Raw genomic sequence first — 1,118,009 nt, 5'->3', positions numbered from 1 at the left:
GTTCCCCAAATTTGCAAGTCACACCCGATAGCTCCATTCAGTCTTGACCACACAGCCTGTTAGTTTGGAGCCGATTTCCACCCCACCCCCGACCCCCAAATCCCCAGGGTGAGAAACCCTTTGAAACAAGCTAGGAGGAGCTGCCCACAGCTGGTTAAGTTTAGGGAGCAACCTCTCTGCCCTCCTCGCCCTCCAGAGTGAGGGATCCCTGGGGGAAACGCTGAAAGGCGCTGCCTACAGCAAGTGAAGCTTGGGAAGAACCATCTCTGCTCTCCCTTTCCCATCAGGGAAAGAACGAGGGTTAAAAATCCCGTGAAACAAGCCCAGCACTTGCACCGTTAGTTTGAGAAAAGCCTCTTTTATTCGCCCCAGCCGCTTGGACGGAAGCCCTGGTTGATGTCCCGTCCTCCCCCCTCCCCCCAGGGATCTCCTTTAAAAGCTTTTGAAAGGGACTGAAGGGAAGGCAACAACAGCCTGCTCCGGGCTGGTGCAGCGAGGGCGGCCAGCATTTCACTCCCATGGACCATGGCAACCCCAGAAACTTGGCAGCTCCTGGGAGGAATTTGCAGCTGTCAGGGATGCCCAGGATTTTGCAGCGACTCAGGGGTGGATAAGGGGCCCGGGGCTTCCTCCTCCTCTCCGGTAGAAGGGAATAATCAGGAGGGTGACCCCTTTGCTGACCTTTATTCAAAAGCACCGTGCTGCCTGGACCAACAGGCGTGCACAGAGCAGGGGGAGCAAACGACATTGAAAATGCATGGAATTCTGAACGAATAAGTAACTTTATCTGCTGGCCCCTCCCCTCGATTCACCTTTTAAGTCACAAAAATTCTGTTTCCTAATTCAACATCGCTTTAGCTTGCAAGTTGCGAGGTCAAAGTGTAGTGGCACCCGGATATCCAGTATCGATATTCCTAATCTGAAAGCCACACCCCACCCTCTCATCTGAAACACTTTTCAGCTCTAGTACACAACCTGTGTAATCACAGATGCCGTAGAAAGAGGCAAAGACCACTGTCAAACGTGGGGGTGCAAATATAAACACTTCCGATTTTCTCTTTTCTACTCGTTCTGCCGAGCCTATCTTTATTTCTAAGTTATATTTTGTTCCTTATGGACTTTTTTGCATTAATTTTGATTTTTAGAGTATTACATTAAAATAGTATTCTTCTTGACTACTGAGTTTTTAGCGCCCACTTAAATTTTGTGACCAAGGCCTAGTCCCTGTCCTACAACCAGGGCATTGACTGTGTTCAGTCCCACGGTGTGGCTGGTGTTAGGACTAAAGAAGTTGCTCAGTCCTATTTCAAAATAAGCATTCACATTCCGTTTTTAGAGCTGAGCCACGGAGCTTTTTAAAATGTATATCTGCTCTAAGAGTATTGGAACAGCTCAATGGAGAAAACTTTGGAAGACGGAGGGAAGTGGCCGAAGTTGAAAGCCAGTAGAGCTCCCAAATCTTCATTTTACAAAGTGGGGAAGTCATTAAATACTTCTTTTTTTTCTTCTTGCTAGAAAAAAAAAAAGGTTTACTCACATCATTAGTGTAACTAATAAGAACAACTACAAATAGTGGTAGACCTGTGTGGAGGGGAAAAGGTAGTGGTGCTTAATCATAACACAAAGTCAATAGATAATGTCTACAGATGATAAATAAATAACAGTATAAGTATACTTTTGGAGATATGGAAGTTACCACCTGAAGAACTGAAAGCAAAAAATTAATGGTCTCTGGGGAACAGGGTTGGGAAGATTGGCAGAACAACGTTGCTTTTCATTATAAACCCTGATGTTCTCCGTGCTTTGTGACCACCTAGAGGGGTGGGATGGGGAGGGTGGGAGGGAGGGAGATGCAAGAGGGAAGAGAAATGGGAACATATTGTATATGTATAACTGATTCACTTTGTTATAAAGCAGAAGCTAACACACCATTGTAAGGCAATTATACTTCAATAAAGATGTTAAAAAAAAAAAAAAAACCCTGATGTACTTTTTTTTTTTAATTTGTTTTATTTTTGGCTGCGTTGGGTCTTCGTTGCTGCACGCAGGCTTTTCTCTAGTTGCGGCGAGCGGGTGCTACTCTTCGTTGCGGTGAGCGGGCTTCTCATGGCAGTGGCTTCTCTTGTTGCGGAGCGCTGGCTCTAGGCGTGCAGGCTTCAATAGTTGTGGCACGTGGGCTCAGTAGTTGTGGCTTGCAGGCTCTAGAGCGCAGGCTCAGTAGTTGTGGCACACGGGCTTAGTTGCTCTGCTGCATGTGGGATCTTCCCGGACGAGGGATCAAACCCATGTCCCCTGCATTGGCAGGCGGATTCTTAACCACTGCGCCACCAGGGAAGCCCGCACTTTATTTTTAAAAACGTGCATGCGTTACTTTGATTGCTATTTTTTTTTTTTTTAAAAAAGGTATTTAAGGTCCTCAAACAAATGAATAGAGAATATTCTCTGCAAAGTGGTGGGTGTTCATAGTTTGTTTCTACACAGCTCTTTAGCTTCATTCTTTCTCTGATAATTTTCTGCTGTATAGCAGGTTTATTATTTTGTTTATTACCTGTCTAATTCCATCCCTACTGGCATGTAAGTTTCAAGAGAGAAGGATTGTTGGCTCATTGCTCTAGCTGCATCCCTAGAATACACTTGGTTCATAGTAGATTAATTTTAAAAAGGATGTAGTATAAGACTTCAGGTTCTAAGTAACTGGGGACTTTTCCCAGTATTTTGTCTTCATTTTTTTTTTAAAGAATAATAGGTGTTCAGTACATAAAATTAAAACAAGCGAACTGAAGAAAACAAAACAGTTATAATCCCATACATCCAGAGAAAATTACTATAAATAATGGTTTTAAATTAATTCATTACTGTTAAAAACATTTTAAATCTTTCACTAAAGGCACAAATAGTTCTTATTGCCATTCAAAAACAACGCTCAGTATAAAATAGTGGTTGGAGAGTACTCTGTAAATTTCTAAAAGGATGTGAGGATTTATAGAGCTTTTAAAATAGAAAATGAAACAAGCTGTCAAGACAAGAACACTCTTTAAATTAAAAGTAAATTCTTTTATTTTTTGTTTTCTTTTTCTTTTTTTAAGTTCCTGAACCATAACAGATAACAATTAAAAATGTAAATCCTTCAGTTATAAAATAACTGTCATGAGGATATAACATACAATACTGTGACTACAGTTTGTAATACTCTACTGCATATTTGAAAGTTACTGAGAGAGTAAATCTTAAAAGTCTTCATCACAAGAAAGAAAATTTTTTTGCAACTGTGTCTGGTGACAGATGTTAACTAGCCTTATTGTGGTGATTATTTCACAATATATACAAATATTGAATCATGTTTCACACTTGAAACTAATATAATATGTCAATTATACCTCAATAAAAATGTTTAATGTAACTCCTAAGAGACAGTCCATAATTAAAATAATCTTTATAAAGAAGACAAAGGAATTCATTTTCACTATGCTATTTTTTAAATTACATCTACTTTTATTAGCACTGTTTCAGAAACTAGAGTCAAATTAATTTCATTCACTCATCTATCAAATAGTTACTGGCCCCCTGCTGTGTCCCAGGCACTGTTCCAGGTATTGGGAGAGCAGGGCAGTGGAGATCAAGTACTTATCCTCCAACCTTGACTTTTACTGCTATGTGCTTTACTAAATCAAGGTGGGATAATCACTGTTCCGTGAACTCCACTGGTTTTATGCCCACGGTGGATATAATGCACCAGACCATACTCCTTGTCAATTTCATTCAACTCTGCTAAAAACTGAGAGAGAGATTTATAAAGTCAGATACAAGAAAAATGTTTTAAGTTAACTCTGGTGTTTAGGAGATACTAACATTTCCTTGCAAAGGTAAGGAGCTAGTGCTGGTTTATTTAATCAAAAAGTGACTAATCTAGAGCAAGACAGTGTCTTAAAATGCACGGAAAGGAAACCAGAAAATAAATCCCACAACACATGATGAAGCATTCAGACTATTTTGGACCAAAAATTAATTTTATCACTGAAACCAATTAAGACTGTCTGCCATATCTACTTTATAAAAACAGTGCTGATGGTGGTGGTTTTGTGGAATCTTTCAAGAAGCAAAACAATGAAAGAATGACAAGCTACTATATTTAAATGCATAGATCACTTCTCAAGGAGAACCATCTTACGACAACAAAAGCTGTATTGTACACATTCAGTTAACAAAGAACAATATCAGTAGGGTACCACACATCATGATGTAAACTGTATTTAGGGCCTTCTAAATAGACTACTGCTTTGAGTGCGTGTACTTTCATGATGAGGGGGTTGAACAAGATGACTTATGAAGTTCTTACCACAAACATTTTTAAGATTCTGTGACTTTTATCCGGTGAAGCAAGACATTTGTGAAATCAGTGGTTGTTGCAGCAGTTTTAATCTAATGCAACAAATATTTATTGAGTGCATGAAAAGTTGATTCTACCTTCAGCAAAAAATCAAGCAGACTCAAACAAATACACGTATATACATGTTCACAGCAGCACTATTCACAGCCAAAAGGTGGAAGCACGCCAAATGCCCAACGATAGATGAATAGATAAACAAATAATGGTATATAAGTACAATGCAATATTACTCAGTCAAAAAAAAAAAAAAAATGAAGTACTGATACCTGCTACAACCTGGATGAACATCGAAAACGTTACGCTGAGTGAAAGAAGCCAGACACAAGAGGTCACATATTGTCTGATTCCACTTATACGAAATATCAAGAAAGGATATTTATATGAGATAGCCAGAAATAACTAAAGCCATAGCAACAGAACATAGATAGTGGTTGCCAGTGACGCAGGGGAGAGGGAAGTTGGAATCAACAGTTGGAATCAACAGTTTAATGAGAGGGAAGTTGGAATCAACAGGTCTCCTTTTGGGATGAAAAAATGTTTGGAACTAGTTAGAGGCAGTTGTGGCATACTAAATGCTACTGAATTGTGTACTTTAAAATGACTAATTTTATATTATGTGAATATTATCTCAATAAAAATAAATACATAAATAAATGAAAGTAATAAATACTCAAAAAAAAAAAAAAAAGGTAAGTAGAGAATGGACGATAACCAGGTAGGTGGGAGATTTTGGAAAAGAGATTTTTTAATTGGGAGGCTGTTTGGACTAAAGTCCTTCCCAACTCTAAGAGTCTATTATTTTACAGACTCAGCTCTTCCTTAGTGTTCAATCACAACCATATTAGATCTAAAAAGTCTAACTGTACAAAAGAGATAAAAATTAAAGTTGAATTATAAATTAAGGAAATGTGTACAGGGAATTGTCAGCTTCTGCCAGGGCTTGTATTCAAATAAAATGACTAAATCTCATTTAGACACCTTCTAGAAGGAAAGGCTCAAACTAAATAGGCAGACTTAATACTATCCTTAATCTTACATCATGGAAATAATAGATAGTTTTTAATTTATTTCAAATAAAAAAATTAATGGACTTCCCTCGTGGAGCAGTGGTGAAGAATCCGCCTGCCAATGAAGGGGACACGGGTTCGAGCCCTGGTCTGGGAAGATCCCACATGTCGCGGAGCAACTAAGCCCGTGCACCACAACTACTGAAGCCCGTGCGCCTAGAGCCCGTGCTCCGCAACAAGAGAAGCCACCGCAATGAGAAGCCCGCGCACCGCAATGAAGAGTAGCCCCCGCTCGCCGCAACTAGAGAAGCAGCAATGAAGACCCAGCGCAGCCAAAAATAAACTAATTAATTTTAAAAAAACAAATAAAAAATTAATACTAGATTAACTAGTTTAACTCATTAGTACTAAATTAACTTAATTGATTTCATGCCTCACAGTCTGTGTGGGTATGGGTGTATGTCTTTCTGAGTATACATTTATTACATGTGAAGAGGTCGATTGGATACACTTGGGTTTAATGGTTGTCAATGAGACTCAGGATTTCCTGGGGAAAATATATTAATATTAATATAAATTAATATTTTATCATTATAAAAGAAAGGAAGGTACAAAACAGTGTGCATAATTGCTATGTTTTTGCCTTAAATAAGCAAGGGAGAGATATATACATACCTGTTTAATAGAAGTTGTCTTTTTTTTTTTTTTTTTTTTTGGCCGCTGCTGGCTTGCGGGATCTTAGTTCCCCAACCAGGGATCCAATCCACGCCCCCTGCATTGGAAGCGCAGAGTCTCAACCACTGGCCCACCAGGGAAGTCTCTGGAAGTATTCATTTTAAGTAAAATATTAATGCACGTTTCTTGTCATGTTCCTCACACCTGACCTTGACCCTAAACAGCGCAAGGCATCCACTTGCCATGACTGGGAGGCGGGAGAGAAAGTGAGGTTGGATTGTTGCCCAAGAAGAGAAAAGAAAAAGAAGTTTATATGCAGGTTTTGACATTCAAAACAGGATCTTTGCCCACGTGCCGCAACTAAGACCCGATGCAACCAAATAAATAAATATATAAATAAATATTTTTTTAAAAATAGGATCTTTGTAATAGCTTTGTTGAGATGTCTTGATAATTCACATACTCATTAAAGTGTACAAATCAATGGTTTTTGGTATGTTACATTACTAACTTTTTAAAATTGTAGTAAAAAATATATAACATAAAATTTGCCACTCTAACCATTTTTAAGTGTACAATTCAGTGGCATTAGTTGCATTCACAATGTCATGCAACCTAAAATAGAATTTTGCAGAGAAAAAAAAATGGCTTGGTATTCCAGCATTGTCAAGCAAGAAAGGATTATTAAAAATTTGTTTAGCTCCCATTTGTCGGACCAAGGGCCTGGAAGACCAGAGTTTCTGCTATGAGGTACAGAAGAAACTCCTGTCCAACATTAAGACTTAGGAGACTGGACATGGGAAGAAAGAATATGGCATCAAAGAAATAAGAGAAAATGCTTTACTTCCAGGCCTGGGAGTTGATGGAGGGAAAAGATCAAGAGAGCAGGTAAGGAAGGCAGATCTACAGGTTGAGATCTGGGGCAGGGAAGAGGGGTGGCCCCCAGAACTAGACTCTTTCTCCCTACTCCACATTTGAGAGTCTGGAAGGAAACCCTTAGCCAGGGTGGTAGTTCTACGCCAACGTTGTTAGGAAGATGGGTGGCAAGGTCAGGCATAGATAAGATCTAGTTTGCGCTTCTGGGCCTCCCTTAGACATGAATGGCTGGTTGAGAGTTTTGTGCACCTGCTCTGGGACCCACTGTGGCAGCATCATGGCAGAGACTCAGAGGTGCCAGCTGTGCCAGAAAGAGGAGGGAAGGCTGAGTCAGCAGGAGGAGGCTCTGAGCCAAGAAAGAACATACGTTAGGAACAGACTCCAAACAAACACTGAGACACAAAATCAGGACCGCTGCCCTCAAAGAACTCAGCTGTGGCTGACATTGCTGATTACCAACCTGAGATCCCCTCCCTTCCTTTGACTTAAACCCCAGGTATACCTGACATGACAATGTGCCCAACAATTTATGCTCACTTACTCAGGCTTTTCCTAGGAAATTCGGCTAGACGTGCTTCTGGGAAAGCTTTTGCTTCTCTGATAAATGGAGACAGACACAGATGTACTGTCTGGAGCCAAAGCAGCTATGTTGTCATGCCGAGGTAGTGAACATGGAGACAGAAGCCAACAGGCCAAGGTGACAGAGAAGAAAGACTGAAAGAACAGAATTCCTCTCCTAGAAAAAGAACTGTTTATCTGGCGCAAATATTTGATAAGAACAAAAATAGAGCTGCTTAGAATGATAAATACTTGAGGGCTAACAGACTTGTTGAAAAGGAACTTTGTGAAGAAAACAGAAATGGCTACTGAGGATTTTTATTGCCTTACTGTATGTTGCGTGTAGCTGTGTTTTACTCCAATTTTTTAAGAAAATGTATGTCTTTATGAGTTTGAATTTGCTTTTAGGGGAAAGCCATGTAGTCCTGAGTCCTGCTCCAATGTAGACGTGGGTTCAGGGGAAACCAAAATTTACTTATAGGAGTTTTTCCTCAGTGAAGAGTCCTCAGATGACACTTGCATGGTCTGTAATGTATATAATCCATATATGAATACAAGCACAAATAGTATTTTCACATATAAATCCTCTCATTAGTCTGGACTTTGCCAGATAAGGTAGTTTATCATATTTTTATTTAACTTTCTGCATACCTAGGTAGATCTCAGGTTGAACACTGATGCCAAGTATATGAATTATCCATTTTTTTTAATTTATTTATTTATTTATTTATTTATTTATTCATTTATTTATTTTTGGCTGTGTTGGGTCTTTGCTGCTGTGCACGAGCTTTCTCTAGTTGCGGCGAGCGGGGGCTACTCTCCATTGCGGTGCGTGGGCTTCTCATTGTGGTGGCTTCTCTTGTTGCGGAGCATGGGCTCTAGGCACTCGGGCTTCAGTAGTTGTGGCATGTGGGCTCAGTGGTTGTGGCTCACGGGCTCTACAGTGCAGGCTCAGTAGTTGTGGCGCACAGGCTTAGTTGCTCCGCGTCATGTGGGATCTTCCTGGACCAGGGATTGAACCCATGTCCCCTGCATTGGGAGGCAGATTCCTAACCACTGCACCACCAGGGAAGTCCATGAATTATCCATTTTTAAATAATTTTTTAATTTTTATATGATTTTTTTTTGGCCATGCCACGCAGCTTGTGGGATCTTAGTTACCTGATCAGGGATCAGATCCAGGCCCCTGGCAGTGGACATGCAGAGTCCTAACCACTGGACGGCCAGGGAATTCCCCAATTTTTATACAATTTTTAAAGGTTACTTTCCATTTACAGTTATTACAAAATATTGGCTATATTCCCCATGTTGTACAATGCATCCTTGAGCCTATCTTACACCCAGTAGTTTGTACCTCTCACTCCCCCCTCATATTGTCCTCCCCCACCAATAATCCATTTTTTTCTTCAGCATCTTCAACCTGTCTCTCTCTACCAGTTCCTCATTATCATGTAAATATGTTCAAGCTTCTCTTAAAAAAAAAATGAGACAGGGACTTCCCTGGTGGTCCAGTGGTTAGGAATCCACCTTCCAATGCAGAGGACGCAGGTTCTATCCCTGGTATAGGAACTAAGATCCCACATGAGGTGGGGCAACTAAACCCACGGGCCGCAACTACCGAGCCCGCGTGCTCTGGAGCCTGCACGCTGCAACGGAGACCCAGAGCAGCAGGACTCCCTTTACACATCTTCACTTTCCCAGCCAAGCTTTTGAACAAGTTCTCTATGCCCGAGGTCTCTGTTTTCCCACTTCAGTCTGGTTTTGCTCCCATTGCTTAGCTGAAACTGTTACTGCCAACATCATCCATGACAGCCATGTCATTTAGTGAACTTAGTGAAATGGCTCTCATGGATGACTTTGGCAACAGTCATTTCAGCTGAGCAGTGGAGGCAAGAATTTGACCTACTCAACATCTTAGCATTTTCACTGTTGTCTATTCCCTCTGTGGTATATTGTAAAAAGTGGCTACAATTACTCATGCCAAACTCGATTAGAAGAGCTGCCTAAATAACCTGCAACTGATTTCAGACTCATCAGGGAGCCAGATGAGACCAGAAGAGCTACGTAACTAAGCACAGTCTAAGTCTACAGAATTATGAGCTAAATAAATGGCTGAAGTTTTAATCCACTAAGTTTCGGGGTGGTTTGTTACTCAGCAACAGCTAACTGGTACATCCTCTTTCCATATCCCCTTCTCATCCTTTCTTTTCTATAACATCACATTTTTCTTATGCTCCTCCTTCCTCTCTGGCTGTTGCTTCTCAATCTCGTTGGCAGGCCTTTCTCTATCTACCCCTTAATATTAATGTTCCTTAGGGATCTGTTTGAGTTCCCTCTTTTCTTTTCACCCATCATTTTCCTTGGGATAATCTCACCAGTTCACTCATCTTCAGTTACTACCTATATACAAATAATTCCCAAATCTACATCTCCAGCCCAGAATTCTTGACTTTCAAATTAGTATATACAAATGAATATTGGACATCTCCACTTCAATTTACTCAATAATTATTTATTGCTTGTGTCATGGGTACGAACTGCATATATTCAATACTGAACTGCTAATTCCTCCTCTAGGTTCCTTATTTCCTTATCTCCTTTCTCCATGCAGTTAGTCACCAAGTTCTGCCAATTCTATCAAATTTGTTGTAAATCCATCTACCCTTCTCTATCCTTACTGCCACTCTAGTCTAAACCACCATCAATTTCGGATTGTTGCAACACAAAAAATGATGTCCTTTCCTCTGGATAAAATAATACATATGATTATTGGTCTTCCTGACTCTGTGTTACTGCTCTGCAATCCCGTCCCTGCCTTGTTATCACAGAGGTTTTTTGTTTTTTGGGTTTTTTTGCCACGCTGCATGACATGTGGGATCTTAGTTCCCCGACCAGGGATTGAACCCGCACCCCCTGCATTGGAAGTTCAGAGTCCTAATTACTGGACCACCAGGGAAGACCCCAGAGAGGTCTTTTTCTAAGGCAAAGTCAATATAACTCCTGCTTAAAACTTTTCCATGGGACAACAAGCCTTTATGTGTCTCTGAATGTGATGCAACACAAAGCACACAGCACCATCTATGAAGTAGTCTCGCCCAAATAATTGAACCTGGATCTACTCCAGCCTTTAGGGCTATCTTCTAGTTTCCAAGAAATCTAGGAGATAGAGGAAAAGTTAAATAACAAATTCAGAAGGTGGAACGTTCTATTGGACAACTGGCCCAGTTTTTTCAACTAGTCAATGGCATTTTAAAAAAAGAAAAAAGAGGGAGGACTTCCCTGGTGGTCCAGTGGTTAAGACTCCGCGCTTCCAATGCAGGGGGTGATCCCTGGTTGGGGAACTAAGATCCCACATGCCACATGGCTTGGCAAAAAAAAAAAAGGATGTGGGCTTTTATACACTAAATAACTACAAAACATTGTTAAAAGAAATTAAAGAAGACCTAATAAGTAAAAAGATGTTCCGTATTCATGCATCAGAAGACAATATTGTTAAGATGGCAAAACTCTCCAAATTTCCATTTCTATGAAATGACCCAAAGAGGTAAATCCATGGAGACAGAAAGCAGAGCAGTGGTGACCAGGGACTGGGGTGACAGGAATGAAGAATGACTGCTTATGGGGGGGTGGGATTATCTCTTGTGTTGATGAAAATGTTCTAAAATTGGTTCTGGTGTTGGTTGTACAAGTCTGTGAATATACTAAAAACCATTGAATTGTGTACTTTAAATGGGAGAATTGTGTGATATATTATCTCAATAAAGTGGTTTATAAAAAAAATAAAATAAAGTAAAAATAATTATTCAATTTGAGACACAGATGTAGAGAACAAACGTATGGGCACCAAGGGGGGAAAACCGCAGTGGGGTGGGGATGGTGGTGCGCTGAATTGGGCGATTGGGATTGACACGTATACACTGATGTGTATAAAATTGATGACTAATAAGAACCTGCTGCATAAAAAAACAAACAAACCAAAAAAACAACTAATACTAAACTTTCTTTGGGTTATTTGTATGGAAATATGTTAATATAAATGCTTCAGACACTAAAAAAATAATAATAATTTTTCAAGGATGCAAGTTCTTAGACAATTGGATTACTACCCACAGACTCATTAATCTTCACTGTACTTTAAAAATCAGTACAACAAAAAGAGAAAGCTACATCCCAATATTTTTATAAATATAGATGTAAAATTCTCAACAAAATACTAGCAAATTGAATCTACCAATACATAAAAAGGACATTACGTTCAGGTGGGATTTATCCCAAGAATGCAAAGTTGGTTTAACATCTGAAAATCAGTTAATGGAATACACTGTATCAATAGAATAAAGGACAAAACCCACACAATCTCAACGCAGAAAAGATATCTGACAAAATTCAATACTGCTTCATGAGAAAACATTCAATGAACAAGGAAATCAACATAACCCATCCCACCATAACTGATGAATTTTCAGTAGATCATTTGTTTTGTGCCTGCGGTTTTTCATGTATTCCTTTGTAAAATACACTTGGTTGCAACTTCTTGATAGCACAGTAAGGTCTATCTTTGCCTACACACCCTACATACAACTGAGAGTGAATCATTCACACAAAGCATATTAAACATGAGGGTAATTTTGCTCTAAATAAAGAATGTGCTTAGGAGATTGCTTTGGTTCCTCAAAAATGAAATGCAGTTCATGGTGAAGGAAGCCTAAGTGAGGACAAAACACAGACATTCACGAGTCGGAAGGGACCTTAGAGATCAGAGTTTAAACTCTTACCTTGTGCATGAATCCACTTCTCTGCCAAGATGCCAGCCAATTTCTAAAAGGTAATAAACAAGTAGGATATTTCAACTTCCAAATCTAGTCACTTAACCAACAAGAATTTATTGAGCATTTACTAATGTGCCAGGCAATGTTCTAGGCGCCTGTGGAAGTCAATAAACAATAACCAAGGGCTTCTCTGGTGGCACAGTGGTTAAGAATCCACCTGCCAATGCAGGGAACACGGGTTCGAGCCCTAAGCCTATGCACCACAACTACTGAGCCTGCGCTCTAGAGCTCATGAGCCACAACTACCGAAGCCTGCGTGCCTGGAGCCTGTGCTCCACAACAAGAGAAGCCACTGGAATGAGAAGCCTGCGCACTGCAATGAAGAGTAGCCCCCGCTCACCACAGCTAGAGAAAGCCCGTGCGCAGCAACGAAGACCCAATGCAGCCAAAAATAAGTAAAATAAATAAATGTATAAAAAAGTAAACAATAACCAAAGTAATTTTATAATATGTTAGAGAGTGAAAAATGCTTACAGAGAAGAGAGTAAATCAAGGGAAATGGGGAACAATTGGGTGGTGTGTGTGTGAGGGTGTGTAGACTTTTAAATCCGTGGTCAGGGTGGTCTCACTGAGAAGGTGAAATTTAAGCACAGACTTGAAGGAGCTGAGGAACGTAGCCAATTGGATTTCAGGGGAAAAGCAGTCCAGGCAGAGGAAACAGCCAGAACAAATTCCCTAAGGCAGGCCTGAGACACCTCTCCTCTGATTGCTCTAATGTGAGGTTCTTAACTGTGAGTCCGCACACCTGTTGGATAGAATTCAGGGAAACATTTCTTTGGATTATGAACGCTGGCAACAGTTTCTACTCCTAGCAATGCCTGCTGTGCCTGTCCTGATCTTTGATTCTCTAAGTCATGAAACCACATTACGTTTCAACCACCCTAACATAGTAGGGCCTCAGGATTGCGCCGTATATTCTCATATAAAAACATTAAAGGAGGATAAACAACAAGGTCTTACTGTATAGGACAGGGAACTATATTCAATATCCTGTGATAAACCATAATGGAAAAGAATATGAAAAATATATATACATATGTATAACTGAGTCACTTTGCTGTACCACAGAAATTAACACAACATTGTAAATCAACTATACTTCAATAAAATAAAAAAAAAAATCAACAGAGGGACTTCCCTGGCTGTCCAGTGGTTAAGACTCTATGCTTTCACTGCAGGGGGCATGGGTTGGATCCCTCCTCAGGGAACTAAGATCCCGCAAGCCACATGGTGCACTCCCCACCAAAACAAAAAACATTAAAGTAAACTGGACCAGTACAAGAAACAGAATTGTACTTGGTGCAGAGAGTCAAAGATCAGGACAGGCATGGAAGGCACGAGGTAGGAACAGAAGGACACTTGTTAGAAGCCTGTGAGAAATCTGCCCCGGGTCTAATCCCACAACGTGTCGGAATCCAGTTTCATTTGTCATTCTCGCTTATGACTCATGAACTAGCCTCCACCGAAAACTTTAAGGACTCACTCTAGCATGATGTCACCCCTCTGGAGGAGCAATCTCAGCCGTCCACAGTGATAGAAACCTGAGTCAGGGTTAGACCCTTGCTTTTTCAGTAATTCCTCATATTATAAAAATCACAGGACTTCCCTGGTGGCACAGTGGTTAAGAATCCGCCTGCCAATGCAGGGGACATGGGTTCGATCCCTGGTCAGGGAAGATCCCACATGCCCCAGAGCAACTAAGCCCGTGCGCCACAACTACTGAGCCCGCGTTCTAGAGCCTGCGAGCCACAACTACTGAGCCTGCGCACCACAACTACTGAACCCGTGCGGCTACAGCCCGTGCTCCGCAACCAGAGAAGCCACTGTAATGAGAAACCCGCGCACCGCAACAAAGAGTAGCCCCCGCTCGCCGCAACTAGAGAAAGCCTGTGTGCAGCGATGAAGACCCAACACAGACAAAAAAAAAAAAAAAGAACGATGAGTAAAAGATATAGACATTTCATAGAAGAAATAAAAATTGCGAATAAATCAGATTTATAATCTAGAAATAATGCATCCTATGCACATATTTCCATAAATATTCAAAGATTTACCTCTAAAAGTGTTCACTTGCAGCATTGTTAATATTGTAAACAGTATTTAATAAAATATGGTATACTACTACACATCCATTAATAATAAAAATTTAGATTTTAAATACTGACAAGGAAAGTAAAGTATAATCTCACTTTTGTTAAAACACACATTTATATATACAACACATTAATAAAAAATTCTTAGTTACATGTATTTGTTCAGGAAGAAGATATACCAAACTCTGAACACAATTTTCTCTGAAAGCTGTGATTATAAAGGACTTTCACTTCATAATATCCTGTTTTGTTTGAATTTATAAAACAAATATGTATTATATTTATAATCCACAACAAAACCAAGAATTTCCATTTTGGGAAAGAAAAAAAATTGGGGGGTTTAGAAAATTATCTGGTGAGAAAATACATTACTATGCAGTATGAAGAAAAAATGTTGTGTGCTTTCTCTGTGGGTTATTTTCCTTCAAATTTATGGCTTTATTATTCCTTCTGCTTACAATTCTAAAAGTAAACTTTTTTTTTGGCCATGCTGCATGGCATGTGGGATCTTATTCCCCGACCAGGGATCGAACCCATGCCCCCTGCAGTGGAAGCGTGGAGTCTTAACCACTGGACCGCCAGGGAAGTTCCAAAAGTAAACATTTTAAACAGAGAAATCAAGTATCTTTTTTTATTCTTTAAATGGTTATGAAAGGATCTAATTTAATTGCAAATAAAAATGTCTTAGAAGTTGGATCTAATGCACAGACACTGAACGTCAGCTAATAGAAGGGTATGGGAGGTGAATTTTACAGAGAGGCTGTTTTCTAAATTATAAAATCCACAAATTCTAATTCCAAGGGTGAATGACAAAGACACGCTCAGGCAGAGTATGAATAGGGAGTGATGAAATAAAATTCATATTTTAAGGCAAGACAAGAAAAATTTAAACATAAAACTTTTCTCTGCTGGTTTGGGTCTCCTCCCTCCCCTCTCGTGTGTATTGTGTATCCATATTGTGTATTAACCAGGCCTTCACAATGACAAAAAATATCTGCTCGACTATAAAGATCAGTTTTTCTTCTTCTGGCTCCAAACATGTAACTCCTTAGATCACTTTACTTATTGATGACCTTATTAATGTTATTATCTGTATTATTTATATTCTGCCTATTTTACAAGATTACTGTTTCTTGCCTTACCAAATATGTGACTGAGCCTCTGATAAAAATAATGACTAGGTGACTTGAAACGATTAATCGAATATATAGTTCGATAAGATCAGTGACAGTAATAGTGTAGCTCTAGATATGGGAAGAAGCAACAAGAAGGAACCATTTCTTGGACCATAACAGACCAGTAAGACAGGTGGTCCAGAGGCCTTTGGTTACTGTTAACAGGGGCCTAGTTCAGCAATAGCACATTGAGTGGCCTATCAATGAAATCCTCGCCTGACCTGGAAATGAGCATTCCTAGCGCCATGGGACAAAGTGGTCACAAAATGGCCCCCAAAACCTTAGTCAAAATTAAAACCGAAAGGGAGGGGATTGTAAAAATAAAGAATGTTGCCCACCATCCAGTTCTACAAGAATCAAGTCATTAGCCAGTGCAGTCACTGACCTACAATACACCCTGAAAGGGATTCAGGGCGAAGATCAGGATGAGGCACTTGGTGCTCTGGGAAAACGGGCAGAACTGGCTCTTGGATAGGTATTTTCGGGAGAAAATTTTATGAACCCAGTTTCTTGCATCTTCCCATACTTGGAAAAACACTAAAACCATTAACTAAGGTATCTGTTCCTTTCGAATAGCAGTAAACTTCTACTAAGATGTGTGCACATACCCCTTCACCCAAATCACATACATCCTGACCTCCCCCGTTACCTCTCTGGAACATCCTCAGAGCTTCTTCAGAAAGACCGTCTCCCAAGTTACAGTCCTCAGGTTGGCTTGGATAAAACATTCCATTTCTTTCTTAGATTGACTATTGATTACTTTTTTCATCGATAAGAGGGAGAACTTTTAGCTTAATCTCATTTTACGGCCTCACTCCATTTCCCCCAGCTCCCTCCCACAAAATGCAGTTATTTCTTTTTTTTTTTTTTTGAATGGTTAAGATGTAAATTTTATGTGACGTATTTTCCCACAATAAATGTAATTTTTTTCACACACACTGTATTTTATTTTTACAAGAGATAAATAAACTGACACCAAGCATTGTAAATGGATGACCACAACAAAAGCAACAATGATTGCAATTACCAAACACGAAACACACTCATACTATGTCATAATATTGACATTCAGTCCAGTAATCCTCCATTGTAACAGCTCCTTTACTTTGCAGTGAAAATTGATTTGTATATTTTTTGCCTCTGAGTCCTTGTGGGATTTTTTTTTTTATTCAAACAGAAAGTCACAAAAATTATAATCATCCTCATCAGTTCACTCAGTCCCATGTAATTAATTTTTTTTTCATCTTGATCTTTTGTTAGCACTTTTATGAGTTCATCAGTTTTTCATTAGAGTTCTGAAAATGCTTATTCATTCAGTTCAGCAGTATAGTCAGTTACCAGAAACCTGTACTTGTCAGTCTTTTCCATGAATTCCTTGAAGATGAAACCCTTTTTTTTTTTGAAACCCTTTTATAGGAACATTTTTGCGAAAGCATCAGAGTACACCCAGAACTGTCTGTAAATGACAAAAGACTTAAAAATGACCACGGTTAAAGATTTGATGAAAGTTCATAATAATGCAATTGACAAGGAAATTTAGTTATTTCTGAGATATACATTTTAAAGTAATAACTACAATTATGACTTATAACATTATACCAGAACATATAAGATTTTTAGACATTTCATGTAATGTCTGAAACGTTTGTATTAACATATTTCCATACAAATAACCCAAAGAAATTTCGTATTAGTTTTTTGTTTGTTTCTTTGTTTTTTTATGCAGCAGGTTCTTATTAGTCATCAATTTTATACACATCAGTGTATACATGTCAATCCGAATCTCCCAATTCATCACACCACCATCCCCACCCCACCGCGGTTTTCACCCCTTGGTGTCCATACGTTTGTTCTCTACATCTGTGTCTCAACTTCTGCCCTGCAAACCGGTTCATCTGTACCATTTTTCTAGGTTCCACATACATGCGTTAATATACGATATTTGTTTTTCTCTTTCTGACTTACTTCACTCTGTATGACAGTCTCTAGATCCATCCACGTCTCAACAAATGACTCAATTTTGTTCCTTTTTATGGCTGAGTAATATTCCATTGTATATATGTACCACAACTTCTTTATCCATTCGTCTGTCGATGGGCATTTAGGTTGCTTCCATGACCTGGCTATTGTAAATAGTGCTGCAATGAACATTGGGGTGCATGTGTCTTTTTGAATTATGATTTTCTCTGGGTATATGCCCAGTAGTGGGATTGCTGGGTCATATGGTAATTCTATTTTTAGTTTTTTAAGGAACCTCCATATTGTTCTCCACAGTGGCTGTATCAATTTACATTCCCACCAACAGTGCAAGAGGGTTCCCTTTTCTCCACACCCTCTCCAGCATTTGTTGTTTGTAGATTTTCTGATGATGCCCATTCTAACTGGTGTGAGGTGATACCTCATCGTACTTTTGATTTGCATTTCTCTAATAATGAGTGATGTTGAGCAGCTTTTCATGTGCTTCTTGACCATCTGTGTGTCTTCTTTGGAGAAATGTCTATTTAGGTCTTCTGCCCATTTTTGGATTGGGTTGTTTGTTTCTTTAATATTGAGCTGCATGAGCTGTTTATATATTTTGGAGATTAATCCTTTGTCTGTTGATTTGTTTGCAAATATTTTCTCCCATTCTGAGGGTTGCCTTTTTGTCTTGTTTATGGTTTCCTTTGCTGTGCAAAAGCTTTGAAGTTTCATTAGGTCCCATTTCTTTATTTTTGTTTTTATTTCCATTACTCTAGGAGGTGGATCAAAAAAGATTTTGCAAAAAAAAAAAAAAGATTTTGCTGTGATTTATGTCAAAGAGTGTTCTTCCTATGTTTTCCTCTAAGAGTTTTATAGTGTCCGGTCTTACATTTAGGTCTCGAATCCATTTTGAGTTTATTTTTGTGTATGGTGTTAGGGAGTGTTCTAATTTCATTCTCTTACAGGTAGCTGTCCAGTTTTCCCAGCACCACTTATTGAAGAGACTGCCTTTTCTCCATTGTATATCTTTGCCTCCTTTGTCATAGATTAGTTGACCATAGGTGCGTGGGTTTATCTCTGGGCTTTCTATCTTGTTCCACTGATCTATGTTTCTGTTTTCGTGCCAGTATCATATTGTCTTGATTATTGTAGCTTTGTAGTATAGTCTGAAGCCAGGGAGTCTGATTCCTCCAGCTCCGTTTTTTTTCCCTCAAGACTGCTTTGGTTATTTGGGGTCTTTTGTGTCTCCATACAAATTTTAAGATGATTTGTTCTAGTTCCGTAAAAAATGCCATTGGTAATTTGATAGGGATTGCATTGAATCTGTAGATTGCTTTGGGTAGTATAGTCGTTTTCACAATGTTGATTCTTCCAATCCAAGAACATGGTATATCTCTCCATCTGTTGGTATCATCTTTAATTTCTTTCATCAGTGTCTTATAGTTTTCTGCATACAGGTCTTTTGTTTCCCTAGGTAGGTTTATTCCTAGGTATTTTATTCTTTTTTTTGCAATGGTAAATGGGAGTGTTTCCATAATTTCTCTTTCAGATTTTTCATCATTAGTGTATAGGAATGCAAGAGATTTCTGTGCATTAATTTTGTATCCTGAAACTTTACCAAATTCACTGATTAGCTCTAGTAGCTTTCTGGTGGCATTTTTAGGATTCTCTATGTATAGTATCATGTCATCCGCAAACAGTGACACTTCTACTTCTTCTTTTCCAATTTGTATTCCTTTTATTTCTTTTTCTTCTCTGATTGCCGTGGCTAGGACTTCCAAAACTATGTTGAATAATAGTGGTGAGAGTGGACATCCTTGTCTCATTCCTGATCTTAGAGGAAATGCTTTCAGTTTTTCACCATTGAGAATGATGTTTGCTGTGGGTTTGTCGTATATGGCCTTTATTATGTTGAGGTAGGTTCCCTCTATGCCCACTTTCTGGAGAGTGTTTATCATAAATGGGTGTTGAATTTTGTCAAAAGCTTTTTCTGCATCTATTGAGATGATCATATGGTTTTTATTCTTCAATTTGTTAATATGGTGTAGCACATGGATTGATTTGCGTATATTGAAGAATCCTTGCATCCCTGGGATAAATCCCACTTGATCGTGGTGTATGATCCTTTTAACGTGTTGTTGGATTCTGTTTGCTAGTATTTTGTTGAGGATTTTTGCATCTATATTCATCAGTGACATTGGTCTGTAATTTTCTTTTTTTGTGGTATCTTTGTCTGGTTTTGGTATCAGGGTGATGGTGGCCTCCTAGAATGAGTTTGGGAGTGTTCCTTCCTCTGCAATTTTTTGGAAGAGTTTGAGAAGGATGGGTGTTAGCTCTTCTCTAAATGTTTGATAGAATTCACCTGTGAAGCCATCTGGTCCTGGACTTTTGTTTGTTGGAAGATTTTTAATCACAGTTTCAATTTCATTACTTGTGATTGGTCTGTTCATATTTTCTGTTTCTTCCTGGTTCAGTCTTGGAAGGGTATACCTTTCTAAGAATTTGTCCATTTCTTTCAGGTTGTCCATTTTATTGGCATAGAGTTGCTTGTAGTAGTCTCTTAGGATGTTTTGTATTTCTACGGTGTCTGTTGTACCTCCTCCTTTTTCATTTCTAATTTTATTGATTTGAGTCCTCTCCCTCTTTTTCTTGATGAGTCTGGCTAATGGTTTATCAATTTTGTTTATCTTCTCAAAGAACCAGCTTTTAGTTTTATTGATCTTTGCTATTGTTTTGTTTCTATTTCATTTATTTCTGCTCTGATCTTTATGATTTCTTTCCTTCTGCTAACTTTGGGTTTTGTTTCTTCTTTCTCTAGTTCCTTTAGGTGTAAGGTTAAATTGTTTACTTGAGATTTTTCTTGTTTCTTGAGGTAGGCTTGTATAGCTATAAACTTCCCTCTTAGAACTGCTTTTGCTGCATCCCATAGGTTTTGGATTGTCGTGTTTTCATTGTCATTTGTCTCTAGGTATTTTTTGATTTCCTCTTTGATTTCTTCAGTGATCTCTCGGTTATTTAGTAAAGTATTGTTTACCCTCCATGTGTTTGTGTTTTTTACGTTTTTTTCCCTGTAATTCATTTCTAATCTCATAGCATTGTGGTCAGAAAAGATGCTTGATACAATTTCAATTTTCTTAAATTTACTGAGGCTTGATTTGTGACCCAAGATGTGATCTATCCTGGAGAATGTTCCATGTGCACTTGAGAAGAAAGTGTAATCTGCTGTTTTTGGATGGAATGTCCTATTAATATCAATTAAATCTATCTGGTCTATTGTGTCATTTAAAGCTTCTGTTTCCTTATTTATTTTCATTTTGGATGATCTGTCCATTGGTGTAAGTGAGGTGTTAAAAGTCCCCCACTATTATTGTGTTACTGTCGATTTCCTTTTATAGCTGTTAGCAGTTGCCTTATGTATTGTGGTGCTCCTATGTTGGGTGCATATATAATTGTTATATCTTCTTCTTGGATTGATCCCTTGATCATTATGTAGTGTCCTTCCTTGTCTCTTGTAACATTCTTTATTTTAAAGTCTATTTTATCTGATATGAGTATTGCTACTCCAGCTTTCTTTTGATTTCCATTTGCATTCAATATCTTTTTCCACCCCCTCACTTTCAGTCGGTATGTGTCCCTAGGTCTGAAGTGGGTCTCTTGTAGACAGCATATATATGGGTCTTGTTTTTGTATCCATTCAGCAAGCCTGTGTCTTTTGGTTGGAGCATTTAATACATTCATGTTTAAGGTAATTACCAATATGTATGTTCCTATGATCATTTCCTTAATTGTTTTGGGTTTGTTTTTGTAGATCCTTTTCTTCTCTTGTGTTTCCCACTTAGAGAAGTTCCTTTAGCATTTGTTGTAGAGCTAGTTTGGTGGTGCTGAATTCTCTTTGCTTTTGCTTGTCTGTAAAGCTTTTGATTTCTCCATTGAATCTGAATGAGATCCCTGCCAGGTAGAGTAATCTTGGTTGTAGGTTCTCCCCTTTCATCACTTTAAGTATATCATGCCACTCCCTTCTGGCTTGTAGAGTTTCTGCTGAGAAATCAGCTGTTAACCTTATGGGAGTTCCCTTGTATGTTATCTGTTGTTTTTCCCTTGCTGCTTTCAATAATTTTTCTTTGTCTTTAATTTTTGCCAATTTGATTACTATGTGTCTCGGCCTGTTTCTCCTTGGGTTTATCCTGTATGGGACTCGCTGTGCTTCCTGGACTTGGGTGGCTATTTCCTTTCCCATGTTAGGGAAGTTTTCGACTATAATCTCTTCAAATATTTTCTCTGGTCCTTTCTCTCTCTCTTCTCCTTCTGGGACCCCTATAATGCGAATGTTGTTGCGTTTAATGTTGTCCCAGAGGTCTCTTAGGCTGTCTTCATTTCTTTTCATTCTTTTTTCTTTAGTCTGTTCCGCAGCAGTGAATTCCACCATTCTGTCTTCCAGGTCACTTATCCGTTCTTCTGCCTCAGTTATTCTGCTATTGATTCCTTCTAGTGTAGTTTTCATTTCAGTTATTGTATTGTTCATCTCTGTTTGTTTGTTCTTTAATTCTTCTAGGTCTTTGTTAATCATTTCTTGCATCTTCTCGATCTTTGCCTCCATTCTTTTTCCGAGGTCCTGGATCATCTTCACTATCATTATTCTGAATTCTTTTTCTGGAAGGTTGCCTATGTCCACTTCATTTAGTTGTTTTTCTGGGGTTTTATCTTGTTCCTTCATCTGGTACATAGTCCTCTGCCTTTTCACTTTGTCTATCTTTCTGTGAATGTGGTTTTCGTTCCACAGGCTGCAGGATTGTAGTTCTTCGTGCTTCTGCTGTCTGCCCTCTGGTGGCTGAGGCTATCTAAGAGGCTTGTGGAAGTTTCCTAATGGGAGGGACTGGTGGTGGGTAGAGCTGACTGTTGCTCTGGTGGGCAGAGCTCAGTAAAACTTTAATCCACTTGACTGTTGATGGGTGGGGCTGGGTTCCCTCCCTGTTGGTTGTTTGGCCTGAGGCAACCCAACACTGGAGCCTACCTGGGCTCTTTGGTGGGGCTAATGACAGACTCTGGGAGGGCTCACGCCAAGGAGTACTTCCCAGAACTTCTGCTGCCAGTGTCCTTGTCCCCACAGTGAGCCACAGCACCCCCCCCCCCGCCTCTGCAGGAGACCCTCCAACACTAGCAGGTAGGTCTGATTCAGTCTCCCCTGGGGTCACTGCTCCTTCCCCTGGGCACTACTTTGTGTGTGCCCTCCAAGAGTGCAGTCTCTGTTTCCCCCAGTCCTGTTGAAGTCCTGCAATCAATTCCCACTAGGCTTCAAAGTCTAATTCTCTAGGAATTCCTCCTCCCGTTGCCGGACCCCCAGGTTGGGAAGCCTGACGTAGGGCTCAGAACCTTCACTCCAGAGGGTGGACTTCTGTGGTATAAGTGTTCTCCAGTCTGTGAGTCACCCACCCAGCAGTTATGGGATCTGATTTTACTGTGATTGAGCCCCTCCTACCGTCTCATTGTGGCTTCTCCTTTGTCTTTGGATGTGGGGTATCTTTTTTGGTGAGTTCCAGTGTCTTCCTGTCAATGATTGTCCAGCAGCTAGTTGTGATTCTGGTGTTCTCGCAAGAGGGAATGAGAGCACGTTCTTCTACTCTGCCATCTGGGTTCCTCTCCAATGCAGTTATTTCTTTGAGACAAAAAAAAGATACTTCCTTTAAGACAGCTTTCACTTTTTTCCCCTCCACTCCAATATTTCAATATAAACATTCTAGCTAGATTGCTGATTTTCAAAACATGGTTGGTTCAGAGACTTCCACATTATTAAGACTATAGAAACGGCTCTGTTATTAAGAACTATTTAGAAACTCTTTAACAAAATAATTTAATCCTAAACATTTAAAAGTGAGTTTATACCAGTAAATCAAACGAATATATTAAGTTGAAGAAAAAATAATTTTCTTAAATGCTAAAGAAAAACACAGCCTGTGTGGACACGAGTTCTTGGGAACTGAGCCCTACCTTACAAATTCACGATTGTTACAATACCCTTGCTGGTTTTATGTGCTAATGATAACCTACACAGTATGAGACAGAAGGGCAAAATGATTCCATCAGAGACGCTGAAGAATAGAACCAACTAGGAGGAAGCCTCTTATTGGCACAAAGTAGACTGTACTTTGACCATGTAAGGACATGCAACATTTGAAAAAAGAAATCAGTCCTTCAGTATTTTAGTAAGGACGGTGACTTCTTTCCACTTACGTGCTCAAGGAGATGACAAAGAGCTGGCCTCGTTTTAGCAGCCTGTATGACAATTCACATTCCTTTTCACTGAAGGCAAAGCTTAGAAACGGGTCCCCACCCCGGCTCCCAGTCCAGCCTGAAGTGCAAGTGTTTGGTTATGACCTCACCTCTCCACACCTGGAGACCTGTCACAGCATGGCCAAGTCCAAACAACAACTCACTCCTCCACCCAACACTCTCTTCCTAATATTCAAATACACCAAACAGAATGCATTTAAAAAACGGGGCACCTTCTTAAGGCAACCACTTTCCATTTTTCTGGGTTCACTTCTATAAAATATCTCCTCTCAAATTATTCTGAATTCTGCTTTAGGATGTCACTTCCTTAAATACCACTTGGATGAGGTCACTTCACATTGCAAGATCTTTAGCAGATCCTTTGTCTTAATAAAATTCAAACCCCATAGCAAAGCAATCAAGAGTTCTTAGCATCAATGAATAAACGATACTTTTAAGTCTTTTTTTTTTCTACCATCCTACATTTCTTGAGTGTTCCTGCTTGGTTTTACTCATGCCATTTCTTGTGTATTTCAACGCTCATTTTGTCTATGGAAATCTGTAGTTCTACCTACCTTTTTAAAGGATTAGCTCAAAGGTTCTCTTTCCAGAAGTCTTCAAATACCCTCCAAACGAATACTGAAACCCCTGGCCTTGTGAATTTAAAGCCAGTCCTTCCTAGGTGCCTCTCCCACCACCCCAAAATAGCCCAGGTACCTTGCCCATTTCACATGGCCATATGATCAATCTCCTAAGAGGAAACCATCCATTTTCTCCTGCTAGTAGCCAACCTCCTCTTAAAACAGATTCTATCATTTTCTTCTTTTAATGCCCCAAAGCACATAGAACAACTCAAGTGTGCCCTCAATAAGTAACTGGATAAATAGAGAAATAGGAGTCCATTTTTTGAGAAACCAGTGATTTATAGAGCTTTTGACAGAGAGGCAGTTTAATGGTTAAGAGCATGGATATGGGGGTCAGAGTGATCTGGGTTTAGGTTCACCAGGTTACTCAGCCACTGTGTGTCTTAGGCATTTCCTCTAAAAATGAAGTTAACGATCCCTACCTAATATGGCGATTTTGACAATGGGGTAATAAAGCACAAAGAACCTCAACATGATTGTCTGTGGCACATGCTAGAGAGATAACTGTTAGATTATCTCTGGTGTCACAGGAGACTCTGCACAATGCGGTGCTTAAGGGGCATTTAAACAACTACTTCTGTGATTTAGGGAACAGTCAAGTCTTTAGTTGGACTGGCCTCTCAACAACCACTTTTTTTTTTTTTTCTTTTTTTTGGCCGTGTCACGTGGCATGTGGGATCTTAGTTCCCCGACCAGGGATCTAACCCACTGGACCGCCAGGGAAATCCCAACAACCACTTCTTAATTGCTGACAAGTCCTTTTGACCTCTCTATGCTGCTGAAGTTTCCTTAGGTTATGTACATAATGTGGTGATAAGATATTTACCTGACAGAAATGTTGAGTAAGATAATGTACGTAAAAGCACTATGTAAACTATTGTAAAAGATCAGTTTTATTATGGACTTCGACTCAGAGAAAAAAGTCAAAAGTATTAAACATTTTATTCAATTTCTAGCACGTTCTGTGAGGGCCTTGAAAATAAATTTCTCTCCTTCATATAATTTTTCTTCCCAGTTAATTTGGTTTCTCAAGTTCCCAAAATGAAAACCAAATCTGAAATGGTTATATTTTGCTCCCTCTGCTGGCCTGTGAGGAGAATAACACTACCTAACAGGAATCATTCAAGATCATCTAAATGTTTATTTTCATGGACTTGACTATAAAGATGTAATGGCATTCCACATAAAGACAAAAAACATAGTTTCAGCTCTATCTAATATATCTGACAATTAAACACAATTTGTTTATGTCTACTTTTTGTTTTTAACAATTATCATAGGATTCAAATCTAGAAAACTATTTTTGTACAAAGGCTAGCTGCCCTCCATTTATTTCTTTCAAAATGATTACTTTAAAACGTCTTGCTATTTCTATATTTAAGGCTGAAATCCACTGAAAATACCCAAACTTGTAATTTCTTTATTTCCTTTGCTGCCACTAATTTTTGCAAGCACATAATTTACTTCCAAACTTACAAGGTTGTATATACTAATTTAACTGTGAATCATCTTTTTGTATTCAAAGTCTCAGATTATGTATATGAAAACTAATTTATTAAACCTTTGTACACAAAGATGAACATACCTGTATAGCAAGCTTATATGAAGAATGAAGTTACAAAAAAGTAAAAGTGTTATTAAAACTGATGCATGTAAATCACTTACAAAAATACCCGAAACGGGATAAAGCTGCTCATCCCTGATTTTTCTCATTTGGTTGACAGAGTTGAAATATGAATTTTAAATGGTTAGAATTTTTTCTTTTAAAAAGTGATATATTAAACTTACATACAGGATAATTAGCAAAATGTAGAAAGGGAAAACAATGTACAAAAGACAGATAAAAACCATCACTCTTGACAGACACGATCCAAAAATAGTATAAACCTTAACAAACTACCTCTAAACCAGCTCCTACCTACGTCCCCCCCGCCAGGTGTTATCAGCGAGAATAAAATATAGTAAACCAGCAAGCTCAGTCCTTCTGTTCTTTAAAAGAGGCCTGACTTCAGACCACAATTAAGCCTTAGATAGACTTCTTTTAACATGGGAGGGACAAACAGGAAAATAATTTTACCTGTCCACTTAGTACTAATTACCAGAATGCACAGTTATAATTAAATAGCTCTTGGTGCTATGTCAAAAGCAGTTATTCAGAAGCCTTCTTGTGTTTTTGCTGGTTTCGGGGCGAGTTCTTTAACAAGTTTCTTATCCTGAGGTACATTCCAGTAGATTCCGCCATGTTCTCGAATTCAAATGGCGTTATTCCGGTTGCAAACTTGCTCATGTCGGGGACGGGGCTATGGATTTTAGTGGCTGTTCCAGGACTGGTGTCCGTTTGAAGGAGCTTCTGGCTGCTGCCTCCATTCTTGACCTCACAGTCTGACCCGACCCTGCCACTGTCAAGAGTACCTTCAGAGTCGGCCTCGGCCGGCCCTTCCTCTTGCTTCTGGCCAGGCAAGGCAGCCTCAGAATCTGGACTCGAGGTTTGTTCAACTTCTGATTTCTCTGCGCAGGTGTCTGGTACCTCAGCCTCATCTGACATCTGCTTTTCAGATGTTTTTCCCTCTGGGACAGGGAGGTCAGGCTCATTCGGACAAGGTGAAGAGGCAACCGAATTCCCGGTTAAAGGTGTGTCAACAGGAATATCAGAATCACTGTTTACGCTCTCGGCCTGCTCGAGGGCCGCCCAGATCCGCCTCTGCTGTTCTTCAAGTTCCTCCAGAGTCAGTGCGTCCTCGTCCATAGTCACAGATGCCGTTCTGGTCTGGGGTGAGCCACTGGGAGTGAGCGGCGGGGTGCCCTTGGGGAGCGGAGGCGTGAAGATGGGTGGAGGGGTGCTCCGGGGCAGTGGAGGAGTGCCAGGGGGCAGCGGGGGCTGAAACTGAAAAGTTTCGCTGCTCGGGGGCCCGTGCGGGACCTCTGCATCTGAAATGAGGACGTTGAGATACTTTGAGTTGTCATATAGCATTTATTTGGTTTTACTGATACTTATTATTTGAACTCAGGTGAATCCAGAGGTTCACTGGCCAAAATAACTGGCTCAAGAGGGGAAAACTGGGTCCTCAGATACCATGACCATCACTTAATGTCCTCAATCCACCTGAAAAGAACATCTGCAGGGGGAAAGGTCAGGATCTCTGGCGCCAGGAACTTTAACCGAGGGAAAACTTTAACACAGTAGGAAACTGGGCTGGAAATTCAGCTGCCTAGACTCCAGAGTGGTGGAGGCAGAAGGATATGAAGTGGAGCAGGCAGGGCGGGAAAGTCCCTGGCTTACTTCCCGATTCTGTACCCTGAGTGTAGACTGCTCGCCTGAACTGTGGGTTCACGCAGCCAGCTGGCCACTGGTCATCACTGCCTGTATGTCCCACAGACACAACAGATCCGACCTGTCCAAAACAGAGGAGCTTTTCCTAAAATTCACACTCTTCCCCCATTTGCTAAGTTCGCTAGTAGCACCACCGGTGGCATCTGGCTGAAGTCTCCCAAACTGAAACCTGCACGTCATCAGAGAGTCCTCCCCCTTTCCTTCTGCCCACAGCAGGTCCTTGGCTCTCTGGGGTCCACCCTTTCCTGCAGCCTGTCATAGGTGCTGCGTTATTTTGGGCCCACTACTGTTTGTCAGGAATATGAGTCCTTCCTGCCTCTGGACTCTTCTTCCTTATATTCATCCTCCAAACTATCAGTCTTTCTAAAACATAAATCTGGTCCTAATAACCTTTCCATCTCATGAGAAACTCTTTAGTGCCTTCCCATCACCTACAGGAAGAAGTCCGATCTCCTCTGTGCCTTATGAGGCTATCACAACCAAGAATTTGCCTATTTCCACCATGTCATTTCTTACTGCCTGGTTTAAAAGACTCCAGCTGTCACACTGTTGTTGGACCAAGGTGCCGTGATGCTTCGTGCTTCTGTATTTGCATTTCTCACTGTCTCAAACGCCCTAACCCTTCTCATGGCCCTGGTAAGTCTCTGAATTCATCCCTCAAGATGCAGCTTGAAGTCATTCTTGGGAAGAGGCTATGACTTTATCCAGCACGGCTGCTCAGTTTTTCCTTGGTGCCACTATTACAGTTGGTAACCAGCTCTGTGATACTAACCTCTGTATGTATCACTACAGGCCACCACATTTATATTAAAATGATGTTTACACATCTGCAATCCTAGGCGACAGAGAGCCGTAACTAAGGGTAGCAGTTGTGTCTTATTAATCTTCTTGCCCTCAGGGTCTAGCAGAGGAGTCTGAAACACACTATGTGTGTAAAAACTTTGGAAAATTCAACTGCATAACACAGAATCATAAAGCCTATGCAAAGCCAGTCTGAACTTTATTGTATAGGCAATAAGATCTGTGAGGAGGGTAATACACTGTCACTTAGATTTTAAGACGTTAACTCAATCAGAAGAGCAAAGAATGGATGAAAAAGCTGAAAGGAAGGATTAAAAAAAAAAAATCAGTTATAAGGGTGCCAAGAGCAATCAGGTGAGAGAGAAAAGCCTGAACGAAGAGGCAATTTCTGAGACAGTGTTAAGATTTCGGTAACTGGCTAGAAATGGAAAGCCACGATCACGGGGGGATGCGGCTGCAGACGAATGGCATCTCTCAGTCTCGGGAGCTACGAGAACACAGGTGCTGCCGACTACAGCAGAGAGCACAGAGGAGGGAGGGGCAGCTGGCAGGGAGAAGGGATGGCGAAGCTAGTGAGCTATTTGACAATATATGTCCTTCATGCTTTTAAGAATAAAACATAACTAAACAGTTTAACCCAAGTTTCATTTTGCACAAAATATCACAATGAACACTATTAACATAAGAATGCTAAATGGGAAAAGGATGTTCAGGTACTTATAGTTCACAGTTCCAAGCTGAATCACTGTACCCACAGCTTTGCAATATGGAACCCATTTCACTTATAACACATTATTTGCTAATAAAATTTTCCACAGGAAAATGGCAATTAGACTGACTCACTGTTTCTTCTTCTTGGGAATAAGCTGCCCACAAAAGTCACTCGAATTCCTACGCCTTACAGAGTTTCATCCCTGCAGAGCAGGAAGAAGCTGGGGACGGGGGTGGGGGGGCTTGCGGTGGTTCTGGGGTGGGAAGGGCCTGCCTTTAGGACCATTTACCAGGGTGTTCATAAGCCAACCCAGTTCAGTTAGCAGACCCTCTCGGCCCTTTCATGAAGCAGCCCTATAACTGGCCTTGATAATTTGATCTGTTACTACTCACTGAATGATCACTTAAGTTGTTCAGAACCAGGGTAGGGAAAGGGGTTGCTATTCACCCCCTCAAAGACCCTGACATTCAGTGTGCTCAGAGGGAACATGGAAGACAACATGTTTTAACAACAGAAGGATGGCCTGGGGGTGGGAAGACACATGGAGGTCAAGATATGTGGCTTGAGGCCTTGAGCTTTACATGTGGTCAGAGTGTTCTGATCCTGGCACTGGCCCATCTTTTAAGTCTGTGGCTTGGGCAAGAAAGCTCTTGTCACGGGGTTCTTTGTCCTCAGCAGGTCACTGCATGTTATGGTGGCTTCTTTTAGAGGTGCGGCTGTTTCTAGAAAGGCAGAGGCTTACTTAAGCTTCTGCACAGAGGCAGGCGCTTGTAAACAAAACCAGTTGCCTCTGCTGATGGCTGCGACCAGAGGGGCCTTTAGCAGGTGGTCTGGGACCTTCAACTACATTTAACAAATGTGTGCGGGCAGGCAGAAGCGTCAGCGGATGGCAGCAGAGGCTCGGAAGCAGGCACAACTAACGAAATATTTCACTTACAGACTGCAGGGCGAGGGGGATCTAGCGAACTAAGGCACAGGCTTCGGGGTAGGGGCCCAGCTGAGTCCTCAGGAAGTGTGGCAGAGGCAGAGATCAGATATATAGTGTGGAAAGAAGGCATTTCAGGCCTTTTAGGCACCCGGGGTAAATAATCTTTGTTCTGCAAAGGTTCTGTCTGTCTTACAGAGAACTAAAGAGGTTCTAATTAAACTGTTTATCCCAGGGTAAGTTAGGCAAGCACTAGCACTAGATCTTCTGCCCCAAATTCCACTGTGGACCGAGAACCACGGAAGGAATGTGGAGGCACTAAACTTGGATTCTTGAGTCTCACTTCACCACATGGGCTCAGGCTGGCTCTTGATTGGTTAATTATATATGAAGGAGAAAGAAAGAGACAGACAGACAAACAGAGAGAAACTTCCCTTAAGAGGAAGGTTTCCTAGGCCTCAGAAATCCCGTCACAAGAAACAGAAGCAGCAGCTCCCAGCACAGGGCTGAAAGCGCCTGCAGGTAGTGTGTGGACCTAGTTACGGAGTGCTACCGCTGCAAATTCCCAAACCTCGTGAGAAAGCAACTACAACCCAAATGGTTCAAAATACCAAGCTCGGGTGTCTTTTCCTCAGAGGTACTACTCTAAGTGCCTAAGACCAAAATTCTCTTCTTATGGGGAAACTTCTTCCAACCTAATTTAAGTTCCCAGGTGGTGGAGTCAGATGACTGGCACTAACTAACATCCTTGAGAGACAGAAACCAAGACTTTTGCCCTTACTCAGAAATCTCGGCTGTGGCCTTTGATAACACTGGGAAGTGCTGGGCTCTGGGAATGTACTTCTGTCTGGGACAACTGCTTTTGGGTTCTGGGGAACTGCTTGCTTTCAAAATTTCATAGGTATGTGGCAAAGGCTGTAATTCTGTTTCCTATGAACTCTTTGGCCGTGTTAAAAGTGAGACTAGATATTGAAGTAAGGCTGTCGGTGCTAAACGTCCAGGTTGTGAACTTTACTAAGGCATCAAGACTCCTGTGGTAAGAACAAGCAGAATAAAAAATTTGGGAAAATGGTTTGGAGGCTTTAATTTTGGACTTTGAAGTTGCTAGTGCAAAATAATTCAATTTGGGGCTTTAAGGTGATTTAATCTGCAACCTTTAAATTCTCCCTGGGTGGGGCTTCCCGGCAGTCCAGTGGTTAGGACTCCGTGCTTCCACTGCAGGGGGCACATGTTCAACCTCTGGTCGGGGAACTAAGATCCCGCGTGCCGTGCGGCACGGCCAAAACAATAAAGTAAAATAAATTCTCCCTGGGAATCTGAAAATGGGTATTCGGGGTAGGGGGGTCTCCATTCAAATTTGAGGCAATTTACATTGCTGGCATCTTATTACTAGAGCATCTGTATGCATTTTACCCTAATGTTGCCATTTCATTTCGCTTTCAGAACATCTGACATGCTACATGGGACCAGAGTAGAGGGGCATGGTTTGTGACGGGAAACAGAACAAGGGGTGAGTTTTCATTAGGTTCAGAGCGAACTTGGAGTTTATCCAATTAACACAAAATTCTGATCCATTCCAGAGCCTTCTGGGGGCAAAATCTAAACTACTCATCAGTAGTCCCAGGGGGAAACCCAAAGGAGTGGTGGTTGGTAGTGGGGCAAGTGGGGACTCAAAAAGGTGGGAGCGTGACTGTCCTCATAACTACTGAGCTGCTGAAAAGGACCGTCACAACCCTGCTTGACCACAGGTTCCACGGTAAACCCGGAGGGTTCAGAGAACAAAAGGCTGGGGGAGTATCAGAGGGCAAGGCCTTTGTTCCCTTCTGGTTTCTGAGAGGACGGACTTTCCTCCTGGTCTCTCTTTCCTGGGGGGAGGAGGGACTTAGTGGATTTATACACTCGGGAAGAGTAACTGGGAAAGCCTGACTTAGCTCTGCCCTTCTTCCTCTCGGAAGCAAGCTGCCAAAGGGGAGCATGTCCCACTGCTTGTCTCAAAGCGCTGCCCACCAGAGGGGCCGGGCCAGGTTCAGAACCACTGGGACCGGGTGGGTAGGTCTGTCTGACTCAGGTATCCAGTCGGCTGCCCAGCGGGCTCTCACACCAAGCTATGAGTCTTCCAACTGACCTTCGAGCAGTAATAGTGGAGATGCTCTGATATCCAAGGAGAAAAGAAAAGATTTCCTCTTTAGTTACTGCTCGTAAAGAGCTTCCTCTTTCTTATGGAACTCAGGAGTGTACAAATTCGCCCTACTTTCTAAAGAAATCAAAACCACGGGATGAAACCTACCCGAGTCGAGCTCCATGTCGGCGGGCGAGGCTGCTGAGCTGCCTTCCTTCTTCTGCTTCTTTGGACTACTAGGGCTGGGCAGAGACGAAGACCTCTTGCTGCTGGACCTCACACTCGGCTAACGGAGAACCAAACCGAACACAAGTCAGGTGGGTCCACAAAGAACTGAACTCCATCCCTTCACTTAAATATGATGTAGAAAACCAATCTGGAGCTAAGTCCAGGTAACTGGTGAATGCAGTTATCTTTTTCCTTTGGATTCATCAGAACACACAGAGTGCTTTATATCCAAAGCGAGAAAAGGCGATAAGATGCCTAATGAGTTACAAAATTGCTCAGATAGACGCGATACATGTTTATAAACCACACTCTGAAAATCTATTTACCGCTTGGAAGTTAGAAGTTAGGTAATTGGCAAACACGTCTTTCTGCTGACATGCCTGCATTGGTATGGAACCAAACATCCTCCATTCCTAATGATGAAAGGAGAAGAGAAAAATAAGTATGTATTTGGAAAACGTCATGCTTTGAATAGTCTGCTGACAGGAGGTAAGGTGGAGGTCTCAAATTACATTTCTGCTTCATATGTGACTTTTCCTTTTTGGGGAAATTAATGAAAATAATGGAGCATTGAAGGGGAAAAAAACCCCAACTCTGCCTGCAGAACGCTCAGGACTGAACACTAAAAGACTACTTGACAAAACCGCTTGGCCCAGAAAGGTTCTACCTACTACAAGAAGAACTTACAGGCAGTAATGACACAGACTCTCATCCGGCCTGGCTGGCTCCCGCCCCCTCCTGACGCACCAGCGCTGTTCACATGACTGTTAACTGTTCCCTTCTCCTAACTCGCTCACTCATGCTGATTTTTTTATCTTCTGTTCTTTCCCTTTCCAAACTGAGCAATAATCTTTAAGGTTCAACATCACTCATTTCTCTCTTATCGCCAGTAACACATTCAACAGTGGTTCTCAATAGAAATCACTCTGGGCTCTTGTGAAACCTATAGATTCCAAGGACTAAGTCAGTTAAGTCTAAGGGTGGGAAGGGGCGGTGCTCAAAAATGTGCATTTCTAATGCACACCCCAAGGAGATTCTGATGTAGGCTGGTACTTGGACCCACTTCCAGAGGCACTGATGATCTGTACATGCAACTCAGCCCTTGATTAATTACACACATCTTCGTATCTGTTCACTAGACTGTAAGTTCAGACCTTTGGCTGTTTCTCTAAAGCCCAGTCCCTAAGAACACCTAGAATGCATTTTTATTAAAATACCACCACCACCATCACCACTACTATAGTTAGTTGTTAAAGCCTGAAACGTAAGATGAAAGTTGGAAAAGATTAAGTGTAGCAAACCTTTCTTGTATAGGAGAAATTTTACTTTGGGGACGGGGGGAAGAGGGAAGAGTAGGGAAAAGTTATAGTACACTTAGATTTATTAAAGGCAGAAATTTACTTCCCAATTAATTCTGTAAAACTTATAATACTGCTTCAAACCATCCCATATTTTAAAAAAATAATCTTTTAATTTTAGAATAGTTCTAGATTTATAGAATCTCACCATTCTATTTTAGCTCCTTTTCTTAGGGCATAAAATTGGGAAAAACTGTGGGGGTTTTTTCTTTTTGATGAATTCAAGATTTCACTTAATATTCTAATCAACATAAAGGAAATTAAAAAGTTAAACACAAAAGTAACACATTTACTTCTTTATGGAACAGTAATTGCTACATAAGCTAACATTTTGAACAAGCTACATAAATAAAGTCACATCCCAGAAGAATAAAAAACCAACACACTTACATCTGGAATTCCTCTGGGAGTAGATATATTAAAACCTGGATAGTTTACCAATTTCGAGAGATCGTAAGTGACACTTTTATTTTGTTGTACTTCTCCAGCTTCTGTTTCTCCATCAGCACCATCTATTACAGACCATCAAAAAGCTTAATATTGCTAGGTGCCCATATAAATCCCTCTCCAGACCAAAAGTAGACCTGGAAAGTGCTTAGATTCATGACCACAGAATTATTCCGAGAATAGCTTTAATTATAATTTGTCTGAACCATTAGATTATAATTTTTAAACAACATGGACGTATTATTTTGATAAAAATAAACATTTAAAATCTTGGAAACTTTAGTTCTTCCATGAGTTATTTGAAAAGTCTGTTTTGCACTGGTCTTATGATTTGCCTAATCCTCTATTCCAATTCTTTATTTAATAAACATTTATATAATGGTTACTGTGTATGAGCTAGTGTTTTCTTTTCAGATAGTGCCTTTAAACAGTTCACAAGTATTCATTCGCTTAATCTTCATAACAACCCTAAGAGGTACATACTATTAAAACCACTTTACAGATGAGAATAGTCTTTGAAGGATACTTGGGAACCACTTCATTATTTTGAAAAGTACTAAATAAATCGAACATTTATTTTGCTAGTCCCATGTCTATATACCTAAGGAAAACAAATAGTTGATGAGAAGTTTCTCTTTATATAAGTTTTCAGGATAAGAAGCCAAGTAATGAAAGAATAAGAATATAACCAGTGTGTCATCTGTATCATTAACAGATAGATACAGGCAGTGATCACCAGTGACTGATTCCACCACAATTCACAGGAAACAGAGGGACAGAGAAACATGCTAAAATAACACCACGGGGATGCATCAGCAAAATCTCGAAAACTCAAAAGGACAAAATACAGAGTTTTGTTAAAAACAAGAAAGGGAACTTACAGATTAAAAGAGATTTAAGAGGCTCTCAATGATCTACAATCTTTTGTCCAAAGAATCCCTATTCAAGCAAATAACTTAGAGAGAGAGAGAGAGAAAACACAGAAATGCAAGCACCTACAGAGTGGCACGAGCAATGATAATTTGAATGTCAGCATGACTTGGGGATATATTAAAAGGCTGTGCTGGGGCTTTCCTGGTGGCACAGTGGTTAAGAATCCACCTGCCAATGCAGGGGACAAGGGTTCGAGCCCTGGTCCGGGAAGATCCCACATGCCGCAGAGCAACTAAGCCCGTGCGCCACAACTACTGAGCCTGTGCTCTAGAGCCCGCGAGCCACAACTGTAGAGCCCGCGCGCCTAGAGCCCGTGCTCCGCAATAAGAGAAGCCACCGCAATGAGAAGCCCGCGCACCGCAATGAAGAGTAGCCCCCGCTTGCCACAACTAGAGAAAGCCTGCACACAGCAACGAAGACCCAATGCAGCCAAAAATAAATAAATAAAATTTAAATAGAATTTAAAAAAAAAGGCTGTGCTAAATATTCTTTGGTACTACCTGAGGTGGGGGGGTGGTAAATTTTTTATTTAGTTTTTATTTAATTAATTAATTAATTAATTAATTTTGGCTGTGCTGCGCGGCATGTGGGATCTTAGTTCCCTGACCAGGGATCGAACCTGCACCCGCTGCAGTGGAAGTGCAGAGTCTTAACCACTGGACTGCCAGGGAAGTCCCTAAATTTTTTATTTTTATTTTTAATTACCTAAGTAATATCTAGAAACACTTTCATTTTTTAAAAATGTAGAGCATTAGAGATAATACTAAAATCTTAAGCCCAATCCTGTTTTCCTTCTCAGGGATAACCACTGTTGAGTTTGCTGTATATTGGTTAGGACTTTAAAAATTTTTATATAAAAAGTTATTTACTATCTACCAGATGCCAGGCACTGTGCTACATGATAAATAAATAGATACAAATTGTGACAGGGCATGAAGAAAGCAAACAGGGTGAAGTGATAAAGACTGGTAGAACAGGTGGGTAAACATGGGAGAGACACCTTTAAATAAAGTGGTCAGGGAAGGCCTCTATGAGTCCAAACCCTGAAATCTAGCTGGTTCTTGGTTAAGATCTTTCAAAAATATCTTTTACAAACATAACTCCTCATAGAAAATATAGAGCATTGTTTCATCCATGTGGGTTTTTTTTTAAATTTAAGATCAATGGTATCATAATATGTAAGTCATCCAGAAACTTGCCTTTTAAACTCAGTACTGCATAGGGATTTTGCCAAGTTAGCTCCATGGACTTACTCCATTTTAAAAAATACTGCAGGGATTCCACCCCCCAGATCTACCACGGTTTACTTAGCCATTCTCCTTTAGGGCCTTAATGTTGTTTTTAATTTTTCACTATCATAGTCAATGTTAAAAAGTATCTTTATATACATACATTTCCTTGTGCGCACATGTGAATATTTTTCTAGAGGAGGTACCTAAGAGAAGTTCTAGATTATAGGAGGGTTTATTTATTCTAACTTTTATAGGTCTCCTGGCAGAGATGGATATATTTCTGTTACCATTACTGAGAAAGGCAAGAGCTTACGCGGTCTAGCTGGAGAGCTAATACCTTGCTAGGCAGTCACTGAGCAAGTCCAGATAACCATCTGATAACTCTCAATGAAGTTTTAGTTCCTTCCTTGTAAAACAAGGGAAACACCATCAAGATATTTTTTAGTTAACTCAGCACACACTAAATAAGCCAGCCATTCCCACCCCATTTTACTGTGATTTTTAATTAAAAAAAAAAGAACACTTAAGCTGACTTATCTAACTGAACATACTATACCTTTTCCATCATAGAGTGCAAGCCCTGAGGTCTCTAGTTCGGCCTCTTTGAGCCAGCCTGGTGGGTATCCTAGCTGGCGCATTCGATATATAAAAGGTGGAAGACTCTTGTCCGTCACACCCAGTGCATCCTGAAGTTCCTCACTGAGTAAAAATAAAAGAGGAAGAAAAATACTGTATTCTTGTTTGGATGAAAATACATACTGGTCTGATATTTTAAAACTCTTCTATGTTTTATATTACGCACCTGTGGCACGGTGCCTATCAAACACACAGTTAAAATTCCAATAACTGTTTTTGGATTAATTGATGTACATTATGTAGAGCCTTGCTAGAGAACACTTATATCTTGATTATTACCCTGAAGATCCACAGAATGTTCCAAATAGTGGGGAAGTAGAAATGACATTCTATGGTAAAATGACAGAGGTACCTAATAACTCCTGGCTTGAATCTTCCAAATCTTTCTTCTACTTCTTCTGCATGGTATCGCTGCTGAAAATTCTGATTGCTTGTCTCACCACAGGCATCCATATACTCTTTTCTCTTCTCACTTATTCGAGCAGCATTCCGAGGCTAAATCATAATGTGTTTGGAAAGAATGGTATCGAGCAGTTTAGAAATATTTCAGAAATTAAATAAATACAAGCACTTTTTCTAGGTCAAGCACACAGATTATTTCAGTTTTAATGCATAAGGGACAGGTATAAAAGAGTGGATACTTTAGAAAAATAAGCAAAGAAGAGAAGCAGTCCTTTAATTTCTTATTACCTTGGTACTATCATAACATAAAATAAAGTTTTGAAAATAAGTTGTCTAAAAATGAACTCTCATAATGTTTTATTCATCTCAAATACAGAGTACTGTAATAAATTATTTTTTAAGAAATCTAATGTCTTTAAAACTTATGTATAAATTTGGAAAGATTTCAAAATCAAGGACTACGGGAAAGTAAGACAGGAAGTTTCTTCACATCACACAATGCCATAGATGTACTGAAAACATTAGAAAGCTCTGGTTCAAAGATTTTTTTTTTATATGAGAAAAATTTACCATTGGGCAATCTTTCATTTGATGCTCTTCAGAACCACAATTGAAACAGTGAGGCTTTGGCCTATTTGGTCAAAAAACAAAGATTTTCATAATGTAAATAGAAATATAAAAGCAAATCAACAAAATTCTGTATGACAGCAACGTGTATCAGAGACAAGAAAGCATGTAGATCGCCAATTATCATCTGCAAAAATGAGTACACTTTCACCTCTTGTGCTTAGTGATTTAAACAAACAGTACTTTTGACCAAGTCTTTTAACCAAGAACCCTTGTGTTCCCGACTGATCTGTTACCTCTGAGTTTTCTCAGTGGCTAATAACAGAAGAACCAAGGCAAACAGATTATCATATTTTCCTCTAGGTAGCTTGGAAAGGGGTAGATGGTTATAAGACAGCAATCAAACTGACAGCAGTAATTATACCTTTCCACCCACCCAGGCACATCAGGCGTGAACCAATGAATTCCAATATGACTGACTTAAACGTTTAACATGTCTATATATTGAAATTCTAGTTTAATCTGTTTATTTATCGTAAGCTAGCAATAAAGAATATTAACTTTTCAAGCTAAAAGAGTTCATGGTTTTGGTTAAAAAAGAAGAAGAAGAAGAAAACAAAAGCAACTCCCCACACAAACCTTTTTGCCTTTACTTGTATTTCTTGCCCTTCTAGAGAAACAATGTGGCTGAAGACTTGCTGGTACCTTTAGTGAGTTTTATTAAGGAATAGTTATCATAGTCTGCAAAATTTGGTTTTTTTTTTTTTTTTTTAAAGGTGAACTTAATGGCAAGATGCATAAAGATCTTCATCATTCACTATGTAGGATACTTGGGTATTTCCCATCCTTCCGTAAGCTGAGGGTTTTCATTTAGTAGCGGTTGCCCCAATTTATCAAGGCAAAAATTAGTAAAATACAGGACACTTCCTACAACCTGCAGAAAACAAGTCAAAAAATATTGCTATTTAAGCAGAAAAAAAAAAGACATTAAATAATGTAAGACTATGATTAATTGTTTTAACAATTTATTTCTGGATGAAATTATTAGAAATAATAATCAACTCCCTAGTTAAAGGAGCCACATTCTGATGTGTAAGTAAGATCTCCATCACTGAATTCCCCTCTGTTGCCTAGATCACTGAATTTTTCCTGTTGGACCACTACTATCAGCTGCACTTTCTCCAGACTTAAAAAACTAAAACTTGTCAACAACTCTTACATTCCCTCCAATTCCCCATTTCTTTGCTTCCTTTTGCAGCAAGATCCTCAGACAGTTGTCTATATCTATATAGTCACTGTTTCCACTTCCTTTCCTCCCAATCACTCTTTTCCTTTCTTTCTAATTTTTGGGAACAATTTCCTACAGAAAAGTTGAAAAAAATGGTACAAGGAACACCCACGTACCCTCCATCTAGATTCGACAATTGTTAACTGACATTTTTGTGTGCACATCTCTACACACACACACACACACACACACACACACAATTTTTACTGAGCCATTTTTAAAAAGTAAGTTGACACCACTATCATCTTAGTCTAACTCACTATTTTCTCCAGCTTGAGATTAATACAATAACTTCCTACCCGGGTTCTAGCTTCCACACATAACCAGCTACAGACTCTATTCATGACACTGCACCCCTAAATACTTCAGTATGAGCCTTCTAAGAATAAGAACATTCTACAAATCACAATACCACTGTCATGCTTAAGAAAATTACTAACACCTTAAAATCATCTATATCCAATCTATTTTCAGTTTTCCACAATTTTAAAGACATGGGGGTGCTGGGATGATGAAGAGCCCACGGATCTTACTGAAAAGATCCACAAGGTATGTACACATCTCTGCAACTGTGATAAAGGCTGATATTTGCAAAGGTATCGTTTTAGATCACCCTATAAATGCCAAGTGGAAGAACTAGGACCAGTGATTGGATTGAGTACAAGAAGCACATTTCAGCTCAACTTTTAGAGAGTGGAAATTTCTATCACAGGTGTGAAGAATGAAGTGGTTTGTCTCATTTTTTAAAACAGTGAATTCCAAGTTACTGGAAAGGCTCAAAAAAAAGACCAAGATGCTCTAAGGGCACTTTAAAGAAAGATTCCTGAATTTGAATTGGATAACTTCATTTCCCTTTTAAACTCTAAGGTTCTGGGATTTAAAGTGGCACCTGCCTGGAAATGGGGGATTTTGCACTTACTAATTTAGTCTAAATTGTGGTACACCAATGGGACACCATACCCCATGAACATGAAACCTAGTCTTCCTTTAATGGAATCCAGGATTACATCATCGTCTTTAAAAATTTTTAAGTTGCAAAATCACACCACTACACTGCACTGACACTGCTGAAGTTTGCATAGGTACTGAAAGGGCTCATGTAGGTTCATCTCTGTCAATCGTCTTGTTTTTCACCCACCATTGGAGCCTGTGAACATTTAAAATTTCCTATCTGCCACCTGTTATATTAGCTATATATCCCTCTCAGCTTCACCCATCTCTAAGTTCCACAAGCATGCTTTCTACATCTTCATCCAAGTTCTTAAAAATGAACAGAGGTGGGAGAAAGGGATGAATAGGTGGAGTAAAGAGAATTTTTAGGGCAGTGAAACGACTCTGTATGATAGTCTCATGGTAGATGCATATCATTATAAATTTGTGCAAACCCACAGAATGTACACCACCAAGAATGAACCTTAACGTAAACCATGGACTCTGGGTGATAATGATGTGTCAATGTAGGTTCATCAATTGTAACAAATGTACCACCTGGTAGGGGCTGTGGATAGTGGGGGAGGCTATGAATGTCTGGGGGCGGAGGATACATGGCAAATCTCTGTACCTTCCACTCCATTTTTTAGTGAACATAAAACTGCTCTAAAAAAAAAAAATCTATTAAAAAAAGAAAAAGAAAGGAAGGAAGATGAACAGAGAGGATAGTCAAGAGAAAAATAAAGTCCTCCAAAGTATATCTATTGTGCCCCCAGGCCACAGTGAAATGGTTATTAAAAAGCAAACTATGGTATTTAGAGGCTGAAGCCTACACTGTTGTTTACAACAAATTTAATGAAAGAATGTGTGACCATCTGATGACATATGACTATACCACTTTATCATTTAAATGCCACCCAATGGACATAGGATAGGAAACATATCTGCAGAATTCAAAACTTAAATGTCCAAACTTACACTAAAAGCTTCCTTATTGTTAACAGCACTGGATTCTTCTACTTTATGGTCCTCTTCTAGCATAACACTGGAAGGCTAACACAAAGAGAAACACACGTTACAAAAGGTAACCAAATTCTAACAACTTTAAATTTCAAATATTAGCAATCTGAACACACTCACTTTATTTTCTAATACATACCATTAAGGTATATAAAATTTTGAATTCATTGTTGTCATAATTAGGGTGAGTTGAGAAGTTAAGCTAGGTAGGAATGTTTATGAAAGAAATCTCCCGAGTGGGAAAGTTAAAAAGATATATAAAAGATAGTATCTTCTGGAACATTAGCATACACTATGACTTTTTTTTTTTTTTTTTTTTATGACTTTTTTTTAAAAAATTATTTTTACACTATGACTTTTGTGTTAACAAATATTAATTATGGAACTTTCAACACTTAAACTGACAAGACAGACTTGAAATCAGATATAATCAAAGATTAAAATAATATATAACTTGGTATCACTGGTCAATACTGATATTATAACCCTTACAGACCTCAAGCCACTACAAAATTCTGGAGTGTTTCTTGAATCAAATATTAAATAATATTCAGTATGGTTTTTTTCTTTTTTTCAGTATGGTTTTTATTGTTAAATGTATTTTGTTCCGTGAATCTTTAAAAATTATATCTGATAGGTGAAAGCTAAAGGTGATAAACAAAAAATTTAATTAATTAGAATACTCCATTCTCCAACCTCTGAGGATAAACAGCTAAAGATCCTTATTTGAGAGACTCTACTTACCTTAATTTTTAATTAAAAAAAAAAGCCCAGAAATCATAATTCTGATTTTCTTAAGGTAAACTCATGCCCTAATATTCAGAGTGGAATCTCTCAGATTTCTTTGGGCATGCTGTTGATTTTTAAAACAAGTAGAAGGGAAAGAAAGGATGGCATATGAACCTGTTCATTTTACATAAAAAGAATCCATCTTTTATAAACCCCAGAAACAGAGATTTTTTTTTCTGACCTAAAATTAATTTTCTGCCCCAAACCACGTGTCCAAGTCAGGGAATAGAAAATAAAGAGGTTTCAGTTTTGAGTGTAGCCAGGTGTGAATATGACTCCCTGAGAAAAGCACCAGTGATCCAAAAGAAAGCCCTGTGGCTGCGCTGGTCAGACTGTGGAGAAGGAAGCCCGGCTGCAGGATGGGAGGTAACAGTCAATCTCAACAGTCACTCTGGTTTTGATTCAAGAGGATCCCCGGAGCCTAACAATTGGCAGTGAAAAGCATAACCTACTAATCTTAAAATCTCTTAAGTTTGAAATACCTGGGGCAAAAGATTAAAGGAAGTCTTTTCCACATCATTTTTCTGCTGTTCCTCAAATCTTTTTACTAAATTTGATACAAATTCCTCTATTTCTTGATGATATTGCCTGTGTAAGAGGACAAAATGGTCAGAACCCAGACAGAGTAAAACATTGACTTGATTGAGTTTTATGCATTTTTAGAAGATGTCATGTGTAAATTTTGTTATTTTGTTTTTCAGAGTTTATCAAATCGCTGACTCTTTGTAACACTCAGGAATCTATTCCTTAGGAAAAATATATACATTGTTGTCAAGTTAATAAAATGATTATGATAAACTAATACAGTGCCTAGGATGTAACAGCTGGCAAATACTTATGCAAAGACTAAATGGATTTTATTTATAAATTTTACATACTTAATTTTTGAATCTATAATACATGTAAATGGTTCAAAATTCAAAAGAACTAAAAGGGTGAGTTATGTAACGAAAAGCTCCCTTCCTACCCTGTCTCTCAGCCCCTTATTTCTGCAACACAAAGATAATCAGTGCATTCAGCTCTTCCACATCCTCCTCCCAGACACCCTCTCTGCACATATAAGGAAACACCTATGTAAATATTACACTGGAGAAAAAAAGACCAAAATGCAATGCAAGAAAAACGACTGAGGTCTATTTTCCCCAGCTTTCCAGGTCAAGAACCACGTTCATCAAATATTCTTCAGTGCTCAGTTCAGAAGGGGCCAAAAGAGCCAACTTCCTCTTTACAGACTTGATGTGTCAGGTCTCGTTAGCTCTGACATTCTAAGATTTCTGCAGGCACAACACCAGGTGAGCGGTGCAGACATTAAGACTGCCAGGAGCTTGAGTTAGAGGCCGATTCTGACGGTGACAGCGGCGCCGGAGCCCCGCGTGCCCAGCACCGCGCTGCTCCTGCGCTCACCACAGGCTGCTCCACCCTCCCAGAGCCTCAGGTTCTGCTGCTGCTGAGATGAAGCAGCCAATGGACCTGCCACCCAGGTAACACCCTATGTGTGGTCCCTTTACCTTGCCCGGCGCCTAAGATAACAATATGATTAAGTGACGCCGAAGGGGGCAAGCAAGTGTCTGAAATGTCTATGACCATGCTCTGAGGAAGGGACAGGTCAAGGCCTCAAACCATGTCAGAACATTCTAGCAAGCACTGCAGGAATGCACTGAGTCATCCTAGACCCAAGCATGCTGGAAGGCTTGCAAAGGTCTAGTTTTGCTATTAAAAAGAAAAAAAAAAATCACGTGGGTAAGCTTTGAAGATAGCCAACAGGGAAAACTTACTTCCCTGATTGTGGTAGAGAAACGGTTAAGATTATTTATGGCGGTAGCGGTGACTTTTATTTGAGGCTATTTATTGGGCTCTTACAGGTGCTCATTTAGCTACTTAAGAGGTAGTTACTATTAGTGTCCTGTTTTCCAGTGATGAAACTGATATGCAGAGAGGGTCAGTGACCTGTCCAGGTTCACAGATATAGAACGTAGAGGAGTCCAGCTTCAAATTCAGGTTTATATGACTCTAATGTCCTCACTCTTATCATGATTCCATAAATTTTAAGTAAAAGAATAAAGATGGTATATAAAGTAAAAATGAAAACAGCATATTTATAGAAGACATTGTATCATAAATACATCAGCTCATAATATTTAGGAAAGGGAAAATTACTTACTTTGAAATAACATTGTTCATAAATAGAATCTGAAATAAAGGTCCATCTAATTTAGTATTGTTCACCAATATTCCACTAAAACAGAAGTTAAAACATATTCTTAGAAGACATTAAAGTAAAACTTGCATATGTATATATAAATGCTGAATCTTTATAATTCTTAAGTACCAAAGATCATATAATATTTTACAAATAAGATCAAGAACCACAAAGAACTCCAGTTTTACCCACTTTAACAGTTTTTAGGGGTATATTTTACATTACATATTTTAAAAAATATTTCATAAAAAAATTAAAAACTACAGTTAATCTTTCAACCAAAAAGCTTCTTTACCCAATGGCTGTTTGTTTACAAATTGAGGGGAGGGACGAATTGAATAAACCAGCAGGTTACAAGAATATATTTCTGAAAGAATCAGTGAAATTGGCTTGGAAATATATGGGAAATTGAAACACTATAAATAAATGGATAGACTCTTTCTGGAGGGGCAGAGCACACTGCACTAAGTAGCTCAAATCCAAAATTTTAAAGTAGAGATGTAAAAAGTATCTCATTCCTGAATTTGACTTTCAAATACTGCAAAAAACAGAACTAGACTGCAGCCTGGAAATCTGCTATATATCCCTTCGGTAACCTGGGAGCAACTGAATCTCTGATTCCTTCACACCTGCCTCAAATCCTTCTACCTGTACAGCACGTGAAATAAATCAATCCGTATGTGGAACTGCCCACATCAAGTAGAGAAATAAAATTAAAATATGAAGACACCCAGAAACTTGCTTCAATTTGCACAAACTTCAGTTTTAAAAAATACATCATGTTTTTAAAAACTACATGCAATTGCATGACCCTTGACTGGAGTTCAGTTTGAGAAATCAGCAATAAAGACATTCAATTGGGGAAATCTGAATCTGGTTGGGAATGTTATTAAGGAAATCGTGCCAGTTATTAGGTGTGATCATGGTGTTGTGGTAACATGAAAGTCTTTAGAAAAAAAAATACATGCTGAAATATTTGGGGTAAAGTATGTATATGGAATTAGAAGAAGGAAATATGGCAAAATATTGTTAAATCTAAGTGATGAAAATATGGGTATTAACTGTACTATTCTTTCCACTTTCTGTACGTTTGAAAATTTTCATCATATAAAGAAAAAACAGAAAAAAAAAAAACAAACACCCCACAATGTTTACTGGATAAAAAGAAGAGACACTTCTGATCATGAAACTTCCAAAAATAAGGGTTAAATCAAGAGATGTAGGGTACAATTTTATCTAAATAATTTTATTTTTTTCTTCCTCGGTGTTCTGTAGAAAGCTTTGTCAGTCTGACAATGTGGAGGACTATTAATTAAAAAAAAAAAAAAAAAATATATATATATATATATATATATACACACACACACATATATATATATATTCCTTTTTCAGGATACTAATGCTTGCTTCTTATAAATTGGCAAAGCCTATGATGCTGTAATCATTTGAATTCAGGTGATTATAACCCCCTTATAAATAAATATTTAATGTTTAAATGAACAACTCTATTACAAAGCATATGCTTGTCTAAATAAAATATCTTTACATATATAAAAATTGTGATTTTTTAAGAATCCTAGTTACATTCAATATGTTTACTACCTAACCAAAAATAAATGTAGATCTACAAAGCGTGCTCACATAGAGGAAGGAAAGTAGGGCATAGAGAAGTTATTCTTTAGACATATTCTGAAATATGTCTAAATTCTAAAATTTTAAAAGTTTTAGTCACCAGTGTAGCCAGTTAATTCAGCTGGTACCAGGGACAAAAAATTCCATGTGAAACTGCATCAGGGTACCCCATATTCTGAAAGCCTTAACATACTGTTCTGTGTAATAAATTTGTACTTTAAGAAATATTTTAATTTAGTGACTACTAAATAAATTTATATTACAAAATATCAACATTTATTCTTCTATTAAAATCAGATGCCTGAATGCAAATTTACTCACTGTACTTTTTTCAAAAGCAACTACTTTCTCTTCTTCTAAAATGCTGCATCTTGCATTATTTCTATTTATGAGCACATTTTAATTGTATAAATAAATCTTCAGCCAGATTAATACTGTAATCTGAATTCTAACTTCCCAGAAATGTTCGCTGAATAGCAACAGCTAGGTTGATAACTTGCCTGTTCTGAACATTAAGTCAAAAACTTCTGAATTGTGTTTCACACATATTTTCACCCAATAAGTCAGTTTCAAAGTTTAATACGGTTGTGAGAATTCAAATTTTACCCTCACAAGTTAAAAATAAAGGATCATTACTATGATTTCTTGAGTACAAAATGGTACAAAAATCCTAAACACCCTTTTTGCAAAAAAAACCCCTGTGATTAAATATTCAAATTCAAGATCTCATACCTTGGTCGAGTCAGAATGTTCAATTTTCTTTTAAGTTCTTGATGTTATTACTTGTTAAGGAGTATAAGCCCTCATTAAATAGAAATATGAAGATCATAAAATTCAACTACTAACCTCACTTTTGGTGTCAATGTTATAAACATATGTTATAAACGTTAAAAGACAAATATTTTGAGGATGACACACTTACTGACCTCCTGTTTTGTTGTAGGGCTAGGTATCTGGATCTACAAACTAAAATACAGTTTTCATCCCTTCCAACATGGTATTTCTAAGGCAGGGTCACGTAGTTCAAAGAGACTAACAGACTAAACCAAAAATGTTATGCAGCATAACAGACTGTTAAGAACTGAAGAATCTAGGATGGAATCTATGAATGTTCACTGCAAAATCCTTTCAACTTTTCTGTATTTTGAAATTTTTCATAATAAAATGTCGAGGCAAAAGGCATTATGAAAAAATGACTTCGAAAACCTTAAAAGATGATTTACCAACCACTTTCAGGGGTCTTTACACTAGAAAAACTACCTGAGCCAAAATTACCTGCATGTGTATTACAAACAAAAAAACACCAAAAATTCTCTAAGAATGGGAATAAACATATTAACACATCTTGCTAGAAAGGCTGTAAACATGTGACTAAAGGCAAACGGAAACTTATTTGGCGCGTTTTCCCTAGGGGTTTGCAATGGACCTTAACCACGGAAGCTATTTCAAAGTGGAAGAACTTTAAAAGGAATCCCCGAAGTTCATCAAGCAATTAACCATTTCTCTCTGCATGCCTCGACTCCTTAACGCCCCCAACTGCACATCCTAGCACCACTAACTTTTGCCCCGCCCTAAAGACACATCTGCGCCTAGGTCTAAGCATCCGGTATCTCCTAACATACAACTACAGCGTGACTGCAACAACTTTAGCTTGGCTCCAAAAAAGGAGATCGGATAACGACTCCAAAGAGGGGAAGGGAAGTGGTGAAGAGTCTACAACTGAACAGTTGGAAGAGTCCGGAATAACACTAAAAACCGGCCCCAGATTGGGGGGCGGGAGGAGCGAATAAGGTCCAGGATACGGATCCCAGAAGGGGAGATGTCTGCACCGAGGCCTCGGGGACAGCTTACGCAACCCGAACCCGCGATTCTCAGCCTCGTGTAATTTCCGCCCGCACCCTCCCGGGCACGGCACACACCACACTCCCCAGTGACAGGGCCCAGCGAGCGGGAAGGATATTCTCGGCGCGGAGCTGCTCGATGGTTTCCTCGTACTGCCGAAGCCGCTCCCGCAGCTCCGCGTCGCCGACCCCATTCTCGTCCTCCTCGTCGCCGTCGTCGTCCTTGAAGAGGGTGTGAACTGGCTTCGGAGTCGACTCCTCTAGGTGGTCAAACGCCTCGAACAGCTCTAGGTCGCCGAAATCCACCTCCGCCGCCATTTTGGGCTATGGGAAAGATACGAGAAGAGGCGGAGCTGGCCCCCCAGCCGAAGGCAAAGGTTGTTGGGCGGCACCGCTGTCTAGGGCTCCGGCCGCCCTAAGCCACCCAGTACGGTTTCCTCCAAACGCAGGCCGCCGAAGCTGCATAATGGGCGGGCCAGTCCTGTGAGACTACAACTCCCAGAATGCAATGGCGTCTCTCCTACCCACTTCTGAGGTCGCTCGGGAACAAGGCATGCTGGGATATGGGTTTCTAAGCGACTGTTAACTCATCGTTTGCATTGCATACTGGGATTGGTCCTTTTTAACGTGAAGAAAGCCCAACTAGATCAGAATGTGTTACAACAGTATGAGTTGTCTCTTATGCATTTAAGGCTGCAAAAAATCAGAGCACGATGTACGGCTTATCACAGATTCTGGTGAATAAGGAACTCCAGTTTTGCCACAGACTACCTTTGTGATCTTGGAGAAGCTACTTCAGTTTACTGGGCTTGTTTCACTTTTTCATGAAGAACTAGCTTGATCTTAGATTATTTTAGATTTGTCTGTTGCAGCTTTTGGTGATTTCTCTCCTTCAATCACTCATCATTCAATAACATTTATTTACCGAGTTCAATGTGCCAGGCACTGTTCTAGGAGCTGAGGGTGTAAGAGTGAGCAAACTAGAGAAGTTCCTGCTTTCATAGAGGGTACAGTCTAGCAAAGGAAAGAAACAAAAAATAAACATACATGTTCCCGCTCTTGGGTCAAAGTGGATGTTGATGGGTATTCATCATATTAAGAAATAAATATGTGAAATAAAAACAGGAATGGCTATGTAACAAATTTGACATTTCTGTGTGAGTCAGTGAATCGAAGAACTGAGGTTTGAACTGAATTATAAAGTGTTAGGAGGGCAAAGTTGGTGGTATGGGGGATGGAATTAAGAGAGTCCTAGTCTGAAGAAATGGCATGTAGAACGAAAAGGCAGAGTGGAGCAAGATGAGGCTGGAACATTAAGCAAGTACTCACCACATTAGGGACATTGTTTCCACCCCAAAATTGGGAAGTCATTTCAACATTTTAAACAAGTTGTGGGTCTATGACCCACAAATTTTCATTTTGGTAAGATGGTCCTGATGGCATGATAGGAAAAGGACTGGCGATGGAGCAAACGTAAAATTCCAAATCTAGTAGACTGATAGATTTTTGTAATAAGATTACAGATGTTAGCTTGGATTAGGGTAGTGGCAATAGTGCTGAAGAGTTGGTATTTAATAGAGGATATTTAAAAGATGAAATTAAAGCAACAGAGATAACTGAAGGGTTGTATATAGGAATGAGAGAAAAGGGTGGTGAATTATTTGCCAGGATTCTGACTTAAGAAACTGGTTAAATAAGTGATCGTTTGAGATAGAGAAAAAAATCATTTGATGTTGACCAGGTTTGGGAGTAAAGGGTGAGTTCCATTTTGGCTGTGTGGTACCTTGAGGCAATTTTATCCTTATAAACAATTTTATCCTTATATAACTCTAGTTAGGTAACTAACTAGACTAGTGGAAGAAATTTTTGAAGCACTAGTACATTGAAGGTAAAATTTTCGGGCTCAGTGGAGGTGTATATTACACAGATATTTGGCTAAGCTCCACAGAGGACTGAACTAAAGATTAGCATTTGGCTGGTTCAAATTTTTATGGAAAGTAAATACAAAGATGATAGAGAATGAGACTTCATAGTGAAGAACAGAGTGGGAAAGAAGTCTAGAACCGAGCCCTAGAGGGCTGGGATTAAGGATGAGACAACTACAGAAACTGATGCACAGCCAGTGGGAGAACTAGGAGAGGGCCCCAGAGAAATTATATTTAAGTATATTCTTAAATCATCTTTTGGCCATGAAATTAACTCGGAATGATAACACAACTTAATTTCTGCTTCTATCTCCTTCCACCAACCTACTATAGTATTTAAGTTTTCTAATTTAATCACAATGAATGATCACCCAAATTGGAAACATCATCTTTGAATTTTCTTATCCTCCAAGCCAGCTGCTCTCACACAGCTTATCAAAACCTTGCCTCAAATAGTGTGGTCTTCTTGTCTTACTACCATGTCTTTAAAGAATCTCCTGGACAGCAACTCATGTTCCCCTCGCATTCAAGAGTAAAGCCCAAAACATCCATCATGGAGTACCAGGCTCTGACATGGAAAGCACAGTTAACAGCCAGGAAAAAGGGGAAACAAAGTTGAAGCATATAAAAGCTTCCCTACAAACTCATTTCAAATTGAGCCAAGCAGTTAACTGTCCCCCACCCCCAGGACTCCAATAATTGCTTCGTAAAATTTAATTATGCAAATTGCAATTACCTATATGCCTCCCTCTAAATCTGCACTGTCCAGGATGGTTTCCCCTGGCTGTATGTAGCTATTAATAACTTTACATATGACTAGTCCCAATTGGGATGTTAAAATATAAAATACCCCCTGGATTTCAAAAACAAGCATGCAAGTAAGAATGTAAAATCTCTACTAAGAATACTGATTACCTAACAATTATTTTAGACATACTAAATGAATACATACTAAATGAATCAAAACTAGTTTCCTGTTTAAAATTGGCTACAAAAATTCTTTAAATTACTGAATGAGTACAGGATGGACCGTATCATTCATCGTGTATGGCCAGTTCCTAAAATACCATAGAAAAACACAGGAAGCAGTTTAATGTGTGCTTTTCATATCCACACTGCATTACAGGCCCACAAACATTCTTCCCCCACCACCCCTGCCACAAACATTCTTAATGAAACAGATTTCGGAAGGTACAGCTCACCAGGAAAATGTGAATTTGGGAAGACTCCAAAATGAAAAACCATGGTGTTATTTCCCCAGAAACTTGACTTTGTCACTGAAGCATGAAGAGCCATCTCTCCCCAAAATAATCGTGCTCTGGGAAAACCAAACATTTACCAAAACACATTAAACAGTCTTCCCTTGTGCTACTACATTGTGGAGATGTTTTTCAAAGGGTTTTTCCAGGGAAAGCTAAAAATTATGAATTTGTTGTAATCAAAGCAAATGAAGTACAAGTTCTATAGTCCCCTCCTTCCACCAAAACTATGCCCTAAATTTACTCAATTTAGTGACAAAGTTGTTTTCTGTTTTAGTACTTCAGGTTAGACAATTCAAAAGGGATAATGAGGAAAGGGCATACAAAGAACTTGTTATAAGGCACTTTATTAAAATAAAAGTGCTTACATCCCTTTAATGTATTAATCTATTTCCTGAATAACATATGGAATATTTAACAAATACTGTACACCAGTTCTGTCCCTTATAATACTAGGAAAACAGATTTATTTTACTAAGTTTTTTCACGCCTCCCAACTTCCTTTTACATTTTTGCTCACCATGGTATTGCCTATAGCACAATTCTTTAAAAAAAAAAAAAGGAATTTCTAGCCAGTGTCTTCTACTAGAAATTGCAAAATGCTACAGAAACCATAAGACAAATTCAAATAAGAATTCCAGGTAACTTAAATCAACACGAGTTTTGAGAAAACCATTTTTATTATCATCACCACCCAGCCTATTTGTGCTGGATTATGTACCAAATGGCCAGATCTTCTAAAGAACATCTACATAACATTTCTTTCATGTTTCAAGAGATGAAAATAACTGTACAAGGTTAAGTACAAAAGTACACAAGACAGTGGACACCAAAAATCCATGTATGCAGATTTTATCCCATCTGCAGCTTTTATATATTTGAAAAGTAGAATTCATTAACTAAAAAATATTGTCCTTCTATAGTCCTGTCAAGTTTAATGGAAGCGGGTTTAACCTGATTACAACACTAACACCATTATCACTGATCTGATATTTACAAAAAATCGTATTTTTTCAATAAATTAAAGTCAATGCAACACCCATGCAAGCTAGAATGCCAGCTGTTTGGTGAACAAGGACCTGACATCAGAACCAGAAGTCTATAAAAGTCCCAAGTATAAAGTGTGATTTTCTTCAAACTGTGTCCATTCCCCGCATTGATGATGTGAAACCCAATCCCATTCCTCTTTGTGTGTGGGTTTGTGATCTTGCCATTTCATACTGAGCGTCTAGATTTCTGAATACTTCTTCCTGCTGTTTCAATGTCTTGTAACTTTCTTCATCAACGGAGCTACATCCAGCTTCATCTTCACTCTAAATAACAGATACAAAATATACTATTAAAATGAATTCACCTAGGAATAAAAAGTGCTTCTCACTTAAAAAGTACTAGCAGATCACATTTTTGCAGTATGTATTTGACCTCACTTAGTTTCCATTCATTCATTTAGCACCTATGGAATTCAAGGCAATGTTCATTCTAGGTACTGGGATAGAGCAGGACATAACAAAAATCATTCAGTGGGCCCAAGGAAGAACATGTAGGACATGCCAGGGACTTCCCTGGTGGCGCAGTGGTTAAGAATCCGCATGCCAATGCAGGGGACACGGGTTCAAGCCCTGGTCCGGGAAGATCCCACATGCCATGGAGCAACTGAGCCCGTGCGCCACAACTACTGAAGTCTGCATGCCTGGAGCCCGTGCTCCACAACGAGAAGCCACCGCAATGAGAAGCCTGCACACCGCAACGAAGAGTAGCCCCCGCTCGTTGCAACTAGAGAAAGCCCATGCGTGGCAATGAAGACCCAACGCAGCCAAAAATAAATAAAGTGTCTAGGGAAAAGTAAATAGAAAATGGGGATGGAGTTTAAACCAAATATCCCTTCAATGGAAAACCAACTCCCTTAGTAGTAACCAATATCTGAACATTTGTCGACCTTACCAGGTTGTTGTGTAAAACCTAAAACCTTCCTTGGGACTTCCCTGGTAGCCCAGTGGCTAAGACACTGTGCTCCCAATGCAGGGGACCTGGGTTCAGCCCCTGGTCAGGAACTAATCCCACGTGCCGCAACTAAGAGTTCGCATGCTGCAACTAAAAGATCCCGCTTGCTGCAACTAAGACCCGGCACAGCCAAATTAATTAATTAATTAATTTTAAAAAACCACAAAAACTCAAACAAAAACCTTCCTTGAAAAAAATTAAGAAAGTCCGACCCCACACCAAGTACAGTTAGCCTTAAATGGGCATTTTTTCTTTTTATACATCTTTAGTGGAGTATAACTGCTTTACGATGTTGTGTTAGTTTCTGCTGTATAACAAAGTGAATCAGCTATATGCATACATATATCCCCATAACTCCTCCTTCTTGCATCTCCCTCCCACCCTCCCTCTATCCCACTCCTCTAGGTGGTCACAAAGCACCGAGCTGATCTCCCTGTGCTTTGCAGCAGCTTCCCACTAGCCATCCATTTTACATTTGGTAGTGTATATATGTCCATGCTACTCTCTCACTACGTCCCAGCCTCCCCTTCCCCCACCCACCCCGTGTCCTCAAGTCCGTTTGCAATGCCTGCATCTTTATTCCTGCCCTACCGCTAGGTTCATCAGTACCAATTTTCTAGATTTCATATATATGCGTTAGCATATGGTATTTGTTTTTCTTTTTCTGACTTACTTCATTCTGTATGACAGACTCTAGTTCCATCCACCTCACTACAAATAACTGTTTCATTCCTTTTTATGGCTGAGTAATATTCCATTCAAATGGGAATTTTTAAAAGCAAATTAATTCCTTTTTACAAATTTTTAAAAAAAATTTACTAAGAGAAGCTTATGATTTTGAACAAGGTTTGCTTAAGGCATAAACATGCAGTAACAATCAATAACTGTTTTATTTCTTATGTTTTGGCTGTGCCGCACAGCATGTGGGATCTTAGTTCCCCAACCAGGGATTGAACCCACGTCCCCTGCAATGGAATTGTGCAGTCTTAACCACTGGACCTTCAGGAAAGTCCCTCAACAAATGTTTTAATCAAATTTAACAATTTGTACTGTTGACTAGTGATGATAATTTATTGGTTAATTCTGTGAAGTTAATCTAGAGAACACAAATGAAAGAGCACTAGAAAGTACCCAGAGATGACACATCACTGAAATAATGTTTAAGTTGAGAACCAATGTTACCCTAAAAATATAAAATGACATGAACTTTATTACAAAGTGTATAACTCACCTTGATACCCATTAATTTCCTAAATTTGACATTTTGGTCCTTGTTTCCGAAATTTAATTTCTCCCATATTTCAGCAGACTGGGATTTGTCCTGTTAAAAAAAACAATGAATTTTTAGCATATGTAAAGCTTAAATACCTTTTATTATGATACTAGATCTTTCCATAATATAGTCTTAATAGAAAAACAACAGCATTTATGGCATTCCACCAATGGAATTTATAATTATCTTAATAATACGAAAAAAATCTAAGCTAAGGAACCAACTCTTTCCCCTTAATAAATGTAGGGCAATATTGGTTTTCTTTGAAAGCCTGACTTAGATCGTGCATTTATTATTTTTGCTAATAATTGTAGCAAATTAAATTATTCGTTAGGCTCTCAGAAGAAAGATAAACCCAAACTAATCTTTTCCAATCCAAATTTGTTTTTCTAAGCTGAGGAATCAATGACAAAAAAGGAGAATAAGAGAACTTACTCCTTCTTTCTTGCCTTGCCACAGCATTTTCCTTTTTTTCTCTTGTTCAGCAAATTTCATTGGATTCACAGCTGCTGGGTTGTAATAGCTAGGTACAGCTATTCCAGTCTCTGCCAAAGCTTTAGCCTGCAAGGCTGCCATTTGAGCTGCCATAGCTATCTGAGGAGTTACTTGTGTTCCTGATGCCAATAGGGCAGCAACATTGAGAACAGAACCTCCGGTAGCTGCAGCTGCTGAAAAGGAAATAAGTATGGATTTTAACCAAAACAAACCTCCTAATTTACAGTAATACATTATTTATATATAAGAGCTACTAATCTGCAAAAAGGCAGACTATTTTCACCAAATAAAAAATGACTGAGGGTTAAGCTTATAAAGCAATAACATTTTAGCAAACATTTATTTAATGTATTCATCACTAGACATTTCTGTATATGATCCCTTATATATACTTAAACTTCACTTCTGAGGATAAAGAGAATCCTGCGAATAACATAAAGGTGTATGATTTCAATGGAAATGAACTATAGTGATTGTAGCTAAACTTTTAATAAATTGACTTTTATTTGTATGGTTCTTTATAGCTCACAAAATGATCTCACAACACCTAATTTGAAACTCACAAGAAACGTTTAAAACTATTAAACAGGTATTATACACACTTAACATACTAGGCCCAAGTCCTACAAAAGTTAAGTGCCAGGTCTGTTACTTCCACCCTCCAGATTACATTTCATACAGGCTCTCTCTGATCACCTTTTAATCATCCACAGGCAGTGTGTCTGTGTTGTCTAAAAACTTGATTTCCTTAATAGTAAGACATAATACATACTCCAGTTCAGTTCATCATCTTTAATAAACTGTATTTCTAAAATCATAACTAAAAGACATATGCAGTGATGGCTGAACTGCTACATGAACAAGAATAGTCACTATTCACTTTTCAAAAGTATCTACATTGACCAAATCAGAAATACAGTGCAAAAAAAGTTTTATGAGGCACAAAAGTTAACACGAAAAATAACATGTTCACAATTCAATTAATAATTTACAGCATACTGATCTACAGCATACTGATGGGTAGAAGGGATCATACGTGATTCTCTTCCTATTACTTTTCCTGAACTTTTCAAATGTTTTACAAAAAAATGTCATACTTCCATAATAAAGAAAACAAAAATTACCTGCAGCTATTTCCTGTTGTTTTTGTTTTTCAACCATTTCCTTTTCTCGCTGTTCTTGTAATTTCTTTGCCCTTTCCAACCTGTCAAAGACAATTTAATAAAAATATCAATATAAAGCCAACATTTATCTCTATGTATACATATGTAGGCATAAAACACTATATAGAATTTTAAATAAATTTAATACCTTCCCCAAATTGGTATCTGCATGTGGGGAAAAAAGCAATCATTCTTAAGATGGTATCAGTCACAATTAAATAATATTTCACTACTGGTTTTAAACATTTTTAATTTCACTGAATAGCCAACAACTCTAGTAGCTTTTATATATAGTTCCCACAGAGAATCATTAAAATGGTTAAGAGATAAAAAATTATTCAATCTTCATCAGTGCTGGTTATAGGAGTAAGGATAAAATTAAATCTTGCAAATTGAGGCATTGAGAAAACATACTGAAAACTGAGTAAATCTTAGGGTACATGCAATAATTTATAGAATTACCTAAATGCTTCTTAAGGGAGGCTGATACAGGATTAAGGCCAATCAAAACATGCAGATGATTTTTATATCTAAACAGACTTTATTAGTCTCTAAATCAGTGAAAATTAAAAAGCCAAAAATAAAATTTAAAAAAGGGCAAGCAAACCCTGCCACCCTCTATAATCTAATAAAATGGGGGTGAAAAAACTAAATATTAGAAAATTACTTTTAGGAGGTAAAGAAATTATTAGCAAAGGAACTGGAAACGTGAAACACAAATTCATCCCCAAACAAAAACGAATTCTGATTCACACTAAATTCACCACTGAATACACATACTAAACAAAATGTGCTGTCAAGTAGGTATCTATTTGGTATATAGCAAATCGTAAGTAATGTTATCTTCACAATGAGTTCCTGAAAGAGAAAGCCCTTTTCTTCCGAAGATTCCTTGATTTACCAATCATAAGTTAAACACCACCCTCTCCCTCCTTTAAAGTGGTATAAAGGGGCAAGGATTGTGGAAATTTTTGGGGGGAGGGGAGCAGTGGGCACTACAAGTAAAATACAGTAGTAGAAAACTGACATTTAACAATTGCTGTAATTTACATAAAAGGAGGATAACAATCTATAATTTCGTTCCCTTCTATTGAGCACACATGAAAGAAAGACAAGTAGTACAGCCTTGAATTTGTCCTTGGAAACAAGTTTCTGATTAGGATTAATGTTAAAACATAGATTCATAAATAAAAATATTTCCAAAGCAGTTTTAAAAATTGTCACCTGAAAATCACTAAGTAGACTAAGTTAAAGTTTTAGATGCTAGTTATAGATTCAACTTTAGTATAATCCAAAAATTAAAATACAATAAACTTAAGAGTAAACAAGAATAAACTTTAGGGCTTAAAAAAATTCATGATCAAAGTTAATGGACCATTCTTTATAAATTAGTTCAGATATTGTAGAAAATTATTTCCTAATTCTGTTGATTTTAGTTTCAGTCAGAAAGTGATTGACAGCTACTGGCTGTATATTTTAAATGGCCACTGCAGGTTTGGAATCAATACCATTCACTAAGGTGAATGGAATGAAGAAGGGGTGAGCTCACACCTTTGCTGCTGCTGCTGTTCAGCTGGAGTTTCTGCCAGGCTGGGTTCACAGGGCAGCAGCCCATCAGGTTACATTGTGATAACTGCATTTTTGTAATAAAAAAAAAAATACAAACTCAATTTCATAAAGAAAAAAAAATCAAAAGATTTTAGTTTTCAGAATATGGGAAAACCTGCAAACAAGGGCTTGGATTCTACTTTACTTCTTGCCTCTATGAGGCAGTTCTTTCAATGGTTTTGCAGATATCGGTTAGACAGCCCTGCTGTGTGTGGTCCCACAATCACCCATCTTTGAAACATTAGAAAATTTTAAAATACAATGATCTTCCTATGCTATCACAGCAGTAAAAACTTTAAGATCAAATGAACTGGCTTATTATTTGCCACCTTCAAAATAAGAAAACTATTGACAGAATTCTACTTATTGTTTCAGAGACTTTTCTTAAGGAAGAACAAAGAAAGTAAAGACAAAGCAGTTTTAGATGCAAAATTAACAGAGTTCTTAGATCACATTTAAGATTTTTTAAAAAGTTCCAATGGCCAACTGAAAATATTTATGAGTCTAGACTTGAGAAAAATGAATTAGTTAATCATGAAGAAAAAAGAAACTGTTGAAGAAATACTCTTTCCAGTTGTGCAAATAAGCAAATTAAAGATGAGAATTAACAAACCACTTGATGCAGTTCTGTATCACAAAACTGCCACAGTAGTTATGGCTAGATTTAATTATCTGAATTATCCTCTGAAAGCATTCATTTGGTCCACACAATTGAATATCTACCTCAAGATGAAAAGGAGAAAAAAATGTATCGAATAAAAAATACACGCACCTCCTAGCTAAAGCTTCTTGTGCATCCATTGCTGTGTTTCTGCCTCGGAAGGGAGGTGGGCTAGGAGTTCGGCTTAAACTTCTGCTAAATCTTCTCGGTTTTTCAATTCTCTTCTTTCTATCTCTTTAATAAATCATATTTTACATGTCTCAGTATGGCCAAGTAATAATTATTTTATTGAATCAAAATAAATTATAGTTACATAGTTCAATAAAAATTAAACTGGTCTAGGAAATATATTTTGAACCCTTTCCTTTCCACCTCTGTTGTACACCTTCCATAGGCACCCCAAGTTCCTTGTGTAAAAGACTAGTTTCTATAAATTCACTTAACCATCCCTGTTTCAGATGGACATTTAGGTTGTTTCCAATCTTTTGCTATTATACCCAATGTTGCAAAGGCTAGACTTGTATGTTAGTCATTTTACACTTGTGCAGGTCAATAGGTAGGATAAATTCCTACTAGTGGGATTGATAAGTTAAATGGTCCTAGTATTCTAATGTACAATAAATTAACCTGTAAATGTTTTCAAAAATATAAATCACTAAAACAAAATGAGAAAAATTAAAAAGTCATTGATTAGAATCAAAGGTATCAGTGGTTAAAACTAGAAATGCCATAAATAATGACCCGAATGCCCAAATGGTGATTTAAAAAAAAACAAAACAAAACAATGGTAATTAATGGTGAAATTACCACTTTAGATTGACTAAATCTCCTAACTGGTAAAGTTCAATTTAGGCAACTATTACATACTAAAACCACTGATTAAAAACTGAAAAAATGATCGAACAAGTGACAGACCAAGTTATTATAAACCAAAGTACACTTTTACCCATACTTCATTCTTTTATAGACTGTTTGACTTAATGAACAATGAACAAAGAAGCTGTCACATTAACTTTATTACCAGTATCTGTGAATATAGATATAATACACTATTAATATTAGTAGAGAATAAACATATTCTCTGAATATTTATAATTAAATGCTCTTTACTGTATTTCTTGCATAAACAAATTAAAATTTCCTTCCCGTCAAGACAAGTGTGGATTTATAAGCTCATCTTTTTGAGTATCTGAGAGAGTATAACCAGTACGGTGGATTAAGCACACATACGGACTTTGCTTTCAGATGCATCTGGGACCAGGTCCTAGCTTTACCATTTAAGAACTGTACGATATTGGGCTTCTTGAGCAAGTTACTTAACCTTTCTAAGCCTGACTTAACAGACCCTGTGAGGGGCCTATTTGATTTTATTCAAGATGATGAATACCTACCGACTTCTACTCCTTGTCCTACTCCTGCTTCTACTCCTATGTCTGTGTCTTGATCTTGAGCGGGAACGAGATCGGATCCGACGTTTTCTCTCCCTGCTTCTGGATCGTGATTTCTTCCTCTCTCTGCTTCTGGATCTTGACTTTTTCCGCTCCCTACTCCTGGATCTTGACTTCTTCCGCTCTCTGCTCCTACTACGATGACGCCTGAAATTCAAGTACATAAATTTGTAGTTACTTAGAGGGAACACAATAAACTGATAACGTCAAAAAAGCAATGTTTCCTACCTCAATTTAAGATTCTGTTTAATAGCTTGAAGTCTATTGCCGTACCAAACTATTTCTAAGAGTAACAATCAAGTTATTCTACTACTGAAAATTTTTGACCGAATCTGATACCACACACATATTCCCCACAGAAATCTGCAAAATATGTTGCAGACACTGGTTCCTTAAAACACAAAAAAAAAGCCACAAAAATTTGAACCATGACCCAGTTTCTCAAAAATCTTTTAACCCATACCTAAATAAAACCTAGATTAGAGTTCAGCAGCAAACGAATCCTGCACCAGCAATGTAAAAGGATTATGATATTAGCAAACTATATAAACATAGTTCAGCAAAAATTTTTTCACCGTGACAGACAACTCAGAAAGTTAAAAATACCAATTTTCTAACTAAGATTTTTTTGGGTGTTGCTCCGTTAATGCAAACCTTTATGTAATTCAGGAGTTCTTCAGAAGGCATTAACTTAGGAAAAACTACTTACCTTTCACGAGACCTAGACCTTGAATGACTTCTGCCTCTTGATGACTTTCTTTCTTTGCGTTTGTGTCTGTCCTCACCATTTTCAGATGAATTTAGCCGCTCTCTTCCTTTATCAGAAGAATGCTCTTTGTCATTATGTTCCTCAGACTTGTGTTTCTTAGAGGATTTATCTTTGGATTCATGTCTTCTTGCCTGTTTTAAGAAGAAGTTGGTTCTTTCAGGAAAATAGTGCAACAAAGAGAGTTAGTATGGGTATCAGTAGCAAAAATGTTGTGATGCAACATTAGTAACCTTAGGAGTGTGTGGCAAATTTAAAAAAAGATCTAGTTTCACATCACCCAAATGTTGCAGATGTATATTACTAATTTTACTTTTTCTTTATAACCCCCCCAAATGCAGTTTCCACCCCCAAATACTTTCAATACCACAATCAAAACAATAACTTTCAATGTTAATAATATCGAAAAACCACTATTTCAGAAAAAGAGGAATCCCTGATGTTTCTTTTATCTAAGAGGGAAGTACACATGTATCAAAATTTTTTCAATTTTCCAACAAACCTTTTAGAGAAACAGACACATATATACAACAACTTCTAAATCCAGAGTACATAATATTAAGTTTTAAAAGTTAACAATAACGAAGATAAGGACACAAAGAAATGCACCAGAAAAATGCATTTCCAATTAGGTAACTAAGTAAAATTAACCTAAGTATTAATGTCTTCTGCAACTTCAAATTACTTTACGCAAAGTTAAGTGTCCTTTTTATAGCTATACTGCCACATCCTTTCTTAAAGACGGCTCTTGATTTTTCTCCCAATCCTAAACTGTGAAGCAATCACTTTTCATCTTGCAATATCCCAACAGGCTTGGAGTTCTATTACATTTCATGTACCTAGGGTAGAAAATGGCAACCATATCTGTTTTAATTTTTTTGAAATCAAACTAGGTGTAACACAATTAATCCCTATACCATTATATAATACATACTTCCCCCATATTCTGAATGATTATAAAAACCAAGGCTTTTGCTTTCACAACATATGCATTCAGAGACTGAGCTAAATTAATTGTATGATCAAGTCTCCATCCTACACTCACATACTGAATTAGGAAGTGCTAAACATTCGATTTCCCCACATTAAGATTTGTCAAATCCATCTTGTAGCTAAAGCTTAAAATCCTGGACATTTCAGAATCACAATTTTAAAGCTGGAAGGAAACTGAGATCTTCTAATTCCCCTTACTTTATATATGACTAAATTAACGTCTAAAGTCACAAAGCTACATATTAGGAGAGTTGAACCCAGACCCCATATTCTTCTGACACCCAGGCCACCGTTTTCCACCACAACAGGACACTTATCTCATAGTTCCCAGAATAGACCTTAGCATATTTCCTTCCACTCAAGATTAACTTTTCTTAAAAACAAAAAACTTAGTCAAACATTTTAGAACATGCATGGTGATACATCAGAAAAGGATCATAGTCTGTAATTTATATTTTGCAGAAAAATAAGAGACCTGGAAACACAGCTAAATTTTAGTTTCAATGCCAGTTCTCCATATGAGCTTATAAAAAAGACTATTTCCTTGATTTTGCCATATGGTGGCAAACTGGAAAAGCTTTAAGTGGTTAAGCTTGCAAAAGTTTTAGTTTACTTCAAACCAGTTTTCCAAACATAACATTACTATTATTATTTTTTTAAAAAACCATTAAAACCCTTAACTGATTTAAGATATACTTAAGGGAAATAGGAGTTTGAATGACTAATAGTTACCTTATCATGAAGTAGGCTTATTATTTTGCTATCTGAGTCTGCAGCGTCTTCAGTTCAGTCTCTTCGCGCATTAGCACGCTGAGTATGATTTATTATAGAAATGTTATCATGTGAGCTAAACAAAATAGTCATTTTCACAAAAACTCTCCTAAATTAAAATTCAACAGAGCTTCCATTAGGGAAAGAGGTGAAGTCCCTGCCCACAGTTGTTTGAGTCCCTTGCCCAGCCCCCATGAGACTCTTCTCCTCCCTTTTTGGCTTCTACTTCTGCTCTTCCTTTGTTGGCTCACTCCTTGTCTTCTCAGGTGGGCAAGTTAACTCCTCTGCAATACAGCTGCTGTCTTTCTTTATCCTCAAGTTTTGTGTCACCGCCATCTTTCCAGCAGTCCCTCACTGACACTTTTATTTCAAAATTCAATACTATTCTTAGGGAATCAAACTAGTTTACTAATGAAAAGGACTCTCATTATCTTCCATAAAGAAAAAGTAGCCCATAGATATCTAGAGTATTGCTACTTAAAGATGATTGCTATTTAAAAGTCCTGAGCAGTCGTCAGGCATAAAGAGACTCGGGACCTCAGATTAATGGAAGCTCTGTGTGACAGGCCTAAAAAACCAGTTATATTCTTCATATGAAATTTTTATTGTGAATATTTTCACAACATAACATTAATAGTTTTTGAATGAACTTTTCATATAAACAACTATCTTCTTGAAAAATGATGAATCCAAATCATGCTTATTTTATAACCGAATTAAACCTTTTAAATTTCAAGTTTTGGTACTTACCTTGACAATATCATATATTCACACAAACATTTCTACCAGATACTTTACAAGTATTCTAAAGTGCCTATTCACTACAAAGTGTTAATTACCTCTTTGCTTCTGCTCCGGCTCCTGTGTTTTCTTCCTTCATTATCTGTGAACACACAAAAATTCACCATAAATAATGGTACAGAAACATCTCAAACACAAACTCCAAAACTCATACAAAGGACACTTCTGGCCACTTGCCTAACTAATCTATTTACTAGTCATCCTCTAAAGCCTATTTTTTTATGGCAGGGGTGGGATTATTCTACTACAGTAATACTTCACGTATCTGAAATAAATCAAGCAATCTGAGCAAACCAGAATATAATCAAATAAGTAAGCAAAAAAAGTTCCACAACAAGTCCATGTTCCATGACACATGACAAACAGACTTTGTCTTTTAGGTGGTCACAGATTCTTTATATTTTACAAAACATTCTGTCCAGTTCATCTTGCTTCCTATTACATAGCAAACTTATAAAGGGTCTTATTAGAGGAAAACAATTAAGAACAAAAGGAACAAAGAATGCAAGAGAAAACAAACAGGTTGAATTATACTTGGTGTCTTATAAGTAGCCAAAAGGATGTTACAGTTTAGAAAAATTCCCATTAAAAAGTAGTTATGATGATACTGTACAGTTTCAAACAGATACATAAAAATTACATTTGAAACCATTTTGTAGATGGACTATCTGTGGGTGCAAAGGATAAATAACCAGATCCCAGGTCTTGAAACTTTTAAACTCATTTCTATTCTATTTCTCTTTTAACTACTTAAGTATTGATTCATTAGCAATACATCATGCTTTCTATGCCACATCAGTCTAGTTAAAAAAATGCTCCAAATAAGGAGCACTTCAAAACACTAAAAACTCTTGCTTTCAGAAATATTTTAACATTAAGTTAAAAAGAAAACCAAGGTTAAAAATGTTCTTGTAACTCATGTCAAAGATGTTAAATAAGTTCAGAATATATCACTGCCCAGACTACATCTTTCAAAATACTGTTTTGCGTATGTTGAAAGGATAAAATTTGAACATCTGAGGGATAATAGTTATTGTGACACAAATTTAAGCATACATTTTGTCTTTGACAAGTTATAAAATTACTGTATTAGGACATTCGTACTCCTCATAATTGAAAAATTCTCCAGAAAATTCCCAATGCACTTTTCACTATCCATTTCTCAATGGGAAGAACACATATTAATTATATCAGTAAACTTATGTCTTATACATACCTGACTTTCGTTTTCTTTCTCTTGACCTTGATCGTGATCTTGAATAATGATGTTTTGAGGCTCTGGGAGAAACAGATACATCGGACTGCTCTTTTTTCTTATCTCTATCTGGGGATGTCTTTTCTGGGGCTAGTCCATCTCGTTCTGTATCACTAGCCTAAAAGTTTAGAGAAAAATGGTTATAAATTCTTAACTGCATTTAAAATGTTTCCAATTGCTTAAAAGAGTGAGAAGGGAGGAAAGATAGTTATCCTTGAGTTTTACAAAATTAAAAAATAAAGAAAATCAAGAAATCAGAAGAACTTATTTCCAAGTAGCTAAATATGCTTTGTACTTGCTAAGTAGGCCTGAACAAATTGAAATGACTAACCCAATACCAAAGAGACACATGTAACTGAATGGATATATCTTTATTTTTTTTAATCATTATTTTTATAACTTTCAAAACATTGGGGGAAGGGGAAAATAGGGCTCCAAGTATTTCCAATAAGTATTCAAGCAGAGAAAACAGAGTCCATCTTAGATCTGTGAATTCATTTAGTTGACTTTTCCAATACTTGTATTTTAAATTAGCATAAAGAGGCATTTAAAAATGAGCTGTTAAAGGTTAAAAAGACCGAGGACTGTAAAATCTTAAAAAGCAAAGAGAATGGTTCTAGAATATTACTAAAAAAAAACAAAACAGAAAATTAACTTACCTATCTGAGAACCCAATCTTAATTTCATTAACCCTCTTTAATGAAAGGCCCTTGGCACAGTGCTGCTGCAAAATATGGTCTGCCTCTCCTCACATATGCTCTGGGCTATGGAAACATTAAGTTGTTTCTGCTTTAAAGCATTTTATAAGTTATCACAATATAAATTTAAAAAAAAATTTAAATAGTCAAGAGTACACACTCTTTCCCAAAGACCTGATTTACCTAGGAGAGTAGGTTCCTTCATGAAACTGATTTAAATGAGTCATAGAGGGACTTACCTGGTGACGCAGTGGTTAAGATCTGCCTGCCAATGCAGGGGACACGGATTCAAGCCCTGGTCCAGGAAGATCAAACATGCAACGGAGCAACTAAGCCCGTGCACCACAACTACTGAGCCTGCGCTCTATAGCCCGTGAGTCACAACTACTGAGCCCGCGTGCCTAGAGCTGGTGCTCCGGAACAAGAGAAGCCACCGCAATGAGAAGCCTGCGCACTGCAACGAAGACTAGCCCTCGCTCTCCGCAACTAGAGAAAGCCCGTGCGCAGCACCGAAGACCCAAAGCGTCAATCAATCAATCAATAATAAGTTTATTAAAAAAAAAAGTCATAGAAAAAAAGCTTCAAGGAGAAACTAGAACCTAAATGTTCTCCTGAGTGAGATTCTGATAAAAGGCAGGGAAAACAGTTTCCGTAATATGTGGAAGGTGGACGTTGGTGGTGACCCATCTAACCAGAGAGGAAATACGAAAATAGTCAATATGCCTGGGGAGTTGATTACTTAGCACATGAGTTAGCAAAGTATCGCCCTTGAGCTAAGAATGACTTTTACATTTTTAAAAGGGTTGTTAAAACAAGCAAGCAAGGAATGTGACAGAGACTGTGCTGCACGTGGTCCACAATGCCTAAAGTATCTACTAACTTGCTCTTTACAGAAAAAAGATCTGGAATGGGTAAATAGTGAATATACTATACATTTTCAGCAGGAGGAATAATCACGTGATAATGCACTTCTTCCTTTAGGAAGATTAGTCCAGAAAACAAACACCAAGTAAACTAAATGGGGAGTACTTTAACAAATGAAGTGTGAGAGGTCACATTATTTTAACTATTTTCTGACAGTCAAAAATGCACCTAACTCGATGTTAGACTTCAGGAATAAAATAATAAATTAAAAGGGAAGGACTTACAGGTTAGTTAGGATGAAAGACATATTATGTGTTACGCCTCTAACAATGTTACCAAAAAACCCACTAACAAATAGGACGAAACACCTAATTACTGGGGAGGCCCATTCCAGCACACATGTTTCTCTATGTATGGGTGATTTCTGGAATCATAAAATTTTTGTGCAGAAAGGCTCTCATCTCTTAGAATCAAGCTCAACTTTCCCATTTCACAGATGAGATCCAGCAACATTAGCTGACTCACGTAAGATGGTACTCTCTTTGCTGTCTAATAGTAATACATGACACTACTCTATCACACAACTAAAGATGATTCTGATTTTCACAACTAACATTGGTCATTTTCTTTTATTCTTGTTCTCATCACTATTCTTTTTTCTTTTTGGGCCTCACCGTGCGGCACGTGGATCTTAATTCCCCGACCATGGATGTAGCCCATGGCCCCTGCAATGGAAGCATGGAGTCTTAACCACTGGACCACCAGGGAAGTCCTCTCATCACTATTCTTTTTTTTTTAATTTTTGAATTTTATTTAATTTATTTTTTTATACAGCAGGTTATTATTAGTTATCCATTTTATACATCTTAGTGTATATATGTCAATCCCCTCATCACTATTCTTAAGGATTATTTCTGACAGGTCTATGATGTGCTGTGTTGGTAAAGTTACACTCAGTAAAATGCCCTTAAGGGAAGGCACTCTGTAAAACGGCCTAATAACCTACACCAAACAGCCATTTTCATCTGTAAAACACACTACAGGACAAAAACAAAAACCATCGTATCACTAAACAGATATGAATAATAGGGGGCCGCTTAGCTCACCCGAAGCTTTTATTTCCTTGAGAATATATTATAGTAGCATAACAAAAGTATCCAAGTAAAATTGAGTATTAAAACTTCTCTGAAAATATCCAAGATTTCAATTTAGTACAGACCTATGTGTAAATCTTAAATGCTAACTGCAAAAATGCCCTTCACTCTACCATTTGCTCTATCAGAAAAACAACACGGTTTCTTAAAATTCACATCATCTTTAAAACCCCAATGGCACTCAAGACATAGTATAGGAATCTTTTTCCAGTGCAAAGACGGCACACTGGACTTAATACTAGGCCACATCTCGAGGGGATCGTGTCTTTTTATTGAACAAGGCGCTGCAGAAACGAATGTCTGAATTGTTGTTGTTTTTTAAATATTTGAGCCCAAGTAAAATAATACTGTTCTTTCAAGTAGATTAAGAGGCCCAAAACACTAGTTAAAAAAATATTTAAATCGATTATGTGCCCAACTGTTCCAACAGGGGTTCTAAATCGGTTATCAGAAACTGGGTTCTAAATGAAATCAATTAAGCATGGGGGCGCGGGGGGGGGAGGGGCAGACAACGATTTCTACTTCCAGATACCCCAATGATCAGGATGAGTAATCTACGAGTTTTTCGTTATGCTTAACAGTCCTATTTATCTTCGAAAACGAGAAAACACAACTTTTTAGTCAATGGAAAAGAATGCAAAATGTCTGCATTTTTCTTGTAACCGGGTAAGTAAAATAAAGTAATTACACAATAATGCGATCTATCAGGATTGGGCATCTTATATCCAAAGCAGGCTTAATTTCTCAGAAAAGGCAATTTAAGAACTGTAGCTTTCATTTAAAATTAAACGGGCCTATGAAGAACTCCCTAATTTAAAGTAACAATGCCCATGTTAGGGCTTTGATTATGTTTCTCGAAAACCTCAAAATGATTATTACATCAGGAGTCGCTTCGGAAACGGAGCGTCAGAATTCGTAGCTCCAAAGACTTCTCATTAAGTCGAATTTTTACTCCCTTCGAGAAACACGTTCCCTAGATGCTTACTAAGGAATAAACTAAGGTTTACACGGACGTTCACCCTAACCGAAATTATGCAGCTAAAATCATCTCATTGAGCGTAGGCAAAATAATCGCTACAAGACCGCTTGCTCTCTTCTCACGTTCTACCTCTTACAGGCACCGCCTTTTTGACCCCATACTTTTCAGAGACGACCCCTGATCCCTTTTCTCTCTTCCCCAGCCCTTTCCCACCGCGAACATAAATGCCCAAGCCCTAACGAAACTCAGTATTAATCACCAACCAGAGTGAGTAAGCAAAACTGGAGTCAGTTCTGTGGAACAAAAGGAACATAAAACTGGGAAAGACACGAGGAAAGTTCTGGAAGAAAAGACACTCCCTGCGGCTCCCCACCCCCATCGACACCGCCTTCTTTCCCCCTCCCTACAGCAGCCAGCCATGATGGCGGGCGCAGAAGAAGGCCGCGGCGCCATCTTGTCCACACACTAGCCCCGACAACAGCTCTGGGAGCCGTTCATCCCTTCTTTGCAGAGCAGCAGAAAAATATGCCTGACTTTAAACTCAGATTCGGCACCTACCGCCATAGTGCAGAGTCCTGGCCGCTACGGCGGCACCTCCACTTCCCGCTCTCCACAGTACCGGCCGCCTAAACGCTTCGCCAGACTGAAATCGCTCGCGCGAGAGACCCGGATGGCACAAAGAGGCTAATAACCGGCGCGTCGCACAGCTTGCTGGGAGGAAAAGGGGTGGTGATAAGAGTTTCTGTAGCAACGCGGTTCGACGGTGATTGGTTGTTCTTTTGAAGGGGGGTTGTGAGGCCGGGGAGTGGGGCGGGGCCTAGAACACACCCTAGAATGCGCAGCCCGGATATCGGAATGGGTGGAATTTAGGGTGGGGCGACTTCCTATTTCGATTCTAAAGCAATCTTGGCCTCCGCTGGCCGCCGTAAAAGGGGTTGGGCTTGGTGTTCTCCCGCCAATTTAAATTTGTGGCATGGACCCTAAAGAGACTGGGAACGTCTGTTGGAGCTCGGAAGGGCGGGGACGATAAACTTGAGTGCTCCTTTTTAGTTTCTTCAATTGCAGGTGAGGAGGGTGAGCCGCGCTGCTGTAGGGAGCTGCGGGTGGATTCAGGTCGAAGTAGCAGAGGCCTCAGCTCAGTTCGATGTGTTTTCCCCTCAAGACGCTAGCGGGAGAGAGGTTGAAGTCGGTTCTTGCTGGCCCCGGTGTCCAGCTGAGAGCTTTTACGCGTGGAGGCCTAAATGAAACTGTTTCATTTCGCTTAATTCGTTAATCTGTTCACCCGGCACCCAGAGGAATCTCAAATCGTTAATCACATCATGTCACTGGTCCGCTTAGTATCTTTCCCTCCCTAGCATTGAGGATGAAACCCAATCTTGTAATCAAGGGTTCATTGGCTCCACCTGTTCGTTTAGCGCCCGCACTTTTCCATTCTTGCTGTGGCCCGGCAGCCGCCCCAAACTCATTCCACCCTCTGAGCCTTTGATACTCGGCCTGCATCTTTGTCCCCCCGAGCTTTACATAGTCGGCTTCTTGATATTCGGGTCTCAGCTCAGATGTCATCTCTTTCCCTTCCCAAACAGGTCTCTCTTATGCGCCCCTTCCCCCCATTCATTTGAGCACTATTTGTAATTGTGCGTTTACTTATTGTTTCGTAGGGAGGCAGTTAATAACTGGCATGAATTTGAGTCTTGTCTAGCTACATCATTAACTCGCTTTAGGTGACCTTGGCCGTTTACTTAGTCCCTGACTCATGTTTCTCAGCTGTAAAATGGATTGTTGGGCAGATTTAATGAGTGATGCATTCAAACTATCTTGCCTACTTAATACCATCTTTATTTTATTTTTGTCTATCCTTCGTACGAGAATATAAATTTCATAATGACAAAGACCTTTTCTGTCTTCTTCACAGCTGTATTCCCAGCTTCTAGAACAGTGCCTGTCACGCAGTAGGCATTCAATAAACATTTGTCAAATGAGTGAGTGTGACAGACCTGGGAGGCTGATGATATTTCTCTATGTTTACAGATGTGGGACTCTGAGACCCATAAAAGTATTCACTCCAACCTGTCTTAATCTCCTCCCAACTCCCACCCAAACACAGCCACTAAAATCGTGTATTCTAACATACTTTGTTTTTGTGCCCTTGCTTACACTCCTAGTAAGAACTCTTTTCCTATATTTAAAAAGCTCCCGTGACCTTAAATTTCTAACCCAAATGTTACCTGCTTCCATGAATAACAATAGTGAATTAGATAACACTTAAATTGAGTGCTTGCCATGAACGAAGCATTGTTTTGTGAATGTTTGAAACTCATAGTGACCTTTCCGGCTACATACAACTGTATTCCTATTTTATAGATGAGAATTGAGGAACAGAAAGGTTAAGTTACTTGCTTAAGGACAGCAGCTTAGTAAATGTGAAAGAACACCAAGTCAAAAATCATTTCTTCCCTGTACTGTACCTTCCAAAGATTTAAAAACATATTTCTGCAAGCACTTCCCAAAACAACTGTAATTATTTGGTTATTGTTCCCCACTAGTTTTGATCCAAGGATTGTTTTTCATTTTACTATTCTATGCCCACCCATATCCAATGAAATGAGTTATAAAGTCCTTGCTGATGAGATAGTTAAGTGACTCGAAAGGTTACAAATATACTCTTTGGTCCAGTCAGAAACCTAATGCAGTTTTTTCTTCCTCTCCTTAACATTTTCATTTATTGTATAACAATACTGGAAACATGAATGGACATTTTTTTTTTTTAAGTTCATCTGGAACCTTACCATTCTAAGATATCCCATACAGTCTGACTTCAGAGCCTTCACTATTTATTGCTATATTGGTTAAAGGTTTTTTTCCAAATGAAAACTTGTTATCATTTCAGCTAGGCACACAAAATACTAGAAGCTCTAGGACAGATTGGTAAGATTGGAATTGTTTCCTTGTGTCCCTAAACCAATATGTTCTCTAGTGATAATCATAGCTCTGGTTCCATGTATCTTATTGATCCAAAGTGTCTAGTGACCACAGAAATAACACAAAGACAGAGAAGTCTTTACTTATTGATGTGTGTGTGTATATATATGTATATTTTGGGGGGGGGGCGGATAAAGCATTTTCATTTCCCAAGGAACTGGAGTCTATGCAACAATATAATTTGGCCTAATTTTACATGTTGTCACAGGGAAGGCAGTGGTTCCTGTCTCAGGAAAACAATCTCAGAAACATGTGGAATGATATTGAGCTGCTAACAAATGATGATACAGGAAGTGGGTACCTAAGTGTTGGTTCAAGAAAAGAACATGGAACTGCTTTATATCAAGTAGATTTACTAGCGAAGATCTCCTCCGAAAAGGTAATGGTTATGACGCTGACTGTTTTCTTTAACAAAATTTTTACTGAGTGTTTAGTAAGACTAGTGGCCACGTGGTAACTGTTTTATAAATGAGTATAGTCCTTTCTCAGGGAATCAAAGTTCAGTATCAGATTACTGGAAATTTCCATCTGAATTCCCCCTGCATCATCTTACGGTCAGTATTCCAAACCTGAATTTTTCATAGCTCCTCTTGACATTTTAGACATACAGATGTATATAAAATGATACAAAGAATATCCACCACCAGCTTAGGAAGTAAAACATTACCAATAGAATTGAAGCAAGCCCCTGGAGCCCGCTCCTGACCCCAGGCGCTTCTCATACTCCAGCCCTGAGTTAAGCACTCTACTGAGGTTGAGATTATCCTTTCCATGAATTTCTTTCTATATTTTAACTTTCTTCTTTTAATAACTATTCCACCATTCTCACACCAGGCTTGAAACCTTATTCTCTGCCTTTTATGGAAAATATTGCTCTTAGTTTTTTATCTTTGATTTGCTTTCTCAGTAATTTGCTTTTGATAAAATTTTGATGATCGTGGTAAACAAAAGTTTCTTTTAGAGAAAGTGCAAATGATCTTCTGTCACAGTATTATAGCCCAGGATTCCTCTACTTCCCCCCCCATAGTAAGTTAATGTAATGTTTAATTCTCTAATTAAGAAAAAAAAGTGTAAAAGAAAGGAGAAGAGACCAGACAAGATTTTCATTTTTTAGGGCTAGAAAGGCAGGGCCTCCTCTGGGGAACCTTATTCACAAATGGCCTCAAGTGTAGGCTTTTGACTTTTCTTCAAATGAGCATTCAGAGACACTGGCCAATAGGGATTTTTAAAAAAATCATTCTTTATTCAGCTTGTATCCTGTTGTCAGCCTATACTGCTTTGTGGCATTTAAAAGTCACAGAATTTATAAATTTTATGAGTAATACAGATAAATTGGGTTCTTTGGCATTAAATTGTTTATTTGTTAAGGCAAAAGTGTAAAGAATACCATAAGTTCTGTAATGAGAAAGTGGTATTTCTTTATTTTTTTAATATTACCAGCAGCCTTAAAAGATGGAAGTGGCCCAGGCCACTTGATCTCTGAGGGCTCCTGTTGAAAAATAATAGTGTGTATTGAGCTTTGAATTCAGTTAGCAACTAAAGTTCCATTTGTTATTAGCTTGGGGCATTACTTGTAGCAAATGCTATGTTCACAACCCATGCTAGGCCCTTGGTAAGGTAACATTATCTCTTCTTTTTAGGATCTTTCCTTAAAGTTAGACAGACAGGACACAAGCAATAAAAGATATCTATCTAGATGTGCAAGTCAGTATATGAGAAATACCAAATGAATGGTACAGACAGTAAATGCAGTAGGAATTCAGAGGATGGAGAGCTCACTGTGGGTTGGGACAATTTAGGAGCATTTCATAAACTAGCACCTGACTTGGGCATTAAGAAAAAAAAGGGAAAATGAAAGCACAGCTTACCAAAATATGTGGAATGCAGCAAAAGTAGTGCTTAGAGGGAAATTGAATGCATATATTAGAAAAAAAGAAAGATCTAAAATCAATAATCTAAGTTTCAAGTTAGGAAACTAGAAAAAGAAGATGGACTTCCCTGGTGGTCCAGTGGTTAAGACTCCATGCTTCCAATTCAGGGGGCACGGGTTTGATCCCTGGTGAGGGAACTAGATCCAACATGCCACAACTAAGACCCAGTGCAGCCAAATAAATAAATTAATTAAATATTTTTAAAAAGAAAGAAAGAAATAACAAGAGAGCAAAAATTAATGAAATTGAAAATAGGAAATCAATAGAGAAAACCAATGAAACCAAAAGCTGGTTCTTTGAAAACATGAATAAAATCTATAAGCCACCAGCCAGGATAACTAAGAAAAAAGAGGGAAGACACAAATTACTAATATCAGGAATGAAAGAGGGGGCATCACCACAGATTCTGTGGACATTAAAAGGATAATCAAGAATATTATGAACATCTCTATGCCCACAGATTTGATAACCTAATGAACTGGACCAAGTCCTTGAAAAACACAATCTGCTAAAACTCACACAAGGAGTAAACAACCTGAAAAGGTGACATACTATTTGATTCCAACTCTATGACATTCTGGAAAATGAAAAGACAGTGAAAAAAAGATCAGCGGTTGCTAGGGTTTGGGGGTTGGAGGGAAGGTTGACTAGGCGGAGCACGGAGGATTTTCGGGTAGAGAAAATATTCTGTATGAGACCATAATGCTAGATGTGTGTACCACAGAGTGTAAAACACCAAGAGTGAACTGTAATGTAAATCGTGGACTTTGGGTGATTATAATGTGTCAGTGTAAGTTCATCAATTGCAACAAATGTATCATCTGGTGAGGAACGTTGACAATGTGGGAGGCTATGCATGTGTGGAACACCGGCTATGTGGGACATCTCTATAGTTCCCTTTCAGTTTTGCTATGAACGTAAAACTGCTCTTAAAAATTAAAGTCTTGGGAACTCCCTGGCGGTCCAGTGGTGAGGACTCCACACTCTCACTGCCAAGGGCCCAGGTTCAATCCTCGGTTGGGAAATTAAAATCCCACAAGCCTCCCAGCACGGCCAAAAAAAGTCTTAAAAAGAAGCGGGGGAAGAGCAGTCCAGGCAGAGAAAACAGCCTGGGTAGACCCCTACTAGGACGTGTAGCACAGTTTCTTCTTTGCGACACTTTGGTGTAACTTTTCACTAATTGAAGAAGCAAGTTAAGAGTATAAGCGGGATCAGGGGCTTCCCTGGTGGCGCAGTGGTGAAGAATCCTCCTGCCAATGCAGGAGACATGGGTTCGAGCCCAGGTCTGGGAAGATCCCACATGCTGCGGAGCAACTAAGCCCGTGCACCACAACTACTGAGCCTGCGCTCTAGAGCCCGCAAGCCACAACTGCTGAGCCTGCGTGCCACAACTATGGAAGCCCACACGCCTAGAGCCCGTGCTCTGCAACAAGAGAAGTCACCTCAATGAGAAGCCCACGCACCACAACAAAGAGTAGCCCTTGCTTGCCTCAACTAGAGAAAGGCTGCACGCAGCAACGAAGACCCAATAGCCAAAAATAAATAAATAAATAAAATAAATTTATTTTTTTAAAAAAAAGAGTATAAGAGGGATCAGAATGTAGTTTTCAAAAGTTATACCTGCAGAAGGTGACCATTGAAACAGGTATAAAATGAGCTGATTGGCTTAGTTTGTCAGAGAAGATTAAGAGTAATTAACATTTATCCGAGCATATGCTACAGGCAAGGTTCCCTTCTAATCCCTTTACATGAATTAATTCATTGAATCTCCATACCAGCCACCGTTGTAGGCATTATTATTATTATTATTATTCCAGCTTTACCAGAGAGTCAGTTGAGGCATTTGCTTGAGATTACTCAGGTAGTAAGTGACAGCATTCTCAACTACTGAACTATCCGACTGCTTCAAGATTATGTGTGGAGGGCTTCCCTGGTGGTGCAGTGGTTAAGCACCCACCTGCCAATGCAGGGGACACGGGTTCAAGCCCTGGTCTAGGAGCAAGTAAGCCTGTGCACCACAACTGCTGAACCTGTGCTCTGGAGCCCCCGAGCCACAACTACTGAGCCCGTGTGCCACAACTACTGAAGCCCACGCACCTAGAGCCTGTGCTTCACAACAAGAGAAGCCACCTCAATGAGAAGCCCATGCACCGCAACAAAGAGTAGCCCCCGCTCATCACAAGTAGAGAAAGCCCGCGCACAGCAACAAAGACCCAATGCAACTAAAAATAAATAAATTAATTAATTTAAAAAAAAAAAAGATTATGTGTGGGAAGCTCTAATCAACAGAAGCTACAAACAGGAGACTCATATTTGGCTTGCATTGTGTTTTTTAAAATGTTGACTTTGCCAATATTTAAAAATTAGAATATTTCACATAAAGATCCACATTTTCTTGGTAAATTGGAAGCTGTGGCCATGCCAGGATCGCATTTCCACGGGGCGTTCATCTGGCTGACTCTGCTCTCTTTAGTTTACGTGGGGCCTCGTGTCCTCCAGTTCACAGTCCCCCTCCCTGCTGTTTCCCAGACCCTGAGACTTTATGCCACTATTGGTTCATTCATTTATGTTAATGCCTGCTGGCTTCTCCAGGCGTAAGCTCGGCCCTTAGGAAACAAAGACTTGTACTTTCGAATCCTTTGCCCTGTTCTAGCAACCCTGGACTATTTCCCTGTTCTAGGCTCTGAATGGATTCAAGATATATCATACAAAGAAAAGCTTGACTAATTAGATATATGGGCTAAAGAAAGAAGGCCTATCAAGTGAAGTTTTAAACTTGGGTGCTTGCGACTATGGTGATACTATTGATAGGTATTGTTAAACATGTATAAAAATGTTTTATTTTAGTCCTGCTTTTCCCTCCCACAGGCCTCATTAAATCCAAAACTACAAGCATGCAGCTTAAGTGATGGGTTTATTATTGTAGCGGACCAATCAGTGATACTGTTGGACAGTATTTGTAGATTGCTTCAATTGCATCTTATATTTGGTAAGTCTAATGTAATGCAGTAAAGTAAATTGGAAGTCAACTATATCTTGCTACCAATTTCTACAGCATTGCCTTTTCTTTACTCCATTTTTTATAAGACTCGAAATTACACTAATTTCAAGAAATTAATCTTGAGTGCCTTGTGCTGAGTACCAGACAGAACAGGTACTGAGATGATCCCTTCTCTCAATAAGCCTAAGGAAAAACATACATGGAAAGCAACAATTTATTTGCGTGGTTTTTGTGTTAGAATACTGTAGAAAACAGTTGAGCCCAATTATGTTTAAGTTCCTGAATCTTGTACATAATTTCAATACCATCAACAGATATTTGAATACTTTTAGCACTATAAAAAGTTTTTAAAAAGTACTTGTGAATTAATTCTTTATTGAGTTAAAGGGCTTTAAGTGTGTATATGCAAGTATGGACTTCAGAGTAAATTAAGGGACAGACAAGTCAGTGATTATGCTGGAAAATAGGTGATAGTATTATGAAATTTTTTCTGAAATTTTGAGAGAAAGATGGTTATTGAAGTGTTTGCATAAGAACAGCTGAAAATTAATTAATTAATTATTTTTAAAAAGAACTTAGATGAAAAGGAATTAGAAGGTATGCACATAAGAACAAAATCTTGATCACAGTTTGCAGGAGAGAAACCCATATTTTGTGGAATCTTAATGCATCTACCCTGATGGGTCCCCAAGATTCACAGTTTCACCAATGAAAAGTGAGGCTGTGTTTACATATAATACTTTTTTTTAAAAATAAATTTGTTTGTTTGTTTATTTATTTTTGGCTGCGTTGGGTCTTTGTTGCTGTGCGTGGGCTTTCTCTAGTTGTGGCGAGCGGGGGCTACTCTTCGTTGCGGTGCACAGGCTTCTCATTGCAGTGGCTTCTCTTGTTGCGGAGCATGGGCTCTAGGCACGTGGGCTTCAGTAGTTGTGGCACGCGGGCTCAGTAGTTGTGGCTCATGGGCTGTAGAGCGCAGGCTCAGTAGTTGTGGTGCATGGGCTTAGTTACTCCGCGGCATGTGGGATCTTCCCAGAGCAGGGATCAAACCCGTTGTCCCCTGCATTGGCAGGCGGATTCTTAACTACTGTGCCACCAGGGAAGTCCCTACATATAATACTTTTGTATAAAGATATTGCTGCTGAATAATTTTAGTTATAAGCAATTTATATGTTACTCCTCTTGTCTCTTAGTCTTCCCCTCTCGGTCTCCATGTCATTCCCCTTGGCCTTCTTGCTGTGTGCAAGCAATAACTTCCTCACCTCCTTCAAGTCTTTGTTCAAATCTCACCTTATCAAAGGCGGCTCTCCTGAGCACTCCAGTTAATACTGCATGGCTCTTCTGAGTTCTCTTTCCCTGCTCTACTTTTTCTGTTTGCCAGAGAATTTATCACCTTTGTGTATGTCATACAATTTGATTACTATGCTGACTGTTTATCATCTATTTCTGCCTTAGAATTTGAGCTCTATGAAGGTGGGACTCTTGTTATTATTCTCAGATATATGCAAAAGACCTAGAACAATGCTTAGCATATACTAAGTGCTCAGCAAATATTTGTTGACAAAGAGTCAGTAGCATTCGTTTTTACATCAGTCACTACTTTCATGAAATATTTAAAAGAAGCTTAAAGAGTTGACTTTTAATAACAAAATTTGCAATATTTTGTGTTGAAAATAAACATTTTCAGAGGAAGCTTGTAACTTTGACTTGAAATTTTCAGATACTGAAGTGGATGTGGTTGGCCTATGTCAAGAAGGAAAGTTTCTTCTGGTTGGGGAGAGAAGTGGCAACTTACATCTTATTCATGTAACATCAAAGCAAACATTACTCACCAATGTAAGACCCTGTTATGTTTTTCATCTTCATTATCTAAATTCTAAATTATCTTTTAGACAGCTAAAGCTCTAGCAAAGCATTACTTGATTTGTGGCCTAAATTAAAAGAATAATGTTCCTTTACATTGAATTTAAGAATCATACCTTAGAAACTGTCTGAAAAAAAAGTGCACAACCTAAAAGTTGAGAATTATGTTTTATTGGGCGGGCTTTCTGAGAACTTCAAGCCCGGGAGGCAGCCTCTCAGATGCTCTGAGGGATGGCTCTGAAGAGGTGAGGAAGGAGCCATGATACATAGGAGTTTTGCAAGGTAGACCAGGTAGTCGGAACATCAAAAGATTACTGTTAAAGAAAACCAGGTATATCGGGTTAATAAATTTAGCGTTTTCTATGTATGGAAGATGCAAGAGTCTGGGCTCATTGAAGTTATTCCTTTGATATACACCTTTGCCGTCTAGGGCCGGTATCCTGTGCTTTTCCATCCTGAGTCCCCTCAGGATGCACAGTTGGGGGTTGCTGCAATGGCTGATGGCTTGACAGTGGGCAGCCTGTTTATCTCCATCCTGAGCTCCCTTTTGGCTTGATGGTCGCAGCATCCTTTGTTTGCTAATATGGCAGGCAACATTTTTCATCCACAAAACATATGAAATAAATGCAAAATTGAAAAAGTATGGTTTGAAGATAGTATACTTGTCCAAAGCAGTTTTGTATTGAAAATAAACATTTTTGGAGAAAGCTTGTAAATAGTTTTCCATTTGAAAACTAAAATGTTTGGAATATAGGCAGAATTATTGCTAATGATAATTGATATCCCTAGAGTTTAAAGAATATAATCCTTGACTGTAATTTTCTGGGTTTAATCTTATCATTTGAAATTAATTTGCAATTAGGCTTTTGTTCAGAAAGCTAATGATGAAAATCAGTGTACTTACCGGAATCTTGTTATTGAGAAAGATAGTTCAAATGAAGGTAAGTGTTTTTAATTTCTTTTTTAATGTCTTCTTATTAATACCCAGTCAAAAAATCAGATTTATAGTTAATATATTATGTAAATTAATTGGTGCTACCTACACAATGTTAAACTTTCTAGGGATGCAATTAATATTATTTTAAAAAACAAGTTTTTGATTTTAGCTCTTTTCAGAGGCTTAAATGTACTCTTCTTAAGTATAATATCCTAAACTTTTTACAGTTTTGAGAGTTCTGTAGATTATCAGGGAGACATAATATTCTTTTAATATGTTCTTATGGGTTTCAGTGTATTTATCATATTTCTTTTTAACAAATGTTAACTGGACCTTAATTTATTTTGATGTATCTGAGTTTCTTTTTTTCTGGCAAATGAAATTTGGTTTATAGAAGTTTCAAAGAAATTAACATTGTTTTTGCAAATAACTTACCAATTCTTTGTAAATAAGCTTTGTATTGTTACTGTGTTATTTTATTATTAGACTTTAAATGAGCAAATGGACATACTTTTAAGCTAGATCCAGACCCTGGTTTAAATTTTATATCATATGCCTTTTAAAGAAGCTGGCTTGATTTTATTTTAATAGGTACCTATTATATGCTGCTTCTTACAAACAATGGATTTTTTTGTATTACAAACCTTCAGCTGGTAAAAATTCAACAAGGTAAGTAATGTATTATTTTCTTATTACTGATTTGCAGCAATATTTCTTATTAGTTTTCCAGGTAAATTTTAAAATAGACTCTTTAAGAATATTTTAGTTTAACTACATTCTATGATATTGGGTATACTTTAAAGTATTTGTAATATACTTATTCTCCACAGTTAGGGCTACAACAGAATCTGAAGAAATATTTATTTATAGCCTTCAAGGACTTTACAACTTAGTTGGGGAGACAGGAGTTACGCTAGCATAGTAATAAATGCTTTTTGATGGAATGAATGAACCTGGAAACTGAAATGATTTTGTAAGTGTTAACAATACAAGGCAATAATCTAGAGTGTGTGCTAAGTGAGTGGTGTGGACCATACATCCCTGTGAGCTGGCAGAGATTGAGGAATTGATTCCGGGCATGTATTCAACAAATATTTTTCAAAGATCTACTCTGTGCTAAGAATGTGCCAAGTTCTGGGGATACAACGAGATTTAAGATACAAGGTTCTCTATAGTTTAATGAAGGAGCCAGACAAGTGAAACAGCTCTTCCAAAAGGGAGTGCAAAGTGATGAAGACTTCACAGGTAGGACTTCAGAGCTTGAATAGGAGAGTTGGAGCAGGGAGAAGACCATCTTAGTAGGAAGAACCTTTTAAGGGAAGGTGTGGAGAGACACTGTAGGGACCTTAAGGCAGCCTGGCTGGTGCCCCGAGTACAACATGTCATCACAGTTTATTTCATTGGTCAAGGGCAAAACTGAAAAGTCACCAGCACCTTATGAATTTCTGACCAGTGTTCCTCTCCCTAGATTGTATGTAATTTAACCTTGACACAAAAGGGGAGATTCATATGTATTTTATAGGTTATAGTGTAAATTCAGCCTACTTTCTCTTTTTCATGCAGCGATTGAAAAGGTAGACTTCCATACGGCAAAAAAGGTAAGAACACAAAACCACACTGTCTTCTAGAAACTTAGATTTAATGTCAGTTTAGGAAAGTGTTTCTGCATAATTGTCTAATGGTTGATATTTTGGGAATTAACATGATAAAACATTTTAATAATATTCCTATTTTTAAAAATACATTTATAGCTATTGATTTAAACTGATTTTTTATCAGTCTTTCCAAGGAATTTGGACTATGGAGCATATATATAACATTCTTATTTTTTAAATCTTGCAGTTACAAGGACAAATCAAGTCCAGTTTTATTTCTACTGAAAATTGTCATACCCTTGGTTGTCTCAATCTTGTGGCTGGTGATTTAGCAAGCGAAATCCCTGTGATAATTGGGGTAATTCTTTTCTTTTTATAAAATTTTGGGCTTTTTTTCTGAAATGTTTCTTCATTAAAACATAGTTTTGGTAAAATTACAAATTAATTTGTAGTGTATAACAGAAACAAGGAAATTATAAAATGAAGGTCATAAAATTAACTCAACAAGTAAAACTAAGTCTCTGTGTTGGAAAAAATATTGCATCTTTATTTTCACTAATCTCTACCTGACATTTAGCATGTCTTTCAATTATGAGTGTAGGCAAAAACAATAGCAGCAAACAAAACATCTAATATTATATTCAAGGAGTAGGCAAAAATTCTATATTGAATTATATTATTACAGCATTTACAACATTTTTACTTGCCAAATTTATATAACATGTTAAGAAGCAGTCACTTTTCCCCGTTTTGTGTATCTAGTTCAGTATTTCATCAGGGTTTCAAATAATTTGAAGCAAATATTTATGAATGATTTTCAAATATTAGTAGTTATTTTAATGAAAATACTTCATCAAAGGTTATCTTTATCTTGTAATGCTGGAGGAGGTCTTGAAGCTTGCCTGATGTCTCTAGAGTGAGTTGCCTGAATATGCCTCCTCCTTATTAAATGTTCATGTGATAACAGTGCACAGCAGGAGTTTGCTGTTTTTTCCATTCTGTTCTGTTGAAAACAAACTAAGAGAGGAACTAGATGATAAGAGCTAGCTGGGCTTGAATATATAAATATATTTTGAAATTAGTCACATGTACAACTTAGATATTTCTACTTGGTGGAGAATTCAGATCTAGACCCAAGTTTGTAATTGACATACTATTTTCACTTCTGTAGGGAACTGGTAATTGTGCATTCTCAAAATGGGAACCAGATTCTTCTAGGAAAGGGATGACCGTTAAGAGTGTTATTGATGCAGAGATTATTGAAGGTAACATCAGTTAATGAAGCTACTTTTGGTACTTGTGAGTTGTCGTTTTCATGTCAGTACACTAAGTCTGGCATATGAGCCGTTTTACCAAACCTTGGAAACAAGCCAGCTTAGTCTGATGATCGTCCATGTATTTGGCTTCTTAGCATGTTGCAATTGTTACTCTTCATTTTGGGAGGTTTTACGTTTTAGTGATCCTCCAAAAAAGTAGAGAAACGGGAATAAATGGGAATGGGAACTTCTTTTTTAAGTGTAGTTCTGCCTTTCCATAAATATGTTAGTTTACTATTTTAAATATGGCTATATGTAACCCAGAAACATAGTCCTTACACACCTTGTTTTCTCTTTTGTAGGTGCAAAGAAGTTCCAGCTGATAGACAATCTACTTTTTGTTCTTGATACCAGTGTATGTTTCTGATACTTCCCCTTAAGTATTTTCACTTGGTGTTATGTTTAACAACAGAAATTTTGTCGAACTTAACAAAGACAAGGACTTTAGCCAGGGTAGATTACTATCTTGTGTAATGTGCTTTATTTCAGTTACATATCAAAAGATAGATTCCAAAATGTAAATTTTTAGTCGTTAACAGGACGTATCAATGAAATGTCTCTTTTGCAGAACGTGCTGAGCTTATGGGATATTTACACCCTAACTCCCATATGGAACTGGCCCTCCCTTCACATAGAAGACTTTCTTCTCACCACAGAAGCAGATTCGCCTTCATCAGTCACGTGGTACATTATGACGCTCATATTGATTTCCCTTCTGTTAGAACCAGGTTTCTTGCCTGGTTCTGTTCAGATCATTTCTTATGTGTTACATTCCAGATAACACTGTGAACAGACTGACAGGGTAAAGACCATTTCATTGTTAGCCAAATTCATTGAGACCAAATAGGCAACACAAAAACCTCCAAGTGAATGTGTTAGAAAGAGTGTGAGTCTGGGCCATAAACATTCAGAAGTCAAGTTCAGTATCTTCTGTGTGAATTAATTTTAACTATTATACAAGGATATCACTTTGACTTAGCTTATGTCTAGCAGTTGGCTTCTTTGATTCACTTAAACCTTCTTTTCTCTTTCAGGCAAGGGATTACAAATCTCAAGTTAGTAGCTCTGACAACTACTACTAATAAGAAGGTATTGGAAAATTTATATCACATTCATCCATATTATGTGTTAGAAATAGCATTTATATAAAAGTACTAGTTGTTAAGTAGTACTCACAGCATATTAGCTCTTAGTTCACACAGGTACTTGACAGATCAGAAATAACCCTGCAGAGCTCTTTTTTCTCATAAAAAAAAAAAAAGGTATAAATCTCAGCTCCACATTTTAATTGGAGCATTTCAGGAATAAAAATGTCTATAAGAAAATGTTTATTATAGTGATACTTATGTAGTTCTGGCACTGAGGAATTACATTTGCCTTAAAAACAAATTGTAGAATGGACTCCAGGTACATGGATTTTCATTTAACAGATTTAAAAGGTAAGATAGAACATAATTTTCTATGTAACATTTAAATAATACAGTAACAGATTTACTTGTTTTTTGCACTTAACTTTGTATCAAGTATTTTAATCTATGCCCTGGATTGTGAAGTGCTGTCTTGTGCTCATAGGTTTATATTGACCTAAGACATTAATTGCTGTCCTATTTTTCTTAGATGAGAAACCTCATGGTCTATTCATTACCTATGATGGAAATACTATATTCTTTGGAAGTATCTAGTGTTTCTTCTCTGGTCCAAACAGGAATTAGCACAGTAAGTTGATGTGTATTTTGAACTAATATATTTTTTTATAATTGAAAAAAAATAAGAATAACTAAGCTAAGCATGAGTGGAACCTAGTGGAATACCTGGATAGATCTCAGGTAAACCATATTTATTGTTATCAGAGGTCCTCAAATATGTTTACAGGAGGTCAGTCTTCATTTAAAAAGAAGGAAATTAATCAAATAAAACATCAGTCAATTGCACATTCAATTTTCTTGTCTCTCCACAGGAAATACAGATGATTGTTAATTTGGGGGAGGTTATCGCTTGCTTTTTTTTTTTTTGGCCGCTTTGGGTCTTCGTTGCTGCGCGCGGGCTTTCTCTAGTTGTGGCGAGCGGGGGCTACTCTTCGTTGCGGTGCGCGGGCTTCTCGTTGCGGTGGCTTCTCTTGTTGCAGAGCACGGGCTCTAGGCACATGGGCTTCGGTAGTTGCAGCACTCAGGCTCAGTAGTTGCAGCACACAGGCCCTAGAGCGCGCAGGCTTCAGTAGTTGCAGCGTGGGCTCTAGGGCACACGGGCTTCAGTAGTTGTGGCTCGTGGGCTCTAGAGCAGAGGCTCAGTAGTTGTGGCGCACGGGCTAAGTTGCTTTGCGGCATGTAGGATCTTTCCAGACCAGGGATCGAACCCCTGTCCCCTGCATTGCCAGGCGGATTTTTTTTTTTTTTTTGAATTTATTTATTTATTTTTGGCTGCGTTGGGTCTTCGTTGCTGCGCGCAGGCTTTCTCCATTTGCGGCGAGTGGGGGCTACTCCTTGCTGCGGTGTGCGGGCTTCTCCTTGCAGTGGCTTCTCTTGTTGCAGAGCTCGGGCTCTAGGCGCGTGGGCTTCAGTAGTTGTGGTGCACGGGCTCTAGAGCGCAGGCTCAGTAGTTGTGGCGCACAGACTTAGTTGCTCCACGGCATGTGGGATCTTCCCGGACCAGGGCTTGAACCTGTGTCCCCTGCATTTGTAGGCGGATTCTCAACCACTGCGCCACCAGGGAAGCCCCTGTTTTATCTCTTTTTATATACACACGTTGTATTTTTCCAAACCATTTGGAAATTACTTGCAGACATCATGACCTCTCACTCCTAATTCCAGCGGGTATCTCCTAAGAATAAGGCCCACAAAATTTAACATTAATTCAATACTATTATGAAATATGCCATCCAAGTTCAAATTTTACCAACTGTGCCAATTACTTGAGAACATTTTTTTGTTCCTGACCCAGGATTCAATCAAACATCACGAATTGAATTTTGCTGTCATGGTCACATGGTAGTCTACTTTAATCTCTAAAACGTCCCTAGTCTGTTTTTGTCTTTTCGGACATTGACATTTTTCGAGTCCTAGCCGATTGTGTGGTAGAATGTCCCTCTATTTGGATCTGTGTCTCTTCATGATTAGATTTGTGCTAAGATTTTTGGCAAGCATCCTGCATAAGTGATACTGTGTCCTAACTGCATCACATTAAAGGACTCATGTCCACTTGTCCTGTTATTGGTGCTGTTAAATTTGATCACTTGGTTAAAGCAGTTCTGCCAGATTTCTCCATTGTAAAGGTACATTTTCCCCTGTATAATTAGTAAGTAATTTCCGTGGTGTTATTTTGAGACTATGGGAATATCCTTTTCCTCACCAGTTTTTCCCAGTAATTTTAGAATCCATTGATGAATAATTTCTGCCTAAACCAGTTGTTACTCTAGTAACTATAAAGTGAATTAATTCTATGTTTCAATTTTAAACATGTTTTTGCTATTGTAGGATACCATATACCTTCTGGAAGGAATTTGCAAAAATGATCCAAAGTAAGTCCTGTTTTGTTTATCAGATAAGTCGTTAAATAATAGCAAAGTTAAAATATACTTACTGATGTTAAATGACAAATGTCAATATTAAAACTTTTTTCAGACTATCTGAAGACTCAGTCTCTGTTTTAGTACTCAGATGTCTTACAGAAGCTTTGCCAGAAAACAGGTAACTACTTGTGTTTTGTTTTGTTTTTTTTATAATTTATTTTATTTATCTATTTTTGGCTGCACTGGGTTTTCGTTGCTGTGCGCGGGCTTTCTCTAGTTGAGGAGAGCAGGGGCTACTCTTCATTGAGGTGCGCGGGCTTCTCACTGCGGTGGCTTCGCTTGTTGTGGAGCATGGGCTCTAGAGTGCAGGCTCAGTAGTTGTGGCGCATGGGCTTCGTTGCTCCGCGGCATGTGGGATCTTCCCAGGCCAGGGATCAAATCCATGTGCCCTGCGTTGGCAGGCGGATTCTTAACCACTGCGCCACCAGGGAAGCCCTCTTGTGTTCTTCTAAGCCTTACTCCTTGATGAAAAGCTTGAATTCCCTGATTAATAAAAATTTTACTGAAATTTCTTTCAATTTATCAGATTGAGTCGGTTACTTCACAAACACAGATTTGCTGAAGCCGAGAGCTTTGCCATTCAGTTTGGACTAGATGTTGAGGTAATTATTCATGTATTCATTCATTCATTGAAAGCATTTCTTCATGTGCTAGAGGCTGTGGAGACAAATGTGTAAGACATAATGGGAATTTAGTGTGATCAGGCCTATAATTAAGATACGACCAAAGTAGAGTAGGGATTCAAAGGAGATATTGACCCTTAAAGTAGGGTGGGAAGACTCCATGGAGGAGGTGATTTTATGTCAGATCTTGAAGATGTTCCAGATAGTCCTGGGAGAGGAAGGGAATTCTAGGTGTTAAGACACATGAAGAAAGTGAGGGAGGCTTATGGTGCTTCCAGGAACTCCTAGTAATTAGATAGGACTAGGGTGTAGGTTATATGTGCATAGAAGGGAAAGGAGATGATGGAGAAGGAGAGGATCAGAGCCTGGAGGGCTTTGTATGTACTGCAAAGGATTTAGATCTTATTCTGCAGGTGATGGGGAGCTACTGAGATTTTTAAGCTGGAGAATGTCTTGATTAGGTTGTCATTTTGTAAACATGGGAAATTGTTTGGAAAAGGGTATATCTAGAGGCGCAAAGACCAGTTGAAAAACTGACCCAATGCAGTGAGGTGGAGACACACAGGAGGGAAGGTCTGATGAGAGAGGTGTATAGGAGGTAGAAGCAGTGGGGCTCAGCGATCAAACATAGTGGGGGGTACAAATGTCAGGAGCAGACTAGCAGGACTCTGGCTCAGCGTACTACAAGTAAGTCCCTTACATATAAACGAGTTCCATTCCAAGAGCACATTCATAAATCCAGTTTGTTCAGAAGTCCAACAGAGTTAGCCTAAGTACCCAACTAACACAATCGGCTACATAGTACTCTACTGTGATAGGTTTATAATACTTTTCACACAAAAAATACATAAAAAACAAACACACACAAGAAATAAAACATTTTTAATCTTACAGTACCGTACCTTGAAAAATACAGTAGTGCAGTACAATAGCTTGTGCTTCTTAGCAGTACCAGGTACATCACCGCTGCTTTTACGCTTGCTTCTGGACATCCTGGGCTTGAAATAAAGATACTGTACTACTGTGCTCTATACAGTAGTGTACGGTAAAGTACACAAAAGCACAACCACTTGTAGAGGATGCACGCATGTGACAGTGTACACCAGACACGTGAACTGACTTACGTGATTGGACATGTGAACACACGTTCGCATCTTGGAAAGTTCACAACTTGAAGATTTGTATGTAGGGGACTTACTGTAGTTGGAATGTGATGGCATTACTTAAAATGAGGAATATGTGTGGAAGAACAGGTTAGGGGTAAAATATGAAGGGTTCTGCTTTATAAAAATTGCATGTAAGGGATCTTATAAAATGAGGCTGTCTGATAGGAAGTTGGAGAGTGATCTGAGCTGAATCTAGACATAGGTAACACCGGAGGAATGGCTCAGACCACTCAAGGAGAACGTGTGGAGTAAGAAGAGATCTGAGGATGAGATACAGGGGCACCAGCACCCGGGGGATAGAGGAAGAAGGGCTATAAACATATTTGGGAAGAAGACCACACAAATGTACGATTAAAGAAGCCAAGGGGGACTTCCCTGGCTGTCCAGTGGTTAGGACTCCTTGCTTTCACTGCTGAGGGCACGGGTTCGATCCCTGGTTGGGGAACTAAGATCCCACAAGGCGTGAGGTGTGGCCAAAAAACAAACAAACAGTTGAGTGGGAAGTGATCAGCAGTTGCAAATACTACCAATAAAATCAGGTATAAAAACTGAAAGTTGTCTGTTGGATTTGGTGATTAGGAATTCATTGATATCCCTTGAAAAGTCCTGGGAAGTAATGAAGGATGAAGCCTGATGGTAGTGAAGAACTAACATTTGCTAAGTGGGTGGTGGGTACCCATGTGTTTGTTGTTTTAAAAATGTAGCATTTTATATTATGTAACAACCTAAATGGGAAAAGAATTTGAAAAAGAATAGGTACCTGTATATGTATAACTGAATCACTTTGCTATACACCTGAAGGTAACACAACATTGTTAATCAACTATACTCCAATGTAAAATAAAAAAGTTTAAAGAAAGTAGCATTTTAAAACATGCAAAACAATTTTGTATATTGTTTACAAATGTATATGAGTAAAGCAGTATATAAATTAATGGGATAACAAGCACCAAAATCAGAATAATGGAGACTTCTGGTTCAGGGAAGGAGGAAGATTTATTTGGAAGAAGTGAAAGTAATATTAAACTATATTAGTAATGTGCTTTATTTTTTTTTAAATTTAGGTGATAAGTACGTGAGTGTTTGTTGTATTATTACCTTTTTGAACATCTGAAAGTTTCATAATAACTAATTTTTAAACAGAGCAAACGAAGCAAAAAAAATCAAAACCAGTGAAAGATGTTTTCAGGGAGTGGAGACACAGAGCTAGAGAAACTGCTCTTTCGTATCATTTTTAGCTTTCGGAACCAGAGAGCCCATGTTAAAGTTGGTATTTTGTTTATAAAAAAGGAACCTGAAATTTTGACTTTGTCTAACACAAGCTGTTTCTAGCTGCTAAAGAACCTTTCATAGACTGGGAATTCCCTGGTGGCACAGTGGTTAAGAATCTGCCTGCCTCAGGGAGATCAGCTCGGTGCTTTGTGACCACCTAGAGGGGTGGGATAGGGAGGGTGGGAGGGAGACGCAAGAGGGGGGAGATATGGGGATATATGTATACGTATAGCTGATTCACTTTGTTATAAAGCAGAAACTAACACACCATCGTGGAGCAATTATACTCCAATAAACATGTTTAAAAAATAAATTAAAATAAAATAAAATAAAATGGTATGCCTCACTAACCTGAGTTAAACTATATCAATTTAGCAAATCAATTAGCAAATAAGTAGTGAGAACCTTGCTAAGTATAAGGATTGTGGGAACACCCCCCTCTTCCTCTCAGCTTAAAGTCTAGTGGAAGACATCTTCAGTGGCTAATAAAGGTACAAAAAAAAAAAAAAGAATCTTCCTGCCAATGCAGGGGACACAGGTTCGATCCCTGGTCCGGGAAGATCCCACATGCCGCGGAGCAACAAAGCCCGTGCGCCACACCTACTGAAGCCCGCGCGCCTAGAGCCCGTGCTCTGCAACAGGAGAAGCCACCGCAATGAGAAGCCCTCACACCGCAATGAAGAGTAGCCCCCGTTCGCCGCAACTAGAGAAAGCCTGTGCGCAGCAACGAAGACCCAATGCAGCCATAAATAAATTAATTAATTAATAAAATTTAGAAAAAAGAACCTTTGATAAACTTAGAAAAGTAGATGTGAAACATAATTGTGTGGTATTCTTCTAAAAACCAGCTCCATTCACTTTTTTTTTTAATATATCAGTATTAATTTCCTGTTTTTTAAAAAATTGTTTCTATTTTTGGCTGCATTGGGTCTTCGTTGCTGCGTGCAGGCTTTCTCTAGTTGCGGTGAGTGGGGGCTACTCTTCATTGCAGTGCGTGGGCTTCTTATTGCAGTGGCTTCTCTTGTTCCGGATCACAGGCTCTAGGCGCGCAGGCTTCAATAGTTGTGGCACGCGGGCTCAGTAGTTGTGGCTCATGGGCTGTAGAGCGCAGGCTCAGTAGTTGTGGCGCACGGGCTTCGTTGCTCCGTGGCATGTGGGATCTTCCCCGGCCAGGGATCAAATCCATGTCCCCTGCATTGGCAGGCGGATTCTCAACCACTGCGCCACCAGGGAAGCCCTCGATTCACCTCTGAACAGCAAAATTTCAGACACATTACTTACCCTCTCTTGAGCTTCAGTTTTCTTGATTGTAAAATAAGGATCTCAGTATTTACCCCATAGGGTTATGATGAGGTACAAATGCTTACTTAGGTTTTTATGAGCATTAACTGAGATAATTCACATAAAGCTCTTAGTACACTGCTGAGGACTCAGTAGAAATGGTTTCCATAACACTTTGTAATCTGGGTTACCTTTCAGTTATCTAAGTGTTACCTTCTTTAATGCTTATTCTTGAACCACATGAATATTCACATTTTTTTTTTTAACATACAGCGTGAGATTTCATCCACAGGCATTATTTTGCTTCAAGTTTCTTGATGTGGCATGTTTATATTACAGCTTGTTTACAAAGTAAAATCAAATGATATATTGGAGAAACTAGCTTTGAGTTCTCTGGACACCAGTGAGCAGACCAAATGGCAAAAACTTGTAGATGAAGCTAAGGAAAATCTGCATAAAATCCAGGTATGTTTTCCCTGTCGTATACTAGAGTATTCAGATCGATGGATTGATCAACATTACGTTGCCTTACCATGTCTGGCATTTATGAAACAGGACGATGAATTTGTGGTGAATTACTGCTTGGAGGCTCAATGGATAACCTATGAAACGACCCAGGAAATGCTGAATTATGCCAAAACCAGGGTAAGTGTTTCTGACCTCTGTGCATGTTAGTTTGTCTTATGCAAAAGAAGTAATTTGCAAAAAACTGAAGGATTTTTCCCATAGACCTTTTTTAAAGTGCATTTATTTTGCTGTTCCAAATGATGCCATTTTTGCTATAGATTGTTCCCCTCACTCACCTGTAAATGAGTACCATTGCTAGTTATATACCTTAAAATCACGGTGTAACCGATGGGCAAAATGTGAGCTGTTTTCATAAAATGCATTATTTTTACGATATGTAACTTCTTAATTGTTTATTGTTCATCTCAGAGTTCAGTGCAATTTAATTTTTAAAGATGATTTTTTCCTTTAATTCACAGGAAATCCATCTTCTTTCATGAAAAACCTAGTATAGCCAATATTCTAACTGTGTTTCTTATTCATCTTAGCTTTTGAAGAAAGAAGATAAAGCTGTTCCTATCTATTCTGATGGCTTAAAAGAGGTAATTACATTGGGTTTATAGGTTAATTTGGGAGTGAATATACTATTACAATATACTTTTGAATTCAAGATAGGTCTGTATTTTTTCAAGAGCAAGTTATATTAATACATTTTTTCCCTTATTGCAAAATGGGAATAATAATAGTACTTATGGGTTATTTTGAGGTCAGATGAAATATTTCCTATAAATCATTTTGCATAGTGCCTGCTATTTCAAATAATTGTAAACTGTGATGATAGCTATGATGGTGCCAAAAATATATGTGTGTGCACGTGTACATACAGATCTTCCTCAGCTTATGATGGGGTTACATCCTGACCAACCCATCGTTAAGTTGAAAATACCGCAAGTCAAAAATTCACTTAAGGGGGGGTGGTTCCGTTGGGATGAATTGGGAGACTGGGATTGACATGTATACGCTAATATGTATAAATAGATAACTGAAAAGAACCTGCTGTATAAAAAATAAATTAAATTAAATTTTAAAAATAAAATTAAAAAAATAAGCTGCAAGGATATATTGTACAACACAGGGAATATAGCCAATATCTTATAGTAACCATAATTGGGGTATAACCTCTAAAAATTGTGAATCACCATATTGTACATCAACTATACTTCAATAAAAGTTTTTCAAAAAAAATTGCACTTAATACACCTAACCTACTGAACATGATAGCTTGGCCTCACCTACCTTAAATGTTCTCAGAGCAATTATATTAGCCTAGAGTTGGGCAAAGTCATCTGACTCAAAGCCTGTTTTATAATAAACTGTCAAATAGCTCATGTAATGTATTGAATACTGTACTGAAAGTGAAGAAACAGAATGGTTGTAAGGATATCGGTTGTTTGTGATTATGTGGCTGACTGGGAGCTGCAGCTCCTTGCTGCTGCCAGCATCACGGGGGAGAATCGTCCTATATATCATTGCTAACCCAGGAAAAGATCAAAATTCTAAGTATGGTTTCTACTTGAATGCGTTTTGCCTTTCCACCATCATAAAGTCGAAAAATCTTAAGTTGAACCGTTGCATGTCAGGGACCATCTATATATTTTTTAACTCTTATCTCAAAGTAAATGTTTAGTATAATCCAGCTAGGTTTTACCATAAGGGCATATTTATAAATCAGTGGGAAAACTGATTGATTTTGAAAGGCACCTACAATTAATGTACAAATACCTTCCTCTTCTTTGCAGGTTTATTGCCTTGAGCGTGATTGGAAATATTTCCGTTATTTCAAGTTTTTTTGTTTTGTGCTAAGTAAAGGCAGTCATATTTATGGGAATTGACTTGTAATATGGGATAAAACGAGAATATGTACAAGACTTCTGAAACAGAATGCCTAATTTTTGGTGTTTTTTATTTTGATATTATTGCACACAACATTCAGACTGTCAAGTTATTTCTTTTTAGGTACTAAGGGCTCATGCAAAGTTGACTACTTTTTATGGAGCATTTGGACCAGAAAAATTCAGGTATGTGCATTCCCCATTTTGAATTCTGGATTATGAATTAGATTTAAGTTTGGAATGTTATAAAAGATACAGCATTGCTTTGAGTGAATTTGTGTTTCTGGGGGGTTCAGTGATGGAAAATGTTATCTTTCCTGCTAAGCTTTAGGCACTTCCTACATCATCCATTGGAATTGATACATTTGGAAGGCAGATTTAAATAAACGTACCTTTTGCCTTAACAATCCACTTCTGGAAATTAATCCTGTTAGATATACTAACATGTGCACCAAGAATATCGTTATTGACAAATATGAGATCTAGTTACCTTAAAGCTAAGACAAATTTATTTATCATGATAAACTAACAATTAAGGAAGCTTTATTTTTTCTCCTTATAGCTATTCAGTTATCCCGATACTATCATTAAACATTCTCCCTTTTCACTGCTCATTGAAATGTTACCTTAATCACATGCTAAAATTCTCACGTGTATTTAAGTTTCTGCAATATAATTGTATTCACTTGATCTCATCTCTCTATTCATTCACCAGTATCACATAGTTTTAATTAATGTAGCTTTAAAGTGTCCTATTAACTGGTAGACTAGTCCTACTATACTTTTCTTATTTTTCAGAATTTGGGCAGCTACTCTTTTCTGTATGACACTTAGAGTCAGAATCAGCTTATCCAGTTTTTAAAAAATCTTATTTTTATTGGATTTTTTATTATTTATTTTTATTGGGAATGTGCTGAACCTAAAATCAATTTGGGGAGAATCAGTATCTTTACAATATCAAGTCTTCATATCAATATTTAAGGGCAGTATGTGTCTTTCTACTCATTCTATCCTTTTTTTCATGTTCCTGAGTGGTATCTACTCAGTTGTCTTCATATAGATTTTTTACATTTTTTTGTTAATTTTATCTTTCTTCCTACTTTTATAAATGGGACTTCTCTCCATTGTATTTTCAAAAGGATATAGAAGCTATTGATTTTTTAAAATTACTTTTAAACCAGCTACCTTATTGAATTCCTTTTTCACTTGTAGTAATATTTCAATTGGTCTTGTTTTTTCCAAGTATATAATTATATATGCGAATAATGATAATTTTGCTTCACTTTTTTCCTCATTCTTTTTCCTTGCCTAATTTCGACTGGTACTTAGAACGTTTTTGTTTTTGTTTTTTTTTGATGTGGGCCTTTTTTTTTTTAAGTCTTTGTTGAATTTGTTACAATATTGCTTCTGTTTTATGTTTTGGTTTTTTGGCCATGAGGCATGTGGGATCTTAGCTCCCAGACCAGGGATCGAACCCACACCCCCTGCATTGGAAGGTGAAGTCTTAACCACTGGACTGCCAGGGAAGTCCCATGTAGAACATTATTAAATAATGGTGGTAAATAGGCATCTTTCACTTGTTCCTGATATTAGTGAAAATGCTTATTTTGTTTTATCATTTAAGCATGATACAGGCTTATAGGGTTTTGTCTTTTTATCATTTTAAAGAAGTATTCATCATCTATTTCTGAGCTTTAATTAGGACTGGGTAGTCACTACAGCTTTATTGGTTATAGCAAAAGACTGGAAGTAACCCTAATGCTCAACTGTGGGTGTCTAGTTAAATTATAGTAAATCCATGCCATGGAATAATATGTAGTCCTTAAAAAGAATAATATCTATTTGTGCTCATTTGGTACAAGCTGCCAAGATAATATAAAATGAATTTTTTTAAGTACAAGTAGTATACATAAAAAACTCTCATTCAGGGCTTCCCTGGTGGCGCAGTGGTTGAGAATCTGCCTGCCAATGCAGGGGACACGGGTTCGAGCCCTGGTCTGGGAGGATCCCACATGCCGCGGAGCAACTGGGCCCGTGAGCCACAACTGCTGAGCCTGCGCGTCTGGAGCCTGTGCTCCGCAACAGGAGAGGCCGCGATAGTGAGAGGCCCGCGCACCGTGAGGAGGGGTGGCCCCCGCTTGCCACTACTGGAGAAAGCCCTTGCACAGAAACGAAGACCCAACACAGCCAAAAATAAATAAATAAATTAAAAAAAAAAAAAACAACTCTCATTCATTTTAAAGTTAAAAATGGTTGCTTGTATATGTAATGATTATCTCAGGAAGGACCTACAAGGAGAGCTATAACTTCTGGGGAGATAACAGTTCTATAGGTCTGGGATAAGAGGGAAACTTACTTTTCACTGTATAATCTTTGATTCTTTTTTTAACTCTGAGGAAAAAAAACCTAGTTAAAATGCATAATGATATCTACTTGTAACATATAACCTTAATATATATTTTTTGACTACTAACTTCTTTCCTCTCTTTGACTTTGCAGGGGTAGTTCTTGGATTGAATTTCTGAATAATGAAGATGACCTTAAGGATATTTTTTTACAGCTAAGAGAAGGAAACCTTGTTTGTGCACAGTACCTTTGGCTGAGACATCGGGTAATTTGTTTTGCATTTTTTTCTTAATGGCTTTATAGCTCCTGTGAGAGGTGATTGAATCAGTGTTGGAAACTAATAGGGTGGCAGGAGTGACTGGGCAATGGGGTGTTTTCAGACGGTTTGCTAAAATATGACCTGTCCCAGAGAAAACTATCCTCTGATGATATTAACTCAGAGGAAATATTATACATAAAATATAAACTTATGTTATCTCATCATTCAGAGTCTAGTTAGCTCCTAAACTTAGTTCAAGAGGTAACATTTTATTAAGCAGTTTATTGATGGGCTTTCTTATGTAGGAATGGTGGAGAGGGTAGTCCTGTTGCAGCTCAGATTGTGGAAAAGGATTGCCCATTATAGTTGCTGCTCCGAATCTCCTTAATGTTGATATAGAATATTAGGTCCAAAGCTCAGTATCTGGGTGTGATGCTATTAAAGACACATACTTGTTAGGGTTTGTACTGTCACCTCCAGTTAAGTTTTCCCTAGAATGCCATCTCTGCCTGTTCCTCTGCCTCTAATTTATTAACTAATACTCGCTGCCATGAGGTTTCACGGAATTTGTGGCTACCAACTTGAATCATTTGCACAGAGTAAATCACCTTTAAGGGTCGTTACATCAGTAAAATTTTTTTTTTAATAAATTTATTTTATTTTTATTTATTTATTATTTTTGGCTATGTTGGGTCTTCGTCGCTGCACGCAGGCTTTCTCTAGTTGCGGCGAGCCGGGGCTACTCTTCGTCGCGGTGCGCGGGCTTCTCTTGTTGCGGAGCACGGGCTCTGGAGCACACGGGCTTCAGTAGATGCAGTGCATGAGCTCAGTAGTTGTGGCTCGTGGGCTCTAGAGCGCAGGCTCAGTAGTTGTGGTGCACGGGCTTAGTTGCTCCGCGGCATGTGGGATCTTCCCGGACCAGGGCTCGAACCCCTGTCCCCTGCATTGGCAGGTGGATTCTTAACCACTGCACCACCAGGGAAACACAGTAAAATATTTCTTGAAATGACTTTCTAATAGGTCTTTCCCTCTTGGGAGGCTATGGGTTTAAATTTGTTGGATAAATCTTAGTTTCTCACTCTGTATGATTTAGGCAAACTTTGAAAGCAGATTTGATGTGAAAATGCTTGAGAACTTGCTCAACTCAATTTCTACACCAGTCTCTTTGCAAAAGCTTTGTCCATGGCTTAAAAATGATGTGATCCCATTTGTGAGAAGGACTGTACCTGAAGGACAGGTAAGTTGCCTTCAGTGTTTTCACTCTTGATGATTCTATTTTTTACATTATATTGTTGAAGATTAAGTCGTGCTAACACCAGTTAGTTCATTTTAGTGTCTCTTGAAAGACTACGATGGAGGTTTTAAATTATTTCAGTGATTATTTATTCGTATCAATACTTTTTATGATATATCTATTTCAGAAAGTTCTTGCAAAATGGTTGGAACAAGCAGCCAGGAACCTTGAACTAACTGATAAGGTAATACCAGTATAATTAGCACTGAAAAGGCATTTCCAGTACTCTCCATGGCATAAAACGTTATTTTTAATGGTCTCTAATATTTTTTTAAAGGCAAACTGGCCAGAAAATGGGCTTCAACTGGCAGAGGTATTTTTTACAGCAGAAAAACCAGATGAGTTAGGATTGGCGTCCTCTTGGCATTGGAGTTCCTTGGTATGATATGAAAAACAAATTTTTAGTAATAAAACATTTAATTTATATTGAAGGGTTTGTCTGTGTGTATTTAGACACATATTCACTTCTTAAATATTCTTTTTGTATGTTCTTTTGTTGTGTACTTTTAAAATCCACAAAAAGGAAAATTAGGGTTTTTTCTTCCTTATGTTTCTGTTAAAACTTGAACCTGTCTTAATGCACTGTTTTTCTCTATTGAGCCAACCAAAAGGGAAACAATATATAAACATACTCCTAAGTAGTCTAATTGGGATTTTATGCATTAGTAGCATTTCACAGTCCTTTAAAAGGGCAAAACTTAATAACATATTAGGATTAGTTTTCAAAGGCTATATCAATCAGGTTTACTTCTTTTATTTAAAGTAGTAAACTACTTCTAGTTTTGATTGCATTTCTTAGGCATTCCAATAGTCATAATGGCTTAAGTACCAAAGAATTTTTTAAAAGATCAAATTGAAAAAAATCTGGGACTTTCTGACTGACTGAATAAAATAGCAATGCTAGAAAGAGAACTAAAATCAGGAATATTGATGTTACATATGATGTTAATTTGAGGTTAATGAACTGAATTTATTATTTGGCTTCTAAATTTCTTAAGTTCATTTATTTTTCCCTTCAGATTTCTAAAAACTAGAAAGCATTCATTATATTGAAAAAAAAAGTGCATTCTTATATTTTAAAAAAGTTTGATGGGGTACCATAATTTAGTTTACAAACTAACATGTTGAGACATCTCAGTATAACCTCAACTCTGAAGTTTAAAGTACTTAAGGACCGGAAGGTATGACCTTTTGTAACATCATACATACATTATGAAATTACATTTATTCCTGAAGTTTCTGGAGCCCAAAAATAAGTAATAAATTTCCTCCTACTTTCTGATATAGCAGATTCTTGTTATTAATTATACTTACTGATTTTGTGCTGTTAAGAATAAGATGGGAATTTTTTCTGTAAGTTTCAAGCAGTATATTGATGTTATATAATCAATACATGTTATAAAGTACAATGTATATTGATCATTTTATATGTTTTTCCACAGAAGAGCTTTTCCTCTTGCTATAAAACAGTACTTTGTCTTTTCCCTAATTGCCTTTTATCAATTGATAAAGGAACACCTTGTATATAACTTTAGGAAATGTCATCGCTTTGTATCTGTTCATGGTCTATATGGATGGAACATTGAGGATTATCTAAATGATGTTTGTGTACCTAAGTATATTGGGGTTCTGAAAAAATATTACACTAATATTAATAGTTTTTTCTATTTTTTTAAGAAAGAAAATTTCTTTTAGATTTCTATTGGATTCTGATCTGTTAATTAGTACTAGTTAATTTTGCTTAAATGTCTACAAAATTTAAAGGCATAAGTTGCAGTTTCCTCTTATTTGTATTTCCCCCTCACACTTTTATTTCATATCCTTAACAACTTCAACACTTTTGTTTTATAAGGATCATCAAAACATGGAGGAAGTTTGTCAGTTAAGGACTTTGGTAAATAACCTGCGAGAGTTAATCACACTGCATAGGAAATACAACTGCAAATTGGCCCTCTCTGATTTTGAGAAGGTAGAAGTCTAGATTTATCAGAATTATTGCTATTTTGTCATAGCCAACACAGCTAGAGTTTGCATTTACGCCGTCTTTATTTCGACATCCAGGAGGACACAACCACCATTGTATTCCGAATGTTTGATAAAGTGCTGGCCCCCGAGCTTATTCCTTCCATCTTCGAGAAGTTTATCAGAGTTTACATGAGGGAACATGACTTACAGGAGGAGGAACTTCTCCTTCTGTACATAGAGGTAACTTCTTCTTTAGCTCTAGTCTTTTTTTCTGGATCTGTGCAGTGCGTCATTGTATTAAATGTTTAACTCTTTACGGAATGTCATGCTTTACCTAGGATTGATGCAGCATATTGTATTGGTTAAGAATGTGGGTTAACTCTGCTATTAACTGACTGGTCACCTTGCGCACAATGAGATAATAATAGGACTTTCTCCAAATGGTTGTTGTGAAATAATAGAGCGTAAACAAAGTTTTCTGTCCCATGTAAAACTGAAGGCCAAGGTTTTGGCAATTTTGCACTTGTTGACCGTTGTTCAGCATTCATGGCTAAGCAGAAGTTTGTGGTTTTTTACGCATCCATAAAAGCTATTTATCTATGTTTATATATGTGTGTGTGGGTGTTTTAGTGAGAGTTTTAAATTTAAAAAAATGTTTATCCCATTTTAGGATTTATTGAAGAGATGTAGCTCAAAGTTCACCTCACTCTTTGATACAGCATGGGAAGCAAAAGCTATGGCAGTAATAGGATGTTTATCTGACACAGATGTAAGTAAATAGTGATCATATAGATTTTCCTTTTGAGCATTGCATCCTTTCTTAAAACTTTTTTTCTGGTCACAAAAGCAACATATATTTGTTAGGGAGAATTTGTGTAATAGGAAAAAAGAATAAAAAGAAAATAAAAACCACTCAATCCTTTTTTCTTATGAAAATAAAAAGTGAAAGTCTTCTCATTCCCACCCCCAGAAAAACCCACATGGACGGTTGGATGCATATATTTTCAGGCATTTCTATGGTCTTACAAACATAGAGACATTTTAAAATATGTTTATCATATGCCTTTATTTTGACTTCACACTGTTATTAGTCACCATTATAAAATGTGAATAAAATCATGGAGAATATTTTTAAGCACAGAGTCTATAGAAAGTTAATAGAGCTATATGATTTAACTTTCAGCAGAGAAAATACTCTTCTGAATTTTTCTAAATAATAAAATTGCCCTTTATGTGTGAATATTGGAAGACATATATGCTTTTGCAGTCAGAAGATGAAATATTCTCAAGCTTCCATCCAGTAGATGCAAGATCCCTGCTGTTGATTAGGCTTCATCATTAATTTGCATGAAAGGTAAATCCGAGGGCTATTCACTGTCAGTGTGTGTGTCTTTATAGCTCATATTTGATGCTGTGCTCAAGATAATGTATGCAGCAGTGGTCCCCTGGAGTGCAGCTGTGGAGCAGCTAGTGAAACAGCACTTAGAGATGGACCATCCCAAGTAAGATTACACTGTACCAAACAGCTTTTTTGGTGTTGGATAAACTTCATGTTTTGAGTTGAAATTCATATATGTTTTTCTATCCTTTACTGTGTCCCTTAGTATTTCATAAAAAAAGACAGTCTATGTTAATATCAATAAATTTACTTTTAGAGTCAAGTTATTACAGGAGAGTTACAAACTAATGGAGATGAAAAAACTTTTACGAGGCTATGGAATAAGGGAGGTGAATCTCTTAAGCAAGGAAATAATGGTAAGTACAATAATTGAATGTTTTAACGCCTTTGCTCCACTTCCAGAGCAACATGGGAAATTTAACCGGATTTTATATTCCTTAAGATTAATAGAGCTAGGTTCTTCGCCGCTTCCCTTTTGTTAGATAGAATGTTAAGAGAGTGTTTGATTGGTTGTTAGAGTAGTAAAGACAACAGACAGTAAATTAAGAAGCTGAAGGAATATATTATACCATCATGTTGTACGCCTTAAATATATGTAATTTTTATTTGTCAATTAAACCTCAGTAAAGCTAAGGGGAAAAAAAGAAGGGTGAAAGGACTGTCATTAAATTCAGAAGGCAAATCATGTTTTAATTTTTCATACAGTTTAGAGTTTGCTGCATTGTTTTAATTATATGAACAAATGATTTCTGGGCTCTCTGTGAGATTTCATAACAAAGAAACGTGTATTGTCTCTATTTCAGAGGGTGGTAAGATACATTCTCAAACAAGATGTCCCATCTTCTTTAGAAGATGCTTTAAAGGTGGCCGAAGCATATATGTTGCCTAAAGACGAAATCTACAGTCTAAGGATTATTGACCTGATTGATAGAGAAAAGGTGTGAAAGTTTTATATTGTACTTTTATATGGTTGGTTTGTTTGTTTTGAGTTTTTAAAGATTTAACTATCAAATTATCCAAATAGACAAGCACAAAATAAAGTTATACCAACATTGGACGTTAGATTGGCCTATATATATATAGTTTTGTTTTGTTTTGTTTTAAGTATTTTGTGAATACCTAATGAGCTTTCATAGTCTTTGGTAGTTAACAAAACTCAGACTCATGTTTTACATATGCGTAGGACCCTTTGTTTCCAGAATAGGAGGTGGGTTTTCTTTTTGTGTTTTTAAATGTCTTTATTTTTATATAATTCTAAAACTACAGGCATACCTAAGAATTACAAAATACAAAGGGTAGTATTTTAATTTACTTTTTCTGTTTGCTGTCATCCAAAACAGAATTTTCAGATTTTTAAACCATGGAACCATAATGTCTTTTTCAAAATGATGTCTTTTCATCTTTAAATAGAAAAGTAAGAGGTAAATCCAAATCATCCTTTGCAGGTAGCAGCTGTTTTTTCTTCCTTTCAAACTCTGTTTACAGGGCGAAGACTGTATCCTTCTGTTGAGGTCTTTGCCTCCTGCTGAAGCTCAGAAAACTGCAGGAAGAGTAATCATATGGGCACGACTGGCATTACAGGAAGAACCAGATAATTCTAATGAGGTGAGATTTTCACTAAATAAAATGTAGATAAATCCAAGTTTTATGGATATTTATCAACAGGATAGAAAAGACAGACTTACAAATATGAGTATTTGCTCTTCTCACTGCTAGAATGGCCTAATATTAAAATACCTATTTACTATATAGAAAATTTACCATATAGAAAAACAAACAAACAAATACAGCTGCTTTGTAGCAGTGGCTTTGAGCCCACAGTGAATAATCTAGGATCTGCAGATCAAAGGATTAACTGAAGTATCTGTTATACATAAAGAATTTTCCGTAATGCCTTGAAGTGTAGACAGTGTTTTGCATTGTATGGGACATGGTCATTACTCTCAAGTAATGTCAGCCACAGAACCAACGTAAATCTAATCTGAGAACAGAACATTGAAACTTAGAAACGATTTCCAGAGAGTCAATTCACGGTAGAGAGATAAGGGACTGAAAACCTAATTTATCCAGGGTAGTTGAGTTTTTTAAACCTTTGAAGATACTTACCTCCCAGCCTCTCTCAGTGGTGCACTTCAATCATTTTTTACCTTTAGGGAAATGATTTTTTTTTTTAACACCTAAAATTTATTATCCTCCTATTGCCCGTTAGGCATTAGGTTAAATACTTCAAATGGATTGTCCATTTCTTCCTCACAATAAAACTGTGAACAAAGTTGTGAAGGAGGCCCTATTGTTAGCTCCTTTTGATTGAGTTTAGAAACTAAAATTTTAAAATTAGTGGCTTTCCCAAGGGTATTTGGAAAGTGGCAGAGTCTCATTTCAAACTGTCTGTGTTCTCAACCACCAGCTTCAACTGCAGCCCGTAGTCAAAATGTTTGAGTACTTTGTATGGACCCGGCCCTTGCTAAGCATTTTACACATACCATGTCTTTCAATTAAAGCTTTTCCCTCTTTGGTTTTTCTTATCTTTAAAAAAAAAAGATTTTTTTTTTTTTTTTTTAGTCTTGAGGATGATTCTTTCTTAGACTTCTGATTTCTATACTAAACAAGTTCAGTTCTCTTTAACTTTTCCAGAGATCCTTTCCAGATTTTTTCTCAAATAATAAGTAAAAGCTGTTAAAAAAACAAAACCCAAATGCCTGTTAATTATAGTGTATCTGAAAGGTGATTTGGGAGATTTGCATATTCTATAGTATTTCTAAATCATATATCCAAGAGTCCATATGGGTATTTTTCATGTTTAGCTTATATATTATTTAATTATGATCCATTCTTTGGCTGCCCAACTCCCTATAACACAGACCTCTCAACTCTTAAGCCATATCTATTGTTTATTCTGATTCTGTGCTTTTTATTTATTTGTCTATGTATGCACTACATATACAATGGCAAATACAAGAAAGAGACTTCATTTTGCATTTTTCTTTTTAGGACAAGGCCTGGAGACTGTCTGTAGCGAAGACATCAGTAGACGTTCTTAAATTACTGTGTGACATTCAGAAAGGTAGTTTCCACCTCTGTTCGCTCCTCTTGGTTTAGTTCTAAAGCTGATCCTTTTCAGAAGAGGGCATCAGTGACATCTCCCATCCTGACCCACAGTTTTCCTGCCTCTGATTGTGTTTTTTGATCCCACACACTTTTCTTCATGAAAAGGCTTTCTTGCCTTATTCTTTTGATTAGAAGTGTAAGAGCAGAAGCATGTAAGATCAACTCATCATTTGTGTATATGCTTCAGTGACTGTTTAATGCTAGACTAGATTTCTTTGGTGCCTTGCACTTTTTACTCACATTGCTCACTTATCACTTGGTTATGATTGGGAAAAAAACCATTTAACCTTGAATTTAAAACAATTAACAAAGTAATTCTCTTGGGGAAAAAAAAATCTGGAATTTATTTCAGAAAAATTGCCATTTGTCTTGTAACCAACAAACTTCTCTTTTCTACCTTCAGAAAGAATAATTAGATTTCTTTTTGTACTTAAATTGTCTTCTATCAGAATCTGAAAAGAACTACTGAAGACTTGAGATGAGAAAACCAAAGCGAATTAAGATTTTAGCTTTTAAAAATTCTGATAATATCAGAATTTGGATGTATGCTATAACTTTTAAAAATTTAATTCCAGACAATCTGCAGAAGAAAGATGAATGGGAAGAAACCTTGAAACAATTTAAAACTGTTGCTAGCTTACAGGTAAAGATGTTAAGCCATGTTGAACATTATTACTTGACTCATCAGTGCATTTGACATAGATCAGTTCCTCCTTCTTAAAACCTTCTGCACTAGCCTTCAGAGACTTCAGATATACTGGGTTTTTCTCTTTCTGTCTCTCTTTTTTAAAGCAGCTTTAATGTAATATAATTCACATACCATACATTTCATCTATTTGAAGTGTATAATTCAATGGTTTTGGATGTATTGCATTATTGATTGTTTAAATCGTGGTAAAGTACATACAATGTAAAATTTGCCATTTTAACCATTTTTCTATTTACAATTCAGTGGTATTGACTCCATTCACAGTGCAGTACAACCATCACCATCACCAGTATCTACTTTTCATCCCCTCAAGCAGAAACTTTACACCTGTTAAGCAATAACTCCCCATTTCTCTCTCCCTGCAGCCGCTTGTAACCTCTAATCTACTTTTTATCTCTATGAATTGTCCTATTTCATAAATTTCATATAAAGTGGAATCATAAAACATTTGTCCTTTTGTGTCTAGCTTTTTTTACTTAGTATAACGTTCATCCATGTTGTAGGATGTATAGAACTTCCTTCCTGTCTCTGGCTGAATAATATTCCACTGTCTGGCTCTACCGCATTTTTGTTTATTTATCTCTTGATGGACACTTGGGTTGTTTCCACTTTGGGGCTACTGTGAATAATGCTGCATTGAACATGGATGTACAAATATCTGTTAACTTCCTGCTTTCAGTTCCTTTGGGTATATACCCAGGAGAGGAATTGCTGAGTCATATGGTAATTCTATGTTTAACTTTTTAAGGAACTGTTCTCTCTTTTTTAATTGTATTCTAGTTTATGCCTTTTTAAAAAACCATTTTGGTTTACGGTATCTTTATAGATTATTTATTTAACTCTGGTGGCCCGGAATGATGGCTAACAGTAGCTGTCATTTACTCAGTACTTACCATGTACTAGACATGGGGCTTTGCATGTGTTATCTGTCACAGTAGATCCCCAGGGAGGGTACTGTTATAATTCTCCTTTACAGATGAGGAAACTGAGGCACCACAGTGTCTCAAAATGTTGCAAAAGACAGCAAATTGTCTATAGAAACTGGCCTAAAAGATTACTGTCTACTTCATAATGTCTTAATTTTTTTTTCTATATAGTTTCATTCTAGGTAGTTCACTTTTTCTTGAAAATTAATTTCTGTTAACTTTGAACTGATTAACTGTCTTCAGATTTGAAATTTGAAATTAATTATTTTATTTTGGCTCTAGGGCCTTCCTAACATGAAAAAATTTTGTAAATAGAAGGGCTGTCAGGGTTAACTGATAAGTTTCATCAAATAGGAAATTGGGTAGATGTGAGGATCTCTTTGTGAAAACTTGAAATTAACACACCGGCAGATTTAACTCTCAACTGTATTATCTCAAAGTGTGTAAAGAAGAAATAATTTATCACGGTTTATAGGACTGCTATTTCTCAAAGTATGGCCCATGGACTCCCAAGGGTCTCTTGAGACCCTTTCAGGGAGTCCATGAGATTAAAACTCTATTTATAGCAAAAATAAGAAATTGTTCCTTCCATCCGTATTCTCTCATGAGAGTATACTGGGTTTTCAGAGGCTTCATGATGTGGTAATATCATCGCTCTAAAGGCTGATGGTATGTGCACTTTTATATGCTCTTTTATTTTAAACTTTTCTGTTTAATTTCTGATATGGTAAATATTGATAGATATCTCCTTAGAAAGTTTTTTGGGGTCCTCAATAATTTTTAAGAGTGTAAAGAGGTGCTACAACCCAAAAGTTTGCGATCTTCTGTATTAAACAATAGATGTCTTCGTGTGAAGCACCCAGGAGTCAGCATAAGTTAACCTCTCCACGGTCTTCTTAAATTTGAAAATTACAGGTACTTTAAAGCCATGGTTTAGATCTAAGCAAAGTCATGTTTAGTTATCGTGCTACCATTTATGGAAGAATCCTTGTGCCAGGTCTAGTGGGAGTGGCTAAACATCCTCCTGTGCAAAGGCAGCCCCTGCGGCAAAGAATCATCTGGCAGATTGAGAAACCCTGTTCTAAAGTGTGGTGTTAAAGAAGAAGGTCTCACTCACTCCCACTACCTCTTGGTGTCCTTCCCTGGGCTTCAGCAGGATCCTTTTACTGGGTTGGAAAAATTAATTGTAGGTCTGGAGTTAGCAGCTAACCAGAAGTTATTACAGAAAAGAGCAAAACTGGCTTCTTCAAGCCACCAGGGTAGAATCTCACAAACCTAATACTTAATCCCTCCCTCCTTCTGTTCAGGGTTAGGGTTAGGATTGGGATTAGGGCAGAATTACCACAACAGAATTACCAGACCCAAAAACGACAGCAGTGCCAAAGTTGAGAAAGCCCTGGCTTAAGTGATACTTTCCCCTTTTCCAACCTTTATATAATAAGTTACTTTCGAAATATAGAGTCTTAAATTCTTAATTTGCAAGGGAGAGAGAGAGGTAAAATAGAGGTTCGAGACACACCGATGATTTTCAACCGCAGATGAACTGAACAGACGTGGGGCTTTGTCTTGCTTGCCTTGCTACAGGAGAACTTTGAGGTCTTTCTTTCGTTTGAAGATTACAGCAATAGTTCCCTGGTAGCAGAGCTCCGGGAACAGCACATTAAAGCTCAGCAAGTCACACAGGCTAAACACAAACCCTGGAGACCAGCAGAGCCTGCGGCTGCTGAGGAGGAGAGGCTGAGCGCTGAGTCCAAGCTGCACCGACAGGTGCTGGCCCTGCAGGTGTCCCGGCAAGAGCTGGAGGCCAAGATGATCTTGAGGGCCTTGAACGACGGGAACGTGGAAGTGGCACTGAGAAAATGCAGGTGAGTTCCGGGTCCCCAAATCACACAGCTCATCAGAAAGGAACACTGGTTTCATTTATTTCTTCGGTGACGAGGATAGGGATGGTGACCCTTTCACTTCCACAGACGTGATTCTTGGTTTCTCGCCCTGAGAGCCTGTTTTGGATGCCTGGGTCAGAAAGTGGTGGCGTAGGGACTTGTGAATCTGCCTGCCAACGCAGGGGACACAGGTTCGGGCCCTGGTCCGGGAGGATCCCACATGCCGGGGAGCGACTAAGCCCATGCACCACGACTACTGAGCCTGTGCTCTAGAGCCCATGTGCCACAACTACTGAAGCCTGCTCACCTAGAGCCTGTGCACCGCAACAAAGAGTACCCCCCGCTCGCCGCAACTAGAGAAAGCCCACGTGCAGCAACGAAGACCCAACACAGCCAAAAATAAATAAATAAAATAAATAAATTTATTTAAAAAAAAGAAAGAAAGTGGTGGCGTAGAAGAGGAGTGACTAACCCTGTGTAGTTAGGTAACCAAACCATTGAGTTTAGGTCACCTTGCAGTGCAACAGTTAGTGGTATCCCAAGCAAGTAGAAAAACGAAGCACACTGTATACCATGAAAACATTTAAAGACATTGTAAATGTTGTTAGTGGTTATATATTAATCCAAGAAAGGCAAATACATCTGCTTTCCATACGAGTGCTCTAACTTCCGACACTTCCTTTCTTCCAAAGAGACTTGTTTAAGTATCACTGCAACACCAACACTGGGAAATTGCTGTTCCTGACGTGTCAGAAGCTTTGTCAGATGTTGGCTAATGGCGTTCCCATGACAGTCCCTGCGGGACTAAATCTTCCTTCTGAGATACATGATCTAGCATGCCAGGCTGCCACCATCTGCAGTCCAGGTGACAAGATTTATAATCTACGTGGTTTTATATTCTCTGCTTCATCTCGTACTTGTCTAATGCTGTCTCCTTACACTTGGACACTGAGGTAGAGAAGCGATCATTATCCCTCTTTCACAAAGGGGACACTTATAATTGAATCTCTATGGGGGTTATGATTTTAAAGTATTTCCAAAATTAACAATGTCATTTCTGACTGTTGACAATATTCGCTTTCAGAAGATTGTGAAATTCCTTGCCTCCCCATATCTGATCTTACTTTCCAGTCAAGCTTAAGAAAAATGTTGACCTGTATTATTTAGGGTAGTCAAAGCTATGTGGAAACCTTTCTCTCTGCTTTGTGGCCTACCTTAGAATTTTGAATGGTAATTATTCAAAGGTTGTTTTTGTTGTTCTAAACACATGAAATACTAGTTTAATGATTTTTTCTCCATTTTCTTTCAGATTTTTTGCTAGATACCTTAGAACTCTGTAAATATACTTTAATGGCAGTAGAGCTTTCCAGACAGTGCCAAATGGATGACTGCGGAATTCTCATGAAAGTAAATTGCTTTGAATTTCTTTTCCTTAAACAAAACCCCTACCCAATCCATTACACACCACTTTTAAATCACTTGCATAGTTTATAAAAATACTGAATCTACCTCTCATATTTTCTTACTCTAGACTAGAGAACTACTTAAGGGCATGAGACCACTCCTCTTTTCTAGTCACATTTATTGGCTTTAATTTGCACTATCTTTTGAAACGTTGGGCCTCAAACAAGGCATCTCTGGACATTGTCCAGAGTAACAGTTTGTTGTTTTTGGTTTTTTTTTTTGGCCATGTGGCTTGCGGGATCTTCCCCTACCAGGGATCGAACCTGGCCCCCTCAGTGAAAGTGCCAAATCCTAACCAGTGGACCACCAGGGAATTCCCTGAGTAACAATTTAATTTAAAGAGGCATTATTTTAAGCCATAGACCAGAAGAAACAGAGTACATGGTTGTATTTGACCATCAACATTGTGTTTGGCTCTGATAGATCTGATTCTGGATTCTGCTTGGTGAAGAAGGAATCTGTGTTCCGGAGTGTCCTTATCTGTGTCTTTTCTGTATGATTTGATATTTAGACTTCTTTTGGAACTCATAAAGATCCATATGAGGAGTGGTCTTACTGTGACTTCTTCAGTGAAGATGGGATAGTTCTCGAGTCACAGATGGTGCTCCCTGTCATCTATGAATTGATTTCATCACTTGTGCCTCTGGCTGGTAAATCTCATTTGTGTCATCTTTTTTCTGTGTATTTCTGCTTCATGCAAGTTTAAATGGTAGCGGTTTGGAACTGGAACTACACATAGTAACATGGATGAATCTTGTAGACATAATGCTGAACAAATGAAGTGAGGAACAAAAGACTATGTATTGTATGATTTCATTTATGTAAAGTACAAGGACGGGCTATAAGGAGGCCATGCTATTGGAAATCAGGGTAGTGTTTACCCTTGGAGGGTAGACTGGAAGCGGGCAAGGGGATGGCTTCTGCATGCTAGTAGTGTTCTGCATCGTGGTCTGGATGTACACTTATCTGTACATCCAGACCTGTACATGTTTTGGTTTTTTTTAAGTAACAGGTCGCTTTAGAACATTATTTGATAAGAGCACAATATTAAAGTATCTCTGGGACTATGTGCTCTAAAAGAGAGTTATTTTACTTATTGTTATTGAATTTATTCTCTTTTGTAGAAAGCAAGAGATATCCCTTCGATTCTACAAGTTTACCATATTGCTCCATCAGTGAAGGTATTTGACATCAGAAACGTATAACCATTGAATTACGATTTTGTAAATAGGCCAACATAGAAATTTCTTGAAATCCTGAATATGAATCTGATGTAATGTCCTTAATATAGTTTCTTAATTATTACTGTCACATTGTTACTCTTCCAAACTGTCAGGAAAATGGGTCATTTGGCTTATAGTGTTAACTTTTATGAATCTGTTCGTAAATTTTGGTCTTCCAAGTAGAGAAATGGTTTTCTTCAGCTAATGATTTAAGCATCTCAAAATAGGCAAGTTACAATCAAAGTACCTCAGTATCCACGTACCTAGCTATTTTCTGGTTTAGATCAAGCCTCGTGTTAACTCTTTTATTTACTAACTTTGAGAATCAATTCTATGACCATTACCTGCATTGAAGGAGTAGACCGTCCCTGAAAGCAATTTCCAAATATGGTCTTTCTTTGTTTAAAAAAAAAATCTAAATATTAAAATACTTGTACTCGAGTAAAATACTTTTATCATTTCACAGGAGACAGCCTTATGTTACCTATTATCAATTCCATCTCTGCCTTGCTTCAGAACCTTCAGGAATCTAGCCAATGGGAGCTCGCCCTAAAATTTGTAGTTGGTTCATTTGGTACCTGTCTTCAGCACTCCGTGTCAAACTTCATGAATGCCAGTTTGAGTGACAAGGTACAGTTTCGAGAACAACTACTTTCACTTTGCGCAAATACAGATACAAAAGCACTGCCAAACAAAGGAATTTGGAACCCACATTTTCCTATTTGGCTTTGTAGTAAGGAAATTGATAATTTGTCAGATTTAGGAAACGTCTGTTGAACATATACAAAGTCAGGTATAGTTCAAGGTGCTTGCACACATTTTCTTTTTTTAAGAAAATTTTTATTTTTTTTAAATTTTATTTTATTTCTTTTTATTTTTTAAATTTTTATTTATTTATTTATTTATTTTTGGCTGTGTTGGGTCTTCGTTGCTGTGTGTGGGCTTTCTCTGGTTGCGGCGAGCGGGGGCTACTCTTCGTTGCAGTGCGCGGGCTTCTCATCACGGTGGCTTCTCTTGTTGTGGAGCATAGGCTCTAGGCACGCGGTCTTCAGTAGTTGTGGCATGCGAGCTCTAGAGCGCAGGCTCAGTAGTTGTGGCACATGGGCTTAGTTGCTCCGCGGCATGTGGGATCTTCCTGGACCAGGGCTCGAACCCATGTCCCCTGCATTGGCAGGCGGATTCTTAACCACTGCGCCACCAGGGAAGCCCTTGCACACATTTTCATACCTAATGTTTATGACAAACCTCAGAAACTCCACTTTGCAAACGAAGAAACTCAGATTCAGGGAGGTAAAGTAAATAATCTGAGGCTTTTGGTTGCAGTGGTAAGTCCTCTTACTCCAAGCCCAGTGACCACATTGGGTCAAAACTGTCGATCTGCTATTTGTTTTACTGTGGCCCAAATTATAATTATTACCTGACGGCATCATTAAAAAGATTCTAGAAGACAAACTATCTGTTGATAACTTGCTGATGAAGCTGGTCTTGTATTCATTTCTACTACTCTATTCATATTTACTAAATGCCAATTTTTTAAAAAATCAGCTTTATTGAAGTATAGCTTTCAAAATTAAAATGCACGTATTTTGGGCTTCCCTGGTGGCGCAGTGGTTAAGAATCTGCCTGCCAATGCAGGGGACCCGGGTTCGAGCCCTGGTGCAGGAAGATCCCACATGCCACGGAGCAACTAAGCCCGTGCGCCACAACTACTGAGCCTGTGCTCTAGAGCCCGTGAGCCACAACTACTGAGCCCGTGTGCTGCAACTACTGAAGCCTGCGTGCCTAGGGCCTGTGCTCTGCAACAAGAGAAGCCACTGCAATGAGAAGCCTGCGCACCGCAACGAATAGTAGCCCCTGCTGTCCACAACTAGAGAAAACCTGTGCCCAGCAACGAAGACCCAACCCAGCCAAAAATAAATTTATAAAAAAAAAAAACCAACACATATTTTAAGTATATCAACCAATGTATTCACCTTGTCACCAACACCATAATCAAGGTACAGAGTATTTTATAAGGTTCCTTTTTGCCCTTTCCCAGTCAATTTTCCTGCAAGCCCCAGCTTTCTGTCATTATAGATTAAATGACAATACTTTTTGCATATAATGCTGAATTTTCAAAGTTCCTTAATATTTAAGAAAAGTTTTCAAAACTGTGCATAGACGTGGACCTGAGGATTCTTTTGTTCTTTTCTAAAAGTTGTGTGGAGAGGCCACATTAGTTAAATCCAAGCATGTTGTTATGGAATTGAAAGAGAAAGCCGTTATGTTTATCAGGGGAAATGCCGCAACACTTTTGTACAAAGTGAGTATTCGTTTGTGGTAAGCTCTTTTCTCTCTCTCTCTCTCTCTTTCTCCTGCTTGCTTCTGATTTTTCAGTGAGGATAAGAGTGAGGAGGGGGAGGGGATGTTGGGGACTTGAAAAGAAGTAATACAGAGAAGGTAAGTGTTCTATGTCGTATAGAACTTGTTAGAGTTTCTTTCCTTAAATTTATAATAGTGATAAAAGACATTAAAACTAAGCAAACAAGTTGGAACTATTTTACTATAAATAACTTTTCATGAAATGCTCATTCTTTCGTAGGGCCTAAAACTAAATTTAGTGACAAATCAGCCTTTAGAGGCTGAATTCTGTTTTGATTGTGAGGAATTTGCTTCTCTGAATGCTTTCTTCCCACAGGTATTTAATTGTCGTCTGGTGGATCTCAACTTGGCATTGGGGTACTGCACTCTCTTACCACAAAAAGAAGTCTTTGAAAATATATGGAAGCTCATAGATAAAGCATGGCAGAATTACGACAAAATATTGGTATGACCTAAGGAAGCACACCTTCAGTTCTTGAAATATTGAAGATTTAGGGGAAGAAGGAAAATTGGCTTTGCCACCAGATCTTAAAGATTTAGCAGAAGAAACGTCAAGCTAACACACATGGTTTCTACCAGCTTTTCCTTAACTGGTGACACACCAGTGAATGTATATGCAGGTCCTAAGCATTGCTTAACCCAGAGGATTACATTTTTTATTTCTTAAATCTGTATTCAGCCAGAGAACCTCATTGCTTATGCTTACTCTAGTGTACTGGAAACCTTAGACCCATGAGCCAGTTCTTCTTTGTAAGACAAGTTTAACGGATGCAAAACTTGTCTTTGATATTGTTTGTTTCAAAATTTGCCCTTTGTGGGCATTTTACGTGCAGGATAGCTCAAATTTGACCTTTTCTTATGAAAGAAATCCAGACTAAATTTATGGCATCACACTAAAAGCCGAATTACCTAAGTATTACATAAGTAATGACGGTGTATGAAGCAACATGTAACATTCCAGCTGTTATCATAAAGAAAGATTATGGTTTTTATTGTTGGGTTTCTTTTAAAAGGTATTAGAACATTTTCTATTTGCAATTCAATTTTAATTCTATTTTAATTTTTTAGGCAATATCTCTGGTGGGCTCTCAGCTGGCCAGTCTCTATCAGGAAATAGAAATGGAGCTTAAGTTCTGTGAACTCAGTACTGATTCCCGGTGGGGTATTCGTCTTAGGAAACTTGGTGTGAGTATTCTTCAAGTACCATGAAGTTTCATCCATTCTGATAATTACCCAGTTGGAAAATTTAAAACAAAGAACTCATTATCCTTTACTTTTGGAGAGGTTATATATAAACCGACTTGTAAGTTTTAGTTATTACACGCATTGGTGCTTTCAAAGAAATAAGGACCTTTTGCCTCATTTTCTTTTTGCTATATTTTTCAAGAAATTAGAAGAGGCTTGACATTTCATCTGCTTAGCCGTCTCATTATAGGAATGTATCTAGTATTAATTAACATTTAAGGTATTCCAGGCCTACCGTTTAGCCTCATACGTTTTTGTGTGCTATTTGTTTAAAGATAATATTAAAATGTATCTACACTTCAGCAACTCCTACCAGGGAGAAGTAAGTGGCCCTTATTTTTCACTTTGCAAAAACAAACCAACAAAATCCTGTTTTCTTTACTATGAATGTAAAACATTTTATTTTATTTGCAAATAGTTGACTTATCGGGAATGTAACTATTGTAGAAATGGTATATGTTTTGAAGCCTCGTTCCTATGCAGTAATGGGACTGTTTGTTGCTAACTACCAAACTTTACTGAAGAGCCAGGGGTTAGTGTGACTAAGAGAGATTTTGGACCTCTAGCCAAATATACCTGAAATTTCAGAGTGATGGTTGAGTTGGGTAGTATGATAAAAATAAAAGTTGAAGGAGCTATAGAAAAATGTTTCTCTAAAAAAATGGATAGTAAAAGGGCAGGTCACAACAGTGCCCTTAGTCTGATACATTTCAGTTTAGCAGGGTTTTTGTTTTGCTCTTTTTATTTCTAGATTTCTTTCCAGCCAGTTTTTAGGCAACATTTTCTCACCAAGAAAGACCTCATTAAAGCTCTTGTGGAGAATATAGATATGGATACAAGCCTCATTCTGGAATATTGCAGGTAATTCTTTAAATTTCATTGGTATTTTTGCTGTTAGCTTAACAAACTAGTAATGCTAATGTGAGAACACAGTGATAACAGTGATTATTACATGTGGCCCATGACCTCTGATGTTTTCTTTTGCTCAAACACAAACTGAGTAAGTCCGAACCAGATTAAATTCTCTTATGATATCACCTTTTTAATTCACTCTTTGGTGTTTCCTCAACTTGCCTCATGATAAGCATCATGTGGGGCACTTGATTTAAAATACAGATTCCTGGGTCCCTCTGTATTGGTTCTGACTCGGCAGGTCTGAGCTGAGGCCCAGGAAACTGGTCTTAATAGGAGCTCCAGACGATTCACATGATAAGGGAAGTTTGGGAATATTCTGAGCAAGTAAACTTCTAAATCAGGTCAAGTTAGGGGCAAGTTGATCTTAAATTAAAAATTGGTGTAAAGTATGATTTAGGGAGAATTTTTTTAAAATAACTTAAAAAAACTAAGACTAAGTGTTATTTATAGATACAGCTTACTGTGATGAGGAGGATCAAATGATTTGTAATTTATATCTCAGTTGTTTTTATCTGATAAATTTAGATATTAAATTTGCTGGCCCACTATTAGTTTCAAAGTGGTTTCCCACACATCATCACGTTTACTTTTTATTGTATATTATAACCAATTTATGTATGAGAAAACAAACCCATATTAGGTGCCCTGCTCAAGGTAGATAATAAGTACTGCTTCTAAAATACCAAGGGTGCTGTAATCCTTATCCAATTTGTGACAGATGGGTGGAATTTCAGTTCTTGATAATGAGGCTGCTTAGTGCATTTCCTCACCAGACAGGGATCTAGTTCTTTGTCCTTGTGGATGGTGGGGAGTAATGCCCCTGGCTGTCACCATCCTGAACCTGCAAGTCAAGGACCATAGACTGCTCATAGCTCTAACTAGCTGTGACTTACCTGCACTCTGATATAACAAAACTATGCCATTCCTCAGTTTGGAGTGCTACAAATCCAGAACGAGGTACGCACACTCCCTCTTCTTTATTAATTTGAACTCCTGGTAGATTTTTGTCTGTTGTTTTATGGCATGACCCCTTTTCTGAAATTTAAATAGCTATAATTATGTCAGGCTCATTTCACAATCGTTGTGCTTACATGGCATTGCTGATTTTTACTTGTGTGATAGTGACTGTCTTGCCTCAGGCAGTCCCACTGAATAAATTTAGATGACCTTTACAATTTCAGGGAGTGACTTTAAAATTATCGTATGTAAAGCTCTTCTTGACATTTCAGTTATTCTGTATAACAGATTAAACTATCCCTATCTTATTAATAGGGCTTAGAAGGCATTTCAGTTGTCGATTTGTCTATACTAACCTGATTCTTAATTTTTAAATGTACTACTTTTTCTAATTCAGATGGAACATACTAAAATCAAAGTCCCACATAATTCCACCCGTCAGGGATAATCACTGTTAAAAGAGTTTGGCCTATATTGTTCTTTTTTTTTTTTCCTTATGCATTTACTAACATGCATTTTTAAAAGTTTATGAAAAAAACAGAATTGTACATTATCTTGTAGCATGTATCCTTCACTTAACAAAATAATGTCTTCTCAGATTAGGACATATAGCTCTTCCTCATATCTGTTGAATCCTATGGTATTCCTTTGAATAAGTTATTTAACCAGCCCCCTATTGATGAGTATTTGTTTCCAATTTTTGAATATTACAAGCAGTTGTTACAGGACATCCTATATGTGTATCTTTGCTACTTTCGTGAAGTGTACGAAAGTGGAATATCTCTATTAAAGGACATAAATATATATTTTCAACTTTATTACAAATTTCCCTCCAAGATTGTGCCAGTTTATATGCCCACCAAGAATATCTGATGTTTTTAAAAGCAAGAATTAACTTTGAAAACAAGTAGATGGTCTGGTTATGACACTTGACAATGGAAGGGTTAGATTTCAGTGGTGGGAGCTCATGCCTAAGTTTTCTGTGAGAAACTCTGTGTAGAAATGCGTGCATTTTGGGACATTCATGTGTAATTGAATACTTATTTCAGCACATTTCAGTTGGACTCTGATGCAGCTCTTCAGCTGTTCATTGAAACACTCCTGCACAACACTAATGCCAGCCAGAGCCAGGGAGACGCAAGCACGGAATCCACAAAACAGCAGCGTTCCAAACTCCTGGCCAAAGCCATCGGAATGGTTCCTTTACTGACAAGCACAAAAGATTTGGTCATCAGTCTTAGTGGAATACTGCATAAGGTAGATGAATGGTGAAATGAATGCACTGGGTCGTTTCAAGCATCCCTCCTACCCTTAATTAATCAGATATCTATAGTAACAAATTGAAAATGTAAGTCCTATATTTTTTGTAAACTATTAATTTTCAAAACATTTTAGATTTCTGTATTTTTATTATACTTTAATACAGTACGTTTCCTGTCTTTTTTTCCTCCAAAATAAAAATACCCCTTTTTCCCCAGATTTTTTTAAATAGCACACATTCTTTGAAAAAGATCAAACTAGAGAGAAAGGTGTAAATCAAAAAGAGAAATTTCCCTACAACCCCACTCCCACAGATAAAAATGTTAATAATTTGGTAAATATCTTAGACTAAATATACTATCCTGTCACTCTCTTTTTTCATTTAACATATTGTCGTTACCTGTCAATGCATAGACATCTCTCTCATTTTTGACAGATACATATATATTATTCCACTATGTGGATGAAACATCCTGTATTTAACCAGGCCTTTATGAAAGGACATTTAAATTGTTTGTAAATTTCATTATTATAAGTTGTTAAAATGAATATCTTCATACACACATTTGCCCTCTTGTCTGATTATTTTTTTAGGAGATCTTCTGAGAATTGGAACTTTTAGGTCAAGGGGTAGTTTGATGGGGGAGTGAAGGTGGATAGAAGGGGAAATAAAATTATAAGACTAAAATTATAATACTTCAGTTTTATGTTTTGCTTGTAATTCAGCCAAAAATTATATAGACTTGCTCAAAATTTCTAGTTACTAAAGAGATCACCTTCCCACTTTGTTCAATGTTATTATTCACATGAATTTAGTTGGCATTTAAAATTTTTTTTAAAAAGTAATGGTGTGTGGGCAGAAACAGAACAAAGAGAATATTTCCTTTCTTATTATAAGCATATATAGATGCCACCCAGCTAGTTCTTGTATCTTAGTGTATGGTTATAGCTGGAATGAAATCCTTTGAAAAGGTTTTGCTTGGAGGCCCACACTTTTAGTTATGTCATTTTCCAAGAAAAGGTCAAATTTCTCCTATTCTAATTTTCCCATCATAAATGGAAGAAAGAATTTTAATTTAAAAACCTTGTAAAATTATTCGGACTTCCCTGGTGGCGCAGTGGTTAAGAATCCGCCTGCCAATGCTGGAGACACGGGTTCGAGCCCTGGTCTGGGAAGATTCCACATGCCGCAGGGCAACTAAGCCCGTGCGCCACAGCTACTGAGCCTGTGCTGTAGAGCCCACGAGCCACAACTTCTGAGCCCGCGTGCCACAACTACTGAAGCCTGCGCGCCTAGAGCCCGTGCTCTGCAACAAGCGAAACCACCACGATGAGAAAAGAAGCCCCCGCACCGCAACGAAGAGTAGCCCCTGCTCGCCACAACTAGAGAAAGCCCACGCACAGCAACGAAGACCCAACACAGCCAAAAATAAATAAATAAATAAAAATTTTTAAAAATCTTATAAAATTTTAATATGTTTATCTTTCTAGGTTTTTAGTACCTTAAGAACATTTCTCTTTATTGAAATGACATTGCCTCGTACAGGTTTCTTAAAAAACAGCTTTTGAGACATTCTAAAGACGTATGTTTATTCTAATAGTTAATTTTAGAGATGAGAAAATGTTAGTTCATTTTTTAAAGAATAATCTAACTTAATATTGTAGTGCACTGAGCTGTTATATTTGTAATCTCTGCTGATGAACATAACTGCATAAAACCATCAACCAGCCTGGCAACGTCTTCTCCAGTTTTGACGTATTTTTGTTTTTATACAGTTGGATCCCTATGACTATGAGATGATTGAAGTCGTCCTGAAAGTCATAGAAAGAGCTGATGAAAAGATAACCAACATTAATATTAATCAGGTATAACAAATATATTATAGATTTTAAAATTATGTTTTTATTTGGACCATTTTAAAAAATTACTGTTATCTAGTGTCTTTCTGGACTGTCCTCTGAGTTCCCTTTAAACTGTAGTTTTTACTCTATTTCCTTTTCTTTAAAAGGGATACAGAAGTAAAAAGAGTTTTTGTGCTCTCCATGTTTTATCTTAATCCAGTTTTTGCTCTACTGAGGCAATTTAAATCTGGCCAAGAGTACAAAGTCACTAAAAGACTGATTTAGAAGAATTAAGGCAAAAATATTTGTCATCTGGCAAAAAAAAAAAAAAAAAAAATCAAAGCATGTAAGACCCAGAGTCAGATTTAGCTTTCTATATTAGTAGGTAGGTCCTGGACTAAATTCTGTTTCAGTACTCAGTAACTTCCTAGTGTTTTACAAATATGGTCATAGGAGCTTACATATATTTTTTAATTGGATTTTAAAAATTAAAAGAAAATGGGTTGATTCAAAAATTTATATAAGCCCCAGGGACCTCCCTGGCAGTCCAGTGGTTAGGCTGTGTCTCTTTCATTGCCGAGGGCCTGGGTTCAGTCCCTGATCAGGGAAATAAGATTGCCCACATGCAAGTCGTGTGGCACGGCCAAAAAAAAAAAAGTTGTACAAGCCCCCAAAATATAAGATGTAAACTTAAGAGAGAATAGAGAGGATTAATTTTAGATCTACTGCCTATGTATTTAAAGTGAAATCAAGTATTTTTGAGATATATCTAAAACTATTTGAAGAGAGTAGAGAACTTCCAAACTCTGGTTTATAAAACATCCCACCAACAACAGGGTTCCGCTGGTTTCTCCTAGTATAATTTCTTTAATGATCACAAAAGTTATGGTTTAGAAGAATAGCATAATAGTTTTGAAGGTAAAACTACGAAAGGTTTTGATCATCTTTATGAATATGAGACTGTCCCAGGAGTGGAACCCTATGATAGTATAGAATTAGATGATTTTAAAACACTCAATGATTGTTTTAATCTCACAGGAAAATACTTTTTTATTTTAATGTAGGCATTGAGTCTTCTGAAACATTTGAAGTCATACAGAAGAATTTCTCCTCCAGTGGACCTAGAATATCAGTATATGTTGGAGCACGTAATAACTTTGCCATCAGCTGCCCAAACTAGACTGCCTTTTCACCTAATATTCTTCGGCACAGCACAGAGCTTCTGGAAAATTCTCTGTATGTTCATTAACTTCTTATGAATTGTACCGAATAGCCAAAACCCTTTTCTTAGGTAAATCATACTATCTTTGTTTCCTTTCTAGCTACAGAACTCAGTGAAGAATCCTTCCCAACATTGCTCTTAATTTCTAAGTTAATGAAGGTAATGGGTTAAAACTCGTAAAAGTCGTATCTTTATTCTGTAATTCATTCAGACCCTGTGTAGAAAGATTTTATGCTGTTTTCATGTAAAACCTTTAAAGGTGAGCACGTAAGTCAGCCTTAACTTTTCCTTTGTTTGAAGTTCTCTTTGGACACTCTGTATGTGTCTACAGCCAAACACGTTTTTGAAAAAAAACTGAAGCCTAAGCTCCTGCAGTTAACACAAGCTAAATCCTCAACACTGATTAACAAGGAGATAACTAAGATCACTCAAACCATCGAATCCTACTTGTTATCTATCGTTAACCCGGAGTGGGCTGTAGCCATTGCCATCAGTCTAGCCCAGGATGTCCCAGAAGGTATGGATCCTTCCTTTAATTGGGCTTAAGATGGTCGGCTGTGTTGTTTTTGGAACTTGTAGTAAAAAAATGTACTCCTTTCTTATCTTTAAGGAGAAACAGTATGATAGCTTAGAAATGTATGTGCCCCCTCTCCTCACTTGGGGCACTGCTGTACATTAAAGAGGAACCAAGCAAGACGCCATGCTGCTTGCCCAGGGCTCAGAGACATAGGCATTGCTCAGCTTGAATATAGATTAATACTTCCTCATATCCAATCATACATACTTTCAATAATGAATGCTTAGACATTGTTGCATGATCAAAAAAATACACAAACACAGGCACCTATTGCCATGTTTTTGGTTGTAACAAAAGTTGAAAATAACTAATTTTTTTAAATGCTCATTTGTCAGGAACTGGTTAAAAAAATAGTGTATTCATAGAATGGAATTCTATGTAGTTGATTTGGAAAAATATCCAAGATATATATTAATTGAGAACAGCAAACTGTACTACATGTATGATCTTATCCCATTTGGGTTAACGTGCTTGAGCACATGTGCGTGCACACACACACAAACACACACATATACACAGAAAACTTCTGGAGGAATGTAAGGATCTAGGGAATAGGAATAGAAGCTGAAGGAGATGGGCCTCTGTGGACTTGTACTTCCTACTTTGTATCCTCTGGCCTGTTTAAATTGTTTTTTTACTATGAGTATGCTTCCTGTCCTTGTTTTAAAAAACTGGCTAATTTGACTGAAATACATTGTCTTGAAAGGACTACGATTTGCTTATAAATCTTTTATCTCTCTAGGTTCCTTCAAGATGTCCAGTTTGAAATTCTGCCTGTATTTAGCTGAGAGGTGGCTTCAGAATATCCCATCTCAGGTGTGTCTGAACTGTAAGATTGAAGGCTCCTCTTTTTTTTTTTTTTAAATGAAAGGGTAGCTGATTTACAATATTATATTAGTTTCAGGTGTACAACATAGTGATTCAAAATTTTTATAGATTATACTTCATTTATAGTTATTATAAAATATTGGCTATACTCCGTGTGCTGTACAATATATCCTTGCAGCTTGTTTATTTTATACATAGTAGTTTGTACTTCTTATTCCCCTACCCCTATGTTGCCCCTCTTTCCTTCCCTCTCCCCACTGGTAACCACTAGTTTCTTCTCTATCTGTGAGTCTGTTTCTGTTTTGTTATATACATCCGTTTGTTTTATTTTTTAGATTCCACGTGTAAGTGGTAACACACAGTATTTGTCTTTCTCTGTCTGACTTATTTCACTAAGCAGAATACCCTACAGGTCTATCCATGTTGTTGCAAATGGCAAAATTTCATTCTTTCTCATGACTGAGTAATATTCCTTTATATATATATGTGTATACTGTATCTTCTTTTTCCATTCATCTGTTTGATGGACACTTAGGTTGCTTCCATATCTTGGCTACTGTAAGTAGTGCAGCTATGAACACTGGGGTACAGGCTCCGCTTTCTTTTTAATTTAAATTGTGCTCTCCTAGCATCCCTTCTCATCCTGCCCTGGTGATAGGTGTTTTCAAGGGTTGGATGCCTAAAATGGAAAAAGAAGATGAGGCTTGGTGTAGATACTTAAGGGTGTAACTAAGGCAGAGAGGGACCTTGACTGATAAAGCTGGATTCTTAGGCTCACTTGCGATTTAGAAAAGAAGAGTTTCTTTTTGCTTGGAATTTTTTAAAAGGATGAAACACGTGAAAAAGCTGAAGCTCTGCTGAAGAAACTTCATATTCAGTACCGGCGATCAGGCACGGAAGCTGTGCTCATAGCCCACAAGCTGAACACTGCAGAGTATTTAAGAGTGATCGGAAAACCAGCACATCTCATTGTCAGTCTGTACGAACATCCCAGCATAAATCAAAGAATTCAGAATTCATCTGGCAAAGATTATCCTGGTGAGGGCAAAACCCTTTTTATCTTTTTGTCCAGGGAGACCTATCCTTTTGATTCCCAGGTATCTTGCATTGAAAACCTGAGGTTTTCTTTCTTTAATTCTTTACCTTTAATATCTTAGATATTCACGCGGCTGCCAAAGAAATAGCTGAAGTCAATGAAATTAATTTGGAGAAAGTCTGGGACATGTTGTTGGAAAAATGGCTGTGCCCCTCTGCCAAACCTGGTGAAGTAAGTGCTCGTTCTGAGAGTGTCTGTTGTTGAGTATGAGCTGATGGCTTCTTCTCAAAGGCTAATTATTTGTCTTGCAATGATGCAACTTCTAATTAGGAGCACGGAATGTTAGAAGAAGGAACATTCGAGCATTTTAATACCTTCTGTTATCTGATGAGTTTTAGTGGGGTTGTTTACATTTTCTTTTCCTTTAAATATTGTTTTGCTGCTATTCTACCTCTTTTTTTTAACTTGCCAATATTTTTTTTATTGAAGTATAGTTGATACATTCTACCTTTTAATTGATGAATTAAATCAATTTCAGATGAATTTCAGATGAATTCTTATATAAAAGAAGTGGCATATTCTTAGACTCAGATTCATGTGATTATTTTATTTTTTTATTTTGAAATAATTTTAAAGGTACAGAAAGTTGCAAGAATAGTATAAAAGAATTCCCTGTATATCCTTCGCCCAGATCTATCAGTTTTTAACATTTTGCCACATCTGCTTCATCACTCTCCCTATATTTACCCATAACATTTTTCTGAACCATTTGAGAGTAAATTACATGTGTCATGCCCCTTTACCCCTTAAGAATTAAGTTTGTAGTTCAAAGAACAAGGATTTTCTCTTACTTAACCACAGTATAATTATCAAAATCAGATAATTTAATATTGGTACAATTTTGATACAATATTGATAAAATACATATATATATATATGTATGTATACCTGAATTTATGGTCCATGTTACAATTTAACCAGTTGTGCCAATAATGTTCCTTATAGCAGTTTTCTCCTCTGGGACCAGAATCTAATCCAGGATTATGTGTTGCATTTATTTGTCATGTCTCTAATCTCTTTTACTCTAGAACAGCTCCATAACTTTTCTTTCATGACACTGACATTTTTGAACAGTTTAAGCCCGTTATTTTGCCCCTCAACTTGGGCTTGTCTGTGTCCTCATGATAGGATTGGAGTTAAAAAAAAAAAAAAAAGATTGGAGTTATGCATTTTGGATAGAATATTACCTGAGTGATGGTGTGTCTTTCCCAGGGTCTGACATCTGGGTGCACACGATGTCTCTTTGCCCTAATAGGGATGTTAATTTAGCTAACTTGGTTATGCTGTTGTCCATTTCTGTACCACATAGTTACTACGTTTCCTTTTATAATTATTAGGGGAGATGTTTTGAGACAGTGAAATATTCTGTTCTTCAGATTCCCCCCTGCACCACACATGTGCCCTGATTTAGACTCTACTGATGATTCTTACCTGAATCTGTTTTATCTGTGATGGGACCTGGACATTTTTGAAGGGTGCAGGCCATTTGCTTTATAAAATGTCTCGTTCTGGGTTTACTGATGTTAATCATGATTAGAGTCAGGTTATGGATTCCTAGCAGCAATACTCTGTAGGTGATGTGTTCTCTTCAGATATGAGAACACATAGCATCAGTTTTCTAGAAATAATATTAACATCTAAATTTATGATGGGATTCGGCAATCCAAATGCAGAATTTTCTGAATTGTTTCTTCTGAGTTTTCAGGCAGAATTTAATGAGGGAGATTCTATAATTCCTCTCTCCACCTAGGCAGATAGCCTTGAAAAAAAAAATCCATTTTTAGACAAATAGTATAACTAACATGACATTAGATTTTCAACTACTGGTTTTTATATTACTTGGCATTCACTTTAACAAGTATTTTTTGAGTATTTACCAAGAGCTAGAACTGTGTATCAGTGGAAACAGAGGACTTAGAAGCATATCCAGGCCACGTAGAATCTGTGTTTGACTCAAACCCACATGTTTTAACTTACGCATAAATCTGGAGCACTAAACTGAAAGCCCCTTGAGACCAGGAACTGTGTTTATACATATAGCACCTAATGCATTTCTTTGTAAGTCCCCATAAATACATACTGAATTAATGGATAACTCATAAAATTCACGGAGTCCTTTCCTTTTAAAAATTACCCAATGAATATAAGCTCCAGGAGGACAGGAATATTTGTTTTATTCACTCAGGCAAATGCCTGGTGCATGGTAAGTGCTCAGTACATATTTGTTCACTGAATGAATGTGAGTAAACCCATTTTTTAAAGCAAGAATCTTCTCATAAAGTAATGAATTACACTGTAATTCCCTGTCTGTAAATTAAAATTTTTTTATAAATCTTTTTTTTTTTTTTTTTTTTTTTTTTTTGCTGTCATCAAACATGGAGGTGCTGGGAGTTGAACCCAGGGCCTCACGTATGCTCAGCGTGCACTCTACCACTGAGCTACACCTCCTCCTGTAAATATAATTTTGTATATTGGGCTTTTTCATCTAGTAGACTTTCATAAGCTTATACAGTCAACCAACTTTCTTCAATTTTTAACTTTCTTTTTTTTTCACTTTTTCAAAGACACCATCAGAATTATTTGAACTTCAGGAAGATGAAGCACTACGAAGGTATTCTTCCTGTACTTAACGTTTGTCTACATCCTGTTGCCTAGTAGGAATCTTACCAATGAATGTGTTAGACATTGGACTTTCTTGGTATAACTTGGATCAGAACCTCTGAGAAGAATCAGTTCATTGATATATGGCTGTGAGTGTGTTAAGTATCTCCAGTGGAATAAATAAAAATGACCAAGATCCAGAGTTTCTGAACCCTCAGTGAGTTCCTACTAGAACACCTTTAGCAGAGAATGTACATCGAGTAAAGGAAAACTCTTCTGTAGCTAGGACTCTGGCCCCAGACCTCTGTGTGTTCTCTCTCCCTGGGGAGCTAGGCTGGTTCAGATATAGGCCACCAGGATTTCTTTTTCCCTTCTAACCTAAGACTGAGACCTAGAAAGGCACATTGGTGTTATGTACTGTGCTAAGTCTGATTGGTCGTGGCTTGCTCTCTTGAGAAGACTATATCTGTGCTCAAATCAGAAAATGTGGTAATCTATTAATGATGTTTGGCATAGGCATGGGAAAGGGAGTGGTAGCATGCATCCCAGCTTTTTGCCATTCTGGCCTGGACCAAAGTAGGTCAGCTCACTCAGGAAGCCCTACACCCTACATTGGCCCTGGAGATCTGATAGTGAGAGAGGATGTGGAAAGATAAACACTGGAAAAGAATTTTTCCTGGTTTGGGGAGAACTGGCCTAGTATCCCCTCCATGCCCTTCTTTCCTCTGGGCACCCGTTCGTCCTTGCTTAGTCCTTTAAGGGCAGGGACACCTTTGTCTAAGCAAGAGGTAGCTCCTGGAGCATCTGACTGAACCAGCCACCTGGACAGGCTTAGAGGGAAACAGTTCAGAGAGAGAGAGAGAGAGAGAACCCCAAGAAGGAGATCCCAAAGGGTACTTCATGCCAATTTCATAACTTCCTGCCTTTTCCCACTGGAATCTCCACCCCCCACCCCCACCCCCGCTTCCAGTACATCTGATTGTCTTGCCCTTCTCTGGAGGGGGCCAGTCAGCCCTGAGTCCAGAGGTTAAAACGTGCCACTAACAAGGTCCTGTGAACTAAACCTGAAGTTTCCATGTGTAGTGTTCAATGTACTTTGCAGCTATGGTTTGTATTAATTCCTTAACTAGAAAGAATATAAATTTTGGGAGGTTGACTAGCCATTTCATAGATGAGAGGACTGAGGCTTGACATTTATTGTCTTTATTATCTTCTTTAGCTGTGAAGGAACTCAAGAAAAGATTAAGCACCCTTTAGAGGAGATAGCCCTTCAGGCCTGTGTTTGGGATGTCTAATGACTTTTTCTATGGACAGTAAAACAGGTCTCTTGTTTTGCTAATCTCTCACTAAATTAAAGTCTAAATGTAATTAACAATTTTTTTTCAGAGTCCTGTATCTCCTTCTGTCTCGTCCGGTTGATTATAGTTCAAGAATGCTGTTCATTTTTGCAACATCAGCTACAACTGTAAGCTCTACAGACTTAGTCAAAGCTCATCTTTGCATCTAAGCTCAACATTTTTTCCCTGCATATTCACCATTTACAAATGATTAAGATAATGCTCACTTCTGTACTTACTCAAAGTACGTCTTACTCTACAGATGAGGATTGTAGTGTCTGCCGAGCTCCATTTAGTGCTGGCTTCTGAGACATCCTGCTTGGCAAACTGAGCGGTGCAGCTGTTGAAATTCCCACGGGTTATCCACATTCACTGTTTTAACGCCCTGGTCCAGCTGCATCCCTAATACCAGAGGCCCCAACGAGCCAGCCTGAGAGAAGTCTCCACCCTGGTCTCCAGGCCCTGCCTGAGCTGTCACACCCCCTCCCCACTAAACTCTAGGGATAACTTTCCCTTATCCCTAAAGGCAACTCGATCTCCGGCCTTCAGGCTTCTGCAAATAGAAATGCTCTCTGAGGCAGCTGGAGCAGAGGGAGAGTAAAGATGTAGATAGAAGGAAGAAAGGGGAAAAGGCTGAGATGCTGATTGTATGTCCTTGACAGCAAGTGGGGGGGGAATATCCCTTCTTGCATATTAGTTTATCTGATAGTCATTCTTTCAGGTAAAAATGGTGTTCCATGAAAAGTGCTTGGCTCAGCTCACAGCTCAGTCATACAAGGGCTTTTCCCTGAAAAAACCCATCGCATCGTGGTGTGCTTTACCAGTACTTCCTGTTTAGTCATGTAGAACATTAATGAATATGTTTTGATTAATTAATAGTAACACGTATTCAAGTGTGAACTCATAGTACTATATTCAGGAGTTGAGGTTCAATAAAATTAATTCTTATTGCTTCAAGAACCTTCTTAAGTGGCCGTCTCTTGTTTTCAGTACTGCAAATGTGAAGAATGTGGCGGCTGCCACAGCAGTTGGGTGTTGCTACCGTTCACCCACCAGTGCTTTTGCACCATCAGTGCAAATATTAACACAGTGTAATAGGCAGGTATACCATTATAGTATTATTACAAAAGTGGTTCTAACTATTTTCCTTCTCAAAGAGTGTAAGAAACCCTCCAACCCCCATGCAGGGGTCCATGGAACACACTTTAAGAACCACTGACTCCCCTAAGGACAGACATAGACTTTAATCTTTTAAAAACTGATGTGGCTCATGTTACCTAGATGGAAACTCAGTTATCCAACTACAGCACGTGGCACAGCTCTACAAACCTCTTTTGGTCTTACAGACGTTAGGTGTGCACCAGCTCACTTTCGCCCACAGGACGCGAGCCCTGCAGTGTCTCCTCTATTTGGCTGACAAGGAAACTGTAGAATCTCTCTTCAAAAAACCCATTGAAGAAGTGAAGTAAGTGGAAGTTTAAAAATCGTATTAATAGAAAACAGATTCTTTGGAAGCATAACTTTTAAGCCCTATAGTTCAGAAGAGCGCGTTAGAGGGGCCGTGTCAACGTGGTTCTGTTGCCTCGAGTGTCTTTGACGTTCTGGCAAAGGGGAAACAGGCCTTTAAGAACACCTTGTTTCCCTCGAGGCTTTGAGCCATTTAGAAACTGAGTGTTTTCTTCATCTTGCTCAGATTGATTTCTTTTTATATATATATAAATTTATTTTATTTATTTATTTTTGGCTGCATTGGGTCTTTGTTGCTGCGCGTGGGCTTTCTATAGTTGCGGCGAGCGGGGGCTACTCTTCGTTGCGGTGCGCAGGCTTCTCATTGCAGTGGCTTCTCTTTTTGTGGAGCACGGGCTCTAGGTGCGTGGGCTTCAGTAGTTGTGGCTCACAGACTCAGTAGTTGTGGCACATAGGCTTAGTCGCGGCACATAGGCTTAGTTGCTCCGCGGCATATGGAATCTTCCCGGATCAGGGCTCAAACCTGTGTGCCCTGGATTGGCAGGCGGATTCTTAACCACTGCGCCACCAGGGAAGCCCCTCAAATTGATTTCTTTCTAATATTCCATGACTATATTTAGAAGCCTAAAATAGACATTTAACAACAAACTGTCCGATATTTCCAAGGGTTGGCTTTTATTTTAAATGTAAATATGGTCGGTGAGGATGATTCCCATACATGCCTCTGTGTTCCAGATCTTATTTGAAATGTATAACTTTTCTGGCATCATTTGAGGCTCTGAATATCCCCATCACATATGAATTATTTTGCAACAGTCCTAAAGAAGGAATGATTAAGGGTCTATGGAAAAACCACAGCCACGAATCCATGGTATGTACACTGAGTCTTCCGGCGGTGGGGCCTCCGTCTTCTCAGATGCTCTTGTGTTCACTCAGCTGCCCGCCACCACTCAGAGTTCTGAAAGACAGAACCAGAGAAACTCTTGGTTCCTGAACAGGTCTGCTGCTCTGAGGGCTTCCTGACTTTCCTATCCTGGCAGGTGACAAGGCAACTTGGAAGTCCCCTTACCTCTCTCCCTGAAAGCCTGAAGCCATCCCTACCTACCCGAGGGAACACTTTCAATAATCCCTCCCGAAGTCCTGCCTGTGCTCATCTAGACAGACTGTCCCTGTGTAGGGAACATTGTTTCTCTTCCTTCTAGTTACTGGTGGGAATGTAGTCTCTGAGGCAGTTGGAGCCCAGGGTGGGAAGGGTATGAGGCCAACAGGCAAACTGTTCTAGGACAGAAGAAACAAAGTGGGGAGGAAGGGAAGTCTGAGATGCCATTTGTGAATCCATAACAGCAAGAAAGAAAAAGAATAATTTTTTTTTCTTTCCCTAGAGAGATGAAGGCCTTCACTGAAATTAGGCAATAGACACACTTTGACTATAAGCATGTTTTGTCTTTAGCTGCCCTACCTTTTCCAAAGGTGGTTTGATTTACTGGTGTCTTGAAACAGTATGATTTTTTTTTTTTTTTTTTGTCTGCTTCAGGCCGTAAGGTTGGTGACTGAGCTTTGTTTAGAATACAAAATCTATGACCTGCAGCTTTGGAATGGACTCTTGCAAAAGCTTCTTGGCTTCAAAATGGTAAGTAAGACTCAGTGCCCTAGACTGCAGTATATTTTAAAGATTTTGCACAGCATCTCCTAAACATTTTGCACTGATACTTGTTATTGAACAGCTGGATGCTGAAAACATTCACTCTCACTGGCTTCATGCCCAACTTAAAGAACTTGGCGTTAGGCCAGAGAAAGTGCAAACTCAAAACTGACATAAATTTCACTGGAAACAAATGGAAGTTTCCCTGGCCTCTTTCGATGTTTGTGAGTTTGTAAGTGACCTCTGGTGGTCCTCATGGAAGATAAATTTTACTGATATTCTTGTGAAAGTTTAATTTTCACACTGGAATTTTCTGTTTGGGTGGTCTTCAGAACTTTTGTGTTTTATTTTTTCAGATTCCTTATCTAAGGAAGGTTTTAACAGCCATTTCTAGCATCTATTCTTTATGGCAGGTATGTAGTTTTCTAAAGTAAATTTTACAGAATTTAATCTTTCTACTCACCGGCTAGTGCTGGGTACACTCGATTAAGTAGTCAGCTCCTCAGTGAAGCTGCAGGGTGCTGTTCCATTAAAGTGGCGCCTGGACCCAGAATACTCAGCTTGGACATTGTCTCATCCAAGATATCACTTCTCCCAGTTCTGCAGGCCTCAGGAATCACGTCTTCATTTATGCCTTCAAAACACTTTGGCTCAACTGTAACACTGGTCACGGTATAATTTATTTAAATCACACATTCGACTGCCCCTCTTGGACTTTGAGGATCCTTAAAGTCAAAGACCATGTCTTATTCATCTTTTCTAAATTTTATGTGTTGTTCACACACATAATATATATATATAATATATATATAATAGAAATATATAATTTATTCTTAGTTTAATAAATTAGAACATATGCTGAGTAAAACATGAAAATTTTTCTTTACCATTTCCCTTCATAATTATCTCCCCAGAAGTGACTACTGTTGACAATTTCTTACAGAGCTTTCCTATTATCATATAAGCAGGGGTGTGGGCGCGTATATGTGTGGGTGTGGGTGTTGTGTGTGTATATTCATTTTGGTACATATAAATGCAATCACATTCTAGACAAAGTGTTTTTTTCCACATAACAATGGTATCTTGGAGATTGTTTCACATCAGCACATATAGATCTTTTTTTTTTTTGAGATATAATTCACACGTAAAATATACCCTTTTAAAGTGTACAGTTAGTTGGCTTTTAGTATATTCACAAAGTGTGTTACCAACACCACTATCTAATTCTAGAACATTTTCTTCACCTGAAAATATACCCCATATCCATCACAGATCATTCATTCCTTCTTCCCCCCTCCCTCCAGCCCCTGGTAACCACTAGTCTACTTTCTGTCTGTATGGATTTATCTATTCTGGACATTTCATATCAATGGAGTCATACAATATGTGGCCTTCGTGCTTCTTTCACTTACCATAAAGTTTTCAAGGTTCAGCTACATTATCGCATGTATCAGTGTATCATACCTTTTTTTTTTTTTTTAATAAATTTATTTATTTATTTATTTTTGGCTGCATTGGGTCTTCGTTGCTTCACACGGGCTATCTCTAGTTGCGGCGAGTGGGGCTACTCTTTGTTGTGGTGCGTGGGCTTCTCATTGCAGTGGCTTCTCTTGCTGCGGAGCACAGGCTCTAGGCATGCGAGCTTCAGTAGTTGTGGCACACTGGCTCAGTAGTTGTGGCTCGCGGGCTCTAGAGCACGGGCTCAGTAGTTGTGGTGCACAGGCTTAGGTGCTCTGCGGCATGTGGGATCTTCCCGGACCAGGGCTCGAACCCATGTCCCCTGAATTGGCAGGCAGATTCTCAACCACTGAGCCACCAAGGAAGTCCCATATCTTTCCTTTTTATTGCTGCATAATGTTTCATCGTATGGATAGACCACATTTTATTTATCTATTCATCAGTTGATGGATAGTTGGGTTGGTTCCACTTTTTGGTTATTATGAATAATGCTGCTCTGTGAACATTTGTGTATAAGTGAACATATGTTTTTGTTTCTCTTGAGTGTGTACCTAGGAGTGGAATTATTGGGTCTTACAATAACTATGTTTAATCTTTTGAGGTATTTCATTATTTTTAACTCTTAATTGTTCTCCAAAATGTGGAATAAAATGTATCATAAGTTATTTAACCACTCCTCCTATTGATGGAAATTTATGTGTTGCCTTATTCATTTTTTGAAATTCTTTCTCTCCTTCCGCCTTTCCTATGGTCCTAGCACAATGTCTGGCACATACATAGACTTGGTATAAGTTTTGTTTTCTGAACTGAGTTCTGACACTTTTTTCCCAAATGCAACAATAATGAATCGTGGAAAGATACATGGACCCCATTGTTCACAGCAACATTATTTACAGTAGCAAAGATACAGAAGCAATCTAAATGCCCATCAACAGATGAGTGGATAAAGAAGATGTGGTGTAGATAGATAGATACAATGGAATACTACCCAGCCATAAAAAAAAAGAATACAATTTTGCCATTTGCAGTAACATGCTTAATGAATTAAGTCAGATAGAGAAAGACAAATACTGTAAGATATCACTTATATGCGGAATCTAAAAAAATAATACAAATGAGTGTGTATGTAAAACAGAAACAGACTCACAGAGAAAACAAACAAGTGGTTACCAGAGGGAAGAGGGAAGCGGGGAGTGGCAAATTAGGGATATGGGATGAAGAGATACAAACTACTACATATGAAACAGATAAGCAACAAGGATATAGTATATAGCACAAGGAAATATAGCCATTATCTTATAATAACTTTTAGTGGAGTATAATCTGTAAAAATACTGAATCACTATGCATATAATATTGTAAATCAACTATACTTCAATTTTTTCAAATATAAGTAAATAAGAGGGTATTTTGCAGAGCAAAATTAATAATAATGAATCAGCCAGGATTATATGTTAATATCCTGAAATATACAGTTATGAAGAAAATTCTCCTAGAATCTTAATGATCTAGAACTGGGAGATATCAACTTACAATTTTGGTCTTAACATCAAGAATATAAGCTCTAAGTGTATATAGTTCTGTGACTGCAAAATAAAGAGAGGTTCATAAGATCCCAGATATGAATTCTTTAATATACTTGTTTCTGCAGGTTCCCTACTTCAGCAGAGCCTGGCAGCGCGTGGTTCAGATACCGCTACTTTCAGGTATCTTTGTCTCCCCTCTCCCCGACACACTGACAGTAGCATTTTATAGTTATGTGTATAGACACATTATTGTTGCTTTTTATTTTCAGCCTCTTGTCCTTTAAGCCCCAGTCAGCTGTCAGATTGTTGTGAGAGTCTCATTGCTGTCCTAGAGTAAGTAAAATATTTGTTTTCCTACCCCCCAAAATCAGATTTGTTGATTATAAAATTCCTTTCTAATAAACGTTCCTATGAGTAATTCCTTTTTGGGGGGAAGTTAAGCATACCACTTGATTTGAAAATAAAATATCTCTATTATTTTTACAATGTCTACTTTCCACATGCAGTGCAACTAGTAAACTTATATTCAACCTGCATTCCCTAAACTTTGTACCCAGTTTTAATGTGAGTATAGAGCACCTTTTGTGACTACCGTAAATCATACAGTGTTGTCTCATAGATTTTGAGTCTTCTAAGTATTTGTCTTTAGCCACGTATAGACTTTCAGACACAATTATAGCTGCAGTCAGGAGTCTGTGTTCCTGTAGATCAAGTCTTTTATTCCACGAAGGATGTCATAAAAGGCTCAAGCTACTCATTACTAGGCATATGTTATGCACCAGCATTTTAATGTTTAAAATTATTGAAACCATAGACAGGTAACCACTGTGGAAAACTAGGAAGGCCAGTATAATCTAGTGAATATGGCAGGTTATTAACTAATTAACGTGCTCTCTTGAAGATGTCCAGTTTCGGATGATCTTGACCTGATCAGAGTGGCCAGGCAGTATGTCCAGTTAGACCTTCCGGCTTTTGCATTAGCCTGTCTAATGCTCATGCCCCACTTGGAAAGAAGGCACCAGGAAATAAAGGTATCTTGCAAATTGTTGCTCCGGGGCTGCCAAGGGTGTGGAAGGTCTCATGCTGTATGTCCCCTGCAAAAGGTTCCACTTTCTTTTCACCAAATCTGTAAAGCGTGAGTGGGGTGGAAGGTGTGTGTGGGGGTCTGGTGGGAGGCAAGACTGAGAGACAGATGAAGGTTTGTCTGAGGGATGCCCGAAGAGGAGTTTGCACCTTATTCTGTATCAGTGGGGAACAGTGAATTTTCCTGCCAGAATAAAGTGAAATGATCAGGCAGTATTTTTGAAGGAATAATCCACGTGGGCCTGATCAGAGGAGAGAGGGGGCGAGAAGTGAAACTCTTGGGAATCATTGCATTTGAATAGGAAATATCCAACAATCTTGTGGCTAGGCAGGGGAAGCCTGAGGGGATAAGTACCTAAAGTAGGGTGGTGGTAACGAAAATGAGCTAGGTGGGAAAGATGCAGCTTTACTTGGTGATTAGATGTGGGAGATAAAAGAGAGAAGAGTCAGGTTGTGTGTGGGTGTCTAACAAAGGCACCACGAGCATTCTGAGGATAGAACTTTTAAAAATAACTCCCATCCCCTTTATACTATAGAATAAATAGAACAAAGCATTTGGAAATGTTTTTCAATTATTTCCCCACGGATAGAGAAGCCAGTACATAGAGATCTATATAAATGAGCACACGTAATTTTTATTTCTCACTTGTTCTATTCGTTGCATTTTTTCAGAGCCATCTGTGCCTGTCTTTGACTTTGTTCCTTTTTGACTCTTCTTAAACTCATCCATTGATGCTTTTCAGAATTTTAGTATTTAAATAGATTCCTTTTGGCACTTAGAATGACGAAATGCTTATTAAGCAACTCTTTGCTGTTGGAATAGTTATTTGTAAAATGCTTTTTTTCCTTATTTCAATAATTTTGTTGTTGTTGTTGATAGAGGTGGTTTTTTTCCTATAGTAGATATGCTTTATGATATTTCAAATTTAAAAATGAAAACCTTCCAGGTTTGACAGAAATTAGTAGTAATTATACTTTTCCATTAATTATGTTTTGATTTTTTTCTCTAGAATTTTCTGGGCTCGTGTGACCCTCAGATCATTTTACAGCAGTTAGAGGAACATATGAATACTGGCCAGCTGGCAGGGTTTTCACATCAAGTAAGAGGCAATTTCCTCTCCCTTTTGTTATGAAAAACTTGATATTAGAAGGTAATATATTTTCCCCAAACCAAGATTAAGCTGAAAACTTACCATCTCGATCTGTTTGTTAATATATACAATTATTTTGCTTTCATTAAAGCCTCATTAAATTTTTAAAAGGCAGGGACCCTGGCTGTCTTGTTTGTTTAGTGCTCTACTCAGTGGAAAATCTGTAGCCTTCAATACTTGTCATTGTGAACAGTTTTCCTTGCAAAAAGTCCCAAAGTGCTTAGCAACAACTTTTTATTTATTCACTGTACACTGAAATGGACCAAAGCAGTCCCCCCTGCCCACCCCCTCAAAGAGGAGGCTTAGTCACGATGCGATGATAATTTAACTTCTAATTGTCAGAAATGTTTTGGTATTGAATAGGATGACATGGCATCTAACACATTTTGCATATGATGATACCTGTCATTCTACAGGTTAGAAGTCTGGTGCTGAATAATATCATAGATAAGAAGGAGTTTGGGATTTTGGCAAAGACAAAATACTTCCCAGTGTTGAAATCACACACGATGAATACCAACAACGTCACTGAACTAGTAAACTATTTGGCAAATGAGTTAAGGTAAGTTAATAAAATTGTTTAAAAAACAACTTAATGTAGAATTTCCTTAAAACTTATCTTTATTTTGGAGGAAAATATCAAATAATCGTAAAGCTATTTGATTGTAATTAAAGGCTCCAAATAATTAAGCTGTAGCATCACTACGTTACACATACCTTGCTACTAACACATACTAAGAGGTTAGTTGTCTTGTAATCCAATCTCTTGGCACATGAACCTGGAGTCAGACAATTAATCAAGCTGACTTACCTCCCAAAATAGTCCTGCTCTAAAACCCTACATTACAACTTTACTCCTTAGACACTTGACCAAAGAATCAATAGCTATATGTAACATAATTTTTGCTAAGCTTGGTTATCTAATTTTCCAGCACTCACAAGTTTAGAAACAGTAAGCTTCTTGGGATAGGGCTCGGAGGGGATTTGGAAAGTAAAAAGAAGGGAGAAATGGGCTGGCACAGAAGAAGGGGAAAGCTCAGTCAGGACTGAAATATTTCTGGGTCCGTCCCTACATTTGATCTAACTGTGCTGATCCCTGGGAGGTGTCACTTTCTCAGGGCCACGCCATGGATTTCTTTCTGCTTGTTTACCACTTGTGATCCAACCATAATTACAGGTTGTCATTTATGAACAAGTAGTATTTTTTGAGATAAAATTGATATATATAATCAACTGCACATACCTCAAGTATGCCACTTGATAAATTTTGATATGTGTATACACCTATGAAGCCATCACCACAGTGGAAAGGGCAAACGTATTTATCACTCCCACGTTTTCCTCATGCCCCTCTTCTTCTTTCTGATTCCATAGCTTAGAAGAAGCTTCAGTCTTTATAACTGAATATTACAAGCATTGTGGGAAACCTGTGCCACCAGAAGCCACTCCCTGTGAAACTCTGAAGGTAAATCTGGCCCAGAGTTACTGGGTTCTAACCTGACACGATTTTTATTTCTAGGGTCTTAAAATTGAGCCAACCTGTTCTGGAGATAAATGTATTTTTATGCGTGACTGCATGTATTTTTATATTTCACTTTTTGTGTGAGAGAGTCCCAGACCAGGAATCAAGAGGCCTAGGTTCCACTCTCAGCTTTATTTATTTAATTTTTTGGCCACACCGTGCGGCTTGAGGGATCTTAGTTCCCCAACCAGGGATTGAACCTTGGCCCACGGCAGTGAAAGGGCAGAGTCCTAACCACTGGACCGCCAGGGAACTCCCCGACAAACTAAATTTTAAAGGGCATTGATTAATGTTGTGCTGGAGTATCCATTGCTTTTATTACTTCTTCTTTAATTAGCTGAGACATATACGTTCACTATAGAAAAACAAAAGGAAATCTGGAAGAGCAGAACTTCCCTGGTGGTCCAGCGGTTGAGAATCCACCTTCCAATGCAGGGACGCCAGTTGGATCCCTGGTCGGGGAACTAAGATCCCACATGCCGCGGGGCAACTGAGGCCACACCACAGCTACGGAGCCCTTGTGCTCTGCAGCTCGCGTGCCACAACTAGAGAGAAGCCTGTGCGCCATGACGAAAGATCCTGCACGCCACAACTAAGGCCCAATGCAGCCAAATAAATAAATAGATAGATAGATAATTTTTTTAAAAAAAGAAATCTGGAAGAGCAAAAATAATAATAACAAGAAAACTGATAACTTGAAATCTCAGAAACCAGAGATAAGATCATTGTTAACAATTTGGTGTACATTCTTCCAAATGTTTTTGTGTATAAAATATGCATGTAAATCACTTTTATTCCTGTTCTGAACTTAAATATAAGGTAAAAATTTTAATTTTGATCATATTTTGGTAGTTTTAGTGGACGTAATTAAGTTATTAGCGGTTTTTTTCTTCCCTTGGTCCAGATCAGTCACATTAAAATAAGCCTGCATTTTGTTAACATGCATTAATAACTTCCCTTCTCCACTTCCAGTCTGTTGTGCTCAATGGCTTAAGATTACTTTTTCAAAAAGGGAGAATATTGATTCAGTAGACAGATTTGTGGCCCTTAAAATGTATCTGTTTTTCTCCAGTCATATCTGTCTAAAATGCAAAATAATCTCATACGTATATTTTTAGCAATATAGTTAAGGGCTTAAGTTCTATAGTTTATCAAACCATTTTCTATTTAAAAAACTAAGTGACACCCGTAAAAATGCTTCTGTGTTTCTTCCCATTTAGGTGTTTCTTAATGGATCATAGTAGATCATCAAAACTTTCTTCAAGAAGAATAAGAGGATGTTTGGAATCTGTTATCAACTGACCCTATTTATTACAGTTTTTAAATTGTGCAATCTGTGTACAGTAGCTATTGTCAGATGTTCCTCGAGAAGTAATAAATAAGATGCTTAATAATAGCATAACTGTCTCATAAAGAACTCATGTCACAAATTAATAAATGTTTTCTTTGCCAGTTACATGTATAACGTGTAAAGACTATTAGTTTTTTTGCACTCTGTATGAAGGAAAGTTTTTTGCTCCCCCCATAAGAAAAGCAACTACTTATATCCTGTTTCTTCCATCTATATAAATAAGAATATCAGTCTTTTTAACGGCATTCTAGTAAATATGGATATAATCTTTGCTGCAGAGCGTATCCGTTAGTGGCCAGCCAGAAATACAGAAACCACTCTAGCTAGTTGAAGCAGAGAAGGACTGAGTGTCAGGAATTGGTTACAAAGCTGTCAAGAGGACTGAAAGGCAAAAGGGAGATGAAGAGGGGGCGCTGGAGAAACTAAAGGGAAGGGGCTGTTCGCTTAACACCAGAAGCTGCTTTGAGACTTCCCTGGTGGTTCAGTGGTAAAGAATCCGCCTTCCAATGCAGGGGACGCAGGTTCGATCCCTGGTCAGGGGACTAAGATCCCACATGCCGCAGGGCAACTAAGGCTGCGTGCCGCAACTACGGAGCTTGCGTGCCTCAACTAGAGAGCCTGAGTGCCACAACTACAGAGCCCACGTGCCCTGGAGCCTGTGTGCCACAACTAGAGAAAACCCTCACGCCACAACTAGAGAGAAGTCTGCGTGCCACAACTACAGAGCCCATGTGCCCTGGAGCCTGCACGACACAACTAGAGAAGAGAAAACCCGCACGCCACAATTAGAAGCCCGCGAGCCGCAGCAAAGAGCCAGTGCACCGCAACAAAAAGATCCTGCACGCCTCAACGAAGATCCTGTGTGCCGCAACTAAGACCCGACACGGCCAAAAATAAAAATTAAATTAAATAAACAATTAATTAATTAAAAAAGAGAGAAGGAAGCTGCCTTGCCTCGGAGCTCGGGCGCTGCTGTTCCGGAGGCTGAGCCTCCTCCCCCCGGCACTGCTGCCCACGCGGCGCTTGGTCACCCTCGGCTAGTGCTGCCGCCTCCAGAAGGGAAAAGAGGCAGCGTTTTGCTTTCTCCAGCCTCCTGATTCTCGTGCCAGTGCCAAGAGATAGCAGGAATGAACAGAAGCCATCTGGCAAGGGGTCTGGGAGACGCAGTCTGCAGGCTGTAAGCCCCCGGTAGGACAGGGCAGGATGGAAGCTGGCCTGCAAGGGCGGTGTGGAGTTGAGAGCCTGCAGCCAGGACCCAGCACACAGAAACGTCACTCACCTCTATCCTGCCTGTGTAGTCTTTTGCTCTACTTGTGAATAAACTGAATTTGATAATACTAGAATTTGTTTGCCTTTGCTTTGCCTGTTGAGAAAAATATTATTTCTGTACAGGAAACAACATAATATGACTAAAAACATGGGTTTTGGATAAAAAACAAGTCTGGGTTTGACCTCTGGCTCTATCACCTGCTAGCTGTGTGATCCTGGACAAGTTATATAACGTCTCAAAGCCTTAATCCCCTCGTTTGTAAACCTCCTACTTGCAGGAGGTTTAGATGGTCATCTGCTTGCTCTCTTCTGGAAATTTACACCAATATTTTCCACAAAGCTTTTTCCTTATTTGGAGTTATTTCCTTAAGATACATTCCCAGGAACAGATTCACCAGATCAAAGGGAATAAAGGTTTTTTTTTTTTTTTTGACCATGCCGAGTGGCTTGCGAGCTCTTAGTTCCCTAACCTGTGATTGAACCCGTGCCCCTTGCAGTGGAAGCTCAGAGCCCTAACCACTGGACCGCCAGGGAACTCTCAGAAGGACATTTTAAAGACTGGATGCAAATTGCCAAACTGCATGCATTTCAAAAGGTCTTCTTCACAAGAGCCTATTCCTACCAGAAACATGAACGTCTGCTTTACTGTATCCTCCCCAACGTTGGGTGATCATACTTTTTTTTAAAAATTAATTTAATTTATTTACTTTTGGCTGCATTGGGTCTTCGTTGCTGTGCTCAGGCTTTCTCTAGTTGCGGCGAGCAGGGGCTACTCTTCGTTGCGGTGCACGGGCTTCTCATTGCGGTGGTTTCTCTTGTTTCAGAGCACAGGCTCTAGGCGCACGGGCTTCAGCAGTTGTGGCACATGAGCTTAGTTGCTCCGCGGCATGTGGGATCTTCCCGGACCAGGGATCGAACCCGTGTCCCCTGCATTGGCAGGTGGATTCTTCTTAACCACTGCATCACCAGGGAAGTCCTGCAATCATACTTTTTAAAACTTTTTGCTAATTTGATAGATGAAAATAGTGTCTCAGTATTTACATTTGTATTTCTTTAATATCTATGTTATTGAACCTTAAGAAAACTAATTATAAGCCTGAGATCACAAGTAGAGCCTGTGATTGTATTCTTGGGCATAAATGTGCAAGGAATGGAAGGGTCAAGTGGTGGCACTAGAACGTAACAAATGGAAGTGAACGTTCCGGCTTCATGGACTCAAGCTGCGCTAAAAAAGGAGTTCTTTCCCAGTCTTAACACTGGTTTCATTGTTCAGAATAAAGCTCTGGATGTTAACTAGATCTATTGTGGTGATCATTTCATTGTATATACAAATATTGACTCATTATGTGGTACACCTGAAACTAATGTTATATGTCAATTATCCCTCAAAATAAAATAATTTTAGATTAGGAAAATTTATCAAATAAATTGGTGGAAGATTAATAGACATGCACAGTTCTCATAGGTAATGGGTTAGCTTTTGATACGCCAAAGAAGTAGCTTTATGGAGTATAAATATATTTGAATTTAAGTTCAAATACATAATTAGCCAGGATACTTTTTGTTGTTATATTTATTATATTTTTATTAGCCATGATCGTTTTTTTTTTTTTAATTTATTTATTTAATTTATTTATTTTTGGCTGTGTTGGGTCTTCGTTGCTGCGCGTGGGCTTTCTCTAGTTGCGATGAGCAGGGGCTACTCTTCGTTGCAGTGTGCGGGCTTCTCATTGCAGTGGCTTCTCTTGTTGCAGAGCACGGGCTCTAGGCGCGTGGGCTTCAGTAGTTGCGGCACATGGGCTCAGTAGTTGTGACTCACGGGCTCTAGAGCACAGGCTCAGTAGTTGTGGTTCACGGGCTTAGTTGCTCCGCGGCATGTGGGATCTTCCCGGATGAGGGCTCGAACCCGTGTCCCCTGCATTGGCAGGCAGATTCTTAACCACTGCGCCACCAGGGAAGCCCAGCCATGATCGTTTTTATCTTTCCACTCTTGTCTCCATACAGCCATTCTCCGTCCCCTTCCCTAAGTATATTCTTAAAACATAAGCCCGATCTCATCTTGTCCTGCTTCACACTTTTTACTGGCTCACCATTGTCACTTAACATAAAATCCAAGTCGCCAACTGAGGCACACTGGCACCTTTGCTCAAATTAGAAACAAAGATCTTGATGAAATAAAAATTCACATTATGGGACTTCCCTGGCAGTCCAGTGCTTAAGACTCTGCGCTTCCACTGCATGGGGCGCAGGTTTGATTCCTGGTTGGGGAACTAAGATCCTGCATGCAGCGTGGCATGGCCAAAAAAAAGAAAATTTTGCATTTTTTTTTTTTAAAAAGAGATTTTCAAAATTTATTTATTTATTTCTGGCTGTGTTGGGTCTTCGTTTCTGTGCGAGGGCTTTCTCTAGTTACGGCAAGCGGGGGCCACTCTTCATCGCGGTGCGCGGGCCTCTCACTATCGCGGCCTCTCTTGTTGCAGAGCACAGGCTCCAGACGCGCAGGCTCAGTAATTGTGGCTCACGGGCCTAGTTGCTCCGCGGCACGTGGGATCTTCCCAGACCAGGGCTCGAACCCATGTCCCCTGCATTGGCAGGCAGATTCTCAACCACTGCGCCACCAGGGAAGACCAAAAATTTCGCATTTTAAGACAAGAAAAACTTAAAACTTTTTCTCTACTTGTTTTGGCCTCCTCTCTAGTGTGCATTGTGCATCTGCATTATGCATAACCAGACCTCCCCTATGGCAGAAATACCTGCTCAACCATAAAGCTCAATTTTTCTTCTTCTAGCACCAGCCATGTAACTCCTTAGAACCGGGGTCCCCAACCCCTGGGCCGTGGACCAATAGCGGTCCACAGCCTGTTAGGAACAGGGCCACACAGCAGGAGGTGAGTGGCAGGCTTCGTCTGCGGCTCCCCCATCGCTCGCATTACCGCCTGAACCATCCCCTCCCCCGTCCGTAGAAAAATTGTCTTCCACAAAACCGGTCCTTGGTGTCACAAAGGTTGGGGACCTCTGCCTTAGAAGATGCCATTCCTTTCGCAATCCTATAACAGGTCACAATGACCTACCACTCGCCTTGCATGTGCAGACATCTTTGGTGAGCACTATGTAAAATACCAATATATTGGTTCCCTTATAAAGATTGGTGCAGGGACTTCCCTGGTGGTCCAGTGGTTAAGAATCTGCCTTCCGATGCAGGGGACACGGGTTTGATCCCTGGTAGGGGAACTAAAATTCCACATGCCTCAGGGCTTGTGTGCTGCAACTAGAGATCCCTCGTGCCACAACTAAGACCTGATGCAGCCAAATAAATAAATTAAATATTTTTTAAAAAGAAAAAAAAAGGTTGGTGCAGAACAGACTGGTCAGACAACCTGGGGAGATACTGGGCTGCACGTAATGAAAGTTCTTAGCTTAAATACTTATGACTACTAATGTTACGAGCTATATTTCTTTCTTTTTTTCCCTTAATCTTTTATTGATTGATTGATTGATTGATTGGCTGTGCTGGGTCTTCATTGCTGTGCGCGGGCTCTCTCTAGTTGTGGCGAGCGGGGTCTGCTCTTCATTGCGGTGCATGGGCTTCTCATTGTGGTGGCTTTTCTTGTTGCAGAGCATGGGCTCTAGGCGCATGGGCTTCGGTAGTTGCAGCACGTGGGCGCAGTAGTTGCGGCACGTGGGCTCAGTAGTTGTGGCTCACGGACTCTAGAGCACAGGCTCAGTAGTTGTGGCACATGGGCTTAGTTGCTCTGCAGCATGTGGGATCTTCCCAGACCAGGGCTCGAACCCGTGTCCCCTGCATTGGCAGGCGGGTTCTTAACCACTGCGCCACCAGGGAAGCCCTAGCTATATTTCCTGTATTCTGCCTATTTTACAAGATTATTGTTTCTTGCATTACCAAATGTGTGACTGGACCTCAGATAAAATTAATGATGACCAGGGCTTCCCTGGTGGCACAGTGGTTAAGAATCTGCCTGCCAATGCAGGGGACACAGGTTTGAGCCCTGGTCCGGGAAGACCCCACATGCCAGGGAGCAACTAAGCCCGTGCGCCACAACTACTGAGCTTGTGCTCTAGAGCCTAAGAGCCACAAATACTGAAACCCACGTGCCACAACTACTGAAGCCCACGTGCCGCAACTACTGAAGCCCGCGCGCCTAGAGCCCGTGCTCCGCAACAAGAGAAGCCACCGCAATGAGAAGCCCGTGCACCGCAACGAAGAGCAGCCCCTGTTCGCTGCAACTAGAGAAAGCCTGCGCACAGCAACGAAGACCCAACGTGCCAAAAATAAATTAAAAATAAAATAAATAAATTAAAAAAAATTCATGATGACTTGATGACTTGAAATGATCAAAAATATAGTTCTATAAGATCAACGATTTTAATAGTGTAGCTCTAGATATGGGAAGAAGCAACAAGAAGGAACCATTTCCTGGACCATAGCAGACCAGTAGGACAGGTGGTCCAGAGGCCTTTGGTTACAGTTAACAGAGCCTAGTCCAGTAATAGCACACTGAGTGGCCCATCAACAAAATCCCCACCTGACCTGGGAATGCACATTCCTAGTGCCATGAGGCAAATTGGTCACGAAATGCCTCCCAAACCTTGGTTGCAATTAAGACTGAAAGGAAGGGGTTGTAAAATAAAGAATGGTGCCCACCATCCGGTTCTACAGTAATCTAGTCATTAGCTGCTGTAGTCACTGACCTACAATACCCCCTGAAAGGATGGGGATGAGTCACTTTGTGCTCTGGGAAAACTGGCAGAACTGGTCCCCAAATAGATACTTTCAGGAGAGGATTTTGTGAACCCAGTTTCTTGCATCTTCCCATATTTAGAAAAGCACTAAGATGTCTCTCCCTGGTGACTAGCAGCAACCTTCTATCAAGATGTGTGCTTGATTGCACGTACCCCTTCACCAAAATCACATCTATGCTCACCTCCCCCCTTACCTCTTGGGAGCAGTCCTCAGAGCTCTCTGAGACACTCTCCCAACTTACAATCCTCAGGTTGGCTCAAGTAAAGTTTTTCATTTCTGTTTTAGATTGACTATTGATTAATTTTTTCTGTCAACACTCTCTAGGAAGATTTTCTATAAAAACGTTCTCCTCTCGGTACATCTACCCGAAAAAGGCTGCTCGGTACATCTACCCTCCACCCTGCAGAGGGTCACATTTTTTAAAGCACAGGATTTAAAAGGTGGATCTGTTACAGCTCAGTACTACCTGCCTATCCATACCAGGGCTTAGAAGTGGATCCAGCCCACTTGCCTTTCTGGCCTCAGTTCCTACCACTCTCCCCTTTTCTCTGGCCAGTGTCTCCCCACCCCAGTCACTTGCTAGGGCATGAACGTATGTACTTCCTTCACAAAACTGTTCAAAATTATCTTTGTCGCCTTCTTTATTGATTGTCTCACCATTCATTATTTTGTCCCCAAACCTTAGAGCCATGCCTCATGTAGTAGGCTCTTAATATACATGTATGAGATAAATGAATTCTGGCTACCCATTTTTCAGGGTAAATTTCCTTCCTCGAATGTTGCATGGTCACATGAACAAATGAAGGAACCTCATTACACATAACCAAAAAAAAAAAAAAGGGAGGCATTTAGCAACAATTAAATAAGTAAAAACATTATATTTAATTTTCATGACTCATGCACAGTCTTTCATCATCTCTGACTTTGCATGAGGTGGCTCAATAGCCATTCCTTTGACTAGTTGGAGTAGAGAATTTAATTAGGGAGGCGCTGCTTGCCCTTCCCAAGGATGGAAAAGGTGGTCTGACAACATGTAGGATATTCAGTCTTCTTTCTGCTGTTTCTTCTGGGGCCCAGAAATTTGGAATCTACTTGCTGTGCTTATGTGAACACATTGGATCCCTCCCTTGGGTAGTTTTTGACAAGTTTTCTTTAAGTAAGAGAATAAGACTAAATAGTTTTGGTGATCACATCCATCCAGGTGGGAGTAGCTAAGCAAGCATACATAGGTGCTTAAGATAACCAACGTGTTCCTTTTTTGTTGAATGTTGGTGCCCTAGGTATAAGAGACTAGTGCTCCCCCACCAAAGTTTTTTATTGCATGTCCTTCAGTAAAAAATTCTCAATACATACTCCCAATGTGTATTCTTTTAGTAGAGATTTTGAAAAGAAGAAATAAGGACTATATTCAATATCTTGTAATAACCTACAATGGAAAAGAACCTGAAGCTGTACACCTGAAATCAACACAGTATTATAAATCAAATATAGTTAAATTTTAAAAAAGAAGAGGAAATAAAAAATAGAGATGCTAATACTTTCTTCCTATATCCAATGGATTGTCCTGTGCACACCATTTTGGAAACTACTGGGAGAGACGACTTTACTTTGCAATACTCTTTTTGATTGATTGATTGATTTTGGTTGTGCGGGGTCCCATTTGCAACACGCAGGATCTTAGCTGTGGCATTTGGGATCAAGTTCCCTGACCAGGGATCGAACCTGGGCCCCCTGCATTGGGAGCGTGGAGTCTTACCCACTGGACCACCCGGGAAGTCCCTACTTTGCAATACTCTTAATACTGAGGTATAATTTACATCCAATAAAGCACATAAATCTTAAGTCCAAAGCTGGGTTACTTTTCACCTATTTCTACAGCTGAATAATAATCCTAATCAAAATATAGAACATTCTAGCACCCCAGAAGACTACCTCCTCCCAGAGCATACTCCCCCCATTAATAACCACTCTTCTGACCTCTATCATCAGAGATTATTAGTTTTACCTGGTTTTGAACTTCATATAAATGGGCTGTTACGGCATCTACTCTGGAGTCTGAATTCATTACTCAGCATTATAAGCTTCATCTCCGTTATTGTGTGCAGCAATAGAAGTAGTTCATCCTTTTCCATTCTTGTGAGTATCCTATTGTATTAATATTAATATACCTGAATTTATCCATTATACTCTTTTTTTTTTTTTTTTTGTCCTCGTTGCATGTGGGATCTTAGTGCCTGGACAAGGGATTGAACCCATGACCCCTGCAGTGGAAGCATGGAGTCTTAACCACTGGACCACCGGGGAAGTCCCTATCCATTCTACTCTTGACAGATAGCTGGGTTATTACCAGTTTTTGACAATTATGAATAAAGCATCTCTGAACACTCCTGTACACGTCTTTGGTGGACAGAAGCCCTCACTGACCATGGGTGTGTTTCCGTGAGTGGAAGTGCTTGAGTAAATATTGCCAAACAGGGCTTCCCTGGTGGTGCAGTGGTTAAGAATCCCCCTGCCAATGCAGGGGACACGGGTCTGAGCCCTGGTCCAGGAAGATCCCACATGCCGCGGAGCAACTAAGCCCGTGCGCCACAACTACTGAGCCTGAGCTCTAGAGCCCGTGAGCCTCAACTACTGAAGCCTGGGCGCCTAGAGCCCATGCTCTGCAACAAGAGAAGCCTGTGCACCACAATGAAGAGTAGCCCCCACTCGCCGCAACTAGAGAGAAAGCCTGCGCGCAGCAACGAAGACCCAACGCAACCAAAAATAAATAAATAAATAAATAAATTTATTTAAAAAAAAAAAATATATATATATTGCCAAACAGTCTTGCCACAGTGGTTGTACCATCTACACTCCCACCAGCGAGAGAGAGATTGCTCCACATCCTTGACAACATTTGGAATCACCAGTCATTTTAATTTAATTTTATTATTTTTTAAATTTATTTTTATTTTTTAAAATGTTTATTGGAGTATAGTTGATTTACAATGTTGTGTTAGTTTCAGGTGTACAGCAAAGTGATTCAGTTATACATATACATATATTGATTCTTTTTCAGATTCTTTTCTCATATAGGTTATCACAGAATATTGAGTATAATTCCCTGAGCTATACAGGAGGTCCTTATTGGTTATCTATCTTATAGATAGTGTACGTATGTTAATCTCAAGCTCCTGATTTATCCCTCCCATCCACGTTTCCCCTTTGGTAATCATTAGTTTTCTTTTGATATCTGTAAGTCTGTTTCTGTTTTGTAAATAAGCTCATTTGTATCATTTTTTTTTTTTAATTTACTATTTATTTATTTATTTTTGGCTGCGTTGGGTCTTCGTTTCCGTGCGAGGGCTTTCTCTAGTTGCGGCAAGCGGGGGCCACTCTTCATCGCGGTGCGCGGGCCTCTCACTGTCGCGGCCTCTCTTGTTGCGGAGCACAGGCTCCAGACGCGCAGGCTCAGCAGTTGTGGCTCACGGGCCCAGTTGCTCCGCGGCAGGTGGGACCTTCCCAGACCAGGGCTCGAACCCGTGTCCCCTGCATTGGCAGGCAGATTCTCAACCACTGCGCCACCAGGGAAGCCCTGTATCATTTTTTTAAAAATTAGATTCCACATATGAGTGATACCATATATTTGTCTTTGTCTGACTTACTTCATTTAGTATGATAATCACTAGGTCCTTCCATGTTGCTGCAAATGGCATTATTTCATTCTTTTTTATGGCTAATATTCCATGGTATATATGTACCACATCTTCTTTATCCATTCCTCTGTAGATGGACATTTAGGTTGCTTCCGTGTGTTGGCTGTTGTGAATAGTACTGCAATGACCACTGGGGTGCATGTATATCAATCCTTTTAATTTTAGCCATCCTAGTGGGAGACCTTACAATACTCTTGATGAAGGGGGAAAAAATGCCAGGACAAACATCTTGCCTTCCATTCTGGCTTATCTCCCCTCCCTTTTCCACTTGAGATTTGTGGATGAGTTAAATCCACAGTGTATCTGCATATCTCAGAGTCCAGTGGCCATCACACTATATGATCTTAACCAGTATGCACAGCAAGATTCTAAATCTTAACTCACAACAGCTAAGTCTTACCATAAACTTTACAAACAATTAGAGAGCTACAAAGTGGGTTTTTTTTTTTCTTTCTGGTACTCTTTACATATTCAAAAGCAACCAGAAAACAAGAACTTGTGCTTCTAGAACAACCAAGACTGAATGTTTTCTAAAGGAAATAAAGAAATTTCTAGAGTAATTTCTTTTTTTGAACTCTCCTTCCAACATCCATAAGACCAAAGAATACAACCTCTAAACTGACTTTCCCTTGGTAAGTAATCCTACAGCTTAAACAAAAAAAGGTCTTATTGAGATATAGTTCACACACCATACAATTCGCATATTTAAAGTATACTATTCAATAGTTTTGAGTATATTCACAAATATAAATTTATTTATTTATTTATTTTTGGCTGCCTTGGGTCTTTGTTGCTGCGCTCGGGCTTTCTCTAGTTGTGGCGAGTGGGGTTTACTCTTTGTTGCGGTGTGCGGGCTTCTCATTGCAGTAGCTTCTCATTGCAGAGTACGGGCTCTAGTGTGCAGGCTTCACTAGTTGTGGCTGGCGGGCTCTAGAGCACAGGCTCAGTAGTTGTGGCTCATGGGCTTATTTGCTCCGCAGCATGTGGGATCTTCCTGGATCAGGGCTCAGACCCGTGTCCCCTGCATTGGCAGGCGGATTCTTAACCACTGCGCCACCAGGGAAGTCCCCACAGTCAATTTTAGAACATTTCCATCACCTCTAAAAGAAACCCCATACTTTTTAGCTATCATCCCCCTATTCCCCCTCCCAAACCCCACCTGCCCACAAGCAACCACTAATATACTCTCTGTCTCTGTGGAATTGCCTATTCTGGACATTTCCTATAAATGGAATCATACAGTATGTGGTCTTTAGTGGCCACGAGGTTCATCCATGTTGTAGCATGTATCAGTACTTCATTCCTTTTTATGGTGGAATAATATTCCATGGCATAGATAGACCACATTTTGCTTATCCACTGATGGAAATTTGTGCTGTTTCCACCTTTTGGCTATTATAAATAATATTGTTATGTCCTATAGCTTTTTAACCACCTTGATACTTTGAGGGGTTTTTATTATTTTCAGTATGTATACATATTGGCTTATTCATTCTTAAGATATCAGTTAAGACTCTGTGATCAGATTTTTTCCACTCCCTGTCTTGTCTCTGGGAGCGATTCTCTGCACATACCATGCTGTTTCAAGTCTTTGCTCCCATTCTCTCTTTGCCTAGTTAACTCCCACTCATTCTTTATTACATGACATTTACTCAGTATCCAAGTTCCTTGAATTACTTAAGAGAATATCTTATTTATATGACTATGCATCTACATATGAAGTGTTAGGATAGTCCTTGCATTCAAAGAAATATGATGAATCAGGAGAAATGGCATGATCTCAAAACCAGGATTATTGTCAACTTATTTTTTCCAGTGTTCTCTATATAGACTTGATTATTTAAGTCTGAAAAGGATGTTACTCATAGCCCATACTATATTTCATGCCTCAGAAGAAGAAGTGGTAATTTACAAAATTTCTTCCTCTTCTTCCCACCCCATAATATCACACGTCTGTAGTTGCTGATGTTTTTGGTCATATGGAGCCAGAATATCTAGGAAAACTTTTGTCATCAAATGGTATGAATGCATATGCTGGTGTTTCAATCTCTCTCTTTCTAAGATGACTCTTAACCAACCACAGTATACAACATTGATTGTAATAGTTGAATCATTCATAAGTTTGCCATGTAAAAATAAGAATTCTGGGGAATTCCCTGGCGGTCCAGTGGTTAAGACTCCACCCTCTCACTGCCAAGGGCCTGGGTTTCAATCCCTGGTCAGGGAACTAAAATCCCACAAGCCGTACGGCGTGGCCAAAAAAAAAAAAAAGAAAAAAAGAATTCTGCATTCTGCATGCTGATATATTAGTGGGTGACATTTTCTCAGAATGTTCCATGCTTTTGGTTCAATCTAGTTTACTGGTGGGATTTTTCTATATTTTCATTTTTACTTCTGGGCTTAGCGAGACTGAAAAGAAAATGTAAGTGGTGAAGGTTGTATGGAAGAGTGAAAGAGGAGATCTTAAGAGGGAAAGGAAGAAAGAACCAGAAGGATGAAAGCCAGTGACCAAGTTATGCCATCACATCATATTCATCCAACCTCCTTGGTTAGGTCTCTTGAAAGGCAGTGGGAGAAAACTCAAGTTTCTCTTCTATTTGCCCCAAATATCTCTGTATTCATTTTCTAGGGCTGCCATAACAAATGACCACTAACCGGGTGCTTTAAAACATCGGAAACTTATTCTCTCATGGTTCTGGAGGCCAGAAGTCCAAAATTAAGGTGTCAGCAGGACCACATTCCCTCCAAAGTCTCTAATGGAAAATCCTTCCTTACCTCTTCTAGTTTTTGGTGGTGCCAGGTGTTCCTTGGCTTGTGACAGCATCACTCCAGTCTCTATCTCCATCATCACATGGCCCGCTCCGTGTGTCTCTCTGTCCTTTTCTGTCTTTTATTTATTTATTTATTTATTTATGGCAACTCTGCGGCTTGTGGGATCTTACTTCTCCAACTGGGCCTGGCAGTGAAAGTACCGACTCCTAACCACTGGACCGCCAGGGAATTCCCCTTTTCTGTCTCTTATAAGGACACTTGTCATTGGATTTAGGGCCCACCCTAATCCTGTAGGATCTCATTTTAATCCTTACCTTAATTACATCTGCAAAGACACTATTCCCCAGTAAGGTCACATTCTGAGGTTCCAGGTGGATGTGAATATTGTGGTTGGGGAGTAGGGGGGACACTTCAAACCACTCCAGCCTCCTGAAATTCTACTGCTTCTGCCTTTGGATAAAGTGTGTACTCCTTTAAGTGACAGTGAGCTCTCTACTTTGCCACTGATAAGAAACAATCATTTTATACTTTTTTTTTTTTTTTGGCTGCGCCTCACAGCTTGTGGGATCCTAGTTCCCTGACCAGGGATCGAACCCGGGCCCTCAACAGTGACAGAGTAGAGTCCTGACCAACTGGACCACCAGGGAAGTCCCACAATCATCCTATAATTTTTTTTTTTTTTTTAATTTTTTTGGCTGCGCTGGGTCTTCATTGCTGCTTCTCTAGTTGTGGCAAGCAGGACTACTCTTCATTGCGGTGCACAGGCTTCTTATTGCGGTGGCTTCTCTTGTTCCGGAGCACGGGCTCTAGGCATGCGGGCTTCAGTAGTTGTGGCACGCGGGCTTCAGTAGTTGTGGCACGCGGGCTCAGTAGTTGTGGCTTGCGGGCTCTAGAGTGCAGGCTCAGTAGTTGTGGCGCACGGGCTTGGTTGCTCCGCGGCATGTGGGATCTTCGTGGACCAGGACTCGAACCCGTGACCCCTGCATTGGCAGGCGGATTCTTAACCACTGCACCATGAGGGAAGCCCTCATCTTATAAATTTAACTGAAGTAAACTAAGGTACAGAAAAGTACGGAAATCGCAATGGATTTTCACAAAGACAACGTGACTATGTAATAAACACCCAAATCAAAAAAAAAAAAAACAAAACACCCAAATCAAGACACAGAACATTCCCAGTATAGATGAGGAACTATGTTCTTTCTTTTTTTTCCATTAAAGACAAAATTTTATTTGTGGTAAAATACACATAACAAAATTTACCATCTTACCCATTTTAAAGTGTACAGTTCAGTGGCATTAAATACTTTCACACTGTTCGGCAACCATCCCCGCCATCCTGCTCCAGAATTTTCTATCTTGCAAAACTAAAACTCTGTCCCCATTAAACAATAACTCCCCATTTCCCCAGCCCCTGGTAACCACAATTCTACTTCTGTCTCTATGAATTTAACTACTCTAGGGAACTCATGTTAAGTGGACCCATACAGTATTTGTCCTTTTGTGACTGGCTTATTTCACTCAGCGTAATGTCTCTGGGTGCATCCATGTTGTAACACATGTCAGAATTTCCTTCCTTTTTAGGGCTGAATAATATAGGAACCATATTCTTTTGAAAGGTGATGACAACCTCCTTCTGATTTTTTTTTTTAAATTAATTAATTAATTTTTTTTAATTTTATTTATTTTTGGCTGCGTTGGGTCTTTGTTGCTGCGTGCAGGCTTTCTCTAGTTGCAGCGAGCGGGGGCTACTCTTCGTTGCAGTGCACCGGCTTCTCTTTGTGGTGGCTTTTCTTTGTTGTGGAGCACGGGCTCTAGGCACGCAGGCTTCAGTAGTTGTGGCACACAGGCTCAGTAGTTGTGGCTTGCGGGCTCTAGAGCACAGACTCAGTAGTTGTGGCACACGGGCTTAGTTGCTCTGTGGCATGTGGGATCTTCCCGGACCAGGGCTCGAATCCATGTCCTCTGCATTGGCAGGTGGATTCTTAACCACTGCACCACCAGGTAAGTCCCCCTCCTTCTGATTTTTATGGCTAAGTGTTTACTTATTTTCATCCCTGACTCTAGTTAGTAAACAATGTATGTTTCACTAGTGTTTTCCTCCTTGGTGATTATAGAGTTCAGTTTTTCGGGTTTTTAAACCAGAACCTAGCCCTCTGCTCTGGATCCTGTGGTTTTGGCCGTGTTACCCAATCTCACGTGCATTTTAACTATCCCATTTTGTGTGTGTGTGTGTGTGTGTGTGGTAAAAGTCACATGATATAAAACATAACTATTTTAACCATATTTAACTGTACAATTCAGTGGCACTAAGTACATTCACATTGGTGTGCCACTCTCACCATCATCCATCTCCTGTAACTATCCCATTAAATCTACAGAAAAGCTAAAGAAGCAACAGCTTTCAAAAGTGGATACAAGTAACCAGCAGGGCAAGTCTCAAAAAACCATTTTTTATTCCTCTTTCCTTTCCCTTTCTTTGCAGCTGGCTCATAAGCAGAGCCCGAAGGACCTTGGCAGTAGTTTAGATTTAACTCAATGTCCTCATCCTGGCAGCCCTCTGAGAGTCGGCAGGATTCTGTGTTTTGTTTCCTTTTATTTAAGCACACTTACTCATTGTTTTGGAAATACCTCACATTCCAGGCGATTCAAGACTTCTTGAATAAACAACTCACCTCTTTAGAGAGAAGACCCATTGAATATGTGAAATCCCAGCTGAGTCAAAAAAAAACAACCAAGATGTGAAGACAGAGAGGAAGGTAACTCCATGTCCCTATTAGAGATTCTCAGAGGAATACATCTTAATTAATTTCCATCATGGCTAAGGCCCTGCAATATTTATAGACAAATATAGCACCTTAATCAGCATGGGTGAAGGACCTAGTTCCCTTAATCCATCAGCTGGGAAACAGGTTTTTACCGTAGGCGACCTAAGTCATTTATTTTAATAGTTTACACATTACACAATGACTTAGGACTAAGTGCCAAGAAATATAGTAAGAGCAAGATCAAATCCAAACACACTTCAAGTACTAATCTCTAATATTAGCCCTTAAATGCCCTTATAAAAGCCCATCCAGCTGCAGTATCCGTTTTCTGAAAGCTTTCTGTCTGTGGAGTAGAGCAGGAAACGTGTAAGGCTGTGTATGATCAAGCCACTGACCATGGCTGTCCTCTTGCTCTCTGTCCACCCCCTGCCCGACCAGTGCCTGCTTCACCTACACACTACGCACAGGACTGACCTTCCTAAGTACTTGTCCCAGGCCCCAGCTAGGGACTGTTCTTATCAAAGGGGCGGTGAGGGGCGTGCCCCTCTGCTAGTTTCCGTGGCAACTAATGAGCCCATGTGAGGTCAATTCTCCTATAACTGGTAACCTCCCCTGTCCCCCAGGAGCGAAGACCGCCACCATGTCCTGCCCACTGACCGCTGCGCAGTGGGGCGTCGCTCCAGGACCTTGCTTCAGATGTGTAAGCTCCCCCATCCATTGAACCATTGATGTATCTGTAGCTGACTCCAGGCTCTTGAAGCTGGGGAAGCACAGGGCTTGTTGGCCTGTGGGGTACAGCCCAACAGGCGCCAGAACTTTCCAGAACCACAGAAAATTGAGGGAAAGGGGGTGGAGAGGGATCCACTTCTATCTTCCTCTGCTTTCTCCCAGTCACAGCCTAGTGATTCAGAAAAGTCAACCTGACTTTGAAAAGGGAAGTGCTCACCTTCACCGCATAGAATTGACATTTCACACAGAGAAAGCATGAGTTTTCCACAACGTTTGGTCACATTTCAGTGTTCGATGCTAAGCTCTCAAATCCCGAGAGAAGCCACACAAACTCAGTGGTGTGGCTAGTGATTCCATCTTGCCTGCAGTACTCAGAGCTGACTATTCTATAATTCTTTACATATTGCACCTAAAGCTAGAACTTCCCTGTTTTTGAAATACTAAGATTGGCTTGAGACAGTATGAGACCTGGGTTCATCTTGGGGATCACACACACACACACACACACACACACACACACATATACATACTCCTTACCTAACCCTGAGATTTAACTGCACTTGAGAATTCTTTATCATCAGCTGTCTACCTACAAGCTGAAAAGGTTTGTTTCTTTCACTTTAGCTGTAGCAACTCATTACACTATCTTTTCTCTCCAGGGAGAGACACACGAACACGGCTACTGTTAGTCTTGTGATTCTTGCTCTCATTTGGATAAAATCAATACCTTTGCCTTGCTTTTTCAGAACCTTCTTTGGAGTCTTTTGGCTGCCAGTAATAAAAAACCTAACTAGAACTGGCTTTAAGAGGGCATTTACTATCTTGCATAATCAGAAGTTCAGATATTGAGTTCCCAGAACTTGCCAATGATGTAATTGAGCCCAGGTTCTTTCCATCTTTCCACTTGGCCATCCTTTAATGTACTGGTTTGGCCTTAGCTTGTCTCCTCACAAAAGGACTCAGCTGGGATTTCCATGCTTCCACTGTAGGGGGAGACCCCGCATGCCCTGGTGCGACCAAAAATTTTAAAAAAGGAGGTGGGGGCGGGCCTCAGCTGCTCCAAACATTACATCCTTAGGCAAGAATTTCCAAAGGTCTTCTTTTTTTTTTTTCATTTGAGGTGAAATTCACATGACATAAAATTAACCATTTTATAAGTAAACAATTCAGTGGCATTTAGTACCTTCACAATGTTTGCAAACACCATCTCTACTGAGTTCCAAAACATTTGCATTACCCTGCAGAGGAGAGCTCATACCCACTAAACAGCCATTCCTCTTTCCCTCCTCTTCGATTCCTGCGAAACCACTAATCTTTCTGTCTCTAAGGATTTGCCTATTCTGGACATTGGAATCATACAATATGGGGCCATTTTTCGTTTTTTTTTTTTTGGCCGGGCTGTGCATCATGTGGATCTTAGTTCCCCAACCAGAGGTTGAACCTGTGCCCCCTGCAGTGGAAGAAGCACAGAGTCCTAACCACTGGACCGCCAGGGAAGTCCCAATATGCGGCCTTTTTTGTGGCTTTTTTCACTTCATCTAATGTATTCGAGGTCCATCCACGCTGTAGCATGCATCAGTACTTTGCTCCTTTTTCTGATATTCCATTGCGTGTATATGCCACATTTAGTTTATCCATTCAGCTGCTGATGGATGTTTCTGCTGTTCCTACCTTTTGGCTATTGCGAATAGTGCTGCTGTGAACATGCCTGTACATGTATTTATTTAAGTAACTGATCTTCAGTTCTTTGGGACATATACCTAGGAATGGAATTACTAGGAAATGTTCTGAAACACATCCCTAGACTTCCCCTCACATCCTATAGGTCAGAATTGTGTCACATCTCTGAGCCTACAGCCATGTCTTGGCAAGGAGAGTGAGACCACCACGATTGGCTAAAACTAATCAAGATTCACACCGTGAAGCTGGGTGAGAACCCAATCACCTCTGAAGGGCACGGTCACTTGGAAGAGGGCCATTTTCAGGAGGTGGTGACCTTGAGTGTGAATGTCATGACACAGGTAGGCAAGTTCTCTGTCAACCATCCCTCCCCATATTGTTAGAGCAATTTGTATTCTGTTCAAGGGTGTGAACCTTACTGTTCTACCTGCCAAGCAACCTTTCCTTTGGGGATTGTTTATTCTGCAAACATCTGTCTTAAGGAGGAAGTGTGGGAACTAAGGTCATGACAAACAGCATGTCAGACGATGAAGCCTGTGTGAAATGGAAGCTCTTAAAATATACTAAAGGAAGGACCCTGGTGGATCCAGGGTGTGTTTTCCTTATGGCACCTTTGAAACACTGGGAATGTGTTTCAAGGAACTCCCATTTATTTAACGTTGTCTAGATTCTGGTTTGTGTACCCAGATTTGCCTTTGCCTCCCCCACCAAGCCGTATGGAATTCATTTCTTTGTCTATTCCACAAATACTTCTTGTGTGTCTACTATGTGTCAGGCACTGGGCAAGGCAGTCGGGAGATGATGGTAAGACAGAGAGCCTTAGCTCCTGTCCTCATGGAGGACATTGTTAGCTAACAGTGCGGTGGAAGAGATTGAGGTTAAACAAATAATTCTGCAGCTCATTTTATTTATTTATTTTTATTTTTTTTACCTATCAATAATTACTTTTTTCTTTTTTTTAATTGAAGTATAGTTGCTGTAAGTTACAAGTGTACAATGTAGTGATTCACAATTTTTAAAGGTTATACTCCATTTATAGTTACTATAAAATACTGGCAATATTCCCTGTGATGTACAATATATCCTTGTAGCTTATTTTATACCTAATAGTTTGTATCTTTTACTCCCCTACCCCTGTATTTCCCCTCCCCCACTTCCCTCTCCCCTCTGGTAACCACTAGTTTGTGCTCTGTGAGTTTGCATCTTTTTTTGTTATGGCAAAATTTTTCCCTTTTTATGGCTGAATAGTATTCTACTGTGTGTATGTATATATATGTATATATATATATATATATATATATGTAATATCTTCTTCATCTATTCATCTGTTGATGGTCACTTATGAACATTGGGTTATGCAGATCATTTTTAAATTAATATTGTGATAAATGTGATGAAGAAAAAAAAAGCACAGGGTACAATGAAAGTGTGGAAGAGAGGAAGTGTTCTGATTGGATCCTCCATGACAATAGACACAAGGAAAGACTGCAGCAGTTCCCTGCAATGAGTGGTTAAGGGAAAGCAGTGACATCAGCCAATGTCACTGAAGTTCCTCAATTAGCCAGCAAGGCCAAGTGCAGGCTCCAGGGACACTACTTAGAGCATTATGGGGATTAATTTGTTTTCAACTGAATGTTTATGAGAAAAATAATACTAGGTTTGAAAACAAAGGATTGTTTTAGACCCATAAAGACCAGAGCGGGGAAGTTTTTAAAATTCGAATTGCAATCCTTGTGTCACTCTGTGCTGTGCTGAGAGAGAAGCCCATGGCTCGAGTACCATGTCATGTCACCATTTGAGCTTCAACTGACTAGACCAGCCCGGGGGAGTCATCCACTGGTTGACTGACAGCTGTGAGCTGGCCTGGTACATAAGCTTTGCTCAAAAAGGCACTCCAGGGGGCTTCCCTGGTGGCGCAGTGGTTGAGAATCTGCCTGCCAATGCAGGGGACACGGGTTCGAGCCCTGGTCTGGGAGGATCCCACATGCCGCAGAGCAACTAGGCCCGTGAGCCACAACTGCTGAGCCTGCGCGTCTGGAGCCTATGCTCCGCAACAAGAGAGGCCACGACAGTGAGAGGCCCGTGCACCGCGATGAAGAGTGGCCCCCGCTCGCCACAACTAGAGAAAGCCCTCGCACAGAAACGAAGACCCAACACAGCCAAAAATTAAAATTAATTAATTAATTAACAACAACAACAAAAAAGGCAGGTGCTTGCTTTAAAAAAAAAAAAAAAGGCACTCCATACTGCATATTAGTTTCCTGGGGCTGCTATAACAAATTATCACACACTTGGTGCTTCACTTTTTATTTTTTAAAAATATTTATTTATTTATTTGGCTGCTCCACGTCTTTGTTGCGGCACATGGGATCTTTTAGTTGCGGCATGCAAACTCTTAGCTGCGGCAGCATGTGGGATCTAGTTCCCTGACCAGGGATCAAAGCCGGGCCCCCTGCATTGGGAGCACGGAGTCTTAGCCACTGGACCACCAGGGAAGACCCTACACTTGGTGCTTGAAAACAACAGAAATTTATCCTCTGACAGTTCTGGAGGCCAGAAGTCTAAAACTGAGATGTTGGCAGGCCCACACTCCCTCTGAAGTCTCTAGGGGAGGACGCTTCCTTGCCTCTTGTAACTCTGGTGGCCCTAGGTGTTTCTTGACTTGTGGCTGCAGCACTCCAGTCTCTTCTTCTGTCTTCACATGGCCTTCTCCTCTCTGTGTGTCTCTTATAAGGATGCTTGTCATTGGATTTAGGGCTTATCCAGATAATCCAGGATGATCTTATCTTGGGATCCTAAATTTAATTGTATTTGCAAAGACCCTTTTTCCAAATAAGGTAACATTCACAAGTTAGGGTTCTGGGATTAACCCATGAACATATCTTTTTGAGGATCACCATGCAACCCAGTCCCACTGGATAATGATTATTAGACCCAGTCATATCCGGGAAGATGCTGGAGAGTGACAATGATGCAGTCGGGTCCTCTCTTTATGGAAGTCTGGACCCAAGCAAGATATGCAAGAAATAAACACCTCCGTTGGAGTTGGGCAGAAGCCAAGAGACCCCCAAAGAAGACAGTCAGAAGTCAGAGCAACGACCAACTGAGGCCACATCATGAGAATGGGGACAATTCTAGAGCTTCTCTCTCCTGGCATACCATTTTCATTGATGTAAGCAAAAATGTATCTTTTGAACGAACCCTGCTCAATATTGTGTAACAACCTAAATGGGAAAAGAATTTGAAAAAGAATAGATACATGTATATGTATAACTGAACCACTTTGCTGTACACCTGAAACTAACACAACATTGTTTTTTTGTTTTTTGTTTTTTAAATTTTATTTATTTATTTATTTTTGGCTGCGTTGGGTCTCCGCCGCCGCGCGCGGGCTTTCTCCAGTTGCGGTGAGCGGGGGCTCCTCTTCGTTGCGGTGCGCGGGCTTCTCATTGCGGTGGCTTCTCTTGCTGCGGAGCACGGGCTCTAGGTGCGTGGGCTTCAGTAGTTGTGGCTCGTGGGCTCAGTAGTTGTGGCTCGCGGGCTCAGTAGTTGTGGCTCGCGGGCTTAGTTGCTCCGCGGCATGTGAGATCTTCCCAGACTAGGGCTCAAACCCGTGTCCCCTGAATTGGCAGGCGGATTCTTAACCCCTGTGCCACCAGGGAAGTCCCTAACACAACATTGTTAATCAACTATACTCCAATATAAAATAAAGTTGAAAAAAATTAAATTAAATTAAATGTATCCTTTGTTTTTCATGATGTTTAATGTCTTGGACTGTGTCTAACAATAGCTGGTGTCTTAATTCTTGGTGCTGTGGGGGCAGCAATCCTGGAGTGACGACCTTGCCTGCAGGAAGGTGAGCGCCAAAAGCACAGGGGTCCAAAGCGCCAGGATGGGTGTCGATGGCTCCGGGAAACAGTGGAGCACTTTTTTCACTCCTAAGAACACAGGAGTTGGAGGAGGGATGAGACAAGAAGAGGATCAGACATGTATAGCAACATTCCCATTGGAGGAGTCAAAAGGAGGCTCCCCTGCATGATTCCTGAGCCGGCACAAGAACCCAATGCCAACGGCTTTTCAGTCTTTTAAGAAATGCAACATCGGGCTTCCCGGGTGGCGCAGTGGTTAAGACTCCGCCTGACAATGCAGGAGACGCGGGTTCGAGCCCTGGTCCGGGAAGATCCCACATGCCGCGGAGCAACTAAGGCCGTGAGCCACAACTACTGAGCCTGCGCTCTAGAGCCCACGAGCCACAACTACTGAGCCCACGTGCCACAACCACTGAAGCCCGGGCGCCTAGAGCCCGTGCAGAGAAGCCACCGCAATGAGAAGTCGGTGCACCGCAAGGAAGAGTAGCCCCTGCTCGCCGCAACTAGAAAAAGCCTGCACGCAGCAGCAAAGACCCAACGCAGCCAAAAATAAAAATAAATACATTAAAAAAAAGAGAGAGAGAAATGCAGCATCACCAGCATTCTCAAGGCACAGAGGACGATGGTGAGTGAAAAACACAGACCTCAGTGTGACTGCTTCGAAAAGTGATCAGAAGAGTCAGATTCTAAGCAGGAAGACATTGTAGGAATACCTTAATCAACTTATTTCCATTTTCCTCTTTATATATGCACAAGAGTGACATAGGAAATTTAAAACTCCGAGACTAAAAAAAAAAATAAAAAATCTGAGACTACAAGTGTCCGTTGAAACTTTAAAGTGATAAGAAGTTTGCCATAGTGGGTGCACATTCTTTTCCTGTCTTCGTGGCATATAAAGTAACGATGCATCTTCTATCAGATGGTATTTGGACTTGGCTTAAGACAGTATAGTCCAGGCCTGCACGAGGCTTGACAGTTTCCTGAGCAAACTTACTTCGGTTGCTTATATAACGTGCGTTACCCCAGGTAACCCAGAAGGTCCCAGGTAACACAGAGTCAGACAAAAGTTGGACAAGAAACAGTGACTAAGCTCAAATCCTTGTGGACTGTGAAAGAACGCACCCCAAATCCTGGGTTAGAAACAGAAAAGGGGGGTGATTTGCCTCAAGGGACTACAAAATCCCTCACTGTTTTGTTTATTTTTTGGCCACACTGCGCGGCTTGTGGGATCTTAGTTCCCCCACCAGGGATTGAACCCGGGCCATGGCAGTGAAAGCCCCAAGTCCTAACCACTGGACCGCCAGGGAATTCCCCCTCACTGTTTTAAAAAAAAAAGGTGAATTATTTAGGTATTATTTAGGTATTTAAGGCTGACGAATTATTTAGGTATTATTTAGGTATTTAAGGCTGACGATCTTTAATGTACTGAAGCACAAACTAGTCTTTATCCCGGTGTTTCTCAACCCCTTTTCCCTTATTGCCCCTCCCCCAGTTACCTTTCCAGACTCTTTTTTTCTAATTGTCCCACTCCGTGAATTTTTTCTTATTGTGATAAAATATACATAACATAAAATTCACCATTTTAACTATTTTAAAGTGGCATTAACTATTGATACATTCACAGTGTTGTGCAACAAATACCACTGTCTGGTTCCAGAACTTTTTCATCACCCCAAACCCATTATTATGCAGTCACATCCCATTCTCCCATCCCCCCAGGTCCTGGAGACCATTAATCTACTTTCTGTCTCTGTGGATTTGCCTCTTTTGGACATTTCCTATCAACGGAATCATAAAATACGTGGCCTTTTAGTTCTGGCTTCTTTCACTCAGCATAATGTTTTCGGGGTTCATCCATGTTGTATATGTATCAGTACTTTATTCCTTTCTATGGCTGAATAATATTCCATTGTATGTATGGATGGATGGGCCACATTTGTTTATCCATTCATCTAGTAGATAAACATGTGGGTTGTTTCCACCTTTGGGCTATCGTGAATAGTGTTGCTATGACCATTTGTGTTCAAGTGTTTGTTTGAACATCTTTTTCAGTTCTTTTGGATATATTCATAGGAGTGGAATTGCTGGGATCCTACGGTAACTCTATGTTTACCTTATCAAAGACCCACCAAACTGTTCTCCACAGTGGCAGCCCCATTTTGCACTCCCACCAGCAATATATGAGGGTTCCAATTTCTCCACATCCTCACCCACACCTCCCCTCGCCCCCCCATGAAAGGTTAATAGCACACATATGCCACGTATGTTTGTGTGCTGTAGCCCTTTGGACGGCAGACTTTGTGTCTAATGGAAATATTTGCAGGGGATCATAGACTCAGAAGCCTGCAGGAATTTATAAAAACACTGCTGGCTCACCAGAAACACATCTGCCAGCCCTTAGGGCCAGCAGGCTGCCAGGCTGCAGACACGGATTGGTTTTATTTTATTAAAATGTGTATAGGGTGGACAGAGCATCATTTATTCCATCGTTCCCCTTTTCCTTTTGATGGGCGTTCATTCTGTGGCCAGCTTCCTACCACACATACAAAAAAACAATGTTCCAATCAACATCCTTGTCCTTAAGTATTGGTATTTTTATTTTTCTGGGACAGATTCCCAGGAGTCGGATTAATGGGTCAAAGGGTTGCGTTTCCATTTTAACAGACGTTGCCAGATTGCTTTCCCAAATGGTTGCAAAACTTCACATGTACCAGAGTGGCCTTTTCTCCATATTCCTGCCAGCACTTGAGAGCATTGCTCGTTTTAGTTATGTCAGTCGGTCCGATGGATGCAATGTCTTACTGCTTCTTTAATTTGCATTTTTCTGACCACTGTTGAATTTGAAGATCTTTACATTCGTTTGTTGGCCATTTGGTTTCGCTCCTCTGTAAATAATCTGTCTGTAATCTAAGTCCATTTCTGTCTTGGTTGTTTGTCTTGTTCAGGTCAATTTGTAAAAGCTCTTTAGATAGCATCCATTTGACCTTTGGCTTAATTGCAGAGAAGTGATTAAGAGCATCGTCCTCTGGGGCAGGCTGCCAAGGGTCGCATCAGAACTTAGCCCCTGACTGGCTATGTGACCTCGGCAAGTCATTCAACTTTGCCTCAGTTTACTCATCTGTGAAGTAGCAATCATCATCAACATCATAATTCCTACCTCATACTGTTGTTCTAGACACCAGTGAGTTAATACAAGTCAATAGGATGGTGCATGGCACACACTAAGTTAGTCAACCGCAGTTGGTGACTTGTTATTTGTATTACAAATATTTTTCCAGCTCCATCATTTGCACTGGCTTTATTTTTGGTATCCCTTGTCACATAAAACATTTTAATGTTGACATAGTCAAATACCCATCTTTTCTTTCATAGCTTCTGAGTTCCCAGGCTTGGTTAAGAAGGTCTCTCCATTTCCTTCATGATGAATTTCCTTGTTTTTTGTGTTTTTTTGAAGTTTAAAATTGTTTATTTTATATACAAAGAGTTAGTATTGTTTCCGAGGAAGGTAGATATGCTGGATGACCCATTCAAGAAGTTCACACTTAGTCCAACTTAATGAAGCCGATGTCCTTCCCATACTGGCGGAAACACTGGCGGCACATATTGAGGCTGTATTTCTGAATCAGGTTGTGCCGGTTTGGGCCAGTTTGGACCGGTTTGAGCAGACGCGGCAAGAGCTAGAACCCTGGCCAGATTTTTTTGGATGGCTCCAGTAGAGCTGCTGGTGACCCATGTTGCTTTCTTGGCTGCAACTAGGCAAAAGGAATTTCCTTGTCCTGATAATGGGAGGCCTGTAACTCACCATGTCCCACGCTGAGGTGCACTGTCCTCGCAGCTCCTAGGTCCATTTCCTCCTCTTCTCCCTCATCCCTCCGAGACGAGACCCTTAGAACACTTTCACTTCCTCCCTCTCCTCCTTTCCTTTCCCATCTTCCCCACTGAGACCCATGAGACCCTTTTCCTCCCCACCCCCACTCACCAATCTCTGAGGTTTGGCTGAAATAATTTAGTATTTGTTAGAACTCCCTTAGGGGAGGTCCATTTGGTTTCAAGAGTCCTTCTCTGTTACACAAATCCCTCTCTGGATCCACTAAGATGTAAGACGTCATATGCCTGTGTTCTTAACACTGTTTTCTCTTTTGTTTTCTTCTTCTTTCAGTTTTCTTTTCAGGTTTAGTTGTGGTTTGGTAAGTCTTTTCTCAAGTCATTTCCTCAGATGAAGACCTGGGGGTTATATTCTCTGAATCCTTGGGTATCCTTGACTCTTCTCCTTTTGCCTCAATAGATGGAAAGTATTTTGAAAACTGGATAGAGGATTCTTGGGTTGGAGTCCTTTCTCTCTTCTGTAGATACTGGTCCACTGTCATCTTTCCATAGCATAGATGAAAATCTAATGCAGGTCTGATTTTTTTTCCTTTGTGAATATCTTCTGCTTTCTGCTTGACACTTGTAAGATGGTTATCTTTCAGGTTTGGGAATTTTACCAGAATATGCCCACATATGACTCTTATCAGACCAGACTGGAACTCAGTGAGCCCTGTCAATCTGCAGTCTCTGATCTTTAGTAATTTCAGGAAAATCTTCTCCTATTATTTGTTGATCTGTTGCTTATTCTTGTTCTGGCACTCCTATTGTGTGTTCATTCATTCTTCAGGAGCTATCCTCCAACTCTCTTACCTTTCCCCACAGATTTCTATTTCTTTATCATTTTGCCCTATGTTTTGTGACATTTCTTGCACTTGGTCTCCCAGACTGTTCATTTGGATCTCAGTAGAGATTCTACTCACCTTTTGTTACCAAACTTGGGTTTGGCTGCTCGCCACTCAAAAGCCAATACTCAAGAGACAAGTGTTGGTTGGAAAGGAAAACTTGCTTTATTCAGGAGGCTGGCAACCTGGGGAGAAGGTGGACTTGTGTCCAAAAACCAACTCCAAATGTTCTGCTTGACCAGGAAAGTTTTTAAAGGGAAATCATTTGGGGATGGGGTCAGAGTCTTCATCACCTCCCACTGTGTGCAGACTTTCTTCTGATTGGTTGGTGGTGAGGTAACAGGATGGTGTCCCAGGAATCTTGTGCTTGTCCTGAAGTTACCATCCTCCACCTGGGTGGGGGCCTTAGTTCCTACAGAAGAACTCAAAGATATTGTTCTGTGTATCCCTTGAGGAGGAACCAGGACCCTGCCCCAAGGCTGCACTATTGTTTCTTCACTGCTCCTCCTTTGTTTCTACATCCCCTCCCTTCCCTGATAAGCAACTGTTCAAATCTGCCCTTTCTAACTCGGGGAAGGTCAAGGAGGCTGAATAAAGCCTATTTCCTACAAACAAGAAACAGGGGACACAGAAAGGATTTGTACCCGGCAGGTCCCCACAGGGTCCTACTCTGTTTCATTAGCATCAGATCCCACAGGTGAAGGGCTCAGTCCCACAAGACTGTTGGACTCAACCTCAGAAGAACAAACAGTCACAAACCAGATGGGGAAGAAAGCCTGTTTAAGGCCCCCTGCCCAAATCGCCCTACCTCAATTTTTCCAACATTGTAATGGCATTTCTTCATTTAAAAAATACATCATGGGAACTCCCTGGCAGTCCAGTGGTTAGGACTCCGTGATTTCACTGCCGAGGGCCCAGGTTCAATCCCCAGTCAGGGAACTAAGATCCCTCAAGCTGAGTGGTGCATGGCCACACACACAAAATAATAATAATAATAATGATATAGAGATAGAAAGTAGATTGATATTTGCCAGGAGCTGGGGCAGCTCTATGGGGCATGACTGACAATGGGCATGGGGGATTTTTTTGGGGGGCGATGATGAAAAAGTTCTGGAATTAGACAGTGGTGATGTTTGCACAAGTTTGTGAATATACAATAATAAAAATGGCTGAACTGTACTTTAAAAGGATGAATTTATCATTTCTCAGCCTTTTGTCTAAGATCAAGCGTCAGTATCTGTTTTCAGTCCGTGTTTTCAGTCAGTGAACTGTGGTTGAGGGCTGGAGGACAGCATCCTCAGGGAGTTGCATGCTGTCTTGGTTGCACGGATTGGGTGGCTGGGAATCCAGTCTGTGTCTGGAGCCAAGCTATGACCCAGGACACCCTGGTCACCTCTGCCAGCATGCAGCCATACCCGGGGACCTGCTGTGGCTTCCAGAATCAGCTGGACCATCTCTCTTGGGAGTTTCTCCGGCTTCCCTCTGCCAACTGGTTGGTTCTCCCAGATTCCATTTTATTTCACTCTGTCAGTTATAAAGGATGGATCACTGGGCTGTTGAGATAGAGGGGAAGTGCTGGCTTAGTCCTCAATGGGAAAGACATAGGAAGGGCCTGGGCAGGAGTTTGAATTGTGTGCCCCGGCTGTCCTGCTGTTCTCAGGCTTTTTAGGCATGTGTATCTGAAAGAAAGTCTCTTGAGTTAAGAATATAAGAAAGTACACAAGATATTCAATAAAATGAATGACCTAAAAAAAAAAAAAAGATGAATTTTATAGCATGTGAATTATATTTCAGTATAAAGTATCCGTAGCTGTAAGGATCCTAAGCCCAGGACCCCTGTCATCCTCTCTGCATCCCCAGCACCTGGCCAATGAGTGGGAAAGCTGGAATTTCAACCCAGAAACATCTAATTCCAAAGGCCATTCTCTTTCACCTCCACCCCACGTTGATACCAGGTAGCCTGGCAGTGCTGAGTTGGAACTCTATTCTTTTGATAATTGAAGGTTGTTGAGGTTAGGAAAAGAGGCATGGTTCAATTTTTGTTTTAGAAAGATAATTTTTAGGAGCTTTATGTGAATATTCTTTGTTAGAAATGATAACAGTAGATAAGACTGTTCAGCAATTTTTTTCTGGATTATAATAATTTTAGTTGTTCCGTTCAAAAAAAATTTTTTTTGAAATCATGACTGAAATGTCAGCTTCTATGGGAACCTCAGAGAGCAGTGTGATTTTTTTTCTCTCATTCAGTTTTTTAAAAATATGCATTTTAATGAATTTTGAGATTGGTTTCCATCATTAAACAAAAAGTAGCTGGAGAGCGAGAAGAGGCAGTTGGGCAATGTTTGCCTGTGAAAAGTCAACCTGTCTTTAATGTTATTCGTCTACTTTTTTTAAGTTGAATTTCTCTGCTGTGTAGCGCAAGAGGCCTTATGTGAAATTCTATTCTAATTTATAGGTGATAAGTGGTTTTAAATAAACACATATGGCGTTCCAGCCGAGCTCTGTAACCACTGGCTGACAGCGGCATAGGACAAAGAGGATCAGACGCTGTGCGAGTTTGCTCGGGCCACCTTATCAAAGTTTCACAGTCTGGGTGGCTTAAACAACAGAAATTTTACTTTCTCACAGTTCTGAAGGCCAGAAGTCCAAGATCAAGGAGTGGGTAGAGTTATTTGTTCTGAGACCTCTCCCCTCGGTTTGTAGACAGCCGACTTCCCCCTGTCCTCACATGGTCTTCCCTCTGTGCACGTCTGTGTCCTAATCGCCTCTTTTTATAAAGACACCAGTCCTATTGAATTAGGGCCCCACCCCTAATGACCTCATTTTAATTTAATTACCTCTTTAAGACCCCTTGTTCAAATACAGTCACATTAAGAGGTACTGGAGGGGCTTCCCTGGTGGTGCAGTGGTTAAGACTCTGTGCTCCCAATGCAGGCGGCCCGGGTTTGATCCCTGGTCTGAGAAATAGATCCCACATGCATGCTGCAACTAAGAGTTCACATGCCACAACTAAGGAGCCGGCAAGCCTCAACTAAGGAGCTCACCTGCTGCAACTAAGACCTGACCCAACCAAATAAATAAATATTTAAAAAAAAAAAAAGAGGTACTGGAGGTTAGGACTTCAACATAGGAATTTGGGTGGAGGGGGACACAAATCAGCTCATAACTGACACCCTGGTTTATGTCTTGCTCTAAGGAGTTGTATTCGGTGAAAGTGAGGAAAATGTTTATACGAGAACTACCCAAGCTAGAGACGACCAGAAATCACGACAGACACTGGCTCATACCTAGTATTCCACCCTAACGCCATCCTCAGACCACAGCCTCTGGGGCAGGGATCTTGCCCGACCCAGGAGAGGACTGGGGACAGAGAGTGGGGGATGGGAGAGAGGATGAGCTAGAGAAGAGGGGCAGTTACTCCATAGATTTGTAACAGTTTTTTTTTTTTAATCATGTGAAATTCACATAACATAAAATGAACCATTTTATTTTATTTATTTATTTTTGGCTGCGTTGGGTCTTCATTGCTGTGCATGGGCTTTCTCTAGTTGTGTCGAGCAGGGGCTACTCTTCGTTGCAGTGCATGGGCTTCTCGTTGCGTTGGCTTCTCTTGTTGCGGATCACGGGCTCTAGGCGCGCGGGCTTCAGTAGTTGTGGCGCACGGGTTCAGTAGTTGTGGTTTGTGCGCTCTAGAGCACAGGCTCAGTAGTTGTGGCGCACGGGCTTCGTTGCTCCATGGCATGCGGGATCTTCCCAGACCAGGGCTCGAACCCGTGTCCCCTACGTTGGCAGGCGGATTCTTAACCACGGTGCCACCAGGGAAGCCCAAAACGAACTATTTTAAAGTGAACAGTTTAGTGGCATTTAGTACATTCTCAGTGTTGTACAACCATCACCTCTATCTAGTTCCAAAACATTTTCATCACCTGAAAAAGAAACCCCCTGCCCTTTAGCAGTCACACCCCATCTCCCCTCCCCCAGCCCCTGGCAACCACAGTCTGCCTTCTGTCTCTATGGATTTGCTTCTTCTGGACATTTCATACAAATAGGATTATACAGTATGTGGCCCTTTGTATCTGACTTTCACATCATGTTTTCCAGGTTCATTTTTAAAAAATATTTATTTATCTATTTATTTATTATTTATTTAGCCTGCGCCGAGTCTTTTTCTTTTTTTAAAAAAAATTATTTATTTTTGGCTGCATTGGGTCTTTGTTGCTGCACGCGGGCTTTCTCTAGTTGCAGCGAGTGGGGGCCACTCTTCATCGCGGTGCGTGGGCCTCTCACTGTCGCGGCCTCTCTTGTCGCGGAGCACAAGCTCCAGACGCGCAGGCTCAGTAGTTGCGGCTCACGGGCCTAGTTGCTCCGCGGCATGTGGGATCTTCCCAGACCAGGGATCGAACCCGTGTCCCCTGCATTAGCAGGCAGATTCTCAACCACTGCGCCACCAGGCAAGCCCAGTATGAAACCTTTTAAGATTGGTCTTTTTTTTTTCCACTTAGCATAATGCCATTAAAATCCACCGAAATTGATACATGTGTCAAATAGTCTATTTCTTTTCATTGCGAAGTAGTATTCTATGGCATGCACGTGTCACAGGCTGTTTAACCATTCCCCCTTTGAAGGACATTTGCAGATCCTTCTTCTAAAATAAAGTAAAAGCGTTACAGAGACAGTTGAGGCCTCCCCTCAATCAAGTGTTCCTCCTCCCTCCGCAGAGGTCGTCTGTATCTTGCAGCTGCTATGCATCCTTCTCATCCATGATTTTTGTTTTGTTACAGATTGATGCTTCCGAAATCCATGTTATTTTGTTTAGCATATTTTAAACATTTTTTAAAATGTTATCATATTACATGTATCTTTTGGCAACTTGCTTTTTGCTCTAGATGTTATGCTCAAGGTTCAGTTCTATTGATACAGGTAACTCTGGTTCATTTTTTTCTTCCCTGCTGTGTATTGATAGTATTCCACTGGGTGCCTGTATTGCTGTTTATCTCTTCCCCTCCTAATGGACACTTAGGTTGTTTCACTATTACAAACACTGTTGCACTGAACATCCTTTACCTGCCTCCTTGTGAGATGGTAGCTTCATAAGAAAGACAAGAAGAATATTCAACAAGGAAGAAAGAGCTCAATCACCAGTTAGCTTTGGAAGAAGGGAAACTAACATTTATTGATACACTCAGTGCCAAGCATCGTGCCTGGCAGCTTAAGTACATGAGCTCAGCCTGGACCTGGGAGATCCCTAATGGTTGGGCAGCCTGAAAAGTTCTGGATTTATTAACCCCTAATGGGTCAAGGCATTCACCCTACTTTTTTCAGTTCACGTTGCTCATCTCTCACTTTGCGTTGTTTCAGAACTTGAAAGGCAAAGACTCTGGAGTCAGACTGCATATATTTGTTCCCTCGCTTCATCACTTACAGGTCATATGACCTTTGGCAAATTATTCAAACTCTCTGGACCTCAGTTCCCTTATCTGTGAAATGGAATAGCACTTACCCTATGAAGTTATTGAAAGGATGAAACGAGATCACCTATGGAAAACACTAGGCATAGTGTCTGGCAGACGGCATGGAGGAAATCTTACATACAATAATTGATAGCGATCAAATGATGATAAATGAAGCATCTCTCTAATTATGAGTCTATCTTTGCCTCATGTTGTTTTGCTGAAATAAAAAATGAATCAATACCATTTTCCTACTGAAGCATTGTATTCCAAAGGAGTGATATTTTGTAAGCACAATGAAAAGAAACCCACTCTCTTTCAACCTGATGACATCAGTAGGCAGTTTTCTCTTCTTTTCAGTTGCATTGGGAATGTCATGTACTGTTCCCAATACCTTTTGATGCCCGTAAATCCCTCTCTATACTGGCCAGTGTCCAGTATATCAGTATTTGTTAAGAGCCTTGAAGTGATTGCCTTTCATAAGACAAGGCCATGGGATTGTGTTCAGGCCTGATGTTTGTAATGCCGCACGCAAACCCCTTCTCCCTGAAGAGACAGGGGGTGACCAAATCTTAAACTTGAGCCCCAAGAGAATCCAGCACTGGGCTGTAAAATAGCCATGTTTCCTTTGTCATAGCAGACACAGAACTCAGTGAACAGAATGTCATGGCCAGCTACTCACCACAGCTAAGCCTGCCAAAGAGTATGTCTTGGACTCGAGTTTATTAAGTAATATATAAAATTGCAAAGATTTTAATTCTCTGGGAAGGCCTTCAGAAGGGCCCTAGCAGTCAACATCTGGAGGTCCACATCTGTTTGGGTTTGGGGCAGTGTGACTGTATTTCTTCCTCAAGGTTGGCTGATTACCTGTCTGTTCTCCAGAGTTTTGTAACGTGGCAGAAATTTTGGAAGCAAGAGAATTGGTATCAAGTCTGCTGAAAGCGCAAACGTGCTTTTTAAGCGAGTGATGTGGGTGGTGGTCTGAAATGTTACCTGAGGAACGCCTGGCAGTCAGCATGAGTTCACATAAACAGTAGTTTAAAAATACCCTTTAGGGACTTCCCTGGTGGCACAGTGGTTAAGAATCCGCCTGCCAATGCAGGGGACATGGGTTCGAGCCCTGGTCCGGGAAGATCCCACATGCCACGGAGCAACGAAGCCCTTGCGCCACAACTACTGAGCCCGCGTGCCACAACTACTGAAGCCCACGCGCCTAGAGCCCGTGCTCCGCAACAAGAGAAGCCACCGCAATGAGAAGCCCGCTCACCGCAACGAAGAGTAGCCCCCGCTCGCCGCAACCAGAGAAGAGCCCGCACGCGGCAATGAAGACTCAATGCAGCCAAAAATTAATTAATTAATTAATTAATATTTAAAAATTAAAATACCCTTTAGTGGTTACTAGAGGAAGGCGGTGGGGGAGGGGGGATTGGATGAAGATAGTCAAAGGTACAAACTTCCAGTTATAAGATAAATAAGTTCTAGGGATGTGATGTATAACACGACAGATATAATTAACTCTGCTGTATGTTATAGATGAAAGTTGTTAAGAAAGTAAATCCTAAGAGCTCTCATCACAGGCAAAATGTTTTTCTGTTTCTTTAATTTTGTATCTATATGAGATGATATTTACTAAACTTATCGTGATCATTATTTCATGTTGTATGTAAGTCAAATCATTATGCTTACACCTTAGACTTCTGCAGTGCTGTATGTCAATTATATCTCCATAAAACTGGGAAAAAAACCCAAAAAAACCCCCTTTACACAGCAGCCATGTGATTGTTGCCCTCATGACCCTTTTATAAAATGTGGTTTGGGACCAATCAGATTATTTCTTATGAGAATCTGACCTGAGGGACACAGGTATTGAGGGTTGAATCATGTTCATGGTTAAGAGCCAGGGTGAAGAGCTGTGAGCTGGTGTCCTGGGTCTGCTCACGCCTGGTTTCATTCTCTCTTAGTTTCTGTGAGATACGCCACTGTATTTCTTCTCTCTTTAATTTTTTTGCTTAAGTTAATTTAAGTGTGTTTCAGTTACTTCATCCATAAGCACTTGGCGTTAAACAGTTATAGTGAGGCATCTTCTCCCTACCGTGAGAAAGGAAAAAAATAAAAAGAGAGGAATTTCCAGTAACACAAACAACCCAGCCTCAACTATTGAAGAGTTTCATCAAAATTTCCTTTCCAATTTGAAGAAGTCGCCAATTTGATCCAAAAGATGGGGGAGCAGGCAATGATCCATGTTTCCTTTGGTTGGTAATTGGTCAATTTCCAGTACCTAGTGGCTTCACCAAGGCACTGTGGTTAACGGAATCCCTCAGCTAAATTCTGATTGTAGAAGCAAAATGGGGGAAGAGAGAAGCGGGCTGGGCTTGATGGACCGTCTGTAAATCCAACTGCTTGTTGTAAGCAGGAAGGTCAGCAGATTGACAGACCATAATCAGGAAGTATTTTGACTATTAAACCAAAAGGCATGTTAAGGACCAGAATACTAGGTGCAGTTTAAATCCCCTCCCGGCAGGCAAGGTGCCCTGGGGCAGATAGGCTAATAAACTTGGAAAGGTAAGAGAGTTCATAAAATCAGAAACAAAGACAATTTTGTACCCCTGATTTTATGGTTCTGGACTTAGGGGTAATCCCCCCCTTTTTTTTTTTTTAACCTACGCCATGCGGGATCTTAGTTCCCCGACAGTGGACTGAACCCGCACCCCCTGCAGTAGAAGCGAGGAGTCTTAACCACTGGACCGCCAGGGAAGTCCCAGGGCATTTGTTTGGGGGCAGCTAAAAGGAAGTCCTACTTTTTTACATCGCAGAGTAAACTCATGGAACTCATGACCCTAAGAACTGGTACCCTCCAAAATAAAGAGGAAGTAATGAAAAAGAGATGTGTAAATGTTGATAACTGCCCCTTCCAATATGTATATAGACACACAGACATGCATACATATAGTTACACACACACACTCACACACACAAACTCACACGTACCACACACAGTTTGAGACTGAGTGGAATACACCATTGGTTTAGCCCAGAATGTCATTGCTTGCTCCCTTTTAAAATTAATGTTGGCATTCTCCTGGACAGGGAAACAGAAGTATTTAGGAGACTGCTCTCTCTTTTTTTTTTAATTGATGTATAGTTGATTACAATGTTGTGTTCATTTCAGATATACAGCAAAGTGATTCAGTTATACATATATATACATATTCTTTTCCATTATGATTTATTATAGGATACTGAATACAGTTCCCTGTGCTATACAGAAGGACCTTGTTGTTTATCTATTTTATACATAGTTTGTATCTGCTAAACCCAAACTCCTAATTTATCCCTCCCCCACCCCCTTTCCCCTTTGGTAACTATACGTTTGTTTTCGATGTCTGTGAGTCTGTTTCTCTTTCATAAATAAGTTCATGTGTATCATATTTTAGATTCCACATATAAATGATATCATACAGTATTTGTCTTTGTCTGGCTTACTTCATTTAATATGATAATCTCTAGGTCCATCCATGTTGCTGCAAATGGCATTATTTCATTCTTTTCTTTTTAAATTTTTGATTTATTTATTTATTTATTTTTGGCTGCGTTGGGTCTTCGTTGCTGTGCGTGGGCTTTCTCTAGTGGCGACGAGCGGGGGCTACTCTTCGTTGCAGTGCGCGGGCTTCTCATTGCGGTGGCCTCTCTTGTTGCAGAGCACAGGCTTTAGGAGCGGGCTTCAGTAGTTGTGGCATGTGGGCTCAGTAGTTGTGGCTCGTGGGCTCTAGAGTGCAGGCTCAGTAGTTGTGGCGCACAGGCTTAGTTGCTCTGCGGCATGTGGGATCTTCCCAGACCAGGGCTCGAACCCGTGTCCCCTGCATTGGCAGGCAGATTCTTAACCACTGGGCTGCCAGGGAAGCCCTACATTTTTGTTTTTTTAAGCCACCAAATTTGTGGTACTTTGTTATGGAGCCCTAGGAGACTAATACACTCACACACCTCAGGGCCTTTGCACTTACCATCCCCTCTGCCTAGAATGCCCTTCCTCCAGATTTTCGCACTGTTTGCTCTGTCTTGTTATTCATTGCTCAGCTCCAGGTCACTTCCCAGTCATCCCAGCCCCACCCCCTTTTTAGCCTGTCACCCTGCTTTGTTGGCTTCAGAGTCCTCATAGACATCCCAAGCTCCCTTTGCATTTATTTGTCTACTTCTTTTCTGTCCGCCTCCCCACCTTGAATGTGAGTTCTATGAGAAGAGGGTCCTGGGGACCTTGTTCCTTGCTCTATTTCCATCAACCACTCAGAACACAACAGCACACAGCTGGTGCTTAATACATAAAAGCTGATGGGATGAATGAAAAAAAGGACGGATGTGGGTTGTTAGTTCTGAACAGGTTGGAGTTTCACAACTGGGTGCCCTGCTGACTCATGCATCTGGGGCTGGGGGAATCCCTACTTTCCTCTGAGCTCAGCTCTGCTCATCTCTTCCTCTTTAAGAAGGTAATCTCTGCTTTTAACTTTCTGTCTCTAGGAGTTAATTGAAAAAACAGACAAGCACACTGATCAAAAAACACTTCAGAACCTCAAGAACGTTCATCTTTCTTCCTTTACTGCCATTCAGCCATGGCTGGGAGGCTGAGTATCTGCATTTCTCATTGGCATCAGAGTCACAATGCCAAAGCAAGCCTCATCTTGCTAAAGAACTAATGAGTGGAAGTGAAAGCGTAACAGAAACTTGGACCGATTACAGACTCAAACCAGTCCGTCTCCTTTCCATCCCAGAATTGGGAACTGAAACCATTCCACAGGAAGTTCTCTCTTCCCCCAGTCTGGCTGGATTCCTTTTTTAATGCACAAATACTCATAGCAGCATTCACCAAGCCCTAAATAAAACAAAGTGCTCTTGCAATCCTGTCTGTACTACCCTTCTGAATTAAATTGTTTTTACTTTTCCCAGCTCTCTCCCATCTTTGTTCGAATGCATGTGTAATTTTTACTTAACTATCTCATGTTGTACCTCAGAGCCCACATCCTTTTCTTACTTTCCAGTATGTGGTATTTTTCTACCAGGGCAACCTGGTTGAAAATTTTATGGGTTAACAGCCCATAAAATTCTCCACTTAAGTAAGGAGTCCATGTCTGTGAACCATCACCCTGACACATGCAACACCAGACTGTGTGTCTCATATCAAAGTTTATTGAAGTGGTAGATTTCTTATAAGTATAGAAACACAAGCAAATGAACCAGGAGGAAGCTTTCCCCCCTCTAACCATTGGGCAGCATTTCCCTTTCAGTGATAAAAGCAAACAGAGGTGGCAAGCAGCTCTCTCCCTGAAGTCTTTTTAACAGTTCAACCTTCAAATTAGTGTAAACAAGAGAGGAGTGGATTCCTTGCAGGTTGTAACATAAATGCCATTTCCTTTCCCTTACTAACACTGTTTTGCTCATTCCCTCCTGGGGCAAATCCCCTCCTTACCAGCACTGGAAACTCAGATATTAACCAGAGCTCATGAGTTTCTGTCTGGTCCATTTCTGCTAAAGCGTAGCTGAAAGATGGATTGGTCCCACGGAACCCAGGTGACCTCCTGGCTTGCCTGTGCTCCCTCCAGGAGCAATAATTCCCCTCCAATCACTTAGCTTTCCTTATCCCAGTGGGAGCCCACAAACAGGCTAGGCGTCACCCCAGGAGCTGAGAACCATCCAAGTCTCAGGCAGGTGAAGGAAAGAGGCCAGTGAGTCACAGGTGCCAGTGGGCATCTCTGCGGCTCCAACTCTCCAGCAGCAGAAATGTGGACAGTTTTGCCATCTTCAGTTCCGCGAGTGTCCAAGATTGAACAGAAATTTCAGACGCCTAGAAGCTTCTTCCTCCGTTCCCCCAAGATCCCGGGGGAGACACGCTGCAACCAAGCAGCCCATGCTGCCAGACCAATTCTCTAAATCGGATTCTCTGGATCTGGAAGTTCTGGAAAACCACAGGCCAAGGCTCATGATGTTACTCTGTGTACCAGCCCAACTGTTTCTCCAGAGATCTTGGTCCTTGATGATCATCTCCCTTCTTGGCTTGGTTATTTTAAGGAGAGGCTGGAGTCAGATAAGAGGGTCTCTGAGGCTCACTGGGATTGGCCATGAAAGTGTCAGGAACGTTCTTGGTAGTACTTGGATCCCCCGTGAGCTCGACACTTGTGCTGCGGTTATTCTTGGACTCATCCGGCACCTTCCTCCGCAGGCAGCGGTTGATCAAGGCGGAGAAGAAGTTGGGGAAAGATGGGCTGGAGAAGTAATACACCAGAGGGTCCAGCATGCTGTTCATGTAGGTGAAGCTGAGAGTGATATAAAAAGCCAGGTCAACCGAGCGATAGGTGTCACAGTTCTTTGTACCAGCGGTGTGCAGGAGCCAGAAAATGCGTATGCGTGCGGCCACACTGGGCAGGAAGCAGATGATGAAGACGGTGGCCACCACCACGATGAAGTTGATGGCCCTCTTGATCTTGGCGTGCTTGTTCATTTGCCGCTGCCGCAGGCTCCAGATGATTCTGGCCGAGCAGAACAGGATGATGCCCAGGGGCAGGAAGAACTCCAGGAGGAACATGGCGTCGTGCCAGCGGAAAGTGTGGCAGATGTTGAAGCTACTGCACAGGTTCGAGTTGCGATTCCTGATCAGCATCGTTTTGTACAGGAGGTGGATCGTCAGGCCGATGGTGACGCCCCACAGGAGGCAGGAGATGAGGGCCGCCGTCCGATTGGAGATCTTGTTCAGCGCGTGATGGGGATGGACCACTCGGAAGTACCTGTCCACGGCCACCACCGTGAGGAACATGATGCTGCCCTGGCGGTTCATGGCCAGCATGAAGAGCATCATCCGGCACGGGACCTCCCCGAACCTCCAGTCCCACTTCCTCACGTAGTTGTCGGTCAGGAAAGGCAGGCAGATGATCAGGAGAAAGTCAGCCACGGCCAAGTTGAACAGAAACACCCGGCTGGCTTTCCAGGACTTGAGGTGGAAGCAGAAAACCCACAGGGCAAGGCCATTGCCCAGGAGCCCGAACACAAACTCCAGCCCCACCACCGGCGGCAGCACCTTGGCAATGAAATCATCCCGGAACACACAGCAGTTCTTCTTGCCTATTTCCAGAAAATGATTCTGCGGGTGGGACGGGTTCATGAGTGAATCGCGTTGGTCTTAGGGAGCGCCTCACCTAGCGAACGCTCAGGGAACAAGATGTGGGTCTGAGTGGCCAACCTGTGGTTCATCACTCGCCTTTATGTCATGTCAGGGTGTTGAAATAGATGACTGAATGGTTACCAGGAAACTACGAAATCGCTTTAAAAAAAAAAAAAAAGCCAGCAAGGCTCTTATGCAACCTGCTATTTGCATAAACAAATAACAAAAAAAAAAATCCCCCGGGCATATAAGAACCCACAAAATTTTCTAAATGTAAAGAATACGTTTGGCCAAGCAGACTGTCATTGTGAATTATGACATGACATAATTCAGGCAGACTGAAATGTGGAAGGCTCTGTGCCTGCATATTGAATACTTAACATGGGAGAATTAATTCACTGTCATGTGGTTGCCTTGCATAATGAACAAAACAACAACAGCAATAATAATTTACTGTGCTCAACAGAAACGTGAAGAATTAGCATGGAATATTAACAGGCTTATGTTTTAAGAAACAGTAGCATGTGTATGATTTTTTTTTTTTTTTTTTTGGCAAGGCCGAGAGGACAGTAATTGTCTAGTATTTTATGAGGACAGATGTGTTGCATTTGATGTTTCCGTGCCATCTTCTTTGTAAAACATGGGTTGCTTTTCTACACCAGAACACTGCAATTAATCCCCAGCTAAGGGGAAAAAAAAGCTATTTGAGAGCAGCATGCCATTTCATAAGATGCTTGAAAACTTGAACCCAGTTTGGATTGCCAGTGGTATGTTACAATAAGTTAGTTTTTTTTCTTTGTTTGTGTTAGATTTTGAGATGCCTTCTTGCTCAAGTAAGTAATTTATTGTTGAGCACGTGACTTACTAAAATTAATAAGCTTTATTTTTTAGAGCAGTTTTAGGTTCCCAGCAAAGCTGAGTGGACAGTACAGAGCGTATATATACCAGCGGTATACCAGCTGTCCCCACACGCACACAACCTCCCCCATGATGCACGTGATATTTTAAAAGCCCCCATTTTTGGGAAATTAAACTTAGAGAATGTAAAAAGACTTTGACCTCTGCCTTGCAGCAGGTCATCGTTTCATACATCATTTCTTTGCTTTTCAGTATAATTGGGTGTAACACTACAGAACATTTCCACCCTGTAATATTTTGGTCGGATCAATTCTTGCCGTGCAAGAGGTTCTGAGTTGTGTTGCTTCTACTTTGAGTGAGAAGTAGGACATCTGCTTCTTTAGTTTCACACCCAGGTTCCACGATAGGGGTTTGTAGACTGCTCCCAGGAAACGGCAGTCAGGATGATCTAATGTTAGACTCACACAGGAAGCAGTGGCACTTGATGATGAAGACGATGATGAAGATGGTGTTGGCACCCCCATTAGGGAGAGCTTCCTTTGTGCCAGACGCCATGCTCAGTGCTTTATTTTTATTTATTTATTTATTTGGCCACGCTGCTCGGCATGCAGGATCTTAGTTCCCCGACCAGGGATTGAACCTGTGCCCCCCGCAGTGGAAGCTCGGAGTCTTAACCACTGGACTGCCAGGGAAATCCCATCATTATCTGAAATACATTATCTTGTTTTCCCCTGACTGCAGTCCATGAGGTAGGGACTGTTACTGATTCCAATTTCAAAATGAGGAAGCTCAGAGAGGTTGGTCATCTATTCAAGGCTACGCAGCTAATAAGATTTGAATCTAGCCCTGGCTTCAAGGCCTGTGTCCCTAACCATTACACTACACTCCCTCTTATTATATTATTGCCCCTTCTAGAAGGCTGTACTGGATTGGGGTCACATTATGTGGCTGTAGTTAGACTCTAGTGAAATGACTAGTATTTGCTTCCCATCCTTGCTGCCTGTGAATATCCTGCTCCCTTATTGGATGCATGTGGACTTGTCAATGACATTCATAAAGTAACCCTAAGTAACGCTAAAGTAAACCCTAAGTGCCTTTATTAGCTAAGAGTCAGAAAACCTGATGATTCACGATAGTTATTTTGGGGAGCTGGAATGTGCAAGGGATCCTCCCTTTCTAAGTTTTACGATTTCATAATATGTCCTTTTTTTTGGCTGCATTGGGTCTTCATTGCTGAGCGTGGGCTTTCTCTAGTTGTGGCGAGCAGGGCTACTCTTCGTTGCAGTGTGTGGACTTATTGCGGTGGCTCCTCTTGTTGCGGAACACAGGCTCTCGGCACATGGGTTTCGATGGTTGTGGCTCGCAGGCTCAGTAGTTGTGACCCACGGGCTTCATTGCTCCGCGGCATGTGCGATCTTTCCGGACCAGGGCTTGAACCCGTGTCCCCTGCATTGGCAGGCGGATTCTTAACCACTGCGCCACCAGAGAAGCCCAATATTTGCTTTTTAAAAAGAAAAAAAAAGTCATGGGGGACTTCCCTGGCAGTCCAGCGGTTAAGACTTCGCCTTCCAATGCAGGGGGTGTGGGTTCCATCCCTGGTCGGGGAGCTAAGATTCCATGTGCCTCGCGGCCAAAAAACCACAACATAAAACTTAACATGGGAGAATTAATTGCCAGTTCTCACACCCTAGGATTCTAAACCCAGGTCCACAACTACTCAGACAGAATGTCAATCCCAGCTGCCCTGGATTCTGGCCCTGCTATGGAATTTCCTGTCTTCCGATTGTGCTGTGGGCATGTTTTGTCTTGCTCCTGTCCTTCTTTTATGTATTTATTTTTTTTCTTACTAGTGCATGAGTTGTACAGAAACTTGTTCCAGTGAATCATTTCAACAGCTCAGGCAGTGATTCTACCGAGTTGGGGGGAAACTCCATTTAACATTTGTGACTTTCACAATTAACTCGAATCTCCCTGCCTAGTTCTCTTATTACAACTGGAATGTGCTCCTGAAAGGGATGGAACTACTTTTTAAAATTAAAAATAACAATAGCTGTCCTTTATCAAATGCTTGCTTTGTGCCAGGCATGCTAAGAGATGTGCCTACGTGATCTCATTTAATCCTCTCAAAAACCCTGTGAGATGTCCTATTATGATCACCATCTCCATTTTACAGATCAGAAACCCCAGAGACGTTAATTCACTGTTTGCCTTTTTTTTTTTTCTAATTGATGTATAGTTGATTTACAATGTTGTGTTTAATTTCTGCTTTATAACAAAGTGACTCAGTTATACACATCTATATATTCTTTTTCATGTTCTTTTCCATTATGGTTTATCACAGGATATTGAATATAGTTCCCTGTGCTCTACAGTGGGACCTTGTTTATCCATCCGTCCCTGGTGGTCTAGTGGTTAGAATTCGGCACTCTCACTGTTTGACTTTGAACGTAGCTGGGGTCTCTGTTTTAGTTATCTATTGCTGTGTCACAAACCACCACAAAATTCAGTGGCTTAAAACAATCACCATTGTATTATCTCTCATGGTTCTATGGGTTGACCGGGCTCAGCTGGTTGGTCCTTGTTTGGGGTCTCTTAGATGGCAGGGAGGCTCACGCAGGCCATTTGGGATGCCTGGGCTTCTCTCCCTCTTCATATGGTCTGTGTCTCTCTATATGCCATCTGCACACAGCCTCTTCACATATTCTTTCCACTGAGTGCACTGGACTTCTTACGAGGCTACTCAACACTTCCGAAAGCACACAGGCAGACCTTCTGAACGCCTAGGCTTGGAAGTCCCAGAGCATCACCTCCACCACATTCTACTGGCTAAGGCGAGTCACCACGCCAGTCCATATTCCACGGGGAGGGCCACATAAGGCTGGGGCTTCAGGAGGCACAGTTCATTGGTGGTGTTTGGGGAGACTTGCCTCTGCAGGTAGTAAATGACATTGAGTTGGGTCATTTGGGAAATGAGAGACCTTTGGACCACTAGTGAAGAAGATGAAGTAGGAGAAATTGGGAAGTAAGGGGGCAGAGGAAGCTGGTGATACTGACTAACAGAGACATTAAAAGAAAGGAGAAGTGTATTTCAGGGTTTTGAAATGTGGTGTTAAATTTATTGCAAAAAACCTAAGGGCAAACCAGAATAACCAAATAACCTTGAAAAAGAAGAACAAAGTTGGAGAATTCACATTTCCCAATTTAAAAACTTACTGCAAAACTACAGTAATCAAGGGGCTTCCCTGGTGGCGCAGTGGTGAAGAACCAGCCTGCCAATGCAGGGGATATGGGTTCAAGCCCTGGTCCGGGAAGATCCCACATGCCGTGGAGCAGCTAAGCCCGTGCGCCACAACTACTTAGCCTGCGCTCCAGAGACCGCGTGACACAACTACTGAGCCCACGTGCTACAACTACTGAAGCCCGCGCACCTAGAGCCCGTGCTCCACAACAAGAGAAGCCACGGCAATGAGAAGCCCACGCACCTCAACGAAGAGTAGCCCCCGCTAGTCGCAACTAGAGAAAGCCCGCGCACGGCAACAAAGACCCAATGCAACCAAAAATAAATAAATAATAAATTAATTTAAAAAAAAAAACTACAGTAAACAAGACAGTGTGGTTCTGGCATAAGGATAGATATATAGATCAATAGAGCAGGATTGAGAGTCCAGAAATAAACTCTTGCATTTATGGTCAGCTGATTTTATAACAAGGGTGCTAAAACAAATCCATGGGAGAAAGAATCATCTTTTTAATAAATGCTGCTGGATGACTGAATAGGCAAAAGAATGAAGTTGGATCCCTTCCTTGAACCGTACACAAGAATGAACTCAGAATGGATTACAGACCTAAATGTAAGACATAAAACTCTTAGAAGAAAACCTAAGAGTAAGTCGTCATGACCTTAGCTTAGGCAAAGCCTTCCTAGGTACAACACCAAACACACAAACAAGCAAAAAAAATGATAAATTGGACTTCACCACTTTAAAGGAGTAAAGGTTTTTGTTTTTGTTTCGTTTTTGAAAAAGACGGAGAAAAATGCTTATTAAACAAAGCAACCAAACAAGGGCCTGCTGGCAAGGACGTGGAAGAAGTCTTTCTCATACACTGTCGGTGGGAGTCTAAGTTGGTTCAGCCTTTTTGTTGGGTGATTTGGTGGTATCTATCAAGGTTATAATAAAAGCTAATATAATAAGAACTAATACAAGATAATAATAAGGGTTAATAGAAATAGAGCTACTCCATTTGGGCACTAGTGTATGTGCTTTATAAGCTAAACTTGTTTAGTGCTTAGAACATCCTTAAGGGATAGGTATTATTCTTTTATAGACAAGAAAAACAAAGCAGTGAGAGGTTAAGTAACTTGCACAAGGTCACACAGCTAGTAAGGAAAGGAGATAGGATTTGAACCCACACAGTGTGGCTCCAGGGGCTATTCTCTCAGCCACTGTGCACACTACTTCACTCAATATGCCTGTCCTTTGACTCAACAATGCCATGTCTAAGAATCTATCTTCTAAAACCTCTGGCACATTTACCCAAAGATATATCATTCAGAATGTTCACCATAGGATGGCGGCAATAGAGGAAAATTGGAAATAACTTAAATGTCTATTAAAAGGTCATTGGTTAAATAAACTACATGTGGTCCATTTATACAATGAAATATAGTTAAAAACAAGGAGCTTGATCTCTGTTCTGATATAGGAAGATATTCCTGGTAAGAGTACCTTGCAAAATTTATCTATCTATCTATCTATCTATCTAACTATCTTGCTTTAGCAAAACTAAAGATTCATTAGTTTTGTGCATGAGTGTATATAGCCCAAATGTTAAAAGTTATCATCTCGGGACTTCCCTGGTGGTCCAGTGGTTAAGACTCCGCACTTCCACTGCAGTGGGCAGGGGTTCAATCCCTGGTCTGGGAGCAAAAATCCCTGCGTGCCGCATGGGCATGGCCAAAAAAAAAAAGTCATCACCTCTAGAAAATGAGATTAAGAGGAATGAAAGGAAGACTTACTTCTTACTTTACATACTTGTGTGTTCCTTGAGTTTTGAACAAAAACATGTGTGCCTCTGTGATTAAATAAACGTAATTCCTGTTTAGAAAGAAAGGGGTCTGCAAGGCTATTCACAAATCTTCTATCAAGAAAGATTGTGAGCAGACCGTTCTCACCTGGGTGGATCTCAGGGCTTCACCCCTTACCAGGTTGTTGTAGCCCAGCCTGGACTTTTCGTTCCTGTCCCATTGATCTTCCTGCAGTTCCCAAACAATCTGCGTTCTCATCTCTCTCCTCTCTAACTGGAACACCTTTCCCCACTGAGTCATCTTGATGCCAAAATCTTGACTCTCTGTGCACCGATGCCGAACAGAAATACAGAGACAGAGTTATGGAGGAGAAAGAAAGAGTGGCTTTATTTCTTTGCCAGGCAAAGAGGGAACACAGTAGGCTAGCGCCTCAAGAACTGTGCCCCCCTCCCTGGGGAATAGGGAGAGGTCTTATAGTCGGGGCTTATGGTAAGGGGTATGTGATAAAGATCAAGACAGTAACAGTCTTGCCTTCTTCTTTCTTCTGCAAAATTTGAAAAGGGTGGGGTTGCTGACAAGATTAGGGTGTGTGCAGGATCTCAGGTGGTTGGTCTCCTAATCCTTTTTTTAAAAAAATTTATTTATTTATTTTTATTTTTGGCTGCCTTGGGTCTTTGTTGCTGCGCTCGGGCTTTTCTCTAGTTGCGGCGAGCGGGGGGGCTACTCTTAGTTGCGGTTCGCTGGCTTCTCATTGGGTGGCTTCTCTTGTTGCAGAGCATGGGCTCTAGGCGTGCGGGCTTCAGTAGTTGTGGCACTCAGGCTCGATAGTTGTGGCTCGCAGGCTCTAGAGCACAGCCTCAGTAGTTGTGGTGCACGGGCTTAGCTGCTCCGTGGCATGTGGGATCTTCCCAGACCAGGGCTCAAACCCGTGTCCCCTGCATTGGCAGGTGGATTCTTAACCACTGCGCCACCAGGGAAGTCCCTGGTCTCCTAATCTTGATGAGCTTTTCTAGTCCCTTTAATCTTGCCTCAAGTGGTTTCCTGGCTGCTTCCCCCCTTGATTAGCAACTGTTCTAATCTGCCCTTTGGAACTCAGGGAAGGTCATGGAGGCTGGAGTCTTGCCTGCAAGAAATGGGGGACAAAAAGGCCTCCACGCCTGGGAGCCCTATAGGGTCCTGTTAGGTTTCAATCTGGTTGCCTCTTCTCCATCCTTCAGGGCTAAGTTCACAAGTCACTTCCTCTGAGAAGCCTTCCCTCACCCCCTAAGCCAGGATTAAGGGCCCCTGGGTTCTCCTGTAGAACCCTAAGTTTACCACTTTCACTGCAGTTGCCCTGAATGGTAAATTTACTTTTTCCTTGGTTTCTACAATGGAACCCATGGGGTGAGGGGCTATGTTTTTTTTGTGTTTTTACTGTGCCTGGTACAGAGCTGGTGCCTAATAAATGTTCCTTGAAAGAGGGAATGAATGACTGAATGAATCTTTACAAGGAAGAAAATATTGACCCCCTTCTCACTGCAAGTGTATCATCACTGGAAGCTGAGTAGAGATTAAGCCCATATGTGAGCCCATCTGTTTATTTAGCTCCATCTCAGCCTCTCTGTACATAAAACGTATGGCTCCAGCTTCATGGATGAGTTCAGAAGGGTCCTGTGTTTAGTTTAACGCCCTGCTGTCACCATCTTGAAATTCTTAATTCTTTTTGAATGAGAGACCTTGCATTTTCACCTTGAACTGGGCCCTGCAGATGATCAATATGTAGCTGATCCTGAAGCCATTTAGGTACTCACTGGGATGATGGAGTCTTGAGTAATATTGGAAACCTCTGTGGAGTCGAAGGCCCAGGAAGCAGCAAGCTGAGACTGTGCATTGCAGTGTGGTCACTTCCCCCACCTTGCTAGGGAACCTTTAATAAGTGGCTCAACCCCTTGTGCCCAGAGTTCTAATCCCATCCAAGCAGCCCCTGCACACTGGTGACCTCAGACACCATCTTAACCACGTCAGTTGTCGGAAAGGGTAAGGAAACCCATTCTGAGAATAGACCAGAACCTAAATTTTTATGTTGTCAGCACCAATAAAAGGTACCTCTTATTTTTTCCATACAATTCCTGAACAATAATGGTCTACTATCCCTTCTCGCTTTTATGTGACTTTCCTGAAAGACCCTGAGTCAGAGGACACAATATTTCTTTTAAATCGATGACATTTTCCTGTTCCAGGTAGTTTAAACAAAGCTTTGTCAACAAAGCTATATGACTCTTCCTTACAATTCTGAACACTTCTTGATAACATTTGTTTCATCACATTCTATGAATTTTAAAAAAGAGAAGCAAAACCAGAGTCAAGACTGTGGTTGTGAAACGGTGCACCTCAGATTGGGACATGAACCCTTGTGCCGGGATTCGAACCCAGCCAAAACCCACAGTCTTCCAACTGAGATCACACACCTGGTTTCAGGACTTAATGAAGATCAGGTTCTTGATGTCTCATCGCAGAAAGAATTCAGTGAGAGACAAAGTGATAGGTAAGAAGTGGATTCATTTAGAGAGAAACACGCTCCACAGACAGAGCGTAGGCCACCTCAGAAGGTGAGAAAGGCAACAGGGTATGGGGTTGTCAGTTTTTATAGGGGTGGGTAATTTCATAGGCTAATGAGTGGGAGGAGTATTCCAGCTATTTTGGGAAGGGACAGGGATTTCCAGGAATCGGGCCACCACCCACTTTTTGATCCTTATGGTCATCTTGGAACTGTCATGGTGCCTGTGGGTGTGTCATTTAGCTTGCTGATGTGTTACAGTGAGCGTATACTGAGGCTCAAGGTCTAGCGGAAGTTGACTTGTCTGCCATCTTGGACCCATGTGGTTCTAATCAGTTTATGTTATGTCCTTGGGCTACTGTCATCCTTTCAAAGGTTGTGCCCTGCCCCCTTCCCTCTTGTTTCAGTTGGGGATTTGATTTTTGTTTTCGTTTGTTTTTGCTGTTTTTTAGTGAGAACCTCAGCCTACCGTGTGCTTCTGGATTTTTTTGGATTTCTTTCCTTGGAGGGTAAAGTCTCATGAATCTTATTTTTTTTTTAACATCTTTATTGGAGTATAATTGCTTTACAATTGTGTGTTAGTTCCTGCTTTATAACATAGTGAATCAGCTATACATTTACATATATCTCCATATCTCCTCCCTCTTGCGTCTCCCTCCCACCCTCCCTATCCCACCCCTCTGGGTGGTCACAAAGCACCGAGCTGATCTCCCTGTGCTATGTGGCTGCTTCCCACTAGCTATCTATTTTACATTTGGTAGTATATGTAAGTCCATGCCACTCTCTCACTTTGTCACAGCTTACCCTTCCTCCTCCCCATGTCCTCAAGTCCATTCTCTACATCTGCGTCTTTAGCCCCTCATGAATCTTTTAATATAGGATCACACACAGGACGCAGACTTTCTTTTGGAATCCGTTTTTATTAAGATGAAGCAACAAGGGGGCAGCCCAGGAAAGAATGAACTAAGAATAGAATTTAAAGCAGAAGTGTGGGGTTTTCACAGATTTCTATCAAGAGGATATATGGTTCTTTGATGCTGATAAGAATCCTTGCTTTCACTTCTCCCCTGGAAGCTAGGGAGGCAGGGAACTCAAGTAGTCACAACAGAGCAGCTACTTACGGGCTCTGAACCCCAGGGGAAATTGCTTCTGTGCCTCAGTTTCTTTATATGTAGAGTGTGTTAACATAATACGTCATAATATTATGCACTATATTATGCCAGACACTGCGCTTAACGTTTTACATGCAGTTATTCATTCATTCAAATATTTACTGAGCACCTACTATGTGCAGGCATGCCTCTAGGCTCTGGGTATATAATAGTAAACAAAGTCCCTGTGCTTCAGGATCCTACATTCAATGAATCCACCCAATGGCCTTCTGATGTCAACGTTATTGTTACCCCTATTTGACAGATGAGGAAATTGAAACTAAATGTGGTTAGGTAAAATCTTCCCCCAGGGAATTCCCTAGTGGTCCAGTGGTTAGGTCTTCGAGCTTCCACTGCAGGGGGCATGGGTTTGATCTCTGGTCAGAGAACTAAGATTCCGCATGCAGCGGTGCAGCCAAAGGAAAAAAAATCTGTCCCTAGATCACACATCATAAGCAGTTGAGCTGTGATTTGAGCTTTGTACAGCCCATGCCTGGGCTGTGCAGTGCCCCTGAAAAAGGAATTAATAGGAACAGCCTAGCGGGATTTTTCAAGGCTAAAGAATGAAAAGCTGGTAAGGGCCTTAACTGCAGAGAGTCCCCTGGGAATTTGAGAAAGTGTAAATAAAGGAGCCGGGAACACTTTCACCACTTTGTGGCTTGAGAACGGAGCTAAGGTTGGCTTGGAATCTTTCCCCCTAATCCAGGGCAGGAGCAGCATGTCATTCATACAGTCATCTATCTAGTTTTGAGGGTCCCATGGACATATTTGGGAAATTCATGTGTATAAGGGATACTACCCTTTCCTCCCTTTCGTGTTTGTATGGAATCCTACAATAAGAGGAAAACACTGGTGTTTGCAGAGAACAGGTCTAGAAACTATAGTCATTGAAAGGGTGAACTTCATTAACTTCTGTTTGCTTGCTACACACACGCCTCCCACCCTGCCACACACAAGTTGACTAAGGACCGTCCAGGTAAAAGGGACATTAACACAGTACCTGGCACCGAATATTAATTCCGGAAATACGTGGAAAATGAGTGATTGAATAATTCAAACTCATAGTCACATAACAAGCAGCCAAAGCAGTTACGCCAGACTCAGCACTTCCCAAAGGCTAACGGGATTTTTTCAAGCACTCAGCTCCCACTGGAAAATTCAGGGCAGGTAAACATATCCTTCAGTACTTTCTTTGAAATGCAAAGACTTGCAGATAAACGTGGAGCTCCAAGAAGGTGGGAGCAGATTGTTTGGCTGTCATTTTTCTTGGGTTCCTGAGAAGTCAGAAAAGTACAGAGGGGCCCCAGGAAGATGAAAATCAATGGGGTCGAGACTTCCCAGTCTAAAGCCTCACTCCCCCTGAAATAAAAATATTGACTTACACTAGTTTCTATTTTCCAAGACAGGTAAGAACTTAAGGTCAGAGGATAGGTTATTAAATTCACTAACTCCCCCAGAGAGAGAACATGATGGGTTTAAACATTAGTACCTATGAACTCAGCCATTTAAAAATACACAGGAGCCAAGCTCTTCCCAACCCACCACCCAACATACACACACACACACACACACACACACACACACACACACACACACGCCCCTGTCATTGGAATCAAATCATATAAATGCAACCGACTCACTTCTCAACTGGAACCTTCCAAAAAGACATAGTGATCTGAATTTCGTATCTAACAGAGTGAGGAGGATACAGCTAAGAAAGAATGGCATTTTCAAAGCTCTCCACCCCTCAGCATGAATTATTTCTAAGTCGCCCATGGGTCTTCCTTGACTTTGTCCGTCTGTCTGTTCTGGTGCCATCCATCACATTTGGAGATCTCACTGCACATCGGATTGGCTTTGGAAGCTATTTGCCACACTGATGCATCTCTTGCGACAAAGGTTTGAAACGGACATCTCTTCTGGCCTCTTGGAGTGTCCTGGACGCTTAGGTCTCAAACTGTGGATTTTGAGCTTGGAGTAGAATTTGGGGAACGAGGGACTTGAAAAATAATACACCAGGGGGTCCAGCATGCTGTTCACGTAGGTGAAGCTGAGGGTGACGTGGAGGGCTACGTGGACAGAGGGATCACAGGCGCTGGTAGGCACCGTCCAGAGGAAATATAGTCTGGCCGACACGCTGGGCAGGTAGCAGGTGATGAACACAACCGCCACCACCATGATGAACCGGGTAGCCTTCTTCATCCGAGTCTGCCTGGCCAGGTGCTGCCTCCGCTTCAGACTCCAAATGATCTTGAAGGAGCAGAACAAGATGATGCTGAGGGGCAGGAAGAACTCCAGCTGGAACATGACGTCGTGCCAGCCGTTGGCCGACTCCATGATGAAGCTCTCACAAGTTACGGTCTTCTCTTGCACACACAGATGGTTCTCCATCAAAAGATACAGAGTCCCCAGGATGACCATGGTCCAAAGGGCACAGACGATGCCAACCGCAGTCCGGTTGGAGATGGCATTCACCATATGGTGGGGGTGGACCACTTTGAAATACCTGTCCACGGCCACCACCGTGAGGAAGACGATACTCCCAGCCCTGTTCATGGCCAGCATGAAGAGTGCCACCCGACAAGGGATGTCCTCGAAGGCCCATTGCCTGTGTCTGCGGTAGTAGTCTGTCCGAAAGGGCAGGCAGATCATGAGAAGGAAGTCGGCCACGGCCAAGTTGAAAAGGTAAATAGTACTCGGCTTCCAGGTCTTCATGTGAAAGCAGAAACCACACAGGGCGATGCCGTTGCCCAGGGCGCCCAGCACGAAGGCCAGGATGAGCAGCGGCGGCATCACCTGGGAGATGGGGTCCCCCTGGATGAGGCAGCACGACCCGTTTTCCATGGTGGACAGAGGACCGGTGTTCTGTGTGTTGGGCTGTGGAGTTCCCCCCAAAACACAGATGCTTACCTGAATGCTCCAGCTGCTACGTTTCCAACTTCTTCACCCTGGGACGCAGGTACCACACGTGCACATGGATGCAGCCACTCCACGGAGAACAGAAACTTCGGCCAGGAAATGGGAGACTCGAGGTGGCGGTGGGGGGGGGTCCTTTCTCTGGAGCCTGGGTCACAAGCCGCCTGTCTCCCTGAGAGCCGAAGCATGTAGCACCCCAGGGCTTTGAAACGCAGGTAATTTCACGCAGTTGTCATTTCTGGGAAGCAGCTGGCAGGTCCGAGGAGATTCATGCTGGTGAGGAGTAGTTGAGTCCTGTCCCAGAATGATTTTTATTTTCAGCCTCTCTCTTAGCTGGAGAATAAGCAAAGCTGCCCAGAAGGAATGAAAAAAAGCTTATTTGTCCTCCCTCCCGGTGGAGAAATACAAACATTTCCTGGAGCCGTTCTGGGTCTCTGCCTGCGCTTTCCTCCCTAACCTTTGCCTGACTGCTGTCCTCTCCCTCATCCTGTGGGGCGCTCCCAGGCCGTGCCAGGGAGGGGAGGTTTAGCTCTGCAGCTCCTCAGGGCCACTTCCTACGCCAGACCCAAAAACACAGCACTTAAAAATCCAAAGGATCTGCGGAGGAGAAAAATCCTTAATATAGCACTTGTTGGCTGTTAGAAAAATTCTCTGAAGCGAGTCGCCATTCCTCTCCCCCATTGGCACCTCCTACCCTTTGCATTCTTCCTTGGAGCCGAGTGACCAGTTGCACCACCACCAAGACCATGAAATGGATCTGAAGCCGCCTCTCACGTCCGTATTCATGAAACAGCCTCTTTGGGAGCCAGGTCCTTCCTCTGCTGTTAGCAAGAGAGGATTTGGCTCTGAGTTTCCCAAATTCCGCTGCTCAAAAGAGCAGAACGCCATGATCTGTATGGTTTTTTTGTTTGTTTTCTTTTTTGGCTGCACGGCACGAGGGATCTCAGCTCCCCAGCCAGGGATCAAACCCGTGCCCCCTGCGTTGGAAGCGCTGAGTCTTAACCACTGGATGGCCAGGGAAGTCCCTATAAGTTTTAAATTTTAATTACGTGCTGAGCCCATTGGTGGGGGAGAATGAGAGTTGGGGCAGTTGGTCAAGGAGTTTATCTCAAAAACGATCATTAGTAAAATTAGTCTGCTCCCAAGACCAGAGTCTTTGCTAAACTTCCCTGTCCTTTGGCTTTAGAGATGATCTGTCCGTCCTTTCAGCTTTCAGTTTAGGAAAGGGTGAGGGGAGGGCGTGCACGGAGAGGAGGAATATGCCTTCTTCCAGATGCTGGTGAAAGCTAAATTCTTCCCCCTGAATCCTGGACTCCAGATCATCCCAACAACCTTCTCCCCTGTCCCCACCCTAGCACGGATCATTGAAACCTCCCTCCTGTGGAAACAGTTGAGTCTCCTTGCCTCTAGTCTATTTTCTGTAACTCCTCTCCCACTCTACAGTGTGATATTTTTCTAAAGCACAGATATGATCATATCTTTTTTTTTTCCCCCCTTAAAACCCTTCAGTCTGCCAAGGTGATAGCTGTGTGGCCTGTGAGCCGTATCTGGTTTGAGAACCAGTTTGACTTGGCCCATATGTTTTGAAAACCTAGGACTGTCATATGAAAACCTGGATTTCCAGGGACTCCCCTGGCGGTCCAGGGGTTAAGACTCCATGGTTCCACTGCAAGGGGCCTGGGTTCGATCCCTGGTCGGGAAACTAAGATCTCATGTGCCACACAGCATGGCTGAAAAATAAAAAAAATATTTTTTTTCATTAAACAAAACAAAACAAAACAAAAACACACCTGGATTTCCAGCCTCTCTTGGAAACTGGAAGATCTGGTCACACTGGGCCAACCATTCCTGCCTGGTAACAGTCTGCTGAAGCTGAGAGTAGCTGCACCCTTGAGACAAGGCGAGAATCCCCATTTTGCCACAGTCCTCACCCCTCCCTGTTACCTGGTCAGCTTCACTCATCGACACGCCTGGTCTCTGTGGGATTTTAAGTTTGTCACCTCTGCTCCAGGTTAAAGGTCAAGTTCCTTGGGTTGGTCTACAAGGCCCTTCACAGATGGTTCCCAAACTAATTTTCCAGTGTCATTCTCCTGTCACTTTCCTCCTCCCACCCTACCTGTGAGTCTCTGAACTTCTAACAAATAAACGTGTCCACCAGACAACTACATTTAGCTCCCTCACCAATCCAAGAGGTCCTTGGAGATAAAGTCCATGTTCTTGACAGTAAGGGCCTAGAAGAAGGATCTGATGATTAACTCCTACTTTTCCTCAGAGCACGTATCCGCCACTTTCACTCTGTGGACCTTTGTGATTCTATAAGAATATGCTAACTGATGGAGGGGAAACTACCGTAGGCTGGAATGCCCCAAAATGAGGCTGGGTGGGTGACCCTGAGTACTACCTCAGTATGATCAGGCTGGATTTTGCAACTAATGGAAAAGATTCTTCCTTCTGGGTTAGCAGATACCGTCGAGATTCTTGTAAACACTAACACAAGTGTTTCCCTTTTCCCGAATGACTAACACGTGCCTTTTTTTTCCACAACCTTTCTGTTTTGTCAGATCACCTCCCACTCCCTCTCTCTTCCTCCCTCTAGAGTTAGCAGAGGATTAAGGAAGAAAAGATAGGTTTCTCTTTCTCTGAAAGTCTACTGCTGATAATAGGGGAGGCTGCGAATGTGTGGGGATGGAGGGTTTGTGGGAAATCTCTGTGTCTTCCCCTCAATTTTGCTGTGAACTTAAAACTGCTCTAAAAAAAAGTCTTAAATTTCCTTTAAGCCAAATTTCATTACTGTTCTGATTTTTACTTCTAGCTACCAATTACAATGCCTGATATAAAAGAGGCTTGGGACTTCCCTGGCGGTCCAGCGGTAAAGACTCCACGTTTCCACTGCAGGGGGAGCGGGTTCGATCCCTGGTCGGGGAACTAAGATCCCACATGCCATGCAGCACGGCCATAAATAAATAAATAAATAAATAAATAATAAAATAGAGGCTTTATTGATTAAAAAAATGGTTACTCAATGAACCTCTGAGGTACTTTATCTAGATGCTTCAGGATCCCCAAAATGAGGATGTTACCTGCTGTCTGGAGCTGAGTGTTTACTAGGAGAAATAAGACAAGAGCATAAATAACAATAAAGGAAAAGCAAATTGAATAAGCGGTTTAAGGCAATATTGTCCACAATGTGGTGGACACGCCACAGATGATAACGTGAGATGATTTTAGATGATGGAGAGTAATATCCATATGGACTTTGACTTTATAGCTATGACTGTATTTTAATATGTGTTCGAAAAAAATACAGCTGTTTTATTGCAGTTTTGTGAGTGGGGGGGATGAGGGAGAGTTGTTAAAATTTCTAGGGGCAGAAATAGAAGGAACAGACATTCCGGAAAATGAGGAGCATGGAAAAAGTAAGGTGGAGGGGGCACCTGAGGAACGTTTGAGGAGTCTGGAATTTGGAGTCTATGTTGCAGAAACATAAGGAATAAAACAGGTCACGCTGAGTGGGCTGTTTTGCAGAGGACCTTGAATTCAGTGGCAGGGGGGACCTTTTTTTTCTTTTTCTTTTTTTATAGCAGGTTCTTATGGAGGAAGCTTTTTTGTTTTTTAAACTTATTTTATTTATTTATTTATTTTTGGCTGCGTTGGGTCTTTGTTGTTGTGTGCGGGCTTTCTCTAGTTGCAGCGAGCGGGGGCTACTCTTCCTTGTGGTGGGCGGGCTTCTCATTGCGGTGGCTTCTCTTGTTGTGGAGCACGGGCTCTAGGCACGTGAGCTTCAGTAGTTGTGTCACGCAGGCTCAGTAGTTGTGGCGCACGGGCTTAGTTGCTCCATGGCATGTGGGATCTTCCCGGACCAGGGCTCAAACCCGTGTCCCCTGCATTAGCAGGTGGATTCTTAACCACTGCACCACCAGGGAAGCCCTGGAGGAACCATTTCTGAGTGAGTGACGTTGTAAAGGATCGGAGGCAGGAGATGAAAAAGCAACAGGCTTTTAATATGTGTGCCCCTCCGCTTCTCCTGCCTACCCTGGAGCCACAGTACTGCCCACTGCTGTCACCTGGGAATTCTGCAGGGTCAGAGCCCATGACTTCTCTTTCTAGTGTGTTCCATGGTGAGCCATAGGGACAATGTTATCAAGGAGTGTGGTGTCCCAGATAACTGAAGCCCTTGAGTACGAACACTTTTAAAATAAAGTTCACATCAGACAAAGGGAACTGTTAGAACCATCCATCAGGTAGCTCAAGCCATAGCTTGGTTCCCTCTTCCTTGCTAGCCACCTCCCCATCTACAGATCACACGCCCGAAATCTCTCTCCACCCACACTACTACCACTTTTTAAAATATTTATTTAGGCTGTTGCAGCATGTGGACTCTTGGTTGTGGCATGCATGTGGTCTAATTCCCCGACCAGGGATCGAACCCGGGCCCCCTGCATTGGGAGCCCAGAGGCTTACCCACTGGACCGCCAGGGAAGTCTCCACACTGCTACCACTTTGGCTGGTCCGAGTTTCTAGAGGAAACAACCACCTCCTGATGGGTCCTCCTGCCTCCTGTCATGCTCTTCCTCCAGCACATCTCCCCAAACTCAAACCTGATGATGTCACCTGTCACCCACCAACCCAGCTGAATGTTCCCATGCTTCCCTGTTGTCCTTAGCAGGGAATTCAAGACACCGTAGGAACTGGCCTCAACATCCAACATGAGGCATAACAGTGTTTAGTGTCCGAAGGCTGTCTTATAGGGACCTCTGGGAACACATTTCCCTTCCCTCCTAGTACTGGATAACTCCTCTTTTGTTGGCTTCAGCAGCTTCCACTAGAATTTTCTAAATACAATGATGGAAATGTTCTGTAATATACACGCAGCTCTTGAGCGCTTGAAATTGGGGCTAGTGGGCACTGAATTTTCAATATTATTTAATTTTAATTAGTTTAAATTCTAAAAGCCGCATGTGGTTTGTGGCTACCATACAGGGAGCCCAGGGGATACCTCTTCCTCCAGTCCCCAAGCCTCCTGTGTTTCTCCCTCTCTAGTCTGGGTTAAACCCTCATCTCTGCCCATATCTGCCACTCACACACTGACCACGCAGGACTGTGACAGTTTACCTGTGTCTCCCCCCAGCCCCTTGTCTCCACGAAGCCTAGTGCTGGGTCTGATTCAGCTCTGCAAGCCCAGACTGTAGCCTGGCACCAAGGGGACACACAAGAAGTATGTCCTGAGTAAACGAATGAACTAGTGCACGAATGACTCCCGACAGACCTCTGTAGTTTACTTCTTCTCCTGGCTCTGAGGAGACACAGGAAGGGCAGGTTGAAAGGACTTGCAGCCACACCTGCCAGGCTGATCTGGTGTGAGCTTGGAGCTCTCGGACCCCACCGGGCCACCTCCCCCGATGCTTTGTGAGATAACATGGCACTTTGTACGGGACAGGGGCAGACAGTGGACATTCCTTGCAGGACCGCCCAGCAGGTGGCAGGAGGGGGGAGTGTCTGTGTGGCGGTGTGTTAGGAACTCACACTCCTCCTGGTGTGTCTCTTTCACTCCTGCACATCGGCCACACTCATAACACTTCCGATGTCAGGTGTGTGGGATTTTTTTTTTTTCCCCGCGCCACACGATTCTCTGTGACACCAACTGGGTTGTCCTACAGTTTGATTCAACTCTGACACTAACCAGAGTTAGCCCAGACCCCACAGGTTAAAGGTTCGGTCCCATGAGACTGCCCCCCTCTTTGAATGCTAATTGCAAGTTGTGGGTCCCCTAGATACCTACAACTTATGTCCGACATGGCTGCAATTCGAGGTTCCCATGACACCCCTCCTCAGATTCGAGCATATGCTAGAACAGCGCACATAACTCAGGGAAACAGTCATGTTTACCAGTTTATTATATAATGAAGGATGTGATAAAGAGAAGAACAGCCAGATGAAAGGTATGTAGGGTGAGATCTGGAAGGGTTTTGAGCGCAGGAGCTTCTGTCCCCATGGGGTTGGGGACCTCCTGGTTCATGAATGTGTTCACCAACCCAGAAGCTCCCCAAACCTCATAGAATTGGGATTTTTGTGGAGGCTTCATGTAAGCACGGTCACTCATTAACTCCATTTCCAGCCCCTCTCCTTTCTCTGGAGAATGGGGGGTAGGGCTAAAATTCCAAGCCTCTAATCATGGCTCGGTCTTTCTGGTAACCAGCCCCCATCCAACAGTCCATTAAGAGTCACCTCATTAGATGGGACTTCCCTGACGGTCCAGTGGTTAAGACTCTGAGCTTCCACTGCAGGGGGCTTGGGTTCGATCCCTGGTCGGGGAACTAGGATCCCACATGCTTCGAGGCATGGCAAAAAAAAAAAAAAAAAGTCACCTCATTAGAACATGAGACAATCCTATCACCCCGGAAATCCCAAGGGATTTAGGAGTTCTGTGTCGGGAACCAGGGGCAGAGACCAACATATATATTTCTTATTATGTCATAGGTAGAAATCCAGGGCCTCTGCTTCTCCAAAACGCCTTTCCCAATCAGAGACCTGGTGTGTGGCTGTGTTATCTTCCTGAGGCTGCTAGAACAAATCACCACAAGCTTGGTGGCTTAAAACAACAGAAATGTATTCTCTCACAGTTCTGGAAACTAGAACTCTGAAATGAAGGTGCCGGCAGCGCTGTGCTCCTTCCAGAAGCTCGAGGGAAGGGTTTGTTCCTTGCCTCTTCCAGCTTCTGGGGACTGTTGGCCATCCTCGGCTTGTGGCCGCATCACTCCAATCTCTGTCTCCATGGTCACGTAGCCTTCTCCTCTGTGTACCTCTTCTATGGACACTTGTCATTGGATTTAGGGCCCAGATAATCCAGAATGATCTCAGGATCACTAACTTAAATACTGCAAAGACTCTTTTTCCAAATAAGGTCATATTCACAGTTTTGGGGGTTTAGGATGTGGACATATCTTTTTTTTGAGGGGTAACCACTCCATGCATTACAGTGACCTTCTCTTTTTTTTTAAAAAAGAGTCCTTTATTTATTTATTTATGCTGAGCAGCTTGTGGGATCTTAGTTTCCCAACCAGGGATTGAACCCAGGCCCTTGGCAGTGGAAGCACAGAGTCCTAACCACTGGACCACCAGGAAGCCCCTACAGTGACTTTTTTTTTTTTTTTTTTAGAGATTTATTTATTTATTTATTTGTTTGTTTGTTTTTTGGCTGTGTTGGGTCCAGGCGCATGGGCTCAGTAGTTGTGGCACGCGGGCTCAGTAGTTGTGGCTCGCAGGCTCTAGGGCGCAGGTTCAGTATTTGTGGCGCACGGGCTTAGTTGCTCTGCAGCATGTGGGATCTTCCCAGATCAGGGCTCGAACCCGTGTCCCCTGCATTGGCAGGCGGATTCTTAACCACTGCACCACCAGGGAAGCCCTACAGTGACCTTTTCAACGTCAGTGTTTGAGTCTCAGAGTTCCTTTCTCTACCAAACTATTTCAAAATGCCCTCTCTGGAAGGGAGGAGGAACTACTGACGGAATTTATGGTGTAAATGATTTATCACATTTTTCTTTTTGTTTCCTGCTACAGCCCAGGAGAAAGCTAGGGGCCTGAAGTTTAAGGAGAGAGCTGGGGATTGCTTCACAGGGTGATCAGAAGAGAAGTTACCCTGACCTGACACAAGCTGACAAAGAAGTTCCTCACCATTTCAAAATGAGTCTTTTTGTTGTTTTTTTTTTTAATCAGTCATCAATTTTATACACTTCACTGTATACGTGTCAATCCCAATCACCCAATTCAGCACACCACCATCCCCACCCCACCACGGTTTTCCCCCCTTGGTGTCCATACGTTTGTTCTCTACATCTGTGTCTCAGCTTCTGCCCTGCAAACCGGTTCATCTGTACCATTTTTCTAGGTTCCACATACATGCATTAATATACGATATTTGTTTTTCTCTTTCTAACTTACTTCACTCTGTATGACAGTCTCTAGATCCATCCACGTCTCAACAAATGACCCGACTTCGTTCCTTTTTATGGCTGAGTAATATTCCATTGTATATATGTACCACAACTTCTTTATCCATTCATCTGTCGATGGGCATTTAGGTTGCTTCCATGACCTGGCTATTGTAAATAGTGCTGCAATGAACATTGGGGTGCATGTGTCTTTCTGAATTACGGTTTTCTCTGGGTATATGCCCAGTAGTGGGATTGCTGGGTCATATGGTAATTCTATTTTTAGTTTCTTAAGGAACCTCCATATTGTTCTCCACAGTGGCTGTATCAATTTACATTCCCACCAACAGTGCAAGAGTGTTCCCTTTTCTCCACACCCTCTCCAGCATTTGTTGTTTGTAGATTTTCTGATGATGCCCGTTCTAACTGGTGTGAGGTGATACCTCGTTGTAGTTTTGATTTGCATTTCTCTAATAATGAGTGATGTTGAGCAGCTTTTCATGTGCTTCTTGGCCATCTGTATGTCTTCTTTGGAGAAATGTCTATTTAGGTCTTCTGCCCATTTTTGGATTGGGTTGTTTGTTTCTTTAATATTGAGCTGAATGAGCTGTTTATATATTTTGGAGATTAATCCTTTGTCCGTTGTCCGTTGTCTGTTGATTCCTAGTCAGGGAACTAAGACCCAGCATGCCGTGCAGCATGGCCAAAAAAAAAAAACTAGATATATTAACCAATTGTTTGTACTCTCAACTCCAGCTGTTAAAAAGTATGAGACATTAGGGGAAATCTGAACAAGGACTGGCTAATTAAGGATAATAAGGAATTCTTGCTAATTATCGTAGGTGTGATAATGGGGTATTTTGGTTATGTTTAAAGAAAGAGTCCTTATCTTTTGGAAATAAATACTGAAATATGTGTAGATGAAATTACATGGTATTTGGGATGTGATTCAAAGGAGTCCAACAGGAGAGGGGAAGAGAAATAGAAAAACAGAGGTTACGAATTTTTTATTGTTGTGGCTGGATTATGGGAACAGGGATATTCATTGTCCTGTTCTCCCTGTTTGTATATATTTTTCATTATAAAAAGTTAAATAAAGTTGAAAGCAACTTAAATCTGTATCAGTGGGGAATGAGATAAATTATGGTGTCTCCATTCAATAAAATTCTGTGTACTTATTAAAAAAGAATAGTAGCATTCACTTGTACAACACTACCTTTGGATCAGGCCCCCACCAAAACACAAAAAATGCCCTGGAGTTTGTGTTGAATAATCCCATTTTTGGAAGCTAAAAAAATAATGTATACGCTGTTGTACGTCACTGGGTGGAGATGTAAAATGGCTCAGCCGCTGCGGAAAACAGTTTGGCAGTTCCTCAAAACGTTAAACATAGAACTGCCATATGACCCAGCAATTCCACTCCAGGTATATACCCAAAAGAATTGAAAACAGGACTCAAACAAATACTTGTACACAAATGCTCAGAGCAGCACTAGTCACAGTAGCTAAAAGGTGGTATGATTGTTTATTTTATGTGTTATCATGGCTGGGCCACGGTGCCCAGATATATGTGGTCAAACATTATGCTGGATGTTTTTCTGAAGGTGTCTGTTGGAAGAGATTAACAGTTTTTTTTTTTTTTAAAGATGTTACTTTTTTTTGTTATTTTTTTAAAATTTTTATTTATTTATTTATGGCTGTGTTGGGTCTTCGTTATTTATGGCTGTGTTGGGTCTTCGTTTCTGTGCGAGGGCTTTCTCTAGTTGCGGCGAGCGGGGGCCACTCTTCATCGCGGTGCGCGGGCCTCTCACTGTCGTGGCCTCTCTTGTTGCGGAGCACAGGCTCCAGACGCGCAGGCTCAGTAGCTGTGGCTCACGGGCCCAGCTGCTCCGCGGCATGTGGGATCTTCCCAGACCAGGGCTCGAACCCGTGTCCCCTGCATTGGCAGGCAGATTCTCAACCACTGCGCCACCAGGGAAGCCCTAACATTTTTTTTTTTAAACCTCTTTATTGGAGTATAATTGCTTTACAATGGTGTGTTAGTTTTCTGCTTTATAACAAAGTGAATCAGCTATACATATACATATATCCCCATATCTCCTCCCCACCCTCTTTATCCCACCCCTCTAGGTGGTCACAAAGCACTGACCTGATCTCCCTGTGCTATGCGGCTGCTTCCCACTAGCTAGCTATTTTACATTGAGATTAACATTTAAATTGGTGGAGTAAAGCAGAGTGCCCTCTATAACGTGGGTGGGCCTCTTCCAGTAAGCTGAAGGCTTTACTAGAACGAAGACTGACCTCCCCCAAGCAAGAAGGAATTCTGCCTGCAAATGACCTTTGGACTTGACCTCAACATTGGCTCTTCCCTGGGTCTCCAGCCTGCCAGCCTACCCTGCCGACTTACCAGTCTTCACGGTTGCATAAGCCAATTCCTTAAAATAAATCTCTCTCTGTATATATATACACCCTATTGGCTCTGTTTCTCTGAAGACCCCTGAATAATACAGGTAGAAACAATTCAAATGTTCATCAACACATGAACAGATGAACAAATTGTGGTATCAACACACAATGAAGTATTATTCCATCATAAAAAGGAATGAAGTTCTGATTCTTGTTACAGAGTCCATGAACCTCAAAAACATTCTAAGTGAAAGAAGCCAGACATAAGAGGTAATGTATTATTCCATTTATATGAAACATTCAGAATATATAAATCATAGAGACAGAAAGTGGATTAGTATTTTCCAAAGACTGGAGATAGGGGAGAATAGGCAATGACTGCTTAATGGGTACAGGGTTTGTTTTGGGGGTGAAAAAATGTTGGAACTAGATAGAAGTGGTGTTTGCACAACAACGTATTATGCCCCTGAATTGTACCTTTTTTTTTTTTTTTTGGCCATGCTGTGTGGCATGGGAGATCTTAGTTCCCTGACCAGGGATCAAACCCGTGCCCCTTGCAGTGGAAGTGCGGAGTCTTCACCACTGGACCGCCATGGAATCCCTGAATTGTACACTTTAAACGGTTACTTTATGTGAACTGCAACTCAGTAAAAAACATGTATATGCATTTTAGAAATCTGGAAGATAAGAATATGTGCTCTGGAGTTAGGCTGCCCGGGTTTAAAGTTAATTCTCTCACTTATTGGCTGCAAGATCTTTAGGCAAGCTACTTCCCTCTTTAAGGTTCAATTTCCTCACGTGTCAAATGGAAATGATATTACCCATGTTATTCTAATATGAAGGCAAAATTGTAATAGGGGAGAACTTCTGCATTCTATTACAAGTTAATCACTAAAGGGATTTTGCCTATAAGTTTAAATTATGCATAATGGCCCATCTCTGGGAACCCTGCCTCCTATGTAATGAGTGTTAAGCTAAAATACATTGGTTTAAGACGTAGAGAACAAAGGTATGGACGCCAAGGGGGGAAATTGGCGGCGGGGGTGGGGCGGGGTGGTGGTGGTGGTGGTGGGATGAACTGGGAGATTGGGATTGACATATATCCATTAATATGTATAAAATGGGGCTTCCCTGGTGGTGCAGTGGTTGAGAATCTGCCTGCCAATGCAGGGGACACGGGTTCGAGCCCTGGTCTGGGAAGATCCCACATGCCGCGGAGCAGCTGGGCCCGTGAGCCACAACTACTGAGCCTGCGCGTCTGGAGCCTGTGCTCCGCAACAAGAGAGGCCGCGACAGTGAGAGGCCCGCGCACCGCGATGAGGAGTGGCCCCCGCTCGCCACAACTAGGGAAAGCCCTCGCACAGAAACGAAGACCCAACACAGCCAAAAATAATTAATAAGTAAATAAATTAATTAAAAAAAATATGTATAAAATGGTTAACTAATAAGAAAAAAATAAAATAAAATAAAATACATTGGTTTAGCTCACAGGAAACCTCCTGACCGGGCTCACCTATGAATGGCTGCAGGAAGAAAGAAATTAACACATCCCCTCCCAAGTCTGACCGGAACCAGGACTTTACTCCCTCCGTTTTTAGTATAAAAGAAGCATGAATTCTAACTCAGGGAAGATGGTTCTTTGGGACTTTAGTCCACCATCTTCTCGGTCTGCTGGCTTTCCAAATAAAGTCACTATTCCCTGCCCCAACAATTCGTCTCTCAGTTTATTGGCCTGTTGTGCGGTGAGCAGTACGAGATTGAACTGAGTAACAGAAATGAGTTAATCTATGTAAAGTGCTTCGAGCAGTATACAACATAGAGTAAATGCTATATATGTCTTAGTTACTATTCCTATTAATATCATTATATGTACCAAACTGCTAATAGCACTCTGGAGAGGGGGAAATTTTGTTTTTTCACTGTACACACTATGAATGTTTTGTAATATTTTTGTAATAAAAGAGAGGTATACTTAAATGTATTGTAATATAACTCTCAGAATGTCAGGGGGCTGGGACTTCCCTGGTGGCACAATGGTTAGGACCCCAAGTTCCCAGTGCAGGGGGCCTGGGTTCGATCCCTGGTCAGGGAACTAGATCCGACATGCATGCCGCAACTAAGGAGCTTGCCTGCTGCAAATAAGACCCGGTGCAACCAAATAAATAAATATTTTTTAAAAAAAGAATGTCGGGGGCTTCGCGCCCCTTATACGAGGGCTGAACAAAGACGGGTTTCACTGTAAACCTGATCAAGTTCCTGCCCCATCATGATAAAATTGTATCATCTTTGTAAATTTATCCTCCTCTATATTGAATATTTATGGGCCTCTTGTGGCAGAACTTGTGTCCCTTGTTAGTCCCGTGTTGCAGGAATGGCAGGAAGGGCAAATGACCTTATGAAACATCAAGCTTTTTGGAGAAGCAGAACAGGTTGCTTTTCATTAACCTCTGTCATATCTGCTCCTTCCCTATCATCTCAGTCCCCCCATCCTTCTTCCTTTGAGCAGGGCTTCTGGGATCAAGAGCTTGGCTGATGGGGTAGTTCTATGCTGTTTGGGTCTTCCCAGCATCTACGTGCCCTCCTTTTGGCATTGGCACCCAGATTTCCTTTGCTGACTGCTCCATCCCCGAGGTTTGACCGTCTCTGAGGTTTAGGAGGGTCTGGCTCTAGGAATGGACATCTGGCAGATCAGATCGTTTCATCCCTGTGGCCACTGTGACCGGGTCAGGTGGGCACAGGACTCAAGGGACTGATGACTCCACTTGGGTTGATCTAACAAAATACCACGGACTGGTGGCTTATAAACAACAGGTTATTTCTGTGATTATTTCTCACAGTTCTGGAGGCTGGGACGTCCAAGATCAAGGTGCCAGCAGAATCACTAGTGAGTGGCCACTTCCTGTTGTCTGCTCTCTGCGTCCTCACGTGGCGGAAGGCAAGGGAGCTCTCTGGAGTCTCTTTTGTTTTATTTTATCTGAGACATCAGTGGTTTAATGGATGGGGGAGCTTACACATCTGAAGCAAGTTCCTGGAGCAATGCCCCACCATGTGCAGCGCGTGGCAAGCAGGACTTGGTGGCAGTCTTCACTCTCAAGGGGAAGGGGAGATGACAAATTATAGGGGAATTGACATCAGGTGGGCTCATTTGCTACCAGGGAAACCAGTAGAGGGGTACTCCCCTCACTGCCCCTTTGATAAGCTATCACTATCTGGGACCTGGGGCAAGTACATAGGAAGGTCAGTCATGTGAGTAGGGTGCAGGTGAAGCAGGCCCTTGTTGGGGTCTCTTTTATAAGGACACTAGTCCCATCACGAGGGCACCACCTTCATGACCTAATCAGCTCCCAAGGGCCCCACCTCTTAATATGATCATATTGGGAGTTAGGATTTCAATGTACAGTTTTGGGGGGGACACAAACATTTGATCTATTGCAGATACCAACCTGAGTTGTTTGCTAGAACCACTGGAAAAGATAGTCTTTCTTCTGGGATTGCTAAACTAGTAGTAAATTTGGGGAAGTATTTGGAGAGTATGACAAAAGCATAGGGGAGGAGACAAAGCATGAAAAGAGATAGTTTCTTTTTTAAAAACGTTTTCTTTTTTTTTTAAATTTTTGGCCTCGCCGTACAGCATGTGGGGTCATAGTTTCCCGACCAGTTCGAACTTGTGACCCCTGAATTGGAAGTGCAGGACTCCTAATCACTGGACTGCCAGGGAAGTCCCCTAAAAAACTTTTAAATTTGAAATAATTTCAAACTTACAGAAAAGCTACGAGAATAGTACAAAGTAACTCCCAACTCCCCTACCTGTACCCAGAAGTATCAAGCATAAGCACTTTTCACTTTTGCTTTATAATTTTCAGAGAGAAGTAGTTGTAAAAAAAAAAATTGTATTGAAGTATAGTGGATTTACAATGTTGTGTTAATTTCTGCTGTACAGCAAAGTGACTCAGTTATACATACATATATTCTTTTTCATATTCTTTTCCATTCTGGTTTATCACAGGGTATTGAGTATTGTTCCCTGTGCTGTAGAGTAGGACCTTGTTGTTTATCCATCCTATATATACTAGTTTGCATCTGCTAATCCCAGGCTCCCAATCCTTTGAGAGAGGTAGATTCTTTTTTTTTTTTTAATAAATTTATTTATTTATTTATTTATTTATTTTTGCCTGCGTTGGGTCTTCGTTGCTGTGCGTGGGCTTTCTCTAGTTGTGTCGAGCAGGGGCTACTCTTCGTTGCGGTGCGCGGGCTTCTCATTGTCGTGGCTTCTCTTGTTGCCGAGCACGGGCTCTAGGCGCACAGGCTTCAGTAGTTGTGGCATGTGGGCTCAGTAGTTGTGGCTCGCGGGCTCTAGAGTGCAGGCTCAGTAGTTGTGGCGCACGGGCTTAGTTGCTCCACGGCATGTGGGATCTTCCCGGGCCAGGGCTCAAACCTGTGTCCTTTGCATTGGCAGGCAGATTCTTAACCACTGCGCCACCAGGGAAGCCCCTGAGAGAGGTAGATTCTTGAGTATGTTATTTTATCTCTAGAATCCAGCTATTCCTGAAACTGGAATCCAATCCTGGATTCTTAAAATTTTTTCAATAAAAAAAATTTTTTTTTTCTCTAGCTCTCTGTCTCTCTGCACTGGGAGCAGCTCTCCTGCCACAGCTCTTCATTCCCTGAAAATGTACATTTGCACGTTTGTCTCCACCTCCTTCTAGGTCAGGAGAACCTCTAAGCTACTGAGCCCATCGCTGTCTGCAGTGGTGCTGAAATGAACAGAGACGCTGACAGATGAGACCCTCAGCAGCTTGGCAGCCCCACGTCCCCTGACTTCGCTTACTCTTAGCAGCAGCTTCCAAACCAGTGCCCCCCAGCTTTTTTTTTAAACTTTTTATTTTATGTTGGAGCATAGTTGATTAACATAGTTAATAGCATAGTTGTGTTAGTTTCAGGTGTACGGCAAAGTGATTCCGTTATTCTTTTTTTTTTTTGCAAAGATGGTACAAGAATCCCCGTTTACTCTTTTATTTATTTTGTTTTTTGGCCGCGCAGCACGGCATGTGGGATCTCAGTTCCCCGACCAGGGATTGAACCTGCGCCCCCTGCAGTGGAAGCGCAGAGTCTTAGCCACTGGACCGCCAGGGAAGTCCCTGATTCAGTTATACATATACATTTCAGTGCCATTTCAAGGGACATCAACTCAGCAGCCAAGTTCACTGGACCTGAGGCTGCCACAGTAGGTGGCTGGTTCTGGGGCTGGAATCAGGACTGTTTGGGAGCCGTATCATTGGTTATGCCAGGAACTCTTCTCTGAAGCAACGGCTCTTCTCCTACACCATTCTGGCCTTTGCCCTCTCGGAGGCGATGGGGACCTTTTGCCTGATGGTGGCCTTTCTCATCCTCTTTACCATGTGAAGGAGCCGTCTCCACCTCCTATAGTTCTTTCTCCTGTGTTTCTCTGCCCTGTATGTTCCTTTTCCTATACCTCCCCAGGCAGCCTAGGGAAATTGGTTGGCTCAGGGTTTCACAGAGAAAAGACAAATAAATACTGTATTAATTTAAAAATATGTTTTTTTCTAAACCAGTTTAAACATCAAAGATCCAAGCGAAAGGTACCATCTTGCCCTTGAGAAAATAATTCTCAAAGGCTATCTGTCCTTCAAGAGAGAAAGGTGACAAATACAAACTCTCTTTTCAGAAAAGAATAAATGTTTTCAATTTAGACCAGAGCTAACAGATGAAAATTGTATTAGTTTTGAAGATAGTTCATGTAGCTTGGGAATAAACTGAGCCCAATTCACTTGTCAGTTCTCGTCCATGTGTGTCTCGATCCACTGGTATGTTGAAATCAGTTTTTATTTCTTACTTATTTACTTTTTTTGGCCACACCACACGACTTGTGGGATCTTAGTTCCCCAACCAGAGATTGAACCCGTGCCCCCTGCAGTGAAAGTGAGGAGTCCTAACCACTGGACTACCAGGGAATTCCCTGAATTCAGTTTCATGTATGGCATGTGTCTGGTAATTTATTGCTAATATGGAAGTATTAGAGTTTAAAATTTTATTTACTTAAGCAGATGAGACAGATTGAAGGTTAGCCCTATGTTTCTCTTTGGACTGGGCCTTGTTCTAAGAACTCCAAAATGCCTTCTTGAGGGGGAAAGAAAGGAATCAAACAACAACCCATTTAATCTGCCATAGTCCATGGCCACCTACCTTATGTGTGTATTGTAATTAGTTGCGAAAATCACAAATTATTATAATGATTTACATCCTTGCAGTCATTTGGAGGTGTCATCAAAATGTAGATTTGTTTATGAGATTGTGCTCTGCAAGGGCATAAAATCCATTGGGTATATCACAGTGGGGGGAAAATGTTAGGAAACATTGGGTAGAACAGGTCTTAACAAACCCCTGTAAGGGCTGCACTAGCCCTAACCCTATGTGTCCATCAGAACTAATCTGAAAATGACATTCCAGTTCAAACTGGCCTGAGCAAAAATGGGAATGTGTTGACTTTTATCCAGAAAAGTTAAGGGTTAAGGCTGACCTCAGATGTGGCTGGATTCTCTGTCTCTCAAATCTGCTCTCCATATTGACTTTATTCTCAAACCACAGCGGGGTGGGACTTCTCTGGTGGTCCAGTGGTTAAGATGCTGTGCTCCCAACGCAGGGGGCCTGGGTTCGATCCATGATCAGGGAACTAAGACCCGACGCAGCCAAATAAATAAATAAGTAAACAAACAAAAAACAAACAAACAAAAAACCCCACATGGTGACAAGATCGCTGCCAGCAGCTCTAGTGTGAATCCTCTGAGACTCAAGTCCAGTGGGAAAGAGAGAGCCTCTTTTCTAGAAGCTCCTTCAAAAGTGTGCTGGGATTCACTCTGACTGATCTACCCTTGAATCAATTAATCGCTGTTACCAGCAGGACACCATGTGCTGATTGCCTTAGACCTGGGTCACAGGCTCCACCTCTGAATGGGGGTGTTGTGACGGTTCGATCGGACCACATGGGTCGAGTGTGGGGAGGAGATGAACACTTCCAAGCCAAGATGGACCTTTTACAGAGAGGAGATGCTAGAAAGACAGTCAACAAATATCCACTCTGCCCCAAGTGACCATCTTGAAAATGCCCAGAAAGAACCAGATGAAAGAAAATGTCTGGCTAAGGGCCAAGCCAGCCCCAAGAGTGGAAAAATAAAACCCATGATTTCCTGAGAAAATAGATGATGTTATGACAAAGCATCACGTGTGGTAAGAAGTCACTTCTCATTCAGGGAGCCCAGGGATAACGCTTTCATTCTCTTTGACAGAAGTCTTCTTGAGGCAGGAGATAGATGGGCCCCAGGTTAGACATTTACAACTGGCCTCCCGCTTAACTTTTCATGAGGCAGAAAAAAGTGGGCTTCAGGCCGGGTACTTACAACTAGACTCCTGTTTGCATTTCCTGAGACAATTTAGCCAGTGGGGACAAAACAAGATGACTGGCGAGAAGGAAGACAAAAGACCCGTAAAACTGCCCCTTTATAAAGGATTTAAACTTCCCCAAAGCGCGTCTCTCTCTGAGTTCGCCCGTGCGTCTGTCTTTCCGTGTGTACGTCTTTCCGTGTGTACTTTGCTTTTCCAATAAACTTCTTACTTTTCTCTTTACCTTCTGCCTCCTTGCCTGAATTCATTCTTGACAAGACAGGCAAGAACTAGGGATCCAGGTCCTAGCCGCTGGCCCCTGTGGTCTAGTGGTTAGGACCCCGGTTCCAGTAACTAAGATCTTGCTTCTAGCTACTGTTCGCTGTTGCTTGATGCAAGCTGCCGCTTACTGCTGCGTGCGTCCGAAATCATTCTCAGAAAATGAGTGACAAAATGCTCCTTCCTCCATGCTTCATCTGAATGACAGGTCTCACATCACTTCCCCATTGTCTCTTAGCCAGGTCTCAACCTTTGTCCCCTTCCTTCACACATGCTTTGCTGGACCATGGGTTCCCCTCTTGCGTTAAAGGAAATGATACCCACCAGGGTTCTTGGCCTTCCCCAGTCAATAGAAATTGATCAGAGGCCACACAAGAAATTCAGGCAAGGCTTTACTGGGGCTCCTGCAGCAGGGGAAGCAAGAACAATTAACAGTTTCCCTTGCTTGCTCACTCCCGGAGTGGGAGGTGAGCGGGTTCCTTATATGGGGTGAGGGTAGGGGTGTGTCCAGGGGTCTGGCTGGAGGGGTGGCTGAGGTTTTTTGCCCACCCCTTAGGTGGTGCTGAGGGCAGGGGGCATGTGCAGTACCCTGCTTTTGCTCCCGGACACCCTGTTTCTGCTCCCAGCTCTTCAGAAGTGGCAGTTGGGATTTTTTTTTGGTCTTTTTGTATCTTTTGTCCAGAATTTGCCCCAACTGTGCGTACCTGCAGTTATTTTTCAGTTCCTTATAGTTTCTTCTTTTTTTTTAATGAGCACATTTTTTTAGAGAGCTCATTTTATTTATTTAAAAATTTTTATTATTTATTTATTTGGCTGCATTGGGTCTAAGTTGCTGTGTGCATACTTTCTCTAGTTGCGGCAAGCACGGGCCACTCTTCATTGTGGTGCACAGGGTTCTCATTGCGGTGGCTTCTCTTGTTGCAGAGCACAGGCTCTAGGAGCGTGGGCTTCAGTAGTTGTGTCACGTGGGCTCAGTAGTTGTGGCTGGTGGGCTCTAGAACGCAGGCTCAGTAGTTGTGGTGCAGAGGCTTAGTTGCTCCTCAGCATGTGGGATCTTCCCGGACCAGGGCTCAAACCCGTGTCCACTGCATTGGCAGGCCGATCCTTAACCACTGCGCCACCAGGGAAGTCCCTCCCGTATAGTTTCTTTGTATTTTGTTGCTGGAGGAGAGGTTTGTCCAGGTGCAAGCGTTGCAGCACTGCAGCAAAGGGTCCCAGGTCCCAGGCCGGTCTCAGAAATACCTGGCTTCCTGATAGTATCATTTAGGAATGCATTCTGTAGTATTGGTATAATAGAAAACCCTAGTGTATTAGTTTAAACAGTCTGGGGGTGGGGGGCGGGGGTAGGGATGGGGAGTGTTTGTCTTTCACAATAGGAAGCTCTGGAAGGAGGATAGTCAGGAGCTGATATGGTGAGTCAGCAATGCTATCCAGAACACAGGCTATTTATGTTTCCAGTCCAAGATCCTTAGCATATGCACCTGCATTCTCAGGCTTGCAAGATGGTTGTAATCCGTCCTCACGGTTGCAAGATGGCTTATGTTCATGTTTCAGTTGGAAAGAAGACAGAAAAGTCAAGGGTTTTTTTGTTTTCTTTTCTTTTGTTTTTAAATGAGGCCTCGCCTTTTTATTTGAGAAGTGTTAAGTGATTTTTTTTTTTTTTTTTTTTTAAATAGGGAATTCCGTGGCAGTCCAGGGGTCAGGACTTGCACTTTCATTGGGGGCCTGGGTACAATCCCTGGTTGCGGAGCTAAGATCCTGAAAGCTGCGTGGCGTGGAAATAAAAAAGCATGACTAATCCAATTATACATAAACATGTGTTAAAGGTTTTATTTCACTTCTTAATTAATAAGGGAATTAGTAGACGTGAAAACCAATTCAAAGGAGAATTTTAAAAAACATACACACATAGGCAATCATATCCACATACATAAGCAATCAGAAATGTTGAAATGGGGACTTGCCTGGTGGTGCAGTGGTTAAGAATCCACCTGCCAATGCAGAGGACGCGAGTTCAAGCCCTGGTCTGGGAAGATTCCACATGTCGTGGAGCAACCAAGCCCGTGTGCCCCAACTACTGAGCCTGCACTCTAGAGCCCACGAGCCACAACTACTGAAGCCTGCGTGCCTAGAGCCCGTGCTCTGCAACAAGAGAAGCCACCGCAGCAAGAAGCCACGCACCGCAACAAAGAGTAGCCCCGCCTCTCCACAACTGGAGAAAGCCCCCGCGCAGCAATGCAGACCCAACACAGCCAAAAATAACAAAACAAAACATATTAACAGGACTTCCCTTGTGGCGCAGTGGTTAAGAATCCACCTGCCAATGCAGGGGACACGGGTTCAAGTCCTGGTCTTGTGAGATCCCACATGCCGTGGAGTAACTAAGACCGTGCACCGCAACTACTGAGCCTGCGCTCTAGAGACGGCGAGCCTAGAGCCTGTGCTCCACAACAAGGGAAGCCACCACAATGAGAAGCCTGCACATCGCAACAAAGACCCAACGCAGCCATAAATAAATAAATTTTTAAGAAAAAAAGAAATGCTGAAATGAATTTACAAGTAGATGGAAAACTAGTCAACAGAGAAATAATCAATTAGAGCTCCACCAGACAAAAGTCATTTGCATCTCTATGGACAAGAGCAAACTGCATTACTATCAGTTTTCTACAACTTACAAAATTGTAAAATAGCTCAAAGACAATGAAAGATAACACTAAACAGAATGATAAATAGGACACCCAGTATTCTTTTTTGTCCATTTAAAAATCTTTCACAATGTTTCCCAAGAGAAGGCATGCCCTATCTCAGCATCCACCTACATCTCATTGACCAGAACCGCATCACATAGCCTCCTTCACTGCATGCGAGGCTGGGAAATCAAGTATCTTTAGCTGGACACACTGCTATCTCCAGCAACACAGGATTCTGTTAGTAAGGAAGTCTGCCTCACCTGTACACCCACTTGATGTGTTAAGGGCACTAGTTTTTTTTTGGCGTCGTTGGGTCTTTGTTGCTGTGCGCAAGCTTTCTCTAGTTACGGCGAGTGGGGGCTACTCTCTGTTGCAGTGCGCGGGCTTCTCATTGCGGTGGCTTCTCTTGTCGCAGAGCACAGGCTCTAAGTGCGCGGGCTTCAGTAGTTGTGGCGTGCGGGCTCTAGAGCATCGGCTCAGTAGTTGTGGCACACTGGCTTAGTTGCTCCGCGGCATGTGGGATCTTCCCGGACCAGGGCTCGAACCCATGTCCCCTGCATTGGCAGGCGGATTCTTAACCACTGCGCCACCAGGTAAGTCCCTAGGGCACTAGATTTTAAAATAATTTTTAGCACATGTATGAGGATGGCTGGAGTAAACATCTGTTGGTTTTGATACTTCAGCATCATTCCCTCTTCTATTTATAGTTCCTCAAATTTCCTTTGGGATGTACCCTGTCTCCACTCTCCAAACCCAGCTCCAAAAATGGACACTTTTAACTCAGGGCTTGTCTAGTTATGGTGATTGATTTAGGAATGGACACGATTGGAAACAACCCAATCAGATTCAACTTTTGGACTTTCATTGGAACAAAACTGTAATTTACGCTAGAAAAATAGTAATACTTAAGCCTGAAAGCTATTTAGTCAATTTCCTGACAGTCCTTGGTCCTCAACTGGATTCCTGGATTCTTTGCAATAATTCCACTGCCTCTCGGGGTCTGTGGCTTCCTGATGAGAAACCACTGTTGTTTCTTTATTTAATGGGTTGTTCCTCCTTTTAGTACCTGATTGCTGACAGGTTGTGACGTGTGCGCTAGGAAGTGTAGCTCTGGGTTTGAATGCCAGCAATGTCAGGCAGAGTCCACCGAGAAAACAGAACCCCATCTAAGTATTTAAAGCAGAGGAGAATTTCATTCAGGGGATTGGTAACACGGGGAATGGAACTGTTGAAAAGCTAAACAGAGGTGGTGAGGCAACTCGGAGGTTAGCAGTAGCAAGAAGCCATCGATCACCACTGGTAGGCTAGAGACTAGATCCAGGGAGGGCACTATGTTACAGGAGCCCAGGGGCTGGGCTCCCTAAACAATGCAGGGGGAGAACCAGCTACCTACTGCCAGAGAGGCTGCTTAAGGGGGTGGGGCTCACTGCTCTTTCCCATTAGCTTAACCTAGATGGAAGCTCAGGAACAGGAAAGCCTGGGCATTCAGTCATAGGGATCAGCACCCCCTTCCCTACAAAGCAGAGCAGGAAAAGGGTGAGGGAAAGAACTGAGGACATTGGGTCTACTACACAGGACTGGCCACTTATCCATATTTCATCACATCTAAGATGCCGTTGGTTGTAAGATGCAGCATTATTTTATGCATCACTGAGAGAAAAATGCTGCCAAATTAAACTATGCCACAGTGCTAAGACTCCATCCATTGCAAAGCATCTTGATATTGTAACAGGGAGGAGCCAAATCTGACTACAAGTTGGACCTGTTTCTTTTACTTTAACCTTTGCTTTCTGCTGCTTTTGTTCACTAAAAGGATACTATCTATACACAATGGCCTGCCTCAGGGAACCCTGCCCCTTTGCATGACTGTTAAACCAAAGTGCCTTTGTTCAGGGAAACATCCGGCCCCTGTCCACCTGTGGATGGCTGCAAGAAAGAAGAAATTAACACATCCCCTCCCTCAGGCTGGCCATTCCAGGGGACATTTGCAAATCTTATGGCCTTTTCACTTTACTTCCTCATCTCCTCCGCACTCTCTGTTCTGTAAAATAAACTGGCCTCCAAACCCCAATAAGATGGTTATTTTGAGACTGTAGTCTGCTGTCTTCTCAGTCTGCCGGCTTTCGGAATAAAGTCGTATTCCCTGCCTCAACACCTCATCTCCGATTTATTGGCCTGTCGTGTGGCGAGCGGGGCGAGCTTGTACTCAGTGACAATATGAAAGATGTGAAAATGTGAAAAATGTGTGTCTTAAGATCAATAACATGCTATTAGCTGTGTGATCTTAAGAATAGGTGAACTTAATTCATCCCATCTTTGAGCTTCCATTTTACCATCCACCTGGGAATTAGAGACAATCCTTACTTTGTAGGGATTTTGTAACTAAGACTGTTAAGTTCATTGAGATTGGGGGTTTTGTCTCTTGTTCACCGTGTTCCCCAGTGCCTAGCACAGTGCGTGGCACATGGTAAGAACCCAAGAAAGTTTTGTGAAATGAATCCACCTGGACTCTATCTCCAAATGAGCAGGTTCTTGGCACATAGTGGGAGGTGAGTATCAGCAAATGGAAGATATTATTACTGGAATCAAATAGGCTCTGGAACAAGATCTTCTTTCACGAATGTCATTTAGAATTGACTCTCTTTTGTGAGGGGGGAAACCCCCTCTTTTATTTAAGAAAGATACTGACTTAAAAAAATGCACAACGTGAGAGTTGCGAGCTAAGTTTTATTTGGGGCAAAATGAGGACTGCAGCCCGGGAGACAGCGTTTCAGATAGCTCTGAGAAACTGCTCCGAGAAGGTAAAGGGGGGAGGCAGGTTATACAGAAGTTTTGTAACAAAGGGCAGGTAGTCTGAACATCAAAAGATTATTGTTAATTAAAGAAAACCAGATATGTCTAGTTAAGGAATTTAGCGCTTTTCTCTGTATGGGAAGATGCAAGAGTCTGGGCTCACTGAAATCATTCCTTTGATATGCACCTCAGCTATCTGGGGCCAGTATCCTGTGTTTTCACATCCTGAGTTTCCTCAGGGCTCACCGTAGGGAGTGGCTGCAGTCTGATGGCTGCTAGACAGCAGGTAGGCAGGTGTTCTTTTGCTTCCTGAGTTCCCTCAGGGTTCACCAGCTCACCGTCTGGTGGTGGCTGCAATCGCTGATGACTGTGACAGCCTTTCTCTACCGATGTGACAGGAAATATTCCATTTATCATCAGGTTTTCACACATGGTGTGTCTTAGCTTTGCTTCCATTTAGTTGCTTCATTTTGGGAAAAACCCTTCATATCCATCCTCAGCCTGAGTCCCATTTGTGAAATGGGAATAACACTACAACACTTGCAGAGCTATGAGAGTTAGGGAAACGGTGACCAAAAAGAGCTTTGTAGATGGTGGAGGTTGTTCTTTTCTATTTTGCTTTATCCTCCACTAATATCTGCCTCATTCCCCTCCTTCCTTTGCAAACTTCTCTGCCACCACCACTACCACCCTTAAATTTTCTGCTCAAAACTGCACACGAAGCCATCCGGCATAATCTGCACCGGAGACTGTGGCCTCTTCTCTGAAGTCTCTGATAAATGGAATATTTAAACAAAGGATTTCACGGTCATCAGCGATTGCAGCCACCACCAGACGGTGAGCTGGTGAACCCTGAGGGAACTCAGGAAGCAAAAGAACACCTGCCTACCTGCTGTCTAGCAGCCATCAGACTGCAGCCACTCCCTACGGTGAGCCCTGAGGAAACTCAGGATGTGAAAACACAGGATACTGGCCCCAGATAGCTGAGGTGCATATCAAAGGAATGATTTCAGTGAGCCCAGACTCTTGCATCTTCCCATACAGAGAAAAGCGCCAAATTCCTTAACTAGACATATCTGGTTTTCTTTAATTAACAATAATCTTTTGATGTTCAGACTACCTGCCCTTGGTTGTAGAACTCCTATATATGCTGGCTTGCCCCCTTTCCTCCTTGCAGCAGTTCTCTCAGGGTTACTTGAGATGATGCCTCCCGGGCTTGAAGTCCTAAAAATTCCTGCCGAATAAAACATAAATCTCAACTTTTAGGTTGTGCAGTTTTTTAGTCAACACTCACATGGGAGAGATTAATTCCAATTCACAGCACATATAAAGATCGATAAACACTAGGAAGCTGTGAAAACAGTTGTTAGGGTGGTGAGACCGTGGGGCGATGAGAAAAATGTAAATTGCGTTGATACTGTCTTTTTAAAAAGAATTCCGCCAATGTAGGGTACTGTGTTGAAATGAAACCAAACGCCTTTTCCAGCTGCAATCTCCCCGGATAGGAAAGACTTATCCAACAGGCTGGAGGTCAGTCAGGTCTCCAGGATGCACCCCAAACCCCAAGGGCCACGTTCTCCGACTCAAAATAATGAGTCATTGCTGATTTAGATGCATGTCTCCACTCTCTAAACAGCGTCCCCTTCCGGGCGCCGACCACAGACCACCCCTCCTCTCCCATAGGTAACGAGCACCGCCTACTGGCTGTCAGCCTCTAGGCTGCTTGGCTCCGCCCCTGAGCGAAACGCGCATGCTCCCCAATTCCTCTCCGCCCCCGCCTTCGAGCTTCTCGCGACAGCCGCCCAGCGGAGACTGAATCTCGCGATAAGGTTTGTTGTCTCGCGGGACCGCGGCTGGCAGACGGGCTTTCGGGCGGCTCTGGCCGGGGAAGAGGAGTCGCATGTGTCGTTTCAGCTGGCGGTAGTGGCGGGCGCGGAGGCGGCGGAGGCTGTGCGACCGCCTGGGTAATGACCCCTCGTGCCTCTCCCGCTTCTAAGAAGCTCGTAGAGAGCGTGGGGGAAGCTGAGGTGCTCCCCGGCGGAAGGGGGCCGGGCCGGGCGTCTCCACACCCCCGCCCACATGGGCCGTTCTGGTGTCCCCGGGGTTGCCCCTTCGCCTCAGGTCGCGCCCTCACACCTGGCCGCTCTTGTCGTCGCCTCAGTGCTCTTACATTCTGCCCCTTCTTGGTTCTTTTGCCCGCATTTTCTATCCTCAGACTCTGGCCTCCCCGCCCCCTCCCACTCCCTTTCCCTTCCGTGACTCTTAACGCGTCCCTCCCTTGGCCTCTAGCCCACCCCACACCCTGCCCTCTGGGCACCTTCGGCGACCCACCCCTTCTTCGTAGGCGTTTCCAGCCTCTTCAGCTGCTTTGTGGCCTTTCCCTGTTGTTGCAGTTTGTTGCATCCTTTCCAGATCATCCCCCAGACCTTTTGCCCTGTCCCTACCGAGTTCACCCTCCCCATCTTTTTCCCCATTGCGTCCTCTTCCACTAGTGCCCTCCTCCCCCTAGTTGGCGTGGGCCGTTTGCTGTGAGTCTCACTGTTGTCACTTGCTTCCCTGCAGACCTGGAAAATGGTGTGCCCAGAATTACTCATATTTTATGAATCCTAATGCAGCTTGTATCTCTCATTCAGCAAAGAATTGAAACAGATTCGGGGTGGGGGGATTTCTAGTAGGAGGAGGCCGGACTACACCTGAACACAGCTTCTCTGGGCGTCTTGGTCCAAAATAGTGAAGATGTGTTATTTTCCTTGCTTACAGGTTTTGAAATGGCTGCTGACATTTCTGAATCCGGTGGGCATGACTGCAAAGGAGACCCGAGGAGCAATACCAAGTTAGATGCAGATTACCCACTTCGAGTCCTTTACTGCGGAGGCAAGTGTTGGAAAGCAGAAAATGGCTTTTACTCACTGTATTTTTATGCATTGTGATAAATGGTTTCACATTGGTTTGGTCCTAGTAGTTTTTTCATCTTTGTCATTTGGTGAATCTTTAATTGGGAGTTGGGGAAGAGGAGGCATGGATTAACAGACCTGTCCCAACCTGTGTGACTTGCGTCTTGTTACTTGGCCTGGAGAAGTTTACAGTCCGGTTGGAATAGAGATATGTAAATAGATTATTCCAGCTTAATGCTACTTGCTAGTCTGGCTATTAAAGGTGGGCTTCTTGGAAGATATTGAATCTTAAGGGATGAGAAGGATTGGTTGAGGGAGTGGGGAAAGGCATCCCGGATGAGGTGAATAGCTGTGCAAGAAAAAGCTTGTCTGTGGAGAAATAAGCAGCTTTTTATTAGTATAGTGTGTAGTATAGGAATGGTGTCAATAATGAGTGGAAGATCATGAGGTTGGAGTGATGGGTAGTAGGACAGTCTTGGGAAAGTGTTCTTGGTTTGATTAATAAAATGTAAATCCAGATTTTTTTCCCTTTGAGTGTTTTTCCTCATTTTCAATCCAGAAATATTTGTGAATTGGAAATACTCTAATTTTACTAGCATCTTGGAAAGGTTTAGAAAAATCTGAAGACGTAAGACAGTAAAGTAAAAGGGCAAGTAAATATTGTTTTTTTTAGTAAATATTTTTGGCCACTTACTATGTGCCTAGCAGAGTTTTAGATGCTGGGGACTGAATAATGAATAAGTCAGGAAAGGTCTGTGCTCGGGGACCTTACATTCTGTGAGTGTGATAGGGATTTCTTCTGGAATTTAAGTACTTCAGTACTTACAGGAGAGGTGATGTCACTGAGTTAAAAAACTGTATCAACTCATCATTTATTGACTATCTTTGATGATAAAATAAAATGAGTGTAAAATATCCCAGAGAGTAGGCAGGGGACCTTTTTGTAGGGTTGATGGAGACTTGTTATGATGTTCGTCTTATTTGGTTATATTGTTTGCCTTTGGAGTCATGGGCCAGGGTTTGCATCCTTACCTTGGGCATTACCAGCTGCTCCTGCTTAATTTTAGCTGCGTGACCTTGGGCAAGTTACCTGATTTCACTAAGGGTTAGAGGTCTGTTTCTTAAGGTCTGTAAAATGAAAATGATGATTACATCTGAAGTCAGATGATTCCTATAAAGCTGGTTCAGCAACTAACATAAGAACATAATACAATAAGTGCTATTATTACTGTTATTAGGAAAGTATACTAGTTTAGTTTATTCCTCCTTGTTTGTCAGATATAGTTAGGAGCTATTGTTCTTTGTATCCTAATTCACCGAATCTAAGATTCCATATGTTATAAGGTGCACCATTATTTTAGGTTCCACTAAGAAAGAAAAAATTGTTAGATTGACGTGCCATAATTATGGAACGCATCCCTATAAAAATGAAAAAAAATTAGAATTAATGAAATACAGGATATGAAAGCCATCCTGTTCAAGTGCTTAGGTCACTCCTAAGATGGCTTTGAACAACTGCACTAAGTATGCAGTCCACCCCAGTGATACTTTGTGTTGACCAGAGGTACCTAACCTTTTTGAGAAAAGTTTATTTTTATTTCCCTCCCTAGTTTGTATTGATATTCCAGGCACTAGGTTGGAGACAGGATTACCTTTTCCTCAAAGAGTTTGAGGTCTAGTTGTAGGAGAAGCACTTAGGGAATATTAAATGTTAAATTCAATGGTACTGACCATAGCTATGAATTAGGGTTTCAGGAAAGGGAGGGATCTTTGTTCAGAGGGAAGCTGGGAAAGCAAAGTGAGGAAGTGAGAAGCCTTAGGTAATGGGCAGAGTTTGCAAGAAAAGGTGGATGAATTCATAAGAAAAATATGGGGGCATGGTTTAATATGGTATCTTCATATTAAAGATCGAGGGAAAAGATAGGGGGTAGAGGGAAAAGAAGGGGCTGATTGGAGCAGAATGCTGGTTGAAGTATAGTGAGAAACAAGGGTAAGCAGGATGAGGTCATTTCTGGGGAGATATATGTCTGCAGGATTGAGACTTCAGAATCTGAATTCAGTCTGAGTTTGAATCCTGGCTTAGCCATTTACTCACTGGTGACCTTGGTCAGTTCCCTCATCCATAAAACGGATAACAGCCTACTTCAGAGGGCTGTTGAGAAGAATAAATGAAATATTACTCCCAAAGCCTGCATCTCCTAATACCATCACATTGGGCATTAGGATTTCAACATGTGAATTTTGAGGGGACACAAACATTCAGACCATAGCAGAAGGTCTCATGGATGATGTGGCTTTGTTCATCATATCTCATCATGTCAGCAGATGCATAATGTCAGGTTGTTCCACTGTTAGTGATGTGAAGCTGGTGACTGCTCGGTCTTTTCCTTGAAAAGCTACAGTTTACAAATAGTAAATCATTTGTGGAGGGAAATAGACTGTAAAAGCAAATAATGTGGAATTTGGAATATTTGTCCAGCTTTTTTCATTGTATTAGAATTTTGCTGAACCAAATATTATTTGAAATGGTGTACTAAGTGTTATGGTTTTAGTGTTTGCTGTAATGGTATTTAACCTATAATTATATCCTGAAAGTGTGGCTGAACATCTGTACCTACTAGTATTTGAACTTGAACTGTGAGGATTAGAGAGCTTCTGGTTAACCAGGAGAGCTTTAGTAGAAAGAACTCTAAACTGAAATAGAGATGGTAGATTCTAGTTTTCTGCCCTGTGCCACCTTTGGCCTTGGATAAGCTATTTAACCTTTTTCGGCTTCATCTGTAAAAGAGTGATGATGGGCTGGCACACAGGTGCACTGCTTTTATATGTTGTGTGGTCTAATTTAGTGGTTAAGAGCATGACCTTCAGAAACAGACCAGGGTTCAAATCCTGTTCTAACCGGATACAAATGAGTTACTCGTTCTAAGTCTCATTTTTCTCATTCATAATACACGTGTGGTAGTTCTTACCTTATAAGGTTGTGACGATTGAACATAATAATATAAAGCATCGCAAAGTGCCTGGCATGTGCCCAATATATGGTAAGTGCTGTTATTATTAATGGTGTACCACCCCTCCTCTCCCTCACAAATCTCAAGGTGTTGTCACACTGAACTATTCCATTCCTCACCTTGAAAATAAAAATAAAATAAGCAGTTGACCCAATAATAGAGTTATAGTTAAAATTGGGAAACCCTTTGAGTTTTTCTAGTCCTTTAGCCTTTGCAGGCTATACAGTGACAGGATTGAACCAACCTTCCTTCTAAGGAAGGAAATTCACAGGGTCTTGGTCTTATGTAGCATAATATGAAAAAAGAAAAGGAAAAGTATATTGCAAAGAAATGGTAGCAAAATTGCTACTGAAGTCTGTAAATGTGTTAGTATGAATAAAAAGTAGCGGCTGTTTTGGTGAAGTTATCAAAAGAAATAACCAGCTCCATTCAACCTTTGTTGTATGGGGAATTGTTCCCATCCTAGCTTAGTTTCAGACCCATTGAGGTTGTTGTGGTAAAACCTTAAGACATGCCAGATAGTATAGTTTGATGTTCTACCAACTGAAGGAGACATTGTTCTTTAGATCCAAAAAAAAAAATTAAGATAATATCTCTATTAATCATGGGCCATTTACCTCAAAAAAAAAAAAAAGTGCATCACGGGGTAGTATTTGAAAAGTGGTACAGAAAAGTTATAGGAAAAAACAAATGAAGCATTTTGTCAGATTAAAATTTGTTATGAGCCGTGTGTGTGTGTGTGTGTGTGTGTGTGTGCGTGTGTGTGTGTGTACTTATTTATTTATTTATTTACATTTTCAAATCTTTTTTTTTCTCTCCATCCCCAGTCTGCTCATTACCAACAGAGGTAAGTCCTTCTAAAATTCTTTTTTAACTTCTGCATTTGAGGTCATTGATTTTAGAGCTAGCTTGGGAACTTCTTACTTTTCATTTTCTATTATTTGATGGCAGAGTTTCAACCTTTTATAGAGAACTTTGGTTTAGAATAATTTTATTGTCCTACAAATTTTTCTTTAGACTTTGAGTTATATGTGTGCATCTTTTGCACTTGGCTATATACATAATTTGGATTTTTGCATGGAACTCATGAATAGTCAGCTAATAAAACAAGAGTAACCTTAAAGCCAAAATTTAACATCCAAACAGAGAAGAGAAAGCATAAATTATGTGTAAGACTTTCTGTTGATAAGCTTCTAAGTCAGGCTCTAAGGGTAGGTCATGAAAATGAGACACCTAGGTGCCCAAAGCAAGAAAAACACCTGCTCGTTTTTGTCTGTTTCCTCCTTTTTCTAATGGCCTTTCTGTTTGTTGGAGAGGAAATAAATTGCTACAGTGAGGAGGTGTCTTAATTTTTAATTTCTTATGGGACATTTCTTGGTTGAATACAGATTTCCTGTGGATAAAATGTCAGGTGGGAGTAGTTGGTTTTATGATTCTATATATAGCAAGCACAGGGAATGATTTTTAATTAAAATGATTAAAAATGTACTGTTGTGACTCAGTTTCTTTTTCCCCCTCCAGTACTGTGAATATATGCCTGATGTTGCTAAATGTAGACAATGGTTAGAGAAGAATTTTCCAAATGAGTTTGCAAAACTTACTGTAGGTATGAACATTTTTTTTCCTCTTTCATCAAAGCCTATATACCTGAAACAAATGCAGCGTGCATTTGTTTAGTAGGATATTACAGAATTATATCTATCTATGTCGATTAACTTTAAAACTGTTTTAAGTTCTTGGGTTAAAATTCCTTACATAAAATCATGGACTGTGGGACTTCTCTGGTGGTGCAGTGGTTAAGAATTCGCTTCCCAATGCAGGAGACTCGGGTTTGATCTCTGGTCAGGGAACTAGATCTCACATGCATGCCACAACCAAGGAGCCCACCAGCCACAACTAAGGAGCCCACCGGCCCCAACTAAGACCCAGCACAACCAAAAATAAATTAAAAAAAAAAAATCACAGACTGCTTCATGTGTCTTATCTCTGAGACAGGATAGGTCAAAGTATTAACTTTTTTATATAAAGAAGAGTAAATGATTTAGGGGCATATATTTTCTTTCATTCATTTAACAAATTTTTTTTAAAATTTATTTTTATTTTTGGCTGCGTTGGGTCTTTGTTGCTGCGCACAGACTTTCTCTGGTTGTAGTGAGCAGGGCTACTCTTCGTTGCGGCTCATGGGCTTCTCATTGCAGTGGCTTCTCTTGTTGCGGAGCACGGGCTCTAGGCGCGCGGGCTTCAGTAGTTGTGGCATATGGGCTCAGTAGTTGTGGCTCGCGGGCTCTAGAGCGCAGGTTCAGTAGTTGTGGTACACGGGCTTAGCTGCTCTGCGGCACGTGGGATCTTCCTGGACCAGGGCTCGAACCTGTGTCCCCTGCATTAGCAGGCGGATTCTTAACCACTGTCACCAGCGAAGTCCAACAAATTGCTTCTTGTAAGCATACTATATGCTATACACTCTTATTGGATGCTGAGAATAAAGCAGTAAACAAAAGACCTACTCTTTGGAAATTATATTCTAGAGGGAGAGAGAAAATAAGTAAAACAAGACAAATGAAATAAGTACATTAAATTAGGATAAGCAGGGAATGGAGAGATAAGAATTGTTGGGGAGGGAATTTGAAATTTTAGGTAGTAGCCCTGAAAGATTCTGCTGAAAAGATGGCATTTGAACAAAGACCTAAAATAAGTTAGGGAGAGAGTCCTTTGGCTATCTGGGAGAACAACGTTCCAAGCAGATGGTGCAGCCAGTGCAAAGGCCCTGAGGCAAACACTCAGTGCTTACAGCATGTTTAAAAAACAGGAAGGAGGCCTTTGTTTCTGGAGGGGGAGAAGGAAGGGAGATGAAGTCAGAGAAGTAGTGAAGGACCATGGCTTAAATGCCAGGTCTCAGCTTTCACTCTGAGTGAGATGAGCTATTGGAGCGGTTTGAGCAGAAGAGTGATACGGTCTGACTTCTGTTTCAGCAGTTCTCTGGCTGCTGTGTTAAGAATAGACTGAAGAGAGGCTTAGGCAGCAGAGCAGGGAGACCAAATAGGTGGCTCCTGCACTAATCTGGTCAGGATGACAACGACTAGAATGGTAGCAGTGGAGATGTGAAAAGTGGTCAGATTCTGGATACGTTTTCAAGGTAGAGCTGACAGGGTCTCCTGATGTGTTGAATGTGGGATGTGAGGAAAAGGGGCAGCTAAATTTTTGACCGAAGCAACTAGAAGAATGGAGTTGCTGTTGCCAGAGGTAAGGAAACTGCAGAGGAACAGATTTCCTCAATTAGCTAAAATTGACGGCCTCTCTTACAAGATTGTTAAAAATGAAGGCAGTAGCAGGGAGAAGGGAGATCCTGGGCTGGAAACAGTCCTGTCACGTATACCCAGTGTTATCCCACTATTTGCTGCTTTGATTTTCTGATAGTTTCCATGAGACACAGCCCCTGAGACAGCACAGTCGCTGTCCATGATTGGATAAGAACCCTCACATCTGATGTCACGGTCTACATGGTGGGCCCTGAACGTGACTTGCCTAGGACATAGCTTCATATTCAGGACCAGACTTCCTGTTAACAGAACTAGTACGCTTAGATGCTAAATATTCCTGTGGAGTCTTGAGTGTTCTATGCTCCTTTAATGTGGCTTAAAAAATGGCGATTCTCACATATCAAAGACTTTGTTTTGTCTTCTATCACCATATACTTATCATAATGACTTCAGAGTTAGGCTTGATAGGAATCTAGCAATATAATCGCTTACATTATAAATGTTATACTCATTTGTTGGTAAAATACCTTATATGTGTTTGAGGTTCCTCAAGGGTAATTTTTTTAACGTAATGAAGTGATGTTAATGCTTTTGGATTTTGTTTTTACATCTAGAAAATTCACCCAAACAAGAAGCTGGAATTAGTGAGGGTCAAGGAACAGCAGGGGAAGAGGAAGAGAAGAAAAAACAAAAGAGAGGTGAGACCTGAATCCATGATTTGATTTACACAAACATACCCTCCCTCTGCTTGAAGAAATAAGAAATGAAAGCATTCCCAAAGTGAATAACATCTACCTGTTACAGTAATTCTGTGTGTATACCATACAGAGGGATACAGGATCATGTTCTCAGGATGACTGGATTTCGTGTGAATTGGGCTTTATCAGTAATTTGGATCTAAGAAAATATGCTTCATTTGCCGTATATATACATAAAAAGCATCCAGCCAGCTTGTTTATGACTTAAAAACTTTGTTACCTTATTAAAATACCTGTGTATTCTATTTAATTAGAGTGAGGACACTTAAAAAAGATTTTGTTCTCTCATTACTTCTGTCAGCTCAGTTGAATTTTTCTTTTTACAGCTGTTAGGCATACCTGTTTACCTCTCCTCCTTCTAAAGTGAATTCCTTGTGCCCTGGATCGTGTACCCGCCTGCTTCTTCTTCCTGGATTAATTCTCCCCGTGACTAAAATTGGCTTATGAATATTTTTTAGGACTTTGCATTAAAAAAAAATTCCCCCAAGAGCTCATATCTTTCTTTGCTCTATTCTCCTCCCCCCTTTCCTTCTTAGCCAGACTTCCTTAATAAGACTAGACTTAACTATCCCCCTTTCAGTTCGGTCATTGAGTCTTTGCTCCTCAGTCCATCCTAACCTGACTTTCATGCCACTGAAACTCCTCTAACAAGGGTCACGACGGCTAGGTGATTGCTAAGTGGTAAGAGCATCTGAGCCCTCCCTTCTTGAAGTGTTGTGCTTCCTCCCTCATTCTCCTTTCACTCCTCCTCAGTCTTCTGTGCAGACTTCTCTTCTCCCTTGTGTCCCTTAAAAATTGGTGTTTCCCAGGATTCTGTCCTCGGCCCACTTACCTCCTCATTCTGCATATCCTCCCTGGATGATTCCTCCACATCCTTAACTTCTGCCACCACGCTACACTTACAGTACCCAAATTTATATCTCTAGTCCTCGCCCACGAGGACTAGACTAGAAATGCGCATGTGGTCTCACAGGTACTTCAAACACAGCACTTCCAAAGTAAACTTACTAAGTCCCAAATCTGCATCTTTTGTTTTCTCCATTTTTGGTTATTAACAGCACAGTTTATCCAGTCATCTGAGCCAGAAACCTGAGACCCGTCTTAGATTCTTTCTTTTTGATCCTCTTAATCAGTTCTAAATTCTGTCATTTCTTCCCCTTCCTCTGTTTATCCTGTGCCAGTGGCCATTACTGTTGCCACTGCTTTGTTCAGATTTTGATTAAGTTCTGCCTGAACTAATGTAGGAGCCTCAGCAGTGGCCTCTCTACCATTGCTCTGCACAGACCCACCCTCCACACTGCATGGTGATCTTGACAAAACGTAAATCAGTAATTTCACTCCTGCATAGTCAGTTGTTCACTGGCTTCTCTTCTTTGCAATATAAGATGACAGAGCTTGTGCTGTTCCTTAAATTACCGGTATATAATCTTTGCTTTTCTGGCTTCCTTCCATATCCATACGCTTCCTTCATCAACACAAGTGTATTTGCAGCCAGTTAAGCCGACTGTGCTCTTTTCCCCGTTGGGGCCGAGTGTGCAGTGGTTGCAAGCAGTAGCCTCCTTGGTAGTGTATGCAGCCTGTTGGCTGTATGGGTTGCCCTAAGGGATCTTGGAGACAGCCCTTTCCAGTGGACATTCACGTCTGGCATGCTGTCCCCAGTCTAGGCTCCGGGTGGATATGCGCAGTGCCTTTGGAAAGCCCCAGGGCACAGTGGCCAGGGTCCACTTTGGTCACATTGGCCAAGTGATGTCAATCCACACCAAGTTGCAGAACAAGGAGTATGTGATTGAGGCCCTGTGCAGGGCCAAGTTCAAGTTCACTGGCTGCCAGAAGATCCACATCTCCAAGAATTGGGGATTTACTAAGTTTAATATGGATGAATTTGAAAACATAGTGGCAGAAAACCGGCCCATCCCAGATGGCTGTGGGGTCAAATAGATCCCTAATCGTGGCCCCTGGACAGATGGCGGGCCCTGCGCTCCTGAGTGCCATTGTCCCCTCCTTACGCCCACCAGTAGATCCTACTTTCCTGTCACACACAAAAAGACAAGTGTAGTTCTCAAAAATATAATGCCCTTTCTTGTCTCTGTACTTGTTTCCCTTTCCTGGAATATCCTTTTTATATCTCCCCAGCCCTCCTCCCTTCGAATGGACCCTTTCTTATTCTGCAAGCACTTAGATGCCACTTCCTGTAGGAAACTTGTCCTGTCCTCTGGAAGCCGAGTTAGCCATTCTGTGCAAAGCTTGTGGTAGTGCCGTATTCGTGGATCCTATTACAGTATATATCAGGTTGCTGTACTTATTTAACTTTTTGCTTCCCTGCACTAGACTGAGAGTCCCTGGAGGGCAGCGACTCTGTTCTTGTTCTGTTCATCTTTGTGTCCTCAGCCCTTAGTGCGGTGCATGGCACATACTACTTAATAACTGTGGATTGAATGAATACTCATGCATGTGTTTATTAATTTTGTATTAGAAAAAGAAACTTTAGAAATTAGTATTTCATAACTTTTGAAAGTTAATAAATTTAGAGACAGTATTCTCTATTTATGATAAGAACAGAACAACTAATCCTGAGCTCTTTCTTAATAAATAAAGGTGGAAGGGGTCAAATAAAACAAAAAAAGAAGACTGTACCACAAAAGGTTACGATAGCCAAAATTCCCAGAGCAAAGAAGAAATATGTAACAAGAGTGTGTGGCCTTGCAACTTTTGGTGAGTCCAAGCTTAAGTACGTTTAAAATGTGTGAACTACATTCATTCATTTCATTCTCTCTTTTTAATCTAGTATCATGAAAATTTTACAGTTCTGTGTTTTGCTAAGAAGATACAAAATGAGATTTTGCATTTCTAACTATAGGTTCAAAATCAAATTTTGAAGCAACTTAAAAATCTTTTGCACAGGGGACTGGTTTAACTTTTTCCTTTCCAGAATTTCTGTTTGGGCACGTTTTATGTAGAATGAGGAGGGCTGGATAGGTTTCCCTGTGAAGTCTACCAGCACTGCTCCTTGTTCCCTGCAGTCTCAGTAGCCCAGTGGTTGCAAAATGACCTATCCCTTCTGGGATGACAGTAGAGGGTGAGGGAAGGTGGTTAGTGGCAGAATGTCCTGCTTCAGAGCCCCTTCATTTCCTGGAAGACTTGAATGAATAGTGAAACCAGGGTGGTTAGGTTCCTTCATTTGACAACATGGAGTGAAAAACAGTCACTAGACCACATCATAAATATTAGGCTTGTTTCTCTGCTGTATATTTTTCTTTTGTAAAAAGGGATAACCAAAAGAACTTCATATACTTGGAAGTGTATGTGTAATGTTGGAATTAATGTGTCCCTGGATTTATTTTGGTCTTACTATATGAGTTAGGAATAGTGTGGGTGATCTTATTTTTATGTACTGAGGCTTTATTTGACCTTAAAAATATAAGTTGAATTGTTAAGATGACTGCCTTTGGGTAGTTTGTAATTATTGTTCTGAAAGGAACATGAAATCCATTAACACAATCTGTTTTATGAATTTAAAATGCAGATTAAATTTCAAGATGGAAAAATATCTTTGACATATGATTCCAGTGATAGTCTTGCTATTTCTTTTTTAAAATAACAGAAATCGATCTTAAAGAAGCACAAAGATTTTTTGCTCAGAAATTCTCCTGTGGTGCCTCAGTAACAGGGGAGGATGAAATCATCATTCAGGGAGACTTTACAGATGACATAATTGATGTCATTCAGGAAAAATGGCCAGAAGTGAGTATTTGGAACATGTGCATCTATAGAAATAAGTTATTAAAGCAAGTTGCTTCTGTGTTAGTTGATAACCACAACTCATGAAATGTGATTATTTTTATTTTACAGGTGGATGATGATAGCATTGAAGATCTTGGAGAAGTGAAGAAGTGATTTTGAAAATTTGTCTGTATTTAAAGATCTGAACTGATTGTTGATATGGCCAAAGGGAGCGAGGCCTTTTAAAAAATATATATGTATTTATCCTACAGTAAAACTGTAGCCTACCCTCACCCTTGGCATTTTCACTGTTCTGTACAAGGCTGCTTGTTTTTTTTTTTTTTTGTTGCCAAAGTCTGATAAACAGGAGAGACTGTCATGCTTATGCATGAAATAGAATTTAGTCAAATAAAAAATTTTGGTCATTTGGTACTGACTTTTCTCTTTCTTTTTAACTTCTTATTTTTGGAAAAATTAGACTTTCTGTGGAAAGCTTTTCTGTTGATTATTTTTAAATAATCATGATTTTATCAAATCATGATTTTTTTTTTTTTTTTTTTGGTTGTTAAGCTGAGTGATACTTTGAAGAATTTGAATTTGGCTTCATCACCAGTAATAACTGTCTCCTTGCTTCTTTGGTGTGATAGTTTTGAGATGCTTGAGCATCTCATGGATCTGTGGTTGAATTTGCTTCATTGTCACCAACCAAGTTCACTTTGTGGGCCTATTAACATATTGTTGGTAATAGTTTATCAAGCTGTTCTGGAGATTATTTGGTAAAGTATATTAAAAGCCTTAAAACCATCTGCACTGTTTGACCCACTTCTTGACATTATCCTAAAGATACAATGTTTTGCTTAAAACTATGGATGAAGGTGTTCATCAAAGTGCTACTTATAATATAAAAAAATTGCAAATGATAAAGATGAACAATTGGGAAATGGTTAAAGAAATGATGGTTTGTCATATGGTAGAATATTTGCATACATTTTAAGATATTTTCTAAGAATACTTGGAAAGGTGTTTGATAATGTTAAGTAGGAGGTCAGACACCCAAATCCATTTCATACGTTATTTTCATCGTTGTTTTGAGTGGATAGGCATCCAGAGAGGCTGAGTTCTTTTTCTGGCTATAAATTTATGTAAAATTCTAACCATTTGAAAATAATATACACCATTGCTCAATATAGTCTGGGAAATAGCAGTTAAAATGTGTTTTTCTTACAAGAGAAACAGTGACAGTGAATCTTAATGAGTACATTAAATGAATTTAAAATCTGTGTTTATAAAGGTCTTACATCAGGTGCTACAATCTAAAAAGAAGACTCATGGTATTTTAAATTGCTGTAGACACCTATAAGAAAGTTAGAACCCATTGTTTATTGCCATGCAAATTGCAATCTTAAATAGTGGGTTTTTAAATAATTGAAATCTTAGAATGTATAATAAAGATGTAAATTAAGAAAATGAAATTCTGCATTAACTGTGAATTTAGCTAAATAAAATTATCTGACGAAGCAAATTTATCCATCAAAACCAATTGGTACGTGGTTATGTGTGTATTCTGTTGGTGCTGGAAGATGTCTTTGTGCTTGTATCAACACGTGTGACTTCATGTGAAGATTCTTAATGTTCACAGTTCTTGGCAAATGCAGTTTCAGTCCCTGTATAGCCAGCAGTGGATGGTACTGCAGGAAAATGCAGGATTAAAATCGTCCTTGTGTATAATATGTGTGAATCTTTTTCTTTGACCTTAAATTTAAAATGCAAGAGTTTAATCTCTGATTAAAATGTGTAGTTCAGGGGGTGTTCCCTGGTGGTCCAGTGGTTAGGGTTTGGCGCTTTCATTGCCGTGGCCCGGGTTCAATCCCTTGTCAGGAAACTAAGATCCCACAAGCTGCGAGATGTGGCCAAAAAATATATAATATGTATACATATATATATTCAAGGATTGAGTTTGAATTAAATACATTCTATGTTTGTATTATGTAAATGCTTTTACAATCTAGTATTTTTAGCAAAAAGAATACTAACCTTTAAACAGCCTTATGTAAGAGATTTGCAAAGATTAAGCTGGCAACTTCAAATACGAATAAAGTTTTTAAAATTTTAACAATAGATTTTATTTAACACAGTATACCCCAAATATTATTATTTCAACATGACAAAGTTTTGATATGTAGTATTTTATTCATTTAAAAAAATAGATGCTGGCAACATGTGATTTTAAATTCCTTTTTAGTTATTAAATAGAAGCCCCAGTAAATCAGCTGTCACTTAAGGTGTAATCCATGGTAGCTTTCTCGCTCTTAAAGATTGGTAAGTTACAATTTTTTAAAAACGAATTCTACCTTTTAGTTTTTTTAAAAATTTTTAATTTTTGGCTGTGTTGGGTCTTTGTCTTCGTTGCTGCGCCCCTGCTTTCTTTAGTTGTGGCGAGCGGGGGCTACTCTCCGCCGCGGCTTCTCGTTGCGGTGGCTTCTCGTTACAGAGCACGGGCTCTAGGCGCACGGGCTTCAGTAGTTGTGGCTTGTGGGCTCTAGAGCGCAGGCTCAGTAGTTGTGGCACATGGGCTTAGTTGCTCCACAGCACGTGGGATCATCCCAGACCAGGGCTCAAACCCGTGTCCCCGGCACTGGCAGGTGGATTATTAATCACTGCGCCACCAGGGAAGTTCCTGCTTTTTCGATTTTTAAATTCTAAAGTATTGTCTTGTTGGTTCTCCTGAACATGAGCCTATCCTAAGGAGGTAACTCACCCAAATCAGTAAAGCTTCAAGGTAAGAAATTTTAAATTTGTTTTTCCATGTTCAGATTGTCTTTTATGAACACAAGGGCACGTTTTGCTAATTCACAGTCAACCAAAAAGGAAAGTTGAAATACTATTAAGACTGTTTCGTAATTTGTCTTGCCAGAAATGCCATCTTATGGGTTAAGCAGTAGGGGGTGAGTGACCAGGGGTTAAATACGATAAGCATTTTTTTCATAGTCCCTCTATAACGAAGAGTAAAAGGGGGAAGAAGGAGTGACTGTGAAACACAACGAGAAGATAGCTTCAACTCAATGTGGTAAATAGTCACGGTTAAGTGTCAAGGTTCTTGCCCCACGGGGCGCATGTCCACCCCCCCCAAGGGGACAGCACCCTCCTTGGCTGTACACCAGGGGGTGCAGTGCATCCCAAGGGGTACGTCATCATTTGATATACAGCGATGGGGGGGTGCACGGTCCCCCAAGGGGCGCCTGAGCACCCGCCCACGTGGGACAGCACTCCCATTGAGTCAATCTGCCTTGGTAAATATGGTGACCCTAATTAAATCAATCATCCTTAATGGATGCCCTGAGACGTAAGAAGGCAGATTGATTTAATAGGGGCCAGGAAACCTAAGGCGTTTGATTGGTTTAATGAACGCCAAGAGATTTAAGAAGGACGATTGATTTAGTGGGGGTCACGATATTTAAGGGAGCCGATTTAATCAATGAGAACCACATGACTCATGGGGACTGATTTAATCAGTGTGAGTCACGTGATTCGCGGGCTGGTTTAACATGTGGGAGTCACGTGATAAATGGTGCTGATTGACTCAATGGGAGTCACCTGATGTACGGGGCTGATTTAACAATAGGAATCACGCGAGCCAAGGGGCTGATTAAATCAGCTTGGGCACACCCCCAAGGGGGACGGCACCCTCCCCGGCTGTACGCCAGGTGGTGCACGTCCATCTTAAGTGGGGCACGTCCACCCAAGGGGTGCAGTCCACCCCAAAAGGTACATCATCGTCATTTGATGTACCCCAAGGGGTGCACGTCCACCCTAAAAGATACATCATCATTTGATGTACACCAGGGAGTGCACGAGCACCCCAATGGGTGCACGTCCACCCCAAGGGGTACATCATCATCATTTAACAAAAGAGCTACATCAAGAGTCCAAAAAAAACCGTTTTTAATTTTTTTCTCTCTCTCTTCATCTGTGATTCTAAGTTTAGAGCTGTCTGCTGGGATGGCCAGCAACTGACTATTAACTACCAAGGGTGGCGTCTGCCTCCATCTGTTTGTTGTTTGAATGCCAGGAACTGTTCTCCTTGCCCAGTGTACACAGCAGCTAGAGCAACCGCGCTCACAGTTTAGGAGGGAAAGAGGGAAGTAAGTAAGCGAGCACATGGTCACACGCCAGGGCGACGGGGCAGAAACAGCCCTTCATTTGCTCCATCAATCCCTGGGTCATGGTGAGGAACGGTTCTTTGCGGGCCGGGATAATGGCTTTTACATCTCCAGGTAAACCATTCGAGAGCCCCCAGGCCCGGATTTGGAAGAACAAAACGCCAGGAGGGGGGCGGGGGCCGCGCCCGACGAGGCCGAGTGGGAACCGGCCTCCTGCGGGGTCTTGCGGCCGCCGAGGTGTCGCGAGAGCCGGAGCTGCCGCTCGGCTACGCCCGTAGGCCGAGTGGGCCGGGCGCGTTCCGCGGGGCCGGCGGTTTGGGCGAGCTTGCTTGGGCCAGCGAGGGCGCGGGGCTCGGGGCTCGCCCCCGCCGCTCCGGGTAGGCGCGCCGATGGCGTTTCTAGGGTGACGCTGCGCACACCGACTCTCTCCGGGGGCGGAGGAAACACCTATGAACCCTTCGGCCTCCTTCCTGGCCGGGCGCCAGGTGAGCGGCCGCTGCTCCGCGCTTTCCGTTTCCGCCGGCGCGTCCCGGGGAGAGAGGAGAGCAGACCGCGGGGACGACGTGCATTGGGGTTATTCAGGAATCGTTTCTGCTTAAAATTTAAAACAATACCCAGGACGCAGAAGGAAAACGGAGCGTCACATCAGTTTCCTTACCTTAATGAAAATGGGTTGTTCAGCCCAGGCGGAGAGTCGAGTCGCGAGTACTGGGTACTCGCTTTTTAACGATAACATTGGGCATTTGTAGAGCTGCTTCTCTATGTACCTCCTCGCTTCCTGCGCTTCACTTGCTTCACAGTACCCTGCGAGTGGAGCAGCACTCTGATAGACCGTTTTACCAAAAAGTCTTGAAAGTAAACTTGCCCAAGATTTGCAGTTGTCGGCATAGGATAAGATGAACGTGTTTTGCACGCTTGGCCTGTTGCTTGTTTCCTGTATTAGAATACGTGCTCCTTGCCGGCTGCTGTGTCCCCAGCCACTTGGCGCTCGGTAAATATTTGTTGAATGAGTGAGTGAGTGAAGTGGCTTACCAAAGACTGGAATTCAAGTCTTGTGGCTTGGAATCCCTTGACTCCAAATTCCATTTTCTCTGTTTAGTGAGAAACTGTAATTCATTCGTCATTATTATTTATTTACAAATCTTATTTTTCAGAAAGCAATAATGATGTACATGGGCCTCTGGTGAACTTTAAACTACTGTCTTTAAGGTAGAATTCTTAAAGTAACACTTTTAGTTATTTTTTTTTTTTAATTGAAGTATAGTTGGTTTACAATATTGCGTTAGTTTCAGGTACACAGCATAGTGATTCGGTTTTTGGGTTTTTTTGTTTTGTTTTTAGTTCTTTATTTCATAGATGGGGACAGTACCATACTTTGGAATGTGACTTACAACCTTAATAATAAAATAATATTGATAATACTAGCTAATGTTTGTTGGTCATTTATGATAGAACAAAATTATTTTAAGGCAGGACAAGAAAAAGTTAACATAAAGTTTTCTCTGTCGTCTTGCCACTGCTTCCTCCGCTTTGGTGTGTATTGTGCATCTGCATTATACATTAACTAGATCCTTTTAGAAGACGTAGGAATGCCTGCTTGCCAAAAAAAAAAAAAAAAAAGCTATTTTCTCCTGGTGTCAGCAAGGAACTCCCTAGGAGATAACATTCCTTTCTCAATCCTGTAAGGGGTCACAGTGACCCACTACTTGCCTTGTATGCGCAGATCTGCATTGTGTAAAGGTCAATATATTATTTTGATGTGTAGCCCTTTGTCTTGAAAGTGTTTGTAACTGTGTTTTGACCTCTTACAGGCAGAACAGTTCTCAGAGCTTTCTGAAAGACTGTCTCCCAGGTTATAATCTTCAGCTTGGCTCAAATAAAATTTTCCACTTCTTTCTTAGATTGACTATTGATTAATTTTTAATGACACTTACAATGGTGCCAAGTACTGTGAAGTGCTTTACCGAGATTATCTTGCTTAATCCACACAACTCTTAAGAAGTTAAAATGCTGCTATTACCATTTTACAGACAAGGAAATTAAGGCTTAAGGACATTAAGTAACTTACCGAAGGTCTTAGAGCCACTAAGTGGCTAATTCTGGATTCCAACTCAGGTCAGACCAACTTCACTGCACTAGACTTTAAAATGATGTATGCTTAAAAGGAGTTATCGTAGATAATTTTGTTAGGCATGAAAATGGCATCATGGTAATATAAAAACGTTCATTTTTAGAGATGCATACTAAAATATCTAAGAGTAAAAAGTATTTTTTATCAACAACAAAAAGATAAAGGAAAATTGAAACAGATGTGGCAAAATCTTGATAGTGGTAAGAAAGACCTAGGTACTGAGCAAATGGGAGTCTATTGTACTATTCTCTTGTCTTCTGCGTATATTCGAAATTTTTCCTTTACAAAATTTGTTTTTAAGTAGGTATGTTGAGTTTGGATCAGTTACATTTAAACAGTAATTACTTCCTGTTTCCCTTTACTTGACTGCGGTAGAATTTCTGGGGCAAGCTGAGGGATAATATTGTTGATTGATACAAGGAGGGGGTTGACAGCAAAGAAAAAAAAATGCAGAAATGGGTTCATTTGTGATTAACCAATGGAGGTTTTACAAATGGTCCCACTCTTTAAGAGTGGTGTAAATGGTACGACAGAAAGTGATAGAGGCAGAGTGTACAGTAGGTGTGAACTTGCTTTAAATATACATAATTTTGATGCCATGTTATAATCAGTGAATAAAACGTAGTTAATTTAACTACCTTGAATTGGCAGCAAAAGAAGATATAATTGTTTGGAAAATATGCCTTGGCCGATTTATGTTGATTAGTTTTATCCTGACGTGAAGCCACTTTCTATGTTTAGAGCATTGGGTCAGAAGTTGAGATTTCCACTATCGAGAAACAACGGAGAGAGCTACAGCTGCTCATTGGAGAATTAAAAGATCGAGATAGAGAGCTCAATGATATGGTTGCAGTACATCAAAGACAACTTCTTTCATGGGAAGAGGATCGGCAGAAAGTGTTGACTTTGGAAGAACGTTGCAGCAAATTAGAAGGTCAGACATATATGCAGCAGCATGTGTCATGCACTTGTACATGCCAACACGTTAAAAGGGCTCAAGGGAAAGATAGGAATATCTCAACACAATCCCTGCTGCACTGGAGTTTATTTTATGTTTTATTTATTTATTTATTTTTGGCTGAGTTGGGTCTTTGTTGCTGTGTGCAGGCTTTCTCTAGTTGCGGCGAGTGGGGGCTACTCTTCGTTGCGGTGCGCGGACTGCTCATTGCGGTGGCTTCTCTCGTTGCGGAGCACGGGCTCTAGGTGCGCGGGCTTCAGGAGTCGTGGCTCACGGGCTCTAGAGCGCAGGCTCAGTAGTTGTGGCGCGCGGGCTTAGTTGCTCCACGGCATGTGGGATCTTCCCGGACCAGGGCTCGAACCCGTGTCCCCTGCATTGGCAGGCGGATTCTTAACCACTGCGCCACCAGGGAAGTCCCTGGAGTTTATTTTAATTGAAGATAGGATGACATCATGAACACTCACAACAGAACAAACACAATGTGAATTAAAGTAGGGCAAGCAAAGTACTTAACTGTAGAAAGAGGGCTGGGCAGCTTCAGTCAACATGGAGTGTCAAGAGTGCACCTGAAGGAAATTAGTTTTGAGCTAAAGTATGAATGAAGATGCCACAGAACTGGCCATTTCTCTTGAACTGACTCAAAGATTTTAAACCTGGTATTGAACTTGATCTCAAATACCTGAAATAGTCATCTTTTAAAATAAGAGCAATCTCAAAAATGGCTTACAAAAATTTCCTTTTGTACCATATTTTAACTGTCATCCCTTTTCGTGCTGCCCTAAAGTCTGAATGTTCTACTGACACTGCATTAATACTAGAATGTGCTAGAGGGGAAAATACTAGATCTGTTTAATAGAAAGACAACAATATATCGCCTTCTTTTTTACTTATATTACAAAAAGGATTCTGTAAATGCGACAATCTAAATATGAGTAATTTTTCCATTTTGTTGATGACCATCTGATTTTATTCTGACCACACCCACCCAATGTAGATACACATAAACGCAGTATTTAATATGATTGTACGTTAGATGCAATATATCTTATATAATTAATATCTTTTATATAAACATATTAAAGAACAAAGATAACATTATATACAAGCATACCTCGTTTTATTGCACTTTGCAGATATTATGATTTTTAGAAATTGAAGGTTTGTGGCAACCCTGTACTGAGCAAGTCTATCAGCACCATTTTTCCAACACCGTTTGCTCACTTTGTGTCTCTGTGTCATATTTTGGTAATTCTCGTAATATTTCAAACTTTTTCATTATTATTATATTTGTTATGGTCAACTGTGATCAGTAATCTTTGACGTTACTACTACGACTCGCTGAAGGCTCAGATGATGGTTAGCATTTCTTAGCAATAAGTTATTTTTAAATTGAGGTATACACATTGTTTTTTGGACATAATCCTATTGCACACTTAGTAGACTACAATATACTGTAAGCATAACTTTCATATGCACTGGGAAACCAAAATATTTGTGTGACTTGCTTTATTGTGATATTCATTTTATGGTGGTGGTTTGGAACTGAACCTGCAATATCTCCGAGGTCTGCCTGTATAACCATCAGTATCTGGTTTTAAAATAAGCAAGACACCTGAATAGGCATTTCATGGAACACTGAATGGCCAATAAATGTACAAAAAAGTTCTCATTCTCATTAGTAATTAGGGAAATGCAAATTAAGACCATAATGAGACCTGTTTATACTTACCAGCCTGGCAAAAAATATCAGGTATTGGTAAAAGTGTGGAGCAAGGGAAGGCTCATTCACTGCTGGTGGGCATGTCAGCTGGTACAGCTACTTTGGAAAATCATTTGACAGTTCTGGTAAAGTTGAAGATATACATAGCTATGGCCCAGCATTTCCACTTCTAGGAAATCTACTCACCCTTCAATAAGCACATGAATTACCTAAGGATCTTGTTAATATGTAGATTGTGATATAATAGGTCTGTGTATCTAACAAGGTCCCCGGTGATGTCCCTGCTGCTGGTCCAAGGGCCACATTTTGAGTATCGAGGCTCTAGAGGAACTCCTGCAAAAGCACCAAGATGCTTGTAGGAGAATATTTAGAGCAGCATTGTACATCATAGCTGCAAAGTGGAAACAGTCCAAATGGCCACCAGTAGTAGAATGTATAAATACATTTTGGCATGATCATATAATGATATTATACAGCAATGACAGTGCACGAACAGGAGTTACCTACAGCCACATGGATACATCTCAGGATCATAATCTTTTTTTTTTTTTGTCTGTGCCAGGCAGCTTGTGGGATCTTAGTTCCCCAACCAGGGATCGAACCCAGGCCCTTGGCAGTGAAAGCGTGGAGTCCTAACCGCTGGGCCGCCAGGGAATTCCCAGGATCATAATCTTGACCAAAAAAAGCAAACAGAAGAATTCATAGAGTATAATTCCATTTACATATGGTTCAAATTAAACTATTCTTAGGGATGTGGTCATAGATAGTAAAACTATAATAAAAAACAAGGAAAAAAAAACCAACAAGGAAATGAGTAAGATCAGGATGGTGGTTAGGAAGGTGGGAAATTGGAGAGATTGTGTTCAGGAAGTGACATACAGGGCCTTCTGGGTTGCTGCTGGTGTTCTGTTTCTTGACTAAGGTACAATACCGTGCATTTCGTAATAAAAACTTTTAAAAGAAGTATTAACCTTTAACCATGTGTTTTGAATATAATGCATTTTCAGCTTCAAATCTGACCCCAAGTAAGTTATTGATGAAATCTCCCTCAGGTGAACTACATAAAAGAACTGAAATAATCAGGTCACTCACAAAGAAGGTAAAAACCCTTGAATCGAATCACATTGAATGCCAAAGTACTCTTCAAAAGACTCAACTACAGCTTCAAGAAATGGCCCAAAAGGCAACCCATTCCACTCTCCTCTCTGAAGACCTTGAGGTTGGTTTTAAGATAAGCTTCCCTAGCCCAAATTCTGTTTGTGTTTCAGTTATTGAAAAATTAGATTTAAATATTTCCATTAAAAATGCATGTGCGTGTGTATGAAAGTATATCCATCCATCCATCATCATAGTTTTGTGTTCACTGTGGGGCTTTGATTAGCTGCCAGTGCTATCTTGTCTTGGAGAAGAAGCTTCATTACAGCCCTTTTCTAACTGTTAGGCCATCTGTTTGGAAGCATCTATCATTTTATCAACAATGGGTTATTTTAGAAAGCCTTTCTCAGATTCTGAGATCCATATCATCAAGTAGCTTCAAATTATGCTTTCTGAATAACTGTGTCTAATCTGATGAAACAAATATCTATAGCACGTTAGTGGCGCATATTGGGAATAAAATCTGTAAGAGTGATTTTTCAGTTTTCATTTCTAGCTGGTGAGTCATCAGCTATCTTTTGAGCTCATGCTTTTTGAGAGACGCAGTGAGAAAGCCTTTTCTGTTGTTGTTATAGCCTTCATATTCTTGTTTCATAATGATATCAGTATAGATCTTGGTAATATAGTGAGTCTTAATAACTCATACTAATTGTATAGATTTTATGTCTAAAGTTTTTTTCAGATTACTCTTCTAGACAGTTTCTAGCTATAAAATAAGTGAAAACTATTCTGGCATCTCTTGATATGTTGAATTAAAAAATGAAAGCATGTTAGTCAGCTTGGGCTGCCATAACAAAGTACCATAGACTGGGCAGAAATTTCTTTCCTCACAGTTCTGTAGGTTAGAAGTCCAAGATCAAGGTGCCGGCCTGGTCAGTTTCTGGTGAGGGCTCTCTTCTTGGCTTGCAAATGGTCACCTTCTTACTGTGTCCTCATGTGGCAGGGTGAGAGACAGTACATGAGCAAGCTCTCTGGTGTCTTTTCTTATGAGGACACTGATCCCATCATGAGGGCCCCACCCTCATGACCTCATCTAAACCTAATTACTTCTTGAAGGCTCCACCGCCAAACACCATCACATTAGAGGTTAGGGCTTCATAGGGCTTCAACATGTGCATTTGGGCGGGGGGTGCAATTCAGTCCATAGCAGGAAGATTTTTTTTTTAATTAATAAACTTTATTTTTTAGAATAGTTTTAGGTTCATAGTAAAATTGGGTGGAATATACAGAGATTTCTCATAGACCCTGCCCCCTCCCCCAGCCAGCCTCCTCCACTGTGGACATTCTGCATCACAGTAGTACATTTGTTGCAATCAGTGAATCTACACTGACACATCATTGCCACCCAAAGTCCATAGTTTACATTAGGGTTCACTCTTGGTGTTGTACGTTCTGTGGGTTTTGACAAATAATAACCTGCATCCACCATTGTAATGTCATACAGAAGTAGTTTCACTGCCCTAAAAACCCTCTCTGCTCTGCTCCCTCCTTCTCTGCCACAACCCCTGGCAGCCATTGATCTCCTTACTGTCTCCAGAGTTTTGCCTTTTCCAGAATGTCATAGAGTTGGAATCATACAATATATAGCCTTTTCAGATTGGCTTCTTTCACTTAGTAACATGCATTTAAGTTTCCTCCATGAAGATCTCTTTTAAAAAGCCTGATTATTCTTTTTTTCCCAACCAATAAACACATTATGTACACAATAATTATATCAAATCTAGATCTATGGATAAAAAAAAACCCTGATAAGTGGGAATACCCCAATAAGAAATTATTTCAACATAGAGTAAAGATGCACAAAAGTTCATTAATGCTACTTTATTTCAGCAAAGGAAGTCTCTTACTAATCCAGTTTTCATTCTTGCCAACCTGGAAGTATACATTAAAGACCATTAGGAAGTAGACATGTTTATAAACGTAACTGATAGAATTCAGTAGGGCAAAACTGAAGTATACTGAGAAGATGCTGGGGATAATGGGGAAATAGATATTTGTGTTCCTTTTTGATGACTGCCTACTTAGCCCGCTTTGTTACTAAAAAAGCTAAACAGAAAAAACAAAACAGAAGAATGAGCACAGGTTGTGGCTGGTGAGAGTAATGAAAGCTTTTAAATGACTCAATTAGTATTTTATGTTTTCCCTCGTAGGCTAGAAACGAAAATCTCAGCAACACATTAGTGGAACTTTCTGCTCAAGTGGGACAATTGCAAGCTCGAGAACAGGCTCTCACCACCATGATAAAGCTGAAGGTAATTCAGAATCATGATACTTCCACTTGCCAGGCACTTTGTAGTTGATAGCAATGTACATTAAGTTACTGAAGTCCCACAGCGACTCAGATAGGTTGAGCTATCAATGTTGCTCTCTTTTTTTAAATTCTGGTTTTAGAAATGCGGGAAACAAGTTTAAAATGATGCCCCAAGGCACTGAAAGGAGGCAGGACTGCACTGTTGGTCTCTGTCTCCAAGGCCCATTCCACGGTCCAGCATGCCTGCATTCAGCTGGTTTCTTCTGAGGTATCCATTACCGGGTCTCATAAAGTCATTAGCTATCAAATTGCTTGTTAATATGTTTTTTTTTTTTTCATTAATTTATTTTTGGCTGCGTTGGGTCTTCGTTGCTGCGCACGGGCTTTCTCTAGTTGGGGCAAGCGGGGGCTACTCTTCGTTGTGGTGCACAGGCTTCTCACTGCAGTGGCTTCTCTTGTTGCAGAGCATGGGCTCTAGGCGCGCGGGCTTCAGTAGTTGCAGCACATGGGCTCAGTAGTTGTGGCTCGCAGCCTCTAGAGTGCGGGCTCAGTAGTTGTGGTGCACAGGGTTAGTTGCTCTGCAGCATGTGGAATCTTCCCAGACCAGGACTCGAACCTGTGTCCCCTGCATTGGCAGGTGGATTCTTAACCACTGCGTCACCAGGGAAGCCTGTTAATATGTTTTTAATTGAGAAGAAAACTTAGCAGTCAAGTAGTTGATGTAGTCACTAACATGCCATAAACAGTGATTGATAAAGTCTCTTCTATGTGGTAACACGTGTTGAACAGCAGGTGGCTAGAGGAGTGATTTTGGTGTAATGGGACACTCATGTTGATTCATATGTGATTTTTCCCAGCACATTAATGTTTTTGAGCGATCAGGGACAAGCTTTCATAAAATTAAAAAGAAAATATTAAAATCTATAGAATTGTCTTTAATCAAGTAGTGACCAGTTTCCTGGCTTCAGCAACCTCTACAGTGTCCATCATAGCAAACTCCTGGTGAAGCTGAAGAGGATTGCCTGACTGATGTGTCTGCAGTGGCATTTGCTGAACTGTGTTCTTGTACGTAACAGGACTACTGTTTCTTTGCTACTGGTCTGATCACAGAGTTCCATCGGTTTTTGAATGGTCTGCCCAAACCCTGTTTTTCCCATAAGTCCTAACGTGAGATGTGCAGACTGTGAAGTATTTTAGGAACGCATATAGGATGCTATCGCAGAAACCTTTGTCCTTAAGCAAAGGTAAAACCTGCAAGTAATAGTTATTCCACATGAGTGGTGGGGGAGTACTTTTGCTTATTTTTATTTTTATTTTTAAAATTAATTAATTAATTTATTTATGGCTGTGTTGGGTCTTCGTTTCTGTGCGAGGGCTTTCTCTAGTTGCGGCGAGCGGGGGCCACTCTTCATCACAGTGCGCGGGCCTCTCACTATCGCGGCCTCTCTTGTTGCGGAGCACAGGCTCCAGACGCGCAGGCTCAGTAATCGTGACTCACGGGCACAGTTGCTCCGCGGCGTGTGGGATCTTCCCAGACCAGGGCTCAAACCCGTGTCCCCTGCATTGGCAGGCAGATTCTCAACCACTGTGCCACCAGGGAAGCCCCTTATTATTTTTATACTTTCAGGTGTTATTTGAATTGCTTTTCAACAAGCACATAGATACCTTTTATGTAATTAAAACAACCACCTCAACAATAAGAGGTTCTGAATTGGGTAGGTTTGGGATAAGGTCTTGGAGTCTGTCATTTTAACAAGCTGAAAAGAAGGGGAGGAAGAGAGGGCCTATGAGATTTATCTGTAATGCAGAGAATAAGCCCCCTCAAGGGTCACCAGCCTTCCTATTGCTATTACAGTTTCATAGGTAATCAAATGTTTGCTTCTAAACTTTGTGAGACAGTAAACTATGGTGGTTCGTGCATGGTTTCAGGGGCAGCCGGCTAAGTTCAAATCGGAACTCCGTCACTAACCAGTTGTATAACTGTGTCCACTTTACTGTCGAGTCCTCTGTCATGTGGGGAGTAACAATAGTCCCTACCTCAGAGAGTTACCGTGAGGATTAAACGAGGTAACACATGGAAAGTGCTTGGAATGAAACCGGGTACACAATGAGATCTTTTTTTTTTTTTTAATTCTTTTTGGGGTATAGTTGATTTACAATGTTGTGTTAGTTTCAGGTGCGCAGCAAAGTGAATCAGTTATACATATACACATATCCACTCTTTGTTTTTAGATTCCTTTCCCATATAGGTCATTACAGAGTATTGAGTAGAGTTCCCTGTGCTATAGCAGGCTCTTACTCATTCTCTATTTTACATATAGTAGTTTGTATATGTCAATCCCAATCTCCCAATTTATCCCTCTCCCGCAATGAGATCTTAATAAGTGTAGTGTTTTCTTATTGTTTAGTTGGAATTTTAAAATCTTATGTAACAGTTTTCGAATTTGGTTTGTAGGACAAAGATATTATCGAGGCAGTCAATCACATTGCTGACTGTTCGGGTAAATTTAAATTGTTAGAGCATGCCTTACGCGACGCTAAGGCGGTGGAGACCTGTATTGTGAAAGAAAAGCAAGATTATAAGCAGAAATTGAAGACACTTAAGATTGAAGTCAATAAGCTAAAAGGTAAGGAAGAGGCATAAATTTAAGCATTTTATCTTGGGAATATATTTCTTCATTTGGGTTCACTTAATCTCATAACTGAGAGTAGGTCTGTTGTTAGCTTTAGGTCCTACCATGAGATGTTCATTTCATTTGTATAGAATTATGCTGCAATTTTTTGTGTTACAAGATAAATAACAGAGTTGGGGGTAACTGCCTAATGCGTTCTATTTTAAAAATAATCCTGCCTTTGCTGTACCGGCTAGCTCTTGCTACTATACGCTTTGTAGCAACCAACGACAGTATCTCAGTGGCATGCAACCACGAGCATTTGAGAAACTCATGTATCTGGAAGCCACATGGGAATTGGCTGATCTCTGTTGGGCCCAGCTGAGCTCCTCCACTGGGGCATCTCCTCCTGCCCGGTAGGCTAGCCTGGGCATTTCTTCCCACGGTGAAGGCAGAAGCTTAAGAGAAGCAGAAAGATGGGAGGACCTATATATACCATCACTTCCCCCTCATTCTGTGGCCAGAGTGAGTCACATGGCTGAACCCAGAGTCAGACAATCCTCTGTGGGGGGATTTACAAAAAATCGAGGGAGGAATGCAGAGAGGGGTGAGGAGTTACCACTAACAACACAAACTCCCAGAGTGGCTTTTTGGTGCATGTTTTATTTTGGGGGGAATTCCTTTTGTGTCCTCCTGTTCTATTTTCATTCTCACAGTAACCCCACAGTTTATTTTTCTACTACTTGAAGTTTTCTAATGAAACGAAGGCTGGGTATGCCAGATAGGTTAGTGCTGTGGACTGGAATATGGATCTAGGTGATGGAGTAAAAATTTATATTCGTCTGCAGAGGATGTGGAGGGAGGCCCACTTTTCTCTGGCCTTTCCCCACTGTGGGGCAGGGGAAGCTGTTGGATGGAGGCGCCATCCAGGTCTGAAATCTGCACCCAGACTGTCCCGTTTATAAGTGGTCATCACATTAGACACGAAGACTGACTCCTGCTGTGGAACAAGCAAACTTAGAATGACAGAGCCGTGCGATGGTGCATTTGCTCCGCCTCTGTCCCTGGTGGAATCCCTCATGAGGCAGGGAGTTGCTGTTCAAATTGTGAAAGGCTATCGGGGCAGATTTAATTTAAAAAACTCCACCTCCTAAAATCTTGTTCCTATGATGCCCTGACTAGTGGTAAATCATAATTTTGTCTCCATTTGTAGCTTCAGCTAAAATCATAATCGTACTATAAGCCCCTTGACAGCAGGGACGGACTCTGTCTTCTCCTTTTTTGGACCCACAGTTAATAGCACAGCCCCTGGGTTACACTGTAGGCATTCGCTAAGTATTTATTGAATGCTGTGTTTACCTAGGTAAGATTTAAAGTAAAAAGAAGTCTGTTTTATCAACTTTTATGTCTTGTTTTATAAATTCAATATTTATGAAAAAAATAAAAGCAGCATCATGGATAGTGTACTAGAGAGTGAGGGAAAGAGACTCATTTAGTTTGGGTGCGCTGGGAAGGCGTCTTTGAAGAGAACATTAGAGCTGAAACTTGGATGATGGGAAGAACCAGTCGTGCAAAGATCTGGGCCAGGACCTTCCAGGCAGAAGAAACAGCAAATGCAAAAGCCCTGGGGTGGGTTTTGAGGTTGGGGCCAGTGTAAGGAACAGATTGAAAGGGCAGGGCCAGGCTGTGCAGGCCTTAAGGTAATGAGTTTGGATTTCCTCCTAAGTGTAGCACAAGGGCTTGTAACAGAGAAGCGACGCCAGCAGATGGCCCTGATGGCTCCGTGGATAGTAGGCTGCAAAGGGAGAGGCAGGGTTCGAGCAGGGAGACAATGGGAGCCTTGGCCAGGGTCACTGCTGGGGGTGCAGTGAGATGTTAGATGAGGGACATATTTTGGCTGTAGATCGAACAGGACTTCATATTAATTGGAAGCGGGTGCGGAGGACATGAGAGGTATTCACAGTGTATATTCTTCTAGGAACTAGTATTTATTTGAGGACTTTTTTCCCCCTTTTTTCCCCCTATTTGTGAAGAGGATCTAAATGAAAAGACAACAGAAAATAATGAACAACGAGAAGAGATCATTCGCCTCAAGCAAGAGAAAAGTTGCCTGCATGATGAATTGGTTTTTACTGGTAAAAATAGATAATTAGTTTAAGTAACCTGAACGTTCTACGATACTACCATGACGGGCTAAATGAATTGTACCTCTCTCAAAATACTTTATGTATTTAATTAATTTATTTTAACACCCTTTGAGAAATGAGGAGGGACCAGGCAGGGAATTTTAAAGCTGTTATCCTGCCTCCCAGTTCACTCTGTTTCCTCTTCTGTGAAATGAGCTGCTCTCCCTTCCAGCTTGAGTGCGTGACTATACTAGCTCACTAAAAACATAGCACTTGTGCTTAAAAGTTCAATAAGAAAGAATCTTATGAGCCAAGTATTTGCAAATACTAGATAAAAATTAGGAATTCAACATTTTTTCAATTTTGCAAATAGACCACCTGTAATTACGACAGTTGGAAAGTACTCATGTGTTTTGTTACATCAGTATGACCGCAAAATAATAATGTTGGAGATGAATTTTTCATGACTTAAAAGCAAGTTTGTCAGTAAGGTGTGTAACTTAGGCCCCCTTCTGATAAACATAAAAGTGGCACTCCCCACTCTCCCTCACCGCCATGTTCTCCTACACTCTAACCCCAACCCACCCCAGTATGTCAGAGTTTCTAGCCTCCCCTTTCTCTGCTCCCAACTGAGAATCACTGATATTTAGAGCTTATCTATATATGGCCCTGACAGCCAAGAAGATTTTGTTAGACTTTAATTTGGTAGTTTGTATGAAGAAAATCATAGGTTTGGAGGTAAAGTTCCAAACAGAAATTAAATGAACTGGGACTTCCCTGGAGATCCAGTGGTTAAGACTCCACGCTTCCACTGCAGGGGGCACGGGTTCGATCCCTGGTCAGGGAACTAAGATCCCGCATGCCATGTGGTGTGGCCAAAAGAAACAAGAATTTAATTAATTAGGTGAACATGTTTGGGTCTACTCATACCTACCCTCAATTGTCTTTCCTGCTAGGAAGAGACTACATTTCTATAAGTTAAAGGGCAGAATACAGTATTATATTACATTTTTTTCAAATAAAATGAAATTCTTAATTTTAATCTCATGGGATTAGAAGAGTGGGGAAATGCAGTTTTCTACCACTAGAGGTCACTATTTCCATTATTTCTAGGATTACTGTGTCTCAAAGTAATTATCTCTTACATTGTTACAGATGCTTACATAAAGATATACATCTATACATATGTTTGTAGCTTTACAGTTGAATTCCTGCAATCTTTGGATCGGCATCTGTGTGCCAGGCACTCTGCTAGTTGACTAAGAAGCTCATAGGCCCAAAGAGAGTTTAGTGCTCTACAGATGCTGTGAATAAAATGTTGTGCGAGGTCAGAGGAAGGAAAAACATTTACAGAACATTTTAATAATCTCCTTTCTTTTTGGTTCATCTATTTTTACTCATTCTATTATGTGTTACTAGGTAAAGTATATGTAATTTCTTAGATAATACTCTCATAAATCCATTTTGTGAAATATTTTTTTTATCATTTCCTAAGCTGATTTCTTAAATATCTTTTCTATTCGTACCACTGTCTCAGAACAATTTTTGTGTGTTTAAATTATAAAAGTGAATTAAAGCCTGAAAAGAATTTTTAAAGGCTTAACATGATAACATGCTATCAGGTGTCATGGCTAAAAATTAACACATTTTATTCAAGGTTGGAAGATGTCTTAAAAATGTACTTCTAAGTTCAAAACTTCTTTTTCCTCTTGTTGAAGATGAAGTTCTTCACAGAGGCTTAGAGACATGTTTCATTTGTACATGTTGCATATAAGAAGTTCGCAAATAAAACAGTGATACTAGTTTACATTTCTGTGGCCCTGCGAGTCCCGTAAACAAGGCCCTGTGAGATTGAGTGAAGGTCTCCCAGGCAGTAAAAGGCACAGAAGCTTGATCAGAATTTGGCAGGTCCAGACTTCAGCACCCTTTCCTTTGTGCTGTCTTCCTTAGGCTGCCCGCTCAGGCAGGTGTCAGCAGAGTTCCATACCTCTTTGTCTTCAGTGACCAACTTGTGAAATAGGCGGACTCACTCCACTTTGACCAAACCCAGATAACCCAGCCACGTACGAAAGTATCAGATCTAAGGAAACAATTCTATTTCATGCAACAGTAGATTATTCTAAAGTCAGATTAAGGCAGTATTGAAATATATTTAAAATTATCCTTGAATGCCAAATAAAGTAGCTGGCTTTTGTTTAGGGGCTGTGCTGTGTCCAAAACAAGTATCTCTGAGTGCTGGGAATGCACCCAGTGTGTGATCATGCTGTTAACGGAAGAGGTGGGTAGAGCTGAGAGCAGCCCGGAGTCCCAGACGCCCTGAGGGTGTCACTTCCACCGAGAAAGAGCTACTGTTTTACTGTTTTCTTTGTGCATAGAGTTGAATTCACATAAACTAAATGCGACTCTACATAAACATTGCAAGTGCACTGTAGGCTTTTGTTATGGTGTTGACTCACCTAATGCAAAGAAATAAGTTCAGAATTGAAGAGACGTAAGTTTTAAATCCGACGCCGTGGCTTTCACTGTGCCACGTTCTCAATTCTGTGCACGAGGATTACCTTTAAAAGTAAGATGATGCGGGACTTCCCCGGCGGTCCAGTGGTTAGGACTTTGCCTTCCAATGCAGGGGGTGCAGGTTCGATCCTTGGTCGGGGAGCTAGGATCCCACATGCCTCGTGGCCAGAAGGCCAAGTCATGGAACTGAAGCAGTATTGTGGCAAATTCAATAAAGACGTTAAAAATGGTCCACATCGGACTTCCCTGGTGGCGCAGTGGTTAAGAATCCGCCTGCCAATGCAAGGCACACGGGTTCGATCCCTGGTCTGGAAAGATGCCACATGCCGCGGAACAACTAAGCCCGGGCGCCACAACTACTGAGCCTGCGTGCCACAACTGCTGAAGCCTGCGTGCCTAGAGCCCGTGCTCCACAGCAAGAGAAGCCACCGCAATGAGAAGCCCGCACACCGCAACGAAGAGTAGCCCCCGCTTGCCACAACCAGAGAAAAACCCACGTGCAGCAGTGAAGACCCAATGCAGCCCCAAATAAATAAATAAATAAAAATTTTTTAATGGCCCATATCAAAAAAAATCTTAAAAAAGAAAAAGGTGATGCTGCAGACCCGTATCAGAAGGGCTGAGTATTAAGCGTGTTTGGCCAGGAGGTGGTGGCTTTCACAGATCCCTCCTCACGCTTTATTCCGCCTGGTCCCCAGTGACCGCCAGCAGACACTTTGCAGAAAAGCTGTCTCAGTAGAGTTGCTGTCTCCAGCAAAGCTCATGCCTTTGTCCTTAAATGGTTTCTGTGACGCTCCAAATGTAAAGCGATAATAATCAATATTTGTATTCTTTTTCATCCATGAGAAAAATGACATGTGGAAAAGGTGCTTTGTTAATAAACCATAGAAGTTGTAAATTTTGATTTAGGCTGCACCTGATTTTCTCAAAACCGATTCATGTATTAATAATTAAAGGGTCATTTTATGCATTTAGCTTGAACTTCTTATAAAGATAATGGTTTTTTTTAGGTGAGACATTTATTGTTGATCTATCACTTCTATGTGAATGAAATTATTTCCCCTTAAGCATAATATTAATATTTTTTTCCCGTACAAGTCTTCGTATAGCACTTTCGATCTTTCCTTTCTGGGGGTTCTCATCTGCCAAGTTCTGAAACTTTTTAAAATACTGATTTCTCATACCCCAACTCTAGTAACAGCGAAGTGTCTGCGTTTCAGCAGAATGTTTATGGTCTTTGTAAAAGAATGAAGATTTAAAAAAAAAAAAACCTCTGTTCTGTCTTTTTGGGCTAGAAAATTGAGTGTAATACTATGTATATTAAAGAAAATTCTGAATCTTAATTACCCATCAGGTAAAGAGTTTTCAAGAAAAAGAAAGTCTGTAAAGGAGTGCTGGACTTTCATTAAAATGGAAAGACAAGTTTGTCTACCTATGGGGTCACCTCATAGGTCCAAATATCTTCAGTTTTTGCTCAGTGAGAATACATACAAGTGGCCTGATTGTGAGATTATATCAGATTGACTTACATACTGGTGAAAATAGTGATTTTTTTTTTTTTTTTTTTTGCCCCTGTAATGTTAGTTTTTTTTCTGTTGGTAAAGGTAATATGCTGTTTGGATTTTTACAAGGAAAATGCATTTGTAAGTTACCTGTGTAATGTGAATAAGTAAGTAAAGAATAAAGTAATATGTATTAAATTTAGAGATTTAGAAACCACCCCCTCAAAAAAAAAAAGAGGAAAATAATTGTCATTAATCCTTCCATCTAAAAAATAACTTAATTTGATACTTCAGTATACTTGCTCTCAGCCTTTTTCTATGCATATCTACATACAGACACACACGTAATTTGAGCAGAGAGTTGGTACAGTTTTGAATACTTTTTTGACTTAACATTAATTATATTGTGAAAGTTTTCAAATTTGGTGAAGGATCTAGTCAGAATCACTGATTAAAGCTCTTTCCAGCCATCCATTTTGCAATTTTAAAATTCAGGAAGGAGGGGAAAAAAGTTAGCCGCGCATAAACTTGTTGGAAATGAAGAGGTTTGTGATGATATGGGCTGGTGAAAAACGTTTTAATAATATTTGTTCTTAAATAGTAGAGAGAGAAAAAAGGAAAGACGAGTTACTGGATATCGCAAAGTCAAAGCAAGAACGCATGAGCGCAGAGCTGCATAATCTGAGACAGGTAGGTTCCCACTTAACCTTCTCTATTAGGTGGGAAACGCTTATAAACAAACATCAAATTAGGAAAAGTGTATGCCCAGTGATTTCGTTTATGATGCTTTTGGAATCCTGACTACATTAAAGGTATATCATATTAACCTAGCAGATAGGGTCTTGCTTATGGTAATGAAAGGTTAGGAGACTAGTTACATTAACAAATCTCAGTGCTAACATAGGAAAAATAAAAGCAAACATATTCAGCATACTTCTTTAGTCACTATCTGATCTGTTTTGGCATTTGAAAGTGCCAGTTGTTGGCTCAGTTTAGCTTTGTTGTTACACTTTATTTTGATGTATCAATATCTACGGCAGATTTACATAAAACAACAGCGTGACCTGCAGTTTCTTAATTTCAATGTGGAAAATTCTCAGGAATTAATACAGATATATGACTCAAAGATGGAGGAATCAAAGGCCCTGGAATCCAGGTAATCTTAGTATGATGCTATTAATATGATCTTGTGTTTTATTCCGTCATTCAGTCAATATTTGTTAAGTACTTGCTGTGGACCAGTACTTAAGTACTGTTTGGTAGGTAGTAGGGAATAAATATATGTGAGCTAATCCTGGGTTGTAGTGAGAATTTTAGGCATGATCTTAATTTAACCATTTGATTAAATTCATTAAACACATTATTTGTGTGCTTGTGTAGAAGGCTTTGAGCTAAAATAGAAATTACAGAGATGAATCATTTATTCATTCATTCAGCACTCAGTATTTTAGGCACGGGCTAGGAATAGGGAAAATGAAGATATATTGGGCATGGTACTTGCTTAAAATAATGCCAAAGAATGGTATAAATAACTGCAGTAGGAGTTCAGCTGAGGGTGATCTCTGCTCTCAGCTTGATTTTCCCATTTTCCTTGTTAATAGGAGGAGATGTCTACTCTTACCTATAAAAGGCAGTGTGTGAATTAAATTGGTTTCTGTAAAATTAAAATATAAATATATGAGGTCTGGTTTAATTTAACAAGCATACAACTGCCCCACAGTTAAACTGAGTCCACTTTGACAAGCAGAAATGGTACAGGGAGTCACGGAAAGGAACAGGAATTCAGGGAGTTCCCCATCACCGCACATAGGCGCAGAAGCTGGGTTGGATGACGCAGCTCCTTTCCCCGGAGGGTGGAGTTCAGGATGGGGGTGGTCAGAGTTGCAGGGAGGAATGTAAGGAGCAGCTGCTGCTACAGACAGTAGGACTGGGGACTCACCCGCACTTTGCTGCATTTGCTGTACTCTTCTTCGAGGTCTTTTGCTGGGGGTTGTTGCACCATTGCTCTGTATCCCAGCTGTGGCTGCTACGAATAAACACCAGACCAACCCAGCGACCTCTTGCAGGCAAAAGCCCCTAACCTATTGGCTCTTTTTCCTTTTTGCACTGCATTTCCCCTGGGAGGTACCTGGGCTAGATGATTGAGGTTATTCTTTAAGAACGTAAAGTGGCTTATCCCATTCTAGAAGGAGGGATCAGAATCATACAGATTAGAACACCTGAATAGGTGTGACATGAAAAACTTTGACAATTTATTAAAAGGTTTATCACAATGATTTTTATTTTATGCACATGTGGTGTCATTTTTACCTTAGACCAGTTTTCAATATATAGATACATAAGTATCCAGCAGATAAATGGGATGGTCATGAATGCAGTATGGTGAACACATTTGGCACTTTCCAATTTATCGTTGTACCTTGACTCTCCATTGCCTTTCAATCCTGACTTTACGTCTATTTAACTGTGAATTAGGAAGAGAAATAACAGATCAATCAACAAGTATTTACAGAACGCTTAGTGTATGTTAAAGGCTGTCTTAGGTTCCAGGAGGATTAAAAATGCTTCTACATGTGAAAAAAAAAACCTTAAGAATCTTTTGACAAAACTTTTATATGTATGAAACAGTGAATGATATAGTTAAAATAGGAAAGTCGCTATCTGATTAATTAGATATATATTAATATGTACAGTAAGATAATGATTTGCAGTGTGGATAGTGAGTACAGTGGACGTTAAGGATGGGAAGAGGGGAGTGGGTATGGTGGTCAGCAAGACTTCCTGGAGGAGGTTGGGCTAAAATTGGGCTCAGAAGAGTATACAAATTCTACCTCATATTTTCAACTCAGACAAATGGGTCTTACTAGGGTTTAGCTCAGCTGATGAGGTTTGAGTGAAATATTTAGAACGACAGTATCAAATGTATCTTATAACTTCCGTTTTTTGTAATGCCACCATAGCAGAGAAATGTGTTTATCAGACCTTGAAAATAACCACCTAATAGTCGATTTTAAGAGGGAGGAAGATCAGAAGTCACTGGTTAAGGACCAAAAACTTGAGACCGCGTTGGTTCAGCAAAATAAGTCAGACAAGAGCTCTTGTGATGTATGCAAAGAGAAGAAACTACAGGTTAATACTTCATTTGGGGGAAAAAGTGTAATTGCTGTCTCATCTCTATTTGCAAAAGACTTAGTGGAGAAACAAAAGTCTTGGTCTCTGGGAGGAAAAATCCAGACTGAACCCGAAAACAAAAGTACATTTTGCAAGATCCACGCAAAATCACCAAAAGGTAATGGAGTTGGGGTTCAGAATGAAGAGAAACAACTCTTGGAAACATCAACATCTGTATCCGGTGAAAAGTGGCATGACGTCAGCCTTTACCTGGGCCTGGCCAACTGTTCTGGTTCAAAACAACCAGAAAAGCTGGATGTCGAATGTCAAGATCACCTGGAAAGGTCTGGAGTCTCATGTTGCCATAAAAGCAAAGCCTGTCTGGATGAAAGCGACACGTGGGAATCCAAGTGCTGCCACCCGAGTAACTTCACAATCGAAGCTCCAGGCCACATGTCTGACGTGGAAGGGATGAGCATCTTCCAGCCTTCCAAAGTGCAGAGAATCGTGCGCCACAAATCGGTGTGCACTTGTTCGGAAAGTGCCAGTGGAACCAAATACAACTCCTCTACAAGGTCAGTCTCGTTTCATGTTTGTAAACACCCAGGGAGCCTACTTACTGTTTTGAGAAATATAAAAGGGCTGCAGTAGCCACTTCACGCCAACCGTGAAACGGAAAGCAGTGTTTACAAACAGAAATTGCGTTTGACAAACCGTTTCCTCTTTTCATCACAGGGTAGGCTGTTGAGTTTTTTGATTGTACAGAGACTGTATTGGATTCCAGTGAGAAGTTTGTGCCTAGGACAGCTTCTGAGGCAAAAGTTTTGCTTAAAAACAAAGCCAGCTGTCATGAGCTGAGCAAACATGTTTTATTTTAAAACAAACGGGAAGGTCACTTTACAGAGTAGAGTGCTGCTCTGGGGCATTCCTCAGCCAGGATCCTTTTGAATCGATAAGCCGTTTCTTTCATGTCCAGATTACATTCCCTAGACCCCAGATAAGACATTCCTTTTGCCCCCATTGGCTTATTTACACATCCAACTGCTTTGGCCTTTGTGTTCACTTTACATTTCCCAAACTTTCTTACTTTTAAAAATCATGCAGGAGAAAGAATATTTGTATTTAATAAGCTGGTAACAGTTATTGGGTTTTTTTCCCAGTTTTATTGAGATATAACTGACATACAGCACTGTATAAGTTTAAGGTGTTCGGCATAATGATTCCAGTGCGTCAGGAAATGATGACCACAGTAAGTTTAGTGAACATCCGTCATCTCTTAGAGATACAAAATAAAAGAAAAAGAAAAAAATATATTTTTTCCTTGTGATGAGAACTCTTAGGATTTACTTTCTCAACAACTTTTATAGATAACCTACAGCAGTGTTAATTACATTAATCCTACTGTACATGAAATCCCTAGTTCTTATGTATCTCATAACTGGAAGTTTGTGCCTTTTTTTTTTTTTTTTTTTTTTTAAAGTTTGTGCCTTTTGACCACCTTATCCAACTGGTTTTTTTAAGAGAAAAAAAATGGATTAGTTATTGGCATAGGCTGCATTTTTCAGGCTCATCTTACTGTTTGAATTGCTGAATCTTGTAGTTAGTTGAGGGGTGCTATACTAATGTCTGCTATTGTTAAAGGAAACCTAGCTCTTTGATCTTAAATTACAGAAAGGATGAAGTTTCTGTATTGAGAGCCTTATTTTAATCATCACATTGACTTTTTTTTTTTTTAATATATTATTTATTTATTTATTTATTTATGGCTGTGTTGGGTCTTCGTTTCTGTGCGAGGGCTTTCTCTAGTTGCGGCAAGCGGGGGCCACTCTTCATCGCGGTGCGCGGGCCTCTCACTATCGCGGCCTCTCTTGTTGTGGAGCACAGGCTCCAGACGCGCAGGCTCAGTAGTTGTGGCGCACGGGCCTAGTTGCTCCGCAGCATGTGGGATCTTCCCAGACCAGGGCTCGAACCCGTGTCCCCTGCATTGGCAGGCAGACTCTCAACCCCTGCGCCACCAGGGAAGCCCCCACATTGACTTTCATAGGACTCTATGATTAAACTTTCCTTCTGGTATTTTCATTGTTTGGATTATCGTTTGGCCCTTTTAGAAGCCTGAGTCGCTTAAAAATCATACAGTTATTCTGTCAACAAAAACTGGTTGTTACGCTAAATATTATCTATTCATATTTGGTTTTTAAAGATCATCTTAGATAATTGCAAGTACCTGGAGGGCACAACTTCCTATTTTTCACTATTGAACAAAAACACGCATATATTAAGGGAAAAGCTTGTGTTAAGTAGTTTTAAGAGCAGAGTGGACACATATTAAATTTAATGTATGAAAGAAATTCAAAGACAATTTCAGAGTTTTCTTTCGAGGCCCTTTTGACCTCCATGGCTTGAAATGATTCAAGTGACTTCTTGTTCTGCCGGCAGAGGCATTTGCCAAGGCATCGCATGACAAACGCGTGATTAAGTGGAAAAGATAATGATGTTTTCCTGTTTTTCCTTAGATTATAAGAGCTTGTGTACCTACTTCATCATCTGACTAAAATGTTCACATTTATACCACCATTCCATTTGACGTACAGGGGTTTATGTGTGGAGGGAGAAGCCACCGCAGCTCTGCCTGCCTTACGGGGCCTGTGGGAGGAAGAGGTTTCCAGGGCCTCTTGCTCTCAGCTCTGCTTTGAGCCCAGTGTTAACAGCACACCAGAAACTTAGCTACACGTGTCTGTTCTCTAACTACTGAGACCCTGTGGAAGAATCAAGGACCCACAACAGTGCCATTCCGCTTTCATAGAAGGACTGGTAAAAGACCATTAACAAAAATCAGTCTCACAAACCAAAAACCTAAAATCTTCAAATGTTTAACCTTATGCTGTATTCATTTTTTTCCTCTCTTTTGGATGATCCCGTCCCTCACACCTTCTTTTCTTTGCTTTTTTTTGTGGGTGTGGGGAGGAGGGCAATTCTCTCTTCTGTAGTTACCCTTTAACGAAGAATTTGTTAATTCTTACTGCTAAAGGTATGCATTCATTTATAATATTCTACACAAATATTCTGCTCAGGTCTCTAATGTTCTATTCAAACTTGGGCTTCGTCATCAGAAAAGAAAACATTTTCTTTTTTTTTTGTCCTGTTGAGATACTTTCAAGTATAACGGTATTGGTGACATGTGTTTGCTGTTGTTTCAAGATGCCTGTTTTTGTTTTGGTTTTATTATTCACAGTGAGCTGATTGCCATCCAGCAGTCCCACTGTTTGGGTTCTTCAAAATCTGCCTTAAGAGAGGGTGAGAAGTTGATAGAGACGGAGTCCTCTTCTGATAAAAAGAATTCATCTGAGATTTGGTTAGTCAACAAAGATGCAGCACTGCCCAGTGAAAAGGTTTGTATTTCGCTTAGAAATACCCAGCTTAATTCAAGCAAGACTTCGCCCCAGCATACTTCTAATTCTCCTAGAGCACTACTGTTAGTGTGCTTAATTTTGGCTATTCTTCAGGTTTTTTTTAATTATAGGACTTTAATTTATATTATTTAACTGAAGTCATAATTATTTACCTTCTCTTTTCTTTAAATATCCTATAGATAACTTCAGGTAGGATGTCCCTCAGGCCCTCCAGGTGATTGATATATCTATTTTTTTTTTTTAATTAATTAATTAATTTTATTTATATTTATTTATTTAATTTATTTTTGGCTGTGTTGGGTCTTCGTTTCTGTCCGAGGGCTTTCTCCAGTTGCGGCAAGCGGGGGCCACTCTTCATCGTGGTGCGCGGGCCTCTCACTGTCGCAGCCTCTCCCGTTGCAGAGCACAAGCTCCAGATGCGCAAGCTCAGTAGTTGTGGCTCACGGGCCTAGCCGCTCTGCGGCATGTGGGATCTTCCCAGACCAGGGCTCAAACCCATGTCCCCTGCATTGGCAGGCGGATTCTTAACCACTGCGCCACCAGGGAAGCTCGATATATCTATTTTTAATAAATATTTTAAACACACAGAAAAGGAAAAATACAAGTAACTATGTACTTACATTCGGATTTAACATGTTGACATTTTGCCATGTTTGCTATATTTTTCAACTTGTTAAAGAAATAAAATGTTACAGATAAAGGGTACGTTCATGTGCCATTCTGCCTGTGCCTACCCTCCACCCCCACCAGTTAACCACTACCCTGAAGTTGCGTCCATGCTTGCTTTATGCTTTTATGTTTTACATAAAAGTGTATACTTAAGGGCAGGAATAGAGACGCAGACGTAGAGAACAGACGTGTGTACACGGCGCGGGGGAAGAGGGGGATGAATTGGGAGATTGGGATTGACATATATACACTACCACGTGTAAAAGAGATAGCTAGTGGGCACCTGCCGTATAGCACAGGGAGCTCAGCTCAGTGCTCTGTGGTCTGTCTGTATCCCTTTCTGATGTGATTTTCCAGCTTTGTCAGTGTTTTGTGACCTTCATCTGTGCTGACACTGTGGACCTAGCCTCTTCATTTTGATTGTTGCTTGATGTGCGGGCCAGTGATTGAATAAACCGCAGTCTGTCCACGCCCCTACAGACAGACAGTGAGGTTGTGTCTACAGTGTCATTATTGTGGATGAGCCAGTGTCTTCATCATGAATGGGGTCCCCTTTGCAGGTGGTTCGTAAAGAAAATAAGTTCAAGTAAACTTAGTTATTTTTGGTGTTATTTTGGGAAGATATCCGGCTTTGAAATCAAACTCATCTGGGTTCAAATCCCGGTTTTGCTTTGTCATAGCTCAGTGACGTTAGTACAGTTATTTAATTTCTTTGAGCCTCAGTTTCTTCGCCTGCAAATATGCAATTATAACATCACAGTTGCTTGGTTGAAAGGGGATATTGTAGGGCCTGGCCCCTAATGGGTATTTGATGAGTGTTAGTTCTCTTTGTTCAAAATTGACTGCACCAAGTGTTGACTAGAATCGGGAGCACCTGGGACTTTTGTTCACTGATGGTGGGAATGTAAATGGTAGAGCCACTTTGGGAAACACTTGGGTACTTTCTATTAAAAAACTACTTAAAAAAAAAAATTAAATATACACCTACCCTATGACCCAGCTGTTCTACTCCTAGAGAAATGGAAACATATGTCCACATAAATATTAAAACAGCTTTATGTGCACTAGCTAAAAAAACTGGAAACAACCCAAATATACTGCAGTAGGTGAATAGATAAACTGTGGTATATCCATACAATGGAGTACTTCTCAGCAATAAAAAGGAATGAACTATTTATACACATACAACATAGGTAAATCTCAAGATAATTATGCTGAGTGAAAGAAGCCAGACAGACAAAAGTATGTAACGCATCTATATAAAACTCTAGAAGATGCAAACTAATCTCTGGTGACTGAAAGCAGATCAGTAGTTGTCTGGGAATGGCGAGGAGGCACTCGCAGAGGCAGGAATTCCAAAGGGCCAAAGGCGTGATAAATGCGACCCATCTTCATCGTGAGGATGGCTTCATGGGTGTGTACTCATGTACACATGTATGTAGGAACTCATCAGATTGTACACTTAATTAATTTAGTTATTTTTGGCTGTGTTGGGTCTTCGTTGCTGCGTGCGGGCTTTCTCTAGTTGTGTCGAGCAGGGGCTACTCTTTGTTGTGGTGCGCGGGCTTCTCATTGCAGTGGCTTCTCTTGTTGCGGAGCACAGGGTCTTGGCACGTGGGCTCAGTAGCTGTGGCTCGCGGGCTCTAGAGCGCAGGCTCAGTAGTTGTGGTGCACGGGCTTAGCTGCTCCGTGGCATGTGGGATCATCCCAGACCAGGGATCAAACCCGTGTCCCCTGCATTGGCAGGCAGATTCTTAACCACTGTGCCACCAGGGAAGCCCCTGTACACTTAATCGTACAGTTAATTGTATGTCCACTGTGGAAAACTCACAGATTGTACACTGTGGAAAACTTTTTACACAAAGTTGAAAATTAAATAAGAATAAACAAACTAAGGCGTATTTCTACTTATTTTTAAAAGCTAACAAGCCTTTAGTGTTAAAGTTGCATTTTGTAAGTATTTTGACCTGGTAATTACAGCCTTGGCAAGTTGATTTAAGAGAGGTAAACAATGCCTAGGATTCTTTCATCACATGGATGTTACTTAATTAGTTGTAGTAAGTTCTGTTTAAGTCAAATTATTTAGCAAAGTAGGTTCTAAGAAATAAATGGAATTTGGTTCTTCTAGTGTTTAATGCCCTGCTTTGATATGTAATACCTAAAGTCAAACATTAATGAACAGTTAACATTTGTGTTCGTTACATTGTACTTGTAAACGTAAACAATGAAAAGTGCTTCTTGATTTCTTGAATGCTTGAATTGTGTTGTTTGCCCAGGATGACTTTTCTCCCACAAGCAAGCTTCAGCGTTTGCTGGCAGAATCCCGTCAGATGGTTACAGATCTGGAGCTGAGCACGCTGCTCCCCATGAGCTCTGAGAATCTCAGCAGCAGCGCCAGAAATGTACGTGGTTCCTTTTCTTTCGACCCCATTTGTAGTATCCAGACACTCCAGTTGTTGTGCGCAAACGTCCCTTTCTGTTAGAGGGAAAGGGGAGGAGGTAGCGGGGTGGGTTTAAGGAGGAAGAGAAAGTCATACTCAGATGTCGCCACACCCAGACTTCCTCTTTCCAGTTACCTGGGCACATGCACGTACATTCTGGGGGATTTTTAAAAAATATTTTATTGTAGAAAATTTCAAATACAGAAGTAGAAAGAATACTTCCAATCACCGAGCTTCAGTAACCATCAGCTTTCTGCTGTTTTTGTTTCATCTTCCCCCATCCATACCTGTTTTCTCCTGAAACATTTTAAAGCAAATCCTAGACATCATATCATGAAAATTCATATGTACTTCACTCTGTAGCTCTAACAGATAAGGACTTTTTTCACACCCAGCCAAATTAACAGGAACTCTTTAATATCGTCTAATGACTAGACCACGTTAAGGTTTCCCCATTTATCTCAAAAATGTCTTTTTACTGCTTATTCAAATCAATACTCAACCGAGGTCCATACTTTGCGCTTGGATAAGTCCCTTAAGGTCTCTCTTAATCACTAACAGTTCCTTCTCCTGCCCTCCCTCCCTCCCTCTTTCCTTCCTTCCTCTTCCTTCCTTCTTCTTCTTCTTTCATTGTTTTTTAATGCCATTTATTTGTGGAAGAAACACTGGGTCATTGTCCAGTAGAATTTCCCACGTTCTGGATCTTGCTGACTCCATCCTGTCTGTTGTTTTATCCCCCAAATTCCTGTAAACTAGTGTTTCCATCTGGCAACTTGATTAGACTTGGGATCAGTTTGGGGTTTTTGTCTGTTTTGGGATGACGCCTTCCTGGGCAATGCTGTCTACTGCCTAGTGCGTTGTATCGGGAGGATCCTCATGTCTGGTTGTCCCACTTTTGGATGTCAGGCTTGATGGGAGTTCAGGAGATTGTCAGCCTGAGCTTTTTTATTATAGAGTTTCCCTAAGGTTCACTTAAGGATTTTAGCATTCCTTGATTTTTATGACTTAGATCTGTTACTTCATGAGGAATTGCAAAATAGTAATTTCCTAAATTTATCATTCTTCGGGGAGTGTTTCACACGTTAATTCTAACTGCCTTTTTTTTTTTTTTTTTTACTACTCTTTATTTGTTTGTTTATTTATTTATTTATTTATGGCTGCGTTTGGGTCTTCTTTGCTGCGTGTGGGCTTTCTCTAGTTGTGGTGAGCAGGAGCTACTCTTCGTTGTGGTGCGTGGGCTTCTCATTGCGGTGGCTTCTCTTGTTGCGGAGCACGGGCTCTAGGTGCACAGGGTTCGGTAGTTGCAGCACACAGCCTTGGTAGTTGTGGCTCGCGGGCCCTAGAGCGCAGGCTCAGTAGTTGTGGTGCACGGGCTTAGTTGCTCCGCGGCATGTGGGATCTTCCTGGACCAGGGATCGAACCTGTGTCCCCTGCATTGGCAGGCGGATTCTTAACCACTGCACCACCAGGGAATTCCCTCTAACTGCTTTTTCTGAGCACAGGAACATTTCAGTAGCAATGATATAAGTTGCTTTGTAGATCTTATAGCCTAACATAAATAGTGAAAAGAACATTGAACTTTAAATCAGAATACTTGGGTCCCAATTTCCTAATCTGTAGAATAAGAGCTTGAAACAGATGCTTTAAGATTTCAGGTACATTACTTGGATGTGCTATGGGCATAGTTGAAGGTATTTGAAGGCCATTGAGTTAAACTTTTTTGTATCCCTGACCAAAAAATCTAAAATTAAAAAGGTCTGCAAAACACTGAAATACCCTTCTTTTAAAATAAACTTTATTTAGGTGTAATTTATACTATCTCAATCAATAAAGACATTTTATTAAGAATATCTTTAGGGCTTCCTTGGTGGCGCAGTGGTTAAGAATCTGCCTGCCAATGCAGGGCACACGGGTTCGAGCCCTGGTCTGGGAGGATCCCACATGCCGCGGAGCAACTAAGCCCCTGTGCCACAACTACTGAGCCTATGTGCCACAACTACTGAAGTCCGTGTACCTTGCGCCCGTGCTCCACAACAAGAGAAGCCACAACAATGAGGAACCTGTGCACCGCAATGAAGAGTAGCCCCCGCTCGCCACAACTAGAGAAAGCCCACGTGCAGCAATGAAGACCCAACGCAGCCAAAATAAATAAATAAAAGAATGTCTTTAATGCCTATATACTTGTTCTTTAATGAAGAACTGGTATAGATCACTAGTTCAATCAGTTTATTTAGCTCTAATGTATGTTAATGTATGTGTACATTACACATATGTACCCGTGTAACCAACATCCCAATCAAGATATAGAACATTTCCATCACCCCAGGAAGTTCCCTCATCCTCTTTGGAGTGAATCTTCCCTTACTGCCACTCTAGGCAGCTACTGATTTGACTTTTATCGTCAGAGAATAATTTTTCCTGTTCTAGAACTTCATATAAGTGCAATCATACACTATGTACTCCTTATCTAGCTCCTTTCAATAGAATTATTTTGAGATTCATCCATGTTGCTGTGTGTATCAGTATTTCACTCCTTTTTATTGGTGATTAGTATTCCATTGTATATGAATAGACCACAGTTTGTTTATTCGCCTGTTGATGGGATATTTGGGTGGTTTCCAATTTTGGACTATTATAGATAAAGCTGCTATGAACTTTTTTTTTTTTTGGCTGCGCTGGGTCTTCACTGCTGCGTGCAGCCTTTCTCTAGTTGTGGTGAGCGGGGACTACTCTTTCGTTGCGGTGCGCAGGCTTCTCATTTGCGGTGGCGTCTCTTGTTGTGGAGCACGAGCTCTAGGCGCGCAGGCTTCAGTAGTTGTGGCACGTGGGCTCAGTAGTTGCGGCTCGTGGGCTCTAGAGCACAGGCTCAGTAGTTGAGGTGTGCAGGCTTAGGTGCTCCGCGGCACATGGGATCTTCTCGGACCAGGGATCGAACCCGTGTCCCCTGCATTAACAGGCAGATGCACGCCACCAGGGAAGTCCCTGCTATGAACATTTTTACACAAGCCTTTTTTTTTAACAGACATATGTTTTCATTTCTCTAAGGTAAATACCTAGAAGTAGAATTGCTAGGTATAGGATTTAACTTTTTAATAAACTGCCAAACCGTTTTTCACGGTGGTTGTATGATTTTACATCCCTACCAGCCGTGTGTGAGAGGTCCAGGTGTTCCATATCCTCACCCAGCCTTGGTTTTGTCAGTCCGTTTGATTTTAGCCATTCTAGTAGATCTGAAGTGGCATCTCGTTGCCATTGAATAATTTGCATTTTCCTGATAACCTAATGATGTGCATCTTCATGTGCTCTTTGGCCTGTCGTATGTCTTCTTCTGTGCAGTGTCTTTAAGTCCTTTGCCCATTTTTAATTTGATTGTTTCCTTTTTTATTAATTGAGTTGTAAGAGTTTTTCATATAGTCTAGACACAAGTTCTTTATCTTTTGTCAAATATATTATTAATGTTTTCTCCTAGTTTGTGGCTTGCCTTTTCATTCTCTTAAGAATAAAAGAGCAGAAATTTGAAATTTTGATGAAGTCCAATTTATCCTTTTTTTTTTTTTTTTTTTTAACGGTGCGTTTTGTGTTCCAAGAAGTCTACCTCAAGGTTGTGAATATTTTCTCCTCCTAGAAGTTTTGTGGTTCTGTTTAGGTCTATGGTTCATCTCTTATTTAAATTTTGCGGATGGTGTGAAGTAAAGATCAAGGTTCATTTTTCTCCATACAGATTTTAGCTCCATTATCGTCATCATTTGTTGAAAAGACTGTCCTTTCTCCATTGAATTACTTTCAGCATCTTTACTGAAAATCTGTTGACTATATATTCAAGGGTGTATTTCTGGACTCTCCAATCCGTTCCATTGATATGGTTGTTCTCCTTACACCAATACCACACCAAATTGATTATATAACTCTATAGGAAATCTTGAAATCAGTATACATCCTTGATTCTGTTCTTTTGCAAAATTGTTTTGCCTATTCTAGGCCCTTTGCCAGGTCCATAGCAATTTTAGAGTCAACGTGTCAGTTTTTTAAAAATGCCCTCTGGTATTGTGATTTCATTGAATCTATAGATCACTTTGGGAAGGATTGACATCTGTGAACAGAGTATACCTCCAGTTGCTTAGGTCTTCCTTCTTTTCTCTTAAACCGTATTTTGTAGTTTTCATTGTAGGTGTCTTACACATTTTTAAAAAAAATTTATTTAATTAATGTATTTATTTTTGGCTGCGTTGGGTCTTCGTTGCTGCGCGTGGGCTTTCTCTAGTTGTGTTGACGGGCTTCTCATTGCAGTGGCTTCTCCTGTTGCAGAGCACGGGCTCAGTAGTTGTGGCACGCGGGCTCCGTAGTTGTGGCTTGTGGGCTCTAGAGCACAGGCTCAATAGTTGTGGCACACGGGCTTAGTTGCTTCGCGGCATGTGAGATCTTCCCGGACCAGGGCTCGAACCCGTGTCCCCTGCATTGGCAGGCGGATTCTTAACCACTGCGCCACCAGGGAAGCCCCATTACACATCTTTTTAAAAATTTATTCCTAACATTTTGTTTATTGATGCCATCATACGTGGTATTTTAAATTTCATTCTCAAATTGTTTGTTGATGATATAAAGAACTATAATTGCCTTTTATAAATTGCATCTTTGCTACCTGGGCTTTTTGGTGGGGCTAATGGCAGACTCTGGGAGGGCTCACGCCAAGGAGTACTTCCCAGAACTTCTGCTGCCAGTGTCCTGGTCCCCACGGTGAGCCATAGCCACCGCCCGCCTCTGCAGGAGACCCTCCAACACTAGCAGGAAACTTGCACAAGCCTGTTAGATAGCCTCATCCGCCAGAGAGCAGACAGCAGAAGCAAGAAGAACTACAATCCTGCAGCCTGTGGAACAAAAACCACACTCACAGAAAGATAGACAAGATGAAAAGGCAGAGGGCTACGTACCAGATGAAGGAACAAGATAAAACCCCAGAAAAACAACTAAATGAAGTGGAGATAGGCAACCTTCCAGAAAAAGAATTCATAATAATGATAGTGAAGATGATCCAGGACCTCGGAAAAAGAGTGGAGGCAAAGATCAAGAAGATGCAAGAAATGTTTAACAAAGACCTAGAAGAATTAAAGAACAAACAAACAGAGATGAACAATACAACGACTGAAATGAAAACTACACAAGAAGGAATCAATAGCAGAATAACTGAGGAAGAAGAACGGATAAGTGACCTGGAAGACAGGATGGTGGAATTCACTGCTGCGGAACAGAATAAAGAAAAAGGAATGAAAAGAAATGAAGACAGCCTAAGAGACCTCTGGGACAACATTAAACGCAACAACATTCACATTATAGGGGTCCCAGAAGGAGAAGAGAGAGAGAAAGGACCAGAGAAAATATTTGAAGAGATTATAGTCGAAAACTGCCCTAACATGGGAAAGGAAATAGCCACCCAAGTGCAGGAAGCGCAGCGAGTCCCATACAGGATAAACCCAAGGAGAAACAGGCAGAGACACATAGTAATCAAATTGGCAAAAATTAAACACAAAGAAAAATTATTGAAAGCAGCAAGGGAAAAACGACAGATAACATACAAGGGAACTCCCATAAGGTTAACAGCTGATTTCTCAGCAGAAACTCTACAAGCCAGAAGAGAGTGGCATGATATACTTAAAGTGATGAAAGGGAAGAACCTACAACCAAGATTACTCTACCCGGCAAGGATCTCATTCAGATTTGATGGAGAAATCAAAAGCTTTACAGATAAGCAAAAGCTAAGAGAATTCAGCACCACCAAACCAGCTCCACAACAAATGCTAAAGGAACTTCTCTAAGTGGGAAGCACAAGAGAAGAAAAGGACCTACAAAAACAAACCCAAAACAATTAAGACAACGGTCATAGGAACATACATATCGATAATTACCTTAAACGTGAATGGATTAAATGCTCCAACCAAAAGACACAGGCTTGCTGAATGGATACAAAAACAAGACCCATATATATGCTGTCTACAAGAGACCCACTTCAGACCTAGGGACACATACAGACTGAAAGTGAGGGGATGGAAAAAGATATTCCATGCAAATGGAAATCAAAAGAAAGCTGGAGTAGCAATACTCATATCAGATAAAATAAACTTTAAAATAAAGAATGTTACAAGAGACAAGGAAGGACACTACATAATGATCGAGGGATCAATCCAAGAAGAAGATATAACAATTATAAATATATATGCACCCAACATAGGAGCACCTCAATACATAAGGCAACTGCTAACAACTATAAAAGAGGAAATCGACAGTAACACAATAATAGTGGGGGACTTTAACACCTCACTTACACCAACGGACAGATCATCCAAAATGAAAATAAATAAGGAAACAGAAGCTTTAAATGACACAATAGACCAGATAGATTTAATTGATATTTATAGGACTTTCCATCCAAAAACAGCAGATTACACTTTCTTCTCAAGTGCACATGGAACATTTTCCAGGATAGATCAGATCTTGGGTCACAAATCAAGCCTCAGTAAATTTAAGAAAATTGAAATTGTATCAAGCATCTTTTCTGGCCACAATGCTATGAGATTAGAAATGAATTGCAGGGAAAAAAACGTAAAAAACACAAACACGTGGAGGCTAAACAATACGTTACTAAATAACCAAGAGATCACTGAGGAAATCAAAAAATACCTAGAGACAAATGACAATGAAAACACGACCATCCAAAACCTATGGGATGCAGCAAGAGCAGTTCTAAGAGGGAAGTTTATAGCTATACAAGCCTACCTCAAGAAACAAGAAAAATCTCAAGTAAACAATTTAACCTTACACCTAAAGGAACTAGAGAAAGAAGAACGAACAAAACCTAAAGTTAGCAGAAGGAAAGAAATCATAAAGATCAGAGCAGAAATAAATGAAATAGAAACAAAGAAAACAATAGCAAAGATCAATAAAACTAAAAGCTGGTTCTTTGAGAAGATAAACAAAATTGATAAACCATTAGCCAGACTCATCAAGAAAAAGAGGGAGAGGACTCAAATCAATAAAATTAGAAATGAAAAAGGAGGAGTTACAACAGACACCACAGAAATACAAAGCATCCTAAGAGACTACTACAAGCAACTCTATGCCAATAAAATGGACAACCTGAAAGAAATGGACAAATTCTTAGAAAGGTATACCCTTCCAACACTGAACCAGGAAGAAATAGAAAATATGAACAGACCAATCACAAGTAATGAAATTGGAACTGTGATTAAAAATCTTCCAACAGGAACTTCCCTGGTGGCGCAGTGGTTAAGAATCCGCCTGCCAATGCAGGGGACACGGGTTCGAGCCCTGGTCTGGGAAGATCCCACATGCCACGGAGCAGCTAAGCCCGTGCGCCACAACTACTGAGCCTGTGCTCTACAGCCCGCGAACCACAACTACTGAGCCCGCGTGCCACAACTACTGAAGCCCGTGTGCCTAGAGCCCGTGCTCCGCAACAAGAGAAGCCACGACAATGAGAAGCCCGCGCACTGCAATGAAGAGTAGCCCCCGCTCGCCACAACTAGAGAAAGCCCGTGCACAGCAATGAAGAAGACCCAATGAAGCCAAAAATAAATATAAGTAAATAAATAAATAAATAGATTAATTAAAAAAAAAAATCTTCCAACAAACAAAAGTCCAGGACCAGATGGCTTCACAGGTGAATACTATCAGACATTTAGAGAAGAGCTAACACCCATCCTTCTCAAACTCTTCCAAAAAATTGCAGAGGAAGGAACACTCCCAAACTCATTCTAGGAGGCCACCATCACCCTGGTACCAAAACCAGACAAAATACTACAAAAAAGAAAATTACAGACCAATATCACTGATGAATATAGAGGCAAAAATCCTCAACAAAATACTAGCAAACAGAATCCAGCAACACATTAAAAGGATCAAACACCACGATCAAGTGGGATTTGCCCCAGGGATGCAAGGATTCTTCAATATACGCAAATCAATCCGTGTGCTACACCATATTAACAAATTGAAGAATAAAAACCATATGATCATCTCAATAGATGCAGAAAAACCTTTTGACAAAATTCAACACCCATTTATGATAAAAACTCTCCAGTAAGTGGGCATAGAGGGAACCTACCTCAACATAATAAAGGCCATATACGACAAACCCACAGCAAACATCATTCTCAATGGTGAAAAACTGAAAGCATTTCCTCTAAGATCAGGAAGAAGACAAGGATGTCCACTCTCACCACTATTATTCAACATAGTTTTGGAAGTCCTAGCCACGGCAGTCAGAGAAGAAAAAGAAATAAAAGGAATACAAATTGGAAAAGAAGAAGTAAAAGTGTCACTGTTTGCAGATGACATGATACTATACACAGAGAATCCTAAAGATGCCACCAGAAAACTACTAGAGCTAATCAATGAATTTGGTAAAGCTGCAGGATACAAAATTAATGCACAGAAATCTCTTGCATTCCTATACACTAATGATGAAAAATCTGAAAGAGAAATTAAGGAAACACTCCCATTTACCATTTCAACAAAAAGAATAAAATACCTAGGAATAAACCTACCTAGGGAGACAAAAGACCTGTATGCAGAAAACTATAAGACACTGATGAAAGAAATTAAAGATGATACCAACAGATGGAGAGATATATACCATGTTCTTGGATTGGAAGAATCAACCTTGTGAAAATGACTGTACTACCCAAAGCAATCTACAGATTCAATGCAACCCCTAACAAATTACCAGTGGCACTTTTTAGGGAACTAGAACAAAAAGTCTTAAAATTTGTATGTAAAAGACCCCAAATAGCCAGAGCAGTCTTGAGGGAAAAAAACGGAGCTGGAGGAATCAGACTCCCTGGCTTCAGACTATACTACAAAGCTACAATAATCAAGACAATATGATACTGGCACAAAAACAGAAACATAGATCAATGTAACAAGATAGAAAACCCAGAGATAAACCCACGCACTTATGGTCAACTAATCTATGACAAAGGAGGCAAAGATATACAATGGAGAAAAGACAGTCTCTTCAATAAGTGGTGCTGGGAAAACTGGACAGCTACGTGTAAAAGAATGAAATCAGAACACTCCCTAACACCATACACAAAAATAAACTCAAAATGGATTAGAGACCTAAATGTAAGACCGGACACTATAAAACTCTTAGAGGAAAACATAGGAAGAACACTCTTTGACATAAATCACAGCAAGATCTTTTTTGATCCACCTCCTAGAGTAATGGAAATAAAAACAAAAATAAACAAATGGGGCCTAGTGAAACTTAAAAGCTTTTGCACAGCAAAGGAAACCATAAACAAGATGAAAAGACAACCCTCAGAATGGGAGAAAATATTTGCAAACGAATCAGCGGACAAAGGATTAGGACAAAGGATTAATCTCCAAAATATATAAACAGCTCATGCAGCTCAATATTAAAAAAAGAAACAACCCAATCCAAAATGGGCAGAAGACCTAAATAGACATTTCTCCAAAGAAGACATACAGATGGCCAATAAGCACATGAAAAGCTGCTCAACATCACTCATTATTAGAGAAATGCAAATCAAAACTACAATGAGGTATCACCTCACACCAGTTAGAATGGGCATCATCAGAAAATCTACAAACAACAAATGCTGGAGAGGGTGTGGAGAAAAGGGAACCCTCTTGCACTGTTGGTGGGAATGTAAATTGATACAGCCACTGTGGAGAACAGTATGGAGGTTCCTTAAAAAACTAAAAATAGAATTACCATATGATCCAGCAATCCCACCACTGGGCATGTACCCAGAGAAAACCATAATTCAAAAAGACACATGCACCCCAATGTTCATTGCAGCACTATTTACAATAGCCAGGTCATGGAAGCAACCTAAATGCCCATCAGCAGACGAATGGATAAAGAAGATGTGGTACATGTATACAATGGAATATTACTCAGCCATAAAAAGGAACGAAATTGAGTCATTTGTTGAGACGTGGATGGATCTAGAGACTGTCATACAGAGTGAAGTAAGTCAGAAAGAGAAAAACAAATATCGTATATTAATGCATGTATGTGGAACCTAGAAAAATGGTACAGATGAGCCAGTTTGCAGGGCAGAAGTGGAGACACAGATGTAGAGAATGGACATATGGACACCAATGGGGAAAACTGCGGTGAGGTGGGGATGGTGGTGTGCTGAATTGGGCGATTGGGATTGACATGTATACACTGATGTGTATAAAATTGATGCCTAATAAGAACCTGCAGTATAAAAAAAAACAAACAAAACAACTAATACTAAACTTTCATTGGGTTATTTGTATGGAAATATGTTAATATAAATGTTTCAGACATTACATGAAATTTCTAAAAATCTTATATTTGTATTTGTATGGAAATATGTATGGAAATATGTTAATATAAATGTTTCAGACATTACATGAAAAAAAAAAAAAAACACACATGCACCCCAATGTTCATTGCAGCACTATTTACAATAGCCAGGTCATGGAAGCAACCTAAATGCCCATCGACAGACGAATGGATAAAGAAGTTGTGGTACATATATACAATGGAATATTACTCAGCCATAAAAAGGAACGAAATTGGGTCGTTTGTTGAGACGTGGGTGGATCTAGAGACTGTCATACAGAGTGAAGTAAGTCAGAAAGAGAGAAAGAAATATCGTATATTAACACATGTATGTGGAACCTAGAAAAATGTTACAGATGATCCAGTGTGCAGGGCAGAAGTTGAGACACAGATGTAGAGAACAAACGTATGGACACCAAGGGGGGAAAGCCACGGGGTGGTGGGGATGGTGGTGTGCTGAACTGGGAGATTGGGATTGACATGTATACACTGATGTGTATAAAATTGATGGCTAATAAGAAAAAAATAAATAAATGTCAAAAAAAAATTGCATCTTTGCTAAATCCACCTATTCTAGTAGATTTTCTGTAGCTTCTTAGGATTTTCTACATACACAGTCATGTCGTTTGTGAATAAAGAATTTCTTTTTCTAATATTTATGCCTTATTTCTTTTTCTTACCTTATTGCTCTGGCTAAGACTTCCAGATCAATATTGAATAGAAATAGTGAGAGCGAACATCCTTGCCTTATTCCATGAAATACTCTCTCTGGTGGCATTTCTTGCTTAGCTCTTCTTCACATTGGAATTTTGTTAGACTCAGAGTTCTATGGGGCAGTTTCTGTGTGACAGATGATCTGAAACTAGGACATTAACCATTTTAGAATCAACATGCTCACTGCCACTAGCTTCAACAGGTCACTGCAAAGATTACCTTAAAGAATAATGGGCTCCCTGAATCGTGATTTTTAAAAGTATTTGTGCCATGTGTGCCATATAAGCTTTTCAGAGTAGAAACCGTGATGGACTTTGTGGTGTTTTCTAGGAAGATTTTTTTCTTGACAAAATCTTTGAAGCATTAGTGAAGTAGTTTATTTACATTGGGGCAGAACATATTTTTAAGTATTGGTAAGGGTTTTTAAATTTTTTAACAGCTTTATTAAAGGATAACGTACATACCATAAAGTTCCCCCATGTAAAAGCATACAATTCAGTGGTTTTAGTATATTTACAAAGTTGTGCAACCATCATCATAGTCCGACTTTAGAACATTTTCATCATTCCAGACGAACCTTGTACCCACTGGCACTTACTCCCCCCTGCGCCTCCCCCAGCCTCGGGCTGACACTCATCCACTTCCTGTCTTTATGGATTTGTTGGGCAGAGATTTTTAATCAGAGTTTGTTGAATAGAATTCAGGGGATCCATAAACTTTGACGGGGATAAAGATTACACGTAAGGTTATTTTTATTAACCTCTAATTAAAATGTAGCACTTCCTTCAATTATGAATATAGGAAACAAGCCATCATAGTACATACTACCTGTGACTCTGTCATTAGTAGGGATCACAGAGAGTTTCCTACCATATTACTGTTATTACATATATCTTGAAATATCACTTACACTTAGTACTACCTCAGAGTTACAGACCATTAGGCCTGCTGCTAGATCTTATTATTTAATGCACTAATAAAAAGGATATGTATTATTATATCACAGTCCTGTTTAGTATTTTGATAACCACAGTATGTCTGCCGTACGGTATGTCTGCCATAATGCGACATACGGGTTCCTAAAAATCAACACACAATGCAAACCTGCACAATAAAAACCACACAGTTTATGGGGAAAATGGGGTTTTGAGCATAGTACTCAAAAACTTTATCAGTGACACATTTTTTAAAAGGACAGGAATGTAATTTAAATGGTAGTACAGTTTTATACATGTTAAGTAGTTAAGAAATACACAAATATTGCCATAAATGTGGCACTTTACCTTGAAAAAGACCTGAGGTCTGCAGGTAGAACTGGGCATCGGAGAGGTTGCAGCTTGTGACTTACTGGAAAGTGGTAGGAGGAGGGTTAGTGGATGGAAAGTCATAGCAGCAGATGTGGATGGATGTGGCTCGTGACACGCCGCGGGTGGTGTTTGGAGGGGTGTGGGGGGTGTATTCCTACATGGCCCGGCCCAGTTCACCTAGTGTTTCCCGTGGACAGAGTCGCACATTAACAAACACAAACTTCACATCACGCTCAAGTTGTTCCCTCATATATCCGATGCGTTGGAACAAATGCATGTTTTCAAAACAAGTGTCATAGCAGAACCAACTGTATTTCAGAATAACCTCTCCTTTGGGGTTTTATGTTAAATTCCTACCTAAGATGTAATCAGGAGCTCCCTCACTTTTGTCCTCATAGCACAGCTGGGAGTGTGTTTGTGTAAGCATCTCCATCAGAGTGCGTGTCACAGTACATGACAGCTGATTACATCCATGGGTCTCTGCTCCTCCGTGAGCGCGTTAAGGAGCCCCTCTCACTCATCCTGGCTTCCCCAGTGTAGCACATGCCATACCTGCTACAGAGCATGCTCCTTGAATGGAACTGATAGGAAGAGTTCAGGAAAAAGGCAGAACAGTGACCCTCAGGTATAGACTGAAAAAATGCTAAAGCTATTTGAGGTTGGTGAAAAGTTGGTTTAAGAGAATTTTTGAGCTAGAAGGATCCAAAAGAGAGATCCAGTCTCAACCATTCATTTTACAGGGGAGGGCAAGTGATTAAATCTCTTGCTTAACATCCCACATGATTATAATCAGATAATCATTTAGTTGGAAAAAAATATCGTCTTCAGATGTAATATATTTTCCCATGGATTATTAACTGATTCTAAAGATGCTGGGAAAACAGAATTTTAACTAACAGAAGTCTACTTGGCAATGCACTTTGCAAACTCCTCCCCTCTGGTCTTTTGAACAGAGTATAACTGGTTACAGAAAAAGTAAATACTGTTGTAAAAAATTCTTAATTTTTGCAGTAAGGAAGCAGGGTAAGTTCTGAGCAGCCTGTCTGCTTCACCAGGATTTTGCCATCTGTCGCTAAAGACAAGGGTCTTCATTCAAAGCCTTTCTCTGAAATAGGCACTCTCACACGTTGCTGGGGGAGCACAAAGCGATTCAGTCCTTCTGGCAAGGAATCTGTCAGTGTTTTCTAAAAACTGCAGAAGAGCTGACCCTTTGCCGTGGCAGTGTCACTTTGGGAATCTCTCGTTCAGGTACAGCCGCATGTGTGTAAAATGGTAAACGTACAAGTTTTTCATGGCAGCATTGCTTTATAACAGCAAGAGTTAGGAAACGATCCAAGTGTCCAGCAAGAAGGAACTGAGTGAATAGCTGTGGCACATGGAATATTACCATGAGACAGAACAGGAAGGTCTTGGATGTGGAAATGTTTCCAGGATATACTATTAAGTGAAAAGAAGCAGGACGCTGAAAGATTCATGTGGAATTCTACATATGGGATGGGAATAAGAATATATATATATATTTTATATATATATATATTTTTAAGAATATATATATTTTTGAAACCATGCTCAGGTATTAACTATTTTAAAAACCCCAATAATTTAAAAATAGAGAAAAAAGGAAAGAGAGTAAAACAGCACAGTTGCCACATCTCATTCACCCACGGCAGGCTTCCTGTGGTGTTGGGGTCAGGGGGACACAGCCTGAAACCGAATTTGGACTTTTGACCAGAACATGGGACTGGACATCCTCATCACTAGTTTGCAACTGTCGGGATGACCTGTCGGGGTTCTTAACCTTTTCTTTTTTCTTTTTTTTTTTTTTTATAAATTTATTTATTTAATTTATTTATTTTTGGCCGCGTTGGGTCTTCGTTGTGGTGCGCGGGCTTCTCGTTGCAGTGGTTTCTCTTGTTGCGAGCTCGGGCTCTAGGCGTGCGGGCTTCCGTAGTTGTGGCACGCGGGCTCAGTAGTTGTGGCTCATGGGCCCTAGAGCGCAGGCTCAGTAGTTGTGGCACACGGGCTTAGTTGCTCCGCAGCATGTGGGTTCTTCCCGGACCAGGGCTCGAACCCGTGTCCCCTGCATTGGCAGGCGGATTCTCAACCACTGAGCCACCAGGGAAGTCCCTAGAATCATGTTTTTAAATGAATAAAATAAAATACATCAGATTGTAAAATACCTAGGAAGGCTCTTCCAGTAGAGAGGAAGCAGCATGATTAAGAGCACAGAGGTCTGGAAGCACCGAAAATAATCCCAACATGGTTCAAACGTAGGCCCCGTGGGAGGAGGCAGAGGCTGAGCAAGGCCAGGTTCACCACTGGAGTCTACCGGTGTCTTTCCAAGCATCCTCCTCCTCTTCTTTCCTTCTTTTTCTTCTTCTTCTTTTTTAATATTTCCCCCAAACCTAACAATGCTACACCCTCAGTAGGCACTGTAATGAATTAAAGTGTCGCTACGACTTGTTGATTCTTCTTGATGACCACTGTCTTCACTAAAGGCTCACCGCAGAGTCTATATAAAGGCTGACAAAGAGCCAGTTATATTTGGGCATCAGCCAATTGCCAGGGTTTAGCCATAACACGTATGGTAAAGCAAACAGAACATTCCAGCTACAGTTTAGAGACAGGGACCCTACACATGAGCGGGAAATCAATACATCTTTTGGGTAGATGGATGGTGGTTGTATGAGATTACTTCATCGTATTTCATTAATTCCCTAAGGTCTTTTAAAGGCATTTCCGCTATATTTGTGTATTGTCCTCTTAAGTATTTTCTAGTTGTTCTATCCTGGGTATTAATTTGGGAGTTGTTTTGTAGAATGTGGAAGTCTCAGAAGAGTCAGCTGAAAAAAATACCCTTCTCAGTAATTGAAGAAAACAAATTCATGTATTCATGGTGATCATGGGTAAGTCACCTTTCCTTATCTCACCTTATATCTATATTTAATAAGTAACTTGGGAACATTGATAATGTGGAGTCACAGCAGTGCGTTTGTTTGACCTGTAATCCTTTCTCTTTTGTTTGACCTATTTATACATACCTTCTAAATTTAATCAGAGTAAAATGTCAGTTACTTATAAGAGAAATGCAGATCAGAAAGTTCTTGTTCTCAGTACCCAGAATTTTAAACCTAAGGAAGTGAATTCATATAGCTTTCAAAATCGGAATGTAAACTCACATGTCAGCATTTCATCTGAATGTCTGTCTGGAAAGAAATCGTTCCTTGGGGTTTCAAGTCTTATAAAAAGGTTTATTGACCCAGTAAGCACTTTCTTGATTTGTGTTTCCTTCTATCAGACCTTCATTTCATAGGCAAAGTTTCTTTAGAATCCATTTTGATCAGTTAAAAGGTAAAATCATTTCCGTTGTTTTCCACTTAAGCATAAGAGTATTTTTAAGACCCTGAAAGCAGTAAGTAGCCCTCTCCCTGTCTCCCTGTCTTCTGTTCTTTCTCTTTGCTGAGAAGTTTTCATATTTATAATATTTTGCATGACCTTATGTTGATGAGAATCAAGACATATAGTTAATTTTTTAGAGACTGGGAGTTTACAGCACACCATCCAGTGCTCATTGATTTTTTTTTTTTTTTTCATTGATTTTTATTTAACTCCGTTTCCTTCCCGCAGAAGCCGATTTCTCATCCATGTGGAAGGCAGGAAGCAGACATCAATACCTAATACTTAACCTTGAAAACAAAAAGAGGATTGTAATCCTTCGTAAGCAACATTTAATACCAAAGGGGAGCAGAAACTGAAAGTTAATTTTTAAACATCTATATTTTGTTTGTCTTCAGGTTAACCATTTTCATGTGTAAAAAATATTTTTCATGTGTAAGAAATATTTTTCATGTGTAAGAAATTAGAACTAATTGTATATTATATATAATATACAAACTTGGAATTATGCTGAGAGAAAAAGCCTTCTCTGTAAAGATGCACACTACAGTTCAATACTCGAGAAGTTCTTTAAAAGTGTGAACATCAAATAGAGAATCCATGCATATAAAATGCTGTTTTAATTGATTTTTTTAAAACCTGTGCATACATTTAAATTATAACCAGTAGCTTATCAGAGTCAGCTCCAAATCTATGAGAAATATGTTCTCTTGTGGTTTTTAGCCCTGAACTTTGCTGTGTAAAGACATAAAATGATATGATATAAAATATTTTAAACCAGAAACTATCTCCTGGGTTACTGACAGTCAAGGTCCTTCTGTTCCAAAAGCTGAGCAGAGCCCCCTCTTGCCTCGGTCAGTAGTAGTCCTATCAACTTATACAAACAAAAGCTTGCTGGAAGATCAAGTTTTATATGCATTTTTTTTAATCATTAAAGACTAAAACATTTCTGTTTTAACTTGTAATTTTTTAAAGAATATACTGATCAGCTTCAGTCAATAAAAAATATTTTTAATAATAAAAATAATTTTCTGGGATTTCTTTTTATGACACGGGGTGAAATAAGGAAAGTCAGTCTCCTGAAACCAAACCTGGCAAGTTAATTTCCTCAGGAACAGGGAATGTATTTTTTTAAGCATTGCAGATATCAAAGTTCTATTGTGCTGTATAAATGCCCCTTTGTTAAAAGGTTTCAGTGCTACTTCAGAGGTGATTTTCATGAGAGTGGAGGAGCCACCCCATTTAGCCTTTTTAATTAGGGTGCTGAAAAGAGAAATTGGGCAAGGTTTGGCTATGTTCTTTATAAATGCTTGCTTTCTGCCCAGGATAGGCTGGTGTGTACAGAGCAAGACTGAGAAAGGTAGTGTATAGTCGATTCTGAACTATTGCCTCCAAGGTAGAAACCTGAAATGTCCCTGGAGAGGCTGACTTTCCCTCTGAGAAACAAAATATTAAATTTTCTCCTTCTCTTTATGATAGTTTTATGGCTGCATGTCAACTTGCCTAGTGAAAAGAGAACACTGGTTAGGTGCTAAAAAGAACAATTTCAGGGAACTAAAGGATTTGAAAGAAGTCAAAAGTTATTTTGTTACTAAATGTATTTTAGCTCATAGGGTTATAGTATCTACAACACCTATTCTTACCCTTCCACATTCTTGTGAATTACAGCACATGCAGTTCAAAAATGGAAACCTTAAATTATCAATTTATCTCTCTCAACCTAAGTTATTTAAATATGTGAGCAATTTCTGTTAAAGAGAGGCAGCCTCAGTATGTTGAAATAGTTGCAAACTGAAACTAGATTTTAGCCTTTATATTTTGTCATCAACATTCTTTCATCTTAAGAGGAGGTGGGAATTCCCTGATGGTTCAGTGGTTAGGACTCTGTACTTTCACTGCTGAGGGCACGGGTTCGATCCCTAGTCAGGGAACTAGGATCCCGCAGGCCCCGGGGCCAAAAATAGAAAAAAAAAAAAAAAAAAAAAAGAGGAGGCAACTAAATTGTACTGTAATTTGCCTGCCAGAAATTATCTCAGCCATCAAAAGAGACTGATGTGAGTATATTTTTAGAGTTTGTGAACAGCTCTATTAAACAGAAATAGAAATACCCCAAAGAAAGAAACTCTGAATCAAGATAATACATAAACACTTAACAACAGTTTTAACTAAAAAGTGCTAATAGGATGCAGGAGATTGAGAGCCTCTAAGGGGTAAGGTTGGTTCATTTCAGGAATGTGGCTGAGTTTCGGAACATTGTATACCATGGCTAATTGATCCTGCAGTTTTTCTTGGTGGCCTTGACCTGAGATTTTCCTTCTCTGTTTAGATACCTGTAGCTAGGTGACTGTTTCAAAGTCATGCACCTTTGTTTCTCTTGAGCCATGTGATGACAATTTTGTTGGGGTCCATTTCAGAAAGGTTCATGATTCTGCACCTTAAACAATCATCTTGGCAACCACTTCATACGTGATAGAGAATAGTGAATAAGATCAGATTAAGAAACCAGACACATTAATCAGAACCACAGCTGACACGGTAGGTTAAAAACCAGAATGGCCTTTGCGAGAACTTCATCAAACGAGGGCACATTAATCAGTCCTGTAAATGATGATTTCTGGGTTCTCAGCCAAATGCATGCTTAAGAGATCTAACAAAAGAAGACAAAATAATTTGAGCGCACATCAAGTATTGCTTTGCTGGCCACTGGAGACACAACAATGAGCGAAGCAGACTCAATCTTTGTTTACAGTCTAGTGGAAGAGACAGATCTTAATCAAATAATGACAAATAGGTCATGAAAAACTGGTAAGTGCTATGAAATAAAGCTTTGAGCTACTGTGTCAGCATATAACAGGGGCATAGGTCAAGGGTGGAGGGCTCAGGGAAGGCTTCCCTGAGGAAGCGACATCTGAACTAAGCTGAAATATGAGTAGATGCTAACTGGCAAACAGGAAGAGAAAGAGCATTCCAGACAATGGTAACAGCATGTGCAAAGGCCCTGAGGTGGAAAGGAGCATGACACATTTTCGGATCTGATGGACTAGAATGGAGCAAGCTGGAAAGACGCTGGGACCAGATCAGACACGCGTGTCAATGAGGCAGGCAGTGTGGGGACTGCAGCACCATCATTTAGTAAGCCCAGTGATGTAAACTCTATTGTTTGTCTTCTTGGGTTTTCCTTGAAATCAGGTCTAATTTGTAACCTAAATGCTTTGCCTTTGTAATGGCCCAGGGGAAGCATTAAACAGCTTGACAGAGCCAGTTCTAGAACCAGGTCTACTGCCTGAAGGTGTTCCGAGAGGTGAACCTGACAAATTGAGAGTGGGGAAGCTTGTGTCCTTTTGTCTCCAGGAATGCTCTTTCGTGACACTAAGCGGTATGTTGAAGTGCCAAATTATGGGGGGCTGTTCACTCACTTTTTCAACTCCTTCATTTCACACACATTTTTTACTGGACGTTGCTAATGCACCAGACACCCTGCTAGGCACTGAAGGTATAAAACTGAGTAAGACAGGGAATTCCCTGGTGGTCCAGTAGTTAGGACTACGCAAGGGCCTGAGTTCAATCCCTGGTTGGGGAACTAAACTAAACTAAAATCCCACAAGCTGTGCGGTGCGGCCAAAACAAACAAACAAAACTGAGTAAGACAGGGTGGTCCTTGCCCTCCAGCTGCTCAGAAATCTTTCTTACAAACAGATAAATTACATTCAATAGCGATGTTTTAGCGAAGTACTCTGGGATCCCGACAATATTGAGCCCAGCGCCTGGCACAGTAATCAACTCTTTATTATTGAAAGAGTGGTAGTTGGTTACTGATGAAGTCCCTGTGGCAGACATTCTAAACCCAGAGGGGTGTTGCCTGCTTTAAAAGAAGACGCTGTGTTAAGTGTGAAGATCACAGGATAAGCGCTTTCGTTGGATGTGGAAAAAGGAGTCTGAGAAACAGCTGGTCTGGAGCCTGCAAATCCCTTTACTGCAGGCCTTATTCCACCACAGCTATTGACTAGGGTGCTGAGAGTTAAAAATGAAATAATACAAGTAAAGGGTTTTGTCCAGTGCCTAGCAAATGATAAATATTCAGTAAATATTAGCTATTGTTATTCTATTGTTATTCTGGTAAAGAAGCTTTTCGGTGATCGGAATTAGATAAAGCGTGGTTATTTCCTATCTTTAGGGGAGTGAGAGGAAAGCCTTGTTAAATACATCTTTCAAGTTCCCAGTGTCAGCTCTGGGACTAGGCAGTGAGGAACCAGTGAGGTTACAGAAAGGGTCAGGGAGACAATGTTCAGGGTTATGTAGGCATCACCTTCCCTCTTCAAAGGGGGTGTACCTTCCCTAGTACCTGTATTGGGTGATTTCACACCTATATTCTGAGAGGAAAGCTGAGGATAGCAGAAACAAAATAACCATTTGAGAGCATACACTATGATTTAGAAAGAAAAGAAAAACTTCAGTCTTGTGGCCGGTAATTTTAAAAGCAAACGAGTAATAACAATGTTTTTAAAAATCTCACACCACCTCCTGTGGCACCTGTTCCATGCACTTTGATGGCCCAGCTCTGCGTTTGGTCCAGAGCTGTCTGCAGGCTGTCCCAGCCCTGCCTCTCCTGGTCCCCTTACCGTTTCTCAGCTCTTGCAAGGTGTCCTCGTGCAGAGCCCGCAGTCTGTGAAAAATCATCGCACAGTCCCGCGTTGATAACAGCTGCAGTTACATTAGAGATGCACACAGAGTGGACAGCTCAATGGTATGCCTTTGACACATAAAGTAATATAGGACTTTTAAAAAGGAAAGAAAAAAATGTCCAGTTGTGATTCCATTGGTCAGATTTCATCGAGGCCAAGTTTTCTCCAATTAACCAGATCCTGGCCTGGTGTGGACAGCATTTGGTGAGTCCGGGCGGAGGTGTGTGCGAGGACGGAGGAGGGACGGGTGTTTCCGCTCGCACACGAGAGGCGTTGAGGGCCTGGGGGCCCCGGCCCGGGCCCCTACCCTGGCCAGGGGCGCGGCCGGGCGGGGCGGGGCGGGGCGCATGGGCGGGGCGGCGGCGGCTCCTCCCCCGGCGGGCGGGCGGGCGGCGCCGTGCGGCGGGCGGCCTCGCGGTGCCTAGGCGCGGGGGGGGGGCCGGCCTGGATCGCTCAGTCGCGCGGAGCCGGGCCCGGGAACGGAGGCGGCGGCAGGATGAACAGCATCAAGAACGTGCCGGCGCGGGTGCTGAGCCGCAGGCCTGGCCACAGCCTGGAGGCCGAGCGCGAGCAGTTCGACAAGACCCAGGCGAGTGGCGGGGCCGCGGGCGGGCGGCGCCGGCTCCCCTTCCCCTCACACGCGTCCCTCGGGGCCCGGCCTGCGCCCGCCTCCAGAGCGCCGGGGGCTCGGGCCGCCCCCCGGACCCCTTGCTCCCCGGCCACCTGGGGCTCCCCGGCCTCATCTCGGCCGCGGCCACCCGGCTCCCCGGCCTTCGCCGCCCGAGCCGCCCCGCGCGCAGGTGAACCGGAAGCGCGAGCCGGCGCCCGGGCCCGAGGTGGCGGGGGACCGGGGTGGCCGGGGACTGGGATGCAGCCGGGCACTGAGATGCGACCGGGGGACCAGGTGGCCAGGCGACCGAGGTGTCCAGGGACTGAGAGGCGGCCGGGGACCGAGGTGGCTAGGAGCCGAGGGGGCGGGAGGGGGCCAGGTGGAGGGAGCCGAGACGCGGCGGGGGGCCAGGTGGGGTCAAGGTGCGTCTCGGGCCCGGGTGCGCCCGGCCGGGGCGGCCCGACTGGATTTCTCCGCCCTGGCCGCGCCGCCTCTCCCGGGCTCCGTCCACTTTTCCCACGCCTTAAAAGAATGCCCCGTCCTCGGAGAAGCAATGCATTTCCTTAAAGGAAACTCCCTGCTTCCTTTTCTCCTGAGCTGTTTTTCAGGGCCGCACAATATCTTATTATCTGCTGGGCGAAAAGTTTCACGTCTGTAGCCAGACTTGTTTGCCCGAGCGCTGGCCCACGTATAAACAGGTTCACACCCCCTTATTAAATGACGGCGCCTGACAGACAGAAACTTCCTAGGGCTCCCTTCCTGCACTTCCCACGCGCCCGCATCTCTTCCAGAGGGTGGCCTATCCTGGGAAGGTTATTTTAAAAATGAAACAATGACGGGGGTGTGTATTTGTCCATGTGTTCCTGCTGAGACCACACTGATGAGGGCGGTGCTGTTTCTGGTTTTCTGTTCCTTTTTATTTTACAAACACTGAGGTATTCTTATGCCTGGGGGAGGGGGGGAGCATACTGGGTTTTTTTGCCAAAGTAAGTCAACCAGGACTGAAACAGCAGAAAATTTTTACTTTAGAAATAAACCATGGACTTCCCTGGCGGAAAGTGGTTAAGACCCCGCGCCCCCAGTGCAGGGGGGCACGGGTTCGATCCCTGGTCCGGGAACTAAGATCCCGCACGACGCGGCCAAAAAAAAAAAAAAAAAACCAAAAGCCAGAAGGAACCCACTCACCCCTGTCTGAAGTAGGATGATGACATTTGTGTCTGCCGTTAGCAAGGTCCTTCCCACCTCTCCCTGCCAGGAGCAGTGACTTGTGCGGTGTCTTTCAAATCAAGTTAGCACATGCAGCCTACAATAACTTTCGTTTTGAAGTAAGAAAAAATGCAGGGGAAACATCTAACCTTTGTGCTTGAGATTAACAAGGAAAATGATAAAACCTTGGCTCTATAAAGGATTAGTGCTGAACCAACCTAGCCGCAAATTATTAATTTATCCTTGAAATCATCATCATCTGGCCCCTGGTGTATTTTCAGCCCGGATAGCCCGTCATAAAAACAAATGTGGCATTTAATTTAAAATCATTAATACATAATTAATTGTGCCAGGAACTTGTGGAAGGAAGGGGAGAAAATTTTAATTGGCAGAGAGAATCTGGATGTTGTCAGAAGATTTATTCATTCACTGATTTTTTGTTTTTTCTGTGGTTTTGAGGAGCTATAAAGAGGTCAGATTGCTACATAGAGGAGATGGAATTTAAAGGGCCAAGTTCATTGATCTTACTCTTAAATTGTTATAAATCAAGGGCAAGCTTTCTGAATGTCAAAGAGAAAGCATCTCTGATACAGGACAACTTATTCTGGTGGTTGGTTTGGTAAACAAGAGGTGTTTTGTTTTTGCTGGTTGGGTTTTTCTCAGGGGCCGAGAGGGTTACTTTTCATGAATAATTCTTTCTAATAGGTGAATCTCATAGGATTTACCAATTCCAGGGCTCTTTTCTGGAAAGATGGAATTCAGGTTCAGTGTCTAGATTTGCTTGTCTTCAGAGTGACTTATTGAGGGATGTAGGAATAAGGTTTTGTGCATGGTTAATATTTAATTAGATTGCTCCCAGAAATATCTAGTGAGCTGCCAGCCAGACCTCACTGGTGAAAAGGACGAGGAGAGCTGAGGTTGCTGCTTACATGTCTCAGTCTGGACAGAAAATAGTACATCCAACCCACCGACGCACCTTCCCTTTGGACTGCACTGCCTGTGGCTTCACGTTGACCACAGTGTCCTGTGTAGCAGAGGGGCGCTTTGGTTTCCTTAGAACTTAAGTCCCCCACCATCCCGCCAGCCTCGCTTTTCCTCCTGGGTTTCTGGGTCAAGAGGAGGAAAAATACTTCCATATTTGCTTTCTTGACTGGCCACACCCTGTTTTGCAAAAAGGTTCCTTCCCCGCCCCAGTTGGGAGTGTGAAGGAAGGGGGCAGTCATGCGTCCTTCGTGTGGCAGGTACTTGTGTTTGCTGTATGATGTGGGTATGTGAGTGCGTGTGTGTAATCCCAGGGGCACCGTCCAGAAAGCTGGTCTATTCTTCCCCAAGACTTTAGTCCCTTTGGTGATAAAACCCCTTTTCAAAATGGAAGTGACAAAATTGTATTGGCTTTTTGTTGTTGTAGTATTCTGAATGCAGAATAGCATGGAATACAGTATACCTGTGTGTTCTGAACCTGAAAATTGACCGTCTCGTTAAAAAGATGGTGTGGTATCATGGAAAGCGGTAACTAACACCCGAGTGCTAGCCTGTGTTCCTGGGCATGGTGCTTAACTCCTGTTTCCTGGTCTATAAAAATAGAGACAATTCCATCTACTTCCTAGGGCTGTTTTAAGGTATAGAAATGGTGGGGTGGGCTAAAGAGGGACCCCTCAAAGATGTCCACGTCCTAACTCCTGGAACCTGTAAATATGTTACAGCCCTGGGTAAGAAAATGCTAATCAGCTGACCTTAAAAATAGGGGGCGTAGCCTGGGTTATCCAGGTGGGCCCAGTGTAATCACGGGGCCTTTAAATGTGGAAGAGGGAGGCTGGGGAGGAGGTCAGGGTGGTGTGAGGTGAGGACGCCGCCACCGGACATCGCTGGCTTTGAAGCTGGAGGAACGTGGGCATCCTCTAGAAGCTGGAAAAGGCAAAGAAATGGACTCTTCCACAGAGCCTCTAGAAAGAAACGCAGCCCTGCTGGCACCTTGATTTTAGCCCTGGAAGATCCGTTTTGGACTTCTGACCTCCAGAACTGTAAGATGATAAATTTGTGTCGTTTTAAACCACTGAGCCAATAGTGGCCGTTTGTTGTAGCAACAATAGGCCACGAATACCTACAGGATGCAAAACACGTAGTACGGTGCTCTGCAAATGGTCAGCTAGCCATCTTTCTCCCTTCCCCACCCCCAAAAAGCTTTAAAATTTGAGAACTGTTTCAGACCTTCCACGAGGGAGGAGATCCGTCTTTGAGGTATAGCATGGGTGAGGACGCAGCAGGTGGGAGTCCTGGAAATGCTAAACTCCGACCTTGCTTCTTCCTTGTCTAAGTGCGCCTTTGCCATCTGGGCCTCGGTTTCCCCTGCAGGAAATGGAAACAGAGCCCAAAAGCTTCCTCTAAGGTCAGGATGAAAGAGGGGCCACGCTGCTCAGTAAACCAGGCCCGGTGGGGAAGAAGGGCATTAGATACAGGCATACGGGGTGAGGCTCCCCGGGTGTTAGGGGTTTTCTGGTGGGTTGGGAGCTGTGGAGGGGAAGCAGCAGGAGGAAAACTGTTCGTAGGTCCAGTTTTCCAGGTCTGTGACACGTCCCCTCTGCAGCCTCTGTGGAACTGAAATCTTGTAAGAATTAACATTTATTGACACTCAGGGCTTCTCAGGCCAGCTCACGTTAGAAAAACACTGTCCAGTAGAAACAGAATAGGAGCCACGTGTATCGTTTTTAGATTACTTAGCCACACTAAGACGCAAACAGAAACAGGTGAAATTCACTTTAATCATATATTTTATTTAGCCCAGTGTATCCAGAATATAGCCATTCCAACACGTAATCACTATAAAAATTATGAATGGGATATTTTACATTCTTTTCCTCCTACCACGTCTTCAAACTCCGTTTTGTGTTTGTTATAGCACATCTCAATTTGGGCTCACATTTCAGGCACTCATTAGCCACACGTGGCCAGCAGCTACCGGATTGGACGTCAGGGTGTTAGAATCACCTGGGGTGCTTTTAAACTCTTCCGTGTCTAAATGCTGGAGATTTGGAGTGATTTGGCTTGGATTGGAGTCCTGGGCGCATAGGTCTATTTTCTTCAAGTTCCCCAGCCAGGAATTCTTTAGAATCTCATTATTGAAGGCAAGCCACAGGACACAGACAGGTGTTTGGGAACTTAACTTGAGTTTCTGGTTTGAAGGCTGTTCCCAAATTGGCAATAGTCTTTTGGACTCCCATCCTTTGCACACTGTTGCCTCTGCCCTGACTTCCCTTCCCACATATGCCATCACCCCCTCTGCCAGGCAGGCAGACTTATGCACACTCCCTTTTTAAAAAAAAAATTTATTGAAGTATATTTGATTTACAATGTTGTGTTTAATTTCTGTTGTACAGCACAGTGACTCAGTTATACATATATATTCTTTTCTATTGTGGTTCATCACAGGATATTGAATATAGTTCCCTGTGCTCTACAGTAGGACCTTGTTGTTTATCCATCCCATATGTAATGGTTTACATCTGCTGACCCCAAACTCCGTCCTTCCCTCCCCCACCCCCTCCCTCTTGGCAACAACAAGTCTGTTCTCTAGTCTGTAAGTCTGTGTTTCGTATTTAGGTTCATTTGTGTCGTACTTTAGATTCCACATATAAGTGATATCATATGGTATTTATCTTTCTCTTTCTGATTCGCTTCACTTAGTATGATAATCTCTAGGTTCATCCATGTTGCTGCAAATGGCATTATTTCATTCTTTTTAATGGCTGAATAATATTCCACTGTGTGTGTGTTTGTGTGTGTGTGGATATATATATATGTATATATACATACCACATTTTTATCCATCTATCTGTTGATGGACATTTAGGTTGTTTCCGTGTCTTGGCTATTGTGAATAGTTACACACACTCCCTTTCTGTCTTCATTATTTCTTATAGATTCTGTGGCATTACCACACTGTTAGCTACCAACCCCTTTCTGGGCCTCATTTAAATGTTTATTTTAAAAAAGTTCCCCCACCCCCGAGCTTGGGAGGAAATCTAAACCACATGGTGAAAGCCAGAAAACCTCCCCAGCTCCGCCCACGTCGGTCAGCTCCCTTAGGGCAGGGGCAAGGGGCCTGGCACCCACTGCAGGCTGGTCGAATGGCTAAAGAACAGAGGTGAGCGAGGCTTTCTGAAAAGGAGGAGAGAAAGAACCAGGCTCACAACCCCCAGGATGCTGCCTGCAAAGCCTCGTGTGAGCTGCCCCAGCAGCGCTTGCCTTCCTCCCCGGCCCCCGGAGGTGGGCTAGCTGTGGTGGGTGGTGAGCTGTGCCCTTCCTTCCAGCTGCGCTGCTGTTGCCTGCCCCTCAGACACCCTCCACCTGCTTCTGCCGCATCAGCCAGCTTGGTGATGCTCAGGGCAGCTGCTGACTTCCTGGTTCCTGGGGTTTCCTGCCACAGTCCCCCTGGGCTCCCCGGGTATCCGGTGACCTCTTGGTTCAGGCTGGGGTGGGGTTGTGGCTGCTCGTCCTTCCCCTCCCCCTTCCCATCTTTGTACGTTTGTCCCACGACACGTTCATGAGGGACCACTTACTGTGTATGTGTTGGCTTGTTTCTGGTGCTCTGGGATGTGCTACGGGAAGATGAAGATCATTCTCATCCCCTCCAAGGGTTTTCACCTTGACCACGGAGGTGGGAGATGAACAGGTGTGCTGTGGCAGAGCTGTTAAGAGCGAGACTCTGTGCCTCAGTCTCCTCATCTGCAAAATGGATATAATCGTAGTGCCCGAGTCATGGAGGATTCGCAGGATGACACAGCTCCTGGTGCGGAGTGAATGCTGCACTGAGCGGCTGTTGGCTGTTACGTTGTGTATGGGAAGGCGGGCTGGACTGAAGAAATGGAAATGATGCCCTCTTGGTTCCGTCCCTGAGCCCCTAGTTGAGCCTCTGTAAATGGGGAGCTGGGGCTGTTGGGGAGGGCAGTAGATCCGCCACAGGGGTTGGGCGGACTTGGGAAGGTGGGGAGCAGCCCATTCCTGGAAGAGCCATCCTGCGGTGCCCCCCTTCTCCAGGACAGCAGGCCCTGCTCCCAGGTGAGGGGAGCCCCAGGGAGGTGCCCCAGGGAGGTCGGGGGAAGCCAGCCGTGACTTAAATGCGGGCCCTCCTGACCTTGCCCCCAGGCCAGCCTCCCGTTTGTGAATAAAACCTGCCTGGGCTCTGAGTCCAGCAGTGCGAAGTGGAAACTCTGGAGTCGAGTCTAGGCCTGCTTGGCGGGGGGACAGGGAAATGCAGCGGGCTAACCTGAGCTGGGGCCTGAAGAGCCTTTGCCAGCCGGCCGCGCTGTCAGCGATACCCTTCCCCCCAACCCCCTCGCCCCGGCTCCACCTGACTCCAGGGAGGACTCAAATATCACCTTGTTTGCGAAGCCGTCAACCGCTTTCCTCCTGCCCGAGCCTTACTAGGCTGCCCTAGTTCTCGCGATACTATTCCCACTATTCCCCTGTCTCCCCAAACCCTGCAGCCGAACCGGCAGGAGTGGACGGCCGTGAGGTCGGGCGTGTGTTTAGATCCAGGGTCACGGAGAAGGGATTGCATTGCCTCCCCCTCCGAGCCCCTAAGCACTACCCTCTGAACCCCAAGATCCTCAGGCACGGACAATGTTGGCTCCTTGTGTGCTAGCACCCCGGAGTGCCCGGCTCAGGGGACCCTCTCGGTGTGCGTGCGCTGAATAAATGGGTGCCACGGGGGCCCGTGGGTCTCCCTTTTTTGATGCTGCCACTCAGTGAGGCCTAAAAAGCCATGACTCCCACTGCAGGGAAAGACTGAGTTCTTGGAGAAAAGTTTAGTAGAGGCGGGGTTGTTTTTCCTCTTGCTGAAATAAACACAACCTTCAAACTGCATTAGGTTCTCCCGCCAGGGAGTGACTCAGCCCCCTGGCTTGTGGGACAGACAGGTCTATGGAGTGATGTCACCAGAGCCCAGGCAAGGAGCTGCCCAGGCTGGCTCCCTGTCCTTCCTGGAGGCGGGACTCGGGCCACGTCCTCCCCTACCATCTCCTCCTCCTCATGTGTCACCTGCAGAGCCCGGGGGAGGGGTGGCAGTGTCCCCCAGTGAGCCTCATCCTGGTGGATGGGAGGATCCCGCCCGGGGCTCCTGCAGAGGAGTAGCGGCTGCAGCGCGGCCCTCCCTCCAGTTTCATAAACGGTCGAGTGATTGAGAGGCCCGGACAGAGCGGGCACTGGGGGACGTGAATAAAGGGAAAAGACGGTTGAATCGCAGGATGGTGTTGCTGCACTGACTTCCCTCTGCTGAAATGACCGAGCTGCAGACCTCCGGCCCAGAGCTCCCCACCGCTTTGCCTGAGACCACATTCAGCCGCCTCCTTGGCTACAGAAATCCTGTGTTTGCTTTCATCAGTGGCCTTTGAGGTGACAGAAGCATTTGAATGAGATCTTTCTGTCCTTCAAACAACTCTTTGGAAACACTAAAGCAGGATAACCCACCTCTCTGCCAGTCCCTGTGACCCGGCTCTTTGAAGGATGTTTTTTTGTCCCTGCCAAGTGCCACCATGAAGCGTGTCATGATAACAGTACAAGGAGGATTGAGTCTGATTCATTTCAGGGTTGATTTTAAAAATAGAAATTGTTTTATAGTTGCCTTTACTATTTAACTCTAGTGGATAAATTATTAGCTAGAGAAAGAGACACACACACTGCCTTGAATTTAACCAGTACTTGTATTTGAAAGCGCTTTCGTTCATTCAAGTATTCACTCTTCCATTCATCCAGTAAAGATTTATTGACCCCCAGGCACGGGTTTCGGGAGGCACAGCAGGGTTTGTTGTACCGAGCACGTCTGTTCAGGGGCCAGAGGTAGAAACAGAACACATGGTAAACAAGACGGTTTCAGGGAATAAATGTCCTGGGTGAAAGTAACTGGGAGGAAGCTGTCTGTGTGTGTGTGGGGCCCCCCAGGAGGGGCGTTTTAACTCAGAGCAGGGTGACCCCAGAAGCACAGCCGGGCTTGGGGGTGGGACCGGGCTTGTCCTGTTTGAGGGACAGAAGGAAGACGGTGTGGCTAGAACAAAGCAAGATGTTCCAGACACACTTTGTGTATGTTTGCATTCTCGAAGATTTCAAGGGTTTTTTGCTCCTGCTTCCCAGACAGGAAAAGGGGAAGTTTCTAAAGTGAAGGCGCCCCTGTGGGTCGGAGTGGATGGGACCAGGGTCTGTGCGCTGGGGTGCCACGGCTGGCAATGGTGGAACTGGGTGAGCAGACCTGTATTTGGCCCCGTTCACGTGGGCTCCTGGGGAAGGGGTCTCCCCGAGTCCACGTTCCTCTGCTGTGCAGAGCTCCCCACGGCCTGGAGGATGTCAGATCTTGCAGAGAACGTCCGGGGCTGCAGCCTCTGCGGTCACGTGGTTCTGACCCCCTGCAGGGGTCTGTGGGTTTCTAGAACGGTGTTGCCAATGTTGGTACGCACCGGGCTGTGGCCTCGTGAGCTGCTCTGGCTCCTGCTCCGTCCTCAGTGACTGTCCTCTCCCCATGGCTCTTCCTGGGGCCCCTTTGCCTGGCGTGCAGCCCCACAGGTGATGGGGCAGGGACGGGCTTGCTGTGTGCAACTGCTGACCAGAGCGTCCCAGCTTGGTTGCCCGGCTTCGCTGACGGTGTCCACACCCCAAGGCTTCTGTCTCGAGTCCGCAGCAGGCGCCGAGGCTCTTGGGAGTATCACCTGCTGGGGCTCCTGCCCCCGCCCCGCTGCCCCAGCCGGGTCGCCTTGCTCCTGAACCAGCACCGAGGTGCTTTCTCGTGTGTCCCTGGGAGTCACCTGCCCAGGGACAAGTGCCATTGGTGACTCTGTCTGGCCTGGTCCTGGGATTGCCTCCTCAGGCTTGACTCCCAGGGCCTCTGCTGGCACCAGATGGGGTTTTTATTTGACAAACAAGAACGAGATTGTTCCTGGAAGCAGGGGCAAGTGTGTCCTGAGGCTCTGGCTCCCATGGACCCAGTGGGGCCCTTGTAAGAGGCCTTCCCAGACGTCCCCGCCCTGGCTTCAGACAGAAGCCGCCCCGGGAGGGAGCCGGAGGGGGCCGAGCTGAAGGCCCAGAGGGGGCCCAGGGCCCGAAGGCCTCGCCTGCAGGAACGGGGGAGCTGTGGGGGAGCCCCCTGAGCTGCTCGGTGCCACCCAGTTGCTGTTCTTACCCGGGCTTTGAACGAATCCTGGATCCAGAACCTGCGTTTTTGACTTGGAGTTGGGCCAGGTCCTCCCTGAGTGACACCAGGCCCTCGGGAGCTGGGTCCCTGCAGTGGGACAAAGAGGGACCAGAAGGACATGCGTGCTGGCGCACGGCTCCCTCAGCCCAGCCCCCTCCCCCGCGAGAGAGGCGGCCGGGGACCCGGTGGTGGCTGAGGGGACAGTCTACAGAGCCAGCAGCCTGGGTTCCCTTCCTGCGCGGCCACCTTGGGGACTGCTCGACCCGGGTTAACGGGGGAGGGTTGTCTCTGTGGGGACAGTGCCTAGAATAGTGCCTGTGTTCATCATTGTGACCTTGAGCTTTGATTTCCTCATCCACATGCTTCAAGGGTTAGGAGATTAAATGAGATGATAATGGTGAGGTGCTCCGCATGGTGCCTGGCACATGGCTGAACTCGATAAAAATCATTTTATTATTCGTTTACTGAGGCCAGTTTGCTGGCCTTTGGCATGAGATATGCCTCCTGCAAGCTTCCCGGTGCCAGCAATTCCGACTGTGTCTCCAGAGCCCGCTAGAGCCTTTCCACCCCCTCGGCCTTGTCCCCCGCCGCCCTCCGGAGGGTCAGGCCCCTCGCTGTGAGGTGGCTCCCCGGGCCTGGGCTTGGATTTTTCCGGCACAGAAGGAGCAGCAGTGGTCTGAATGCCCGTGAAACTGTTTAGTCACCCACCCTCACGGGTCTGAGAAGCGTGTCTCTGCCTGCCCTCCGCTGTCTTTGCAAACCCTCCAGCTCCCTCCCCCAGAGTCCCCCTGGGCATATCTGGGGGTGTCATAGACCCACCGTTACTGCTGTTGTCCTGCTTTGCTGCTCCCTGCCCCCCATCCGTGGCCACTCAGAGGTCGAGTGGGAAGTCAGATAAACAGATCCCCAAGGCGGTCGCCACCTGCCCCCCTCCGCGCCCCCCCCCCCCCAGGACCCTCTCTCTCCGGCTCTGGCTCTTCCATCTCGGCACCCAGGCCCCTAATCAATCCATTCCACTCGAAGTTTCTGTCTCCCAGAAGGCTCTCTCCATGGCAATTGATCCCGCCCGTCGTGAGGGATTATGCTTGCTGTTGTCAGAACTGCCCCTGTACCAGGGCGGAAGGAAGCCTTTCTCAGGCTGGCAAGCTAGAGAGAACCCACACGATGGTCCCCGGTGCCCCTCTGACCCCCCCTCCTCCTTCAGTCTTCCTGCAGTCGCTCGTTGGGCTGGTGTGAGGATGCCATGCTTGTGCAGACGGAAGCAGATGTTGCAGTCAGAGCTGCAGCTGGACTGTAAACCCAGGAGCTAAGCCACGTCAGAATCGCCCAGCACAGGTTCCAGGGCTGAGGAGAGGCGACCCCGTGCTCGGCCCACTCAGGACGCGCAGGGGAGGGACGGGCATCCCTGGGGCCTGCCGTCCCCTCCTGGGACGGGGCTTGGCTGCTGCGCCTGGCAGGAAAAGCAGGCTTGTGCAGTGTCCACAGACCCGCCTCTGTGTGAGAACTGTGCCTCCTTGTGAGGCCTCCCGGTCCACACATCTGCCGCCTGCACACAGCAGGGCCGGCCGTGTTCCCGCCGGGAGGGACCCTGTTCCTACAGCCGGCGCGGGGAGCGGGCGGCACTGGTTGGGCGGAGGGGGCCAGACAGACTCCCGTGTGCCTGAGTCACCACTTCTCTCTGGGGCCCAGGAGCCTCTGAAGACCTTGCGTGTGCCAGGCACCGTTTAGGGGCTGGGGCCACAGCAGCCCCAGAGAGGCAGAACCACTAACCCCCCGTGGCGTAGACATGGGCTGGGAGTGGGGGGAGGATAATAGACAAATAAGGAAGACACTGTCAGGGGTGCTGACCACATGGAGAAGCATGAACCGGGAGATTTAAATAGGGTGGCAGCAGGAAGGGGACAGGTGAGCAGGTTCCCCGGAGGGGAGGGGCAGGCACTCTTTCTGGGGGTCCAGGGCCCAGCCACGAGGGCGCTCCGTATACATTTGGACCGATAGTGAAGTAAAAGCCTGTGCCCAGCGGCCTCTGGGGAAGGCTCCGCGGTGGGAATGCTTAGCCTGGGCCGCTGGCCCCACCAGCCCATCCCTTCAGGGCGTGTCTGCTGCAGGCCCTGGGGGGAGGGGGGTCGGCACGCCCCTCGTGGGCGTCTGCGGAGGACAGAGCACTTGCTGGGACTGCAGGTGGCATCTTTGCATCCCCGGCCTCCTGGGCAGCTTGCTCTGCCTGTGTGACTTTGGCTCTGCTCTGTTCTTGCCTGGGATCTTCTGAACAAGTGGCAGTCGTCAGAGCCAGCTCAGGTGTCAGGGCAGCTGGGGGACAGGGTTACACACCCCCTGTCAGGGAGACAGGCACTCCCGGCTTATGGGCTGGTGTCTCTTCCCAGCTCTGTACCTGTACTGGAGGGGGGTGCCTGGGAGCTGGATAGCAGAATCATTCAGGACACAGCCAGACCTGCCTTTGCCCTTATTAGCTGTACGGACGAGATACCCTAACTCCCTGAGCCTCAGTTTCCTCATCAGGAAAGTGGGGGCATGCCCACTTGCTGGGGCTGTTGCTGGCAGCGTGTTGCCTGTGCCTGGTGCAGGGGAGAAGCGCCCGGGAATGGCTGGTTGTCGATCGTTGTCCTCGTCGCTGCTGCTGTGGGCAGAGTTCTGCCTGGTGGGGCGTGATGTTCGCGGGGCCGGGAACGGTACACTCGGGGTCCGGCCTCTCTCACGGTGATGCCTGTGGAGGGAAGGTAGGCGCTGGGGCCTCGGGGAGGCCGAGTTGGCAGAGGATCGGCAAACACAGAACAGATGGTGAGGGAGCTCTCGTGTCTGGCTCGCTGAGGCTTTGAGTGTAAGAGGAGCCAGAGCCTGTCTGCGTTCCTCTCAGGACCCCGGTACCGCAAGGCCAGAGCCACTCCCCCAGCCCAGCCTTGATGCTGCGAGAGTCGTCTGTGTCCCAGGGGCCCGCTGTGCTGTGTGCTGCAGACCCGCTCTCCCCGAGCTCCGGGGAATGGCCACAATGGGCGCTGTGTGTGAAAGGAGGTCAGCCAGCCTTGCTGGGGTGGGTGCGAGGGGCTAGCCCAGCCCCCAGCAGCTCCTAGGTCCGTGAATCTGAGCAGAAAGCACGGCCATGGCTCTCAGGGGGTTGCTTTTCTTACAGAGGAAATCTCACTGCTTTGCAGAGCAGGACCACAGTAGGGTCACAATAGACCGTAGATGAGAGAAGTCTCCTCCTTGCCCGGCAGGGACAGTTAATATTGTTCCCAGGCCAGAGGTGGAGAGCACAGTGGCCTCTGGGTTAAAAAGAAAGAAAGCTCCTGCTGCCCCTCGGGGCTCTCTCTCCGCCCTGTCCCGCTCCCGCCACTGCTGGGCCTGCCGTGGACAAGTCCACGCAGGGCCGGGCTGCAGGGTGAGCGCACAGCTTGCCCTGCTCAGCGAGCTCCCTGGACGGCCTGGGGCTGTGTGGGCCCTGGTGGAGGACCTGTGGGAGACTTGGGAGAATCGGCTGACCTGGAGAGGAGTCTGCACTGGTCAGGGACCTCACCCCATCCCTCCCACCAACGGCACTGGCAGCTCTTCTCATTTGGTCCGCAAGCACGGATGCCCCCAGCTCGGGGCTAGGTGGGTGGACAGAGGCTTACAAGACCTGCCGCCAGGTAGAGAATTAAAACATATCCATAAGTAAACCCAGGGCCGGCGGTGGTTCCTGGGTGAGTGGGATGGGGGTGACAGTAAGTGCCCTGAGCCTGTGTGAGGGCGCAGTCACATCCAGGAAGACTTCTCGGAAGAGGCGGCGTTGAACTAAGGGGGAAGAGACGAGACTCCAGCAGGTGGAGGTGGGAGGGGACCTGCATCAAGGATGAGTTTGCCGCTTGCTCAGGGCCTGAGTGGTAGCAGCATGTGTGCTAAGCGGGTCCCCCTTCCTGCCACCACTGGCGGGGCCGCGGTCGCTGTTTGTGTCGGTGGGAGTGGGAGCTGAGTCAGGATTCGCCCTCACCCAGGAGGCATGTAGACAGGCGATGGGACCTGGTTTATCCTGGTTTTCCACGAAGTGGCTGTGAGGCCTCATGTCTCCAGGCCGTGCCCCGTGGTAAAGTAGGGGTGACGTGCATGTTTTGGTGGAGTGCGAGAGGGCTCAGGCCACAGCAGCCTCTCCCAGAGGAGAGACCCGATAGAGGATGTCCTGCGGGGACTGGCGGCTCCCCTGGGGCCCAGGGGCTACGCCTTCTGGGGAAAACGAATCACACGCAGCTTTCAGATCAGAGTTGCTGTCCTGCAGCACAAGCCGGCTTTTGTCCTTACCTCCCAGGCCTCTGGAAGCTCTGTGTGGTTGTGGCATCGGGTATTAGCTGTAGTTTGAGCTGCACATGTCACGTGAAGAAGAGTCTTGAGTGGTCTGGTTTGCTTAGGTTAGAGAATTTCTATTTTTCCCTTATCTGTGTACTCTCGCCTTTAACCGGCTGGAAGGATCGGTCCCGTCTGTGTGTCGCCCCTTCCCCCTTTCAGTGGTCTGTCCTGGGAAGCCTGCCGGGTGGGTTTCTGACCTCTGCCTCCTCTGTTCCCTCCCAGGCCATCAGCATCAGCAAAGCCATCAACACCCAGGAGGTCCCCGTGAAGGAGAAGCATGCCCGGCGTATCCTCCCTGCTGCCGGCCGGCCTCCGTCCCTCGGGGCCCCAGGGGAGGCGGGGAGTGTGAGGAGGACGTGGGGGAAATGAATTAGGGGAGCAGTGGGCGTGGCAGATGGCCTGATGAGGGGTGTCCCCCTGTGGCCTTGGGCCAGCCTCGCTCAGCTCCTTCCAGACTCAGTCCCATCTCAGGAAGGCCACCTATTGTCTTAGGCCATTGGGCCCAGCTAAATTCGTGGGGCATGACCTTGCCCTTTCTCTTGCTTGGCTGAGAGCCGTAGCTCTTGGTGAGCTGTGGCCGATGCCGAGGGAGGGGTGTGGGGAGGGGGGAGGGGGGAGGGCGGCCTTCCACCCGCGTCTCTGCGCTCAGTCACCTGTTCAGCTGCACCTGCTGAGCACCCGACGTCCCCCACGCTTGAGTCCCTGCTGCGTGCACTTGGCCTTGACCCTGGTAGGCATCATCCTGGGTACTCACCACGAGAAGGGGGCCTTCACCTTCTGGTCCTATGCCATCGGGCTGCCTCTTCCCAGCAGCTCCATCCTCAGCTGGAAGTTCTGCCACGTCCTCCACAAGGTCCTTCGAGATGGGCACCCCAACGTGAGTAGCCGCTGGTCCGGGGGCCCGGGCCCTCCGTCTGCCGCCTCTTGAACACCTCAGGGAGGCACAGAGCCGCATCCTTTGAAATGAGGGTTGTCCCGGCGTCTGTGTCCCTCAGCTCCAGGCTGGCCCGCCCTGCCTGCTGCCCGCACCCCATACATGGGAGCAAGTGTCGGGACGCCCCCCCCCCCCCCCCCCGCCCACCACCGACTAAGGCTCTGGCCCCTTCATCCTCCCTCCTCGTCTCCCCCTCTGGGCAGGTGCTGCACGACTGCCAGCGGTACCGGAGCAACATTCGGGAGATCGGAGACTTGTGGGTAGGTGCGGGGAGCAGGCACGGTGGCCTTAGCGCCTCGCCAGCAACACCACCCGGAAAGTCCACCGCCGTCCTGCTTGGCACACAGGGCCGAGGGGGAACAGAGCACCTGCAGTGGTGCCCCCATCCTCCTCGTCCCAGCAGAGTTAGAGCCACGTTCAGTGGGGCCGTGGCAGCGGGCGATGAGCGTCCGTAAATGAAATTGAGCCTTGCTTTTAAGGCCTGGCGCAGCAAGTCCCAAACACACCCCTCACGGGCCCTCCGGCTCCAGAAATCAGCAGCCCTTCAGTCCCTGTGAGTTCACTACCCAACCCTGAGTCTGGGTAAGTGGTGCAGACGCTGGGCCCCCAAGACCGGCAGCTCTTGAATCTTGGAAGTCTGCGTTTTCAGCAGGCTCTCCAGAAGCGTCTCCTCCACAGTGAAGTCTCAGAGCCCCAGGAGCTTGTATTCTAGATCCACTCCACGACCCTCAGGAATTAGGGGCGTCCCCTGGGTGGAGAGAGGGCTTCTGGCCTTATCTGTCCTCTGGGAGCACTGCTGGGGCCCCAGCAGCCGGGGCGGGGGCCGGGTGGCCTCTGGGAACTGACCGGCTTGCAGAGGGGACACCCCTTGAAGTAAGGAAGGTGGCATCCCTGGTGCCATCTGCAGATGTGGGCCCAGCGGGCGTGGCCGCAGGGGACGTGGTGTCTGGAGGCGGCTGCGGGGAGGATGTGTTCACGTGCCCGTCGGAACGTACCTCCCCAGCCGCCACCAGCATTTCGGTAGAGTGTCGCACCTCAGAACTGTCCTCTTGCTGTGGACGAGGAGCTCTCTTGTCACGAGAGTCTCTCTGGCAAGAGTGAGAAGAAGAGAGCGATAGGCAGAGAGGGGGCTGGCAGAGGCCCTTGGGAAAGAAGGTTGGCCACCTCTGGTGGGTTGAGCAGTGGTTGTTGAATGAATAAGTGACAGCGTGGGAGGGTGAAGGATTGACACCCTGCTCATCATCTTGCATCTTCCGGCCTCACCTTCCTTGTTTGCCCCGCGGGGTTCCTGGGCGAGCTCATGGGCAATGTGTCCTTACCCAGGGCCCTTTCTCCACAGGGCCATCTGCATGACCGATATGGGCAGCTGGTGAATATTTACACCAAACTCTTGCTGACCAAGATCTCCTTCCACCTCAAGGTAGTTTCCTCGGGGGAATCGTGGGGCTTGTGGGACCCTGGGCTCTTCCCTCCAAGATGTCTCAGAGGGTGGGATCTGTCCTGTCCCCACCTGAACCAAGGGGAAGCTTGGGACAGACGGCAGGGAAGTCAGAAGGCCCGGAGGCATTTCCCAGTGTGGGAGGTGGTCTCAGCCCTGCCCTCAGCTCCGGATGGACGTCCCATCCTCTATGTCTTGGTCTCTGTAGTCACTGCCTGGGGCAGATGGTGGCTCCACAGGCTAGGGGGCTTCTCTGGCCCCTTCCCCTCCCTCAAAAGCTAGAAGCGGTGCTGGGCCAGAGCTGAGAGGGGCTGCGGTTGAGTGGGGGTGTCCTCTCCGCAGCACCCCGAGTTCCCTGCGGGCCTGGAGGTGACAGACGAGGTGTTGGAGAAGGCAGCTGGGACCGACGTCAACAACATGTGAGTCCCCCGGTTTCCCGTCTGTTCCTGCGGCGTTCCTCACCCAGGTTCCCACCGGGGGCCGTGCTCTGTCTGGGGCTGGAGGTCGTCACGTGCCCAGCAGATGTGGCTAAAGCTAAAGGGATGGGGCTTACTTGGAGCTGGGCATTTCGGCTGAAGGACTGCCGTCTGTGCATCCCTGCAAAGGCGTGGGCATGCGCTGCGCTCCCTCTCCCGCCTGGGGGTCCTCGCAGGGCCATGCCCTGCGCCCCTCCCGCTCATCTCTCTCTCCTCCTTCCCCCGTAGCTTCCAGCTTACCGTGGAGATGTTCGATTACATGGACGGTGAGCTGAAGCTCTCTGAATCAGGTGAGCCGGCCGGGGGGGTGACCTGGGGCCTGCTGCCTCTGGGGGCCAGCCATTCTTGGACACACCTGCCCCCTGGGGACCACACTCCCACCAGGAGCAGGTCACGGGGCCTCCAGGTGCCCCCAGAGCATGGGAAGGAGAGGCCTTTACCGCCCCTGCAGGACGCCAGGCACGTCCAGGGAACAGTCTCGGCCGAAGGAAACCCACTCTGGCACCAAGGCGCGGGGTGGGGGGTTGCCGGGGGGAGCCGGGGGGAGCCAGGAGCCGCCTCTTCAGGTTCCCGATCCACCTCCCAGCTGAGCCTGCCCTGAGGCAGTTGGTTTCAGCCTTCTTGCCCATTCTCTGCTGTAAAAGGCCTCTGAGTCAGGTCAGATTTCCCAGCCCAGGAACACCGCAGCCGTTGAACAGGAAATCTCAGGGGGCTCACCCTCCTGGGGCTGCAGAGGTGACTGTTTTCAGTGGCAGCTTCAGAACAACTTGTGGGTGACTCGACGCTCTCACTCTCCACGGGAGAGTGAGAGGCAAATGCCTTTTTAATGGAAAACCAGGAATGAGGAAGAGGTGTCTGGGCAGCCTCCTGGCGCCGGGGGCTGGACCCTGAGGCTGGGCGAGTCTGGGGCAGCTGTGCTGCAGAGATGGGCCTCTCCCCAGTCGCCACGACAGGAGGCGGAGAAAGGCCACAGCCAGCGCCCACACCCCCTGTGCCAGCATCTCCCTGAGAGTGAGGGGGAATGGACATTCCCCGCCCCGAGGTTTGTAACAGCCCCAAATGGGAAATGTCCTGAACGCCCTTCAGATGAGAAATGGCTGCATTGTGTTTTAAAACGCAAAACAGTATTCTGTGTGTATTTTAATTGTTTACAAGGAAAATGGACTTGACGTGACATGTAATTAAGTTTTAAGCGGGTGAGGGACAGCGCTTAGCGCCTTCCTCCTGGTCCCTTCCCTCCCAGGCGTCCTTGTGTCACTGCGGAGGTTTGCAGATCGCCCCACCCCAGGCAAGGTGAGAGTAGGCCCGGGTTGGGGGCCACCCATCTGGAACAGGGTCCCATGTGGGCCGCCCTGGGTGTCACGTGCTCATTTCTCTCCTTGCCCCAGAGAGCAAGCCGGTCAGGGGTGGCAGTATGTCTGCCTCTTTCCCTCCTAGTTGGTCCATCGGATGAAAGGCTGATTCTCAGGGTCAGGGGAGATTGACCCCGAGTGCAAGTGAGGTTTTGGGGTCCCTTGGGGTTTGCAGAACCACGTCCTGAGCCCGCTGCTGTTTCCGGGCCTGTTTCCACATCTGCAGAACGAGGCCTTGGGGCTGCACAGCCTTAGGCCTCCGTCCGTCCCTAAGATTCAGAGTGAGCTGGAAGCCCATGGGTACAGGACTGTTGAAGTCACCCTGTCTCTCCAGCTCCGCGTCCTGGGCCCACTGCCTGGAAGCTCTCCAGAGACCCTGGCCGAGCTGAGCTGCGTTTCATTTGCCCCCCACCTTGCCGCCACCTTAGTTCGTGGGAGCACTGGGCCTTGGTCCTCGGCAGCTCCAGCGCACGGGGTCCTTCCTCGCCACGAGGAGCATGCTGGTGTCCGAGGGCCTGGGGCAGAGTCCCACTGCCTGACTGGGACTGGTAAAGCCAGTTACCCAGGCCATTGTCCCGTCTTCAAACCCAGCTCTCTAGGTTGCCGTGAGATGCCGGTCGGGGCCAGCGCTCGGCCGCTGCCCTCGCTGTGGCCGTCACTATGCCTGTAAGCAGAGTGGGGTCTGCGCCTGCGTCTCCCGGCTCCGCGTGCTCAGGCTCCTCCCGCCACCCCCCCTTTTTTTTTTTTTTTTTTTTTTTTAACAGTTTTCCGGCAGCTCAACACGGCCATTGCCGTGTCCCAGATGTCCTCGGGCCAGTGCCGCCTGGCCCCCCTCATCCAGGTCATCCAGGACTGCAGCCACCTCTACCACTACACGGTCAAGCTCATGTTCAAGCTGCACTCCTGTGAGTCCCCCTGCCCCCACCCCTGCCTGCCTCGGCCCTGAGGGTCAGCCGAAGCCCCAGAGGGCTGTGTTGATAGACTGCATCAGGGATGGGAATCAAGCAGTCTTTAAGATATTTATTAATTAAACTTAACAGTAATGAACTCATTACCCACTAACATAAATAACATACTTGTTATAAAAAAAAAAATCACTATTTTCCAAAACAAAGATTTAGTGGGAAGAGCCACGTAGTTTTACGTGTTTGCAGTTCTCTTAACCGCCTGGCCTTGGAGGCGGCAGCGGGACCTCACCCGTGCTCGCTGGGCTGGCGGGGAGGACTGGGGGAGGCACGTGGTGGCTCCTTAGTGCTCAGAGAGGGTCTGGGCTGCTGGCCTGGGTTCTGTGAGCTGTTCCAGTGTCAACCTTGGGCAAACTCGAGTGAGAGCGACCTGACAGACCAGCAGGGCCCACATGCAGTGCGCTGCGGTCAAGGTTCTGGCCATCCCACTCACTGGTTCCTTCCCTCCCTCAGTCAAGAGCTGAACTCCTCACAGGGGGTTCTTTGGGCCCTCCTGATGGTGGGTGGGACGCAGCCAGGTGGCAGGTAATCTGTCTAATCTATGACGGTTTCTAGAACGTGGAGGAGTAGGGAGGGGGAAGGGAGGGAGCAGATCTGAAGTCTCGGGCACAGAGCGATGAGCAAGGAGGAAGTCCCGCTAAACCTCCCTGCCCCCAGGTCTCCCAGCGGACACCCTGCAAGGCCACCGGGACCGGTTCCATGAGCAGTTTCACAGGTACCAGCCTGGGCGGGGTTGAGGATGGCTGGGAAAGAAGCTCCTCAGCTCCCGGCGATGTGTGCTGGGGCTACCGGGCTGGGGCCTGGCTCCTCTGACCTCCCGCCTCTGTCCCCGCAGCCTCAGAAACTTCTTCCGCAGAGCCTCTGACATGCTCTACTTCAAGCGGCTCATCCAGATCCCCCGGCTGCCCGAGGTACCTGCGTCCTCCAGAGGCCGCCGCCCGCCTGCAGCCCTGTTCTGCCCTGGGCTCTGGGCTTGAGGACCACGGCCGCCTGGCTGGGCCCTGCGTGGGGCCTCGTGTGGGCTGTGGGAGCGGCAGAGAGAGGGCCTTCTGGTGGGGGGAGCGCTGGGTCGCTTTCACCCGCTGCCCCCTCAGGGACCCCCCAACTTCCTGCGGGCCTCGGCGCTGGCCGAGCACATCAAGCCGGTGGTGGTGATCCCCGAGGAGGCCCCCGAGGACGAGGAGCCCGAGAGCCTCATCGAGATCGGCACGGGGCCGCCTGCCGCGGAACCAGCGGTGAGCTGCCCCCTTCTTGCTGGGGGCACTGGGGGTGGCTGGGCCTCCCTCCTGGCCTGGGGGAGTGGGGGTGGAGGTCACCGTGCTTTGCCGTGGCAGGTGGTGGCTGACCTCTTCGAGCAGACATTTGGACCCCCCAATGGCTCCGTGAAGGACGACAGGTGAGGGCCTGGGGAGCCCACCATAGTGGGAAACAGCCTTCCGGGAACTGTGATCCCGAAAGATCTCGGCTGGGGACACAGACCTGAGATGCTCAAACCCCGAGGGGGTGCTGATGAGAGGACCAGTGGCCGTGCCCGGGTCCCCTGATCGTGCCGGTTGAGTGAACTTGAACGCCAGGACCATGCGGGCTGGGGAAAACCCCGCCTGACCTCTGTCCCCAGGGACCTCCAGATGGAGACCTTGAAGAGGGAGGTGGAGACGCTCCGCACGGAGCTCGACAAGATCCAGCTGGAGGTGAGGGGCGCGGGCGGAGGCGCAGGGGCGGGCGGCTGCCCCGCGCGGGGGGCCTACACCCCACCTCCTCCCCTCCCCTCCCGCCGCCTAGGCGCAGCGGTACATGGCGCAGCTGAAGGGCCAGGTGAACGCGCTGGAGGCCGAGCTGGAGGAGCAGCGGAAGCAGAAGCAGAAGGCCCTGGTGGACAACGAGCAGCTGCGCCACGAGGTGGCCCGACTGTGCGCCGCCCAGCTGGAGGGCGAGCGCGACCGGGGGCTGCGAGAGGAGGCGGAGAGTGCGTGCGCGGCCGCGGTGCGGGGCGGGGTGGAGAGGGCGTGGGCGGGGCGGGGCGGGGCGACGGGGTCCGCTGCTGGGGGGGCTGGGGGTCACGGCCGCGGCCTCCCCCTCCCCCGCAGAGAAGGCCAGCGCCACCGAGGCGCGCTACAACAAGCTGAAGGAAAAGCACAGCGAGCTCATCAACACGCACGCCGAGCTGCTCCGGAAGGTAGGCCCAGGGGGCGCGGACGGGGGCCGGTGGGATGTGGGGGGCCCCGAGCGCAGCCCAGCCGAGCCTGTCCCCGGTCCCCGCCGGTGCAGAACGCAGACACGGCCAAGCAGCTGACGGTGACACAGCAGAGCCAGGAGGAGGTGGCGCGGGTGAAGGAGCAGCTGGCCTTCCGGGTGGAGCAGGTGAAACGGGAGTCAGAGATGAAGGTGCGTCCCGTGAGCACAGGCCCTGCCTCGTAGACCCCGCAGGCACCCCCTGCAACCCCCGTGTCCCCCAGCTCCACTGCCTCCGTGACGTCCTGTCCCCTCCCGTCGTAGCTGGAGGAGCAGAGTGACCAGCTGGAGAAGCTCAAGAGGGAGCTGGAGGCCAAGGCGGGAGAGCTGGTGCGGGCGCAGGAGGCCCTGAGCCGCGCGGAGCAGGTGTGGGCCCTCCCAGGCCGGGCTGCCACTGGAACGCGGGGTGGTTCAGAGCGGCTCGCCCTGGCCTTGAGGTGTGGCTCTCACCCAGCCCCGGGGGGTACACAGGGAACAGGACCCGCTCCTTGGCCCTCAGTCAGCCTTCAGTCTCCTGGGGCCCTAGGGATGGTCTGTAGATTTGGGTGGGGATGGGGGCGGGGCCTCTGGAAGCCCTGCTCACCGGCCAGGTGTTCACAGAGCGGGTTGGAGCTGAGCTCGAGGCTGGATGCGCTGAGTGCGGAGAAGGACACACTGAGCAGCGTCGTGCGGCACCGGCAGGCTGAGCTGGTGGCCGCCCAGAGCCTGGTGCGGGAGAAGGAGGCGGCGCTGAGCTGGGAGCAGCAGCGCAGCTCCAGGGAGAGGGACGAGCTGCAGGGGCGGCTGGCGGACAAGGTGCGGGGCCCCCCTCCCCCCCTCCCTTCCCCCCGTAACAGCTGAATTGGGGCAGAATTCTCTTTTATCACGAGCTGCGTGCCCCCCTCTTGAGGGAGCAGCCCCGGCATGGGGGGGGGCGGTGCAGCAGGGCCTCTCGCTAAAGCCCCCTCCCCAGCGAGGGTCTCCACTGGGGCCTGGCCGGCTCACCGCCGCCTCGCCCTCTCCCGCCAGGAGTCTCAGGAGGAGGAGCTGCAGCACAGGCTGCTGGATGAGCAGTTTGCGATGCTGCGGGGCACCGCCGCCGAGGCCGAGCGCATCCTGCAGGACGCCGTGGGCAAGCTGGACGACCCCCTGCACCTGCGCTGCACCAGCTCTCCGGGTAGGGCCACGGCGGCAGGCGCTCGGGCGTCGCCCTTTCCTACTTCCCACCCCCCCCCCCCCCCCCCGAGGGAGGCGGGCAGGAGGGTGCTGGGGCCTCAGGGCAGGCTCTGCCCCTCACCGGTTCTCCCTGTGCTGGCAGACTACCTGGTGAGCAGGGCCCAGGCTGCCCTGGATGCCGTGAGCGCCCTGGAGAAGGGCCATGCCCAGTACCTGATCTCCACGGCAGGTGAGTGCAGCCACGGGCCTGGGCAGGGCAGAGGCCGCCAGTGGTGGTGACCCGGGCCCACGGGCCATGGCCGCCTCCTGCTTTCGGGGCGGTTTCCCACCACAGGCGCCTCTCCAGGAAGCCCCAGCCCCGTTCCAGAGATCAGCCCTTCGGGCCAGGGGTCACCTAGACCCGGGGGCGGTTCCTGCGATGCTGCTCTCCGGCTGTGCGGGCTTGCCGGGCAGGAGAGGCACCACCGGGACTTGCTCCAGAGCAGCAGCGTTGAGGGTGGTTGTCCTTCCCGAGCAGACGCCTCTGCCCTTGTGGCAGCCCTGACCCGGTTCTCCCACCTGGCCGCGGACACCATCGTCCACGGCAGTGCCACCTCCCACCTGGCCCCCACTGACCCTGCTGACCGTAAGTGCGCCTTGGGCTTGTCCCACGTGCTCCTCACGGTGGACCCGGGAAAGGGGGGCGGCTGCCGCTAGGTCCTGGTGTCAGACCTGGCTGGGGTCTTCCGGGGTTCTCGGCGCCGGGTCCCCTCAGCCCTCTCCTCCCAGGCCTGATGGACACCTGCAGGGAGTGTGGAGCCCGGGCTCTGGAGCTCGTGGGGCAGCTGCAGGATCAGCGAGCTCTGCTGCAGGCCCAGCCCGGCCTGGTGCGGATCCCCCTGCAGGGCATCCTTCAGCTGGGCCAGGTGCGGTGTGCAGCCGGGATGCCGAGCGTGGCCCAGGGTCTGGAGGGGGCGGTGGGGCTGGGCTGGGGTCCCCAGCTTCTCTGCACCTCCTTCCAGTTTGGGCTGAACAGGTGCTCACGTGCAGAACCTGTAGCTGCAGACACGGGGCGGGGACAGAGCACCACCCTCTAGGGCCCGGCTGCCCCAGTCTCGCTCCCAGGCTCTGTGGGGGTGGCGGGGGGTCGAATCCACCCCATCTGACTCCTGGATTCCCTCATCCCCCAGGAGCTGAAGCCCAAGAGCCTGGATGTGCGTCAGGAGGAGCTTGGGGCCATAGTGGACAAGGAGATGGCGGCCACGTCTGCGGCCATCGAAGATGCGGTGCGGAGGATCGAGGTGAGGACCAGGGTGCAGGAGCCCGGGGGGGGGCGCTGGGCTGAGTGCGGGCTGCACCCACCTCCGCACTCAGCCTCCATGCGAGGGCCAGGCGGCCTCTGCAGGTCAGAGGTGGGAGGGTGGGCAGGGGCCCTAGCTTTCCCTCCCTGGCTCCGCGGCTGGTCCAGTGCGGGTGTCCCCTGTCCTTGCACGCTGCCCTCCTCCCAACCCCCTCAATGCTCTGTCATCGGGTGTAGGACATGATGAACCAGGCCCGCCATGCCAGCTCTGGGGTGAAGCTGGAGGTGAATGAGAGGTGAGACCTACTTCTGCCTTCCAGTCGCCCCAGGGCGGGTTCCCCAGTTTTTCCAGATTGGGGGAGGGGAGAGGTGGCTTCTGCCCTCCTGACTGCTTAGCTCTCCAGAAAGAAGGGCTGGGAACCGCAGAGCACGCCTGACCCTGTGGGCCTGCCTGCTGAGCACCCTGACGCCCCCGTGGCTTCTGGGGCCGCCTTGCAGATCCTTTTGTTTTCCTCACCCTTTTGCTCCTCTCAGGATCCTCAACTCCTGCACAGACCTGATGAAGGTGAGTGGCCGGCTGGGACCCAGGGCGGGCCCTGTGCCTGGCCGGGCCCCCGAGGATGACACACGTCTGGGTCTTGGCAGGCCATCCGGCTCCTGGTGACAGCATCCACGAGCCTGCAGAAGGAGATCGTGGAGAGCGGCAGGGTGAGCTGGACCGCTGGTCTCACGGGGCCTCCCTGGTGGCCCTCCCTGGTGTGGGGCCAGGTGGGGCCCCTGCCTAGTGGGCAGGCCACACAGCTAGGCCATTGAGGGACAGGTTCCTGAGCGGGGCCTGACCCCAGAGCCCTCTCCGTCCGTATCACCCGCCCTGTGGCTTACGCCGGCCACGGGACTCCTCTCGGGCACAAGACGCCTGAGTGTGCAGAGTGCCGACAGGCCCTCCCAGTGCGTGCAGCGTACTGGGAGTCCCAGTCCAATCCCCCACAGCCCAGGGATGCGCTCTCAGGGCCGGGGTGAGGGGAGGAGGGCCCACCCGCGGGGATCTGTTGCCACCCGGGACTTCCTTGACTGGTCCGCCCCGCCCTCCTGTCGCCACTAGGGGGCAGCCACGCAGCAGGAATTTTACGCCAAGAATTCGAGGTGGACGGAAGGCCTCATCTCTGCCTCCAAGGCCGTGGGCTGGGGAGCCACGCAGCTGGTGTACGTTGCCCCAGGTCGGGGGGCAGCAGGGTGTGTGGTGCTCAGGGTCTGGGGAGGGGTGTGGAGGCGGCCCGCCGACCAGGGGGTCGGAGACCCAGGCCCTGCCCGGCTCTGCCCCCAGGGAGTCGGCTGACAAGGTGGTGCTTCACACGGGCAAGTACGAGGAGCTCATCGTCTGCTCCCACGAGATCGCGGCCAGCACGGCGCAGCTGGTGGCGGCCTCCAAGGTGAGGCTCCCCTCGGGCTCCTGGGCTCCCAGCCGTGGCGGCGGCACCACGTGTGGCGGGGAGACCGTGGGCGTGGGGGTGGTGCAGCCAGCAGGCCGTCCCGCCCCCTAACCCGCCCCGCCCCCCAGGTGAAGGCCGACAAGCACAGCCCACACCTGAGTCGCCTGCAGGAATGCTCACGCGCTGTCAACGAGATGGCCGCCAGCGTGGTGGCCTCCACCAGGTCGGGCCAGGAGCAGATCGAGGACAGAGGCAAGTGCTGGGGCCCCGGTGCAGCGGCCGGGCTGGGGGCGGGTGCCCAGACGCTTACCCACTCTCCTCTGGCTGCAGACACCATGGACTTCTCCGGCCTCTCCCTCATCAAGCTGAAGAAGCAGGAGATGGAGACCCAGGTGGGCACCCTCGGCCGTCCCTCTCCTACCCGCGTCCCTCTCCCATGCGTCCCTCTCCCGTGGCTGAGCTCCGGGAAGGCGGGAGGGCCCCTGGGGCGAGGCTGTGGGGCCTGCTGAGCGGCCGCACGCGGGGCTGCAGGTGCGGGTCCTGGAGCTGGAGAAGACTCTGGAGGTGGAGCGCGTGCGGCTGGGCGAGCTGCGGAAGCAGCACTACATGCTGGCCGGGGCCGTGGGGACGCCCGGCGAGGAGGAGCCCGGCCGGCCCAGCGCTGCCCCCCGCGGCGGGACCTCCAAGAAGCCGCCCCTGGCACAGAAGCCCAGCGTGGCCCCCAGGCAGGACCACCAGGTGCGGGGAGTCAGTGCAGGTGTGTGGGGGGGGGGGTGACAGGGGAGGAGCCCCGGGAGTGCTGTCCTGGCCTCTGCTCACTGGCCTGGGGGGCAGCGGACCTTGGGGACGGTCAGAAGCCACTGACCGGTGGGCACAGACACGCGGCCCCAGCAACGCGGGGAGCACGGCAGGTGCCAAGGGCCCGTGCCAGGGAAGGCAGGGGCCGAGGAGTGGCGGGATGCCTGGGGCCCGACGCAGGGTACGTCAGGCACCCATGGCCACTGAGCCCCTCACCTTTGATTCCTGCAGCTTGACAAAAAGGATGGCAGCTACGCGGCTCAACTCGTCAACTACTAGGTCACCCCCGGAGGGGTCCAGCGGGGAGGCTGACGGCCTGGGCCTCGTGGCTGAGGAGCCTCTGCGAAGGCCCAGCCCTCACAGAGCGCAAGGGCTCAGGGCTGACCGGGGCTGACCAGAGCAGTTCTTCCCAGACGAGCGCCTAGTTACCTGCAACAGGAACTTCTCAGAGCAGCCAGGACCCAGCAGGCCTGAGCCACAGCACTTCAGGAAATACAGAGCATTTCTAATATTCTGAGTTAGATCCTTCTTTTGTGAGTTGTGCGCAACACACCAGAAAGCAGGGCCCCTGGAGCGGGTGTTTGGGCCGTGCATCCCCTGCCCCTGGGACTCCCGGTCTGAGGTTAGAGGTGACTAGAACACAGTCTGTGCTGGCTGTTGGGGATACGGGGAAGACATCACCTGTTCGTGGCCTTCTTGGGACCTGGTGCGGCCTCAGGCAAAGCAGGATGCTCTTAGGTGGGCTGGGGGTATCGCCCCTTTCTCCTTGGGCCTCGCTCTAGGGCGTCAGTGACGGTGAGCGCTGAGGACAACGAGACCCTTGCCTGGGAAGGGGGGCAGGCCAGGTGCTGCCATCCTCCTGGAGTCTCTGTTCCTGCTGGCACCTGCGGGGACCCTCCTGCTTCCTGCTTTTCTTTCCCCTGGTCTGGCTGCCCCTGCCCTGGAAGCCCCACGCTGGCCACTCCCCATGCCCAGCCACCTCATTCCTCCCTTTGCCTCCCCATCCCTGGGAGGTTTCCAGCCCTCCCGCAGGCCTCTCCAGCTCAGCCAGAAAAAGCCCAGAAACCAGGAGCCGCCTGCCCCCTCTGCGGATCAGGACCAAAGGCCCCTGGCGATCCTCGGGCGGGGGCTGCCCTCGGGGAGGGATGAACGCGCGCTCCTCGAGCTCCCCACCTCCTCCTGGGCAGAGGGAGGCCTGGCTGGAAGGAGGAAACCTCGGTCTGGAGAGGAGCACAAGGGGCCAGCTCGATTTGCTTTGCGTGTAGTGTTTCCTTGTGTTGAAGTGTCAGATTGGCAATAAACCACACTTTGACTGTTGTCACCGTTGCCCCACAGTGAGGGGCTGCGCCTGGTTGTTGATTTCTCCGGGGCCAGTACGCTGGGGAGGGGAGGGGAGGGACCCCCTTAGTTTCTGCAGCAACAGTGGAACACGGGAGCCACAGAAAACCTTGCCGCTTCCGGTTCTGCGAAGAAGTGTCCGGCTCGCTTCCCCGGGAGGTTTGTGACTCTGGCACGCTTGTTTGGGGAGTCGCAGGGCTTTTCTCTGAGAGGCCTCTGTTCCCAACCAGAGGCCCCCTCGGGTCTTGAGCCCCCTCCCCCCAGTGCTGTTGGAAGCTCTGCCTCTTTCAGGAACCGGGGTGGGGGTGGGGGTGGGGGGGGGCGATGAGGCCGATTCCTCAGTTACAAATTTTACCTGAATTTCACCTGAATTTCACATCTGAGCTTGGTGGTGACCCTGACCCCCTGGCTGGACTTGACTGGAGTGGCCAAACGAGCCTTGACACTGGAGAACTTACCAGGCGTCTAGGTTCCTGAGCACGCAGCTGGCTGTGTCCGCACCCACTTTCCCTGAAAGCACCCCGTGGCCGGCTGCCCTCAGCAACCACATCCCTCCCCCAAGGTCACCAGCATTTGTGGATCCAAAGGACAGTGCAGGTCAGGGGAGGAAAAGGGCACCTCGTGTGGCTCCTGCCGCGTGGCAAGCACGCCACTCCCCCTGCCTCGGTTTCCCGGAGGATGAAGTGGGGCCGTGAGGGGGCGGGTGTGGTCAGGTGAGAAAGGGCTTTGAAAAGCAGCCTCCGTGAACCGGAAGGGCAGTGAGAGGGAGCGGTGTCTGGTCCCTGTTTGCAAGGAAAACCGCTCCGGCAAACAGACTAAAGCAGACGGTTCTCTCACCGAATCCAAACCAGTGAAGGATGGCGTGAGCCGACCGCACCTAGGTCCTCAGTGAGCACGCGCGGCACCTACCAGTCGGCTGAGGTCAGGCACTGGTCCTCCCTGGCTGTCCCGTGAGCAAAGCGGCCCCGAGGAGGGAGGAGAGAGTCACACGTGGCTCTGTCCAGCCCAGCGCCCCCAGGGGGGGTGGACTGCAGATTTGGCTGTAAGCTTCCCAGCAGCCACTGGGAAAAGACAAAAACTGTCAGACACATTCTCATAAACAAAAGCAAGATGATTTCTCAGGAAACGCTTCCCTCTTACAGGAGAAGCACAGCAGTGTCTCCTAGACGCCCTCCTGGCACCGTGCTGCGAAGGCAATGGCATCCGTTCAGAGGACACAGTGACAGGGAAGCTTTCACGGGGCTGATTCGTGCTCCTGCTCCACAAACACCCTGAGGAGAGTCCCTCCCAGGGGCACAGAGGCGCCAGCGGGCAGTGAGGTCCCCCCTCCCAGCCGCCAGCAGCGCGTGACTCAGCCATGGGTCCCCTTTCAACACCTGTGGGCGAGTCTCGAGAGCAAAATGCCAGCCACAGGATTGTATCATTTACTTGAAATCAGCAGAGAATGTTCTAAGTAGAGTTTCCATCAGCTGTGCAGCTGGCCCTGTGGACAGAAGCCGGGGCGGACTGAGCCCAGGGGGCACCCTGAGTCCCCTGCTGAGGCCCTGGCAGGGCGGCTAAGATCCCAAAGACACCCCGACACAGGAGGAGCACGCTTCCTTCTGACTCTTTGGACGCACGTGAGAAACTCGGATCAAGAACAACTCTGCTGTTAGGGCCAGGCGGCCACTTCAGCCACCTCAGTGGCCTTTAGTTTTTGTAACTTCAAGAGCCACACCGGCCAGCCTCACTGTTGGAACGCTGATTGCTGATACTCTAGAACCAAACACGTCATGAGGGTCCCCAGGCAAATAAAGGACAGGGCCGTTATTAACAATTCTCTATTTATTAAAAAGGGTCTTAACAGCTTTACAACCACAGCGCAGATGTGGCCCTGGAGACGGCAAGGCCAGCCTGGCGGCCCTCCCCCACATCAACGCCGAGCTCACACGTTTGGCTGTGCCCCTTGCAGGCGGCAGAGGTACGGGGTGGGTGGCACCACTCTCGAGATTCACAGACGTGAACAGGCCCACCTGACTGGCAGGGCAGTAAATCGTCCTATGCAGCGGTTCTCTTTAAAAACAATTACGATACAGCAGAGTTCAAGTCCAGGAGTAGAAATGTACAGTAACTGAGGACAAAGGTTGGTGGCCTCGCCCAGGGCCTGCCAGGACAGACCCCGTGTGAGCTCTGCCTGGATTCCGTCACCTGGGCAGCAGCCAGCTGGGGAGTCACAGGCCGGAGTCAGGAGTTCCACAACTGAGCACACGGGCCTTTTTTGGTCAACAAAGGTTGGTGGGCGGCAACTCTACCCCCAGCCCCGCCTGGGGCCCTGGGAATCCAGCACACATGGCACGTGCGGATGAGAACCCAGGGGGCAGGCAGAGCCCGGGGTGTTGCCAGAGCATCAGAGCTTGTTGGTACCTCCCTAAAGCTGCGGGGCAGGCTTTCTCCAGGCCGAGCTGAGATGCTGCTGGCATCCCTCTGTCACACCCCTGCCCCAAGGCCCAGTCAGAGGCAGAGAATATTGGCTAAGGGTATTCTGGTTCAAGGTGGGTGGGCTTTTCTTCCACCTGTCACACGACAAGGAACGCAGAGCCGCAGGGGCAGCAGCGGCTGGTGACGCCGCCCCAGCGCCTGGCCGGCCACTCCTGGCACCAGGTAAGCTAAGGCACAGCACGGGCCCCCGCAGGGGCGACCGTGCACTGCTTGCAAGAAAGGAAACTGCGTTCACGTCATCTGTATTCTCAACCTGCTCAGAACAGTACGTGCATTTTTCATAAAGTTTCCCTGAATGGTCTTATGAGTGTCAAAAAAGTTTTCTTTCCCAATATAAAACAGGAAAATTACACACATAGTAAAAATATTGGAGGAGTATTTCTTCATAGAGAGCCTCGGGCTGGCTCGAGGCGGAGGCAGAGGAGGAGGAGCTGGGGCCGTCATTTGCTGTGCAAAGTCCAGCTCCCGGCCACCTCCTCACCCGGCTGCAACTCGCCCGGCCTCTGGACGTGGCAGTGGGCCAAGTGCAAACTCCGAGGGTGGCTTTGAAGCATCCAGGTTCGGGGGAGGGAGGGGCTGTGAGGACCGCCCGCCCCACACGGGTTCAGTAAGCACCTTCCGGGCTGGCCCACCGACTGACCCCCACCAGGGGCTACGGTGGGCGGTGGGCTGGGACACACAGAACCGTCTTGAAAATAAAGCAGAAACGATGAACCATGCTTATTAAATAAAGCTGCAACGGGAGGACCACAATCCTACGTGGGAACAGAGGCGGTGGGGGGAGCCTTTTCCCAAACTCACGACTTCAACACCAGACTGAGGAATCACACCGAGAAGACAAACCAGCACGACCACGGGGAGGCCCGGCTGAGGCCCAGCGCACAACCGCCTAGGTGTCCACAACCAGGGTTCTACGTCTGCTTACCCCTGACCTACGGCTCTACAACCAGATGGACGCCCTGGCCCGAGCACCAGAGCCCCCGGCCGAGCAGCCGGTGCTCACGGCCCCCATCTGCGCGCGCGGACCCGGCCAGCAGGCGCCGGCGAGGGAGTCTCGCGGGGAGGGCGGGGGCCGCTCACTGGAGGATGAAGCCCGGCTGGTGCGGAGGCAGCCGGGGCGGGGGTCTCTGGGGCAGCGCCGGCGGGTACGGTGGCAACACAAACTGCTGCAGGGAGAAGCCCTGTTGTGCGGGGAGGCCCCCGCGCGGGGGCAGCGGTGGGCACTGCGCCACTGGGTGCAGGGGGCCCTGTCCTGAGCCCAGGGCGGCGGCGAACGGCGCGGCTAAGCGTCCCGCAGGCACCGGGGGCGGTGGGGGAGGGATGCGCCGAGGCACCGCGGAGGGGGGCCCGCTGGCCTCTGGGGAGGGGTAGGGCAGGGGGGCAGCGGGCACCGGCTCGGGCACCCTGGGGGGCAGCGGGGCCGGCGGCGGGGCCTGGGGAAGTCTCTGCCCCTTCAGCACCATCTCCTGGAGCTTCTCGATTTTAACCCTTCGCATGTGGGCCAGTTTCCGCTTGCTCTGATAGACATCGATGAAGGAGTCCAGGGGGAGCTCTCCATCGAGAAACTTCTCTGCCATGTTCTGAAGGAGCAGGAGAAACCCGGTTTACGGGGCAGGTCAGCCGTGAGGGAAGGAAGCGCCCTTCACCCCCCAGGGCACCGGGGGAGGCAGGGCCAGCTTCCTCCCAACACGCATCCCTTCCCTGTCCCCGGCCGCTGCTCGCCGCAGACCCCGCTGGCGCCCCACCCGGGCCGAGTGAGCGGGAAGACAGGTGGCGGGCCCTGGGGAGAGCCCGCCTGAAGGTGAGGGGCCCGAGCTGCTAAGCCCCCGGCCGGAGACCAGCGTTTCCTTCCCTCCACTGGCTGCGCCCTGACAGCCCCACACGGTCGGCCGGACAGAAACCTGCTCGCGCCCACGAGGGCCGCCCCGCCCGACGGTTCCTCAGAGCACTCGGCCTAGTCCGGCGAGGCTACAACTGCACAACTTTGGACCCTGACTCATTTCCTTATCGCTCCGCGAGGCTCAAGCCTCGGGTGCTCCGCTGGCCGTGCCCACAGGCTGTGCCCGGCCAGCTGACGCAGACAGATGGTAACTCAGCCAGCGGCACCCACGGGACGGGCGCCGATTCAGTGTAGCGTGCACCCCTCACCTGAGGACCAGACCGCCCCCGCTGCTCCCCTGGCCCCCAGGCTGGCGCTCTCCCCAGCCCACCGGCTGGGCCGCCCTCTCCGCGCAGCCGGCATGCCTGGCCCTGGGGGAGCTGGGCCCAGGCCCGGGTAACTGCCCTGGGGCGTCCCGCTGGGCTGGCTGGATTTACCTCCGTGTCCTCCTCGATCTTGGCCCCTTCCGCCTGCAGAAGCGCTAACAGGGTCTCCAAGGAAGCGCTGCTGGACTGTTTATCTGGAAGAAGCAGGAGGCATGATCGGGTGAGGGGCACCGGCACACCCTCAGAAACCACCATGACCCCCGGCCCCTCAGGACGACACGCTCCCCCAAGTCTCCTCCCCACTTCCCTTTCGAAGAAAGAGTGTACTTTCGCTGGATAGGCGACAGGAGAGTCACACCTACTGAGCTGACTTTCCAGGAAGCTGACAGGAAAGGCCGTAACGCAGCCAGTGTCACCCGCCTGCCTCACAACACAGCGGCGATTACTGAGCATGTGACCTAACCTTGCAACCTAACCCTGCAATCACCCCATAATTTATTTCCTTTGGAGTTCTGAGTGATAATTTACATAAATACATAAAGTATACACATCTTAAGCGTACCACCTGAATTTTTACACACACAAACCCAACCACCATGACCCAGACTGGGATACAGAATGTTTGCACAGGCTCCCAGGCCCACTCCCAGAGGTGCTGACCTTCACTACCCAAGGGTTCTGCCTGGTTCTGAACTTCACACAAGTGGACTCACACCGTATGTGCTCTGTGCTGGCCTCTTTCACTCAATACCACGTCTCTGAGACCATCCGTGTTGCTGCACGAATCGGCAGTTCATTTCTTTCAGCGCTTTGCGGCACTGAAAGTTGTGTAAGTGTCACGACTTACCCATCATTCTGTAGACGGACACTTAGACTGTTTCCAAGTTTGGCTCTCACAAAGCAAGCTATAACGAACATTCTCGTGTGCATCTTTTGATAGACATGAGTGAACATTCGCTTCTGCTGGGGAGACACCCAGCAGTGGAACTGCTGAATCACAGAGCATGCCTACTTTTCACTGTAGCAGGTGCTAACAAACAGCTTCTCCAATTCTCACTCCTCCCAGCAATGGAAGAACCGCACATCCCCACCAGCACGGGTGTGGCCCGTCTTTTCACCTTTACTCACTCTGGTCGGGCATGTTAACAGTGCATTTTTACTGCAGTTATACGGATATAGGGATCGTGGTATCGGACGTCACTGTACACTTCACTGAAGGGGGTGATTTCTTAACCTTCTCTCTCCTTTTTTTTTTTTGGGGCTGTGCCCCTCGGCTTGTGAGATCTTAGTTCTCTGATCAGGGATTGAACCCAAGGCCACGGCAGTGAAAGCACTGAGTCCTAACCACTGGACCACCAGGGAACTCCCCTTTTAACCTTCTCTTAACCTCAGAGTTTCCTTGAAAGCTACCCCCAATGCACTCAGGCTTCAACAATAGTCAATGCTTGCGTCACTTCATAATGGCTCCAAAGTAAAGTGTGACATTAAAATAAAGTATTCCAGGGATGAATATTTTTCAACATTAACTGTGAGGGCCTAACTTCAAGGATAAAACATTAGTTGTATATCATAATTCAGAAAATTGCCTTTTTTTCTTTCTATACTGTTTGGAAAAGGTAGGGTCTTGTTTAAAAAGTAGTCAAGTCTCTTTTTCTAAATCACTGACACAATCCTATATATAAACTATTTTTTCACAGCAGTAATGACTGTCTTAATCTGAAATTGTTCCATAATAACATTTCTTTCCTGGTTAGTGCAACAGCTTGAAAATGCACCCTTGCCTCAGCTCTTTATTCTTGAAAGATCACCCTAAAAGAGTTACCTAATTTGGTCTTTTTTATCTGATAGGCTTCAAAGAGCACCTGGAGTTCCTGGTATTTTTGGGTCAAACGTGCTTTCAGAGAGTCCAGCTGGGGCTGGTAGAGAAGGTTTCCTTCTGCCAGGCTCCGGTTGCTGGCCAGCGTCATTTCTTTGTTAAGCTGAACATTCTGCGTCTGCAAAGACCATACAGGGTGATGAGAACCAGCGTGTGAGCCCCGAGCCCCACCCCCAGGGCCACCGCAGCAGCTTCCGTTTGGCTGGGCAGCTGCCCCCATCCCGACGCCAGCCCCGATTTCTAGTTTGGACGCTGTTCCCGTTCTTAAAGAGCGAGACCACTTCCTCTCCTTCAGGCCTGCAGGACGGGCTTTGTCCCAGGACCTGCTGAAGCTTTCACCCCAGGAGCTGCGCTGTGACCGGAATTCCTTACCACTGCCATTGTGCTCTTAGGAGCGGACGGCTCTAAAGATTTGGAGCTAGAGTTTTCCAAAACGAGTTGCTGCTGTTCCAGAGAAGTGAAAGAATCACTTTTTATCAGAGGAGGGCCAGTTGGCATGGTGTCAATTCAGGCTTAGTCATCAGGCTTTGAGATCAAACACGAAAGCCCGAGACCCTGGGAAGGAATCCACTCAGGGGCCCTGTTCTACTCTGCCCCTACGCCCGACACCGGCTCTTCACGTCTGAGCAGAGGCTTGAGTCTCCCCAGCTCCTGACCGCTGACCCAAAGCTGGGGGCGGGGATTTATCTGCCCGACAGGGGTCCTGCGCTTCCGGGGGTGGCAGGTCACGAGTGGGTGGAGAAGCCCGCCTGGACCTCAGGGGTGAGAGGGGTTAATGCGAGGTCTGAGAAAAGGTGAGGAAGTCCTAATGAAACGTAACCAGAAGTACATTTGAATAAAAAAGCAAAAATACCAACGTGTCTTACTTCTAGCTCAGTCCCCTTTCCACTTGCTGGTGAGGGGCTCCTCCACGGCCTGCAGCCGCCTCGCTTTCTGGACTTGAAGTCTTATTTGCCCCCGTTTCTCTCCGAAGCTCTCTGTCAGCCCCACACCAGCAATCCTGTCCTCCCCTTGATATTTTCTACACCCCACTCCACCCAGGCTATTTTCGCTGCTACTTCCTTCCTCTTGCTCGTCTGACTGTAGATTCCTGGTCTTGCTGCCTCCACGTCAACCCCTCCCCCTCCAGCCATACCCTTTGGTGCTAGTGCACAATTCCCAGCACGCGCGCGCGCACACACACACACACACACACACTCTCACACGTGTGAGAACAAAGAAAGCGCCATGGATGCAGGTCTCTAGCAGGAGGCCCTGCACCGAGTGGGGGGCTCCTCTCCTCAGCAGACACGTAATCTGCTTCTCTCGCATGGACCACAGGGCAGGGCCCTCAAGATTAGGCTCAGGGTAAAGCAGAATTTAAGTTAAAATAGAATATTAAGCCTCTAGCTCAACACTATAAAACTAGGACAGTAGAAATACTCTCCTCTCTTGCTGCTGCTTTCAGCCAGCAAGGACTATGGGGGCTGGAAAGACCTGGTTTAATCGGGTTCCTGGTCCTGCAGACTTTGGAGGGGTCCTGGGGGGCTCCCAGCACCACCCCAACCCCTACCCACAGCAGCTCAGCCTCCAGGTACACTGCATGCAGAGGTCCTGCAGAAGAGTCTTCCCTTCGATTAAGCCATTTAAAAGAACAAACCAACCAGCCATTGTACAGCCACCCTGGAAACAGCTCGGCAATTTCTTTTAAAACAAAACAGGTGACTACCGTACCATCCAGAAATCGTACACTTGGGCATTTATTCCAGAGAAATGAAAATTTATGTTCACACAGAAACCTGCACATGAATGTTCAGAACGCCCTTCTCTGTAAGCAAAAACTTGAAGCCACCCAGGTGTCCAGCAGGTGAACGGCTTAATGCAGTACTACACCCACACCACGAGCAGAGCGCAGACCTAAGAAAGAATGAGCTGCTGAGACACGTGCAGCTTGGACGAAGATCCAGGGGACAAGGCTAAGCGAAAGAAACAAACCCGCCCAGAGGGTCACAGACTCCAAGATTCTGTGTATACAACATTCTTGAAAGGACAAAACTACAGAAATGGAGATGGATTCGTGGTTGGGGGGAGGGAAGTGGCTGTAAGAGGCAAGAAGACGGCTCCTCGTGGCCACGGTGCCCTGCTCTGACCATATCGGTGTCAAAATCCTGGCTTGGGAGTGGACTAGAATTTTGCAAGATGTTGTCAGTGGGGGAACCCGGGTGAAGGCTACACAGGATCTCTGTGTTATTTCTTACAGCTGCATGTGAATCTACAATTATCTCAAAATTTAAACTTTAATTATAAATAAATAAAACAGACTGTTGATGAGATCTTTTGCTCCCACTGGTCTCATCTGATGGACGGGAAGGGGCAGGTATTCAAGGCCACTGTCAGGACCCACTGCCCCGTGCACGCCATCATTCTGACTCAATCAGTTCTGTGTTCAATAAACACTTACCGAGCAACTGTTATTTGCCAGGCCCTGAGTGAGGCCCAGAGAATTGAGAGGAACAGGCACCCTCCTATTCTCAAACTGAGAATCAGCGAAAATGGAACCGAACTCGTCAGGCCCTGATCTCTGAGCCCTGGGGTGACCTGGCCCTCGCTCGCCCTGTCCCAGCAGTTCTGAGGACCAGCCAAGCTCTCCCCAGCAGGCCCCCGGCCCCGCCTCACTGCCCGGCCCCAGCTGAGCGCCGTGTCCGCAGAGGCCTCCCTGGCCGTCGTCGCTAAGCCAGCAGCCGCCCTCTGTCACGGCACCTGTTTCCTTCCTGCCACCAACGGCAACCAGTGAGCACTACGTCTGTGCGCCCGCTCACTCTTACCCCCTCTGGGCGTCCTGTCATCTGTGGTGTGCCAAACAGCCAGCACACAGCAGCCACTCAGCAAGGATCTGCTGAATCAATCAGAGACCCTCTCATCCCCTAAAAAGCCAGTCACTTGAGGCCAGATCTGGCAAACAAGGTGGGTAACAAAATGCAGAGGCAAAAAGAAAAAAACCATGAGCTGTGCTTGTCAAGCAACAAATGCCCCAAATCCTTTATGCAACAGACGGGCTCCCGTAATAGAGGAACCCTTGGGGACTGCGGTGGAGGGTCTCGCTCGTCCTGGATCTAAGGGCCATCCGATCAGGAGTTTCCCCAAGTCTTCAGCGCAGGCAGACCACAAGCACAGGGCTCCCGAGGGGCCACTGGAAAGGCATCGCGTGAGGGAAGTGCACCGTCCTAGCACCGCCAAGTGCCAGCCTACTGCAGGGGTTCTCAGCGTCAGCTGAACTACCTGAAGGCAAGGGGGCGCTGACAAGTTCCCCAGGCCCAGACCAGCCCCAGATGAGCCCAGTTCTCTAGGAGGGGACCCAGGCCTAGAGAGTGTCTTTTCAAAGCCCCCAGGTGATCCCTGCCTCACAGTTCCACCCTAAAATATATCTACGAATAAAGCTTATTCTCCTGGGGTCCAAGTCAGGTCAGAATCACTTCTCCTACAACATGTCATGCACAGAATGCAGAGGCAAAATAAAATTCCAACCGATGGAGACGACCGTTATGCTGGCTGTACTCTTTCTATCCCCGGGTACTCAGATGTTTTTACAAGACTATCAGGAAATTCTCAGTGGCCACCCAGGGCACACCCGCACCCTCTCCAGGCGGACAGTGGAGACAGTGGTGGCGGGAGCGGTGGCCAGGGCGTAGGCTGAAGTGGGGAAAAGCCTCTTTCTCAAGCCTCTGATAAAGCTCTTCCAGCACAAGCATCAGCGCCCAAACACGCCTTTGATATTGCATTAGAGAAAGACCTTCCTCCCCAACGTTCCTTTTCATCATCCCAGTTGAGGAAAACTGGGAGGAAGCAGCCAGCCTTGTTCTATCGTTTGCAAAGGACTCGGGGCACCATGCCCACCACACTCAGCAAGGCTTAAGTGGCAGCCACGCTGGGTGATGCGCGGTCTGACTCTCCACCCCCCGTCCTACTGATCCGAGGACTCGCGCGAGAGGCGGCCTCGTGCGGAGCCATACACCCTGAAATTGAAAACTGGGTCCCAGCCTCTTGATGGTTTCTCATGATTCTTTTTCTTAACCATAGAGAAATCTTTTCAGGAAATAATCTCTCTGTGGTAATGAAACATTTTTATAAATGTACTCAGTTTCACTGCAGTTTCCTTTTCTGTTCAAAATCAAAGAAAACTGAGATGTGTGATAGCAGCATTTACAATAAGATCCACTTATACAGTGATTTCTGCCCATCTGTCCATCCGTGAGCAGGGCAGTCTGAAAGGACGGTCACCCAAAGCTAACAGCGACCTCTCAATGGCGTGACTTTTTTTTTTTTTTACTTTCCTCTTTCTACTTGTGTATAGTGTTTGAATCATTTATAATAAGCATATATAAATTTATAGAAAGTAATTATGTTTTAATTAAAAAAGAAAAAACCTGTTAGGTATTAGTAGAACCAGAAGGGCAGTGGCTCTAGGGAGATAAGCTGCCTTTGTTTAAAACAAACAAAAAACCAAGGTCTTTTACATATACTTGTCCAGGCAGAGTGGAGATATTGTTCTCTCCTGGGAGGCTTACATCACTATATGACGTTCTCACAGAATGTACATTCTACCTCAAATGCACAGGTCATTATTTATTTGGGTTGGGGGAGTGTGGCAGAAAATAAAGTTGGTGAGGAGGAAAACAGACAAACCCCCCTCTGCATGACACATGCAGTAGTTACAACTGAGAGGCACTCGGGGCCAGGACGGGGGCCTGCCTGCGCCCCACTGTCCAGAGCTGGGTCAAGGTTTGAGTCTGTAGTGGATGTTTTCCAAACCAGATGCTTCCACAATGTGAAGTTCCGATTTAAGCTGGCCTGTCTGCCCCTTCAACTATAATTGTAACTGTGCCTTCCTATAAACACTACAATGGGCAAATCTGCCTACGTTTCCAAGCTAAATCTTTTATGGAAAAATACTCGGAGTAGTCCCTTATTCCCCCTTTACACTATAATATAATCCTTATCATAACAAAGTAAATGACATTATTGAATTATGTTAGCAAATTTCAACAAAATAGATGCAAATTCTTGATCGTACTGAAGTCCTTTAAATGCTCAAAACCCAGTAAGGACACAGAATCTGGGCTGGGGAACTGAGATAAAAACACAGGTTTGGGGGACGTCCCTGGCGGTCCAGTGGTTAAGACTCTGCACTTCCACTGCAGGGGGCACAGGTTCGATCCCAGCTTGGGGAACTAGATCCCCGCATGCCACGAGGTGCAGCCCAAAAACAAAAGACAAAACAAACAAAAAAACACAGGTTTGCCCTCTCACCTACTGCCATGCTCAGAGGCCTAGTATTTGTACAAAGTCAAGGATCCCATTTTATTTAACAAGTAACCATTCCATCTGGCAGATAAAACACTCCTCACCAACAACTCTGCTCACGCTGCTCCCCGGCCTATATATAACGCCCCTCCTCAAACCCCTGCCCTGGCTGTGGCTCTGGGCCTTTTTCGACTCCGAGAGCCGCACGCAAAGCTACACACGCTCTCGCTGCCTGATCGCCGGGTGCTCTCCGAGGCACAACTCACACACCGCTCGATCCATCCCTGCAAGTGTTCGGCTCGAAGCTGAACCGCACCAGCCCTGAGGGGTCTACACCCACCGTCTCCTTGTAAAGAACAGCTTTACTAAACGTCCCTCGACTCCCCCAAGCTGAGCGCCCCCTGTCGTGCCAGAGACCCAACTGATATAAATGAACTGGCTTTCCTTCAGCACACAGTGACATCTGAGCTTTTTGTGGCCTCACAGAGCACACCCCTGGTTTTACTCTGTATTGTAGTTCATGGTGCTTGTCTGTTCATCTGTTTATTCATTCATCCAAACAAGGATTTTCTGAGGCACTGTTACGCGCTGACCCTGGGCAGGGCCGGCGAGGGACACAGGGGCGAACGAGGCAGGCCGGACCCTGCCCTCGCGGAGTGCCCCTCGACTGAAGGCAAATTAAACAAAGTCACACCAACAGCTATCACGGTATCACAATGGCGTTTTAACTCTCCTGCGAGTGACGGGTGCTTGTAGTGGACTGAATGGTGGCTCCCCAAAAGAAATGTCCACATTCTAATCCCTGGAACCTGGGAATGTGACCTTATTTGGGGAAAGACTCTTTGCAGATGTAACTAAGTTAAAGAAGACAAAGATCATCCTAGATTACCTGGGTCGTCCTAAATCCAATGGCCAGTGGATTTATACAAGACACACAGAGGAGAACACAGAGAGAGGAGAAGGTCATGTGAAGACAGAGGCAGGGAATGGAGTGATACGGCCACAAGCCAAGGAGGCCAGCAACACCAGAAGCTGGAAGAGGCAAGGGACGGATTCTCTCCTAGAGTCTCTGGAGGGAGCATGGACACCCCTGATTTAGGACTTCTGGTCTCCCGGATTGTGAGAGAATAAATTTGCCTTGTTTTAAGCCACCAAGTTGTGTAATGTGTTCTGGCATCCAGAGGACTAATCCAGGGCTGGAATCTTCCATCTCTCCTTGAGATCCCCTCTCCATCCTGCTCTGTGCCCCAGGGGCCAACTGGCTGATCCACATCCACCACCGAGGCCCCTTGCCTTCTGGTTCTAGCTGGATTCAGCGATGGGGACTGAGGGTGGGACGAGAGTGAAATGAGGAGGGGGTTCTCTGGGTCCCCTCCCTCTGGGGTCGCTGTAGGTGACCAAACCCCCCACCCCAATCAAAAGCAGCCCCCTCTCTCGTTCTCCACACCCAGCTCCATCCCTCAGGCCTGGGGCTGAGAAGTGCACACCTGTGGCCAGTCCTGCACCAGTCCTGGGGGCGTCTACACCCACCTTGCCCAAGCTGAGTGCCGTGTCTCGCCAAAGGCCTGACTGACAGAACTGGAATGGCTTTCCCCATGAAATACAATGGCGTCTGAGCTCACGCTCACCCTTCTGATGAGAACCTCAGGCCCCTTAAGAGGAAAACTGAGCCCTGTTCACTCCCCGATACCCAGAACCCAGCACAGTACCCAGGCCAACACATGCCTACTGCTAAATATGTGTTCAACTCAATCTGGAGGACTCTTGATTGCTGGGCCTCAGGCCACTACCTGTCAGTTGTTAAAACCTTGCTAAGCTGTTCTGAAGATTAGCTTCTTTGAATGTCTATAATAAATTTTTAAACAGTAACATCATAGATTAATGCTCGTTATTACAACCAACCAGGTGAAACTATCTGCACCCCTACTTCACCACAGGAGTGATCACAGTTTGGAAGCAAAGCATAAAGGGAAAAAATTAAGATTATGACAGTGATTGCTCTAAAGCAAAACTACCCATTACTGCGTAGACATCAGACATGCAACACATACGTGGAGAATCATTAGAGGTGGGTCAGCGTCACACAATCCCTTCTCTTGAGCTGAAATTCAGCCCTCTTGGAAAGCCTACGAGAATGTGGGAGTAATGTTTATGATTGTGATGGCCTGGAACCCACAATACTTTACACATCTTTTTTTTTTTTTTTTAAGACACTCAATGAACTCCAGTACCTAGACTATGTATGGCTCATAACAGCCACCGCAACATGCTCCAACACAGCGGCTTGCGCGTTTCATTCATTCATTCAAAAAATACTTAAGAAGCACCATTACACGCCAGGCTCTGGGAGGGCAGCAACCAGAACACAGTCTGTCCTCCTGAGCGTAAGTCTCCGCGCCAAGACCGCCACGGAGATGGGCGGGGTTCAGCTCCCAGGGCCTAACGCCAGAGGGCGCCGTTCACCCTGTACTGCAGCCTGTAGCCCTGACTGCATTTGCTCTTCAAAGAAAAGGCTCGGGGGAGGAGAACAGACACATGTATATGTACGGCTGAGTCGCTCTGCTGTACACCTGAAACTATCAACATTGTTGATCGGCTACACTCCAATATAAAATAAAAAGTTTAAAAAAGAATGGTTCAGGGGAGAAAAAGGGGAAAAAAAAATCAAACAGATGCGAACTTAAAGATTTAAGTAAGACAAGTTACTGGTGGTGACGTGACAGCTTCACTCTCGCCAGCACCTGACACAGTTCAACAGTACCTGTGAACATTTCTTGAGCTCTCACCGCGTGCTTGGCGCTTTGCCACCGTCCCTTCATGCGTTATATCTCCTTAATCCTCTCAGCGAGGGTGAGACAGATTTGTCCCCATTTTACTCAGGAAAAAGGAAATGCAGTCTTAGGGAGGTTTTAGAGATCACCAAAGTCACAAGTGCCAGGAAGTAACTCCAGAGGTATGACATTAAGAGTTAGGGTATTTTGTCTCCAGGTGTGTTTTCTACAGGATTACACCATGAATTATGCCACAGAATCTACCCTACTACACAAAATCCAGTCTACCACCACTTCTCTATTTTCAAGTTCCAGTAATCACCTAAATTTCATTTCTATTTATGCCTCTCATTTACCCTTTTATTAGGATGTTTCAAACAGAAAGCAAAAGCAGAGGTAAGTAGTATAATGAATCCCTGTGCGCCCTTCTCCCAGGTTCAGCAATTAGCGACATTTGCCAGTCTTGTTTCTTCTGTACTCCCCACTTTTGGGGGGGAAGTATTTTAAAGCAAATCTCAACATAATATCATTTCACCCTTAAAAACTTTAATATGTATGTTTAATGGGCAAGAACTTCATAACTCTAACTACAATGCTGTAACTACACTTACTAAAAATTCTTTAATTTCATCTTTTGTATGTATTGGCTTGAATTCCTCTATGAGCATTCTGCCTCATCTGTTTGAGTATCGGAAATAATTTATATAGGAAAAAAGCAGGATTAATGTTTGATTTTGCCGCCCCTCCACTTTTAAAGCCAACTTTTAGAAGATTGAGTTAGTGCTCAAGCAACCTCCAAAAACGACCAATAAGCTTTTTTTGGAGGTATCATTATTAAGTAACAGATTTTTAATCAGCTGTAGTCATTAATCTTTCTAATGCTCAAATTGTCCATGGCCAGTGGGAGACACTTCGAGCTGGCTCTTAGGCTGACATACTCCAGAGGTTTGACAGCTGCCCTGCTCTCTGGTAAAACAAGATGTCCCAGACCAATCTGTACATTTGCTGCCCCTAACTCAGATGGGTCCTTCTCAAAGAAACACTGGTTCCTTTTGGTGGGAAATTCATTTTGATTTTTTCCTCTCCAAATAAAATTAAATAGAAAGTTATATATAATACAAAGATACAGAATGAAAGAAATCTTAGCCTTTTACTTTCCACTAGAAAAGTGCAGGTTGCATTCAGACGTTAAACACAGCAGGCTTATGGATTAGGTGATAAAAAGGCTGGCACGCATTCAGCCAGGTTAACCTCGTCTCCTTTTATCGTGCTACACTTGATCTAGTTCACCAATTAATTTTACGGTAGATTTCACCAAAGTCACATGCAATTTGAGTTTGGGCTTTAATACTAAAGGTTAGGTTATCAGAAAACCCAAATTCATCTTCCATTCAGTGAAAAGACCTTCCCAGTGATGCACTCATTTCACCAGTCTTCCATTTGAAGGCAGGCTTTCAGGTGGAGCCTGTAATCCAAGCCTATAATAACCCAGAGGTGACCTGTAAACACAACCCAATGTGGCTTGATTCAATCCAAATGTTCCCTGAGTTTCTATGAAAAAACTTAACAGTTGCTGAGTTGGACTGTTTAACATGTTAAAAAAAATTAAGGCTATGAAAATACAAAAAATGCAGTGAAAGAACTGTAGAACATTATGAAACTGTTCTAAAATACAGCAATCTCGTGGGCTGTGTGAAACCATCTCCAAGGCTACAGCCTACTCGGGAAAGTAAATTTGCCAGCTGCTTATCAAATGTTCCACCGAAACAACCACTCAACAAGCAGAACATATTAGATTAATAAAGACTGCTACTTCTGATCGCAGATACCAAAATCCTTCTTGTTGAGAGAAACTTGCTGTCCTCAGAAAGTAGCAGACAATGGACATAGACTCGACCAATCCCTTCCACATGGAGCTGACTCGCATCTTAAAAATTAGTATGTTATTCACTGTAAGTGCAATTGACCACAGGAAATGCAAAAAGCTGGGCTTGAAAATAAACGGACTAGCCCCAGGGAAGAAGTGGTCTCAGCTACACGGGATTTGATTGTTTTCTACTTCTGGCAGGCACAACATACCAGGGTGTTCCGTTGTTTCTTTGTTTTTTTGTTTCCTTGAAGACGTATTTCCTAATATTTGGCGGGGGGGAGGCGGGGGGGACCAAGATCTCCCCACTTCCTGGACTTGTGTGGATAGTGGTGTCGATAATACATGTTACTTTCCTAGTATCACTGGCCTTGTAATTCCTGGGGACTCCGGGTGGAAGAAGAAAGGGATGAGAAGCAGAAGGCAGGACGGGACCCAAGCTGAACACAATGTTACCTGCCTCTGTCCCTCATCTCCCAAAAGCAAGGGGCTTGGCACACCTGGCCCTAGCCTAGTCCTACAGAATCAGAATCTCACAGCAGGTGAGCCAGGAAAACACAGAGAAGCCCTCACTTCATATAATCAGAACCAGTCAGCTGCTGGTTAACTAAGCAGTTTGGTTAAAGCAGTAACTCACTAAACACATAGAATTTTAAAGATTTACCCATTTTTTTCACTTAAGGCAAAGGTCCTTTCTTAGAGAAAGGGTCCACTAGCTCGATTTCCAGAAGTTCTTTGCCTAGACCACACCTTCTAATGTGGGGAAACTGAAGACACTGGACAAGCAAGATGAGAGCAGAATCCTCCTGGAATACTAGCAAGCTTTTTTTTCCCTAGTGAATCACCTTATAGTAACTCTTTCCAAAGCACTCAGCTTACAGTTTTCACTCTTTTCACGCACGGTTCCTCGGTTGCCACAGTACTTAATGAAATCATGTAATTACTGCAACAAAATCAGAATGAGGGACTTCCCTGGTGGCGTAGTGGTTAAAAATCCGCCTGCCAATGCAGGGGACATGGGTTCGAGCCCTGGTCCGGGAAGATCCCACATGCCGCGGAGCAGCTAAGCCCGTGCGCCACAACTACTGAGCCTGCGCTCTAGAGCCTGCAAGCCATAACTACTGAGCCCGTGTGCCACAACTACTGAAGCCCGCGCGCCTACAGCCCGTGCTCCGCAACAAGAAGCCACTGCAATGAGAAGCCTGCGCACCACGACGAAGAGTAGCCCCCGCTCGCGGCAACTAGAGAAAGCCTGCACGCAGCAACGAAGACCCAACGCAGCCATAAATAAATTAATTAATTAAATAAATTTCAAAAATTAAAAAAAAAAAGAAAAAAATCAGAATGAACAGGTCTGAGAGAAAACACACTTGACTCTCGGTAATTACGCAAGTGTGGTGTGGGAGCAGAAATGCCCGGGCATCTAATCATGATGGGGGGGGGGGGGCATCAATCATTATATTTGATGAAGGGCATGGAGAATGCCAATTATTGGAACACTTTAGTTAAGTAGAGGGAGGTCAATTAATAGCTTCTACCGTATTTTAAAAATCCAGATCCCTCCCCGCCTCCCCAAAAGAAAGCAGCCTACAGAAGACAGAATTTCTAAACTTTGCTTTTCTTATTAGTAGTTTCTTGCCAAGACAACCAACCAAAGCGTTCACTTGTTTAGTAAGAGCTTTGGGGTTTTCCCCTCTTCACCACAAACTACAAGAAAAGCATGTATGTGAATTTTCTGGGATAGTCTTTACACAGATGCAGATAAGAAAATGCCTATCCAGGTAGATCCCAGATGTATACTAAGACTACATCTTTTGACAATTTTGCTTTTACATTTAAAATACATCATGAAAAAAAAAAAAAAAATACATCATGACATGAACTTTCCAACACCTGACTCAAGAATTCAGTTTAATAGATAAAAGTTTACTCTCACATGACTGAAATTATTCATCTTCTATTCAGTATGAGAAAATGCTATTCTAATAACGAGATTTTTTTTTTTTTAGTCTGTGGGTAGAGAAAGGGATTAGTCAAAGGAGAATGAGTTATTCTAAATTATTCTACTTAAATTTCACAACAAAAAAACTGCAATTATAAGTGATGTAGGGAATAAGATGTTCTAACTAAAAGAACTGCCTAGATACTTAAGACTGACTCATTTTCAAAAAAATTAGGTGTTGATATTTTAACAGATTTATGTTCAAAGATGTTAACCGCAATATAATTTATGAAAGCGAAAAAACCCAGTACCTTAATATCCAGTAATAAAGGACTAGTCACATAAATTGTGGCATACCTCCATGATAAAATATCATAAGCCACTAAAAATCATGTCATGTAAGGATCTTCTGACAAAAAATAAGAAAATGCCCAGAGCATAAATTTAGATAAAAAAGAAGTCAAAAACTCTACATGCAGAATGATCCTAGTGGCAGAAAACACATAAAGAAAATGTATAAAATGTTTAACAGTGTTTATCTGAGCGGTGGTATTACATGTGATTATATTTTTCTTCTTTATAGTTCTGTATTTTTAAATTTTTCTATAATAAACATGTTAAAAATGTCATTTTTTAAAGGTTTGATCAATTGGGATCAGAAATCTTAAATACTATATACACTTCCTTGCTTTATTTTTTTTTAAATTAATTAATTAATTTATTTTTGGCTGCACTGAGTCTTCGTTGCTGTGCACAGGCTTTCTCTAGTTGCGGTGCCTGGGCTTCTTATTGCTGTGGCTTCTCTTGTTGCGGAGCATAGGCTCTAGGTGAACAGGCTTCAGTAGTTGTGGTGCACGGGCTTAGCTGCTCCGTGGCATGTAAGATCTTCCCAGACCAGGGCTCAAACCCGCGTCCCCTGCATTGGCAGGCAGATTCTTAACCACTGCACCACCAGGGAAGTCTCCTTCCTTGCCTTCTTAAACAGAGCACATGAGAGCACAAAGGACAGCCTTTGATGAGACAGAATCATCAATATCAAGTAACTACAGTGGGTCTATGAAAAACCAATACCCCCGGGCCATGGAAGCAGATGGGTACATTTATGTCCTTAAATAAGCATTTGCCCAAGTGTGCCCCGGGGAACCTAGCCCCACCAGACTGAGTTCGGCGATGGAGTAAGTGTGGGAAATACTACAACACACACTAGCTGTAAGAACCAAACCAAACAAAGCAAAGCAAAGCAAAACCCCTCTTATTTAACCAGATTCCCCCGATTTCTTTACCAGAGCCCTCTTACTGTACTCGCCATTAACAATCAGAGAATTAGGGAAGCACTACCCTAAACCAAACAGCCTCAACCACTTCATTAACAACCGTCGCAGCTTCATTTACGGGCATTTATCATGGTCATGCACTGTGTTCCACAGTTTACAAACATTATCTTATTTAATCCTCCAAAGTCTCATGAGGACAGTATTTTAATTCTCCCCTTTTAAAGATGAGGAAACCAATACTTAGAAAGGTTAATCCGTGTCCGAAGTCTTCCAGCAACCCAAATCCTGTGCTTAACAGCTGATCTTGCATTTTTTGTGCAGCTTCATGTATTTCTGGATGGTGTAATTGGCTCTACCAGTTTTTCCCTACACCCTTTAAAAAATCTGCCGCTGACAGATTAGCCATAGGACCAAGCGTGTTGTTATCTGAATTGCGTGCAAAGCCAGACTCAGCAGGCTGTGCAATGAGTCTGGTGTAAGCCTCCAAGTCAAAGAGTCTGGCTGCCTGAAAATCTTTCTTCTCAATCCTCTTTCAGCCTTCTAACTGATCTCCCCGCTTTCTGGTCTTACCCCCTCAAATCCATCCTCTCCTGGCTGCCTGAATCATCTACATAAATCGCCAAGTATGACCACACCACTCCCTGGTTTAAAATCCTCTGACTGCAGAGTGAAGCCCAAGCTTTCTCAGGAAACATGGGGCTGTCTGGTTTCTGCCCGCCTCTCTGGCCTCGTTCCCCCCACGCCCTGCCCTGGCCCCTCCAGCAAGGCCTGCAGTATTCCTGTGCACACAAGCTCTGCTTCTCTCCTCTGTGCCTCTGTTCACGCAGCCCAGCCCCAAGCCTGGAAGTCTTTCTCCCTCATTACCTGGTTAACTCACCCTTCCAATCATAGCTCATGAGTCATCTCCTCCAGGAAGCACTCCCAGGGATCTCCCTGAGCCCTGCAAAGGTTCACCAGCTCTCCCTCCCACTAGGGCACGTCCTCACCCCTACTGTTGCACCCATACATTGAAACTGGCTTTTGCATACCTGCGAGATCCTACAAGATGAAAACTCTGGCTGAGCGGTTTCACACCCCGCGCCCCACACGCAAGGTGCTCCATAAAGGTTGAGTAAATGAATAAACTTACCCCACCTCAGCTGTGCTCACATTAATGAAAGCCGCTGTCTGACGGCAAACACCAATTAGCACTTACTGTCCCTCTGCCAACCTCAGCCCTGGGCTATGGGTATGAATATAACCTCAAGGTGCCATTAGCTAACCTCGGAGATAATGTTTCTTTCAAATCAAGCCTTTTATTAACTATGACGTTGCTTGTAATATAACAGCTATTCAAACATCTGCTCTTCACGTGCACTCTTTGGTACGATGACCAACGCTGCTCACAGTTCCATGAGAAATGCGTTGACAAGCTTTCCCCTGACGCACTGCGAGGTAACCGACTGACCACAAAACTCCATCTACTGCTCTACTTTCACTCTTCCCTATGAAGTAACTCTACAAAGAACTTTCCTCTGTCTTTGTACCACTGGGTAAGATGGTTTTCCTGAATAGTGATGGGATGTGGAAACCCCACAAAGCTGAGGAAGGAAATAAACCAGCTAGAACCCTTGCCCCGGCATGTGCTGAGCCTCAGCGATCACATCTGTGAGCAGCGGCTGACGCACAGGTCGTTAGAGGCAACCCTGCACTGCTACCTGGCATGATCCCCATAGCAACGTTCCGCTACAAACACTGTGATAAAAGCCAAATCTACAACGAGGCTGGCTTAGCTCAAGAGCACCTCAATTCTGCACACGACAATGAGGTTCAACCAGTGCAGCCTGTTTCTGGGTTCCTCCTGACTAGTCTGTACGGTACAGGCACTGCAACAGGATGTCAACTTGTCTGTAAAGTCGAGTCATCGGACCCGTGTCCTTCCGTGGCACCTCTTTCCTTCTCCCAACCCAATTACTCCTAATGGCTTTTCAAACTTTTATATTCTCCTTGACTTCCACAAGTGCTTGGACGAAGTCAGCCCCCAAATTTGTATCTCTAAGCAAACCATCCCCCTGAGCTCCAGAACTGCACTCTCAGCTGCCTGCCGGACGATGTCATGTAGCTGCCCTGCTTGTCCCCCACACCCAGGCCACCACGGTCTCAAGGACCCCCTCTTCCCTCCTCCAGCCTCGCTCTGGCCCACCCTCTCACTTCCACTCAAAGCCCAGCTACCTCCACTCACTCAGCAGCACTAACTGGGCACATCCTGTGTGCCAGGCATGTGCTGGGTGCCAAGGACACAAAAATAAATGTGATAAAATGGAACCCCCAGGCCAGTCGGGGACACAGGGAAGCAAGGGACTTACAAAATGTGTCTCAAATTCCACCGAGGAGGCATACAAAGAGGCTAAGGGACCGTGTGTCTGGGACTGACGGGGGGAGAGCATTTGGAAGGCAAAGCTGATGGGGTCCCTCGGTGGGCAGGGGAGGGGGAGGGACAGCTCCACAAGGGCACCATGGTGTGAAGGGGTCCAACCAGCTGGTCTGCAACTCCCCTCCCAGAACTCTAGCTCAAATCCTAACCTCTTCTTACCTGCCCTTCCGTTTCCACCTCTGACCTGGTCTTCCTGAACCTCCCCATGCCACTCCCGCCCACACCCTGCCGCCAAAATACTCTTCCTAAAGTGCTCTTCTGGTCACACTGCTGCCCTGCTCCAAAGAGTCACGGAAACTCAGTGCTACCAAAGGAACCGCCATTGAGTTCTCGCCTGACTCTCCGCCTCGCCAGCCTTATTTCCTATCACTTCCCTTCGCACAAGCATATCTGATCTGGTAACTCAACGAGTCATAAAACCTGTCCCCTGCTTTCCTGCTCAGTGCCGTGCTCAGGCTGTCACTCCTTCGTGGGCCCCCACTTTTGTCAAAATACTACTTAGAGAAATAAATACCTAATTCAAGACAGTGGCTCCCTGGGGGGTGGGGAATCACGTTCAGGATGGAGCACAGAGGGCTCTTCTCTGGCTTGGTCGTGTTTTCTTCCACAGCCGCTTGCAGGTACACAGATGTTTCTTGTATCATTCCACACCCTCGTATAGGGATTACTGTATTTGGTATAGGAATTACTGTATTTGATCATTTATTTTCTTAAATCTTACTTGCCTATCAAAGTCCATCTCTTGCACTAGGAACCTAATCTAGCCAGAAAGCCTCTCATCTGAACTTCAATGTCATTTACAATTCACATGTGGCCTTTTTCTTACTCTCTCCCTCTCTCCAAAAAAACACAGAAACAAAAAAACTGTGGTAAAATATACAAAACATGAAATTGACCCCTTTAGCCATTTTTAAGTGCACGCTTCCTGCGGTGTTCTGTACACTCACGTTGCTGTGCCACCATCGCCACCATAACCTTTTTCATCTCCCCAAACTGAAGCTCCCTACCTCTTATTCTCTCTTGTGCTGATGTCTGTGTACTTGGTTTCTTTCCTAGATTATGATATAGGGAGTATATGCTATTCATGTTTCTATCCTTTATAATGCCTCGCACACGGTAAGTGCTCCGCAGCATTTAAACGAAATGGAATCTCTTGAAATGGCAGAAAGGACACTATGCCTTCCAGTTTTGGCAAGACTACTGAATAATAACAGTTTACTGAGTGTTCACTCTGTGCCAGGTACCATGATAAACATCTTTTTTTTTTTTTAAAGATTCATTTATTTGTTTCACTGGTTGGTTGCACTGGGTCTTAGTTGTGGCACATGGGCTCCTTAGTTGTGGCATGCATGTGGGATCTAGTTTCCTGACCAGGGATGGACCCCAGGCCCCCTGCATTGGGAGCATGGAGTCTTATCCACTGGGCCACCAGGGAAGTTCCTATGATAAGCATGTTAAAGGCTTATCTCACTTAGTCCACCCAGCAACCCTCAACCCTATGGAGTAGCTTACTGCTATTATCCCCTTTATTTTCAATGAGGAAACTGCAATTGGAAAGACGGAATACTTGCCAAAGGTCACACTGCTGGTATCAAAAGCCAGTTCTGTAATATACCACCCCCACTGCGCTTCTGATCAATACAAAAGAAGGAGACCACAACTAAACGAAATAAGGGATCGGATTTCACCTAAGACCATCTAACAATTCTGAAAATCTCTTTAAAGAAAGGGGGCTGGCCTCTACTGACTTCGCCTGCTATTCCACTTCGCCTCACAAGAACCTTAGAAGGCAGGCATGGTTACCATCCTCACTTTACAGTGGAAGCAGAGTTTAAAATAAGTCACAAAACTCTCAGGTTCTTTAGAAAGAAAAAGTCAGATAATACTGGACTTCAGAAAATATTCTGGGGCACAGTAATTTTTTACACAAGAGTTAAAGTCATAGGTCCATGGAAGAGAAGTTTTAAACATAAAAGTTGAAGCCTTTATATATACAATAATGATTGTACAACACGAACAGAAACAAACTCCAGTAGCAGACACTCAAAAGGGTTTTAAATCTTAGCTTCTAAAAACCAGTCCCGGGGCTTCCCTGGTGGCGCAGTGGTTGAGAATCTGCCTGCCAATACAGTGGACACGGGTTCGAGCCCTGGTCTGGGAAGATCCCACATGGCACGGAGCAACTACTCCCGTGAGTCACAACTACTGAGCGTGCGCTTCTGGAGCCTGTGCTCCGCAACAAGAGAGGCCGCGATAGTGAGAGGCCCGCGCACCTCGATGAAGAGTGGCCCCCGCTTGGCGCAACTAGAGAAAGCCCTCGCACAGAAATGAAGACCGAATACAGCCAAAAGTAAATTTAAAAAAAAAAAATTATAAAAAAAAAAAAACCAGTCCCACCAGCGTTCAGAGCTTGTTTGAGGAGAAATGAAGACCGAATACAGCCAAAAGTAAATTAAAAAAAAAAAATTATAAAAAAAAAAAAACCAGTCCCACCAGCGTTCAGAGCTTGTTTGAGGAAGCAGTCCCTGGTCGGTACATTTCAATGAACCATTGTGATTTCATGCAGTAGCTTCGAAGCCCCACACAAATCACACCAGAACACGCCTCAGGGAAACAGCTTCTTCCAGACCAGACTCTTTACTTTCCACAAAACAATCTATTTTTCAGACCCGCAGAGTTTTTGCCTGTGGGCAGTTTCACTTGCCCCAGGAACAAAGATCCTGAATTTGAATCCTTAGTGAATCCTTAGTTAACATCAACCAATCAGCATTTCCTCAGATGGCACGCTGGGAGAAATGACCCAGGAGGTCCGGCTTAGCTGCCTAATCCCCTAAGCGACGGTTCCTTTTAAGGGAGTGCCCTGCAAGCCCAATGGGGTTAATGTGGACACATAGAGAAAGGCACATTCCACTGCCATGTAAAAATAACTTTAAATAAAAATAAAAACGTGTACATAACAACCATCAGCCCAGAGCAAAAGGAAAGAACCTACAATCACAAGGGATGTACTACATTTAGAGAACTGCATACAGACAGGAGGAACAGGAAAAGAGAAACCCACGGGCAGGGAAAATGAGAATGTCTGCAGCTCCAGCATGATTTGAATTTAGTCTCGAGCTGGACTAAAGCTCAGATGCCACAATTAAAACGATGTAAGTGAAGCATAATGCACAGCTGTATTTAAACCTAACAGTGAATGCCTTCAAAACCTAGCCACACTTCCCAGCCGCCACAAAATAGCCCCTCAGGCTTGAAGAAGCCTTACTCTACAATTTAAAACACTTCCTTCTGCCAAAAAAAAAAAAAAAAAAAGCCTTTGGTTCAGGGTTAAGAGAGTCTATGCTGTGCAAGTCCTGTTCCATTTACTGTCTCATCCTAGTCCTACTGAGATACATAACCATTTTGACCACAGAAAGGTAAAATGTTTCTTAGGCTAATACCGAATAAATATTTACTTTATAGATTCTTGAGATGAGACCCTAGTAACTGGTCAGGATGATCTGTATGCATGATTGTCAGTAATCGTTCTAAAAAGAGAACTACAAATTACTAACTGCCATTACTCTTTATTGAACACTAACTATATGCCGTGTTAAGGACTTAACATGCACTCTTTCACACAGTCCCCACATCAACTCTAAGAAATAAATATTTTCATATATCCTTCCCCAGCAGAGGCTCACAGAGGTGAGGTGACCTGCCTGCAGTCACACAGCTGGGCAGGGGCCCGGTCTGGCCTGGAGTGTATCATTCCAGAGCCCAAATGTTCTTTAACACCAGATCATAAATGTGCCATCTGGTCAAGAGTGGACAGTTCACAAAGTATTTTCTTCTACTGTGTCTCACAGCCATCCCCAAATAAACCAACACACAAGATTAGTAGCTGAGAGAAACTACCATGGTCAGAATTTTGGTTGTTCACATCACACCAGTTCCTTCAGAAACGCACCACACACGGTCAGGGTAACAGGACTTGCAAAGGGTGACCGTGGCTAGGTGAGCTGCCTGGCTAAGGTATTTCCGTCTTCACGTTCAGTTTCCTTGTTTTAAAAGCAGTACACCCTGAAGAACAAACTTCTGCTGAGTAACTGAACTTAACCACGTGGTCTAATCAGGAGGAGTTGGTCCTCAGTATTTCTATAGGGTACTCTGGTATGAAGGTCACCTTTACCCCCAGCCCAAAAAAAAATCCTGCTAGATTAATTTACCTTTCCCTTTAAATAGTAACCTCCAGTTTCTCAGGTAGCGGAAACAGGTGAAGCCGGAGTCAGCAGAATGACCTGACTCCACAATCTTCCCTGCACTAAAAAGCAGTTTACTTCTATTAATGTTCTACTAATATAACTACAGTACTCTGTTCCGAAACTGGATAGTCACATATAATAAAATAACTTGTAGGCAGTGTTACCAAGTAGAGAAACATACCTATCGTTTTATTATTAAACTAGAAAGATGCCTGCTGACAATCAACAAAAAGGTCTCCTGGCAACTGAAAAGCAGAGAAACTAAGCAAAGATTTTCTTTCTTTGGAGACATGAAACTCTCATTCAGTCAAGAAAGATGGATTTTGTCACTTATTCTTCTCTAAAAAGGAAAGCGCCACATGGAGACCATAAATAGGGTAAATTGCATCTCAGAGCAAGTTGTATGTGCCAAGTTGTTACAAAGCCCGGGAATACAAGGGGTGGATTAATGGAAAGACTGATACCATCTTACTACAGTGGCCTCTCTGTAGCTCGGGACAATGATCTGTTGAGGGTTTTCCAGTGATTTTGAATGTGCAACCTCCATACAAGCCCCCTTTTAAGGGGGCTGGCTCAGTGCTGAACAATCACTCCCTCTTCGGAAAGAAAGCCAAAAGCCCCCCCACAGGCTTCTGGGTGAGAAGCTCAGCCCTGTAGGCGTGGGAAGGCTCAGACTTCAGAGACAAAGGAGTAGGAGTGGTAGATGGGCTGGGGAGAGCTGGATCGGCCTGGGTCCACCTGCCTGGAGAAGACCCAGACTCACAGGACTGGACTTTCAGGGAAAGAGTTCAAAAGGGCTGGGAGAAAAGGAGAAAAGAAAGCACACATTGCAAACGCAAGAGTGAAGTCAGTTACCCCTGAGAACAAACCACGCCACAAGGGATGCAGTGAGATCTCCAGAAACAGCGGTGGCACGCCTTCCAGAGACTGGGCAGCCCTTCCACTATCAAAGAGGTGGGGCTTGGCTGTCAGCCCCCGACCTCCAGTTTATCTCCTCCCCAAAAACAGCACTGATTGAATCCTCCCTGGCCCCAGCAAGGAAGGACACTGTGGGGCAAAGCTACCTTACTAGAATTACCACATTCCCTTCTTCCACGGACGGGGCAACTCTTACCAGAAAGGGCATCCTGCTGCCACCCTCAGACCCCTCCCACAAAACCCTGGAGAAGAGCCCCCTGGGATAACGCTGCTAAGGCCACTTCCAAATGAAGTCAGACCCTGGAGGGTCCCTCTGACATCAGGATCCCTCAGATACATGGACACCTCAAATCTTAACTGGGTAAGTCCGTGGCCTCGTGTCTCCCAACCTTGGAGACCCCCGCCCAACCCTAAAACCCCATCTCAGAACTACCTCTCAGACTTAGGTACAGACCCTCGGCCCCCAAACCCATCCTGGAACCCCCAATCCTTTCCTAAGATTCTATCTAGCTAGTCCACTCAGCACCTCAAAACCTATTCTCAGACCCCAATAACTGCCTCAGTCCCCCTGCACCTCTCAAGCCCCCCCCCCCGCCCAGACCCAGCCCTCGGCCCCCGCAGTCCGGTCTCAGGCACCCGTAATCCTCAACTACCGTCCCCTCTACCCTCTCCAACCCAGTCTCGACCCCCCCATTCCCTCCGCGCCCCACCGGACTCAGCCACAGCCGACCACGTCCCCAAATGCCCATTCCAGGCTCTCTAATCCCTGCTCCACTCCCCGCCTCAGGACCCCAACAGCCCCCGCAAGCCCCGTCCCAGGACGCTTTTCCCAGCTCCGCCCCAGCCTCCGTCCCCTCACCCCCGACCCCGTCTCAAGACCACCCCCCATTTCTCCTCCCAGTCCCCTCAACCCAACCTGAGGCACCGCGACCGCCTCCGCCTTGGGCCACCTCCAGCCCGCCGCCAGCCCCCGGCTCCGCGCGTCCCCCTCGAGGCCCCGCCGCCGCCGCCTCGAGCCCCCGCTCGGCTCACCTCCTCCATCTTCTGCACCATCTCCGTCAGCTGCCCCTCGTCCTCCAGCAGCTCGTTGAGCTGCACCAGCGACAACCCGGCGAACCGAGCTTCGCTCCCGGCACCCGCCATCCCCGCGTTTCGGCTGCCGACGCCGACGCCGCCGCCGCCGCCGCCGCTCTGGCCGCCAGGCTCCGCAGACCGGAAGCACCGCCCTGAAGGCCCGCCCCCAGCGGGGGGCACGTGACGCCAGCCCTTGGGCCGTGACGTCATCACCGCGCGGGCAGGCGGACGTGACGTAGCAGTCTGGGCACCTGGCGGGAGGCGTGTTAGGGGCGGGGGTTGTCTGAGGAAAGGTAGGGGGCTTCTAAGGGAAGGGAAAGGAACCTGGGGACGGGCTTGTGACGCAGTGAGCAGCGGTAATGATGTCACTGCAGCACGGGAGTGCGCGCCATGATGTCATAAGAGCCTTTTCCTCAAGGAAAAGAAATGCCTAGATCCAAAGAAAGCAGGCAGTGGGAAGGAAGCTCCTGCAGCCTAAGCACAGCCTGACCCAGGGAACCCCAAAGAAGGGGACTTTATCGGAAAACAACTTTAGATGCCTTTGGTTCCTCGGAATTGTGGAGCAGCCAAGTCATTCATTTGACAAATATTTGTTGAGACCTACTATGTGGACGAGGAATTGGGTACACAGTTCTGAATAAAATAAAAAGGACCCCTGCTTACATGGAGCTAACAGACGGGGAAGCAAACAAAAAAGTCAAATGGTTACAAACTGGGAGTGTGCAAAGAAGGAAATGAATGCTGAAATAAGAGAATAATAGGAATACCTTTAGAGAGAGTAGTAGAAGATGGCCCTCTCAGAGAAGATATCTGAGGAGACCTGAAGGATGGGAAGGGCAGAACAAGCCACCATTCCTGTAGGAAGCCCAAGGCAGCAAGACCAGCATGTGCAGAGGCCCTGAGTCAGGACTAGCTTGGCACATTCAAGGAAGGGCAGAAAACCAGTATGGCTGAAGCATGGTGAGCAAGGACCCACGTGAGCGGCCCCTTTGCATCAACTCAGAGGAAGGTGCCTAGACATCCAGGTGGGCCAAGCTGTGCTCTTTCAGAAACACATGATTTCGGGTGCCATTGCTCCATCTCCCCATCTATCTAGAAGCCTCTCGAGATCCAGGAGTTCTGGGAACTGTTATCCTGCTTTGGAATCTGCCACAGTTCTAGCTGGAAGAAAGCAGAATCTGAGGTTAACCATGACAGCCTCCTAATTTCACACATGAGGCAACTGAGGCCCTGGGAGGAGGAAGTTTTTGTTTTTTTCCAGAATCGAGCAATTGGCAGCTCTCCTGGCTCCCAGACTGGCATCCGCCACGCTGGCACCCTACGACACTGACCTTGACGCATAACTCAGCACCGAGCACAGTTCAGGCATTCAGTAAACGCTTGCTGGCTGACTAATGAGCTTTGTGTATGAAGATGTTTCTGCTCCGCCATCCATAGAACATAAGGTCTGAGTTTTCTGCCCATACATTACACTGGGCTGCACTGACCTGTTCTTTCTCTCCTAGCCCCTGTGACTAAGGGCACACATTTGTAGAAAATGAGCAAAATTAGAGGAAGCATTTCATACTGTCCGTAAACAAAAGTTTTTTATCGAGTTCAAAAAAGGGCACACGGGACTTCCCTGGCGATCCAGTGGTTAAGACTCTGCGCTTCCAATGCAGGGGGCACGGGTTCTACCCCTGGTCGGGGAACTAAGATCCCGCATGCTGTGTCGCACGGCCAAAAAAAAAGAAAAAAGGGCACTCAGTTGTTTTCTTCCTTTGAGCTCGTGACACGTGGTCCAAAAAGGTGGCTTTGAGGAAGAAAGACCACAATAAAGAGGAAGGGAATGTAGAAACTCAAGTTTATGGCCAGGGTAGTCACTCAGTTTTGTTTCGTTTTTTTTCTCTTCAGGAAAAGTATAAACCTGCCAAACTGTGAATAGTAGCTATATTTCCAGGAAATTCTCATCCATGAGGCTTAAGACGTTGTCCAGAAATTTCTCAAATTCCCCACAGAAGGTAAGAATAAGGTTGGAGGGCAGAGCGCTCCAGCACACAGAGGGATGAAGTAACTCATCCAAGGACACATGCCAAGAATAAGCCCGGTTCTGGATGGCACACCTGTATACAATGGCCCCTAGAAGGCTCAGTCCAAACCAGGTTCACAGCTCAGCCTTGCCCGGTCCTTTTATAAACCTTCTCAAACCTGCTTTCTGCCACCGACCTTTTCGAGTCACACACCACTTCCTTTGTCAAATAGAGCAAACCACAGAAAAATCTTGTTTTCTCCTGCTCTAAAAATTTCTCATGGCACTTAAAAGTGGTTGAGAGAAGAAACATAAGAGAATCATTGCATGGGTGTCAAACCCGTTGATTTAAATGCGTGGGTGGGCTTGTACGTCACCCCCCCCCCTTTTTTTCTTTTGTTAACTGATGTTGGGATTTCTCTGCAAACCTATGTCTGCCTGTAGTATTTGTGGGTTAACTAAGATTTTGCACTGGCAAATCAAGGGCAATGTATGTACGTGGCAAGGCTTCTGTCTCAACGGGAGCATTGTTACCACCTAGAAATGAGCCTCCTGTTGTACAACGTGGGGAAATTGTTTGGAAAGCACACTCCAGAAAATACATAGACGTCACACAGTTGAACCTTAAGATCTTCTAGCCTTGAGATTAGAATTTTCTCTCTCTGATGGAAGTTAGTAGAATTATTCATAGATGTTTTCCAGTTTGAGGAGCTGGGAGAAAATATGCTGACTTGATGACGACGTATCCATAGCATATGCTATGCAGCTCTGTGTGGGCAGGAGAGGAATGATTCCCCAAGGACGCAGGTGGCACAGCCATGCCCCTCTTAGGACACACAGCCTGATGGCACCACCATTGTCACTGTCATCTACTGACACCTAAATGCCCAACGTGACCTAAGCACTACTCATCAAGAAGAAAAAAAATCATTTTAGACAGAGTCCCTACTTCGGAGAGTGAGGGAAGATATAAAAATAGAGAGCAGTACCTTTTTTTTTTTTATTTAATTTAATTTAATTTTTATTTTTGGCTGCATTTGGTCTTCACTGCTGCGCACGGGCTTTCTCTAGTTGCAGCAAGCAGGGGCTTCTCCTTGCGGTGGCTTTTCTTGTTGCGGAGCACGGGCTCTAGGCATGCGGGCTTCAGTAGTTGTGGCACGAGGGCTCAGTAGTTGTGGTGCATGGGCTTAGTTGCTCTGTGGCATGTGGGATCCTCCCAGATCAGGGCTCGAACCCCTGTCCCCTGCCTTGGCAGGCAGATTCTTAACCACTGTGCCACTAGGGAAACCCTAAAGCAGTACCTTTTAAATGATATTTAAAGCTGATGTTATTTTGGTGTGTTGGAAAGGTGGAGGATGCAGGAAGTTTGGTTATTTTAATTTGAAGTTTGCCTTTTTTTGGTTTTTGGATTTTTCTCTTATTTTTTGCTCCCATGTGGGGTTTATTTAATCAACTATTTCAGTCACAAAAAAAAAAAAAAAAAAAAGGAGAAAAATATAACAAACACTCATGTGACTCACCTGGTTAAAGACTAAACATCACAGGCATAATTGAAGCCCCCAGTATCCTTTCTCCCTCTCCAGAGGGTAGCTACTATCTTATTATTTTACCTCACATCTATATAGCCATAACCTTAATTTTACAATATACACATAATATATGTGTATATATATATTTACACACACACATATATATACACACACATTTGTAGAAAATGAGCAAAGTTAGAGGAAGCATTTCATACTATCTGTAAACAAAAGTTTTTATCGAGTTCAAAAAAGGGCACACGGGACTTCCCTGGTAATCCAGTGGTTAAGACTCTGTGCTTTTTTGGATCAACAGTGAGTTTGTTTTGGGGTTGTTGTTTTTTTCAGCCACACCTCGCGGCTTGCAGGATCTTAGTTCCCCAACGAGGGATTGAACCCGAGCCCACGGCAGTGAAAGCACTGAGTCCTAACCACTGGGCCAGGGAATTCCCAACAGTGAGTTTCTGAAATGTATCCTTGCTGATTCATATAGTTTGAAACATTCTTTTTTCACAACTGTATAGTGTGCCATTGTATACACATGTATGACAATTTTTGAACTCCTTTCTTCTGTTGTTGAGGGTCATAGGGTATTCACATCTTCAGCTTTACCGGATGTTGCCAAATTGCTTTCCAAAATGATTGTACCAGTAGTGTTTGTTTTATTGTGATCAAATATACATAAAATTTGCCATTTTAAATATTCAAAGTGTGCAGTTCAGTGGCATTAAGTATATTCACATTGCATGTGCCATCCATGTCCAGAACTGAAAGTCTGTACCCATTCAGCAGTAATTCCTGTTTCCCCCTTCCTCTAGCCTCTCGTAACCATCATTCTCTTTTCCGTCTCTGAGTTTGACTACTCTAGGGACGTCACATAAGTGGAGTCACACAATACTTGTCCTTTGGTGACTAACTTATTTCACATAATGTCTTCAAGGTTCATCCATGTTGTAGCATGTGTCAGCATTTCATTCCTTTTAAAGGATGAATAATATTCCAAGGTATGTATAGACCACATTTTGTTCATCTGTTCATCTGTCAATGAACATTTGGGCTGTTTCCACCCTTTCTGTGTGTGAATAATGCCGCTATGAACATTGGTATACAATTATCTGTTCAAGTCCCTGATTTCAGTCCTTTTGGGTATATACCCAGAAGTAGAATTACTGGATTATATGGTATTTAACTTTTTGAGGAACCGCCATACTGTTTTACATAATGATTGCACCATCTTACATTCCCACCAGCCACGCACAAGGGTTCCAGTTTCTCCGCATCCACATCAAAATTGTTTTCTGGAGTTTTTAAAAAATATATAACAGCCACCCCACGTTTTTTTGTTTTGCTTTTTAAAAAATATTTTGTGCCAAAAAAGTGAGCTTATATGCATCACATCATCTTTCACTCAGTGCAGGTCAGATGTAGGATGTCTGAAAAGTTCCAGAAACCAATTATTATCTATAAAGATCACTTTTCTTTATCCCCACAAGCCAGGAGGTAAGATGTAAAGAGGTTCTGGATGAGTAGAGAAATGAATGTTTTCAAATTCTCGGTCTTAAAATTAGCCACATCCTTTACATACAGAGACAATGAAAGAAGTGGGAAACAGATGGCTGTTAGAGACCAGAAAGGCACCTGGGGTAGCCAGCCTCCTGATATTCACGCCCTCGAGTAGCCCTCTGTGGTCTTGTACCGGCGCTGGGCTGTGTGATCAGTAGAATATGGCGGTGATGCACATCACTTCCAAGACTAGGGTTCTATTTCATACTCTTCCTCTCTCACCTGACAAACTCTAGGGAAAGCCAGCTGTCATATCAGGAGGACATTCAAGAAGTACACATGATAAACTGAGCGCTACCAGCAACCATCCCCAGTCGAGCCTCAGAGGACAGCAGCCTCATGAGAGACCCTGAGCCAGAATCACCCAGCTAAGCTGCTCCCAGGTTCCTGACCCTCAGAAACTATTTGTGAGATAACAAATGTTTGTTGGTGGGGACTTCCCTGGTGGTGCAGTGGTTAAGAATCCGCCTGCCAATGCAGGGGACATGGGTTCGAGCCCTGGTCTGGGAAGATCCCACATGCTGCGGAACAACTAAGTCCGTGTGCCACAACTATTGAGCCTGCGCTCTAGAGCCTGCGAGCCACAACTACTGAGCTCACGTGCCACAACTACTGAGCCCACGCACCTAGAGTCTGTGCTCCACAACAAGAGAAGCCACCGCAGTGAGAAGCCTGCGCAGCGCAACAAAGAGTAGCCCCCGCTTGCCGCAACTAGAGAAAAGCCTGCGTGCAGCAAAGACCCGACTCAGCCCAAAATAAATAAATTAATTAATTAATTTAAAAAAACAAATGTTTGTTGTTAAGCTGCTAAGTTTGGGTGTAATTTGTTCTGCAGCAAGAGATAACTAATGCAGCACATATAGAGTGGTCATAAGAGAGAAGGATGAATAAGGGACCATTTACTATGATAACTTAAATGACCAACACTAAGAGAATAGATAAGTCTGGGTGGTAAATCTGACCAATGGTATATTTAACAGCCATTCAAATAAGAAGCAGAAAGACTATGAAGCAACATGGAAAAACCAATAGGAGTTAATATTAAGGTACAAGGACAACATATAATCACATACTGTGATTATAACCATGAACAAGTCATGTTTGTATATAAACAAAGACTAGAAAGTCTTTTTTTTAAATTGTTGGTGGACAGGACAGCAGATTAAAATTTTTTCTTGTATGAGAGTTGGGTTTTTTTTTTAATTTGATAAAGTTTAATACCTTTTTTTACAAGGATAATACTAATAAAACAGATGACGTTCAACACACATAACAATAATCATCAGTATAATAAATTTCATAGGAAACCAGGAATGGAAGAGACTTCCCTGACTCTGGAAAGGCTGCTTATCCCAAACCTACAGCAACACCCTACTGAATGGAGAAGTGTGAGCCTCCTCGTTTTATTCTTTAAGAAGCTGACATGCACACCCAGGTCTGCCTGGCCCCACTGTTTCCTGCATGTCTAACAAAGGCTGAAGCATGGGCAGGCTCTAGGAATTTTCTTTGGAGCAAGGTCCTTTTAGTTGATGAGAGTGTTAAACAAAAAACTACTAGCAAGTTGTCACCTTAACTAAAATAAAAGGGAGATGGGCTTCCCTGGTGGCGCAGTGGTTAAGAATCCGCCTGCCAATGCAGGGGACACAGGTTCAAGCCCTGGTCCGGGAAGATCCCACATGCCGCAGAGCAACTAAGCCTGTGTGCCAGAACTACTGAGCCTGCGCTCTAGGGCCTGTGAGCCACAACTACTGAGCCCATGTGCCACAACTACTGAAGCCCTCGCGCCTAGAGCCTGTGCTCCACAACAAGAGAAGCCACCACAATGAGAAGCCTGTGCACCACAATGAAGAGTAGCCCCCGCTTGCCACAACTAGAGAAAAGCCCGCACACAGCAACGAAGACCCAACACAGCCAAAAATAAAATAAATTTATTTAAAACATAAATAAAATAAAAGGGAGAAAACTGATGTAGGTTCATTTTAGCAGCTACCGACGACCTCAAAGTTTTATTGAACTTTGGTACAAAGACCAAAATAATCACCAAAAACCTAATAAATTCCTCAAACCCCAGACTTATTATGCTGAGCAAACCCACAAGAAGTAAAAATGTGTTGGCTCATAAACCAGTTTTTACAGTCTGATTTCCTTTAAACCTCTCTACTTTAGCGTTGCTGAAATATTACTCTTCTCACTATTTAAGAGTTTTTTTTAAAAGTTGTCTTTGCTTTTTGTACCTCTCACCAAAAACTGTTCTGCACCATCATTTCAAATTAAAACAAGTAATAAAGCTATTTACTTTTTTTTTAATAAATTCATCCATTTTATTTATTTTATTTTTGGCTGCGTTGGGTCTCCGTTGCTACAGGCGGGCTCTCTCTAGTTGCGCCGAGCGGGGGCCACTCCTTGTTGCGGTGCGTGGGCCTCTCATTGCGGTGGCTTCTCTTGTTGCAGAGCACGGGCTCTAGAGCGCAGGCTCAGCAGTTGTGGTGCACGGGCCCAGCTGCTCCGCAGCATGTGGGATCCTCCCTGACCAGGGATCAAACCCGCATCCCCTGCATTGGCAGGCGGACTCCTAACCACTGCGCCACCGGGGAAGCCCCAAAGCTATTTACTCTTCTGTTCAACCTTCCCCTTCTGATCAACCTATTTCACAGGGAGGATCGCCTGTAAGATTACTTAACTTTTGCTTCCCTCAAGAACAATTTCACAGATTGTCCCTGGAGAGGACTCTAGATGTTTTCAAATTCCAGAACTTTGTTTTCCTCACCAAAATGGCCTTCAGAGGGACTCCCCTGGTGGCACAGTGGTTAAGAATCCACCAGGGGACACGGGTTCGAGCCCTGGTCCAGGAAGATCCCACATGCCACACAGCAACTTAGCCCGTGCACCACAACTACTGAGCCCGCGAGCCACAACTACTGAAGCCCACGCGCCTAGAGACTGTACTCCACAACAAGAGAAGCCTCCACAATAAGAAGCCTGCGCACCGCAACGAAGAGTAGCCCCCGCTCACCACAACTAGAGAAAGCCCGCGTGCAGCAACAAAGACCCAGTGCAGCCAAAAATAAGTAAATGAATAAATAAATAAAAACGCAACCTTTAAAAAAAAATGGCCTTCAGAAAGTGGTCAATATTTTGCCCTGTATTTCCTTGACACTGCAGCTAAACCACAGAGGCAATGAACAGTCTGTTCTGTGCATGTATACACTGCAATAAGCTTGACAACTTCAAAAACATTAAGTTCATGAAATTAATTCAGCTCTAAATTTCACTTCCAGCCCTGACAAGGTTTGAAAAACCTAACATATGAGCAGTGGTTATGACATTTAAGTTGATTTACATGTAGGTAAACTTAGAGAGACATGATTTCCAGGCAATGTGCTTGCAAATTCTCTAGGAAGAAACTGAAACTTTCTCAAGGCGGTATTTTCAAAAGAACCTTTTCAGGTTTGGGTTTGGGTTTTTTTTTTTTAAGTTATAAAAGTAATTTGCGTCTTTCATTTCTTAACTGGGTGGTGGGTTTATTATATTATTCTCTCTTTTGGCAAATCCGAAATACTTCATAACAATATATACAAATTAACATTCAGATACTTAAAAATACTATTTGTCTACTGTGAAAACTTTCTAAATAGTAAAGATGTAAACTATAATGTTAAAAAGAAATCCCATGGGGCTTCCCCGGTGGTGCAGTGGTTAAGAATCCGCCTGCCAATGCAGGGGACATGGGTTCGAGCCCTGGTTCAGGAAGATCCCACATGCCGCGGAGCAACTAACCCCATGTGCCACAACTACTGAGCCTGTGCTCTAGAGCCCGTGAGCCACAACTACTGAGCCCCCACGCTGCATCTACTGAAGCCCGTGCGCCTAGAGCCTGGCTCCACAGGTCTGCCCTCTCCTCCCAAGTCTCTCTCCTTTTACGTATATAATTTTCAGAATGTTGAACTGCACGAGTCACGTGTGAGTCCTTCTGTATTCGTTTCCTTTGGCCACTTTAAGGAACCACCACCAACTTTAACACAAATTCATTCACTTACCGTTCTGGACGTCAGGAGTCTGAAGTCAGGAAGTCCTAAGGTGAAGGTGTTGGCAGAACTGCCCCCTTCTGCAGGCTGGGAGGGGAGAATCCGCCTCCTTGCCTTTCTTGCAGCTTCTAGAAGCCGCCCGCTTTCCTTGGCTGGGGGTCACCTTCCTTTTCAAAGCGGATCACTCGGAGTTCTGATCCTGCTGTCACACTTGCTCCCTGACTCTGACCCTCCTGCCTCCCTCTCATAAGGACCCTGTGATGACATTGGCCTCACCTGGATGACCCAGGAGGCTCCCCATCTCAAGGGCCTGAACCGAACACACCTGCCAAGAGAAGCCACCACATTGAGAAGCCGGCGCACTGCAATGAAGAGGAGAACCCGCTCGCCACAACTAGAGAAAGCCTGCACGCGGCAATGAAGACCCAATACAGACAAAAATAATAAATTAAAAAAAAAAAAAAAAAAAGAAATCCCGTCAATCTCATATCCCAGAGGTAACCACAATGAGCAGTTTTGTGTTTTGCTTTCTAGGATTTCTCTAAATCTAGATAAACACACACACATGTAACATTTCATTGAGCACAAACGGGAGCTTACTACGTACTCTGCAACTGGAAGTTTAGTACTTTTAGCTACACCACATTCTTTTTAATGGCTATATAGTATTCCAGAGGGTCTGTTGTGGGCCTCTAGGTTTCTAGTTGTCCACACAGTATGATGCAATGAACTCTCTCATATACACATCTTTGCATACTTCTGTGAGTATATATGGAGGAGAATTTCCTCTAAATTGAAATGGAACCACTTTTTAATTTTTTAGTAGATTTTTAAAGAACAGTTTTAGATTTACAGAAAAAATGAGACGATAGTTCAAAAAGTTCCCATATTTTCCCTCATCCAGTTTTCCCTGTTATTAACAACTTACATTAGTATGGTACATTTGCCACAATTAATGAACCAATATTGATACCTTGTTTATAACTAAAGTCATTATTTAGATGTCCTTTGTTTTTATCTAATGTCCTTTTTCTGTCCCAGGATCCCATCCAGGACACCATGCTAGATTTAATCATCATATCTCCTTAGGCCCCTCTTGACTGTGGCAATTTCTAAGACTTTCTTTGGTTTTGATGACCTTGATGGATTTGAGGAGTACAGATATTTTAGGTTGCCTTCTGTTAGAATTTGTCTAGTGTTTTTCTTATGATTAGACTGGGGTTCTAGGTTTTGGGGAGGAAGGCCACTGTCATCACATCACGAGTATAGATGACCAGACATGATTTATCACTGTTGATGCTAACCTTGATCACCTGTGTAGCCAGTGGTTGTCAAGTGTCTCCCCTGTGGAGTTACTCTATTTGCCTCCTTTCCACACTGTCCTCTTTGGAAGAAAGTCACTAGGCACAGCCCACACCTAAGGTGTTATGCTCCCCTTTTTAATTTTTGAAGTCATAAAATGGTATAAAAATCAAATTTAAACAGTTGACAAGGAGGCAGAACAAAAAACCATTGTTAACAGCCTTGTGTTTCCTTCCTGGAATTTTTTCAAGGCATATTCAAGCAACTATGTTCATGGCCCCCCTCTCACCCACTGCCCCCTCCCTTTTTTTAAAAAGGGGGCTCATATTCGACTTACATGGAATCTGTCATTTTGAAATCACATTGCTAAAGAAGATAAATCAACGTGACTGTTTAATAACATTATCTGATCCGCGGATCCTTCCAGAAGCACTTGAAGCTCCCTCAGCAGACACTGCCTCCATTTCCATTTCCTCTATCAGCACTGAAAATGGTTTGAGTGGCTCTTTTTTTCTTTTAATTCCATGCATTTTTTTTTTTAAAGATTCTGCTCCGGCAGAAGGTGTTAACTCAGGCACTAAATCCGGAACATTCTAATCCTGTGAAGTTTTGCATGTCTCCTCTTTGGCAGAAAATGTGTGAAGATGAGAGCTTATTCCTTACCCCACACAGCTCCCGAGGCGGCTCTGTGCAAGTTAATCGCCTTACATCCTCCCACACTTCAGATGCCTCCCACCTCCCGACCTCAGGTTCCTAGCTTTGGTATTTCCAGAAGCCCACCTAGGTTCCCTCTCTTCTTTCAATAGGGGCTGCCTTAGCTGATGCACCCCAAGTCTGCCCTCTCCTCCCAAGTCTCTCTCCTTTTATGTATATAATTTTCGGAATGTTGAACTGCACGAGTCATGTGTGAGTCCTTCTGTATTTGTTTCCTTTGGCCACTTTAACGAACCACCACCAACTTTAACACAAATTCATTCTCTTACCGTTCTGGACGTCAGGAGTCTGAAGTCAGGAAGTCCTAAGGTGAAGGTGTTGGCAGAACCGCCCCCTTCTGCAGGCTGGGAGGGGAGAACCTGCCTCCTTGCCTTTCTTGCAGCTTCTAGAAGCCGCCCGCTTTCCTTGGCTGGGGGTCACCTTCCTTTTCAAAGCGGATCACTCGGAGTTCTGATCCTGCTGTCACACTTGCTCCCTGACTCTGACCCTCCTGCCTCCCTCTCATAAGGACCCTGTGATGACATTGACCTCACCTGGATGACCCAGGAGGCTCCCCATCTCAAGGGCCTGAACCGAACACACCTGCCAAGCCTCTTTGGCCTCATAAGGCAACATGACAAGTGCTGAGCATTAGGATGTGGGTTTACTTGGGGGATTATTATTCAGCACGCCACACCATCCTCCTTTAAACATAAATAAATCAGAACCTAAAGGCTCCTTTGACCACCTAACTCTCTGGTCCATCCTGTCTCCCAGGAAAGACCACTATTAATTCTACTTGGGGTGTCTTTTTCGAGACCATTTTTATTCTTTAACGTATGTACGTATATTCACATAGCGAATTTATTTAGTATTGTTGTTGGTGGATTTTTTTAATTAAAAAAACCCAAGTGGCATCATATTATTCAACATACTTGTTTCTCTGTTTTAAGACCCAGCTCTATTAATATATATAGAACTAGTTCAGCTGCCACCATTTCAAACTATTTGCGTATCGTAGTAAAATATACATAAAATTTACCATTTTAACCACTTTTAAATCTGCAGTTCAGTGGCATTAAGTACATTCACTTTGTTGTGCAACCATCACCTCCATGCAACTCCAGACAATTTTCATCATCACAAACTGAAACTCTGTCCCCCTTTAAACAACTCCCCGTTTCCCCATCCCTCCGCCCCAGCGACCTCTCTTCTACTTTCTATCTCTGTGAATTTGCCTCTTCTGGATACTTCATAGAAGAGGCATGCACACGGTATTGGTGCTCTTGTGTCTGACTTTGTTTCACTTTGCATGATTTCTTTCAAGCTTCCTTCACGTCGTAGCACATTATCAACACTTCATCTGGCGTTCCACGCCTTCAGTTTGCTCTCAATCAACCTGCACCTGTTTGCATTCTCTTTTGCAAGCCGTCTACAACCTTTTCCACCTGGGTTTGATCTGTCCCTGCCAATGAACTGTAAACTAGGATCAGAAAAACCAGATGACCGTCCCCTCCAGAGTCTGCCGGCGCAATGTCCACAACAGGGACTTGGGTGATGATGTACACCGCCCGGTCTGGGTAACCGGGGCACCTGGGTTCTGGCAATTGCAAGGAGGAACAAATGACTTCGCTTCTTAGACCTCACTTTTCCCATCTGGAAAATGGGGCTAATTCCTGTCTCAGCTGCTTCACTGCAAAATAGGGCATCATCTCTATAGAAAAGCCTGCATGGGGCAGATGTTGCCTCCTTGACAAGTCAGCGCCCCCGGCAGTCTGGTCTGGGTGGCCCGCGGTTCCCCTGATGCCTGGCAGGGGCTTGACTGAGGGAATAAAAACTACACAATCCCTTTCTAACCCTCTTTCCTCTTTCCCCCTCAGCGGGAGGGGCACTTGGATGGTTTTCCTGGGCTTGAGATATTTGTCTTTGTTCCAGGAGAGAAAGACGGCTAAGCAGCTTGAGCTATTCCTCTCCCCTGAGGGGACAGTTTTGAAGAATCTCTGGGGTTGCAAGCTGGGCCTGTCACGGCTCGGTAGCTGGGCAGCATTCCTCCCCCTGCCTGTCTATTTTAAACCACACAGATAACCAGGGAGGAGAGGCAAGACGACAAAGGCTGAACAGTGGGTGAAGGACATCCGGCACCAGGAGCTGGCAGCAGGCTGACGGGCTTTCAGTGACGTGGCCCGACTCCCGCTGCATGCGTGCGAGCCTGCGAGAGGAGCGTGGGGGGGCCTGGGAGGTGCAGGGGGAGCTCCTCATCCCTCCCTCCCTTCCCCTCCCAGCCATGCAGCTCATAGGTGAGGGGAGGGAGAGGGCAGGGCACACTTATCAAGGAATCTTTCATTCACTTTTTCACTCTTCCAACAAATATTTGGCCTCTTCAAGTCTGTTGACATCTTTTTATCAGTTCTGGATAATTTCCAGCCATTCTCTCCTAAAATGGTTTCCTACCCCATTCTCCCTTGCCTCTCTGTCTGAAACTCCAAACAAATGTATAACAAAACTCCCAGAATCCTCACATTCTCATTTTTCTCTCTTCGGTATTTTCTATATTTTTGTCTCTCTCTGTTGCAGTTCTGGATCATTTCTTCTGATATCTCACTAATCTTTCTGCTGTGTCCAATCTTCTGTCCAATACAATTGAGTTTATTATTATTATATTTTTTTTAATCAGTTCTGTTTAGTTCTTCATCAAATCTGCTATGTTGCTTTTTAGAGCTTTCTATTCCTTGTAAACGTTGTCAAGCTTGCTGATGATTTCTTTAACCAGAATAAATAAGCGTGTTTTAGAATCTGGATAATTTCACTCTCTGAGGTCTTTGTGGGTCTGTTTCTGCTGGTTCTTGCTCACGGTGCTCTGTTCCCTTGTGAGCTAGGTTTTCTTCAATTGCGTGTTGGTCATTGCCCTCGGAAAATTATTTGTGGGGATTCTCTGCGGCCTAGAATGAATGAGCTGTCCTCTGAAGAAGATTTGCGCTGCTTCTGCTGGGCTCCTAAGGCACCAGCAGCTGGAGCCACCGCAGATCAAGCTCCCTGGGCACTGATGTGTATCCATGGGCAGGTGGGCCTGTAGCAGCGACTTCTTAGGAATTATTTTCTCTCTCTGTTCCTTTTTCTTTTTCCGGCTTGCTCATCATCAAGACAGACCATTCCCTGGGGTTGGGGTCGGTCATGTCCCCCAGTGCTGTCCAGGTCAATGGTGAGCAGTCAGCTATCAGGGAGGAAAAAAGCACCTGATTTGTAGCACCTGCTGCTCTCTGTGGTATAAATACTCTCACTGTGGTTGGTTTCAAGTTGCCAGCATGAAGTCATGAGCGTGGCACTTGGAAGACACAGTGAGCCCCCGACCCTCACAAGTCTAAACGGCCAGCTCCAGCTCATCACGCTTCGCTCTTAGCTGCTGTCTGCAAGGCCACTGCACTGCAAGCTGTGTGCGCGGGATGCCAAACGCCCTTGGGATGAAAAAGGCTTTGGTGAACTTTTGTGGATTCAGGGTTTCCCCCAGGGGAGGTGAATTTGAGCTGAGACAGTCCTGAATGAGAAGGGGGTGGCCAGGAGAGGACGGGTGAGGGGAAGGGGTGCAGGCAGAGGTAAGAGCCTTACATGGGCCCAGAGGTGGAGACAAAATTGGCATGCTCGAGGGAAAGCCAGAGGCCAGTGTGGCTGGCGTGGTGAGCTGGGGGAGGGGGGAAGGGCCAGGCCACCCAGACCAGGGTGGCCAGCTTTATTCCAAGGGCAGGAGAGGTCATTGCAGGGTTTGAACCAGAGGAGTGAGGATCTGATTTAGAGGGTCTTTTTTTTTCTTTGGCCGCACCGCGCGGCTTGTGGGATCTTAGTTCCCCGACCAGGGATCGAACCCGTGCCCCCTGCAGTGGAAGCACCGAGTCTTAACCACTGACCTCCATGACTCCTTAGGAGTGGGCTGTGCATAGAGGCTTCCTTCCAGAGAGAACAGTGTGGAAGGGGGGGTAAAGAGTAACTTCACAGTGGAGACGCCTGATGAACATGACCCCCTCAGCAGGTGACCAAGGTCAACATCGCGGTGATGTCACGTTGATAGTACGTACCTTTGACATGAGGTGACGACAGTGGCACTTGGTCTCTGTGGTTCCCCCCAACCACAGTCTGATAGTGAGAAAAACATCAGACAAATCCCAAGGAACATTCTACAAAATACCTGCCCAGTTCTCCTCAAAACTGTCAAGATCATGAAAAACAAGGAAAGTCAGAAACTGTCACAGCCAAGAGGAGCCTAAAGAGATATGACGGCTCCGTGTAACGTGGTCTCCTGGAGGGAGTCCTGGAGCAGAAAGAGGATATTAGGGGAAAATGGAGGAAATCTAAATAAAGCATAAACTTGAGTTAATGCTGTATCAATATTAGTTCATTCACTGTAACATGCCATACTAATGTCAGATGTTAGTAATAGGGGAAACTGGCTATCTGTACTACATTCCCAATTTCTGTACTATGGTCCCAATTTTTCTGTAAATCTAAAACTGTTCTGGGAATTCCCTGGCGGTCCAGTGGTTAGGACTCTGCGCTTTCACTGCTGTGGGCCTGGGTTCAATCCCTGGTCAGGGAACTAGATCCTGCAAGCCGTGTGATGCGCCAAAAAAAAAACAAACAAAAAACTGTTGTGAAAAATAAAGTCTAGTTAAAAAAAAAAAGGAAGATCTTACTGGCTGTTGTATGGAGAATGGATCATAAGGGTGGGGCAAGATGGGAGCTGAGACTTTATTTTTTATGTTTCTTTAAAAAAATTAATTTTATTTTATTTTTGGCTGCGTTGGGTCTTCGTTGCTGTGCACAGGCTTTCTCTAGTTGTGACAAGCGGGGGCTACTCTTTGTTGCGGTGCACGGGCTTCTCATTGCGATGGCTTCTCTTGTTGCGGAGCACAGGCTCTAGGCACGCGGGCTTCAGTAGTTGTGGTTTGGCTCTAGAGCGCAGGCTCAGTAGTTGTGGTGCACGGGCTTCTTTGCTCCGCGGCATGTGGGATCTTCCCGGAGCAGGACTCAAACCCGTGTCCCCTGCATTGGCAGGCGGATTCTTAACCACTGCGCCACCAGGGAAGCCTGGGAGCTGAGAGATTATTATCACAGCCCTGCAGGTAAGATGTGGCTTGTGTCTCCGTGGGGCAAAGCAGATGGAGAAATAGAATCTGACTGGGCAGGTCTAACTGAGAGCCTGACAGGTAGGGATAAAGAAAGGGAGGAGTCAGTTATGACATGAAGATATTTGGACTCGAGTGACTGGCAGACGGTGTTGTTAACTAAGGTGGAGTATATGTGAAAAAAAAAAAAAACAGGTTTGGGAGGAAAATCTCCAGAGGCTGCATTTCCACCATGATGAGTCTGAGGTGGCTCTGGGACATCAGAAAGGAAGTATCGAGTAGGCAGGGAGATGTACGAATTCCTCTGGTGGTTAGGGTTAGAGCACCTACTGTGAGCAAGGAGCACACCTACTATGTGGGGACCCAGGTATGAGAAGGCACAGGTCCTGCCTTTAAGAAGTTTCTAGTATGTTCGAAGAGCAAGCAACCTGCCAGGGAAGCTTGACAAGTCAAATAAATGAGGATGAGTAGTAGTGAGAAATCCTGGAAGACTGCGTGGAGGCAGTAGGAGGGGGGTGCACAAAGGATTCCCCCGAAGCAGCCGTATTCTGGTTCTGGAGAAGCCTGATCTTGACTAGAGCCAGTCCACATCAGTCCAGACTTCCAGCCAGGGTCCCATTTGGAAATAGCCTACTCTTTCCCTAGGCTAATATCCAGAAAAGCCAGATAATTGAGGGTCAGAGGTGAGGGATCTCACACCTGGCAGCTGACCAGGCCTCAGGGCTCATGTAACTGCCCTGAGTCTGTCCTTGAAGTCGTGGAGTCTCTAATTGCCTCTGGGCGTGTGCTGGATTGATGGATCCGGGGCCAGGAAAGGTGAAGGGCCTCTACTGCTGTCTCTCTGGGGCTTGTGTTGCTGCCCCGGGGCCCTTGCTGACCCGGCAGAGCAGAAAACTCCTTGAAGTGTTTCTTGAAGGCCCACAACCCCTTCAGTTATGAATACCAGCAGGACATGCTGAACAAGGCTTACAGGAAGGCCCAGTGATGAAACAATTGCTGCACCCCCTGTCCAAGGCTACAGAGTTGGGTGAGCCCAGGCCTGGCTGCCTCGGGAAGGTAGGGGTCACCTGCCGCCTCCCTTGGCCCTGTCCACACGGAGCCAGAGGGTCAATCATGTCACGCCCCCATCAAAACCCTCCCGTGCTCTCCGCCCTTTGCAGAGTCAGTCACACGCCTCCTGAGAAGCCACACAATCCGTCCCTGTCCTCCTCCTCCTTCACCTTCTCCACGTTCTGTCCCACTGCCCATTTCCTGCTTGGCCAACGTCCAAGCTTCTGCCTGCTTCCTGGTCTTGATACCTGCTACTCCGTTGCCTGGGTCAGTCTTTTCCACCCACTATTTTTTTTGTCTTTTAAAGAGGTGAAATTCACATAACATGCAATTAACCTTTTTTGGGGGGGCGGGGGGCGGGTCCACACCAAGGCATGCAGGATCTTAGGTCCCCAACCAGGGATTGAACTCGTGCCCTCTGCAGTGGAAGCGAGGAGTCCTAACCACTGGACTGCCACAGAATTCCCCACAATTAACCATTATAAAGCGTGCAAATTCATTGGTGTTACTGTATTCACAATGTAATTATCCTCCGGTCTCGGGAGTTTCAAAACTTTCTCATCATCCCATCAAATCACCTCTCACCCAATGAAGCAGTCACTGCCCATTCTTCCCGCTCCTGTGCCCTGGTAACCTCTAACCTGCTTTCTGTCTAGCGATTTGCTTATTCTGAGTATATCATATAAAAGTAATCATACTTTCATACTTCTGTGACTGTCTTCTTTCATTAGTGTAATGTTTTCAACGTTCATCCACATTGTGGCCTGTGTCAGTGCTTCATTCCTTTTCACGGCTGAATAATAGTCCACTGTCTGCATACACCACAGTTGGTTCATTCTTCTGTTAGTAGATGGACACTTCGGTTGTTTCCACATTTTGGTGATTGTAAGTAGAGCTGTTATAAACATTCATGGACAAGTTTCTGTGTGGACACCCATCCATTTTCATTTCTTTGGGGTCTGTACCTAGGAGTGGGATTGCTGGGTCACATGGTAACTGCATGGTCAACTTTTTGAGGAACCACCAGACTCATTCTTTGCCCCAGACATCCGGGGCTGGCCCTTCCTCCTCACTCAGCCCTCAGCTCAGACGTGACCTCCTCAGATCACCCCAGCTCAAATAACGCCCCTCTCCCAAATCACTCGTCTTTTCACCATTTGGGGTTCATGATCCATTAGAATGTAGGCGATCCCATACCTCTTATTTTCTGTGGTGACCCGCAGCCCCACACAGTGCCCGGCACTCGATAAATAATAATCAGTTGTTGCTCAACAAGGCATTTGACCAACAGTCTTGTAAGGTGGACGAGACAGAGAATGTAGGTCAGGTGAATGTAAAGTTAGGGAAATCCTCTGCTACATAATGAATACTGGTCCATGGAGGTTTGGCACTCTGTTGAGGTGATAGACCTCATGGCTCTGTTCCTTTGATCTGTGTATAATCAGCCACTGTGTAAAGATTTAAAAGGCATGTTTTCTAAAAACAAAAAATAATAATAATAATAATCAGTCATTGCTGAATGACTGATCTCAGGTTGTCAAAGGTGAGGAGCTGCAGCAAGGTGAGGCATGCCACTGTCATTTTAAGTCTGTTGGGACCTCCCAGGGTGACTTAGCTCTTTTAGTGGACTACTTCCTCCTGCCCCAAGGGAAAAACTAAAAGCAGTGGAAGGAAGTCACTGCTGATGTTCTGTTTCTCCATCCCTCCTTGTTGGTGACTCAACACAGACATGTCTTCAGCAAGCCGCAACTCCTTGGGCTGGAACAAGTTACCCTCAGTGACTAATTGCAAAGGGAAAAAAAAGACAAAGGTGGAAAAGAATATGGGTGGGAAATTGGTCATATCTATAATCTTATAGTCAGCCTGGTGAAATGGGTAAGGGCTCCAGCTGGGGGTTCAGGCCGCCAGGGTTCAAATCCCAGCTTTGTAAATTTCTGCAGGTTATTTAATCTCACTTTTCTTTTTTTGAAAAATAGGGTTAATAGTAGTAGCTGCCTCATAGGCTTGTTGTGAGGATTAAAAGAGTTAATATTATACAAAGTGCTTAGAAAGCGCTTGTTGTGTTGAAAATGCTTTATACCAGAACAGTCACCATCACTATCATCCGTCTCAGTGCTGATATCTGCAGCTGGGCATTCAGATGAAAGGAGATAATAAATGGGCTTTTAAAAAGTTAAAGGCGGGGGGGGGGCTTCCCTGGTGGCGCAGTGGCTGAGAATCTGCCTGCCAATGCAGGGGACACGGGTTCGAGCCCTGGTCTGGGAAGATCCCACATGCCGCGGAGCAACTGGGCCCGTGAGCCACAACTACTGAGCCTGCGTGTCTGCAACTGGGCCTGTGAGCCACAACTACTGAGCCTGCGCGTCTGGAGCTTGTGCTCCGCAACAAGAGAGGCCGCGATAGTGAGAGGCCCGTGCACCGCGATGAAGAGTGGTCCCCGCTCGCCGCAACTAGAGAAAGCCCTCACACAGAAACGAAGACCCAACACAGCCCCAAAATAATAAATAAATAAATAAAATTATGTATAAAAAAAAAAAGTTAAAGTGGGGGACTTCCCTGGCGGCACAGTGGCTAAGACTCCCAATGCAGGGGTCCCGGGTTCGATCCCTGGTCAGGGAACTAGATCCCACATGTTGCAACTAAGAGTTTGCATCCCGCAACTAAGGAGCCTGCCTGCCACAACTAAGACCCGGTGCAACCAAATAAATAAATAAATATTAAAAAAAATAAAATAAACCTATTCTTATCCTCTTAAAAAAATAAAAAGTTAAAGGGGGACTTCCCTGGCAGTCCAGTGGTTAGGACTCAGCGCTTCCATGGCAGGGGGCGTGGGTTCAATCCCTGGTTGGGGAACTAAGATCCTGCATGCAGCACAGCATGGCAAAAAAAAAAAAAAAAAAGTTACAGGAAAATTATGAGTATACTTAATGCCTTTGGGCAGTAAAATTTTAAATAGTTAAAATGACCAATTTTATGTTATGTGTATTGTACCACAATTAAAAAAAGTAAATGTAAACAACCTCTTTCTGAGCCACCTGCCAAAAAAAAAAAAAAAAAAGGTAAGGAATTTCTCCGTATTATTATTTGAAATTATAATAGTTCTCCTACCTGGCGCCAGAAATAACAACCTCAGCAGAAATGGCTGTTTGGGTGCTGCATTCCAGAGTCCCTGCTCTGTGGAATTTTCTAGAATTTCAGGCCCTGGAGGAGGATTACAGAGTGGATGGAGCTGCCCTCAGTAGACGCTCAGGTCTGGGAGAGCTTCTCGGCTGGACGCACCGGCTGGCTGCACCGGCTGGCTGCACCGGCTGGCTGTCCTGTCGGGCTTTTCAACTTCTGTTTTCAGTAAATAGAAGTCAGAACAGCTGCTTTCCATCTTGTCCCAGGAAGTCTTCCGGGGCCCCTTTGGCGCTTGTCACCGGAGGGTCGGGTTAGTTTGTTCTGAGTGTTCCATCCCCCCACCCCCGGGAAAAACGTACACGCAATCATAAAACAAACACACGTGTGCCCACCGCTCAGAACCGACCATCGTTAACCTTTTCTTCCATGTGCTTTGAATCTGCTTTTATGCTTAACAAAAGAGTAAAGCATCGCATGTTTGTGTCCCTCTGTCTCCAATCACCAGAGACAAACTCCAGCATGAATGGAGCCTGTAGCCTCCCAGTCTACTAATAAACTTTGCACACATATTTATAGATCCAAGAAATAGATTTCATATTGTTTTGTGTGTATTAATTAGCACAAACAATCATAATATCTATTGATATCTTTCTGCAGCGTGCTTTTTTTTTTTTTGCTTGTTTTTATGTTTTTGAGATCTTTCCAAGTTAACATGTATGGATTCAATTTATGCCTTTTCCTCCCACATAATATTCCACCATATGTCCTGTACCATAATTTTTACAACCAAATTAAAGACGTATCAGTTGTTTCTAGTGTTTGCAAATGCGAACCAGGTGGCTACAAACGTCCTTGGGCTAATTGCTCCAGAACAGTGTTTTTCAAATTGCCTGAGGCATGACTAGGTCATGAAATCAAATTTTTCTTAAATAATATAGGATAGAATAATTTGTAATGAATACTATTCCTCGGTGAAGCTTGTGTTTTGTGTGCACGTGTACTTGGTAGGGAGGTAAAAGGGCTTTTCTTACTAAGGATTGCAGTGAAAGCAAAGTTCAAAAAACATTCCTCTCCCAGCGATTCTACCCAAGAGAAATGCAATGTATAGCCACACAAAAACATGTACACAGATGTTCACAGAAGCTCTATTCACAACAGCCGAAAGATGGAAACAACCCAAATGTCCATCAACAGATGAATGGAAAAACAAAATGGGATCTAGCCATAAAATAGAATATTATTCCACCATAATAAAGAATAAAGTACTGACACATGTTCCAACATAGATGAAGCTTGAAAACATGCTGCTAAATGAAAGAGGCCAGACACAAAAGGCCACATACTGTCTGATTCCATTAATATGAAATGTCCAGAATAGACAAATCCACAGAGATGGAAGGCAGTTGCCAAGGGCTGGGGGTTGGAATGCAGAGTAACTGCTTAATAGGTACGGATTTCCTTTCGGGGTGATGAAAATGTTCTGGAACCAGATAGTGATGATAGTTTCACAACATTGCAAATTTACTAAAAGCCACTGAGTTCTATGCTTTAAAATGGTTTAAATGATGAATTTTTTGTTATGTGAATTTGACTTCAATTTTTTTAAAACAGGAAAGCCACTCCTGCAAGGCATACTAAGAGCAGAACTGTGGGACGTAGAGTTTGCTCTTTTCAACTTTTTTACTAGACGTGGCAAATTGCTCTCCAAAGCAGTTGCCGCAATTTGCACTCTTACCACAGTGAATGAGCGCTTCTGTCTCTTCACATCCACACCAACGCCTCATACCCAAGAGAAGAATAAGGGAGAGAATAACTCAGAGTTGAATTGTGGGTATAAACCAGAGGTCACAATCTAGAGGCCCAAGGACTTGTTTGGCTTGTTTGTATTTTTTAAAGTTTGAATTAGATACCTACAGTTAAAGTTGACAGATCACAAAATGTGGTTTGCCCACTTCCTTTGAAACATTGGAAGACCTGGCCCCATTTCATACACATTTCCTTGTGGTGACAGCGGCAGAGGTGAGCATTAGGTGCCCTCTTTAAAGGAGGAACGAGGTCTTCATTTCACCACAGTCCCCACTGCTCCCTAAAGTCTTACAGCTGGTCCCATTTACTGCTTACGTTTCCCCTCCGGCCCGTGTACTCCTTTGAATGCATGCAGCCTGGTGTAAAGTTTTGAGCTCCATCTGGGGGCTCACCCTCACAGCTTGTGCAGGCCACAACCTGCAAAACTGTACCAGGACAGCCCTGATGAAGAGGAGGAGGAGAGATGATTTCCAAGCCCATCAGCTGTGGATGTTTCCTGAGGTAGGCGAGGTCTCAGCCAGACATGGGGAGAAAAGCAAACTTGGGAGCTTGAGGGGAAGGTGGGGTCAGAGCCCTGGGATAGCCACCATGCAGGGGATAGGGGAAAAGGCCGTGGAGGGGCCGTCATTCCAGCATCCACGTGAGGATTCTCGGCCTCAAAGAGGCCGCCTTCAGCATCCTCTCCAGCTCTGCGTCCAATGAGCAATCTCTCGAGTTCCTGCGTTTCTGTCCTTGGAGCTGTTGGCTCTGACCGTGACCCCAAATCAGATTAACAGCCTTCTCCCAACACACACAGGCTCTGGGTCAGAGTCTGCGGAGACCAGCCGCTTGGAAGAACCCATCTGCTGCCTAATGCACTCAATTCTGCTTCAGGGGCCAGCTTGGAAGAGGGAGGGGGCAGCGGGAGGGGAGGGGGTGACCTGCAGCAGGTGGCTCTGGTGGTGAGAAATGCCCAGGGTGAAGAGCTGGGGTGGCGGGTGCTGGTTATAGAATTCTCCGTGTTTTTTAAATATTTAAAAAAAAAACAAACAAACAGCCCCTTCCCCCAGATGCCGAAGATGCAGCTGTGGAGAGAGGCTTCCCTAGACCCCGCCTCCAGTGCGACAACTACCTAGGACCAGCTCCATAATTTGCAGGGCCCGGAGCAAAGTGAAAATGCAGGACCCCTTGTTCAACAATTAAGAATTTCCAGACGGTGGCCACAGAGCTTTAAACCAAGCGCGGGACCCTACTGTGCCCTACTGTGCCCGGACCCCCCGTGGGACTGTCTGGGTCGCACCGCCGTGAAGCCAGCACTGCCTCTAAGCCTCTCACCGCCCCCAGATCCTCATGCCAGGATTAAGCCTGCTCCGGATCCCCACGGCCCCCATGCCGTCTCTGTTCTGTCTCATTCTTGCTTGTTTCCTTGCCTGTTTTCCCCCCCAGAATGTGCTTTTCCCAAGGGCCCAACTGCCATGCTTTCCCCCTGATTGCCTAGCACAGCGCCTGGGACAGAGGAAGGCAGCTATATTTGCTAAATTAATTGTAACAGAGAAAAAGTCCGCTTCAACAATGATGGCTCTCTGCTTTATACCCACTAGGATGGCTATAATCAAAAATAAATAAATAAAAGCAGAAAACAACAAGTGTTGGTGAGGATGTGGAGAAATAAGAACCCTCATACTTTGCTGGTGGGAACGTAAAACGGTGCAGTCGCTGTGGAAGATGGTGTGATAGTTCCTCAAAGTGTTAAATATAGAGTGATCATATGACCCAGCAATTCTGCTCCTAGGTATAAACCCCAGAGAAGCGAAAACATGTCCACACGAAAGCATGAATATTCATAGCAGCATTATCCACAATAGCCAAAATGTGGCAACAACCCAAGTGTCCATCAATGGATGAATGAATTAACAGAATGGGGTCCATCCATACAATGGAATAGTACCCAGACATAAAAAGGAATGAAGCACTAACACAGGCTACAATGTGGGTGAACCTTGAAAACATGATGCTAAGTGAAAGAAGCCAGACTCAAAAGGCCACATAGTCTATGATTCCATTTATATGAAATGTCCAGAACAGGCAAATTTATAGAGACAGAAAGCAGACTGGTGGTTGCCGGGGGCTGGGGGAGGGGGGAGTGGAGGGTGACTGTTAATGGGGACAGGGTTTTGGGAGGGGGTGATAAAATGTCCTGGAACGAGAGAATGGTGACAGTTGTACCACACTGTGAATGTACTAAATGTCGTTAGTGGTAAATGTTATGTATATTTTATCACAGTAAAAACAATTTTAAAAACCTGTCTTTAAATGCAATGTGGTACCCTGAATTGGATCTTGGAACAGAAAAAGGACATAGTGGGAAAACTGGTGAAATCCTAAAAAAAGCTTGGCATTTCATTGCCAGTGATGTGCCAGTGTAGGTTTCTTAGTCGTGACAAATGTATCACGAACACGTGAGATGTTAACATAAGACAAGCTGGGTGAGGGTATACAGCAACGCCCTCTACCATCATTGCAACTTTTCTGTAAATCTAAAATGATTCCAAAATGAAACATGTATTTTCAAAAATCATATATGCCTTCTAAAAAGGGTCTTGCTTGGTCTCCAGAAGGTTCTTTTGTCTGCCTAGGGCCCACTTTGTCTGCCTAGGGCCCACTTTGAAATTTAGGGAGCTGGAGCTGACTCTTTGGCATGGGAGAGGGAGAAGACTCTGGAGCTCCCAGCTGGGAGGGGAGGGATGAGGCGAAGAGAGGGGCAGGTGGGAGGGGTGAGGGAGGCACCTGGGCTGGAACGGGGTTGGGCTGGGGGTCCCCCATGGCAAGTGGAACCGCTTTGCTGGGGAAGCTCCAAGGACTTTGGAGAACAGGAATGTCCGACACAGAGGCTGCAAATGGATGATTCACAGGCTGAAGACTAGAGGTGTGTTATATTTACCCTTACTTTTGTAAAAATAATTGAGCCAATCTATAAAAAGCAGTCAATCTCACATTAAAATTGGAAATTTCCAACTTCTCTGGAAACATCTGAAGATCTGCTAACTCAAAGCCACCTTCCTGCATGGCCCCAAAGGGCCGGAGCCGAGTCCCAGGCATCCCCTTGAAGCGGGTGTGAGCTCTCCCATTTGCCACGGTCCCCGCCAGCCCCTGTTGTCACCAGCTACTGACACCGAGCCTTGGTTGCCATTTATCCTCAAGCTTGCACCATATTCTACTTCTAACGGAACACATTTTCTCTGCACCATGTCAAAAGTAGAAAAGAGGGCTTCCTTGGTGGCGCAGTGGTTAAGAATCCGCCTGCCAATGCAGGGGACACGGGTTCGAGCCCTGGTCCGGGAAGATCCCACATGCCGTGGAGCAACTAAGCCCGTGCGCCACAACTACTGAGCCTGCGCTCTAGAGCCCACGAGCCACCACTACTGAGCCCGCGTGCCACAACTGCTGAAGCCCACATGCCTAGAGCCCGTGCTCCACAACAAGAGAAGCCACTGCAATGAGAAGCCCACGCACTGCAACGGAGAGTAGTCCCCGCTCGTCGCAACTAGAGAAAGCCCGCGCCCAGCAACGAAGACCCAACACAGCCAAAAATAAATAAATAAAATAAATAAATCTATAAAAAAAAAAACAAAGTGGAAAAGAGAAACCAAGATATTGTCTGACTTTTCTTACACCTGGCTGGCTTCACTTGCCTATGATATCTACCTGGTTCCTAGAGGCACTTTTTTTTTTTTTAACATCTTTATTGCAGTATAATTGCTTTACAATGGTGTGTTAGTTTCTGCTTTATAACAAAGTGAATCAGTTATACATATACATATGTTCCCATATCTCTTCCCTCTTGCGTCTCCCTCCCTCCCACCCTCCCTATCCCACCCCTCTAGGTGGTCACCCTAGAGGCACTTATGTTCGAGAACTCAAGTCTAATGTTTGACCTGCAGCCTTTGCTGCAATGTCAACATACCCTCCCCAACCCATGCCCTTAAATCTTCACTCTCACAGGTGTTCTGTTGGGTTGGGGTCAAACACACACACTAATTCTTGGGTGTGAATCCTGGTTCTACCCCTTACTAGCTGGGTGGTCTTGGCCAAGTCATTTAACTGCTCTGTGCCTCAGTTTCTCCATCTGTAAAGTGGGCATGACATTGTACCTACCTTTCAGGGGTTTTATGAGGATTAGGTGACGTAGCTCATGCAAAGCATGTAGACCTGTGCCTGGAACAGAACAAAAGAGGCAGAGAAAATTTCAGGGGGTGACAAGTGCTGTGATGAACAGATCAGGGTGACTAGGGGAAACCCCACATTCAGTACTTGTTGAGGAGGAGGGGACATGTGAGCTGAGAGAGGAATGAGAAGGAACCAGCTGGGAACCGAGGGGAAGGAACAGTGTGTCAGGCAGAAGGAACAGTCAGTGTAAAGTTTCAGAGGCAAGAATGAGCTTGGCTTGCTCAAGGACCAGAAGGAAGAAGGGCAGTGTGGCTGGAGCAGAGCAACTGAGGGTCAAATTTAAGGCTGAAAGGCAGGCAGAGGCCTTGCAGCCACGGGACGCCGGGGGAGGGTTCTCAGCAGCCAGAGGCCAGAATCTGACTGACGAAGGGGCGAGTGAACCTGGCAGCAGCAGGCCGGTCCAGCCCGGAGCCTCTACTTCCAGTTCCACGATCCCCATCACAACCAGCCTGACCCAAGCCTGGCTGTCCTTGCCCTCCGAGCATCGAATCCCCCCACCCTCCAAAACAAACAGGAAGCCCTGAGGTGGCCAGGGCAGTGGCCCCCGGGTAGGGGCAGTGCAAGGGATGCAAAGCCACTCGGATGAATGGCTGCAGGGTCCCCCGCAAGAGAGATCCACGTCAAATCCCTGGAACCCGTGAGTGTGACCTTACTTGGAAAAAGGGTCTTTGCAGATATGATTCAGAATCTCAAGATGAGATCATTCTGGATTTTCCACATGGACTCAAAATGCAATGACAAATGTCCTTATAAGAGAAAGGCAGGGGGAGATTTAAGACGCACAGGGAAGAAGCCCATGTGAAGACGAAGGCAGAGATGGGAGGGATGCGGCCACAAGCAAGGAACACCTGGAGCCACCAGAAGGTGGAAGAGGCCAGGAAGGAATCTCCCCTAGAGCCTTCGGAGGGAGCGCGGCCCTGCAGACACCTCGATGTCAGACTTCCGGCCGCCAGAACTGGGAGAGAATACGTTTCTGTTGTTTTAAGGCACCCAGTTTGTGGTCATTTGTTATAGCGGCCGCAGGAAACCAATACTCCTCCTCCAAGCGCCCCCCCTCCCCCCGCCCCAGGCAGGAGGTTCAATCTCTCCTTCCATCCTTGCGACACATCATCCCCCTTTCCAGGTGAGAACACTGAGGCCCAGAGAGGGGACGATAAATGGGGAAGCCCCTTACAGCTGTCTCAACTTTCCTCCTGCCTGAATTGAACTCACCTATGTATCTTGTTGGGTTTTTCACAGCATTTTAAAATTTATATGTATTTTTATTATGGAATGGTAAGCACAGAAAGAGTCCAGATAACAATGCCCCACAACATTTTCATTCCCTACTCTTGGGGGTTTAGCTGTGGGGTCTTGGCAGTGTGGCATAGGGTAAATTAACCTCTCTGAGCTTTGGATTCCTCAACTTTAAAATGGGGAGAAGGACTTCCCTGGTGATCCAGTGGTTAGGACTCCGCGCTTCCACTGCAGGGGGTACGGGTTCGATCCCTGGTCGGGGAACAAAGATCCTGCATGCTACACGACACGGCCTAAGTAAATAAACAAATAAAATTTTTTAAATGGGGAGAGAACTGGTTGTTGTGAGGATTAAATGAGAATGGGTGATAAGCGCCTGGTGTCTCTCCGATTCCACCTGAAACCCCAGCCTGGGCCCGAGCAGGTTCTTGCTGTGGGACCCAGTTCTCAGGCTCATGATGGCTTCTTCAGGCGGGGAGCCAGAGGGTCCTGGATAAATAAGATGCTCCAGGCAGGCCCAAGCCCCTGAGGGCAAGCAGGGGACCCAGCTGGCAACAGTCTGGGTCTCAGGCCTTGGTTTAATTGGCAGGAAAACGGGTACACGGCAGACATGGAGCTGGTATATGCAGTGTGACTGTACCAGTAGTTAAAATATTGAAATACTTCTCTACCAGTTGGTAAAAGCCACTGCCCAACCCCCCCCTCCCGGGACCCCAGACTTCCACACAATCCAGCAAGTAAGAACCACCACCAGGAGGTCTTCCTGTGTCCCGTCCTAAGCCTCTCTTCTGATTGAGCTGTTCTGCTGGGTAATATTTCTCGGCGCCATGGGCTGGTGGGCGTGGGGCGCCCCGTCCCTGATGGAAAAAAACAGGTGGCATTTGTTGGGTCTCGGCTTTCCCGGGAGGTACAGAAGCCCCAGGGATTTAGAGGAGACAGGTCTCTGTTATCCCGCACAAGCCCCATGGAGAAAGACAGACAGACATGGATGTCTGCGCTGGGGTCCTGGGGACGTGAAGGGGCTCCTGGACACTGGCCGGAGGCCCCAGACCACCCAAAGTCTCCCCACAACTACACCAGGCAGGGCCGGGGGAGAGTTAGTGGATGGAGAAACCTAACCAGGCGATGAGGCAGACGGCCCAGGAAGAGGTCAGAAGTCAGGGGTCAGAGGTAGTATACTTTATTGACCGGGTTCTCCCAACATCTTGCAACCCCGCTACAAAGCCAGACCTGGGCTTTGCCAGTGTCCCGTCCACTGGACAGGGAAGAGAACGCGACTCCCGAACGTCCAAAGGGCCTCAAAAGAGCAGAGCGGCAGGGTGGATGTGGGAAGGGGCCGCCAGCCAGGGGAGGGGCAGAGGGAGGGGCTAGCGCTGGGCGCCAGGCCAGGGACACCCCGAGGCTCCACCAGGCCTGGCCAGCCCCTCACTCCCCCACTTAAGGTCCGTAGTGGTTCACAGTGAGACTGGCTTAGATTTGGGAGGGCGGAAGGGGTGAGGGCAGGCAGGCGCCTTCCACTCCCCACCCACCCTTGGCCTGACTCACAAAGCTGGGAAGAGGGAGAGACAGGAAGTCCCCTCCCCGTGTCCCCCCCCACCGCACCCCGGGACAGGGAAGCCCCTTCTCTCCAGGGGCAAAGGGTAGAGGCCTAGTTCTCCCTGACATCCCCCAGGCTCTTAGGAAGGGTCATTCACTCCCGGCTCAGAAGTCTCTAGAACATCTCAGTGAACTTGCCCATCATTGCTCCCAATTAGAAAAACGTTTTTGAAATCTAGGAGATTGGGGCCCATCAGAACCAAGCAGTAAAAAACCTGGTTAAGATCTTGGTTTAAAAAGGTAGCTCTACCTTCGCTTAGAAACCTTGGGAGACCAGCTGGAGAGACCAGTGGTATCTCCACTGCCCAGACTGGAGGGGGTGGCTCATGGCAGCAGGGGGCTGGTGGTGGCCCGGGGAACAGGGTGGGAACCGGGGGCAAGACGCAGGAAGCGGGGACACGTGGGACAGGGCAGCTGGCCCTCCAGTGCCGTGGACCTGGGCTCGGAGGGCAGCGGGGGCGGCCGGGGGGCCCCCGTGGGCACATCTGCCAGGTGGGCACTGGAGCCTCTGCCCCACTGGGAGAGGCAGGGCCCACGGTCAGGCCTTGTGACTGCCGTTGCCCGGCGGCTCCCTGTGGCCGGCCGTGCAGTCCGAGACGGGCTCGAGCCCCAGCATCTGCCGCTGCACCAGCCTGGCGTAGAGGCCGCCCTGGGCCAGCAGCTGCTGGTGTGTGCCCTGCTGCACCACGCGGCCCTTGTCCAGCACCACGATGAGGTGGGCCCGCTCCACCGTGCTCAGCCGGTGCGCGATGATGAGCACCGTGTGCTTCTGCAGGTTGCCGTGGATGGCCTGCTGGATCTGTGGAGACAGGAGGGCGCCGGCTCACGCGGGCATCTCCGCCGCCACCCGCTGCCCCGCCCGGTCCTGGCGGGGATCCCAGACCCGCCGCGTCCTACGGACGCTCAGCCTCCCTGAGGCTTCCTCGCTTGTAAAGCGAGGGCTGGCACAGGACCTGCTCCCTGGTTTTCGTCCGCGGGGGATGCAGCTCAGAGCCCCGACACAGGGCAGTGCTCGGCGAATGACAGAGGGGCCCCTGACACGGCCGTCTCTGGTCTTCCTGTTCCTTCCTCTAACCTTGGCCTTGGTTAACGGTCTCACCATCAGCCCCGAAGCTCACGCCGACAAAACCCGGCATCACCTGGTTCCTCATCCTTCCCTTATCACCCGAATCCGACCCATCAGCAAGTCCTGTAGCTCCATCTCCCTCGTGTGTCTCTGTGCCATCTTTCCACCTCTGCCACCATTCCTTCTTGCCTGGATGCCTGCAACTTTCCTGCCCTGCTCCCATCCATTGCCCACGTGGATTTAACATTTTTAATCAGTTCTTGTTGAACTCATGCTCCAAGCCCTCCAAGAGCTTCTTGTCCCATTTAGGATAAAATCCAAACTCCTGGGGGAATTTCAGGGCCGTGAAACTATTCTGCATAACGTGACATTCTGCATTTGTTAAAACCCATAGAACGCGCGACACAAACAGTGACCCCTAATATGAACTGTGGCCTTGAGTTAATAGAAATAATGCAGTAATGCCAGCTTGTCAACTGGAACCAATGTACCGCTAATGCAAGATGTTAATAACAGGCGACACTTTTCGTGCTGCGGGGAGGGGGATATACGGGAACTCTCTGTACTTTCTGCTTAATTTTCTTTAAACCTAAACCTGCTCTAAAAAAATAAAATAAAAATCTATTAATGGAAAACAATCCAAACTCCTTTCCAGGGCCTGAGGAGCTTGTGTCCCCCTATGACTCTGTCCTTGCCTCACCCCACCGCCAGCCACGCTGACCTTGGGGCTTGGCTGTGGACCTGCTCTGGGACTTTGCCCCCACTGCCCCCTCTCCCTGGGACTCTCGTACCCAGCCCCCCTCTGGCTGTCTCCTTTCCTTTCTGGTCTCAGCTCGAGTGGGACCTGATGACCCTGGTTCTGTTGGCATGAACTGCAGGATTCTTGGCACGTGTGACCCCATCCAAACTCTGCACTAAGACGGCCGCACTCCAGGGGGCTTCTGCAGCTCAAGGCCTTGTTGCTAGGATGACCCCAGCCCCTAAATGCCCAGTGCTGCCAGGAGAATTGACTGTTCTAGACATCACCTGACGGTGGGCCCCAGAGCTCCCTTTCTTAGAGCATTTACCAAAAAGGGCTTATAATTGTAAAACCTTCCCCTGTCCCCTGGAGATATATATGCAGATCTCCTAAAACTCAGGAATGTTTTTCTCTAGGACCTGAATGCCCTCTCATTGTAATCATGGGAAGGTTAGGGCCCCCGTCTCCCAGTCTCCATAGCGGACAACCGCTGCTGGCCAGCAGCCATGGGGACTGATCACACTTGCACTGCCCAGCCCTTTGTGAGTTTCTCCTGGTCCCCCACTCTTGCGCCCTCCCTACACCCTCAATCTCCCTGTGAAAGGCGCCGTCACCACTGTCACCCCTGCACAGGAATGGGGCTCAGCTCTTTTCCCTACTGACAGTAGCTACTAATAAAATCTGTTTTCCCAGCTTTAATCTAACGTCCAGCAGTGTTTCTCTTTGACAATAGTGACCCTTCCCTCAATCTCTCTATCACATGACTATTTCTTCTTCTTCTTTTGTTTTTTTTTTTGGCCACACCGTGCGGCATCTGGGATCTTAGTTCCCCAACCAGGGATCGAACCCGCATCCCCTGCCCTGGAAGCGCGGAGTCTTAACTGTTGGGCCGCCAGGGAAGTCCCCACATGACTGTTTCATTTTCTACATAGCACAGGCCCCAGGGTGAACTCACGCTTATCTCCTTGTTATCTGTCTCCCCCCTCTGGACTGGAAACACCTTGGGGGCAGGGGCCAATGTAACCCCGGTGCCTAGAACAGCGCCTGGTGCCCGGGAGGCGCACATTAAATACCTGTGTAATAAATGAATTGACCCATGGAGGGACTGAGGTAGCTGGTCCTCTTCAAATACACTATGGGGCCCTTCTTTCTTTACCAATGAAATGAGACTCAGCGGGTAAGAGACACGCTCAAGCCATGAGCTGCAGGGTGGGGCTCCTATCCACGTCCCACACCTCCTGACCCCTAACCCAATTCCATATAATTTCAACACCTAGAGCCAGAGGCTGGGCCAGGGTGACCACGCCCTGGGCCTCCTCTGTCCCCGCTCCCTGCCCTCAGCTCTGGAACACCCTAGTCCGGGAAGCTGATGGCCCGGGAGAGTCCCTGCAGCCGTCTGCGGGGTGGAGGGAAGACTCTGGCCACCTGGAGCTGCTCTAGCTCCAGCATCACCCGTTACCCCGCAACTCACCAGGTACTCGCTCTCTGCGTCCAGGGCGCTGGTGGCTTCGTCCAGGATGAGAACGGGTGGGTTCCGCACCAGAGCCCGGGCCATGGCCACCCGCTGCTTCTGGCCGCCCGACAGCTGGGCACCCTTCTCCCCCGTCTCTGCGTGGCAGAGACACAGGGGCAAGTGAGCGGGAGGTGAGGCCGGGGGCCCTGGGGAGCAGCGAGCAACCCCCGCCTCCGCCCTTCCCTGCTGCCACAGGAGCTCTGCTCCCCGGGAAAAGGTGGGGCTAAAAGGGCCACAGGCTGGAAACCTCATGAAAGGATGCTCTTCCTCCCTGTTCATAAGAGGCGTGCAAATTACAACTACGTGCAACTGGTACCAAGATACCAACTTTTACCTATTAATCTGGCAAAAATCCAAACGTTTGACAGCACACTGTGCTGCTGCGGCTGAGGGGAAAGGGCACTCCCTCCTCTCCCTGAGGTACTGCTGGTGCGGGCCCTGTGCTGCCGTGCACACGCCGCGGTGTCTATCCGGCTGTGCTGTACAAGTCTACAGCGCACAATTACAGAGGCACAGCCCTTGGACCAGCAAACCCACCTCTGTGAGTATTTCCTACAGATTCACCTTCTCATGCAGTGACTCACAGCACTGTTATTGCAAAAAAACAAAAAACAAAAAAAAAAACACAACCAAATGTCCATCAATAGGAAACAGGAAATCAGTTCTTCTTGAGTAAATTATTATAAAGCCACACAACAGAATACTATGCAGTAGTTAAAAAAAGAGCAGCTTTCTAGGTATGAATATGGAAAGGTCACTTAAAAAAGCCGGGGGGCAGAATAGAAGGTGCTGGGTTTTTTTCTGTAAAAGGGCGGGAGGGAATAAAAATACATATTCATATTTGCATAAAGAAACTCCAAAGGACATGTAAGAAAATAATGAAAGATGTTTTGGTGGGGGCAGGGGGGACCTGGCGGTGAAGACCGGGGTGAAATAAAACTTTGCATTGGATATCGTTACGTCTACTTTTTTAGTTTTGAATTGTATGAATAGTCCCATTGCGAGAGTTAAAATTTTTAAATATGTTAAATAAAATCTATAAGTTAATATATTGTTCAACTTATTAAATTAAAATATTTACTAATATAAAATTAAGTCACTATAATTAATGAATATAATACATATATTATTTTTAAATAATAACATTTCGGGGACTTCCCTGGTGGCACAGTGGTTAAGAATCCGCCTGCCAATGCAGGGGACATGGGTTCGAGCCCTGGTCCGGGAAGATCCCACATGCCGTGGAGCAACTAAGCCCGGGCACCACAACTACTGAGCCTGCGCTCTAGAGCCCATGCTCTGCAACAAGAGAAGCCACTGCAATGAGAAGCCCCCGCTCACCACGACTAGAGAAAGCCTGTGCGCAGCAACGAAGACCCAACGCGGCCAAAAAATTAAAAATTAAATAAATAAATAAATTTTAAAAAAATAAAAGAAGAAAGTGTCTTTTTTTAAAAAAATAATGTTTTGGAACTAAACAGAGGTGGTAGTTGTAAAGCATTGTGAATGTACTAAATGCCGCTGAATCGTTCACTTAAAATACAGTGGTTAAGTTTATGTTACGTGAGTTTCAGCTGGCAGAGGGCAGTGCGTAACTCAGGGGTGCATCCCTGAGGGCGGACCTCCAGGCACGGCGGAGGCGACGCTCTGGGCTCTGTACCTGTATTGTAGCCGTCCTGGAGTTCCATGATGAAGCCGTGGGCATTTGCTTTCTGTGCAGCCTCCACCACCACCTCGAAGGGCACGGTGGGCAGGCCGTAGGAGATGTTGTCTGTGATGGAGCGCGCGAACAGCACTGGCTCCTGGCTCACCAGGGAGATCTGCGGAGGAGGAAGGATGGGCTGTGAGAGGCCTGGAACACGTCTGTCCAGCTGTCACCAGGAACCTCGCGAGCCCTGGGCCTGAGTGACGCCGGGAGCCTTAGGTCTGAAATCTGATCAGGGCCCGCGGCCGACAGCTGCATTCAGCTGCCTCTCTTCTTTCCGAACAGTGGAGTCCACTTTCTGCACAAGCCCTCAGCGTCCCTGACCAGCAAACTGGGGCCCCGCTAAGCTTGCCGCTCTGGGCCCAGTCAAGCTCCCTGACCTCCAAGACGGAGCTTACCGGCTGCCCCTGACCTGGAAGAAAAGAGAGAGAAAGAGTGTAGAGTGTAACTCTGTAAGTCAGCCTGTCCCTGGCGGGAGGCAAGAGGGCGCAGCAGACCCAGGCCACAGGGACCTCCCTGGCTGGTGCCCCCTCCCCGTAACAGAACGACAGAAAGGAGCTATTGTCTCATGGTCTCAGTTTTAGGAATTTGTATGTAGTTGGAGGATATCATTGCAACACTGTAAATAGCAAAAAAGGAAAAAGGAAAACAAAACAATCTAATTCTCCATAAATAGAGGATTGGTTAAATGATTACAGTGCACCCATAAAATCAAACTGTAATATATATATCACATTTCTATTTTTGTTTAAAAAAAGCATATGTGCCTTTATATAGAGATATGTTTATATAAAGGTAGGAACCGCGTTGGAAAGGATATTGGCTAAACTGCCAATGCTGGTTCCCGACACGGAGTGGAATTCAAAAGGTGAGGTAGAGTCACCTCACATCTTTGTTATAAAATTCTCTGAATATATGGGAATATGGTTAGGTTGTTGAGTTTTACTGCTTTGGGTTTATGAAAATTAAAAATTTAAATTTATAGAGAAGGTATTCACAAAAGAGGAAATCCAAATAACCAATAAACATATGAAAAGGGACTTAACATCTTTAGTCACCAGGAAAATGCAAAAGACCTCTACACTGAACTACCTCTAAATACCAACTGGTACAGATTCAGGACTGGCAATATTAAGAGTCTGAGAAGATTAAGTGTCTGAGTATGTTAACTATTGCAAAGCCTGAACAGCTCTTTCTAGGAGCCACTTCCAGAACTCTGGTGGGCAGCAGCCTGGTGGGGGCAAACCTGGGATCACTTCTCCACCATCTGTCTCTGGTTATATACAGATAGGTGGGAAGATTTCACAATCTGTGGCCTCCACCAGCATCTACAACTGGCCAGAAGTTCTGGGATCTCTGTGCCAACTCTCAGGCTCTCATATATCTTAATGTATGTAGACGATGTAAATAGTGTCTGCTTAATAGTTGGTGTTTCTTGTATAGTGTGCAGCCTGAACGACCGTCCAGGGCATCCCTGCTCTTATGCCAGCACAGGATCAGGTGTCGAGTCTACTTTTCTGAGAGTATTACCCAAAACTGTAAGGTCATGAATAGCCTCCTTTAGATACTGGAGATAACTTAAATTCAGAACAACCTGAACTCTCATCCACTGCTAGTGGGAATGTAATGTGTAAAAAAAAAAAAAAAAAGTAAACCACCTTAATGGCAGTAACTACTAAAGCTGAGGCTCTGGGCGAACCTACCCACCCATGGGTACCATGATATGGACTAAACTGTCCATATCGGTATTGCTGGTAATAGTAAAAAAACAGGAAACAACCGAAATATCCATCAAGAACAGAATGTATAAACGGACTGTGCCATGTTTACACAGTGGATTATCTTCCAGAAATGAAAATGAATGAACTACAAACACAGCCTCAACCTGGAAAACTCACAAATAACACTGAGTGGAAGGAACAAGACACAAAGAATACACACGTTATGGTTCCAGCCAGACGGAGTTCAAAACTAGCAAAACACAGCTGCGCTGTTCGGGGAGGCACAGAGATGGGAACAAAAGAAAAGCACGGAAATGACGATCGTGAGCATCAGGCAAGACGCTGCTTCTTGGGGGGAGAGTGCTGGAATGTTCCACTTCTTGAACTGGTGATAATTCTTTGAAATGTACGTGTGTCTTGAGCCCTCTTCCCTGCACCTGTGTACGTGCTCGTGGGAGAGAAGGTCAGACAAGGAAAGGGCGGAGGAGGGCAGCAAAGGCCCATGCACGTACCACTCGGTGCAAGTACTTGTGGTCATAGGCGCTGATGGGTTTCCCATCCAGCAGCACGCGACCCCCTTCCAGGGGGTAGAAGTTCTCCAGGATGTTGACGCAGGAGCTCTTCCCACTGCCCGACGGCCCCACGAGCGCTGTCACCTTTCCTGGGGACAGGCTGAAGGAGACATTCTGCAAGGAAGACGCAGACACGGTGTGGGGCCCCTGGCTCATATGCTCTGGTCTCAGACGCAGGCGGGCACCCTTCCCAGCCTGCCCCACCGCCAGCCCCCAGAATGCTCTCCTTTCTAGGATTTGGCAGCACTTTTATACTTGTCTCCTTTGCCTGGAATGTTCTTTCTGCAGAGAGCCATTGGCTGGCTCCTGCTCCTTGTTTAGGTCTCATAGCAAATGTCACCTCCTCCGAGAAGCCCTCCTTGACTGCTAATACCATCTCTACAGACTACCCCTGACTTATTGCCTTCCTAGCACTTCTCCAGGAATCCTCTTGTTAATGATCTGTCTTCAGTGTTCCTGGCCTTTCATGTTCCTGGCTGCACTGCCATGGCCTGGCCTGTAGGAGGTGTGTGAGAGATGGGATGAGGGAAAGGATGACTTGGCGGGGGTGGGGGTGGGGGCTTGGGCCCTCTCTCACCTGCAAGACTTGGGTGTGGGGCCGAGTGCGGTAGGTGAAGGTCACGTTCTCAAAGTCCACCCGGCCCTCCAGGTGGTCGGGGGCCAAGTTCCCATCATGCACCATGGTTGGCTGCCGGTCAATGAACTCGAACACCTTCTCCGCGGCCCCCACTCCTTGCATCAGGCCGCTGTAGACTGAGCCCACGGACTGCGGGGGGAGTAGACACACGTTCCTGACCCAGCGACACCCCAATCCTGGGACACACCCCCCCACCCCCGCCACAGTGCCAGAGAGCTGAAGGGGGTGAGGAGAGAGCAAGAACACAGCAGCAGTTCTGGGGGCGGGGTGCCCACAGGAGGCTGCTGGAGCCCCACCTGCTAGTACAGCAGATCATGACGACAATGAAAAAATGAGGACAGCAATAAAAACACTGGTGCCTTGTGTGTTACAGCTAAAGCTCACCACCGTCCAGCAGAGTAGGTGTTATCACCCGCCAGAGGAGGAAACGGAAGCACAGAGAAGTTAAATGAACTAGGCAGAATGTGGCAGAACAGGAATCGGACCCTCCTCTTTCAGCTGTCACAGAATTTTTAAATTTCAATTTTAAAAATGGCCCTTAATTTATACTATACATCTCCTTGGGTAAAAATATACACAAGTATAAGTGTGAATAATGACTCATTTCACTGAGTACTTATATATGTTACGAGGTAGGTTCTATCATTATCTCCTTTCTGGTGATACAGAAACTGAGGCACAGAGAGCTCAAGTAACTTCCCCCAGGTCACACAGCCAGGAAGTGGCAGAGCCAGGATTCGAACCCAGGCATGTCTGGCTCCCGAGTTCAGGCCCTTATGAGCTGTGACTGCGGGTTCTGGTTGATGAAATGGGGGTGATATTAGTACCATTGTCATGGTTCCGCGAAGACAGTGCTCAGCACATAGTAAACCCCCAACACACCACAGCTATGGCTATTATCATAATATCTGGATATAATTATTCCTATTGAGATACAAGTGCTGTGTATAAGTTGTCCTTCTTGCTTCATCCCAGAGGTGACCCCGGTTATCCGAGTACTGTGTCTTTCGAGTCCTTTCTCTGTGCTTTTACAAACACATGGACATATGTAATTAAATCATTCTGAGATGAAAAAAAAAAACCCACAAATGGGATCAGACCATCCTTACGACTCGGGGATCAGCTCTTTCACTAACAGCATGTCTTAGGGTTCTTTCCATGCCAGTGCACACAGCTCTACCTCATTTCTGTGGCTGCTGCCTAGCTTTCATAGCACAGATGGACTGTTTCTAGAATACAGATGTACTGTATTCACCCAGTCGCTGGTTGACAGGGATTTAACTTTTCACCATTATAAACAATGCCGCACTGAACATCCCGGGACACGTGTCTTTGCCCACTAGTGTGGGTATTTCTGAAGCATGGATTCCGAGACGCTGATTCAAATGACACTGCATGGATGACTGTAGCTAATGCAAAGTGCCATCTGCAGCAGCCGCTAACCCGCCCCTCCCCTGCCGCATCTTTGAGCTTTATCATTGCAGGACACAGAGGCTCAACCTTAACGCCGGAGGGCTTTGTGGGGGGAGGGAGGCAGACCAGAGAAGCACCCCAAGCATCCTCCAGCAGTGACTGATGGCAGCTTCGGCACAAGCACCCCAGCTCCCTAGTCTCAGGACCTGCCGGTGGGGGGAGCCAAATTAAGACATAATCTATTAAAAAAAAAAAACCCACTCTGTTCTTTTTCCATGGAGCTACTGTTTAAAGTGGGTTAAAATAAAGTCAGACCATCTGGCTCTGAACTCAGTTCCCCTACAAACGTGGTGGGCAAGTCGTTTAACCACTCTGAGCTTCAGCTTCTTTTTCTGGGAAATGGGGACTGGAGTAGTACTGAGACCACGCACAGCGTGATCAGGAGAATCTTCTGAAATAATTGCTGTCGTTGCCACTTTGCTCCTTAAATGGAGTTGCTGTCACTTGTATGTATTACTCTCTTTACTAGTATTATTGGTATTGTCATGTTCTTTAGAAAGAAATACCACCTCCCGTAAACCCTGGAGCACCCCCATTTAGATCCCTCTCCCCTCCATCTCCCTTCTCCCCAGGGCCCCCCTCCCCCAGCCAGCCCCTCACCTCCATACAGTCTCCCAGGACAAACTCGTAGATAATGAAGGAGATGAGATTGCCGCTGGTCATCTGCCCTGAGATGACGAGGTGGCCCCCGTAGTAGAGGATACTGACCTGGACCACCAGCAGCGTGAGCTGGAGGGAAGAGGGAAAGGGGGTCTGAGTCGTGGGGGCCCTGGCTCAGACCTTCCCCCCAGCCCCTCTGTTCCCTGCCCCGCAGGGGAGGTGAGAGCAGCTGTGAGCTCCTCACTCACAGCCAGACTGAAACTCCAGCCTGCAGCAGGGATGGCCTCCCACAAGCTGGGGCCCTTCTGTCACTCATGCCCTCCCTGCCCCCACCATGGAGTTTTTCCCTGCAAAGGCCCCCAGCTGGAACAGGCCATGAGCCTGGCTGGGAACAAGGCTTTCTTTGTAAGGCCCTGGCACACATACACAGCCCCCAAGCACCTCAGCGAGGCCAAACTGGAGCTATTAGTCTTCTCCTTATTGGAAAGAGCATGGTTCAGAGAGGCTGAGTCCACTGGCTAAGGTCACACAGCAAGCCAGGCAAAGCAGATGAGTTCTGTGTTTCCATGAAGGAGGGGCTATGTCCAGGGTGTACTTGCCTCCAGCCCCCTCTGGTGCCTGGGGGAGTGGTCTGCGAGAGGAGTGGGACCTGCGTACCCATGACAACCCACTGGGTCCGTATTTTCCCCTCCCCATCCCAAGCCAGCGATGCTGGGTCAGAACTAGATCAATGGCTGGACCACAGTGCCTTTGCACAAGCGGCAAGAGGCGCCCCTGATAGTGGGCAGATTGCCAAGAGGCTTGGCTAGCTGAGCTGGATTTCAGGCCCTTCTTCTCCCTGGCTGGGCACTTTTGAGGGCTGGCCCACCCTGGGGGAACCCAGAAGGTCCTTATTCCCTGCTTTCCCTGTAGACCACCTTCTCCTTCCTCCCCCTAAACTCCAAACCCTCCTCATTCCTACCCCAGCTGTTCCCCAACAGCCCACCCTCAGATGTGGCCAGCACACAGTGACAGGACCCAAGTGCTCCTTCTCCAGGTGGGGCTATAACTCACCCCCAGGGAGTGAGCTGGACACTCTAATGGGGGCATGTGTGTGGTTGTGACATAGGACCTGCAGGGAAGTGGCTGAGGATGGGTCCCAGCTGGCCTTGGGGTGACTCCCCACCTTGGCAGGGACGCTTCCCTAGCTGGGAAAAGAAAGCTCCTACCCTGCCACCCCATGCCCAGGCGAGAGGGAGAGAGGAGGTGCCCTGTTTGAGGACATGCACCGAGAGGCTGAATTCCTTTCCAGAAAGATTCTCTGAGGATAAGCAGAAAGTTGGGACAAAGTCAAGTGTCACATCAGCATGCCTGGACCTGGGCTAATGCCCTGATCTAGGGGTCCCCCATCTTTGTGTCAGACCTGTCCGGGCCGGGGCACGTACCCCGCTGCCCCAGACGTAGTACATGTAGGCTGCAGCCTCCTTCCTGTTCAGCTTGTACACCTGCTGCAGCTTCCGTGAGTACACCTCCGCCTCCTCCTCCTCGTTGGCAAAGCTCCGGACTGTCTTCATGGCGCTGATGGTCTCCTCGGCCGTGCTGCTGGCTCTGGCCAGGGCATTCTGGACCTCTTTGGAGAGCCTCTATGGGTGGGAGGGGGTGACAAGAAGGAAGAGACCCCAAAACAGACAGTCTCACCCTCTGCCTGAGCCCCCAGGCCTCTCTGGGGTTTTCTGTCTTTAGTTGGTGCCAGTTCTATGCAGGGAGTTCCAGGGACAGGGGGATAAGACCCAGCTCCCCTCCTCCCCCATTCCCTTCTAGCTTGATTTGCTGAACTCAGAGAACAGACTCCAGCTGGGCTCTTAGGGTGAGTTCCTGAGGCTCTAGCTCCTGAGGCATGGGGGGCTGACCATGAAGTCATCTCCAGTATTCAGAGGAGGTTATGCGTGACCATACAGTTTTGGTAATCCTCTGAGAAAAAGAAGTCTCAATACCTGATTCTGTGTTGGCATAAGAGCAGGGATGCCCTGGATGGTTGTTCAGGCTGTACACTACGCAAGAAACACTAACCATTAAGGAGGCACCATTTACATCCAGCAACATATATTAAATTAGGTGAGAGCCTGAGGGTTGGCACAGAGATTCCAGAACTCCTAGCCAAGTTCTAGATGGTGGTGGAGACCACGGGCTATGAAATCTGCCCTCATCGTGTGCTTATAACTGGAGACAGATGGCTGAGAAGTGGTTCCAAGTACATGACCACCAGGCTGCTGCCCGCAGAGTTCCAGAAGCCGCCCTGGGCCACGCGATTCAGGCTTTGCAATAGTAACCACACTCAGAATCTCACACCAGCCAGGAAGGCTGCCCAGGAGGCTGAGACAGGCTCCTGCATAGGCACGTCCCATGACCTGCGAGTCATGCCCAGGCCATCGGAAGCATGCAGTATACTCAGGCGTCCTGGGAGAAGCCAGGCTGTGCCTTGAGTCATGTCTGGCTGCGGGCGATGTGTGTGGTTTGTGGCGATGGCTGTATCCTACACATTCGGGCACAGGTACGAGACCTAAACAGGGCTTCCTTGAGGTCCTGCCCGGTTGAACTTAAAGGTGGGGCCTGAGGTGTGTGCAGAGGCGGGGCTGGTGCAGGGAGCTCCAGGGTTTCCTTCCCCCTCCCAGGGGCTGGCAGGAAGGCAGGAAGGGCGGTGTGGAAGGGAAACGGCTCCAACTCCAACTCATATATTTACTTTTTCTACTCAGGGAGGAAAACAGTGAGGCCGGTGACCCAGAACTGCTGGGGAGAGGGCCCTCCTGGGTGGTGGGCTCTGCCAGAGGTGACACATTGGATTGTGGGGAACGGATCCATCTGGGGGCTGGCCTCAGGTCATGGGCACCAAGGGTTCCGACCAAACTGGGGACCCTGAGCTGATCACGTGTCCAAGCCCCTGCTCAGGAGTGTCCCTGCCCCCGCAGGCCTGGAGCACTGGGGAGGGGCCGCCTGCAGTGTCTGAACCCAGCCTGGCTCCGCTAGGGCTCAGGGGCACCCACCATCGCAGGAAGCAGGAGGAAGGTGAGGCAGGGGCCTAGCTTACAGGCTGACCCTTCTGACAGAGGCAGTGCCAAGGGGCGGCCTGAGGAGACTGCTGCCTGCCCATCACTGCATCGTGGGCGAGGGCCTCGCTCCCAGGGGCCTGAGCCCTCCCCCCCGACACAAACATATAGAAAGAGAGCAATCTTTGCACTCAGGGTGAAAACCAAACTTCCCGCAAAGGCCGACACCATCTGGCCCCCGTCACCTCCCTGCTCTCCTCTCACTCCTGGCTCTGGCCTCACCGGCCTCCCTGAGGCTCTGCAAACGCACCAGGCACATTCCCATCTCAGGGCCTTTGCACTGGCTGTGCCCTCTGCTTGGAATGTGCTTTCCCGAGCTGTCCACCTCTTTACTCAAATGCCACCTTCTCAGAAAGATCTATTTAAAACTACAACCAGCCCCAATGTTCCCAATCTCTCTCTTCATTTTTCTCCTTAGCAGTTATGATCTTTTACTGTATTATATATTTTCATTATTAGCATTGTTGTTATTTATTGTCTGTTTCTCTTATTAGAATATAAGCCTCCTGAAGGCAGGGGCCCTGTCTGTTTCATTGATATATCCCAGTGCCTGGGACGCGGTAGGTGCTCAATAAATATTTACTGAATGACTGAAATGAACCAGTGAATGAACGCAAATGCAGCCCTACGATGAGTCCTTCACTAGCCCCTGGTGGCCCCCTGAACCTGCCTAAGGGGTCACTCAGGAGCTGCCAGCGCTCAGACCCCAGCGGGGACCAGGCGGGGCCTACCTTGTAGTACTTGCCGTAGACGTCCGACACCATCATGATGATGGGGAAGCCCATGAAGGTGACCAAGGAGAGCTGCCAGGAGAGGCTGAACATGAAGACCACCACGCCCGTGACCTTGACTGTGTTCCGCAGGAAGATGTTGATATTCTGGGAGACCAGGTCGCTGACCATGGTGGTGTCCGAGGTGAGGCGGGAGATGAGGTCCCCTGGAACACAGGCAGCTCAGCTCCCGCTGTGGCAATGGGGTCACTGTGGGCAGCGGCAGGGGACCCTCGGGGAGCCCAGACCTTCCCCACCTTCTGGGCGGGGTGGGGAGGGAAGAAGAGCAGATGCCCCTTGAGGGCTGCTCTGAGCCCAGGCCTTGTCACCAGCATCGTGCTTCAGCTCCACACCTCCCAGAGCACAGAGGAGGCAGCTGAGGCTCAGAAAAGGGAAGAAGCTCGCTCAGCACCACACAGCGTGTCCGTGCCTGAGCCAGAGCCGAACCCACGTCTCCTCCCTGTCACTGGCAGAGGGGTCGCTCCCCTCTTCCCTCACAGAAATAACAATCTGGGCTGTGGAGGAGAGGAGCAGAAAGCCCTTTACTGACTGCTGGATACTGGGCTAAGAGTTTCACAACAATCCCACAGGGCAGCTACCGTTATTGTTCCCATCTTACAGAGGAGAAAACAGAGGCTCAGAGAGGCGAAGTTAGTGACAGGGCTTGCACCCAGGCTGGTCTGCCTCAGAGCCTGGATCTTGGCCGGATGCTGTAATGTCTTCCCTGCTCTGCCCTGCATGTCCGCCCTGCTCACTCCCATAGGAGCTGGACCTCTCAGGCCACAGGCCTGGGTAGTCCCGGCCCTTGTGCTTCCCACAAGCCAGTGGGAGGTGAGGCCCGGCTGCTGCAGGGACATCGGGTGGCCTAGCGAGGGTCCTACAGCGGCCGCAGTTCACACCAAAACCTCAGCCAGCAGACCAGCTCCCCAGGGCTCAGGCAGGGCCAGAGGCCCAAGACAGCCTCCCAGGGTGTCCCCATCCTGAACTGGACGGCAGGAAAAGCCATCAGGACTGAGACCATGGACGTACCCACTTAAATCCTCAATGCAAGGCAAGCCCACCTGGCCGGGCCCAGCCCCAGGTCACCCGAGGCCCGAGGAGGACCAACCTGTGCGATTCTCGTCAAAGAAGCTCGTTTCCTGAGATACCAGCGAGCGGAAGAGACGGTTCCGAAGGCGAATGTTCAGTCTGGCAAATATGAGGGTAAAAATGCCGCCCCGAATACCTGCGGCAAATGAGCTAATTGCAGATAAGAGATGTTATATATAGCACGACGTCCTTCCGACAGCCAACCGCCACCACCCGCCACCCCCCTCTGCTGGCAGGCGTGGACCCCTCGCAGGGCAGAGACCGGGTGGCACCCCGACCTCGAGCCCACTCTCCGGAGCCGGCACCACCACGGGGGTTCCCTGATCCCAACAGGAGCTCCCAAGGTGAGGGCACAGAGGGGACTGCGTTTACTGTGGGTGAAGGACCCAGCTCGGCCAGCCAGACCCCTCTCCCTTCCAGAAGAGCACAGACAAGGCTGGCCCTTGTTTCCCGCTTGGAAAACCGTGGGGGGTGGGAGGGTGCTGGTGAAAGGGGAACCCCGAGGGCTGAAGCCATTTGTAGGGACAGAAGGGCGTTGCTCTAGGGTGTGGCTCAACCAAAGGGGCAGAACTAAGCCAGTTGGGTTGTTGGTTACCACGGGGACCAGCTGAGGCACAGGCTCCCCAGGGGCATTTCCTGGGCCTCCCTGGCCGCTTTTCCTCTCGGGAGCTGGCCCTGCCCGCCTTCCCCGCGGCAGGCCTGGGCGGGCGGGGGAAGGGCGTGGGTCGCTACCTGCCGATGGCCAGCACACACATGACGATGATGGCCGTGCTGAACTGCTCCATGCTCTTCTGGATGACGATGCCGTCGATGGCCCGGCCCGTGTAGTAGGGGAGGAAGGTCTCTCCTGTGGAGACAGGGCGGGCTCAGGGGGCATCTGCAACCAGGGGAGCCTACGTCCTTCCTCCTGAGCCTCCGGAAGCCCCCATACCACCCACAGTGCTGACTCCACCGTGGGGTTTCCTCTCTAGGCAAACTCCTGCTTCTCAGCGGGGCAGGGGGCAGGGGGCAGGGAAGGGGTCCCACACTGCTTAATGCCCTCTCTTTTTAGAGAACAGGAACACGGGAAATGTGAGTTACTTAATCTATACAGACTGGGTCGTGCTCTCGTGAATGATGGCGACCGGGCATCGAGCACACAAAGTCAAGGGGCTCCCATGTGACAGTTCACCCCCTCTGCACGTGGACTCTGAAGTCGGCTCTGTTATCACCCATTTTACAGATGAGGAAAGTGGAGCTGAAAAGATGAGCTGACGCTCGCCCAGCCACACAACTGGTGGCTGACAGACGCCAAAGTTCACTTCCTTCTTCTCTCTGGCCGAGGGTTCAGAGTCCAAATTCTAGACCCTCAGAGTATGTTGATATTCTGGTTCTGAGCAATGCTGGAAATTGCCACCCCGCCCCTCTTGATGGGGCACTTTACAGTTTGTCAGATAATTTCTTACCCATATGTCCTGCTATATCTTCACAACAATCCTGGGTGGACGTGGGGAGGGGGGCATTGGGCAGGGATGTCACCCCATTTCACAGAGGTGGAATGGGAGACTCAGAGAGGCTGAGTAATTCGCCGAAGGTCCCATAGCAATTAAGAGGAAGGGCCAGGACTCAAACCCAAATTAGCTTCCAACGTGGGGGCTCGCTCCTTGTGCCTTCCCTCCCAATAACCCAGAATAAATGCCCGCTCCCATCTTATGGAAATGATGGACACGGAATAGAAGGTGGTCAGACCAGGCTGTGTCCCCTGTTTTCACTGCAGCTCTTTCAGCAGCCATAGCCTGGCTCAGGGCTGGGCATACAGGAGTCACTCAATAAAGGTCAATGAATGAACCCTGGGCAGGTGGGGCAGGCCCTTCCCTGGTCAGCTCTACAGGGCTGGCTCACCCAGGACAGTGAGGCCTTCCATGGCGTTCTGGCGCCCTCTGCTGGTCTCAGCGCAGGAACCACAAGGCGGCAGCCGAGAGGGCCTCTGTCTCCCCTGTGTCCTCGGCCAGATGGGGTCTCCAGCCACCCCTGTGAAGTTCTACCTCAGCTGAATCTCTGCCTCAGTTTACCCACAAGGAAGTAAAGGGCATCAGCGAGCTCTAGCAGCATTATGATTCCAGCAAGCACCAGTGATGATATTAACCACCACGGACATTTATGGAGCCCTTGCTGGGTAGGGTGCTGTGCTAAGCAGGTACACAAACTCTTTTGTCCAATCTGCCCAAGAACCAGGTGAAACTCTCCAGTCCATCAACAAATCCTGTGGCTCCACCTTCAAAATATTTCCAGAATTTTCTGCCTCTACTGCCCCACCCGGGTTTGTCAACAGCCTTTGGACTATCTCAGCAAACCCCTGGTTCCCCCTGCTGCCACCTTTATCCCCATCAGCCTGTTCTCCACTCAACGGACAGTGGGAGCCTGTGAAACCCAAGGCAGATCATCTCATCCAGGATCAAAGTCAAAGGCCTTACAGTGGCTGACGGCACCCTGCACGACTGGGCCCTGCTACTGAGCTGCCTCATCTTCTTCTCTCCCCCGACTCCCTCTGCTCCAGCTGCGCTGGCCTCTCCGCTTTTCCTTTAACAATTCAGGCACCTTCCTGCCTCAGGATCTTTGCACGGGTTGTTCCCTTTGCCTGGAGCGCTGTTACCCCAGATAGCTGCTCCCTCATCTCTTTCAAGTCCCAAATGCTTCCCAATAATCCCATAGGTGGTCTATTATCATTCTCCCCATTTTACAGATGAGGAAACTGAGGCGCAGAGAGGCTAAGTCATTTGCCCAAGGTTATTGTAGTTAGGTTGCCATGAAATCCATATCTCAACGGGAGATACTCAGCACTAAAGCTAACCATTTTTTTTTCACAGTGGGTGGTTGTTCTTTTAGATTATAAGGTTTCAGAAAAAGCTGAACCCTACTGGATGCTTGCTGATTGAAAAATAATTGTTAATAATCACAGTACCTAACTTTTATGAAGAAGTACCTAGTTTTGCCAGGCACTGTGCTTCACCTCATTTAATTTTCACAATAACCTAAAGAAGCCCTCATTGCAGGATGAGAAGCCGAAGCTTGGCCACGTTAAGTAAACAAAAAAAAAAAAAAAAATTACTGATGAAGTCGGGGGGCCTGATTTCAAGTTGAAGCCCATAACCTTGACATAATCCTGCAGGCTGGTGCAATCTGCTCAGCTGTATTTTAGGACATCTGTATTCCCTAAGGGCACACCAGCTGACAACAGCACCCTGGCAGGCAGGGAAAAACGAGGCCGTGGGGGCAACATCTGCCAACACAGGCAGGACGGTCATTCATTCATTCATTCATTCACTCAGTGAATCTGATTCTGTGCCAGGTATCAGGGGCCCTGGATGAGTCAGACCTGGCCCCTGTCCGCGAGGGGCTCAAAGCCTGGAAGGGGAGATAGGAGAGTGGACACGTGATTTTCATGTCACCAATGCTGTAATTAAGGGCCACGGTCGGCAGAATCTGAGTAGGTGTCTCAGGAGCAGACATTTGGGCCTTGAAGCATGAGTAGGAGCAACTATCTGGTTAAATGAAAAGGGGTCATTCCAACACTCACGGCCACTAAAATTTACTGGGAGCTTTCTATGTGCCGCGAGCTGTCCCAGGTGTCTTACTCGGATTAACTCACTGAACCTCACAACCCCGCAACTGCTGATGCCCATTTTACAGATGACGAGATGAGACTTAGAGAGGTTAAGTAACTTGCCTAAAATCACACAGCGGTTAAGGGGCCGGGACTGAGAGGGTGGAGGATGGATGGTACGAGGAAATGGGTTCTGGGGTTCGCCTGTCCTCTTTGAGATCGCTCTGGCTTTGTGGCTACTCCCAGACTCTGTCCCTGCGAGTTAAACATGTAACGACTCAGCAGCTAACCTTCCTGTACTCATCATGCCGTACCAAGCTCTGTACGTGTCCTGCTCCTCTCTGTCTTTTTATTCGAACTTTACAACACCTTGGGATAAGGATGCTCCCAATCCCCATTTCACAGAAGGAGGAAGTGAGGCTCGGAAAGGTTTGAGCACTTGCCCGCGGTCACACAGCCGGGCCCGGAGCAGGACTGGGATTGGTACCTGGGCCTTGTCACCCCCGGAACCCGTGGAGTTTCCACCCTGTGATGTCCCTTCCCACCCACGTTGCTGGAGTGTTGCTTTCAAACTGTTTGGACCAGATCCACAGTAACAGATACAATTTACACCACCAACCAGGACACACACACCGGCGCACACAACTAAAATAAAAGTTTCACAAAACAATACTTAATCTTACCACAGACTACATACCCTGATGGCTCTATTCTATTCTGCTTCATTACAAAAAATGCTTTGAACCTATAAATGCCATTTCTAGGAACTTATCCTACAGATATATCCACATTTATACGAAACATGTATGAACAAGAGAAAAAAGACTCAAAACAACCCAGGAGTCCAACAACGGGAGACCGACTAAATAATCTATGGTACAGACACACAGTGCAGTATTACGCAGCCAAATAAAAGAATGAGATACTGATTGGAAAAATCCCGGGATATATTGTTAAGTGAGAAAAACAAGACACAGAACGGAGTGTAAGAGGTGGGGAGAGTGACGTGTACTTATTTGCTTGTAGCCGCATAAGGAAACGCTGGAAGCATATACAAGAAAGGAATAAAAGTGGTTTCCTGCCCGCGTGGAAGCTTCCGGAAGCTTTTTCTGTAGTTAGCCCCGGGCACAGGGACCAGGGTAGCCAGGAGCAGAATTAGGAGTGAAACTCTCAATGTTTACCTCTGCGTATCAATTTGATGTCTGAACCACGTAAGAAAGATGTTAAAATCTGAGAGGAAAGAAGAGGGCCCTCGCTTACCCAGTGCTGCCACGATGAGGAAGAAGGAGGCGGCCACGAGGAAGGCGATGTCGGGCTTGGTGTAGGACAGCAGCTTCTGCAGCGTGGCCCCGGAGGCCTGCTCGGACGCGGGCCGGTCCTCCCCAGGGAGGCCCTCGGCCTCGGCCCCCGCCCCCCGCTCGAGGGCCTTGGCGTCCAGCTGCACTGTGGACAGCAGCCACCAGAGCAGGAAGGACGCAGCGAGTGAGATGTAGGTCCACACGAAGAGGGCCCAGAACCACGGGTCCCGGACCGGCTTGCGTACCTCGGAGAAGAGCAGCAGTTTCACCATGGTGTAGACGCCCGCGGAGAGGCACACGAGGGCGATGACCGTCCACGAGGCCCGCAGCCGCCGGGGCCCCAGGGTGCTGTTCTTGGCCACGCCGATGGTGGCCCCCAGCAGCAGGCAGCTGCGGTACAGGCAGGCCGCCCAGAGGTCCAGCACCGAGTCAAAGATGTTGAAGTGCCGGATGTCCTCCAGCAGGCTGCGGTCCAGGTGGCTGAGGACGTAGATGGCCGTGGTCATGCCGACGTCCAAGCTCATGAAGGCCAGGGTCACCGCCACTGCCTTCCACAGCTGCATCCTGCTGGCGGGTGGTGGGCAGGCACCGAGGGGCAGGCTCTAGCTCATGGGGGCAAGGCCATTGTCTGTGGGGCGAGGCCAGACCTGTAGGGGCAACAGGGCAAGGGGTTCAGGTGTGCTACTTGTTGGCTGTGTGACCTTGGGCAAGTCACCTGACATCTCTGAGCCTCAGATTCCTCATCTGTAAAACGGCAGTGACAAGAATACTGATTTCACAGAGGTATTGTGACGGTTCCACTCATTCAAGGAATATTTACTGAGCACCCTCTGTGGGCCAGACTCTGTTCTTTGCACTGGGGATTTAACAGTGAACAAAAATAACAAAGGTCCCTGCTCTTGTGGAGATGAGACACTCATGTCAGAGACAGATAATAAACATAATTAACTAAATGATACAGTATGTTAAGAGATAGGGCTGGGGTGTGAGGAACGAGGGGCCATGAGGGGTGGTGAGGGCAATTTTAAATAGTAGACCAGGGCTTCCCTGGTGGCGCAGCGGTTAAGAATCCGCCTGCCAATGCAGGGGACATGAGTTCGAGCCCTGGTCCGGGAAGATCCCACACGCCGCGGAGCAACTAAGCCCATGCGCCACAACTACTGAGCCCGCGTGCCTAGAGCCCGTGCTCCGCAACAAGAGAAGCCACCGCAATGAGAAGCCCGCACACTGCAACGAAGAGTAGCCCCCGCTCAGAGTAGCCCCCGCTCACCGCAACTAGAGACAGCCCGTGCGCAGCAACGAAGACCCAACACAGACAAAAATAAACAAACAAACAAACAAACAAATAAATAAATAGGGGGCCAGGGAAGACCTCGCTGTGAAGGTAACCCTTGAGTAAGACTGAAAGAGGTGAGGGAGTCTGCCACGTGGAGATCTGGGGGAAAAGCATTTTGGACAGGTGGAACAGACAACGCCAGAGCCTGAGGTAGGAACGTGTGGCGTGAGGAAGGCAAAGAGGCCCCATGAGGTCAGAGAGGTGAGGGCGCAGGGATGTGCAGGGCTCTGCAGATGAAACTGAGATCAGCAAAGGATGTAATGAAGAGTCATTGTCTTATGACCACTACCGCTACTACTACTATAATCATTAATTTCTCTGAACCTGTTTCTTCTTTTGTAAAATGTTAGCAGGAGGTTTAATATGTGAACATCAGGTCTGGGCACAGTGCCGAGCCTGTAATAATTGCTACTGATTGTTACCACATATAGTGCATGCTTAATAAACGTTTGTCCACTTCCCTCCTCCCCACATCAGGCCTTCAGTCTCCCCAAATAAACCTGAACCCTCTTAGACCAAGAAGGGGTGTCTGCCCGTGAGCAACCCAGAGACTTTTGTATCTGCCTGGAAGTTTCCAGAATCTTTTCCTCCAGCCCAGGTTGCCCCTCGCCCTCAGCCCTAGCCCCTTGTGGTTTTCTGGAGCGTGATGTCTGCTTTGCCTAAGGTACGTCCCACGTTGGGTCCTTCAGGCCTGGACCAGGGCCTGGGAGACGCCAGGAGCTGCAGAGACACGGAGGGAGGTGGGCCTGGAGGCCTGAGTTTGGGAGTGGGGCTTGTCCGGGGCAGGACTGGGACCAGACCGGGTGTGCTCCTGAGTGCCACCTCATGACTTGGGTTCGTCCCTTTCTCCCCTGGGGTCTTTGTTGCCCCACCTGCAAAATGGGCAAAGCTCTGGAGTCCCCAGCGGAGGGGAGAGGTGCAGAGCAACAGGAGGGGTGACTGTGAGTAGTGACTGGGAACGGGGGCCAGACTGAGAGACCCTCTCCCCCCACAGCTCCAGTGCTCAGACCAATGTCAGAAACTGCACACAACCCCACATGAGGCTGGTGCTTCCACATTCCCATTTACAGCTGGGGAAACTGAGGCACACAGAGGCAAAAGCACATGGCCCATATCACTCAGCCAACAAAGGCCCAAGCCAGGACTCGAGCCAGTGTGTGAAGGGTCCCAGCACCTGACTCACAATCTCGGTACCACATGCCTGACACACAGCAGGTGCCCAATTACTACAAGCAAACAGTTACCCAGCACAGCCCTTCCTAGCAGCCCCGCCCTTTATGTGGGTCACATGCTTTGTATGTGTCTGCTTATTTAATCCTCACAGCAACTTTGCGAGATTTACACTATTATCATCCCCATTTAGCTGATGGAGAAACTGAGGCCCAGAGAAGCTAATAACTTGCCAAAGATCACACAGCTGGTGAGCAGCAGAGCCGGCATTTGAACGCAGAGCTGTCTAGTTCCAAAAGCTGGGCTCTAAACTGCTAAGCTAAAATGCTTGTCGATATAGCAGGTCCTTACTCACAGCAGCCAAGACACGGAAGCAACCTAAATGTCCATCGACAGATGAATGGATAAAGAAGATGTGGTACATATACACAATGGAATACTACTCAGCCATAAAAAAGAATGAAATAATGCCCTTTGCAGCAACGTGGATGGACCTAGAGATTATCATACTAAGTGAAGTGAGTCAGAAAGAGAAAGACAAATACCATATGATATCACTTATATGTAGAATCTAAAATATGACACAAATATTTATGAAACAGAAACAGACTCACAGACATAAAAAACAGACTTGTGGTCACCAAAGGGTGGGGAAGGGATAAATTAGGCGTTTGGGACTAGCAGATACAAACTACTGTATATAAAACAGATAAACAACAAGGTCCTACTGTATAGCACAGGGAACTATATCCAATATCCTGTAATAAAGCATAATGGAAAAGAATATGAAAAAGAATATGTATATATATGGATAACTGAATCACTTTGCTGTACACCAGAAACTAACACAACATTGTAAATCAACTATACTTCAATTAAAAAAAAAAAAAAATATATATATATATATATACATATAGCAAGTGCTAACAGAGAGTATTCATTGAAGGAGAATAGAGTCTATACCAGAGGGGGCTCAGCTAAGAAGCAGAACTGATGACACACAGTGACAACAATGACAAGGACAGCAGCGACAGTAACAAGAGCTGACACTTACTGATGTTATTGTGCACCTGGCACTGTTCTGAGTGATTTACACGCATTCATCCTCACAAGAATCCTATGAGGTATGTTCTATTATTATCCCCATTTTCTGGTGAGAAAATTGAGGCACAGAGAGGTTAAGTGACCTGCCCCAGGTCACACAGCTAGGAAGTGGCACACCTGGGATGTGAACCAAGGCCTTCGAGTTCCAAAATCTGTGCTCTCAACTCCAAAGGCATAATTCTTCAAAACAGCATCTCAGGGGTAGGCAAGACCTTTAACGATGCTCAGGAGGGTCTGAGATGCAGAGGGGACCCAGGGGCGTGACGGTCCCCAAGCCTGGGCCCTGCTGTCACCACAGCACTTCTAGGAAGACTCAAGTATGTCCTAGAGAAGACAGTTGCTTTGTCAGCAGCTGCCTCTCCAAGGGAAGCCAGGGCTGACTGGGAACAAGGGCAGGGGAGGGAGTGAAGGTGGGGACAGGGGAACAGACACCCCCTGCCCAGGCCCTTGTTCCACCCCCAGCCCTGGCTGGGCTGCCAGCGCAGGCTCCTATCTGCTGCAATGCAGAGGCCTCGAGGAGCCAGCAAGTGGGTGAGTGTGAGTCGGAGCCCAGGGAGGGATGCTCTTGGCCGGGTGCCTCACCAGGCCTCCTGGCCAAGCTACTGCCGGCTGCCTGGGCCCCGTCAGCCACCTTGGCTGCAACTCACCTCTTGGTGGGTACAAGGAGTCCCTTAGCTGCCGGGAAGGAGCTGGGATTCAGAAGTGGGACAGGAGGCAGATCTGCCAGAGAGCAGCCCAGGGGCTTGGCCAGCTCTCCCCATCCCCACTCCCAGTCACCGGGTCAGTCCCTTCCCGATACCCTCCACTTCGGGTAATGTCATTTGACAACCACCCACCTGGGAGCCCCAGCTGTTTATCTTCTTCACTGGAATAAAAGAAAATTTTGCACTCCAGCATCACAGACTATTTGAACCATGTTTTACAGATGGGGAAACTAAGGTCCAGAGAGGGAGGGAGGGGGGCTTGTCTCAGGTCACCCCGTGAGCTGGGGACAGAGCAGCAAGAGAACCAGGGTCCCCGGCTCCTAAGTGCTGAGTCCCCCTGCTCCAGGCTCTGATGGAGCAGAATCCAACTTGGGTCAGGTTACAGCCCTCAGTGGGGACAGACTGCTCTGTTACTTTTAAAATTACTGAGCAGGAGAGTGAAGGGGACAAGACCACCAGCCAAGACTGGGAGGAGGGGAGGATGGGGGCCAGCGGGCTGGTTGGAGCCATGTCCCAGCACACCATCTGCCTGACCTGGAGGACGCAACTGGGCTTGGCCAGGTGGAGCTGGAGGGCAAATCGTGGGCACATGGGTGACGTGTGTGCCCCAAGGGACAAGGACAAGGTGGTGGCCAGAGGTCAGAGCAGGCACTGCCCAGGGCCTGATGTGCCCAGGAAGACAGGGTCAACTCGCCTTGACCCCAAGAGCTAAGGAATGGCACAGGATTAACAAGGGACCGCATCCCCACTGCAGGTCCTGTCAAAGGCTTTTCTTCCCGGTAGAAGAAATGGTGGTTGGGGCATCTCCAGCTGTCAGGTGCACAAAAGGAAAGTCTGGAACAGCCAGGAGATAACAAATAGCAATTATTATCATAACCACAGCAGCTATAGTTTATGGGGTGTTACTAAGTGCTTGACAATGTGCTAAGTGCCTGTCACCTCCCATCCCAGTTAATCCTCACCACTACTCTGGGACGTTCTCTTGGTTATCATTCCCGTTTCACAGATAGGGAAACGGAGGCTTGGGGAAGTCAAATGACCTGAAGAGAATAGGCAAAGGCAGAGGTGAAACCCCACACTTCACTCTCTGGGCCCAGGCTATTCAGGGCTCCCAAGAAAGGGTCCTGAAGGACCTGGGGGGCCCACGCAGCTCAGTTCTCCCCCAACTTTGGGGGTGAACTTTTCACCTGAAAGCAGTCATCACCCAGCTGACTGGGGCTGGTTCTGTGGGACAGTGTCATTGTGGGGTCTCCGGATGCAGGGCCAGGACTCAGCTGAGTCCACGTTATTCCATCCTGACTCCCACCCTTGCTGAGCCCGCACATCCCACACTGGCACTTGGGGAAGTTGTTTCAGATAACTCACTGCTCTAGGTGAGGCAAACTGGGGAGTCACTGTGGCCTTCCTGCCGTTCTCCTCTTGTCACCTGGCACCTGCCCACCTGAAGCAGGGGAACTGAGGCCAGCCTAACTCCAGGGCGGGGGGAGTCCTGTCAGACCAACTTAAAGCTGTCTGAATTAACGTCATGTCTGGGGAGGGGGCACCCTGTTTTAACAAAGAACTAGAAATAAGGGAGAGGCCCTTGGGAAGCCACAGGCCTAACTGCCTGGGGGGATGCAGAGAAGGGTCAGCCCACTGGCCAGTTGGGGGGACTGAGGGGAAGGGGTTTGCCAAGGTCGGCAGGTCTAGGCCTGCTCCCAGGCTTCTGACATAGCCAGCCTCTGAGGATCTGTGGGCAGGCACCGCTGTAGGGTGTGGGGAGCCCTCAGAAGAGGCTCCAGTCCGATCCTGGGGGGAGAACAGCCATCCCAGGATCCACGCCAAAAGGCACCCTCACCATTTTCCAAGAGGTGGCGGCACCTGAATGGTTAAAAAAAAAAAAAAAAAAAAAAAGCAACATTCTCCCTGCGGCGTGGAAAGGATGCTGCAGGGATGGGGGGCTGGGACCTGCGGCTGCGGGTGCTAGGGTACCAGGGCGGGGGCCCAGGAAGGCTCCCACCTTCAACTGAGATGCCTACTCCATCCCCGGAGCAGGGAGAGCCAAATGTCCCTCCAGCCTGTGCCCGGCCTGGTACCTCGACTTGAGAAAGAGCCGGGTCGGGGGTCCCGGGCCCCGCACTCTTACCTGTCACCTTACCTGGCACCAGGTGAGCCGTGGGGAGGGGGCGCAGCGGGCTGGGGTCCTCAGGGGCGCGGGTTCCGCGCGGTTCATTGGAGACAGCGCCCGGCGCCCCGCTCGCTCCACCCCTCCCGTCTCTCCCTCCTCCCGCTTCTCCTCAGGGCCTCCCGCCCCCGGCTGCGCAGCAGCAAGGTCGGAGCAGAGGGGGGCGGGCACACAGGCCAGCTGACGGGCGGGGCGGGGCCTCCTGGTGGACGGGGCCTTCGTAGGGGCGTGACCACAGCTAGCCACCGCCCACCTGCGACGAGCCCCGCCCTCCTCCGCAGGGCCAGGCCCTTCCGCTCGGTGCTCCGCCGCTGGAGACCTCAGGCCCGTTCTGAGCAGAGGGAAACGGCCACACCTGCTGGGGGCGCCTGCTCTTTAACCGTCCTTTTCCTCTGGAGGGACTACCTGCCAACCTTGGAGGATGGAGGTTATGATCCTCATTCCTTCATTCATTCGACCAATATTTGTTGAAAGGCACCTACTACGTGCCGTGCACCATTCTAAGCGTTTGCGATGCTACAGGGAACAAAACGAGATCCTTGCCCTTCTGGAGCTGACATTCTAGTGAGGGAGTCAGGCGATACACATAATGAATAAGTAAATTATACCTGTTGGAAGGGAATACATTTCATGGAGAAAAACAGAGCCAGGGTGGTGGGGATTGGGAGAGGGAGACAGCCGTATGTACTCAGTGATCGCTAGGGGCTAGCTGCTGGGTGCTGTGTGTGAAAAAAGACGGAAAACTCCCAACCTTCGCGGGGTGGGGGAGATAGAAAACCAACAAGTAAATACATAATTTCATGTGGTGCCAAGTATGATTTATTTCCTGTAAAGGAAATAAAACTGGGTGAGGCAATGGAAAGTGCCATGGGGCTTCTTTAACTGGGAAGGGCTCCCTGAGAGAGGTGAAAGGCGAGAAGGAGGGAGCCATGGAGAGGTCTGGGGGGAGAGCATTCTACGTGAAAGGAACTGCCAGTGCAAAGGCTCTGAGGTGGGAACTCACCTGGCATTTGAGGAACAGAAAAGGGATCAGTGTGGCCTGAACCAAGAACTGAGGAGAGTAGGTCAAGCCCAGAGGGGCGGCAGGTGAGGCAAGATATACCCCCATCTCTCCAGCCTCCGGTCAGAGGCTAAAAATGCTCTCTGAATTTAAAACAGTCTCTGCTCCTGACATGGGACAGCGTCCTTCAAGGGGAATTTGGCAAAGTGCAGAATTGTAAATGCATTTTTTTTTTCCTGACCCAGTAGGAATTTCTTCTATAGATAGACTTGTGGAGGGAGTGAAGATACTAGTTTGCAGATAGTCACTGGAGTAGCAAAAGTCTGGAAATAACCTAAATACCCTTCCGTGGGGAACTGGCCAAATAATTACAGAGCATCGCTCAAAAGAATACCCTGTAGCAAGGGGGGAAAAGAATCTATGTATCTATCCATACACAAATGTTACCTAAAGGTATGAAATGACCTCCAAAATCTATTGAGTAAAAACAAGGGGTAGAATCAAGTTGAAGTGTGATACTGTTTGTGCAAAAACAAAAGCAAATATATAATTGTATGTGAAGAAAAGCTCTTGGATGGATTATCCAAAAGCTAGAATGACTCAGGTCTGGGGCCAAATCCAGGCTCTGTTATTTTTGCTGTGTGAAAATAGCCAACACCATATTGAAGGAGCAAAACAAATTCGGTGCACTGACACTACCCAACTTCAAGACGTACCATAAAGCTGCAGTAATCAGGACAGCATGGTGTTGACAAAAGAACAAATAGATCAATGGGACAGAATAGAGAGCCCAGAAATAGACCCATATAAATATAGTCAAGTGATCTCCGGACAAAGGAGTAAAGGCAATACAGTGGAGAAAAGACAAATGGTGCTTTGCAACAAACGGTGCTGAAACAACTGGACATACACATGCAAAAAAAAAAAAAAAATCTTGACACAGACCTTACACGTTTCACAAAAATTAACTCAAGATGGATCATAGACCTAAATGTAAAACGCAAAACTATAAAACTCCTACAAGATAACCTAGGAGAAAATCTAGATTTTCTTGGGCATGGAGATGATTTTTTAGATGTAATACTAAAGGCATGATCCATGAAAGAAAGAATTGATAAGCTAGACTTCATTAAAATTAAAAACTTCCACTCTGCGAAAGATATTGTCAAGGGAATGAGAAGATAAGCCACAGACTGGGAGAAAATGTATCTGATAAAGGACTGTTATCCAAATATACAAAGAACTCTTAAAGCTCAACAATAAGAAAGCAAATAACCTGATTTAAAAAGAGGGAAAAGACCTGAACAGACACCTCACCAAATGAAATACACAGATGAAAAATAAACGTGAAAAGATGCTTAATGTAATTTGTCATTAGAAAATTGCAAATTAAAACAACAATGAGGTACTATTACATACCTAATAGAATGGCCAAAATCCAAAACAGTGACAACACCAAATGCTGACGAAGATGTGGAGAAACAGGAACTCTCTTTCATTGCTGGTGGGAATGCAAAACAGCGCAGTTACTTTGGAAGACAGTTTGGCGGCTTCTTATGAAACTAAACATACTTCTACCATACGATCCAGCAATCATGCTCCTTCATATTTACCCAAACGAGTTGAAAACTTATGTCCACACGAAAACCTGCACATAGATGTTTATAGCAGCTTTATTCATAATTGCCAAAACTTGGAAGCAACCAAGATGTCCTTCAGTAGGTGAATGGATAAAATGGTAATTCAGACAATGGAATATTACTCAGTGCTAAGACTAAATGAATTACCAAGCCATAGAAAAGACATGGAGGAAACATAAATGCATATTACTAAGGGAGAGAAGCCAATCGGAAAAGGCTACACACTGTATGATTCCAACTATATCATATTCTGGAAAAGATCAAACTATGGAGACAGTAAAAGGATCAGTGGTTGCCAGGGGTTAAGGGAGGATGGGGGGATGAACAGGCAGAGAGTAGAGGATTTTCAGGGCAGTGAAACTATTCTGTATGATACCGTAATGGTAGATATATGGCCCAATACATTGTCAAAAACCATAGAATATACAACTCCAAGAGTGAACCCTAATGTGAACTATGCACTTTGGGTGATAATGATGCATCAATGTGACACTCGATTGTAACAAATGTACCATCTGGTGTGGGATGTTTGTAGTGGGGGAGGCTCTGTGTGGGAGGCGGGCAGGGAGCACGTGGTAAATCTCTGTACTTTCCACTCCATTTTGCTATGAACCTAAAACTGTTCTAAAGAATAAAGTCTATTAAAAAATTGGTTAAATGGCCAATTTTATGTTATGTATATTTTAACCACAATAAAAATTGTTCATAGCAGCTTCATTCATGACATCACCAAACCGGAAACAATGCAAATGTCCATCAACTGTAGAATGACTCAGTGAATGGTGGAGTGGTCACCAGGTGGAATACTATGCAGCCCTGAAAAAGGATGAGCCACTGCTACACATAATGACACTGATGAATCTTAAAAACATAACGCTGGGCTTCCCTGATGGCGCAGTGGTTAAGAATCCGCCTGCCAGTGCAGGGGACATGGGTTCGAGCCCTGGTCCGGGAAGATCCCACATGCCGCAGAGCCCGCGTGCCACAACCACTGAAGCCTGCGCACCTAGAGCCCGTGTTCCACAACAAGAGAAGCCACCACAATGAGAAGCCTGCACACCTCAATGAAGAGTAGCCCCCACTCACCACAACTAGAGAAAGCCCACGTGCAGCAATGAAGACACAACACAGCCAATAAATTAATTAATTAATTAATTTTAAAAGAAAGAACATAATGCTGGGGGTGGGGGAGGATAAATTAGGAGTTTGGGATTAGCAGATACAAACTACTATATATAAAAGAGGTAAACAAGGGAACTAGATTCAATATCCTGTAATAAACCATATAGGAAAAAAAGTATGAAAAAGAATACATACAATATAAATGAAAAAGAATGTATGTTATATATGTACGTATAACTGAACACCAAAAGCTGACACATTGTAAATCAACTATACTTCAATTAAAAAAAAAAACATAATGCTGAGTGAAAGAAGCGGTATACAAAATAATACATACTGTATGATTTTATTTGTATCAAATTCAAGAACAGGCAAGACTGATTTTGCTCTTAGAAGTCAGAATAGTGACTACCCACGGGAGGTGGGTAGTGACTGATGGGGACATGGATGCGGGCTTCTGCAGGGCTGGGATGTTCTGTTTTGGGATCTGGGTGCTGTCTAGTTTGTGAAAACTCACCAAACTGTACACTTATGATTTGTGCCCATTTGTGCATGTGTGCTGTCAATTCAAAAGAATATGTATAGACACATGTATACATATATATATACACATACATACCATACATATATACAAATACATACACGTACCCGTACACACACACACACACACACACACACCACTCTGGAATCCAAAGGATGGGTGTTCTAATTCTGGTTCTGCACTCACTAGGTTTATGACCCTGGACAGGCCCCTGTACTTCACTGAGCCTCCGTTTCCTCATCTGTAAAACAGGGATAATAATACCTCACAAGGTCAACAAAAGTACGTCAGTGCTGGCTACGAGCGTACTGATTCGGTGCTTACTATTAATATTCTGGCTGCTGTTCCCTGTGGTGACCAAGCCCAGGCGGGGGCAGGGTGGGGCTGGGGACTCTGTTTCCAAGGAAGAGATGGGGCATGGGGAGGGCCAGTCTAAACTGAGGAGCAGGAAACGGTTATCTTGCAAAAACTACTGTAAAAGGAGAATACTAGCCAGGGAGCCTGGGTGTGCACGTGTGTGTGTTTGGGGAGGGGGGGGGAAGCTGCTCGGGTCCAGCCTGCGTGGTGGCTGCCTGGGGAGCCGGTCTCCCCTGGGCCTCCTGGGGAAGGAAGGCACTTAGGAGTGGAATGAACGCAGAGCTGGGGAAATGGATCCTTTCCTGGAGAGCAGGGCCCTTCACTATCGCTGGGCAATCAAGATGGCTGTAAAACTTTAATCACCTTCTCAGGCCACACAGCTCTGGGCTGGGGAGCTGGGTCCTTGAGGGGGGAAGCAGGTTCCCAACCGTCGTTCTCCTCCCTGGGGAAGCCTGGTAGCTTCAGGAGGCTTGGGCTGGGCCCCAGGATCTCCGCGGCCCAGTGACCTGGATTTCACACCTGAGGAGGGGAGGGGGCACTGAGAGACCTGGCTGCGCCTTTAGGAACAACCCAGCAGAGTCAGACTTGGGTTCCATTCCAGACTCCACCACATATGAGCTGTGTGACCTTGGTGGGTCATTCAAGCCATCTGAACCTCGTTTTCCAAATCTGTAAAATGGGGATAGTTCCTACCTCATAGGGTTTGCTGTGAGGACTAAACAGCTTCCCTTTGCAAACAGAGTAAAATCCAAAATGTTACCAGTGGCCTACTAAGCCCAATTTGGTCTCAATACCATCTGGCCTCGTTCCCTATGACTTGCCCTCTTGTACGCTTCTTGCTGTTCTCCAAGCATGCCAAGCTCAGCCCACTGCAGGGCCTTTGCCCCGTCAGTCTCCCTGTCTAGAACCCTTTCCTGCAGATCTCGCTGCAGCAGTTAGAGCTCAGCTGAAATGTCACTCTTCAGGAGGCCTTCCCTGGCCACCGTGTCTGAAGCAGCCACCTCCGGGCACTCGCCATCCCATCAGCCTAGTGCCTTCCCAGCACTTACAACTGAACGAGGATAACCTGATCTCGTACTGCTCCTTGCTTGTTCCTGTCTCCCCCACTCGACTGAAAGCTTCAGAAGGGCAGGGATCTTGTCCGTCACTCAAAACACACTTCCACACACTCACACGCACTCCTTCCACACTCCCAGACAGGAGGGTCTCGCTGCCCCTGCCCAACCAGTGTGAAAACCAATCAGGCTGTTGTGCAGGCTCTGTCCAGAGAGCAGGGGCCCTCTTCCGGCCCCTCAAGGTGCTGGAGGGGAGACTTGGCTGGCTCAAGCCTTGGTCCCCCGAATGTGCTGATGGAGACAGCTGGGAGGACGGCGTGGCACCGCATCACAGGGCTTCGAGGTCTCCCATCTTCCTTCTGGGGTCCTGGGGCTTCAGCAGGAGCAAGGGGTGGGCCGCGGAGCCCTAGAGAAGAAAGGAACAGGGGCTGTGTTGCCTCTGTGTGTGTGTGTATGTGTGACTGTGTGTGGGATGTGAGTGCGGATGAGTACGTTTGTGCGGGTGTGCATGTGTGTGAGATATTGGGTGTATGAATAGGAGTGTGCGACTGTGACTGTATGTGGAATGCTGTGTGTGTTCAAGCGAGGGTGAGTGTGTTGATGGTATGTGTGAGGGTGTGAGCGCATGTGTGATTGTGTGTGAATGTGTGTTAGCATGTGTGAGCATGTAAGGCTGTGTTTGTGTGTGTGACTGTGGATGTGAGTGTGTGAGCGTGAACCTGTGTCTACACATGGGGAAAGGAAAGTAGAGTTATCAAGAAAATGCCAACAAGGGAATTCCCTGGCAGTCCAGTGGTTAGGTCTCGGTGCTTCCACTGCAGAGGGCATGGGTTCGATCCCTGGTCGGGGAACTAAGATCCCGCAAGCCACACGGTGCGACCAAAATATATATATATATATTTATATATGAAAAAGAAAGAAAGAAAGAGAGAGACAGAGAGAGAGACAGAGAGAGGAAGGGAGGGAGGAAGGAAGGAAGGAAGGAAGGAAGGAAGGAAATGCCAACAAGCCCAAAGAGAAAAGTCAACATCCCTCAAAATCCCACCACTCAGAGAATTCCTATTGTGGTGAACAGGGAACTCAGAGGGCAGACTGTTGGGTTCAAACCCCATATGTGTCCCTTACTGGAGAGTGACAGGGGGCAAGTCACTGCACCTCTCTGGGCCTCAGGTTCTCCCGTCTGTAACACGGTGCTATAATAGTGCCTAGCTCAAAGGTTTGCTGTAAGGATGAACGGAGATAAGGTGGGTGGTAGATGTGTTAGCTCAGGTCCGGTAGAGAGGAGCCTCGGTCAACAGCTGTCATCTGTAGTCACCTGTTGATCTAGGGTAAGGGCCAGAGTCTTAAAGCCCCAGAGTCTTCCTCCCCACCCCTATCCCTGCATCACGCTGAGCCATGGAGGGAACTCTAAGGCAGGGGGCAGGGGTCATTTCCAGGGGTCAAGACTTCCTCCCCAGCTGCACGCCTTAGTTCTGCCAGCTCAATAGGATTGACATCCAAGCTTCTTCTCGGGGCTTTGCAGACCGAGGTCTTGGGGATGCACGGCGGACCATGACGGGGTTCCCAGATATGGCTTGCGTGTGCTGTGATGGGTCTCCCCGAGGATGGAGGGCACGCTCTGTAAGACAGAAATACACTCATCTCACACCGCGGCTGTACAGAACTTGAACCTGGTTGCACTGGGTGTGGCCACCGACCGACCACGCCCTATTCACACCTGAATCCGTCGGGAGCACCACCGGAAGTCTCACCGGACGGAGCGTTTTCGTAGGGACACTCACTGGGGCGATCCGCGGCGAACCCTAAGAGACTGTGGCGTTGGCAACGGGAGCGCCGGGCAAGGACGCGGGATAAATGCTAAACCCAAGCTCAGACGCACAAAACTGGAGAGCAGTTGGAGGGAACGAGGTCAGACCCTAGAGCTCTGTCCTCGTGGCGTTCGCTTGTTCTTCAAAACCTCCGAGCAGAAAAGGGAGCCAGCGTTTAAGCAGAGGATCTTGAGATCCCGAGTCCCTACTTCTCCACGTCCTGTGAATGTGTGACTCAGTTCACCTATCTGTAAAGTGGGACAATTAATTCCCGCCTCGTGGATGGAGAAACTCTGAGGCGGAACGAGAAGGCCGCGTGCTCCCAGCGGAGGCTGCCAGCCCCAACCCGGCCGGGAGCATCTTCCTGCACCGCAGACCGTTTTCTGGGGCGGAGTCTTCGTTCTTTTCCACACTTGGGAATTTAGAACGGACCCTTGGCCGCTGGTTCCAGACCGCCTCGGCTGGGGGCGTATCCGGAAGTGTCCCTACGGAAGCCGGCGGGTCCGCGCGCGGCACCTCACCATGGGGACCGCGGCGACTCCGCGGCGCTTCTGCCGCTGCGCCTGCTTCTGCTCCGAGAACTTGTACGTGGCGCGCTACGGCCTGCACGTGCGCTTCCGGAGCGAGCAGCAGCTGCGCCAGGACTACGGCCCCGTGAGTGGCCTCTATTGGCTCTACGGGGAAATGGGCGGGGAGGGGTGGCGGAGGGGTCGTTTGCTTTGCCTTTGGCGCGCTCAGGTCTGACGATAAGAATGACTTAACCTTTAGGTACCTCATTGTTTTCAACCTTAAATGGGGATAATGGTGTCCTTAGTGAGGTTGTCGTGAGGAATGAATGAATGAACGTACATGCAAAATGCTCAGGGCAGGGCCTGGCTCAGAGTACTCTGTCAGCGTTATTACCAAGAGCAGCTGGGAACCCTGCTCTGTGCTCAACGTGCTTATCGCATTCCATCCTTACAATGATCCTGTGAGGTCGGATCATCTCCATTTCAAGGAGAAACTGAGGCTCAGAGACGTTTAAGTGACTTAAACGTCACAAGGTCACACCGTCGCGCTCACTGGCCTTTCTGCTCCCAGATCCTGCGCAGCCGAGGCTGTGTCAGCCCCAAGGACTTCCAGCAGCTGTTGGGAGAGGTAACAACTCCCCGCCCGCCCTCGATTGCTCCCTCCGCACCCAGCCTGGCCCTTCCTCTTTAGATTTGCATCAGCAGTATGAGGAGTCTCCCAGCCGCAGGCCTGCCAGTGTCAGACCCTTAGACCTCCCCTTTCCCCCTTCCTGTCCTCACTCACCACAGCACCTGGGTCCTGGCAGCAGAAAAAGGGAAAGCAGGAAAAACGCCAAGTTGTCTGCCTCATGCCCTTTTGAGATGAGATACTTGGGCTCCGGGGAGGAGTCACTTGCCCAAGGTTTCACAGCAGGTGGAGTTGAGGTCCCACCCAGGGCCGCCTGGCTCCTGGCTCTTCAACCCTCCCCCCACGCCACTTCTGCGGCTGCTGCTTGTCTCCCACCTGGGGGTTAAGTGTCGGGAAGCTTCCCAGGACAGCCCGCTGCAGCCTCTGGAACACAAGCTTTGACCGGAACTCTGTTTCCCCTCCTTGAGTGGGCCCAGCTGGTTGAGGAGCAGTGAGGGGTCTCATCCCAGCCAGGCTCAGGCTGGTGCAGCCCTGAGTGGGATGGGCCCCCTTCTGGAAGGATTCCCTTTCAGCTAACAGCTTAGCACCTGCCATTTACCCTGGTAGAGTCAGGAGCACAGGGAGACATTGCTCCCAGCCCTGGCCATGCCCTGGGCTTCCTGAGCCTCAGTTTCCTCATCTGCACAGTGGCCTCGGGGGGGATGGGAGGCCCCAACCTCATAACCAGGCCCTGTGTGACCCCAGCTTGAGAAGGAGGTGGAGCGGCGGCAGCGGCTGGGGCAGGAGTCGGCTGCCAGGAAGGCCCTCATTGCGAGCTCCTACCACCCAGCACGGCCCGATGTCTACAACTCGCTGCAGGTACCTGGCAGGGGCAGGTTACCGGAAGGAGGCGGAGGCATCTGGGCCTGGGGGCTGTCTGCCCCATGGCTTGTGTGTTCTGCCCCCAGGATGTGGCTCTGGCCCCCGAGTTTCTGGCCGCAGTTGAGTACAGCACATCGCCAGGTGCAGACCTCCAGGGCCTTCTCCAGCGGCTGGAGACAGTTTCGGGTGAGGTCTTGGCCCATCACCTTGCAGCACTGGGGGTGGGAGACTGAGGTCCCTCCACCCACCATATCTGCCTCCAAAAATGAAACCAGCAGGACTGAGAAGGGCTGGCAGGACAGACCCATCAGGAGCAGGGCATCTGTATCCATTCACTCACTTATCCAACAGTTATTCAGTGCCTTGCATCAGACACGCTCAAATAGGGGTGATTGAAGAGGTTAACAAAGGGACAGTTGAGTGTGGGCTAAGGAATCAGCAAGGGATGCGGAGGGACCCGCCCCAGGGCTAGCAGCGGGGGTGGGGTTGGGGGTAGGGAGCCGTTCCTATCCCAAGACCTGAAGGAGTGGGCAAGAATGAACCTGCCAGGACCTGGAGCTGTGGGAGAGGGCTCGCCGGACGGGGTGCACATCTGAATTTGGAGGCTAGACCTCAGGGCAGGGTGAGGCTTCAGGGATGAGTGGGGGGCCCAAGAATAGGGCTCCCCTGCCGCACGTTATGTCATTTAATCATCACAAGAGCCCTGAGAGGTGAGTACTCACGTCATCCCCATTGTACAGATGAGGAAACTGAGGCTGGGGGAAGTGAAAAGGTTATGGGCAGATTGAAACCCACACCGGAGCTCCCGACCAACCGACTATCCCTCCCTCCACAGAGGAGAAGCGTATCTACCGGCTGCCGGTGTTCACAGCGCCGTTCTGCCAGGCCCTGCTGGAGGAGCTGGAGCACTTCGAGCAGTCGGACATGCCCAAGGGAAGACCCAACACCATGAACAACTACGGGGTGGGTGAGGCTCCACCCCGTGGGCCCGAGGAGGTGGGGACATCGTCTGGTGAGACGTACCCCAGCGCTGCAGACCTTCTCCAAGCCTCGGTTTCCCCATCTGTAAAATGAGATCACAGCAGGATTATTATGAAGTTAAGCACGTTGATGTTTGCAAAGCACTTAACAGTGCCCTTAGTAAGGGACTCCCCCAGGGACCCAGGGTGAGGCCCTACCAGTTTCCCTGCTGACCCTGGGATCCCCCTCCCAGGTGCTGCTACATGAGCTGGGCCTGGATGAGCCACTGGTGACGCCACTGAGGGAGCGCTTCCTGCAGCCGCTGATGGCCCTGCTGTACCCAGAGTACAGGGGCTGGCTGGACACCCACCGCGCCTTCGTGGTCAAATATGCGCCAGGCCAGGATCGCGAGCTGGGCTGCCACTACGATAACGCCGAGCTCACCCTCAACGTGGCCCTGGGCAAGGCCTTCACGGGGGGCGCCCTCTACTTTGGGGACCTCTTCCAGGTTAGTGTGTGTGACCCGTGGGGCAGGGCCGGGGCCACCGAGAGTGCCCAGGCCTGAGCCCCGCTGTCCACAGGCGCCTTCGGCCCTGGCCAACCCCATGGAGGTGGAGCATGTGGTGGGCCAGGGCATCCTGCACCGGGGGGGCCAGCTGCACGGGGCCCGGCCCCTGGGCACTGGTGAGCGTTGGAACCTGGTCGTCTGGCTCCGCGCCTCTGCTGTGCGCAACCGCCTCTGCCCCATGTGCTGCCGCAAGCCCGACCTGGTGGATGATGAGGGCTTCGGCGACGGCTTCACCCGCGAGGAGCCCGCCACGGTGGATGTGTGTGCACTGACTTGAGCCTGGCTGGGGCCAGTGTGGGGGGGTGAGGGGCAGAAATAAACACCCTGCAGCCCTCAGCACATCTTGGTTCAAAAGGACACACAAGCTTCTGGGTCATTCTTTCAGCAGACACGTTGGCTTAGATCGAGTCTGTTAGAACCAGAGCCTGAGACAGGGATTCCTGTGCAGGGGGTTTAAGGAGGGGATACTCTTGGGAGAAGAGGGAGCAGGACAGAGCAGGAAGGAACTGGGCCAAGATGGTTTGAAATGGCATCCAGCCTCAGCCCGATCCCACGGGGCTCTCTGGAGCATGAATCATACCACAGTTTGCCCTCCACATCAGATATTGGCTATAGGGTGTTTTGGGGTAGGGAGGGAGTGAGTAACTTCCCAGACATCCATCTCCAGGGCAAGGTGGTTCCCAGAGGCCAAGGGAATCTTCGAGAGAAGAGTACAGGTGTGAGGGACTTCCCTGGTGGTCCAGTGGTTAAGAATCTGCCTTCCAATGCAGGGGACACGGGTTCAATCCCTGGTCGGGGAACTAAGATCCCACATGCTGCGGGGCAACTAAGCCCATGCACAGCAACTACTGAGCCCGCGCACCTCAACTAGAGAGTCCGTGCGCCACAGCAAAGAGCCCACGTGCCGCAACTAAGACCCGACGCGGCCAAAAATACATAAAATAAAAAATAAATAAATGTTAAAAAAAAAGAGTACAGGTGTGAGGTGTCAGCAGCAGACACCACGCTGGGAGTGAGCGCCCCGTCTACATAGGGATTTAGATGGGCCACCGACAGCATCTTCTGGACCGTGTGGAGGGGTTACTGCAGAGGGATTAAAAGCAGGGACTTGGAGCCAGACCTCTTGGTTTCGAATTCTGATTCGGCCGCTTCCAGCTGTGACTGTGGGTAAGCCACGTGATTCTCCGTGCCTTTGTTTCCTCCTCTGGAAAGTACTCGTGTCCTAGAGGTGTTGTGGAGATCAAGTGACTTCCCGTTTATACAGTGATTTTTAACAGACCTGTGAGTTTGCTGCTGTCGTTACTATTGAAGAGTTTGCAACTTGGCGGCCCCAGGATTGGATGAGGCATGCAGCTATGCTGTGTTTGGGAGGGTTTTCCATGTTGAAAGCTTGAGTTCTGGCTTCCGTGGGAAGGTGGGAAGATCTGGAAACACCGGGCCCCAATCGACACTGCAGTAATCAGCGGGAGCGGACTCAGTTGCCTCCACTCTAGACAGGCCTGCGGTGCACTTCCTCACAGGGGTCCTTCCGTCATTCACTGTCATGCTCTCTCTGGTCCTTATGGACATTTGAGTTTGCTACGTGTGTATTACTGGGTGGAGACGGTGTAAAGACCAAGGCTCTGGAGCTTACAGCCCGTTGCAGTGGACACGTTCGCAGACAATCCAGAGAGGAAAGCGGCGCGCAGTCGCCCTCTTCCCTGGGGCATCACGGAGACTAGGGATGCTGCGGGCGCGGCGAAAGGACAGCGATGAGAGAGGGCATAGCTGCGGCAAAGGACCCGCGGGCTCCGGGACTGGCGCCAGGCTGGAGAGCAGGTCTCTCGTCTGGGAGCTCCGCCTGGAGCCCCAGCTCGCCTCTCCGGGAGGTCAGTGCGTCAGACTCAGTTTCTTGGGCTGTCCCAGAGACGGAACTTGGGGCTTCAGAACTAAAGGCAGCAGCGCCTTGCTTCGCGGTCGGACAGCCTCCCAGAGCACTGTCCCGGGCCGGAAGTCGCCCAGCCGCCGCTTCCTCACGCGAAGGCGTGGTGCGGGGTTGGCGGTCCGGCCGGATGGGCGGTTGAGGAGGGAGCGGAGCAGCCGCGGGGACTTTCTTTCAGGCGGCGAGGCCGCGGAGGGCGCGGGGTGGAGGTACGAGCGCGCGGGAAGGAATGAAGGACGCACCTGGCAGCTGAGGATCGTGGCCGTTTCTAGAGGCGCCCGAGCCGCGTGCGCAGGCGTGGAGCGTCCGGGCGGGGGCGGGGGCGGGCCCTTAAAGGGGCCGCAGCGGAGGATCCGGGAGTCCGCGGAGAACCCGGGGTACCCAGGGGTGGGGGTGGGTGAGGATCGTGCGGTTGCACGGACCCCCTCAGTATCCCTGCTCCGGGTGGTGACCAGGCCCCGAGTAGAGCCGCCCTCGGAACCCAGTCTGTGGGCCGGCCCTGTGATCAATCCCCAGTTTAAGCGCGTCTCCCCGTCTCCAGCCCGCGGCGCTATGGCTCACGTCGGCTCTCGCAAGCGCTCGAGGAGTCGCAGCCGGTCCCGGGGGCGAGGGTCGGAAAAGAAAAGGAAGAAGAGCAGTAAGGACGCCCCGAGAAGCTGCTCGGCTTCTAGATCCCAAAGCCGCAAGGCCAGCACCACCTCCTCTGGGGCGGAGGGTGAGAACCAGAGGGAATGGGAAAGGGGTGAGGGAACTTCATGGAGGAAGTTGCAGGCAGCTGGGCGGGCTTCTCCGGACTGGCTGTGGGGAAATTGCGGTGAGCGCTCTTCAAAGGGACACAGAGTGTAGATCCTGGATATCTGGGTTGAAAGACGCTCAGAATCCGGGGGCTGGGCCAGCCCATTGAGTACGGAGTGAAGGGAGCACTTCATCATATTTTTGGTGCAGCTGGGTTTGAGATATGGAGGCTGGCCGCCCTGCTCCTGGGCAGTGACTGCGCAGCCCAGAAAGCGCCTCTCTACAGGGTGCAGAGCCCTCCTCTAGAAAGCCCTGCCGGGAGGGTCTCACCCTTCTGTAGTCAGCCTAAGCCTGCTACGGGCCAGAGCAAGGGGACGAAGGTTTACTTCTTCGCCTCCTGGCCTTCCAGCCTCACCTTCTCCCTGCGTCACAGAGAGAAGCAAACACAAGGCCCGGAGGAGACCACGATCCAGCTCCTCCTCCTCTTCTTCCCGTTCTTCCAGCGGCTCTTCCTCCTCGTCCTCCTCCTCTTCCTCCAGCGATGGCCGGAAGAAGCGGGGGAAGCACAAGGACAAGAAGAGGAAGAAAAGGAAGAAAAGGAAGAAGAAGCTGAAGAAGAGAGACAAGGATAAGGCCAAGGTGCGGCAGACAGAGGCTGTGCCCGGACCCTCGCTGGACCAGTGGCACAGAGCAGCCGAGCAGGAAGAGGGTGGCCCAGGTACAGTGCTGCCGGTGTGCAAGGCGGGGAGGTCCCCTCCCTGAGGCCCCCACTCCTGAGCCCCCCCCCCCGCCACCTCCCTGCCATCTTACCTTCCAGTCCTGACGGACGAGCAGAAGTCCCGCATCCAGGCCATGAAGCCCATGACCAAGGAGGAGTGGGATGCCCGGCAGAGCGTCATCCGCAAGGTGGTGGACCCGGAGACAGGACGCACCAGGTGGGCAGCCGGGCCCCACAGCTGCATCTGGGCGCCCTGGTCCCAGACCGGCACTCTCAGGAGGAGCGGTGGTGGCTGCTTCTGCTGCTCTAAAAGGACCGAGGATGAGGGAGAAAAAGGAGTCACTCGTTGATGGGACTTCTCAGGCCACTGCTGCCCATCCCTCAGAGCAGGCGACTGCAGGGGCTGGAAGGGCCTTGGGGGGGGTCTTCAAAGAGCCGCTGTTGGCTGGTCCGATGGCAGAGCCCACCGGGCTGCCCTCATCCCTGTCCCAAGGGTGGGAGGGAGGGGTGGGAGCGGCCAGGCTCTGGCTGCTCAAGATGGTGGGGGCCTGGAGGCCTGGCGCCCCTCTGCTGGATGCTTCTGGTTCTGTTGCTCTGGCCTCTAACTTAGAGGCTCAGCCTCTTTCCCCTCCTCCTCTAGGCTCATTAAGGGAGACGGTGAGGTCTTAGAGGAAATCGTAACCAAGGAACGACACAGAGAGATCAACAAGGTGGGTGTCGATCCCTTGCCCAGGCCCACCCCCAGCTCTGCTTCTGATGTGTCCCCTCCTGTGTGCTTTCTTCCCCAGCAGGCCACCCGAGGGGATGGTCTGGCCTTCCAGATGCGAGCAGGGCTGCTGCCCTGAGGGCCCCACTGGCCAAGGCCTGCACACAGTGTTGGTGGCACAGCCTGAAGGCTGGCCTCAGGGTGGGCAGCAGGGAGCCCGTCGGATGCTGCTTGTCTCTCTCCTGCAGACCGGCCTCTGGCCCAGCCTCCTGTCAGATGCAGGGGGTGGAGGTCAGGGTCACTGGCCTAATTGGCTCCCCTAACTCCTGAAAGAGTGCAGCTTCCCAGATATTAAAGGTACCCTGGTTGGAAACTTCTTCTGTGCTGTTGCTTTTTGTGCTGAGGGGGGGAGAAGAGTGCAGCCTGACTTCCAGGGGAAAAATAAGGACTCCAGAAGCTTTTGGGGAAAGCACAGGCCACGTCAGCCACCTTTGCCCTCCTCACCCTCAGATGAGGTCCTGCCTGGACCAGACCCAGGGCCCCCACCTCCAGCTGAATCCCAGACCCTTGGCTCTTAAACTGGATTTGCTCAGGCTTGGAGGGAGGCTGCTGCCCTCGCCGCTTATGCCACAGACGACCGCAGTTGAGAACCCTGGTGGCCCGGGAGGAATCCTGGCCCGGCTCACCGGCTGTGTCCTCTGTGAAGTAGAGGCTGAGAGTACCCACCTCCCTGACCGGGTTGCTGTGAGGCCCAACTGAGTTCATGCCTGGGAAAGGGCTGGAAGGGGCTAGAAGGGGGCCCAGCGTAGGTAAGACCCCCGTGTCTTGCTATTACTGTGAGCGTAGCTGACACTGTGTACTGGGAAGGACAGCCTCTCCCCTCACAGGACAGGCAGGGCCCCCATCCCGGCCCCCGCCCCCGCACCCCCCCCCCCCCCCCCGCCCCCTCTGGTTGCCGGCGCAGTACTGAGACCCAGAAGGAAGCCTTCCTGCTTCTTTAATTGGTGTAACAGACAACGACACAGTACACAGAGCACACTCAGGCCTGATGGAGCAGGGACAGCAAGGGCGGGCGGGGGCAAGTCAGGACACCACTCACATTCGGTCCAGACAGACAGACGGGGGGCCGAGACATGAAGACTGCGACGTGGTGGGCGGGCGGGCAGGCAGCTCAGACTGAGCTAGGAAGGGGGCGTGGGGTCTCTGCTGAGTCCCTCTTTAGAAATCAAAGAGAAGGCAGGTGGGGGGATCTGGGGGGTGCGGGCTGAGGCTCAGTCCTGGGGGCTTGGGGGTGGGAGTGGGACTAAGGCTTCTACTCTAACAGGCCTGGGGTGGGGTGGCAGTCAGCAAGGCCTGCTTCACCCTTTGGTTACGACTGGTCGGGCCTGAGCCCTGCAGCTCAGCACCCAATGCTGTAAACATTTTTGGTATTTTTAAAGGACTCTGTCCTCCCTCTCTTAGTTTCTGAAAAACTGGTGCTTCTTTAAGAGGATAATGTGCCGAAAGGAATCTTCAGGGAGGCCAGGAAGCAGACCTGGATAGAGAAGAGAGACGTCAACGGGGAGGCTGGGCTGCCCACCTCACCATCTATGGCTGAGGGCCGCTGGGAGAGGCCCGGGGACTATTGCTGTTGTCCTTGGCATGGCTGGCGGCTGGGCAGGCAGGCGGGGAGCTCGGAGCTGTGGGGGAGCAGCCCACTGGGAGAGGCCGAGCCCACTGCCCACCCGGCCTCCTGGGGCCAGGCGGCCTCCCAGCCTTTATTGCAGGCGGGCTGAGACTCTTCCAGGTGCTCCTCCGGGTGGCTGCTCACCAGGCGACAGGCGAGCTGGGGTGAGGTGGGACTGACAGGAGGCGGCACTGGCCATGGGGCCCCTCGTCGGGGCTGTGATTGTCGGGCCAAGCGATTCCCACTGGGAGCAAGGGGTTAGATATTGCACTTTCACTGCAACAGTTACATTAAAACTTGGTCCATAAAATAGTCGTCGCTTTATACATAACGCCTGAAACAACAACAAAAAGCTACATCTTAAATATGAATAAACCCTGAAGGTCCCATCCCTCCAGACATTTTTCTCTGCACAAAATAAATAGCTTTCACTCTGTACAGACCCACTTTTGCAGAACATTTACACGACCCTTTGGCTGTACATATCTACACACGGGAAAATGTTAACATCCGTCTGTGCGCCTCCCCGTCCCAGCCCACGAGGCCCTGAGGCCGTATCCAGGTTGGCAGCAGCTTCTCACAGAAGGAGCCTGGTCGCTGGATGGCTGGCTGGGGCCCGGCAGGCTCCCCCGTCTCAGAGAAGGTGGAGGAGCAGCAGAGGGGCTGCCCGGGGCTGAGCCACAGCTGAGACTGCGGTCGGTTCCGGGGAGGGAGGACTGATGCTCAGACCCAGCGCACAGGACAGCGCAGTCCTTACCAGGTGGGAAATGAAGTCGTGGCTGCCTGCCCTGAAGCTAACTAAGCGAGTTGTGGCTTCTTAGATTCGGCATCGAAACGGAATTGGTGTTAAAAAAAACCTAAGTGTGTGCCCCACTCACCCCAGAGTAGAAATTCAGTGGAATTAACAGGGGTCAGGCGAGGCAGGGAGCCCACGCCCCGCTGCCTGGGCAGGGGACAGGGCCCTGGGACCCAGAACCAGGCTGGACTCCGTCACAGTGCTGGGCGTTTTCACGTGGAGGGGCTGCGTTTGGTACTGAAAGAGTTAAGAAAAGGAAGCAGCCAAGGATTGCTCATTTAAAAAAACCTCATAGAAATCAGATTGGAGGAGTAGAAAGGTGTAGAAACGTGGAAGGGGGGGCCGAGGCGTGGGGCCTTGGCTGACGGCCGGCGAGGAGCGGAGGAAGTAGGCCCGGCCGGTCCCGGCCCCGCAGCCCGAGGCGAGGCTTCTCAGGAGCCACCCACCTCGGCTTCACCGGCCTGGCGGCCTGGGCTCTGCCTGGGGCTGAGAAGACGCCAGGCCCTCGGCTGGAAGGGGCTCCCGGTGGGGCAGCTAGAAGGGGTTGGGGGTCCAGGGCTGCCATGGGCTGGCGGGCCAGGTGGAGCTGCGGAAATTACCATATGGCCTTTCTCTCCTACTTGTACAAGAATTCTCTGCCCTGGAGCCTTCTGTGTGGCGATGGGTCCTGGATCAGCAAACGCTGAATTTTCACGCACGTCAACGGATCTGTAGCCATAGGAGATGGTGATGGGTCTCCACCCTTAAACTTCAGTGCAAAACCAGTGAGGTCGAGCAGTTGAGTAACTCGAGTTAACAAGAAGCAGGATGTCCCCTGTTGGAGCTGCTACCAAGTGGGAGGGGACTTGGGGGTCGGGGCGAGCTAGTGGATGGGAGGTGCCCAGGCCTGGCATCAGGGTGCTGGGCGGTCAACGCAGGGCAAGCGTCCGGGCGTGCCTTCCCGGCCAGTCCACGTTGGGGGGTCCTGGTCCCTCTGTCATCCTCGGGCTGGTCGTCCTGCCAGCTTCCACGACAAGCTGGAACCCCGCAGACCCTAACACGTGAGGCAGGGCTGGGAGGGCTGTGTGTGGCGCGGCCCCGTGTCCTCCGCCGGGCCCTGGGACAAGCTGGGCCCCAGCCGACTGTCTGTGCCCAGGCCAGGCCTCCTGGCAGGGCGGGCCGCCCCGGCCTAGCACCATGGAGACCACAGCGCCTTGCTCCTGGAGCCCTACTTGGGGCCCGCAGCTGCCCCCGGCTCGGGCCGGCCGGCCATGGCGCGGCCCCAGCAGCCGGCCGCCACGCTCATGCTACGCTGTCCCCGCTGCTCGCCGTCCGCCTGGCTCTGCGTCCGCTCGTGCCGGTGGCCGGGCCCGCTGGGCTGGGCCGAGATGGTGCGGAGCAGGTGGTTCCGGGAGCGCAGGAAGTCGCCCTGGCCGGGCAGGCCGAAGCTGCCCTTGCGCAGCGCCATGCGGGTGGCCGCGTTGCGGGCCGGCCGCGCCCGGTGGTTGTACTTGAGCTGGGCCAGGTGGGCCGCGTAGCCGTCGGTGATGAACTGCGGGGGAGGGAGAGCAACGCGGAGCACGGCTGTCAGGGGGCGGGGCTCCCGGGGCTGCCCGCCCGCCCACGCAGCCGCCAGGACGCGTCCGCTCACCTGGCACTGCTGCTGCAGCTTCTTGGTGGGCCGGCCCACGATGTAGATCTGCATGGGGGACAGGCTGATGGAGCTGTAGACCGCCACGTCCTTGGTGGAGCCGTAGGCCGCGTGCACGCGCAGGTGCAGCTGTGGGCAAGACGGGCGTGGGCGCGGGCTCGGCCCTTCCGCCCGTCCCCACCCAACTCCCTTCTAGCCGGGACCCACCTCAGAGATGAGCAGCTTCAGGAAGTTGGCCTTGTGCCTCAGCGGGTCGTGCACCAGGCCGTCACAGAAGGACACCACGCCGTGAGGGAAGTTGTGCTGGGCCAGCCATGCCACCACCCGCTGCTTCTGCATGTCAGGCCGGCCCGTCACATAGATGATGAGGTAGCCCAGGTCCTGCCAGTGCCTGGGGGCGAGGGGCAGGCCTGGGTGTCCCACGGACGCACTGTCCTCCCTCCTGGGCCGCCCAGCCAGTCCCCACGGGGGCCACTAAAGAGCGCCTCTCGGGTCAGGCGCCGACAGCAGCAGCAGCAGCAGCCAGACTGGCTGCAGCGCGGGGCTCACGGTCCCCACCCCCACCCCCTGCAGCAGGTGTGACTGGTCTCTTTAGAAGCAGCCCCGCTCCCCAGCTAAGGGAACTGAGGCATCAACAGCAAGAGGTTACAGCTGGGAAGCGTGACCAGGCCGCGGGGTCCCTGCCCCACATCCCCGCTCTGGCACCCAGGGCCCTCCGCCGCCTGGCCGCGGAGCTGCCTGCCTCCGAGCCCCCCCCCCCCCCCCCCGCTGCTGCTCGGAGCGCTCACCGCACCACGTCCACGGCCCCAGCCCGCACTTTGGGGTCGCTGCCCATGATGGACACGCTGGCGGCGAAGGAGCCGTCGATGCTGAAGACCACGAACTCCGTGCCCTTGGGCAGCACGGTGATGTAGCTGTCGGCAAACGTGTGGTCTCCCCTGGGAGGGGGCAGCTCATCAGAACCCACCAGGGCTCCTTCCTCCCGCCCTGGACGAGGCTGACCCGGCCTGCTCACTCCTCGGAGCTCATACCTGACCACCATCTTGACGGGGTAGACACCCACGCCCAGGCGGTGGGTCTCGGGGATGGTGTAGGAGACGCGCCCGCTGCTGTTGGTCACCAGCGTGTCCAGGTACAGCCACTCACCCGAGGGCGGCTGCATCATGATGTGCACGTCCACCTGGAGCCGGGAGGGCTGGTCACGGCTGGGCCGCGCCCTTGGCCTCCCCACCCCCACTTCCCACCCCCCAGCCAGAGGGAGGCGAGGTGGGGGGGCTCCCGCGGGCTCCCTGTGTCTTCACCTTCTCCCCGGTCAGGGTGACCATGTCCAGGGGCCCATACATGAACCGGCCTGTCAGGACCTGCGGGCCATCCTCGTTGGCGACCGCGTCATTGATCCGGTGATTGGCCGTCACATTCTGGGGGGAGGAGGAGCAAAGCTGGGTCAGGGCTGGGGATGGAGGGGCGGCTGGGGCCTCCTGGGCTCAGCTCAAGCTTCCCATGGGCCTGGGGGGTGAGTACGGGTGCAAAGCTCAATGACCCAGCTCAGCCACTGAGCTACATGGCCTTGGCGCTGGTCCCCATCTGTAAATGGGGTAACAGCTCCAACCCCAGACTGTGAGGATTAAGTAAGACAGCACACTTCTCTGTGACTCAGTTTTCTCATCTGTAAAATGGGGTCTGCTCACGAGGATTCAATAGGACGACAGCTGTGGGGCCTGGGCACTCAGAGGACCCCTCACCCGCAGCTTCACGTGGGTCCTCTTGCGCTGCCACTTCTCTCTCGGCTTTGACGGAGTGAACACCGAGACCTCCTTGCCGTCCAGTTCCAAGATGCTGGAGTTGTCGTGCCTCATGACCTGGGAGGGGACACAGAGGGAGGCCATGGGGCAGGCTCAAGCCTGGGGCTTCCTGTTCTAGAGGGGAGAGGCCAGCGGCCCTAGGGGCCATGCTACCCCTGGGAGGGTTTGCGGGGGGGACACTATTTAACCCCACTGCAGTCTGCTCTCTGGCCCGTGAAGGTGCACATCCATTCACCCCATCTCAGCATCCCCACGGCTTCCTCCATCCTGCTGGCTGTGGCGTCTGCTGGGGCCAGAAAGTGGGGCTCCCCACCGTCCTCATCTATGAAATGGGGCCACCTCAGCAGCGGTGTCAGTCGGGCCTCCTGAGAGGTGCAGGTGTGCCCGGCAGTGGGACCCTGGGTACCTGTCTCAGCAGGAAGGAGACCACATCCGTGGACTCCCAGTAGCTGGCGTGGAAGAGGTGGGGCAGGGCCACGGTGGGGAAGGCCGTCAGGGCGTCGGGGCAGTACAGGGCGTAGTCGATCCGCTTCTGACCCCACCACTTCGCAGCAACTGCCAAGAGGAGGGGCTGTGACTGCGCTGGGCCCCAGGGGCTCACCTGGCCCCTCAGGCCGGGCTCAGCCCAGAGGCAAGACCCTCCTCAGACCAGAGAGAAGGGCTGCAACCAAAGCAAGTCTCCTTCTCCCAGACTCGGCGACAGGGGAGCAGCAAGCAGCCAGGGCGCCCGAGGAGGGGGAGGTGGGGGACTGCGGCTCAGCCAGGAGGATGTGGAGTTACAGGGGGAGGGGACAAGCCCAGTCTGGAGGCAGGACTCCCTGTCCCTGGTCCTGTCGACCCCCTGCCCTGGGCCTTATCACTGCCCTCTCCAGGCTTCTCCTGGACCCCGTCTGCCCCCGCAGGCCTCAAGGCTGTGAAAGGCTTTGCAGAGATGGAGTCACGATTCCTGGGCCCCAAGGCAAGGCCCGCTGTCCTCAGCACCTGGCAGGCAGGGTGTGAAGTGAGGGCCTTCAGTCTACGGAGCCTGCGTGTGAAGCTGGCTCCCCCTCCGGGCTGGGGGACCGCCCCAGGTTTGCAAAAGCCTCCCCGGTGGCTGCACGCAGGAGGTGCACCTGGTTAGGCTCGGGGTGGCCCTGATCTCCGCCTGCAGCCTGCATGACGGGCAACCCCCAGTCCTCACCCGGCCTCCATCCAGCCGCCCCCCCACCGCCCCCCGCTGCTCCTGCTTCCTCCCTGGAAGTCTGGGTGCTCCCAGACCAAGCCGCCAGCTCCCCGCTAGGCCTCAGCGGGGCCCGGGGGTGAGGCATGCCTGGAAACAGAGCGTGACCCCAGTTAGAGGAGGCGGACGTGTGTGCATGGAGGGCCCGTGATGCCCGGGACCTTCTCTGATGTCTAAGTCGGGGAGGCGGGGGCCCTCCCCAGGCTGGGGCTCGCCTGCTGGCCCGGGGCGGTGGGAGGTAGCGGGGGAGGGCAAGCAGGGACGGGCACCTGACGCTGGGGCTGTGGCTGAGCGGCGCACAGGCTCAGCCCTGCTGGGGCCACCACTGCCCCAACGGGCCAGGAGGACACCCACGCCGGCCTTAGCCCCGGACCCCTGCTCTGACAGGCAGCCTGGGAGCCAGTCAAGTGGCAGGGGGCCGCTGGCCCCAGGGGAGCGGGGGCGGGGGTGACCCGGACTCTGCTTCCAGCTGCTGAGAAGCTTCTGAGATGGGCAGGAGCGAAGGAAGCCGTGGGTGACTCTGCCCCCTGGGGCGGCAGGAGGGGCTGGCACAGGAGACCTCGCCTCCCTGGCTCCCCTTGGCCACCGCTGCAGCTTCTCCAGAAATGGGCCCCCCAGCTTTCTCCTTCAAGGAGCACCTGCCCCCCTGGGGCTAGGACCCCTCCTCCCAGACCCATCACTCCCCAGCTGAGACAGCACCGCCAATCTCCCACCACCTGGACTTGCCCCCCCATGCCCTGCCCCAGGGCCACCCCTTTCAACGCTCCTTCCTTCCAGAGTCCTCTATGGACACAGGGGCTGGATCACCCTTTGCTGCGGGGCCGTCCTGGGCACCGTACGGTGTTGAGCAGCACACCTGGTCTCTACCCACCAGATGCCAGTGGCGCCCACCCCAGTTGCCTCCAGACGCTGCAAACTGTCCTCTGGGGGACAGGCACAGTGGCCACCGTTGAGACTGGCTGCGACAGGGCAGAGCCCCCTTGCTGTGACGGGGAGGGCAGGCCCTGGCACTGCTGCACTCACTCTGGGCAATGCTGGACGCCGTGTAGCTCTCAGCCATGCCTGACACCTGGCTGGCGATGCTGATCTCGCTGGCCCGGCGGAAACCTCGGGCAGTGGGGGCTGTGCCGGGCGAGGAGGGGGCCGCGTGCTCTTGGAAGACCGCGTTGTGGGCCTGGAGTGCATCTGCTGCAGGCGGACAGGGACCAGAGACCGCGGGTAAGGAGGCCTCGCCCAGCCCGGCCCTCCAGCCCCCGAGCAGTGGGAGGGGGCGTCCAGCATGTGCCGGGGCTGGGGCGGCTGGAGCGGCCGCTGTGCCAGGCAAGGCCGACACGTCCAGCTGCAGAGGAGCAGGGGCATCTGAGCAAAGCTGGCAGAGTGGATGGGCCCAAGCGTGCCAGGGCCCGCCTGCTCAGGGCCCAGAGCTGAGGCAGAGAGAAGGGAGCGCTGGGGCAGGGGTGGACAGACGGACCAATACAGACACAGTGGGCAGGGAGGCAAGGCGGCCGGGCTCATGCCCCACACCGGCCACCCTTCCAGCCCAGCCTTCTTGGCCTCTGGGGCTCGGCCTGGCCTGACCCACAGCCCGCGGCAGCTGGGTTTGGGGGCGCTAACAACAGGCGCCTGGGGCAGCCTCCCAGGGATGCCCAGCGCTGAGGACTGAGAATGAGGCAACACCCCTGCACATCCCTCACACACGGGCCACATCGAGCCAGCCCCGAATGGGCATCTGGGGGCAACGGCAGGTGCTGAGGGCTCGAGCCGGGCTCACCTGGGCCCAGCCTGAGAACGGGGCTCGGCTACAGGACCCACATCTAGCCGGGGTGCAGGAGATGCCTGGACCTCCTCAGGGAGAGGGAGTGGGGCCCTGAGAATCCAACCCCTCGCCAGGACCGAAGTCTTCTCCTGGGGGTCAGGTGGGTCCCAGCGGGCTCAAGCCCTCACCCCAACTCCTGCTGCTAGCCTCACAAACGGGGGAGAGAACCCTCGGACTGACACCTGTGCTGGGTGACCCTGAGACGGCTGCTCCCCTCTCTGGGCTCCTGTGCCTCCTCTGCTTTGGGTCCCCTCCCTGCTCTGCCCGGTGTCCAGAGAGGGGGCACCAAGCCTGCTCCCGGGGACCTGTCCTGCCCGGTCTCTGCTCCTCGCCACCACAGTTCCACAAATTCCGGGTGGCCAAGGAGGGCATGGGGGTCCCTGAGGACCAGCGGTCAGCCGGCGAAGCAGACTCCACCACGAGCAGGGGAGTTACACACACTCAGCAGAGCCTGGGCTGGGGCGGGGCCCGTCTTGCCAGGTGAGTGCGGGAACGGGGATACTGGTCTCCAGGAAGCCATCCCTGTGAGGGAGGGGGACCAGGGGGCCGCCCTCCAGGACCAGCTGGGGGTTTCTCTGCACGGTCTGGACTGGAGGTATATGGGGAGAGAAGAGGGGACACAAGAACAGACACTTGTGTGCACGTGACACAGACACGTGCCGCTCCTCAAGAGCCAGGACATGACAGGACTGGGACACGGGGGCAGGTGGGACGGGCCCTTCCCGGGGGGCGAGAGTGGGCCACGGGCAACCCTCTCTCATGTTCCTGCACCCTAGCTTCAGGCTAGGTGACCTGGAGGCTCTGGAGCTGCCTGCCATGGGGCTCCCTTCACAGGGCAGGACAATGCCCGGGACTCAGCCAGGGGCCCTCAGGTCCTCAGCTCTGCCTTGGCGGGGCGGTGGGGAGGGGAGCGAGGTGCCCAGCTGTGTGTGTGTGTGTGTGTGTGTGTGTGTGTGTGTGTGTGTGTGTTGGGGGGGGAGGGGGGGAGGCCCTGGCCTGTGAGGCGGTCTCCCTCCTACCTCCCTTGGGTGGGTGGGGCTCATGCATCCGCACCTACACCAGGTGTCCCGCTTCCAAGGTGTTCAGTGCAGGCCGCCCCTCCCCGCACGGCAGGGCCAGCCCCGGCCTGGGGCACCCAAGGAGAGGGGACAAGTCCCACCCTCCCCCAGGGCCGGGGGCCCATGGGGCTCTCACCCAGCAGCGTCGAGCAGCCGTCCCCCAGCGGGTAGCGCTGGTAGCGGGGGATGCTGAGAGGCGGCAGGGCGTGGAATCGCCGCTCCAGCAGCGGCTCCAGGCGCGAGGCCGACGGGTCGGCGGGGTGGAACAGGTTGTAGACTTGCTGGCAGGCGGGCCGCAGCTGGAAAACTGGGGGTTGGGGGCGGGGGGAGTCGCAGAGCCTGGAGCTAGCTCCGCCCTCAGGAGGCGGGGCCTACAGCAGGTTGGGATTGGGTGGAGTGCGACGGGACGGGGTTGGGGATACAGAGAAACCCGAAAGTGTGTCTCTATCAATTTTGGGATTCTGTTTGGGCCACTGTCCCTTTATTAACCAAATTTGTTTTAATTGAAAAAGTTATAATGACGGTGGTTAAAAAAATTTCTTTTTAAGTACAGAACTATACATGATAAAAGACATATAACGGAGGGTTCCCTTTCTCCCCAGAGCCCCGGGGCTCCCGCCCCACCTGCAACTTTTGGGAGCCTCACGCGCATGCGCGGCCCGAGCCGGGTGGAGCCGTCCTCCGCGATTAGAAATGTCTCTAGGCTGTGCGATGGGGCTGTGCTTTCGAACATCTCATAGTTGATGGGAAGATCACGTGAATGTCATTATAAACTATCAGTAACATATATCTCACTTTAAAAAATACATACAAATAGGAACATAATCTATGCTTTTTGAACATAATCTATGCTTTTTCTTCATTTAACACAATAAATGGGAGCCTTTCGTATCAGCACTCTAGTTCCTCCCCATTCTTTTTAACTGCGGCGGGGTATTCCATTGTATGGCTGTGCCGCAATTGATTTAACCAGCCCGCATCCCGTTTAGGTTGGTTCTGGTTTTTCACCATTACAGATGACGTTGCCCTAACATCAGTGTCTCTTGAGTCTGTGCACTCATACCGAAGCCACTGTTTACTTGCTCTTGGGCAAGTGTCTACGCCTGCCTCTCTGAGCCTCAGTTTCCCGCTGGGGCCGCTGCACAGCTCCTGTAGGATGGCAGGTCTCCCTGGACCGCACTCGTTGATCCCGGGGTCACTGGGCAGGGGCTGCTGCTCTGACGGCCGCTTAGCCCGTCACACAGGGAGGTTCCGCCTCCCTGTGTGTGTAGCCATGAGGAGGAACCTGGAGCGGCGTGGCTGTGGTCCCTCCGGGGCTGGGAGGCCACCCGATCGAGGAGACTTTGGGGGTGCCTGGCTTCACATCTCTTCCTTATGGGAAGACCTTGGGCCTGGGAGACTGGGTCTGGCCCCATCTGATCCTGGGGCAGCCCCTTCTATCTCTGGACCTCAGCTCCCAGAGGTGCCTTGGAGATTAAACGAAACAGCGTGTTGGGAAATGGGGCCAGAGACTGAGCTGCTGAAGCTGGAGCAAAGGAGAGCAATGGGCCCTTGGTGGGGGGTGCAGAAAAGAGGAGGAAGGGGCCTGGGATGTGGCCGTGGCCTCATGACAGGGGTCCACTGAGACCTTCTGCCCAGCTCATGCCCGCCGTCCCCCCGCCCTGCCTCACTCCTCCCCTGCAGGGACTCTCACCATCCAGGGAGGGGATGACGGTCTTCCTCAAGGCCAGGACCAGCCCCAGCGGGCACCCGAAGAGGAAGAGGTCAGCGATCTCAAAGTCGAACTTGCCCACGGCCCCTGCGCCGTCCAGCATGGTGGAGCTGCTTGAGCGGCGGGAGCTGGGCTCATTCCTCAGCACGCTGGCGTGGAGGCTGCAGATGCGGGGGGACAAATGAGGTCACACCACGGCCCTTCTCGGGGCTGGCCTGTCCTTAGCCTCCTGAAAGAGGCTCCTCAGGGGTCATCAGGCCCAAACGAGGCTTGGCCCCTGTGTGGTCCTGTGAGTGCAGCTGTCCGGCACCTGCTGGGACACCTCCGGTGACAGCAGGTCCCAACCTCTCTAGGGAGCCCACTGCCTTTGGGACAGCCCTGACCGGGATCACGCCGCCCCTGGTCAGTTCTGCCCCCTGATTCTGCCATCCCCACTTCCAGCCCTGGTCAATCTGTTCCCTCTGACTCAAGATGGCCCAAGGCGTGTCCAAGACCACAGCTGTACCCAACAAGCGCCTTCTCGTGGCTGAAGAGCCGTGGCCCAGTCTGGGGATCCCAGGACGAGGGCCGGGGGGCCTCCAGCACCCTCACGTTGGCCGTCGGCACGATCTGGTCCATGTCCTCACTTCTGAGCCGTCCCTCAGAGTCCCCTCCTCCCCTGGCGGGGGGCCTCGCTACCCACCTGGACAGAAAGGCCTGGTGCTGCTGGATGGTGTCCAGCTCATAGGTGGACGAGTCACTCCTCTTGCGGGGCAGCTGCTGTCTGGGGTCCTCAGCGCCGTTGCTTCGGGGAATGTCGATGTTGCTGCGGCTCAGGTGCCGGCTGCTCTCCAGGTTGCCACCGTGTGCCGCATTGACCGTCGTGCCCGGGGACAGCAGGTCAGTGTCCTGGAACGGCCCCATGCAGGCTCACTGCCCGGTGGCCACTGGCCTGGCCCCCTCTTCAGTGTCCTGGAAGCCGTGTCTGCCCTCCTGACTCCAGGCCCACTGGCCACTGCTCAGCGGCCTCTCACCCAAGCCAGGGAGGGAAAAGCCCTGTCCCTCTGTGCCCCACGGTCCCCCCCAGCCTTCACGCCTGGCCTGGCCTGCCCATGTGGGCCTTGCTCATCTCCCACAGATCCCGCTGCCTCGCCCGGCCTGCCAGGCCATTTGCTGCTCTGCGGCAGAGGGACCTTGGGTCCTCTCTCCTACTGGGCAGCTCAGAGGATCCACCCCCCAGGACCAGAGCCTGCTCCCCACGGTGCAGACCCTGCTTCACCGCCTGCTGAAGCTGCCGTGCTCCTAGGTTGAGCCGCGGCGCAGCTCTTCACCTGTCCCAGGCACCCACCCCCTGCCTTTGGGCACCTGCGTTAGCAGCCTCTGCCCTTCCCTTTTTCTGCAGGCCTCTGGGATGTTTGGAGCCAGGGGGTGACAGTCCCCATCCTGGAGGTCCCCTGCTCCGGGGGCTGCGGGAAGCCAGTACCTGCACACTGGCCACACTGCCCCGGCGGCTGCTGCTCTGACTCTCAGACGCCGTCTGGTTGCTGCAGCATAAGGCATCGTACGCCAGGATGCCCCCGACGCAGTCCCCGATCAGGCAGACCTGGAGGGGGAGAGGCTCAGGGGCCTGAGAGCCCACCCTGCTTGCTGGAGGGCTGGCTGGGGAGAGCCCTGGCCTGGAGGACCAGGCCAGCCCACCCTGCAGGGTTTCTGTCTTCCCTTCCCCCACCCCACAACTCACCTGCCCGTTGAAGGTCACGCCCTCCTGGGACTTGATGAAGTCCCCGTAGGCGAGGTTGGCCCGCTGAATCACTGTGGCAACGGCCTCCTGGTAGTGGGGCGAGGAGGTTGCCAGCAGGGGCAGGGCGGCCAAGGGGATGTGGTCCTGGCTGCTGGACAGACAGCCTTCGTCGTGGCTGTAGGGGCTGAGGCTGGGGGCGGGAGACCGGTCAGGAGAGAGCAGGTGGCCTCAGCTCAGCCCAGTGGGCCCCTCTTCCCTGACCCGAGCATCAGAGCAGGAGCTGCCTGACACCCTGAGAGCCTCAGCCCTGACTTGGCAAACCTCGTGGGGATGCTTCCAGGCCAGGCATGGGGAACAGGGCTGGGGAGTAAGGCCAGTACGTCAGAGGCAGGTCAGCATCCCCACATTACAGATGCAGAAACTGAGGCTCAGCTCTGGGCCCCGGCCCCTCCAGGACTCTAGGCTCAGCCATCTGCCTAGGTTTTGCCGCCTCCCGGCAGAATAAGCTAGACGGCGGGTTTGGATGTCGGCACTGTGGTCCCAGTACTGCGGGGGGAGGGGGTGTCTCCTGACCCTCAGGGCCAGGGGAGGGGCAGGTGGCAGCGAGCCTGGGCACTCACTCGGAGACGAGGGCGAAGGCAGCGGAGCAGATGGGCGGGCAGGGCACCAGGCGGATGGCCAGGTGGCCCAGGGCGCTGGGGTAGTGCACGCGCATGACGGTGTCGAACACGGTGGCGATGGTGTTGGTGTCGCCCTGCTTGGAGCCGGGGTCCCCGGCGCCCGTGTCCAGGATGGTGCCTCCGTGCAGCAGCAGCAGCAGCACGTGGATCTTGGAGGGCGGCACGGCCAGCGGCGGGCTGACCTCATCCTGTGCGGGTGGGTGGGGGTGGTGGTGAACTCCCTGGGGACTCGGCTCCTGGCCGAAGCTTCTGTCCTGCTGGGCGGACGCTTGTGGCGGCCCAGTCACTCCCTCTGAGACCCCATCTCAGTTCCCCTGCTCCGGGGCCTGGTGCCCCTCCCCCGGGGAGGCCCAGCTGCTTCTTCCCCTCCCCTCTGTGTTCAGCCCTGCTCCCTGCCGGCCTGACCGGGGCACAGAGGACACGGAGGGAGAGGGTCTCTTCCTTCCAAAGCACAACTCCACCTCCCATCTGCGGGCCCAGGCAGGGGCTTCTGGGCTTCCAGCCTTGGGGGGCAGGCAGAGGCTCAGCCTCGTGCAGGCCTTTGGGGCCTGCCTGCCCTCCGTGTGTCTGTGTCCAGACGTCGGTCTGTCACAGGCTCTCTTTTTTTTTAAATTTATTTTATTTATTTATTTTTGGCCACGCTGGGTCTTCGTTGCTGTGCACAGGCTTTTCTCTGGTTGCCGCGAGCAGGGGCTACGCACGCAGGCTTCGTTGCTCCGCGGCATGTGGGATCCTCCCGGACCAGGGCTCGAACCCGTGTCCCCTGCATTGGCAGGTGGATTCTTAACCACTGCGCCACCAGGGAAGCCCTCACAGGCTCTCTTAAGAGGGGCTGGGGGGGGACTTCCCTGGCGGTCCAGTGGTTGAGAATCCGCCTTCCACTGCAGGGGATGCAGGTTCGATCCCTGGTTGGGGAACTAAGATCCCACATGCTGCGGGGCAACTAAGCCCACGCCACAACTAGAGAGAAGCCTGTGCACCACACCGAAGACCCAATGCAGCCAAAAAACAAAACAAAACAAACCAAAACAAAAAAATTCTGAGGCAAGCAATTAAAGAAAAAAAAAAGAAAAAGAGGGGCGGTGGGGGTCAGGGATTCAGATTCAGCTTGGCCGCTCAGCCAGCAGCTCTGAGCTCTCCCTCCATCTACATGGGCCCTTGCCCGCTGCCCCAGGCCCATGGCCCCCAGGCCCTGCCATTCCCAGACTCTAAGACCAAGGTCCTCGAGAGCAGAGATGTCCCAGAGGTGGCAGAACCCCAGCATCTTAGAGTGGGGAGGGCAACGCAGGTGTGTCTATCTGAACCCCCCTCATTTGTGAGGAGTCATGCCCCCACTTCTCGCTGGTCAGCCCTGCTTATGAAGTCCAAGTGAGACTTGCACACATCCACCATGGGAATGGAACTGTTCTATCTAGAGACGAGGTGGCCCAGAGAGGACAAGGGACTTGTCTAATATCACACAGCGTGTCAGTACCAAGCTGGACCGGAACCCAGAGCTCCTGCCACCAGCTCAGTGCTCTTCTGCTACCCCAGGCTGTAGCCCCATCCCCAGGGGCCTCTCCCCATCTCTGGCTTCTGGTGTGGGAGGCCAGGGCCAGGGCCCAAGAGAGCCACAGGTGAGTACTTGCTTTTCCCATATTATGTCAGGGGCTGAGGGGGGCGGGGAAGGGAGCTGAAGAGAGGGGCCTGTCCCTAAGGAACTCAGGAGCAGAACAAGGGGCTGAAGCCATCTGGAGGGTCCATGGGGGGTCAGCTGGCCCTGAACTGGGCCACCGGATGGCAGGAGGTGGGGCAGCAGCAGGACCCAAGTGTCAATACAGAGCCCAAGAGCGGGCTGGGCAGTGTGGGCACTGAACCCAGGGACTGGCGAGGCCACCGGGAACGGGTCGGGCTGGGCTGGGAGCCTCTGAGCAGCAGAGGGCTTTGGGCGGGAGGAAGGCTGGTGGGTGGTACCGGGCCTGGGGTGGAGGCAAGGCTGGGCTGCCTCAGTCCCCAAGAGGGGGCTGGTCATCGGCCGGTCGTGGGCCACAGGGCCTGGGCAGGAATGAACTCACGGCCCAAGGCAGGGCGGGGTCACTGGCTGCCCAGACCACAGGCCAGGACAGAAGCACCAGATGGTCCCAAAGACTGATCAACACAGCCAGGCGAGAGGCTCGTGGAAGGCACGTCTCACAGCACCCTCCCTGTCACCCAGACACGGCCCCTAGTCACCTGGGACGCGCAGGGCAGGGCTGGGCAGTGCGGGGCTGAGAGAATCCTGCCTGTGCCTGGCTGCTGGGACCCAGCGCTGGAGGCTGGGGACTCTTCAGGGACCCAGGAGGGCGGTCCGAGACACAGCTTTCCTCCCATTCAAACTGCTTTCTACAGGGGCACACCCTGCCTGAGACTCGAACCCCAGTGGGAACAGAGCCACTGGGAGGCGGGGCCTGGGAGCCAGCTCTGGAGAGCCAGGGGTCCCCACCAGTGACTAGGTAAAGCCGTCCTCCTTCCTCGAGCCTGGGAGAAGAGCCTCCGGTTTGGGGACCGTTGCCAGCAAAGGGATCTGACTCTGGATGGCGGTGTCCCAGAACCAGTGCTGGGTCCAAATGCACATCCCCAGGACGATCCAGAGCCCGAGGCCCCTTCTGCCCCTCCTGCGGGGCCGTCAGAGCTGTGTGCGCCGAAGGCAAGGAGGGGGCTCCGTTTACTTTATCGCCATTAACCGGCAATTGGGAATCAATTCCCCTCGTCCCAGTTACCCTTCTAGAGAAGCCCGCTTCGACCTCAGACCTCAAAGAGAACCCCAAGAGGAGGAGGGCGGTGCGGATGCACCCCCTCCCCGGTCCAAACTCCCCACGGGTCCTGAGTCCCCAGAGGTGCCGTCTCCACCTTGGGCAGCTAGAGGCCAGAGCAATGAGGTGACCGCAGCGTGTGACAGCGCCACTCCGCCCCGGCTCCTGCCCCAGTGCAAACAGCTCTGACCGCCCACAGGTGGAGGAGGAGAAGAGGCGTGAGCTCCATGCAAAGAACCCCCGAAGCGGACATAAGCGCTCTACCAAGACAGCTTTATTGGACACTGAGAGCTTTTCCCACCCCTGGCGGGGCGGCCACAGCCGGCCACATCACTTCTGCCTAGATGACTTTTGCTTCCTCCCCTTCTATCTTTTTTCCTTCAGACACTTCAGACAAGCTGAGCACAAGGTGAAGATCTTATTTTTGATCTGGAATTTACAAGTTTCTCATTTGCTTTCCAAAGGTGGAGCGGGGTCAAGGCCTTCCTCGGGGGAGCTGTCTGCAGTCCCTACTGGTTCTCCGGGACATCAGAGGGGGTGGGCCCCAGGCCTCTCTCTAGTGGTGCCCAGGCCAGTGTGGACATGATGCTGTGGGAGCCAAGTTCTGCCTCCGTGGTCTCCCCCGCGGGACTGGTCCTTTACGCCCTGCCCTCCCCGCTGCAGCCCTGGCCCCTCCACCTCGGCACCCACCTCGATGATGTTCAGCTGCTCCACACTGGAGGCCACCCTGAACTCGGGGGCGCTCTGGCGGTACAGACCGTCTGCAACACAGAAGCGGTGGGCGGGTGTGAGCGAAGGAGCAGGCCCAGCGGACAGAGGCTGTGACCATGACAAGCAGGGCCCGAGGTGTCCCCCCCAACCCTCCTGGGTGCTTGGGTGCTCCTCCTTAGGAGGCTGTAACCTGCAGCCCCCCCGCTGGTTACCCTGTGTGTCCTCTGGCTCAGGGCTTTCGATTTTGTCCATGAGGTCATTGGAGTTCCACTTGGTGATGTCCTTGGGGAACATTTCCTCTGAATCGGACAGGTCCTCTGGGGAGGAGAGAGAGGGGCTTCAGCACCCCGATCAAGGGCAGGGAGTCAGGGGAGGGGGGGCGCTGGGAGGCCTAAGAGTGGCCGCTCTGGGGGCTCCCATGCTTCTCTGGCCCATGTGGCCCTCCCCACTTGGTTCTATGCTCTCCCTTCCTTAACAGGACGGACACGTGGCCACATACCCACGGGGCTTCTGCCTGATGTTTTTCAAAAAATTGTGGTTAACTTTCACTTAACATAAAATTCACCATTTTAACCATTTTCAAGTAGCATTTAGTCCATTCACAATGCTGTGCAACCATGAGCTCTATCTGGTTCCAGGAACTTCTCCATCTCCCCCGATGGAAACCTGTCCCCATTAGCAGTCATGCCTCCTCCCCCGCCTCTCCCAGACCCTGGCAACCACCGGTTGACTTTCTGTCCTTATGGATTTGCCTGTTCGGGACATTTCCCATACATGGGATCACACAGTATGTGGTCTTTTGTGTCTGGCTTCTTCTACTTCCCATGGTGTTTCTAAGTTTCAACCACGTGTCAGTGCCTCATCCCTTTTCATGCCCGAGTCGTATTGCATCGTATGGATGGACCACATCTTGTTTCTCCATGATGTTCCTGACTTTTCAATGTCCACAAAACTACAGCTTAGTGAGAAGTGCTGCTATGAACAGTTCCACCCATGACTCTTTTTTTCTGCTTTTCTGAGAACTTCCACCCATGACTGCTGGGTAGGAAGCAGCTGTCTGGACTCTGGCATGGCTGGTCCCTCCTCTGTGGGTCACTGGGACAGTTTCCCCAGGACACTGCGGCTCTGGCATCTCCTGCTCTGCTGTCTCTTCTCTTTTCCAGCTTTTTCTGAAGTTTCTACATTAGATGTGTCTTTTCCTCATATCAGGGACACAGAGCCAGGAGGGGCTCAGCCTCTTGGCCTGGCTGGAGGGGAGTGGGAGTATGGGATGCCCCAAACACCCTCTCTACCCTCAGGGAGGCCCCAGGTGCAGAGGTCGGCTCAGGAACCACCTGCCTCCCGTTCCAGGTCCCCACCCCAGGGCCATACCTGCCTCCGCCCTGCTGTGTGCCTGTGGGCACGTCCCTGTCCCTTTCTGAGTCTGTCCTGCCTTATAAACTGCAAACCTGTCTCCCTTTACCTGCCTGCCGGCCCCTCTTACTTCCTCAAGAGGAAAGGCAAAGGTACGAAGCAAGGATGTTTGGTATGTGCATCTTCCCAGCACAGGTGGGTGATTTATCCGGCTGTTTGCTTGCTGTACTTATTCTGGGATTCGTGGGAAAATGGGCACTTCATGTATTTTCTACTTGTTTGTATTTTCTAAGGTTTCTACGTTAGACGTGTGTTAATTTAATCATGAAAAGACAGTAATTACAAAAATTAGAAGATTACAAGAAGTTATGCTTTTGTAAAGCTTCTTAGGGAATTATTATTATTATTATTATTATTTTGGCCACGCCACATGGCTTGCGGGATCTTATTTCCCTGACCAGGGATTGAACCCGGGCCACGGCAGTGAAAGCACCGAGTCCTAATCCCTGGACAGCCAGGGAATTCCCTTCGGGAATTAAATTCACATATGGAAAAAATGTCACCGTCTGATTGTAAATCCATTTTGGGGGGTTTGAGAGAACAGTCCCCACCTGCCAGACCCCGTGCACATTCTGATACCAGGTTAGGGTGAGTGTGAGACCCCAGACTCCTGGTGACTTCACCTCATCCTGCCCCTGCCCCCACGTGCTGCTGTTCACCCAGAACTTTTCACAGGTAATCCCCACCTTGACTTGCATCCCCTGCAGCTCTTTCAGACCCCTCCCCTCCCCCTCTTGGGAAGGCCCGTGTGCTCCAGGGTGCCCGCCTACCGTGAGCATCAAAGAACTCATCATCCGAGCTCTCGTCTGAGTCCCGGGCGATACTCTGCATCCTCCACTCCGAGATGCTGTGGCGGGAAGGACTCGCTGGAAGGCAAAACCCCAGACTGACCGACCACCCAGCAGCGCTGGGATGAGCGGGCAGAGGCAGGCAGGTGCGATGATGCTGGAGTAGGGCCAGGAGGGCTCAGAAGGGGATGAAATGGAGAAATGAGGGCGGGGCGGCTCTGACTCATCTCCCAGCCCACCTGGCACAATGCAGTCCTGTCCCAGGAGGACGTGGATGGGGGAGGGTATCAGGTATGAGGCCAGGACGTGCAGTCACCCAGGCTTGGGTCTGCTCCTGTGCCCTTGACCTGATCTGCTCAGGAGCGAGGCCCCCTCCCTTTTTTTGCCGCACCACTGCGTGGCATGTGGGATCTTAGTTCCCCGACCAGGGATTGAACCCGGGCCCTGGCAGTGGACCGCCAGGGAATTTCCAGGAGCTAGCCCGTTCAACTCTGCCACTGCGGGGCCGACAGACAGGGATGCCCGGCAGGGGCAGGAAGTGAGATTAAAGGTATCGATGCGTGTGTTTCCATGGATCCCTTCAGCACAGCACAAGCCTGGTGTGGGAAAAGCTGGATTTGCGGGAGGCGGGGGACTCCTGCGTTTTATACAAAATACCCCGAGTTTCCCCAATAACCACCGCACTTCCAAGTAAGTTCCAGAGAAAGGCCTTTCTGAGTATCTGAAGCCTTTCAGGTTCCTTTGGCCTGGCTGCTCCCTCAGGCGCAGAAGCCTCTCCTGGGTGTGCTGGGTGCAGCCCACCCAGACCCCCCCACCCCACCTTGGAACCCTGGCTCCTCAGAGCTGCAGCCGGCTGGGTCCCAGGAGGGGTTGGGAGTGGGGATCCCACGTGGCCAGCCTGCCTGTCTCAGGCGGGCTGTGTGGGTGAGCCTGGGTGGGTGAGTCTGGGGGAACCTGCCAGGGTTGGGGCAACGCCCTGAGCTTCACTCCGAGGCGGAGGCTGCAAGGAGGTGACTAGTTCTGAGTCCCTACAGGTGTGGCCCGCAGGTCCGAAAGCAAGAGTCCACCTTCAGAGTTAGAACTCCCCGGCAGAGGCACGGGGCTGCCGGGCAGGGGCAGTCGCCGGGGTGGACGAGTAGAGGGCAGGGACACCCGCGGGGACAGACTGCGCTCACCTCCCCGCTTGGACGACCGGGACGACTTGGAGGACGTGGACCACTGCTTCTTCAGGCCCCTGCCCACCAGGGGCTCCCCACCGCTGCTGCTGGGCTGGGGGGGCTCCCTGGGGGCCTGGTCCTGGGGGGCCTCGTCCTTGGCCAGCTCCGCGGCCCCCTTGTCGTCCTCATTGAACTGGGCCATCTTGCGGGACAGCATGAGCTGCGCCTCCTTCTCCAGCTCCCGGATATTATCCATGTTCAGCCCGTACCACTCGTCCTGCCAGCACCAGGCCTGCCGGTGGGCCCTCACCATCACCTTCCGCAGGCCTGGCGGGGAGGGAGAGAGAGAGACGCCCGTGTTACAGCCCCCCGGGGACTCCTAGGCTGGGAGGTGCCCCACGTTGCAGGACAGGCTCTGCCCCTCACCCACCGCGTGGCCTCCAGCAAACCACTGCCCTCGTGCCCATTTCCCCATGTGTAAAGGAGGGGTCCGGCTCACAGATGGCTTCACAAGCTCACAGTGGCTCTGTAACTGGGGTACTGGGGCTTCCCAAAGTACTGTGTCTGCTAAGAAGCCATGCTGAGTTTTGCGGGGTGGGGGGGGGGGGAATTCCTGCCTTGTGGGGAGCTGGAGGAGGACTTCCTGAGTGTTTCCTATCTCAGAGTCAAGGACACTTCTCTTGTTGAATTTCCCACGGGAAAGTCAACCTCAAGTTCGAAGCACGTTGGTCCTTTCTCTTTTAAACAGAATATATACACATACAATATAAAATAAGATATAAAATACAATAAAGTACGATATATAGGAATATATCATATATAGAAAATAAGATACTTTTAAGGTATAAAGAATAGAAGAACCACAGGGTCAGGAAGCAGATGGGGGCTGCCTTGGGTGGGGATGACAGTGGGGGTGATTGTGAAAGACTCTGGGGGCATGGAATGTTCTAGAACTGTGTGCACTACTCTGCAAACACACTCAAGCTTACGGAACTCAAACTTCTCTTACAACAGATGCAAAATCAGGCCTCAATAGGCTGCTTAAAAAACATTAAGAAGAAATAAAGCATTTTCCCCCCCACCCCGCCCCCCCCACCCCCCACACCCCACACCACCCATCGAGGGAACAGACGTGACCAGTAACACGGAGCCCACGGTCGCCCTCCCAGATGCATCTTCCTCCCGCCCTGAAAGGGTCCATCCTGAATTTTGTGTTTATCACTTGCTTTTCTTTCCGTGTTTTTCTATACAATATGTTGGGTTGGCCTACATGTTGTTGACATTTACATGTATGTGTCATACTGCATGTATTTTTCTGCCACTTGCCTTTTTTGGGTGAGTTGCCGGTTTGTTGCTGTATGGTATTTATTTGTTTGAAATACCACATTTTATTTATTCTCTCTCCTGCCAGTGGGCCTTTGGCTCACTTTCATTGTTTGTCCGTTTTGCTTTTACAATCCTGCTGCTCTGAACGTTCCAGAACGTGCATTTGAGTTTCTCCAGGGGGGCAAACCCGGAAGGGTCATCACTGAGTCTTCCTCCCGCCTTCCTAGAGAAAGCTGAGCGGCTTCCCAGGTGGTCCAGCCCTTCCTCACTCCCAGGCTGGTCTCTGGCGACCCTTCCTCCGGGCTCACCTCCTGATTCCCACTTGCAGCCTCGCTCAGGCCACTCGGCCTCCCCAGCCGTCCTGTCTACATCCCTTCATTCCCAAAAGCCTGCCTGGGAGAAACTCCCTCTCACCCCTGCTCCTAGGAGGGTGCCCCCAAGCCCCGGGCCGTGGCCTCAGGCACGCCACCCTCAGGGTCAGCCAGCACCCACACTGGACAGACCGTCTGATGAGATGTGACGCGCAGACAAGGACGGCTGGGACGGGAGATCTGGGTTCAGACCCAGGGCTGGCCCTGGGCTTCCTCCACTGCAAATGGGAGTTGGAGGGGGTGACAGTGGCCACCCTGTAGGGCCATGGAGAGCTGATGTGACACCTGTGAAGTATACCATCAGTGCTGTGACTCTGCTCATGGCTACACAGTCCCCCTTGCTCTTGGAGTGAGCAGGTGTCTGCCCAGGTGCCGCTCCTCGATCATGAGCCTCGGGGCTAAAACCAGGCCCTGGGCACTGACCTCTGCCCTGACTGGGGGGCAGGGAGGAGCCCGGGTCGGCACTAGCTCCTTCTAGAACCCCTGGGCATCTGTTGTCCCGTTCCCTGGGCACCCGCTCTGGGCCAGGCGGGCGTGGGTGTAGGACAGGAGGATGGCCAAGACGCTCTCCCCTGGGACTTCCAGCCCAAAGCGGGCGGCAGCGCCGGGGCAGGGCCTGGGGTCTGGCCTTGGGGTGCCGAGAGGTGCTGTGAGCGGCAGGGGGGCAGTCCCCTGGGGCTGCTCCCCCATGGTGGGTGGGTATCACATGTTACAAATACCAGCCAGTCCGGAGTGTCTGGGGCAGGCATACACTGCCTGTCGTCTGTAGGTGCTCGGCAAGTGTTTATATGGTCAAGGAAAACCAGGTGGGTGGCTGCATGTGGGCCTTGGGGGTCGCCTGTCCAGAGTAAGACAGAAACGTGGAGTCCCGGGCAGATGCAGAGAGAGAGGGCGGGCAGACAGGGGGACACAGCCGGAGAGGCCGGGCGCGCTCACCCGTGTCGTGGATGAACCTCTCGATCTTGGACTGCATGCCCCAGTAGCGGAACTCCACCTTGCAGAGCTTGTAGGCGCACATTATGGGGAAGACCTGCTGCTTGTACTCCTCGATCCAGTTCTCGGACAGGGGCCCCCGCTGGGTCTTGGTGGAGTAGAACAGCTTGGGGTCCTCTTCCGTCTTATACTCGTTGGGGGGCACGGGGTCCTTGACGATGTCGATGAAATCTACGGGGAGACCCCGTGAGTGACCACTTCTGCCCCAACCTCCACCCCACTCCTCCCCATCCAGTCTCCTCGCCATGTCCCTGCCACCCCCCAAATCCTTGTAGGGCCGCAGGCCTCGAGGTGCCACGGGGACCGACGTGGGGGTGAGGATGTTGTTCTGGCCCACCCCGACCCCGAGCTCCCCCGCCCTCAGGACCCGTGGCTTTCCTTGTTGCCTTTTCAGATCATTTCAGCAACCCCCCTGTTTTGGGCACACTTGCCAAAGCGGATAAATAAGCTGATGAGCTGGAGAAGCATGGGCAAGATGAGGATGGAGGATGTGGGACGGGGCGGGGGCGAGTAAAAGAGTAAAGCTTCCCAGAAAAGCTGGTGTTTCAGCTACAGGAGCAGAACTGTGAGGCCGAGAACGTCCCAGAATGTGACACTTAACCAGGAGGTGGGGGAGTCTAGGGAACCACCAGGGTGTCCGCGTGGGTAGAGGTGATGGGGATGCAGCTGGACACATCCGCCATCTCTCGCCAGGCTTTGTGCCCGGCCGGCACCCTGAGGGGAAGTGGCCCTACAGATGCGCTTTAAGGCGGCTGGCCTGCTAGGAAGCCCCTCCCAGACAGATCAGCAGGGAAGAGTCCGGAAACCACGTCTGATGGGCCCGAGAGGGTCCAGGATGTGCCTGAGAGTGGGCAGCAGATGCCACGGGGCTGGGCGCTTGGGAAGCAGGACTGGGGGCTGGTGGGACCTGGGTGAGGGGGTGAGACAGTGACTCTGGGAAGGACCACCTCTTGTCACTCGGCTCCTCCCCCAACTCAAAACCATCCTGCTGGGCTGGCTCCCGAGGTGTGCATGTGGTAGACGGGGCTGCGTGCACACTTGCTGAGGAGGAACCCAGGACAGGGTCTGTGGCTCAGACAGCCCTTCTTTCAGATGTGTGGGGACGACGGCACTTGGGGGGGCTCTGCCCCGACCGGGCCCTGGCTGTCTCGTCTCCCTGGCTTGCTGGCTCCGAGTCTGGGCTGTGGTTTACAGATGCAGACGTTGGCCCCGCAGAAACTGGTGATGGGTCAGAAGCGGCCCGAGGGCAGCAGGATGTGGGGAGGGTTGCACATCCTTCCTGGAGCAGACCACGTGCCCAGCCTGCTCAGGCAGGCAAAGGCCGCTAAGGGGAGGGCTGGGACTTAGGAACCATGGCAGGAGGCCTTCGGGGGGAGCCTGCAGCTGGCCGGACAAGAGCTGCCAGAGGGCCTGCGTCATGCTGGGCCCTTCCTTCCTGTTATGGGTAGAATGTGTTCCCTCCTAAACTCATTCGTTGGAGTTCTGGCCCCCAGGGCCTCAGAATGTGACCTTATTTGGAGACAGGGTCTTTAAAGAAGTAATCTAATTAAAGTGAGGTCATTAGGGTGCACCTAATCCAATATAACTAGAGTGCTTATAAAAAGGAGAAATTTGGCTCAATTAAAAAAAAAAAATACACCTGAAACTAACACAGCATTGTAAATCAACTATACTTCAATTAAAAAAAAAAAAAAAAAAGGAGAAATTCGAATACGGACATGCACGCAGAGAGAACACCATGTAAAGATGAAGGCAGAGATTGAGGTGATGCGTCTACAAGCCGAGGAACGCCAAAGATTGCCAGCAGCCACCAGAAGCTAGGGGAGAGGCCCAAACCGATTCTCCCTCAGGGACCCCAGAAGGAGCCAACCCTGCTGACACCCTGACCTTGACTTCTGACCTCCAAAACTGTGAGACAAAAAGTATCTGTTGTTTTAAGTCCCTTAGTCTGTGGTACTTCGTTCTGGTAGCCCTAGGAAGCTAAGGTATCTCCCAAAGCCCACTGGGGCCTAAGAACTCCGGCCGGAGGGAGGAGTCTCAGGGAATTGCCCTCCAGGCCTCTGAGGCTGCCTGGGAGCTCGTCAACACCCCTCCAACACCAGCCGTGCACCCATCTGGGAACCACAATGGCTTGTCCCTACGGGCTTGGGGCCTGTTGAGGTGCGGCTGGCCCATAGATGTGTTTTGTTTGGCTGGCATATTTACAAAGATTTTTAATTAGTTATCAACATTTAGGAATTGGAAGAATTCACATGAAAACCCTGATTTCTGGCCTCGCTTGAAAAAGAAGATTTAACAAATGGGGCCTGCTTCCAACATGGCATAGTCAGCTAGAGGGGAGTAGAGCAGAGGCTGCCCACCATCAAGAGGACACAGGCCCCACCCAGCCTGCTGCACTCACGCACGGCTGTCAGCCTGATGTGGCCCCCAAGCACACGCATGCATTTCTGGGGATGGGGACACTTCGAAGGGATGAAGGGAAGGGGCTTGAGTGGGAAACGCACGTAGCCTTAGTGGGCACATCAGGGAAATGGGGCCGAGGAGACCCATCCTTCCTCGCCCCCCACCTCCGACCAGGCTTGCTTGGACTCTATCCTCCCCGCCCAGGACAGGGGCTGGTCCGCAGCCTGCCAGGCCTGAAGACCAGGGGCAGATGCAAGGGGCCCACGGGCGGGGACACCGGGAACTGAGCCCCGCAGGGCTCCTGCCCTTCCCGGAGCTGGGAGCGTCAGGGTAGCCGGTTACCGATCGTCAGCTGGTTCTTTTCCACAGGAGACAGGCTGAACACATTGGGGTTTTCTCCAGCATCAGTTTTATAAAAGGTTTCGATGTCAATGGAGAATTTCTCCACAAAAGGGCAAGTGAACCTGTGGGGGAAGTAGAGTAGCCATCAGGACTCGAGCTCAGAGGTGTAGGCGTGGGTGGCTGGGGGGAGGACGAGGGCTGGAGTGGTGGCCGAGACTCATCTGTCCTGTCCCCCTCCTGGACCTTCACCTCGTCCCAGGAAGAGCCAAGTCCAGGTTGGGGGGAGGGATGGGTTTCGGGGGAAGAGGGAGTCGTTCCAGGAAGCTGCCGGCAGCCCTGGGTCCCCGTGTGCGAGGCGTGGTGTGGACTCAGGCACAGCTAAGGTGGCGCACTGCTGAGCCGGCTGAATCCGGACCAGCGCTTTGTGTGACATGCCACCCTGCCCCCCGTCCCCTAAGAAACCAGGTGTGGCAACAGGGAAACAGCCCCTCTCTCTTTTTTTTTTTTTTTAAATTTATTTTTATTTATTTTTGGCTGTGTTGGGTCTTCGTTTCTGCGCGAGGGCTTTCTCTAGTTGGGGCGAGCGGGGGCCACTCTTCATCGCGGTGCGCGGGCCTCTCACTATCGCGGCCTCTCTTGTTGCGGAGCACAGGCTCCAGACGCGCAGGCTCAGTAGTTGTGGCTCACGGGCCCAGCTGCTCCACGGCATGTGGGATCTTCCCAGACCAGGGCTCGAACCCATGTCCCCTGCATTAGCAGGCAGATTCTCAACCACTGTGCCACCAGGGAAGCCCCCAATGCCCTTCTCTCTTGACTGGAGATGAGCTCAGAGGAGGAAAGTGCTGCTGGGAAGAGGAATAACCTGGATGGATCCTCCAGCAAGCTCCAGGCCCTCAACGACCTGGGGAAGGAAGCCCCAGGAGATTCATGGGGACTCCACCAGCTCAGCAAGTGAGTGGCCAGCTGGGAGCAGCCCCCGATCTCTTCTAACGAAGCAGTGCTCAGCTATATTGGGTGGGGGCCACAGAGTGAAGAGCCCCCCTACCAGAGGGATCCAAAGAAAGCCCTGCTCAACATGGTTTGTTATAAAAGATCATCATAGTCGCTGAAGGTCTCAGGGTTGGAGGGAATCTCTGGGCCATCTGGTCTACCCTCAGCTTGTGTTTCTTCCCAGCTGGTTGACTGTCCTGCATTCCCAGGTGAACATTAAAGTGAGTTTGTATTCCCTGAGCCTTCCCAGATGGCAAAGGACTCTCAGATGGCCCTCGCTGGACTCATGCCTTCCTGGTCTCCCCCACTGGCAGGCTAGAAGGCACCTAGGGGTATACCCTTCCCTCTCCTGCCTGTTCTCTGAGGGGGAACCTGGGGGACCTTCAGGGTACCAATCAGAATGGAGGCTCAGCTCTCCAGGAGCCAGGGCTCCTTGGGGTGTGGGGATTGAGCCTGTCTGGGGGGCCAGCACCAGGATCTATGCCGCAGGGTTGCTTCCCCAGCAGACAGCACGAGGCTGAGGGCAGGCTCACCTGGTTCGGGTATAGGGGTAGGCGTTCCAGGACTCCTCCACCACCCGCAGGGCCGCCTTGGGCAGGATGGAGCGGAACCAGCTGGGGATGTGCATGCCCACATGGTACACCTTGTGTGTATACTGCCCGGAGCCTCCAGGGCCGTCCGTGTATGGCCGGTTCTCCAGGATCTCCACGCCACTGCCTTCACCGAACGTCTCGTTACGGCTCTTCTTCTGTGGGGACAAAAGAACCAGCGATGTGTGGGTCCAGAGCACTCTGCAGAGGGGGAGGGGTTCAGGAGACTGGCCAAGGGTGCTGAATGGGGGGTGGGGTTTTGGCCAACCAGGCTGGCTCCTCCTGTGTCACTTCAGGACACCCCCCCACCCCCCCGGCTCCACGTGCCCCAGCACTCATGCAGGAGACTGAAGGGGCCACGGTTCCCTCTCCGAGCCCAGCACTGCACGTGCAAACTCCTCCGTTCGGACTCCTGAGTGTGCCGGGACTGAAAGTGTTCCCAAGGTCAGGAACAAGATGAGGATGCCTGCTTTCTCACCTCTAGCCCACATTGTACTGGAGGTTCTAGCCAGAGAAATTAGGCAAGAAAAAGAAATAGTAAGAGGCATTCGAATAGGAAAGGAAGAAGTAAAACTATCTCAATTTGTTGATGACACACTCATATACAGAAAAGCCTAAAGAATCCCCCCCAAATCTGTTAGACCTAATACATATATTCAACAGAGTTGCAGGATACAAAATCAACACACAAAAGCAAATCATGCAGAAAGGAAATAAAGAAATCATTTCCATTTACAATAGCATCCAAAAGAATAAAATACCTGGGAATAAATTTAACCAAGGAGGTACAAGACTTGCACACAGAAAACTATAAAAAATTGCTGAAAGAAATTAAAGGAGATCTAAATAAATGGAAAGACATCTGTGTTCATGCACTGTAAGATTTAATATTGTTAAGATGTCAATACTCCCCAAAGCAATCTGCAGGTCCAATGTAATCCCTATCAAAATCCAATGGCAGGGGCTTCCCTGGTGGCGTAGTGGTTGAGAATCTGCCTGCCAATGCAGGGGACACGGGTTCGAGCCCTGGTCTGGGAGGATCCCATATGCCGCGGAGCAACTGGGCCCGTGAGCCACAATTGCTAAGCCTGCGCGTCTGGAGCCTGTGCTCCGCAACAAGAGAGGCCACAATAGTGAGAGGCCCGCGCACCACGATGAAGAGTGGCCCCTGCTTGCCGCAACTAGAGAAAGCCCTCGCAGAGAAACGAAGACCCAACACAGCCATAAATAAAATAAATAAATAAATTAAAAAAAAAAATCCAATGGCAGTTTTGGTAGAAAAGGAAAAACTGATCCTAAAATTCATATGGAATTTCAAGGGCTCTCAAACAGCCAAAACAATTTTGAAAACAAAACAAAGTTGGAATGCTCACATTTTCCGATATCAGAACTTGCTATAAAACTATAGTAGGGGGACTTCCCTGGTGGCACAGTGGTTAAGAATCCACCTGCCAATGCAGGGGACACGGGTTCGATCCCTGGTCCGGGATGATCCCACATGCCACGGAGCAACTAAGCCTGTGCGCCACAACTACTGAGCCCACATGCCACAACTACTGAAGCCCATGAGCTCTAGGGGCCGTGCACCACAGTGAAGAGTAGCCCCCGCTCACCGCAACTAGAGAAAAGCCCGCATGCAGCAACGAAGACCCAATGCAGCCAAAAAATAAATAAATTTTAAAAAACCCCACAACTATAGTAGGGACTTCCCTAGTGGCGCAGTGGTTGAGAATCCGCCTGCCAATGCAGGGGACACGGGTTCAAGCCCTGGTCTGGGAAGATCCCACATGCCATGGAACAACTAAGCCCATGCACCACAACTACTGAGCCTGTGTGCCACAACGAATGAAGCCCACACGCCTAGAGCCTATGCTCCGCAACAAGAGAAGCCACCGCAATGAGAAGTCCTTGCACCGCAACGAACAGTAGCCCCCGCTCGCCACAACTAGAAAAAGTCCGCGCGCAGCAACGAAGGACAAACACAGCCAAAAAAAAAAAAAAAAAAAGATTCATCCACCTGTTGCGGGTGGTAGTAGCTCTTTAAAAAAACAAAAAACTATAGTAATCAAAACAGTATAGTACAGGCATAGGACAGATCTATGGAATGGAGATGAGAGTTTAGAAATAAACCCACAGATCTATACACTATATATATTGATTTTCAACAAGGGTGCCAAAACCATTCAATGCAGGAGGGAAGAGTCTTTTCAACAAATGCTGCTGGGACAACTGGATACCCACGTGCAAAAGAATGAAGTTGCACTACTATCTCATACCACATATAAAGATTAACTCAAAATGGATCAAAGGCCTAATTGTAAGAACTGAAAGTATAGAACTCTTAGAAGAAAACATAGGGGCAAATCTTCATGATCTTGGATTTGACAATGGTTTCTCAAATATGATACCCAAAGCACAAGCAACCAAAGAAAAAATAGCTAAATTGGATTTCATCAAAATGAAAAAAAAACTGTTGTGCATCAAGGGACACTATCAAGAGAGTGAAAGGACAATCCACAGAATGGGAGAAAATTTTTTGTAAATAATATATCTGATAAACGAATTATATCCATACAATAAAACATGATTTGGCTGTAAAAAGGAATGAAGTACTGACACATGCTACTACATAGATGAACCTTGAAAACATGCCGAGTGAAAGAAACCAGACACAAAAGGCCATATACTATATGATCCCATTTATATAAAATGTACAGAATAGGCAAATCCAGAGAGTCAGAAAGTAGATTATTGGTTGCCTGGGGGTTGGGGGAAAATGCAGAGCGACTTCTTTATGAGATGATGAAAATGCTCTAGAATTGTGATGGTTTCACAACTCTGTGAATGTGCTAAAAGCCACTAAACTGTACACTTTAAATGTGTGAATTGTGTGGTGTGGGACTTACAGCTCAATAAATCTGGTATAAAACAAAACAAACAAATAAAAACCAACCTTGCCTCTTGTACTCAACTAAGATTTCAGAGAGATCAAACACGAGGAGTGAGAAGGGGCCTCGGAGGCACTGCCCAGGAGATGTGATGCCTGGGTCACCTCCAAGTGTCCTTCTGCCACGAACGTCCTTCCCAGGGCCCAGAAGCTCAGGTTTCTGCTTCTGCACAAAACCTCGTGGTCAAGGTGCTGGTGACTTTAAGCTCAGCATCTGTTTCCATGGTGACATGACAGCATCACCAAGGCCATCTTCGGTCAGCTTCCTGAACAGCAGGTGCGCATACACTCACACATGCACGCACCTGAGTCCTCGCACACGTACACAGGCACTCCCCACAGCACTGCCTCGCCCTCGGGGCACAAACCCTCTCTAAGGCACAAAGACGTGATATATCTCCATGGCCAGAGACACTGAGTCCCCTTCAGGAAAACAACAGACCCTGGTTGAGGCCACAGATGGAGTCAGAGCAGGGACATGCCATTCCTCACTCTTTAAAGGAGCTCCTGGAATGTGGCCCAGATTCTGGAATGAAAACAGCGACCATTTCCCGGATGCTTTCCAAGCTCCCGCCTCTTACAGTAGCTTCGTTTATCAGCAGTTGTGCTAAGCGCTTGGCATGCGCTTTCTCATATAGTTACTGCAATGAGCCCTTGAGAAGAGTGCAGTACTATCATCACCCCCAAGGCACAGATGGGAAGGTGGAGGCTCAGAGAGGCCGAGTGACCCGTCCAAGGTTACGCAGTTACCAAACAGCAGAGCCAGGACGAACTCAGACCTGTTGGATTCCAGGGCCTGCTCGCCCGAAGCAGTGAGCGCCTCAAGGAAAACACCTCGGGACAAGGTAGGTGCTGATAAGTAGTTATTGAGCAAGTACAGAGACTGTAGTCCTAACCCTGTGGCCAACTTTCTCTCATCCTGGACAAGTTGCTTCTTGTGTCTGGTCTCAGTTTCTAAAACTATAAGTGGGGATGGGGCTACCTGTCTGCCCAAGCCCCAGTGTAGTGGGTTAAAGGCCTGCCCCCGCAAATCCATGTCTACCTAGAATCTCAAACTGTGACCTTATCTGGAAATAGGGTCTTTTCAGATGTATTGATAATTAGTTATGATGAGGTCATCTTAACTTAGATGGATTAGACAATTTAGGGTGGGCCCTAAATCCAATGAGAAGAGATCATTATAAGAAGAGAAAACGGAGACACAGACACACACAGAGGGCAGGCAGCCATGTGACAACACAGGCAGAGACTGGAGTGAAACAGCTTTAAACCAAGGAATGCCAAGGATTGCCGGCCACCACCAGAAGCTGGGAGAGGCAAGGGAGGATTCCCCCCAGCCTCCCAGAGCCTTCAGAGGGAGCACGGCCCGCTAACACCTTGATTTTGGACTTCTGTCCTCCAGAACTTTGAGAGAATAAATTTCTGTTGCTTTAAGCCATCCAGTTTGTGGTGCTTTGTTACGGCAGCCCCAGGGAATGAAACATCTGGGGTGCTGGGTGGCTCGGTGAGAAGAGGACGTGCAGGTCAGAGGGGTCAGGGCACACAGAGTCTCTGAGGGCTGAGGTGGGGTGCCCGGCCTGCCAGGGATCCGAGGGCAGAGAAGGCACAGGGAAGGCCAGAGAGGGAGCAGGGGCGGGGTGGGTGCCTCCCACCTGGCCTCACTGGGGCTGCACAGACCCCAGGCCCCAGAGATGCGGGAGGGGAGAAGAGGAGGAGGGGAGGGTCCTGCTCACATCAGAAGCCACTGCCCATCTCTGCCAACCACTCCCGCAAGCAAGCGATGCTGTGGTGCCTCCCCGGAGACTGCGGGCTTGACCTACCCTACGCTGCCCGCACAGGCCGGGTGAAGGCCCCTCCCCCCACCTCTTCTCCCCTCCCCCCTCCTCTTCTCCCCTCCCCCATCCCTGGGGCCTGGGGTCTGCAAGGGAGGAGCCTGAGCCACCAGGGGCCTGGTGCAGAAAAAGCACCGGATGAAGGGGGTGGGGGGTAAAGGATTCAAAGTCCAAGAAACCCCGGCCAATCAGGCGGCTCTCAGAGCTGTCCAGGGTCCTGGCTAAGCCGCTTCTGATCTCTCCCTCCGATTGCTGGGCACCTCCTAGGATGGAAGGCTCTCTCCCAGCCAGACCAATTTTTCTTTTTTTCTTTCTTTCTTTCCTTCCTTCCTTTTTTTTTTTAACCTTGAACAACATGTATATTGAGTGCTGGTCAGGCAGGTATGAGGCAGTTTGATACATGAGCCCATCTTGTTCACAACCTCAGGGAGGAGGTGGCCTGTTTAGAAGGCCAGCCTCTTCCTAGCTGCCACCCCAGCTGGTAAGTGGGATCAGCGGGCAATGACCTAAGGAATTGCTCTTCTTTCCAGAAAAACGAAGCTGCCTTCCTTGATGGACCATCCATCTCGTAAGGCCCAGCTCGGAATGGAGGCCCTCCTGGGGCACTGGGCTCCCCGCCTCCTAGCCCCACTGCTCTGGCCTCTACTCAGGGGGCTGCATACACGTCCGTCTCCCCGCAGGCAATCCTGGAGCGCAGAAAGCACCTTTTATTCGTCTCTGTAGCCCAGCCCTTTCCCAGGCCGGGCACAGAAAAGTCTGGTGAATTTCACTTAGTTTTTAACCAGCATTATTGAGGTAGGATTGACAGACAATAAGCCATCTATTTGTAAAGGTACAGCCGGCGAGCTGTGATGTACGTTCACACCCATGAAACTGTCACACAGTGGAGATAATGGGCTTGTCCATCACCTCCACGGTGGATGGAGCCCCCCCGAAACCATGGAGCCAGAGGCGGGTAAGACAAATGCCAGGGCGGGAGCAGAGCAGGCTGGCCTCGAGCGGCACACAGTGTCAGTGGGGCTGTAGGAGGCATCACCTGGGAGGCTGGGAAGGTTTCACATTAATTGGAGGCATAGGATAGATGTTGAAAAAAGCACCTTAAAACAGGGGGTGCAGATGGCAGGTGTCTGAGGAGCCCTGAGTCAGAGGTGTCTACATACTCGAAAAAGCTTGGGATAAACTGGAAGCTAAAAGTCAGCCTCCTGGGATCTTGACGCTCCCAGCCCCCTAGCAGAGCTGAGGACCATCTGCTGTGGTCCAGGGTCAGGGTCCAGGGCTCCCCTGGCTCGGGGAGGAACGAAGAAGCCACAGGACAAACAGTGCCTTTGGCAGATCAGCCTGGTTCTTGAACAGGCTGAGAGATTTCCAGAGTGCCTGGCGCTGGGGGGCTGATGCCAGTCTCACCTCTCCCCACTCTCGAGGAATAATTACTGGGTAAGTGGTTCAAGAGGGAATTGAGTGGCGCTTCTGAAGCAGCGTGGAGCAAACAGCCCCCCAGAGAGGCTGAGCTGGCCTTCTGTTCTCTTCCCAGCCAAGCTTCCCACGCTGAGGGCCGGGTCAGACTCGGGATGAAGGTGCAGGCCCTGCCGGGCTCTCCCTGCCCTGATGGCCCCGTGTGACGCTTGCGCAGCCAGGGGCTGCACCGAGGAGTCCGTGTACCCAGAAAAGCCAGAGCCAGGCTGGGAGCAGGTTCATAATCAGACCCCCAACTGGGAGGAAAGCTGCCAGGCCAGGCAAAGGGCTGGGGCACCGAGGATGAGCAAGAGGCTGGCAGAGAAGCTGGGATGGGGACCCCCACGGGGCAGGACCGCAGCCAGCACCCCAACGAGCAGGAGCTGTGGTCACACCTGGGCCATGAGGACCCGATCCTGGGTCTCCCTATCCTGGGTTCCAGGTTAGTCCGGCACTGAGTAGGGAGGCCAGCAACATCTGGGGTGTGGTGATCATCTCTGGTTTGTCACAGGCCTGGTCATCCTCAAAGTCATCTGTGACTCTGTAAATCAGCCAGTTAGCCTAAGGCATGAGGAAAGTGCGTACCTGGAGCTGGGAGGCAGGCTGTGTGCTCTTGGACAAGTCACTTAACTTCTCTGGGCCTTGCACCTTCCTGTCTGTCAAATGGATTGTCATGGACTGAACGTTTGTGTCCCTCGTCCCCCAAATTCATATGTCGAAGCCCCAACCTCCAATGGGATGACGCTAGGAGGTCAGGCCTTTGGGAGGTGATTAGGTCATGAAGGTGGAGCCCTCATAATAGAATTAGTGCCCTTATAAAGGAGGCCCCAGAGAGCTCCCTGGCTCCTTATGCCGTGTGAAGACACAGCGAGCAGGTGGCCGTCTGTAAGCCAGGAAGAGGGCCCTTACCAGACACTAAATCTGTCAGCACCTTGATCTCGGACTTCCCAGCCTCTAGAACTGTGAGAAATAAATGTCTATTGTTTAAGCCACCCAGTCTGTAGCATTTTGTTATACAGCCCAAGCTGACTAAACACAAGGATAACATCTGGATCAGTAAGAGGATGGGTGTTATATACAAAGAGTGTTAGTCTTGTCAGTGCTGTGAATACAGTGCTGGCGAGACAATCCAATGCCACAAACATCCACGGCGTGTTGCATGTGCCTGGCTTCGTGCTTGGAAGCCAGAGCTCCAGTGCAATTCAGACACTGACCAGAAGCCTACTGGGCAGATACTGCTGTGAAGGCCACAGTGCCACCCAACCCTCCACGCCGGTGCTGAGAGCTGCTGTGTGCCCGGCCTCACCACCCACCTGTATCATGTACAGCTGGGCAATGCGGTACTCCTCCACGGTCATTGGCAGAGGAATCCGATATTCCTTTATAATCATCTTGGAGTCCAAGCCTTCCCGTCAATGGGGGAACTGCGCGTTGGGACTTCTAGGCGAGGTTCCTTAAATAACCATGACAAAATTCACCAAGGACCCCTGAGAGAGAAAGAGAGGACAGGAGAGTCACTTTCTGCAAAAGCTGGTGGGTAAAGTAGCACAGGAAGGGCCTGGTCTAGACCAGGCTAGAGTTCTGGTCTCAAGTCAGCCATGAGCCCACTGTGTGACCCTGAGCCCACCGCGTGACCTTGAGCAAGTTCCCTCACCTCCCCAGCCTCTATTTTCCCTGTTTGCTAAGCAACTGCGTAGAGGACATGTATGAACTCTGATCAGCCACGAGGAAATAAAGGATTGTTATCCTGCTAGCGAGGGCCAGGCGATGGGAGGGCATTGCATCCCCTAAGAGTCAAGAGCATCGCGTTCTTGTTTTACGCAAAGTTCTAACAGCCTGCAGCCTCAGCTCCCCCGTGTTCTGGAGTAGCTGGAGGCTGGCACGGTGACGGCAGCAAGTGATGACGGCCGGCAAGAAGGCAGGACAGACAAAACTACGAAAAACAGACGTGAGAATTTAAAAAATCAGCAGTCTGGGACCATTCGGCGTCAGGGCAATCGGTTCTGCTCCTGTCACCGGGTGCAGATGGCAACACTGCTTCCTGGCAGGAGATCCCGAGTTATCAAAAGAGGTGACCTTAAGTCTAGCTTCAGTTCAATCCACCACCAACTGCTTATTGATACCTACTCTATTGCCGACATTGGGCTAGGTCTTGGAGGTAGAAGAGGAAAATAAGATAAATGGGTGGATTGCACGGCATGTGAATTATACCTCAATAAAGCTATTTAAAAAATATAAGCAAGCAATGTATTCACAGTAACCTGTATTTAAGATGACAATATATTTGATGAAGACTTGCACCTAAAGCAATCATATTTAAAAAAACAAAACAAAACTTAATGCTTGAAGGAGGCATACCCGCAGTGATCTGGAAAATGAAATCACCCATCATAATCTGTCCCCTAGATGATGGGGGCTTTGCTGTGGATATATCTGGTCACCCCCAGAGAGACTGGGTGCTGTTAACTGGAAGCCGCGTGAAGGTTTCCAAGACAGGCGGCGGCAGGATCAGGATAGTAGTTTAGAAGGACCACGCCGGGGGCAGCAGCCAGTGAGGATTCACAGGGGCTGGAGGCAGGATGCTGGCTAAGTGACAAAAGCGAGGGCCGACCGGGCGGGCAGCTTCCCCAGGGCACCGTGTGTACGAGGCCTGAGCGTCACCCAGGCCCTAACGCATTACTGGATAACTAACGAGATTGGGAAAAGCATGTACACCAGAACTCTTGGGACCTTCAGTACGTAAGGTGGAAAGAAATTCTTTAATAAACCACCTGAGGAGAGAGATGGAGGCTGGGGATGGCCCCCAAGTTATTAGCCTAAAGTGACCCCCATGTTGTTTCCTTCTTTACAGCAGGTAGGACTATTAGCCCCCCAAAACACCCAGCACCAAACTCAACTTCTCACTTACCCAACTGCTTGAAATACAGTCCAGATAAACATCTTTTTAGCCAGTTAGAGCTCATCTACTTTACATACTCCAGAAACTGCACCCGACATCTGCTAGGCACAGATGAGACAAACCTGAGTTCATAAAAGACCCCAAAGGGGGAGTTTTGTGACCCAGAGGCTCTCCATCGTGATTCTGAGCGATGTCACCTAGACACACGAGCCCCCTGTCTAACTCCCCCTCTCCCTTTCTGGGTGGTGGTCCCACATCACTGTATCTGGAAGGCCTCTTGCTGGGAGAAATTTTCCACCCTAGCAAACCTGTCCCAGCGCCATCCAGGAAAGCTTGTTACTGCCCCTCCTGGTCCTGTCTCTTCCGTGATCAACCCCGGACCGCTGAGCTTACCACAGAGGGGAGGACTCAACTCTCCAGAGGCCGTGCTCATGTGCAAACGTCACCCCTAACCTTCCTTGAAGGTGGGGGTCCAGCCAACAGCTAAGAGGGCACGTGGGTTCAGGGTCCGAGCTGAAATTGTCCAGGAGGACGAGAAAGCAGAGGCTGCAGGCTGTCTGGACTCGGCTCTGAGACCCACAGGTCCAAGCTCAAGTCTGGCTGGAAGCTGAGGCCGCAGGAGAGACGAGTGATGGTCCAGAGCCCCCAAGGCGCCACCTCCTTCCACAAGAGGGTGTGACACAAGACGCTGAGGGAATTCCCTGGCAGTCCAGTGGTTAGGACTCTGCGTTTTTCACTGCCGAGGGCACGGGTTCGATCCCTGGCGGGTAACTAGCAAGATCCCGCAAGCCTCGAGGCACAGCCAAAACAAGGAAACAAGACCCTGGGCTCAGCTGGGGCAGCAAGGCACCCAGGCTGACACCCCCAAGAGGGTAGGACAGGCACCCGATTTGGGAACCTCCTGACACAAACAAAGGAGACAGAACTGTATGCTTGCGAGAGGCTGGATGAAATGTGGACTGGAGACAGGAAAGGGAAAACCTAGGTTCGATAAGGGCCATGTTTCCAAAGCTTTTCCACATGGTTTTGTGGGCTCCTTCTGTGGCAAGGGATAATGCAATGACCCAGACTGAGCTTGGGCAAGTCCATGTCGTCATCTAAATTGCTAACAAAGAGGTCAGATGCAATCTCTATATGTTCTCGAGAAACTCTAAGCAATCTGCCCTTCTGGGCTCTTCACGGCTCCACGGTAAATGACCTGCCTCAGCTCGCCCACACATGTCAGACCAAATGTCCACTGGTTTGCCTCTTCCAGCCCAGCAGGCACCAGGGCAGGACGTGGGGCCGGACTATGCTTTTTCCTTAGAAGCCTCCATTTCCCCCCGACAGCCTCCACGTCCCCCCATCCTAACACCCGGATGGACTCTCAGAGCATGAGCCAGCACCCAGACACAGGCTTGGTTCTCGATTTCGGGGGCCCTGTGAACACGTGCCTGGAACACACACAGGATAACGTTCCTCTCCTCCCCAAGTCTCCGCTTTCTTCTCCCAAAGACGAGCTGCCCAGTGAGCTGTAATCCCACAGGGGGCGTCCACATCTCCACGTGCAGCCTGAGGGCACAGAGACAGGGAGGGGACACATACCCAGAGGTCCCTCAGCGGCTCCCACGTCCTGGGGGAGCTGGGCTCGCAGGCAAAGCTTAGGGCCGACCAAGGGCAATAACCCCACGACGGCCCCCGGAAGACAACACGCCGCTTAGGCTGCATTTCCATCTCCTGCTGCGCTAGAGGAAGACAGCTGTGCCTGTACCCAACAGGGGCCAAAGCGTGACAGAGGCAGGTATGTAGAAGGAAAGAACAAAATAAACGGTCCTGTCTAGTTACAGTTAAGTGCATGGTGACTAATGATAGGAGAGGACTCAGAACTCTAAGAGTGACACAGAACATGCAGCAGACACAGTGGAGCTCCCCGCCGGGATCCGAGGTCGCAACCTGACAGCGCGTTTCCCAGCCGGGTGATCCGTGCCCGCCGAGCCTCGGTCTCTCCATACGTCAAACGGGGATAATGCCACCCGCCATCCAGAGTCATCGCCAGTGTCACCGAGGTGAGTGCGGGTGAAGTGCTCACCTGCCAGGGGGTGTTCGTCTCTCAGTCCAGAGGGACTTGGGAAAGGCTTCACAGAACGTGGAGCTTTCAAACGGCGTGAGCTGGGTTTCCCAGGATCAGTGAGATTCTGTTCAGCAGAGCAGGTGGGAGGAGGGCGCTCTGGGGGAAGGAACAGCACGAACAAAGGCCCCGAGGCGGGAACGCGCCGCCCCATCGGAGCCGCCTCCCACTGGCGCACCCCCAGCGTCGCCACGCCACGTCCCTGGAGGATGGGGCCAGGGCGGCGGGGGCACGGAGGCCACCGGAGGCCACTCTCCACAGGGCGGGCTGTGCTCAAGGCTGAGATGAAGCTGCTGCCTGCAGCCAGGCATGACAGCCACACCCGCGCGCCCATGGAGTTCAGGGTCGGGTGGGGCGGGAGCAGGGTGACAAGAGACCATCACTTGCTTCGAGAAGGCTCTCTCCCAGGGGAGGACAGACAGACTCGCCAGACAGGGTGTAACCACAAGGCATAAGTTTCCCAACAAGCACTTCCACACAGAAGACAAGCCGTCTTTCCGAGCAGCCCTGGGGGAGGTCTGCGGTCACCCACACCCACCAGGGCTGCTCTCTGGGTCACTGTGACCCCCTTGGGTCACTCCCAGCAAGAGGGACAGTGCTCGGGAGAGGGACACTGGCCCCTCTGGGGGCTGTCTTTCAGGGAGATCACTCTGAAGGGGCCAACAGTCTCTTGTCTCATCAGATACTAGCATTTTATTTACTTAAGAAAGCCAGATCTGTTTCTTTCTACACCTATGCTAGTTAGTGCAGACAACTATCCTGACTTCCTGTTGAAGACAGAGGAGTAGGAGCACTTCCGTTCTCAAAACGACACAGAGCGACTAAAGAGAGAGAAAAGTCACCACGGCCGAGAAACGGGGAAATGGCTGCGTCCCCGAACCACAGGCCGTGAAGGATACCAGCCGGACACCACAAGGTCTGAGCTGGGAGGAAGCAACATGCTGACAGCTAACATGTGCCACCTCGGACCTCTGAACAAATATCACCTCCTGAAAGACATGGAACGATGGAGTCTAGGGCTGTGGATGTCCCCGGGGGAGGAGAGCCATCACCCTGTCTTCTGTTTTCTACTTTTTATTGCAGTACTACATACATCCAGGAACGTGCACATATCATAAGTACAGATATTTTCACAAACTGAACACACCCATACAGCCAGCACCCAGATCAAGAAACAGAAAGTTAATAACCCAGAAGCACCCTCCCCCAGGCACACCTCCCCAACCATGGATAACCATCTGACTTTTGCCTGTTTTGTACTTTGCACTAGGTTGAAGCCTACGAACTGCCGATATCCAACTGTCTTTGACCCACCGAATGAGCAGTTTCATATGGAATCATGCTGTAAGTGCACTTTTGATTCTGGCTGCTTTTGATCAACATCATGTTCCTGGGGTTCATCCAATTTGCTGCATGTAGTTGTAGAGGGCTCATTCTCACTGCTGTCTAATATTTCACTGGGTGAATAGTCTATAATTGATTTAACCATTCCATTGTTGATGGGCATTTGGGTAATTTCCAATTTGGGGCTGACGGGAATAGGGCTGCTGTGAACAGCTGAGTACACGCAGAGATGCAATTTTACATTATGGAATGGAAGGGGAGTGAGAGCCAACGGGAAAATCACACCAGTAAGCCATTTCTATGACAGAACCTAGTTCTCCAGGTAAAGGAATGAAGTGGGGCTTGGGAGGGAGAAGGGGCAGCGAGGGGCTGGTCATAATACAGAGAGTCAGAGACCTAAAGAGCTTTTCTGTGAACGATGATGACTGCATGAACCCCCAAACCTGAGAGAGCTGGAATCCCTGGGCATAGGATAAAAAACAGCTCTGGGAAGACAGTCTTCCAGACAATAAATAAGCCCAAAATGCAGCTGCAGGCTGCTCCAGATCACTCCTTGCATTTCCCACACGCTGTTATTTAGAAGGTAGCTAGAGAACAATAATCAGAAAGGAACTCACATGGGTCCTATGCATTAAGGGTGGGGGGCAAGTGAAGAACGTGCATCACAGGAGGAATCATCCACAGAAATGCAGAAAGACTTCAGAAAAAACAGTTCTCCATTGACTCAGAGAAATTACAGATATAATCTCTTAGAAACTGGTGGGGGCAGAGGAGTGGAAGGAAGGAAACATAGAAATTTAAAAAAAGAAATTATTGGATGACAGAAGAGATGAAAGTTGAAAGGCTGGTTAGCAGAGTTCAGGGAAAAATGGGAAAGAAAAATAAATACATCACAGATATTTTTTAAAAAGCCATACTATAAGCAATGAATAAAGGGGCAAAGCACAGTGTGAACAATTAGAGATGGTGGGCGGGCTTGAGGAACTCACACAAGATTAAATGAAGACTAATAAGACAAAATGACAGATATGGGAGGCAAAAGGAAATCCAACATATACATAATTAGTATGCTTCTCTGAGGAAATAGAATAATAGAATGGGGGTGGGGGAAGTATTCAAATATATAATGAAAAAAATTCCCTGAAATAAAAAAGACTTCACTCTGCAGATTAACTGCCATTCCGTAGTCCAGAAAAACCTGATGGTATAATGAACACCGAGACATCCTAAAAAAAGTTATTGAGCTTAAAGGATAAAGAAAGAATCATATAACTAGGGGACACGGGGAGGTGGGTTGAGGACAATCAGAACCCTCCTCAGCAACACAATTTCAGAAAACAGTGGAGCAATATCTATAGAGTTCTAAGAGAAAGAAATTGTAAACCAGAATTTTATACCCAGCTAAGTTGTCCTTTAAGCATAAAGTTAATAGACATTCTGAAACATGCATTTAGGAGCCTAGACATCTATAACGCCTTTTAAAAATTACCTGATGCTAAAATCCAACCAACCAAAAGATAAATAAAAGTAAGTTCATCAATGGAGGAATCCTGGTGAATACTGAGTTAATATTTTTGAAACCAAGGCAATTATGGTTATTGAATAGAATACAAAAACCTTGACAAGGTCCACAAATAATATAACTAACAAAAATTGAGAGTGGAAGAACAGAAGCATGGAATTTGATTCATTATGTAGGTTAAAAAACTAAGGAGGGATAAATAGTTGAAGCACAGGAATTTTTAGGGCAGTGGAACTATTCTGTATGATGCTACTATGGCGGATGTGTATCATTATACATTTGTCAAAACTCATAGAATGTACAACACAAAGAGTGACCCCTAATGTAAACTATGGGCTTTGGGTGATAACGATGTACCAATGTAGGGTCATCAGTTGTACTGTACCATCTGGAGGGGGATGTTGATAATAGGGGAGGCTGTGCTTGTGTGGGGGCAGGGAGTATATGGAGAATCTCTGTACCTTCCTCTCAATTTTGCTGTAAATTTAAAACTGCCCTAAAAAATAAATTTTATTACTTAAAAAAATTAATGACTCTAACCTTTTAAAAGTTTTTCTCTCAGAAAGTAGATTAGAGGTTACCAGGGAGAGAAGGGAATAGGGGGTCACTGTTGAATGCTTACGGAGTTTCAATTTCGGTGATAAAAAAATTTTGGAAATAGTAGTGGGAATAGTTGTACAATATTGTAAATGTACTAATGCCACACAATTGTACACTTAAAAATGGTTAAAATGGCAAATTTTGTGTTACAGATAAATATATATCACAATTTTAAAGATTAATGTAATAGGCCCAAAACCACTGAATTGTACACTTTAAATGTGAATTGTATGGTATGTGAATTATATCTAATAAAGCTGTTAAGTTTGTTTCCCTCTTTTCTCACCTTAACTTTAACCTGTTAGGAACTATTATCACTTATGATGAAGAAATGTTTTTCTGAAGTTTAACAATTCCCTTCTGTTTCATTTTAGATACGTGCAAGTAGGTGATTTATCTTTGGTTAAATTCAAGTAAAATTAAATTTGATTTTTTATTTTTAAAATGCATGTAGAGTACCACCCATTTTTTTAAAAAAAGTTATTACTACTCTGTACATATCTGTACAGAATCTGAAAAAATGCTCACTGGATGCTGGAGAGGGTTATCTCAGATCGATGGAATTTTGGGCAACTTTTACTTGCACTTTTCTCTATTACTCGATTTTTCACAAGGCAGCAGGAACAGAGTGTGAGCTGTATGTTTATAGCCAGTCAGAGAAGGGCAGTCTGCGTAGTTGTGAAAATGATGGACTTTGAGTCAGCCAGACCTTCTGCCACCTCCCAGCAGTGACCATGGGCAAGTTGCTTAATCTCTTTGATCTTTCATTTGATCTTCTACAAAATAGAGGTGAGAATAGCACCTACCCCGCTGGGCTGTCTTGTGGATTAAATGAGATAGTGCACATAAAACGCTTAGTCCAGTTCCAACCAACACTCAGTTAGCAATTAGGAGGTGCTGCTGTGCTGAGCAAGGTCTGGAAGACAGGTGCCTGGGGAAAAGGGCCTGTGGGCTTCCAGGCTGGGCTGCCAGGTGCAGGTACAGGTGCAGACACTACATGCCCTGGCATCAGGGAAAGACAGCCCAGCACCCAGGGCACCAACGTCCGAAGGACGAAAGGCCCCTTGGGAGGTCCTGGTTGGCTTTGCAGCCAGAATGCGGACCTGGTTAGGGCACAAGAGTCCCCTTGTTTTCTTCCCGGCTGAGTCTGAAGCCAGGGGGGCACAGGCAGCCACCAGCCCCCTAATGAGAGAAGGCAGTGTGACTTGGCGTCTGCCCGTCTCCTCACCCAGCAACTGAACCCTCAGACAATCTTATTACACCCACCCCGGCTGCCTGGGCTCACAAGACAGACACACATTTCATCTCCATCCCTGCTGGAGTCGTGATGGGTTAGACGGAATTATATTTTACTTCCTTCCACAGGGCAGCTTTTGGGGCTGGAATAATGAGAGGGAAGAAAGAAATAAAAAAGTCTGCAGAAGCCCTCGTGCACGGGAAGCCAGGCAAGGAGTCTGTGTGACCACCGCACACAAACCACTCTCCCATCTCTCTCCAAGGAGAATGGGGACGGACCCCCTAGAGGGTCTCAGGTATGGTATCTGTCTCTAAAAAAGCCTTGGGCTTCCAGAACCCATGTATTCACGACCCTAGAAAGGACCCCCAGCCCCCATGTTCATCGGTGTCTTTGAGGGAACAGAAGGGCCAGATGAAGTCAGAGTGGGGGCCACCTGGCATGGCGATCAGGGAGGCCACGGGGGGCGGGACCAGCCCCGGACAAGGTGCGCGGCCCAGGCTGCATCCTGCTGGGCCCGGAGCCCTGGCTTGGACGCTGGGCAGAGTAGGGGCGGGGAGAGGTGACCTGACTCCTCCTCGAGCAGCCTGTCCCACCAGAACCCACGTGGGAAGACAGAGAAAAGGGGCCTGCAGTTGACCAAGAGCATCTGATTCTGCCCAAGGACTCAAGGGCAGGACACCTCTCGGGGCCTCCCCAGCTGGGTCCCAAAGGTCTTCAGGGACCCCCCACCCCGGGGGGTCACCAGTGAAGACGGGGGTGATTATTAGGGTTTGGCTCAGAAGGGTGGGCAGGTAGGAAGGCAAGATGGCTGCTCTGAGTGGAGGCCACGGCGAGACACCCTGACTGGGAGGGAAAGCAAGAGAATTGAGTTTACAGAACCTAATCTGTTTTTCCGTGATGAGCCGGGGTTTGATGTCACAGATGGAATTTAGGAGTGAGGCTGTGCAGAGACAACAGAGGATGGAATCCATCCAAAGGCAATTCAGTTGCATTCTGGCCATTAGGTCTGGAAGCTCCTTCAAGCCAGGCCAGGGGAGCCTGCCTAATGTTTGCAATCATGGGGAAGGCAGCTGGCGGGGACGGGAGGGGCCCAGGCAGCCTCTGGGGTCTCCGGCACATTCGGAACATCCCATCTGGTTCCCCTGGGTCCCTCTCCTGCTGTCTCTAGAAAAGCCCCTTCTTCTGCTCTCTGCTTCCCAAACCTAGTGGCCCCCTATCAGGGACCAAAGTGGGTGACGTTAAAAGAACTTCATCTACCCCCATGTGGGCAGCTCCCCACGCCCAATACCTCCCCTCCTACCATCTGTCTCTAGGGAAGGCAGACTCCAGATGAATGGGAGGGGGGGCGTAGAGGGGAAAGGGGCAGCTCCTTGTGCCCCAGCTCGCCAGGCCTGGGGCGGGCAGGGGCGTAGGGAGTGTGTGTGTGACGTTAGCACTGATTAGCTGCCTGTCCCCTGGGGGTAAAAGCAGGAGCAGACACACCCCAATGAAAGTCTGAGCTGGAAGGGACAGGGGTGGGGGGCTGGAGGGCTTCCAATCCCTGCCCCCCCACAGTAGTCTCACTTTTATCTGTTAGACACTGGAATTCCGCCAAGGTTTCTTGGGAGGAAACAGTACAGGACCCCCGCCCCCTTCCAGTTCAACCCTCACTTTATAAATGGGGAGACTGACGCCTGGATTTCACAGGTGTGAAGAGCTGGAGGACACAGACCCCGTCCATGTCTTGTAACCTTATGAGAGGAGGACACGGCACCTCCCCCGCCAGCCTGAGCACTGAAAGGGTCCCCACGGAGCCCCAAAGCCCTGGGCACCCCTGCAGTCACTGACATCCCAGGAAAGGCCGGAAATCTCATGGTTGTTCACCCGCAGTGCCAACCTGGGGACGACTGCCAAGCCACTGAGGGATTCAGTCATCAGCCCCCGCGGGACAGGGCCCACCTGGGGGCAGCGCAGAGCGTGTAGCTCTCTGCAGGGCTGGGAATGCTGGGTGGCAGGGGTGGGACCCTTGGGAAATGCTTGAGGGTTATGTGGCATGCCATGTGTAACACCCCACTGAAACGGCAGCCAGGGGGCTTGGCAGGGAGGACCTCTTATCTCTATGGCGCAGAGAGCAAAGCGGGTCCCGAGAGGGCTGGCGCCCTCCTCAAGGACAGCCGCAAGCCAAGGGTGATCTTCGGCACCCCAGTTTCATGACTCCTACTCCCTCGCCGGGCCTGCCAGCTCCAACCCCGCTTGTCGGGGAAAAAAGGAGAGGAGATTTGCAGGTGAGGAAATGAGAACAGACCCAGATCCTCCAAGACCAGCACGAGGGGGCACCAGGCGGAACTCGCCACCACCCGCGCTCCGCGTTGCCCTTTGGGGACCCTGCTGGTCACTGCTGGTGAGGCCATCACCACGCTGGCCTCCAGGGCGCTGCTCTCCACAGTTAGCACTGAGTACAGCTCAAACGAGGCAGGGCCGTCCAAACAGAATGCCCCTGGATGCTTCGGGGTCAGAACGGAAGCACAGACCCAGAGGGACCTGGGCCTGACCGTCTGGTTCTGAGCCGTGGCTCGCACAGCGGTCACCTGGGGTTGGCTCAGAGGTTCTGGCTCCTGGTTGCCTTCCGTGGGTGCTACCACCGCAGCAACACTCGGGCCACTCCCCTATGTCAGCAGTACACGCATCTGCCCACCTAAGGTCTGCGTCTGGGCCTGTCAGGAGCACGCTGAAATGAGAGCCCCTTAGGGGAGAATGTCCCCCAGCTATTGGGGCAGAAGGAGGGAGAACCCACTCCTCCAGATGCTTGGAGGCAGGGAGCACCTCCAAGTTGGAGAGGGCTCTGGTTACGCTGGTGTTCAGCACACCATCCATCACGGGCAGGGGCTCTGCCACAGGCCGGGCCCCAGAGCATCTCCGCTCATTAATCCCCCGGGACATAGAGGCTTTGGGGCACCAGAGTTAATAAGAAAAGCCAGTAATAAGAGCCAGAGCGGAGATTTCCACCAAAACTGGGGATGATGCCTTGTGTGATGATGACGATGTTGGTACTGACGACAAAAAATACACATCGGGGACAATCACAGCTGCTGTGGACAATCACAGCTACTGGGGACAATCACAGCTACTGGGGCCAAGTGCTCACTTCTCGGGCCAGCCTGGCCTCCGGGTTTTGGTGGACACCTCGGTGGGCCCAGCCCCCCGGCAATCCCACCCCACTGATTCTACTCCTGCACTCCCCGACCCCGGCTATTTTAGACCTTCTCCCCGATCGTTCTTCTTTATTCCCTCAAATTCCCACCATGGGATCCACCAACCCACCTGCACCTACTGCTGCTGCTACAACAGGAAAATGTCTTGGCTCCCACGCGAGGTCAACCTCTCGAGCACTGAGTCGCATTCTTATCATTTAAGAAACTTCTCCTGATGGGCAGAAGACCTGAACAGACATTTTTCTAAAGAAGCCATACAGGTGGCCAACAGGCACATGAACAGATGCTCAACATCGCTAATCATCAGACAAATGCAAATCAAAACCACAAAGAGGTATCACCTCACGCCTGTCAGAACGGCTATCGTCAAAAAGGCCACAAATAACAAGTGTTGGAGAGAATGTGGAGAAAAGGGAACCCTCCTACACTGTTGATGGGAATGTAAATTGGTGCAGCCACTGTGGAAAACAGTATGGAGGTTCCTCAAAAAACTAAAAATAGAACTACCATACGACCCAGCAATCCCACTACTGGGTATATATCCGAAGAAAATGAAAACATTAATTCAAAAAGATACACGCACCCCAATGTTCACAGTAGCATTATTTACAATAGCCAAGATATGGACGCAACCTAAGTGTCCATCAACAGATGAATGGATAAAGAAGATGTGATACACACACACACACACACACACACAATAGAATACTACTCAGCTATAAAAAAAGAATGAAATTTTGCCATTTGCAACATCATGGATAGACTTGGACGGTATTATGCTTAGTGAAATAAGTCAGACAGAGAAAGACAAATACTGTTATGTTGTCACTTATATGTGGAATCTAAAAAATAAAATCAATGAATGAATACAACAAAACAGAAACACACTCACAGATACAAAGAACAAACTAGCGGTTACCAGTGGGGAGAGGGAAGTGGGGAGGGGCAAGATGGAGGTAGGAGATTAGAGGTATAAACTACTATACTTATTTATTTATAAGAGGTACAAACTACTATACTTATTTATTTATAAAATAAATAAGCTACAAGGATATATTGCACAGCACAGGGAATATAGCCAATATTTTATAATAACTTTAAATGGAGTATAATCAATAAAATATTGAATCACTATGTTGTACACCTGAAACCAATATCATGTTGTAAATCAACTACACTTTTTAATTGAATTTAATTTATTTATTTTTAATAAATTTATTATTTATTGGCTGCGTTGGGTCTTCGTTGCAGTGCGCGAGCTTTCTCTAGTTGTGGCGAGCGGGGGGGTCCTCTTTGTTGCGGTGCGTGGTCTTCTCATTGCGGTCGCTTCTCTTGTTGCAGAGCACAGGCTCTAGGTGCGCGGGCTTCAGTAGTTGTGGTTTGCGGGCTCTAGAGCGCAGGCTCAGTAGTTGTGGCGCATGGGCTTAGTTGCTCAGTGGCATGTGGGATCTTCCCGGACCAGAGCTCGAACCTGTGTCCCTTGCATTGGCAGGCGGACTCTTAACCACTGAGCCACCAGGGAAGCCTTTAATTTTAAATATAAACAAAAATCGGGACTTCCCTGGTGGACCAGTGGTTAAGACTCTGCGCTTCCAATGTAAGGGCATGGGTTCGATCCCTGGTCGGGGAACTAAGATCCTGCATGCCACGTGGTGCGGCCAGAAGAAAAAATAAATAAATAAGTAAATAAATAAATATTAAAAAGCAGGAAAAAAAGAACCTTCTTCTAAGTTAACTCTCCTCTATCAGTTTATGCCTCTCCACTGCAGGCCCCACGCTCATCAGCACGCAGACATGCTGGTAATAGGTCCCATATTTACGAAAACCAAACAAAAACCCCATAGCTCGATCTCTCTTTTTTAAGCTAACTTTTTTTTGAGCTATAATTGACATATAACATTCTGTAAGTTTCAGGTGTACAACACAGAGATTCGATCCCACAGCTCTCTACACCCCACTTCCTTCTCTTGGAACCATCCCATTTCTCTGCTCCCCGTTACAGCAAAAATCCTCTCAAGAGTTAGCTCTTCTTGCGGTTTCCACCCTCTCACCTCCCAACATCCTTTCAGCTCACCACATCCCTGAAACTGCATCGGTCAAGTCCATCAATGACCTCTGCGTGGCTAAGCCGGTGGCCAGCTCTCAGTCCTCGTATTTTCCATCTTTTGTTAATTCCTGTGTTTAACACACACTGATGGAGCGTCTGAGGCTTGCAGGCAGGTAGCATGGCCCTTGAATAGATTTCTGCCTGGAAAAGGTTCTTTCTACTTAAGCCAGCACACCCAACCAGCAAACCTCCACTCGGAGCCGACTGTGTGCAAGATTCCAGCACCCAGGCTCCAAGCCAGCTTATTCAGGGCCTGTCAGCCATCAGCTGCAAATTATAATTTTTGTTTGCTTGTTTCAAAAAAAAAAAAAAAAAAAGCTGGTGTTGTGCAGCCTGCTTACAGCCCCACAGGGCTGGCCTGAAATCTGGAAGGGCACCCACCCCATGTTAGGAGTTTTAAGAGCCAGTGTCCCTGGTTCTACCCCCTAAAGCCAACCCTACTCATGACACCCCAAGGCTCTGCACTCCCACAGCACCTTCTGCAAAAGCTACAGCCCAATGGCACACAGGCCCAGTGCTTTCTAGGTGTCCCAGTGGAGCATTAAAGCCCTTTAGCTCTGAGAAACTGCCTACAGTTCCCCATGAGCCTAAAACCATGTTTCCCAAACTTGCCGATCCCAGGAACCAACTGGAACGCTCTTTGAAGACACAGATTCCGGAGCAACTGAATGGTCAGAGACCAAGCCCCACCCTGCCCTAGTTCTCCATCAGCACCGCATGGAGGATGCACAAGAAAATACAGTCCATCCCATCCTGACTCTCCTGAAGACCCTACCAGGGTCTCATCATACCCTGCACCCCAACACATGGAAACCAGACTTTCTGCTTGGTCCCTTGGTGTATAAATCCCTTCAGTCATTTTCCACATTCGGGCCACATGAATAAACTATGAGTTACTTAATCCTCACGACTGCCTTGAGTTAGATATATTACCCCCCATTTATCTATTCACTTTATTGAGATGTAATTTGCATAGCATACAATTCACCCTTTTTAAATGTACAATTCAGTGGGGTTTGATATATATACAGAGTTTTGCAACCATCACCACTAATTCCAGAACATTTCTCGTCCCAGAAGGAAACCCCATACTCATCATCACTCACTCCTACTCCCCACCTCCCCAGGGATACATCAATCTACTTCTTGCCACTATGGATTTGCCTATTCTGGATATTTCGTTTTAATGGAGTCATATAATAATGTGGCCTTTGGTGTCTAGCTTCCTTCACTCAGCATCATATTCTCAAGTTTCATCCACACTGTAGCACGCATCAGTACCTCACTTCGTTTTGTGCAGAATGGCATTCTACTGCATGGCTATTGCGCCCTTTTTTTTCTTTTAAAGCACCGCACCGCATGCGGGATCTTAGTTCCCCGACCAGGGACTGAACTCGAGCCCCCTGCAGTGGAAGCGCGGAGTCTTAACCGCTGGACCGCCAGGGAAGTCTCTATTATGCCCATTTTTATAGCTGAGGAAACCGTGGCTCAGTGTCATTAAGGTATCTCATCCCCCATCACTCAGTTGGAGTCAGGTTTATCTATCTTTCTGTGTGGCCAGGATAGAAACAGCTTAATAACTGAACAAATGTCATCTAAATTTATGTCAATTTATATAAATATATCCCCCTAGCACTGATAATGGCATTTTATGGTTTACAAATGCTTTTAGCTTCTTGCTTTTGCAGCTCAATCCTCCAAGGTGGAAAAGGCAAGTATGCCCCATCTTGGGAAGGAATCAAAAATTTAAGTGGTGTATTCAAGGCTAGAGATATTTATTGATGGGTTAGTGGTGGCTGCAACTGAATCCAGATATAACGTGAGCAAACAGGTTTAATGTTTGCTTAAAGCAAAAAAAGTTTGTTTAAAGCAAAAAATTTAATGCTTTTTACAAAGATGCATGATTTAGTGAAATCATTTTTGCCTTTTCTTTCAGATTATTTTGTCGTGAGCGCAAACCTTGGAGCTGAGGGCCAACCCCATGTAGACTACATCCAAGAGTGATTACTTGGGCTTTATTTTAATGTTCCTGACTGATCTTGGAAATAAAAGTTGATATTTCTTTCCAAACACAGACTCCTTGGTTCCAGCCCAAATGTGCATTGCAGAGCAAGGGACCTGGGAATATGTATTTTTAATAAGTTCCCTAGGTGGCTAGTAAGAACAGGAAAGTGCCTAGAGGCTAAAACCTTAACTCCATAACCTGGCAAGTAAGGTTCTTAAATTCTAGTCTCAACAAGTCCCTCCAACCTTTCCTCCCAGCAAGAAATCTGACACTGGGGCCCCTCTGAACAGCACGCAACCAGCAGTGTTTCCTAAGCCAGATGTCAGGCTCTGTGCTGGGTGCCAGGGGGTGCAGGGGACCAAGACAGAGCCCTCAGGGAGCTCCTAGGCTACTAGGGAAGACAGATACCGCATGAGTCATCAAAAACCTGGTGGGGGGATATTATTCAGCCTTAAAAAGGAAGGAGATCTGTCACCTGGACCCTGCCCGCCCGCCTTCCTATGCTGCAGCCACCTGGGCTGCTTCCTTTCATGGAATACGCCAGGCTACTTCCCGATCCCGGGCCTCTGCCATGCCCAGTACACGCGCGTCCTCCAGGCTGGGGGCTGTGGCACAGGTGGCTCCTCGTCGTGATCCAGGCCGCGGTCCGGATGCCATGTGCCCTCAGTGGAGGAGCCCCCCACGGGCTCAGCATCCTCTGTAATGGTCTGAGCCACTTGCACATGGCCATGCCTTCCCCACAGCACAGCTGGTCCCACGTCCAGGACCTCGCCCGTCTTGCTCGTGGCTACAAGAGTGCCCGGGCCGATGCCACGGTAACAAATCTGTCCTGTTCATCTTGTCGTTCTCAGCAGGTGCCATGGAGCAGGGGCCTTAGGTACTCAGAAAGGCTTGCCTGGTAAACGTTCACACAGCCCCTCGACAGGCAGATAACACCGCTAAGCAGCCAAAGCGCTAATTACAAACTGCTCCCTTAGCTGTTCCTCGGAGCAACGAAAGGATCCTCTAAGAATAGCGTACCCTCCCTGTCATGTCCCTGGAAGAACAAACCGGGTTTCTTGACAGCGTCTGTGACTCCGACTGTTCATGGAGCCAGACTTGCCTCCCCCCAAACAGCGTGCACAGGGGTATAAAGCTCAGGCAGGCAGAGAGGGCTGCGTGCTGTTATCCATGGCGGGTGTGCGTGGGCATCTGTGGCTGTACTGGCCCCCTTCCAATGGGTGGGTTTGGGAGAGACAAGCGTGGCCCTGAATGAGCTACAGCAAAGCCAGGAGGCCCAAACGGCCTTAAGAGAGGCTGCGGCCCCCTCTCAGATGCTCACGGTACATTACAGTTTGTCACCCTTGGAAACTCAATGCTCGGAAGCAGCCAGGGCAAGGCAGGGAGATGAAAGCCCAGAGGGGCTGAGTCATCTGGCGAGGCCACACAGCGAGTCAAGGGCAGAACCACACTAGAATCCACATTTCCTGGCCTGCGATCCAGAGCTTGCTCTACTGTGCCCTTGGGTAAGCAAGAGTCCAGGTGCCTCAGGCTCCAACAATTGGGTCCAAATACTCAACTCAGAAGGGAGCAGTTAGGCCGAGCTGGGTGTCCCCAGGGGGAGGTGTGCACGTGTGTGCACATGCAAATCCACATGTCTGTACAACTTTGCCCAGGCCTTGCTCCATCTCACTGTATGAGTGGTGTGGCCTTTACAGCCAGGCTTCCCAGGGCTGCTGGGGAACACAACACGCCTGGAAAGTTTCCCAGGTAACTGGCTCTTCTTTACAGTTATTAGCTTCCCTTCATCACCCCATAAAATCCTTCCACTGATGATGGATGCCACCCCTCTCCAGGGAGGGAGAGAGGAAAGAAAGAAAGCACAAAGAAAAAAAAAAAACTGGTGAAATTTGGAAAGCCCCATGGGGTCATAACTTGGGAAGAGAAACCATCAGCTGTAGCCGGGTTGCTTAGTTCAGTTGCACAGGCTGTGTACTGCCCAAGTCCAGGCAGTGATATTCTCATGGACCACCATCAGATTGGCACTCCCTTGAGTTGGGCAGTGCAGGGAAAGGGCCCTGCCTGATTTGGAGGAATGTCTTCAATAGTCTCAAAGCCCACTCCGCACTGAAACCTTGTCCTAGCATAAGGACTGCTCCGTTCTCAGGAATTGAAGCCCAGGACCTGAGAGGAGAAATTAGCCATCCTCTATGAGCTGAGTTTCACATACTTCTCCAGCATTTTCTCCCCCTCCCTCCAAACTACTCTCCATTCCTACCTCTGTCTTTCATCAATTCTGGAAAGTTCTCAGCGATTCTCTCTTCAAACGTGGCCTCTGGCTTATTTTCCTCTTCTCTTTCTGGTACTGTGATTAGGTGAATGTTAGGTGTTCTCCTTCTCCGTGTGTCTTATCTCCTCCACAGCTTCCTCTCTTCCCAGTGCTCTATCCTGGGTGATCTCTTCACATCTGGCTTCCAGTCACTAATCCCTTCTTCAGCTATGACTGCTCTCCTAGTGAAGTTCTGTTTGGTTCTTTTCCAAATCTGCTTCTTCATTTTTTTTTGGCCGCGCCGTGCAGCTTGCAGGATCTTAGTTCCCCAACCAGGGATTGAACCTGGGTCCTCAGCAGTGAAAGCACAGAGTCCTCACCACCGGACCGCCAGGGAATTCCCCCCTTCTTCATTTTTTACAGCTTTTTATCCCCTGCACATATTTTCAACCATGCCTTTTATGTATTTAAATGCAACAAATGTAGTCATTTTATCGTCTAGGCCTAAATATTGCCGTATCTGAAGTCCCGAGGGCTGTTTCTGAGGCAAATTGTCCGGGCTGCCTCTGACTCACGTGCTCGGTCACCTCTTGACTCCATTACTTTTGACTGTGAACTGATCATTTTCTGTGGAGGTTATTTGTAGAAATCTTCTGAGACTTAGGACAAGGGTCCGTTTTTCTTGAGAGAGTTTACATTTGCTTCACCAAATGCCTGGGTTACTACTCATCTGAGCTCACCCTAAATCCCCAGCTAGCGGTCGTTCTGAACCACTAGGTTCGTTTGAGTTCATCTTTCTCATTCTTTTATTCTTCCTCTCAAATAGCTAGTGAGTGTATTTGTTTCCCGGGGCTGCTGTCACAAACTGGGTGGCTTTTAACAACCTAAATGTATTCTCTCACAGTTCTGGAGGCCAGAGGTCTGACGTTAAGGTGTCGCTGAGGTTGGCTCCTTGTCCTGTGCCTGTCTCCCAGCTTCTGGAAGTTGATGGCAATCCTCAGCATTCCCTGGCTTGTACCTGCATCACTCGGATCTCTTCCTCTGTCGTCACATGGCCTTCTCTCTGTGTCTGGGTTCTGAACCACTAGGTAGTTTGGTAGTTTTTATTTACTTAGTTTTTATTTACTTAGGTAGTTTTATTTACTTAGTTTTATTTACTTTTATTTACTTTATTTCACTTAGTGTTTCTAATTAATTGGCCAAAGAATTGCATATATTTTCTTTTAAAACTCTCTTTTGAAGTTATATTCTCTTTATGTCTGCCTTTGACTTTTTTTTTTTTAATTAGACTTGTCAAAGTTTTACCTCTTGCCTTTTTAAGAACAATTTTTTGGAATTATTGATGAATTCAACTACATTTTCTGACTTCATTTTTAATTATCTTTTTACCTTCTTCGAGTTTACTTTTCTAGTTTCTTGAATTGAAAGTTAAACTGAATAACTTTTAGTCTTACTCGTCTCTTAGTAAATGAATTTAGGGCTACAGATTTTCCTTTGAGCAATGATTTGGTTTCATCCATAGGCTTTCACATTTAGGGCTCTAACTGACATTCGTTAAAATACTGTAGTTTAAAATTTTCACTCTGACTTCCTCATTTAACCTAAGGGTTATTTGGTTTTTTGTACCTAATATGTTGTCTTTGAAGAATTTTCTATTGAAAATTTAATTGAGATCACTGCAGATTCACATGCAGTTGTAAGAAATAACACAGAGAAATCCCTTGTACACTATCAGTCTCCCCCAATGATAACATTTTATAAAACTATAACAACCAGAATATTGACAATGATATGCTCTACAGATTTTAATCCCATCTCCCCAGTTCTATTGTACTTACTGGTATGTACGGTGTGTGTATGTATCAAGTTCTATACAATTTCATCACCTGTGTATGTCTACATATACACCACAAGGGATATCTTGGAGATTTTTAAAGCCCACCATTGTTACTCTATATTTGTCATTTTTCACTCATAATATCATCAATTTTTATTTAATGTATTTGAAGCTACCTTAAGTACAGAAAGTCGATGGGCTTTTAACTTTTTGGAGGAATATTCCTTTTACAGGTTTAAACAACTCCTTTATACCTAAAATATTTTTCACTTTTAGTTCTCCTTTATCTGATATTAATATTGCTATATTTGCCTTCTTTGCTATGGTTCATTAGGGATTTCTTTCCTTATCCTTTTATTTTCATACTTAAGCTGTCTCTTTTTTTTTTTCAGTCTCATTTAAAAATTTTTTAGGGCTTCCCTGGTGGCGCAGTGGTTAAGAATCTGCCTGCCAGTGCAGGGGACACGGGTTCGATCCCTGGTCTGGGAAGATTCCACATGCCGCGGAGCAACTAAGCCCGTGCACCACAACTACTGAGCCTGCGCTCTAGAGCCTGCGAGCCACAACTACTGAGCCCACGTGCCACAGCTACCAAAGCCCGTGCACCTAGAGCCCGAGCTCTGCAACAAGAGAAGCCACCGCAATGAGAAGCCCACTCGCCACAACTAGAGAAAGCCCATGTGCAGCAATGAAGGCCCAATGCAGCCAAAAATAAATAAATAAATAAATAAAATTTATTTAAAAAAAGTTTTCAACAAGTTTTGAGACTACCTTTTAATTAGTGAATTTAACTTGTTCACGTTTATTGTGCTTACTGATGTTTAGACTAATTCCATATTTATTTACCATATTTCTTTTCTTATTCTTTTCTTTTTATTGGATTCATTTTGTTTGGTTAGATACATCTATTTTTCTACAATAGATTGGATGTTATGTTTTATTTTCATTTTTCTAGAGCAGAGATCAGCAAACTTTTTCCACAAAGGGCCATATAGTAAATATTTTAGGTTTTGTGGGCCATAGAGTCTCTGTTGCAACTACTCAGCTCTGCCACTATAGCACGAAAGCAGCCATAGAGAATACACTAACATATAGACATGGCTGTGTTCCAATAAAACTTTATTTACACAAACAAATGGTGGCCCAGATCTGAACTGCAGGCCATAGTTTGTTGACCCTTTTTCCAGCGGCAATCTTTAAATATTTAAACACATGTACTTAAACATGTAATTCTCTACAGTGCTTAGATTAAAAAGGGTCTATCTTTCCTTCCTCAGCAAGAGAGGAAACTTAACAGGTGTATTCATTCTTCTTCCTCATTTATCCCCCAAACTGTGGTGGTCACCCCAGAATCCCTTCCTGCTCCTCATCTGTCACATCTAGGCTCAGAGCTCACCTAGAACCTCTCTACCTCCTGGAAACAATTTTGGCCATCGTTTCCTTTTTCAGTCTAATCCCATTTTCACTCCATCCTTTGGGAATTCCTCATGGTTCCTTACTCACTAAAGGCATCTCTTTGCCTACATGGACATTTACTAATATTTGTTCTATCACATGGAGGGATTTGAAGCAGGAAGCAAAGCTGGTTGCGGGGTAGGGGGAGGGCAGACGTGGGTGACATGACGTCCAGGATTCTGGACATGTGCCACCACCCTCCCATCACGTGGAGATACTATCTGTGAACCCTGGGCACTTTCTGTGAATCTAGGGAGTTGCTCTGGGCTTCTAACAAATCTGGTTCCACCTGCCTAGAACTACCTCGAAGCCTTCTTCCCTCCAGGAGGTGGTAACACCACCAGCTGGGCCTGCCCAGTATGCCCAGTGCCACACGGGCTTGGTGCTAAACAGATACAACACTGGGGACCAAAATAAAACCCAGCTCGGTGACATCTTGATGCAGTTTTGCAGGAACAGCAGGCTCCTGTGCACACGCTCTCCCACTCTGCACCCCTATTTGTAAATTAATCACACATCAGTAGACTCTGCTCAGATTCACAGGTTTCTGGACCACTCTGAGGGTAGCTTGGGCTACAGGATCTTCCGATCAACTTCAAAATCAGACTGATCCTTTCAACAGATCCTAGAGGGGAATTCTCTTTCTTCCCAGACCCCTAAGCCCTCCTCATCTTGCTCCCCTCCCCAGCAGAAGCACAGGGGGCAGGGGGAAGCGCTGCCAGGAGCTCCCCATGAGCGCCGTCTACAAAAGTCTCCCCAATAAACTGCTAGGATAGTTTTAAGACAGACACGCACACTTGTAAGATGTCAGTGGAAGCCATGTGAAAGCAAGATTAGGAGAAGCGGAGAGAAGGTAGTTAGGAAAGCAGCACCTTTTTATTACGTGTTCACACCCTCACTGTCCACTGTCTAGGGCCCCCCGCCTCTCTCTGGGCTTCTTCCCTGTGGGGGTAACCTCGCCCCACCTCTGCTCCCAGGTCCACCTGGCTCCTGGAACATTGACCTGTCCCAAGCCCCACTGAGTTTCCTTGAGTCAGCTCTGAGGGTCCCTGGGTAGTAGTGGAGGGTCAGCGGAAGGAACATCAGGCTGAGCTTGATGTCCTGTACGTGTCGCATAACCCTGGCCTCAGTTTACTCCTCTGGGAAGGAGAGTGAACACCTGAACTTTGACGGCGCTCTTAGGCAGTGCTGGGTACCCCAGTGGAGGAGTGTAGGCTGACAGCTCACGCTTGTGTTGCCTAGGAGACAAACTCCTCTTCTATTTGGAGCTGCCCCAGAGTGTTCTGTGCCAGCTTCTCACCATGAGGGCTTCACCTGAACAGACAGACGTAGGGACGGTGCCACCACGGCTGCTCACCCAGGAAGACGCCTTCACGGGCTCGGGTCGGGTTCTCTGTGTCAGCAGCTCCTGCCAACACCAGGAAGCCCAGGACCAGGCTGCTGCCTCCTTCTGCTAGACCCAAAGCATGAAAGAATTGAACTGCCCTGCCGTCCTCTTCCAGAAAGTCCTCCTGGGCTGAGCGAGAAAAGCTCACAGCCTTTCTGCCCTCTCCTGGCCCTGTGTGACACTGGATCCTATCCCTGCCCGACACTGGATCCTGTCCCTGCCCTTGGGCACTGGGGTAACTGTCCACACCTGGGCCTCGGGATCTGGCTTTCTCCACATTCAGCCCAATTAGGGGGGTCAAAGAATTCCATTAAGAATGAGGCCAACAACCAGAGTGGAACATGCCTTAAAGTTTCCCCTATAGGGTTTTGTAGTCCCGGGAGTTCACTGTTCACTGAGGTCTAGACCTTGGCCTTGAACGGGGACCAGGCAAGTGCGGACTGAAGTCATTGCTTGCTTTGGGCAAGTCGGGGCACTCCGAGACCTCAGATCCCAAACGTGAGAAGTGTGTATGTGTGTGTGAATCCCTTCCGAATAGGGACATTGGGAAGAGCAAAGGAAGGAGTGTTCCTGAGTGTGCAAATGGTACCATTGGTCTCCTCATCCTATAAATATTTACGAAATGTCCTAGATAGACCCTGAGTGAAACCAGGGATGGGCAGAAGGCAGGACCACTGGTTTCTAAGGACTCTCTCCACTTCCACAGGCAATGGGCCTACAAACTCTGAAGGTGGGGCGCCCTGGGGCCTGCTGAGGCTACGGGTACTGGTGGTGAGAACTCAAGACACCTGGATGCCTGGCTAATTGCAGGGAGCCTCCGGGGCTCCCCCCCCGACCCCATGTCCACCGCGAGTGAGGAACCAGCTCCGGGAGGCTACGGGAGAGCAGGAGGAAAAGAAGCAGAGCCATCTGGCTTGTCCTGAATTATTAACCGTGCGGGAGGAACGAGGAGGTGCCAAGGTAGGGGAACCACATGCAGCTGCCCCCGGGGGTGGGGGGTCAGGGAGGGAGACCTGGACCTTTGGCTGCACAAACCCAAGGGATCTAGGGGTTCGGCTGTGACCTTTGGTGGCATCTGGGCTCCTCCTGTCAGGGCAGCAAAAACCAAACCACACCTCATTCCCTGAGCTTTCACTCTTCAAGGTAGTTATGAACCAGTGTTCCTCATTCCTTCCTTTTGGGCATTTTGCAGAAGATTAAACCTGCCTGCCGGACAAGGTCAGGCAGTTCAGCCAAAGTCTCTCGACTGCCAAGGACCAGAAAAGGACGCAGATCAGGCCCCAAGCGCCACCTGAAGACCCTCCCGGCGGATCTCGCATCACCAGACAGAACCGGAAGTCTAATTTGCCTCACCTGTGGTCCCCATTCCTCCCGGCCTCGGTTCAGGCCCTGTCAGCCCTCCCTGGGGGGCAGAACAGCTTCCTCATTGGTCTCCAACCGTGCAGTTTGGATCCCCGCAAATCTTCCTTCTAGAAGCCGGCAGACTGCATCTGAGCGCGCGACAGCCCCCGCCAAGATCAGAGCCCCGCCCTCGAACATCACTCAAGGCCCTCGGGCTCCGCCCCCCGACCTCTGGGCCCCGCCTACCGCCTGGCCGGCTGGAGCCCCGCTGCGGGCAGCTTCGCACCTCTCGTCCCGCTCAAGGGCAGCGCTCACGGGCTCACCGGGCCTCCCATGCCTAGCGCGCGGCGGGAGCTCGCTCCCTTTGCCAGAAGCATTTGCTGAGATTCACACTTGCTGTTCCTTCTGTCGAAAAGCCCTTCCCCACCTGGTCTCCCTGGCAAACTCCCAAAGTGTCCTTTAAGACTTAGCCAGCACGCGCTTCGCCAGGCCCCCTAGACCAAAGCTGGGCTCCCCGGGGTGCCCCGGGTGCACATCGCCTCAAGCCCTCACACAGCCCATTCCCACTGCCTGTCCCCAGACCGCGAGGCTCCAGGGCAGGACCCACGTCTGGTGCATCCTGGGTCTTGGGTGTGGCGATCCGAGAGGTGCTCTGCAGACCTGCGTAAATGCTCAGGAGCCGCAGCTGCGAGGGTGGTGGTCCTGGGCAGGGAGAAGACCAACCCCGGCACGTGGCAGGGCACATAGAGCCCATGTTTCCGGACAGTCAGAGAGAGAGAGCAATGAAGGCTTGGGGCCATTTCTGGGGGATCTTCCAGGGGGCAGTCTGGACAGGGGCCAGTAGACAGCCCACCTCCCCCGGACCGGCCCCTGCCCCCTTACTCGGTGGGCAGCTTACACGGTGAGCCCTTAGCCTCAGTCCTGGTAAGAGATCTAGACAGAGGGTGGGCCCAGAGAAGGCCAGGAAGGAGCGTGCCTGGGCCGCAGATGCCACTGTCACTGTGTCACTGTGGCTTCTGGAGCTGGGCCTGTCCTCTTTGCTGTCTGGGCACTGCCCCAGCCTCAGGCCCTGTCCTTCAGCACATGGCCACACACACAATTAACACCCCAGCAGGGCGCGAGGGCTGCTTCTCCCGCAGGTCCAGCTTGCGGCTCACTAATTTGTTCTTCATAGAATCTATCTGAACATCCTTCTTGGACCAGTGCAAGGCTGGGAGCTACAGCCAGGCTGGACCTAGGCCTGGCCTCAGGGCCACAGAGCAGAAAGTACAGGGTGAGCTTAGGGCATGGTGGGGCAAAACAGAACAGAAAAATCAGGTTGGAAGCCCCCAGCATCTGATGTATGATTCCACTGATGCGAAACATCCTAACTGGCAAATCCCTTGAGAAGGAAAGCAGATTGGTGGGTGCCAGGGGCTGGTGCTAATGGGTACAAGGTTTCCTTCTGGGGCAATGGAAATGCTCTGAAACTAGACAGAGGTGGTAGTTGCACAACACTGTGAATGTATTAATGCCACTAAATTGTTCACCTTAATGCGGCTAGGTTTTTTTTTTTCTTTTTTTATGTTATGTGAATTTCATCTCCAAAACAACTTTTTTTAGGAAAAAAAGTCAGGCAAAACTTCATTTATCAGTTTCCCTTCTTTATCCAGTAAGTCTTGGCAGCCTCCCCTTTTTTCTGAGCCAACATCCCAGCTCCTAGGTCCCAAGGGCTCAGACCACCAACCATAGGAGAGTTTTCCAAGTTACCCTTTGTTTTTTTTCAGCAAAGATCCCCCAGCATACTGTAAGAGAGGGGCATTGATTGTGTCACCCTCCTGCTTAAAATCTTCAAGAATTCACCTTTATTCAACAAGGAACACCTGAGCTCCGTATCCTGGCACTCAAGGTCTTGCCTAAACTAGTGATGGGACAGCCTCATGCGTGGAGGTCCCCAGCGGGTCTGGGTGCCTGCACTTAGTGCCATCATCTGGACCCCACCTCCCCCAGGATGCCCAGCCTAGCAAGCTGAGCCCCGCCGAGCCCCGCCTTGCTGATAAGTCGTCCCTGGCTCACAGCCGCCTCAGCCACAGCTGCCCTTCCCTCCGCCAAGCTCTCTGCACGAAGGACATGTGTTACTGTGCATAATGCTACTTCACGTCTGGGCTGCTTCGAGAGCTTATTTTCCCCACAAAACTGTGAGTTCTCCGAGGACCCGAGGCCACGCGTTATTTCCTGTGGATCCCCAGGGCCTGATGCCACCTCAGAGTTGCCCAACTCCAGGGGGCGCAGTTCCTTTCTATTGTACGTGTAACAACACTTCCACCCACTGTTCGCTCAGTGGTTCATCCTGAATGGACATACAGTCCCCCACCACAGATAAAAAAATGGTTTTGTAAAAAAAAAGTCAGAAGAAAACACAACTGCACCTCCAACTAGAGCAGACGAATAGACATGCAGAGTCCAAACAACACACACACAGGCAGAGGATGAAGGCTGGGGTTGAGGCCAGCACAGGGAACACCCAGTGGGTGGTGGAAAGTGCAACCGAGAGAGGGTTCCAGAGCCCCTGGGCACAGGTGTGGTGCTCTTTATAGGTGCCTGGGGTGGGGCAGGGGTCTTTAAGGGTGCTAGGTTGACACAGATGGAATCACAAAACTCAGAAACTGAAGGGGAACTTGTTACCTAACTCCATCATTGTATAGATGGGAAATTAAGGCCCAGCGAGGGGCAGGGACTTGATCTGTTTATCTATCAATGCATCCATCCATCCATCAATGCATCTATTCATCTATCCATCTACCCCTCCATCCAGCCATTCCTCCAGCCACACATGCACCCATGTATCCATCCATGCACCCATGCATCAGCCATCAAGCCACGCATGCATGCTTCCGTCCATCTATCCATACACGCATCCATCCTTCCCTCCTCTCCCTCTAGGGAGCCAGGGCAGAGCTGGAACTGGAGCCCAGAGCACTAGCCTCTCAACCCAAAGCTCTCCACAGTGGGCCACCGTTGCCTTCTTTAAGGCCATGGCAGCTCTGGGGAACTTCCTGACCCCATAAGGCAGGCAAGAAGAAAGTCCCTGCTAGTGGGGCTTGTGCCAAAGTACACACCATATCAGGCACCTGCCCTGAGGCCAGTTCACCCACAGCTCAGTGAGCGCAGCCATTCCGAGCCCACCTTGCAGGCAAGGAAACTGCAGCCCTCCCAGGATTCGCTCTCTCCCTGTACTACGGCACTGCGGGGCAGGTATGGCTGAGGTAGGGGTGGGAGGCACTCCTGGTGGGTAAGAGGCCCAGCAAAGGCTCTGAGGCAGGACTGCCATGGCCGGCGGCGAGGGGTTCCTGGGTCGTCACAGGATGATGGGAGATGCATGGGAAAGAGCTTGCACATAGGGGAGCGTGCACGCTTGGGGACTTCAGAGCCCGCCAACACTCCCAGATGCAAGGGAGCTCCCGAAGGTTATGAGGGGAGCTGGTCCCCAAGAACAGCAGGCAGATGGGGTTGGAGCAAAGTTATGCCAACTCCCTGTGTTTCTGTGGTTTCAGAGAGAACTGCAGAAAAGATTCGGGGGCCGAGCAGCTAGGAGTGTTAGCAGCTGCCAGCTGCTGGGAACAGACAAGGTAGGGGAATGGCACAGGTGCTTGTACAAAAGGACGATCTGAGAAGCAGGAACTGCAGTGGGAGTGGGCAGTAGGTCCCAAGGGAGGCCCTGCAGCGCAGAATGGCTCCTGCTTCTCCCCCTCCTCCCTGCCAGGGGATGGGCCTGCCTCGCATCTGTCTGCTCCCCTCCATGTGCACCTGGGACACATATACTTGCTCCCTCCCTATTTCAACGTGTGTTGGCTGCAAATCCAGGGAGTCGAACTGCTGTGTCCCCAGACTCCCTCCCAGAGAGGCAGCAAGATGAGAGGGCAAGTTTGAGCCCTAGCACTTTCCCCTCTCCCCTCTCTGTCCTTAGATATCATACATAAAAGCCCAAGCCTCAGTTTACTCATCTGTAAAGGGGAGTGGTAATACATCCAAAGAGGGGTGTCAGACGTAAGTGTGGAGAGCACCCCATGCTGTGCCTGGCAATAAAGATGTGTTCTATCACCCACGGTGATCATAAAAATATCTACCCACTGGGCACTGCTAGTGGTGCTGGCTGGGGTCCTGGAGGCCCCTGTGGGTGGCATCACCACTTTAGCTCCAGGAAAGGGACACTGGGAGGGACACTGGCGGGGGTGGGGGGGCTGGGGGCAGAGGCTAATTGTAACCGGTACAAAAGTAGGCTTACCCTTGGGGCCAGATGCATTCAAGAATTCAGAACTCCCCGCACTTTAGATGCATAATAGTGCATGTTTCAGCAGCATCCAATAATCAAATCCGTGGACATTTCTGCAGTGAAATACATGAACATAGGATGCATAAGGGCTATAAATAGCCTCACTTGGACTATAAATAGCCTCACCTCGGTTCAGGCGCAAGTTTGCTGCCAAGTGAATTATGAAAAAGCATTTGGTTTTCAGAGCTTGCTGGAGTTTGGAACTGAGGATAAGGGATTGCAGCTCTACACGTCAGTGTTTTTCACCACAAACTGGGGAAACAACTGTGCGTCAGCCCTGGTTCATCCCACAGCCGACGAGGTCCAGATGACAGTCACATGTGCCCTGCCCCTAAAACCCGCCAGGCCCTGACCCGGGGGACACAGCACAAGACCAGTCACAAAGCAAAACCAAATGCGCACACAAATAAACACACACGGCAATGCATACAAATATAATCACACCAGCCTTGGGCGCGGAGGCAAATGGTAACGCAAACCCGATCTGGGGATGGAACCCAGCCTGTGCAGCCCCCAGTGGCCACAGACACCTGCTCAGGCTAACCCCTGCCCGTGCTGATGCGCCTGAACCCGACAGAGGAGGGAGAGGCCGGAATGAGGTACAGGGCTGGGGCGTGGAGGCCAAGAGCTTCCCATTCTCTGGATGCTGGAAGGGCAGCAAAAGCACCAGGCAGCCTGGGAGCTGGTCCTGGCACTGCCATGTGGGAGCTGATGGCTTCAGATGGGTGGCCTGACCTTACTGAGCTGCAAAGTCAGAACAAACGGGCCTCCCGCGGTTCTTCAAGGAGTGGGAAGGCGCCCTCGGGGCCTGGTACTTGGGAAATACTTGCTGACTGTTCTGTGAAGTTGCTTCAATGTACGATATAAAAAGGGGGGGGGGTTGGGGGTGAGGGAGGTATACATTATGAGCTTGGGATTAGCAGATACAAACTACTATATATAAAATAGATAAACAGGGACTTCCCTGGTGGCGCAGTGGTTAAGAATCCACCTGCCAATGCAGGGAACACGGGTTCGAGCCCTGGTCCGGGAAGATCCCACATGCCGCAGAGCAACTAAGCCCATGCGCCACAACTACTGAGCCTGCGCTCTAGAGCCCGCGAGCCACAACTACCAAGCCCTCATGCCACAACTACTGAAGCCCGCGCGCCTAGAGCCCGTGCTCTGCAACAAGAGAAGCCACCACAATGAGAAGCCCACGCACCACAACGAAGAGTAGCCCCTGCTCGCCGCAACTAGAGAGAGCCCGCGTGCAGTAATGAAGACCCAACGCAGCCAAAAATAAATAAATAAAATAAATAAATTTATTTAAAAAATAGATAAACAACAAGGTCCTACTGTATAGCACAGGGAAGTAAATTCAATATCTTGTAATAAACCATAACGGAAAAGAAAATGAAAAAGAATACATAGGGACTTCCCTGGTGGCACAGTGGTTGAGACTCCGCGCTCCCAATGCAGGGGGCCTGGGTTCAATCCCTGGTCAGGGAACTAGATCCCACATGCATTCCGCAAGTAAGAGTTCCCATGCCACAACTGAGGAGCCAGCGAGCCGTAACTAAGGAGCCCTCAAGCTGCCACTAAGGAGCCCGCCTGCCGCAACTAAGACCCGGTGCAACCAAATAAATAAATAAAATTTAAAACTATATATACAACTGTGATTTAAAAAAAAGAGAAAGAATATATATATGTATAACTGAATCACTTTGCTGTACACCAGAAACTAACACAACACTGTAAATCAACTCTACTTCAACAAATAAATAAATAAATAAGGGGGGTGTTAAAGGGGCGGCCCCTTCAGTTCCAGAGATGCCCTTATGACCTCATGGCTCTCTTTGAGGCCAAGCCTTAGTGTGTCTCTGTCCTATACCAGGTTCCCTGGGTGAACACAGACAGAATCTTTGAGCTGCTGTGGCTGCCAAGGGCAGCTCCCATGAGACTAGGTTCATGGTCTGGAGAGGGAAGCCTAGAGCAGGGACGGGCTTACCCTAGAGGAGGGGGCGAGACATCACAGGCAGAACCCAGTTTTGAAGCCAGAGCGGGTTCCCATGGCGGCTCCACCCTCCACTGGGTCTTGGCAAGTTAAACTCTCTGAGCCTGAGTTCTCACATTTATAGAAGTCAGTCCAATGCCATGGACACCACCATAGGGTAGTCAGGGGGGATAAATTAAGAGACGATGAATGTAAAGTGCCCAGCACACAACACCCAAGGAACGGCAGCGGCTGCCATCAGTACCACGATGACGGAGATGGTGATGCTGGGACAGCCCTGCTAATGGAGGGCTTCCCTTCGAACTGTACCCTCACACTCAAAACAGTCAGGATTGGAAGAAATAACTCATCGCTATTGTTATCACCAAACTTCCCCCCACCGTTTGGGACCCCTGTCCCCACGACGACACGAGGCAGTAGACAGATGCGCTCTCCCCATCTCCAACTGGAAGACGGAAGCCAAGAGGCTGGCGGGGACTTGGTCAAGGTCAAACCAGGCAAGTCAGTCATAGGGAGGGAATGAGAAGCCCTGATTCCAGGCCAGGGCTACCCACCCAAGCCAGCAGCCCGAAGCTGGCAGCCCTCCGCAGCCTCTGGGCACTCCCGGGAGGAAGGCCATCTTAGAGGCACAGGGGTGTGAAGCAGCGTCCGGTGGCCCAGGCTGGGGGAGGTGCAGGGCAGGTGAGCTCGAGGGGCGGTCAGGAAGAAGAGGGGATGGCTGGGGTACACGGAACTGAGTCATCTTAACTGGTCCAAGCCCACTGCACACAGTCTGGCTCTTCTGTCTTTGGCGGGGAGCCTGGGGCTATTTTGGGAAGCGCTGCACACAGCCCGCCACTTCCCTGCCAGGCTGACTGGGTCAAAAACAAAACCAGCGCAGCAACCGCCCCATGTCAACAGGGTGGGGAGTGAGGAGGCACTGAACAGCCCTGAACGGGAACAGCAGGCGTGGGGGCGGCGGGGGCGGCCACCATCCCCCCACCCTGCAAAAAATACAGTAAAACCAGGTGATGAAACAAACAAACAAAGCTAGTGGGAGGCAGCAAGATGCGGTGGGGAAGACTAGCTTTGGAACAGACGGACCTAAGTTCGAATTTAAGCTTTGCCTTCGAGCAAGTCATTTAACCCCTCTGGGCCTCAGTTTACCCGTTTGTAGGAACATCACCCACCTCACTGGGTTAGGTGGGATCAAATAAGATGACACTGGGGCACTGGGCACCTCCTTCCAGAAGTGAACTCCCCCTCGGCCTGATATGTCTGGTCATCCCTCCAAGGCTGCTCAAAGCCTCCTCTGCTGGACAGCCCCCCACCTCCAGCCCCAGCTCACCCAGGGCATGTGCTCAGAAAACACCTGTGGACAGAATGAAAGGGGGAACAGGGCCGGCAGTAAAGAGTGGAGGCCCAAGGATGCAAACAGCCACTTGGGTTTTCGAAGGAGCTGAGCACCACGGGAGTGGTGGACACAGGTTATTACGTCTTTCTGACAGATGGCAAGCAAGGGCTCAGAGAAGGGAAGCGACATGCCCAAGGTCAGCCAGTTCCACTGAGGGCTGAGGTTCTCAGCAAGCTGTGCCCTGATCTTTCTGGAGGAGAAAATGGGGGCCCAAGGGCAGGGAAGGCAGCATGGCTCGGAGAAGAAGGTACAGGTGGTGTAGGGCATTCTGGAACGATCATCTTTCCACTGGGGCCTGGGCTCAGCGGTCTGGAGCTAATTATGGATTAAGGGAGGTGGGAGCATATACTGGGAGTCCGACAGCCCAGTCAGACCGCTGGCCCTGTGCTTTTCTCATTAGACTCTCAAAAAGCCCCAGGGTTGGACTCACAATAGCCAAAAGATGGAAACGATCTCCGTGTCCATTGATGGATGAACTGATAAACAAATGTGGTCGATCCACACAATGGAATGTTACTCAGCCTTAAAAAGGAAGGAAATTCTGACCCATGTTACAACGTGGATGAACCTGGAAGACATGATGCGACATGAAATAAGCCAGACACAGAAGGACAAGTACTGTATGAGTCCACATCTACGAGGCACACAGACAGACTCACAGAGACAGAAAGGAGAATGGTGGGTGCCAGGGGCTGGGGGAGAAGGGATGGGGTTTAGTGTTTAATGGGGACATTTTCTGTTTGGGGAAAGAAGAGTTCTGGAGATGGATGGTGGTGATGGTTGCACAATGTGAATGTACTTAACCACTGAACCGGACACTTAAATGGTTAAAATGGTAAATTTTGTTACGTGTATTTTAGCACAATTTTAAAATAAAAGAGAAAAGGGAGAAAAGCCCCAGAGCTGGGCACAGGGTTTTCTTTTGGGGTGATGAAAATGTTTTGGAACTAGACAGTAGTAGTGGTTGCACAACATTGTGAGTGTACTACATGCCACTGAATCGTATACTTTAAAACAGTTTTATGTTATGTGAATCTCATCTCAATAAAAAAAATTTAAAGCTGCTGAGTATGAGGCAGGTGGCTCCAGAGGACAGGCAGCCTGGGCAGGGCTGGGAACCAGCGGAGACTTCATTATCGAGGCTATTCTCTCTGAGCAGGAGGACATCACAGGTGTGGGAAGGGAGGCAGACAGGTGGCTGAGATGCCAGCAGCCAGGCAGCCATGCGGCATCTGGTCCCGGCAATGGGGAATGCTTGCATCTCGGGCACCGTGTCAAGGTCCCCTCCGTCACCTCTGGTTTCCAGAAGTCAGACACAGGAAGGGTTTCACACAGCAGCAGGATCCGTCTTTCCTTAGCTGATGGGGACACAGGGCCCTTTGAGGGACAGGGACTTGCCCAAGGTCTGCAGGAGGTCAAAGCGGGGCTGGACCTCATGCCCTCCAAAAACATCAAGCCCGGTGTACACGTAGTTGTCTGGAGACCAACATCACCCTCACGGCTGAGATGTGTTCAGTGCATCTTGTCTGGGACAGGCCCTGGACACAGAGGTGAAGGCTCTTGCAGGTGCCAAGCACCTAGATGACAACTCCACACTGTGCCCCGGGTGAAGTGCCCAGTGAGGGCTCGGTGCTCAGAGAGAGGCAGAGCCGGGGGCAGGCGCAGTGCCCAGCCGGCCGTGGAAGAGGCTCCTGGGCTAAGCTGGCAGGATGTGGAGCTTCAGGACAGAGCAGGGGAGGGAGACCTGGCTGCAGAAGCCGACAGGGTGGGAGGGGCACAGGGAGGGGTGTCGGGCCTTGCAGAGGAGTTGATGCCAGCGCGTGAGGGCACCCCTCGCCCCCACAAACCCACAAACCAGCCAGAGGGAGGGTCCAGGGGTCCGGGGCTGGCTCTGCCGCATCTCTTTGGCTGCCCTTGGGTGAGTCTCTGACCTGGACCCGTGGCTGTCGGATGGGGCCGTCAGTCCCTGACAAGCACAGGCTCGGAGCTCTCGGGATGGGGCTTGAATGCTCTCTGCAACATCAGCCCTGCAAGGGCCGCGAAAGCACCTCCCAGGACGGGACGCTCCCCACTACAAGGTCCTGTTGGAAAATTCTTACGCTTGAGCAGTCTGTCTCCCTGGGATTCAACCTGGCCCTGAGGCTGGCTCTTCAGAGCCTCGTGCAGCTTTTCTTGCCCAGGACACCGTAAAGCAGGCGTCCAAATGGCACACCCTCTCCAGGGTAGCTGACCCCACGGCAACCACCTCCTGGGCTCTGGGCTCTGATTCTGTTCGCAGAGGCAAAGCTGCCCTAGCTGACAACAGAGCCTGAGGCTGCTAAAAGCCCCACATCTGTTTCCTGGAACCAGCTGCCAGCCCACTGCTGCCCCTGCCAGCTGAACAGACCTGCCCTTTACCTGGTGACACTCTGCCTGCTGGGTAGAGCGGGTGGGAGAGTGTCCCCCCCAAATTCATGTCCAGCTGGAACCTCAGAATGTGACCTTATTTGGAAATAGGGGCTTTGAGGTTGTAATTAGTTAAGGATCTCGAGAGGAGATCATCCTGGATTTAGGATGGACCCAAAATCCAGTGACGGGTGTCCTTATAAGGAGAGGACACAGAGATACACGCAGAGGAGACAACCATGTGGACACAGAGACAGAGATCAGAGAGATGCAGCCACAAGCCAAGGAACACCTGGGGCCACCAGAAGCTGGAAGAAGCCAGGAAGGATCCTCCCCTAGAGCCTTCAGAGGGAGCGTGGCCCTGCAGACACCTTGATTTCAGACTTCTGACCTCCAGAACGGTGAGACAACGTACCTCTGTGGTTCTAAACCAGCCAGCCTGAGGTCCTGTGTCACAGCAGCCCCTACACTAGTTCACCGGTTTGCAGCATCAGGAAACAGGACACAGCCTGAGCTGACCACATGGACATTAGCCAGCGTCCCCCTGCTCTGGGAGCGTTCAGGAGAAAAGGTAATGGCGTCCTGGCTGGGAGGGTGACACCAGCACTTGGCAGGACAGAGCAAGCCTGTCACCAGGCTCTCAAAAGGGCTGCAGCCCAATTAGCTAAGGTCACTTGAGGAGGCGGCGAGAAGCCCTTCTCCGTCTGCTATGAAGACACTCGAGGGGAAGTGGCTGCTGGACGTGGAGCCGCCCGGCCTCCCTGCTTTCCCCATGCCGGGGCCTGGACAGCCTGTTCTAGTCTCCCACACCTGGTCAGGCCAGACCAGCCTGCCTGAGTCCTCAGGTGCACCAGCCTCAAGCAAGCGGCCGGAAGCACTCCTTGGGTGAAGGCCTAACCCAGGCACTGCAGTTTCTCTGATGAGCAATGGTAGACCCCCACCCTGACCTTTGGCTCAGCATCCCCTACCTGTCTCATTGGGGGTGGGGAGCTGGCCAAGGCTTCTGGAAGCTTCGGAACCGAGACCAGGGTTCCCCTGGGATCCTGCCAGGTGTGGGAGCTGAGACAGCTGAGCATCAGCAAACCCCTGGCTCTCCACCCTACCAGCTCTGCGGACGCTGCCATGCCAAGGGGCAAGGTTGGGGTCATCGCTCAAAGGGCTTCGCCATGGCCAAGTGCAGCATCTCTCCAACGGAGGCACAGGGATGAGCTGCTTTAGAAACGTCTCGTGAGCTTGTTCAAAATGCAGATTCCTGGCCCTCCCTCCAGGCCTACTGAATTAGAACCTCTGTGTGAGAGGCCCAGGACCCTGCATTTTATACAGGTTCCCCAAGGATACTGGGGAGCTCACCAGAGGATGCAAACACGTGGCCTGCTTCGACCTGTTCATGCAGGTGGAGAGAGCAGTCATAGGGCAGGGCCTGCTTGAGGTCACACGGCAGAGCCAAAACTACAACTTCCGTCCGCTGGCCTGGCTGGTGAGGGGACGCATGCCAGTGTCCCTCTGGGCTTGGAATCAGGTGACTGACCCTCCTGTGCTCAAAGAGCCCTTCGCCCAGGTGAGGATTCCCCACGGGCCCGGTCAGCTCCACGGGCACCTGGTGCTGACTCTCTCCAGCCATCATGTCACTCCCCCGCCCCCCACCGGCTTGCTTTTGAGCTCAGGCCCTGCGTCTTGCTCACAGCCTTCTCCCCAGGGCCTGGCCAGAGCAGCTGCTCGATAAAGGCAGTCGCCTGGCAAATGTTTGTTAGGCAAATGATGTGAAGTCCAAACTCTGTCCCAGAGCTGCTGTCTGACCTCGGGCAGCTCACTCAACCCCTCTGCCCCTGCGTGAAAAGACTCTGGTCATCTGCCTTGGCCATTGCACAGGGCCGCAGCCAGACTCACCCGGTAAACCAGATGCAATATGCTTTGGAGACTGCAAAGCCACATCCGAGCATGCGTTCTGCACACTGGTAATTCACAACCATCAAGTTTGCACTGACTGACTGGCAGTGAGCTGAGAGGCCAGGGTAGCAAGACCCAGCCAGGAGCCTCTGCTGGTGGCCCGGGGCAACGGGAGAGAGCCCAGGGGCCCCCCCACCCGGGGCCCCCCCAGGCCCCCCTGCCCCCCCGCCCCCCCCCCGCAGTGAGGCAGGCAGATTCCAGAGGCTCTGCTGGCTCCTCCCAGCACGGCTCACCGCTCTCAGGCGTGTAAATCCCGCCCTAGTGCCACACCCACCGTGGGGACAGGGCCCAGGCCCTGAACGTTACCAGGCGGCAGATAGAAGGTAGTGCTACCGAGGTCCAGGGAGCTGGACGAGGTAGGTCCCTGGCCCTCCGTGGGCCTCAGTTTCCCAGCTAAAGCAGAGGGGTTTGAGTGAGACCATCTCCAAGGGCCCTAGGACCGTGCAGGCAGTGGCTCTGTGCCCTGGGGCGCCCCCCCACCCCAGAAGGCACTTGCTGTCATCCAGCCCCCAAACCCCCTCCCCCCCCACAGAGACAGGCCTTGTGGAGCAGCCAGGTCAGGCAGCTCAGAGGAATGTGGCGCTTGCCAAGGCAGGAGCCCTCCCGCCGGCTGCCATACTCGAGTCCGCGTGGACTGCCACGCGGTCAGAGAGAAGCCCAGCTGCCCGTGGGACGGAAGCTCTTCTCCAAGGCGCACTGGGTAGAGCCTCTTCCTCAGGCTGCACACGAGGCCGCCTGCTTTCTAAATGACCTCACAGGACCAACCGGTTCCTCAGCCCGGACGGGTAGCGGGGACACCACCGAGGGCTCCGCATCGACATGACCCTTCACGCGTCGGCCCAACCTGGATCGACTGTGGGGCAAGAGGCAGCCCAAGAATGTCGTGATCCGTGCGGGCGCTGCACAGAAGGAACGTCACCGTGTCACCAGCACGGCCCCTCCACAGCTGCAAGGGGGCGGGGGGCGGGTGGAGGGCTGCAGGGGCCAGTGCGGAGAGGAAGGGGGACCCTGTCCTGCCCCCAGAGCCACCCAGCCCAGCCCAGCGTGGCTCTGGGGGACTCCGGAAAGCCCCTCTGGGTCTCTGTGCCAGTTGCCCCGTCTTCTGGGCCTGACCTGGAATCCCAGTGTGCCGTCTGCTGCCCGGGAGTGCAGAGGGCTGCGGGCAGACGTCAAGCTGGGCTCTTACCTCCAGACCGAAGCTGCTGGGCGATGATTCAAGTATAAATTCTGGCCCCTGCTCTTTTCTGGGTCCAGGGGAGGCCCCTCCTTGGCACTGTGGCCACGCCCAGCTCCAGCAGTGAGATACACCTCTGGGCCTTGGTTTCCCCGACAGCGACACTGCTGTGCATGTGCCCTCGGGTGGCTGGCGGGACCCAGGCCTTCGTCTTCTGGGCCACAGGCAGCTTAGTGACTACACCACTGACGGAAGGTCCCGCTGGCCATGACACAGCACTGGCTCTCCAAACGTTTGGGAACATGTAAAGCAGCAGCTGGCCTGGCCCTGATCCTAGGACGACCTTTGGTACAGAGTGGCCATTTGAAACGAATCCTTTTCTTAAGTCCTACCCTGGAGGACAGCCCTATAAAGCAATCACCCGCATCATCTCGCTCCTTCTACGGGTCCATTCTCAGCCAGCGCCCGCAGCGGGAGGATCACCCCTGTCCTGCACGGGGCGAAACTCAGGCTCACGGGGTTGAGGGCTTCTGCAGGTCACACGGCCAGGACTCAACCCCGGGTCCGCGTGGCTAACAAGTTCCGCTCTTCCTGCCACCCCAAGGGCAGCTGCCACCTTCCAGTCTCCCCATCCCAGGAACCCGGAATCCGGACGAAGGACTTCAGCCACGCAATTAGCAGGGGCCCAGCGGGCAAATGAAACCAGGTAGCCAGAGTGTTTTAAATGCCCCGTTCCCGGCTCCCTGTCTGTGCAGCCTGCCGCAGCCCTGACAAAGCCTGGTCACAGCTACAGGCGGGGGTAATGGTGTGTCCCCACCTCGAAAGCTGTGAAGTGCTTGACAAGGTACAGGGCGACAGGCAGAGTGAGAAGCCGCCTGAGATCGCGGTGCTCTGCCCACACCCTCTGTAACCCTGTTGTGCAGACCAGGAAACTGAGGCTCGGAGAGGTCAAGGGAGTTCTCTGAGGTCTCACACCCGGGCTGATGGCAGAGTGGGGACAGGACAAGTGGCTCTGACTTGTTTCCGTCTCCATGTTCCCCCAGCGCGGTGGGCACCCGAGGGTGTGAGATGGCCCCAAACTCCCCCTGGGTGCTGCCTGCTGTCCTCCCTGCGACCCTCTGAGCTGCTTTCAGAGAGGAGAGGGAGACGCGGTGAGGAATGCCCTTCTCGCTACGGCAGCAAGGTGAAACTGGAGCGGAGCCCGCTCGGGCGCCGGGCTCGGGTGCCACCATGCTCGCTTTGTCGGGGAGACGATCGAGGCTGAGGTGGCCCACAGGAAGCAGAGCCGGAACTCCCAGCAACCACGCAAGGATTTACCGAAAGGGGCTCTCAGGAGCCCGGGGGGCAGCAGAAGGCCACAAGGCTGACAGCACGGGAGGGTATGCTGCAGCTTGGACCAAAACTAAACCAGCGCCCCTCAAGAAACCATCAACTTTCTCCAGGCCTGGGGTAGGCAGCAGGCTCTGTCCTCTGGAAGAAGAGACTCAGGCCCCCGGGAAGGCCTCACCAAGCTCAGGGAGCGAGCTGGGGAGGAGCTTGACCTCAGAGGCCCTTGTGTCCAGGGAGAGCCCTGCCTCAAGAGAGGCTGGCCTGGCCATGACCTGAAAGGGCCACTACAATAGCTCCTTCTCCCCTGCAGGGCGGGCCGGTCATCGGTTTTGTTCACGTGGCTTCTTGTGGGCTCCTTAAGGTACAAACCCTCCTCTGTTATAGCACTACTGTGTTCACCTTTGGGGAAAAGCCCTCAAACACCTGTCTTTTTTCTTTCTTTCTTTCTTTCACATAATCTCTAATTTACAGAAAAGTTGCAAAGATAACATAAGAACTCTCAGATTCTCTCTACCCAGAATCACTGTTTAAATCATTTGCTTTACCAATGGTGCTCTCTCTCTTTGCATATCCATATGCATGTGTCTATATACTCCAAACCTTGCAGTCTTTTCTGAGCCATTGGAGAGTAAGGTACCGGGATATCTAAATGCACGATAACAAATCCTGATGCCAATTTGGGGGTTCATTGCCAAGCACCCTCACACCTGCCTCCTCCAGGCTGAGGTGCATGAAGTAGCTGGTGCTACCTCCAGGTTACAGATGAGGAAACTGAGGCACAGTGTCCAGGGGTACGTGGCCCTCCTTCTACACCGAGCCACCCACAACTAAGTTCTCAGCATAAAACACACAGGCCCATTCTGCAGACCGTCTTCCTGATGACAAGACGATGTCTTAATTTTTTTGTTTTCTTTTTGGCCACGCCATGCGGCATGCGGGATCTTAGTTCCCCGACCAGGGATCGAACCCGTGCCCCCTGCAGTGGAAGCGTGGAGTCCTAACCACTGGACTGCCAGGGAAGGCCTTAGATGATGTCTTAATTTTTAAAAGAAAGTGAGCCAGGTTGCCCCCACAGGGGAACACAGACGGATCAGGACCCAATCAAGACTGTCTACAGTGCAGCAGGCGGGAGTGGACGGCTGGGGTGGGCGCCAGCGAGGGACTCCCCACTCCAACTGGGGCCATCGCCTCCTTCAGCGCCTGCCCTCTGCTTCTTTCCTTTTCTCTCCTCAGACAACTAGGATGGAGGGACTACTCTCTGGAGGGAAGGACTGGGTCTCCCCTTCATCCCAAAGCCCGGTGGCATGGGGCCCAATGCAGAGCAGGCTGCATGTGTAACGGATGAATGAATGAATGAATGAATGAGTCAGAGATCTGAGTTCTGGTTCTGCCACAGGGTGGGCTACTCAACTGCTCTGAGACTCAGTTTCCTCATATGTAAAATGGGACAACACCAAGCACTTCTAAAGTGGTTGCAAACTGTTAAATTAGATGAGATTTGTGAAGGCGCCGGTGAGGTGGGTGTTAAGATCCCAGTTCAGAGTTTGATCAGGGAAATGAACAAGACAATGGGGAGAAATGGAAAGCAAAGCTGAAGATGCCCAAATATGAACAATGTGGGGAAGGCACACACACACACACATGCACACACGGCCTCGCCTCGCAGCTCAGCACCTCTGAAGCTTAGCAGTCTCTCTCCAACGACCCCCCTTTCTTTCGGCTTGAGACCCTCAGCAGCCCAGGATGAAAAGCTGGCACCCAGGGCTTCCTCTGCAGACACAAATGTGCTAATGTCTGTAACACCTGACAACATAGCAGAGCCTGGGGGGGTTGTGGAAAAGAGGAACAGTAAGAGAGGGAGGCAGCTCTTTCCAGAAGTGGACACGAATGGTCTGTCTCACTCAGGTAAGACACAGAGCTAAAAAGCAACGCATAAAAAGGACAGCTCTTCGATCTTATCAGTACCGGGAACTGTTTATAGGAGATCATGTTATCAAGGGCAGAATGCCAGCTGGTACATGCACCCCTGATGGCAAAAGGGAAAACCGTATCTGTGTGTGTGTGAGTGTGCATGTGTGTGACTGCATATATGTGTGTATTCAGGGACGTTGCACAGCAGACCAGGAGATTTTAACGTTCACGAGCTTCTGTTCTCCTGCACGATTTCTTAAGCCATTTGTGCAAAAAGATGAAGTGCCACCCCTAGGAGATTTTCTCAGTCTGGGCAACAGGGCTGGGCTGGGGCACAGGCTCAGCCTCCCAAGGCAGTCGTGGTCCCAAGTCCTAGAGTCCCTGATGCTGAGCCAGCACCGCCTGTCCCACCCGACACAGCCTGGGTGGGGGACGCCAGCGCACAGGGGAAGACAGACCAAACTTTCCCCATGGAGCTTTACGGGCTTCGCGAGGTTTGTCCGAACCACCAGGCTTCCCACCGAGCCCGCCCCTGAATCCCGGTGCTCCCGTCGAATTAAAGAAGAGAGAGCCACTCACCGCCTGAAAGCCAGCCAACACGGACTATTCCACTTTTCCTGGAATGAGCTTTCCACACTTTCGGCGGCTGGAGCCATCGGCAGCCAGGGCTCCCACCTCTCCGACCTGCTCTCACACCCTCTGCGGCTCTTTACGATGCTTTCAAGTAAGGCACCGCTATGTGAAATCGCACTAAGAAAGAAGGCTGGCTCCTGGTGCCGGAGGACACGGGAGGGAGCGGGGGGAGGCTGGCACGGAGCACTCAGGATTCACTTTGGATGAAAGCGGGCGGGTTGGCGGAGCCTTGCTTCCCTCCCCCTCCATCGCCAGCCCTGCTCTGCCATCCTTCCGACTTGCCGGCTTGCTGATTAAAACACACACGTGGATTGCCAAAGCAACCCGCACCCTGGACGCCCATGAAAGAGCCCCGGGGGCAGAGTAACCCCAGCTGCAGCCACCTCCCGTGGAGGCTGGGCGCAAAGCTGAGAACGAATGCTGCCACTCACGGGGCTGACCTTTCACGTGTCACATCAGATTTTCCGTTCGCCAGCAAACCAAAACCAAACCAAGCCCAACCAGCGCACCGCCTCCCCACCCATCGCACAACTCGTAAACCCATCAGAATTTACGGCAAACCAACCAGAATCCAGACGCGGCTAATGTCATTAAGAAGCCTGCACAGCGCCCAGATGCCAGGAGGGTCTCGGTGACAGACGCCAGCCTCAAAGCAAAGGAAAAGCAAGACACAGCACAGATGCTGCAGACACAAAAGCATTTTCATCCTGCCCAACAGGAACCGATCTGATTATCAAAGGGAAGCACCAAGGACTCAGAGTCTAAGGCGGCTTTAGTGAAACAGGGCTTTGGGAGATGAACAAATGTAGTTTAAAGAGACCTGACCACAGACCCAGACCAGGGGGGCCCTGCCTTGGGCCGTCTGTGTTTAAAGCAATCTGCCAGAGATAATGCTGAAAACAAATGTATAATCCAATCGGAAGCCTGACTCTGAGACACATGCCTGAATGTCTAGACTCCCTGCCATTTCAGCCCCCGAGGTGGGGACCACGTTCAGAACTGACTGTTGTTTTCCCCCAATACCTGAACCAAACTTTCAAGTCTCCCTGTGAGTCACTGGTGTTCACTTTCTATTTAAAGATCACACAGGGCTTCCTCTCAAGCACCATTCAAACCCATGGCTTCTAAGAACTGGATGCTAAATCCGTTTTCCTCGGGCCTCACTTTCCATCAACATAGATGTTCTAGTTGACAGCGAGGGGTTCTTTTTTCCATCATCTACTGCCAGAGGCAGAGGTAATGGGAGTGGCACGGATCCCGAGAATGCCCCTGGGATGGGCAGCTGATGAATTAACCTCATTGATTCCTTCCAGGAGAGCCATGCAGAAGCCATCCTGAATGCCATGGCTGGAGATGGGGTAGACACAAGGGAAAATCTCGACCTACTGGGCAGCGGTCTCAGGATCCTGTCTGAACCAAACTCTGCTGAGGGGCTGTCCCAGACAGATGGTGGTGCCACCACAGCCAGGCTGCCAGGACCCCCTCTGCCGGGAACCAGCCAGAGGCTGATCTTCACTACACCATCTTCTCGGAGATGCTTGGTTACGGGGACAAAACATTTCCCTACTGAACTCCATTTTCAGGCGAGAAAGGATTAGACGGAGAAACCTGTACCCAGCCGTCGACACTCGGTAGACCTGCCCCATCTGGCGTGCACGTGCATGCCCCTAAATTCCCTTCCCTTCCCCCTGGTCAGACCACGGTCCAGGAAAGCAGACTGCTCATGCTGTGTAGCAATTAGGCTGAAAAATGGAAGAGCAATGGACAGCCACAGACCCAAGCAACAGGAGTCGGGGGTGGGCTTCTCACAGCCACCCTGGAGGAAAGACCCCACACACACCCAAACTCTGCTGTGTCCCCTCTGAGCTCTGAGTCAGGCCATGCCTCTCCCTCCCTCTCTCCCTCCATCCCAGCTACTCCAGGGAAAACAGCAGCCCACGTGACCAGGACAGAGCCTGCCTTGCTAATAAACCCGTCCTAAGGCTCTGACAGTTTTAGCAGAAAATTACCTTTCAGGAAGAAAATGTAAGGAAGGGGAAGAGGGGAGACAAAGTGTTAGAGCTGGGAGCCACTCGCCACAGGAGCCGGCCTGGGGCTGGTCCAGCAGCCCCCCATGTCTGCGGAGGTCCCCCAAGCTCCCCATGCTGACGGCCTCAGGGAGCCGCCCCTGGCACGCAGCTCTGCCGGCAAATCATGCCTGGAGACGGGAGGGCGCCTCGGAGACAGAGGGACGGACGGATGGACGGATAGACGGATGGATGGAGGAGCCGCGAGCCCGGCAGGGACGAAGGAGGAAGGGAAGCCAAGAGGAAGGGGTGGGGAGAGAGGAGAGGGAGGGAGGGAAGAGGGAGAATTGATTCTGTCTCCTCCACTGGGACCACTGAGCTAAGTTGCCATGGAGAAAGGGGAGCCGCTGGCAGAGCCTGAGGCGGGTGGAGGAACCTTATGCCAGAGGGAAGGCGTCAGCTCGGAGCCACTCCCCACACTCCTGGCGCAGCCTCCACCAAACCAGGCCTTCTGGGCCCGAGGCGGCCAGACTGGGAGGGGAACTGGCCTGACCCAGTGGGGCAAACAGCAGCAGTTCTCCGCCCCCTGGAGGAGCGGGGGGTGAGGGGGCAGGAGGTTCAGGTCTTCCTCGCCAGGCTCACTGGCGCTCCGGCCCCTCATCTCACACCAGGCCGCCAGCCCAGCCAGACTCCCCGGGGACTGAGGGGACCAGAGCCTCTCCCAACGGCCTGGGTACCACCTGGGGCCCTGGTGTTTGCGGAGGCATTCTGACCTCCACCTGCCTCCCCGTTTCTAAAAATTAGAGTCTCCAGACCCCGAGTCACATTTCCCACCCTCAGGGATGAGGGGACATCCAACTAGGGAAGGACCTCGACGCACAGAACCTCCTATGCAGGAAGTGGAGGAGAAGGACGAAGGGAGTGAGCCCTCCCGGGTGGACGGCCCTCCTGGGTGGACGGCCCTCCCGGGTGGATGGCCCCTGAAGGCTCCATGGCCCTGGCTCCCTGCGGGTCTCCCACGCTGGGCTGGCTCTCCCACCTGCCTGTGCCAGCCCTGCCGCGGCTCCTGTCCATGACCCCAGCTTCAGGACTGGCCATAGCTGCTGGCCCTGCACCCACTCCAAGCTGCAGGAATGGGGCCAGGGAGGCCTGGGCTGGGGTCTCCACTCCTCCTCTTGGAGACGACATGACAGGGGCACATCCAGGCCCACCTCTGGGCCCCCACTCCTGATCTCAAATGGGCACAACCCCGCCATCTCCCAACCTGGACACCAAAACAGCAGGGGCCGGTGAAGGGGCGTGGACACCATCTCAGGAACGTTGTCTCTTCAGGGGGACGGAAGCATGGCAGGCACAGCACCCATCGTCCCACCTCCCCTCGCTCCCCACGGTCGGGACAGAGGCCCCGGAAAGGCTGAAGCCAACGCAGAGGCCAAGGCCTTGCAGCTCTGACACAGAAAGACTTCAGGGCGGACCCACTGGAGGCCTATCTCTGAATGCCATGACCTGGGAAACATTTTTCTCTTCACAATCCTCTTCTCACTTTCCCCCTCGACGCTTTATTATGAAAAGGTTCACACAAACAGCAAAGTTGAACACATTTCCTAATGAACATCCACACATGCACTACCTAGATCCTACCATTTCCTCTCACTTTTAATGTGGCAAAACACCTATAAAACTGGCCATTTTTGCCATTTTAAAGTACACAGTTCAGAGGCATGGAGTGCATTCATGGTGCTGTGCCACCGTCACCTCTAATTCCAGAACATTTTCATCACCCCCAAACCTGATAGGCACTCACTCCCCATCCCGCCTCCCCCCAGCTCCGGGCAACCACCAGTCTGCTTTCTGTCTCTGTGGATTTACCTGTTCTGGACAGTTCATATCAATGGGATCATCCACTCTGTGGCCTTTTGTGTTCGGCCTCTTTCACTTTGCATCATGTTCTCGAGGTTCGTCCACTTTGTAGCCTGGGTCAGTGCTTCATTCCTCTTTATGGCTGAATCATAGCATCGGATTCATCGGACACGTGGGTTGTTTCCAGCTTTCGGCTATCGTTCTCTTACTTTTAGAATGAGTTTTTCAGAGTCCAGTGATGTTTCCTGAAGCCTCTCCTATGGGATTTGGGATTCGGTCTCAAAGGTGCAGCCCCGGAGGCCCCAAATAGAATGTTAATCCTTGTTTGGCCTTTTCATTAAAGCATTGCTCCCCCCTGGGTAATCGAGCCTGCGGGGGGCTCCACCTGGCCCTGGGGACAGAGGCAGAGGTCCCAGAGCATGTGTGTGGCCAGCGAGTGGGCTTCGGTCTCCTCTGTCCCAAGAAGCAGCCCTCTGGGCAGCAGGACACTTGTGCACACGGACCCCGTGTCCACGCTCTGAGACTTCGACACACCCAGGTTTGAGTACTCTCTTACACTCCCTGGCGGCCTGACTAGCAAGCCATTTCCCCTCTCTGAGCCTCAGCTTCTCCATCTGTAAAAGGCGGGCAACAGTCTCTACCTCTTGGGGTTGCTCTAGAGATGAGACTGGCGCTGCCCCATGGAACTTTCTGGGTTGACGGATGTGTTCTACGCCTGGCTGTCCAGTACGGCCGCCACTAGCCCATGGGCTACTGAGCACCTGAAATGTGACTAGTGTGATTGGACAATGGAATTTTTAATTTTATTTCACTTTAATTTAAAATTAAAATTAAGAAGTCACACGGGGCTGGTGGTGATCACCCTGGACAGAGCAGCTCTAAGCACTTAATGGGATGGGAAGGTAGGACACGGTCCAAGCCCAGCACCTAGCTCCTCCGTCTTTTCCTTCATCCCTTCCTCTCCCTACTTACCCCATGGTGTCTGGGCAGTGGAGCGAGCCTCTGTCTGCAGCCTGGCCCCCAAGGCTCCCTCTAAAAGGACAGAGGGTGGGCAGTTGGGCTCTCAGGGAACAAAACAGGCACCAGCTGGTGAGTGGATGTGGTGGACTCCATAATGACATAGGTCCCTGAACCGCTAACCTCTCCTCCTGCCCCTATTGGCCCTAGACCCGTATTCTAGAACCCCATCTCCTGCCGTTTCCCCCAGCAACTCCTGAGGTCATCCCTAGAATGTCTGGGCAGGAGATGAAGGACTGGAATAGACCCTCCTCCCATTCCTAAAGTGGCAGCAGTGGACCCCCGTGGGGTTGTGCAGGGGTTTCGTGGTCTCGGGCTGCGCTGTCCCGGGTCCTCAGGGACACCTTCCCACGTGCACAAAGCTGTTCTCACAGGCTTGTGCCCTGGCACAGCGGCTGCACTAGAATCCAAACCTCACTTTGCAGATTCAGAAACCCAGACTCAGCTGGAGGAGCACACGGCAAGGCGGGAGGAGTTGGGGCTGAAGCCCAGGCCCCCAACTCCCCCCAGCCTGGCTGGCATGGGCCTCCTGAGAGGCAGGAGACTCTGGAACAGGCCCGGGTAGGAGGGGGCCCCCAGCACTTGACCCCGTGCCAGGGCAGGTCAAGGGCCCGGGGGACGGCTGTGTGGCTTCAAAGCCAGAACTGAAGCCTGGCTAAGCCATCCCATTGCTGTTCTCTCACCCACCCCAACCCGTCCCAAGTCGGAGAGAAGTGACATCTCGGGGGTGGCAGTGGGGACTCCAGAAAAACTTAAACACAACCACAAACAACCATAACTCCGGTTGTGCTCTGAGCCCACCAACAGGTATGGGTCACCCAGAGCTGGGAACGGCTGCCGAGGACCGGGGGCCCAGCTGGCTCCCCCTCACCCTGCAAAGCCTTCTCTTAGCTTCCCGCATGCCCCTGCCTCCCCGACAGGATGGCCAGAGGGATCCCCTTCAAACCTGTGCCCTGAAGTCACCTGGTCTCACCCCACTCACAGGGGAAGGCCTGGAGGCCCTGCCCTGCCTGCCTCGGGGCATCTGTACCCACGCACCCTCTGGCCAGAGCCACCTCCCCCGTAGCCTCGGCTCTGGGACCCTCCTCACTAAGGCCTTCCTCGACCCCCTTACTTATTTCAAACTCAGCCCCAGACCTGGCACTCCCCTGACTTTCCCATTTACTTCACAGCTTTGATCCTCATCTAATAAACCGTGGGCTTTTCTTTCTTCTTTTATTTTTATTTTTTGAATTGTGGTAAGATACACATAACATCAAACTTACCATCTCAATCATTTTGAAGTGTACAGTTCCGTGGCATTAAGGACATTCACATTGCTGTGCAACCATCACCACCGTCCATCTCCAGAACTTCATCTTGTAAAACTGGAACTCTGTCCCCATTAAACACTGCCTCCCCATTCCACCCTCCCTCCGGTCCCTGGCACCCACCACTCTACTTTGAACTTAACTGCTTTAGGCACCTCATATAAGTGGAATCATGCAGTATCTGTCCTTTTGTGTCTGGCTTATTTTACACAGTGTAACATCTTTCAGGTTCACCCATGGTGTAGCACGTTCTTTTTTTAAAGTTGTCTTTCCCACTGGAATGGAGGCTTCATGGGGGCAGGGATTTTGGTTGGGTTGTTTTCACTGCTGTATCCCCAGGGTCTAGAAGACAGCCTGGCACCCAGCAGGCACTGAACGAGTCTTTGGAATGAATGAATGAGCGCGTGAGTGAATGAATGAAGACTTTGTAGAGGACAGTACTCCACCACACAGGTCTGGGTCTGCCCCTCCCCCCCACTGTGGACCAACTCCCAGCGATGGTGGCCCCGCCCCATGGCTTTAGACCCCTGCCCTGGAGTCCCAGGCCCACCGTCCCAAGGGGTGACCACACTCAGCGCCCGCAGGACCCCCCCACTTGATGGTGAGCTTCCCCCCTAGACATGGCACATCCACGGGAAGATTATTACAGGGACAGACAGGGTCCCCAGCCGTGGATGTGACAATGTGCCTTGGAGCCTCACAGTGGCGCTGTGGGCAGTGAGGAAGGATAGAGGAGGGCAAGGGCCCAGACACCCAGATTCCCCCAACGTGGGGAGGCCAGCACAGGCAGGGGTTCGGGAGACCTGGCCTAGACCTAGCCACTGCTCAGAGCGGGGCTCACACCCAGGTGGTCCCTCGCCTTCCACCTTCTCCACATCCTGCCTGGTTACTTGTTTTACTCTCTGAGAACTTGCTTTACTCCTGTTTCTGGGCTAGACGAGCTCAGAAAATCAAAGTAAGGCATAAGGTGGACCCCTTGTGCACACGCAGCAAGCCTGAAGGGGCACCAGCACTCCAGCCAGGCCGGCCAGCGCGTGGGAGAGGCAGGGGTCTCATCCCTCGCCAGACTTGGGCAGGAGGTGTCCACGGAGAGGGCAGTGGCTGAGGGCCCACAGCGAGGCCTCAGCGCCCAGCCAGACCTCAACCGGGGTGCTAGAAGACAGTGACCCCAGAAGAGCCCAGATCACCCCCGAGACATCCTCCCCACTCCGGGAAGACAAACAGACTGGGACAGTGGAAAAACAGCTGTACCTTTAAATTATTTGGCCCACAGATACGAAAAACATTTGCCTGTTGAAGCTGTTTGCATGTTTGGTTATTTTTAGGGTGAACCCAGTTGCCTCCCCTTGGAACCAGATGAAGCCCAGGAGGCACGTAGTCTTCTTTCCCAGATGGGGGTCCCAGTCCCGCATCCCTGGGAACCCGGGCCTGAGTGTGAGAGCCCTGAGGCTTGCGGCAGCAGGGGCCCCACCGGAACACACACCGGGGAGCCCGGGCAGGTCTGCTGGGACCTTTAAGAAGATGCGACTCTGCTGACAGCACGGCTGCCCACCTGGGTCCAGAAAGAGCCCCCTGCCCCTGCCCAGAGCACGGTGTGAAGGGAAGGAAGCTGGAGGCCCTGTCTCCGTCCATGCCAGGCCCAGCTAATGGGAATATTTTGCTGCTGACATATTTTTAGAACAAATGGCAATTAGAGCAGATTTTCTCTTCCACTCCCCCTCCCCAAAACAGGAATAAATCAGCTCTACCAATTTCCCAGCTAATGATTTCCTCCATTAAATTAAAAAGAAGAAGAAGAAAATGTTTTTTTAAATAGATTACCAGCCCTGTGCTTTCGGAGACCATGTGACCTGTCAGCTCCTCTTAAGTCCTGATACATCAAAGTTCCTTAATTAATTTTTAGTAAGTAAAAAAGTCATAGTCTAAGAAGGACTCCTCCCCCACCTGCTCCCAGTTGGCCTGGCACACAAGGGTCAGCTCCGGGCTGGCCATGGGAAGCCAGCTCAATAGGGCCAAAGATAATCTGAGAATCAGTGCACGAGGTCCATTTCACAGATGAGAAAAATGAGGCTGAGATGAGAAGCACCTAAACACATAGCCCGTGGAGGACTAAATGTGGGATGGGGGTCTTGCTTTCAAGATGCGCCCACCTACAGAAATGCAAACAGGGGAGGCCAGGAGCCGAGGAGCCCCAGCCTTCAGGTGTAGGGATGACGTGAGTTACTTAACCCAGGACCTGGGCTTCTCCTCCTCTTGTTCCTTTGCAGCGCCTGGGACAGGGGCCGGCATACACTGCGAACTCCTCATCTATTTCTAAAAAGTCCGCTCCCCGACAGCACGGATGAACCTCGGAAGCATTGTGCTGAGTGAAAGAAGGCAGACACCACAGGGCAAATACTGTATGATTCCACTTGTATGAGGTGCCTGGAATAGGCAGATTCACAGAGAGAGAGGGTAGAAGGGTAGGTACCAGTAGAATGGGGGAGGGGGAGTTAGTGTTTAATGGGGACAGAGTGTCTGTTTGGGGAAAGAAAAGAGCTCTGGAGATGGATGCTGGTGATGTGGTCCGACAACTTGAATGTACTTAATGCCACTGAACTAGGTACTTAAAAATGGTTAAAGTGGTCAATTTTATGTATATTTTACCACAATGAACAGATATAAAAAGAAAAAAAAAAGAGTCCACTCTCCAAAATGCAATTTGAAGATACAGGAGGGGCTGACAACTCCACAGTGACTCGGGCAGCACCCCCTGTGGCCTGCCACTAGCTGGACCTCAATTCCTGAAGTCCAGCCGGGGAGCTCACAGGCCCCTCCAGTCACGTAGGAATGCCAGGGACCTTCAGAGAAAGGCTCCTCGTGTTAGCCAGTGTCACCAAGTCAGGATTCCCCGTGTCCCTGATGGCCTACCAGACGCCAACAGGGAGAAGGCCCAAGGAACACCCTCTCTGAAAGATGCCTCAGGGCCTTCGGACATGCTGTGCCCTCTGCTTGGAATGCATTTCCCCAGATATTACACGACTCGCTTCCTAAGTTTATTTAGGTTTCTGCAGAGAGGTCCTCTCTGGACCATCCTATAGCCAGAGGCAGGGAAAGTCACTGGGACCAGGCAGGGTGGCCTTGAGCAAGAACGGGAAACCAATAGCCCTAAGCATCCATGGCAAGCCAGCACCATCACGCTGCTCCTGGCTGGAGAGAAGCAGCTCGTGGGAGGGCAGTCAGATCCTGGCTCTGCCATAACCAGACAGAGGACCTTGGCAAGTTCCTTCATCCCTCTAAGGCTCAGTTTTCTTTTCTATAACACGGGGAAGAAAACAGGCTTTTCTGAGGGTGAGGTGAGATGACGTACGTGTTTGGCATATAGCTGGGACGTGGGCAAAGGTCGATAAATGGTAATGATTCTAATTATAATCTCCCAAATGCATTCCTTCAAAGAGGGTCCAGGGGCAACGATCTCAGACAACTCAAAGAAGACATGCACCACTAATCAGTGTCCGGGCTAGCGGTGGGGGGGGGGGGGGGGGCGGGGGGTGGTGGTCAGTGACCTGGAAGGCAGAGGACGGGGCCTGTAGGCTTACCGTGTGCTATGTGGTTTAACTAATTTAATCCTTTTTGTCCCCATTTTGCATATGAGGAAACTGAAGCACAGAGAGGTTAGTGACTTACTTGCTCCAGGTCACATAGCCTGGAGGCAATGAAACCGAATTCCAACCCTGGTCATGTGGTTCCAGGGCCTGAGCTGGTCCTCACTGTTCCATAGTGCATCGTTGGGTTTTTTAACAAATTTTTTATAGGTTTAAAAAATACATATTTATTTATTTTATTTTTATTATTTATTTTCTTTATTTTTTTGGCCGCGTTGGGTCTTAGTTGCGGCACGCGGGCTCTTCGTTGCGGTGCACGGGCTTCATTCCAGTTGTGGCGTGAGGGTTTTCTCTCTCTAGTCGTGGCGCGTGGGCTCAGTAGTTGTGGTGCGTGGGCTTAGTTGCCCTGCAGCATGTGGGATCTTAGTTCCCCAACCAGGGATTGAATCCACGTCGCCTGCATTGGAAGGTGGATTCTTTACCACTGGACCACCAGGGAAGTCCCTTTTTTAAAAAAATTTTAATCTTTTTATAGTAGATCCTTGTTGGTTATCTATTTTAAATATAGCAGTGTGTACATGTCAATCCCAAACTCCCAATCTATCCCTCCCTGCAACCCTTCTGCCCTGGAAAGCATAAATTCGTTCTCTAAGTCTGTGAGTCTGTTTCTGTTTTGTAAATAAGTTCAATTGTATATTTTTTTAAGATTCTGCATATAAGCGATATCATATGATATTTGTCTTTCTCTGTCTGACTTACTTAGTAGGATCATCTCTAGGTCCACCATAGGGTATCTTGAGAAAAGTGTGGAAGGAAGGAAGGAAAGAAGGAAGGAAGGGAGGGAGGGAGGGAGGGAGGAAGAGAGAGGGGCCCAAGAAAGCAGAGGCAGATCCCCTGGCAGCTTCTGCAAGTCTGACATCCGGGCTACGTGAGTTTCCATAAGCCGGAGGGAAAGGTCTCAGAGCAGGCCCCTCAGGGAAGCCCACAGCACAGCGGGACTGGCCTGGTTCCTCTCGAAGGTCTCCAAGGTCAGGCCCAAGATCTTCATTCTTCGTTCCACTCAGCCCAGCTGCACTGGTCAGCACCCAAGTGTGCAGTTAACTCCCTCGGAACCCAGGCTGGACAGGGGGAGGGGAGGAAGAGCTCTGCGCCTGGCTCTGCCTTACGATGCCTCCCCAGCGGCCCAGAGACCCAGGAGACACCTGAAAGCCCCCACCCTTTCAGCGGCCCGACGCGGGGGAGAGGGGAGGCCTGCACGCTGGCGGCTGGCGGGTGATTCTGTGTGCACGGCTAAAGGGCAAGCGGCTTCCAACTCATTCTTGAAGGTGATTCACTTCCCTCTATGCCACCTTCTGAAGAATATCTTCACTAACAACTCTCTTAGCCACACGGCAGCCAAAGTGAGCATTTTAAAATGTAAATGCAAAAAAAAAAAAAAATGTAAATGCAGGACTTCCCAGGTGGCTCAGTGGTTGAGAATCCGCCTGCCAATGCAGGGGACACGGGTTCGAGCCCTGGTCTGGGAAGATCCCACATGCCGCGGAGCAACTAAGCCCGTGCGCCACAACTACTGAGCCTGCGCTCTAGAGCCCGCGAGCCACAACTACTGAAGCCCGGGTGCCTAGAGCCTGTGCTCTGCAACAAGAGAAGCCACCACAATGAGAAGCCCGCGCACAGCAAAGAAGAGTAGCCCCCGCTCACCACAACTAGAGAAAGCCCGCGCACAGCAACGAAGACCCAACGCAGCCAAAGATAAATAAATAAAATAAATTTAGTTTTAAAAATGTAAATGCAAATAGGAATATGTCATGCCTGTACCTCAACACCCCCCAACAGCTCCCTTCAAACTTAGGAGGTTTTTTTGATTTTTGTTTGTTTGTTTGTTTTTCCGTGCTGCGCGGCATGCAGAATCTTAGTTCCCCGACCAGGGATTGAACCGAGGCCCCCTGCAGTGGAAGCACGGAGTCTTAACCACTGGACCACCAGGGAAGTCCCAAGTCCAAAGTCTTTACCACGACCTACAAGTCCTCCCAGATCACGCCTCTGACTCTACCATCTCCTAGCACTTTTCCTCTCTCACTCCTCAGACTTGCCAAGCACACTTCTGCCTCAGGCCCTTTGCACCTGCTAGTCCCTCCTTCTCAGATATTACACGACTTGCTCCTAAGTTCACTTAGGTTTTCACAGAGCGGTTCTCTCTGACCACGCTATCGCAAACCCCTACCACCCTCACCCTCTCTCTCTATCCTGGTCCCTTGCTTATTTTCCTTCCTGGCATTTAGTACCACCAGTGTGTTTTAGGAAGGGATTTCATTTGGTTCACTGCTAAATCTCCAGTGTTTAGAACAACGCCTGGCATATGAGTGGTGTCCAAAAACTCTGTTGATAGCTTTATTTTTTAATTTTTTTGGCCACGCCGCACGGCTCTTGGGATCTTGGTTCCCCAACCAGGGATCAAACCCAGGCCTCAGCAGTGAAAGCACCGAGTCCTAACCACTGGACCATCAGGGAATTCCCTGTGGATGGTTTTAGAAGTGACGGTGGTTGGTGGAAGTCGGGGGTCTTTGGGGACGGCTGAGCGCCCTGTCAGTCGATTTGGATGGTCAGCCTGTACAGAGTTATCAGCAGGACACTTAACGTCTGCACACTTCCTGTAGGTTTGTTACACTTCTATAGAATGTTTCCAAAGATGTTTTAAAAAGCGCTATTGAACGACTGAATGATGGATAACTGAACAATGAAGGATGTACAACACAGCTCTTTAAAAGCATGGACAAGCCATTATCTTGTAATAACCTATAATGGAGTATAGTCTGCAAAAATACTGACTCACTATGAATCTGATATAATATTATAAGTCAGCTATACTTCAATCAGAAATAAGTAAATAAATAAATAAAAGCACGTACAGGTTTAACAAGACCACTCGTACCCGCCGAGCAGATCAAGCTAAGTGGGACACAGCCCTCTCTCTCCGTGAACCATATAAAGTCATCTTGCTTTTTATGGAGAATGATGAAGGTAAGGGACAGGTCCTTCAGGACAGGGTAGCCACAAGGACTTTGGTGAGGCATCTTACAGGCGACATCTACGGCCATTCTATGCAAATTTGAAGAAGCTTGAGGTTGTAAAACTCCATCCCCACTGGGCACTAGAGATCAAGCCATTGGTCTGAAATGCACTTTCTTGCAACTGGCCAGTGACATCAGTCTGTTTGAGGCCAACAGCAGGGACATCACTGGCAGAGGCTGTAAGTGCCTCTTCCCACCAGCCAGATTGGCTCCCTCAAAGGCGACAGACTGTGCCTGGCCTGGCTGCCTGGCCTATACCCTCCCTGCCTTTTTCCTATGGCCTCCCACCTGCCTGGCCTGCTTCTAAAGGGGACCCTCCTACCCTCGCTGCTGGCCCAGAACCCTCTCTTGGGAAGACCATCTGGCTGCCCCCGGCTCCCTTCTGGGCCCTAGGACCGGCTCTCTGCAGACTGACCCCCACAAAAGGGAACAAGTCTTTGTCTCAGGTGGTCTGTAATGCTGAGCCAGGGGAAGAGGAAGATGAAGAAAGAGGAGAAAGAAAGAACATGAATTTTCCTCCCATACTCAAAGGCTGGAACATCCCTGCCTCACTCTCAACTAAAACAACTCCTGCAAACAAAGCCAGAGAAACCCATGGATTAGAGACTACTCTTCACCTGCCTCTCCCTCACCCATCACCTCCCTACCAGCCCTCAAGCTCAGGCCAAAGACAGAAGGTTCCAGGGACCAGCAAAGCAGATGTGACCTTGCGGGCTCTGGACGGGACCAACCCCGGTGCTCTGTGCAAAGGCCTTGATGTGAGCCATCAAGACCTGCAGTTATGAGGGAGAGCAGAAAACAGGCATCTCTGCAGCCAGTGGAACAAAGATGAGTCAGTGAAACAGGAGAAAGGAAATGAGCATTTATGGCACTTTGTATTAGTCATCTACGGCTGTGTAACAAATCACCCCAAATCTTAGCGGTTTAAAACAATGAACGTTTATAATTTCATGCTGTTTCTGGGCATCCAGAATCCGAAAGGGGCTTAGCAAGGTGGTTCTGGCTCCAGATCCTTCAGGAGGTCACAGTCAAGAGGCTGACCAGAACTATGGTCATCAGGAGGCTCAGCTAGGGCCGGAAGAGCCACTTCTGAGCTCATGGGTGTCGGCTGGCTTCCCAGAGGGAGCGACCCAAGAGAGAGGACAGCAGAAAACACACTGTGCCTTGGCACTTACACTCTGTCATTCCCACCACATCCATGGGTCACACGGGTCAGCCCTGTCCAGCGTGGGAGGTGACTGTCCAGGGCCGTGTACCAGGAGGCAGGAGCACAGAGGACCATCTTGGAAGCTCCTGACCCTTGATCCAGACCATCTCCTTCCATCCTCACAACAGTCCTCAGAGGCAGGCATTTCTATCTTCACTTTACAGCTGTAGAAACGAAAGCTCGAGAAGGTAACTGCCTCAAGTCCCACCAGGAGTTACAGACCCAGCCAGCACTCTGTCCTGCCCATCTAGCTCCCAGTGACCACCAACTGGGCAGCTGGGCCTGCAAAAGGAGTCAAAAGCCAGGCCGGCAATGCCCAGCCCAGTTACCTAGTCTCTCGGCATCTCCTCATCTGTAAAAGGAGGTTAACATCAGCGCTACGCTGGAAGTGTCGCAAAGATGAAATGAGATAACGTGAGGGAAGTATCCAGCACAGGGCCTGGCACAGGGCGAGCACCCAGTAAATGTCAGCTGCTGTTCTAACATTTCCTGACTGTTACAGACAGGGAGGTCCCCGCAGGCCCACCTGCCCTGCTTCCTCGAGCAAGGAGGACAAGCTGGAAGCTCTGTAATGAGCATGTGGCTGTAGCATCCAGGAGAAGCAGCAGGGGTTGGGCCACTCACACCGTCACACCCTTGCTGACGGGGCCAGGCCACCTGCCCCCGGTGACCTTGCAGAAACAGCACGGAGGGTTTCCTCTCTCCAGGGTGCCTGGCTTCGCCTGGCTTCACGGCAGGATCGCCGTCCTGCAGCCCCTTCCTTAGGAGACAGACTTCCGGAAACCCCCCAAGTGCTGTGCGGCCCCAGGAGCAGCCTCGTGGGGCACATGATTTCCAGCCGCTCACACGGGTGAAAAACAGCGGTCCCTCCAGCGGCGAGAGCCGCCCTCTGTCTCGCAGGACAATCCGACAGAGGCTGATCAATCTTCCCCCACTTGGCTCTCACCACCACAGATGGTGGGGGTTTATTAAGTCCATCCATCTAACTTCTCCACTGCGGGTCAGTGGTTCTTGATGCTGGTGACTCCTCCCCGGCACAGGCTGGGGGCAGGGGGCTGGGAGCTGGGGGTGGGGGAGCGAGGAGCCAGTATCACCAGTGCCTGAGGCCCAAATGCAAAACAAGCACGAGGGTCAGCTTGGCTGATGTTTTTTAAAACACTGGAATACCCGGGTGGGCCACTCCGATTCAGACACCTTCCTGCCATCACCCAGAGCCTACGGGAGCTGGCTGTCAAACCCAGAAAGCCCCGTCCGCACACTGTCCTGGAGACCCCATCTGCGCCAGCCGGCGGTTCCTATGAAGAAGATCAGCCCTCCTCTCTGGGCCACCCACAGCGTCTTGGACAGTAAGAGCCACCCCGATCCACTCGTAAGCTGGGAGGCCCCCCTGCACCGATGTGTCCTCATCCGTCACCCCCGCCTGGCAGGGCTGATGCAGGGCTCGTATTAAGTAAAGTGGACAAAGCCTCCTGTGGACGCCTGACTTCGGAGACAGTCAACGCAGGAGCTGTTTCTCCGCGCCTCCTGGCCCTTTTGTTTGGTTCTGGAACCTGAGGGGTCCTTGCAAGTAAGACAGCTCAGTGGAGAAACCCCCCCACCCAGTGTTCTGCAATTACACTCTGGGATGGGTGAGGCCAGCCCCACCTGGAGGCTGCAGAATCTTCCCTGTGATCCCTGGCTGCGGCCTCCCCACCTAAGAACCAGCTGTGGCTCAGGCATGGCCTGTGGAGAGCTAAGAGGGTGGTGCCTTTCAATAAAAGCTCTGTCCTCGGGCTTCCCTGGTGGCGCAGCGCTTAAGAATCCGCCTGCCAATGCAGGGGACACCGGTTCGAGTCCTGGTCGGGGAAGATCCCACGTGCCGCGGAGCAACTAAGCCCGTGCGCCACAACTACTGAGCTTGCGCTCTAGAGTCTGCAAGCCACAACTACTGAGCCCACGTGCCAAACTACTGAAGCCCGCGTGCCTAGAGCCCGTGCTCTGCAACAAGAGAAGCCACCGCAAGGAGAAGCCCGCGCACCACAACGAAGAGTAGCCCCCGCTCACCTCAACTAGAGAAAGCCTGCGCGCAGCAACGAAGACCCAACGCAGCCAAAAGTAAATTAAATAAATAAATTTAAAAAAATACAAAAAACAAAAAACTCTGTCCTCCAGAAAGGAGTGCCGCACTCAGGCTCAAACAGGATTACTAGTCACTCTGTTAGGAAAGACGAGACAATTAGAGCAAGATTAAACAAACGCTTAACTGCCCTCCCCTAATCCCTGGGTTATAGTCAATCAGGCCGACTCTAATCTGGGTTCCTTCCAGACCTGCCTGCAAGGCTCCTGGAGGCCTTAGATGTTGGCCTCAACACAGAGCCTCGGGACATACGCGGCCCGGGGTTCCAGCCTTGGCCCAAGGCCTCCGTCAGCAGGGTCCGCTGCCTCTGCTGAGGCCTGGCGCTCTCCTTGTCTGCCCATCTCCCGGAAAAGAAAACCCGAAACGGACCCTCTCCTTCTGGGTCCCCCCATCTCTCCCTTCTCCCTCTCGAGGGGCTGCTCAGAGAAAGAACGTCCCCGTCCCACTCCTGCGAGCCCCTCTTGGAAGCCGCCGTTTCTGCTATTTGCATTCTCATACCCACGCAGTAGCTCAGAACTCTGTTTGAGATGGAAAAAAAAATCACTCTTTAAAAATTCACTCATTGGGACTTCCCTGGTGGTCCAGTGCTAAAGAATCCGCCTTACAATGCAGGGGACGAGGGTTCGATCCCTGGTCAGGGAACTAAGATCCCACATACCGTGGGGCAACAAAGCCTGCGTACCACAACTACTGAGATTGCGTGCCTCAACTAGAGAGCCTGCGTGCTGCAAACTACAAAGCCCACACGCCACAACTAGAGAGAGAAAAGCTGCACGCCACGCACGATTAGAGAGAAGCCCGTGCACCGCGATGAAGGATCCCGCGTACTGCGGCTAAGACCCAACACAGCCAAAAATTTAAAAAAATTTTTAATAAATAAATAAATAATAAATCTTTTTTAAAAATGCACTTATCAACCGATGAAAGGAAAACAAAACATGGCCAGTGACACATGATTCAGCCACGAAAAGGAATGAAGTACTGACACAGGCTACAACATGAATCAACCTGAAGACGCCATGCTGGGTGAAAGAAGCCTGGTACAAAAGGCCACAGACTGTAGGATTCCACTTACACGAATGTCCAGAAGAGGTAAATCCATAGAGACAGGAAGCAGATTAGTGGTTGCCAGGGACCGGGGGTTTAGGAAGCAATGGGGAGGGCGGGCAGGGGGAGGATGTCTAGGGGTTCATTTTTGGAGAAATGAAAATGTTCTAAAACTGATAGTGGTGATGGCTGCTCAACTCTGAGGATATACTAAAAACCACTGAATTGTACACTTTAAATGAGTGAATTGTATAGGATGTGAATTATAATCCCAAAAGCCTTTTGTAAAAAAAAAAAAAAAGTGCAAAAAAAATCCCACAGAGGGACTTCCCTGGTGGTCCAGTGGTTAAGACTCCACATTTCCACTGCAGGGGGCACAGGTTTGATCCCTGGTCGGGGAACTAAGATCCCACATGCCCGGCGGTGCGGCAAAAAAAAAAACAAAAAACGACCACAGAAAGCAACCATTTGTAAACAACCACGTAAGGCTGCTGAAGAAGGTCCTGAGGTAGAGTTTCCCTCTGCTACTGAGTCCCATCCCCCCTGCTACTCGGCAGCGCCCTGGCTGGACGCTGTTGCAGCTCACTCTCTCATCCCCAAAGCCCCAGTGCCAGGGCCAGCGCCGGGAGGGAGGAAAAGGGCACGCAGCTCCCCCCGAGCCACACCTGTGGAGCCAGAGGACCCAGGAGACAGGTGACGGCCGGGCGGAGACATCTTCACATCTCCAAACCCTCCAACCCCGAGACGGAAACCGACAACACACCACCATCCAGCTGGTTTGTGGGTCTACCATCTTCTCTCTGCTAAAACAACAGCCACGAACGAACAAGAGCAATGACACTGGCAGCAGAGAGGAGCCCAGAGTATTTGCAACTCCCGGGCAGGTCCCAGCGGCACCCTCTGCGAGCCCCCTCACTCCCAGCACTGGGCGTCCCAGAATCCCATGAGCTGGGTGACGGTCGCCAGAGGAGACCAGGTCAGCGGTGAGGAACCTGAGGTTTGCGGGCCCAGAGCCGGACCCGTCAGACCCTCTGGCAGAGGCATCCCCTGTCACCTCAGGGACGAAGCCCATCACCTGAGCCAGGGACCACCACATGCAGGCTGGCGTCCAAGGCCGCAGCTGGCCTAGAGCAGACAGACTTCGCCGGGCCACGTGGGCAGCTGCTCCTGCCCACGCTTCGGGGTCACAAACTTCCTACCAAGCCAGGTAACTTATTTCCGAAGCATCTATCTTGTTTGAGCCTCACCAACCTAGGGCTGACCATACATTTCGGGGCAGGGGGTCAGGCCATCTCAGCTCAGGTGACCAGTCAGGGGGATGGAGTTGAGGGGCACGGGTGTGGGTTTGGGGGGGGGGGGTGGCTGGAGTACAGAGAAGCTCAGAGAGCTTCTGGCCCCTCCAAGAGCTCAGAGGGGGCTTCCCAGGAGCGGTGCAACTGTCCTGCGGTCTCTGTTATCTGCTCTGCGCCCGGAAAGCAGGCCAAGCCCTCTGGGGATGTTATCCAAACAGCAGCCCTCCAGCTCCAGCCATAAAGCAAGGAATTTGGGAAGCTGGTAATCAGAGGAGCTCCCCCTTCCCCCGCAGGACCATAAATCATGGGCAGCCCTCTGCACACACACATCAAAGGCCCAGTGGCTCTCCAAAACCATGCCCAGGCGACAGCGTGGGATCATAGGGTCAGCCTTCCAAAGGCCCTTCCAGACAGGGCGGAAGAAGGGGGCCTGCAGACCAAAGGAAGGAAGGGAAGAAGAAATGGAAGGTTCCTAAAAATCTCCCCAAATCGCCGGGTGCCAGCCCAGAGCCAGCCATTAGACCCTGGTAAACACTGGCCTGGATCATGTGTGCAAGTGTTTGGGCAAACAAGGACACTGGAACCCTGAGTGGCTCGTTCAAGGTCGTTGGCTAGACCCTGACCTCTGACCAGAGACCCTGCCATTGGCCCAGGCCTCCTGCAGCACACCCCCTGTGGCACGGGAGAGAAGTCCCCGCGCTTAAGGGACAACAGAGGCCCCAAGCAGGCACTGGCTCTGTGACCCTCCCAAGTCACAGCCTTCCTGAGCCTCAGTCTCCCTGTCGGTGCAGAGCGATTCGAAACACTTCCTTCAAAAGACAGCAGAAACAGGCCAGAAAGGACCCCCACCTGCTGGAGCTCATTTTATTTCATCCTCACACCACCCCTAGGAGGTGATATTTTATGATTTCCATTTTGCAGAGAGTGACTGATGTGGCACCTGTCCAAGGCCACAGGGCTCGTACCCGTCGGACCCCCAAGGCTCAGGAACTCCACCGGGCACCGACCTGCTTTCCGAGCCACACCCGTCAGGCACAGACCACCTGTCCCGCTGGGTTCAAGAGGTACGAAGGGGACACTTCCCTGGTGGTCCAGTGGTTAGGACTCCGAGCTTCCACTTCAGGGGGCGTGGGTTCTATCCCTGGTTGGGGAACTAAGATCCCGCGTGCCATGCGAGAGCTCAAAGAGAAACGCTAGCCAAGAAGAAAAGTGTGCTCCTTACCCAAATGCTGCAGTCAAACAATAGAATAAAGTTGTGTAAGACAGAAAATTTAAAAAATAAATAAATAAATAAAAGAGGTACGAAGGGAAGCAGGTGGGTGAGGAACCAATGTGGGAGCCAGGTCGGCCTGCAACGCTGGTCCATCAGGGGGCAGGGGGCAGGGGACAAGGCAAGACAGAGAGGGCAAGGGAACGCCTCTGGGGTCCCTGCAGACCAAGCTGTCAGCTTTCCATCTTCCTGGGCAGGGAAGGGAGTGACTTCCATGGGCCCCAGGACAGACCTTAGAGGGGGCCCAAGGACCAGGCTCTGCCACCAAGTCCTCTGTGTGCCTCGGGACACATGTCCCCTCACCCAGCTCCACGGGGATCAGTTTCCCTGAGATACTGTGATATAATAAGAAATATAGGGACTTCCCTAGTGGTGCAGTAGTTAAGAATCAGCCTGCCAATGCAGGGGACACCGGTTCGAGCCCTGGTCCGGGAAGATCCCACATGCCGTGCAGCAACTAAGCCCGTGCGCCACAGCTACTGAGCCTGCACTCTGGAGCCCGCGAGCCACAACTACTGCAGCCTGCGCACCTAGAGCCCGTGCTCTGCAACAAGAGAAGCCACTGCAATGAGAAGCCCGCGCACCGCAACGAAGAGTAGCCCTCACTCGCCGCAACTAGAGAAAGCCCGCGTGCAGCAATGCAGACCCAAGGCAGCCAAAAATAAATACATAAATAAATAAATTTTTTTAAAAAAGAAATACATTTGGTCTTCATCTCCTGGTTCGTGGCACAGAGGAACTAAAGAGTTCTAAAGAGTCCTGAAACCCTTGTAATTTCCTGGGTGATGAGTGTTATGCTAATGAGATGACAGGTGGCTGGGAGCCCCTAGGGAGCGTCAGGGGCTGGAAGCCAGGAAGACCAAAACATGATTGGGGGGTTGGAACTTTCGCCCGACCCCCCAGCCTCCAGGAGGGGAGAGGGGCTGGAGGTTGAGCTAATGCCTGTATGATGACATCTCAACCACGGGTTCTGAGAGCTTCCGGGTTGATGAACACATCAGGGAGGGTGGTGCACCCAACTCCACGGGGACAGAGGCTCCTGTGCTTGGGACCCTTCCGGACCTCACCCTATATACCTCTTCCTCTGGCCGTTCATCTGTATCCTTTACCACATCCTTTATAATAAGCCAGTAAACATAAGTAAATGTCCCCTGAGTTCTGTGAACTTCCAGCAAACCACCGAACCTGAGGTGGGGGAGGGTGGGAACCCCCAATTTGTAGCCCAGTCAGGGGTGGGTAACTGGGGACCCACTACATGTGACTGGAGTCTGAGGGGGCAGTCTAGTGGGACTGAGCCTTTAACCCAAGGGCTCTTCACTAACCCCGGGAAGTTAACGTCAGAACTGAATTGACTGGAAGGACACCCAGCTGGTGCCCACAGAGAACCGGAAAATTGCTTGGTGTGGAAAACCCACACATTTGGTGTCGGAAGTGTTGAGCAGAGAAACAGTTTTTCTTTATTCCCCGTCTGAGAAATGAAGGGCTTGGACCCGAATGCCCTTTAGGAGGCTCGTGGCTCTGACCTTCTCAATCCATGAAGGCTGGGGCTTTGCGGCAGTGTTGGACTTCGGACTCACACGGTTCTTAACAAATACCACATCTTTCTCCGAAGGCAAGGTCAAGGCCACACAATCTCTCCTTTTCTTCTATTTACCAATGTATACCCGCAGAATCATAAATACATGAAAACATTTACATGACCAGATTAACTTCTGGGCTCTGTGGTTCACTTAAGCAAACATGTTTATCTTTCCATCACACGGCACTTTTTAAGTCACTTCTTTTTCAGGGTGCTGGAGTATTAGGGTGAGGAGGGGAACGTGGCTGGCAGGGCGGGGATGCTGAGAGCCACACACCAACATCCTCTTACAACCGGCTGATTCGGGGTTGGAGGCTGGAGAGGGAAACCGGGGTCATGGGCTAAGGCCCTAGGGAAGCAGTTATCTCGGCTCCAGACCTGGGCTACTGGCAGTGGCCAAGCTTGCTGGACAAAGTCACCCCTCTGGTGACAAGGGGACCTGAGCAAGTCAACCAATGGATGGCTCCTTGCCTGGCCCTGCCATCTTTCGAAACCCGAGTTTCTCAGGCACGCACCCACATACGTACATCCCGGATTTTACAGGCTCGTTTAAAAACAAAAAAATTGGACTTCCCTGGTGGCGCAGTGGTTAAGAATCCACCTGCCAATTCAGGGGACACAGGTTCGAGCCCTGGTCCGGGAAGATCCCACACGCCGCAGAGCAACTAAGCCCGTGCGCCACAACTAGTGAGCCTGCGCTCTAGAGCCCGCGAGCCACAACTACTGAAGCCCGGGTGCCTAGAGCCCGTGCTCCACAGCAAGAGAAGCCCGCACGCAGCAACGAAGACCCAACGTGGCCGAAAATAAATAAATAAATTTTTTAAAAGGAAGAAAAGAAAATACAAGGCTTAAAAAAACAAATCTTTCAGGTACTCAACAAACCAAGACACCGTGATGCTGCCACCAGCCTGTCCCCTCCTCCCCTCCGCCTCCAACCTGTCATCTCCCTGAAGTCAGATGAAGCCTTTTCTAATACACACATCAGAGGGTGACAGCCCTCTGATTTGAGCCCCTCAGTGCCCCCCCTTGGCTTCCAAGACAACATCCACTCTCCTTAACCCTCTGGCTCCTTCCCTGGGCTCAGCCTGTGCTCCCAGCAGAGCCCCCATCCCCACAGGGCATCCTCTGGCCTCTGTGTCTTTCACAGGCTGTTCCCTCTGCTGGGAAGGCCCTCCCCCACCTCCCGGGTTGGGTGAACCTGGCATTCTACAAAGTCCAGCCTACGTGTCGGAGCCCCTGAGAGCTTCCTCGGTGGGCTCCGAGCCCCAGGAGTAGCCCCCCCCATCCCATCAGGCTCATATCACCAGCACCACAACTGCCTGCTGAATCAGTCTCGTCCGCTGGCCAATGAGCTCCTGAGAGTGGGGACCAGACCCGATTCATCTCTGCAACCCCTGCTCCGAGCCCACACTCCGGGCTGAATGACGGGTCCACACACATGCTGCCCACTCGAGAAGCCAAAGTGGCCCTGTGGTTCCCTTTGTCCTCGAAGCCCTAAAGCACCAGGAATGACCGTGGGGCAGGGGTGCAGACCCCTCGTCCGCGGGACAGGCAGGGCTGCCCACACCCCATCCGCAGGGGTGATGTTCACAGGATTAATAACCGTCCCGTCCTTGCACCGGGACTGCACACACGCTCCGGGGCGGGGATAGGGGGTCTTTGTTCACTGAGGCCGCGGAGGGGAATGGGCTCGAGGAAATCATTTCCCACGACTGGTGACTGCACAGCAACGATATTTTATTCACGGGGATGTCACAGGATTCTCGCCAGCGTACTGACTCCTATCCTTTCGCATGAAAAGTGTCACTTGGGCACGCATCCTGGTCCTTGCTCAGCACCAGCCCAGGTATCTGCTGCAGCCTCGGAGGGGGCGGTCGGAGACGGGGAGGAGGCAGATGCAGGAAGGCGGGCATGAGGAGGGGGGAGGGGGGAGGGGCCAGGGACCACCGACTCCCACCCCTTGCCACTCGAGCCTAAACGGGGTCACTAGGCAGCCGGCCTTGGCTGAGCACCGGGGAAGCAGAAGATAAACAACGCTGGGCTCTTGTCAGGAGGGGAAAGCAGGGGGGAAGCAGAAAAAGGAGACAGACGGCAGCTTGAGAAAGCAGTGGAGCCACCCCGCAGGCAGGGGCCCCGGAACCACCCAGGCCCAGCCCTTGTCTGCTGGCCGGACTGCAGCAGGAACCAGGCCTGAGGATGCTGGGGAAGCGGGGGCTGAGGATGCTGTTCCGGGTACAACACACTGCCCCCCAGCGTGCGACTGTCCTAGGGCTCTTGCTGGGGCCACCAGCCGGTCCCCTTTATAAGCTACTAGCGAGCGCTAAGGGAGAACTACCCCCAGCAGGCCGCCCCGCTCTGCAAGGTCCCCACAGACCAGCACCCTCCTTCCCTCTCCTCCCACAGACCCTCCCTCCCGCGTCCAGGCACAAGTGTGCTTTGGGAGGGAGCCGGCAAGGAAATCTGTCTTTCCGCACAGCACAGCGTGGCTCGGGAGGTGTTCTAGCAGACTTATTTATAGCCAAGCACCCCGTCCGCATGCTCTCCAGCGCTGCCTGCCTGCCACTGGGGCTTTTCAATCCGTGTCTATATTTATCCCCCAAAGCCGTGGGGATAATGGCGAGGCCAGAAATAGCCTTGAAGACATTCACGTGAAGATGACAGACAGGTCTCCAGCTCCCGGCTGACCTCGCTCCCCACATCTGCCGCTTGGCCGTGGGTAACAGGGAACAGCTGGATGGGGCCGGGAAGGCAGCCGAAGCCAGATGGGAACAACATAATCCCTCTTTCCCTGCTGGCCGCGGTCCTCTGTAGTGATGCGGTGGACAAGCCCAAAATAATACCTCACAGCTGCCGGGCTACGGGGAGAATGAAGGTGACACGGTTTCCTGATGGACGTCAGCATGTTAATCAGCTCAGAGAAGAATGGAGAGTCAAAGGGAGCAGGCCCGAGGGCTCTGCTCGTTCCTGGGCACACACTCACAAAAAGCAGGTCACCCGCCACATCAAGGTTGCAGGGCATCTCCCTCCTGGCTCACCCCCTCGCTCCTGGACACAGGTACAGGGCTCACCATGGAAGTGTATGCACCATCTCCTGCTGACCCGGCCACTTTTCACCTCCTGGAAGGGAGGATGACTCAAAGACAACCTGGCTGGTCAGGGGAGAAGCTGGGACTGTGGGGGAACCAGTGGGTGGCTCCTCCTCCCCAGCTTCAGAGTTCTGGAAGAACTCACCACCTGGGATGGGGGACAGACACATTAACAGCGCATAGTGCATCAATAGAGGGAGGCACAGAGTGCAGCTAGAGCAGAGAGAAGGCAGTGGATAACTGCCTGATGGGGAAGATTTCATTGAAGAGGGGGCATTTCAGTTGGGCTTTGAAGGATGCACAGGAGTTTACCAGGAGAGAAGGGGGAAGGGCACAGAGAACAGCAGGAGCCAGTGCCTTTAGTACTCAAAGTGCATGGTATGTTTGGGGAATGGGAGAAGTTCCAGGTGGCAGAAGTGCGGGGTCAAGGGTGGTGAGCTGGACATCAGACTGGGAAAGGGGCTGGACCCAATCACACATCTGAAGGGCAGAGCTTTTGAGCACATGGGATTCAGAAGACTCACTCACCATCCTTGTGGCTGTGGCTGTGGCCTGCCTGGGGTGTTCTCTGACCTGTCACTGCTCCCAACAGGGAGGAGCTTTCTGATCTCGTGCTGTCCCTGCTTCTATGACGGGGCCTCTGGGCTGGTCCCTGACACCCCCTCCCTGCCTGGATCTCTAGCCCCCAGTCCTGACTTACATCTGACTCCCTGTCCGTCCCTCCCTCCTGTGAGCCCCGGCCCATCCCAGGTCTCTCCGGGGCAGGGCCAGGGCTCTAGAAGCACCTCCCCGCAAGGAGGGAAAGAACCCCCGGTTGTGGAGTGATCACAGAGTGCCCCACATAGGTGCCATTTAATCCTGGCTGCTGAGCAAGGTAGATTCGACCTGACCATTCCACAGATGACGACATGAAGTCTCTGGGAAGCTGAACCCCCAATCTTCTCAAGACCACTTCGCAGTTAGTGATGGAGCTGGGTCTAAAACGAGGTTTGTCTCAACTCTGTAGGTAGAGCTTCCCAGCTGCTTCCTTCCCTGCTGGGAGGTCCTTGGTGTGTGTGTCGGCTGGACTTTTACAGGGTCCAGCCCCTTTCCCGGCCTGATCTCCAACTCACCACCCTTGACCCGCATTTCTGACACTTAGGACTTCTCCCATTCCCCAAACATACCACGCACTTTGAGTACTAAAGGCACTGGCTCCTGCTGTTCTCTGTGCCCTTCCCCCTTCTCTCCTGGTAAACTCCTGTGCATCCTTCAAAACCCAACAGAAATGTCCCATTTTCTATGAAGTCTTCCCCATCAGGCAGTCAGCCACTGCCTGCTCTCTGCTCCGGCTGCACTCTGTGCCTCCCTTTACTGATGTATTACACGCTCTGATACGTGTCTGACCCCAGATGGAGAGTTCTCGTCCCTCACTGTGACCCACTGCCTGGCACAGTAAACATCTGCCAGATGAGAGAGTAACCTGATTCCCTCCTTCGCGCTCACCCAGAGCTGTCATTTTTGCGCCACCCACCCCAGCTTTTTTCTAAAGTATGGAACCCTATAGCAGGACCCCCTTCAGCAATCCAGGCAAATGATAAGCCCGGGTGCTCTCGGGCTCTGCCTCCCCATCTGGACAGCACGCAGGCTGCCAGGCACTCCTAGTCCTCGGAGAATACCCAGTGCTGCCAGATTGAGGAGCTGCCGCTCTGCCAGGGCTCTGACAGCAGGACCACAACCAGGCGAGGCAGCAGGCCCGTCTTCGCACCTGGGAGCTGGCGAGGCACTGGGGACTCCAGGCCACATCTGCAGCACGGGAGCTCCGACGACACTTGCCAGTCACTGAGCTGATTCTCTGTGGGGCTCCCGCCAGGGATGCACCCTCCTTCCCAGTGGCTGATCACAGAGCAGGAGCCGGGGTGCCGAGGAACAGCGGCTGCTGTCATGGGGTTGGGTCTTGCCTCCCCAGCTTCTGAATTAACCAAACTGCTCCCGATCCCAGAGACCTGGCTCCGAATGCTCCCTGTGTCCCTGGCTTTAAGGTTTAAGTGCCTCTTGGAGTTGAAGCCAGTCCAGGGGCCACGCCCAACCTCACAAAGTCCTGTGCCAGACCCTCCAGGTGAAGAGAGATTCCCAGGGTGCAAGACACTGACAGCCTAGACGGCTTTCCCAGGGGTGATCAGAAGAATCAACAGCACTGAAAAAGGGGGCACCCCCCAAAAAGCAAATTCTGCAGCCTTTAAAACATCACAGAGTACCTACTATGTGCCCAGCACCTGCAATCTAGAGGGAAATACTTATGACAGCAAACACCGACACAGCCCTCACCAAGCACTTTGTAGATATTCTCATTTAATCCCCATGACAACATGCAGTGAGCACTAATCTTGTCCCCGTTTTACAGATAAGGAAACTGAGGCTGAGAAAGGTGAAGGGACCAGTCCCAAGTCTCCCAGCCAGGTTCTAAACCCAGGCAGCTTGGTTCTGGAGCCTGCATTAACCACCACACTACACAGTTCTGCACAACAATCATTATAAAACAGTGTGCACTGAAAAATGGGACAGCCGCCTTGGAAAAGTCTGGCAGTTCCTCAAAATGTTAAGCATAGAGTTAGCATATGACCCAGCAATTCTCCTCCTAGGGATATACTCAAGGGAAATGAAACGTAGGTCCACACAAAGACGTCTACGTGAATGTTCACAGTAGCATTATTCACAATAATCAAAAAGTGGGGGGAATTCCCTGGCAGTCCAGTGGTTAGGACTACGCGCCTCCACTGCAGGGGGACACGGGTTCGATCCCTGGTCGGGGAACTAAGATCCCGCATGCCGCAAGGTGCAGCTAAAAAGAAAAAAGTGGGGAAAATGTAAATGCCTATCAACTGATGAATGGATAGATGAATGAGGGTCCATCCACACAATGGAATGTTATTCTGCGGTAAAAGGGAGTGAAGTACCGATCCAGGCTACCACGTGGTTGAGCCTTGAAAACATTATCATGAGTGAAAGAAGCCAGTCACTGAAGGCCACATGTTGTAGGATTCCATTTATACGAAATGTCCGGAATAGGCAAATCCATAGTGACAGAAAGCGGATGAGTGGTTGCCCGAGGCTGGGGGAGGGAACTGATAGCTAAGAGGGCGTGGGGTTTCTTTGGGGGGGGTGATGGACATGCTCTAAACTTGACCGTAGTGATGGCTGCACAAGTCTGTGAATATACAAAATACCATTGAATTGTACACTTCTAATGGATGAATTATACGCTATATGAATTATATCTCCATTGAGCTGTTTAAAAAGAAAACTGTGCAAACCCAGTTTGCACAGAGGTGTGTAAGCCCAGGTGCTCGGAGAGCCAGAGCAAGGGAGTCCCCTCTGCCTGCTGGAAGGGCAGTCTGGGCACCAGGGTCGCCGCACCTGGCATTCTGCTGGCTTTCAGGTTCTGCAAGCCAGGTCTGTCCCCTACCTCCTGTGTCACACACGAGACTTAGGAGCTGGCCTAGCACTGGCCAGTCTTCTGTGTGGGAGAAGACTGAGGCCCAGGCTGCCTCATCTTGGGCAGCTATGTCCTCAAACACCCTCCTTTGCGCTGTGCTGCCATAACTCTAAAGGGCTCGGTTCCAGAAGCCTTTCCCGATCCCACAGATGGAAGGAGCCACTCTCCCGCATACCCCGCGCCCCACGCAGACACTGATCAGACAGCTCTGCTGGCCAGGGCACAGCCATCTTCCCAAGGCAGCGCAGGCCCTGGGATCCTTGGCCGACTCTGACGGATTTGTTTCCTCATGTTAGGAAAGGAACACTGATTTACTGAGCAACTACTAAGTGCCAGGAGCCAGGCGGGGTGCTCTACACCGCTTTTCTCATTGTCTCTCTTTCTTCTGGTCACAGTCTTTTCAAATCTAGGCCATCTTTGCAAGATGCTTTAACGGTTCAAGAAAACATGCCCGTGACCTCAGATGTCCCCTTGCGATGGGAGTGAAGCACGTGTCACGGGGACAGGGCTGGCCCCGGGGCAATCTGCGATGTTGGAGGAGTCCTCCTGCTGGAATGCCGGCTCCCCACTGCCACCTCCTCTCATCCTCGCCGCCCTGGCCTGCTTCTTGGGTCCACTGAATAAGCTTATGCACAGGGAGGTACCAGGGAGTGAGTGCAACATACTTCCCCAGAGTATTTATAACTTGTAGGCGAACTAGAGGCAAGAAGTGACTGAGGGAAGGAGAAGGAGGCGTGGCTCTCCTTCCGAGCTCCTCAAAGCACAACTCTGCTTTATTTTCACCTCCAGCATGTGGCACAGCTCGCGCACACAGAAGGTGCTTAACACGTGTTAGTCAAATGATCACCCGACTTAAGGCAGCTCCTCCCGTCTGGGAACCCACATCCTGGGAAGCATGCTGCGGGGGACAAGCCAACGGACTCCCTTTTCTCAGGGAAACTGGCGCCAGGAGAGGAGATGTGGATCCTGAAATCCACCACCGCACCGATGTGGGCACACCCTGAGCACGGTGGCCAACCTCGGCCGTCCTGGAGAATGGGGCCGATCCTGAGAGTCACCCCAGGGATGCTAGGAAGGGTTCCCCTCCGTCACCTCCAGGTGCTGCAGCCCAGGGCAGGCGGGGACTAAACGGCTTGTGCCCTGGAGGGAGCCTGTCTGGGTGCTTGTTTTTTCCTTGCCATCTCCCCACTCCTCTAGCCTCCGAGGAAGATGCCAACAAAAGGACAGGGGCTGGCCTGATACCAGCCACTGAGACTCAAGCCTCACTTCAGTGGTCTGGCCGGATCTCCCAAGTCTGGGCACCATGTTCTCATCAGCCCTGTCCTGGGATCACCTGTGGCCGCCAGGGCGCTAATCAGACCCAAGGGCACAAGAACCACTTCTGGAGACAGCCCGTAAATCACCCCGTGGAAGCAATTCCAAGTTGGCCTCAAGAGTACCGCTGTTGTGATGGGACAGATCAAGTTAAAAGGCTAAAAGAAAAATCAAACTGGAGTTTTCCCCCCTTTGGCCTATAGATCCAGCTTCTCCATAGAGAGTGAAAGCAACATCTCTCTTTATCTTCCCCGGGGCAACCCTCACACGGAAGAGCCTGAGGATGATACCCAGCTCTTTCCAAGCTGAGCTGGGAGCTTCACAGGCCTCGTTCTGTATCTCAAGGGTCACCAGTGACCTTAAAGCTGGCCATTAGAGCTGGCTTGCAGACTAAAGAAAAGTTACCAGCCCATCGCCCTGCACAAAAAAGCACATGGGAAATGCCGGCATTGAAAGGTTGCCTCTCAGGGGGTGCACCTGGGTCCTCACAGTTTAAGTGAAGCCTGTGCTTGGTGACACGGCTGTAGGGCAGTGAGATCCCAGCCCCCACCGACTCTCCTTGCCCCCTTTATTATAAGAGATGAATCATGGGTTTAAGCAGACCACCTTGGTGTACAGAAGGCCTCTGGCTTGCGTTCCCTGGGGTATCTGGTGGCTGCAGCGGCTGTTTAGTGCCCGTCCTCGGACAGAGATCCCAAGCGTGGACAGCTCCTGCACAGGCACGATTGCCCACGATCACGGGGGCATCCTTGGTTCACCTGTCCGTCTCCCCAAACTGTTAGGTCCTCCAGAGCAAGGGCGTCTTGTCTCTGGGCTGGCACTTAATAGAAGCTCAATAAAATCTTCAAAAACATGCACAGGAGCATTGTCTCTGATCTGCTCAAGAGCTCAGACATGACCATCGAGACCTCTGCCCAACTGAGGTCAAAACGTCAGCCCGGAGAAAGCCGTTAAAGGCACACAGCACCCATAAATGTCAGTTTACAATGTCCCGGGTTCCTGCCAGCCAAGGGAATCTGCCAGAATCCCATGCTCAGCTGCAGTGTTGGGGGCCAGCCCTGCTTCCCTCGGGACCTCAGACCTCTGCAGGTCTCCTCCCACAGCCGTCCATCAGTTCAGCTACAAAAACGCGGGGTCAAAAACTCAAGTCTTGGCTCTGCCACTAACCAGCTTGCTGTGTGACTTTGGACAAGTAACTTCCTTTACTGGGCCTCAGTTACCCCATAGGTTAAGTGAAAAGGTTGGACTAGATGATCTCTTAGGTCCTTCCAAGCTCGTGAGAACCTGTTTTTAAAAGTCACACACACACAACAAGGATTGCCTAATTCCTCAGTGACTCCTTCCAGCTCTACCTTTAAAACGTACCTGGAGCCCAACTCCCTCATCACCTACACCGCTGGCACCCTGGTTCAGCGCCTGCCACCTCACATGCTGCATCCGTGCCCCTGCGGGTATCCCTGCTTCCTCCCTTCACCCCATCCAGTCTGTTCTCAACACAGTAGCCAGAAACCATCCTTTTAAAGCACAGGTCGGATCCTGGCCCTTCTCTCTGGTCAGACTCCAGAGTAGCATCACATCTCACTCAGAGTCAAGGTGAAAGTCCAGACAGGAGTGCAAGGTCCTGATAGATGTGGGCTCTCCTATTTCTCCAACCTCCTCCCCTGCCATTCTTCCACTCACTCAGATTTCTTGAGCCTCCCGGACGAGCTCCTGCCTCAGGGCCTTTGCACAGGCTGTCTCCTCTGCCTGGGATAACTTCCCCATTCTCTCCCTCGCCTCCTTCAGGCCTTTGCTTAAATGCTCCTGCCTTGGGAGGCCTTCTCTTCCCTTGTTTATTTAGCTTTGATCACCATCTGACGTACTTATGTATTTTACTGCATACTTGCATATTGTATGTTTACCCCCGCTAGACTATAAGCCCAGGAGGGCCAGAATTTTAAATGTTTTATCACTCCTTTATACCCAGCTCCCGGAATAGCAGCTACTCACTAAATGCATGTTGAATGAATACATTTTGATTCTTTGTGGGTTCGATCACGCTGCTAAGACGAACAGTCTCAGGCCATACAACCCTCCAGCTTGAAAGACGTCATCCCAGGAGTCCCTCTGAGAATCCCAAGCTCTGGACACTGTCTCCGGGAATCAGAGTGATTGTTCTAGGCAGGTTCGCGGCTTAGGAAGTATGTGGAGGACCAAAGCAAGGAAATGACACAGACCTGGTCTGGTCCCTGGGAGGTTGTGGGGTCAGTTCATAAGCAGATGCTTCCAGGCGCCTCCTTGCCGGGCAAGATGAGGTTATAAACACAGGTCGGTTAGTGCACTGGACACCGGTCGTGAGGGAAGCACAAGAAGGAAAACGCAAGCGGTGGGCCCTTCCTTAGAACCAGGGAAAGGCAGACATGGGGAAAGAGTTAGCAAAAGGCAGCCAGAAGGGGGCTGCAGTGCCGGGGGCCTGCGGACAGAGCTCCAGAGGAGCCCTGGCCCGGACCACCAAGGCCAAGGCAGCTGCTTGCCCTGCCCTGCCGACCCCAGAGCGCTCGAACTGAGGGCCCTCAAGCCTGGCTCTCTGAAAGGTGCCTGGGCGAACGTCCACAAGTGACTGGGAGCAGAGACCAGAAACAAAGCCAGAGAGATGCGGCTCCTGCCACTTGGATGAAGATGACGTACGCTCTCGGGAAGATGTGCGCCACTGAGGCCAAGAGGGCAAACTCAAGGAGTGGGGATCTGGGGCTCTTGAGAAGAGGAAGAACTGGGAGGTGGAAGGACCAGACTTCAGCGGGCATCGCTCACGGGCCGCGAGAGAGGGCCTAAGAGCCTAGAAAGAAGGGGAGGGTCGAGCAATCCGGGTGGAAGCCCCCTCCGTGTTCTACCTGAGTCCTGGGCAGGGCTGGCCGGGTGCCAAGGCACCATGTTAGGAAACGGACTATGGATGCAAGAGGTCAGGAGGGGACACGGGGGACGTCAGATCCCGCCCAGCTGCCTCCCAAGCGCCATGGGGGGACCTCGAAGGAACACAGGACAAGCCCCAGTCTTTGCTCCTGCCCTCTGTACGGGCGCACACGGCCTCCCTCGCTGGCCGAGGCCCCTAATGGGCCACCCATCAGACCTACAGCCCAGGGGGCGGCCGGCCGACCCTCCCACGTGGGGCTGCGGTGCTGAGAGGGGTGAAGCTCCCACAGGTGAAGGAAAGAAGCCTCACCCCAACCTCAGTCTCCATCCAGGGGCCCGAGCGGAGGAGGGGAAGCCAGCGCGGTGGTGGGGACGAAAAGTGTGTCAGTTGCCACTGTGGTCTGAGGTCCTGCCCTTGTCTTCAGCTCTCTTCCCCCTCAGGAGACAGTGACCTTGCCGACGCCTCAGCGGAGACAATGGCAGGAAGCGCCCCTCCCCACGAGCCAGGGAGTCAGGAAGGAAGCGACCGACTCTGAGCCTGGGCCCGGGACCCTTCCCGCCGAGCCCCTACCCCAAGGACGTGCTAGAAGATCTGCTCACCTGCTCAGGATGGCAAAGGTCCTCAGCTTTGGGGAGGAGGCGCTGAGGACAGATGTTCTCCGGCCTGGGACCCCCCCTTAGAGGCAAACCCTCTGCGGATGGGCAGCTCCTGCGTCACGTTGAGCGGATGCAGAAGACAGCCAGGCTGAGCTGAGACAACAACTCCAGCTGCCCCCTGCCCGCCCTCCACGGCCCCACACCTCCTGGAAGGAAGGGCTCCATGCTCCTCTGGAGCAAGGAGCTTCTCTAAAAATAAACCTTGCTCCTTCACCCTTTTCCTCCCCAGCCCCCTGCGAAGGAGATGAGGAGGTGATTTCACATCTCAGAAGGGCCGCCTCTCTCCACGCCACCCTCAACTCTTGCCATCCAGGGCCCAGTGGTCTCGATGTCCCACGCGGCCACAACCTCCTAGGAAGAGCTCAGAGGTAGGTAGGGGGCGACTGAGATCGTCCCCACCATGGGACGTAGAGCAGAGGCGAGAACAGGGAACCTCAGGACGCTGGAACGGCATACGCAAAGCGCAGAGGTGAGAGTGCAGAGCGGGTGCTGGGCCAACACCAGGGCATAAACTCCACACAGGCGGAGTCACACAGCTGCAACTCGGGCACCTGGGATGGTACCCGGTCCACACTAGGTACTGAGTAAATGTTCGCTGGGTAAGCGAGTGAAGCTGAGGAGTTCTGAGTGAGGACGCGCAGATAAGGTGGCCTGAAAGGCCACCACCTCTAACACCACGGAACTTGGGCATGAGGTCGTCGGGAAGGACAAGAACCCCCTTCCTGTAGAAGAAGAAACAGGAAACGAAGGCTCTGTTGGGGCGGGGCCCCTCCAACCAACGTGAGCTGATGTCAGAGCTCAGAGGAGGGCCCACCAGGCCCCCCGGCCAGCAGGACAGCGAGTGACCACGGAGAGGCTGAGAGTCGGGGCCCGTGTTCCCATGCCAGCCCCACCCCCAATACCCAGCTGAGACACCTGGGAAAGAACTGACGCAAAACAACGGGACAAAAAATACAACATAGCACTCTCCCTTCTTAGCACTTGGAGGCCTTTTCACGGCAACTAAAAAGAACGAGCAATTAGAGGAGCCGGTCCATGGTGCCGATGTGGAAACACAGCAGTGAGGGCGCCCATGGCTGAGGCCTTGTCTGTTGCACCCCGTTTTCCCAGGGAGGAGAGGAGGCCCGGGGACTCACCTGGAGACAGGGCCCCCAGCCCATGGGGAAGTCCAGCTCTATCTGGAAAATCATGTCGTGTGCTTCGGGATCTAGACTTGGGGTCCAGTTCCAAGCCCAGCACTGACTAGCTGTGTGACCTTGAGCCAGATACCTGCCATCTCTGAGCCTCGGCTTCCTCGTGTGAAACAGCGATTGTCAGGGCTTCTGCACAGGTTATTGTGTGCTTAGCAGAGCCAGTGCTTTTACAACTCACAGCCTGGCCGAGACGCCACAACTACGGACCCCAGTGCTCCCTCCCTGCCCAGGTTAGTTTCCTGGGATGGAATGCCCACCCTCCATGCCCCGAAAACTCAAACTAGCCGATTGGTACACAGGGAGAAGGGTTCATTGAAATTTAGGAAAGGAAAAGGCAACATCGCTTCAACTGCTCTGCCCACCGAAGGCCTTGGTGTGACAAAAAGGGGAGAGAGCGAGACCTGTGCCTAAGACTCAGGATATGCAATGGAATGGGACAGACAGGAAGCCCGGCACCTGGGCTCCTGCTCTAACTCAGGGCAGAAGGAGAGAAAGAGGCAGGCTCTGGGAGATTCAGCCACTCATCCTGACTCCACAGAGGACCCCAGCACACCACAGCCACAGGCCTCAGTTTCATCCAGGGAGGTGGTTACCTGAAAACACACACACGGTTGTTTCCGTGTCACTGACCATGACTTGTGGGAAACGGCAAGGCAGCACCCAGGCTGGGGAGCCCCCAAACTCTTGTTCTGTCCTGTTGACTGGGGTGGGGAGGGCCAGGCTGACCCAGGGGAGCCCAGAGAAGAGAGGCACCCCAGGGCGCCCTATACAGAGGAGAGAAACACAGGCCACCCGGGGAATCCAAAGCTACCAGGGAAAGAACGTCAGTCCTTCCGACTTGGTGAAGAGGAGTCAATATTTGCAAGAAGGAGTCAATACTTGCAAGAAGCAGGATCGATTAATACGATTTACCCCACGTACATCAGATAAAGTCAGATGTTTAAGGAAGAGAAAATGGCAACTGAGCCCCTGCCCCACCCCAAGCTCCAACGCTGGTGGGCGGTCCTAACCTGCAGGTCTGCGTGGGAAGGCACCGCCGATGTCCTGCTCTCAAGGCCCACAGAAGGGAGCCGGGGACCAGGGCGCCCGTGCCAGCATCCTGCAGGGAGAAGCTCAGCGGGGGAGGGGTGAGACACCTGGTCGCTCTGATCACTCAGCGCCCACTGGGAAATCGACGAAGCCAGGCCTCCTCCTGAGCAACGCCAAAGCAATCCAGATGTGCCCAGAGGGCAGGACCTCTGGGCACATCTGGACCGGGGTCCTGGCAGGACCGGGGGTGTCTGGCTAAAGGAGTCTTCATTTGCACTCCTGGAGGCTGATACACCTGACACTGCCCAGGGCTCCCTCTGCTTAGGAAGACTGCTCAAGGAACCGGAACCCATAGCCCCAGCACACGCGGGAAGCTTTCTTATCTCAGAAGTCCAGCTGGGAGCTCTCAGCCTCAAACCTGAGGTGTTCACCCATCAACCTTTGGGACTGCGGGACCTCAGGACCTCAGGCTGCAGAGGGGAGGCAGGTGGGAGGTGGGGGGCGGGCGGGGGGGCCTGACACATCAGCCCAGAGTTCTCGGTAAGCAGCCACCAGCATCTTGATGCCTGGGGCAGGGGCACGGTCAGCGGGGCGATGCAGGTGACTCTCACCTTCCAATCAAGCCCCTGAACTTGGGCAATACGGGACTGGAGGCCCACCTCCACCAGATTCCCAGAGGCCAGAGACAAGCACTCACAACAAAATGAAAAAGGTGGAGAAATAGATTTCCAGGGAGTCCCAGGTGCAATCAGACTACAAGAGGACAGAACATGCACAGGCACCACGAAAGCCGCCACCCAATCCAGGGCCCCCATCAGGACCCGACATGCTCCCGTGAGCCATGTGTACCGCTCAACACACATTCTTGTTTGTCTGACACATGTGCACCCCCGTACGGTGCCCAGGAGGCAGACAGCAGCCCAGGAGGCCTTCCAGTGACCATGATTGGAAGGCAGCCCCCTGCTGCTATAGAAGCCCTAATTGTTCCAGGAACCGATTCCCAACTCCGGAGCAACAGTTACCCCAGGGGCTGAGGCCAGGCACCGGGGCAACTAGGGACACTAGAGGTAGAAGTAAAAGAAGAGGAGCATTTCATGGTGGCTCGGAAGAACAAAAGTGATAAACTGCAGAGTGAGGGCACAGACGGTGAGAGTTCAGAGGAGGAAGAGAAGCGAACTAGGGAGGTGAAAAGATAACCAGTGACGGCACAGCAGTGGGAGGTGTGGCTGCAAGCGACAGAGACTGGCTTCTCACACGCACACCGCCCACCCCAGCGCAGTCCCACGCTCCCTCCGGGGAAGCCGTAGCCAATTCTGCAAATTCCTCTTTGGGATGGAGCTGCAGGGGCTGAAGCTCCATCTCTGCCCTGCACCGACATGCTTGACCCCCAAAGAACAAAACACCCCAGGTGTCCCAGGTTCCAGGTCCCCGCCCGGCACGTGAGCCCCACCGGCTTCCCCGCTCCATCCCACCAGAACCCCCAGCTGGCCCTCACACGCCCTGCCTCTGCACAGCTTCTCCTCTGTTCTGTTCCTTAGCTTTCATCACGACACCTCCAACCCCTCTGTGAGGTCAGTGGCAATCTCCCCATTTGAGGGGTCAGGAAACCCACCGAGAGGGTTAGGGGTCTGCCACGGCAACACGCCAGTCAAAGGCGAGCTGGCTTCTACACACCCGCCCCACTCCCCTCCACTGTGCCGCCTCCCCCGGGGTGAGAAGGTCAACAGTGACTCACACCCGGCAGAATGAGATCAGCAGTGGCTGCAAGAAAAGAAGCGCACTCTTCACACAGGGGTGCACGGCGGGGAAATGATTCTTCTGACACAAAAGCATTTAAAATCCAAAAAGTGAATGCAGGGTCAACTTAAGGATCGAGGCAGCTCCTCGGGGGACAGAGCTCTAGGGGCAGGGGGGCAAAACAACGCTGGAATAAAGTAGGAAGATGCTGCCAGAGGACTCAGGTTTCCTCCCGTGACCTCTCACACAAAAGGCGAAAAGCAAATCAACCCACTCCCTTTAAGGGAATGAAAAATCAAAATAGAACACAAGTCTGTGCTGAGATTTGCTGTAGACGTGTTCCATGCACACCTGTAGCTGTGGTCATGGGGGGCTGCGGGGTGGGATGAGGCTCTGGAAGTAAATAATGCACAGTGTGTTGCTGTTTACCAGGAACAAAAACATTTTATTCCTTTGAGTTCTTCCCCCATTTTTACTGAAGTATAATCAACAAATAAAATCTTGATATACTTAAAGTGTATAGCCATAAAAAGAATGAAATAATGCCACTTGCAGCAACACAGATGGACCTAGAGATGATCATACTAAGTGAAGTAAGTCAGACAGAGAAAGACAAATATCATGACATTGCTTATATGTGGAATCTAAAAAAAATGATATGAATGAACTTAATTATAAAACAGAATTGGACCCACAGATATAGAAAACAAACCTATGATTATCAAAGGGGAAGGGGGGGAGGGATAAATTAGGAGTTTGGGATTAACATATACACGTGACTATATATAACAGAGATAAACAACAAGGACCTACTGTACAGCACAGGGAACTAAACTCAATATCTTATAATAACCAATGATGGAAAAGAATCTGAAAAATAATGTATATGTATATGTATAACTGAATCACTTTGCTGTACACCTGAAACTAAGACAACATTGTAAATCAATCATACTTCAATAAAAAAAAATAAAGTGTATAGCGTGATGACTTGAAAGACGTATGCACTGTGAAAGGATTCCCACCATTGAGTTTATTACCCTATCACTGCATATTTGTTTTTTGTTTTTTTGTGGTGAGAACACTTAAGTTCTACTCTTTTTTTTTTTTTTTTAATTTTATTTATTTATTTATTTATTTTATTTATGGCTGTGTTGGGTCTTCGTTTCTGTGCGAGGGCCTTACCTAGTTGTGGCAAGTGGGGGCCACTCCTCATCGCGGTGCGCGGGCCTCTCACTGTCGCGGCCTCTCGTTGCGGAGCACAGGCTCCAGACGCGCAGGCTCAGCAATTGTGGCTCTCTGGCCTAGCTGCTCTGCGGCATGTGGGATCTTCCCAGACCAGGGCTCGAACCCGTGTCCCCTGCATTGGCAGGCAGACTCTCAACCACTGCGCCACCAGGGAAGCCCCAAGTTCTACTCTTTTAGTAAATCTCCCTTATACAATACAGTGTTGCCAACTGTAGTCATCATTTTATACATTAGATCTCTCCTTTCAGTTTTAAATCTAAATCTTCAATATGCAACCTGAATGATTTGCAAAATTGCAGGAGGGTAAAAAAAAAAAAAAAAAAAGAAGAAAAGAAAAAAAAAACCCAACCTTTGAAGATAAGAACCAGAGAAGTCAGAATTGCTTTCCTGAAAAAATTTCGGATCCCTAACTGTTTTAGTCAATGGACATGAATTAGTAAGTGAATCTGTTTCTCTACACAATTTCTATTAATAGAATATCAGTCTCTCCTCATCCCCACTAAATAAATGTCAAACAAACACTTAAAGAATACTGGTTTGATGGGGGTGCCAAATTACTAGCTTGCCCAGACATCCACATGTTTCAGGCTGGCCCTGGTTGAAAGCATAAGTTCCAAACGAGTGGGGAGCACGGCTGGAGTTGAACACTCTTGTTTCCAACCCCCGTTGACATGGAGACCATGAGGCAGGTGGCTAAAGAGTGGGCAGAGAAGGACGGATGCAAATGGCAGTGGTACCCAAGCAAGTTGTCCAGGTTGCTGGCAACAGGCGGGGGCAGCCCAGCTTTCGATTCCATCTGAAGGCTTGGCTACTAATTTTTTGATTTATTAAGATGTGATTCTCATGCCACAAAATTCACCCTTTGAAAGTGTACAATTCAGCGGCCTTCAGTACATTCACAAAGTCGTACAACCATCACATCTCTCTAGTTCCAGAATGTCTTCATCACCACCCCCCCAAAAGAAATCCCGTACCTATTAGCAGTCACTCCCCACACCCCCTCCCTCCAGCCCCTGGCCAACACCATCTGCTTTCTGTCTCTACAGATTTGTCTATTCTGGACATTTCGCATAAATGGGATCATACAGTACGTGGCCTATTGTGTCGGACTTCTTGCGCTTCTCATCATGTTTTCAAGGTTCATCCACATTGTAGCATGCGTCAGTACTTCATTGTTTTTTGTGGCTGAACAACACTGCATTGTGTGGATCAACTGTGTTTTGTTTATCCATTCATTTGTTAACAGACACTTGGGTTGTTTCCACTTTGGGGCTATTAAGAATTGTGCTGCTAGGAACATTCGTGTACAAGTTTTTGTGTGGATGTATGTGTTTGATTTAGGTATATACCTGGGAGTTCCTAATTTTTTATTTTTTTTTTTGCCACACCACCCGGCAGGCGGGATCTTAGTTCCCTGACCAGGGGGATTGAAACTGTGCCCCCTGCAGTGGAAGTGCAGAGTCTTAATCACTAGACCGCCAGGGAAGTCTCCAGGAGTTCCTAATTTTTAATAAAATAATTTAAAACAAGTAATACATCTGTATTTCTGAAAAGATTTAAAAAGCATGAGAGTGAGTTTCTCTCTCGTCCCTGTTCCCCAGCACCTGGTTCCTCTCTCCAGTGTCAGGTTAATTCTCCCAGAGACGCCTAGACATAATGTACACCCTGCTGCATTTTACAGACAGCTGGCAGGAGGAAACCTGACAACTAGATGAGGCCGGAATCAGCTTAGTGATGCTTTGGAAAGAGCACAGGGCCCAGTCCAAGTCCCATCTCTGCCGTCTGTCGGCAGCCTGCCCCTGGAAAGCGGCTTAGCGGAGGGAGGCGCCCTAGGTGGACGGGTTTTGACGTCTGGCTCTGCCGTCTCTTGGCTCTGTGGCCTCAAGCCCGCTGCTTAACCCTTCTGGACTCCGTTCCCTTATCTGTAAGAGAGCGCTAACACGACTACCTAGTTCACGGGACCGCCACAAAGGACCCATGAGCTCAGGAAAGCAAGTGCTTAGCACTGTGCCTGGCACACAGTAAGCACCCAGTGTTTGCTGCCGCTGTAATTACTGCTGCTACTGTTTGCTACCCTGTGACCCGATCCTCGGTTTCCCCACCTGGAAAATGGTGGTAGGCACCTCCCATGCACGGTCACGGTGTGGAACACACGAGACCCCTGGTGCGCCACCGTTTCTGAGTAGTGGGAGCTCCGGGAAAGTTAGGATGGCCACGCTGCATCCCCACATCCCCGTGTCCTGCTCCAGAACCTCCCCAAAGGAGAGGCCAGGTCTCCCGGCTCAGCCTCCGCAGCCCTGAGTTCTCCGCCCCCCGCCCCCAAGCCCAGAGGAAGAGCCTGCAACCTGGACCCCACCCCTGGGTGGGGTGGCTGGGTTTCTTCTTTCTTGTCCGTTTCCAGCCACCCCCCCTCCGGGTCCTTCTCTCTGCTTTCTCAACACACTCGGTTCTGAACCTGAGCTTCTGTCTCTGAAGGCAGCAGGGAAACCCTCAGAGACCTTCAAAGTGGAGAGACCTCAAGTGAGGAAGGAAGCCTTAGCGGGGGCCATTAGAAAGCTGTTAGGAGCGATTTTCCCCCAGCTGGCAAAAGGCAAAACAGGGCCTGCAGAACACACCCAGGCCTGGGAGGGCAGAGCAGGGAGAGGAGCTGAACAGTGTTGCCTTGAGCGTGTAAAAGTTCATGGGGGGAAAACACCCAACACACACACACGCACACACACATGCGCGCACACACACACGCACACACACATGCACACATACGCGTTCGCGCGCGCACGCGCACACACTCACACGCGCCTAACAAAAAGGAGAAATTCTTAGCCTGCGGCAGTGGTAGCATTATGTAAAATCCCAAACCCACAAAAATATCATTTGGATGATAAAAAGTTAAATTTAGCTAAGTACAGAGTGACTAATACTACGAGGGAGGGGCGGCACCCCCAGTTGCCTGGAGCTGATACAGCTGGTTTTTAGAAACTTTTGACAAGTAACCAGGGCCTGGTGCGGCCCAGAATAACAGATTATGTAATAAGAGGCGCAGCCATTAGCAATACAAAGCAGACGGCAAGCGCTGCAGCCTCTTGGAGGGAGGGGACCGCTGAGGTCTGGCTGGAGCTTCTCCCACAGAACGGAAGCCTGGGCGTTCCGGAGGCATCCAAGAGTGGAGCCGGGCCTTGGCAGGTTAGCGTGAGTGGATCACCCAGCCTCTTCTGCAAAGAGCTCTTCCCAGGGTATCTGTGCCGGATGGTTACTTGGGTGGCCTCCAGTGGGCCAGGGCCCCGTGGAGTCCCTGTCCTTCGAATCCAGTCCGGCCCGATGACCTGTTTTAACCAACAGAACGGCGAGGGGTAGAGAGGCAGGGAGTGACACTGTGCCGGCTTAGGACCCGAGCCTTAGGAAGGCCTGGCTAACCACTGAAGACACAGACTCGGAGGGGAACCAGTGCCTCAGCTGATACAGCCAAGCTCCTGTACCCAGCCACCTGCCACGGGAGCCGGGCCGTGGTGGAAATGCATCTTCCACCCCCCGTCAAGCCGTCCCAGCTGACACCAGCGGAGCAGAGATGAGCCATCCCCGCCAAGCCCTGTCCAAACTGCCGCGTCATGAACAAAAAAAATGGTGCTTTCAGCCACTAAGTTGGGGAGCACTTCGTTGCAGCAACAGAACACTGACGCAGTGGTCAAGCTCTCTACTGGGTTTTGGGGAAATTTCTATTCCTAATGTGAGACTTGTGAAGATTTTTCACACTCTCACATATGAGTCACTAAGAGAAGTCAGTGCTTGAATGAGTCTGAGGAAGAGACTAATTTTCCACTCCCCAAATCCCAATGGAATAAATGCTGAAGTCAAGCCTTGCGCTGAGTTTCAAAGAGCTGCTGGGAAGGCTGTGGGATTTCTCCAATGATCCAATAGACTAACCAGGCCGTCAGTGGATCAATTCAAGCTGTCACTTAATGACGTGACTTTCACTCGTCCTCTCCAGAGCAGGGGCTTGTACAGTGTGGACAGAGGTACTGACGGAACTCCCTGTGTGTGGTGTCACAATTCCAGGTGTGAGGGCTGACAGCAAAGCTCTAGCTGGCCGACTCTTGGTAAGTCAGTTCCCCTCTCTGGGCCTCACTTTCCCATCTGTACAGTGAGAGGCTGATGTTTAAAAGGCCTCCCCAGGTGTGGAGAAAAGGGAACCCTCCTGCACTGTTGGTGGGAATGTAAATTGGTGCAGCCACTATGGAGAACAGTATGGAGGTTCCTTAAAAAACTAAAAATAGAACTACCATAGGACCCAGCAATCCCACTCCTGGGCATATATCCAGAGAAAACCATAATTGGAAAGGATGCATGCACTCCAATGTTCGTTGCAGCACTATTTACAATAGCCAAGACATGGACGCAACCTAAATGTCCACTGACAGAGGAATGGATAAAGAAGATCTGGTACATATATACAATGGAATATTGCTCAGCCATAAAAAAGAACGAAATCATGCCATTTGCAGCAACACGGATGGACCTCGCAATTATCATACTAAGTGAAGTAAGTCAAACAGAGAAAGACAAATCTCATATGATATCACTTGTGTAGAATCTAATTTTTTTAAAATGATATAAATGAACTTATTTAGAAAACAGAAACAGACTCACAGATTTCGAAAACAAACTTGTGGTTATCAAAGGGGAAACATGATGGAGAGGGATAAATTAGGAGCTTGGGATTAACATACACACACTACTAGATATAAAATAGATAACCAACAAGGACGTACTATATAGCACAGGGAACTCTACTCGATATTCTGTAATCACCTATATGGAAAAAGAATCTGAAAAAGAATGAATATATGTATATGTATAACTGAATCACTTTGCTATACACCTGAAACTAACATAACATTGTAAATCAACTATACTCCAATAAAATTTCTTAAAAATTAAAAAAACAATAATAAAAGGCCTATCCATTCAGCTCCAACATTCTGCAATGCCGTAGTTTTGGCAGAAGGGAAGGCAGCACTGAAACAGAATCCAAAACACTGAACAAAGTCCAAATGACTTGCATCTAGTTTACAAGGCAGACACACACACACTGGAATCCTTACCTCTGTCCCCTTGGAACCTCACTCTTATCTCTGTGTCCTTCATTTGAATTTGTTCCTTCCACAACATTCCCTGTGGAAATCCAGCGTGGTCCAATTTCCTCTTCCTAAATTACACTTTTGGCCCCTGGATTCTTAGTGGGACTGTGTGATTAGTTCTGTGCGTAGAGGGATGTACACCCCGCTTTCCGGCCTGGCCCCTAAGACACCTCACATGATCCTCTAGGCAGAAACTCCTAACTGAGGACAATCTACATGCAAATGAGTAAACAACAACAACAACAACAACAAATCTTAGTTTTGGGCTTCCTAGTAGGCAAAGCAAAGAGGGAAATACGCTGGCCACAGAGCTCTGCTAACAGGGAAAAACATACTGTTCATGATGAGAATCATTCTTTGTTCTGGCCGAAAGCTCTGAGAGGAAGTCTCCCCAGGGTCTCTGGGTGAGGGAATCGGTGTCTGGCAGGAGGCAGCAAGAGGAGACCAAGCTTGCCCCGAAGTCTGTCCCCTCCACGGCAGAGGGCCAGCTTTTCAGGCCCTCCTGTGGCCTGAGTGGCGCTTGACTGCGGCGAGCATAATTCTTCATCCTCATTAATGTCAACACGGCAGCACCATGATAATGACGGAAAATATTTACATGCCCGTACCACGACGGGTTGTTTAGACCATCTGGCTACTGGATGCGGTAAAAGTATTGTCAAACACACGGCCTGTCCACGAATGCTGTGCCTCAGCACTGATGGAGGCCGGGCTCCGGGGTTCAGGCGGCATCCCAGGTCCCATCCGCATCATACACTGGACCACGGGGGACCCGAGAGGCCATCTCACGTCTTGGCCGGCCTGGACCCGCCATCGGCCTCAGGCCCCTGCAGGTCGGGAGCAGGGCCCTCAAAGTCCCACCCCTGCTCCGTCTGGGTGAGCACCGATGATAACCTCCTGACACTATCAAGAATCTCTCTAGGACTCAAGTGCTCCAAACAAGACTCACTCGGCAAGGCAGCCCCGATTCTGCAGCCACCGCGGGATTTCTCCAGGGATCTCATGGGGCTGCTGGGAATTCTCAGAGGCAAACAGCACCGTTCGCTTGTGTCTGAAGCCGCTTCTGCCTGAGCTTTCTCTCGCTAGGGAGGCAGAGACAAGGATGAGGCACCACCGCTCCAGAAGGATGGAGGAGGGTGAGCTTAACCTCGCCTCATTGAGAGCTGCTTCTTCCTTCTGTCCGTGTGGCTCTGCTGAGTTCTGAGACCAGGCTGAATAACAGAGTTTTTTTCTGGGTTGACGTTAAATTTTTTTTCCTTTTTCTTTCTTTCTTTCTTCTTTTAAACTTGGGGTGTTTGGGCGGGTGGTTTTATTATTATTTTCTTAATTTTAGTAAAAGCAAAAAAAATTCCATTCGGAGCTCGTTTCAAAATTAGCAATTTTCTTAATGGGAAGCATACGCTCGCCGCCCACACAAGGAGCTGTGTCAGCTCGGCAATCACAGCGCCCAGTGAATATGGTGAGTCGTGTCACCTTCCTGACAACCGTGAGTCAAATGGAAACTCATCACAGGTGGCTGGGAGGCCAGGGGCCTGGCTTGAAGCTCTGATGAGGGCTTTCAGAGAGGCACGTCTGTGGGGAAGGTCGGCGGTGTTTCCGTCCACTATGAACCCACAGCTTTAGAGTCTTTTCATAACAAACACCCTCGAAGATTTAAAATGCGCCAGCCAGAGCGTTTAGGGCCTGTGGGAGCACACGGACCAGGTTCAAGTGCCAGCTGGCCACCTTGCCTCCTGGAATCTGGATTTTGACTGTGAAGTGAGGGTGAGTGACACAGCTCGAAGCAGCTTCCTGCCCTGATAGTCACCAGCTGGTTCTCTAGTCATCAGGTGGCTGGGATGCACTGGCCCAGGTCAGGGGTCTCTGTGGCCATGGACTCAATCGAGGGTCACAGTCTTTCCCAGGACTGGCTCTTCTCTCTCTGCAAGTAGGGTGAGGACCACAAACCCCACACAGGGAGAAAGGCCCGTGAAAAAAGTCAGAGCCTGAGGCCGGACATAGCCCAAGGCTCAGGAGTTTGCAACCCTGGCCCAGGAGAGCAAGCACGTGTGCACATCCACATGCTCTAAAAGCACTGAGACCAGCAGCACGGGTTGCCTGACAATACATAGTTTGGGACGACAGTTTGCACTGGTAACACACCTAGCACCCCAGTGAGGCCGGGTGGCCATGCAGAGGCCCAGGCGACATCTCTGGGCGGCATTTCAGATCCCTCAAGCCCCAGGAGAGACAGCTGCTAGGAGCCACCAAGTAGTTTCAAACAGATACCTGCTCTGCTCACCGGCTTCTAGACAGGGGTGGGCAAATGCCCTTTTAGCAAAGTGAACTGCTGGGGACACAGGAATATCGTGATGAAGACCACACCCAGGTCACTGCTTGCTTCACTCATACCAGGCTCCAAAAACATCCAGCAGCAAGCCAGGGACAGGCTTCTTGTTTAAACACAGAGATATAAGACAGCTAAGTGTGGGCCCAGCGCCTCGGGACGTGGAGTAGCTTAGCCCCGGGCCTCCTGAGTCGGAGCCAGGATCTTTTCCAGACCATGGAGCCCCTGCAGGCCCAACCCGAGCTCCTACCGTCTCCAGCCTTCAATGCCTCCTGCCCTGGCTCCCGCGTCCCAGTGGGCTGCTCAGCACCATGCACCGCCAGGCCCCCGCCAGTTCACGGCGAAACGAGAACCACACGGTTAATGGAGCAAGTCGTTCTACAAGCTCTGTTTATTCTCTTTTTATTCTTAGATTAGACCTTTCCTATTTCTTACTGTCCTTTGGTTCATGAGAGGATGGCTATGGGGAATTGTAGCTTTTCTCTGTGTGTGGTTAGTTATTTATAACATAAGTTTTACCATTTTAATTCCTCGTAAGTGTACTTCGTCGGCCTTCAGTGTACGCACAGTGCTATGCAACCGGCACCACCACCCGTTTCCAGAGCTTCCTCATCACCCCAAACACTCAACACTAACTCCCCATCCCTCTTTTCCCCCAACCCCCGGTAATGTCTGTGAATGGTACCTCTTTATGTTTTTATTTTATTTTTATTTTTGGCCGCGTGGCGTGTGGGATCTCAGTTCCCTGACCAGGGATCGAACCCGCGCCCCCTGCATTGGAAGCGCAGAGTCTTAACCACTGGCCCGCCAGGGAAGTCCCAGAATGGTACCTCTTTAAAAATAATGTCCTTACTTGGCAAAATTATTTTGTAATCTTATAAGTCCTGGTGTCATTTTAAAGCTCCTGGTGCTTCTCAGATACTCAGTGATAAACAAGCTGACACAGGAGGGGGCAGGCAGCTGCTGTCCCCCATCCCCACCAGGAAGGAACCTTCCAGGCCACAACCAGTCTGGAGGGATCAGGGGCGGCCCCCTCGGTCGTGTTCGAGTGGGCACCTAATGGGAGACGGCTGGCCAGGAACTCTGCTAGAGCTGCCCTTTGCAGTAGAAAGGCTCTCACCCGGTTTTCTCCAGATTTTCATCTTACTTAAAAGCTCTTCCTTGCCTGGGGTTTTAAGGTTAAAAACCACTGCCTCGTGCTCCCACGTTCTAAGTGGGAGTGTCGATTGGTCCTACCTTCAGGGAGAGCAATTGAGCAGTAGCTACCGACAATAAAAGGAAAACACTCCTTGACCTGGCAGTTCTGCTTTGGGGAAATTTATTCCGCAGATTTGAAAGCCTATTTGCATGAAAACCTACATACCGGGAGACTCACTGAGGTACTGTTTGCTCCCAGTCTTCCACGATTAGAATGCAAAACTCCATGGAAAGGGAGCTGGCTTAAGAAATGATGGTGCATAATAAGGACCTACTGTATATAGCACAGGGAACTCTACTCAGTACTCTGTAGTGGGCTATATGGGAAAAGAACCTAAAAAAAGAGTGGATAGACGTATATGTATAACTGATTCACTTCGCTATACATCTGAAACTAACACAACATTGTAAATCAACTCTACTCCAATAAAAATTTTAAAAAGAAAAAAAAAAAAATGGTGCTGCATCCATCAGCCAAACACTAAGCCCATCGTTAAAAAGCCTGGGCAGCCCAAATGAACTAACAGAGGACCACCTCCAGATTTACGAATTGGTAAGTCAAAACAGCAGGTGAATAGGGAAGCAGCCATTTGTGGGGTTCTTTCTTATGTAACATATATTCATGTATGCAGAGAATCTCTCTGAAGAGTATACACACTGGGAGACTGCAGGCAGGGAACAAAGAAGTCTTACATTTAACTCTCAGCCACTTGCCATTTGGTACCAAGTGTAATGTATTACTTATCCAAACAATGTTTTTCATACCAAATATGGTCTTTACTAACTCCTTTGGTTTTTGACTACTTTATTGTAACCTATGAACTTGTAAGTTCCATAAAGCGAGAAATGTATCTTATTTATCTTTTTCCTTCTCCCAGTTTTATTGAGCTACAGTTGACAGCACTGTGTATGTGTTTAAGGTGTACAGCATAATGATTTGATCTAATTTATCTTTAAAACCTTGTCAATGTCCCGTATAACGTCACATACAACTTTTTGGGTGTTTTAGTAATTTTTTGAAGCCATGAAAGAATTGAGTGAGTGAATGATTAAGTGAATGATGAGTGAAGAAAGGCATTGGAAAAATAAGTAATGTTCTTTAAATACTAGAAAACTGTGAGTCTTGAGTGGCCAGGGAAAGAAAAGGTTGAGGGGATGCAGGAACTGATTGATCGTGGAGATCTAGGTAGAAAAATCAGACGCAGTAATATTGAAGGAAGGTATACACCACTCACAGGACAGTGATGTTCATGTTAAAAGTTTAACTGAACAAGTGTTTTTTGGTTTTTGGGTTTTTTTGGCCACGCTTCGCAGCTTGTGGGATCTTAGTTCCCTGACCAGGAATTGAACCTGGGTCCTCGGCAGTGAAAGCGCAGAGTCCTAACCACTGGACCACCAGGGAATTTCCCTGAAAAAGAGCTTTTAAATTTTAATAACTATTTTAGATTTTTTTTAAAAAGCCAACATTTAATGTTTCTTTTGAAACAGCAGAATGCAAAAATAATAAAAATAATAATGGGTGGCCCAAACGATTTTAAAATACATTTTTTGAAACCACATTACATCTACCTTTTAATTCCATGAGCCACCTATTCCTAAAGAATCAGAAAGTAGATCGAAAAACCACCACTCTCCAGTGAGTTGGTTACAAGGTTTGAGCACACATACCCAGCTTGGGAGCGCTTGCCTGTGATCCTCCACGAGCCAGCCCGCAAGCTGGCAGCAACCCTGACCACTGAGAAATGGGCTGACTAGCAGAGCAAGGCCGCCAGGCTTCAAGGAAAAAGCTTCCGCAAAGCCCGAGGACTTCAGCCCTCGGAGAGTTATACCGGCCCCCTTGGCCACCCATACAAACAACGGTGGCTAAAATCAGGCAAAAAATGAACAGAAGCAAAGCCACACTGAGGAGAGGACAGGAAAAGAAATAAGGAGGAGGGAAGGCTACCTTCAAAGGAATTAAGGGAGCCCGGGGTTCAGCCAGAGGGATGTCTGGCAGACGCAACCCCGTCCAGCCCTTCCAAGGCCTCCCAGGACGGCCCGGTTTGTTCGTGACACCAGAACTTCATCTGCATCTGGGTAGCCCCAGCCAGCCAGATGACTCAGCCATCCCTAAAAGACTGAATTATACCAAGGGCTCGCTGTTTATTCAAAGAGAGGCAAGACATGTCTTTGAGAAGCAGCAGGATCATTACCAGGGAAATGTGAAGGATGCCTCAGTCCCCACCAAGCTGGCTCGGAAGGTGTCCTCGTGCTGATTTCTAACAGGAGTTCATGGTTTCCTTCCAACAAGCGGACTCTTCTCACCAGCATCTCCTTCCCACTCAACACGGTGGCCTTGGGGAGACCAGAGCTGGGACCTGTGACAAACCCCGGGGAGGACTCCGACAGCCCCGTCCCCGAGAATGAGGAAGGTCCGACCCTCCTCAAGTGGCTTCCATCGTCCAGGATTGGTGCTGAGCTGAAATAACGGGGTCCCAGCCCTTGTAACAACAGCTCAGTGGTGTGCAAACATGTTCAAGACTTCTCGGAGATTCTGCAGAAGGACCCTGCGAGGATGAGGTTGTGATCCCTCCCTCACAGATGAGGACATTCTGGTCCCGAGAGGCTAAGCAACTCATCCGAAACCCCGCAGCCAGCAAGCGGCACAGCCAGGCTAGGGACCGGGTCTCCTGACTCCCGGTCACACCTCCGTGACCGAAACGCTAAATGGGAGGCTAAGCTCTAAGGTGATCCGGGATACTGAGCCATGCACCATTATTCCTGCATTTCCCGGGAATCTGGGCTCCAGGAGGCAAAGGAGATCCTGGCAGTTGCCTGAGGCTGCCAGGGTGTTACTGTCATTTCTAACCAGAAAATAAGGTCACTGGCTTGTGGACACCCGAGCAAACAGGTGCCAGAGGTGTCCCTTCTGGTAACGTTGACCAACCAGTGCCCACCTGGGAAAGTGATGGCGGTTTCATTTTTATTTTTTGACTTGGCCATCATACCATCTTATTACTTGGAATTATTTTTCAGTGTATCTACTTTGAACACCTAAGCTGTATCCATCTCAAAACATCAATTGTGCAACTTTGTTTCTAAGAGTTCTGTTCTGCTTCTTTCCTAGCCCCTGGCACTGGCTTCACTCCGGAGTGATGATTATTAGTGGGAGAGGGTTTGCTTGGCAACTGACGTTAAGGGAAGGCCTCTTAGAGCAGCATCTTCTAAATGCTGTTTGGCCCCAAAATCTCTTTTTGACACAATCTCCAATAGCATTCTGTGCTCCTCAAACACACTTTGGGTAATGCTGTAGAGTGTTGTAGATGTTATCATGCTGAATCTCTGTCTACCCCTCAGTCGCTATGTTTTTAAGAGTAATGGATGTTGAACTTTATCAAATGCTTTTCTGACATCTATTGAAAGCATCTAAGTTCTTTTCTTCTTCTTTTTTTTTCTTTTGGTAGGTCTCCTAGTCTTTAATCATCTGCTTATGACTTTGAGGCTGGTCCACAACCCAATGTAACGAGCCCTTTGCTGGGTGCCAGAATGGGGGAGCACGGAGAGAGACACCCAGCAAATAGCTCTTGCCTACAGAGGAAAGGGAGGGGAAAAGAACATGAAGAACACACACACACACACACACACACACACACCCCATCTGAATGGTAGGCTAGTATTTGTGAATTCATGTATCACACACAAGGCACAGTGAGGACCCCAGGAACCACACATGAGTCAGGGTAATCACGGAGGGCTTCCTGCAGGAGGTGGCAGGGGGGATTTAGAGACAGGCTGGAAATGAGGGCATCTGGATTTGAGTCTTGCCCCACATGGAGTCCAAGGGCATGATTTCCTCGCCTATAATTTTCTCAGCAATAAAACAGTAATAATCACAGACCAAGAGACCTTTGGAGGCACCCAGTTTAGCCTCCTTCATTTGCAAACTCTAGAGGCCGGGGTTCAAAGAGGAGAGCTGATTTGTCCAAGATCACCGAGCCATCCCTACCGTCTTTCTTGGTTCCAAGGGGCGGGGGGAGAAACAAAGAAAGCTTTTAGATCTTGGGCAGAAAGGAAGCAGAGAACACCCAGTGTGTCGGGACTCTTTCCCTGTAATAAACGTTATTGTTGCCACCTTGAAAGTTGGCTGAGTCAGGAGGCGGCCAGAGGGCTAGACTCAGGGTGCAGAGGCCAGCGGTCAGAGGAGCCTGGCCGGGAAGAGGGGAAGATTCTGGAGCCACCCCTCCCCAACCCCCGCAGCAGCCCCAGGTCTTCTGCATCAACATACCTGCACAGACATACAAGGATGGCTTTCACAGTTATTCATTCACTCACCTATTCATTCAACAAGTGTAGGGACTATACTGAAGAGTGTCCCCCCCAATTCATGTCCTTCTTAGAACCTGAAAATGTGACCTTATGTGGAAATAGGATCTTCGCAGATATAATTAATGTGAGGTCAAACTGGATTGGCGGGGGGAGGGGGGGCGCTGGATCCAGTATGACTGGCGTTCTTATAAAAAGAGAGGAGACACAGAGACACACGCACAGAGGGAAGACAACCATGTGAAGACAGAGACAGAGATGGGAGGGATGCAGCTATAAGCCAAGGAACACTGAGGATGGCCGGCCACCACCAGAAGCTGGGAGCGAGGGATGGGACAGATTCTCCCCCCACGCCCACAGGAGGAACCAATCCTAAATTTGGACTTGGGGTCTCCTGGACTGAGAACGAATAATTCCTATCGTTTTAAGCCACCCAGTTTGTGGTGCTGGGTTACACAGCCCTGGGTTAGGAGCCCCAGGGCTTTCCCCACGGAACAGGGGGCCCTGGGAGGCAGAGGGAGTGTTTGGCCTGGAATCCCTCAAATCACATCATCCTCCCCCGCCCCAATCAACAGGCCTCGTCCTCCCAGCCGCCATGCCGCCCATAGCCTGTGACCGAGCATCGCCGTACCTCCCCGGGCCAGACACAGGAACCCAAGCTTCATTAAGCTGCGAGGCACCAGGTACCACGCTAGGCACTTCCACACACATTGTCCTTTAAACATCAGGATCAGCCAAAAGGCAGGTGAGGACACAGCAGCTCCAAGAGAGAGCAGGTCTGCGGCAGAATCACACTCCAAATCTGCCTGGCTGTCTGCATGGGGGGGCATGGGTGATTCTCTGGCATACTTCCCAGCTCCCCCGGGGCTGCAGCACCTGCCCCCGGCAGGCCCATCTCCCACTCGCTCTGCAGCTGTGGGGACCCCAGGCAGTTGGCATCTGGTCTTTGAAAAGGTATTTATCTTTCCACTCCCTGAGAGCGAGAGAGAGCCATAAAAGGCCATGCCCGACGTCAGGTGCACAAGCGTTCCATAGAGACAGATGTCGTTCACACACAGCGATTGGGCCCGGCCAGTGGCTGCCAGGGTGCCTCCCCCGGGGGGCACGAGAGCCTGGGGTGCAGACTCGCCGCTGAGCTGGGGGGCCTTGGCCAGGCCACAGGTGTGGGCGTCTCATAGGCAAAAGCAAGGTGTGGTCCAGCCCAAGGCCCACCTGAGGTTCTAGCACAAGCCTGAGAGTTTTGTTTGGGTACCATTTTAATCTTTTTTTTTTTCTTTCTTTTGGCCGCACAGCTCGGGCATGTGGGATCTTAGTTCCCCAACGAGGGATCGAACGCGTGCCCCCCTGCAGTGGAAGCGCAGAGTCTTAACCACTGGACTGCCAGGGAGGTCTCCCATTTTAATCATTTTTAAGTGTACAGTTCAGTGGCATCGATGATATTCCCAGTGTTGTGCAACCACTATTGCTATTTCCAGAACATTTTCATCACCCCAAACAGAAGCTCTGTCCCCACTAACACCCCGCTCCCCCCCCCGACCCCCAGTCCCTGGTGAGCACCATTCTCCGTTCTGTCTCTGAATTTGCCTCTTCTCGGCACCTCACACAAGTGGAATCATACAATATTGTCCTTTCGTGTCTGGTTTATTTCACTCAGCATTCTGTTTTTGAGGTTCATCTGTGCGGTAGCCTGTGTCAGTGCTTCATTCCTTTTCGTGGCCATGTAATGTTCCATCGTATGGATATACCCCATTTTGTTTATCCATTCATCAGCTGATAGGTTGGGTTGTTTTCACCTTCTGGCTATTGTGAATAATACTGCTGTGAACATAGGTGTATAAGTACCTGTTTGAGTCCCTGCTTTCAATGTTTTGGAGTATAATAAACCAGGAGTAGCACTGCTAGTAATATTGTATTGTAGGGATAGACCACATTCTGTTTATCCATTCATCAGTTGGTAACTCTGTGGTTTTTTTTTTTTTCTTTTTGGCCGCACCACGCACGCTTGCAGGATCTTAGTTCCCCGACCAGGGATGGAGCCCGCACCTTCAGCAGTGAAAGCACGGAGTCCTAACCACTGGACTGCCAGGGAATTTCCAGTAACTGCGCTTAACTGTTTGCGGACCCACCAAACTGTTCCACAGCGGCTGCACCATTTCACATTCCCGCCAGCAGGGCACAAGGATTCCCATTTCTCCACATCCTCGTCAACACTTGTTATTTTCTGCTTTGGGATTATAGCCAAGCCGGAGATTTCAGAAGAAGGGAGGAGGCTAGTGCCGCAGGAGCCCCAGACACAGCCCGCTGGTGTCCGTGTGCTTTCGGCCCACCGTTCTGTGCAGAGCTGCAGGAGCACGGGCTGGGGAGTCAAGAGAATCCCGTTCCAGTTCCAGCACCGGTGCTTATGGCTGTGCAGCGCTGGTCAAATACTTTAACCACTCTGAGCCTCAGGTCTGTCCTCTGTGGGAACAGAGCTAACAAGCCCAGTGCACTTCCCGCAGGAGGCGGGGCTGTGAATCTGTGACAGCAACAGAAGAAAGAGTATTTTCAGAAACTCTACAGGGGAGACACATAGGTGGTAGAAAGGGGGGTGGTTTCAACCTCCCTTGATAGATCTTTTATGATAATGTATGGGCAGGACTAGAATACTTTCCGCTTCAACCTCTTCTTTCTCAGCCTTTGAATGGAGAAGCCAAAATACAGGAAAAAGTAGAAAGACAAAGAAGGAGTAGAAAAAATTCTAGATGACCTTTTGAGGGCAGCCTTGGCATCAGAATAATTACTGGACACACACACACATACACACACACGCACCAGTGTACACACAAATACACATACACACACAGCACTTGAACCTCACTGTGGATTCAAAGTTTGCCCAAATCAATTATGTCACCAGATCCAGAGAAGCAGGTATATGGCAGGAATTAGCATCTCAAATTTTCAGGGGAGGAAATGAAGACCCGGGGAAATGAGGCAACCCTGCCCAAGGTCACACAGCACAGCTGAAGTGGAGCCTCCGGACTCCAGTGCAGTTCAGCCAAAGCACAAGATGGCTGTGGACACCGGGCTCCACGCAGGGTGCGGGCCCAGGGCTAGTTCTTCTACAGCAGCAGCAACATCTGTCTGTCTGTCTGTCTCTCTCTCTCTCTCACACACACACACACACACACACACACACACACACACACACACAGTGACTGAGGTCTCCACCGAGCAGCCCAGGCCACGTTCCAGAAAAGAAAGAGGACCCTCTTTCCTCGCTGGCAGGAAAAGCACGGAGCCTCATGGGCCCCCAGCCGGCATCTCCATAGTGACAGAATCACAGAAGATGTGGGGCTAAAAATAAAGCCTCCACCTTCTGAAACCCCCATCTGCTCAGCTGCAGCTGCAGGAGAGCTCGGTGATGCTCAGTGGACAACACCTAAACAGTAAGGAAGGCCCCTCCGCCCTGAGAACAGGGGACAGCACACCTGGGACACCAGGAACGACAGACCATCTGTGCTCCCACGAAAGAGTTTTCCACGGTCGTCACCCACGGGTTCCCAGACAAACCGGCTCCGTGTGAGTCACGCCAGCAAGCAAAAGGCACCCTGACCTCTGGGCACAAACGTTCCCACACACGCACAAGCACCCCATCCATGGCAGGCCTCCGGAGGTACCTCTTAAGCCTTCAAAGTAAGAAGTGTTCCTTTTCCAAAGGCACCAAGGGTTTTTAAGTTTCCTCACTTAAAAAAAGAAGAAGATTTACAAAACGCTTAGCTCCCCAGGTAGGCTCTCAAAAACCTACTTAACTCCAAAATGGGTGCAGCGTGTGGTAAATGGTCTAAAGTAGCCGTTTAGCCGAGAACTTCAGAGCCAGACTGCCTGGATTTGAATCTACCAGCCATGTGACCTTGGGGAAGCCAGCTTTCCCCTCTGGGCCTCAGTTTTCTCATCTGTACAATGGGGTTAACTGCAGAGGTCCATTGAGGACCTAGCTAGTAGAGTAAGTGTCCCAAGAGCTCAATCATTCAGTGGCCCAGTGGGTCATGTTCTTGTTGGCGGGCCAGCCTGAGAACCCAATAGTGAATGGACATCCCAACTGAAAGCAGTCTTTCAAGGTGCCAGCTGTGCATCAGCTGGAAACTCTCTGTATTAGCCAGCACTTTGCACACACTGAATGCCCCCCGCCCCACTCTCCATCTACATGACCTTCCACAAATCAACCCTCAGCCTCAGCTTATCTTCCGAATAAACTATAACACGGATCACAACGTATGATTCCTAGTATGATTATTAACTATATTACGGCTAATTTTAAACGGCCTTAAAATTCTCAAATAGCACACAACAAGTGCAACTCCTCGTTAGTCACGTAGCCCTAAGTTAATAATTAAGCAGCCTTAATTGGTGGGTATGGAAATGTACGGCACAGCCTCCTAGGCACCACTGCACATGGAATTGGCCCGGCCCGGTAATGGATTTCCTAAATCAGCTCACAGAGCTAATTCACGTCGGAAGTTAATTAGCCTAATGAAGGCAAGTGTGACTTAGTGAATTCCAGCCTGACTTTCTGCTCTGACTCAGCCACCCCAGGAGGCTGCCAATGTCATCCTCCTGGCTTCGATTTCCTGGAGCTCCAAGGAAGGGGCCCAGGAGACAGTGCTGCAGGGAACCATGTGTTCCCGGCTCCCCTACTACTATCAGCTGGGAGTCAGCAAGTGCTCAGAAGGCCACTAAGAGGCAGGACACACCTTCTTGTGGGGCTGGCTCTGGAACCTCTGCAAGGGAGGGAACTTCCCAGCAAGTGGCAGTCACAAGTGAGCCCCAGGAGGGTGGAGGGCCAGGCACCGCCAACCCTCACAGCCTATGACTGATGAAGATCAGGGCTGTCCCTGTCCAGGAAGACAGCAGCTCACGTGTGCAGGACAACTGACAGCCCACAAAACCACCCTCTCATCCAGACTCTCACTGCATCCTCCCCTGCGCGGGACCATCACTGCCCCTGTTGGATGGATACAGAAACCGAGGCACAGAAAGGCGCGATCATCAAAGGCCATTCATCTTGGAAATGGTGCAGCTCTTGCCTCCCAGACCCCTAGGCCCTCCTAGTTCAGCTGTCTTTCACTGTTCCCCATCCAGGGGCAAGCCAAAGTCAACATCTCGCTGGCCCAGAAATGGCCCAAGTGTCCATCAACAGATGAACAGATAAACAAAAGGTGGTCTGTCTATACAGTGGAATATTACTCAGCCCTGAAAAGAAAGGAAATTCTAACACAGGCTCCAGCATGGATGAACCTGAAGGACATTCTGCTCAGTGAAATAAACCAGACGTGAAAGGACACACACTGTATGATTCTACTTATACGAGGTACCCAGAGGAGTCAAATTCACAGAGACAGAAAGTAGAATGGTGGGTGCCAGGGGCTGGAGGGAAGAGGAAATGGGAAGTTGTTGTTTAATGGGGACAAAACTTCAGTTTGGGAAGACGAAGAAGTTCCGGACATGGATGGCAGTGACGGTTGCACAACGATGTGAATGTACTTAATGTCACTGAACTGTATGCTGAAAAATGGTTAAGATGGTAAATTTGATGTTATGTGTATTTCACCACTCAAAAAAAAAGAATGAAGTACTGATACATGCTACAACATGGATAAACCTCGAAAACATTGTTACATGAAAGAAGCCAGACACAAAAGGTCACACGTTGTACGATTCCATTTATGTGAAATATCCAGAATAGGTAAATCTATAGAGACAGAAAGTAGATTAGTGGCGGCCAAGGGCCAGGGGAGGAGAGAGAATGGAGGATGATTGCTAATGGGCCTGGGGTTTCCTTTTGGGGTGGTGAGAATGCTCTAGAATTAGACAGAGGTGGTGGCCGCACAGCATTGTGAATGCGCTATATGACACTGAATTGCACATTTAGAAATGGTCAGTTCTATGTTACATGAATTTCACTTCAATTTAAAAAAAAAGAAGGAAAGGAAAGAAACTCTCCCGTTCTCTGGCCTTCTCTCCTCCTGCATCCAAAGCCTCACCCGGTGCCCTCTTTTTCTGCTGGGCATCTGTCCAGCGGCCCTTCCTGCCCCTTCCGTGCGCTGCACACACTGGAACCTCCATTTTCCCTCTGCGTCCAGGCCTGAGCACAGCCAGGGGACTGGAATCCTTCTGTGTGTGTGTCCTTCCGAGCAGGTTAGGATTCTACTGAGAGTAGGAGAAATCTGGAAGGCAGCCTCCTGGGAGAGCAGGTGGGCCAGACCACCTTCCCCAAGTTTTTTTTCGTCAGAGGCTTCATTAAACCCTCTTCCAATTTCAGAACAAGGCAAGGTGCTCCGAGGAAGCCAAAAAGGTATAACTCTGCCCTGCCTCTGGGAGCCCCTGCCCCGCCCAGCTGGGACGCCTGGGCCCCGGGAGCTACACCAAGATAACGACAGTCCGGGGAGTGGCTCATACAGTGTGGGGAGCCCCAGGGAAAAGCAGACCCTCTAACTCTTGCTGAAGGGACCCCGGCCTGAGCCAGAGGCTCCCACGGGGACCCACCTGTGTCTCTTCTCCACCTGGCGGCCACAGGCCCTTCAGCTCTCCCAGCTCAGAGGACATAGCAAGGCAGCCAACTGCGGTGCAGGTGGGAGAGACAAAGCGTTGGCCTCCACCTCCTCCCCTACCTGCTGCTGCGTCCTGACCAGGCCACTTTGGGTCCCTGCTCTTTCTCTAATGAGCAAGGAAAAGGTCAGAAGTGGGGCAGGAAGAGGGGAAAAACCCAGAGCAAACTGACCCAGCCCCAGCTGAGAACCCAGAGTGGGTGGTGAGCAGGGCCCACCCTCATGGACAAGCCCCAGCCCACTCTGAACTGTGCCCTTTTAAAAACATGCCTGTCCTACCCCCATAAACGGGGTTCCTAACTCAGCCAGTCTGAAAGCGGCTCTGACCTGAGGGAAGGAAAAGGCACCACTTCTCAAGACCTCAAAGACACACAACTGGTGGAGCCTCTGACCACAGCCTCCTAGGCGTGTGGCTACAAGACTTGACAACGGGATGCCAATGGGGCCTCCAACTCATGTATGTACATGGCCGTGACCCCAGAGCATGCAACCTTATCTTGGGGAATCTAATCCCGCTCTAAATCCATGGTGCCTTTTGGCCTCTTTGAAGAGCAAAAGCTACAGAACAAAAGAAGAGAAATTCTGTTTTCCTCTCTGGAAAAAAAGAAAAGAAACAAAAAACTCACACAAACCCAAACTGAAAGCTTCTGGGCACTGTTCAGACTGAACTAGATCAGGAAATACTGATGGATTTTTTTTTTTTTTCTTTTTTGCCACACCACGTGGCTTGCGGGATCTTAGTTCCCAGACCAGGGATCGAACCCGGGCCCTCAGCAGTGAAAGTGCAGAGTCCTAACCACTGGGCCACCAGGGACTTCCCCTGATGGATTTTAAAAACAACAATGTAACAACATGGCACGGGCCATGTAACGGACGTGACAACATGAACTTGAAGAATCGAGGACCCCGATTAGGACAAGAATCCTGGCCAGCAGGTAACCTCCTCTGTGATTGGCCCAAATCATGACCTCCCTGAGCTGTAGTGTGCCCGTGTATGAAACACGACAGCTGAAAGCACTGGGTGCCAAATCATGACCTTTTCGAGCCTCAGTTTCCTCACCTGTAAAATGGGCACAGCAGCACTTCTGGGTATCAAATGAAGCAAAACGGGCAGAAGCACTCCATACCATGGAGGGTGTTACACAAAAGGTGGATGAATGAGAAAGGCCGCTTTGCCTCTGGACCTCTAGCCACCGCCTCCCCGCAAATGGTCATCAGGCCCTGAGTCACCACCAGGCCACTATGCTGGGCACCAGGGGCTCAAAGACAAATAAGCCAAGGTCCCTCAGCCTGCAGAGCAGCTGGGCTAGACCAGGGATCCCTATGGTTTGGAGAGGCAAGGGCTGCTGCCTTCTCCTTGGGCAGGAATCTCAGTATCCAGAAGTCTATCATGAAGCATCAACCTGGTTGGGTACAGGACGGGTGCCATTATCAGCCTAAACCCTCCAAACACCAGTCCTGCAGCTCCCAGGCCACCAGGACAAACCTGAGTGAACCGAACATCCCAGATTTCACAAGCCGGCCTCCAGTTTACAACCGTGTGGTGAGTCTCAATCCTGCTCCACGCCCAGCCTGGGGTGGTAAAGTTTCAGGGAAACAGAAAGTCATTCCTCCTGAAAGGTCAAACCCTTGGACTTGGTTTTTTCCCATGCTCCTTCCTGCTCCCCTATTCTCCTAAGATGCTGAATTCCTCTTTTCCTCCCTGCTGGAAAGTCAGACAGAACATTCCTCAGGAAAGGGGACAGTTTGCCAGGAGAAATAACAGAGGTAAAAAGAGAGAGAAATGGGTGTAATTGGTGCTCTAAACCTTGGTACCCAAGGAGTGCAAGGCAGATGCGCTGGTCAGCATGCATCACCACGACCTCACGATGCGCGGGTGAGTCACCCGAGTGAGGCTGGGACCCGAAATGAAATGAGCAGCTTGGGAGCTCAGCTGAATACTGATGTGGGGATCTGTTCACCACCTCCCTTGCTACTCCTGGCAGCAAATGCCCAGGCTGCGTGGCCCCCAAGTATAAATTAATGAGCTCCTTTCCACACCAGGTTAATGCAAATCGTGCTCTGGACCAATGAAACAAGCCACTTCAGAACTCTGCTTCACTGGGTTGGAAAATGTCACAGGAGTAGGGGAAGAAATGAGGTCTTAAGTTATGCATGTCCATTTGATGGCTCAACAAGGGGGAATGCTTTCAGAACTCTTGAAGCTTTTGTTATTAATGGTGTTTTAGTGTTGGGTTCTTAAACACATCAAACAAATTTCCTTCTAACTGGTAGTTACCGACTGCCATGGGGAAGGCTGCAGGCCGCCCACCTCCCAGATGGCTCAACCACAGTGAACGTGTGGCCTGTCAGATGCACAGCACTGATGAACTAATTGAAATATGCTGCAAGAAGCAAACCCCAAATAAATGTGAAATAGCTGCTTCCTTATGCAAGAGCCCGCCCGCCGAACTGCCTCCATGGCTGGCCGTCCCTGCCAACTGAACGGTCCCCGGGCTCCTGCTTCCGTGTGGTTTTCAAAAGGCTTAAATGCTTTTTGTCCATTGTGACTACCCAAGAGGGAAAAATTCTAATTGCAGAAAATGTTTGGTTTTTCTCCCTCTTATGGGAAAAAAAAACCCAAAACCTGCAAGTGAAAAGTCAACTCTCACGAAGTGCCCAGCAGGACAGAAGAGCGCAATGGGCCAGCCAGCGATAAACCGGCCTTGACCGCGCCTCCCCATCTGCGGGAAGCCCCGCCTCCCCGGCAGCCCCGCGCCCGGATGGAAGCTGTTGGAAATGGGAATGGCCACCTATTTCTACCCCGATGCCTACCCCCGCCCCCCACCCTTCAAGGTGGGTTTTCAAGGGTCCGTAAAGAGATAGCAGAGGGACAGCTGGCAGCACCCACGGAGTAGCCCTCCCTGCACCCGCCTCACGCAGGGCCCTGGCGCCTGGTGGGCGCTCCCTGGGGCCTGACTCCTTCGTGGACCGTGGCCAGGTGAGGCCAGGAGGCTGCAGGGCCTGACTCAGTCCAGCAGGGCAGCAGCGGGAGAGAGCTCTCGCCCTGCTCCACAGCACAGCTGATGAGTCAGCCAGACCCTACAGAGACCTGGGGCAAATGCCCCCCAGATGCAGAGAGAGAAAATTCCATCCTTCGTGGGGAACCATTTCCAAAAAGGGAAATAAAGATCCTCGGAGAGAAGAAAGAGCAATAATCCCTATTACTTATGTACCAACTCTTCACAGGGCACACAAGGCAGAACATTTTTGGAAAGGTTTCCAGGAGTAAGAAGGAGTAAGAAAGCCAGGATTTGAGGGTTGGGGCCCCGGGAAGCCCCATGCTGGCCCGAAATGCCTCAAGAGAATCATTTCTGGGACTTCCCTGGTGGTCCAGCAGTTAAGACTCCATGCTCCCAATGCAGGGGGCTGCGGTTTGATCCCAGGTCAGGGAACTAGATCCCGCAGGCTGCAACTAAAGACCCTGCATGCTGCAAGGAAGATCCTGCACACGGCAACAAAGATCTCCGTGTTGCAACTAAGACCCGGTGCAGCCAAATAAATAAATATATATGTATTTTTTAAATGGTAAAAGCTTAAAAAAAAAAAAAAAGGATCATTCCTTTGGGCGAAGGGCTGCCCTTGGCGCCTCCCAGCAAAGACCAGTTAGTTCTGTTAGACGTGGGGCTGCCGACACCCCCTTGTGTGCGAGAACACAGGACCTCCTGCCTGCGGGCTGTGGAAAGGGGAGATGGGCGCCCTTCTGGAAGGGATATAGGAGGGCGAGGTGGGGAGCCTATGCCCGGATATTTCTCCTTCCTCTGGCACCCAAGATAGAGCAAACACAAGAAACTGTGGCCCCAGCCTTCATTCACCAAGTAATTACTGAGCGTCCACGAGGGGCCCCGTTCTGTACGCTGGAGTTACCATGGGGGCAAACACAATGACAAAGACGGCAGATGGGTCGCTGCGGTGGGGGTGGGGGGGTAGCACGAGGAAGAAAGAATCTCATCGCGAATGCTGCAGGAGCTGAGAGGAAAGAACCACACTTGGGATCAGCCAGGAGTGGGTGCAAGTCTTGGCTCGGCCCCAGCTATCTGTGCAAGCTCCAACAAGTCACCTACCTCTCTGAGCCTGTTTCCTTTCTGTAAAATGTGGCAACAGTCCCTCCTTATCTCTCCGGAATGCTGTGTTGTGGAACTACTTTGTATAAACTGTTGGTACTCAGTACTCGTTATTCACGGATTCCGGTATTTACGAATCCGCCCACTTGCTACAGTTTACTTGTAACCCAGAAACTGACGATCGCGGTGCTTATGAAGTCATTTGCAGACATGCACGGCCGGCGGGGGTGGGGGTGGGGGTGGGGGGGCGGCGGGTACTGAGTCACCCAACGTGCAGCACAGGTCAAACAAGGTGGCCCTCTGCCTTTCGTTTCAGTTCAAACTGTCAACAAGTGTCCTTTCCGTGATCCATTTACTGCCACAGTTTTCACACTTTTGTGCTTTTTTTGTTAGTGATTTAACATGGCCCTGAGCATGAAGCTGAAGCACGGTCTAGTGCTCAGAGTCGAGAAGGCTGTGATGTGCCTTATGGAGAAAACTCGTGTGTTAGATGAGCTTCGCTCAGGCGTGAGTGATAGTGCTGTTGGCTGAGTTCAATTAATGAATCAATAATATATATTAAATAAGGCATCTTTAAAGAGAAACACACATAAGAGAGTTATGATCAGTGGACAAACACATTGTGACCAGAGGCTGGCAGGAACCTAACTCCGTATTTCCCCTAAGAGCAGTGGTTCAGGGCACTTTACAGAACTGCCAGGAATGGGCCTGGACTGTGTGCACACGTGACCTAGGATGTATTATATTCGAGGGCTTCCGCTCTGTGAGGCCATCGCTCCTGCAGCTGACGTATCCACACCTGGCCTATCAGCATCACTCCGAGATGGAAATCAGCCTCGGGGTCCCCGAGTCCTGCGGCTTCTTTTAGTAACTCTCTGCCTTTCCCCCGCACTCCCAACTCCTAACACCTTCCCACAAGAGGGAAACGGGACTGGGACTTCTGGGCTTCAGCGAGGAGAGGGTGCGAAACTGCCTTCTTGATGCTCTTCCCCAAAGCTCTTGCTTGGGTTTGATTTGTCTGTTGCTGGAACCCTGCCTGTTGGTTCATTTTGTTTCTATCCTCTGGCAAGGGCAGTTTTTTGTTTTTTTGTTTTTTTCAAATTTAATTATTATTCTGACGAACTTTATTTCAACAGTAACTATATTTTTTGTTTGTTTTTAAACGATTAAAGCAATTTTATTTTACTTTTTTTTGAATTTTTGAATTTTATTTTTTTATACAGCAGGTTCTTATTAGTTATCTATTTTATACATATTCGTGTATACATGTCAATCCCAATCTCCCAATTCATCCCACCACCACCACCCCCCCCCCGCCACTTTCCCCCCTTGGTGTCCATACGTTTGTTCTCTACATCTGTGTCTCTATTTCTACCCTCCAAACCGGTTCATCTGTACCATTTTTCTAGGTTCCACATATATGCGTTAATATACGATATTTGTTTTTCTCTTTCTGACTTACTTCACTCTGTATGACAGTCTCTAGATCCATCCACGTCTCTACGTTTGTTTTTTTAATGCTTATTTATTTGGCTGTGCCAGGTCTTAGTTGCAGCATGCGGGATCTTTAGTTGCTGCATGAGGGATCTAGTTCCCTGACCAGGGATGGAACCCAGGCCCCGTGAATTGGGAGCGCAGAGTCTGGACCACAAGGGAAGTCCCAAGGGCAGTTGTTAATATGAGTAATTGAAGTGAATGCCAGCTCTCCTCCCCAACAGTGCTCTTTCTGCCTTTGGTCATAAAGGTTTAGCAGGGGTTTTTCTTGGTGTTTGCTGGGCTGGGCGTGAGGAAGACAGTACCCCTGTACCCGTTTGACAGGAAAAAAGGGCTGATGTACAGGGCTGCTGTCCGACTTCAACTTTGCCAGTATCAAGAGCCAGCACCAAGCTGGTAATTAGGGACCTGGGTTCCAGGCTGCAGGGCAGGTCTTGGGCACTGCTCTTCTGTCAGCCTCGCCCTCTCATCCTTAATGGGGTACAGCCCTCCCAGCTCCAGTGTTCCCAGACCCTCCAGCAAGGCCGGAGAAGACTTGAAAAGGCACCACCGGGCTCCCCACTTTCCCTCCAGACCGATTCTATCCTTTCACGCAGGAACCTTTTCCGGTAGGGCTGTGGTGATAACCACAAATTTGACTCTAAATCCTACACACCTTTCCAGGTGCTGTGACTATCAAAACTCCACCCATTCTTCAAGGCCTCCTTCAAATCCCACCTCTTCCAGGAAGTCAACCCTGACCGCCTTACCCAGAAAGGGTGTCTCCTCCTCTGAAGCCTGTCTGCTGTTTAAGCAACACTTATCTCACATGCCCGGTGTTACCCGTTAGGTAACCCGTTAGGGCACATCTCCCTAACCACACCGTGAGTCGGCCTAAGTTTTAGGTGCAATGTTACATATTGTATTCAACTCTTATCTGTCCAGTTTTCCAGAAACCTTTTGTGATGAGTTATAAAGAATACAGATAGAAGAATACAGATACACTTACATATACACGTGCACATAGACAGACAGTAAAGTAGAAATAAGTATGCTGACCACAAGGGTAAGTGAATACAGTCGCTACATGAAAATATCGCATTGTGCTCCCAGCATCCTGGAAGCCAGGGAAGAGGAGGTGACCATAATCAGTTGGAAAGACAGTGTGGGTGGAATGGGAAGCGTCTGGCAGAACTGGGTACAAACCCGGAGTGCCTTAGGGCAAATCAGTTGACTTCTTTCTCTGGGAAAATGGAGGAAGAACACCATCTAACACGCAGGGTTCATGGGGAAGCCTCGTGCACGCTGTGCGCGTGCAGTACACAAACCATACATGTTTTCCTTCCCCACCTTCCTTCTCATTGTCAAAGGAGGAAGCAACCTACATTCCCCGCACACGGGGGCAAATCTTTCCTGGCCGTAAATTCTAAAAGAAATTTTTCATACGAGACTCTGTAAGAAGACTTGAGCAGAGAGGGGGCAACGCCCCGCGTTACAGTCAGCCCTGGTTTTAGAGCAAAGCCAGACTAGGATTTGCCATGGCCGCCATGGCTCTATTGGATCACATCCCGGGTACCCAGTGAAAGCCTAATAAACATCGACGGAAGGACCTACAGAGAAGCTACCTGAAGACCACTTAGTGGCAGGGGGTCCTGGTGAGCAGGTTTCAGGAGGGCTGTCTGCAAGGCTGACCACCTCTCCCGCCCATGGCTGAGGACGCAGGCGTAAGATCACCGTCCTTCCATGACAGAGCACATGCCCGCCCCCCCCCCCCCCACTGTCTTCTCCAAAAGCAGCAACGCAGCGATCATGAAGCACCAGAAGTTTCCTCTTCTTCTTTTTTTTTTTTTAAATAAATTTATTTATTTATTTTTGGCTGCGTTGGGTCTTCGTCGCTGTGTGGGCTTTCTCTAGTTACGGCAAGCGAGGGCTACTCTTTGTTGCAGTGCGCAGGCTTCTCGTTGTGGTGGCTTCTCATTGCGGAGCACGGGCTCTAGGCACGCGGGCTTCAGTAGTTGTGGCGTGCGGGCTTCAGTAGTTGTGGCTCGCGGGCTCTAGAGCGCAGGCTCAGTAGTTGTGGCGCACGGGCTTAGTTGCTCCGCGGCATGTGGGATCTTCCCGGAGCAGGGATCGAACCCGTGCCCCTGCATTGGCAGGCGGATTCTTAACCACTGCGCCACCAGGGAAGTCCATCACCAGAATTTTCCTCTTCTAATCTCTACAAATGAACTGTACGTTCTCCACGACTGGCTCTTCTCAGGGACCAAGCCGAAAAGCCTTAACGGGATGCAATGGTTAAGAGAACATCTGCCTGGTTTTAAAAGAGGCCTCTAGATATGGAGGCAGGCAAAGCTGGGCTCCAGTGAGAGAGGATGTACAGTCAACTTGGGACAAGGGCTCTTAGCTCCTCACCACTTAACCGACAGACATTTTCCCTAGAGCCTCCCATGTGCCAGGCATGGGGGATGAAGAGAAATGAGATTCAGCGCTGATCTCACAGGAGCTCAGTCTAGCAGGGAGGCACAGAGTAACATTTAACTGCCGTTCTGCGTAAGTTAGATTAGGGTGGCACAAAGGTGGAGGTGATGGACTCCACCTGGGAAGGCCAATGAAGACAACAAGCCTGGGTCTCGGTAATGAACAGTCATTAAGGCAGAGGACGCAAGGCCCAAATCCTACAGGGCCTCATATAAGCAGAGGAATTTTCTTTCAGATTCCGTAAGGAAGGACCAGCCAAGATCAAGAGAAACCAAGTGACTCAGTGAAGCTCGTACGACCTTATGGGACGACCAGGCCTGGAGCCTTGACTCTCACAGTTCAGTTACCCTGCTGCATCCCCTGCACGGCGAGTGCAGAAGGCCAAAGAGAGAAGCCCATTCTACACCCAGCGCCCAGAGAGCCCAGAGTCTGTGCCTGGCCATCGTCATAGCAGAGCATGTACTGTCCTAGTCATCTGGCAAGTCCCTCCCTGTAAGAAAAACAGCCCTTCCTAACTCACTGTGTTTCTCTCCGCAAAGGGAGAGGGCTGGGAATCTCCTCCGATCACAGAGGAAGAAGAAGAGTTTAACAGGGACTGTCCAGGAGTCAGATAAGCTAGGTCCCCAGAGGCAAGCTGGGGAGGGGGCTTCTAGCCCGTCCAGACACTGACGCTGACGGTACACAGGGTGCTGACCCAGGGCTGGGGACCAGGGATGAATCAAACTCCACCCCTGTCCTCCATCCTCCAGGAGCTCACAATCCAGCCGGGGAGATAAGCCAGGCCCAAAAGTAACTATAAAATAAGGCAGGCGGTGATAAGAGTCACACAAGAGACACAGATAAGGTGCAGTGGGAGCTCAGAGCAGAGATGAGTCACGCTGGGGGCTTGGCCGCAGGGGAGATTCAGATGAAGGGGAGCATTTACCACATTCCCTTCAGAAAGGAGGGGGGTGCTCTAGCCTATAGCCCCAGTGGCTCCCAGGTAGGGGCTGGGGAGAGAGCTAGGAGGGGACCAAGAAAGATGCTCAGAGGAGGTCCCCTTTGAAGAACCCTGATTCTGAAGAGGAAGACGCAGGTAGGCCTGAGACTTTGGAGAACTGCCCCAGCCCATATTTCAGAGGCAGGGAGAGGAGTGTAGGATGAGGAATTTGGAATTTACGCAGGGGCAGCAAATGCGTTGAAAAGAGAGCTAAAGATTTGCCTTGAAATGACATTTGCCTAGCAAACACACGCTATTTATTTAGAATGTCCGTTTGAGGTTTCCCGGCGGAATTAGCTACACGTTATGGGGGAGGCGGGCACTAGAGCTTCCCTCTCCCCACGTCCCCCATCAGCCCTGCCCCTGACAAGCAAGGCTGAGGGGTTAGGGAGGAAGCTCGCCGCTCTGACACAGCGCCGGCCCCTCAGGTTACAACAGCAAAGGGAGACTCACGGGATGGAGAGGGGCCAGATTTTCCTCCAGCGAGGGGGACACCGGCAGCACTTCTTCCAAGTCCTGGCCCCCTCTCTGAGGGCCGCACCCCGGGGGCGCAGGCCCCGGACACCCACCCAGCCAGGCCAGCGCTGGAGGGCTGTCCAGGTGGAGGCGGGAAGCCCAGAAGGCTAGACCGAGAGCTGTGGCCACCACTTCCTCCCGGCCCCTTCCCAGCACTGCACACACACCTGCCCCTTGGCCGCCGTGACACTTGTCACTGGGGGAGGGGAGTCCTCCGCGCCCCGGCCGGAACCGACGGAAATTCGGCATTAGCGTCGGGGGCCCCCCCTGAATCCCGAGGGCCAGCGCCTCCCGGGGGGCCGGGCTGGGGGCGATTCCCTGAGCCCGGGATCCCCGCGCGCCAGACCCTCCTCCCCGCGCGGGGCGGCGGGGCCCGGGTCTCCTACTTTTCCCTCCCGCCAAGCGCGCGGGCCAGCGGGCGGGCAGGCGGGCGGGCAGGCGGGCCTGGGCCTCCGGGAGCAGCCGCCAGACCGGGGTCCCCGCCCCGCGCCCGGCCCCCGCCTCCCCCTCCCCGGGGGCTCCGCGCGGGCCTGAGGAGGGGGCCCGGCCGCGCCGCCTTCCGGCCGGGCCGCCGAAACACTCACCCCACTCCGCGCGGCGCGGCTTCGTCCTCTTCGGCCGCGCTGGGCCGCCGCCGCCTCACGCCGCCCGGGAGGCCCCGGCCCCGCGGCCCCGGCCCGGCCGGCTGCGCCCCGCGGCTCCGCGCGCCGCCGCCGCCGCCGCCGCCGCCAGCTGGCCCCGGGCGAGCGGCCGGGCCCCCGCGGGCATGCTCCCCGGCCGTCGGCTGGCGGGCGGCGGGCGGGCGCACGTGCGGGCCGCCGCGGGTCTGGGCGCTCGGAGCGCGGGCCGCGGGCCGACGAGGAGGCGGCGGCCGGCGGGGCGCGGGGCCGGACGCGCCCGCGGACCGGCCTGACAGCTCTACGCCGCGGCGCCGCCGTGCCCCGCGCGCCCCAGCGGCCGCTGCTGCCCGTGCGCGCCGGGCCCGCCTCGCATTCCCTCACTCGGCGGCAGGCCTGCGCCTCCGTCAGGCCACGCGGGGAGCCGCCCGCCGCCTCCGCCCGCCCCGAGGGCCGGCCTCCGCCCGGAGCAACCCGGCAAACTTGGTGGCCCCGCTCCGGCGCCGGTCGTGCTGTCGCCCCGGCGACCCCCGAAAGCCCGGGGCTCGCTTCCGCGCGGGAGGCCCCAGGCGCTGGACCCGGCTCACGACCTCTCGGCCCTTTTAACACCATTGGCCTCGCCTATAGGGAGACTCGCGAACACTAAGAGGGGAAGGGAACGAGCAGATCTGCAGAAATTGGGAAAAAAAAAAACAAACAAGTCTTTCGGGAGTAAAATGACAAATCAAGGGGAACGAACTGCGTGCGGAAGACTTCGGAAGGCATTTGGAATGTGTGGACAAACCAAAAGTAGTTAATTTAAGTCCAAACCTTGATGCCGGGTACTTGCATCAGTTACGGACCCGATTTGCAGAAATAGGCATCAAGGAGTTCTCTCCTCAGGATCCCAAATATGGCCTGGACCAAAAAATGAAAATGCTCTTTGGTCATCAGAAGTCGTGAGAGTAATAGTAGCCAGAGGGTAAGTTCTAGTCCCTGACCTCAGGGAACCGGCAGAGGATCAGAAAGAGCTTCATCTTGATGTTCCCTCCCGACTGGACGCTCCAGTTGGACCAAGAGGGTACTGAGTGAAATTTAAAGGAAATCACAAAGCGTGTATTTAGACTGAGCAAGGATGGCCTTCTTTGTCAAGATCTGAAGTAACTGAATTAAACAGGGCACACCCAAAACCTATGGGTAGTTTACCTATCACTAAGTACCACCGCCTTATAAGGTCGAGAGGAGCCGGGGGGGAGTGCTTTCCCCTGGAAGGGCAAGGGCAAGCTCAAGTTAAAGCGCTCCAAGATGAGTTCAGATCAAGTCAGAGAGAGAACAACCCTGACCAAAGGCTGTCCCATCTCCTTGGACATTGAATGGGCCAGGAGAGCCACTGTAACACAGCTTGCCTCAAAACACCTGCCTTATGATCACACGGAGACAACTGAAGGGGTCCCCATAAATACTAAACCCTCAACTCCTTCCCTCCACCAAGGGGTGCCCTAAGACCCATTAAAGGTTTTCAGCCCCAATGCTGTTCTGAGTCGGCCAGGGACTGAGTCATCATCTGTCTCCTGTACACCCGTCCTCCTTGCCTGAGGGCCCGTGGAAACCGGATTGGATGACAGACCCTTTTGCTGCTACTTCTCCCTGTACTTCTGCTTTGACCTAATAATAGAAGTAAAAAGCAAAAAAAAAAAAAAAAAAAAGGGTTTCAGAGCATACAGATCTCGAGTGAGGCTCTGCCTGTAGCCCAGTCGGAACGGAGCACCTGGACGGCTGCCATTGTAACCCTGCAATGACTGCCCTCAGACCAGTAACTCGGAAGACTTAACATCATTAAAAACCAGATCCCACAGTTAGCCGGTAGGAATAAATACACTAATATCACAATTATTCGTATCCACAAATATTTATTAAGTGCCTGTATTCAAGAATGAAGAGGAGATGGTCCCTGCTCTCATGGAGCTTACAATTTCATTACTCCAGCATTTGACTAGATTTAAAAACTGCAACAAGCACTGGTCTTTGTCTAATGTCAGCAGCACTACAGGAAGCAAATTTCTCACATTATATTGGTCACTGTTCCAGTGAAATTGTGAATAAAACATTATCTTTGAAGTCTGTAGTCACAGCGATGACATGACAAATAATGTCCAGCAAATGCAAATTTATGGCTTGATTCCTCGTATTTGAGAGGGGTCTGCTGAAATAAAACACAGATCAAAAGGGGAAGGCTTAACACAGGTCCTAAGAATACTGGTGTAGTTTAATATATTATTAAACCGCCACAGAACTCTTGGCAAGGCAGGAAATTATTTCCTGCAAAATCTGTGCAATATAATTGGTTTAATCAGACCTGCAAATCTCATAACCATGTACAATCACTTATGATGGGTAAATACGATTTACCTTTATGATTCCTAAAGGGCTCTAGACATGTATTTATTTTTTAAAGCTTCTTAAAGACTCACAGCACAAATGGCACATTAAAATTTAGTGAAAACTGCTTTTGAGATATCTAAAAATTAAAATGACAAAAATGTCTAACACTTTTCTACATTTGTAAGTACAGAGTTCGGAATTCAAATAGTATTCAGCAAAGCACCTGGCTTTTCTGAGTTAAAAAGGGGAACAAATTTTGGTTGCTTATCAAACTCCAAAAGCAAATCATAATCTTCATATAGATCTTCCAAACGTTCAGTGGCAGCCACTTCCTTCATTTGCTCCTGTGTCACAGGCCAGCACCTTTAGAAGTCTAATTATGGAACATTCAAAGGTGCAATTATTTTGATTACATTGGCAATACTTTTTTTTTGGTAAAACAGCCTGTATCAAATAACCCCAAAATCATCTACTTTACTTAAGATCACAGGGCTTCTGAACTTACACTAGACAAGTTATCAATTACTCACTAAAAAAAACACACCAGAGGGAAGCTCATTTAAACTCTAAGAAAGCTCATTTTTTGCAAAAAGATGGAGAGAACAGCTTAGACCACCTAACAAATGTCAACCAACCCAAGGCAGTTTTTTTAAGTCAATCGCTGGGGACACAGTCTACTTTTCTATCTAAGAAAGCATTGAAATCGCTACTTCAAAAGCCTATTTAATAACCCAGAATGAATCAGAAATGTACTGTTTATTGAAAACTTACTAGACACCAGGCACTTTACATAAGCTCTCACAATGGAAGGAAGCTTCTTATCTTTACGTGGAGGAAGGCAGCCCTGAGCAGGGTGTGACCCAGGTCTGTCTGGCTCGCCTGTCCCCTGCCCAGCTGCTGCAGTCCTAGCGCTGCCTAGTAGCTACATCTACTTGGGACCCTCGAAGGACAGAGGACATTACCCCCACCTCAGGAGGCTTTTCAGGGAAAGGAAGGGGGTAGGTCCAGGGGAAAAGAGAGCAGTAACTCTACTTGCATTTTAAAAGGCACTTCCCAAAAGTGGAAGATTCACTTAGGTTTTTTACTAACTGCAGCTCAGCCCCAGACAGCAACAACAGTTACTTTTTAAGCTTGCCACCTCTCCAGCTTTCAGGTTGTTTTTAAATGGAGTATTTGTACGTTAAGCATTACCAAAGGGAAAGACGGCTGAAAGGATTTTCCTTGGTGTCCCTCTTCACAGCTACGAAGAAAAAAAATTTTTTTCTTAATTTTAAATAAGTGACTGATACTTCCAATCTATTACACACGTCACAAATCAAAGCATATGTTTTCTGAGAGGTACAGAAGACATTTTAATGGGGCTTAAGATTGGAATAAGACTACTAAGAAGATAACTCTCTGACAAGAGAAAACTCTCATCTCTTCTGAAATGGCAATTTCCTATTCTTAAGAATGTAATAGACTTTACAATAAAAGTAGGGAACAATGAAACATCCTAATAATTTTCAAGTTAGTTTTTAATGTCATGTATAGGAACACATTAAAGGGAATATCATTGGTAAAGTCGATCCAGTTATTAAGTCTTGACACAAGCTCTCCTGGAACTTGATTAAAAAGAACGTTTTCTTCACTATAACTAGGAGATTAAAAAGAAAAAAAGACTAGGAAAAAACACCAAGAATAAGGCACTTGATTCTGCTGATGAGTAACTCTGATTAGCTGGAGGTCTTCAACAGTTTGCAGGAGTTGGAAGCAAAGGTTTGATTCACGGATAGGAAGGAGAAAGAGAGGCAGCTGTCAGGCGACCCCCCGCTTGCTGAGAATTCCCCGAGCTGAGCAGGGAGGCTGCAGGCACCAAGCCCGAGCTCAGGCAGGGGAAGCTTTGGTGAAGGGTGCTCAAAGATTATCTGAGATCCCTGCTCGAAGGCATACATATACCCTAATGGAATAACGGGTGGCTTGGCTCAATATAACTACATGCTATCAAGAGCCACAGAAGAAGGAGAAAAAGCTCAAAAGTAAACCAAACTGTAAAACCGGAATCAGTGGGAATCAATGGTGAAAGTTTGGAATGAGTCTGTTTGTCAACACATACCGAGCTTGAATATGTGGGCACTGGGTTCTGACTGGCCACCAAAAAGTGGGCAGCTAAGCAGCCTGGACCTGACCAGCAGTCAGGACCTCTACCTGCTATGCTCCCGATCAGAGCACAGCCTCCTGCCCACGTGCTACTTCTAAGAGCCAGGAGGCATTGCCAAGGCAGCGCGCCGGAGCCCTCCAGCAAGGCCACGTGAAAGGCACCGAGCTCTATCTAGACACGTTCCCTGTCCAGTAACAAGCAGGGAAGGTTGCTCTCATCTCAACCTACTGTTCTTACAGCAGCTACTATGGGAGTATTTATTTTTCTTTTTGGCGGGGGTGGAGAGGGGTTAAAAATGTCTTCACGACGATCGGACAGCTGAGGCCACGTACACTGAGGAAACTGGGGTTGCTCTTACAACCTCACTGAGTGGTGGCCTATATTTCATCAAAGCTTTATCACCTCATTGTCAAGGGCGGGACACAAATTATATTCAGAATGATGGGCAGAAAGCTACAACTCCCCAGTTGTTAAACTTTTCTGAAAAGTACTACATCTATCACAAAATTAGAGAATTACATCTCTATCATTTTTCTTTCTTACAAATAATGAAGTTTAAGGGAAACAAACTGAGATATTATTACTTTCAAAGCTTTCCAATATTCCATTATTTCCAACATTTCCATTATTAACTATTCCAATATTCACTCTAAGACACGGTTCAAACACGAATTACATTACTATTTTTAAAAAACTTCAACACAACTAAATCCAGGGTGTGCTGTTTTTTGGTTTTTTTTTTTTTTTGCATTCAGCATGTATTAGTCTATCATTACGGAAGCTGTTCTTAAGCATTTATTTAAAAAAAAAAAAGAATCATATTCACAATGTAGAACAAGTTTATAAAATGGGTGTGCAAAGTTAATGGTAAAAGGATAACACTATTTGTTTAGAAACAAAGCTGTCTCCCCTATTTACATTTCCTTATTCTTGATATAAATTGGATACATATACTATTTAAAAATAATACTTTTTAAATAGTAAAATATACAAGAGATTCCTGAGAATAACAAAAATATCTTGAAAATATGTGGCCATTTGAAGTATAAAATAGCAAGTGTAAAGAATAGCATGATTGTAAAACTACTGTTTGAAAGCTTATAAACAGTACAAAATAGTTTGCCTCTTCTGAGTGCATAATTACACATTAGTGCAAACAAAACTGTCTCAAAATTTAATGGCTACAAATCTCAAAGATTTGCAGAGGTGCGCAAAACATGAAATTTCTTTAATGTCATACGAACTGAACCCAGCTCTCGATTAATCTTCTCCAAACGATCTTCCAAGGCTTCCTGGGTGAAAATCATGGAAAAAACTTAATTAGAATTCTACATCAAGTTCACCGATTCTATAATTACCACCAAAATGACTTTTCTTTCAGCAAAGGAGCAAGTATAAAACATCAAAATTACACAATCATTTTGGTTTTTACACAAATCGTCATTTCCATTATTTCTTTTAAACTAAACATAAATCAACTTTTCAACCATTCAAGATAACTGCTTATCATTAAATAGGAGAGAATTATTTGACTCCGTTGAACTGAGAACAGTACAAGAGGAACCTAGAAGGTTCTTCAGACATTTCGCCAGAAGAAACGGACACATTTGACTGGTGCCGTATCCCACTTACAAGTATATCAAATAACTTTCTTCTGACAAAAATTTCTAGGTTAAAAAAGAGGAAAAACGCTGGAGGAGACTTTTCCAAGAAACAAGATATTTCACAATGAGTCAGTGTAACAAATGCTACTTTTAAATAAATAGTACTACTGTTAAATAGTACCTGGAATATATATTCATCATTTTAGATACTTTATTAGATATTAACTCCAATGGTATCCTGAAATAAAACTTAAAAATTTTCTCTTCAACAACTTTAAATTGTAAAAGAAATTACACGTTCATTTTAGAATTTTTAGAAGACAGACGAGCAAGAAGTAACAACCACTGTTCCCCTTTCCTGTTTTTTCTGCAGATAGGAACACCATTTTCAAGAAAAATAAAATCAGAGTCAAACTCTACTTCAGAATGTTTTTCAACTTTTCTTGTTACGGAATATACTTTATTTATGACATCATTTTAAATTAATGTGCAATATTGCATCAGATATACCATATTTAATCAAGAATCTTTTAGTAGAAATTTAGGTTGCTTCTAATTTCATATATCACAAATAGTGCTGCAATATATATTCTGAAACATACCTCTACACATACCTATAAATATTGCCTTAGGAATCATTCCCAAAAGTAAAAACGCTAGGTCCAAAGAAATGTAAAATTTTAAAGCTTTGGATACATGTCAAGCTGAACTCCAGAAAGTCTGTGACGCTTTCTCCTTCCACTTGCAGTGTACAAGGATAAGCTTTTCCCTAGCCCAGGTTCTGGTGGTTTTTTGTTTTTGTTTTTTAAATACCTGCCAATGTGATAGTTTAAAAATGATGCTTTTGTTTAAATGTGTGGGGGTTTTTTACTCATTGGTGAGGCCAAGCATTTTTCAATTTTTTTGCCCAATTTTACCTTTTTTACTTATGAATCATATACAAGCATCCTCAGCCCTTTTTTGCTGCCATTTGTCTTCTTACTGGATTGAAATAGCTTTGACATATATGAACAGAACCTAGGGCCCTTTAAGTCTTATTTTAAGAGCTTATCATCATTATGTAAAAAAATATATTAAACAAAAGTTTCAGATGCATTTAGAATTAGAGTATCAACAAGTTTTCCTTCTGCTTTCCCAGTAAACTATTTTATTTTATTTATTTATTTATTTTTTTGGCTGCACCTCACGGCACGCGGGATATCTTAGTTCCCCGACCAGGGATCAAACCTGCACCCCCTGCATTGGAAGTACGGAGTCTTAACCACTGGACCGCCAGGGAAGTCCCCCCACTAAACTATTTTAAAATGAATTTTATGTGTTGACTTTTACAAATTATTGAATAAAAACGTTCAGAACAACAAAAACAATGAAAGAAAGTCAGAAAAAAAGAGAAGTTAAGGATACAGGCCCTAGAAAAAGACCTCTGCTATTTTCTGTGTGTCTTTCTCACAGATCAATCTGAAACTGAACTTTTCCTGACATTAAGGCATTGAAAAGCCAAAGCTTGCAGTTATATAAGAGACATATCCTCGCTGTTATGTTTAAAATGTTACAAAACGAGATTTAAAATGTTCCATGGTTTCATGCATTTTAATTCTCTTTGAAAAGCAACTAAAAAAAATGTACACGGGCCACTTCGCCTGCACCATCTCCCGCTCAATAATGGAATCACATCTCTCTTTTTAACCTCACATCTATTCCAGTTGCAAAGTGCCACTGTTTTATATGTCTGCTAAATGGAAAGGGGTTCAGAAATAAATTGCAGATTGGGGAGGAAAAAACAAACACAAAAAAGGGAGATTTAATGTGAGAGCCTTAAAAATGTAAAATCTGTTAATAGCCATATTGCCATTTGCTCCCAAGTTAGTTTCTTGAAAACATGATGGCATGAACACCTTTTTCTTAGAAGTATAAAGGTAAAATCACTTTTTGTTCCTGAAAGCTAGCATGCAGTTATAAAATATGCTATCACTACCAAACACTTCCTGTAAAGGCTAAAAGTTTTGATCGACTGTTTCAGTGTGCCTAAAAACTGTGATATTAAAAAATCATCGTGGTTAAATGGAGCACTGACTAGCGTCAAGCCTCCAAAGCAGACTCAGGGTAAGACACTTCACCTGATTCAACCTTGTCTGCAGAGTGATTCGTCCCCCAGTAGAAGGCATTCGGCTTAGTGCTGCCTCAATCTGTTAACACAAAAAAATGTTTAAATAAAAATAGAAGAATTCTAATTAGTGGCAGGGAGGTTTATAACAGAATGGAAAGAAAAGACTTCAGCCTAGTATTTTCTTGTCCATCTCGACTTCACATAAGTTCCCTCTGTCACAATTAGTAACAACAGCTTGGCTCACACATGTTTCTAGTGCAGCTTTGTGTGGCATCCACAGTAACTTCCTGGGTTTGACTCAATAATTCCCTTCTGACTATTCCTCAGACATAAGCATTAAGTGCAGAAAAAGATTTAAGACATTGTTTTATGTTTGTTTTTACCTGGTCTTTTTCTTTTGTAAGTTCATCAAAAAACCGTTCCGTTTCAGCTAGGGTCCTAATTTTTGCTGTATACTCAAAATCATTACCCTGTGGTGGTACGCAGGCAGGCTTACACTGTTCATAGCTAACTGATTTATTCTTCTCCCAGGCTGATCTCACAGGGACTTTCTTCACTCCACTTGGCAACGGTTCAGGGGAAGAGCTATGATTAACATGGATGTCAGTGGTTCTTTCTGAGTATTTTTTTTCTGTCAGAGAGAAAAGAAATTTCTTTTATTTCTTATCAACTCTTCTGCCAGAGCATGTACATACTAAATATGTTACCCAACTTCACTTTCTGAAAATGGCTGCTACACGGCCAAAAAAAATGTAATGAAAAGAGATACGTAATCAATCATATATACTCAGTTTTTTCCTCCACAGAATTCTAAAAGCCCTGCCCTCAGTTTGACAATCTTCACAACTTCCCTAAATAAACTTAAAGCAAAAAAAAAGTTTAAAAACTAAACAACACATTTAGTGGACATATACCAACATTACAGAGTTAGTATTTTAAGGGCCTACCCAAGTGATTTCACATACATTATCTTATAACTTTATAGGATAAATGAGAAAAAGAAACTTAAAATATAAATGAGAAAAAGAAGGTGCATATAAGTTACACAATATAAAAAACTGAACAGTATGGCCCTGGTAATTAAACATTAACATCCCCTGTACCTCGGTTTCCCAACTTTCCAATGAGGATAACAACATTGACACAATATGAGTGTCACAAATGCTTATTTTTAGAGGCCCTTGGGTAAAAAAAGATTTAAGTGCAGGATATAATGACATTTAGAACCTTGAAAAGATACCAGAAACTCACAAAATGAAAGACTAAAACCATAACTGATAATTTTTTAGGAAAAGATACCTTCTGAGTCATCTAGAGGAAGAAACTGGAGTTGTTTCCTTGGATTGGGACGTTGTACTGTAGACACAGGAACAGTATCTAAATCATCCAAAAGTATATCAAATCTATTGAATGAAGCAAGTTACTTGTGAGAAAAAAAGTGTTAACTGATGTTCTCTATCTCCACTAGAAAGATGAGCTGGCATCCAGTTAACTTACGTATTCACATATTTTTAAAAGAGAAAGGTGGTCATATAATTTTTTAAAACTGAAATTTAATTTATATTTTCTAACACAAAATTATATTTACATACTGGCGACGTAAAGCGTTTACCAATACATTATCTCATCCGATCTTTGTAACAACCATATGAAATAAGCAGGTAGGCATTATTATCCCCGTTTTATAGAAGAGGAAACTGAGGTTCAACGTGCTTCAGTAGTTTTCCCCAAGACCCTGCCGGAGCTGGGCCACCAGCTCTCATGTCTTAAGAGTCAGTGGTCTTCCCACCACAGCACACACTTCCAACCACACTTCAGAGGGGACAACTTTCTCAGGAGCACAGGTAAACTTATGTTTAGTGCCAGGGCCATACCAGGGCAGCCCACTTTCTCGTACAAATGGCCCCCAATTTCCCCTGTATCTTATACCTTTTCAGGAGAACAAAGAATTATCATTCTATATCCAAAAGCTGGAAGAGGTTCTGAGGCAGTATTTAAATTTTATAGTAGCCAGTTTACATACTTAAAAACTGTTTTCACGTATTATAGTACTTTTTTATTTTTAGTATGACATTTATTTAAATGATTTAAATCCACAGAATCCCCATTAACAACTGAAAAATTAGTGACAGCTAGAGGCATAAGTTGACATTTAAAAAAAATCAATACTATATATATTTTATTCAACAATTTTAGAGAACTTACCGAATCGGGCTGCTTTCATTTTTGCTAAGTAGATGACTAAATCCTGGGGACAAATTTTCTTTAGGGGATCGCTTTGGACTATAAGCCACAGTCACTGGTGTTAACATAATCTCTCTTTTTGCTACAGAGGAAAACGAAGAGGAGACAGTCTGTTCCTTCTATGTATGTGCTAGGTTGGCAGAGCATAGCTTCTTTTTCAGTACCTTATTTCTAACTAAGAATACATTTTCAGTGTAAAACTTTCTGAAAGATAAATAAGAGTATACAAAGTAAAAATAGTTCATAATCCTAACATCTAGAGGAAACCACTGGCAAGATTTTAGTGTATCAGACTGTAGTTGCAGCGCTCTGACTCAAAACTGGTTTTTCAGGATTTTAGAAGTCAACTGGAAATAAGATGGAAACACCAGTGCACTAGTGAACATTCCTAATAACACAGTCATACACAAATCTCCTCAGCAGTTATGGAAATGGAAATTAAGGATACAGAAGCCCAATGCTTAACTTTAAGACCATACGTATAATTGGCTAAAGAAAAAGGTGACTAATGCTGAGTAACCTTAGGTAAATATATGGAAAAAGACATCATTTTTCAGGCTAGCTTAATTTGTTTGAACTAATGTTTAATTAGATAGCTGTCAAAATATCTAGTTGAGTTTGTCTCAAAAACTGTGAAGTGGTATTAGTTGCAAAACATTTGTGGGACACACTCAAAAATCTCACTTTGATAAATGGTGAGAATTTCTTCAGTTATAGTCATAGTAACTGTGCAATCAGACGGTGTTATTGAACAAGATCATATTTAGGGATTCTGTGTTCAGAGCACTGTACTAGGTGCTAGGAAGAGTGTAAGGGAAACAGAAAGCATCAAACAGCGTGTACGGCTCAGATGCCACTCTTCCAAGCCCGAGAGACATAAACCTCTAACTCTTACTTGGAGTACTTGATTTACGATTTGAAGGTGGTAAAGATGACGATCTCTGTGAAGCAGAATTAAATCTCTTTTGTCTTTGCTGGGCACCTTTCTCTGGGGACCGACTTGCATTGACTGAAGTGTCAGTTTGCCGAGGAGTCACTAGTTCTGTAACAGAAAAATGTAAAAAAAGAAAAACAAAAAAACAAAACAAACCTAGCTTCAGTTATCTGCTTTTTATTAACAGATGGTTACACCAAGCAAGCAATTCTTCTCACCATCTAGATTATAATGATTTCTTGCAAAATGCACCACAGTACAATGCTAAAAAATGCTTGATGAAGAAAAACGCGGGAGTTTTCAATGAATTCATTCTGGTTCTCTGTTTACAACTGGCACTCAAGGTGATTTTTCAAGAGTTTATTTTTAGAAAGCAGGTCACTAATTTATTTACTAGCGGATACTGCTTTGAAAATGCAATGCCAAAGATGTTAATGACGTAATTAGCAGGCCCAACCAAATAAGCACCAGAGAAAGTACAAGTGCCCGGACCTGTGAAATAAACAGTATTAAACATACTTCTTGTCCTACTGATAGATGCTCAGTAACCAAGAAAGGGAGAGTAGGAAATGTTACATCTCACTTTATGAACGCCAAATGCCTGTCATAACTTTTTGATGTGTGCAAGTAAGACAAATTGATATGGAAAGTTTTCAAATATCCTTAAGAATGCCATGTAAATCTTTAATAATCAGAACATAATATGTCATTTGAAAAGGTACGTATGTGACCACAATGATAAATTAACAACTGGGGGAGACTTCCCTGGTGGTCCAGTGGTAAAGAATCCACCTTCCAATGCAGGGGACGGGGGTTTGATCCCTGGTCGGGCGGGGAACTAAGATCCCACATGCCGCGGGGCAGCTAAGCCGGCGTGCCACAACTACTGGGCTCACACGCCCTGGAGCCTGAGCGCCACAACTAGAGAGAGAAAACCCGCACATCACAACTAGAGAGAAGCCCGAGCGCCACAATGAAGAGCCAGCACGTCGCAACAAAAGATCCCACATGCCTCAATGAAGATCCCGTGTGCTGCAACTAAGACCCGTCATAGCCAAATTAATTAATTAATTACTTAAAAAAAAATTAACAACTAGGGGATTCAACTGTCTGCAATGGGGCCGAAACAGCATAAAAATAAATTTAACTTTTTATTACTTGGGGCATTTCATTTTAAGAAGGTAATATAATTGGGGGAGAAAGGGGAAGAGACCTATATATCTATATTTCTATCAAACAAGGACTAAAATACTTACTATTTGAGGTATCCTCTTTCTCTGTCTGTGTGCCCCAATTTTTAAATACTTTTTCTTCATCAAATTCTTTCAAAGCTTTCATGATTGGTGTGTCTGAAGTGTCTCTTTGTTTTTTTATCAATAAACTTGTCGGTGAACTTCCAGGTGAAGGATCCTTTTCCAGAGGAGAATGGTACCTTAAATAATAATTGTAAGACACGCGGTGCTACGAATGGAATATCTGCATCTCCCCAAAATTCTTATGTTGAATGCGATTCTTATGACGAATTCTTGTCCTCACCTTTTGGAGGTGATTAGGTTTTGATGAGATCATGAGGGTAAAGCCCCCATGCTGAGATTAGTGCCCTTATAAAATAAGGAAGAGACATCTTGATCTCTCCCTGCACACATGCACCAAAGAAAGGCCATGTGAGGACAGAACCAGCACCCAACCATGCCGGCACCCTGATTTCAGACTGCCCACCTCCAGAACTGTAGGACATAGCTGTTTGTTGCTTAAGCCACCCAGTCAAGGGTAATTTGTTGTAGCAGCCTGAACTAAGATGGTTTACTGGGATTACTAGGGGAATAACATGAGGGTTGACAGTTACTCCACAATGAATATGTATGCTTTACAAGGCAAATCAATAAAATTGAGCCTGTACAGAATAGACCAGTGCTTCCCAATCCTTTCCACAGCCCAGAGCATACAGAAGTATAATATTTATATGGCACTCTGGAGTAAAGGAACGAGGTTGCTCATGGGGGCCCAGCCATATGGAGGGCAGGGATCAACCTCGTGTCCTAACTGCAAGCCCGTGCACAGGGCACACCACTACGCCAGCGGCACAGGTGGAGATAGCTCTGCACGGCCTACAAAAGGAAAATTTCCGAAAAGCACTAGCCTTTCAAAATAAAGTAAAAATCAGATCCTCAAAATTAAGACATAAAAGGAACAAGGAGATGGCTCTTTGCAACTTCCTGAACTTTGAAAGGCAACTGAAATCTCTAAGAAAACCTAACAGTCTCTAAATATGATCGTCAACGGAGCTGTCTCACCCAGGAAGGCAGGTGTCCTCAGGGTGGCTGTCTGCCTTGCTGTCCCGCGTGTCCAGAGGCTGCCCGGTGAAGATGGAATGCTCTGCTCCCGGGATCAGCCACTTCCGCCGGCTGACGTCGGAGCCCGCCAGCGTGCTGTGAGGACGAAAGTGTTCTCAGGCATTGCACAGTCTGCACTCCAGTGTAGACTGAGCACATACAGAAAACAACCTGCTCTGAAATAGTATTTCCACATTTACGCAGGAATTTAAGAACCGCATAAAACAATCTTATTTTAGCTAGATGAACTCTATTTTACAGTTTTCAGCTCCAACTGAATTGTTATTCTTGGTTTCAGAAGAACAGTCCAGATTCAGGTACCGTCACGTGTACCCGGCTCCGAACACCCCGGCCCAGCCCCTCACCGCACTTCACACCCTTTATGCCCCGTCGAGCTCAGGGCCCTGAGGTGAAGCAAGAGCACCTTGCCTGTTCCTCCCAGACCAGCACCGCCGACAGAATTTTCTGTGAAGACAGAAAACGCCCTCCATGTGCACAGCCCAATACCGTGGCCACCGGCCACATACACACGAGCTCGTGAACGCTTGCAACGCAGCTAGCTTTAAACAGCTGTGGGGGCCGGCACTGCTGTACTGAACAGTGCACTTCTAGACCATGACGTTCCTCCCTGAGACTGTGAAGCCCGGCCCGACTGAGGCTCACCGCACCGTACACTCCGGTCACTCGAGGCCTCATCCTCTCCGCACCGCCTCCTGCCCTCACCCGCGCGCCCTCCACGCGCACACGGGAGCTGCCCCGAACTCCGGCCAGCGACTCAACTCCCTTCCTCAGTCGCCCCTGCAGAGGACGCTCACTGGATGCACCATCCCAGAGAAGACAGCCCCGTCAGAAATCAAAGCTCCAAAGATCCTGTGGCTCCCGTGCTCGAGCATCCCCACGGCGCTCTCACCGCGACGCCCACGACCCTGGGCCTCCCCTTCCCTGTGCACCAGCCCCTCCTAGCCTTCGGGCTCCTCTTCACCCCACTCCCACCGCCACCCCAGCACACACTCCTGGTAATCAGTACTCATCGCCTGGACCCCCTTCCCTGCTCACTTTCCATCGCACCTGACTGGCAGCAAAACCTAAGCCTGTCTGACTACAGTGAGCTCACTTTTCCTCTGTGTCTGTACTCCTACAGTTGAGCTTTGCTGGAAAAAAAGCTGCCCAGCTGTGTAGACTGGGGTATCACCACAGAATCACTATCACTATCTCAAGTGGACGCCCAACACTGGCTGCCAACACGTCTTTCCGTAATTAAGGAGCTCCGATTCCCCAATATGACTATCTGACACCCTCTCCACTCTCCTCAAACCTCTCGCCCCAGCCTTGACTGTCAGGTGATAACCTTGCATCACACTCCAGAGAGAAAATAGAAACCACGAGACAGGAGCTTCTGTCTTCCTCTCTCTGCTCCCTTTCACAACCAAACTTTTTAAGAGCTGCCTCTTTTATCTATCAGTATTTTCATTTCAGCTCCCAGTCACTCCTTTTCCCCTCAATTTTTAAATTAAGAATCATTTCAAACATTCTTAGAAAATTACAAAGAGTACTATAACAAGCACTTGCCCATACTTAGTTTTAATAAATGCTAACATCTTACCATATGTGTTTTTAATTGTAAGACATAAATAGCATATATATGGTTGTTTGCATTTTTAAAATTACATAAAGGGCATAATGTACACATCCTTTTAATGCTTTTTCTACTCAACATTATGTTTGAGACTTACCCATGTTAATATATATAGCTCTACCATTTTAATAGTTTATCCACAGTATGACTGCATCACAAGTCATTTATCCTTTCTCCTGTTGGTGGATGTTTAGTTTCTAATGTATCACCTTTCAACAATGCCATAATGAACATGTGTCAGAATTTCTCAAAGGTAAATACCTTACACTAGAACTGTGGAATTTGGGGTGTGCACATCCTCAGTCTTATTACTGGATACTGACAAATCACTCTCCAGATGCGCTGTACCAATTTTCAGTCCAACCAGTAGTTTGAGAGTTCCTATTTCTTCATATCTTTGTGAAATTTTACAATGACTGGCCTGTCTGATGGTGTGAGTGGTATCCCATTACTGTTTTTATTTGCAATTTTCTAATTATTAGTGAAATGAGCATCTTTTCATTTTCATTAGCCATTTAGGTTTCTTTTTCTGTGAACAGCTTGTTCATATTCTTTTATCACTTTTTTATTGAGGAGGTTCTCTTTTTTTATTGACTTGTAGAAGTTCTTTATATTCTGGATACTAATCCTTTATCGGTTCCTGTTCACTTTAAAAATGTAGGACTTCCCTGGTGGCGCAGTGGTTAAGAATCCGCCTGCCAACGCAGGGGACATGGGTTCAAGCCCTGGTCCAGGAAGATCTCACATGCCGCAGAGCAACTAAGCCCGTGCGCCACAACTACTGAGCCTGCGCTCTAGAGCCCACTCGCCTAGAGCCCGTGCTCCGCAACGAGAAGCCACCGCAATGAGAAGCCTGTGCACCGCAACGAAGAGTAGCCCCCGCTCGCCACAACTAGAGAAAGCCTGTGCGCAGCAACGAAGACCCAACGCAGCTAAAAATAAATAAATAAATTTATTTTTTTTAAATGTAAAATAGTTCAAGCATGAAGACATCCAGATGATACTCAGGCACCAACCAACCCGCTTTATAAAATCTTGATTCTCTGCTGTATATCCTTTAGAATTCTACGGAGCGGAACAATACAGATACCACAGAAGTCCCCCGTGTACCTTTCCAACCTCATTCTTCCCAAAAGCAACCATTCATGCTAAATTTGTGTTCAGCATCCCCATGAGTGCTTTTACACGTTTACTCCATCTGTATGACCCGTAAGATCTGCAGAGCTGATTTACATGCTAAAGTCGATATAACTAGTACCCAATTTCTTCTGCAACTAGTTTTTTGTTGTTGTTCCATATTATGTTCTTAAGATTAAACCATGTTGACAGGCTAGTTATGGGGTTGGCAACTGTGAGTAAAGAGCCAGATAATAAATATTTTAGGTATTATGGGCCAGATAGTCTCTGTCACAACTACTCAACTTTGTCACTGCAGCACAAAGCACCTATGGACGATACACAAATGAATAAGCTTAGGTATGTTCCAATAAAACTTTATTTCTGGACACTGAAAGCTGAATTTCATATAGCTTTCAGGTGTCATGAAATATTATTCTTTGATTTTTTTTTTCCAAACATTTAAAAACAAAAACCATTCTTTGCTCACAGGCCTTACAAAAACAGGTGGTATGGGAATTCCCTGGCAGTCCAGTGGTTAGGACTCCGCGCTTTCACTGCCGTGGGCCAGGGTTCAACCCCTGGTCAGGGAACTAAGATCCCACAAGCTGTGCAGCCCGGAGCAAAAAAAAAAAACAAAAAACACAGGCAGTAGGCTAGATTTGGCTGGGGAGCTGTAGTTTGCCAACCCCCAATCTAGTCTGTGCACTGTCATGCTGAGCAGTATTATGCATAAATGTATCACAATATACTGACATTCAGGCTGTTAGACATCTAGGTTGTGTTCATTCACTCTTCGAAACATTCACAACTGGCTTCCGCTTCTATCACTCCGTGCCAACTGCTCTCCAGGTCATCAGGAACCTCCAGCTTACAAATCCAACAGACCCTCATCCTTCATCTCACTGGCTCTCTCAACAGCTGCTTCAGTCTTTCTCCTGGTTTCCAGCAGCTCTTTCTCAGGTTCCTCTGCCAGCTCCTTCTCTACCCAACGCCAAAACACTGGGGTCCTTCAGAGCTTTGTCCTGGGCTTGCTTCTCACTAAACACACGCATCCATCCAATAGCTTTAAGCCCTATCTGGAAAGACGACTCCAATATCTGTAACTCCAGCCTTATTTCTGCACTCCAAACGGAAATTTATCATCACCTGCTTGATTTCCACTTGGAATTTACATGAATCTCAAACTAAAATCTTCAAGACGGAAATTCTGATCTTTACCCCATGGTCTGCTCTTCCCATCTCCTCCCTGGTTCAATGTGACACCCTTAGCTGTTCAAGACAGAAACAAAGGACTTACCTGATGCCTCCCTTTCTTACCTTGCCATCCAATTCATAACCATGTTTGGTGAGTACTACCCTCCAGAATCTTCTCAAATCCTTCTCGTCTATCCATTTCTATGGCCACCACCCAGCTAGCACCATCTCTCTCCTAGCCCTGCAAGAGCCTAATTAGTCTCTCTGCTTCGACTCTTTTCCCCTCCTCATGGCAGGTGCATTAAAAAAATAGAAATCAGGTGACACAATTTTACTATATAAAACCCATCAAAGGTGTCCCAATGGACTTAGAGTAAAATCCAAACCCTTGACCCTGGCTTAGAAAGCTATGTATGATGGGTCTGTGATTTTATCTGGGGCTCCTTTATCCCACATGAGCCTCCTCTGGGTTTTTCAAACATAAGACTAAGCCCTTTCCTACCTCAGGACTCAGCAAGAGCACTGTCTCTGCCTGGAACACCCCTCCCTCCACACCTCCCACCTGAACGACTCTGCACGTCTTCCCTCTCCGTTAATGCGTACCTCCACAGAAAGGCCCTTCCCTGACTCCAGCTTTAGCCCTCCTTTTTGTTCAATCTCAAATGTCCAATTTCAGTTATTTACATTATCTTATCTTTCAATAATTCATTATGTCCTACTAATATTAATTAGTAAAGATCTAGAAAAAGTTTCTAATTTGACAATTACAACTTAGGTTAACATTTGCAAGTTAATCTTTTTCTGATAAAACATCAATATTAGGAAGTTATGACCTACGCATTTAATACTCTTTATTTACATCAAAATCACAATAAAAACAATTCTAATATGAAAAAAACTTACTGTATAAATGAATCATCAAGATAATGCTCTTAGATTATAACAAAGCTAATTTGGAAAAACTAAAAAGAAAAATCCACACAACGTAATGCAGATCCATCTTCATAATTCCTTCCATTAACATGGGAATAAAATTTCTGGAAGTTTAGCGCTAAAAGTCCTTTTGAGATGTTCTAGCCCAATGTCCTTGTTTTTACAGATCATAAAACTGAGCTCCAAAAAATTAAGTGATTTGCCTAAGGTCACACAGCTGGGCAGAGTCAAAAACCATAAAACATCCCAATTGTCCTCACTCCCAATCTGATTCTACATTACCTTTCGGCAAATGCCTCTGCATATGAGCTTTCACAATATCTAACAGTTAGATGTTTTTACGCATCAAGTTCTGTGATGACATTTAACTGTGTCTTCCTCACGATTTAGACAGATGAGTGTCTCAATTCAATTACAGGGTGCACCTATTACTAGCTTTACAGAGAGATTAAACGAAGTAACTTACTTGGCACGTGAGGGTCTCATAGGAGTTTTAGAATTATGACGAAGACTTAACATATTTTCATGCTCTACTTGCTTGACCTGAGCTTCAAGTTTTGAAATTGTTCTAATTCAAAAGCAATAAGATAAATTAAGTACATTTCAACAAACTTAAAATACAGCTCAACTACAAATTACTTATTTAACAGACACTTCTAGGAAAGGGGTGACAAAAGAGCTGCACATGCATAAACCTTTTTCATAGTAAAAAGCCACATTACACTTTAAAAAGCTGGAAAAAATCAGAGAGAATAAATAGGAAGGCAAATAGAAAAAACTCTACAAAGGAGCATTTCATATGCTACAAGTGAAGGAAAAGGGAACAACAAATACATTTAATACAGAAAGTAAAAAAAAAAATTTAGAAATTTTACTACAGATAAAAACACACAGTATAAATTAAATAAAAATAAAATAAATTCAAGTAATCAAATAAATTGCAATTCTAACATGTTTAATTCTAATATGTATGTATTCATACGAAATATACACGGGTAAGGCTCTCACAAAAGAGGAAGCAGGCTTACCATCCAAAGCAGAGCTATTAAAAAGAACTTCCTGTTCTGAACAACTCTCAACCTATAGGCAGCTCATCTAATTTGTGCTGTGTTCAGAATAAAAGCTTATCTTCAAGCTTACCAAGAGAAAATAAGCACTCTGGCCAGTTAATTGTTTAGCGGATATCTTGGCATTCTTTCTGTCTTTTAGAACTTTGAATATGTCTCCATCTCATCTCTTAAACTTAAATTCTTACCTACTCTGTTGCAAGGAAGGTTTGAGGGAGAAAGCTCTAACAGGGCTAATGCTTATACCAAACTGATAACAAACGATCCCTAGAATTGAATGCTTCACAGAAAAGACTTGAGCAGACAAGACAGCTAGACAGTGTTCCTGTTCTTCCCTATAAGAAGTCCTTAAGAGTGCAATAAAATCTCTAAATCAGGGACATCACTTATCTCCAAATAAAACTACAAAAAATATACGCTAAAGCCAATTAGAAATATCTAATCATTTGCCATAGGGACCACTTAACGACTGTTCCTTCCCTAAGTAAGCAAATCAGATCATGAATACAGTCCCCAAACCAGGTCTTTAAGAAAGTAGATAACCACAAAATTGGTGTGAATGCTATTTTCTTTTTGGAGCACAAAGATAATTCAGTGAATTAGACTACTGCTTAAAATTCTTTTCAATGATTTAGTATCACTTAGGTTTTACCTATGCTAAGTAAATACATAATGTTTGGGGACATGCACACCTTTCAGGCACAGCCACCAATATATTTTAATCATTTAAAAATCTTTGGCTAAAATCAAATGTATTTCCAGGTGAAGGGAAGATGAGGATTAAAATCGAATCTCAAAGTGCTTAAAAATCCCCAAGAAAAGCTTTTTTCATCACTTTTAATATAGACACATATTTAAGGCCTGAAAGAACAGTTATAGAGGCATTTGCTTATTAGTAAGACAATATATTTTACCTTTTCAAATCAGAAATCTGAGTATGTGCATCAAGCAATTTGTTCTCAGTTTTATTTAATGTATCCTATGAAAATAAAGGAAAAATTCAGATAACTGAAAATAAATATTCAGATGTATTCCTTTTATTTTAAAATGCATAATATAAAACTAACCTAAGACTACACCAGAGAGCTACAAAGAAAATTATGCAGATACTCAGCAAGTATGGCATCAGCCACAGAGCCAATATACATAATTCAAGGGAAAAAATGAAGAGCAAAACACTGGTTTATACAAATAGCTGTGTGTAAGCCCCCTGTTTAATAAGCAAAGCCTATTATGCTTTGCTTGATTAGAAACAGTGTTAAAATGGACATATTTTAAACACAAACTTGACTAAAACCTCAGTAAATGGCAAAGCGAATACCTGTAATGATGAGATTTCAGATATAACAATTGGCCCCTGAAACCCCAGACATCTTGGCTACCTAGCTATGCAGGCCGTTTCACTAACCTTGAATAATCACAACCCTGCATTTTATGCAACAACTTGGACCCCACTTACTTATTGTGGGGTTTCACTGAATTCAAATACGTAGATCCCAAACAGAGTTTTAATTAAGAATTTAAACATAATTAACTCAACCCCACAAAAGCTAATGTTTTGAAAAACAAAACCTTATATTTAAGTAGTATTAAATAATTATTTGCATTTGTATGGTATTTTACCCTCTTCTAAAAATTTCATCTCATCTCAAATGCAATAGCCATTCAATAAATATTTGTTAAATTAACAAATTCAACAAATTTGTGAGTTAAATGGGCAGATATTTGAAAATAAGGAAACTGACACGAGAGGATAAGTGAGCGGTCTAGTTCAAATAGCCAGATGGGGACAGAGGAGGCGAAGAGAAAGGGAGAAAGGGTCAGATCTCTCGACTTCCAAACTAATGCTTTTGCCCCGACAGGAAGTTCAGAACATGAACGATCAACTGTTACCTTTACTCTTTCGTGTTCTTTTCCAAGGGACTCATACTCTCCTAAAAGCTACAAGGAAAAACAAAGAATTGCACCACAAAATTAAATATTATAATATCAACGGAGGGACAGTCTGTAAAATAACTGCCCTTACTCTTCAACGATGCCAGTGTCATGAAAGAAAAAGGTTAACACATTGTTTCAGATTAAAGGCAACTAAAGAGATGAGTGAATGGATCCTGGACTGGGGAAAAAGGTGACATAAGGGAACAATTTGGATATGGACTGCATCAGTATTAGATTTCTTTATTTGGATAATTTTTCTGTGACTATGGATGTATTTCTTAGGAAACACATACCAAAAGTATACGAGTAAAGGGGCTCAATGTCTACAACTTACTCTCAAATGGTTCAAGAAAAAAAATATATATATATATAATGTATGTGTGTGAAAAAATATATATATGTGACATGATAAAGCAAATATGGCAAAATGTTAACAACTGGTGATCCTAGGATATAGGAGTAGGACAGTTCTTGCAAGTTTTCTGTAAATTTCAATTTATTTCAAAACAGAAAGTAAAACAAATAATTTATTTCAGTCAATGCCCTTTAAGTAAGCAGTATTTGAAAAGATTAAAATGTATTTGCATTGTTCTCTTTGGAATTGTTCGCACACTACCTTTTGTTAAGTTAGTTCCACAGAGTAAAGGTACAATCCCCAAAGTCTAATATAATTAGGTAATTTATTTAAAAATACATAAGTGAGACTTCTGGTGAAAGAAGAGAGATTCATCACAGGATTTTCTTTTTATCCAGAGATCCCACTAAATTAACAATGAAGCAATTAAAGAGAAAACAAGAGAGGTAACAGCAACGAGTGAGAGATTTCAATGAAGATGCAACAAGGCTACAGCTTCGAGTCTGAATAAAGGATGCTAACGGCAAGTAGGTTGATCTCTTCATAACCCTGAGAGGCTCACAACTTGAACCCCAGGTTCAGTGGTGGGCAGGGTTGAAGCACAAGGCTGACCACAGGAAACTGGTTCAAAGTCCTGGGTTAGAGCCCAGGGCCTTTTCCCATCCCATACAGCAGTGGACTGTTCAGCCAGGCAATAGGGCATAGAAGACATGACTGTGAGAGAAAAATGCAACTTTGGAAACACAAGTATGATAGCAGGGTGGGAAGGGGAGGCAAAGAGATAAAGAGAAAATGACTAAGGAAAAGTCTTCAAAAAAAAAAACCCACTTGACTCTCCCCTCCCTCACTGCCACCAGAGCCTGGCTGATAGGTTCCAGACAAGAAACCAGAAGACTTTTCTTTGGGAAAACTGAACAACCCCAGAAAAAAAGACACATTCACACCTGGAGGTTCCCTAACCAAATGCCTGGTGCATCACTTACGACTGCTTGTAAGTGAAGGTACCAGGAAGTAAGTCCCATCTGTGCACACAGAGTCTCCAAATAGCTTTTTACTGCCTCCCTCTTAAATGTGAACCTACCAAAGAACCAACATTTGAAAAAAAAAATTCCATATGAAACAGACTTCAAATCAAAATGAAATGTTAACTTAGAAGAAATAATGAACCAAAACTAAAGAAAAGTATCAAAAGAAAGCTATTATTGGGACCTCCTTGGTGGTCCAGTGGTAAAGAATCCGCCTTACAATGCAGGGGATGTGGGTTCGATCCCTGGTCAGGGAACTAAGGTCCCACATGCCACGGGGCAACTAAGCCCACGTGCCACAACTACTGAGCTCGCGTGCCTCAACTAGAGCCCACATGCCGCAAACTACAGAGCCCACGTGCTCTGGAACCCAAAGCGCCACAACTAGAGAAGAGAAAACCTGCACGCCACAGCTAGAGAGAAGCCCACGCGCCACAACAAATGATCCCACGTGCCTCAACGGAGATCCTGTGTGCCGCAACTAAGACCCAACGCAGCCAAAAATAAATAATAAATAAATCTTTAAAAAAAAAGAAAGCTATTATTAATATCCTCAGAGAAATAACAATGTTATATTCACAAAACAAGAACAGAAAGCTTTGAAAAACTAGCAGAGAATAAAGAGCTCTTAGAAAGTAAAAATGAGAAAAGACATAATTAATACTAAGACTGGAAGATAAAGGACAAAGAGGCCATGATGAACACTAAAACATAAATAAGTCTTAGAGAATCAACCCATGCAATACAACATCTACTCATAAAAGTTCCAGAGAAAGAGAAGAGAGAGAGGCAGGAAATTAATAGAGAAATAACATCAGCAAGTTTTGTAGAACTAAAAGACATTAATTTCCAGGTTGGAAGAACCTATGCCCCAAACACTGTTATGGACTATCAGAATACCAGGAATAAAAAGAAGATGCTAGAAAGCGTCCAGAAGGCTAGTCATGAAAGGCACTGTGTCTGTCAGGAAGCTCTTTCAGGACGCCTGTCCTTGGTACTCAGCCATTATGCTGCAAAGAAGCCCAAATGAGGCCACATGGAAGGAAACATGGAAAGAACTGCAGCCTTAGTCGACAGCCATCATCAAAGGCCCCAACTTCTGAGTTTCCAGCTAAGGTCCCAGATAATGCTGGGCCGAGATAAGCTGTCCCTGTTAAGCCCAGTCCAAGTTCCTAGACCTCCAAGCCCATGAGCAGAATATGTCCAGTTTGGGGGTCATTTGTTTTGCAGCTCTGGTAACTGCAACGACACCCTAGAGGTACTTGCACACGTTGGCAGAGGAGATACATACAGGAATGGTCATGGGAGTGCTGCTCATAGCAGCAACAAAAAGAAACTGGAAGCAGGAAAATGGATAAATAAATTGTGGAATACTCACACAATGGAATACTACACAGGGATGAAAACAAGTGAATTACTGCTGTATGCATCAGCTTGGATAAGTCTTACAAAGGAAAAAAAGTTTCAGAACAGTAAATACAGTATGATAGCATTTATAGTTTTAAGATATGCCGAACAAACAACACTGACTAAGCAACCATACAAACATGATGATACAAAGACAGACATTTACTTCTAAGAAGGCAGAGGTAATCAGAAAAGGTACATGGAGGGCCTCAACGGCATCTACAGTATTTTAATTCTTAAGGTGGGTGGTGGGTCTACATGTATGTGTTATATTATTCTTTATACCTCTGTATATACCAGAAATATTTCACATACAAATGTTTAAATAAAAAAGAATAAAAACTACATGTATCAACACGGCAAATCTTAGAAACAATGTTGAGAGAGAAAAACAGGTGGTAGAAGGATACAGTGCAATACAATTCACATATGGTTTACAAACATACAAAACATTACTATATATTGTTTAAAACAACGTGCATATATAGTAGAAGTAAAAAGAACAGAGTGGGGATAACCAAGAGCACGATTAGCATAGCAGGCACCTCTAGGGTGGGAGGGAGAGGAGTAGAAGAGTGTCTTTCAACAGTATCTACGGATGGCCAGTATATGGGGATGTAATGCATTACTCTATACCTTTCTGTGTGCTTAAAATATTTGACATGATAAATGTGGAAAAAGTCAGTGTTATCCCTGGAAATATTCATGTAATTTCAGCTGAAAACAACATTCTACCTATCCTTTGTGCTTCACTGCTACTCAAATAATGATGGGTTTTTAATTAAAGACAATGACATCCCAGAAGCAATGAACATACCTAGATCTTAAGTTTCTAAATACCATCTTCCACTTAAAGGAACCAGGGCTCCAGGGAAAAATGACGGACTTAGGGCCGGGGCTAGAAAAGTACAAGATGGGCCTGGAACATCCGGCTGTGGCAGGAAGTCTAGATGTGCTCAAAGAATGACGGGAACCTGTCAAAAGGCCACAGAAGCCAGCTTCACACGTACCCCTCAGGCCAAAGCTAAGACAAAGCATCAAAATAATAAACAGAGTAAAAAAGACTACCTCACTGAATAAAATAAGCATCCATGAGTCCACGCTGATAAGCAGAAATAAAGAAGAAAGGAAGACTACTCCCTGCAGTAAAATGTAGAGGGAATCACAGAATTAGAAAAAACACCCTTTGGCAGCCGCCACAGTAATTAGTGGTTTCAGGCAAGACACATCAGGGCACGCTACAGCTAGTGGGTAAAAGTTTGATGAGAAAAAGGTGATTTACAGAGTCTTAAATTACCCTCTCATAAGTTACATGTTAACTGCAGTGGGGGAGGGGCAGGATATAACTTTACAGTGGAGACCCCTGGCAAACCCCACCTTCACCAAGTGACTGGGGTTGACACTCACACAGTTCCCACGGGCCTCCTAACCGGAAGTGCTAAGAGGGGCTCCTGTGCATCACGACAACCCAATCTAACCGCGAAGAAACACACACCCAAACTAAGGACCATTACACAATGTGCTGGCCAACGGACTCTCTGTGATGACAGATGCGGTCCCCACGCGCTGCCCGACACCGCAGCCACTACCTACGTGTGACCGCTGAGCACCTGAAATGTGGCCAGTGCAACTGGGGAACTGAACTGTTTGTTTTACTTAACTGTAATCAGTGTAAAGTTAAATAGTCACATGTGGCTAGAGGCTACCATGTTAGAGGGCGTAGTTCTATAAAATAATTAGTCTATGATCTTCAAAGAGTTTTAAGGTTATAAAAGACAGAAACACTGAGGATCTGCTCTAGGTTAAAGGAGATAAAAGAGATGTGACAACTCAATGCAACATGTAGTCCTGGATGGGATCCTGAACAAGGGGAAAAAAGTTTCTTTTGGTATAAGGAATACTTGTGGTATAATTTGCAAAAAATTGAATGGCATGTATAAATTAGATTACTATATTAATGTTAATTTCCTAATTTTGCTATGGTTATATAAAAGACTGCCCTTGTTTTTAAGAAATAGACCTTGAAGTATTTAGAGATGAAGATGCATTATATCTCTAACTTACTCTAAAAAAGTTTGGAAAAAAAAATTTTTTTTTTTTTTTTTTGAAAAAATCTTTAGACTATATGTGGACCGAATGACAAAGCACATATTATAAAATGTTAACTTTCAGAATCTAGGTGAAGGGTATATGAAAATTATTCACACAATTTTTGCAACTTTCTGTAGGTCTGATGTTAAGAAATACAAGTTTTAAAAACCAGGAGCTCATGTACTCACACACACTAAAATTATACAATTAATGTGTATGAATGAGAACAGTAATAACCAAACCATGTAAAGTTCTAAACAAATATGGCACACTGAATGGAGTGTTCATATGCACTCCCTCCTGAAACTTTACTAAAATGACTATAAAGGAATAAAAAACATAGGGCTTGCTGGTATGATATGCCCAAAATGGTACTTTACCTCTGTGATTTTCCTCCTAATAACCCTAGTCTAATCATGAGAAAAATATTAGACAAATCCCAAGGGACATACTGCAAAATACCTGCCCAGTTCTCCTCAAAACTGTCAAGATCATGAAAAACAGGGAAAGTCTGAGAAACTGTCACAGCCAAGAGGAGCCTAGGAAGACATGAAGACCACATGTAATCTGGTCTGCTAGAGGGAGTCCTGGAGCAGAAAAAGAACATTAGGAAAAAAGCAAGGAAATCTGAATAAACTGTGGTGTTTACTTAATAATAATGTATCAATATTGGCTCATTGGGACTTCCCTGGTGGTCCAGTGGGTAAGACTCCCCGCTCCCAATGCAGGGGGCCGGGGTTCGATCCCTGGTCGGGGAACTAGATCCCACATCCATGCTGCAACCAAGAGTCCACATGCCTTAACTTAGAAGGCTGCATGTGGCAACTAAGACCCGGAGCAGCCAAAATAAACAAACATTAAAAAAAAAAAAAAATTGGCTCATTAATTGTGGCCAAGGTATCATACTAATGCAAGATGTTAATAACAGGGGAAATGGTGTGGGGCATATGGGAACACTCCACTATCTCCTCAATTTTTCTGTAATTCTAACTGTTCTAAAAAATAAAGTATTTTTTTAAAAGTAAAGTGTGACTGCAACTATAAAAGTTTTCAGATATGGAAGGCCTCAAAATTTGTCTCTTATGCCTTCTTTTTCTCAGGAGATGTACTCTAGCAAAACAGAGTTAAACCAAGAAAGAAGATATAGAATCCACACAAAAGGACAGATTCAATACAGGAAAGAAGCGAAGACAATTCCCAGGATGATGACAAAGGCAAGTCCTAGAAATCTGTGTATCAGACCTCAAGGGCAATCAGTTCAGACTGAAGCAAAGATACTGGGGAGGCGGGAGGAAAGGAAGTGCTATGCCTGTAAAAAAAACTAAGCAAGCAGATAAAAAGACAAGGCAATTATTAAGTCTAGGAAAAATAAAAATTGTTAAGAGAAAGGAAATGCAATCACTGAACACTGCAACTTAGCTCTGAAAAATATTTGCATAGACATAAGAAACACCGAATTCTGATTCATTTATAAATGATAATATATCATATTTAAAGTCTAAGACACCACTAACCAGAAATCATGCTATTTAATATTATTTACTAAAATACTAAGAGGAAAAAGTGCTGCCAATTAAAATATGACACTATAAAGATGAATTCCAATTTCTGAGTTGTTCAAATGTAAAAGAATAAGCTTCTCAGAATCAATTTAATATATCAATCACATTGGAAAGAGGGGGGGAGTGTTTGTTTGGGGAGCAAATGGTATAAGAAAGCTACACTGTGACCTTGCACAGAGGGCAGTCAATATATAATGTCTGAAACTGACGGGGAAAAAAAAAGAGCAATGTAAGTTTGTTACTTAGAAACATGGAGCAAAACTTTAGAAGGAATGGCTAAAAGAGCTGAAAATAATGGCTTCTAGGGTAGAGGACTCCAAGATAGGGAGAGGTGAAGAAGATTGCTGTTTCTCATTTGATATTTGACCATTTAAACCATTTACATGTATTACCTTCATGAAAATAAATTTTAAAAAACAAAGCAGCAAGAATCAAATCTAAAGCTATGAGAAAGAAAATATCAACAGCCGAAATACTTTCAGATTTTACTTAAAAAAAAAAAAAACAAAAAACCTAAGCCAGTTTCAATGTTATACAAATCTAAATTTTAAGTGAAATTAAATCAAAGTGAAAAATTTTATCAAGCCTGTTCTAAATCTGGTCCACTGTACCTGCCAGACACACAGATGTTGCTTTAAGATAGCTCAAAGGCTGCCCTGCTAGAAACAGAAAGGTGTGGGAGTGACACCATAGTTCTGAAAGCCCTGACTTCCTGCTTTAAGATAAGACCCAACTAACTCGAACAGAAAAGTCTACGTATATTTGCAGCTACAGCAAAGTTACATAAAATGAAAATAAACATGGAAAAAATCATAATAGCTTGTAAGACTACAATATCTGAAATTACTTTTAGCCAACCACGTCACTGAGTTACTTGTCACTTACATCTTGAAACATTTTATTTTCTTGTTTTAGTCTTGCTTCTTTATCATCTGAGAGTTTGTAAGCATTCTCAAATGCCTCTTCTAAATCCTGAAGTCTAGATTTCAGTCGAATGATGGTATTGTCTTTTTCTTTATTACTTGTTCTCATTTCCTCAATTCGTTCCTGCAAAATTTTGGAGGCACTGCTGGCTGCACTGAAGCGTTCTCTAAGATCACTCTACAAAACAAAGACAAGGATAATACATTGTTTTTAATAATAATTAAAAAAAATAGATGTCTTAATAGCAGCTAATAATCTGTGGACATTAAATATAAAAGAAAAGTAATAAAACAAAACACATAAATGGAAATGAACAAATTTGATATTCTGTTATATCCTGGGATGGAGACTAGAAAGGATTACCCTATAGAATAATACACAGAAAACCACTGTCTGAGGCATTCTGATTCCAGGACTCACCTGTAGATGACTTTAATGAGGAAAAATAACCATGGCTATTAGGGAAATGATTCCAAAAGCATAGCTGGAATTTGTTGCCCCACATTAATATTTAGAGGGACAAAAAGCATTTCTTACCCTATTCTCTCACTTACAATGAAAATAAAAGAGAAAATTCAAAACATCTGATATGTCAATATTCATTCAACAACCATTAATTGCAAATCCACTAGATGGCAGGCACTAGGGTGCTAGAAATATAAGATTAACAAGAGGACTTCCCTGGTGGCGCAGTGGTTAAGAATCACCTGCCAATGCAGGGGACACGGGTTCAAGCCCCGGTCCGGGAAGATCCCACATGCCACGGAGCAACTAAGCCCGTGCACCACAACTACTGAGCCTGCGCTCTAGAGCCACAACTACTGAACCTGTGTGCCACAACTACTAAAGCCCATGCGCCTAGAACTCATGCTCCACCTCAATGAGAAGCCCACACGCCACAATGAAGAGTAGCCCCTGCTCACCGCAACTAGAGAAAGCCCGTGGGCAGCGAAAGAGCCAGCACGGCCAAAAATAAATAAATGAATTAATTTGGAAAAAAAAAAAAAAAAAAAGATCAACAAGAAAGGTCCCTGACTTCATGAAGTTTATAGTTTTGGAGGAGACAAAGATAACTTAAAAAAACATCAAAACTATCCCGGTTTCAGCACCAAAAAAACAACAAAAAACAACAAACAAACAAAAAACCCATCAAAGACAAAGAAACAATGTCTAGAATATAACTGGCATTTTGCAGCAAAACACTTTGTAAAATTATGCACAGAAGAATAAAACTTGGTAATGCATGGGAAAGAAAAGTTATTTAAGAGGAAAAGGTTAAGCATTCCTAGTTATACACCCAAGAAAGCTGAAAATGCATCCACATAAAATCTTGAAAATATAAATGTTCGTAGCACTATCATTCATAATAGCCAAAAAGTGAAAATAACCCAAACATCCATCACCTGATGGATGGATAAACAAAATGTGGTGTATCCATACTACAGAATATCACTCAGCCATAAAAAAGAGCGAAGTCCTGGTCCATGCTACACTATGGATAAACCTTGAAAACCTGATGCTCAGTGAAAGCAGCCAGACACACAAGGTCACATATGGTTTGATTCTATTGACATCAAATACCCAGAATAGGTAAACCCATAGAAGCAGAAGGCAGAGTAGTGGTTGCTAATGGCTGAGAAGAGCATGTATTGGGGGGAGGTGGCTAAGAGGTTTGGGGTTTCTTTCTGAGTGAGAAAATGTTCTAAAATTAATTGTGGTGATAGTCGCACAGATTTGTGAATATACTAAAGGCCACTGAATTGTACACTCTAGAAGGATGAGTTTCATGATATGCAAATTATATCCCAAATAAAAAATAAAATTTTTAGAGGGTAAAAGTTTATAGTATCATATGAAGCCAGCAGCATTCAAAATATAAACGTAACAATAAGACATCCTAAAGGAGAAGACAAGCAACATATAACCAATGTTTTGATAAAACTATTCATTTGTCTCTAAAGTTCAATTAATAAAAAAGCTTACATTTTTAACATTAAGCCACTAGAACAAAAAATAGAGTACTTACTTACCACTTCTTTTTCCAGCAAGTTATTCTTATTTTCAAGTGTTCTCACACGACTAGTAGCTTCATTCAGAGCACTATCTAACTGGCCACATCTAGAAACCATATATTGAAACAAAACAATCAAAGACAAAATCCTTTCTCTTAAAAGTATTATAAAAATCTAACTGATTCTCCAATATATTACGTAAAACAAATTCTCCAATCTTAGCCAAGACTAAGGATGCCATTTTAGTAAAATATACCCAGTGAACCTGATATTATAGTATCCGGAAAAAATTAAAAATGATATGAAAAGATCCCTAAGAAATATTAGGTGAACAAAGCAAGATATGAGCAGGTATTTGTACATTCACATTCATAGCAGCATAAATTCACAATAGCCAAAAGATGGAAAGATGGAAGCAACCTAAGTGTCCACCAAGGGATGAATGGATATAAACAAAATGCAGTGTGTGTGTGTGTGTGTGTGTGTGTGTGTGTGTGTGTGTGTGTGTGTGTGTGTGTGTGTGTGTGTGTGTGTGTGTGGTGTGTGTACAATGAAGTATTATTCAATGTTAAAAAGGAAAGAAATTCTGACACATGCTACAACATGGAAGAACCTCAAGGACATTATGCTGAGTGAAATAAACCAGACACAAAAGGACAAACACTGTGATTCCATTTATACAAGGTACCCAGAAGCATCAAATCAATAGAGACAAAGTAGAATGATGGTTGCCAGGGGCTGGAGGGAGGGGGTAATGGGGAGTTATTGTTTTATGGGTACAGAATGACAGTTTTGCAAGATAAAAAAAGTTCCGGAAATGGATACTGGTGACAGTTGCACAGCAATGTGAATGGACAATGCCAGTGAACTGTAAACTTAAAAATAGTTAAAATGGTAGATTTTGTTATTTTATCACATTAAAAAATAAAAATTAAATATGCAAGATATAGAAAACTGCATAAAATAACTTGATCTATGAAGAAAATATATATGTATATGCATTACAATTTCTGGAGGGATGCAAAAAATTAAGTCTAGGATGTGAAAATAGAAGATGGGGTAGAAAGACTTCATATTAAATCCTTCTGTACTATTTCAAATCAGCATGAATGTTATTCTTATAATTAAAGACTTTCTTTGTAAAGTTAATTATCATAGAACCTCAAAATAAGAAAATACATGGAAGAATTTGGTCACCATTTTGAATCAGTGTTCAATGATGTGTTGCGAATAAAAGCTAATACTTATTCGGCACTGACTACACACTCAGTCTATGTTAAGCACTTTGCATTCATCCTCACAATCCTGTGAGTTAGGACTGCCATCATTCCCATTTGACAGATGAGAATACAGAGACAGAGAAGTTAAGTTTCTCCAGAGTCACACTGGGATTCTAAGCCAGGCAGTCTGGCTCCAGAGTCATGCTCCTACCCACTATGCATTAATGCCTTGCAGAAATGAAATACTGATGAAACTGTTCTTGAAACAAAGATCACTAAATAGTCCAGTGTTGCTGTGTTGTTATTTTTCTGTTGTAATTACCTCACTGATTCCCGTATGCCAGAGATCTCATCCCCCAGGTTGCAATTGTGTGACAATATAAGTGTTAATGGTCCCATCTGCAATAGCAGTGGGATTCCCCAATTTGCAATTCTGAAATCTGAAAAAATTGCTGTGTATACTGACAACATAATATTGGTTTTTGTCTTAGGTAAATCATTTTTCCAGTTCTAAATAACTGCAACTTCCCATTTTGTTTCTACTGTCTTCTGTAACACAGTTTTATATGGTAGGCCAAATCAAGCCCTTTAGGGGTAGTGGTAGGAGAAAATAATGCGTTGCTCTTCATTTGCACGCTATCAGTACATTTACTCCACTACCTAGATTGCTGTTGTTACTGTTATAACACGACCACTTATTTAAAACCCTGACTTCCAATTTGCTCCTCCTACATTCTCTCACTGCTCCGTGTGCTCTAGTAGCTTCTAGACATAAAGATGTTTTAATTAGCTCCCCTTCTTTGGCACCCTGTCTTTGACCTAACAAGGTCTACTGGTCAGCTTCTTTCAGACTTCTGTTTTCCAACAGGAAGTACCTGTGGTCATCTGTGCCTTCTTAAAAAACAAAACAAAACAAAAATAAGAACCAACTTCTCCCAGCCTGGTATCTACTCTTTTCTTTTTGTCCTAGAAAACCTAAAACTGGCCTTTTTTCCTGGCTCTTTTCAAAGTACTTCTCTGCCATTGTACCCCCATCGCCACCACCAACAGCAAAATGGAAGCTACAGAAAGGATCAGGATCAAGACAGCATGTTAACTACCACAGCGACCACACGCTAGTACAAAAGCTAGTTTTCCGGGCGTCCCTGGTGGCGCAGCGGTTAAGCATCCACCTGTCAATGCAGGGGACACGGGTTCGAGCCCTGGTCCAGGAAGATCCCACATGCCAGAGAGCAACTAAGCCCGCGCTCCACAACTACTGAGCCTGCGCTCTAGAGCCCGCGAGCCACAACTACTGAGCCCTTGCCACAACTACTGAACCCATGTGCCTAGAGCCCTTGCTCCACAACAAGAAAAGCCACTGCAATGAGAAGGCTGTGCACCGCAACAAAGACCCAACACAGCCAAAGAGATAAATAGATAAATAAATAAATAAAAGCTAGCTTTCCTAGAATTCTCCAAGTTAAACTGTTAACTGGATCAGATTTCAGTTCCTTCCCAATCTTTTCTCAAGGGGTTTTGTCTTTTTTGCCCTAGAGAAGACTTTGCTGTCACCTAGACTCCATCAGTTTTCAATCTGTTTAATTCCATTTGTAAAGTATGTTGCAAGTACGCTGTTATTTTTTAATTTTTTTAATTTTTTTTGGCCGTGCCTCATGGCATGTGGGATCTTAGTTCCTTGACCAAGGATCGAACCCAAGCCACCTGCAGTGGAAGCATGGAGTCTTAAATTAACCACTGGACAGCCAGGGAAGTCCCTCAAGTATGCTGTTATTAATATTAGTAAAAGCATCAAATTTTGTAAATGATTCTCTCCCTAAAATAAGTGGAAAGCTATCCCTAGTAAAAGACCATTCTCCCCTGTGTGTCTATGGTTTTTTTGAATGAGATAACTGTTTCCACAGGTTCAAGAGTGTCTGGGTTAAAGTTATGCATATCTGGGTATGAAGAAAGGTTGAGAACTGCCCCAGGACATCAATCATAGACTTATTAGGGAATCCGTAGAGCATTAATCCTCCCATAAATGACATTCCTTTACATATACAAAATCTGCTCAACTATTTCAGTATTTCGCCCACACAAAACAAATGTCCTCATCAATTATCAGTGTTTTGTAAGAGGATGGCTCAAATCTTTATTTTTTGGCTGCACCCACGGCTTGCGGGATTTTAGTTCCCCAACCAGGGATTGAACCCGGGCCCTAAGCAGTGAGAGCAAGGAGTCCTAACCACTGGACTGCCAGGGAATTCCCTCAAATCTTTAAAAATAATTACTTAGGCAAACATGTTTCTGTGTGAAAATTTTCAAATCTAAAGCACACGTTTTCAAAGTGTTTTAACATCACAATATATTATACTTTAGGGAAAATAATATATCCAAGTTGGAGAAACACTAACTTTACAGTTAAATTATAAGTCTTACCTGTCTACAAGAATTTGATTGGTTTTCTTCCAATCTTCAACTGCAGAAATTTCTTTTGCCTCCAGTTTCTGTTTCAAACTATTTATTTCTGATTCATAATAAGCTCGAAGATCTGCTATGTGTCGAGCATGCTTTTCCTTCAGGTTCTGCCTAACCCTGTTGGTGAGAGGAAAAAACATCATTTAGGAAGCATCTCCTCACTATCTCGATAAGAAAAACCAAGAACATAATGATTCTCATACACAAAAATACAGGCTTTTTCCTTTATACACCCACAGAAAATATAATAGATTAATACACAAAATGACAACTAATAAAGCAAAAAAAAAAAAAGACATTATATTTTAGATGGTCTACCTTATAAACATATTATCTTTTTAATTTTTTATACATTACTGAAGTTCAATAAAAACAATTTTCATCACTCAAACAGACATCATAAAAAACCTATTGACATTACAAGCCATTCACTGAAATACATACTTAGACAATATCACAGGATCTTCCAAGGAAGTCAGTGAAATGCATTCTGGGACACCACTGGCTGTACCTGGAAGCTGGGACTGACTGACTGAGGCAAAAGGTACCAGGCCAGTGTTTTCTTCATCTACACTGTTGACTGAGATGTCGTTACTACCAATAGTATATACTGCAGGAAACGTGGAACTGGTCCTACTTTCATTTCGGAATGCATGATTTTTCCAAGAGTCCACTGGAGAAACTTTTGTATTTGAAGGATATTTTGGGAATCCAGATAACTGAGAAGTAACATGACTTGCTTGTGAAAACGAGTCTATGTCAGAGTGACTAGCCATACTAGGTTCTAGAACAGAGTCCGGTGAGAAGGATATTCTGTCATCAAGGGCATTCAAAAAGCCATGTGGCTGAATCCCTGAAATCTGCTGACTTGGCTTCATGTGTAATGTTGGGTCTAGAGTCAGTACCTAGAAATGAGACAGACAACAGTAAGCTCTCGCCCTCTGTACTCAGTTTTTGTTTTTCAAGTGAGTAGGCTTTAGATCTCCTAGGGAAAAGGAAGCTCAAGATGAGAGTTAAGAGTCATGAGGCATCTTTCATTGTCACTCAGCAGAGTGCTGTCAACTTTACCTCTGGTGGATGATTTGGGTTGGAAGCAGAAGGGAGATTCCTCTCAGGTAACTGCTTATTTTCCCTCTGTTTTTTATGATAAATATCCTTCAGTGATGGTAGCTTCATCTCATTACTAGTATTAGACTTAAAGATACGAAACAAAATTATTTAAATATTATCAACGAATCAATGATGAAAAAAGTTTACTTTCCTGATATCAAGATCAGCACCATAAAAAGATTTTTGAAAAATTTAAAATAAACTGAGATGCCAGACTGCCAGATTTGTAATAAGAGTTTGGAAGTCATTACCTATTATGAGGCTCCCTCAGAATGAAAAAATTTTCATACCCTCTAACAATAAATATTAAGGGGATAATTTAAACCTAAGATATTTAGCAGCCTAAGAACACTTCCAAAGAATAAAATCCTTGGTAATCTCCTTACTCAAAATAAGAACCAAGTTTTGAGGTAAGAAAAGACTTCATAATGAATGAAGGAATCAGAGCAAGAAAACTTCTGGCCAGATTAATTTCCTGTGACTCAAAGGGACAGGTGCCAAAAGGTGGAGTTCCCCAGCTCTGTAGTTATATTCGTGTTTAAGAGTTGGCAGACAACAAGAAGTGTTAAGAAAGAAGTTACCCAATGAAAATAAGACCCTTTTTTAATTAGTAAAATAAGAAGATACGGGGACTTCCCTGGTGGCACAGTGGATAGGACTCCTCACTCCCAATGCAAGGGACCCGGGTTTGACCCCTGGTCGAGGAACTAGATCCCACATGCATGTTGCAACTAAGAGTTTGCATACCACAACTAAGGAGCCCACATGCCGTAACTAAGACCCCATACAACCAAATAAATATTTTTTTAAAAAAAAGAAGAAGAAGATACAATCCTAACTTCTACAGCTGAAATCAGGGCTTCGCTACACTGGAAGTGTTACAAACCTAAACTCCAAATATTAGAACACTGGGCTTAAATTATTTCAACGTGGGACTTATTGCAGGGCATGACAGGGGTACCATTTAACCCTGGGCCTCAAATTTAAACCGTGGACATTCTCTCAAATGAGATTACAGATTCAGCGAGAGATACACTGAAAGCACTGAAAGAACACATTCGTCCTATAGCTTTAAACTTTTAAACCGTCCCATTTCCAGACCCTACATAGACAGACTGCAGAGCACCATGAACTAATGTTTTTTTTAATAAACTCTATAACTAGCTTGTGAAAAAGACAATTAATTATACTTTTTGTGTGTGCATTAAAGGCATTAATTTGTTAAATGTAAACACTTAAAATTTACCACAATTTCTATAATCCTGCTTTGAAATTTTACTTTTTATATACCAACAACCTGGAAGCCTTTTCAAGCACTGAAACCTATGCCAAGCAGCAGCTCTTGGACTATGGCTACAGCCTGAGGAATCCTGCCCTGGGTGAACAGTTGCAACTATTCTATTTAGAGCTCATTGTAATACGAGGTAATATTTTTCACCACCTTTGTTTTTTGGTGTGCCGAGTGGCTTGTGGGATGTTAGTTCCCCGACCAGGGACTGAACCCAGGCCCTCGGTAGTGAGAGCTCAGCGTCCCAACCACTGGACTGCTAGGGAGTTCCCTTTTCACCACTTTTATGATTTCTCTTCTTGTCATATTTTAACATCTCTGAAGTGAGGATGTCTCTTGTAATTAACAGCATCTTACAAATGCCTTTGGTCAAGTAGCAGCTGTGACATAATTGTCACTGCCTGCTCATAAGCAAATAAAAAAGCTTTCAAAATTGGCCAAATAGGTGTCAGCAGCTTGGAAGAAAATCCTAGAGGCTACGCTGGAACCCCTGAGAAGCAGTATTTAAGGGACAGCGAATTAGACATGTTTAGCAACATTCCCCATCTGAGAGTCAAAAGCAGGCCAGTCCTACATAACTACTAAGCCAGGTAAAAACTCAGCACCAAGGCCTTTCATCCTTTTTTAAAGAAATGCCAAGTCACCAATGCTCTTGGTGGCCCGAGGGAAATGGCATGTGGAAAACACAGAAACCAACACTGACTTAAAAAGAAAGGAGTGTGGAGTGTAAGCTCCTGTAGGTAAAGAAGTTTCAACTAATTTACTTCATTTATATTATCCATAAGTATGTACGAGAATTATACGATAAAAATATATGTTTACGTCTACAAAATATAAATTCTAAGGGATAAGAAAGCATTGTATCCATCTGATTGATGAATTTTTTTTCTTGGTAGAATATGAAACAGGAAGTCTTAAAATTGATGGCAACTTTATATTTTGAGTCAACAAAATATAGGGTTAATTTACTGATGTTGAAGACCAAGAAACATACACAGTGAGCCCTGTAATTGCAAAGCCTACTGAGTCTCCCAGACCCCTCAATCTCACTTCCCCCACCCTTCCTTCTTAGTGTTTATCTGTCTCTGTTTTCCTCCTTTCCTGAAGGACAGAATGCTGGTTCCCACCCTCTCTGGGACTCCGATGTCCAAAAATACACTGGTCCCACGTTGTCCTGTCCGTCTATGCCTGTCACTCGTGTTTACAGCTCTCCTGGTTACTTTAATTGTATCTCTCCTTTCCTCCAACCTATTCTCTCATCTCCTGATCTAAACACAGAAGTGAGATATATACATCGATGTACACATACTGGATATTTTTATTTCTTTGCTCTGAAGTCAACAAAATATTTACATTTCTTGCTCAAAGAAAATCAAAACAGCAAATTAAATTGCTCATAATTATGATACAAACGGATCAGTGGGAGGGTGTAACAGAACAGAAAATCAAAACCACGTCTGGGAACGGGGGAAGAAGTTTATTTGTGTACCTACTGTATTTAAAATAGTGGGCACAAAACCATGTCATTTAATTTCACAAAACACTAACCAGGCATTTTTAATTCCATTTTTAAGTAACGTTCCTACGATCACATAGGCAGTGAATGACAGAGACCAAATCTGAAAGCAGGCGGATATGATTTAAAGCCCATGCATCTTTCTGTATATCAGAAATTGAAAAATACGAACTTTGTAAATGAAATAGCGTATACAACTGTATAACACAAATACACACGTGCATCGTGGGTTATTAAATTACCTGGCTTGGTGATACATCCGTGGAGGAGGCTGGAACAAACGTCTTCTCTAAAGTCTCAGGCAGAGAGTGATACATGTCCTTCTCCTCCAGTTTCCAGTAAGTCAGTCCTAATGTGAACAAATACACAGAATAGATAAGGGTAAGGAAAAAGAACAAAAATGCTTTCTAGAGTAACTTATTTCTACCTAAAGAAAATTAAACATGGGAAGTATGTGTTCTAGAATAACTTATTTTTACCTAAAGAAAATTAAATACGGGAAGTTTTTGGCTATCTGGATAGAGGAAATTGAATTTGGAAGGGAAAATATTCACATAAATGCCTTGCCATGTAAGAGTCCTAACTTAATGATCCAAATATTTTAAACTGAACTATCATACTATTAAAAGTCAAGATAAACTCATGCAATTTAAAATATATTTTTTTAAAAGACAATTCTTTTATGCACAGTACAGACTTACATAGAAGCAATCTAAAGAATTCAATAATTCAAATCCTTATTGAGCGTTTACTGTACCAGCTGGGGAGGAGGAGGCGAGAAGAGCAAGCCGTGCACTGTAAGTCAATCATGCACTACACACAGCATGTCAGAAGGTGGTAAGCACTCTAGTAAAATGTAAAAATCAGTGTAAGGGAATATGCAGTGCGTGGGGAAGGGAGGGCAGGCGCTCTTTTTGAATAGGGTGGTCAAGGTTGGCCGTGTTAGCCATATATGAGGGAGCTCCCCCGCAAGGGGCGGGGGAGAACATTCCACACACAGGAAGCAGCCAAAGCAAAAGCCCTAAAATGAGAACTTATCTGGCATATTTGAGCAAACAGCCTCTCCACTGAAGCAGAAAAAGGGAGAGAGCAGCAGACAGCAAGGTCAAAGAGCAGAGCCAGATGTCTCCGGGCCTGCAGGCCTCTGTGAGGACAGACTCCCTCCCGACTGTTACTCTGCGGGAAGTGGACCCGCCGCAGGGCTTGAGCAGAGGAGTCACAAGATCTGACCTGTCTTTAAAAAGGATCGCATTGGCTACTGTGTGGAGAACAGATGGAAGCTGCAAGGGTGAAAGCAGGGAAGCTGGTTAGGAAGCTCGCGGGAACCCAGGGGACAGGTGATGGGGCTCTGCTAGGGTGAGAGCAGGAAGGTGGCGACAGGTGATCGGATCATGGTAATTTTCACAAGGCAAAGCTAATTCATCCTGAATTGGATGTGGGATTGTGGGAAAAAGGAGTCAGTATGTAAAGCCATTAAAGCTAAAATAAGCTCACCGTGGAGAGTAAAGAATGGCTTACAGACAGTTTGAATTTCTTAATTCATTTTGGAGTATCTGAAAAATGCTGAGATGATTTTCGCAGCTGTTTGAAATAACTGCAAAAGTACTTCTTTCTATCTTTACAGAACTTGTAACACAAAGTAAGGCAAGTAAGGAAGTTACAGCTACCAGAGGCACAAGACAACACATAATACTTTTATAGAAACCACTCTAATATACATGATTATCACCCTATGAGAAATGCACACGTTATTATTTTGAAAAAAACTCTAGAAATATAAGTATCATACCTGCTCCTGAATCAGACATCCAAGAATTTGGACTCTCATCTGGTTTGTTGAGGTAAAAAGCTCGAGAATGTGTAGCAGCAGTGAAATCAGACTACAATTCAAGAAAGAAAACCATTAGTTGCCAGCTAAAAATCATTAGGCACAAACTGCTGATGCAAGGAGTAAGAGCCAGGTGTCAAACCCAGGCGTAGAGAAACTTTCAGAGGTTCACAAAGAAAGCAAGCCTGGTTTTCCCCATGGTTACAAGAATCGCAAAATGATAGGAATTAACAATGAAGGATTTTCTATTCCTGTGTAATTTACAAAAGTTTATTTTGATTCTCTGTGGAGATGAAAGAGGAAACCAGAAGCAGACGTTATGAGTTCAGAATGAAAATGTATTGATGGACTTCCCTGGTGGCGCAGTGGTTAAGAATCCGCCTGCCAATGCTGGGGACACGGGTTCGAGCCCTGGTACGGGAAGATTCCACATGCCGCGGAACAACTAAGCCCACGTGCCACAACTACTGAGCCTGTGCTCTAGAGCCCGCGAGCCACAACTATGGAGCCCGTGTGCCACAACTACTGAAGCCTGCGCACCTAGGGCCCGTGCTCCGCAACGAGAAGCCCGTGCACGCAACAAAGAGTAGCCCCCGCTCACCACAACTAGAGAAAGCCCGCGCACAGCAACGAAGACCCAACACGACCAAAAATAAATTAATTAATTTTTTTAAAAAAAGAAAATGTATTTATAATTTGCCATCAACTTCCAAAAGAAACTTCAAGTGCCTAGAATTAAAGTCATTTCGTATAAAAATTAGTGTAAAAGCCATAACAATTCATTTTTATCATTAAGACTACAATAAATCAACTCTAAAAACTGCATATCAATAATTAATATGAACTTTAAATAGTAGACTACATCTTATATGCAAATAATTGGTTACCAGAAAGGGCTAAAAATGCTTACTTATCCTCAATTCTAATAAAAATTCCAAGCTAAACTCTCCTCACAATATCTCTGGTATTGTCACAAGAAATCTGTTTCCCCAGAGAGATATGTGATTTTCATCGGAATTTTTCTTATCAGTTCCACCAACATCAAACTTTTAATTCCTGTTAAAAAGTATTTAGCTCTACCTGCTTACAAGCACCTGTGAACCCACTGAAAAAGCAAAAGCGCACTAAGCTGATGACATTCTACATACCAAGGAGGGGTTATCCCCTCAGCCTTCTAAGGCACCACTTTAGCCTCCTTTTCATCAAATGTCTCTCCTAAAACGCCTACCTGTTCAAATTTCTGTCGCGCCTCTGTACTTAACAGACCAAGAGAAGCTGACTGCAAAAGACTAAGTGAAAAATCCCAATTAAAATATTTTGACTTTTTCCTGGTTCTTTGGTGTAAAACTTAACGCGCTCAGTCGACACACGCCCCCTTGGCTGGAGGGGGCTCACCTCACACGGCTGCCTGCTGCACTCTTCCGGGCCACCAGGCATCGGCTGAAGAAAACAGGCCCGGCTTTTAAAGAGCAACGAAAGTATGGTGCAAGGAAAGCCCTTCCCAAGAAGCTGGCCTCAGCCTAGCACAGGATCTTCATCAGTAACAGCCGAGCAGCATCTGAAAAACCACCATGGAGCCCACACCTGGGGAAATGGTAACAGGCAGTCTGTCCCAGACAAAGGACCAAGGAAACAAAGACCGACTTGAGCTTTGGAAAATCCTTGTGCTAAAAAATATCCAGTTTCAAGACATGCTTCAAAATAGCTAGGACCCAAAATAAACTACCTTGTATAAAAAGAAAATTGGATCCCAAGAGAATTCTGATCATAAAGATTCCCTGGATTTAGACTGAAAATGGAAAAAAAACAATGGGAGAAGAGAAAGGATGAACTAAAGAAGAAAGTTCCAACTTTTGTGAATCCACAGAATCTGATTCAGAATTATGCAGGTAAGAAGTGCATTTCAGGTGTGGTGTCTTTGATTCAATAACCACCATTACCTGAAGGCCATGTAAAACTTGAACACACCAAAGAAACTTGATTTCCCCTAATGATTTAATAGCACAAATATCTAATTCACCTTTAAAAAATAGGAAAAATAAAACTTGTCCAGAGATGATCAAAGAAAAGGAAAAATTCAAAGGGAATCATGCCCTCATCACAGCTTTACCCTCTGCGCAACTGACATCCCCAGAGGCAGAACAGGCTACTAGGTAGACCTATCCCCCCAAGGGCATTTCTCAGGCAGTGTCTCTGATCCTTCAGCTGTTTGTCTGATTCTCGACTGAATCAAGGGAGAAAATTAGGCTAGATCATTGGTTCCAAGCTTTACAGCACATAAGAATCACCCGAGGAGCTTTTAAACCACCTGATCATAGGTCACAACTGCACCAATGAGGACAGGCCGCCTGGGGCTGGCGGCCAGTCATAAGTAGATTTTTTAAGGCTCCTCAGGTGACTCCAATGTGCAGCAAATTCTGGAAACCACAGGGCTACATGGAGCAAATACCGATCCACAGCCACAAAAGACAGTGAGTCCACCGAGTTACACACCACAGATCCAAAGTTCATCAGAAGTGAAAAAGTCTCCACAAACTGCGTTTCAGTTAAGGTAAAAACAGAAAACATGAAGCTACTATGTATGAAAACATTCTCCATTTCTGCCAACCTATTCCAATGAAGAAAACAACTTTCACCCCAGTCTCCAAATGCTTTTATGCCACCACACCAAATAAGGATATACCGTGCTTGATGGCACACAGGTTCAAAAGAACAGAGCTACCAATACAGCACCAGCCCCCAAGGCTTGATGGTTCATGGAGCTTCTTTACCTTCATTTCCCTCCTCAACACAAATCTGAGTAAGTTAAAAAAATGATGCTATCAAGAAGCCTAAGTATCATGGGCTGAAGAAAGAAAATTTACTGCAAGAGAAATATTGCCTTATGAAGGCTGAGGGACTGCCTTCTTACGACTTCTACTCTTTTTTTAAAAATTAATTTATTTTTGGCTGCGTTGGGTCTTCGTTGCTGTGTGCGGACTTTCTCTAGCTGCGGCGAGCAGGGGCTGCTCTTCATTGCAATGCACGTGCTTCTCATTGCGGGGGCTTCTCTTGTTGCGGAGCACGGGCTCTAGGAGCACAGGCTTTAGTAGTTGTGGCACACGGGCTTAGTTGCTCCGCGGCATGTGGGATCTTCCCGGACCAGGGCTTGAACCCGTGTCCCCTGCATTGGCAGGCGGATTCTTAACCACTGCGCCACCAGGAATGTCCCCACAACTTCTATTCTTTAATAGATCTTTTTCAAAGGAAGATGGAAAGACTATGTTTAGGATGATCAAGACATGGCCAGTTTCTAAAGGAATCAAGTTTGTAGAGAGACTTGACTTTGCGATCTCAATGTATTATACTAAACAATGTTATTCTATGACAATTTAGGCCAAAAGGTCTTTAAAGATGTTTAAACCTTACTCAGTAGCTATAGCTCTTTAACAAAAGCAGCTGCTATATGAGCAAAAGGAATTTAAATGAATGTTTAGAATTTAAACATTCAATCTCTTACAATTTGGATTATAAATTCAGAGTTGTCCAAGCTTCAACTGTTTTTATAATGGCATCTTAAAGCATTCACACACAGAGTACTACTTATTACAACTTAACAGTAGAACAAAATTATCTGAGAGTTTTTTTAAAAAATAATATATTACTCTCTGGCTAAATGTAGACATTTGCAGTACAAAGAGAATTAGGACCTTTACAAAATGTTTCATTTTTTTTTAGTAGTACTTTATCCCTCATTAGTTTTGATTTCCGGCCTACTAAAGAACCACTAATTGGAGCATTGTTTCCCATCCTTTGAGACACCAAAAAAGATATGTCAATGGAACAAATTAACAATACAAAACAAAGGGCAAAAAACTTATGTTAATGAACATGTGGTAAACTCAACATAATTATCCTAATTGTCCATAGATGAAGCATGCCAGAGACAAGTGACTTATCACCTACTTTCTCAATTGGTGATTTCTTGGTTTGCTCATTTCCTTGCACAGATTTTGAACACCCCTCTTCTTTATGTGCTCTCTTTGGTTGGTTCTGCTTCAGCTTTTGAGCCCATGATGTTATAGATTTACTATTTAAAAAGAAAAAAACAAAACACCTCTCTTTAAATGCTGTCCTTCACAAATAAAACTAAACACTAGTAGATACTATGTCAGTGGAAAATGCTTTGAGTTGTTTTTCTAATAGCAGAGAGAGGATGGATTTTTATTGATTCACATACATTTCTTTTTACAATATCTTATTATTAAAGGCAAAATGAAGAAAAAGACTGACTAGCAGTGATTAACAATACTTATAGTCTGTAGCCATGGAACAGAACAAAAACCACTATAGTGGCCCCTTCAAGTACTCAGTACATCTCTACAGTGAAAGCATACTTTTTTAGATGGACTTATACTTATGGGTACCCAAGATTTGTGTTGCCACAGCAAAATACCTTACACTGGATGACATATTTCAGAGACATAAAACGGAACATAATTTTAAGTGATTATTTGCTTTACAAACATTCAGCCAAAGTTTCTTTTACCAAAAGTTTCTTTTACCTGGGTCAATCAAAATGTCATTTAACTTACAAAATCTCTTCTTATAAACAAAAAACATAAAACTGAGTATGCTTGTATATAATTTTTTGTTTCAAATTATATGAACATGTGTGACAAAATTCCACTGTTGATGCAGTCCTATACTCTAATTTTCAGCAAGTCGATAGTGACTAGAAAATATAAAAGGTATTTTTCTGGCAAGGCCTCTCACCTTAAGAGTTTTAGTAGTCTTATAACATTGTAAATGGGAAGACAGATGTCGTTAGCATATAGTGTGCTTTGTTAATTTCAGTTTTCAACAGGCAGTAAATAAAACAATTTGATAAAACTGATAGACATTCAAACACATCTCATTCCAACTAAAAGGAGCTGTATTTACTAAACATGTTTAGCTTATTATAAATGTAATAAACAAGTCAAACTCCCTTCAAATGATGGAGAAATTCTACTTACTTATCTGTTTTTCCACTGTATACTTCCAAAATCTTATTTTCACCAAGAAAACTGTGTTCAAATTCACCAGGAAAAATGGGAGTATCTTCCTTTAAAGATGCACAAAACTCTTCATTTGTATGTATATAAAAACTCTGGTTTTTCACACCATCTACAAGTGACTCCGTTTGCACCACCGGTGCTCCAAACTGTCCTTTAGAAACCTCTGCGTGCTCCATGAACTCTTGAGCGTCCTTAGATTTGTAGGTATTTAGTTCTGAGACACAAAAGGTACCATACCCACTGCTCACTGAGCTACTATCCACATTGCAGTCTGGTTGTGACATGGATGTTTCTTGCTGCATTTCAGGTTCTTTAGACTTGGGATAACTGATAACAGATTCATTTCTCTCACTGTTTTCAGAAAAAAAACCCATTTGACTTTCTGAAGATATTTGTCTGCTTAAAGAACTTCTATCACAGGACGCCCAGGAAGCATTATTGGTCTGTAACTTGACTAAATTTTTTATCTCCTTCTGTATACGCTGAAAATAAAAAGTTACAGATTTGGCTAAGGATGTATATTAACATCACATTTTTATAAATGTCCTAAAATATTGTGTTTAAAAATAAGAGATATTACCCTAAAGATGACACATGTGCGTTATATTTAGCTTATAAACAAAACTGATATAAAGAACTAATTGGGACCTTTGAGATGGCCCACACTCTGGCATTTCTCCCAGGGCCACTCTCACCTTTTGAGACAGACCAAGTTCTATATATGGAATGCGTACCTCTAAATAAATACATCTACTTCTTACCTATCACTTTGTCTCTCACTGAATCCTTCCTGGGATGAGACACAAAGAACCTGAGCTTCAGAAAGTCCTGACACCAGGAACTCAGGCCCCCACCCAGGTGGAGGATGGAATGCTGCTGCTGACCCTCCTTCAATCAAGTAAAGCCTGGACTCTGTGGGCCTTTGTCCCAATTCTACGCTGGGTTCTCCTCTGCTTAAGCCCCCTCACGATTATGCATATACCCTTAGTTTAAAACTTCCCCAGTTTTGCAGTTTGGGGAGACACTGCTTTGGGAAAAGATCCCCGGTGTTCTCCTTATTTGCTGCAAGTAATGAATCCTTCCTTCTTCCAAAAAAAAGGGAAAAAAAAAATTTAACTAATTGGTTCTTCTGCAAATCTTACAATATAAACCAAGAATCAATATAAAGAACTTACTTGAATTTGGTTGTGGAACTGTTCCTGCTGGGCAACTATCTGCTCTTGGCATTGTTTTTCCACCAAACTGAATAGTTGTAACCACCTGGTCTAGTAAATTATAAAATATTTTAGTTAAACATAAATTTTTAACCTAATATTTCACAGAAATATTCCTCCAGTGGGAAAGAGCCTTTTTAAAAAATGTATTTTTAATGTAAAAATCATAAGCTAAATTAATTATAAAACTAAATTTAATGCAAAAGTACACAGACGTAGGCTTGGGCACCTCTTTCTTATGTTACCTGTGGTCTGGGTAAATTTGAGGGTCTGAGTAAATCTCCTTTTTCAAATGGCATCTTAATTTGATGTCATCTGCTACCATTTCTGATTAATCAAGAACTGCTGCTAGTTGTACTTTACATTTGTCTTAAGTCCCTCTTCCTTTCCTCGTAACACCTAATGGTTTTCTTAAACACTAACCTGGACCCAGAAAAAGAATCCCGCATCTTAAAACAACAAATAGTTTAGTATTAGGAGAATGTGATCCCTAATTTAGTTGTTCTTCAAGTTAAAAAACCTTTTTTAGAGTCAGATATTAAAGTTCTTTAAAGCACTGCAGCTGAAAAAGAATGAAAAAATGACTCTGAAAACCTATGGAAGCGACCTATAATTCCCTCCACGGCCACTTTTAGGTCCTGATCCATCCTGACCCCCACGAGTAGTAGCTAAGTGCTCTTATAACTAGACTAGGCCAAAACACGGGAGGAGAGGGGGCACGGACTTCTCCAGAGGCTGACTTCAATCTAAAGGCTGGTCTACTTTCAGTAACAGACCGTATGTAATAACATACAATGTCAACAAGTAGCTACCACAACTGGCTTCCCTGTTTAAAACCTTTCAGTGTCTTTCCACTCCGGTCATTCCCTACAGGGCCCTGCGTGATCTGGCTCATCTACACCTCCCAGCGTCATCTCAAGTCTCTCTGTCCCTTTCTCGACACACACCAGCCTCGCTGGCCCCCTTCTGTTCTCTGGACATGCCAAAACTGTCTTCCGCCTCAAAAGTCTCGCACTTGCTGCACCCTCTACCTGGAAAGCTCTCTCCGCAGCTCTCAACGTGGCTGGCTTCTTCCCTCGCTGCGATTTCAGCTCAATTATCATCTTCTCTCAAAGAGTTTCCCAGACCATCCTCAGAGTCACTCTCTCTCTTTCTTGGCACCCTGTTTAGCTCCTTTGGAGCGTTTACCACAGTCGGAAAGTATCTCACTTGTTCTCCTGGTTAACCTGTCTGTCTCCCACCCCTGCGCCCACCCCGTCTCCAGCATCTAGGACACAAGGCCCAGAGTGGACACTCAGATACACAGTCTAAACGAGTGTATAACAATGGATACTGCTAGCTGCACTTTTCTTGGTATTATAGACTACACAATCCAGGGACCCTTCAGGTTCATGGTGAAAGCCACTTACATAAAAGAATTAAGTTGAAACCTGTATAACGGTATTAAGGTAAAGGGGAGAAAACCTCAAGACTGGAAAAGAAAGCCTCAAAATGAAATACGATGGTACTGATAGGAAGCGTGAATTCTAAATCAACTGACTTCAGGACGAGGTGGACTAGATCAAATCAAGTCCCTTACCTTCTCAACTTACAATGTGAGGTATCTTATATTAGTCAAAACATAAATCAGCAGGCAACAGTTTCCTTATTCAGTTATACCCCTATACCTTTAGGGGTTATTTTTATCCTAATAAAGTTATTACTCACATAAAACTAAATTATGATAGAATAACAATTTACTTAACAAAAAATGGCTTCATAGTATGTGAGACACTTGAGATTAATCACATCCTTATCATCATTTTCTTATTTAGGATACAAATGAATAGAGTTCATTCAGGCCATAAATTAGTGGAGACTGTTTTTCCAAGTCAGATTTTATTGTTAATGTTTTAATTTTAAGTAAGCTAATTTAAGAATATTATTAATACTGTGAATAACATTATACACTTAATTATTAAGAAGGGCTATTATTCATTTCCAACTAAACCTATGTACACTACCCGCATCTTACGTGCCGGAGGGCACGGGCGCCTGGATTCCCCCTGAGCGCAGGTGCCTGGCGCTATTAGCCTGAACGGGGCTGCTGCCGTCAGCTGCTCTAGTCTGGCCTGGGAAACATCCTATGGGCTTTTCTCAGGCCAGACTCCCACCTCTCCACCAACAACCTGGGTGGTCCTGAACAAGTAAATTTAACTTCTTTATGCCTCAGTTTCCTAATTTATAAAAGGGGAACAGCAACACTCATAGGTGGCTCAGAGGACTACATTTTAGATTTAAATGTGATGCATGTAAAGCAGTGATCTCAATGGGGGAACTATATTTTGAAAATCTGTGAGGTCATTCATGGTTGTCACAAGGATCGCGGGAGCACCACCAGCATTTAGTGGGCAGGATCCAGGGATACAAATCACAGGATAGTCCCTGACAATAAAGAACTGTCCTGTGTCCATTTTATATTATAAAAATGATACATATTTTGCATAGTTTTCAAATCACTCAATTGTCCAGGAATGCAACTACCAAGATGTTTCAGAACGTGCTCAGAAATGAGTCACCATTTCAAACAATCATGTCACCAGTTGCGGTGCTGGATCATTAGTGCAAGGCAGATGTATCAGTCTGTGTTGATAGCTGCTGTGTTCAAGGTGAGTCTACACAGAGGTGAACACCAGACTGCTGCTACATTATGTTGTCTAATGCGGATATGTCTGAGTATTTATACATTTACATATTATCTTATTATAAGTAACTATTATTCCTCTTTTATAGCACAGTTAGGACATTACATTGTTTTTTTTTTTAAAGCAGATACAGGCAGGTTATATTATCTGTGAATTTCATTTCAGGACAATATAAGTTGATATTATTTTGAAAACTGTTATAAAAAGAGGGCTTTGGGTCCAATAAGGTTGAGTGCCGCTAACAAAGTATCTAGTATACTGCCTGGCAAATACTCAATAATTATCACGTAACTATTACTATTATATACATAATCAGTAGTGCTAAATTGTTAAAATGCTAAAATAATTTAGTTAATGATGTGCTTTTAAATTTTTCTTACAATCATAGAAATATTAGCAAGTACTTACGAATGTATAAAAGTATTTCTATGGAAATGTCTTAAAAGATTCTTTCTTGATCTAATAAAAATACATAACCTTCCCGAGTTTAAGCAGTGATAAACTTAAGAATCCCAGAAGAGAGGTTTTATAAAGGAATTCTCAAGAATCAGGTCATCCCCAGATCTCTTCCAGAGCTCTGTGGAGGTTTAGTTCTTTACTGTAATAATGTAGATTAGTTTCTTATAAGTGGTAGAAATCAGACAAATGTTACTATTCCAAAAGAAAGGTGTAAACATGAAATTCAGGGAAGAGTCAGGAATAAGACTTGCGCAATCATTACCCTCCCATTCTGTCTAAATCATTACCCTAAAGCATCAGAGACTTTTATTTTCACAGGCTATGAAAACACACAAAACAAATTCAAGAAATTTTACTGAAATGGCCAAAAAAGTATTTCATATTCCGTCAAAGTCAGAAATAGCTTAAGAAGCTCTTCAGTGAATAATCAATTATATGCCTACATTATAAAAATTAAGTAGTCAGTTAATACTCAACAGAATAAAAATCATCTGTTAGATCACAGGAGAAGAAAGGGCAGAAAGAAAGAAACCGGTTCAAATATTAAAAGGTGTAAGTAGCTGGTTGGTATTCTGGCTTGTAATCATCTGTGTCTTAAATTCACAAATATATTCTGATTCTGATTTAAGATGTTGATTTCAAAGACTAAAAGTAACAATTTCTACTTAAAAATGAATTTGCCAGAAGTCAAGCCACATTGAAGCAATGCCTCATTTTTTTTTTTAAAGCGTATCAATTCAGGTATTATAAGCTAATGAGTAAGTATACTAGGGGAAGCATTTCATAAAACATTCCCTTATTATTTACATCATTTTACAATGGCATTTTATAGGTCTTTTGCATTAGCACATACTGGTTGTTATATGGAAAAAAAAGGTATCAAAAATTAAAACCCAGTTTTCTTTTAAGTTTGCCATAATAGTCATTTTTATAATTCCAATGATTATGGATAATGAATATAAGTAATTACACTTAGGGGTGGCTGCTGCTGAATTCTTAAACCAGATAATCTTTCATTCCATTTATTCTACATAGTTTTAAAACTATGATTAACATTTATAACAAAATCTACTGCTCTCTAAAGAATTTAATAATAATGTTTTACACATTTCTACAAAGCGTTACCAACTCTAGCCTTGGAAAAGTCTATCTTGGGCATTATTCCATGACACAAAACTTATTTGTAAGTATTCTTTTAACTGTTAAATTTTTATATCACAATTTAACCTATGGACAAAATAAAGAACCACCTGACCGGAACAACCAATATAAGTCAATGTAGCACAGCTAAATGCGATAAGGTATTAAACAGAAACCTTACTTTATAATTAGAAATATTTCAAAGTGGATTTAGGTTTTACAAAATGATGACAATTCTGTATAAGTTACTTAAAAGATCAGAATTAGTAACAATATCAATAATTTTGGAATTCTCATTTTTATGAACAAAGACAATATTTTAGTTCACATTTAAAGTATAAATTAGAATGTCTAATCACTTATATTTTGTTAAAACGTACCTTTGATCATTTTTCACATTTGTTCTATATTGTTCCCTAATTAATATCCTTGACCACTTTATTCTAGCAATAACTTAAGTATCATGCTCTTTAGGATATAAATTTCTATAATTTAGAGTTTAGTAGAGGCATATTTATAAATAGAATTATTTTTTTAATTCCAGAAATAAAACAAAACTAGATACCTCACAGTTTTTCCAAAGTTCCGAATCAGTCTTTCCACTGTTTTGTAGCTCTTGCATTAAAGAGGTTAGGACTTCAACTGTACCTTGAATTACAGATGGTCTGGTCTTCCCTGAGAAAGAGGATACCCCATTTGTACTAAGGTGGGGACTACTTCTGTTGAAACATAAATAATTCAAATGGTTTTCTTCATTCTACCAAAGTGTTGAATAATTCAGCAGTTCAAGATTTAGCAGAGCAGTACAAAACTACTGATATTTAATCCTTCTTAATGGCACCTCATTTGCTGAAAATCTGATCACAAGTTTGTCCATGAAAGGAAAATAGCAGTGAAAAGACAGACAGCACTTAATTGTATTTTTAAGAACACAACAGAAAAACCTTCTTCAGAAGTGAGAGAACACTCCAGAGTACAGCAGAAAATAAAAGTTTCTGCTAAACAATAAGAAGAATTCTAAGCTACTCCGATCTAAATTATTCCAGAGGATTATTTCACCCCACTTTAAGAACAGCCCTTTATTGTTATGGAGATTCTTTCTCCATTGCCCAGAATTACAGTCAAGTCTTATTAACTGGATCCCCCTAATTTGGTGTGATAAGGTGATGCTTATCTTTGCACTGTCTTTGAATAAAAGTAGTGCCAACCAAATTAGCAGCAAATATTCAGGACTTATTTAGCCTATTCAGTGCGTAAAATAGCACTGATTCTTTCCAGGAGGACTGCTTTTCCAAATCTGAGATGAGTTTATTTCAGATTTGTTTTATAAAAACACAAGGCATAATTAGGGACATTAAAATTTATTTAACTTCTAACCATTGAAAGGTCACTTTAGTTATTGATACTCTGCTTTGTTTCACAATTTGCAAAAAAGAGGGCACTAATGAAAATAACAGTAAAATAATAAAGAGGATCAGAGAAAATACTCATAAAAATTCAAGGGAAAGAACATAATATGTTGTCCATTAAGTGTTAAATATACAATTATAGTTGTGTAATAATCAAGTTTAAATTTGGCCAATTTAACTGCCAGTCACAATGAAAAGGGAGACGGTTCAGTTACATAATTTTCATTAGAAAGGCACATTTAAGTTCCTCCAAGTAAATCAAACACTATGTTCTAAAAGGGGTTTCTTCTAGAAGTGGGTTTCAAAGGGGCTGCCAAATGATACAGGAAACAAAAAGCGTGGCCAACATTCAGGAAGTGGGTATAGATTACGATGGCAAACATTTCTGGACCATATCCCAAGCTTTTTTTTTTTCCCTTTCCTCCCTATTTTAATTTATGCTTTCTCCTCTTCTTTTATGTATTCTTGTAAGCTGCCTTGAATTCCTCCTGAGGCCAAAGAATGAACAAATTTTTTAATGAATTAATTTATTTAAAATACACAATTTCTTCAAGACCTACTACTGTGTGTAAATTTGCTCCTTTACCAGTAGGCCCCAGACTGCTGTGCTTTTGTTTTATTGTACCTGCTTTTTACAGGTGATCTCCTCTCCAGTGGTCCCTGCCTCTTTGCTGTTTTTAACCTACTGTAATTTAGAAACCAAATAATCAACTTGCCAGACTATGTACAAAATGAGAGTAAACAGGCCCTGATTAAAAACAAACCAAACATGGGATAGTTTAAAAAGAAAATGCATAAAATGCATTGTTTGATAGCATCTACTTTGTCAACTCAGAGCCTGTTTTTTTGCTTACTTCCTAGTATTCAACTTTAATTGCTACTTTCCAGATTGGTGAGGTATTTCTGCAATATGAAACATTATTTGTCCTCTTAACTTCAAAATGGAGAAACAATATTTAGACAACTAAATTTTAAAGATATACCTGTAATTTACCGAAAACAAAAAAAGTGTAAAGAAAACTCCAACTAGCAAAACAAATTCTTTTTCACAATGTTCCCCATGCAAAAGTACATCTCTGGGAGAAATGAAAAACATGAAAGGATTGAAACTATTCTTAACCCAAACAACTGTCCTTGAACAGTTCCTGATCATAGTTTTGGGGTTTTTTAAATGCAAATCAGTAACTATGACACTATTTGGATAAACTGGCAAACTATGCAAATAAAGTTATTCTGATTTGTCATTACATTAAAAAAAAATCTATCCCATTCTTACCTATTAGTACTTAAGTTCAGTCCAAGAGAATGGGGAGAATTTTTTATATCAGATTGCACGGAAGATGAAGCTTTTTGTAAAGGTTTCCCCAAGTCAAAATCTTCCATAGCGTACAGATATTGTTACACTCTCTCACTGGAAAATGGCTCTTGCACTGTTTGTAGAAACTGAATCTGAGTCATCTTCAGATGCTTCATCGTCTAAAGGCATTTTCAGTTGCTGACATTCAGACTGCGAAATGTCTGAAGGTCCCAGGAGAGTCTGAAAATGAATGAGGAACAAAAACTATTATAAAAAGCCATTAAACCTAGCAACTGTCTTTTCAAGACTTTGGAAACCTTGATCCTTTTATACAAATCTACATTAAGGATAGCAACATTATTCATAATAGCCAAAATTCAGAAACAACCCAAATGTCCAACTGATGAATGGATAAATAAATGTTGTGTATCTGTATAATGGAATATTTTTCATAGAAAAGAATAAAGTACTGATTTATGCTACAATGTGGATAAACATTTAAAACATTACGCCAAAGGGAATTCCCTGGCAGTCCAGTGGTTAGGGCTCAGAGCTTTCACTGCCGTGGGCCCAGGTTCACTCCCTATTCGGGGAACTAAGACCCCGCAAGCTGCATGTGGCGACCAAAAAAAAAAAAATATATATGCTAAGTAAAAGAAGGTCAATAAAAGACTTCGTATTGTAGGATTCCATTTATACGAAGTATCTAGAGTAGGCAAATCTATAGAGACAGAAAACAGATTAACAGTTGCCAGGAGCTGGGAGAAGGAGAGAACGGGAGTGACCAAAATGGGTATGGGGTGTCTTTTTGGGGAGATGAAAACTTCTAGAATTACACAGTGGTGATGGTTGCACAACTCTGTGAATACACCAAAAATCACTGAATTGTACACTTTAAAAGAGTAGATTTTATGGTATATAAATTATATCTCAATAAAAAATCTACAAATCTTCTGATTTGCAGAAGTAGTAGTATCTTTTCAGGTAATATTTCACAATTTTATGTGCTTAATAATCAAGGTTCCAGACACAATTCTACAGTGTAACAATTGGAATACTTATTGATACGTGACTTGTTCATTCCTTTAATTAATTCTACCAAGTATCCATGCTTGTTGATTTATACAGTGAATAGATGAATGGGAACTACTTGGTATCTATATTGAATCTGGTACTGAAAACAGCCAATTAAACTGTTAACAGTGGTTGTTTCCCCACTGGCTGGAAGGTGGGAGTGGAAGGAGTGCACTATATACTGTACACGTAGAGTACTTTTGTACTCTGTGCATGCTATCACTTCTTAAAAAATAAACTATTTGCCAGGTCCACTAAAACTTAACTGAAGCTAGATGTACAGAGGTAAATTGGCTATAACAAGTCAAACAGCATGCCTCCTTCTTAAGGAATTCATGTCCTTAAAAAAAAGCCAGATTTTCAACTGTGATCATGTATTGCTTTTCCATGTGTACCTGTAAGATTTTTCTGTCATGTCTGAAAAGTAAAGGCTTTAAGAAAGAAAAAAAAAAAAAAAAAGCCAGGCGTAAGTGGGTGGGGGAGGGGGAAGAATACAGAAAACATATGCTGCTTACAAGAGGGAAACTTCAGGGGGTGCAATAGAGGAAAATTACCTATTATTCTGGTTCCTCTAGGTTCCCACTTTCTAGGGCCTGGCTTTACAAAGCACAACCTTGAGAGCATCAGCTCACAAAGGAACCATTTCCTTCAGGGACAGGTGTGAAGGCCAAGGGTAACCGGACCTAGCTAAACAGATTTCTCCCCAGTGACTCAGCCCATCACCAACGACAAATGGGGTATTGAAAAAGTCAGGGGCTGCACCTTCCATCTGGCAACGAAAATACCTGGATTCAAATCACCTTGCTCTTCCAGCAGGAAAACACAAGCTCTCCAGGGACGCGGATCGGCCTGCAATCCCATCTATAATTTCCCCCGTTGAGTTAATCCGGATGCAGTAGATCCAGATGCATCTTGAAATGCGATGCTTTCCCAGCAGAGCGTGAGGGTGGGGAGGAATGGGTGGGAGAGTGGGGGATTAATTAAAAAAAAAAAAAGATATACAATGCAAAATTTTAAGAACCTGATGGAGAATGGGTATAAGAACAGAGACTTTTATATCTCCCATCAACAAAATTTGACGCTTTTGATGGCCCCAGCTCCTAGCAGAAAAAAGGAGTTAGGGGGTAGAGGAACGACTGATGGGGGGTCTGCTGAGAATATAAAAGTTAACCAGGCGTTTTGCTTTGGTGGGAGCCTGAGACGGGGAAAGAAGGCATGATTTCAGGTTTTGAGGCCAGATCCTGACGTTCTCGCGCTCACAGCCAGACCGCAGCTGCTGGCGGCGGCTCTCGGGTTAAAGTACGAAGGCGAGGAGAACCCACGCAGTTGCCTAAATTGTAGGCACCAGGGAGGCTGGAGTTAAAACCACCGGTCCAACAACTACAATCGTGATTCTCAAAGTAAGCCCAGGAAGCTGGTCAAAAAAAGAGAGAGAAATCCCTCAAGCCCCCCGCCCCTCGGGAAGAGGCGCTCAGCGATTGGGCCTCGCGGGTGTCACTCAAGGTCAGAGTCTAGAAAAGGCGCACTGCCGCAAGCAAAGCCCCCACACGGCCGCGGGCTCCGCTGAGGTTGCGTTGTGTGAGTGTCGTTTTCCCCCGCCCTAACACATCAGCACACTCAGGGGACCGCTGACTTGGTGTCTTCGAGTCGCGTCCCCTGTCTCCCGCGACCGGCAGCTCCCCGCAGGCCGGCAGCTCCCCGCAGGCTGGCGGCCGCTTACCTGGCCGCCGTTCCCACTGCCGATGTCAGTGTCGGGCGAGCGCTTCTCGCGACCGTTAAACTCAAGGGAGCGTGCGCGCGCCCGGCGTCTTGGTTGCGATTGGCTGCTCGGAAGGGGGCGCAGACGGCCGAGCCGCGGCGCGCGCGCGTCCACTTCCCCCGTCCCGCCCCCAGCTCTCACCAAAGGGGGAGGTCCGACGCCCGCGGAAGGGGTGGGGCAGGGGAGGGGGCGGGGCTGCAGTCAAGTCCTCTCGTCTGATTGGCTCTCTGGGAACCTACTGCAGCTACGCGGGAAAGAAGCCTCAGCTTCCCGCATGCGCAGTTAGTAAGACGGGTCTCGGGTTTGTGAGGGGGGGGCTGCGGCAGGAGTACGGCGCGTGCGCAGGCGCGGCGGTGCGTTTGCGTTCCCGCTCCTGCGGCCATTCCGGTTCACCCAGAACGTTGGGGGCGGGAGCCCAGTCCTGAGGTCAGGTAAGCGTCCGCGCAGAAGCCCGACACCCACACGGTTGCCCGCGATTGTTAGGGGCTCCGGAGAGAGGACTGGGAGCTGGGACCCGTGAATTTCCCCGTTTGCGACCCTGAGTCGCGCAGCCCATTGACCTGAGGCCCCGCTGGCGGTGAGGTGAAGCCGGCCCGGACACCCGAGCTAAGTTTACCCTGGACCGGGTTTACCCTAGGCTGGTGGGGGTCGGCACTGGGGCTCTTCAGGGACTTGGGTGGGGGCGGGCGAGGAGAACCCACCCTTGTGGAGAAAACAGTTCCACCGAGGCCCGAGGACAAATGGAACGATGCTCGTTGACTTGTTCGGCGGAGCCTTAGGGAGCTGTTAGCACGCAGCTGGGCCTGTTTTAGGCATCGTGGGTGTTTTCCTCTTGCCCAGCCTTTCGAAGGACCACAGAGAACCCTCCCCGTGGGCCCCTAGCCCATCTCACACGCACTGGTCAGTCCGCCTTTCTCAGACGAAAGGTTCTTACCCTTTAAGGTACTTCGGGCTCTTAGATTTTCCTCCGAGTGTCCAGAGCCCACGATAAAGGACTTCGCCAGCCTTGTCCGTAGGTGTGCCGGAGAAGCCAGGACGGAACAGATGTTATTTGCCCTTGGAATAACAAATCTGCCAAGAGGCATTCCATCTGATCTGAGCCTCCTAAGAATACCTGACAATTTTGTCTCAACAGTAGAAACTCAGTCTCTCCAAAACCCCATCCGTGTATGGGAGAGTTCAAGCTTAAGTAAATCGAACCCTCCTCCCAGTTGTGTTAATCCACCCATCAGTATTGTGCTTGTGTTAAGACCCAACCAAAATCAAATCATTTTTAAGCACACACGGCTCTGTTTTCAGCAACCACGTTTCTTTCAAGTCCACCAAAAGACAAAAACAAAACAAAAAGCAGTTTTACCACTAATTTCAGTTGGTTGCAAAATCTGTTACTTGAGATCCTCACACTAGGATGGGAAAGTGGATTCCCGAGACGGCTCCAGGCAAAGGGAGGTGTGTTTCCTTGCAAGAAAAATGCTAACCCCAAAACCGAGTACTGGAGATTAGTTCCCAACCATGCAAGAGGCAGGAGATCATTGCTTTTTGCTACAAAATCTGATGGACTTTGTTTAGTTTGAGTGTGTTTTTGTTTTTGGCAGTGTCATTTTTAGGTAACTTTCAAAAAACTCTATTAATGTTTTAATAAGCCAACATGTTCAGAAGCTAGTATTCTAATTAACCGAGTTATCTTGTTAACCAACTGACACAAAATATTTTGGTAAGGTTATTCACACCTTATTTCTTAATTTAGGTTAAGCTCTTTGATAGCGTCTTAATTTTTACAAATTCAGAGTGGAAACTGCTTTTGACTAATTGGTCTAGAGAGAAGCTTTATAAAAACAGAGAGAAGGTTTTTAAAGTCCATAGAAATTATTTCTGAATATAGAAAACAAAAGTAGAAGGTGTCAGAAATTCAAGTATATATTAAGTGTAAGAACTATTCATCTTAATTTAACCCCCCTCCCTCCTCATACTGGAGATTTTGCATTACTTGTATACAAGCTTACACCACTATTTTATGCCCTAATAAGGGTGCACAGCAAAGGAAACCATAAACAAGACTTTAAAGACAACCCTCAGAATGGGAGAAAATATTTGCAAATGAAACAACAGACAAAGGATTAACCTCCAAAATATGCAAACAGCTCATGGAGCTCAGTATCAAAAAAAACTATGTGATTTTATTATAACATCTTTGTATTGCTCAAGTATTCCTCTTTTGCCACGATGATGTCAAATTGACGCTTTTGAGTGGAGATCTTTCACTCTGATTGGGATAAGATTAGGCTGTTCAGTAATAGCGGCCGCTAATGGCTTGAGGCGTTTAATGTTTGTTAACCAGGGTGTTACTCTGTGTCATTTATTTTTATATACAAAACAGCTTGTCATTGGCGGGGGTTGGAGGAGGGACGTCCTCCACAGCAAAAATGAGGAACTCTAAAACTTTATAGTTTAACCATTGAAGAAGAAAAGGAATAATCAGGTGTACATTTAAACGTGACTTTTTTCATCTTTTCTGTCCTTCATGATTTTTTTTACTGTATCAGATAATTCCTAAAGATCTCTATGTTTAAACAAGGACTTGCTGTGATGAAGGTAGTTTTTATCTTTCAATTTGAACCTTCTGGGAAGTCACGCTATATTCTTGGCATCATAATTATCTCTTTGGCACCTGATTTCATAGACCACAATTATGACCTCACCAAACAGCATATCTTCGGTTACTTCATGGTTTCCAAGTATTTCTTAAATTGGACCCATGCCAAGTAAAATTGTTTGCAGGTCATTTTCTAGGTTCCTTTTCACTGAGCTTCTAAAACAAAAGTCCATGAAATAATCCGTTTGCAGATTGGGCTTGTGGTGTGTTAGCCAGAAGTTCCTGAGCTTTGTAATTTAGGGATCCTAAGCGCTTTACATTTGTGGCGACGTGTATGATTTTTTTCTCTCCCTCGATGGTATTACCTCTGTTTCACAGATGTGGAAACGTGGCCAGAGTTGCACAGTGAGTAAATCATGGAGGCAAGGCATTGACACAGGTCACGCTGACTACAAAGCAGTATGGCCTTTCAGGGACAAAAAAGTGAGAGGAGGAGTCAAGGAGAGAACGCTGAGGAAAATGAGCTAACGCTTTTTAAGGAGCTGGGGGAAGAACAAATCTGGAGATGTTATGAAAGGTAAAGAAACAAGCAGCAGGAAGGACAATTTAGTTTAAAAAAATGGACTACCTAATGTTCTTCCAAAACAAGTCTTCCTGAAATATTCCATACAGTATACATCCCTTCTTTCCTTTATTTGTATGAAATATTCACTACGATAACATATTTGAACGTGCTTTGAAAACCTAAGTCCTAAACAAATACAAAGCGTCATTGATGGTAACAGAGTCTTTGAGACTTTTAGAGGAAAATGTGGAGTGTAGTTATTGCTGCTTTTTTTTAATGTGTTTGTGTTATTTTAATAGTGTAGTTGATAAATTATAAAGTTCCTGTTAGGTGCCATAAATAGAAGAAGATCACAGTGGTGCACCCAAATAGGACAGGTGTAATTGTGGATTTGAAGTTCTCTGTTTAAAAAAAAAACTGAACGGGATGTTGGTATTGTATGAATTGAAAGCTTTTCTTTTTATCTACTTCTTTAGTGTCTCTTGAGCTGTGCAGCAGTAAGCCTATTATTAAATTTAGACCAAACTCAGAGTAGTTTCCTTTTCCTCTTGTCTTCCCAAATCAAGGATAGCAGCTCTGTTGTCCTTTCCTGCTCAGTCCATTGTGATTTTCTTATTTGAGAAATAATTCTCTGGAAACACTTACTGTGGCTGAAAGGTGCTCTGTCTTCAGTGTAGAGCCCCCAGCCTAGGAAATGACAGGGTCTATTTCAAGCCTGAGCCAAAGTTCCCAGGGGTTCTGTCTGGGGAGGTGTTGCAGCCCTCATAAGGATTTCAGGCAACTAGAACAGGAGGATGAGCTAGAGATGTGAAGAGGAGAGAGAGGCTGCTTTATCTTCACTCCCATTCGGCAGGGAGCGCCAAAACACACTTTTGAAACATAGATTATTATTAAGCATTTCACAGAAAACCATCCTCTCACTTAGCTTCTGGTGCCATCAGCTGGCCATTTTGTCTTTTTAAAGCTCACTGTGTTTGGTCCTTCACCATTGATTAGGTCATTGTTTTTGAGACCTATTTTATCTCCTTATTCGGGAGGGGGAAGCAAGACCATGACTAAGCAGGTAATCAGCACCCCTGAATTCTGGTCTCGACTTTTTAAACATTATAAGCATAAGAAACAATAGCTCTTAAAAGTGTCTGTCCTAGCAGTTGGAAGAACTTGCTAATTCCTGTGTCCTTTGCTTCTCAGACTTCAGTGTGCCTCTGAATCACTTGAAGATCTTATTAAAACACAGGTTCTCTGGGACTTCCCTGGCGGTCCAGTGGTTAGGACTCTGCGCTTTCACTGCTGCGGGCCCGGGTTCGATCCCTGGTTGGGGAACTGAGATCCAGCAAGCCGTGCGGCACAGCCAAAACAAAACCAAACAAAACACACAGGTTCTCATTTAGAAGGTCCTGAGATTCTTCATTCCTAACAAGCTCCCAGATGGTGTTGTTGCTGCTGCCCCGTGGACCACACTCTGATAGCAGGATTCTAGAGCTACCTCATCCACTACAGTAGCCACGAGCACATGTGGCTAGTCCAGACTGACATGTGCTGTAAGCGTGGCCACACTTCAGATTTTGCAGACCTCATATAAAAAGAAAATCTAAATAAATTTTTTTATTGATTAAATGTTGAAGTAATAATATTTGGGATATATTGGATTAAATAAAGTATATTGAAATTTACTTCATCAGTTGCTTTTTACTATTTTTAACGTGACTATAAGAAAATTTAGAATTTCACATGTGGCTTGCACTATATTTCTATTGGACAGTGCTGTTCTAGAACATTAATGCAGGGGACTTCCCTAGCGGTCCAGTGGTTGAGACTTCACCTTCCAATGCAGGGGATGCGGGTTCAATCCCAGGTCGGGGAGCTAAGATCCCACATGCCTCCCACTAAAAAAACAAAACATAAAACGAGCAATATTGTAACAAATTCAATAAAGACTTAAAAAAGAAAAAGGCAGCTTTAAAAAAAAATGTGGGCTTCCCTGGTGGCACTGTGGTTGAGAATCTGCTTGCCAATGCAGGGGACACGGGTTCGAGCCCTGGTCTGGGAAGATCCCACGTGCCGCGGATCAACTAGGCCCATGAGCCACAATTGCTGAGCCTGCGCATCTGGAGCCTGTGCTCTGCCACAAGAGAGGCCACGATAGTGAGAGGCCCCCGCACCGCGATGAAGAGTGGCCCCCGCTTGCCACAACTAGAGAAAGCCCTCGCACAGAAACGAAGACCCAACACAGCCATAAGTAAATAAATAAATAAATAAAATTTAAAAAAAATTTAATGCCATAGAAGCAACGTTTTTGATGTTCTTTTTTCAGATGACCCAGTTTCTCAATCCCCTTGTGACCATTTCACCTGTTCTTTTCGCTCAATACGATACTCATTTGTCTTCTCTTCCTCTCCCGCCTGTTCTCTCCTTTACACCTTCTCCATCTCCAGCATTGCCATCGTGATCATGGGGCTTTCATCCAGCAGTCAGACAATCTTAAGAGCCAGGACTGCAGGCAGCAACCACCTCACCTGGGAGCTGGTTAGAAATGCAGAGTCTCAGGCTCCACCCCAGACCTAATGAGCCGTATCCTATTTAACAGGATCCCTAGGGAATTTGTGCATGAAAGTTCGAGCCGTGAGAGCCTTAACAGTCTTCTTTCCTAAAGCACCCCATTTCAGCGAATCGCCGCATCTGTTCTTTCGGTTAGTTTGGGTGACATTTCTGCAAGGTTGATACACCATGAAAGTTGTGGCTAAGAGAAACTAGTACTCTACCTTTCTAAAAAATACTTAAACAGTGAATTTTAGGCAAATGGTATCCAGAGGTGGGTCCAGAGTTGAGATCCTATGTCTTCCAGATTCAAATATCCTCTCTCTGTCTCAGAGACACGAAGGGAGAAGCATCCCCTTACCGCTCTCCAGGGCATTTTGGCTGTTGGTGAAACAAGCCTCACCTCACTGCATCTTGTTTAAATATGTGATTGTTTGCTCTGGTCACAGGCCACATTCCAGAGCTGAGCATGCCATCCATGAGCTAGGTGTCAGTCTTGGTTTGGGCTGATTGTGGAAGCCAGAGGAGGAACTGTGAACCAGGTGGATCCAGTCAGGAAGAAAGGCGCCTAATAGGATGCAGCTTCCAAGTCCCAATAACCAGCCTTCCGGTGACTTGGGAGCACAGTGAAGTCTGAGAACCACTGCTCTATGGCATGTCATCCATTCCAGGCTCTGGCGTGTATCTTACTTATGGATGTCTTAATTTCTCTTTTATGCTACAGGCTCACTGGACTCATCGAGGCCCATGCATGGCACATAGTAGATGTTGAAAATACTCATTGAACAAATTCACATTGCCTGTTTTAAAGGCGTCAGCCCTGTTATCTCTTAACTTGACCAAGTGAGGGAGAGCGTGGCTTTAACCTAAATCGCAGTCAGCTGTTTAGTGCGGACGCCACCCTCCAAGGAAGAGCAGGGCCGAGGGGAGTTGGGGTGGAGAGCCAGCCGGGCCTGACGCTCACACTCACGGGAGGGAATCAGGGCGCGCTGTCGTGACTGCTGGTTTCCCCTTACGCACACCGCTTGTTACCATTTTTCTTTTTCTGTTTTTTTAATGTCACGATGAGCTCTAATTTGAGCTGCTTTTTATTGTTCCCCAAAGACTTTGGGTTGCTCTGTGGGCATCACAAAAACTGAAATCCAATCCGTATTCTTCTCTGGGCTTTGGGGAAGTGGAACCATGGGTGTGTTTGTCATTTTTAGCCACCATTGGAGTAGAGCCAGAGCTCCAGGAGATACTAAAAGTATTTGGAATCGTCCTATTGGCTGTTGGAATTAGCTGTTAAACAAAGCAGCCAGTAACTGAACACTGGGGACCTTCTCGAACTCCAGTTGGGTGGGAGACCTTCCTGTGTGTGTGTCAGCTCTGAACTAGGACAGAAAGGTAGATTTGAAACACAGTGGGCTGGTGACAAAGCAGCTGAGAAAAGCGCCGTCCTCTCCGCCCTTTGTCTGGGAGTTTCACCCCGTCTCAGACCTGCTTCCTTTCTTTGTTGATGCACTATATTCCACTGCCATCCTGCCTGGTCAGATTTACTAATGGAAGAGAAGCCCCAAGAGAGGTACTGGGCCTCCTGTTCCAGGAACCTAATCCAGGGACTAGACACTGTCTGATACACAGAGGAATTCTGTTCTGTGGATTGAAAGCAGAAATAAGGGGAGGGACATTTTGGACATCAACTTAGTCTCATTCATTTAATCATTATGGGGGAGTGGATTCTTTGTTGTAGAGATTTCAGAGGATGTGCCTGGGTTTATCTTTATCTTTTCTTGAGGATACTTCTGACATATTTCACACACAGTAAACAGAAGCAGCTTTTAAAGCACCACTTTCACTGGCATACTCTGTTTCAAAATATCTCCCTTGGTAGCCACGGAGCACAGTAGGAACCAACACCACCTCAATTATCATCCACCGGGACTGACAGAACCTGCTCAGAACATGCTGAACGTCGTACTTTTCACAAAGAAGATATGTCAATCATAGGATTGAAAACTAGCATTGGCCTAAAGCTTGAAGAGTATATTTCATTATATTTATTTTCCATAGAAATAGTAGAGATAGAGATGAAGAATACTGTATTCATTCTAAAAATGACCAGTGTCATCTGTACTGATAACTGAGAAAGGCACTTGGATTTCAAATAACAGAAAATGCACATATTTACAAGGAAGCAATGCCTGCTAGCATGTTTCTGCATTAAGCTTATCTAGAGATCAGTGTTGGGCCCAGTGGCTGTTAGCCGTCAGAACTGCCGGTGGGTGAAAAGTAAATGAGTCGAGAGAAACCTAGTGAAATAATTTGGTGGATGGTACGTTACTTTTGGCTGAGGAAGTTGCCTTAGGTAAACTCCAGTTCCTACCTGTGTTAGAGACCAGTTGCCATGAGCTAGAATTTACAAGGTTTCAAGTGGTAAAAGCAGCTGTTTAGAGCCTCACAGGAAGCAGTTGTTAAAAAGAGCAATATATCTGTTTTTAGTGCCTGCATAATCCTCGATCAAGAAGTATTATGCGAGTGGCACATTCGTAGTTCCCCAAATCTGCCTGGGTGACAGGGATTTTTTTTTTTTTTTTAATTCATTTTTGGCTGTGTTGGGTCTTCATTGCTGCGCGCAGGCTTTCTCTAGTTGTGGTGAGCGGAGGCTACTCTTCATTGCAGTGCACGGGCTTCTCATTGCGGTGGCTTCTCGTTGCAGAGCACGGGCTCTAGGCGCGCAGGCTTCAGTAGTTGTGGCTCGTGGGCTCTAGAGCACAGGCTCAGTAGTTGTGGCGCACAGGCTTAGTTGCTCCGCGGCATGGGGGATCTTCCCGGACCAGGGCTCGAACCCATGTCCCCTGCATTGGCAGGCAGATTCCCAACCACTGTGGCACCAGGAAAGCCCTGGTGACAGGGATTTTGCTAAAAACCAGTCTCATGCCTTCAGAGGTATCAGCAAAGCCCTTTCCAGAATACTGTTTTCTCTGATTTTACTCTAAGCCTGCGTGGGATGCATGGAGAGGGCTCATTCCCCCCATTTTCCAGATGAGAAAATGGGCGAAGGTTGTGACTCTCCCGCCCCGACCCCATTTACATGGGGAATACATAGATCTCTGAAAAGAGGTGATACCTTTCAGATCCTCTGCCCTCCTCCCCTCGAAAAAAAGCAAAGGCCTGTGGGATTCACCATACCCTCATGGCTATTATTCTCTATACTATTCATTTGTCAACTAAGACATTTCAGCCTTAGGCTAGTCTCGAGTAGTTACTGAAGTCTCTTGTTCAGCACCTCTCCCTTTCTTCTTGAATATCTTCTCCGACTAGACTGTGAGCTCCATGAAGCTACCGTCTTGCTCTCTTTGGCCTCACGTCACACCCTATACCTCACCTCATACTTTGAACCTAACAGGCACCTTAATAAAAAATCAGTTGACTTGGTGGTTCTAAGGATGAGTCCCGGTTGGATCATGTGACTGGCAGTGCTTCAGAGGGAACAGATGTTCCTATTCAAATCCATGAAACTGGAAACATGAAAAAACAACAATCATGACATTGATTGATAGTGATATTTACTGTGTCAGACTGTTTAAGCTCAAGCTATAAAATAGACTACTGTCGTCTTTCCATTTTGTCGTCACGTACTGTCGTCTTTCCATTTTGATTTCAAAGGTTCTCACACACTTAAATAATGTCCCTTGACTCAGATCCTAATTCTTGCGGGATGTACTATGTAATATTTCCTTATCAAATTACAGCCCTGTTCTTTTGAATTTTACACTCAAAGCCTCCCCTTCCTGAGAAAACAACACTTCTGGGTGCTTTGAAGACATTTTTGGTCTGTTACAAGAAAATATTTATCAGTTGGCAAGGCACATACTGCTGAGAACACGGTAGACAATGCAGGGCCGGAGAGAGGTGTGCATTGCCGAGTATCCTGTCTGCACTAATTTCCTAAATCCCCTGCCTGCCAGATGGGTGGTCATCGTTTGAACTGGTTCATAAAAGGTGATTTTAGAACCTGCAGTAGAATCTTGAGCGCAAACAAGGCTGAAGGGCTGTCCTTTCTGTCTTATTCAGGTCCTGAGCCGGCAGAGCCACGTGCTATGAGCACCTCAGGTCTGTTCCGTTTTCCTATCCCGCTGACCAGAGTGTGCATGGTGCCCTGGGGACTCCGGCTCTGCGAGAAGCCGCAACTCTTATCCCCTGGAACAGCGGTCGCTCCGGTCCAGGCGGCAGGCAAGAAGGACCACCCTGCTCTGCTCTCCCTGGATGAGAGTGAACTTGAAGAGCAGTTTGTAAAAGGACATGGGCCAGGGGGCCAGGCAACCAACAAAACAAGCAACTGTGTGGTGCTGAGGCACGTCCCCTCAGGCATTGTCGTCAAGGTAGAGGAAGGAGGCTGTGGGGGTCCCCTGATTTCCCCTGAGTGAAAACTTGTTCTCACCATGACCCCGGCAGTAGAGGGACTGCAGGTCTCGTGCCCGGTCCCGAGCGTTCCTCCCAGGCAGAACCTCCTGCACGGCGTCAGGAGCCTCCTTCCAGGATCCTTTGCAGTTGCGCTCTTGCTGCGGCTGTCCTTGAATTTGGCAGGCCACGGTTCTTGTCGAGCCACTGGGCTGCAGGGTGGCTGCAGAAAGCTCTGTGGCACTGCCGTGGGCTCCGCCCGCAAGCAGCACGCGGGCCCTAGCTGTCCGCCGGTGGGCTCAGCCCTTAGCCGCCTGGCTGATCGCTCAGATGGTCGCATTCTCCATGTCCCTCCGTCCCCTCTTTGGTAAATGTCAAGTGACACCTACCCTTCTGGAGAACGACTGAGTGAGATAACGTTGGCAACCCGATTTCAGCCCTCAGTGGAAAAGCGCCGGGCACAGCTGCCTGTAGGAGTCTTCCTTCTGAATATAAAAAACCAACCTCTGATCAGAATATCGCCAGCTGTCAATACATTCTGAGCCTCTAGGAAACGGTGCAGAGCTTTTCTCCCGTTTCCTGGTTTGGTACTGCCAGTGCATTCCGTATCCCCAGGGCCCTGAAGGCAGCACGAGCCTTGAGGCACAGCAGAGAGCAGAGGCAGGTTTTCGCACACCAGCGGTACCTTTCGCAAGTACTTATATATCACGTGAGCTTGTGGCCGGCCCTGTTCTGAGCCACTTCACATTCGAGTTAACTCTTAATCGTCACAAGCCTACACTCACGATGTGGAATCTGAGGCACAAGGAGGCTCCTGCACCTGCAGGAGAGTCAGCCCAGACCGAACCCAAAGTCTGTTCCTAACAGCTGTTCTTCGCTGCCACGTTTTTGAGCCAAGAGCGTATTAGTGAAAATCTCAATCATTTTTCTTTTCCTCCTTGAAAAAAGTGACATTCATGAGCAACAAATAAAATTCTGAAACCTATTTTATATAGCTTACTCCAAATTTGCTTTTGGTACCATTCTTTCATCCCAATTTCACAGAATTTCTTTTATCAAATAGCTTTGCAAGGCACTCACCAGTGATAACGGAGATATTACGTAATGAATATTATGGCTGACTAATAATAAAGAGGCTACTTTCCTTCTTCAGAGAGAAGTTTACATTTATAAATGGGGCACACAAAGGGCTTGCTTAGACATACTGGTTGATGTTTTCAAAATTATTTGGGAACGTTAAGTTATTTGAAGGCTATTGTTACTTCTAAACAAAACAACACTCCTAATATGGGAATAGTCACAGTGAAAGCCACATAATACAGCTGGGGTGTGGGAGTGGGCGGGGGCCAAGCAGAGGCGGGAAAGGGTATGGCCTTCGTCCTGTCACTGACCTACTGGGACTCCTGACAAGTGGCTTTCCCTCTGCGGGCCTGACCCCTCTATAAAGGGACTAGGTTGAATTTAATGATTCCTGAGGTCCTGCCCAGAACACACTGGCTTTCACATTATGAAATATTATCTCTTACAGTGCCACCAGACTAGATCCGTCGATCAAAACAGAAAGCTAGCTCGGAGAATCCTGCAAGAGAAAGTGGATGTTTTCTACAACGGTGAAAACAGTCCTGTTTACAAAGAAAAACGGGAGGCAGAGAAGAGAAAGCAAGAAAGGAAAAAAAGAGCAAAGGAGACCCTAGAGAAAAAGAAACTCCTGAAAGAACAATGGGAATCAAGTAAAAATGTGCCCAGAGAAAGGACTGTAGATTCTGACTGAAAGAACCTGCCGGATGGGACTTCCCTGGTGGTGCAGTGGTTAAGAATCCGCCTGCCGATGCAGGGGACACGGGTTCGAGCCCTGGTCTGGGAGGATCCCACATGCCGCAGAGCAGCTAAGTCCGTGCGCCACAACTACTGAGCCTGCGTGCCACAACTACTGAAGCCTGCACACCTAGAGCCTGTGCTCTGCAACAAGAGAAGCCACCGCAATGAGAAGACTGCGCACTGCAACGAAGAGTAGCCCCCGCTCGCTGCAACTAGAGACAGCCCGCGCGCAGCAACAAAGACCCAACGCAGCCGAAAATAAATTAATTAATTTTAAAAAAAGAACCTGCCGGATGCCTCCAGGGACGGCGTGAGCTCCACCACCAGCGCAGCTGTGACGGGCTCCAGAGACAGCAGAGTTTCTAAACAGCAGACAAACTGTAGTGAATAGCAATGCACACTTTGAGAATAAAACTGTAAAAAGAAACATGAGGAAGTCATTACTGTAGAAGGACAAGGGCACTTTTTGGGGGAGGAAAGGCTGTGATTGTGACACTGGGCTTGGAGGGGCTTCTGGGCGGCTGACAGGGTTCTATTTCTTGACCTGGACGGTAGTTAGAAGTGTGTCACCTTTTAAGCTTCACATTTGCGTGACTGTATCTTGTTTTGTTATCAGAAGTTAGAAAAGAAAGTTTTTTTTTTTTTCGGCTGCACCACGAGGCTTGTGGGAACTTAGTTCCCCGACCAGGGACTGAACCTGGGCCCCGGCAGTGAGAGCGCAGAGTGCTAACCACTGGACCGCCAGGGAATTCCCAAATGAAAATATCTTCTGAAAAAAAGCATTAACGTTAATAATGGACTTTTTATGGAAAACTATAGAATTGAGTCAAACAACAGCATTTAGTGCCTCTTTGTCATCTGCTGGAAGGTCATTGTTCAGTGATGCACAGATGTCATTAAGAGAACAAAAGAAAACAAGATGGCGAAAGATTTACAAGTTAGTAAGTTACTTGCCCATTTACCCCATTAGCTTAACAGACTGTATGTTGACAAGTAACCTCTCTGATGTGGAAGTACACATGTCATTCTCTGTATGCTGATTTTACAAGTAGTAGGTTTATAAAAGATGAGGTTTCAGAAACTTGGGTTTGTGAATTTGCTTGATACCATCCTTCAAGCTGGATCTGACCTTACAAATTGTTTGGGGGTTTCTTAGGCATGGTTTGTTAGAACACATCTGGAAGTTTATGCATAAAACTAGTAGGGAAACAAACCGTGAGGTGAGAAGGCCACTGTCAGACACAGGGTCTGCCTCATCAGTGAAGACCAGACTGCATGCATCCAAATAAAGTTACCTGTAAAGAAGCCAGGTGAGGTCTTCTCACCTCGGAGTAGCCTGGTTTGGAAGTTTAGCTCTACGCAAGGCTCTCGACCTCTGGTCGCAGTGTGCAGGGCCCTTCCCAGTTCCAACCTCCTTTTAGAAGGGAGCCAAGTGAAGTATCTAGCATGGTACACAGAAGACCATAATAGTGGAAGGGAATTTTGGGAGCTTCAGACAAGAGGGACAGAAGCTTTAATTTCTGTCTCCCTTCTTGAACCTTTTTGAATTTCCTGTCACGTCCACGAAGGAGATGCAGACAAGCCGACTGCCTAGTACCCATTCCTCCGGCCTTTGGAGCTGTCATGGCTGGGACCTGGCCTCATGCCTGTGAAACTGACCACGTCCCTCCTTTTGTCTTACTCTACCCCTCACCACGGTTAAATCCTCATTACATCAGGATCAGTGCCTAAGGAATATACTAAAGATGACCTCAAAGTCCCTTTGGAAGGCACTGTTGGGGACCACCCCATGAATTCTCAACACATCCGAGGCAACCCAGTTTTCCCAGCACCAGAGCAGGTAGTTCTTCCAGTGAGAACAGGATGAAGTAGCTAGCTTGAGTTTAAACGCTCACAGGATAAGTTCCTAAAAACAGAATGGCCTAACTTGGGGGAGCACAGAAAGGGCGAAATCAGTAACATCGCCTCTGCACTCGTTTTCCTTCCTGGCACACCCTTAACATCTGCTGCAGTTAAGATGCATCCGTAACGCAGCTTCACCTGATCCCTGCCTTCTGACTTAACCGACACATCCTGTCCCTGGCCTGTTGTGCTACTGATACCGTCACGCAAAATGTTTCTGGACCAGGTGGGAAAATGCCCTTTGACAGGTCCCTCCCCACTCCCGCTGAGGAGCTGTTCTTTAAAATACCGCCAAGAATTTGCGGAACCCACGTCTTAGTACAGGCTGTTAGTGAAAATAAGCTTTATTACATCGAGTAATAAATACAAAGATGCGAACAGTTCCATTTTCTTCCAGATGTTTGGGTCAACTTACAGGAAAGCAGAACTGAAATCTACATACAGTCTCAGGAAAAATTTCAGGGATCCTTGTTAGGTTTGGTTTGGGAGGTTGCTCTTTCTTCTGTATGTATAACTTGTGCATTTTTAAAATCGACTTCAAAGCACTAATAGTCATGCAAATGCTTAAGCAAAAAAGAATTTACGTTAAGCAGAACCTATAGTGTATGGGAAACGAGGGGACCAGCTACTAGTTAAGTGTGCTGTCAAGTCAGCACTACAAAAAAAACCCTTCAAGTTGTATCAGCTTATGAAAAGGAACAAAGAACAGTCCGGGTAACATAAATGTATTCAAAAGAGGAGAGCGAGACACTGGTATCTTGGAGGCAAACTAGTTTGCTGTAAGATAGGTAATTTTTACGTGCATCTTTTGAATCAATGCTTTAAAAAACAACAACAAACACCTGGGTAGTTCCTAACTATTTAAAATGTAACTCCCAATCAACTGCAAAATCTTTCCTCAATCTTACAGACTGTAGATTCGGAGCCTAGTGAACCATGGGAGGGGCAGGGGGAGGAGAAACCAAACTGTTACCATTTTGAAAACAAAAGTTTCATCTGAGCAAGGGAGATGAACTGTAACTTATTCTCTCCGAAGAAGATGGAAAACCGTCCAGGCTCACAAGGCAGCTAGGACCTGGCATTCCGTTCCGTTTCAGCCAAGCACTCCCGCACCAATCCTCGAGCGTGGATAATGCCTGGAAGAGAAGCAGAGGCGGGCGTCAGCCAGCAGCACCCATTCTGGAAGAGGAGGAGGGTCCTTCCAAACCAGCCGCGAAACCCTCAGACTGGAGAAGAGGAGGAGGGTCCTTCCAAACCAGCCGCGAAACCCTCAGACTAGAGGAAACTTGGGACCTGCATCCAACAACCCAAACCCCATCCCACCCCTCAAAGCCAACACCCCTCTTCACGTCTCCCTAAAAGTTTCTTCCCATGCTCAAGGTGACAACCAGCAAGCTCTCTTTTCATGACGTTACTCTCCATATGAACCATGTTACCATCCAGATGACAGGAGTAAGTGTGTCCCCACCCAAGTTCTTTAAGCAGGGACCCGCTTTGGAGATTCCACGCCTTCAAACCATTATTTTTCCTGAATTCTAGAAAGGGCTTGACAGTGTCAGGCAGCCTGCCTGGTTTGGGTGCGAGACGAATGCTCACTCAGGCCACCTTGGTCCACTGCTTTGTCCTTCCCCCCAGGGGACGGGTGCCATCTTCTGCACTATTATTCTCCCCTCATCTTTTATCTCTATAGTTTGGGAGTTATCTATTGCTTGTTTGGGTTTTTTTTTTCTTTTTTTGGCTTTACTGAACTTCATGAAATATTGATTTCATTTTAATAGGCACCAAGAATCTACTCCTTCCAAGAGCTGACCCCCCAGAGGGCACTGGGAATGACACCCCAAGTCACTCAGGTGTCCCCACCTCACAAATCTTACCCCCCAGAGCTTCCGAAGACTTTCTGGAAAGGGCTGTGTAGCCGCTGTCGTAGCTACTCCACTCTGCCATTGTACTGTGACAGCAGCCGCAGACATTAATAAGCAGTGGGTGTGGCCATGTTCCAACAAGTCTTTACTTACAACACGGAAGTTTGAATTTCACATAATTTTCACATGTCACAAAATCTTATTTTTTTCACCATTAAAAACCGCAAAAAACATTCTTGGCACTTGACTCCCTTGCGCCCTATGACCCTTCTTACTTGCTATGATGTAAACTGGGCCACCTTACTGGTCAGGGTGACTGCGGGACCAGCTGCTCACCCAGGATGTGCCCTGAAGCGGTCAACAGGTGTATCCATGTGTTGACCTGAACCGCCGGCTTTGCTGGGAGGCTGCAGATCGCCTGTCAGAAAGACTGCGGGGTCCAGCATCTTCCCAGGCATTTGCAAACAGGTAACCGGCACTCCCATTACCAGGACTGTGGGCAGAGCGATGCCCACCTGACCCCCAGGGCTGGACTGGGGTTAAGCTCCTCCTCTCCCCCGAGCCCTCTTCCGTTCCAGCCTCTAACTGCCAGCCCCCCTCCCCACACCTGTGCCTGTTATTCCCCGATCCAGCTCTGCAATCGGTCAGTCTCTTCACAAAGGTGTCATGAACCGGCCCACTGCTCTGGGTGGGAGCCTGTCCTCAGCCGGCCTCGCCCATCACTGGAGCCGTGGCCTCAACTGCAGCCCCCCTGTCACGCCCCAGATTTATAGCCACAGGACATTCCCCTCTCGATTTTCTCCAAATTTGCTTCTCCAACCTTAAAAAAAAAAAAAAAAACCTCCTAAAATTAAATTCACACATAAGCCACCGTGCTCTGAACTGCCACCTTCTAAAATAGAAATCTTTTTCTCCTCTCCACGCCGCTTTCACTTCATGAAGCAGCAAAAACCAACCTATTTCTCTGCCTTCTGAAGTCAGCTGGCCAGTCACCTCTTCACGTGAGTCATTTCTTCCTGTGGCACCATCCTCCCGCCCTCCCTCCCTCTTCAATCAGGAAAGAACTTCAAAGCGTTCTCACTCTCCCGCCCCAGACTAGGACGGACCACACGCCCCCCCTGGGCCCCGCTCCTAAGAGGACAGCAGAGGGCAACGCAGGCCCCCTTGGCCTCGTGTCACTGGCCTCACCCAAGTTGGGAGCCTACCTGATTGGGCCGCCCAGGGCTCCTAGGACCAGTGTCGGCCAACGGGAGCAGAGCGGGCGTGAGGCAGAGCTGCAGGATCTGGGTACAAAGACTTTTCTTTTTTTTTTTTTTTGGCCGCACCACGAGGCTTGCAGGATCTTAGTTCCCCGACCAGGGATCGAACCTGAGGCCGCTGCAGTGGAAGCACGGAGTCCTAACGGCTGGACCGCCAGGGAAGTCCTGGGGATTCCCTTCTTAGACGCCGCATCTGACAACTGGCCGCCAAGCCCCTTCCGTCAGATGTACATCCCACAGACCCGCTCACCCAGCCTGACACCTCCACAGCCAACGGTAATTCTGTAACAAAACGGGAGCCCCTGTGCCGCGGGGGACTCTTCCGTCTGCCACCCTCCGTTTTCCCCAGAAAATCTTTCAAGACAGTTACTAGGCCAGTGCCGTGGGGTCCGCCAGCAGCGAGGTGTCACCTGGCAGGGGAGTCCCGGGCCCACGACTTACCTCGTTTTAGTCTCTCCATCGCGCTCTTGCTGCCCGCGTAGGTGGGTCTGATCTCTTTCCCCAGCTCTTCGATGATGGCCAGCAGCTCCGCGTATTTGCTCTGGGGCACCTGGCTGTTCCCAGTTCCCTAGAATCAGAAAGAAAAGGGTTCGGAAGGATTGAACCCAACCTGACCCCAATGCCGTGGTCAGGACCCCACGGCGTGCCAGCTGCACGAGGGCAGGGCTGGGGAGAGGCCCAAGCCAGGGGCAGGTGGCGAAGGGAGGGCGGCCTGGCCCAGACTCCAGGGCAGCTGCGGCCAGGCACGGCCCACCTGGGCGACAACCACAGAGCAGGGAGCCGGCCCTCTCTACTGTCCCCGTGCACTCAAGGCAACCACCCAGCAGTCTGCAGAAAGCCCTTTTATCATCTCAAATGAAAGAAAAAAAAAGAAAAGACTGGCTTGTCGATAGGAAAGTGTTTGTTTACTGAGAATTTCCTTGAAGGAGCCAAAGGGCGGGCAAGTGATGGGGGGGGAAGGGGGGGTGCCGAGGGTCCAGAGTGGGCGGAAGAGATGGAGGCCACACCTGGGGTCAGCAGGACCGCAAAAACTGCCAGAGACCACCCAGACAGAGCCCAGAATGTATTTAAATTCATCCATCCTCCCCCGCAGGCGGGGCCCACCACACAGAAACCCTTTCTCTCCAGAACCCCACGAACAGCCCAAGCAAACACCTGGACCAGGGAGGCTGGGGTGCCGCCGCCCTGTGGGCCGAAGCCGCCCGCTCGGGCCTCAGCCGGGCCTCCCTGCTCCTCCTCCTCCCCCCTCCTCCCCCCACAGCCGCATCAGGGCGGCCACCTCCCCCCAGGCCCTGGCCTGCTCCCCCCTCCTCGGCCGCCTCTGCCTCTTGGCCTCCTGGTCCTTCCTCCCCTCCTCGTCCAGCTCCTCAGCATCCGCCCGCCGCCACCTCTTCAGGGGGGCCTCGCCCGTGCCCGCCTCCCCTCCGGGGGCAGGACGGCCTGGCGGGCACGGCTCCAAGCCGCCACCTCATCCGTGGGGCCGGCCTCCGTGGCGACCTCGGAACGCGAGTGGCAGCCACGGGAATCTCCCGGCTGGCGGCCCGGGTCCCCCCCGCGGGGCGGCACTTCCCTGGCGGCCGGCGGCGGCCGCCTCCCCTGAGGGCCCGCCTACCCGGTGGGGAAAGCAAGTCTCGGCGAGGTTGGGGCAGGGACGGTCCACAGTCCCGTAACTGGTGGAACCAGGTGTAAACCAGGTGTAGAACTGAGGGGCCAGCAGCTCTCGGTGCAACGCACCTGGACTCCACTAGGATGGGCCCGTCCTCCCTGCAGGGCCCACAACCTTGTGGGGAGTGAGTGGGAGCAGGGCCCCCTCTCCTCCGTCCAAGCTCAGATCCAGAGTCAAGGCCAGACCTCGCTTCCCCAGGGACCAGGCATGAGGAGGCCCACCAGGGACACACATGGGGTGGTGGCCCCATCGGGAACTGTGGCTCTCGGGGCTTCCAGCCTTCTTTGGGCTCTCCCACCCCTTCCTGTCACTCGGTGTCCCCCGTGAAACCCCCTGCCACTTCTCCATTCTGACGCCCTGAGCCCTGGGTTGAGGAAGCTCAGATGACAGCTCCATCATTTCTACTCCTTTCACCGCTTCCCCTCTGGCCCAGGCCACCCCTAGGGCCCCTCCCACTGCACTTCCCACCCCCGCTGCCATACCTGGGTGTAGCCTAGAGATGGCGGCCCGTAGTCACTCAGCAGCTGGCGGTACTGTGAAGATGTCGCCATACTGGTGGAGGGCGGGTGGACACTCCCAGCTACGGGGGAGGAGACAGGAGTCAGTAATCAAGTAGCCTTGGTTAACTGTATCCGAGGTAAGGACTCTGAGTCCCCCTGCCCAGAACTCATGCCATCAACAGTGGTCTTTTGTCTCTGAGGACACAGAACCCTATTCCTGTCCTCTAGTTTGGCCACGGCTGATACTCGGCGTAGATGACTGATAGTAAAATGTAGCGAACAGACCACTGCTCTTCACTCCCACCACCACAGCAGACATTGCTAATCAATCACAGAAATCCTTCCCATACATGCAGTCAAAACTGGTAGCAAAGACGAAAGCTGCTGCTATTCTCAGCCTAACCCTTGCAAGTCCCCTTCTCCTGGGTCCTGCTCCCCAGAGGTTGATATCCTAGAAACACATGGCTGCCACAAGACCCCATCTGCTACTAAGGCTGGTCCACACCTGGGCTGAGACTTCCTGTGTGCCCAAACCTCTGCTGGAGTATATGGTGAGGAAGACAGGGGAAGATCTGGAGGTTGTGAAACCCAACCCTGGCTGGGGACTGGGGTACTGGACACAAAGTCAGGAATCTGGAGCACATCACAGCCTGTCTGTGTGTCCTCAGACAAGCCCCTCAACCTCTCTGAGCTCCTGTCGCCCCTCCCCAAAGAGGGGACAAGACTCTCGGCAGTCTGAATCTATGCCCGGCTGGCTTCACCCCCACAGGGGAGGCGTAAGACCCCACTTACGGACTGTAACACTGGGAGACACTGTCCCTCAGCAGAGGGACCACGGGGGGCCAGGGCCTGGCTCAGAACAGAGTCTCCTGCATGGGGTGTGGGGAGGCCCTCAGCAGGGAATTTTCCAGCTCCAGCTCAGTAGCTGGAAGCATGCAGACCCATAATGGCGTCCAAGTGGCCATCAGTGAGTAAAGGATGTCCTGCAGAATTACGAACAGCGGTAACCATGGAGAATCTACCTAGCCCTCCTCAGCAGCTGCCCGCCTGCCTCCACGCCCGGCCGGGGAACAGCTTCCCCTCCGCCTGCCTTCCCCGGAGCCAAACTGTCTCTCTCTCACGCACACAGCGGGCTCTGCAGACTTGGCCCCGGGGATGGACAGCTGGTGCCAGGCTGGCCAAACCGACCAGCTGCTCATCTGGTGTGGGCAAGGGGAGGGGCAGGGGAGGAAGGAAGTTCAGGAGCTCAGGCTGCTGGAGCTGGAAGGGGCCCTGGAGCCCCTCACTGCAGAGAGAGAAACACAGACCAGAGAGGGCGGGCACTGCCCCAGGCCACACAGCACAGAAGAGACTAACACACCGCACCTGTCCCTCTGTCCAGGAGCTGTAGACAGCTTGGTACCCGACGTGTCTTCCTCGGTCTCAGGCCTGCCTGGATTTCTCCACTGGGACCCAGATTTATGCTCAAACACAGGATGCCCAGTCAGGAAACATGAATTGTGCCACCTCTAAGCTGGGGACTGGGCACAGCACCGCGCTCCTCCGGGCCTCATTACCACGCCTCTACAGTGGGGGAGCCGAAACACCTGTGCTACAGAACCACACCTCCGTCTGAAGCAACTGCGGGTGTGCAGTGGCCAGAACACAGGAATGTGGCAGGGCGGGTAACCCCCAGCTCCCCTCATCACATCAGCCAAACCCCAATTTCCTGACCTTCTGATGTGGGTGGTGAGTGTGGTCTGGGTAGCTCAGGCTTTGCTGCCCCAGGCCAGGGTTCAAGTCCCGACCACCACAACTTACTACGCCTCTCTGTAAGGCCAGGATGCTAAATGCAAGACTGCTGGGGGGGAGAGGGGGGTCTACTGCACTGCTCGGCACTTCAGGCCATCTAGAAGATTCCAACTCCCTGGCGGGAGGTGAGCTGGACACCTCCGGTTCATTCTCTGCACCACCTCCTGCCCTCCTTCTCTCACTGAAGTCTGTGTTTCTTGCCTCCCCGACCCATCTTCTCTCCCACAGCCAAGTGCCTGGACTAGGAGCCAGGCCAGCCGCGCCATACCCGGCTGTGTGACCTACGACAGGGCCCTTCCCTCTCTGGGCCTCAGCTTCTCCATCTGTTTGAGGTCATGGTTCCCAACAGAACGTCTCAAGGCCCTAGATCCTGCTCCTCTATGGTGCTGGGGTTAGGTCCTGGGGGGCTGAGGGGAGGAGGAGGGATGGGTTGGGGGCTTGGGGGATGGGGATGGGGAGTCAGGCAACAGCTCGGAGCTTGACTTTCCCACGGCCTGGGTGATGCGGTAGGTGACCCCGCCTCTGTGCCAGCGCCAGTCCCTTACTCGGTGTTCAGAGGGGGGTGTCTGTGGCCCTGGAGAGAGCCGGCGGAAGGGCCCCGAGTCCCACTCATGCCCACACCTTCCTGCAGACACAGCGGCCGGCTGCCGGAGGCCTAGGAGAAAACCAGACCGGGCGTGAGCACAGCCGTCGCGGAGAAGCACAGACAATGCGTGCAGTGTGCGGGGACCAGGGAGGGCCCGGAGCCCAGGGAGGGGCTGGCAGAGGCCAGCAGCTCCTGGGGCCAGGCGCGGCTCCCCGCCCCCAAGCCAGACAAAGAGCGCCCGGGCCTGGGGAGCTGGCGGCCTTCCCGCCACTTGGGGCGCCTGGGGGGGCTCTCCGGCGGGGAGGCGGGGGCTTTGTCTAACTCCGCCACTGCCACCGCCGGCCAGGCCGAGGCTTGGCAACTCTCGAGCAGGAGGCAGGGCTGGAGGGTGTGAGGGATGATGACAAGGAAGCCGGAGGAGCGGCAGCGGAGAGTCCATCTTGGATGCAAATGGCACGGGGAGATCCGGCCTTTCTAAAGGGGTCCACGGGGAGGGAGGCGGCCCCACCAAAACACCAGAGACCCGGGGACCTCAGCAGTCCTCCTGGAGTTCACCGCAGGAGAAAGAAGAAAATCTGTGTACAGGTGCTAGCCAGCCCAGAGCAGGGCTTTGGGGTCCCCAGCGGGTGCCTCTGTCACTCTGTGACCCCAATCCCTGAAGGGCCCCGTTTAGAGTGCCGGCCTCAACTGCACCAGGGCCGGCCTGAGATTTCCCGCCGGTCCGGGCTGGCAGCAAGACCCTCCACCCATCCTACCCCAGAGTCAGATGAAGGAGGCAGTGAGAAATACTATGGCCACAAAGCTTGTCTTGGTAAGGTGTGCAGACCCCAGAAGAGGTGAGAACATTTGAGGAGAAAACAGGGGCTCTTGGGGCTTAGAGGCCACATTTGACCAACTCAACTATCCCCCATCCCGTCCATCCACCCCCTGAATCTTAACCCTTTCCAATCCCCAAATCTGTCTCCAGGAAGTTAAATATACACACACACACACACATACACACACCCCTATACATGTATATGCATATACATATATTGCTTTCCCGGGGCCCTCTTCAGATTTTTGGAATTATGGAGTCAACATTCGGAGACAAGGCCCAAAACTTTCGGCCAACTGCCAGCGTGGCATTTCTGACCAGCAAGGCCAATCCCCTCCCTGCCAAGCCCCCTCCATGCACCTCGCTTTTCTGGAAGTTTGTTTCCCATCCAGAGTTTAAGGAGAAGAACCTTGGTGAAAGGACAAAGCCGGTCCCCTCTGAACCCACAATTTCACCTATCGCCCTCGGTCCCTGGGGCAAGACCCTAGGCACAGCCTAAAGCTGCCTGACAACTTCTGCAGGAGTTTCCTGGGACCGCCCAGCTCCAGCCCCAGGGAAAGGAGAGGACGGCCCCTCCGGCTTCCGAAGGAGGGGGCCTTCTAAACCCAGACTTGGGGGCTCCGAGATGCGGGGCCCCCGCTGAAACGACGCCCCCAGCCGCCGCCTAAAGGCGCTCCGAGGCCCCCGATCTCCTCCAACTTCTCTCACTCCGCGCACGCCTGAAGGGACCTCCCGTGCGCCCCGTTTTGGGCGCCCCGTCCCGCGCGCCAGGCCAGGCGGGCGCCCACCGACGAGCTCCCCTGCACCGCCAGTGACCCCAGCGGCCCCGCTCCCTCGGGGGCGGCTGCACCTGGCACTCTCGCCGCCCCGCAGCGCCGCCCGCGCGTGGCCCGGGCTTGCTCACGTGCACCCCTGCTGCCCGGGCCCCCTGTCCGGACCTGCCCCCAGCTCCCTAAGGGCGGCCCGCGCCGGGGTCCCGGCGCCCCGCTCCCGGCGTGGCCCGGCAGCTCCCGACTCCCGCCGGCAGGGGCCCTCGCCGAGCCGCCCAAAAGCCGAGGAAAAAGGAGCCGAGAAAGCCTCCCCCGCCCTCGCTCGCCGCGCTCCCCACGAGCCCTCGGCCGCCGGCGTGGGGGGGGACCGCGGCGGCCGCCGGTGCCCCGGGCCCCGGCCCGGCCCCGAGGCCCGGCGCGGGGCGCACCCGCGAACTTTGGCAGCGCGGGCACCGGAATCATGGCGGCGGCGGCCGCGCTGCCCCGGGCCGGGACCCGGTGCCCGCCGACCCCGGCCGCCGCGGGCCCCCGGGAGCCGGGGCCGGGCGCGCGGACCCCCAACTTGGCGGCAGTTGGGGCGCGGCGCGCGCGGCCCGCGGGGCGCACTCACTCACCGGCGTTGAGGGAGGCGGCGGGCATGTGCGCGGTCAAGTTCGGTTTGTAAGACATCCCCCCGAGCGGCGGGGCGCGCCGGGGCACAGCGGGGCCCGGCCCGCGAGGGCGGCGGCAAAGGCGGCGAGGCCGGGCGGCGGCGAGGCGGCCCCAGCGTCCGTGCGCCCGTCCGTGCGCCCGCCGAGCTCCCGCGCACTTTTTGTTGTTGACGGCTCGGGCCGCACCGGCAAATATGGCCGTCCCTCACCCTGACACCCGCTGCAGTATATCACCCATACATCGGGCGGGCGCGCGGGCGCAAGGGCGGCCGCAAACTTTGAGCGGAGCCAGCGGGGCCGGCCCGGGCCGGGAGGGGGCGGCCCGGCGCGCCGCGGCCCGGCGTCAGGGGGCGGCTCCGCCCGCGGCCGCGCCCCGCGCCTCCGGGCGCGCTCGGCGCCCGCAACTTGGCAAAGTTTGGGGGGCTGGGGTCCCGGTGGCGCCCGAGGCCCGCGTGGGTCCCTTTCTTCTTCTGCGCTGGCGGCGCCTGGAGATTTGTGCTTGTACCGATTAATGTTTTTTTTTTTTTTTTGTAAGCGAGGTAGGATTGCAGAATTACTTTTTTTCCCCTTGACTGTGGGGGCAGGGATGGAAAATTACCTGGAGAAAATGGTGGCGAGTGGTATTTTTAAGCACGTAGATCATTCCAGACGCCGAGGTCGGGCTACTCCCCAGAATAAGAACAACCAATTCTTGACATTGATTTCAAATAAATTTCATGTCCCTGTCGGTATTAAGTGGTTTTTAACCCCTTGGCGGCCTAGACTCCTTTAAGACCGGGCAAAACCCAGAGGCCTCCTCCCCTGGGAAATACACCCCTCACATCTACATAATTTTGCATCTTAACTCATTCAAATATCTAAGAAGCGCCTACTATGTGCCGGGCACTGTTCCTGGCGCTAAGGGTACCAGAATGAACTTAACAAAGTTTTCTGTCTCCTGGAGTTTACATTGCAATTTTTGATCCTCCTCCGCCGGACCCCAACCGACTTCTCAGTGATACGCAATCATCAAATGCATTTTGCATTAGATGATGAAGCTTTTGAAGGTGTTATTTCTTGGAGTTCTGCTTTATTATTACTTTTTAAAAATTTATTTATTTATTTTGGCTGCGTTGGGTCTTCGTTTGCTGCGCGCGGGCTTTCTCTAGTTGCCGCGAGCGGGGGGCTACTCTTCGTTGCGCTGCATGGGCTTCTCATTGCGGTGGCTTCTCTCGTCGCTGAGCACGGGCTCTCGGCGCGCAGGCTTCAGTAGTTGTGGCACGTGGGCTCAGTAGTTGTGGCTCACGGGCTGTAGAGCGCAGGCTCAGCAGTTGTGGTGCACAGTCTTAGTTGCTCTGCGGCATGTGGGATCTTCCCCAACCAGGGCTCAAACCCGTGTCCCCTGCATTGTCAGGCAGATTCTTAACCACTGCGCCACCAGGGAAGTCCAGAGTTCTGCTTTAAATAGTAAATCTTGTCAAAATACACAAGATGCCCACCCTTTTCTACCTTTTTTAATCGCCATGCTTTGCAGATTTCTTGATTAGCCACAGACATTCAGATACATCTGACACTAGTGAGGAAGGCCTCAACCTCTTTGCCTGAGGGAAGGGATACCACCGATTCCTTCCCTCTGTCCCTTTAGGATTGAAGGTACAGGCGACACCCCCTTCCCAGGACCCCTTGTGGTCAGCTTTAGGCTGGTTCAGCCAAGGATGCTCAGCGAAGTTTTATTTCACAGATAAATTAATATCACCCTTTCCTACCCTGCTCCCAGGGGACCAATACTCTATAGAGTAGCACTGTCCAACAGAAACGTATTGCAAGCCACATATGTAATTTAAAAGTTTTAGTAGTCACATTTTAGAAAGTAAAAAGAACTGGTGAAATTAATCTTTATATTTTATTTAACACAATATATCCAGAAACAGTATGATTTCGATATATAATGAATATAAAGCAATTACGATACTTTACTTTCTTTTTATGATACTAAGTCTTCAAAACCCAGCATGTATTTTACCTTTACAGCTCGTCCTAATTCAAACTGGCCACATTTCAAGTGCTCAGTAGCCTCAATAGCTAGTGGTTTTCCTACTGGACCAGTTCAGGGCTAGAAGCTATAAGCAGAGGGCTCATAGGCTGACAGACCTTGGTATTAATTCTGGCTCCATCACCTATTCGCTGTTGGACTAAGCCTCCATTTCCTTGGGGCAAGAATCCAGATCTCAGTGGCCTGCTTCAGTCCTTTCTACAGATGTTGTGGGCTATTCTCTTTCCATACTGTTATTTTTACCACGATGCCCCCTCACTGATCATCATTGAAAAATATTTTTCCTTTTGTTTTTAATTGAGATCTAGTTCACTTAGTATAAAATTCACCCTTTAAAAATATACAATTCAGCGGGACTTAGTATAAGCACAGAGTTGTGCAATCATCACAACGATCTAATTCTAGAACATTTCTGTCATCCCCAAAGGAAACCGAACTGCAGTCACACCCCATTCTCCACTACCCATAGCTTTAGGCAACTGCTAATCTACTTTCTATGTCTAGGGACAGACCTATTCTGGACATTTCATATGCATGGAATCAGTTACAACATGTGTATGGCCTCTTTCACTTAGCATAATACTTTCAAGGTCCATCCATGTTGTAACATGTATCAGGACTTTGTTCCTTTTTATGGCTGAATAATATTCCATTGTATAAACAGACCACATTTTGTTTATCCATTCATTAGCTGATGGACATTTTGCTTGTTTCCACTTTTTGACTATTATGAATAAAGCTGCTATGAACATTTATGTACAAGTTTTGTGAACATGTTTTCAATTTTGGGAGTATATACCCAGGACTGGAATTGCTGGGTTACATAGTAACTCTATGTTTAACTTTTTGAGGAAATGCCACACTACTTTCCATAGTGACTATATCATTTTATATTCCCAACAGCAATGTATAAATTTTCCAATTTCTCCATATCCTCACCAACACTTTTACTATCTGGCTTTTTTTTTTTTTTAATTTATTTTATTTTTGGTTGTGTTGGGTCTTTGTTGCTGCACGCAGGCTTTCTCTAGTTGCGGCGAGCGGGGGCTACTCTTCGTTGCAGTGCACGGGGCTCTCATTGCAGTGGCTTCTCTTGCTGTGGAGCATGGGCTCTAGGTGCATGGGCTTCAGTAGTTGTGTCACATGGGCTCAGTAGTTGTGGCACGTGGGCTCTAGAGCACAGACTCAGTAGTTGTGGCACACAGGCTTAGCTGCTCCGCGGCATGTGGGATCTTCCCGGACCAGGGCTTGAACCCGTGTCCCCTGCATTGGGAGGTGGATTCTAAACCACTGTGCCAGCAGGGAAGCCCATATCTGGCTTTTTTATTTGAGGCATCCTAGTGGGTGTGAACTGGAATCTCATGGTTTTGATTTGCATTTCTTTAATGAATGATGTTGAGCTTCTTTTCATGTGCTTACTGGCCATTTGTGTATCTTCTTTGGAGAAACATCTATTCCAATCCTTTACCCATTTTTTAACTTGAGTTTTTATGTTAAGTTGAAAGAGTTCTTTATTCTGGATACTTGTCCCTTCTCAGATTTATAGTTTGCAAATATTTTCTCCCATTCTGTGGGCTATCTTTTCATTTTCTTGATAGTGTCCTTTTACACAAAAGTTTTTAATTTTTTTTTTTTTTTTTTTTTTGGCCGCACTGTGCAGCTCGTGGGACTTTAGTTCCCCAACCAGGGATCAAACCCTGGCCCTTGGCAATGAGAGCGTGGAGTCCTAACCACTGGACCGCCAGGGAATTCCCCAAAGGTTTTAAATTTTGATAAAGTCCAATGTATCTATTTTTAAATTTTTATTTGCTTGTGTTTTGGTACCATATCCTGTCCAAGGTCATGAAGTTTCACCTAAGTTTTCTTCAAATAGTTTTTATAGTTTTTGTTCTTACATTTAGGTCTTTGATCCATTTTTAGTTAATTTTTGTGTATGAAGTGTGTCCAGATTCATTCTTTCATGTGGATATCCAGTTGTCCCCGTACCATTTGTTGAAAAGTTTATTCTTTCCCCATTGCATGGTCTTGACAGCTTTGTTGAAAATCAGTTGACGATGAATGTGAGTTTATTTCTGGACTCTCAATTCTATTCCATCGATCTATGGAATCTATCCTTGTGTCGGTACTCCACTGATTTGATTACTGTAGCTTTGGAGTAAGCTTTGAATTCAGGAAGTGTGAGTGCTCCAACTTTATATTTCTTTGTCAAGATTATTTTGGCTATTCTGGGTCCTTTGCATTTCCCTGTGAATTTTAGGATCAGCTTGTCCTTTTTTGCAAAAAAAAAAAAAAACAACCAAAAAAAACAAAAAACAAAAAATACAGTTGGGGGCTTCCCTGGTGGTGCAGTGGTTAAGAATCCGCCTGCCAACGCAGGGGACACAGGTTCGAGCCCTGGTCCGGGAAGATCCCACATGCCGTGGAGCAACCAAGCCCGTGCGCCACAACTACTGAGCCTGTGCTCTAGAGCCCGCGAGCCACAGTTACTAAGCCCACATGCCACAACTACTGAAACCCGCGCGCCTAGAGCCTGTGCTCCACAACAAAAGCAGCCACCACAGTGAGAAGCCCACTCACCGCAATGAAGAGTAGCCCCCGCTCGCCGCAGCTAGAGAAAGCCTGCGCACAGCAACGAAGACCCAACACAGCCAAATAAATAAATAAATAAAATTTATTAAAAAAAATTAGTTGGAATTTTGATAGGGCTTGTATTAAATCTGTGTATCAAGTTAGGGAGTATTGCAATCTTAATTTCAATGTTAAATCTTCCAATCCATGTATGCAGGATGTCTTTCCATTCATTTAGGTCTTCTTTCTTTAATTTCAACAATTTTTCAGTTTTCAGTGTACAAGTCCTGTACTTCTTTGGTTTATTGTATTCCTAAGTATTTCATTATTTTTGATGCTATTGTAAATGGAATTTACTTAATTTTTGGATTGTTTCTCTCTAGTGTGTAGAAATACAACTGATTTTTCTATATTGTCTTGCATCCTGCCACTTTCCTGAACTCACTTTTTAGCTGTAATAGCTGTTTTGTGTCTACATGGAGATTCTTTAGGGTCCTCTATATATAAGATCATGTCATCTGCAAATTAGAGAGTTTTAGTTCTCCCTTTTCAAATGGGATGCCTTTTCTTTCTTTTTCTTGCCAAACAGCCCTGACTAGAGCCTCCAGGACAGCACTGGATAGAAGCAGTAAGAGCAGACATCCTTGTCTTGTTCCTGATCTTAGGGGCAAAGATTTTAGTTTTTCACCAGTAAGTGTGATGTTCACTGTGGGCTTTTCATAGATGCCTTTTATCAAGTTGAGGGTGTACCCTTCTCTTCCTAGTTTGTTGAGTGTTTTTATCATGAAAGAGTTGGATTTTGTCAAATGCTTTTTCTGCACCTATTGAGATCATGTGGGGTTTCTTCCCCTTTATTCAACAAATAGTTATCAAGAGTCTGAGTGTCAGGCACTATTCTAGGGGCAGCAGAGGAAGACCATCCCCATGTCGTGATGAAGCTTATCATTCCAGGCATGGCAGCCCTATTTAGCTGTCCCCTCTTACCTCACCACACTGGAGCCTTGCCTCTCACTAGTTATTCTTCTTCAGGCCAGACTGGATTTTGACCCTGGTGCTTGTTCATTCCCACATCCGAGCCTTCATTACACCACTGTGCCCTTGTGTTCCACTTGGCCAACTCCTGCTCACCCGTCAAAGCCCAGCTCAACTATCCCCACCTCTGAAAAGACTTCCCTGCCTGGCTGCCCCTCTGCTAATGCCTGCTATTGCATTTAACCTGGTCAGTCTCCTTCATGAGTCTGAGCCACTTGAAGGAAAGAACTGCATCCTCGAATGTCTAGTCAAGGCATATAGAACATTCCATAAAGGGCCTCAGTGTGCTCCTAGAAATGAGACAAAGCAAGATCAATTCTCATTTGCAGGCGGTACTCCTGTTCTCAACCTTCTTCCTGCTCACAATTCACTTTCCATAACAAATGTGTTAGCTTCCTGGGGTTGCCATAACTAATTACTACTAACTGGTAGCTTAAAACAACAGAGACTTATTTGCTCTCAGTTCTGGAGGCCAGAAGTCTGAAATCAAGGTATGGGCTGGGCCACACTCCCTCCGAAGGCTCTAAGGGACGATCCTTTGCCTCTTTCAACTTCTGGTGGTTCCATGCATTTTTTGGCTTGCGACTGCATCCCTCCAGCTCTGCCTTCAGATGGCCTTCTTCTCTATGTGTCTTCTCCCCATCTCTTCTAAGAACACTTGTCATTGGATTGAGGACCCACCTTAATCCAGGATGATGTCACCTCAAGATCCTTAAATTAATTACATCTGCAAAGACCTTTTTTCCCAGAAAGGTCACATTTACAGATTCCAGGTGGACATATATTTTTAACTTTTTTTTTGGGGGGGGGGGGTAGGGGAGCACTATTCAACCCACTACAACAGGCTTCAAAAAAGGATCCAGATTTTTTCCCCCTTTCTCCTCTGAGAGTTAAAACCCCTAAAAAGGGGGAAAAAAACCATTCCTAGTGGCTCCACTAAAAACATCTGTGTGAAACTCCCTCAAATAGGTCCTTTTATTTTTATTTTTTTCAGCAAAGAAAGGTTTATTGCAGGGTCAGGCAAAGAGAACGGGTGGCTTGGGCTCAAAAACCCTGAACTCCAAATAGGTCCCTTTAAATGAGTGGTCCTAGAAGGATCTAGAATGGTCCCTTATTAGTTTAATGGACATGTCACAGAGTGGCTTGCCAGGGAGTAGAGCAGATGAAGGAGAAGGGGGAGCCTAGTGAAAGAGCTTGGCCTGGAAGAACCTCAGGAAATAAGTTTTAGTTCTGGATCCACCATGAACCTCTCTTTAGGCCTCAAATAACTTGTTTAACCTACCCAGGCCTTAGTTTCATCTGTAAGACTACGAAGGTTCAACGGGATGAAGCTCTAAGAATTCTCGAAACTCCAACATCCTAAGAAGGCAGACAACACACGTGCCATTTTCTCTAAGGAAAAACATCAACCCGGGAAGCCCTGAAATCATTTTGATACTGTTTCCATCACCATTCTGGGGCAATCAGCTCCAAAGTGGGGTGCACTCGCCTCACATGGTAAGAAGGGTGATTCATAGGAGTGAGGGAATATTAGAATTCCTGTTTATGTGGGATTTACTACATATTAGCACAGCACACATAAGACTTATAAATAACTTAATAAACAATAGTGGAAGTATACTCAGAAACAATTAGAACATGTGACCAAAAAAGTTTGGAGACCACTGACTGAAGAAACTAGTTAAGCAGGCAATCAGACCGAACAGTTTGACAACCAGACAAGTTGTGGGTGAAGTGTCATGATTAAATCAGCAGTTAGTGACTCCAGTGTGGTTTATATCCTCAGGACAGTAAAACCATACTTTATATCAAGTTGGGTTTTGATCAGAGGTCTACACCCAAATTTATTAATTTTCAGTTATGTTTCTGCCATTATTCCTGTTTTACTGAGCAGGAGCCAGCAAGCTTTTCCTGTAAAGGGTCAGACAGTAAATATTTTAAGCGTTTCAGGCCGCACAGTTTCTCACTGTGCAAGTCCGCCATCACAGCACTAACACAGCCTTACATGATACATCAAAGACTGGGCATGACTAAGTTCCAATAAAATTTTACGAACACTGATATTTGAATTTCATGTATTTTTCACATGGCACAAAATATTCTTCTCTTTCTTTTTTTAAACCAGTTAAAGTAAAAACTATTCTCAGCTTCCAGGGCCATTCAAAAACAGGTGGGGGGTGTACTGGATTTGACCCGTGCACCATGGTTTGCCAATCCCTGTTTTAGACCTCAAAAGTTTGTTTCTTCTTCTTTTTATTTTAATTTGATTTATTTGTATCTTTGGCTGGGTTGGGTCTTCGTTGCTGCGCGTGGGCTTTCTCTAGTTGCGGTGAGTGGGGGCTACTCTTCGTTGTGGTGCACGGGCTTCTCATTGCGGTGTCTTCTCTTGTTGTGGAGCACGGGCTCTAGGCGCGGGGGCTCAGTAGTTGTGGCTCACGGGCTCTAGAGCGCAGGCTCACTAGGTGTGGCGCACGGGCTTAGTTGCTCCACCACAGCATGTGGGATCTTCCCGGTCCAGGGCTTGAACCCGTGGCGCCTGCAATGGCAGGTGGATTCTTAACCACTGCGCCACCAGGGAAGCCCAAAAGTTTGTTTCTTAGGTCTGATCTACGATAGACAGAAAATCAAAAATGGGGCATGCAGGGACTTCCCACGGTCCAGTGGTAAAGAATCCACCTTTCAAGGCAGGCAACGCGGGTTCGATCCCTGGTCCAGGAACTAAGATCCACAAAGTACAGAGTGCCACAAAGTACAAAGCCCACGTGCTCTGGAGCCTGCACACCACAGCTAGAGAGCCCGCGCACCCTGGAGCCTGCATGCCACAACTAGAGAAGAGAAAACCCACACGCCACATCTAGAGAGAAGCCCGCGTGCTTCAACCAAGACCCGACTCAGCCAAATAAATAAATAAATGGGGCATGCAAACATTTGAGGACATAATAAACATCTTCATATCAATACCTCTGAACAGGAAACACACATGTAAAAACAAACTGTGGGAAAAGAAAGCTAAACAGAAAATCCAGTATTACTGCAAAAATTGAGAGCATTGTATAATTTATCTTGATCTAGGCCTAAAGATGAAAAAGGGGATTCTAGAGACCTCTTACGGCTCTAAACAGTGGACATCTTCACAAAACACCTAACTTCCTACTGAAGGTTCATGAATTTCTCAATTTCCTACAATTAATAATTTATTCTAATTTGGATTTCTCCAGTAATTGCACATCAATCTTTGTGAAAATGAATCTTGCCTACAACCAAAGATAAACAACAGAAGCTAGAACATTTTTTGTGATACTCAAAAATTTACCCTCTAAAGTTCCCCAAGAAAGGATACTGAAGAAACTGGCAAGAATGGCTGCCTTGGAAAGAAGAAGGGGGCCAAGCGGGAGGAGCAGAGAGAGAAAACGTTCACTGTATGTTCTCATCTGCCTGTTGACTTCTGTCAGGTGTTGGTATTACTTATTCAAGCAAACTACCAATCAAAAACATAAAAATTAAGTATCCCAGACTAATTTGGTGTCCACCTAGCCATCTTACCTTTGCATGCTACCTGGTGGTAATTCTTAGGTGGACGGTGATTTGGAACCAGCAGTGTGGCACTCGCCTCTCCTAACCCAACGATGCACTTGACGCCCAGAGTGGGCAGCTTTCAGAGGACGAAGCCAACTTGCTGAGAGTTGGGCTCTAAAAATAAACATTTCGCACATTTCTTTTAGCCTCTTTTCTCTCCATAAAGGCCTCCACAGATGGCTTCTTTACATCATGCTCTCAAATGACTAGCTGATAAATATTCATACTTATGGAAATTGTATTGTACATATTGCAAACCCCCAGCCAGTTAAAGTTTGTATTTTCTGTTATCTCAAGGGTGGTGCCCCCTTGCTCATGGGTCTTGTCCTCTGTAAAACACACACAAATTTGTGCACACACACACACACAGATCAGACACCAGCTTTTGCCTCTGTATGATTCATTTGCTTAGAGGCGATTTTGACCCTCAGGAGGCCATTAGGCCATGTCTGGAGACATTTTGGATTTCCATAACTGGGGGGTGCCGGGTACACAGTGTGTACTACTGGCACCTAGTGGGTAGAAGCAGGGATGCTGCTCTACACCCTACAATGCACAGGACGGCCCCCACCTCACCCCACTCTCTGCAAAGAATGGCCCGGCCCAAATGTCAACGGTGCTGAGGCCCTGGGAGACACAACGTGAGGCTGAAAGCAGACTGGATTACAGATTAAAACACTGAAGCGGAACAAGGTCAAAGCAGACTGGAACCGTAACAGAAAAACTCAGTGGGGATGGTGGAGGCTCTACATGAAGTCTGGCCTCTCGTTTCTTATTCAAATTAATACTCAATTTATTAAGGTTATATATTCAAGAACAAGTTTCCTTTCAGTCTTCAAGCACGACTTAGAAATATTTTAGGAAAATTTTAGTTAAAATGTAAAACACTCCCTTTCACTTGTTCTTCAATTAACGCTCAATTATCTCACGTATTTGGCAGACTAAATTTCCCTAAACATAAACACCGTTTACAAATTTGATTAAATTCCTTTAAGCGTTTACAGCTACAAACTGAACATGACTCTCTCAAGCATTTCAAACCCCACAAAGAAAAGACTCGCAAACAAGCCAGACTCCAAACATTTACAAAATGCCTTTGTCCGTGTCTAGAGGACAGTGGCATGGACTCCTGGCCCAGACCGCCCCTTGCTGGTTCCCTGACCTCTGTGCCCATCTCACCTGTAAAGTGAGAGCGCCAGCACTCATATGGCATAGGGGCAGGGAGGTTTAAACACACACACACACACACACACACACACACACACACACACACACACACACACACACTCAGGGCAAAGGGATCTACTCACTGTTCTGGGTGTCCTGTGGTGTCTTCTCTCCTGCTCATTCCCAATTTCTCTAGCTTTCCAAGCCCAGTGCAAGGAGCTGACTGGATCTCTTGTCCGATCGTTACTTCTCCATCGATGAGCCCCAGGGCTCACCACACTCCCTTCTCTCCATCCACGGCAGCCTCCTCAAGGCAGGCTGGTGCCAGTGGATGGTCGGTCACCTCCTGGGCCCCCCATCAGGCACCCAGCGTTCCTAATGTCTCCTTCCTAGCTCCCATAACCACCGGAACCTTAACTTGCTCGCTCGTTTGCTATCTCTGACATGAGAATAACCCTACCCACGAGGAGTCTCTACTGAGGACTGCATGTGGCCCAACACAGACACACAGCAGTTGCTTATTAAACACTTAGTGAAGAAACATGAAATACAGGCACTTGGGCTTCTCTGGTGGCGCAGTGGTTAAGGATCCGCCTGCCAATGCAGGGGACACGGGTTCGAGCCCTGGTCCGGGAAGATCCCACATGCCGCGGAGCAACTAAGCCCGTGAGCCACAACTACTGAGCCTGCACTCTAGAGCCCACGTGCCACAACTACTGAGCTCGCATGCCACAACTACTGAAGCCCGCGCACCTAGAACCCGTGCTCCACAGCAAGAGAAGCCACCACAATCAGAAGCCCGCGCACCTCAACGAACAGTAGCCCCTGCTCGCCGCAACTAGAGAAAGCCCGCGTGCAGCAACGAAGACGCAACACAGCCAAAACTAAATAAATAAATAGAAGAAATACAGGCACCAATTTCCACAAAAATTAGAAACTAAAAGGCTTTTCATCTGAAAACTAGAGGACTGAGGACTACGGAAAGGACTACAGAAAGCACCCCAGCGACTGGCACACGCTATGTTGTCTGCGGTAGTTTCCATTTTGTTTTTTCTTAAGCAGAGCTCCAATCTTAAGACTCACAGACTGGATGGCTGTGCAACACCAGGAATGAATTTTAAATAGGAAGCCTCATACCCCCAAGTCCTCCAACGCTCGTGGCACCTTTCAGGGAGGACACCCCATGACCCAAGCCCCCCAGCCGGGGCACCCGGTGCTGACTCACTGAAGCTCTGCAGCGGCACGGACATTTTTGACTCTAACAAATGCTGGGTTGCATTTTATCCACATCGTGAGAAGTCTTCTAGAATTCATTTAAAATAAAAAACCAACATAGAAGAAGTCCGAGCCCCCAATGGAAAGAAGCTCTCTAGGTGAGCGTGGTAGCCCTGACACAGCTTAAACGGGTGCTCAGAACCCAGACAAAGAAAATACACAGAGAAAAGCAGCATATTAGCCAGTTTAATTTATTTAAGAATCTTACAAAAAAAAGAAAAAAAAAACAGAAAAATCAAAAGACACAACAACAAAAAACCTAAATACAGAATTCATTACGCTTCATGGTTGATCGTTTTTACTTGCAAGGGTATAAACCTCGCTAAATGCAGCCAATACATTTTTATTGCATGAGACCCAATTTTTAAAGTTACAAATCAAAACGGTCAGAACAATCGTTTCTGGACACTCGGTACTGTATTACCACGGAAGGCTGAAGCAGTGCAGTATCATGAGAACAGTGCGTACCCTTCATACACTGACGGACATTCAAAACAGAGTAGCAATATAAAAAGAGATTTTAAAAAAGAGAACAGAACAGAAACAACCAGAAGAGTTTACATCCACCTTTGTTTCAAATTGTCTTTGGATTCCATCATATGTTGTCTCAAGATGCACCATGTCAGATCAGTAAAGGAAGGAAGATCTATGCCTACGTATAAAAGTATCCTTTGCTCAGCAGAGGTAGAACCTGGCAAAAGTTTTATTGCAGAGATACAGCGTACCTCTTCCCACCTCTCATGGTTGATGGTAGATACAAGTGGTTATTGAAAAATAATATCAGTAGTTTGCAAATTCAGTATAAACCATGAACAGGATGATTTTTTCTGATGGAGGTGAGACTGCAATGTGCTACGTAGAAAAAAAGCTCTCTGCCCCGTAAAGTGGAAGTCAGAAAGAAGGCTGAAGCTTCTTTATCCTCTTCAGTGCCACAAATACTGTCACAGCAAGAAAGGCCCTCAGGACAGGGTGGGCGGAAAAGCCAGGGAGTTCTCACTAAGGGGTCTGCGGACTGACCCTCGGCCCCAAGGAGGCCTGATCTGCAAGTAGCAAAGAGAACCGACGTTCCCAGGTGGCACCCCTTGCTCGACTCTGCACTACAAGGGTGTAGTCTTAGCCTGATGGTGTCCTGACAGCTGCTCCTCCACGGGCGCCAGAGGAGGAAAGCCGGGCAGGACGTGTTGGGACAGGGATTCCCACTGCAGTTCACCTCTGAAAGGCCCCGTTGCATGACAAATTAGGTTCCTAAGACTTACCTAAATGCAGACAACTTTTAAATTTCAGTACGTCTACGAAGTTCAATAGTAACGAGTGAAACATGTGCATGAATGAAGGCCCAAGAAAGGCTCACGGCTATCTTTCCTGAAAGTTAAGGAGGAACATTTTCTTAAAAGTGCAAAATCTGTAAGTAAAAACGCAATGTTTGCCTCCCTGGTGATGATTACCACCACTTTTGTGAGCCACCCCTGGGTCTGCCCTATTGGCAACACTAATCCAATCATTAAGAATGCCTTGATCCAGCTCAGCTCCTAGGTTTACAGCCAATCTAGTCAAGATCAATTCACCAGTTCACTGGTGGCGGGATAGCCCATTGGATCCTACCAGCCCGTCCCTCCACAGCTAACTGGCTGTTTTACCCTCAGTACAGCATCAACCTTGAGCTGAAGGCTCATGGAAGCCTCCACAGCAGTTGTGCTGCTCGATTCCGGAGGACAACTGTCCCTTAAAGGACATTCTCTAATGTCACCTGTCAGCATGGACACCAGCATGTACCAGGTCTGTCTCCACTCCTGCTATAAATATCCTTAAACTGGTGGGAGCAGAAGCAGATTACCCATGCTCGCTGGAAAGTAAGCTTCTGCTTGTTACTTGTAGGCTAAAAGTACACGCTCGACTTCTTAAAGAAACAGAAAATCTGCAGCAGTAGCAGGTCATAAATCACTGTTCAGATCTGCAAGATTTTCCGCTCAGCTGGAAAGCCGCCCAAGGATGAAGGATTTGGTGCAGGCCTGAAAAACTGCAAGGGTAGGAACAAGTCGGGTTTACTGAAGAGCTAAGTTTGATCCCAAATGCACTGAAGAAGTTAGAGGAGCTTAAAGGAAGTCTTGGGAAGAAATTTTTTAGGTGAAAACATCAGGCTCACGATAGCTTCCAAAGAGCAACATAAATGAGCATAACTAGTCATATAATGACAGTATCAGAAATTGCACTCAAGTACATTCCCCCCAATACAACGCATTGCACACAGTAAAAATCTGTAATAAAAATGCAAAACACAATCAGGCACGTTGAAAAATATTAACACAAAACAGACATAGGAATTCTATAGTAAAGATGCAAAACCGAATTCTAAAATATATGAACAAATTCAACTAAGAAGTTTTTCATACGTTTCTACATCCAAAAAAAACACCAAATTGTTAAGAAGCCCCCTATGGGAAGTCAAGAAAAGAATAAATAGGATTGAAGGGAGGAGGGAAAAGAGAAAAACAAGCTGGTGGCGTCCCAATTTACAAGAAATATTTACATTCAGAATTCAAAAAGAACTCAACATTTCTATATATACACATTATGTACATATATATATATATATATATATATATATATATATATAAGTACAGCATAAAATCAGAAGGTGGGTTTTGGATTTCACCTCAAGTACGCAGAAAAAAATTACTAGCTAGCTCGAGCTGCAGGTATCTAGATGTGTTTCCTTCACTTACATGCCCTTAAAAGACACTGCCTTTGTACTAGACAACTGGCATCCAATGAGGACTTTTTACAAATGGCTTTTGCTCGCAGGTGTAGCCATGACATGGACCGCCTGCTGCATATTCCAGCAGCAAAGCGTGCACAGCGAGCGTGCAAGGTGTGGTGTTAGCCAAGGAGACTCCAGACATAGAGGAAGGATAGTCAACAAATGCCTACTGTCCCTGGGATGCCTGCACTAACCGAACATCTGTTAACTGCATACTGGTCTAACAGCGACTCTTATGTAGCACCATTCTTAGAAACTATCAAATATCATTCAGGTACATTTTTATTTTATTTTTTTCAGGTACATTTTTAAAATGAGAGTATTTAGATAGGGACCTTCCTCTTAATATCTAATCAAGAAAAGGACCCAAGTGAAAAACACTTTTCCTCTGCTCCTACTTTCATAAATTGAAATGCATCAAATCATTTCTAATCTATTGCTTTTTTTCCCCTCCTGCTAAACTGGAAAGTGGAGGGGACTGGGGAAAGGCTCCCATTATACAATGGTAAGTGTCTGGTACCCTTTCTCGTCGTGCCTGTTAGAAGTTGCTCTAATAGCATCACATGGAGATTGGCAAATGAATGCCCCAGTGGCTACAGCCAGAAAATTATGCCTCTAAAATATTATATACCCCTGGAGCTTGGTAATCTAGAACTTTTACCATTACAGATGAAGCAGAATACAAGTAAAAGGTTTACTGTTGCAACTCAAAAAGCTTTCTGAAGTGCTAGTTGGATTGGAATAAATATATATATATACATACACACAACACTACATTGCTTTGGATGCAGGTTCTTGCTAACTTATATACAGATGTAAAGAAAAGACACTGAAGAGTGTATCGGCAATTTAGCAGCAAAAAGGGAAAATTGCTTAAGATATTTACTTTTTCATCAAGTTGTGTTTAAAAATACCTTATTAATACTTTTACGAATTCATATCATTGATAAATATCTGGATTATCCCACTAAACTGCAGCTAGAGACCTTGTGGTAGGGAGGGTGCTAAATTAGGGGAACACTAACCCCCCCGCCAATACCATCTGAGCAGCTCTGGACTGGGAAAGTGGTTTTCAGTACAATCGGCACTGTAAACTCTGAAAACACTAACGTGACTTGTAATCAATCTTTGTGCTCAGAGCCATATTGCTAAAAAGGGAGAAAAGGCATTACAGAGGCCAAATGGACTCACATCGGGTTCAACAAGGTCCCTGGGTTCAGACGTGGCATTCAGATCCTGAAATACAAGGATCTGTTGTACAGAAGTTAGCTGTTGTTGAGACTTGATTGTCTGACAGAGGAGGACCTTGAATGCTGGGTTTTCCCACGTTGACCAACCTAAAACTTGCTGACTTGGATAAGGGCACAGTGTTAAAGGTCATACGTTCACCTCCAGAGAGGAGGCTGGGCAGCAGACTCCCAGCGCTCACATGCACACCACACCACGATAAGCATGTGCACGTGGCACCTCAGCTCCCCATCCATTTACACGGCTGCCTTTCTGAGGTCTACTTTGAGAGTTTTCAGAGGCCTTATTTCTGGACTTTTTTTTTAAAAGCAAAACAAAGCTGTTCTACAAAGAACAGAACATACATATATCCCCCTTTGCAACAAGATAGCTATTCCAAGAGCAAACATTACATCATAAATTGTGAGGGTCAACTAACTGCATGCTAAAGAATCCTCACACTGAAGCTGCTTGGAAAAAACCATAACCTGCTAAAAAAGATACTCCCACACACAAAAAAGGGAAGTTGGGCCAAGCCTCCAAGAGGGAGTCTCTTTTCCCCAACCCCGCCATTTTGCCTCACTGGAGGGAACAGGCTCGTTAGGCTTCCCCCTCCGCAGCTCTATTTCACCTCGGGATGTTGACGGAAGCTGAACGGGCTCCTGATTGAAAAACAGAAGAACTGGGACGTTTTGGTGCAGGTGGACAATTCCGCTCTTGACTGCCAGCTGGGTCTAGTGGCCCTGACAAGGGACACTGGTTGATATTCATATGGGTCACTGCCTGAGATATAAGGACTAGACTGAGGATAAAAGTTGCATCCACTGGGCAAAATATGCCAAAGGACAGAAATTATTCTCAACTTGTTCTTTTAGGCGTCTAGAATAAATAAATCCAAAGAAAGAAAACTTATGGTAAACGTGACATAACCAAACTCAGGCTTGAAGAAACACAAGAGGATGATAGCCCTAGCTTTCCCATCACTTCACATACATCTCACCTAATTCTACAAGAAGTTTAGAAAGTTACAAAGGAGAACAGTTCAACTTGAGAAACTTCCAAAAGTACTATCATTTTACCCCTTCCTCAACACCGTTTCAATTTTGAGGGGTAGGTTTCAAGCCAAAACGTAAGGCTACCTGGAATGTTGAGCAACACGCAAGTCCTGCAGCACCCCCATCACAGACTACTTTTGAAGGTGGTGAGGGCCTAAACAAGAGTCCACTTCTGCTTAGTATAATAACTTTTTATTTGACATCTACAAGATTGTGGTATCTTGCAGCTTTTGACCAGGTTTATACAGTCTCAGTTTTTCAATAGTGCAACCTGTGCAAGCAAAAAAAAAAAAAGGAAAGGAAAAAAAAAAGGTAACAAAAAGACCAATTGTCCCCTCACTTGTTTTTATAAACATCTATTATAGGCGAAACAAAACTTACCCATATTATAGATAAGTGTCTATTCACATTTGTACATTACCATTTTTAACAGCTTGAGATAAACTCTACAATGTCTTACAACACATTAAACAATATTCAAGTTACTGGGTAACAACAATAACAACAAGAAATAAACATACAGCAGAAGCCTCAAGTGTTTCCTCATTGTCTAGTTTACAACTCAAGTACGGTTTCCATTTTTAAGAGTGACAAAGCAAATTAAGATAACGAAGTAAAAAAAAAATAAAGATTGTTTGCAAGACGGAAGCCAATTTGTACTTCTTTCTAAAACTATCTTTAAGTTAAGAAAAATGTAATTTTAAGAAAAGCAGGCTTGTAGCCATTTTTGCAGCACACATTAGGAATACTATTAATACATTAAAATTAACTTTTAAGAGTTTTATCACCAAAAAATGTATGTACTCATTACCTTGACAAGAAACCTGGGGCAGGGGGAATGGGAGAAGGTGATTTCGCAGGGTTTGAAGCAATACCCAGGTATAAACACTATAAAAATGCAATAACCAATGCTGTACATCTACAAATGTTTCTTTCCGCTACTTGACTTCTGTGTTAATCTTGTTTACGCATGCTGTCAAAGACATGCACTGTCAGAACAAAAACTAGAAAAAGAACCTGAATGCATGATATGTAACCTTTCGTTTCATGCTTTAATAAACCTATTGTTTTAATAAGTTGGAAAAAGAAACCAATATATATTTTCTCTATTTATGGACTCAAAACACATGCATCCGGGGATAAGTCCCACAGCAATGGCATGGATGTGCTGCGTTAACCCTGAGCACTGTGTAACATAAAAGTAAAGCCAGTTTGGGAAGTTCCAAGCATTTTTAAACCAATTATGGTTCGTAGCTTTTAACAAACTCACAAACAAACAGACTGACACACACGCGCACATACCCCTCTGCTCACCCGAAGTAGAAGCACACGGTAAGTACCACGGGAAAAGCACGAGGAAAGACATATGTACCACCATCGGCACTGCTGATTTTCAGTTTTGCTATCCATTCCAGGTTTGTCCTTATTCCCAAAAAAATTAACTAGAGAGAGAGCACAACTGAAACAAAAATTATAATTCTTTGGAAACTGTCCCTGATTTTTATGCAAATGATATGCTTCAACAGCGTTTCATATACATCCATGTTGAAACCTGTCTGTTCTTATGTGTTGCTCAAATTGGCGATGCTCTGGGGGTGACGCTGCTGCCAGAGCTGTTTCTGCTGGACTGCAAGCTGTTGAGACTGGTCTGAAGTTGACAGGAGATTTATAAGAGGAGACACACAATTTGCAGGAATGATCAAACCTGCAATTAGAAAACAAGAATTTATAAAGGTTGCTTCCAGGAGAAACCACACTGTTTTACAGCTTCATAGCAAATTCCAAATGAAGTATAATATTAAGTTTGATGAACAAGACTCCACGAGAAAACTAAATGAACACCTAATAACTGAACTGGCCCCTTCAGAAGTAGCCCGATTCCTCAGCAGCGCCACCCACAAATACCTGAGCACATGCACGTGTCTAGTGCAACACCATCTTCTTGCTGGAGCAACAGAAGGCCAAGTACAGTACCTTCCTATCTACTATCTTTGAAGCTCCACAAATGTAGGCAAGCACCACCTTCTTTGGCATGTACTAATGTACCAAAGAGACTACAGAATAGTGGCTGCAAATTCAAATGCGTACTGAAGCAGTAACTTCTAAGTGGCACAGTGTGGAAGTCAGCAAACTGGAGAGTGTATATATCCTGGGTAAGGGAACTTCAACTCCTCCCACGTGGGAACTGGGGCTCCATGTTCCAAGCTTCTCTGTTGTTGTTCTTTTGAAGAAGATAGAAATCCAGTCTTCTGATTTTTTTTTAATAAATTTATTTATTTTATTTATTTATTTTTGGCTGCATTGGGTCTTTGTTGTTGCACCCAGGGTTTCTCTAGTTGCAGCGAGCAGGGGCTACTCTTCATTGTGGTGCACGGGCTTCTCATTGCAGTGGCTTCTCTTGTTGCAGAGCACGGGCTCTAGGCGCGTGGGCTTCAGTAGTTGCGGCACGCGGGCTCAGCAGTTGTGGCTTGCGGGCTCTAGAGCACAGACTCAGTAGTTGTGGCGCACGGGCTTGGTTGCTCCGCGGCACGTGGGATCTTCCTGGACCAGGGCTCGAACCCGTGTCCCCTGCATTGGCAGGCGGATTCTTAACCACTGCACCACCAGGGAAGCCCACAGTGTTTTGATTTTTAAAAGTTGGCAACTAACTCAATTGAAATCTCGCAACCAAAAATACTTGAGGATCAAAAAAATGTCCATGGACTGACTAGCCCACAGGCTACCTACCAATGGGCAACCCAGGATACAGAGAAAGGTTGTTGCAAAAGAAACAAAGACAACGCGACAGGGACAGTGCAGTAACTGGGTGGGTTTCTGTGAGGCCTGCCACTGAGGGAACGGGGGGGGCGGCCAGCCTGGTCTCCCCTGCTCCCTGCAGGACTCCAGTCCATCCTCTGTGCACAGTGGCTTTGACTTCCATAGTCTCAATGTGGCACACTGAACATAAAGACTTCAGAGAATCCTTAGTCTTCATACCAGGGAGCCTGCATAGATGTCAACAGTGAGGAAGGGGAGCAAGAGCACCGAGGGCAGCATAAAATAACAACCACGTCAGAATTTCAGCCAGAACCAACTACATCCATTCAAAAGCTTAACTACTATTTATCCTTTTAAGAACATAATATAAAGCAAGCTCTACCCCACCACTGGAATAGATAGATGCTAAGATTCTAAGACGTTAGAAGCAAAATAAGAAAAACACAGGACCTGATTTTTCTTCTCAAGGCGCTCAAACCAAAAAAAAATTAAAAACTCACCTACAATCCGCTGTCCATCCTCTGTTCTTAGCCGAACTATCTGCATTTTCACGTTTGTGCCACTGACAGATGCGAGAACACCCTCGACTTTTGTCCAGACACTCAGTACTGAGCCACATAATACATAGTACGTGCGGCAACGAAGACCTATTTCACAAACTAATCCCAAACTTGCTTTTTTGCAATTGCCACGCCTAGGATAGATAATAAGGAAAAAAATGTATATGTGCGTGCACACACACACACACACACACACACACACGAGGCCCACAAGGTCTTCCCTAATTTCAAATGGAAAACGCCCTACCGTCATTTACCTTTACTGATAGTTTTGTAGACTGCAATCCTTTTGACGTATTGGATTACCCTGTCCAACTTAAGGTATCACCACTGATTTTAAAATTACAGTTATTTCTTGGGTCTGACTCCCTTATAAAAGGGCTGATTTATTGGTCTTGATATCCACTTAAGCATCTGTCATTTTAATATCCATTAGTTTACTGTGTTAATGTCAGTTTATAAAATAATCCTGCCAGTTATTTCTATAGTATTAAGCTACCAATATACAGTTCTAAATCAGCTAAGTGGAAAAGGCCTCAGCAAATAAACAAAAGCAAATTTATCTACTTACATGTGTCTAAATAAAAACCCAGCTAAAATTCATCTATATCCTGTATCCCTTTTCAAAAAGTGGGCCAGATACTCCATTTTCAATGCCTTGAAATGAACATAATGACTTGAGAACACCTCTGGCTAGCCTAGTAGCACAGCAGGATCAGCTCCAGGGCTCAACAACAAAGTTTCTAGTGCTGTTAACTATTTGAGGCACCCCTGTGGTTTCCTAGAAGTTCCCTAGCCTTAAAAATAAAACTGATTTGGGACACCAAAAAAACTTTGGAAAAAAAAAAAAAGAGGAAGGAAAAAATAAAGGAAGGGAAGGAAGGAGAGGAGAAAGAAAAAGTCTCAACCCTAAGAATGATAGTTAAGTCCATGCCAGCAGACAACATTTGGTTGGCAGTAACAAAGCATCAGTGGGGAGACCTAAAACAGTGCATGGTCCAGAGACTTCCAACAAGTACCTCTGCTTAAAGAAACAACACCAAGCAATTGATAATCTGCTTGTGTACTTATAGGGACAGATAGCTAAAGAATGAAGGGGTGTTTAAATTAAATCTTGATTATACTTTGGAATATATGGTGATAAAAATGAAAACTAACCAATAAGCATGAGTACAAGTATCTGCAGATGAATTATACTGATCTAACCAGTGGACCAGGGCATCGTCTGAGACTACCTGTGAAAATAAGACAAAAATTCCATTGAAAAGGTATTGTTTTAAACAAACTGGTTGCCTAATTTGGTCTCTAAAGCCAACCTAAAATCATCTTTATATAGAAAACATGGTCTTCGCTACTGCTTGCATTTGAATGCTATCCATAACGCTCTGCCATGAGGTTTTTCCCATGTAATGAATATTTCAAATAGTTAACTTAATTATAATTGTTTTCAAGTGAAAATGGCTAGGAATAATAGTAATATAAGGTAATACTAACAACAAAATAACATAGTAAAGTTAGGAAAAACAGATATCACTGTTTTTCCAGAAATTATTGCAAAATATAAACACAGCAGTTCACAGTAAAACCAAGAGTTGGTGGGAAGGAATTTCAGTCTTGTACATCTTCCCTTTATTTAAAAAATTCTAATTTTTGTAGTTAGCACTATAGAAACTTCCTTTTCTGATAACATAAGCTGATTCAAATAATCATCTTTAAGTTTCCTAACGGTTGATAACATTAAGACTGGGATATTAATTTAACAAGAGTTGATAAAACTTTTTCTGAAAACAATTTTTCCAGTAATCAAATAGGAAAAATTGACAATTTACATATAAACATAGTTGCAATATATTATTATAAAACAAGTATTCATATATAACATCATGTACAAATGGAAAAATACCTTCTTATATTTCTTTTTTAGATCAGCATAAATTTCTAATTTGAGCTGTTTCCCAGTATTTGGTCTATAAACTAAGAAAAGCTTCTTTTTAGGATTCACTTCTTTAACTAAGATGGCAGTTTTCTTGTTGTTTCTTATCTATTAAAAATAAATAAATAAATAGGTGAGAAAATATAAAGATTCAATACTGCACACTTTAAGACAGGCTTGTTTTTTGTACCATCACATCACCAAAGCCAAATGAGTATGTAAATACAAAACTGTGTGAAAGGGTAACACCTGCCGTGTAACCGGCTTGAACAAGGTCTCACCAAAGTGAAGCCTAATGGACCTTATCTCTTGAGGCGAGACAACCTTTAGAGAACTGTGCTGAGTGAGACTTAGAGCACGATGTCCAGGGGAGACAATTTGCTTCTTCTAGTGCAGGAAGCTGGACTCGCAGCCTACACAGGCTCAGAGGTGTGTGAGGGAAGAGTCCAGGCGGTGGGCAGGAAGGGTCTTCACAGGAAATAATTTTACCTCTACTGTATGTTACTCTCCTTCAAGTTACAATGAAATATATAACCTTCAAGATAATGCTTTTTGATCACCCACAGTCCTCTGAATTCATCTACTCCATCAGTGCTACAACCTATTCCTATGGTTGTGTGAGGGTAAAATATCACATGAAATATCACAAATTTCATCTGTAAACAGTACTGCTATAACAGGAGAAAGCCAAATGCTGAACAAATAATACATAAATACGATGCAGAAGTGGAAGAAAAGGATGCATTAGACAAACGATGGAACTTGTTTTATTTAAAAAATTTTTTTAAAGTTGGACTTTATGAGAGGAACCCTGAAAGATTTGTAAAAAGCCCCATTTAACGCAAGGAAAAATAAGATTGGGAAAATTAGTATTTCTTTTGAAGAATGGTGAACAATTTCAAAGCAACAGTCTCCGGAGCAAAATTGAAGGAAAAGGAAAAGTTTCAAAGGTATTTTCCCAGCTCCTCTACAAAATAAATCATTTGCTAAGCTCCTACCTTTTTATATTAAGATAATTCTTACACTGATAAAAGGACTTAATACTTTACTTTTCTCTTCATTGATACTAAAGATCCTTCGTCTTTTACTTGTTCAAATGATTTGAAACACTGTTTATATAATTACTGCAAAGTCTATGAAACAAAAGTTAAGTGAAAAATACATTTAAAATTTTGTATCAGCTCATGTGAAATTCTCTAGCTAACTATACTTTAAGGCAGTGTTTAAAGCACGTAACAAACAGTGTGATCTATCTTGACAGTGTCAGGTTAATTCATTGTAACTATAAAATAAATCATCACACTACAGTGGAATTAAAAGTGATTCTGACATGGCTTCCCTAATGTCAACACATGTTAAACACCATTGCAAGTCATATTTGCTTGTTGCTGAGGAGGTTCAACAAACGAGGCTGCACCTTCTTGGAAGGATGTCTCTTCTAAGGTCCTCACTCTTCACAACCAGCTGCCTGCAGCCATGCAGCAGAGAGTAACAAAGGACAACGTTACCACATCCTTTCACTCAAGGGAAACTGGTGGGGATCAGCATTTTCATCAAAATCTACCAGTGCTTCAATTTGGCAATAATTTCAAATGAAAAAAATATAACCAATATCCTATATGGACCAATCAAAATCCCATCCAAGGCCTCAGAGAAATCTGAATAAAATCTAGTGAACTGTATCAGTATCTTGGTTGTGATATACTATAGGTTTGTAAAATGTTACCATTGGGAAAACTGCTGTAAAAGGAATTTCTCTGTATTATTTCCTATAACCTCATGAGAATCTACAATAATCTCAATAAGATTTTCAAACACACATACACACACACACATGCACAACTAGGAGCCAGATCCAGTTTGAGAGCTTTGCTATTGAATCAGAGACCAGTAAACCAGGTTTATGGACCAAATGGCCTGAGGCTCCTAAGCTTAAGAATAGTTTAAGGAAGGAAGGGAGAAAGTTTCTTAGGAAGGAAAAAAATCCATGCTGTTGAACCTAGGGTCAGGACAGGAATAAAGACCCAGACGTAGAGAATAGACTTGAGGACACAGGGATGGGGTACAGTAAGCTAGGACGAAGTGAGAGAGTGGCACTGACATATATACACTACCAAATGTAAAATACATAGCTAGTGGGAAGCAGCTGCATAGCACAGGGAGATCAGCTCGGTGCTTTGTGACTACCTAGAGGGGTGGGATAGGGAGGGTGGGAGGGAGGCGCAAGAGGGAGGGGATATGGGGATATACGTATACATATAGCTGATTCACTTTGTTATACAGCAGAAACTAACACAACACTGTAAAGCAATGTTGTAAAGCATTGTATACTCCAATAAAGATGTTTAAAAAAAAAAAAAAAAAAGGAGAGAGAAGGCAGCAACTTAAACTCAGCCAAATCTGCTTGTTATCTTTCCCCTCAATCCTGATATGTCCTTTTACTTGTTCAGTTTTACCCATCCCACCCTAGCTAGAAACCTCAAGATAATATTAGAAGCCAAGAACAAAGCTGGGGGGGAAATCATCTTTCAGACTTTTAAGAGCTAAACTTTTTCTCCTCCAGGATCTTCAAAAGAGTTTTTCCTCTCATTCACACATAGAAAGAAGTAAGTGATCTTAAGATCCAGTGATGCCATTTCTCTGAATCTACTCTAGAGATACACTCACACAGGTACATAAAGAAGCATCTATAAGCACGTCCTTTGTAAGACAGAAAAAGTGGAAACAACCTAAAAGTCAATTAATACAACACAGGCTAAATAAACCATGGTATATACAGAATACCATGCAACAGCCACAATGAATGAAGTAGTCCTATAAGTATCAATACAGAAAGCACTCCAAGACTGATTGTTTAGTGAGAAAGGCAATTTAAAGAATGATCGATACTGTATCATAGAATTGGTGTAAAAAAAATAACCAACAACAAATCAACCACCTAAAAGAGTAAATTGTTTCCTATGGCTACAATACATATGCATTAATGCACAGACAATGGTCTGGGAGAATAGACACAAAACTGGTAACGGTGGCTACCTCTGGGAAGGTGGGAAGGGAACCGGGGCTGGGAATCATGGTCAAAAAATTTAGTGTTATCTGTATTTAAATTTTTTCACAAGTGTAATAATGCATTCATGTGTACATAATTCAATTACAGAATTTAAGAAAAAAAAATCCACAAAGAATAGTCAGCAGAGACCACATACGCTCTGCAAAACCTAACATACTTACTACCTGACCCCCGACATAAAAAATTTAGGGATTCCTGCTCTAGAGAGCTTATTTATGGTTTCACCCTGCCTGTGGCATCATCATATTTGGCCTCCTTTACGCAGATCTTGAACCAGGTCTTCATTTACAGTTGGTCACGCCATAAAGGGCTTGGCCAAAAAGTTCGTTCGGGTTTTCGGTAGCATCTTACTGACAAACCAGAACGAACTTTTTGGCCAACCCAATATTTGCAAATAAAAAGTAAAATGTGCTATACACATACAAAGCAATGTTAGTCACAAAAAGAAATGAAGTTATGACACATTCTACAACATGGACGAACCTTGAAAACATTATGCTGAGTGAAAGAAGCCAGACACAACTGTCACATACTGCATGATTCCACTTATACGAGGTACCAAGATATGCAAATTCATAGACAGAAAATAGATCAGAGGTTATCAGGCCAGGGAAAGCTATTGTTTAATGGTGATGTTAGCACAACATTGTGAATATAATTAATGACACTAAATCATACACTTTAAAATGGATAAAATGGCAAACTTTGTTATATATTTTACCATCATTTTAAAAAATTAACAATGTAATATGCCAGAAATCGTTAAATTATATACTTTAGCGAGTGAATTGTACGGTATGTGAATTATATCTCAATAAAGTCGTTAAAGAAAAAGAAATTAAGGAAGAGATAAAAAGAATTCAAGAGAAAATAAATATTAAAAGGCAAGCAAAGATATAACGTATGCATAAGAGAAGTCCCGATAAAGGAGAAATTCAGGGAATAGAATACTAAAAACATTACAAATAAAAGTAATTAAAAAACTTTCTAAAATAAAGATTTGAAACTACATATTGAAAGAGCATATCACATAGCTGAGAATACTGACCAAGACTGACTAATACCAGGATATACTCTAAACTAAATTAAAAAGGGGAAAAAATTAGAGCACCATCAAATTTTGACAGCAGGGACTTCCCTGGTGGCGCAATGGATAAGAATCCACCTGCCAGGCTTCCCCGGTGGCCCAGTGGTTAGGAATCCACCTGCCAGTGCAGGGGACACAGGTTCGAGCCCTGGTCTGGGAAGATCCCACATGCCACAGAGCAACTAAGCCAGTGCGCCACAGCTACTCCCTGTGCTCTAGAGCCCGTGAGCCACAACTACTGAGCCCACGTGCCACAACTACTGAAGCCTGCGCACCTAGAGCCCGTGCTCCATAACAAGAGAAGCCACCGCAATGAGAAGCCTGTGCACCGCAACAAAGAGTAGCCCCTGCTTGCCTCAACTGAAGAAAGCCCGCGCCCAGCAATGAAGCCCCAACGCAGCCAAAAATAAAAATAAATTAATTAAAAAAAAATTTTTTTGACAGCAACTCTATCTCAAAAGAATAAGTAGTAGCATCTTCAAGATATCCAAGAAAAGAAAACGTGAACTAAAGATTTCATGTCTGGTAAAATTTGTCTTTCAAGTACAAAGGCACAAACTTACCAGCATGTAAGAATTCAGGGAGTAATGTTTCCATAAGCCCTTCCTGAATCTACTACAGAATGGGCTTCAGACAAAATAACTAGAGAGATATTAACCTAAGGACTAGTGAGTGAGTGGTGAGCTTTAAATATAAATTAATTACCTGTAGAGCTAAGATTAATTAAGGGTTAAAAGAAGAGTATACTATATAATTGCCATATGTTGACATGCAGAAACAGTATAACTATTTTTTAAATAGCAGAAAGTAAGCTTATGCAAAAAAAGTTATTATTAAAAAAAATTATTTTCAGGAATACTGGGGCATAGTATCCATGATATTTTATCATCCTGTGTGCCCTGAAGAACAGGGATTATTAGTGTGGAAGAAAGAAGACAAAAATATCAGAGAAGAGGTGAGATTAAAATTCCATAGTTTTGATCAGGACAAATAAATATGCATTCATTTGTGTGTGTATATGTATATGTCTAAATGTAAACATGTACACACACGTGCACACACACACAGGCACACTCACACATCCTCTCTCCTTAGCTCTGTCCACAAGCAAATACTAAACCAATGAATGTAGTTACACTAATAACTGAAAACTGAATCTTGAAGACATAAAGCATTATTATGACTAAAGAAGGTCACTCACTATATTATGGAAAAAAAGGGTTCAATTTACTAAGAATACGTAAACTTTTTTTTTTTTTTTTTTTTTTTTGCCTGCACCACGCAGTATGCGGGATCTTAATTCCCTGACCAGGGATCAAACCTGTGCCCCCTGCAGTGGAAGCATGCAATCTGAACCACTGGACCGCCAGGGAAGTCCCCGGTAAGTAATAATTTAAAACTTGCATTAAATAATACTCTTCAAAATGTATTAAATAAAAATATATCACAATTACAGTGATAAATTATTAAAACACAGAAAGCTAAATACAATTGGAAAATCAGCACAAAGCGAACAGATAATTACAACGCTGGCAATGAAAACACATTACATATCTTAACAACTAACATTTAAGGGAAACAAGTCTTACTTGCAATGACAAATAAAAGCCATCATCTGGTCCTGTCAACTCAGCCCAAATCTTGGTAGCTTCCTCCCAGGACATTCCTCTCTCTACACTTATCTGTAAAAAAAATCAGAATAAAATTTAAATTAAACTCACTTCTGAGAATGCTTACCAGAAAATGACATTATACTTGAATGTGCACGTTTTCTAAACTTACCGTGTATAATTCTACATGGCCAGAGGTTGAATATCCTGGAGTCAGAAACTTCTTAACATCACTTTTCCTCACTTTTTCATCTCCAGAACCAAGATCTTGAACAAGAAAAAGCAACATATAAGTATAAAAAAAAATTTCATCAAGAATACATATGACAGGCTTCCCTGGTGGTGCAGTGGTTAAGAATCCGCCTGCCAATGCAGGGGACACGGGTTTGAGCCCTGGTCGGGGAAGATCCCACATGCCGCGGAGCAACTAAGCCCGTGCGCCACAACTACTGAGCCTGCGCTCTAGAGCCCGCGAGCCACAACTACTGAAGCCCGCGCACCTAGAGCCCATGCTCTGCAACGAGAAGCCACGGCAACAAGAAGCCCACGCACGGCAACGAAGAGTAGCTCCCGCTTACTGCAACTAGAGAAACCCCATGTGCAGCAAAGAAAACCCAATGCAGCTAAAAATAAATTAATTAATTAAAAAGAAAAAAAAAAAGAATACATATGATGTTTCAAAGATTTCCCAACTTACCTAAGATTCCCATATCATATCTTCCATTTTTTTTGGCATTTTGGACAACTGCAGTAAGTGTGTCTGCAAAATACTGAAATAACGCATTCTGTTGATGCACCTCCATGCCCAAAATTCTATTCAAGAATTTTCCTATGTTGTTATAATCTGCAACGACAAGATTGTATGAAAGATTTAATGCATTCAAATGGCAATTTTAAAAATTCATTCATCTCAGCCTAGTAAGAGTCTCACTTTCTCCTCTAAGCCTTCCCTCACAACTCCTGTACTGCTCCCAGAACAGGGCTATACTTCGACCACTTCTACTTCTAGCAATTAGCACGGCTACACTACATGCTCAAAAGATGTCTGCCAAGTTGAATTTTTGCATCTTCAGCTTCGCTTATTGAAAGTATGAATACAATTTAGCACAACAGAATGTTAGTTTTCCAACATTAAGTCTTAACTCATAAAGTTTTAAGTGCTGTTAAGTCAGTGAAGCTCAACTTTGGCTGCACAAGTAAGAATGCCCAGGAGCTTCTGGAAAATTACCAATGTCTGAGCTCCTGCCCTGGCTTCAGTACTTTTTAAAAAGCTCAACAGCTGATCATCTACACAACCTGGTTTGAGAACTGCTGCTATGTAGAGAGAAGAGAGATTCAATTTCTTGAATAACCATAGTTATTCATAGCAAAAACCACCCAGAATGCTCTGTGAGCACTCAGTAATGAGGGATTGAGACCTACAGACTTGAAGCTTCCCCTTCAAGTTGACGAAAGCATAAAGAACAAAACGGGCTATAATGATACAGCAACAGTTATGAACATACATACAGAAGTCATACCATTACCTTTATCTAGAGTAAGAATTCCTGAACGATCTTCTACATTTATCAGGCCAACTCCTATCAGTCCTTGTCGAACATCTATAATAAAACAAATTTATAAAAAACCTTATAGCCCAGGGCTTCCCTGGTGGCGCAGTGGTTAAGAATCCGCCTGCCAATGCAGGGGACATGGGTTCAAGCCCTGGTCTGGGAAGATCCCACATGCCGTGGAGCAACTAGGCCCATGTGCCACAACTACTGAGCCTGCGCTCTAGAGCCCACGAACCACAACTATTGGAGCCCGCGCGCCTAGAGCCTGTGCTCCACAAGAGAAGCCACTGCAGTGAGAAACCCACTCGCCACAACTAGAGAAAGCCTGCGCACAGCAACGAAGACCCAATACAGCCAAAAATAAAATCAATTTAAAAAACAAAACCTTATAGCCCAAATAACTCAATGAGCTGTTACCTGACTAATCAAACTAGATCAAGTTCTAGCATATAAGACACAGTCTATGTATCTTCCATAGTTCCTATTAGCTGAATTAAATGGAACCCACAGCCCCTAAAGATCTTTAGACACTTCAAAATTCTAGAGTACTCAAACCACACATCATATTTTATTGTTTCACTAAAACGTCGTATCTTTCCAACAACAACCCTTGGCGGTGGAGATCCTAGGCTACGAAGCTGTCACCCACAGAATCTAAACAACTTTGAACATACAGCAGGATACTGATTAAATAATTTATGTAAGGAAATAATCATGCTTCCTTCCCAAACGTTACCTATCAGTATTGACAAGGCGATGCAGAAGATAAGCAACATATATAACTGTCAACATGTTCTGAATTACGTTACTAAGAGGACAGTTTATAAAACTTTTGAAAAGTATTTGTGTCCAGGCTCCAACCCAGACTTACAGCAAGAAGGGTTTAAGAAAGAGAAAAGGATCAATAGGAAGCATAATTATATCCTATTTACACATTTATTTAATCAGCTAGACTGCTACATGCTCAAAATGTGTAGATTCTGCAGGTGACAACTCTGTAGCCAAAGAGCTCCAATGCAAAAAATCCTCATTTTGGGAACCCATCCTATGGGAGGAAATTACCTGAATAGAAGGATAGCTGCTATAATTCCAGCACTGTTTGTGATGCAAAAAAATGAAAACCACTTGAACATCAATAAGGGAGAAACTGAAGAAACTGTTACATAAGCTAGATGTAGAATATTACACAACTGTTAAAATATGTGTTAGTGGGGCTTCCCTGGTGGTGCAGTGGTTGGGAGTCTGCCTGCCAATGCAGGGGACACGGGTTCGAGCCCTGGTCTGGGAAGATCCCACATGCCACGGAGCAACTAAGCCCGTGAGCCACAACTGCTGAGCCTGCGCGTCTGGAGCCTGTGCTCCGCAACGGGAGAGGCCACGATGGTGAGAGGCCCACGCACCGCAATGAAGAGTGGCCCCCGCTTGCCGCAACTGGAGAAAGCCCTCGCACAGAAACGAAGACCCAACACAGCCAAAAATAAATCAATAAATTAATTAATTAAAAAAAAAAAAAGACCTTGTTTTTTAAAAAAAAAAAAAAAATGTGTTAGTACTATAGCTATTGATTTGTAAGGGATGCCTGTGATGTACCAAGTGAGAAAAGTACGTTGCAAGTAATATTAACATTTTTTTTAAAAAAAGCTCTGTGTTTAGACAAACGGACAAAGGTGTGTTAAGGCTGCCCTTGTTCAGATTGTCAACATTTGTAACCTCAGCAGGTGAGATTGGTAGGTAGTAGGTAGTTTAAGGAGAGGGTATGGGCTCCTCATTATTCACTTTTAGATTGTTTTCATCACTTATAATGAATAAATAACATGTAATTTTTTAGAATTAGAAATAAATTGGGGAGTTGTTTTTGACAATCCCTCTAATGACCAAATAAAAAGAAAATAAGAGGGAACGAAAGGGAAAGGGAGGAAAAGAACAGGGCCAAGACTTTATTGGTTTTTTGTGTTGTTAAATGCCATCAGTGATTATAAGCCCCTGCCAGCTAGGTCAATATGGACTGTTACCAACACTAAACACCGGCTCAACTGGAAAGGACTTCCTAGTAAAACGTGTTAACTCTAGAAGGATAATGTTTCCAATACCTTACATCTGTTTATTCTCCAAAATATTTTCATAGTTTGCTGAACTACTGAAATCACCCAGACTACTAATATTAATGGGGTAAAATCTATTCTTCAGATTTGCAAGATACATCTAAGAATTTCTATAGCACTACTTAGGACTTTTTTTTAAATATAAAAATTTCTACATACACACAAATGTAAAGAGAATATTCTATGGACCACAGGTACCCAGCACCCAGTTTTAACAACTGTTAATACACGGCCAGTTTTGTTTTATCTGTACCTCCACTAGCCCCCACAGATTATTTACCTAGGTACTTTAAATTTTAAAAGCTATTTGGCACATTTTCAAATTAATCTAACAAAACCATTTTTCCTCTAGTAATCTAGTATTAAAACAACATGCAAAAAACTCTGTCAACAGTAAAAACACTTCACCTGAATGAAATTTAATAAATCTACTGCTTATTATATCAATTTAGGCGTCTGGTAACTATCAATTTCTAAATTTTATACATTTTATGTCCAAAGAAAACTAAAAACAACAGCACGTGTTCGAATGAGTTTTAGTACCTTCTTGCCAGTACTCATTTTCCTTTGTTATGATTATTTTTAAAAGTTACCTTTAAAGAATTCTCCAGGATAGTCTGGAGGTGGTGATACCATAGGAGAATCTAGGTTTACAATGGATTTCATGACAATTTCTAAAGCATTTCTTCCGTACTGCAATAAAAAACAAATAAATTTAACAAGTTTCAGCATTTAGATACTCTTCAATCACATGACCAAGTGAATGCTATAAAAACTATTATTGTACCAAAGAGTCAAAAATAGCAGGACTCAATTATTTTTATATATATTTTACACTGCCTAGTGCCTCATTCACACCTTTGTACACAGCAGGCATTCCATAAATAAACAACTTTCTTTACTTCTGGGAACTCACACTTCATGCAGCCACAAGTATTTATTATAATCTTATATTCCAATAGGAATGAGAAGATGATTATATTGCACAGTTGATCACCAAAGATCTAACTGCCATGTGTCTTACAGGACTAGCCATGATTTTATAGCAAAACCATATGAGGAGGCAGCTTTAAGTTTTAAACAGCAACCACTTTCCCTTTCTGTTCCTTACAAACACCGTACACTGCAATCATTTTTCAGATAGTGAAAGCTGAAATGTACCTTATTATCAAAGTTGAACCTACTCAGATCTCTGGATTCTGTTGCTCTTCTGTCTCCATGTGTAAGCGCACCCTATCCAAACATAAAATCTCCAATCAAGGCACAGAAGACAGGTTAACATACATCATCTTTTACACACATCTATATAACTCAAAAACTTACCAAACTCTCAAGTCTTTTAGCAACAATAGATGCAAATCTTTGTTCTCCTGCCAATTCAGAAATCAGAAAGACATATTCCGGAGCAGTAACTTGGTTTGATCTATGAGTTCGTCCTGTAATGACATTAAAAAAAAAAAAAATCGCTGATTGTGTTCTCTAGATATTAGTATTCTGAGACCTATTCCCAGCACTTAACAGTAAGCTGGTATCCAGAAATCTTTAAACCAGAGGAAAAATTAAAGAACGTAATATTACCCTAACTCCCCAAAAGGCACAAAATCAAAAACGCCAACTTGAACAACATCTGTATTCAGAACAATACTCCCACTTACGGGGGAGCAGAAACTACCATAAACTTATTAAATGATAAACACATTACTGGTGCTACCCCAGTTTGGTTGACCACAATGTTGCTGATGCACAGCTGCTCTGGATTCTCCCAAAATTGTTGTTGTTGTTTTTTTAAATCACCAGGTCACAGGGACATGAAGATGGAAGGGAAGGGAGGAGCAATGTGCCCTCAATGAAGCTACCGGGGGTTGAAAAAGACATCAAGTGGCAGTTGCTCTGACATGGATAACATCCTTGGAGATCTACAATGAAGATACTCCTGAAGAGCCCCATTCTTGAATATAATGCCAGAAAGCCCTATTGTAGGTCTTTTACAGCTTTTAAAACAGCCAAAAAATAAATTCATGATGCCTTCTATATTTTAAGGTATATGCAATACACAAACATCTCCAAAACCTACATATATGTCAAGTTTTAGTATATCTAGCATTAAAATATTTCCCCAGTAATTCCTGGCTATGAAGTGAAACTCAGTGTAGGAACTTACCAAACTGCTGAATTGCTCTATCAGCACTCCATGGTAATTCCAGAGTCATGTGAACTCTTCGCCTTTGATTTTTAGCTCTCCTATCTGCTTGTAATGAAATACCTGAGCTGGCAGCTTCTGAGATGATAGCAATATTCTGTATCAAATGTAAGGAGAAAAAAACAAAAGATCACTTCTGCACAAAGACAGGTGGGGAAACATCCACCAACACATATTCTCCTTCACTTCCTAACCCTCAGTTTTAGCTGTACATGGTTACAAGGACACCCAGAATCAAGATTACATTTCCCAGTCTCCCTTACAGCTAAGTGTGGGCACACTCCAGCCAGTAGGTCACATGAACAACGTCCACGAAATGTCCCTAATCAAAGATATGCCCTTCCCCTCCTCTTTTTTTCTCTCTGCTGGCTGAAATGTAGAGGTGTAATGACTGAACCTGAAATATGGAAGTAACTAGGAAATGGAAGGCCACATATTAAAGGAACAAGACAGAAGAGACCTAGACTTCAAGGGGTCATACCAGTCCTGGTCTACCTACTCAAACTTGTACATGAGAGAAATGAACTTCCACTTTAAGTGAATATGATTTTGGATTTTCTGTCACTTAACAGCCAAATCTGATCCCAACTAATACAATTTCTAATGCACATGGGCCTAAATTACTAATGAAACAAGTACTTAAAACAACTGATAATATCTCTACCTATAATCTTTAAAATATGTAACATGAGCTTTTAAATACATTTAAAAGACAACTTTGATAATGGTAATAACTACCATCTATTTTCTAGTTGCAGAGGCAAAAAAATTTTGAAATACAAAGTAAAATGTGGATAAAGAGATAAGATTTTATTCTACTTCTTTTAGATTAAGGAAGGAGGTTGAAGTGGTGCTCCTACCTATTTTTTAGCAAAACGCTTATAGCAATTCCGACTAGATGGAGAAAGAACTGATTTGAGAATCTGAAAATTGATGAAGTTTACTTAACAGTAAGAGCATACAGAAAGGGCCTCTGAAGGTGACCACAACCTCTGCAGTGGTCAGTTACGCAAGTGAAATCTACGACCATTCAGAGTAAATCATCTCAATAGGACATGGCAGAGCAAGACAATAAACAGCAAAATCAAAGGATCCTAGTAATCTGGGCATGCTTAAATATATTTCTAGACTCAAAATTACACTGACACTAGGGTGTAGCATTGGATGACCTGAGAGAACACAATTTAATATTCTGATTAAAGACTTCAAAGGCCTCCAAAGCTATCAAGAGCTACATCTAATTCTGTGCACAAAACACCACATTCGATTTATAAGAAAATAATGAAAACATGTAAAATGTTCAGTGATTATGTGTAATTACTTAAAAAAAAAATAGAGTAAGAACATTCAACAGACATGATTTATATTAAAAGAAAAAACCTAAAGATTAATCTAAACGTATGGGCATCATTCCTTTCGCCAAAAAGCATCCCAGAAAAACATACCTTATCTCCATCCATAAATCTTTGTTTTTCCGTGATATTTAGTATTTCCACAGGGACGTCAAGTTCAGATCTTGACTCATAAGATATACTTCCATCATCATTGCTTACAACCCTCCCCTTGCGGCCAGTCATCTGCAAAGCCAAACAGTGACACTTACAATTAACGTAGCTGACTATGGTGCATGAAGCTCAGGGCTCCCATCATAGAAACTTGGTGGGAGATGAAAGGGATAATGAAGGCAGCATGTACTGTGCAACCTGTCCTGCACCAGGCGCTGGGGGAGAGAGAACATTGCAACACAGTGCCTGGTTCTGAAAAGTTCAAATTCCAGTGGAGAAAACAGACATGCGGCAATGATAACAAAGCCTGCGTGACAGGTGCGATACCAGAGATCCGTGTCTTGGGGCAGATACTCAAGATACTAGGGGCAGGAATTTACTTGCTCTAGGATGACAACTAGAGTAGAACAAGGGTTCTAAGATCTAAGAGAGGATATTAGATAATTATATGATGATACCAAATATATCACTTATTCTAAAGGGTTTGAAAGTGGCAAAAAATTACCTAGAAGAGACACAGCCCTGATCAAGTCATATTTACCTCAGCAACGTTCTCAGGGCCACCAAGTTCATCAATAAGTTCATCCAGGGTATTAGGAGGGAGGTCTTCAGCTAATTTTTCTAGTTTATCAAGTAGGTCTTTCTTCATCTGCTGGGCCCTTTCCACAGCATCCTGACTTGTTATAAGGCTATTGTTGCTGTTGGTGTTACTGTTAGCTAGATAAAGTACATTTGTTAAAAATCAGGACAAAGTTTAAATATTTGTTTTGTCTAAAAGTACATTTCAGGGCTTCCCTGGTGGCGCAGTGGTTGAGAATCTGCCTGCCAATGCAGGGGACACGGGTTCGAGCCCTGGTCTGGGAAGATCCCATGCCGCGGAGCAACTGGGCCCGTGAGCCACAACTACTGAGCCTGCGCGTCTGGAGCCTGTGCTCGGCAACAAGATAGGCCGCAATAGTGAGAGGCCCGCTTGCCGCAACTAGAGAAAGCCCTCGCACAGAAACGAAGACGCAACACAGCCAAAATAAATAAATAGCATTCCCTTTAAAAAAAAAAGTACATTTCACAGACAAAGCAAGCTTCCACGTGGATACCTGGTGCACTGTTAGGAGCAGGTGAAATTACTGGCGTAGAAGAAAAACTAGGTCGTTTTGATCCAAGACCTGATGCTAATAAGGCACTTTGAATAGAATCTGGATCTATACTTCTCTTTTTTTTTTTATCTTTGTTTTTCTTGTGGTCCTTTCTGATTAACCAGGGATCTGAAAATTAAGGAAAGACATGTATCAAATCATTTGTTAACACAAGTACAGAATTTCCAAAGGAAACACCGTTGAGTTTTTTTGTACTGTTGAGTGACAACTTGTAAACCACCACCCAACTTCAGATATGCAGTACACCCATACACCATGAGGTAAATTCCATGGTTTGAGGTTAAATATAAGTGCACAAAATTGAGGTCATGATCTCACATAAATGTGCTGAACCTCCAGAAGACAGACAAGCTTGGAGCTCCCACCAAGCAAAGATTAGAATCTGTGTGATGATTTCTACAGGAAAAAAAAGGTTTTAGTACAATACCCCATTTCAAATACACAGAAATAGGGACTTCCCTGGTGGTCCAGCGATTAAGAATCTGCCTTCCAATTGCAGAGGATGCAGGTTCGATCCCTGGTCAGGGAACTAAGACCCCACATACCACAGAGCAACTAAGCCCGTGCACCGCAACTACAGCTCATGTGCTCTGCCGCCTGCATGCCACTAGAGAGAAGCCTGCACGCCGCAACAAAAGATCCCGCCTGTTGCAACTAAGACCCAACGCAGCCAAAAATAAATAAATAAACAAATACATAGAAATAACTATCCTTTAGTTTACATTTAATAGATTCATGAACTCACCATCTTCATCATCCTCACTAGACTCATCTCTAAATGGGTTGAAATCATCGTCATCTCCAGAACTCATGTTTTTAGAGCTCTCGTAGTCGCTTTCTTCATTATCGGAGGCATCAGATTCACTTCCACTATCATCAGAACTGCTACCAGTAAGGCCACCTATTTTTCGTGCTTTTTTGGATTCTCGAGTTATTTCTTCACCTATCCTCAAACCCCAAACAAGAGAGTCAGCCCAAACACACTGTTCTAAAGATCCAGGAAGTTACATTTAGTTCATGAACTAATACACTTAGTTAACTCAAATGAGAAATGCAGAAAAAAAGCATTTGTGTAAGTATATAAGAACAATTAAAAATTCATAAACAAGAGCTAGCCTTTTGGATTCCTATAAGAAATCAGGTTATATTCAATTATTCTTAAGAAGAAATCAGGTACATAAGTACCAATGCAAGACAGCCTTCAAGTGCACAAGTTTCAAAATAAACATCTCAAGACAACAGAGATGAAACAGAATCTATGGCATTGTCACAATTTGTGTATCAGGTTGAGAGATGAGGCCTAATAATTACAGATTTATAAAATATGCAAATACTTCATGGAATACTAAAAAAACTAACCTATAAAAACTACATTTTTAAAAGTCAAACAAGGTGCTGATCTGAATTATCTTACTGAATATTCATAAAAGATATCTGGAATAAACCAACCAAAACTAAGCAGAACATTAAAATGTTCACGTATTAATGATGGTGAGAACATAATTCAAAAAAGGGAAACATGACCATCTGTCTATCTGACCACTCTAAGATGTTACTGACTCTAGGACTCAGCATTACTTTTTGTGCCACTAAAATAAAAAAATACTGTCAATTATATTATAATAGCCAACCTACTTTCAGGCATATTAAAAATGTAAGGGAAAAAAAAGCATTTCTTAGAACAGATGAAATGTAACATTAAAGTGTCAGGCACTGTGTTTAGAACACACAGTATGATAGTCTTCACAATATAATGAGTTATTATCACCATTTTAGAGAAAGAGAGCCTGAGAAGTTAACTTCTGAAAGTCAAAGAGCTTACTTAGTAATAAGCACCTAAACACAAATCCAAGTTTGCATTATTATAAAATGTCTAACAAACAAAGATGAGTGTATTCCTAATAATTAAATAATAAACTAACAGAAGTCTCTTTAAAGAAGACTATATAAACACACACTCCACACACCCATACACACACACCCATACACACACACACACACACACACACACACACACACACACACACACACACACACACACACACACACACACACACACACACACACACACACACACACACACCATTGACAACAGAAAGGCCCGGATTTTGGTTCCCCATTTATCACCCAGTAGTTGTGCCAACCTGGGGATATCGCTTTAACCATTTAGTCTTTCTGTGCCTTAGTTTCCTCTGTCTATAAAACTGACAAAATAAAAACTACTTTCATATGGATCTCTTGCAGGTTGAATGAGATCATGTGTGGGCAGTGCTCAACACAGTGCCTACTCAGCACCAGTCAAATCGTTAAAGCCCCAATTTAAAATGGGATTACTTGTGTATTCAAAAACTACATGAGCCAAGGGAATTCCCTGGTGGTCCAGTGGTTAGGACTCTGTGCTTTCACGGCCATGGCCCAGGGTTCAATCCCTGGTCAGGGAACTAAGATTCCGCAAGCCATGTGGTGTGGCCATAAAAATAAATAAATAAAGACACTTCCTTAAAAAAAATAAACAAAAACAAAACTACACGAGCCAATTCAAGGAAGGCAGTACATTCCCAAAATACAGCTTGCATCAAGATGCTCAAATTTATACTACTTCCAGCACCATTTAAAGGAAAGTACCCACCTTTCCGCTTCTTTATTTTATTTTCCTTACAAGGACTATCTCTTGGTGAGCTGTTGTTACTTGGAGCTGTCAAATCGATTCCTAGCAAACTATAAAGTTTCTTCCTGTCTGGAGCAGGGAAGTGTTTTTCAATGAGTGACTGCAACACTCCTCTGTTCGAAGAGAGAAAAAAGTGACAGTTAGTGGCTCAGTATGCAAAATAGTTTATCATATATGAAGTCTTACTGAATGTATTTGTTTAAAATAAGTATACTTTATTAGCAGCATTTCCAAACTGGATATCAAAAGTAGGTTAGCTCCACGTAATTGTAAAGCTGGCTTAGGAACTCAGCACCAATGGTTCCTGATTCTTTTTCAGAACTGCTGCACAGAGGAAGACTCCATGAAGAAAAACTGAACATCAGTGACTTGAGTCAAAAAGTGATTCAAGGGCTTCCCTGGTGGCGCAGTGGCTGAGAGTCTGCCTGCCAATGCAGGGGACACGGGTTCGAGCCGTGGTCCGGGAGGATCCCACATGCCGCGGAGCGGCTAAGCCCGTGTGCCACAACTACTGAGCCTGCGCGTCTGGAGCCGTGCTCCGCAACAAGAGGCTGCGACAGTGAGAGGCCCGTGCACCACGATGAAGAGTGGCCCCCGCTCGCCACAACTGGAGAAAGCCCTCGCACAGAAACGAAGAACCAACACAGCCAAAAATAAATAAATAAATTTATTTATTTATTTATTTTTATAAAAAGTGATTCAGAAGAGTTGGATTCTGAATGTAAAGGACTTTAACAATCCTTTAACCAATTTATTTCACATATATTTTCCATTTTCAGGTACATGCAAGAGTTACAAATAGTAAAATCTATGTCTTACTAAAAATACATTTGGGGCTTCCCTGGTGGCGCAGTGGTTGGGAATCCGCCTGCCAATGCAGGGGACACAGGTTCGAGCCCTGGTCTGGGAGGATCCCACATGCTGCGGAGCAATGGAGCCCATGCGCCACAACTGCTGAGCCTGCGCTCTAGAGCCCTCAAGCCAGCCACAACTACTGAGCCCGCGTGCCACAACTACTGAAGCCCACGTGCCTGGAGCCCGTGCTCTGCAGCGGGAGAGGCTGCCGCAATGTGAGGCCTGTGTGCTGCAGCGAGGAGTGGCCCCCGCTAGCCGCAGCTGGAGAGGGCCTGCGCGCAGCAATGAAGACACAACACAGCCAAGAAAAAATTTTAAAAATAAATAAAAATGAAATAAAATAAATTTTTAAAAAATAAAATGTACGTTTTATTCAATCTTACAAAATACTGATAATCCAGCTCAAATGAATTTTAATATTCTAGGCCAAGACTGTCCAACTGAAATATACTGCAAGCCAAGCACAATTTTTACACTTTCTAGTAGCTACATTAAAAAGTAAAAGAAAACTTGTGAAACTAACTTTAATATTTTATTTAACTTATCACTTTAAAATGTAATCAATGAAATGTTTTACATTATATTTCTTTAAGTCTTTGAAACCTGGTGTCTATTTCATACTTAAAGGTCATCTCAATTTGGACTAGCCACTTCAACTGCTTAATAGCCCCCTGTGACTAGCGCCTATCATTTTAGAGGCAATACTAGGCAGGCAAGCACAGGAAAGATACAGATTAGCAGGTGCCTGTTTTGCTTTTAAAAGTAGTTTTAAATTATATCTATCTTAAAAGGAGCCACCTGAATGTGTCCCCTAAGGCAAAAGATAGCATGGCAGCAAAAGTTATTTTGTTAAATTTTGCTACCAGAGTTAGAACTGTCTGTTAGGCAAACAAACTGAAAAACAGTGTCTAAAAACATTTTTAAAATCTCTTTTGACTATCTCAGGATTACTTGCAATGTTTATATTAGAGCATACTAAATTGGGGCAAACTAAACTATATTGCTCCTCTGGATAATGGTAGTTTCCAATACACAAAGCCAAAACAAAACTGAATATCTTAAACCAAGCTGTCAGATTTCCAAGATGCACAAAACAAACAAAAATCAAGCCCTTCTGTTAGTCCAAACACTGGACATAATATTGTCAAAATACTTAACATTTCAGCATTTCTATGTTATTGTTTTCCAATAGACATATTGTTATGCATACACAGGACTGTAAAAACTAAAATCAGGAAAACTTTAAAACGCAAAAATCTTGCCTCCAGGAAATGCCACATTTAAACTAATCTAAGTAAAAACTCAAAACCATAAACATTACTTGGCAGTTGAAACGAAATCGTTCAATTCTCCTCCACCCTCTTCCAAGGCTTCTAATGTTCTAGCTTCTCCCGTAGACTGCAGACCAATTACAACACACTGGAGGCAGAAAGGAATATTATTAATTATAAATAAAAATATCTATGTGGTTTCTTAAGACATATTTTAAATATTTAGTTTAAAAAAAGATTTCAAACAAGAATTACCCATTATTGTACATGTGTACCAATTTATTTATTCTACATATATTTGAGACATGCTACATGCAATACACTTAGCTAGGAAACAGTATTACAACAGTGGACACTACTGAAGCCCCTGCCCCAGTTCTTTGTGCTTTAACTAAATATGTATTTACCAAAAAGGAAAAAACCTTAATGTAATATATATCCATGTGTTATCAGTTGTTACATCTATGGTTAGCCAAATTATAGTGATGTCTGTTTATACTTTTCTGAGCTATCCAAATTCTTTATAAACACGTATTGCTTTTATTATCTTAAAAATGCATTGTTTAAAGTCTTACTATGTTAATACTTTTTACAACTACCCTTTAGAAAGAAAAGGCTTTTATAAGTAGAAAGCCTCAATACCCAAAAGACTAAAACACATAACCAAAGATGAATCTGTTAATGCATTCTCCAACTTACCTTTCCATTCTTGATTTCTTCTCGAGCTAGTTGAACAACCCTCTTAACTTTGGATGCTATGCACAAGTATTTGAAAAATCTCTGGTGAGCAGACCAGAACTGACCCCACATGGATTTTTTCATTCGTTGCTCAGCATCAATCAGATCTGCAGCTTGCTGAAATCGCTCTCTGGCAATGACCCACTGAAGGTGCACAATCAACATTTTAGATATTTCAATCTTTTGAGTGTGACTTTAAAATGACTAATTCAATCAAAATAAAGTGCAAGACACCATTTAACATTAATTCAACGAAGAATTTTCAGTAACTTGGGAATCTTTAAACAAATGTTTTTTAGGACGCTCACATAGAGCTGTCCCAAAATTCTTATTAACTAATGCAGTCATTTTAGGAAACAGTTACATTGTGATTTTTAAAACTATACAACCGAAATAAATGGCTATTTTTTATAAATTACTTTAACAAAGAGAAAACTTGGAAAATTGGGAAAATAAGGAACCAGTGATTTATCTGTTGTTTTATAGCAGAAATATACTCCTGTGAGCTGACAGGAGTATACTGGACAAAATATACTCCTGACTGGACAAAACTGGCTAACAGATACATTATCAGGTACATTAAAAGTACTAAGAGTTAAGAAAAACATGCTCACCAGTTTGACTGCTTTGTTATACATTTTAACATAGCTCTGAGAAAGAAGAACTTCCTCAATTTTGAAGGTCACACCAGTAAAGCTCAGCTGTCGAGCAATGTACATTCCTCTAAGCTTCATATCCATAGCAACTATTTCCATGGCACCAACACCTCTGAATAAAATTAAAACACACAGTAACTATCATTAAATATAGTAGAGCCTTAACATACATGGAAGAGATTTTAGCAATAACACCTCTTTTAGATTGCTACTGAGAACAAATAGTGTATACTGTAAATTGCATTACCTCCGTTCTACTGCCTGAATAAAATCACTGAATTCTCTAAATGGAGTTCCCTCACCCCATATTCCAAGACGGTTCATATAGGCCATGTTTCGTGGTTCAGAAGCACCTGAAAAACCCCCAAACAAAACATATTATAGCTGAAAAAATAACATATATATCTCTTTCTTTTAAATAAATAACTACTCACCAGTGGCACTAGCATAAACAACTCTGGCTTTTGGCAATTTGTTCTGAAGTTCTAAAACTGCTAAGCCTGTCTTGGTTGGCTTTGAAGAACCAACAGGACATAAGTTTTTTGCTTTATGACATTCATCAAACACTATCTGTAAGGAGTAAATTAAGGAACATGTCACATTAGTAGCAAGTGCCTCCAATCTTTCAGGAAGAGTTAACTTCTATTTCCCTCAGGACTTGGGAAACATCCAAGATTTCTGGGATGGTAGCTGGAGTAAAAAAAAGAATCAAGATTATTAGGGGGAGGGATGCTGTTGATATCAAGCCCCTGAGCATTAACTTTTTTTTTTTTACTAATACCCACATACCTATCATCTGGTTTTGTCAAACCTTAACATTTTGCCATATTTGCTTCAGATGGTTTTTTCTGTAAGATCACAAATATAAATGAAGCCCTCTATGTGCCTCTCCTTGATCTCCACAGCCCCCTTCCCCCAGCCACAGAGGCATTCACTGAATTTGGCATTAACCTTAACTGGATATTTAATTTTTTTTTTTGGTATCTAGAAAATTTACTACTGCAGAAAATGAAGACTGCTTGAATCGAATGCGGGGGTAGCGGAGGGCCTGTGGTTTTTCTTTTTGATTAACTACTGTAACACTGTCCTTCAGGCGGCTAAGGGAGTTTCATATTTTGTTTAGACGTCATCATGCACCGAAGCTCTTGCAGGACAACTGGGAAGCTATATGAATTCTGCCATTTTGCTAGCATTGATATGGCTCTTGGGTCCACCACTCCATTAGAACTATTAACTCCATTCATATTAATTTTTCTTACAAATCTTACAAAGGGGGTTGCTTCTGGGTATTTAGGTCCACATTCTATTTTAACGCTGTATGTTCAGTTTTCATAAACTGTCCGAGCCCGTGGTGGCTGCCACCTTGCGGCGCTGTCACTCCTTAACTGGATATTTAATTCTTAATTAGAATGAACAGAAGGATCCACTACAGCTAAAAATGTCCACCACACAGATTATTTGAGCAAATTTTGTTAAATAGAAGCACAACTGATAACCAACTTAATCAGTACTTCAAAAACTGGTGTTCCGGGCTTCCCCTGGTGGCGCAGTGGTTTAAGAATCCGCCTGCCAATGCAGGGGACATGGGTTCGTGCCCCAGTCCGGGAAGATCCCACATGCCGCGGAGCGGCTAGGCCCGTGAGCCACAACTACTGAGCCTGCGCGTCTGGAGCCTGTGCTCCGCAACGGGAGAGGCCACGACAGTGAGAGGCCCGCGCACCGTGATGAAGAGTGGCCCCCGCTCGCCACAACTGGAGAAAGCCCTCGTACAGAAACGAAGACCCAACACAGCCAAAAATAAATAAATAAATAAATAAATTTATAAAAACAAACAAACAAACAAAAACTGGTGTTCCTCATGCAGGATAGTAAAAGGTATGCTATGAGCAAATAAGTTTGGAAATCACTAAGTTAAGAAGGGAATATAGTATTCAGCATGTCCCATATCTATTAACATTTTCCTAAAGCAGGAACTTAAATACTGGCCTAGTAAATGACAGCTACAAAACAGAACCAACTTTCTGACTCCCTTGGACTCTATGTAATCATTAAAGCTCTCATCCCAGCAGTCTTTTTATTTAACCTCAGAATTCCTGTGTGTTAGATTTTGTGTCATTAAAAATTATAAAACTCATTACATGAAATTTCTAAAAATCTTATATTTGTATTTGTATGGAAATATGTATGGAAATATGTTAATATAAATGTTTCAGACATTACATGAAATTTCTAAAAATCTTATATGTTCTGGTATAATGTTATAAGTAATAATCCTTGTTATTACTTTAAAACGTATATCTCAGAAATAACTAATTTTCTTGTCAACTGCAAAAAAAAAAAAAAAAAAAATTATAAAACTTGTTGCAAAGGATACCACTCCATCGAAGTCATCACCACACCAATGTAGGAGTTGTTTTAACCTCGTTTTGTATTTACCACCAGACTGACTTTCACCAATGAGGGAAGAATAGGTAGCAAAAATCACACCCTTCTTCACACTCCCATTATGTTTGGAAGAAATTTTTCCATATTTAAACTAAAAAAGAAAAGAAAAGAACTTAATAAATACACTTTTGTCTCAAATATTTATCCCACCCAGATTTCTACAGCAGGAAACTGGTGGTAGCATGATGAGCTTCAGGAAAGTCAAAGGACCTCTTAAGATCATACACAAAATTTCTCATACACATGTGTACACATGCACACACACAAACATGAACCCTCTCGTGTGTGTGTGTGTGTGTGTATAACTTTAACGTACAAGGATCCAGTTTTCATCAAAGTCTCAAAAAAGTCTATCATCAAAAAAAGATTACAAACCAAACTCCCCAAGAAAAGGTCACAATATTCATTCTACAAATATTTATTGTGCATTTACTACATGCAAAGCACTGTAATTAAGATCTGAGGGATATATAAGAATTATGATTAATAGTTACTGTGGTCTTCCTCAATTATGCTGATTTAGAAATCAAAAATATTTCTAGATGCCCCTTACATGTTTTAGTTTTGAACTGTTAGTAGTCATTCAAGACACAGTACTTTACCAACAAACCACTCAGTAAGCCTCACCCAAAAAAAGCCACTGATGGGCAAGGCAACAACACCGAAGCAACTTAGGACTCAACACTGAAGCAACTTAGGACTCACATGGAAAGTAGATTTACATTTACTTATTTTCAAAGGGCTAGCAGGGAAGCACCTGCAGGAACTAGGTCTGTCTATTCTACCCATGTGACTCCAGGAATTGGTGCATAGTAGGAGGCCAATAAAGATTTGCTAAATGAATACTGAACTGTGCTTTCTAGATAATGAAACACATTTTCTTCCATTTGACAGAACTGTTTTAACATGAACACAGGTACGAGTATACAAGTCCACTGAATGTACAAATATCTAAACCAGTCTCCAAACCACAACTCTCTGTATGATGCGACGTGCACACTACCTGTCCATATAGCTTTATCACACTGCACCCTTATACTCATAGTTATATGAGTTTCACCCATATACAGTAACTTCAGAAACAGACAAAAACAAACAAACGAAAAACCCTGAAGAGTGAGAGAATAAACTCCATAAAAACAGACAATGCCTATTTTGTTTGCCACTACATAACCCTACCTGGCATATTATTTAACACTTAGTAATCCAAAAACCAACAATAGTGGCTAGCACTCACTATGCTTTCTGTGAAATAACTCATTTAATACTCTTAACAACCCTATTATTCCCATCTCACAGATAAGTCAATATTTATTGAATGACCAACTGAATAGAAAACTTTCATACCTTATTTAATGAATGGACCAAAATGTTTTTTGCTCCAATATCCCTCAAATCTCTTTCGGCATCATATTTTAAATCATTTGAAACACTGAACCTGCCACAAAAAAAAGGGAAAAGAAAAACACACAAATTAAATACAAATCCCATCATTCTAGCAATATTCAGGAATAAATAAACCCAGGCCTTGACACTTCAAAAAAATATACTTACTCACGAAGACCCATCCCCATATGCTGGATTATTCACAAACAAAAGCTTCCACAGCCAGTCTTTAGCACTTACCACAAAGCCCTTTTTCTACTCAACAAATAATTTTCATAGATGATTCCTGCTATTGTCCTTCCTTTTCCTACACCAGCACCATCACCTATTAAGAATCCAGCACGATCTCCATTTGGTAGGAATGTTTCATGTTGCTGAAAAAGAAAACGCTGGTAATTATCTATTCCTTTAGATATTTTGGTAATCAGTCTTTCATACCTTCTTTTAGTCATATATTAACATTCTCTGTTTTTATATAAATGGCATACAGTTGGCTTAGTGTGGATACTTTCTTTACTTAACTATACAGGCATACCTCATTTTATTGGGCTTCACTGTTACTGCACTTCAGGGGATACTGCATTTTTTACATATTGAAGGTTTGTGGCAACCCTGCATCAAGCAATTTTATTGGTGCCATTTTTCCAACAGCAGTTGCTCTTTTGTGTCTCTGAGTCGCTCTTTGGTAATTCTCATACTATTTCAAACTTTTTCATTATTATTATATTTGTTATTGTGATCTGTGATCAGTGATCTTTGATGTTACTATTTTAATTGTTTTGGGCTGCCATGAACCCGGCCCATATAAGATGGTGAACTTAATTAATAAATGTTGTGTGTATTGTGACTGCTCCACCGACTGACCATTTCCCCCATCTCTCTCTCTCCTTCGGCCTCCCTATTCCCTGAGACACAACAGTACTGAAATTAGACCAATTAATAACTCTACAATGGCTTCTTTAAGCATTCAAGAGAAAGGAAGAGCTGCACGTCTCTCACTTTAAATCAACAGCTAGAAATGATTACAACATAAGGAAGACATGTTGAAAGCCTAGACAAGCTGAATACCAGGCCTCTTGCTCCAAACAGCAAAGTTGTGAATGAAAAAAAAAAAGTTCTTAAAGGAAATTAAAAGTGCTACTTCAGGGGCTTCCCTGGTGGCGCAGTGGTTGAGAATCTGCCTGCCAATGCAGGGGACACGGGTTCGAGCCCTGGTCTGGGAAGATCCCACATGCCGCTGAGCAACTGGGCCCATGAGCCACAATTACTGAGCTTGTGCGTCTGGAGCCTGTGCTCCGCAACAAGAGAGGCCGCGATAATGAGAGGCCCACGCACCGTGATCAAGAGTGGCCCCCACTTGCCGCAACTAGAGAAAGCCCTCGCACAGAAACGAAGACCCAACACAGCCATAAATAAATAAATAAATAAACCCAAAGTTTAAAAAAAAAAAAAGTGCTACTTCAGTGAACAAACAATAAGAAAGCCAAACAGCCTTATTGCTGACGTGAAGAAACTTTTAGTGGTCTCAAAAGAAGATCAAACAAGCCATAATATTCCCTTAAGCCAAAGCCTAATCCAGAGCAAGGCCCTAACTCTCTTTAATTCTACGAAGGCTGAGAGAGGTGAGGAAGTTGCAGAAGAATTCTGAAGCTCGCAGAGGCTGGTTCATGAGGTTTAAGGAGTCATCTCCATAACATAATTGCAAGGTGAAACAGCAAGTGCTGATGCAGAAGCTTCACCAAGTTATCCAGAAGATCTAGCTAAGATAATCGATAAATGTGGCTACATTAAACAACAGATTTTCAATGTAGATGAAACAGCCTTCTTTTGGAAGAAGATGCTATCTAGGACTTTCATAGCTAGAGAGAAGAAGTCAATGTCTGGCTTCAAAGCTTCAGAGGACAGGCTGACTTATTAGGGGCTGATGCAGCTGGTGGCCTGAAGTTGAAGCCAATGCTCATTTCCCATTCCAAAAATCCTAGGGTCCTTAAGAATTATGCTCAATCTACGCTGCCTGTGCTCTACAAATGGAACAACAAGGCAGCACATCTGTTTACAACATGGTTTACTGAATATTTGAAACCCACTGTTGAGACCTACTGCTCAGAATGAAAGGTTCCTTTCAAAGTAATACCGCTCATTGACAATGCACCCAAGAGCTCTAATGGAGATGTACAACGAGATCAATGTCACTTTCATGCCTGCTTTGTAAAACAGCCTTTCTGCAGCCCACGGAGCTAAGAGTAATTTCGGCTTTCAAATCTTACTCTTTAAGAAACACATTTTGTAAGGCTGTAACTGCCATAGATAGTTGATTCCTCTGATGCACCTGGACAAAATCAACTGAAAACCTTCCAGAAAAGGAATCACCCTTCTAGATGCCACTAAGAACATTCATGATTCATGGGAAGAGGTCAAAATATCAACATTAACAGGAGTTAACCCTCATGGATGACTTGGAGGGGCTCAAGACTTCAGTGGAGAAAGTAGATTCTTGAGATGGAAATCTACTCCTAATGAAGATGCTGTGAGGACTGTTGAAATGACAACAAAGGATTTAGAATATTACATAAACTTAGTTGATAAAGCAGTGGCAGAGTTTGAGAGGACTGACTCCAATTCTGAAAGAAGTTCTGTGGGTAAAATGCCATCAAACAGCACTGCATGCTACAGAGAAATCATTAGTGCAAGGAAGAGTGAATCAATGTGGCAAACTTCACTGTTTTCTTATTTTAAGAAACTGCCACAGCCCCTCCAGCCTTCAATAACCACCACTCTGATCATTTAGCAGCCATCAACACCAAGGCGAGACCTCCCACCAGCAAAAAGATTACAACTTGCTGAAGCCTCAGATGATGATTAGCATTTTTTTAGCATTAAAGTGTTTTTAAATTAAGGTATGTACTTTGTTTTTCTGAACATAACGCTATTGCACACTTAACAGACTACATTATAGTGTAAACACTAAGTTTTGCATGTACTGGGAAACCAAAAACTTCATGTGACTCATTTTATTGTGACATTTGCTTTACTGTGGTGGTCTGGAACCAAACCTGCCCTATCTCTGAGGTCTGTGTATTTTTTTCTTGCTACCCTCGTATGTAGCAGGTAATTAAAGTTAACAAATTGGTGAGTATTCTTCCATAATTTTTCAAGGACTGTACAATCAAATACAAACTTTTTTATAAAACATAAATATGGGGGATGGTTGCCTATTTTACAAAAATGGAGTATTTCAGAAATCCTTTCAAGACAATTAACATAATATAAAAGCTGGTACAACACCCATATGGTAATACCAAAGGTTATTCAATCACTCCCCAAGGGTGTGAGCTTTCAAATCTTTTCTAGCTTTTAGCCACTGGGGGGAAAAAAAGCTGCAACAAATAGCCTTATATATATATGTTCTTATCTAATAGTTCTATGAAACAGACTCCCATGGAATCGTTAGGTAAAAGGATATAGGTATTTTTAATTTTAATACATGTTCCCAGTGAATTCCAAAAAGGTTATGACAATTTATCATTTGCACTAGAAACACATTCCCCATATCCACACTACCCCTTTAATTTTCTAACACATAAAACTTCTATAAAAATCACATTCACAAGATTTTCATGCAAGGAAAACTTAACTTTGAATTAAAACAACTATACATTGTGAACTAAGAATAAAGATAAAAACTGTATGTAGTTATAAATTATACAGCTTACCTGGGCTGCATATGTAATTGCCTCAAGCTGTAATGCTGATAACCAGCCATTATCAATGGTTTCTTCAGAAATAGACGTTTTGTACCAAACATCAGGAGGAGTAACACTGGATAAAGAACTAGTTTCAACTACAGCATCCGGGTGACGCAGGCCAATTTTTACTAAACAAAAATTTAAAAATACTTCATTTTAATTATTCTAAGTAATAACACTTCCCAGTCTTATCATAAGATATTGCAATATTTCTCCTCTGACAGAGAAAATATAATAATAAGTAACTATACATCCTGGGATCCTATATAAATTCACTGACTGATGGTAAAGTACTGTTTAAATTTGACTAAAATGACCTATTTATCAACTACCTATGGTTTAAATAGAGACTTGATTAAAAAGATCTAGAAAAATACCATCGCAGTTCATACCACCAGGTTCTCCAGTAGTAACAGAACATAATCCTAGATTAAGGCGTCATTTTAAATAACCAGGAAAGTATGGGAATTTGCAATCCATACATAGTTGGTAAACAGAGATTTTTAGTTTAAGTGGTCTTATTGGTGACTTTTTATAGAAAGCCAGAGTATAGGAGAGAAAAATTCTAGCCATAGATTTTTTTCCATCTTATTACCCCCATAAAATGAAAAAGTGAAAAATTTACACAAAAACTAAAAATTATTAATTTTCAACTTAATACAGTGGCCACTAAAAAAATGAATCATGGTCATTACGGGAAAAAAGGAAGCAATGGTGTTAATTTAAACCACTGAATTCGAATAGCGATTTTATTTTTAAGATTCCCATGTTTTTATAATTTGTTTTAGATAAGCTGTATAAACTATAAAGCTAAGATACGTGTTTACATTTCTGTAATTTACTATGATTTTATAATCACTGCTGAAATGAGCAAAATTAACTTGAAAGGAAAAAGCCTTTTCACTTGTGGTTTTAAAAGACTTCAGTCCAAAGCAAAGCTCTAAATTTGGGTAGGAAAATTAAAAAACTCACAGAATTTTCATGTAGCTATTTTAAAACATATTATAGTTTAAAACATACTACAAAGCTCACACTTATCAAATCCTGAGGTACCCAACATGGATAGATCTTAATACATAATAATGTATGCGGGAAAGTTTTTTAAGTTCAAAAGGAACCCAGAAGTCTTTCATTATTTTGACAAATCCCAAAGACATACATTTTATTGGCATATACTCTGCATAGGTTTCCGCATGACCCATTTCTTCTTCATCTTCTTCCTCTGGTTCATCTTCCTCTTTCACAACGGGGACCTTCTGTAACAGAGAGAGCAAAATCAACTAAGTCCAGAAACTGGAGGCCCAGCCAACACACAGAAAAACTCTTCTGTAGGAATACCCATTATCTTCAATCCTGGAAACAGGACATACCACTACTATATTCCCTAATATCTGGGTCAGAGTCTGTGGTTTCCCTGCTCCTCCAAAGATAAGCACAGATAATCCATGACCTGCTCTCATCGCAAACACACAAATGGGTCACCACAGGGCTCCACCACCTTCTCAAACTACTTTCCCCTTCAATATTGCCTGCCAGCCTCCCTGATGCCCAGAAGTCTAACCTCCAGTCCTCACTCTTCATTGCAGTTCCAGGAATAGAAAGAACAAGGGGTTTGGAGAGAAAAGGTGGATGAGTCCCAGCAGCACATCCTACAATCTCACGGACAGGAACTCTCTTTAAGTCTCACATCCCACCCTCTTCTCAGTTCACCTTCATCTGTTTCTTTCCCTTAGATCCTAAAACCAAAACCCCAGAAAACTCTGGAGTTTAAAGGTTCTTCTAAAAGACAGAGCATTTACTTCAGACACCTGTGTCTCCACAGACACAACAATCGTACAGAATCCTATATCACCTACTCTCCAAACTTCAGCACATCTGAGAATAAAATGAGGAGTTATTAGTAACTACACCAGGAAAACAGCAGTAAACCCAGACTGCCCCAGGCAAAGTGAGTGAATGGTCAATATAGTCACGTTACCTTGTGTTTCTCTACAGAATCTTAAAGGGGTAGAGAGAGGGAGGAATAGGGGAATAAGAAGTGCCTGAAAAAGCTGCTTTTCACTACCAGTAAACCATAAAGGGAAGCTCTTTATTAATGTGGGCTTGATCAAGGAAGAGTGTAGGGAAGAAGCTGTGGGAGCCAGTATACCAAGGAAGGGAGGAGAAGGACAAAGAGAAAAACTAGTCAGGACCTACAGGTAAAGGACAACATGGCATTAAAATGTAACATCAGGGCATTAAAATGTAACATCAGGGCTTCCCTGGTGACGCAGTGGTTAAGAATCCACCTGCCAATGCAGGGGACATGGGTTCGAGCCCTGGTCCGGGAAGATCCCACATGCTGCGGAGCAACTAAGCCCGTGCGCCACAACTACTGAGCTTGCGCTCTAGAGTCTGCGAGCCACAACTACTGAGCCCACGTGCCACAACTACTGAAGCCCGCACACCTAGAGCCCGTGCTCCGCAACAAGAGAAGCCACCGCAACGAGAAGCCCGCACACCACAACGAAGAGTAGCCCCCGCTCGCTGCAACTAGAGAAAGCCCATGCACAGCAACGAAGACCCAATGCAGCCAAAAATAAAATAAATAAAATATTTATTTTAAAAACAAATAAATAAATAAATAAAAAGTAAGGTCAGGCTCCTCTTTTATTTTTATTTTACTTATTTATTTTTATTTAGTCTAGAGCAGCATATGGCATACAGATGCTCAGTAAATGTGGGAAAGAAAAGGGAGATGTGAGATAAACATCCAGCCATCAACCCATGGAGTCCTTAGAAAAAAATCCAAAGAAACTCTGAATGTTCTCAGAAAGTATGCCAAAATAAAACCCAGTTTCAGAAATAAGAGATGAAATGGAGCTGGCCAGAGAAACAGATCCAGACCCCACTTCTGCTGTTATCTGTGTAGCCTTGGGCAAATTACTTACATTCTGAGTCCTCCCCATCCCCCTTTGCACCTTTTCCTCATCTGTAAAATAGGAATGCGCCCTATGCTAAATGACCAGCCACCTTTCTCCCTCTACCTTGTCTTTCCCTACCTTTAAAAAAAATATACCGCAGGTATATAGTTGGAGGATTAGTTGGTAACACAATACGGTCACAAAATCCAAGGACCAGACAAGTAATATGTCTAAGCCACCTGGATGTAAAATGGCAACTGACACCAAGCTTAGGGTCAAGGAGATAAATGAAGGAGAGGGAGACTGTGCTACATGGGGAATGTGTGACCAACACACAAAGTAGATGTTCACTACTCAACTCTAGGCGTGTTAACACGAGGTGGGGAATGTGGGCCCAGGATTGTCAGGTACTCCTATTTCTCAAGAGAACCTGGAAATCAGCATTTTTATGTGTTTGTAACACATTAAAAAATTTTCAAAATAATGTGGAGGCCAAACAAAACACCTGTCAATTGGTTTTCATCCACAGGCTACCAGTTTGCACTCTGTTAGATGTCTCTTAACTGCTAGGACAACATAGAACTTTGGGCATGTTATGGGCAACAGGGGCTGGACTGGGAACTTGAGCACTAAATAATCTTAAAGAAAAATGCATTCTTATTTTCCAAAAATCAACTTCCAAGTAAGCTGCTGGCACTCAACTGTTAAGTAAACTGATACTGCCAACACTTGTTCTCCTGGTCCCCGTTCAAAACCTCAGGCACAGGTTGCTTTGCTGTCTCTCCAAGTCCATATTTCATTCCCAGTCTTACCAATCCTCTGGAATCATTATGTGCAGTCCCCTCTTACTTTCTTCCTTTTTTCCTTTCCAATCACCTTTGCAATCCCTAAAGTTTAGTTCCTTATCACTTCCCTTCTGGATTACTTAACCAACCTCTTAACCTGTCTCTTCTTCCCAACCCATCCTGAGTCACTAATAGGTCCCTCTACTTCCAGGAGCCCTCACTGGTGCTGCCCCAAGTCCCAAGTCCATCAAATTCAATTCAGGACCCTCCACAGAGCCCCCAATCAACCATTCCAATTTCTTCCTGCAAGCCAAGTATCCTAAGCATATAGCTACCACCTCCTCTGTGCCTATTAATGCTGTAGCTCCCTTCCTAAAATGCCCTCTCAAAGTCTCTCCAGACTCGACACCCAAACTCCACGACATCTCCTCCATAAAATGAAGTCCTGGGCTTCCCTGGTGGCGCAGTGGTTAAGAATCTGCCTGCCAATGCAGGGGACACGGGTTCGATCCCTGGCCTGGGAAGATCTCACATGCCGCGGAGCAACTGAGCCCGTGCGCCACAACTACTGAGCCTGCACTCTAGAGACTGTGCTCTGCAACAAGAGAAGCCACAACAGTGAGAAGCCTGCGCACCACAATGAAGAGTAACCCCCATTCACCGCAACTAGAGAAAACGCATGCGCAGCAACGAAAACCCAACACAGCCAAAAATAAAAACAAATAAATAAATAAAATTAAAAAAAAAAAAAAAAAAAGTGAAGTCCTCCCAGGCCATCTGAGTCTCATCTTCCTACAAACTCATAAGCCCTATTGCGAGCATCACTATTTACCTCTTGCTGTACCTTATATTACTACTTAAACCATGTGGTGTTAATTATATGTTTATTAAAATGGGGAGCCAGAAACCCACCACACAGAGGCAGAGTTATACACTGCGTAATTATTAAATGCACGCACAGAATCAATTTAACTGAAGCATATAGCATTTCCAAAATGTAAAAAAAATGTTAACATATAATTTACTCACAACTAAACCATTATATGATCTGACATCCCATAACCAGCTATATAATAAGGCTCAATCCTAAAATGAACATAATTATCAAATACTTTTGGTTAACTCCACATTATCCTTTTTACTTATCAGATGAAATTCACAACAGAAAAGTGTCAGTACTTTGTATAATACTCTAGCCTATCAAATATGTATGTTATAATCACCTTGTTTAGCATATATTAATTTATTCCAGTGAGGTTTAATGCTTGTTCATTAGTTTATGTGGCTGAGAAGCTCCCCTTCACGCCAAAAAAAGTTTTCTGAGAGCTACACTTAGCCAAGTGTACTTTCATACCACACAAAAATACAGATACAGCTTTTGAAACTCACCATGGTCGGGGAAAAACTCCTCATTTTCATGTCATTTATCCATATTCTTGCTACTTCTTTATTAGAAGACTCTTTCTTTACTGTGCCATTGCTTACATCAGCTGAGGGGGAGAGATAATTTACATTTTAGAACAAAATATCTATTTTCCTACAGTTTTTAAAAAGTTCAGTAAAGCTTACCCACTTCACAAACCAAAGAATACCAATCTCTTATCTCTAACTTAAATTAAGCATAAGGATAAAAATACTCAAGCTATATGTCATTATGGAGGTAAGAATTAACATTAGAAAACAACTTAAAAGGAAACATGTGCACAGGAAATTTGAAAACTATTTTATCAAAAAGACACCTTAACCAGAACACTATTTGGCAGTTTATTTCAAAACAATTACCCACAGCCAGCATTACTCTGAGACACTTCACTTGGCACAAAACCTGGTATTATCACCAAGATAGAATCAATCTCACCTGATCTGGTGGTACTTACTAACTTTCAAGGCAAAATAATCATTTCTGGAAGGGAAAAAAAAAACAGTTTGGGAACTCTACTGTCTTCCCTCAGAATAAAGATCCAAAGAATGAATCTGTTCTTCTATACCAGTGGTTTGCAAACTCTTTTTAGATATAGCACAAGAACCTCTCCATCAAAGTATCAACCAAAGTAGAACTACTGGGCTTCCCTGGCGGCACAGTGGTTAAGAATCTGCCTGCGAATGCAGGGGACACGAGTTCGAGCCCTGGTCCGGGAAGATCCCACATGCCGCGGAGCAACTAAGCCCGTGCGCCACAACTACTGAGCCTGCGCTCTAGAGCCCACGAGCCACAACTACTGAAGCCCGCGCACCTAGAGCCTGTGCTCTGCAACAAGAGAAGCCACAGCAATGAGAAGCCCGCTCACCGCAACAAAGAGTAGCTCCCACTCGCCACAACTAGAGAAAGCCTGTGCGCAGCAACAAAGACCCAATAGAACCAAAAATTACTAATTAATTAATTAATTTAAAAAAAAAAAAAAGTAGAACTACTTGGTTGAGAAGTTCTGAGCCCCTGTAACTAGCCTCCATCCTCCAAGTATACCTGAAGCACTCCCAGTACCTGGTATTCTTGCAATCACAGTGTGAAAATTACACCTGGAGAACGGATTATCACCTTATGTATTCTACCAAAAGATAGGGAGTATTTGGGTGGCCTGTCACTTGGGACTACAAAATGGCTGGGATTAAAGTGTTAGCAAAATAAGGAAGCTGGTACAGAGATAATAAATTTACTTGGGAGCACAGATCTGTTTAATGTAACTGTGGGAGAGCCACTGAACAGTTCATAGAAAGAGTTACACGACTGGAGCTCAACTGAGAGATCAGAATCCAAAGAGCAAACTGAAGGGCTAAGGGCTCCAAAAGGGGCAGAGAACATGCAGGGAATTCCCTGGTGGTCCAGTGGTTAGGACTCCATGCTTTCACTGCCGCTGAGGGCCTGGGTTCAACCTCTGGTTGGGGAACTAAGATCCCACAAGCCATGCGGGGCGGCCAAAAAAAAAAAAAAGAGAGAGAGAGAACATGCAAAACCTCGCTTTCTGCAGTTTCATAGTTTTAACATTCTTCCCTTTCAGTAAAAAGATGACCCTCTCCTACAACACAAAAGTTAGTTTATCTTTGGCATTCACTTACCATGTTTCTTTTTCAGCCCTGGTCTAGTCTGACAATTTCTCAGCCTTCCACAGAAGGATGGCCTTGACTTGCAGTCTTTTGTCTTTTAAGAAGTATTATATTGGATGTGGGAGATGTTACTGTACTAGATATTACTCGGTCAGCTCCAAAGCTGTTTTGTTTTGCTCTCTAAACTCTTTCCTCACGATGGCACAGCAGCAGTCTTTCTCCTCATTAAATCCAAAGACTTTAATGAAAAGCAGCTTCTACTAACTGCTGATCACCCCTAAGTCTCCCAGGAGCCATTCCAGATGCTGTCCTGCACCTCAGCTAGGTCAGGGCCGTGGTCCTGCTCTCCATGGCAAAGAATGGAAATCAATCCTGAGACAGTTAAAATGATTTCTCAATGGGCATCTAGCTGCCAGGCTCCAGTCAGTTCAGTACAATAACCTTAAGAGTAAAACTACAGCCATAAGGCACAAAGGTATGGACTCAAAGATTAGATTATCTGGTATTTTTAATTGCATTTGTCACTGAAGACAAAGTTAGTTCCGCATCACCTACAAACACTCCTTGCTCATTCCTTTAGAATGCCCCAGCCCTCTACTTTATTATTATTTTTTTAGTATTTATTTATTTATTTGGCTGAGCCAGGTCTTAGTTGCGGCATGCGGGATCTTCGTTGTTGGGTGCGGGATCTTTAGTTGTGGCACGCGGGATCTAGTTCCATGACCAGGGATTGAACCCAGGTCCCCTGCATTGGGAGTGCAGTCTTAACCACAGGACCACCAGTGAAGTCCCTGGCCCTCTACTCTATAAACACAAGCACATTAGAACTTCCCAGCAATCAATTCTGCTACAAAATATATCGGGTGTTAAAACTTATCTCTCTCAATTGGAAAAATAAAGCAGCTGTTTGGAAGGAGGAACTCTCTATTCAATACCCAGCACCTCATTCCAAGAGCCCAGTGAGATGTTATGTATTAGTATAAATCACCAGGCAGGGAGTCAAATACTATTTAGCTCAATGGAAAAAAGAAGGAAAGAATATCCCTCTTAAGAGTTCACATTTTGGGAATTCCCTGGCGGTCCAGTGGTGAGGACTCGGCGCTTTCACTGACGAGGCCCAGGTTCAACCCCTGGTCAGGAAACTAAGATCCTGTAAGCCGAGTGGCACAGCCAAAAAAGAAAAAAAAGAGTTCACATTTTTCAGTTTCTAAAACTATACTACTAAAATTTGATATAGCCAAAGTTTAAAAAAAAATTCTATTTTACCCTTAAAATTACCTTACTACACTAAATACAAAGCTTCCTCTAAGCATTCCACTTAAATACAACCTATTCCTGCCCCATATTCCATTTTTCTCCACGTGCCTACCCTTAACATACTATATACTTTATTTATTTTGTTTATTGTCTGTTTTTCTCCACTCAGATGCAAGCTCTATGAGGGCAGAGATTTCAACAGTTTTCTTCCCAGCCATAGTCTCAGAATCCTAGAACAGGGACTTCCCTGGTGGTCCAGTGGTTAAGATTCAGGGCTCCCACTGCAGGGGGCATGGGTTCGATCCCTGGTCAAGGCACTAAGATCCCACATGCCTCACAGTGTGGCAATTAGTAAATAAATAAATATCTGTTGAATATATGAGCAATAAAAAAGCCACTCCAGAGAAGAAAAATTAACTGTAAAATTTACATTCTTTATGCATAAATGAATTCCTAAAAAAGAGTGATCAAACCACTGTCGAGCTTTTTCTCTTTAGATCTAAACCTACACTTAAAGCATTATGGATTAGCTAGTGGTAATGGTTGCACAACTCTGTGAATATACTAAAATCCACTGAATTGTACCCCTTTAAAAGGTACAATGGTATGTGAATTATATCAGTAAAGCTATTATTAAAGAAGTATTTTGAGTGATCACTCTTCAAAGAAAATATAGTGAATTACTATTCATTTTCATTACAATGAAAGTTTATATATTTTAAAAGAAAACTTACTAAAAAACACGACTACTGACATACAATGAAGCTAATGACAAGCAAAATCATAAAACTGTAAGAGTTAAAGTAGTGAAGTATCAGTTTAAAGCCCATTACACCTCAAGCATGGTCCAAGGACCACCAGCAACAGCACCTCTAAAAAGCTTGTCAGAAATGCAGAATCTTGGTCCCCATCCCAGACCTACTGAATCTGATTCTGTTTTTGTACAAAGATCCCCAAGTGACTCACAGTTATAAAGCTTGAAAAGCACTGATTTAAATGGCTGAGAAAAATGTTAACCAGTTATTCACAATTTATAAAACTGAGATCTCATGGTGTTCACGTAGCCACTTGATAATTCCACACTTCATTTTAAAGCTTAAGGCTAAGGCTTCTAAATTTTTGCTTCCCTTGAATTGCATAAATACTGTTAAGTCCACAGAGTCATGCAGATATCATCTCCTGTCATGACTACTTCTTTTAAGACCTAAGCAAACCCTTAAAAACACACTGACATATCTTAACGAAGGCAAGCAGTTGACACTATTGAAAACAAAAAGACTTACTAGCTGCTGTTGCAACTGGCTGAGCAATATTAGCCGGTGGCTTCAGTTTCATGAGTTCGTTCAGACTATTATTTTTCAGTAGGTCCTTCAGCTGAACCTGGTCTTTTGAAGGTGCAGAGGTCATGGCATTCCGTGCTGCTGGTGCTGAGACTGAAGGACGTGTGTTTGCAGTAGTCTGAATGAACTTTGTTAAAGTGATGGTTTGCCTATTCGTGGTTACAGGTGGTGTTTTAGTCATTACAATTGTAGATCCCAAAGTCGGAAGCTGATTTATTTGATTCAGCACAAATGTTGTAGTAGATGGAGGCTGCTGCTAGAAAAGAAAACCATATACATCACACCTGTGAAAAATTCTTTATTCTCTAATGCAACCCATATCCACAAACACAATAGGCCATTTAAAACTCTAAAACTGACTTATTAAGAATCTTACCCAACCACTGGCACTTTGGTTCTAATAAATATCATTAGATATAAACTACCTAGTTAAAATACACTATTTGAGAAAAAGAAGGTACAGTAGTAGTGTTGGGGGCAGCAAGCATAAAATGAGAGTATCCTAAGCAAGCTGTGATGTATAGTCACCCTACATAACACAAGGACTAGGAACATAATTTCTAATCCCAGCACTGCCCCCAACTAATAAGATAACCTTAGACAAATCACTTTACCTTTGGAGGCCCGGGCTCTCTGATGACCATTTTCCATTTCTAACATTCTATGATTCCTGTCCAATGCTTTGTCTGCTATCATACAGACTATACTAACGTTTAACTTAATAAGGTAAGACCACCAAGCAGAGTTTTAAATTCCTATGCCCCATGAATGATCCACCCAGGTAAATTACAAATATCAGTGATAATGCGGATGCTTCCTTTGAGCCTAAGGCAAAGCTACATAGCATTTTATTTTTATAGTTGTGGGGTGGGAGTTAGGAGTTGGACAAAAATGAAAAAAAAACGTCAAGATTTGAGGATAACAAATGTCTGTGACTTCAACCAACTAAAGTACAACACAGGTATTTTTATAAATTTAAGTCTATTTCTACTTCCTTCCCCCTTCAAATTATTTATTTCTCCATGACTTCTCTAACAAGAATCTTCTAGATTACTATTAATTTTAAATGTAACTCTCAACAGTAATTTATCAAAAGTTATCAAATTTTAACCAGTCTAATAATTTTATACCACTAGACCTTAAATTAATAATTGCTATGCGTAGGGAGTTTCCTGTGGCCTACTGGTTAGGATTCAGGGCTTTCACTGCCATGGCCCGGGTTCAATCCCTGGTTGGGGAACTGAGATCCCACAAGCCGTGCAGCCCAGCCTACAGTAACAACAGCAACAACGAAAACTGCTATGTTTAAAGCAAGGTCAGTGGAACTCTACATTTAAAGCACAATAACAATCACATAAAAATTATATATACCAATGGACAAAAGCTGAAATAAACAAGTAAAAATGAAAAGTGTAGTGGGTTAACATGTAGTTCATCTTTACTTCATGAATTTTCTATCACTTGCAATAAATAACCTAAAAAAATGGGGGTTTTTTTCCCCCTAATCTTTTGATCAACATAACTACCAGAAGAGTGAAAGAAATGTTTTATAAAGTAGGAGGTGAGAGTAGATAGAATACTGGGAAAAAAGTAGCAAAAAGCAGAACTAGTGAAATAAAACTACTTCATATTAAAGGTTATTTTCTTACTACAACCCTGAACTATTTTCATAGTAATGCCAAATCTAAATAATTCTTACCCTAACATTTAATAGTGCTGGAGTAGGTAGCGTCTCTGGTTCTTGTTTAACAGGAACTGCTGCTTCAGTCTCCAAACCTAGTTCTAATGCACTAAGTGGCACTGACTGGAGAGAAAACAACATCAGAGAAAGAAATAAAGAATGACGGCAGTGAATTCTGTTTCAAGAACAAGAAATGTATTTATTTTATTAAAATAAAAAAATTTTTCAAGCTTTACATTCAAATGGAATGTAAAATCACTGATACCAGGTATAAAATAACAATCTTTGCAAGCATAACATCTTCACTAAACTACGCTAACACCAGAATCTTATTTTTGCTTTCAGAGAATGTGTATAGTGAAACCTCAGAAAAATATTCCTATAAAGTACAAAGACAAATATTGAGATTAGTGATCCTCCTGCAATAACTCTAAGCAATTCATCTCTTACGTTATATATCAAAGCAGAAAATAATGTCTTGATTTTCACTGCCAAGTATTTTCCACTTTGTGAATAAAAACTAATACTCAACATAAAAGTAATATTCACATGCATATTTAAAATGAAGGCTTAACAATACCTATTTCTATAATAGAAAATAAAATTTAAAAAAACTCACTTTTTACAGAGGCTTTGGAAAACTCTTACCTGCTGTATGGGAGGGGTAGGTGTTGGAGTTGCAAGCCCCGCATCTCCACCATCAATATCAAAGAGGTCATTCGGACTAATTCCACTCTCGCTCAAAGCAGCAAGCAGTAAATCTTGCCCTGGCTCCACCATCTTTAGAACAAAATATTAAATATTAACATAAAAAACTTAAAATGACAATTAACTCTCTTCTAAATATAAACCAACATTTTCTACCAGATCCATTCATTCAATATTTATGAAGAACCTGCTACACAGCAGGCAAAAAAAGGATGAAAGAGAAATAGTCTCTGATCCCAAGAAATTCACATTAAGATGGAAAGGAAAGAAAAGTATGTAAATCACAGAAAGAGTATATGTTACAAAATGCCATGGGAACAGAGAAGGAAATGCTGAATTCACCTGGGGAGAGAGATTACAAAGATGACAATGGAGCCAATTCTCAGGTAAGAAATTGCCAGGTAGACAAGGATGTTCTGGATAGTGCATTCAAACTTATGGGGGCACGAATGATGCTGGCACTCTAAGAAAGATGGCTAGAGTAGTTCAACATGGGTACGGAAGCTCAGAACAGAAATACGAGGTTCAAAAAAAAAAAAAAATACGAGGTTCACAAAGGTGATGGCAAGAGACGAAGAAGTTTTTGCCCACAGCTCTGAACACCATGTTAGAGAGCTCATTTAATCCTGTGAGGATCAGGGGTCACTAAAGCGTTTTCAGATAGAGGACTGTGAGACATACTCAGATTTGTGACTTAGAAAAATTACTCCACAGCAGTGTGGAAGCAAACTGAGAATGGGTAGAGTAAGACCAAGGCAGGGAGACATCTTAGGAAACTGCTACAGCAGATCAGGAAAAAGATGATGTGCTATAACAGTAAGATGTAAACAGAAAGAAAGGGGAATGGATTCTAAAATATTTAAGAAGGAGAATCCATAAGACTAAGTTTAAATAAAAGCTCAAAATGGAAGGGAGAACATGAAACACACACAAAAAAGCATGAGTTGATGGATAATTAGAGTTAAGCCACCAAGAGAAAATGAAAAAGGTTGAGCCCAGGAGACCTAAAAGATGAGATATATGGAGTTTAGGGGGAAAAATGCCTAATTCGAGCAGGCAAATACACCTTCAGTTGGGGTTTTCCAACTGTACTCATAGGAGCCAAATCAAAGTATTCTACCACTAAGATAGATTTTTATCCATTTTGTAGGGAAAAAAAAGTTTAACAGAGCTTTCTTAATTTTAACTTTTCTCATTAATTTATCTGAAAAGAAAGTTGTTAGCCAAGAATACCGTGACCACGACTTCCCAACATACAAGAACCACTGTTTTAGATGAAAGCAGGACACTTCATAGAGAAATTCTCTACTAGGTAGGTCTACGTCGCTTGTACATCATTTACAAAGATGTTCTAAAGGAAATACGAGTGAGTTTAAGGTGGAAACCACAGACATCCAGAAATGAAACGAAGGGCAGACCCACTGTTTAAAGGATGAGAGGAAGGATAGCCCAAAGGAGATTTCCCCAAAATTTTTCAGAGAAAAGAAAAGAAGTCTAAGGAAGAAAGCATTTTGAGCAGATGGGAAGGGAAGGGAACTGACAGTGACTAAGTATATCTTGTACAAGCCTGGCACAGTGTCAGGCTCTTCATGTCCATCACTAGCCCATGACAACCCTGAGCAAGATAAATATTATAATTCTAGAAATGAAACTGAGGCTCAAAAAGCTTAAATTACCTGCCCAAGGTCACACCCAGATCTAGACTGTTCAAATTCCCAAAGCCCACGCATTCTCTTTCCAATGAGTAGATCAAGAAGTCAATATTGGTAACCTGTGAAGTTTCAATACTTAACTTTGGAATAAACGCCTGTCTGAGATTAAAACTGGAAAGGGGAGAATTAGTATTAAACAACAAGATGGAAATAGTATGAAAGAACCAGATGACAGAGGAGACAAGGAGAAATGTCACAATATGGGTTTAATATAAAATTGATCCATTCTGGGGCTTCCCTGGTGGCGCAGGGGTTAAGAATTCGCCTGCCAATGCAGGGGACATGGGTTCGAGCCCTGGTCCAGGAATATCCCACATACCGCGGAGCAGCTAAGCCCATGCACCACAACTACTGAGCCTGCGCTCTAGAGCCCGTGAGCCACAACTACTGAGCCCACGTGCCACAACTACTGAAGCCCATGTGCCTAGAACCCATGCTCCGCAACAAGAGAAGCCACAGCAATGAGAAGCCCACGCACCACAACGAAAAGTAGCCCCCACTCACCACAACTAGAGAAAGCCTGCACACAGCAACAAAGACCCAACACAGCCAAAAATAAATAAATAAAATAAATAAATTTATTTTTAAAAAAAGTTGATCCATTTTTCTAATACATAGTTGACCACACTTTACAAGCTACTATCCTAGTACATAGTACAAATATGTACCAAGAGAGCAAACCAACGCTTTAAAAACATTTTCAATCTATAAAATACTTCATTAGGACCAATGACCTATGGGAATACAGGGTCTTAGCCCACTTGCTATGGCTAATTTTGACCTAGATTAATAATTCCTGAAACTATCAAAATGTCATCTTTTTTAAAGTAAATATTGGAAATAATTATTTACATTTGAAACAAAAGCACATTCTTTTAAACCAATGATTCCTAAACTACAGACCACAGAAAGCTTGGAGGCCGAGGGATCCATTAATCCATGTGTTACTGAATTCACGAGAGCTTTCTGAAATATATTTTCTGAACAATTAGCATTATAAGTACAAAAATATCATGCAAGAGAGTTATTTGGGGAATAAACTTGTTGGAGTCCATATAAGAAATGATGGCCACAGTTATAAGTAACATTATCAGTGACCTACTCAAAATGCATAGGAATCACAATTTGAGACCCTCTGATCTGAGCAGTGACCTAGTACTGACGATGCCTGTAAGAGACATTGTCTTTTACGAGCTATTAATGAAAGAGATTTTAATTTTATATACATCTTATACACAAATAAAATCTAGGGATCCTTTCTCTCAAGCCAATTGGGCACAAATTCCCTACTTGCACTTTTTTTGCATGAGAAGTGGGGAGGGGATAGAGAGGACACATCTATGCCATTCTCTAACTCCATTAAGCAAAACCCTTAATATTTATCATATTCCTATTCTGAAACTATCAATATTACAGACTCACAGAATTTCAGTGCTCAAGCTGACAGAGCCCCTAAAAGGTTATATTATGCAACCTTCCCCACATTTTACAAACAAGTAAGATTTATTCCTGAGAGGGAAAAAGCATTTTCACTTTGAACCCACTAAGTATAATGTAAACACAAGCACTGTTAGGTGCAAAAGAACTGCTAACTACTAACCACAGAGTGATTCTATCTCAAACAATGGACAACAAAAAGGTTCCATTTTTATCATAAATACATTTGAAAATATCACCTATTCAAAATAGTACACCCATGAAAGCGTCTATGATAAATAAGGACTAATGACACAGTAGTAGAGAGAAACTAAGAGACATCCTTGGCAGGAAGAGAATCCTGAGAAACCACAGCCAATCAGAAGAATGAAAGGATACAGTTCCCACTGAGAATACCAACACTGAAACCTATCAACAAGGACAAGGTTCCTCTTGTTGAGACCGAAGCAGATCTTTATAGCTCTGGGCAGATACAAGAGATTATCTGCAGCAGCAGCAGCAGTACACTACAGAGGCTGAGGAGACTATGAAGTCAAGGGGAAAACCTGGTTTCAAATACTGGCTACATCATCTGCTAAGTAGTGTAACACAGTTAAGTAATGACTTGTGACTCAGTTTCCTCACCTTCAAATGGGAATAAAAATAGAACCTACTTTACAGGATTGCTGCGCTGAGTAAATATTACACTACGCGGAATAAATATTAGCTACTATTAACCATCATGTTGATAAACATTACTATAATGTTCAAAAAATGTTTTCCTTCAAATTGCTGATACAACACTTTATATCTAGAAAACAAACTTTACCTGTTGGCAATTTATTCACTAATTAACTTCCACATTAGTTCTATAAAATACTAGCACCCTTTTTACTCGTGTCATACATCCAATATGTCTAATCAATTAGCGTATCTAGAAGAAACTGGTAGACATCTTTAAATGTGCACATATAATATCATTTTAGAAATATATTTGCCGGACATCCCTGGTGGTGCAGTGGTTAAGAATCCCCCTGCCAATGTAGGGGACACGCGTTCGAGCCCTGGTCCGGGAAGACCCCACATGCTGTGGAGCAAGTAAGCCTGTGCACCACAACTACTGAGCCTGCGTGCCACAACTACTGAAGCCCGCACACCCTAGAGCTCCACAACAAGAGAAGCCACCGCAATGAGAACCCCCTGCACCAAAACCAAGAGTAACCTCCACTCGCCACAACTAGAGAAAGCCCGCGTGCAGCAACGAAGAGCCAACGCAGCCAAAAATAAAATAAATTTAAATTTATTTTTTAAAAAAAGAAGTATCTTTGCCTGAAAAGGATTTTTCTCATTACTTAATAGTGCTAAACATGTCTAATTTTTGACCCAACTTTGTTTTTATGTAGCCTGGATGACTGTCACTCGGCTTAAGAATTTGAAGGATAATGATCCACTTAGAATTTAGCTGGTTAAGTCCATCAACAAGTATTCATTAAGTGTCTACTGAGTGCTGGTTCCTTAAGGGTATCAGGAGGAAGGGAAGGTAGGTATAAAGAAGTTTGCTAAAAAGGATTTTCTTCACCTAAAAGGATATAATCTGTATTTTTTAACACCTACTTCCCCAAGCAGCGATTGCTCAGTAAAGTGCCCCCCCCTTCACTCTCATTGCAAAACCTATAGGAAGAATGGAATCAAAAAGGAATGTGCAGATTATATACAAGTTTCAAAACTGCTTTGAAAAAGAAGCCCAAGAAAGATTTGGGTGGGGGGGACTACTTTCTCGATCACAACATCAAAATCAGATGGCTAGTCTTCTCAACATTCACTATATGGCTGGAATTCTTTAACTCTCAAAATAATCCATGAGTAAAAACTACCCGTTATTCCCTTGTCAGAGATGAGAAACAGGCTTAGAGAGATGAACTGTAACAAGGTAACAACAAAGCAAGCTTGGAGCAGAATTACAAACCTAGGAGGGCTGATACCATGCGCCCCACGCCCCGCGGCCCCCCTCCCTCAAGATTCTGTGCTGTTAACTCCATACCAGTATTCTTCAAACTGCTGGTCACAACAATGTTGTCAAATAATTTAAGTATGTCATGACCAGTATTTTTAAAAATTTCAAATATAGAATATTCAAATATTTTAAATACAGACAGAATTAACGCAGCACACGCAGAGAGGATAAACATTATTTCACGAAACTGAGTTCTATGCGTGCATTATGTACTAGGTCACAACGTAAAACACATTTCTTACTGTGGAATGCAGTAAAAAAGGTTTGAAAATCACTGCTCTGTGCTATATACTGTCTCCCAAGAGGTAAATAAGCAAGTTAATTTGACAGGTTTTATACCATATTTTTTTTCATAGAAGAGAGTTCCTGCTCTTCGAGAGCCTATTCTTTCCATCTACAGAAAATTTCAGTGGTATCACAAGGTTGTCCTTATTACTTAGTAAAGCTCAACCACATCAAAGTGGATCCGTCAATTAGCATAAAAAAAAGACAACTGCAAAAACTTAAGGATTACATCATCCTGGTTATTAATTGTCTATTTAATGGAAAACAATTCCTCTCGGAAAGTATCTTTACACCAATTTTTGGCAGGCAAAGCACAAGAACCCACAGAGCCTCACGAAAAGTCAGGTATCTTGCTAAGAGCAGATCTCAGACCTGTGTGCTGTCTTCCTTCACAAGCAAGGCGGCAAGTCTCAAATCAAAGCTCAATTTAGAGACTAAGAAATGCCAAAATGTTATCTGTACCTAAAGTCTTTGAGGCGAAAAAAGACTTTAAAAAAGCATGAAAAGAATCTCCATACTGCACGTTTTTAAATAGTAATCTTAGCAAAACCCTTAAAACATGTAAAACTGACACATAAGAGCATTCAATGGATGGATGAATGAATGGATGGATGAATGGATGATGAATTTACGATCTGTAAGCCACTCACTAAGCCTCCCTTTTTAACATTTACCCAGCAATTAAAATAAAATTTATTTTAAATTCTGGAGGATTGTATGCAACAAAATTAGACTGGGAATAAAGTTAGATTGGGAGATAAAAAGCAGAATCCAGAGGAAAAGAGTAAAGATGTCTTCTCTGGTAAGATAAACTTTGGAAGCAACTTCTTTAAACATGAAAATAAAATGTTCCCTTGATTGCAAAACTAATGTCCCACTCAAGGCAGCAGCAGCAAATTCTACATTTTATCCTAGAAATTCTGTACACACTATCTTTTATGCAGTGATGAAGGCTTTCCCCACTGCTTATGACAAGCAGTTTTGATTGCGGTAAATAACTGGGAAAAAATGGAATCCCTCCGCACTGTTATCTCGTTTAACTGTCTGCAATTATTCTGAGGAACCGCGCTAGAGCAACTAGGGGTTTGACAGCTTTCTGGACCCTCCTGGCCGACACTAGTAACCCTATTCCGTCTCTAATTCTGGCTGCCTAGAGAATATGAAACATTTAACTCAACATAAACTGCTAATAATCAACTTTCAAAGGTCAAAGGGGACCCAGTTTTTAACCTTCTCTCATCAACACGTGTTTAGTACAAACTTCCGGGTGTGGTTACAACTGGCTGGGCAATTCAATGGCTAAAAACGTTGCTTTATTTGACTCTCATTTTCTCGCCCGTTCTTTTCCCACGTTTCTCAACCAGCGACTCCCCAAAACAAAAGCCTCCCACAGTAAACGGAGCACGCACATAAAAAGAGCTTCTCTGTACGAGGATCAAGTTAGTGGTCCGCAAACATTAACCAAACAGAAACACAAAGCCGGGGTGGAAAGGGGAGGAGCTGGATGCCAGGGTCAGGAAAGAAACAATCACAAGGGTTCAGGCACATCCAAATCTCCTCAGCGGTTAAACCGACCCCAAACGACTTCTGGGAAACCCCCAGCATACACTGGTTTGGGGAACTTTAGATGCTCGTTACGCCAAACACTCTCAAAGTAAGCCGATTTCCAACCACCTCTCCCCTCCACATAGATGCTTACTTAGGATCCAGGAGGCGAGCGAGCGAGCTCGAGGCAAAATTAACCTAATCACCGGGTGAGGCGTGAAGGTGGCCCCACGTGCCCCACGTACCGTCCCCATCGCCCCGACACCGAGGTAATCAGCAAACTGCAGGTGCGGGGGTCCAGATCTGGGGCGACCCTGTCGCCTCCCGCACTCGCCCTGAACCGGAACAACCGTCCGGGAGGAGGACTTCTGAAGGATTACGGAGCTCACTTTCCTGAGGGGCCGGGACCTCGCAGCCCCCGGGTCGAGCCGCGGAAGCAAGGGGGGGACGGCCCAGTCGGAGTCGGAGCCGGCGTCCGCAGACGCTGCCTCCTCGGCCAAACGGGGTGCCTCCGGCCCGGGACAGCGGGGCCCCCGGGGCCCGAGAGCCCCACGCGCGGCGACCGCAGGGCCCGGCGCTGACGGGCGGAGGAAGCGAGCGCGGCGGGGCCGCCGCCGGGACCGTGCCCCCGAGGGCCCCCAGGGCGCGCAGCTGAGGGGGCTGCGAGGGGCGAGAGAGGCACCAAGCCGGGGTGAGGTGGCGGCCCCCCCAGCCCGGCCCCGCACGGCCCCCTGAGGAGGGTGGGAGTGGGAGGCTGTCCGGGAGGAGTGTAGAGGTAGAAAAGGGCTAAGGAGAGGACTTACTTTCCCTGCGGGATCCGACGCCGGAACAGCTTCTCCGGGTGGCGAGAGCTTGAAGAACCAGAGGCGACTGGAGCGGAGGCGGCGGCGGTGGCGGCGGCAGCAGCGGCGTCCGGCTCTGCCTACCTCCCCGCCGCCATCTTGACGCCCCTCCCCCCCAGCCCCCCAGCCCCGCCCCGCCGGGAGGGGGTGGGGCGACGGATGAGGCGCCGCGCGCACGCAGCGCGCGCCGCACGCCCCACGTGACTTCCTCCCTCCCCCACCCCACTCCCCAGCGCCCCTCTCCGCCCCGCCTCCCTCCTAGGCGGAGGAAGATGATTCCCCCCCCATCTTGACCGCCCCCTGCCTTCGCCGCCAAGCACGGACTCCGTCGCTCCTGCCGACCCGGTATCAGTGGTTGGATCCAAGGGAATTCCGGAACCCAAACCGTCCATTACCGCGGCTCCGGGGTGGGCGAGGGGTGAGGGGGCCGGGTTCCCGAGGAAGGGGGAGGGGGGAAGACGAAGGCCGCCTGGAAGAGTCACGTGTCTACTGCTTCCGCCGGCGCTCGAAAGACCTCGCGAGAGTTCCGTTCCTCCTCCCTTTCGCCCTCGCGGGCTGTCGGGAAGAAGGTCCGTGATCTGGGTTGCCACCAGGAGGTCAACCGGTGGGTCGGGCGCATGCGTCCCACACCTGCTTTCAAAGTCAGGCTAGGAGGGGCCCGAAGCTGTTTTCAAAACCTTTTCGGTGTGTGGCTTTGGGCCAGGAAGTTACCTAGTGGCGTCTCTGTCACTTTGAAAGCTCGTTACCTTAGTTAAATCTAGAAAAAAATATTCGCATACTCATTGCTTGTTAGGCTTGCTCAAAGCACTTTATTCAATGTGAAACCGCAAGTAACTCGGAGCCCCTCGGCTGGTCCACTGCCATATTCAGATCCTAAGGAGTGAGAGCACAGTCAGCCCCACTTCTTTTTTCTTCACACACACCCGGTAACCTGAACAAACTATTGCTCTCAATTAATGATTGCTGCAGATCGGTCGCTACTACCTCTCACTTCCTTATTTTCATATTCTCCATTATGATCATTATTATTGTTGCTACTACTAAGTGACCTGACAAAGAATAAACAAATTAACTTCTTGGTAACCCTTTTGTAAAGTCATTCTGAGAATGCTCTTTGAATCCCTTGCTTAGGTAATGGGCACGCCTGGGTGATTCTTGCCCCCTACCGGCCGCGCTTCGCACTCGCCTTGAGCTCAAAGCAAACCTATGGTTTGGTTAACTTGGAGGTTAAGGTGTGAGCTCTTCAAGAGACAGTGTGGGGCTGGGGGAGAGGAAAAAAAATGTAGTCATGGCAAGAATAATTATGACTCTTCCAACATTGTGTTTATATACATGAATATGTATTATATATGTATACATGTAAACAGACATCTTAAATTGCAGATTTGCTAATCACTGTACCTCCATTATTTCGTTTAATCCGTACACACACAAACCTATAAAGGTAAAAAAAATAAAAATAGTTCCATAAGAACAAGGCCTTGGGGACTTCCCTGGCGATCCAGCGGTTAAGACTCTGCGCTTCCACTGCAGGGGCACAGGTTCAATTCCTGGTTGGGGAACTAAGACCCCGCATGCTGCTTGGCATGGCCAAAAAAAAAGAACCATGGGAGACCAAGGCCTTCATCTGTCTTGTTCACTACTTTCCCCTAGCCTAGTTTATGGTCTAGTGTAGATGACAGCAAACAAGCAATTGTCACATTATAAAAAGAGAAAGAATACAGCAAAAAAACTAAGACATTGTATTGATAGTTAATGCATCAGTGTCTTTGGAGCTTGGTTGGCGCAATTCAGTTTCCAAGTGGCCCCCAAACTCTAGTTGTACACCGGAACTAGATGAGTCCTAGATTCTGAAGACAGAGGTCTAACCTAGGAACTCCCACCTTCTGAGGTACTTTCTGAGCATCTAAGCCAGATCCTTGCCACCATCTCTGCATAATCTCTTTACCTTGAACCAAAGTAAAAGATGGTGTTTCAGGGGATATTTATAATATAACTGCACATATGCACACAAATGTTATGCACAAGGTCATTCATTGCAGCAGCATTTGTAGAAAGAAAAGATGGGAAACAACTTTAATGTCTTTGAAGAAAAGACTAATTAACTAAACTATGGTACTTTCCTACAGTGAAACAGTTGTTCAAAAGAATGAAGAACCTCTGGGACTTCCCCAGTGGCACAGTGGGTAAGAATCCTCCTGCCAATGCAGGGGACATGGGTTTGATCCCTGGTCCAGGAAGATCCTACATGCCATGGAGCAACTAAGCCCGTGTGCCACAGCTACTGAAGTCCGTGTGCCTATAGCCCGTGCTCCACAACAAGAGAAGCCACCACAAGGAGAAGCCCGCACACCGCAACAAAGAGTAGCTAGCTCCCGGTCGCCACAACTAGAGAAAGGCTGCACGCAGCAACGAAGACCCAACACAGCCAAAATAAGTAAATAAAATTTTTAAAAAAATAGAATGAAGCACTTCTGTCTATGAGAATATATATTTTGCTTGCATGTTCGCGTGGAGCTTCTCAGAATGACAACACAAGTAGCAGTTGTATCAGGGGATGGGAACTGAGAGACTGAGGGTCAGAGGCAGGAGGAAGACTTACTAGCTGCGTCCAGAACAGAGATACTACTGGAAGCAGATAATTCAGAAAAATCCATATTCGGGCATGGTATTGACTCCCCCCCCCCCATTCAGGGGGGGCTATTTATATTTACACTACACTTCTCATTTCATTCCACTAATATTTGAGCCAGATACCGTGTTAGAGGTATTGTGTTAGGGACACAAGTTTAAGAAAAACAAGGGGGATGTGAGGGATGGTGCCTGCCCTTGAGATAAATGCCCTTACAGTCTAGTGGGCATTAATCCCCAAATTACACAAAATGTAAACTTGTAGCTGTGACAATGCTACATAAAAGCTAACAGAGCCTATTATAGAGTAATTTGACCTCATCAGGGAAGTCAAAAAAGTCTTCCTTGAGAGAGCGATAACCCAGATGAGATTTGAAAAGTAGGTGTTAACTAGGCAAAGTGAAGGGAGAACTGCACTTGAGAAAGAGGAAACAGCACATGCAAATGTTCTGAAACAGGAGCGAAGCAAAGAGAAGGGACAGTAACGAAGCAAGTGCACCAGGGACTTCCCTGGGTGGCCCAGTGGTTAAGACTCCGCAGTTCCACTGTAGGGGGCACGGGTTGGATCCCTGGTCGGGGAACTGAGATCCTGCACGATGGGGCCAGAAAACGAAAAAAAAAAACCACACACACAAAGCAAGTGCACCAGTTGTTAAGATAATGTTTCTCAGCTCCAAACCCAAGCATCTATGCTCTGCTTTGTGATGCACTGCAGAACTACGTTTCTGCTTTGCCAGCTGTTTCAGAGCCACTAGGCTGGAGCAGGAAACAGTTTCCTGTGAATGTCATCCCAGCAACACCTCTTCACCCTGGCACGTGCATTTCCCTCCAAAGTGATACCACAGCAGCTATATCAGTTTGCAGTTTTTCCCACACTTACAGAGCTGGCCTCTTCATACCAAACTCTCCTCTCAGACACGAGGACCAGTGAGAGCATCCGCGGGGTCACCCTCCAAGCTCAGAGACACTAACACCAGTTGAGCAGAAACCCCTCCTTGGAGTTTCAGCAACATGGGGCCCCTCTTCTACATTTCTAAGTTTTTTTTTTTTCCTAAATATTTACTTAGCTGCCTTGGGTCTTAGTTGCGGCATGCAGGATCTAGTTCCCTGACCAGGGATCAAACCCAGCCACCTGCATTGGGAGCGTGGAGTCTTAACCACTGGACCACCAGGGAAGTCCCCATTTATAAGTTTAAATTACACCAACCCCTTCCCTTTGTCCCCTTAGCCTGAGTGGTGAGAATTGCTTTCCACAGTTGCAACGTCTGTGATGCCTTCAAGTTCTCTCTTTACCCTTTCAGTTACCTAGTTCACCAGCTTATACCTAGTTAACAATTTTTTTTTTTTTTTTTTTTGCCACACTGCGCGGCTTGTGGGATCCTAGTTCCCCGACCAGGATTGAACCCAGGCCCTCGGCAGTGAAAGCAGGGAGTACTTAACCACTGGAATGCCAGGGAATGCCCAACAATTTCTTATCTTAAATTTTCCTCATTAAATAACTGGTGTAGTGTCTGCCTTCTGTCTGCACCTTGATTGATATAGCAAGTAAAAAGGAGTTACTAGTAGGATTGCAAAAAGTAGATAAAGATCATTCTCAAAGAGCCTTTTATAACTGAGTTTGGACTTTATTCTGTAAGCTACAAAGAACTCAGAAGCCTGTTATGCAGAGAACTGCCATGGTTCGATATGCATTCTAGAAGAATCACTCTGGAAGCAGTGCAGCAGTTGGATCTAAGAACTGGGCTGCAGGTACAAAGACCAGACAGGTCGAGAGGAGAGAAGAACAGAACCTGAACTGGAACAAAATTGTTGAGCAATAGAAGAAGGCCAAGTGCCATTAGCTGAAACGCTGACCTCAGGAAGACAAACAGGTCTAAAGAGGAAGATGATGAGTTCAGCTTTAGATAGGAGGAATGCTTTGCTTACCTATTGTTAGGTAAAAAATGACCCCCAAATGTAACGACTTAACACAACAACTGCGATGTTATTCTCATGATTCTGCAAGTTGGGCTGGGCTCAGCTGGACAGTTCTTCTGGTTTTGCTAACAGTCACTTGTGTGACTGTATTCAGCTGGTGGATCGGCTGTGGGCTGGGCTCAGCTGGGATGCTGGGACAGCTGTATTTCTCTCTCTCAAAGTGGTCTCTCCAGCAGCCTCTCCATGGTTCTTGTACTGTGGCTCAGGACTCCCAAGAACATGAAAGCAGAAGCTACTAGCCTTTCTTAAATTTTAGGCTTTCAAATGACACAGTGATGTTTCCACCATATTCTGTTGGTTAACAAGGCCAAATAGGACTCAAGGAAAGTCACACAAGGGTATGAATAGTGGGAGATGCTGTTCACTGGAGGCTACCTAAGTCTATCATAAGGAATTTTGAGAGGCCTGTGGGAATCCAAGTGGAGATGTCTAGCAAGCAGTTGAGTCTACAGCTTGAGGATCCAGATGGGGATTAAAACATGAGAGAGGATAAAACTGTACTCAGAGAATGCAGAGAGAAGAGCAGGGGCCCAAGGGCAGAACCCTGAGGTCCTATATCTAAAAAGTGAATATGCAATGAGACTTAGAAAGATCAATCAGAGAGGTCAAAGCAGAACCAAGGCAGTAGAGTTTTAAGGAATGAGTGATCAAGCAATATCTAATGCAGCAGAGAGCACCAGAATGTGGGCTGAAGCGTGTACTGGATTTTAGAAGGTGGTAGACATAATCGCAGGTAGCAGTATTGTTGTTGTTGTTGTTGAAGACTTTAATTTTTAGAGAAGTTTTAGATTCCCAGCCAAACTGAGGAGAAGGAACAGAGATTTCCCATCTACCCCCTGACCCCACATTTGCATAGCCTCCCCCACTATCCACAGCCCCTGCCAGATGGCACATTTGTTACAATTGATGAACCTACATGGACACATCATTATCACCCAGAGTCCATGGTTTACTTCTTCTTGGTGGTGTACACTGTATGAGTTTGGACACGTATAATTACATGTGTCTGTCATTACAGTATCATTCAGAGTATTTTCACTGCCCTAAAAATCCTCTGTGCTCTGTAACAGCAGTTGTTTTGACTGCTCAGAATCCATCTCTCTCTTTTTTTTATTTTTTTGGCTGCACCACACAACAAGTGGGATCCCCAACCAGGGATCAAACCCGCACCCCCTGCATTGGAAGGCAGATTCTGAACCACTGGACCACCAGGGAAGTCCCATCTTGTGTATTTCTTGCCCCAGGCTTAACCACTGGACTGCCAGGGAAGTCCCTAGAATCCACCTCTCTTTCTTCAGATAACAGCACCTTAAATTTATCATGCCCTCTCAAAGTCCATGTGGTATGGAAAGGGCTAACATTCTCCCACATACATCACTCCAGGGTAGAGCATGTAATATGGGTCTGGCCAATTGGAATACTGGATCCACTGTCAAGGCCACTTTGATTGGTTTAGTGCCAGCCAGTGAGTTTCAATTCTAGAACTTTGTACTGAAAATAATAGGAAAAAGACACTCCCTTGCCAAACTAACATTGGGAAGTGGGGGCAGAGGCCATGATGTGGAGCTGGAGACCAGTCTGTGAAGCCAACCTAGAAATCAGTGGGGCAAAGAGCAGGATGGGGAGAGACAGGGAGAGACTAAACCCTGATGACCTTCTAATGACATCCTTTGAGTCCCTGGATCATCCTGTCATTCCTGAAGCTACTCAAACCCTGAGCTTTTCTGTTATGAGAGACAATAAACTCCCTTTTTTTTTTTTTTTTGGCTGCACTGCACAGCATGTGGGATCTCAGTTCCCCGACCAGGGATCGAACCCGTGTCCCCTGCAGTGGAAGTGTGGAGTCTTAACAACTGGACTGCCAGGGAACTCCTCCCTTATTTTCTTAAACTAGGTTGAGCTTTGTTTCTCTCATTTGCAATCCAAAACAATCTTGACCAGGCGTCCCTGGTGGCGCAGTGGTTGAGAATCTGCCTGTCATTGCAGGGGACACGGGTTAGAGCCCTGGTCTGGGAAGATCCCACATGCCGCGGAGCAACTAAGCCCATGCGCCACAACTACTGAGCCTGCGTGCCTGGAGCCCATGATCTGCAACAAGAGAAGCCACCGCAAGGAGAAGCCCGCACACCGCAATGAAGAGTAGCCCTCGCTCGCTGCAACTAGAGAAAGCCCGCGCGCAGCAACGAGGACCCAACAAAGCCAAATAAATAAATAAATTTATTTTTTAAAAAATAAAAATAAATAAATAAATGAAATAAATAATTTTTTAAAAATTAAAAGGAAAAAACAATCTTGACCAATATAGATACTAATTAAAATGGAATTTTGAAAGGTTCATGTATATATTTAAACTAATTTTTAAAGTGTTTTTTTAACTTCTCTATTTTATTTTATTTATATATTCTTGGCCATGCAATGTGCCAAGCAGGATCTTTAGTTCCCTGACCAGGGATTGAATCCATGTTCCCCTGCAGTGCAGGCACGGACTTAACCACTGGATGGCCAGGGAAGTCCCTAAAGGTTTTGTTTTGTTTTGTTTTTAAGATTTTTTCTTTGATGTAAACCATTTTTAAAGTCTTTATTGAATTTGTTACAATATTGCTTCTGTTTTATGTTTTGTATTTTTGGCTCCGAGGCATGTGGGATCCTAGCTCCCCAACCAGGAATCAAATCCGCATCCCCACACACACGGGAAGGCGAAGTCCTAACCACTGGACTGCCAGGGAATTCCCCTCTCTCATTTAATTCTAACAATAAACCTATGAGGTAGAAAGAGTATTGTTTTACCCTCACTTGCTTGCATTCCAAGTATATTACATATATTGTATATATGCATATTGCACATATTAACATATACATGTATGTATACATATGGGGGAAGTTTATATATTTATGTATCTGTGTATATCTATCTATCCATACATACATACATACTTATATATATATACACACACATACATATAATAGGAAAAGGTATGTATATTATTTATACTCACAGATGAATGGAAGGAATTAGTAGATCACAGTGGTCACCAGCTGTGAAATACATGTCCCATTCAGTAGAACCTTTTAAGAACTGATGCTGGGACTTCCCTGGTGGTCCAGTGGTAAAGAATCCACCTTACAATGCAGGGGGCACGGGTTCGATCCCTGGTCAGGGAACTAAGATCCCCCATGCCGCGGGGCAACTAAGCCCGCGCGCCGCAACTTCTGGTCTTGCACGCCTCAGTGAGAGAGCCCGTGTGCCACAAACTACAGCGCCCACGGGCCACAACTAGAGAGAAGCCCGCGTGCCGCAACGAAGATCCGGAGTGCCACACTAAGACCAGACGCAGCCAAAAATAAAAATAAAATAAATAAGTAAATAATAAATTAAAAAAAAAACTTCCATTAAAAAAAAAGAACTGATGCTAATAAAAAAGTATTAAACAATAGCAAAAGCCTGGAGCAAATATTAATGCAAAGATAACCCTAGAGTAAGGAAAGTCATCTCAGCACTGGTGTGATTTCACCCACGTCATCTTAGGAGGATGGAGATCGGTAAGCAGGCAGTCCTGAAGCATGTCACATTTTTCCAAGATCCTGAGTCTCAATGCAGATTACTGTAACTGTAGCTATTTGCAATCCTTCTGTTTGCATAACTGTTTGCAAAATTGCTGTTCAGATTGACCAATCTATCCATCTACCCTTGGCTTAAAACCATGTAGTGGCTTCTTATCAGATTTGGGATAAAAGTCTCAGTCCTTACTAATGGCTTTTGTGTCCATCAGGGTCCGGTCAGGAAAACAGAATTTAAAATAGGAAATTCATTAAACAGGTGGTGGAGGACCAAACAAGCAGAAAGGGAACACTGAAGTCATTTAATAATAACTGCAGGAAGCAGCTCCCATTTCTAGGGCTGGAGAACAAAGAGACCCGTTGGGGTTAGCAGAGAAGAAGAATCAGAAGAGGATTCCTGGAGGGCTGGTTCTTATGCCTCTGAGAAAGGGGCACCATGACGTTGGCACTGGCCCTTCAAGAGCTTACTGGAGGGGCCCTGCAAAGCTGGGGCTCAGAACTCTGAAGAGGGGCTGCTGCTGGTACTTCTGAGGTAGCACGCTGAGGCTATTTCTGGAAAGAGCCTGGAGAATGAACCAAATGGCCTGTCAGAAGCAAAATGTCATTACTTACCCTGACAGGAATAGCAAGCAAACGGGCAGGAGTGAGTCCCTCCCCCTGCCTTCCAGTCTCCCTGTATCCTCACCTATTGACAGAACCTAACACTAGCTGACAAAGGTGCACTACAATTTGCAGCCCAAATATTGCAGAGCAGGGTGGAGAAGAGTGAATTTGGAGCTGAGAGACCAGCACAGCCTTCAAGGGCCTATGTGATCTAGCCCCTGCCTTCCTTCCCAGCCTGATCCCCTCCATTCTCATCATACACTCAGTTCCGATCACATTGGGTTTCTTTTTCTTTCCCCAGACAACAAAGCTTATTCCCACTTCTGGGGCATTTGCACTCACTATTCCCTCTACCTACAAGTACCTTCTCCCTTGGGACTCACTTATTTAGGGTATAACTTAAAGCCACCAACTCAAAGAGGATTTCTCTGACTTCACCAATCCATAGAAGCAATGATCTCCCCACTCACACTCTGTAAAATTCCCTGTTTTCATTTTACCCATAGCATTAATAGCTATTTAATATTTAAAAAGTGATTTCTTGTTAGTTTCTGTCCTAAAAAATGTAGGGATCTGTCTTATTCGCCACTGTATCCTTGGGGGACCAGACAGTGTCAGGTATACAGCTCAATAAATGTTGAATTAATGCATTTTAGAGAAAGTAAAAACCTCTATGTATTTATGGAAGCTGGAAGGAAACCTGGAGATCACAGCTGACTCCATCATTTGACAGCTGGGTAAACAGAGGGACAGAGAGCTGAAATAATATACCAAAGGGCACACAGTGAGTGAGAAGTGTTGCTTCCTACTTTTCCCAGTGCTTTCACATATATCACTTTATTTTGCTCTCCTACTTTCCTGGTGCAATGGTAGGGTACTTGGGCAATGGTGGGGATTCCAAACTCTTCTTGGGGACCGAAGAGAGAGAATGGATGAGTGACCTCTCCTCATATGTCCAGGAGGGGTCCCCAGGGAAGAGCTGTAACTGGACACCTTACCTGTGTTCAAAGCAAAGAATACCCAGGACATCTGTGTTTCTCTGGGACCTTACGACCGAGCTCCCCTGGGTGGAGAAAGGTGCCCGGTTGTTTCCGTGGGGTTAAGGTAGCCCTCTAGTGGACTAACAGTCAAAAGACTGATCCAGGACCTGCAATTAAATTGCTGGGTGACACTGGGCAGCAAGTTAGTTACCTGTTCTTGCTGGTCCTCTCTTTCCCCATCTGTAAAACGGTTGGGGTATGTTGGGCTAGGATTGCTGTGGCTCAGCGAGGCTGACTCAGTTGGTAAGAACTGTGCCCGCGGGTTTTGAATACTGTAAGAGTGGACTCGATAAACCTTTCAATTTAGGAATGAATGGATTAAACTGCTGGAAAGGTCAAGGTGGTGCAGATGTTAAACTGCTGGGACCTAGGCTTCCCAGGTCATAAGGGGAGGTCGAGGGGTCAAAGGTCGGGTTCCGGTCAAACGCCCGAAAAACCGGAAGTCCCGAGTGGGTCTAATCCGAGGCCCGGCCTCCAACCGCGTGACTAATAAATCTCCCCGGGGCGGAGCTGCAGCACCCGGAGAGGGCGGAGTTTGGGGCTTCCCAATGGCAGCGCGGATGTCCTTCCAGCGCAGCCAATCAACGTGGGGAGACGGTAAAATTTAAACCCCCTCCCACGTCCTCCGCTGGGACCTGTCCTGAAAGCGTTTGTATGAAGTGCGGCCGCTCGCCCCGCCCCCGCCGGGGAGGCGGGGAGAAGGGCGGGCTTTCCCTCTCGAGTTCGCCTATTACGGCAGGAAGCCTGGGGAAAGGCGGGCAGCGGCGCCAATCAGGGCAGCAGCCGGGGTCCGGCGGAGCAGTTGGCTACAATTGTTGTAACTTTTTTCGAAAGCTGCGTTTCCCGGGAGATCCTAGGCGGTGACAGAGCGCGGCCATGGCTAGAGGTATTGGCCCGGGTGGCCAGCGCCGGGGCAGCTGGGATAGGGGGTCGCGCTGGAGGCGGGACTGAGGTGGCGGGAGCTGCGGCAGGGAGGCGCTCTCCCGCCAGCTGCTCGCACGGAGCGCGGGGACGAGCGGGGGTGCGCGGGTGCGGGGCTGCGGAACCTTCCCCACCTCGTCCCCACCCTCGCTTCCGAAGCCCCCAGAAACCCCTCCCACTCCCGTGCTTCGGTTTCTCCTCTTTAAAGTGTGGGCACCCGGTGGCCTGCCTCTCCCGACGCAATGGGGCCATATGTCAAAGCTGTTTGGAAACTAAAGCGCAGGGCACCTCCAGGGAGTCGTTGTCATTGATACAAATGGGGGGAGGGCGAGGCTTCGCCTGCTTAAGGGCTCTCTCTTGTTAGGAAAGGAGGTGACCCCGAGGCGAGGGCGCAGATCGGTAACCTACATGGTGGGGAGCGCGTCGGAGTGGACCCCGCAGCAGGCGCCTTGCTTTCCCTCCCCACTCCCTGAGTCAGCTCTGCGCCGCCGGGGCGGGGACGGGCCCCGCTGGCCCACTTTGGGGTGAAACAGGTCCCCTGGCACCTCCCGGGGCGGCCCTTCGCGCCGCAGCTGATCAGGACTCCTGCCCACGGGAGATGGCTTGGGTGGGTTTGTGCAGCCGCGAGGGAGGCGATGTCCCTGCCTGAAGTTCTTCGCAGTTAGTTTGCTGTCAGGACAGTAAGACCCACGTTATGTGGCAAAGTGATCTCCAACCGCTGGTCATTTCCAGCCGCTGTGTCTCCTTCATGCAAAAACTTGAGCGTGATGGTTCACTTGAATTATTATTTAAAAGAAATAAGTTGAGGTTTTACATCTTTCTCAAAATTCCTACATATTAGTAGGAATTTGCCTTAATGCAGTATGCTCCCTATGGCGATCATAATGAATAAAATAAGGATTCATTCAGCAAATATTTATTGGGCTTCTTTGTTTTCAGCCCCTGCACCCAGGTGGATCATTTATTCTCCCAGCATCCCTTTACGGTCTTTTGGGACAAGATTTACCTAGATTATGATTAAGAAATGAGGCATAGTGAACTTCATGTTAAAGAGCTTCGTAACCCAGTCCACACAGAAAAGTAAGATGCCTTAAATATTTTTCTTCAGAAAAGGGTTAAGCATCTAAAAGTATACTTAATAATATCTGACTAATTTATCTGACAAATCTTAATAAAGCTATGCTTCCCTGATTCATTTTTCCCATCACAGCAAAATCATTTAAACTACCTGTTTTAACAGTAGTGCATTAAAAAAAAAAAAATAGCTTGCTTTAATTAATCTGTGGGGGGAAACAAAGTGAACCACTCTGCCATTGAAATACTTAAATACTTAATATGGGCAAGTAATAATTACCGTTGAGGGCCAGGTGCTTTATTATGTCAGTTAATCTTTACAAACTGCTACTTCCATTTTTCAGAGGTGGAAGCTGAAGTCCAAAGTCACTGTCCAGACTCTGGCCATTTTGTGTCTTTGCTTGTTCCACTCTACCTCCCTTATTTAGCCAAAGTGAAGATGAGTGTTCCCAGCTTCTACCATAACAGGTTGCAAATCACCTTTGTAATGTACTGGTTAGTGATTCTCAGTGACGCACATGACCCCCTCCCCCCACCATGAAGAGTCAGTCTTTTTCTTCTAGAAAAGAGGTCTTCGTTCCTAACTTGTAGTTCACTTTGAGAGCCCTGCGGAGTCACATGAACAAAATGTTCAGATACCGGGTAACTCCTCTCTGGTTTTGAAGTTTTACAATCATGTAAATATTTACAGCCTCAAGGATATTACTTTGGGCAGGATCCGTCCATCTACTTTTCCCCGTTTCTACTGCCACTGTCAGATGGCCTCATACTTGGTCTCCCTCTTCCCACTGTGACCATCTCCAATTTATTGTGCCTCAGCAGCTAGAGTGGTCCCCAAGAACACAGATTTTTATCATGTGACTCTCACCACTCCTTCCGCCCCTAAACTCCCCTTTTGTTCTTAGGATCAAATCCACAGTCCTCACCCTGGCCTGTAAGGGGCCTACCCACCCCTCTGGCCTCAGTGTGCTCCATCTCTGTCTGTGTTCATTGTTGTGTCTTTAGCCCAGGGCCTGGAACACAGTAGGTAGTCAATAAATGCTTGTTGAATGAATGAATTGTTATTTTAGTGTCTGAGTTTGAGGAAAGCAATATACATTTTTTTTATGCTGAAGTATCCTCATATCCATCAGTATCTCAGTCATGTGACCCTTAGGCAAGTGATTTATTTTCCCCAAGCCTCGATTTCTACATCTGTGAAATAGAATAGTACCTTCTCATAAATGGTTGGGAAGGTTAAATTAAATAATGCATTATTGTACGGCCTGACACAATAAACATTCAGTAAGTGCGAGCTATTAGTATCATTGCTGTTGGATTCTATTTCTATGAGACCCTGGGCAACATTAAGAGTTTTTACTTCTGTGATTGGGTATATGTATTTGTTATGCACACGTGAACACCTCATGTACAGACAAAACAAAGTGTTTTGAAACTTTACTGAAGGATTTGAACTACATTTTCTAGCTACTAGAGCTGCAGAGTTGAGAGAAATGGGTGCTAGACTTGTATTTTAATGTATCCCCTGCATTTTGTGGGCTATGATGGAGAAAGCTATAGCCCTGAGTATGTGTGTGTAGTGGGGGCGAGGGAGTTAAAACAGTATGAGAAATGGACAAGCTGATCTGAGCAGCTGCTTCCTGCCTCCAGACCATGATTCCAATGATAGTTTGGCAACAAACTACAAACCTTCTCTGCCCTGCAGAGGTAACAGACACTGTTTCAGATGGCTCAACCTGGGTGTAAGAGTGTCACTTTAGAATCCTAACTCTCTGCATAGTCGCTTGGGTATTCAAGTGGGCAGACTACCCTACCCCACTGGAGTCAGTGGTTGGATGGGTATGGCAGTGGTTCCCCAGCCCTGCTCTGAAGGATTCTAAAGCATGAGCTGATTTGGGAGGTGTTGTCCTGAGCAGTGTCTTGCCATTTAATCCACTGTCTTATCCCTTCTAAGGGGAGGCAGCTACTTAAAGTGACAGCCATTTGTTTATCTGTGGATGTCAAAGGTGCCCTGGGGGAAAAAAAAAAAAAAAGGTGCCCTGGGTACCTTATGGAATTCATAGTTCTTAGTTTTTATCCACGAGGATGCCGAGGCCTAGTCTGGGGAAGGGACTTGGCCATGGTCACACCTCTGCACCTCTGGGGCAGATGCAGGGAGAGATACCCAATCTTTGCCTCCCAGTCCATAACCCAAGGCTAGATGCCCCGAGGTGTCTTGTTTGCATTATGACTTTGCACAAATACAGGGACTCTTTTGGCCATGGGCCCTCAAACCCTAATGGCTACAGCACAGTGGTTCAGGGCAGTAAGGTATACTGGAACCCCTGCCTCCCAGGACATTTCCTCGTGCGGGGACAGGAGACCTGGGTGACTTGCTAAACCCTCTGCAACACCATTTGCTCCTCCATGTTTATTTCCTCACCTGTAATCTGGAAGTTAGTGGCCGGGAGTGTAGGCTCTGGTCTGTTGGCCTGGTAATCTATTTCTAGTTCTGAGAACTTGGCCAAGCTCCTCACTTCTCCGAGGTTGTTTTCCCTGTCTGTGGAAGAGAAAATAATGGTGTCTACCTTCAAAGGGCCGTTGTGAGGTCTGAATGGCATAAGGTATGCAAGAGAAGCACCCAGCAAACATACCATTATAATTCCTGGCTCTATTTCCCCAGGGTCCGGACCGGTCAGGTGCAGACCGCCTGGGTTTGACACCTGACCTGATCGCTTTCTAGTTCTGTGGCTTTGGACAAGCCCCTGCACCTCCTTGGAACCTCAGTATCCGCATCATAAACGGGTTAGCCACAGGACCTGGCCCCCAGGGGCTTGCCGGGAAGGTTAAATGCCCAGGAAAACGCTCCGTGAGCACAGGCTCGGGCACACAGGAGGGCTCTCGCCTGTCGCGTTCACCGCTGCCGACTGCGCCTGGCACGGACGGGTCTCCCGAAATAGCCGTTGAGCCAGCGAGAGTAGGAGCCTGGCCGGCCGAGAGCCCGGGCTGTCATTATCATGTTTCCCACCCCTTCCTCCCCGAGTGGCTGAGGACGCGCGAGAGGGGGCGCGCCCGAGTCGGGATTCCTCGCGGCCGCGGGGCCCGCCCTCCTTCGTTCCCTCCCCTTCTCCCTCCCTCGCTCCGGAGGAGCCTCGCAGCGCCGCCCCTGCCAGCCCCCTCCCCGGCCGGGAGCGGACGGTGGGTGGCGGCAGCGGCGAGCGGGCGGGCCGCGGAGGACGCGCCGCCAGCGCCTCCCTCCCTGCGTCCTCGGTCCCGGGCCGGCCGGGGCTGCCGCGGCGCGCGGGTGCCGGGCTCTGCCTCGCAGGCCATGGGGGAAGGGGGCGCCGTGGGGCGCCGCCGGCCCTTCCCCGGGGCGCCGCGGCGGCGCTGGTGGCGGCGGCAGCAGCAGCAGCAGCGGCAGCGGCAGCGCTGGTGGCCGGGCCGCGGCGAGGGCGAGGGCGCGGGGCGCGCCGCCATGGGCCTGGCCGGGCTGCAGGTGGGTGTGTCGGGCCCGGCCGCGCGGGGGGCGGGCGGCGCGCGGGGCCCGGCCGGGCCGGGCGGCGGGAGGGCGACTCGGGCCGCGGCCCGGCCCCGCCGGCCGGCCCCGGCCTCCCGGCGGCGCGGGCGGCCCACCGCCGCCGGGCCCTCGGAACATGGCTGCGGCGGGAGGCGCCGCTGCGGCGCCCGGCCCGGGCGGCCCCGCTCCCCGCCCCGCCGCGCCCTGAGCGCCCCCTCCCCCGCTTCCCCCGGGTCCCCCTCTCCAGGCAGGAAGATGTCCAAGCCCCGCGCGGTGGAGGCGGCGGCGGCGGCGGCGGCGGTGGCAGCGACGGCCCCGGGCCCGGAGATGGTGGAGCGGAGGGGCCCGGGGAGGCCCCGCACCAACGGGGTAAGCAGGCACCCTCCCCGCACTCGCTCGGCGCGCCCCGAGGGGCCGTGCGGCCGGGCGCCCCTGTCGGCCCCGCTCTGAGAGCACGTGGGCGCCCCCGCGGCCCTGGGGCGGGGGTGCGGGCGGGGCGCCAGGCCGGGCAGCTTCCTTTTCTGCTGCCTGCCTGGGAGTGGCGTCCACGCCCGCTCCGCCATGACCCTGGCAGTGTTTGACCTCGGAAAAGTTTGTGTCTTTATGGCATTTCCATGCCCCGAGACCCAGCCACCCCGGTGGTGGCCGCCTTCCCAGAGTGTGCGGGGCCTGCCCGGGGCCCTCGGGGAGGTCACGGGGTCTCGCTGACTTGGTGTTGAATGGCTCACCAGGCAGAAAGGCTCGGCAGGGTTTCTGGGAAGGCCCTCCTCCCGTCTCTGCTTACTCAGAGGAGAGGCCGCACACCCAGAGACACCAGCAGTGACCTGTCCGCCCCACCGGTCTGCCCACCGCAGTCGAGTAACCGCCCTAAATGCGCCGGCTCTAGGCGTTTCTTCCATTAGCTCCGCACCCCCCAGTTAGCCCGAGAGAACTACCCCAACCGCAGCCCAGTCCCGCAGTCCTGGGAGGCTGCTGGGCTGCATGACTTGAGAGGGGCCAGGCTTGGGCACACAGAAGGCTCAGGCAGTAATGGCAAGTCCTGCCAGCTGACCTCAGGACTGGGAAGTGGTTGATCAGGTTCCCTGAGGCCCGCTTCTGTGCCAGAGTCCCTGCAGCTCCTGCCAGGGCAGTCGGCTCCTGCACTAGGCCAGCCCTTCCAATCCCGGCCTTGTTTACCCTGGTCCTTCTGACCTCCTTGCTACTGGTAGGTTGCCTCCTTCTTATATAGATCTTTGTGGACGGCTGGTTCTGCTGGCCAGATGTCCCCCCTTAGCGAATGGAATTAGAGACGGACTTGGACCTGGGGGATTCTGAACCTTCCACTGCTCTGCTGGGGCTGGCTTCGCCTAGTAGCCCAGTTTTTGAGAGATGTTGTCTATTTTTTGTCTTTTGTATTCTGATTGCCCCCTCGTCTGCCTAAATCTTGTGGGATCTTCTTTTTCAAGCCTCTTTCAGAATATGCATTTGTCGTTTTAGGAGAATGTATTTACCGGGCAATCAAAGATCTATACCTACATGAGCCCGAACAAATGCTCTGGAATGCGTTCCCCCCTTCAGGAAGAGAACTCAGTTGCACATCACGAAGTCAAATGCCAGGGGAAGCCGTTAGCCGGAATCTACAGGAAACGCGACGGTAAGCCTCTGAAATGGCCCTGTTCTTACTACAGCTGGCCGGCTCGTATCCTGCAGAATAATGTAAATGTGCTAAATTTTTATCCAGTCTTTTCAAGCCAAAGTTCAAAACGTTTGAACCATGTTTTGTCTTGCTGCTAGGAAACACAGACACAGGGGAAAGAGCTGCCTGTTCCAGGGCGTGTGCCCTGTTGGTCTAACAGGTTCTCCCTGCTTTCACAAGAGTTCGCGTGTCCTTCAGGCTTGATTATCTTGCCAAGTTGCAAAAATACGGCACCTGGCCTGTTGTTAGAGAGGCTCACAGGTGCTAAAAGTACAGAAATTATGAGTCTAGGTTGTCCAGACCATGCGCTTGCTTGCACTCCCGCTGAGTCGTGTGAACCTAAGGAACTGATTTCTTTCCCTTTTATGAGCTGGCCTTGACCTCAGTTCTAAAGTTTCTTTCTACTCAAGTGTTCAGTGCTAGTCTCTGGAGCATCATACTCTGGAATGAGATTTGGGGTTAAAATATTGAGCAAGAAAATTAATGGTTATTGAAAATTCTGTCTGGCCCTGGAGAACATGCTGAGACCTCTTCCAAATCTTGCTCTAACCCAAATATTCCCTTTTAAAGCTGAGGGCGGGGCGGGGGCGCTGGTGCGTGTGAGCTTCCCCCAATTCACCGTGCTTCCTTCTGATTAAACCTCGCCTTAGAGAAGCAGAGCTCTGGCTATCACCAGCTCCGTACAAGGAAGCTTTGTATTTGTTAACAGAAAGTGCCATAAGGGATGGGGTAGCCCAGCCTCTGGGCCAGATCTGAGACCCAGGGGCAGGAGCCAGCCCTCTGCCTGATTCCCCCTGGTACATAGGGTGATGTTACTTCACATGATTTAGGTTCCAATCCTAGCTCTGCCATTTATGAAAGGAAGGGACGTGGGCAGTTTGCTACTCTTTTCTGAGCCTCAGTTCTCTCTGTACAGTGGGAGAGAGAGGAGTCCTACAGGACCGTTCTGAAGATCAGTTAAAAGAGCAGGTGCAGATGGGCTTTGTGCAGGAATTCCCTGGTGGTCCAGTAGTTAGGACTCGGCGCTTCCACTGCCGTGAGCCCCAGGTTCAATCCCTGTTCGGGGGAATTAAGATCTCAAAAGCCGTGCAGCGCGGCCAAAAAAAGGAGTCGGGGCGGCTTTGTGAGCTCTCCGTACGTCAGCCTGTTCTCCACTGGCCTGCGAGCATCACGGCCTGCCCCTCCCCGCATTTCCGCGTAGGCAGCACTCAGGACAGCACTCGCCACACTGGGTTGGAGAAGGGGCTCTTTTGAGATGGCGCTCAGCCAGTCTCACATCCCTTCTGGAACGGGGCGGGATGTAGATTGTCCTAAATGGGGACACGGGACACAAGCTAGCTGATTTGACTCGTAATGTTACTACATGGCGACAGTCAGAATTGGGGGCTGGAGGAACATTGGAGGAGACCCCAAGGTCCAGATTCTTGTCCATGATTCTAGACCTTTTTCCTGCCTTGATGCAGACTCAACATGACAGCTGATGTTCACGAGCACCACCCACTTCTAGGGTCATGCCCGACGCCTTAACTCCACCCAAGAGGGCGTACAAGGAGCAAGAATGGTCTGGATGGGTGCTGATGTATTTATTTTTCTCTTTTGTTTATTGAGATATAATTCTGATATCCTGAAGTTCACCATTTTAAAGGGTACAATTCAGTGGTTTTTAGCATATTCACAGATATGTGCAACTATCATCTCTGTTAAACTCCAGTACATTTTCATCACCCCAAAAAGAAAGCCTGTAACCTATTCACAGTCACTCCCCATTCCTCCCTTCCCCCAGCCCCAGGCAGCCATTAATCTATTTCCCATCTCTATGGATTTGCCTATTCCAGACATTTCACATAAATGGAATCATCTAATATGTGGCCTTTTGTGTCTGGCCTCTTTTACTCATTATAATGTTTTCAGGGTTCATCCATGTTGTAGCCTGTGTCAGTACTTCGTTCCTTTCTGTGGCTGAATAATATTCCATCCTGTGGATGTACCACATTTTATTTACCCATTCATCATTTGATGGATGTTCAGGTTGTTTCCATTTTTTGATATTTCCATATTATCAGTAAGCTGCTGCAGACGTTCATATACAGGTTTTTGTGTAGACATCTGCTTTTAATTCTCTTGATAGATTCCTAGAACTAGAATTGCTGGGTCATATGGTAACTCTATGTTTAACATTTTGGAGAACTGCCAAAAATTCTTTTCCAAAGTGACTGCACCATCTTACATTCCCACCAGCAATGTATTATTTAATTATTTGTTAAAAGTAAAATCTTTTTTGAGAAAAAATAGTCCAACACTGGTGCTCCACAACTATTTTTAGTAACAAGTCATTGGCGACGTCCCTCACAACACACTGACTGGTGTCGGGGCACCGTGCTGGGAACCACTGTGAACACTGGGCTCCGACCCTGTTAGAACAGGGAATTTAAAAAAAAGAAAACGAGTCTGAAATGAATCACGCCAGGCAGCTAGGTCTTGGGGAAGAGGTCTTTGCTGGGGAGAGGTTCTGCTTTATTGCCTTACTCCTGTCCACCAACACTGGCCCACCCTTTAGGAATTTAGCTTTTTTCCCTGGGGTCTGCAGCCCATTTCCTGAAAAGCCATTGGTCGAGCCCTCACGCCAGTGTTGCCGGCCGTGGTGCTTCTGCTTCAAGGGCTCTTTCCCTCAAGATGCAGAAGGCCCAGTGTGTTGATTAATTAGATGAGAGGGATCCACTCACAATGTATATGTTGACTCATCGTGGTATAACACTTCAAATATCTTATAATTGTAGTTATCAGTTATACCTCAACAAAGCTAGAAAAAGAAAAAAAAGGTGCAGAAGACCAAAAGCTGCACCCAGTGTCTGGGTCAAAAAGTAAAGCCAGATGCTTTGCCCAAGATACTGGTTAGTGGACACCAAGCTTAACAGCCCAAGGGCACGACTGCCCAACACGTCCCATCCCTCTCTTCTCTCCAAGCCTGTCTTAGCATGCGGCTGAGGGCTGGAAAGTGGGAGCCGGTGGGTCCAGAGTCAGCCTGTCTCTCCCCACCCTCTGCCCACAGAGAAAAGAAACTCTGGGAATGCAATACGAAGCTCCATGAAGGCCGAGGAACAGAAGATCAAAGACGCCAGGAGAGGTCCCCTGGCCCCTTTTCCAAACCAAAAATCTGAAGCAACAGAACCTCCCAAAACCCCGACCTCGTCTTGTGATTCTCCCAATGCAGCTGCCGCCAAGCAAGCCCTGAAAAAGCCCGTCAGGGGCAAACAGGCTCCCAGGAAAAAGTAAGTGCCCCCTGGAGGCCACCCCTAACACAGGGCAGCCTGCCCAGTGCCAGCCGGGGTGAGGCCGCCCACCCTCTCAGCCCCTTGAGCCGTCAAGGCTCAGATTCCTGAGTCGCCACCGGGGACACCACTGTTTGTCAGCATCTTGGTCTGTCACGGGTCCAGAGCTCAGGAGCCCACTCCCTGCCGAGAGTAGGCAGCCTGTCTTTGACATTCTCTCTGAGGCCCCCGTGGGCAGGTGAGCCTAAGTGACCCTGGGCCGCAGTGGACAGAGGTGTTGAAGTGACATGGTTTCCAAGGAGGCTGCTGCTAAGGGGTTGTGTGCCTCCTGGATGTGAATGTGGTCTCGGTGCTAATACTTGTTTTCTCCTCTTCCTTTCTCACCCCAGAGCTCAAGGAAAAACGCAGCAGAATCGTAAACTCACAGATTTCTACCCTGTTCGAAGGAGCTCCAGGAAGAGCAAAGCTGAGCTGCAGGTAGAGTCACGTGGTTTCGATTCCAGCTCTCGGAAGGGGCAGGGCATCCCAGTGGGCAGTGCTTGCCGTGCACAGCCTGAGCTTGCTTTGTATCATCTTGGGACAAGTCTCTTGGCCTCCATGGCCTTGATATTCTCCTTGGTCTAGTGGGGGTCGTCATAACGCTCTGGGTCACCATGAAGCTTAGTTACGATGCCTCTGTGGAGGAGCCTTGTCGCCTGTAGCATGTGGCCTGGAAAGTCAGGACTTACCATGAAAGTGGCTTTGGCAGGGCCATTGGAGCCTAGGACCGTGAAGGCTGCGTGCTCTTGGGAGGCTTGTTTTTCTGCTGTCCAGAGGTTTCATGTCTCGAGGTAGTGAAGAGCAGTGGCTTGGGAACCGCTTCCTGGTTGTGTGATGTCGGGCCAGTTACTTAACTGCTCTGTGCCTGTCTGTCCTGTCTGTAAAATGGGATAATAAAGCAGTACCGTGTGTGGTTGTTGGGAGGGCTACGTTCTTAAGTTAATGCATGTAGAACACTTAGAACCGTGCCTGGTATGCACTGAGCACCTGTTAACTATTGTCACTGTTGCTTCCCCCGTGTTGTCCCTTCCCGGGGCCCCTCTCTGCTCTTTCCCACCCCGCCACTGTCCCTCGGAACGTGCGAAAACCAGGCAGGAAGGCTGACCGGGCTGTGAGGCCCCCGCCTGCCGTGTTTGCAGAGTGCTGAGCTGTGCAGTCGATCAATATTTGATGCAGTGAGGTGTGGTTATTGCCTTTCTGTTAGGGAAACCCAGGGTGTGGCCGGGCCCTGCAGCCCCCGGCTGCTTCCGTCCACCCTCCCGCCCCGGGGGCTGCAGGGTAACCTGCAGGCTTGGGAGTAGCGCTCAGGATTGCCCCCAACAAGGGAGGTGGGGGGCCCTGGCCTTTCAACCGGCACAGACCCCTTCGGCCTTTTGATGTGAGAGCTGTGGCTGTACAGATGGTGATCTAGCCTCTCTCCGCCTCCCACCTCTGAACTGGCAGGACTTCCTTTAAAAGGGGGGGGGAGGTCCATCTTTCCCCCTAGAGAAAAGCTTTGGCTTTATTTCCTTAGAAAGGCAGTGTCTTTCAGCCAAGAACAAGCTGTTACAAGCTGTTTGCCTGCAGCGGGAGGCGGTGTGAGGTCATCGTAGAGACAGCACTGCAGAGGGCGAGGCGGTGCCAGCCCCCAGAACCCGGGACGCCGCCCAGCCCCGCTCAGAGCCGCAGCGCCCACACGGGGAGCCTGGGGCTCCACCAGGCGCCGCTGTGGGCTGCAGGGGGGGCGGGGGCGGGCAGCTGAGTTGGCCTTTTTAATTAAAAACAACAACAACGGGGGCTCTCTGTCGGGGCAGTGGAGGCTGCAGTGGGCTGCACCGCAGGTCTGCCGGCCCCTGCAGCAGGCGGGCGGCAAGCAGCAGGCGGCACAGTAAAGCTCACGCTGTCCCTGGACGCAGAGCCAGTGGCGAGGGAGACACACGCTGTGCCCGCCGCCGTTTGTGTTGGCTCTGCCGAGCGGGCACCGCGGCCAGGTGGTCGCCGGCCAGGACGGCAAGGCGGCTGTTGGCCGGGCTGCTGGGGCTGCGGCTGCCAGGGCGGCGGCGTCTCTTGACCGCAGAGGTGAAGCCCGAGGGCGGGGCAGCTGGGCCTCGTCTCAGGGGTGAGGTCAGGCCTGAGCTGCCTGCCCTCCGGGGCCGGCCGAAACCGAGGCCCAGGGCTGGGTGTGGGCAGCGGGGGTGAGACAAAGAGCTCCGCAGACACCTCGCTGTGGCTGGAGACAGAGCAGGCAGGTCTGGGTTCAGGTCTAGGGTCCAAGGCCAGGGCCGGAGGGTGGAAACTGGGCCCTGGGGAGATGCCCTGAACCCCTCCCTGCTTCGCTGGGGGTGCCCCTTCTCTGGTTGGCCTGACTGTGGGTGGGGTGACGGCCAGCACTGGGGCAGGGACTGCAGTGCTGGCAGAGCCCTGGCTGCGTCAGCCGCCACCCAGCCCAGCCCAGCCCAGCCCAGCCCAGCGCCGGGCCTGACGTGCAGAGCAGCCTGCTGACTCCGGCTGGGAACGTCTCGAGTCCGTCCCTCCTTCCTGTTCGCCGCCTTCACCCTCGTTCACACCTTGCTCCCTTCCCGCCCGCTCAGGCCCTGGGTCCCCCGTGGGCTGCTGCCAGAATCCTCTTTAGGACGCTCAGAGCTGGTTGCTCACATGCCCCAAACCCCCGAGCCTCCAGAGTGGAACTCAGGGCTGTGCATTCAGGGCCTCTCCCCGGCCCCAGCTCTCCTCAGCTTGTCTCCTCTGCCTGGTTCTGTCACGGCAGGAAAGTCCCCCGTCGCCTATCCCAGTTTTCCCACGATTACTCCCATTTATTTCTGCACGCTTGTAACTGATTCATCATTTAACAAGGTAGCTGTGTGCGTGCGTGTGGGGCAGCGGGGGGCTGTTGTTGCTTTGAGGGCTCACTACGTGCCAGGCACTGTTCTAGGCCAGAAGATTCCGCAGTGAACAGGCGGTGGGCACACGCACCCCGTCTGAAGGGCGCAGCCTCTCTGATCAGCCGTGGCTGGTGTCGTATGAAGTCAGAGTCCTGATTTTTAGATGTCAGCAATTTTGATATTTTTTAGAAGTCTGCGTGGGCCAAACAGAACATAGCCACAAGCCCGATTCTGCCCTTGGGGCCACCACTGTCTCCCTCTTGGCCTCTTTAAACCCCAGGTGGCGAATGGTCCGCCTCAGATGGGCAGTGAGGAAAGGACGGGGGCTTGGGGGCCTGGGCATCCTTCGGGACCGATGCCCTGGAGGCCAACTGCAAGTGACCTGCGGGCGGCCGGGGCTCCTGGAATGGCCTCGGAGAGAATGCTGACGCACGTCTCCTTTCTTCTTTCCTCCCCACCCAGTCTGAAGAAAGGAAAAGAATAGACGAATTGATTGAAAGTGGGAAAGAAGAAGGAATGAAGGTAAGGGGCTGCAGGGCCTACTGCGTGGAGGTTAAGGCTGTGAAGTCGCCCCTTCCCTGGTGCAGAGGCTCACATAGGAGCTGCACGGCTTTAACCCTCTGGTGGTCACTGTGACCAGGCGGGCCGTTACAGGTTGTCGAGGGACCAAATGCTAAAAGTATCGTTAAAGGGAATGCCTCACGAAGGAAACATGAGATGTTATCCTGAGGAAACTTTTTAAAAATTATGATGAAATACATGCAACATAAAATTTACCATTGTAACCATTTTTAAGTGTACAGTTAAGTACATCCTACAGTCACAGTTGTGCGATCATCATCTCTGTCTAGTTCCAGAACTTTTTCATCCTCCCAAACGGAAACCCCGTACCCATCTGCACTCACTCGCGTTCCCTGCCCTCAGCCCCTGACAGCTACCAGTCTGCTTGCTGTGTCTATGGGTTTGCCTATTCTGGACACTTCATACAAATGGAATCATAGAATGTGTAGCCTGTTTTATCTGGCTTCTTTCGTTTAGCCATGATGCTTAGGGAAACTTTTAAAAGGACAAACTGATCAAATTTTTCTAGACTGTTTTCCTGGGAAATGGCAACGTCCAGGAGATTTGCTTTTCTCTTCGTACATTTCAGACACTGGGTGGATGAGAGGGGAGCAAGTCTCCATAGTGGTGGCCAGATGGCCCTGGGCTAGGACCCAGGGGTTGGAAAGCTTCAGTTTCCACCCGCCATGGAGGGGGATCTGAAATTTTTTTTTTTTTTTTTTTTGCCCACACCGCACGGCTTGCGGGATCTTAGTTCCCTGACCAGGGATCGAACCTGTGCTCCCTGCATTGGAAGCTTGGGGTCCTAATCACTGGACCGCCAGGGAATTCCCTGGGGCAGGGGCCCCCAACCCCTGGGCCACATGGCCAATACCGGTCCACGGCCTGTTAGGAGCCGGGCCGCACGGCGGGAGGTGAGCTGCGGGCGAGCGAACGAAGCTTCATCTGCGGCTCCCCCATCGCTCGCGTTACCCCCTGAACGTCCCCACCCCCGTCCATGGAAAACTTCTCTTCCACGAAACCGGTCCCCGGTGCCAAAAAGGATGGGGACCGCTGCCCTAGGGGGATCTGAATTCAAGTCTGGACCCCTCAAGCAGTCACCCTCCATCTCCATTTAAAATGGAGTGAGGAGAAACCCAGGAGGGTTAATTATGGGATACAGGAGAGACTCAGAACGCTGGGTCCTACTGCTCCCCCGAAGAGGCCAGGACCTGGATTTGAGTCTGTGCTACACGGCTTCCTAGCTTTGTGGCCGTGGACACGACTCTGCCTCTCCAATCCCGTTTTCTCACCTGCAAGATGGGGCAGCACCCACCTAGCAGATCTCTCAGGATCTGGCGCAACAAGGCTCTGCAGATGGGCACAAGGGAGGGAACTCTTTGGGGTGATGGATTGTGGCAATAGTTGCACAGCTGTGTATGTTGACTAATACCCACCAAACTGTACGTGTGAAATGAGTGAATTTTATGGCCTGCCGCAGTAAAGCTGTGCAAAGAAGGCGGTGCAAGCCTCCCGCCCCCGGAAGCCGGCCCTGCACGGTGGCGTTTGCTGCTGTTATGAACCAACCCTCCCTCTTGGCACCACCCAACAGATTGACCTCATCGACGGCAAAGGCAGGGGCGTGATCGCCACCAAGCAGTTCTCCCGGGGCGAGTTTGTGGTGGAATACCACGGGGACCTCATCGAGATCACCGACGCCAAGAAGCGGGAGGCTCTGTACGCGCAAGACCCCTCCACGGGCTGCTACATGTACTATTTCCAGTATCTGAGCAAAACCTACTGGTAAGTCCCCTGGTGCTTCGAGTGGCTCTTCCCCGCCCCACCCCCCCCCCCCACCCCCCCCCGGCAGAGGTCCAGCCAGAGGGCCACCGAGGGCACGCTGACTCTCCTGCTCCAGCTTCTTGTTTAGTTCTTGCTACCTTTTTTTCAAAGCTGTGATGCAGCTCCCCGACTTCCCATGTTTAATTTTGGGGATCGGAGTGGTTCTGGATGCCGTCTCGTGGGACAAGACGTAGACCAGTCTCATGAAAGCCTGCGTAGGGGCTCACCTGGCCTCTCCTCTGGGACCCGTGGCCAGAACAGCTCTGGGAATCGCTGACTTCTCTGTCCCCAGTGTGGCAGTGTCACTGATTGCTTTTTTTTAAATAGACTGTACTTTTTAGAGCAGTTTTAGGTTCCCAGCAAAACTGAGTGGAAAGTACAGGGCGTTCCCACGTACTGCCTGCCTCCACACTCGCACGGCCTCCCCCCACTGTCAACATAGTTGATTTTTATTCACTTATTTATTATGCAGAACTTCCACAAAGAGCCTTTTGCGTTCCCGTCTAGGCCTGCCCCCTGCCTGGGATACCCCACACCGAGCGCCTCTCTGGGCTCTTAAAGATATTTTTTTTGAGTTACTTCGCTTTCCCAAAAACGTGGCCCTCAATAACCGTCCCACCACAGCTGAGAGCAAGCATGACTCTGACTGGGTTCAAAACCCTTTTTATCAATTTAATCCTCTGTCGCCCTCCCTCCCCGCCAGCGTGGATGCAACCAGAGAGACAAATCGCCTGGGAAGACTGATCAATCACAGTAAATGTGGGAACTGCCAAACCAAACTGCACGACATCGACGGCGTGCCTCACCTCATCCTCATTGCCTCTCGCGACATCGAGGCTGGGGAGGAGCTCTTGTACGACTATGGGGACCGCAGCCGGGCTTCCATCGAAGCCTACCCCTGGCTGAAGCATTAACCCCACGGCCCCGCCCCTCCCCCCTCCCTTCTTCAATGGACAAAGTGCCCTCAAAGGGAATTGACTTTTTTTTTTTTTTTTTTTTTTTTTTACACATTTAATCTTAGCAGATTACTTCAGATGTTTTTAAAAAAGTATATTAAGATGCCTTTTCACTGTAGTATTTAAATATCTGTTACAGGTTTCCAAGGTGGACTTGAACAGATGGCCTTATATTACCAAAACTTTTATATTCTGGTTGTTTTTGTACCTTTTTTGCATACAAGTCGAACGTTTGTGCTTCCCGTGCATGCAGTCAAAGACTCAGCACAGGTTTTAGAGGAAAGAGTCGAACACGAACTAGGAAGCTGGGCGATGCGCCTGCGTCCACCCGAGGAGCCGGGACTCTCTCCCCTCCTCACCCCCGACGTCCCAGTGCCAGGCGGGCGCGAGGAAGAGCTGCCTCCCCACGGCCTGGACGGGATGTTCCCAAGCTCTTGTTTTCCTGACATCTCGACAGGCGCACATTGAAGTGTATGAATATTTTTTAAAAAGGTTTCACAGTAAGATAGTCTTCCCCTCTGCTTTCTCGAAAGCTTACTGACCCGGTGGCTCACGGGCCGGGCCTAGATTTACTCTTCCACGGGCTGCCGCTTTTCTGGGCACCTCGAAGCATCAGGGCGGGGAATCAAAGCAGATGTGGGCAGGGGCAAGCACTGCTTACCTAGCCCTGCCGGCAGGGGTTCCCGAAACTGGGTTGATCTCTTTATAGAAATGTGAACACTGAGCTTATTTTAAAAAAAATAATAAAAATCAAAAAACAAAAAAGGAAAAAAAAGAAACCACAGAAGACAACTTACATGTATATAGGTCTTGAAGTGAGTGACGTGGCTGCGTTTTTGTTTGGGTTTTTTTTTTAGTTTGGCTTTTTTTCTCCCCCTTGGTTTTGTTTCTGTAGAAGAGATTTGAGATGGGTACACTATTCTAATCAAAAATAAAGTTTTGTAGTGGGACCAGAAATCACTTACCCAATTTTCCACCTCCCCACCCCCCGCCCCAACCTGATTCTGCTGGGTTGAAAGTTCCAGACCTGCTGTCAAGGCTTTTGTTTGTCAGACCCCCTGGTGTCCTTCCTGTGAAGATGCAGCCATGACCCAAAGGGTGAGCCTACAAGCCCCGAAATGCAGGGCCCCACCCCAGCTGCTGGAGTGCAGGGGAGCGGGCGGGCCCAGCGGCCCAGGGATCACGGCTAAGGGTAAAGTCTTCACCTCGACTGTGACAGCAGGAGGAGCAGATAGCTTCCTCCCAGAGGGGAACCGATTCCCACTTTCTGTTAACCTGTAGTTCAGGGGCCTGGGGCTCTGGAGCCGTGACGTGGGGTCTCCTGGCCCCCTGCTCCCAGGTAAATGTGAATGGAGACAGGTATGAGAGCCTGTCCTCAACTTCAGTGCCCCCCGCCCCGGTCTCAACGACGGTGCTACCTAAGAAAGTCTTCCCCCTACCCCACACTTGCCTGGTCAGTGGTCAGTGAATTGGAGGAGGATCCGATGGGAGTGTGTAAATGTGAGATAAAATGTCTTGGTTGTACCTGTTTGTGGTTTAGCTTTGTATTTAAAAAAAAAAGAAGGAAATAAACTTGAAAATTATTTGTCATCATAAAAATGAAATGAAAATTAAAATATTTATTGCCAGGCGAGGCTACATGTGTCTTTCTGTTTTTTTGTGTTTTTTGTTTGTTTGTTTTTTACAAGGCAGAGGCAGAAAAAAAGTTGCATTTTTTTGGTTTGGTTTTGTTTTTTGTTTCGGCCACACTGCACGGCTTGTGGGATCTTAGTTCCCCAACCAGGGATTGAACCCTGGCCCTCGGCAGTGAGAGCACGGAGTCCTAACCACTGGACTGCCAGGGAATTCCCGTTTTATTTTACAAAGGGCCACACACCAGTGTGAATCAGTTTTGGTGACTGTCCTCCTAGGGGACAGTCTCTTCGTTTTTATCATGGCGGGGGGGGTCAGAGGTTGCTTGTGGAGATTAAAAGTTAAACATGTTGCCCCCTCAGAACAATGCCTGGCAAGTAGTGTACATTTTAGCTGTTGTAATTGTCATTATTGTTGTTGTTTCTAACGTGCTAGACTTGATTCTCAGGTAGGCGTCTCAATGGTGCTGGAAGTCGTGTCCCCACCCCGCCCCGCCCCCGCCGCCAGCCCAGATCGCCATCCCCACCGCACATGCCACCACCCGCCCCTGAGAGGCTTAGTTCCCTCAGCCCTGGGCACTGGAGGCAGGTTGGGACTGTGGGTAGAGTCCTTGGTTTACAGGCGGAAGATGCATTCCCATCGTCGATCGGCTTTAAGCATTTGTCAGCTGTCACCCTGAACAAATCACTTACCCTCTGAAATTTGTCCATCAAGTTTGGAACAGCCTCTGCCCACCTGCCTTGCAGGGGTTTCCGGAGGATTCAGTCATCATGTATTACTACCTCCTCACGTTGGAGGGGAAGTGTGGCCTGGTGGCCAAGTGCTCAGCCCTGGAACAGAACGTCAGGTTCCAGCCACTTAGCAGCTGTGTAACCTTGGGCGGGTTACCTAACCACCCTGCGTGCCACTTTCCTCCTCGGTGACATGAAGATGATACTGGTGCTTGTGTCGGGGTGATGGTGAGGATTGGATGAGTTTAAGACATAAAAAATACTTGCACAGGGGCTTCCCTGGTGGTGCAGTGGTTGAGAATCCGCCTGCCAATGCAGGGGACACGGGTTCAAGCCCTGGGCTGGGAAGATCCCACATGCCACGGAGCAACTAGGCCCGTGAGCCACAGCTACTGAGCCTGTGCTCCGCAACAAGAGAGGCCGTGACAGTGAGAGGCCCGCGCACGGCGATGAAGAGTGGCCCCCACTTGCCGCAGCTAGAGAAAGCCCTCGCACAGAAACGAAGACCCGACACAGCCACAAATAAATAAATAAATAAATAAATAATTAAAAAAAAAAAAAAAAAAGTGCTTGCACATAGATGACCCTCAGTAATCAATGTTAGCTATTATTAGGATGAAAATTTTGGGTGGTTTTCTATCATTCGCTGTTTACAAGTGCCCAGGACTGATAGATACTGCCTCTAAGCCTGCTCCTTCTGGGGCTGGGTTTGGAGTTGGAAGCCTGCAGTGTGGGAGCGGTCGTGTCTCTGCTGTCTGTGGTCACACTGGGCCCGGCTCCAAGAACTTAGCTTCTGGCACTCCAACGGCCACACCCCAGCGTCTGCGGTTCTGAAGTCAGGATGCTCGGGTTCGTTCCCCAAGTCAGCTCTCACCTCCAAGGTGCAGAAATCCTCCTCCCTCCCCGCTGTTAAGAGGGCAGCAGCCAGTCAGGGTTGCAGCGTTACACGGGGTTACAGGAATCAGGAGCCCCCGATCTAAGACGCTGTTGAGATGGCATTCTGGACCAGACACTTGAACATTGCCGACTTTTCTTGGGAGGCAGAGTGGTTTTGGCCTTGGCACCTGGGTTCAAGTCCCACTTTTATCACTTTCCAGCTGGGGCCTTAGACAAGCCCCTTAGCCCCACTGTGCCGGCACTTGCTTGGGTGAACCACGGGAATAATAACGCCCATCCCATAGGGGTAAGGTGAGGCAACATATATAGGTGTGGGCAAGGCATACAGTAAATTGCACTCATTATTAATATTTGCACTTTCTGGAGAATCAGGGTACACAGAGCATCACAGATAAGAACCGAGGCCTTAGAATCAGGCCTGTGTTTGCATCCTGGGCAGTAACTTCCCAGCTACGTGACCTCGTGTAAAGTACTTTAACCTCTTGGAGTCTCGGTTTCCAAATCTGTAAACTGGACGATTAGTATTAGTCCCCATCTCCTCAGATGTTATAGGAATAAATGAGATAATCCAGGCAGCAGGGAAACACGTTCAGTAAGCCAGTGTTACTCACTAAGAAGACAGGCTCATAGGGTGAGTTCAGCAGGCTCATTAGTTTCTTTGCAAAGTATAGTCTCCTGCTATCTACAGACTGTATTTCATTGATTCCTAAATGCACTTTATTTTTTTCACATTTTAACATCGCTGAAATCAGGATGAGTCTTAAAATCAATAGCATCTTAATGTTATAATTTGTAGCATTTTTCCTGTCATAGCAACACACAAAATAATGGTGCCTCACTTAGATTCAATGAGATGTATGTGCACCATATATATGTATGTAGGTATACATACGTTATATATGTATATATACGTGTGTGTGTGTGTGTGTGTGTGTGTGTATTTGGCTCTTGAACAATGCAGGGAGTTATGGACACCCACCCTCTCCACAGTCGAAAAATCCGCATACGGCTTATAGTCAGCCCTCCATATTCGAGTTTCCTCCGTATACGCAGATTCAACCAACTGCAGGTCGTGCAGTACTACAGTGTTTACTATTGAAAAAAGATCTGTGTGTGAGTGGACCTTCACAGTTCAAACTGCGTTATTCAAGGGTCAACTGTATACAGTTCACAGATTTGGAAACCAAGACTCCAAAAAGCTGAAGTAACTTACACAAGGTCACGTAACTCTAAGAGGCCACTCTAAAACACAGAAGGTGTAAAAGTCATTTTACTTTAATAAAAAAATCATGTAAAGAAAGTCACGTTAGCAAAATCAAATAGTCACTAAATATCAGTGAAGTCATCGCTGCCAAGTCCATACCAGATTTTCCTGCATCCTCTTCTCCCCACCCCAATTTGGGCTGGTGTATTTCGCAGCTACGCAGTAAAGACCTGGGTCGTTTGTGAGCCCTGAGAAGCAGAAAGCACATCCACACGCTGGGGGCCTCTTGGGGGGTTGAAGTGGGGCTGCAGGTGGCCCCGTTTCGCTTTCCTTCTGCTTTCTCGATTTCTTTGTGCCGCTTCACTCGCCCTGGCCCAGCCGTCAGGGTTGTTCAGTTCTGCAGCCGGTGAGGCACCCGTTCCTCCTCAGACGGCTTTGAGGGGAAACAAAGGAGCAAGTGCAGTGGGTACGTGCTGGCACTGAGAGATGATTTTTGAAGTCGTCTTCTGAGAACTGAGCCATGGCCTCAGATCTATGTCTGCTTCCCTGACCGGAAAGAGAACCTGGGTGGAGAGAGAGAGGGGTGGGTCAGAGGGAACAGAGCGAGTTCTGAAGCGGGAGGTGCAGAACCTCCTGCAAAATCTGTCAGCAGCTCTTGCAGGCCATTTCCTTGGGGCTCATTATGGGACAGGCACTGTTCCAGGGCTTTCCATCTACTAGCTCATTTCAAACTCATAACAACATGAGGAGGTGAGTACAATCAATACCCCCATTTTATAGATGAGCAAACTGAGGTTATGGGAGGTTAAGTAACAGGCCCAAGGTCACACAGCATATCTTAGAACCACTGGGACTTGGGCCCAGAGCCCACATAACTACTGTGCTAGACTGACAGATGGAGTCTGGAACCTTTTTTTTTTTTTTAATTTCTAATTTTAAGTGGTTTTTATTGTAGAGGAAGTGATAACTTCTCAATGGTACCTACAATTATAAAATAGATATTTGCAATGAAGAAAGAGTAACATGCAAGTTCTTGGATATAACAGATAAAACATATAAAGATATCCCCTGAGGCATGAGTAACAAACTTTCAGTCCCCCTCATGCAAAGTTTTGAAAAGGAAGAATGACATCTGGGGGCTTCCCTGGTGGCGCAGTGGATAAGAATCTGCCCGCCAACGCAGGGGACACAGGTTCTACCCCTGGTCTGGGAAGATCCCACATGCTGGGGAGCAACTAAGCCCGTGTGCCACAACTACTGAGCCTGCACTCTAGAGCCCGCGAGCCACAACTACTGAAGCCCGTGCGCCTACAGGCTGTGCTCCGCAACAAGAGAAGCCACCGCAATGAAAAGCCCGCACACCGCAATGAAGAGTAGCCCCCGCTCGCCGCAACTAGAGAAAAGCCAGCGCAGCAACAAAGACCCAACACAGCCAAAAATAAATAAATTAATTAATTTTTTAAAAAAAGGAATGACATCTGGGGTTGATCAAAGTACAGTGACACAAAGTACAGTGTCAATGCTATTTCCAGTTGTAGGAAAGATGCAAAGATGGCTGGTGGGCTGAAAAGTCAGTGATGGGGATACGGGCTCTTGCTTCCAGTCAAAGACAAACCTCTTGAGCACCGCTAGCAGCTCTGCCAGCAATGGCAGGGACGAGCCCTTGACTCACGTGCGGACACAGGCGCTAGGGCTCAGCCACCCTCCCCCTGAGCCTGCGCATACCCCGCCAACCCCACTTCCCTGTCTCAGGAAACGTCATCTTCCCCCACCCAGTCATTCAAGCCAGCAACCGGGAGTTGTTCTCAACTCCTCTCCCCTCAGCCCACCTGCTATACTTTAGTCATCATGCCCCAGATATGTTCTCATCCCACCACCTCTCATCTCCTCCACTGCCACCCGCAAGACAAGCCACCATGAGGAGCATAACAGCCTCCCCTCCCCCCACAGTCCACTCATGCGGCAGCCAGAATGACCGCGTCACTGTGCAGAGCTAAGTCACTCCTCAGCTTAAACCCTGCATGGCTCCCCACTGTCCTCAGGACAAAGACAAAAATCCTTCTCAGCATGACTTACTTCTTCGGAGAGTCGTTCATTCATTCATTCACTCATTCATTCCATTAGCTCGATAATCTTGTCTGATCATGAAACTGTGGCCTCACACTCTTTAAACCTGTGTCCTCAGGCTGGCTGACAAACACTGTATTTTTGCCATATCAGCCTCAAACTCCAATTAAGTAACCCAAAGAACTCCCCTAGAAGAGGCAGAAAGAAACCAGTAGCTTATGGGGACTTCCCTGGTGGTTCAGTGGTTGGTTAAGAATCCGCCTTCTGGTGCAGGGGACACGGGTTCGATCCCTGGTCAGGGAACTAAGATCCCACATGCTGCGGGGCAACTAAGCCCACGTGTGTCGCAACTACTGAGCACACGGGCCACAGCCAGAGAGAAGCCCGTGAGCCTCAGCAGAGGATCTCGCATGCCGCAAAAAGATTCCGAATACCGCAACTAAGACCGACACAGCCAAAAATAAAATAAATAAATAAATATTTTTTTAAAAAAAAAGAGAAACCAGTAGCTTATGGGTCTGGAAGCCTTGTTTACAGTGAGATCCTCAGCCAATGAATGTCCCAAATAAACACCTTCAGATCAGACACCTGCTGTAGGGTGGAGATGCTCTTTCATTCATTATCTTACCTCAGGAGACCCTTTCTTGGGGAAGAAACACTCCCACTGGCCCTACTTTGTCCCCTCAACCCTTCTTCACAAAGCAGCCAGAGTGAGCTTTTTATAGGTGAATATGGACATGTCACTCCCCAGCTTAAAACCTTCCAAGGTCTTTCCAAAGCACTTAGAATGAAACCCAAAGTCGTCACCGGGATCCACTTGGCCCCGAATGACCCGCTCCCTCCCCTTCTCCAGCCTCACCTCCCTTCTCTTTGCTGCTCCAGCCACCATGATCTCTGTTGCACAAGCTCTCTCCAGCCTCTGGCCTTTACACCTGCTGTTCCCTCTGCCAGGAAGTCAGGGAAAACTCAGGTCATTATGGCCTTCCAGGGCTCAGCTTGAATGTTGCCTTTTCATAGAAGTCTTCCAGGACTCCCCAAATATAAAGTAGCTCCCTATCGGGAACTTCCTGGTGGTCCAGTGGTTAGGACTCTGCGCTTTCACTGCCCAGGGCTCGCATTTGATCCCTGTTTGGGGAACTAAGATCCCATAAGTCGTGTGGCGCGGCCAAAAATAACTTAAAAAAAAAAGCAGCTCCTGATCAACCTCTCTCTCAGCACCCTATTTAATGGTCTTCAGCACAGGTAGGGCCATCTGAAACTGTCCCGTTAGTACATTTCCTGACCGGTTCACTCTCTGCCTCCCCTATTGGAATGTAAGCACCATGAGGGCAAGGACTCCATCTTGCTCACTGTATCCCCAGCACCTAGATCAGTGCCTGGCACATGGTAGGCTCTCAATAAGTATTTGTTGGAAGAGTAAGTAAATGTGGTTTCAGGTGGTCTTGTCTGATAAAGCTGTTTCATGCAGCCATTCAAGAAAGCCTGGTAATACTTAACTGAACTAAGTAGACGCGCACTCTGTGGGCTGTTTGACCCCGCAGAAGCATCCCCTCCCTTCTCCAGCCTGCTCTCCGCTCCAGGAGGCTGAGCTCTGTGGGGGATCTCAACAAGCTCCCTTATCCTCTAGCTTCCGGCTGGGCTCAGCCAATGGGAAGCACCTGCACGCGCGGGGAGGGTGGGAGGAGAGACAGGTGCGGGCATTCACTCCCGGCTGTGTCCCTGCCAGGCTTTGTTTCACTAGCTACTGCGTGTTCCTCTTCTGAAGGCCACATGCCTTTCTGACTCTCCCCCTTCCCTCACAGCTCCCTCCCCTCGCCCCTCTGTTGCCTGCCCCAGGATGCTTCTCCATCCCATATCTCTGTTCCCACATCTGTAAAATGTCCCTTCTTTAAATCTTTTCAGTCACTGCTTTTGCGTGAGCCTTTGTTTCTTGATAAGCAAGAACCCAGGAGGATAGGCCCCATGGCCCTGCAATATCACTCCTGGGTATATATCCCTGGGAAATTCACACCCAGGTCCATGAGAGGACATGAATAAGCATGGAGATATTCACTGCAGCACTTTCTACAGTTGGGGAGGCAACCTGCGATCCCATCGCTGGGGTCAGAAACAAGTTGGATGTCTACACTGCTATATGGACAGCTCTTAAAAACTGCTTAATGGGGACTTCCCTGGTGGCGCAGTGGTTAAGAATCTGCCTGCCAATGCAGGGGACACAGGTTCGAGCCCTGGTCCAGGAAGATCCCACATGCCACGGAGCAACTAAGCCCATGTGCTACAACTACTCAGCCTGTGATCTAGAACCTGCGAGCCACAACTACTGAGCCCACGTGCTGCAACTACTGAAGCCCGGGCTCCTAGAGCCCATGCTGCCCAACAAGAGAAGCCACTGCAATGAGAAGCCCGCGTACCACAACGAAGAGGAGACCCCGCTCACCACAACTAGAGAAAGCCCGCGCACAGCAACGAAGACGCAACGCAGCCAATAAATAAATAAATAAAAATAAATAAATAAATAAATAAATTTTTTAAAAAAACAAGCTGCTTAATGTCCATCAGCAGATGAATGGATAAATCGAATGTGGTCTATACATACCATGGACTATCACTGGGCCTTAAGGATGAAAGAAATTCTGACACATGGTGCAACATGGATGAACCTGAAGACATTACGCTAATCACATAAGCCAGTCATGAAAGGACAAATACTGCATGTCTCCACTTCTGTGAGGTCCCCAGGGTAGTCAGGTGCATAGAGACCGAAAGTAGAGTGGTGGGTGCCAGGGGCTGGAGGAGGGGAACGGAAGAGTTAATCGTTAATGGGGACAGGGTTTCGGGACAGGATGACGGAACAGTTCTGGAAATGGATAGTGGTGGTGGATGCACAGGATCTTCATGCATTTAATGTGACTGAATTGTACACTTACAAGTGATTAAAATGGGGGCTTCCCTGGTGGTGCAGTGGTTGAGAATCTGCCTGCCAATGCAGGGGACACGGGTTCGAGCCCTGGTCTGGGAAGATCCCACATGCCGCGGAGCAACTAGGCCCGTGAGCCACAACTACTGAGCCTGCGCGTCTGGAGCCTGTGCGTCGCAACAAGAGAGGCTGCGATAGTGAGAGGCCCGCGCACCGCGATGAAGAGTGGCCCCCGCTTGCCGCAACTGGAGAAAGCCCTCGCACAGAAACCAAGACCCAACACAGCCATAAATAAATAAATAAATGAATGAATGAATGAATGAATGAATGAATGCAACAGTCTAAAAAAAAAAGTGATTAAAATGGTCTCACAGACAGAGAAAACAATCCTATGGTGACCAAAGGGGAAGTGGCGGGGAGGGATCAATTAAATTAGGTGTTTGGGATTAACAGATACAAACTACTGTATATAAAATAGATAAACAACAAGGACCTACTGTACAGCACAGGGAACTATATTCAATATCTTGTAATAACCTATAATGGAAAAGAATCTGAAAAAGAATATATACATATAACTGAATCGCTTTGCTGTATACCTGAAACTAATACAATATTATAAATCAACTGTACTTCAATTTTTTTTTAAATTTTTTTTTTATTATTATTTTTGGCTGCGCCCCATGGCATACAGGATCTTAGTTCCCTGACCAGGGATCGAACCTGCAGCCCCTGCATTGGAAGCGTGGAGTCTTAACCACTGGACCACCGGGGAAGTCCAACTATACCTCAATTTTTAAAAAAATAATTAAAATGGTAAATTTTATGTTAGGTATGATTAAAATAAAAAACACTAAAAAAAAAAAAAGATCATTCAAACTCAGTTCTCAAAGCCCAAAGCATCTGACCATATATCGGCTAAAGCTATGCTGTCCAATACAGCGGCCACTAGCTACACATGCCTTTTGAGCCCTTGAAACATAACAAGTCTTTTTTTTAAAGTATTTGTTTATTTATTTATTTATGGTTGTGTTGGGTCTTCGTTTCTGTGCGAGGGCTTCCTCTAGTTGTGGCAAGCGGGGGCCACTCTTCATCACGGTGCGCGGGCCTCTCACTATCACGGCCTCTCTTGTTGCGGAGCACAGGCTCCAGACGCGTAGGCTCAGTAATTGTGGCTCATGGGCCTAGCTGCTCCGCGGCATGTGTGATCTTCCCAGACCAGGGCTCGAACCCGTGTCCCCTGCGTTGGCAGGCAGATTCTCAACCGCTGCGCCACCAGGGAAGCCCTGAGTCTTTTTTTAAAAATTAATTAATTAATTATATTTATTTTTGGCTGTGTTGGGTCTTCATTGCTGCCCACGGGCTTCCTCTAGTTGCGGTGAGCGGGGCCTACTCTTCGTTGCGGTGCACAGGCTTCTCATTGCAGTGGCTTCTCTTGTTGCAGAGCACGGGCTCTAGGGCGTGTGGGCTTCAGTAGTTGTGGCGCACGGGCTTAGTTGCTCTGTGGCATGTGGGATCTTCCCAGACCAGGGCTCGAACCCGTGCCCCCTGCATTGGCAGGCAGATTCTCAACCACTGCACCACCAGAGAAGCCCCATAACAAGTCTTAACTGAAATGTGCTGTCAGTGTAAAATACACATCAGATTTCAAGGGCTTACTATTTAAAAAAAAAATGTAAAATATCTCATTAATAATGTTTTATAGTGATCACACGTTGAAATGATAATATTTTGGATGTGTTGGGTTAGTAAAATATATTATTAAAATTTAAAAAAGAGTGCCTGAGGGAATTCCCTGGGATTCCAGTGGTTAGGACTCTGCGCTTCCACTGCAAGGGGCACAGGTTCCATCCCTGGTCGGGGAACTAAGATCCCTCATGCCACGGTGCAGCCAAACAAATTTTTAAATACATATTTTTTTTTCTAAAAAAAAAGAGTGCCTGATAAAAAAGAAAACGACAACAGTGTTTAGTGAAGAAAAAAAAACAATACTAGGAAACAGAATGAAGTGTTAAACAAAATATCAGTTACTATTGAAAATACATCCACAAAAGACAATATACAAGTTTTAGAACACGGTAAATAAATACCCATATGAGACTGGCTGAGGGGGAGGGGAGCTGGGAAGCAGAATGGGAATGGGGGATGGGGATAAAGAGGGAACAAATAAAACCAAGAAGAAAGGGGTCTTACGCTCACAATGAGGTGCATTATGCCATGAGCTGAGACTCGCTAACGCAACCCTATGTTCCTGAGATCCAAAAAGAGAAAAAGAAAAAAAAAATTTTCTCCTCTCTCTTGAAACAAAGGCATCTTAATTAAACCTGCCCTGGAAGGTAACTCAGAATCTCTGATCCCTCAAAATTATTTCCCTGTGAAATTGGAGTCCGCAAAGTCCTTGCAAAATAGGTCACTGCAGCACCCCCAGCGTGAGCACCACACCTGGTGCACAATATAGACTCAGTGAGGGTTTGTTGACTGACTAATGACCGAATGAATGGAAGAAAATGAGGTCCCCTCAGCCCTCCCTGAGAGGCAGGAATAATGGAGCAAGAGTCAGATGGCAGCCTAGGACCTGATGCAGCCTGCGATGGTGGGTCATTTGGATCGTACAGTCTTTGTTTTTAATCTTAAATTATTTGCCGGCATTTGGAAATCAGATTCCATGAACAAATCCGGCTTCTCGGCTTCACTCAAGAAGCAGAAGGTCTGGTAACATGTTATTCCTAGGCCAGACAGAGCTGAGGGGCAACTGTCCCCTACTCCACCCCACAGCCCCATCACGCATCCACATTAAGTGCTCGGCCCCCGTAGGCTTTCTAGTTTGAGATCCCTGATCGAGGCTGTTTCTCACTTTCGATCCAAAAGACCAGGAGCTGATAAACTGTCACCAGGCCAGACATTCTCAAAGCAACCAAGGCAAACCAGCTGCTTGTTTCAGCATGGGGTGGAGGAAAGGTGTGCCTAATTGTACTGACATCTGTAGACAGAAAAGGCACATCTCAAGGTGTGGTCCAAGGGCTCCCCACATCAGAACTGTCTGGGAATTTAGTAAAAATCCAGATTTCTGGGCCTCATCCTAGAACCAATGACTTGATATCTGAGAATCTGAATTTTAACTAGTGTCCCACACTCTATGGTTTGAGGCACAGCAACTAAAGAAACAAGGGATTAACAATGGTGCATGAACACGAGGGGAGTATTCAGAGGACACTGCATTATGGGTCCCAGCATTGGGAGACCCAGGGTCCTCCAAAGTTGGTGATGAACTAGTCCCCTTAAACCCCAATAATTATTGTTTCTGTGTTTTTCTTGTGGTTGTAATATTATTATTATTTGGTTATTGTTATTATATCATAGGGAGGCAGTAGAGTGTAGAATCTGGACTTCCTTGGGTTCAAATCCTGACTTCACTATTTACTATCTGTGTGACCTTGGGTACGTGACTTTACTTCTTGGTATTTACTTCCCCATCTGTAAGTTGGGGATTATAATAGTTCCTACCTTATAGGGTCACTGTGAAGAGTCAATGAATTAATATATGTTAAGTGCTTACACTACTGCCTGGCAGATATTATAATACACCAGCAATGAGTTTTCATATCAGCTGCAAGACCACCACCAGGAGAGCAGGACCTCCCCCTCTCACCCGCACTCCTTCCTTTAGTGATTATTTAGTGGCAACAGGGGGCAGCCAGGTGACTTACAGCTTCCTTATGATTGTCTTCTCCTCCTTGTTACTGCTGGCATTGCTGGCCCTGGTAACCAGAGCATCTTTTTCTCTTCTTCCTCCTGGGCCTTCTCTTGCTGGGATCAGGCCACTAGGAAAAAGGAGACAAATACTTGGGTTGTTTTATTGAAGATCTCTTATCTGTGCAGCTCTGAAAGTGAAGGTTCTTAATAATTATTATTATATTAATAATATTATCAATGAAAATGCTACAGTTAGACATTCTGACTCAGATGATTAGAATCTTCCTTCCACCTTTCCACTGTTGACACCTCTTCTTTCTTTCCCTTGGCTAATTCCATTGGCTGGTACTTTAAGCTTCTCCAGTTGCTAGAAATATAACCATGTATAAATCCTCTAACTTAACCCTTGATTTCCTAATTAGTAAAATAAGGATAATGAAAGTACCTAATTCCTAGGATTGAGGGATTAAGCGAGATAATGAATGGAATTCATTCATTCGTTCAACAAATATTATTAAGCTACATATTGTACCAATGTATATAGATATAGCAATTAACAAAATAGATAAAATATCTTCTCTCATGCAATTTATATCCCATTGGGGAAGAAAACAGTCAAGAAACAAATAAATAAGTAAAATTTAAAAATATATAGTAAGTCAGATGGTGATAAGACCTAGATTGATATTGATCAATAAGATATTTAGGTCAGGTGACCCAAAGAGGGCTAGAGTATTTCCCTGGATTTGATGTACGGAACTTGGAAGAAGGCTATTCTCTCTCACTTGCTGATTGCCAGCAGCCATGCTTCCTAAGATTCAGAGAAGGCCTGTCTTTAATACAAGATAATAAGGCCAAAAAAGGGAAGCAAAGAGGAAAGAAAGAGGCACACAGTCCCTGATTCCAACCCTGAGGCCTTAGTTGCAGTTTTTTCTTTATTTCTGAGACCAATTCCAGGATCCTTCCCAGCTATGTGAGCCAATAAAACTCCCTTTTGTGCTTAAGCTAGTTTGAATTGGATCTCTGTCACCTGCAATCGAAAGAAGCCTGACCACAGTGAAGCATTTCAAAGTCTGACCCAGGGACTTCCTTGGTGGTCCAGTGGTTAAGAATCCGCCTTCCATGGGACTTCCCTGGTGGCGGAGTGGTTAAGAATCGCCTGCCAATGCAGGGGACACAGGTTCGAGTCCTGGTCCGGGAAGATCCCACATGCCGTGGAGCAACTAAGCCCGTGCACCACAACTACTGAGTCTGCGCTCTGGAGCCCGCGAGCCACAACTACTGAGCCCCCATGCCACAATTACTGAAGCTCACGCACCTGGAGCCCATGAACAATGAGAACAAGAGAAGCCACCGCAATGAGAAGCCTGCGCATTGCAATGAAGAGTAGCCCCTGCTCGCCGCAACTAAAGAAAGCCCGCGTGCAGCAACAAAGACCCAATGCAGACATAATTAATTAATTAATTAATTAATTAATTTTAAAAATATTAAAAAATTAAAAAATAATCTGCCTTCCAATGCAGGGGATGCAGGTTCGATCCCTGGTCGGGGAACTAAGACCCCACATGTTGTGGGGCAACTAAGCCAAGGCGCCACAACTAGAGAGCCCACGTGCTGCAACTAAGACCTGATGCAGCCAAATAAATAAATTAATTAATATTTTTTAAAAAAATGTCTGACCCAGTAAGCTCATTAGATCCACTTAGGTATTTTGTTGTGGTACCTACTGGTAAATTTATGTCCATGCTACAGGCATCAATTTTCCCCTTACTACAGACTGAATTCATATGTTGACGCCCTAACCCTTAATGTTATGGTATTTGAAGATGGGACCTTTGGAAGACACTTAGGTTTACATGAGGTCACGAGGGTGGGCCCTCATGATGGGATTAGTGCCCTTGCAAGAAGAGACACCAGATGGCTTGCTCTCTCTCTCATTCTCCCCACCATTTGAGGACACAGCAAGAAGGCAGCTGTCTACAAGCCAGGAAGAGCCAGAACCAACCATACTGGCACCTTGATCTTGGACTTCTAGCCTCCAGAACTGTGAGAAAAAAAATTTCTATTGTTTAAGCCACCCAGTCTCTGGTGTTTTGTTATGGCAGCTGGAGCTGACTGAGATGCCCCTTTAGGTATGAACGTCAGAGAGCAGAATTTACCCCTCTCTCTTTCTTTGCAAAGAGTGGGCTCTTATTACTTAATATTGTTATTTCTATTTTTATTATATATATTAATTATAATAATATTCATATGAGAATCATCTAAAAATTACCTTTTCCCACTATCTACCATTACCTAACACCCTAAAACTTAGTGATTTAAAACTATGATGATTTATGACTTCTCATGATAGCTCTATTTTTTTTTTTTTCCTGCCTTTATTTTTTTTTATTTTTAAATTATTTATGGCTGTGTTGGGTCTTCCTTTCTGTGCAAGGGCTTTCTCTAGTTGTGGCAAGTGGGGGCCACTCTTCATCGCGGTGCGCAGGCCTCTCACTATCGCAGCCTCTCTTGTTGCGGAGCACAGGCTCCAGATGCGCAGGCTCAGTAGTTGTGGCTCACGGACCTAGTTGCTCCACGGCATGTGGGATCTTCCCAGACCAGGGCTCGAACCCGTGTCTCCTGCATTAGCAGGCAGATTCTCAACCACTGCGCCACCAGGGAAGCCCAGCTCTATTTCTTATGGTTGATTTGGTGGTTCTCCTGATGGTCTAGTTTGGGGTTCTCAACTGGCTGCATTCAGTTGGTGGATCAGCTGGGGGCTGGATGCAGCTGGGGCTGTCATATGGGACACCTTCATTTTTCTTCATGTGACCTCTCCATGTGACTACCTTGAGCTTCCTCATAGCATGGTGGTCTCAAGGCAGCAATCTGAGAGCACAAACATGGAAGCTGCTAGGCCTTTTAGAGCCTTAACCTAGGAAGCCAAACAGCATCACTTCCACCATTCGATTGGTCAGAGCAAGTCATAGGGCCATCCAGATTCAAGAGAACGGAAAATAGACTCTACCTCTACTCCGATGAGAGGAATGGAAAAGTCTCATTGCAAAAGGAATGCAGGGGGACTTCCCTGGTGGCGCAGCGGTTAAGAATCCGCCTGCCAATGCAGGGAACACGGGTTCGAGCCCTGGTCCGGGAAGATCCCACATGCCATGGAGCGACTAAGCCTGTGCACCACAACTACTGAGCCAGCGCTCTAGAGCCCGTGCACCACAGCTGCTGAGCCCGTGTGCCGCAACTACTGAAGCCCGCGCGCCTAGAGCTGGTGCTCCTCAACAAGAGAAGCCACCGCAATGAGAAGCCCGCACACCGCAACGAAGAGTAGCCCCCGCTCGCTGCAACTAGAGAAAGCCCGCGCGCAGCAACAAAGACCCAATGCAGCCAAAAATAAAATGAATTAATTAATTAATTAAAAAAAAAAAAAGGAATGCAGGACGGGAAAAACTGTTGTGACCATCTTTGGAAACAGTCGACCATATCTGCTTTCAGTTAAAACTATCATTAGTATGAGCTTGGGCCTCCAAATTGATGCAGTTGCTAAGAGAACACCTCAGTTGACATGCTGGTTTCTCCAGAATATATAACACAGGAGACTAAACAGAATCCTGCTGTCTGTCTATTGGCCTGTACCAGATGGGAAGTGCACATCTGTTGCTCTCTGGGAATTCAAAACTGGAACTAACGTGTGTTGCTTTATTCACTAGCAAGCTGCTCACGGCATAGGCAGTCTAGCAGTTCCTCTTTTTAACTAACCGTGTCTGGAGTACTTATTAAATGAGATGAAGACAGGTCTTTCCATTAACATCGTTCCAACCTCAGCAGAAGGAAGACAATTAAATTCCTGTTGGCAGACCTCAGCTCTTTTGGATGTAGCTTCCTAGGACATTTTTACTTTGATGCTCTCTTAATGATGCCATATTGAATGAATTTAAAGAATAATATCATTGGGGCTTTGTTTTGTTTTGAATTAGAGTATTTCCTTACTTCCAAACTTTCCAAGTCCAAATGTGGCATGATAATTAAAAGCTCAGGCTCTAACGTCAGGCTGTCTGACCTCACGTCTCAAGGTTGCCACCACCAGCCCTGGGACTTCAAGCAGGTACTTGACCTCTCTGACCCTTAGATCCTCTTGGGGATAACATTACCCTAACTCATAGGCTTGCTGTGAACACTAATTGAAATGATGCTCGGGATACACTTAGCACATGGTAAGCATTGATAAATATTAGTTGGCACTACGTTTTGTTTGTTTTGTTTTTTACTTTTTGGCGGCACCCTGAGGCATGTGGGATCTTAGTTCCCCCACCAGGGATCAAACCTGCAGCCCCTGCATTGGGAGCTCGAAGTCTTAACCACTGGACCACCAGGGAAGTCCTAGCACCATGTTTTTATTCTCTTGATCTTTCCTTCTCCTGCCTCTAAGGAAACCTGCTTTGTTTAACTCAGTGTTTCCCAGAATTATTCAACCACAGAGCTCCTTTTTGCCGCTCTGTGTGGCTTGTGGGAACTCAGTTCCCCGACCAGGGACTGAACCTGGGCCACAGCAGTGAAAGCGCCGAATCCTAACCACTGGACCACCAGGGAACTCCCTAGGGCTCCCTTTTTGAAGAAATACCTACATAAAGTAAAATATTTTGGGAAACATGGTGCAGAAGGATAAAGCAAAGTCCAAACCTGCTATGTCAGCAGCTTCCTTATTTTCTCTCTTGCTTGTCCTACAGTTCCTCCTCTACCCAGTATTATTGTGATCTTTTTTAACTTTTAAATTTTATACAATTTCAAACTTAGAGAAAAGGTGTAATACTCGTACAGAAACTTCCCATGTATCTACCCAGATCCCTCAAATGCTTATCCGTGTATCTATCTACCTACCCATCCATCCATCCATCCACCGATCCACCTACCCATCCACCCATGCAACCATCTTCTCCCTGAACCACTTGAGAGTAAACTGGAGACATCTTACCCCCTCACTCCTAAATGCTTAAGTGTCTTTCCAAAGAACAAGGACATTCTCTCACATAACCAAGTTGTTCAGTTATCAAAATCACCACATTGATCTTTTAAAATAGTAAATCAGACTGTGTCATTCCCTTAAGACTTCCCAAAATCTTCTCATTACACTTACAATAAAACTAGAGCTCCTGGGCTTCCCTGGTGGCACAGTGGTTAAGAATCTGCCTGCCAATGCAAGGGACATAGGTTTGAGCCCTGGCCCGGGAAGATCCCATATGCCGCAGAGCAACTAAGCCCGTGCGCCACAACTACTGAGCCTGAGCTCTATAGGAGCCTGCAAGCCACAACTACTGAAGCCTGCGTGCCTAGAGCCCGTGCTCCGCAACAAGAGAAGACACAACAATGAGAAGCCCGCACACTGCAACGAAGAGTATCTCCCGCTCACTGCAAGTAGAGAAAGTCCACGCACAGCAACGAAGACCCAACACAGCCAAAAATAAATACATAAATAAATTTATTTAAAAAAAACACCAAAAACTAGAGCTCCTTCTTGTGGCCAAAAAGGCCACCCCTTGGTCTCTTCTGGACCATCCTCTACCTCACATTCCAAGTTCCACCATGGTGGGTCTCTTAAATTGGCCAAATGGGTTCCTACCTCAGGGCCTTTGCACTTCTTGTTCTACTTTTGCGCAACCAAATCTTTACATGGTTGGCTGCTTCTTGTCATTCACCTCAGGGGGGGTCTTCCCTGACCACCCAGTCTAAAGCAGGGCCCCCCCCAGCACTCTGCTCTCTGTCATGTCACCTTGATCTACATTCTCTTCAGCATTCACCACCATTATCCTGTGTGTTCATTGCAGGCTTCCTGGCTGATTGCCTGTCTTCCCCCTAGACTAGCACGGACTTTCTCTTTTGTTCCTGCTCTACCCCCAGTGCCAGGAATAGTGTCTGGCATATAGTGGGTCTTCAATAAGTAGATTGGATGAATATAAGAACAGATATGTCACATATCAAGGAATTCTAGGCAGTGTCTTGCTCTGTGGTGTAGGAGCCCCAGGCAGCACAGCCCACCTCTTATAGCACTGCAGCTCTTCCTGCACCACCAGCAGCTGCGACTTGAGTTTGTTGCGCTCCTGCAGCACGTCTCTCAGCTCCTGTAGCGTAAAGCGTGGTCGGTTGGGATCTGTCAGGTCAACCACCATTTTGTCTGGTCCCAGGTTCACCTGTAAGAAAAGACATCACTTATACAGTTTCCCTCATGAGGATGGACTGTCCATCCCAGAAAGGAAAATTCTCTTGTTCTGTTACTACTCCCAGGGACCCGATGAGATGAGACGTTGCCTGTTGGAAGTGTTTGGTTGATGGTAAAGAGGCAAGAATTCTGAGTACCATTCTCCAAGAAAGGAGCCAGGGCTCCTTGGAGAATAGCTGAGTCCAGGGCTGGAACAGGGAAAGTCCAAGTTGAGTCTGGAACATTCCATTGTGTAAGGGATGGAGACAGATCAAAAGGACACAGTTTGAAGGCACTCCTACTGGCCAAACTGAACGACTTGAGTATCCACGTGAATAGTAACAGGAATGGATAATAACCCATCAAATAAAAACAGGATTCAGGAATCCATAATTAAAATTTTTAATTTAGGGAATTCCCTGGTGGTCCAGTGGTTAGGACTCCAAGCTTCCACTGCAGGGGGCATGGGTTCAATCCCTGGTCGGGGAACTAAGATCCCACATGCTGAGCGGCGTGGCCAAAAAAATAAAATAAATAAAAATTTAAATTTAAATTAATTAACTAATTAATGGGGATGTAATGGCTAATCTTATGTGTCAACTTGACTGGGCTAAGGGATGCCCAGATAGCTGGTTAACCCATTATTTCTGGGTGTGTCTGTGAAGGTGTTTCTGGAAGAGATTAGCATTTGACTTGGTGAGCTGAGTACAGCAGAGGCTCCTCCCCAGTGCGGGTGGGCATCATCCAATCCATTGAGGGCCTGAATAGAACAAAAAGGTGGAGAGAGGGTGAATTCACTCCCTGCTTGAGCAGGACATCCTTCTTCTCCTGCCCTTGGACAGTGTACATCAACGTTCCTGGTTCTTGGGCTTTTGGACCTAGACCAGGACTTATACCATCCGCCCCCTGACACAAGGCGTCTGACTTGGACTGAATTACACCACCGGCTTTCCTTATTCTACAACTTGCAGGCAGCAGATTGTGGGCCTTCTCGGCCTCCATAACCACGTGAGCCGACTCCTATAATAAATATTCTCATCTGTGTCTATATCTACATCTATATCTCCTATTGTTCTATTTCTCTGGAGAACTCGGACTAATACCGGAGAGGAGGAGGGGGATCTGTACTTTACAGAAGAATGCCAATTAATAAGTGTAGAAGATGACAGAGTTAGAAAATCATCATTTTGCAACCAATGCAGTAATAATTGATTCAGGCAAGACTAATGAATGGACCTAAAACTTTTGGGTGAAAGTTTGTTGGGGAACAGGATATTTCACAGTTTCAAAGTACTTTCCCATAGGCTACTTATGCATTACAAAGGGAATAAAGACACCCTTACAGTGCAGAAATCTTGCAGACACCACCTTAACCAAGTGATAGAAGTTACCATCACCAGTAACGACAAACTGAATCAGGTGCCTCCTGATACGAGGCACCGAGAAGGACACAGCATCACTTAAGTGGTATCCCTGCTAAACATGTATAACTTGAATCTAACCATGAGGAGACATCAGAACAAGCCCAAGCTGAAGGACATTCTACAGACTAACTGATATACAATCTTCAAAAATGTCAAGGTCATGAAAGACAAGGAAAAGCTGAGGAATTGTTCCAGACTAAAGCTGACTAAAGAGATACGTCCTAAAGGTACCGTATAACCCTGCATTGGATCTTGCATCAGAAAAAAAAAATGCAATAAAGGACATTATTATGAATTTTGAATAGGGATGGCATATTAGATCTTAGTATTCTACCAACTTTTCCCCCTGAATTCGATCATTTATTGTGGTTATGTAACAATATGTCTTAGGCGATACACACTGAAGTATTTAGTACTTAGGGTGAAAGATCCTAATCTTTTACTAATTCTGCAGCTAACATAATGTCTGAAGATTTTGAGTGAGTAAATAATGTATAGACATAAATATTTGTTAAATATGAGTACATATGTGCATATATACATGTATGTATATGTGTGTATATAATACTTCAGTGTGTATCTCTTAAGACATACTATACACACACACAAACACATATATACATACACCTGAATATAACACCTGAATTGAGGTGAAAGGTGTACAAGTGGACATTGTACTTATCTTGCAACTCTTCCATAGGTTTGACATTTTTTCAAACTAAAGTTAAAATAAAGCAAATATTTGAAAACAACCTAAATGTCCATTAGCAGAAGTCTAGTTAAACAAAGGCACAACCACACTCTGGAATATTCTACAGGTGATAAAGAGAATAAGCCACACTATAAAGAGAAATGCAATAGTGACCACATTCCTTCTCTCGGATTGACAAACATCAGCGTGTTTGAAAACACACTGTTTTGTAAAAGCTGTGGGGAAACCGGTACCTTCACTGATTGCAGAGGGAGCCAATCTCTTTAACCCATTTGGAGTGCAACTTGACAATACTTATTAAACCGTCCAATGTGGGGGACTTCCCTGGTGGCGCAGTGGTTGAGAATCCGCCTGCCAATGCAGGGGACACGGGTTCGAGCCCTGGTCCGGGAAGATCCCACGTGCTGCGGAGCAACTAAGCCCGTGCGCCACAACTACTGAGCCTGTGCTCTAGAGCCCGCAAGCTGAAACTGCTGAAGCCCACACACCTAGAGCCCATGCTCTGCAACAGGAGAAGCCACCGCAATGAGAAGCCCACGCACCACAACGAAGAGTAGCCCCTACTCGCCGCAACTAGAGAAAGCCCGCACGCAGCAACGAAGACCCAATGCAGTCATAAATAAATTAATTAATTAATTAAAAAAAAAAACCAAAAAAACTTACAGTGTGGCTTTCCTTTGACCCAGTGAATCCACTTCCCCTAGATACTCAGGGGGCCAACTGCTATAGGTCAGAGTAATTCACTGTTGCATGAGGTTGGAGCAAACAATTGGAAAATGAAGGTCTTTTTTTTTTTTTTTTTTTAAACACTATTTTATTTTATTTATTTATGGCTGTGTTGGGTCTTCGTTTCTGTGCGAGGGCTTTCTCTAGTTGTGGCAAGTGGGGGCCACTCTTCATCGCGGTGCGCGGGGCCTCTCATTATCGCGGCCTCTCTTGTTGTGGAGCACAGGCTCCAGACGCGCAGCCTCAGTAATTGTGGCTCACGGGCCTAGTTGCTCCGCGGCATGTGGGATCTTCCCAGACCAGGGTTCGAACCCGTGTCCCCTGCATTGGCAGGCAGACCACTCAACCACTGCGCCACCAGGGAAGCCCATGGAAAATGAAGGTCTTTTGATAGGAAACTGGTTAAAGCAGAGATTCTGAACCTTTTTTTTTTGTGCCGTGGACCCTTACGGCAGCCTGGTAAAGCCCACATGGATTCCATCGCAAAATAATGATTTTAAATGTATAAAAGGCATAGGATTCCAAGAAAACCAACTAAGATAACACACTCATCAAAGTCTTCTAAAAATAAATTTGTGATTCCTAGACCTGCTTCTTTATTAAATAACACAACGTAGCCACAGGTCTAATAAGATACAGAAGGAAAATAAAGTTTTGAGATCTGCACTACACTGTAATGGGATATGAAAACATCTGTGATTTCCATTGGTGATTGTCACAGGTACTGCTAATATTACTGTGGTTTGTTGTCTATAGTCATAATTGAAGAAAGTGTTATAGTTCAGATGGAGGTTGGTGAAAATAAAAATACAATTTCTTCTCATGCAAGTTCATAGATTTTGCGGATTAGAATCATGATCCTCTTGGGGGGTTCCAAAAACTCCAAGTTAAGAACCCTCACGTTGAGCAATTGATAATACTGTACAACGGAAGTTTTCAAAAGCCATTAAAAGATGAGGAAGCTCTTTATGTTCTGATTTAGTACAACTTTCATGCCATGTTAAGTGAAAATAAGCAAGAGGCAGAACGGGGTATGTATTATAATACCATTTGTGTGAATAACGGAAATATATATTCATATCTGCTTGTGTTTGCATAAAGTATCTCTGGATACTTTAAGAAACTGATCATTTAAATTTTTTCCAGGGAGGGGAAGTGGTGGCTAGGGGTGGAGAGAGATGGGGAGGGAGCTTTTCCAAGGCAAACACTTTTGTAACACTTGAATTTTGAACTTAAATTTTTAAAAAAGAAAGGAAACAAACTATTCTCATACCCATTGTGATGGCTACTGTAATCAAACAAACAAAACAGAAAGTAAGTGTTGGCAAGGATGTGGAAAAATTGGAACGCTTGTGCATTTCTGGTAGGAATGTAAAATGGTGTGGTCACTATGAAAAACTGAATGGCAGATCCTTTAAAAATTAAAAATAGAATTATCATGTGATACAGCAATTCCACTTTTGGGTATATACCCAAAAGTCTTGAAAGCAGGGACTTAAAGAGAGATTTATAGATCCACGTTCATAGCAACATTATTCACACAAGTCAAGAGGTGGAAGCAACCCAAGTGTCCATCAACAGATGGATAAACAAACTGTGGTGGATCCATACAATGGAATATTATTCAGCCTTAGAAAGGAAGGAAATTCTGACACATGCCACAACATGGAAGAACCTTGAGGACATTAAGTGAAATAAGCCAGTGGCAAAAGGACAAAGATTATCCGATTCTACTTATATGAAGTACCTAGAATAGGTAAATCCATGTAGGCAGAAAGTAGAACAGTAGTTACCAGAGGCTTGAGGGAGAGGGGGAATTTGGAGTTAGTGTTTAGTGGGTACAGAGCTTCAGTTTCGCAAGACAGGAGTTCTGGAGAGGATGGTGGTGATGGTTGCATAATAATGGCTGTGAAAGTACTTAATGCCACTGAACTCTGCACTTAAAAAGATGGTAAATTTTATGTCTACCACAACTAAAAATGGTAACTACAAAAACAAGAAAGAAAGAAAGAAAAAAAAAAAACACTAGGGCATATTTTTATAAACTGTCTAGTGACACTAAATATTCATTTTCTCTGCCTTTTGCCCCACCCCTGTTCTTAAGACTACAGTTTGGGAGGAAAATGTGCCAGCTCATCTGCTGGCTGACGAAGCTTGTCCGCTATGCCCCAGACAGGAAATGACCCGGCCGCCATGCAGACCACACTGTTCATGGTCCGTGATGGGGCTTTCTCCATATCCTTGTGCCTGGAGTTGGAGGTGACAGGAAAAGAGCACAGAATGTGAGCTGAGGGATCTTAGGCAAGTCATTTAACTGCCCTTGAATCTCAAAAGTCAGGCTACTAATCATGACACTCAACCATCTCATATGACGGATACTAAAGAAGAACCTTATCTACAAATATAATTGTCACCGTGAGCAATGAGTAGGTGAAATAAAAGAGTACCAAGGAAGCTACCAGAAACCCTCACTCTTCCCTATGAGTTTCAGCCACCCAGTTCCTGCTGTCATTTCACGGCATACTTCTCAGTTTGTAATCCTGTGGTCTAGTTTTGGAGGTCTGTGTGTCTTGCCTCTCCCACTAGATGAGAAGCTCCGTGAAGGCAGGGACCTTGTCTAATTTAGCGCCATAGCTCCAGAGCCCACGCAGTGCAGTCACTCATCAAATGTTACTACAAGAAAGGTCATAGGTCTGTATTTTAGTACAGTGTGGTTAAGACTAGCATCTCTGAGCTCAAATCCTGCCTCCACCTCTTACTCGTTGTTAAGTCCTCAGGCAAATTACTTAACTGTTCTATGCCTCCATTCTGTAAAATGGGAATAATAATAGTATGAGGATTAAATGAGATAATCCCCTTGGGGCAGTTTTTTTTTTTTTTTAACTGTAGCTGGAGATTCACTAGTGAGTCATGATATTAATTCAGTGAGTTGCAAAATAATTTAAAAATTCATAAAAATAGAATAGGAAAGTATGACTGTACATCATGTTTAGTAAGGGAGAGTTAGGGTAAATTGTTGAAACTTTTGTTTCATCAATACTGGATATCAATGTAAAATGTAATTTTGTAAAATGGGGGTACAACATATATACAGAAAAATGCACTAATCTTGAGTTTATAGCTTGACGATTTTTACCATATGTGTACACCCATGTAACCACACCTGGATTAATTCTCTATAAATTTCCCTCCTGCTCCCTCCCATCCCATCCCAGGGCTACCATCAACCTGTCTTCTATAAGTAAAGATTATTTTGCCTGTTCTTGAATTCCACATGCAGGACGCTCTCTTTTGTACCTGGCTTCTGTCTCTCAATGTAGTATCTGTAGGATTCATCCATGCAGTTGTGTGTATCACTACTCTGCTCTTTTTCATTGTTGTGTAGTATTCCATCATATGAACATACCACAATTAAAAAAACTGATTCCTCTTTTCCATTTGGATTGTTTCCAGTTTGGCACAATTATGAATAAAGCTGCTTTAAATATTCTTTTTTTAAAAAGAATTAATTAACTAATTAATTTTTGGCTGAGTTGGGTCTTTGTTGCTGTGTGCGGGCTTTCTCTAGTTGCGGTGAGTGGAGGCTACTCTTCGTTGTGGTGCACGGGCTTCTCATTGCAGTGTCTTCTCTTGTTGCGGAGCACGGGCTCTAGGCGTGCGGGCTTCAGTAGTTGCGGCTCGCGGGCTCAGTAGTTGTGGCTCACAGGCTCTAGAGCACAGGCTCAGTAGTTGTGGCGCACGGGCTTAGTTGCTCCGCGGCATGTGGGAATCTTCCCGGACCAGGGCTCAAACCCGTGTCCCCTGTATTGGCAGGCAGATTCTTAATCACTGCACCACCAGGGAAGCCCTGAATATTCTTATATGTATCTTTTTGTGGTCATAAGTACTAATTTCTCTTTGGTTAAAAAAGTATTTCTTACTCTAGGACAAAGATTCTCAAAGTGTGAAACCTGGACCAAGAGAATCAGCATCACCTTGGAACTTGTGAGAAATGCGGATTCTCAGGTCCCATTGCAGACCTACTGAATCAGAAACTCTGCAGCTGGCGCCGGGCAATCTGTGTTTTAACGAACACTCAAGGTGATTTTGATGGCTGCTAAAGCTTGAGAACCACTGCTCAAGGTCCTGGTCAAAAATGCTGGAAGCCGTTGCTTTAGAACACACTCGGCACAGGGTCCAGCACCAAGCAAGTGCTCGATTAATGTTAACCATCTTAACGCTTCTAATCTGAGGACTGCATACTCGTAGTGATTTGTTTTGAGGGGTTTGGATGTTCAAGAGAAGAAAGCGTCCCCCCCTGCCAGTGGCCGCTCCCCGCACTCACCTCCCTGCCGGCCGCCGAGCCCTCTCTCCGCAGCCCCTCCACCTCCTTCCGGAGGTTGTCCCGCTCCATTCTTAGCTCCTCCACCGTCAGGCTGCCCTCATTCACCAGCGTCTCCAGCATCTCCAGGACGCGGACGATCTTGAACTGCAGCTGTGTCACCCGGCGGTCGCTGCCCAGGGCCATCAGCTCGCGGCCCATCACGTAGGAGATGTCATATACGTCCTCGGCGGTCAGCTGGAAGGGGCTCTTGCCCAGGGCCCCCTCGGGCCCAGCCTCGTCCCCCTCCTCCTCTTCCTCCTCTCGCAAAGGGGGCTCCTCCATGGCCACCCAGACCTCTGCAGCCTCCGGAGCTGCTTTCTCGGAGTCTCCGAACGTCCAGCTTCCTCGCGGCACAGAAAACTTTCCGCGGGGTAAAGGACCCAGCCTGTTCAGGGCGGGGCAGGAGCAGCCAATCAGCGCAGCCGAGGGGTGGGCCCGGAGAGGGGCTGTAGGAGGAGGCCACGCAGGGCAGCTCGCAGGCCGGGACTCCGGGTGCACCGTGCCAGCGGAGGCCCGTGCGGGAGTGCGGGCTCCAGGATGTGATTTGAGGCACGAAAGGACAAGGGAAAGGGAGGGCCGCCGAGAAGAGGAACAGAGAGGTTAAGGGGTGACAGTGATCGCTCCCAGCCCGAGAGCTGTTGCAGACAGGGGGAGGGGCAGCGACCCCAGCTCCGCCCTTGGTGACAGCCACCGCAGAAGCCGGGTTTCCACGGAGACAGGGGCGGAGTTTCCACCGCATTCTGAGAAGGAGGCTAAAAAGCACACAACTCTTCCCTTTCTGCACTCAGGTCTTCCAGCCATAGAATTTGCATGGTACGGGGAGGCAGATCCGGTCTCTGAGAATATTTTCTGAAGCCTGCGGCAAAGCAGAAAACAGCACTTGGTGGCAGCGCGCGGGAGTCCAGAAGCCTGTGTTGCGCAGAGCTTCCAGGCCTATTGTCACCGGGACCGGCGGCATCTGACCCTCAGTTAAATGGAGATTCCCTGCGCTATGCACCTGGCTCTCTCCTGGGTTCCTCCACTTGACCAGCGTGTGGCCTTCGCAAGTTACTTAACTTCTCCGAGCCTCACTTTACTCCTGTGTAAATAACCGTACCTACGGAGTAGGATTGTTGTGAGGAATATATGAGATCATGAGACAATGACTGACAAAAAGCACTTAGGAAAGGCTCAGAAAGTGTTAGCGGGTATTCTGCATTCTTCCCTCCAACAAACACTAAGCTTGTGTGCCAGACGCTTGGCACTTGGGTTGGGGAAGGAGGAGTAATAGATAAGACAAAAATCACTGCCTTGAAATTAGAAAACATTCTGCAGCTACACAGGGTATTACTGAGAATATTAGCACTGTGGATTACAAAACGGGTTATTTTAGATTTAATGCAGGGTTTGTAATAGTCATAGGCAGACAATCCAACAATGGAGCTTGTCTTTCCCAGGAATGTATTGGCAGTTTTCTTCGTGGTAGGTGTACCAGATCTTCTCCACAGTGAAGTTGTGGAGTCAAAATGGAGAGTGGACAAACCAAAAGCAAACAAACAAAACAGACACTATTTTCAGAGGGTACAATGGTACAATGTTTTAATGATCAAACAAGGCCCCGGGCAAGGGCTCAGTAATCCATTAATCACAGACCTGACGACACCCTGTAATTAAATATGGAGAAATCTTATGCTTACCATAAGTATAATATGGTATATCCATACAATGGACTATTATTCACTCATAAAAAGGAATGAAGGAAGAGAAGGTCCAGAAGGAAACCCTCACAAACATGGTCAAATTATTTTCAACAAGGGTGCCAAGACTGTTCACTGGGGAAAGGATAGTTTTATCAACAAATGGTGTTGGGAAAATTGGATACCCACATGCTAAAGTGTGACATACCTTACCTTACACCATATACAACAATTAACTCAGAATGGATCAAAGGCCTAAAGCTGTTAAAACTCTAAGAAGAAAAATAGTGGAAAAGCTTTATGTCAATGGATTTGGCAATGAGTCCTTACAAAACACAGAAAAAGAAACAAAAGAAAAAATAGATAAACTGGACTACATTGATGAAATAAAATTTATATTTTAAGGCAGGACAAGAAAACTTAAACATAAAATTCTCTCTCTGTCCATTTGGGCCTCCTCCCTCCCTCTCTCATGTGCAATGTACATTTGCATTATACATTAACCAGACCTCCTCAAAGGTGGGAATGCCTGCTTGACCACAAAGGTCAACTTTTTTTTCCCTTTCTTCTGATGCTAGCAATGTAACTGCTTAAAAGATTAGCACTCTTTCCAAACTCTGTAGGGAGTCATGGTCACTTATTGCTTGCTTACCTGGACTATGTATCTCTGGTGAAGTTTATGTAAAATGTCAGTATGTCATTTTGATGTATGATCCTTTGTCTCAAAAAGGTTTATGACTGTGTCTTCGACTTCTAATAGGCAGAACAGTTCTCAGAGCCTCTGAGAGTCTGTCTCTTGGGTTATAATCCTCAGTTTGACTTAAGTAAAATTATCTTTTGGGACTTCCTTGGTGGTCCAGTGGTAAAGAATCCACCTTCCAACGCAGGGGACGCGGGTTCGATCCCTGGTCGGGGAACTAAGCCCGCCCGCCGCCACAACTATTGAGCTCGCGCGCCTCAACGAGAGAGACCGCGTGCCGGAAACTACAGAGCCCACGTGCTCTGGAGCCGGAGCACCACAACTAGAGAGAAGCCTGCGCACTGCAACAAAAGGTCCCGCATGCCTCGATGAAGATCCCACGTGCCGCAATTAAGACCCGATGCAGCCAAAAAACTAAAGAAAATAAATAAATGAGGGACTTCCCTGGTGGCGCAGTGGTTAAGAATCCGCCTGCCAATGCAGGAGACACGGGTTTGAGCCCTGGTCGGGGAAGATCCCATATGCCGCGGAGCAACTAAGCCCGTGCGCCACAACTACTGAAGCCTGCGCGCCTGGAGCCCGTGCTCCGCAACAAGAGAAGCCACCGCAATGAGAAGCCCGCACACCGCGACGAAGAGTAGCCCCCGCTCGCCGCAACTAGAGAAAACCCGCGCACAGCAAGGAAGACCCAACACAGCCATAAAAAAAAATAAAAATAAAAAAAAAAATCCCGCAGCTGCAACCAAGACCTGATGCAGCCAAAAATAAATAAATAAATACTAAGCCAGTCACCAAAAGATAAATACTATATGATTTCACTTATATGAGATATCTAGTGTACAAACTCATAGAAACAGAAAGTAGAATGGTGGTTGCCAGGGGCTGGGGGGAGGGGGGAATGGAGGGTTGTTGTTTAGTGGGTATAGAGTTTCAGTTCTGTAAGGTGAAAAAGTTCTGGAGTTTGGTTGCACAACAATATGAATGTACTTAACACTACCGAACTGTACTTAAAAATGGTTAAGGTTGTAAAATAAATTTTATCTTATGTGTACTTTACCAGTTTTCCTTCTTTTAACATATGAGGAAACTCTATGGGGTGATGAAAATGGGCTACATCTTGATCTTGGTGAAGGTCACATGAGTATATACGTAGGTGAAATATTGTGGAACTGTATGCTTAACACTGTGTATTTCCTTTAGGTAAATTATACCTCAATAAAGTGCTGGTAAGGAGGTAAGGAATGAAGCACTGACAGATGCTACAATGTGGATGAACCTTGAAAACATTTTACGGAGTGAAAGCAGCCAGCCACAAAGGCCACCTACTGTATGATTCCATTTACATGAAATGTGCACAACAGCAAATCCATAGATAGAAAGTAGATTAGTGGTTGTCTAGAGCTGGGGGGGGGGGGGATGGGAAGTGAGTGCTAATGCAGACAGGGTTTCTTTTTGGGGTGATGAAAATGTTCTAAAATTAGATTGTGGTGATGGTTGCACAACTCTGTGAATAGACTAAAAACCACCGAACATCATTGTTGGAATGTAGCCTTCGCAGAGCAATGCTTATCAGAAAGAATTTAATGTTGCTGCATTTAGTTTTTACCATCAGGATCCCCAGCCACCGCTGCTGGTATGAATCTCTTCTGCACCACTGTCCTTTTCAAAAGTTCCTTCTGCCTTGAAATTTCTCTAGAAATTCATCCTCTAAGGCACCATATCTTCCTTCCTTCTTTGTTACACAGTGAAACCTGGTAAATCGCACTTTTAAAAAGCCAAAGTGTCTTCCATTGAGTAACTAGGATTTTGATATAAAAAAAAAAAGATTCTTTTGTTCATTCATTTGACAGCTTATTTACCGAGCGCCTACTATGTGCCAGGACTGTAATGTAGTAGCCAACAGGGCTGTGGAGTTAAGTAGTCTTTGACTTGAACCTCATAGCTGTTACTTCCTGGTACGTAAGTTTGATCAAATTCTCTCATCTCCAAATCCCCATTTCCTACAGTCAACTTGGAAAAATAAAGTATTCCCCAAAACTGGTGTGAGGATTAGATGAGATAATTCGTGAAAAGTGCCTCATCCAGTGTCCAGCACATCATAAGCATCAGTGGACACTGGTTGTTATTATCAAGTATTAATGATCTTAACTCTTAGATCCCTCATAGAATTGGACAATCTGTTGGTAGATAATCATGACCCTTCTCTCTCCGTTGGGAAATTACGAAAACAATTCTGAATTACAGCTGTTAAAAAACAAAATTCGGGACTTCCCTGGTGGTCCAGTGGGTAAGACTCCATGCTCCCAGTGCAGGGGGCCTGGATTCGATCCCTGGTCGGGGAACTAGATCCGCATGCATGCCGCAACTAAGAAGTCCGCATGCCGCAACTAAAGATCCCGCATGCCACAATGAAGATCCCGCGAGCCACAACTAAGACCCGGCGCAGACTAAATAAATAAATAAATATTTTAAATTTATTTATTTTAGTTTTGGCTGCACTGGGTCTTTGTTGCTGCGCGTGGGCTTTCTCTAGTTGCGGCGAGCAGGGGCTGCTCTTCGTTGCGGTGCTCAGGCTTCTCGTTGCGGTGGCTTCTCTTGTTGCGGAGCACGGGCTCTAGGCACGCGGGCTCGGTAGTTGTGACTCGCGGGCTCTAGAGCGCAGGCTCAGCAGTTGTGGCGCACGGGCTTAGGTGGTTCGCGGCATGTGGGATCTCCCCAGACCAGGGCTTGAACCCGTGTCCCCTGCATTGGCAGGCAGATTCTTAACCACTGCACCAGGGAAGCCCCTAAATAAATATTAAAAAAAAAAAAAAAAAAAATTCAACTGAGTATATTTGAAGATCTCCTTGGCTTTATTTGACGATTCATGAATTGGGTAGCATCTCATCTAGCAAGTAGAAAAGAGCTCCAGAGGAGCTGTACAAATGGAAGGTTTTTAAAGGTAGAAAAGGGGGGGATAAGACAAGGAAGTCATAAACAAAGGATTATTTCAGGTAAGGTCACCTCCCCTTGGGGGTAAAGGTGGGGAGTCTATCAGGCAGATTACCTCACTAGGGATGATCAGGAAATTCCAGACTGATTGGTTTAAAATTCCACCCCTGGGAGAGGCTGAAACTGAAATTATATATTAAGTTTTACTTTGCTGCCGTGGGGCTTAGCACAAGCGATTCCATTTGGGGCCTGTTTCTTTTTTCACCCAGCAGAGGTTCTTGAAGTGTGTTTCCCAGACCAGCAGCAGTAGCATCACCTGGAAACTTCTCAGAAATGCAAATTCTTGACCCACTGAATCAGAAACTTTAGGGGTGGGCCCCAGCAATCTGTGTTTTAACAAGCCCTCTAGGTAATTGTGATGCACATGCACCCTCAAATTTGAAAAAGTATGAGTGATAGTATAGTGTTCAAGGTGGATTCTAGACCAGACCACAACTGTTCAAATCCTGATTGGCTCTGTCACTTGCAAGCTGTGTGATCTTAGGCAAGGAAATTACTTCTCTGGGGCTCAGTCTTACCAGCTGTAAAATGGGGGTAAGGATAGAAGCCACTTTGTAAGATCGTCGTGAAGGGCTTTAGACAGCGTCTGGCACACGGTCAGTGCTCGATACATGTTGGCTATTATTATTACTATGACTATTATGAACTACTTTATCTCCAGAATATGAAGTATGAGAAACTCCCCAAGTTCATATGATTATTCGGGAACAAGATATGAAAAGCTGGATCAGTAACACACATAGAATATGTCTACAACAAAGCTTTTTAAAAAGTCCAAGTGATACATCATTATACGAAGTTTAAAAAATAATTTCAGGAACACTCATCCCGAGATTTAAGACAGGCCTGCAGTAGTGTGCAGCTGTGCTTTCCCCAGCCCCAGCTTTTAAGTAGGAACCAAACTGACTGCAAAAAGGAGCATAAAGTAAGGTATCGCCCTACTCACTCACGGTTAAGCAAAGGAAAACATGACATGGGAAACAAAAGTAGTGGGTGGGTCACGCTTCATAAAAATGGAACCATAAGTGTTTGGGGGTTAATTCCACCCATAGGAAAGTTCCATTAGCAAATATCTGGTGGTCCTATTTTGGCACATCAAGCAGACTAGGTCTCATGCTCTTCTGAATACTGGTGGCACCATTAATTTCCTGAGTGGTACATTCAGTATGTCTTTCTTCCTGTTCTCTTTTGGCTTAAATGCCTGCAATCCTGGGTCAGTGACTTCATCTCTAGGAGCTGGAAGTCTTTAGAAAAGAATGTGGTTGCAGGAAGGGTGGTGCCCAGAGCACTTGTTTTCAGTAGGTATTTGCATAACCGCACACTTTTTTTTTTTTTTTTTTAACTTAGGTGAAATGTTTATTCAGGGTGATGAATGGGAGGGTGGGGTGTGCATGTGGGGAGGCGGTGTAGGTGGGTGAGGGAAGCATTAAAGGAGACTACCACCAAGGGACTAATGTCCTCCACCCTACTCTCCAGGCCAGCTCTTGCTCCACCGTGGAAGGTAACAATACACTCTGCAAGGAGTTGTTGAGAGAGTGAAGTGAGCTTAGCCCAGTGTCTGGCAGGTGATGCTAAATGTTTGCTTTAAGATGGTATTAGTGTGGTGGTGATCATTTTGAAATGTACAGAAATATCGAATCATAATATTGTGCACCAGGAACTAACATAGTGTTGTAGGTCAGTTATATTTCAAAACAAACAAACAAACAAATAGAAAAAGAGATCAGATTTGTGGTTCCCAGAGGTGAGGCCTGGGGGTGGGGGAATTGGACGGAAGCAGTCAAAAGGTACTTATTTCCAGTTATAAATTAGTACTAGGGATGTAATGTATGATATGATAAATATCTTTTTAACACTGCTGTATGGAAAAAAATTTTTTTTTTCTATTTCTTTTATTTTGTATCCATACGAGATGACAGATGCTCACTAAACTTACTGTGGTAATCATGTCATGATGTATGTAAGTCACCTTAAACTTATATAGTGCTAGATGTCAATAAAACTGGAAAAAGGAAAAAAAGATTGTATTAATATGAAACTTCTATAGAAATCTCTAGTAGGGTTGTTCACATTGCCCTTCAGATCTTCTGCTTGGTTTACAAAGTATTTTGTTATATAATTAATTTTGTATATAATTAAACTTTAATTATATAGATGTGGCAGTCATGGAGATGCCTTTCAGATGACCCTTCAAGAGGCCACCAAGCATATTAAAAGATGTCTGCAGCACCTTCAGACTCTGCAGCAGCATTCATGCTGTGGATGCACTTTTCCCAGAAGCCTTCCGTTGATAAGCCAGCAGAGCAGAGATACTGGGACCACAATATTTCTTTTTGTAATTAAATTAATTAATTAAAAATATAAGTTTATTTTTGGCTGCACTGGGTCTTCGTTGTTGAGCGCGGGCTTTCTCTAGTTGCCGTGACGGGGGGCGGGGGGGGGGGGGCTACTCTTAGTTGCGGTGTGCGGGCTTCTCATTACGGTGGCGTCTCTTGTTGCGGAGCACGGGCTCTAGGCGCCCAGGCTTCAGTAGTTGTGGCACACGGGCTCAGTAGTTGTGGCTCGCAGGCTCTAGAGCGCAGGCTCAGTAGTTGTGGCGCACGGGCTTAGCTGCTCCGCGGCATGTGGGATCTTCCTGGACCAGGGATCGAACCCGTGTCCCCTGCATTGGCAGGTGGATTCTTAACCACTGTACCACCAGGGAAGTCCTAAATATGAAATTTTAAACTATAGATATTGCTCATTTTTTTACTCAATACATTTTATTAATATATTTCAAGAAAATGTACTTTAAAGAAAGCTATAGATATTCAGAACCTATGCTTCACCTACATAATAAAGATTTGATAAAAACTAGGTAGCAGTAATACATCCTTAGTAGCTGGTGATTGGCTTACCTTCTAATAATAGGACTGGAATCAAAATGAGATCAGCTGTTCGCAGAAATGACCCACTTGTAAGAATTAATCAGAAAATGAGTGGCTGAAGAAATCGCGAGACTCTCATCAAGAAAAGCACAACTGTATCAAGACATTTCAAGTCGTACCACAAGTCGTAATCTACCCGAATATTTTGACCTAACAAAAAAGAAACACAGCATAATCTGAATGTATACATCTACCTGTTCTACACAGATTTACTGACCACACGGTTCTCCCCTCTCCCTCCCACGCTTAGGTTTTAAATCTGGGCTTCTTAACCGTGACTCTAAAGGCAGGGGTCCTCAAAGGGTCATTTGGGGACTTGCAAAAAATTGCAAATTTTCAGCGATTCTGAATTCACTGATTCCCTGCGGGGCCCAGGAAACGGCATTTAAACCAGCTTCCACGCGATTCTCAAGTCAGTCTCCAAACTGACTTTGAAGAACTGTTTTGCTTGTGTGGAAAGCGAACGTGTTAAATTTACGGGTTAGAAAAACTCTGGCAAAACATACGTACAAAGTTTCCTTGTGAACCGGCATACGCATTTTCTGAGTAAAAAAACCCCACAATATTAATCAAATTCTCAAAGTGAGTCTAAGAACTAAAACTCGCATCGCGCTGAATCACCTCTTCGCTACGGAGAGAAATTCAGCGTCTCCCAGACAACTAGCTGCACATTCGATCGTCTTTCAACTTTTGTTCAATTTAGCAGTTTCTGTCTTCGTGAAAAATTTTAGAGAAACGGAAAGTTCATTCTCTTCGGAGACGATATGCAGTCGACACTCAAGGCATGTGATTAAATTTCTTAAAATAAAAGCAAAAACGGAAACAGGGCCCGTGACGAATCTGCTACTTCCGATGTAAAGGTCCCGTCAGTCAAGGAGGAAGAATCTTCCGTCGCTTCGAGCTCGGCACCAGGCTCCGTGGGAAAGGAAGCCCGAGCCTTGCTGAGGTGAGCGGGAGCGGTTTGGTGGGAGTAGGGCCCACCCTGGCGAGAAGGACGAGGGAATTCGGCCTGGACGGTATGTCGGCGCGTGCGTGGGCCGCCATGTTGAAAGCGGGCAAAGGGGAGGGGGGACCTTTTGGGGTTGTTTTGCCGGGAGCGGGGGCGACAGCTGGGTCGGTAGGATGGCCCCTTCCGTCCTGTGCCCCCTCAGATGGTGACGGGGTGGGGAAGGCAGCCCTGAGGGCCGGCGGCCGAGACGGAGGCGCTGCGGGGCAGGGGTGGGGGGGCGGATCGGAAGTATAGACTTTTTCACGGAGACTTCCGCGTTAGCGTCCACGGCCTCACTGCGCGTGCTCGGACGGCTCTGGGCGCCCACCTTCAGTTTGTTTCCCAGCTGGTAGGAAGCGCCGGTTGTTCTGTTCTGCAGACTCAGCCTGGGGACGAGTGCTTTGTTTGTTTGCTTAAGAATAGCTTTTATTTGTATAATAATTTATAATTAGAAAGGGCTTTCAAAGACACTGCGTTCTCTCATCTTCACAAAAAAACGCGGTGAAGAGGCATTTAGCAGCACTTAACAGGTGATTTAAATTTTGCCCAAGATAACACTAGGTCTTACACCTGGGTGTTCTGGCTCCCAATCCAGTGCTTTTTCACTTTCCACACTTCCGTCTTTAATGGTTCATTGCCCCACCCACCTCCACCCCCCACGATTCATATCTCACATCCCATCTCCGTTTATGAAGTAATGACGAGAATCTAAACATCCAGAGAGATGGTGGTAGAAAATCTCAATGCAATGTTGCAACGGAGGAAATACACCTAGAAAGATTAACGAGAAGCTGTGAAGCCCGCTCTTCTCTTGGTATTTAGTATTGACAGGAGCATGCAGGTGAGGGAGAAAACCGGAAACTCATCTTTTATCCCTTTGTAATTTTTTTCCAGAGTTTAATTTGAGGAACTGTTAAAGCTTTGAACAGGAGCTCTGACTGTGTACAGCAATGTCAGCTTTATTTGGTGGATCCTTGTGACCTTTTCCTGTGGAATGGGGACGGGTTCCTTTCCCACTTGGCTGCGAGGGGGGCTCTCAGTCTCAGACACCCAGGCGTGGCCTGCTTTTTCCTAGTCCCATCTCAAGCTTTATATTTTATGACAGCTATCTAAGGAAAGAGTTAAGAAAGAGCTCAAGCTCTGGAGTCAATAAAAGCCCTTGGTTCTAACTCCCCCGCTGGGCTACTTCTGTGATTTGGAACAAAAGACAACCTTTTTGCCTCTCACCTTTGGCATCTGAAATGGCAGTAATAGAAGTGGGTGTGTCCCGGTATTGTTGAGAGGTGAGGGGAGTTAAGTGCTTAGCACCGTGCCTGGCACCTCCTAAGTGTTCAATACAGGTTAACTATAATTATTATGGTCTCTGTTTTTTGTTTGTTTGTTTTTCCTGCAACCTTGCCATAGAGGTAGGAAGTAAGATTAGAATCTTACTAATTTTAGGGCCATTTAGAGAATACCAGAGCAGAGATCCAAGCAACACAGTGATCTCTCTCTCTTTTTTTTCCCCCACGTGGAGAAATTGCAGCCATAATAGACAAAAGACACAAAGTGTGTTAGAGGCAGAGCCCAGACCGGACCAAAAGCGGCTCACTCGTCTCGTGCTCCTTCCCTTGTTGTAGCTGTTTATCATCCTTTTACTGATAAGGATACCAGAGAGGTGTCTTCTCCAAAGTTGCTTGTTAATGATGAGACGCATATATGCCCTCCTTTTACAATTTGGTGGCAGATGGTGTAATGTCCTGTCTCTCAATTTTCTTTCTTTTTTTAAATAATTAATTAATTTTTTGGCTGTGTTGGGTCTTCGTTGCTGCATGCAGGCTTTCTCTAGTTGCGGCGAGCGGGGGCTGCTCTTCATTGCCGCGGTGCGCGGGCTTCTCATTGTGGTGGCTTCTCTTGTTGTGGAGCACGGGCTCTAGGCGCACGGGCTTCAGTAGTTGTGGTATGTGGGCTCAGTAGTTGTGGCTCCCGGGCTCTAGAGCGCAGGTTCCGTAGTTGCGGCACACGGGCCTAGTTGCTCCGTGGCATGTGGGATCTTCCCGGACCAGGGATCAAACCCGTGTCCCCTGCATTGGCAGGTGGATTCTTAACCGCTGCGCCACCAGGGAAGTCCCTGCCTTTCAATTTTCAATGAAGTGGTCCTTTTTGTCTGATTTGGACCAAAATAAGTTCAGTGAATTTTGTTTGGAGTTGGTTCAGTTCCCCAGCATTTATCAGGAAGTGTCCTAGGATCTGGGGACACTGGGTTGAAGAGTGTTTATTGTGAAGAGTGTTTATTGTGTGTTGGGCAAAACGTGATCAGTATGACAGAAGAGGTACCATGAGCTGTGGGACCAACGGATTTGCTTCATGGGGAAGAGGCTGGAAGCCAGACTTGGAAGGACCAGTAGAATTTCCACAAGTGGAGATGTGGGAGGTGGAAAGGAAGAGAATATTCCCAGCAGAGGAAATTGCACCAGGAAAGACATGGAGCCAGGGGATTAGGGCACGTTCAAGGAATGAGGAGCAGTCCTGGGTAGAACAGGTTCTGCAATGGAATATGGTGAGAGGCTGAGAGTCAGAATTCTTGAGTTCATTGACTTTGGCTTTTATTCTGTAGGTGTTTTACTTTTTTTTTTTCTTAATAATTTTTAAAAAAAATTTGTTTATTTTTGGCTGCGTTTGGTCTTCATTGCTGTGCGCAGGCGTTCTCTAGTTGCGGCGAGTGGGGGCTACTCTTCCTTGTGGTGCGCAGGCTTCTCATCGTGGTGTCTTGTCTTGTTGCAGAGCACGGGCTCTAGGCACACGGGCTTCAGTAGTTGTGGCACGAGGGCTCAGTAGTTGTGGCTCACGGGCTCTAAAGCGCAGGCTCAGTAGTTGTGGCACACAGGTTTAGTTGCTCCGCGGCATGTGGGATCTTCCCGGACCAGGGATCGAACCTGTGTCCCCTGCATTGGCAGGCGGATTCTTAACCACTGCGCCACCAGGGAAGTCCCGGTGTTTTACTTTTTTACTGGGAAAAGAAATTCCACTGTGATCACTCCCCCTACATAACCTGTAAACTGAAGAACAAAAACAAAAAAGATCCTTGAAAATTTGAGAGGGGGGGGGGAAACTATAGATACCATTTTAATAAATATCATGGAAAGATGCTGTTAGGAATGAAGATCACCAGATATATTCGACAGAGCCCTGGTTTTTAAGTAACATATTTCAGCCTTGGCTCTAAAGCTTTACAGAGGTGGTCACATGATTACTAGCAGGGTCTGAAATGTTGGCAAGCACCGAATTATTCAAGAAAATTCACATGAATCAATTATCATGTGTCAGACTTAAACTTACCCACCCTCTTTCAAACAAACATAGAAAGATCTTCTATCAGAATGAATGACAGTTGCAGTGTGCTTGCTGAACTAAAATTACCATTGCAATCAGTTCTCAAGCTCCAAAGCATAGATGGATTATGAGCTAGGGAAGTGGGAAGAAATCCCATCTTCCTTTTTTTTAATATATATAAAGTTTCTTTTTATTTATTTATATATATATTTTGGCTGCGTTGGGCCTTCATTGCTGCACACGTGCTTTCTCTAGTTGCGGCGAGTGGGGGCCACTCTTCGTTGCAGTGCGTGGGCCTCTCATTGCGGTGGCTTCTCTTGTTGTGGAGCACGGGCTCTAGGCGCGCAGGCTTCAGTAGTTGCAGCATGCGGGCTCAGTGGTTGCAGCACGCAGGCCCTAGAGCGCGTGGACTTCAGTAGTTGCAGGGCGTGGGCTCAGTGTTGTGGCGTGCGGGCTTGGCCGCCCCGTAGTATGTGGGATCTTCCTGGACCAGGGATCAAACCCGTGTCCCCTGCATTGGCAGGTGGATTCCTAACCACTGCGCCACCAGGGAAGTCCCCCATCTTCCTTTTGAACTAAAGAGCCTGTGGCTGGGTCACTCATTTTGGCTTTGCTCCCTGTTTACTGACAGATGCAAAATGGTGCATTCAGAGCACCATTTTCCTGTGTAGTTTTGTTTTTTTAAAAAGTCCTTATCAGAATAATCTGGGAGGGACTTCCCTGGTGGTCCAGTGGGTAAGACACCGCGTTCCCAATGCAGGGGGCCCGGGTTTGATCCCTGGTCGGGGAACTAGATCCCTCATGCCGCAGCTAAGAAGTCCCGCATGCCACAACTAAGGATCCTGCATAACGAAACGAAGATCCCGCATGCCGTAACTAAAGACCCAGTGCAGCCTAAATAAATAAATAAATAAATAAATAAATAAATAAATAAATATTTAAAAATTAAAAAAAAAAAATCTGGGAGCGGGAATGTGGGGAGCACAGATGAAATAAGACAGGCCAGGTGTTGGTCATAGTTGGAGCCGGGTGAGAAATTCATGGAAGGTTATGCCGTTGTCTACATTGGTATGTGTTTGAAACTCTTGGTAGTAAGAGTTTTTAATTTTTATTAATGTTATTATTATTATTATTTATATATATATATTTGGCCGAGCCATGTGGCTTGCGGGATCCTAGTTCCCCAACTAGGGACTGAACCCGGGCCCCGGCAGTGAAACTGCCGAGTCCTAACCACTGGACCGCCAGGTAACTCCCATAAAGAGTTTTTTAAAATGCCCTTTTCCAGGGGCTTCCCTGGTGGCGCGGTGGTTGGGAGTCTGCCTGCCGGTGCAGGGGACACGGGTTCGAGCCCTGGTCTGGGAGGATCCCACATGCCGTGGAGCAGCTAGGCCCGTGAGCCACAGCTACTGAGCCTGCGCATCTGGAGCCTGTGCTCCGCAACAAGAGAGGCCGCGACAGTGAGAGGCCCGCGCACCGCGATGAAGAGTGGCCCCCGCTGCCGCAACTAGAGAAAGCCCTCGTACAGAAATGAAGACCCAACACAGTCAAAAATAAATAAATAAATTTGGAAAAAAAAAAAAAATGCCCTTTTCCACAGAAGTTCTCAGGCTGGTTTCCCTATGACCATTTTAAAGTCTCTGAAAGACGAGCCTGGATTTTGATTCTGGATTTTGATCCGTGTTGCCACGTTATAACAGCTTGTGTGTGCCCTACCGTGGCTAAGCTGGATGATACACGTATGCATCAAACTCAGGCACGTTGCCCTCTGCTTCTTCCGGGGAGGGTTGGTGGAGGAGTGCGTGAGAGCATTCTGGAGCCCCACCGCCTGCCTCTGATACTGTCTCCCCTGCTTTCTAGCTGGGAGGCCACAGCATCTGAAAAATCCTCTTCCTTCCCTGTTGGAAGAAGGGGTGAAAAGCAGTATCTACTTCATGGGGTTGTTGGAAGGATTGAATATGTAGCTTAACAGTAGATGCTGCATAAACGCTCGCTGTGCTTCTCCTTAGAACATGAACGATTGGATGCCCATCGCCAAGGAGTATGACCCGCTTAAAGCTGGCAGCATTGATGGCACCGACGAGGACCCACATGATCGAGCTGTCTGGAGGGCGATGCTGGCACGATATGCCCCCAACAAAGGCGTCACAGGAGACCCCCTCCTCACCCTGTTTGTGGCGAGACTAAACCTGCAGACCAAAGAGGAGAAGTTAAAGGAAGTATTTTCCCGCTATGGGGACATCCGGCGGCTTCGGCTGGTGAGGGACTTGGTCACGGGCTTTTCGAAGGGCTATGCCTTCATCGAATACAAAGAGGAGCGTTCTCTGCTCAAAGCTTACCGGGACGCCGATGGCCTGGTTATTGACCAACACGAGATATTTGTGGACTATGAACTGGAAAGGACTCTCAAAGGGTGGATTCCTCGGCGACTTGGAGGAGGCCTGGGGGGGAAAAAGGAATCTGGGCAGCTGAGGTTTGGGGGGCGGGATCGGCCTTTCCGAAAACCCATCAATCTGCCAGTTGTTAAAAACGACCAGTTTCGAGAGGGAAAGAGGGAGAGAAGGGAGCGATCTCGATCCCGAGAAAGACACTGGGACTCCAGGATGAGGGATCGGGACCATGACCGGGGCCGGGAGAAGAGGTGGCAGGAAAAAGAATCAACTCGGGTGTGGCCAGAAGGTGACTGGGACAGAGAGAGGGACTTCAGAGACGACAGGGTCAAGGGGAGGGAGAAGAGGGACAGAAGTAAGTAGACTCCATCCCCTGCCAAACCCAAACGAAGGTACCCGACCAGTAAAAGTGCAGGGAGACCTGCACTGCTTGTATACAGAATCCAAGTCCAGTGGTTGAATAAAACCTACTGATGAAAACAAAAACAAAACAGAAAAAACTTAACTAATGATAATGGGGTTGGGTACGTTTTCTTTCGACTCTGGAATGCAGGTTCAAGATGAACACGCTGATAGTTTGAATTTTCTCTTCTGCATCTTATAGTTTTTGTTTTTGTTTTTTGGGGCTCATGGGCGGTTTGCGGGATCTTAGTTCCCTGACCAGGGATTGAACCCGCGCCCTCAGCAGTGAAAGTGCAGAGTCCTAACCATTGGACCACCAGGGAATTCCCTTCATCTTGTAGTTGTAAGGACCCATTATTTGATAAGCTTGAGAAACAATTTTGCAGTCACCAGCATCTGTACAGAAAGGCCTGTGTAAGGAGCCATCACTCATTTAATTTGGCAGTACGGAATTTGCTTTTTCTCCCATCTATTGGAAATGACCATTTTGAGGGCTTGGCAAAAAGAGGTGATGACTGAAAACCATTTGCACTGATCTGTGACTCCTGGGAACCCAAATCTGGTCAGCATCTAAGTTGTGTGTTTTCCACCTTTATGTCCATAGTGCAGGGTTTGCTGCAGTGAAATAAAAATGAGATAGAAAAATGAATCCAAGGAGAATGTCCAGAGACTTAGTACCAAAAGCCAGTCTTAGCAGTGATCTGGGTCAGCAACCAGCTTCTCTTGAACAAATGTAACTCCATTCTCGAGCCAAATGCTGACTACCTTTTTTCCTTTTCTCTTTTTGGCGGGGTGGCTGGCATTTAAAATGAAAACCCAGAGTTGCAGGGCTTTGGGGCTATGGTCTATGGCAATCCTCCAGCCCTTGGAAAAGAGAAAGTTCAAAAGAAGTGAGAGTGAAATGAAAATGAAATCAATGAAAGGGTAGCAGCTAGTTCCGATGGACTGATTTGCCTTTTCCCTCTTGATCATCTGGCCTCTGGTTTGTTTGAAACTGGATATATTGACCTGAACTTCTGAGAGCTTTGAATAAGTACCATACTGTTCATGTGATTTTTCAAGAAAGTGACATTCAACATTTTTCTTTTATCCATGGCTGTGTCTTTGAAAGTTCAGGTTCTTAAAATTCAGGATGTCTCATGTAAAGTAAATGTCTGATTTAGTAGCAAGACTCACACATTCATTACTAGGTTTTTGCATCAGGAGTATGAATCTCATTGTTACATAGGGGACCTACGATATCTTAAAATTGCTGTCAGCTGTTAGAACTGTTTTAGAAAAATATGCTCTTTCCTTTGTAAATTTCCAGTGCAGAATTTTACTATTCTCCTAAATCTCAGAATACCGCCTTGCAGGAACACCTTTCTGATTTCACCCACGTTTCATTTACAAAGTGTGTTATGGGCTAGAGTTGGTAGGTACATTAGGTAAAACAAGCTGCTCCACATCAGGGAAGCTGAGTTGTGAGACAGCTTTAGAAGAAACACATACAGGGGCAGCAGTGTTTACATAGTGTTTACATAGTCTAAGCTGGCGGTTATCAACCCTGAGTACCAGAATACCGATGGATGGAAAAAATATGCACATTCAGTCCCCACCCCTGGACATTTGGGCTTAGTCTTATAATGGCCCTGGTAACCAAAAAAAAAAAAAATTAGTAGAACCCCCCTGTCAGGGACTGTAGTTGTCAACATGGCAAAGGCGGATACCCTCTGACCCGGCAGTTCTGCTGCTAGTTTATTCTGCAGACTGATGCACGTGTGTGAAAGTGTGCAGCGCTGTTTCAGAAAGATTGGAAGCTACGTGTCCACCAGTGGGGCCTGGACAAACATGAACAAATTACACTCGATGGTCGACCAGGGTTCCTCAGCCTTGGCACTATTGACATTTGGGGCTGGATAATTCTTTGGTATCGGGTGCCGTCCTATGCATTGTAGGATATTTAGCAGCGTCCCTGGGGCCTACTGGATGACAGTAGCACCCACCCAGTTGCGACAACCAAAAATGTCTCCAGTGAGTGCCAAATATCCCTGGGGGCCAAAATCACCCCTGGTTGAGACCCACTGTCTTTTATACTGGTGTGAAGTCATGTCCAGGGTATTCTAAGGAAAGAAAGGTATGGGATAGCATGTGTATAACACGCTGCCATTTATGTAAAAAGAGAACAGAAATATATCTATTTTTTTTACATGATTGCATGTATATTTATAAATTATTTCAGGAAAGACACCCAGGAAACTACCAACACTGGTCACCCCAGGGGGAAGGCAACCAAAGGTGATGCGGGGAGGGGGATTCCTCAGCACACATGCTTTTATACTCTCTGAGAATAAACTCTAATAGTTCTAATGGGCAGTCAGGTTGGAGAACCACTGCTCTAAACCAACATTATCGTGTCTGGTCATTTTTCTCAGCGATCTGGAAACGGAGTTCATGTAGATTCTATAAACCGACTTGATGGTTTCTTGGCAAACCACAGTAAAATGTGTAGAAAGCAGTCCAGTCAGATGTACCTGAGTGCCCTGTTAGGAAATGGTACCTCTCTCAATCCGTGAGCACCCAGACTTGCGCCCTGGGTGCTCCGTGGGTGGAGAGAAAGCATTATTTGGGTAACCCCCCAACTTGCCAGTTGCAGACAGGGCATGTGGCTCTCCGTCTCCACTGCAGCCCCATGAGTCAGCCAGACATTTGGTCCCCAAGCCATCTTTTCACCCACCGCCATTGCTTTGGCAAGTCTACCCTACCCACCATCTGGCAACCCCTCGGGTTCCGCACACCACACTCAATCTGCTTTGGGACATTTCTCTTCTTCGCAGGGGACTAAGTATTTGATACAGTGAATGCTGAAACAAGATGCCAAGAAAAAAAGAATCCACACAAGAAATGTTGCAATGTCTCATCCTTAGCAACTTTGTTTGGTTAGTACTGCATAACTCACAGCAGATTCCAAGGCACTGGCCTTGAACATTGCTACATGCTCTAGGCATTATCAGTAACAAGGTGCAATAGAGAACCACAGGCTCTTGCAAACTTGTCTCCAGTTTCTGGGCAGGAGGACTGTCCTCCCTATTTTCCGTTTGCTTTGTGCCTAAGCTGGGCCAGCTCATCCTGTGACTTCAGAGGCCCTGCCTGTCTAGTCGATGCATCCTATATATTATGCTACCACCATGACAATGTCATGAACGTAACTAATGAAAACCTATCACTTCCCTGCCTCCCATTTAAGTATGACAAATGTGATCATAAAACCTCTACACAAATAATTTCATACAAAGCAAGTCAAACAGCCATTATAGCGGCATGTGATGTATCTGGCGAAGCTTGCGTTACTGAAGTTAATGCAAAAGTCAGCTTCCGCTCGTGGTCTTATTAAATATATATCCTAAGGGATCAGAGTCATCTATTAGAAACAGTGATAGCCCTGGTATAAATAAACGTTTCTTTAGAGTTTGGCATCAGTTTTTTGACGTGCTCCCTCAAAGCAGACAGTTTGTTGGAGGGATCAGGTTTGAGGGTGTGACACCCAAGGCGGCCAGGTTCTGTTGCAGGCGCTGGTGGTTCAGGTCCAAGGACAGAGGTGGGTCACGGTCACAGGTGCTGCAGGGCCTCCTGTCCTTGCTCCGTGTAACCGTCGTCGCGGTGGCAGTTGGCCCACTGGCCAAAGGACTCGTGGATGCGCACGTTTCTCTGCGTGTTGGCCAGACGCTTCTTATCTCGGGAGAAGAAGCTAAACCTTTGAGAAGGGAAAGAAAGAAATGAGAGGCTGCCCTTGGCCACGCACGTCACAGTTTTTGCAATGCCAGCAGCAAACGTGAGGGAGCAAATCAACTCGAGGTGTGAAAGAAAACGTTCGGGGTGCGGGTCAAAGTTATTCCAGAAAGCAGCAGGGCATTCTGCGTGTCATTGTCACAGTACCTTGGAGGTGACACAGTGTGAGCAGGGTGTGCACATAGGTGATGTATCTCCCGCCTTAAGCACTACTGAGGATTTCTTCTCATGACCAGTGGAAATAAAAAGCTACTGGAAACATACATCATGGGTTTCTTTACCTTAATGATGCACAGAAAGGAATACTTGAAAGCCATATGGTACTTAAGACGATTCGGATGTAAAGAGATGAATATTTTAAGTTTAAGTAACTATTTATTTCATGTGGATTGGGAAACTAGGTAAGTAGCATATCAAAGCCCAAATTTCATGGATATTACTACAGCTCAGGATGAGGTGAAAGTAGGTAGTTAAGAAAAATGAGGCAATTAAAATATGTATTAAGGAATAGCATACACGGTTCTCTGATTAGATGAGCATTATGAATATAGTATGTGAATGAAATTTGGGAAATATTAATTTGGACAAGTGACAAGAACTGATTTAATGGTGATTAAAACTGATTTAATTTAAAGGTGAAAGCCTTTAGAAGTTATCACAGTAACTATCTACATAGCAACAGCTAAAGTAGACCAAGAGGTCTTTTCAAAACAGCTGTGACTATTGGTCATTGATCAGTCTGAGTGAACCATCTGATTGATGCCTAAAAGATAAAAGTAGAAATCTCAGGCCAAAAGCTGATAATGTGGCCCATTTAAAACAAAGTCAGCTTATACTCCACCTAAACATAGACTAGGACCCTGGCCAGTAAACCTGAGTTGGCCTATTTTGAGTATTTCCCCAAAGCCCTTTCTAAGCTGCCAACTGTCCTTCTGTACTCTCAGCCTCTAATTAAAGGTTCTTTCTATTCTTACGAAGTTCCCCTACTCTTGAATTTTGGTTTCTGAACTTGGTAAGAAATATAGTAGCTCTGTTATGTTTTCCAGGGGCAGGAATAGGAAGGAGCCCCTGAAGAAGTAAAAGCTTCAGATCAACTATTTTTAGTTCCCTCTGTCCGTTTACCTTTTCGTTTTTTGGTTTGTTTTGTTTTTGTTTTTTAGTGCTGTGGCCTATGGAGTTCAGTTTTAATCACATCTGAGTGAAAATGATTTTCCTATTCTGTGGTTACTGGATCCTACAATAACTTCCTAGCAGGAATAAAGTGGTCTTTCACTGTAAAGCTGGGGCAAGCCAAGTCTGTCTGGAGAAATTCTCCCTACCAGCTAAAGTCTCTTTTTTTCTGCAACCGATATGTGTACTGGCAAATGAAGGCATTCTTCTCATTCTGGGTTATTTGTGAGCCCTTTCCATAGTGTAATCAAAGCAATTAGCTGGCCAGAAAGACAGTAGCGCTTATCACTGTTACATGTCATGTCTACCTGATTCAAGCAGGAAAGCCACTTCCTGTCCAAGGGGACACAGAAAGAATCAAGACAAAAGTCTCCTCCTCTGCTTTTCCTGTTTTAACAAGATCAGATGGCTTGCTGACTATGGCTTGGCAAAACAAAGCGGTTTAGAAAGCCAGGCTGTGAAGATCGAAAACACAGCGTTAGTGTCACTCGGGGCGGGGGATGGGTCACGGTGGGCGTTGATTACTGACCCGTCACTTAAAGGACCTTCTTTACTGGATCATGGACAAGGTCGTTTTAGAATGGAAACAGAAAAGACAAAAAGAATTATTGGTGACAGAGCCGAGAAGTCCGAGGCTTCACTCGTGCAGATGGAGCGTCATGAGCGGCACGTTTGAAATCGCACTCCACACCCACTTCAAATGGGAACACGCAGGTGACGGCCATGCAGCTAAAGGGGCCAGAGGAGACAGGCCAGCCCCAGCAGTAGCTGCAACAGACATTCCAAAGGCACAGCTCAAAAGGAAACCAGAAAAATGCAGTGCCTACGAGGGACACAAGTCGTCGGACAGGCTGCAGCGTGGGGTCATCTATTATCAGTCCGGCTGCTACCATGGGCATTATGGCTGTAAACATCCTGGTTAGAAAAGTACAGATAGACACAGAGAAGGTAAAAACAGGGGCGGCATGAAAAAGAAACACACTCCACAGACAGGTCGGCTGAAGGGTTTGCTTATGGTTTATGTGGAATTATGGCCCCCAACGCCCCCCATTCATATTTTGAAAAGTCCGAACTCCCAGGAGCTCAGAATGTCACCTTATTTATTTATTGAATGTCACCTTATTCAGACATAGAATCCTTGTAGATGTAACTAGTTTTGGTGAGGTCATACCGGAGTAGTGTGGCCCTAATCCAATACAACTGGTGTCCTTATAAAAGGGGGAAATTTGGACACAGACACGCACACAGGAAGAAGGCCATGTGAAGATGCAGGCAAAGTTTGGGGTGATGCTTCTACAAGTGAACAAAGGCCAAAGATTGTCAGCAAACCACTAGAAGCTAGGAGAGAGGCGTGGAGCAGATTGTCCCTCACGGCCCTCAGAAGGAGCTGACCCTGCCAACACCTTGATCTTGGACTTCTAGCTTCTAGCAACTGTGAGACAACACATCTCTATTGTGTTTTGTATTTTTTTGGCCACGCCACTTGGCTTGTGGGATCTTAGTTCCCTGACCAGGGATTGAACCCGGGCCCTCGGCAGTGAAAGCACGGAGTCCTAACCACTGGACCGCCAGGGAAGTCCCTACCTCTGTTGTTTAAGCCAACTCAGTTTGTGGTACAACAGCCCTAGCAAACGAATACAGCGTGTGATAACCACGTAGGGAAGACAGGGTGGCCTCAAGGGCTGAAAACGCAGGCCTGGGTGTGGGGTAGGAAGTGTCAAAACCTGCCGTGGGATTATGTGGTGACACTCTTGGGTGTCTTCCAGCCCGTCTCCCCCAGCTGCCATGAGCTGCAGGCTCTGTGCCCTGAAGGCAGCCAGGGGAGACCCAGGAGAGAAGATGAGGCAGCCAGGATGGGCCGGGCAGGAGAAAGCCTCCATCATCACCCGACTGGTAAGTCAGAGCCGACAGTGAATGCTTATCGGTTCCTTGTCTGGGCAAGGAAAATGAAGAAGAAACTCCAACTAAGCCTCCAGAGCTTATTTTGAACAGCTTTGATTTCTTTTTTTTTTTTTTAAAGAGGTTGGCTGAGAAAAGATATAATATGATTATCTCAAATGAGGTTTGAGAATTCTCTGAGTCTGGATCACCTCTGACGCAACTTCACAGACTAGCTGGGTGTTGGCACCTTGGCAAAACTACCTGGATGGCTTCTGAGAGACAACGAGAAGAAGGGGCTCCATTTGGTAAATGAATGGGCCCAATCCCCAGGGGCCAGGCTAGCGGGTACCATTAGCTTTCCAGGGGCTCTAAGCCACAAGGTACTGCACCCACCTTTACCAGGACCCCTCTCTAGCATAACAGGGAGCCCCCAAAGACAAAGTCGTTGTTTGGGGGATGGCCCCAGATGTGCGGGGTGGGTATTCTGCCTGGACAGATGTTTGCCCACTGGGAAATGCTGGACTTCCTTTGGGGCCCAATCAGGGGCCATACTGATGCACCAGGGCCTTGGGACACCTGGGGTGTTCCAGCCGAGCTATTCTCTGTGTGTCTCGCTGGGATCCTGGAACGGACGACCCCCTTCCCTCTCTATTCCAGGTGCCTTGCTGCAGGAGCCGCATGCTCTAGAGGGACAGCCACTTCCATGAAAAAAGACTGGCTTGTTTTGGGCAAAAGTTGTCTCCTGGATACGACGTAGCTGGTTTCAAACTCCCCCGAGCCCCCGCCACCGCCCCGCCCTGCGACAAATTATTTCTGGAAGACTCAAACCAAATGAAGTTCTAACAGTGGCATTGCAGGCAGTGTGACGGGCGGCTGTAAAGAAGGTGGGCGTTTGTAAAGAAGCTATTTCTGGGCTGCAGTGAGCAGGGCGGTGGGTAGGGGGACAGGGAGAGAATGCCCTGTTGTTGCTACCGTCGGATACTTGGGTGGCTGCCTGCTCCGAGGCCAACCTTTCCAGTGTGTGAGGCCAGCTGTTCCGATCGCAGCTTCCCTGGCTGTGCCTCTGCGCCCCCTGCCAACTGCCTGCCTCTCAGGTCAGCCCCCCGCCCCTGCTCAGCAGCGAGCAGCTGTGTGTATACCTGTCAGCCCAGGATTGAGAGCCGGGCACCACACAAAGGGGGCGCTGGTGCTGGTGTCCACTGGGGATGAGGCTGGAGCCACTCAGGCGCTCCCTCGTGACCTGCCCAGCCAGTGCCAACCCAGACTGTCCGGCCAGCAGCTGCTCGATCACAAGCTATTTTTGGAAGGTTTTCTGGGCACACTGTTTTGACAGGCAGCAGGAGCTTCTGGTTCCCTTGACCAGTTCAGCCCAGAAATGTAGACTCTGGTATCTCTGGCTGGTGGTGCATTTGAGAGATAAGGGAACTGGGCAGCCGGCCCACAGCTGGTGACTCGGGAAATGGGGTGAGGAAAAGGGGGGTGGGGAGGCCGAACGAGACAGCTGGGGCGAGCACTGTCTTGTCTTGGCCAGGAGGCAATCAAAAGGCATGGGTTCCAATCCCGACTTTGATCCATCCAGCAAGGTGATCGCAGTGAAGTCAGTGGGCTTCTCTGGGCCCCAGTTTCCTCATCTGAGAAATGGGGCTAACTGTCCCAGCGCTGAATCTCTGACAGGGTGGGAGATACCCTAGTTCAAGTGCTCCAAGCCGGTGAAGCCCCTTCGAACCTCCATGGTAGTTACTGCTTACTTACTGGAGGGTGGGGAAAAGTGGTCGAGGGCGAGAAGCTGAGCTGGAGAACAGCTGTGAGCTGCACTAAAGAGGCTGTGTGACTCATACTCCGCAGAAGCAAGGACAAAGGGACCAGACAGACCCAGACGGGTGCCCGAGAGTGAAGGATGGAGAGGGAGACAGGCATGGAACCGTCATTCCCTTGCCCCGGTCCCCAGAGAAGATCCATCCCTGCCCCAGGCTCTGAGCTCCTGGCCACACTGAGGCAGCTTCCGGTGAGTGGCCGAGGTGGACAAAGTGACCAGTGTCCTGTCTGGGCTGGTCAAAAGCCTTTTGTGCCATTTGGATCTTCCACTTATCCCCTAGAAGGCCGGGGCGGCCATGGGACTGGCCACCTGCACCCCGTGGACGAGAGATTCTGAATTCTCTCTCCCTCTCTGTCTCTGACTCCCAGATTCCATCTGCTTCTCCTGCTGGGCTCAGAGCCCCAGGTCTTGCTGAGCAACCAGAGGCCAAACTGAAGGGGAGAAGGGTTTGAGAACAGGGCCCCAGGGTCCCTTCTGGAACAGTCTGGAAAAGAGGACCAGACACCACAGCCTACTCGTGTGTGTGGGTATAAGAACTAGGGGGAAAAACATTGTTGGCTAATTCTGACAACTTTCCTCTGGATTTTACCCAGTTTGAGATTTGCAAAAACCAACTCTTAAGTACCTGTTTTAGAGAAAGGGGGCTGGAGTGGAAAACTAGAAAGTCAGAACATCCCTGCTTCAGAAGGAAGTCTTAGAATTACATATGACTTGGAATTACAGTGCCAGAGACGCTGTAAATGCAGCACACTTGGAGCAGAGATGCTAGAAAGGTCTGATTGTTAAAGGGAAGGAACTGCTGAAAGAAGAAGATAGATGCTGGTCTCTTGGTCTCACCCCTCCCTTAGCTAAGGGAGGAACTGTGTGGGCTCATGAACTTTTTCTCAGTTTCCCCAGGTTTTAACCCAAAGCATTTAAGATCACTTCTGCTCATCCTTACATGCAAGTGGGGCTGGTGGACAGATCAGGGTCTAAGCGAAGTCCATCCCATTTCTTGGCAAGCACTGGATGGGAAACCCTAACCAAGGATACTGAGTACATCATAGAATCGAGACCAGAGGGCTCCCTCTCCCCCAGGATGAGGCTACAGTGGATGCCGGTTACTTCTGTCTGCTCAGCAAACTGATCTTGCTTGGGGTCTGTCCTTCCCCTAATCCCAGACCATGGGAACTGGATGGAGTTAAAGCTACTCTAAGTTTCAGGCGTGAGAATGAGACCCAGACCAGACCTATGGATGCACTGCCCTGTGGGGTGATCATGTGACCCAGTCAGAGCCAAGGAGACTCAATTCTGTGACTTCTGTGGGAGATTCTCTCTTCCCACTGGAGTTTCAGACAAGAAAGCAGAAGCCTGAGCCGATGGTGGCCATATTGCCACCCTGAGGGGACAGCACGCCCAAGAATACAGCCCACAGAAAGGAAAACAGGTAGAGGTGGAGGGAAGCAGGCAGAGCCCTGAGAACAAGACCTGGGTCCAGCTGAGCCTGAAGCCAGGGTGACCTGAAAATTTTTAGTTGCTTGGCCAATAGTTTTTCTTTCTTTAAATTACTTTGAGTTGCGTTTCAAGTGCCTGTGGGAGATTACAAACTAATACGTGGCCAACATGGTGTTGGGATCCAGAGGAAGCCTATCTGGTTCCAAGCTTCACCCCCAAGAAATATTTATCCCTAACCAGAACTGGGGACCACACCCCCCCCCCAAATCCAGCGGATCTGCTTGACCGAGGGCCAAGCAAACGAGCAACGTGAAGCTGGCAGGAGAGGCTTGGAAAGGAGCCACGTGTTAATCCACACACTCCAGAGGGCAGCTAGCCTTTCCCAGGGCCCGGCATCTGAACAAGTCGCCCCTTTCTAAGAGCAGAGGGTCCAGCAGTTACACACATTTTGCGTTCCCTTCCTATCCCCCAACACCGAGGATTACGTCAATTCACAGGATAAGAACTAGCCAAGAATTTCCAAACAAAACTGGAATATAAAGGTTGAGGCATCCGAGTAACACTGCAATTCCTCTCCCCACACACCCCAGTTGGCTTTCCAACCCATGCCACTCGCTTTCACAAAGCTTCTACCAGGGTTTGGGGGGAAAAACCGAAGCCTCTTTTGTAAGAAGGTGCAAGGCTGAGAGTCAGGAAGACCCTCTCAGGGGACAAAACGAGGCCACGAGACAACTGGGAGCAGGAGGCCCTCCTGCAGAGTTTAAAACGTGGGCTCTGGGCCAGGCTGCCTGGGTTCGAACGCTGGCTCTGCCTCTTATTAGCTGTATGACCCTAGGCAGGTGATTGACTTCAGTGCCTCAGTTTCCTTAACTGTAAAATGGGGATGACAGTGCCCTCACCTCAAGGGCTATGGTGAGGACTCAGTGCCATTATCTGCAGGAACGGTACCCGGCAGATAGGTTCTTAGTAGATATTAGCACATAGTAGGATCTTACTAGATATTAGCACATAGGAGGTTCTTACTAGATATTAGCTAACTAGACCAGAGCTTTAACCCTTTATCTGAAGGGCTACAGGGGTCAACGAACCTAAAACCGTTTGCAAGACTGTATGATTCCACCCTCACACCCCCCGCCGCCGCCGAAAGGGTCTGCAAACTCTCATTCAAATCTCAAAGGAGTCTTTTGATGCAAGGACTCCGAAGTAGCTTTAAGTCTAGTTGAGGGCAAGGACTAGGTCGCCCCTTCTCTTGTGTGTCCCCCACAGCCACCAGGGCCCAGCGCTGCATGTATTATGCACCAATGAATACTTAATGGAGAGACAGATGGATAGGTGAAGTCATCACAGAAAAGCATATATGGGGTGGACCTGCGGCCATTCGGACACCTCGGAGCTGGGGTTTCAAGGCCTTAAGATGCGTGAACCGTTCCCACCACGCAGTATTTGCTGTCCTCAAAGACATGCCCCGCCTGACACACTCAAGCAAGCCCAGGCCCCAGCCCTTTCCCGCCCCCTCGGCCTTCCCCAAACCTCTCTGCCCAGGGACCCCCCCAGGGAGGAACTCAGCCTTCAATGTACAGAGGTGACTCTGCAGTCAAGGGCCAGGCCCAGCGTGCCCCGGGTTTAGGCCCAGCCCCGCGGAAGGTGGTTAGTAACAAGCCCAGCCCTGGAGCAGGTGCCCAGGAGAAGTGAGAGGCCGTGTGAGCCGCCAGCTCAGCCGCGAGCGAGCAGCCCCAGACGCCGGAAGCGCAGCACTTACAGTCGCTTGATCCCAGACTCCGGCTGGGGGGACATTCTCGGGTGGGTGACGGGTGGAGGTTGGGGTATTCGATTTTCCTCTTCTATTTCTTCACTGGAAGGAGTTGAGAGGTGTGAGATAAGAGTCAAAAATTCCATGAGAGTTGGAATATTCTCTCTGATGGTCTGGGAGGGCATGTACTTTTTCAGGGGAGTGAAAATAAGGGACCCAGGAGGACAGCAACGGTGGCCTTTGCCCCATAGGCTCTCTGCCTCGGGGGCTGGCCTCTGGAATGGCCAGTTAAGAGGAAGGATCAGTCCTGGAGGCAACGGTCACAGGTGCCTGCAGGCCCTTTGGCCCAGTTGGTCACATGTGAGAAATTTCAGGAAGGTACCCACATCTCTATTTTAAGTTTACTTTGGAGATTCTAGCTAAAAAGAATGGCTTCCTATTTCCTGCATTTCTTGCCAAATGCTTCCTTGTCTCCACACCTTTGTGGTTTATTCTGCCTGGAATATGCCACCCACAACATCTCCCATACCTGAAACGTACCCCCCTATCCTTTAGGGAAGGCCCAGTTCAAATGCCACCTCCTCCATGAAGCCTTCCTGATTTCTGCCCCATTCCCAAGCCAGAAGTGATTTCTCTCTTCTTTGAACAGCCAGTGCACACACTGTCATAAAACTTTCTTATGTGGCAGACTCACAGTGGGTTTTCAATAAAAATGTGTGGCACTGTGTTTTCTCCGATGTCTTATCTTCCCTACTGGGGCAGGGACCGCATCTGGTGCATCTGTCCTTCCTTCCAGCTTTCCATTCAACAGGTAGTTGTTGTGCGTCTACTCTGAGCTAAGCTGCATCCTAAGTGCAGGGAACTTAGTCATGAACAAGACAAAAAAGGTTTCTGGTCTCATGCTGTTGCAGTCTGATGCGGAAACAGACAATAAAACAAGCATGTTCATAAACAGGATAATGTGAGACGGTGAAAAGCGCCATGAAGAAAGTAAAACTGGGTAAAGTGATAGACAGTGACTAGGACAGAGCGCTCCTTTGGAGGGGTGTTGATGGAGAAGGAAGGCCTCTCTCAGGAGGTGACATCTGACCCGAACCCTGAATGACCAGGAGCCAACCATGGGAAGAACCAAGGGGAGTGTTTTCCCAGCTGCAGGAGCAGCATGTACAAAGGTCTTGAGGTAGAACCAAGCATGGTGTGTTCTGAGGAACCAACAGAAGGGTAGTGTGTACAAAGCTGAGCAAGTGTGAGGTGGCAAGGTACTAGACGGTGGTCTAAGTCAAGGGCAGTGCTGTCCCCAGAACTTTCCACGAGGATGGAAATATTCTATATCTTCATTGTTCAATACAGTGGCCACTAGCCACAAGTGCCAATGGAACGCTTGAAATGTGCCGAGTGCAACTGAGGAACTGAATTTTACATTTTACTTAAGTTTAACTCATTTAAATTTAAATAGCCACATGTGGCTCGTGGCTAGTGTATCAGACAGTGCGGCTCTAATATGTACAAGGAGTTCATTGGCCACGGATGGACTAAATGATCAAATATTAGGCTCTATCGCTCCACCATCTCTTATCTCTAATTCCAAAATCCAAAAAGCTCTAAAAACCAAAATCCGTTTTGTTTTATTTTTGGTCATTCACTTGGTGGCAAAACCTGAAATGAAATCTCGTGAGGCTGGTTATAGTCTTTATTTATCCCATTTAGTAGGAATGTTCGTATCTTTTGCTGCAAAAATATTCACGTGTTTGATTTTGGGAGAGCTGCCCCAGAACTCGCTGGTAGTATAAGGTAATAAGGTAATACAGTATACATAATATTCTTCTCTAACAGGAATGCACCTGAGCCCAAGAGTTTCAGAAAGGAATTATGAGTTGGTATGTGTGTGCTTCAGGCCAGAGACGGTCCCCACAACGAATACAGATGCAATCCTTGTCTTCCAGGTGCGAATTTGTCCCCAGACTCTGCACAACCTCAGAAAGGAGCCAGCCTGGGAGCTCCCAGGGGCACTCACCTCTTATAGTATGCCAGCTCCTCCTGCAACAAAAACACTTTGGACTTGAGCTCGTTCCTCTCGTGCAGCACGTCCCGCAGTTCCTGCAGTGTGAACCGGGGGCGGTTGGGGTCCTTGAGATCCATGGCCACCTTCTCCGCCTCGGAGACACACGCGTCTCCGCCCAGCTCCATCTGGAGGAGGGCAGAGATGCTGCTAATGAATTCCTGGCCGCCGCCACCAGCACCCACTCCGCATCCTGCCGGAGCCCGAATTTCCCACCCTCCCAGGGCCTGAGCAGCTTGCTGAGGACGCTATTTTAAGAACTCGAGGGTGGCCTCTGCTCATGTTCTGTGCAGTCAGCGTCCCTCGGGAGACCAAAGCCCGCGGCCACCTGCGCATTGTTTGCCTTCTCAATAGCCAGACCCGCAGTCCTGGCGTCTCCCCACCTGACTCAGGGTTTTATTACAAATAACATTAAAAGGTGTCCGAGGAGAAGAAACCGCGTACTACCCAATGCTGCCACCCTCTTCAATCTGCCTGCTTTCCCTCTCCCATGTTCTTGACTCATTTTCTAGCCAAGTGCATTGCTAATTTGGCCAAAGTTGTTGGAATCAGAGACAATGCGCAATTTTCTATTCCTTTTCATTTGCTATTAAGTCATATACAGTTTCCCATTTGTTACTGGCCTTCTGGTCAAGCCTGCTCCTCCCCAGTGGCTGTGAGCATCTTTTCACTGGAGTTTGGTGGAAGCCCTGGTTGGGGCGGGCGAGTGGGTAACATTCACAGCCAATGTTCACACGCAGGGCATTTCTTTCTTTTCCACACAGGTGACACAGGTGGATCCTAGCCCGTTAAATCACCTGCTTCACACCAAAATCCCATCCTCCTGCCCTCTTCCACAGCAAGGAGCTTTTTTAAAAAAAATTGTGATAAAATTCACTTAACATAAAATTTCCATTTTAAAACGTGCAATGCGGTGGGTGGTGTTTAGGACATTCACAGTGCTGTGCAACTACCACCTCTACCTAGTTCCAAAACATTTTCCAGAGGAAACTCCACACCCATTAGCAGTCACTCCCCATGCACCCCTTCCCCCCAGCCCCTGGCAACCACCATCTGCTTTCCATCTCTATGGATCTGCCTTTTCTGGACATTTCCTAGAAATGGAATCATATGATACGTGGCTTTTTGTGTCTGGCTTCTTTCACTCAGCATCACGTTTTCAAGGTTCATCCACATTGTAGCCTGTGTCAGTACTTCATTCCTTTTCATGGCTGAATAATATTCCACTGTGTGAAGAGACATTTTATTTATCCTTTTATACACTGATGGACATTTGGGTTGTTTCTACCTTTTGGCTATTGGGAACAAGGCTACCATGAACATCTGTGTATGAAAATTTGTTTGAACACCTGTTTTCAGTTCTTTGGGGTATACACCTAGGAGTGGAACTGCTGGGTCATATGGTGACTCTATGTTTAACTTTTGGAGGAACTGCCAAACAATTTTCCACAGTGGCCGCCCCATTTTACATTCCTGCTAGCGGTGTAGGAGGGGTTTGACATTCTCCACATCCTTGCCAACATTTTTTTCTTTTTTGATAGCAAGGAAGTTTTTGCAAGCTTTCCGAGTCAGCTGTCCAAATCTGCAGGTGGCCCACACTCTCCAGGCAGTGTACTATTCCTGACACCCTTGAGCTGCCAATGTCTCGTGATCGTCTAGAAGGAGTGGACAAAAGCTTAGGACAACAGTGGGAAAGCTCTGGAACAGGGGAAGGAGGGACTGAAATACAGAACTGCCCCCCGCCCCCACCAAAAAAAAAAAAAAATCCCACAGAAGCACAAGGAGAAAGGGACTCCCACCTAGATGGGCCAGGATGCTGAAGGACTCCAGAAGGCAGAGCTGAGAGGCCTCACGTCCTGGGAGAGTCAGGGACATGCTGTTCTGGGAAAGGACACTTGAAAGGAGACACCTCCCACCAGGGCAGATCAGGTGACAGAAGAGCCACCCGGCAGGTCAGCAGCAAGCAGCAGGCAGCAGGGGAGGCGCCTCGTGGCAGCAGGAAACTGAAACCTGACACACGCCGCCCCCTCAGACCGGCTGGGCATCAGAGTGGGGCCTCTTCCCACCCACGAACTTGGGGAGGAAATGGTGGAGGATTTAACTTCCCGAGAAGGCACGCTAAGGCGTCTGCTGATGCCACACCTTCGGGGGGCTGTGTCCTCAGGGTACATCTTCAGCGTCTGACTCCCTCTGCAGAGCCTTGGGGGCTGCTCCTCGGACTACCTGATGGCCACACATTCAGATGGTACCCCCTACCCAAGCTCCGTAGTGCAAATGCCTAGTATACAGCAGGCACTCACTAATGCCAGTTCCCTTCTCTTCCTCTGCCCAGGTTAATCACAGAGCATCCTCGGATGTCTAGTATTTACTTAACATTACTGGGCATCAACTTTGTGCCTGCTGGTCACTGAGCTAATGAGACGAATAGGACAGTTGGTGGTGGAGGAAAGATACACACAAATTTACAAGGTAATATAATTAAAGAGGTACAAGGACATCAGGCTCTGAGAAGGATCACGGAAGACGTTACTGCAGATGTGGTCTCTGTGCATGGGGTCTTGACGAATGTGTAGGAGTTCACCAAGAACTCTGGGCCCACCCCGGCGGGGGCCCCCTCCCCCATTTTGTTTGGCCTTCACTGTGTTCTAAAACTCTTTTGAATTAGTTGCCAATGGTTTTAGATCAGGAGATTTCACACTGAAGTTTGGGTTTGGGGCTTCCTTTTGGGAAAAAAATTGGAAGACTGGGTCACACTGGGTCCACATGGCAGCACTGGGCTGGTAACTGCATAGCAGCTGCTCCCTTTTACATGCTATTTCTATGGCTGCCCACTGCCCTCCCCTTTTTCCTTCCCTGCCTGTGGACTCCATAGGTGCTGGTGGCTGTAGACTCTAATCTCAGGCTCACACACTCCCTCCAGCCCCTCCCTCCCCAAACAACTCAGGCCCTGACATTCACTGGGCAAGTCCCCTGACTTTCGGCCTCTCTGGGAAGGGCTGGCTGACGGGTCCACACGCCCCTCACTTTCCAAGGGGACTTTGGGCAAGCTGCTTGCTCCTCCCTGGGCCCTCGTTTCCCCATCTAGCCCTCAAAAACCCAATAAGGACTTCCCTGGCGGTCCAGTGGTTAAGACTCCGCGCTGCCAATGCAGGGGGTGCAGGTTCGATCCCTGGTCGGGGAACTAAGATCCCACATGCCGTGCAGCGTGGACCAAAAAAACAAAACAAAACAAAAAAACCCAGTAATATTTCTAAGGGCCCTTCCCGCCCAGACATCCGGGGATTCCTATGAACACAGGCTTTCAAGCCGCAGCAGTTCCCTTGGGTTGTCATCACCCAGGACATCAAAGGGCTTCCTTAGAATCTGAGTTCTTTTCCTCTGGACAGCTCTTTTTTTTTTTGGTCGTGCCGAGCGGCTTGTGGGATCTTAGTTCCCTGACCAGGAATCGAACCTGTGCCCCCTGCATTGGCAGCGTGGAGTCTTAACCACTGGACCGCCAGGGAAGTCCCAGGGACAGCTCTTTTATCAGAGGAGCAACCTGATTCCCTTATAGCTTGCGGGATTCCCAGACTGGTTTGCAAAAAAAGTCCTGACTTCTGGGACCATTGCCTGGAAGTGCAGAAGAGGGTAAGCTTGGGGCTCCAGCTCTTCTGGAGACCAACACAGGCACTGATACAGCCCAGTCCTCAAGAGACACAGCCAAGGCTCTTCCCGACACGGCAGTCGGGCTGATCAGCAGCGAGCCTGCTAGGCTTATGCCACGAGGGACCACGGAGGTGGCTCGGGTTATCACCGATTGTCTGCTGGTCCCCTGAGGATCTCTGGGCACAGCCTGAGGGAGATGCCCGAGGCCCCAGGTGCTCCCTGGGGAGGCCCCAGAGACCGGCTGACAAGCAATGGGGCCTGCCCAGAGGCCTTAGGGAGGTGACACCCTCCACCAGGGCTCTCCATCCTGAGGCCTGGCCTCCTGGGCACACTCTCGACTGCCTGGGCACAGCAAGGCCACTTCCTGTGCTCTTGAGGGCCACTGAACATACTTCTGAGCAGCCCCTGGCCCAGCAATGGGGAATGACTGTGCTCTGGTCACTCTTGGTAGCTCTAGGCTACCGCGAATGAATTCAGCATGAAAACCCTGTTTCACAGGCCAGCCATCAGGACCCTATCTGCTTTCCCTGTATACTTAAAAAAAACACAAAACCCTAACTTACTAAGAATCAGAACTTGTAAGGCAGAGACAGTGACATCAAGGAGGTACTATTAACTTTACAGTTTTCTTATTGATTTTATATAAAGTCCTTTAGACAGGAAGCCTAACTTTACAGTTTTCTTATTGATTTTATATAAAGTCCTTTAGACAGGAAGCCAACCTCATTTTCTTAAGGGTTTATATGTCGAACTGTCAAAAGCAGGAAAACTGTCAGTTAAGATATGAGGAGCTGGACGAACTGCCGAGTGAGAAGGCAGCCAGGATCACATGTTGTATGATTCCATTTCAATGAAATGTCCAAAAGAGGCAAATCCATAGAGACAGGAAGTAGATTAGTGGTTGCCAGGGGCTGGGGGGGAGACAGAGATGGGGAGTGAGTGCTAATGTGTACGGCATAGCTTTCTGGGGTGATGGAAAAGCTCTAGATAGTAGTGACGATCTCACAATATAGTGAATATACTAAAAACCACTGACTTGGGGACTTCCCTGGTGGTCCAGCGGTTAAGATTCCGCCCTTCTAATGCAGGGGGCGCGGGTTCGATCCCCAATCAGGGAACTGAGATCCCACAGGCCATGCGGCGCGGCCAAAAAATGAAGAAACTAAACAAAACGAAAACCAACCAAACAAACAAACAAAAAAACACTGACTTGTACACTTTAAATGGTTGGATTGTATAGTCTGTGAATTACATCTCAATAGATTCCACCTCAATAAATATGTTATAAAAATATACAAAGAGTCTTGCCTACTGGAGGTCACACTGAAATGATAGTGACGCATCTCAGAAAGAATCATATGAATCAAGAGGCAATGATAAGAATGGACTCCTCCCCGGCTCTGGATCCCTCCATAGCTCCCACCTTCCCTCACCAACCTGGTGCCAGGACTAACGGCCACCCCAGCCACACCCTGCACGTTCTCTAGTCTGGATCATGCTGTTCGTCCTGCCTGGAATGGCCTGCCCCACATTCCACCCCTGGACATCCTACCCATCCCACAAGACCCATCTCAAAGCCCTGAAGACCTGCACTGCCCTCTCCTCTCCACTCAGAATTCACTGTGTCCTCCTCTGATCCCACCGCCCTCTATCCCAGCCACGCTAACTTTTAGACTGACTGAATCAAGTCAAGTTCATGTCCCTCATTTGTCAGATAGGAAACTGGCCATCAAAGAGGTGGACAGGCCCCAAGTCACATGGCAGCAGGTGACGAAGCCACCACTACCTGCGGTTTTCCTGTTTGAGTGACAAGCATCCTGAACGCCACTCAGCTCCAAGGGATGGCGTCAAACTCTGCAAAGACGCCCTGGGTTTGGGAACAGACGCTGCAAAGAAGCTCAGTGGGTTAGTCGTAACTGCTACCGAATTTTACTCCCCTGTTTCTGTCCCACCCCCATGGTGCCAGAAAGGAAACTGCAACCGACCGGCAGCCGTGCCATGGTGTGAAATGTCCTTGTCCTAAAGAGACCTGGAGCGGGGCTCAGAGTCTTGTGGCTGGGGTGATGTCCTCAGGACCCAGGTTTGGACCAGGCCCCACCTGCCCAGCCGGAGACAGGCCTGAGCTCTCGTGGGGCTCAGGAGGTTGGAAGGGGTACCCAGGGCAGGTTGCGGGGGGGTGTGACAGCCCCAAGCTTCGCCCACTGGCTCCTCCTCTCCATCCCCCTGCTATAGATTTGGTCCAGCCCTCACCTTTCTTGCCGGGACTATTGCAAAAGGCTCCCGACAGCCATGTCTGCCACCAGCTCCTTGTTCAAACTGTCCTCCATAAGCTCAGAGCTGATCCTGTCACTCCCCTGCAGAAACCCTGTGAAAGAATCCACATCCCTCACTGCTCAGCGTTTTTTGCGTGTGGCATTCTCAGCCCCGACTCTCCGGCACTGACGATTAACATCTGTTGTCTCTGATTGGCCTGTATCCATTCCCGCACAACTCCGGGCTGAGTCATTGCAATTTTCCTCTGGAGAAACTTCCCTTTCCCACTCTCTGTGAGTGTGGCTTAGATGGGTGCCATCTCTATGTGGCTCAGGAATGGACAACATGCATATTCTAACCTCAGACCACAATGACTGATTCAGTGGTGGACTAATGAGAGGCTCCCTGAGACTCTCGCTGAGAATCTGGGAAAGAAGCAACTTCTTTCTGCTGGGGTTGCAAAGCTGGTGGAGTACCAGGGGCCACTATATGGCAAGAGGCTGCTTAAGAATGACATCAACACAGAGGAAAGCAAAGCTGAGAGAAGGTCTGAAACAAATTCGTGACAGCATCATTTGGACACCTGGAACCAGCTATACCTGAAGCCATCCTTAACTCAAAGCTTTTAGTTATTCAGCCGAAAATTCCTTTAAAAAAAAAAAAATCCTTAAACCATTCTAACTTAGGCTTCTGTCACTTTTAGCCAAAAGCAGACTCTAACCTCTCCCTTTTAAGACTTCTCTCCCTTACCTCCCTATCTGTATCCCGGAGGTTCTTGTCCTTCCAAGAACCTAGAAGTGTATGGCCTGAATTCACAAGACACTTAATGACTGTGCTGGGACTAGAGCCAAGCTGATGGTAAGCTCCTCTGTCTTACCTCCCCCACCTGTAACCCAAGAGACCAGCACAGTGCCTGCAAACCAGAAACAGTCAATAAATATTTGCTGGAACAAATGGCAAGCCCTGAGCTTTCCTGTAATGGTTCATTATACTTTTCTGAAATGGCACATCCATCTTCTACACCTACCTGTCAAAATCTTAGCATTATTATCACTGACATCCAGCTGAAGCAAGAGCTGGTCCGTGAAACTCCACGCCACCCCCATCAGGATTAACAGCACTATCTCTGTGTTCCTGGCACATTCTGGGGGCACATCTACGTGGGAGACACCTCTGGTGCCCCGTGTCACATCCTGGGCCCACCTGGATTTTGCTGCAGCTGTGGTGCAGTTCCATCCATGTGGACAGGGGCCCACCTCAAGCACACACTGTATGTCTTTCCATTTTTGCTCCAGTATCTGCTCCACAAGTTCTGCCCAGGAGTGCTGGGGAGATGACACCTCCGGGGGCCACTCTTAGCTAATTGGGGACAGGCATTTGTGGATAACTGTTCTAAGCCTTTCTTCTCCAGAAAGACAGTTCCAGGAGGTGTTCTATGGTGCTTCTCAGAGGTCCCAGCAAGACTAAGCTCTACTGTGACCTCAATGACACACCCTCAAATTCCCTTTTCCTCCTTTCCTCACTTCTCTGGTCTTTGGGATCACCTCACAAATTAACCTCCTGCCCAGAGTCCTTTTCTCAAGCTCTGCTTCAAGGGAACCCAGACTAAGACAACCTCTTACCACTAAGACAACCGCCTTCCACCTTAAGTGTGGCTGCTGGTCTCCAAGTCTGTCTCCTGCACTGGGCTGTAAGCTTCTTGAACCTCCACAGCACTCAGCACAGTGCCTGCAGATAAAAAAGCAGACTTCTCTCTGCAGCTTACCTGGCCTGCAGCACTGGCCCCTGCCGACCTCTCTGACCTTATTCAGACCCTCTCCCTCATCGTCAGCTTGCACAACAGGCACCCTTGCCTTCTTATACTTTCCTGACTGCACTGCAATTTCTCCTGCCTCAGGGCCTTTGCACATGCCACCCCCTTCACCTAGTTTACTTTCACTCATTCTTTTGATCACCTCCTTGAAGAAGCCTTTTTGACTCCTCCAGACTATCATGGTAATAATAACAACAGCTAACACTTTAAATGAACTAACTCATTTAATTCTCATAACACCAATCTGGGGGTAAGTATTGTTATTAGTATTCCCATTTTAGAGATGAGAAAACTGAGGCGCAAAGAGGCTAAATAATTTATCCAAAGACACGGAGGCAGTAAGGAACCGAGGCAGACTGGCTCTAGAGTCCACACAGTTAGTTATGCACTCCAGACCCTCCCTCAGTTATGCGACCTTCTGGCACCATCCCTCTCCTTTAGCATGAATCGCCTTTTTTAAAAAAATCAAGATATAATTCACTTACCATAAGAGCCACTCTTTTTTTTTTTTTTTCCATTGGACGTGCCACGCAGCTTGTGGGATCTTAGTTCCCCAACCAGGGATTGAACCCATGCCCCCTGCAGTAGAAGCATGAAGTCCTAACCATTGGACCACCAGGGAATTCCCAAGATCCACTCTTTTAAAGTATAAAATTCAGAGAGGGACTTCCCTGGTGGCACAGTGATTAAGAATCCGCCTGCCAATGTACGTGACATGGGTTCGAGCCCTGGTCTGGGAAGACCCCACTTGCCACGGAGCAACTAAGCCCGTGTACCACATCTACTGAGCTTGTGCTCTAGAGCACGCGTGCTGCAACTACTGAGCCCACGTGCCACATCTACTGAAGCCCGCGCGCCTAGAGCCCGTGCTCTGCAACAAGAGACGCCACTGCAATGAGAAGCCCGCGCACCACAATGAAGAGTAGCCCCCGCTCGCCACAACTAGAGAAAGCCCGTGCGCAGCAACACAACGCAGCCAAAAAATAAATAAAAGTTAAAAAAAAAATTAAAGAAATTCAGAGATTTTTAGTACATTCAGAGTTGCGTAACCATCATCACTATCTAATTCCAGAACATTTCCATCACCCCGAAAGAAACCCCGTACCCACTAGAAGTCACTCCCCATCCTCCCCTTTCCCCAGTCCCTGCAACCACCAATCTGTTTTCTGTCTCTATGGATTGGTCTATTCTGGACATTTCAAATAAATGGACTCATACAATATGGGGGCTTTTGTGTCTGGCTACTTTCACTTAGCATGTTTTTGAGGTTCATCCAAATTATAGCATGTCTCAGTATTCCATTCCTTTTTATGGCTGAATAATATTCCACTGTATGCATAGATCATATTTTGTTTATCCATTCATCAGTTGATGGACATGTAGATTGTTTCCACATTTTGGCTGTTGGGAATAGTGTTGCTATGAACATTTGTGTACACATTTTTATGTGGTCATATATTTTAAGTTTTCTTGGGCACATGCCTAGAATTGGAATTGCTGGGTCACATGGTATATTATGTGATTATCTGACTAATGTCTGTCTCCCATACTGGCTGTAAGCTCCATGCGGACAGGAACCAGGTCTCTATTTTATCTCCCATGCCTGCAACACAGTCAATAATTATTTGAATGAATGAATGGCAGATGCCCAGTAACCACCACCGAGCTGGATACCCTGGGCTAGAATGCTGGGAGTCCTGGCTTCCAGGCCCAGCCCTGCCTCTGCCCAGCTGTGTGTCTTCTAGCCAGCAGCTGGCCCTCCCTCGGCCTCCCGTTTCTCTCAAGTGTAATGGGGAAAAAGCAAGGCAGCCTGGCCCCCTCGAGCCAGCCTGCAGAAGCCAGCTTCCCACTCACCACAGGCTCCTCCTCTCCGTTCTGGCTGAGCTCGCCCTGCAGCCTCTCTCTCAGCTTCCCGAGCTCCGCCCGCAGGCTGCCCATCTCCTGCTCCTTGGTTTGCAGATCTGCCTCCAGTTCTACCTTCTGTTCGATCAGGGCCTTCCCCTGGGCCTCCACCACTGTGACGCGGTGCCGGAGGTCGTGGTTGATCTTCATCAGCCGGGTCTGCTGCTGCTGCAGCTGTAGAGAGAGGAAGGCTACTGGATGGGGCCGCCACATCCAGTAGATCATGTTGTGTACTGCACAAGGGCAAACCATCTACAGGAGTGCCATTCATACTGTAGATGCCTTGATTTGTTTGAAATTTGTTCACGTTCTTAAAACTCTGTTGATGCCAGAGATGGGCAATGTGTACATTTACTATGATAATTTTATGAGAGATGGAAGATAAGTGTCTTGTTAGTATATTATGACAATTTCCCAACAGAGGGAAGTAACATGCCTTGAGAAAGGGGCAACTTTTTCTAATTTAGGCAGAGACACCGTATAGGTTCCCGGAGCAGCCTGGACCATGCTGGGGCATGAGGGGGATGGGCTGGAGGAAGCCTCAGGGTCAGAGCAGAGGCTGACCAGGCCCTGGGACCTCCTCAGTGTGTGGAAAGAGTCAGGTCACTGGGCAGTGCCATGTTCCCTCCTACTGCTCCAGTGAAGACTCGGCCGAGGGTCCTCCGCACGGCAACTGTTTCAGGGCTGGGCCTCTCAAGCCGTAAGCAGGATCCCCACCCCACGGAGCCCATAGAGTGAGACCGACGGGGAGAAGGGGCGCTTCCTGAGGGGAGGATCCCGTCTCTTGCTGGTACCCACTGGCCGGGACGGCGGACACAGGGCCGGGGCTCAGCACTTACAGCCTCGACGTCCTCGTTCTTCAGCCCGAGCTCCCGATCCTTGGCGCGGATCTCGTCGCGCTGTTTGTCCACCACCTCCTTCAGCTTCTTCATCACCTGTCGCTCCCGCTCCGACATGCCTGGGGTGGGGTGAGAGGGACCGGTGGGTGCGTCCACCTCCCTCCCCTGCTTAAACCATCCGGCGGCTCCCCATCGAGATGAACCTGCCCCCCACCTCCTCCTGGACTCATCTCTGCTCGTCTGCCCCTCCCCAGCGCCTGCTTTCTGCCCCTCCATCCTTCCCCTGCTCATCCCCACCGCAGGGCATTTGCTGTTTCCAGCTCCCGCAAGTCCCTTCCTACCGACCTCCCCCAGGCTGGCTTCCCTAGATTCTCAGGCCTCAGCTCAAAGTCACCTCCTCACAGAGGCCTCTCCTTCCCTGACCACCGCCCCCACCCAAGTAGCCCCTTCCTCCCACACCATCCATCTCCTCACTTTTTACAGTGGCTAAGTGTCTGGTACATCTTTTCATCTAATGAAAGATGATACTGCATAGTGATTCAGAGGGTCGGCTCTGGAGATCAAACACTGGTTCTCCCATTTATTAATTGTGTGGCTTTGGGCTACCCAACCTGTGCCTCAGTTTCCACATCTCTAAAATGGGAATAACAGTACCTACCCCATAGGGCTGCTGCGAGGATTGCTCTTGTTAATACACGTGAAGCCAATATTGAAGAAGAAGCCTGGTATACAGCAGGTGCTCAAGGGGTGTTGTCTGTTACTTACTTGTTTGTTGTCTGTTCTCCCTGCCCCTCATCCCCCAAGTATACTGTCAGCCCAGGAGGTAAGACCTTGTCTAACCTATTCACTGTGTATTCCCTGGACTAGTATAGTGCCTGGCACGCAGTAGGTGTCTGCTCAGGGCTTTGGTGAATTAAGGAACGTGAGGATGGATGCTGTATTAGTTTCATGTGCTGCTGTAACAAATAACCAACAAATTTTGGTAGCTAAGAGCATCAGAAATTTATTTTCTCAAAGTTCTGGAAGGCAGAAGTTTAAAATCAGTCCAATATTGGGAGTTCCCTGCTGGGCTAGTGGTTAGGATTCCGGGCTTTAACTGCCGTGGTCTGGGCTCTATCCCTGGTTGGGGAACTGAGATCCTGGAAGCCATGCAGCATGGGCAAAAAAAAAAAAAAAAAAAAAAAAATCAAATATCAGTCCAATATCAAGATGTCACCACATCTGCGCTCCCTCTGGAGACTCTAGGGGAGAATTTGTTCCTGGCCTCTTCCAGCTTCTGGTGGCTGCCAGCATTCCTTGGCTTGGGGTCCCATCACTCCAGTCTCTGCCTCTGTGGTCACATGCCTCCTTCTCTTCTGTCTGTGTCAAATCTCTCTCTGCCTCCTTTTTTTAAAAATTTTTTTTTTTTTTTTTTGGCCACACAGCGAGGCATGTGGAACTTCCCTGACCAGGGATTGAACCCATGCCCCCTGCATTGGGAGCACGGAGTCTTAACCACTGGACCACCAGGGAAGTCCTCTGCCTCCTTTTTATAAGGACACTTGTGATGGCATTTAGGGTGCACCCAAATAGTACAGGATAAATGCCCATCTGAAGATTCTGACTAAATTACACCTGTAAAGATTTTACCATTATAACGTAACAGCCACAGGTTCCAAGGATTAGAACCTGATATTTAGGGGGCCCATTATTCAGCCTCTCATTGGCACTGAGGCTGAGAGCTAATCCCTGCTCCCCAGGAGGCCACAGCTGGGGAGAGTGGTGGTCAGGCTCAACCACAGATTAACAAGGGAGAAACCATTGTTCCTCTCCAATTTCCCTCCCCTATGGGACTCGGGGACATACCGCTAGACAACCAGGCCCTGGGGAAAAGACACTATGTGGGTGATTCCTCAGCTATTCTCCCCATGGGACTCCCTTCTCTAAGCTGCTCCATCCCATCTGAAGCTTTTCCGCTGGCCGCCCTCCTCATGTCCTGGATATTCCCAAGCAGGCAGTCACCACGATGAAAGAGCATTCATGGTGCGTGTCTAGAACAGTGTGTGATGCTGCTGGGGTTACAAACCCAGAGAAGACCCAGACCCTGCCCCTGATGAGCTGGAGACTTTATGTAACAGGCACAAGGCAGGACGGTCCCAGAAGGCAGCCATCCTGTCTCAATCGTCTCTGTAGTCTGGGGCTTCATACGTGGTAGATGCCCCAGGCCGGCTGATGGAAGAGGGACTAGTTCCCCTCCACGTTCCCAACGTATAACTCACTCCTACTAAGCCCAGTAAGGATAAACTGCTTTACACCCTCGACCCTATTTCATTCTCATTCCCAACCACTGGAAATGGGTATTATTGTTGTTGCCGTTTTAACATGAGTCCAATTTTACAGATACGGAAAACTGAGGCCCAGAGACAGACTTGTTCAAAGTCGCACAGCTAGGCATTGGCGGAGCTGGGGCTCAAACTCAAGTTTTCTGACTCCAAGTCCTGTGTCCTCTCCATGATGCCATGCTGCCTCCCCACTGGGGGACAAGACTCAGAGGCTCCTGGCAGGTCACCAGAATGCGTCACCACGGGGCAGACTCCAGCCCATACTTCGTTCCAGACAGGGCCACCTGCTGGGAGTACTCACATTTTACTGTGCATACACATTCGACATTCATTCCTCAAGTATTTATCGAGCACCTGCTGTATACCTGACACTGAGCTAATCGCTAGGGTCATGATGGCAAATAAGTGTGGTACAATTCTGCTCTCACCAACTTACAGGCATTAGACAGATGTGTGTGTCATCACAGACCATGACAAGTACTGTGAAAGACTCAACGGGGGCTGAGAAAGAATGATGAGGGAGACCCAATGTAGACTGTGGGTGCAGGAAGGCCTCTTGGACAAGGGTCATTTATGCTGAGACCGGAAGGGGGGAAGGGCAGCCAGGTGACGCGGATGAGTGTTCCCAGGCAGGGGCCCTATGGGAGGAGACCTTGCATCTGAGGAGCTGGAGGGCAGTGCCAGTGGCCGAAGCACAGTGGCTGAGGGGGTGATACAGGCTTGAGCTGGGAGTGAGGCTGGGCCATGCAGGGCCTCGGAGGCCAGGTAAGGAGGCTGGATTTTCCTCTAAAGGGGCAACAAGAACCTCAGGATCTCAACACGTAGAGCCTGCACGGAGCTGGAGGGTCAGGCCAAGGAGACCAGGAAGGGACAGCCATAGAGGAAAGACTTACAGGAGGGCAGGGGTGCCTGGTATGCAAATGAGACAAGCTGGAAGGAAAGGAATTGTGATGAGAAAAGCTGTCAACTGAGTGACTGGGAGGCCCTGGAGGCAATAAAGTTGACCTTGAATGCCTGGGTTCCATCACAGCATATGGCTTCTGACTTTTGAAGTGACATTAACCTCTCTGAACCTCCATTTCCTCACCTGCAAAGTGGGGACATGCTGATGTTTTTCTTTTCTTTCTTTCTTTCTTTTTTTTTTTAAATTTTTGGCCATGCCACTCGGCATGCAGGATCTTAGTTCCCTGCCCAGGGATCGAACCCGTGCCCCCTGCAGTGGAAGCACAGAGTCTTAACCACTGGACCACCAGGGAAAAGTCCCATGATGTTTTTCTCTATTCCACCTCTCTGACAATGCTGTACATATAAAATAAGTACATTAGGAAATCACACAAGGCCATGAAATAGGATCTTTTCCTACCGGGGGGCCTGCCCCTCAGACCACTCAGCTTCCTCCTTGGACCTCATACCAAGCTATGAGGCTGAGAGATGCAGAGAAGCTGCAAAAGTCCCTCAGAGATGCCAGCCCAAGCAGGAGTGGAGAGGCAGGGATGGAAAGAAGGGGCAAGCATCCTCACCAGGATGACTAAAATGAAAAGGACTGTCAATGTAAGTGCTGGAGAGAAGGCGGAGCAACAGGAATGCTCGTCTGAGCTGCTGGGGGGTGGCTGCTACTTGGGAAAACCATTAGGCATCACCTACTAATGCTGTTACACATCCTCTGTGAACCAGCAGCTGATCCTGGGTATAAGCCCCGCAGGCCTCCATGCACAGTGCACGTGATCGCCAGTAGAAGGATGGTTCAATAAACTGCAGGAAAATCAGACACTATGTGGCTATTTAAAAGACAGATACACTGGTAAGTAAAGTAGTGACAATCTGTACAGCACAAGACGTGCAAAAATGTTCACAGCAGCTTTATTCATCATAGCCCCAAACTGGAAACTGCCAAGACGCTTATCAATAGTAGAACGAATAGGGACTTCCCTGGTGGTCCAGTGGTAAAGAATCCACCTTCCAATGCAGGGGACATGGGTTCAACCCGTGGCTGGGGAACTAAGATCCCACATGCCTCGGGGCAACTAAGCCCACGCACCACCAACTACTGAGCCCGCATGCTGCAAACCACAGAGCCCACGCGCTCTGGAGCCCTTGCACCACAACTAGAGAGAGAAAACCCGAACGCCACAACTAGAGAGAAGCCCAAGCACTGCAACGAAGAGACCTCACGCTGTAAGGAAAGATCCCGCATGCCTCAACAAAGATCAGGGAACCAAGGGCTTCCCTGGTGTGTTGCAACTAAGACCCAATGCAGCCAAAAAAATAAGGAAAATAAATAAAATAAATATTTAAGAAATAGTAGAATGAACAGATAAACCTTGATACTAACAAGCAATGGAATACTATACAGCCATGAAAAAGAACAGCTACACGTTCCACTTGGAGTTTATAAAGTCAGTTATTTCTTCAGACACTCCTTGCTCCTCAAAGGATGCTCTTCAGCTGGACTCCTGAGCTGAAGGGCCCCGAGACTTGCAATGGGGAAACACAGGGCCATCTGGGGGTCCCGGGCACCAGGTGTCCCCCTCCCAAAACTCCTGGGCCACTGCTGCAAGGCAGGGCCTGGGCCTGGGCTAGTGTGACAAGAGTACATTGCTAACGTCTCCCGAAAAAGTGCTCCTTAGACACAGTGCATGAGTGAGTGTGTGTGTTTGTGTCTGTGTGTCTGTGTGTCTGTGTGGAGGAGGAGGGCTGAAATCAGGCGTAGGCAGAGTCTGTGAAAAAGGCACAAAAGCATTCACTGCTCTCTGAGCACCTGTCCTGCAAAGGCTCCAGGGAGGGGCATCAAGGGCCTAACTCATTAAATTTAATTCTTGGTGGGGGCAGATTCTACTCCTGGAGAAATCAGGTGAGCAGAACAGCTACGTGGGTGGGCGCAGGGGAGCATAAGCCCAGAGAAAGGAAACCTGGATCTGGAACCCAGCTACATCCAAGTTCCCCGACCAGGGATTGGACCCGGGCCACCGCAGAGAAAGTGCTGAGTCCTAAACACTGGACCGCCAGGGAATTCCCAAAGAAAGCAACTGGTTTTTTTGGCCGCACCTCACGGCTTGCAGGATCTCAGTTCCCCGACCAGGGATTGAACCCGGGTCACGGCAGTGAAAGCCCAGAATCCTAACCATTGGACCATCAGGGAAATCCCCATCCGTCATGGGTGTTGGTAGCTGTAGGACTAAGAAGCCAGAGAACAAATGGTCAAGAGCTTAGAGTCTGGAGCTAGATTACTCGGACTCATTCCTGGCTTTGCCACTTACCTTGCAGCTGAACTTGTGCCTTGTGCCTGTTTTCTCACTTGCAAATGGAGATCATGTGGAGGCCCCACCTGGGGGGCTCTTGTGAGGTTGCATATGTTAATCTACATGAAGTGCTCACAATAGGCCTGGCACAGAGTAAGAGTCTCTAAGTGTTAGCTGTTATTTTATCTATAGAATAGAAATACCAGTTTTCCCTGCTCCAAAGGTTGCTGCTAAGTCCAAGCGTCGTTACGAAAGTGCTTCGAAAAATTAAAAGGTTAAGAGTTTTTAATAGACTCACAGACATAGACAAAAGCCAGGAGAGTTCTGAGCAACTGTTTAGTCACCCCAGCAATGCAGGATCCTGGGATCTAAATTAAAGAGACATTTGGGCAAGTGCACAGAGAAGCAAGTCCAAGGTCAGTCCCAGGTCCCGAGTTTGTAGTAGTAAAAACTGGTAATGATCTAAACATCCACTAGCAAGGCAATGATTAAACAAGTACTTTCCACACAATGGGACACTATGTAGCCAGTTAAAAGAAAAAGGCAAGGGCTTCCCTGGTGGCTCAGTGGTTGAGAATCTGCCTGCCAATGCAGGGGACCTGGGTTCGATCCCTGGTCCGGGAAGATCCCACATGCCACGGAGCAACTAAGCCCGTGTGCCACAACTACTGAGCCTGCGCTCTAGAGCCCGCGAGCCACAACTACTGAGCCTGCATGCCACAACTACTGAAGCCCGTGCGCCTAGAGCCTGTGCTCCGCAACAAGAGAAGCCTCCGCAATGAGAAGCCCGCGCACCGCAACAAAGAGTAGCCCCCGCTCGCCACAACTAGAGAAAGCCCGCGCGCAGCAACGAAGACCCAATGCAGCCAAAGATAAACAAATAAATAAATAAATTTATAAAAAAAAAAACAAAACTTGACCTTTTAAAAAAAAAAAAAGCAAAAGGCAAGTGACAAAGTCACAGCAGCACTATTCACAATGGCCAAAAGATGGAAGTAACTCAAATGTCCATCAGCAGATGTATGGATTAAAAAAATGTGATCTATCCAAATGACAGAATATTATTCAACCGTAAAAAGAAATGAAGCACTGACACAGGCTACATTGTGGATGAACCTTGAAAACATGATGCTGAGTGAAAGAAGCCAGACACAAAAGGCCACATATTGTATGAGTCCATTTATATGAAGTGTCCAGAACAGGCAAATCCATAGAGACAGAAAATAGACTAGAGGTTACCAGAGGCGGGGGGGAGGGGGGATTGGGGAGTGAGTGCTATGGGTGCAGGGTCTCCTTTGCGGGTGGTGAAAATGTTTTGGAACTAAATAGAGGTGATGATGGCACAACATTATAAATACATTAAATGATGTACTAAATGCTACTGAATTGTACACTTTAAAACTGTTAATTTTATGTTCTGTGACTCGCTTGTCAATTTTTCTAAAAGGGCAATCCAAACAGTAAATACATAATTTTCATTTGTTAAAAAAAAAGGCAAGTGATAATCCATACAGCATAATCCCTTTTATTTTAAAAACAAAACACATTCCCTGCAATGTCAACGCCAGCACTGTAGGAGCTTTTTCTTATTTAAAAAAAACACGCACATGGAATATGTGTGTAAATGCATAGAAAGGGATGGCTTTCCCTCTGGTGAGTGAGAAGGAGGCAAAGGGAATTCTCATGTTTTTCTTGAGTTTTGTTTCAACTTTTACAACATGAATGAATACATGTAATAGTTTCTATTGTTAAAGACCAAAACAACCACCAACACCCACAAACCCATATTGTCTGTCCCCCTCAATCTCTACAAGAAGAAAACACCCTGAGAAGATAGAGCCGCTTGCCCCAGATCTGCTAGTTAGTGGCCATTTGGAGCATAATCCGGGTCTCTTAGTACCAGACCCACACATGTTCACTCCCCCAGAGCCAGAAAAGCACCTTTGATACTGGATGGTGATGTTTATCAAGCACCTGCTGTCACCAGCTACTGGGCTCAGCGCTCACCATGGATGAAGTGGTGCTCAGACCCCCTCGGATCCCTGTGTTCACCCCTCGCCTCTCTTCAGTGTGCTTCTGCTACTGACCAGGCACCTTGGGCTCCCTGGCTGGCAGGCTCTGTAAGAAAGCACAGGCCCCGTGCCTAAGGGCAGGGCAACTCTGAGGTGTAACTCACACTCCAGAGCTCGCTGCCCTGCATGGGCTTTATTGGGCTTCCTCCTTTCCCTGTCCTGATCCCCCCACTTCCCCAACAGTCTTTTCTAGGGCTGCTTCCTTAATAAATCACCTGCAGAGGAACATCCTCGCCTCAGGTCTCCTTCTAGAAGACACTGATATAAACAGAACTTAACTCATTTTATCCTCAGAATACTTTATGAAGTAGGACCCCTGCTGCCCGCCTTGTAGAGCCGATGAACCTGAGGTGCACAGTAGCTTGTTAACTTTTACAGTAGTCACACAGCTAATACCAGGATTCAAGCTCCGGCAGTCTGGCTCCAGGATCTACACTTTTTTTTTTTTTTCTTTCACGTTGTGGTGTGTATCAGTGCTTTATTCCTCTTTATGGCTGAATGATATCCCATTACATGGACAGACCATCTTTTGTTCACAGTACTTTTTTTTTTTTTTTTTTTAATTAATTTATTTATTTATTTATTTATGGCTGTGTTGGGTCTTCGTTTCTGTGCGAGGGCTTTCTCTAGTTGCGGCGAGCGGGGGCCACTCTTCATCGCGGTGCGCGGGCCTCTCACTACCGCGGCCTCTCTTGTTGCGGAGCACAGGCTCCAGACGCGCAGGCTCAGTAGTTGTGGCTCACGGGCCCAGCTGCTCCGCAGCATGTGGAATCTTCCCAGACCAGGGCTCGAACCCGTGTCCCCTGCATTGGCAGGCAGATTCTCAACCACTGAGCCACCAGGGAAGCCCCTGTTCACAGTACTTTTAAAAAAATATTTATTTATTTATTTGGTTGTGCTGGGCCTTAGTTGCAGCATGTGGGCTCTAGTTCCCTGACCAGGGATCAAACCTGGGCCCCCTGTATCGGGAGCGAGGAGTCTTAACCACTGCGCCACCAGGGAAGTCCCCAGAATCCACACTCTTGCGACCACTCTACTGCTTCTCAAAGTCTCACAGCCCAAGCTCCTTATGTTATCAGCAAGTGTACTGGAGAGAATAATGTCCCCTCAAACTTCACATCCACCTGGAACCTCAGAATGTGACCTTACTTGAAAATAGGTCTTTGCAGATGTAATTAAGTTAAGGGGAGGTCAGGCTAACTGAGGGTGCGCCCTAAATCCAATGACTGGGTCCTTATAAGAGAAAGGAGAGGGAGAGTCAGACACACAGACACACAGAGGAGGCCACGTGACAACAGAGGCAGAGCCTGGAGTGATGCAGCCACAAGCCAAGAGCTGCCACCTGGAACAGGCAGGGAGCTTCTTCCCCTAGAACCTTTGGAAGGCGCACAGCCCTGCTGACACCTTGATTTTGGACCCCTGGCCTCCAGATCCGTGAGAGAATACATTTCTTTGTTTGAAGCCTCCCAGTTTGTGGTCATTTGTTACAGTGGCCCCAGAAAACTAATACAGCAAGCATACGGAGAAAGTCCTATATAGAAGGTGCACAGACGATTTCTATTGAGCTGAAATTCATATCGGCCACTCTCGGGTCCCACAAAAGGTTCAACTGGTAGGACAAAAGCGACATAATTGCCCTCAGGGCTATCTTTTATTGACTAGTTCTGCGTTTGATGCTGTATATATTTTTCTCAACAGTCCTGGGCGTCAGGAGTTGCCACACCCACCTTACAGGTGAGGAACCTGAGGATGGGAACAAGGTGATGCATTGGTAAGAGTGGGTCTGAGTTTTTTTTTTTAAATTAATTAATTTATTTATTTATTTTTGGCTGTGTTGGGTCTTCATTTCTGTGCGAGGGCTTTCTCTAGTTGCGGCAAGCGGGGGCCACTCTTCATCGCGGTGCGCGGGCCTCTCACTATCGCAGCCTCTCTTGTTGCGACGCACAGGCTCCAGACGCGCAGGCTCAGTAGTTGTGGCTCACGGGCCTAGTTGCTCCGCTGCATGTGGGATCTTCCCAGACCAGGGCTCGAACCCGTGTCCCCTGCATTGGCAGGCAGACTCTCAACCACTGCGCCACCAGGGAAGCCCTGGGTCTGAGATTTAAACTCAGGTCCACCTCACTCCACAGCCCATTCCCCTTATAATGGACTGCTCTACCCGGGCACATCTCCAAGAATATTCTAGCTCTGTGTGTCCAACTCAGCAGCCACTAGTGGCAACGGAGCACCTGAGATAGGGCACGTCCAAATGGACATGTGCTGAAAATGTAAACTACACATAAGCCATCAACAGATGGGTAGATCAACAAAATGTGGTCTATCCATACAATGGGATATTACTCTGCCTTAAAAAGGAAGGAAATTCTGACACAACTACAACATGGATGAAACTCAAGGACATTATGCTCAGTGAAATAAACCAGTCACAAAAAGACAAATATTGTATGATTCCACTTATGTGAGGTACCTGGAGTAGTCAAAGTTATAGAGACAGAAAGTAGAATGCCGGTTGCCAGGGGCTGGGGGAGGGAGAAATGGAGAGTTATTGTTTAATGGGGACAGAGGTTTACATTTGCAAGATGAAAAGAGTTCCGGAGTCTGGTTGTACAACAATGTGAACGTTCTTAACGCTGCTAAACTATACACTTAGAAATGGTTAAGATGAGAAATTTTTTTTTTTAACCTCTTTATTAGAGTACAATTGCTTTACAATGGTGTGTTAGTTTCTGCTTTATAACAAAGTGAATCAGTTATACATATACATATGTTCCCATATCTCTTCCCTCTTGCATCTCCCTCCCTCCCACCCTCCCTATCCCACCCCTCTAGGTGGTCACAAAGCACCGAGCTGATCTCCCTGTGCTATGCGGCTGCTTCCCACTAGCTATCTATTTTACGTTTGGTAGTGTATATATGTCCATGCCACTCTCTCACTTTGTCCCAGCTTAAGATGAGAAATTTTATGTGTATGTTACCACAGTAAAACATACATATATATATTATATTATATATAAATGAATGACCCACCAGATTTCAAAGACTTAATATGAAAAAAATGCAAAATACCCTACTGATAATTTTTATTTTAAATTTTTAAAATTTTTATTTATTTTTTTCGGCTGCACCATGCGGCTTGCAGGATCTTAGTTCCCTGACCAGGGATTGAACCCAGGCCCTCAGCAATGAAAGCACAGAGTCTTAATCACTAGACCACCAGGAAATTCCCCCCTACTGATAATTTTTAAATTGATTACATGTTGAAGGATGATATCTTGGATCTACCGGGTTAAATAAAAATATTAATGAGGGGACTTCCCTGGTGGCGCAGTGGTTAAGAATCTGCCTGCCAATGCAGGGGACACGGGTTCGAGCCCTGGTCTGGGAAGATCCCACATGCTGCGGAGCAACTGGGCCCGTGAGCCACAATTACTGAGCCTGCATGTCTGGAGCCTGTGCTCCGCAACAAGAGAGGCCGCGATAATGAGAGGCCCACGCACCGCGATGAAGAGTGGCCCCCACTTGCCGCAAATAGAGAAAGCCCTCGCACAGAAACGAAGACCCAACACAGCCAAAAGTAAATAAATAAATAAATAAATAAATAAATAAGTAAACCTATTCTCAAGAAAAAAAAATTAATGAAATTACTTTCACCTGTCCTTTTTACTTTCTTTTAATGCCACACCTAGAAAAATCATAATCATATCTGTGGCTTGCCTTACATTTTTTGGTAAAAGGCAAAAGATGTACACAACCGGAAGAGCAACCAGTGTATTGCCTTACATTTTTTTTGGACAGTGCTGTTCTCAGCTGCCCTTCAGAAAATGGATATGTGGTCAGTTTTCATCCTCTCCTGGTGACAGAGTTGTTTGTCCAGAGCCCAGGAATTTTTTTTCCAGACGCTTGAGTGTATCTCTGCACCCCCATGCCCCCAGTCCAATTGCTTCCATATCTGTAATTCATCTCCGCATGTGCTAACTAGTAGTTTCCAAGTGCTGACAAGACGATTTCCAAATACAAGAAGTAGGGAAGTGCTTTTTAATCTGGAGACTTCCAGGGAGTGGGAGACAGGAGACTGGCAGGTGCTCTGAGCGCACTGCCCAGTACTTTTTTCTTTTTTTTTTTAATTAATTTTTATTGGAGTATAGTTGCTTTACACTGTTGTGTTAGTTTCTGCTGTACAGCAAAGTGAATCAGCTATACGTACACATATATCCCCTCTTTTTTGGATTTCCTTCCCTTTTAGGTCACCACAGAGCATTGAGTAGAGTTCCCTGTGCTATACAGTAGGTTCTCATTAGTTATCTATTTTATACATAGTAGTGTATATGTGTCAATCCCATTCTCCCAATTCATCCTACTCTCCCTTTCCCCCCTTGGTAGCCATACGTTTGTTCTCTACGTCTCAGTGCCCAGTATTAATAGCTGGGAAAGCAGCACTGTTCCGGGCAGGGCTGGCTCTTCTAAGCGGGCATCCCAGCCCACTCACCCCCTAAATCCTGTTTGCCCCTAGGCCTTGCCCCACTGCCTAAAGTGGTGCCAGACACACAGTCTAACTTCATGGGCTGCACCTCCTCCCAGGGACCCCTCGGCCCAGTGTCTGTTCCTCTCACAGGTGGAAGACATGCTTTTGCCCTTATTGTGTTCCCATGGCTTCCCAGGCAAAATAAAAATAACTGTGAAAGGCATGCCTGGCACCTGCCCAGTTTCTCCACTTGGGTGAGGGCTGCTGTCGAGCTGAACACTGGAGCCTCCCCGAGCTCACCCCCGGGAGCTGGACCCACGCGAGATGCCAATTAACTGCGTCTCAGATGGCACCTGTGTGGGCTGTCTGATGAAGAGCCCAGCAGGGATGCAGAGAGCCGAGGCCAAGCTCTCCCACACGGGGGGTGCCGTGTGCACACACATGCAACCGAGCGCTGAGGAAGCAGCTTAGGGTGTTCGGGCCCGTGCCTGGGGGACCTGCGGCCTCCAGGGAGTCACTGGGGTAGGCAGGGGGAGTTCCAAGGTCACCCCTGGAGGCCTCTGGGTGCCCTGCAGAAATGTCACAGACCAAAAGATGGCTATGGGGACATCCCTGGTGGTGCAGTGGATAAGACTCCATGCTCCCAATGCACGGGGCCCGGGTTCGATCTCTGGTCAGGGAACTAGATCCCACATGTGTGCCACAACTAAGAGTTCGCATGCCACAACTAAGGAGCCGGCAAGCCGCAACTAAGACCCAGCACAACCAAATAAATAATAAATATTAATAAATAAATAAACAAAATAAAATAAAAACCACCAGACCATAAGGTAGAATTCCAAATGATATTAATTAGGGAGACGACTAACATTTAAAAAACAACAAAAACAAAAAAAACAAAAGATGGCTGTGGGCACCTCACTAAGTTCAACACAGTTACCACAGGACTCAGCAATTCCATGCTGAGGTATATACCTCAAAGCACCGAAAACAAATGTCCACACAAAAACATGAAGGTGCCAGAACCTTCACAGCAGCACTCTTCACAATAGCCAAAAGTTGGAAACAACTCAGCGTCCATTGGTGGATGAATAGATAAATGAAACGTGGTCCAAACAGACAACGGAGTGTTACTAAGCCATAGAGAGGAAGGATGCACCCTCTCAGCCTGTTTTCCTCCTCTTCTCAAAAAGGAGATTGGATTCGATAACAATGGCTCACAGTAACAACAGTTAACACTTGCTGAGTGTGGGCACCAGGTACTATTCAGTTTACACGTATTAATTCATTTAATCCTCACAACAACTTTATGAGGGAGATATGGTTATTTCCCCCATTTCTACACGGGGCACTTAAGGCACACCAAGGTCAAGTGACTTGATCAAGGTCACTCAGCCAGTAAGTATTGGGTTAGGATTCACACTGGGCAGTCTGGCTCTAGCACCAACACTTATCACCACTAAGACTTTTGTTTTCACCGCACGACTCACATCTCAACAAAGGAAACCCAAGGAAAAGAGGATGCCAGCACCCGGATCAAACATTTCCTTTTTCCTTGGTCCCTACGGTCCTTATACAGTGTGCTACTTTATTCTCACAGAGTGGTAAACACGAGGTCTGAACTTCAGGCCCCCATGGAAGTCCACCCCCTTCCCAACAAACGGGAGGAGGGGGCTTATATAGGGACCCAGGAAGTTTACCCAGACTAAAGAGTTGGGCCTGAGGTTCCTTGTGATCAGAGCCAGCCTCTGAATGAGAAGGAGGCTGCTGGGGGGCCCACAGCTGATGCAGCCCATGGGGGCCCAGACCAAACCCCTCTGTCTGTCTTTGCTTCTCCAGCACCAGCAGAAGGCCTGGAGTCAAGGTTCTAGATGACTGTTCGTAGGATGAATGACAGCTGGGGGGCTCCAGCACCATTCAGATCTGGGTGGCCACCCTGGGTTGCTCATTGTTAAATGTGTACCCGTGACAAGCACCTCAAATTTCTTCCCAGCACACTTAGAATAAAATCCAAACCTTGGCCTCTAAGGGGCTATGTGATCTGACCCCTGCTGACCCCACTGACCTCATCTTTAACCACCCTTGGCCTTGATCATCTTTTGTGACACTGGTCTCCTTGGTTTCCATAAACAGTCATGCCCCAGGGCCTTTGCACCTGCTTTCCCCCCAAGATATTTGCATGGCTCACTCCATGACTTCATTAGGGCTCAAATGTCACCTCATCAGAGAGGCCCTCCTTGATCACCATATCCAAAGAAGCACCCCACCAAGTCACCTCTATCATATCTCCCCCAGATTTTAGTTCTTCCATAACCCTGGTCAGAATCTGGAACTGTGTCATCTGTTTGTTTACATAGTTATCACCTACCTCCTCCGCACTAGAACATAAGCTTCACGAGGGCAGGGGCTTTGTCTTGCCCAATGTGTACACCCAGTGCCTAGAGAAGAGGCTGGAAAAGTGAGGACTCGCTAACAATTCGTCAAATGAACCTCTCGGTTTCCTCACCTGTAAACCAGGCTACGCAACGTCTCTCAGGCAGAGTGATGGTGAGAATCCCCATGACATGAGACACCATTGCTTGGGGACCACTCTCCTGACTGTCACTGGTGATGCCGGTGATGGCAGTGGGAAGAGCCTTCCCCTCACCCCCCACGCTGGCCCCTCCTCTTACCTTCGTGCTTCTGGAACTCCTCCTCGGAGAAGCTGACGTCCTTGTGGGAGAGGTTGGTCATAAGCTGCTTGTTCTCCTCTTGCAGCTGGGCGATCTGGGAAAGGAGGTCTTGCGCTTCCCCTCGCCACACGTCCTCCACCAGCTCCAGCTCCTGCGGGGGTGAGGGGCCGGAGTGGGGTCACAGCCTGCCCAGGGCGGCAGCCTCACCCCCCCGACCCTCGGGAGCAGCTCAGGCTTGCTGGGGCTTTGGGTTGTTCCCTTCTCCATGAGAACCAGGCCTCGGCAGGTGAGCAGATCAGGCCATCACTAGCCCACATGGCAACTTTACAAAAAACAGAAGGCGTCCTTCCTCTGGGCAAGGCCTGCATTTATGCCGTTAGGACCTGGCCAAGTTAGAACTGCCCTGAAGACAACAACGGCATTGGAACTGTACCTTCTAACTATCTACACAGGAGAGAGAGGGTGGAAGGGCAGCCCAAGGCTACAGGGACCCAAACATACCAATCTCTTTAGGGAGGTCATGTCCCTGATCTTCGGACAGACCCTCCATCAAGACAAACCTCTCTCCAAGGGAGAAAGAGGTTGCAAAGATCCCAGGGATACCACCTGGCCCCGGAGCTCCCTGTATATCTGAAACAGGTGTCTCTTCAAGCAGACCTGGGCGACTCACTTTACAAATCTGAGGCTGTTTCCCTTAGTTGGGGAGCCCTACTATAAAAGCTCACAGTGAAGAAAACAAAAACACTAATTTGAAAAGATACATGCACCCCTATGTTTACAGTAGCATTCATTACTTACAATAGTCAAGACATTGAAGCGACCTAAGTGTCCATCAATAGACAAATGGATAAAGAAGATGTGGTACATATATACAATGGAATACTACTCAGCCGTAAGAAAGAATGAAATCTTGCCATTTGTAACAACATGTATGGACCTAGAGAGTATTATGCTAAGTGGAATAAGTCAGACAGAGAAAGACAAATACTATATGATCTCACTTATTTGTGGAATCTAAATAACAAACCAAACAAAACAAAATGAAAACATTCTTAGATACAGAGAACAAACAGGTGGTTGCCAGAGGGGAGGCGCTGGAGGGGGAGTGAAATAGGTGAAAGGGATTAAGAGGTACAAACCTCCAGTTACAAAATAAATAAGCCACAGGGATGTAATATACGGCATAAGGAATGTGGTCAGTAGTATTGTAATAACTTTGTATGGGGACAGATGGTTACTAGACTTATCTTGGTGATCATTTCATAATGTATGCAAATGTTAAATCACTGTATAGCACACCTGAGGCTAATATAATATTGTGTCAACTGTATTTCAGTAAAAAAATAAAATAAAAAAATAAAGGCTCACAGGGTTGAATGTGAAGATAAACAAGATGTCTATAAAAATTATTTTGTGGATGGCTGTAATCAGAGAAACACATAATAACAAGTGTTGGCAAGGATGTGAAGAAATTGGAAAGCTCCTGCATTGCTGGTAAGAATGTAAAATGGTGCAGCCACTGTGGAAAACAGTCTGGCAGTTCCTCAATAAGTTAAACATAGTTACCATATGACCCACCAATTCCACTTGTAGGGTCTGAGAAATGAAAACATGTGTCCACACAAAAACAGGTACATGAATGTTCATAGCAGCACTATTCATAATCGCCAAAAGGTAGAAACCACCCAAATGTCCATCAATTGATGAAAAGGTGAATAAAATGTGGTGTATCTGGAATATGATTCAGGCAAAAAGGGATGAAATACTGACATATGCTACAATTTGGATGAACCTTGAAAACATGATGCTGGGCAAAAGCAGCTGGTCACAAAAGGTCACACAGTGTTTGACTCTGTTGATGGGAAATGTCCACAATAGGTAAATCCACAGATACAGAAAGCATACTGGCAGCTTTCCAGGGGCAGAAGGGTTGGCAGGGAGTGAGGAATGACTGTTAATGAGTCTGTGTTTTCTTTTCGGAGCAATGAAAATGTTCTAAAATTGATTGTAGTAATGGTTGCACAGCTCTGTGAATAAACTAAAAACCATTGAATTGTATGCTTTGAATGGGTGAATTGTATGGTATGTGAATTATATTCAGTAAAGCTGTTACCAAAAAAAAAAAAAAAAGAGGTATTTTGTAAAATCATAAACTGTATAGAATGCTGGTTTAAAGCATGGATACTGGAGCCTGTTGACCTGAGTCTGAATTCTGTTTCTGCCATGTACTAGCTGATCTTGGACAAGTTATTCAACCTTAGGGTGCCTTGGAAATGAGAAATACAGTGTTATATCTACCCCCGGGGGTGTCATGAGGAGTAAATGGTTAATATATGTAGATGTTTGGAATAGGGCCCAGTACCCAGAAAGTGCTAAACATATGTCTGCTGATTTCTGGTCCTCCTACAGCCCATCCCAAGCCGGCCCAGGTGGCCGGATGTCAGCATCGCCTCCTTTCATCTTTTAAATAAGTTCCTAAATCCCATCTCCTTTGTCAGGAAGCCTGTTGCACTGGGGAAACGAGAGGTAATAACTAAGTATTCGCACAGCTGCTTCAGGGTCACCAGGGGAGGGGAAGGGTGGGGCCAGAGGGCGAAGTGGTGGTGGAATGATGGAGTGGCCATGGGACCTTCCCACAGGCAGGTGTGGGCTGGAAGCAGAATCAGGCTCCTCCTGCCCTGGTCCTCTCTGCTCCCACCTGACACAGGCTGAGCACACAGAGGGCCCCAGTGCCATCTCAAGTATAACTGGCTGGGGTAGGCGGAACAACGGCCCCCAGAGAGGTCCACATCCTAATCCCTGGAACCTGAGAATATGCGAATTTACACGGCAAAAGGGATTTTGCAGATGTGATTCAGTTAAGGACCCTGAGATGGGGAGATGCTCCTGGGTTATCCAGGTGGACCCCATGTAATCACAAGGGTCCTTAAAACTGAAAGGAGGCAGGAAGGGCAGAATCAGAGACCACGTGGGGACTTCCCTGGCGGTCCAGTGGTTAAGACTCTGTGCTTCCACTGCAGGGGGCGAGGGTTGGCTCCCCGGTCGCGAAGCAGAGATCAGAGTTAGAGATTTGAAGATGCTACGCTGATGACTTTGAAGATGGAGGAAGTGGTCACAAGTCAAAGGATACAGGTGGCTCCCAGGAGCTGCAAAAGGCAAGGAAATGGATTCTCCCCTAAAGGTGCCCGCAGGAATGAATTTCCTGACACCCGATTTTAACCAAAGTGAGACTCACTTCTGACTTTTGACCTCCAGAATTTTATCCAGTACTACCCATACTGATATTATTCATAATATCATATTATCCAATGTGATAATAAATTTGTGTGATTTTGAGTCAGTAAGTTTGTGGTAATTAGTTATAGCAGCAACAGATGAATACAGACTTAAATCCTCAGTTCTTTTTTTTCTTCTCTCAGTGAACTAAAGTTGATGCTGGGGGAGCTGGTTCTTGCCTCTGAGCTGACCACGGAGAATTCGATCTTGCCTCGAAACCAGCTAAAAAGGCTCTTCCAGGAAGTGGTCCCTGACTGATCACCTCGTTAGCCTCCTCTCAGCACTGTCTTCAAACTCCTTACGCTGGCCTGTGAGGCCCAGCATTAACAGACCCCTGTACCTCCCTGACCTCATCTCCTACCCCTCTTCCTCACTCGCTCTGCTCTTGTCACACCAGCCTTCTTTGCGTTCCTTGCACACACCAAGCTCACTCCTACCTCAGGGCATTTGCACTTGCTGCACCTCCTGCCTAGTATGCCCCTCCCCCAGATCTCTCTATGGCTGGCACCTACACTTCATTCAGATCTCAGCTCAGATGCCACCTCCTCAGGGAAGCCTTCCTGACTGCCCCATCAACTAGACACCATCCCTGGCCAGTCTCTTTTATATTTCCCTGTTTTATCTTCTTCATGGTACTTATCATAAGCTGAAATTTTTTAAAAGTTAAAAAAAATCTATCTCCTCACACTAGAATCACACCATTCCATTAGAGTAGCCACTAGCCACATGTGTCTGCTGAGCACTTGAAATGCCGCTGGTCTGAATTGAAACATGCAGTGAGGGTTAAACACTCACTGAATTTCAAAAGACATAATAGGAAAAAAAGAATGCAAAATACCTTATTAATAATTTTTTTGTAACTATGTGTGGCGATGGACGTTAACTAAACTTATGTGGTAATCATTTTGCAATATGTACATACGTCGTATCATAATGTTGTAAGCCTAAAACGAATACGATGTTATATGTCAATTATATCTCAATAAAAATAATTTTTTACATTGATTACATGTTGAAATAATATTTTGGAACGACTGGGTTTGATAAGACATGTTATTAAAATTAACCTCATCTGGGGAATTCCCTGGCAGTCCAGTGGTTAGGACTCTGCGCTTTCACTGCCAAGGGCCCGGGTTCAGTCCCTGGTGTGGCCAAAAAAAATAAAAATTAACCTCATCTGTGTCTTTCTATCAATGTGACATGCCACATTATATATCTATGGGACAGCACTGCACTAGAAAGTCAGGTCCTTGAGGGCAAAGACCTCACCTGTTGTGGTCACCACTGTCGCCCAGAACAGTGCCTGGCACTTAGTAGGTACTAAATAAATATATCTGTTGAATGAATAAATGAACAACGTATGCTGTTTATATTATAGGCACCTGTATCTGCACAGCCACTGCTTTCTAAAGTCTCTTCGCGTGTTTTTCCTGTCTTCCCTGTTACCTGCCCACTGCCTGAGATGAGGACCTGGCTTTCCTTTCCTTTGCATCACCCAAGTCACCTCGACGGGCACTTTGCAAGCTGCGGTCGGTCAACAGGGCTGCAGATGGAGTAACCAGGTAGAACATGATAAGACTGTGGCCTAGGTCTGAGTGATGAACAGAACTGAGTCCGGGGATCTTTTGGGAGGAAGAGTTGGTGGAAGAGAGGGTGCATGCTTTACTGGAGCCGTATTTGTCAAGAGAAAGAGAGAGAGAGAGAAGGAAGAAAAAAAGGAAGGAAGGAAGGGAGGGAGGGAAGGTGGGAGGGAGGAATGAACGGATAGACAGATAAGACGAAGGACATGCTAAGAAGATTTCTGTGGAAATAACACCTTGAAGAGCCTTTGAGGCTTACGGGGTGAGGGGAATCAGACGAGTCTCTCTTGATCCCAAGAATATGAAGTAAAGGGGACTGAAGTGGGGATGGGGAAAAAAAGGATTTTGTCCTCCGAATTAGAAAAGATCGTTCTCTGTATTTACAAATGAGTCCTGGCTTTGAACACACTGGTGTTTACTTCCTGGCTGATAGCATTCCAGAAGTGACAAGTGCAGCTGGCTGGGAATTCCACCTGCCTCCAGGCCTAGTGGCCTCCAATGGCTCCCAAGGGTGTCTGCCAGTCCGGCTGTAGCAGAACTAAAGTGCTAGGGGTGGGGACATAGGTGCCAGGACTTCTTGTGTGACTTGGGCTAAGTCCCTCAGTCCCTGTCAATAAGAGGCAGTTGTATGAGAGGATCTCAAGGTCCCTTCCTTCCCCAACCCCCCGGGAGAGATGGAAGGATCTGGGGTAGGAGTAGGGGTATCTGGGGTGGGGGTGGTGTCTCCAATATCAGCCTAAGAGCCCTCGGTGAAAAACTCTCCTGGCCTAAAAACAATAGTTAACAGTGGCAAGGCCCTCGAAATGGCCCAGGTTTTGTCCTGAGCACTTTAACTCTCACCACAACCCTATGAGATGGGTACTATTATTATCCCCATTTCACAGCTGAGGAAACTGAGGTACAGAGAGACGAGGTGACTTGCCCAAGATCACACAGCCCGTGAGTGACAGGGCTTGAAACCAGGCTATCTAGCTCCCAAGTCCCTGCTCCTGGGAATCTTGACATTAACTACAGGGCCAGGGACATTTTCAAGCTCCCAGTGTGATCCTGGAAACTTTGCCTAAGGCTTGGGAGCTTGAATTTCCTACCTGACCCCAGAGCATAGGGACCTTTGAGGACAAACACAATCAAACCTCCAAAACACTAGTTCTCTTAATCATCCAGGGATCTGCCCTTAGGTTAAGACTGCAAACACAGCCGGGGCTCTGTTCCTTGAAAAGACACAGACCTCAAAGTACACAGTATGTGATGGCTGGCCAGAGAGTTTCAGAGAGGCCAACTGGATTTCCTGAGGCCACACAGCAAGTCAGAGTCTGCTCAGACCCCCTGATCCCCCAAGGAAAAGCGTTTCCTCCCATTCTCAGTCTGAAGGGAGCGTCCCTGGGCTGAGGTTGGGGCAGGGAACCACACGTCTCCCACTTCCTTCTCCCCAGGCACCTTGTCTGGACTCCCGGCCCAGTGAGGAGTCCCTGATTCATGAGCCCAGAGCTTGTTCGCAAGGCAGAGGCTTAGCCTTAAAGCTGCCCCAAATCATCTTCCTCCAATTCAAAGAGGGAGGGGAAGAGGCACTAGAATTACCTCCACTGGGGCTGAGACTCTCAGCACTACCTTGGGACAAATCCCCCCCCCCCAACTCTGATCCTCAGTTTCTTCATCTGTAAAATGAAGAGAATAATCCCTACCTCACAGAGTAAAATCGAGGTGGGGAAACCACCTCAGGTTAATAAACTAGAAGGAACCCTGGACTGGGGTTCATGGTTCCTTTTTGCAAGTTAGAACCCAGAGACTGGCGGTCAATAAGCTCAGTGACTGGAGGTCACATCCCCTTGGCTCTGGAGGGTTCTGGAGTGGGATGAAGAATGGGTCCTGGTATCACATCTTCTTGGGTAACACTGAAGGGCAGGGGCGCTTATTTCATTTCTGGAAAAGAATAATATTATCTAAGCACTTTAGATAGTATCCCATTTAATTTTTATAAGGCAGGTCCTATTAGTATCACCATTTGATATGTGAGGAAATAAAGCACAGGGAGGTTAAATAACTTACTCAAGGTCACACGGCTATTAAGTGGTAAAGGTGGGATTGGAACTCAGGTATGACTCCAAAGAACTACTCTTAATCTTTGGGGGTGCGTTTATCTCTGGGGGTGCGCAGGCTGGGCAAAAGAGGGCCAGGGGCCTCCCTCCTTCCCTCACCCAGTCCGATCGTCTCTCGTCTGTCCCCTGTGCACCTACAGTTGCCCAGTGCTGAAGGACCCCTAGGTCCCAGCGGCCACGTTGCCGGGATGGGCAGACTGAGGCTACCGCCCACCTTCTGGTGCTTGCGCTCCTTCTCGATGCGGTCCATCCTCTCCAGGCGCAGTCGGTCCAGCTCGAGGCGCAGCTCGTCCAGCTCGGGCGCGACGTGGTGGCGGCTGACCAGCACCTCCAGGATCTCCAGGACACGCACGACCTTGGGCATGAGGCGCGCGATGGCCTCGCAGCCGTGCTGGTCGATGACCCGCTCGAACTCGTGGCCCACGAGCGACGCGATGTCGTACACGTCCATGACGGTCAGCTCCGCCACGTTCTTCTCCAGCGCCGACTCGGCCGCCAGCGCCGACCCCCGGTCCTCCTCCATGGCCCCCCGCCCGGCCTCTCCCCCCACCCCGCAAACTAGTGCAACTCCCAAACTTGCCGCTGTCGAGGGCAGCGCCGGGCCGGGCCCACCTCTCGCCGCTGCCGCCGGCCCGCGCTTAGCTGACCCTCGGGCGAGGGCGCACCGGGCGGGCTGCGGGCGTCGGCATGGGCGGAGGCGGCGGGCCGGGAGCCTGGGGTCAGCGCGCGGGGCGTGGGTCTCTGCGCCCGGCTCGGCCCAGAGCCTGCTCCCCAGTGGGGGGAGGACGAGGAGAAAGAGGAGGAGGAGGCGAGGAAGGCGCGCGCGTGCGCAGGCCCGCGGCGCCTCCCAAGTTGGGAATCCGAGTTGGGCGCAATGGAGGCGCGGGGTCTGGCTGGAGAGCGGGCCCCGCTGCCCTCGGAAACAGTCCTCGCCGGCGGCTAGTCCCCACGCCCGGGGCCTGGCAAGGAAGGGCGGCCGTGGCTCCTCCGGGAAACTTTGGCGGCGGCGACGCCGGCTGACGAGCTCCCCCCGCGGGGATACCGCGCGCCCCGCCCCGATCCTGGCCTGGAGAGGGGCGCGCCCGGCTTCCGCCGCCCGAGGGCGCGCCGGGGTCCCCGCGGACACCGCACCCTCACCCACCAACTCCGCAGTCCCCTGCCCCCGCCCCGCTCCGCTCCACCCGCGGGACCTTCCTTCCCCGCCCCCCCCCTCCAGCCGGTCCCCCCCGCGCGTCCGGACGCGCCGCCCCCTCCTCCAGTCCGGTCCTGGCTCCTCCTCTCCCACTCCCGCCCCGGCGGAGTCGAGACTAGCCCAGAAGAGAAGGGGAGGAGGCGGTAGGGGTGCGGGTCGCTGGTCCTCTGGACGATTCACAGTGTCGGGGGCGGCCCTTGCGCTGGAGAGAAATGGAGGGCTCAAGAGGTGGACTCCGGGATGCGGCCCATCCTGGGGAGGAGTCGAGGACCCCACGGCTCGTAGACCCTCCCGGCCGACCAGGTCACCGGGCGGACCTGGCGGCGCCGGGCCCTGCGCTCCAGGAGAGGCGCCCGGGAGAGGGGCAGAAGGGTCGAGGGGTCCTCTGGTCCCTAAGCGGCCGGGCTGCGCTGCCCGCCAGCCACGTCCATTAGCGGCTCCTTGTGACCTAAAAACCACTTCACAGAGGAGGTGAGGCCGGGATTTGGATTTCAGCTTTCTTATCCCAAGCCCTCTGTCCTTTTGACCTGGCGGGATCCACTAGTCCACCAGACCACCCCTCCCCGCCCAGGCGAGCCTTCCCTGAACCCCCACGCCCCACGCATGCGTAATTAGGCGCCCTCCTGTGCATCCCCACATCCCGCCTCCTACTCCCATAAAACTGCTCTTTGCATAGTTTTAACCGTGGTTACACATACGCCTCCCTCCATCAGACTATGAGCTCCTTGAAGTCAGAAAAAAACCCTGAACGCCATTGTAGCTGTAAAAACCCACCCCAACCTGACACATGTTAATTAAAACTAAAATTTTTTAAGGTTTAAAATGCATCGAGCATTGGCTTTACATTTCGTTTAAAAATGCAGAGTGTTTACTATGGCCAGGCATTATTCTAGGTACTTTACAAATATTTCCTCATTTACTCCACTACTTCTCAAAGTGTGGCCTGAAGACCACCAGGGTTCCCCAATACCCAAAGGGTCTCTATGAGGTCCCTTTTGCTGGCTATATATCAGTGAGAGGCTAGATGTTCTTCATATACTGAAACACAGATCAGCATATCGTGATTGACTGAATATGCAGATGCAGATTTGAGGGTCCAGCTCTCTGATGATGAGCTAGACATTAAAGAGATTTGCAAAAATATGAGACAATGGCACTGTCCTTGGTACTTGTTTGTTTGTTTTGAAACATGGTTATTTTTTATTAAAAAATATTCATGGTAGGGACTTCCCTGGTGGTCCAGTGGCTAAGACTCTGTGCTCCCAATGCAGGGGGCCCGGGGTTCGATCCCTGGTCAGGGAACTAGATCCCGCATGCCGCAGCTAAGAGTTTGCATGCTGCAACTAAAGATCCTGCATGTCACAAATAAGACCTGGCGCAGCCAAATAAATAAATACAAATAAATATTAAAAAGAAAATTCATGTTAACATGTCATGTGTCTATTTTAAATTAATTTTTAAAAAACAGCTTAAATTTCTACTTACAGTAGATATCAATAGATATAACATATCTAACAAAATCTCTTTAGGGTCTTCAATGGTTCTTAAGAGTGCCCTCGGAAAAAGGTCCCTGAGAGCAAAAAGTTTGAGAACTGCTGCCTGACGACATCCAAAGAAGTATTATTATCCCTATTTTACAAAAGAGGAAACTGAGGCACAGAGAAGCCAAGTCACTCACCCAAGGCCAGGCAAACTGGTAAGTGCTAAAACTGGGGTCAGATCTGTGCACAGCAATCCAATAAAGTGGACCTATGATTATTTCCACCCTAAATCAAGAACAGTGCAGAATAGGGAGGGATGTTAATTTCCTGTAGCTACTGTAACAACTTGCCACAAACTTGATAACCTGAAACAACAGAAACATTCTCCGCCAGTTCTGGAGGCAGGAAATCTGAGATCAAGGTGCTGTCAGGGCCCTGCTCCCTCTGATGGCTCTAGAGGAGGATCCTTCCTGGCCTCTTCCAGCTGCCGGCTTCCTTAGCTCGTGGCAGTATCACTCCAATCTCTGCCTTTGTCTTCACGTGGCCTTCTCTGTATCTCTGTCTACTCCTCTGAATCTCTTATAAGAACACTTATCATTACATTTAGGACCTACCCACACAATCCAGAACGATCTTATCTCAAGATTCTTAATCATATCTGTATAGACACTTTGAAAAATAAGGTCACATTGACAGGGTCCAGGGATTAGGACGTGAACATAACTTTTTTTGGGGGGGAGGGTGTGTGTCAGGAGGGGTGGCACCATTCAACTCGCCACAAGAGGTTAAGTAACTTGCTTAGGGTACCACAGCTGAGAGGGATGGAGCTGAACCCAGTGGGTGCCCATGGTGAACTAAGGGATAAATAATGAATGCCCAGATTGGGGCAACTTTACCCTCAAGGTAGCAAAGATGTACTGAGAGTCTGCTGGGAGGGGACAAGGAAAGAGGAGCCACAGTGCCAGCCTGCAGCCTGAGCCTCGGGACCAGGGCAGGAAAGTGATGGGAGAGTGGAAGGGATGGAAATGACTTTAGGAAGGGAAAGAGGAGGCAAGGGTCCAAGGTGACCCCCCCAACTGATGAGCCTGAGTGCTTAGGAGAATGCTTACAATCTTAAAAAAAGTAGGGAGAGGCAGCTGTTCCTGATACTTAAGCATCCAGATCTCTCTGCTTTGTAACCTTGGTCCAGTCACTGACTGGGTGTATCATGATCACACCTGAAAAAATTAATTTCTTCATATCAAATATCCAGTCTTCAAAATTTCAATTGTCTCCTCAGTTTACTTCTTCTTCTTCTTTTTTTTTTTTTAAATCTTGATGTTTTCAACACTTAGATTTTTTTAATTAATTAATTAATTAATTAATTATTATTATTATTTATTTTTTTTTTTGGTAATTATTTATTTTTGGCTGTGTTGGGTCTTCGTTTCTGTGCAAGGGCTTTCTCTAGTTGCGGCAAGCAGGGGCCACTCTTCATCGCGGTGCGTGGGCCTCTCACTATCGTGGCCTCTCACTATCGTGGCCTCTCTTGTTGCAGAGCACAGGCTCCAGACGTGCAGGCTCAGTAGTTGTGGCTCACAGGCCCAGCTCCTCCGCGGCATGTGGGATCTTCCCAGACCAGGGCTCGAACCCGTGTCCCCTGCATTAGCAGGCAGATTCTCAACCACTGCGCCACCAGGGAAGCCCCCAGTTTACTTCTTTAAAGTTTGTTTGTTTAACCCAAGATCCAAATAATATTCACATATTGCAATTGGTTGATATGTCCCTTAGTCTCTTTTAATCCTCCATCTCTCTTTTTTTTTTCCTCCTTCCCTTGAAATCTATTGATGAAACAGGATTATTTGCCTTTTAGAGATTCTCAGTCTGGATTCTGATGATTTCACCACTGTGAAATTTCACCTTTAATATGTTTGTTCCCTATATTTTCTTTAGACTGGTGTTGGATGGAGAGATTGATTTGATTTGAGTTCAATTTATTTGGTGGTGATACATTCTAGCATTTGTCTTTATTTTGAAGGGATTCTCTTCTGTTTATTTAGCTATAGATCACATACAGTGACATTAACCCTTTTAATGTGTGCAATTCGGTAGTTTTTAGTACATTTACAAGGTTGTGCAAGCATCACCACTCTCTAATTTCACATTTTCATTAACCTCCCCATAAAACCCTGTACCCATTAGCAGTCACCCTCCATTCCCCTCTGCCCCCAGCCCCTTGCGACCACGAATCTGCTTTCTGGGTCTACAGATTTGCCTATTCTGAACATTTCATATAAATGGAATCATAGACTATGTGGCCTTTTGTGTCTGGCTTCTTCCACTTAGCATCATGTTTTTAAGGTTTATCTCTGTTGTAGCCTGTGTCAGTGCTTCATTCCTTTTTATGGCTGAATCATGTCCCGTTGTAAGGATGGACCACATTTTGTTTATTCATCCATTGATGGACTTTTAGGTTGTTTCCACCTTCCCTGTTGTTTTGCCTGTTGTAAAAACAGTGCTTTTCTTCAGATCACTTTGTAGGAACATCTTCTCCTCACAGAACTCCTTGTTTCTGGGAGATGACCCAGGCTCCAGAAGAGGGTAGGAAGGAAATGGAAAAAGGGCTTTATCCAACCAGGGAGCTCACAACTATTGAGTGAGTACCTTCTGTGTGCCAGGTGGGGCAATCCTGCGACCACCAAGCTGCTTTCTCTCTATGCGTCTGCCTATTCTGGACATTTCAAATAAATGGAATCATACCATATGTGCAGGAATAAGAGAAGACCATAGGCCATGTGTGTGAATCCCAGGTAAAAAATAGGCTCTATTTGTGTGAGTCAGCAGACTGGATTGGATGGGGCAAGTTGGGGAGTGGTGGGGAAAGAAGTTGAAGAGAGGACCAGAAATTGTTTCTGGGGCCAAGTTCATATTTGATGCACTAAGTATGTTATATGATCTTCAGCAAGTCATTGAATCGTTCTTTGTCTTAGTTTTTCATCTGTAAAATGGGAATAACCCCAATCATACCTCCCTCCAGGATTTTTGTGGGGATTAAACGAGTTAAAATACATAAAGTGTTTCGATCAGAGGCTGGCACATAGTAAGAGCTACATTAATGTTAGCTATTGCTATTTATATGATTATTGTTGTTGTTGTTACTATTACATTTGCTGTTATTGTTACCCCTGAAGCATTTAGTTCAGAACAATGACATCATGGAATCAACACTGTTATCTGACTGTTAGAGGAATTGGAAATTAGTGAAACCAAGTCCCATCAATTGTACCTGCAAAATATCTCTCAAATTCTTCCACTTTTCTTCACCTCCCTGAAACCACCCTAGCCCCACTTAATATTATTTCCCCTCCTGGAAGGCTACTGTAGGTTTCTAACTGAGTCGTCTGCTTCATCTCGTCTTCTTTCTAATCTGTCTTCTACACAGCAGCCAGTAATCTTGATAAACACATACTTTTTATCACTCCAGGTATCAATGCCAAGTTACAATAAGCCCAAAGTCCTTCCCATGGCCAACGGGACTTTCATAGTGTCATCTGTGTCTACCTCTCCATCTTCATCTCACACCTAATCGGCTCACTCTCTAAGCACCAGCCACCCTGCTATTCCTTTAGTCCTTCTATGTACCATGGTTTATCTATTCCAAACTCAAATCCCTGGTAAGAGCATCCAAATGGCTAAGCTTGGGTCATAGCCCATGCCCTGGGATCAGACGAAGCAAAGTTTAACTTTTTCAGCTTTCGTCAAAGGAATAAAACTCTGCTTTCACCAAGAATCACACAGGGATGGATCACATAGGGGTGGACAGCCCAAACTTACAAAGGGAGTTCAGATGCTGAGCAGGAAACAACACATGACTTGTTGAGGGGGGCATGCAAATTTGGGTCAGAGCTGAATTGTTGGGAAACAATAGAAAAGGAATTAAAGGTCAGTCCACTAGAGGGCCTCTTTCTGCATCCATTCCACACACAGCATTCAACCTCCCCTCCCAATAACACAGAACAGCTATTTAAAGACTATCGGCTTGACATACATCACAGCAAGATTCTTTTTGACCCAGCTCCCAGAGAAATTGAAATAAGAACACAAATAAACAAATGGGACCTAATGAAACTTAAAAGCTTTTGCACAGCAAAGGAAACCATAAACAAGACCAAAAGACAACCATCAGAATGGGAGAAAATATTTGCAAATGAAGCAACTGACAAAGGATTAATCTCCAAGATTTACAAGCAGCTCATGCAGCTCAATAACAAAAAAACCAACAACCCAATCCAAAAATGGGCAGAAGACCTAAATAGACATTTCTCCAAAGAAGATATACAGATGGCCTACAGACACATGAAAGAATGCTCAACATCATTAATCATTAGAGAAATGCAAATCAAAACTACAATGAGATATCATCTCACACCGGTCAGAATGGCCATCATCAAAAAATCTAGAAACAATAAATGCTGGAGAGGGTGTGGAGGAAAGGGAACACTCTTGCACTGTTGGTGGGAATGTAAATTGATACAGCCACTATGGAGAACAGTATGGAGGTTCCTGAAAAAACTACAAATAGAACTACCATACGACCCAGCAATCCCACTACTGGGCATATACCCTGAGAAAACCATAGGTCAAAAAGAGTCATGTACCAAAATGTTCATTGCAGCTCTATTTACAATAGCCAGGACATGGAAGCAACCTAAATGTCCATCGACAGATGAATGGATAAAGAAGATGTGGCACATATATACAATGGAATATTACTCAGCCATAAAAAGAAATGAAATGGAGGTATTTGTAATGAGGTGGATGGAGTTAGAGTCTGTCATACAGAGTGAAGTAAGTCAGAAAGAGAAAAACAAATACAGTATGCTAACACATATATACGGAATCTAAGGAAAAAAAAAAAAAAAAGGCCATGAAGAACCTAGTGGCAAGACGGGAATAAAGACACAGACCTACTAGAGAATGGACTTGAGGATATGGGGAGGGGGTGGGGTGAGATGTGACAGGGTAAGAGAGTGTCATGGACATATATACACTACCAAATGTAAAATAGATAACTAGTGGGAAGCAGCCGCATAGCACAGGGAGATCAGCTCGGTGCTTTGTGACCACCTAGAGGGGTGGGATGGGGAGGGTGGGAGGGAGGGAGATGCAGGAGGGAAGAGAGATGGGAACATATTGTATATGTATAACTGATTCACTTTGTTGTGAAGCAGAAGTTAACACACCATTGTAAGGCAATTATACTTCAATAAAGATGTTTAAAAAAAAAAAAAAAGACTATCGGCTTGCTGAAATATTTGTGAATAAAAAGATATAATGTCTTTGAATTGCTTTAAAATAATCCACTGGGACGGTGGGATGGTTGGGAATATGGATAAAATGAAGACTGGCCTTTTCGTTAATAATTGTTGAAGCTGGGTGATGGGTACATGGAACTTCATCATACTATTTTTCTTCCTTCTGTAATATTAGAAAATTTTCATTAGAAATTTAAAAAATTAATATAGACTATGGACTTGAGTGAATGGCAAAATATTAGCTTTCCTTGGATGAGTTTTGTTTCAGCCATGGGTAAAAGAAGAGAGATTTGATGCCACCAACAGGAACAGAAGATCTGGAGGCGGGGGGAGAGAGGATGAGTGGGGTGCTGGGACCTCCCACGGTTATAGGGACAGGAGGAAGAGCCAGTTGCATGGGCACGTGGCAGAGAGAAGCAGTGATTATGTGGAAGGAGAAGTTACTGCTTCCTGGAAAATCAGGCTACCAGTGCCTGAGAAAGCACACTAGGACTTGAGAGGGAACTTCGGGGCACTAGAGTGTAGCTCCCCTGTGCTGTTGCTGTAGACTATCTAATAGATTGAATGTCTGTGCCCCGCAAATTCATATGTTGAAAACCTAACCCCGCAATGTGATGATGTTAGGGGGAGGGGCCTCTGGGAGGTGATGAGGTCATGAGGATGGAGCCCTCATGCATAGGATTAGTGCTCTTATAAAAGAAATGCCGGAAACTCCTCACCCCTCCCACCACGTGAAAAGACAGAGGTCTGTGAACCAGGAAGGGAGTTCTCACCAGACACCAAATCTGCCAGTGACTTGATCTTGGACCTCCAGCCTCCAGAACTGTGAGAAATAAATTTCTGTTGTTTATAAACCACCCAGTCTATGGTACATTTTTTTTTACCTCCTTTTTAAAAAAATTGTGGTATAGTTAACATACATTGTGTAAGTTTAAGGTATACAACATGTTCATTTGATCCCTTTACGTATTGCAATATGACTGCCACCGTAGCATTAGCTGACATCTGCATGTCTATGGTTTTTTGTTATAGCAGCCAAAGCTGACGAAAACAGACTATTTTACGAGGACCCTTATCTTTCAGGAGTCTGAGTAGTCTTCTGCTCTACTTGCCCTGTCCCTTGGGCTCAATCCCAAGGGTTGACCACCTGAAATAGCCTCACACCCACTCTTCTACCCACACAGCCTTGACTTCCCATGGTTGCTAATCTGGATTATCCTTCCTCTTCCTTACTCCCTCCTCCTCCTCCTCCTCCTCCTCCTTCTCTTCTATCTCCTCCTCCTCCTCCTTTAATTTGATAGACTTGAGATGGTCATGAACTGTTCTGATATCGTCATTACATCTTTAAACACCAGAACGTCACGTGAGACTCAGTTTGTTCTGCAGTGATTCTACTTAATGGTCAACCCCCGCCCCCCAACTCAAGGACATTATATGGAAGATAATAATGTCCCCAAACCCATCATGGAAAACCTTAGTAACAAGAGTCTTTAAAGTGCATTGGGCACGCTCTCTGAATTTCAATGTCTGTTTCCACCTGAAGAGAGATTACCTGTAAATACTGGGTCTGTGTAGATTTTCCATTACAGTTACATTAATTTGGTAGCACTTCTCTGCTTTGAGGGTCTCATCCACTTAAATGGTTGGGCTCTTAATTAAATAAAATGTTTAAATAAAAATATTTAAAAAGTAAAAAAATCACCCACTGCCTTTGTATGGGTTCCTTAAAAAACTTATGAGTTAATGCTTTATTGGAGGGTATGATACCAGGGAAGCAAGAGTCAGGGAAGAAGGGAAGTGAGGCCGAAAAGGAGGGAGAGCAAATTCAAGGTGGAATATTACCGAAGTTGGTCCAGCTTTGCAGGAACACTCAGCCGGATGCTTAATCTAATGGGAGGTCTCTGGGGAGAATGTGTGAAACCGCTGAATCTCAGAACTGTCCAATAGCACGGACAGGGGTATTGGGAGGGTATATGGGGGGCGGGGAGAAGATGAGCGATTTATCTGCCCGCTCCTTTATGTCTCTCATTAGTCCTCCCCTTGGGGCATTAACCTCCCCCCTTCTCTAGGCAGATCTCCCCTAGTTGGGTTGGTCCTCGGTGCTGAGGCAGCCGCAGCCTTTGCCCCTGTGGTCTTCTGAGACCATCAGAACTTGTAGGAGCTGAGGTGAACCTGGCACTGCACAGGGTTCTGCCACCACAGGAACAGCGTGAGCTGTAGCTGATGCTGTTCATGCCGGGAAGAGAGGCAAGTATCCCAGGTGGAGGTGGGGGAGGGTACAGGTGGGACAAACGGCTCTGGATTTGCCACAGCCATAATCTGTCCATTTACAAAATTATGGATGCAGTAGGCTTCCTCCCATCCCATTTCACTCCCAGGTAACTACTGTTGACAGTTTGATCCATGAGCTTCCTGATTTTTTCCTGAGAATATCTAAACACACATTTATTTTTTAAATGGAAGCATGACATACATATTAGTATGCAATTTGCTTTTGTCACTTAACATTACCCTGTAATTATCTTTCCAGCTCAGCATATATACATCTACCTTGTTCTTTTTTCTTTTTTTTAATTAATTGATTTATTTATGGCTGTGTTGGGTCTTCGTTTCTGTGCGAGGGCTTTCTCTAGTTGCGGCAAGCGGGGGCCACTCTTCATCGCGGGGCGCGGGCCTCTCACTATCGCGGCCTCTCTTGTTGCGGAGCGCAGGCTCCAGACGCGCAGGCTCAGTAATTGTGGCTCACGGGCCCAGTTGCTCCGCGGCATGTGGGATCTTCCCAGACCGGGGCTCGAACCCGTGTCCCCTGCATTGGCAGGCAGATTCTTAACCACTGCGCCACCAGGGAAGCCCTCTTTTTTCTTTTTAAATAGATAATCCTGCCTCATTCTTTTAAATGATGATTGTATAGTTTTCTGTTTTATGGATGTACTGTAATTTACCTGCTTATTTCTCCCTTGATAGACATTCACACTATTTCCCGGTCTGGGCTATTTTAAACAACATTGCTGTGTAAGTCCAGGCAAGTTTTGGTTCTTTCAATTTGATGGGAAGTGAGTGGCTAAAATACGTTACATCCTTATCTGCCCAGCACCTCCATTCCTGCCTATAGATTAGGCAGTAAGGACGAGGCTGCCGGCCACAGCTCACCCTGCAGAGAGCCAGCCCCGGGCTATGTTGGTGCGGGGGCGGGGGAGAGCGGGTAGGGGGTCCCCCCTCCCTGCAGCCACGCCTCTTTCTAAAGTGTAGACTGTAGTGTTAGGAAGAAACTACTACAGGATTTGGGCTTTGGTTGGGTGGCTCTGGGGAGAGTTTAAGGATCTGGGAGTTTGCTCTAGAGTGGGTGCTGTCAGGAAGCAGGGACGATCCTAGGATCCGGGCTCTTAATAAATCTTATCTATACGGAGGACAGACTGGAGAGAAGCTAAGGCTATAATTGGTACAGAAGCAGCCGTCACTCTCATTCGCCCAGAGAGGGATAGATCTGGCATCTTGTGGCCTGGACCACGTTCCTGTTTAGTCTTGTTCCATCACCGTCCCGAGCGGCCTCGGCTGATGCTGCTGTTCTGTGACATCGTTATCCCATCGGGAGAACAGCAAGGCCAGCTGACTGGGCCGGCTCAGCAAGTGTACGTCTGGGGTTGCTCCTCTCTTTCTCAAAGCTGTGAAGGTTGTTTGATATTCAAGGTGGAAGTAGGGTCTAGGAAAAAGCAAAACTTGACCCTGACCAGCTTCGGAACGTGATCGAATGTCAAAGGCACAACCTCTCCTGGCTGCCTTTATGCCTGGACCTGGCTGTTTCTGGACTACATCTTGGACAGCTGAGAACTCTTCCCTGTTATTTTAAATAGCTTCATTGAGATATAGTTCATATGCCATAAAATCCACACGTTTAAAGGGTACAATTCAATGGCTTTAGTATGTTCACAGATAATGTGCAACCGTCACTACTATCTAATCCCAGAACATTTTCTTTTCTTTTCTTTTTTCTTTTTTATGGCTGAGTTGTACAGCTTGCAGGATCTTAAGTTCCCTGATCAGGGATCGAACCCAGGCCCCAGCAGTGAAAGCACTGAGTCCTAACCACTGGACCGCCAGGGAATTCCCAGAACATTTTCATTGCTCCAAACAGAAGCCCCTACCAGGGGTGAAGGCGGGGACGGGATAAGTTGGGAGATTGGGATTGACATATACACACTACTATATATAAAATAGATAACTGGGACTTCCCTGGCGGTCCAGTGGTTAGGACTCTGCGCTTCCACTGCAGGGGGCGTGGGTTCGATCCCTGGTTGGGGAACTAAGATCCCACATGCCGTGAGGTGTGGCAAAATAAAATAAAATAAATTAAAATACAATAAAATAAAAAATAACGAATAAGGACCTACTGTATAGCCCAGGGAACTCTACTCAATACTCTATAATGGCCTATATGGGAAAACAATCTAAAAAAAGTGAATATACATATATGAATAACTGATTCACTTTGCTGTACAGCAGAAACTAACACAACATTGTAGATCAACTATACTCCAACGAAAATTAAAAAAAAAAAGAAGCCCTGTTAGTAGTCACTTCCTATTTCCTCCACCACAGACCAAGGAAACCACTAATCTACTCTCTGTCTCTATGGATTTGCCTATTTTGGACATTTCATATAAATAAAATCATACAATGCGTAGCCTTTTGTGACTGGCTTCTTTCACTTAGCTTAATGTCTTCAAGGACAATCCTTGTTGTAGCAGGAATCAGTACTCTATTCCTTTTTATGGCTGATAATGTTCCATCGGAGGGATAGGCTACATTTTGTTTATCCATTCATCCATCAGTGAACTTCTGGGGTCAATAGGCTTTCCCTGTTGTTTGCTTGTGGTAAAAACAGTACTTTCCTTCTGGAAGCTCAAGCCACTTCGTAGGAACCTTTACCTCCTCATAGAACTCCTTGTTTCTCAGAGATGAAGCGGCTCCAGAAGAGAGTGGGAAAGAAAAAGGAAAAGGGCTGGAATTTCCTGGCGGCCCAGTGGTTAAGACTCCACGCTTCCAATGCAGGGGGCACGGGTTCAATCCCTGGTCGGGGAACTGAGATCCCACACGCTGCGAGGTGCGACCAAAAGTAAAAAAAAAAAAAGAAAAGGGAAAAGGGCTTTATCGAGCCGAGAAGCTCACAGCCATTCTGTGTGCCAGTCCCACGTGCAAAGATAAAGTGCGGTCCAAAGTGCAAAGATAAATTAGGACAGGAGACGCTGCCCTCAAGGGGTTCGTAGTCCAGTGAGTAGAGAGGGTACATCTGTTGTTTCGCCTGTCAGGAGCCATCCTATTTTTCTGATTTTCCTTGGGGGAACCACCCTTCTCTTGCTCTCTGGTTCCCAGGAAGGAGAAACCAGGGCCTGACCAATCAGCACCGTCCAACCTGTGGGGCTGGTGGTTCTCTCAGGGGTGGGCATTGACTTCAGACAGTCCAATGAGATGCCATCACACTTTTACTGGACCTCTTGAAAAAGGCAAATTTTTGTTTTGGTTGGTTGGTTGTTTTTTCCTATTGGGTTACTGAGGAAATAGGCTGGAAGCCTGGGGCTGTTGGTGGCCATCTTGCCATGATCTGGGGAGAGCCAGTCTGGGTAAGAAGTCAACAGGGAGGAAAGCAGGGCCAAGAGACGGGAGAGCAGACCACATCCTGGGATGTCATTTGAGCAGCTGGACCAAGCTGTGCCTTATTCTTTGCTACCTCTAGGCTTTTCAGCTATGAACCAATGATTTTTAAGAACTAATAAAAAAATTAATTGCGGCAATGGTTGCACAACTCTGTGACTATAACTGAAACCATTGAATTGTACACTTTAAAATGGGTGAATTATATGGTATATAAATTATATCCGAATAATAAAAAAATGAAATAACACAAGGTAAGGACTATGATAGAACCATTCACAGGATTTTATTGAAACCCAAAGTAAGAACAGGTCAGTCTGTGGAAAGGAGAAGGCAAGCAGCCTTCCTGAGGAAATATTACTCCATTTTACAGGTGAGGAACTAAAGACCCTCCCAGAAAGGAACTGTGAGTATGAGCATTTGAGTGAGTGACAGGGCTAAGAATTAAAGGAATTAGTACATTCTAGCCCATGACCTAGTCTCTGAAAACATAGTATCTACTTATGTGCTGTCAAAATTTCTAAGCCATGCCACCAATTAATTGACCTAAATTATTTTAAAACATTTATAGCATCGAGCCTGCTCACCACAGACATCTCCAAACAGACATGGGGGAAGTCTCTGTAGCTGTAATGTCTCTTGTTTTGGATTTCCAGAGTTTGTTAAAACTCTTCCACAACTCAAACTGGCTTAAGCAAAAAAGTTGTATAAATAAGAAATCCAGCATGTGGACTTCAAGCACAGCTGGATCCAGGGGCTCAGCTATGTCATCTGACTTCTGCTGTTCTCTGCCCCTCAGCTCCAGGTTTGCACCATGTTGATGTCACTCTCATGCAGGCTCTCGACACATGGTGGCCAAGGTGGCATTCAGGACCTCTAGGATTGCACCCTACCTGTTCAATGACCTCAGAAAATTCAGTGGATTTCCATTGCGTATCATTGGCTCAGCTTGGGACACATGCCCACCCCTGGACCAATCACTGTACTTAGGGACATGGATGTTGCTGATTGGTCAGGCTTAGCGCCAGAGGCTGGGGGCAGTCCATCTGAGTGGCATGGGATAAGATAGGAGGGAGGAGAATCCTCTTACAGAGGGGAGAATGGATGTTGAGCAGACAAAGTAAAAATCAATATTTAGTTTGGGACCAGGGAGCTGATAGTACTTGCTCACACTGTAGAAAAATAGCCATCTGACAAAGTTGATATTAAAAACTTTCTTTCTAATACTTCAATTTCGCCTTCATGATCTGGACTATCCTTTTCTTTTCACTTAATTATCCAAATCTTCAAGTAGTGTTCCTCCCTCTTCACTAATATCCTCACCAGTGGCTCCTAGGATCAAGAATGGCCCCCTTCTGGGACTTCCCTGGCAGTACAGTGCTTAAGCCTCTGCGCTTCCAATGCAGGGGGTGCAGGTTCAATCCCTGGTTGGGGAGCTGGGATCCCACATGACGCGTGGCATGACCATGAAAAAAAATAAAAAGAATGGCCCCCTTCTGTTCTGTAGCGTTTTCTACTTGGATTACCCCCTTCAGCCTGTAATTAATTACTTCCACGTATTGTTCCCTGTGTGTATGCAGAACCCATCACAGGGGCCCAGGGTCATGTGACCCAGCCTTCACAGTCAGCCACAGCCTCACATTTAGACTTTTCATTTTTACAGAAGCTAATTTGCCATTGTGTTTACCATTCAGGACAGGAGTTTGTATCAGTCAGAAAATAGAACTCACCAGAGGTCTTTCCAACAGAAAATTTTAATGTAGGAAACCGGTTAAACAGATGCATAAGTTATCTACTGCTGTGTAACAAGTTGCCCCAAAACTAAGTGGCTTAAAACAACAATAATCATTATCTTTCTTTTTTAAAAAATAAATTTATTTATTTTATTTATTTATTTTTGGCTGTGTTGGGTCTTTGTTGCTGCACGCAGGCTTTCTCTAGTTGCGGCGAGCGGAGGCTACTCTTCGTTGCAGTGGACGGGCTTCTCACTGTGGTGGCTTCTCTTGTTGCCGAGCACCGGCTCTAGGCACGTGGGCTTCAGTAGTTGTGGCTTGCAGGCTCTAGAGCGCAGGCTCAGTAGTTGTGGTGCATGGGCTTAGCTGCTCTGAGCATGTGGGATCTTCCCGGACCAGGGCTTGAACCTGTGTCCCTTGCATTGGCAGATGGATTCTTAACCACTGTGCCACCAGGGAAGCCCATAATAATCATTATCTTTCATACTTTCTGTAGATCCGGAATTCAGGAGAAGTTTGGCTGAGTGGTCCTGGTACAGGATCTCTCAGGAGATTGCAGGCAAGATATCAGCAGGGGCTGCAGCATCTGAAGACTTAATTGGGTCTGGAGGAGCCACCTCCAAGATGGAGCCCTCACATTGCTGTTGATGGGAGGCCTGAGTTTCTCTCCGTGTGGGCGTCTCCCAGAGCTGCTTGAGTGTCCTCATGACATGGTAGATGGCTTCCCCCAGAGGAAGTGAGTCAAGAGAACAAGAGAGAAGACAGCAGAAGCCAGAAGAACTACAGTTCTGCAGCCTGTGGAAGGAAAACCACATTCACATAGAGATTGACAAAATGAAAAGGCAGAGGACTTTGTACCAGATGAAGGAACAAGATAAAACCCCAAAAAACAACTAAATGAAGTGGAGATAGGCAACCTTCCAGAAAAAGAATTCAGAATAATGATAGTGAAGATGATCCAGGACCTCGGAATAAGAATGGAGGCAAAGATCGAGAAGATGCAAGAAATGTTTAACAAAGACCTAGAAGAATTAAAGAACAAACAAACAGAGATGAATAATACAATAACTGCAATGAAGAATCAATAGCAGAATAACTGAGGCAGAAGAACGGATAAGTGACCTGGAAGACAGAATGGTGGAATTCACTGCCATGGAACAGAATAAAGAAAAAAGAATGAAAAGAAATGAAGACAGCGTAAGAGACCTCTGGTACAACATTAAATGCAAAAACATTCTCAATATAGGGGTCCCAGAAGGAGAAGAGAGAAAGGACCTGAGAAAACATTTGAAGAGATTATAGTCGAAAACTTCCCTAACATGGGAAAGAAAATAGCCGCCCAAGTCCAGGAAGTGCATCAGGTCCCATACAGGATAAACCCAAGGAGAAACACGCAGAGACACATAGTAATCAAATTGACAAAAATTAAAGACAAAGAAAAAGTATTGAAAGCAACAAGGGAAAAAATGACAAATAACATACAAGGGAACTCCCATAAGGTTAACAGCTGATTTCTCAGCAGAAACTCTACAAGCCAGAAGGGAGTGGCACAATATATTTAAAGTGATGAAAGGGAAGAACCTACAACCAAGATTACTCTACCCAGCAAGGATCTCATTCAGATTTGATGGAGAAATCAAAAGCTTTACAGACAAGCAAAAACTAAGAGAAATCAGCACCACCAAACCAGCTCTACAACAAATGCTAAAGGAACTTCTCTAGGCAGGAAACACAAGAGAAGGAAAAGACCTACAATAACAAACCCAAAACAATTAAGAAAATGGTAGTAGGAACATACATATCGATAACTACCTTAAATGTAAATGGATTAAATGCTCCAACCAAAAGACACAGACTGGCTGAATGGATACAAAAACAAGACCCATATATATGCTGTCTACAAGAGACCCACTTCAGACCTAGGGACACATACAGACTGAAAGTGAGGGGATAGAAAAAGATATTCCAGGCAAATGGAAATCAAAAGAAAACTGCAGTAGCAATACTCATATCAGATAAAATAGACTTAAAATAAAGAATGTTACAAGAGACAAGGAAGGACACAACATAATGATCAAGGGATCAATCCAAGAAGAAGATATAACAATTATAAATACATATGCACCCAGCATAGGAGCACCTCAATACATAAGGGAACTGCTAACAGCTATAAAAGAGGAAATTGACAGTAACACAATCATAGTGGGGGACTTTAACACCTCACTTATACCAATGGACAGATCATCCAGACAGAAAATTAATAAGGAAACACAAGCTTTAAATGACACAATAGACCAGATAGATTTAATTGATATTTATAGGATATTCCATCCAAAACCAGCAGATTACACTTTCTTCTCAAGTGCACACAGAACATTCTCCAGGATAGATCACATCTTGGGTCACAAATCAAGCCTCGGTAAATTAAAGAAAATTGAAATCATATCAAGCATCTTTTCTGACCACAATGCTATGAGATTAGAAATGAATTACAGGGAAAAAAACATAAAAAACACAAACACATGGAGGCTAAACAATACATTACTAAATAACGAAGAGATCACTGAAGAAATCAAAGAGGAAATAAAAAAATACCTAGAGACAAATTACAATGAAAACACGATGATCCAAAACCTATGGGATACAGCAAAAGCAGTTCTAAGAGGGAAGTTTATAGCAATACAAGCCTACCTCAAGAAACAAGAAAAATCTCCAATAAACAATCTAACCTTACACCTAAAGGAGCTAGAGAAAGAAGAACAAACAAAACCCAACGTTAGCAGAAGGAAAGAAATCATAAAAATCAGAGCAGAAATAAATGAAATAGAAACAAAGAAAGCAATAGCAAAGATCAATAAAACTAAAAGCTGGTTCTTTGAGAAGATAAACAAAATTGATAAACCTTTAGCCAGACTCATCAAGAAAAAGAGGGAGAGGACTCAAATCAATAAAACTAGAAATGAGAAAGGAGAAGTTACAACAGATACCACAGAGATACAAAGCATCCTAAGAGACTACTACAAGCAACTCTATGCCAATAAAATGGACAACCTGGAAGAAATGGACAAATTCTTAGACAGGTATAACCTTCCAAGACTGAACCAGGAAGAAATAGAAAATATGAACAGACCAATCACAAGTAATGAAATTGAAACTGTGATTAAAAAATCTTCCACCAGGGGCTTCCCAGGTGGCACAGTGGTTAAGAATCCGCCTGCCAATGCAGGGGACACGGGTTCGAGCCCTGGTCCAGGAAGATCGCACATGCCGTGGAGCATCTAAGCCTGTGCGCCACAACTACTGAGCCTGCACTCTAGAGCCCATGAGCCACAACTACTGAAGCCTGTGCGCCTAGAGCCCATGCTCTGCAACAAGAGAAGACACCGCAATGAGAAACCTGTGCACTGCAACAAAGAGTAGCCCCTGCTCTCCGCAACTAGAGAAGAGCCCCCACGCAGCAACAAAGACCCAATGCAGCCAAAAATAAATAAATAAAATAAATTTATTTTAAAAAAATATGGCTTAAAAAAAAATCTTCCAAAAAACAAAAGTCCAGGACCCGATGGCTTCACAGGTGAATTCTATCAAACATTTAGAGAAGAGCTAGCACCCATCCTTCTCAAACTCTTCCAAAAAATTGCAGAGGAAGGAACACTCACAAACTCGTTCTAAGAGGCCGCCACCACCCTGATACCAAAACCAGACAAAGATACTACCAAAAAAAGAAAATTACAGACCAATATCACTGATGAATATAGATGCAAAAATCCTCAACAAAATACTAGCAAACAGAATCCAGCAACACATTAAAAGGATCAAACACCATGATCAAGTGGGATTTGCCCCAGGGATGCAAGGATTCTTCAATATATGCAAATCAATCAATGTGATACATCATATTAACAAATTGAAGAATAAAAACCATGTGATCATCTCAATAGATGCAGAAAAAGCTTTTGACAAAATTCAACACCCATTTATGATAAAAACTCTCCAGAAAGTGGGCATAGAGGGAACCTACCTCAACAAAATAAAGGCCATATACGACAAACCCACAGCAAACATCATTCTCAATGGTGAAAAATTGAAAGCATTTCCTCTAAGATCAGGAACAAGACAAGGATGTCCACTCTCACCACTATTATTCAACATAGTTTTGGAAGTCCTAGCCACAGCAATCAGAGAAGAAAAAGAAATAAAAGGAATACAAATTGGAAAGGAAGAAGTAAAACTGTCACTGTTTGCAGATGACATGATACTATACATACAGAATCCTAAAGATGCCATCAGAAAACTACTAGAGCTAATCAAAGAATTTGGTAAAGTTGCAGGATACAAAATTAATGCACAGAAATCTGTTGCATTCCTATACACTAACAATGAAAGATCAGAAAATGAAATTAAGGAAACAATCCCATTCACCATTGCAACAAAGAGAATAAAATACCTAGGAATAAACCTACCTAAGGAGGTAAAAGACCTGAACTCAGAAAACCATCAGACACTGATGAAAGAAATCAAAGACGACACAAACAGATGGAGAGATATACCATGTTCTTGGATTGGAAGAATCAATATTGTGAAAATGACTATACTACCCAAAGCAATCTACAGATTCAATGCAATCCCTATGAAATTACCAGTGGCATTTTTTACAGAACTAGAACAAAAAATCTTAAAATTTGTATGGAGACACAAAAGACCCCAAATAGCCAAAGCAGTCTTGAGGGAAAAAAACGGACCTGGAGGAATCAGACTCCCTGACTTCAGACTATACTACAAAGCTACAGTAATCAAGGCAATATGGTACTGGCACAAAAACAGAAATATAAATCAATGGAACAGGATAGAAAGCCCAGAGGTGAACCCATGCACCTATGGTCAACTAATCTATGACAAAGGAGGCAAGGATATACAATGGAGAAAAGACAGTCTCTTCAAAAAGTGGTGCTGGGAAAACTGGACAGCTACATGTAAAAGAATGAAATTAGAACACTCCCTAACACCATACACAAAAATAAACTCAAAATGGATTCGAGACCTAAATGTAAGACCAGGCACTATAAAACTCTTAGAGGAAAACATAGGAAGAACACTCTTACACAAATCACAGCAAGATCTTTTTTGATCCACCTCCTAGGATAATGGAAATAAAAACAAAAATAAACAAATGGGACCTAATGAAACTTTAAAGCTTTTGCACAGCAAAGGAAACTACAAACAAGATGAAAACACAACCCTCAGAATGGGATAAAATATTTGCAAATGAATCAACAGACAAAGGATTAATCTCCAAAATATATAAACAGCACATGCAGCTCAATATTAAAAAAACAAACAACCCAATCCAAAAATGGGCAGAAGACCTAAATAGACATTTCTCCAAAGAAGACCTACAGATGGCCAAGAAGCACATGAAAAGCTGCTCAACATCACTAATTATTAGAGAAATGCAAATCAAGACTACAATGAGGCATCACGTCACACCAGTTAGAATGGGCATCATCAGAAAATCTACAAACAACAAATGCTGGAGAGGGTGTGGAGAAAAGGGAACCCTCTTGCACTGTTGGTGGGAATGCAAATTGATACAGCCACTGTGGAGAACAGTATGGAGGTTCCTTAAAAAACTAAAAATAGAATTACCATATGATCCAGCAATCCCAGTACTGGGCATATACCCAGAGAAAACCATAATTCAAAAAGACACATGCACCCCAATGTTCATTGCAGCACTATTGCATTAGCCAGGTCATGGAAGCAACCTAAATGCCCATCGACAGACGAATGGATAAAGAAGATGTGGTACATATATACAATAGAATATTACTCAGCCATAAAAAGGAACGAAATTGGGTCATTTGTACAGACATGGATGGATCTAGAGACTGTCATACAGAGTGAAGTAAGTCAGAAAGAGAAAAACAAATATTGTATATTAACGCATATATGCGGGGCCTAGAAAAATGTTGCAGATGAACCGGTTTGCAGGGCAGAAATAGAGACACAGATGTAGAGAACAAATGTGTGGACACCAAGGGGGGAAAGTGGTGGGGGGTGGGTGGTGGTGGTGGGATGAATTGGGAGATTGGGATTGACATATACACGAATATGTATAAAATAGATAACTAATAAGAACCTGCTGTATAAAAAAATAAATAAAATAAAATTCAAAAATTCATAAAAAAAAAAAGAAAAAGTCAGAAAAAAAAAAAAAAGAGAGAGAGAGCGAGAACAAGGGAGAAGCAACAGTTCCTTTTCTGACCTAGCTTTGGAAGTCACAGACTGTCACATGTTCCACATTCTCTTAGGCAGAGGTCAGTCACTAAGTCAATTCTGCCTCCCATTCCAAGGGAGGGGAATCAGGCTCCAATTATATATATATATATATTTTTGGCTGTGCCGTGCAGCATGTGGGATCTTAGTTCCCCGACCAGGGATCGAACCCGTGCCCCCTGTAGTGGAAGCTCAGAGCCCTAACCACTGGACCGCCAGGGAATTCCCCAGGCTCCACCTTTTGAAGGGAGGAGGATCACGGAATTCCTGGATACATTTTCAAACCATCATAACAGTCAATGATAGAGCTGAGTAACCCAACAGGATGGTGAGACAGTGCACAGATTAACAAAAGCAGAAAGACACCAACCCATTTAGGACTAGAGAAAGGAAGGGAGGAATTAGGACTATCAAAGCTCAGGACCCAGGACCACCCAGTGGAAACGGGACCTTCAGAGGAGCTGGAGCCTTGAACATGCAGTCACTAGCGGAGGTGCTTCCCAAAGCAGTGAGGGAGACAAATACTCTGGCTTCTTCCTTCCTCCGCCCTCTAATCTTCCGCCAGTGCCTGGAACCGGCTGAACCTACCAGGAAGCAGAGTGAAAGGGAGCCTGGGAAACAGATTTCCTTGTGATGCAGAGGTGAGCAGAGAGGGCTGGGATGGGGCTGAGATTAAAGGCCTACCACGGAGTCCCCCAGAACAGCTTATTTGATAAAGTGCTGATACTGTGGTCAAACTTGTATTGAATTTTCATTATTTTTCTATATCAATATTGTTTTTAATAAAGTGACTTTTAAAAAAATTTTTGGTTGTGTTGGGTTTTCGTTGCTGCATGCGGGCTTTCTCTAGTTGCGGCGAGCGGGGGCTACTCTTCGTTGCGGTGCGCGGGCTTCTCATTGCAGTGGCTTCTCTTGTTGTGGAGCACGGGCTCTAGGCGCACGGGCTTCAGTAGCTGTGGCATGCGGGCTCAGTAGTTGTGGCTTGTCGGCTCCAGAGCGCAGGCTCAGTAGTTGTGGTGCACGGGCTTAGTTGCTCCACGGCATGTGGGATCTTCCCGGACCAGGGCTTGAAACTGTGTCCCCTGCATTGGCAGATGGATTCTTTTTTTTTTTTTTTTTAATTTATTTATTTATTTTTGGCTACATTGGGTTTTTGTTGCTGCGCGCGGGCTTTCTCTAGTTGCGGTGAGCGGGGGCTACTCTTGGTTGTGGTGCGCGGGCTTCTCATTGCAGTGGCTTCTCTTGTTGCGGAGCATGGGCTCTAGGCGCGTGGGCTCAGTAGTTGTGGCACACGGGCTTAGTTGCTCCGTGGCATGTGGTATTTTCCCAGACCAGGGCTCGAACCCGTGTCCCCTGCGTTGGCAGGCGGATTCTTAACCACTGCGCCACCAGGGAAGTCCCAGAACTGACATTTTAAAGCTGAAAATGAGGGACTTCCCTGGTGGTCTAGTGGTTAAGACTCCGTGCTTCCACTGCAGGGGGCACGGGTTCCACCCCTGGTTGGGGAACTGAGATCCCACACGCCGTGTGGCGTGGAAAAAAAAAAAGTGAAAAGAAAAATGAAAGAAAATTCTCTAGTCTCCTTTACTCTTTCCTAATGTTAAAAAAGACTTCTGTGGGACCAGAAGGGACAGGGAATGTTAATACCCAGACAGCAGAAAGCTGATTTAGCCTTTCTGTGGAAACAGCCTTTGTTATTCTCTTTAAAACTTGTCAGCATTGGAGAACTGACTATGCAACTGATACAAATCCCTCATCACTTTCTAACCTGGTTTCCTAGTCTCTGCCACAACAAGCCTCTGATTCCAAGAAGAAATAATTTATCTTGTCCACTCTATGTCCAAACAAGAATGTGTATGTGAATGTTCATAGCAGCTTTCCTAATAATAGCCAAAAAGTGGATACAACCCGATGTCCATCAATGGGTGAATGGGTAAACAAAATATGGTCTATCCACATAATACAGTATTGTTCTGCCATAGAAAGGAATGGTATACTGACACAGGCTGCAACATGGATGAACCTTGAAAACATTATGCTAGGTGAAAGAAGCTAGTCACAAAAGGCCACATATGTGATTTCCTCCAAATCCATAGAGACAGAAAGTAGATCAGCCTGGGTGTGGGGGGGCGCGGTATGGGGAATGGGGTATGACTGCTAATAAGTCAGCGTTTCTTTTTGGGGTGATGAAATGTTTTGGAACTAGACAGTGGTGATGATGGCTGAACAACTCTGCGGGTGACCTGACAAATCCAGAGAGCTTGTAGTTCTTTGAGTTAATTTGTCTTCAGATCCTGAAATATTGTTGAAAGATACTTGATGAGTAATTATGACAAGGATGCTAAAAAGAAAAACCTGGGCAAAGAAGAAAATATACCATGTAGTTGACAGATTTTATAGCTTTGTGATTAGAGTTACTTTTGTCTCTTTTCCAATTTTTGACAGCACCATTACTTTTATAATATAACATATAAATTTATAGATGACTTCTGGCTGCATCTTTGGTTTGGCCACCACGTTTTCAAAAATTGGAGTTGAATGTATTTAGATACAGTATCTATGCTTCAGTTTGCCACAGTCCTCCCTACTCCCTATTGCCTTAAGCTGATGCCATCTCATATAAACTGCCTGATCCCTGAAGGCATTTGAATTTGGGTCCCATGACTTACATAATAAAACCCCCATAATATACAATTCACTGTGGTCCACTGAGATGCTAAGTGTCCACATTTTAAATCCCTGACATGTGGAGTTAGAATATTAATCAGTTTGAAAATGAAAATTAACATTTAACATCCAGATAAAAACAGAATTGTTCTTGGTACTTTTCTACAGAGTTGGGTTGCTTGGGAAGTCAAAAAGGCTATATTTGTCAGTTTAATTCACTTTAATAGGAAACCTCTAAGGTATTAGAAGCAGAGATTTACTATAGGGAAAGAGTGGCTTCTAAATGGGCTGGTGAGGCTGGAGAAGCAAGCTGTAGGCTGAGCCTCCCTCCAGTGAAGGCTGCCAGGATAACGCTACAGAACTGACCTGCCAGGAAAAGCAGGGCCTTTGCCATAGTTTGCAAGGTGGGGAATCAGGGGACCATTACTAGAACTCTGAGTTCAGTAACACATTGTCACAGCCAGGAACCTTCCATCACCCTAGCTGCACCTGTTTCTTGACACCTGAGTGGGAAACTGGATACTGGGCCACTACTGCCCCCTATTGCCTGATAGCCTTTGAAGAAATAATCCCTCACACTTGCACAGCACATTTTTGTACATACTGTCACCGTATCCTCATGATAACTTTACCAGATGAGCAAAGAATGTGCTGGCATATTTTTTACAGATAGGGAAATTAAGGTTCAGAGAGGTGATGGAACATAATTAAGGTCACACAGCTATGTGCAACACTGGAGTAACAACCCAGATCTCATCTTCAGGCCAGTTCAGTGAACTTGATATGTCAGCTAACATGTCATGAGTGAGGTTTTTTGTGGCCCTATGCTACAGCCTAAGAGCATAGTACACACATGCCAGGACTAGTGCCTCATGAGTGACACAGACTGGTAAATAACAATAACTCAGTAGGCACAAATCTGCCTTGTAAGCACAGAGGAAGGGTCTAGTATTTGGCAGAAGGAGGTCTGGAGAGGACATCTGAGTTGGGTTTTGACGGATGAATAGGAGTATAGGAGGAGGCAAAGAGTGGAAAAAAATTGTCTTAGTAGCTGGCAAGAGCTAAAGGGGTGTGGGGTGTCAGCAAGACTTTGGGGAGGTGAGAGACTTCTAATTTTGGAGGATGTAGACAAGGTAAAGGTTTTTTGTTTTTTTGCAGTTGTATTATACACATACAGTAAAATACTCTTTTTACTCTTAAGTATACAGCTTCTTGAGTTTTAAAAAAAGCATACGTAAACACTCATGTACCCATCATTTAGGTGACGATATAAAATATTTCCAACATCGCAGGAGGTTTCCTCGTGCCACTTCCCAGTCTATACCCGTCCCCACCCTTCCCCAGTCGGTTGTTGCGAGGTGAGGGGAGGCTAACATAACATCTCAAGTCCTTGGCTTCAGCCCCATTCCTCCTTCCACTCCTTTGCTGCCTCCAAATCTTTCGCCGTCTTTATGGATAATCCTAAGAAGGTCTTGCATGGGGCGGAAGAGGTTTCTTGATACTACCGCTTTCTAGTGTGCTCTACGGAAACTTAGGTTGTACGCGAACGGGGATAGGGACGCGGACGATGGTTTCTGGTCCTTCGGAGCCACCGTCCAGGCTCGGGCCGCGCAGAGCCGCCTTGTCCCTCGGCAGCCGCCGTGCGTCCTTTACGTGGCAGCTACCGGCGCCCACCAATCCACGGCGCCCGCATCAGCCCCCTCGGGTGGCGCAGCCGGAAGGGGCGGAGCTGAGGTGGCGGCGGCTGAGACGACAGCGGCGGCAGCGGCGACGGCGGCTCTGGAGGCCGCAATCCCGGTCCTGGCTTCGGCCCCAGCCCCACCATGGTGACGCTCGCTGAGCTGCTGGTGCTGCTGGCCGCCCTCCTGGCCACGGCCTCGGGCTACTTCGTCAGCATCGACGCGCATGCCGAGGAGTGCTTCTTCGAGCGGGTCACCTCGGGCACCAAGATGGGCCTCATCTTCGAGGTGGCCGAGGGCGGCTTCCTGGACATCGACGTGGAGGTGCGGGCGCGTTGCCCGCGGCCGAGGCGGGGTCGCGCGGCCGCTCGGGGGTTGTCGGCACCCGGGGCCCGCGGGGGGGGCGGGACATGGAGGCCGCTGTCCGAGTACTGGGAGGGGCCCGAGCCGCCACCCGGCGACCCCCTAACGGCCCCTTTCCCCGCGCCCGCCCGGATTCCGGGCTCCGCTCGGGATACGGAGCCGTTGCGTGGTTGCTTTGGATTCTCAACTTGAACGGCGGGTTCCCCTTGGAACCTCTCGCCGAGCTTTGTCGACCAGGCGCCGCGTGTCAGCTCCGGGCCCAGGAGGCGCTTCACAGTCGCGTTTAGCTGGTGGCAGGTCTCGATCCGGTCATCAGCTGCTTCCCTTCATAGCGCGAATTAAAGTTGGGACGTGGCATGGAAACTTTTGAAAAAGTAAATCGGAAGCTATGGAGGAGTGCTAGGCAGACGTTCGCGTTGTGTTTGCCTTTATTTTTCACCCGAGTTAACTCGTTCTTACACAAACCTCCGGATACCTCGTTTAGCCATCTCTGACTAGGAGAGTGGAGTTGGGTCGTGCAGTTTAGAAGTGACTGCAGCGTAGTGTCTGTAGAAAACGGAAAATTATTTTAAGAACCTAGCAGTCCCTAAGATTTCTCCGGTGTCTTTTTTTAAGCCCAGGGAGTGACTCGCCTCTGACTTTTTTTAGGAAACCAGATGTAATTACTATTTAAATTCACCTGTTAGCATGATTAATTGGGTCTAAGGATTTTCCATCTGACAGTGACCATCAACTGAGCAGGACATAAATCGCACAAAACAAGTGAAGTCCAGAAATAAGGAGATGATGGAAGGAATGACTGTTAAAATTAGCTAAGATCTTAAGACATCAACTATTTCAGTCTGCAAGTTTTACAGGTGGCACGGGCTTCATAAGAGGAACTGACTTGAGCAAGGCCGAACAGCTGATTTGTAACACACTGGGGTGAGAACATGGGGCTCCCAATTTCCAGCCTAGTCCTTTCCCTTAGGCCTTCAGGCATCTCAGATAAAGCAGATTCCTTTACCGGCAGATCAACCAGGAAAACCTAGACGTGTAGCTTGCTCAAAACTCTTAGTTTTAAAGAGATTTGTTTTTTTTCTGGTTTTGATATTAACAGCTGCATGTTTGCCTGTTTGTTGGTGGTATTGGGCCACTTGAAGACAAGTGTAAGGTGTGTTTCTGGGGGGTTTACATTTAAGTTGGACAAATAAGACAAATGTAGTCACGTAGACAAATGTAGAGTTGAAAGGTGTTCAGAGAGCCTTGTTTCTTAAATGGGAGAACTGCAGCCTAAAGAGGTTACTGTCAGTAACTGAAGTGGAGCCAACGGCAGGTTACATTTTCTTAGAGAATGTTCTATTGCCAACAGACATCACTTACGATTTTAAATCTTTTGAGCTATCTCACGCATTTCTCTCCTGCTTCCAGATTACAGGGCCTGATAATAAAGGAATTTATAAAGGAGACCGGGAGTCCAGTGGGAAATACACATTTGCTGCTCACATGGATGGAACATATAAGTTCTGTTTTAGCAATAGGATGTCCACCATGACTCCAAAGATAGTGATGTTCACCATTGATATTGGGGAGGCCCCCAAAGGACAAGACATGGAAACAGAAGGTGAGATGAGCATTCAGAAGATTGATATCACATTCTAAGAGTTAATATTAATTCTGTACATTTTATCCACCTGAGTGGAGTGTTTGATATCTTATTTTAGGTTCACTGACTGTATTTACGACCAAAAACCTTTTGTGAAGTATACTTTTTATTTATCCAGATCTCCTAATTAACAAAAAGAAGTTATTGGAGGTTCATGTTTATATTTTACTTCTTTACAATTGCCATTTCAGGCAGCTTTTCTTAGTCACTTGTGCTGTTGTAAGCATGTAGGTTACATGTGGTTTAGGTTGTTTGTTCTGTTAATTTGCTTACTCTGGTATATACATATTTAGTTGCTCATTTGTATACATGACTAGTTTAGCTAAACTCTTTGTATGTGTGTGTTTATATCTTACACTCTTCTTCAGGTGGTGGAGATACCTGGGATGGTATGTGGATTGATTTTTGACAACATCCTGTCTTTCTGCATATTTTTGTTGGCTACTGTCTAATTTCTGCTTTCCTTCTTTCTAACCTCAGTTTGTTAGCATGAGAGTGTTTTTTGTTTTTTCTCTTAGTTAAAAAAAAAAAACCTACAACTAATTTAGAGTTTTAGAGTGGTTGTTTTTTGGTGGTTTTTATTTGGTTACAGGAGATACAGGTTAGGTCATTTGAAACTTGGTCAGATGTGAAATGCAGTTCTAGGAGCCATGTCTAGATAAGGTGACAAAAGCTTTGTCAGACATATGTTGTAGTTGGATTAATTTTTATTCCTCAACTGACCAGCAACGAACCCTAAATTGATTCTTCTGGATAAATTGCTTACCAGGAACCAGCACATAAGGATTTTTTTTATTGTTTTGGAGCACAGTACGTTTCAGGATTTTTGGAAACTAGTAGTAGTAGTAGTAGTTTTAATAGTATTTCATAGTATTAATGTGATATCATTTGACCTAGATAGTGAGCACTTAGTAGAGTATTTACATAAAGAAGGTGAACTGTTTTTCGGTGTTGAAATCTATAGAATTTAGAGAATCATACTACCAAGAAATTTCTGTGCTTGCTTTTCAGGGTCATTTGCAGTTCAGGACTTGGCTAATTCTCAAGGAGAATTAGGAGTTTTGAAGGGCTTTGACTTTGTTCATTTTCTGGAAATTAGTCCTTTCTAAATAGTCAGAAAATGTTGGCTGATGAATGTGAATACTCTTCGTAAATCTTTTAACACGATATTTAAAATTCTCGCTTTTGCTTGTTAATATCAGTGAATGGCAGCTATAAAATCAAGCTTTCCTCTAAAGCAGTGGTTCTCAGGTTAGGATTATTTTTGCCGCCCAGGGGACGTTTGGCAGTATCTGGAAACATTTTTGATTCTCATGGCTGGGTTGGTGGTCGTACAATGCATTGGACAGCTTCCCACCACAAAGAATTATGTGGTCCAAAATGAGAAGCCGTGTTCTAAAGGTTCCACCTAGTGCGTAGGCTTCTGACATGAAGCTAGTGAGGGATCATTTGTGATTCCAGCCCAACTACCTTAAAATGGTAGAGGCTCTTGGTTTCTCTTAAGAGATGTAGGATTATCTGTGGCAATTTGGAATTCAAGATGAGGCCCAATCTTGGGCAGTCCTGAAGAAACCCCTCCGATGCAGTCTTCCCTTGTGGTATATTTTTTTCATACCTGTTTGTTCATTATCATAATACAGCACTACCTAGAAGCATACACTTATTTTTCAGAACTGTTAGTTTACCTTGCTAAAGAGAATACCTGCTTTTAAGCTTTGCGCGGCTGAGAGCTTGTTTCTTCACTTGCAGTGCCTGCTGTTTCCCACTATAGTGAAATTATTGCTTTGACTGTAATAGAAGAATGTTGAGTTGGTGTGGATTTTCCTCAGAACGTCTTCATGTTTTTCTCTGTTCAGCTTCATAAAGATTAAAAGTCAGTTTTGATACTACTCCTAAATTAACATTAGAGTTACATGATTTTTTAAGAGTAGATTTTGATTTAGTTTAAATATTGTTATTTATAGGATTATTATTAGGGTTTTGTTTATTTTATGTTTTGTGGCAGCCCCTCCCCACCCCCCCGCCAGTCTTTTTTTTTCTCCACTATGGTTAGCAGTGGGTTTAGTGAACTTCACTTAGGAATTCCTTGGAAGACATTTCTTAGAGTTGTAGTCCTTAAGTTAGTAAACGTTGTATAGTATGTTTCCTACTCTGAAAAAGGTTTCTCTACTGGGAATGAACTTTAAAAAATGCTTTGAGAATTAAATTGTCATCAGTAGTCCCAAATGATGTCTGAGCCATTTCTTAAAAATATCTTCTTTTGGGGCTTCCCTGGTGGCACAGCGGTTAAGAATCCGCCTGCTAATGCGGGAGACACGGGTTTGAGCCCTGATCCGGGAAGATCCCACATGCCGCGGAGCAGCTAAGCCCGTGCGCCACAACTACTGAGCCTGCGCTGTAGAGCCCGCGAGCCACAACTACTGAGTCCGTGTGCCACGACTGCTGAGGCCCGCGCACCTAGAGCCCGTGCTCCGCAACAGGAGAGACCACCACAGTGAGAAGCCCGTGCACCGCAACGAAGAGTAGCCCCTGCTCGCCGCAACTAGAGAAAGCCCGCGCGCAGCAATGAAGATCCAACACAGCCAAAAATAAAATAAATAAATTTTTAAAAATTAAAAAAAAAATAGTTTCTTTTGTATGCTTTCTCTGGAGGAATTTTTTTTTTTTTTTTTTTTTTACTGCTTTATAAGTATTTTTCAGAAAGAGATTGCCAAGTATGTGCTAATCTGTTTTCAAATCCTTTTCTAGCTCACCAGAACAAGCTAGAAGAAATGATTAATGAGCTCGCAGTGGCGATGACAGCTGTAAAGCATGAACAGGAATACATGGAAGTTCGGGAGAGAATACACAGAGCAAGTAAGTTAATGCTTTGACTGGGGGCCATGAATTGGTGATGGTGTATTACCCAAGAGCTTGTATTTTCCTCATTTGGAAATTTTGCAAACATAAACATACTAAAATATTGACTTAAAAAAACATCTATGCAAAGATATTTTTTGAGTATACGTGTTTCTTTGTAGAGCTTTGTACTAGACTAGTTTATTATTGGGACATTCATTCTGAACCAAACATTAAGAGTTTAAAAAAATGTATGGTCAGCTAGGGAGTAAGCTAATGGTTTTCGTAAAGCAGAAAGGAAAAACTGTAAAATGGATATTGCATTGTTTTTTTTTTTTTAACTTTTTATTTTATATTGGAGTATAGCCAATTAACAAAGTTGTGATAGTGTCAGGTGCACAGCAAAGCGACTCAGCCATACATATACACGTATCCATTCTCCCCCAGACTCCTCTCCCATCCAGGCTGCCACATAACATTGAACAGAGTTCCCTGTGGTGTTGCACTGGTTTTAAATCACACATCTGAAACTTTTGTGCCAGTGTGGTCAGTGTTATATGCTGAGGCTTAGCTGTTTTTCTAAAACCTAAGGTTTAGTCTAGTTAAAATAGAAAGCATTAAACCATGAATAGATGTACTCACCAGGTGAAGATCAGTTTGGGCTCCCAAGTTTGTAAACTGGGAACTGAGAATGTATTAGTCTTCAGAAACATTGATAATTGGAATCCCGTCTTAGGAAGCAAAAGCCTGTTTTAGCCCAGGATGTAGCATTAATTATGTTGCTTTTGCATTTAAAATTAAGAGGTACCATATTGACCCACAGACCAGATGACCATATTTTAGATCCAGGTCCACACCCATTCAGTATCTTCATCCTCCAGGTTGTCCTTGGGGCTAGACCTCACTGGGAGCAAGCTCGTCTGTAAATGCAAAGTGGCTTATGTCTGGAATCTTCGTTTTGAAGTTGAGGTAGGGAGTGGAGAGAAGAGCGACTCAAATAGATAAGAACAGGTTGAATTTCTTTAAGATGTGATTTCTGTTCTTCCCACACTCTTACATCTATTCTTGCTGCTGATGGAAAGGCCCCTTTAAGACCTAGAGCGCAGACTTCACCTCTCCTTGGGAGAATAATGAGTAAATGTAACAGACTGTAGAAGTGCCTCTGTTCTCCCTTTTTTGGGATGGAATGGGGCCTGAGATGGACCAAGGCTTTTATGCATACTCTCTTGCCTCTTCCACCATGGTTCCTTCTCCTTGCCTGCACTCTTGATCTCCTCACCCTCTGGAATCCCTACCTTCTCTCCCTCACCTGTTGGTTATTTTGCTCCCAGGTTGGGGCCAGCCCATTCTGGGATGAGAAGGGCAGTGAACAAAGTGTGAGGACTCAGAGTTTTCACTGCTTTGCAGTTTAACTAGTTCAGGCCAGGTGGCTTAAGGAAATAGGAGGTTCTTGCGAACACAGCAGCCAGAGGAAGCACCAATCTTCCAGTCTATGGAGACATCCAACCTTATTCTCTCGTCGTTAATTTGAATGGAGATACTCTTGTATTTGTTTCACAAACAAAGTAGAATTTTAGACATTCAGTTTAATTTCACAAATCAAATAGTTCCCACAATGTTGTTTGTTATTTGTACATCTTCCTATAACACTGGCTTCTCAGAGATGGCTCTAATGAGACTTTTTTTTAACACTACAGTATTGTAATAGCGCTGTGTTGCTTTTAGATCAGGCTAATGTGTGAATGGCATGAGTACAGCGTCTTATATACACACATTTTCCTAGATGGTTACTTTCCTATGTTAGTATGCTTCAGTGTGTTCTGTTTAAGCTTAAAGATGCATTTTTCTATAAGTGAAGGGAGAGATAAATACTTCTTTTTATGTGGTTGCTTAATATTTTGAAGTATTTGCTCAGCCATTCCCCTTTAAGACAAAAATTTTAAGATGCTAGTCATTCAGTTATGCTAGAAATTGGTTACTAAGTTTGCAGCAGAAATAAACTTCATGCCATGGAATTAGCACTAAAATGTAAGTGTTGGTGGTTTTTAGAGTTCTAGTTAATGTTCTTGGGCATGTGTCTGTTTTTACTCTGGAAAAAAAACCCACTTTTTTTTCTTGAGTAACTACAAGTTATCTTTCTGGAAACATTTAATTGCTTTTCACTTCTTTCTGAGTGATCAGTCCAGTATTTATTGCAATTCTAGTTTATCTTTTTATAAATGGTGTACATCTGAAAATACGACAGTCAGTTATTCATCTATATTACTGTATTGCTCATTATTATTGTTTTTAGTATTGGCCATTTGCAGAAAAATCAGAAACTACCCAGTGCTTTTAAAAAGTTAAGGAATTTGATCAGGAAATTGAAAGAATGTGATATAAATTGAGTGGAATAAATTAATATAGTCACGGCTGTTCCTTTGATGATCAAATTCTTAGCTTAAAAATGGGGTAAATCATGAGACTAGTTCAGGTTTGTCTAGTAGTAGCTGCCAGTATTGGTCCATGAAACTGAGAAACCTCACCATCTAGAACAGATGCCAAGTACTGTACATAGTGCTTAGTAAATATTTATTGGATAAATGTTTAAAGAGAAAGGCACTTAGACTGACACATTTTGACTTGTTAGGTAGTGCTTTTTGGTTAACTCTGTGATCTTGAAATAATCTCTTGTTGTTTTTTTTTTTTAAGTCAATTTTCTGATTCAGCAAAAAGGATTGTAATGCAGGGACTTTCTAATGTGTTGAATTGGGTTTTAACCCTAGACTGTGACCTTGGGCAGGTCACTTTTCCTCTCTTTTCTCATGCATAATCAGATTGGGCTTGACTGAACTCCATGAATCTTTAAGATCTCATCTAAATCTAAAGTTCTCTGCTTCTAAGTACGTTAAGTTGCTTGGGGACAAAAGACAGAGGTATTTAGAGTACTGTGAATGTTGTGTGAAGTATTACTCTCACATGGAGTTAAGAATAGGGGATAATTTATGATGCCTATGCTGTTTCTTTTTTTTTTTTTTTTTGGTTAAATTTTGTTTGTTTGTTTGTCCTCAACAGTCAATGACAACACAAACAGCAGAGTGGTCCTTTGGTCCTTCTTTGAAGCTCTTGTTCTAGTTGCCATGACATTGGGACAGATCTACTACCTGAAGAGATTTTTTGAAGTCCGGAGGGTTGTTTAAAAAGCCTTTTCCTGATGATCCGAAACTCATAATTCACTGTTTACCAAACATCTTGGTCATAATAATGTCATTAGTTTCTACGTTTTTATTTCTAAACTGTACATTCACAGCTTCTGTTTCTTTGTGATTAATAGATATTGGGGGAAAACACTTTTTTAGGAAAGTTATAGTGAAAATTTGACATGTGATTGGCATTTCATATTTCAGTTCTTTCTCCATATACAGGTCCTTCCAGAACTCAAACACTGTAAGTGGAATATAGGTGTATAGTCCTTATTATATCTTCTTTCCTTTTGTTTTCATAGTAAAATGCAGTTTGTTCAGGATAGTACTTTACTGATAGTACTTTACTAAAAATGACTGCATTCTTGGGATCCCTTATCCTGCAGTTCAGGTCATTAAAGGTTCATTTTGTTGTTGAGTCCTTATCAGAAACAACAATCTGAATCTTGACATTTTCTGTCCAGCCTAATGGCAGAGCTCTGTGACTAGAGTATGCTACCAGGTTGGTACTTTTATACTTTGTCTATCTTGTTTTTGCTTTAAAGATAAGACTTAAACCAACAACCTTTTTCCCCTTTAAAGTTTTACTTTGAACCTTAGAACTCAATCACCTCCACTTAAAATTGTTGACACAAGCAGCTAATAACCATTTTTTGGTTTCTGCCTAACCTTGTAAGAAGTCTCTATTAAAGCCAGTTCTCCTGGGTGTTGCAGTGAACGGTGGTTCTTTTTCTTTCTATGCTGGCACATCCACTTTCTCTACTCTTGGCACGGAGGAGGTATGCATTCACATAATTGGAAAAATCTGGATTTCTGAAGCCAAAGGGTTAAAAGCCTCTTGGATTTCTTTGCAGTGATATACAGCCACTATTTTATTTTTGATCAGTGGCATTTTGGCCACTGTTTAATTAGTGTACTGAGCATTACTGTCAGTACTAGGGTGTTTGTTTTTGTTTTTCTTGGGTCTTTCTTTTTTTGGCACATGTGAATTTTGTTTTGTATAAAACGAAATGACTTTCTCTTGGCCTCTGATGATGGGTTTAAAATTAAAGGAGCATCTAGTTTTGGTGTGGGGATCATCCAGGATTATGTTGTGACTGATGTACTTTTGTTTTGGATCTTTGCAAGGGGAAAGCTACAAGTAACGAGTTTTATATAATTAATTTAAATTTGTTACAGGTTTTCATGTTCAGGACAAACAATTTTTCAGCCTTGGGTGAAAATACTTGCAACAGTTTAAGGTGACTGTGTTTTACCTTAGGACAACTGTTGCATGCCAATTTGTGTGCGTGTGTGTGTGAAAACACTTCAAAATTGAGTTAAAAGATGTAAATTTAAAATTGGTTGTGTATCTAATCTGCCCCAGGTCCAGTAAATAAACAATTCTTTTAAAAAACAGTCTTGGTATTCTGTGTTTTATATATTAACGATTAATTCACATTTGTTAAATACCAACTTGCTAATCATATTTGAAATGAGACATGTCGTGTTTTCTGAGTAATGATGCCTGTTATAAATACCTGTTACTTTTTATGTCTGTGAACTTGAGGATAGTAAATAGGAACCTAATTTTAGGTTTCCCTGTGTGATTTCTTTGAGGGGTCAGTGTTATTAACATCTTAAGTATTTTTTTCATTGGAAAAAAAGTTTGAGTTATTTTCACTCAACCACCTGGTTTGTGGATGTGGGAAATAACTTTAAAAGGGATTAAATGATTTGCCCAAGGCTCCCAGATGAAGAGTGATTGATGGGACCAGAATCTAGATCTCTGCCTTTAGAAATGGTTCCTCTTCCTCTATTACACTAAGGGCCTGCTAGTAATAAAAGAAACTACGGTTTATCCAGCACTGTGTAATGTCCTGGCCCGATGCTAAGCGCTTTACATGGTCTGCCTCATTTATTTCTCAAAACATCCATTACCTTGGGTGCTATTATAATCCTCATTATGGAAATAAGCAGGCTTGGAAAGGGTCCCCAGATCAGAAAATTAGTAAGTAGACCCCAAAATGAAATGCAGCTATGTTCTTTCCTTCTGTCTTTGCTTTCAGACCTGTTTGGAAGTCCTATTTTATAAAACAGTTGTCAAAGGCATTTTGAGGATGTGACGATGGCATTAAAGTGAAAATGTTGCCTTAGGCTTTCCTCTTTCACTTTCTAGTTTGAGATGACTGGAATTTGCACAAGTACTGTCCCCATTTATTCATTCCTAAAATATTTGGGTGACTGCTGTGTGCAACCAGTTGTAGGCACTGAGATAAATAGAACAGAAAAATTCCCATTATCGTAGGATTTACCTTTTAGAAATTATATGGCATATTAATGATAAGTGATATGGAGGAAAAATAAAGCAGGGTAAGTGGATTAGGAAGGCATCACTGAAATGATATTTGAAAAGTCCTGATAGATGTAAGGGAGCAAGCCAAGCTAAAGGTATGGGCCCAGCTCATAATAGCTGGTCAGTAAAAGCTTGCTGAATGAATGTACACGTGCACGAGTCAATCCAATGGTGAACCCAGGAATAAGCTGCAGTGTTCCTGTTTAGGTCTCTGACCTCACTTCCTCGGAAGTAAACATTTATTATGTAGTAGGCAGTGGATCCCCACCATAACCCTGTTTTGCATATTTGGGGCTCCCGAGCTGGGGTACATTTCTGTCAACTCCCTCCAGACCCACTGTCGTTTGGCCAGGACGCGGTGTTGTGCAGCCACCTGCCTCCGACTGGCAGGGAAAGTGTGAGAGCCGCGGCAAAATCCCTCCCGCACAAATGCCTGCTCGACGTGGAAAGGCGCTCCGAGCCCAGGTGGCTGCGCTGGACGAGTGGCACCTTGGCCGGGTCCCCGCGGCCCGCTTTCATCCGCCAGCTGTCGGCTTTCCACTCTTCTGCGGCGAGGGCGCCTTCCCCCGCCCTTCGGAACTTTGCGACTGGAGCATGGTTCCGGGCGCGGCCTGTTGGCGAGCGGAAGCGGAAGTGCGCCCGGGAGGCGTCGGAGTGGTAGCTGCGATGGCGGAGCTAGCCGTGGAGCACGTGACGGAGGGTTCCTGGGAGTCGCTCCCGGTGCCGCTGCACCCGCGGGTGCTGGGTGTCCTGCGGGAACTGGGTTTCCCGCACATGACGCCGGTGCAGGTACCCGGGGCCGGGGAGGTGGGCCCTCGGTGCGCAGGGGGCAGGTGGGGAAAGGGAGGCTCAGGGCGGGCCCGGCACCCGCTGAATTGGACGCGGCCGGTAGGTGTTAGGACTCGCATCCTGGAGTTTTCACCCCTCCGGCTGGAACTTTGGCCATGTCTTTCTGCTGCGCCGACTCGGGTGATGCCAAGCTGGTTAATGATCGCCAGGCAGAGGCGGCAGGCGGCGGCGCACCTGTGCCAGGGTCTTCACCGCCCCCACCCCGCCCTTAGGTGCTGGGACCCGAGTGCCTGGTTCGTATTCTCCCCCTACTCCCTCTAGCTGTGAGACCTTGGGCAAATGACTTAACCTCTCTGTGCTTCATTTCCTTTTTCTGTGAAATGACGAAAATAGTATTACCAGAGGGTTGTTGCGGAGATTACCTAAGACAATTTTGGGCACATCATGGGCGCTCAGTAAATGTTACCTGCTGTCATTGTTGTTATTATTACTTGGGCTAAGTGAAGTGTCCTGGTCCAGTTTATTCATTTATTCAAGAAATTTCTTGAGGACAAACTACGTATTGGGTACTTTTTTTCTAGGCTCCAGGGATTTTGCAGTGTTGGTCCCCACTCATGGGCCTTGTTTTCTAATGCAGGAGAGGGAGAAAGGGATAAAGGAATAAGGTAATTTCAGCTGGTGATAAGTGTTGTGGAGCAGACAGTGACAAGAAGGTACAGGATAGGAGATAAGATAGGGGAGGCCTCTCGGAGGAGGTGTCGTTAAGCTGCTGCCTGAATGAGAAGGACCTGGCTGTGGGGTGATTGGGGGCATGATATTCCAGCAAAGAGAAATGCCCGTGCAAATGCCCTGGGGCTGGAAATGAGCTTGGAGGAACAGAAAGAAGGCCTCTGTGGCTGGAGCAGCACGAGTAGTGTAAGAGGTGAGCAAACCGGGTGCTGGATCGTGCAGGGTCTTCCCTGTAGGAGCTTGTATTTTATTCTAAATGCAGCGGGAAGCTGTCTTCCATGGGAAACTGTGCAGAAAGGGAAGGGATGTGACTGCGGTGTAGAGAATAGACTTTAGAGGAATAAGAGGAGAAGTGAGGAGGTCCATTAGGAGGCCACTGTCAAGTTAGAGGTGATGGTGGCTTGGAGTAGACAGGAAGCAGTGGATATTGAAAAGTCAATGTTGGGGGCTTCCCTGGTGGTGCAGTGGTTGAGAATCTGCCTGCCAATGCAGGGGACACGGGTTCGTGCCCTGGTCTGGGAAGATCCCACATGCTGCGGAGCAACTAGGCCCGTGAGCCACAACTACTGAGCCTGCGCGTCTGGAGCCTGTGCTCCGCAACAAGAGAGGCCGCGATAGTGAGAGGCCCGCGCACCGCGATGAAGCGTGGCCCCCACTTGCCGCAACTAGAGAAAGCCCTCGCACAGAAACGAAGGCCCAACACAGCCAAAAATAAATAAATAATTAAAAAAAAAAAAAAAGTCAATGTTGGGATAGCTTTAGGGTTCCTGAGGGGCCAGATGTGGGGTTCATGAAGGAGGAATCTACAGGGACCCTGAGGTTTTTGTCCTTAGCAGCTGGGTGGATGGTGGTATCATTTATTGAGATGAGGAAGGCTGGCAAGGATAACAGGCTTCAGAGGGAAGATCAAGAGGGTTCTGTTTTGAAATGTTAAGTTGAGATGTCCATAGGCTCCTCAGGAAAGATGTGGAGGAAGCAGGCAGTGCTCTGTGCCATGCTTGGGACTCTAGTGCAGACAAGACCCAGTGTCTGCCATTGGAGTCAATGGTCTAGGTGCTGTCCACTGTGGTAGTCAATCACACGTGGCTATTGAACACTTGAAACATGGTGAGTCCGTATTGAGATGTGCTCTAAGTGTAACATGTACAATGGATTTTGAGGACTTAGTGTGAAAAACGAATGAAAAATCTCATTCTTTTTTTTTTTTTAATAAATTTATTTTATTTTTGGCTGTGTTGAGTCTCCGTGGCTGCGCGTGGGCTTTCTCTAGTTGCGGCGAGCGTGGGCTACTCTTTGTTGCGGTGCACGGGCTTCTCATTGCGGTGGCTTCTCTTGTTGCAGAGCATGGGCTCTAGGCGCGTGGGCTTCTGTAGTTGTGGCTCGTGGGCTCTAGAGTGCAGGTTCAGTAGTTGTGGCCCGTGGGCTTAGTTGCTCCGCGGCATGTGGGATCTTTCCGGACCAGGGCTCGAACCTGTGTCCCCTGCATTGGCAGACGGGTTCTTAACCACTGTGCCACCAGGGAGGCCCTCATTCATTTTTAAGATATTGATTACATGTCAAGCTGACAGTATTTTGGATATATTGGGTTAAATAAAATATATTATTAAAATTCATTTCACCTGTTTCTTTTTACTTTTCTTAATGTGGCTACTAGAAAAGTATGTGGCTCACATTATATTTATTTTTTGTTTTTCTTTTTATTATTATTATTTTTTAAAATTTTATTTATTTATTTATTTATTTTTATTTTTTTGGCTTTGTTGGGTCTTCGTTTCTGTGCGAGGGCTTTCTCTAGTTGTGGCAAGCGGGGCCACTCTTCATCGTGGTGCGCGGGCCTCTCACTATCGCGGCCTCTCTTGTTGCGGAGCACAGGCTCCAGACGCGCAGGCTCAGTAGTTGTGGCTCACGGGCCTAGGTGCTCTGCGGCATGTGGGATCTTCCCAGACCACGGCTCGAACCCTTGTCCCCTGCATTGGCAGGCAGATTCTCAACCACTGCGCCACCAGGGAAGCCCCTATTTTTATTTTTTTTAATTGAAGTATAGTTGATTCACATTATTGTGCCAATCTGCTGTACAGCAAAGTGACTCAGTTTTACATACATAGACATTCTTTTTAAAATATTCTTTTCCATTGGATATAGTTCCCTGTGCTATACAGTAGGACCTTGTTGTTTTTCCATTCAAAATGCAATAGTTTGCATCTACCAACCCCAAATTCCCAGTCCATCCCTCTCCCTCCCCCACTTCCCCTTGGCAACCACAAGTCTGATCTCTATCACATTATATTTCTGTTGGACAGCAATGGTCCACAGCAGATTTCTCAGTCTTGGCACTCTTGATATTTTGGACTGGATGCTTTGTTATGCGAAATGGTCCTGGGTATTGTGGGCTGTTTAACAGCATCTCTGGGTTCTACTTACTAGATGCCAGAAGCAAACCACCTCCTGCTCCCCCGCCCTGTTTTTTTTTTTTTAATATTTTATTTTATTTTATTTACTTATTTTTGGCTGCGTTGGGTCTTTGTTGCTGCGCGCAGGCTTTCTCTAGTTGCGGCAAGCGGGGGCTACTCTTCGTGGAGGTGCACAGCCTTCTCATTGCAGTGGCTTCTCTTGTTGCAGAGCACGGGCTCTAGGCGCACGGGCTTCAGTAGTTGTGGCATGCGGGCTTCAGCAGTTGTGGCATGCGGGCTCTAGAGCGCAAGCTCAGTAGTTGTGGCGCACGGGCTTAGTTGCTCCGCGGCACGTGGGATCTTCCTGGAGCAGGGCTCGAACCCGTGTCCCCTGCATTGGCAGGCGGATTCTTAACCACTGTGCCACCAGGGAAGCCCCCCCGCCCTGTTTTGACAACCCAAAATGTTTTCAGACATTGCCAAATGTTCCCTGCGGGCAAAGAAATCACCCAGGCTGAGACTTACTTGTGTTGAAGCAGTTAGAAAAGTGCTACACGTGCTGCAATGGGTGAGCTCAGGCTCTGGGGACCAGGAGTGGAGTGTGGTCCTGGAGGGGGCGACCTTGAAGCCAAGACCTAAGTCTGCTTCAGGTTCAGCTGCTCTTTGCTGCACCCAAAGGGCCAGGCCTCTTGTAACCCTGTGGGTTTTCTGCGGTGTTTATAATTAGAGGGCCTATTTAAATCGTTGTTTTGTGATACTAGAGCTGGAAGGAACACAGTGTCTTCAAACCCTTCCTGGTCCAGAGAGGAAGAGTAGGCGAGGCAGGGCTAGAGCTCAGGACCCCCAAATCCCAGCTTGGCTCACTTCCCCTGCATGCCGTCTGTGTAGACACCGCTGCTGTATCACCTGTGAGCTGACCCCACTGGGGTCCCTGGTGGTGACTGTAATCGGAGTCCACTTTGTGGTGGGGTCCAGTGTGACCAAGGCCAGCCTTGTGTTCCTCGGGCTCTGGGCCTCATCCGTGGAGTCCCGGCATCCTCTAACCAGTGCTCTGCCATCTCTCTTTTCAGTCTGCAACCATCCCTCTGTTCATGAAAAACAAAGATGTTGCTGCAGAAGCGGTGAGTACCTTGTGTAAATGCAGCCTGTCTTCCTGTTTTCCTTCCAAAATGAACTGTGAGGAAAAGCAAACGGAAACTTTCTGCCCTTTGCAGGTCACAGGTAGTGGCAAAACACTCGCTTTCATCATCCCCATCCTGGAAATTCTCCTGAGAAGGGAAGAGAAGTTAAAAAAGAGTCAGGTGAGGATAGCTAAACGGTTTATTTTCACTTAGTCATCAGAGAGTTCACAGTTGAGGAAGAAGCTGGTCAAAAGCTTGAAAAAATAAGAAGGAAAAAGTACAGTCTGTCCTCATTACTTGCAGATTCTGTGTTTATGAATCTGCCTACTCCTTAACATTTATTTGTAGCTCCCCAAAGCAGCACTCAGTGTGCTTTCGTGCTCATGCATGGACTTGTGTGGGGCAGCGACAAATGGGAGTCGCCTTATGGCACTTTCCCAGCTGAGTCTGATCAGGGCGATACTGCCTTCTCGTTCCAGCTCTCAGGCTGTAAGCAGGTGTCCTTTTCCTGGTCAACTTACTGCTGTGATTTTTTTTTTTTTTTTGGTGATTTCACTGTTTAAAATGACCCCCAAACATAGTGCTGAAGTGCTATCGAGTGTTCCTGAGTGCAAAGAGGCTGTGATGTGCCTTACGGAGAAAATACGTGTTACATAAGCTTCTTTTGATAGTGCTGTTGGCTGTGAGTTCAGTGTTAATGAATCAACAGTATATATTAAATGAGGTGTCTTTATTTCATAATTTAATTGAAGTATAGTTGACTTACAAAATAAGGTGTCTTTAAACAGAAATATATGTAAAACAAGCTTATGTATTGATAGGTCGACCCAAATGTGACCAGAGGCTTGCAGGAACCTAACCCCATTTCCCCAGGAGCAATGGTCCAGTATTCGCTAACAGCATATGTGGCCACTTTGTAGAACAGAATGAGGACTGACTATAATTCAAACTACAGTTGACTTTTGAACAACACGGGTTTGAACGGTGCAGGTCCACTTAAATGCGGGTTTCTTTCAGTAGTGAATAACTCTAGGTCTACACCAGCCGAGGTTGGTTTAATCCCTAGATGTGGAATTGGGATATAGAGGAACCAAACCGGTTATGTGGAGGGCCAACTGTAAATTATTTGCGGATTTTTGACTACGCAGAAGGTTCACATCCCTAACCCCCCCATCATTCAAGGGTCAACTCTCGATGTGTACTGTGACCGGGCACTGCTGAAAAAGCCCAGGAAGTGCTGTTTCTCTGGGAACCTTCGTCCATTAGGTGGAGGGTGCGTCTTGTGTGAGTTCAGCTCTGCAAGCCCTGGGCTCTGCTAATCGTGTGCCTTCCCCCGCATGGGCAGGTTGGCGCCATAATCATCACGCCCACGCGAGAGCTGGCTGTTCAGATAGATGAGGTCCTGTCGCATTTCACGAAGCCCTTCCCACAGTTCAGGTAAATGGGAGGCAGGGTCCCTGTCAGCCATGGGCTGTGATTTTGCCTGACCTACTCAAAGACACTTTTCTTGTTTTAGCCAGATTCTCTGGATCGGAGGCAGGAATCCTGGAGAGGATGTTGCGAGGTTTAAGGAACACGGGTAAGTTGCCTTGCTTGCTCTTGGCATTGAACCCAAGAGGAATCGACACATGATCTAGGCTTAACCAGAAACACCCCGCTTCAGAAGCCCACTCCCCACAAAAAGTTCTTTCTTCAGGCCAACCTCCCATTTTGCTCACGGGCTCATGATCTCGTCCCTCCCGTGGTGGTCCCTGACCTCGCCCTGAGCCCCAGACACACAGATAATCCACTTGTCTGCTTGGCATCTCGCCAGGCGTCTCACAGCTGTTGCAAACACGTCTACAACAGGAGCTTGGAATTTTCATCCCCAGACTTGCACCTCATCTGGAGTTGCCTGTTCATCTGCCCCTGTTGCTTCTCCTGAAGTCAGGGGTTCAGCCTCGGCTCCTCACTGTCCCCTCCACTACCCCTGACAGTTAACTGTCACCACATCCTCTGCATTTTCTCTCCAGAGCGTGTCTCTAACCGTCAGCCTTCCCGTCGCCACCTCTCCTACTCATTTCTCCCCTGGACTCCTGCAGTAGCTTCTCGTCTCTCTCTGCTGTGTGTGTCTGCTCTTGTCCCCGATAGTCCACGCTCCGCGTAGCAACCAGAATGCCAGTCAGGTCGTGTCACTCATTGAAAGCTCTTCAGTGGCTCCTGCTGGCCCTTGGGATAGATCCTAGTGTTTGTGTAGGGCCTGTGAGCCACCACTCTCCACTGCTGCCCCCTTCACAGCCCGCCCTGCTGCCACAGCGGGCTGGCTTTCTCCCAGATGCTGCCCGTGCCAGGCTCTTCCGTGTCTCCAGGAGGCTCGGGAAAGTCGGAGTGGTGTCTGTCCGGCAGCATTTTACCTTCAGAGCCTAGAGAGGCGCTGAGCACACGGCCGGTGTTTCATAAACGTTCGGAATGCGTGTTTGAATACACGATGGCCATCACTCCTTGGCATTGTATTGTCTCATGATGAGTAAGGTTTGTAATGAGCAGCAGTAGAATTTGTGCCCAGTTTGTCAGTGAATCTTAATAAAGAAAACTATTTTTCTTGAGCACTTGCTGTGTCCAGCTACAACGGGCGATACTTTGCAGCAGGGGTCACAGACTCGAGTTGCTACAGGGCTCAGAGGATACTATAAACGTGTGAAGGGGTGGGCGGGGAGTGGGAGGAACTGGCTAGTTCATGCCTGCGTACTCACCCCCAGCTGATTGCTGCCCACAGAACTCTGGGCTCAGTTCTCCAGGTTTTGAATTTTTTAAAAAGAATATGGAATTCCAGATTTTTGTGTGTTATCTCCCGATTTTTTTAACTGTTGGCATGTAATTCACATTTAAAAAAAACAACAACAAAACTTTCCTGCAGGTCACCCAGTCTGTGGGGGCCACGTTTGGCTTTCAGTCTGCCAGTTTGTGATCTTTACATAAAATTATCTCTAGTTCTGTTGGCATTCTCATTTTATAGATGAGTGACCTGGGACCTAAAGTGGTTGAGTAAAGTCAGGGGGTGAGCAAACCCTTTTTGTAAAGGACCAGATGGTAATTATTTTAGCTTTGTCGATCACACAGTCTGTGTCATAGCAGCTCACCTCTGCTGTTATCGTGGGAAAGCCGCCAGAGGCAACCCATGAATGAAGGAGGATGTGTAGTTATGTGCCAATAAAATGTCACAAAAACAGCAGAGGCCAGATGTGACCTAAGAGCCAGTTTGCTGAGCCCTGCCCTTGATCTCAGCCTGGAACCCAGACCTGTCCCCTCACGGCACAGCCTTCTCTTCCCACTGTGGTGGTCTCCCTTCTCTTCGCTGGCATTTTAGATGACTTTTGCTGGGGGGAAATACAAAACTTGGTGTTTGGAATCACAAAGGTCCCCGAGATCCAGCGAGTGCGGTAAATGTTAACTTTGTTTTCATAGTGGGAACATCATTGTGGCAACCCCAGGCCGCCTGGAGGACATGTTCCGAAGGAAGGCAGAGGGCCTGGATCTGGCCAGCTGCGTGAGGTCCCTGGAGGTCCTGGTGTTGGATGAAGCGGACAGGCTTCTGGATATGGGGTTCGAGGCGAGGTACTGGAGTTTGGACTTCATGGGCTTCGGGTGACACGGGATGAAAGGGAGCCCAAGGTGGAATTCCTTTATTACTCCATGACTGTCTCTATTAGCCACACGTGAATTTCTTTTTTTTTTTATAAATTTATTTATTTATTTATTTTATATTTTGGCTGCGTTGGGTCTTCGTTGCTGTGTGCTGGCTTTCTCTAGTTGTGGTGAGTGGGGGCTACTGTTCATACGGTACACGGGCTTCTCATTGCGGAGGCTTCTCTTGTTGCGGAGCACGGGCTGTAGGTACGTGGGCTTCAGTAGTTGCGGCGCACGGGCTTAGTTGTTTCGCGGCACGTGGGATCTTCCCGGACCAGGGCTCGAACCCATGTCCCCTGCATTGGCAGGCGGATTTTTAACCACTGCGCCACCAGGGAAGTCCCTGCATGTGAATTTCAAATCATTAGGTTGTTTGATCCTTCAGATTCTTCCACACAATTTAAATTCCATTTCTTCTGTCTTTGATGTTCTTAAGATGTGTTTTCCTCCGTGGCTTCTTTAAAAGTTTCTGTGAGTTTTAAAAAAGTAGTTTTATTGGGATATATTTCATATGTTACACAATTCACCCATGTAAAGTGTACAGTTTAATGGTTTTTAGTCTCAAAAAGTTTTGTCTTAATTTCACTCTTTTAATTGCCCCCCATTATAAAAGTAAAATTATATGCTTACATTGAAGAAACCTTGGGAAAATGAGAGTATAAAGAAGAAATGAAGATCGCCCATAATCTCACCTCCCAGTAGCAGCTACTGTAAATATTGTGATGGTTTTCAGTCTTTTAAAATAACCTGTTTAGTATCATAAAACACCATTTGTTGATTATGCTGATAAGTGAGGGGTTAAGATGAGCCCTCTCTTTTTAGCATAAACACCATCTTGGAGTTTTTGCCGAAGCAGAGGAGAACGGGCCTCTTCTCGGCCACTCAGACGCAAGAAGTGGAGAACCTGGTGAGAGCAGGCCTCCGGAACCCTGTGCGCATCTCCGTGAAGGAGAAGGGCGCGGCGGCCAGCAGCACGCAGAAGACCCCCTCCCGCCTGGAGAACTACTACATGGTGAGCGCTGGGTGGTCTCACTGACTCCTGCAGGCCATCGAGGAGGCTGTAGGGGTCTAAGGTACAGCGTGGGGACTGGGGTTAACAGTGTCGTGTACTTGAAATTGAAATTTGCTAACAGAGTAGTTCTTCAAATACAAAAGGGAACTATGTGAAGTGCTGGGTGTGTTAATTCACTTGATTATGATAATCATTTCACAGTGTACACGCATGTCATCACTTCGTACACCTTCAATGTATACATGTATAGATTTTTAATGTGTAAAAATGCTTAAATATATACAATTTTTATTTGCCAATTATACCTCAGTGAAGCTGGAAAAAATAAAACAAGTATTATAAGCCAAAGCAATTTACTGAAAAAAATTACCAATTTTTTTTGACTTGAACTGCTTTCAGTAAGCTTAGTTATGTTTTTCTTGGGGCCGCGCCACACAGCACGCGGGATCTTAGTCCCCCGACCAGGGATCGAACCCGCCCCCTGCAGTGGAATTGCGGAGTCCTAACCATTGGACTGCCAGGGAAGTCCTGTTTTTCCTTTTAAATGATCAGCTATAATAATTGTTTTAACAACTTATTAGATTTTCCAAGTTTTATCAATATGATGTACAGTGTTCCCACTGATATATGTTAACTCATAGCAATTAAAACAAACAAGCAAGCAAATGGGACTTCCCTGGCAGTCCAGTGGTTAAGACTCTGTGCTTCCACTGCGGGGGCACGGGTTTGATCCCTGGTTGGGGAACTAAGATTCTGCATGCTGCATGGTGCCGCCAAAAAACAAACAAATAAGCAAATAAAAAATAAGTGCTCTAGAGACTGGCTTTCAGTTTTCTAGGAAACCAAATCTATAAAATGATACCCTGTGGCACATTTTTAAATGCATTTGGGGGGCTCCCCTGGTGGCGCAGTGGTTAAGAATCTGCCTGCCAATGCAGGGGACATGGGTTCTAGCCCTGGTCCGGGAAGGTCCCACATGCTGCGGAGCAACTAAGCCCGTGCACCACAACTACTGAGCCTGCGCTCTAGAGCCCGCGAGCCACAACTACTGAGCCCGTGTGCCACAACTACTGAAGCCTGCGCACCCAGAGCCCGTGCTCTGCAACAAGAGAAGCCACCACAGTGAGAAGCCCGTGCACCGCAACAAAGAGTAGCCCCCACTCGCCGCAACTAGAGAAAGCCCGCGTGCAGCAAGGAAGACCCAACACAGCCAAAAACAAAAATAAATTAATTAATTAAAAAAAAATGCATTTGGGGACAGAGCTAGGATACATGCTGTGTGTGATGATGCTTGTCATTCAGCAAGTAAGTGAATAAGGAAGTTAACGCAGGCATAACTGTATTTTAAGCATAGTCTCCAAGAGCGGTGTGTATGGACCTCCTGTCGCCAAGTGATCAAATGTTTTTATTACACGTGCACGGGGTGTGCTGGGTGCAGGCACGGGACATGCTGGGTTCCCGGCCCGTTAATATGAGCCTGAGTTAGAGAAGGGCACAGCCAGACGTGCAGGTGAAACACAAAATCGAATTATGGCCTCTCTGAAGGACACTTTGTTGGGCGACAATGTTCTGCTCTGTAACCTAAATGGTGTTTTTCGATTTACAGCTGGGAGTTGCTGAATTTGCAGCAGTAAATCCTAGCTGCCCTTACTTTTAGTTTCCTCACAAAGCAGCGGGAGGGCTTTTGGAAATGTGATTGTTAGTAATGAGGCCACCCTCTTCTGTTCTCTACCATCACTGGGTCGGGCCAGGGGCATCTAGAGAGGATGGTCAGCCAGGGTGGCAGCACCATTTGGGGACCGAGAGAACCCGCAGGCCAGTGTCACTGCTTGACAAGGCACATCTAAATCGTCAACCAGGAGATGGGGCTTTTCTTTTGGCTGAGAGGGGCTACTCAGCTCCTGAACACAGTGACATGGTCACGGAGAAGTGGGCCGTTTCCAAACCAGTGTCCCTCGTGCTGCGGACTGTGAGGGCGATGAGGTGGCTCTCTTTTGGGTCGATTCATGGGGAGATTGAAGGCAGAAGAGTTTGCAGATCAGAAAACCACCTCTGCTGCAGCTGCCTGGAGGATGCGTTTGAAATCAGGCAGGAGGTGTTATACCCGGTGTTGCTATTTCTGCTTGCAGCCGGGCTGGTAAAGTTAGGAGGCCGGCTTTTCCCAGGGGAGGGAGGAGGTGGTGGATAGTGTAGTGGTTACGAGCAGAGGTGCGAGGGCAAGGCCACCCAGCTGCACAGCTAGGCTTTGTCCCTTCCTAACTGCACTAGTTCACCACTTGTAAAATGTTAGCACCCATTTCGTAGGGTTGGTGGAGGATTGGTTTATTAATACAGATGAAGGTTTTAGGCCAGTGCTTAGTGTGTAGTAAGTAGTAATAAATGAGCTTTGGAGCCCACTGTGGCCGCTGCTGCACTCTGCTCTTTTGCGTTCATTTAAGTGACTGCATTTAGAGATGTCTGAGTGCATGAGAAAGAAGTCCCAGACTGAGGGTTTGGTTAGGGTAAAAATAGGGGGATGCATTCAGGTGGACTTAAATGTTTCCAATTTAGGAGCACTTGGTTGCTTTATTAAGAGAGACTGGAGTCTGTCTCCATGGAGGTCTGTGAAATAATTCTGTGCATTCTGCTGTGGAGACCTGTGTTTACCTTAGAGCAGTGATTTCTGAACATGGCTGTGTCTCAGGATCTCCTGGGCTCTCTTAAGTAATACGGACCCTTGGGTCCAATTCCACATGAATCATAATCTGTATGCTGTGTCCAAGGATGTGCATTTTAAAGACCTCCCCTGGGGATGGTGTTATGGCCGGCATGGCGCTGTCTGCATGTTGGGGTTTGGGAGGTACTTACCGCACTGGATGACTCCCTGTCCTCAGTTACATGACTTTGTGACTTAACGTGTGTCAGCAGCCCAGGCTGATGTTTATTCTGGTCTCGGTAGACTGAGTAACATTCTGACGAACGTCTGTCCCTTTTCATGGAGGAAATTAGATTCCTTAAAATTTAAGGCCGAAACTGAAAATAGCTATGGGGTTATTTTTGTCAGCAAATTTGTTTTTATTTTATTGGTTTTCCTTTTTATTTTGTAGGTATGTAAGGCAGATGAGAAATTTAATCAGCTGGTACATTTTCTTCGAAATCATAAGCAGGAAAAACACCTGGTCTTCTTCAGGTAATACTTCTGGAGTTCGGCCACACCCAGAACGTGCACATGTGTGTAGCCTTCAGGTTGTTTGTCTGTTAGGAATGTGTTTGGCTGCAAATGACTTCTGCAGCTCAAGCTGGAGGGGTTTATTTTTCTCCTGTAAAAAGAAGTCCAGAGGCAGGCAGTTCCTGACGTTGGTTTCCGTCTCAGCAACGTCAAGACCAGTGTTTCTTTAGCTGTCTTGGCCTTTCCTTCCTGTAGGTCACCTCCTAGTTTTAAGATGACCACGGTGACACCTGCTGCCACATTTGCATTGAAAGCAGATAAAAGAGGAAAGGCAGAGAGGGGGGAAGGGCAGTGCTTGCTATATCCGGCCCTTTTAATCAGAAAAGCAAAAGACTTTCTCAGACAGCCCCCTCCCAAGCTGACTTCTGCTTTCCTTGTATGGGCCAAAGGTGGGTCACCCAGCAGCCCCTCACTTTAGGAGATGGGAAAAAAACAAGTGGGTAGCTGTCCCAGCCTCTGTAGTAGAGGGAGGTGAAGGAGGAAGTGGTTGGGAGGGTGTTTGATCCGCCAGCCTAGTGTCTGCCACACTGGGGTGTGTCCTGTTGTCAGAGCGCAAGATAGGAACAGATGTGTGCATCCTTTGGGCTGTTTTTTTCCTCCTCCAGATATACCTGTGGTGTTGTCTTTTTGGCAACACCAAAAGAATTTTATGTTTCTTTTCCATCCATCATGTCACCAATAAAATGCATTAGCTGTACTGTCCCACAGTTAGAAACACAACCTGGTACACACACAAACACACACACACACACGAAACTGAAACAAAGATTTAATAAAACTGCATTTGACTAGGTGGGATGTATTCTGATGCTTTCTGTTCTGTTCTGCTCTAATTTTTTAAAAATGCTGGTCCAGACTCACCAAATTGATTTCAGAACCTACCAGATTGCTTTCAGGATCTGTGGGTTGTGACCCTAGTGTGCAAAACTGCTTTATTATGTACTGATGTGACTTTTGGTGGAAACTGGGGAATCTGGCAGCAGTCAGTTAGCACAGGTGTTTAAGACGGGAGATTTAGACAGGAGTTAGCCCAAATTGGAATCCTGCAGCCTGGTGTGGGAGAACATGGGAGATGGAATCAAACCTTCCTTCTGGTTCTGCCTCTGCCACTCACTCATACTGCCTCTCTGTGAGCTTCAGGTCCCTCATCTACAAAAGGATGTGACATGCCTTTGGAATCCCTCAAATAAAAAAGGTGAACTTTATTAGAAGGGGGCTGTGTAGGGAGCTCACAGACTCCAAGAGAAGGTTGGGTGCACCGCCTCTAGGGAAGACAGGATCTGGGGGACCCAGATGGCCATCTGTTTAGGGCACAGCCTCATTGGGATGACCCTGCTCTGGTCCCCTTTTGTCCTCGACTCCAAGTCCAATGTCTAGGATAGAGGACCTGAAAGGTCTGGCTTCTGCTGAGCCTTTGGGAACTGCACTGTTTGGGGAAGAAGCGTTTCCCTGAAGGAAAAACAGGAGTAAAGCTATATTTAAGATGTCACTGTTCTTGTTGTGAAGGACTACTTCAGTTTCATTAGCTTCTCAGGGAGCCAGGGAGCTCCCCTTGCTAGAACAGCTTTAGACAGTAGGAATACATTGTTTGGGTTTTAACTCCTGCTGAAGGGGTTTTGTCAAAAGATTGGCCTTCCCCTGGCCGAGAGCTTAGTTGTGGATGATATGCACAGCCATTCTCCTCTGCAGCCTCCTGGGACGACTGGGTGGGCCCCACTGCATCTAGTGCTCGCGGCCTCCCTCCCCCCGTCGCAGGAGGACCAAGGCGGCCTGCGACTCTAAGCCCTCTGTCCCCTCTCGCAGCACGTGCGCCTGCGTGGAGTACTGTGGAAAGGCTCTGGAGGCCCTGGTGAAGGGCGTGAACATAATGTGCATTCACGGAAAGATGAAGTATAAGCGCAATAAGATCTTCACGGAGTTCCGCAAATTGCAAAGGTGGGTTGGCTTCCTTGGAGGTGGCGGATCTCCAGCCACTCTGCTCTTTTGCAGGTCGTTCTGCCTCGAAACCCTCACATGTGTTTCCCTGCCTGGAACTCTCTTCCTCCTCCAACCTGGTTATCATATCTTCTCTGTATAAATATCCAGACCCCCTGCCCTCTGTCCTGACCCCATTACACTTTGCTACACTGACTTCCTTACTTATCTGTCAACTTCCCTGCTAGGTTTTAAGCTCCATAAGAACGGGAACCTGTGTTGTGTTCATTGCCCCAGTGCGGCTTTGGTAGCTGTTTGTTGAATGACGGAACAGACAGGAGCAGCCCGTTAAAGGCTGCAGATTGTCAGCCGGTGGCTAGGCTGTAGGGAACTTGTGGCTCTAGTGATCATAACTTGATTCTGTTTGTGCATAGAAATACTACTTCTCTGTGTTTCTTAATCATTGAGCCTTCTGGCTATGTTAAAAGCAATCTTTTAGGCAAAGTGATAGAATTGACGGATACACGACAGTCTGGGAGGGAAAATTTCATTTGTTTTTTTTAAATGGCTGCAAAGGATTAGACCAAATACTGTGTTTGTTTTTGTTTTTTTTTTCTTTTCCCTCAATGGAAATATGCTAATTTAAAAAATCTTCTCAGTGTCTCCCCCCCACCTCTTTACAGATTTCACTGAGAACTTGTAAAGTCCTAGAGGTTCTTAGGAGGAAGAAAAATCAAAGTGTTATTCCTGTATATTTGCTTCTGTGAGAGATTCTGCAACCTGTGTCGTTACTGTCATCCCTCAGTAAAGACTGCTTGACGGTGAGGGAGACAGTGGCCTCCTTACTCAGCGTGGTGTTTTCTCATTTTCTAGTGGGATTTTAGTGTGCACGGACGTGATGGCCCGAGGAATAGATATTCCTGAAGTAAACTGGGTTTTGCAGTACGACCCTCCCAGCAATGCCAGGTACAGCATGAGAGAACGTTACCCGCTCTGTCTAGGAATCTAGGCTAATGAAATAGGAATCCTGAGGAAGAAAACATAATGATGGTTGTCAAAACATTACGAAATAGCAAAAATAAGGGAACTGGTGAGCTATCATTGATAGGTCAATAGTGATACTGTATTATGCAGAAATTTCAGTCATTTTCAAATACTTTTTAATAGATCTTTTTTATTTACTTATTTATTTATTTTTAAATTTTTTGGCTGCGCCGCACAGCATGTGGGATCTTACTTCCTTGACCAGGGATGGATCCCACGCCCCCTGCATTGGAAGTGCAGAGTCTTAACCACTGGGCCATCAGGGAAGTCCCTCAAATACTTTTTAAAGTTCTTGCAGAAATGCACATGATAGAGTGTTTAAAGGAGAACAATATATACACCATGTATGAAGATGTCAGTTATTCTCTGAAAGCAAGCATATATTCCTGATAAATGCCTGCAAGCATAGGAAAGCACCTGTAAATACAAACTCGTAAGCAATAGTTGTTACTTCCTGGGGGAGGGGGGAGGTCCTCATAGGTCACTTTTATTTTCTTTTTTACGCTTTTCATTGTTTTCCAAATTTTCTACTGAGACTGCGTCCTCCTACCTGTACCATCAGATAGGCATAAATTTAAAAGTTTTACAGTTCACAGTAAATGTCTAACAGAACCCTCTCTGGTTTGCACGTGTACTTTAATCGCCAGCTGTTCTATAGCACTAATAAGCGGCGGGTTGGGATGGAGCTCCTCGGGTCATTTTAGGCGCATCAGCCATGCAGCTGCAGGCCTGTGCTCTGCTCGGCCAGCATCACGTGGTGACCATGTTCCCGCCCCTTGTTGTTCACAGCGCCTTCGTGCATCGCTGTGGCCGCACAGCCCGCATCGGCCATGGCGGCAGCGCGCTTGTGTTCCTCCTTCCCATGGAAGAGTCGTACGTCAATTTCCTTGCACTTAACCAGAAAGTAAGCTGTCTTCCTTTTTCCTATGGAATGTCCAATGCTGGGGTAGTTGAAAAAGTTCTTTTCCAGCAAGTGGGGTCCAGAACTTAGATTAGGGGTTGCAGACACACAGGGGCCAGGCTGGTGATGTCAGTGCGGGAACCTGGCTGGCTTTATGGCTGTGGAGAGGCTCTGGGGTACGGCCACTGCTCAGCCCCAGCTAAGTATCACTAGTTGGGAACATAGACCTATGTTGCCATACTTTCCAACCAGAAATCAGGATTGTTAGGTAAAATCTCATTTTAAACTTTGCTTTAAAATTTTTTAAATACTTTCTGGACCAAGTAAAATACTTTGCTTGGATTTGGGCTTCCAGGCCTCTGCTTTAAGATTAAAATGGATTGTTCTGCCTTTGGTTTTATTGGCACTGGCTCTTATGGGGTAGCCTTGGGGATGAGGTGATTCCAGCCAGAAGTGACGCTGTGGTCCCTGTGCAGTGCCCCCTGCAGGAGATGAAAGTCCAGAAGAACACAGTAGACCTCCTTCCAAAGCTCAAGTCCATGGCCCTGGCCGACAGAGCTGTGTTTGAAAAGGGCATGAAAGCTTTTGTGTCGTACGTCCAGGCTTATGCAAAGCATGAGTGTAACCTCATCTTCAGATTAAAGGGTAAGTTGGACTTCTTCACATAATTGTATCTCCATCTGAAACATCTGATGGTTTTAGAAGTATTACAAGTATGAAACTGCTTTGTTTTATAAAAATGTCAGGCCTATGCCAGGGTTAATGTATTCTAAACATTTAAAAGAAAGTCTTCCTGGGAATTCCCTGGTGGTCCGCTGGTTAGGACTCCGAGCTTCCACTGCAGGGGGCACAGGTTCGATCCCTGGTCGGGGAACTAAGATCCCGTGTGCTGTGCAGCGCAGCCAAAAAAATAAATAAAAATAAAATAAAAGACAGTCTTCCTTGGGTTTGAGTAGACAGAGAATACACTGGCTGCTGAGTATTCCTTCTTAGTAAAAATGTAATTATTTTAATTCTAATTAAAATGAGCCCATTAGATCATTTAGGTAGACAAAATTATATTGCTATGAATGTTCTGTGGGTTGATGCTTATAATCCTATTTTGGGTGTGCTAACTGCAATGTTTTGGTTTAATCAGATCTCGATTTTGCAAGTCTTGCTCGAGGTTTTGCCCTGCTGAGGATGCCCAAGATGCCAGAGCTGAGAGGGAAGCAGTTTCCAGATTTCGTGCCTGTGGACGTCAGTACAGACACCATTCCATTTAAAGATAAAATCAGAGAAAAGCAGAGGCAGAAGCTGTTGGAGCAACAAAGAAAAGAGAAAACAGAAAATGAAGGGAGAAGAAAATTCATAAAAAATAAAGCTTGGTCAAAGCAGAAGGCCAAAAAGGAAAAGAAGAAAAAACTGAATGAAAAACGGAAAAGGAAAGAGGTAAAGGTTGCATTTTTATTATTTAAATACTCAACTTAGAATTGTGAACAAGCTTCACTGAAGTGTAGTATCTAGTTATCTTCTAATAGGAATTGCATAGGACTCTCAGATTTCTAAACTCCCTTGGTGGCCTGGGTGGGGAATGCACTGTTTGTGGAAGCTGATCTAAGAGCTTGTAGTTACTGATTAAAAATGCTGGTTTCACTTAGAACACTGTTGCTGAGAAATTCAGTAGCTTGTTGATCTCTTCTGCACTCAGGGTTCTGATATCGAAGATGAGGACATGGAAGAACTTCTTAATGACACAAGGCTCTTGAAAAAGTTTAAAAAAGGCAAAATTACTGAAGAAGAATTCGAGAAGGGGCTGTTGACAAGTGGCAAAAGATCAGTCAAGACAGCAGATTTGGGGATCTCAGATTTGGAAGATGACTGCTGATTCCTGCCGCTCAGGTGAAATGCACGAGAGCAACGGGAATGCCAGGAGCTGCCCTGCGCTCGCATATAGCTCACGCATGCGTCTACTGAACAGAACTTCAGCAGACGTCCGGGAAGAACCACCTCTCCCAAAACTGTTGTTGCAGATGGGGGAGATGTGAGGGGTTTCACGCTCATGAATATTTTATTAAAAACATACCAGCCTTTGAAGTCTAACAGAAGAATATGTAAATTAACTGAGTGTAAATAACAGATGTCAATATTTATTTTGATGGGTTACTCAAAGAGCTCATTTTTTGGTGGCTATTTTATACTTATTTTTTAACATAAAGATACTGATGTAGACTTGATTTTAGGCCTTTTAAAATTCCTCAGTGTTTTCAGGCACCTGATCTCCCTGGATGTCCTTCTCCCTGGACTTCAGTTCTCTCTTTGAGGTACTGCGCAGAACACCTGCACAGCCCCTAGTACTGTTTTATTGGTGAGTATCTGAAGAACAGAGGAAGCAAGTCATTCTGGAAAAGAAAATTATTATGCCTTCCGTTGAATAAACTGTATTTCATTCTGATTGTGCCTTAAGTGTGTGAAGGTGGCTGCATAGTGTCTTTACCAAGATGGACAATACATCTGGGCCTGGGGTCAGCTTGCAGTACCAACGCAATGCCATATCAAAATCTTTCATACAGTTTATTTGAAAAGATGCTGAATTGTTCCCAAGAACAATTTTAAAAAAGCTGTTCAGGACCCAAACATGTTTAAATTCACATCTTTCCCAGATACAGGATTAAAGTTTGCAAATACTCTGGAAGGCGTCTTCGTAAGTGGTGAGCCGTGCAGGATACTCCTGCCAAAGACGCTGTTTCTCCCTGTCTTGGGTCCTCGTGTTAGTTTCCACTGTTTGGCTTGATCCTTTTTTGGAGATGACAGCCCTCGGCTCACGTTCACCGCCGGAAGCCTGATGCGGATTCAGCAAGGGTCTCCTGCCTTTCTCACACAGCACCGTGTAGCCTGCGTCCGGGGCGGCTGTTGGTTGCTGGAGGGGCGCCTGGCTGCAGTTGGGACCCCTGCTCTCTTAGGCCTGCGTGGCTTTCATTGATGGTTCTGGCAAATAAGTCTGGAGTGTGGGGAAGATGAAGGGAGGGGGACAGGGCACATCTTCTTTCATCAGTCAAGTAGCCAATAATCTAACTTGTATTTCTGGAAACTGGAAATGAATGAAAGTGTCTGGAAACCATAAGCACAATTTAGGTTGGGTTTTGGGGGAACCATGAACATATTTTAGATGGGACTGAAATGAATAAAAAATTCTCCAAGACGTATGATCTTAAGTCCTTAGTTGATAAAATTTCATAAAAAACAATTCAGTTTTGGCCTGGCTCACGGAGGGGCCAAGAGGCTGCTCCCAGCATCAGCTGTGTGCCGGCAGGAAAGGGCCCGGTGGTTACAGATAGAGCTTGATGAGTTCGTCGCTGACTGCTGAGGGCGTCAGCACCCCCAGGTCTGTAAACAGCAGTGTGATTAAGGAAGGGGAGGTGTAGTCGACCCACGGGTGCTCCTCTTTGAGATCCTGTCCAGTCTGCGTGGACTTCAGAGTATCTGCCTTGTACTGAGGAGACAGGAAGCGTACGTTAGTCTGCCCCACGTGTTCAGGGCTCTGAACTGGAGAGGCCTTGGCCTGAGCAATTAGTGTGCTCCTGCCTCAAAGTGCTCTCTGGAAACGGGGGGAAGCCAGCTGTGCAGCACACTGGCGAGGGGGACGAGTGTGGCTTGGGTGCGCAGATCATTAAAGAAAAACTTAAGCCACGTGTCCCCTCACTGGTGTGCTGGATTAACTCCTCCAGACCTCTCAAGACAACCATTTAGAGCATTTATAGAGAGCTTACTAAGTGCCAGGCACTGTGCTAAGTTCTTCCCATGGATTATCTCAGAATTGTTATAACCCTTGTACAGATAACTGAAGTTCACAGAGCTTACGATGAAAGGACTTGCCCAAGGTCACATGGTTAGTAAGTGGTGGAGATGGCAAGTGAGCCCAGACAGCTGAGCCAAAACTTCGACTATTACCAGTTTCCCCTGCCTCCTCGGCCTGTATCTATTGCTTAATTGAATGAGAGACAAAGACTTGAATTCTGGGGACATATTAGGCTGTTCAACAGCCACCAACTTATCTTTGTATCCTGAGTATTGGAAAAAATAGCAGTGGGAAGTGAGTAACTTAATGGAACATTCTTAGCACTGCGTTTTTTTTCAAAGGTGTCAGTTTAGACTCAAATATACCCCTTCAAATATGTAAAACTCTTGCCTTAAACTTATCTGGGACATCTTGCTGGTTTAGTGGGAAGAGCCGTACAAACTTGAAACTTTCTGCAACAACATAAAAAGGCTTGTTCTGTGCTTTGGCACACACGGCCATCTGGTTGGTTCCAATCTGGGAAGTCAGAGAAAAGCGGAGAAGGGTGAGATCTTATAGCACATCTGAAGTGGAAGCAACAGAAAGTATATGAGTGAACGTAATATATGTACTTCTGGCTTTGGAATTAAAGAGGACCTTTAAAAAAGAAAACAGACGTTTCTCCAAAGATATACAAATGGTCAACAGACACATGAAAAGATACTCAAGATTCTTAGTCATTAGAGAAACACAAGTCAAAACCACAATGGGATACTGCTTCACATCTACTAGGATGGCTATAGTTAGAAAAACAAGTGTTGGCAAGGACGTAGAGAAATTTGGAATCCTTGTATGTTGCTGGTAGGAACGTAAAATGGTGCAGCTACTGTGGGAAACAGTTTGGCAGTTCCTCAAAAAGCTAAACACAGAAATACCATAATACCCAGCAATTCCACTCTTAGGTATATACCTCAAAGAATTGAAAACAGGAACTCAAATAGGTAATTGTACACCCGTGTTCATAGCAGCATTAGTTACAATAGTCAAAGGATAGAAACAACTCAAGTATCCATCAACAGATGAATGGATAAACAAATGTGATGTGGTACATTATGCAGCCATAAAGAGGAATGAAGCACTGACGCATGCTACAATATAGATGAGCTTTGAAAACATCATGCTAAGTGAAATAAACCAAACTCAAAAGGACATATTGTATGATTCCACTTATATAAGGTACCTAGAATAGGCAAAAATCACGGAGGGAGAAAGATTAGGGGATGAGGAGAGAAAAATGGGGAGTTTTGCTTACTGGTGACAGTTTGGGGTGATGGAAAAGTTTTGAAGACAGACAATGGTGATGGTTGCACAACAATGTGAGTGTAATTAATGCCACTGAATTGTACACTTAAAAATGATTAAAATGGCAAATTTTTGTTATATATTACCACATACAACAAACTATCATGAAATCTTTCCATGTTAAGCAACAGATAAATTTTAAACATTATACTGATGTCAAATATGCTCCATTAAAAAGAAAAACCAACCAAAAACTCAGATGCTTTCCAGTTAAAGCATGTTTTGAAAAAATATAACTTACATTCTCCTAATTTACACAAATCAATCTCCAAAGCAGGAGGAAATCTGAACAAAATCTGACCGCTGCAATGGCTCATGGGAACTGGGAAGCCATTGGCTGCAGGGGTGGAGTCTTGAAGCTAAGCAGGGTTACAGGAACGGATCGTTAATAATACAGTGCTAGCTGGGTGTCTGAGGTCAGTGACGTAGCTCCACGCCCTGAGCAAGGGCCCGTGGAGAACTGATGCTCCTACCTTGTTAATGATTCCTCCGTTTTCAACAACGCCTTCAGCACCAACAATGACAAGATCCACTTTCTCCATGATGTAGCTAAGGAAATTAAAAACAATTTTTTTTTTTAAACTTTTGGGGTTTTTTAATTTATTTATTTGTTTGTTTGTTTGTTTATTTATTTATTTATGGCTGTGTTGGGTCTTCGTTTCTGTGCGAGGGCTTCCTCTAGTTGCGGCGAGCGGGGGCCGCTCTTCATCGTGGTGCGCGGGCCTCTCACTGTCGCGGCTTCTCTTATTGCGGAGCACAGGCTCCAGACGCGCAGGCTCAGTAATTGTGGCTCACGGGCCCAGTTGCTCCGCGGCATGTGGGATCTTCCCGGACCAGGGCTCGAACCCGTGTCCCCTGCGTTGGCAGGCGGGTTCCCAACCACTGCGCCACCAGGGACGCCCCTAACAACAATTCTTTGATGCTCCCTTTTCTTTGCTCTTCTCAGTAGCATCATCCCCTGCAAAGATTAATACTCCATTTTCACCAAGGTTAAGTTCCTCTCATAACTTTCTTCCAAAGAGCACTGAACACATGAGACAACCCCTGGCACTGTTACCGGTTCTGCTACAGGGGCACCAAGACCTGTTTTGGTCATGACACCACAATAAGACGTGTAACTCACCCTGCCACCCAGTAATGTACATGCATACGTTTGTAGCTGAAGCAAGGATTTCATGACCCGGCATTTATCCTTACTACATGTGGCACATTCTATTTTCCTTTCTACATTAATACAAACAAAATTTAAAGACCTGATGTGATCTGAAGTTGGAGAAAAATGGTATGTAACTCAAGAATCTTGCAGGTAGGGTGAAGGCCAATCTACCTTTTGAAATGAGCAATTAGGGACTTCCCTGGTGGTCCAGTGGTAAAGAATCCACCTTACAATGCGGGGGACGTGGGTTTGATCCCTGGTCGGGGAACTAGGATCCCACATGTCGCGGGGCAACTAAGCCCGCGCACCACAGCTACTGAGCTCGTGCGCCTCAACTAGAGAGAAGCCCGCGTGCCGCAACGAAATATCCCACGTGCTGCAACTGAGACACGACGCAGCCAAAAATAAATTAAATAAATAATAAATAGATCTTTAAAAAAAATAAAATGAGCAATTAGTAGAATTCTTTAAAATGTTTACTCTTAAACACATTCCTAATCTCCTTGATCATCTCCTTATGTGTTTTCTTTCCATGGAATTACTACTCCTGTTTTCTCTTGGGAGGCACGCTGCCAATCCACGGAGCACGTCACCTCGGCTTTAGGAGTCAAGCTGCACAGGTGAGATGAAGAATCCCAGAGTGCCACCGAGGGCAGCCCGTGTCTTCAGATGAAGAGGGAGCGCTGATCACATGTGCTGACCTGACCTCTGCACCTTGCTCTTAAAACGCACTATGATACCACGTAAATGACTCCCACTCTCCCTGACATCCTATAGCCCTGTCTGTACACTATCAAGACCTTATAATGAGCTTGCTGGTTTAGCCCAGCTATCAGTTAAGAGGCAGGACGCTGCCCAGTCCAGTTTTATGAATGAGACTCAAACCCTCCGTCTGGAAGCGCTGCTCTAAGCCACCCCTGGGAGTGGGTGAGGAAAAGTAATTGTGGCAGGGGAAGCCAGGCGCTTACCCAACAGCGGCATCCAGGACGACAGTGACGGGGACACTGAGGTGGCAGAGGGCTTTGGCCATTTTCTTACTGGAAATGACAGTTTGAGAACATTAGAAAAAAGTCCAGGAAAGTCCCATAGTGGTGTATGGTGAGTCACTTAATTTGGACAATGAGAAATCACTTTAGCTGGAAACTCAGTTAATATTAATGGATTAAGGGGCAGATCCTGAGACTCTGGACTAAGGAAACAAGAATTTGGGCCCTTTAGAAGGAAGTATGTGTTTTAGGAGAACGACGCTCTTGGGGATACACAAAGATACGTAAATTCAGAAAAAAAGGGTTTTTCTTTTATTATGTTCTGGCTCGATATGAGAGGTGAATTATCTATTCCTTGATAAAAATCTTTCAGGTGCTGTTCCTCTGACTTAAGTACTAAATAAAACCCCTAGATCCTGTACTGTGACCTCCTTCAAATTCACGGTGATTTTTCTTCCAGGGGCAGGAACGGGCACTGTCAAAGGCAATGCTGACTGATTGGCAAATTGGGGGCCTATTCTGGCTCCTCTTACAATGGATTCTAATCCTCAGTTTGCTCTTTAAAAGGACTGCTGGGCTCATAACCAAATGGAAAGATACTTGCCCTGATAAGTCAGGCTGTGACTCTGTAATGTACACACTGAAACGCTTCTTGGCCGCCACGGCTGCTTCCAAGACTCGCAGGACCACTCTGGAGTAGGCGTGAGTTAATATTCTCTGTGGGTAGAGAAAGCTCTGTCAGAAGGGCAAGCTTCTGGCGATCACCCACACTCTATGACCCTCTGATGCGTGTTCCTGGTCCCCTAAAGCTTCTCCGTATGCTTCCTCACAAGTCAGCTGTAATCAGAAAGGAGATCCTTGATAGTACACTGAGTTTAAGCCCATATACAAGCCAAAAAAGTTTTCTGCCAGAGGAATATATTATGGGTCTCCTCTTCCCGTAGCAAGCGCAGAAGTGACATCTCCATGCGGTGTTACTCAGATACAAAAGCCTTTATATCTGAAGGCTCTGTTAGGTTCCTTTGGGTTGGCTTCCCTAATTCTAAGACATGGTTTGCACGCTTGGGCATACAGGCACCAGGCAGGCAGCATAAAGGAATGCAGGGGGCCGGTTGGGGCCAGCAGCAGAGTGGAAAGGCTGAGCTCCAGCTGTTGTCATGCGGGCCCACCGTGGCCAGATCATCTGGTTTTTCTAGAGGCGCTGAAAATCCAATATTTCAATGTTGGCTAACTACTTTTTAAAAACTGATAAACACTGTTCAGGGTAAACACAACCCATCTGTGGACTGGATACAATTTGCAGATACTTAGATGTAATCTCTGCTCTGAGGAACAGAGTGCAGAGGACAGTGTAAGCAAGGTGGAGGGACGTAGCTCCCTAGCTCCTTTCTGGGCCTCGCCCAACAGCTTGTTAGAAATGCAGGTTCTCAGGCCCCACCCTTGTCCGACTGAATCAGAATCTTCATTTAAAAGATCCCCCGGTGGTTCATCTGCATGTTCAAATTCGAGCAGCTCTGCTGGAAATTTAGCCAAAATAGAACTGATGCGGGTGGTTATTACACACTGAACTCCACTAGAGCAAACGAATCCTGCAGCGAGTCTGCAGAAGAAGGTCTCGGCGAGAGGCAGTCACAGGCTTGCCTCCACTTGGCCCCAAAATGGCTTTGTTTGCAGCTGGCTTGTGTACAAGTTCCACTCGCCTCTATTATGTCATTAATTTAATAACATACTCCAAAAAAAAAAAACGACTTCAAAAATTGGGAAAGGGGTAATAAACAGTGGACAAGAGTCCAGATGCAAGTGAATACTTTTACGGTCGATGGAGGCTTAAATGGCAGAAAGAAGGCGTGCTGCCGGGAGAGACGTCATAAAAGTTTTACGACCCCTTTGCTGGGAGACTGACTTGATGTGCAGCTCCCGTCTTTCCTCACTCAGCTTATCAACACTTGGCGGTATCTCTGTAAGAGCATTTGGAATGAAGATGAAAAATCTCAATCCAGTGCTAACATTCAGCAGGAAGACAGTCAGTATGAACCAATGACAAGGGCTGTGTTAATTTAATTCAGATTAATTTAGTACATATCCAGTAATAAAAAATACTTTTTTTAGTAAGACACCTTATCAAATCAAGAATCATCCATGCTGTCCCAGGGTTTTTCTCTGCCTGTTTAAAATGACAACCACCTATGATAATATCATCTACATTTAGACAGTGCTTACTATGTGCCGGGCATAGTGCAGCGTCCTTACACATACCATCTCATTAATCCTCACAACACCCCTATGAGGTAGGTGCTATTATTACCCTTATTTAACAGATGAGAAAACTGCAGCACAGAGAGGTTAAGTAACTTGCCCAAGGTTACACAGCAAGTAAGTGGCAGAGGCAGGATTTTACCCCAGGAGTCTAACTCCAAAGTCTTTGCTCCCAATCACCACACATGATCAAGATCTACTCACCGCCCCATCTTTGATGAAAGTATGGCACAGATCTGCAATTTTATTTCTCGACAGTGATGTTCTCCTGAGAAAAATCTCTCCCCGCTCAATCATGATCTTTTTACATTTGGAGTAATCCTAGGAAGAAAAGAGCAAAATGAGGTGAAAGGGAGGATCCAGATAAAGCTGAGAATATTTGTGGCCAAACAGAGAAATAGAGAGGTAACCGAGGGAGGGCAGGGGCTTACAGAGTATTCCAGGGAGGTAAGGCTGATGAAGCGCAGGAAGAGCTCCCCGCCCGAGGACACGGCCACAGAAGAGTCCACGCCACACAGGGTTTCTATGGCACTGGTGAGATTCGCTCTCAGGCCCTGGAGTGTCTCCCCTGGAATGATCACATGAGGAATGTGACGTTCATTTTTGACCCTTGATGGGTCTGTGATTCACTCACTCATTCAACCAGTGTTTACTGGGTGCAGGCTGTATGCCAGGCACTATTCTAGATGCTAGAGACACATCAGTGAACATGACAGACAGGGTCCCTGCTCTGACGGAACTCCCTTTCTAGTGGGAGAGGCAGACAGTAGACAAGCACACAAAGAAATCAACAATTACAGATTGAAATGAGGACAGAAAAAAGCAGAATGATGAGAAAGGTGGAGCTACTTTAGACAGAGTTAACAGGGGTGGTCTCTTGGAGTGCAGGCCTAAGCAGAGACCTGAGTAAGAAAGGATCCAGCTGAGTAAAAGTGGGAAAAGTCTCAGATGCAGACTATAAACGCAAAGGTCCCAAGAAGGGAATAAACTTTGTATGAGAAACAAAGAGAGGCCAGAGTGAAGCACAGTTCAGTGAAGGACAGCATAGAAGGAAATTAAGTAGCAGTGACAGAAGAGGTCTGCAGGGTGGGGTAGGTAAGGCTTAGGTGTTTGGATTTTTTAAAAAATATTTATTTATTTATTTATTTGGCTGCCCCGGGTCTTTAGTTGTGGCATATGAACTCTTAGTTGCAGCTTGTGGGATCTAGTTCCCTGACCAGGGATCCAACCCATGCCCCCTGCATTGGGAGTGCAGTCTTAGCCACTGGACCACCAGGGAAGTCCCAGGTGTTTGGATGCTATTGTAAGTGCAATGGGAAGATGCTGGAGGTTGTCTTAGAGACATGCATCTCTAGGCCAGCCCTTTAAAGAATGCTTTATTATTTTTATTGTTATTATTACTATTTTGTTTATACCCAGATGCTTACATTTAGGATGTCTGAATTAGTAGTAATCACGATGACATTAAAACCAGAATTTATACTGGAACATTCTCTACAGCAACTGCAAAGAAACTGTCACAAGACAGAAGCTCAATAAATCCTTGTAAAGCTCAACTATTGCTATAATTTAAGCTTCAAAGTTAACCTGGTATAATACGGTCATTCTTTTTTTTTTTTAATGTTTTTTTTCTTTTATTTCTAATTCTTTCTTGAATTCTATCACTACATTTCTGTTTTTCTAAATCTGATTTATATTATGTCTCATGTCTTGTACCATTTAAAAAAATTTTAGCTCATTGTGAAATAGCGTGTTATGGGTTTTTTTTTCTGGTTGTCGTTCTTTTTTTGGGGGTTTTATTTAATTATTTATTTACTTTTTGGTGTGATTTCATTGTCTGTAGGGATGTTATTCTCATTCTGTCTTCCTTACAGTAACTTTTATGGGGTTTGGACACAATCATTTCATTTTTAAGTGAAATGAGTTTTCCTGAACTTTTAGAAAAAGACTTCATTCAGTTGTCTTTTCTAACTCCACAGAGCTCCCTCTCCCATTGTTTTATGTAGTGTTAAAAAATACAGTAGCTTGCTTTCTGAGATTTCTTGGTTCTGTTCTCCTCCCCAAATCTTTTCTGGACTTTCTCTTTCTTTCTTTTCCTTTTCTTTTCATTATCCCAACCTTCTGCAATTTTGATTCCACTTCCCACTCTTCAGCGGGGACCCTGGCAGGAAGAGGCCCTGGCAGGTCAGTTTTGAGAAAATGCAGGATCTATGCTGGTCTAGCCCCTTCAGCCCATTTGGTTGGCTCCCTGCACTCACCTGCTATTGTAGTGAGCAGAACCACAGCATCCCCCCAACTTCAGCTGCTACTCTCAAAGTGAAACAGTGCCCCTCAGATTGGGACTTGAACCCACATGCCGGGACTTGAACCTGGCCAAAACGCACGGTCTTCCAACTGAGATCACACCTGGTCTCAGGACTTAATGAAGCTCAGGTTCTTGATGTCTCATCACAGAAAGAATTCAGTGAGAGACAAAGTGATAGGTAAGAAGTGAATTTATTCAGAGAGATACACACTCCACAGAGAGAGTGTGGGCCATCTCAGAAGGCGAGAAAGGCCAATATGGTCATTCTTGATTCAAAGTATATTTCATTGAAAGGAGACCCGTTCAATGATAACGTGAGGGCTCTCTTCACATTAAAAGGACAGAAAAAGAGGGAGGAGCTGAGTTTGGGGCTGCATTAACCTTATGTAGGCACACATCCGTCTCTCACTTTCTACACTTCTAACAGTTATGAGCAGACTTTCCTAACACCTGGAGTGATGGAAGATGACCCTCTTTACCTTTATCTCTCCTCATGTACTCTAGCAAAGTCCGGATGGCAGCTACTGCTGAGGCCATGTCAGGATCTTCTTTCACCTGAGACTTAAAGTATTCAATTAACTCTGGGAAGGGAGAAAAAAGTGATTCGTCAAATTAATTTAGCAGGATAGACAACCAGAGAGCTTATCAATGACTGTTGACTTTAAAAAGCAAACTAATTTTAAAAATATTTCCTTTGCAGGGTGTTTGGCTTCAGGGACACCATAAATGTCGATGGGAATAGAGACATCACTTTACTATTTGCAAACTCTTTCTCTCTCATTTTGCAAAAGCTAGCCATGTACAATGGCATAAAATTTAAGCCCCATCAAAAGGTAGTGAAAGGTCATTCTCCCTCGTATCCTATACCCCAAGTCCGGAAAGAATCCCAGAGCCAACCTCCTTACCGATTTCTCCTGTACCCTCCAGTCTGTGCCAAGTCAAGCGTATTCACCTACATACATATGTACATGTATGTGATGCAGAGGTCCACCCTGCTCTTATTTTTTTTTACGTGAAAGGTACTGTATACACATTAGTTTGCCTTTGTTCTTCACTTAATAAAACACCTTGATAACCACACTAGACGGGCAAATCAAATACGCCTTTCTTTTAATTCTAGTACCAGATCCAACAGGGCAGGGAGTCTTACTCATACTTCACATATGAGGAATCAGGACTGCGAAGACCCGCACATGCGTCCGAAGTCTCACTTTTTGGGACGGCACTGGAAAGCGTGGGGAGAGGGGGTGTCCGGGGATACCCCCAGGACCCATTCCCTGGATACAGGAGCAGCGAGTGGTTTTAGTTGTGACTAGAGGAACCACATCCAGCCAAACAGCCTGAGCTTGGAAAGTGACCTCTCCCGGAGCCCAGTCTGGGCGTGCGAGGTGGAGGGATCCCCGCGCGGCTCCGCTTTAGGCCCAGCAGGCCCGTCGCGTCCCAATTTACCCTTGTCGTCCATGGTGCCCTCTGGACCGCGGAGCCCGAGGGGCCCAGAGCCACTCGCGCCACTTGGATGGGTCCAGCGACCGCGCGGGCTCCGAACCACAGCGACCGACAGCGTACGGCACGGCTCTGCACTCCACTTCCGGCGCCTTGGGGGGCGGGGCTGTGGCTACGGCGCGCGGCCTGAGCCCAGCCCTCCCTTACGTCACTCGGAGGCGCCGGAAGTCGGGGTGCGCCGTATCCCGGAGGCCCGCCTGACTGCAAGTGGCTGGTTGCTGAGGGACACGGGCAGCTATGGTCTCAGACGGTGAGGGCCGTGCCGACGGGACCCGGACCCCGGGGCTGAGCGGACTTTACCCGGCCAGGACCGGCCAAATGGAGTATCAATATATTCTGGGGGCTGGGTGGAACTTGTTTGGTCTTTAGAGGAGTAGCGAATGTATTCATTCAGTAAATATTTTTGGAGCGCCTCTTGTGTGCCCGGCGTTATTTCATGCCCTGGGAGATACATAGAGAACGTTACAGACTCGTGGAGGTTACAGTCTAGTGAGCGAGACAGACAGTAGGCAAGTAAATAAAAATAATTTCGAAGGGTGACAAGAGCTGTGACGACAATATAAAGTGATGATGGGGTCGATTGTGATTAGGGTGTGATCAAGAAGGAGCTGCTTTCGATAGGGGTCCAGGGAAGACCAGTGATATTGAAACTAAGACTTGAGTGACTTTATGAAGACCCTGTGGCAAGTTGAGCCACTACATTGCAATGGGAAGACGGAAAGGGGGCACCCGGGGGTAGAGGAAGGTGGAGAGACTTTCGTTCACACATTAAGCTACCAGTTATAGAGCCTGATATCTTAAAGGGAGAAAAAAGAGGCCAGGGTGGTGGGAGCAGGGTGGGCTAGAAGGATGAGATCAGAGAGCTAGCCAGGTGCAGGGCCCTTGTAGGGCTTGATCTCTATTTTAAGTGTAATACAAAGCCGTTTTAGGGCTTTAAGCAAGGTAGGTTTACTATCTGATTTACAATTTTTTTTTTTTGGCCACACAGTGGCTTGCGGGATCTTAGTTCCCTGACCAGGGATCGAACCTGTGCTCCCTGTAGTGGAAGCGTGGAGTCCTAACCACTGGACCTCCAGGGAGGTCCCTAATTTATGATTTTAAAAGATTACTTTGGCTGCTGTGTGGGAAATGGACTGCAGAGAAGAAATAGGTCCTTTCAGAGGCCATAACAATTGTGCGTGCATCCTTCATCTGTTTTTTTTTTTTTTTTTTTAAAGGAATTCCTTTATTTTTAAATTTTATTTATTTATTTATTTATTTTTGGCTGTGTTGGGTCTTCGTTTCCGTGCGAGGGCTTTCTCTAGTTGCGGCAAGCGGGGGCCACTCTTCATCACGGTGCGCGGGCCTCTCACTATCGCGGCCTCTCTTGTTGCGGAGCACGGGCTCCAGACGCGCAGGCTCAGTAGTTGTGGCTCACGGGCCCAGTTGCTCCGCGGCATGTGGGATCTTCCCAGACCAGGGCTCGAATCCGTGTCCCCTGCATTGGCAGGCAGACTCTCAACCACTGCGCCACCAGGGAAGCCCCTTCATCTGTTTTAATCAATATCACAACCCTGTGAGGGATGCAGACCTGGTATGGCCCCTGTCTACAAACGCGGAGGTAGAGACCCAAAGAAGGAAATTCATAGGGACATTCCATGTGTATGGATACACACCTCTCCTGACAGGCAACACTTTCTGTTTTTCTCAAGCTTAATAGTAGCAGGGAAGGCCCTGAGAGTTGGGAGGCGGGACCTAATGGAGAAAAAGGCCAAAGGCTTTTGGGTAGAGCAGTGAGGGCCTATGGGAGACACAATTATTAAGTGCCTCTTCTGTGCCAGGCACTTTCTTCTGTGATTTATGCAACATTACATTATTCATTCCTCATTCTTTAAGGAGTCCACGGTTTAGAGGGCAGAGTTGGGAAGAGAGATCAGAAACACAGCTAAGTGTAAAATGAGGTAGGGAGTGCTGTCATTAGAAGAGAAGTGAGGCTGTGGGTGCTCAGAAGTAGGCAGTGGGGCTTTGCAAAGCCACAGTCATTAGAGTCAGGCAGATCTGTCTTCAAAGCTGGGTGTTAGCTTTGCTACTTGCTAGCAGGCCATGTGACTTAGAGCAAGTTACTTTCTCTTGCAAAAGAGAAATACCATGTTTCCCCTAATCTAAGACAGTATTGATTATGAAATGTGCTTTTATTTTATTTAATATACCACTAAGAGAAAATAAAATGCGATCAGTCATAATGGTAAGATACCATCCTCAGTTCAGCATCTGTCAAATGTAAAAAAAAAAAAAAAGAAAGAAAAGAGGGAGTACATCTTATAAGTGGTGAAACATAGCAAAAGATAGCAATAAGTCCCTTGCTGAGTTGTGAGCATGGGATGGGATGATAGGATTACATGTGCCGGACCTGATGCAGAGGGGCTGAGATTTCCAGTCTCCTGAGATGGGGGAGCCAGGACCTGTTGGAAGACCTAGGGAGGACTTCTGGGTAAAGAGGTAGCATTGGTTTGGGGCCTTAGAGAGTAAATAGGATTTGGGTATGTAAGCAAACATCAAAGATGGGGTGGGATTATCCTGATACAGGGAACAAGGAACAGGGAACTGGAGGATGGAAAGTATCGGGGCAGGAAAGGCATTGTTGCTTTTTGTTATTAAATGAGCATCCTGGGTTTTTCGTAACAGTGTGTGCTTATGGGTTCATATGTCTGTCACCTCAGTTAGAATGTAGGCTCCTTGAGGGCTTGGACTCAGTATCCCCAACACCTAACACTGGTACTGAGTGTAAATGTTTGTTGAATGAATTAATATGTTCAGTTAGCCTCTTTAGTTGTGTCTGTCACTTTGTAGAGAGTAGCCTAATTTTTTTCACAGTAAAATCTTGACATAGCAAGTGCTTTCCACTCTGCTTTTCACCTGTTTTTTCTTTTTTCTTTTTTTTTGACCTCACGGTTTATGGGATTTAAGTTCCCCGACTAGGGATCGAACCCGGGTGCTCTGCAGTGAGAGCTTGGAGTCCTAACCACTGGATCGCCAGGGAATTCCCCTCGTTTTCACCTTTTAAAGATTCGTTCCTAAGTATAATTGGCCTTGCTGCTAGGTGATTTGATGGACCTGGAGCCAAATTGATTCTGTGTCTCCCTTTAAATCTACCCCCTGCCACCCCATGCCTGAAATTCTACTAGTGATTCTAACTACTGGTTAATCAGTGCCTTCTGTCCTTGACCAGCCATTTAAAATGCATATGTCTTTGGATTTATAAAATAGATATTTATTGATCATCCACCACATGCTAGGCATTGTGCTCGGAGCAGAGGATAAGCAGTGACAAAAGAAACAAAAATCCCCCCTCACAAAGCTTACATTCTAGTGCATGAAAGGTACAGATGTACAGAAGGCAAGCAAGAGCTTGCTAAGGGCCCCCAGAGCTTTAAATCTTTAAAAGAACTTGGCATTGTGTTAATTTCATGATTGTAGGTTGATAAACATGTAAAGGCATGTAGTGGTGCTTGCTCTGGATTTAATTTACAAATTGAGAATGTTAGCTTTGTTTCACTTTTATGAGGCTAATGTTTTTTATTTTTTGTTAATATTTTCAGAAGATGAATTGAATCTTCTGGTTATCATAGTTGATACCAACCCAATTTGGTGGGGAAAGCAAGCATTAAAGGAATCTCAGGTAAGATTGCTTGAGAAGGCTTTTGGATAATTCTGGTTTGACTGAGTATATGTTTATGTTGCTTTTTTATTAAGGTATAATTTACATACCATAAAATTCACCCATTATAATGTACAGTTCAGTGGTTTTTTTAGTAAAAATTGCAGTAAAGTTGTTTAACCATCACCACAATTCCATTTTAGAACATTTCTATTTCCCCCAAAAGTTCCCTTGTGCCTGTTCGCAGGCACTGCTTCTACCCCCTAGTTGTAGGCAACCACTGATCTGCTTTCTGTCTCTATATTGACTTTTCTGGACATTTCATGTATCGATTCCATATAATATGTAGTCTTTTTTAAAAAAAACTTTCTATTTTGAAATATATTTTTTTGAAATAGTTATAGACTCACAGGAAATTATGAAAGTGGTACAGAGAGGTCCTGTGTGCCCTGGCTTCAGCTTCTCCCAGTAGTAACATCTTATATAACTGAAGTACAATCGCGAAACCAGGAAATTGACATCAGTACCATCTACAGCCTTTATTCAGATCACAGCAGTTCTGCATGCACTTGTGTGTGTATGTTTAGTTCTTGCAGTCTTATCACACGTAAGATTTGTGTAACCCCAACCAGAATCAAGATAACAGAGCTGTTTCATCACACAGGAGCTCCCTGGCGGAGGCATCCTGCATGGTTGCTGTAACTTTCTAGTCCCTGGTACTAATCTACTAATCTGTTCTTCATCTCTAGAATTTTGTTATGTAAATAGATCAGACAGTATGCAACCTTTGAGGCTGGCTTTTTTTTCACTCAGCATAATGCCCTTGATCCATTCAAGTTGTTCCATGTACAAAAGTTTGTCCTTTTTATTGCCGAGTAGTGGTCCGTGGTGTGATGTGCCATAGTTTGTATAATCATTCACCTATCAAAGGACATTTGGGTTGTTTCCAATTTTTGGCTATTACATAAAAAGCTGCTCTGAAAATCTATATACAGGTTTTTGTGTGGATGTAAGCTTTCATTTCTCTGGGATAAGTGCCCAGAAGTGCAACGGCTGGGTCGTATGTTAATCACATGTTTGATTTTATAAGAAACTGCTTTCCTGTTTTCCAGAGTGGCTATACCATTTTACATTCCCACCAGCAAAGTATGAGAGGTCCAGTTCTTTGTATCTTTACCAGCATTTGCTGTTGTGACTTTTTTATGTTAGCTGTTTTTATTATTATTATTATTATCAGCCACACCTTGCGGCATGCAGGATTTTAGTTCCCCAACCAGGGATTGAACCTGGGCCCTCAGCAGTGGAAGCGCGGAGTCCCAACCACAGGACCGCCAGGGAATTCCCTCGTTAGTGTTTTGTAGTTTTCATCAGACAAGTTTTGTAGATTTATACCTAAATACATGTTTTTTAGCAATTGTAAATGAGTAGTATGTTTCAAATGTTGGTTGCCACCTGTTTAATATTAGTATATAGAAATATGATTGATTTTTGTGTGTTGCTCCTATATGCTGGGACTTTGCTTAACTTACTTATTAGTCCTAGCAGTGTTTTTGTAGATTCCTTGGGATTTTCTAAATAGACAGTCATGTCATCTGCACGTAGGCACAGTTTTATTTTTTTCCTTTCCAATGCACATACCTTTTGTTTTCTTCTCTTGCTTTATTGTACTAGTAGGACTTACAGTACTACGTTCAATAAGAGTGGTGAGCGTGGACATCCTTACCTTGCTCCTGATCTTAGGGGGAAAGCATTCAGTCTTTCACTGTTAAGTATCGTGTAAACTGTAGACTTTTTTTGTAGATGCTCTTCATCAAGTTCAGGAAGTTCTCTTCCTAGTTTTGCTTGGAGATTTTTATCATGAATGGATGTTAAATTTTGTCAAATGATCTTTCTCATCAATTAATGATTTTTCTCTTTAGCCTGTCAATATGGTGGATTACACTGATTGATTTTCAAATATTGAACCAGCTTTGCATTCCCAGAATAAACCCCAGTTGGATTCAGTTTTTATCTATTTTATGATAGATGCTGGTCTATAGATTTTTTTTTCTTTTTTGTACTGTGTTTGGCTGATTTTGGCTTAAGGGTGATACTGGCTTCATAAAATGAATTGGGAAGTGTTCTCTTCTGTTTTCTGGAAGAGATTATTTAGAATTGGTATCAGTTCTTTAAACTTTTGGTATAGTTCTCCAGTGAAATTGTCTGGACCTGGAGATTGCGTTTTGGTGAAGTTTTAAACTATGAATTAAATTTCTTTAATAGTAATTAAACTATTTGAATGATCTTTTTCATATTGGGTGAGTTTTGATAATATGTAGTCTTTTGATTTTGTCTTTTTTCACTTAGCATAATATTTTTGAGGTTCATCCATGTTGTAGCATGTGTTGGTGGTTCCTTTTTATTATGGAACAGTATTTTATAGTACGGATATACCTCTTGTTTATCTGTTCACGGACATTTAGATTGTTTCCCCTTTTTGACTATTATCAATAATGCAGGTAATTCACAAACAAGTCTTTGTATGGACATATGTTTGCATTTCTCTTGAGTAGATAGAGACCTATGAGTTGAATTACTGGGTCATATGGTAAGTTTAGACTGAACTTTTTAAGACATTGCCAAACTTTTCAAAAGTTGGTACATCCTGGGACTTCCCTGGTGGTGCAGTGGTTAAGAATCCGCCTGCCAATGCAGGGGACACAGGTTCGAGCCCTGGTCCGGGAAGATCCCACATGCTGCAGAGCAACAAAGACTGTGCGCCACAACTGCTGAGCCCGTGAGCCACAACTACTGAAGCCCACGCGCCTAGAGCTGGTGCTCCGCAATAAGAGAAGCCACCACAATGAGAAGCCCGTGCACTGCAGTGAAGAGTAGCCCCCGCTCGCCGCAACTAGAGAAAGCCAGCCCGCAGCAACAAAGACCCAACGCAGCCAAAAAATAAAATAAATAAATGAAATAAAATAAAATAAAAAGAAGTGACCAAAAAAAAAAAAAAGTTGGTACACCCTTTTCCATTCCCATCAGAAATGTATGAGAGTTCCAGCCTTTTCTTCACATCCTTGCCGCCACTTGTCTGCCTTTTTGATTATAGTCATTCTAGTGTAGGTGGTAATATCTCATTGTGGTTTTAATTTGCATTTCGCTAATGACTAATGATGTTGAGTCTTTTGTTCGTATGCTTATTAGCCATACATATATTTTCTTTGGTGAAATTTGTATTCACATATTTTGCCCAATTTAAAAATTTTTAAGTTGGACATTTTCTTAATGGTGTCTTTTTTAAAAATAACTTTATCAAGCTAGAGTTGACATACAATGAGCTGCACATGTTTAAAGTGTTTAATTTGTTATGTTTTAAGTGTTTCATTTGTTATGTTTTCACTTATGTGTACATTCATGAAATTATCACCACAATCAAAATAATGAACATATAGATCCAGCACCCGCAAAGTTTCTTCCTGTTCCTTTGAATTCATCCCACCCACCTCTCTGCCTGTCCCCTCCCGAGGCAACCACTGATCTGCTTTCTGTCACTATAGATTAGTTTGCACATTTTAGGTATTTATATATATGGAATCAAACAGTTTTTTGTTTTGGGTTTTTTTTTTCTTTTTTGGTCTGGTGTTTTCACTCAGCATAATTATTTTGAAATTTGTCCATGTTGCTACATGCATCAGTAGTTCATTCCTTTTTATTGCTGAGTAGAATTCCATTGTACAGCTAGACCAGTATATCACTGCATATTACCATATTCTCCAGGAAGACTGTCTTATTTTGAACTCTCATCAGTGGTGTATGAGGATTCTGGGTTTGTTTGTTTGGTTTTTTTTGGTACCAACACAAGATGCTCTGTTTCCTTATTTTATCTTTTGCCAGTATGACGTACCAAAATGATCTCAATTTGCTTTTCGTATATTTAATGGTCCTTTGTATTTCTCCTCTGGGGCATTGCCCATTTTTCTCTTTGCGTATTCCTTTTTTTTTTTTAATGGTTTGTGGACACTTTATATTAAAGGTTAACTCATCTGTCATACGTTGCAATTATTTTTTTCCAGTTTGTAATTTACCTCTCACTTTTGTTTAGTCTTTTTTTTGCCATACAGAAATTTTAATAGGTTTGTTTTACATTTTCAAAAATAGAGTGAGTGAAATTTATCAGTTTTATTTTCTGCCTGAAGTATTTCTTTAAGAGAAACATGCTTGATTACATGATTATAAAAATATCCACCTGTGTTTTTTTAGTAATATTAGTACTTGTCAGAATGTAAACTCCATGAAAGAAGGGGTCTTCTCCTGGCACATAATAGGTGCTCAGGATACTTAATGATTGAATTCAAAAGTTTTACAATTACCAATTTAATCAGTATTTATTAATTGTCTATTCCATGTGTAGCAATAGTTTGCTAGTAATTTTATCATAGAAGTTGTGATATATTTGCTATTCCCTGAATGTTATGCAGAAAACATTTGTGGAATATTGTACTGATGTAGAATTGGTTTCATAAGTAAAATTAGAAAACTATAGTTTTCTTTCTGTTTTTCAGGTTTATCCACATTTTTGCTATGAATATATTTATTTATGAATAAATAGGTTGTATGAATTAACAGTATAACAGCTGGAAAAATAACAGTGAAAATGAATGTCTTTGCATATGATTTCTTGTCTCAGTTGGAACTTTTGTCTTTCTTGGGTTTATATTTCAAATTGGACTGCTTTCATTTTCGTGGAGGATGGAAATGCAGCTGGTAGACAGTTATGTAAGGGAGGAGAAAAAGTAAGGGCAGTTCTCTATAACCAGTATTAGTAAAGATTGGTGCTACTGACTAAATTACATTTAGGTCAACTCTAGCGCAAATCAGTCATCATGTTTATAAAAAAGGACCGTATCTCCTTACTTCCCCAGTTCCATCCCATCCCCCAACAACAGTTCTTCCTTCATTTTGCTCTGCTCTGTGGGATCTGACCTGCCATGTGTTGTTTTTCTAAGCAAGTCAGAAATGGGCAAGTCTGTGCTGTTCAGAATTGGAAAGCTGTAGGTTTCAAATGTTTTTGCTTATGACTTTGGAGGGGGGGAGCTCCAGAGCAAATTTTTAGAAGTGAATAATTGTCTAAAATTTAAATGAAATCTTAATCATTTCAAGACCTGACATAGCTATTTGGATAGCTAATTTACCTTTCTTTTGTCTTCTGTTTTTCAACAGTTTACTTTATCAAAATGCATAGATGCAGTGATGGTGCTAGGAAATTCTCATTTATTCATGAACCGTTCCAACAAACTTGCTGTGATAGCAAGTCACATTCAAGAAAGGTATGACCATTATGATTACTCTTCCTGTTCAGTGCTTAGGGACCCTTGGACCAGATATTACTGGGGTAGATAAATATACCTCAAATAATAAACTAGTAGTAGGTAAGAATTTGGTATGAAGCATTTCAAGAGACTGTAAAGCATTTCAAGAGACTGTAACCCAGCACCTTCTTTATTCTTCTAGTTTTTTAAGAAAACAGTGGAATCATCAAAACATTCTGTGGTGGTAGACTCACGTTTGCCCATTTGCCTATTTTCTACATTCTTTAAAACTGAAATTTATTATGGAATCTTGAGAGTCTGGAATTGGTGTGGTTTTTGTTATCTCTGTTGGATTTCATTTTGATGTTTAGTGAGGGCTCCAAGTCCTCGTGTAACTAGGCTCTTTTTGTTTTTTTGTTTTTCTGTTTCAGTCGATTCTTATATCCTGGAAAGAATGGCAGACTCGGAGACTTCTTTGGAGACCGTGGCAACCCTTCCTCTGAATTTACTCCCTCAGGAAGTAAAGATGGAAAATACGAGCTGTTAACAGCAGCAAATGAAGTTATTGTTGAAGAGATCAAAGATCTAATGACTAAGAGTAACTGCTTTCAGCTTTTTTTTTTTTTTCTTCCATTATTCCTATTTGCAAGTGGAGTTGAATGTGGAGGTCCTTGAGGCTTTGAGTCCCAAACTTTGAGGATCTCGATACTATTTACTTCCTTCTCTCTTTTCTTTTTTTTCTTTTTTTAAAGGAATTCCTTTATTTTTATTTATTTTTATTTATTTACTTTTGGCTGTGTTGGGTCTTCGTTTCTGTGCGAGGGCTTTCTCTAGTTGCGGCAAGCGGGGGCCACTCTTCATCGCGCTGCGCGGGCCTCTCACTGTCGCGGCCTCTCTTGTTGCGGAGCACAGGCTCCAGACGCGCAGGCTCAGTAGTTGTGGCTCACGGGCCCAGCTGCTCCGCGGCATGTGGGATCTTCCCAGACCAGGGCTCGAACCCGTGTCCCCTGCATTGGCAGGCGGACTCCCAACCACTGCGCCACCAGGGAAGCCCTCTCTCTTTTCTTTTAAAAAATCTTTTCCATCAAAGCCTGTGCATTAGTTGCCTGACCTCTGCAGCATTGACACTGTTCGCCATCTTCTGCTTCTTAAAATACTCTGGTTTCTGAGGATAGCCTGTTGACCTATTTTTCCTCTTTTTTGGACCATTCTTTCTTCCACTTCTGACTTTTTCTTCTTTCTTCTTGTTTCTTAAAAATATATACATTTTTTTATTCTGCCGGGTTATTCTCTTATCTTCTCCCTCTGCGTGTTCTCATCCACTCTTGTCATTCATTATCATTTATGTGTGAACACTTCCCAGTCTCTGTCTCTAATCTAGCCTTCCTTTCAAGCTGCAAGTGTCTCCACTTAAATGTCCCACAGCCTCATTAACGCGGCCCAGAGCGGTTTCATTATCTTTTCTCTCAGTTAGACCGCCGTTTCCATTTCCCATTTCTGTCACCCCCCAGCCACCTACTTTTCCAAAATTTTCTTTTTGGGCTCCTTCCTCCTCATCCAGCATCTAATCGGCTATGAGATCCTATTAATCTGTCCTCAGCAGTATCTCCAAAGTCTGACCCCTTGTTACCTGCCATGTAGCGGAGCCGTGGCCGTGCTGACCTTTTGGGCCGGGTAATTCTTCACCGTGGGGCTTTCCTGTGCTCTGAAGGACACATAGCAGCATCCCTGGCCTCAGCCAACTGGATGCCGTCACACCCCCCGGCTGCCGTCACACCCCCCGGCTGCGAGAACCAAATGTCCCCCGTGGGGCACACTTGCCCAGGTGGAGAGCCTGCGCTCTGGATCGTCGTCATCAGCTTCTTAACCGACTCCGGTCTCTCGCCGTTCCGGTCTTCCCACTCCGCCTCTAGAGCTGTCGTCCTAAATGTCAGAGCTGCTGTTCCCGCCCCTAAAGACCCCTTGCTGATTCCCTGTTGCCTGCAGGCAGTGTTTTCAGTCTGTCCCCTGTGTCCGAATCACCTGTGGGGAACAGGCAATTCTAGAGACAGAAAGTGGGTTAATGATTCCTCCTGGGGCTGGGGAGGAGCAGAGAAGTGACGGGAATGGGCCCAAGTGACCTTTTGGGGTGGTGGAAATGTCCTACAATTGGATTGTGGCGAGGATTTACATCCCTGCAAATTTACTAAAAATCATTGACTTGTGTGCTTAAAAAGAGGTAATCTTGTGATCTGTAAGCTATACCCCAATAAAACTGTTAAAAATTTAAGCTGGAGGGCTTGTTAAAATGAAATACTGAAGCCCACTCCATAGTTTCTGGTCCAGTGGGTTTAGGGAGGGCCCAAGAATTTGTGTTTCTATTGAGTTCCCTGGTGATATTCCTACAGCTGGTTCTCGAATCATGTTTTGAGCAACCACTGGCCCCCAGGGCAAAGTCCCAACTTCTCAGTATAGTGTTCCAGACTTTTCCTGGTCTGACCTCCCCATGGCGTATCAGTGCTCCCGGACCGGTTGCAGGCCCTGTTCGCACCGCGTGTCCATCTGGGCTCCCCACCTTCTTGCGCTGAAGGTGTAGAATTTTGATTTTTATGAGGGTGACTGTTTTTCACTCAAGTCTCCGAATAAGTTGTAAACCTCGTCCCTGCCTCCCACAGCCGGGGCACTTTCTCCAGTCCTCTTTTCACGGCTTTCCCAGGCAGGTGGGAGGCGGTGGGAAGGGCTCGGGGCCTGGCCAGGGGCCACTGTCCAGGCTGCCTGCAGTTGCACAGGGCCTCTGCTACCACTTAGGTCATTGAGCAGCCACAACCTTTCCCAGTAACACCAGGATGTTTTTTATTATCTGTTTTTTATAACATAAAATTTACCATTTTAACCATTTTTAAGCGTACAGGTCAGTGGCATTAAGTACATTCACGCTGTTGTGCAAAATCACCACCGTCCATTTCCAGAACTGTTTCATCATCGAAAACTGAAACTTTATACCCATTAAACAACAACCCCCCATTCCTGCCCCTTCAGCCCCCAACCACCAGGGTATTTTAAATTGAGAAAATGTTTAAAAATTGCTTATCTATGTTTTTAAACCCAGTTTGAAAATGTCATCTGATTTCATTCATGAAGAAGAATGCTTTGGTTTGAAAATGATTTTAGGTCAAGAAAGTACCTAAAAATGCCCTTTTTAATGTTTTTTGTTGTCTACAGGTGACATAGAGGGTCAACATACAGAAACTCTGCTGGCAGGATCCCTCGCCAAAGCTCTTTGCTGTATCCTTGGTGTTTTAATCATTCAGAAGGTGTTTTTTGGTAATAAAGAGATCTGAACTTGTGATAGTTCTCAGAACCTTGGGTGCCCATGTTAAGGGAAGGCATGAGTATTCTAAAGTGGTAGATAATCAAAAAATAGTTTATCTTGGCTTTGACATGTTTTTAGGACAAGCTGTAAGAATGAGAAAACTCTAGTTTCTCCAGTATGTCTTGCTCATAATGCATTATTCTTCAGGATGCTTCTTTGCTTCCTATTAGACAAATTAAAAAAAAATTTTTTTTTGTCTCTCTTGTGTTGGAAGCAGGGTTTGATTTTAAAAAGCCATTTACTAACCCTGGGGCTTATTAAATGAGTAGCTGCTTCTCTACAGGAGAATGCGTTATTTTGCACACCTTTATGAGCACTTTGATTATCTATGTTTGTGTGATATTTTCTCAGTCTTAAGTAATTTAGTTTGTCAGTTTTGTACAGTATTGAGTCTGTCCAGACCTTGACTGGGGGTATCTGATCATCTGGGTATGCTTTTCAAATTCATTATCTCATTTGATGGTGTATTGATTTACTTGTGTTCCCAGTATTCAAATCCAGGACATGGTGGATAATCATAGAACAAGCAGGTGGATAATCAAAGAACAATCAAATCTACTAATTTTTAATTTTCTGGGACAAAGATCATATTTTGGTCAGGTTACAAAGCCCATTTGATTACAGAGTTAGTAATTGGAAGCTCCCAATCACTCTTGTTTTATGTGTTTATCGTGGGCCTTGGAACTTTTCCTTTTTTCAGCTGGGTGGATGCTGGATTTATTTAACTAAAATTGAGGTTATTTTTCTGTTTACTATTAGTACTTATGAAATAATATTTTTAAATTCCTTAATGCTAAGAAAATAAGACATTCATAGAATGAACAAGGATGTTAAAGGTAGGCGCCTACATTCTTCTATGAGACTGTAATCTTTATTTACTACTATAACTTTGAGGTACTGTTTAAAAATTGGTGAGAAAACCTTATATGTAATATGTTTAATAAGATTCAGTTAAATTGTAAACTGTTTTTATCTCTTTACAGATAATCAGGAAATGAAATCAAGGATATTGGTAAGATTAAAAGATATCAAAACGATGTTTTTATACCAGCTAAAGCCAATTAGAAAACATAATGGGAAATGAGACCCATTTATAATAGAAACAATAAATATTAAGTACCCAGAATTAATTAACAAGCAATACGTAAAATTGATTATGGTGAAAAACTAAAATTCTGAGAGACATGAAAGAATTGAATAAATGGAGAGCCATATTTTTTTTCTTTTTAAAATTTGTACTTTATTTATTTATTATTATTGTTTTTAACATCTCTATTGCAGTATAATTGCTTTACAATGGTGTGTTAGTTTCTGCTTTATAACAAAGTGAATCAGCTATGCGTATACATATATCTCCATATCTCCTCCCTCTTGCATCTCCCTCCCACCCTCCCTATCCCACTCCTCTGGGTGGACACAAAGCACCAAGCTTATCTCCCTGTGCTATGTGGCTGCTTCCCACTAGCTAGCTATTTTACAATTTGGTGGTGTATATATGTCCATGCCAGTGTCTCCCTTGAAAATATGGAACGCTTCACGAATTTCCGTGTCATCCTTGAGCGGGCGCCGTGCTAATCTTCTCTGTATTGTTCCAATAAAATTTGTACTTTTTTAAAATTGAAGTGTAGTTGATATACAATATTATGTGTGTTACAGGTGTATGATACAGTGATCCACAATTTTTAAAGGTTATGCTCCATTTATAGTTATTATAAAATATTGGCTATATTCCCCATGTTGTACAGTGTATCCTTGTAGCTTATTTTATGCATAACAGTTTGTACCTCTTAATCCTTTACCCCTATATTGTCCCTCCCCTCTTCCCTCTCCCCACTGGTAACCACTAGTTTTTGGAGATCCATATTTTATTCTTTAATGTAGTTTTTCCAATGTTAAACTGTAAGTTCAATGCAATCTCAGAATATTAATCAGATTTTTTTTTTCCTGGCAGAGTGGGGGGATTTAAGAAAGTCAACAGTTTATCCGAAAGAATAAATCAATGAGAATAGCTAGGAGCTTTCAGGAAGAAAATAGGAGGCAGGAACTTGCTCCAGTTGACTTAAAGAAGGACACGCAACGTAAGAGTTGTGAGTTGTAAGTTTTATCCAGAGTCTTACAGCCCAGGAGACAGCCAGTCAGCTGTGAGGAAACTCCCAAAGAGGTAGGGGAGAAGCCAGTTTACCTATGATTTTTTTGGCTAGGAAATTCTTGCAGTCAAGCACATATCTTGGTAAAAGATGACTGCTAATCACGAAGAACAGATATCTCACGTTAGTGATTTTCGTGCTTTTCTATTTCTTTTTTCAGTTCTTGCCTGCGAAGAGGCAAGAATCTGGGGTCATTGAAATTCTTCCTGAGATATGCATCTAACTATCTAAAGGCCTATTTATCCAAAGCACAGAGTCCCTCGTCCTGTGTTTCATCCTGAACTCCTCTCAGGGTGCGCTGTCGGTGGGCAGCTGCAGTGAGTTCCCAGTTAACCCTTGTAGAACTGGGTAGTGAGCAGTTCTCTTTGTTCTTCTTTGTGCACACTCCTTTAGGCATTAAAACACATTATAAAGCTACAGTAACTGTGGTTCTGGTATAGTAGTAGGCAAACAGATAATGGAAAAGACTAGAGTCCAGAAGCCAGGTACACAGTGGGGTTTGACATGTGATAAACAAAGCACTTCACATTAGTGGGAGGGAAATGGATTATTCAATAAAAGGTACTGGGCCAGTTGATTGGCCATTTGCGGGAAAGCAAAGCTAGATCTCGCTGCTTATACCTAAACACTTTCTAGTAAAGATCAAACATTTCAGTGTAAAAATTCAAGTCATAAAAGCTCTAGAAGAAAATATCTGTTTATAGTCTTGTGTTGATGAGTATCTTGCTAAGCATGATTTGAAACTTTAAAAGGAAGCGTAAGACCTCAAAAAAATAAAACCCCCAAAACAAGGATGGGAAAAAAGAAACTATTAGGAAAAAGTACTTTCAGTATAGCTACCTGACAGGATTAATGTAATATTTCTAAAATAAAAAAGAGCTCTTGTAAATTAATTTTTAAAAGTCAGGGTTGACTCTAAAGAAACAAGTGGGAAACGAGCAATTGGCAGAAGAGGAAATGAAAATGACCAGTTAGCATTTGGAAATACGGTCAGCCCTACTAGTGGTTATTCCCTTGCACCGCCCATGGGAGGATAAGCTGGTGCAGCTTTTCTGGAGGGCAGTTCGGTAATATGTATCAAAATTAAATGTGCAGACACTTTAGTAATCTCACTGATTATTTTAGGAGCTAATCGGAGAGTTGTGCAAAGGGTAGACGAGAGTGTTCGTTAGAGCATTGTCTAAAACCGGGGTTTGGAAACTGCTTAAGTGTCTTCTGTAGATAATTGGTTGAACAGTGGAAATCTGTGAACTCTGAAGGATGGTTACATCCAAATTTATTGATGTAAGATTTTCCCCCCAGATATCGTGGCCTGAAAAAGCAGGTTGCAGAACACTAGATAGAGTATCATCCTGGGGTGTGTGTGTGTGTGTGAGTATATACACATGCCCACATAAGTGCTCTTTAGAAGCTATTAACAAGGGTAATTTCTTGAGGGATAGGATTTGGGGGAGATTTTTGCAGTCATCTTTACAGTTGTAGGTATTATTAAATAATAACTTTAAAGACAAATTAGAAAGATGATATTGGTTGTAATTTGTAGTATACTGTGATGACATTTGAGTGAGAATACTAGGATGTGGCTGAAAGCTATTAACATGGATGTGATTTTTAGGTGATTAAGGCTGCAGAAGACAGCACGTTGCAGTATATGAACTTCATGAATGTCATCTTTGCAGCACAGAAGCAGGTGAATTGAGAGCCTTCTTTTTAAAGAATATTGGTTTCATAATGAAGGAGTTAATTTTATTGTTTGAATGACCTACTTAGAGAGGTATTCTGACTAGATACTTATTAAGGGATTGGGAATCTGGAATCCATATTTTGTACAATACTAGTCATTTCTCTATTTTGGGTCCTGGACGCTTGAGAATCTGATGGGTCCCCAGAAAAATATGCACTCAGACAGTTTTGCAGATAGTTTTGTGGTATTCCTGTAACCCATTTAGCCCATCCTTGGACCCCAGGCTAAGAATTCTAGGTTTTATAGTTTGCTGCATACCTTGCTTCAATTTCTCTGTCTCTTTGCTTCAGGGAGGTCTTATTAAGATTTGATATTTTTACTTTGCAAATAACTGAAGTGTTCAGATGAGTTATCACTAATACGTTTTCTTCTTTGATATGTTAAAAAAAAAAAAAAACTTCCTTAAAACTTCAGTTTTAACCTAAAATGCTGCTATAGCCATGTAAAATTTTCTCCATCTTGGAGTGGCAGCATGATGTAGTGAAAAGACCGTAGACTTTGGGGACAGGCAGACTGGGGGTGACAGCACTGCTTCCCCTTGGCTCTGTGGCCACCGCCTGGCCAAGGCCTGGTGCTTCAGCCGTAAAATGCAAATCAAATATCTACCTTGCAGAGTTATTATGCATATCAAATGAGCCATTTTAAGAATAGAGTCTGGCATATAGTAGGTTCTCACTGTAAGGTAGTCATTATTATTCCTATAATATTTTTTGAAATGTTCGTTTCAGAATATTTTGATTGATGCCTGTGTGTTAGACTCCGATTCAGGACTCCTCCAACAGGTATATTTTATTTTATTCTATTTTTATTTTTATTTTTTAAAATAAATTTATTTATTTATTTTATTTATTTTGGCTGCATTGGGTCTTCGTTGCTGTGCATGGGCTTTTTCTAGTTGCAGCGAGCGGGGGCTATTCTTCGTTGCAGTGTGCAGGCTTCTCATTGCGGTGGCTTCTCTTGTCGTGGAGCATGGGCTCTAGGTGCACGGGCTTCAGTAGTTGTGGCTCGCGGGCTGTAGAGCACAGGCTCAGTAGTTGTGGCACACGGGCTTAGTTGCTCCGCGGCATGTGGGATCTTCCCGGCCCAGGGCTCCAACCTGTGTCCCCTGCATTGGCAGGTGGATTCTTAACCACTGCACCACCAGGGATGCCCAACAGGTATATTTTAAATGAATGCTTGGTGTTGGTAGTTATGAAAGCACGGTGTGTTCTCTTACTTATTGTTAAATGCTTTTCATCCACCAGTCTTCACACATTTCTATTTTTTAATATTTTATTTATTTATTTATTTACTTATTTAGGCTGTGCCGAGTCTTAGTTGCGGCATGTGAGATCTAGTTCCCCGACCAGGGATCGAACCCGGGCCCCCTGCATTGGGAGCTCAGAGCCTTACCCACTGGTCCACCGGGGAAGGCCCCACACATTTTTAGGGATTAGCCTGTATGATGCTTTAGATTAGAGCACCAACATCTCTCTGGTTTCTTTGATATTTTTATTTACATTTTACATAATGATTTGATTGAATTTGTAAAAGTAATTCACACATTAAAACGAATTCAAGCAACACAGAAAAGTATTTTTTTAAGTTAAAAAAAAAAAAAAATCCCTTCAAATCCTATCATCCGAAAGTTACTATTGTATTAGGTGAACAGCATGACAGATCTCTCTATACATACAGATTGGAAGAATAGATCACTAAGCAAAGAATTTTATAAAAATAGGATCATATTCCAGATCTGCGCTATTCTTTATGGTAGCCACATAGCTCTTGAGCTCTTGAAATGAGTCTGATCTGAATTGAGATGTGCATAAGTGTACACACTGAATTTCAAAGACAGTATTGAAAAAAACAGTGTAAAATATCTCATTAATGATTCTTATACTGATTACATGTTAAAATGATAACACTTTGGATATATTGAGTTAAATAAAAATGCTCTTAAAATTAATTTTAGCTCTTTTTTTAAAAAATAAATTTATTTTTTGGGGCTTCCCTGGTGGCGCAGTGGTTGAGAATCTGCCTGCTAATGCAGGGGACACGGGTTCGAGCCCTGGTCTGGGAGGATCCCACATGCCGCGGAGCAACTGGACCCGTGAGCCGCAATTACTGAGCCTGCGCGTCTGGAGCCTGTGCTCCGCAACAAGAGAGGCCGCGATGGTGAGAGGCCCGCGCACCGCGATGAAGAGTGGTCCCCGCTTGCCACAACTAGAGAAAGCCCTCGCACAGAAACGAAGACCCAACACAGCCATAAATAAATAAAAAATAAATAAATTAATTAAAAAAAAAAAAAATTTATTTTTTGGCTGCATTGGGTTTTCCTTGCTGTGCGTGGGCTTTCTCTAGTTGCGGCGAGTGGGGGCTACTCTTTCTTGCAGTGCACGGGCTTCTCATTGCGGTGGCTTCTCTTGTTGCGGGGCATGGGCTCTAGGTGTGCGGGCTTCAGTAGTTGTGGCACATGGGCTCAGTAGTTGTGGCTCGTGGGCTCGGGCGCAGGCTCAGTAGTTGTGGCGCACGGGCTTAGTTGCTCTGCGGCATGTGGGATCTTCCCAGACCAGGGCTTGAACCCATGTTGCCTGCATTGGCAGGTGGATTCTTAACCACTGCGCCAGCAGGGAAGTCCCTTATCTCTTTATTTTTCCTTTTTTATGTGGCTAGAAAATAAAAAATTACATATGTTGCTCACATTATATTTCTGTTGGACAGCACTGTTAGATGTTACTTTTATTTTATTTTATTTTTTATTTTTATTGGAGTATAGTTGCTCTACAATGTTGTGTTAGTTTCTACTATACAGCAAAGTGAATTAGCTATATATATACATATATCCCCTCTTTTTTGGATTTCCTTCCCATTTAGGTTACCACAGAGCATTGAGTAGAGTTCCCTGTGCTATACTGTAGGTTCTCACTGGTTATCTATTTTATACATAGTATCAATAGTGTATATATGTCAGTCCCAATCTCCCAATTCATTCCACTCCCCAGATGTTCCTTTTTTTTTTACATTTATTTTATTTATTTATTTTTGGCTGCGTTGGGTCTTCATTGCTGCACGCGGGCTTTCTCTAGCTGCGGTGAGCGGGGCTACTTTTCGTTGTGGTGCACGGGCTTCTCACTGTGGTGGCTTCTCTTGTTGTGGAGCACGGGCTCTAGGCACGCAGACTTCAGTAGTTGTGGCATGTGGGCTCAGTAGTTGTGGCTCGCGGGCTCTAGAGTGCAGGCTCAGTGGTTGTGGCGCACAGGCTTAGTTGCTGCACGGCATGTGGGATCTTCCCGGGCCAGGACTTGAACCTGTGTCCCCTGCAATGGCAGGCAGATTCTTAACCACTGTGCCACCAGATGTTATTTTTAATCAAAATATGAAACTTAATTTTACTTTAACTAAAAAGGGAAAAGAAAAAAAACAGAAATAAGACTGAAGAAATTACTAAACTTTTGATAAACGTTTTTTGACCACAAGAAATATTATTTCCTAAAAGATCAGTTAAAAGCACAAAATTGTAGATAACTTTGAGTTAGGTTACTGCTGGGGATGTGTGGGGAAGGGGAGATACCACCAGAAAGTACACCAGCTTCAAAGGTTCTAGAATTATCCTATTTCTTAAGCTTGATGGTAAGTGCATGGTGTTTGTTGGGAATGTGAAAAGGTACAGCCACTTTGGAATACAGTCTGAAACTTCCTCAGAAAGTTAAACGTGGAATTACCAGTTGAGTTCACAATTCCACTCTTAGATATATATTTAAGAAAAATGAAAACGTGTCCATACAAAATATTGTACGTGAATATTCATAGCTGTGCTATTCATAATAACCCAGAAATGGAAACAAGTCAAATGCCCATCAGCGGACGAACGGATAAATAAATTGTGGTCTATCCATGCAATGGAATATTATTTGGTCATAAAAGGGAATGAAGTACTGATACATGCTACAATATGAATGTACCTTGAAAACATTATCCTAAGTGCAAGAAGTAAAAGGACACATATTGTCTGATTCCATTTATATGAAGTGTCCAGAATAGGCAAATCCATAGAGACAGAAAGCAGATTCGTGGTTGCCAGGGGAAAGGAGGGATGGAGAATGACTGTTAATGGGGATGGGATCTCTTTTTGGGGTGATGAAAATGTTCTGCAACTAGATAGCGGTGACAGTTGCACAACTCTGTGAATATTCTAAAAACTAGTAAATTGTACACTTTAAAAGGGTGAGTCTAATAGCATGTGAATTACATCTCAAACTGTTACTAAAAGATACAATGAGAATGAATAAACATGGCAAGAATAAAAATTTATCAGTAGCAAACAAACAGGAAAAAGGGCTTGTACTCTTATACTACAGTCTTCAAAGGGTGAAAGGGTGTGGGCCAAGGGGAAAACGCAAGATATTTGAACATCTGGAGAGGTAGCTGCAAGTTTCTGGTGCTCCTGCACTCTGGGAAGAGATTCCCTTTTAATTCGCTGTGTCGTATCTTCCTCTCCTTTTGGAGACCTGAAGAGTTGCTGGTGAGAATGACCTCCTGCTGGAAAGCTAAGCGAGTGCTAGTTTGGCTGAGAGCCCTTTGTCTTGCAGGCTTGTGACATCACAGGGGGACTGTACTTGAAGGTGCCTCAGATGCCCTCCCTTCTGCAGTATTTACTGGTAAGGAAATGTCAACAGTGAACCTAATGCCTTGAGTCCAGTGAGACCCCTGTTTCCTGGGGAATGAACAGGAGTAAGATGGCTGATGCCTAGTAACTGGAAGAAAGGGGCAGAGGGGTGACCTAGGGAATTCGAACTTAAGGGAGTCTTTGGACCCTGTAAGCTGTATGCGGAATGTTGTATGACTGTTGACAGAACAGTGCCTGTGTGTGGTGGTGCTCAGTAATTGTGGAATGGATAGAAACACATTTCTAATAGTCGATTTCTCATAGACTTTCAAGGAAAATCTAATTTAGTATTCTTAGTGTTTACTGGCTAATATCTGATATCTATGTCCTGGCTTCGGGTTGTTTTCCCCCATGTTTTATATAAAATTTCCTTGCTTTTTTTTTTAACAGTGGGTGTTTCTTCCTGATCAAGATCAGAGGTCTCAGTTAACCCTCCCACCCCCAGTTCATGTCGACTACCGGGCTGCTTGCTTCTGCCATCGAAATCTCATTGAAATCGGCTACGTGTGTTCTGTGTGCTTGTCAAGTAAGTTCACGTAGCGCTGAGTTTTTCTATGTTGTGGAGGAGTGTGCAGAAAACATCTCCAGCTGTGTGGCTGTTAGACTGTCCTGTTCATTTTTCGTTTTTTCAATTTGCAGTATTCTGCAACTTCAGCCCTATCTGCACTACATGCGAGTAAGTATCTTTGAGGCTGTGTGGCTGGCTTGCCCTTGATAGAGATTTAGAGCATTAAAAAGTATTTTCTTCTCTGTATTATTTCAGGACAGCCTTTAAGATTTCTCTCCCTCCTGTACTGAAGGCCAAGAAAAAGAAACTGAAAATGTCCGCATGACAGTAGAAATTGTTTCCCCATCACTTAGAGCTATTAATAGAAATTATACGGCAGAACCTTTGTTAGGAAGGCTCTGAAAAAAATAGAGAGATGTGTAAGATAAATGTTAATGAACTTTCTTACAGGAAATATACTAAAACATCATCCTCATCCTATGCTTCTTGGGGGCTGATTGATTTGAGGGAGTCGTTCTATGCAATATACCCTAAAATTTCTTCTGACTGGTTTTTGTCCAGAAATGGAGGAAGAAAGCACAAATTTGTGATTTTTTTTTTTTTTTTTTTTTTAATGAGATGATTGTTTGTCAAAGCCAGTCTGTCCTGATTATAAGCGTCAGAACCTACCAAGTCTAGGTTCTTACTGTGAAACGTATGACGTGAAATTTGAACACAGTTTTGGAAAAAGTGACTATTAATGGAGTAATGGCATTAATCAAGATAGAACATGTTACTTGAGTCAACACTTAACTTCGACAGTAGTCACGTAAATAAAATCCTTGTTTTCTAGATTGAGATTTAGCTCCAGATATTAGCAGATACTTATTCTTTTGTCTGACATTAGTACATGTTTGGACAGAGTTATCCAAATGATAGTTTGTCACTGAATATCTCTAAAATCTGATTTTAAATGAGTAAGGAGAGTGAGTGCAGTAGTCTGGTGGGAACTTCTTCTTTAAGAACAGTTGTGTGAAGAGCTTATTTTTGAAAGCCAGTGTCTGGGTTCTGAGGGGGAATTTCTTGGAGAGAATGGATTCTGTACAGTGAAGTGTTGCCCCACACAGAATTCATCCCTTTTTTAATGAGGAGGGGGAAAGCATTAATACTGGAGAACTGTTCTCTAGAAGCTTTGGACTTAATACTGAAAAATTCTATAAGTTCCAAAGAAAAATTATTTGCAACAATAAAAAACTTATTTTTCTATATAACCTTGAAGTTACTAAAAGTCCTTTTAAATTCCAGCAGAGTGTAGGAAGCGTTTTTAGGAATGGTGGCCAATTTAATTAGTTTTTAAAAAGTAAATTGACAAAGACCTATTTGTGTATACAACCTTGTATATAAATAAGATTTTAATTTTCTCTTGATACCATCTCAGAAACTGAGTCTCATTTAAGCAATTTGGTGTTTGGTTGGATTATTTCAGTCGATTTTATATTCTGGATTTACAATTTTGTTAACAAATACACAAAGATTTTGGTGATCACTTTGCAAGTATTTGCTAATCTTTAAGAATCTGTTTGTCTTTTAAAAATAATATTTAATATTTCACAGCCTAACTATGTGTAATGGAGATCTCTATTTTAAGTCTAGGAAACAAAGCATCATATATCGAAAGATGAATAATTTCAAACAAGCTGATAAGGTTTTTGTTATTACTTTTTCATTTGACATGTTTTATGAACTGGCCTAATTCTGTTTAGATTTTATTTTTAACAGTTGTGTTTGTGGTTTATTTTGTATAAATGTTTATAATAAAATAATTTAAATTTTCATATTTGCTTATTTCCTCTCATTCATTGTTTATTTCATGCTCATTCAATTCATCTTCAACTCTGTACTTTTTACCTGGATTTGGTCACATGTCAGACAGTTTTTTATTCAACTCTGAAGAACTTTAATTTCAAATCTTGCCAGAACTCTCACAAAAATATTGTTACAAATACTATACGATTATAGATTGGTATGAAATTTTTAATACAAGATTTCTTACACACCATACATGGATTCTCTCAGTGAATTGGTTCACCACCGCTCTGATGGCTAACAAAATGAGTGAACATTTATTGAGTGCTTACTATATGCCAGGCATTAGCCTAAGCTCATTAGATGTGCTACCTCACTTAATTCTCACACAATCTTATTTGGGAGAGACTATTATCTCCTTTTTAAAGATGAGGAAGGACTTCCCTGGTGGTCCAGTGGGTAAGACTCTATGCTCCCAAAGCAGGGGACCCGGGTTCCATCCCTGCTCAGGGAAGTAGATCCCACGTGCCGCAACTAAGAGTTCACATGCCACAACTAAAGATCCCGCGTGCCTCGGTGAAGATCCCGAGTGCTGCAACTAAGACCTGGCGCAGCCAAATAAACAAATAATAAGGGGCTTCCCTGGTGGTGCGGTGGTTAAGAATCCACCTGCCAATGCAAGGGACACGGGTTCAAGCCTTGGTCTGGGAAGATCCCACATGCCCTGGAGCAACTACGCCCGTGCGCCACAACTACTGAGCCTGCACTCTACAGCCCACGTGCCACAACTACTGAGCCCACGAGACACAACTACTGAACCCCGCGTGCCTAGAGCCCATGCTCCGCAACAAGAGAAGCCATCGCAATGAGAAACCCGCACAACAAAGAGTAGCCCCTGCTCACCGCAACTAGAGAAAGCCCGCACACAGCAACGAAGACCCAACGCAGCCAAAAATAAATAAATAAACAACAATAATAATAATAAAGATGAGGAAGCCCAAGCTTAGAGAGGTCAAGTGACTTTCCCAAGGTCACTTAATGTAGAAGGAAGGTGAAACCCAAACCAGGCAGTCCGACCTCAGAGCGTGCACCCTTAGTTACCGAACTATATATAATAACGCTTGAGATACTTTGAGGCTACCGACATAAAAAGGAATATTTTTTCAGGCAGAATTTTGATGCTTTTGCATCTCTCCTAATGCTGGGCAAAACCTCTTGTGTGTTCTTTGATAAGACCTGCTTTCGGAGTTCTGAGAGCTCTGTGTGGTACAAACAAAGCCTTCAAAAAACTGGGAGAATAATAAAAACAATTCAACAACACAATTATAGCACTGCAGCCTCACCCCCTTTTTGTCCCTCCCCCCAAATCACCATAAAAATCAAGTTTATTAAGTTGCTTGTTTACAATCTAGTGTCTGTAGGCTCGCTCTCGCATTAACTCCAGGTTGATTGAATTAACTGCAGGTTGGAGGAACTCTGGCTTTTAAAATGAACGCGGCCTCCTACTTTTTCGTGATCCTTTGCGTGGAGTAAAGGCGGCCGAAGGACTTAAGGCCCGTGGGCTGGGCAGAGATGCTGCGGCTGGGTTTGGGGGCGGGCGCTCTCTGCTTCTGGTCCAATCACGGCGCGCCGCTCCGCCAGACCGGCGGCCGATTGGTGGTTGCCATAGCTCCGGGTGTTCGCTTGACAAGATGGCGGAGAGTTAGCCGGGGCAGCGTCTTGGCGTCCCTGCGCTTCCAGGCTTCTAAGGCGGGCGCGGTCCTGCAGTGCAGGCCCAGCGAGACCCCAGGCATGCGTTTGCCGCCGCCGGTCCCTCTGCTCTTGGGGCTCCTCTTTCTGCAGAGCGTCTTGAGGCCGCTGTGGGGGGACCTGGGTGCGTAAGGCGGGGCAAGGGCCTGCAGGACCGGGGCCGAGGGAGGGGACGAGGCTTTTGAGGCCAAATTTGGGGCTCCTCCGGGAGCTGCGTAAGACCCCGCCAAAGGAAGCCACCACCCAGCGTAGGCAGGGGCTCTGCAACTATTAACTCCACTTTGTCCCTTTCTTCCCGCTAGTTTTCATGCCTCCTATCATCCGCATGTCCGGCCCTGAAGTCAGCGCTTCCCTGGTTGGAGGCACCGAGGATGTGACCGTGTCCCTGACCCAGTTGCGGGACGAGATGGGTAAAGAGCCCGGCCCTTCCTGTGGGGAGGGAGGAGGTTGGGCCAGGTCCAGGACGCCCAAGAAGCCTGGCCAGGTGGCATCCCCTGGGTCCCTTGCCGCTGTCCACTTCAAAGTCTGGGTGGGGGATTGCTGTGGAGCAGAGGACCGAAGGACAGGTTCAGTGAAAGAAAGCTTGAAATTTTACTAGTTAGCCTTCGCTGAGCTTTCCGCTGTGCTTAAATGCATCGCCTCATTTTCCTAATACGAACAGTAATACCTTTTAATCCGTTTAACAAATGAAGACGTTGAAGTTCAGAGAGGTGGTCACTTGTCCAAAGTCACACAGCTTGTAAAGAGTCCAATCCTAGGCTTGGAAAGGGGTTCCTGACTCAAGAGTGCACCCTCTTAGTGGCTGGGCAATAGTGCCTTGCATTCTAATCTTCTCTCCCGTAGGATTCTTGCCAGTTCCCGCCTGCGGAGTGCTGACTAATGAGACCGGAGACTGGAGTTTGACTGTCAGCCCCACTGTGGTAAGGCCAGAGGTGAAAACCTTTTGGGTAGCATCTGCGGAGGCCCACATCTGGTGTTCCTGCAGTGTTGTTCTCTCTCTCTCTTTTCTTTTTTTATTCTTTTTTTTTTTTTTTTTTTTTGGCTGCAACGAGCGGCTTGCGGGATCTTAGTTCCCCTACCAGGGATTGATTGAACCCGGGGCCATGGCAGTGAAAGCCTAACCACTGGAGCGCCAGGGAACTCCCCCTGCAGTGTTCTCTCTCTCTCTCGTTTTTTTAAGAACATACTTTTATTTATTTATTTATTTATTTATTTATTTATCTGTCTGTCTGTCTGTGGCTGCGTTGGGTCTTCGTTGCTGCGCGCTGGCTTTCTCTAGCTGCGGCGAGCTGGGGCTACTCTTCGTTGTGGTGCGCAGGCTTCAGTAGTTGTGGCACACTTGCTCAGTAGTTGTGGTTCACGGGCTCTAGAGCACAGGCTCAGTAGTTGTGGCGCACGGGCTTTGTTGCTCCGTGGCATGTGGGATCTTCCCAGCCCAGGGTTCGAACCTGTGTCCCCTGCATTGGCAGGTGGATTCTTAACCCCTGCGCCACCAGGGAAGCCCTGCAGTGTTCTCTTAATCGAACAAGATAGAGCTTTCTTGGGGCTTCCCTGGCAGTCCAGTGGTTAAGACTCCCGCGCTTCCACTACAGGGAGCACGGGTTAGATCCCTGGTCCAGGAACTAAGATCCCACATCCCGCGCATCGCAAACAAGCAAACAGAAAGCTTTCTTAGCGCTTGGAACCACCATGAAACTGTGGACTATCAGATCTCATAGACGTCCATCCAACCCAGAGGTTCTTAGGGGTCCTTGGATGAGTTTCAAGAAGCCTGTGAACCCTCTGAAACTGTGTGTGAAATTATGCGTGTGTGCATTTTTTCTGGTGAGAGGGTTACCAGCTTCCGTCAGATTATCAAATGGATTTGTGACTCAAAAGAGCTTCGTAAACCACTGATCTCACCCAACTCTGAGCTTCTGTGTAAGGACACTCAAGCCTGGAGAGATGAAATGTTTTCCATTTAATGAATGTTTTATTGAGTGCCCAGTATATGCAAAGCATCAACTCCGGAGATAAAGGATGAGAAAGACAACCTTTGCATGCACCCCAGGAACCGGGACCTGTTTTCGTGGACTTTTTTTGTGTGTATTTAATCTTCTGCTGGTAGGATGGTAAAGGTGCTAGACAAACTGAGTTACCTTATCAGACCTGTGTTCAGCTTTCTCTAAGCAGCCACAACTTGCTCGCTTTTATGTTCAGTTGAGGATTAAGAATCAGGGCTTGCATATCGCTCTAGGTTTACAGGGTAGAATTGAGCAGAGTGATGTCATCCTTACGTACAGTTCTTTTGTAAAATGAACGGAGGCTGATTGCGCTTTCCATCATGTGTTCTTATAATCATAGATGCCGTTTTGAGTCACTATAAAAAGTACAGCCATATTTTCCTTTCAGAATTCTTTGGAAGTGACTGTGAGGTTGAAGAGGGGTCTGCCCTCATGTTTGTCTAATGAGACCGATCCGTTCCCGGAGGCCCCGTGTATTGTCCAAACTCTTCTGGTTTCAGCCTCTCGTCATTCATCCTGTTTAGCACATCTGCTCGTTCAAGTGGAAATTTATGCCAACTCCTCTCTGGCCCAAAATGCATCAGGCAAGTAAAGTCTCTGACTATCAAAACGTTTACTGCAAACATATTTTTTTTCTGGCCGCGCCACGCAGCATGTGGGATCTTAGTTCCCCGACCAGGGATGGAACCCGTGCCCACTGCGGTGGAAGCTCGGAGTCTCAACCGCTGGACCACCAGGGAAGTCCCTGCAAACATTGTTTGATTGTGTGTGCCATGCAATTTGTGTGCGTCAATCATGAGTGTGTCTTGCTTTCCTAAACTTATTTTCGTTTTGTTTAATTTTCTTATTTTAAAAGTTTCCACTTTGTATTATTTTAGTTACGATTTATTGTATCTTGGGAATTCCCTGGTGGTCCAGTGGTTAGGGCTCAGTGCTTTCACTGCCACAGGCCCGGGTTCAATCCCTGGTCAGGGAACTAAGATCCCACGAGCCGAGGCGCAGCCAAAAAGAAATAAAAAAATAAAAAAGATGTATTGTATTTTGATCTACTGTTTGTATCTTTGTAAGCCGTTTTAAATCCTTTTTGGGAGAAAGTAAAGTTTTTTTTCCTTGTATTGATTCCTGTGACTCCGTCTCAGAACAAAACAGAAGGAAGGGAAAGACTGATGAATGAGTTTATAGAAAAACAGCAGATTTTCAGTGAATGCTTTTGACAGCCAGCTGCCTTTCCCAGAGGCAGCTTGCTTAATTATGCTTATAGGAGCACATTTTCCTCTCTTTAAGAACAAACACAATAATAACGTACAATTTGCTGTTCTATACCTTTAAAAAGTAGTATAAGTTAGAAAATTTTTCATAGGAATGCAAGTAAGTTCTCTTCATTCTTTTTCTATTCTTTTTAATATAATATATTTCTTGTATTCTTTTTAATAGCTGCATAGTATTCCCTTGTGTGGTTACACCATTGTTTATTTGCTAAATAACCATTGTTTATTTAATTAAAAGTTTTCCAGCTTTTGATACTGTAACTAGTGCTACAGCAAATATCATTGTGCACATACATCCCTGGACATGAGAAAATGATTTTGTGTTACTCTCCCTTTCACATCAGGGCAGTGTCCTAAGAACAAAAGATGTGCTGATGTTGAAGGGTCCACTTCGATAGGTGCCACCACCATGTCCCCTGTTGCCTGCTACAAACTCTAGCGCCTCTTACCTTTCTGGTCACCTGGGATGAAGGGAGAAGTGTTCCTCTTTAGTAGCAAAGGTCTGCCACTTTGAGACTCCCACAGTGCTGCTTCGCACATCACATCCTGTAACTGTGGTCCTCCTTGTGGTTTTGGAAGTTTAGAAGGATTAGATAAGTTACGGTCATGACATTCAGTGGGCTACTCTGCCCTTAGTGTATTTGCTTGGAAAGATCTCCAAGATATATTGCTAAGTGCAAAAAGCAGGTGCAGATGGGTGCATGTAGCATGGAATAAGAATATGTATATTTATATCTGCATAAAGAAATTGTGGAGGGGGACTTCCCTGGCAGTCCAGTGTTAGGACTCTGTGCTTCCACTGCAGGGGGCTCACCCATCCTTGGTTGGGGAACTAAGATCCCACAAGCTGTGCGGTGCAGCCAAAAAAACCCAAAAAACAAAAAAACCCAAAACTGACAGGAGGGCTTAATGGTAGCTATATCAGTCAAGGAAAAATTTTGCACCCAGTCAGACAGAGTTCAGAACAAGAAAAAGGATGGAAGGACGCCAGGAGGTAAGTGGTATGCCTGGTAACGAGAGGAAGGTAGCAAACAACGTGGGAGACATATAGATAGATACGCAAACGTCTGTCTATATATCACATAGCAAAACCCTATTCTAAAATGCCTTGCTTATGTCACACGGGTTTGATTAAACTGAGGGTCAGACCCTTACCCTTGTGACATGGTATGTTACTCGGACCTTCTTATTCCTTATTCCTTATAGCATAGAATGTATAATAGTTGTTCTTCAGATGCTTCAGCTGTTGTGTCATTGAAGTTGACTGTTACATAGAGTTTAAACAAATAATCGCTACATAGTTTTCCAACTATTAGTCTCTGGATTCCGAGTTAGGAGGCTGAAATGTAATATAATATATTCCTTTTCCAATCAATGTAAAGATTACTGATTTCCCCCACACCCGAACCAGAATCAGGATGTGAAAATTTGGATTCACAGTGTGGTGGGACTTGAGGTTGAGCGTGTAGCATAAATAAATGTGATCTTGTGGTCAGATGGCTTCCTGATAAGCTGTCTGAAATGTCACCTTGGCTTCAGTTTTATCTGCTGAAAGGGGTAATGAATTTGAAGGGGTAAATGCTTAAAATCAGTCTGTGTTATGAAAGGGATCGCTCAGTGCACTGAAAAATAAAAGCAGTGCATTACATTTATCTTAACTCGTAAATTTTAGTCACTTGGTTATCTTCAAGTTCAACTGTGACTTCTTTAATTCGTATAACTGGCATATTTTCTTCTATTTGGGTTTTTGTTGGAGGAGTAGATACAAGCCTCAGTTATGCTCTATGCATAGCTCATTTCAGGGATCCTTCAATGTGGAATATTGGTAATGGTGGTTTGTAAAACAACGATTCAGCGTTCTTTGAATGTCAAAACTGTGGCAATGCTTTGTCAGTGTTTCACTGCTGAACTTCTCTGTTGTTTGTACTTTTCAGAGAACGTGACAGTTATTCCTAACCAGGTGTATCAGCCCCTCGGTCCTTGCCCTTGTAATTTAACAGCCGGAGCCTGTGACATTCGCTGCTGCTGTGACCAGGTATGGTCTTTCTGATTATTGGGCACAAAAGCTATGGTACCTGCTGGCATGTGAAGAGCACCAACAGTTCCCCATCAACTGCTTTTTAAAACCTTTTTAAAATACAAAACTAATGAGGACTTCCCCGGCGGTCCAGTGGTTAAGACTTTGCCTTCCAATGCAGGGGGTACGGGTTCGATTCCTGTTTGGGGAGCTAAGATCCCACATGCCTGGCCAAGAAACCAAAATATAAAAACAAAAGCAATATTGTAACAAATTCAATAAAGACTTTAAAAATGGTCCACATCAAAAAAAACAAAAAACAAAACTGAGATTGTATTTCGTGTTGCACATTGTTTTCAAATTGAGTATTTTCTTTTTTTTTTTTTTTTTGGCTGCATTGGGTTGTTAGTTGCGGCACACGGGCTCTCTCGTTGAGGCACATGGGCTCAGTAGTTGTGGTGCATGGGCTGAGTTGCCCCACGGCATGTGGGATCTTAGTTCCCCGACCACGGATCGAACCCACGTCCCTTGCATTGCAGGATGGATTCTTTACCACTGCACCAGGGAAGTCCTGAAATTGAGTATTTTCTTATCCAGCATGTTCAGCCTAGTTTATGGATGAAAAAAATATATCTCTTTGGGTAAAGTCCTGATTGTGATGATACTGGGAGATGGTTTTAATGTCTTATTTAGAAGCCTTTAAGAAAATATAAAAAGGAAAGAAAATACATTTTTTCAATGATTTTTAGTAAATTTATAGGGTTGTACAACCGTCAGGACAATCTAATTTTAGAACGTTTCCATCTCCCTCAAAAAAGAAATCTCATGTCCATTTGCAATCACTCCCATTCCTGCCCCTCATCCCCAGGCCACTTTTTTTTTTTTTTTTCAGTTTTCACTAGAAATTAAGTTGGTTTATTTATTTATTGTGGTATAGTTGATTTACAATATTATGTAAGTTTCAGGTGTACAACATAATGATTCACAAATTTTTTAAAAAATTAATTTATTTTTGGCTGAGTTGGGTCTTCGTTGCTGCGCACGGGCTTTTCTCTAGTTGCGGTGAGCAGGGGCTACTCTTCGTTGCGGCGCGCGGGCTTCTCATTGCAGTGGCTTCTCTTGTTGCGGAGCACGGGCTCTAGGCGCGTGGGCTTCAGTAGTTGTGGCACGCGGGCTCTAGAGCGCAGGCTCAGTAGCTGTGGTGCATGGGCTTAGTTGCTCCGCAGCACGTGGGATCTTCCCGGGCCAGGTCTGGAACCTGTGTCCCCTGCGTTGGCAGGCGGATTCTTAACCACTGCGCCATCAGGGAAGCCCTGATTCACAATTTTTAAAGGTTATACTGCATTTATAGTTATTATAAAATATTGGCTATATTCCTTATGCTGTATAGTATATCCTTGTAGCTTATTTATTTTATGCATAGTAGTTTGTGCCTCTTCATCCTCTACCCCTGTCTTGCCCCTCCCCACTTCCCTCTCCCCACTCGTAGCCACTAGTTTGTTCTCTGTATCTGTGAGTCTGCTTCTTTTTTGTTATATTCACTAGTTTGTTTTTCCAGGCCCCTATTAATCTACTTTCTGTCTCTGTGGGTTTGCCTCTTCTGGACATTGCATATAAATGGAATCCTACATTCTGTCTGTCTGGAGGATTTGTGTCTGGCTTCTTTCACTTAGCGTCACGCTTTCAAGGGTCACCCGTGTTGTGGCATGCATCAGTGCTTCATTCCTTTTTATGGCTGAATCATATTCCATTGAATGGATATATCACATAGGGCTTAACCCATTTATCAGGTGGTGGACATTTGGATTGTTTTCACTTTTTGGCTATTATGAATAATACTTCTCTGAATATCTGTATACAAGTTTTTGTTTGGATGTGTGTTCCCATTTCTCTTGGTTATGTTACCTAGGAGTGGAATTGCTTTGTCATATGGTAACTGCCATGTTTAACCTTTTGAGGAACTGTTTTTCAAAGCGGCTACATCATTTCACATTCCCATTAGCAGTGTATAAGTGTTGCAATTTTCCATATTCTCACCAACAATTGTTAGAATAATCTTGATTATAGCCATCCTCGAGTGTGTGAAGTGGTATTTCATTGTGATTTTGATTTGTATTTCTCTAGTGGCAAATGATGTTGAACATCTTTTCATGGCTGTTTGTATATCTTCTCTGAAGAAATGTCTGTTGAGACCCTTTGCCCATTTTTCAATTGGATTGTCTTTTTGTTGTTAAATTATAAGAGTTCACTATACATTCTGGATACTAGTCCCTTATCTGATGTATGATTTGCAAAAAACTTCTCCTCTTGTGTAGGTTGTCCACTTTCTTGTTGGTGTCCTTTGAAGCCCAAAAGTTTTTTAATTTGATGAAGTCCAGTTTATCATTTTTTTCTTCCAGTTTTATTTAGATAGAATTGACCTCCAGCACTGTACAAGTTTAAGGTATACAGCATAATGATTTGACTTACATACGTAATGAAGTGATTATCATGTTTGGTTTTTTTAAATTTTTATTTATTTATTTATTTATTTTTGGCTGTGTTGGGTCTTCGTTTCTGTGCGAGGGCTTTCTCCAGTTGCGGCAAGCGGGGGCTACTCTTCATCGCGGTGCGTGGGCCTCTCACTATCGCGGCCTCTCTTGTTGCGGAGCACAGGCTCCAGACGCGCAGGCTCAGTAATTGTGGCTCACGGGCCCAGTTGCTCCACGGCACGTGGGATCTTCCCAGACCAGGGCTCGAACCCGTGTTCCCTGCATTGGCAGGCAGACTCTCAACCACTGCGCCACCGGGGAAGCCCTATCATAAGTTTGATGAACATCCGTCATCTCCTATAGATACAAAATTAAAAAAATAGAAAAAAAATTTTCCTTGTGATGAGAACTCTTAGGATTTGCTGTCTTAACAACGTTCATATGTAACCTACAGCGTGTTAATTATATTTCTCACGTTGTAGTTACATTCTTAGTACTTACTTATCTTATAACTGCAAGTTTGTGCCTTTTGACCACCTTCATCCAGTTCCCCCTCTCTCCACCACACTTTTTTTGTTGTTGTTGTTGCTTGTGCTTTTGGTGTCATATCTTAGAAACCATTGGCCAATCCCAGGTCAAATACATATTTTTAATCCTTATTTTAGATTGAAGGAGAATAAGAGATGCAAAAGAGGCACATGTACGAGGACCCCAGCCACTCCCACTTTTGGATGAGTGCAGTTATTTATGTCATGGTTGGTTTTACAAAACGGAAAAGGAAAGCTTAGGGTCTATATTGGAACACTCATACTAGCAATTGTATTTATAATAACAATCATGTTTAATTTTTAAAATACAGCACATCATAAATCTGTTCAGGTATCAACAGAAATGTCAAATGTATTCTCTCCCTCTTTCTTTCGGACTGCATCAGTGTGCCCTGTTTCTAATTTCCTTCATGTTTGTTATATATGGTGTATATGTATACGTATAGCACTGACCACTGGAATCGTTTAGGATTCTGGGTCAGTGACATCTTCAGACAGCTTCAGCTTACCTACCACTTTAGACATGATCAATTTTTAATTTGAATTGCCCTTGTTTAAAACAGTCGATCATTTACTTTTCTACCTTCAGTAAACAAGGGATTTAGAACGTATTTAACTTTTAGCTCTCTCAGTCCTTTGAGAAACAAGGAAGAATACAGATGAGTAAATGAAAGCGTGAATAAAGTGACTTCTTGACATTAATTGGGTCGTGATATCACGACAGTGAGAGCTTCAAGGATTCTTATGGAATATGGACTGTCTGCCCTAACTCTAAATGTCCTTAGGTTTCTCTGGGCTAGGGATTTGAATGGTGATGACAACTGAAAATTCTCCATTTGTTGTCTATTCCATATTATCTTTTCTTTTTCTCATCTTGTTTTTTATTTGTGTGGCATATCTTTGGTCCCCAGTTAAGATGTGATTTCCTTGAAGGTTTGAAGTTCCTGACTTGGAGGCTTGTAGCGCACTGACTAGAATTTTAGCACGATTTTACTTCCTGTGAGCACAAAGCACCCTTAGCCTGAATGCAGGCTGTGTTTGTTTCTGCTTCCTCGGCGGGGTCCTGCTGGCCTCAAGCCGCATGTTTATCACACTGGCCAGGAGATCCTGATGGCGGGCACAGGGGAAACTTTCCTCTTTTCACTTCTCCTTTACATCTTCTTTCCAGGAATGCTCATCAGATTTAACAGCGCTGTTCAGGGAGTCCTGTTTCCCCGGCGTTTTTGGAGGAGACGTTAATCCTCCCTTTGATCAGCTCTGCTCCGTTCAGATGGCACGTGGAGTCCCTGAATGGTTTCCGTTCCTGTGTGTGCAGCTCGCCAACTCGCCTTTCCTCGGGTACTTTTATCACGGTTCCGTGTAAGTGTCCAAGGGGCTGCCCAGGAGAGGGCCATGCACCCAGGTGGCCCTAGAATATGGGCCACGTCCTTCTCGGGACCTCTCCAGAGGCTCCATGCTTCAATTCCTCCATTCTAGATTTCAGTTAGTAAGTTTATTTTGTGTTAAGTATTTGAAAGAATTGGAAAAGAAATTGATTCACTGAATCAATTGAATCACCGAAAAGAAATTGATTGATACCACAGATAGTCAATAGTGATTCTCTGGGTTGGGGGAAAGAGTGTGGGCTCATGGGGGACTTTAACTTTCTGTCTTTTACATTTCTGTCTTGTTGGAATTTTACAACAACTTTATTATTATTATTATTATTATTGAAGTAAAATTCATGGAACATAAAATTAACCATTAACTACTTTAAAGTGTACAGTTCAGTGGCATTTAGTACAAATATTATTTTTATAATTAAAAAAACAGAGAAAAAATTTAAAAGAATTGTTTTTAGCACATTAGTGATGGTTTCTCTCATTGATTTGCAGTTCCTCTGGACAACACGCTTCCTTTGACATGTATTTGCATACTGATCTAAAAGACTTTTCAGACTTTGGTTACAAACAAGGAGATCCAGTTATGACTGTAGATAAGGCATATTTTACTGTTCCGCAGGTAATCATTTCAATTTTAATATGCTAGAGGCTTTTCTCATTTTCCCCTTCCTCTTGTTAATTTAACTCATATTACTCTAAAAAAAAAATCGCTTCCTAAGTTACTTATTCTTCTCCTATGGACTTTTCAGGCACTCAACTATTTAAGGCCTCTGGATTTTTTTTTTCCTTTTAATAGTCACTCTTTATTTATTTATTTATTTATTTATTTATTTATTTTTGGCTGTGTTGGGTCTTCGTTGCTGCGTGCGGGCTTTCTCTAGTTGTGGCGAGTGGGGGCTACTGTTCGTTGTGGTGCATGGGCTTCTCATTGTGGTGGGTTCTCTTGTTGCGGAGCATGGGCTCTAGGCACGTGCGCTTCAGTAGTTGTGGCGCAGGGGCTTAGTTGCTCCGCGGTATGTGGGATCTTCCCCGATCAGGGCTCGAACCTGTGTCCCCTGCACTGGCAGGCGAATTCTTAACCACTGCGCCCCAAATAGTCACTCTTAATCTGTCTTTGCTAAATCTCAGAGTGAACTTACTAAATAAAGCCAAAAGACTTTCTAGAAATTTCCATGGAGGTAACTGTCATTTTTCACTTCTATTAATTTAATAGCCAGTTTCTAGTAAGCTATAAATATTTTAAAATTTTTATTTGTTTATTTTTTATTGAAATATATTTGGCTTACAATGTTGTGTTAAATATTTAATATAATATAGAATTTTGAAAAATATTTTAAGACTATAGAGTTTTATGTGAAATCTTTATTTTTTTTTTAGTTCAAAATTAGGAAAAAATATTTATGGGAAGAAAACATGGGAGGCTAAACCATTTCTCTTTACTATCCATAGGAATCTATTTTTATTTATTTATTTGTTTGTTTGTTTTTAAATTTATTTATTTATTTTTGGCTGCATTGGGTCTTTGTTGCTGCACGCGGGCTTTCTCTAGTTGCGGTGAGTGAGGCTTCTCCTCATTGCAGTGCGCAGGCTTCTCATTGCGGTGGCTTCTCTTGTTGTGGAGCATGGGCTCTAGGCATGCGGGCTTCAGTAGTTGTGGTGCACGGGCTTAGTTGCTCCGCGGTATGTGGGGTTTTCCCGGACCAGAGCTTGAACTCGTGTCCCCTGCATTGGCTGGCGGATTCCTAACCACTGCACCACCAGGGAAGTCCCCATTTTTATTTTTTTTTATTTATTTTTTTGGCCTCGCCGCTCGGCTTGTGGGATCTTAGTTCCCCGACTAGGGATTGAACCCAGGCCCTCAACAGTGCAAGTGCAGAGTTCTAAACCACTGGACCATCAGGGAATTCCCAGAATCCATTTTTATGGTTTTAACAAAAATCTGGTTGTAATGAGGGAGAGAACATGAAATTGAGTATAATCATGTTTCTGCAAAGTAAATGATGCAGGGCAGGGAATTTTGTTTAGCAACTATACTTACTGTGACCCCTCAGCCAGTGGCTTCCAGACTTTGAGTAGCAAGTCAGCTAGACATTTTACTAAAGTCGGTCAATTAGTCAATGCCCTAGCCTTTGCTGAAGGTAACCCGGCAGTAGGAGCCGGCTGCAAAAAGAGTACTTTTACAAGACACTGATCTCTTTTTTATGATTAGAAGGGAGGTCGTAAATCTGTCAGGATTTCCCCTGGCCCTCAGGTATCCCTGGCTGGGCAGTGCATGCAGAATGCCCCGGTGGCCTTCCTTCAGAATTTTGATGTTCAGTGCATTACTAGCCTGGAGGTGTACCCAGAACGAGACAGAATCACCAACGTGAAGGTAAAGAATGGTACTATGGGAGGTAAGTGACGTTCGTTCAAAATAAGAACACACACCTGAGTGTTGAGATAAACTCTGATCTCACTTCTACTGGGTCAACTTAGAATAATATTTCACCTGCCAACTGAGGAAGGTGTTTTCTTTGGAAAAAGTTCAGTTCCATAAGACAGCATATTGCATATCTGTTCTTTTTTTAAAAAATCGAGCTAAAATTCTCATAACACAGAATTAACCACTTTAATGTGTACAGTTCCGTGGCATTTAGTACACGCACAGTGTTATGCAACCATCACCTCTACCTAGTTCCAAAACATTCTCACCACCCCAGAGGGAGGCCCTGCACCCATTTAACAGTTCTCCCCCTTCTCCCTCTACCCTGAGCCCTGGCAGCCACTCTGTGGATTTGCCTGTTCTGGACACTTCATATAAATGGACTCATACAATATGTGGCCTTTTGTGACTCGCTTCTTTCACTCAACACCATGTTTTTGAGACTCATCCGCACTGTAGCATGGATCAAAACCTCATTCCTTTTTTTTTTTTTTAATTTAATTTTATTTATTTTTTTATACAGCAGGTTCTTATTAGTCATCAACTTTATACACATCAGCGTATACATGTCAGTCCCAATCGCCCAATTCAGCACACCACCATCCCCACCCCCCCGCCGCTTTCCCCCCTTAGTGCCCATATGTTTGTTGTCTACATCTGTGTCTCAACTTCTGCCCTGCAAACCGGTTCATCTGTACCATTTTTCTAAAAACCTCATTCCTTTTTATGGCCAAATGATATTCCATCATATGAATATACTACCCTTTGTTACCATTTATTAGTTGACGGACATTTGGGTCGTTTCCAGCTTCGGGTTATTGTGAATAATGCTGCTGTGAACGCTTGTGTTCAAGTGTCTGTGTGGACACACGTTCTCATTTCCCTTGGGTGGATACCTAGCAGTGGAATTGCTGAGTCACAAGGTAATTTAACTTTCTGAGGAACTGCCAAGCTGGTTTCTACAGTGACTGTACCATTTTATGTTCCAAACCAGCAGCGTGCTGCATATTGGTTCTTACACAAGAGTGACTCTCCAGATTATTTTCACTGACCTTTGAGATTCTCCTTCTCAGTTATAATTAGATGCCAAGAATAGTGGGATTCCCATTTGATGGTGTTTGGGGAGTTGAGGGGAGCTGAGTAGTTGGCATACAGGGCGGGCACAGTTACCGTATTTGCTTGGCAAGCTTTCATTTTCATAGATAAATGTGATCATGTTAGGTCATGTACTCCTGTGGAAGTTCATTTATGTATCTTTTCAGGCATAGTTACACCAAAAGTAATCTATGAGGAAGCAACTGACCTAGACAGATTCATCACCAATACAGGTATTTTAATGTTACACTTTTATATCATTTTTTTCTATGGGAATATATGTCATTTCTTGCAAGTAATATGTAGTCCCAGGGTAAAATACACTTTTATTGAGAATTTTAGGAGATTCACAACCGTTAGAAAGATATCTCACTGCCATTTTGCTCGTTCCTTGTTCCGCCTTGCCTTTTTGGAGTAACATCTGTGACCTGAGCCAGACCCTTCACAGTCCTGGATGACGTGGGTTCCAGGGTCCCTCCTCATTCTCAGGGCCTGTGGGCCTTTCCTTAAATGTTTTTCAGAGAGTTAAAGAGTTCTTTAGGACCTAGCATTTTCACTTCTTGCTTGCTCTTCTTTTTCTGATCATTAAACTTTGCATTTGTGAGGCAGCCAAATAAGGTACGTAGAGTTTGGCCGATATTTCCAGGACTTTGTTTTTAATGAAGGATATGACTAGTGGTTCTTTTCAACGTGCTGTAATTCTAGAACTTATTCTTTACTTCATCGGCTATTAGTACAATGTAGTAGTGAACTATACAGCAGGCCCCTGCTCTTAAAAAGCTGACATTCTGTAATCTTTCATTTAACAAACATTCTTCCAAGCATGTGCTCTGCATCAAGCTATGAGCTGGGGACCAGGGATGCTGAACTGAAAAGGACAGAGCTCACTCAGGATGTGGGGATGATATAGAGAAGGTGGCTAACGCTGACTTGGGCAGAGGACTGGGGAAGGCTTCCGGAGGAAGTAATGACCCTGCTGTGTAAGGGAATTGGGTAGGCAGGGCAGGGGTGGGGTGTGGGGGGAAGGCCACCCAGGCAGAGAAAACCACCAACTTGAGCCCAAAGAAGGTCTTTAATTTATGAAAGTATTCTTTTTTTTTTTTTTTGCAGAAACACTTTTAAGTACTGGATCAGCCCCCAGGAATGTGAATGTGGAAGAACATTATATTTTCAGATGGAATAATAATACAATCAGTGAAATAAATGTCAAAATCATTAGGGCAGAAATTAATGCCCACCAGAAAGGTAACTTTGTGGAGGGCAGCGAGAATGCTTTCAGTTTAAAATATTTTTTCCTTTCTTCATGATTTTCATAATTATAACAGATAAACTAATTCAGACTTGTTTTTCTTATTTGTATTTATGATTTAATCAGAAAACAGTATTTTTTTTTTTTTGCGTGTCAAAATGCAATTATAAGGTAAAGAAAACACCAAGGGGGATAATTTCTTTTCCTAGTGATGTGGTGACATATTTTTATTTTGTTTTATTTCTAGGAATCATGACACAGAGATTTACAGTGAAATTTTTAAGCTATAACAGTGGTAATGAAAAGGAATTGTCTGGAAATCCAGGTGAGATAGTATATGTCAATCACTGATCTTACAAACATATTTTAGTTCAACACTCCTGTGCTATAAGGATGATTATAAATAACTCCACCTTTAGTTTGTGACTCTGACTTTTTTCTTTTTCTTTTGTGATACTGTATTCTTTTCCTGATAACAGCTTAATTTTTTACATGAAGTGTTGTATATTGTAACAAGTTGTTGTAAACCTAAAACATCCTTTCTCTTTAGCTACTGGTCTTTTTTTTTAAAATTGATGTATAGTTACAATGTTGTGTTAGTTTCTGGTGCACAGCAAAGTGACCCAGTTATACACATTTATATATACTCCCCCTCATATTCTTTTCCATTATGGTCTGTCACAAGACACTGAATATAGTTCCCTGTGCTACACAGTAGGTCCCTGTTGCTTATCTATTATATATATAATAGTTTGTATCTGCTAATCTCAAACTCCTAATTTATCCCACCCTCCCCCTCTCTTTTTTTTTTGGCTGTGCTGTGCGGCCTGTGGGATCTTAGTTGCCCCACCAGGGGTCGAACCCACACCCTCAGCAGTGAAAGCACGGAGTCCTAACCACTGGATCTCCAGGGAACTCTCGTCTTTTGAAAAAGAAAATAAGGCATTTAAAGCGTTAGTAAGGGGGACTTCCCCGGTGGTCCAGTGGTTAGGACTCCACACTCTCACTGCCAGGGCCCAGATTTGATCCCTGGCTGGGGAACTAAGATCCCGCAAGCCGCACAGCATGGCCAAAAAATAAAAAAATAAAGTGTTGGTAAAATTAATTTTTAAAGAAATAAGCTGCGGATGATGGGTTCCTAACCTGGAATCTGTGGAGAGACTTCCCGGGGACTGTGAACTCCTGGTCATGTTGCGCATTTTGTATTTATGTGCAAATATATCACCACCCGGTTTGTCATGTATTTGTTTATTTCTTTTGTTCACTGCTGCCTCCTCAGGGCCTAAACCAGTATGTGGACTGCACTGTTGGTACTCTAGCCACTAGCCCCACGTAGCTGCTGGGCACCTGAAATGTGGCCAGTGTCATATGTGGAGATAGTAATATTTTGTATATATTGGGTGGAATAAAATACATTATTCAAATTAATTTCACCTATTTCTTTTTTTTTTAATTAATTAATTTTTTTTGGCTGCGTTGGGTCTTCAGTGCTGCACGCGGGCTTTCTCTAGTTGTGGCAAGCGGGGGCTACTCTTCGTTGTGATGCGCGGGCTTCTCTCCGCGGTGGCTTCTCTTGTTGTGGAGCACGGGCTCTCGGTGCGTGGGCTTCAGTAGTTGCGGCACATAGGATCAGTAGTTGTGACTCACGGGCTCTAGAGCGCAGGCTCAGTAGTTGTGGCGCACCGGCTTAGTTGCTCCGCGGCATGTGGGATCTTCCCGGACTAGGGCTCGAACCCATGTCCCTTGCATTGGCAGGTGGATTCTTAACCACTGCACCACCAGGGAAGTCCCTAATTTCACCTATTTCTTTTTCTCTTTTTTAATGGGGCTACTAGAAAAAAATTTAATTTCTAAAAAATTCTAAAGATACATATTATTCTAAAATCAAATATGAGGTTTGCATTATATTTCTATGGGACAACTGTGGCTTAGACCATAGTAGGTGTTCAGTAAATACTTGTTGGATAAACCTATCATTGTTTCTTAAAAAAATTTCTCTGTCCTTTTGCTATCCTTTTTTTTTTTTTTGCCACCCTGCACGGCCTGCGGGATCCTAGTTCCCTGATGAGGGATTGAACCTGGGCCCTGGCAGTGAAAGCGCTAAGTCCTAACCACTGGACCACCAGGGAATTCCCTTACTATTCTTCAACAGGCAGTAACTAATCATTAAGGAACAACTTTTTTACTTTTAAATAAGTTTTTATTTTGCACGATCTTCAATACTTATATATACTGATTTAATCATACACGACCCATTTTATATATATATATTTTTTCTTTTAAATGGATTTTAATGTACTTATTAATGTGGAGCTTGGGATTTATTGTTGGCTTTAAAAGTGGGCTCCTGGAATTTAAGGGTTTTCATTTCACTAACTTAATTTGACAAAATTTCTGAGAAACACCATCAGAATATGTGAAAAGTGTTGACACTGTCATCAAAAAAGAATAAATTAAGAGCCAGAACTGATCAGGCAGCGAAACAGCTTGAATAGATACAGCCACTGTCTCTAGCGCTTTCTGAGGCAGGACGGGGTTTTCAGAGGACTGTATGCCATGGGCCCTGTCCTCAAGGAATTCACTCTCTCATTTGGAATGACAGCACCAAGTTACAGGAAACAACAGTGAACAATCCAAGATAATTAATAAACGGGTGAGGGACTTCGGGACAGTTACTCCAGGATTCAGAGGAGTAGAATGTTGACCGCTCTCCCGGACTTTGCATCACTAAGGAGCAGTGTTGAGTGCCCAGCGCCTGCCAGGTTCTGTTCTCAGTGCTGGAGGAAAAGCAGTGAGCGAGTCAGAGCCCTGCCCCTAGCGGGTTTCCACGCAGGGCTGCGAGGAGGAGATTGCGCCTTGAGAAGCAGATAATTGGAAGGGGTGCTGGGGACAGGAATAACCTGGAGGAAGCCAAGGAGGAAGACGTGACTGTGACGTGAACGCGGGCAGAGTCGGACCCGTGGCCAGAGGGGAGGCCTCTGGTTCAGGAACGGTGGGGCGTAGTGCTGGAAACACAAACACCATGCATGAACCTCAATTGCATCCCAGTTTTTAAAAACAGCGCTAAAACACATTTTTGGAGGGGACCTAGGAGGAAATATGAGTATGAACTGGATATGATATGATTATAAGGGATTATTATTAATTTTCTTAGGAGAAATATTGGCATCATGGTGATGTAGGGGAATGTTTTTTGTTTGTTTGTTTGTTTGTTTTCCTTTTTGGCTGCACCCCTTGGCTTGTGGGATCTTAGTTCTCCGACCAGGGATTGAACCCGAGACCATGGCAGGGAAGGTGCGGAGTCCTAACCACTCGACCGCCAGGGAATTCCCTGTAGGGGAATGTTCTTAATTTTGGGAGATGTGTGATGGAGGTTCTAGGGGTGAGGTGTCATGATGTCTACAACTTATTTTCACATGGTCCTGCCCCTCCCCTCCAATGTATATATGCTTTTATAATAGATAAGACATATATGGCTAAATATTAACAGTTGTTGATTTTAGGTGGTGGCTGTATTGAGTGAGGCTCACTTTCAACTTTTCTGTACTTGTGAACTTTTTCATATTAAAAAGGTGGAGGGACTTCCCTGGTGGCGCAGTGGTTAAGAATCCGCCTGCCAATGCAGGGGACATGGGTTCGATCCCTGGTCCGGGAAGATCCCACATGCCGCGGAGCAACTAAGCCCGTGTGCCACAACTACTGAGCCTGTGCTCTAGAGCCCGTGAGCCACAACTACTGAGCCGACGTACCACAAGTACTGAAGCCCGTGCGCCTAGAGCCCGTGCTCCACAAGAGAAGCCACCACAATGAGAAGCCCGCGCACCGCAACGAAGAGTAGCCCACACTCACCGCAACTAGAGAAAGCCCGCACGCAGCAACGAAGACCCAAGGCAGTCAAAAATAAATAAATAAATAAGAAAAGAAAAGCACTTGATGACATTAAAATTAAACAACCAAAAAAAGGTGGAAACAATAAACTGGATTACTAGGAGATGGATGGGAATAGGATCTAAACCAGATCTTGGGGTTGAATTGGTTTACTGGCAAATCATTCCCTGAGAAGGTAACTTTGGTTTAAGTTTCCCACACGAGCCCCTGTGATAAGTGGTATTAATCACTCAGCAAGTATGCACGAACCAGCCTGCCCAGCAGCTAATTGTTCTCCAGGGTGAGAGGTCCAAGACCAACTCCTGCCTGCTTTTCACTTTTCAGATTTTTACTTCAAAAACGTGTTCCAAAAAATCACATGGACATATTTGTTTTAGAATCTGATTCAGTGACAAGTGAATCACTTTGCTGTACCCCTGAAACTAAAACAACATTATAATCAACTATACTTCAATAAAAAACAAAACAAAACCAAAAACAAATGAAGGTGACGTCCTTTTTCTCGAGGGTATTCTGAAAAAGCTTTGCCTGCATATTTCCTTTCATTGTGGATTCCTCCTTTCCGTGATTTGATGAGGTAGCGCCTGTTGCGTTAAAATAACTTTAGAGGGAAAGGTGCTCACTCTCCTGTGTTGTTTGTCTAGGTTACCAACTTGGCAAGCCTGTTCGAGCTCTAAACACCAACAGGATGAATAATGTCACGACTTTACACCTTTGGCAATCCGGTAATCTGGTTTGGTAATATGATTAGCTCTCTGGTGAACTAGAATTGGAAATATTACCATATTTTGAATCTGATTAAGGAACCAATTACTTTAAAGCCCAGTTTGTTTATTTAGCTTGGGGGTGGTTGTTTTCCATGCTTCTGCAGCTTTCTTTTCTTTCTTTCTTTCTTTTTTTTTTTTTTTTATAAAAAATGTTCACATTGTTTGCACTGGAAGTGCTGGTTTTTAGTAATAGAGATTTAAGTATGAAAGTGGCTGGAGAGTCCATTGTGTTTGTAGTCATTGATTAGCCCAAGATGGTGCTAATCGGAGACATGAGAATAGCTTCATTCCAAACTATGGAAAATCTTTGCAACAATGGTAATTACCCACATCTGCCAGAAGGCATTAAATTTCAGGTTCAGAATAAACCCTTGATCCTGTCCAGGTATTTCGATACAGAAAGATGCCTTTTGTTCAGCTTTCAAAGGATTAGAGTAACAATGACCTCAGTTCTCGAAAATTGGAAACTTCATTTCTTTTCTTTTTTAAAATTAATTAATTTATTTTTGGTTGCGTTGGGTCTTCGTTGCTGCGTGCGGGGTTTTCTCTAGTTGCGGCGAGCAGGGGCTACTCTTCGTTGCGGTGCGCGGGCTTCTCATTGCGGTGGCTTCTCTTGTTGCGGAGCACGGGGTCTAAGCACACGGGCTTAAGTAGCTGTGGCGCGAGAGTTCAGTAGTTGTGGCTCGTGGGCTTAGTTGCTCTGTGGCATGTGGGATATTCCCGGACCAGGGCTCGAACCCATGTCCCCTGCATTGGCAGGCAGACTCTTAACCACTGTGCCACCAGGGAAGTCCCTGGAAACTATTTATGCTTTTTGTTCTCTCTCTGTTTTTTAAGAAAAACTTTAACGTAAATATTTTACTTACTTTTATTTTGTAAAAATAGGAGGATAATCTTTTTATTTTATAGCTGGAAGGGGTTTGTGTATATCAGCAACTTTCAAACCCATTTTATTTGGAGAAAATGCAATATCTGGGTGCCTTTTAGAAGTTGGAATTAATGAAAACTGTACTCAGCTCAGGTGAGTGTCTCACTGATGAATTTATCTACATTTTGAGTGGTTTGCTTAAATTTAATTCACATGAATACTAACGACAACATGAATGTGAAAAATTTCAGTCTGAATAAAAACTTATGTAAAAGTGATAGTAAACAATACAAACTTCCAATACAATTTAGAGTTGATTCAAGCATCAATATAAGTGAAAATAGACATTCTTGGGACTAAAGCTATTTCATCCATATTTATGCAAATTTCTCTGGGAAGTTTGTTCACATCGTTGGAACCCCATGCTTCTAGAAATAGAAAAAGGGCTGGAGCCAAGTATAATCAGTGATTAACATTTAAAGAATTCTTAAGCTGTGTTACATGATGTATAAAGAATTTTCCACTTAATTATCTGGGTGGCATTTGGAAAATTTATGGATATGCATATGCATTCTTTTTTTTTTAATTGAGGTAAAATTCATACAACATAATCATTTTAAAGTGAATAGTTCAGTGGCATTTAGTACATTCATAATGTTGTACAACCACCACCTCTATTGAGTTCCAGAACATTTTCATCTCTGCAAAATGAAACCTGTACCTTTTAGTAGTCACTCCCGATTCCTCCCTCCCCTCAGCTCTGGCAACAGGCAATCTGCATTCTGTCTCTATGGATTTACCTACTCTGAATATTTCATGTAAATGGAATCATACACTATGTGACTTTTTATGTCTGGCTTCTCTCACTTAGCATCCTGTTTTTGAGGTTCATGCATGTTGTAGCATATGTCAATACGTCATTCTTTCTCATGGCTGAATTTTATTCCATTGTATGGATATACTACATTTTGTTTATCCGTTCGTTAGTTGATGGATATTTGGGGTATTGCCACCTTTTGGCTATCGTGAACAGTGCTTTGAACATTCATGTATCAGTTTTTGTTTGAACACCTGTTTTCAGTTCTTTTGGGCATATATGCAGGAATGGAATCGCTGGATCATATGGTAATTCCACGTTTAATGTTTTTGAGGAACTGCCATATTGTTTTCCTCAGTGGTTGTACCACGTTACAGTCTCACCAACAACGTAAAAGGGTTCCAATTTCTCCACATCCTTGCCAACACTTGTTTTTTTTGGCCATGCCGCTCGGCATGCGGCATCTTAGTTCCCCGACCAGGGATCGAACCCGTGCCCCCTGCAGTGGAAGCACGGGGCCCTAACCACTGGACCGCCAGGGAAGGCCCCCTCGCCAACACTTGTTATTTTCCATTTTTTGAATAATAGCCATCCTAGCAGGTGTGAAGTGGTATCTCCTATCCCAAGTGGTGCAGTTCTTTGGGGAGCAGGGAAAAGGTGGGGGGACATTGTGAAGGGAAGAAAAACTGTGGGTATACATTACCCACGGCAGGTCCTGGTCGCAGGGTGCGGGGCAGCCAGAGCCTCTCCCTTGTGGTTCGTAAGATTTGTACCCTCCAGTGACGTTACTGGAACAGAGAGGTGCCAAGTTCCAATTCTTAACCTTCACCTAATTTTATAGCTCAAAATTCTAACTAAATATTTAGGTTCCTTTTACTGTTGGGTCACTGTGGCCCATGAATTTATCCTGGTAACTTGATATGTGATCTACCCACCTCCCAAGTTTTGTGACACTCAAAGGAACCTGTAAACCACATGATACCAACATAAGTTACTAACTAACATTTTAAGTCCAAAGTGAAAGATTGTTTCTGTATGTCCTCCCCTTGCTGTGTAAGTTCATCCCAGGAAGGCCGTCCAAAAGAGGTAAGACTCCCAGCCAGATCCTCTGGCAGTTTTTTGTTTAGACATCCAGCAAGCACAGCCTGGACACTCTTTTTTTTGTTTGTTTTTGTTTTGTTATTTTTTAACATCTTTATTGGAGTATAATTGCTTTACAATGGTGTGTTAGTTTCTGCTGTATAACAAAGTGAATCAGCTATATGTATGCATATATCCCCATATCCTCTCTCTCTTGCGTCTCCCTCCCACCCTCCCTATCCCACCCCTCTAGGTGGTCACAGAGCACCCAGCTGATCTCCCTGTGCTATGTGGCTGCTTCCCACTAGCTATCTGTTTTACATTTGGTTGTATATATATGTCAATGCTACTCTCTCACTTCGCTGGACACTCTTTGAAAGGACTTCAGGATGAGACCTGCTGGCCATGAGCTGAGAAATGTCTTCCTCTCTTGCAGGGAGAATGCTGTTGAACTACTTGGTTCATTAATACAAGTGACTCATGTTGCAATGAGAGGCAACTCCAATTACGACAATCTTAGTGATGGCTGGCTTGAAATAATACGTAAGTGAAAGCTGCACATGTGTAAAATGTGTACCTTGGTTGCTATGATTACATAGTATCAGGTGTAGTGTTACAGCCTGACCTGACAGGTTGTCTTTCTTTGCTGTGGCCCAACGGACATTTGTTTAGAGGTTAGCTTTCCGGGCAGGAGGCTTTTCATGTCTTTTACCTCTTATTCATGATGGCTTTTTTTTTTTTTTTTTTTTTAAAGAGGATATCTACAGGAAGTTCAAACTGCCCAGTTGTTTTACAAGCTAACGGTCTTTGGAAAAGGAAGTCTTAATGAAGTTTGAGGATTTTCAGTGCATGTCAGTTTGCATTCCTATTTTTGATTGCCAGGAATATGGACAGTTGAGAACTGGCTTTGTGATTTACAAAAGCAATTTTGTTACCTTAAAATAAGGTGCTAGAAAACATCATGCTAAGTGAAAGAAGCCAGACCCAAAGGAGCACATACTGTATGCTTCCATTTATATGTAGTGTCCAGAACAGGCAAATCTATAGACACAGAAAGCAGATGGGTGGTTGTTCAAGACCTGGGCTATCGGAAGGCATTGAGGGGTGACCGCTAGAGAGTACAGGGTTTCTTTCCGGGGCAATGAAAATGTTCTAAAATTGAATCTGGTGCTGGTTGCACAACTCCTTCAATATAATTAAAAACCATTGAATTGTACACTTAAATAGGTGAACTATATCGTATATCTCAAAAAAGGTGTTAAAAAAGAAGGAAAGAAATTAAGGTGCAGCAGAGCTAGTAATAGGACGGTCACCGAGGCCTGATAAAAAGACTTGGCAGTCCAGTGCCTTTGGTGAGAGGCATTTGCTCTGAGTGTTGGGGCCACAGGGGGATGGGGTGTGAGGAGGAGGAGCTGCACCACGGGTGGCATGTGGAACAGACTTCGCGCTGACAGGCCCGATTTCACCTCCAAATCCAGAACGTCCAGCCAGTCACTGAGCTCTGGCTCACGCACGTGGTCTAAGGTCACAGTTTGTCGTGGCTGGGCTGGAGCTAAAACCCAGGGTTCCTCTTCCTCTCCTCCCAGCCAGCAAGTCTGGTAATGTTGCTCCAATTTCTCGGGGAGTCTTGAGTGTGTAAAGGCATTGAATAGAAAGAAAGCTTCTTCTCTTGGGACTTCCCTGGTGGTCCAGTGGTTAAGACTCTGCACTTCCAATGCTGGGGACGGGACACGGGTTTGATCCCTGGTCGGGGAACTAAGATCCCACGTGCCACGAGGTGTGGCCAAAAACAAAACAAAACAAAAAAAGTAAGAAAGCGTCTTCTTTTGCTCTCATTACTGGAGTTGCCTCTGGGGGCCTGAAAGAGCTAACTGACTCCATAGCCTCTGCTTTTCTAAGTCCCCTCCTGTCCCTGCGGCTGCTGCTGGGCTCCTCGCCTCTGCCTGGCTGCAGGGGGAGACCTCCTTGGGTCCTGTCCTCACCCCTTCCACACCCTCCAAGGTCACATCAGCTCATTAGGCTGGAATTCGTACAGAGGACCATCCAGACATGTGCATGCACTTTCCCCACCCCTTGTGATTAGGGTCTGGACCATTATGACCCCCTCTCCCTGTCCCCTGGGGTAGCCAGGGATCACGTAATATGTCTGTGTGCTTGAGGTGCCCCTGACCACTCTCTGACTCAGGCAGGGAGTCCTGCTGGCCACAATTTGCCAGTCCAGTCCGTGCTCAAGTCACTAGGCGCAGAGTTAGATCCTTATTTGGAAACAGAACCCGGAGGTCGGGGCTTGTCAACCCCTTGTGAACCTCTAGGCCAGCTAGGTGGGCTGTGGAGTGCCTGAGGGTTGGAGGGAAGGGGTCAGTAAAGCATCTAAGAAGTAAAAAGCATGGGAAATTTCAAGGCAGAGAACCAGAGTTGGTGAGGTGGGAAATCAGAGGTGATGGCGTTTTGTTGCCTTCAAGGTGGAAGCTGTTAGCTTCTATTTCGTGTCTAAGATGAAAATCAATCCTGATCCTGGTTGACAGAAGAGAAATGATGTTGAACACATGTATCAAGGAGGAGGAAACTGGAAACAGTGTCGCCAACCTTCCAAATCCCTGAAGGAACAAAGAAATCCCCTCCAGAGTCGCCGCCATAGGACTTGGCGCCATAGGACTTGCCTTCCACGTCCTGTAACTGACCTTGCTGTTTTTTCCCCCCTAAGGACCAGTTTTCAAGATGAATGAAAATTAATCTCTTATTCAGTTTTTTTCTCTTCCATTTGTATTACTGCTTTGGCAACACATCAGGAAATTGCTTTTGAACTATTTAATCCGTAGTAACTAAAGTTGTTAGTATGGACTTTAAATGTCTTATACAGCTTTTACTAGAATGGTGACTGCATGGGATAAGTCTCATGGCATTTTACTGCAAGTATATTGTATTTCTGTTAAAACTCTGGGTGGATTTCAATGAGGAGCTTGGGAACTGAATCATGATTTAGGGTTTTATTATGTGGGTCAGGGATTTTAAAGTTCCAGTGATGGACCTAACATCCAAGGGAACATTTTGAACACGAGGGGTAACACAGTTACAGAGTGACATGTAACTAGAGCCTGTTAGAGATTAAAGCCTCATTCGTTGTGATTTCTGTCTAATAATATTTCCCATTTTGGGAGTATCACAGAATTGTAGGAAAACTGTTATTAAATTATTCTTTCCAATATGCACAACTTAACATTTCTCCAGGTGCAGACGCCCCCGATGCAGGTGCAGACCCACCTGTCAGCAACACGAGTGGCATCTGCCTGGATGTCCCCGCTCAGCTGAATATCCGCATCCTCTTCTCGGATGCTGGCGCCGTAGAGGGGATGACTCAGCAGGAGATACTTGGCGTGGAGACAAGGTATGATCATATCCGGGATAAGTGGGGTTTAGAGACAGTAAAGTTGAGGGCGCTCCGAAGAATAGGGGAATGCTAATTTAGAATCTGACTGGTTTATTTACAGATTGCAGTGATTAGCAAATGATTAATGTATAAGTGGAATATGGATAAACTGTGTTTGTAATGGAAACTCATTCTCACTCACAGGTATCCGTAAAGCTACGTATAAGGGAGTCTGCCAGGTATTTCAGGGAGTACAAAGATGAATAAGGGGCTGCTTAGTGCTCGGCATATTTTGAAATTCATGAATATCATTGGCATACTGATCGGGGAATATTGCCCAGTGGTTAGAGATTTTGGTGGCAGATGGCTGGGTTCAAATCATGGCTATTCCAGGACGAGCTGTGTGACCTTGGACAGTTACTCAACCTCTTCTGAACTGCAGTTTCGTCATCTGTAAAATGGTGATGTACCTTTACATGTCAGACCTCTATCACCTTTAAGTGACAGGGTCCCAACTGACACTGACTTAAGCAAAAGGGGGGTTTATTGATTCAAGTTATGAAAAGTCCATACACAGTGAGTTCATGGTTCATGGTTCCCATGTGGTCAAGGGTCTTTCCCCCTTCATCTCTGGGTTCCTCTTTTCTTTGGGTGGGCTTCATTCTCAGGGAGGTTTTCCTCAAGAGCTGGCAAAGATGAACACCAGCAAATCCAGGCTTATATCAATTTAGCAAGTCCAGGGAATTCCCTAGAGATTCAGTGGTTAGGGAAAAAAAAAAAAAGCTCTTCCAGTTTAGCAAGTCCAATGGATGGAGGGTGCCTCCTTTCCCCATCTTTCTCAAAAATGTTCTGGGAAGACTTTTATTGGTCCAGTTTTGGTCATGTGCTCCTTTCTGAACCAATTACTATGGCCAGGGGCATAGCTCTGATTGGCCAGGCGCAGGTGATGGGCACATCCCTAGGTTCAGGTGGGTCCCTTCTCGTCCACTCAACTGAGAGTGGGGAAGGGGTAGTTCCGCCAGGGAAAACTGGGGTGCAATTACTAGAAGAAAGTCAAAGGGATGCTGGGTAGGCAGAAATAACATGGAAAACCCTTAAAAATCATTAGCTGCTACTACTGTTGTTATTATTGTTGTTGTTATTACTATTATTATAATATTGTTTGAGACAAACAAGTGATAAAACAAATGAATTTTAAAAGCACCAGTGTGAAATGAGATGAGGGGGGAGGAGAGATGAAACAGAATTGGCAAAATGCTGGCAGCTATTGCAGCCTGTGATAGGGCCATGAGGGTTCATTATACAACTGTCTCTGCTTGTCTGTGCATTTGAAAATTTACATAATACAAAGGGGGAAAAAATAGCACCAGTAGAATGGGAAACTTCTTTAGGAGAATCTCAGCTCATATTGTTGCTGTGTCAGTTACCTGATGTTCTTTTTTTAAAAAAAATCTTTATTGAATTTGTTACAGTATTGCTTCTGTTTTATGTTTTGGTGTTTTGGCTGCAAGGCAAGTGGGATCTTAGCTCCCCAACCAGGGATCGAACCTGCACCCCCTGTATTGGAAGGCAAAGTATTAACCACTGGACCACCAGGAAAGTCCCCCGATGTTCTTAACAGACCGGAAACGAGCGGTGGATTTGTTTTCTGCTTAACCTTTCCCTCTCAGGTTCTCCTCGGTGACCTGGCAGTTCCAGTGTGGGCTGACTTGTGAGGATGAGGCCAACCTTTTCCCCATCAGTGCATCTGTCCAGTTTATTAAGATACCTGCACAGTTACCCCGTCCACTTACAAGGTAATACAGTTGCTGACCTAAGTGACATTAGTAAGAAGCAGAAAAATATATGTTCCAAAATCAGAAGTTTATTTCTTTAATTAGGTTTTGATGCTTCTCATCAAAAGCATGTGCTCTGCTGTAGCTACTGTAACTTCCTAAAATGTTTTGTAGATTCCAGATCAATTTTACAGAGTACAACTGTAACAGAAATGAGGTTTGTTGGCCGCAACTTCTATATCCGCTGACCCAGTATTATCAAGGTAGGGTAAAGCACATTTCTGAAATGGTTATCATTATGTTGTGTCAATTAAAAAACTCAAAAAAAATAGTGTAAATGTCACAGAAAACTTAAAACATATAGCAAAGCTTTAAAAAGAAAACACTTACTGATCATGTTGCCACTTAGAAAGGATCACTATTTATGCTTTGGCTTATTTCTACCTAAATAATTACCCAAAAAGTTAAGAAGTAGGAACGTTGCTGAATTTGATTCATTGTCTTGCAGGGGAGCCTTATTCTCAGTGTGTTGGCAAGAGCTTACTGTTGGCATCCTTCGTCGTATTAGCGGTGTTCCTCAGTAACCCCTGGAGTGGAATACGCAAAGCGTGGAACTCAGCTACCACCTGACCTCTTACAGATCGTCAGCTTTTACTTCACGGATTTGTTGTCCTCCCGTGTGCCGCTCTATAAAATCTTAATAAATGAAATGTTTTATTTTTATAGAAGATTTTATTAGGTGCTCTGCAAATTTGATTCACGTATACAGCTATCCAGACGTTCAAAGCAATGCAGGACGGGCGTCCTCACCGCTATACCAGACTGAGCAAGACTCATGAGAGGGTCAACCGTGTCAATAAATGTTATTAGGAACTTTAGTTTTTTCACAAATGATGAAAGTCATAGGAGTTTTGGTCCAAATGTTATTCGCATCACAGAGAGTCAGTCTTTTAATTTTTAACATATTTATGTGGAACCGGTTAGTTCCCACTGTTCCAAAGACAGGATTAAGAACGCATTAAAGCCTTTAAAAGTGTATATTAGTGCAAAAGTCTGAGAAAATGGATGAGGCAAGATGGGGGGGCTGCGGGAGGGGGACATGGCTAGGTAAGTAAACAGAACCAGGAGAGAACACAAGCCCACGAGACAGTACGCTAAAGATCTTGCATTTAGCAAAGGCAGGTCCCTCATGTAATCTTCAGTTTGCCAAAAAAACAAAATATGATTAGCTATAGGAATCATGGGGCCCATAGATTAAAAAACAAGCTAGCTTTCAACGAAGGACAGTTTTTCCTAGTTGAGAGAAATTCCTCTTGGGGCCCCCTGGGGGACAGACAGCACGAGGCAGCAGGGGGAGGGAAGCAGAACTGACGTCTCCCACCACAGCCCAAGAGCGGCCACACGGCCACCTCCAGTGAGGTTTCTTTGTGGGCCAGATAAATGTAGTCATTGTTTCACATGGGCTTTGTGCACCGTGGATAAACTGAATTTTGAAAAGCGGGTCTCTCCCCTCTCACTCTGCTTGATTGAATTTTGAGTGCCTCCTGACATCCTGGTGCTACCTACGTTGTGTTGTTGCATTTTGTTTTTTGTTTGTTTTGGGGGGGGGCCGCACCCTGCGGCTTGTGGAATCCTAGTTCCCCAACAAGGGATTGAACCCAGGCCCTCGGCAGTGAAAGCGCAGATTCCCAACCACTGGACTGCTAGGGAATTCCTGGTTGTTGCATCTTCGCTCAACATTCTTGCCCAGGGGAGTTTCAAATCTTCCTTCCCCTCTAAATCTACAAATCTAGTTCTAATTTTTCCTAATTCATGTTAAACATGTAACAAATGACATAAGAAATTCCTCCCCCCAAGTACCACTGTTTGTATCCCACTGTGGAAACACTGGATTTCTCCCCTCTCTGCCTCTTTCTTTGATGTGGATCTCTGTGGGTTGAGGTGATTACACCCACTAGGAGTTGAATTGTCTTTTGTCAAAGAAAACGAAATACCCAACTGATTCATTGTAGAGATTCAGAAAGTCTTTCTATGGCAGTTAGTATAACTAGCTCTGGAAAGTTAACTTAAAAATTTCCAAATGACAGGTAATGTAGCCTGATTTTGTGGGCTTTGTTAGGGTGATTTTGTACTCAAGAAGGGAAAAACTCTGGCAGTAGAACGGGATGGGGGGGGGGAGCATACTATATGGTTTTGCCTTTTCTGAGCGTATACATTCATATATGCATTTGGTAAGTATGTATTGAGTGGCTACTGTGCTGGGCACTGGAGATACCAAGACAGTGTCCCTTGTCCAGTGGAGCTGTTGACTGAAAAAAAACAAAAAAAACCCAAAAAAACCCACAACCTGAAAGTTGAGAGTTCTGTTTTATTCGGGGATCTTACTGAGGACTACAGCTCTGGAAGGCAGCCTCTCAGATAGCTGAGGAACTGTTTGGAAGAGGTAAGGGAAGAGCCAGGAGTTTTTGTTTAAAAAAAAAACAAGTAGTTGAACATCAAAAGATTACAGCTAATCATAAAAAAAACAGTCATCACAAATTAAGGATTTTAGTGCTTTTCTATGTATGGGAAGATGCAAGAGCCTGGGGTCATGGAAATTTTTCCTTTGATATGCATCTTAACCATCTAGGGTCAGTATCCTGTTTTTCTCCATTCTGAATCCCCTCAGGGTGAACGACTGGGTTCAGCTGCAGTAGCTGAGGGCTTGATGGCTGCAACATCCTTTGTTTACTGAAATGGCAGGCAACATTGTTTTGTCCACAGAGTTTACATTCCAGTGGGGGAAAACCCGCAATAAAAGAAGATAATATCAGACAGTGGTAGGTGCTATGAAGAAAATAAAACAGGACTCTGGTGGAGTGGGGTGGTAGGGCTACTCTCGCTAGTGGTCGGGAACAGCCCCTCAGAGGCAGGGACATTTGAGCTGAGACTTGTAGGAGCTAATTTTGAGGTCTGGGAGAAGGGTATTCTAGGCAGAGACAGGGGAAGGGTCAGCAAGTTCAAGTGCACCGACCTGGAAAGAGAAAGAAAGGAGTAGGGGAGCAAAGGGAGCCCAGGGCAGGCAGGTGGAGACCAGGGCTTGTGGAAAGCAGAGGCCAGAGCCGGTGGGGTCTTGCTGGCCGTAGTGAGAAGTTTGGATTTTACTCCGAACGCGGTGGGAGAAGCCAGAGGATTTTCGGTAGGCTCACATCCCATTTTCGTCCTGTCAGAGATCTCTGTAGCTGCTGTGTGCAGGAGCGTATAAGGCAAGAGCAGCCTGGCATCAGACCCTGCTTTCTGGTCCGCACACAGGCCAGGACCCCAGAGAAAAGCCAGCGGCAGGAGTTAGCTGCAAACACCGCGCAGGGTGTAATTCTGTTGATAGGAAATGTCCTAACAGGCAGCTCTATGGAGAAGAAGTTGTTTAGCTGTTGCCCGGAGCTTGGGGACGGGAAGTGGATTGACTGCAGCCGAGCAGGAGGCATCCTTCTGGGGTTGATGGAAATATTCTAAAATTGATCGTAACGATGGCTGCACAACTTTGTAACTCTACTAAATATCACAAAATTGTATACTCTAGTCGGGTGAACTTTATGGTACGTAAACTCAGTAAAACTCCTTTCAAAAAGCTGTGAACAGCGGAGCGAGTAGCAGCTCTTGGTCGGAGTCCGGACGGATTCCACGAACCGCCGCATTGCCGCCGGGTTTGCGCCATTTGGCGCCGCCGCCTGCGCCGCCGCCGGCCGCAACTCCGGGCGCCATTGGTCGGCCGGCGGGGGGCGGACACGAGCGGGGGAGGGGGGCGGAACCGGAACCGGCTGTAGCCAGGGGGCGGGGCCTCGAGGGCGGCTCTGGCGGCGCCTGGAGCGGCGGCCCCGGCGGCAGTACCGGGCGCAGCTGGTGCAGCCCGGAGCTCCATGGTGCGGGGCTGCGGCCAGGTCGCAGGAGAAGCCCGAGCTCCGGGCCGCCCCGGCTGACCGTGCGGGCCCGCGCGGCCCGGAGCCGCCGCCACCCGTCGGGCCCCGCGGGGGCGCGGGCCGGCCAGCCATGGGGTCCCTGTTCCGGAGCGAGACCATGTGCCTGGCGCAGCTCTTCTTGCAGTCCGGCACGGCCTACGAGTGCCTCAGCGCCCTGGGCGAGAAGGGCCTGGTCCAGTTCCGAGACGTGAGTGTCGCCCGGGAGACGCGGGCCGCAGCTGCCCGCGGAGCTCCCGCATCGAGCCTTTCGCTCGGGCCTCCTTTCCGTGGGCGCCTGGGCTCCCATTTCCCAGACGGGGAAGCTGAGGTCCACTCTCTGGCCAGAGCTTCCGCAGAGCGGGGCCCGAGCCCAGGGTCGTCGAATGTGTGGTCCGCGGCCGCCCAGGCCGGGTTAGTTAGGAACGCTCCGCGTCGTCTTCGTCCACTCGGGTCGTGCCATCTGATGCTTCGGGGCACCGACTCTGTGCCAGGCACTGGGCTAAGCGGGAGAACAAATCTGATAAGGCCTCTTGCAGCCCTTCTGGAACTTATGGGGCAGCGGGAACGGGAGAAATATTAAGAAAATGAATACGTAAACAGGAATATGTTTGCTATGCAGGAAATAGAACGGGGTGATGAGATGGTGCCTCAGTTGGGGGTGGTCAGGGAGGAGGTCTCTCTGAGGAAGTGTTCTTGGGCTGAGACCTGAATGGGCAGGAGCCGGCCCTGGGAAGATCTGGGGGAACAAGGTCCCAGGTGGAGGGAACTGGGAGAGCCAGGAGCCTGAACTGGGAATGCATTTGGTGTAAGCTCCTGCGGGGCGGGATTTTTGTCGTTTTTGTTCACCAATGCCTGATGACGTACATAGCACTGCCTAGGAAGGAGTTGGAGTGCAGTCAGAATTTGTTGAATGGGACCTGTCTCCCCAGCAAGTAGTAATAAACCCTTGTTCATATATCTGTTTATTTGTTTATTGTTTGTCTCCACCATGGACTGTCAACCCCCCCGGGGTGTGGGGTAAGGGCCTCGCCTGCCTTGTTCATTCCTGATTCCTGAGTACAGCCCCTGACTTTGTGGGCATTAGTATGCGTTTGTGGAATGAATGGACAAGCTTTGATTGAGCGCTTGCTCTGTTGCAGACACTGAGTTTGGTGCTGGGGACTCAGGGGTAAGCAGGGTGGACAAAGTCCCTGTGTTTTTGTTGCTCACAATGTAGGAGAGACACACTCTGATTATGAACTGTGGTAAGTGCCATGAAGGAAAAGAGAGGTGTGAAAGGGAGATTATGAAGCAGGACCTTAACTGAACTGGAATTCACTTGAATGAACATTGTATTTCCTGGGACCCAGCTTTCATCTCCTCTGGTTTCCCTTCGTCTTTCTGAGGGCTGCTTAGTTTCAAGAGGGAACACCCGTACCCAAGGTCTGGTGTGATCCCTGGGTTGGCCTCACAAGGCAACTGCCAGGTCAGAGAGAAACTCCTGAATGTCAGGCAAGGCTGCAGAGAAGGCCCAGCTCTTCCTGGTTCCTGGCGCCATTTGGGCTTCAGCACGTGGTGCCCACTTTCCTGGCAAGTGCTGCTGTGCTGAGCTGTTGAGTAAGTAACACCTGAAAGATTCAGGAAACAGTTGTGAGAGAAATGGGCTTCCTTCTTTATAACAGGTAGATATCTTCCATCCTGTTAGTACTCAGGCCAAGAGGCTTAAATCAAGCTTAAATCTTAGAGGTTTGAACAAACACCCTAATTACCGCAAAAGATGCAAGTTTCATTGAGTGCCATTACATTAGGTAGTAGAGGACACTTGGGATTCTTTTAAACTGAAAATTGGGGAAAGAAAAAGAAAGTGCAGTTCATCTTTTTCCAGAAGTAAAATAAAGCTGCCATGTGAAAATGAGCTCTTCTTTGTGTGATGCTAGGTTTTCAGAGCTCAGGGGTGTGTGTGTGTGTGTGTGTGTGTCTGTCTTTGGGATGACTGTCAAGCAGCACAGGTGCTAGTGCAGAAAGCTCTGTCACCTGACACTTTTTCTGCTCTCTTCTGGAATTTCTTCCTGACTTTGCGCTCACCAGGTGGGATCCCTGACGTCTGTCTTTTCTGATTTGCAGAGGCTGGAGAGTTTCCGCCTTTCCTTTTAGTGATCCTTCTAAGGGAAAGGAGGCAGGGCAGGGGTTTCTGTAGTGACAGCCAAAGAGAAGACCTGGAAAAGAAAGGTTATTTAACTCACCAGTAGGACTCAGTGAAGGGCAAGTCCATCTCACTTTTCTAAGGGTCTGGAATTTGAGGACAGCGTTCACCTTTTGTCCGTTAGCTGCTGGAGTGGGAAGATCGATGGCGTGGATACTGGTCAAAACCACCAGGCAGCCTCTACTGGTTTTTCTAGGTTAAATGTTAGTGTTACAAACGAATCTGCATTAAAATGTACTTCATAGGGCTTCCCTGGTGGCGCAGTGGATAAGAATCTGCCTGCCAACGCAGGGGACACAGGTTCGATCCCTGGTCTGGGAAGATCCCACATGCCGCGTAGCAGCTAAGCCCGTGCACAACTACTGAGCCCATGCTCTAGAGCCTGCGAGCCACAACTACTGAGCCCGCGTGCTGCAACTACTGAAGCCCGCGTGCCTAGAGCCTGTGCTCTGCAACAAGAGAAGCCACCGCAATGAGAAGCCTGAGCACCATGACGAAGAGTAGCCCCTGCTCGCCGCAGCTAGAGAAAGCCCGCGCACAGCAACGAAGACCCAACGCAGCCAAAAATAAATAAATAATTAATTAAAAAAAAAAATGTACTTCATAGCGTTAGCCTGGAATTAAGGGTGCTGTTGCCTCCCTAAAAAGAAAATAGAAGCAAAACTTTATAAAAGAAACCACGCAACAGAAAATTTTAACAGTTAACATACTGTGTAAGATGGTGACGGCGGATGTTAGATCCAATCGTGTGTGTTGTTGCCACAGAAATTTGCCTCTTCGTGAAGATTCTATATGTGGAACCATAGTGTCCAATTTGAGTTAGTGTTTGATATTGACGGAAAAGACAGTGAAACTGAGAAGTCATGTCATTAATAGACAGCTTTTGATGGGTAGCTTCCTCTGCTCATTCTTAGTTCTGTTGAGATAGATTGTGTCTGAATCATTAGGAACTCGAAAGTGGTTACTACTTCAGATTAATATGACTTCCAGAAATGAATGTGAATGTGACAAACAGAAGTGAAATTCAAATTTTTATCTTTCTTCTGGTTAACTCTTTAAAAAAAATTTTCCAAAAACTGAACAAGAACCAAGCCTTTGGGGTAGACATTCTCAGGTTGTTCAAGCGGCTTCATGCCAAGCTGTTTCTAATTCTCCTTTTTGAGAGTGCCCAGTATAACACTGCACGGAGTAAAGGTAGAATTCTTGCCCCAAATGCCTTTCAACGTGAATGATTACTGTAATTTAAAAAATTGTGAAAGTAATATACGTCCATTGTGGGAAATTAGGGAAACATGAGATACTAATTTCCATGATCCCATTACCTAGAAACAAACACTTTACCTTTTTGGTTCATATTGTCCAATCAAACGTTATTTTTCTAATAATATTATTATTATTTTAATAAATTTATTTTTAGCTGCATTAGGTCTTCGTTGCTGTGCGTGGGCTTCTCATTGCAGTGGCTTCTCTTGTTGCGGGGCAGGGGCTAGAGGCGTGCGGGCTTCAGTAGCTGTGGCTCGAAGGCTCTAGGGCACAGGCTCAGTAGTTGTGGCGCACGGGCTTAGTTGCTCCAAGGCATGTGGGATCTTCCCGGACCAGGGCTTGAACCCGTGTACCCTGCATTGGCAGGCAGATTCTTAACCACTGCGCCACCGGGGAAGCCTTCTAATAATATTTTAGAATGTACGTACATAGGTATTTTTAGATAATTGGAGCCACACTGATAATATCTTCAGTCTTTTTTCACACACAAATCATGTATGACTAATTTCCGCATTTTATTAAATAATTGTTTTACAATTTTTTTTATGGCTTTAAGCTTTATATGGTAAGATTTTTTTGTTTGTTTTAATAAATTTATTTTTTGGCTGCGTTGGGTCTTTGTTGCTGCGCGCGGGCTTTCTCTAGTTGCAGCGAACGGGGACTACTCTTTGTTGCAGTGCGTGGGCTTCTCTTTGCGGTGGCTTCTCTTGTTGCGGAGCACGGGCTCTAGGTGCGTGGGCTTAAGTAGTTGTGGCACAGGGGCTCAGTAGTTGTGGCTCGTGGGCTCTAGAGCGCAGGCTCAGTAGTTGTGGCACACGGGTTTAGTTGCTCCGCGGCATGTGGGATCTTGCCGGACCAGGGCTCAAACCCGTGTCCCCTGCGTTGGCAGGAGGATTCTTAACCACTGTGCCACCAGGGAAGTCCTGATAAGATGTTAAGTAAGGGAGAGAGTATATGGGAACAGTGAACTTCTGTGGACCCATATTACAAATCAATGGCGGGACTTCCCTGGAGGTCCAGTGGTTAGGACTCGGCGCTTTCACTGCCGGGTCCAGGTTTGAGACCTGGTTGGGGAACTAAGATCTCAAAAGCCGTGTGGTCCAAAAAACCCCCAAAAAACCCCACCCATCAGACAAGATCATTTTGAAGCAAATCCCAGATGTATAATTTCACTCATAAATATTTCAGTAAGTATCTCTAAAAGGTAAGGACCCTAAAAAAAATCATAACCACAATACCATTATCATACCTAAAAATTTTAATAATAATTTCTTAATATAATCAAATACCTGATCATTTAAAACATAATTTTTAATAAGTGCATAGTAATCAGTTATATTACTGAACCATAATTTTTATACAACTTTATTGATGTGTATCATAAAATTCACCCATTTCAAGTGTACAATTCGTTGGTTTTTAGAAAATTTTCTGAGTAGCGCGTCCATTGCCACAATCCAGTTTTAGACCGTCAGTCACATCATCCCAATAAGGTCCCTTATGCTCATTTACAGGTCATCCCCCTCCCTACCCCAAGACCCAGACAATCACTAACCTACTTTCTGCCTCTAGGTTTTCCTTTCTTGGACATTTCATAGAAATGGAGTCACACAATATGTGGTCTTCTGTGTCTTTCATTTACATCATGTTTCTGTACATCCTCTGTCATGTTGATGTGTCAGTTTGTTGCTTTTTACTGCTGAGTAGTGTTCCACGGTGTGGGTATAGACTATGATTTCTTTAACCAGTTTTCCACTGTTAATCATTTTTTCTCTATCCCTGAGGTTTGATGCTCTTTTAGATAAATTTTTGTCCGTATCCATAGTTTGTTCCTTTAGGTTGAATTTCTTCATGGGATATTTCTGGGCGAGAGGATATTTTTCAGGCTTTTTTTTGGTAACAGTTACCAAATCGCTTTCCAGAAAAGATGTGTCAGTTTATACTCCTATTCAGTAGTATATAAGGATGTGCTTCCCCCCAAACCCTTGACTATCATATTTTATTTATAAAATCGAATTTATTTTTAAATTGTAGAAAATTCAAAGCAAAATTTTCATCTTTTTCTCAGCTGAACCAGAATGTAAGTTCTTTCCAAAGAAAATTTGTTGGTGAGGTGAAGAGGTGTGAAGAACTAGAGCGAATATTGGGTAAGTTTATTTTAATAACTTAAATAGTTATTGTTATATAAGTAAACTTTGTTCACTTTAGAAAAATTAGAAAATCTAGACAAGTAGAAAGGAAAAAAGAAGTCGTCCATATTCTCACCATTCATGTATTCACTATTATGTAGGTTTATATTTTTTTTACTGTTCATCTATAAAAGTAAGGATTTACATACATAATGGTTAGGTTATTTCGTTATTAGCTTTGTTTCTCATTTGATGGTACTTTAACATCTTTTCATGTCAATAAACAGATTGACTCATCACTGTTTATATTGGCTGCATAGTATTTTGTGGTATTAATGTGCTATAATTTATTTAGCCAATCCCTTGTAATTCATTATAACTTAAAAACATTGTATACACATTAATATATTACTTAAAATTATATCAGAGAACAGGGGAGGTAGGAAATGGCAGAGACATTGGTTGATAATTTCCTTTTTTTCAGGGCTTCCTTTGCAGAGATCAGTGTTCCCTGACTGTTAACCATTAAAACTCAGCCGTAAAACCTTTAACGTCTTAGCCTAAAATAAAATAGTCTTTATCAATTCAAACCTTGAAATTCTGACTGAAGTAGAGAGGGGGGAACGATGCCAGTAATTGTCTAAAGTACCAAATTTGTTTTTAGAGGGATGAACAGAAAAACCTGGGGGTGAGGGTGTTGAGGAGGGGAGAGAAGATGACTTTTGGAATGATTTCTAATAGCAGTTAATTATTGTGGATTTTTAAGATCGAAAGAAACCTGTTAGTCATCTGAAGTCTAGTCCTCTGCATATTGTTTGAGGTCCCAGTTATTTGTGTGGATCATGTAGGGTAGGGTGATACCACATTCCCATCCTTACCATATATATAAGTCATTGGACAGGTCGTATATTTGGAATGAGTTTTCAAAGGCGGGGCAGGAGTGACAACACATTAGACGTGTCCAGGACTTCCTGTAGCTTAGACTGTTTCAAAAAGAATGCAGACTTAAAAAGAAAATGAACTCTCAAGTAAATTTAGGTATAAAAAATAGGTTAAAAAATTTACATCCATTTCCAGAAAGCTCTTAAACCCCATGCTTCCTTTGCTATCTTATGGGTAAGACATCATCGCTTTTCTTCCTCCCTCCTCCCTCCCTCCCTCCCTTTCTCTCTCTCTCCCTTTCTTCCTTTCTTTCTTTCTCTTTCTCTCTCTCTCTTTCTAATAAAATAACTAGTTAGCACTTCTCCAAAATATTATATCTGGTAATGACTTTACCAGGTATTATGACTTTTATCCTAAGGAAAAGAACGCTTCATGGAATTGAAAATGTAAACTAAAGAAATTAAGTTTTTTTTGGCTGGTTCATTATTAGTTTCATGAATCTAGTTTTTAATGTAAGTAGAGAAGGCAGTGGAAGTTGCTCTAAGTTAAAACATCACGGCTAACTGGGGACTCAGGAGAACCTGGCTTTCTGCCCTGTGGTCTCCTCCTTATAGAGGAGACTGATAGAGGATGTGTTTTTCCTGATGGATATGTATTTCCTCCCAATGGCGTCTGCCGGGAGGTTGCACTGATGTCTCTGGTGGGGACGATTATAGGTCCATCATTGGATTATTCCTGCACTTCCAAGTGTGTTCTTAACCTTCTGCTTCCTTTACAGGTGCAGAGGCAGCTGTGACTCCAAAGTTCTTTAACTAGAGTTTTAGAAATGAAGGACGTGGGGAATTTCAGAAAATGTGTATCCAGGTTACTGTTTGTTTTGTCACTGCACGCTGCTCTCTCTAGGCAGAATTATTTTGCAGATCTTTGGAAACAAGGCTGCAAAAGTCATCCTATCAGTCAGTTGGGACAGGCAAGATTTTATGCATTTAGACATTAGTTTTTAGATGACCTGGGAAAGGTTGGGATGTAAAATGTTCTCACTGAAATGTCCTGTAGTAAGTTTTTGAGTCTAATTTGTTTAACTTTTATTTCCACAGCATATTTGGTGCAGGAAATTAATAGAGCTGATATTCCCCTCCCTGAGGGAGAGACCAGTCCTCCTGCACCGCCTCTTAAACAAGTGCTCGAAATGCAGGTAACTAGTTTCTGAAGAAGCGGTTTTAGGTCACTAACCTCAGAGACTGCTTATTCACTTACTTTATATTGTCTAGTGCTTTTCTGCCTTTCTTCTCAAAACCGTGGAATGAAAAGCAAAGGACCGTATTATGGTTAATTCTCAGTAACAGGTTATCTGTGATAAATTTTAACTGGAATTCAGTTTTCTTTTAAAATGTAAGACAGGGCTTCCCTGGTGGTGCAGTGGTAAAGAATCCGCCTGCCACTGCAGGGAACACGGGTTCGAGCCCTCGTCCGGGAAGATCCCACATACTGTGGAGCAACTAAGCCCGTGCGCCACAACTACTGAGCCTGCGCTCTAGAGACCGCAAGCCACAACTACTGAGCCCGCGTGCCACAACTACTGAAGCCCGCATGCCTAGAGCCCGTGCTCTGCAACAAGAGAAGCCACCACAATGAGAAGCCTCTGCACTGCAATGAAGAGTAGCCCCCACTCGCTGTAACTAGAGAAAGCCCGCGTGCAGCAACGAAGACCCAACGCAGCCAAAAATAAAAATAAATAAATTAAAAAAAAAAAAAGAATATATTAGAAAAAAATAAAATGTAAGACAGATGGTATTGAACAGAGACTAACAAGAATTAGGTTGTGAGATCTGGGCTCATGTGATGTGACTTCTGGGCCTGTGCGGGCCTTAGCGTGCCTCTCCTACTGCAAGTCATCGAGGCTTCAGGCCTGTGCCCTTCACGTTCTCCCCAGTTCACCCTGACCCTTCCCCCTCTAATTTCCAGAAGCTCGTGTGAAGGTGCCAGGTGGTTCCCCATGGGCAGCAAATGGGATTCCTTCTTCTGGAGTCCCCCACCACCGTGAGAGCACTGGCTTCTACATTCGCATCCCTGCTTCCCCCCCATGAGTTATCTCTTGAGGTTTTGGTCTACTCATCTGATAATTCATCACACTGGGAAATAGACTAGAGCCCTTTACAGCTCTTCTAAAACAATTAGTACTGTATAATTAGGACCATTCCATTGCTGGCTGCTCTGTTTGTTTTTCTGGGAGGATGTCATTTAACAGTTGGTATATGAATGGACTCTAGAGAGAACTGTACAGTCAGATGAGAGCAGTCATCTGGTTTGGCCTGTTTGGTGTGTCGCTTTTGATGTAATTACAAGTACAGTGATTACTGGCTGCTTATCGTTTTTATAAGGCAGAACACAAGTAAGTGAATGTAGCATGTCAAGTGATTTGTTTGAATACCGTTTTTATTGAGTCAGTGGGTTGTTTTACAGATTTCTGCTTCTATTGTCTTAATACTTAAGGATTGTTAAGGATGCTTGGTATATAACTAATTGTTAAAGAAGATTCGTTCTCAAGTATTTTTATGCTTAATTAATTGTGTAAGTGCAACTGCATAGAAACTCTTAAGCTAGAGACCAGGAATAATATGTTTGGGAAAGATTATCTAAAATTTTTCTGTGTTGCAAATAAAAGGAAATGTAGTCTTGAAAAGGGAAAACTCTTTGGTGTATTGGTAATGGATAAGCAGATGAAGGGAAACCAGAAGAGAGGACAGGACCTGAGGATAGAGACTGGGTCCAGCCGTAGGGCACTGATAGGTCACGGCATCTGCGTGCTTGCCATGACAGGTACCTGAATTAATACGAAGCAGTAAGTGATGGACTTTAAAAAACCCGTGCGTGTTTTCATATCCCTATCGAACTCTCATACATGATGGCTTTTTAAAACCTCTGCTAGTTCTGGGGTACTGTGAAAAGAGTGTTAGAACCAGACTTGGAAGTAACCCTGCTGCCGTTTCATTTCAGGAGCAGTTGCAGAAGCTAGAGGCTGAGCTGAGGGAGGTCACGAAGAACAAGGAGAAGCTGAGGAGGAACCTCCTGGAGCTGACGGAGTACACGCACGTGCTGCGAGTGACCAAGACCTTCGTCAAGCGCAACCTGGAGGTACTGGCGACGCTTGGGAGGGAGTGCATTTCTTTCTTTCTTTTTTGGGTTGCACCACGCGGCATGCAGGATCTTAGTTCCCTGACCGGGGATCGAACCCATGCCCCCTGTAGTGGAAGCACGGAGTCTTAACCACTGGGCCGCCAGGGAAGTCCCAGAAGTATATTTCTTTTATAAAATTCTCGTTCCCGTAAAGTTCCGGGTTTTGTTACCAACTCCTGTAGAGGTGTTGCTTTTTAAAAGAGATAGAGGGACTTCCTCATTGGAAGAGATACTCCTTCCTCAACAAGGAGTAGCCCCCGCTCGCCGCAACTAGAGAAAGCCCGCGCACAGCGACGAAGACCCAACGCAGCCAAAAATTAAAAAAAGAAAAAAAAAAAAGAGATACATTCAAAAAAAATGAGATACATTTTGATCTTAGCTTTATCTTTCAGTTGGAGTATATGACATTAAAAGAAGCTTTAAGCCTCTCCTGTGTTGGTTGGTTTTAACCATAACTACTTCCTATTCATGAAATGCTTTAGTTTGCAGTTGAAAAAAATCTTATGGTGGTGAGAAAAAATTGAACACTGGAAGTCGAACTCTAAAATTTAGTTTGTTTTTTTTCTTCTCAAATTGCTGAGAGTAATGGAAGTAAAAAAAAAATCTGTATGGGAATAAAGAACAGCCTACGCAGTAGTACAGTACTCAGCTGAGTATCAGAGAGGGGAGAAGTATGTCCCTTGTGAACTTCGTTTCACTTCCCGTAGCGGTGACCTCTGATACAGTTACTCTGCCTTGGATTAAGGCAATGACATAAATTATAACTGTACTTTCATGTAAGTGTCTTCAACTAGCTTACAAATAAGGGACAGGGAAGTTATGGTCTTTATCTATCAGAGCTGAGTTACATGTCTGAGTTACCTTGGGGCCTTGGCACCCGGGTCTGAGTTCCCATGCCCCGCACACTTGTTTGGAAACATGACTTGAGAATTGAAGTGTCACTTTCAGTGAGACACACTTGGTTTCATATCTCTTTGTAGTTTGAACCCGCTTACGAAGAATTCCCTCCCTTGGAGAACGAGTCTTTGTTGGACTACAGCTGTATGCAGAGGCTGGGGGCAAAACTGGGGTAAGTGACAGCCGGCGGGGGGAGCTTTACACTGTCCTTCTTGTCAGTGGGAGACGAGCTCTGTTGAGTGGAAGGACGGCCACCGTCTGAAAGCCTGGGACGGAATGAAAGAAAGTGAATATTTGTTTAAGAAAACACTGTACTCTTGTATTTGTTGAGTTGAATCACTCAGCTGTATTGACTTTTTAGCTCAATACGATGGGAATTTCTTCTCTCGGTATAATGAGGTGGAAAGAAGGAATTTATGCCAGTTGTGCCATTCTTCGTTACTCCATAGCCTAAAATAATTGGTCATTGAAGCGTCAAGTCCTATTTTGTTTGGTGGAAACATAGGGGCTAAACTGATTTGGTTTATTTATTAATCGTATTTTAAGGGTCTCTTTCTACTGTTCACTCTCTCTGTTTACTTGAACTAATGGTAACGTGTTTCCTCATGTGATTTGTGATTTCTTTTTATTATGAACTGTTCCTCCATTCCTTATGTGTAGGAATTCAATGATGTTTAGTTTGAGGCTGTATTCTTTCAGAGAGAACTTATTTTTATGTATGTCAGGTACTTGGGAAAGCTCCACCTACTGGGAATCATGTTGTTAATTTCTCAGCTTGAGTTTCTTTGTTTTTCTGTTTGTTTTCTCTCTGCCTGATGCATCCTAACACGTGCTTGTAAATTCTCAAGTAATGCTCTTCCCCTTCTCTCCAAAACCAAAGCCGAAGTAAACAAGTTTGCTTGTTGGCTCCTTGCAAGGTGGAGTTTTTCCTAGTCCACCCGTTCACTTAAGGTGTAGCCCTTTGTTGGGGGGCAAGAGTCCCAACTTTGGGGGGATTGGGGATTCAGTTCCATCTCTTCACCTCATATCGACCCAGTGCCCATCTCCTGTCTCACTTGCTGGCATTGAAACCCAAGGCCTTAAGATACCGGGTCAGTATCATACCTCAGGGCACAGCTACGAGGTCCTGTTTTATTTTCGGATTCCAAGAATTTCTCTAAATTACGGGCTCAGCTCTACATTGAAGAGGATGTTTCAAAAACATTTTATCCAGCATTTCAGATATTTTGCAGTTGGAGGGCTTTGAGGATATCGCCAGCGCTTTGGCAGGCGTGAAGGTCTTCGCTGCCCTCTTCGTGCGGTTTGGTAGTCCTCATTGGGCTTACTGGACCACAGCCTTTGGTGTCTCACAGATTTGTGTCTGGCCTCATTAACCAAGGGAAAGCCGAAGCATTCGGGAAAACGCTGTGGCGAGCCTGCAGAGGGCACAGCATCGTGACGCACGCAGAGCTGGAGGGGCCCCTGGAAGACCCTGAAACGGTGAGTGGGCACCCCCTCCCCGTTCAGCAGCGGCGGACTTGTGCTGAAGCTGGAGGCACAGCGCAGAGCGGAGCACGTCAGTGAGCTGTCCGCCACGTGCCTTGCCATCCTTGGATGCGTTCGGGGGGGCAGTTCTTAACATGGAGGACTCTCTCCCGCGCCGCCATAGTATGCCTGGGACGTTGATGTGGATACGTCGCCACCCTCCCAGCCTCAGATCCTGTTTCGGTTTCACCCGCCGTCCCAACACTTTTTTTTTTTTTTTGGCATTTATTTATTCATTTATTTATTTGCGGCCGCGCAGCACGCGGGATCCTAGTTCCTCGACCAGGAATGGAGGCCGGGCCCCCTGCAGTGGAAGCTCGGAGTCCTAACCACCGGACCGCCGGGGAAGTCCCGCAATACTGTCTTTTATAGCAAAGGATCTCGTTCAGAATCAGGCTTTGGACTTAATTGTCACGTCTCTTTGGTCTCCTTCATTCTGGGATAATTTCTCAGTCTTACCTTGACCTTCGTGACCTGGACATTTAAAAATTATGACAGACCAGTGGTTTTTTCTTTGGTAGCATGCCCCTCTGTTTGGGTCTGTCTGATGTCTTCTCATGATTAGATTCAAGTTATGTGTCTTGGGCAGGAAGTGATGCTGCTTCCCGTCAGGGGTGCACGGTTCCTTTGTCCCGTTACTAGTGACGTTCACCTTGATCACTTGTTCAAGGCAGTGACTCCTAAGCTTCTCCACCGTGAATTTATTCCTCCATTTCCTTTGTATTTAGTACGTGTTTTGGGGGAAGTGCTTTGAAACTCTAAGTACTCAATTTCTCATCAGATTTTCAGTGCATTAATTTATTTCCTGTTTTATTCAATGAGTTATACTCTGTTACTGTAATTCTTTATTTTGATATTCACATGCTCTAGATTTGGCCACTGGAGCCCATTTAGCTGGCTTTTATTTTCTTTTTACATGTTCCCGTCATTTTTTGAATGCTTCTTTGCTTTCCTGCATAGCAAGATGTCCAGATTTCATCTTGTCATTTCCCTCATGCAGCTCTGGAATCGGCCATTTCTCCAGGGAACCTGGTTCTCTTTAGTGGAGAATGGTGATTAGAAGCCAGGGTGCGGTCTCCGGGTGTGCCCATGGTGACCGAGGTGTCGCTGTTCCCACCTCTGTCAGTGGACGGCTCTAGGACGCACAGACGCACAGGGCTCACACCCACACTCACAGCTTTACTTCTGTACCTGTGTGTATATATGAAAGCTGTGAGTTTACACCCGATTCCAGTCCAACACCACAGGGTTCACTCTAAGTTTCTCTATTTCTGTGTTCGTAACTGCTTTCTTCAGTGGTGGCAAACTTGGCTCCCATTATTGTTAATATGCTTATTTGATCAGTCGCCTTGTATGTGACCAGTCTGCCCATTGATTTCCCATCTCTGCTGCCCCGCTCTTCTCTCTGCATGGAGCTCCGAGTTCCCCAGCCCCCAGCCCGGGTTGTCCCCTAGTGTGGACGCAGGGCCTCCTCACTTTGCTTGGGCTCTGACTTTGCCCTGGGCCACTGTTGCCCTTCCCCTCCCCTCTCCAGGTCCATCCCCGAATGCACATCTAAGGCTTCAGGAATGAATTATTCAGGAAGGGAAGCAGGGCGGCCAAAGCCATCATTACCTTTTAAAATAGCTGTGATTTTTTTTTTTTAAAGACTTCACCATAAAAATAACTATTATATATTGCTCTAAGTGAGGATGAACTGGTCTACTAAGGGTAGAAAAGGAACTTGGGATTCTCAATTTTGAGAAAAGCGTTCGTGTTTTCTTTCCTAGATTCGCCTCAGGATTTTTGGCTCTAAGATTAATAGTTTTGACACCTAAAGGAGTTTGGCTGTGAAATAATTTTCATAAGGTTCAGCCTAAGTAAACCACACACGTTGGAAAATCTAATCAGTCAAGCTGTTCGTTAACCATACACCTGTAATATTTTTTGTGGCTCCTGAAACTGCCAGTAGCAGTATGTTGATTATCCTTCACCTGTGACCATTACGACCTCCCTTTGTAAAGGTGAAGATTAAAAATGTTCTGAAGTAGCATTTACATGTTCTTTGAGTTTTTTCTTTGATTAAAAGAACATATCCATCATTCTCATGCAGAGCATTTACTCTGTAAGAAAAATTTTTTTTCTATACAATGTCTAAGCTCTTTTGTGCTGAGTTTTTACCACATTTGTTAAAGGGCATTAAATGTCTGTGAAGAAATATGGAGACATGGTTAGAGATATATATATATATATATATATATATATATATATATGTATATTTTAAATTCTTTACTTTTTCTTCTTTTCTAATTTTTTTGTGGAAGTATAATTGGCAGATATGTATCTCTTGAAACTACAACTCCTCCCTCCCCGACGATTACAAAGGAAATGTGTGCTCGTTATTAGAAAATTGGGAACAATATAGAAAACATGAAGAAGAAAATCAGTCACCTGTAACCCTCCTGCTTGGAGAGGGTCGCTGTTTATGTTTCAGTGTGCATTCTGTTAGTCCTCTTTCTGGGGAGGATATGAGATTTGATTTGGTAACTTTTACTCAGGTTCTAGGATTTATTTATAGTGCCATGTTTAATACCTTTTGGGTCGACCCCTTAAAGTCCTTACAGACCCCAGAGCATATTTCTAGCCATTTTCTCCTCTGTCAGTATCATTTCTAGATGCCGGCCAGTCTCTCTGTCAGAGCTGGACTCAGGCAGTTTCATGTGGTTTTATGATTTGTATTTTTTATGTTGCATACATCCGTGTTCCATATTATGTCTTAGGTGCTTGTGTTCCCTGACACAGTACTATTTTTAAAATTGTTAAGGAATCTTCAAAATCAAATTCACTATAAATACCATTTCTTTCTACCCCCTGGGTAGTTTCTTTTTTTTTTTTTAAATGCTTTTTAGACATGAATATCCTAGTTTATTAGGTAAGAATTTCAGAAACATTACTTTTTTTTTTTTTTTTTTTTAATTTTATTTTTGGCCACGCTGGGTCTTTGTTGCTGCATGCAGGCTTTCTCTAGTTGTGGCGAGCAGGGGCTACTCTTCGTCGCGGTGCGTGGGCTTCTCATTGCGGTGGCTTCTCTTGCTGTGGAGCACGGGCTCTAGGCGCGCAGGCTTCAGTAGTTGTGGCACGAGGGCTCAGTAGTTGTGGCGCACGGGCTCTAGAGCGTAGGCTTAGTAGTTGTGGTGCACAGGCTTAGTTGCTCCGCGACATGTGGGATCTTCCCGGACCAGGGCTTGAACCTGTGTCCCCTGCATTGGCAGGTGGATTCTTAACCACTGCGCCACCAGGGAAGTCCCCCCTGGGTAGTTTCTTCATAATTTATTTTGAAATAATTTCAGTTTACAGAAGAGTTGCCAGAAGAGAACAAAGTGTTCTTCTATCTCTTCACCCAGATTTCCCAGTTATTAACATTTTGCCACATATACTCCACTCACTCTTTCTGCATATCTATCCCCATTTTCATTAGGCTCCTTCCAGGCCTTCTGCGAGGAAGCCGTGGACATGCGTGTGTTGCCCCCTCACAAGGACGCTTTTTTATATAACCACCGTACAACCCTCCAAATGAGAAAAATCAACACAGATGCAACACTTGGTCCAGTACAAACATGCCACTCAGATTCCCCGCAGTTTGCATTGTTTCCTTTCTGGTCCACTGCCCTGCCTGGGACTATGCTTTGCATTCGGGACAGGCATCACATTCTGCAGGATGACCCTCCCTTGGGGCCCATTCCGTGCTTCCTCATGACCAGGCTCGGATCACACGTTGCTGGTGGGAACACCACGGAGTCAATTATATCTGGTCCTCTCAGCACCTCCCACCAGGAGGCACGTAATATCGGCCTGGTCATGCTGGTGTCGTCCAGGTTTCTCCACCTTCATGTCACCATTTTGCCCTATTTAATTGATTAGTAGTTGGTGAGGAGGTATTCCTAGGTTACTGGGGCCTTGTTCCTCAGCAGACCCCTGCCCACCAGCCTCAGCCTCCACGATGACTCTCTTGAACCCATCACCTCTGTTGCGGTGGCCAGGTGGTTACTCTGTTCCCACCCTTCCTTCTGTGCTTACTAGTTACCGTTCTGCAGAAGGCAGTGCTTTCCCTGCCCTCTCAGTCACTCCCTCATTCATCCACGGACTTAGGCATTCCTATTTATTTAATGACTTGTAATCTGTTACGATCCTTTTTATTATTTATTTTAAAAATTTTATTTGTTTATTTTTGGCCGCACTGGGTCTTCATTGCTGTGTGCGGGCTTTCTCCAGTTGCAGTGAGCGGGGGCTACTCTTCGTTGCGGTGCGTGGGCTTCTCATTGTGGTGGCTTCTCTTGTTGCAGAGCACAGGCTCTAGGCGTGCGGGCTTCAGTAGTTGCAGCACGCAGGCTCAGTAGTTGTGGCTCGTGGCTTCTAGAGCATAGGCTCAGTAGTTGTGGCTCACGGGCTCAGTTGCTCCGTGGCATGTGGGGTCTTCCCGGACCAGGGCTCGAACCCGTGTCCCCTGCATTGGCAGGTGGATTGTTAACCACTGTGCCACCAGGAAAGTCCCAGTCTTTTTTACTTTGATGCCCAAATTGTCCCTGATTTGGCCAGTGGGAGTCCCTTCGTGCATGTTCCTCTGGCCTTTGGCACGTCTGCAGCATTCACTGAGCAATCCCTTGCTTTCTGGCACCACAGGATGGTCCCTGCCTCTGTCTGGAGTCAGCCATTCCTTCAAGGACCGCTCGTTTCTTTTAGTAGAGGATGGAATTTAGAAACAAGGATCTGGGTGTTTGAGTGAATTTAGAAACAAGGATCTGGGTGTTTGAGTTCTCATCATGTACTGGAGTGTCGTGGCTCCTGGGCCCTTTCAGCAGTCAAAACATGGACACACACACACACACACACGCACACACACACACACACTCACACACACACATGCATACACACACACTCACACACGCACACTCACACACACACACACAGCTGTATCCACTTCTGCAGCTACCTGTGCACGTTTATTATAAAACCGTTTGTTCAGACTCTAACCTACGACTCTGGACGTCTCTTTTTCGGTGTTTTTCACTCTCTTCTGACAGTGAGAAATCTGGCTTCCGTTATCCTCAATACAGTTCATGAATTGTGTAATTTACTTATTTATTCAATGTAACCTATCTCCCAACCTCTCAGCCGTCTCCTCCGCCCGCCACCTCCCTGGCCTCCCCCTTTCCCGGCCGCCCTGCGTCCTTGCCTTCAGCACCCAAGTGCCTCTGCTCTGCCTGAAGCTCCCCAACCTGTTCCCCATCGCCTCTGCCCCAGAGCTCAATTCTTGGATTGCTTCTCTCCTCTGTGCCCTTAGGGATCCCGAGTAACTTCATGGCTTTAAAATACCATCCCCCGAATGTATACATCTGGCTTGGACCTCTCCCCTGAATACCAGCCTTCTATTTAACTGGCCCCTCCATACCTTTGAAGTTTCTGGAAGACATTTCCATGTGACAACTAAAACTGAACTCCCGATCTTCCCCACCCCCCCCCCCCCCGCCAGACCTGCCCGTCCAGGCTTGCCTGTCTCAGTAAGTGCCAGCTCAACTCTTATCCGCCCAGCATCCAGAATGCTCCCTGTAAAACGAGTCAGAGCGTCTCACCACCACACCCCTCGTCCCGCCTTAAAGTCCTCCTGTGGCTTCCTGTCTCACGGTGTCCCATCTTGTCACCCCTCTGGCCATCTCTCTTGAGCCAGGCTGGCCTTCTCGCTTCCCCTCGTCTTGCCTCTGCACGAGCTTTTCCTCGGGCTCAGGAGGGTCTTCCCCAGGATCCACGTGGCTCGCTCCCTCACCCCCTTCACTCCTCTAGGCCCAGGTGTCCCCTTCTCAGGGAGGCCTTCCCTCCTTGCCCGATTTAAAAGCTCAACCCCCAGCCTCTTTCTCCCTGTCACCCCTCCCAGCTTTATTGTCTTTATCGCCCTTATCTCCATTTGGCACGTTATGTACTCTCCTAGTGTCTCTTGCTGCTAACTTGATATACGCTTCCCTCCCCTCCCTTCTCTCCCAGGTCAGGGATTTTTGTCTGTTTTGTTCACTGCTGTGTTCCTAGCACTGGGAACCAGTGCCTGGCAAATTGGCCAAAAACCTATTCAGTTCTGTTTGTAGAATATTTGTAAATACAGTCAATTCTCATTATTTGTAGTAGTTAACATTGTACAGTCTCCGTGAGAACTGAACCCTTGCTCCTAGGGGAAGCACAGGGTTAGTTCCTGTGAGTCTCTGGTCATAACGTTTTTGTCAGCCGATCAATACATAACCTTGTTTTATTTAAAGACACCTTATTTAATGTATACTGTTGACTCATTAGCATTGAACTCACTGGCGGCAACCGCACCATCACGCCTGTCTGAACAAAGCTTACGGGACACGCGTAAGTGCACGTCACGGCCTTCCTGTGCTTGGGAACGCTAGACAGCTCTGAGGACCTTTGTGGACAGTGAAATCACCCACAAAAAGCATAAAACTGTGAAAAACTTGGCACTAAATAGACCGCAAAAAGGACACTTGTTTACAGTATGAGCTGAAATAAGGAGGCAGAGGGTCACCTTGTTTGACCTCAGCAGGGATACGCACACGGGGTGACTCAAAATTTTTGTCGCGCTGCATGTCCGCAAATGAGTGAATAAATGCTTGAGTATTGATTTGGGGGTTATGAATGATTTCTGGGGTGAATTGGCAATTATGGAGTCCGCAGATAATGAGGATGGACAGTGTTTAGTGTTTGTTGAATGAATGAATGAATGAATGAACTAACTCTTTGACAGAGTGTGAGCTGCCAGAGTTTTCAAAATTCTAGACAGAGAAGTAACAGTTATCTTTATTCTTTGTAGGGAGAAGTCATAAAATGGTATGTGTTTTTGATATCCTTCTGGGGAGAGCAGATTGGCCGCAAGGTTAAGAAGATATGTGATTGGTAAGAAAAAGAAACATTTTATTTCATTTATTTCTTTATCCTCAGTGACCTGGTTTTCTTGAAATATGTCTCTGAAGAGAAAAACGGGTTGCAAAGGCTGCTGAGTTTCGCTACATGATTTCTTTGCTGTAATACCATGTTTTAAAACGTTTAACTGGTCATCTCTCTTGCCAGTGTAGTACTTAACATAATTTAAAAGTAGACACCACGTTAATAACATTCGCAGATGTGATATTTTTTTTTTTCCCTTGGGAATGAAGGCTCAAGTTCAGCTCACCAGACTTTGATACTCAGTCGCCGGTGTTATGGAAAGTAGCTTTAGGTGATACACGGGCTAGCCTATTTTTCAGCGTTCACCAGACTTTGATACTCAGTCGCCGGTGTTACGGAAAGTAGCTTTAGGTGATACACGGGCTAGCCTATTTTTCAGCGTTCACCAGACTTTGATACTCGGTCGCCGGTGTTACGGAAAGTAGCTTTAGGTGATACACGGGCTAGCCTATTTTTCAGCGTTCACCAGACTTTGATACTCGGTCGCCGGTGTTATGGAAAGTAGCTTTAGGTGATACATGGGCTAGCCTATTTTTCAGCGTTCACCAGACTTTGATACTCAGTCGCCGGTGTTATGGAAAGTAGCTTTAGGTGATACATGGGCTAGCCTATTTTTACTTTTAATAGGTTTCTATTTATTTTTTACGTAGATTAGAAAAACTATAGCCAGCACACAAACCTGTGACTTCACAGATATTGCTTAGGTTAAGGCTGGAGTAAGAATTTAAGTTTAGTAGCCAGAGCTTAAAGAGGAACATATAAAGCATGGCATTAAAACATGAAGGCAGCGTGGGAGTCGCAGCAGCCGGGGGCGTGTGGCTGCAGCTGGGGGGGCGTGGCTCTGCCTCCCCTGCGTCCTGGTGTCACACGTGGCCCCAGAGGACGTTTACCGAAGCCCACGTCAGAGGCAATTGCTAGGCATCCAGAGCTTTCTCCTCCCCCGATTTTCTCTTCTTTGTAAAAGGTAATTATTGTCGTATGTTCTTTGTCTTTGATTTATATTTGACACTTGTTTAATGATTTCCAGCCCAACGGTGGTGGTGAATTTCAGAAAGTTGGAATTGGGAATGAGCTTTTGGGAATCATCGAGGGTAGGAATGGAATGTGGAGCCAAGACAGAGTTCACTAAATCTGTGGAATTCCATAGAAAATTTGTTGAGTGTCCGTGTGCAAGGCCTTACCACGGCTGGGTGCCTGTGTCTGCACCTTTTTCTCCCAGAGGGCTGCTTTTATTCTGGTTTGGAAGGAAGTACGCCCAGGAGGTAGACTGAATGTAGCTCTAGTTTTTGACATAGCTTCTTGCAGCTCTGACAGCCGCGGCACTGTGTTGAATCCTGTCTTCTAGTTACCACTGCCACATTTACCCCTACCCGAATACCGCCGAGGAGCGGAGAGAGATTCAGGAGGGCCTGAACACCCGGATTCAAGATCTGTATACTGTGAGTGAACCAGAAACTTGCCTCCTCATCCGAGGGTTTGTAAAACATTTACAAATACATTTACTTTCTTCTATAATATGGAACATTTGGGTTGTGGACACATCAAGGTGCTTTAGGGAGTTTGGAATGGCACCTCCCTCCTCTTCGTGGGAGCTTTATTTTAGCAGCCTGTTAGAAACCTAGATGGTTTCTAAATGATGGGGCTTTAAAGAAGAGTCTGGTCATCTTTGATCTGTCGGAGTGTAATTCTTGATCAGAGAGGACAAGCGAGCCCCATTTACAGTGCTGGCTGTAATTTTACCTGCACTATTTTAATTCCCATTTCCGCTTGGGTCAGCAAGGGCTCTTGGTAACAAGAAGCAGACTCTGACCCACTTGAGTGAAAGGGGATTTCTTGGCAGGATGGGGTGGGATGGGAGTTGGTGGCTCATGGGTTTGACAGGGAGCTGGGCCGAGGCTGGGAGTGGGTAAGACCCAGGCCCCCAGCTCTCTGGACCCAGCCAGGCCATCGTGCCGCCACAGGGACCCCGACTTCTAACCATTTCCTGTGCCCTGGGGTCCTTTCTGGAACGGCAGCTCCAGGGCCTGGAGGAGAAGGACTGAACTTCCTTAACTGTCCCCAGAGAGGCAGGTGCCTGGAATCCGCCCCCCCATCACTGAGGAGAAAGTCCCTCAGAGGAGGTCAGGTGCCCAGTGGACACCCTGCTGAAAGTCCACGTTTGTCCTCACCCAGGTGCTTCACAAAACCGAGGATTATTTAAGGCAAGTGCTCTGTAAAGCCGCCGAGTCAGTCTACGGCCGCGTCATCCAGGTGAAGAAGATGAAAGCCATTTACCATATGCTGAACATGTGCAGCTTCGACGTGACCAACAAGTGCCTCATTGCCGAGGTCTGGTGTCCCGAGGCCGATCTGCATGAGCTGCGCCTTGCTCTGGAGGAGGGCTCGGTGAGGCGGCCCTCCCCTCCCTGCCGGCCCTTCCCCGCGGGAAATAAGATAGAGGAGGAGAGGACACCGTGTTGACTCTTTTGAACTGAAATTACGGAGAGTTGGTCCCTCGAGGCTCTGTGTGCACATGCATTTTTTTTTTTAATTGATGTATGGTTGATTTACAATGTTTCAGGTGTGCAGCAAAGTGATTTGCACAGGCATTTTTAATTTGCTCTTTTGAGTAAGGAATTCAGTCACATGGTTTAAAAGTCAAAAAAAAAAATTAAAAAATATAAGAGACCCAGTGAAGTGGCTTCCTCCTATCCAGGGCCTCATGTGTCCAGTTCCTCTGCTCAAAGGCAGCCCTTGTTTTACTTATGTCTTTGAGTTTCTTAATCATAGATAAGTAGAGAGGAATATATAAAGGGAGAGAATTCCCTTCCTTCACAAAAGATTGTGTGCTATTCACACTGTTCTTTTCTCAAAAGAAAACTTCCCTGTTTTTTTTATGGCTATTTAATAACCTGCTGAATGGATGTACCATGGCTTATTGAACTAGTTCCCTGGTCATTTAGGTGGTTTCTAACTTTATGAATACCAGTGCAGTGACTAACACTTGACCTTTGACGGTTCAGACGTGCACAAATCTATCTCTGGGTAAGTTCCCAGCATGGAATTCCTGGATCAGTTTTGGCAAATATTGTCAGTTGTTGTATTTCTCTTATTTTGAGTGAGGTTGAATATCTTTTTGTATGTTTAAGAAGAGCCTTTGAGTTTTCACTTTTTTGGTGAAGGCTGTGTTCATATGCTTTGCCCGTTTTCTACTGGGTTGTTGGTCTTTTTCTTATTAATTTCCTTGGCTCGTTGTCTGTGATACGAGAACAAATATTCTCCCCAATTTGTCACTTGTCTTTTGGTGTTTCTTTCTGTTTGTTTGCTTTGGTTGTGCAGAAGTTTTTTGTTAAATATAGTTGAACCCATCCATCTCTGCTCTTACAGCCTCTGAACTTTGAATAATAGCTTCTTTCCACTCCTGGGCTATGGGGTCAGTCTCCCACGTTCCTGTGAGGGTTTTTTTCTGTATCAGAACTTAGTTCTTGGAGAGATAAATTAGGAGGTTGGGACTGACATATACACACTACTATATATAAAATAGACAACCAACAAGGACCTACTGTATAGCACAGGGAACTCTACTTCATACTATGTAATAACCTATATGGGAAAAGAATCTGAAAAAAAGTAGATGTATGTGTATAACTGAATCACTTTGCTCTACACCTGAAACTAACGCAACATTGTAAATCAACTTTACTCCAATATAAAATAAAAAAACAAAAAAAAATCTTAGTTCTTTACTGGAAATAGCAGGTTTACGAACTTCAAGTGGCAGTTAAGGAAACAAGTTTTCATAGGAGATTTTGGTTAATCACCTTGTCTCATTACATAATTCTGTCACGGCACAAACGTAAAACACGCAGTGCTGAGAAAGAAGGAAATACATAAATTAGTTATCTTGGAGTATGGAACATCTATTTTATTTATATATTTTAAAGCTCTAGATGATTCTTATTTATTGAGGTAACATCGGTTTTGAGGGACACGACTAATACTCTTGTTGTGTGTGTGTGAGTACATATAAGTAGTCCCAGGATCACCAACATACAACTGGAATTTAGTGGTCTAGCTCTTAAAAATGTTCAAGAGGAATTTAGAGACAGCTACAGTATTACCTAACAAAACTGAAAAATAGGCAAGAATAAACCAAAACGTCAGTACGGCAAAACTTTGTTTTTTTTCTTGTCATGCCTGTCCCTGCCTGCTTCCCACCACTCAGCCTTGCTAGGTTCTTCCTTCTCCAGCACCACATCCCCCAGGAGCCTTCCTCAGTTCCTCCTGTCACTTCTGCTGTACTTGAACCTCCAGGAGGGTGGTCAGTACTTCCCCACGTGCTGAGGGCCTTTCCATGGCAGCCAGCTAACATTTGTTGAAAGAGCTCTTGGGTGGTAATTTTTTCTTTCTCTGTCTCTTTTTTTTCACGTGAAAGAGAGAGAGCGGTGCTACGATCCCCTCATTCATGAACACGATCCCAACAAAAGAAACACCCCCGACTCTCATCCGCACCAACAAATTCACCGAGGGGTTTCAGAACATCGTGGATGCCTACGGGGTTGGGAGCTACCGAGAAGTGAACCCAGGTTGGAAGCCTGAATTTGCCAGTCTTCGTGTTTTATACATTTTATACATCACTGCTGCTTTTTTTCCCTATGAGAATATAATAGATATTTGGAAAAATAGGCTCACTATTACTGTCTGGTTACCTTATTTAGTATAAAGTGTTAATTTTAGCCTGTTAATTCTCTCCTGAGAATTTGGGAGAAAGTCAAGAGCATTATACGGTATGTGGTCACGTTCGAATTAACTAGAATTTTCTGCCTTTGCTGCGAATCAGAAATCGCTTGCTTTTCCCGCAGCTCTCTTTACCATCATCACGTTCCCCTTTTTATTTGCCGTGATGTTTGGAGACCTTGGACATGGCTTTGTGATGTTTTTATTTGCCCTCCTGTTGGTGTTAAATGAAGATCATCCCAGACTAAGTCAGTCGCAAGAGGTAAAAACATAAACACTCGGGCTCATTATATCTGTTTGGGCAGCATTAGTAGTGACTCTCTTCTGTTTAACTGGAAAAAGAGACATTTAAAGATGTTCAGTTTTGGGCGATAACCATAACCCACCTGAGACATGGCTGCGGGGGGCGGGTGGGTCTTCACCCCTGTGTGACGGGGGCGTCTGTGCCGTGAGCTTGCTTTTGAGCAGTCCTGAGAGGAGCGGTTGAGAAAGCGCCCCGACTAAGTGGGTCACATCGGCTCGTCTTCCTGGTGGCCCTGTTTCGCTCCCCGCGCTTCGTTCCCCCCACAGATCATGCGGATGGTTTTCAACGGTCGCTACATCCTCCTGCTGATGGGGCTCTTCTCGGTGTACACGGGCCTCGTCTACAACGACTGCTTTTCCAAGTCCGTCAGCCTCTTTGGCTCCGGGTGGAACGTGTCTGCCATGTACAGCTCCAGTCACAGCCCAGCGGAGCAGAGGAAGATGGTGCTCTGGAAGTGAGTGTCCTGCTGCCAGACCGTGCCTTAGGCGGAGGGCAGTTTCTCCGAGTCTCCCTCCCCCCTCGCAGGCGGCGCTCACCCTGCTTTTTGTTACAGTGATAGCGTCATCAGGCACAACAGGGTGTTGCAGTTGGATCCCAGTGTTCCCGGAGTGTTCCGAGGCCCTTATCCTCTTGGCATCGATCCCGTGAGTGTCCGTTCCGCCCCCCCCCCCCCCCCGCCCCATTATCTCGGGTTCCTCGGTGCTGCCACCTAATTTTTTAATTAAAATTTTTGGCTGTGCTGCACGGCTTGTGGGGATCTTAGTTCCCTGACCGGGGATCGAACCTGCGCCCTCAGCAGTGGAAGCGCAGAGTCCTAACCACTGGACCTCCAGGGAGTTCCCAGTGCCACCTCGCTTAGACTGTCGCAGCGGTTTCTCAGACTGTTCAGCACGGTTCAGGTGGTCGCACGCGAGGGGGTGGTACTCTGGGGGTTTCTGCCTGGACACCAGAGGCTCACTGTGTGTTCTGAGTCAGGCTGGTGTACAGAAGAAGCTGACGGTCTGTTTGGGAAGCCAGGGGCAGTGCCCAAATACAAGACCACAGGGAGCTGGGGCTACAGTCTGTCCTACTTCCTGACCTGTGTTACTCTAGTGAAAAGTGGCACTTCCGGAGCCATGTAATGTGCGCTGTTTCTTCGATTTCTTCTTTGTACATGTGAATTGTTTTTTTACCCTTTGATGTAGAAAGAAATAGTATGGAATTTTAGAGTGGAAAGGGAGCTTAGGCTTATCATGGTGCTTATTGAGGTGGTGGTTTGAAAGGGAAAAAGTGTGGGGAGAAGGAAAGTGAAGCCGTGGCTCCAGGGCCGGGGTTGCCCCTGTCCTGCCCCCAACACGGCTCAGCAGGCTGCTGCTTACGAGGCCCAGGCAGCATTTCCCTAGACCCAGGGGTCTTCACGAGGAATCTCAGCCTTAAAAGACAAGCTTAGAAACTACCTCAAAATTGATTTGGAGTGATGTGATACAGTAGTGAAAAAAACTCAGTGACCGAAGTCTAGCATTCCCTAATCTGAGCTCTCCAAGGTAGCTCTCTCCTAAATGTTCATTCTCATCTCTAAACATAATCGGTATAATTTAATGTTGTTGCCTAAAGTCTTAATATAATTGGAAACTTGAAAAAACCTGACAAGTTTCCTTAAGGAACAGCACTTTTCTCCTAAGGCAGTTGAAGGAAGTTAAAGTTTTCTTTTTTGGTTTTGTTTTGTCTTTAGATTTGGAACTTGGCCACAAATCGTCTCACTTTTCTGAACTCTTTCAAAATGAAAATGTCTGTGATTTTCGGAATTATTCACATGACTTTTGGAGTCATTCTGGGAATATTTAACCACTTGTAAGTACAGATTATTTTTTAACCAGTATTTATAAGCCAAGTTTTTGGTATTTCTTAAACTTTCCTTCTTGATGGTAGACTACATGGGTCTTAAAGGCAGCCAGCATAGTGGTTTGTTGTATTAATATGATTATGTTTTTTATTTATTTTTATTTTTATTTTTAAAAATTTTTGGCTGTGTTGGGTCTTTGCTGCTGCACGCGGGCTCTCTCTAGTTGCGGCGAGCGGGGGCTACTCTTCGTTGCGGTGTGCGGGCTTCTCATTGCGATGGCTTCTCTCGTTGCTCAGCGTGGGCTCTAGGCGGTGCGGGCTTCAGTAGTTGCAGCACGCGGGCTTAGTGGTTGTGGCTTGTGGGCCCTAGAGCACGCGGGCTTCAGTAGTTGCGGCACATGGGCTTAGCAGTTGTGACTCGGGCTCTAGAGCACAGGCTCAGTAGTTGTGGTGCACGGGCTTAGCTGCTCCGTGGCATGTGGGATCCTCCCAGACCAGGGTTTGAACCCGTGTCCCCTGCATTGGCAGGCGGATTCTTAACCACTGAGCCACCAGGGAAGTCCCATGATACTGTTTTATTTTTTTTTTAATTTATTTTATTTATTTATTTTTGGCTGCATTGGGTCTTCGTTGCTGCACGCGGGCTTTCTCTAGTTGCGGCGAGCGGGGGCTACTCTTTGTTGCGGTGCACGGGCTCTAGGCGCGTGGGCTTCAGGAGTTGTGGTATGTGGGCTCAGTAGTTGTAGTTTGTGGGCTCTAGAGCACAGGCTCAGTAGTTGTGGTGCACAGGCTTAGCTGCTCCGTGGCATGTGGGATCCTCCCAGACCAGGGTTTGAACCCGTGTCCCCTGCATTGGCAGGCGGATTCTTAACCACTGCGCCACCAGGGAAGCCCCAATTCTGTTTTGATGATAAGGTTTTTGGCAGCTTCATTGATTCAGCAAATATTTGTTGAGCACATAGAAGGTGCCCGGCACTGTTCTAGGCACCAGGGATTGAACGGTGAGGAGGACAGAAAAAAGTTTTCACCCTCATGGAGTTTACTTTCAAGTGAGGGAGACATGCAACATGTACGTTCATGTTTATTTCCAGAGGTGATTTTTGTCATATCCTTTTTTCACTTTCTAAATCAGAAAACTTTTGTTTGTTTCTTAGAGCTGGTATATTAGGGGAAAGAAATTATGTCTTTCTTCTCTAGCTGGATCTGACAGTGAAACAAACACTAGTCATCTCTACTGTCCTCACATCTCTTTTCTTCGTGGTTACATCTGAATCGTAAGACAGATGATGTTATGCTGAGATAGACTTTGTCACAGAGAAGTTAAGATTAATTTACTCTTTCCTTTTTCTCTTAGTCCAGTGTTGTTCATGGGTTGATCAATTCCTTTTTTTTTTTTTTTTCCCTAGACATTTCAGGAAGAAGTTCAACATTTATCTGGTTTCCATCCCAGAACTTCTCTTCATGCTCTGCATCTTTGGCTACCTTATATTTATGATTGTCTATAAGTGGCTGGTTTATTCAGCAGAAACCTCCAGAGTCGCTCCTAGCATTCTGATTGAATTTATTAACATGTTTTTATTCCCGGCTAGTGACACAGGTGGTCTTTACCCAGGGCAGGTAAGCAGTTGTGTTTTTCCACTGTGAAGAACTCAAAGGAAGTCCTCCTGATAGCCTTTTTGTTTTCATTAGTAGAATGATTAAAGGTGCTTTCCACAGGCCTCCCAGGCACCGAGGGGCTTTCTGCTCCTCTGTGTGTTATCACAAGAGGGTGCCATCCTGCTCTGAGTGCTGTCTCGGGGGCCCTGGTCAGACTGTGTGATCCAAACTCGCTGCCCCTCAGTAGCCATGAAAACTGGTGGGAAGAGAATGTATTACTGGAGGGTTCCTGAGGGCTGTCCATCCATCCATTTTTCCAGTTGCTTTAAAATCAACCTCTGACTAAGCTGGGTCCTCAGAGAACTGGCACTTGGACCACGGCACGCTGGCCCTCTCCAAAAATGGCTTTTCTATAAATGTGCATTTGTGTGATGCCACGCACATCAGCTGTGAGTTTAGGAAACGAAAGGAAAAGACACCCTGGCAAATGTAATTTAGCTTGCATTTACTTTATGTTCCTTGTTAATCAATAAAGAGACATCTTACTTGGTTTTCACTAGTTTAAGTACACCAATGACATTGTTAGCACATCTTCGCGTTTTAACCGGCTTCCTCCCCTTTTGCGCCAACAGGAGCACGTCCAGAGGCTGCTTCTGGTCATCACAGCGTTGTCTGTCCCTGTGCTCTTCTTGGGAAAACCACTCTTCTTGTTGTGGCTTCACCATGGGCGCAGTTGCTTTGGGGTCAGCAGGGTAAGTGTGGGTTTGGCTGCATGTTTGTAAATGGTGAGCGAAGTCTGTTTTTAGTTGTGAAAGGTTTTGTAAAGAAAACGCCTTCCATGGGGTCCCAGACTCTGATTTAAAAGCCAAAGTTTCCTTCATCGAGAACTTTCGCGTTGCCTGTTCTGCAGAAGCGTGGTGCAAAGAGCCTGCCGTGTCCGGGCACGGGAAACAGGTCCTCTGGTAATGAACCACAAACCTATCAGGAGATGGAACTGAATCCCTCAGTACTGCTTGTCATAATTAAAGCATTTTTGTTCCTTATTCTTGCCTCTTGATTTTTCAAGTTTTTTTTTTTTTAATTTAAATAACATAATTAAAGGAAATGTGGAAAATATAGAAAATAGTGCCCTTAAGTTCTCCTGCCGAGTTATGACCAGTGTTAACCACTTGTTGAGTTTCTTTCCAGACTGTTTTCTTGTGTGTCTAGTTTCTCATTTTATTTTATTTTTTATAAATTGTGGTAAAATATACATGGCATAAATATTCCATCTTAACCGTTTTTAGGTGCACATTCAGTGGCATTACGTACATTCACATTGTGCAGCCGTCCCCACCATCCGTCTCCAGAGCTTTTTCACCTTCCCGAACTGAGACTCTTTACTCATTAATATTAACTCCCCATTTCCCCTCCACCCAGCCACTGGCACCCACTCTTCTACTTTCTGTCTCTATGAATTTGACTACTTTAGGTCCCTTACATAAGTGGAATCATATAATGTTTCTGCTTTTATGACTGGCTTATTTCACTTAGCCTAATGTCCTCAAGATTCCTCCATGTTGTAGCTTGTGTCAGAATTTCCTTTTTAAGGCTGAATAATATTCCATTATATGGATAGACCACATTTTGCTTATCACTTCATCCATGAATGGGCACTTGGGTTGTTTTCACCTTTCAGCTACTGTGAATAATGCTCCTAAGAACATGGGTATATAAATATCTGTTGGAGTCCTTGCTTTCAGTTCTTTTGGGTGTGTACCCAGAAATGGTAATTCTTTGTTTAATTTTTTGGGAACCACCAAACGTTCCACAGTGGCTGCACCATTTTACGTTCCTACCAGCAATGCACAAGAGTTCCAGTTCCTCCATACCCTAATCAACACTTATTTATTTTCTTTTTTTTTTTTGTTACAATAGCCATCCTAGTGGGTATGATATGCTCATTTTCTTTTTTTTTTAAATTTATTTATTTATTTATTTATTTATGGCTGTGTTGGGTCTTCGTTTCTGTACGAGGGCTTTCTCTAGTTGCGGCAAGTGGGGGCCACTCTTCATCGCGGTGCGCGGGCCTTTCACTGTCGCGGCCTCTCTTGTTGCGGAGCACAGGCTCCAGACGCGCAGGCTCAGCAGTTGTGGCTCACGGGCCTAGTCGCTCCACGGCATGTGGGATCTTCCCAGGCCAGGGCTCGAACCCGTGTTCCCTGCATTGGCAGGCAGACTCTCAACCACTGCGCCACCAGGGAAGCCCCCTCATTTTCTTTTAAAGGACTTTTTTTTTTTTCCATTCCTAAAGACTGAATCTTTAAAAGAATCGAAGGGGTGCTAACTTTGACTTTGTCACAACCTTGTGATTTTAAAGGCACTGACTCTGTACTCTTTGGGTTGTTTTTAGAGTGGTTACACACTTGTAAGAAAAGATAGCGAGGAAGAAGTTTCTTTGCTGGGAAGCCAAGACATAGAAGCGGGAAACAACCAAATGGAAGATGGATGTAGAGAAGTGACGTGTGAAGAGGTAACCTTTTCAGTTACTGTTGGTGATGTTAGGTAAGGAGCCAGGCTTGCACAGAGATGATCGTCATTATGAGAGTGATAAGAATCATCTTAGAAAACAAAATTCAAAGCAAAACAACCGTTACTCAAAGCTCTCCACATGCTGTTCTGGTCATACAATTGTCATCATAATATAATGATTCTGGGTTAACATTTTGTGAGTTTCAGTCTTACAGTGGGATTTATAGTGTTAACATTACAAGTTGTGATGCTGAGTGACTTAAGGTGCCATGAACATTGCTTTGAGAAGACTCTCGTCTTCATTAGAACTTGCCCATAGTTGTAAGAAAGAGACCCTGTTCACACTGGCTTCAAGGGGAATCTGCTGGCCCACGTCAGGATGGGGCAGAGTGGGCCTCAGGAGGGTGGGGCTTTGGATTTCCAATCCCAGCAAGTCTGAGTTGGTTTTTCTTCACAAGTTTGCTTCATATTCTCAAGCCAGTTGGCCCCTTGGTGTTGGAACCATGGCCACAGTGAACACTGGGCTTATTTTCTTCAGTCAGAGAAAAGCGCACTTCCCTGCTTGTTACCATGAGGAAAAATCCCAGGGAAGTACTGTGATTGGCCTGGCTGGGGTCACTCGCCATCCCTAGACCAGTGACTGCTGCAGTAGTCTGCATGGGCTGCCACGACCACAGACTCGGGGGCTTCAGCTACAGAAATGTATTTCCCACGGTTCTGGAGGCTGGAAGTCCAAGGTCAAGATGTTGGCCGGGTTGGTTTCTCCTGGGGCCTCTCTCCCAAGCTTGTGGACGGCTGCTTTCTCGCTGTGTCCCCACATGGCCTTTTCACTGTTTGTGCCTCTCTGGTGTCTCTTCCTTTTCTTACAAGGACACCAGTCCTATTGGGTCAGGCCCCACCCTTATGACTTCATTTAACCTTACTTACCTCCTTAAAGGCCCCATATCCAAACACAGTCACACTGGGGATTAGGGCTTCAACAGACAAATTTTGGGGGGAACACAATTCAGCCCATAACAACTGTGCGATACAGGGTTAGACGGCAGAAGAAGCACTTCCTCGCAAAGAAGGGAAGCACAGTCCTGGCAGACAGAACAGAGCACGTCTGTTACTCTGGTTTGCTTTATTTTCTTGGAAACTTTTTTGGCTGTCCGATGAGGACTAAACAGAATTTCTTACAGTCAGCCTTTTGTAATTATTATGTAATTTAGTGTTTTAATTTGGGACAATTAATATTTCAGTTTTTAAGATCATAAAAAAGCAAAAAGCGGAGCTGGAAAGAATGTGGGAGCCATCTTGCCCAGTGTTTTGCAGCCTTTTCACCATCATCAGGGACTCTTTTATAATTTCCCCTCGTCAGACTTGTATTAAGATGCTCTTATCTGTTAAACACACGCACGCGTTCACAGTCTCCTAATCTTGTGGTTGGTAGATGTCTGTCTCTCATTACATGTTTTGTAATTACTAAGAGTACCTCAAGAACCTCGTTGGGCTGCCTGAGGGCCGTGGGCATTGTGCCATCACAGTTCTGGCCCAGCCACCCTCGCCTTACGTGCAGGACCGCGGCCCGGGGACGAGGGGGCGGGAGCTCTGTGGGTCGGGGAGCTGGTTGGTGGCGGAGTTGTGAGCAGCGCTCAGATCTCGTGATTGCCTGTTCCTCACACGCCAGCACATCCTCACCTGTATTCCAGAGGCCAGTCCTTTCACTGTAACCCTGAAAGTGGAGCAGACTTGTAGCTTGTGGAAGTTAGCGTGTCATGGGTGGAGTCTAACACATGTTGTGTCATCTCTCTCAGTTTAATTTTGGAGAAATACTAATGACCCAAGTAATTCATTCCATCGAGTACTGTCTGGGATGCATCTCCAACACCGCTTCGTACCTGAGGCTCTGGGCACTCAGTTTGGCGCACGCACGTAAGTTTTGCTTAGACCTGTAGCTCCCAAACTCTGTGTCGAGACACCCCGCAGCGCCTCGGTGAACTCATGGGGGCGCCGTGGGACACTGAAAAATTTTGATGGAAAGGGCACTATTTTTCGGATCCTGTGTGAACAGGGACTGTTAAGTTGTTTGGACTTGACTACTTACTGCACTGGTCTCCTGGGTATTTCTTTTGGCCTCAGGGTGCTGTGAAAAAATCTACTGGGACACACGAGGGGCTCCAAGGACCGAGAAGGCTTGGGAACGTCTGGCATAGGCATTTCGTTCCCTCTGCTCTGACCATTATTGTTCTTGTTATTACCGTTACTGTATTCAGCGCCGCCTTACCAAGAGTGAATGTCTAGTTGTGTCAAGCAAGTCCTAAAACAATGCTGATTAGTAGTTTTGATGCATGGATTTCAGTTACCTGGCGTTTAGTTAAGTCTCAGCAGTCCCCCAAGAACATGGTTGAAATTTCAGTTACTACAGTAAAAACTGTGTGTATGGGTACGAAGCGCAGGCTTCACTGCTGGCCCTTCAGGCCACAAGTCACTACGTGAATAACACAGACGCGCATCACGATCGGCGACCAGCCACGTCACTCCTTTCAGAGTCTGTTGTGATGGGTCCCTGTGCATCTGCTGCTGCTTATTAGTTCATGCACAGACAGCAAAGCGCATGGTGGTGTTGGCTCCTTGTGGGCCAGTGGTAAAGCCACATGGCATTTGAAAACGGATCACTGAACCGAGGGAATTGGCCAGCACAGATGAAAAAGTGCAGCAGAGGAACAAGCAGTGATACGCTGGAAGTGACACGCAGACGGAATGTAGCTGGAGTTCAGGAGGAAGAGCTGACCACGGGAGTGGTGACACTGGTGCCGTCCGAGAGGTGAAATCTGCAGCCAGAGGAACTTGGTGACGTACAGAAAGGAGATGCAGATGTCCCAGAAGTGGTGCCACAGGAACTCTAGGAGGTGTTTCAGGACGTTGAAGGTGCAAAGCGTACTGTGCTAGAAGCCGCTCCAAACTCAGAAAAGAGGAGGACAGCGTGCCGGGTGTTAGAGGAGATGCTCACGCCGTGTCAAGGTGCCCAGCAAGCCCAAGTGGCGTGAGAAGAAGGCTGTTCAAGCCACCCTGACAAGTTCTTCTTACCAAAACCCCCCAGCAAGTTTAAGGCTCAGTGTTTCTAATGTTTCAAGAATAGATCTACTCTGGTTTTTCATTTCTCTGCGCGTTTATAAGCAACAGTAAGAGAGGTTTTACTGTTTTTGACAACACTTTCGAAAGGTCCCAGAACAACTGTGATTTTCCCCATTGACCGTTAAGGATGCTTCGGACGGTGGACGGTCATTGTTCTGCTCCTGCACTACTGGGCAAAGACCGTGCTTGGGGAAAAAACTACCAGATGATAGAGGTTTTTGTTGTTGTTGTTACACTGATATTTTTATAAGCATAGCCACGAGTCTAGGACTTGCTGGCTGGAGGGGGGGGTCCATCATCCTCACATTACAGAGGAGGAGACTGAAGCCCAGGGAGGGTTGGTGCTGGCACAGGGTCACCCCACCCGGTCCGGTCAGTTAGTAGCCGAGTCAGGACTGACGCCCAGCTTCCCGCTGCCTGGCCCAGTGCTGCGTTGGGACAGAGCCAGCCGGACCCCTATTTGGGTCAGGATCTCTAACTGGCAGGCAGGCAGGCCCCTGATTTCTCTGGAATGTCAAGTCTTCCCCCGTGTTTGAGATGATCAAGTTGCCGGTTAACTTTTACGTGGGAAGCCGATTACGTCTACCTTATATGGGTGTGTATTTATTTTAGGGATAGCAATTCAAAATTGTTTCAGAAGGAAACCCAGTCTAAGTAGCTAATCGAAGTGACTCACTGAAGGTGAACAGAAGTTAACTCTGCAGAATGCTTGCCTTGCAGAGTTGTCTGACGTGCTGTGGGCCATGCTGATGCGAGTCGGCCTCCGAGTAGACACGACCTACGGGGTCCTGCTCCTGCTCCCGGTCATCGCTCTCTTTGCAGTTTTGACAGTTTTCATCCTTTTGATCATGGAAGGGCTTTCTGCATTTCTTCACGCCATCCGCCTCCACTGGTGAGTTTGGAGTTTAGCTTTGGAACTGGTACTTAAAAAAAGTCTTAACACCCTCCTCCCCCAATACATTGCATATACGTGTCACAGTTCCAGTGATACGTGTATGTATACATATGTTATTTAGGCTAGCTCTTCCCTTCCCGGGATTGGGATCTGTATTCCGATCCCCTGAGTTAAAACTGTATTTTGTTTCTGAGCTTTTGTCGCCGACACATAAAAGCAAGTTTACGCTTGCTGAATAATTTTGTGTATTTCACACTTTCGATTCACTTTGGGTCTGACAGGTTGCTTTATCTTATTGTAAACCATATTTCTTAATGTTTTACAGTGTATATCAGATTACTTGTCTGTGTATCCAGTTACTGAGGAGGGAGAGGTTCCTAATACTCGTGTATATCCATAGGGTGGGAGGTGACGTGAGGTGTCAGCGTTTTCTTCATGAGAAAGGCAACAAAGGGCCAGTGTGTGTGTGTATTTTATCCAAGTAAAAGTATTTGTGCCAAGAGCATGTATGGAATGAAGCGACTTCAGAAGCACAGGAACTTTTTTTTTTTTTTTAACTTATAAATGTTGTTTTAAGAAATGGAGCAAGTGTTATTCAGAATCTTTCATTAATATGTGGTTTTTTGTTTTGTTTTGTTTTGTTTGTTTTTTTAGGGTAGAATTTCAGAACAAATTCTACGTTGGTGCAGGCACCAAATTTGTTCCTTTCTCACTCAGATTACTTTCTTCGAAGTTTAGCGACGACATGGCATGATCGTATTGCTGTATCCAACAAGCTTTCAGATTTAAGGAGAATTATCATGTTGTAGAATTTCCTTATGTTAAATTGACGATAGGAAAAATTCCATCTTCATTAACTGCCTTATGAGCTAGCCAGATGATTCTGTAAGATATACCTCTTCCTCGTATGTTAAATATTTTGTAAAGTTTCTCAGTTTCAGATATAGAAATTTCTTTCAGTTTTTATGATGAGCAAATATAAGTTAATGCCAAAAGTTATGTTAAAGTTATTTGTAAAAATATAGGCTTGGGGGAGAGAAGCCAGTTTTGAATGGCTGATTGAAAATGGTCTTAAGTACTTGATTCCTTTTCAACTTATTTAAAAAAAAAAACTAGAGGTATCCTGTCACCTGAAGTTGTCAGATAATATTTTCCAACAGCTGAAGTTAAGTAGTTTTTAAAAAAATTTAATGATGGTTAATCAAAAGATTCACATTTATTTTGCTTGGTTAAAAGTATGCAAACTTTTTTTATCGTATACTATCTAGAATTACAAGTAGAATTGTTTCTACGATTTTGTCTTGTTTTCATAATTGGAGAAAATGGGATAAAATAACATACAACAAATGGTTATCCCACTTGTATATTTTTTTAAAGACTCTTATCCTGTTATCCTTACATAAAACCGATTATGATAATTGTATGTTTGGGAAGATAAACTGTGTGCTGAGCCTTAAAATCCAGTGTGACTATAGAAGATGTAATATGGATATGATTCGAACTTAGTGACCAGCTTGGCTGATGTTCCTGAACCAAAAGGGGTTTATACTGAGTGAAGGAAAGGTAAAAAGTAGTATTTTGTATATTTTTATAATAAAATATAAATTAAGATATTTTACCATGAAGAAGTTGCAACTATCCTTGAGAACAGTAAGTATAATTATAATGATTCACTTTCAGACTAACTCGAAATAAATGTCTAATAAAGGCATTTAGAGTTAAACTTTTAAAAGCTATTTAGATCAGTTGAAAACCAATTCTTACTAAGCCATTAATGTATAATCTTCAGATTAAATTCATCTTTTCACTTGACATTTGAGTCAGTCCTATTGAACATTTTGATCTGTCCTGTATTCTTGTAAATTATGTTCGTTTTTCATATTTTACTGTAACTGATTTTAGATAATTATTTTCAAAAAGAAACCTGCAGTATTTTCGCTTTCTTAACATTTTGAGTAACTCACGTGAAGAGGCCCGCTTGTCTCCTTCACGTTGGCTGGTGATAGAGAGTTTAGGGTTTTCATTACAAGCTAAGATCATGGTAGCCCTGAATTTAAGCGTATCTTTTCAGGTCATTTCAAGGCCTATTTGCTGAGAGGCATGAATTGAGCATCGTGACATAACTGTGACTCTGACATCAAACCTTTTAAATTGTAGTAAAGATTCCATGCTACTCCTCTCATACGAGATGCTGTCCCTCATAATATCAAACATAAAACGATGCTGATGAAACTCTTAAAAATGCTACTGCCGTCAACGTTAAGTTTCCTCAGAAGGGCACTTGGACACTTCTTTTGGGTGAATACGAAATCTGAATAATGCCTTCCAGGTTACAAATGTGTCCCTCACAAGTTCTTATTTTTATTATTTTACTCCAAGATGGTAACTAATTCATCCTTAGGAAACCCACCATTTTAACTGACAAGTAAACTGACTGGTTAACTGACTAGTAAACAGGAGACGTACGGGATCTGCTAGAATTCTTTTCTGTCCCCATTGGCAGTTGTCACGGGGGCCACTTTTTAATTCCAGTGAACGCCTCTATCAGGGCATAGAACAGAGGGTGAAGAGTCTCTTTTCAACGGAAACCTATGTAGTAGTTCTGTAGAACGTAATGGTGTAAAAGACGGATTGTTAGTCCTAATTTTTGTGAAAGAACTCTCTAAAATTACAGTTTGATGGTGTCTTTTAGTCACCAAGGTAAATTTTCTTTCTTAATATAAAGCTGCTGGTTCCAGTGTCATGTTACCAGAGCAGTTGCTCTGTTTTGTTTGTTAAGCTGTTTGGTAGAACTATTACGTATACAGTTCTTAAGACATAACTTCATTCCCTTGATAGCAGGCATGCAGAGGAAAAACGGTCAGTTGTCTGGATGATGCTAAGTTCATCTGTTTATTTTTTTCCCAACACGAAAAGTCACGACTGCCACGTCTTCCAGTTTTCATGCAGGTGTTCATCCTAACATGAAAATCCAAGGGCTTTCTTCAGGAAAATAGAGTTTGATTTCGCCCTGCAAGGGTGAAGAAGGTCCTGGTGGTGATGTGATTGTGCTGAGTTAAGGAGTGCAAAGGGGGTTTGATGGGGGTCACGCTGAGCCTGTGGGCTGGCAGTTTATTGTGGCTAGGACTTTGAGGAGACTCACCCTTCGCTGAATGCCACCCTGTCCTCATTTCTGGAATGCGTATTTTATAACAACATTCTGATCTGAATTTTCGTTCTGCAGCAGTTTATAAAAAGGCGTAGACTATAGGATAGGTAACTCTTATGTTTACGAATTAAAAATTCAGACACTTCAGGGCCTGATTCATTTTGGAAAACAGAAATAAAAATAACTTCAACTGTTCTGCAGTCTGCATTTAAAAACAACTTTATTAAAGATTTAAAGCCAGGTTTGCTTGCATGCCATCTGGTATATCTCCAGCAAGGTTATTAAGAAATCTTAATTCAAGATGATGAAAATACAACAGTTCGGAGTAGTAATTTTCCAACAGCCAGGCCAATGATGCTGAACTTCGGTTTAGAATTTTAAGAAATACTTAGAACATTCCGCCTGTTCCTTGATGGGAAAATCCAATGAGAAGGCTAGGTTCTTAGGGTCAGCCCAGTAATCTAGGGGCTCAATGAGGGAAAACGACTGAACAAGTTTAAAGATCCACAGATGTATGAAGGGACAAATTTGCATCTTCCTATCAGTATTGAACTTCCCTTTACTAACGAAAAATAAATATATCTCTATTTTTGAAATGTGGGTGTTTTGCTTTATTAGGCTTTGGATTGGCTTTACAAAGCTGAAGAGCTTGGCTTCTCCTACTCTGTAGCCAGTGTCCCTTCTTGGGGCTCCCCCTTCCCTGATCCTGGTACACCAGAAGGAGCCTGCGCCTTCTTGGGAGTCTTCGCTGTGTGTTTTCTCTTCTGACGCCCTTTGATCCGTAGCGACCCGAGGGCCCAGACTATAGTCATTTTGTCTCGCGTCCAACTTTGCCTCTACCACCTCCGAGATACCGTGACCTTGTCTGTCACGTGTCTTGCCACTGTTTCCCTATCGACAAAGCGGGCAGGACAGTCGCAGACGCGGTGGCGGTGAGAATCACAGGAGGCCTTGCACATGCAGCACTTAACAAGGCTCCTGGCGCACCTCCAGGTCTGCAGTCGGCTGCCTTCCTACACGTCTTTCCGTCCCAGGGGCTTGCGTGCGGCCGTCAAGCTCATCTCGGTCCTCCCAGGAGGAAGGGGGCGCCAATCCGGGGGAAGAGCCCCGGCCCCCCTCCGCGCGCAGGCTGGGGCGCCGCGGCCCCTACCCAGGCGCTCCGCGCCACCCTCCCGGGTCCCGCTTCGCGCCTCTGTGAGCGCGGGACCCGGGTGCAGGGGCGCCCGGAGACCGTGGGTCCCCGCGCCCGCTGCGGCCGTTGCCGGGGCGCCCGTTGCTAGGGGCGCCGTTGCCACAGACGCCCGCCCGGCGCTCTGCTCCCTGAGCCCGGTGCTGGGCGGTTGCTGCCGGCTCTGCGGCGCCATGGACGACCTGCGGGTGCTGTGGATGCGCGACCGAGTGTACACCGCCTTCGGCATCACAGACCCCCAGCTCTTCGAGGAGTTGCTGAACCGCAACGACGGCGAGGTCGAGGCTCTCATCTTGCACTTCCTCAACCAGACCAGCGACGAGGAGGGCGCCTCGACACTCTTCTTCTACCGCAAGGTGGTGCCCGAGGAAGTGGAGATGGAGATCGGTGAGCCCCGCGGCCGCCCTCCCGCCGCGCCCCCTCCTGCCCCGTTCCCGGCCTCACCACCGCGGGGGCTGCAGACCCCCGCCCACCCCGCTCTTGGCCTCCCGTGCCGTCCGCAAATGCGTATTGTCGCCCACCGTGTGCAGGCACAGTCCAGCCACTGGGTGAACTGGACAAGCCCACTTGGAAAGTCGGACCTTGAATGAATAATCACGCAAACACTCATTTAGCGCTTACTCTGTGCCAGGTACAGTTCCAAATGCGTATATCAGCTATTAATCCCATGACGTGGGTGTATTGTTATCCCATTTTACAGATGAGCAAGCTGTGGCACAGAGAGGGTTAACTAGCTCACCCACACAGATCACATAGTAAAGACTCAGAAGAATATGTGTCGCTGTCCAGTGACGTGTCATAGACGGATAGAGAAGTGGCCCAGGGGCTGAGAGGGTCAGTTCATCCTCACTCTCTCAGATGGTGACAGGGTCTCCCAGAGGTGGAGAAGCGTGCCCCTTCCTATTTTCCCAGGCTCCCTACGTGCTATTGTAAAGTAACACCAAAACAAGGTTTTAAAATAATTACAGTAGATTTAAACGTTTATGTTGAACAATTTAGCATTTTAAATAAAAATGACAGTGACTGATGCCCAGAACCTTCTGTGGAGGTGGCTGGTCCAGCCCAGGGACACAGAGACGGCCTGGGTGGCGGGGGGGGGGGGGGGGGGGGGGGAGGGGGGAGACAGGACAGAGTGCAGGGGACACTCAGAAAGGAGACTGAGAGACACACAAGTTCTCTCCCAGTAGGAGCACCAGTATCAGTGCAGCTGTCACAGACCGGGTTTGTGTGATGTGTCCCATCAATGTCAGTCTCCTGTGCTATTGTCACATCTTCACGAGACTTCTGGATTCCCTACAGGGTGGGATGGCAGAGCCAGGCAGAACTTTTTTTTTCTTAAAAGGTTGTAGGCACATTTATTTTAAATGTACATTCTTTGCACAAAATAATACACATATTCACTGTAGAAAAATCCAAGCCCATAAATAAACAATAACAAATTGCAAATGACACCCAGAGGGATGACCCTCGTAACATTTGGAATCTAACTCTATCCCCCCCCTCCCTTTCCCAGCAGACCTTTGGACCTGGATGTTACGTTATAATAGGACCTTGAATTTAGACTCTCATGATCACCAAGTGAAATTCTGGATACAAAGATGCACTAACAGGATTGACTATTTTACATGTACCATATTTCAGTAACCCTGACTTTGTATACTTACAAATATATATATACCAAGACCCTAAGAAATGAACGCGACTTGGACTTCTTGTGACCTCTGAGGGCTTCTGTTAATAGTTCGTGGCTGTTTTCTGTGCTGTGTATACTACCACATGTTCAGCCCAGTGTCTCCTGGCAGGATGCCCCCGTTCTATGTGGAATGAGATTTTAGTCTCACCTCCGAGGGTCCCCCTGCTTAATTCCTCCAAAGTGTCCTCGGAAATCTTCCGAGCACTATGTCTGTTTCTGGTCTGTCTCTAACCCACCCCTCAGCCCACCCCAACGTTCTTCCCCTCCTTTTCTGGGTCTTCTCACTGTCGTCACATCTTGAGAATGGCAGTGTATTCCCTGCTGAGGATGCCGGCCCCAGAAACTCAAAAAAGCTACTGCTCCTGGGGGCACTAGAATGGTGTTGAGTGTTGGGGGTTGGGTTCTGGACAGAGGTGGGGAGACGGGACCTCCTCCCCAGCTCCGGGTTTCAAGTTGTCACTCACCCTCTGCTTATTAAGCCTGCAGACTTACAAAGACCCTTGGACAGTTTTATTGGATCCTTTATGGGGTCTCTGGTTGTCCAGAGGACCTGGAGTGGGGCCAATGCATGTCCCTTCATCCCTCTTTTCTCTCTATTCCTGCCTCTCCCCTGGTCAAGACTTCTCTCTGCTCCTGGTTAAAAATTATTTGGATGGAGACAGATGCTGGCAGGGTGGTCTTGAGGAAAGAGGGGTGTCTAGACCAGCAGCAGCTAGTCCAAGATGCTGTTCTAATAGCTAAGCATGTGTTGTTTCTTGAAATAACAAAATGGAATCATCCTGTCCGTATCACTTAATAACTTGCTTACATTTTTACACAGTAATTTTTAGAAATCGCAAAATTACACAGTAATTTAAAAATTTACACGGTATTAAGTAATTAATACTTACTTCCAGTGAGTATTACTGGAAGATGTTCTCTTAAAAATTCACATAACACAGAATTTAGAAACACAGAAAATAAAAAGTGAAAAAAATGATCCTTCACTCTTCCCTCAACCCTGCTCCCATTCCTATAAGTAACCACTAGTGGTAGTTTGGTGTATATCCTGCCAGATCTTTTCTCAGATCAATCTATCTGTCTATCTGTCTATCTATCTGTCATCGTTTATATCTTTCCAGATAATGGTATGTATACAATGATAACATGTAGATATATATAGAGTTCCTGAAACCATAAATAAGATCACTCTTTCTATAGTATGTTGCGACTGGTCCTCCCTCAAAGATATCTTGCAGAATTTTTCATGTCAGTACCTGTAGATCTATGTAACTTTATAGATGCACCATATTTTATTTATCCCTAACGACTGGACACTTATCTTTCCGCAGTACTTTATTTTACACACAACGTCACAATGTGCGTCTACCTTTGTACGCTTTCGGTATTTCGTGGGAGAGATTCCTAAAAGTGGAACCGTGGGTTAGGCGGGTGCGTGCATTTACAGCTTGGATGGGTCCTGCCAAACTGCTCTCTAGAATGGCCCTCCCAGTCCACACCTGGCAACGGTGATGAGGTGTCCATTTGCCAACATCCTTGCCAACATTGGGTATTATCGTTAAAATTTTTGCCAACCCCATAGAGGAAAGGTGGATGCACTTCCTCGTTCTCAGGTACATTTGTATCATAATTAGTGGAGCTGAGCCTCTTTTTTTATGCATGATGGTCATTTATATTTTTTGGGGGTGCTTGTAACTATGTGATCATCCTGTGTCCTTCATCTCCCTGGAGAATTTGCACAAATCTTTCTTTCATGTCCCTTAAGGCTGTTTCCAGTAACTGGGATGTTTCTGTGGGACTGTGTGTTGGTTCGCAAACCACCCCCATACACGGAGGGCAAGGAGAGACCAGAGAAAGAGGCAGCCACTCCGGATCAGTAGGTGGCGGTCTTGGGCGTGGCTGGCCGAGATCACTGCCCGCCCGCCGGCATCTAAGAGTTTATAGAGAGGCCTTCCCGGGGTTCAGGCACCCACACTGTCTGGCGGTCTCAGCCACACCTGATCTCTCCAGGTGCACTCTTGAGACGGCTCTCACGGTGGGCGTGGTGGGCAGGGTGGGCGTCCCCAGGACAGGGCAGGGGCAAGGGGACTCCGATTGCCCGGGGTCAGCTCGCGGGTCGGGCAGCGGTCCTGTCTTCTCGATGACTTCCTCCAGCCAACCGTAATAGGCACGACTCTCCCGGGGCCACGGACCAACCCTCAGTGCCAAGGAGAGCAGTGGAACAATTACGTTTTTTTTCTTTCTTTTGCTTTATGTGGCTATAAAGACGCCGAGATTCCTGGCCCGTCTGAGGAGGAAGAAGAGGAAGAAGAGACCCAGTCGGCGGATAGAGCATCAGGTCTGGAATTGGGGGTGAGCGGCACTGGGGGGCATGCGTCCGGAGGGAGGGGTCCGCGTGCCCAGACGAGAATCAGTTTCTGCTTTTTACTTTTGTGAAGCTGCGACTTGGTAAGAAGTACAAGGAGAAAGTGCTGGGTGTGCATAGGTTCATTATTAACTACCTGGGGCTGCCATAACCAAGGACCACAGACTGGGTGGCTTAGAACAACAGCACTGCCTTGAAGGAGACAGTGCAGAGGCTACAAGGTCAAACTCAAGGTGTGGGCAGGCCCTGGGGGAGGATCCTTCCTGGCCTCCCCCAGCTTCTGGTGGCTGTAGGCTTCCTTGATGTTCCTTGGCTTGTAGACACATCCCTCCAATCTATGCCTCTGTTGTCGCATGGCTGTCTGCCCTGTGTGTGTGTGTGTGTATGTGTATATGTGTGTGTATGTGTGTGCGCGTATGCGTGTGCATGTGTGTATGCGTGTATGTATGTGTGTGTGCGCACACACGTGTGTGTATGTGTGTGAATGTGTGTATTTGTGAATGTGTGTATTTGTGTGTCTGTGTGTATACGTGTGTATGTGTGAATGTGTGTATTTGTGTGTGTGTATGTATACGTGTGTGTATATATGTTTGTATGTGTGTGTATGTGTATGTGTTTTAATATATAGCGTATGTGTGCATGTGTGTATGCGTGCGTGCGTGTATGTGTGATTGTGTGTATGTGTGTGTATGTGTGTATGCGTGTGTGTGTGCGTGTATGTGTGTGATTGTGTGTATTTGTGTGTATGTGTGTTTGTGTGTATACGTGTGTGTGTATGTGCGTGTGTGTGTGTGTGAATCACCTCCTTTCTCTCATAGCAACACCAGTCACTGGATTCAGGGACCACCCTCTCCACTATGACCTGTTGACGAAAATAATAAACAATCAATAATAAGAATAGAAAAGATTTTTATTCGAGCCAAACTGAGGACTATAGCCTGGGGCCGGCTTCCCAGGTTACTCTGAGAAGCTGCTCTGGGGAAGCAGGGTTTTCAGCACAGTTTTATATCTTGTCAGAACAAAGAACATTAAACAAGTCAGGGATACATTTCTTCAAGGTTTCAAAAAACAAACAAACAAACAAAAAAAAACAACAGACCAGCATGTACATGTACAGCACATACAGCAAGGCCTTGGCACCTGGGAAGGGAGTCGTATTATCAAAGGAGGACCAGCGCTGGCATCCCAGGAAGGGAGGCATTTAATCTTTATTTTTTATTTATTAAAAATATTTTTTCTTTGGGGTATAATTGATTTACAATGTTGTGTTAGTTTCTGCTGTGCAGCAAAGTGAATCTGTTATACAAACACATATATCCACTCTTTTTTAGATTCTTTTCCCCTGTAGGCCATTACAGAGTATTGAGTAGAGTTCCCTGTGCTATACAGTAGGTCCTTATGCGTTATCTGTTTTATATATAGTAGTGTTATGTGTCAATCCCAATCTCCCAATTTATCCCTCCCTCCCTTACCCCCACCCCACCCCCCCCACCCGGTAACCATATGTTTATTTTCTACATCTGTAACTCTATAATCTTTATTTTCAACATGGACATTCTTTACTTCTGGTCAGTGTGCCCTTTTCTTTAATAATTAAAGCAGATGTACAATCTCTGTTTGTTAGGCCACATACAAGCTATTTAAGTTAGCATCAAATCCAAGTGAACTCACGTAGAAGCCAGAACGACTTCTCTGTATCTCAATACGTGAACGTTTATTTTATCAGACCTCATCTTAACTAATTATATCTGCAAAGACACTGCTTCCAAATACGGTCACATTGTGAGGTTCTGGGTGGACACGAATTCGGGGCGGGGGGGGGGGGTGGCACCCTTCCACGCGGAACAGCACATAACATAAAAACACCCAGGCTTGCACGGCAGCGTCTCCGACAGCTCAGCCAAGAGCGCATGGCGTGGGCTGTGTAGAGAAGGCTTCCACTGTGCCAGCTACAGATGCCATTTCTTTGGGCGAATCTGAGGCCCGAGTCAAGGCTTTTGCTGCTAAGGAATTGAAATGTCTACATTAGAGAGGTTGCTGTGACACTCCCGGCTGGGCCGTGACACTCGGTCCCCTGCAGGCTTTGAGTTACTTTCCTGTAGTGATGAAGCAGCCGTGGCTACATGCGTTGACCCTGTTCTCTGGGCTGCGTTCTCAACCAGGGGTGATTTTGGCCCCCAGGGGCATTTGGTGATGTCTGGAGACATTTTTGGTTGTCACAACTAGAGGGCAGGGGCTCCTGGCATCTCATGGGTTGAGGCCAGGGGTGCTGCCAAACGTCCTACGACGCTCAGGTCTGGCCCTTACGACACGGAACGTTCCAGCCCCAAGTGCCGGAAGTGCTGAGACGGAATCCCTGCTCCGGACCATCACGTCGCCAGCGGAGCTAAACAGCCCCCTTTCTCCCGTAACTCACCTTCACTTACAGCAGCAGAAGCTGTGGGTTAGACACTGCACTTTACCAAGATCCTGAGTATTTGAAAACCAGAGGGGAAAAAGGATTGGGGCGATGTGCAGTGTTTCCTATAGTCATCTTAGTTTTTTCAGAAGAATTTATTTTTAACCACAACATAATCCCCTCCCTAGTAAAGATTGGGGGAGGGGAGAGGGAGGACTACATGTTTAGAAATACAGACCATCCATTCTTACTGAGACTTGTCTAGGTTGGATTTTGATAAGGCAGACGGTGGTCATGAGGGCCACAGCCACGTTTACTGATGGCTTCCTGCTTCGGCACCAATAAATCCATGATCAGGAAAGACTTGGGAGAGAGGAGCCTGCTTGAGAAAAGGGTCAGGAAACTCTTCTGTGACACAGCAAATTAACGTTCCTTCCAAGTGTATTTTTTTCTTTTCTTTTCTTTTTATCGTGGTAAAACGTATGTAACATGAAATACCGTTTTAACCATTTCTAAGCGTACAGCTCGGTGGCATTGAGTATACCCATCAGTGTATTTTTGAGTCCAGGCTGTTGCTCTTGCTGTAATAAATGCTGCTTCTCCCGGCCGTAGACTGTTTCCTCTGCCAGCCAGCGTGCCCGACACTCCGCCAACCTATAATCGAATCCTCCCGAGTCTGACCCAGTAGATGTTATTGTCCCAGTTTATGGATGAGAAAACCCATTGCAGAGAGGATTCCGACCCCCAACGTTGATTTGATTCCAAAGTCGCACTGACTTTGTCCAGTGCCTTTCGAAGGAAGAGCCAAACAGTTCGGGAAAGCTCTCCCTTCTCTGCAGGCTTCGTCAGAAGCTCTCAGGGCTGTGACTGGCAGGCTGTGAGGTTTCCAGGTCCACGTCGATAACTGTGGACTTGCAAGGCATACATACGTTCATTTTATTTAGATTACTTTTCTTTCCGTCCCCCATCAGTTTCAAGTTTTATAGTGAAAAAGGAGTAGATGCTAACATGTTAACTATAAGTCTCATCCTAAGGATAAACCCCCCCCACCCCCTTTTAAGTAAAAATCTCAGAGAAGTCACTCATTGGACCCTGTAGCTGGAACACGCACACACATGCACACACGCACGTGTTAAATTTCCGACTGAGGACCCATCAAAACTGCAGCACAACTCTCCTAATTATAATGTAAGTCAAGGCTTCAGTAGGATTCGTTTGTAAAAAATGTACGTTCAGCTTTTTGATTACGTGCCGATTGAATGAAATATGCTGTTGTCCAAGATGCAGATCTGGTCTTGATGGTAGGAAACCTCATTTTCCAAGTATTTCATCTCATGCATTGAATCATGTTTTGCAGCTAAGGCTTTGCAGCTGAGAGCATATTCCATACCTCAGCCTTCCACTGGCCTAGAGGATGAAGAAATGGACCAAGAGAGGGTAGAGAACCCCCATGTCAAAGTACGCATGGCTCTTTCTCCTCTTGGGTGGGGTAATGGGAATTTCACACCCTCGGATGAGTCTGGGTAACCGACACAGCTTGTACAAGGAACGTATTGTATTGGAGTGGAGATGATAGACTCCTGTGTCTGGGGGTTCCCGAGATCACCCTCGGATTGAATGATTTGCCACAATGACTCACAGGACCCAGGAAAGATTTATACTCATGGTTATAGTTTATTTCAGTGAAAGGATGCAAATTAGTATAAACAGAGAACAAGGCACACAGGGCAGAGTCCAGGAGAAAATAGGCACAAGTTGTCCTTTCCAAGTGGGGCCTCAAGGACAGCATTCATTCTCGCAGGAGCCATGTGTGACAACACGTAGGACATTGTGCCAATCAGGGGGGCTCACCCAAGCCTTGGTGTCCAGGGTTTTTACTGGGGGTCAATCACGTAGGTGTGAAGTGCCCACAGTTAGTCTGCAGCGCCCCCCGGCCGCCCCAGAGGCCAAACTGATGCGGGGTGACCCAGGGCCCCAGGCAAACAAAAACGGGCATTCAGCATAAATCATGTTGTTAGTGTAAACTCTGCAGCATGACCCAAGGCCCCAGGTATACAGAGCTGCTCCGATCAGCCAGGATGTTCCAAAAGCTTAGAGGTCATCACCCAGGAGCCGGTTCCGGGCTAGTCTTGAGAACCTTTGGAATGTGCAGGGTTTGGACAACCCAGGCCTGCTGAGTTAACCATTTACTGCACAAATCCCAGGGAGGGAGCCTAAAGTTAGGATGTCAACACATTTGGCCTGAGCTGTGCTAAATGAAATTAGGTTCAGCTGCTCTGTGAATATGCCTCCCCACAAAATACCCGAATTCAGAACAGGTTTGTTGCAATTTGTGGCCCAGAAAAGCTCGATCTGGGCATTTCCCAGGTCACTTTATTCAAGTGTAGCTGCAGTGGCCAGTTGGTGAAAGAGTCAGGCTTAGAGTTCAGCGTCTGGGTGAATTTCAGCTCATGTGTGTGGTCTGCTGGGAAATGAGTTCAGCAGTGCGTGGAGTGGAGAGCTCAGGTGTACGTGAATATTAGGTGATTTGGATGCACGGTTGTATCTCCACGTGACTTTTTTGTTCCCCGTGTTTCAGAAAAGTGTTAAGCAAATCGTGGAAAAGACGTATCTCCATGTGCTTCGTACTCCTGTTCCTGAGGAGTTTCTGAACCAGAATGTGGTATATTTTCTCAGAAATACAAAAGGTACCTTTCCAGCATGAGCGTGTGTGAGTGTGGGTGTGCATGCGCGTGCGTGTGTATATATGTCTGAGACTCATTTTTAATTTTTATATGTCCTTGAGAAGATAGCTTTTTTATCAGTACTGTCAATCCTCATTATTCACGGATTCCATATTTGCAAATTCAACGACTCACTCAAAAATTTTAAACTCCCAATCAGTATTTCGATGCTTTCATGGTCATTTAAGGACATATACGGAGTGGGGAAAATTTGAGTCACCCAACACTCATGGACCCAGCTGAGGTTGGGCAAGGCCGTGCACTGCCTTCTTATTTCATTGAATGCTATAAACAAGTGTCTTTATCGTGCTCTGTTTAGCACCACAGTTTTCAAATTTTTGTGGGGTTTTTGGGTGATTTCGCTGTTTAAAATGTCCCCAAGGAAGGTCCTGAAGCGCTGGCTAGCGCTCAGAGAACAGGAAGGCTGCGATGTGCCTGGCAGAGGAAACTCGTGTGTTACGTAAGCTTCGTTCAGACGTAAGTGATGGTGCTGTTGGCCATGGGTTCAATGTTAGTGAATCAACAGTAGTGTTAAATAAGGTGTCTTTAAACGGAATCACACATAAAGAAGGTTATATACAGGCAGACCTCGTTTTATTGCGCTTCGCAGATACTGCATTTTTTTTTTTTTTTTTACAAACTGAAGGTTGGTGGCAACCCTGTGTGGAGCAAGTCTATCAGGGCCATTTTTCCAGCAGAATTTGCTCACTTTATGTCTCTGTGTCACATTTTGGTGATTCTCTCAATATTTCAAACTTTTTCATTATTTATTATATTCGTGATGGTGATCTGGGATCAGTGATCTTTGAAGTTACTCCTAGGATGCACTGAAAGCGCAGATGATGGTTAGCATTTTTTAGCCATAAAGTTTTTTCTTTTCATTTTTTGGCCGTGCCACACGGCATGTGGCATCGTAGTTCCCCAACCAGGGATCAAACCTGTGCCCCCTGCAGTGGAAGCGAGGAGCCCTCACCACTGGACCTCCAGGGAATTCCCAGCAATAAAGTATTTTTAAATAAAGGTGTATACATTGTTTGTTTTTAGACATAATGCTATTGCACAGTTAATAGACTACAGCATAGTGTAAACATACTTTTGCACGGGGAAACCAGAAAATGCGTGTGACTCGCTTTATTGCGATATGCGCTTTATTGTGATCTGGAATCGAAAGCACAGTATCTCCGAGGTCTGCTTACGTTGATGGTTGATGAAAATGTTGTGACCAGAGGTTCACAGGAACCTAGACCCGTATTTCCTGTAGGAACAATGGCTCAGCATCCACTAATTCTGTGTTCGTGGTGACTTCATAGAACATAACTACCGCAAGTAATGAGACTTGACCGCATTGATACCATCTTAGTTCTATTTATAACAATTAGAGGGAGATTCAAAATGACGTCACCCTGAGTTATAAGACGAGTTTTGGTGGGCTTTCTCCACGTTACTGTGTGATTTTGTTTTATTTCATTTTTTTTTAATGTTTTGGCCGTGCCTCGTGGCAGGTGGGATCTTAACTCCCCGACCAGGGATCGAATGTGCACCCCCTGCATTGCAAGCGCAGTCTTAACCACTGGACCTCCGGGGAAGTCCCGGCTGTGTGATTTTTTTTTTTTTTTTTTTAAGACGGAGGTGCCACTCAGAAGCCAAGTTCATCCTGCAGGGTAACTTCTTGGCTGGATGTTCCCGCTGTGCATTCCCACTGCACTGCCCAAGTGATTGTTCTCTGGTCTCTTCTGACCCCTTGCTCTTCCTCTTGCCGTATTCCATCCAGGCTGACTCTCCTCTCTCTCTGCCTGCGCTTCCCCCATTTCTTCTGCCGTTGCCTCTACCTCCCAACCTGTGCATAGCATACCCTAAATTCTAGAACAAACATTCTGTTGCTTTTCTTTTCATTTTTTGAACTTTGATGGCCCTTTGGATCCCGACCTCACAGCTAAGCTCTGAGCTTCTGTAATTCGTTCTTCCCAAGTGAGTGGGAATAAGAAGAAAGATGACAGATAGAGGCTCAGCATTAAACAAACTGCCATTACAGTTCTTGTCTGGGGAGGGGCCAATCTCAGCTCAGTGCTTCCCTTTTTAAACTTTATTTATTTATTTATTTATTTTTGGCTGCGTTGGGTCTTCATTGCTGCACGCAGGCTTTCTCTAGTTGTGGCGAGCGGGAGCTACTCTTCGTTGCGGTGCGCGGGCTTCTCACTGTGGTGGCTTCTCTTGTTGCAGAGCACGGGCTCTAGGCGCACGGGGTTCAGTAGTTGTGGCGCACGGGCTTAGTTGCTCCGCGGCATGTGGGATCTTCCCGGACCAGGGATCGAATCCGTGTCCCCTGCATTGGCAGGCGGATTCTTAACCACTGCGCCACCAGGGAAGCCCAGTGCTTCCCTTTTAACAGTAATCACAACCCAATACAGTAAGTCCCCTACATACGAATGAGTTCCGTTCTGAGAGCGCGTTCGTAAGTCCGGTTGGTTCGTTAAGTCCAACAAAGTTAGCCTAGGTACCCAACTAACACAATTGGCTATATAGTACTGCACTGTATTAGGTTTATAATACTTTTCACACAAATAATACATAAACAAACACAAAAAATAAGGAAAGCAGTTTTAATCTTACAGTACAGTCCCTTCAAAAGTACAGTAGTACAGTACAACAGCTGGCATGCAGGGGCTGGCATCGAGTGAACAGGCAGGAAGAGTTACTGACTGGAGGAGGGAGAGGAGGTGGGAGATGGTAGAGCTGAAGGAATGTCAGCAATAGGAGACGGAGGGCAAGCTGCAATTGCACTCACGCCTGACGTTGATGGCGCAGGGTCTGGTTCCTTGCTGGAACCAGATGCACGTTCGCACCTTTGAAAGTTCTCCACCTGAGGGTTCGTATGTAGGGGACTTACTGTAACAACAATAATCAGCTTTGGGCAGGGCGGGAACGGCATTTACCCCGGCTTTATTACTGTTTACTCTCATCATATTTTTTTTTTTACAGTTATCTTTCACTGATGTCAAGCTTTCTTTTTTTTTTTCATACTTAGTTTTTACATAGTTTCCCTTTAAGTAAAGTTATTTCGGTAAAGAAGCATCTGATAGAAAGAAACCTATTAGGCAAAGAATAGTGCGCGTCTACACAGATGCAGGGAAAGGCATGTAGACTGAAGCTTGTGAAATAATTGCAGTTGATATGTTTGCTGTGTTTCCCAGTTAGATTGAGAGAAGGGTCCAAGGGACCTTTAAAGTGTCTACCGAGCTGATTGGTGCTGACTGATTTTTTGATCAGGGGGGTGGTGGGGAGATGGGGAGGGAGTGAGTGCACATCAAAGAAAACCTGGCCGAGAGGTGGACTGTTCCCAAACTTGTCTTTTAAAACCCCATGACTTGGGAATTCCCTGGCGGTCCAGTGGTTAGGACTCGGCGCTCTCACTGCCGGGGCCCGGGTTTGATCCCTGGTTGGGGAACTAAGATCCTGCTAGCTGTGCGGTGTGGCCAAAAAATAAAGAAAAAACAACAACCCCCCCCACCCCCAAAAGCCCATGACTTGAAAGGTACTTTGGTGATGAATTGGGGAGGCATGGCTGGGAGTGGGGAGACAGAGCAAGCAAGGAGCCCAAGAAACGTTTCTAGAAAATCCACAGTGTTTCTATCCTTGTTCAGCTGTAGACGATCCAACTAGATCAGCTCATGTGTGTGGCTCTTGGGTGCTGCTTGTGTGAACCTCTGAACCACAGCACGACCCTCAGCGTGTATTTGTTTCTCAGTGAGCGCATATCCTGACCTGTGCCTGGAACGTTCCTTTGTAGTTACTTGCGGAGGAGCAGCTGGTTCCCGTACACTGGGAAATGTTAGCTGTGTCCACTTCCCTCCTCATTTCATTCCCCAAATCTGTTCCTGTTTAGAGACCATCTCTGAGGCGACAGACATGAAGGAAGCCCTGGAAATTATGCCCAAAACACTGGAGTATGGAATTATAAATTCACATGTGCTTGGTCTCCTGAAGGATATTATATGTCAGGTAAGTACAGACGGAAAAAAGAATCTCAGTACTGTTTAAGAGTAAGGCCATCTGGGCTTCCCTGGTGGCGCAGTGGTTGAGAATCTGCCTGCCAATGCGGGGGACACGGGTTCGAGCCCTGGTCTGGGAAGATCCCACATGCCGCAGAGCAGCTGGGCCCGTGAGCCACAACTACTGAGCCTGCGCGTCTGGAGCCTGTGCTCCGCAACAGGAGAGGCCGCGATGGTGAAGAGGCCCGCGCACCGCGATGAAGAGTGGCCCCCGCTTGCCACAACTAGAGAAAGCCCTCGCACAGAAACGAAGACCCAACACAGCCAAAAATAAATAAATAAATATTAAAAAAAAAAAAAGTGATATTTAAAAAAAAATAAAAAATAAAAAAGAGTAAGGCCATCTAATTCACTGATTCCACGAAGAGGTGGTCAGCAGCTCTTAGATTCCAGGTGCTGTCATGGGCCCTGGGGACAGGGGAGCAGTGAGCAGTCCAGATGACAGCCCTGTGCTATGGGAGCTTATACTGGGGGAAAGACACCAAACACCAACACATAAACTGGAAAATATCAGGTAGTGACAGGTGGCATTAGGAAAATAAACCCTAGTAATGTGATAGAAATGACCTGTTCATGCGTGTGTGCATGCGTGTGTGTGTGTGTGTGTGCAGGGGGTGGTGGTAAGGGACGACCTTGGTGGGGAGGTGACATCGGAGCTTTCTTTATAGACAACCAATAAAATAGCCCATAAGCAGCCTTATTCACTAATGATAAGTTATTAGGGATATGTAATAGGGTGGGACTGAGGTGGTCAGGAAATACCCCTCTGAGGAAGTGGCATTGAATTGAGGGGGGAATGAGGTGAAGGCATCAGACATGTGAGGATCTGCAGGAAGAGCATCCTGGGCAGAGAAAACAGCACATGCAAAGGTCCTGAGGCAGGAGCAGACTTAGCTTGCTCCAGACACAGAGGAGAGGATGACCAGTGCAGCTGGAGAGTAGTGAGGGAAGTTTGGAAAGGAAGGTAGGTTTGAAGCACGGGAATAAAATGATCTGGTTTGCATTTTTCTTCTGGCTGTTGTGTGAACAACATATGCAGGGGCAAGAACGTATGGGACCAGTAGACCTAATAGCAGGCCATGGAAACGTCCAAGTGGTGGATGATGGTTGTTTAGGCTCCGGAGTTCAATCAGGGGAGGGAGCGGGAAGCAGACAGCATCAAGAATGTGTTGGACGTGGAGCCAAAAGGACTCGCTGATGACTTGGATATGGAGGTTTAGGAAAAGAGCATCCAGAATGATTCCTAGGATTTGGGTTTGAACAAGCAGGGAGATTTTGGAGTCATTACTGAGATGGGGGGGGTGGGGTGGAGGGATCTGGAGAAAAAACCCAGAACTCTATTTTGCACATGTTAAGCTTGAGATGCCTCCTAGACATCCAAGTTGAGGTGTGAAGCAGGATGTGCAAGTCTGGAGCTCAGGGGAGAACTCAAGGGGTTCTTCCAGAAATATTTATTGAGCATTTACTGTATTCTATAGCAGTAATCAACATAGTCAAGGTCTGTGCCTCACAGACCTTACATCCTAGTCAGGAAGATTTACGTTAAACAAGATCAATGAGAAAATATACAGTATGTTAGATAGTGACAGGAGTTCAGGAGAAAGATGAAGCTGGGAAGGGGGTTAGGAAATGTTGGCAGGTGGTAAAAGTAGGGCTTTTGAAATTTTGGATGGGGTGGCCAGGAAGACCTCAATGTTGTCTTTTGCTGGGACTGTTGCAGTTGGCTTCTGATAGATTTCCCAGCTTCTACTTTTGCCCCTACACTATATTCTCCACGTGCCCACCAGAGAGATCCTTTACAAAACGGGAGCCACTGACATGGTGTCAAGCCAAGGGACTGGATGAAACAACCAAGGGAGAGAATATAGAAGGAGGAGAATGAGATGAGAGGGAAACTAGGGGGCAGGATGATAGGGGGCCAATTTATTATTTTTGAAAATTGGGCAAGTAAAAGGAAGGCTCTAACCATTTATTCTGCCTTCCCTATATGAACTGGATAATCAAATAGTAGATAAGAGAAGTGTCTCTTTATAAAAGCATTTCAGCTATTAAAAAAAGAATGTTTAGAATGAGACTATTTCAGTAGTGCAGCTCTCAGTGTGTTGAAGGATCTCGGTATTGAACATCAATGGATGCTAAAATAAAAGAAAAAGAAATAAAGAGAGAGGACTTCCTTGGTGGTCCAGTGGTTAGGACTCTGCACTTCCACTGCAGGGGGCACAGTTTCGATCCCTGGTTGGGGAACTAAGATCCTGCATGCCTCATTGGGTGGCCAAAAAGCCCCCCAAAACCAAAAAAACAACCCCCCCCAAAAAAAGAGAGAAAAACCAAACATTATTTGTCTCCTGATAGAAGAAACACCAATAGTCTTGGCAAAGGGATTCTGAGCCAGTCTCTGGACCCAGCTGCCAATTTGCAGGAAAAGACAAGAGGAGCTTGTAGAGTTCCGCCGTGAGTGTGCAGTCAGCAAAATCCAGGCTGGGAAACTCAAAACATTCTGGGTTCTTCAAAAAATTGGAAGTACATGTAGATTAAAAGAGTCTTAAAAGACGTACCAAATTTTAAGAAAAACGGGCAAAACTAAAAATCAAAACCCAACCCAATCAACCAACCCACCAAACAAACAAAGAAGCCAACCAACCTGTGGGCATTTGTACATCACTTTCTATGTGGGGGTAAGTTATGTAATTGTATTCAAGTGATTTCATAAATTCATGCTTCCGTCAACTCAAATTTCCCAAAGACGGCGTGCTCAGTATCTTCTTTATTTTAACCTTCACACAAACTTGGAGCTTAGCTGATGGGTTAACACACAGTTCTCGCTTCCCTGTGCCGTAGTTTCTAACTCAGCTGCCCTGTGGCTGGCGGCAGCTAAAGAAATACAGTGTCATCTTCTGGGTAGTCACCTCAGGCTTGGTTCAAACTCCTTACCCTTGGGCCATTCTCAGTCAAATATAATTTCTCTTTCTTTAGATCTGTGCTCTGGGCTGGAGTAGTTCACTTTGTCACTGTATTGTTACTTTCTATTATAGTGTATTCAAAGCCAGAGGCAACTCGAGTGCATGAATTATTGAACATGACGTGTGATTTGCTTCTTTTTTTAAAAATTTTTATTAGAGTATAGTTGATTTACAATGTTGCGTTAGTCTGCTGTACAGCAAAGTGACTCGGTTATACATATACATGTATCCACTCTTTTAGATTTTTTTCTCATATAGGTCATTACAGAGTATTGAGAAGAGTTCCCTGTGCTATACAGTAGGTCCTTATTATCTATTTTATATAGAGTAGTGTGTATATGTCAATCCCAATCTCCCAATTTATCCCTCCTCCCTCTGCTTTCTCCCCTGGTAACCATAAGTTTGTTTTCTACATCGACGACTCTATTTCTATTTTGTAAATAAGTTCATTTGTACTCAGCCATAAAAAAGAACGAAATAATGCCATTTGCAGCAACATGGATGGACCGAGGAACTGTCATACTGAGTGAAGTAAGTCAGACAGAGAAAGACAAATACCATATGATATCGCTTATATGTGGAATCTAAAAAAATGGTACAAATGATTTGATTCTTAAACTTGGCTTTTCAGGTTTTCTTGCCAGCCTTGTCCTTCAGTCAGCACAAGGATGCGAGCCTGGGATTCACATCTGGAGAAGTCTTGGACTCTTTTGAGTACGACACAGACCTACCTAGCATGCCCGGGGAAGCAATAGAATATCACAGCATTCAATTAATACGGGATGAATTTTTAATGAACATCCAGAAATTTGCAAGTAATATTCAAAGAACAATGCAGCAACTTGAAGGTAAGGCTTTATTTTTCTCCTCCTTAGTTAAGCAGGATGCGTTTACTTTAAGAAGAATTTAAGAGTTCAGGAGGTTTTTTTTTTTTTGTTTTAATTTATGATCGCTGTGTTTACCTGCTCGTGATATGAAAGACACCAAGCTGGACATCGTAAGAAACGCAAAGAGGAATGAAGAATGACGAATCCTTGTCCTCAAGGATCTTATAATCCGGTGCCCAAAGAACTATGGCAGAATAAGGAGCTTGAGAGAGATATTAGGGTCTTTAGGGCTTGGAAGAGTGAGACCATATTGGAGAAGTGGTGGGGGAATCAAAGAGGACTTCCTGAAGGAGGCAGCATTTGACCTCATCTGAAAGGATGAGCAAGGCGTTGGTATGTGGAGTTGGGGAGCAAGGGCATTTCGGGCAGGGAGAATGATGGACCTTTGGCGGTTCTCTTTCCATTCATTTTGCTAAGTACTCTATGAGATTCAGTTTGCTAAGCATTCTGTATTTTCAGTCTGAAGACCTAGCTTTTCAGTATGAAAAATTCTCTTGATAATTTCCTCCACTATTTGTCTCTGTTTTCTCCTGTTAATATTCCTGTTGGATATGTGCTGTTGATTCTGTTTCCTATCTTTTCACTTGCATTTTCCATCTCTTTGTCTGTGTACTCTACTTTCCTGAAGAGTTCCTCAACTTTTACCTTCACAACTTTTGATTAGACTTTTCACATCAGCTATCATCTTTTTAATTTTTAAGACCTCTTATTTTGTGATTGTACCTTTTCCATAGCATTCTGTTCTTGTCTGATGGATGCCATGTTGGCTCAAATCTCTGAGACTAATAGTTGGGATTAAAACATTTTTTTTGTCTGTTCTTTACGTTGTCTCAGTTTCCTCTGAAGTCATTGTTTCTGATTTATTCTTGGACTGTCTGTTTCATGCTGGAGGCTTTCTCGAATATCTGTTGAGCTCTGGTTGTTTGTTCAATTTTTAATTTAATTTAATTTAATTTTATTTGGCCGCATTGGGTCTTAGTTGCGACATGTGGGATCTCCATCGCGGCACACAGGATCTTTCGTTGTGGCGTGTGGGCTTTCTAGTTGTGGTACACAGGCTCCAGAGCATGCGGGCTCAGTAGTTGCGGGCTCTAGTTGTGGCGCACGGGCTGTATAGGGGTGCAGGCTCAGTAGTTGCGGTGCGTGGGCTTAGTTGCCCCATGGCACGTGGGATCTTAGTTCCCCGACCAGGGATCAAACCTGCGTCGGAAGGTGGATTCTTACCCACTGGGCCACCAGGGAAGTCCCTGTTTGTTCAATTTTTAAATTGACATCACTTAGGTTGTAAACTCAGGACCGTCTTAAATAGCTAAATCATTTTGATCGCGCTTAACACTGGAGCAATGATCTAATTATCTAAAGAGTTTTAGTTACGTTCTAATGAAAGAAAATGAGATATAGAAATATTAGGACAGGGAAGTACCAGGCCATATACTGATGTCTGGAGAGAAGAGCCAGCTGATTAACTTGAACATCATTGTCTGTAATCATTTCCCCCAAACTAGTGGCTGACTGACCATTTTTATTCTACTAGGTGAGATCAAGTTAGAAATGCCAAGCATCAGTGTAGAGGGAGAGGTGTCTGACCTGGCAGCTGACCCAGAAACCGTGGAAATTTTGGAGCAATGCGTGATAAACTGGTTGAATCAGATATCAGTAGCTCTTGAGGGCCAGATGAAAAAGACGCCTCAGGTAATGTGTGCGATGCTTTTGAAGATCCCTGATCTAGTTCATGCTTGCTGTCCCGAGAAAGAGCCAGGAGTCTGGGGATCTGAGCGATCTAGCCTCTTTTCTTACTGTTTTGTGACCTCCTTAAAAATATCAAAGTAAACATACCCAGGGTGTCATTCTTGGGCTTTCTGAGGTTAGTGTGCCAATAGATGACTCTCTGTTATTGATAAAGATAATACTGCGTGTGGGTCAGGATGTTTGGGCTAAAAATGAAAAAAACAAACCAACCAGGAAACCCAACTCAGCTGGCTTAAATAAGACAGAGGATTTGTTGGCTCACATAACTGAGAAGTCTAGAGGCAGTGCTGGATTCAGGTATGGTTTGATCAAGACTCCGGCACTCTAGCTGTGTTGCTCTGTTAATTTCTTGGTTCCAAACTCCTCTCTGAGGGGGCTTCCTCCTCAGGCTGGTTTCCTTCATGGTGGCAACCGGTAATAGTTTCTGACCCCACATCCACATACCACCTTGCCCAGAGAAAGATGGAGCGTCTACTATTCCCGACTGGAGTCCTGAGATTCACTCTGATTGGATCATCCTAGGTCAAGTGCCCACCCCCGAAGTCCTTGTATGGATTAGCCCCTAACTAGAGCGTTTGGGAGGAGAGGCATGGATGCTGGAGGAACAGCCACAAGTGTGGACTCCCCGCTAATGATGATGCTGTTTGTGTGCTCCTGTCATCTCTCAGGGGAATGGTCCTCTGGCCGAAATTGAATTCTGGCGAGAAAGAAATGCCACGCTAAGTGCACTCCATGAACAAACAAAGCTTCCAGTAGTCAGAAAAGTCTTGGATGTGATCAAGGAATCAGATTCTATGCTTGTGGCCAACCTGCAGCCCGTCTTAACTGAATTGTTCAAGTTCCACATGGAGGCCTCAGACAATGTGCGGTTTCTTTCCACGGTGGAACGTCATTTCAAAGTACGCCGGGTGCACTGCACTTCGGAAAGTCAGCTCTGTAAACTAGATTTCACTTCCTTTTGTTTGTTCAGCATTTTTTAAAAAAAATTTATTTTATTTTATTTATTTATTTTTGGTTGCATTGGGTCTTTGTTGCTGCACGCGGGCTTTCTCTAGTTGCGGCGAGTGGGGGCTACTCTTCATCACGGTGCATGGGCTTCTCAAACTGTGGTGGTTTCTCTTGTTGCAGAGCATGGGCTCTAGGCACGCCGGCTCAGTAGTTGTGGCACGCGGGCTCTAGAGCGCGGGCTCAGTAGTTGTGGCTCACGGGCCTAGTTGCTCCGCGGCATGTGGGATCTTCCCGGACCAGGGCTCAAACCCGTGTCCCCTGCATTGGCAGGCAGACTCTTAACCACTGCACCACCAGGGAAGTCCGTTTGTTCAGCATTTAAAAAGTTGTAGTAAAATATATATAACGTGATATTTATTATTCAACCACTTGTAAGAGTTCAGTAGCATTAAATACCTAACCATTGCTGGGTACCCCTCATCACTATCTATGTGCAGAACTTTTTCACCATCCCCAGCATAAACTCAGCATCCCTTTAGACAACTCCGACTTCTGCCAGCCCTTGGTAACCTCTTTTCTAATTTCTGTCTCTCTGAATTTGCCTATTCTAGGTATTTCATAGAAATGGAATCGTACCATCTTTGCCCTTCTGTGTCTGGTTTATTTCACTCAGCATAACGTTTTCAAGATTCATCCATGCTGTAGTTATATGTCAGAATCCCATTGCTTTTTAGGGCTCAGTAACATTCCATTGTATGTATACACCACATTCTGTTTATCCATTCTTCTGTAGATGGACATTTGGGTTATTTCCACCTTTTGGCTATTGTGAATAATGCTGCTATGAATATGGGTATACAGATATTTGTTTGAGTCTGTGCTTTCAATTCGTTTGGGCATATACCCAAGAGTAGAATTGCTGGGACATCTGATAATTCTGTGTTTAACTGTCTGATAATTCTATGTTTAACTGTCTATGAAGATTCTATGTTTAACTCTTTTCCTCAGTGACTGCACCATTTTACATTCCCACCAGCAGTGCACAAGTGTAATTTCCTTTTTCGGGATTCCCCTCCCCTCTGATTTATCACGCACAGTACCGTATTCCAAGGCCAGGAGTCGTTACTCTTGTCCCAATAATGAGACCAGTAAAAGTCCTGTTTGTGTTGCTGAGGGGTTAATATGTGTGTGGTGAAGCGCTGTAGAGGTATAGGCCCAGGTCCCGAGTATCCCACATCTGCATACATGACCTCTCTGAGCCTGTTTCTTTCTCTGGAAAACTGGGATCATGAGAGAACCTACCTCAAATGGTTTCTAGAAGGTTCAAATGAACTTATGACTGCAAAGCACTTAGCACATCAAGAGTAGTGTTGGGGAAGCAACTGTCCAACAACTGTGTGAGAGGTCCACGGATAAGTATCTATATGGTCCTGTATAAGTGGTACAACAAGTGATCAAATCGGAGGGCTTGAGGTCCAAGTGGAATCTGCCATGGAGTTGATGTTAGTGGCAACATCATTTCCTTCTCTGAGATTTATTTATCGTCTCTGCAAAATGAGTGGCTTGCAAAGATCAGTGAGAGTCAAGCTTACATCACTCATGCATCACTTTTGTAATTTTTGCCATCCCTTTGTGCATCTGAAATTTACTTTTCTGTAAGTTGACCTTTTTTTAATATCTATCTTATTTGTTTACTTATTTTGGCTGTGCCAGGTCTTAGTTGTGGTGTGAGAACTCTTAGTAGTGGCATGCATGTGGGATCTAGTTCCCCGACCAGGGATCGAACCCGGGCCCCCTGCATTGGGAGCGTGGGGTCTTAACCACTGGACCACCAGGGAAGTCCCTCTTTAAGTTGACTTTAAATTTGTACGTGTGTGTGTGTGTGTGTGTGTGTGTGTGTGTGTGTGTAATTTAGCCTCAAACAATCGTACCTGTGCAGTCACGGGTTTGATATACCAGTCGTTTCTAATACGCAGTAAAATAAGTATATATATATATTTATTTATTTAAAATTTTTTTTCTTGTGTCATTTGACTTTTGATATGGTTTGTGGTATTTAAAATTTTTTTTAAAAAAATTAATTAATAATTAATTTTATTTTTGGCTGCATTAGGTCTTCTCTAGTTGCGGTGAGCGGGGGCTACTCTTTGCTGCAGTGCACAGGCCTCTCATTACGGTGGCTTCTCCTGTTGCGGAGCACGGGCTCTAGGTGTGCGGGTTTCAGTAGTTGTGGTATGCAGGCTCAGTAGTTGTGGCTCACAGGCTCTAGAGCGCAAGCTCAGTAGTTGTGGCGCGCGGGCTTAGTTGCTCCTTGGCATGTGGGATCTTCCCAGACCAGGGATTGAACCCGTGTCCCCTGCATTGGCAGGCGGATTCCTAACCACTGCGCCACCAGGGAAGTCCCTATATTTTTCAAAAGTTTTGAGTGCTGTCAAAATCATGTCCCTTCCTGCTGGGGGACACATACCCTGGGAAACACTGGCACCTCTAGGTCACCTCTAGAAGACCAACTTTGATTCATTCAGTGGCACTCTTGCCACTAAATATAGTATAATTATATATGTATACAATATGTATACACACACCACACTTCATATACACGTCTGCAAACTGCTTTATTAACTTAAATTGTAAATCTTATCTTTCCATGTCAGCACCTACAGACCTATTTCAAACTTCTTTTGTTTGTTAAACATTTTCTCCCATAATGAGGACTTTTCTAAAATTAACAAGAATGTCCTACACTGTTGGTGGGAATGTAAGTTGGTGCAGCCATTGTGGAAAACAGTATGGAGGTTCCTCAGAAAACTAAAAATAGAGCTACCATATGATCCAGCCATCCCACTCCTGGGCATATATCCGGACAAAACTATAATTCAAAAAGATACATGCACCCCTATGTTCATAGCAGCACTATCCACAACAGCCAAGACATGGAAACAACCAAAGTGTCCATCGACAGATGAATGGCTAAGGAAGATGTGGTACATACACACAATGGAGTCCTACTCAGCCATAAAAAGGAATGAAATAATGCCGTTTGCAGCAACATGGATGCAACTAGAGATCATCAAACTAAGTGAAGTAAATCAGAAAGAGAAAGACAAATGCCACATGATATCACTTATATGTGGAATCTAAAATATGACACAAATGAACTTATCTATGAAACAGAAACAAAATCAGGGACATAGAGAACAGACTGGTGGTTGCCAAGGGGGAGAGGGTAAGGGTGGGAGTTTGGGATTAGCAGATGCAAACTGTATATCTGCAGAATGGATAGACAACAAGGTCCTACTGTATAGCACAGGGAACGATATTCAATATCCTGTGATAAACCAGAATGGAAAAGAATATGAAAAAGAATGCAAAAAAAATTTTTTTTAAGTTGAGAGACCTTAAACAGATGCCCATTTTCCCTGAAAGTACTAAAATCCAGAAATACACTTACATTTAATTCAAATACCTTTTAAATACAAAAAAAAAAAAAAAAAAAGAAAGAAAGAAAGAAAGAAAAAAAAGAGGAGGGAAATTTCCTGCACACTTCTTGCTTTCTTGCACTGTTGGCGCCAAGGCGAAGGTGGCTGGCTTTGCTCTCTCTTTTACATGTGCCTCTCCGGTTAGAACATAGCGCATGGATCCAGCTTTCACGTTGTCTTGGAAACAATCCCCTCCGTGATGAGCGCCCTGAGGATGGTGTGGATCATCTCCCGACACTACAATAAAGACGAGAGGATGATTCCGCTCCTGGAGCGCGTCGCCTGGGAGATCGCGGAGAGAGTCTGCAAAGTGGTGAATCTTCGGACTTTGTTCAGGTAAGAAGTAAAGGCACTGTGTTTTTCTTAAGATCTTAAACAGCTTTAGCGAAACATAATTCACACACCGTACAAATCACCTGTTTAAAAAAAGTACAATTTAATGCTTTTAGTATATTCACAGAGATGTGCATCCATAGCCATCAATGATTTTAGAATATTTTCTTCATCCCAGAAAGAAATCTTTTCCCTTTAGCTTCACTCCCACCCTCCCCAACCCCCCAGCCCTGGGCAACCGCTGATCTACTCTCTGTCTCTGCGGATTCGCCTCTTCTGAACATTCATGCACGTGGAATCCTACAACACGGGGTCTTTTATGACTGGCTCCTCCCACTCAGCATCATGTTTTCAAGGTTCATTCATGGTGTAGTTTGCATCGGTGTTTCATTCCTTTTTCTGGCCAAATAATACTCCACGGTGTGGATTACTCAGGACCGTCTTCCTTGGTTATCCTCGGAGAGACCGAGGCGGGTCGTCCAAGGGAACCTCACTCCTGGACCCCAGACCCCCTCAGCTGGAACAGCCTCTGAGGATCAAATGTGGAAGGAGACACGGATCATTTTTTCACTTTCTTTTTTTTTCCTGGCCGGGCTGCTCGACATGCAGGATCTTAGTTCCCCAACCAGCGAACGAACCCGTGCCCCCTACAGTGGAAGCATGGAGTCCTAACCACTGGAGTGCCAGGGAATTCCCTTTTTTTTTTTTTTTAACTCTCTTAAAAAACAATCTATATAAGTGAAATAGGTACCAAAATCTCAGCATTATCATTTTACTCCGCTGTTGCTTCTGGCTTAGGACCCAAGGCCACCTGCTCCCCTTCCAGCTCAAACAGAAAGCTTACCAGGCTTTGCACATTGCAGGTTGGGGGCAGCTGCATCAAAGGTCAGCCTGGGCCGCGGCTTGGAATCCTGCCCGCAACCCCACCAATCACATCCCTGCCAGTTTCATCAGAACAGCAGCTCACCCGGGAAGGTTTCTGCAGTGAGACCATGACATCAGAGAGGCTCCACTCCTTGCTTAGAATTGTCCCCTTAGAAGCCTGCTTCCCCCGGGGAGCGGGGAGCGTGGCTCAGATCCCCTACGGCTCAGACCCTCCTGCCCATCACAGCATCTCTTTGCTTCCCAGAGAAAACCGAGCGAGCGCGCAACACAAAACCTTGGAGGCCAGGAACACCCTCAACATGTGGAAAAAGGCCTATTTCGACATCCGGGCCAAGATCGAGGCTTCAGGGAGAGAGGCTCGGTGGGAGTTTGATCGGAAACGGCTGTTCGAGAGAACGGATTACATGGCCACCGTCTGCCAGGATCTCTACGACGTCCTGCAGGTGAGCGGGGGGCTGGGGGGCGTTCTCGTCAATGCATGCAAAGGTGGTTAGAGCTGGGATTTGCCCGATGGAAGGCAGTTTGGCTTTTGACAGTGGGCCTCTCCGTATCAGGTGGGAGGCAGAGAGGGTCTGGCCGGGAGAAAAGTCTGCAGAGCAGACAGAATGTACCAGAATGTCCCAGAGCACACCTGACCTTTGCAGCTCTCCCTTGAGTTTTGTGACAGCCCTCCTTCTCCCCCTGCTTTTGGTTTCCGTTCCTTTTCTTTTCTGGCTGCACTGCGAGGCTTGTGGGGTCTTAGTTCCCCGACAAGGGATTGAGCCATGGGCCCACAGCAGTGAAAGTGCCGAGTCCTAACCACTGGACTGCCAGGGAATTCCCTTGGTTTTCTTTATCTTTTAATTAAAAAAAAAATTGAAATATAGTTGATGTACAATGTTGTATAAGTTACAGGTGTACAGTATAGTGATTCACAGTGTTTTGTTTTTGTTTTTAAATTTATTTATTTATTTTTGACGGTGTTGGGTCTTCGTTTCTGTGCGAGGGCTTTCTCTAGTTGTGGCAAGCGGGGACCACTCTTCATCGCCGTGCGCGGGCCTCTCACTATCGCAGCCTCTCTTGTTGCGGAGCACAGGCTCCAGACGCGCAGGCTCAGTAGTTGTGGCGCACGGGCTTAGTTGCTCCGTGGCATGTGGGATCTTCCCGGACCAGGGCTCGAACCCGTGCCCCCTGCATTAGCAGGCAGATTCTCAACCACTGCACCACCAGGGAAGCCCTGATTCACAGTTTTTAAAGGTTATACTCCATTTATGATTATGAAATATTGGCTATATTCCCCATGTTGTACAATATATCCTTGTAGCTTATTTTAAACCTAACAGTTTGTACCTCTGACTCCCCACCTCTATATTGCCCCTCCCCACCTCTAGTAACAGCTAGTTTGTTCTCTGTGAGTCTGTTTCTTTTTTGTTATATAGTCACTAGTTTGTTGTATTTTTTAGGTTCCACATGTAAATGATTATCACGTAGTATTTGTCTTTCTCTGTCTGATTTCATTTAGCAGAATACCCTCCAAGTCCATCCATGTGGCTGCAAATGGCAAAATTTCATTCTTTTTTTAGGGCTGAGTAGTATTCCATTGTATATATATGTACCACATCTTCTTTATCCATTCCTCTGTCGATGGACATTTAGGTTGCTTCCATGTCTTGGTGTTCTTTTGACTCTGGCCACGCCTTCTCAGTGCCTTTGGCAAAATCTTCCCCCTCTGTCTTTCCATTAAGTGTTGGAATTCCTCAGAGGCGGTCTGAGACCTTCTCTCCCCTGAAGCCACGTCATCGCTGCCATCGCCACAACGACTACCCATCTATCTGCCGGTGCTTCCTGTTTATCTGAGCCCACTCTCTTTTCAATGAATGTACGCAAGGCTTAGTGGCTGATGGGTTGAATTAGCCAGCCCTTGTCTCATGAAGGTCCATCCATTCATTTACTCTCTAAATATTTATCAAGCACTCACAACGTGCCAGGCACTTGTCCTTGCTGCTAGAGAAATGATGATGAGCAAAGACCAGGGCCGGCTGTGTGACCGCAGTGCCCAGTGCAAACAGAAATGTTGACCCCTTATTCAACAAGCAGGAAAAAAATGCTGTTAAAAGTCTTGAAATATAAAAGCTTTTCCTTCTGGCATGTCTCGCCTTGGCACGGCCTTGTTTGTTGGTTTGTTATGACTGTAGCAAAGTAAAGAAAAGAAAGTAAAAGAAAATTAAACATTTAAATTATTTGCATGAACTTTACGGTTCTTCTTTATATTGTGCAGTGTCAGCTTAACATGCAAAGAGAAGGGCATTTGTCTGGTGTGTGGAATCACTGAAATGACACAGTTTGTATTTTGCAGCTCTTTCTTTTTTTAAAATAAATTTCTTTCTTTCTTTCTTTTTGGCTGCATTGTGTCTTCGTTGTGGTGCATGGGCTCCTCATTGCGGTGGCTTCTCTTGTTGCGGAGCACGGGCTCCAGGCACGCGGGCTTCAGTAGTTGTGGCTCGAGGGCTCTAGAGCGCAGGCTCAGTAGTTGTGGCGCACGGGCTTAGTTGCTCCGCGGCATGTGGGATCTTCCCGGACCAGGGCTCGAACCCACTGGCGGGCGGATTCTTAACCACTGCGCCACCAGGGAAGTCCCTATTTCGCAGCTCTTAAGTGCAGATGTAAACGCTTCACATGACTAACTCGGCTGGTTTCATTTCACTTCTTGATGTGTGCAGTTCTACCAGCGTTCCCTGCTTCAGCTCACTGATGGGGAAGGAAGGCTGAGAGGAAAAGGAGTTGTGGGTTTTCCTATCTCCATCATTCCTTCTGTGTCGTCATTTTCAGCGTGAGTAGTTGGCCGATACGGTGAAGTACAGGGGTGAGAAGCAATATGGTAGGTAGGGTTCCTTGGCCGGGTATGTTTCTTAGCCTGTTTTTCTGTGTTGGAAGCGAGCTCTGTTCTGCAAGGAGAAGGTGGCCTCTCTGAGCTGTTGGTGTCCTCCTTTACTCACCGTAGCTGCCGCACGCTGACCGGTACTGGCGCTGAGTCTCCCTGAGCTCTCGTGCATCGTGGCTCCACCGGGATTCTCTGCTCATGGGACCTCACACGCTGCGTGTCAGTGGGGTGTTGTGAACAGCACACACGCAGATTTCGCTTATCGCCTCTGCTCACACGTGTGCCCGATTGTCCCCCGAGACTTCATTTACAAAACACAAGTTCAGAGATAAAATGATTGAGAATTTCAAGATGGTAATAGCAGAGCCTTAAACCCAGCATGGGACCCTCTGGAGCCTGGGGCCCTGTGCACCTGCCCGGGTCCCACACCTGTGAAGCAAGTCCCGTCTGTACATAGTCTATGGCTCATGGAGCTTACAGTCCAGTAGAAGAGACACATGGTAGACAATAATCGCACAGATGCATAGCTACAGCTGAGGTGAGTGCTAGGAAAGAAGACTAGAGGGGGCTGTGGAAGTGTGCACAGGGGCCTGGCCTGTTCTAAAGGGTCGGACTTGATGAAGGCATATTTAATAAAGAGTAGTAGCTACCTGGCATTTCACACTGCAGGTGCAAAGGCCCTGAGACAGAAAGGAACGTGGGACTGAAAGAGGCCTGGGGTGGCTGCGAGGTGGCAGGGGGAGAGCAGTATGGGAGCACATGGAAGGAGTAGGTAGGGGCCTGAGCATGCAGACTTTGTAAGCTGTGTCAGGGCATCTGGAACGGGTCCTTCGTGCAGTGGGCATAGTACCAAAGGGATTAGGCTGTGGTGCTCCAAAGGGAGGAGGTTACCTGTGTGACCAGATTCTTGCCCACAGGTAAACCTAGATATGCAACCTGTTGGTCGTTAGAGCAATCGTGAGGAAACCAAGTGGTCACCTCCTCGTGTTTTGTTTGATCGGACAGGTCCTGGAGGAATTCTACAACATATTTGGTTCGGAGCTAAAAGCAGTGACTGGGGATCCCAAGCGCATCGACGATGTGCTGTGCCGGGTGGACAGCCTGGTCACCCCGATGGAAAGCCTGACCTTTGACCCCTTCAGCATCAGGTGCTCCCAGTACTGGAAATACGTGATGGACGACTTCAAGATCGAAGTCCTGGCAAGTAACACATCCTTCGATTCGATCTTGGAAGTGGATACCATGTTTTCTCCATGTTAAATCTGTTGGGTTATTTAGTTATGTTTAGGGTTTTTGGTTTTTTTTTTTAAATCATAAAAAGGGATACCTGCTTTTTGGTGAAAAATGGAAACAATGCAGAAGAGCATAAGGTAACAGCGAACATTTCTCAGTGTCCTCTGTCCCCACCCCTACTCCCCAGGAGGAGTAAGTTTGAAGCGAGCTAGACACCCTAGAATGGCTACCAAGGTGGGTTGGAACTGGAGAGGATGTAGAGCGGCCGGGGTGAAGAATGGGACTTAATTTAGTAAGCAGTAGGGAGCCATTGAAGGTTGTTCACCAAGGCAGTGATGTCATCAGACTTATACCGAAGAGGGTTTTTCTGGCTGCAGCGTAGGTGGGTCTGAGCTAGGGAAGGAGAGGAGGTGGGGAGGTGGTATAAGAGCTTGTGGCCCTAGGTGTGGGCGAGTCGGGGCCGGTCAGAGAGAATACGACCTCACTGCCTGCGGCCTGGGCAGGATGGCCCACCACGCCCACCTTTCAGCCTCACCGCCAGGAGCGTCCCCGTTTTATGTTTTAAGTAAGTGTTTCGATAACCCCAGAGCATCTTTCATACTGTAACTGAAAGTGGGATCCCCTGCTCACTGCTCAAAAGCCAATAGAGAGGCAAGGTTGGTGGAAAGGAAAGTTTGCTTTATTTTGGCTGCTGGCAACCAGGGGTGGGGGCGGACTCCTGTCCAAAGGTTGACTCCCCCCGACTGAGGGTCAGTGGGCAAGAGCTTTTATAGACGGAGGAGGGGGCTACGTGCAGAAACAGCACAGTCAGCCCTGACAGGCAGCTTTTTTATTTATTTATTTATTTATTTATATTTTAAAATTTATTTTTATTTTATTTATTTAATTTTATTTTATTTTTGAGTCTTCGTTGCTGCACGCGGGCTTTCTCTCGCTGCGGCGAGCGGGGGCTCCTCTTCGTTGTGGTACGCAGGCTTCTCACTGCAGTGGCTTCGCTTGTTGTGGAGCACGGGCCCAAGTGCATGGGCTTCAGTAGTTGTGGCACACGGGCTTAGTTGCTCCGTGGCATGTGGGATCTTCCCGGACCAGGGATCAAACCCATGTCCCCTGCATTGGCAGGTGGATTCTTAACCACTGCGCCACTAGGGAAGTCCCACCATACAACCTTTCTTGTCCAACCCTTCATTTTTCCTGGAGTTAATCATTGCTTTTATTTGCATTTGCTTGGTTAGTTACATATACACTATTAATCTTTCCAACTGCCCTAACATCTTTTTCACACACCTATCGACAGTGAGTTCCATCTGCTGAGACATATCAGTGCTATTATTTTTCCAGAGACCTTTCTTCCAGAGCTTGCTGTCTTCCTGCTCCAGTCTAGATTATTTGCTCCTTAGACCTGTTGTGAAGCAGTTGCCCTAGGACTTCCTATCTTCTCTCATCTGTGTTGGATCCTACTTTCTAGAGTTCACAGCTTCCTCTTTCCTTGTTTGCTCCTTTGTTTTGGTGGAGCACATTTTTTAGTAGCTTCCTGAGAAAGGTTTCATGGGACATGCATTTTTTCTGAGTCTTGCATGTGTGAATTCTGAAATAGTAGGTATGGAGTTCAAGGTAGAAAATAACTTTTCTTCAGAAATTTGAAGATGTTCTTTATTGGTTTCTAGTTTCCAGTGTTATTAGAAGTCTGATGTCACTCTGATTTAATTTTTCTAGAATTAACCTTCCACTCTGCATAGAGTGGCCTGGGGATGGAGATATAGAGTATGTGTACTGAGTGGCCTGGCTGTGTGGGGTGGAGAAGGGATCCTCTGTTTGCCCCTCCCCTTCCTGGTGCCTGATGCCTGGTGCCCTCGAATGCTCAGCCTCGCAGAGGTTTCCATGGGACAAACAGGTGCCCCCCGCCTCCCCCACCCATTGCCAGCGTTAGGTAGTGATTCCCTGCCTTCTATAAAGTTAGTTACTCTCCTTCCAAAAATTCCTGAACTATCTCCTCTCCCGTTTCTTTGTCTATATGAGTTAATACTTTAAAGTTTTCCTTTTCTATCATTTTGAACTAGTGGAGGAGAGAGAGCAGAAAACCAATGCAGCCGGTCTGCCATTTTTTTCTTTTAATATTTATTTATTTAGGTTACGCTGGGTCTTAGTTGCAGCATGGGGGATCTTCACTGCGACATGCGGACTTCTTAGTTGCGGCATGCATGCTTCTTAGTTGTGGCCTGTGAACCCTTAGTTGTGGCATGCAAACTCCTGGCTGTGGCATGCGTGCGGGATCCAGTTCCCCGACCAGGGATCGAACCTGGGCCGCCTGCATTGGGAGCACAGAGTCTCACCCACTGGACCACCAGGGAAGTCCCCAGTCTGCCATTTTTAACTGGATCTCAGCTTCCACCAAAGCACAATGGAAATCCTTCTCAAGGCACTGATTTGGTTTTTTGCTCCTTTCTTGCCATTTTGTTATTTTTGCGGGGTAATTACAGGGTCGTAAGGGTTTTTTCTGGGCTTTTTTTTTTTTTTTTGGCAGGTTATTGAGAAAGAAGCAAAAAATTTTATTGACGAATCTTTTAAGACACTTCGATCAGCTGAAGCAGCATTTGACATGCTTTTAAAATTTAAGCATATTCGTTCACGGGAGGCCATTAATCGACAAATGATGATGAAATTTAATGATATTCTTGCACAGTACTGTAAAGAGGTAACTGAAAAATCTATGGCTGCTGTAGCAGTAAAAATACACTTGGCAAAATGTAAACAATTGGATCACACCGTTGTCTTTCTCATCTAAATTCAGAGAAACTGTAATTTTCCCAAAGAAGCCTGTCGTATAACCAAAACGAAGTGGGTTTGTTTATTTAGTGGAGAAATTCAGTAAGAATTTATGAAGTACAATATTGTATGCCTCACATTGTGATGGACCCTGAGTGAGTTAGTCATAGTAATAATCACAGTAACAACAGTGTAGTAGTCATAGCTACCCATGTGTGAAGGTCAAGGGTGTGTTCACATACACATTCCTGTTGTAAGGACCCTTGTTATACATTGGACCCACCCAGATAATCCAGGATAGTCTCCTTATTTTAAGGTCAGCTGACTGGCAACCTTAGCTCCATCTGCTACCTAATTCCTCTTTGTCAGGAATGGATCAGGACCATGAATGGGGCAGGTATTGTTTTGCGTCGGACACTTAATTACTCACATAAGAGTGTGAAATACTTATTTTAAAATGCAAACCCAGACCATATGATCCAGCAATCCCATTTTGTGTATATACCCAAAAGAATTGAAAGCAGAGTCTCGAAGAGGTACTTGAATATCGCTGTTCGTAGCAGCACTATTCACAACGGCAAAAAAGCTGGAAATCACCCACGGGTCCATTGATAGATGAATGGATAAACAAAATGTGGTCTATCCATACAATGGAATATTATCCAGCTTTAAAAAGGAAGGAAATTCTGCCATATGCTACAACATGGATGAACTTTGAGGGCTTTGTGTTCATTGAAATAAGCCAGTCATAAAAAGACAAATACTCTATGATTCTACTTATATGAGGTACCTAGAGCAAAGTCATAGAGACAGAAAGTAGAAAGGTTGTTCCTAAGAGGCTGAGGGAGGGAGAAGTGGGGAGTTACTGTGTTTAATGTGTACCCAGAGTTTCAGTTTTACAAGATGAAAGAAGTTGTGGAGATGGATGCACCACAGCATGAATGTAGTTAATTCCACTGAACTGTACACTGAGAAATGGTTAGGATGGTAAATTTTATGTCATGCATGTTGTACCACAATTTAAAAAATATTACATGATAAATAATTATAAAACCTCAGTGGCACGTGCGCACACACACACACACACACACACACACACAAACACACACACAATTCAGGCCTGGCCACCAATCATGTCTAGAACAGATTTCAGAATTTCCAATAGGTTGGTCAAATGATCGTACACAGTCTGTAAGTATAATGCAGTTTGGATCATTGCATGTTTTAAACCAAACAAAAAAATTCCTACAGAGTATAGGAAAACGTAGTAAATAATAAGTAGTAAAAGCCCTATTCTGTACCTTAGACTAGTTCTTGACGTTCCATGTTCATTTCTTTAAAGATACAAATCTCAAGTTAAATCTTTTCTTGGCTCACAGACTGATGCTTATCACTTACGGAATACGTTTGACTGCTTTGCAGATTGACATCGTTAACAAAATCTTTGTTCAGAACCTTGACAACCCACCGCTGTATAAGAATCACCCGCCCGTAGCAGGTGCAATCTACTGGGAACGGTCCCTGTTCTTCCGGATTAAGCATACCATCCTCAGATTTCAAGAAGTAGAGGGGATCTTGGACAGTGATGGAGGAAGAGAAGTATGTTGCTTCTGCTGGGAATGTCCCCTTTTGTATTTCACGGTTCAATTCTAGATGGGCAGCCTCCCTGGGCGCTGATCCTTCAGTCCAGGCAGCTGCCGGCATGGAGTGGGCTACGCAGAGTTGCCTGCGTGAGAAGCAGCTCAATTTCAAATCCATGTCTGCAATTTAGAAGGTCTTTTCTGCGGTCCCTGGGGACCACATCTCCAGACCTACCTGTGACATCTTCCAGGTGGCAGTCACATGACTTCCCCCTGACCTTGATCTTCAGCCTCTCCAGAGGGTGACCAGCAACTTTCTGATAATACTCTCCCTCCCCCACCCATGCATTTTTGTCTGTTATATCACAGGGGGTGGGAAACCTTTTCTTTAACGGTCCAGAGAGTAAGTATTCTAGGCATTTGAGGGTCGGATGGCCCCTGCTGCAACTACTCAACTCTGCCTTTGTAGCAAGAAGGTGACCATTGATACCACATAAATGAACAGGTGTGACTGTGTTCCAATAAGACATCACTGTGGACGCTGAAATTTGAATTTCGCATGGTTGTCACGTGTCAGGAAGCACTGTTGTTCTTTTTGAGTTCCTTCATTCTTAGCTTCTGGGCTGCACCAAACCCACAGGCTGAGGTTTGTGAGCCCAGTTAATCAGCCTAGATTTCAAGCCCTACCATGGCAGACAAACCCTCCAACGTTTGTGCAAATCTGCCTGCTTCCTTTTGCAAAATGTGTTAACTGATAATTTTTTTTTTTAAAAAAGAGAGGAAAAAAATGTTATTTTCAAGGACAAAATGACCATTGCCTGACTTCTTTGGTAGGTAAAGCAAAAATATCTGGAAGTGGGTAGGACAATGAAAGACTACGAAGATAAAAAGTATGAGCAGTGGAAAGAGACGACAGAACAGGTCCTGCCAACTCTCATGAAGAAGAGTCTGCTCACTAAGGTGTGTCTTTCCAGATCCACGTCCTAGATTCCGGGGTGGCCAAGTAAGGTGATGGTGGCTACCATTTCCTTGAGATGTGATGTGTTGACTCTCATGAAGTTGAGAGGTATTTCCAAAATCAAAGGCACAGAAGGGCAGAGGTTGACCCGGGAGAAGAAGAGAGGCAGAAAGGGAGTAGATGGAGGAAGCAGAATGTCACCGTCAGGGAACACGCTGGGGTTAGGCAGCCCTCCTGACTCCTTGGGCAAGTGGCTTAACTCTGAGCTCCAGTGACCCAGTTTGTAAAATGAGTTGGATTAGACGATCAGAAACATGCAAAGTATTAGCTGAACCGTACGTATATGAAACAGCTGACCGTTGATCATTTTTAACCTACAGAAAAATGTCACTTCCCATGATTCATCCGCATCTTTAGCACAGGGTCCGGCACGTAGCAATTGCTCAGTAAATAAACACTAGCTAGGAGGTTCAAGGGAAGACCTGGGCCTGGCGGTTTTCGGTCTTCGGTACTAAAAGGAGTGAAGAGGCCAGGTAGGGCCTGTCAGGAACTGGACAGCTCGTGTCCTATTCCAAAGGGGCCGCTGCTACCCAACTTCTGTCTGTTCTTTGCCATTTATCATCAGCTTTTCCAATTTTTCAAGGGAAACCAGATTTCTGGATTTTTACATTCAGTTGCCCAATTTTCGAACGTGGGCGACTAAATCGAATTCTTTAAAAACTCTGTTCACCAAACAAAATATGAATTCTAGCTAGTTCCGGCCAGCTCCCCAGTCTGTCAGGGCAGCAAGGACCCTCCATTGATCTTTTCCAAATTCACGTTTAACTTGGGTTGTGTTGATCTAATTGCTTCTTGGACCGCCCTTCCAACGATGTTTTATAAAAACACCGTCTCTCCCACAGACTTCTGCTGCTGGTGATGACACCCCGAACTCTGACAGGGGGGCTGGTTTTGCAATCAACTTTTCACCTGCTCTCAGGGAGATTATTAACGAAGCAAAGTACTTGGAACAGCTGGGGTTCCCTGTCCCCGAATTAGCAAGGAATGTTGCCCTCCAGGAAGACAAATTTCTTAGGTAAAATGATTCTTCTCTTAAATCAACAGTAAACATTTTTTGTCTTGGGACCCCTTTGCACTCTTCAAAATTATTGAAAACGCGCCCCCTACCCATGCCAAAGCTTTCATTTTTGTGGATTTTATAACTGCCAATATTTGCCACATGAGAAATAAAAACTAAGAAATGTTTAAAATATGTGTTTATTCATTCATCTAAAAATAACAACGATAAATCTATTTCATGTTAACCTAAATAACATTTTCACTTTTTCATTTTTTAAATTAATTTTTACTGGGGTATAGTTGATTTACAATGTTGTGTTAGTTTCAGGTGTACAGCAAAGTGAATCAGTTCCATATATACATATATCCACTCTTCTTTAGATTCTTTTCCCGTGTAGGTCATTACAGAGCATTGAGTAGAGTTCCCTGTAAGTAACATTTTTAAATAAAAAGTAACCAGCATTTTCCAAAAAAGAAAGTTAGTGGGAAGAGTGGCATTCTTTAAAATTTTTAGTCTGGTTAATGGTCTTTTGTGTCCTATCTGTAAGGTTATTAATCTTTTTATGAGCTCCATTGTATTTTTCTCACGTCAGTGACTTTCCTGTAATGTGCAGGTACACGGATGGGATACAACGTATGTTAGATCATTATCACATGCTCATTGGAACGTTAAATGAGGCAGAGGCTCTCCTCCTTGACGACCATTCCCAGGAATTAGTAAGAGTGTTTAGGTCTGGATATAAGAGGTTAAACTGGAACTCACTAGGTAATATAATTCATCTTTCTATTGCCTTTTAGACTTTGGGATGTAAAAAATCATTCTTTTAGATTGTCTTAGTTGAATTATAATTTTTCTATGTATGTAGATGTGGTTAACAAATACTTTTTCAGCGTCAGTAAAGTACACTTTGTGGAACATGGAATCCATCTCAAGGCTTTAGTTGGGGGTGAAGGTGAGGTGGACGGGGTGCCGTTTTGACATTCGACTGACCCAAAGCCTTCTCCTCCAAAAATAAAGTGACTTATACTTCTTTCCCCTAAAACTGAAAAATTTTTTTTTTTAATAAATTTATTTATTTTTGGCTGTGTTGGGTCTTCGTTGCTGCACGCAGGCATTCTCTAGTTGCGGCGAGCAGGGGCTACTCTTTGCTGCGGTGTGCGGGCTTCTCATTGCGGTGGCTTCTCTTGTTGCGGAGCATGGGCTCTAGGCGCCCGGGCTTCAGTAGTTGTGGCACGTGGGCTCAGTAGTTGTGGTTTGCTAGCTCTAGGGCGCAGGCTCAGCAGTTGTGGCGCACGGGCTTAGTTGCTCCGCGGCATGTGGGATCTTCCTGGGCCAGCGCTCGAACCCGTGTCCCTTGCATTGGCAGGTGGATTCTTAACCACTGCACCACCAGGGAAGCCCTAAAACTGAAATTTTAATTTCCAGATAATTACAGAGTCACACGCAGTTGCAAGAATTAATACAGACAGATCCTGGGTAACCTTTGCTTGGTTTTCCCCCAGTGGCAACTTCTGCAAAACTGTAGTGCAAACCACAGCCCAGATCTTTACATCGATATAGTCAAGACACAGAACATTTCCACACCACAGTGATTCCTCATGTCGCCCTTTTAAAGTCACACCCACTTCCCTCCTACCCCCATCCTCTACTGAACCGCTGGCAGCCACTAATCTGTTTTCTGTTTCTATAATTTTGTCATTTTAAGAGTGTTACATAAAATATCATATGACCCTTTTGGTGTTGGCTTTTCTCACCCAGCACAATTCTCTGGAGATTTTTCCAAGTTCTTGCCTGTTTCAACAGTTTGTTCCTTTTTATCAGTGAATAAAAAGCAGTCTGGTATCAATGTTTGTTTCACCATTCACCTAGATATCCTAGAGAATATATAGGTTGTTTCCAGGTTTGACTATTATGAATATACATTTGTGCTATAGAATCACTTGTGTACAGGGTTTTATGTGAACATGAGTCTTCATTTCTCTGGGATAAATGCCCAGGGTTGTATGGTACTTGTGTGTTTAGTCTTCTTTTTTTTTTAATTAAAAAAAGTGAAGAATAGTTGATGTACAATGTTATATAAGTTATATATACAGTATAGTGTACAGTATAGTGATTCACAATTTTTAAATGTTATACTCCATTTATAGTTATTATAAAATATTGGCTGTATTCCCTGTGTTGTAGAATATATCCTTGTAGCTTATTTTATACATAATAGTTGGTACCTCTTAATCCCCTACCTATATTGCCCCTCCCCATTTCCCTATCCCTCTGGTAACTACTAGGTTGTTCTCTATATCTGTGAGTCTGATTCTTTTTTGTTGTATTCACTAGTTGTTTGTTTAGTCTTTTTTTTTAAATGTCATAGTGTTGTCCAGAGTGGCTGTACCATTTTACGTTCTCACCAGCAATATACATTTCACGATCTCTAGATCTTGGCCAGCCTTTGGTATTGTCACTATTTTTTAAAATTTAGCCATCTGATAGCTGTGTAATGATAGCTCATTGTGGTTTTGATTTGCATTTTTCTGTAATGCCTAATGATGTGTTTGTTTGCCTTTATATATCCTCTTTGGTGTAATGTCTTTTTTTGTTCTTTTGCCCATTTTCTAATTATATCACTTGCTTTTTTACTGTTGAGCTTTGCGAGTTCTTTATATATTGTAGATACTAGTCCTTTATTGGATATGTGGTTTGGAAATACTTTCTCCCACTCTGTAGCTTGTCTTTTCATTCTCCTAATAGCATCTTTTGCAGAGCTATTTTGATGAAGTCCAATTTATCAATTTTTCCTTTTATGGATCATGATTTTGGTGTCAAGTCTAGGGACTCTTTGCATAGCCCTAGATCCCAAAATTTTTCTATTTTTTCTAAATATTTTATAATTTTATGTTTTACAGTTAAGACTGTGATCAATCTTGATTTTTTTTTCTTTTTTGTACGAAGTGAGAGACTTAAGTTGCAGTTCATTTGTTTTTCCAATTGTTGTAGCATTGTTTGTTAGAAAGGCTAACTTTTTCCATTAAATCACTTTTACACCTTTGTCAAAAACTAGTTGAGCATATTTGTATGGGTCTATTTCTGGATTCTCTATTCTGTTCCATTGATCTATGTGTCTGTCCCTCTGCCAGTATCACAGAACCTTGAAGCCTTAATTATTGTGGCTACATAGTAAGTCTTGAAATTGGGTAGGCTGGTAACCACTGATCTTTTTATTGTCCCTATAGTTTTGCCTTTTCCAGAATGTCATATAATTAGAATCATATAGTGTGCAGCCTTTTCAGATTGGCTTCTTTCACTTAGCAATAAATTTTAAGGTTCCTCCATATAATTGTGCATTTCTTTTTATTACCAAATAATGTTCCATTGTGTGGATGTACTGTAGTTTATCTGTTCACCTGTTGAAGGACATCTTGGTTGCTTCCACATTTTGGCAATTATGAATAAAGCTGCTAAAAATGTTCATGTGCAGGTTTTTGTGTAGTAGTGATTTCTTTTCTTTGTTGTTCTTTTTTTGTTTGTTTTAAAATTACAGATTCAGTTTCCTTAATAGTTATAGGACTATTCAAGTGATTATTTCCTATTGGGTGAGTTGTGCAGCTTGTGCTTTTCAAAGAAGTGGTGCATTTCATCTAAGTTGTCAGATTTATTGTGCAGATTTGTTCTTCTTGTTCCCTTACTATCTTTTTAAAGACTGTACATCTTTAGTGGTCCCTCCTATTTAATTCTGGATATGGTTAATTTGTGTCTTCTCTTTTTTTCTTTTCAGTCCTGCTAGAGATTAGTCAGTTTTACTGAAGCTCTTTGTTTCATTGATTTTATCTGTTGTTTTTCTGTGTTTAATTTTACTGATTTCTGCTTATCTTTATTATTTCCTTCTGTTTGCTTTGGATTTATTTTACCCTTCTTTTTCAAGGTTCTTGACGTGGGAACTTAGATCATTGATTTGAAATCTTTCCTCTTTTCTAATGTATGCGTTTGGTGCTATTAATTTCCCTGTCAGCACTGCTTTAGCTGTGTCCCACAGATTCTGATAGTTGTATTTTAATTTTTATTCAATTAAGTGTATTTGAAAAATTTCCCTTGAGACTTCCTCCATGACTCATGGATTATTTAAAAGTGTGTTGTTTAGTTTCGAAGTGTTTGGAGATTTCCCCTGTTATCTTTCTGTCATTGTTTTGTAATTTGAGTCCACTGTGGTTGGAGAACATACTCAGTATAATTTCAATTCTTTTAAATTTGTTGAGGTTTGTTTTACAGCTCAGGAAAGAGTCTATCTTGTTTTATGTTCTGTGGCCACTTGAAAAGAATATGTATGCTACTTTGCTGAGTAGAATGTTCTAGAAATGTTGATTAACGTTGTTGGTTCATGATGTTGTTGAGTTTTTCTATATCCTTGTTGATTTTCTGTCTAGTTGTTCTGTCAGTTACTGAGAGAGGAATGTTGACGTGTCCAATTATAATCATGGATTTACCTATTTCTTGTTTCAGGTCTATCATTTTTTACTTTGCGTATTTTACAATTCTGTTGTTTTGATGCGTGCAAGTTTAGGATTGCTATGTCTTCTTATGAATTAAACCCTTTAATCATTATATAATATTCAACTCTCTCTGATAATTTTCTTTGTTCTAAAGTCTACTTTACCTAATATTAATATATCCATTCTGGTTTTCCTTTGATTAATGTTTGCACAGTATATGTTTTTCCATCCTTTACTTTCAACTTGCCGATAGAATTGTATTTGGAATGAGTTTCTTGTAGACAGCATATAGTTGGGTCATGTTTTTAACCTACTCTGTCTTGGTGCATTTAGACCATTTACATTTCATGTAATTATTGATTTGTTAGGGCTCAAGTCTGTCAATTTTTTTGTTTTCTGCTTGTTCTTTTTGTTTCTCTGTTTTTCTTTTACTTGCCTTTCCATGGGCCACTGGAACATTTTCTATAATTCCATTTTGATTTATCTATAGCGTTCTTATAGCATTTTTTTAGTGGTTGCTCTAGGTTACATATACATAACATTACAGTTTACTGGTTTGAGTGAAGTATAGAAATCTATAGAATTTTTCCAGTTTGAGTAAAGTATAGAAACCTTAACTCCCCTTACCCTCTCCCACTTATGATATAATTGTCTTAAATATTTCTTCTATATACATTTTGGACCACAACAGACAGTGTTACAATTTTTGCTGCAACCGTCAAACCTAAGTTAGGAAGCTCAAGAAAAGAAGGAAAAAACTATTGTATTTTCCTATATTTTTACCTACTGTGCTCGTTCTTCCTCCCTGATGTTCCCAGGGTCTTTCTCTTACTGGGTCCTTTCTGTTTACAAAACTTCCTATGGCCATCCTTTTAGCATAGGTCTGCTGGTGACGTAATCGCCTAGTTTCCCTTCTGAGAATACCTTGGTTTCCCCTTTGTTACTGTCAGGTGGAAGTAGAAATCCAGGTTCCCTAGTCAGCCTTCACTGACAGTCAAGGGGAAGCGCCACATAACTGCTGGGAGGGGTGGGGTTCCCAGCCCCCCTGCAGTCTCCACTGACACTCTGGGGTGGCAGGGGGCAGCGCTGGTTGCTGGACTGTGGAGGTGAAAGTCCCATCTACCTCCATGGCCGCCTCTGATGCCACCACGGCAGGCGTAAGGGGACAGGGGTTGGGGGCACCTCATTACAACATTCTGAGGGTGGAAGTCTAGGCCCCCTCCACCTGGGCCTTCTGGCAGGGTCACAGTTTTATCTGTGGTGTTTGGCTGGAGCAGAGCAGTTATTGTCTAAAATTTTGTCTTGCTAGGGTGTCCCTTATCCTGGTCCCTTGGTCAGAGAAAACAGGGTTTTCTTGAGGCTTTTTTTTGGTGCATGTGTGTCTGTTCCCATGGGCACTTATGGGTCGCCGGCTCTTTCAGCTCCAGGTCTGGGATATAGATCCCAGGAAAAAGACCCCAGGGCCCTCATCACCACATCATTCCTCAGATCCTGGGGTCCCCACTGGTTGGCTATCTCTCCCCATTTCAGAGTCTTATATTTGTTTTATGGCTAATGTGCAGGGTTCTTAGTCGCATTTAGCAGGAGTAATAAGGAAAAGTACATACTTCTTCTTCCTTTACTTTTAAGAATAAACAAGGCATTTATGTTATTATTTTTCCCTTCCCTTGCTCCAAATCTTCTCCCCTTTTTTCGTTGTCGTTTCCTTTTCTCCCCTTCCTCCCTTCTCCTTTGTACAGAGAACATGTGTGTTTGGACTGTGGGTTCCAGCGTGAAACCTCCGGATTAAAAGTCCAGCTTCTACCCATGTGACTCAACTTCTCGGAGGCTCCGTTCCCTCATCTCTAAAATGGGCATAATCTTAGTACCTGATTCATAGGGCTGTTGTACGGATTCGATCATGTAATCAACATCTCATGCTTAGGCCATCGCCCAACTGATCATAAGTGCTTATTAACTCAGGTTTCCTATTCACATTCTTGCTGTTTACTTTTCTAAGCAACAGGCCAGAGGGTTGCCTGACTGTAGGCAGGGTTGCATGTAGTGGTGGGTTTGTGTTGCCATGGCAACGAGAAGGCAAGAGGGTTGTGCCTCCTCTTTCTCCCCACCGTGCTTCAGGTACGATGATGCTAAAAAGCAAACAGGAGAAATGTATCGTTTGGTTGACCCTGAGCACCGGCGCCTGGTTCCGGTCCCCAGGGACCACGTGGATCTTTGTCACCTCAAAGACCCAAGGGCGTGGAAGGAGCGGGATCCTTCCTGTGAAGGGATGTTGGCGGGAGGGGTATGGAAAGGAAGGGTTGAAAGCCAGCTATCTTTCTTTTGTTCTTTCTCTTTTTCCCCGAAGGTATTGCTGACTACATAACTCGGTGCAAACAGGCCATTGGGACATTTGAGTCCCTCGTCCACCAGATTCATAAGAATGCAGATGACATTTCTTCCAGACTTACCTTAATAGAATCCATAAATCTCTTTAAGTATCCAGCACCTAAAAGTGAGGAAGAACTCCCAGGTAGATCTGACTTCTTGTTTCTTTGATTATGGAGGGAATGGACAAACCTCTTGGGCACGATTGTGCGCGCGCGCACACACACACACACACACACACACACACACAGTTTATTCCACAAATGGAATAAAACCATGCCTCATGATCTCAGGCATTTACTTGAAAAGATCATGGGTAGTTCTTACCTTTCGCCGTGTTTTATGTATTGCTTACATAGTTTTACAAATTCCTAAGTCTATGAAAATCGATAGTACTTTTGTCAATAACTTTGTAACAGTACGGTGAACTGTGTTTCATGGGCTCACATTTACTTGTTCAAACGGGGTATTTTAAGCTGTCTTGGACTAGTCAACAAGGAATTCAGGATTAGTTAACAAGCAATTCAAGACAAGCAGGATTGCCCAAAGGCAAAGCATGCACAAGTGGCGTTCACTCCCACGTTGTCATGTATTTTTTGCTTTGGATGTGTCTTGCTTCGGGTGGTGTTGATTTATTTTCTGCTTTTGGTCAAGATTGGAGGCTGCTTTCGTATTTGCAAGATATACAGCTAACGTTTGGGTTGCTTCTTGAGTAATGTCCCTTCCCGTGTTTGTGAAGAGCTGTAACAGTTGTCTTCTACTGCAGGCATGAAGGAATTCTTTGAGCACATTGAACGAGAAAGGGCCAAAGATGTGGACCACATGGTCAGGTGGTATCTTGCCATTGGGCCTCTACTGACCAAAGTTGAGGGGCTGGTTATCCAGACCAACACGGGCAAGGCCCCCAAGCTAGCCTCCTACTACGAATACTGGGAAAATAGAATTTACGAGGTCTTGACAAAGCTCATCCTGAAGTAAGTTAATGTTCATATTGCATGTTTTAAAGACAGTGTGCATAGATAAAAATATCTTACACATATGAATAGTTAAAGAGGAGCCACAAGGTACAGAACAAAAATCAGCTGGACAGTAAGTCTGCTTTCTGGCCAAAGGGCACTCATAAGACGGAAGGCTGACTTCCTATTTTGGCTCATGTTCTTTTTTTTTTTCAGTTGACACTCAATATTTATTAAATGTGAAAGTTACAGATAAAATTTAAAACCATATTTGAAAAAAGAGAACTGTATGTGATATATATATCAGACCTCTGATAGGGAGAATTTTCTATTCTGGAAGAAAAGGAAGAAATCATAAGAGAAGAGATGGACAGACGTTGGATGCAAAAATTTTAAATGTTTTTTCACAAAATAAAAGGATAGAATTGGAAAAGAATTTACAGCAAATGTGCTTTTATGTATTAACTTATGGAAATACTTTTGTAATATAATGAGAAAAATGACTACACTACAAGAGACACAATGAGATTTTTCGCAAAAATGAATTACAACTATCAAAAAATTTAGAAATTGATCCTTGTGAGTAATCATAGAAATGAATGATAAAACAACTATTAAATTAACAAATAACTTTTAAAAAATTTATTTATTTTATTTTTTTATTTTTGGCTGTGTTGGGTCTTCGTTGCTGCGCGTGGGCTTTCTCTAGTTGCGGTAGGCGGGGACTACTCTTCACTGCGGTGTGCGGGCTTCTCATTGCGGGGGCTTCTCTTGTTGCAGAGCACGGGCTCTAGGCGCACGGGCTTCAGTAGTTGTGGCGCACGGGCTTAGTTGCTCTGCGGCATGTGGGATCCTCCCTGACCAGGGCTCGAACCCGTGTCCCCTACATTGGCAGGTGGATTCTTAACTGTTGCACCACCAGGGAAGTCCCCTGGATGTAGTTTGACAAACTTCACTTCATTGATCCTTTAAATAAATCTGTGTTCTACATATTTCATTTGCTTTTTAATGTTGCTTCTAGCTTTGACTCTTAAAGCAGCCACTTAGGAATTCCCGGGCGGTCGAGTGGTTAGGACTCCGTGCTTTCACTGCCAAGGGCCCGGGGTTCGATTCCTGGCTGGGGAACTAAGATCCCACAAGCCGCCTGGCACGGCCAAAAAAAAAAAAAAAAGCAGCCCCTCATATAGGGCTACCTCCTGAGTTTTCTCTTTCTAATACACTATGTTTTCCCTTGATCCATTCATCCATTTACCCATCAATCCATCTATTCACTCATTCATTCATTCCAAGGTTTATTAGAGCCTGGACTGGACCAGATAAAGCCCCTATTTTTCTGGAGCTTCTCCGTCCTCATAGGAGAGAGATGCAAGACTCAAGGAAATAAATATTCTCTGTGAAAGAAATAAAGCAGAATAATGTTCCGGGGAGAGACTGGAAGGGCTGTTGTGATTGGTTGGTCAAGAAAGGCCACGGAGGGCTTCCCTGGTGGCGCAGTGGTTAAGAATCTGCCTGCCAATGCAGGGGACACGGGTTCGAGCCCTGGTCTGGGAGGATCCCACATGCCGCGGAGCGACTAGGCCCGTGAGTCACAACTACTGAGCCTGCGCGTCTGGAGCCTGTGCTCCGCAACGGGAGAGGCCGCGACAGCGAGAGGCCCGCGCACCGCGATGAAGAGTGGCCCCCGCTTGCCGCAACTGGAGAAAGCCCTTGCACAGAAATGAAGACCCAACACAGCCAAAAATAAAATATAATAAATAAATTAAAAAAAAAAAGAAAGGCCACGGAGAGGCCACGTTTTAGCCGAGCCCTGAAGATAAGGAGCAAGCTGGAAGGGGAGGAGCTTTCTGGGGGAAGACAAAGGCCAGTGTAAAGACCTGGAGGCCACGTGGGAGGAACAGAAGGAAGGAATAAAGAGAGTGAAGGGAGCGGGTAGGAGAGGAAGCTGAGCAGGCAGGGCCCGGATCATGAAGAGCCTGGCAGGAGCTTGCATTTATCCTCAGAGAGAGAAGAGTTACATGTTTTATACACTCTCTCTGGCTGTAGGGATTACTGAATTGGGGTGGGGGTGCGGGGAAGAGGAAGACCGGTTTGCAGGCTAATGAAGTGTCCACCCCTGTGTTGTCCCTGATTTAATCCTGGAAAGGACAGAGTCTGGTGGGCCAGGCGGAGGGGGGACATGAGTGTTCATTTTTCCTGAACCAGAGTCAAACAGCTTTTGGAGTTCCCATTACTAAGTATCTTCCAACTAATAGGTATTCTAACTTCCCCAAAGTAGAAATGAACTATTTGTAAAATTTGGGCCATAAAAAGGGTATATAATGAAACTCCCCCCACACCGTCCATTACAGCCGTAGAATGTGTTATTCCTTGTCGCAGGCTTTTTACAGGTGGTGGCTGGGACTCGAGCTGTTTTCACCCGCTGTCGGATATCTTTCACGCTGCTGAGTACTGAGTCTGTTTTATTAACCCCTCCTAGGAATTTGCAGTCTTTTAATTCTTTAATCCTTGGAAACGTCCCTCTGTTCCAAACGGAAACCATTTTGACGGCACCCGAGATCATCCTGCACCCCGGCGCAAGCGAGATTGACAAAATGGGCGTCCACTGTGTCCGAAATTGTGTGGAGATGACCAAGGTAGGGACGGAGCTGTGTGTTGTTTCCCGGTTGACCCCTTGTCACAGAGGGCTGGGCCCGCCAGCTGCGGACAGCAGGTGACCCAGGAGGTCAAGAACACAGGCTCCACCGTGTCCTTTGTCCAGACCGTTTTCGTCTCTTCCTGGCTCCTCCTCTGTAAATCTCTGAAGTTTGGGGGTGTCCCAAGGCTCGATGCCGGCTCCCTTCTCACCTCTCTTTATCTTCTTTGTGCATCCTCACGACCGGTCCCATGGCCGTTATTACCAACCCTATGGAGGCAAGCCCGCCGCCTTTCCATCCCCAACCCAGAATTCTCTACTGCACAACACATGTTTCTAGTCGCCTACTGGCTGTCTCCCCTTGAACCTTAGACTTGGCGAGTCCCAGATGGAATTCTTGGCTTTCCAACATGCAGCCTGGTCCTGCCCCCGTTTTCCCTACTTTAGGCAACGGCACCACCATCCACCCAAGAGGTTGAGTCGAAACCCTGGGAGCCATCCTTGATCCCTCCTTTCTCCCATCCACCCATATCCAGCCTGTCGGTAAGTCTGGTTGACTCGCTCCCCCAAACACGCCTCTGATCTCCCCTCTTCTCTCCTTTGCCACGTTACCAATCCATCCCAAGTTCATCGTCCCTCACCTGGACTATTGCAGTAATGTTTCCACAGGTGGTCAGGATTATCCTTTAAAAACATGAATCATTTCATGTTATCCCTGTATAAAAGCCCCCGATGACTTCATGTTGCATTTAGAACGTAATCCAAACTCCTCATTCTGGTCTATGAGCCCCTCTGCAATCTAGCACCTGCCTACCTTTCTGATCAGCTGCTACCTGTACACACCCCACTGTGCCCCAGCCTAATGCACCTCCAGCAGGTAACACCACTTCCTCCTTGAAATGGTGGCACTCCTGTTCCCTCTGCCTGGAACCTTCTGCCCCCCCAGACCTTGACTTGCTGGCTCCTTCGGGTCCTTCTCTGTTACATCACCCTACTCCATCTTCTTCCTAGCCCGTATCACTATCTGACCTTTTCTTATTTATTTACTTGCTCGTTCATGCTTTGACTAGCTCATGCCACTAGAATGCAGGTTCCACGACACTATGAACTTTGTGTGTCTGTTCACTCTGGAACCCCCAGCACCTCGCACAGCTCCTAGCACATAATTGGCACTCAGTCAGTGCTTGTCAAATGAGTGTCGGTTGGCAAATAACCCAAAGTTTACGTCTTACCAACATTGGGAAAATAGGGCCATCTTTGTGGATAAGAGATGTCACAACCCCTCAAGACACTAATATCTTTCTTTTCACTTGGTTTGTTCAGAAAGTCAAACATATCTCAGGTGTTTAAAAAAAAAAATTTTTTTTAAATTAATTTATTTATTTATTTTTGGCTGCATTGGGTCTTCGTTGCTGTGCGTGGGCTTTTCTCTAGTTGCGGTGAGCGGGGGCTACTCTTCATTGCGGTGTGTGGGCTTCTCATTGCGGTGGCTTCTCTTGTTGCGGAGCACGGCCTCTAGGCACGCGGGCTTCAGTAGTTGTGGCACGTGGGCTCAGTAGTTGTGGCTCGTGGGCTATAGAGCACAGGCTCAGTAGTTGTGGTGCACAGGCTTAGTTGCTCCGCGGCATGTGGGATATTCCTGGACCAGGGCTCGAACCCGTGTCCCCCGCATTGGCAGGCAGATTCTTAACCACTGCACCACCAGGGAAGCCCTCAGGCATGTTTTTTAGCATAAAACTAAGTGTAGATATTACAAATAGGGAATTTCATTTCACTGTACTTGGAAATTAATGAATAAATTGCACGTGTTTTATAATCTATGCAAATAGGTCATTTATTAAACCTCGGTCATATAAATTCTCTTAACTTTTAGGTGTTACATTACCAAGTCTTTGAACAGGAAAACAAAACAATTTCCAAGGGGTAGATAAATAGGAAAGACTCTTTTGTGAAACATTATGGATATTAATCATAGTTTTTCATGCCAATTTATTCCCACCCCCGCCATAGATGGGTTTGAGGCTTTGTGGTGAAGACTGTTATTTTATCTTCATAACTGCTTTCTTTTATTTATTTTTATTATACTTTTATCAACGCTTGTTTTAAATGAAAATAATTTTTACCTGTCCTCTTGGAAAGTGTTGGAAATGCCTTTCATTAACAAAAATCTCTGCAAATAAACACTTACGGCGAGGTGACTTAAGTTGGCTTGACTGCACTATTTGAGCTTCAGGATTCATATTTCATGACTGAAAACAATGAGCAAAAGTTTTAAACTAGGATCAAATTACCTCATCTATTAAGTGGAAATGATAATACAATCCATGTTCTAGAGTGGGTTGGGAGAATTAAATGGCATAACATGTAGAGCACTTAACACAGTACTTGGCAATTAGCTCTAAATAAACGTTAGCTATCAGCTTGGGTATTAGTATTACAGTGAGCTGTAGAATTAGTAATTGTTGTTATTCCCATTCTACAGGTGGCCAGACTATGGTTCAGAGATGTTATGTATAACCACCCATGGTTTGCTTGAAAGAAGAGGGGCTCTTGACTATACAGCAGGGAGACGTCCAATGACAGATTTGTTCTGGGACACTGGAGACTAATGTTGTTTTATACATCTGAACTTGGCTGTGCTCAAGCACATGTCTGATGATTGGCTGGCTGTTGGCTGGGGGGCCCTGGTTCTCCTGGGTCTCCATCATCTCGTAGGCTAGCTGAAGCTCGTGCATCTGGTGGCTGCAAGGTTTCAAGAGCATGAGAGTAGAAGCTGCTGGGCTACTTGAGCCCCAGGCTTGGACCTTGCATAATGCCACTTCCCCTATCTGTTGGTCAAGTCATAGGCTAGCCCAGAGCAGGAAAATAGGTACTCCCGATAGACCATTTTGTCAACAGACAGAATCTCTTGATGGGAGGAACAAAGGATTGTGGTGATTTTTTGCAACCTAGCACAGCTTATCAATAATAAAGTGATATCCCTTACTAGCAAGACTTATTACTGAACATGATATGTCCATAGGAAGCAAAATAGATACTAAAGGACTGTCTTTTTTCCCCCCCAATTCCTATTTTGCCAGAATTTTGTTCGCTGGATGAATGGCAGCTGCATAGAATGCCCCCCTCAGAAGGGAGAGGAAGAAGAACTTGTTATAATCAGCTTTTACAGTGATATTTCTCAGAACCCTCAGATAATTGAGCAGGCCGTTATGATCCCCCAAAACCTCCACAGGATTCTGATCAATCTTATGAAGTACCTGCAGAAATGGAAGCGGTACCGACCGCTCTGGAAACTGGACAAAGCCATTGTGATGGAGAAGTTTGCTGCCAAGAAGCCCCCTTGTGTTGCCTATGACGAGAAGTTGCAGTTCTATTCCAGGATCGCCTCTGAAGTGATGCATCACCCCTTGGTCAAGGATGAGCACTGCATCCGCCTTCAGCTTGGACCCCTGGCGAACACCGTGCAGGAGAACGCCAAGTCCTGGGTGGTTTCACTTGGGAAGCTCCTCAATGAGTCAGCCAGAGAGGAGCTCCATAATCTGCAGGAAGAGATAGAGGTAGTGGGGCCCCGGGTTTCATGGTCATCAGGGCTTCATTCGGTGCTGTATTTTTTCCCCCATGCTTATTTAGTGTCCCTTTGAACTCTCTTTTATAGTTCCTGACCAAAAACCTGAAGAAGAGCCCCAGTACCCTTGAAGATCTCAAGTTTGTCCTTGCAACAATCGCAGAAATTAGAAGTAAATCTTTAGCGATGGAACTAAGATACCGGGATGTCCAGGAGAGGTACCGCACCATGGCGATGTACAGTCTGTTTGTAAGTGAACTCTTTCCTTTTCTCCCTCCCTCCCTCCCTCTCTTCCTTCCTTCCTTTGTGTGTTTTTGTTTCTTTTTATTTATTTATTTATTTATTTATTTATTTATTTATTTATTTATTTATTTATATTTTAATTTTTTTGGCTGCACTGTGTGACATGTGGGATCTTAGTTCCCTGACCAGGGATCGAACCTGTGCCCCCTGCAGTGGAAGCGCGTAGTCCTCACCACTGGACTGCCAGGGAGGTTCCTATTTTATTTTATTTTTTAAAAACACAACATGATTATATTTTAATACACAACCAAAATATAAAATACCATATTAAATTGATGGCAGTAAAATGTGGTATTTCATTTGCATTGCATGACAAATGGTTAACATCCTTAGTCATAAATGAGTTCTTACAAACCAGTGACAAAGACATTGATATACCAAGGGAAATGGAAAAAAAAAAAACGGAAGAAAATGAAATAACACAAGTGACTAGTAAGGATTAAGCATCTATGAAGATGACTGAGCTGAACAATAACAGAAGAAAAGCAATTTGTTTGTAATATCGTATTACCAAAGATTAAAAATCTAACATTTATACAGTTTTAGGAAACAGACCCACATAAACACTGCGGGACAAGATTGATGAGGTCCCATCTATATATTAATAGTAGGGGAAATCTAGTTTGAACTCAAACTATAAGTTTTGGATAGCCTTAGTCCTAGCAGTTCCAATTCATTGGAATTATTTCAATAAATTAGTTGGATAAATTTACAATTTATATATAAACCAGGTTTACTGCATAGAAAATTTGTAGTATATAGACCCACCAAAAATGACTTGCATATTAATTTGTTTCCCAATACACCCAAAAGGATGTGCACAAAATTTCTTTAATAGTTGTTTTTATTTTATTTTAAGTGAACTCTTTTCTTAAGCTTTTTATGGTTGGGTTGAATTCTAAGGCCCTTTTCAGAAAGACTTCTCAAATATACAATAAAGCCAATTGTTTATGACTTTAAGTAATAAAATTTAAATGTAAAGCATGGTTATTTAGAATAATGACAACTTAGAGATTATTTCTCGATCTTGCATGGCTCAAATAGTGTTTTTTGTAGACTGGTCTGTAACTGCACACTGTTTTGGTTTTCCCTCTTTCTTTTCTTTCTTTTTTTTTTGATGTTAATTTTCTTTTATAAATAAATGGCTGTTGCAAAAATGATAAGGGGGAAGAAGAGGGATAAGACGATAAAAGAAACTGGTAGAAGATAATAATTCAATTGTCTTTATTTAGGGTTGTTACGTGTGGTTTCAAAGACCTTTAGAAAGTCCGTGGTTGAGTTTGAGGGTGTCTGGGGTCTCCTTGAAATCGTATGCAAAATTTTGCGTGCCCTGCATCACATAATACCTAGAAAAGAATCCACTGGAGAAACAAAGTAGAAGGGAGAAACAAAGAGCTGTTGTAAGCCTGCATTTGCATAAAATTTGTATTTCAGCATTTACATTGCTTGAGTGCTTTAATCACCTTCACTGAGCATTAGCCTTGGCTGAAAGCTAGAGATCCTCTCATCAGAAAATGCACAGTAGTGAGTGGTGATCATTTTGTAGTGTATAGAAATAACGAATCCCTATGTTGTGCACCTGGAATTAACATAATATTGTCAATTATACGTCAATAAAAAAATAATAAAAATGAAAAAAAGAGAAACTTTTCCTTAAAAACTATCTGTTTACCCTGAGATACAGTTTATATAACAAGGGCAGGTTATTTACCCTGTATTTACATGTTTTCAGAATAATAAATTAGCTCTCTAGCATCCTCCAAAGATAAAAAGAAAAATGCACAGTATGCAAAATTTATATTTTTATAATTAAAATAAAGTCAAAATTTTCAGTTCTGTCTTTTGTTTTCTTTATCAAGTAAATTATTTAGAATTCTATGTCTTAGAACTCCATTAGTGTCTGCTTATACTGTCTGTGTATCTCTTGGTTTCCTTCAAGTCATTTGTATCCTTATCGTCCTATTATTTCTGACTGAGTTCTGGACATCGTATATGAAAAATTGAAGGGAGAATTGGAGGCTCCAGATGATGTTATGTTTCATCATAGGAGATTTATTTTTGCTTATGACAACACAGCTGGGTGTGTTAACAGGTCAAGATAACCTTATTTTAATCAGAGATGAGGTTGATTTGAAACTCGGTTTTACTTTATGAAGGGCTTATCTCTCTAGGTTATTTCTCTCTCTTTCTGCCTATGTTATCTACCTCTTTTAAAAAATTATTTTCTCCTGATTTTATTTTTATTATAAATATCTAATTTGTATAATTCAACCAGCATTTGTTCAAATGACCTAGCCTGCCATTACGCAGAAGCAGAAGTCCTGGAAAGCAGAAGCTTTGACCAGAAATCTCATTTCCAAACTGCTGATCATTTATTGTTTGTTCTTTTATTTTTTTTTTAGCCTTCCGATGCAGAGAAAGAACTGGTTGACAAGATTGAGAGCATGTGGTCAAATCTGTTTAATGACGCATTGAATGTGGAGCATACTCTGGGAGGCATAAAGAGAACGTTCACAGAGGTACCTTGAAACGCTTTACTTTCCGAGTAAAGATGTTGAAAAATATCCAGTGGGCTAAACTAATGCAACCCTGCTTTTCTCAGATCACTCGAGGTGAAATATTAAACTACAGACAGCAGATAGAGGGCTTTGCAAGACGTTTTTATCATGAAGGCCCTGGTTCTGTTGGTGAAGATCTTGATAGAGGTAAGGGTATTCACGTTGGTCTTACTGAGGCATTTGAATGTGTTTTGCTTAAGAATGTTATGGGAAGATGGGATGGAGCAGTGGTGTGTAACCTTGCCTGTGCACTGGGTTCCTCTGGGGATCTCTAAAAACCACTCCTGCCTGGGCACCAGGTCCACAGAGTTGATTCCACTGGTCTGGAGAGTGGTCTGGACTTCAAGGTTTTTAAAAGCTCCCGTGGAGATTCTAATCTGCAGGCCAAGCTGAGGCCACTTAGAGCGAGAACACTCAGGAGACAGAACTTTCTAGCTGGAGGAGCTTGCACATGTAACTGGCCCTCTGGTTTTAGTCAGAATGATGGCAAGGTAAAGTCTGGTCATTCTCAATTTGTCTTCCCAGTTGGCTTCTATGGATGAGATGATAGTTTTGCATATTTTTCATGATTTCTTATTCAATTTTGTATACCTTAAAATTGTATGTATTCCAAACGAACTTATTTATAAAACAGAAACAGAATCACAGACTTCAAAAACAAACTTATGGTTACCAAAGGGGAAAGTTGGAGGGGGGAGGGATAAATTAGAAATTTGGGATTATACACACTACTATAAATGAAATAGATAATCAAGGACCTACTGTATAGCACAGGGAATTCTATTCAATACTCTGTAATAACCTATATGGGAAAAGAATCTGAAAAAGAATAGCTATATGTATAACTGAATCACTTTGCTGTACACTGAAACGAGCACAACATTGTAAATCAACTCTACTCCAATATGAAATAAAAATTAAATTTAAAAAATTGTATGCATTCATTTATCTGCTTATTTACTAGGAGTAGACCTTTTAGCCACTTTTGAAAAAGAGCTGATGAGACACGAAAAGAACCGTCAGGAGTTGGCTAACGCTGAGAAGCTTTTCGATCTTCCGGTTACGATGTACCCAGAGCTGCTGGAAGTGCAGAAGGAAATGAGCGGGCTGAAGACCATTTACGAGCTCTATGAAGGACTGAAGGTAAGCGTCCACGCACAGACTGGGTCTCGCTGCAGGGAATGCAACTCAGCGGACTTTGAGACCGCAATCGTACAGAGCCTGGGGCAGATTTCATAGAAACTCTCCCTTTGGCTCTTGGGAGGAGGTCATGGGGAGTGACTGCTAACGGGGTTTCCATTTGGGGTGTGGAGAGAGTTCTGGAACCCGATGGAGATGAGGCTGCCTAGCATTGTGAATGTCCTGGTTGCCACTGTACATGTTCCTGGCAGAAAGGAGGTCAGTGGTTGACTAGGGGTGGGGTGGAAGGAGAAGGGTGGGAGGGCGTGATTACAGAGAGGCAGGAGGAGACCGTCGAGGGTGATGGTGATGGATACATTCCTTATCTCGATTGAGGTGATGGTCTCATGGTATGCGCACATGTCAAAACTTACCCAGCTGTACACTTGACATATGTGCAGCTTACTGTACACCCGTGAACCCTCCATAAAGCTTAGGAAAAACAGAGAGAAAGGGAAGAGAGGCATTAGAAACGCCAAGTGTAGATGACTTTTCCAGTGAGTCTTGTTACGGAGGGAAGCAGGGAGATGAGGAGTGATGGGTGGAGGGGACGTGGGGTCGGGATACATTTCTTTTAAGGTGGGAGAAATTGCAACGTGAGTTTGTATACTGATAAGAGTGATCCAGTACGGAGGGGATGCAGGTAATAGGAGGGAGAAGGGAGTCTTCATGTCTGGTGTCCTTGAGTAGGTGGGACAGGGATGGGATCAAGAGGTGCCCTCAAATAAGAGGCAGACTCATCGACCGTCATATGGGGAGGACAGAGCCTTCGCACAGAGACGCTTCTAGCGGGAGATGTTGAACGTTCTGTTCTGATCGCGTCCGGTTCCCCAGGGTTGTGCATAGCAAGGTCATCAGCAGAGGGGACCGTGGGCGGGGATGCTGGCTGGTTGAGGATGGTGGAGTGGGGGTGAAATGACCCTCTAGAAGAATGGGGAGCAAGGGGGCCAAGGAGATGTGGGGTGACCGATGGTGCCCACACGGTCCTGGATTTCGACTGAGGCCGTGGGCAAGGTTGAGTTTTGAGCAATCCTGGTTGGCTGCCCCGGTGTAGGTGTTGGGTCCTGATAAACGCGGGGTTGTGGGCCTAACCATAGTTGTGGTTTTAACAGATGCACTCGGTGGAGAGAGTGTCAGGCAAAGGCATGGAGGGTGGATGAAGGACAGGCATTATTATAATGACTGACTGGTTGTATATTTAGGGGTAGAAACTCCGAGAAGTACTTTAATTTCTTTATGATTTCTTTCTAATTTGTTTCTCATTAAATTTTTGCAAAAAGGAGGTAATGAATCATGGGAGTCATCTCAAAATAATCCAAAAAAACGGTTGGAGCTTTTAATATCTTTCTAGAAGGCAAGAAAAGAAGAGAAACGAAAAAATGTAAATACATCATATGTAGTGCCATTTACACTTTAAAAAATTATCACACACGGGACTTCCCTGGGGGTCCAGTGGTAGAGAATCCGCCTTCCAACGCAGGGGACGTGGGTCGCATCCCTGGTTGGGGAACTAGGTTCCCACATGCCGCGGGGCAACTAAGCCCGTACGCCACAACTACTGAGCTCACGCACCTCAAGTAGAGAGCCCGTGCACCACCACTACAGAGCCCACGCACTCTGGAGCCCACGCGCCACAACTAGAGAGAGAAAAAAACCCGCACACACAACTAGAGAGAAGCCCGCGCCCTGCAACGAAGAGCCCAAGTGCCCGCGCATCACAATGAAAGATCCCGCATGCCTCAACAAATATCCTGCGTGCTGCAACTAAGACCCGACGCAGCCAAACAAAAAAAAAAAAAAAAAAAAATCATACACGTATTTCATCAATTCACATAATTTCCTGTCAAATATATTTCATGACTCAAGCAACTCTGTCAAGCCTGGATGTCACAGGTTGCAAATGCCAACTCTACAAGATGGTAAATTTTACACGAGATGGTACTGTTTACATTAAATCTCAGGGAGCTGGAACACAAAGTCTTTTCTTTATGATAACCAAGCAGGATTATCTAAATTGTAGGTATTTTGTAACCTTAGCTTCTTTTATCAGAAGAGGACAGCGCCTTAATGAAGTACATATTTAAGACCCAAGTGACTCCCTGATTTAAAAATACCTGTTTCTGATACCCTGCTTCTTCCTTTTCCTTGAAGGAAAGGGAGACATGTTTTTGAATCCTACACATCCTCGGCTACAGCATTATCTTTGTGAGGGCTTAAAAAAGTTGGAACGTTCTGTTTGTGTTTTAGAACCTTGGAATCGATCTTTCTTTTGTGAATTTGAGGTTGTTGTGGGGAGATGGGTGATGATATTTGGAGAGAAGTGAGCATGACCAAGGGTTAAGAATGCGCTCTCCCGGTCAAGCCACCTTCAAGTTTCCAAAGGGGTCTTGTTGATGGGACTATTTCTTGCCCATTTCCAGGTTGCAAAGGAAGAATGGTCTCAGACGCTCTGGATCAACCTAAATGTTCAGTTTCTCCAGGAAGGAATTGAAAGTTTTCTCAGGTCCCTCAGAAAGCTGCCCCGGCAGGTCCGAAATTTATCAGTGGCCTACCATTTGGAAGCAAAAATGAAGGCATTCAAAGACTCGATTCCTTTACTTCTTGACTTGAAGCACGAGGCTTTAAGAGACAGGTTTGTGGGAGGCGCTTTTACTTTAAAATATGTCTTTGCTTAGCTCTGATGACGAAGGACAAGATTCCAACAGCAACACAGGGCTAGAAATATGCAAGTAATACTTCTATAATATCGCTTCTATGTAAAGTTTCCATTAAATTATCAACCACAAGGATTCTTCTATATCAACTCCTGCGCTAGACCTGGGACTAGAGAGAGAAAAAACGGTAGATTCTCCTTTCTGACCATCTCTGTGCACAACAAAAATCAGTGATTCTACGATTACTGCTTGTATGCTGGGCACCTGGCATTCTGCCGGTCCAGCGCCATGTTTAGCTGCCTTATTGCATTCATCCCATATACATGGGACCGTAAAAGTGGGCAAATGTGAACCTTCAAAGGAGGCCAGATTGGGTCAAGAGCAGTGCTGCTTGGTACTGTGTCTGTCCTGTTCCCCCTTCTTAACTTTATCACTCTGCGTTTTTTTTCATAGTGCTCGAAACAGTGTGCGGATATTTAATTTATAGATTTGTTTTATCGGTCACTGACTGTTTCCCCAAGTTGCTGGTAGCGTTCCCCAGGACAAGGGCCTTGCCTCTGAGTCACTCTGAACCCCCAGCAGCCAGCCCACTGCCTGCACAGAGTTAGTGCTTGCTGAATGTTTATCCAACACATGAGTGCTCGTAATTTGCACCAGGGTCTCAGACAGGCTGAGTGATCCAAGAGAGGTTGGGATCACCCGTCTAGAGACCGTGCAGAAGCAGTTACCAAAAAACAAAAAGTTGTGTATTTTCTTAGGTGGTAGTGAAGACTAGCCATCTAAGAAACTATCTTCTAGATGTTGTTTCCGGGGTTTAATTCCGGCAGCCAGTGGGATCTTGGAAAACTTTGGACAGATAATTCCAGTGATGTCCTCGTATTTCCGAACTCCATCACAAGAAGTGTTTATAATGGGATTTTATCCTGTGGTCAAAGAGGGAATAATTGAATCCATCACTAAACTCAGTAGACAGAAAGATTTTAATGTGGATGCACCTTTAGGCATTGGAAAGAGCTTATGGAGAAAACAGGCGTGATGTTTGAAATGACCGAAACGTTCACCTTGGAAAACATGTTTGCTATGGAACTTCACACACACACAGATGTTCTCAGCGAGATTGTGACGTCGGCCATCAAGGAGATAGCCGTTGAGAAGGTAGGACTACTTTCAGTTGTAAAACGGTACAGAAAAAGCAGAGAATTTTTTTTTTTAATTCAGAGAGAAGACCCGTTTGCTCTGATACCTGTTCTGTTTGAGCAAGAAAGAATGATCTGTTCTAGAAATAGAATTTCTGCCCCAGTTAAATGTTTTAGTGCTTAATTATAGTTTCACTCTTGACTTATTTATTGAAGAAATAATGGGTGTTCCAGGTAGAAAACTGAGAAAATAAACAAATCATTCATAATTCTACCGCCTGAAGATAAATTATCTTTATTATTTTTTATTATTTTTACGTTTTTATTATTATTATGTTAAAAAAATATTTAATTTTCTGGCTGTGTGGGCTCTTAGTTGTGGCATGCGAGGTCTTTAGTTGTGGCATGCGGGCTCTTAGTTGCAGCATGCGTGCGGGATCTAGTTCCCTGACCAGGGATCGAACCCGGGCCCTCCTCATTGGGAGTGCGGAGTCTTAACTCCTGGACCACCAGGGAGGTCCCTGAAGATAAATTATTAACATTTTAGGATATATCCTTTAACACTTTACTTATTTATTTTTTTAACAAACTTTTAAATTTTTTACTTTATTTATTTATTTTTGGCCGCATTGGGTCTTCGTTGCCGCGCGCGGGCTTTCTCTAGTTGCGGCGAGCGGGGGCTACTCTTCATTGCGGTGCGCGGGCTTCTCATTGCTGTGGCTTCTCTGCAGGGGGCCCGGGTTTGATCCCTGCTCGGGGAGCTAAGATCCCACGTGCCGCAGCGTGGCACAACCGAAAAAAAATGCATATACACATATGTACACATGTACACATATATCCATGCATACACATACACACAGATGTATAAAATACACATACATGCACATCCACATACATGAGTAGTATGCCCATATGCATACATGCCCACACATATATACACATAACATGCACCTATGTACATGTACATAAATACATATGTATCACACATATATGCACACATGTATACACAGACGCAATATACACATGCACATACGTATACCCATAATATACATACATACACATGCACACATATACACCACCTATATATACACATACTTTTATATACACATATGCATAAATATTGACAGGGTGTTTTTGAAAATGTCATAAAAATAGGCATATTAATTTGTAATTTGATTTTTTTGCTTCACAGTAGAGTAAACAGAGGGGCAGGATCTCATGAGGATGTGGACTGGAGGCAGATTACAGAATTTAGACCCTGGTTCTGGCGCTCAGTAGCTGAGTGAACGTGGCAAGCCGACCCCGCTCTGAGCCCCAGTTCCCGCCTCTGTAAAGTGTGGGTGATAATAATCCCTCCCTCACTGAGGTGCTTTGAGGACTAAGGAGATCGTGACTGGCACGTGCTTACCTGTCACAGAGCAAGTGCTCGGTAAATGATGACTAGGATTACCAGAATCTCTGCTTATTCGGAACACTGACTGGTACTCTGGGTTTGAGTTGATCCATGGCAAACTTAGGAAGTTGCTGTTGGGTTGGGGTTCTGTTTTTTCAGTCCTTGTGCCTGAATCATTCTTTTCATATTCCTGGCCAGGGTGTGAAGGAAATCCTGGACACGTGGGAAAATATGAAATTTACCGTGGTCAAGTATTACAAAGGCACCCAGGAGCGAGGCTACATCTTGGGGTCTGTTGATGATATTATCCAGTGCCTGGATGACAACACTTTCAACCTGCAAAGCATCTCAGGAAGCAGATTTGTGGGGCCTTTTCTGCAGACTGTTCGCAAATGGGAGAAAATGCTTTCTTTAATAGGGGAAGTCATTGAGGTGAGAAAAAAGACACACAAAAGATGGAAAGGAGCCGATTCATAGCAGGAAGGAAACTTTGTGTGAGAATATTTTGTGCTCAGAAACTAATGATTCTCTTTCATACTTTTTCTGTCTTTGATTTATTTGGGGGGGAGGGATGATTAGAAGCATCAATCTGAGTTTTTATTTCAATGAATGCATTTTTAATTTCCACGACTCCTAATCAGTGCTTTTTCATATGTCCTTATTCTTGTTTAATACTGTCCTGTTCTTGTTGCAAGAATGCTTTCACCTCTTTTATCACATAGAAGAATTTAAACATATTTAAAGCCCTTTTCTGATTTCCTTCTACTTTTTATTTTCTTAGGACAATCCCCCCCACCACTTTTTTTTTTTTTTGGTGACTCTCTTTCATGGTAGGGGGTTTTTCTCTGTGTGATTTTGATTTTTCTTATATTAGGGGGTTTAGGGCTTTCTTGCTTTGTGTCCAGACCTCTGTGAGCAACCCAGGATCATTTCACCAGTTTTGTGTGGCTGCCTTGTTTTCTTCCCCAGACCGTAGGCAAGTGCCTTATACTTGCCACACCCTGAGCTTGGGGCGGGATGAAGCCAGGCCTGCTTCACTGGCTAGGAGTGTGGTCATGCATGGGCTTCCGTCACTTGCTTTTTGTCTATTACTTAAACTTTTTTTTAAACTTTTAATTTATTTTTTTAAATTGAAGTATAGTTGATTTACAATGCTGTGCCGATTTTCTATTACTTTTTATTAGTGGCATCTGTTAGCCTGGATATAGTACTGCTTTTTTTCTTTGTTAGGACAAAATTTTTTTAATTGACATGAAATTTATGTAACATACAATTACCCGTTTTACAGTCCACAATTCAGTGGCGTTTAGTCCATTCACAATGTTGTGCAACCACCACCTCTATCTAGTTCCAGAACATTTTCATCATCTCTAAAGAAATTCCCGTACCCATTAAACAGCAATTACTCCCTACTTCCCCTCCCTCCAGCCTCTGACAACCATCAGTCTATTTTCTGTCTCTGTGAATTTACCTATTGTGGGTATTTCACATAAATGCAATCATATAGTATATGGCCTTTGCGTCTGGCTTCTTTCACTTAGCGTCATATTTTCAAGGTTCATCCATGTTGTAGAATGTGTCAGTGCTTCATTCTGTTTTGTGGCTGAATCGTATTCCATTGTGTGGATGGACCACATTTTGTGTATCCCATTCACCTGTTGATGGACATTTGGGTTGTTTCCACCTTTTGGTTAATGAAATAGTGCTTCTGTAAGTGTTGGTGTACAACTACTTTTTGAGTCCCTGTTTTCAGTTCTTCTGGATCTATGCCTAGGAGTGGAATTGTGGGTCATGTAGTGTTTGGATCAGTTTTTGCTTGGGCTTCTGCACAGTTTGTCCTTTAGGTCACAGGGCTCCAACCCCTGCTCCCAACTAGAAGCTTTCTCCCTGTCCCAGGCTGGGGTGGAGAGTTTTCTTTTGTTTTTGAGTGTGGCTGTGTATTTTAGAATATTTAGCTATGCTTCCTCTGTCACTCCTATATATTTGGAAAGGAGTGTATGCACTCACTCTGCCCTCTTGCCTGGAAAGTCTTTTGACCCGGGTTGGTTTAAATCTGTCCCGTGTTAAGGTGGGATTTTGCCATACACACCTCGAGGTACCTGGGAACCTGTGTTGATGGTAACATTGTGCATTTACAGGTTTGGATGTTGGTTCAGAGAAAATGGATGTATCTGGAAAGCATCTTTATCGGTGGAGATATCAGATCACAACTTCCAGATGAAGCAAAGAAGTTTGACAACATCGATAGAGTATTTAAAAGGGCAAGTGACTGGCTTCTATTTTAGTCTTGAAAGAAGAACAGTGATTTGAGATACTTTTACTTACATATTTGCATGTAGTATTTTGTCTATTAGTAGCTTCTCAATTTTTTCTATCATTGTATATGAACATAATCTCTTCAGTAAAAATTTCTGTTTGATCTTAAGCCACTGGCCTATGGCACTAGAAGGTTTTCATATTTATTTTTTATTATAAAAGTAGTACTTGTGGGACTTCCCTGGTGGTCCAGTGGCTGGGGCTCCGCGCTTCCACTTCAGGGAGCGTGGTTTCAATCCCTGGTCTGGGAACCAAGATCCCACATGACGCACGGCAAAAAAAAAAAAAAGAAAAAATAGTACTTCTGTAAAAAGCTTGGGAAAATGTAGAAAAGCAGGGAAAAATGTATCTTCCATAGTTCCATCACCTTTAATATATATTTCTTTTATCTTTTTTCTATGTCTATGGGTTAAAAACACACAAATAAAGATATTTTGTATAATCCTATCTTATAATTTTCTCTTAATATTACAAGAAACAGTTTATATTATGAAACTATCTGAGAAAATGTTTTAATGCCTTTATATGTTCTGGTGAGTGGCTTGACATTAATTTAGTTGATTATTGTCTAGTAACTGGACATCTTGTTTGAAGCGAAACTCTTTGCTTTCATAAATAATTTGCAGTTTGTGTCTAAAGTTTTTTCCATATTTAGGGTATCTTACGATAGATCGTTTACAAATAAATTACCCATGAAAGACTATGCTCATTTTAAAGTCCTTCCAGAAAGGGTGGTACCAGTGGTCACTGCTGCTAGTAATTAGTGGGGTGAGGATTTTCACCCAGCCCACCTGACCTCAAAGCCCAGGTACTTTGCTACTCAGCGATGATGTTGTATTCTCCAGTTACGGGCAGCCAGCTCACGTTTTGGATCTCTTTTGTCCATTAGAGTTCGTGATTTTTTTTTTCTTATCCATCTGCATAAGCTCTTTTTTAAACTTAAAAGAATTACGCAACAGATACCTATTCATTATAGAAGGACTTAGACATTATAAAAAAGCAAAAAAAAAGAAAGAAAGAAAAAGAAAGGAAAAAATAGCTACAATCGCACGCCCAAGATAACCATTTCAATAGTTCAGCATGTATCTTTCCAGAATTTATTAATTCCTATGTAAACATATCAATAAATATGTAATTATTCTATGAAATAGGATCATTCTTATCAGTATGATCTTTTAAAAATTTAACATCCTCATCATATATTTCAATAAATAAACATCTAAAGTGTCACAGCAAATGATTGACCTAATTCCCTCTCGTTGGACATTTAGGCTATTTCCTTTTCTTTCTTTTCCTTTCTTATCATTATGTTTTTGCCATTATATAGAGTGGGGAATATTCAGGTGCATACAAATTGCTCAGAGTGAAACTGCTGGCTTTATTCATCCAGCAAATGCTGATGGAGGGTCTGCTGTGTGCAGACACTGTTGTAGGCACTTGGGGAAACACTGAACAAAAGACAGAAAGATCTCTATGCGGGGCAGCTGAGCTTCTAGCAGGAGGATGGAAAAAAAATAAACATTGGAAATAAGTAAGTTATGTATATATAGTACGTTAGAAGGTATTTACTTGTTTATTTTTTATTCTTTTAATAGATATTTATCTATTTATTTATTTAGCTGTGCCGGGTCTTAGTTGTGGCACGCGGGATGTTTGTTGCCACATGTGGGATTTTAGTTGCGGCACGTGGGATCTAGTTCCCTGACCAGGGATTGAACCCCGGGCCCCCTGCATCGGGAGAGCGGAGTTTTAGCCACTGGACCACCAGGGAAGTCCCTGAAGGTGCTTATTTGAACACTTAACGGTTTTTGCCAATTTGGCCTCCCTGAAGGTGGAGGTTCTGGTTTGTTGGGTTTGCTCTGTTGTGCCTGGACCCTGGCAGATGCCCACCTGGGACAAGAGCCAGGCTCCTGCTTCCCTGGCTTGACAGCTGTCCTCTTGACTTTGTCCAGGTCATGGGCGAGACCTTGAAAGACCCCGTGATCAAGAGATGCTGTGAGGCCCCGAACCGCCTTAGAGACCTGCAGAACATCAGCGAGGGCCTGGAGAAGTGCCAGAAGAGCCTGAACGACTACTTGGATTCCAAGAGGAACGCCTTCCCCAGGTTCTTCTTCATTTCTGATGACGAGTTGCTCAGCATCCTGGGCAACAGTGACCCCCTCTGCGTCCAGGAGCACATGATCAAGGTCAGCCCCCCGGGGCTCCCAGGGGAGAGGTGGCGTAAGCTCTGTAACTGCAGTTTGTTGTATTCAAGTCTTCTACACAGTTCGGTTCAACCCAGGGGTTTAAGACTGTGAAACGCTGCTGGGGTTTTTATTTGAGGCATAAATCTGATGAAATCCACTGTAGTCTGAAGTCACACCAGCACTCAGCTGCTATCTGTTGCTCTTTTTCCACAGTCCCCCAAACAACATTATTTGGAGAAACTAAAACAATACAGATATACACAAAGACTAATATAATAAGCAGAGAGACAATACAGGATAGTGGTATAGCACATCCAGCCAGGTTTCTGAGTTCAAATCCTGGCTCTGCATGGATTTGCTGTGTGACCTTTGGCAAGTTACTTAACCTCTCTGGGCATCAGTTTTCTTATCTGTAAATGCAGTAACTCCAATTATAAAAATTTATAACGATAAAGATTAAATGGGTTAATGTTTGTAAAGTACTTAGAACAGTGCCTGCCTTACAGTGTTGGCTAAAGAACCTTATCTACCCCCCAGAATTGACACTCTTGTTACCAGTTAGTCATATTTGCTTTGTCTCTTTTTTGGTAAAATAAATTTGTAGAGATAAAGTTGACATACTCTTTATTCCATCCCCGTTCACAGTTCTTCCTCCACTTTCAAGAGGCAGCTGCTATCATGACTATGATGTAATTCCTTCCAGCCCGTGTTTTCATACTTTTACATAAACGTATGTGTATCTGTGAGCGATATTGAATGGCAGGAAACACAACAGACAAAACTGTCTCTTGTGATAGAGAATCAGAGCTGGGCGAGGAATAATCTTTGGTCAACTAATCAAAGCTCTATATTTAGTATCAGCCCAGAGCAAGGTTTCTCAGCCTTGGCACTATTGGCATCGGCCAAATAATTTTTCTCTCTCTCTGTGTGTATATGTGTGTGTCGGGGGTGGGAGTGGGGGGCTGTCCCGTGCATTGTAGGACGTTCAGCAGCATCCCCGGCCTCTACCCAATAGATGCCAGGAGCATCCATCTCCAGCTATGACGACCAAAAATGTCTCCAGACGGCACCCAGTGTCCCCTGGGGGCAACATCATCCGTGGTGGAGAACCAGTGTTTTCGAGCAATTCCTTTATTCCAAACAAATAAAGCACTAAGGATCAAGTACTTAATGCAATACTTTTCCTTCGATTAATGCTGATTTCAGCTGGTCCATATATCCAGATACCTCTCCATATCAGCATATACCCTAGAATCTCAAGAGTGTGTGTTGGAGGGAAGTCTGTCTTCTCTTTCTTTCTTTTTGTTTAATCTACCACAGAGCTTTGCATAGTTCAGGATAAGCGAAAGTACCCAATGAACGTTTGTCATTGAATGAATGGACATCTATTTAGCATGTGGTCTCTGATGCTGTTGCTGGCATCCTGGCAGCACTGATGTGTGATGAGGCACTGCAGGCTGTTCTTTGATTCCAGAACCCAGGGAAGGTATTACAGGGTGGCTTCTCCCACTGTATTGCAGATGTACGACAACATAGCACTGCTGAGGTTTAATGACGGGGACAGTGGAGAAAAACTGGTGTCTGCCATGATTTCAGCAGAAGGAGAGGTCATGGAGTTCCGGAAGATCATCCGGGCCGAGGGGCGCGTGGAAGACTGGATGACAGCAATTTTGAATGAAATGCGAAGAACTAACAGGCTAATTACCAAAGAGGCTATCTTTAGATACTGTGAAGACAGAACCAGGTAAGATTGTAAGTGTGATTGTGTGTTACTTTATCATATTTATGGTCACAATGGATCAATTTTCAAGGTTTGGAGTAGATCAACTGACATTTCAAATGAGGTTTTCTTTTCCTGCCATAGCTAAATTAGCTGATGTATATCTGTCCCGTAAGGATCACCTCATATAGCACGTCTCAAAGTGTGGTCCCCAGACCGGCAGCATCAGGGTCCCTGGGAGCCTGTTAGAAATGCATATTCCTGGGCCCCACCCCAAACCTGCCCCAACAGAAATTTTCAGGGGACTTCCCTGGTGGTCCAGTGGGTAAGACTTCATGGTCCCAAGGCAGGGGGCCTGGGTTCAATCCCTGATTGGGGAACTAGATCCCGCATGCATGCCGCAACTAAGAGTTCACATGCTGCAATCAAGAAGTCCACGTGCCGCAGCTAAGATCCTGCGTGCTGCAACTAAGACTTGGTGCAGCCAAAATAAACAAACAAACAAACAAATAAATATTAGAAAAAAAAAAAAAGAAATTCTCGGGGTGGGGCCCAGGGATCTGGGTTTTCACAATATCCCAGGGGATTCTGAGCTCAAGTGTGCAGAACCTAGTGACCCACCAGAAACCAGGTGTTCATTAAGGTGGATTCTATGTGTAGGTTAATGGGCAAAGTTGTTTCTAAAGTAGTTGATGAATTTCAATCATTCTTTGATTTTTGTGGCCTAGAAGCTTCCAAGCACTGAGCTGAACCATGCCTGATCCTAGTGGCTAAGAGGGCTGAACTCAAAGCACGTAAAGCATCTTTGGATAACTTTCCAGGAGAGTTGTGTATTTGGTAGGGCCTTTATGCAGACATAAAGTCTTTATTATCATGAGAGCACCGTCCTCTTGGTTTCGCATGCTGCCTTTTTGATTTTGCAAACTGAAAATGTCTGTTTAAATAAATTATTAGAACAGAGCATAATATTTGTCTGATTAGGATCCTGCTTTTTCTTAGGTTTTGCACCATATGAAAAAATTGGTTTACTTCTTTATGTAATCAGGTGTCCATATATATATATATATATATATATATATACACGTACATACACATTCAGTGGTGTATTGGTAAACTAGCTCTCTGGGAAAAAAAAAGCTTTGCTGTAGAGCATTTCCCAATTCCCGTGGTGTAAATACTCCCACATGTCTGATTTCAAGAAGGCTAAATGGAGGGAATTCCCTGGCAGTCCAGTGGTTAAGACTCCACCCTTTCACTGCCAAGGGCCTGGGTTCGGTCCCTGGTTGGGGAACTGAGATCCAGCAAGCTGTGCGGCGTGGCCAAAATTAAAAAAAAAAAAAAAAAAAAAAAAAAGCCGAATGGAATAATGGTAAGAGGTTTAACACCCCGCTTGCAAAATTCCTGAATATTTGTCAGTTACCTCTCATGAGCTGATAGGAGGTGGCCTTAGCCCATCATGGGCTGTATTCATTCATTTTACTAGCGCTTATTGGATTCCTGCTCTGGGCTAATCACCGTGCTTGATGCTGTCTCAAAACTGAACTAGACAGAAACCACTGCCCTTCAGAAGTAGAGATCGCGGAATATCTAAAAATCTCTGCAATGTTCCCAAATCGTATGAATTTTATATCTGCATTTATTCATTTTATTTGCCTCATAACTGCTACTTTGCCAGGGTGTTGCTATGTGTGACAACGTGTGGTTGGTGGAAGACAGAGTTAAGAGAATGCAACCTGATTAATTGGGAAATGTCCGAGCCACCCCTTTCCTCACCTAGATACCCCTCTGCTAAAGCGAACTTGTCGCTCCTAATGAAGGGGGTGAGTCACTGAAATGATAATATTGATTTACTTGAGCGGACATGTTTCAGCGTCACTGAGAGGGCAGGCCCAGGTGTATGTAGCCCCAGAGCACACCCGCCGTCCTGGGATTTGCCAGACACCATCACGTTCATCTTAGCTCTGCCCTGAACCACTTTATTTTCTCTGGTTATAGTGTTTCCACCTCTCCTGACTTCCTGCTTCCCAGGTTTGTTGCCTTTCGCAAGGTCCATCTCTGTTCGTCATTTCAGTACCGTCCTCTGGACCTCCATCACCTTTGTCACATCTCTCTTGTGTGTCGGGACCATAAGTACACATACTATTTAGGTTTTAGAGGCACCGCACAGTTTTAACGCAAGACGCTAAAGCCAAATACTTTTTATTGTTTTAAATATTCTTTAAAATTTATTTTGCCATTAATTGTCCATCATCAAGATAATGACTCGTCATTTGCAGTCACTTTTACTGGATTGGAACTTATAGCTCTGGGTCCATTATTTTTTTAGGTACGATTTAGAAGAAAAGTTTGCCCTAATGTGTTTCAAGGCACTTACCAGCTTTGGAAATTAGTATGTCAGTAGGGGAAATCCAAGTGCCTGATAAACATATGAAAAGAGGAAAGACTTCACTGGTCATCAAGGATCTGCAGATTAAGGCCGAATGAGATATTGTTTTGTTCACCTCTCAGATTGGCAAAAAATTCAAAAGAATATAATGCCTAGTGCTAGAGAGGGTGTAGTGGGAAGGACAGCACTATGCATGGCTGGTGGGGGGACGGATTGCTACAACGTTTTAAAGTAATTTGACTATTCCTATTAAAGTAAACTATCAAAAAAGTGCTTTTGTACTGGTTGCCCTGCACTTGGGATTCTGGTCTGTAACAGTAGAAGCCGCTCTGACTCCTCAGGATGTGCATAAAGCAGGGTTTCTCACCATCGGTGCTGTTGACATCTGGGGCCGGATAATTCTTTGCTGTGGGAGACCGTCCTGTTTATTGTAGGTTGTTTAACAGCATCCCTGGCCTCTAGCACCCACTAGATGCCAGCGATACCCTTTCCCCCAGTTGTGACAACCAAAAATGCCTCGAGACAGTGCCAAATGATGTAGAGAGATGTTTACCGTGGTATTGTTTGTATTGGCAAAAGAACTGGAAGCAACTTGAATAGACATCAGTGCGGAAACGTCTGCTTAAGTTGCGATACTTTGATGCTCTGAAATATCGTGCAGCTTTGACCAGGACCGGGTCAGACCTATGTCCGTTGACCTAGACGCATGCCCACTAGAACCAATAGGTGAGAAAGGCAAGGTGCAGTGTAGCTTGTGTTCCCTGATGCCGATTTTGGAGAAACAGCCCTCACAGTCCCTTCTCCCCATTTGTGTATCTTGAACTTTGAACAGGCTTGTATGAGAATGGAAAAGAGTGCCGAGTGACACTCAGGAAACTATAACAAGGAACCACGGGGGGGGTGTGGTCAGAGATAATTTTTTTGTTGGAATTTTTAAAAATTTAAAAATTCTTACAATATGCCCATAATGTTAAATAATTTTTAAACATCTGTAAAGACACATCTTTAAAGTGATCTGGCATCTTTTACACAGTCGTGCACCTGTAACTTTTTCATGTGCATGTCTCTGTTGGCCTGGTGTTCTACTATCTGGCCAGAAGAGTTTTATTCTCCTTTGCTTACCTGCAGCTCATACTTTGCCGTCCCTATTCCGTATCAAAGAAGTAGATTTTTTTTTTTGAATATAATTCCCTCTGCTATACAGTAAATCCTTGTTGCTTACCTATTTTATGTATATTGGTTCGTATCTGTTAATCCCATACTCCTAATTTATTTCCCCCCTTCCCGTTTAGTAACCATAAATTTGTTCTCTATGTCTGAGTCTGTTTCTGTTTCATAAATAAGTTCATTTGTATTATTTTTTAGATTCCACATGTAAGTGATATCATATGATGTTTGTCTTTGTCTGACTGACTTCACTGAGTATGATAATCTCTAGGTCCATCCATGTTGCTGCAAATGGCATTATTTCATTCTGTTTTATGACTGAGTAATATTCCATTGTATTAGGTTGCTTCCATGGCCTGGCTATTGTAAATAGTGCTGCTGTAAACACTGAGGTGCATATATCTTTTTGTTTTGGCCGCACCGTGCAGCTTGCGGGATCCTAGTTCCCTGACCAGCGATCGAACCCACGCCCCCTGCAGTGGAAGCATGGAGTGTTAACCACTGGACCGCCAGGGAAGTCCCCATATATCTTTTTGAATTAGAATTTTTGTCTTTTCCGGATATCTGCCTAGGAGTGGGATTGCTGGATCATACGGTAACCCTATTTTTAGTTTTTGAAGAAGCCTCCATACTGTTCTCTGTAGTGGCTGCACCAGTTTACATTCCCACCAACAGTGTAGGAGGGTTCCCTTCTCTCCACACCCTCTCCAGCGTTTATTGTTTGTAGACTTTTTGATGATGGCCATTCTGACTGGTGTGAGGTGGTACTTCATTGCAGTTTTGATTTGCATTTGTCTAGTAATTAACATTGTTGAGCATCTTTTCATGTGCCTGTTGGTCATCTGTATGAAAGAAATAGATTCTTTTTTTAATATTTTAATTTTATTGGAGCATAGTTGATTTACAATGTTGTGTCTACACAACATTGTAGTTTTAGTGTGTACAGCAAAGTGATTCAGTTATACATATACATATATTCATTCTTTTTTAGATTCTTTTCTCATATAGGTTATCACAGAATATTGGGGTAGAGTTCCCTGAGCTATACAGTAGGTCCTTGTTGGTTATCTGTCTTACATATAGTAGTGCGTGTATGTTCATCCCAAGCTCCTGATTTATCACTCCCCCACAAGTTTCCCATTTGGTAACCATGAGTTTGTTTTCGATATCTATGTCTGCTTCTGTTTTGTAAATAAGTTCATTTGTATCTTTTTAAAAAATTAGATTCCACATATGAGTGCTGTCATATGATATTTGTCTTTCTCTGTGTGACTTGCTTCACTTAGTATGATCATCCCTAGGCCCATCCATGTTGCTGCAAATGGCATTATTTCATTCTTTTTATGACTGAGTAGTATTCCATTGTATACATGTACCACGTCTTCTTTATCCATTCCTCTGTCGATGGCCATTTAGGTTGCCTCCATGTCTCGGCTATTGTAAATCGTGCAGCAGTGAACATTGGGGTGCATGTGTCCTTTCGGATTATGGTTTTCTCCGGGTATATGTCTAGGAGTGGGATTGCTGGATCATATGGTAGTTCTATTTTAAGTTTTTTAAAGGAAGCTCCGTACTGTTCTCCATAGTAGCTGTACCAATTTACAACAGTGTACAGCAGGATTGCCTTTTGGAAGAATTAGATTCTTGACAGGACCGTTTTCGGTCCCAATCCTGGGAGAATCTCGTTGAAGACGTGCTTTTCCCTTAGGGTCGACTGGATGCTCCTGTACCAAGGGATGGTGGTGCTGGCCGCCAGCCAGGTGTGGTGGACCTGGGAGGTGGAAGATGTCTTCCGCAAAGTGCAGCAAGGGGAGAAGCAGGCCATGAAGAACTACGGCCGGAAGATGCACCGGCAGATTGATGAGCTGGTCACTCGGATCGCCACGTCCTTGAGCAGAAACGACAGAAAGAAATACAACACCGTCCTCATCATCGACGTGCATGCCCGAGATATAGTTGACTCTTTCATACGGGGCAGGTAGGGACCTGCCCAGGGCACTGGCGTCTCGAAACCTGTCTTCTGTCGTCCTCTGGCCTCTCTCAGCGTCTCTCCTTCCTCCCCCTTGCCCACCTTCTGCTGCATCTCTGTCTCTCTTCACTTATCGCCCGTCGCTCACCTTCCAGCATCCTCGAGGCCCGGGAGTTCGAATGGGAAAGTCAGCTGCGGTTCTACTGGGACCGAGAACCAGATGAGCTGAGCGTCCGCCAGTGCACGGGGACCTTCAGCTACGGCTACGAGTACATGGGTTTGAACGGGAGGCTGGTTGTCACGCCCCTTACGGACCGGATTTACCTGACTCTCACTCAGGTGATTGGCAGCCTGGCTCTCTTGGTGATCGTTCCCCTGGGGTTATGTGTTTTTCTCTAAGGGTGACTATGGTAATGGTGATGGTGTACTGGGTTGACCAGTGTCCCCTACCCTGCCCCAAATTCAGGTCTGCTCAGAAGCTCGGATGTGATCTTATTTAGAAATAGGGTCTTGGCAGATCGAATTAGTTAAGGATTGGGGTGAGAACATCCTGGATTAGGGCCCTAATACCAGTGACTGACGTCCTTGTAAGAAGAGGAGAGAACACAGAGACACAGAGAAAGTGATGTGAAGACGGAGGCAGAGACGGGAGGGATGCGGCCACAAGCCAGGGACACCTGGGGCCACCAGAAGCTGGAAGAGGTCAGGAAGGATCCTCCCCTGGAGCCTTCGGAAGGAGTGTGGCCCTACCCACACCTTGATTTCAGACTTTTAGCCTCCAGAACTGTGAAAGAACACACTTCTGTTGTTTTAAGCCAGCCAGTTTGTGGTACTTTGTCACGGCAGCCCCAGGAAGTTAATGCTGAGAGTAAGGGATGTTACACTTTGAAAATCTATAAAGGAGTTTCCATTTGGAATATGACCTACGTGCCACCTTTTGGGATTGGGCTGTTTCAAGTTCAGGCGGCCCCTAGAACCACCCTCCGGTTCAATAGTTTGCTAAAAGGAATGACGGAATTCAGTAAAGCCATTATGGTCATGGTTATGGTTTTCGCAGCAAATGGGTACAGATCAAAATCAGCAATGGGAGAAGGCATAGGACAGGGTCCAGGAGATGCCAGCCTTCAGTCTCCTCTCTGATGCAGCTGTCCAGACAGCATCATTTCTTCTGGCAGCTCTGTGTGGCCGCACGTGTGAAGTCCTGCCACCCAGGGAAGCCCACCGAGCCTTGGTGGCCAGCGCTTTAACTGGGGGCTTGTCATGCAGACATGACTGACCCCCTGAATGATTGACCTTAGTCCCCAGACCCTGCAGAAGTTGACCTGATGATACCATGTGGCCCAAGGCTCCCACCATAAATCACATTGTTAGACTGTCCGGCGTGGCCCAAGGTCCCCAGATAAACAAGGGCACCCTTCTCAGGCAGGGCATTCTGAGGGCTTAGAGGTCAGCTCCTAGGATCTAGAGACAAAGGGCCAAACCTTTCTTTGGGCAAAATTAATCCTTCCCTGCACAGATGTCCGTGTTTCCGTGAGCCTCAGCTCTGGGAACTGCTAGGCATGGTCCTCAGGGTGGGTACAGAGTCCAGCATATTGCAGAGTCCCTGGCGCACTGGTTCCTATATAATGGGGGGTGGAGTGGGGTGTGGTCAGTGGAGGTCAACGGAGAAAGACAGAAAAGAAATGTTAAAAATGGTGACTGTCAGGGACTTCCCTGGCGGTCCAGTGGTTAGGACTTCGCCTTCCAATGCAGGGGGTGCAGGTTCGCTCCCTGGTCGGGGAGCTGAGATCCCACATGCCTTGGGGCCAAAAAACCAAAACATAAAACAGAAGCAATATTGTAACAAATTCAATAAAGACTTAAAAAAAATGGTGACTGTCAGAAAAGGTGAGTGTGAACTGGTCCATTGCCATTTATATATTCCTGCATAGACTGTCACAAACTGGGAATTGACACCTGTTTCTTTCCGTGAATCAGACAACGTATGTTTTGCATTTGGCTTCTAACAGGCGCTGTCCATGTATCTGGGTGGGGCCCCTGCTGGCCCAGCAGGTACTGGCAAAACTGAGACCACCAAGGACCTGGCCAAAGCCTTGGGCTTGCTCTGTGTTGTAACCAACTGCGGCGAAGGCATGGATTACAAAGTAAGGCCCTGGCGTCACTTCTGGTACGGTCTTCTTAGGCAGAGAGCTAAAAGGGGGTCAGGGTGGGAAGGCATTTCACCTCATACGCTTCCATGAGATGACATGGTGACAGCTGGAGGAACGTAGTAGGAAACGTTTCACCATTCCAGTCTAGGAACTTGGCTGTATCTCTTTGTTAGCAGCATGTAGAGCAAGAGTCCCAAACTAAATGCCCACTGGAGTCAGCTAGATAGTGTAAATGAATAAAGCAGCAGACAGACGATAGAGAGTGGTGGGGACTGTGGCCAACTGGAAAGCAAAGCTCCATCTAAAGGGGGAGCCGCTATTGAGCTTAGGTCAATTGTTGCCACTTGGAAAAGTGGACCCAGTGTTGTTAGATTTCCCAACATCTCAAGAGAAGCCAGAAATCTGGGTTTTTACGTTAAAATCCTTAATTTGTGAAACCCTTGAACTTAATTACAAAACAGAAATAGAGTGACAGATGTAGAAAACAAACTTATGGTTACCAGGGGGAAAGGGGGGGAGGGATAAATTGGGAGATTGGGATGGACATATATACACTACTCTATATAAAATAGATAACTGGTAAGGACCTACTGTATAGCACAGGGAACTCTACTCAACACTCTGTAATGGCCTATATGGGAAAAGAATCTAAAAAAGAGTAGATGTATGTATATGTATAACTGATTCACTGTGCTGTACAGCAGAAACTAACACAACATTGTAAATCAACTCTACTCCAATAAAAATTTTTTAAAAATTACCTAATTTGTGAAATCCTGTGAGTGGGAGCTGGCCCACGAGAGGCCTTGGAAGTCTTGCCAGGAAGATCCACTACTGGGGTGGCTCTTCTCTGCCAATCTGATGATCGTCATTTGCTTTTTTTATTTTTTATTTTAAAAATTTTTATTGGAGTAGAGTTGCTTTACAATGTTGTGTTAGTTTCTGCTGTACAGCAAGGTGAATCGGCTATACATATACATATATCCCCTCTTTTTTGGATTTCTTTCCCATTTAGGTCACTACAGAGCACTGAGTAGAGTTCCCTGTGCTATACAGTAGGTTCTGATCGTCGTTCGCTTCTAATTTAGAAAATGGTATCCATACGTGGATTGCTTGCAGTTTTCAAGATGAAAATTGCCCTTGTCCTGACACTTCTTTCATCCTAGGCCGTCGGGAAGATTTTCTCGGGCCTTGCTCAGTGTGGGGCTTGGGGCTGTTTTGACGAGTTTAATCGCATCGATGCCTCCGTGCTCTCAGTCATCTCGTCCCAGATCCAGACGATCCGAAACGCTCTGATCCATCAGTTAACCAGGTTCCAGGTGAGGATAAGTGTGAAGCCAGCCCAGATCATGTCCCCAGGCTGGGAACGTGCTGAAATATCAGGTGGTGGACAGTCGTCTATCCAGACCAGGTTCCCCCTAGATGAAGATTTGCCCAACTTCTGCTTTCAAATGGAGATAATTGGGTTTCCCCAAATTATCAACATCTTTGATAATTAAGGACTATAATAGTCTAAGAACTTCAAAATAATTCCAGACATGTGATTAATAGTTATAGACGGGTAGGACAGGATTCTCAAATAAGTGATGTGTAAGACCCCCTTTCAAGGTCAAAAAATATTCTTCCCAAATTTGAGAAAAAATGACTTAAAAAAAAAAATCAACGTTCCATTCAATCAAAATATCTTCAGTAGAAATTATCACAGTGAACAAGAAAATTTGCCTTCGTACCTGGTAAAATTACGGCATTGTAATGAGGAAGATTATTAAGGTTGTTATCAAAGTGAAAAGGCAAACTTAAAAATTTTTTGAGAATTTACTAATCTCTCCCCGTCCAACAATACATTTGTAGGCTCAAGTTTGGGATGTCTGTATTAAGTTACATCAGATCAAACTGGTTGAGAATTTGGAGAAACAGGATCTTATGTAATTTAGGTAGCCCGGAGTGAGTTCTCTGACAACAGGGACCAGAGTGGCTGGGCCGTTTCCCTACACTGTGATCCCAGCTTGCTCTCCTGCTCCTCCGGCCGCTGTCCTCGCCCCTGCGTGCCCTGAACACTTGTCACTTTATGCCACTTGCTCCACAGACATTGCATGCCCTGGGACACCATATGCATCCCTATCTGCTTGGAATTGTCCTTTTTTCTCCTTCACCTGAAAACTCCTGTACATCCTCCAAGGCCCCACAGAGCTTCCTTGGGAGATTCAGGACCCAAATTCAGCATGGGTTGGTGAGGATTCCGTTGTGGGTGCCTCTGCGGCCCTGCACCCCACCCGCTTTCTCCCTGGACCTCAGGGCTCATGGTCAAGAGATTATGTAAACTGGGTACTGTTAAACATTTGAGGATTCCGGATGGATTTCTATTAATTAGTTCTTCTGAAACATTTTAGGGCTGAGCTTACTACTCCCATGGGAGGCACATTGAGCCTGCAATGCGTTTGGGTTTCTAGAAGCTGTTTTGTTTTGTTTTGTGTTTTGGGCCGTGCTGCGTGGCATGCAGGATGCGGGATCTTAGTTCCCTGACCGGGGACAGAACCTACGCCCCCTGCAGTGGAAGTGCGGAGTCTTAACCGCTGGACCGCCAGGGAAGTCCCTAGAAGCCTGTGTTTTTAATTAATTAATTTATTTATTTAATTTATTTATTTTTATATTTATTTTTGGCTGTGTTGGGTCTTCGTTTCTGTGTGAGGGCTTTCTCTAGTTGTGGCAAGTGGGGGGCCACTCTTCATCGCGGTGTGCGGGCCTCTCACTATTGCGGCCTCTCTTGTTGCGGGGCACAGGCTCCAGACGCGCAGGCTCAGTAGTTGTGGCTCACGGGCCTAGTTGCTCCGCGGCATGTGGGATCTTCCCAGACCAGGGCTCGAACCCGTGTCCCCTGCATTGACAGGCAGACTCTCAACCACTGCGCCACCAGGGAAGTCCCTAGAAGCCTGTGTTTTTAAGAGCAGGCCTGTGTCTTGTCTCCAGAGGTTGATCTGGGACTCACATGAGGTACTGAGGCGTGGGTGAGGGTAGTCTCAGTGCAGAGACTGAGACATGAGAGACAAGACAGCAGCCTTCATCTCTGGGGAGTATCAGCTCTCAGGCTGCGCTGCCCTCTTTTCACTGAGGCAGCCTGTGCCTCCTAGAAATAAAACATCTGTTGTCTGTCTCTCTGGTGGACCATGAAAAGAAATAAAATAGTAAAATCTTAGTAGAGAGGAAAGTTAAGACTGTTGAAATTCAACTGTAGGCTAACGAGACTCAAAATCTAGAGACTTCTGCATTTTGTTGGTCCATGGGGCCCCTGGAGGACAAAGGCTGGTTTCCTGAAGGATGCTGAGGTGGGATTCTGTCGGAAGGGTCCAGGGGACACCCAGGCGGCCAGACCAGCATGAAGGTGGGAATGGGGAGAGAAGTGACAGCTAACATGAATGAAAATCCGCTTTGTGCGAAGCAGTGGGCTGGGTGCTCTTGAATATGTTGTCTCGTTTAACTGCCACAGCCTTGCAGAGAAGGAAACAGAGACTCAGAGAGGGTAAGTGACCTGTTGGAGGTCACACAGTGCCTCGAATCAACCCCCGGCTGCACACTTTCCCAACATCAGCTACTTCTCAAGTGGACATACCCTTGATTCACATCAGAGTTTGGGGGTCGGCTGAGGCTGGCACCCCAGAACGTTGAGGCCGTAAGCACGAGGACTCTGCATTTATCACCGGGAAAGGGCAAGAGACAGATGGTGGTGTCTGTCTTGTACCCATGAAAGGAAGAGCCGTGCGGCTCCCCAGGCCTCCTTGCCCCGTGGTAGGCTGGCCAGCAGCATAATCCTTCCTTCCTTTCCTCTCGTCCCCTAGTTTGAAGGGCAGGAGATCTCCCTGGACTCGAGAATGGGCATCTTCATCACCATGAACCCCGGCTACGCGGGCCGCACGGAACTGCCCGAGTCAGTGAAGGCCCTGTTCCGGCCCGTGGTGGTGATTGTGCCTGACCTGCAGCAGATCTGCGAGATCATGTTGTTCTCCGAGGGCTTCCTCTGGGCCAAGGTGAGGTCCCTTAGCGCCAGGCGTCCCTGCACCCGCCTGGGTCTGCTCGCAGACGGGGGCCCTGGGGCGGCTTCATTCCGTGTGGCTTTTCAGATTGTTTTGCTTTGTCTCTCTCCCTTTTCTCTCTTTTTCAAAGCTGGGAGTGCATCATTTTTTTAAATTAAATTAAATTAATTTATTTGGCCACACTGCGCCGCATGTGGGATCTTAGTTCCCCGACCAGGGATTGAACCTGTGCCCCCTGCAGTGGAAGCGCAGAGTCTTAACCACTGGACCACCAGGGAAGTTCTCCCTTTCTCTTTTTTTAAAATTATAACTTTTATTTTGGAATCATTTGACTCACAAGAGATGGCAGCAGTAGTCAAGAGAGTTCCAGGTACCGCTCACCCAGCTTCCTGCAGTGATAACATCAAAACCAGGAAACTGGGACTTCCCTGGTGGTCCAGTGGTTAAGACTCCACGCTCCCAATGCAGGGGGCCTGGGTTTGACCCCTGGTCAGGCAACTGGATCCCACATGCAGCAACTAAAAAATAAGATCCCGCGTGCCGCAACTAAGACCCGGTGCAGCCAAATAAATAAATATTTTTTAAAAAATCCAGGAAACTGATGCGGGCGCAATGCTGTTAACTCAAGTGTGGACTTTATTTGGATTCCACAAGGTTTCACCTTCTCTCTCTCTCTGGTGTGTGTGTATAGCTCTATGACATATGATCACATGTGTAGAATACAGTAACTCCCCTACATATGGACGAGTTCCGTTCTGAGAGCATGTTCGTAAGTCCAATTTGTTCATAAGTCCAACAGAGTTAGTCTAGGTACCCAATCGGCTATATAGTACTGTACTGTAATAGGTTTATAATACTTTTCACACAAATAATACATAAAAAACAAGCAAACACAAAAAAATAAAGGAAACATTTTTAATCTTACAGTACAGTACCTTGAAAAGCACAGCAGTACAGTTCAGCAGCTGGCATACAGGGGCGGGCATCGAGTGAACAGGCAAGAAATAAAGATACTGTACTACTGTACTCTATACAGTACTGTAAAGTTCACAAAAAAGCACAACCACTTGTAGAGGATGCACGCACGTGACAATGTACGCCAGACACGTGAACTGACGTGATCGGACGTGCAAATGGACGTTCGCATCTTTGAAAGTTCGCAGCTTGAAGGTTTGTATGTAGGGGAGTTTCTATAATTGGAGCCACAGTCCGGACATGGAACTGTCCCATCGCCACAGAGAAACTCCCTCGTGTCAGCCCTTAACGGTCACATCCTGCCCCCAACTCTAACTCACAACTGCCAATCATTCTCTATCACTACAATTGCATCACTTCTAGAATGTTCTATACTCGGAATCATACAACATGTAACCCTTTCAGGTGGGCTTTTTTCACTAAGCCTCGTGCCCTTGAGAATATGTGGCTTTAAAATGTATATATAGAGAGATAACTCCTTTATCATCTCTTAAAATATGTATAAAAAGATTATGCAGGGCTTCCCTGGTGGCGCAGTGGTTGAGAATCTGCCTGCCAATGCAGGGGACACGGGTTCGAGCCCTGGTCTGGGAAGATCCCACATGCCGCGGAGCAACTAGGCCCGTGAGCCACAACTACTGAGCCTGCGCATCTGGAGCCTGTGCTCCGCAGCGAGAGAGGCCGCGACGGTGAGAGGCCTGCGCACCGCGATGAAGAGTGGCCCCCACTCGCCGCAACTAGAGAAAGCCCTTGCACAGAAACGAAGACCCAACACAGCTAAAAAAAAAATAATAAATAAATAAATAAATAAATTTATTAAAAAAAAAAAAAAAAAGATTATGCACATACATTTCCCTGGAAGGTTCTGGAAAAAGTGCAAAATAACGAATATGTTTAAGATAAAGGATTGTTAGGTTGCTTCTCTGCAGTTTTTTGGTAAAGGCTCTTATTGCCAATCCTATTGTCTATGGATTTTGAGCCAGAGTGGAGAGATCTCTGGTTCTTAGTTTCAATGAGCAAAATCCCCATGCCATCCATAGGGACCAGCAAGTTTTGAATCCTTGATGTAGACCAGGTGGATGACTTGTCCTCAAAAACAGTTACAAGAAAACTTTAATAACATGTTTAGGTCAAAGGAAGCAAATTTCTGAAGTGTAATCTCTATGATTTAAAAAGTTGTATGAATTCTGTTCTTTAAGGTGGTTAAGATTTTCCTTGGCTTTCAAGGACTGTCATCCAACTCTGTCTGGTAAGGCTGGTGTTCTTTTAAATTAAGTCGTAATTGGTCACTGTTAAAAACAGAGGACCCATCCTGGTATTTGTTGGAGGCAAGATTTGCTGGTTTGTAGAGCAGCTTCATCTGAACATCTTTATGTCAGTTTTCTTTGTGTCGTGATGTTCTGGTGTTTTCAGGGCATTTTCTTCATTTATTTTTCATTGTCTTCTATCACAAAAGACTCTGGCCAAAAAGATGACCGTTCTGTATAAGCTGGCCCGGGAGCAGCTCTCCAAGCAACATCATTATGATTTTGGACTCAGAGCCCTTAAATCAGTGTTGGTGATGGCTGGTGAGCTGAAGAGAGGTTCTTCTGAACTTAGGGAGGTAGGGGCCATGTGCTCTAAGTTCTCTGGTTTTTTAATTTGGTTCCTGTGTATTGAATAAATGCTGGGATGGAGGTGACGGGGAGCACAGGTATCAAGAGAAAGTTTTATTCTTAGCTGTCACTTCATTTACTTGTCTGGCCTTCATTTGGTCTCTTCTTCATTACATTGTTCTCTTCTAATTTGGCTTATTACCATAAGGTCCAGTTCAATGTCTTCATGGTGCCAATGTTTGTGATACGTCAATGATAATAATCAATCTACAGTTGCAGGATGATGGGCTGGAGGGGTGGGGATGAACAAAATTCTCTAGAAAGCACGAACATGAGTTATTTCCTCTTTGCAATAAAAGCCAGAGGGGCGGTCATGTTTCTTTCACACGGGACTTACTCCAAAACAAGAGTCTGATCATTGCCACTCTGTGGGCAATAGACTCTTGTGTTTCTCCAGAAACTCTACGTGGAATGCTTTATGTTTTATATTTCATATAAAATTTCATCGTCTACTTCATAAGAGGATTTCTAGACTAGCCCTGGGGGCTTTCAGAAACGTCTTTGAAGACGTCTGTGTTTCGTTCCATCCAGGATGTGGTGCTTATGAGGGCCCTTCGAGACATGAATCTGCCCAAGTTCGTGTTTGAAGACGTCCCTCTCTTCCTTGGTTTGATTTCCGATCTGTTTCCTGGACTAGACTGCCCACGGGTTCGCTACCCCGATTTCAATGATGCTGTAGAACAGGTGCTCCGGGAAAATGGCTACGTTGTCTTGCCTGTCCAGGTAAAATGGTGCTGAGGATGAGAGTTCACTGACTTTTTCTGGGTCCTTTCCTTTTTTTTTTTTCATTTAAAAATAATTGTGGTAAAATACACATAACATTTACCATCTTAACCATTCCCCATCCCCATTTTCTTTTTTTATTGTGGTAAAGTACACATAATATAAGATTTACCATTTTATCCATTTTTAGTACAGTTTAGTCATGTTAAATATATTCATGTTGTTGTGAAAGAGTTTTGCATCGTGCAAAACTGAAACTCTGTCCCCATTAAATAATAACTCCCCATCCTCCTCCTTCAGCCCCTGGTAACCTCTATTCTACTTCCTGTCTCTAGGCATTTGACTCCTCGGGGGACCTCATATGAGTGGAATCATACAGTGTTTGTCCTTTTGTGTCTGGCTGATTTCACTCAGCATAGTGTCCTCAAGGTTCATCCATGTTGTAGCACGTGTCAGAATTCCCTTCCTTTTTGAGGCTGAGTAATATTCCAGTGTATGGATATATCACCTTCCGAAAATGTTTTTGGCATAATGTGATCAGGTAAATTAAGTATTTTGTTTTGGGGCCCAACCATCTAATCTTCTCTCCCCACCCCACCTTTTTTTCCCCCAGAGTCACACTGGAAAAAATTTTAAATTAGATATTACAAGTAAAATTTTGATCATCTGAAGCCTGTGAGATTGTATATGTTGTCTGTAAGCCATACATTATTGCCAAGGTGTTCTGCTCAGGGCGTGAATGCCCAAAGCTGCAGGTTTGGGCTGGCTGCCTCTGGACGGGCCACCTTGGGGTATCAGGCTACCCAGAGGCCTCAGGCCGGGGCAGCGGGTACTGACCACAGATGAGAGATCTCTATGCACCTTTCCTGGCCCTGGTGGTTTCCTCTAGAGGTGGTTGTTTAAAAAGATGTGTTTTTCGTGGGAATGTAGCATGGTGTAGCCACTTTGGAAAACAGTCTGGTGGTTCCTCAAGAAGTGAAACATAGAGTTACTATATGACAAACAGCAATTTTATTCCTAGGTATAAACCCAAGAGAAATGAGAACGTTATTTATCCACATGAAAGCTTGTCCACGAACGTTCGTAGCAGCATTATTCATACGTGCCAACAAGTGGAAATAATGCAAATATCATCAATGGATGAAGAGATAGACAAAATGTGGTCCATCCATACGATGGAATATTATTTGGCCGTAAGAAGGAAGGAAGTACTGACACAGGCTACACCGATGGGTGAACCTTAAAAACATGATGCTGAGTGAAAGAAGCCAGACACCCAAAACTACATACTGCACGATTCCATTTATATCATTCCATTTTTTTGTCAAGAACGGGCAAATCCATAGAGACAGACAGTAGATTAGTGGGTGCCGGGGGCTGTGGGCAACGGGCTTGGGAGACATGACGAATGAGCACAGAGGTTTTTTTTGGGGCGGGGGTGATGAAAGTGTTCTAAAATTGAACGTGGTAATGGTTTCACAACCTTTCAAACATACTGAAAACCACTGAATTGTTGAAGCACTTTAAGTGCGTGAGTTGTACGGTATGCAAATTCTAGCTCAATAAAGCTGTTTTTAACAAAAAGCTGTGTTTTAACCCAGCTACCAATGTTTGTCCCACAGGTGGATAAGGTGATTCAGATGTTCGAGACCATGATGACCCGCCACACGACGATGGTGGTGGGGCCCACGGGAGGGGGCAAGTCCGTGGTCATTAACGCCCTGTGTCAGGCCCAGACCAGGTGAGTATGGCATCCTCGGGGAGGGCTTCGTTTCACGGTGAGGTCGGTGGCGGTATTACCTAGTCCCACTTTGCTCTCTGATTTCCTGGGAGGTTACATTTGTCCCAGACACCCCCCTTTAAACCCAGAGCATCTTTTTTTTTTTTTTTTTTTTTTTTTTTAACTTTGGCTGCGCCACGTGGCTTGCAGGATCTTAGTTCCCTGACCAGGGATTGAACCTGTGCCGCCTGCAGTGGGAGTGCGGAGTCCTAACCACTGGACGGCCAGGGAAGTCCCAAACCGAGAACATCTTAACTTGTTTTATTGCTGATTTAGTTGATATATTTTAGAAGGCAAAACAGTTAGCCTTTTGTGCATCAGACTGTGAATAGGTTTATTTGTGAAATGAGTATTTCAAAAACTATCTTATAAGGATGTTTTGAAAGTTAACTTAGGTCGTATTTTCTTGGCGTTCAGATTGCTCCTTTAAAGTCAGTCAGGACCCCCCGCCGTTATGCGACACTGTTATGGTATCAGAGTGGCCAAAAAGAGTGTCCCCTCCCCAAATGCCTTATCATCACCAGCCCTGCAAGAGCTATACTGCTCGAAGGAGGAAGTGATTTCACACTCCTAATATAGAATATCACAAAGACCTGTGGTGAATCGATGCCCTTATACTGAATATGGGTTTTCTGACTTCTCACATTTCTCCTAAGCAATAGCTGCATTCCAGAAAGATTTCAAAGCATGCTGATGTTCCAGCAAAAATCTAAATCAAGCCTTATAATCTTTGTGCCTTTACCAGTTCTAGATAGGCTATAAAATCCAGTCGAGTAAGTGACTGTCATTCCTTCTTCCTTCTTCTTATGTTTCTCATGAGGAAATCAGTGGACGATGGCTTACTGATTTTAAGAGGGTTATTCCATAGCCATCCTGTATTTCATTCTTTAATTAATTCATTGTTAGACAATTTATAGAACTGTCACGTACAGATGTGAGTATAGATATGCCACTATTATTTTTATTTATTTATTTTGTTAATTATAAACTATGTTCTGTGTGAACTTTAGTTTTCTGTAGATGAATTAATCCCACGGCACTGCGGGAATTTACAGGCATTATAGTGGGAAATACCCTGTCCACATGATTTGTAAAGCCAGCAACGCAGAGCAGTTGTCGTTCTGTAAATATGAGGGATTGAACATCAGGGGTTCAAAGGTTTTACGTTACCCTGGTGACAATAATCTCCTATACAGTAGTTGTGAAATATTTACATAAATGTGCCATATGCATGAATATGTAAATACACAAATATGAAATATACATGAAGGTTAGCGTCTGTTGCCCTCAGAAGTCAAAGCCGTGTTATCAGTTCAGACCTCACTTGTGCTGGGGCCACGTTCCTGGTGAAAGGTGGTTCCCTTGCGTTTAGTATAAGTCGTTAACAGAGAGTGGGAAGCCCAGTGCAGAGTTTGGATGGTTTGCATTTTAAATTTTGGATTGGATCGAAAACACAGGGGATCTAATCCCCCGCATGGGTGACCTAGATTGTTCTCCTAATGCGTTTAGTCTGCCCGAGCCACGGCTGAAGCCTCTCCTTCGATTTAGGCTTGGGCTGGTGACAAAGCTGTATGTCCTGAACCCCAAGGCTATGAGTGTCATAGAGCTCTACGGCATCCTGGACCCCACCACCCGAGACTGGACAGATGGGGTGCTGTCCAACATCTTCAGGGAGATCAACAAGCCGACGGATAAGAAGGAGCGAAAGTGAGTATCTCTGTAGGGAGGGGAGAGCCTGGGTGGGTTCATAGTGAATTAGCCAAAGCTTACAAAGAAACAAATGATGTATAGTATTGCAGTTTCATGCTTGGAAGCAAACAGTCTCAGGAGGCTCTGCTCACGAAGGGCCAGGTACCACCTCAGTGCTGTTTATGTGTTGTCTAAATCATGCTCCTTGACTGCGATGGATCCCAGCTTACCATGGAGGAAGCTGAGATCCAGGGAAGGGGAGGAAAGAGCTTACCCCAAGGCCAGGGATTTGAACTTGGGACATCAGAGTCCAAGCCCTCAAACAGAGGCACCACACCAGGCTGACGATACGGCAAGGTAAGTCAAGGAAAGGCAACAAAGCATCGTGGAAAGTGCTGGAACACCCTTCAGAGCTGCACTTTCTCACCTGCAGGCGTGGCTGAGGCTGCCTGCCCTGCTCCAGTCACTGCCCACCGCGGTGAGGGTCTAGTGAGGCCGGGAGGGGAAATGCTCTATTGGAACATCCGGTAAAAAGCCTTCTCCAGTGTTAGCTGTTCCCGTGACACCTGTCAAGTAAACCCAGGGATGATCCCGATTGTATATTCTAGTCCAACCCCATTAATTAAAAAACCCTTAAATAACGAGTCTAACGTCTCAACTGATGAGTTTTGGAACAGACTCTTTTTAGCAATCCTCCCCTGATTCTGGATCAATCCAGGATTTCACACTGTGCTCGGTTGTCCTATCTCCTTGACGTCTTCTAATTTCAAGCAGTTCCTTAGGTTTTCTTTATCTTTCATGGCCTTGATGTTCTGAAAGATTCTAGGCCAGCTGCTGCACAGAATGCCCTCAGTTTGGGTTTGTCTGTTGCTTCCTCGTAAATGTCCTTGCAGGAATCTCTCAGAAGTGACATGGTGCCCTTCTCAGCGTCTCATCAGAAGCACGTGATACTGGTTTGCCCCCTTATTAGTGATTTTAACTTTGATCATCAGGTTAGGGTGGTATCTGCCATTTTTCCTTCTGCAGTTGATATGCAAGGTGTGGGGAGATACCCTAAGACTATGTAAATACCCTATTCCTCATCAAACCTTCACCCGACGGTTTTAGCATCTATTGATTGTAGCCTGAATCTAGTCTTCCTACGATGCTGTAAAATGGAGACTTTCTTTTGGGACAGTTGGTGAAATTTGAACATGGATTGTATATTAGCTAATAGTATTCTATTGATGCTAAATTTCCTGATTTTGATAATTGTACTGTGGTTATATAAGAGAAGGTGCTTGTTCTTAGGAAACACACGCTTAAGCACTTAGGAATACAGGGCGTCATGTCCGCAACTTATTTTCAAATGATTCAGGAAAACAGAGAGAGAGCAAAAGAGCATCCATGGGGCAAAGTTAACAACTGGAGAATCTGGTTGAAGGGCATATGGCAGTTCTTTGCACTAGTCTATTCTTGCAACTCTGTAAGTTTGAAATTATTTAAGATAAAAAAGTTAAAAAAGAATACTGGAAGAAAATAAACCAAAAGGTTAATGCTGGAAAAATCCAACTACTCATATCAGTGAATTAAATGGAAGCAATATCAAATCAGCATTCCAATACAGTAGAATCCCCTGTCCAACACAGTCTCCTTTGGGGATGGGCTTTGCTGTGACGTAACCCATTACAGCCACAGAACTGAAGGGTCGCGTAGCTTGAACACCGGAGGCCCTGAAGCCAAAGTAGATCTCCTGCCAGGACGGATGGTGTGTAAACCAGGGCTTTGCAAATGCAGATGCTCCTAGGGGCCCAGCAGGTAGCATCAGGGAGTGAAATGGGCCAAGTTACATGGTGTATTAGCTTCTGCAGGGCCTCTGTAACAAATTACCATTAACTGGGTGGCTAAAAAAAAAAACCCCAGAAATTTATTCTTCATCCTTTCTGGAGGCCAGAAGTCTGAAATAAAGGTGGGGCAGCGCTGCCTCTGGAGACTCTAGAGGAAGGTCCTCCCTTGCCTTTGACAGCTTTAGTGACCCCAGGCATTGCTTGGCTTATGGCCACATCCCTCCAATCTCTGCCTCCGTCTTCATGCGGCTTCCCCCGATGTAAGGATACTTGTTGGATAATCCAGGATGATCTCATCTCAAGATCCTTACCTGAATTATATCTGGAAAGACCTTTTTTCCAAATAAGGTCACACTCACAGGTTCTGGATAGACCTATCTTATGGGGGCCACCATTCAATCCAGTACACATGGATATATGAAATCCTTTTAACTTGACCATAAGAGGACTAGGTGTCCAAACCAGTGATAAATAGCAGCTGATGCTCAGATTTAAGAAAAGAATGAGGTGGACTGGGGCACTTTGTCTTCATGGGCAGCTACTACCAGCAGCAGCGCTTTGTTCCCATGCGGGAATGCAGGTCTGTACTGTCAGACCTTCCTGTTTGCCAGGGAAGCAGGGAATCCGGATTGTTGGGTCAGGTTTCCTGATTCTTAAATGTTGGTGACTAACTCAAATAGTTTATATATATATATATATATATATATTTAATTAATTAATTAGTTGATTAATCTATATTATTATTATTATTTTATTGGGTCAAACACCTCTGGACCAAGTAGGGTGCTCTATCTCAGATCCTGGTTAGAAAACCCTGGAGGACTTCCCTGGCGGTCCAGTGGTTAAGACTTCGCCTTCCAATGCACAGGGTGCGGGTTCGATCCCTGGTCGGGGAGCTAAGATCGCACATGGCTCGTGGCTGAAAAACCAAAACGTAAGACAGAAGCAATATTGTAACAAATTCAATAAAGACTTTAAAAATGGTCCACATCAAAAAAAAAAAAAAAATCTTTAAAAAAGAAAACCCTGGGAAAAGACGTTCAGCATGAACAAGGAGGTTACACCAAGTTCCGTAATTGGAAGCCTTACATGGCTCACTTTTCTCTGGTTGCCGCAGGTATATTTTATTTGATGGCGATGTGGACGCTCTGTGGGTGGAGAACATGAATTCTGTGATGGACGACAACAAGCTGCTGACGTTGGCCAATGGTGAGCGTATTCGGCTTCAAGCACACTGTGCCCTGCTCTTTGAGGCAAGTAGTGATGAAAAATGATTTCAAATATGTCTTTCTTTTAATTAAAATTTAAAATGTTTATTTTTTAACTTTTAATTTTTTATTTACATTTTTAATTTTTTAAATTTATTTTTGGCTGCTTTGGGTCTTCATTGCCGCACGTGGGCTTTCTCTAGTTGCGGTGAGTGGGGGCTACTCTTTGTTGCGGTGCGCGGGCTTCTCATTGTGGTGGCTTCTCTTGTTGCAGAGCAGGGGCTCTAGGCGTGCGGGCTTCAGTAGTTGTGGCATGCGGGCTCAGTAGTTGTGGCGCACGGGCTTAGTTGCTCCGCTGCATGTGAGATCTTCCTGGACCAGGGATCGAACCCATGTCCCCTACATTGGCAGGCGGATTCTTAACCGCTGTACCACCAGGGAAGTCCCTAAAATGTTTATGTTTTAAAAAATTTATTTTACTGAGGTACAGTTGATTTACAATGTTGTGTTGATTTCTGCTGTACAGCAGAGTGATTCAGTTACACGTTTATATACATTCTTTTTCATATTCTTTTCCATTATGGTTTATCACAGGATACTGAATATAGTTCCCTGTGCTATACAGTGGGACCTTGTTGTTTATCCATCCTATATATAATAGTTTGCATCTGCTAATCCCAAACTCCCAATCCATCCCTCCCCCATCCCCCTCCCCCTTGGCAACCACAAGTCTCTTCTCTATGTCTGTGAGTGTGTTTCTGTTTCGTAAATAAGTTCACTTGTGTCATATTTTAGATTCCACATATAAGCGATATCATATGGTATTTGTCTTTCTCTTTCTGACCTACTTCACTTAGTATGATAATCTCTAGGTCCATCCATGTTGCTGCATTATTGTTGCTGCATCCATGTTGCTGCATTATGGCATTATTTCATTCTTTTTCATGGCTGAGTAGTATTCCATTGTATATATGTACCACATCTTCTTTATCCGTACATCTGTCGATGGAAATTTAGGTTGTTTCCATGTCTTGGCCATTGTAAAGAGTGCTGCAATGAACACTGGGGTACATGTATCTTTTTGAATTATAGTTTGTCCAGATATATGCCCAGGAGTGGGATTGCTGGATCATATGGTAGCTCTATTTTTAGTTTTTTTAAGGAACCTCCATACTGTTCTTCACAGTGGCTGCACCAACTTACATTCCCACCAATGGTGTAGGAGGGTTCCCTTTTCTCCACACCCTCTCCCGCATTTGTTATTTGTAGACTAAAATGTTTATTAAAATAGTTATATAGATGATTGAAGAAAACCCAAACAATGCAGAAGAATTTATGATGAGTACAACTCTGTTCTCTACCTGCTGCCCTCATCCTTCCTTACTGTATCCCAGAGGTAACTACATTTCACACTTGAGTTGTTTCTTCTGATGGTTACTCTAGTGTCTAAAGGAACCCACTTTGCGTGCTGTTTCTTCCTTTATCAAGGTTACACATTATCTGTTGACTGACTGCTATGAAAGTGAGGGTTCATCTTTTATACCATCAGCCCACCTCCCCTCCGTAGAATACTATACTGCTAAGTCAGTTAAACCAGTAAACATATTTACGTCATTATGAATAAGGAAATACTTACTGTAGAGCCAAGTAGTATACTGTGATATACTTGCTAGCAAAGCAAGAAATCCAGGAACTGTGATACATTTACTTTCTTTCAGAGCCATTTTTTTTGGCTGGAGTTTATAGTTGCCTTTCTTTTTTTCTCTCTCTCTCTCACTATTTGCCTTTATCTTATCTTCATTTTTCCAACTTTCTGTCATATCCTCTGAACCTGTTTCACAGCTGTGGTCCTGAGACTTGCTTTCACTCTAGCTTAATGCTAATACCATTCCTAACTTGGCCTGCAAAATTTGTCCATGTATGAGTATTTGTGCATATCATTATTTTATTGACTGACTGAACTGTGTCTTTTTTTCAGATAAAGAGAGACTGGTGTGTTAATATTGCTGTTAGATGCATACTTATTAAGTTTCATATTCCTTGATCTCAATTATGTTATAAAAAATAAAGAAAAAAGACTGAAAGGAAAACGCTCCAAAACAGTGTTTGTTTCTTGGTGGTGGGATTTTGGATAACTTATTTTCTTCTTTATACTTTTTTAATTTTGGTCAGATATTCTACAGCATGTTAATTTTCATATTAATTTTATGGTAAAAGAAACTTAAAAAGTGCTACATCAGAGATGCATAATCTTCCCATGATAAACCTAAGTGTTCAATTAGAAACCTCATAAAAGCTGTGTTAACTGGGGTATGACTTGGGTTTTATGCATTTGTAAAAACTCTGTACAAGCAACGGCTTTAAAACATGTATTCCAGTTGTCTATAGCTGCAGAAAACACTGATTTTGTTTATTTCTCCAGGTTGGAGATTTACAGTATGCCTCCCCTGCGACTGTGTCTCGATGCGGAATGGTTTATGTCGATCCTAAAAACTTGAAATATCAACCATACTGGAAAAAATGGGTTAATCAAATACAAAACAAGGTGAAAATTATTCCCAAAATGAACTTACCAGTTACTAGTATTGGTGGCTAGTTGGATAAACATAACTCAGAGGGATGTTTGTTGTTGAAGGCCATGACTTTGACCTTGACCTGCCCAGGATCTTGAGCACTTAATGTTATCAATAAGTTGGATAAAAACATGGAAGACACCCTTATTAGATTTCCAGATAATTCACAGCAGGTGGGATAGGTAGTGATTTTGATAGTCTAGACCAGGGGGCGACAAATTTTTTCTGTGAAAGAGTAGAGAGTAAATAGTTTAGGCTTTGTGGGCCATATGGTTTCTTTTCCAACTACTCAACCCCGCCACTGTGGTATGAAAGCAGCCACAGTACATGAATGGGCATAGCAATGTACCAATAAAACTTTATTTACAAAAACAGGTGGCAGGCCAGATTTGGCTTATGCATTGTAGTTGGCAACCCCTTATCCAGCCAAGCCCAGGAGTTGGGAGACTTGTCTCTATTAGGTGCCCAGCTCCTCCTGCTTTGCTCAGTTGGATGAATACAGTGTGCGAAGGACCTAGTTTGTCATGGAATTGAGATCTGATGGTTTCAGTTGACCTCAAACCCTGTGACGTATCACATGGCTGCTCAAAAATGTGTATTGTCTTAATGGTATGGTAGGCTTCACTGAAAGCTGCAGAGATAGATGTGACAGTCATGTGAACGTTGTGGCTTGACCACACCTGGGACGCCATGACCACACAGGATGCATCTCTAGAAGGACCACTAGGCTGATGGTGAATTGGAAACCAGGACATAATTACCCCAAAGAAGACCAAGGGAAACATGATGGGACCATTTGAGGCACGCTGTCAAATGGGGGATGACCACCCATGCAGTCCCTGGTGGTCATCAATGCCTTGGTAGGGAGAAGGACCTTCCACTGCTTTGCACTCTTTGCTCAATGACTGTGGCCATGTCATTTGAACTCTAAGATAACCAGCGCTTTTTCTATCAAATGGGACCTTTTATGGCACCTCCCTCCCAGGTCGGTGAAATCAAAGGCTTCATGATGAAATGAAAGAGCATTATAAAAGACAAATTTCTGTACAAATATATGAGTTATCAGAGTTTACTCACCTGCCAAATTTCTCATTCATCAGAAAATATTTCTCACCCCCTCTTTTTTTTTTTTTTAATATTTATTTATTTATTTGGCTGCGCCAGGCGGGTCTTAGTTGTGGCACACGAGATCTTTAGTTGCGGCATGCGAACTCTTAGTTGTGGCATGTGGGATCTAGTTCCCTGACCAGAGATCGAACCCGGGCCCCCTGCATTGGGAGCGTGGACTCTTAGCCACTGGGCCACCAGGGAAGTTCCCTCTCACCCCCTCTTTTTACAAGCAAAGCTTCCCACGAACTTCCATTTAAATAAAGGAACCCTTGAAAATGCTTTGAAATTCTGCTCTTTTATAGGTGGATCAAGGTGATTTACAGAGTCTGTTTGAGAAATATGTACCCTATCTCATCGATGTGATAGTGGAAGGAATAGTGGATGGAAGGCAAGGAGAGAAGCTGAAGACAATAGTTCCGCAGACAAACCTAAATATGGTAAGTAAGGGTCTTTGTTGGCAAAAAAGAAATTCTTCCCTAAAGATGGACCCTCCAGTGGGCTTTCAAGGGGAGCAAAGATGCCAGATGGGTAAGTTCTAACATTGCCAGCTACTGACAAGGAAGACACAGTACTTCCTTCTGTGGCCCTGTGCAAGAGAAGACACTGAGCTCCCTCTGTTGAAACCAATGTGGCGGGTCATACAGTTCCCACCGCTTTGGGATCTGAGATCCCGGGATTTATGACCAGAACTGACCCTGGTGGGGGTGTGTGGAATATATGGACTGACCCAGGTGTTTTCCTGTGAACCAGGTAACCCAGTTAACCAAGATGCTGGATTCGTTACTAGAGGGAGAAATCGAGGACCCCGATCTTCTGGAGTGCTACTTCTTAGAGGCTCTGTACTGCTCTCTGGGCGCTTCCCTGCTCAAGGATGGAAGGGCTAAATTTGATGAATGTATTAAACGCATCGCTTCTTTGCCTACTGCTGATACGGAAGGAGTTTGGGCCAACCCTGGGGAACTGCCAGGTAGGAACCAAAGGTAGCTTGTTTTCCTACTCAGAATGTTTTTGGTTAGGTTTTTAAGAGGACGTGACCTTGCTTTTCCATACGTATGCCCGTATGGGTTTTCCAGATTGTTTGCTTCTGTAGAGAAATGTGCAACGGTCAGAGCACCCAGTGGTACCCTCAGGAGGCGTTCAAATGCGTGAACTGCTATAGCAGAGCCCAGCTCCCTTGGATGGCCTTTTTTGCTGAGTCTAACCTTTTCCCCCCTAGCTTAGGCGCTTGCTTCCTTCACTCTGTTTAAGCTCTTTAAAATTTTCACATTGTGCTTGCCTTTGAATTTCTTCTCCTTTGGGCTTCTCTCTTTTTTTTTTCCTCTCTCTAAAGTTCCACAGCTTAACTCATCTGCTCTGTTCCTGAGTATTTGCACAGTAGACAATCATGTGTGGATTTGCGGATCATTCATAGGAAATCATTATATTAAGGTTTAACTGTTTGCATGAAAAATGTGCATCCTCAAAGAACCATATATGATGAAAATGTGGCATTCTCCAAGAACTATAGCTAACACTAGGATCCTTCTTTGTCTGTCTCTTAATGACATTTGAATATGGCTTGGCAGGGAGACCTAAGTTGTATTCTATAATCATTACCTGAGCTGTTCTTTTTAAAGCTCAAAGTAAAATGATCGTAGGTCTTTCTAGTGGAGAGTCATTGAGCAAATAAAAGATGTTGTAAAAGTCTTTGGTCTTTGTTCAGACACCAAGGGAGGAAAGGGGGGGATGGGATGAATTGGGAGATTGGGACTGACATATATACACTAATATGTATAAAATAGGTAACTAATGAGAACCTGCTGTGTAGCACAGGGAACTCTACTTCACTTCGCTGTACAGTAGAAACTAACACAACATTGTAAAACAACTATACCCCAATAAAAAAAGTCTATGGTCTTTTGGGGAGTAGTTTGCTCGTACTTTCTTGGGGCCCTGAGTCTCCTTTGGCGGCAGGCTGCGGGGGGTGCTTCCCAGCTACGCCTACCACGCCGGCTACGTGCTGCTGCCATCAGAGACGATGCTGGTCCCGGTCTGGTCTTTCTCCCTAGTTTGCTGTCATCTTGGGGACTTGAATGGCCGTGTAGACAGCCCCGTTCCAGATGCCTTCTGCACTCAGCTCCAGGATCCGTGTCCCTTGACCTCATCCTAGCTCATAACACCTGGCACTGTTCTGTCTGCTTCATAAATGCATACCTCCCACTCCCTGCTTCACAGTCGGCTTCTGTGATTCCTGCCACACGTGATCCCAGTTGGCCTCATGGGGACTGTCCCCCGCCCCCCGCCATTCTTGCTACCACCTTCTGAACCTTCTGAATCCTTTTCTGCCGCCCTATCGCTTCAACCCCTCTTGCCTAATTGCCCTTCTGTCGAATCTCTCTGAGAAAACCCAAGCCTGCTTTCTCTGCCTCTCCAGGGGCTGAGGGATACTGAGACAATCACACAACCACGAAGCCTGGCACCTCCATAAGTTCAGTCTTGAACTTGAACTCCCTCTCCTGTCCCCACAGGGGCAGTTCCTCTCCCTTTTTCTCCAAATCTCCACATGGCCCTCTCCCCTCTCTCTGCAGGTGACCTTCCTTCTTCCTTCAACAGGAAAAATGGACACCGTCAGATAGGAATTTTTCCAGCCCCCATCTTCTCCTGTCTCCTTTCTCAGGGGAGAGGAGACCAGCTCCCAGCTGGACCCACCCTGTGCTTTGAGGTCTACCCCCACCCTCCTCATCAGGCTCCTGGCTTCACTGGTTTTCTCCTCTTTCTCCTGTATTTTCCATCTGTCCCTCTCTACCAATCCCATCCCACCGGCTCTTAGACATCTCTACCCAAACTGCTCCTCGCAAACTGCACATGCACTGCCTTCTCGTTGCCGGATCTGGTGACCCCTTCTGGTCTTTGCTTCCCCGACCTTGTCCCAGCATCGGACATGGTACCACTTTCTGCCTTCTTGAAACGTTCTTCCTCCATCCTGCTCCATCCTGGCCATGCCTTCAAAGTCTCCTTTGTTGAGTCCCCTTCCTCTGCCCCTCCTTCACATCAGGATTTGGTCCTAGGCCCTCTTTTCACTCTTCATGAGACTTTTCACCATGTCCACAGCTCTGACTTCCAATCCCCTCCCTTCTGAGCCTTTTCCTGGGTTCCCTAGCCCAGTTATATTTAAATCTATCTATCTATCTATCTTTATCCATCCATCCATTTTTATCTATCTCTATCTACCCATATCTCTATCTACCCATCCATCCATCCATCCATCCATCCATCCATCCATCCATCCATCTATCCATCCATCCTTATCTATCTATTCAATTAAGTTTCTGTCCAGGGAGCAAATAGCATTAGTTCATTTCAAGCGTGTGCCAAAGCTGATTCTGTATTTCCATGTCCACGATCGAAGTGAAACAGACCACTGTTTGTTACAGGTCACCTTCCAACCTTGTTTGACTTTCATTTTGATCCCACACAGAAGAAATGGATACCATGGAATAAATTAGTTCCAGAGTATGTTCATTCCCGTGAGAGGAAATTTATTGACATCCTGGGTAAGTGAGAACCAAACCCTCGGTTTAAGCGTGTATGGTTCTCATTCTGTGAGGAAGGGAAAAAGATCCTGAGGTCCCTGTGGTACTCTGAGTCCCACCCGGAGTGCTGGTTGGGAGAAACTGAGGAACGTGAGCCATGGGCTTTTCCAAGAGGGCGGCACTTTGGATTCCTTTTATGTGCTGCTGGCTGTGGGCATCTTCAGATGTCTGTGCCTCTCAACTCTTTCCCTGGGCAGGCGGATCCTGACAGGTCGGGGCAAGAGGTAGGGTGCTGGTCTGCTTCCCGTCGCTTTGCACAGGCTCCCTTCTGCCCCACAGAGCTGGCTGGGCGTGGGGAGGGACGAAGGAAGGAGTGAAAGAGGAATGAACAAGGCAGTGTTTTGTAAGAGATGCTGCCTTGAGAAGTCGCGTACCGTGGGCGTTGTGTATTGAGTCGTATTTTACGTGCACACCTCTGGCTATTTGGATAACATAGAGGTTGAAGCATTTCACAAAACGAATATCTGATTTTGGTTTGTATAGAGTTCTTTTAGAGTGGGGTGTACGTATTTTCTCAGGAACCAATCAGGATTAAAAATTGCCAATGCCGGAGTAAGCCAGACCTGACTTTGAGGCTTTATGCTCTCTTCAGAGGAAGTTGTTGGTCAGGAAACCAAATCCTGATAAGTGATAAGTGAGTGACATATGCAGTGGAGAAGCTGAGTTTTTAATATCCTGAGTATAAATCAGAATTGGATATTAAAACAGTTTGGGTGTTCTACACCTGGATATGGTGATGATGACACAGCTGTAGAAATGCATGAAACTCATCAAATTATACACTTAAAATTGGAGTGAATTTTATGGTATGTGGGTTATACCTCCATAAAGCTATTAAAAATAATGGTTGGGGTGCTGAGGTTCTCCTAAGATGATTTCACCCATATATACGTTTTCAAGGTCACCTCTTGGGTTTTTGCTGATGCTTTTTATGGGATTTATGGGATCCTGTGAAACTCCAGGTTGCCCAGTGCACACCTTGTTGGCATTTCTGTGATGCTTCTGTTCTTCATCTATTCTTTAGTTCATACGGTGGATACAACCCGTACTACCTGGACGCTGGAACAAATGGTTAAGATTAGGCAACCTGTTCTTTTGGTTGGTGAATCTGGCACCTCCAAGACAGCCACTACCCAGAACTTTCTTAAAAACCTGAACGAAGAGACTAATGTAAGTCATTATTTGTATCTGTTATCTATTGCCGCGTAACAAGTTACCCCAACACAAAGCAGCTCATACAACAAACAGCTTCTGCAGGTCAGGAATCTGGGAGTGGGTTAGCTGGGTGGTTCTAGCCCAGGCTCTCTCATGAGATTGCAAGCCCCACCAGGGCTGTGGTCATCTGAAGGCTTGACTGTGGCTGGAGGACCCTCTTCCGAAATGGTCGACCTCAGTTCCCCACCATGTGGGCCTCTCCAAGGGCTGCTGGTGTCCTCTTGACATGGTAGCTGGCTCCCCCCAGAATGAATGTACAGCATAGCAAAGCAGATGCTGCAATGCTTCATATGACCCAGGAAACCACACACCATCGCTTCTGCCACATTCTGTGGGTCACACAGAAACCACCATGGCCCACCCTGATACAGCGTGGGAGGGGGCTACACGGTGTGGGTGCCTGGAGGTGAGGGTGCTTGGGAGTCATCTGGAGGCTGGCACTCACATTCCTCATCACCATTTTGTGGTTTCTCCCCTCCTTCCTCCAGCCACGTGTCAAAATGTGGGAGGGTCTGGGTGCCCCAGGGCAAACGACAGTGAACAAGGCTGTTAAGGCCCGATCTTGTTAGGAGGGGAGACAAACGCGAAAATGAGTACATGAAACCCTATCGTGCAGAATGTGCCAGGTGCACCGAGATGTTATGAAGGAGGGTGGCATTTCTCCTTTCCGTGTACTCACAGTGCTCCTGCATGGCCCACCTGCTCACCATTGCAACTCTCTTGGCTTTAAACAAGTTCTAGTTTATGTTTAATAACCATGTAAAGACTCTTATCTCCTCCAAGAAGCTACCTGTGATTTTCAGGATCTCCAGCTGTCATATATTTGTCCCCAGGCCACACACTGACTCAGTTCCTTGTTAATGTTGCCCGTCATTTAAGCTCCCAATTCCTGTTCTGGGCTTCTGGAACCTCAGAGGGGAGGCAGTTCCCCACTGCTTTCCTCTGACTCTCCCTTAGGCTGGTGCCTGCAGTAGCAAAGAGGCTCCGGGAAGCCTCGTGGCCCTCTGGGCCGGGGAGTGGTCAGCCTGGCTTTGCGATGGGCACGTAAGGGATGTGGGCGGGACTGGGATGCACTGCCCACGAATGGATGGTCAAGGTCACTCACATACCAGCACGTGCAAGCATGGTTTATTTAGCTCTGAGGATGCCATTGTGGAGGGCACACGAAGGATGTTTACAGCCAGAAGGACCTACCAGTTAATGGAGCAAAGGGAACCCGCGTTCAGAAGCCCCCCACCCCCGCCGTGACCCTCCCCACCGGGACTCAGCAGCCGGTGCTTATCGGCCCAACAAGACATATCTGGATACGTTCATGACAAAGAGAAGCACACTCACCTTCAGATGTTCAGCTCAGGTGCACCTGCGCTTGTGGACACCTTGTAGAAGGGTGTTATCTAAGGCAGCGGTTCCGAAAGTGCGGTCCCTGGACCCACGGCATAAGCATCACCTGAAAACTTGCTTAAACCACTGGGACCTACTGAATCGGAAACTCTGAGGATGGGGCCCCATCAGGCTGCCCTCCAGGTGGTTCTGATGCGTAATTAAGTGTCGGAGCCACTGATCAGTGAACTCTCACCCATCGCTCTAAGAAGGGGCAGGGGAGAAGCCCCAAGTACGAGTGCGTGAGGATGTGCGCCCCGCACAGGGATCGGGGGACCTCCCTCACCTTTCTCTCCGTGGTTACTTCCAAGGACTAACCAGTGATTGTTCATGCTGTCTTTGACTTATTTATTAAGATGTAGCAGGCATGATAGTAACTTATGTTTGAATATTGCTTTGTCATTTTGAAAACACCTTGGTGTATTTCATCTCACACGATAAAGTCACTCTATGAAGTAGTCCAAGAAGATGTCGTTAAAATCATCTTTCAGATGAGAAAAATGAGGCTCTGAAAGGTTAAATGATGGCTCTGAGGTCACCTGGTTAGAACTGTGCGGAGCCAAGCCCTCCACCCAGTCCGCATTGTCACACCTGGCAACCAGTTATTGCTTCATACAACCTGCCAAAAGGAAAGAGGAATTCTTGCTTTAGCGCTAAAAAATAGAATGAAGTTCAGACTCACATTGGGTTATAAAAAAGTTAGTTCAGATACCAACGAATTTGCAAAATAGATGCTAGCTTACGATCAAACATTCCCTGCAGGCACCATGAAAAAAAAAGGCCACCTTTTGGAATAATCTCCTTCTGTTTCAGATTGTGTTAATGGTCAGTTTCTCCTCCCGCACCACGTCCATGGATATCCAAAGAAATTTAGAAGCCAACGTGGAAAAACGAACCAAAGACACGTACGGCCCACCCATGGGGAAACGCCTCCTGGTGTTCATGGATGACATGAACATGCCAAAGGTTGGTGGGGTTAACGGCGGGGGCGGGGCAGTGTGCTGTGTTTGTGGCCGTGTGTGTGCGTGGAGTGGGTGAGTGTGAGAACGCCTGTCTTTATTCTGCACAATGTCTGCAGGGCCCAGGTTACGAGGAGCCAGCTGAAGGGACAATGTGACAGGAAGTGTCTTCTTAACCAGAGAGACCCTTTCCTTAGATTGTGTTCCGTAGTTTCTCAAAGGAAGGAAGTAGGTAGCAAGGCAGCCTCTGAACTACATTCAGCATGTGTTTGAGCGAGAGATTTCCAAATGAGTTGTACTTCAGGTAGGAATGCTGCTCTCAGCCCCATTTACATGGGAAGCATGAGGGCAGGCACTTCCTCAGGATTCCTCTGGATTTACCAAGGAAAGGGAACTTTCGCCTGCACAATGGATGTGTTTCTGGGGCCAGAGCCTGACAGGTGCAAAGTTTTCTTAGCACTGGGATTTAGATTTATATCTTTTCTGCAGAACCATTTTTTCTCTGAAAAATCTATCTTCCAGATGGACTGTTTGCAAAGCCAGGATCCATCCATGCATCCATCCATGCATCCATCCACACATCTATCCATCCATCCATCCATCCATGCATCTGTGCATCCATGCATGCACCCATCCATCTATGCATCTATCTATCTTTGCATCCAGCCAGCCATCCACACACTTGTTTTTCCATCCATCCATCCAAATGATATATTTATTGAGCACCTCCTATGGGACTGGTGCTGTGAAGTGACGAGCAAAACGTATATAGTTCCTGCCCTCAGGGAGCTTACAGTCTAGACAGGGACACAGATTTTTTTTAAAAATTACAAATGAATATATAGAACTGCAAACTTTGAGAAGCCCAGTGAAACTCAAACCAGAGTGCTCCGAGAGAGTGAGAGGAGAGATGAGATTTAGTTTAGATGGTCAGCAAAGGCGTTGCTGAGTTCTGCTTTATGATACCACTGTTCTTCCTTTTCTGTAAAAAAAAAATCAAGGTGGACGAATATGGCACACAGCAGCCGATTGCCCTGCTGAAACTGCTGTTGGAAAAAGGCTACCTGTACGACCGGGGGAAGGAGCTGAACTGTAAAAGCATCCGAGACTTTGGCTTTATTGCTGCGATGGGGAAAGCGGGGGGAGGCCGCAACGAAGTCGACCCGAGATTTATTTCGCTATTCAGTGTCTTCAACATTCCGTTTCCTTCAGAGGAGTCTTTGCACTTAATTTATTCCTCCATCCTCAAAGGCCATACCTCGGTAATTTGATTTTAATTAGAAGTCTAAACCGGAGGGCCATGTGTTGGGTAGAAACGTGGTAGCAATGTGCGCATCTGGCACAGCAAACACAATGCCTGCAGCCCACGGTGCTTCTAGGAGACTGTGAACATGTTTTCATTTCTTTCCAAACCAGAAGAAAGGAATCAATATAATTCAGCCTGGATTATATTCATCTTTATACCAAGGCAGTCATAATATGTATGTAAGATAATATATTTAATTATAGTTAAATAAAATAATGTATAAATATAGTTTTATTTCTATAAATAACATGTAATATATATAATAATATAAAGAATATAATATATATAATAAGATATATATAAATAATGTATTTTTATGGAGGAAGGGACCCATGAAGGCATAAGTGCCTGGCGCCCATGGAAGTTGTGATGTGGCCCTGAGTTACATAGGCCACCTAGAGTGACAGCAGTGAACCAACTAGAGGACTTGGGCTCTGGAGTCCGTCCCCATTCTGCTCCTTGGGCAAGTCCCTTGAGAGCTCGTATTTCCCATCCTCCTCTGGAACAGGGAGATAATTCTGGTACCCACCTCACTTAGGTTTTGGGAGAATGGAAGGAGAAAATGCATGTAAAGTGTGTGGCACAGTGCCCAGCACATGTCCGATACTCACTAGATACTAGTTATTCCTGTTATCGTTGTGATTTACGTGACCCCCATGAATGGAACCCTTTCATTTAAATAGTGACCTTCTGATCCTGGCATTTGCCTTCTAAAGCAGGCTTGCACACTTAAAGTCTTGAAGGGCCAGGCAGGAAACGTAAAGATGTGGGATCAGTGGTCACCCGGCGTGTTCATGCCCTACGTTAAGCCATTCGCTTCCAAAACAGTGAGGTCTGTGCTAGTCAAATCAACCTCAGACTGAGGGCTGGTTTGGGGCTTTGGTTTCATATCACATTGACTTGTCAGTTAATGTGAAAATCTAGGGAAACAAAAGCAGATCAGATGATTAGTTTCTCTGGTTCTTTAATTGTTTTCTTACCTCCTCTCAAAAAATTATGGTAAAATTCATGCAACATAAGATTAGCTATTAAAACCATTTTAAAGTATACAGTTCAGTGGCATTTAGTACATTCACAATGTTGTACAACTATCACCACTGTCTAGTTCCAGAATATTTTTATCACCCCAAAAGCAGTTATTCCATCCTATCCTTCAGCCCCCAGCAACCACTGATCTGCGTTCTGTCTCTATGGATTTTCCTATTCTGGAAATTTCCCATTAATGGAATCATACAATATGTGGTCTTCTGTGTTTGGTTTCTTTCATGTTTTCAGGGTTCATCCATCAGTGTAGCAGGTGTCAGTGCTTCATTCTTTTTTATGGCCCAATCATATTCCATGGTATGGATGGACCACATTTTGCTTATCCATTCATTCATTGATAGATACTTGTTGCGGGGGGGGGGGGTCTTTTCATTCTGTAGGTGTTTCATGAGAGCATTGTGGCTGTAAGTGACAAGCTGACATCCTGCACGTTGGCACTTTACAAAAACATTGTTCAGGATCTACTGCCCACCCCATCCAAGTTCCACTACATCTTTAACCTTCGAGATCTCTCGCGGATTTTTAACGGTCTTGTCCTCACTAACCCAGAACGGTGAGTTTGTTTTCTCTCACTAAAATGTGTCCCATCAGTACGATGGGTTTTCTTATTCTTTTAAGACAGAGGAGCTATCAAGGAATGTGGTGTGAATCCATGTATCAATTAATTACCCAGTGTCTTTTTGTTTACGTCAAACGAAGAACAGAGTCAAATGCTTGCTTAAGACCTGATGCCTCTTGAGCCCTTGAGTTGAAGGCAGGTGGAGCCAAGAGAGGCAGATGTGTGGCCGTGTGCACAGGTGTGTGCAACCCCGCGGTAGGACTGCTGTGACAACCATTTGTTCTCAGTTCTAAAGGTGAAATTTGCCCGCGTGGAGCCTTTCCTTCATACAACTGAATTGTTGCCAGTTGCCAACTGGTTCTGTTATCAATATATGTGTCTTTGGGAGAAGTTAAGCACGGAGGACAGAAGGGATTTTAGTCTGGGTCTAGAAGTTGACTCATGAAAGCTAGACGTATTTGTGTATTTACATTAATGTAAACTTTCATCTGTGTAGATTTGCAGGGATGCTCCAATTTCGTGGATTCGTGTTATGAATCCACAAAATACTGAAAAACGAATTAGGAACTTTCCCCGTACCCACACTGCCTCTTGGGTGCCCTTGAAGGTTTCAGAATGGCAGTTCCGGAGAGAGCAGCTCTAGGTATTTAGGGTGGAGTGAGAGCTCTTTGCCAGAAACCAGAAAAAGACCCAGAACTGAGGTCAGATGGAGTTGGTTCTTAGAAAAAGGAGCTGCCAGTGGCTCTGTTGCTGATTTTAAATTCATAAATTCCAGCAAGTAGGAGTCCTGTCAGGTTCTCAGGTCACTTACGTCACTTATAGACAATGTTCTTTTTCTTCCCTGCAGTAGGATAAGTTATGAATGACAACCTTATGGTCTTTACACTTAAATTGTTAGCTTGCATTAAATTTCAATTAATGTGAAACCAGGGGGGAAAAAAGCCTATGGGAGTGTTGTCCTTTTCTGCACCCTGTGTACCCATCTGAAAGTAGTAGCATTCAGCCTGCTCTTCTCTAGATAACTTTGTGGCTGGTTTTGCCCCTTCCATCCTGTAGGTTCCAGACGGTGACCCAGATGGTGAGAGTCTGGAGGAACGAGTGTCTGAGAGTCTTCCACGACCGGTTAATCAGTGAAACAGACAAGCAACTGGTCAGTACATTGACTGTGTACCAGCAAATGCAAAAAAAAAAACCAACCACAAAGTTCTTCTCTGGGTGAAAAGAAAAAGTACAAATAAAAAAAAACCCAATGTATTTTTTTTCAATGTATTTTTTGTATGGGACACTGCAGAAAAATAGAGACTAACAATGAAAGTCAACAGGTAAAGGAGGGTGGATTATGAAGTACCTTGCAGCCAATGGGGAAAAAAATCGAATGCAAATTACTTCAGATAATCCTAGCATACACTCTTTTTCTGACAAGTCTTAGCACGTCTATGGTGTTGAGTTTGGCTTCCTGAAGTGGTCTTGTATTGTCAGGTCGAAGAGCACATAGGCAGCTTGGTCACGGTACATTTTAACGATGACGTGGAGGTGGTGATGAGGGACCCCATCCTGTTTGGAGACTTCCGGACAGCTCTGCACGAAGAGGAAACGCGCATTTATGAAGACATTCAGGACTATGAGGCAGCCAAGGCTTTGTTCCAGGTGCGGACAGGGCTCACCTCTCCCGGGAGCGCGTTGCATGGGCGCCCAGGAGGTGGAGCAGGAAGAACACCCGTGCCTGTGTCTCTAGGTTCAGAATGTGGGCTTGTGTCTGATCCCGTGGTGTCCATGTCCAGTGGTGCACGGGAATGGTCTGATGAATTTGTTCAACACACAGACCCCTGGGGCCCATCTTTGTGCGTTTCCCTTCATCAAGCCCACGAAGGGTGCCAGGGTTCCGATGCACAGCCAGCTTTGGGAACCACTCATCTGACCCCCTAACATTCATCTTCATCTTAATTCACGAGTCGAACCTTGTAACTAGCATTGGCTTGCTGCTGGCCAGTCACAGACCAGCAGATCGAAATCTTGATCGTAAAAGCTAGTCTCTTAAACCTGAATGATTGAATAATTTCAACAATTATAGACATTCAGAAAAATCTCTCCTCTGTTCTTAATCACTCTGGCACAAAAAGAGAGAGTCTGTCTCTTAGAAGCCAGTGACTCTTAAAGAAAAAATTTTTTTTTCTAAAATTCAGGAAATTCTTGAAGAGTATAACGAAAGGAACACCAAAATGAGCTTGGTTCTCTTTGACGATGCTTTGGAGCACCTGACCCGTGTGCACCGCGTCATTCGGCTGGACCGAGGCCACGCCCTGCTGGTCGGGGTCGGGGGCTCCGGGAAGCAGTCTCTGGCCAGGCTGGCCGCCTTCACAGCTGGCTATGAGGTGAGCCGAGCTCCCCTCCCACCGCCCAGGAATGGGTTTGGTATGCCAATTTCCACAGTTAGTAGCTCCTGCAAATATTTGAGCTATCTATAACAGATCACAACACGATGTTTTCATAGAGTATAAAGTGTTTTTGTTGGGGGGGGGGGGAGGTTGATATTATTTTAACTGAATATTCGAAGCATCTAACTATTGTATTGTGTTTGGAATGAAGAATATGTCAAATCAAGTTCGAAAGTCAAATACGAGCAAATCCTGTGACCTGTGACCTGTGCTCGTGTAGAGGAGGGGTTGCCCTAAACCGCCATGGACCCAGTGTTGAGGGTCGGCAATGTATCAGCACAACCAGCATGCACGGTTCTGGGACATTCTTAGAATCTTTAAAAAAAAAAAAGTTTTATTGAGATACATTTCACAGACCATACAATTCATCCACTTAAGGTGTACAATTCAATAGTTTTATAAAAATATGCTCAAAAGGTTGTGAAACCATTACCACGTTCAATTTTAGAACATTTTCATCATCCCAAGAAGAAATCCCAAGCCCTTTAGCTGTTGCCCTCTATCTTCCTGTCCTTCCAACCACCCCAGCCCTAAGAAACCACTAATCTACTTTCTGTCTCTCTCGACTTTCCTGTTCTGGATTTTCATACAAATAGAATCAGAGCATGTGGTCTTTTGTGACAGCTTCTTGCGCTTAGCATAATGTTTTCAAGCTTCATCCATGTATCAGTGCTTCATTCCGTTTTGTGGCTAAATCATGTTCCCTGTGTGGTAGACCACGTTTCGTTTATCCATTCATCTATTGACAGTCATCTGGGTTATTTCCACCTTTTGGCAACTATGAACTACGCTGCTCTAGGCATTCATGTTCAAGATTCTGTGTGGACATATGTTTTCATCTCTCTTGGGTGGATACCTAGGAGCAGAGTTGCTGGGTCATAACGGCAATTCTCTGTTGACTCATTTGGGAAACTGCCAGATTGTTTTCCAAAGGGGCCTCACCATTTTATATCCCCCCAGCACTGTATGAAGGGTCCTGTTTCTCCCACCGTCCTTAGGCTCTTACAGATCGTCCTGCAGTGCCCACAGGTTAACTTGCCCGCCTGGCCCATCACTGTGGAGACGTGCACCGTGCAATGAGAATCAATTTCAAAGAGGAGTCGTCTCCACAACTCACCCTCCCACACGGTCCTTAGTTCTCTGGTATCCGATCCTGTTCATTACTAGGGTCTTGCATTATCCTCAGTGTCTCTGTTTTTGCTGAAAACTAGCCCCAGGTGCCTTGACCGCCCCCCTCCCCCCCGCTGCCCCCCGGCGTGCCTGCTCTTCCTGGGCAGAACAGGTCGTTATTCAGCCTCAGTCATTACCAGGCACTCAGCTACCCCTGATGCCTACCCCGGATCCCTTTGATCCATCCTCTCGGAGGGGATACCTCTTGCTGGGTTTCTGTAATCCTTCTACTCGCATTAGAAGGTGTTCTTTTGCACAGACTGTCTTATTCGTCTTCTCATGTTTTCTGGAATCAGATTGAACTCAGCATCATTATCATCATCACAGAGTGATCACTGTTGTTATGGGGTCACTGGTCTCTGTATACACGTAATATGTCCTCATTGCAGCTATTCGGAAAATGCAGGAACATCTAAAGAAAATAAAGACCATCTGTAATCTCATCACCTAAGGATTACCACTCTTGGTTCCTAGTAACATTTTGGTGCACATCCTTCCAGAATTTTCCTATGAGTCTACAAATATATTAACTTATTACTAGCAATGGGTTAATGTTATATGTAACTTTTTCTTAAGAGGGTCTTGTAAAATTTTATTTTCAAATTATATTTTTCAGAGTATAAAAGTACTATATACCTTTTCCACGTAACATGTCAACATCCCTTGTCATTTGACATCTTTCAGAATCCAAATCTGATGAATGTGTAGTACAATATTTTAATTAAAAATTCTTCTTTAGTTGGACATTCAGAAATATTACAATTTTGCAATATTATATAATTAACATCTATATGGAACTTTTGTAATCTGTTTTTTTCCATTTAACTCTAGATCACTGACATCTTTTAAAGTCAATAGCTATATATTTGCATTTGCCTTTGAAACACTGCACAATGTTCCCTTGTGTAAATATGCCACACATAAGCCTCTCTGTTGGTGGACATTTAGCCTTTTCCTTGTTTTGTTATTATAAACAGTGCAGTGGTGAACATTCTTGTTCTCTGCACATCGATCAGTCGTGCAAAGAACACAACTGTTGTTGTTGTTTTTTCCATGCAAACATTTTCTTTTGAAATTGGGAAATTGGAGGGTTTAAGGGTATATGTTTTTAAAAGACTTTTGATCCATGGCACCAGATTTCACATTCGAAAGGTTGGACCTGAATTCATGGTGGAGTTTGCCTCCTTGAATCAGGAGTAAAAAGGGCCTAGGGAATTCCCTGGTGGTCCAGTGGTTAGGACTCAGTGCTTTCACTGCTGGGGCGTGGGTTTGATCCCTGGTCAGGGAACTAAGATCCCGCAAGCCTCGTGGTGCGGCAAAAAAAAAAAAAAAAAAAAAAAAAAAAAAAGCCTGGAGATGGAGGACCAGAGGAGAAGCAAAGGATTTTTAATTTTATCCATAACTTTGTTAAAAATAGTTTTGAAGCAAATATGACTTTTGGGTTTTTAGCAAATGTTAAAGATGGGTGGGGGGTACAGTGTCATTCTATTATTCACTGTATTTGGTTTATTTTTATAAATGTCTTCATTAACAACCAATCAGTCCCGCAACAAAGGATTAAACTGATTTATGCTACCAGCAATGTCCTTTTCTCCCTACTCTGCCAACACCAGGTATTGTCATTCTGATATCTGCCAGGGTTACAGGTGAAAACTATTATAGTTCAAATGAGAATTTATTTCTTTAATTAATAGTGCAGTTTGAATATCTTTTTACACGCTCATTAGATATTTGTCTTTTCCCTTTCGTGAGTTGCCTCTTTATATGCTTATTGATTTGTGAGAACTCTTTATATAGAAGAGCAGTCACGGTTAATTCAATGAATCTAGCTTGCAGTATTTCACAAATATTAACCTTTGGTTGAAAGTATTTCTAAACTAACTTGGTTGATGTACCTTTAAAATTAGATAAAATATGTAATCAAAATCATCCATTATTCAAATGTAATTGTTTTACTATTGTTTCCTACATTTTTCTGTAGGATATAATGTTACCCTCTGGGCAAGTTGACTTTTCTGTTGATTATTCCAGGTAAAACTGATGCATTTTTGGGACTTCCCTGGTGGTCCAGTGGTTAAGACTCTGTGCTTCCACTGCAGGTGGCACAGGTTCGATCCCTGGTTGGGGAACTAAAGTCCCACATGCCATGGTGCACGGCCAAAAAAACAAAACCAATAACAAAACAAACAAACAAAAATGGATGCATTTTCCTTTGAGGTAGTGCTTGTGCATCTTGGGCTCGAAGAATGGCGGAGAGGATGTCGGGGGGAAGAGGAGGAGGAGTGGGATATGTTGGGCCATCCCTGTGTCCTGGGAAGTGGAGGGGCAGTTGGGTAGGGGGACCAGAGAGAGCTGTTCATGCCAGGGGTGCCGGGACCTGCTGAGGGGGCGGAGTGAAAGCTACGCTCGGGGAGGATGAACTGGGTTTGCAGGCGGCAGGTAGAACTGCAGACCTGATTATATGTGGCTGAAGGGCTTCCATGTTGCCCTGAGTTTGTGCCTGTGACTGTGTGAGAGGGTGTGTGGTGTCCACGTGTGTGTAACCGTGTGTGAATGTGTGTGAGGGACTTTGAGTGTGAAAGTGGGTGAGCATCTGTGTGTGTGCCCACGAACATGGAAGTGTGTCGACTGAGTGCGTGTTTGAGAGTGTGAACATGTGTGGGTGTGAAAGTGTGTGAATGGCTGCGTGTGAGCATGTGTGAGTGCCTGTGAGTGTGAAAGAGGCTATGTGTGTGTGTGTGAGAGAGAGACTAGAGGTAGAGGGGAGGGAGGAAATGAGGGATCTTTCTGTTTCCATAAATCTGAGCTTTTTCTAAACCGTTGGTTGCAGTTAAACTTCTACACGTGTGAGCCGGAGGAAATGCTTGAACAGGAAAGACTTGGCTTACATTTGTGTCCTTATTTCCATTTTTATCTATTTTGTGTGTAATAGGATTTTTGAATTTAAGATCTTTTAAATTGCTTCTTATTCGGTTTTTTTTACACATCTTCCCACAATTTATCTCACACAGTGACTGTACCCACACCCATTTCCTCTGCTGCTTGGTTCACCCTATACCTTCCCTCCCTCCCAGTAACTCAAATGGCTCTTTTGTTTTTTTGGCCGCCCCATGTGGCTTGCGGGATCTTAGTTCCCCGACCAGGGATGGAACCCGGGCCATGGCAGTGGAAGAGCCAGGTCCTAACCACTGGGCCGCCAGGGAATTCCCATCAAATGACTCATTTTAATGACTGAGGGTGTCCTTTGCATTACCCCCACCCTTCTTTTTGCATCCATATTCATAATCCGTCTGGACGGGCCTTGTTCCCTGCATAAGCTCTCACCCCGCACACGTGTGCGCCCGCACAGAACGTCCACTGTGGTTTGTCTGACAAAAAGGGATGTCAGTTTTCTGTGTCCTGCGTTTCTCACTCAGCCATATTTCGTGAAAATGGCCCAGGTCATCCAGATTTGCTGTCGCTGGTCCCTCTGTGACGGCGGCTCAGCCCAAGCTGTGCTGCCTGGAGCCGTCCTCTCCCTCTGCACTTACCGGGAGACCCTCCCTAGGGCCGGTGGTCTCACGGGAATGCTGTGCTCCGTGTCGGCAGGTGTTTGAGATCCTTCTGAGCCGCGGCTACTCTGAGAGCAATTTCCGGGAAGATCTGAAGAACCTTTACCTGAAACTTGGCATTGAGAACAAGATGATGATCTTCCTGTTCACGGATGCGCACGTGGCCGAGGAGGGTTTCCTGGAGCTCATCAACAACATTCTCACCTCAGGTACCGGGACGCTGGTCTTGCATGGGGTTTGCTGGTCTCCGCTGCTCAGCTTTCAGTGGAGGCCGTCCGATAAGCGTTACCTTTTTAAAGCACTTCCTACCTGCAGAGGAGGCGTCATTCAGGCTCTCACAGGTGGGTAGGCGCAGCACAGGCCAAGGGTACAGTGTGTACGGTGGGAGCGTGGTGAGCTGGTGGACGGGACGCGAACCAGGTGAAGGGGCCACACTGCGCAGGGCCTTGTGAGCCATTTAAAGGAGATTGGATTTTATTCCGGGTGCAGTGCTGTGGTACAGATTTACAGTTTTATTTATTTTTATTTTATTTTTGGCCGTGCTGCATGGCATGTGGGATCTTAGTTCCCCGACCAGGGATTGAACCCATGCCCCCTGCCTTGGAAGCGAGGAGTCTTAACCACTGGACCGCCAGGGAAGTCCCCAGATTTCCATTTTTAAAAGAGCCCTCTGGCTGCCCTGTGGGAACTAGATTAGAGATGCATTAGACCCCGAGAGGGCAGCCAGCTTGGAGCTGCTGCCCAGGTACAGGTGAGACATGACGGCGACTTGGACGAGGGTGGGGCAGTGGGAACGGAGAGAACTGGTGGATTCTCGAGATATTTTGGAGGTAGAGCCAATGGGACTTGGATGGACTGGACAAGGTGAGGAAGAGAGCGTCAAGCGTGATTCTCGGGTTCCTGGCTTGAGTGAGTGATGAGTGCTTCCGTTTACCGGGAAGGCAAGACCAGATCGGGCCTGTGTCATGTGGGGCTTATGGAGTCCACTACACCTACGGGCTGTTAGATAGTGTGTTTGTTTTCGAGGGCTGCTGTAACAGAGTACCACAGGAGGGGTGGCTTAGACAGCAAACGTCTATTGTCTCACGGTCCTGGAGGCCAGGAGTCCGAGATCAGGGCGTCGGCAAGGCTGGTTCCTTCTGAGGGCTTTGAGGGAGAATCTGTCCCACGCTTCTCTCCTGGCTCCTGGTAGTTTGCTGCCCATCTTTGACATTCTTTGCCTCGTAGATGCATCACCCCAATCTCCGTCTTCGTGTTCTCTTGTTGTTCTCCCTGTGTCTTTCTCTGTGTCCAAACATCCACCTTTTAGAAGGACACCCATCATATTGGATTAGGACCTACCTTAATGACTTCATGGTAACTTGATTACTTCTGTAAAGACCCTATTTCCAAGGATAGATGGGTCTGATGCTCAGAAGAAGGGCCTCGGGCGGAGATGTCAATTTCAGAGTCACGGGTCTGTAGTTTGTAAAACCTTGGGGATGGATGGAATCATCCCGGGGGAGAGTGTGAGAAGCAAAGCGAGTCCAGGACTGAATTCAAAGAGGAAGAGTGAACCAGAGCAAGAGAACGCAGAGGAGAAGCAGGAGCAAGTTCCTCTTTATGTCTTGGAGTCCACGTGGCTGTGATTTATTACAGCAACAGGGCACGCAGCACAATCGGCACAGGGAAAGGCACGTGGGGTAAAGTCTCGGGGAACCAGGCACAGGCTTCCAGAGCCCCCTCCCTGGGGCGTCCCACAAGACACACTCAGTCCCCCAACGAGGAGTTGTGACAACACGTGTGAAGTATCCTCAACCAGGGACACCCAGTAGAGACTCAGCGCTCAGGCTGTTCACTGGGGGCTGGTCAGGTAGGCACCTTCCGCCTGGCACATACCAAATTCCAGATTTCCAGGGGGAAAGCAGGTGGTCAGCATAAACCGCAGTTTGTACCAACAGCTTAGGCATGGTAAGCCCCTCTGATTGGTGAATGGTGGTAGGAACCCTCGTGGAGTCTAAGTTCCCAGGAGCCACAGCCAAGGGCCAACACTGAAAGCAGGCTTTTGTAAGGGGAGCAGCCTCGGGCCTGCTGTGTTAGCTCTTTTCTCAGGGAACCCATCTGATACTTAATAAAAATGTTTTGTACTTATTTGAAATGGTGCAAATAGTGAACAACAAAAAAACAAAAAACCCAACAAAAACCCCAAGGCCCAACTAGCCAGAATCTGGCTGTTTCTCGTCCTGAGGGGGCTGTCCCCTGCCCGTCTCCATGTGTTTAGTTATTCCATAACTCTCATCAGGTCTAAACCTTGGAGTGTGTCGACTCTTAGCCTCTCCCACATTTGCGAATGCTTTTTTGTCTCTAAAGCCTGTCCTTTCCCTTGTGTTCCCTTTACCATCTAAGCCAGACCCTCGTCATGTCTGACCTTGACTTTTTGCAGACATCTCCGTATTGCTGTTCCTCCTAAGATACCACTCTCTGCGCATTGCACTTGTTCTTTCTTTGCTCCGGGTCTCCGTGGACTGACTTCTCCTGCCTCTGCAGCCTGGCCGCCTTTCTCTTCTCATTTTCCAGGTCTACTCTTTGCATCCTGCCTCTGCATCTTGCCCATGCCTGGCACACTCTCTCTCTCCGTCTCTTTATCAGCCTCCATGGTTGCAAGTGACAGGAGCTCAACCCAAACAAGCTTACGTAAAATTAGGGAGAAATGAAGGAGATGGTATTGATTCCTGGAACTGAAAAAGTCCAGGTTGGATTCAGGTGCTCAAATGAAATCATCAGGAACTGGTCTCTCCCTCGCTCTTGGCTTTACTGTTTTTCTTTTATTTGCATTCTTGGGTTTTCCCAAAGTAGTTTTTAAAAATGGCACTAGAAGCTGCAGACTTGCATCCTCCTTTCTTAGCCCAGTGAATGAGGGTTTCTCTTTCCCAGGAGTTGTGGCCAAAGTGCCTGGCAGGGCTCTCATTGGCTGGCTCAGATCACATGCCCATCCCTGAACCAATGACTTTGGCCGGGGTCATGCAGGGTTCTGATTGGTCAGGCCTGGGGTAGTGTCATGACTACCCAAAACCACATCCAGACTTAGAATGGACGAGAAGCGATTCTCCAAAGGAAAAGAGAGACCTATGACAAGAAAGGGGGGAATGCATGGGGGCTGGGGGCAAAAACAACAGAACTCCACTTTCCAGTCCAGCACCAGGGAAACTTTCCCCCCGGTTTTAGCTCTAGTGCCTTGCAGGGTCACCCTCCAAGAAGCCTCCTCGATGGTGCCAGTTTCCTGTCTCCTGAATGCCTGGGGCACCTACTGTCTAGGCTATTGATGTGGCATTTAGCACACGTGTCCTTGGGTTGGCAGCGGACTTTTCATACACGGGTCACAAACTTGTAATCCGGGAGGTAAATGTCAGCCCTGTTCTCTATCTGTCAACCCCACTGCAGGGCTCAGGGTGTATTTTCTATGAAGACTGAGTAGGGTCCGGTGGGTCCATTTAATAGTACCCCAAAGGATCGAGGGCAAATAGCTCTGAAGCTCTTATGCTTTGCTGCAGAATGAAGGCTTTGCCTCTCCTCCTTGGCACTGGTGACATTAGGGGTGGGATCATTCTTTGTTGTGGAGGCTGTCCTGGGTATTATGGGATGTTTAGTAGCATCCCTGACCTCTACCCACCAGATGCCATTAGTACCACTCCCTGCGACACACACACACAGCAACACACACACACACACACACACACACACACACGTTGGGACAACCAAAAATGCCTTCAGACGTTGCCAAATGTCCCTTGGGACGGGCAGAGTTGTCCCCAGTTGAGAACCCCTGCTCTGATGCTCACGGTAACCCGCCCAGGTAAGCAGGAGGCATTTGTTATTTCCATTTCACAGATGAGGAGATTGAGGCTCAAAGGGAATTGCACACACGGCAAGTGAGCCTTGGGTCTCAGAGTTGGGACCCAAGCCCTGCTCTCTGGACTCGGCATCTACTGCTCTTTCGTGACGCTGTGCTTCCTGCCATTTCAGTGCCTCGAGAGATAATAACACCTGGAACTTAAACAAAATCCTGGCCTTTGTTTTCTAGGAATCGTGCCCGCGCTTTTCCCAGAAGAGGAAAAGGAGTCTATCCTCAGTCAGATTGGACAAGAGGCTTTGAAGCAAGGGATGGGCCCGGCCAAGGAGTCCGTGTGGCAGTACTTCGTGAACAAGAGTGCAAATAACCTGCACGTCGTCCTGGGCATGTCGCCGGTGGGGGACACCCTGAGGACCCGCTGCAGAAATTTCCCAGGTGCCCTTGAGCAGAGCCTGCAAATCCGTTTTCCCCCTTCAGCAGGGCGCGTGCCTTAGGGAGGGAATGACATGTGAGGTTCCACCAGCAAAGTGACCCATGCCATGGTCATTAGGTTGAAATGTGGGCCCTGCCGTGTCGGATGAGCCCCGAGCGGCCCCTCACATCTGCCAGCAGGCTCTCGTGTTGCCGCTGGGTGGCTGTTATCCTTCTGACACGAGGAAATGCTCACGGTCCCAGGTGCAAGGCCCATAGCGAGTGCAATGTAGCTCTCCGCGCCCTTCCATCTGGGAAGATTCTGGCAGCCTCATGGAAGGTGCAGTACCTGCCCCTAGAACAGAGGGAGGCCGTTTTGCTCCCCCAGGGGACATTTGTCAATGTCTGGAGACATTGTTGGTTGTCACAACTCTGGTGGTGGGCGGCCACGTATCCAACTGGTATCTAGTTGATAGAGGCCAGGGGGCTGCCGAGCATCCCACAGTGCACAGACAGCCCCACCAGACAGGATTATCCGGCCAAGTGTCGATAGTGCCGAGGTTGAGAAACCCTGCTTTTGGTCATTATTTTTGTTTATTTACTTATTTTTTAAAATTTTTGGCCGGGCTGCGCGGCTTGCGGGACCTTAGTTCCCCGACCAGGGGTCGAGCCCGCGCCCCCTGCATTGGAAGCGCGGAGTCCTAACCACTGGACCGCCAGGGAAGTCCCTTGATCATTATTTTTGGACCCGCCCAGCTCGTTCACCCATGTGTTGGGTACCAAAGACGGCATCCGTGTTCTCGAGCATCTCGGAGTTGCAGAGCGACCATCTCTTTTGTTTCTCTTTCTTTTCAAGGTCTAGTAAATAACACTGGTATCGACTGGTTCATGCCCTGGCCTTCCCAAGCTCTGCGTGCAGTGGCTAAGTCATTTTTAGGTAAGTGACAGCTAATGTGGGGACCATGTTAACGGTATAACAAAGCAATTTGTTATCCTTTTTCTGACTCTGAATTTTGGTCCAGTAAATTCTGTCACCATTAACCCCCATGGCCGTGAATGGTGTTTTAGTTTGTTAGTGTGTTTTGATTTATATTGTGTTTTAGTCCAAAGAGATTTTGGGGGATTTACAAGGACAACGTAGGATAAAAATTGATTCGGTATCATCTAAAGTAGGGGTCAGCAAACCCTGGCCTGAAGGCCAAATTCAGCCCACCGCTTGTCTTGGTAAATGCAGTTTTAATGGAACACACGTAATAAACATACTGTCTATGGCTGCTTTTATGCTACAACCACAAAGCTGAGTAATTGCCACAGAGACTCTACGGCCCACACAGCCTAAATATTTACTGTTTGGCTCTTTACAGAAAAAGTGTGCTGATCCCTGACCCCAGGGATGCCTGAAGGATCTTTCGGTAAACTGATTATCCATCAGGGCTGATTTTGCTCTACAGTTTCCAAGCCCTGAGGCCTTGATTATTAATTTTAATCTTCAAAATAAGAAAGCAAGTCAATTTATCCTCAGGGAAAAACTTTTTATCTGGACCTAACTCGAGCAGATTTATGACACTGGGTGACCTTGTAAATAGCATCAGCCTTATAAATATGTATTCAATAAATAAATAACTAGTCCCACTTGATAGGCAGATTGCAGTCTTTTGGGGAAGGGCCCTAAGAGATTGACTCTTTCCTGATGATATAACTCAGGGATCAGCAAGCTTTTTCTGTAAATGACCGGATGATAAACATTTTCAGCTTTGCAGGTCATATGGTCTCTGTTGCAACTACTTAATTCCACCATTGCATCAGGAAGGCAGCCCTAGACAATATGTAAATGAACGGGCATGGCTGTGTGCCAATAAAACTTTATTTACGAAAACAGGTGGTAGGCCGGATTTGTCCTGCAGGCTGTAGGTTGCCAATCCTGATATAGATGTGCCTTAGCTTTCATAGGCTTATTAGCCACCTCCGTGCATTAGCACTTAGCTTTGCTTTCAGTATTCAGTGATTCAGTATCATAAATAATGCTGCATGGAGTTTGCTCAGAATTTTTTTCCTTAGGTTATATCCCTGGAATTGGGATGACTGTACCCATAAGTATGGATATTTGTGAGGCAAAGCTTTTCATGCATGCTGTTAAATTGGCCCATGGCTGTGGTTTGCTAATCCCTGGTATAATTCAAGATCAAATATGCAGAATCTGGATGAATGCATGCTTTTGGTCATACTTCCTTCATTTTCTGCTTTGAGGTGAAAGTATTTTGCAATCTGTGAGATAATCCAAGTGATGTGGTTTTGGCACTGGGAGTGATTATTAATTCTTTCATCAGACTTACAGGAAGACCTACCTTGTGCCCAATATGTGCTGAGTACAGGGGATACAGCAGGGGCACTGAGCAAATTTCTCTCCTGGAATCTCAAGCCCCTCCTACCACACTGTCTTAGCCTTCCTACCAGTAGGGACAGAGAATTGGCTTTCTGTGTTCTTAGAGAAATTGCCAGAGCGTGGATCAGTATTGTGGTCCAGAAAAGCCAGTGACACGTGACAACTGCTCTTTTCTATTAAAACATTTTTATATCGTATTTGATTGTGGTAAAATGTATATAATATAAAATTTGCCATTTTAACCGTTTTTAACCATTTCAAGTGTGCTCTGTTACGCTAATTACATTCACAATGTTGTGCAACTGCTACCACCATCCATCTCCAGAACCTTTTTCATCCTTAAAACTGGAACTCTGTCCCCACTGAACACTCTCTGCTTGTCCTCCCAGACCTGCCCCCAACCCCTGGTAACCTCTAATATACTTTCTGTCTCTACGAATTTGCCAACTCTAGATATTTCATGTAAGTCAAATCATGAAACATTTGTCCTTTTGTGTATAGCTTCTTTTACTTAGCGTGTTTTCCAGGTTTATTCATGTTGTGGCATGCGTCAGAATTTCCTTCTTGTTTAAGGCTGAATAATATTCCATTTATGGACAGACCGTATTTTGTTTATCCATCCATCTGTTGATGGACACTTGGATATGGTTCCCACTTTTGGCTACTGTGAATAGTGCTGCTATGAACATGGGAGTCCAAGAATCTCCTTGTGTCCATTTTTCAATTCTTCTGGGTACAAACTTAGGAGTGGAATGGTTGGGTCACATGGGATTTCCATGTTTAACTTTTTGAGGAACTGCTCCTTTCCCTTCTTTATGAGCCACCCTTTTCCGTTCCTTCCTCTTCAGGGACTAATCCACTGATCCCAGTAGAAAATATGGAAGATCTGGTAGAACATGTTGTTTTGGTCCACGAATCCGTGGGTGAATTCAGTAAACAATTTCTACAGAAACTGAGGCGCAGCAACTACGTAACTCCCAAGAACTACCTGGATTTTATTAACACGTATTCGAAATTACTGGATGAGAAAACTCAGTATAATATAGGTAAGACTTGGGAATGGGACGGTTAACAGGAATTGTTATTACTTACGAATAAAGATCCAACTGCTGATCTTTTCCTTAAGCAGACATTTCTTAGCAAGATTGGGCATACTCAGGATTGAGGCAAAGCAAAGCACATTTTGGATTTTGCATTTCAGAGTGATTCGTCTGTGTGGGCAGGACCCTGGCATGCTTTTATTTTTGTTTTTCTGTGCTGGGCCATGCACTTTCTTAGCCCTAAATTTTCATTGCGTTAGGGATACTATTTGATGAGAGCAACGTGCTCTGTTGGAAAATGTTTTTTAAAAATGCTCTGGCTCTGGTTGTTGGCCAAACAAATGGTTATTTTCAGAAATACATTCATTTTGGAAGATGCCATCCCCAAACGGCAATGGAGGTACTGATAGAAGCTTGACATCTCATGAAAATGATTTTTTTTTTTTTTTCCGGTGAGCCCAACTTGGACGAATTGCACTGGAACGCTTGTCTGGGTGTGTTGGGAACAGCGCCCCTGGAGGGTGAATACCTGTGTTCCCTTTCCTCAGCTCAGTGCAAGCGTCTGGAGGGGGGGCTGGACAAGCTGAAGGAGGCCACCGTCCAGCTGGATGAGCTGAACCAGAAGCTGGCCGAGCAGAAGATCGCGCTGGCGGAGAAGTCGGCTGCCTGCGAGGCCCTGCTGGAGGAGATCGCCACCAACACGGCCACAGGTGAGTGCGGGTCCAACTCTGGGGGTCGGGACACCCCACGCCCCACCCTGCCAAAAAAACCCCAAAACAGGACAGGGCTCCACTGGGGGGCATCCCCGGGAAGCCACTTGTAGGAACTGGCATCTTTTTCTTTTTTTTTTTTAACACCTTTATTGGAGTATAATTGCTTTACAATGGTGTGTTGGTTTCTGCTGTATAACAAAGTGAGTCAGCTATATGCATACATATATCCCCATATCCCCTCTCTCTTGTGTCTCCCTCCCACCCTCCCTATGCCACCCCTGTAGGTGGTCACAAAGCACCGAGCTGATCTCCCTGTGCTATGCGGCTGCTTCCCACTAGCTATCTGTTTTACGTTTGGTAGTGTATATATGTCCATGCCGCTCTCTCACCCTGTCACATCTTACCCTTCCCCCTCCCCATATCCTCAAGTCCATTCTCTAGTAGGTCTGTGTCTTTATTCCCGTCTTGGAACTGGCATCTTTTGACCCTCCCATTGCTATTTTTTTCTGAGTTGGCGTCAAGCCCCCTATAATAGGCACTAAGACGTTACCATAGGCAGGACCCACAGCTGGTAGCTTGACGATTTGCCAGGATGAGGAAGAGTCATCTCTTTACCCTCAATGAGCTAGTGAACTGGGTCGGTTTAAATGACCTTGGCCTGAGCATCATTCACTTGGGACTTTCTTGGTTCTAATGTGAACCTGTTTCCGGGTTCTTTCTTGGGCCCCTCACCTGATCTTCCTGGCCTGGCGGCTGCTCTTGGTCTGCTTCCCTCCTGCTCTAAGGAATTGGCTTTCTTTTTATTTATTTATTTATTTATTTATTTGGTTGCGCCGGGTCTGAGTTGCGGCACACGGGATCTTTGTTGCGGCACGTGGGATCTTTTCTTAGTTGCGGCATGCATGTGGGATCTAGTTCCCTGACCAGGGCTCGAACCCGGGCCCCCTGCATCGGGAGTGCGGAGTCTTAACCACTGGAGCACCAGGGAAGTCCTGGAACTGGCTTCCTTTACACGACTCTCACACAGGACAGCTCCGAAGCTGCAGCTCTGCCACGGGCCCTAACCCTTCTCCCTGGGTCTTGGGGCTCCTGTTCCTGTCGCCTCTCAGAATCCCGTGTTCTGATGCGTCCTCCCCAGCTCGTCCTCGGATTTCTGCAAAAGCCACTCAACCTCCCTGCCTCTGGGTATTCTCTTCCTGGCCCATGTTTGTGTCGCTTCTGCGTACGACCTTGGTTCAGTTCAGTTCCAGCTGTATCGTGTCAGACCCTATCCACAGGACCCATTTTTCATTACCCTGGTCACAGCACCCCAGCTTGGCTTTGGCACCCTGTCTGCTCATGACCTGCAGTCTGGGCTGTCGGGTTGGGCTTGTTCCAGCCCTGGCTGGATCAATTAGACGTTCTCCTGGAGTCCACATTTTGAATCGGCCAACCTGAACGCTTGCTTGTTGACTTGTGAGGCTGAGTCCCGAGAGAACGCCCCATCAGGGAGAGACTGCTGAATTCAGCATACGTTTATTGAATACCTACTGTGTTCGTTTCCTAGGGCTGCCGTAACAAAGCACCACAAACTGCGTGGCTTAAAACAACAGGCGTTTATTTATTCTCTCACGGTTCTGGAGGATAGAAGTCTGAAATGAAGGTGTTGGCAGGGCCCTGCTCCTTCCAAAGGCTCTAGGGGAGGATCCTTCCTGGCCTCTCCCAGCTTCTGGTGGTGGCCCGCAATCCTGGGCGTTCCTTGGCTTGTAGACGCATCCCTCCCATCTCTGCCCCTCCATTGTCACTTGACCTTTCCCCCTCTATGTCTTCACATGGCCTTCTTATAAGGACACAGTCATTGGGTTTAGGACCTACCCTAACCCAGTATGACCTCGTGTTAACTAATTACATCTACAGAGACTCTCTTTCCAAATAAGGTGACTTTCTGAGGCTCTGGGTGGCCATGAATTTTGAGGGGGACATTATTCAAGCCAGTACACCTACTACAAGCCAAGCTTTGTTCTAAACGCTGGGGTCACAGCCCTCGGGGAGATGCTTACGTTCTAGTGAGTGGGGCCGATCAACAAGCCAATGATCAGATGAAATTTCAGATTGTGATTAGTGTCATGAAGCAAATAAACAGAGTGATGAGACTGAGAGTGACTTCAGGGGAGGGTGGCTTTTGAGCTGGGCTGAATGAATGTAGGAAAAGCTGATGAAGAGCCAGAGAGATGTCAGTGAGCCAGAAAAACAGGGAGGGCAGCTCTGATGTCCTCAGCTAACACTGGCCAAGCAGGGCTGGAGGCTGTCTTGTGGGATGGAGTGGGGCGGGGGGAGGGGGACACAGGCGGGCCAGTCAAGGAGGGTCAGAGTCGCAGCAGCTGGCCCTGTGTTGGGGACCCCAGGCGCCGTGAGGACATCTGTCCCAGTGGGAACGCCCAAGGCCGCCATATTGGCCGAAGCTCATTCAGCCCCCTCCGCCCAGCGCCCACCTTTGAGGGCTGCGCTGCTTTGGCTCAGGAGCGGTGGTCCATCCTCCCCATGCCCCAGGGGCTTCGCTGACCTCCCCCTCCCCCCCACAGCGGAGGAAAAGAAGAAGCTGGTGGAGGAAAAAGCCGTGGAGATGGAGGAGCAAAACAAGGTCATCGCGGCGGAGAAGACTGAGGCCGAGACGGCCCTGGCCGAGGTCATGCCCATCCTGGAGGCCGCCAAGCTGGAGCTGCAGAAACTGGACAAGTCAGATGTGACCGAGATCAGGTAACGGCTGGCGCTCTCCCAGCGTGCTTGGCCACCAACGTCACTCCTGACAGTGATGATGAGATAATCATGGTTGTTCGGCACTTCTGCGCCGGCCGCTGTGCCAGGCGCTTTCCGTGGTGGGGATTGTTATCGTCTTCATTTGCAGACGAGGGACGTGGAGCCCAGGGAGGTGAGCTGACTCGCCTCAGGCCTCCCAGCCAGTTGGTGCCATGGCCCACTGGCCTTGAACCCCGGCTGACTCACAGAAGGAGACTGGGTTCCAGGAGGGGCTGGTGGGAGAGCTGGAGCCTTGTAAGTCAGTCCTTTTTATGGGAAGGACAGAGGAGCGTCTGCCCTAAAAGAGGCAGGGCCCTGGATGCAGGCAAGGTGTGCCGCAGGCTGAGAGCGGATGGGAGATGCCCTCATCCATTTCTAGCCAAATGATGGCCTTTTACAGGTGGGGAGAGTAGTGTTTTTTGTTTGTTTGTTTGTTTTTGGTTTTTTGTCATACCGTGCGGCTTGTGGGATCTTAGTTCCCTGACCAGGGGTTAAACCTGCGCCCCGGCAGTGAAAGCGCTGAGCCCTAACCACTGGACCGCCAGGGAAGTCCTGGGAGAGTGGGTCTTTACCGTGGCCCCAGACATTCTGCAGATCAGTCTGTAAAATGACTCCATCCCCCGCAGCCAGAGGGCCCATTTGCTGTCCAGAAGAGGGGTCTGGTGTGGAGCTTTCTCCCCTCCCCCCGTGGGGCGTGGTCCCCCCAGGGCACCGTTCGTGGCTCTCGCTGGTAAGTTTAGCACCGCTAGTGAAGCCAGGAAGAAACAGTGTCCCGTCTGCCCTCTCCACCATCCCCCACCCCCGTCATCGTGCTGCCAGGCCCCCCACGCGTGTCCCTGCATTAGGAGGCTCGGCTCTCTCCTCACTCCCCATCATGGCCTCATCTTCAGAAGGGGTTCCATCCTTCTGGTCCCACAGTCAGGTCTCCTGTGAGAGAGACTCCTGTCTCCAGGCTGGAAGCTGACCCTGCGTTTTGTGTTCCTGGCGGGATGGTGCTGCTTCTCTGAGCTCATCTCTTTTGCTAAGGGCCGAGCAACATCCCTTGTCCAAGGTTGTGCTCTGGCTATTGGCTCATTTGTGAAACATGTGGATTTGAACAGAACGTGCAGCCAGTTCCGGGGCAGGGGGCCCGAGTAACTCCTGGGGGGTCATCCAGAGCTGCTGCTGCTGTTAGCAAGAGGTCATGATTTCAGAGCTTTGCAGTGTGATTGCAATGAAGGTATAAGGATGGACGTTTTAAAACTGCAGTAGCACGCACTGGAAGTTTAGACTGAGTTGTGGGAGAGACCCTCAACATGCACGTTTCCAAGGGAAACATCCAACCACTGGTTATACAGATTTGGGGCACTACTCCCAGGTCAGCAGCATAAAAACATTCTGAGAGCAGAGAGTTGGGAAGAATTTTTGAGTATTTATTTGGAAGGAGTATTTATTTAATCCAAGAGTGGATTTCCATGGGGCCACATGGAGAGTTTGATATGTGTCCCCTGCAGTTAGATGGGGTGCCTGCATCACCCCCGAGAAAATGAAATGGCCTATGGCCCAAAAGGAGTAATTTTTTAAAATGTTAATTATTGGAACAGGTAATATGTTGATGCATGGCTTTGCTTCTTACTGGCTGTGTGACCTTCGGCAAGTCACCTAACCTCTCTGTGCTGCAGTTTCCTTGTTTGTAAAATGTGGATGATAATAATTGTCCCCATGGCATCGGGGTTGTTACGAGGATCCAGTGAGCTATTACGTAAAGAGCTCTCAGAACTGGGTTGAGCACAGAGTCAGTGCCATGTACACATTAGCTAGGGTCATGGTTCCAACATCAAAATGATGTGCTATGAAAAGCCCCCTCTCACCTGTCCGCCATCAGCTTAGTTCCCCTCACCACACGACAGGTAACTGTTGCCATTCATTTCTTACATATCCGTTCAGAGAGCTTTTGTGCATGTTCAAGGCAACCAGATATACAAGTGTCTCTTCAGTTCCCGACGTTGGACTCTAAGGGTTGTAGAACAAGGGATACTTCCGTAGCCTTTTTTCTTTCCTTTTAAAATATAATTGGTAATATACTATACATATTTTTCTGCATCTTGGTTTTTTTTGCTTGAGACCTTGGAGATCTTTTGCATGTTGTTATATGAGAACTTCCTCAATATTTAAAAATAGCTCATCATAGCCCATTGGATGGCTGTACCATCATTTATTTAATCAGCCTCAATTTATGAATATTTAGCTTATTTCCAGTCTTTTGCCTTTACAAACAGTGTGGCAAAGAATAACCCTGCCTTACTTCACTATGCACAAGTCCACTGGAAGGATACATTTTCAGAAGTGGAATTGCTGGGTTCCAAGGTGTGTGTGTTTATAATGTCTATAGCTGTTGCCTAATGCCCACCCGTAGGTATGGAACGGATTTACACTCCCGCTGGCAATACATGCGAGTACCTGCTTTTTCATGGCCTTACCAACAGAGGGCGCTACTAAACACTTGGATTTTTGCTTGTTTTATAGATGGAAAATGGTATTTGTGTAGTTGTGCATTTCCCTTTTGATGAGTGAGGTTGGCCTTTTTTTCATATGTGAAAAGTGTGTGTAAGAGTCCTGTGTGTTTCATTTTCTGTGAACTGTTTATGTGCTTTGCCCATTTATCTTTTGGATTACTGTTACTGTTGCTTTTTTTTTTTTTATCCATTTCCATGGGCTTTTTATTTAATGGGGAGACCTAGCTTTTTATCCATGATGTGAGTTGCAGATAGTTTTCCCAGTTTGTCATCAGCCATTTGACTTTATTTAGGAGGTTTTTGTGTGTGTTTGTGTTTGCCTTGTATAAATTTTTAGTTTTATATGGCAGATTTCAGCAATATTTTATTTTGTGGCTTTCGCTATTACCTCATACTTAAAAGGCCTTGCAACTGGAAGATTGTAAAATAATTTCCCCATGGTTTCATCCTGTACTTTTATAGTTTAATACTTTTATAGTGTTTACATTTAAGTCTTTGATCTCTTTGGGATTTTTCTTTGGGTTTAATGAGTTTGGATCCAGATGACTGCAGTCTGGCTTTGTTTAGGCCATTTGGATGTTAAGAGTGATGAGCCAGCATTTAGGTCTTGACAATTTTATAATCCTTTAATTCTTTAAATAACACTTCCTTTCTGTAATACTCAATCCCCTTTGCAGAAATCATTAAGTGTTAAGGCAGGAAGATTAGGAGTAAAGAAGATTAGCGGTGGATGTTTCTCTGGAGTATAAAAGGCTCCCTTTGTTACTGGCCTGCAATTTTACTTTTCTTCCTTTCCTTCATTCGGTATCATTGGGTGCCTACCGCCCGCCCACCCTATGCTGGCACTGGGGCTGAGAGGCAATGGGCCAGGCAGGGAGTCTTCACCGCATGGAGCTGACGGTCTGGGGGAGGCACGGGTGTGCACATGGGAATCTCACATGTACAGTAAAATTACCCAGGAGGAGGTCAGGAAGGGAGGGTCTTTGTTGCTATGACTGTGGATAATGGGGGACCTGAACTAGTCTGGGGGGTGGGTAGACAGGGAAGATGACCCCCAGGAAGTGACATTTAAACTGAGACGTGGGATGGAGGCTGGAGCGGGGCTGGAAGGAGCTTGACTCGGGGGAAAAGCGGAGACGGTCAGAGTGTCTGGGGTAGAGTGAGGGGGTGGGGAGTGGGGCTTGTGATGGGTATTCTCCTCCAGCGAAGGCAGCATGGCGTCACCTCTGTCTGTCTGTCTCTCTCTCCCTGAGTTTCTTTTCTTTTCTTTTTAAAATTTATTTATTTATTTATTTTGGCTGCGCTGGGTCTTAGTTGCGGCATGTGGGCTCTTAGCTGTGGCGTGCGGACTCTTAGTTGTGGCATGCAGGATCTAGTTCCCAGACCAAGGATCGGACCTGGGCCCCCTGCAGTGGGAGCGTGGAGTCTTACCCACTGGACCACCAGGGAAGTCCCCCCCTGAGTTTCTTTTGTGATAGAAGAAAGGAATCAAATGAAACAGAAACGCTTTCATTTCTCAGACTCGTAACCTTACTTTTTCGAACCCCTCGGTTATCTGGCACCACAACACTGTGTTCTGGATAAACGAGGTTCCTGGGCATGGTTTGTAAACTGGTAACAGAGAACTTCACTCAAAGGATTTGGGAGCTGAAAGGTTCCAGTTCCGCTTCCCCATCTGATAGATGGGAAAGCTGAGAACCCCGGACCGTTCCTAACTTTCCGGAGGGCTCAGGACGCCACCCCGAGGCTTTTTCTGACTTGTGTCTGAAAACATCTCACTGATGATAATAATAAAATAATAATAATAATCCCTCCTTCTCAGATTATTCAGGGAGCAGTGGCCGGGGCCTGACCTTCATGAGCCCTGAAGGGAACCTTTTAAAAACAGTTGACAGCATCGCCTGCTTTCGTAAGCGCCTAACGCCGCATAATTGAACCTTTCCCTGGTGACTCAGGACCATTACTTTAATCGTCGGGCTTTGTGCTGGAGTCATTGCCCTGGCTTGTCCCTAAGCTGTGTGGCTCCTCAGGCAGTGGGTGGGGGTCCCGGGGTCAGGAGGGGTCTGGGGGTTCAGAGCCTCCACACTGCTGGCGGGTCAGGTTGTTCTCTCTCTGTGTCTCCCTCTCCCTCCCTCGGGGGCACTCTGGCCTCTCCCCAGGCTGCTCCCTGCCCTCCAGGGGCTCTTCCTTTCCTTTGCTTTTTCTTCATTGTTTTCCTTGTTCTTCTGTCTCCACGGCTTTTATGGCTTTTATAGACTTTGCCCGGCGCTGGTAGCCAGCCAAGCGGGCCCACTGGGTACAGTCAGTGTGTGACTCGTTCCTTCTTGGGTCTTTACGCCGATGCAGCCTTTCCGTCTCCTGATCCTTTTGGGTTTCCAGTTCTCCGGAGGGTCGAGGGTGCTGGACATCCGAGTGTTGGAGCAGGAGAGTGATGGTCTAGCTTCATCAAAGACAGAGACAAGAGCTTCCATAGCCTGAAGGATGCCAGGGTGCGGGATGGGCTATGTGGACACAGGCAGGCCATCCCAACACTTGAGCGCTGTGTCTTTACGTCGTAAGTGGAAAATAGGATGACGATGACAATGATAATAATGACAGCGGCTACCACCTAGTGTCTGAGCAGTCACCCCAGGGTGTCACTAAAAACACAGATTCTCAAGCTCCACCCTGAGCCGCTGATTCAGGGGTGGCCCGGGTTTGCACTGAATGACACCCTGCTGTGTTCCTGGCGCCCAGTCCGATTCCAGGAGCCCAATCTGGCACATGATGGATGAGACCAAGTCCCTGCCCTTGGAGAAGCCCACCCCCAGGAGCGCAAGTCGGTGTTGGGATGTGGCTTCCGTTGTTTCCACGCAGTATCGCATCCGAGAAACGACGCACCATCTTTCCGGAACTCTCCTTCAGGCCAGATCCTGCGTCTGATCCACGCGTGCGTCCGTTTCTCCCCAGGTCATTTGCTAAGCCCCCGAAGCAGGTGCAGACGGTCTGTGAATGCATCCTCATCATGAAGGGGTACAAAGATCTCAACTGGAAAACCGCCAAAGGCATGATGTCCGACCCCAACTTCCTGAGGTCTCTGATGGAGATTGACTTTGATTCAGTTACCCAGAGCCAAGTTAAAAATATCAGAGGTGAGTGTAGACAGATGTAGGATTGTCAGCCTGGCGGCTCAGTCTCTGGGGCCGGGAGGGAGAGCGAGGAGGGGGCTTGTCGCAGGCAGACCCCGCCCATCGTGGTCAGATGGTGTCGCCGTGGCGTTGCCGATGGAAGAGGCGGGATGATCGTCCCCAGAGGAGGACAGCGGCAGGGAGGGTGGTTGCTGGATGGGCAGTGGCGGTGGATGCCCGATGAATGTGTGATTCAGCAACGGGTCTGGTTTTCCCTAGTAGGATACGTGACTGTCTTATGGAGCCCACCCTGCCTCGTCTCCTGTGCATCTTGTCCGATGGGCGTAGTGGTGCCAAGAATTGGTCTCACGGGCAGAGGACCTGAATAGACATTTCTCCAAAAAAGATATACAAATTGCCAATAAGCATATGAAAATATGCGTAACGTTAGTCACTAGGAAAACGCAGATCAGACCACAATGAGGTACCGTTCAGACCCACTAGGATGGTATCATTTAAACAAAACCACACAAAACTACAAGTGGAGGAGGGGAGGATATGGAGAACTTGCAACCATCGTACAGTGTTTGTAGAAATGTAAAATGGTGTGGAAAACAGTTTGGCAGCTCCTTAGACAGTTAATCATAGAATTACCATGTGTCCCAACCACTCCATGCCTATGTATAGACCCCCAAAGAATAGAAAACAGGTATTCAAACAAGAGCTTATACACAGATGTTCCTGACAGCACTATTTACAATAGCCAAAAGGTGGAGACAACCCAAATATCTATCGATGGATGAACAAGAACAAACATATCCACACAATGGAATATTATTCAGTCATAAAAAGGAACAAAGTGCTGCTGTGTGCTACAGCATAGATGAACCTCAAAAGCATGATGCTAAGTGAAAGAAGCCAGGCATAAAAGGTCACGTATTGTAATTCCATTTATATGAAATATCCGTAGGTAAATAGGTAAACCCACAGGGATGAAGAGCATATTAGTGTTTGCTAGGGTTTGGGGAGGGGAAATGGGTTGTTAATGCTTAATAGCTATGAAGTTTCCTTCTGAGATGATGAGAATGTCTTGGAACTAGATAGAGGTGAGGCCTGCAAAATCTTGTGAATCTACTAAATGCCACTTCAACATGTTTATTTAACATGTTTAATTGCACACTTTAACGTGTTCATTTTATGTTATGTGAATTTTACCTCAATTTTTAAAAATGGGTATTCGGGGAAAGAAAAAAGAATTGGTCTAACCTTGACTTCCCTTGTGCCTTTTGCCAGTATGAAGTCTTCTGTAGGTCCTGGAGGGTGGGTGAGGAGGGGGAGTGGCACCACCCACCCCATCCCCCCATTTCAGTTACAGATGCCTGCATTCCCCCTGAGCCTGATTCCTGACCTGCCCCAGAGCTTAGCCAGTGAGAATGATGTTCGTCTTTTTCAAAGGCAGTAAAAGTTCATTGTGTCACTGTTTATCACGGTGGTTTGTTCAGAACTTGACCATCAATGCATTTTTTTCAGCCACTTAAAAAAAAACAAAACAAAGCTAATCGAAACACAAAGGATAACAGCAACTACAAAAACCCAAGGGACTCTCTTTACCCGATCATCGGATGGGTTTCCATTTATGTGAAGTTACACCCAGGGTGAGGGTGCAGGTGGAGGTGATGGTGCCCTGTAATGACCTATGAACCCCAGTTAGCTGCCAGCTCTGAGCCACCTTGGTGCCCAGTTGGGGGGTCCCCAGTGATGCCCTGGGTCTCCGGGGGCTGCTGGGTGTCACACAGAAGTTCCTGTGTCATAGGATGTCCTGGGCGGCAGTAACATGTGCCCCTCACTCACATCTTAAACATCCACTTTCACAAAATTCATTCGGGGTTGGACCCACCTGTTGTCCGTGGGAAAGCTGTCCGGATCCCGCTCACAGGCTTACCGAGGAGAAGGAACTAGTTACGCTTACTTTGTTAGTAGGCAGTTTATTTCCCATTTTATTTTCCCAAGACGAAGCTCACCGCTCATCGAAATCATTGCGTCTTTGACCTTTAGGCCTCTTGAAGACCCTCAATACCACGACTGAGGAAATGGAAGCCGTGAGCAAGGCAGGCTTGGGGATGCTGAAATTTGTGGAAGCTGTGATGGGCTACTGTGACGTTTTTAGAGAAATCAAGCCCAAGAGAGAAAAGGTATTGCCCATCTGTAAGACCTGCACACTTCTGCCAAGAGATCGTTCTGGAGTCAGAATGAATGTGTCCACAGCTTTACTGGGGAAATTCTGGCAAGGTTCTGATTTTAAACTGCATAAACATGTTTTCCCCCAGTTAAGTGATAACCCTGAATTATAGCTCTCATTTAGATGTAATGTGAACTGACAGAACCAAAGTCTGAAAGATTTTTGAAGAAAAGAGGGAAAATCATTCTCGAGGGCTAAAGCAGAGTTTCTCACCCTGGGTGCTACTGACAATTTTAGGCTGGATCCTTCTTTTTGGGGGGGCTGTCCTGGACACTGTGGGATGTTGAGCAACATCGCTGGCCTCTACCCACTGGATGCCGCTGTCCCGTCCCCCAAGTTTTGACAACCAGAAATGTTTCCAAACATTGTCATGTGTCCCTTGGGGGGAAAAACCGGTCCCTGTTGAGAACCACTGGGTTAAAGGAACATGCAGAAGACACAATACAAAGAGAATTGTATGAGGTTGAGTCTATCGTTTTGAGCCATGTTTTGACATTGCTTTATAAGTCAGGATTTTATCACTCAGAAAACTTAGAACCCATAGTAGGACCAATACCGTCTTCAGTGCATTCTTTTGAGTTTTTGGCTTAGAATCACAGGGTCCTCTTACTGGGACCTTAGTACACACGAAAATTAAGCCGTCTGCTAACTCGGATGCAGGACGTCTTTTTTCTAATGGGATGTAGGGCTTTTGCATCACACCACTGAAGAGGTCACTAAGAAAAGAAGCCGTGTGCCTCGCTATGACATAGGGTGGCCCCAGAGGGTAGGGACAGCGTTAGAAATGCAGGTGGAGGACTTCCCTGGTGGCCCAGCGGTTAGGACTCAGCGCTTTCACTGCCGTGGGTCCGGGTTTGATCCCTGGTCGGGGAGCTAAGATCCCACGAGCCTCGCGGCATGGCCAAAAAACACTTGCAGGTGGACAGAAGCCCAGGTGTGAGACTGACTGTCTTATCCCCACCTCACGGCCATCCTTTTCCCCATCGTTCTGCGAACTGTCTTCACGTAGGTGGCCAGGCTGGAGCGGAATTTTTACTTGACCAAACGTGAGCTGGAGAGGATCCAGAATGAGCTGGCAGCGATCCAGAGAGAACTGGAAGCCCTGGGGGCCAAGTACGAGGCGGCCATACTGGAGAAGCAGCAGCTGCAGGAAGAAGCCGAGATCATGGAGAGACGGCTGATCGCGGCCGACAAGCTCATCTCGGGGCTGGGGTCTGAGAATGTCAGGTCAGCCTGGGTGACGAGCCCGCTAAGCAGCTCTAAGCCAGACTTTGTGGTTTGTGAGTGAACGTCCGCAGCGCAGTTTCTCGCCACGTGGAGTCCTTATTCCACGCCGCATTTTGAGCTGAAAACCGTGTGAAAAAGTTCTGATTTTACTATTATCACGTTTAAAGGTGGCTAATGGCCGTCTTATAGATTCTTTTAAAAATAGGTATCGAGTGTTATTTACTGAGTGACTGTTAAGGGGAGGCCTGGCAGCGGTGGAGACGGGGGGAAACCAGTGCCCTAGGGCCTGGGAATGTTTGCTTCTTGATGACCTTTAACCCCAAGTCCCTTCTGGATGGGTCTGGAGGAGGAGCCCACTTCTGTCTCTGGGCCCTTGTGGCTGGTTCAGTCCTGAGCTTCAATTTTCAATAGATGGAGCTGTTTGATGCTTATGGGCAAGAGGCCCACTGGGCCATAGCTGGTCCACTGGATGTGGCAATAGTTTCTTACCTGGCGCCTGTAAAAATGGTATAGAAAACACTGGAAAATATTGTTTGCTTATGGGAAACAAACCATTTTCAATATGTCTATTTTTTTGTTTGTTTGTTTTTGTTTTGGCCGCGCCGTGTGGCATGTGGGATCTTAGTTCCCCAACCAGGGATCGAACTCTTGCCCCCTGTACTGGGAGCACGGAGTCTTAACCACTGGACCGCCAGGGAAGTCCCTCAATATGTCTAAAACCTAGAAGACTTTGACCATTTGCCAGAAGAGGCCAAATGAAACACCTGATTTCTTTTATCTTAGACAGAATTTTGTCACCAAGCAGGACTAGGGCTCGTGCTCGGCTGGGCGTGTTTTTATGCTATTGATCAGGCGTTTGGGAACAATGTGATTACTACCTAATACGTATCTCTGAGACAAAATGCAGCCCCCAAACATTTATCGAGGCCTCTGTTAGGTGCTGGGATCTGCCAAGCTCTGCCGAGCTCTGGACTTGAACAAAGCCTTTGAAAACGTTGGGTTCACTAGGCAGGGAAATGGCAAAGTGAGCTGGCGATCTCTGTCCTCCACAAGAGAAGAACATCTCAGAAAATGTTTCCTTCTGGCTAGCCCCCTCCCGGCCGTGTGTCAGGCTGGCTCTTCTAGAAGGTTCCTTCGGGTTGTGCCGGAATGTGACTGCTCACGGCAGCCCCCGCCTCCCACGCCAGGTGGCTGAACGATTTGGACGAGCTGATGCACCGGCGCGTGAAGTTGCTGGGCGACTGCCTGCTGTGCGCAGCCTTCCTGAGCTATGAGGGCGCCTTCACGTGGGAGTTCCGCGACGAGATGGTCAACCAGGTGTGGCAGAGCGACATCCTGGAGCGGGGGGTCCCCCTGAGCCAGCCCTTCCGACTCGAGAACTTGCTCACGGACGACGTTGAGATCAGCAGGTGAGGGCCACCCCGGGCTGGGAGGACGGGGCACAGAGCCCGGGGGGCATGCGGCTGACCCACCTGCACAGAGACGGCAGGGAGCACTGCCCGCCCAGCTCCCCTGCCTCGGAGGCTCCCCGTCGGCTCACAGCTCGGCCAGAAAAATCCCCATCTCCCCTGTCGCTGCCCCTTCCAGGTGGGGCTCCCAGGGGCTGCCCCCCGACGAGCTCTCGGTTCAGAACGGCATCCTCACCACCCGGGCCAGCCGCTTCCCCCTCTGCATCGACCCGCAGCAGCAGGCCCTCAACTGGATAAAGAGAAAAGAGGAGAAGAACAACCTGCGGGTACGGCTGCCCCCACCCCACCCCCCCAACCCCCCACCGCTCCACATCCTCGACCTCCTGCTGTCCTTGGGGCCCAGCCCGGTTCTCCCCGGTGCTCCCAGGCCTCCAGCAAGGCCGAGCTGAAATGCCACCACCCTGAGGCCCCAAGCAGAGCCCTCCCCTTCCTGGCCCGCCCACCCTGTTGAGTCTTGGAGGGCGGCTTGAACCACCTCGGATTTGACTCTGCCCTTTGCCTATTCATCGCCCTGTGGGTCCCCTGAAGGCAAAGACGGTGCTGTGTTCATCTTTGCGTTCCCCCTACGCAGTGCAGAGCCAAGTGGCCTTAGATGCTCGGTCACTTTCTTTTTGGAGGGCAGGGGAGGGACTTGATTGAGATGTAATTCATCTACCATACAATCCACCCGTTTGAAGAATGCAGTTCAGTGGCTTTTAGTATATTACACATCGAGTTGTGTAACAATCACCAGGATCAATTTTTATCACCCTCCTCCAAAAATGCTGTATCCTTTAGCCATCACCACCCCCAAAACTTCCATTTCCCCTCCTGCCCCCTAACCCCCAGCCTCTGACAACCACTAATATATTTTCTGTCTCTATAGATTTGCCTATTCTGGACATTAAGTATGAGTGGGATTGTACAGTATGTGGCCTTTTGTGACTGGCTTCTTTCATTTAGCATAATGTTTTCAAAATACATTTTCCCTGCTTAGGCGAATCCAACGTTTTCAAAGGCTTTGTTCAATTCCGGGGCTCAGCAGAACCCGGCATCTAACACGGGCCTCAATAAATGTTTGTGGGACACATTCTGTCTCAAAGATATGTATTAAGTACAATAGTAATCACATTGTTTCCAAATGCTTAATCAACACATATTGTAGCATGTATCAGTCCTTCATTCCTTTTTATGGCTAAATAATAGTCTGTTGCATGGGTGCACCACAATCTGTTTACCTACATATCAGCTGATGGACATTTGGGTTGTTTCTACTTTTTGGCTGTCATGAACGGTGCTGCTGTGAACATTCATGTGCAAGTTTTTTGTGGGCATGTGTTTTTAATTTTCTTGGGTGAAATTGCTGGGGCGCAGTTACCTTTTAACTGAAATAATGAACAATTCATGATTTTCCGTTTTTATCTTTTCCTTGTTTTTTCTGGTCCTTGCTTCCAGGTATGTACATGAAGGTAGGGGAAGCATCCCAAGGTCGGGGGAGGGGGAACATCCACCCCCAAAATTCACATATAACTGTAGTGGGACAGATATCATCAGTGCAGGAATATTCCTTGACGTCCCTCTTCCCTGAGCCTTCCAGAGAGTTCTGCAGTTGCCAGACCTCTCCTAGCCCCAATCCTACTCCTATCCCCATCCTATCTCTTAAAGAGGGAGGCTTCAACTTACGGGGTGAGAGGCTAAGTACATCAGTGTAATAAACGAGGGTGGAGAGGAAGGAAAGAGGAGGTCCCAGGGGCTGAAATAGAGGAAAAGTTTTTACAGATGTTTTGAGAAAAGAGATAAGAAAGCAGTCCTAAGGTTTGGAGAGGAGTGAATTTTTTTTTTTTTTTTTTTTTTTTTTTGTGGACTCTGTGTTTGGATCCTTTTTGAGGTCTTCTGAGAGATGTGATGAGATTCTCTCCTAATCACTTTTGGCTACTGACCTGTGCTTTTTGAACGAGAGGCTGCTCAGAGCCCGAACCTCATGGTTTATACGGGTTACATGCCCTGCTTCTCTCCCTGTTCTGTTTTCCCCTCTGCCTCCCTTCAAGGTGCTGACATGTCCCCTGCCACCTCCAAGGATTTGTTTCCCCTTGAATCTGGCGAGTGAGCTATTTTTAGCATCTGCCTCCCCTCCCTTCCAGGTGGCTTCCTTTAATGACCCCGACTTCCTCAAGCAGCTGGAGATATCCATAAAGTACGGGACGCCTTTCCTGTTCCACGATGTGGATGAGTACATCGACCCTGTGATTGATAACATCTTAGAAAAAAACATCAAGGTCTCCCAAGGACGGCAGTTTATCATACTGGGAGACAAGGAAGTAGACTATGATTCGAATTTCAGACTGTATCTGAACACCAAGCTGGCCAACCCCAGATATAGACCATCCGTGTTTGGGAAAGCCATGGTGATCAATTATACTGGTAAGGATGTACAGAGCCTTAGTGCCGAATTTTAGGTGGAGACCACAATCTGAGCTCAAGGCTCTCAAGGGACGTCACTTCATTCGGTGAATCATTCTCAGAGTCACATCTTTCATAGTCAACCAACCAGTTCTTTTTGGTTTGCTTTCTGAGGCTGCACCGTGCGGCGTGCGGGATCTTAGTTCCCCGACCAGGGATCGAACCCATGCCTCCTGCATTGGGAGTTCGGAGTCTTAACCACTGGACCCCCAGGGAAGTCCCAACCCATCAGTTCTTAATGAGGAAGCAACACCAAAAGGCTTGGGGGCCTTTAGAAGGCAATGAGTTATGTGTCTTGAGATGTGCTGAGTCTGGACCACGGGGCTCAGACATTCACCCTCGGAGTGAGGTGAGACCCCTTTCTGCTGCAGCAGGTAGTTATACTGTATTTGTGTATTTAAATACACAGTATGATTTTGGATCTCCCTCTTCCTCTCAGTTGAATTCGGTTAGGAATTGAATGCCACTTCCCACATTTTCTAGGGTGGTCACACGGGTTCCTAGGTAGGTTAATCAGGTTTGGGTACACGTTAGGAAGCTCCCTGGTGGTCCAGTGGTTAGGACTCTGTGCTTTCACTGCCAAGGGCCTGGGTTCGATCCCCGGTTGGGGAACTAAGATCCCATAAGCCGCGTGGCTTAAAAAAAAAAAAAAAAAAAGTTTGGGTATAAACCCAGATATCTAACGAGGGTCCCCCAAGATGTGGGCGCCCTGGGTTTTATTTCAGTGCGTCTTCACACTTGCTGTCCACTACTCCAGGTGACAGCATCTCTGTTTTGTTCTGGCCCATATTTCTCACCTGGGGCTTTAGAATGGCTTTGGTGGGAGAGCGAGTCCTCGCGTTCTGGGATGCTGGGCCCACCCTGCACTTGCCCCAGGCGCTGCTGTGTAGGGGAGATGAGACGGTGCCCAGGCTGGCAGGGGGACGCGGTGCTGAGGGCCTCCCCTCGCCCCCCCCGCAGTCACGCGGAAGGGCCTGGAGGACCAGCTGCTGAGCGTGCTGGTGGCCTGCGAGAGGCGAGAGCTGGAGGAGCAGAGGGGGCATCTCATCCAGGAGACGAGCGAGAACAAGAAGCTGCTCAAGGACTTGGAGGACTCCCTCCTCCGGGAACTGGCCGCCTCCACGGGGAACATGCTGGACAACGCGGAGCTGGTGCAGACCCTGGAGGAGACCAAATCCAAAGCCACGGAGGTACGAACCGTGCGGAAAGGTGTACCGATCCTGGCCACGGAGGCCCAGGGGCGTTCCCGGGGACCCCTGTGCACCCACTCAGCCTCTCTTAATTGAGAGCGATAGAAAACCTGGGCCTACGTGGCTTAGGTCCAAAGGGAACTTACCGGCCTAGAAAACAGAAAAGTCGAGGGATGGCTTCAGGCAGGGCTGGATCCAGGACTCCAAGCATATCATCCAGGGCTCAGTTTCTCTCCACTTCTGGACCTTCTGCTGTGTTGGCTTCATTCTCTGCCTCCCTGTGGAGCCAAGCTCCCCTCCTGGTCACAAGCTGGGTCTGGCTTCATGTCCACTGAGGTTCAAGTCCAAAGAGAAGAATGAGAATCTTTTCCTGTCACTGAAGTCACGTGCTCACCCCAAACCACTCCCACGGGCTGGGGATGCCATGTGTGGATTCGCTGGACCTCACTCACCCGATCCCCTCCTGGCCTCGGGGTTGAGCCCCACATGTGAATGAAAGGAGGAAACTGTGGGTCTCTAGATCAAACTCAGGGACTGTTACTAGGAGGAGGGGGCAGGGGGGCAGGGGGGGTCGAGCCACAAATATCTACCACATCTCGCTAGAGGCTGGGGGCCCTTCCTGTGAGCGCTGCATGGGTTTCTTTGCTGCCGCCCTCCCCCCCACCCCCGCCCTCTGCCTTCTTACTTTCTCGCCCATCTCGTACGTCTTCCTGGTTTCGGCTGTAAGTGGCAACATGTGCCTCTTCTTCAGGTATCAGAGAAGCTCAAGCTGGCGGAGAAGACAGCCCTGGACATCGACAGGCTGCGGGACGGCTACCGGCCGGCCGCCCGGAGGGGCGCCATCCTGTTCTTCGTGCTGTCGGAGATGGCCCTGGTGAGCTCCATGTACCAGCACTCCCTGATCGCCTTCCTGGAGGTCTTTGGCTTGTCACTCAAGAAGTCGTTGCCTGACTCCATTCTTATGAAGCGATTAAGGAACATCATGGACACGCTGACCTTCAACATCTATAACTATGGCTGCACAGGTGAGCACCTGCTCGCACTGATTTAGGACCGATGCACTCTGTGCGCGTCTGTCTGTGTGTCCAAATTTCCTCTTCTTATAAGGACACGAGTCGGATTGCATGGGGGCCCTCCCTAACAGCCTCATTTTATTTTTTAATTTTTTTAAATTAATTTTTATTGGAGTATAATTGATTTACAATGTTGTGTTAGTTTCAGGTGTACAGCAAAGTGATTCAGTTATACGTATACGTACATCCACTCTTTTTTAGATTCATTACAGAGTATTGAGCAGGGATCCCTGTGCTATACAGCAGGTTCTTATCAGTTATCTATTTTATATACAGTAGTGTGTATATGTCAATCCCAATCTCCCAATTTATCCCTGCTCCTGCCCTTTCCCCCTTGGTAGCCATGAGTTTATTTTCTACATCTGTGACTCTATTTCTGTTTTGTAAATAGGTTCATTTGTACCATTTTTTTTAGATTCCACATATAAGCGATATCATATGATATTTGTCTTTCTCTGTCTGACTTGCTTCACTCAGTATGACAATCTCTAGGTCCATCCATGTCGCTGCAAGTGGCATGATTTCGTTCTTTTTTTATGGCTGAGTAACCTAATCACCTCTTAGAGGCCCTGTCTCCTGCTCTGAGGTACTGGGTATTAAGGCTTCAACTTATGGATTTTGAGGGGGACACAGCTCAAAACTGTGTTGGGTAGGAAACAGGTTGAGGGCTATCCTATAGGGCTCACTTAAGTAACCAACCCTTCTAATACGTATAAGATAGAATTCAAATCACACATTTTGACTTACATGTTTTTTTTTTCTTCTGTTAAAAAAAAACAAACAAATAAGAACTCTAGTGTTTTGCGTCTTCCTATCCATAAAGAGCGTGTTGATGGAACGGACTTACTCTGCAATAGAGATTGGCCAAATCCATCCCACTGCCTGTTTTTGTAAATAAAGTTACATTGGCACACAGCCACACCCGTTTCTATACAGATCGTCCATGGCGGCTTTCACAGTACAATGGCAGGGTTGAATAGTTATGACAGAGACTGTCTAGTCTGCAAAGCCGAGTCGATTTACTCTCTGGCCCTTTATAGAAAGTTTGCTAATACCTCTTCTCCACTGTAAGAACTTTTGCTTTGAGTCAGGCAAACGACCAGCACTTCATTCAGAAGGTGGCCCTGAACCTCCATCATACGGTCCTTCATCTGCTTGGGGGGGACCCCCCCCTCCTCTTCCCACGAGGGCGTGGTAAGTGCCGCCCGGAGACATGACCATTTCAGATGCGTATGAGCGAGGGTCACTGCCCGTTGCACTTGTGGGCATGACGTGTCAATTGAGCTCATAGTTTTTGCACGCAGGTGTTCACGGACACCAAATGCAAAGATGGCTAAATGCAACTAACTGTGCAGTTGAGGTGCTTCAGTTCATTTCTCTGAAATTTAAGCATGGTGTGCATAAGAAACCCTGTGTTTAAATGCATTTGTTTTATCCAGACCCGTCTGTTGTTTCCCTTCAGGGTTGTTTGAGAGGCACAAGTTACTTTTTTCTTTCAATATGACTATCAAGATAGAACAAGCAGATGGGAGAGTCCCCCAGGAAGAATTAGATTTCTTCTTAAAAGGTAATGAATTTGCCTCGTTTCGTGCTTCCCAACTCCCTGGACCCACGTTGCACATGTGTATGAGTTTGTTCACCAAAACAAACAATAGCAGAAATTTGCCTTCCTTAAAACTTGGCTTCCAATAGCACTGCTTTAGTAAATATCTCAGTTGACAGTTCCAGCCTCAGAGATAGTTCGAGTTAACTCAGAGCAGCCAGCCTCTGCCTTAAGGCTGCCCTGAGGCTGGAAGCCACGCAGAGCTTCCTGGCTGGAGTTACAGACGGTGACAGGGGAAGCCTAACCCTCTTCTCTTTCCAGCCCCCTTTTGAGAAGTGGATTTTCCCCCAAAGTGAGGGAAGCCCAGGAATGGAGCTGCTTACTCTTCCCCGTGTGTTGGTGTCGGCTGTTTACTTCTCTTATCCTGTTGTGATTAGGAAACATTTCCCTGGAGAAAAGCAAACGGAAAAAACCCTGTGCTTGGTTGTCTGACCAGGGATGGGAAGATATCATTCTTTTATCAGAGATGTTTCCAGACAACTTTGGGACTCTTCCTGATGATGTGGAGACACATCTGACTGTCTGGCAGGAGGTGAGCAAGTGTTCTCTTTCTCCTCCTTCCCTTCCCCGCATGTCACTAATCTCCACACTTAATCTGTAGCCTAACTCCCTATGAGTGTGAAGATCTGCCTCCCAGTGGCTCGTGCAGAGTGTAGCCAATGCCCTCTAACTCCCTGGATGGAATTCTCCTTTATCTAGTTCAGCTAGTTTTGTGGGAGAACTATCCAACTATCTCTCCATCTGTCTATCTATCCATTTGTCCATCCATCCATCCATCCATCTGTCCATCTGTCTATCTATCCAGTCATCCATCCATCTGTCCATCTGCCTCTATCTATCTGTCCATCCATCCATTCAAGAAACTTTTTGAGCATCTGTGGATGGACCATGTCCCTTGCTGGGCAGTGGGAACTCAACAGTCCATAAGACTCAGTCCATCCCTTCCTAAAGTTCAGAGTTTGGGGGGTAGAAAATGACAGATCTGACTAGACGTGGCCTGTAGATTTCATCCCTTTACAGGGGCTCTTGGGACCTTCACATAAAAAGGGGGGACTATATCATTTCTCAGTTGACGCCAGCATGAATGTTCTTTGCTTTTCCCAGTGGTATGACCTGGATTCACTTGAGCAGTTTCCATTCCCCCTGGGTTATGATGACAACATCACCCCTTTCCAGAAGTTGCTTATTTTGCGCTGTTTCCGTGTGGATCGGGTATATCGGGCCGTGACCGACTACGTGACTGTAACAGTGGGAGAGAAGTGAGTTGCTTGTGTTTGCTTGGCCCTTTCTGTGGGGTAGAATATCTAGTGTCACCCCTTCCTGGACTCACAGATGGCAGTGGGGGGCCAGCTCCAGCGAGGGCTGCCTTTGAGCATGATTTGGTAGCCACTCCAGAGCAGCGCTGTTTAAGAGAAATACAGTGTGAGTGACATACGTAATTTCAAGTCTTCTGGTAGCCACATTCAAACAGAAGCAGGTGAAATTAATTTTAATGACAGTTATCATAAGCATATAAAATATATATTAATATATAATAATATACATATAATATTTACTAATAATAAGTAACTGTATTTAATTATTAAATGATACAAATGAACCTATTTACAAAACAGAAACAGACTCACAGACATAGAAAACCAACTTATGGTTACCAAAGGGGAAAGGTGAGGGGGAGGGATATATTAGGAATTTGGGAGTAAAATATACACACTACTATATATAAAATAGATAAACAACAAGGACCTACTGTATAGCACAGGGAACTATACTCAATATTTTGTAATAACCTAGATGGGAAAAGAATCTGAAAAAGAATATGAATATATATATATATATATAATCACTGAATCACTTTGCTGTACACCTGAAACTAACACAACATTGTAAATCAATTATACTTCAATTAAAAAAAGTAAATTTATAAAAAAGGAAACAGTCAAAATTAATTTTAATAACAATCGTCATAAGTTATATATATTAATATATCATATAATATAATATAAATAATATGTATTAATAATGAATTATATTTAACTCAAATATTAAAATATTATCTCAACATGTAATGGATTGAGATATTTTGCATATTTTTTTGATATTAAGGCTTTAAAATCCTGTGTGAATTCACAGGTACAGCACATCTCAGTTTGGACTAGCCACACTTCAAGTGCTCAATAGCCACACGTGCCTGATGGCTCCCATATTGGTAGCTCTGGAATTGAGGGCGAAGCCGGATGGGTAACTTAGGGTGACAAACTCAAATCTGCCTCCACGGCCGGTGGGTGATGGAGAGGACTGAGCGTGGCTGGACGAGCACTCGGGCACACTGGAGAGGTCAAGCCCTGGCCAGCAGCCCCTTAACTCCTGCTGGCTGATGCCAGGTGGCGGCGGGGACCCAGATCTCTGACTCTTCAAAGGAAACTAGAAATTTGGATTTCTACATGAAATCTCCCAATCGTTATGTGCTGGCAACTAATTTTTTAAAAATCTCGAGATGCAGGCCATTCAGGACACGCCTGTGGAGCCGCCGGTGTGCGACCTGTGGGCTCAGTGCCCAGGGCACGTCCACCTGGAAGGCCGGCTTGTCAGGAGGCATGCAGCTCAGTACAGCTCCTGAACCACCCAACCTGGATGTACCGGGCTCTGCAGAGAGGTCCCCATCACCCAGGAGCTTATTACCATCCAGTGAATGAGATGTGTGTAAAAACTGGATTCCAAAACCAGGCTGAGCAAAGAGCCATACCAGAGGAAGAGTCAGAAGGTTCTGGACACTGGGAGGAAGAGCGCTGGTCGGACTGGCCGGCCCCTGCCTGGCGCTGTCCTCCCGGGAGCGTTTTCCAGTCGTGTTTCTTTCCCCAGGTACGTGCAGCCTCCGATGATCAGCTTTGAAGCCATCTTTGAGCAGAGCACACCCAACTCGCCCATTGTGTTTATCCTGAGTCCTGGCTCTGACCCTGTCAGTGACCTTACGAAATTAGCGGAGCACAGCGGTTTTGGAGGGAACCGCCTCAAATTCCTTGCCATGGGTCAAGGTCAAGAAAAGGTAAATTGTTGTTGGAAGGAACAAGCTCTAAATGTGGGTGAGGTCACCGGCCCTGTTAGGAATGAATTAACGAATGTTTGGCTTTAAGCTAAGAGTGCCGCCCCACACACACAAGTGCCGTGCATGTCCGGTCTACGGAGCAGTAATCAAATGTCACAGCGATGACAGTGTGAACAGTAGTATAGTTCTAGAGCTAACCTGCTGTGATTGCCCAGCCTGGTACCGTCGGTATGTTCTGCTGCTTCCAAAGCCCTTTCACATCCAGTCTTTATCTCCCTCAGCCCTTGCAAGAGCCGCGTTTTGGATCAGGGCTGTCACTGCCCCAGTGGCAAGGCCAACTGGTCAGGGGGCAGGTGCCACTGTGTCCGAGGTTGGAGCTCTGGGGGCTGAGGGAGGCCAATGAGTGCAGCCCAGCGGACCTGGGTGGCCCCGGAGGAAGTCTAAAGGGTTGCTTCTTCAAAGGCTCCCTCTGTAGCTCCTGGACCGCTGGCTCCTCTGTGGCTTCTGCTGCAGCGGCCAGTAGTTTCCTGGTGCCTGCAGCGGGTCTCTGGGAGAGCACGGGGTGGTGTGGCAGTGGGACGCCGACTCTTCCTTTCTGTCTCTGTCGGAGCAGGTGGCCCTACAGCTGCTGGAGATGGCGGTGGCTCGAGGGCAGTGGCTGATGCTGCAGAACTGCCATCTCCTGGTCAAGTGGCTGAAGGATCTGGAGAAGGCCCTGGAGAGGATCACCAAGCCCCACCCCGACTTCCGCCTGTGGCTCACCACGGACCCCACCGAGGGCTTCCCCATCGGGATCCTGCAGAAGTCCTTGAAGGTCTGGCTGCAGGACAGACAGACGTGCCCACGGCTCGGTTCCTTACCTCACTCCCGTTTTGCTGTGTGCGTGTGTGTGTTTAGGATAGAGTTGGGACCCCATGGACACCCCCCCCTTTCCCAATTCCATTTCTCCCCCTCCCTTCAGAGGGAAGCACTGTCCAGAACAGGGTGACAATTATTGGGTGACAGTGACGACTCCCAGGCCCGTCTGTATCACTTCTGCATGTCCTCAAAACAATTTCTGGGTTAGTTTTCATGGACTTCACATTTATCCTTTTTAACTCTAACGATCGGCCCTCCCACAGCCCGCAGAACTGGAGTGCTTGTGTGTGTAAGTTTCAAGGAGTTTACGTGCCCTGTTTAATTTAGTCTCTGGGAACATTTTGGGGAATGGTTTCGTCGTCTCTCTCTTCCTCCAGGACAGGGAGAGGGAAAAATTAGCTACTTCTATTTTACATTTGAGGATCCCATGGATCAGAGGAGGTTGAAAGAGCCTTCCTGGGGTCGTTTGATGAGTCAGGGCAGAGCTGGAACAACGTCTAGGTTTTAACTCATTCACGTGGGCCCTTGGGTATAGGGAAGATGGCTTTGCAAGGATGGAGGGAAAGCCAAGGCGTCTGCAGTCTGCACACTCTTCAGAGCCCTGCTCGTGGGCCTGGGGTTTCCATCACCATCGGTCTTTGCTTCCGACAGGTTGTCACCGAGCCACCCAACGGGCTGAAACTCAACATGAGAGCGACGTACTTCAGGATCTCTCCTGAGATGCTGGACCAGTGTCCACACCCTGCTTTCAAGTCCCTGGTCTACGTGTTGGCGTTCTTCCATGCTGTGGTGCAGGAGAGGAGAAAGTTCGGGAAGATCGGGTGGAACGTGTACTACGACTTCAACGAGTCTGACTTCCAGGTGAAGAGGCGGCTACTGCCTCTCCCCGGGGACACTCCCTCCTTAGTTGTTCCTGCCCACGTTTTCAGAAAACAGTCAGAACGCGAATGACTTTATGGGTTTTCGGATACCCAGGCCTGTTGCTCCTCTTTTCAGGTCTGCATGGAAATTCTGAACACATACTTAACAAAAGCTTTCCAGCAGCACGACCCTCGGATCCCGTGGGGCAGCCTCAAGTACCTAATCGGGGAGGTAGGAGCACCCCGGGCACCGTCTGCAGGCCCCCGGGGTGGGCTGGGCTGTGGCCTGGTGCCCCTGGTCCATGGCCCCCGAGCCTTCTGCGACTCCCCTCTTGCTCCTGCTGCCCATCAGCTGAAGGCCCCTGGGTCTCTGTGAAACACCCCCCGGCCCCGGTTCATCACCCTGTTATTCTTTGTCCTAAGTGAGCCACCTTCACCTGGGAGTTTGGACTCATCGCCCTGGGGACTCATGTTCCTTGCTGAGGATGCCTCAGGCATGTCACTGGAGCCCTGCTCCTGTTCAGCGGGCCTGGAGGTCCACTCTGGAGGCCACGACCTTACACAGCGCTCGTGGGAAAGCTTCCCCGGAGGCCTGTGTGTGGCTCAAACAGAGACATCACTGTTCCAAAGACAAAAGCGGCTGCTGGCTCCTTGGGTTGTTTTGTTTGCTTGTTCGCCATGTTTTGGGGAGTTGGCCAGTTGCACACTGGCTCCCAGCATTTCATGAGGACTGCTAATCACCTTGGGCTCTATGAGTCTGCACACAAGCCCTCTTGTATACAGTGGCCCAAAGGCTGTGCAAGTCAGCACGGTTTGAGCTGTACAGTGGCCGGGCAGCAGGAGTCTCACTAAGGGCGCATCCGGGCTTGACCCTGGACGATCCGCTGGGCCCGGGGCCTCAGGGCCCACCCCGTAGGTTCTGGGTCCTGGCCGGCTCTCACTCCCTGTAATGTCAGGTCATGTACGGAGGACGGGCCATCGACAGCTTTGACCGGCGTATCCTGACCATCTACATGGATGAATACCTGGGAGACTTCCTTTTCGATACTTTCCAGCCATTCCACTTCTTCCGGAACAAGGAAGTGGACTACAAAATCCCCGCGGGGGATGTCAAGGAAAAATTTGTTGGTGAGATTTCTCAGCCATCAGAAAGTATGTTACATGTTTTATTCTAAGGGAGCCCGTACGTTTCAGCTGTTCTGGTTTCTGTGGTTGGCTTGATGGTTCTTCTGACCCCTTCCCTGGTGGGACTCTTTGACTGCTCGGGGGTGTTTTCTTACGCCTTTTAGCGGGGCCCAGGGGGTTCTTCCTAGCCTCAGAGCTGATGGAGTTAGTTCAGACTTCCTGTCCCGGAAGGATGGTAAATATATCAGAATCTCCCTGGAAGGGCAGAGTGGCCCCCGGGAAAGTCACTGAGCCATTTTCATAAAAGATACACGTAGAGGAAGTTCCCTGGTGGTCCAGTGGTTAGGACTCTGCACTTTCACTGCTGTGGGCCTGGGTTTGATCTCTGGTTGGGGAACTAGGATCCCACAAGCCGCGAGGCATGGCAAAATAAAAAAAAAGATGCACACAGAACTGTATTGGGCGTGGTGGTGTAGAATTCTTATTTGAGAAGCACGTCACCCTCTCAGAGGTGGAATGTAGTCTAACGTGTGTGGGGACGTTGAGGCTGTGGGCCCTCAGCAATCGGAGGTGGCACGGCGGTGTAACCGCTGTTTGTTCTCTCCCATTACAGAAGCCATTGAGGCCCTCCCTCTGGCCAACACGCCTGAAGTGTTTGGGCTTCACCTCAACGCTGAGACTGGATATTACACTCAGGCAGCTCGAGACATGTGGTCTCACCTGCTGGAGCTGCAGCCTCAGACGGGTAAAGTCCCCTGCAGAGGACTGTGGTCATCGGACTGGGGACAAAGGGCACTGGTGCCAAGTGCTGCTTCGGGTTCTGATAGCTTCCGTACTGTTGGTGCCCTTCTGAGAACCAGAGGCACAGGCTGCCCCAGTCCTGCACTCAGGTGCCTTGCTGTCTCTAAAAAGTGTCCTGATTTCAGGGGAATCCAGCACTGGCATCAGCCGCGATGAGTACATTGGCCATGTGGCCCAGGACATAGAAAACAAGATGCCCAAAGTCTTTGACTTGGACGTGGTCAGGAAGCACCTGGGGACGGCCGTCTCCCCCACCTCAGTGGTGCTCCTGCAGGAGCTGGAGCGCTTCAACAAGCTGGTCATACGGATGTCCACGTCCCTGGCTGAACTTCAGAGGGTAAGCCTGTTCCTCAAGTGCAAATTCCTGCCTCGGTGGAGTGCTGGGTTTCCCGCTAGTCTCGCCTGACTGCTCTCGATTCTATAAACAGGCCTTGGCTGGAGAAGTTGGGATGAGCAGTGAATTAGATGATGTAGCCAGGTCTCTCTTTCTCGGGCAAATCCCTAATATCTGGAGAAAGCTTGCCCCTGACACCTTAAAGTCCCTCGGAAACTGGATGCCCTACTTCCTGCGGAGGTTCAGCCAGTACACGACGTGGGTGAGTGAGAGGCAGCGGTCTGCTTGCTGGTTCAAGGCTTGGCCTGGACCCCCTCAAACCACTTCCCGACTCCTTCTCCCCTCCCCAGCGGTACCTCTGTCAGGAGCTGATTGGGTGCTCTGGAAATGGTCTCGGACTCTGCAAGCATATCTGTTTTTTTTCCTTTTCTTCCTTCCCCCCTCCCTTCCTTCCTCCCTTCCTTGGGGACTTCCCTGGTGGTGCAGTGGTTAAGAATCCGCCTGCCAATGCGGGGGACAGGGGTTCAAGCCCTGGTCCGGGAAGATCCCACATGCCGCGGAGCAGCTAAGCCTTTGTGCCACAACTACTGAGTCTGCTCTCTAGAGCCCTCGAGCCACAACTACTGAGCCCGTGTGCCGCAACTACTGAAGCCCATGCTCCCCAACAAAGAGAAGCCACCGCAAGGAAGAGTAGCCCCTGCTCGCCACAAATAGGGAAAGCTCACGCACAGCAACGAAGACCCAACCCAGCCAAAAATAAATAGAGATATTTTTGAAAAAAAAGACTGAAGCATACTATGCACAACTTGATTTATCCATCTAAGAGTCTATCTTGGCAATTGTTCCATCTAAGCACATCTAGATGTCATTCCTTCTAGGCTACTCCATCTCACAGATATCCCATATCCTTTCCCCTGATGGATATTTAGGTGGTTACCATTGTTTTTTTGTTTTTTTGTTTTCTTTTTGGATTTTTTGTTTTGCTAGTACGAACAACATTCTGGTGCACATGGCGTTGGAGACTCATATGAGTATATTCCATGGGTACAATGGAAGAGTTGGATCCGAGTGTGTGCATTTTAAATTCTGACAGCTCTTGTCAGATGGTTTTCTGGAGAACTTGAAACCACAATGTATGAGAATGATTATTTCCTCACCCCTCTGCAACATGGTGTGTTCTTAATATTTTGGATCTTTTTCTCCTTCATAGGTAAACAATAATATCAACTATGTTGGTTGTGTATTTCTTTAATTATGGTGAGGCTGAGTGTATTTGACATGTTTATAGACATTTTGTGTTTTTCTGTGAACTGTCTTTGTATCTTGATGTCATTTTTATCAAGTTCTCCACCTTTTTAAAAAAAATTATTTATTTATTTATTTTTGGCTGTGCTGGGTCTTCATTGCTGTGTGCGGGCTTTCTCTAGTTGCAGTGAGCGGGGGCTACTCTTCGTTGCTGTGCGTGGGCTTCTCCGGTGGCTTCTCTTGTCGCAGAGCATGGGCTCTGCGCATGGGCTTCAGTAGTTGTGGCGCAGGGGCTTAGTTGCTCCGCAGCATGTGGGATCTTCCCGTGGGATCAAACCCGTGTCCTCTGCATTGGCAGGCAGATTCTTAACCACTGCGCCACCAGGGAAGCCCTCAAGTTCTCCACCTTCTAAAATTGATTTTTAAGAGCTCTTTGTACATCAAGGGAATTAACCCTTTTGTCTGCTGGTGTTGCAGATATTTTCCCAGCTTGCCTTAAGCTTTTTGATTTTGTGGTATTTTTTCCATAGGAAAGTTTTACATTTTAATGTAGTCAAATAGATCAGTCTTTTCTTTTATGGCTTCTGGGTTTTGTATTCCCCACTTCAAGATTCTGAAAACATTCGTTGGAGATTTGATTTGTACTTTTGTGGTTTATTTATTTATTTTTGTTTTGTTTTTATTTTTTTGGGCTCGCTGCGCGGCATGTGGGATCCTAGTTCCCCGACCAGGGATCGAACCCACGCCCCCTGCAGTGGAAGCGCTGAGTCTTCATGTGGGGTTATTTTTTTATATTTAAATCTTTGCTCCACCTGGAGTTTGGCGATCCAGCTTGTTTTTCCCAGTGGGCTGCCAGTTGTCCCAACACCATCTTCCTGCCCCTAACGTGAACTACATCTTTTGTCAGCTTTGACCCTGGCATTGGATGGCAGCCCCAGGCTCTCAGCAGCTGCCTTCTCTCTCCAGGTCACCGAGAGTGAGCCCAGTGTGATATGGCTCTCGGGGCTGCACATCCCAGAATCCTACCTCACGGCCCTGGTGCAGGCCACCTGCCGGAGGAACGGCTGGCCGCTGGACCGCTCCACCTTGTTCACGCAAGTGACCAAGTTCCAAGATGCAGACGAAGTGAATGAGCGGGCGGGACAAGGTACGGCCAGCTCCCTGCGGATTCACGGCCTCTCATGTAGGGTCTCCCTCCCCAAGCCACCCTCCAAAGGGCTGAGCACAGTGTGGGCCCGGAAAGTCAGACTGCTGCAAATACTGGCCATGTTTGGGTGCTGTCCACGTGGGGCTTGACGTCTCTGAGGGTGAGTCCAGATGTTTCTCATCCAGTTTTTCCACTGAGATGTGGGCTGATGTCAGGGGAGAGCTGAGCCACACTCGCCCAGCTTGACTGTGGGAAATGGGCTCCTAGGTTAGAAAGAACTGGATCGCCAGGTGGCTTCCCTGGAACCCATGAGGGCCCAGGGGCATGGGAGCCAGAGAGCAGGATGGGCTAGGTGGGAACCGTTCAACTGCGCTATAACGTCAAGTCCCTTAGACACTGGTTACTGAGTGTGTGAACTGCGGCTGGAAACTGTGGTTTCCCGGGGGGTCGTGTCTTAGAGGACATCGCACTGCAAGCACAAAAGCCCTCTTCAGCTAGCTTAGGGAGAGGGGCTTTATGGTGAACATTCAGGAGCGCTCAGTCCCCTTTGTAGAAGGCCAGCGAGGTCTCAGGGGGACTGGCAGTGTTGGGGTGGCCATGGTGCCAGCTGACTCTGGGGCCCGAGGCCAGTTAAGTCTGTGGGCCTTGATGCCACATTGCTGGGGCGAGGCGGCCACCCCTCTTACATGGTGCTGTGGCCATATGGAGGGTCACGGGGTCTCCAGGGTGTCCCATCTGGGCTCTACAAAAGGAAAGTGGGGTGGGGGGGTAGAAATGGTGGCCACCCCTTTTGGGGAAAGGCCGGGGCTGTGTCTGGGGAAGGAGAATCAGTTAGTTACCCTCTTGTTTGTCCATATGCGCATCTGCTAGAGCTGCCGCATGCACGGCAGAATGACACTTGCCTCCGGTTAAGTCCGGCTCTCTTCCTGGTGCCTCTAGGATGCTTTGTCTCAGGACTCTATCTAGAAGGCGCTGACTGGGATATAGAAAAAGGATGTCTCATCAAGAGCAAATCCAAGGTGCTGGTCGTCGACCTGCCGATCCTGAAGATCATCCCCATTGAAGCCCATCGCCTCAAACTGCAGGTGAAAGGCCGACGCCTGCCCCGTTTCCCTCCTTCTCCTCTGACTGGAGGTAGACACCAGGTGGTTTCCAAGAGTCTTGCCTTTTAGCACAGGGGCTCTTAACCTTTCAGGGCTGGGGGAAGCCTTTGAGCCACGTCCCGGGGAAAAATGCACGCGTGCGCATGCGTGTGCGCAGAGCCTTCCGGGGGCGGCACGGGTTCAAGGTTGGAGGCTGTTGTCCAGCCCAGCTTGAGGAGCGACTCCTCCCTTCTGGTGAAATTCTGCGCGCATTGCGTGGATCAGAAGGTAGTTACATCCGGTGTGGATGGCAGGCGCACCCGCGGGACGGCCTGCTCTGCCCGCCGACCCCGCTTCTCATGGGTGTCAGCAGAGCCCGGCACCTCGCGGGGCCCCTCCGCACCCTTAGCGCTCAGACGAGCCTTCGCCCTCCCCGGGACCCACGCTCCCCTCTGCCCGCGCCGGCACCTCACGCCCCTTTCCTGTGCAGAACACTTTCCGGACGCCCGTCTACACCACCTCCACGAGAAGGAACGCCATGGGGGTCGGCTTGGTGTTTGAAGCCGATCTCTTTACCACGAAGCACATTTCTCACTGGGTCCTGCAAGGGGTGTGCCTCACCCTGAATTCTGATTAACCGTCTGGGTGAAGAAAACGGCACGAGATTCTGTCTGTGGCCAGCAACGGATGTGCTGGGAATTCGTGAAGACTCATCATCTGCTGTCACTTCTTGGGGCCTCTCGAGGCAGGAGGGGGGTTGACACTGATTTTTTTCTTTCATTTGAAATCAGCCATTTATATCTCTTTCCATATAAGTTAACCTGAATGGTTTTATTTTTTCAAATTTAAAAGAAGGATTCTGTGGTATTGGTATTCAAAAAGTAAATTCAAAAAGAGCATTTTAAGACGTGTCGAATTTGCTTTTCCTTCTCAGGGGAACCACTTAAGCAAAACTGCCTGGCATGTCGATGGCACAAGTGAGAATTCTAACGTAAACTGTCGAAGGTGGTTTTTTGGTAGTCCAGGTCTGTTTCAGCAGACGCCCCTCTGGAGCGAGGGCTGCGTGCTGGGGCGCGGGGTAGAAGGCCTCGGCTGCTGCGCGGAGGCAGCAGGGCCCCCCTTCCCTGGGCTGATGAGGCCGGAGTCACCCACACCCTTCCAGAACTCTCCAGCCCGGCTCCCCGGGCGCTGACCTGGCAGCGTGTGGGTGAGGGTGCTGAGCCTGGTGTTTTGATTCCTGCGTGAGCTCCTGCCCCCAACCTGCCTGGGGCTGTGACGGGCTGCGTGCAGACGTAGACCCTGAAGGACCGGCGGCTACCGGGCGTCCCTTCCTCCTGCGCACCTGGGGCTACTCCGGCCAGGCCCGGCCTGGG

General features: G+C 45.7%; 28 protein-coding genes, 2 long non-coding RNA genes, 6 other non-coding genes and 3 pseudogenes across 85 annotated transcripts; 17 read left to right on the top strand and 22 right to left on the bottom strand.

Moving 5' to 3' along the window:
- Window positions 1–26,002: 26,002 nt before the first annotated feature.
- Window positions 26,003–48,362, bottom strand: ZCCHC8 (zinc finger CCHC-type containing 8). 4 transcript variants are annotated; one of them, XM_068562985.1, is made up of 14 exons: window positions 47,981–48,362; window positions 46,753–46,795; window positions 44,350–44,424; window positions 42,671–42,776; window positions 41,358–41,432; window positions 38,992–39,095; window positions 38,801–38,866; window positions 38,165–38,225; window positions 37,545–37,687; window positions 37,113–37,255; window positions 34,335–34,456; window positions 32,913–32,999; window positions 32,527–32,644; window positions 26,003–27,398 (listed from the first exon to the last, which is right to left on the bottom strand). In XM_068562985.1, the coding sequence occupies exons 1-14, from the start codon at window positions 48,177–48,179 to the stop codon at window positions 26,620–26,622; spliced, it is 2,121 nt and encodes a 706-aa protein (XP_068419086.1). In that variant the 5' UTR covers window positions 48,180–48,362; the 3' UTR covers window positions 26,003–26,619. The 4 variants fall into 4 exon arrangements, with proteins under 4 accessions (XP_068419086.1, XP_068419087.1, XP_068419088.1 ...); XM_068562986.1 differs by having other exon boundaries at window positions 44,350–44,378; window positions 47,981–48,069; XM_068562987.1 differs by lacking the exons at window positions 42,671–42,776; window positions 46,753–46,795; window positions 47,981–48,362 and having other exon boundaries at window positions 44,350–44,367.
- On the bottom strand, window positions 43,751–43,885 carry LOC137777129 (small nucleolar RNA SNORA9). The gene has a single exon (XR_011076449.1). It is a non-coding gene; the product is annotated as a small nucleolar RNA SNORA9 (small nucleolar RNA).
- A 3,344-nt stretch (window positions 48,363–51,706) lies between the features above and the next one.
- RSRC2 (arginine and serine rich coiled-coil 2) lies at window positions 51,707–68,679 on the bottom strand. Of its 3 annotated transcripts, none has more exons than XM_068562621.1 (10): window positions 68,534–68,679; window positions 64,242–64,398; window positions 63,064–63,107; window positions 60,404–60,594; window positions 59,638–59,841; window positions 58,358–58,480; window positions 55,939–56,018; window positions 54,755–54,987; window positions 54,278–54,367; window positions 51,707–52,358 (listed from the first exon to the last, which is right to left on the bottom strand). In XM_068562621.1, exons 1-10 carry the CDS (start codon window positions 68,537–68,539, stop codon window positions 52,179–52,181), a joined length of 1,308 nt encoding a protein of 435 aa, XP_068418722.1. In that variant the 5' UTR covers window positions 68,540–68,679; the 3' UTR covers window positions 51,707–52,178. The 3 variants fall into 3 exon arrangements, with proteins under 3 accessions (XP_068418722.1, XP_068418723.1, XP_068418724.1); XM_068562622.1 differs by having other exon boundaries at window positions 54,755–54,984; XM_068562623.1 differs by lacking the exon at window positions 68,534–68,679 and adding an exon at window positions 62,186–62,263 and having other exon boundaries at window positions 60,404–60,616; window positions 64,242–64,341.
- Window positions 68,680–68,949: 270 nt separating this feature from the next.
- Window positions 68,950–138,189, top strand: KNTC1 (kinetochore associated 1). The gene is made up of 64 exons (XM_068563132.1): window positions 68,950–69,040; window positions 71,163–71,333; window positions 75,754–75,874; window positions 77,604–77,719; window positions 78,609–78,687; window positions 79,275–79,352; window positions 80,247–80,281; window positions 80,526–80,636; window positions 81,450–81,543; window positions 81,897–81,949; window positions 82,163–82,278; window positions 82,629–82,683; window positions 83,212–83,310; window positions 85,065–85,108; window positions 85,212–85,277; window positions 85,686–85,761; window positions 89,841–89,966; window positions 90,057–90,146; window positions 90,557–90,610; window positions 92,025–92,086; window positions 94,400–94,511; window positions 95,599–95,742; window positions 95,927–95,983; window positions 96,077–96,178; window positions 97,652–97,768; window positions 97,861–98,004; window positions 98,435–98,533; window positions 99,163–99,266; window positions 99,420–99,519; window positions 99,967–100,101; window positions 100,649–100,768; window positions 102,155–102,227; window positions 102,847–102,914; window positions 105,491–105,771; window positions 106,482–106,654; window positions 107,099–107,196; window positions 107,765–107,903; window positions 108,378–108,434; window positions 108,943–109,106; window positions 110,674–110,778; window positions 111,154–111,282; window positions 111,906–112,022; window positions 112,834–112,943; window positions 115,004–115,211; window positions 116,991–117,080; window positions 118,121–118,292; window positions 118,379–118,437; window positions 118,579–118,795; window positions 119,598–119,671; window positions 120,511–120,721; window positions 120,841–120,950; window positions 123,344–123,390; window positions 124,767–124,845; window positions 126,064–126,182; window positions 126,920–127,055; window positions 127,719–127,814; window positions 128,183–128,239; window positions 130,936–130,990; window positions 131,080–131,143; window positions 131,712–131,841; window positions 132,904–132,993; window positions 133,461–133,606; window positions 134,419–134,509; window positions 135,787–138,189. The coding sequence occupies exons 2-64, from the start codon at window positions 71,205–71,207 to the stop codon at window positions 135,805–135,807; spliced, it is 6,624 nt and encodes a 2,207-aa protein (XP_068419233.1). The 5' UTR covers window positions 68,950–69,040; window positions 71,163–71,204; the 3' UTR covers window positions 135,808–138,189.
- Window positions 138,190–148,988: 10,799 nt separating this feature from the next.
- TRNAD-GUC (transfer RNA aspartic acid (anticodon GUC)) lies at window positions 148,989–149,062 on the bottom strand. The gene has a single exon. It is a non-coding gene; the product is annotated as a tRNA-Asp (tRNA).
- An 11,902-nt stretch (window positions 149,063–160,964) lies between these two features.
- Window positions 160,965–161,194, bottom strand: LOC137776851 (small ribosomal subunit protein uS14-like; annotated as a pseudogene).
- A 12,478-nt stretch (window positions 161,195–173,672) lies between these two features.
- Window positions 173,673–174,764, bottom strand: LOC137776719 (hydroxycarboxylic acid receptor 2-like). Its single transcript, XM_068563392.1, has one exon. It carries the CDS (start codon window positions 174,762–174,764, stop codon window positions 173,673–173,675), a length of 1,092 nt encoding a protein of 363 aa, XP_068419493.1.
- Window positions 174,765–184,084: 9,320 nt separating this feature from the next.
- HCAR1 (hydroxycarboxylic acid receptor 1) lies at window positions 184,085–187,545 on the bottom strand. Its single transcript, XM_068562893.1, has one exon. It carries the CDS (start codon window positions 187,177–187,179, stop codon window positions 186,172–186,174), a length of 1,008 nt encoding a protein of 335 aa, XP_068418994.1. The 5' UTR covers window positions 187,180–187,545; the 3' UTR covers window positions 184,085–186,171.
- Window positions 187,546–202,255: 14,710 nt separating this feature from the next.
- Window positions 202,256–202,988, top strand: LOC137776933 (ATP synthase F(0) complex subunit C2, mitochondrial-like; annotated as a pseudogene).
- Window positions 202,989–212,577: 9,589 nt separating this feature from the next.
- On the top strand, window positions 212,578–224,817 carry DENR (density regulated re-initiation and release factor). The gene is made up of 8 exons (XM_068563586.1): window positions 212,578–212,709; window positions 213,506–213,619; window positions 217,478–217,497; window positions 218,172–218,256; window positions 220,522–220,605; window positions 223,261–223,377; window positions 224,267–224,406; window positions 224,515–224,817. Exons 2-8 carry the CDS (start codon window positions 213,514–213,516, stop codon window positions 224,557–224,559), a joined length of 597 nt encoding a protein of 198 aa, XP_068419687.1. The 5' UTR covers window positions 212,578–212,709; window positions 213,506–213,513; the 3' UTR covers window positions 224,560–224,817.
- Window positions 222,151–222,285, top strand: LOC137777118 (small nucleolar RNA SNORA70). The gene has a single exon (XR_011076439.1). It is a non-coding gene; the product is annotated as a small nucleolar RNA SNORA70 (small nucleolar RNA).
- Window positions 224,818–228,615: 3,798 nt separating the features above from the next.
- Window positions 228,616–271,324, top strand: CCDC62 (coiled-coil domain containing 62). Of its 4 annotated transcripts, none has more exons than XM_068562961.1 (13): window positions 228,616–228,659; window positions 231,418–231,610; window positions 234,407–234,573; window positions 236,660–236,761; window positions 239,216–239,387; window positions 241,406–241,507; window positions 246,116–246,204; window positions 246,555–246,670; window positions 248,475–249,200; window positions 251,858–252,014; window positions 254,981–255,106; window positions 270,342–270,429; window positions 271,151–271,324. In XM_068562961.1, exons 2-12 carry the CDS (start codon window positions 231,520–231,522, stop codon window positions 270,393–270,395), a joined length of 1,902 nt encoding a protein of 633 aa, XP_068419062.1. In that variant the 5' UTR covers window positions 228,616–228,659; window positions 231,418–231,519; the 3' UTR covers window positions 270,396–270,429; window positions 271,151–271,324. The 4 variants fall into 4 exon arrangements, with proteins under 4 accessions (XP_068419062.1, XP_068419059.1, XP_068419060.1 ...); XM_068562958.1 differs by lacking the exon at window positions 228,616–228,659 and adding an exon at window positions 228,871–229,030; XM_068562960.1 differs by lacking the exon at window positions 228,616–228,659 and adding an exon at window positions 229,394–229,536.
- A 4,677-nt stretch (window positions 271,325–276,001) lies between these two features.
- On the top strand, window positions 276,002–303,308 carry HIP1R (huntingtin interacting protein 1 related). Of its 2 annotated transcripts, none has more exons than XM_068563692.1 (32): window positions 276,002–276,190; window positions 290,151–290,214; window positions 290,663–290,805; window positions 291,066–291,122; window positions 292,202–292,282; window positions 292,643–292,719; window positions 293,005–293,066; window positions 294,893–295,033; window positions 295,751–295,808; window positions 295,929–296,004; window positions 296,188–296,328; window positions 296,428–296,489; window positions 296,712–296,784; window positions 296,876–297,059; window positions 297,181–297,269; window positions 297,362–297,478; window positions 297,590–297,691; window positions 297,926–298,120; window positions 298,334–298,481; window positions 298,623–298,709; window positions 298,998–299,105; window positions 299,249–299,385; window positions 299,650–299,760; window positions 299,997–300,054; window positions 300,253–300,324; window positions 300,405–300,467; window positions 300,862–300,976; window positions 301,084–301,189; window positions 301,318–301,441; window positions 301,520–301,581; window positions 301,721–301,927; window positions 302,219–303,308. In XM_068563692.1, exons 1-32 carry the CDS (start codon window positions 276,098–276,100, stop codon window positions 302,264–302,266), a joined length of 3,261 nt encoding a protein of 1,086 aa, XP_068419793.1. In that variant the 5' UTR covers window positions 276,002–276,097; the 3' UTR covers window positions 302,267–303,308. The 2 variants fall into 2 exon arrangements, with proteins under 2 accessions (XP_068419793.1, XP_068419792.1); XM_068563691.1 differs by having other exon boundaries at window positions 299,997–300,055; window positions 300,294–300,324; window positions 300,862–300,962.
- A 1,823-nt stretch (window positions 303,309–305,131) lies between these two features.
- On the bottom strand, window positions 305,132–331,787 carry VPS37B (VPS37B subunit of ESCRT-I). The gene is made up of 4 exons (XM_068563693.1): window positions 331,626–331,787; window positions 309,831–310,002; window positions 308,120–308,202; window positions 305,132–307,383 (listed from the first exon to the last, which is right to left on the bottom strand). The coding sequence occupies exons 1-4, from the start codon at window positions 331,734–331,736 to the stop codon at window positions 306,880–306,882; spliced, it is 870 nt and encodes a 289-aa protein (XP_068419794.1). The 5' UTR covers window positions 331,737–331,787; the 3' UTR covers window positions 305,132–306,879.
- A 29,174-nt stretch (window positions 331,788–360,961) lies between these two features.
- ABCB9 (ATP binding cassette subfamily B member 9) lies at window positions 360,962–387,317 on the bottom strand. 2 transcript variants are annotated; one of them, XM_068562884.1, is made up of 12 exons: window positions 387,201–387,317; window positions 380,724–381,408; window positions 376,613–376,727; window positions 375,900–376,030; window positions 374,753–374,958; window positions 372,363–372,560; window positions 370,939–371,067; window positions 368,806–368,994; window positions 368,169–368,342; window positions 365,891–366,050; window positions 364,189–364,325; window positions 360,962–361,711 (listed from the first exon to the last, which is right to left on the bottom strand). In XM_068562884.1, the coding sequence occupies exons 2-12, from the start codon at window positions 381,322–381,324 to the stop codon at window positions 361,451–361,453; spliced, it is 2,301 nt and encodes a 766-aa protein (XP_068418985.1). In that variant the 5' UTR covers window positions 381,325–381,408; window positions 387,201–387,317; the 3' UTR covers window positions 360,962–361,450. The 2 variants fall into 2 exon arrangements, with proteins under 2 accessions (XP_068418985.1, XP_068418983.1); XM_068562882.1 differs by having other exon boundaries at window positions 387,213–387,317.
- A 4,014-nt stretch (window positions 387,318–391,331) lies between these two features.
- Window positions 391,332–399,534, bottom strand: LOC137776304 (uncharacterized). The gene is made up of 3 exons (XR_011076197.1): window positions 399,409–399,534; window positions 397,613–397,823; window positions 391,332–394,572 (listed from the first exon to the last, which is right to left on the bottom strand). It is a non-coding gene; the product is annotated as an uncharacterized lncRNA (long non-coding RNA).
- Window positions 394,837–398,652, top strand: OGFOD2 (2-oxoglutarate and iron dependent oxygenase domain containing 2). Its single transcript, XM_068562611.1, has 7 exons — window positions 394,837–395,416; window positions 395,843–395,899; window positions 396,644–396,757; window positions 396,847–396,946; window positions 397,596–397,723; window positions 397,974–398,228; window positions 398,302–398,652. Exons 1-7 carry the CDS (start codon window positions 395,285–395,287, stop codon window positions 398,563–398,565), a joined length of 1,050 nt encoding a protein of 349 aa, XP_068418712.1. The 5' UTR covers window positions 394,837–395,284; the 3' UTR covers window positions 398,566–398,652.
- A 374-nt stretch (window positions 399,535–399,908) lies between the features above and the next one.
- ARL6IP4 (ARF like GTPase 6 interacting protein 4) lies at window positions 399,909–402,629 on the top strand. 6 transcript variants are annotated; one of them, XM_068562616.1, is made up of 6 exons: window positions 400,327–400,418; window positions 400,751–400,924; window positions 401,378–401,662; window positions 401,762–401,879; window positions 402,303–402,372; window positions 402,451–402,629. In XM_068562616.1, exons 2-6 carry the CDS (start codon window positions 400,762–400,764, stop codon window positions 402,505–402,507), a joined length of 693 nt encoding a protein of 230 aa, XP_068418717.1. In that variant the 5' UTR covers window positions 400,327–400,418; window positions 400,751–400,761; the 3' UTR covers window positions 402,508–402,629. The 6 variants fall into 6 exon arrangements, with proteins under 6 accessions (XP_068418715.1, XP_068418714.1, XP_068418717.1 ...); XM_068562615.1 differs by having other exon boundaries at window positions 401,354–401,662; XM_068562617.1 differs by lacking the exon at window positions 400,327–400,418 and adding an exon at window positions 400,565–400,586 and having other exon boundaries at window positions 401,354–401,662.
- Window positions 402,630–403,349: 720 nt separating this feature from the next.
- On the bottom strand, window positions 403,350–546,666 carry PITPNM2 (phosphatidylinositol transfer protein membrane associated 2). Of its 5 annotated transcripts, none has more exons than XM_068562489.1 (24): window positions 546,577–546,666; window positions 437,866–438,039; window positions 430,265–430,479; window positions 428,742–428,863; window positions 425,940–426,167; window positions 423,325–423,633; window positions 422,132–422,227; window positions 420,161–420,265; window positions 419,928–419,998; window positions 416,407–416,654; window positions 415,787–415,976; window positions 415,529–415,648; window positions 414,749–414,954; window positions 414,049–414,227; window positions 412,492–412,662; window positions 410,505–410,669; window positions 408,669–408,817; window positions 408,203–408,319; window positions 407,762–407,878; window positions 407,492–407,640; window positions 407,249–407,398; window positions 406,668–406,851; window positions 406,461–406,589; window positions 403,350–406,361 (listed from the first exon to the last, which is right to left on the bottom strand). In XM_068562489.1, the coding sequence occupies exons 2-24, from the start codon at window positions 437,941–437,943 to the stop codon at window positions 406,038–406,040; spliced, it is 3,822 nt and encodes a 1,273-aa protein (XP_068418590.1). In that variant the 5' UTR covers window positions 437,944–438,039; window positions 546,577–546,666; the 3' UTR covers window positions 403,350–406,037. The 5 variants fall into 5 exon arrangements, with proteins under 5 accessions (XP_068418590.1, XP_068418593.1, XP_068418591.1 ...); XM_068562492.1 differs by having other exon boundaries at window positions 410,505–410,666; XM_068562490.1 differs by lacking the exon at window positions 546,577–546,666 and adding an exon at window positions 478,859–479,269.
- TRNAE-UUC (transfer RNA glutamic acid (anticodon UUC)) lies at window positions 526,884–526,956 on the bottom strand. The gene has a single exon. It is a non-coding gene; the product is annotated as a tRNA-Glu (tRNA).
- Window positions 546,667–548,478: 1,812 nt separating the features above from the next.
- On the bottom strand, window positions 548,479–603,155 carry MPHOSPH9 (M-phase phosphoprotein 9). Of its 10 annotated transcripts, XM_068563023.1 has the most exons (27): window positions 603,054–603,142; window positions 602,134–602,258; window positions 600,239–600,499; window positions 598,119–598,272; window positions 593,232–593,321; window positions 592,015–592,538; window positions 590,963–591,086; window positions 586,979–587,069; window positions 585,432–585,538; window positions 582,344–582,469; window positions 581,720–582,180; window positions 581,237–581,392; window positions 577,614–577,701; window positions 575,545–575,760; window positions 568,175–568,222; window positions 567,196–567,260; window positions 565,681–565,782; window positions 560,294–560,428; window positions 559,256–559,431; window positions 557,961–558,107; window positions 557,027–557,147; window positions 556,121–556,224; window positions 555,205–555,452; window positions 554,832–554,900; window positions 552,355–552,402; window positions 550,162–550,210; window positions 548,743–548,788 (listed from the first exon to the last, which is right to left on the bottom strand). In XM_068563023.1, exons 3-26 carry the CDS (start codon window positions 600,343–600,345, stop codon window positions 550,205–550,207), a joined length of 3,513 nt encoding a protein of 1,170 aa, XP_068419124.1. In that variant the 5' UTR covers window positions 600,346–600,499; window positions 602,134–602,258; window positions 603,054–603,142; the 3' UTR covers window positions 548,743–548,788; window positions 550,162–550,204. The 10 variants fall into 10 exon arrangements, with proteins under 10 accessions (XP_068419123.1, XP_068419124.1, XP_068419121.1 ...); XM_068563022.1 differs by having other exon boundaries at window positions 548,479–550,210; XM_068563020.1 differs by lacking the exons at window positions 548,743–548,788; window positions 550,162–550,210 and having other exon boundaries at window positions 552,148–552,402; window positions 602,119–602,258.
- Window positions 602,893–617,065, top strand: MTRFR (mitochondrial translation release factor in rescue). Of its 6 annotated transcripts, none has more exons than XM_068563034.1 (3): window positions 602,893–602,911; window positions 612,845–613,152; window positions 614,700–617,065. In XM_068563034.1, exons 2-3 carry the CDS (start codon window positions 612,871–612,873, stop codon window positions 614,940–614,942), a joined length of 525 nt encoding a protein of 174 aa, XP_068419135.1. In that variant the 5' UTR covers window positions 602,893–602,911; window positions 612,845–612,870; the 3' UTR covers window positions 614,943–617,065. The 6 variants fall into 6 exon arrangements, with proteins under 6 accessions (XP_068419135.1, XP_068419132.1, XP_068419134.1 ...); XM_068563031.1 differs by lacking the exon at window positions 602,893–602,911 and adding an exon at window positions 603,427–603,523; XM_068563033.1 differs by lacking the exon at window positions 602,893–602,911 and adding an exon at window positions 603,543–603,674.
- A 152-nt stretch (window positions 617,066–617,217) lies between these two features.
- Window positions 617,218–627,101, bottom strand: CDK2AP1 (cyclin dependent kinase 2 associated protein 1). 2 transcript variants are annotated; one of them, XM_068563035.1, is made up of 4 exons: window positions 626,757–627,101; window positions 622,161–622,258; window positions 620,454–620,580; window positions 617,218–618,027 (listed from the first exon to the last, which is right to left on the bottom strand). In XM_068563035.1, exons 1-4 carry the CDS (start codon window positions 626,809–626,811, stop codon window positions 617,960–617,962), a joined length of 348 nt encoding a protein of 115 aa, XP_068419136.1. In that variant the 5' UTR covers window positions 626,812–627,101; the 3' UTR covers window positions 617,218–617,959. The 2 variants fall into 2 exon arrangements, with proteins under 2 accessions (XP_068419136.1, XP_068419137.1); XM_068563036.1 differs by lacking the exon at window positions 626,757–627,101 and adding an exon at window positions 623,544–623,563.
- Window positions 627,102–641,040: 13,939 nt separating this feature from the next.
- On the bottom strand, window positions 641,041–696,410 carry SBNO1 (strawberry notch homolog 1). 5 transcript variants are annotated; one of them, XM_068562313.1, is made up of 32 exons: window positions 696,270–696,410; window positions 688,435–688,566; window positions 687,805–687,909; window positions 686,049–686,361; window positions 681,856–681,956; window positions 677,938–678,034; window positions 676,746–676,906; window positions 673,273–673,406; window positions 672,994–673,084; window positions 671,576–671,737; window positions 669,636–669,771; window positions 669,449–669,554; window positions 669,160–669,313; window positions 668,507–668,689; window positions 667,858–667,955; window positions 665,643–665,794; window positions 663,759–663,956; window positions 662,954–663,121; window positions 662,401–662,576; window positions 661,800–661,931; window positions 660,316–660,451; window positions 659,478–659,590; window positions 659,316–659,387; window positions 658,748–658,847; window positions 656,026–656,100; window positions 655,197–655,343; window positions 654,672–654,766; window positions 654,479–654,571; window positions 648,703–648,840; window positions 647,958–648,034; window positions 646,740–646,933; window positions 641,041–645,187 (listed from the first exon to the last, which is right to left on the bottom strand). In XM_068562313.1, the coding sequence occupies exons 2-32, from the start codon at window positions 688,564–688,566 to the stop codon at window positions 645,045–645,047; spliced, it is 4,182 nt and encodes a 1,393-aa protein (XP_068418414.1). In that variant the 5' UTR covers window positions 696,270–696,410; the 3' UTR covers window positions 641,041–645,044. The 5 variants fall into 5 exon arrangements, with proteins under 5 accessions (XP_068418414.1, XP_068418416.1, XP_068418415.1 ...); XM_068562315.1 differs by having other exon boundaries at window positions 677,938–678,031; XM_068562314.1 differs by having other exon boundaries at window positions 686,049–686,358.
- On the bottom strand, window positions 670,269–671,061 carry LOC137776946 (ubiquitin-conjugating enzyme E2 variant 1 pseudogene; annotated as a pseudogene).
- Window positions 696,411–706,924: 10,514 nt separating the features above from the next.
- Window positions 706,925–724,434, top strand: KMT5A (lysine methyltransferase 5A). 3 transcript variants are annotated; one of them, XM_068563321.1, is made up of 8 exons: window positions 706,925–707,003; window positions 711,856–711,977; window positions 713,085–713,241; window positions 716,333–716,552; window positions 716,942–717,029; window positions 719,915–719,974; window positions 721,605–721,795; window positions 722,538–724,434. In XM_068563321.1, the coding sequence occupies exons 1-8, from the start codon at window positions 706,994–706,996 to the stop codon at window positions 722,746–722,748; spliced, it is 1,059 nt and encodes a 352-aa protein (XP_068419422.1). In that variant the 5' UTR covers window positions 706,925–706,993; the 3' UTR covers window positions 722,749–724,434. The 3 variants fall into 3 exon arrangements, with proteins under 3 accessions (XP_068419422.1, XP_068419423.1, XP_068419421.1); XM_068563322.1 differs by lacking the exon at window positions 706,925–707,003 and adding an exon at window positions 711,308–711,587; XM_068563320.1 differs by lacking the exons at window positions 706,925–707,003; window positions 711,856–711,977 and adding an exon at window positions 711,397–711,587.
- Window positions 724,435–727,309: 2,875 nt separating this feature from the next.
- RILPL2 (Rab interacting lysosomal protein like 2) lies at window positions 727,310–749,724 on the bottom strand. Of its 3 annotated transcripts, none has more exons than XM_068563445.1 (4): window positions 749,305–749,723; window positions 741,959–742,110; window positions 735,946–736,059; window positions 727,310–727,817 (listed from the first exon to the last, which is right to left on the bottom strand). In XM_068563445.1, the coding sequence occupies exons 1-4, from the start codon at window positions 749,623–749,625 to the stop codon at window positions 727,787–727,789; spliced, it is 618 nt and encodes a 205-aa protein (XP_068419546.1). In that variant the 5' UTR covers window positions 749,626–749,723; the 3' UTR covers window positions 727,310–727,786. The 3 variants fall into 3 exon arrangements, with proteins under 3 accessions (XP_068419546.1, XP_068419544.1, XP_068419545.1); XM_068563443.1 differs by lacking the exon at window positions 727,310–727,817 and adding an exon at window positions 733,245–733,786 and having other exon boundaries at window positions 749,305–749,724; XM_068563444.1 differs by lacking the exon at window positions 727,310–727,817 and adding an exon at window positions 733,833–734,178 and having other exon boundaries at window positions 749,305–749,724.
- A 7,081-nt stretch (window positions 749,725–756,805) lies between these two features.
- LOC137777051 (uncharacterized) lies at window positions 756,806–758,466 on the bottom strand. Its single transcript, XR_011076393.1, has 3 exons — window positions 758,148–758,466; window positions 757,608–757,787; window positions 756,806–757,418 (listed from the first exon to the last, which is right to left on the bottom strand). It is a non-coding gene; the product is annotated as an uncharacterized lncRNA (long non-coding RNA).
- Window positions 758,270–767,160, top strand: SNRNP35 (small nuclear ribonucleoprotein U11/U12 subunit 35). Of its 2 annotated transcripts, none has more exons than XM_068563838.1 (2): window positions 758,270–758,653; window positions 763,947–767,160. In XM_068563838.1, exon 2 carries the CDS (start codon window positions 763,950–763,952, stop codon window positions 764,688–764,690), a length of 741 nt encoding a protein of 246 aa, XP_068419939.1. In that variant the 5' UTR covers window positions 758,270–758,653; window positions 763,947–763,949; the 3' UTR covers window positions 764,691–767,160. The 2 variants fall into 2 exon arrangements, with proteins under 2 accessions (XP_068419939.1, XP_068419938.1); XM_068563837.1 differs by having other exon boundaries at window positions 758,272–758,583.
- Window positions 767,161–767,615: 455 nt separating this feature from the next.
- On the bottom strand, window positions 767,616–811,925 carry RILPL1 (Rab interacting lysosomal protein like 1). The gene is made up of 7 exons (XM_068563836.1): window positions 810,992–811,925; window positions 803,826–803,976; window positions 789,060–789,178; window positions 788,173–788,394; window positions 778,563–778,735; window positions 776,558–776,650; window positions 767,616–768,462 (listed from the first exon to the last, which is right to left on the bottom strand). Exons 1-7 carry the CDS (start codon window positions 811,298–811,300, stop codon window positions 768,318–768,320), a joined length of 1,212 nt encoding a protein of 403 aa, XP_068419937.1. The 5' UTR covers window positions 811,301–811,925; the 3' UTR covers window positions 767,616–768,317.
- A 24,860-nt stretch (window positions 811,926–836,785) lies between these two features.
- On the top strand, window positions 836,786–846,174 carry TMED2 (transmembrane p24 trafficking protein 2). Its single transcript, XM_068562696.1, has 4 exons — window positions 836,786–837,072; window positions 838,522–838,714; window positions 841,505–841,612; window positions 844,649–846,174. The coding sequence occupies exons 1-4, from the start codon at window positions 836,893–836,895 to the stop codon at window positions 844,771–844,773; spliced, it is 606 nt and encodes a 201-aa protein (XP_068418797.1). The 5' UTR covers window positions 836,786–836,892; the 3' UTR covers window positions 844,774–846,174.
- Window positions 846,175–847,745: 1,571 nt separating this feature from the next.
- Window positions 847,746–866,319, top strand: DDX55 (DEAD-box helicase 55). Its single transcript, XM_068562407.1, has 14 exons — window positions 847,746–847,900; window positions 852,090–852,140; window positions 852,234–852,320; window positions 853,486–853,577; window positions 853,657–853,719; window positions 855,585–855,734; window positions 856,629–856,818; window positions 859,905–859,987; window positions 861,830–861,961; window positions 862,814–862,906; window positions 863,774–863,888; window positions 864,362–864,530; window positions 865,024–865,316; window positions 865,576–866,319. The coding sequence occupies exons 1-14, from the start codon at window positions 847,778–847,780 to the stop codon at window positions 865,750–865,752; spliced, it is 1,818 nt and encodes a 605-aa protein (XP_068418508.1). The 5' UTR covers window positions 847,746–847,777; the 3' UTR covers window positions 865,753–866,319.
- A 103-nt stretch (window positions 866,320–866,422) lies between these two features.
- EIF2B1 (eukaryotic translation initiation factor 2B subunit alpha) lies at window positions 866,423–877,301 on the bottom strand. Its single transcript, XM_068562408.1, has 9 exons — window positions 877,157–877,301; window positions 876,187–876,288; window positions 873,834–873,970; window positions 873,607–873,723; window positions 871,747–871,863; window positions 871,129–871,193; window positions 869,478–869,553; window positions 868,054–868,179; window positions 866,423–867,357 (listed from the first exon to the last, which is right to left on the bottom strand). The coding sequence occupies exons 1-9, from the start codon at window positions 877,167–877,169 to the stop codon at window positions 867,193–867,195; spliced, it is 918 nt and encodes a 305-aa protein (XP_068418509.1). The 5' UTR covers window positions 877,170–877,301; the 3' UTR covers window positions 866,423–867,192.
- Window positions 877,302–877,371: 70 nt separating this feature from the next.
- Window positions 877,372–900,274, top strand: GTF2H3 (general transcription factor IIH subunit 3). 3 transcript variants are annotated; one of them, XM_068563521.1, is made up of 13 exons: window positions 877,372–877,460; window positions 880,789–880,868; window positions 886,050–886,156; window positions 886,570–886,736; window positions 889,340–889,402; window positions 890,297–890,326; window positions 890,474–890,502; window positions 893,253–893,327; window positions 894,110–894,163; window positions 897,953–898,021; window positions 898,420–898,555; window positions 898,669–898,705; window positions 898,793–900,272. In XM_068563521.1, the coding sequence occupies exons 1-13, from the start codon at window positions 877,448–877,450 to the stop codon at window positions 898,860–898,862; spliced, it is 930 nt and encodes a 309-aa protein (XP_068419622.1). In that variant the 5' UTR covers window positions 877,372–877,447; the 3' UTR covers window positions 898,863–900,272. The 3 variants fall into 3 exon arrangements, with proteins under 3 accessions (XP_068419622.1, XP_068419623.1, XP_068419624.1); XM_068563522.1 differs by having other exon boundaries at window positions 898,768–900,272; XM_068563523.1 differs by lacking the exons at window positions 877,372–877,460; window positions 880,789–880,868; window positions 886,050–886,156; window positions 886,570–886,736 and having other exon boundaries at window positions 889,374–889,402; window positions 890,289–890,326; window positions 898,793–900,274.
- LOC137777102 (U6 spliceosomal RNA) lies at window positions 891,009–891,113 on the bottom strand. The gene has a single exon (XR_011076427.1). It is a non-coding gene; the product is annotated as a U6 spliceosomal RNA (small nuclear RNA).
- A 1,620-nt stretch (window positions 900,275–901,894) lies between the features above and the next one.
- TCTN2 (tectonic family member 2) lies at window positions 901,895–929,816 on the top strand. Its single transcript, XM_068562402.1, has 18 exons — window positions 901,895–902,195; window positions 902,374–902,481; window positions 902,915–902,991; window positions 904,463–904,658; window positions 907,277–907,377; window positions 911,547–911,737; window positions 912,253–912,379; window positions 914,012–914,153; window positions 915,445–915,510; window positions 916,388–916,522; window positions 916,774–916,851; window positions 921,059–921,139; window positions 922,091–922,202; window positions 924,383–924,489; window positions 927,175–927,331; window positions 928,984–929,109; window positions 929,263–929,351; window positions 929,597–929,816. Exons 1-18 carry the CDS (start codon window positions 901,895–901,897, stop codon window positions 929,716–929,718), a joined length of 2,316 nt encoding a protein of 771 aa, XP_068418503.1. The 3' UTR covers window positions 929,719–929,816.
- Window positions 913,590–913,663, bottom strand: TRNAA-UGC (transfer RNA alanine (anticodon UGC)). The gene has a single exon. It is a non-coding gene; the product is annotated as a tRNA-Ala (tRNA).
- Window positions 929,817–932,911: 3,095 nt separating the features above from the next.
- Window positions 932,912–970,753, top strand: ATP6V0A2 (ATPase H+ transporting V0 subunit a2). Its single transcript, XM_068562401.1, has 20 exons — window positions 932,912–933,231; window positions 938,537–938,615; window positions 940,577–940,674; window positions 942,477–942,614; window positions 943,637–943,725; window positions 944,906–945,032; window positions 951,916–951,998; window positions 953,395–953,488; window positions 954,222–954,434; window positions 956,464–956,614; window positions 956,891–957,027; window positions 957,336–957,523; window positions 957,623–957,713; window positions 958,781–958,899; window positions 960,297–960,507; window positions 961,119–961,238; window positions 962,879–962,998; window positions 964,794–964,911; window positions 966,835–967,006; window positions 967,664–970,753. Exons 1-20 carry the CDS (start codon window positions 933,115–933,117, stop codon window positions 967,761–967,763), a joined length of 2,565 nt encoding a protein of 854 aa, XP_068418502.1. The 5' UTR covers window positions 932,912–933,114; the 3' UTR covers window positions 967,764–970,753.
- Window positions 970,754–971,320: 567 nt separating this feature from the next.
- On the top strand, window positions 971,321–1,117,500 carry DNAH10 (dynein axonemal heavy chain 10). Of its 5 annotated transcripts, XM_068562400.1 has the most exons (79): window positions 971,321–971,733; window positions 975,306–975,377; window positions 979,160–979,260; window positions 980,381–980,489; window positions 984,409–984,524; window positions 988,166–988,382; window positions 989,956–990,113; window positions 990,839–991,069; window positions 994,743–994,933; window positions 996,060–996,258; window positions 999,681–999,875; window positions 1,002,430–1,002,600; window positions 1,004,094–1,004,270; window positions 1,005,086–1,005,211; window positions 1,006,112–1,006,284; window positions 1,006,883–1,007,034; window positions 1,013,098–1,013,262; window positions 1,013,884–1,014,091; window positions 1,016,550–1,016,706; window positions 1,019,786–1,020,262; window positions 1,020,361–1,020,519; window positions 1,022,976–1,023,092; window positions 1,023,176–1,023,278; window positions 1,024,096–1,024,274; window positions 1,026,731–1,026,942; window positions 1,027,966–1,028,119; window positions 1,029,692–1,029,925; window positions 1,031,632–1,031,754; window positions 1,033,762–1,033,995; window positions 1,035,516–1,035,739; window positions 1,040,977–1,041,246; window positions 1,041,393–1,041,576; window positions 1,043,247–1,043,381; window positions 1,044,554–1,044,706; window positions 1,047,221–1,047,409; window positions 1,049,847–1,049,993; window positions 1,050,577–1,050,768; window positions 1,052,391–1,052,509; window positions 1,054,097–1,054,255; window positions 1,057,181–1,057,316; window positions 1,059,694–1,059,816; window positions 1,061,257–1,061,391; window positions 1,061,705–1,061,921; window positions 1,064,368–1,064,487; window positions 1,065,551–1,065,696; window positions 1,067,935–1,068,087; window positions 1,069,082–1,069,342; window positions 1,070,811–1,070,983; window positions 1,072,046–1,072,139; window positions 1,072,469–1,072,636; window positions 1,073,173–1,073,361; window positions 1,078,183–1,078,354; window positions 1,082,206–1,082,409; window positions 1,083,242–1,083,322; window positions 1,085,617–1,085,814; window positions 1,086,357–1,086,518; window positions 1,089,083–1,089,257; window positions 1,094,741–1,094,922; window positions 1,096,954–1,097,090; window positions 1,098,147–1,098,364; window positions 1,099,552–1,099,773; window positions 1,099,952–1,100,099; window positions 1,101,954–1,102,233; window positions 1,103,233–1,103,462; window positions 1,104,214–1,104,487; window positions 1,105,998–1,106,102; window positions 1,106,516–1,106,670; window positions 1,107,243–1,107,397; window positions 1,109,001–1,109,184; window positions 1,109,798–1,109,998; window positions 1,110,694–1,110,903; window positions 1,111,039–1,111,134; window positions 1,111,859–1,112,030; window positions 1,112,641–1,112,772; window positions 1,112,954–1,113,165; window positions 1,113,257–1,113,424; window positions 1,115,374–1,115,554; window positions 1,116,494–1,116,639; window positions 1,117,127–1,117,500. In XM_068562400.1, exons 1-79 carry the CDS (start codon window positions 971,520–971,522, stop codon window positions 1,117,271–1,117,273), a joined length of 13,758 nt encoding a protein of 4,585 aa, XP_068418501.1. In that variant the 5' UTR covers window positions 971,321–971,519; the 3' UTR covers window positions 1,117,274–1,117,500. The 5 variants fall into 5 exon arrangements, with proteins under 5 accessions (XP_068418501.1, XP_068418498.1, XP_068418497.1 ...); XM_068562397.1 differs by lacking the exons at window positions 971,321–971,733; window positions 975,306–975,377; window positions 979,160–979,260; ... (6 more) ...; window positions 996,060–996,258; window positions 999,681–999,875 and having other exon boundaries at window positions 1,002,437–1,002,600; window positions 1,103,325–1,103,462; window positions 1,104,214–1,104,336; XM_068562396.1 differs by lacking the exons at window positions 971,321–971,733; window positions 975,306–975,377; window positions 979,160–979,260; ... (7 more) ...; window positions 999,681–999,875; window positions 1,117,127–1,117,500 and having other exon boundaries at window positions 1,002,437–1,002,600; window positions 1,115,374–1,115,714; window positions 1,116,494–1,116,562.
- Window positions 1,117,501–1,118,009: the final 509 nt, after the last annotated feature.

Source organism: Eschrichtius robustus, chromosome 14, assembly GCF_028021215.1.
Source record: "Eschrichtius robustus isolate mEscRob2 chromosome 14, mEscRob2.pri, whole genome shotgun sequence".
Taxonomy (NCBI): Eukaryota; Metazoa; Chordata; class Mammalia; order Artiodactyla; family Eschrichtiidae; genus Eschrichtius; species Eschrichtius robustus.
This window is presented reverse-complemented; position numbering and strand designations above follow the sequence as displayed.

Coding starts and splice junctions, on each gene's coding strand:
- ZCCHC8 (XM_068562985.1), bottom strand. CDS start 48,179: ATGGCGGCGGAGGTGGATTTCGGCGACCTAGAGCTGTTCGAGGCGTTT. Junction 41,433..42,670: donor CCTTTAATCTTTTGCCCCAG/GTATTTCAAACT, acceptor TCTTTGTGTTAG/CCTTCCAGTGTTATGCTAGA. Junction 38,867..38,991: donor GAAGGATGGGAAATACCCAA/GTATCCTACATA, acceptor AACTCACTAAAG/GTACCAGCAAGTCTTCAGCC.
- RSRC2 (XM_068562621.1), bottom strand. Junction 60,595..63,063: donor GCCGGAGCAGAAGCAAAGAG/GTAATTAACACT, acceptor TTCTTAAAACAG/GCAAGAAGACATGAATCCAA. Junction 54,988..55,938: donor ACAACAGGAAATAGCTGCAG/GTAATTTTTGTT, acceptor TTTCCTTTTCAG/CAGCTGCAGCTACCGGAGGT.
- KNTC1 (XM_068563132.1), top strand. CDS start 71,205: ATGTGGAATGATATTGAGCTGCTAACAAATGATGATACAGGAAGTGGG. Junction 102,228..102,846: donor ACTGTGTGACATTCAGAAAG/GTAGTTTCCACC, acceptor ATTTAATTCCAG/ACAATCTGCAGAAGAAAGAT. Junction 108,435..108,942: donor ATATTGCTCCATCAGTGAAG/GTATTTGACATC, acceptor ATCATTTCACAG/GAGACAGCCTTATGTTACCT.
- LOC137776719 (XM_068563392.1), bottom strand. CDS start 174,764: ATGAACCCGTCCCACCCGCAGAATCATTTTCTGGAAATAGGCAAGAAG.
- HCAR1 (XM_068562893.1), bottom strand. CDS start 187,179: ATGGAAAACGGGTCGTGCTGCCTCATCCAGGGGGACCCCATCTCCCAG.
- DENR (XM_068563586.1), top strand. CDS start 213,514: ATGGCTGCTGACATTTCTGAATCCGGTGGGCATGACTGCAAAGGAGAC. Junction 213,620..217,477: donor TCGAGTCCTTTACTGCGGAG/GCAAGTGTTGGA, acceptor CTCCATCCCCAG/TCTGCTCATTACCAACAGAG. Junction 217,498..218,171: donor TCTGCTCATTACCAACAGAG/GTAAGTCCTTCT, acceptor TTCCCCCTCCAG/TACTGTGAATATATGCCTGA.
- CCDC62 (XM_068562958.1), top strand. CDS start 228,995: ATGAACCCTTCGGCCTCCTTCCTGGCCGGGCGCCAG. Junction 236,762..239,215: donor CCACCATGATAAAGCTGAAG/GTAATTCAGAAT, acceptor TTTGGTTTGTAG/GACAAAGATATTATCGAGGC. Junction 249,201..251,857: donor AAATACAACTCCTCTACAAG/GTCAGTCTCGTT, acceptor TATTATTCACAG/TGAGCTGATTGCCATCCAGC.
- HIP1R (XM_068563692.1), top strand. CDS start 276,098: ATGAACAGCATCAAGAACGTGCCGGCGCGGGTGCTGAGCCGCAGGCCT. Junction 293,067..294,892: donor GCTGAAGCTCTCTGAATCAG/GTGAGCCGGCCG, acceptor TTTTTTTAACAG/TTTTCCGGCAGCTCAACACG. Junction 298,482..298,622: donor GCGCTGCACCAGCTCTCCGG/GTAGGGCCACGG, acceptor CTGTGCTGGCAG/ACTACCTGGTGAGCAGGGCC.
- VPS37B (XM_068563693.1), bottom strand. CDS start 331,736: ATGGCGGGTGCCGGGAGCGAAGCTCGGTTCGCCGGGTTGTCGCTGGTG. Junction 308,203..309,830: donor GATAAAAAAGACCAAATTAG/GTAACTCTTTTA, acceptor TGCTTCTTCCAG/ATAAACAGTCCAGCAGCGCT. Junction 307,384..308,119: donor AGATCGAGGAGGACACGGAG/GTAAATCCAGCC, acceptor CTGCTCCTTCAG/AACATGGCAGAGAAGTTTCT.
- ABCB9 (XM_068562884.1), bottom strand. CDS start 381,324: ATGCAGCTGTGGAAGGCAGTGGCGGTGACCCTGGCCTTCATGAGCTTG. Junction 372,561..374,752: donor TCTACGGCAAGTACTACAAG/GTAGGCCCCGCC, acceptor TCCCACCCATAG/AGGCTCTCCAAAGAGGTCCA. Junction 368,995..370,938: donor TCCTGGGAGACTGTATGGAG/GTGAGGGGCTGG, acceptor CTCCCCCCGCAG/TCCGTGGGCTCAGTCTACAG.
- OGFOD2 (XM_068562611.1), top strand. CDS start 395,285: ATGGGGACCGCGGCGACTCCGCGGCGCTTCTGCCGCTGCGCCTGCTTC. Junction 395,900..396,643: donor TCCAGCAGCTGTTGGGAGAG/GTAACAACTCCC, acceptor GTGTGACCCCAG/CTTGAGAAGGAGGTGGAGCG. Junction 398,229..398,301: donor ACTTTGGGGACCTCTTCCAG/GTTAGTGTGTGT, acceptor CGCTGTCCACAG/GCGCCTTCGGCCCTGGCCAA.
- ARL6IP4 (XM_068562613.1), top strand. CDS start 400,012: ATGCTGCGGGCGCGGCGAAAGGACAGCGATGAGAGAGGGCATAGCTGC. Junction 400,419..401,447: donor GCGGAGGGCGCGGGGTGGAG/GTACGAGCGCGC, acceptor CCGTTCTTCCAG/CGGCTCTTCCTCCTCGTCCT. Junction 402,373..402,450: donor GACACAGAGAGATCAACAAG/GTGGGTGTCGAT, acceptor TTTCTTCCCCAG/CAGGCCACCCGAGGGGATGG.
- PITPNM2 (XM_068562489.1), bottom strand. CDS start 437,943: ATGATTATAAAGGAATATCGGATTCCTCTGCCAATGACCGTGGAGGAG. Junction 426,168..428,741: donor AAAGAACCAGCTGACGATCG/GTAACCGGCTAC, acceptor GTCTCCCCGTAG/ATTTCATCGACATCGTCAAG. Junction 420,266..422,131: donor TGAGTTCTTTGATGCTCACG/GTAGGCGGGCAC, acceptor TCTCCTCCCCAG/AGGACCTGTCCGATTCAGAG.
- MPHOSPH9 (XM_068563021.1), bottom strand. CDS start 600,345: ATGGAAGATTTTGACTTGGGGAAACCTTTACAAAAAGCTTCATCTTCC. Junction 598,273..600,238: donor CTGAACTTAAGTACTAATAG/GTAAGAATGGGA, acceptor ATGTTTCAACAG/AAGTAGTCCCCACCTTAGTA. Junction 556,225..557,026: donor AATGAAAGCAGCCCGATTCG/GTAAGTTCTCTA, acceptor TTCATTCAATAG/ATTTGATATACTTTTGGATG.
- MTRFR (XM_068563029.1), top strand. CDS start 612,739: ATGGGTGGTCATCGTTTGAACTGGTTCATAAAAGGTGATTTTAGAACC. Junction 613,153..614,699: donor CCTCAGGCATTGTCGTCAAG/GTAGAGGAAGGA, acceptor TATCTCTTACAG/TGCCACCAGACTAGATCCGT.
- CDK2AP1 (XM_068563035.1), bottom strand. CDS start 626,811: ATGTCTTACAAACCGAACTTGACCGCGCACATGCCCGCCGCCTCCCTC. Junction 620,581..622,160: donor CATCTCTAGGCTACACCCAG/GTATGGCAGCGG, acceptor TTCTGATTCTAG/GGAACTGGGAACAGCCAGGT. Junction 618,028..620,453: donor GATGGAGAGACTAAAACGAG/GTAAGTCGTGGG, acceptor CTTCTCTTCCAG/GCATTATCCACGCTCGAGGA.
- SBNO1 (XM_068562313.1), bottom strand. CDS start 688,566: ATGGTGGAGCCAGGGCAAGATTTACTGCTTGCTGCTTTGAGCGAGAGT. Junction 662,577..662,953: donor TGCTCCTAACAGTGCACCAG/GTATCCACGTGG, acceptor TACTTTATCTAG/CTAACAGTAACACCAACAGC. Junction 658,848..659,315: donor GGTTCAACTTTGATAATAAG/GTACATTTCAGC, acceptor TTTTTATTGCAG/TACGGAAGAAATGCTTTAGA.
- KMT5A (XM_068563320.1), top strand. CDS start 711,420: ATGGGGGAAGGGGGCGCCGTGGGGCGCCGCCGGCCCTTCCCCGGGGCG. Junction 717,030..719,914: donor AGAGCAAAGCTGAGCTGCAG/GTAGAGTCACGT, acceptor CTCCCCACCCAG/TCTGAAGAAAGGAAAAGAAT. Junction 719,975..721,604: donor GGAAAGAAGAAGGAATGAAG/GTAAGGGGCTGC, acceptor ACCACCCAACAG/ATTGACCTCATCGACGGCAA.
- RILPL2 (XM_068563443.1), bottom strand. CDS start 749,625: ATGGAGGAGCCCCCTTTGCGAGAGGAGGAAGAGGAGGAGGGGGACGAG. Junction 742,111..749,304: donor GCTCGGCGGCCGGCAGGGAG/GTGAGTGCGGGG, acceptor CTTTTCTTACAG/GTGAACCTGGGACCAGACAA. Junction 733,787..735,945: donor AAGACAATCATAAGGAAGCT/GTAAGTCACCTG, acceptor CTGCCAATGCAG/GGGGCACGGGTTCGAGCCCT.
- SNRNP35 (XM_068563838.1), top strand. CDS start 763,950: ATGAACGATTGGATGCCCATCGCCAAGGAGTATGACCCGCTTAAAGCT.
- RILPL1 (XM_068563836.1), bottom strand. CDS start 811,300: ATGGAGGAGGACCGGGGGTCGGCGCTGGCGGCCGAGTCGGCGCTGGAG. Junction 776,651..778,562: donor GAGCTGGCATACTATAAGAG/GTGAGTGCCCCT, acceptor AACTCCTTCCAG/TGAAGAAATAGAAGAGGAAA. Junction 768,463..776,557: donor GAGTCTGGGATCAAGCGACT/GTAAGTGCTGCG, acceptor CCCTTCTCAAAG/GTTTAGCTTCTTCTCCCGAG.
- TMED2 (XM_068562696.1), top strand. CDS start 836,893: ATGGTGACGCTCGCTGAGCTGCTGGTGCTGCTGGCCGCCCTCCTGGCC. Junction 837,073..838,521: donor TCCTGGACATCGACGTGGAG/GTGCGGGCGCGT, acceptor TCCTGCTTCCAG/ATTACAGGGCCTGATAATAA. Junction 838,715..841,504: donor ACAAGACATGGAAACAGAAG/GTGAGATGAGCA, acceptor ATCCTTTTCTAG/CTCACCAGAACAAGCTAGAA.
- DDX55 (XM_068562407.1), top strand. CDS start 847,778: ATGGCGGAGCTAGCCGTGGAGCACGTGACGGAGGGTTCCTGGGAGTCG. Junction 856,819..859,904: donor GCCTGGAGAACTACTACATG/GTGAGCGCTGGG, acceptor TTTATTTTGTAG/GTATGTAAGGCAGATGAGAA. Junction 863,889..864,361: donor TCCTTGCACTTAACCAGAAA/GTAAGCTGTCTT, acceptor GTCCCTGTGCAG/TGCCCCCTGCAGGAGATGAA.
- EIF2B1 (XM_068562408.1), bottom strand. Junction 873,971..876,186: donor GTACATGAGGAGAGATAAAG/GTAAAGAGGGTC, acceptor TGATCATTCCAG/GGGAGACACTCCAGGGCCTG. Junction 871,194..871,746: donor AGCCTGACTTATCAGGGCAA/GTATCTTTCCAT, acceptor ATTTCCAGTAAG/AAAATGGCCAAAGCCCTCTG.
- GTF2H3 (XM_068563521.1), top strand. Junction 886,157..886,569: donor GCAAGTCACATTCAAGAAAG/GTATGACCATTA, acceptor TTTCTGTTTCAG/TCGATTCTTATATCCTGGAA. Junction 894,164..897,952: donor ATTCAGGACTCCTCCAACAG/GTATATTTTATT, acceptor TTTGTCTTGCAG/GCTTGTGACATCACAGGGGG.
- TCTN2 (XM_068562402.1), top strand. CDS start 901,895: ATGCTGCGGCTGGGTTTGGGGGCGGGCGCTCTCTGCTTCTGGTCCAAT. Junction 927,332..928,983: donor ATACTTGGCGTGGAGACAAG/GTATGATCATAT, acceptor TTTCCCTCTCAG/GTTCTCCTCGGTGACCTGGC. Junction 929,352..929,596: donor GCTGACCCAGTATTATCAAG/GTAGGGTAAAGC, acceptor ATTGTCTTGCAG/GGGAGCCTTATTCTCAGTGT.
- ATP6V0A2 (XM_068562401.1), top strand. CDS start 933,115: ATGGGGTCCCTGTTCCGGAGCGAGACCATGTGCCTGGCGCAGCTCTTC. Junction 942,615..943,636: donor TCGTCAAGCGCAACCTGGAG/GTACTGGCGACG, acceptor ATCTCTTTGTAG/TTTGAACCCGCTTACGAAGA. Junction 957,714..958,780: donor ATCCTCTTGGCATCGATCCC/GTGAGTGTCCGT, acceptor TTTTGTCTTTAG/ATTTGGAACTTGGCCACAAA.
- DNAH10 (XM_068562400.1), top strand. CDS start 971,520: ATGGACGACCTGCGGGTGCTGTGGATGCGCGACCGAGTGTACACCGCC. Junction 1,089,258..1,094,740: donor TCAGATGTGACCGAGATCAG/GTAACGGCTGGC, acceptor GTTTCTCCCCAG/GTCATTTGCTAAGCCCCCGA. Junction 1,094,923..1,096,953: donor CCAAGTTAAAAATATCAGAG/GTGAGTGTAGAC, acceptor TTTGACCTTTAG/GCCTCTTGAAGACCCTCAAT.